The following is a 1,015,154-nucleotide window of genomic DNA, read 5'->3' on the forward strand; positions in this document are numbered from 1 at the left end:
AAGAAATCTGTTTGAGTGTGCATGTTTTGCCTTTGAGGAACACAGTATAGGTATAATTGAGAATTCCAGAAAGATAGAAAATTAAACAATGAGGGGAAGAGTAGGTATATTTTAAGACTTCTATTCTCACCCAGAAAATAATTTTTTTTTTCAGGAGAGAAGAGATTATAATGGAGAAACTGAATAGCAGATGAGAGCACTTAAGAGCTTCATTCAAACTTATAAAACATGATTTTCTATTTGATGCAGTTCTTCTTTCATTTATTCACTCAGCAGATAACAGAGTTCAATGACAACCATTCTTTGAAGTTTATCTATCCATCCTGGAGCCATGTCAAAAGATTCCTTGAAGACTGACTGCTGGGGATGAAATCAATGGCATCTACAGAAAGAACAAAGATGGAGAAACTGTGAAAGACAAGGGAGAAAGAATAAGGAAGACATGAAAGCTTAAAATTTAAGAAAAAAGAGGCACGGGAAAAACAAAAGAATAAAGCCTGAGTTTTTTAATGATTCCAACAAAAATAAAGATGTCACATTTCCTTTTTACTTTTAAGTAGATATTACGTATCCCCAATGATGCCAAGATAATTCACAATATAAACTGCACGTATCTTATATAATTTTCCTATACTCTGCAAAGACAATACAGATGAGTTAATACTAGCCAAGTCTTACATGTAATTACAGGATTTCTATAGCATTATTTAGTACAATATATTAATGAAAACCAGTTATTTAATTATGGCATAGTATAATGGAAGCTTTTATGGAAACTTGTTAAAACAGACCAGAAAGCATTTTCGCAAATATAGCTGAGGAGCAGAAGAATTTTATCTTGATGTAAGTGAATGTCTTTGCCAGGATGAAGAAACAGCTTTTCCTGTCACTAAAAGGACAAACTGTAATCCATCTGCCATGTATAATTTGACAATCTGCAATGCTTAAACAGTAGGAGGGAAAGACATGTCTTCCAAAATTTCCCCCTGAAGGAGAAGGCTTTCAGCAGTTACCAATCACTATCCCTGCTGAATATCTCACTTGAGACATCTGCTCAGCAGTTAGCCATGAAATCCTGGTGCAGAGGGCATCAGAGGTGTGCCTCACAATTATTGTTGGCCTTAAAACTAGTCAACTGTTAGGATAGGAGTAGATCGTGAGGCTTCAGGTGTGCACTTTGGCAGTCCTCGGTGGTGTGCCGGTATGCCACACCTAACTTTTGTGCCCATAAACTTCTGAGATGATCATCTTTCTAAAGTTCAAGGTGGAAAAATCCACTGTGAAGTGAGTTTGTATTCAGCAGTGATCCAAGGATCCTAACACGTCCCTTCTGATAATGGAAGAATGAAAATCATAAAATGCCATGGATCCACGTTTCTTGCAGATAAGCATTGCTTTCTCAGGACCCACTTCAGTTCTTTCCCTCGCTAATCCTACTCAAAATCTTTCCTGGCACTACTTCAGAATACACAAAGTTGTACTTTACAAAAACCTACTTCAGTTACCATGTGGATGGTTTCCCAGGCAGGGATTTTTTTGGGGGGGGGAAAAAGAAAATGAAAGATTGCATTTTGCAGATATAGGTTCGTCTCTGAAATCTTGAGATGAGATTCGAGACTGACTCATTATGTCAAGAAATAAGTTGCCAAGTAAAAATAATATCATTGTTACTGGGAAAAGAACCACTTGAAGACTTCATGTGCAACAGTAAGATGGTTTGGGAGTGAGAACCATCCACAGGTATCTTCCCAACAGCCAAAAAACCTAATCAATCAGGGGAAAAAGGAACACTGACAACCAAATGTAAAGTGTTATATGGAATTGAATTTTGAAACAGAAAAAAAGATACTAATGGACAAATGGGTGAAATCTGAATAAATTCGGCAGTTTAGATGGTAGTATTATATCATTATTAATTTCTTGACTTTTGAGAATTCTATCATGATGCAAGATGATAATAGGAGAAACTGAAAGGGTATATGAGAACTTTGTATCATTTCTGTAACTCTTGTAAGTTTCAAATAATTTCAAAATTAAGCTAAAAAATAAGACCAAATAGGTCATTATTAAAGTTAGTCTCTAGGCTAAGCACTTTAATTGCCAGTGTAAATCCAAGATAACATACTAACATTTCTTATTTTGAACTATTTTGGAATTGTAGAATTTGAGAATTATTATAAAATTATAGTTTCAGCTATTAAGAAAGAGATATTACTGTCAATTTAATCATTTTTTCCCATTTTATTAAACGAGGTACCCAAGGCAAGAGCTGTGAAGGCCCACTGGAAGTACTAACATTCAATGAATAAAACCTGGGAGAGGAGCCTTCATTTGTGTCTCTTTTACCACTGTCACAGGCACACGCAAGTAGCATGTTGCTTCTCTGTAGTCAAAAATCAATCCATAAATTGCATCTAACATGTTGAAAGCACTGATCTCCAATGTGAAGATGTGGAGCTTTACCCATGTGCACATCTATTTTGTAGTTACATCTCTTCCAGAATCTCATAGGCCAGTTGAGGAGACAAATGAACTGATAACCAGATTTTAAAACTCAGTAGTAGTAAACATTCCATGTAAAATGAGCAATTGACAACAATTGTAGAAAATGACAACTCAGGTAGAAGTCATTATATAACTAAACTCTCCAACTATTATACAAGTAAACACTCTTATATAAAAATTAACTCTGTAATGTATGTGCATTGGCTCTGAAAGGATACAGACCTCTGAGATCACTTGAGGGCAGAGAAGATATTGAATCAGCTTGTTACCATAATAAGGCCCTCTTCTCTCTGCTCTCACTGTAGAGGATTGTGGTGGTAACAAGAAGAGGCTTGCCAACTTCCTTTGGACAAGGTCCATTTGCCCCTTTCCATACTTTCATCCAAAGAATCTTATGTCAAGGGAAATTTAAGGAGGTCGTTCATGTTAGAGACAATGTTCTAAAAAGACAACATAATAAAAGATATTATCTGGAAAGGGAGCAAAGAAGTTAAAAGAGAAAAGATGAACAGCCCACACAAACAGTGAAATGGAAGAGTTTCATGTGTTTCCATGTTTTTAATTGTGGAAAATATGGAAGGGGTAAATTGAAGCTGCCTCATCAGGGGCTTTGATTTTTAGCAATTTTGTTTTCCTAAAAACAAGCTTTCCTGAACGAGCAGAACCTGACAGAAGAATTGTGGAGTGTAGGTTGCCAAATACATAAACAAGTTTATTTTCCAACTTTTGTCACATCAAGCACTCGTAACCCTCCCCCCAACTTTCTTTTCTTTTCAACAAATCAAATGTTATTTCAGAGTCTTAGCAGACAAATCCCAGCTCGCATTAAGTCTTCATTTTCTTCAGGCTCATCTTACGTTCATCCCAGGGCAATGATTTAATGTGTTATGAGTTGCTTGACAGTGCTGGATTTTCACTCAGATAGGTTGCTTCCCTGAGAATTCTAGAATGATAGCTGAACTGGAATTAGATTTTGCTGTGATGTATTGATTTGTCCCAAGAAGCAAATGTCAATCTTAGTATGCTCCATGCATGATCACACTTCGTTTGAGGGCAGTGACTGGGTCTCTACCAGTTCTGTAACCCACAGTCCTTGACAATGTCTTCTCTCAATGGTAGGTGTTTAATAAATCTTAACTGACTGGCTCCCTGACTAAATGTCAAAATGAATGCATGAGTGATTTGTTGAATGAGTTAAATAAATGATTCCATATAAATCATTGTGAACAACGCCTGGCATTCCTTCCCCAGGAGACACATATAGTGATTTAAATTTGTTCTGTTCAATGAAAAAGGCACATATTCATTCAGAGTTAGAGGGAGACATGAAATAAGTTTCTGGCCAATTCAAGCCCCACATTAACCTAAGCAAAATATATTTTCAGCTTGAAATATACAAGCAATTCCCTCAGTGTTCCAGCCATTTAGTCTGAATAAATAAATTTGACTAAATAACCACCTGGTCTCGAGTCTCATCCCCACATTCTTGTTCCACCTCCTGGATTCGATCTCTTCTTCCTGTGGGCCTTTGTTCACACTGTCACTGCTTCCTAGAATGTCCTGTCTCAACCTGGCAACCACAAACTCTAACTCAAGTTCTAACGTTTAGAACACATCCAACTTCTGACCCCTAATTATTCCTGGCCGATGTGCTCTGCTTGCCCTTAGCCTTGCAGATTCTCTTCAAAAGGCAAGTGAGGGTTCAGGGGCCAACTGCATTGGGAAGATTGATGTCCTTTGAGTAGATCAGTGGTTCCTCTCCTTACCTGTGCTCTAGCCCTAGAAACTCCTTGTCATTCCCCAAACAAGCCCTATCCTAGCAAGTACCTATAGTTTTGTCGGCTGGTAAAACTCTTCCTCTTGGTGATTTGTCTGGGTCTCTTGTTTTCCCCTTCCCTACAGGCTGTTTCTCATGGAACCATGAAGCTCGTTCACTTGGTTGGCTCAGGTATCTGCTCATGAGTGTGACCTTCACGGTGAGGATTCACCTGCCAACCCTAAATAAAGGCACCATAAAAAAGGCATGGCCTTTTTTCCTTACCTTTAAATTCCCAGTGCCTGATACATCCTGGTCACTCACAAGTATTTTTAATTGGTAGACTTATATATAATCACACCTTCTTAGATTCCCAAGTCATATTTCTATGATAAATATGAAAGTAAAAACATTTGATGACTTTCCTTGACCATCCAAGAACACCCTCTGAGAAATGCAGTTCTGGTGTTTACCCAATGTTCTCTTCTCTGGATTACTAGCAGAGTGTATCAGAAATTACCTATAGTGTACTGTCATTTTGTTTCATTAAATTAACAGGAATTATTTCCCCCTTCCTCAATTAGCTTGAACTCCCTTAAGTTCAGAGGCCACATTAAATATTCTTCTACATCATGATGATGCTTAAAAAGTGCAAGATACACAAGTACTCAATTGATTCCTGATTGGGGTTGGATACAATGATGGAGAACTTGCTCCTCATACAAATAAAGATGGACTTTAAAAATAAAATCAATTCTATATTAGCATTACTAAGGAATTACTGAAGGAAAACATTTATTTTTATTTGTCATTAAATATGTGCTATCATATATAACTACAGTATATATAGTTTCCTTGGGGATTAAGTTTGTTAGTGTAATGGTAGGAAGACTGACACACTATTATTGAAAAATGAAAAGAAAGAAATTCATTACATGGATTTTACAAATGCTTCCTAGGAAAATGACCTTATCAATTATTTTGTATATGAAGGTTGGACTAAATATCTAGAACTATGCCTTAGAAAACAGACAAAACCAAAGAGTTATAGAAAAAATCTTATATTTCTAACTGTGTATAAAATCTCCATTTATTTTTAAATGTGTATTCATTAATTTTTAGTTTTTATTTGAAAGGACACACAAATACACATACACACAGATGTTCTATCTGCTGGTTCGCTCCTCATATGCTCACAGCAGCTGGGGCCAAGCCAAGCCTAAGACAAGAGCAAGGAACTCCATCTGGGTCTCACTTGTAGCAGGCAGGAATTCAGTACATGAGCCTCTATCTGCATCCTCCCAGGGTATGGGACAGCAGGAGGCTTAGCTGGAACGGGGGTGGAGGAAGGATTACATCCCAGGTACAGCTCAGTAAGGATATAGATGTTCCAAGTGGCTGTTTGACCCACAGTGTCACATGCCTGCCTCTCACCACGATTCTTAAGCGGTGTTTTTTTTTTTTTTTTTTTTTTTTTTCAGGTTTGAGGATCTAGAGGTGGCCTAGTTTCTGTCAAATGGAGGTGGGAATAAGAGTTTCTTTTTCATTTTCCTAAGAAAAACTCACAAGAACAGCTCAGCCATAAACATGTGGTGAGTCAACATTGGACTTTTATGAGAATTCTGGCCTTCTGTTTTGCAGGGCAATGACTCAGCTAATTGCCCAGGAGACATACAAAGCACAATATTTTTACGACAGAATTTTTATTCTTTTGCAGTGGTCACTAAAGAGAAAAGTGTTTCTTGGAAACATACACTCATAGAGCAATGTTTAAAGGCCATAAACTGCTACCAGTATTTTTTTAGTCTCATTTTAAATTTTAAATAAATCAAATTTCGTTATGCAAGCATAAACATTTTTCCCACATTTGCGACTCATCAATACCCTTTAGAATATTTTTTAAATTTAGAATTTTTGATATTATAAATTTTAAACTTGCCAATCCCATCACTGTCTTAAGTGCATACCAAAAGCAAAGTTACAAAGTGCTCTCGCTCAGTGGGTTAAACCATTACCTATAATGCCAAGCATTCCATATGAGCACCAGTTTGAGTCCTGGCTGTTCCACCTTTGATCCAGCTCCCTGCTAATGTGCCTGGGATAGCAGCAGAAGATGGCCCACCTCCATGCACATGGGAGATCCAGATGGAGTTCCAGGTTCCTGGCTTCAGTCTGGCCCCAGCCTTAGTCATTGCAGCTATTTAGAGAGGGGACCAGTGGATGGGAGATCTCTCTCTCTCTCTCTCTCTCTCTTTCTCTCTCTTTCTCTCTCTTTCTCTTTCTCTGTGAGTCTTTCAAGTGAATAAATAAATCATTTTTTTTTACTTTCAAGAATATGAAGGCATCAATAAACATACATTAGGAATATTATAATAAATTTTTTATTTTTTTATTTTTAACTTTTATTTAATAAATATAAATTTCCAAAGTACAACTTTTGGATTATAGCAGCTTTTTCCCCCCATAACTGCCTTCCACCCACAACCATACCATCTCCCACTCCCTAAAGTACTTACATAAGAGACATTTTGGCTATCAAAATTCAGGAAAAGTAAGTTAGAAAGTAAAGCTATTTGTGTGACTTTTATTTTTTATACCCCATTTTCCTTTTCACATGCTACCAAAAACATCAAATTTCTATAGTAGAACTTCTAATAAAAGTGGATCTCTAGGTACTCTACCAAAGCAAAGAGATGCAGCATATATAAAATGCTTCATATTTTAAATTAACCAACACAATGGAATTTAAATACTTTGAGTACCAGAGTATTATTTAATCCAGTATGGCCCAAATCCTGCTCCATATTGTTGGAAGTGTTGTGAGTGATGGCATGGCACAGGGAACATGCCATGAACTGTGACTACAGCATCCTATTGAAGAAGATGAGGGAGGGGAGGTGCACCAAAGTCCATGGTCAAGTACATTGACAACAAAGATGCAAAGGTAAATGTCTGGAGGCAAGAGAATAAATAACACAGGGAAAGGACAGTGTGAGCACCGGGTGGTGCACTCTGACCTCTATGAACTTGATGTGAGATGGCTAATGGATGGGCAGACTTCAGTGATGAGAGGTTGTTCTCAACGATGTGACTTTGGACACTTCATTGAGCTCACTGGCCCCAGTTATGAAAAATTGAAAGAGATTTGTGGTTTCTGGAAAGTATGTTTGCAGGAGATAGAGTCACTTGGAGAACAATCTCAGTCTAACCTCCTCACGCCCCCAACACTATTATCAGATTTCAAGCTGTATGCCAAGTATAGAATCCCTCTTTAGAACATTATCTTTCTCTCAGCAAGTTCTTTTCCCACTTCCATCTTCTTTTCCCCAGACTCCCTGCAATAATGGTAACTAATCCTCTGTGTTGTGAACCCAGAGTTTACCTCACTCAGTCTTCATAACAATTCAATGAGGTATTTCTTTCTCCATTTTGCAGATGGGAAACTGTATGGTGACTTGCCCTCCTAAAATCATAATCTACAAAGAAAATTAGTGCCAGTATGTTGCTAAAGGGATTGTAAAAGTAAAACAGAAATAAATAAAAAATTAAAATCTACCATGGTCTTGTCACTCAGCAGTAGCCATTGTTGACATTAATGTAGTTCTATCTATCTATCTATCTATCTATCTATCTATCTATCTATCTATCTAGTCAATTGAGATCATATATTTTGTAGACTCATTGTCCCTCCCCAGCAAGGAATAACATATTGCTTATATTTTATTTTTTCTCATCACAATAGTTGGAGCTCTTCATTACAGTTTTGGACAGTGCTTGTATTTTTCTTCCTTACCCCACACTCCATAAACTATCAGCTACTAGATTCTTCTTTGAACTGCTTTAGCACAATCTTCATTGTTATAAATTTTGGGATTAATACAAAAGGTCCCTATAAAGATATTCTAAAATAATGAATACTACAAGTACTTTTCTACTTTAATTACCTTTATGTTCTATATGAGCTGAAAGATATCCATGGTTTGCAATCTAAGGAAGAAGATGTAGATAATCAACAAATGAAATAACTGGAGAAAAGTAAAGGAACTTCAGAAAAAAATTTTAAAATGATTGAAAGATTTATTTTATTTATTTGAAAAGCAGAGTGACAGAGAAAGGGAACAAGAGAGAGAGAGAGAGAGAGATCTTCCTACTGCTGTTTCACTCCCCAGATGGTCACAATGGTCAGGGCTGGGGCAGGTTGAAGCTAGGCTTCACTCATTCCATCTTGGTCTCCCACACGGGTGGCAGGGGTTTAAATAGTTGGATCATCTTCCATTGGCTTCTCAGGTGTCTTAGGAGGAAGTTAGATAGGAAGCAGAGTACTCGGGACTCAAAAAAGCCCTTAGATATAAGATGCTGGGGTTACAAGTAGTGCCTTAACCCACTGCTACAAAGTTGACCACATAAATTCAAATTTTGGGCAAATATAGGATTTATACATTCCAATCAATGGCCAGCTTTGATCGACTCCAAGATCCCTGCTGTCTGATTTGTTCAAATCCCAACCAACCTTTCCCCTTACTCTGGATAAATCTAAGTAGAGCCTTATCAGTCTCATTCTATTTCTCAGCGCTGTCATGAACAGTGGGCTCTGGCAGACAGAATGGCACTTGGAAGGAAAGTCTCATTTTAACAACGCTGTTGACTTTCCAACTTCTCCGTTACCACAGTCATCAGAGTCTAATTTACTCTTCAGGGGCTCCAATCATTCTATAGCCAGAGTTGGACAGAAAGAAAATAATTTGTTCACTTAACAGAAAGAAAGTCTATACTCCCCAAACAAAACGAGTCAGCCAGCAATCTTCGAATTAACGGGCTCTGCTGATGGACTCTCTCCCCACTTTTCATCAGTCTGAGGACAGCGGACTCTGGACAAAGACAAATGAGAGGTCAAGCTACCCTTCATTTTTCCAGAGGATTATTTTGCCCACAGATAAGGCTCAAAGAAGGAAGTAATAGTCCAGACGAGCCTGTAAGTAAACAAGAAAAGGATAACTAACAAAAGCTCATTCTCCCACTCCATGCCCCAGCTGCGTCCCAGCCCCCACTGCAGTTTGCTAACCACTCACACTAGAACACGTAGTTTGTTATTTTTCTGCAGTGAGAAGGGAAAAAACAAAAGAAAACAAAACAAACCCAAGGCTACTATGCGGCAAAGATAATTGTGCCTCAAATAATAGGTGCTTGTGTTGCTTTTTCCGACTTTATAGCTGATGGTAAAACACCAAAAGAAAATAAACAGAGTCTGTTTTTACTCATTTTGTTTCATAATACAGAAATCTCAGGACAGTATGAAAGAATGTGTGTTAAAATGTATTGACTGATATTTAGTGAAGAGACTAGGAACAAGCCTGATAACCTCATGGCAAAATCTGAGTTTTTTTATTCTCCATTGCTGGGAAGAAAGAAAATTTGCCAAGAACTATTACTCTCCTGATGGTATATAGATAAAAAGAAGGGTTATCCCCACAACAAGGAACAAAGTAAACATAGATACATGTGAGCTGATTACAAGTCTTTCTTTTGGTGATGAAATTAATTTGTAGGAGTCTACTCCCCTTTTGAACCTCTGTCAAACTTGATTCTTCCATGGAAGATAATTTTAGATTCTTTGAATTTCCTCAGGGAAAGCCTACTCCTATATAGAGGACTTCGGGAAATTCTCATTTCTTCAATTATTCCTTTATGGCCTAATTGCAGTTGCAAAGTAAATACTTTATAAAAATTTTATTTTTTAATGTTTATTTATTTAAAAGGGAGGGAGGGAGAGAGAGAGAGAGAGAGAGAGAGAAAGATCTGCCATCTTCTATGCACTGATTCATGCTACCAGTGCCTGTAACAGCTTCCAATGGGCCAGGCTGAATCTAGGAGGCAGGAGTTCCATGTGGGTCTCCCAGCTGGATGGCAGGACGCAAGTACTTGAGGCATCACCTGCTGTTACACGAAGTGCATTAGCAGGAATTTGAATTTGAAGCAGAGGCAGGACCTGATTCCAAGCATTCTGATATGGAGTGCAGGTTTCTCATGTGATAGCTAAATCTGCTGTACCACAATGCCCTCCTCTTTTCAGTTATTTTAAATATATGGTTTGAAGTAACAGAATGACTTCTTAGAGACTTAGCTCTCCCTAAGGATGGCAAATAAAATTGCTTTTAAATAAACATCAATTAATTTTTTCTTTAAGATGTTCTTGAGAAAACAGAAAACATACATGGCTTATACACTGAAGGGGAACAAAACCCAGGCATATGAAAATTAAGAGATTTAGAAGCTAATAATGATTTCTGTTTATGTGTGTATTATAAATACTATAAGTAAACTTGCTTATTTTCACAAGGTACAAATAATAAAAATGCCACTTATGATATTTCAAGAACATATTTTACCTGTGTTTTTTGCCAAACTCTTTCTTGTAGGTTCAAATAAAATAAGTGAGTTGAGTCACTTTGTAGACTATGAGGCACTGTGTAAATGGCAGTAGAGAAGTTTCTAACTATAAGACTAAGGCTCAATGATAAGCATATACATCTGTTTGTCCAAGTTTATGGATAGTTCTGATCATGTAGCTATAGTCTTTCACTTTCTCAAATTATTTCCATAACCAGTCTTCTACTGTGTGCCCTGTAACATAATCTCTCACACTCTCCAACAATGCCTTTCATTCTCCCTTTTTATCTTTCCCTTAATTGAGCTTTGGCTCACCCCAGAAGAAAGAACTCCTCCCTCTCCAGTGAAGATTTCACCTCAGCTTTTGGAGGCCTGAGGAGTTGTCAGGTGCTCTTCGCCATCCAGTCCACTGCACATCACTTGCCCTAACACTCAGTCTCGTTCTTGGCCATGCTACTCATGCAGAAGATGAATGTCGCTTGCTCAAAACTGACCTCCATCTGTCTGTAGGCTGTTCCTTCATTTATTGGATACGTTGGCACCTGGCTCCCCATCTTATTCTCTGACCTGGGTCTTTCCATCATGTTGGTTTACCACAATCTTCTAGTCCATAGCTTCTAATTTCTTTGGCCTCCTCATCATTAGTAACCTTTGCTTGAATGCCATTGCTGTACTTTGGAATGTGTCATTTCCTGGAAATGCACACCATGGAAATCTTATATTCCATATTTCACTTTCAGATGATTTTAGCTATTTTGTTTAGCTATACCTATTCATTCTAGCTGTTCTTGGACTTCAAATCCTCTTATACCTCCTTATCTCCATGTCTATTACTTCTACCTTTATTCCCTATCCAGGTTAAAGAGTCTTTAACATCAATCACTTTTTAGCCAGTATCTTTAAATTTCTTACTTAACTGTTTATTTTAGCATTTAGTTGGCAAAACCTCTACCCATGATGAATCTGTCAAACTTTTTCCTAATTTGTCAGTAAAGTTGCCATAATTATTTGGATTTCTACACTGTAATCTTAAGATTTCCTACTTCTATTGCCCCCTTATTTCTGCCCTGAGAAAACACTAGTGCTTTCTAATAATTTCTCTTGGGTCTTATGTTGTTGATATTTTCAAGTTTTTCCCATTACTTAAGACTCTGTAACTATGGCATATAGATGCTCCTATCTACTGAATGAATGAATGAATGAATGAAGATTTAGTAAATCCAGATTTCCTTGGTTTCTCAAAACAGTGTATAGTCCTCTAAAATTGTAAATATTTCTTCTCTTCCTAAATGCATTGGCTTTTCCAATAAGAATCTAGTAGATGCGTGTGTGTGTGTGTGTGTGTGTGAATATTGACAAGATTTTAAAATTCATATGGAACATAAAAGGTCCAAAATAGCCAGGATAATTTTGAAGAGGAACTGAAAGGAAAGATTTTTATTTTTATTCTTTGGTAAAAAAAAAAGATTTTTATTACCATACATCAATATCAACTATAGAGTAACTAAGGATGTCAAAAGAATGCCTCCATATAAGTAAAAAACAAGACAAAACAGTTTCACCATTAAGAACGTTTTCTGTTTGAATAAATATTTCACAGGAGAGGCTATCCAAAAGACCAACAAACATACAAAAAAAGCCCAGCTTCTTTGATCTCAGGGAAATGTAAATTAAACCCACAAAAATATATCATACTAAATACCCATTGGGAGAGCTAAAATTAAAAAGGCAGACAATGTCTCATATATGCAAAACATTGAAAAACTGGAAGTAAAATATTGCTAGTGGGTATATACTTCGGTAAATCTATTTTGGAACAAAAACATACCCTGTGACTGACTAAATTAACTACAAATTCCTACACAGACAGGTGGTAGAATGCTCAGAGTTGAAACATGTTTAACAGTTCAAAATGGGAAATATCCACCTAGTATTTCATATTTACACAATAGCATAATATAAGCAGGGGTAATAGACTTTTTCTGTAAAAAGCCAGTTAATAAGTATTTGTATTTGCAGGCCATATTGTCTCTGCTACAAATATTGATCTCTGCCCTAGACAAGCTGTACATGAATGGACGTGACTATGTTCTAATCAAGCCTCCTTTACAAAAACAAGCAGCTGGCTAGTGGGCAGTAATTTATTGACTCCTGCTCTATGTCAGCGTATAAATAAAATTATGGCTGCACAGTGGCATACTATTCAGCAATGAGAATAAGTGATGTACAACTACATGTAGCAAAATGGGTGAATCTCACAAAACCTAGAGCGGAAAAAAAAAACAGAAAATGAAGAATATATTATTTGATTCTGTTTACATACAATGCAAAGGTGGGTAAAATGAACTTATGTCAGGATAACAGTTCCCCTTATAGACCAAGGTAGGGACTGCATGCAAGCCCCAGGAGTGCTTGGCAGTCCTGGCCACCCTGTATCTTCATCTGCGCCTTGTTACACAGGTGTGTTTGGTTTGTAACACTTCAGCCAGCTATATGGCTTTGGTATGTACTTTTTATATATGTATATTAAGCTGATGTTTAAAAAATCCTTTGTTGGACACCATGGGGAATAATTTTTTAAAACTGTAGCTTTGGTTTGACTAAAGTTCATGTGAAGAGTTCCAGATGGAAGCACAGGCTCCAGGAAAGGTCTGTTCTCATCAGATGGTGAGTTCATGGAGACTTTATTTTTTTTTTTTTTGAAGACACAAGACTATGCTTAGTATTATCTGACCTACACTTAAAATGAAGAGGCCTACAAATACAATAAACTATAACTCCGTGTGTTCAGAAATTCCATTCTTTTCTGAGACTACTCGTTAACTGGTATCTTGGGACACCTTAGGCATGAGAACAAACCCATTTAAAAGTAACACTTCAGCCTCTTAGTTCTCATAGAATTCTGATGAGGAATGGATGATTTTCTGGCATTAGCTGAGTGATTTTGGCATAATTTGATTAGAGTAGTTAGCGATAAGAAAACCTCACAAAAATTATTTTTAATAATTTACTAGTAATATATTAAGTATACATTAACATTAATGATTTCTTGCAAGTATTTATCAATGCATTATTTTAAAATTTCATTGTCACTCTTTTAGCCTCATTGTGTCAGACTATTGAATTAACTTTTTTTCTCTATTTTTATCTAGTTTTCTTTTTCATTCCCTTTCTTAAATCTTCAAGAATTCACCAAAATGAATCTCCTCAAAGTTTCAATTTGGTAATGTCATTACTCTGATTAAAAGCTATCAGGAGGACGGGCTGGAATGTGGCATGAGCTGTTAAGTGGACTGCTTGGGACTCTAGTGTCCCACATTAGAATGCCTTGTTCGAGTCCTGGCTGCATGGCTTCCAATTCTGCTTCATGCTTGTGCACATTCTGGAAGACTGCAGATGGTGCCTCAAGTACTTTGTTCCCTGCCACCCATGTGGGAGACCAAGACTGAATTCTGGGCTCCTGACACTGGCCTGACCCAGCCATGACTGTTGTGGACACTTATGGGTAGGCCAATAGATGGAAGATCTGACTTCTCCTGTCGGTCTCTCTGTCTCTGTAACTTTTAAACAAAATGAAAATAAACAAACAAGAGTTATAAAAAAGAAAGCTAAAAAAAAGTCAGACTTCTCCATTTTCTACCAAAAAGAAGGTCTAACATTACATTGGCCTTTGGGAGCCCCTCATCCAACTCCAACATACTTCTCTTAATGCTATGTTTTTTCTTTTTCTTTTTTCTTTTTTCTTTCTTTTTTTTTTTTTTTTTGACAGGCAGAGTGGACAGTGAGAGAGAGAGAGACAGAGAGAAAGGTCTTCCTTTGCCATTGGTTCACCCTCCAATGGCCGCTGTGGCTGGCGCACCGCGCTGATCCGAAGCCAGGAGCCAGGTGCTTCTCCTGGTCTCCCATGGGGTGCAGGACCCAAGCAATTGGGCCATCCTCCACTGCACTCCCTGGCCACCGCAGAGAGCGGGCCTGGAAGAGGGGCAACCGGGAAAGAATTGGTGCCCCGACTGGGACTAGAACCCGGTGTGCTGGCACTGCAAAAGGAGGATTAGCCTATTGAGCTGCGGCGCCGGCCAATGCTATGTTTCATTACTAACCTACAACATGTGTACTCTCTAAACAACCCACATGTCTACCTTTTGGCACATTCATGAATCTTAGTATAATGACACTTATCCCTGGCTAAAATTCTTCTCTTTCTGGGGCCAATGTCTGCTCAGCCTTGGTGCATCATCCTGGGGAAGAGGTGGGGTGGACGCTGATATTCTCTCTTTTTTCAGCTGGTGCTACACTGGTTGACCCTATCCATCATCAGTTAGCTGTGTCTTAAGTCCCTAATTAAATAGTTAGGCTTTTAGAAATAATACATTTTTAATCTTTACAGTCTAGCACATAGCTGTATATGCAGCAGATACTCAATAAATGCTAATTGGATAGATGAAAATTTAGCAAATGAAAAAAACTACATGAAGCAATGAACCTTAAACACCAGCACTGGAACAATTTCTCAGAGATCATTCAAATTAAATGGCATCATGACTAGTTAGTTATCCATAATTTTGTAGACTAACCTAAACTGCTATGATCTTTAGGTTATTATCTTGGTTTAGTTTGTCTGAGAATATGGTCTTTATTTAGAAAATATTTGGATGAGTTGGTACTGTATTTCATATTCGTATTAAATTAAGAAGGTTATATTTATGATTTTAATGAGGTATATATTTTGGAGATCTAAACAATTTCAGTATAAAGCAGAACATATCAAGAGAGGGTTTTTCACAATCTGATTAATATTATGAAAGGTAGACTTATGGATGCTTTTCTGGAGCAGGAAATGATTAGATTACAAAGAAAAGTAGGCATTAGGCAAATGGAAAGAGGAGGTAGTTGGAGGTATTTGGCCACTCAGGGCAGAGGAAAATGAATATGCAAAGGCACAAAAGTTAAATATAATGTAATTAAAAGGGAGGAACTGCAAGTGAGCAACACTGAACATTGGAACAAAAGAAAGCCAGAGAGAACAGCACAGACTGCATCAGAAAAAACAGATTAAATTTTTTGATGTTTCCAGGTTTTACTTCCCAGTAGTGGCTTTGTCCTTCTCTCCCCTCCCCTCCCTTCCTCTCCCCTCCCTCTCCCTCCCCTTCATGTTCTCTGTTCTTTTTTTCTCTTTGTTCTCTGCACTCCTAAGCTCTATATGCAGGAAGCAGAGGTCTCCCACGTGGGTGGCAGGTATCCAAGTGCTTGAGCCATCACTTGCTTTCTCCCAGAGTCTGCGTTAGCAAGAAGTTGGAATTGGAAGTAGTCCTGGAACTTGATCCTAGGCTCTCTGCTATGGGATGTGGATATCCCAACTCGTGTCTTAACCGCTAGGCAAAATGCTCAATCTAGATCTCAGCCCATCATTTAGAAATTCTATTTGCAGAATAAATTCAAAGAAAATTTACTAAATGTGGCAACTATGTCCATCACTGGGTTATTTATTCATGTGGAAATTAGAAGCAACATACATGCCTCCACAAAGAAACGTGATTATGTAAAAATTAAAAATGATTAAGTAAAAAGTAATTAGTAAAAAGAGGTTAGAATGCTATTAGTAATTACTAAGATAAATATTGTAATGTAACAGAAGAAATGCTTATGTTTTGCTGAATAGGTAAAATAAGAAACAAGTATGTAAATATGATGTACTTCAGTTTCCTCCAATATAGCCCTCTTCTTAACTCCGCACAGGTGCACAAGCATCTCCTTTTCCATTTCAGAGCAAGGAGCAGGAACTTTGCTCTTGAGTTTCCTACGGTTTTGGGGAATGATGTGTACTAGTCAATGTCCATGGCTATAGCCACATATTTTAGGCTGGATGATTTATAAAGGAAAGAGGCTTACATTCTGGAGAGGCGCTCTTGTCAGAGTCATATCATGGTGGATGGCACAGGGAGTAACACAGGCAAGAGAGGAAGATCACAGGATGAAAGGAAGCCGGAGAAGCAGTGAGGCCAGCCTGACTCCATGACTCTCTCATAAGAACTAACCGGGTTCCCAAGAGAACTACATTTTTTTGAAAGTTTTTATTTTTTATTTGAGAGGTAGAGCTGTAGATAGAGAGAGGGAGTGACAGAGAGAAAGGTCTTGATCTGCTAGTTCACTCTCCAAATGGCCACAACAGGCTGAGATGGGCCGATCTGAAGCCAGAAACCAGGAGCTTCTTCCAGGTCTCTCATATAGACACAGGGGCCCAAGCACTTGGGCCATGTTCCTCTGCTCTCCCAGGCCATAAGCAGAGAGCTGGTTCAGAAGAGGAGCAGCTGAGATACCAATCAGTACCCATATGTGATGCCGGTGGCACAGGCAGAAGCTTAGCCTACTAAGCCACAGCAATGGCGCCTTACATTAATTCTTTCTGAGGGTAGTGTCTCCATGAGTCCGCATCTCTTAAAGGTCCCATCACCTCCTATATCACTACAATGGGGACCAAGTTTCCAACATATGAACCCTTGGAGTACATTTAAGCCATATCCAAACCATAGCATGATGTGAAGTTTTCCAGGCTCCCTGGAGCAGAGCAAAAGTAGAGCTTACAAAGCATTTGGAAGGAGGTTGTGTGAGACACTAAGAAAGGAGCTGTCTATGAGGTGGGACATCTAAAGTGAAAGTGGAAGTCCCTAGGGTTAAGAAAAACACAGTATAGTGCTCTGCTCTCCAGTCTGATTCCCAGTCAGAACTGTTAGGTCCTTTCACCACAAATAGAGGTAGCAAAAAGTGCTTAGCTTCTGTACAGCTTTATAAATTGGCTCAGATGACGAAAGTTACTCTAAAATAGTTAGCACTAAGTTTGCCATGAGAAAATTGGAATTTAAATGAGCAGACTGCTGTCACTTTGAAGCTTGCTTTGAGAAGCCAATAAAAATGATATTTAACTATACCTGATTCATTTCAGCCGTGTGCATGAGTTTTCATGTAAAAGTTGCTACTAAAGTTCTCTTGCATTACTTCTGGAAATAAAAGCCAAAACTGCTTAAAAAGTGAATTCTATATGTGATTTAAAGCAATTGTGTGATCATAATAATAAAGTCAATACCCTTATTGAGGCTCTATAGTATCACATGATTTCTTTAGGACAAGATGTTGCTCTGTATGAAAATTCCAGGAGGGTATGCGCTTTAAAATTGTCATGAACAGGAGACTTTAATGACCCACTTTAAGTAATAAATAGAATATCCAGATAGAAGAGTAATATGGAAGTAGAGGACTCAGCACTATAGATTACCAGATGTAAATTTATAAGAAACATGCAAAATACACCACCTCAAACTAGCAAAATATGTATTCTTTTCAGGTGCTCATGAAATAGTATCCAAGATAGGCTGCATGTTAGGCCACAAAAAAGTGTTAACAAGTTTGAAAGTATTTAAATTGTAAAGTTGGCAGAAGGGAGGAGATAATAAAAGAGTAGAAATACATGAATTTGACAATAGAAAAATGAATGAAATTAAAAATTGGTCCTTTGAGGTGATCTGTAGCTGGATTAACTAAGAAAGAAGAGAGAACAATGAGACAAAGAAAATCAGAAATCAGGGGCCAGTGCTAGGTGCAGTAGGTTAATCCTCCGCCTGTGGCACCGGCATCCCATATGGGCACCGGTTCTAGTCCTGGCTGCTCCTCTTCCAATCCAGCTCTCTGCTGTGGCCTGGGAAAGCAGTGGAAGATGGCCCAAGTCCTTGGGCCCCTGCACCCACATGGGGGACTGGAAAGAAGCACCTGGTTCCTGCCTTCGGGTTGGTGCAGCTCCAACCCTTGAGGCCATTGTGGAGTGAACCAGCGGATGGAAGACCTTTCTCTCTGTCTCTCCCTCTCACTGTCTGTAACTCTACCTCTCAAATAAATAAATACAATATTTTTAAAAAAGAAAATCAGAAATCAAAGAGGAGATATTACAACTAATATCACAGAAATAAAACGTCTAACAAATAAACGCCCAGGACCAAATTGTTTCTTTGGAAAATTTTGTGAACTAAGTAGAATCAACATCAATCCTCCTTAAAATCTCCCAAAAAACTGTGGAGGAGGAAACACTTCCAAAGTCATTCTATGAGACCATAATCACTCTGATACCAATACCAGACAAAGAAATTACAAGAAAATAAAACTATAGATCTAGATCCCTCATGAATATTCATATAAATATTCACCAAAATATTAGCAAACTGAATTCAATAGCATGCAAAGATTATGTACTCTTGATCAAGTGATATGTATTCCTGGAATGCAAAGATAGCTCAATATATGAAAGCTGATTAATAAATCACATTGACAGAATAAGTATGGAAGCACATACATTTTTCAATTGATATAGAAAAATCATTTGACATGATTAAGCACTCTTCCATGATAAAATACTCACAAATTAGGAATACAAGGAAACTATCACAACATAAAAAAGGCCATACATGAAAAGTTCATAGTTGACATCATACTCATGGGTGAGGACTACAAGTTTTCTTTCTAAGATCAGGAATAGTTTAAGGATGCCATCTCTCATCAATTATATTAGACATAACAATAAAAGTCCTGGTCAGAACAAACAGGAAAGAAAAAAAGCCCAAAATGCCTTCATAATAGAAGGGAAGAAATAAAATCATTTGTAACATACTTTTAGGAAACTCTAGATTTCAGAAATACAAAAACTCTTAGCACCAATTACAAAAAAACCTCAGTAATGTTGCAAGACAGAAAATCAATGTTCAAAAATCAGTTTTAACAATAAGCAATCCATAAAGACAATTAGGGGAATTTCACTTGCAATAGCAACAAAAAGAGTAAAAATAATTAGGAACAAACATCAACAAACAGGTGAAAAATAGTGACAACTACAAAATATTGCTGAAAGGCATTCTAAAAGACACAAATAAGGGAAAAGACATGCCGTGTTCATGGTTTGGAATGTTTAATATTGTTAAAATGTCAATACTGCTCAAAGTGATCAACAGATTTAAAGCAGTCTCTATCAAATCCAATAACATTATTTTCAGAAAAAGAAAATAAATCTTAAAATATATATGGACTTTTAGGAGACCCAGGATTAGTCTAAACAATTTTGAAAAATGAAAGAAAAGCTAGACATCTCACACTACTGATTTCAAAACACATCAGAAAGCTAAGGTAATAAAAATATTGTAGTAGGAGTATAAAGACATTTAGAACTACAGAGTAGAATAGAAGATCTAGGCAAGGCACCAAATCAGTCAATGAGGAAAGGCAGTCTCTTCAAATGGTGCTGGGAAAACTGGATAACCAGATTATTATTATTTTACATCATGTACAAAAATTATTTCAAAATTGGTTACAGACTTAAATATAAGGCCCCCAACCATAAAACTCTTAGAAGAAAACATAATGGAAATGCTTCATGAAATGAAATTTGACTTTAATTTCTTGCATATGACATCTGAAGTATAGGCAACAACAAAAAATTAGTAAGACTGCATACAACTTTAAAAATTTCTATGCATAAGGACACAGCACAGTGAAAAGGCAACCTATGGAGACTTGAAAAATAAATGTGAAATAAATGCCTGTAGTAGAATGCCAGAATGTATAATTTTAACATAAGGATGGTGCAGTAAAGCATAATTACCTTTTATGGACTTTATTGTCTTATGTAAGTATCTTGACAAATCACATATTTATAAGGGGTTAATACTTAGACTATATAAAGAATTCATACAACTCAACAGCCACAAACAAATGCATTAAAAATGAACATGGAGTTGAACAGACATTTCTTCAAAGATAATGCATTTTTATGGACATCAAGCTTATGAAAAGATGCTTAACAACACTTTTCACTAGAAAACGAAAATCAAAGCTACAATGAATTATCATATCATATCCACTAGAATGGCTACTATGAAAAATCAGAAAATCAGAAATCATGGTGGAGAATGTGTAGAAACTGGGCTTCCTGTGCACCATTGGGATTGTGCAAATGGTGCAACCATTATGAAAAACAGTGTGTAGTCCCTGAAAACATTAAAAGTAGAAATGTCATTTGATCCAGCAATGCTGATTCTGGGTATATTTCCGAAGATTTTGAAATTATCAACTCAAAGAAATATTTATATTTCTACATTTGTTATTTTATTCATAACAACTCCAAGATGCAAACAATCTAAATGTCCACTGGTTGTTGAATAGATAAAGAAAGTAGAGGTAGAGATACAACTGAATATTAGTAAATCTTAAAAAAAGACGACAATCCTGTCACATTCTACAGTATAAATGAATCTTGAGCTCATTCCATTGAGGGAATTAAGTGAGTCATAGGAAGCGAAATACTGTATGATTCCCCTTATGTGAGGCATCTAGAGCAGTGCGTGGGAGGTGACAGGGTATGGGGTTATGAATGGAGAGTTGTTTAATGGACAGGGGCTTTTCAGCTTGCAGAATAAAGCACTTCAGGATGTCTGAGGCACAATTGATTTGCATGGATATGGAGCAATGTGAATATATTTAACACTACTGAATTACACTTATAAATGTTCAAAATGTTAAATTTTTGTCCTATGCTTTCCACCACTATTTAACCTCCTCCCAGCCCCCTAAAATGCCAAAAACAAGCTAAAGAAAAACTGATCGAGAACTAAGTGTTGAGAAGTGAGAATACAAGGGGCAGCATGTCCTAAATTGTACCTCTACTCTTTCTTCCTATCTTCAACTTGGGACAGTATAATGTCTCTTGAGCACCTGGTCTTGTGTCTGTCAAAAACAGCAGAGAATAGGTACTTTCCAGAAGAGCAAATAGTGAACTTTTGAGCGTAAGCCCCTCCTTTCCACTCCTACCTCTGTTAAGATGAGAGTGATACTCATTGAGCAAACTACCCACAATAGACCACTGACCACAATCATCATGACATTGTTAAAAATGTTTATTGGGCATCAGGTTCTAGTCTAAGTGCTTTAAATGCAGTAACTTGTTTAATGCTTTCAACAACTTGTGAGGTTGACAGTATTATCCCCATTCTGTAGATTTGGAAACTGAGCCAGCTGCTTAGTATCCTTTAAATGGATCTCCACCAGATGTTAATGCAGTATGTATGTGAATGTGGCTCATTAATCTACTAAATTATTCATTTTGATTAAGAAGAAAAAATTTCATAGAGAGGTATATTCACCAATATTTGTGGGCTGAGGGGGAGAGTGGGTGAAAGAAAGGGAAGTCCTTTTCTCTCATTCATGTAATTAGTGTAATGGAATGTTCTCCCTTTCATCAGAAGGAGAGTAGCCAATCTGAAGCCAAGATTCCATTGTTGAGAGAAAGTCATGGTGGGGAGCACAACCGGGCAGATAGTCTTTGAAGGGGTTTCATGTACCCCTATGGAGTCAACCATTGGAGCAGGAATTCAAAAGTTTCAAAATGAAATATTTGGAGTCAGAGTTTTGAGAATTGGAATTACTGAAAAACTACAAGCATATATCAATTTCTCATCCTTTTTTAAAAGATTTATTTATTTATTTGAAAGTTAGAGCCACACAGAGAGAGGAGAGACAGAGAGAGATAGAGATAGAGGTCTTCCATCTAATGGTTCACTCCCCAATTGGCAGCAATGTTCGGAGCTGCGTGAATCTGAAGCCAGGAGCAAGGAGCTTCCTCTGGGTCTTCCATGCAGGTGCAGGGGCCCAAGGACCTGGGCCATCTTCCATTGCTTTCCCAGGCCATAGCAGAGAGCTGGATTGGAAATCGAGCAACCGGGACTAGAACCAGCGCCCATATGGGATGCCGGTGATTCAGGCCAGGGCATTAACCTGCTGTGCCACAGCACCGGCTGCAATCTCATCTGGTTTTTAATTGATATACCTGCATACTAGAGTGTCCAAATTGATCTTCAGCACAAAGAGAGTAAGAGATAAGAGGATAAAGAACATTCATCCAAATGACTTTGATCAAATGTGTTAGACTTCTAGGAGGGCAAAACACCCAGAAATGAGGGACTTATGGTTATAAAATGTACTAATTGTTCTAGGTCATGAAACAATCAGCTAGTGACTGTTTGGTGTACTAAATTCTTACTTTAACCCTGGAGAGTGGTTTTTGGTCAAAAAGAGCGTACTCAATCTAAAAGTAACTCATTAGTAAAATATAGATGGGGTTTCACAAAATTTCAATGCAAAATATTAATTAATTTGGAGACCTGTGTCGTGATTTTAAATCATAGGAATTTACTTATTCATGGTTAGATAATATTCCATTAATCCTTTAATTTTACATAATCATTGTAGATGGCACAGTGAAAACTTCATAGAGAATTCATCTGATCTAAAATATATATTATTTATAAACTCTTATGAATACCATATATTTTTTCTTTTGATGTAAACAGCCAGATGTTACCCTTATGGAGTAATTGAAAATTATTAAAACATGCTTATGGTTTATTTCATCAAATACATATATTTCTCAATTTAAAAAACAATCTGACAGAAGAGAAGAGAAAGGGCAAGACATGGAGTTGAAACACTTTTTTAAAGTGCTATGCATCCCAAATGTCTCAAACGTTGAGATATATCAGTGCTCCTTTAAGATGCCTACCGAATGAACATAGAAACAATGTGATGCCAGCAGTGTATCACCACTGGAATAATGAGTTTTATTCAATCCAGATTCCCAGAAGTAAATATGCTTTAACTATTTAAGAAAATGATGGTGCAGCTACCAGTGATGATAAAATCTAATACTTTTCATCTGTTGAAGAAGAATATCACTAGAAGAGGCTTTCCTTTTCAGAAAAGAAGCTTTCATAATGAACACTGTATTTTCTCTTAATGTTTACTCTGAAGTACTATTAACATCATGGGAACTTTGCACAAGCTTTAAGGAGTCTGATTTCCAGTTTGGAGCCTTGGTGATATTGCACCTGGTATCTTTAAATAAAACAGGGAATTTATGCATGTGGAAGGTTTTGATTAATAATATGCTAAACAGTCATTTTTATGAGAACTGATCGCTTCGGGTTTTGAAAAGGGTAAAATTAAAAGCAAGGAAAGATACAAACTAACAAACAGAAAACTTAGGTTAGGATGTTGATGTATTCAGATCTCAGATTTTCAATTTTACATGACAATTGTAGGTAGGAAATCACCATAGAAACAAAGAAAATCGTTCTAAATTCTTATCTTTCTCCACAAAAAAAGGGTACATTTTTGACAATTCCGTGAATAGTATTAATTTTTCCCTTTTGTCAGTGAAGATAAAGGTTGCATAATGAAGGTTTCAATCACTTCTTGCACTGTCATTGTCAGCAGTATCTGAAAGGAAAAGGGCAAAGCAGCCACAATCAGTTGCTTGAGTTCAGCAGAGTTGAAACATTCTGTGTATGTCTGTGAGTGGACACACACACTTGTGCAATGATTACTGCTTTGGGTAACTGTGATGAATTTATGAGTAAATAAGAATTTTTTTTTCTTGGCCTGGATTATTTTCATGAGTTCTGTCCTTGGATACCTCTTCATGGAGTTGTTCATTTACATTACAAAGCACGTCTTCACATAGGCCCAGATCAGATCACTGATGCCTAAGCATTCTCAGTCTGCCTCTTTTGTCTTCAAACATTGCACACATTGTCATCATCCTTTTACCTCCTGCCATGGTTCTTGGACTACTGAATTTTCAGGTGGTTTTTAGCAGCACTTCTCTTTGGAGATAGGGCCCTAATCTAATGTATCATAAGCAGTGAATAACATGATACTAAGTGAATAACATGATACTAATGATATCATTAGCAGTGAATAATATGATACTAAGGGTTCACAGTGAGTGTCATGTGCTTTTTATTTTTTTAAAATTATGCTGTCCTTATAATATCATCCACTGTCTGACATTAGACTTGCCTTCTTGGATAGAACAGTGATCTGTAGTTAGATAGGTGTCTTTGTGGAATTTGACATAATTTGGGGATATCCAAGTGTGTGTGTATAGTAGACATCTTCGAAAAAATATTGACATATCTGATTGAGAAAATGCCATAGTAGGTAGATGTTGGTCGAAGGTATAGATGGTGAGTATATGTATTAATGCTGTATTATGTAGTTGGAATATGCTAAGAGTAGATCTTAAGCAGCTTGATTGCTGAGATTATATCATAACATACATGTATATCAAAACATCATGTTATGCACTTTACATATATAAAATTTGTATTGATCAATGATATCTCAGTAAAGCTGGGAAAAAAGAAAGTGCTAATGTAACAAGATAAAATGATTGGAGATTTAACCAGACAATCTATTACATTTTGCACCACTGTCGTCAAAATAGTGATGGATGTTTTGAGATGATAGTTCAGGCGCTCTGTGACTGCATCCATAAGTTTCAAATACCTAAATGGTCCATTTGCTCTGTTCCCCAGAAACAGACTCAGAACTATTACAGATGGACTAGAAAAGAACTCTTCTCCACTTATACATTTGAAAAATGATGAAAAATGAAGTAATTTTCCTCATCGAATATGTATGATGCCAAAGACTTTATATCTCATCTTTCAAATATGTTCACTATATCATGAGGTTAGATTTATTGTCTCTGTTTACCAAACAAAATAACTGAGCTTGGCTGTCAATAGCAGAGCAGGCACTTCAGTCTGGTTCCAAAGTCAAAGCTCTTTCTATAACATGAAACTGCTTCTCAGACCTCACTGTGGATCAAGCTAATTAGAATGAATTGGGCCTAGAAACAGGTTCCCATGGTTGTTTTCCAACAGTGTGATATAGTCATGTAGACCTAACAACAGGATAATGGTGACTTGGAAATTCCACTGCTACCAAGTACATGGGTTAGTGTATAAACACAGCATACAGTTAAGTGTTTATAGCAAGTGTAAGAGAAACTACTGATAATTTGAATGCTGAATATTATGCATTTCACGAAAGTGAAAACTCACTGACTTCCATTAAACAGGAACAAAAAGAAGCCAGGATCTGCAAAATCCTTGCAGGGCAGTTCAGTCTATGGTTTCTATTTTCTTTCTTCCTTCCTTCTTTCCTTCCTTCCTTCCTTCCTTCCTTCCTTCCTTCCTTCCTTCCTTCCTTCCTTCCTTCCTCTCTCCCTCCTTCCCTCCCTCCCTCCCTCCTTTCTCTTTCTCTTTCTCTTTCTTTCTCTCTTCTCCCTCACTCCCTCCCTTCCTTCCTTCATTTCTTCTTTCTGATGTTCAAATTTAGAGTTCCAGAGAAAGGAAGAGAGAAACCATCTGCTGGTTCACTCCCCAAATGGCTGTAACAGCCAGGGCTGGGCCAGACTGAAGCCAGGAAGCCAGGAGCTTCTTCTAGGTCTCCCACGATGCCCAAGCACTTGAGCCATCCTCTGCTGCATTCTCAAGCACATTAGCAGGGAGCTGGCTCAGAAGTGGGGCAGCCAGGACTCAAAAACAGGTCCGCCTAAAGGATGCTGGTGTCACAGGTGGAGGCTTAACTGCCTACACTATAACGTGGGCCCTAAGCTGTGGTCTCATGCCAACAGAAGACATTATTTGAGAATGCAAATTTCAGTTTATTTTATTTATTTTTTTAAAGATTTATTTATTTATTTGAAATTAGAGTTACACAGAGAGAGGAGATGCAGAGAGAGAAAGAGAGAGAGAGAGAGAGAGAGAGGTCTTCCATCGATGGTTCACTCCTCAGATGGCTGCAATGGCCGGAGCTATGCCGATCCGAAGCCAGGAGCCAGGAGCCAGGAGCTTCTCCCACGTGGGTGCAGGGACCCAAAGACTTGCGCCATCTTCCACTGCTTCCCCAGGCCATAGCAGAGAGCTGGATTGGAAGCAGAGCAGCCGGTCTTGAATCAGCATCCACATTGGATGCCAATGCTTCAGGCCAGGGCGTTAACCCACTGCACCACAGCACCAGCCCTGCAAATTTTAGTTTAAACTGAATGTAGTTGTTATGCCTGGGTTTAAAGTGAGAAACAATGCTTGAACTACTTGCTCTATTGGGCATTGAACTTATGGCTACCTTGAACATATGGTTTGAGTGTTCAGTGTTTTAGTTTACTTATTTATGCTTTTCCTGCAACAGATGAAAAAATCCCAACTGTACATACATGGTGTTTACATAATCTTTCCTGGGGAATATTGTATGAAATGATTATGTAAATTCAGTGGCTTGGTTACTATAAATAAATCAGTTGTTAAAGCTTTGTTCTACAAATGATTTATTTTTCAATCTACTGTAAATGCAAACCAAAGATCATTTTCTTTAAAGCTGTATTTATTTTTTTTGTATTTTTAATCATGGTTAATAAAGTTTTAGTTTAACAACTTTATTACATATGATATCAAATAAAACTATACATTTATTCATTAATCTACCCTAATATTAAATAAGAGAAGTCTATGTTAAAAACACATCTCTTTAATAATTGTACACTGAAGAGGTCCTCTGTTTATGATATCATTTCATAAAACTCCACTAATTATTTCAGTCACAACCAGTGCGATGTGTTTTTTGACTTTTTTTTTTTGACTGTTTTTAGAAGGGTCATGCCATTGAATCTTAATAAATACCCCACACAGGAAAAGTCATTAGGGCATTCATTTATCAGCATACACATTTTTTACTAGGAATTTTCTCCTCTTTGCTTTAGTTACTAGAATAATTTAGTGTGAAAGCTAAGTCCCTTTTCTCATGAGGTTTACATTCAATTGAAGAGACTGATAACAAACAAGTGAGTCGGCAAATATATAATGCCAACTGGTGACTAAGTGCCAGGAAGGTAAATAAACAGAGGGAAGGACAGAAGGTGACAGGGAATGGGTGTTCTCAAATCAGGTGACAAAAGACAAGAAATCTGAACTAAATGTCCTAAGTGAGGTAATACATGGGATAAAGGATCAAAGGTAAAAACTGCTGTGGTTTGAAGATGATTTGGATCTTGAAGCCAAGTAAGACTTTAAATCCCAAAGTCATGAATTAATGGAGCTAAGAGAGTGGAAACATCCCAATCACAGTGTTCAGGAGTTGTTGCCTACTGAGAGGCAACACCCATAGGTCATTGGGGATGGACTGCTCATGAGACAGTTGGTTATAAAAGCCTGACCTTGGGCGGGGCCACTCTCTCTGCTTGCTGGATGACCACGTGACTCTTACTGTGCACACACCCCACCACAGTCATTGGCTGTCCCCACCAGAGGAAAACCAATGGAGCCATCCAATCATGTGCTTAGAACCTCTCAAACTATTGGCCAAATAAAACTTTTCATGAAGTTAGTTTCCTTAGGTATTTAATAGCAATGAAACACTGATAATAATACAGAGGTATTTTCTGATTTTTATGAATTATTTTAGTAGATAATGGATGTTGACCCAACAGAATCTGTGAGGATACACAAACATTCTGAGGTGTTTTTATAGAAAAGAAAACAAGAAATAGGGTGTTTGTTAAAGGAGAAAATGGGTTCAAGAAAATAAACAAGCATGTATGTTTTCTCTCTCTCTCTCTCTCTCTCTCTCTTTCACTCCCCCTGCTCCCCAAACTTATTTTAACATTTGGGTAGGTTTTTTTGTTTGCTAATAGAGTTATGCAGTTAAGAGAGAATTTTTGATGATATAGGAACTGATGGTTATAATCCCAAGATCAAATTCCTTGAGTAGGCAAGAGAATAGGGCCCAGTGCAATTGGGGCAGGGAAGTTAGTCTTATCCTGGATTGGGGATAGTGAGTGGAATTCACTGGAACAAGAGGGAAGGCACTAGTATAGCTTGGAAGAGGTCATATGAATATTGTTTATAAATTAAGTACTTTTATTTTCTCATTGAAGCATATCAGCCAGTTGTGATGTGTATTGAGACGTTGAAGGGGTGACGGATGTTTTTGGAGTGAAGAGAAATGCATTATTTGCTACGATTGCCATAACCAAGTACTATGATAAGGTGACCTAAAACAACAGGAACTTCGTGTCTCACAGTTTTGGAAACTAGAAGATGGCAATCAAGGTATCAAAGAGCTGTGCTTCCTCTACGTCTATAAAGGAATACTTTCATGCCTCTTCCTACCTCCTAGTGGTTTGATGGTAATTCTAGTATTCCTGGGATTATCAATTTATTACCCCAGTCCTCTGTCATCACATGGCCTCTTCCTTCTGTGTATTTCTCTCTTCTTTTCATAAGGACTTCAATCTAAATCAAAATGTATTAGGTATCCGAGCTCTGCAGTATGACTTCTTAACTTATTACATCTCCAACAATCAAATTTTACAATAAGGTTATAATCTTGGATATCAGGCGTCACATTTCAACATACCTTTTTAGGGGGAACACAATTTAGTTCTTAACAGGGAAATCTGAAACAATTGGCTTTGAGAGGAACACAACTGAGTAGAACGATGAGGTAGTACTGCCCTACAGATTTGGGTACCCAGTTCAAGTTTTCATTCCCCAGATCTCAAAGGTCACTGCCAACTTGGTCACCTCAGACCATGACATGATAGCTACAGATGTGCTTCCTTTCAGTTTGCTTATTTGTTTTTGTGTTGGTTTGGGCCTTTGTTTCGCTTTAAACAAATCTTAGTAACTACACTTTCCTGCCAGAGTTTCCTCCCTACTTTTCAAATGGAAACTTGGCCTGCCCAAACAGTATATACCTCTTTCTACTGAAAATAATTTTGCTAATGGTACAAAAGACAACAACAACAACAACAACAACAACAAAAACTGAAGAAACTGCTATTTTAAATGTCCATATTCTTACATTCACAAAGAGAAATTTTTGTTACATAATGAAAATATACTGAGGCAGAGTTAAGTCACTTTCCAGCCAGATAGATGGTTTGTTTTCCAGAACTGTTCCGGTTTAGAAAACAAAGAAATCTCCCTAGAAACCTCACTAAAATATATTTCATTTACGGTGAGATATTTAAAGGCAACACCTGTGAAAACATCCTTCCTGAGCTGTTTTTGAGGGTCTGGGGAGAGAAGAGTTCTGTGCTTCATCCTCCAGAGCAGCCTGCTCATTGCTGATTCAGGAGAGCTGAGAAAGAGCGAGAGTTGGGAGAGAGGAGTGAACTGGTTGCGGTGATGACCTTCATCTTTACAGGTAACAAAATGTGGAGACCAACTTGTCACTGAGCAACAGAGTCATAGAGGCAGGATTGAAACTCAGCGCTTGTTAACTGCAAACTCTGTGACCTTTATGTTCTTTCTCTCTCTCTGGGTCTTTATATGCTTGGTAGTCATCTATGCATCTCTCAGTCACCTCTATTCACTAGAATCTAACTGAGAAAAGAAAGGCCTTTATCATGCTTCTTTTTGTAAAAATCGTGTTATGGCATGTGGCAGGGTGGGATTGAGCCTAAGAGGTGACACAATGTGGAAAATCCCCTTCCCTTCACCCAGTTGATCTGTACAGGGTTCAGGGAGCATCACTTATTCATCCATTCCTCAACCCACAAATATTTATTGAGTTCCACTACATGTCAGGAAATGTGCTGAATTCTTCACAATGATGAATATACAGGCAATGATCTCTTAACCTTACCACAACCATCAAGGGTCCTCCTCCCATTAAAAGAATTTGGATAATGTCAACCATTGAAATTCAAACATACAAACATGGAAATGGAGGGGAGGAAATCCAGTAAAGTTTGTGGGACTTGGAGAATTCATGCAGACAGAGAGAATACAGTCTGGTGAGTTGTCTTGGCAAAGGCTGTGAGCAGTAGCCGGAAGAACCTGCTCCAGGGAAAATTTGTGGTTGTTGTGTAAACCTCTGTTGACCCAACTGCCTTATACACATGTGCACATCTGTATATGTGTGGATTTTTTTAAAGTTATTTGAGAGGCAGAGAGACAGACAGGGGAGAGAGAGAGAGAGCCCCCAACTTCTAGTTCATGTTCCAAATGCTGACAGTGGCCAAAACTGGGTTGGGGTTGAAGCTGGGAGCAGGGATTTCAATCCAGGTCTCTCACATGGATGACAGGAATCCAATTACTTGAGCCTGCCTTCCAGGGAGTTAGGAGCTAGAGCAATGTATTGAACCCAAGTAATTCAATATGAAATACAGATGTCTTAACTGGTGTTCCAATTGTCAGATAGTTGCTTTAGCTTGTGTGCTGGAGTGGAAATTGGAGAATTTGTTTAGATGTATTCAGGTGGAGTTCCTGGGAGGAGAAGAATTTACTAGGCATAGGGAACCCCTGACAAGGAACAATGTAGCATCCAGGATTGGGAGATGGAGGCTGGGCAGGTGATGGGGCTGTGATAGGAGGTGTCCTGTTGAAGGCAGGGGCCAGACTCAGAGGATCCTGGAGACCACAACAAAGAGGTGGGAATCCACATATTCTTACTCATTTGTGGAAACTAAAAAAGGATCTCTCATGGAAAAAGAATATAGAATACATATTAGTAAAAACTTAGAAGGATGATAAAAGATGACAGCAGTGGGTTAACCTTCTACCTGCAATACTGGCATCCCCTATGGGCACTGGTTCGAATCCTGGCTGTGCCACTTCTGATGGTCACAGGTTCGAGACTCTGCAGTGCCGCTTCTGATCCAGCTCCCTAATAATGTGCCTGGGAAAGCAGCAGATGTGCCAAGTGCTTGGGCCCCTAACCAACAACATGGGAGATCCAGGTGGAGTTCTGGGTACCTGGCTTCACTCTGGCCCAGCCCAGGTAGTTGCTGCCATCTGGAGAGTGGACCAGTGGATGGAAGCTCTCTCTCTCGATTTCTCTCTCTCTTTCTCTTTATCTCCCTCTCTCTGTTTCTCCCACTTTCTGTAACTCTGCCTTTCAAATAAATAAATAAATCTTTAAAAAAAGTGGAAGTGGAAACTAAAGGTTAAAGAGCACCATAATACAGTTAAATAAGAGGAATAAATTCTAGTACTCTATAGAGCACAGTAGGGTAACTATAATCAATGATGTATTATACATTTCAAAATAATTAGAAGAGTCCAAACATTCCCAGAACACAGAAATGATAACTCTGTAAGGGATAGAAATGTTAATTACCTTGATTTGATCATTAAATATTCTGTACATATATCAAATCATTGTACTGTACCTCATAAATATGTATAAATTAATATATGTCAGTTAAAATACAATGAAAAAGAATTTTCTTTAAAAATTAATGGGAAACTACAGGAGTAATTTGTGCCTTGGCCAACGTCTGGTTTATAGAGGAGGGAGATTGGAATAGGACAGCAAGTTATCAGTGACAGAGTACTGGAGGCACAGGCTCCTTCTCCTGGGGCCTCCCTGACAGAGTGAAGGGGCTGGAGAACAAGGGCTGGAGACATCTGAGCATCATGCTGGGGGGCACTGCACTAGCTCCCAAGGTAGCAAATTCTCAATTGTGGCCGCAGGTTTCTGAGGCTTGAAAATATTGGGATTTCACAAGGGTAGGATTTGGCACACATTAAATATTTGATGGGTGTTTATTCCTCCAAGAAGATCTATCCAATCCTCGTGTCAATGTCTCCTGTTTCTGATTTGCTCCATTTGAGAACATCTCAGTAGTGGCTTCCTGGACATAAACAATGTGAAATCCAGGTGTGGGAATCTTGCTAATGGTCACTCTGTACTAAGAAGCTGACAGCCAGAGGCTGAATCGTCCCCACCAAAGGCTTGTCATGAGCTCACATCCGCTTATCCAGCAGAGGAGAGGGCAAAGGTGCGCTGTCCACAGGGATCAATGTTGACCTGGAATCACAGGTTTTTGGTAGCATGGAAATCAGCAGGTTCACTTTGCCTCAGGGGGAGGCAGTGCTGTGGGGAGGTGAAGAGTGCAGCCCCAAGGATCAGGGGCTCAGCCATTCTCTCCGGTGTGACCTAGGGCAAGCCGTTTATTTTCCTGAGCCTCTGCTGCTGTTGAGAGAAAACTGGTTTTGCATCTCCTTAAGATCATCAGATGCATTCTGCCCACATAGGTTGGATGTGGGAATCAAAGATGCAGTGAATACTACAGGAATTTATTTGATCACTTTCCCTGTTGGACTCTCAGATTTCATTTAAACCATGCCTGTCTAAAATCTACAAGTTCTGGGCAATTTACATCTTATTTGAACAAATCTTTCCAATTGAACAGCAGAAATTAATCACCAGAATTTCAAAATTGCTGCGAACTGCATTTCACTTTACATCCTCACAATAGGTACCAGACTAAATGCACTGTAAACAGTCTCTGGTATGTAACCAAAATATTTACTTAGGATCCAGAGGAGTAAATGGATATCCCAGAGTCTAATTACGAGCAAGATGGAAAGTAGTCACCCAGTGAAACCGCGACTTTATAAACTATGTAGGTCCATTAGATGTCACAATAAAACTACAATGACCTTACGAATGTTTTAGTATGAATTTATATTTCACATTGATACTGTCGTATCAGAGAAAAGTTTGAGAAATTAGATATTTTTTCAGTTAAAATTTTCGAATCTGATGAAGAGAAATTATTCCAAGGCTGTATCAACTCTGATTTGATGTGGCACCTTTTGTAGGCTCTCAAGAGGGTTTCTAAAAATTTGTATGTGTAGAGATGAAATGTGATGTGTTTATAGCAAAGGCTTATGCTCTGCATTCTACAAAGGAGTGGTTTTACCCTCAGAGAAAAAGAAAAAAGACTATATAAAGTGAAACCATACTTATTATCCTTGTGTGCTATAGTCCAGAGTGCTTAGAGCAAGAGCCAAAACAATCATGTCCAAATCCCACCACAAAATTAGATCTGAACTGAGAGTTGCAAAACAAACAAAAGACTCCCCAAACCATCCCCAACCCAAAAGAAATCTGGCTCTGAGACATAAAATGTAGCATGTATCCTTTTAGTGAGATCCTTAAGATCTGCCAGGAAAGGGGAAAGTAACTCAGCAAAGGGAAAGGGGAAGATTTTTTCCATTTAAAAATGCATCTTTCTTAAAATACTAAACATATTTAAAATATACATCACTCATTCCTTCAACAAATATACACTGTGGAGTCCTTATAACATGTAAGGAACCATTCTAAGTGTTGGATCCAAGTTTCTATGTTAGCTATATTTAAAGAGATAGTGCATAAAATCAAAAAGTCAAATAAATCTATGAGATATAATAGTGCATATGGTATGTTTTGGATTTTGTATATAAATGTAGTTGCTTCCATTCAATTTAAGATATATATTGTCTGATTGATGAATTGGGGTACATTGATGTGAAAATTGATAGGTGAATCTTAGACATCATACGGCCAAACATGATAATCTGATACAATTCACAATGCTCACATTCTGATTGCCTTTACGGATCCTATTGTGATGAAATTTGATAGGAAAAACTTCAGCAAAAAAGCAGATGGTGAATGATGCCTTGAAGGAAGTAGAGAATGAAGATAAAGGCTAGAATAAAGAGGGATATTCATGGTTTTTCTCTATTCTGGAGGCTGTGAGAAGTCATTGAGGTAGCATTCCTCAGGGAGTAGGTTAGAGAGATATATGAAGGCCTAGAATGAAGCCATTTTATGGAAATTAATAAGATATTTATTCCTGAAGAAGAGAATGAAGAAGTTGCCTTTCTGAGTACAAATGAGGAAGTGGTGATGTGAAAAATTGCAAGTGCATTTGCTAGGTTAGGAATCATGAATATCTAGGGGGTCATGGTGACAGCCTGGACACTGCCTTCTAACACTACTGTTCCCAAACTCTGTGGGCCAAAGATTCTCTTCTCGTTTATCAGATTCTCCTCATTTTTTCCCCTCTTAGCTCATTAAGGCTTCAGCATTTGCTTCCAAATGAATAATTTCTTTTTCTCTCAAAATATTTCCTCCATTTATCTATTTACCTGTACTAGTTTTTGTTTTTCTTCCCATATATTATGGTAGCTCTGTCTGGCTTTGAGGACCTTTAACACCACAATGAGAAATGAGTTTGAATATTACCCTGTCTTAAGGAAACATTCTGGAGGGTCCTGTTATCATAATGATGGCAACATTTCTCATATTAGACATGGTCATTGTTTTACAAGCAAGAGCGAAGTATCTCAACCATGTCCTTCAAAATGCTAAGCAAACCAGAGTGTGTTACACAAATTCTGCCTTCCGGGGGTGTACAGTGTAAAACCATCACTGAAATCATTCAGATAACTGCTAGCTCATCTCTATGAAATAACTGTGCAATTTCAACTAGTACACATTATCAGGAGAAAAAGCAGTATTTTGCAATGTGGAGTTGAGAGTTATATGTTGTATCTTGGTTTCAACATACTTCATCGAAAGCTGATATCAGAACCACTCAACACACTTTGTGAAATGATTATATCTACAGTCCGTTTTAGCAAACTTTGCCAAGTTTCTCCCTTTTGTGAAATATCTATGTCTACAACTCTTCTTTGCCAGTTATATCAGCTCACATTTTTTCTGTCATAAACTCACTTTATCATCAGTCACATTCCTATCTTTCTTAAGCATATTTTTAATAATCTCTCCAACCTTGTTATTATGAAATAGTGAAGACTGTATTGGTAGATTATTCAAGAATATGTGTATTCTATGGTAAACATAATCAATTTTTTCTTTGGAAACAAAACTTGATCCTCATTTTAAGTGTCTATTCTCCTACTTTCCTGAATCAGTTTCCTAGAGCATTCAGAAATTCATCGAAGTTCAAAAATGGGTCACATGTTTTGACAACTTCAGTCCAATGTCTCTGGCTGTGAAGGAACTCACTCTTATTATCTAACAACACTTTTATAAAGCCTAAAATGGACAAGATTGGAAATGATATTTAGGGATGTATACTACACCTGCTTTGTATGAAAAAATGTGGGCAATTAAGTACATGCACATACACGTACATAAATACATGTACATATGAACATCTACAACGGAACTTCAAATGACTGCTGGGAAAATGGGATTAAAAAATAAAAGACCTGAGCTTCATTCAACATAAGCTCTGTCAAGTTCAAGAGAATAAGGTAAGCAATGATCCTAGCCAGTTAGTCCAGCCCAAAAAACCTGAGGGTTCTGGGAATTTAACTGTATCAATACAGTCATTTTCACATTATGAATTGAAAATTGTGGGTGCCCTTTAAAGATTTTCTAAGATCAGAAGACAAAAAGCAGTCAGAATGAACCAAATCAGAACTGTGGCTGCCTAATGCTTTTCCACTGAAGCACTTGAAAAATCACCCTTGTTTCCTGGGAGGAATAAGCAAGAGCATTGTCATGGTTGAGAAGGACTGTCTGGTGAAGATTTTTTAGGGCTTTTTTTTTTTGTTAAAGCTTTGGCACAGTTTCTTAAAACACTCTCTTAATAAGGAGATATTATTGTTCTCTGGATCACCAGAAAGTTAACAAGCAAAATGCTTTGAGCATCCCCCAAAAACCATTGCCCATGACTTTTACCTTTCACTGTTCAGCTTTTGCTCTGAATGGCCCATGTTCACCTTATGATAGCCATTGTTTGATGCTTTGTCTTTAGGATCTGAGATGTAAAGCCATGTTGCATCTCTGGCTATAAATCTTCCATGAAGTGCTTTAGGATCTTGATCCCACTTGTCTAACTTTTTCACTGAAAGCTCTGCTCTTGTCTGCAGCTGATCCGAGTGCAACAGCTTTGGCACTCACTGAGCAGAAAATTTGCTCCACTTTAATTTTTCCAACATAGCTATGTAAACTGAATCAATTGAGATATCTACGAGGTTGGCTATTGTTTCTGTTGTTAATCCTTTGTCCTCTTCAATTAGGGCATGAACCACGTTAATTTTTTCCTCCCAAATTGATGTGGATGGTCTGGCTTCATCTTCAACATTGTCTGATCCTGTCTGAGAAATGAGTTATCCATTGTAACTGCTGATTTCTTTGGAGAATTGTCTCCAGGAACTTTTCATAAAGCATCAGTGTTTTTATCATTCTTTTGTAATGGGAGTATGTATCTGTTTTGATTCCAATGCTTTTGCCCCCACAGAGATAAGAATTCAAATCAGAGGCATAAGTAATGTGCTCAAATGTGAGCAGGATTTATCTAAAGGACGAGAGTGAATATATACTCTCTTTAGGCAGTCTCACATGGGGATATACCTGCCAAGTGTGGGCCAGAGAATTGTCAATGTGGAGAGAGTGGGAAGAGGTCAGAGATGAGCCAACCAAAAGGGTCACTAGCCGAAGGGTAAAAGTGCCACTCCCACGTATATCCATCCCCTTTGTGGGGTACAGGTGGTCTCCTAATTGACTATAAAAATGAAGTGGAATTTTGGCACAATTTAGTGTATCTAAGGGTCTCTGGGAGTTTCACGGTGCCTCCATGGGAGTTTATCTTCCACCTTAATGGTGTACCCTCCTTCCTAGTCCTAGATGAGGCACAGGTGCATCAGGGGAAACGGAATACTGGACTGGCATTCAAGGGGGGTGGAGTTACCGTGTGGAACTTATGAAAAATCTGGCAGCTCATCTATTTATACCTAATCATCTTCCTTCCTGTTTATCCCAGATCACTTTCACCTGAGCTGCACCATTAATTTGATGTTGCTTCTTCATAAGAGCTCTTTTCAAACTGGTGTCTTACCCTTCTTCATGCCTGGAACTTGATCCAGTCCAGACACGTTGTAACAAACAAGTCAGGATGAGGTTACTTTGGTACAAAAACAGGTTAAATCCATGCGTAGTTTTCTTCATAATCTGCATTTATCTTGAACTTTGTGAGTATCCCTGATACATATTAGCATCCTTATCAAAAAAATACTGAGAAAAACAAGAGGAGAGAAGAAACAAGACAGAAGGAAAATAAAAATAAAAAGAGCTTGAGGCAGAAAAATTAAGGTTTTTGGAAATGGAAATAAGAGAATGAGGGCACATCATAGTATTTGCAAAGAAGAGATCAGGGATGAGAGAAAAGATAGATCTCTATGCCTCTGGAAATTAAGATTGCTGGGGAACAAATTCTCTACATTTCAATTGTCCTTGAGGCACCACCATTGGAGCATGATATGCATGCTTATCCATAAGTAAACTCCAAAGAGTTTGTGGGAAATAGTGGAATTTAAAAATAAAAATTAAAAAGAAAAAACACAAATAGGGCTGGCATCGCAGCCTGCAGTGCTGCCATCCCACATGGGCACTAGTTCGAGTCCTGGCTGCTCCACTTCTGATCCAGCTCCCTGCTAATGCACCTGGGAAAGCAGCAGCAAATGGCCCAAGTGCTTGGACCCCTGCACCCACTTAGGAGACCCAGAAATAGCTCCTGGCTCCTTGCTTCCTGTGGCCTACCCCTGGCTGTTGTGGCCATTTGGGGAGTGAACCAGTGAATGGAGGATCTTTCTCTCTGTATGTCTCTCCCTCTCTCTAACTCTGATTTTCAAATAAATAAAATAAATCTTAAAAAAAAATGAAGGCACCATCATAGGGATCACAAGAGATGTTAACAATATGAGCAAGTAAAGAAAAAAGAAAAAAAGCAAAATAAATCCCACTAGGACCTTAGTAGTACCTGAGGACCCACTGTAAGCCATATTAGACCCCAGGGGAACTATAATTCATTTCTTATCAATGTGCTTGTTGGAGTCACAAAAGGCAATAGAACAGCAATTTTATAAAAAAGGAGACTTGAAAAATAAATATGAAATAAATACCTGTAGTAGAATGCCAGATTGGATAATTTTAATGTAAGGATGGTGTAGTAAAGCATAACCACCATTTATGGACTTTATTGTCTTATGGAAATATCTTGACAAATAACAAAATATCTACCTATTGGTATCTATTACCAAGCAGAATTATAACCAACAGCAAAAGCATTTATCTATCATAGATATTGTTTGTTGTTTATCCATCAATAAATCATGAGAATAACATTTACTTGCAATATTTTAGTCTTCCTTATTCCACTATTCTTTTGTTCTACCTTTGGCAACTTTTGTAACTTTGATAAGCTTAAACCTCTACTTTTTGTTTTATGTGCTTTCTTCAGTATGCATTGACTTTATTGGGTACATATGGTTATTATTGCATCACGTTTACTCCATCTCTTCTTTCACTCCCATTTTCATCTCTTAAATTCTGCCAGTTGTATTTTTATTGCGTGATTGTCAGCATTGTTATATTCAGTTTTATAGCCATAAGCAAATCTTCTATGTGTTTCGTGTATAGAGTGATACTGAAAACTGAAAATCAATAGTGCTTACATTATCATGCATATGGATGTATTTTTCTTTGCTCTGTAAAGTACTGTTCTAAATGCTAAAAAAGAAAAATAAAAAGGAATAGCGAAGGAGAAAGAAAAGTTTTGATTGATCAATTCGAGATTAGGTTAAGGACCTTTTACACCATTGAGACTCAGAAGCATAGTGATTAAATTATTCTCAGAGTCCATGTCATTCCTCTATAGGTTTTAAAAAGAGCTATACTGATTGCTTGCCCATATCTGAGCACTAGAGCTTTATGCAATGATCCTTAGGAAGATGCAGATTTTTTAAATTGCCAACATTCTTATTTTAAAAAGCGGAACATTTTATTTCCTAATTATGTTTATTTTCCAGAGAATAGACTTTGTGCTTTTCATTCAGACAATAAATAAGAAGAATTGCTATGGGTTGTGGAAATCAAAAGGCATAATCCTAAAGCACATTAATGTGCTTTCTAAGCACTGTTGCAGGGTTGAACAATGGCTAGAGTTCAACTGTACCTGTGTTTGCCCCAGGGTAGTCACCAAGGAACAGAGAGCGACTTGCTGATCGTAAGCAGGAGAGGAGAGGTGGACTCTCCTTTCTTGTTCTGAACTTCACTCTCTGCTAAGAGAAAGCCTCTGGGGCTGGCATTGTGGTGCAGTGGGCTGGGCTCCTGCCTGTGATGCCAGCATTCCATGTGGGCACCAGTTCTAGCCCCAGCTGCTCCACTTCCAATCCAGCTCCCTGCTAATGTACCTGGGAAAGCAATGGGGGATGGCACAAGTACTTGGGCCCCTGCGCCCACGTGGCAGACAAGAGTGAAGCTCCTGGCTCCTGACTGTGGCTCGGCCCAGCCTAGGCTGCGGTGGCCAATTGGAGAACGAACTAACAGATGGAATATCTGTGTGTGTGTGTGTGTGTCCCTCTCTATATAACTGCCTTTCAGAGTTAAAGAGAAGGCCTTTGGAAACTGAATTAACTCACCATCTTTCAAAGTCATTACATTACATTAGAAAGAGTCAACCAGCGCATAGCAAAAGACTCTTTTCTCCCTTATTCTGTTATCTTTCTATAGATTTGAATTGGTGGACCCTAATATACTTAGGTTGCCCATCTCATAACCATTTCTGAGGAAAACTGATCCTGTGACTTTCCCACTGAACCACACTGATTAGACCAAGGATGGGTGCCAACAGCCATCACAACTGGGATCTTGGATGCAAGCCATATAAATGGCTAACTTGTCAGAAAAGATGTCTCTGGGGAGGAGCAGATTTTGTAAAGCTTGTAGTATTTATAGGAAGTCTGGAAAATCATTGCCAGGAAAAAGAAATATAGCAGCAACAGGGGACTCTGCCAATGACATTTCTCAGGTACAGTCTACGTAAGACAACACTGCTCAGGGCTAGTGGTCTCTGAGCCACACTATCTCCATCGTGAACAGTCTCTAACTGGCCTTACATAGTTCATGTCACTTCTCCTGATTGGAGTACCAGGTGGGAGTACCTAGTTCTCAGAATCTAGGTCATGTGTCTATTATTTAAGCTAAGAAAGAAGTGGAGGGATTTCTGGTTCCCCATGGCTGCTACCAAAAACATACACAATGAAAAGTCTAAACAAATAGGAAAGAGGTTCAGTTGCAGGGCAGCCAAAATTGGCAAAGCTCTCTACAGTGCTTGCCCCTTAGGCTAACTTCAGGCTGGCCTACAGCCCAAACAGTGGTCCAGAATGAGTGCTCAGCCAACAGGGATAACAATTACAATGGAAAGCAATTAGAGTTTTTCTCTTATTAAGTTGAAATGTAATTCAGACAAAGAGAGTCCATAGTTTATTTGGGGTTCTGTTAAGCTGGAAAATACACAAAGCATAGGCAATCAGCAAAATCCACAAGACAGGAGAAGGTGTATGCAGAACTGCAGTCAGAAGTTAGTATAGCATGACAAAGGAGAAGTCCTTTAATCATAATAAGCACATAACTGGAAGAGGAAGTATTAGAAACCTTACATTTGGCTGGCGCCGTGGCTCAACAGGCTAATCCTCCGCCTTGTAGCGCCAGCACACCGGGTTCTAGTCCCGATCGGGGTGCCGGATTCTATCCCGGTTGCCCCTCTTCCAGGCCAGCTCTCTGCTGTGGCCCGGGAAGGCAGTGGAGGATGGCCCAAGTCCTTGGGCCCTGCACCCCATGGGAGACCAGGAGAAGCACCTGGCTCCTGCCTTCAGATCAGCGCGATACGCCGGTCGCAGTGCGCTGGCCGCGGCGGCCATTGGAGGGTGAACCAATGGCAAAGGAAGACCTTTCTCTCTGTCTCTCTCTCTCACTATCCACTCTACCTGTCAAAAAAAAAAAAATGAAGAAAAGCAAGAAAATCTGGTTTCTAGAGTTGTTTGTGTCATGAATGACCTCCTCAATCATCTTCCATGAAACATGATGATTTCTGTATCCCTTAATTTCTGTGTTTTCTTAAAATGACCAGTTTTAATTAGAATAAAAACTAAATTCTTATAACCAATATACTGAAAAATAGAACTTCTTACAAAACCCAGACATTTACAATCAGCATATATAAAGGGAAAAGAAGACAGAAGGGCTCACTCCACAAAGTGCAGGCATCTTCCCCTGCTAACTTTAGCATGAAACTTTTGGATTGTCCTAGTGACTCCCATTGTAGCCAGAAGAAAGGAAAGAGAAGAATGAGTTCATATCAAGTATTTTAAACAAAGGACATGGAAATAAATGCCCCCAATTCATTCTGCTCACACCCAAGTTGTGGTAATTTCATCACACGACCACCTAGAGACTTCAGAGAGATCAGGAAATTTCGTCTCTCTTTGGGTAGTTGTGTGTCTATGAAGATGAGGAAGAGAGACATGAGCTGGAGAGAGGATTCCAGAGATAACTTTAACATACGTCCACTCCTAAAGAGCTCTACCTTTATTGGAAAGCTATATTTGATTCACAAATACCCTTTGAGAAGAAACTAAAAAGAGTTTTTGAGACATAAAAACTCAGACATCTTCATGGTGAAAAAAATGCTCATATGTGATAGTGTTCTTATCTTATTACCTTATTTCCAAAGTACTGCCTAAATAATTGAGTCTATAGAATAGAATTTTAACCAAAATATGTGTGGTCGTGATTGCAACGTCTGGTCCTGATCTCCATTGTGAGGCCCACATATCCATCCTTAGTTTCCGGGGATATTAACTGCTGGAGGGTCATAGCCATGTCCCTCACTGGGAATTGCCTTATCTCCAAGGATCTGCCTTGCCCAAATTCCTATCTTCTCCACACACAGGTCCTGCCCAGAGTCAATGATGTGGGACAACTCCCAGTGATCTTCCTAAGTCCAGAGCTCTCTCTGTAGGATAGATTGCCAGAGGCTTGAGCTGCGACCACAGTGTAAATCAACTTTTCCCTCTTCCCAGCACTATCTTCCTCACTTATTAACAGACCTATCTCCTGAGAGTACTACCTAGTAAACCTTCCATATAAAAAATCCCTATAACAGTCAATTGTGAAGGAAGGAACCCAGACTAAACTGTGTTGTGATAGAGAAGGAATTTTATGATAATTTCATCAGTAATGTGTGAACTACAAGAATATTACCATGTGATTATAGTAATTTAGTTATAATTTTTAATATATATATATATTTAAACCTTTATTTAGACTAGAATTCTATTCAGTCAAATGTTAAAGAGAAAATGTGGGAGCTTGTGTGATTTTGTGGTTACAATATTCAAATGCTTTGTCATCATAAACATTGTTTACTTCTAGCACAGGGTATAGCTGGTAAAGCTGCTGCCTGCAACACCAGCATCCCAGTTCATGTCCCAGCTGCTCCACTTCTGATCAGGCTCTCTGCTAATGCACCTTGAAAAATCCATGGAAGATAACCCAAGTGTTTGGATCCCTGCACCCACATGGGAGACCAAGAAGAAGCTGCTGGCTCCTGGCTTCTGCTTGGCCCAGCCCTGGCCATTGAGGCCCTTTAACCAGAGGATGAACCAGAGGTAATGAACTCTCTCTCGTCTCTCTCTATTTATCTCTTTCTCTGTCTCTGTCTTTCTCTCTCTCTCTCCTTTCTCTGTAACTGCATTTCAAATAAAATAAATCAATTTTTTAAAAATATTCTATAATACATTCTTAATACAGCCTGGTATTCTTTTTCCTACACTGTGAAAGAAATTATCAACAATGGGAGATGTGTTAAGTCTAAGTTAACAAAGAAGTATCTGTGTTTAAGCAAGTATGCAAGCAAAATGCCTCAGAATATGTACATAATGCTTGCTTCTGTGAAGTCAAATGACAATAGAGAAATAAAAAAAAAATGGGATTAAAACTAATCACTTGAAAAAAACATTTTTTGGCTTTTAATGCCATAATGTATCTGTCATAATGACTATTGTATTGCAGTAATCAGTTAGCTATCTGCAGTCCTTTCTTTGCATTACCCCTGTGAACATTAACAGTGAACGAAGATTTTTGTGGAAGCCATACGTATTCAAAATGAAGATCTCTTATTAGAAGTCTTTATGAGTTCACTTTTTAAATATGTTTGAAAAGATAATTTTAATTTGAACATAATTCTATATTTCACAATGTGAAGAATTTGTGTATCATGTTTATTGTAATAAATGAAATTCAGATCTTACATTGTTTTATTATTTCCTAGAGTCACTATGGGAAAATTGTCAACCTTTCAGCACTGACAAAAACTTACCCATCTGTTGATCAGATGTTAACTGTTATTTACTCTCAACACACTGGGCAGATGTTTATTATATTTAGCTACCAAACTGTGTCAGTCTAGGGAGAAAAGTATCCCAAATGATCACTACAAAATGTGACTACGTATTTGTTAGCTAGTAATGAATGCTAAATTCTAGAAGTCTGAGAATGCTGTGACCGTGAAGGACATTACAATCATTACAATTCTGGGATGAATTTCTTTTTCCACTAATACATCTCGACCATTTCTTTGAATCAATTCAGATTCGTTGTTTGCCTGGTTTTAGTATGAAGAATATCCCCAGTGGCAGAAACTATTAAAATTAAAATCAATCTAAGTGGTTTCTAAAGAATTAGTAGTGTAGTAACAAGTTTTTGAATATTTTGGTTCTACATAATCACACTTTGTGAGGAGCAAAGTTTAGTGGTTTTACATGACTGCTGTTTTGTCATGTTGATGCTTGTCTTTTTTTTTTTAAATTTATTTATGTGAAAGGCAGAGAGAGAGAGAGAAAGAGACAAGGAGAAAAAGGTTGTCCATCCACTTATTCACTCCACTAATGCCTGCAACAGCTAGGCCTGGGTCAGCCTGAAGAGCCTAGAATTCCCTCCAGGTCTCCTGCGTGGGTGGCAGGAGCTCAAGAACTTGGATCATCTTCTGCTGTTTCTCAGGCCATTAGCAGGGAGCTGGCTCAGAAGTGGAACACACAGGTGCTGTGATATGGGATGCTTGTGGCTGGACGTGCTATGCCACAATTTGGGCCCCATATGCTTTTATTTTTAATTGTAAAGCCTGTGGTTAAAATTGCCTTACCTTCAACACCTGGATGTGCTTGTTTGTTCTGTCTTTTTGAGTAACGCTTGAATACTACTTCCAGGCAGTATTTTACTTTTACTATCTCTAGGTCTAAACTCCTTTTCCTAAATTAGAAAATTTTGGAGAAAGGTCACATTGGGCACTGAGGGGTCTTTGAAGCAGAGTCTGATAAGAAAGTGTGACATGCTTCTGGGGGTAATACTTTTGTGGATGTCATTCTGCATGAACGATACACTACTCATGAGAAACAGGGCAAGGATATTTTGATGGACAGTGTGCCATTAGTCTCAGTACAAAGTACAACTAGGTAATCCAATTGCCAGACTCTTCACAACCCTGTTCTAGGCTATTCCTTGGGCCCTGAATTAAGTTGCAAATAGTCACCAAAGAGGGATTATGTAATTTTGTGGTGTCTGATTTTTAATCTCAGTCTACTTCTTTACCGACACCTGGCTTTGGCCTCAAAATTATTTGTCCAGTTTTTCTAGTTTCCTGTCTTACTTACCAACATATATTAGAACACATTGCTTTTAAATGTAATTCTGGTTTAACCTTGGGCATTATTCTTCTTTTAGGACAATTCTGACTGTTTTAGATGATCCAGCGTCAATCACATAAAAAGACTCTTGGATATGCATTTGGTACAACAGTTCTAATCACATAAAAATACTCTTGGACATGCATTTGGTACAATGGTTAAGTCATAGCTTGGGATGCCCACATCCAATATCAGAGTGCCTGGTTCAACCCCCAGTTCCTTTGTTTCTGATGTGGCTTTCTGTGAAACAGCAAGTGATGGTTCAAGTAGTTGGGTCCCAGCCATCCACCTGGGAGACCCAAATATAGTGACAGCTCCTGGCTGAAGCCTAGCCCAGCCTTGGTTATTGTGGGTATTGCCTTTCAAAGAAAATGAAAATAAAATACACATTTTTGAAAAAAGACTTCATAAGCTCAGGGTCAATGATTGGGGGGATTTTGGAGAAGAGTTCTTGAGGACTGTAACATTCTTTCCTTTGGTCAACACAGCATCTGTTAGACAAGCAATTGATTTGAAGTTGACAGTGTCTTGATGTGTCAATGGGTTGAATGCCAGTTGAGGGTGAATATATGAGAAGCTACCTTCACTATAGTACCTAAACCTAAAGAGTTTTGGGTTTTTCATCAGCTGTGAATTTTAGGAGGCTGTTAGCAGACTTATGCTGCTATAGATTCAGGGCTGTTAGCAAACTTTTCTGAAAATATCATTCTGAAACCTTCCCTGACTAATGGAGGTACTTTCCACTGATAGCTGTCCCCTGATGGGTGAAGATGTGGCCAGTCTATACTCTTAGAAATTAGGTAGGAAATATAAGAGTGGGAAAAAGAGAGGGAGGAGATGTACAATTTGGGGCATGCTCAATTGGACTTGCCCCAAATGATGGAGTTAGAAACGTGCCAGGGGATTCCAATACAATCCCATTAAGGTGGCATGTACCAATGCCATCTCACCAGTCCAAGTGATCATCTTCAGTTCACAATTGATCACACTGATAGGTCTAAGAGTCAAAGGGATCACACAAACAAGACTAGTGTCTCTAATACTAACTGATAGAACCAAAAAAGGAGAGAACGATCCAAGATGGGAAGTGGGATACACAGCAGACTCATAGAATGGCAGATGTCCTAAATAACACTCTGGCCTCAGAATCAGCCCTTAAGGCATTTGGATCTGGCTCAAGAGCCCATGAGAGTATTTTAGGCATGGAAAGCCAAGACACTCTGGAAAAAAAAAAAAAAAAAAAAGAAGACCTAAATGAAAGTTCTCTGCGAGTGAGATCCCAGTGGAAAGAACGGGGCCGTCAAAGAAGGAGGTACCTTTCTCTGAAGGGAGGAGAGAACTTCCACTTTGACTATGACCCTGTCGGAATAAGATCGAAGTCAGAGAACCCTAAAGGCTTCCATAGCCTTGGCAACTCATGACTAGAGCCTAGGGAGATTACTGACGCCATAAACAAGAGTGTCAAATTGTTAAATCACCAACAGGAGTCACTGTGTACTTATGTCTCATGTGGAATTGGTCCTTAATGAGTTGTCCAATGTGAAGTAATGCTATAACTAGTACTGAAACAGTATTTTTACACCTTGTGTTTCTGTGTGGGTGCGAACTGATGAAATCTTTACTTAGTATATACTGAATCGATCTTCTGTATATAAAGATAATTGAAAATGAAAAACAAACTTGGTGTTAAATTGGAAATTGCATAGAAAATTAATCAATTATTAAAAAAATATCATGTAGGATCTCTGTCCTTAATGTACTGTACATTGTGATTTAATGCTATAACTAGTACTCCCACAGTATTTTTCACTTGGTGTTGCTATGTGAGGGCAAACTGTTGAAATCTTTACTTAATATATACTAAACTGATCTTCTGTATATAAAGAGAATTGAAAATGAATCTTGATGTGAATGGAAGGGGAGAGGGAGCGGGAAAGGGGAGGGTTGTGGGTGGGAGGGAAGTTATGGGGGGGAAGCCATTGTAATCCATAAGCTGTACTTTGGAAATTTATATTCATTAAATAAAAGTTTTTAAAAAAAGAAATTAGGTAGCAGAGTGTGTGCCCAATGTCTGTGTTCTATGCTTGCATTTGACCTGGCATAATAGTAACCTTAATTTAATTAGTTTTCTTCCCTATGTATTAAGTAGATATCATGATACTTTGATACAACACTCTAACTTTTCTTGTAGTAAAACTTACATTGGACAGAAAAAAACCATTCCAAACTTTTAAATGTTATGTCTCTAAAAATAAACAGAAAGTCCTGTTTTTATAAAAGCATTGGAAATTGTATAATTAATCTAAGCCACATCAGTGAGTTAGAGTTGAGAACAGACTTCATGCTCTATGACATCTGGTGTAGTTCTTAGACTCCTTGTCTACTGTCTTACTGTGTGTTCTTAGAAAAACCACCTCCCATCTATTCATTTTATGGGAAACTTACATTGAATCAATCTCATAAATGTACTGAAGGAATCTAAAATTCCTCTATGGTTGGGCCAGTGTCTGTTTTCACTTGTCACATGTGCATTGCTGCCTCTTATAATTGAAGAGGACATTCCTGATGACTTGCTATCTGTGCACATTATAAAAGACCAGTACAAGGCAAAATTTTCTTCTCCTTAATCAACATCACATTTATGTACACTCATTTATGGGATAGGTTCTAAGGGTCCTGGTGAAGACATTGTGGCAGGTTTCTTTTAACATAAACTGTGTCAGACTTCTGCCTCTGGCTTCAAACATTTCTACATCCCTAGTCAATCTTGAGCATTTGTGTAGGAAAGACTCCATTACTAGTTTCTAACATCAGACCAATCTGTTTACATGACTAATTAGATTTCACTGTGCACTGCAGGGAGCAGTGGGGAAAGAATTGGAGGGAGAGAAAGGGGCAGCCCTGACTTTTCTCCATCAGAATGCTAGGTGGCTTTATTTCCTGCCCTTGAGTTTTTGCTTTGAAACTTCTGTGTCTTAGTATGAAAATCATGTCCAGTCCAGGGAAAGAAATGGAAATTCCCATTTTGATGTGATTTCCATGAGTGCATCAGAGTGATAGGGACTAGAAAATTGCTGTCTTCACCCAGATTGGTGATGCTTGCTTGAGAGGAACAGAGCAGACACCTCTGAGTCTCCTGCTAGGCCCAGCATCAACCATTTATGACTCAAGTCAACTTCCTTTTCAGTTTCCTGATATTCTCATACTTACTCACAGAGACTGTGAAGTCAATACTTGTCTCTGTGTTACTGGGTTCAATAGCTGAGGTAAGGCGGTAAGAGAAAGCTGGAGAAATTAAGAGTCCCTGTTATCACTCAAATAAAAAAATATATGATGTGATCAGGACTTACCTCTTTGATTCCATTGGGGGAAAAATCACTACTCTACACACTTTATTCAGTCTCTTATAAACAAATACAATTTGATTTTTAAGTAGAATATTCAACATAGCTAAAATAAGTCAAAAACACACATACATGGTTTACTTTTATATTTTCCTGTCACAATAGAATTGTTGATCAGAACAGAGCTCATCAAGGCCAGACAGACATTGTCAGTGAAGTATCATGGAAAACAAAGACCACATCAAAAACATGAGTCATAGGGCTTCTATACCTAATCGTTCTGCTAAGCTAATGGTACTGATTATAGCATGCTTATAGTTTCTTTCAAATTCTTCCAAAAATGATATGCTAAGTGAAATATAGAAGCTATTAAAAATGAAGAGTAAGCAAGCAACTGGAAAGTAAAGTGCTAACATGCCACTTTAAGTAGGAACATATGGTCAGCTGGAATATGAGCATGGAAAACAAATGGTAAAACAAGCAATTGTGAGCATGAATGACTAACAAATGGGTGTCTTTGGAGCCTGATGAGAAATATCCTGCCTCTTGTACACTCTATCCCAAGACTCCATCATCCTTGATCCATTTCTAGGTTAAGGGGGCATCAACAGAAGCAATATTCCTGGTGATAATCACACTGTGATTTGACAATACTCCCAAAACAAAACTTATAGGTTGACACATGAGGCTATGTGAAAGCCAAAACTAATCTTCATGTTATTTCATAGAGCAAACACTGGACTGATTTATGTTTTTAATTTGTTTATTTATGATCAATGAATTGATTTTTGTATTCTGCAGCAAAATAAGTAATCTGTTTTAATTTAACATAAATCACCGGCCTTAATGACAAATGTCATCATTCCTTTTCAATAATAGTACTCAAAAATATACATACATCACCACAGTAAAGAAAAGCTATTAGTGAGGATTTAATAAACAATTACATTGTTATCTTAGAGTATTTTCACTACAGTAATACTAAGCTTGATTTGCTTACAATTTTTTTTATAAACAAGCTAGTAATATTGCTTCCAACTTTAGCCTCGGGGAGTAGAGACATATCCTCTCTCATCACTTCTCAAGTATAATCACTAATTTCCTTGAGTTGACCACAGAGCAAACCATTGATGCAGAAAATCACCAGTGCTTAAGTTATAGAATAGGAGGCATCCAGGTGGCAAAAAAGCAAAGCCACAAGGAAAGAAGAAAGGAGGTACAGAGAGAGAGAGAGAGAGAGAGGTGAAAGATGTGGGTCATTGGGAATTTTTTTTATTTATTTCTTTATTTGAAAGGCAGAGTTACAGAGAGAGAGAGAGAGAGACAGAGGGAGACACACACACACACACACACACAGAGAGAGCTTCCATCCTCTGGTTCACTCCTCAAATTGCAGCAATGGCCAGAGCTGGGCTGGTCCAAAGCCAGGAGCCAGGAGCTTCTTCCAGGTCTCCCATGTGGATGCAAGGTCCCAAGGAACTTGGGCCATCCTTTGCTATTCTTCCAGGCACGTTAACAGGAAGCTGGATTGGAAGAAAAACAGCTGGGACTTGAGCTAACACCCATATGGGGTGCTGGCGCTGCAAGTGGTGGCTTAACTTGCTATGTCACAGTGCTGGCTGGGGTATTTTTTTTATGTACTCTGAATATGTTGACTGGTGAGAAAATTTTGCTAATACCTGTGAATTAATTTTTTTTGCAAAAATCTTTGAAGATAAAGCTACTAGCTACATTTCCCATTAACTAGTGCATGTTTGGGTTTAAAGCTGTGAACAGAGACAGTAACAGTAATTTTCCAAGCAGTTGAAATGAGTCACTAAAACTTGATCTTAGACTTACAGAGTGGTGCCATATACAATTTCCTGCCAGAAGCATTTAAAGACATTGGTCTTCTTGCTTCAGTGGAAAGCGAGAGGAGAGAGACTTATTTTGTACAATGCATTGTTAGAGATGTCTATATACTCTATGTGGTATGGTGGTTAAGAGCAAAAAACTTCTTTCAGGTCTGGCATTGGTAAGTTCAAATCCTATGCTCACCATATGTGATTTGTTGGCAAATTGTTGCACTCTTAGAATTTCCAGTTTCTTATCTATTTGGCAAATTATATAAGTTTGGAACTTCAAGTTCTTTATCTATCAAGTTCTCACCCCTGGGTGAGAATTTAATGAAATAATGTAGGTAAAATTTTCAGGGGAGTCCCCCGATCTTAGCAGTAGAGTCACAGATGCTTGGAGGAGACCATCAGCCCCTCTCACAGTCCCTCCATATTACCATGCCCTAGTCCAGCCCAGTCTGCTTCCTTCTCCCCTTGAACTCACCAGCCTCATTCTTGTCTTCTATTTAACACCTGTTTTCAGTACTTTTAGGAAGTTAATTTCTTCTTTAGATAACAGAGTGAAGGGATAAAAAAATGGGACATTCGATGCATTTCATACTTAATCCACACTGTTGTTAATAAGGAAGAAAATCAACCCTCTCTCTCCAAACCTCTCATTTTTTTTGGGTAAGATTTGACCAAGAATTGAGTCTGGTACACATTAAAACCAGTGTCAGAAAAAGAGAAAAAAGTAGATAATTGCTGATATAGTAAAACTAATGTGAATCCAAATTTTATGGTATTTTTGCATGAGTTAGTTTATATAAATGCAAGAGTATAAATTTATTAGTCAAATATGTGTTGAAACAGACTTTTAAAATATGGCTGACAAATGGAATAGAGATAATGGGAATAAGTAAAAGTGTAGAAAATTCCTCAACTCACATGTGTTCCGTATTTGGTTTAATCATTCATAATGAAATAATTACACCTTAAGAAAGTCTGAAAAATAATGATAACCATTAGGAGTATTAAAAAGGGGATTTTGAAAGCATTGAAGAAGACAAAACTAAGATAACTTACTCTATAATTTTCCACATAGCAAAAAACAGAAAGTAGAAATACAAAAAAATCAGTGAATAGAACAGAGGCTGCAGTACTCAGTCATGGAAAAAAAAAAAAAACAAATAGTTTCAAAACTCTGTTTAAAGACACAGATTGAGTTACTCAACAAAATCAAGCTGAAAAATTACTCATACATTATACAGCTAACAAGAAGTGATGCCAAATGTTAACAATGAAGAGGCCAATGTATTATGCAAAACCAAAGGACAATGAGGGAGGTGTGGATATAATGGTAACAATAGATGAGAAATAAAGAGAGTAAAGGAGAAGGAGGCTATCTTTAATTAAAGAAATATACATTTACAAATGAAGAGAAATTACTATGAAATAGCATGTGGACCAAGTTAACATCATACCGCATAAAATAAAAATTTAGTAGAAGTTCAAAAAAATCAATAGAAAAAGAGTTTTGGGAAATTTTACTAACTTATTCTCAGATTTAAAGAATGTAAGCAGACCAGAAAAATAATAGTATAAAACATTATAATGATGCATTTCTTTAATGTTGAACAACAGATAGAAAAATTTAAATTTGTGTTGTTTTTCTCTTCTACTGACTATGTGACTTTCTCTTTCTGTAAATAGTGGATAAAGCATCAACCACTCAGTCATTATAAAAATTAAATGAGAGAATATCTATAATGGCATAGATATTCCAGGTATATTATTACAATGCTATTATCACCATTGCTGTTAATATAATTTTTTAAAAAAATACAAATACAAATTAAAAATACAATAGAAATTGCTCATTCACTCTGTATTAGGATGGATTGTTTCTAAAAATAGCTTTCAAACTATATGACAAAGAAAACATCTAAAGAAAAGATGAACCAATTTCCAATAAAAGTAGATATAAAGAAGAAAATTTTTCTTTTGAAGATTTATTTATTTATTTCAAAGGCAGAGATACAAAGAGAGAAGGGAGGAGAGATAGAGATAGAGATAGAGGTAGAGATAGAGAGAGGAAGAGAGAGAGAGAGGGAGATTGAGAATTTCCCATTTATAGTTCACTCTCTAAATGCCCTCACTGTCTGGGTCTAGGACATGCACCAACTTCAGGAGTCATCGTGGCCCACATAGGAATCAGGACCCTAAACACTTGAGCCATCACTACTGCTTCATAGGTGTACATTTTTAGAGCTGGAACTGGAACCTAAGCACTCAGACATGGGATGTACTCATCTTAAGTGGTGTCATAACCAGTATACCAAGCACTGCCCCCCCACCCCGAACTTTAAATAGCAATTAAAATAAAGACAGGAAATGATGGTAAAATATAAAAAAAAATATTGTTATTTTGGTAGGGAAAACATGTTCATTCTACTCCCATTCCCACAAGATGTGCATGTCTTGACCCTCAGCATATGTGCATGTTAGGTTACATGCAAAGGAAATTAAAGGTACCAGATAAATAAAGGTTACTGATTAGTTTACTGCAAAATAGCAATAATGAATGGTCCGAGTGATACAACGTGAGAAGAATTTGACTTGCTTTCACTGGCTTAGAAGATAGAGAAAGAGGCCTCAAGCCAAGGGGACAGAAGAAGCTGGACAAAGCAAGGAATAGATTTTCCTATTGAGCCTTCAGAAAGGAAGCAGCCCTGCTCTCACCTTGGTTTTCAGCCATGCGAACACATCATACATGTTACCTGTAGAACTGTCAAACAAAGGGCTGCTGTTGTGGCACAGCAGGTAAAGCTGCCTGAGATGCCGACATCCTATATGCATGTGAGTTGGGGTCCCAGCTGCTCCACTTCCAATCAAGCTCCTAGGAAAGCAGAAGATGGCTCCGTGCTTGGGCCCCTGCCTCTACTTGGGAGACCCAGTTGAAGCTCCTGGCTTCTGGCTTCAGCCTGGCCCAGCTGTCTGGGGAGTGAACAAGCAGATGGAAGATCTCTCATATTCTCTGTCTCTCCCTCCCTTTCTCTCTCTGTAACTCTGCCTTTCAAATAAATAAAATAAAAACAAACCTTTTTTAAAAAATGAACTTTCAAAAAATGAATATGTTGTTTTAAGCAATCATTTTGGAGATATTCTGGTATAGTTACAATAGAAAACAAATATACATATATTCAAGAACTTGCCAGTTATAAAAATAATCAGGGGCCAGCACTGTGGCATAAAGGGTAAAGCCATCCGCCTTCAGTGTGGGCATCCTATATGAGTACCGGTTTGAGTCCCGGCTGCTCCACTTCCGATCCAGCTCGCTGCTATGGCCTGGGAAAGTAATTGAGGATGGCCCAAGTCCTTGGGCTCCTGCACCCACGTGAGAGACCTAAGAGGAAGCTCCTGGCTCCTGGTTTTGGATCGGCTCAGCTCCAGCCATTGCAGCCAACTGGGGAATGAACCAGCGGATGGAAGACCTCTCTCTCTCTCTGCCACTCCTCTCTGTAACTCTGACTTTCAAGTAAAATAAATAAATCTTTAAAAAAATAAAAATAATCATTTGAATCATACTTCTGGCAATGATTTGGAAAAGGAAAAACTCAATAAAAATTGAGGGTCAAATTTAATGGAGTTAACAAGAGAAGAAAATCTGCAACTATAGTGAAATATTTAAAACTCTTGAAACAGATATCTTTTAGAGAAATCTAATTCAATAGAGTTGACTCAAAATGGTTACAAAACTGAATTGACTGATGCTCGTAGAACCATGACTGAAACCTAGGAAAGCTAATCCAAAAAAATAAGTTAAGTAGGCAACTTTATTTGAAGTATAATAATAGGATAATAATAGAAATTCTTGAAACAGAGTATTATTCATAACAGCTTGAGAAGAGCAGGTATTTAGCCTAGCTGTTAAGGCACCCATGTCTTACATTCAAGTACCTGTGTTTTATTCCCAGCTCCGACTCTTGACACCTGTTTTCTGCTAATGCAAACCCTGGGAGGCAACAGTGATGACATAAGTGACTGAAATCTTGCCACCTTTGTAGGAGACTTGAATGGCCTTCTTAGCTCCAGGAATTAGCTCCAGCTGTTTCAGCCATTTGACCAGTGAACCAGCAGAAGCGAGCTCTGTCTGTTTCTTCCTCTCTTTGTCTTTGTACTCTGTCGCTGGGAAAAAAATAAAAATATTTGAAAAAAGTATCTAAAATATGACAAAGGTGGTATCACTAAACAGTATGTGTAAGATACACAACAGGAGAAGTTGATTATATACATTATCTTAGACTAAAACACACATACTGAAGAGTGAAACTTTGTTGCTTAATACATCTGTAGTTTGCAGTATGATGGAGTCATCACAAATTAATAATAAGGAAGTAATTCATTATTCTTAAAAGAAAATGAAAAATCTTTTTAGGTAACAGATGATGTTTGATACTTATACTTTCATCTCTAACTAATGTCAGAAAACTTAGAGTTAAATGGCAGGGCTATTTCAAATTGTAAAGGGTTGCTTTGTGACAGATTGGTTGCTCAGGAACGGGACATGTTTTTCCAAATGTTGGATCACTGTACTCATCAGGATGTTGGGTGAATGCCATTGGAGAAATCTTTGATCAGTTAAGCAAAAATATGTTCCTCTGGTCATTCCATCTCTCCTCCTTCCTTATTTCGTTCAAGGGACTCATTCCAGTCAATGAGAATCTTATTAAATTTATTGCCTTGTTTACTATCTGATAATCCTCTAGAATGCATGCTACATGAAGTAGGGGAATTCATCCAATCTCTACTGAATCTCCAGCCTGTACATTGCTACATAGTATTCTCTGAAATAAGTCTTAAACTATCTTCCAGGAAATTCAGGGCATATTCCAGATTATTGTTTATTTATAAATCACATAATCTGTGGATTGCATTTTTAGTTGAAATGGAAAGTAAAATTTGCCCAGAATCAAGTAGTACAGAATAAACATCCACAGCTTGCCTCATGTGCTTAAGATATAGGGAACCATCCCAGTATCCAATAATGCTCCTCAGATTTAACCCTGAACTCAAGCACATGGACAACAGGAGAATTTTTTACTGTGCCAGGAGAGTCTTGCATAACACATCTTGATCATATGAAGTTAAGTTGATTGTAATGTATTAATTAGCAAGCAGCCAACCAATTGGTGGAATTCACTATCAGTTACAACTTAATACAGTCTCTGTTTATCCCCTAAAGGAAAATTTCCCTTTATCTTCAGAAGTTGCTTTGTAGGCACAAAATTTTACAGCATCAGGAAGCGTGGGATAGCACGGTGACCAGAAGGCCATTCCACCAGGAAAACACATAGATGACCAAGAGCCATTGGGATGAAGCTTCTAGTTTTTGTCTGTTTTCCATGTGTACTTACACATAAACAGTGTTTACTCTGCTATTTACTTCTCATTGTTTCCAAACCTGCTATTCATAATATTTGAATTCTTTCATAATTTTATTTGTGCACTTAAACAGAACTAACTGTATTATCACTGATGTCTTCTTTGATATAAGGAAGCAGTAATGTACATTACTTGATATTTTATTTAATGGTGTACACAGGAAGTATCAGGCTGTTAATGCTTCTGAAAAGTAGGGCATCTATTTTTAAGTTATATTCTGGTCTGGAAAAGATTTTTTTTCTCCAGTGGAAATTGCCTTCCACCAATAGAGTATATGAAAACTTGGGTGTTTCAGGGAAACATTGATCCAATAGAGAGGACATAGTTGCCAGAGAAAAAGATGCTGAGCACTCAATTTAGAGAAAGAAACTCTCAGTACTTTGCCTAGTACCTAACAGATCATCAATAATATTTCTCATATGAAAAAAAAATGCATTCTCTATAAGAAATCAAGCAGGCAGCCAGAAATGAACTCTGAGTATTGAAAGGAAAGAAACTGTTTGGAGGAAATAAATTGTTTATGACTTTCAACAAATAGATTTGTCAGGATACTTTTTGGCTGGTAATACAAGCTCTAAAAAGAAATGTGGATTTCCAACAGTTACTAGAGGGGAGGACAATGAGGACTGGAAGTAACTACAGGACCCATAGTATATGCAGGTGACCACTCAATAGGATTGGTCAACTTTTGTCACCAATTCTTTGGTGAGAAGGAATCATAGAACACTTCACATATTTTTTCCCTTCCAATCACAGTTGGTCATTTGTTGTTTTAGTCATCCATTAACTGTTAAATTAATAGATATTTATTGTATACCTTCTGGTACCAGACACTGTTGTAGGTACCCAACATATAACAAATAAATAAAAGTTTATAAAATCCCTGGTTTCATAGTGCTTTTGTGTAATGAAGATTATTTAGGTAATAAGTAAACAAATGTGTAACACACCTGATGTTATGTTCTGTAGATCAAATTACAGTAGGAGAATAGGGAATGCTGCAGGGTGAGCTTGGGACTATTTTTCCATATGATAATCAGGAAAGATTTTATGGTAGATGAGGTTGGAACTGATTTCTGAAAATGGTGAAGAAGTGAGCCACACAAATATCTTGGTCAAGAAGGTCTCCAGCAGAATGGGCAGTAATTATAAGGTTCTGGAGGTAGGGGCGAACTGTTTATGCTTGACAAACATGGCCAGAGCAGAGTGAGTAGAGGAGGGAGTCATGCTACTAAGTCCCTTGCAGGACGTAATAGAGACATTAACTTTTATTCTAAGCCAGAAGGAAAACTATTGGGAAACTACTGTACACTAGAGGGTTCTGAGCAGAGAAATAACATGATCTGCTTTGCATTAGGAAAAATAACCCAATTTGTAGATAGCTGAACTGTAAGAGAGCATTGATGAAAACAAGGAGAATGGTACAAAGAGTATTGCAACAATCCAGGCAAGAGTTTATGGTGGCTTAGACCAGGATGGTTGCCATGGAGGTAATGACATGGTAAAAATCTGGAGACATTTTGAAGGTGAAGCCAACAGGATTTTTTCATGGGTTGGATATGGGATGTGAAACACCTGCAGGAACTCAAAATTACTTCAAAGACTTGACTTAAGCAACTAAAACAACGTAGAGCTACTTGATATTTCCATGAGATTTTGAGTAGACCATTAGAGATATGAGTTTGGAATTCACGGAGGATCTTAGAGTGAAGGTAAAAACTTAAGCACATAGGTAGTATTTGGAAATTGTACTCTTTTTGAGATCACTTATAAAGTGGCAGGATCATTTTATTTAATCCCTGACACCTAATGGTATTTTATATGTAGAGGTCAAAAAGAATAAGAAAAATAAGCAAGTGACACTGAAAAGAAGTGATTAGGGAGAAAAACAAAACAAAAGATGTTATCCCACAAGCTCAATTTTTAGAAGTATGAAAGGATTTTAAAAAGATGGCATCATCAATAGCATTAAATGTTGCTGGGAAGGCTAAGTAAGATAAAAACTGGCAGATGACAGGCCCTCAAGGCCCTGGGATTTCCCTCCTCCGTTAAGAAACACCCTTGCTCTTGACTCATGGAATTATTTCTACCCTCTCAAGTATGGCCAGCACCATTGGAGGCAACAGTAGCAACTAATAAACCAAGCAGATGTTATTAACTAAGTAGAAAGTTTGAAAATTGAAATCTCTTGGAAACACATCCCATGAAAGAGGCCAGGACATTGGGAATAACATAAACAGAGTAAGTGCTTTTTTAAAATTTCCCAATTTGACAAAGTAAGTAAATTTAAAGATTCAAGAAGTTGAGTGAGGCTAAACAATGTAAACTCACAGAAACACAAGCCAACATATATCATAATTAAAACTAAAAATTAGGGGGCCAACACTGTGGCAAAGCTGGTAAAGCTGCCACCTACAGTGCTGGCATCCCACTTGGGCAACTGTTCAAGTCCTGGCTGCTCCATTTCCAATCCAGTCCCCTGCTAATGTGCCTGGAAAAGCAGTGAAAGATGGTCCAAGTGCTTGGACCCCTGCATTCACGTAGGAGACCTGGAAGAAGTTCTTGGCTCCTGGTCTTGGATCAGCCTAGCTCTGGACATTGTGGCTATTTGAGGAGTGAACCAGCAAATGGAAGATCTCTCTCTCTCTCTCTCTCTCTCTCTCTCTCCTCTGTAACTCTTCCTTTCAAATAAATCTTAAAAAAAAACCTCTGAAAACTAAAGACAATGAAAAAAGATTCTTGAAAGCAGCCTAGTGAAAACAACAAATTTACTATAGAGAATATGAATCTAAGTGACAGTAGGTTTTTTTTTTTCCAATAAATCATAGAGGCCTGGAGATTCTTACTGAAAGAAAAGAACCATCAACAGTGAATTCTGTATTTGACAAAAGTATATTTCAAGCACTAAGGCAAAATACTCACCACTTCCATTAAAAATAATCTCAGAAGTAATAGCTAGAGCAATCAGGTCCGAGAAAAAAAGTCATCCAAATTGGAAATGAAGAGGTCAATTTGTTCCTGTTGGCAGATAACATGATTCTATACATAGAAAACCCTAGATACTCCACTAAGATACTATTAGAACTAGTAAGTAAATTCAGGAAAATTACAGGATACAAAATCAACATACAAGACTTGCTACCATTTCTATACACTAAGAGTGAACTTCATGAACAAACAGTAAACAGTTCCATATCTAAAAGCTACAAAAATAATGATACCTAGGAATAACCAACGAGATGAAAGAACTCTACATTGAAAACTATGACATTGATGAAAGAAATTGAAAAAAAAAAAAGCAAAATAAATGGAAAGATATTCCATGTTTGTGGATTGAAAGAATTAATATTATAAAAATGGCTATACTACCTAAAGAAATCTACAGATTTAATGCGATCATTATCTAAATACCACTAACAATCTTCATACAAGCAGAAAAAATAATCCTAAAATTTATAGAGAACCTCAAAAGCCCTCAGAAAAAATAACAATGAGCAGTAAGAATAAATTGAAAATATCACACAACCTAGCTTTAGATATATGACAAAGCTATAGAAGCCAAGACAACATGGTACTGGGATAAAAACATATACATAAACTAATGGAGCAGAATAGAGACCCACAAAATGAATCCACATACCTACAGCTAGCTGATTGTTTATACAGATGTAAAGAATATTTATTTGGAAAATGACAGTTTCTCAATAAACAGCACTAGGAAAATGTAATATCCACTTGCTGTTGAATGAGGATAGACCCTACCTATTCCATATAAAATAATCAACTCCAAATGGGTTAAAGACAAATAGAATACCTGAAACCATAAAATTACTCACAGAAAATCTAGGAGAAATGCTTCACAGCACTGAGCTGAGCAAGGATTTTTTTTTCTTTTTTTAATATAAGACTATAAAAATACAGACAACAAAAGCAAAGATAGACAAATGGAATTATACTAATCTGAAAGCTTTTGTGCAGCAAAGGTACAATCAATGAAATGAAGAGAAAACCTATAGAATGGGGAAAGCTTTCAAACTATACCTTGAACAAGGGATTCATATGCAGAATATTTTAGGGACTCAACAGTAAAAACAAATAACATTTTAGGAAATAGGCAAAAGATCTTAAGACATTTATCAAAATAGGACATACAAATATGCAAAAAAATGCTCAGAATCACTACACGTCAAGGAATTGCAAGTCAACACCACAATTAGATATCTCGTCACTCTAGTTAAATTAACTGTTATCAAAAAACCAATGTAACTGTGGCAAACTGTATAGAAGAGGCAATGTTTGCACACCATTGGTGGGATGTAAATTTTTGCCTCGAATGTGTAAAAAGTACACCTTCCTCAAAACATTAAAAATAGACCATCAGTCCAACTACTGAGTATATAACCAAAGGCAATGAAATCATTAATGCCAAAGAAATTTCTACACTCCCATGTTTATTGCAGTACTAACTCACCATAGTCAATACTTGGGATCAATCTAAAAGCCTAATAATAGATGAACAGATAAAAAAAATGTGGTACTTCTATATAATGGAATAATATTCAGTTATAAAATATGACTGAAGTAATGTCACTTGAAACAATATGGACTAATCTGGAAGGCATTATTTTAAGTGAAATAATCCAGCTAAAGAAAGACAAATGCCACATAACTTCGGTCCTGTGGAATATCAAAAAAGATCATCTTGCAGAAGTGAAGAGTATGAGTAGTTGTTAAGACTGAGGAAGAATTGGGGAGGGGAGGATGAGGAGAATTTGCTCAATGGGTACAGGCTTTTAAATGAACACACTATCAGATGACAGAAGTATGTGAAAAGATGTTCAACCCCATTAGCTATCAGAAGGATACAAATTAAAACCACAAAGAGAGTGGAGGACATTTGGTGTAGTGTTTAAGACACAGCTTGGGATCCCTGCATATTGTGATGCCTGGGTTAGAGTCCCTCCTTCACATCCAATTCCAGCTTCATGCTAATGCTCACTCTGAGAGGCCACAGATGATGGCTAAAATAGTTGGTCTCCCTTTGGGAGACCCAGGTTGAATTTTTGATCTCTGTCTTCAACGTGGTGCAGCTGTGTCTGTTGTGGGCATTTGGGAGGTGAACTAATGGATGGGAGACCTCTGTCACATTCTCTGTCTTCCTTCCTTCCTTCCTTCCTTCCTTCCTTCCTTCCTTCCTTCCTGACTTCATTTATTTATTTATTTGAGAGGTAGAGTTACTGACACAGAGAAGAGGAGACAGAGAGAGAGAGAGAGGTCTTCCATCCCCTGGTTCACTTCCTAAATGGCCACAATGGCCAGAGCTGGGCTGATATGAAACCAGGAGTCAGGAGCTTCCTCAGGTTTCCCATGTAGGTTCAGGGATGTAAGCACTTGCAACATCTTCTACTGCTTTCCCAGGCTGTAGTAGAGAACTGGATTGGAAGAGAAGCTAGGACTAGAATTGGCACCCATATGGGATGCTAGAGCCACAGGTGGAAGCTTAGCCCACTATGCCACAGCACCGGCCCCTCTCTACCTTTCAAAATAATAAAATAAAGAAGAAACAGAAAAACTACAAAATTCCATCATTACAAACTGACCAGGATAGCTAAAATTACATATGGCAATTATACAGATGACACTCATAATACTAATGAGAAAGTAAAATGGTACATCACTGTGAAAAAAAGTTTGGAAACTTCTTGCAAAACAAAATGTACAACATTCTATTATCTAGAGATTATACTATTGGGCATTATTACAGAGAAACAAAAATGTTCACATAAAACCAGTGCATAGGAGTGGTCACTGTGGTGAGGCAGGTTAAGCTACCACTCAGAACATCTCTATCCCATATCGGGTTTGAGTCTCAACTGCTCGGCTTCTGTTTCAGTTTCTTGCTTTTATGCATTCAGGGAGACATTTGATGAGGGCTGACATGCTTGAGTCTTTCCTGCCTTCAGCCTGGCCCAGTTTTGTCTGCTGCAGGCATTCTGGGAGCGAACCACTAATGGAATATTTCTCTTTCTCTCTCTGCCTTTCAAATAAAAATAAGATAAATACAGTGTTTTTCTAAACCAGCATAATTATTCAGAGCAGCTCTATTTATAATAGTCCCAGATTAGAAATACCCAGTTTTGGCCGGCGCCGCGGCTCACTAGGCTAATCCTCCGCCTTGCGGCGCCGGCACACTGGGTTCTAGTCCCGGTCGGGGCACCGATCCTGTCCCGGTTGCCCCTCTTCCAGGCCAGCTCTCTGCTGTGGCCAGGGAGTGCAGTGGAGGATGGCCCAAGTCCTTGGGCCCTGCACCGCATGGGAGACCAGGAGAAGCACCTGGCTCCTGCCATCGGATCAGCGCGGTGTGCTGGCTGCAGCGCGCTACCACGGCGGCCATTGGAGGGTGAACCAACGGCAAAAAGGAAGACCTTACTCTCTGTCTCTCTCTCACTGTCCACTCTGCCTGTCAAAAAAAAAAAAAAAGAAATACCTAGTTTTTCAACAGATGACTGGTCAAAAAAATGATGATACACACATGCTACAGAACACTACTCACTAAAGAAAAGGAATAGACTATTTATACATCATATGTTTATATGACAATGTTTGAATTTCTAGAATGAAAAAATAATTTATGTTTAAAATCTATGTTGTATAATTTCAGTAATAGAACATTTTGCAACAAAAAATTGTCAAAACAGAGACACATTTATGATTGTTAGGGATTAGGGTACATGGATTCCAAGCAATTGGCCATCTGCTCTTTCCCAGTGACATTAGCAGGGGACTGGATCAGAAGCTAAGCTGCCAGGACACCCATATGGGATGCCAGTGTAGCAGGCAGCAGATTAACTCACTGTGCCACAACGCTGGCCCCCCAAAAATTGGTAACATTTTTTATACCTGCATGTGAATCTAAAAATTGTAGAACAAATACAAGTGTTAATGGCTAATTTTTAGTACCTTAGCTAAGAATATTTTAATAATTTAGTTAGGAGTCATATAGCTAACTCGTTTGTTCCAGTCTAATGTCTCTGAGAGTTGTTCGTCTTTCAGTAGACATTTGAGAAGCTTCATTCATGTTTTAAGACTTCATGAACTTTAACTTTTTATCTATGTCAAAATTACTTTCTCTCTCTTTTTTAATGGTAATCGAAATAAATAAGGAAGAGAGAAAATATAGTTTTCAAATATTACTTTGGTGAGAGCTGGAATGTTATTTAATCAGAATTAAACTACCAAAGAAAATAATAGTAACAGAAAAGAAAAAAAAAAAAAAAACTCCAAAGGGTAGAAAAGAACTGTAATTTAATATGCACCAGCCCAAGAGAGCTGAACAAACAGCCTTCATTTATTTCAAATGATCACCAAAACCACGAATGAAATAATGAGAGGATAAGAATAATATATTAATTGAGTCACTGTCTCCATTTCTTCCTGGGAAAATGGAAAAACACAAAACACACACACTCAATAGGACACACTGAAATCCCTTTAGAGATGTCTCATTTCATTGGGAGACAGGAAATGACTTAAATAGCCTTTATGGTATTCTTAAGAAATAAATAACCTTGAGAGATGAAATGATGTAAATCTTAAATAGTTGTGTTCTGTGAAAATGTCATAGAGAGGAGTTCTGTAGCTGCAGATCTTTTATCTACAAATAAACAAAAGAGAGCGATTATTCATTGCTCTGTATGAAACACTGAGAAATTACAGTTGCATCATTTTTCAGAATTCTGAAGTACACAGTATTTTCTTTGCAACACCTTTCCCAACATGAATACACCCCTTCTACATGAATAAAACCATCTGTGCTTTTTTTAAAGCAGATTGCTTGATAGACAAACTTTAAGAATAACAGTCTTAATCTCAAAGTCATGTGTCTATGAGTTAGTTTTGCTTTCTTGCTTTCCTTTTAACACTTTTGTCATGTGAGAAAATTAATTGTATATATTTATATCCATTTCACCTTAACACAGAGACTTAGTCTATCTCAATTATTTACTTATCTTTCTTATTCATTTTACTGAGATTTGGTTTGATTATTTTTATCTCTGTAAAAAACTATCTCTTTAAAAATTATCTCTTTAAAAATCTGTGTTGCTCTAATCTATTTTCTGAAAAGGCATATAAATCCTTATTCTTGAAATCTCAACTGCTTTTCCAAGAAGAATTCTCCTTTCTTTTTTTTTTTTTTTTTTTTTTTTGACAGGCAGAGTGGATAGTGAGAGAGAGAGACAGAGAGAAAGGTCTTCCTTTTTGCCGTTGGTTCACCCTCCAGTGGCCGCTGTGGCCGGCGCATCTCGCTGATCCGAAGCCAGGAGCCAGGTGCTTCTCCTGGTCTCCCATGCGGGTGCAGGGCCCAAGCACTTGGGCCATCCTCCACTGCCTTCCTGGGCCATAGCAGAGAGCTGGCCTGGAAGAGGGGCAACCGGGATAGAATCCGGTGCCCCGACCGGAACTAGAACCCGGTGTGCCGGCGCCGCAAGGCGGAGGATTAGCCTGTTAAGCTAAGGCGCCGGCCCTCTCCTATCTTTCGTGTCGTATTACTGTGTATTCATTTTCTAGGGATGCTATAGCAGACTGGAGCAAACCAGGTGGTTTCAAACAACAAAAATTAACTCTCTCCCAATGAAGAGTAGCAGCTCCAAAATCAAGGTGCTGGCAGAGACATGCTCCCTCTGTTTTTTGGGAAGAAATCTTCCTTGGCTCTCCTACCTTCTGGTGGTAACTAAAAATCCTTGTTATTTCTTTGTTTGCAGCAGCAATTACTCCAATCTTTATTCCATTGTCACATGGTGTTCTTTTTGTTTTCACATTTTCCTCCTCTTATAAGGATATCAGTCTTTACATTTGGGACCACTTTAATTCAGTATGACCTATTCTTAACTTGATTACATCTATGAGCATCCTATTTCCAAGTAAGGACACCACATTATGGGGGTTAGTATCTGAATATTTCTTTCTTGGGGAGCACAACTCAACAGGCAATAATTGTGAAAACACATTTTAGTTCATGCTGGTAGATTATGATAAGGAAGATAGATATTTATTAGCTAAAGTTCACTTGTCACTTTAATATTAAGGAAATGTTCCATGATTATTGTTTTCTTAATGTAATCAAACTGATTTTAAGAACACAAAATTTTCAATCTTTTTCACTTATGAAACTATGCGGTCTTGAATATAAAATAGTTTGAGGCCTGCTCTGTGGCATAGCATAGAGGTGTTGGCATCCCGTTTGGGTTCCAGTCAGGTCCTGCTCCTCTTCCAAACCAGCTCCCTGCTATGGCCTGCTATAGCCCAAGCACTCATGTGGGAGATCTAGAACTCCCTGACTCCTGGCTTCAGATTGGCTCAACTCTGGCCATTGAGGCCATTTGGGGAGTGAACCAACGGATGGAAGACTTTTCTCTCTGTCTCTCCTGTCTGTCTGTAACTCTACCTCTCAAATAAATAACTAAGATCTTTAAAAACAATACAGAATTGTTAAATCATGGTCAGAGTTGAGCATATTTTACATGGTATTTGGAATAATCATTGTTTATTTCTATATGGTTGATTCCTGTATATGATTCAAATTTGAAAAGCACAAAAGGAAATTATCCTTCATCCTCCATGTTCCAACCATCCAATTTCCTTCCCTGAATACTGTAATTCATACCCTTTCATTAGCATTAAATGAAACTCTTTTTTCCTATATTTCCCCTCTAGGCACTGTCCTGTTTCTCTGGTCTCCATTAAGGTCAAACACCTCCAACAAATTATCCATCTTCATTGTTTTCTGTGAGTCAGTCCACCCTCCCTCTCCGTGATTACAGTGGAGTACCCCACACCATCTAAATAGCTGTCATCTGCTTCATGGTCAGTGTCACTTGATCCTACGTCCTGTATATCACTTCTCCCTGTTAATCATAGGGTATCCTTATTTGTTTGTTGGTTATTTCTCAAAAAGAATGTGAGCTCCATAAGAGCTGGGACATTGACTGTCTTAGTTGCTGTTTTATTCCCAATAACAATTCATTGATGAAAAATGGTATCTCACTGTAGTTTTAATTTGCACCTTTCAAATTTTGGGGAGATTGATGGTTTTTTAAGATGTTTAAGATGTATTTGCATTGTTACCATAACATACTATCTGTCCATATCCTTCACCTACTTAAAAATCAGGTTTTGGTTTTATTCTCTTTGATTTGTAGGAATTTGAATATTAAGGGGATTAGGTCTTTTACTCTGACATGTTCCTTACTGCCATGCCGCATCCTTTTCCTTTGTTCTTCAGCCGGTCTCATTTGGACTTAAAAGTTCTCTCTATTTTGCTATATTTTTTAAATACCCTGTCCTTCTGTTCAGAGTTTATGGTTTAGGTACAGGCAGCGTTACCTTCATGGCTCCTTCCTTTGTCCACCTCCGGGCCCAAGTAGATTTCCTGTGTATTCAGTTACTAGTAAGGATAGGGGATTTCCATAAGTCAACGCTATTTCTGTCTTATATATATCATCAAAACATACAAATTTGTTGTCAGCAACATGGAATATAAAGAGATTACTTGTGGAAGAATATAATTCCACCTCTCTGCTATTCCTGTGACCTCTCATTTCTGGTTTTGCTTTCCTTCACCCCAGAACTTTGAGCCAAACTGGTTAATCTTACTTAGCAACTGTTGAAGATTTTTCAGGTAATAATATTGGTACCTATTAATAGCATATCTTATTTTAACTTTATGTTTATAAATTACTTCAAAAGATTTTAGAAAGAAATAATGTATGTAAAAGACTGGTACATATACTATTAAATGAGTTTTTTGATGATAAAATGAAAAATTATCTAAAATGCTGTTTCATTAATATTGTCTGAAGCTAAATATAAAAAAATTATGGTATAATTTTCCAAAAACTAAAAAAAAATCTTTGATTATCTGTAGTATTTCCCAGATGTAACTCAAAAGAAAAATGTATTAAACTATTTGTGTGTAATTATATTAAGCTATATCCACAGTTCAGAGTAGAATTTCTGATTCAATATTTAAAATTCCTTATAATAAGTAGATGATTTATTTTGTGTGAAAACTTATAAGTAAACATGGAGTCTCTCTAGGCACATTATGTTGGACATCAGGAACACAGAATAGGGCTCTTGTAGGATTTCAAATGTAGCGTGTGAACTTCAGCTTTCTGAAAAATGGAAGGGAAAGCTCACAAACCGTAATCTTGATGCACCATTTCTAGGAGAATGAGATATTTGGAGGACAAAGTTTTATCAACTACTACAAATAAAGTGTTTTCAATTTTAACTTATACCTGAATCCAATAGACAAAAGAAAAAAAATTTCCATTTTAAATTAATTGTACTGGAATCACAGCTTATATACATACTTTTATTTAGAAAAATGTTACATTGGATCAAAATAACAAAAGTCAGGATTGGGCTTTGTTGATGAATCTTGATGTGAATGGAATGGGAGAGGGAGTGGGGGATGGGGGGGTGCGAGTGGGAGGGAAATTATGGGGCGGGGGGAAAGCCATTATAATCCATAAACTGTACTTTGGAAATTTATATTTACTAAATAAAAAGAAATTTTATAAAGTCTGATGATATTTCATTAAAGTTCAGGAGAAAAGTTAAAGTGAATCAAAATGAAAAAAAAAAAAAAAAAGGATCAATCTTGCCAAGTACTACTTTTACTTTTTGAAGTAATGATAATTCTGGCCACATCTAAACTATTCTTGTATCTCCGTTCTCAATATTTAATTCTTTCTTTTTTCTTTCTTTTTTAAAGTTTCTGGCCAGTTCTTGTCACTTTTTTTTTTCTTTTTTTTTCTTTTTTTTTTGACAGGCAGAGTGGATAGTGAGAGAGAGAGACAGAGAGAAAGGTCTTCCTTTTGCCATTGGTTCACCCTCCAATGGCCGCCGCTGCTGGCGCTGCGACCTGTGCATCGCGCTGATCCGATGGCAGGAGCCAGGTGCTTCTCCTGGTCTCCCATGGGGTGCAGGGCCCAAGCACTTGGGCCATCCTCCACTGCACTCCCTGGCCACAGCAGAGAGCTGGCCTGGAAGAGGGGCAACCGGGACAGGATCGGTGCCCCGACCGGGACTAGAACCCGGTGTGCCGGCGCTGCAAGGCGGAGGATTAGCCTAGTGAGCCGCGGCGCCGGCCAAGTTCTTGTCACTTCTGTACAGCCTTTTCTAATTCATTTGAAACAAGATTTTATATAGAAGAAATAATTATTTCTTAGTTTAATAAATTTTTGTTACTTTAGTATCAATGACAAAACCAGCATTCAAGATGTGCTACGAGTATGCTTTCAAACACATTTGTTCCTATAAAACACTAAAAATGTGAATCCAATATCATAGGAATTCTCATGGAGGGGAGTAATATAGATTCATCTAACTGCGGAACAGACCTAATTCAACTTAGAAACTGATGTCATTGCAAGAGTCAAATCCATCTTGAGTAGAGTTGCCAGATTTAGCAAATGGAAAGAGAGGATCCTCAGTTAAATTTGAATTTGAGACAAACAATGCGTTTTTAGTATAAATATGTTGGTAACCGAATTTAAATGTGGCTAGGTTTCCTGTATTTTGTTTCTAATCTTGAAGTGTAGCTTAGTCCCTGTTCATTTTGAAGACCAACATTGGGTCCATGAATGGAGAAGTTAGTGGGCACACTGCCACTTTGTGGCAGCCACAGGCAACGACATTACTGCTCTGGAGAGGAAGTGGTGTTAGGTCAGTGATCAGATGTTCATTTTCATTGTACATAACATACCAGATACCAATGAATGGACATAAACTTCAAAGAAATAAGTATGGAAACTGCCATGCTTATATTCAATAACATTGGTTTTAGTTGGCATGAGAGCAAGATTTATCTCCTTTCTGAAGAACTGGTATCCCAACCTTACCAGATAATGCACTAGAGTAATGGGAGGATGATTATACCCATGAAGATTGCCACAAAAAAATAGGTGCACCATTCTCATGTGGCAGCATTTATAAAGGACTGCTTATAAGAACAAGATGTTTTGAACTGCCAACATAATTTTGCTTTTACTTAGCAGTATCAAAACAATGTTTGCTTTTACACCTTTAAGGTAGTCACTTTATCAGTAAAGACAGGAAAGGCTAAACTAATTTCCTGAAAATTGCACATTGATCAGCTCAAAAATAGACCTGGTATGAAAAGTAAAAGTTCCCTAACATCCCACTCTTGAAGGCTATCCTTAACCAAGAATCACTATTGATTTCTGAAATGAGCCCTGATTAAGCACCTTAAAATATTATTTCAGAAACAGTAGCCTTATATAGGGAAGTGGTAATCTTGTGATAATTTAATGTATACTTATGGATACTAGAAAGTCCCAATTTAAAAGTTCTCAGAAAACTTCAGAATCTATAAAACAAATAGAAATTTCAAACATTCAGTTGCCTTTGTCCTGTTTATTCTTACTAAGTTGTTTAGTTTATATGGTTGTATATTATTTGGAAGACTGATTATTCTTGACTACTCTTGAAAGATGGTGGTTTCTTTTATCCTTGTAAGGAAATATTTGAAAGTTAATTGACAAAAGCTACCAAACACTTATTTACTAATATTATAAAAGTATTTTCATTAGACTTGAATTTTGTATGGTTATACTTTAGTACCCAAATCTTAACAATAAAGAATAATAAAAAGTGGACATTTAAATACACTCCAGATTATTGCTCCTAGTCATATTGTATTTTCTCTATTGCAAACTATTTGAAGCTGCTTTTACCCTGAAAAATCAGAAGTGAGTAGGCCCTGAGCTATGAAACTTAAGAAAATAATCAAGATACTCTTAACAGGAAATCACAGTCTTACTAATTGTCAAGCACAGGCAAACCCTGGTTAGTTTTCCATAAACCTCAGTTGGCAATAATACTTTATTAAGAGTGTTTCAGTTGGATCTGGATTAGCATTCCTAATAACTGGAATTTTTAGTAATTTGTCTACAGACAGTTGACAACGTGAAGAACATGTGTATGTCACATTAGTTAGTCTAGTAATCTGCTAAACACAACTTGGAACCTTCTCATAGAAGCAAAATGGAAAGGCCACCCTGACCTTAATGATTTACTGGCATAGCTGTTGACCTTACATAACACTTTAACAATAAACTGCATGTACCAGAAAATAAGTGGTTAGTGCAGAGAAGAGTGATAATATGAGACTGAGTAGGGACTGTGAACAGACAACACAACTTCTTTTGGTGTATCTGTTTGATTTGTAGTATACAAAAAGATGATTACCATGAATTCAGACAAAATCAGTACTTTTCAGAATGCTGTACTAAACTACAGGTTTGTGTCACAAAATAAGTTGTTTGGTGGTATTGGAAAGTGAATGTTTCTATTTTAGGAGTAGCTGATTATAATCTCAGGATTTCTTTTGCTACCTTTTCCCATGGAAACATGCCAATTTCTTGGGCTAAGTCTTTGCGATTTTCAAAGTAGGGACATGTGTGTTTTCCTATTTGTTTTACACATTGTTATTTCTTTTTCATCATCCATATGCAATGTTCCCTCCTCCTTTTTTGTGTATTTGAATATCAGCCAGTTCCAATCTAACCACTTCCTTTCTATTCCTAATTCAAATGATGTCATAAAAAATTTGTTCATGAAGAGTTTCTGCAAGAACTCACACACCAAGCCACAGGAATCATCCTATCTTTGACAATGACTAAAACTTGAAGAATATGAACAATGTGGATAATTAGCAGACACCCAAGTCCATTTTAAACTTAGACTTCATTTTGTGAAGATGCAAGCAATATTACACCTTTTCAAATGAAGTTATTTAAATTCAGTTCTAGGTAAAGTGAAATTGAATGGAAGAAATAAAAGGGAAAAATATTCATTTTCAACTGTGTGTATATTTTTCCAGACTTAAAATAAACAAAATACAAGTTCTGAAACTCCCAACAGTTAGAGTGTTATTTTGACGATGGGTTCAATTTTGATAGCATGAGAATGATTTCCTGGGGAAAAGCTAGCACTTGAAAACACCAGCATCATCTGAAAACCTGCCTTGCCTTGATCAACTATCATGAATTACCAATCACTAATAGGAACAGGCTGTGGAAAGTTAATTTCAGAACTGAAATGATTAAAAAACCATGGTGAAGACATTCATAGTTTCATGCCCTGAAATTCTGGCAATGTTCCTGGATCTATTCAGGACCTCAGAATTATTAATAATGTTTAAAAAGTGGTTCTGGAACAAAAAAAAATTTGAAATTCTACCCATAAATACAAAACAGACCTCTCTGCTTTTTATAATGTTTCATCTGATTCCAATTTTGTCATTTAAAATCTATTTTCGGCATTACGGTCTTTCTCACCTGTTCTTGTGCTTTAAGCCAACGTTTTCTTAACTCCAATTATTGGCACTAAGGCCATTTTTAATGTTCTAAGGGTCTCCGATTTCAAATGCAGATATGTGAAAGGTGAGAAACTGACATATGGGAAAAGGCACTGCAGGAAAAAATTTCCACTCCTTTATGAAGCAACTCAAAGGCTTCCCGGGCCTTCCCATCCTTTCAGAGGGCTTGCTGCCTTCTCCCTGGGGTCCCCATCACCACCAGCAGATGCTGAACCCATACTTCTCTATGAGTCCCCAGAGCAGGATGTTCTTGTAGTTCTTATTTGACACTGTAGAAAGTAGAACACTGATCATGAAACAGAACTACCCATTAATGTGTATTAAGCAAGTTTCAATTTTTGTTGAAATGATGAATGAATGAAAATATTATCATAGTACTGAGGATCTCTCTGTATACTTACTGAAAGTGGTGAGCTAATTAATTTTCAGCTAAATACTGAGTGATCAAGATTGAATGAATTAGATTAAAAAACCAATCAGAATTTATGAACCTGGAAAATGTACTTTTTAAGTTATGCAGGTATACTTCTGTTATTCTTACACAAAGAAATTTGCTTTGCAATCTTTTTGATTTTAATGCTTTTTTCTATTACTTTGGGAACTTTGTGATTATTAGTCAATATTCTTATTTGCAAATGACAGAAACAAACAAGTTAAAAGGAGGAATCTAGGGGCAGGTATTGTGTCACAGGGAGTTAAATTGTCACTTCAGATGCCCTCTATTTCATATAGTATTACCTGGGGTTAAGTCACATCTTTGCTTCTGATACAGCTTCCTGCTAATGTACACCCTGAGAGGCATAAGATAATGGTTCAAGTCCTTGGGTCCTTGTCACTCACATGGGAGACCTGAGTGAAGTTCCTAGCTTCTGGTTTCAGCCTGATGCAACACTGGCTATTTCTTGGCATCTGGGCAGTAAACCAGGAGACAAAATCAATCTCTCTCTCTCTCTCTCTCTCTCTTTCTTTCTCTCTCTCTCTCTCTCTCTCTCTGTTTTTCAAATAAATGAATATACTTTTTTAATACAAGCAGGAATCTTGATGGAAGAACTGGCCTTGGATCTCAAAATTGAAGTTTGTCTCTCTTTTGGCATTTTCTATTTGTCCTTAAACTCTTCCTACAGATGGTTTTTCCTTACTCACCTGATGGAGACCATGACTACATGGCAGTCTTGGACTCACATCCTAAGACTTCCACTCCGACGGAGGAACAATGTGTTGATCAGAAGCTTTGATACAAAATCAGAGGAAGTATTAATGAAACCTAGCTTTGGTTCTGTGCCTTCTCCTTAAACAGTCACTGAAGACTTCCTGGACTATGTGCCTACCTTTGAAATCTGTTGTAGGCTATTTTAAGAGAAAAAGAAGGGAGACAAAGATATTGGTTAAAACAAGGAGAAATGTCATATTTTCCCTTTATTTGCTTGTGTAAAACCTCTCATTTCCAACCAGACTGAAAAGACTTTGTCTAGTTAGTTTTTAAAAAAGATGCTAGTGAGATCAGCAATCCAAAGAAGGCCATCCATAGTGACTGAGAGGGTCCCGGATGGAGACTGATAAAGAAAGAGTGTGCAGAATAGAGGTATATGAAGAAGTAAAGATTTGGGTCACAAAGAAGTAGGAGGCAGGAATTACTTCCTAGCCAAGGGTTCTGGTTCACAGGACAAAACTGTAGTTGCCAGGGTGTTGATTTCCATCATCTCTGATAGTCAGGCTGTATTATGAAAAACACACATAGTTCAAAATACTGTTCATCAAAGGGCATCCAATAATTGACTCCTGAACCTTGCCTTCTGAATCTAACCTCTTTTGTGATATAATGCAGTTTTGTCATATATTCATATACAGAAGGAAAAAAGTCATAAATGGAGATTTTCAATACTTTTCTGAACTACTTTTTGTTGCATTGACAATACAACTAAGCTTTGATAATTTTGTGTGTATGTGAGTGTGTGTAATTTGAGTTTATGGAGCTCAGTTTTACTAAGTTTCTACTTTTACCAAGTTCATTTTCTTCAAGAATAATCCAGGATTTTTTTCTTTTTCTGTTTTTATAGAATCAAAGCAATTAGGTGGTATGCTATATTGCTATGTTGCAGAACTGGTAGAATTGAGTGTACTAAGACTTTCCAGCTTATTTTTATCATCTATCAAAATAGTTTCTTTACATTTATAATACCAACTTCACCATAACTATCATATTGTGAAATCTTTTACTAAATCTTTCTACTTAACAGATTTCCTTAGCATTCCTTTAATGAGAGTGATACTAACAGAATATATTTACAGTCATTTTGAATTCTTTGCACACAAGTTTTGACTGGCATGTGGATAAGCACATAATGGTGCTCATTGTCCATGGAAAAAGTGGTTGTTTCAAGAGAAATAACGTCCTATACAGTTCTTGGATGATATTTAGGGATCCACTGGACATACAACTTGTTTGCTTTACCAAAATCCAGGTATTGGAGTGATCAAGGCCTTGCAATATCTCGTTTACTTTTTCCTGTTTTCAATATTAAGAAGAGTAAGTATTAATCAGGAATAAACTAACTAATTATCTAGAATATCTAGGCTCATCAATTTTAAGAAGATAATGTCAGAATTTAAATAAAGTTCTATAAAAATGGAAATCAAAGGCTTTTCTAAATGTCTAAAACAGACAATGATTTTCAGGCAGTTAGTTTTCCCAGCTACTCTGAATCTATAGGTGAGATTTATTTCTGTGGAAAAGACTTATAATTCATTACCTCATTTAGTAAATATTTCTTGTGCAATTATTAATTCTGAAGAACACATTATTCAACCCCTAAGGGCGATCCAATCTGTGTTCCCTAATTGTCTTCTAAAATCTCAAAGCCATGACCACTCACAATAATATTGGTAGGTTAACAATGAGTTTTTCATTTGCAAGTGTGAAAAATGACCAGATATCATTGCTAGGCCACATTTAACCAATTTGGATAACTAGGATGGTTTTAATTTAGTTCACTTTCATGTTATTCTTTGTATAATGATTGACTTTATACAAAGCAATTTCATATTCATTATTTCATCATGATCTCATGAAAAACATATGAAGTAAACAGGGAAAGTGTTTATAGGGCCTCCTTTTGTCAATGAGCTCAGAGAGGTTAAAGGAACTTGTAAGGTCAAGAAGTGAGTAAATGGAAGAGCTGACCTGAACACAGGAAGTCTAAACCCAAGGTCACTCTCCCTGAAAACCTGCTGAGTCATATCAGTCAGAGAAAAGAGCAGACCTGCCCATCCAGTTTCATGTCAGATTGTTTGCTTCTAGTTCACAAACTCCAAAGGACCCAGGTAAACCAGGAGAACAGTGAACATGATCAGTTGTTCGTTATAGCTGTTCTAATTGCAGCTCTGTTGAAAGGGAAACCTTTTATGAATTTTAACGAGGCTCTTGAAGACTACTCTCTTTGAACATTTATTTTCTTGCTTGTTTGAATTTAAATATCTGCAGATACTTCTGGCAAAATAGGCTGTTTTCTCTGGAATTCTTAACCATGTCACTGATTAACTTTAAAGATAGAATTACTCCTGAGGTTAAAATAAACTCTTGAGATTTACTGGTTCACTGCATCCACTTCCTCTAAAACTCTAGTAGTTCATGCTTGTGAAATTTCCTTAACTTGACCTAAGTTACTTGATATGGAAAATAAACTACAGTAATCAAATTCTTTAAACATCTCACCATTTCCCTATTTGGGCAACTGGGAAATCATGTCAGTGGGCTTATTTAGAACTCTAGTATGGTGATTGGCAGAAGACCTGTGGAATTAAAGCAAAACAAAATGAAAATGCTGCTCAAGTTGTCAATCAAAACAAATAAGAACACTGGCCATTCTGAAACATACCTCCACTAAATTTGTTTTATTTTCAGGCTTGTATTTTACTTTTTTCCCACATTAATAGCAATACCAAATTTGAATGTGTTTCTTTTCTTAGTATCTTCAGTGAATTCTAATGACAATCATTTCTCACCACACGTGCATTTAGGGATAGAGTAATATAACATTTAATAAAGTATATACAATCCCAATGCATAACACATGTTTGATGATTGTGAGCAACTAGAGCAGCAGTGTACCAATAGGTGATTAAAAAGACTCCTTAAGTTCTAAAAGAAATATTGAACATATACCCCTTACATCATGCACAAAATCTAATCTAATGCTTAATACCTCAATATGCTTTACAGAGATCTTTTCTTCAACAAATCTAACCTCAGACTTTTCTTGAAATGTATTTAAATCATTTTCAAATATTTACTATATATCAAATATACCCCTTGCCATGCCATTTATGTCCAAAAGGCTCTGATTTGATCATTTAACTTTTCTGAATGTTCTTTGAAACATATTATATATCTGAGCCACCATAAAATACCATTCTTGCGATTTTGCCAATTTCAAAATGCTCCATTGCATAGTTTATCATTGGTGTTCTCCATTTCCTTTCTTGATTCTCTTTGAGAATCAGCCAAGCAAATACTAGCTAAATTTATTTGCATTTATTAATATGTCTTAGCTTGAACATTTCATACTGAGGGGAAATCACAGAGCCAGAAAGAATAAAATCCAATTCTTGGCTGAGACTCTGGTAGCATGGGGTAATACTAGATGAAAAATAGAGACTAAGGGAATGTAAACTCTAGTTTATTCAGTTGAACTGATTTTCTTCCTATTAAGGTACATTCTGTTAGATAGTTTTCCTCCCACTTACTAAATAGCTAAGCCTTGACATCATAAAGAAAACTGCAATTCACATCACTAAGGCTAATGTCACCCAAAGATAGGTTGCTATTTTAAATAATATGGAAACTGCATTGGGATGACAGATAAGTAAAACAATCTGCTTTATTTTTAACTGCTTTTGATGTGTTCCAGACTTTGAATATTCAGACAGAGCAATAATGGAAAAGCTTTTTTTTTTTTTTCCTTAAGTCACACCTTTGCAAATTGCTATTCCTCCACCCTCACCCATGATCATTTTGAACAAAACTGATGAATCCAAGTCTTTTCTTTCCAGGAGAATAGTCCTGGGCTCGGTTTCAGAACATCAGAGATCACTGGCATTCTTCCTGGAAGAGTATTTCCAGGTTGATTTCTAAGGAATCACCCTTCTCTTGTTGGGGATGTTGGAGATTCTTTCCTCCTGGTGCCTCACAAACTCCAGGTGGATGCTCTGTCACTAGCCATTGGCCCTGCATCTGAGAACAGTTGTCTGAGGACCCAAAATAGCACCATATTTCTGTAACAAAACTGCAATGGGAAACCAGGATTGGACCTGCAGCTCATGCTACCCAGAGTGTTATATCACCCTTTGGAACAAACAACAATATTCAACAAGATTTTCCAAGAACACCGATGCTCAATACAGAAAGTACATAAGGGTTCCCTCTTCTTCCAATGAAATCTATCTACAGGGGTAAAAAGTATCAATGATCCACAATAGTCATTATTGCATGTCTGATTAAAAATCTCCCCTTGGCAGTTTTAGGGTAGTCATACAAGTAATAAAATATTTTAGTTTTTCCTCTTCTTAAAATGTCTTGACTGCCTCTTCATTCTTGGAAGATATTTTCCTTTGATGTAAAATTCTCAATTGACTTTGCTTTTCTTTTGGTAGCTGAAAAATGTTGTGCCAGTTCCTTTTGGCCTCCTTGGTTTCGAAGGAGAAATCTACGGGGATTACAGTTGTTTCTTTAAAGGAAGTGTAATATTTCTCTCTGGTTGTTTTGAAGATTTTTTTGTCTATAGGTTTCACATATTTAATTATGAAATTTTCTTAGCATGGCTTTCTCTGGGTTTATTCTGTTTGGCGCTTATTAAAAGTCTTGAATGTGAGAGTCTATTTAACTCCCCATGCGTGGGGAGTTTTCAGTCATAATTTCTTTGAGTATTTGAGTATTCTTTCAATCACTTTCTTTTCCTACTGAAGCTGTGATACATGAAGGATCTTTTGTGCTTGTCTCACAGATTCTTGAGACTATGCTCATGCTTTTTCTTTTTCTGTTTTATTCTCAGTTGTTTAGAGTGGGTAAATTCCATAGATCTGTCTTCAAATCCATTGCTTCTATCCTCTGTCATCTCTGTTCTGTGATTAAGTACACACGGCAAGTTTTTTTTTTTTTTAAAGAATTACATTTTTTTGTTCTAAAATTTACATTGGATCTTTTTGTTTAATTGCTATTGCTCTGCTGGGATTTTCTATTTTAAAATGTGTGTTGGTGCTGACATTGTGGTTCAGATGTTTAAGCAGCCGCCTGAAGCTCTGGTATCCTATATGGGCACTGGTTGGAGTCCTAGATGCTCTACTTCCAATCCAGTCCCTTGCTAGTGCACTTGAGAAAACATCAGAGGATGCCAGACACGTGGGAGACCATGATGGAGTTCCATGCTCCTGTCTTCAGCCTGGCCCAGCACTAGCTGTTGCAGTCATTTGGGGAAATGAACCAAGAAAGGGAAGTTTCTCTCTCTCTCTCTCTCTCTCTCTCTCTCTCTCTCAACCCCTGCCATCTGCCCTCTCTTCTGTAACTCTGTTTTCCAAGTAAATAAATAAATCTTTAAAAATTCATATAAAGAGGGGGCGAGCACTGTGGCACAGGGGGTTAATGCCCTGGCCTGAAGTGTCGGCATCCCATATGGGCTCTGGTTCGAGACCTGGCTGCTCCACTTCTGATCCAGCTCTCTGTTACGGCCTGGGAAAGCAGTATAAGATGGCCCAAGTCCTTGGGCCTCTGCACCCATGTGGGAGACCCGGAAGAAGCTCCTGGCTCCTGGCTTCGGATTGGCACAGCTCCGGCCGTTGTGGTCAACTGGGGAGTGAACCATCCTATGGAAGACCTCTCTCTCTCTCTGGCTCTCCTCTCTCTGTGTGTAACTCTGACTTTCAAGTGAATAAAGAAATCTTTAAAAAATTATATCAAGAAAGCAAATAATAGTTCAATCAAATAGATTTGATGACTGCTTTAAAATTCTTGTTCCAACTTCTGATTTGGATATTGAGAAGTGTTGATTGTCTTCTCATTCAAATTGGGAGTTTCCTGTGATTTTTTTTTTGTAAGATTTCTTTCTTTCTTCTTTATTTATTTGAAAGGCAGAGTGGTCAGTTCAGAGATTAGAGAAATAAATCTTGTTCTTTCCCCAAATGCCTGCAACAACTAGGGTCGGGCCAAGAAGAAGCCAGGATCCAGGTCTGCCACACGGGTGGCAGGAATCCAAATATTTGAGCCATTTCCTGCTGCCTCCTAAGGTGTGTATTAGCAGGAAGCTGGATCAAAAGTGGGGTCCAGAATTGATCCCAGAACTTCAGCCTGGATGTGGGAGCCCGAAGTGATGGCTCAATCTACTGCATCACAGCACTTGCCATTCTCTTGTGATTTTTGAATTTTTTGCTGGAAATTTTGAAAATCGCATTATGCAACTCTAGATTATATTTATTTTCCCTCTCTCTCTCTCTCTCTTTCTCTCTCTCTCTCTCCCATTGTCCTATTGATGCATAGCGTAAGACTCAGGTGGATATTTATTTTCAGCCTAACCCTTTTGTTGCTGTATACTTGGGTTAGAAGTTTAGCTCTTCAGTGCGACCTGATGACACTGGTGGAGAGGATTACTAAATGCCAGCTGGTGCTGCCACTCATCACCAAGTTCTGCCCCACTAACACTGGATGGGATTGGGGCCTCAGCTCCCTAATGTGTCACGCTGACAAAAAGGGTGAGGGGAAGTATAATACCGACTGGATTAGCGCAATGTTTTACTTCCCTATTCAATCTTGTTGTTCAGTGGGTGGAGGTGTTGAGCTTCCTCTTTGGACTGCTGATATGAGGAGTGTTGATGAAACCTGAGTTGCACAGCGTTTTCTAATCTTGTTAATGTTGGGTAAGGATGAATTCAATTTCTTGCTTAGAAATTCCGACAGGATCCAGTCAGGGAAAGAGTGCACCACCTTTTACTTTTACAGGGTGGAGGCTTATCATGGAAAATGAATGCCTTACACAGTACCACAGAAATTGTGGAGTCGGGTGGGGGATTTTCTGTGAATGATTGGCTGCAGTAGGGCCAAAAATATTTGCTGTTGATATTTACTCTGTTTGCATACTTTGCCTAAGAGGAATGAGATCTCTTGGTTTTTCTTTTTTCTGTTCTTGTTTGCAATCTAAGGTTGAAGGCTCCTGCAGTGGCCTCTCTTGGATATATAGGAGGGAATAAGGAAACCAGGTAACTCACCAGGGCAGTTTTCCATAAAGTTCTGAGATCTCTAAGTAGTCTATCTGCTTCTCAGTGTTTTCTGATGCTTAATTTTGGGGTTTTTATATTGTTTCAAAGAAAATCTGGGCAGAATGAGACAATTCCATCTTGGCTGGAATCAGCGGTCCTATTGCTGTCTCTCTCTTTCTCTCCCCCACCCCCATTTGAATATACAGACTGCATACACCTTATCAAAAATACATGGGAACACAAGTGTTTCCAAATTTTGCATTTTTAAATTTTGGAACATTTACATGTACGTGATTAGATATCTTGGGGATAGGACCCAAGTTTAAGGAACAAATTCACTTGTGTTTCATATATACCTATACACATAGCCTGAAGGCCAGGTTTATTCTATTCTAAGTAATTCTGGCCACAGAACAAAGTCCTATGATATGGAATTTTCTTAGAACATTGCTTTGATTGTGGTGCAATGCTGCTACTCAAAAAGTTTCAGATTTTGGAATATTTTAGATTTGAATATTCCAATAAGAGATGCTCAAACTATAAAAACGTATCCAAAAATTAATCAATGAAATCAATTCATTAATGAAAAACTTCACATACCCACTTCATCCCCCACCCCCAAACCACCACTACCACAAAAATGGTGAGTCTCATGTATAGTTCTGGGGCAAATTATTCAAAAGTTGCACCGAGAAATCATTTCTTTTCCTGCTTTGTAAATTTCTGGCCACACAAAGCACTGTTCAAACCTGAAATTCCTTTCCTTCTCTAGCCCTATATTATTTTCATTCCATAATTATGTTTCTGGTGTAAATAAAATGAGACCACAATTGCAAAGAAATAGTTTTTATCCAATCCTTACTATAATTTCCTAATTATGTTATGTAGAAACAAAGTCTTCAGGAATCCCAGGTAGCTAGAACAACAGCAATGATCTCTGATAAACAATAGGGCGAGTATTCAAAAGGCTCACAGAAAATACAAGAAAAAACTTTGTGTGAATTTCAAAAGTTATTTTCCACCAAAATAAGCTTATCTTTTGATTTTGTTTTTCTGTGAACTTTTTGCAGTACTCTTGAATCAGAAGGGTTGAAGTGTAGAGGACTGAAGAAAACCATCCTTTGAAGTTGAATTGGAATTGTAGGTATTTGTGTAAGCTCACAATTTCTTAAAAATAAAAATTATGGGGTTCCAAGATGGCAGACTATTGACAGGATGATCTGATTTAGGCTAAGTGAAATTAATATAAAGAAAGTGAAGAAAGTACACTCTCTGTGTAAAACTGCAGGGGAGACTGCAGTGGGAGGTCCTACGAGAGCAGGAGAAATGGCCTGGACCCATGTGGTAGTTGCAGACACGGAACATGGAGCAATGAAACAACAAAGACCTCAGCAGCTTGGATGGGGGGAAATGCGCCTGCCCTGGAAAACCAAGTGAGATCTGACTGCATGGTCCCACACCACTGTCGATTCAGCTGGAGGGAGGGCTTAGTGAATTGCACCAATTTTGAGTCTGACTTGGATCCCTCATGGCAGTGGGGCTGTTGCTCATCCCATCTTTCCCCTACAATAGCCATCTGCAGCCAGCAGTGAAAGGGCTGTTGCCATTTTGAATGTACGCAGGCAGCAACTGGCCCAGCTTTTGTGTGCACACCCAGAAACCGTTGGGGTCAACCTCCACTCAGTCAGCAGGGGCAACCACAGCAGTTCAGGATCAACAGACAGAGATGGTGACCAGCACTCCAACTAAGAGGCAGCGATCCCTTTAGAAGGGATTGCCACCTGTGGGACTCTCCTATGGACCCAGCACAATTGTAAAGAAAGCGGGGCTGCAGCTGGTGGATATTGAGCATGTCTGTGACAGAGATTTTACCAGAGAGGAAATCCTGCATTCCTTACAGACTTTGAATTTGGTTGGGAGGACTGGACTTGATCCAGTGGGCTGGAACACACCCGGACAGCAGCTCTGGGAACACCTTAGTCTCCCTGTGGACAGGATAGGCTAATGGAGTGGAGGGGCCCCACTTCCACTCCTTGACCTTGAGAGCCCAGGGTGCTGAGACTGAAAAAACACTGTGACTGCATGAGAAGAAGCAGAGTATAACTGAGTTCTGAGCAATCACAGAGTGCTGGTGCACACTCTCACAGTTCCTTGGTTGACTAGAGCAGCTTACACCAGAGGGAACCATGCTCCCAGGAAGGACTGTACATATCATGTGTGTGGTTAATACAGCAGTGAAGATACTGTTGAGCACACTGGGGACTAATACTGGGTATTTTTTAGCTTGGAGGAGAAGGGGTGGTTGCAGCAACAGAGATGACCATTCCTCTCCATCCAGTTACCGAGGAGAGCTACCATGCCAAAGTTGGGTATTATTCAACCCATTCTGGAGCACTGACCAGAGTTCTCTGGCCACACCCACCATACACCTCTTGGCATTTACTGAAAGTGTAGACATTCCACCAAGTCAGAAGCATAGTTCAAAGATAAAAGCCATGAGAGTAAAAAAAAAATCTACAAATGCCTAGAAATAAATGCAGAAATGCAAGAAACAAGACTAAAGAAGATTCTACAACTCCCTCTAAAGGAACATAACATTTCAATATTAAAATGTGAAGATGAAGAGATTGAGGAAATTCTAGAAATGGAATTGAAAAAATTAATCTTAGAATTACTCACAAGCAACCAAAAGCAAATCCATGCACTAAAGAAAATTATGTAAGATATGAATGAAAATTTTCCCATGAAATTGAAATTTTAAAGCAAAACCAAAATGAAATATTAGAAATGAAAGATTCAATAGATTAAATAAAAAATGCAATGGAAAGCCTTAACAGAAGCATTGGTGAGGCAGAAGTAAGAATACCCAAACTAGAATAAAAATCTCTGGAAGTTTTGCACTCAGATAAAAAGAGAAACTAGAAAACTTAAAAATGGTATTAGAGATCTGTGAGATACTATCAAACAATCCAACATAAATTTCTGAGAAGTTCCTGAAGGTGTGAAAAGAGAGAAGGGACTAGAAGGCTTAGTTAGTGAAATAATTACAGAAAACATCCTTAATTTGGAGAAAGAATAGGAAGTCCAAGTATAGGAAGGACACAGAACTCCTAACCGACATGACCAGAAATTATTTTCTCTTTGACATATTGAAGTCAAATTTTCCACAGTAAAGCATAAAGAAGAGATTATAAATTGTGCATGAGAGAAATGCTGGATTACTTCCAGAGGGTCTCCAATTAGACTCACAGCTGACTTCTCATCAGAAACCCTACAGGCAAGAAGAAAATGGCAAGATATGCTCCAAATCTTAAGAGAAAAAAGCTGTCAATCCAAAATACTGTACCCTGCAAATCTCTCACTTATGAATGAAGGTGAATTAAAGACCTTCCTTAACAAACAGAAATTGAAATAATTTGTTACACTCATCCAGCCTTGCAAACTACACACACAAGCACAGAAAGAAAGACATCACCATAAAATAATCCAAAACAGAAAATCCCCTAGTAAAAGTACGAAAGAAAGCCAAATTAAATAACAGTAAAAATCACAGAAAAATGGCAGGACCAAGTAGATACTTATCATTACTTACCTTGAATGTAAACAGCCTCAACTCTCCAGTTAAAAGATATGAACTGGTTTAATGGATTAAAAAACAAGACCCATCTATTTCCTTCCACAGGAAACACATCTCACCAACAAAGTTACACATTGGCTGAAAGTGAAAGGATATAAAAGGATATTCTATGCTAACAGGAAAAAAAAAATGGGTAGGTGTAGTCTTCCGAATATCAGACAAAATAGACTTTAACACAAAACTGTTAAAAGATAGAGAAGGACACTATGTAATGACTAAGAGATCAATACAACAGAAAGATGTGACCATAATAAATGTATATGAACCCAATTATAGGGTGCCTGCCTATTTAAAAGAACTGTTATCGAATCTAAAGGGAGACATAGGTTCCAATATATTAGTAACAGGGGACTTCAACATACCACTTTCATCAATGAATAGATCAACCAGACAGAAGATCAAAAAAGAAACAACAGAGCTAATCAACACTATGGACAAAATGTACCTAACTGATATCTACAGAAATTTTCACCCCACAGTGGCAGAATACACATTCTTTCTTTAGGATAGACCATGTACTAGGCCATAAAACTAGTGCCAGCAAACTCAAAAAAATCAAAATCATACTGTGCCCCTTCTCAGATAACAATGTATTGAAGCTCAAAACCAATAATTCAAGAATCTCAACAGCATATGCAAACATACGGAGACTGAACAACATGTTCCTAAGTAAACAGTGGGTCATAGAAGAAATCAAAAGAGAGATCAAAAAATTTCTAGAAATGAAATAAGATGATAATATGTCATATCAGAACTTATGGGATACAACAAAAGCAGTGTTAAGAGGGAACTTTATAGCAATTAGTGCCTACATCAAGAAAATGGAAAGTCACCAAATTAATGAGCTGTCAGTACATCTCAAAGACCTAGAATAAAAACAAAAACTAAACCTCAAGTTAGTAGACGGGAAGAAATAATTGAAATTAAGGAAGAAAAAAACACAATGAAAAGATCAATGAAATGAAAAGCAGATTTTTAAGAAAATAAACAAAATTGATACACCATTGGCTCAACTAACAAACAAACAAACAAACAAACAACAACAACAACAACAAACAGGGAGAAAACCCAACTAACAAAAAAAAAAAAAAGCAAGGAGAAGACCCAAATCAATAAAATCAGATATGAAAAAGGAAATGTAACAAGAGATACCATAAAAACAAAAAGAATCATCAGGAAGTTCTACAGAGAGCTGTATGTCAATGAACCAGGAAACCTAGAAGAAATGGATAGATGCCTGGACATATACAACCTATTTAAATTGAATCAGGAAGACACAGAACACCTAAACAGACCAATAACCAAGAAGGAGACTGAATCAGTAATGAACTCAGCAAAAAGCCCAAGTCCTGATGGCTTCACTGATTAATTCTACCAAACATTTAAAGGACTAACTCCAATTCTTCTCAAGCTAGCTATTACAAACAATTGAAAGGGAGGGAATCTTCCCACACTCCTTCTATGAATTCTGCAACACCTTAGTCCTAAGCCAGAAAAAGATACAACAGAAAAAGAAAACTAAGAACCAATTTCCCCAATGAACAGATGCAAAAATCCTCAACAAAATACTAGCCAATAGAATCCAACAACACATCAGAAAGGTCATTCACCCAGAACAAATGGGATTTATCCCTGGAATGCACAGATGGTTTAACATCTGAAAACCAATAAATGTGATATGTCACATTAACACACTGAAGACCAAAAGGCATATGCTTATCTCAATAGACGCAGAGAAAGCATTTGACAAAATTCAATAGCCTTTTATGATGAAAACCTTAAGCAAACTGAGTATAGAAAGAACATTCCTCAGCATTATCAAAGCAATTTATAATGGACCCACAGAAAGCACCTAGTGAATGGGGAAAAATTGGAGGCATTCCCATTAAGATCCAGAACCACACAAGGATGCCTACTCTCACTGTTGCTTTTAAAAGTAGTCCTGGAAGTTTCAGCCAGAGCCATCAGGCAAGACAAATAAATAAATGGGATATGAATAGGGAAAGAAGTCAAACTATCTCTCTATTTGCTGATGACATGATTATATATATAGGGAATCCAAAAGACTCCATGAAGAGACTTTTGGACCTCATAAAAGCATTTGTATATATTAAATGCATGAAGCTATATTCCTTGAATAAAATTAAAAAAGGGCATCCAAAAAATCCAAGCCAAAGTCCTAGAAATCCTATGTTGAAGTCTTAGAAAAAAGATTCATGTGGAAATTCTAAAGGCATACAGTTCTTTAAGATTATATGAGATATATGCAGAGTTCAGAGTTCTCTCAATGACTAAAGGAAAATGTGACAAAGTGAAAATAATAATAATAATAATATTGAATTATAATACTTCCATAAGATATTTGAAGAATCAAGATTTAATACTCAATTTTTTTGAAAATAATATGACAGGGCCGGCGCCGCGGCTCAATAGGCTAATCCTCTGCCTTGCGGCACCAGCACAGTCCCGGTCGGGGCACTGGATTCTGTCCTGGTTGCCCCTCTTCCAGGCCAGCTCTCTGAGGTGGCCAGGGAGTGCAGTAGAGGATGACCCAAGTGCTTGGGCCCTGCACTCCATGGGAGACCAGGAGAAGCACCTGGCTCCTGGCTTCGGATCAGCGCAGTGCACCATCCGCAGCGGCCATTGGAGGGTGAACCAACGGCAAAGGAAGACCTTTCTCTCTGTCTCTCTCTCTCACTGTCCACTCTGCCTGTAAACAAAACAAAACAAAACAAAACAAAACAAAAACAAGCAAAACTAATATGACAGGCAAAACAAATCTTGTTTATTGGTGCAAAACAAATAAAAATTGCACATATTTATGGGGTATTATGTGATGGTTTGATACATGTTTGCTTTGTGTAATATCCATCAGGGTAATATATTTACCCTTTCCATCATCTCAAAATTTTTGCATGGAAGAGCATCCAAAATCATATCTTTTGTTTTTTTTTAATAGAAAAATATATAGCACATTAGCATTCTATAGTCACTCTACTGTACAATAGGATCCCATAACTTCTTACTCCCAAAGAACTAGAGCCTAATATTTGTCAATCAAACTTTCCACGTCCCTCCCTTCCTTGTTCCCTCCCTAGACTCTCTTATAATGACAATTATACTTGTAAATTTTATGAGATCACCTATTTTTTAGACTGTACCTATGAATGACATCATGTGATACCTGTCTTTCTGTTCTTGGTTTATTTCACTTAACATTATGACCTCCACTTCCACATTTGTTGTTGCACATGACATGATTTCTTCTTTTTTAATGGCTGAGTAACATTCCATTGTGTATCCCTAACATATTTTCTTTACCCATTCGTTGGTGGTTGATACTTAGATTGTTTCCATTTCTTGTCAATGGACAATAGTGCTGCAGTAAACATGGAATAAAGATTTCATTTCAACAGATAGAATTCATGGCCTTTGGATATATACTGTATTGCTGTATCTTATGTTAGCTTTTTTAAAAGTATTTGAGGACATGATTTTAAATATGCACAGATAGGCAGATGATAAAATAGTTACAACATATCTCCCTATTAAATAGCTATTAGAGTACACAAGTCTTAGTTATTCTTCATTTGGAGAAATTTGGCGGAGAGTCAGTTAACATGGTAGTAAAATCAATGTTATACACTTACGAGACAATACTTGATACAATACTTTGAGAATGTCATATCTTCTGTGTTATTCCTGCCAAAAGCAGGCATGACCTGAATCAAGAGGTGTCAACCAAATCAATGTAAAGAATATTATACAAACTTATTATTTTCTATGCCTAAAAATGTTAAGACCATGAAATACAAGAAATAATAAAACTGTAAGAAACTATTCCGATTTAGGAGACTAAAGGGACATGAAAGATCCAGAGACACAGGGGAAAGAACTTATAAGTAATATGATTGAAACAACAATATTATTGACGCAATGAAGCGATCTATGAAAGGAATGGCATTATTGCAATGATGTTAATTTCCTTATGTTTATGGTTGTACTGTAATTATATTGGAGCATGTACTTGTGTGTATTAAATGCATATTGAAACGGTGGTAGCAGGACACTATTTCTGCAACTTTCAAATGGTTCAAAAAAGAAAATATAAGTATATATGTGCATGTGCATATACATATGCATACACAATATATACATACACACAAGGGGAGAAGGGGGAAGAGGAAGGAAGAAAAGGGGAGAAAGAGGGAGGAAACAATATAGATGAGAGGATGATAGAAAGAGGAAGGTGGGAGAAAAGAGAGAAAAGGAGCGACAGAGAAAGCGAGAAAGAAAGAGGAGAAAAATGCTAACAAACTGGGATGTCTGCGTGAAGAGTAAGAAAGAGAAACTAGGTCATCTGTCTAGTGTGGTATCATTCTGGGTTTCCAGTACTGATATTTCACTTCTAATACCTTCATAGTTGAACTTAGAAATGAATACATTCGGGCAGTGAGGGATACTTGTATTTGATAATATAATAACATTTCATTAATAATGATTGACAACTATGTTTTTTAAAGATTTAGGTTTACGTTCTTTTCAGCAAATTCGTGGTAGAAATTTTTTCAATCATTGTTGTGATTGGCTCTGCTCACATGGACCCTAGTGGATTTGGCAGAGACATACAAGTTTCCTGGACTTATGAAATGTGAGAAGTATCATGTTTCACTCTCAGGTGAAAGTTTTAAAAGCCAATGCATGAGTCATTATTTTCACTTTTCTAAGTGAAATGACCAAGAAAGCATGTGCCACACAAAAATGACATTTCCTAACATCCTGGGACCTTGAGTAAACCAAATTTATAGCTTAGCTGAGCAATGGTTATTAACACATAAGTGAATGTCAAATTAAATGGATTGTTTACACCATTGATGCATTGATAGTGTCATGTTAAGGCAGCATTACCTACCTAGCTGGTTGCACATACTAACCTGAACTGATCATTGGTGTATGATAGGCACTGTGCCCAGGATTTACATGGATCACTTCAACTCACATAGTAATTTATGAGGTCAGTTTTACTGTCCTCATTTTATACAAGAAGAAAGTGAGTCTTAGAGAGATTAAGTGACTTATCTAAGGTCATACACCAAAGCTGTAGAAGAATTGGAAAAGCTGTCTTCATCTCCTGAGTGATATAATGAACTATTTTTAAATACTTTGAAATAATCCAGAAATCATCCACTTGAATATAACTTTTGGAATGGTAGTGAGAAATAAATTTCATCTAGTCATTAGGCTAAATTCCAAGGAGCTTTCCTTATTAGTTATTGGAGTGTTGAGCAAATAGTAGTGAATACCAGGGGATTCTAGTGAAAAACAAAAAAAACAAACAAAAAAAAAAACAAAAAACTTCACCTTGGGGCAATTGTTTGGCCTAGCAGTTAAGATGCTGGTTTAGAAGTCCTCATCCCATAATGGAGTGCCTGGATTGAAGTCTTGGCTCAGCTTCCCTGATTCTGTCTCCCTGCTAATATGGATCCTGGGAGTCAGCTAGCTGGACAGCTAGCGGGAGCTCAAAGTAGTTGGGTCCCTGTCACCCATGTAGGATACCTGGATTGAGTTCATGGATCTTGGATTCAGCCCCAGTCCAGCCCCAGTCACTGTAGGCATTTGAGGAATAAATCAGGAGGTGGGAGTGCATGGTCTCTCTCTTGCGCTCTCTCTCTCTCTCACTCTCTCTCTCTCTCTCTCTCTCTCTCTTAAATAAATAAAGCACACATACATACAAATAACTGTAAAAACCTCACCTTCATATTTCTATCTATGTGAATTGAATAATTTCATTTTTATTAGTCACTCTTTCCTCAAACACAAAATGAGATTAATATATCTACCACAATTGAGTATTCTGAGATGTAAATTAGTTATATGTGCAGAGTATTGGCACATTAATTCTGTTTTCTTCCTTCAAGTAAAAGTATCACTCTCATTCCCTCCCTCCTACTTCTACATAATAATTGCTTTAGAAACTTCTATGATATAAGCTGTTCAATAATTCACAAATTTCTCAGTATCTTCAAATTAAAAGAAAGTCAAAGGAATAATTTTTGTGAACTGTTTTTTTTATCTTGTGGAATTTTATGCTTAAAATATTACAGAGTAAAAATTCGGTTCTTTGTGATATATGGAGTAGAAATTCAGGTTTTAAAATTGCAGTGATACAATTTCCTAAATAGTCTGGATTGAAAATTCCAGCCATTCAGATGGCCCTTGCCATATACACATGAGTAGTTCTCCATTCTCTGAGAGGGTGGTCCTTTCCAGGGACTTCAAGTTGCAAGCTGTTACAGGAAAATCTACATTCTGGCCAGTGCTCTAGTTCCCTATTTCCATCTGAGCATGTTTGTCAGTCAATAAATCCCTGCCTTTTGCATGTCTCTCTATAGAGCTGGTGTTCTCCATTAAACAATGAACTACCCAGGCATTTTCCACTCTCAAGACTTCAGCTGAAACTCGTTTGGCAAGGCATGAACATAACTCAGCCTGGCCTTTATGGCTTAATGGGGAGAAGCCATTGTATGCCAGTGTGAATTTCCTCACTGCTATGTTATGCTCCCTGTCACCAATGGGTGCTTTCTAAAATAAGATGGAAACTTTCTGATATTGCCAGACAATTACTTGATAGTACTTGGCTTTTTGTTTATACACTTACCAACGATCCCACTGGAGGCTCCCCAATAGGAGTAGTATCAGCCAAACTAAAAGAGCCTATGGAATTCCAATAACATAGGCTGCTTACTTTTCCCCTTCAGTGTTTATTTTCAGTCTCTAGTTTGATTAGATTAAGTTTCCTTTATTTAGACTTCAGCAAGAACAACTGACATAAAGAAAGGTAAGGTAGTTGAAGCTTAATTTGAAGAGACAGACAAGTAAATCACTGACATAAAAATATCAGATCACATACACAAGCTAATTCGCCCTGGGAGCCAAATTGCTCCAGTGAGAGCCCCCTTTAATTCCAAAGGTAGGACAATATGTATTCACCAGGCAACTGCTCCCCTGGAATTCAGAAGAAACATGGCATTTTGATTTTCTGTTTGGCACCCTGCGGTTTCATTGTAAAGTTATGGTTTGGCAGTGAATTTGACTTCAGATGGGAATACGTGTTTTAATCAAATGAACGTTTGCATGGTGCTATTAAATGTACTCTGAGCACATGAGTTTGAACTTGTTCTTCAAGAACAAGGGGAAACTCAAAACGACGTGTTATGAAACCTAGAGCTGTTCTCAAGGTTCATTTGGTTCTCTTATTGGAGATTGCTTGGTAAATGCTGAGCAGTTGTCTTCCAAAATAGGATCATTTTTATATTTCAAGGTAAAATGATTTCCCGTAATTTAGAGGATTAATTAAGTAATTAGAATTACATCTTGGCTGGTGCCGTGGCTTAATAGGCTAATCCTCCGCCTGCAGTGCTGGCACCCCAGGTTCTAGTCACGGTCGGGGCACCGATCCTGTCCCGGTTGCCCCAATTCCAGGCCAGCTCCCTACTGTGGCCAGGGAGTACAGTGGAGGATGGCCCAAGTGCTTGGGCCCTGTACCCCATGGGAGACCAGGAGAAGCACCTGGATCCTGCCTTCAGATCAGCGTGGTGCGCCGGCCGCAGCGCGCCGGCTGCAGCGGCCATTGGGGGGTGAACCAACAGCAAAGGAAGACCTTTCTCTCTGTCTCTCTCTCACTGTCCACTCTACCTGTCAAAAATAAAATTAAAAAAAAAATTAAAAAAAAAGAATTACATCTTGTGATTATTCTTTCCTTTTATTCCTACTGCTATGGCATTTTTTTTTTTTGACAGGCAGAGTTAGACAGAGAGAGACAGAGAGAAAGGTCTTCCTTCCATTGGTTCACCCCCCAGTGACCGCTACGGCCAGTGTGCTGTGCTGATCTGAAGCCAGGAGCCAGGTGCTTCCTCCTGGTCTCCCATGTGGGTGCAGGGCTCAAGTACTTGGGCCATCCTCCACTGCACTCCCAGACCACAGCAGAAGCTGGACTGGAAGAGGAGCAACCAGGACAGAATCCATAGCCCCAACAGGGACTAGAAACTGGGTGCCAGTGCCACAGGCGGAGGATTAGCCAAGTGAGCCGTGGTGCCAGCCAACTATGACTTTTTCTAATTACCCTGCCACTTGATGTGTAATCATTTCTCTCCATCTGAACTAGTATAGGAACATTTTAATGTCTCCTCACTCTGATTTACCAAATCTGCAGTTAATTTAATAGTTTTTAAAATTATTTTATGTATTTATTTCAGAGGTAGAGTTACAGACAGATAGGGAGAGAAGGAGAGAGAGGTCTTCCTTCTGCTGGTTCACTCCCCAAATGGCTGCAATGCCTGAAGCTGTGCCAATCCAAAGCCAGGAGCCAGAAGCTTCTTCTGGGTTTCCCATGTAGGTGCAGGGGCCCAAGGTCTTGGGCCATCTTCCACTGCTTTCCCAGGCCATTAGCAGGGAGCTGCATTGGACGAGGAGCAGCCTGGACATGAACCAATGCCCATATGGGATGCTGATGCCACAGACTGAGCCTTAGCCTACTATGCCTCAGTGCTAGCCCTTTAATATTTCTGAGGTACAACGTGAACATCATATACTGAAGCACTTTATTGGCTTCACGTTGTCATTGTGCGGATAGTGAAACTCCATAGCTGAGCAATCTAATCTTTCTACACTGTGATCCTAAACGTTCCACTGAAGACACCATTCTCCACTATTAGGTGCATAGCATGCCCACAACCATTCCACATCTTTCTTCTTGACATTTTTCCAGTATCATCTTCTATCTTTAATGCTTGGTTTGTACATATTTCTTACACTCACGCCCATTACAATTATCACATGAAATCTTTCTTTATACTCAAAGCTTTGAAAATAATATTCTTGTAACATAGTTTTTGTCTAATAAAAGCAATACAATTTTTTCTTAATATTTATTCACATAAATAACTTCTTTTACATCTTCTCTTCTTGATGGATATGTGCTTGCTTTATATGTATTTTCCTGAAATTCTGGGTACATAACATTACATCTATCATTAGTAAAATAATCAATCAATCAATCAGTCAGTCAAATCAGTCCTATAAGTCATTGATGTTACCTTCCATTTTATCAGGTCCACCAGTGAAAGTCTGTGTACTAGACAGGTAGTATAGCAAGTAAGACAAGTATAGCAAGTAATATCAAAACTGTTCAAAACTTACGTATTAATTTTAATAAAAATGAGTAATTCAGATTGGTAATAATTTAGAGAAATCTATTTGCCTTCCACAATTTTAAGGATAATTAGGTAGCATGCTTCATCTTTCCTGCTTTATGGACAAACAGCTAGAAAATCAATTTAAAAATTCAAATTAATGAGGGAGATATGTAATGTTCTATTTTAAAAGACTTATTTTCAATCAATCCAATTACACATTTTAGTTCTACTTGCTTCCTTAGATACCACACCCTACATAAGATCCTAATATGCAAGCATGTGGAATGATATTAATATTTCCTATATCTCTGAAAGTAGAGTGTCTGAGTTTTTTTCTTCCATATAAGAGGAGTTCTTAAGCTCTCGAGACATCTTACAGTTGCTGATTGGGATTAATGAGAAACATTGTGAGCCTAAATTTAGGTTGCCAAAAGAATTAAATCGCAGACATGCATCAATATTATTATTATTGACACATTTCTGCTATTGCTTTCCATTCTCTTTCTCTACTCTCACTGCTGTGCATTACCACAAAACCACTGACCAAATAGAATTGCTTGAGCAGTGAAAAAAAGAGAGGTTATATAATTTGCTGCATTTGTCTTTAAGATTTTGAGTACTTCTAATGGAGGTGCTATAGGATAGAACGTAATACAGAAAGAGCCACCAGTATGTGGGAAAAAGAGTCAAATTTATTTGTAACCCGCATGATTCAGTTCTCTATGTTTCTGGGTCCTTGGAAGATGCTGCTGCCTAACATAAATATAAAGCAAAAGATTATCTCAGCCATGTATTCTAAAAGGACAGATTTGAAGCCAGCAAAATCTCAATGAAGCTGTTTACAAAAAGTGAAGGCTAAACTCCAGTATGTTTTATAAAGGCGGATGATCTTATTCTTATGGAGGTTTATCAAGATACAGAATGGCCACAGTCTTCATTTTATTGACTCTTACTTTACTGTAGGGTTTGAGAAAATGAATAATAAGGAGAGAGGAGGGGGATCAGGACATTATTGTTTTCAAATTAAAAATATGAGATGAGCAGCATGAACCAGAAATCACAGATCTCAGATTTCACAGTTGAATCAAGCAGCAAAAGGGAACAACAATAGGAAGTTGGCTTCAAGGATTTCTCTTGCAGAGGCAAATGAAAGCAGCTGGCAGGGCCAATTCAAAGGTTCTAGGATATTGCTGGTTTCTGGCTTATATGCTTGATGCAGGTTTTTGTGAACAGAGCATTGTCCATAATTTCTGTGGAGTTTCTTCATCAACATTTAGAAATATTTTGCATATTGTTTGAGTGTGTGTGTGTGTGCGTGTGTGTTTGACCCTTTGGATGCTATGTGGTCAGTCATCTTGAGTAGCTCAGAAATTTTGAGTTGACTCTGGGAGCTGAGAGCACACGAGTGTGGCAGGAACTGCACTGTCAATTCCCACTGAAAAGTGATTGGCTGTTTAGACCCTCTGGGCTGGTCCCAGTAGCAACTCCAATAGTTCCCAGCAGGACTCTGGCAAACTTTTGACTTGGGAGAGAAAGGCTGAGGAGGAAACCCCACGAAGGACTGCTCATAGGCTTCGTCTCCGTTACCTTCTGTTTCTCGCTCTGGTTCACACATTAGAAGGCCAAAATATTTCTCAAAATACAAGCTCCAAAACTTTAGTTTCTTTGCTTTCTAATTGTGGGCCAATATTGACACTTGGAACAATGTCTGAGGTGGAAAAATTTATTAGGGAGAATATAGGGATGTTTACACAAATCTCTCTCTCTCTCCCTCTCAAAATAGTTTACCACAAAAGATCTAAATACTGCAGCTGTGGAGTCTTCTTAAGTACACAGCTTGGACAAACTCAAGGGTCTTTATTTTCCTGCCAATGAGATACTTGTTGCTTCAGTGGTGAACAAAGCATATTTTGGGCAGTAAAAGATAATGCATCTCCCTAGTTGTACTACTTCACATGATGATACTGTTCAGTGAATTTTCCCCTCTGTGGTTTTCCCAACACCCTTACGCCTTAACTTGGACCTCCAGATACATCCTTAAATGGCTTCGTTTTAGAAGATCTTTTCATAGGAATTGAAATTCTTAACAGTGACAACCATTTTTATAAACTGAAAAGCATTTCTCTAGAGAAAACCAAGAGATTATAGAGAAGATTGTCTATATGAAAACTATTTTCAGTCAACATCTTGCAATATATGTTGGGAATGCATAATGTTGTAGTTATAACCAAATCACACAGTTTCTTTTTTTGATTTTTATTTAATAAATATGAACTTTCAAAGTACAGCTTTTGGATTACAGTGGCTTTTTCCCCACATAACTTCCCTCCCACCCGCAACCCTCCCACCTCCCGCTCCTTCTCCCATTCCATTCACATCAAGATTCATTTTCAATTATCTTTATATACAGACGATAAATTTAGTATATATTAAGTAAAGATTTCAACAGTTTGCACCCACACAGAAACACAAAGTGTAAAGTACTGTTTGAGTACTAGTTATAGCATTAATTCACATTGTATAACACATTAAGGACAGAGTTCCTACATGGGGAGTAAGTGCACAGTGACTCCTATAGTTGACTTAACAATTGACACTCTTATTTATGGCATCAGTAATCACCCGAGGCTCTTGTCATCAGTTGCCAAGGCTACAGAAGCCTTTTGAGTTCTCCGACTTTGATCTCATTTAGACAAGGTCACAGTCAAAGCGGAAGTTCTCTCCTCCCTTCAGAGAAAGGTACCTCCTTCTTTGATGGCCCCGTTCTTTCCACTGGGCTCTCATTCACAGAGATCTTTCATTTAGTTTTTTTTTTTTTTTCCAGAGTGTCTTGGCTTTCCACGCTTAAAATATTCTCATGGGCTCTTCAGCCAGATTCGAATGCCTTAAGGGCTGATTCTGAGGCCAGAGTGCTGTTTAGGACATCTGCCATTCTATGAGTCTGCTGTGTATCTTGCTTCCCATGTTGGATTGTTCTCTCTTTTTAATTCTATCAGTTAGTATTAGCAGACACTAGTCTTGTGTGTGTGATCACTTTGACTCTTAATCCTATCATTATGATCAATTGTGAACTGAAACTGACCACTTTGACTAGTGAGATGGCATTGGTACATGCCACCTTGATGGGATTGAATTGGAATCCCCTGGCACGTTTCTAACTCTACCATTTGGGGCAAGTCCGATTGAGCATGTGCCAAATTGTACATCTATTCCCTCTCTTATTCCCACTCATATTTAACAGGGATCACTTTCCAGTTAAATTTCAACACCTAAGAATAATTGTGTGTTAATTACAGAGTTCAACCAATAGTATTAAGTAGAACAAAAAAAATATTAAAAGGGATAAAGTATTAATTTGTTCATCAACAGTCAGGATAAGGGCTGATCAAGTCACTGTTTCTCATAGTGTCCATTTCACTTCAACAGGTTTCCTTTTTGGTGCTCAGTTAGTTGTCACCGATCATGATATTTGTCCCTTTGGGACTGGCTTATTTCACTCAGCATGATGTTTTCCAGATTCCTCCATTTTGTCGCAAATCACCGGATTTCATTGTTTTTTTTACTGCTGTATAGTATTCTTTAGAGTACATATCCCATCATTTCTTTATCCAGTCTAATGTTGATGGGCATTTAGGTTGATTCCAGGTCTTAGCTATTGTGAATTGAGCTGCAATAAACATTAAGGTGCAGATAGCTCTTTTATTTGCCAATTTAATTTCCTTTGGGTAAATTCCAATGAGTGGGATGGCTGGGTTGTATGGTGGGTTTATATTCAGGTTTCTGAGGAATCTCCAGACTGACTCCATAGTGGCTTAACCAGTTTGCATTCCCACCAACAGTGGGTTAGTGTCCCTTTTTCCCCACATCCTAGCCAGCATCTGTTGTTGGTAGGTTTCTAAATGTGAGCCATTCTAATTGGGGTGAGTTGACACCTCACTGTGGTTTTTATTTTAATTTCCCTGATGGCTAGTGATCCTGAACATTTTTTCATGTGTCTGTTGGCCATTTGGCTTTCCTCTTTTGAAAAATGTCTGTTGAGGTCCTTGGCCCATCTCTTAAGTGGGTTGTTTGTTTTGTTGTTGTGGAGTTTCTTGATCTCTTTGTAGATTCTGGTTACTAACCCTTTATCTGTTGCTTAGTTTGAAAATATTTTTTCCCATTGTGTTGGTTGCCTCTTCACTTTCCTGACTATTTATTTTTCAGTACAGAAACTTCTCAATTTGATGCAATCCCAATTGTTAATTTTGGCTTTGACTGCCTGTGCCTCTGGGGTCTTTTCCAAGAAGCCTTTGCCTGTGTCTATATCTTGCAGGGTTTCTCCAATGTTCTCTAATAATTTGATGGTGTCGGGTCATAGATTTAGATCTTTAATCCATGTTGAGTGGATTTTTCACACAGAGTTTTCTAATCATTCTCTCCCACATAATGCTAGAGTTTTCAGTTTCAAATAAGGAGCAGCGCATTGAAAGCAAGAGCAACAGAGAACATGTTTCTTATAGAGTCTTCTACTGCTTCATTTTTCATACACATGTTGAAAGAAAGTGTGCACGTGCAAGAAATCCAGGGACTTTGCCTTTCCAGCCTCTTCTTGGGCCAAACACCTGGGAGTACTCACTGGCTGGAGGTTATAACCCAGCTCTCTTTAGAACATTCACTCCCTGCCCTTCTGCCATACCACAGGTTGAAAATATGGAATAGAAACATCCTCTTGATCGCTTATCTTAATGCAGAACAGATTATTGTACTCCTTATGACCAGGGTTTAGAAGAATACATAAGTATTTTTTTGGTGCTGATTATCAGGACTTTTCCTTAATCTATGCTTTCCCTACCATTGGACCTTCTCTATGAAGACCCCAAGAGAACCTTAGCTCCTAAAAACCACCCTGATTCCAGCTCAGGACTGTGGCAAGCATTGACTAAATTCCTCTACATCTCAAATAAGCTGTCAGATGGCCTACTTCTCATTTCCTATCTCTGATTCCTATAATTTGTGTTCTTATCTAATTCTCCTAAGGTCTTCTGAAGTTTTTAAGCTTTTTAAGAAAAACATATTTCTCTACCTCTCCTCTGGTGTGACCATTATTCTCTGCTTTCTACAACTATGTTTGAGTTAATAATTTCTATGGTTTATCTGAGATCTTTTTCTTGCTTTCAGGCTCTCAATCTGTGCATACACATATTCATTAGAAAAGACATATATGAAAAATGATACGTTGTTTACAAAGATATCAGGTGAATCACCACTGAATTTAGTTCTTTAGGGTTTATGTATTCTAATTTCCCCTTTGAAAGTTTGACTGCCATCAAAAAATTTCAAACTCAGCTACAGGTAATGTATTAAAATATCTTGAGCAAAATGAATATTTAAATTGTTATCAACTGTTCTTAAATATTTATTCATTTTTATTTATTTGAAAGGTTGGAGGAGAAAGAGGGGGAGAGAGAGAGAGAGAGAATATGAATGAGAGATAGGGAGAGAGAACCACCAAATGCTGGTTCACTCCTCAAATGCCCACAACAGCAAAGGCTGGGCTTGGCTAAATCCAGGAGTAACTGCATCTGGGTCTATCTGGGTCTCCCACATGGATGGCAGAGATTCAAGTACTTGAGCCATTGTTTGCTGCCTCTCAGGGTGTGGGTTAGCAGGAAGCTGGATCAGAAGCAGAGGTAGGACATGAACTTAGACATTCCAATATGAGATGAGGGTATCCCAAGTGGTGGCTTAACTGCTGTGCCACACCTGCCTTGAGTTATTAATGATTAGTATTATTTCTCTTTTATTTAAAATTACTCCTCCAACCTTCCTTTCATTGTCACATATATACAAAATAAAAGACTGGAAAGCATTTTATGCATAGCTTCATAAAAATGGAAGGTGACACTAGTGAAGAATCTTCTTGTTGCCTGATCCTTAGTAAAAGTCAGTTATCAAGGGGCACTTTGTGAGACACTCTACTAGGTCCAAAAAAAAAAAAAAAAAGAAAAGAAAAGGAAAGGAAACCGAGCTGCAGAGAATTCTCCTGAATTCGTTACAAGTTACTGATTGGAGATGAGCCTTCACTTCTGCCTTGAAGTACGGGTACTGCCCAGCTTTAGTTCTAGTTATGGTTAAAATACATATGCACTATGTGCATTACACTTCATTCTACCTGTGTTAACTAATTGCAACTAAAACTCAAGACATAATGCACAAAGCAGCTATCCAAGGATGCTGAAAATAAATTATAACGTGTGGATTGAAGGCCAAAATAAAAACAAAAATAGTTACCTATACAACAATGAGTTTCCTGGCTTATTCACTTTTTCTCCTCTAATTCTGGCTGAGACTTTAAGGTCATTCCGACTTCTGAACTGTATGGTCATCATGGGCAGAAAAATACCAGGAGAAACCCCTCCACCCACTTTTTTTGGCCAGAGGCTGAAGAGTGAGATAGAACAGAAATTGAAGGAAGGCTTCCGATTTTTGTCTGTTTGTTTTTTAAAATCCTTTATTCTGGCTTTAGGCAAGCCTTTGTCATGAAGCTGCATTTGGAAAGAAAATTCTTCCCTGTAAAGAGAGGGTGCTGTGTTCCAGAGAGCGAAGAGTTAATTATTATTTTTCCCCCTTCCTCTATCCTCTTCACCACCTTGGCAGATGTAAGCAGCAGATTCCAGCAGTAGGGGGAGATCAAAACCCTACCTGCAGAAAAGAAGACTGGAAAAAGGGTTCCTTAGAGTGTGGAGGAAATCAAAGGGCGGGTAAACTGGAGAAAGTATTCCCCTAAATATGTTTATGGAATCTTGGGAGACCTGTGTGTGTGTGGGAAACTGACCCAATACAGCCTGGGAATTTCATTCCTGCACCAATCACTGTGCTCTTCCCAGAAACACATGTGATATCAACTGTAGGGCATGAAAGAAACTTTGTAAACAAAACTGGCACAGAGATCACTGTCCTCAAAAAGTGACTAGATACTTGGACTGTGAGCCTAACTGTGTATATTGCAAGCCACAACAGACCACAAATCAACATTCTCCGGAGGATTTTCATAGTTAACTTGTCTCATGATATAATAGTCAAAGTCCTCATTAAAAATTCAGATTTTCAACATACAAAGGACCAGGACAATTTCAATAGTACTCAAAGGTAAAATTTTACTTATATATCAACTCCTAAGAGGATCCAGGTGATGGATTTGTACTATAAAAACTTTAAAGCATATATTGTTACAGCTATGTTCCATCAAGTAAGGATAAACTCTTTGGAAAGGAATGGAAGATAGAAGTTGTCAGCAAAGAAACAGGAATATTAGAAATAATTATGTGGAAATTTGGAACTGAAAAATAAAATATGTGAAAATGAATTTATTGAATAAAATTGATAATGAAATGAATATGATAGAGGAAAATGTCAGTGAATCTAAGGATGAATCAATAGAAAATTTTACAAAGTGAATAACAAAGAAAAACACTATTAGGAAAAAAAAAGGCAGAGCCTTGGGGACTATGGAGCAATACCAAAAGGTCTAATGTTCATATCACTGGGTCTCTAAAAAGCAGAGAAACAAAAAGGATGGTGCAGGAAAAAGAATGTCTGAAAAGTTCATACGTTTGGTGAAAGACATAAATGTAGAAAATCAAGAAACTAGAAATATGATGAATTCAGTGAAAGATATACTCAGACCCAGCATAGTTGAATACGGACTACCAAAGAGAAAGCTTTGAAAGTAGCCTGAGAAAACCAGCCTGTCACATATGAGGGTGCTTCAACAAGGTAGAATTAAAAAAGAAGTACATTCTGTCATGAAACATTTTGAAATCCTTGTATATTTTTTTCCATTATATGCATTTTCCATGAACTTTTTGAAAAGTCATCATGTGCATATGTTTCAAGAATATTTTTGCACCAAAAGAAACTTATTTTTTAATTTTATTTTTCAAAAACTTTTTCAAGTACCCTCATACAGAGAAATGGTGATTTGAATGACTCCAGTTTTGTTATCAGAAACAATGGCTGGGGCAGGGGCTGTGGCTCAGTGGGAGACCAGGAGGAAGCTCCTGGCTCCTGGCTTCGGACTAGCGCAGCCCTTGTGGCCAATTGGGAGTAAACCATCGGATAGAAGATCTCTCTCTCTCTCTCTCTCTCTCTCTCTCTGCCTCTCTTCTCTGTGTAACTCTGACTTGCAAATAAATAAATAAATCTTAAAAAAAAACAAAAACAGTGGCGACAGAGGCAGTTGCACAAAATTTTTAAATGTACTAAAAGACCCTCATCCAAGATTGCTTTGTTAGGCACAAATATGATTTAGGAGTGAAGGTATTCTCTGATAAATAAAACCACTTACCAGAAACAGACTTTCTCTAAAATAAATGCCAAAGAAAATTCTTCAGGTGTAAGAAAAACGATACAAGGTAGAAATATGGAATTCTAAGAATGGAGGAAGAACGAGTAAAATGGCATACATCCTTGTAAATATATTGGACTTTTTAAAAAAATTTGTTTAAAATATGAATCACTGCTTAAAACATTTTAATGTTATTTGAGTTATCAATGTATGTAGAAGTAATACATATATAAACTACAACATTTAAACTGAATGGTTGCAAATTTTCCATATTATAGTTGAAATGGCAAAATTACTAATACTTGGTGAAAATTTAGGTATGTATAATGTAGTTCATTGAGCAAACTCTAAAATAACTATACCAGGAGTAACAAACAATCATTAGATTTAGTAAACTGGAATATATAAAAGGAAAAGGAAATAGAAAGCAAAGAATAAAAATAGAGGAAGACATATGATGGTAGACCAATTTCAACCACATGAATAACTATATTAAATAAAAATAGTCTAAATATAGCAATTAAAGTAGTGTCAGATTAAATCTTAAGAGTAAGACAAATTGTGCAGTCTGTAAGGAATCCACTTTAAATACAATAATAGAGATGGATCAAAATTTAAAATGTAAATGTTTACCATGTAAATACTAATCAAAAGATCAGGGTGACTATTTTATGATCAGAAAAAAAACTCATATCAGAAAAAAGATGATTCCCAGCAATAAAAAGAATAAGTAGATTTGTATGTACTTAACAAATGAACCTCAAAATATATGAAACAAAAGCTTGCAGACTTAAAAAGAAAAAGAAAAATTGACAGTTATATAAGAGATATCAATACTCTTGTCTGTGTAATTACAGAACAAATGGATTATCAACAGGGTATAGAAGACCTAGGAACACTACCATTCAGCTTAACTAAATTGCTATTTGTAGAATGCATTTCCTAACTGCAATAGGACACACATTTTTTCAAGAGCACATGGAAACTTTACCAAGACGTTGCTCAATATTCAGACTATTGCGAATTTGTTATATGTTGTATATTATTAAAATTATTCAAAGCAGAAAATGACATGTAAATTATAGAGGTCACAAAAAGTAAAAAGCGACTAAACAAAGGTAGCAACAAATACACCAGGGTAAACAAGAAACAACTGAAATACAGTGAAAGAACTGATAATGAATAAATAAAATGAATATAATTTTTATAAGTACATATTTTTTAAAAAAATCTCAAAGAAATAATCAAGACAATAAAACTCGAATAAACAAAATACTAACAATTTCAAGATTAAAATCCACATTTTAAAGCAAAGCAAAATGAACTGGCAGAGTATCTTGAAAGTACTGTGCTCCTGGTGATTTCCATTGCTAGGTAACTACCTGTGATATGCACTTATATAAGATGGAAAATCTGGTAAGAAATACTTGCTTTGGTTTGTATCACCACCAGTCTCTAATAAGCCTAGTGAGCACCCACAGATTGCATAGGGTCTGATGACTGTGAGACCCAAGTGTGACCCACCTAGGGCTTGCATGAGTAGCTGGGGGGCTGCCTCTAGCGCCTCTCCTACAACCTTAGAGAAATAGCAAGAAATCACAAGAGTATCTTGGGACTCAGTGTCCCTCCAATAAAAATCCGGCCTTAAAGAGATCCTAGTGGACCCTGTCCTCAGATCTTCTGGACCTGTTTTAGTGCTCCGTGGAATTTTGTGGTCCTGGCTGAGCAGGCTATACCTCAGCCAACATCCCCAGTAGGGGATATGGTATGGCATCCAGCAGTGAGTCCATCTCAGCTGTAGACAGACAACAGCAAGGTGAGCTTTGGTCCCACCCTCAGGCTGCAATGATTTTGGTGTCTTTGGACTTCAGATCCAGCAGCATGGTATTTGTGGATGAGTGCAAAGCTACTGCAGGCCCAGAAGGAGGCTTGTAGGGATGCACTGTTCCTTTTTGGACACTTCCCCAGGTCACAGTAAATGGCACATCAAATGAAGGTGTAGAACAAAATTGAGTTTGGGAAGTATTGTAAAACTCAGTCCATAAAAATGTAGCAACAGCACACCTTGGGCAAATCACAATTTAGAGTGCTGTCTAGTGCTAAAATAGAAGAATGAACCATAGGATCAGAGAAAATAAATAAAATGCTTTGAATTTCTAGAAGGACAGTCCCAAATTACACAAAATTTTTATAAATAATTCTTCAATGCACAGAAGCTGTTGTCCACCAACAAGCATCAAGAACTTCTAGACAACCATGACCTCACCTAAAGAGCAAAATAAGGTGCCAGAAACCAAATAATATAGGAATTGAAATTTTCAAATTCTCTGATGAAGATTTCAAAGTATCTATTTTAAGGAAATTCAAGAGAATGCAGAGAAATGATCAAATATTCTAACATAAATTTGATAGGTGGCAACAAATAAAGGATTTAAAGCAGAAATTCTTCAAGTCAAAATTAAAAATTTTGAAATTAAAAAATCAATAGAAGATGTGAATAGTAGAACAGATCAAATGAAAGAATCACTGAGCTCAAAGACAGACTATTTAAAAATATTCAGTTAGAGGAGAAAAAAAGAATCAAGAGGAATGAATAAAGCTAACAGGAAATATTAGCTTGAAAAGAGCAAATATTCAAGTTATTAAGATTCAAGAGAGACTTGAGAATCCCACAGGTATAGAAAATATAAAAAGATAATGACAAAAGACTTTCCAAACCTAAAGAAGAATGCAACTCTCTAGGTATGGGAAGGTCAAAGGTCACTAGCAATACCATGAGGGAAGTTTTCAGCAAAAAACCAGAATGATGTAAAAACTTTCTCATTGCTCCTCAAGGAAATAGAAAACCAAGAATAAATGAAATCCAAAATTGATGGGAGGGAAGAAACAATAAAATCCAGAGCACAAACGGAGTAGAGAATAAATAAGGACATTGGAATGGTAAGGATTTTCTGTATCAGACACCGAGAGTCTGAAAATAAAAACAAAAATAGACAAATGGGATTGCATCAAACCAAAGAACTTTGGCATAGCAAAGGACACAATCAACAGAGTAAAAGAGACAATTTACAAAATAGGAGAAAATATTTACAAGCTATGTATTTTAAAAGGGGTTAAAATACAGAATAAATAAAGAACTAAAAAACACTCAATAGCAAAAATCCATATAATCGAATTAAAAATGCACAGTAGATCTAAACAGACATTTCTCAAAGGAAGACATATGATGACCAACAGGCAAATGATAACATGCTCCTCATCACTGATCTGCAGGGAAATGCAAATCAAAACCAACCACAGTGAGATATCAACTCACCCCAGGAAGATTTGCTATTATCAAAAAGGAAAAAGACAAAGAGGAGACTGGAGAAAAGGGAACTCTTGCATATTGGTGATGGGAATGTAAAATAGTATAGTTATTGTGGGAAAATAGCATGAAGGTTCCTCAAAGAACTAAAAATACAACTACTATATGATCCAGCATTTCCACTCCTGCATTTGTATTCAAAGGAAGTGAAATTAATCTAAGAGACATTTGCACTCCTTACTTAACTGCAGTACTAGTCACAATATTCAAGATATGGAAGCACCCAAAATGTTCAATCATTGATGAATGAATGAAAAATCAATGTTATACACACACACACACACACACCATGGAATAGTGTTCCATCATAAAAAGTATGAAATCTTGTCTTTTGCAAGACCATGGATGGATCTGGAGATCATTATGCTAAGTAGAGCAAGCCAAGCACAGAAAAACAAATATCACAGGATCTCACTCACATGTGGTTATCTCATAGAAGTTAAAAATAGTCATGGTAATCAAAGGCTGGGGAGGGAAGTAGAGAGAATGATAGGGAAAGATTGGTTGATGGGCACTATATTATAACTGGGGTTCTAGCACAGTAAGTGACTACAGATAATGTTAATGTACTGTATGTTTATTTAAAAAAAATCTAGAAGATAGGAATTTTGGATGTTTTAACTACAAAGAAACATTGTATGCTTGAAAGGATAAGTATATTTACCTCAGTGGGATATTACAAATGTGTACATGTGACAAAACATCATAGAATACCATATAAATATGTATAGTGTTATGTATGTGTTAATTTTTTTAAAAAATAGACAAAAGAAGAAATATGAAAACATACTCTGAGAAGGTCTATTCTAAAGTACCATTAATTAAAGTTAGTTTGATTGTGGTGGATATTTTTAAATGATTTTTTCTTATTTAAAAGACAGAGTGACAGAGACAGAGGGAAAGACACAGAAAGAGATCTCTCTTCTGATGGTTCACTCCCCAAAGACTACAACAGTCAGGGCTGTCAGGCCAAAGCTAGGAGGCTGTAATTCCATTTTGGTCTCTAATGTGTGTGGCAGGGACACAGCACTCAGACCATCCTCCACTGCTTTTCCAGGAGCATTAGCAGGGAGCTGGATGGGAAGTAGAGCAGAAGAGACTCTGAGATGGAATGCCAGCATCCACTTTGAGGTGGTTCAACCTGTAGTGCCACAATCCTGGCTCCTGATTATGAATTTAAAAGAACCACCTTAAAACAGAAGTGAAAAAAAATTCAATAAAATGGTTGTTAGTAAAATTAAAATATCCAAATCTAAAAGCTTTATTGTGTACAAAAAAGGAATAGACTAGTAGAAGAAAAGTATCATATACTGGTGAAAATAAATTAAAGAGATAAATTACTTAGAATTAACTTAATTAACTTAACCCTCAAAAAAACCTTAATTAAATTAACTTGAAGCTTTAACATTTAAAACTCTATTACGGAATGTCACTGAACACTTGCATAATAAAATGATCATGAGTGAACTTTTCATATCATCTGTTAATTTTCTTAATTCAATTTGAACTTAATAAAAGTACCAATTGTATTCTTGATGTTTACTACATTTTACCTGAGAAATATTTGAAGATATGTACGATAAAATATTCAAAATAGTCAATAAATATTTAAAAAGTAAATTTTGTAAAAGTTTAAATATATTATAATTTGGTGATGATTAAAATATATGACACTAACATAGGTGTATGCAGACCCATCAAGGTAGCACATTGAGTCAATACATGAATTCAGGCCTCATTGTTTACTAAGCAATAATGATAGACCTTAAAATCTATGTGCAAAGATTGTATTATTCAATAAATGATGTAAGAAAGATTATCTGGACAAAGGTCAGCTCCTTAGATCCCACCAAAATAAATTCCAAATGAATATAGTATTTTAATGTAAAACATATAATTGTTAAAATATTAAAAACATCTTAGATTTCTTTTTTGCTTCAGATTTACAAACTAAAATTCCTAAATACACAATTTGTCTATTTAAATTATTCAATTTAATTCATTTTAATATACTCAAAGTGCATATGATTGTTACTACATTTAATTTTATAATCCTTTCACTACTCCTCAGGATTTCCTCCTCAGGATCTGTGGTCCTTTGAAACTGATTTTTTCACATAGTGTGTGTATGTGTTTTTCAACATGCACAAATTATATTATAATTTCAAAACTAAAATTTATATAGGTAGGCACCAAATTCATACCTTCATGGCAACTGCAGTACTCTGAAGGACAAGGAGGTAAAAGAAATTGTGATGGTTTTCAAATTGATGGCTGTGACTAACCTTTTATAAAACAAATAAAAATGCCTTTGAGATGAACAAAACTGAATAAGAGTGAATTGCCTGTGAAAGTCTTATATTATTATGAAACTATCAAATAATACACAATTGGGTCCAGTCGTTGGGTGCAGCAGCTCAGGCTGCCACTTTTGATGCTGGCATCCCATATCGGTTTCTTTTTTAAAAATTTTATTTAAGATATGCAAACTCCATGCATTTCACATATATAAATTTAGGAATATTGTGATTCTTCCCGCCCCCCCCCCCAACCTCTCACTCACCGGCATTCCCATACTTCTTCCTCCTCCCTCTCCTATTCCCATTCTTATTTTTTAAGAAGATCTGTTTTCATTTAACTTTTACTCATAAGATTAACCCTACATTAAATAAAGAGTTCAACAAATAGTATGCAGAAAAAAAATACTGTTCATCAACAGTTAAGCAAGTGTTGTTCAGAATTATTGCATCTCAAAGTGTCAATTTCTCTCCTATAGATTACCTCTTAGGTACACTGTTAATTACCACATCAGAAAGAATATATGGTATTTATATTTTTGAGACTGGCTTATTTCACTAAGTATAATGATTTCAGTTGCATCCATTTTGTTGCAAACAAAAGGATTTCATTTTTTTTACCATTGTATAGTATATTATAATTTATATACTCCATAATTTCTTTATGCAGTCTTCAGTTGATGGACATCTGGGTTGATTCCATATCTTGGCTATTGTGAACTGAGCTTCAATAAACATGGGGGTACATATCACTCTTTCATACATTGATTTTATTTCCTTTGGGAAAATTCCTAGGAGAAGGATGGCTGGGTCATATGGTATGTCTATATTCAGATTTCTGAGGTATTCCCATACTGTCTTCCACAGTGGCTGCACCACTTTACATTCCAACATACCAACCAGCAATGGATTAGGGTACCTTTCCCACCACATCCTCAACAACATTTGTTATTTGCTGATTGCTATATGAGAGCCATTCTAACTGGTGAGGTGAACACACATTGTGGTTTTGATCTGCATTTCCCTGATAGCTAGTGATCCTGAGCATTTTTTAATGTTTCTGTTGGTCATTTGAATCTCCTGTCTTGAAAAATGCGTTGAAGTACTTTGCCCATTTCTTAACTGGATTCTTTGTTTTGTTGAATCTCTTGAGCTCTTTATGGATTCTGGATGGTAACCTTTTATTAGTTGTATAGTTTGCAAATATTTTCTCCCAATCTGTCATTTACCTTTTCACTCTTCTGAGTATTTCTTTTGCAATGCAGAAGCTTCTCAGATTGATGTAATCCCACTTGTCAATTTTGGCTTTGATTGCCTATGCTTCTGCCTGTGCTTTTCCAAGATATCTTATGCCAAATGTGTTGTAGGGTCTTCCCATTGTTTGCTAGTAATTTGATTGTATCTTGCTATATATTTAGGTCTTTGATATATTTGAGTCAATTTTTGTGTAAGGTGTAAGGTAGCTGTCTAGTTTCATACTTCCACATGTGGAGATCCAGTTATCACAGCACCACCTGTTGAAGAGACTGTCCTTGCTGCAGGGATTGATTTTAGCTCCTTTTTCAAAGATAGGTTGGATGTAGATGCATGGGTTGATTTCTGGAATTTCTATTCTGTTCCATCCACTGGTTCAATCCCCAGATGGCCACAATGACCAGAGCTGGGCCAGGCTGAAGCCAGGAGCCAGGAGCTTCTTCCAGGTCTCCCACATGAGGGCAGGGTCTCAGCACTTGTACCACCCCTGTTGCTTTCCCATTTGCATTAGCAGGGAGCTGGATTGGAATTGTAGCAACCAGGACTCAAAGTGGTGTCTACATGGGATGTTGCAATACAGCCTGTCGCTTTAACCTGCTGAGTGGCAGCACCTGCTCCAAAAATTCTATCTTTAAACCAATTTCTTGTGGTTTAAAAAAGAGACACATTTTCTGTACTACAATAAATCCAATTCAGAATATGTGTATGGGCATATGTATGTATGTTTGTGTGTGTGCATATATATGTATGATTATGTGTGCATATTTAGTCATACTGACTTAAGTTATTACAAGAATCAGAAAAATATCCAGGGAGTAAAATAGAATGAACTTTGTGGTAAAAATAACTGGGATAAATAAATGTAAGTTATCAATTCGATCTACATTCAAAACAGTTCTTCCATTCAAAATATTAACTAAACATATAAAAATTATTTGTTTATTTGAAAGACAAAGAGAGAAGACAGAAAAAAGCACACACACAGATGGGGGAGGAGGGAGGGAGGGAGGGAGGGAGAGAGAGAGAGAGAGAGAGAGGGAGAGAGAACTTCCATCCACTGGATCACTCCCCAAATGCCTGAAACAAATCCTCAGCTGGACCAAAGCCAGGATTTGGGAACACTATTCCAGTCTCCCAGATGGGTGGCTGCAACATAATTACTTGAGCCATTAGCCCTGCATCCTAGCAGAGAATCTGAAGTCAGGAGCAGACATGAACTGTATTTTTAAGTTTTTTAAACAAATCTGTTCTTAAATTTTGGCTCCATTCTCAAAGTACCATTTTCATTTGCTTATGACAAAATCTTCAGTTTGTATTATAATTTTAGTTTTATCTAACTGTTACCTTATTCATCTTAAAAAATACTATAGGAAAGAATCAATTATCTGGGTTTTGAAACACAAAATTTTTCCCAACAAAACTTCATACTGGATTATGGGAAATAATGGCAAGATTACATTTGCCACAAAAAAATTAAAAAAATAATTTTTATTAAGCAACACTGTATAATAATATATCAAGAAGGACCTAAGAACAGCACTGAGCAGCAATAGAAAAGTTAATTTGTTCTTTAAAATTAATCTTGCATGGCTGGTGTTTGAAAACAAACAAATTAGAAAGGCAGTAAAAAGAGCAATTTTGTTGAAATTCTGAATGAGCATTCTAAAGATACCAAAATTTTGGAATGTAGAGTTTATGTGTAAAATTTATAAATTATTTTTATAATAATAATGGAACTCTACAATAAAGGCCATGGGAGCCAATGGAACACATATGTCGAATGGCTGGTGAGTGATATGGGGACTTGGATTAATACCAGATTGCCTCAGTAACAAAGGATAAAATAATGGCACTAATAAATCTGAACCAATTTTGATTATCTTCAACATAGTTCTTTCATTCAGAATATTAATTAAGTCCCAGAAGGGATGACTGAATTAATGTAAAGAAGTTTGGGAGTAAATCATAGAGCAATACTGTTAGAACTAAGACTCTGAACCAAAGAGATGAATATCTATTCTTATACCAATGGAGATGGAGAGACAAATGCTTTAATAAAGAAAGATATTTTGTCCACTGTACTATAAACCAGAAACACATGTATGAGTTATGCCTTCCTAATACAAAATTCTTAAATTTAAATTTTTTCAAAATTGGAAATTTTTTTGAGTGCTGACATGATGAATGAAGCAGAATTCACATGCTAAGACCAGTAAGTTTAATGGAATAGTGGGAAACCAGTAACAGAAGACATAAGAAATATTTGGTTTTTCTCAGCCCATTTGAATTTCCTCATTGAAAAATGCCCATTCAAGTCCTTTGACCATTTCTTAACTGGATTCTTTGTTTTGTTGTTGTTGAATTTCTTGAGCTCTTCATGGATTCTGGTTTTTAACCCTTTATCATTTGCATGGTTTGCAAATATTTTCTCCCATTCTGTCAGTTGCCTTTTCACTCTTCTGAATATTTCTTTTGCAATGAAGAAGCTTCTCAGATTGACATAATTCCACTGTCAATTTTGGCTTTGATTGCCTGTGCTTCTGGGGCCTTTTCCAAGAAAGTTTTCCCTATGCCCATGCCTTACGTGGTTTCCCCAAAATAATTTTTTTTAACTTTTATTTAATGAATATAAATTTCCAGTGTACAGCTTATGGATTACAATGGCTTCCCCCTCCCATAACTTCCCTCCCACCCACAACCCTCCCCTCTCCCGCTCCCTCTCCCCTTCCACTCACATCAAGATTCATTTTCAATTCTCTTTATATACAGAAGATCAATTTAGTATAAAGATTTCAACAGTTTGCACACACATAGAAACACAAAGTGAAACATACTGTTTGAGTACTAGTTATAGCATTAAATCAAAATGTACAGCACACTAAGGACAGAGATCCCACATGAGGAGCACGTGCACAGTGGCTCCTGTTGTTGACCCAACAAATTGACACTCTAGTTTATGGCACCAGTAACCACCCTAGGCTGTCGTCATGAGTTGCCAAGGCTATGGAAGCCTTCCAAGTTTGCCGACTCTGATCATATTTAGACAAGGTCATAAAAGACAGAGTGAGGATAGTAACCAATGATCCTAAGAGTGGCATTTACCAGGTTTGAACAATTATACAGCATTAAGTGGGGAAGAGGACCATCAGTACACACAGGTTGGGAGTAGAGCCATTGGTGGTAGAGTAGAGGTTATGACCCAAAATAATTTATATTAATAGTAATTTATAATAATAGTAATTTGATGGTGTCTTGCTGTAGATTTAGGTCTTTGATCCATTTTGAGTGGATTTTTGCATAATGTGTAAGGAAGGGGTCTAGTTTCATATTTCTGCACATGGAGATCCATTTTCCCCAGCACCATTTTTTGAAGAGAATGTCTTTGCTCCAGAGATTGATTTTAGCTTCTTTGTCAAAGTTAAGTTGGTTGTAGATGCACGGATTAATTTCTGCAGATTTTATTCTGTTCCATTGGGCTACATATCTATTTTTGTGCCAGTCCCAGGCTGTTTTGATTATAACTGTACTGTACTATGTCTTAAAATATGGAATTATGATGCTTCAGCTTTGTTTTAGTTGTTTAAGATTGCTTTAGCTATTGAGGTTTTCTTGTGTTCCATATGAACTTAAGCATCATCTTTTCTAGATCTGAGAATGTCCTTGGTATTTTGATTGGCATTGCATTGAATCAGTAATTTGCTTTTGGTAGTATGGGCATTTTGATGGTATTGATTCTTCCAATCCATGAACATGGAAGATTTTTCCATTTTTTAATGTCTTTTTTTCTTTCATTAAGTTTTGTAATTTTCATTGTTGGTGTCTTTGACATCCTTGGTTAAGTTTATTCAAAGGTATTTTATTATTTTTGCAGCTATTGTGAATGGGATTGACCTTAGAAGTTCTTTGTTTGTGTATGCAAAGGCTATTTTTTTTTGTTTGATTTGATATCCTGCCACTTAACCAAACTCTTTTATAGTTCCAGTGGCTCTCAATTGGAGTCCTTTGGAGCATCTATATATAGGATAATGTCATCTGCAAATAGGAATAGTTTGACTTCCTCTTTTCTAATTTGTATCTCTTTGATTTCTTTTTCTTGCCAAATGGCTCTTTGCTTGTATCTTTTTCTCCTCTTTGCTTGTTATTCCTTTCCACATGATTTCAAAGCCAACCCAATTGCATTTCCACAGAGCCTGTCACTGGCTAATTCATTTCAGTTTGCTCTAGACCAGTCAGAGTGTATGCCTCTGTTATAGTGAATGAAGCGCCTCCTTTGGTTATAGGTCTCCTTCACTAAATTGCTTAAGAACAGTAATTTGCTCATTCAATTACATTTGTAGTACAGTATCTGACAAGCATAAATTCTTGATATGTTTATATAGATTGGATTGAATTATGTTTCATTTTCTTATCTTCTCTACACAAACAAAATCAACTATGTGTTTATATTTTCCCCAATTCTTTTAATGATCTATGTATTAAATTATACTTATGAATCTTAAAATATTATAATGAAAGTGCTCTCATTCATTTATATAATAAACATTTGACACTACATTCTTAAATTTTGAGGATACAGCACTGAATTCTTTTTTAAAAAAGAAATATTTATTTAATCGAAAGGCAGAGCTACAGAGAGACAGGGTGAGACAGAGTGAGAGCAAGAGAAAGAACGAGAGTGAGAGCAAGTGAGATAAAATTTTGGTTCATTCCCCCAAACATTTAATGGCCTGGGGCTGAGACAAGCCGAAACCAAAAGCCAGAAGCTCCATCCTGGTGTCCCATAAAACTTTCTCTGGGATAACACAGAATGTGCCAAGCCCCAGCAGCAATAAAATGTTTCTTTTAGTTTTTTGGGTACTTTGATTTGACAATGGAATTTCAAATCAATTTCTTGATTTCTTTTTTTTTTTTTTTGACAGGCAGAGTGGACAGTGAGAGAGAGAGAGACAGAGAGAAAGGTCTTCCTTTGCCGTTGGTTCACCCTCCAATGGCCGCCGCGGTAGGCGCGCTGCGGCCAGCGCACCCCACTGATCCGATGGCAGCAGCCAGGTGCTTCTCCTGGTCTCCCATGGGGTGCAGGGCCCAAGCACTTGGGCCATCCTCCACTGCACTCCCTGGCCACAGCAGAGAGCTGGCCTGGAAGAGGGGCAACCGGGACAGAATCCAGCGCCCCAACCGGGTCTAGAACCCGGTGTGCCAGCGCCGCTAGGTGGAGGATTAGCTATTGAGCCGCGGCACTGGCTCAATTTCTTGATTTCATGTGAAGATTTTAGTGAAACAACAGAACTTAGAAAACAAAATGACTGGTCTCTTAAATACTAAACTTTGTTCATATATCTGCATATTTGACAGGCAATGTGAATGTAAATTTTTGCCAATTCACACAGTCTCTAAACTTCTTGCCAAAGAAAATAAAAGGATCATTCTTGCAAGATCCTATGTATCATGTATACAACAGTGCTGAAAATAGCTGTGGTTTACTTATCTGTAATACTGAAGTTTATATTGAAAATATTTGCTCACTTTTCAGTTTCTTCAAGAGGTATAGAAGCAATAAAAAACTTTCGATTTTATAGAAATGAGATATCTTCATCAGGCATGTGCCTACAGAATAATTATATTGTTCCTGGACAGAGGTAATATGTTAAAATGTGCACCTGTTGAAAAATATTTCCAAACTATGGGAAAAGAAGAATATCTAATTTAGAAACACATTGAAGATGAGAATATAGAGAAAGATTTATAAAACAAAAATTTAAATGCTGTGTTTCCAAAGTTGTTTGGTGATCTCAGAAGAGAACATAAAAGTCAAAAGTAGTATGAACAGACTGCCTGTGAGTTGTGCAATATCACTTGTAGGTTCTTAAATTCATGCAGGAAATAATTGCTTTTTTGAGGAAAAACAGACTGCTTTAGAATTCAAAAAGTAGAGAAAGAAAGATCTGTCATCCGCGAAGGGCAGCCAAAACAAATAGGGACTTTTAAAAATTATTTGCTAAAGCTCCAACTTCCATTTTACAAATTCAACATTGTCTTTTTAGGAGCAAGAGTTTGGCACAGCAGTTAAGAGAGTGTGTAGGACGCCAGTCTTCCACATCACAATGCCTTTGTTTGAGGCCCTGGTCCACCTTTAATTTCAGCACTCTGCTGATCTGCATTCTGTGAGGCAGCAGCTGATGGATGGCTCAGGCAGTTAGGTCTCTACCACCCACATGGAAGATCCAGACTGAGTTTTGGACTTCTGGCTTCAGCCTGGCCTATCTGGAGCTGTTGAAGAGATTTGGCGCCGGGTAGGGTGGTGGTGGTGGTGAATCAACAGATTGTATCTCTCTCAGTCTCTCTGTGTTTGTCTCTCTGCCTTGAAAATAAAATGAAAATGAGTAAGCAAATTTTTTATATTTTAAATATATTTTAAAATCCCTCTTCCCATATTTTATAGGATGATATTCATTATGGCTCCTAGGATTAAAAAATTATCTGTATTTTAGATGGGGAGTTCCTGTGAGTATATTGCAAAATGTTAATGTAAAAATACTATTAGAAGATAAGTTTATTTTGGTGCTGACATTTTTTGAAATATATGCTAAGATTTTCATGCAGTACATTTTACTGAAACGTTTTGAGGACCCCTCCTATTTGATGAATGTGTAGATACAAAATACCTGGTTGACAAACAGTTGATCTGCATAACAGGAAGTATATACAGAGTGGTTGGATATTTTTTGATCTGAGAAATTATTTCCTACAAGTCTAAACACCTGCTACTGCTGTATGGTTAAACTTTAAATATTCCATGCTCTAATGTTACGTAGCTTGATGTCATCAAATTGAAGCCTTCCAGGAGTCAATGTAATCTGGGTTTGATGAGAAGAGAGCTGCAAGTCAGAGTATATTTTAGCTTTAACTGCATTCAACTTAACATTGCATGAAACAACCTAAAAAAGTCCTAGGCTCCAGGCAGTTCAGAGAAATATTTTTGGCAGCAAAAGTAGAAATAGAAATATCATTAATGAATAGGAAAAGCAACATATTAAATATTCCTATGTTTTCTTAATATGTCACTTGTTTAATAAGTTCTACTACTAATTACTACTAATTGATACTGTTAACTGGTCATATTGTTCCTTTGTTTAAATAATATATATAGAAAAGAAAATGAGCAATATATAATCTCCAATAAACACAAACTTTAATAACGCATAGGTGCATAATTATGTATTATGTATTATATTGCTATGTTCTTTTGTTTGGAATGGCTGTATCCCAGATTGGCTCTCTAATAAGTTAGTCAACTCATATTAAAGTTTAAATTCTGGTTCTGCCTTAAGTCATTATGTAGCCTTGGGCAAGTCGCTTAACACTGCTCAGTCTAATATTTTTCAATTTACAAAATCATTATAACCAGTAATAACCCTTCAGAGCCTGTCCTGATGGTTACATATGGTGGACTGGCCCAGGGTGAATGATGAATACATGTTAGCTTTTCTCTCAGTTTGATTGTCCCATCTGAAACTAAATTCACAGCCAGGTCACTTCCAAGGAATTTATTTTTCATGATAAATTTTGTCTTTTCTTGGTTCCAGCCTGAATGTGCTTGCTTGCTTGTTATTTAAGCCCCTCGTTGAGGTGTTGTAATGCCATTGAATTAAAGCCAAAGTTTAGGCTATACCATTTTTGAATCATCAGTTCTTCAGGTCATTTGCACAATTAACTGGTCCTAACTCAAGTGCTTCATTTTTTAACATTTTGGAGTGCTGCTCATTTCATCCGTTCCTTTCAGGTAAATACCTGTCATATATCTCTGAGTCCATCCCTCTGCTAGGACAACTTTACTCTGTAATCGGAGCCAGGTACAAGGATTTCCAGGTGTGGTGCAAGTGGGAAAGCACTGAAGGCTGGGGTTACTGAACAGCTTCTCTCTGGGAAAAGCAGTGATTTGAGGGAAGACTTCTTGAAGCACACCCTTCTATTTCTTAACCTCAGTTTGCTAGCAAGAAACATTTCTAAGTGGAGAAACAGGAAAATAGCAAAGCAGCAGATTGTCAGTTTATTTCCTAAGGGATCATTTTCTAGAAGCGTTGTGCCAGGAAACTGGTCTTTCCCACAGTCAGTGCCCACCCCTGAAACACAGTTACAGACTGTGTGTAGGGTCACTGCAAACTGCCTGATCAGCCAGAGGAGCCAAACTAGAGAGAAATGTTCAGTCTGTGGTCAGTGTGACCATCAGGGCACACTGATTAGTGGTGCCAGGAGGTTCAGTGTGGTGTAATTAGAGGGAGACGAGTATGTGACCAACATAATTATTTGCTGTATGATTCTCAGGCTAACATGGAGTCTTCAGTGCTTGAGGGGGCCTGAAACCTTTCTTAAGGGAAGATATGGACAAAAACAATAAACTATGGAGATCAGATAAAGTGCACTGCACCACAATAGAATCTCATAGAGAAATGAAAACAAATAAGTATAAAAAAGAGCTAGAAAGAAAAGAATGCCTTATGAATTATTTATCATGTCGTCCTCCAAATTTAGATCTGATTTTCAATAGAAAATCCCATGATGCTGTAAGGGGAGCAAGGTCTTAGAACACGAAGTCGCCATCAGTCAGAGAAGATAGTTTTGTGCAGAGGTTTGGCTTCAGGTTCTATGGAGCCATGAATTACAAGTCTCATTGGCCAAAAAATGAATGTATGAAAGTACTAAAAAATTGTGGAAAATGAAATTAAAATATAAGCATATTTGATTGCAAAACAATTTTGAAATTCATGCTTTTTTTTTCTTAATATACTTAATACACATTTTCATGAAGCTTTTGAAGACTCCTCATATGTCAGATTCTTGGTTTTGAGTACTTGAATTCTTTGGCCCCAGTATTTTAACTTGAAGCAAGCAAAGTAAGATTGAGAGTCTCGGTATATAAAACACAAGATACTTACTCCTTCTCCTGAAGCCAGCTATGACCTTCAGTATTGGGCTGTTGGTGGTGTGGTGAAAGGTGAATATGAAGAAGTTTGTGTGTAATCTTAAATTTGTTGACATTAAGGTTTGGTATTTATTCCAAGCATAGGACTTTTTGTCTGAATTTTATCTAGAGATGGTAATGATATTTTGTTTTTCATAGAGAAAGAAAAATGAAGTCTTGCCATGGTGAAAGTATTAACCCATAGAAGACCAACCTTGTGAGACTACATACAGCCAGTTTCTTAAAGTGATACTGCGTGAGAGCTATTATAAAGTATGGTGATAGACCAATAAGTAAACTATAGTGCTAGCTGGAATTGAGTACACAGCCAGCTGACCATTTTTGTTTTCCATTTTGGAGCTGGGTAAGATCCTAGGCTTCATGAAAATATCAAGAATGAGGAGAGATTACAGTTCTTATCATCCAAGTAAGAATTCAATCGATCTATTAAGTTGAAAATTGTTAGAGGCAAGACTGTATTTTACCCTATGTCGTAGAGCATTTATTCCATCTACAAATGAGATTTTTTTTTGTTTTAGAAAAATCTACATTTAACAAACTAGATTTCAAAGTTATCACTAGAATTTCCTAGTGTTCCACTAGAATGTAAGTTGAGTGATGGTAAAGAATTCAGTGCTGGGGTTGGTGTTGTGGTTCCGCAGGTTAAGCTGTTGCCAGCAGCACTGGCATCATATATGGAGACCAGTTCAAGCCCCAGCTGCTCCACCTCTGATCCAACTCTGCTAATGGGCCTTGGAAGGCAGTGGAAAGGGCAAAGGTGCTTGGGCTCTTGCCACCCATATGGGAAGACCCAGAAGAAGCTCCTGGTTCTTGACTTGAACTGGCCCAGTCCCTGCTGTTGTGGCCATTTGGGCAGTGAACCAGTGGATGGAAGATTCTCTCTCTCTCTCTCCCATCTCTCCCTTTCTCTCTCTAGATAGAACACTGCCTTTCAAATAAAGAAAGAAATAAATATTTTTAAAAAAAAGTATTCAGTGCTGAAGCTGGTGTCAATGCACAGTGGGTTAAGCTATTGCCTGAGATAGTCTTTCTATTTGTTCTCCACTTTCAATCCAGCTCCCTCTTAATACGCCTGGGAAAGTGGCAGATGATGTCACAGAATCTGAGCTGTCCTATAAGGATCCAACACATCAGTCATTAGAATATTACCTTTGGTTTGCCCATAAGATATTGAAAAATTGCAATCTCTGAATCAGAAAATATAACTTCATTGAGTTTCATAGTCACTTGAATGCTGTGATAACAAATGTTCATTGGTATCATATGCCTAAGCTATTATTGATATCTTTGGAGTCGATATTAAATTTGATTAATTTTAAGAGTAGTTGTCTATCTCTTTGCACTTTTGATGTTCAGGCTCCATATGTTTAATATCCTCTTCTCAATATGTCTGATTCTAATTTGTTTTCTGCATACAGTTTTATCCGTTTTATACCATAGACAGTCATGATTTCAGTCTTTATTTTTTGAGTTGCTATGTAAGTATTATACTTGCCCTAAAAACACGCAAATCCTTCACTGAAATCCAAGGAGAGATTTTTCAGAAGAATGGAGACTGTAGTGCTAAAACTTGGTCAGTCTTGAGTAAATAGAAAGTGGTAATTATCCTAAACCTGGATCTGATTTCACTACATCATATTGATAACTCATAAAATATCATGGGTACCTTGATTGCTACATAATTGCTTAATTATTTGAACTTGACACTTGTGCATTTCAAGTGGTCTTTTTGTGCCCAATCTTTAGTCTTTCTATTTGTTCTCTGACCTGGTGGATAAGAAACCTTAAAACATGGAAACAATGAGTTGTATAAAGGCAATGTATATCTTTCTCATCTGAAAGCATTTTACTAAGAAGAGCTGCATTATAAGATACAATTCTGTAGAGTATAGTGAAGACAGTAAAATATCTCTATAGCAAACATACGAATGATGGTAATTCAGACATACTATCTCCTCTTTTGCATTCATAACAAATCTGAAGAAGAAAATTTAGTAATTTCTGGATTAAGCATTTGCAAGGTCAGAATGCCAGTTTGAAGACTATTAGATTCTGACTAATTTCAGATAGAGGGCACACAGTTTTAAACTTGTGAATGCTTGTTGTGAGGTTCATGTACATCTGGAATGTAATTTAAAATGCTTACTCACAATCATTTCCATATAAAGTTTCAAATTATAGAAGGGATGACTATTTCCTTAAGGCAATAATAAAAAAAAAAACTATCTGCTTAGTTTCTTTTTTTTAATGCAAGAAATACCCTTTTTTTTTTAAAAAAAGATTTATTTATTTATTTGAAAGTCAGAGTTACACAGAAAGAGGAGAGGCAGAGAGAGAAAGAGGTCTTCCATCCGATGGTTCACTCCCTAGATGGCCGCAATGGCCGGAGCTGTGCCGATCTGAATCCAGGAGCCAGGAGCTTCCTCCGGGTCTCCCACGTTGGTGCAGGGGCCTAAGGACTTGGGCCATCCTGCCCTGCTATCCCAGGCCACAACAGAGAGCTGGATCAGAAGTGGAGCAGATGGGTCTCGAACCAGCGCCCATATGGGATGCCAGCGCCTCAGGCCAGGGCATTAACCCGCTGTGCCACAGTGCCAGCCCCCAAAAAACTATCTGCTTAGTTTCTTAGGTTGTATGAGTGTATAATTTTTTAAAACAATTAACTTTGAGAGTAATAGATAACAATATTTTCTTATGTATATAAAGAGTCAAAATAATTGGTTATGGTTGTCCTTCCTTGGCAGAACTTCAGGTAAACATCTGTCTTCCATTCTATGCAAGCTAATTGTCCATAGTGAGATGATTATCTCACTTTAAAATAAATAAATTTTAAAAATACTATCACCTACTAAAGCTATCCCAGAATAAAAGAAATATTTTGTGTGGGTGTGTAATTCACGTACACATATGAACAACCTTACATATCCACATACACATCTGAAACAGAACTGCCTGCTTTTTCTTCCATGAAAATAAAACCCGAGCTATAATTTGGGTTTATTTTGATACTCCTGCTATTCAATAACATTCTAATTTTCTGGAACTAGCTGGTAAAAATAACCATCACTTATTTAGTTAGAGGAGGATTCATTTATTGTCAATATTTAAAATCATTCTCTGAAACTACACCTTACAGGATGTGAATTTTATCTATGGTTAACACAATTCAGCTTTCCTTAATGTAATTTTTACATTTGGATTTCCTAAAAACTTAGCCTAATTGTTGCTAAACATTGCCAACTTGTCCATACACCGGGATTCATTTAAATTTCGTACACTTGTACAGGCCAACATATTCAACAAAGTGCCTTTATTGCAAAGCCCAATTCTCAGTAGTTTTGTTACTTGCAAGCACAATTTTCACTTTACTATATTCTGGGAAATTTGTCTTTTCCATTTCAGGTTTGAGGTATTTTTGATTTAAGACTATTATTTGCCAAAGGAAGTTCAAATTCCTTAAGTTAACATTTGAGGTGTCTTCCAGATAACTCCTAGCCTACCCTATCAGCATTGGCATGATGATTTCATGCTCTTAGAATCCCCATTCCTTCAAAATACCTATCCTTGCTGCCTTTTCTGCCTGTATTGAGCCCTTTTATCTGGAAGCTCTCTGGTCATCTCCATCTCCAATTCTGTCTTCTCTTTGAATTACAGTTGCAGTATCAGCCCTTTAATGGTATTGTCCTGTCGTCTTGCCAAGTATTTCTGAGCATCTCTTGCACTTTCTACCTCTCTGTGCCTTTCCTAATCATGCCCTGAAGAGTGATTTGTGTATTTGGCCACATTCTTCTGGCCGTATCCTTGTGGGGCAACATCCTGAAGGCAGAAACCATGACTCATTCATTTTATCATAAGCCACAGTGCCCTGAAGGTTCTCATTCAAGTGTTTATTGGGGCGGTTAATCCTAATTCACTTCCTAAATTATTTTGTTTCATAGGAAAAACAAATTAGTTAAAACAGTTTAGAAAGGACTCTGTCCTAATCCCTATTTTCAATCTTTATATGAACAACTAAATGGCAAACCATTGCTCATTTTTCAAGCATTTCTCCAAATCCCACTGCTTCAGTTTTTGGCATGTATTTTCCATTTTAAGTTGCTCTCTCTACAACACCTGGCTGTTTTTAAATTCCATTCATACTTCGATATTTTCAGCCCTATTCATGCTGATTATCTTTACATTTAAACTCTCTTGTTAACCAAGTGTGTTTTTAGAAGAGGCTCCCTACAACACACTTCACAACCAGAAGTGGCTTCTCCCTGGTGACTTGTTTATTACTCTCTCTAGGCATAAGCAAATTAACCAATGAAGGCTGGTGCTTACAAGTCAGTAATGACTTTGTTATATTCACCATTATGTCCCTTGTGGGGACTTACAGTACAGAGTATTTAATGAGCATTCAGAATGGATACATGATATTATGACCAGTTCTTTATTGTTTTATACATTAAATTAATCATCTTGTGCTTTAGATACAAAATGTTTTCTTTTTCTTTTTTTCTTCCTTCTCTATAATACTACCTTTACTTAATCCTTGTCAGAATGTATTGTCTCTACATCTTCAAACATACCCTTGTGTCTAAATTCCACTTCCTTCCTTCACGTACCATTTTTGCTCTCAACCAAAGAAATCAAATAATGAATAGTGTAACAGTGTACAGACATACATTGTAGCTAAAACTCTGGACTCAAATATCAGATGGGTAGAAATCCTAGCTTTTTCTATTACTTCATCATTTAGGTTTATGTTCTTGGCTAAGTTGCTTAGGACTTCTAATCTTTTTTTATTTTATTTTATTTTATTTTATTTTATTTTGACAGGCAGAGTGGACAGTGAGAGAGAGAGACAGAGAGAAAGGTCTTCCTTGGCCGTTGGTTCACCATCCAATGGCCACCGCTGTTGGCGTGCTGCGGCCGGCGCACCGCGCTGATCCGATGGCAGGAGCCAGGTGCTTATCCTGGTCTCCCATAGGGTGCAGGACCCAAGTACTTGGGCCATCCTCCACTGCACTCCCTGGCCACAGCATCATTACTAAGATCATAATAAGATTTTTGTGAAAAATAAATGTAACAATATATGTAAATTGGACAGAACTTTCCTGGAATATTATTGATGACCAGATTTATGAAATTTTTTATTTATGATGGCTATTCTAGAGGATTTATGAGCTAACAAAAATATTTCTTTCAGGATTTCAGAAGTGCCCATGAGGACAGTGTGAAATAGCACAAGGTTTTTGTAGAGTGGCTTATGTTCTGTTCTTTCGCTTCTTGACCGCTTCTGAACATTCTTCTTTTACTTTTTTATTTATATAAAGTGAAAAAATTCATGTATTTCCTATAAAGATTTAGGAGCACAGAGATGCTTTCCACCTTACCTCCCTCCTGCTCACACTCTCAACTTCCATCCTTATTTCTCTCTTATATTTTTAGTTTTTAGAATGACATAATTTTAGTTTATTTTATAATCAAAAGCTTAACCCTCCACTAAGTAAAGAATTCAACAAACAGTAAGGAGAAAAAAATTAAAAAAAAAAACAAAACACCAGTATTCCTCAACAGTAGACACTAGGGCTGTAAACAATAATCAAATCTCAAAATGTGAATCTTGCTCATATATATTACATTTTTGTATGAAATTAGTTACAGCAGATTAGGGAAAATATACACTTGTCTTTTTGATACTGGCTTATTTCAGTAAATATAATGGTTTCTAGTTGTGTACATTTTGTTGGAAAAGACAGGATTTCATTCCTCTTTTTATGGTGAAGTAGTATTCCATAGTGTATATAACCCACATTTTCTTTACCTATTGATAAGTTGATGGACATCTGGATTGATTCCGTATCTTAGCTATTGTTAATGGAGTTACAATATGGGGAAACAAATAACTCTTCCATATGCTGATTTCATTTAGTTTGGGGGTATTCACATTTCTGAGAAATCTCCATACTGTCTTCCATATTGACTGTACAAGTTCAAGTTTATATTCCCACCAATAGTGGATTAGGGTACCTTTCCCCTCACATCCTCAACAGAATTTGTTCTTTTTTTTATTTCTTTATCAAAGCCCTTTTAACTAGAGTGAGGTGAAACCTCATTTTTTTTTTTTTTTTGACAGGCAGAGTTTGACAGTGAGAGAAAGAGAGAGAGAGAGACAGAGAGAAAGGTCTTCCTTCCATTGGTTCACCCCCCAGATGGTTGCTACAGCCAGAGCACTGCGTTGATCCAAAGCCAGGAGCCAGGTGCTTCCTCCTGGTCCCCCTTGCGAGTGCAGGGCCCAAGCACTTGGGCCATCCTCCACTGCCTTCCCGGGCCACTGCAGAGAGCTGGACTGGAAGAGGAGCAACTGGGACAGAATCCAGCACCCCGACCGGGACTAGAACCTGGGGTGCTGGCGCCGCAGGCAGAGGATTAGCGAAGTGAGCGGCAGCACCAGCCTTCATTGCGGTTTTGATTTGCATTTCCCTGATGGTAGTGATCCTGACATTTTTTGTATGTCTGTTGGGCATTTGAATTTCATTCGTCAAAAAATGCCTGCTCAAATTCTTTTTGTCCTTTTCCCATTTCTTAACAAGGTTGTTTTGTTTTTGTTGAGTTTTTTAAAGTATGTTATAGAACATGGATATTCCTTTATCAGTAGCATAGTTTGCAAATACTTTCTTCCATTCTGTTGGTTGCCTCTCTGTTTTGTTGAGTGTTTCCTCTGCAGTGCCAGAGATTTTTAACGTGATGTAATCCCATTTGTCTATGTTGTCCTTACTGCCTGTGCTTCTAGGGTGTTTTCCAAAAGGTCTTTGCCTATGCCATCTCTTGCAGAGTTTCCCCAGTGTTCTTCTCTAGTAATCTGATTGTGTCAGGATTTAGATTTAGATTTTGAACCATTCTGTATTGATTTTTTTTTAAAGGTGTTAGGTTAGAGGTCCTGTTTCATACTTCTGCATACAGAGATTCAATTGTCCCACTACCACATGTTGAAGAGACTTGCCTTTCTTTAGGGATTGATTTTAGCTCTTTTGTCAAAGATTAGTTGATTGTAGGAATGTGGATTGATTTCTGGGTTTCTATTCTGTTCTGTTGGATTTCATGCATGTTTTTGTGCCAGTCCCAAGCTGTTTTGATTATAATTGCCTTGTAGTGTGTCTTGATATCTAGCATTGTGATACCTCCAGCTTATTTTTTGTTGTATGGGAATTTTTAGCTATTCAGGGTCTCTTCTGTTTATATATGAATTTCAGCATTGTTTCTTCTAGATATGAAAAGAATGCTGTTGATATTTGGATGGGGATCATATTGAATCTGTAAACTGCATTTGTTAGTATTGGCATTTTGATGATATTAATTCTTCTAATCCACAAACATGGAAGATTCTTTCATTTTTTTTGTGACTTTATATTTCTTTATTTAATGTACAAAACATTTTGTATAAAAATACAGAATTTTCAAATTACAAAAATTTTCATTGTTGAGATCTTTCAGATATTTGGTTAAATTTATTTCAATGTATTTAAGCTTTTTTTGGAGCTACTGTCAATGGGACTATTCTAATTAGTTCTTTCTCAGCCATGACATTGTCTGTGTATACAAAGGTTATTGATTTTTGTGTGTTAATTTTATATCCTGCAACTTTACCAAAATCTTTTAAGTCTCTTAGTCAAGTCTCTTAGTTTCCCTGTGTATAGGATCTTATCATCTGCAAACAGGGATAATCTGATCTCCTTCTTTCCATTTTTTTTCTTTTTTTCCCCTAATGGCTCTGGCTAAAACTTCCAGAACTATACTGAGTAGCAATTGTGAAAATGCACATCCTTGTCTGGTTCAGTATCTTAGTGGGAATGTTTCCATCTTTCTCCATTCAATATGTTGCTGGCTATAGGTTTGTCAAATGTTGTCTTGATTGTGTTAAGGCATGTTGCTTCTTTGCTAAAAGTTTTTATCATGAAAGGCAGTTGTATTTTATGAAAAGTTATTTCTGCATCTGTTGAGATAATCATGATTTTTATTCTTTAGTTTGTTGCTGTGATATATCACATTTATTGATTTGTTATGTTGAAGAATACTTGCTTACCAGGGACAAATCTCATGTGGTCTGGGTAAATGATCTTTCTGGTGTGTCATTGGATTCAGTTAGCTAGGACTTTGTTGAGGATCTTTGCATTTATGTTGATAAGTGATATTGGTTTTCAGTTCTCTTTCTATGTTGAATTTTTTTCTGGTTTTGTAACTTAGGTGATGCTGGACTCATGGAAGGAGTTTGAGAAGGCTCCCTTTTTAAAATTGTTTTGAATTGTTTGAGAAGAATTGTAATTAGTTCTTATTTAAAAGTTTGGTAGAATTCAACAGTGAAGCCAACCAGTCCTAGGCTTTTCTTTTTTGAGAAGATATTTATTATCAACTCAATCTCCAAATTGGTTACAGGACTATTTAGATTTCCTATGAATTTGTGACTCAATTTTGGTAGATTTTCTGTCTGAAAATCTCTCCATTTCTTCTAGACTTGCCAATTTGTTGATGTACAGCTGGTTAAAGTAATTCATGATGATTATTTTTATTTCTGATATCCATTAGAATATTGCCTTTCATCTCTGATTTTACTAATTTGCATCTTCTTCCTTTGTGTTCGTTAATTGGGCCAATAATATATCTTTTTTTTCATTTTTCCAAAAAATCATTTCTTCATTCCACTGATTTTTTGTATCATTTTTCCCAGAAACCTTTTATTTAAGGAATAAGAACTTCATGCATATCACAAATACAATTTTAGGAACATAGTGATTCTTCACACATTCCCTCCCTCCCACCCATACCCCCACCCTTCTTATTTCTCCCTTTCTTATTCCCATTCGTTTTTTTTTTTACTAAATTATATTTTAAATTAATTTATACATATATGATTAACTCCATATTAAGTTAAGAGTTCAACAAGTAGTCTGAAAAAAAAAAAAAAAACTGTTCCTCAACAGTCAAGACAAGGGCTGTTCAAAGTCATTGCATCTCAAAGTGTCAATTTCACTTCTATGGATTACCTTTTAGGTGCTCTATTAGTTCTCACAGATCAGGGAGAACATATGGTATTTGTCCATATGAGATTGGCTTATTTCACTAAGTATGAGGTTTTCCAATTTCATCCATTTTAAGTAAGATTTCATCTTACTTTTTTTTTTTTTTACCACTGTGTAGTATGGTGTATATATCCCATAATGTCTTTATCCAGTCTTCAGGTGATGTACATTTGGGTTATTTCCATATTTTAGCTATTGTGCATTGAGCTGCAATAAAGATGGGTGTATAGATAACTCTTTCATATGCTGATTTCATTTCCCTTGGAAAAATTCCCAGGAGTACGATGGTTGGGTCATATATTCAGATTTCTGAGGTTATTTCCATTCTGTCTTCCATAATGGCTATACCAGTTTACATTCCCACCAATAGTGGATTAGGGTACTTTTTTACCCACATCTTTGTCAGCATTTGTTTTTTGTTGATTTGTGTATGAAAGCCTTCCTTATTGGGGTGAAGTGAAACCTCATTGTGGTTTTGATTTCCATTTCCCTGATGTCTAGTGATCCTGAGCATTTTTTATGTGTCTGTTGGCAGTTTGGATTTCCTCTTTAAAAAATGCCTGTTCAGCCAGCGCCATGACTCAATAGGCTAATCCTCCGCCTTGCGGCGCCGGCACACGGGGTTCTAGTCCCGGTGGGGGCGCCGGATTCTGTCCCTGTTGCCCCTCTTCCAGGCCAGCTCTCTGCTGTGGCCAGGGAGTGCAGTGGAGGATGGCCCAAGTGCTTGGGCCCTGCACCCCATGGGAGACCAGGAGAAGCACCTGGCTCCTGGCTTCGGATCAACGCGGTGCGCCGGCGGCAGCGGCCATTGGGAGGTGAACCAACGGAAAAGGAAGACCTTTCTCTCTGTCTCTCTCTCTCACTGTCCGCTCTGCCTGTCAAAAAAAAAAAAAAAAAAAAAAAAAAAAAGCCTGTTCGGGCCGGCGCCATGGCTCACTAGGCTAATCCTCCACCTGCGGCACTGGCACCCCGGGTTCTAGTCCCGATTGGGATGCCGGATTCTTTCCCGGTTGCTCCTCTTCCAGTCCAGCTCTCTGCTGTGGCTCAGAAGTGCAGTGGAGGATGGCCCAAGTGCTTGGGCCCTGCACCCCATGGGAGACCAGGAGGAAGCACCTGGCTCCTGCCTTCGGATCAGCACAGTGCGCAGGCCACAATATGTCAGCCGCAATATGCCGGCCATAGCGGCCGCTTGGGAGGTGAACCAATGGAAAAAGGAAAAGCTTTCTCTCTCTCTCTCTTTCTCTCTCTCTCTCTCACTGTCTAACTCTGCCTGCAAAAAAAAAAAAAAAAAAAAAAAATGCCAGTTCAATGGGCCGGCCCCGAAGCTCACTTCGTTAATCCTCTGCCTGCGGCGCTGGCATCCCATATGGGTGCAGGGTTCTAGTCCCAGTTGCTCCTCTTCCAGTCCAGATCTCCTCTGTGGCCCAGGAAGGCAGTGGAGGATGGCCCAAGTGCTTGGGCCCTGCACCGGTATGGGAGACCAGGAAAAGCACCTGGCTCCTAGCTTCGGATCAGTGCAGCACGCCGGCCGTAGCAGCCGTTTGGGGGGTGAACCAATGGAAGGAAGACCTTTCTCTCTGTCTCTCTCTCTCTCTCACTGTCTAACTGCCTGTCTAAAAAAGAAAAAAAAAAAATGCCTGTTCAAGTCCTTTGCCCATAGCTTAACTGGATTGTTTATTTTGTTGTTGTTGAATTCCTTGAGCTCTTTTTAGGTTCTGGATGTTAACCCTTTATCAGTTGCATAGTTGCAAACATTTTCTCCCATTCTGTCAGTTGCCTCTCTACTTTGCTGAATGTTTCTTTTGCAGTGCAGAACCTTCTCAATTTGTCAATCTTGGCTTGGACTACCTGTGTTTTGGGGTCATTTTCATGAACTCTTTGCCTATGCCAATGTCTTTCAGGGTTTCCCCAATATTCTGTAAAGATTTGATGATATCAATTCATAAATTTAGGTCTTTAATCCATTTTGAGTAGATTTTTGCGTAAGGTATAAGGGAGGAGTCTTGCTTCATACTTCAGCATGTGGGGATCAAGTTTTCCCAGCATCATTTGTTAAAGAAACTGTCTCTGCTCCAGGGATTGATTTTTCTTTCTTTGTCAAAGATGTGTTGGTTATAGATGCGTGGATTGATTCCTGCTGTTTCTTTTCTGTCCCAATGGTCTATCTATCTGTTTTTGTACCAATACTAGGCTGTTTGTTTAATTTAATTTAATTTAATTTAATTTGACAGATAGGGTTAGACAGTGAGAGAGAGAGACAGAGAGAAAGGTCTTCCTTCCATTGGTTCACCCCCCAAATGGCCGCTACAGCCTGCGCTGCGCTGATCCAAAGCCAGGAGCCAGGTGCTTCCTCCTGGTCTCCCATGGGGTGCAGGGCCCAAGCACTTGGGCCATCCTCCACTGCCTTCCAGGGCCACAGCAGAGAGCTAGACTGGAACAGAAGCAACAGGGACTAGAACCCGGTACCCATATGGGATGCCAGCACCACAGGCAGAGGATTAAACTAGTGAGCCACAGTGCCGGCCCCAGGCTGTTTTGATAATAACTGCCATGCAGTATGTCTTGAGATCTGTTATCATGATGCCTCTGGTTTTGTTTTTGTTGGATATGATTGCTTCAGCTGTTTGGGGTCTCCTGTGTTTCCATATGAATTACAGCATCATTTTTTTTTTTTGTAGATCTGAGAAGAATATCCTTGGTACTTTGATTGGTATTACATTGAATTTGTAAATTGTTTTCAGTAATATGGGTATTTTGATGGTATTGATTCTTCCAATCCATGAACATGGATGACTTTATCATTTTTAATGCCTTTTTTTAATTTAATGTTCTATAATTCTCATTGTAGAGATCTTTGACATCCTTTGTTAAATTTGTTCCAAGGTAATTGGTTTTTTTTTTTTTTTTTTTTTTTTTGTAGCTATTGTGAATAGTATTGATCTTAGAAGCTCTTTCTCAGGTGTGGCACGATCTGTGTATACAAAGGTATTGATTTTTGTGTGTTGATTTTCTATTCTGCCACCTTACCAAACTGTTCTATATGTTCCCATAGTCTTTTGGCAGAGGCTTTTGGGTCTCCTCTCTATATAGAATCATGCCATCTGCAAATAGGGTTGTTTTGACTTTATTCTTCTCAATTTTATCTTGGCAAATGGCTCCGGCTAAAACTTCCAGGAATATATTGAAAAGCAATAGTGAGAATATACGGCCTTGTCTGGTTCCAGATCTCAGTAGGAAAGCTCCTAAGTTTTCCTTATTCAATAGGATGCTGGCCATATTTTTGTCATAAATTGCCTTAATTGTGTTGCGTATTATTCATTCTATACCTAATTTGCTTAATGCTTTCATCATGAAAGAATGCTGTGTTTTATCAAATGTTTTCTTTGTATCTTGTGTCTTTTTTTGGTTTTAATTTTGTTTATTTCTTCTATAATTTTGATTATTTCTTTTCTAATACTAATTTTGGATTATTTTTAACAGATTTAATGCAATTTTTAAACAGAAATCTAAGAATATAATGATGTTCCCTCACTCCCTTCTTCCCTCCTTCTCTGCCTCCACCCTTCAATCCTTGTTTTTTACATTTTTGAGATAAAAAAATATTTTAAACTTACATTACAGTAAAAAGTTGGAATATTTCTCCAAATAAGATGTTTATCAAGGAAAATGCAAAAAGACTCTAGTTTTAGTAGGCATATAGACAATGATTATAAACAACAATTGAATGTATAAATGGCAATTTCACCCACATACAATTTTTTTTTGTCAAATAGTTATTTATAATTTCTTTCAATGAAATACAACCAATGACAGTGCAGCACCTAGATATTTTCTGTGTGGTTATACGATAATAATTAAGCTCATTTAAACTCTAACCTATTTCCTTTCAACAGTTTATGTATATGGATAATTTTATGCAGCTTACAATGCAAATAATTACATATTACATTTTTGTGCTCTATTACCACAGATCATGAAAAACATGATATCTGTCTTTTTGGGACTAGCTTATTTAAGTATAATGGTTTCTGGTTACAACCATTTTGTTGTGAAAGACAGGATTTTATTCATTTTTATGGTAGAGGAATATTCCATATTATATATATCACATTTTCTTAATCCAGCCATTGTTCGATGGGCATCTGGATTGATTCCATATGATAGCTACTATGAATTGAGCTTTAATAAACATAGTAGTGCAGATAACTCTTTCATATGCTGATTTCATTCCCTTTGTATAAATTCCCAGGAGTGGGCTGATTGGGTCATATGTTAGATCTATTTTCAGATTTTCTAGTAATCTTCATACTGTCTTTCACAATGACTGTGTTCATTTACATTCCTACCAACAGTGGATTAGGGAAACTTTTTCCCCACATCCTCATCATCATTTATTGTTTTTTGATTACTGTATGAGAGCTATTTTACCTGGGTAAGGTGAAATCTCATTGTGATTTTGATTTACATTTTCCTGATAGCTAGTGATCCTGTGAATTTTTCATGTTTCTGTTGGCCATTTGAATTTCATATTTTGAAAATGCCTATTCAAGTCCTCTGCCCACTTATCAAATAAGTTGTTTGTTTGGCTGTTGTTGAGTTTCTTGAGCTTTTTATAGATCTTGGATATTAATTCTTTACCAGTTGTATAGTTTGTAAACATATTCTCTCATTCTGTCAGTTGCCTCTTCACTCTGTTGAGTGTTTCCTTTGTAGTATAGAAGTTTCTTAGCTTGATGTATTACCATTTGTCTATTTTGTCTTTATTTCCTGGGATATTTTCTTTATTTTGGGGGGAGCTTAGTAAGATCATATTTATTAATTTTAAAACATATATATATTTACACACAGCAAGCCCATTGTCTCCCACTACAACATACATATTTCATTAGCATGTGACTAAATCATATCATGGTACAGAGAAATTAAACAACCTTAAGCTGGAAAAAGGATGAATTTCATTCACTATCTACAGCCCCAATTTTCAAAATTTTATTTTCTATTAATTCTGCCAAGGTTCTACTCAGATATGATCTTCAAGTCTCAAAATGGACATATAGTAAACAATTTTTTGTTCCTTAATTCTAAAATTTCCAAGTTGTTTTAATAGACATAGATACCAAAAGCAAGTATAAAATCAGATGGTAACTAATCCTAGATCCTCAGGCATTGAGCTAGTATTTTCACATAAAAATAGCACTAGACATAAACCGGAGTGCCATTTGGCTTTAAGTATTGCCTGCTTTCCATGCTGTAGAGTTTACTGGCAATATTTCTCAAAGTAAAAATGATAGTATTTTAATGTGAAGCATATTAATGCCAATATACTATTTTTTCCCAGCATGTTAGGCATAATAATCTAGTCAAACACCTGGTCAGAGGCTAAAATAGAGTTTTTAAATGAAGACCAATTTTTAATTTAAACACCACCTATGGACTTGGATATCAGAACCACTTATTTGCCTCCTATGAATATCCTATGCTTTTGAGGGTCAAACATCTAAGGTCAGAATTCCCATTTTAGGCTCCTATGAGTAATAGAACAAAGTTTTATTTAAATTCATGGGCTAAGTTACAGTTGATAGCCTTTGGAAAAAACAATTCTCTATTAATCAGTTAAGGCAAAAAACTCACACAAATTCTGGTTCCCTTAACAACTATTCTCTAAAACGATAAATGCAGAGCATAGCTGAAAACTCAGAAATCAAGAATCTGGGGCCAAATTATTTTAACCCCTAACTAAAAATTTGTGGACCCATGCGTTCGAAAAGATGTTTGGAATATAGAAAAATGACTTTGCACTCTGGTGAAAAGCTTTTGGGAAGGCCTAAATGTTTAAGGAACAAAAGGACAGGAACCCCTTTGCTAGTCCCACTCTCAAACTATCAGTGCGTAAGAGTGAAATCCAAAGGACACTCTCTTCCCAAAGCCTCCTTGGCTGAGTGGTCCAACAGCAACTGCCCAGAGAAAAGGAGACCATCCTGATCCACAGGTCACCCCGCTTCCCATCCCCTATCTCGTGTGTATACTTCTTTTCTTCAGCACAAATCCCTCCTCCTCCACTTTTGTTCCAATTATGTTCTTCCACACAGGAGCATTTAGCACCAGAATCTTAAAATACAGAGGACTCTCAATGTCAGACTTGTACTAAATCATTAGAAATAAAAGGTTTCACTGACAGATTTGCATAATAGTGGTTATTATACCAGTACAGAGGTCACAGTACACTGACCAAACATCAGCAGTAATCACAGAAACTAAATGATATTCATCTTTCCATGGATGGCAGTTACTTACATGCCTGGGATCTTTTCTAAGAAGTCTTTGCCTATGTCATGTCATGCAGAGTTTCCCCAATGTTCTTCTCTAGTAACTTGTTGATATCAAGTCTTAGATTCAGATCTTTGATCCATTCTATGTTGATTATAGATGTTCAGGTAGATGTCTTGTTTCATACTTCTGCACACAGAGATCCAGTTTTCCCAGCACTATTGGTTGAAGAGACTGCCCTTACTCCAGGGATTGATTTTAGCTCTATTGTAAAAAATCAGTTGGTTATAGATGTGTGGATTCATTTCTGGGGTTTCTATTCTGTTTCATTGGACTATAGGTGTGTTTTTTGCCAGTCCCAGGCCTTTTTGATTATAACTGTCATGTAGTATGTCTTGAAATCTGATAATTTGATGCCTCTGGCTTTGTTTTTGTTGTTTAAGATTGCTTTATCTATTTGTACTCTCTTATGTTTCCATATGAACTTTAGCATCATTTCTTTTAGATTTGAGATGGATGTAATTGGTATTTTGATTGGGATCATATTAAATCTATAGGTTTTCAATGTCCTCATGCTTTAGTTTTGGCAGATTGCTTGTTTTCAGGAATCTATCCATTTCTTCTAGATTTTCTAATTTGTTGGCATATTGCTGTTTGTAGTAATTCCTGATGCTTTTTTTTTTATTTCTGTGGTATCAATTGTACAGCTCCTTTTTCAGTTCTGATTTTATTGATCTGGGTATTCTCCCTCTTTTGTTGATTATTTGGGCCACTGATTCATCAATGTTGTTGAAATGTTTGAAAAAAAAAACTAGCTCTGCATTTTATTTTTTATTTTGTTTATTTCGTCTCTAATTTTGAATATTTCTTTCCTCCTACTAATTTTGGTTTGGTTTGTTGTTGTTTTTCTATGACATGCATTGATAGCTCATTTATTTGATACCTTTCCAATTTCTTGTTGTAGACACCAATTTTTATAAAGATCTCTTAACTTTGCTATTGTTTTAGCCCATAAGTTCTGATATGTTGCATTGTCATCTTCATTCATTTCCAGAAAAATTTTTATTTCCCTTCAGATTTCTTCTATGATCCACTCTTCATTTGAGAGCATGTTTTGCAGTCTATACATGTTTGCATGTTTCCTAGAAATTCTTGAGCTGTTAATTTCCAGTTTCATTCTATTGTGGTCAGAAAAGATATATGATATTATTTTAATGTTTTTGAATTTGTTGAGCCTAGCTTTATGCTCTAGTATGTTGTCTAACCTAGAGAAGGGTCCACGCACTGATAAGAAGAATGTGGGTTCTTCAACTGTGGGATGAGATGTTCTTTAAATATCAGTTAAGTCCATCTGGTCCATAATGTAGATCAATTTTTTTTTAAAATTTTCTGTCTAGTTCATCTTTCCAGTGATGAAAGTGGTGTGCTGAAATCCCTCATTACTGTTGTATTTGAGTCTATGTCTCTCTTTAGATTCATTAGCATTTGTTTTAAATAGTCAGGTGCCTTTGCATTGAGTGCTTATACATTTATTATATAAATCACATCATTCTTTTGAATTCCTTTTTAGACATTTAATCAGTCTCTTCATTTTCAAATTCTAATAATGAAGTATAAATTTGTTCCTTTGGGGGAGTTACATTGTCTTCCTTGTTCTTATTTCTGCATTTATTTTTAGGCATTTGTGGAAACACGTGTTGGTTTTCTCCAGTGATGTGTTTTATCTTTGAACTATGTCTGTGTGGCTTAGTGGTGTGCCTGCTCCTTCAGTGAACACCTGGAGGCATGTGCCGAGTAGGGCTAGGGAACTCTGGTTAGTGCCCAAGGGTGTGGAGAGAATCCAGGGTGACACTACATTTTGGCATGGTAGATCTTCACTGTCAGCAGGGGGAAGGTATGATCACGTCTGTTAGCATAATCACAACCTCACCTTCTCTCTTCCAAGGTGATCACTGTTTAGAGTTAGCTCATATTGGGCACAACCCTTACCCATGCTGGCTCTTGAACCTCACCAAGGATCTATGCAGTCCTCAGTGTGAGCATGGAATCCTCAGTAATGATCCACCTCAAGCAGTCATGGTGCTCTGGGCGCCAGACACCAGACAGAGTGATTGTCCACAGACCCTGCTACACCCCATCCTCTGTCCTGCAGACACAGGCTTCCTATAGTCACAGTGCACAAGGTTCCCACAGTCATGGTGTTCAGGGTATCCCCTCCCTGCCCCAGGAGACTGCCCCATTCATGGAGAGAGTCATTTCCAGATCCAGCTCTCTGTGGGTGCTCTGCCCTAGCAGTTTGAGCCCCAGAGCCTGTGATAGGTTGAGAGGCTATGGGCACCTCACAATCCTAAGTGGGTATCCAGCCCTACCCCCAACCCTCCCAACCAGACTCAAAGACAGCCAGAAACATGTATTTCTCCTTCTGCTAAAATTACCTGGTCATGTGGTGAGAGCTGCTACAGCATCTACTTGCATCAAGATTGTGCCTTCTCCACTCCAGTTGCTGGGTGCCCTTGTGGGACGATGAAGAGAAAGATATGTACATGTCCTTTGCTGGATTAGGGGGTAACATGCCCACCTCTGGGGTTCCACGATGTACTCAAAGACAGTGCAGCCTGCAAGGCTCTCCCTCAGCCAGTATCACCAGCAGCACTGGCTGCCACAGTCTGCTGTCACCTTGCTCTCAGAACCTGACGTCTTCTCCAGCCTCCAGCTGTGGGAGACATGGATGGTGTTCCCACTCACTGCTGTGTGTCCTCTCTTTCCACACTGCTCCATGGCATTCCTCTTCCTAATGAAGAATTTCCATCGTGAACTTCTCTCCAACTCTCCCCTGGAAATACACTTCCTCCTCTTTTTTCCTGCTATCTTTCCCTGGTCAGAATCAGCACATCCTTTTCCTATTCAGAATCCTCTCCTCTAATGGTGTTTATCTTTGAAATATGCCTCTGTGGCTTAGTAGAGTATCTGCTCCTTCAGCGGATGTTTAGAGGAGTGTGCTGGGTGGGACCAGAGAAGTCTGGTCAGTGCCTGGGTACGGCACAAGAGTCCAGGGTGACACTCATGTTTGGCATGGTAGATCTCTATTGTCAGCAGGGGGAGAGTCTGATCACATCAGCGGGTGTCATCACTGCCTTACCTCCTCTCCGCCAAGGTGATCAATGGCAGGTTGAGCCCACAGTGGCTTCACATTCCACCCACACATTCACGAGAACCACACAAAGGATCTTTGCAGTCCTGTGTGAGCACAGGACGCTCCACAGTGACATACCCTAGGCACTCAGGGAAACCTGAACCATTGAAGCAAGACACAGTGATTGCCCAGAGACCCAGATACGCTCCACATCCTATTGTGCATTCACAGAATTCCCCGCGTATAGTGCACAGGCTCCCATAGTCGCAGGGAGCAGGGGACCCACTCTCAGCCCCTCCACTGCTCCATCCCTGGAAAGAGCAGAGGCATTCCCAGAGCCAGCTGATGGTTGGTGTTCCACCTTGGCAGTTTGAATACAGCTACAAGTGCTGTAGAAGAGAAGGGGGTGCCTCACATCCTTACGCAGACACCTCCCTCCCTCACCCTCTGCTAACTCTTTAGGTTAGACTCAAAGTCAGTGGGGACTGCAGATTTATCCCTCAGATAAAATCTCCTAGCCACATGTGCATGAACCACGGCAGCCTGTATTTGCCTTTTAAAATGCTGTTTCTTCTTTCCTGTTCACCAGGAGTCCTTGTTGGGGGCATGAGAAGCAGGCAATGTACTCGCACTTCACGTGTTTCGGTGGGCACTCTGTCCCCCCGCCTGCACTCCAGTCCACGCTCAAAGTCCATGTGGTCTGCAAGGTTCTCCCTCAGGTAATATCACCCGTGACACTGGCTGCTGCAGTCTCTTCTCATTTCTGTCTCCTCAGGTTTCTCTTTAAGAAGACAGTGTCTTCTGATGCTGATTCTGATACTGTAGGAGCAGAACAGGAGCACTGCTGGACTTCTCACTGCCAAGTATGGCTCTCTTGTCATGTATGATGGCGGATCACAGCCAGCAGTTGGCTGTGCCACACAGCTGGCTGCCGTGGTGTCCCTGCCCTCTTACTTCCTGTCCCTGTTCTCTTTCTTCCTCTCTCTTGCTAGTTTTTGTAGTTCTTTGCTGTAAATTTCCATGTCAGGTCCCTGTGGTCCTCCATTTGATCTTTTCATATCTCAGAGCAGCTGAAGTTAGTGTGGCTATACTCTATTCAGCCTTCTTGGATGAATTTTGAGAGTTCTTTATGGTACCTAGAATTGTGAGAACTTAGCAGTGAATTGATCCATCAAAGTCTAGAAAAGACAAAACTAGGGACCAGAAATAAACTAGAGCTTATCTCCACACCTTTGTTTTATATTTTTTTATTACCATCCTAAAATGATATGTGTGCTGACGATCTAAAGCTGGAGTTTCCCTTCTGAGGTGGCCTTTTAAACGAAGACAAGGATGTTGGTATTCCTGGTTTTGTTTCATGCATTTTGAAAATGTAACACACCACTTGCTTTAACACCAAAATATTTTTGTCTAAAATTGGCGAAATGTTCATTATCTCCAAGAATAATTATTGAACTGTTTTGGTCCTTCAAAATTCTAGATGAAATAACATCACATTTGTTTGAGGGACAATTACTTGTTTTTACTGTCTCCTTGGAATTCTTTCAGAGTGGCTTTAGAATGGTGGCTTAATTGTATATAGGAGTTTGTTCTTCACTCCCAAAGCTACTGATTACTGTTTCTTGTGTTTCAGTGTGATATTATGATCTCCTAATTGGAATGAGCTGAACACTTTCTAAAATCAAATAGGTAGCATAATGACAACACTGATTTCGAAATACAAGGAACTGGTTTTCATCCAGACTCTGACTGCAACCTTAGGGGCAGTTTGTTTTCTTTCCCTTTGGATTTTTGACTTTATTTGATTTCAAATGTTGACCCTGTCTGATTCAGTCTGAATTCTCTTCCTCCTGGTTTCCTTGACTTGTTTGCCTGTGCCTCATATTGAGTGTAGGCATTGTTCACAAATGTTGGATGATTCATTACTTAGGTTATAGCAAAGGCATTCACATTCCACTCTAGGGCTGTCACTGTGAAGCCCACAGAGGGGAAAAAATAAAAGATTTCCAGTAATTGGGTGGAGAAAGGTGTGGGACTGAGGCTTCTTTAACTATTCTAAAAGAAGTCATTTCAGTGGAATGAACTCACGTTGGGGGTTGGGGAGGTTGGTGCCTTATTTTTAATTTTAAGAGGATTTACACCGCATTCTTTCTTCTTAACAAAACAGTGGCAGCAATAAGGACATTACCTGCCAACATTAACTAATGTAAAACAGACTTGAAGAACTCCCTGCATTGTCTACCCTGAAACACCCACTCATTATACACACTCCAGTTGTGAGGAAGGATCTGATTTTGCTGAAAATGTCAGCCAAAGCCTGATTTGTTTTTTCCCCATCAGGATTTCAAAGGTTACTCAAAACAATATTTCACAGAAATTATGGAAAGAAGGAGGTTTTGCTAATGAGAATATGATCTCTGCAAGTTGCTTTTTATTATAGTGTTCTTGCGTGCCGTCTTCCATTGATTCACCCTTCAATAGTTAACCTCTGAAGTCAGCCTTGGATGTCTGGTTTATATGAAAACTAACACCAATTTGTGGCCTGAAAAAAAATTATTCCAAAAGCCAGTTATTTTTTAAAGCTATTTTTTAACCTGGAAAAAAACACTACAAATCATAATCAGTGTGCAGCATTTTCCTGTATTTGAAACGTCAATGTACCATTTGATAGCTAATTACTCCTTCAAATAACAAGGATTACCAGCAGATGATTGCCATTGTATTTTCTTTTTTTGTTATAGAGAATAATCTTTAGAAGACTTTTTCTGAAGTACTTGAATTTAATCAGGAAAAAATTTTTAAAGTGGCATTGTATTATAACTTTTGAAGTAGAGGAGTTTCTTAAAATTTTGGGTTAATGTGTAATAATTATACATTTTGATGGAGTACAGTGAAATGTTTCAATGCTTTTACACAGTGTTACCTGATCATATCAGGGAATTAGTCTTTCCATTTTCTCATTTTCACTTTGTATTTGGAACCTACTAGCTCCTTTCTTCCAGTGCTTTATACAGGAAGAAAACATATTTTGAACTACAGTGACTCTATTTTATTCAGAAAATAAGACCCCCATCACCTTCATTCAGATGTGTTTTAGTACCCATTATCAAATATCCCCTTATGCTCCCCCAACTCTTCTCAGCCTCTAGTTATCACTATTTTATTTATTTGTTACTTAAAAATCATTTATTTGAGAGAGAGAGAGAGAAAGAGAGAGAGAGAGAGGGAGAGAAAGAGAGAGAGACAATCCTCCTATCCACTGGTTTATATACCTACATTGGCCAGGACTAGGCCAGGATGAAACCAGGATCTTGGAACTCAAAAAGGTCTATGGCCGGCGCCGTGGCTCAATAGGCTAATCCTCTGCCTGCAGTGCCTGCACACCGGGTTCTAGTCCCGGTCAGGGCACCGGATTCTGTCCCGGTTGCCCCTCTTCCAGGCCAGCTCTCTATTGTCGCCCGGGAGTGCTTGGGCCCTGCACCCGCATGGGAGACTAGGATAAGCACCTAGCTCCTGCCTTCGTATCAGCGCGGTGCGCCGGCGGCAGTGGCCATTGGGGGGTGAACCAACAGCAAAGGAAGACCTTTCTCTCTGTCTCTCTCTCTCACTGTCCACTCTGCCTGTCAAAAATAAATAAATAAATAAAATAGGTCTCTCACATGGGTGACAGAAACTCAGTTATCTGAGCCATCACCACTGCCTCCCAGGGTCTGCATTAGCAGGAAGCTGGAGTCAGAAACAGAAGTTGGTGGTTGAAACTTTATACTCTGATATGGAACATGGGTGTCTTTATTGTCTTTCTGATTAGGCTAAATGATCACTCCTAGTAATCACTATTTTAAATTCAGTTTATGTGTGTGTGTGTAAATATATACTTGCATTTATGAGGGAGAAAAACTATTTGGCTATATCTAGTTGTTTCACTCATCATAATGACCTCCAGTTCCATACATTTTTCTTTAAATATCAGGATTATATTACTTTTTTTTGCAGCTGAATAATGTTCTACTGTATATACATGCAACATTTTCTTTGTCCATGTATCAGCTGATGTAGATCTATATTGATTTTATAATATGAGTGTTGTGAAATTGTTGCAATGAACATGGGAGTGTTGGTATCTCTTCCATATACTTATTTGATTTCTTTAGGATATATATTCAAAAGTATGATAGCTGTCTCAAATAATAAATCTTTTTAACTTTTCAGAGTTCCCATATTGCTCTCCGCCAACAGTGCATTTGGTTCACTTTTTTGCTACATACTCACCAATATTTGTTTTTTCTCTTTTTGATAGAAGTCACTCTAACTGGAATGAGATGAGTGTTTTGATTTGCACTTCCCTGATGGCTAGTGATACAGAGAATTTTTTTTGTTATGTGTTTGTTAGCCTTTTGTTTTTATTCTTTGAGAAATGTTAATTTCTCATATGCCCATTTGTTAACTTGATTTCTTGCTTGTTTGTTTTGAGTAGTTTGAACTACTAATATTTTCTGAATATTAATTGTCTGTCAGATGAATTGCTTAAACATATTTTCTCCCATTCTGTCAGGTTTTTTTTTTACTTCTATTGATTTTTTTCTTTGTTGTATAAAAATTTCCTAGTTTGTTATAATCCTATTTATCTTTTTGTTGTTGTTGATTAACCAACAATCATTTTTTATGCCAGCATCTTGAAATTTTTTCTCTATGTTTTCCTCTAGTAGCTTCATAACTTCAGGTCTTCCATTCTGATCTTTGATCAAGTTTGAGTTGATTTTTGTAGATGATGAGAGATGAGTCTAGCTTCATTCTCCTGTACATGTATGTCTAGTTTTCTCATCACCAACACCATTTATTGAACAGACTATCCTCTCTCTAGAATATGTTGTTGGTGGCTTTGAATACAGACACGTGGGTTCATTTCTATTCTGCTCCATTGGTCTATGTGTCTGTTTTTGTGCCAGTACCATGCTGTTTTGGTTACTAGCTTTGTAGTATGTCTTGAAATCTATATTGTAATCCTTCCAGGTTTGTTCTTTTTGTTAAAAATTGCTTAGGTTTCTTAGAATTTTTGCATTTCCATATGAATTTTAAGATTATGTTTTATAGTTTGTGAAAAGAAAAATGATGATATGATGGAGATTGTATAGATTGAATTTGTAAATTATTTTAAGTGATCTGGATATTTTGATAATATTATTTCTTCCATTCCACTAACATGAAAGATTGCTTTGCTTGCACTCAGTCATATTGTCAATGTATTTGTATGTGACTATGCAATAAAATGATAAGATTAACTGATGTAATAATCTTCTTAACAGCTTCTAATTAGAAAATAGTAATCTTACATGAATAGCAGAAATGTCACAACATGAGACCAGGGAGGTGGAGTGGATGAGTAGAATATATAGGGTTGTTAGCCCTAAATGCAATGCTTTGGGAAATTCCTCAAATTTGAAGCTGGAAAAATGGTGTTAATTATATTGCTTTATTGCCTCTGATATTTAAAGAGTTTAAGAGTTAAAATAGTTCATGAATCTGTCTTCATACAAAAATCCAATTTTTTTTATCAACATGTTTTCTTGAAGACAGTGCTCAACAAGTTTTCCTGAACACAATGTTCATCCCTCTTCTTTGCTTAGATTTTTGGTGTCATTGTACCAGAAATATGATTTCTCCTATTCTTACTAACTAATCCATACTATTTCATTACACCAGCTAATGTTTTAACTTCTGTTGAAAGCCTAACCTGATAGCCTTTTCTGCCTCTTAAATCCCAGTTCCTGGTTGATACCAGTGATGTTAGTATTGAATTTATTCTTTTGTTTTTTTCTTCACTAGATGATAACTTCCTTGAATTCATGAAATGAGACTGTTCACTGTAATTTTCCTCTCATTGCCTATTCTATCTCCCTGGGAATACATGGTGAATGTGTACTATAAGTTATATTATAAGAGTTAGAAGACACTTAATGATCATTTTTGCTTACTTTTGCAAATTTTCCCCAAAAGAGATGGTTGAATACCCCTGAAGACACAGAATTTTTGAATCATGGAGGCAGTCCATCTCATTAGTATAAAGCAATAATTATACCTGTGTTCTTCCTATTCAGAGCCCAAATCTCCTGAAAGAAGCATCACAACACACTTGCCAACATTTTTTTAAATGTATTTACTTGAAAGGTAGAATTAAAGGGAGGGAGGGAGAAACAGAAAGAAGAAAGAGAGAAAGAGAAAGAGAGAGATTTCCCATCAGCTGGTTCACTCCCCAGATGGCCACAACAGCTTCGGCTGGGCAAGGCTGAAGACAGGAGCCAGGAGCTTCACCTAGGTCTCCCATCTCCTGCTCCTTTCGTAGGTGCATTAGCAGGGAACTGGATCGGAAGCAGGACTCAAACCAGCAACCATATAGGGTGCTGGTGTTGCAGGCAGCATCTTTACTCACCACACCACAACACTGGCCACCACTGCCAGCATTTTTAAGTCATGTTTCTAGGGCAAAACTACTGAAAGTAGAAAACATGTCTGAATTTCTTTGAATCTAGAGGTTCATTCATTTAAGTAAAGACCCAATAGACAAAAATGTGCCTCTGGACTTAGATAAATACAAAATTCGATACATTTTTAAAAAGCGCAACAGTACTTTTTTATTGTTTGGGTTTTGCTGTGACTGTTGCGGAGAATTCTTTTGAGTTAATGAAAATGGAGGGCACAGACAGCAGGCAGGCAAAGGAGATTCTGACCCCCAACAAAGGAAGAGAACATAACCTAGCAAGCCTTTTCAGATACTGCAAAGAGCAAAAGCACTCAACATACAACAAGAATCTTAAAAGCAATATTTGGAAAAAATGACAAGGCTCTGAACTTCTCAGGAAAAAAAAAAAACCAGATGAAGGCCACGAGTCCATCAGTTGCTCTCCCTCTCCTTTGATTGCTTGCAACACTGACACTGAAATATAAATTATTTAAGGCCTTTTATGCTGAAGTCTCTTTTTCACTCCACCTGAATTTGTTCTTGTAATACAGTTTGAATTTATACCAGCAGAGAAAGGCCAGCTGTTGGGACAGCAAACATTATGCTTTATGATAAAGCTCAAAGCAATGTGAAAAGCAAATAATAAAGTAGCGTTTTTTTTTTTTGTTCTGTTAAATACTGAAGTAGTGACATATAGTTACATGCTGAAATATTGAAGATTATATTTTCTATGATGTGAGATTTTTGATAGTGGCTAATTCATTGTGTTTATTCCATAAATATAACTTCTGAAATAATGTTTTCTCTTATAAAGAAAAAAAAAACTGCGAATACTCATTTAGATATTTAGCACATGTGTACTCATTCCATACACTATGAAAACTACAGAATATATTTTCTAATTGGAAAAATATCTTTCTGAGTAATATTAGGGGAAAAGATCAAAAATGAAATAACCAGCAAAGCATAATGTAAATGGTGATGGAAGTCCACAGAAGATGTTGTAAATCCCAGGACCAGTGGCTGATACTCAGGTAGAAACAGCGTATGGAGTTGGAAATCCCAATGGCCTGGAGACTGCTACTGCCTGTTTGTGAAATATTAGTTCATGATTATCTTATAGTATTTTAATTTTTATTAATATAAAGAGAATGAATTTCATGTATTTCATAGATAGAATTCTAAGAAGGTAACCATGCTTCTCTCCCTCCTCCCCTCCCTCCCTCTAACCCCCTCCTTCCTTCCTTTCTTTTTTGTTCCTTTAATTTTTGCAATAACATACTTTTAGTTTACAATATAATCACAGGCTTAGAGCACCACTAACCATAATGTTCAACAAGTAAAGAGCAGAACAACCACTATTCCACAGCAACACAGACAAGGACTATAACCAATAATCAAATCATAAGAGGTCCACTTCATCCTTACACATGTAGATGTAGCATTACATTTTTTTGGAAAATGGTATTGATGTAACCTGTGATGGTCCCCACTGCAAAAGGTTACCATGAGCCATGAAATCTGTAGCACTGGTACCCACGGCTCCACCATCAATGCATATCACTATCAATTTTATTTCATAGCTCAAGAAAGCGGAACATTTTTGGAAGAAATAGAACTTATTGCACCAAAATACTAGAAAATAGAGTAAAACCACATTGAGAGCACCCTAGAAACCACCTATTTTTATCTATTTCTTATAAGGATGATTTATATAATATTTTATTTTAAAGATTTACTTATTTGAAAGCATGAGAGAGAGGGAGAGAGAAAAAGAGAGAGAAAAATAGAGAGAGAGAGATCTTCCATCTGCTTGTTCACTTACCGTATTGTCACAATAGCTGGGCTAGGCCAGGCTGAAGCCAGGAGCTTTTCTAGGTCTTTCATGTGGGTATCAGGGGCCCAAGCACTTGAGCCATCTTGCTTTTACCAAGCTACTAGCAGGCAGTGGGATCAGAAATGTACTAGCTGGGACACAAACTGACTCCCATTTGGGCTGCCATCATTGCAGATGGTGGCTTTACCTGCTATACCTCAATGCTGGCCTCCATATTCTGGGATATTTTAAAATAAACTTTATTAATTGCAAAGCTCCCCCAAACAATTGATCAAAGTACAGTCTACCAAGTACTAGTCACACACAAAAAAGCAAATAAAGTTGATTTTTCCCCCAAAACTCAAAGGTAGTCAGTTATTTAATCTTCTAATGATTTCTACTAAGTTTTTCTCCACCCTGAAGATAAACTTGTCTATGTATATCCTATGTTCCGTGCTTTTTAGCTTAAGATCTCAAGACTAATCAGATGAAAAAAACAGTTCCCTCCCCCATAGATGTGTTAACTATTCTTTGGCTTTGCATATATTATTCTAAAGGTGGTAAGTAGCTAAGAGTTTTCTGAAAAAAAAAAAAAAAAAAAAAGCAATTGAAGTCTTCTGATTCAATGTAACCCCATAAATTCTTATGTTTTACTTCTCATTTTCCACTGTCAAAATCCAACTGAAAATTTAAATTGGATATTTATTAAGAAATCTATCCATAATATTGTCAGTTGGAAAAGATAATACTATCATCACTGTGTCATACATATTGAGATATTCAGGAAAGACAGAAGGAGAGTAACCATAAAAAATTAAAGGGGAATGAAATGGGATTTGGAGACAGAGGGGGAAAAACGAGCCCATTACAAAGGTGACATTTAGTACTTTTCATCCAAGCTTCAGAAGAAAGCTGATTCTAGAGACAATAATTTAAATAGGTCTCCAGGAGAGTAATTAAATATGATGCTATTGGCAGAAGATCAAGTGTAACATGGCCTTGGAAGCAGAGAACTGAAACAACTACAAGAATCTTAGCAAAACCAACAATATGAAAGAGAAGAGTAAAGCTGAAATCAGAACAAAGACATTAGAAGAACCGGAGATGACAGTAAAAGAAGAAAACACAGAATAAAACAATCTAATTCACACTCCTAAAGAGAACTAAAGGACTGTACACCCATAAAATATGAACTGATAAGGAAAAACATTCTTTGCATCTACAAAATGTTTGTCAAATTAAAATATGATAACCAAGAATTAAAACTTTGGTAGAAAGGCAGGAAAATAACAGGCTATGTTGAAGAATGAATTGGAAATAGAAAAGGCTGTCTATCAGAAGGCATGCCAAATCATCACAGGCAATGTATGGGTGGAAGTTAAGATTATTGGATACTGTTATAGGAAAGCCATACCTGTTATCTATTATCAGTGTATTCAGAATTTCAGAGAATGTAGGATAGAGAAGATAATGTCTTTTCCAAAAAAGATACCAGCTGAAAAGAGACTAGGGGAAAAGAATGAATAAAGGTGAGATAAAAAAAATGTGTAGAGATTAAGGAAAGACTCATACCTTCACATAGAGTGTATGAACTGAAATTTCTGATCCATTAGAATTAAAAGAACAACCAAAGAGTCAGCTCTCTACTTAAGAATAAGAGAGTAGAGTCTCATCCGACTTCTTCCATGAAATTCACAATGCAGGTACATATAACATGTCTACAGAGAAGTAAGGGAAAGCAACATATTTGTATAAAATATCTTGAAGGGTGACTCAAAAATTTATATAAAATGGAATTTTAAAAAGGGTTTTTTTGGTGTGTTTCTTCAAACTTCAAAGTTTTTTCTTTTTTTTTTTTAACTTTTATTTAATGAATATAAATTTCCAGTGTACAGCTTATGGATTACAATGGCTTCCCCCTCCCATAACTTCTCTCCCACCTGCAACCCTCCCCTCTCCCGCTCCCTCTCCCCTTCCATTCACATCAAGATTCATTTTCAATTCTCTTTATATACAGAAGATCAATTTAGTATAAAGATTTCAACAGTTTGCACCCACACAGAAACACAAAGTGAAACATACTGTTTGAGTACTAGTTATAGCATTAAATCAAAATGTACAGCACATTAAGGACAGAGATCCCACATGAGGAGCAAGTGCACAGTGGCTCCTGTTGTTGACCCAACAAATTGACACTCTAGTTTATGGCACCAGTAACCACCCTAGGCTGTTGTCATGAGTTGCCAAGGCTATGGAAGCCTTCCAAGTTTGCCAACTCTGATCATATTTAGACAAGGTCATAAAAGACAAGGTGAGGATAGTAACCAATGATCCTAAGAGTGGCATTTACCAGGTTTGAACAATTATACAGCATTAAGTGGGGAAGAGGACCATCAGTACACACAGGTTGGGAGTAGAGCCATTGGTGGTAGAGTAGAGGTTATGATTACAAAGGAATGAGACCCAAGTGCACTAGATAGGACCTAGAACAAAGGACAGAGTCATTATTAGAGGAGCTAAGAAAGGTGCTGTCTAAGCTACAATTAAGTTTTCTGATTGAGAGGCAAATAGAACCTGACAGAAGGGGCTTGATAATAATCTGGTGGGCTTTAGACCTTGTAAGTTAAGAGGCCCAGACCTATCTATCTCTTCACATGGGGTATATCCTAAGGGAGGTGTGAACCTCCTAGGGGAAGGCACTCTGTTGACTTTCATTACTTGGCTGGCCTGGGAGGAGAACTGGCCAGGTAAAGGCAGGGGACATCTCTAATAAGAAATTTACAGTTCTGCCTGCAATGTTGCTGACCCTACTTGGCAGTCCCCTCAGCTGCAGTGGTCACTTTGGAAGTTGGGCTGAGTGAAGGGCTTTTCAGCTTAGAGCCAATAAGATCTGTGGCTCTGACCTGGGCATCCTTCGACTCCAGGGCAGGTCCTTTTCCAGTGATCCAACTCTTGCACTTTCCATGAACATTTTGAAGGCCCCTTGTGTTTCTAATGTACTGGTTTTAAAAATATTTATACCCACTGTCTGAACAAAATTACTAAACAATAGAATATAATGAAAAGAAAAAGAAATGGAAAAACAAGGGAGTAGGCAATGTAAGACAAAGTGATGAGTAAAGCAAAAGCCTTGTAGGTGTATCTATGTGACTTCAACCATTATAACTGTGAAGTTTAATACAATGTATGAGAGGATTCTTCAAAATGTAGAGATATTATGAAAACACAGAAAACAATTGAACTAAATTTCAATAAGAGTTCAATAAAATTTGATGATGGGGGTAGATAATCAGATGCTGAATGTCTCATTTCAATAGAGAAGAATACACCCATAGTATAATCTTTGATATTAAAAGATAAATTAAAATGCATTTGCAAAAAATTATAGGTGGGGCCAGCATTGAGGTGCAGCAGGTAAAACGACTGCCTGTGATGCTAACATCCCATATGGGTGCTGGTTCAAGTCCCAGCTGCTCCACTTCTGATCCAGCTCTCTGCTATGGCCTGGGAATGCAGCGGTTGATGGCCCAAATCCTTGGGCCCCTGCACCCTCATGGGAGACCAGGAAGAAGCTCCTGACTGCTGACTTTGGATCAGCGCAACTCTGGCCATTGCAGCCATCTGGGAAGTAAATCACTGTGGCTGCTGCAATGATCCAAGCCTATGATGGCTATATGGAGGGAGGTGGGAGACATGATTACAAAGGCAGGACAGCCGACTGGTTAGTGTCAATTAGTGCTGATGCTCCAGAGACTGCAGACTGATAACCAAGAACTACAGGTCCTGTTTGATACCTTATAAATAGACCCTCATTTCTGGCAGCATACGATAGATTTGTAACATTCAGCCAAGGCGTGTCTGTTATGCCAACATCGTGGCCTTGATTGGAAGTATCTTGGGTCCTGAAATAGATGAAGGGGCATAGATAAATAGAAGTCTCTGAGGATGTTGGCTCTGCAGAGCTCTCTGAATAACCAGAGAGCTGCATTGACTCACTCCTCCCCTATAAGAGCTCACTTCCTCGCAGATAGTGTTCAACAAGGCCAGTCTGGTAAATGCTGCCTCTGAATGTCCAATAATGGGCCAGGAAAACAGTGAAGATCCTGGCATGGTGTTGTATTTCGAATACAGTGCTTACATTTTTATTACTGCCTTAACAAATTGACACACGTTGAGTGGCCCAAAGTAAAACAGATTTATTGTGCTTGTGGTTTCCAAATATTTTCCCCTTTATGTTTGTGTCTCATTATCCTCATGAATTTATAGCCATTTTCAAAGAGAAAATATTTAAAGTGTTACTGATATACAATTTATCAACTTTCCTTGTACAGATAATGCTTTTCCTGTCAGCATAAGAATTCTTCTCTTAGCCTTCAATTCTTCATATTTCTGCTGTTTTCTTTTTCTAAAAGTTTCATAATTTTTATTTTACCTTACATTTGTTATTCCATTTTCAAGCTGCTTTTTGTTTACAATGTGATAGGAGTTGATGTCCATTATTTTGCGTTTGGATCTCTAATTGCTCCAGCATTTGCTTGTAATCTATCACTCACTGAATTTATTTTGTATCCTTCTTAAAAATTAGTTGTACATTCTTGTATAGGTTTATTTGTGTGTTCTGATTTCTTCTGTTCAGTTTTTATATGTGTGTATTCCTTCTCTGACATCACACTGTCTTGAAATTAGGTGGATGGATTTTTCCTTTTTCCTTTTCAAAGTTGTTTTTAGGGCTGGCGCCACGGCTCAATAGGCTAATCCTCCGCCTGCGGCGCCAGCACCCCAGGTTCTAGTCCCGGTTGGGGCGCTGGATTCTGTCCTGGTCACTTCTCTTCCTGTCCAGCTCTCTGCTGTGGCGCAGGAGTGCAGTGGAGGATGGCCCAGGTCCTTGGGCCCTGCACCCACATGGGAGACTAGGAGAAGCACCTGGCTCCTGGCTTCAGATCAGCGCGGTACGCCAGCAGCAGTGGCCATTGGGGGATGAACCAACGAAAAAGGAAGACCTTTCTCTCTGTCTCTCTCTCTCACTGTCCACTCTGCCTATCAAAAAAAAAAAAAGTTGTTTTTAATCTCTTCTAGTTTCCCCATCTTTCCATATAAATTTTAGAATAATCTTATCTGCTACAAAAGTCATTTCTGGAAAATAATTGAGTTAACCTCTATATCAACTTGGGGACAATTGACAACTTTACTATATTGAGCTTTCCAATCCATGAGCATAGTATATCTCTCCATTTATGTAAAACTAATTTTACTGTTTAGTTAGGTCTCCTAAACAAAATAATAGCCTTTCAAATATGTTAATGTTCTAATCCCTGGAATCTGTGAATATATGATCCACATGGCAAAAAAAGGACTATGTGGATTTTGTTAGTCAATTCAGATAAGGGAATGGGCACTGAGGCATATTGGGTAAAGCCACCACCTGCAGCACTGGCTTGAGTCCTAGCTGCTCCACTTCTGATCTAGCTCTCTAGTAATGCACCTGAGAAAGTAGTGGAAGATGGCCCAAATATTTGAGCTCCTGTACCCATATGGGTGACACAGAAGCTTCTGGCTCCTGGTTTAAGACTGGCCCAGCTCTGGTCATTGCAGCTATTTGGGGAGTGAACCAGCAAATGGAAGATTCTGTATCTCTCTGTGTGTGTCTCTCTCTGTCTCTGTCTCTCCTCAATCTCCCTCTCTTCCACTGTCTCTCTGGAACTCCACCTTTCAAGTAAATAAATGAGTCTTTTAAAACAAGAAAGTTCAGATGAGGAGATGATGTTGGATTATTTGTGTAAGCCTAATACAGCTGTAAATGTCCTTATAAGTGAAAGAAGGCAAAAGATTCAGAGAAGCAGATGTGACAAGGGAAGCAAGGTTGTAGTGAGAGACTGATGCCTAGGAACCACATCCTAAGGATTGGAAACAGTCTCTGCAAGTTAGAAGAGATGAAGGATTGGGGTTTCTACAACATATGTGTAGAAAGTATGTCCCATTAAAGTTATTTCTGACATTTAGAACTTTGATAAATGCGTGTGGTAATTTGTTACAGCAGCAATGAAAACTAATGAGTCATATTGTGTGCCTTTAATACACAATTCCTATAAATGTCATAAGATTTATACCTAAATAATTAATTTATTTTTCAGGGACTATAAATTATAATGTATTTTTATTTTTTGTATTTGTGTGTACATTGTACACACACACACACACCCATATATATATATATATATATATATATATATATAATCAAACTGATATTAGTGTGTATATCCCATGACTTTGTTGAACTTACTTATTAATTGTAGGGTTTCTTGTAGTCTCATGGAAATTTATATATAGACAACTCAGTTGTGTATTTGAAAAATTAGGATGATTTTTTACCTTACATTCTGATATGTATTCTTTTAAGTTACTTTTCTTGCCATATTTCACTAACTAGATTTTCTAACACTTTGTTGACTAAAAGAGGCAAGAGTTGATATCCTCTTCCTGGTTCTGATCTTGAGGAGCAAGTATTCAATATTTCACCATTGAGTATGCATAAATGTTTGCTGTAGGTTTTTAGTAGATGTTTCTTATCAAGTTGAAGAAATTTTTCTCTAGTCTTATAGTTCTGAGAGGTTTAAATTATAGATAATTTGAATTTTTTTAAAAAAATACTATAATCTTTTTAAAATCAATAGATTTAATTTTTAGGATAGATTTAGGTTAATAGAAAAATTGAAGAGACAGTATAGAGAATACCCATTTACTTTCACACTCCCACACATATTGTACAATGTCAAACACAACACATTTGTTACAACTAATGAGATAATATTGATCAATTATTATTAAATAAAGTTTTTGAAAGTTCACTTTCATGTAATACACTTCTATGGCTTTCAACAATTGCTTAATGACGTATATCCACCATTTCAATCACATACAACATGGTTCTTTCTCTCCTAAAAATCTCAGGAAATCTACCTCTTCATACCTCCCACTCATTCCCCCAAAGCCCTGGAAACTTTTTGTAGCTATCATGAATGGATTGATCTTATAAATTCTTTCTCATCTAGAACATTAGTATCTTATATATATAGGATATGTTTATAGTAAGTATATATATTTTATATAAGAACATCAGTATATAAGAATACCATTGATTTGTGTGTGTGTGTGTGTGTGTGTTGAGTTTATATGCTGAAACTTTGGCAAATTCTTTTATTAATTCTAATGATCTCTTAGTGGATCTTTTGGTTCCCCTATATGAAGAATCATGTCATCTGCAAATAGGGAAAATTTGTTTTTCTCCTTATAGAACCTTTACCTCTATATAGGTTCTTTTACCATTCCCTAAAGGTAATATCTAATTCTAAAATATTTTCATTATACATTTTATAGTTACAAACATTATAAAACCTAATTTAGAAAACTCAAAAGAAGAAGAAAGCTTATTTTATTTGCCCTTATTTTTTCTCACTCTCCTCTTTCTGATAGCCCCCTTTTATTATGTCTTTTATGTCCACAGAACTTCAGCTAAAATTTTTGGGTGAGTCTGCTGGAAAAAATTATCCTAGCTCTCTTTCAGCAGAGAATGTGGTGACTTCACTTTCATTCTGGATGTAGGATTTTAGCCTAGCAGTTTTTTACTTTCAGCATCTTTTTTTTTTTTTAAATTTCAGCATCTTAAAAATATTGTGCCAATTCCATGTGACCTTTATGAATTCTAGTGAGAAATCAACTTTCATTTAGATAGTTCTTCCTGCTGGTAAAGTGTCACTAATCTCTGGTTGTTTTCAATGTTTTTCCTTCTTTTTAGTTTCCAAATGTTTAATTTACTGTAGAATGATGAGAATATCTTTGTGTTTATTCTGTTTGTGTTTTACTCATATTTATTCATATTTTGTACTTTGTGTCTAATTTCAAATGTGGGAAATTTCTAGACATCGTTTCTTGGAGCATATTTTTACATCTATCATATTATCTCTTCTTCTGAGTCTTTGATGGTACAAATATTAGACTTTTCTTTATGTTTCACAGATTGTTGAGACTTTGTTCGTTTTATTTTTTTCCTTTTCCTCTGTGGTAATTTTGTCTCATTTCTCTTGTTCTATCTCACAGTTCATCAACTTGTTTTTCTGTCCTGTTTAGTCTGACATTTCATCCATTACATTTTTTTTAAATATTTATTTATTTATTTATTTGAAAGTGACAGTTACAGAAGGGCAGAGGCAGAGAAAGAGAGAGAGAGGTCTTCCATCCACTGGTTCACTCCCCAAATGACCGCAATGGCCAGAGCTGTGTCGATCTGAAGCCAGGAGGCAGGTGCTTATTCCAGTTCTCCCACGGGGGTACAGGGACCCAAGGACTTGGGTCATCCTCTGCTGCTTTCCCAGGCCATAGCAAAGAGCAGGATCAGAAGTGGATCAGCCAGGACTCAAACTGGTGCCCATATGGGATGGTAAAGCTTTACCTGCTATGCCACAGCTCCAGCCCCATCCATTTCTCAGTTTTAAAATTACGAATAGTTCTTTGTGCCTTCTATTTCCTTGATGAAGCTTTTTTGCTTTATCATTTGTTTCAAGTGTATTTCTAATAGCATTTTTTTATTAAACTTTTATTTAATGAATATATAGTTGCTTTAACAGGTCGTTCTCATACTTCTGTCATCTCAGTACTGACATTTATACATTTTTAATTGTTTTTGATATCTTCCTTGAGTTATTTTTTATGGAAAATTTTTATGAGTTATTTTTATGTAAATTTGGAAATTGTTATATTAAGTTAGGTGCCCTTTTAGCTAACTTTGTTTGATGCAGTTTTCTTTGGGAGGGGGAAATTGCTTAGTGTAGCCAATTCAAAGTAAAAGTCTGGTTTCTTCACTTGATCTCCATTGACACCTGACCCAGGTAAAACAACTGGTTCCTTCTAACTTCTGGGCAACGTATATTTGTGCTGCTTCTCCACATCGTCTCCACTGACACTACAAGGATATTGGCTTTGTCATGACTGATTGGTGGTAAGTAGCCTGGATCTTCACTAGGCTATTCAACATCCCAGAGGGGAATGAGAGAGCTGACTTGTTTCTAGGTGACATGGAAATCCAGGTTTCTTATATGTCTCCTTTTGCTCTTCAGCGAGGTCTTTTTAATGAGTACAGGAAATGAAAGTCCTGGCTCTCTTCCCTGTTGCTAGCGTGAGTAGGAATGGGGCCACAATTTCTTGTCTAGTCTTTGGCTGTAACAATGAGTATTGTGTAAAACCTTTCAGTTTATAGGCTGCTCCTTTTATGATCCTTTGCTAGACAGAGCAACTTTTTTTGGGGGACTTCTTCTGCATCCATTATAGTGATTGGGTTTCCCGATTTTTCAGTTCCAAGTATGGAACATACAATGGAAAAAGAAACGATGCTATTTTTGAAACCAAAGTCTCTAGGCAGTCTGCTTTCACTCCATATTTCAGAGGCTTCTCTTTCTCTCTTTTTGTTAGTTTCTAGGAGGATCAGAGATTGTTAAACATATGTATGAAGAGATCAAAAAGTTGTTCCAAAATGCACATTATGTAAAAAACTACATGTATTTAATTTTTCACACTAAAAGAAATTTATCTTTTATTCCATTTCCATGAATTTTTTGAAGTACCTTCATATATACATACATAATTTCCAGAGGTTATTTGGACTTAGAGGATGGAATAGAGACTAGCATGTTTACTTCATGCTCCCAGGAGCAGAAGTCATTTCAGAACTGATATTATAATTTCTATATTTATTAGTTAAATATTATTCTGAATGTTTGTTCTTATGAGATACCCTTAGCTAAAACTTTTTAAGAAAATTTTTTATGCACTAAAGTTATTAGCTCTTTTTTCTGTATGTGCGAATACTTTCTGAAATGTTTTGACTATTATTTTTGTTTATGGTATTTTTAGAGCCACATAAATTTTAAAACTCACTATGGGAAATTCTCTACAACAGTTGTTCTTTATGAATTCTTTCACTGTTTTGAACTAAAATATTTTATGACCTTTCCACTATTTAATATTTTTTGTGAATTTTCTTCCTTTGTTTGATTTCTTGATTTGGACTTAACATTTACATTTAATTTTTTTAGTTTATTTTTTTAATTTAAATGACAGTATGACAAGGAGAAACAGAGAGAGAGAAAGAGAGATGGAAATGCCATCTGTCATTCCCTCTTCAAATGACCACAACAGCCAAGAATTGGCCACCCTAAACCTAGGAGCTAGGAACTCTATTGGCATTTTTCATATGGGTGACAGGAAGTGAAATGTTTGAGGGGGCCAGCGCTGTGGTGCAGTAGGTTAATCCTCCACCTGTGGGGCTGGCATCCCATATGGGTGGTGGTTCAAGTCCCGGCTGGTCCTGGTCCTTTTCCAATCCAGCTCTCTGCTATGACCTGGGAAAGCAGTGGAAGATCGCCCAAGTACTTGGGTCCCTGCAACCACATGGGAGACTGGGAAGAAGCTCCTGGTTCCTGTCTTCGGATCTGTGCAGCTCTGGTCATTGCAGCCATTTGGGGAGTGAACCAGTAGAAGGAAGACCTTTCTCTCTGTCTCTCCCTCTCATTGTCTGTAACTCTATCTCTCAAATAAATAAATAAAATCTTATAAAAAAGAAATATTTGAGCCTTCATCTGCTACTTCCCATGCACATTAACAGGAGACTTGATCAGAAGCAAATTAGCGCAACTCAGCCTGGCATTTTGTCCTTTATGGGATGAGGGCATTCACAACGTCTGTTTAGGACAGATTTTTTTTCAACATCTCCATCAACTAGGCCTTATTTTATATCTCATTTTGCAGATAAGGAAAGCAGGGCATGGAGATGTAGACACTGTAATTTATAGTATATAACTTGCACATGGGAGGACTGGCATGTGAATCACACACACCCAAAATGCCAGCTCCAGATCTTTTGCTCAGAACCTCTATGCAATTTTGTCTAATCAGAAAGCTTGTATAAATAAAGTCAGATTTAAGAGATCACATCAGCTTCCTCTTATGGTTCCACTTCATTTTTCCAAATATACACAAAACATCACTGAGATTCATCTCCGTCTGTGCATCTGGTGTAATGATGTGCCCTTAAGATACCTACTTAGCTGAAGAACTGAAAAGTATTCTTGAGAAGTCAAGAGCCTCAGGGGGGAAAAGACAGCCAAGGAAGTTGGAATTCAATTTTTAGTACACCACAATAAACCCATACCAGCTGGTGATAACATGTCTGAACAAGATCTGGCTGGAAGCACTGAGAAATATAAGACATCAATTTGAAAAGAGCCCCTATCAGAGCAGCATGAATTCTGAAATTGAAGCAAGAACAAACATCAAATTAATGGTGAAATTTGAGTAGAAGTAGGGTGAAATCATTGATCCTTTAGCAAAAAGTAATGAGGACAAATGGATAACTTGTTTTAGGAAGGGACAGGATAATATTCAAGGTAAAGCCTTCAGGGGTACATCATTCACATCTACTTGCAAGAAAAAAAATTAGTCTTGTCAATGCTCTGATTGAAAAAGAATAACAATTATTGAAAAAAAAACACAAAATAGACAATTAATTCATCTTATGTTATTGTGATTGAAAAGTTAAAGTGGAGGCCGGCGCTGTGGCTTAACAGGCTAATCCTCCGCCTTACGGCACCGGCACACCGGGTTCTAGTCCCAGTTGGGGCGCAGGATTCTATCCCGGTTGCCCCTCTTCCAGTCCAGCTCTCTGCAGTGGTCCGGGAAGGCAGTGGAGGATGGCCCCAGTCCTTGGGCCCTGCACCCACATGGGAGACCAGGAGAAGCACCTGGCTCCTGGCTTTGGATCAGTGAAATGCGCCGGCCTCAGCGGCCATTGGAGGGTGAACCAACGGCAAAAAGGAAGACCTTTTTCTCTGTCTCTCTCTCTCACTATCCACTCTCCCTGTCAAAATAAATAAATAAATAAATAAATAAATAAATAAAAAGAAAAATTAAAGTGGAGTGGACTTCCTGTTCTAAAGATAGTAAGACTAGGGCCTGCACCGCTGCTCACTTGGCTAATACTCCGCTTGTGGCACCGGCACCCTGGGTTCTAGTCCCACTTGGGGCCCCAGATTCTGTCCCGGTTGCTCCTCTTCCAGTCCAGCTTTCTGCTGTGGCTGGGAATGCAATGGAGGATGGCCCAAGTGCTTGAGCCCTGCACCTGCATGGGAGACCAGGAGGAAGCACCTGGCTCCTGGCTTTGGATCGGCACAGCACGCCAGCTGTAGTAACCATCTTGGGGGTGAACCAACAGAAGGAAGACCTTTTTCTCTGTCTCTCTCTCTTTCACTGTCTAACTCTGCCTGTCAAAAAAAAAAAAAAAAAAGGTAGTAAGACTGCTTGCAGATCAACTGCAGACAACCGCAGAACTTTCAATGCAAAATTGAAATAAGTGGGATCAAGATCCTGAAGCATTCCTTGGAAGAATTGTGCTCAAAGGATGAAACTTGACATTGCCAGTGTCTTTCTGAAGACCAAGCACAATGAAAGCAGTGGCTATCAAAAAATGGACAGGATCCAGTCAAAGCAGAAGCTTATTGGTGAGAGCAAAGATCATGGTAACAGTTTTTGGGGAAACTCAAGGAATGTTGCTTGTTGAAATCGTGTAGGGCGAAAGAATGATAACATGCGCTTACTCTGTGAGTGTTCTGAGAATTTTAGCCAAAACTTTAGCAAAAAATGTCTAAGAAAACTTCACCAGAGTCTTTCACAACCACAACAATGCTCTCGCATGAAACACAGGCAATTTTATGACAGTTTTGATGGAAATCATTAAATATTCACATTACCATCCTGATTTGGCTCCTTCTGACTTCTTCTCATTTCCTAGTGTTAAAAAATATTAAAGGGCACTTATTTTTTTTTTTTAAATAGTAATTGAAAAGAGATTAAGGAACAGAGTTTTAATTTAATTTAATTTAATTTTCTATTCCATTTTCACACAAACCATTTGAAGTTGCATAAGTACATAAGACCATAAAACAAATTATAAAAAAAAATTGTACTTCATGAAGTGCTCAAAATACTGGTATTTCTGTTAATAGATCATCTGGTTCCAAATAATAATTTTCACCCAGACTTCCTGGGCAACACTGTTTAATTTAATCATAATAGTTTTGCCAAGCGAATGTATTGTCAAATATCGTTGGGAAATATATATTTAGTGAATGATCAGGAAAAACTAGGTCAGATTATACGCATGTAAATAAGTTTTTAAAATAAAAAGAAAGAGATATTTTTTCATGTTCAATAACACATCATTCTTCCTACATACACTATTGCTCTTTAAGAAAACAAAATAAGGTACAGGAATTGATATTTCCAAAGGACCTTAATTTTAATTTTCCAGAATTTGGAGAAGCAATATCCATCAAGTTGCCTCAATTCTTGAGAATAGTGCTGTTTTTGTCACACACGGGGTCTATTTTGATCTCAAACATATACAGTGACTTTAGATTACAGGCTTGCAGACCTGTTAGCACAATGCCCCATTACAAATTGTCCCTTTAGCAACATGACTTAATTTTAGCAGCCTGTTCTGGTTTCCACGTTCTTCCAGGTTTCACAGTTCAGTGCAGTCAAACAAGGTGATGGCATTTTTAAGGCTCTAGATTTTATTGGTCTACAAATGAAGGTAGGTGGTCAGGTGCTATTTCAGGGGCTCATCTGGCATGTGGTGTTAAATTTGAGACATTTATACTAAGAAGGTTGTGCTCTTACTATTGGAAACATAAATACTGCCATTTATGGAAATGTATGCTGTACCAGGAAATGATTTCCTGAAGCATTACCTGAAATAAGATTATAAGAAGTTTTAAATTTAATTTAAATTATCATAAAAATATGAAACATATGCTTTTTCAAATTAATTTACTAGTATCCATGCAACCATGATTTGCATTTTAACCTTCTACATATTGAGTGCAAAGCAAACTATATGCTTTAATTATTTAAAAAATTACCTGCAATTCCCTATGAAGATACTTTTTATCTGAAACAGTCACAGACTATCGCATATGTACAGCCATGACTGCTCTTTAGTTGTATGAATTGTCCAAGAATAAACATTTCCCCACTATGGACCATGCCTATGTAAAAAAGAAAATCACAGAAAAGGTTACTGTCATCAGAGATAGGCCAAGGTCACCTGGAGCAGAAGACTTGAAAGGAATTTCCAGCACAGATAGTAAGCAACTATATGAACAAGTGAACATTTTTTTAGGTTTTCTTTCATCCGTTCTTATGTCAAATAGACTAATACCAACGTATCCTCATAGGCTTATGAGTGTTAAAGGCAGCAATTCTTTCAAAGAGATTAAAAAACAATAATATAGTCAATTAATATTTATCTGGACTTCTACCATGCAAAGTACTCTGCCAAGTTGTGCAAAATATCATAAATAAAAGATATTAAATGTGAAATGTGAAAACACATTTATGAACATAATGAGATATGTCTATGACTAACTATAACTAAAAATGAAAGGAATGTTTATATATATAAATAATTTTCTATTTTGTTTTTTTGTTCTCTGCCTCACCTCAATGAATATACAATTTTATGTTAATCTTGATCATTAAATGTTCTTTCCTACTATTTTGCATAATTCCCTGCTTTGTTAAAGGCAGTGAAATGTATTTTGTGTGGGAATACATTTTCAAATGTAGGACTGGCCTAGGAGTCTAATGGAAGATTATGTATTTATTTAACCAACTCTGTCCTATATATATGTACACAGTACTCATATTTTCAGATGATTGGAACAATTCAAAGTTAACAAATACCAACAGTTTTAAAATAAGATGACTAGTATTGTGAAAACCGAGTGCATTCTTTTATTTTTTTTTTTTTTAAGATTTATTTATTAGTTTGAAAGGCAGAGTTACAGAGAAGCAGAGACAGAGAGAAAAAAGTCTTCCATCCCCTGATTCACTCCCCAAATGGCTGCAATGACCAGAGCTGGGCCTATCTGAAGCCAGGAGCCAGGAACTTTTTCCAGGTCATCCATGCAGGCACAGGGGCCCAAGCACTTGGGCCATCTTCTACTGCTTTCCCAGGCCATAGCAGAAGGCTGGATAAGAAGTGGAGCAGCCAGGACTTGAAATCGAGCCCATATGGGATCCCAGCAATGCAGGTGTTAGCTTTACCTGCCCCCAAGTGCTTTCTAAGAAGCTACATAGAAAGAAGAGTAACAATAAAATTAGAAATTGAAAAAGTTTTCTTTGAAAATTGAAAAATGAAGCATAAATAGAAACTAAGTAACCATTTTTGTAGTCCTCTCATATTTGGAATCAAGGCATATTTATTTTGGTGCAAAAATTTTTGAAATACATTCATAGTTTTTTCAAAATACACATTTCCAGGAATATTTTGAAGACGTCTCATAGAAAATTTAGGACATTAGGCTCTGCAGTCAAAATAATCAAGACTCCGAATAGCAGTTAAACTATGGCATTCACGTAAACAGGATTAATTCAGGAGGCATTTATTTATTTATACCATTTATGGTGTAATAAACACTGGTGTTCTCTGGGATTCTAATGACTTTCCTTATATGAAACTTTCTTGTATGCTAAGAGAGTCTGGTTTCTGGGTTTTACAAATAATTCATATGTTAATGATCTCAAGTTTTCATCCCTCTCCTGTATTTTATTGCCAGTATCCTACTTTCACAGGTGCATCTTTTCAAGAAAGAAATTTCTGGATTCATAGCAACTAGTAGGCATCATAAATCTTACCCTATAAATCTTTTCTAGGTGGGAAAGAGAACTTTTAGGATAAATGACTTGTTGAAATGATTTGTTGAAAAGCCTAAGTGAAGTCTGGCTTTGTCCTCTTGGCTCTATTAGAGAAACCCCACATAGAAATAACCCAATATTCTAATATTTTCTCACTCCCATTGGAAATAATCCTAATTTCAAACAGTGAATAAATAAGTAACATATTTAAATAATAAAATAATAAGACTAAAGCATAAGAATAAAGCATAAAAATAAAACTATTGGTGGGATTTTCCAACAGGCAGATAATTTGTTCTATAGTCTGATTTCTTATGGTCATACTTGTAAGCAAGTAGTTACTACTTATGTTAGTAAATTTAATATATGGTTCATTCAGCTCATTTGTATTATTTGAAGGAAGAGGGTTTACTATAAATATTTGTTGAGTGAATAATTTGGTGAACAATTTTTTTTTAAAAGTTTATTTGTTTATTTGATAGCCAGCTTTACCCAGAGAGACAGGATGGGAAACAAAGGGAGAGGTCCTCCACCTGCTGGTTCGCTCCCTAAATGTCCTCAATGGCCAGAGCTGGGCCAGTCCAAAACCAGAAGCCAGGAGCTTCTTCTGGATCTCCCATGTGGGTGCAGGGTCCCAAGCAGTTGGGCCATCCTCAGTTGCCTTCCCAGGTACACTAGGGAAATTAAGGAAGCCAAGAAGTCAGGACTGCAACCAGTGCCCAAATGGGACACCAGCAGCGGCTTCACCCCCTATGCCACAGTGCTGGTCCCTGGTGAACAATATGTAATGTCAAATTTTGGGGATGCAAAGAGGAGTAGAAGGTAGTTTCAGAAATAGCAAGGGTTACAGAATCATACTGAATAGTTTTTCAAGAGATCAAACAGTTTTAATGAAACATTTTATATGTACAATTCATCTCTTTAAAGTATATAACTTAATGGCCTTTAATAATTCACATGATTGGGTCTCCATCATCACAATTCATTTCAGAAAACTTTCATTGTCCTAGAAAGAAACCCTGCAATCCTTGGCTGTCAACTAGCCTTCCCCAGTAATCTATTTACATTTCTTTGCATATTTATGTGTTTTGGATCCATCATATGAATGGACTATGAATACATGTGGCCTTTTGGGTCTGGCCTCTTTCATATAACATGTTTTCGAGGTTTGTTCATATTGCAGCATGTATCAACACATCTTGCCTTTTTATTACCAAATAATATTTCATGTGTGGATCTACCACATTTTATTTATCCATTCATCACTTGTTGGACATTTGGGTTCTTATGAACAGCACTGTTAGGAACATGCATGGACAAGTTTTTGTGTAGACATTAGATTTCATTTCTCTGGGGCATATGTTTAGGGGAATAATTGTCAGATCATATGGTGACTATACATTTGACTGTTTGAGAAACTTCCAATTTGTTTTCTGAGGCAGCAAAAAATTTGTATTCTCTTCAGCAGTGTGTAAGGTCTCCAGTTTCTCCATATACTTACCAATACTTATATAGAATAGTTTTGATCTTGACCTTAGGTTTGAATTCCGTATTGTCCTCTATTCTAGCCTTCTCTCCTCTGTCGGATCCCTGAATATGAAGAATCAGTCAAGGAATCTGGAGCCAGAGCACCTGGAACGACTACGTGCCCAAAGACTAATTCCCTAATTGAAGTTGTCTCCTGCTGATCTGCATGGGCCTGTGAGGTGAGTGAGAAGGAATCATGTATTATGTTAACCACTGAGATACTAGGATGGGTCACTTTCTGTTTCCAATCTGTCCTGGCTAACACAACTACCTCAGAGGGCTGTGGGGGAGATTAAATATTAAAGATAGTAGTTTGATGGCATCAGGTCATCAACTGGGGTCTCTGATCCATTTTGAGTGGATTTTTGTGTAAGGAATAAGGCAGGGGTCTAGTTTCATACTTCTGCATGTGGAGATCCAGTTTTCCCAGCACCATTTGTTGAAGACATTGTCTTTGCTCCAGGGAGTAATTTTTGCTCCATTGTCAAATATAAGTAGGTTGCAGATGCATGGATTGACTTCTGGAGATTCTGATCTGTTCCATTGCTCTACACATATGTTTTTTTGTGCCAATACCAGGTTGTTTTGATTATAACTGCCCTGTAGTTTTTCTTGAGATCTGGTATTGTAATGCCTCCAGCATTGTTTTTTTTTTTGTTTGTTTGTTTGTTTAAGATCATTTTAGCTATTTGGGGTCTCCTGTATTTACATACGAATTTCAGCATTGTTTTTTCTATATCAGAGAAAAATTTTGTTAGCATCTTGATTGGGATCGCATTGAATCTGTAAATTGTTTTCAGTAGTATGGATAATTTGAATGATATTTATTTTTCCAATCCACTAACATGAAAGACTTTTTTCCACTTTTTATGTCTTCTATTTCTTTATTTAAGTTTTGTAATGTTCATCATAGAGATATTTGACATCCTTGGTTAAATTTATTCAAAAGTATTTAAAATTTTTGTAGCTATTGTGTGAATGAGATTAACCTTAGGAGTTCTTTATCAGCTGTGGAATTGTCTGTTTATACAAAGGCTATTGGTTTTTGTGTGTCATTTTTATATTCTAGTACTTTACTAAGCTCTTTTATGAGATCCAATAGTCTCTTGGAAGAGTCTTTTGGGTCCCCCATATATATATATATTCACGTCATCAGCAGATATGGATAGCCTGAATTCTTCCTTTGATTTATTTTTCTTGTCTAATGGCTCTCTCTAAAACATCCAGGACTACATTAGATAGCAATGGTGACAGTGGGCATCCTTTTATGTTTCCAGATCTTAGTGGGTGTGCATCCAAATTTTTCCCATTCGGTAACATGCTGACTGTGGTTTTGTCAGAAATTGCCTTGATTATATGGATGAATGTTCCTTCTATACCCAATTTCCTTCAGGTTTTCATCAAGAAAGAATGTTGAATTTTATCAAATGCTTTCTCTATTTTGATAATCACCTGGTTTTTGTTCAGTGTGTTAATGTGACATATCACATTTATTGATTTTTCTGATTTGAACCATTCTTGTATACCGGATATAAATTTCACTCGGTCCAGGGGAATGATCTTTCTGATGTGTTGTTGGATTACATTGACTAGTATTTTTTGAGGATTTTTGCATCTATATTCATCAGGGAAATTGGTCTTTACTTCTGTTTTTTGTTGTTTCTTTTGCTGGGTTAGGATTTAAGGTAATGCTGGATTCTTAGAAGGAGTTTGGGATGGTACCCTCCCTTTCAATTGTTTTTAATAGCTTAAGAAGAATTGGAATTAGTTGTTCTTTAAATTTAGCAGCGAATCCCTTGGGACCTGGTCTTTTCTTTGTTGGGAGGGTCTGTATTATTGATTCAATCTCCATCTTGGTTTATTGATCTGTTTGCATGTTCTATGTCTTTTTGACTCAGATTTTATAGATTTTGTGTGTCTTGGAATCTATCCATTTCTTCAGGGTTTCCTGATTTGTTGGCATTCAGCTCTTCATAATAATTCCTGATGCTTCTTTTTATTTCTGTGGTAACTGTTGTTACATTTCCTTGCTCATCTCTGATTTTATTAATTTGGATCTTCTCCCTCTTTTTCAGTTAGTTGGGCCGGTGGTGTATCAATTTTTGCTTTTACAAAAAGCCAGCTCCTCATTTCATTGATCTTTTTATGTATTATATTTGGTTTCAATTTTGTTTATTTCTTCTCTAATTTTAATTATTTCCTTCCTCCTACTAATTTGTGGTTTGGTTTGCTGTTGTTTTTGTAGATCTTTGAGATGAATTGATAGCTCATTTATTTGGTGACTTTCCAGTTTCTTGATTTAGGCATTAATTGCTATAAACTTCCCTCTTAACATTGCTTTTGCTGTATCCTATGAGTTTTGATATGATATGTTGTCTTAATTCATTTCCAGAATTTTTTTTTATTTCTCTTTTTATTTCTTTTATGACCCACTGTTCTTTTAGGAGCATGTTGCTCAGTCTCCATGTATTTGCATATGTTCTTCAGATTCTAGAATTGTTCATTTCCAGCTTCAATCCACTGTGATGAGAAAAGATATAAGGTGTGATTTTGGTCTTTTGGAATTTGTTGAGACTTGCTTTATGACATAGTGTGCTAGAAAAAGTTTCACGTACTGACGAGAAGAATGTGTATTCTTCAACTGGTCTATAGTTTAAATTTTCTCTGTTGTTTCTTTGTTGATTTTCTGTCTGATTGACTTATCAATAGATGAAAGTAACATGCTTAAGTCCCCCGTTACTAATGTATTGAAGCCTATATATCCCTTTAGATCTTTTAAGAGTTCTTTTAAATAGCCAAGTGTACTGTAATTGGGTGTTTATGAATTTATTATAGTCTTTACCCCTTAATCATTGCGTAGTGCTCTTCTCTGTCTATTTGAATGGTTTTTGTGTTGAAGTCTATTTTTGCTGATATTAGGATGGCTATCCCTGTTAGTTTTGCTTTCTGTAAGCCTAGAATATCTTTTTCCATCCTTTAACTTTCAGTCTACATGCATCTTTGTTGGTGATATGTACTTCTTGTAGGAAGCATATAGTTGGGTCTTGTATTTTAATCCATTCAGCCAGTCTGCATATTTTAACTGGAGAGTTGAGGCCATTTACATTCATGATTACTATTGATAGGTAATGACTTGATCCTACCATTTTCCTATGAATATTACTATTGTTTACTTTGGATTTCTTTTGGACTTTTACTAGCATGTTTTCTGCCTTCACAATCTTTCATGATGATGCCTTTCTTTCTGTGTTTCTGTGTGTAGCACATCCTTCAGCATCTTTTGTAAGGCTGGGAGAGTGGTGACAAATTCTTCCAATTTATGTTTGTTACGGAAGAACTTTTTTTCACCTTCATTCATAAATGAGATCTTTCCAGGGAACAGTATTCTAGGTTGACAGGTTTTTTTCTCTTAAAACTTGGATCACATCTTACCATTCTCTTCTAGCATGTATCCTTTCTGAAGAGAAGTCAGCTGTGAGTGTAATTGGAAATCTGAAGGTGGCCTGGTATTTCTCTCATGCATATTTTAGAATCTTTTCTTTATGCTTTACTGGGAAAAGTTTGACTACAATGTGTCATGGTGAAGATCTTTTCTGTTAGGAGTTCTATGTGCTTCCTCTACTTGGATGTCCCTTTATTTCTCCAAATTATGGACGTTTTCTGTAATTATTTCACTAATTAGTCCTTCAAGTCCATTCTCTCTTTCCACACCTTCAGGCACTCCTAAGACCCATATGTTGGGTCATTTGCTAATATTCCATAAATCTCCAACACTGTTTTTGTTTTCTAACTTCTTGTTTTTATTTTTATTTTGTCCGATTGAATGACTTCCAGAGGTTTGTCTCTTTTTTTTATTTTGACAGGCAGAGTTAGACAGTGATAGAGAGAGAGAGACAGAGATAAAAGTCTTCCTTTTCCATTGGTTCACCCCCAAATGGCTGCTACAGCTGGCACACTGTGTCTATCTGAAGCCAGGAGCCAGGTGCTTCCTCCAGGTCTCCCATGCAGGTGCAGGGCCCAAGCACTTGGGTCATCCTCCACTGCCTTCCTGGGCCACTGCAGAGAGCTGGACTGGAAGAAGAGCAACCAGGACAGAATCCAGCACCCCAACCGGGAGGGGTGTCACAGGCAGAGGATTAGCCAAGTGAGCTGTGGCGCTGGCCCAGAGACTTATCTTTTAGCTTAGATATTATTTCTTCTGCCTCACCAAGTCTGTTGTTAAGGCTTTCCACTGCATTTTTATTTGATAATGAATTCTTCATTTCTAATATTTTATTTTGATTCCTCTTAAATTCTCAATTTCATGGTAACAGTTTGCATTCATATCATGAATGGTTCTTTAGTTCATGGATTTGCTTCTGATTGTTTTTGAGTAATCCTTTTTAGTTTTTCAAATTCCATACCCAATATTTTATCCATTTCTTCATCTTAACATTCTAATATTGAAATGCTGTTGTGTTCTTGGGGGGGGGGTCATATTGTCTTCTTTATTCCTGTTTCTTAAATTTCTGGATTTATTTTTAGGCATTTGCAGAGTTAACTTTTTTTCCTTTGATAGCTTTTATTGTTGAGCTATGCCTCTGTGGCTTAGTGGAATGTCTGCACTTTCAGTGAACACCAAGAGATTTGTGGTGGGTGTGGCCAGGTTGCTCTGCTCAGTGCTGCAGGTGGTTCAAGTATCCAGGATAGCACCCAAGTTGGACATGGTAGCTGTCCTCAGTTAACAGGAGGAAGGAGAATGGTCACCTTTGTTGGTGTGATCTCCCTCTTATGCCCTCTTCTCCAAGCTGAGCAATGCCCAAGTGTTAGCCCCAAATGTGTTCAACACTCATCTGCACCAATGTATGAACCACACAAATGATCTGTGTAGTCTTCATTGTGAGCATGGTTCATACTGCAATGACCTTCTCTAGGCAACCAAGGAGCTCTGAGGGTGTTCAACAACACCCAGTGATTGTCCAGAAGCCCAGCTACACCCTGCCTCCTCTCATGCTATCACAGTGTTTTCTAATTCTCAGCACCTAGGGTTCCCATGGTCAAGGAGTACAATAGGGTTCACTCTACCCCGCTAGCTTGTCCCATCCAGAGATTGAGGGGTTCTCAGGGCCTCTGCCCATGTGTGTCCCAACCTGGTAAACTGAGCCTTATACTTCCGCCCAGACTTACCCTCAGTATGGAATGTGGGTTTTTCCCTCTGGTAAAATCCTTTAATCACACACATGCACAATACCTGCCAGCCTCAGCCCCACTCGCTTCATAATTGTGTTGAGTGCATACAAGAGTCCCTAGAGCTGTCACTTCCCTTCCATCGGGATGGCCTCCCCTCCCCACCCATTGCCCAGTGGGCACAACTGACAAAGTGGAGACATTCCCTGCCAATTGCTCTTGAACTGCTGTGGTTGCCCTTCCCGACCAGGTGAAGAGTGTCCCTGCTAGTTGCTGGGTGTGTGCACAAGAGCTGGGGCAGACGCTACCTGCACATGTCTAAATATGGCCCCAGTCCTCCCACAGCTAACTCCTGGTCGCTGTTGGGGAGGAGGAAACAGGAGAGAGAGAGTGAGAGGGAGAGAGAGAGAGAGAGAGAGAGAGAGAGAGAGATGTGTTCTCCCATTTTTCCCTCTTGGTGAACAGTCATCCTGTTCCCCTCAGGGTTCTGGGCCAGACTCCAAGGCAGTGTCGTCAGTGCACTATGATCTTCCCTCCTCCAGCTGTATCAGCAGCGGTGCAGGACAGGCAGTCTGACCTCAACTTGCTCGCCAGAGTGCGCACTTCTGGATCCAAGCTGTTGGGTCCTATGCTGTGCCCTTGCTTGTTGCTGTTGTCTGTACCTTCCACACAGGTCAAGGCTGTTTCCACTGCTTTCCCACTGCAGTTTCTCCTGCAGCTTTACCTGGAGAGTGGATTTTCTTCACTTTTTTCCTACTAATTTGACTTAGCCTAGACCAGACAGCCCTGTCTCTATTCTGCCATTTTGGAATCCTGCAATTATTATTTTTTGTCTTAAGCGACATTATTTACTGAATGATAGTGCACCAAGCATGAGTCAAGGTGAGTACATCTCTAAAACAATGAAATCATAAATATCATTATTTCCTTTTTGTTGGTGAAAAAAAATTGGGACAAGTAAGATAAGAAATAATACAATAGTCATTAAAATGATGACCATTTTATTTGTTGACAAATGAAACACATGTATATCATTTTCCGGAACGTTAAAACTTGCCTGATTCATTAGAGAAACACTTTGGTAAAGGATTCTATCACATTCAGTCTCAACTTTTAGGAAATGAGCTTATCATATGCAACTGCAATGGAAAGGCAGATCATTTCACTTTAGGGAAAATTAGAAGTCGCCATGATAGAAATATACTGAGTGAAATAGCATGCCTTAAATTATTAGATACATTCCAGCTTACGGGGAAAACACCTTTTTAGTAGAAAGTCTGTTTCGGAATCAGTAAAATGTAGTGCTTTGTGACTCATTTTAGCTTCTCCTAAGTATTGTCATTGTAAAATATGGATTCGTTATCACAAAAAGTTGTGTAGAACAGTGAGGTACTATAATTTAGAAATTATAATGCTCCTGAGAGGAGAAACTGCTCTTTAACAGTTTATTTATCTAATGTCAAATGTACTAAACAAAAGTTTACCAAGTTTAATTTTTGAGACAAAATTATAGCGAAAAATAATGTACAATAAGAATCTTTACAGTATCTCATACAAGCTTTAAAAAAGAAACTAAACATGCTTCCAATGAATTTTACTTGTTTGAAAGAAATATTTTGTATTAATTGTGTTACATTCTTGGAGGATGGTTAAAGAGGAATTTTTTTTTCTTTTTACCTGCTGATATTTAATGAAAAATTAAGGAAATGAGAAAGAGGTCATACAGAGGAAAGAGAGTGCAGTTTAGGATTATGGAAACTTCTTATGTCTGTCAGACAAAATGACAAGTCAAGGACACTAACCTAGTGCTAGGCAGAAAAAGTGAAGATTTCAAGGATGTGTCCCCTTCTGAAAATTAATTTTCTTCATACATTTTTCTAAATATTTATCTTTTAAGAGCCTGAGACAATATGTGTATTCTGTCAAACACTCCAAAAAAAGTTAGCCTGAGGGTAGGCACTATGGCATGGTAGGCTGAGCCTCTCCCTGTTGCATTGGCATCCCATATGGGCACTGGCTCATGTCCCAGCTGCTCCTCTTCTGATCCAGTACAACTATTAGGATTCCTGCACCCATGTGGGAGACTCAGAGGAAGCTCCTGGATCCTGGCTTCAGATAGGCCCAGCTCCAGCTGTTGTGGCCATTTGGGGAGTGAACCAGTGGATGGAAGACCATTCACTCTGACTCTTACTCTCTCTATCTGTAAATCTGCCTCTCAAATAAATCAATAAAATCTTTTAAAAAAAAAAGTTAGGTTGTCATTTTCATGAATATTAAATCAGTAAAACTTTCATAAAACTGATAATTGCAAAATTTTCATATAAATAATTTATTCATCAATCATCCATTCATTTATCTAGAATATTGTTACTTAAAACCTACTACTATATAGTAACTGTTGTAAAATAATGAGTCAAGGAGATGTTTGAGAAATAGATTATCTATTAGCATTCAAGAACTGCAAAAGTAACTTAGGTTGATTATCTGGCTATGTATCAAATATATTTAATGTCATTTTGTTCTAAAGAAAGAAAGCTTCCCCAAAGTCAGTTCCCTGTACACTTTCTGGAGTAAATTGTACTTTCCAACATTCTTTGCCAGAAGGTTGTGCAGTGAGAAGCGTTGACTACAATACTTTTAAAAATATACGTGTGACTTTTCATCATACCAAAGCCCTACATTTAGCTGATACTAAAAACAAAATTATAACAATAACAACAAAACTGGAACATCTGAAGTAAAACCCAAATGATATATATGTATTTATTTCAATTATCAAGAATTAATAAATGTTGGAAGATTTTTTTGGTAAAAACTATATTTTAAGGATTAACAAGTGATTTAGAATTATTCTGGGCAAAGGCAAGGAAAAGTAGTTACAATTTTTTTAAATAATTCAAAACAAATTTTGAGAAATTTCTTGCAAATTTTGGTAGATTAAAAATAATTATTTATATATACAGTAGTATCTTAGTATATATGTGTGTTTATACAATTATGTCAAGGGCATTAGTGGGCATGCATAAAAGTCATACACTTAGGGGCTGGCACTCTGCATAGTGGGCTAAGCCTCCACCTGTGGTGCCGGCATCCCATATGGGCTCTGGTTAGTGTCCTGGTTACCCCTCCTCTGATCCAGCTCTCTGCTATGGTCTGGGAAAGCAGTTAGAGTTGGTCCAAGTGCTTGGGTCCCTGTCCCCATGTGGGAGACCCAGAAGAAGCTCCTAGCTCTTGGCTTCAGATCAGTCCATCTCCAGCTGTTTTGGCCATTTGGGTAGTAAACCAATGGATGGAATAACTTTTCTCTCTGTCCATCCCTCTCTCTCTCTGTAATTCTACCTCTAAAATAACTAAATAAAATATTTTTTAATAATTCATACACTTAAATTGTTCAATGACTAACCTACAAAATGTTAGGGTAAGATGTATGTCTTATTCATTTTTACATTTGTGGAAACTTGAAGGATAACAGCTTTAGTAGGTTGATTCTCACTAATGTTTTGTTCAGAAAATGAAAAAATTAGTAAGTGAAAAATAATTTACAAGTTTATTTCTACACTGATTCTAAAAATTTACATTATAAAATATACCATATTTAAATATGAAAAGTAAGTTTTTCCTTCAAATTAATAAGAAAACACAATCCTATTCTCTATTGATATAATTTAAAACTATAGTCTTTTCAGCTTATTTATTTATATAGGATCACCTTCCAGATGTGCTGCTCTGGGTCACATGGGAAACATTTATCTTCACGTGCTTCTAAATCTCTCTTATATGATTCATATTGGATTTCAGTCCAACCACCTTTAAAAAAAATAAAAACAAACATTCCCTAAGGTGCCCAAGTTCATGCAGTTCCAATACACCATATAAACGGCAATAAACCATATGCTGCAGGAGTCTAGTATAAATAGCCCTTTTAAGAATCTGAGCTGGCAACAAAATTGAGATTCCATTTTTAAATGATTTTCTGCAAAGTAAACATTTTTCAAGCTTGATCTTTGTGTCATTTTTCACTGGCATTTTTCAAGCTAGAAAAAACCTGCACATGTTCTTTTTGTAAGAAGGGTTTAATACTCTACTGTGTCACCAAGTCCCAGTGAGCTAATTTGTTCTAAAGACAACATTACTACATCAATACAACGCAGCTTAACCTTCAACTAACCTTATTCTGTTTGCTTTCCACATCCCAACTGAGGCTCTCAGCCAAAGCGTCCCCTCCATTCTGTGTTCATTTCTCTCTAGATGGAAGATATGTGCATATAAACTATGCTGCTTTAGGAGATCAGAAGAAAGGCAATATTCACATAATACAAAAAAAAAAATCACACACACACACATGCACACACATACACATCCCTTCTTTCCTATCTTAAAAAATATGGAAGAAGGCAGAAGTCTTAGAATTTAAGCCAGAACTCTACATTAAAGAAAGGTCCCCTGAGGGAAATTGTGACAAAACAGAACAAATCTAAATCCTATTGTTCAGTGTTTTGGCTCCATTCTGTGTGTTTCTTCAATTTCTAAGATGTCTTTGTGTGACATCCTCATCCACGTGACCCAATGATGACAGGTCTTGGAGAAGCTGCCATAGAAATAATTCATCTTAATTTCATCCATTATTTCTCCCTAAGCTCTTCCTTTCACCCAGACCTAGAAGAAAAGCAGAAGCATTCTTAGTGTTTCTTCAGTTGTTTCCAATTGAATTGATTTTTCTGCATTGAACATGTGCTGATAAGGGGATGTTATTTTCCTATCTCACACTAGAGGAATTAGACATCAGTCACCTGAAATAGTTGTGAATGTCTTCATACAGGCTAGTTACACAGGTGGATACATTCTCAATTAAAAAAAAAAAAACTAGACAGAAATTGTTGTGTGGAACAGAGAAAGTTCTATATTTGGTTTAAGAAGATCTGTTTAATCAGCTGACTCTTGAGGTCAAATTTCAAACATAGGATAACTATTCATGACCTGGGACCTGATCTTGTACTGTGCAAAACATTTGTAGAAAAAGGAGAATACTGGTGCCAGCCCTGTGGCATAGTGGGTAAAACCGTTGCCTGCAGTGCCAGCATCCCATATGGGTACCGGTTCGAGACCCGGCTGCTTCACTTATGATCCAACTCTCTGCTGTGGCCTGGGAAAGCAGTAGAAGATGGCACAAGTCCTTGGATCCCTGCACCTGTCTGGGAGACCTGGAAGAAGCTCCTGGCTCCTGGTTTTAGATCGATGAAGCTCCAGCCGTTGTAGCCAATTGGGGAGTGAACCAGTGGATGGAAGGTGTCTCTCTCTCTCTCTCTCTCTCTCTCGCTCTTTCTCTCGCTCTCGCTCTCTCTTCACCTCTCCTTCTCTCTGTGTGTAACTGTGACTTTCAAGTAAAATAATAAATCTTTAAAAAAATAAAAAAGGAGAATATGGGGCTAGTGTTGTGGTGTAGTAGGCTAAGCTTCCTCCTGCAGCTCCGGCATTTCATATGGGCTCTGGTTCGTGTCCTGGCTGCTCCCCTTTCTGATCCAGCTCTCTGCTATGGCCTGGGAAAGCAGCAGAAGATGGCCCAAGTCCTTGAGCCCCTGCATCTGCATGGGAGACTTGGAAGAAGCTCCTGGCTCCTGGCTTCAGACCAGCCCAACTCCAGCCATTGTGGCTATTTGAGGAGTGAACCAGCGGATAGAAGACCTTTCTCTCTGTCTCTCCATCTCTCAGTATGTAACTCTGAAGCTCAAATAAATAAATACAATCTTTTTTTAAAAAAAGCAAAATGAGAATATTACCCCAATGAACTTCATATCTCAATAAATCACAAAGAATATCTGTTACTTGAGAGTTATGGATTTCCTTACAACCTTTTTGCAAGCCTGGAGATCCTCTCAAGAGTATTAGAAACTTCACTAGTGAAAGATAAATATTTTTAGTGTAACACTGTTCTATCATCTTCACCTTGTTTAAAAATTTGACTAAGCCAGTCCATTCTTACAATTTAACCTAAGCTTTTATTGACATTTTGCAAACAGAAACATCATTAAATATTCTAAAAACACTTTAATCTTACCAGAGAAGTCAATAGATGTACTACAGAATCTAATTTATTTTTTCTTTTTTAAAAAAGGATAAAAATATTGATTCTGTTTATTTGAAAGGCAGAGTTACAGAGGGAGATGGTGAGATAGAGAGAGAAATCTTTCATCTGCTGGTTCACTCCCCAGATGGCCGCAATGGCCAGGGCTGGGCCAGACTGAAGCCAGGAATGAGAAGTTTCTTCAGGGTCTCCCATATTGGTGCAGGTGCCCAAGCACTTTGGCCATCTTTCACTGCTTTCCCAGGGGTATTAGTAGGGTGATGGATCAAAAGTGGAGCAGCAGACTCCAACTGGCCCTCACTGTGCTACATGCCAGGACCAGAATCTGACTGCCCCTGTCTAAAAACTTAAGATTTTGAATAGGAATTAGGCCAGGTTTAGCACAACTTGGCCTACTTATATTTTATTGATTTCCAATTCCTTAGACACAGACAATGCAAATATAACCAATGCACTCTTGCAGGAAAAACAGAATATGTTGTTATGGGGTTGCAATATGTCCTCCGAAAATTCATGCTGAAGCTCTAAAGCACTGCCTCAGATTGTGATCTTACTTGGTGATAGGGTCTTTTCAGAGTAATCAGTTCAAATGAGACCGCTGGAATGGGTCTTAATTCAATACAACTAGTGCTGTTTTAAAAGGGGAAATTTGGACACACACATCCACATAGGGAAAACACTACAAGAAGATGAAAGCAAAGATCTACAAGCAAGGGAATGCCAAAGATTCCCAGAAAACCACTAGAAGCTGAGGGAGAGGAAGGAGCAGATGGGCCCTCACAACCTTCGGAGGGAACCAGTCATCCTGACACCTGGGTCTTGGACTTCCAGCATTCAGAACTCTGAGACAATAAATTCCCATTGTTTAAGTTTGTGGTACATTGTTACTGCAGTCTTAGCAAATTAATGCATGTTTCTTTTTTTTTCTTCCTAGGACTTTTCTGACTCCCAACTCCCAAGTGAATTGAAGTTTAACTATCTGAACTCTAAGCCACTGATTTTATGCCTGTTTCACATCAGAGCCATCCATGAAGAGTTTTCAAAACACAAATGCTCTGAGAAAACCTTAAAATCTACAGAATCAGAATAATGGATATGGGGATCAGAAACTGATGTTCAAAAGGATTCTCTGCATGATGTTGACGCACACCATGTTTTGAGATCCACTGATCTAAAACGTCTATAGGAGTGGGTCCTCAGGTTCCAGGGATGATGCTTTACTCATTTGGGGGGATGGTGCCTTGGTTTTGTCACTCATGGATGCCTCATGTCAATTACCTCAGCTTTGAATACACATAAGATTCATCTGGAGAGCTTTTAAAAACCACAATTGCAGGCTGTGCTTAGATCAAATAAAAGAGAATCTCTGGAGTGAGATCCAGACGTGGGCATTTTTAAAACATCCATGTGGTTGCAATGTGTACTCAGGACTTGAGAGCCTAGATGTGAGTTTCAGAAATAAAAATTGTGGGCAATGACTAATCAGCTAATTATCATTACCACAGATCCGATAACTCCATGTAGCCCCAACTAATCAACCAATCTGCACTTAAAACCTTTCTGAGCTGCCCTTTTATTTCTTTTGTTGTCCATTTCTCTCTTGTTCCTATGTCTACTTTTGGCATCTTTCTCTCTAGGCCATTTTCTTTCATCATTCTTGTTTCTTGGTTATTCAAGTACTTTTTCCTTTCCTTCCCATATCTGCTAATTTACTCTCTACTCTTAACTAAAAAAATAAACTGACTTTACATAATCAGGTGCAGAGTGATAAAAATATTGTAGTTTTTATCACAAAAATTGGTTCTTCCACTAATCGTATATAATGCAACAGATTTCTGTAGTGTACACTTCACTCTATTTCCAGCCAAATGATGTTTTTAGGCTGCTGTTACAAAGCACTCTGGTATGCTGGGCTTGAAGCCTAAGTTATTGACTTTCTCTTTCTCCAAGCTTTAACTCTTCTCCGTTTTTCTCTTACAGGTAGTCAGAACACAGTAACACAGTCAAATACCAGGTTAATTTCTCCACCTACAGAACTTCTCAAGGACTGAGCAGTAGTGTTGTGGCAAGTTTAGTTTTGAACTTTATCACAGCTACCTTGAAGATTTGTTGCTCCTCCTGCATTTTCTGTGCAAATAGCCATCCTTCTCTACAGCTTCAATAAAAATCTCTGATCATGGGCCAGCACTGTAGCATAATGGGCAAAGCTGCCTTCTGCAGTGCTGGCATCCCATATGGGCGCTGGTTCGAGTCCCAGCTGCTCCACTTCCAACCTAGCTCTCTGCTATGGCCTGGGAAAGCAGTATAGGATGACCCAAGTCCTTGGACCCCTGTATCCATGTGGGAGACCCAAAAAATCTCCTGGCTCCTGGCTTTGGATCAGCCCCATTCTGACGGTTGCAGCCATTTGGGGAATGAACTAGCAGATGGAAGACTCTCTCTCACTCTCACTCTCACTCTTTCCCTCTCCCTCTCCCTCTCCCTCTCCCTCTCCCTCTCCCTCTCCCTCTCCCTCTCCATCTGCCTTTCTGTAACTCTGCCTTTCAAATAAAATCTTTAAAAAAGTCTCTGATCATTCTCACTAAGCAGGGCACTAGCTGTTAAGGTATCAGTCTGTCATCCCATCATCTATTATATATTAAACTATTTATTTTATTGTTGAAACTTGTCCTTGTTATTTTTTTGGTGGGGGTAGACTGGTAATTTTTTATTTTTTAAAAATTTTATTAATATATAGGGAGCAGATTACATACATTCCATCGGTAGAGTTCCAAGAAGACAGCCACACTTCCCTCACTCTGTTCCCCGTCAATCCCCACTCCTCCTTCCCCTCTACCCCTAGTCCTCCTTCCCCTCTCTTCATCAGTTTTTACAAAGGTATAATTTTAATCCACTCTATATTCACATGCTTAATTTGCCACTAATCATAATATACAAAAAGTAAAAAATAGGAAGACCTCAGTTCCACAGAAGTATAAAGAAGAGTTAAAAATGACAATCATTGGGCCAGCATTGTGGCACAGCGAGTTAAGCCACTACCTGCAATGCCAGCATCCCATATGGGCACCAGTTCAAGTGCTGGCTGCTCCACTCCTGAACCAGCTCCCTACTAATGTGCCTGGGAAAGCAGCAGAGGATAGCCCAAAGTGCTTGGGCCCCTGCAACCATGTGGAATACCAGAAGCCAGGCTCCTGGCTTTGCCATGGCACAGCCCCAGCCATTGTGGACATTTGGCAAGTGAACCAGTGGATGGAGGATCTCTCTCTGTCTCTTCCTCCCTCTCTCTCTTTCTCCCTCTCTCTTCCTCTCTCTCTGAAACTCTTTAAAATAAATAATAAATAAATCTTTTTTTTTTTTTGACAGGCAGAGTGGATAGCGAGAGAGAGAGACAGAGAGAAAGGTCTTCCTTTTTGCCGTTGGTTCACTCTCCAATGGCCGCTGCTGCCGGCGCAGCTTGCTTATCCGAAGCCAGAAGCCAGAAACCAGGTGCTTCTCCTGGTCTCCCATGCGGGTGCAGGGCCCAAGCAATTGGGCCATCCTCCACTGCCTTCCTGGGCCATAGCAGAGAGCTGGCCTGGAAAAGGGGCAATCGGGATAGAATCTGGCGCCCCAACTGGGACTAGAACCCGGAGTGCCGGCGTTGCAAGGTGGAGGATTAACCTGTTAAGCCATGGCGCTGGCCAATACTTTAAACATGACAATCATAGCCCAAATGACAATTTCATTCTGATACATTTTTTCTATTTTACATTAACTACCACATATCAAGGAAAACATATGATATTTGTCTTTCTATGTTTATTTCACTAAACTTAATGATTTCCAGTTGCATCCATCTTGTTGCAAAAGACAAGATTTCTTTATTTTTTTATGGTTGAGTAGTATCCCATCAGTTGATTGATATTTGGATGGATTCCATACCTTAACTATTGTGAATTGAACTGCTATAAAAATGGGAGTATAAATAACTCTTTCATATGCTAATTATATATTGTTTGGGTAAATTCCCGAGAGTGGGATGGCTGGGTCGTATGGTGGATCTATTTTTAGATTTCTGAGGAATCTCCAAACTGTCTTCCATAATGGTTGTACTGGTTTACATTCCCACCAACAATGGATTAGGGTACGTTTTTCCTCACATCCTCTCCAACATTTATTGTTTTGTTATTTTTTTTTTTTTAATTTTTAGATTATAGCCATTCTAACTGGAATGAAGTAAAACTTCATTTTGCTTTATTTGCATTTCCTTGATTGTAGTGAATCTGAGCATTTTCATGTATCTGTTGACATTTGAATTTTATACTCTGAAAAATGTCCACCTATGTTCTTTGCCCATTTCTTAACTCAATTGTTTGTTTTGTTGTTGTTGAATTTCTTGAGCTTGTTATTGTTCCTCAATATTAATCCTCTAGTAATCTGATGGTATCAGGTCATAGATATAGACTTTAGCCAATTTTGAATTGATTTTTGTATAAGATGAAATATAGGGGTCTTGTTTCATATTTTCTCCATGAAGAATTCAAATTTTCCCAACACAATTTGTTGGAGAGACTGTCGTTTCTCCAGGGATTGATTTCAGCTAGTTTGTCAAGGAATAGTTGGTTGTAGATGCATGGATTTGTTTCTGGGGTTTCTATTCTGTTCCCTTGATCTACATGTCTATTTTTGTGCCATTACCAGCAAACATTAATTAAGGAAATAGAAGAAAACACAGGGAAATGGAAAAATCTTCAATGTTTGGGGCTGGCACTGTGGTGTAGGGTGAAACCGCCTCCTGCAGTGCCATATAGGCACCAGTTCGAGTCCCGAATGCTCTACTTCCAATCCAGCTCTCTGCTGTGGCCTGGGAAAGCAGTAGAGGAATGCCCACACCTTTGGACCCCTTCATGCATATGGGAGACCCAGAAGAAGCTCCTGGCTCCTGGCTGCTGGCTTCAGATTGGCGCAGCTCTGGCTGTTGTGGCCAATTGGGGAGTGAACCAGCAGATGGAAGACCTCTCTCACTCTCTCTCTCTCTTTCTCTCTCTCTCCTGCCTCTCCTTCTCTTTCTGTGTAACTCTGACTTTCAAATAAATAAATAAACCTTTAAAAAAATCTTCAATGGTCAAGACTGGCAGATTTAATATCATCAAAGTGTCCATACTACTGATAGTAATTTACAGATTCAGTGCAATCCCAATCAAAATACCAATCGCAGTCTTCTCAGAGCCAAAAAAGTGGTGCTAAACTTCATATGGAAACAGGAGAGACCCTGAATAGCTAAAGCAACCTTAAACAACAAAAGCAAAGCTGGAAGTGTCACAATACCAGACTTCAAGACATATTACAGGAAAGTTATAATCAAAACAGCCTGGTACTGGTCCTCATTATTTTGATTCACCACTAGGGATGGGAACTAAGCTTTTGGTAATATTTACATACACATTTCATCTTTGAATTATATTATCCTAATCTTATTTTGGATATTGTTCGAGCTGAAATACTTTGTATTTCTTGCAGACATGCTATTTTTACATGAAGATTTTTTTGTATGTTTTCTTAGATATCTACCCTCTCCTTCTCCAATCTCAATCGCTACATCCTTTAAATATTTCAGAATACTTGTTGGATTAAAGCCCTGGAGTTCAAGGGCATCTGGGGAGGAGGGCAGTGGGGATCACAGTTTTACCATTCTTAGGTTTATTTCCCTGGTGCATTCTGAAGCAGTAGGAAAACTGCCTGGAAAGCATGACAGCAGCTGCTAGAAGCAGCAGGCAAGTACCATCCATTGCAGTCAGAAAAGGCGCCAAGGGGATAACAATGAGTTATCTCTCCATTGACGATACTTTCAGTGGTGCCAAGAGTGAAGATCTGCCAACAAAATGTTTGACTGTGAACTGCAGAAACAGTTATTTTGGGTTGTGTTTAATTTCCTGGGATCCTCTTCTAGGAAAGCTTGAGTCTAATTTCCTCAGGACTGGTGATATCTATTCTTTTTCTGCACTATCATTTTGTAAAGGAACCAGATCTTGTTGGATCACAAAGGCTCTCCTGAGTTAATCAGAAAATGCACTGCAGATGTATGACATCAAATCTATTCACCAGAAAAATACACTGCTATTAACGGTATATGAAGACCAACAGAGAAAAAGGTCATCTGCATGTAACTCATATTATGTCTTTCTCCTTCAATTTTTTCCTGTTTTTGGATTCCCCTTACCACTTTCTCCTCTTTTTCTTCCTTTATTCTAACAATTGTAGTAAAGAATAAGGGTTGGAAAAAAAATACCACAGAAATAGCTGTTGGGCTCAGCAGTTAAGATGACAGTGTATGTGTTCACATGCCACATCAAAGTGCCTGGGTCCAGGTTCTGATCTGGCTTCCAGTTTCATCTTCCTGTGAGCAAAGACCCTGGGAAGCAGCAGGTGGCAACTCAAGTAACTGGGATCTTGGCACCCACATTGGAGACGGCTTGTGTTCCTGACTCCTGGATTCAGCCTCAAGTAGCCCCAGATACTACAGGCATTTGGGGATTGAACAGTCAATGGGAGTGTTCTCTCTCTCTCTCTCTCTCTCTCTCACCCCACCTCTGTCTCTCTATCTCTATCTCTATCTCTATCTCTATCTCTATCTCTATCATCTCTATCTCTATCTCTATCTCTCCCTGCATGTGTCTGTGTATATGTCTTTCTCTTTTTGTCTTCCTGCCTCTCCCATAAATTTTAAAAATACACAACAAACCAAATTTCATTATGAAGTTGGTCACTAGCAGTGCCTAGTAGAACACAGGATTAGAAAAACATTGGCCTAGATGATACCACAAAATTAGTTGCCACATTTAGAAAATAAATACCAAGAAATCAAATCAGCTTTTCCTCCAAATTGCCAGTTGCTTCAGTGCTTTTAGATAGCTCTGGTTTATTCTGCAAGAAAAATGCCCATTTGCTTGTTCACCAGTGTTGGATATAATTTCTTCATATGTAAAGGGATTTTTAAAAGTTCACGAAAAATACATTGTCTTTTAATTTCATATTCTATGCACTGGTTGAAGCCCTTCATATGTTAATATGTTTGTGAACTATTCATGCTTCTTTGAAAGCTACCCAAGGATATTTTGTCCCAAATTCTAGTTAGTGCTTTCTGTATTTTCTTATTCATTTTTACAGAGGTGACATACATATTTTTTCTTTCATTTTTAGTTTTAAAACTTTCATTTTGGAAAATGCCAATACATTCAACTATAGAAAATAACATAATGAAAGTGTATGTATGTATCACACAACTGATAAACCGTGAAAACTTTCCTAATTCTGCTACTCTGATATCGCTCATCCACTTTCCCAATCCCTCCATATAATTTTCAGATAGTCTAGCTATTATATCATTCCATCCATAATATTCCAAGGAGTACCTTCAAAAATTAAATATATCCACAATACTTTTATCTCATCTACAAATGCAACAATTCACTAAAATTACTACATATCCAACAAATGTTCAATTTTTTTCTGATATTTTTACATATTTTAATTGCTGCTTATTTGCTTAAATCCCTGCAAACTATGCTTAATATATTATGATTAGTTGATATTTCTATTGTCTCTTTTAATTCACAGATTTCGCTTCCTCTGCTATATATATACATACATATATAACATGTGTATATACAGAATTTTAAAAAGGATACCGTGTCTTATACAGTAATGCTACGCTAGGGAACATGCTAGTTTCTACGAGAACAAGTTGTCCCAGAATGACACACTGAGCTTCCTTCATCTGAACTAAAGCATGTGCATAATCATATAGTTATCTTACATATCCATGCAAAATCTTCTTCTTATCCTGGACTGGTCACAAACAGTTGGGTACTCCACTTTCAGAAGCATTGTCTGGGTTCTGTTCACTGCATCGGTCAGTACTTTTATTGGCTTTTCTCCTGTATTTCCTGCATAACAGTAGTCCATCTAATGCTGTGGTCATACCAAGACTATTTTTTGGCAATATTTTTAAGGTGTTATGGTATACTTCTACCAGTAGAGATGAGTTTGTAGTTATTCCAACTTTCTGTGGTGTTAACTATTGTTTAGTAATTATTTCTTAGATTTACTTAGATTTTTAGTAATTATTTCTTAGATATTACTTAGATTTAGTTGACAAGAAATTGTAAAATACTACGGTCTAATTCTACCATTCCTTCTTCATCTGCAAGTTTGGATGGTGGTATTGTGAAGAAATTTTTATCAGCAACTGAATTTGTTCGAGATAAAGTTCAAACAGGAAAGTCAAGATTTATTTAAAAAAAAAAAAACCTCCTTTTAGTATGTTTTCACAATTCTGAGTTTGTTTACTTAGAATCCTTCAAAGGTAACTGATGAAGGCAGTGAGTGGTGTATGTGTGTGTGTGTGAGAGAGAGAGAGGGAAAGAGAGAGAGGGGGAGAGAGAGAGAGGGAGAGAGAGAGAGCTCATGGATTTAATCACAAATATACTAGTGTCTCGATGCACTCAATGTCTAGTGAATACTCCATCCTTGGCCAGTGGGAGCCTCCCCAGCTTGGTTCCTGAGTCTTTCTGATACATTCTCAAGAATATTTAGTAGGTTTCTTAATTTCTGGCCCATCAAAACATCCCAGGTTCATCTTCCTGTATCTTGTGATGGACTTGGAACCCGCCATGTCCCTAAGAATTCCAAGTCATTTTATGGCCTCTGTCTTTTGTCTACATTTTTACAGACTTCTCCGGAGCTTAACTGCCCATTGGATAGTGTTCTGAACTCTTCCTATATTTTATGAAGGACATATTTTCCTGAAATAAGGGTTATTATAGATGTAGCTGAGCCCTTATTGTCTTTGAGTTGCTCAGATAAAATCCAGATGGTTGGTCATAATAACTGCAATAAAATTTAATTTTAAAATGTAATAAAAGGAACTGAATGATGAAGTTCCTATGCTTTGTAAGACAACAGATTGGATCCGTATCTCTCCATATATACCAATTAGGTATGACCAAAAATCTATAACATTTGATTTTCTTTAGCTGTGACAGTAGGTTCAACTCCAAATTCCCCTAAAGGATATCAGTCAACAATCTTTCAGGAAATTCATGCAGACCAATCTGTGTACTTGTTTGTTTCAAATCACAGTATTGAGGTCGTCTTAAGGAAATCTTCGTTGCAAATGAAGTAAATTACAGATTCATTTATTCAGTCTTTCAACATACTTATGGCACACTCCTTAAATGTATAAAGTGTGGGAGATCATGACATGAATAGAAGAAAGAAACGAATCTTAGATTGTTGATGTAACATAGATTGTTTTAAACAGCATATGAGATTTGCACATCACAATCCAAGCAACATGAGGAAAAATTAAAAATATTCCTTTGACCCTTTAGTAATGAGTGATTTGAATGTACCATATATGATTATTTTCTTATTTTTTATTTATTAACGATAGTTTACAGAAAAAGACAAAAATCACACTAACAAAGAAGAGTGTATAATTTAATGGAAATAGTGTAACTCTGAGTTTACAAAAAGGAAAAATTGAGGCTTTATCTGCTAAAACTGTGAGACCTTTAAATGTAAAATGCCAGACATCTGGTTGCTACAGCCTCAGGGCCACAGCAATAAGCAGGCAAAAACAAGGACTATGTCATTCTTACAAATCCTGACCTCAGACTTGACATAAAGCCAAAGTGTTTTAGTACTTGGCAATATTATTTTATTGACATATGTCAAATAATTGTAATTTATGACCATATAATCCTACATCTTGAGGTTCAGCTTTGCAACACACAATGGAATTCAATACAATGGTTATGTTAATAGTAGAGCCAAGTAAAATGGGATCTCAACTTTTATGTTGAGCTTCATGAGTAACAAGGAGAATTATAAAGTGTTCATTTGCTTGTTTGGCTAAATCTGTGGTCTGTGTGTACATTTATATTTTTACTAGATTTAGCTCTTTTTTGCATTAAATAATCAAAGATACAACTTAATTTGATAGATAATGAAAATAAGATATGTAATATGTCAAAAATTGAGGTATATGTAAAATTTTTTAAAAATCATGAAGAGAATTCTCAATGAGAATTCCAATTTTATAAAATAAAATCTATACTTTATATTTGATAAATACATATCTTATTTTTGAAAGCACTTAGAAAGTATTCTTATTTGCACTTGATTATCTATGCAAGTGTGGAAATTATTGTTGACCATTCTCTTGTTTGTTTTCATTAGTTGGCCAATTTTTCACCGAAACCAATAGTTATTTATTTATTTATTATTTTTAATATTAATTTATTTACTTGAGAAGTAGAGTTACAGACAGAGAGAGGGAGAGACGGAGAGAGAGGTCTTCCACCTGCTGTTTCAATCCCCAAATGGCCATAATATCTGGAGCTTTGCCAATCCAAAGCCAGGAACCAGGAGCTTCTTCCTGGTCTCCCACACAGGTGCAGGGCCCAAGCACTGGGGCCACCTTCTGCTGCTTTGCCAGGCCATAGCAGAGAGCTGAAGAGAAGCAGCCAGGTCTAGAACCGGCAGCCATATGGTTTGATTTAACGCATTAACAGTTCATTGAAGAAAAATTACATAGCAAATCTCCAGATATTGAGAAGCCATTCAAGGATGTACTCTCCTTAATGTCATGGTATTCATGCCTAGAATTTTACATAAATATGGAATCATTAGATGCATTCCTGCCAAAAACATTGGGAAAACAAGAAAACTCACATTATATTGTAGGTAATAAACAATGAAGGCAGAAAGAAGGTGGTATTTAGGGAGAGGGTAAGATGCCCATGTTCCACATCAGAGTGCATGGTTTTACTTCCTGTTTCTGGCTCTTGACTCCAACTTCTCACCAATGCAGACCCTGGGAGACAGCAGAGAAGGCTCAAGTAATGGGTTTCTGTTACCCATGTGGGAGACCCGGATTGAGTTCCCGTACCCCAGCTTCAGTCCTGCTGCAGCTGTGGTAGTGCAGACATTTGGGGAGTGAAGTAGTCGATGGAAGCTCTGTCTCTTTGCCTCTGTTTTTATGTGTCTACTTCTCTCTCTCCCTCTCCCTTTCAAATAAACATATAGAGAAGATTTTTAGAAATAGATGATATGTAAAATAGTAATTGGAAAATATATGATTACTATTTAAGTATCATGTTTCCATTATATCTTTAAGCAATGTGCTTATACATGTGTGAGTACATGTATATATGTATATATACATCGATACATATGAGAATTCATAGACAATAGAAATCCACAGACATGAAGCTGGCTCTGTGATGTAGTGGGCTAAGCCTCTGCCTGTGGCTCCAGTAACCCATATGGTCACCGGCTCATGTCCCAGCTGCTCCTCTTCTGGTCCAGCTCTCTGCTTTCCACTGCCAGGGAAAGCAGTGGAAGGTCCAACTGCTTGGGCCCGTATGCCCACCTGGGATACCTGGAAGAAATTCCTGGCTTCTGGCTTCAGATTGGCCCAGCTCTGGCCATTGTGGTTATTTGGGGAGTGAACCAATGCATAGAAGACCTTTCTCTCTGTCTCTCCCTCTCTCTGTCTGGAACTCTATCTCCCAAATAAATATATAATATAAAATTTTTTAAAAAAGAAATATTCAGACACAATGTAGGATATTTGTTATTGAAAATGTTTAACTTTCTTCTTTCCTGGATATTAAATTTCACCTTATAGAAAACATCTAATTTGCCATTTTATAAAATAATTCTTAGAAGCACTATTATTTAATGGTCCTTCAAAGTAGAATTATGAAACTTACAGATATAGACTCAAGTGTAATGTTGAATTAAGTATAAGCACAACCTGAAATACTGTGAGGTATGATTGGATATTTTTGATATGGTTTTTCCCTAAATACGTAATTCTACTGATAAAACTTATTTAGTGATTTTTCCACCCTGTCAGGGACTGTTTATGCTTCAGAACTCTATGAATGTTCAAGAGAAAAGTCCAGATTTAAAGGGAAGACCAATAAAGACTCACTTGCAAAGAAAGAGAATGCCAAGAATTATTCAGAGACATAAAGAAGGGAGAGATGGTGCAGTGGGATTGCCAGGAGGGGTCAAGAAAAGATTAAATGAATAAATGTTCCTTGGATTTACTTTTAATGTTGAATGTGTAGTTTTCAGGCATACAGCAGAATAAGTCGTATGTGCAAATGATGTAGGCAAAGTGCTGATAGGATGATCAGGTCTTCTGATAAGGAGAAGAAGAAAGATTTTGTTATCATGGGAGAACCCGTGAGTCTAGACCATATTCTCCTGGGAATTTGACTGGTTAACTCCTATACAGCCTCAAGTGAAAAATGATCTCTTCTTTGAAGCCACTATTGACTAAACACTTGCAGCAAGGCATTTGTAATATAGAAACTTCTTTTAAAAAATGTATTTATTTATTTCAGAGGCAGAGCTACAGACAGAGAAAGGGAGACACAGAAAGAAAGATTTTCCATCCACTGGTTTACTCCTCAAATGGCCACAACCGCTGGAGCTAGGCTGATCTGAAGCCAGGATAGGAGTTTCTTCCCAGTATCCCACATAGATGCGGGGGCCCCAGGACTTGGTCTATGTTCTGCTGCTTTCCCAAGCCATAGCAGAGAGATTGATCAGAAATAGAGCAGCTGGGACTAGAACTGGCGCCTGTATGTGATACTTAACCTTTTATGCCACAGCGCTGGACCCTAAAAACTTAGATGACTAACATGTAGGTCAATGAGTTTAGGTGGATTATAATGGGAATATCAGAAATAAAATTTCATTTGTGAGAATAGTCTATAATCTTGGTATATAAATATAATTGCAGGGTGAGAGCAATTGTATTTCAACAGTATTTTCTTTGAGCAGTTTATGATTGAATGATTTTTAGAAAGACATTTGTTTCCCACCTGCTTCTACCCTTCGAAGATCTATTTTTCTTGGCACAGTCACACCCATAGATTTGGCTCCATATGAAGTTTGCATTTCCATTAATTCTGAAAAAATATAGTCATGGTTTAACACATGCTTAAAAGTTAGTTAAGTTTGCCCTTTTTATAGGCCCCAAGCACAGGTGTATTCAGTTTGCATTGGTCATTATGTATGACATTATGTTATTTTAAGCAACAATATTGCTTTTGCTGAAAAATAGATTAAATATGTATAGAAATGATTTTATATAATTTTTGAGCTAGATTATTCAAGTGTTACAATAATCAAGTGAACTATATCTAACAAAGTAATAATTTATAAGAGTTATTTATGATCTCATTTATTCTATCCCTGGGAGGATTTTAATTTGTAACATTTCTGTTTTGCAAACTAAAATGAACAAACACAGAAGCTGAAAAAGTACAACCAGCTGCAGTATTGCTGTAAGGGGATCTTCAAAAAGTTCATAGAAATGTAATTATGGAAAAACTATCTATAGATTTCAAAAAATTGTTACATCAAAATAAACTTATCTTTTAGTTCAATTTCCATAAATTTTAAAGTAATTTTGTACTCTAAATTTAAAGATTATTTTATCAGCAGAATTTAACTGTTTCATTATTCATCAGATCCATGAAGATGCTTCAAAAATTTGAGGAAAATAAAATTTAAAGATGTGTATTTTTATGCAAAATATTTTTAAAATCCATGCAGAGCTTTTTCATAATTTGTGCTTTTCATAAACTTTTTGAAGACCCTTAATATGCATTAACTTCAAAGATTTTGCACAAAAATAAACATATCTTTTTATTTCATTTCCACAAATATCTTGAAGTATCCTTACACTATGTGGTTAATACTTTTTGCCTAGCTCATGGTAAGCACATAAAAGTGTCATAAATTTCTGTAGAATTGAAGGATGGGGCACTATGGAGATGATGGAGACATTAAATCCCAAATCCACTCTCAAGGAAGTAAACACACTTAGAAATAAGCATAGGAAGCATAAGTTTATTAAAACACAGACCATAACTACTCTCCACAGTTGATGAAGCCCAGACCCACATGAAGAGGACTTATGTAGAGCTGGCCATGGTAGCAAGAATGAGAGTCATAATTTCCACCAGATACAGAGGTGCAAGGTGTAAGTAAGATCATGTCAAGGGCAAATTCAAAATCAGCTGATCTATATTTTAAAACTACATCCCAAATGCCCATCAACAGTAGACTGGATAAAGAAATTATGGGACATGTACTCCATAGAATACTTTACAGCAGTAAGAAACAATGAAACCCGGTCATTTGCAACAAGATGGAGGAATCTGGAAAACATCATGCTGAGTGAATTAAGCCAGTCCCAAAGAGACAAATATCATTTGTTTTCCCTGATCAGTGACAACTGAGCACCAAAGGGGAAACCTGTTGAAGTGAAATGGACACTATAAGAAAGAATGAACTGATCAGCTCTTGTCCTGACTCTAGATGTACAATGTAATACTTTATCCTTTTTAGTAGTAGTAGTAGTTGTTGTTGTTCTAGTACTAGTGGTTGAACTCTGTAATTAACACACAATTATTCTTAGGTGTTTAAATTTTAACTGAAAAGTGATCCTTGTTAAATTTCAGAGTGGAAAAAGAGAGGGAGGAGATGTACAATTTGGGACATGCTCAATTGGACTTGCCCCAAATGGCGGAGTTAGAAATGTGCCAGGGGATTCCAATACAATCCCATCAAGGTGGCATGTACCAATGCCATCTCACTAGTCCAAGTGATCAATTTCAGTTCACAATTGATGGCTCTGATAGGTCTAAGAGTCAAATGGATCACACAAACAAGACAAGTGTCTGCTAATACTAACTGATAGAATCAGAAAGGGAGAGAAGGATCCAACATGGGAAGCGGGATACACAGCAGACTCATAGAATGGCAGACGTCCTAAACAACACTCTGGCCTCAGAATCAGCCCTTAAGGAATTCGGATCTGGCTGAAGAGCCCATGAGAGCATTGTAGGCATGGAAAGCCAAGATACCATGGGGGGAAAAAAAAAAAAAAGAAGAAGACCCAAATGAAAGATCTCTGTGAGTGAGATCCCAGTGGAAAGAACGGGGCCATCAAAGAAGGAGGTACCTTTCTCTGAAGGGAGGAGAGAACTTCCACTTTGACTATGACCCTATCGGAATAAGATCAAAGTCAGCGAACTCTAAAGGCTTCCATAGCCCTGGCAACTCATGACTAGAGCCTAGGGAGATTACTGACGCCATGAACAGGAGTGTCAAATTGTTAAGTCAGCAACAGGAGTCACTATGTACTTACATCCCATGTGGAATCTGTCCTTAATGTGTTGTCTAATGTGCAGTGATGCTATAACTAGTACTGAAACAGTATTTTTACACTTTGTGTTTCTGTGTGGGTACAAACTGATGAGATCTTTACTAATTATATACTGAATCGATCTTCTGTATATAAAGATAATTGGAAATGAAAAAAAAAACCTGGTGTTAAATTGGAAATGGCATAGAAAATTAATTAATTTTTTAAAAAAATATTATGTAGGATCTCTGTCTTTAATGTGCTGAACACTGTTATTTAATACTATAACTGGTACTCCAACAGTATTTTTTTCATTTTGTGTTGCTATATGGGGGCAAACTGTTGAAATCTTTACCTAATATATACTAAACTGATCCTCTGTATATAAAGAGAATTAAAAATGAATCTTGATGTGAATGGAAGGGGAGAGGGAGCAGGAAAGGGGAGGGTTGTGGGTGGGAGGGAAGTTATGGGAGGGGGGAAGCCATTGTAACCCATAAGCTGTACTTTGGAAATTTATATTCATTAAATAAAAGATTAATAAATGAAAAAATAACTACATCAAGATGACGAGTCAAATGAAAATATGGGACAATACTTGCAATATGTGGGGAAGACACAGTCTTATAGCACAGACTTAAAGTGTGTCAAAAAATAGCTGTCAGTTTCCCTCTATGTCCTCCACCTCCTATCCTAGCTCCTTTGAAAAATACACCCTATTCTCAAGTATTCATAAAATGCAGACACAGTGGATGTGTCATCAGCTCAGGAGCTACGTTACACATCTGTGGGGTTGTAAATTGGGAGCCAAGGTGCCCAGTTGATGGCCACTGCCTTCTCTCTGACTCCACTCACATTTCTTTTGTCTTTTTCTCCATCTTTCTCTTAAGACAAAAGCTAAATTTAACACTCTTTCTTTTGAGATGTGGAATTTTAGTGTTTTTTTTAAAACTTTCTGAAAATCATTTGCTATGATGCTATGATCTTGGTTTTCTTTTTTTTTTTTAATCCAGTTTGCATTAGTTTATAATTAAAAAAAAAACAGTAAGCAAACATGCTGGAAAATGCAATTAATTTGCTTTGATTGACTTAATGGGCCATAACCAAGAGACGATCACTTTTTTAAAAAAAAATCACATGCTGCATCCAACTGATAAAAAGTTTAATATCAGAGAGTGGAATACTTTATCGGTAAGGGTTTTCCAAATGTATCAACTCATATATTTGTTTTGAATCATTTGTTCTTACTGCTATGATCTCATCCTTATGTTTTGACAGAGAAAATACTAAGGGAAGATAAAAGATAAGCCTTTAAAACTTTTAAATTGGAAAATATTGAAAACTTTTTTTTTCCACACAGCTTTTACATGTAACTCATGGTAACTAAACAATATGTACCATTAAGCTGGGGGCTATTTGCTGCTAACTTGTTCATATGCTGGGATAGATAACAATTGACTGACTGACTTCTTTTTTTCAAAAGATTTATTTATTTATTCATTTATTTGAAAGGCAGAATTACAGAGAGGCAGAGGCAGAAAGAGAGAGAAAAAGAGAGAGGTCTTCCATCCATGGTCCATGCCCCAGATGGCTGCAACTGCCAGAATTGGGCTGATCTGAAGTCAGGAGCCAGGAGCTTCTTCTGGGTCTCCCACGTGGGTGCAAGGGGCTAAGGACTTGGACCATCTTCCAGTACTTTCCTAGACCATAGCAGGGAGCTGGATGGGAAGTGGAGCAGCCGGGACTCGAACCAGCGCCCATATGGGATACCGGCACTGCAGGCACCAGTTTTACCTGCTACACCACAACGCCGACCATTAGTGTCTTACTTTTATAAACATATGAACAAACATTTTGGTCATGGTGAGGAGGTAGCATTCTTGGGTTCGGCAGCAAGAATCCTACCTAAGCCCCTCTTCTGCCAGTGCTGGGGAAAGAGCCGAGGAACAAGCGAGCCATGGCTGCATCTAAATGGTTTATCCTGCCTTTGGTCTATCCTGCCACGTCTGGAAATTGATTAGTAGGACAATTCTGACTTAGGAAAACTTTGTATTGTGATCCATGAGTGGTTCACGGAATCCATTTGTTAAGTTGCAACTAGGATTTAAAAAAAAAAAAAAAAAAGATACAGTGATGCCGGATTCCCTAACTGTGTCCAGTGAACCTGAAAGACTAAACTCACTTATCCTTTCCATCTATTCCTCTGTATCAATAAGCCTGGGGTGCCATAACAAAATACCACAGAGCAGATAGCTCCAACACAGAAAGCTATTTTGTTATGGTTGTGGAGACTGAGGGTCCCAGGTGGAGGTGCTGGCAGCTTTGATTTCCCGGGCAGCATCTCTCTTTGGCTAGCACACAACTTCTTTCTCCTGTGTCTGCACATGACCTGTTCTCTATGTGCATCCCCGGTCATGTTGGATTGCAACCCCATCCTTGCAACTTCATTTCACTGTACTTACCTCTTTAAAAGCCCTATCTCCAAATACAGCCCCATTGGGGAGTCAGACCTTCAACAAATACAGCTTATGGGGCATAATGTAGTCTATAATAACACCTTATTTGTTCTTATTCTAATCTCACACCCCAGCATATAATGTAAATGCCAGCACTGCAGGTATTTCCTGTCACAGAACTGAAAAATATTTGACTCAGGGTTAATATAGACAGAAATTAAACAAAAACTGCAAGTGGAACCAGAACCAATGAAGCTGAATTAATTAAATGAAAATAACAATTGAAGGTTAGAAATATTTTAACTGAAGCACCAATGTGATTGTTAATTATATTGAACTCACTGTTCTTCCACTCAGAAAATATATGCAAATGTGTTCACTGAATTCAAATTCAAAAATTGTACTCTTCAAATTTAGCTAGTTCTACAAGAACTAAATTATAAAGTGAAAGCTTATTTTGTATTCTAAAAACAATAATTTTAAATTTCATTCTTCAACAGGCAAAAAGAGAGAGAGAGAATTTCCACCTGCTGGTTCACTCCTAAAATTCTTGCAACACATGGAACTACTGGGAATGCAATTCTAAATGGGTAGCAGGAACCAAATTACTTGAGCAATCACCACTATTCCTGGGTCTGCATTAGTAGGAAGCTGGAGCCAGGAGTCAAACCTGGAACTGAGTCTTGGGCACTCGGACATGGCACGCGGACATCTTACCACCAGACTAAATGCCTGTTCTCTAAAAATAAAATTTTAAGAATATACTTGGTATAACTGGTTTCTGAATGTTTTACTCACATCCCAAGAAAAGCAATCACAAAGCTTTACTCTTGTCTCTATTACTCTGTGATGTAGCACTATAATGTAGTTTACCCATGATAGTAAACCAATATGTTTATGAACTGGAAAAGGCATTTCAATACAGATCCTAGAATTTATAGGCATTGAATGAAAAGTGGAGAATTATCAAATGATAGGAAAATAATGAATTATTCAATAAGTTGTATGGGAAAGTTGACTAAATATTTTAAAGATATACATACAAATAAATCCAGCTGAATTTAATATTTGAGTATAAATGAAGTCATAAAATGCAGACTAAAACACAAATAAACATTTAAATGAATTAGGAGTAAAGAAAGATTGTGTGAAGGAAAACAAATGAGAAATAGTCAAGGAAAAGAAAATCAAGAAATGCTAGTTTATGAAAATGAAATATTTTTATGCCAAAAGCTAATATTGAGTTGATCATAATGAGAGATTAAATTGAAGCATTTGCCTCCATTTCTTTTCACAATCCACTAAAGTGATGCAAATAGCTGAAAGAAAGGAAACCCACAAGAATAAATAAGTGTGAAAATGACATCAATAAAATTTACTGCCATACAAAGGATTATTGATAAGAGATTCAGTGAACTGAGGAAGTGGAATTCTGTTGACAGCAAAGAAAATAAAGCAGGAGGCAACTTGATTTTCTTTTAAATTTATTTGACAGAGTTAGACAGTGAGAGAGACAGAGAGAAAGGTCTTCCTTCCGATGGTTCACCCCCCAAATGGCTGCTATGGCAATCTGAAGCCAACATAAACTTTACCACAAAAACTGCTAAGAAAGATAAAGAGGGGCACTATTTAATGATTAAGGGATCCATTCAACAGGAAGATATAACGATTATCAATGTATATGCACCTAATTACAGGGCACCAGCTTATTTAAAAGACTTGTTAAGGGACTTAAAGGGAGACTTAGACCCCAATACAATAGTACTGGGGGACTTCAATACTCCACTCTCAGAGATAGACAGATCAACAGGACAGAAGATCAACAAGGAGACAGTAGATTTAAATGACACTATAGCCCAAATGGATCTAACAGATATCTACAGAACATTTCATCCTACATCTAAGGACTTTACATTCTTCTCAGCAGTACATGGAAACCTCTCTAGGATTGACCACATACTAGGCCATAAAGCAAGTCTCAGCAAATTCAAAAGAATTAGAATCATACCATGCAGCTTCTCAGACCACAAAGGAATGAAATTGGAAATTGGCAACTCAGGAATCCCTAGAGCACGTGCAAACACATGGAGATTGAACAACATGCTCCTGAATGAACAATGGGTCATAGAAGAAATTAAAAGAGAAATCAAAAATTTTCTGGAAGTAAATGAGGATAACAGCACAACATACCAAAACCTATGGGATACAACAAAAGCAGTGTTAAGAGGAAAGTTTATATCAATAGGTGCCTACATCAAGAAATTGGAAAGGCACCAAATAGATGAGCTTTCAAGTCATCTCAAGGATCTAGAAAATCTGCAGCAAACCAAACCCAAACCCAGTAGGAGAAGAGAAATAATTAAAATCAGAGAAGAAATCAACAGGATTGAATCCAAAAAAACATTACAAAAAATCAGCCAAACGAGGAGCTGGTTTTTTGAAAAAATAAACAAAATTGACACCCCATTGGCCCAACTCACTAAAAAAAGAAGAGAAAAGACCCAAATCAATAGGATCAGAGATGAAATGGGAAACGTAACAACAGACGCCGCAGAAATAAAAAGAATCATCAGAAATTACTACAAGGACTTGTATGCCAGCAAACAGGGAAATCTATCAGAAATGGACAGATTCTTGGACACATACAACCTCCCTAAATTGAGCCAGGAAGACATAGAAAACCTAAACAGACCAATAACTGACACAGAAATTGAAACAGTAATAAAGGCCCTCCCAACAAAGAAAAGCCCAGGGCCAGATGGATTCACTGCTGAGTTCTACCAGACATTTAGAGAAGAACTAACTCCAATTCTTCTCAAACTATTCAGAGCAATCGAAAAAGAGGGAATCCTCCCAAATTCTTTCTATGAAGCCACCATCACCTTAATTCCTAAGCCAGAAAGAGACGCAACATTGAAAGAGAATTACAGACCAATATCCCTGATGAACATAGATGCAAAAATACTCAATAAAATTCTGGCCAATAGAATGCAACAACACATCAGAAAGATCATCCACCCAGACCAAGTGGGATTCATCCCCGGTATGCAGGGATGGTTCAACATTCGCAAAACAATCAACGTAATACACTACATTAACAGACTGCAGAAGAAAAACCATATGATTCTCTCAATAGACGCAGAGAAAGCATTTGATAAAATACAACACCCTTTCATGATGAAAACTAAGCAAACTGGGTATGGAAGGAACATTCCTTAATACAATCAAAGCAATATATGAAAAACCCACGGCCAACATCCTATTGAATGGGGAAAAGTTGGAAGCATTTCCACTGAAATCTGGTACCAGACAGGGATGCCCTCTCTCACTACTGCTATTCAATATAGTTCTGGAAGTTTTGGCCAGAGCTATTAGGCAAGAAAAAGAAATTAAAGGGATACAAATCGGGAAGGACGAACTCAAACTATCCCTCTTTGCAGATGATATGATTCTTTATTTAGGGGACCCAAAGAACTCTACTAAGAGACTGCTGGAACTCATCGAAGAGTTTGGCAAAGTAGCAGGATATAAAATCAATCCACAAAAATCAACAGCCTTTGTATACACAGGCAATGCCACGGCTGAGGAAGAACTTCTAAAATCAATCCCATTCACAATAGCTACAAAAACAATCAAATACCTTGGAATAAACTTAACCAAAGACGTTAAAGATCTCTATGATGAAAACTACAAAACCTTACAGAAAGAAATAGAAGAGGATACCAAAAAATGGAGAAATCTTCCATGCTCATGGATTGGAAGAATCAATATCATCAAAATGTCTATTCTCCCAAAAGCAATTTATACATTCAATGCAATACCCATCAAGATCCCGAAGACCTTCTTCTCAGATCTAGAAAAAATGATGCTGAAATTCATATGGAGACACAGAAGACCTCGAATAGCCAAAGCAATCCTGTACAACAAAAACAAAGCCGGAGGCATCACAATACCTGATTTTAGGACATACTACAGGGCAGTTGTTATCAAAACAGCATGGTACTGGTACAGAAACAGATGGATAGACCAATGGAACAGAATAGAAACACCAGAAATCAATCCAAACATCTACAGCCAACTTATATTTGACCAAAGATCCAAATCTAATCCCTGGAATAAGGACAGTCTATTCAATAAATGGTGCTGGGAAAATTGGATTTCCACGTGCAGAAGCTTGAAGCAAGACCCATACCTATCACCTTACACAAAAATTCACTCAACATGGATTAAAGACTTAAATCTACGACCCAAAACCATCAAATTATTAGAGAGCATTGGAGAAACCCTGCAAGATATAGGCACAGGCAAAGACTTCCTGGAAAATACTCCAACAGCACAGGCAGTCAAAACCAAAATTAACATTTGGGATTGCATCAAATTGAGAAGTTTCTGTACTTCAAAAGAAACAGTCAGGAAAGTGAAGAGGCAACCAACAGAATGGGAAAAAATATTCACAAACTATACTACAGATAAAGGATTGATAACCAGAATCTACAAAGAAATCAAGAAAATCCACAACAACAAAACAAACAACCCACTTAAGAGATGGGCCAAGGACCTCAATAGACATTTTTCGAAAGAGGAAATCCAAATGGCCAACAGACACATGAAAAAATGTTCAAGATCACTAGCAATCAGAGAAATGCAAATCAAAACCACAATGAGGTTCCATCTCACCCCGGTGAGAATGGCTCACATTCAGAAATCTACCAACAACAGATGCTGGAGAGGATGTGGGGAAAAAGGGACACTAACCCACTGTTGGTGGGAATGCAAACTGGTTAAGCCACTATGGAAGTCTGTCTGGAGATTCCTCAGAAACCTGAACATAACCCTACCATACAACCCAGCCATCGCACTCCTTGGAATTTACCCAAAGGAAATTAATTTGGCAAATAAAAAAGCCATCTGCACATTAATGTTTATTGCAGCTCAATTCACAATAGCTAAGACCTGGAACCAACCCATATGTCCATCAACAGTAGACTGGATAAAGAAATTATGGGACATGTACTCCATAGAATACTATACAGCAGTAAGAAACAACAAAACCCAGTCATTTGCAACAAGATGGAGCAATCTGGAAAACATCATGCTGAGTGAATTAAGCCAGTCCCAAAGAGAAAAATATCATTTGTTTTCCCTGATCGGTGACAACTGAGCGCCAAAGGGGAAACCTGTTAAGTGAAATGGACACTATAAGCAACAATGAACTGATCAGCTCCTGTCCTGACTTTAGATGTATAATGTAATACTTTATCCTTTTTAGTAGTAGTAGTAGTTGTTGTTGTTCTAGTACTAGTGGTTGAACTCTGTAATTAACACACAATTATTCTTAGGTGTTTAAATTTTAACTGAAAAGTGATCCCTGTTAAATCTAAGAGTGGAAAAAGAGAGGGAGGAGATGAACAATTTGGAACATGCTCAATCGGACTGGCCGGAAATGGTGGAGTTAGAAATGTGCCAGGGGATGCCAACACAATCCCATCAAGATGGCATGTACCAATGCCATCTTACTAGTCCAAGTGATCAATTTCAGCTCATAATTGATAGCTCTGATAGCTCTAAGAGTCAAAGAGATCACACAAACAAGACAAGTATCTGCTAATACTAACTGATAGAATCAAAAAGGGAGAGAAAGATCCAACATGGGAAGTGGGATACATAGCAGACTCATAGAATGGCAGATGTCCTAAACAACACTCTGGCCTCAGAATCAGCCCTCAAGGCATTCAGATCTGGCGGAAGAGCCCATGAGAGTATAGCAGGCATGGAAAGCCAAGATATCATGGAAAAAAAAAAAAAAGACCTAAATGAATGATCTCTGTGAGTGAGATCCCAGTGGAAAGAACGGGGCCATCAAAGAAGGAGGTACCCTTCTCCGAAGGGAGGAGAGAACTTCCACTTTGACTATGACCCTATCGGAATAAGATCAAAGTCAGCGAACTCTAAAGGCTTCCATAGCCCTGGCAACTCATGACTAGAGCCTAAGGAGATTACTGACACCATGAACAGGAGTGTCAAATTGTTAAATCAGCAACAGGAGTCACTGTGTACTTACACCCCATGTGGGATCTGTCCCTAATGTGTCGTCTAAAGCGAAGTGATGCTATAACTAGTACTGAAACAGTATTTTTATATTTTGCGTTTCTGTGTGGGCACAAACTGATTAGGTCTTTACTAATTATATACTGAAGTGATCTTCTGTATATAAAGAGAATTGGAAATGAAAAAAAAAAAAACAACCTGGTGTTAAAATGGAAATGGCATAGAAAATTAATTAATTTGAAAAAAAAATTATGTAGGATCTCTGTCTTTAATGTGCTGTACATTGCTATTTAATGCTATAATTAGTAATCCAATGGTAGTTTTTTCACTTTATGTTGCTATATGGGCAAAATGTTGAAATCTTTACCTAATATATACTAAACTGATCTTCTGTATACAAAGAGAATTGAAAATGAATCTTTACATGAATGGAAGGGAAAAGGGAGCGGGAAAGGGGAGGGTTGCGGGCGGGAGGGAAGTTATGGGAGGGGGGAAGCCATTGTAACCCATAAGCTATACTTTGGAAATTTATATTCATTAAATAAAAGTTTAAAAAAAAAAACAAAAGGCAGAAAGATAAGTAGAACTCTTATCCTAGCCACGTCGAAATGCTGCAATTCAGTGCCCACCTGACTCCCTGTCCAGGGTAGTTATGGACAATAGACAGGCCTTAGAGTTCATGTTAATAGAACAAGGGGGCATGTGTGCAGTGCTCAACGGGATCTGTCACCTTTATTCAAATAATAGTATGTTCACAGAAAGGGCCATCAAAGCCCTCTATACTCAAGCTAAATGGTTTCATAGTTTGCATAGGGGTAATCTCCTACCACCTACTGTCTGGGAGATGGCTAGACATGTTTTTTTCTATTTTAAGGGGCACACGAGTTGCACTTGGAGCTATTCCAATCTTGCTCATGGTGATTGACAAACTTATATGTTTCAGAACTCAGCAGCTTCTGAGAATAATGATGACTATGTAGGAGACATGGAGGATGGCGGTGACTGAAACAGCTTCAGCTTGTGAAACGAACTCATTAGATGAGATAGGCAGAGACTTCCGGACTGAGAACAGGCAGGGTCTGTGCCCTTAATAAGTGGGAAGCAGCTACAGAAGATGGTGACTTGACGCCCATCATCATCCACTAAAGATTAAGGTCTGGAGTCTCTGAGGGGGGAATGAAGTAGGCAGGCATACAGGCTAAAATCAATTAGGCTAGTGAGCTGGAAGACCACACCTTCACCACGCCCCTGTGTGACTTCACGCCCTACCTGATACCTTTGCCACACTCCTGTGTGACCTCACACCCTACCTGATACCCCCTCCTGGCCCCCATGTGATATCAGGCTCTACCTGACCATACCTGAGCGCCCATCTGCCACAAGCCACTCCCCTGTGGAAAATATATAAAAAGGCAAGGAGTGTCGCAAAATGCGATCAGCCTCTGCTTTGCTGCTGGTGATAAGCGGTGGATAGGAGCTCAAGGTGCTTGCTGCAAGTGGCTTTTGGCCTGCTGTCTGCTTGGTATGGACATTACCCTAGTTTCCAGACTTTCCCCTCTCTCCAACCTGAACTAAAGCCCTCCCTTTCCTAGGTACCTCTCGCACTAAATAAAAGCTTAAAATATACCATGCTGCCTTGTTTATCTGTACTGGTATTTAGAATTCTTCTCTAAAAATTAGGCAAGAACCCTCTTGGGCTTACTAATATTGGGGATTTATTAGTAAGCATATGGTGAAATTGTATGGCACCCCAAATTCCAATAGCACATGTGGCATCCCAGATAGCAATTCTGGGGAACTTTAAGGGGCCACATTTTTGTGTAAATTTTAGGGGGTCATGTCCAATTTCAGTATGAGACATCTCATGAAGTGGGAGTGAGGTAGGAGCTAATAAGAAAAGAATGGGTTGCAATCATTTTAAGAAGCATTTATCTCTATCTCCAGTCACTGCCAGTGTGAACAGCAGCCTTCTCTTCTTGGCAGAAAGATAGAGGTGTTCTCTATCAAGAGAGAAAAACAGGTGTTCTCTAAATTGGACCACACCAGGTACAATTGTAGGCATAATTATTATACTGAAAATGGACAGATTAAGAAAAGTATACCTATTGAATGCTTGAAACTGCTTCTTCACACCTTGCTTGGAATCAATTCATATAATTTTGGCAAGCGGGAGAATAGAAGATTCTTTTCTGTGGAACACTTAGCAGCCAAAGAGAAGACCCAAAAGTATCTGCATCATGGGCTCCCCTGTGAAACACCACTACCAGAAGCAAAAACAACAGGAAAATCTTCCCCATCCATCACCCAAGGGTAAAGCACAGAGTTGACATCCCTATGCTTGGAAAGTTTTCCATCTGTGCTTCGGTGTCTCCCTCCAACATCTTAACACACAACCAAAAAAAAAAAAAAAAAAAAAAACCTAGACATCTGGAAAAAAAACTCCTAACATGAAATGAGCTACTCAAAGATGATAGAAAGGATGCAAGGACATGGAAACTAAAAAGGATTATAACTTCTGAGAGAGAGAAAAGACATATGGTCTCTAAAAAATGTAAATGGCATTGTATGTAAAAGTTCTACATTAAATAATAACCACTCCAAGAATAAAAAAGCAGTTACAAACATGATAGCAAAAATGAAAAAAAAAGGAGAAAGATAAAGATGAAATCTTCCAGAAAGTAGAGAAGAAAACTTTAAAAAGAATAGCATTTAAAGTCAGAAGATTCATGTAGAAAGCTTGATAACATTAAAAGTATTAAAGAGAGAAAGAGACAAGAGAAAAAAGAAGGGAGATAAATCAATAGAAAATAGTTCAGTGATTTTTTTTCTAACTGAAGAACAATAATTTTCTTGCTGAAAAAGCCCATTGAGTGTTCATTATAGGCAAATATAGAAACATATATAGGTACGCTATTAAATTTCAGAAACACGGTGTATTAAGAGAAAATTCTAAGAGATTTCAGGAAGGGGAAAAGTCAGATTGCATCTCACCAGTCCAGGTGATCAATTTCAGTTCACAATTGATCACACTGATAGATCTAAGAGTCAAAGGGATCACACAAACAAGATTAATCTCTGCTAATACTAACTGATAGAACCAAAAAAAGGGAGAGAAGGATCCAACATGGGAAAGGGGAGACACAGCAGACTCATAGAATGACAGATGTCCTAAATAGCACTCTGGCCTCAGAATCAGCCCTTAAGGCATTTGGATCTGGCTGAAGAGCCTATGAGAGTATTTTAGGCATGGAAAGCCAAGACACTCTGGGAAAAAAAAAAGAAAAAAAAGATGAAGAAGAAGAAGAAGACCTAAATGAAGGATCTCAGTGAGTGTGGTCCCAGTGGAAAGAATGGGGCCATCAAAGGAGGAGGTACCTCTCTCTGAAGGGAGGAGAGAACTTCCACTTTGACTATGGCCCTGTCGGAATAGGATCGAAGTTGGCGAACCCTAAAGGCTTCCATAGCCTTGGCAACTCATGGCTAGAGCCTAGGGAGATTACTGACGCCATAAACAAGAGTGTTAAATTGTTAAATCAACATCAGGAGTCACTGTGTACTTATGTCCCATGTGGGATCTGTCTTTAATAGGTTGTCCAAGGTGAAGTAATGATATAGCTAGTACTGAAACAGTATTTTTACACTTTGTGGTTATGTGTGGGTGCAAACTGATGAAATCTTTACTTAGTATATACTGAATTGATCTTCTGTATATAAAGATAATTGAAAATGAAAAACAACAACAACAACAACAAAAAAAAAAACCTTGGTGTTAAATTGGAAATTACATAGAAAAGTAATCAATCTTTTTTAAAAAATATCATGCAGGATCTCTGTCATTAATGTGATGTACACTGTTATTTAATGCTATAACTAGTACTCCAACAGTATTTTTTTCATTTCGTGTTGCTATGTGAGGGCAAACTGTTGAAATCCTTATATATACTAAACTGATTTTCTGTATATAAAGAGAATTGAAAATGAATCTTGATGGGAATGGAAGGGGAGAGCGAGTGGGAAAGGGGAGGGTTGCAGGGGGGGGAGTTGTAGCGGGGGGGAGCCTTTGTAATCCATAAGCTATACTTTGGAAATTTATATTCATTAAATAAAAAAAATTAAAAAAAAACTGGAATGAAGACAGACTGAGCAATAACAACTGTCGTTAGAAGAAAGTGGAAGAGTATCTTCAAAATTCTGAGGAAAATTCCAACTGTAATTCATCACCTCTGGATAAATTGTTCGGGACGTTTCTTTCATCTCCTTATGGAGTGTTGGCTGACACTGTCTATAGTTTTACTCTTGGGCTGGTCAAGTTCACAGAAAATAACTTTTCCAATCTCCTGCTTGGAGATGATGTGACAGCCACAGTTTTGTGGGTTGGGTCTAGGAACCAAGTTCATGTTGAAGTATCTCTTTATTCAGCATTGAAACTTCTTCTACAGACACTCTGTCAATCTCACACATGTGCTGTAGTTGGGCCATTTTTCAAAGCAAAGGATGAAAGAAAGAATGAAGCATAGAATCCAGCTAAGCAGGATTTCCACACATATCAAAGGATGATGAAAGAAAGATTTGTGAGGAAGATGTCTACATCGCTGGCCGACCCAAGGAGAGATGTATAGCCTGTAACTACTCAGAGTCTCTGTGAGAGAGAGCTCTTGGTGGATTACACTGTTAGAATTCTCTCTTTTAAAATATAAGGAATAAATGTATACAACTACAGGAATGTATAGGGCATGCATTAGATGTAAGGGTATATAAAAGTAAGCAAAAAATCATTAACTCCAGGGGAAACACAAGGATGTAATGATGATAAAAGCACACACAGATGCTGCATTCTGTAGCTGTAATACTATTGCACAGTCATGATCATGTGGACACTGAATATTGACCTAAGTGACATTATTATTGTATTTGTAACGGGAGCTTATGGATAGTGGGTGGTGGAGTAGTTGTGAAAGAGAACAAAAATCTTTGTCTTTATCATGGACCAAAAGGCAATGATTGAGAGCCAAAAAAAGAAGTAGTAGTATAAACATGCTACTTAGAGATGTAAATATGAGTGCCAAAAAGAGTTTAAAATGCTAATCTATTCTGTAAAGAAGATATTTGTGATGGAAGATTAATATAGAGAGATAGATGATAGGTAGGAAGATACATAAATATATGAATAGAATTATGAAACTTTGTAGCGTGTCTTATAAATTATTTAAATGAATGCATTTGAAAAAAGTAAACAAAATTTAAAAGACCTAGAAATTAAAAAGCAAGCCATAGAAATATAAAGCTACTGTAACAAGTATTACTCATTAATATATAGACTATTTAAAAATTTTATTTTAAAAATCACAGATACTCCAGTGGAGGAAAATGACCAGAGGAGAGATAATTTACAGATGAGGAGACTAAAAACAGCCTTTTAATTTTTAAAGTTTTATTTATTTGAAAAGTTAAGTAATGGAGTTTGTGTGGGGGAGCCAGGGAGGGAGAGAGAGAGAGAGATCTTCCATCTGCCATCTGCTGGCTCACTCCTCAAGTAGCTACAATAGCTAGGGCTTGGCCAGGCTCATGCCAGGATAGACACTCCATTTGGGCTTCCCACATGTGTGGCAAGGGTCCGAGCACTTGGGCCATCTCCACTGCCTTCCTAGGTACATTAGCAGGAAACTGGATCAGAAGCAGGGTAGACTGGACCCAAACTAGCACTCTAGTTTGGAATGCCTTAGTCTCAAGTGGCAACTTAACTCATGTACCACAATGCTAGCCCCATAAGTACAAACCTTTTTACTAATAAAAGTTGAAAGAATAATGAGATTTTTTCTTTTATTTTTTGATTCATTGTTTGAAAAACACTACCACCCTAGAATGAATGACACTGATGCTCTTCCAAGGGCTGTTTTATTGGTTGTATGAAATGAATCAATCTTTCCCAAAAGGCACTTACTAGTATGTATGAAGCACTTTAAAATTTTCTCATGTTATTTAACTAGTAACTCAAGTTCTAGGACTCTTTCCAAAGGAAATAAAATCAGAATTGTAAATAAAGTTTCATGTGTTGGGAAATTGGAAACAACCTAAACATTAAAAATTATGCTCATTTTTGTGTTTCTTAGTCTGGCTTCTGATGACGCCAGTGTTTTCACTTTATGAAAATTTATCAAACTGCAGAATGCTGATTTGTTCATGTAACAGCAAAAAAGAATATGGTTAAACAATTGAAAATTGTATTTGATAATGTGTAAGTGAAAAAGCAGAACTCGATATAGCACCCTTTCTTAGAAAATAGATGTATGGCCGGCACCGCGGCTCACTAGGCTAATCCTCCGCCTTGCGGCGCCGGCACACCGGGTTCTAGTCCCGGTCGGGGCACCGATCCTGTCCCGGTTGCCCCTCTTCCAGGCCAGCTCTCTGCTGTGGCTAGGGAGTGCAGTGGAGGATGGCCCAAGTCCTTGGGTCCTGCACCCCATGGGAGACCAGGAGAAGCACCTGGCTCCTGCCATCGGAACAGCGCGGTGCGCCGGCCGCAGCGCGCTACCGCGGCGGCCATTGGAGGGTGAACCAACGGCAAAAGGAAGACCTTTCTCTCTGTCTCTCTCTCTCACTGTCCACTCTGCCTGTCAAAAAAAAAAGAAAAGAAAAGAAAATAGATGTATGAAGATGAAATGCGTGCACATTCTGTTTTAGAACCTTGTGTCAACTCTGTAATGCATATAAAATAATGATTTTGAAAGAATGATATTTGTGTAGCAAGTTTGGGCAGAAAGGCGTTTTAATCTGGGATATACTTTCTCTTTTTCCATCAGAGGCATGTCTTACTCAAGTAATTGTGTAACTGCTTTAATGACTTTTCTCTCCTAAGTATTTCTTTGCTGGAACTGTCCCTAATTGCTGTGCTGAACACATGGATTGTTACAGTGAGGATTAAAAGAGTTCAGCAATGCAATTACAGGAACAAAAGCATCAATAGCATTTATCAATAGCAGAAAAAAGCAATAGAAAATCTTCCAGAAAACAAAATGCAAGCCACAAGTATAAGAAACTAGCATTTAGTATAATAAATAATGTCCAGTGGTAAGGCAAAAAATAAACAAAAATTATCATTATCAACATTTTAAATGTCACATAAAAGATAGGGCAATGTCAATTTTCCTCAGATTACTATATGTGTATAATATAATCAAATCTCAGAAAAATTTGTATATGTGATTGTTTTTGAAATTTGCAAACTGACTCTAAAATGTATTTAAATAAAAAAAAAGTCCAAGTCAATTCTGGAGGAAAAAAGTAAAGAAGAGGACTTTTCTTATTAGATATTGATTGAAATGACACAAAGCCCTAGTAATTAGATACTCCAGCAACTGTCAAATAGGTCTATGAAACAAAATAGAGAGCCCAAAGGCACTTTTTTTTTTTGTATATGACAACTTGGTAGAGAAGATATTATTTAAGTTTTGCAAATGAGAAGTGATTGAGTAAAAGCTGTGGGATAATTAGTTCACAATATGGAGAAGATATAGTTAGATCCCTGTCTCACACCAGATAAAACTCCAAATGAATTACAGAGCTAAATGTGAAGGAAAAACTCATACAGCTAAAAGCAGAATGAAATACATAATCTTTGTGATCATACATAAATGCAGTATTAGTACCATGAAATTTGTAAGATTGCAATTGTACTCTTTCCCCAAGGGCATCAAATCACAAAATTAACATATATATCAGAATAAAATATTTGCAATCTCTAAAACTAGAGCTGATTCAAAAGTAGAATATGCACCAACTTTCTACAAAACAACAAGAAAGGACAAAATACCCAAAAGAATGTGGGACAAAGAATATGAAAAAATATTCAACTTTGCTAGCAATCAAATAAATGTACTTCAGCTAACAAGATGTCCATTAGATGCCAGAATAGCAAAAGTTAGGATGTTTTAAGATACAAGTTATTGTGAACAATATAGGGAAATAAAAGTCTTCAAGCACTTCTGGTGGGCAATTAAAACTAATTCAAGATTTCTGGAGACAAATCTGATAACTAATGAAATAAGTGTGAAATATATCTATAACACAGCTGTTCCAGTCTCAGATATGTCTCCATGAGAACTTGTCAGCCATTAGAGAACATAGAACATGAGGCCAAGAAGTTGGTGATAATCCAGATTTCAACGACCAAAAAAGTTGATAAGGAAAATACAACTCCACCTAGGAAAAAACACCGTAAAGTGGTCGCTTAGTAAAAGTGACCACACTATTGGGCCGACACTGTGGCATAGCAGGTAAAGCCATTGCCAGTAGTGCTGGCATCCCATATGGGCACTGGTTTGAGACCTGGTTGCTCCACTTCCAGTTCTTTGCTTTGGACTGGGAAAGCAGTAGAAGATGGCCCAAGTGCTTGGGCTCCTGAACCCATGTGGGAGATCTAGAAGAAGCTCCTGGTTCCTGGCTTCAGACTGGCTTAGTTCCAGCCATTGTGGCTATCTTGGGAGTGAACAAGTGGATTGAAGACCTCTCTCACCTCTTCTCACACTGCCTCTACCTCAAATAAATAAATAAATATTTTTTAAAAAGTGACCACATGAGACTCATAGTGTCCCATATGAAAAAAATATGATCACACACACCCCAACATTATATATTTTTCAAGGATATTCATATATATGCTGAACATGTAAAAAAGTGGCTTAGCAGAACTCTTAGAATATTAGAGTGGCTGTGATGGTGGGGATGGGGAATAAAAATGAGAATGAAGATGCAGAGGAAAAACTAATATAAAGTAAAAGACAAACAGAGGCCTTGCAAATGACAAATTAGGATAGAATGCCATAGTCAGAGAATCACAATCAACTCAAGTCTGTGAACTTACAACCCTTTTTATATAAATAAATACATTTGCAATTTTAATAAGTATTTTTAGCAAGCACGGCAGGTAATTTTTAAACAAATGGACTATAGGCCAGTCTTTGACCCACATCGAACTGCAGCCTCATTTCTGAAATGTGAGGTCCCACAGTCTGGCCTCTGTGTTTACTTTTACAAACATTTCATGCTATTCAGGTTATCACATCACAGGTAGAAGAATTCTAAGTATTTTCGTCCCATCTCAATTTTTGATCCCTGACACATAGATACCTTTTCCTAGGTATCCAATCAATACTAATCTAGCTCCAGCTATGAAAGAACCTTGCAGGCATAATTAGGTTTCCAAGTCAGTGGACCTTTAAATAGGGAGATTATCCATTGGATCAGACCAAAATCAATGAGCTCTTTTTAAAAAGCAGAGAATTTTCTCTAGTAGGACACAGATAAGAAAGTCAGAGAAACTTACTTAGCTAGTCTGGATGAAAGGCACCCACTCATCTGTGCTAAGACCACCATGAGTTGAGAAACTGATGGTGTTCTTTTGCTGCTAAGAATAATACCTGACGGATAGCTGGTAAGAAAACAGGGACCCCTGGTGTTTTTAAAAATATTTATTTATTTTATTTGAGAGTTAGAATTACAGACAATGAGAGACAGAGAGAAAGGTCCTCCTTCTGTTGGTTCACTGCCCTAATGGCCGCAATGGCCAGAGCTGTGCCGATCCAAAGCCAGGAGCCAGGTGCTTTCGTCCAGGTCTCCCATGTGGGTGCAGGAGCCCAAAGACTTGGGTCATCTTCCACTGCTTTCCCAGGCCATAGCAGATTGCTGGACTGGAAGAGGGCAGCTGGGACTAGAACCAGCACCCATATGGGATGCGGATGCCACAGGCAGAGGATTAACCTACTGTGCCATGGCACCAGCCCCAGGGACCCCAGGTTTTAAGCTGCAAGAACATGAACTCTACTAATAACCAATGAATTTAGAAGGCCCCAAGCTTCAGATAGAACTGCAGCCACAGGCAACTCCTTGATTGTAGTTTCCAAGAATCCAATCATGCTATACCCTGACTTCTGAACTAATCATTAGGTTTATAATCACTTGTTATGAAGCAATAGAACATGAATATAACTTCTACTGATATCTGTGCCCTTCCTTGGCTGTTTTGGTGAAACTCCTTATAATCTTTTTAAAATTTTTATTTTCCTATTTCTTTAATAAGAACAGCAATAAAATTTGTGTTATAGCACAGTTGGTAAGATTAAATAAATGTGCACAAATCACTTAAATGTGGCACATATCAGGCACTAAGTAAGATAATTGTTTTGTTGTTGTTATAGTAGCATATATTTTAGAGGAGTTTTTAAATATAAGAGAGATCTGAAGAAGCCTTAAGATTCTCAGTGTTAGTACAGTGCATCTCAGCTACCTCTTGCTGCAGTACTAAACTTACTTATGTTGCATTGCTAGATGGAACTGCCATTCTCCCATTCTCCCATCCAGAGAGTTTCTGTTCCCATTCAAGGAGTGTCCCTGAGTTCTGTGACTGCTCTGATAGAATATGGCTGAAGTGATGCTTTACTGGTTCCAGGTGTAGCTCTTAATGTCTGAGTAGTTTCTCTTTTCTGCCTCTTAGCACCCTTGCCTTTGGGATGCTCCATCTTGGAATGAACAGCCACAGTATAAGAAGTCAAGGCTAATGAGAGGTCATGTGTAAGTGCTTTTGGTTGTTAGCTAGCTGTACACCAAGCTAGGATCCAGAATCTACTGTCAATTATGTGAATGTGCCATTTTGGAAATTCCCACCCACCCAGCACCCAGAAAATTGTAGCCCAAGACAAGATGAAAAAGCAGCCAAGTCCTAGAACTGTGAGGAAGAATACAAAGGTTGTTCTTGCTAAATTTTGCAGAGGTTTGCTATGTAGCAATAGAGACGACTAATAGTATTAAAGATCTACCACTATTTAAATAAAATTTCAGGGCTACCCAGAATCCTGTCTATTACTGAAAGCGCTGTTGGTATGGAAAAGTGCTTCCTAGTTTCTAAATAACTAGCATATAAATCAGTTTTGGGTAATTAACGTGTAGATTTGGCACCATCTGCACCCAGATTTTTCTGGGACTTCCTAGCCCACTTTATTCTGGCAAATAGAACTCACCATGAAAAATGCTTAGAATATGAATTGGACATTTGTTGCTGGGACTCAATATCAACCTATATTTGGTTCTATGTTCACAATTCCTCTGTCCCTTTGTTCATCTTTTCATGTTTTTCTGCTACTTAAGTCTCTCCAAGTCAGATTGATCTTAGACTAAGATTCCAGAATTTTCCCCCCTCCATACACACCAAAACCTTTTCTTACAGTGATTTTACACATTCTAAAAGAGGATGAGTAATGAAATGTTACCGATTGAGATTAGCATTATATATTTGCAACTCTCTTCAGGCATGCTTGCATTTTAGCAGAGACCACAAGTTCAATTTAAAGTCATGAATGGCTGCCGGCGCCGCAGCTCACTTGGCTGCTCACTTGGCTAATCCTCCACCTGTGGCACCAGCAACTTGGGTTCTATTCCTGGTTGGGGCACCGGATTCTGTCCTGGTTGCTCCTCTTCCAGTCTAGCTCTCTGTTGTGGCCAAGGAAGGCAGTGGAGGATGGCCCAAGTGCTTGGACCCTGCACCCACATGGGAGACCAGGCGGAAGCACCTGGCACCTGGCTCCTGGCTTCGGATCGGCGCAGCACACCAGCCATGGCAGCCATTTGGGGGGTGAACCAACGGAAGGAAGACCTTTTCTCTCACTGTCTAACTCTGCCTGTCAATAAATAAATAAAGTCATGAATGGCTGACGGTGAGCAAGAATGGAATGATATTGAAGGCTGAAAACTTGATCATCTCTATGCAGGCCATTTATACAGACACTGGAAAGTGTGTAAGACAAACTCAAAAGCAAATACTTAAAGCTACAAATACTTAAAGCAAGTACTTTGAAAAAAGAATTTATATGATGATAGGTCTAGTGTCAACTATAAACATTTTTTATTTGGAATTGATAGACTAGTTTGGGCTTAGGTAGCAGGAAGGAATCAAAAGAACAAAGAAAGCATCCAAAGAGAGAAAGAGGGTCACACAATAGGATACAACTACAAACAAGGCATACTTACTTGAATTTCTACAAGGATGTACACATTTCTCTCGGTGTATTTCTTGGCAGAGACCCAACTTCACACACTGATTTACATAATGGTAGCTTGAATTAGGGCAGAAGATCTGAGGCCAACCCTAGCTTTCCTTCAGAACAGCCTATCAAGGGCAGCCTGATAAGTGTGTGTCAGTGTCTATCCTCTGTCCTTGGCCCACAGCTCTCTGTTCTTCAGTTTTAAGTGTGGCTATGATGCATTATCAAATTCACTAATCAGGTTCTATTTGTAGTTATGCAATCACTTTTTACCTAAAGTTGAACAATTTGCCTGCTTCACAGCTCTGCTTTACTAAAATAAAAGATAACAAGGCCAGCTTTTGCTGGAGAACAAAATTAGGGTAATTTTTAACATGTGAAATTACAGGATATTATATCCTGCATAGTGACTATTATAAAATAAAGAGCTTCTTAATCTTAAAATGTGATTTTGGGGTTGGGGTTTTGGCGCAATGGGTTAAGGCACCACTTAAGACAGTGGCATTCCATATTAGAGTGCCAATTCCAGTCCTGGCTACTCTGCTTCTGATCCAGCTTCCTGCTAATGTATTGAAAAAGCAGCAGAGGCCGGTGCCACGGCTCAATAGGCTAATCCTCCATCTGCGGTGCCGGTACACCGGGTTCTAGTCCCAGTCGGGATGCCAGATTCTGTCCCGGTTGCCCCTCTTCCAGTCCAGCTCTCTGATGTGGCCCGGGAGTGCAGTGGAGGATGACCAAAGTCCTTGGGCCCTGCACCCCATGGGAGACCAGGAGAAGCAGCTGGCTCCTGCCTTTGGATCAGCGCGGTGCGCCAGCCGCAGCACGCTGGCCGTGGCGGCCATTGGAGGGTGAACCAACGGCAAAGGAAGACCTTTCTCTCTGTCTCTCTCTCTCTCACTGCCCACTCTATCAAAAAAAAAAAAAAAAAAAAAAAAAAAAAAAAAAAAAGAAAAAGCAGCAGAAAGAGGCCCAAGTATTTGGTCTCTTGCACCCATGTGGGAGAATCACATGGAGTTCTGGGCTCAGACTAGTCTACACTGCTGCAGCCATTTGGGGAATGAACCAGAGGATGGAAGATCTCTTTCTCTGTCTCTCCCTCTCTTTTTCACTCTGCCTTTCAAAGAAATATACCTTTAAAATATGATTTTTAGCTAACTAATCATAAGTATGATCACAGTTAAGAAATTGTTTAAGGGAAATAACTCTCATGGATATAATATATGTTTAGAGGTTAAGCATTTGAGTACTCTATGACAGCTTTACAGAAAATATCACATAAATTAACCATATGATAATGTATGATATCAAGAGAAAGATTATTTCAAGTAAAGTTTTTATAATTTTGTTATTATTTGAGGATCTCAAGAATGTTCTACAGATCCAGTCTTGTGACATTTTAATTTATTCTCAATGTTTTCAATTGATGAAAAAATGCTTCTGTCAGGGCTAGTGTCTTGGCATGGTGTGGATAGCTACTGCCTGTGACTCTAGCACCCCGTATGGGCACCAGTTTGAATTCCAGCTGCTCCATTTCTGATCAAGTCCCCTGCTAATGTGCCTGGGAAAGCAGCAGAGGATGTCCCAAGTTCTGGGCCTCTGCACACATGTGGGAAATCCAGATGAAGCTCTTGGCTCCTGGTTTGGCCTGGCTCAGCCCCAGCCATTGCAGCTGTCTAGGGAGTGAACCAAGGCATGGAAGATTCTCTCTCACTCTCTTTCTCTCTCTCTTTCTCTGTGACTCTTTCAAATAAATAAATAAACCTTTTAAAACAATTCTCCTGTCAATTGCTAGGTAGCATTTCTCTATGTGTGAGCGTTTCTTAGAGATTAACCTGAATTGCCAGATTTAGAATTTTTAAGACACTTAAACTGATGACTAAATCATTAATCAAATGTGTAATCTCCAAAGCTTATTTATTTTTTAAAGATTCATTTTATTAATTTGAGATGTAAAGGGATGAGAGAGGAGAGATCTTCTATCCAGTATTCGCTCCCCAAAAGGCTACAACAGCTAGGGCAAGGCCAGGCTGTAACCAGGAGCCTTTAACACCATTTGGTCTCCAATGTGGGTGGCAAGTGCCCAACCACCTAGGTCATCCTCCACTGCTTTCCCAGGAATACTAGGAGGGAGCTAGAATGGAATGGAGCAGTCAAGATTTAAACTGGTGCTCATTTGGGATATCTGTGTTGCAGGAGGTGAATTAACCAGCTGTGCTACAATGCCATTCCCCAAAATTTACATTTTAAAGCAAATATTTATCCTAAATTTGAAACTTCTTTAATTTTCATGTCATAAATATGAGAATATCAAAAATAGTATGAACTCTCAATAAACTCATCTGAAAATAAGGTAAGAAATAGCATCATCATCATTTCTTTGCATTTTCTGTGCAAATGGAATTGGGAACTATTTGAGTTCCCTAGGAATTCACTATCAGGTTGAGATCAAAGGTTAGTATCTTCCCAAGAGAATGTGCACCTCCAACCTCATTGAGCAATTTCTCCCTTTGGAATCTTCCTTCTCATGGTTGCTTCAGGCTCCTGTGGAACCACAAATCATTGTAAATTCTCAACTGAACATTTTTTGAACAAGTATAGTATTTAATGGTTCATTAGAATTCTTACACTATAAATATGACAAGGTCTTTTGTTATGTATTTTAAACCTTTCTCTTTGTTTTACAGGTTTAAATGATCACCACTTCTACATGTCATATTCTCTGCTTTCTTCATTGTTCCGTGTTGACTAGTTTTCCCATTAACTATAGTACATCCTTGAGTACTTTTTGAGAATAGGTCTGTCACTTGTATTCTTTGAGTGTTCACACATGTTAAAAATGGTATTTTAAATTTCTTATCATTTTTACTACTATCATAGTTATAAACATTTAAAATAATTTTATAGATTATTTCTAGTACAAATATGTATAAACCAATTTCTACATGTAATATGAAAGCCCTTCTAAATTTCTGTGTGATATATTTTAATAGAGCAATGGGAGATCACAGCCTCCTATGTAGATTAGTAAAAAAAAAATTACAAAAATTAAAAGAAAAATAAGAAAGGAAGGAGGAGAGGGGGAGTGTAGGTCAGAAAGTATGATTACGTTCTTAAAACTTTATATATGAAATACAGAAAATTTGTTCCCTTTATATAAATATAAGCAATTTAAAAAGTCATTTTAGGCCAGCGCCTTGGCTCACTAGGCTAATCCTCCTGCAGCGCCCGCATCCCGGGTTCTAGTCCCGGTTGGGGTGCTGGATTCTGTCCTGGTTGCTCCTCTTACAGTCCAGCTCTCTGCTGTGGCCCAGGAGTGCAGTGGAGGATGGCCCAGGTCCTTGGGCCCTGCACCCACATGGGAGACCAGGAGGAAGCGCCTGGCTCCTGGCTTCGGATGGGCGCAGCGCCATAGCTGCCGCTTGGGTGGTGAACCAACGGAAATGGAAGACCTTTCTCTCTGTCTCTCTCTCTCTCTCTCACTGTCAAAAAATAAAAATAAAAATAAAAATATAATAATAAATAAAAAGTCATTTTAATGGTTTACTTTTTAGTCAGAATTCTTATGTTTAATCCATAGAGGTTTTGTTTAAAATTTTAAAGCCAAACTTGATGTTTTGAATTTCTTTTTTATTAGTATTTTAAAATTTCTTTATTTATTTGAAAGTTGGAATTACAAATAGACAAGAGACAGAGAGAGGGATTTTCCATCTGCAGGTTCACTGCCCAAATGGCCTCAATGGCCAGGGTAGCGGCAGACCAAAGCCAGGAGCCTGGAAATCCACCTGGTCACCCACAGGATTGGCTGGGGCCCAAGCATTCAACTCATCTTTCACTACTTCCCCAGGCACATTAGCAGGAAGCTGGATGGAAAGTGTAGAAAACACTCCTATTGGCACCCCTATGGGATGCTAGCATTGTTAACAATGGCTTCACCTGCTGCAATACAACTCCAGCCCCAAAGTTTTGAATTTCGGATTTGCTTATCATCTATGTAATTTACTATATATTTGATAACTAACAGCTATAAAGCATAATTTTCATTCAATTATTAAAAATTTGTCACAAAATATAGATACAATTTAAAAGCTGAGTTAATAGAAGAAAACTAAGTCATGAAACCTAAAAAGGCAACTTACCCATAACAACTAATTACTAATATTTTTATTTTAATTATGAATAATCTCACTGATAAGAAATATGTGCCTCTCTGGCAGTTCAGTATATCTAAATTAGTTTTAGACTAATCCAAGAACTAATATATTGCCTATTACTGTGTTGCAAACCCCTTTTCTTCCTAGGTTATTCGTGGTATTTGTATTTTGTTAAGATAATTCCATGATAATTTTTTCAGTAATAAAACTTATTAACTTTTTAAGGAATTTATTAATACATTAGAGTCTCAGGATCCCAGCAAATGCATGATACTACACACAGTTCTCATAGATTTTCATGTTAATGTGACATTAATGAAAAGATATTAATGTAGTTCATAAATACAATTCTAAGAATTTGACACTTTCCTCTCTCTTTCCATCCATTCCTCCCTCCCTGCCTCCTTGTCTCCTTCTCACTTGCTTACTTGTTTTCTTTTATTATGTTTGAGATAATATGTTTTTAATTTACATCATAGTCAAAGGTTTATTGCTCCATTAAATAAAGAGTTCAGCAAATAAGAGATAAAAAAGAATATTTCAGCAAAAATATAGGTAAGGGCTACAAGCAATACTCAAAGGAAAAGATATCCATGTTTTCTCTTTGGATTTAAGCTTTGAAACATTTCCCAAGTTCCAAGGTAGTATTTATTTATGATTTTTCTAGTATTTTTATGATTTGATCTTGAACATCGAAGTTAGATTTAAATCTTCACGCATCTATAATTTATTTTGCCATATGATATAAAAACAGACTTTCTTTCCTGAGATTTAATCAATTGTTCCAACACTGTTAAATAATTCATCTTTTTGGAACAGAGCTGAAGTTCTGAAGCTCTGATATCTTACACACAAAATTGATTCTCACACTTTGGTGATTTTTGTGTCCATTGATCTGTGTTGACATTTGCATCACAACTGCAGTCTTGTGCCCTTGAAATATCTCAAGAGGTTGTGACACCAAGGGAGGGAAAGGCATCTCTTCCAGCTACCATTGGCAGTCACACCTCTTGTTTTTCCAGTCGTTCTAGGTACTTTCAAAATTCATTTTTCTTCTGATAAAAAATTAACTATCTTCACATGGTCATATGTTAACTGCAATAGAATTTTTTCTGGGACTTAAATGTATAAACGAGTCCACCTATCTACAGTTTCACTTTCCATGCTTTCAGTTACATGTAATCAACTGTGGTCCAAAAAATATTAATTCGAAAATTTCAGGAAGGGAGAGACAGAAAGAAATAAAACATTAGCATAAAATTTATTGTGTATTTTTAAAATTGTTCTATTATTAATTGTTTTAATTTCTTGCTGTTCTTAATTAATAAGTTAACCTTTACCATAGCTTTGTATGTACCAAAAAAAAAAAAAACAAGCCAGCATATATAGGCTATAGTTCTATTCTGGTTTCACCTATTCGCTGGTGAGCATTGAAAAATATCCTCCTCAGATATGTGAAGGCTATTCTGTCTCAGTGGAAGAGTAATGTTATTTTTAACATTGTAAGTCTTCCTATCTGGGAACACCATATAGCTTCCTAATTATTGGCATCTTGCTCACATTTCTTCGTCAAATGTTAATGTTTTCTTCATGTAGGTTCCATACACTTCTTGTTACATTTATTCCTAGGTACATTCTACATATATTATAATATATATAACATATATAAAGAGAATATATATATATTCTATATAATTCAATGATTCTCAAGCTGTGAATGCTGTTTAAAGTAGTTCAGTAACAGAGTTATGTTGAAATTAAAAAAAACTGAAAAATATTTAATAATACCCTGGCCAAGTTGACACACAAGATTAACCCCCATAGCATTCAAATACTATATTTTTTAAAGTGTGGCAATATTAATACCAGATAAAGTAGACTGATGAGGAAAGAAAGTTAATTGGGAGAGATATGAATACTAATACTGCTAGATGGGCCAATCTAGAAAGACATAGATACTCCAAATTTGTATTCATCAAAAATAGAATTGAAAACATGCCAAGCAAAAACTGAGTGAAATGAAAAGAGAAATAGATATATCCACAATTATATAGAGAGACTTTATACCTTCCTTATCAATTGATAGAAGAACCAGATAGAAAGAAAGGATATGGATGAGTTCAATGATATCATCAACCAATAGACTCTAAGTAACACTTACAGAGTGTATAAATCACCAACCAGGGAACATATATTCTCATCATGTGCCCATGGAACATACACCTCAAAAAACCATATCTTTGGCCATAAAGTAGACCTCAGCAGATATAAAAGAATAGAAGTTCAGAATATATTCTTCTAATATGATGGAAAGAAAATAGAAATCAACAACAGGGAGATAACAAGAAAATCTCCAAACATTTGGGAATTAAACAATGCAATCTTCACAATCATAATCAAAATGAAATGTCTAGAAAAATGAGAATATACATTATATTTAATACAATGAAAATATAACATGTCAAAGTGCCTGAGAAACACCTAGGGCAGTGCCAAAAGACACATTTATAATAGTTAATAAATACACCACAAAATAGAAAAGTCAAAATCAATAATTTAAGTTTCTGCCTCAAGAACCTAGAAAATGAAGAGCTTAATAAACCATCACAAGAAGGACAATAAAGATAAAAGCAGAAGTAAGTGAAATTCAAAACAGAAAATCATTGAAACAAAGAATTGGTTCTTTGAAAAGAACCTTAAAATTTAAAACCTCTAGAAAGAAAAAAAAAGAGAACAAAATACCAAATACCAATATAACATTACAACAACTCTCTCAAAATGCACAAACAATCATGACTTACATAATATGGAAGATATTTTGAGTAGCCCAAAAGAACAGTGGAATTGGAGCCATAATTAAAAGCTTAGAAGGAATCTTCTGGACCCTAGTTGATTTCACTAGAGAAGTGTGTGAAATGTTTTAAGAAGAATTATAACATAATCTACACGATTGTTTCTAGAAAATAGCAAAGAAACAGTTCTTAATTCATTTTATGTTGTTAGCTTTACTCTGGGAATAAAACAAGACAAAGATAGTAGAAGAAAATAAAATATTAGGCCAACATTCTTCATTCATATAGATGCAAAGATTCATAAGAAAAAACTTAAGAAGTGGGTGTTTGGTACAGTCATTAAGATGTGGTTTAGGATACCCGTATTCCATATGGGAGCTCCAGGGTTTGAATCTTTGCTCTGCTGTCGATTCCCACTTCCCATTAATGCACTCCCTTTGGAGGCAGCAAGTGATAACTTGAGTACCTGAGTCACTGTTGCTAATGTGAAAGACAGATTGAGCTGCTGGCTCATGGATTTGGCCTGGCCCAGCCCTAGCTTTTGTGAGTGTTTGGGGAGTGAACCAGTGGATGACTGAGCACTCTCTGTTTCTGTCTGCCTCTTTGCTTTTCAAATAAATAAGACAAATAAGCTTTATTGCAGTTTTAAGGTTTATTTATATATCACAATTACCTTTGTTACATGTTATAAATAATACAATATTTAAAAGTTATTATTTTAATATCAATAACTCTTAAAAAAGGGACCCCACAGTTTCCGCTTGCATTGGAGCTTGAAAATTATGAAACCAACCTTGACCTTTGGTTTCTTCTCTGGAGAAGCTGAAGAATCCTAGTGGAAAGAGCTCTGGATACACATATTTGAGAATACTCCACAAAACAATCCTCACCACATAAACACCGTGGACTAAAATACACCATTCACACAAGCAGACTCTAAATATTTAAGGCTTTACTCTTGAAGATGAACAGAAGGTTGAAGATCACCAGAAATTGAACAATACACATGAAAGATCAAGACTCAAAGACACAAACGAAAAATAGCACTCAGGGAGAAACAGAGGCAAGAAAGGAAGCTGAAGAAAACTTCAAGAAATGACCTATAATTATAACTCTTAGAAGCAAGCAAAGTACTGCACATTTGAAACAAAGATAGACAATTATTAAAATTGAACAGCAAGCATAGGAAAGAATTCCTAGAGTTGTAAATTAACTGCTAAAATAAAACTGCAGTAGGAGAGTTGGAAAATAAGCTTTTAAAAATCTCCCGAAAGGTAGAACAAAAATATACAAAAACAGATACATGAAAATGTTGGAAATTTATAGGTTTGCTGCAAGAAGAACAATATAAGGTAAAACTTTTGGTATGGTGAAAGAGGGAAAAATGAGGAAATTATTTTGTTTTATAAATGTGACTCAAGGCCGGCACTGTGGCTCAACAGGCTAATCTTCCACCTTGCGGCGCCAGCACACCGGGTTCTAGTCCCGGTCAGGGTGCTGGATTCTGTCCCGGTTGCCCCTCTTCCAGGCCAGCTCTACGCTATGGCCCAGGAGTGCAGTGGAGGATGGCCCAAGTGCTTGGGCCCTGCATCCCATGGGAGACCAGGAGAAGCACCTGGCTCCTGCCTTCGGATCAGTGCAGCGCGCCGGCCGCACTGGCCATTGGAGGATGAACCAATGGCAAAGGAAGACCTTTCTCTCTGTCTCTCTCTCACTGTCCACTCTGCCTGTCAAAAAAATAAATAAAAATAAAAATAAATAAATAAATAAATGTGACTCAAAATGAGGCGACTGAGTTTCTAAATTCAAGGAAACTACTAAGAACTATGACCAATACATAGAAAATAACTACAGTGAAGCATGGCCACAGATATTTCAGAGACCCATTGAGAAAAAGGGAAGACTTAAAATGTCAGAAGAAAAATATGAATACTCATACAGGAATATGGAAGTTATGATTCCCAGAAGAATGCCTCCCAAATTCTAACCACAAAAAATGTCCTAAGGATAATTGTGTGCTTTGACTGTCACAAGTTAGGGTAGACTAAAATTACTGACACTTGAAAGTTCTCAGAAAATGTGCTTTCCTTGCATATGTTGTCAGGAAGCCATGGGAGTAAGAAAGAAGCATGAAGAAAATAGGATCCAGGAAACAGGGTGGATGTCCCCGATGACAGCTAGGCAGTGGGTTTTCAATGCCCATATTGAATAGGAGGTTAAATGAAGTATTCAGAGGAAACAAGAAAGTGCTTGCTTGATGGGTTTAGTTGTATAAGAAAGAGGCATGAGAGACTGACACATGGGAAACCAGGCTAATAAAAAATCAGAAAAATATTGCTTGCATAGGAACAAAAAAGTTGTACAAGGAAACATAATTAGGGTATACCACCTGGCACACAAGCTATATTTACTTAGTTATAATGGTGAATGTCTGGAACATTGATTAGCAAAATATTGTGGTATAGCTCTATTAGGATGAAAAAGGAAGGTGGTAAAAGCCCAATTCTCAAATTCCTTTTAAAAGGACAACATACAATGTCTAAAACTGATAGATCAACAAATATTTAATAAATATATTTTTAAAATCATAAATAAAGAGAGCAATAATTCTGAAAATATTTTAAAAGCCAAAATCAATTATATTTTATAAAATGGCAATGGGTGTGGATACCAAAATTAAAAATGCTTTGGCATTTGTAATTGCATTTCAACATCCTATGTATATTTTGCTTAGATTATACTTAAGTATTTCAGGTAAACTATGGTACATCAATAATGTATGGAAATAAAAGAAACAAAGTAACAATACATGTATTGTTCATATACCTGTATGAACTGCATCCAAAGAATTATTTGGAGTAATAGCCAGTCTCCAAAGTTTTAATACTATATGATTCCATTTGTACAACATTCCTGAGATTGCAAAATTACACAACACCAGAACAAACTAGTAGTTTCCAGAGGTTAAGTTTGGGGTGGAGAAGGCAGAGAAGGAGTTTTGGTTAAAACGTGGCACATGGGGAGCCTTTGTGATTATGCAAACATTCTGTATCTTTAGTACATCCATGCCAATGTCTTGGTCGTGTGCTTTCATAGTTTTGTAAGATTTTACTATTGGACAAAACTAGAGTATAGGTGCACAATTCTGTATTATTTCTTGCAGCTGCATGTGAATGTACGATAAACACAAATTAATCAATACAATTTTACATCCTTTGTTACAAGAAGAATGAAGATTTGTTTGAGGTGAAGGCACAGTCACTCAGATAAAACACTGGGTAAGGGAAGATCTTCCAAAATGCTGCTAATGTTCTCTCTTAAGGAAGATGCATACAAGTTACACATGGATGTGTTTACTTTATGAAAATTAACCAAGCTTTTCTTTTATGATTTCTGTGTTTTTCTGTATGTATGTTATTCTTCAATTAAAATTTTTAAAATAGGATATCACCACGTGAGACTACATGGTTCTGGCAGGCCCAAATAAATCAATGCTAATAAGAAGTAAGGCAAGAGGACAAAATGCTGTCATTCAAGAAACAAGAATAGAAAATTGATTTCAAAACTCTCATCCCATGAATAAATAGCTATTGACTCCTGATAACAGATGTAGTGACATTGCAGACTTCATCTAGTATCCCTTTGTTTTGCTCTGTTCAATTGATAATTGGTTACATTGCTCTATGGTATTATTATACTGTATGCACTGTAATCATTTCTATGTCACTCATTTTCAAACTATCTTATACTTATTATGCTTAGGAGTAGGTTCTAGTCCCTGTTGGGGAGCTGGATTCTGTCCCGGTTGCCCCTCTTCCAGGCCAGCTCTCTGCTATGGCCTGGCAGTGCAGTGGAGGATGGCCCAAGTGCTTGGGGCCTGCACCCCCTGGGAGACCAGGAGAAGCACCTGGCTCCTGGCTTTGGATCAGCGCGGTGCGCAGGCCGCAGCGGCTATTGGAGGGTGAACAAACGGCAAAGGAAGACTTTTCTCTCTGTCTCTCTCTCTCTCTCTCTCTCTCTCTCACTGTCCACTCTGCCTGTCAAAAAAATAAAAAAATAAAATAAAATAAAAGGAAAGATACTATGTACCTCACCATGTCAGTCCAACCAAACAGAACATTTTATAATTCTGAAAGTTGCATTAGATTTAACCTCTGGGAAACTCATTAATAAATGATTCTATTAGGAGGAAATATATAGCGTTTTATGAAAAGGATTGAAGAGAATATTATAAAATACATATAAATGAGTTAATTAATCAAAATAGAGGCACAAAGACTAAATATTTTTAAAAATCTAACAATACATACCCTACTAACAGGAGACACATTACATTCAGAGCCATACAGAGAAACTGTACAAAACGCTGGAAGAATATACTACATGAATATGAATGTGGGCAGTGTTGTAACTCCAAAAGTGAAGCTGCTACTCCTAACACTGACATCCCATATCAAAGTGCTAATTCAAGTCCAGGCTGCTCCATTTCTGATTCAGTTTCCTGCTAATGTGCCTTGGAGACAATGGAAGATGGCTCTATTTCTTGAGCACTTGTCACCCATTTGGGAGACCAGCATGGAATTCCTGGGTTCCTGGGTGCTGGTTTCAGCCTGGCTCATTCCTGATTGCTGGGGCCATTTGGGGAGTGAACCAGTGAATGTATCTCTCTCTCTGTCTCTGTCTCTGTCTCTCTCTCCTGCCCTATCACTCTGCCTTTTTAATAAATAAGTCTTTAAAAATATGTTAATTGGAAGAGGACCAGTTGCACAATATGAGTTTTTTAAAAATATTTCTATATTTGTCTGAAAGTCAAAGTCACAGTGAGAGGGGGAGAGACACAGAGAGAGAAAGAGAGAGAGAGGAGAGAGATCTTCCATCTGCTGGTTCACACCCCAGATGGCCACAACAACCAGCGCTGGGCCAGGTCTACGTCAGGAGCCAGGAACTTCATCCAGTCTCCCACATGGGCGCAGGGGCCGAAGAAATCCGGCCGTCTTCTTTTGCTTTCCCAGGTGCGCTAGCAGGGAGTTGGATACGGAAGTAGAGCAGCTGTGATTCGAACCACCACCCATATGCATCCTAACCCACCACACTGCAGCGCCAGCACCACCATATGAGTATTATATATCAAGAATGCTTCAAAATGAAAATCATTACTAAAGAATAAGACATCAGTTTATGAGAAAAGATATCTACATACAAATAAGAATTATATATATGGCTCAATAACATGGTTCAAAATATATCAAAGAAAATTTCACAGAACTACTTAAGGGAGTAGACAAGTCCACAATCAAAACAAGGGATTTTAGCATCTTCCAGTTGCTGGAAAAAACGAATCCTAAAAATCAGCAAAGATTTTAACAACCTGTAGATGGGAAAAATAACAATAATTAATAAAGTTGAGAACAAAGAAAATTAACAAATTCAAAAGCGGTTTCCTAAAAAAGACAAACTGAAGTGAAAATTTCATGCTGACATAGTAAAGAAAAGGAGGATGTACAAATAAAATTTAGAAGGGAAAGAAGATACAACCCAAAACACTACAGAAATTTAAAGGATAATAAGTGGATATTATGAATTATTCTATGGTAATTAAAACAATTTATGCAAGTTAGATTTCTAAAATCATCATTTTCCAATCTGTCTCAGAAGCTCAGAAAATGCAAGCTGGCATGTGGTATAGCAGGTAAAGCTATCACCTGCAACACTGGCATCTCATATGGGTGCCAATTCCAGTCCTGGCTGCTCCACTCTCAAGCCAGCTCCTTCTAAAGGCCTGGAAAAAGCAGCGGAAGATGGCCCAGGTGCTTGAACCCAAGGCACCCAGGTGGGAGACCTGGAAGAAGCTCCTGGCTCCTGGTTTCAGCCACATCTAGAATGAACCAGCAGACGAAAGCATTAATTCTCTGTCTTACCCTTTTTCATACTCTGACTTTCAAATAAATAAATAAAATATCTAAAAAATAAATAAATAAAGGAGTCCAAAAAGTGCTTGTTAAAACAAAAGAGATCAGAAAATATAAATTTAGTTTGCAAAACTTAACCACTCCCTTAGATTTAGAAAGTTTACATAATGTTAGTTATGAATCATTTTGCATGACTTTTAATCTCATCTTTACCATTTATTTTAACCATTTGAGGAAATTATTTAAACTCTCTAAATATCATTTCCCTCCATTGAAAAATGATGTTAATTATCACATCTCTTACCAGTTTTTTTGAGTAGTAAATAACATAATTCATAGAAAGAACTTAGCGTGGGATTGGGAAATTAATGTGGGATACTAATGACACAATCATCAATCTTTCAGATACAGAATGACATCTCAAAGCCTCCCCTACATTTGTATTTCAGGAATTCTCTTCTTTAATATAATAGTTTTTCTTTGTATACTTCCATGATGTTATGTGATGAAATTTGTGTCTACTGTAGTTTTATTATGAACTATATATGCTTCAAAGTAAACAACATTCATTATCACATTTAATAGTTTTTGTTGGCAATTCCATTTGTCAGATACTCTTCAATGTTATAGGCACTGAATAAAAACATATGAAACACAAAAGAAAAAGATTCAGTTCTGCCTTCTTCAAACTCAAAATATGTTAGGAATGCAAAGATCATCAGGTCTACAGAGAAGATTGGTAAAGGTTTAGATGGAAGTAAACTCTAAAGTTTTACCAAAAAAAAAAAAAAAAAAAGATTCTTCGCACTGAAACTTATATGCTGGGGTTGAGGCAAGAAAATTCTCTCTAGAAAGGTTTTTGCCTCCCCATCACTTTAAAGTTGATCAGTATCAGCTAGGCAAAGAAGAGTAGAAAGAAACAAATCACACATATAATGAAGTACCAAAGAGGGGCGGAGGGAAAAAATAATTACAAAGTACTCAGATAGAAGAGAGTACCAAATCTGTAGCACAGCACAAGTATTTTTGGACTGATTACTTTTAAAAAATTTTTATTAATATAAAGATAATAACTGGTTCCATGTATTTCCTGAATACAATTCTATGAAGATAACCAGCCTGCCTTCCTTCCTACCTCAAACCCTCCTCCTTCTTTCCTTTTTTTCCTTTAATTTTTGCAATAACATACTTTTTAAAAAAAATTAAATATACAGTTTAAACAGCATAATGAATAATTTTTTTAAAGATTTTACTTATTTATTTGAGAGGTAGAGTTACAGACAGTGAGAGGGAGAGACAGAGAGAAAGGTCCTCCTTCAGTTGGTTCATTCTCCAAATGGCCGCAATGACTGGAGCTGTGCTGATCTGAAGCCAGGAGCCAGGTGCCTCTTCTCAGTCTCCCACGTGGGTGCAGAGGTCCAAGCACTCAGGCCATCTTCCACTGCTTTCCCAGGCCACAGCAGAGAGCTGGATTGGAAGAGGGGCAGTAGGGACTAGAACTGGCACCCATATGGGATGCCAGCGCTGCAGGCGGAGGATTAACTTACTGTGCCACAGCGCTGGCCCCAATGAGTACTTTTTATAACATTGCTCTAGTTGGATTTATTTTTTTTTCCTTTGGGCCTGGGCATTTGACTGGCAATATTATAGGATCCAAGAAATTTTCAGTTACTCTTTTATGCTGATCATTTGTTTAGAAGAAAAACTTCATGTTGATCTAAGATTTCTCCTTTCTGATGTTGCTTTGCAAAAGTTAGCCAGTCAACATCCCTGGGTAAATACTCTCTCCAGTGTCGTCAACCAGGAACCTGTGATATTTCTATAGTAGTAAACTTCAAGACTGTACCAATTAGTTTCAATTCCATACTAAAACATTTTCAATTTATGTCTGCTTTCATAGTAGAAGAAGGGACAGAAAAGCCTGTCAATTTTTATTCCAATTAATGATGAGAGAAAAAACTATATCCACATTGCTTAAGCCTTCCCTGCAGAGCTCCTTCTAAATCATCTCACATTTGGCCTAAGAACAAACTAGTGGATAAGTGGATTATTTATCAAGACAAAATAATATAATCAGACTCAGTATCAAGAGATGAGAAGAAACATTTCTATTGGCTGTGTGGCATTTCTGCACCTTCATCTGCTTTTCTGGTTATATGGTCAATGACAAAGAACAATGGGTATTTATTACATATTCAGGACATTCGTGTTAAATGATAGGCACAAAACATTTAGAAATTATTTTTCCTTTTGACTTTCTAAAAATATATACAATCGATCATGTCCACAGCAGATAAAAATGCATAATGCAGTGACGATAGTTGTCCACTAGTGTTCAGATATCTAAGAGCTATTTAATTGATCAAGCATGTGTAATGTATTTTCTTTGTTGAGCAATAATGTGGAATTGAGCATTCTTTGGAATAAAGTAAAAGATGGTGTGCAGCCCAAAATTTTCTAAGTATCAAGTATCTTTTATCCCCCTTATCCCTTAGAGAGCTCTTCACCATGTTCAGCTATCTGGGGCCATATGTTATATTTATTTTCTAAGTACATGGTAAAATTTATGACTTGACTATTTTATCATCAGTAAGATCCTATTGATTCCTTATTTCAGTTCTCTCATATTTCAAAGGTTCTCTTAAAAACTCACACCTTCAATTTTTAAAAATGTCTGTCATTCTAGAAGAATATAGCACATTAAATTTATCTTGATGTTGATAAAGCAAAAAAGCATTTTCTGCTCTTGTTTTTGTGGTGAGGGGCAATCACATATTTTATAAATGGCACAGCCTGCATGATCTAAGGTAGCACTTATCAAACGCTGGAATTGTATGATTGTTTCATGTGTGTTGGTTTTACTCCTTTGATTAAACTCTATGCTTACATTTTATCCTTTTTAAAAAAAATATTTATTTATTTGAAAGTCAGAGCTACAAAGAGAATAGGAGAGGCAGAGAGAAAGAGAGAGAGAGAGAGAGGTCTTCCATCCAATGGTTCACTCCCCAATTGGCCACAACAGCTGGAGCTGCTCTGATCCAAAGCCAGGAGCCAGGAGCTTCTTCGGGTCTCCCATGTGGGTACAGGGGCCCAAGGACTTGGGTCATCTTCCACTGCTTTCCCAGGCCATAGCAGAGAGCTGGATAGGAAGTGGAGCAGCCGGGACTAGAACCAGTGCCCTTATGGGATGCTGGCACTGCAGACAGCAGCTTTACCCGCTACACCACAGCGCTGGCCCCACATTTTTTCTTGTATGATTTATAGCAGTTGTTTGTAGGGGTAATGAAGAGGAGAAGGTGCTCAGGATACTGAACCTCCACCCCAGCTGCAGTCCAGGCTCTGTATTATTTTCTATTTCCCATAATAGAATCCTTTTTATTTTTTAAAAAAAGTACATTAGCAGCAAAATTTTTAGAGAAAGGGAATGGAGTGAAAGAAAGGAAGGAAAAGTAGGAAATGATGGAAAGAGGAAAGGAGGAAGCACAAAGGGAAACCAGGAAGGAAGGAATGAAAGGCAGAGAAAGAGAAAAGAAGACAGGAAGGGGAAGAGGTGGACAGAAAGATTGAAGACAGGAAGGAAGGCAGGAGTGCGAAAGGCAGGGAGGAAGGGGAAGAGGGCCTGCCCAGCCACCGTCTGAAGCTGGGCACACAGCAGGATGTGGTTGATACACCTCAAGCTTTATCATGCAGTCATCTTTTTTTAAAGATTTATTTTATTTATTTGAAAGACAGAGTTACAGAGAGAGGTAGAGACAGAGAGAGAGGTCTTCCATCTGCTGGTTCACTCCCCAGATGGCCACAATGGCCAGAGCTGTGCTGATCCGAAGCCAGGAGGCAAGAGCTTATTCTGGGTCTCCCACATGGGTGCAGGGGCCCAAGGACATGGGCCATCTTTTACTGCTTTCCCAGGACATAGCAGAGAGCTGATTGGAAGAGGAGCAGCCGGGTCGCCAACCGGCACCCATATGGGATGCCAGCATTTCAGCCAGGGAGTTGACCCGCTATGACACAGCGTTGGCTCCATGCAGTCATCTTTATTCCTTGTTTCTCTTAAGAGAAAAAAACAAAATAACCCCACTTCCAAAAAACCCTCCTTGTTTTCAGAGTTCAGTATTGGTTGATTATTAGTTAAAACTGAGTAACTTTACACATGTAGCACATTTTGTGGATTCTCCATAGTTCATGCAGTTTCATTTTCCAAAAGATCACAGGTCCTTCTGGAATCAGCCCTGAGATTCTGAGAATCGAGAACAAAACAAGGAACTTGCATTGGATTGCTAATGCTGAGAAGAGTGAGCAGCATTTGACAGTCCCACTCCAGAGACAGACACGGCACAGCTGTGCTCCATGGAGGACATAGCTCCTGTCACAAAAACGAAAGTTCCCAGTCAGCCCTACTGTACCTGACTTTCAAAAAACTGACCTTTCAGAAAAACTTTCCTTTACATACATATGCTCTATGAGTATTTCCTGTGAAACTGAATTTCTACAACACTTCCTTTACAAATTCTCCCAAAAGGCTCACAGGCTTCTGCCAACTTTTAAAAAAGTGCATTAAATACTAATAATTCATCATTTTCATCTCCGTTTTCTCCTCCACGGTTTTCTCACACAAAACTCTCTCTATAGGATTCCATCATTTAGAAAAGAGCTTTGAGGCTTAGAGAAATCTCACTTTTTAAACTCTGAGGAGACATAAACAAACAAACAAAAAAAAACAAAAACAAAAAAACTAACTTTGCATGGTAGCTATGATATTCCAAGTTTATCCCATTACTAAAACAGAATATGAGAGCAAAAATGTTCACCATGTCTTCAATTTATAAAGTACTTTCAATCACCCTTATTCATTCATTTAAAGAAAATTCTCTCATCTAAATTGATTCCTTCTGTTGGTCTTCAGTTTATAAAGTATCATACTCCTGGTACTGCTATATCTCAATAATAATATACTTGCTAATTTTGTTTTTAAATATCCCACTGTAGAAAATGCGAAGAATACTTAGGAACTAAAAATAAAAGTTGTAAGGATGAAATAGCTCTGTGAATACCATTTTAGAATATGGATCCTCCAAACCCAATTTTAATGGATATTTATTTATATCTTGTTATGAAATGTGAAAATTAAGAAAAAATCCCCTGGACTTTAAAGAAAGAAATTATCAAGAGAAATTCCCTTTGTCTGCATCAGATGCAACTCAGAGAGATGAAGGAAGACTATATTGATCATTCCAGTTCTTGTCAAACAAATTATTTGCTCAACATTAAAAAAGAAAAATCCAGCAATAGTCTCTTTTTCCTTATTGACTTCAGGAAAAGTGGAAAATTATATCCTGCAAGCACATGAATATTTTCTAAAAGAATATGCCTGATTTTTCCTAGCTTGGTGTATTATAATACTGTGGTGTAGATATTTTTATGTGACAGAATGGGTGGAACAGAATTTCCCATCCAAAAATCACTGTGAACTTTCTGAGTCCTATTTTGTAATTCTTTAAAATAGCTACTGTACTCTCTGACCACAAAATCCTTCCCTTTACTTCTTCATTAGGAGCCTATTGAGATTTCTTGTGTGTGTTTGGTGAGACAGGAAACATTTCAAAGTGTGATTCAGTCCACTGTTTGGAAACTTGGAATAAAAAGACAACACATTTTTATATCCTTATAAATGTAATGTGGCTTACCAAGAAGCTGCTATCCTTAGTGTCAGAGGTAAGTCATAGTATTAGAATATCTATGAGCTACTCCCCATCCTTACAAAAAGACAGATTCTCATTTCTCTCTGTGGTTTGGATCATTCTCTGCTGAAGATCCTGTTATTTCTTTAAAATAAGCCCTCAGCCATTGGGCTCTATAGCCTCTCTACAGAGCGAATTTGCATTGGTATGAAGAGGAAGTGTCTTTTATTCTAATTTCACCTAAGAGTAAGAGTTTCTTTTTTTTTTTTTTTTTTTTTAGCATCCATACTTTTAACTACTTCAGTATTTTCATTGTTTTCTGATTACACATGAAACAATCTGATGATTGTCCTGGTTTCCAACACAGTCAGTACCACCTCAATGTGAATCTGAAACGATTTAGATTTTTCATCATGTAACACGTAAGTTGCCTGTTTAGAAGAAAAGTCCCTTATTTTGCTCAGGAATGGCAGCTATGAAGCAACCAGAGAAATTTCTAAGATCTCTTCTTGGGTTTTGCACCCACTATTTTTGCTCACTTCAAAGGTGATGATCTATATGAGAATTAACTCTTTGTATAGGTGATAACTGAAACTTGCTTTACATCTTTAGTTCTTATTGTGGGCTCTTGTATTTTGTCAATTCTTTGTTTTCCACAGAAACATCACAACAGAGTCCAAGTGTCTAGGCCGCACACACACAGGCACACACACATTCTACGAATATTTCACATTGTTGATAGAGGCAGCACAGGTGATGACAACAAGGGCTTTTCATTTTAAGCCCTTTAATATTTCAACATTCCTGTGACTAAAATATAATTCCTACTTGTGAATGGAGCAAATAAGGGTAAATGCATTCCCCCAGCATATTGTCATGACAGAAGAAGAAACACTGAGTCCTGCAGTGAATGCCTTATTTTGAAAGGAATGTACTTCACAAAGTAATAGAAAGTTAGAAAACAGATACACTTATTTTGTAGCAAAATGTTTTTAAAATCTATACACTTTTTCACAATATTCATTTTCCATGATTTTTTTGGATATTCTTAGTATATATTTGTACTTGCTCCAAAAGAATTAGATTTCTGGGATTCTTCTTTTTTTCTTTTATTTACTTTTTAAAAACTTTTTTTAATAAACATAAATTTCCAAAGTACAACTTTTGGATTATAGCGGCTTTTTCTCCCCTATAACCTCCCTCCCACCTGCAACCACCCCATCTCCATTCCCTCTCCCATCTCAGGGATACTTCTAACATACCTTTTTCACAGATGAAAACCCTGAAGCATATGTCACATGGATCTGAAAATCTATAAAATCTCTATTGTGTGGGATAAAATCTCTATTGTGTGGGAGGGAATGTTTAGCCTAGTGGTTTGATGCCCATATCATGTATTGGAGTGTCTGGATTGAACTCCAAGTTCTGACTCCAGCTTTTCATCAGTTTGGATCCTAGAAGGCTGTAGTGATGGCCAAAATGACTGGGACCCTGCCATCCATGAAATATCTGAACTGAACTCTCAGCTCCTGCTGCAAACCAGCCCAGGCTGTTGCAGGCATTTGGAGAGTGAACCAATGGATGGGATCATTCTCTTTCTCCCTCTTCCTCTCTCTTCCTCTCTCTTCTCTCTCACACACACATACACACACACATACACACATACTCTTTTACACACACACACACCATTTTTCTCTGTCTCAAATAAATTTTAAAAATTATACAAAATCACTACTGTGTTATGTAGAATTATAATTTTTCTATATATTTTCCTATTGATTGCTTTGTCTGTCTCTATATTATTATTAAATCTTTGGATTCCTAAAAATCTAGGACTCAGACCATTGGTAACAAATTCAAAATGCACAGAAATCAGCTGTCTTATAATGTCTATGATTAGATTCTTTTCTTTTCTCCTCAGTAAGTCTTTGGACTGTTGCATGTATGTTTACTCCTCCCAGCCTAATCTAGTAACATTTTGACCATAAGTATACTTACCAAATATGTATTGATTTTAATTTGAATTCAATTTGATTTGATGAACACTTACGACCTTCTGCAGTAGATGGGACACCATTCCTAGTGCTGTCATAGAAATTAAACTGTCTTTGCTGAAGGCATTCTTATGCCCTACTCTCAGGCTTTCTCCCTTAGGTTAGGATGTTTTTCCCTGTTTGATAATTGCAAGTAATCCTATTTCTAAAGACTGTCTCACTGAATTATGAGGGTGGTGTATTAGGTCCAACCAGCCTCACGGGGAACCAGGTCACAAGACTCAGGGATTCATTTTTCTGCTCTACAGATAATGTCCTGATGTTAGGCCCTGCTGTCTTGAGGTTTTTTTTTCCACTAGCATATCAATCTCTGAACAATATAACAGACACCTGCACAACATCCCCAGACTGACTGGAGCCCACTCTGCCATCATCAAAATTCCCCAAAGAACACAATGTCCATCCTATCATTGACCAATCAAAGGAAAACGAGGAGCACTGAGGCCAACAACTTGCACATGAGCTAAACATGCACCTTTTCACTTCAACTTCAGTCTGTAAGATTCCTTACCTTTATTCCCTTGGGAAGTATAGGAATTACACAAAAGCTTTCCCTTGCTCTGTGCTTTGTAATAGATATCTACTTTCTTCCACCACCCTACTGTCAGTGATTGACTCACTGCATATCAAGCAAGCAGACATAAGTTTGGGGGGTTCTGTAACACAAAGACAAAGAACTTGTTCTTTTTTTGGCTAGAACTTATCATTTAATAAGGGAAATAAGATATTTAGAGAATAACTATATGGCAAAGAATGGTCATTTGGTCATTTGTCAAGGAGGCTTAGTGTGTGAGGAGAAGAGAATGGAAAAGAGGACAACTTTCTGATACGATCATCAATGAGTGGTGTTATCTTAGGTAGGTGTTTGAGATCTGCCTCCTGAAAGAAACAACTGAGAGATGGGATATTTCAGGCAGATGGCATAGCTGGGACAAAGGTGGAGGCAGGCAATATTTAGGGCCTGGGAAAGACTGGATGAATCCGACTGGATGTAAACAGAGCATTCATGATTCATGAAGGAAAGGAGGCTCATTTGAAAATGCCATGGCCAGAAGTGTGGAGATGTTTCTCTAGGAAAAGAGAAGCATCTGAAGTATTTCGGGAGAGAGGTTGACTGTGCTCCTGGCAGAATGTTCTGGCAGGAAAGTACAGGTTGAATGAAACTGAATAAGGGTGAAGAATTGGGTAAAAATACTTTTAAATTGCATATTCTAATATTTTAGGCAAATGGTCATGGTAATGTGGCATGCTCACATTTCCCATCTTCAACACACATACATGCACATGTGTGCACACCACATTGTTTCTCATCCAAATCAACTTCTACTTCTCTGTATCTTTTTTTTGAAGATTTTTTTTATTAATTTGAAAGACAGAATGACAGACAGTAGGGTGGGTGAGAGAAAAACAGAAGGAGAACTTTCAAATATTGGTCTACACCCTAAATGGCCACAATAACAAGGGCTTGGCCAGGTCAAAGCCAGGACCTAGAAACTTTATCCAGGTCTCCCACATGGGATTTAGAGACTTAGATATGTGGAGCATCTTCCAGTGCTCAGGAGCATTAGAAGGGAGCTGGATTGGAAATGGTGCTGCCAGAACTCTAACTGGTACACCATTATGGGATGTCTGAATCACAAGCATTGGCTTAACCCACTGCGGCACAGCACTGGCATCCCCTTAGGTTTTTCTTTCTGTTCATTGTTGAGCCATTTTCCTATCTTAGCATTTCCATTTCATCCCTTCCAATTAACTTCCTTAAGTCTCTGAGATTTAGCTTCTCTATCACTAGACCAATATAACTACTTTTGCCAAGTATACATAGAATCTCTATTGCTAGACTGAATAGACTTTTCTGAAAATGTAGCTCTACCATTGGCTCTCATAATACTGAGCCTCCTGGTTTTTCTTCTTACTTCTCTTCCCAGTCCTCAATTTTCCTCTGGAGTTCTCCTTTTTTTTCTCTTACCTGTTAATGTTCTCCATGTCTGTACCACAAGTGTTTGTCCTTTTCATTCCACAAAATCTTGTGAAATGTGATCAACTGCTCTCAGATTACCATCTACTTGCCAAAAAATCCCAGGTTGGTAGCCCAGATCATGCACTTTGAATGCACATCTTCAGTTTGTGTCCTCAAAAAATTAGACATCTGAGCCCAAGTGTTACCCAGGTCATTGGTGGGCTGCAAAGATGGCCTGCTGGTTCTACTTCTTCATCATGGTCAGTTACTGGTCAGGCTCTCAGCTCCCATGCTTCCAGCAGCTTCTCTCACTTTTAAAAGGATTTGTTTATTTAATTCATCTGAACAGCAGAGAGACAGGGAAAAATACAGAGGGAGAGGGAGATTGAGAGGGAGAAGGGGAGGGGGAGGAAGAGGGAGAGAGAGAAATCTCCTATTTGCTGGTTTACTCCCCAAATGACTACAACAGCCAGCACTGTGCAAGGCTGAGGTTAGGAGCTTGGAACTCTGTCTCCCATGTAGCTGGCAAGGACTCAAACACTTGGGCCATCAACCAGTAGCATCTCTTTCCCAGGAAGAGCTGAACACTGCAATGACTGCCACTCTAGACACTTAACGAACATCACAATTTTGAAGTTCTACTGACATCTGAAAGTCCTCTCTCTCTGGAACTTACCACACCCTCTTCCTGGTTCCATATTACCATCAGTAATTCTTTCTATTTTTACTAAGTTTCTTTTTGCACTCATGTTATACACTGGTTACTGTAATATTTAATTACATTCTGTAATTATAATAAGTTCAACTGGCCTAAATAGATTTGGAGGAAAACACAAGTGTTTCTTGGCAAGCAATTAATTTATGGTACAAATAGAAGTTTTCAGTAAGACAGAAGAGTCATGTACACAAATTACATGAAATGGAATTTCTTTTGAGTAGACCATGCAGTGACAGAGGCTTAGGATTCAACGAGAGCTGACTCCCAAGGCTCAGGAAACCTGCCCAGAGTAGATAGAATCTTGACTACTGATGCTTCACTTGGACCATAGTTGAAGGACCTTGGAGAGCAGATCACTCTAGGGTTTATGCCTTAGGATGATAAGACATAATGGGCTAAATCTTTGAAGGACTTTGTATTCTTGGGGTGGTGGACTGGAAAAGAACCTGGGCTGTTCCAGCCAGTTCCCCACTCCCATATTTGGAAATTAGTATTCCTAGAAAACTGCAGGTATTTTTGAAAACTGAAAGAAAAAAGGGGGAAGAATTGGATTAGTGCAAGGCCATGAAGAAAACAGTCCTATAAGAATGCATTACAGAGTGTACCGTGAGTAGTGATACATAATTATGCCTTACAGTGAGGATGAAGTGCATTTGCTATGTCATGAGTTTTCATGGAGGGTGTGGAGAGCATTGGTTCTCTCTGGCTAGTTACTTACACTGAAATTGATTAAAAGAGATTCTATCAAGAAGCAATGTGATATAATAGTGATGTGACTGGGCCCTACTACCAGACTGTCTCATCTGAAGTCTTAATTCTGCCTCCAGCTCTACAATTTCAGTTAATGTACTTAACTTCTTTGTGCCTTGATTTTCTCCTTTTTTACAATGGAGGTGATACTCTGTGATGGCTGTAAGAATGAGTCAGTTCCTGTATCTCACTGAGATAGTTGAAGAGAATGCTCAATATCACTTCTTTCATCATATTAGAGATAGTTAAGGTTGAAAAATTCCGCTTATTTTGAATTAAGTTCCCTAGGCATACAAATATGCCCACAAGAAACTCAAATATTTGCATACACACACACACATTCTAGACACCCCCCTCCCAATCAATATCCCCAAACCCTAAGCCAAGAAGCCATCAGAAAGAAGTCCAGGAGAGATGAAGTCACTGAAGCAAATAAATCTCCCTGGTTTCCACAGTCTTATCTAGCTCTACAAGGATTTAAAGTTCCACTTTGGAGTCAATTGCACAGTTAATGCTACTTGGTATACTATTGCCATCTGCCTTCAAAACTCTTAGAGTCTTATAGGCAGGGATATGATTCTCATGTCACCAGCTATGCTGATCAAATAGCATTTGATGTTTCCAACACAAGGTTCTGTGTTCTTGCTAGTTACAATAATGCCCTGAGTGATAGCAGTCACTTTGGCTCAATGAAACAGAACAACCACCACAATTACTTGCTTCTGTATCTTACAGTCAAAAAGAAACAGATCACCACCCCTCCAACCTGGCTCCTTTCCTTATGTCTAATGCAAATGGCACTCCAAGCATTTCCATTGCTCAGATATCAAATCTCAGAATCATATTTGACTTATTTTCTGTCTCTGCATATCATATCATGTGGGTGCCTTTGGAACACTTCCTACAGGGTTTCTTGCATCCCTCTCACCCCACCTTTCCCCTTGTTGTTCTATTATCAGGGTTTCTTTTTTAAATTATTTTTATTATTTTTATTTTTTTTGACAGGCAGAGTTAGACAATGAGAGAGAGAGAGAGAGAGACAGAGAGAAAGGTCTTCCTTCCATTGGTTCAGCCCCCAAATGGCTGCCATGGCTGGCGCACCGCACCAATTAGAAGCCAGTAGCCAGGTGATTCCTCCTGGTCTCCTGCGGGGGTCAGGGCCCAAGCACCTAGGCCATCCCCCACCGCCTTCCCAGGCCACAGCAGAGAGCTGGACTGGAAGTTCTTGAAAACATCACTAAGAAATCAGCCATGATTCCCCAACTAGCTACCATCATTTCCTCTATCCCAGGCCAGATTAAATTTCCTGAAATATAGTTTGGTCATGCTACTTTGCATGAAATATGGGACACATTGTAGAATCTTCTATTATCAATATTGGCATATTAAAAAAAACAATACTTTATAGCATATGATGCTTCTTTGAGGTTAAGTTCACTTAACCTCAAAGTGTATCTAGCACTTTTTTATATTTTACTTCACTTTTTGTCATTATATATTATAAAGCTGTTTTGTTGACTATACCACTGTACAAAAATGGTTTTGTCAATCTCACTATGTTTAGAAAGTAACTTTTTAAAAAAGACTTATTTTATTTACTTGAAAGGCACAGTTACAGAGAAATAGATGGAGAGAGAGAGAGAGAGAGAGAGAGAGAGAGATCTTCCATCTGCTGCTTCACTCCCCAAATGACTGCAATGCCAAGGGTTGGACCAGACTGAAGCCTGGAGCCAGGAGCTCCACATGGGTGCAGGGGCCCACATACTTGGGCCATCTTCCTCTGTCGTCCCAGGTGCATTACCAGGGAACTGGATTGGAAGTGGAGCAGTTGGAACTAGAATTGTTGTCTATATGATATACTAGTGCTGCAGGTGGTGTCTTTACCTGCTATGCCACAGTGTCAGACTCTAGAAAATAACTTAAAAATTATTTTAAAATATGAGCCACATGATTATAAATGTGAAATTCACTTTGGGCACCCAGAGTGGGCATTTCAAATGGACATGCAAATATTATCTAGGTAATGGTTCATGCAACAAGACAAATGTGGTTTGAATACTCATGGGTGAGCAGAAGCAAAGACTATATGTTGACTAATGATTACTGCTTCTCCTGAAGTCTGCTGTCCAGGATAGCTAGTTAAGATAGGAGCAAATTAATTGCTATCTTAAGTGAAGATTGTTGTTCCTTCGCTTATGTTGAATTATCTACATCCTTCTTTCTTGTGAATGCACAATCATCTTTAAAGACTCAAGGGTCACTTGCTCTGAACCTTGTCTTGCTTCTAGTCTGCTCTTTCCACTCATTTGTTTTTCCTTCCCAAACTTCATGTACTATTGAACACATACACCTTCTTTACAATTCCTCTCTCCAATGTAGATCCTGAAGCAATTCATTGCTCATTTATTAGTGGCTGTGTCTCCCTCTCTTGGAGTTCAGGTTCTTCACTGGCAGAACTAGAGCCTTACTAACCTCCGTGCCTATTCTGGAATGGGAATCGATAAATATGTGGATGGTTTGCACAGTAAGGTTTCTTTTTCTATTACTGAAACTCCTTGGAACCCACAATATGGGGAAAAATAAATGTGAAAATCTCAGTACTTTATTTCATTTTAACATTTTAAGATTTCTAAGCTGGAGGCTGAAGAAATCACTGCACTCACATGCGAAAGTACAATGAAATAAATACCCCATAAATTAGGTGGTATATAAAAATTAATGTGAAAAATTTAGTTTATGTCAGCCAGGAAAGACAAATAAACACCGACAGATTTCTATAGGCAAGTATATATAATATATAATATTTATCAACTGTTTATACACACATAGTTTTGTGTTTGTACAAAATGATTTGGTCACATGCATAGGCAATAGCATAAGTCATTTTTCTTCTTTTGTTTAAAAATCATTGTTTTGGTTATGATGAAAATAAGTGGTCACTTTTAATTCACTTTGGAATCAATGAAAATGACATAGAGAACTCTAGATTTAATCAATTGGTTCAGCTTCTAAAAAAGAGCTTATCATTGTTCTTCATTATGCATTGAATTCATTTTAAATGTTTTAGCATAATATCCAAAGCCTCCCTTTAATAGACCCTTATCCCTCCTTACACAGATTGTAAATGTTAGTTCTGCTAAAATAATTTCCATTCTGCAATATAATATGTATTTTTGATACTTTGCCTCTGCTCATGTAAGTTCTGCTATTGAAATCCTACAAAGACTGAACTCAAATGTCACCTCTCTTACGTAGTCTTTTGAGATTTCCATACTTAGAGATAAATGTCAAATTTCAGGGTGTTTCCAGGTGAGTGTTATGGTTGGAAACACTTGGGAAACACTGCTGTTCTGTGTTAAGTCCTTGTGTATAGCTTATTGCTCACTAGATTCATTTAAACGACTGGCAAATTTATTTACAGTTTAATCTCCAGTATGTCACGTGTAATGTTTTCTATGCATTAGTTCATAAAAATCTTTCCCCTTGAATTTAAAATTATTACAGATGAAATATCCATTTTATATACACTTAAAATTTTACAAAGATAAATAGACATAGCTATAAAAACTACTAATATGAGAATAGTTCAAAATGTTTGGAAAAACAGAATGAAATTGTTTTACTTTCATACAAAATACTTAAAATTTGGGGCCAACACTGTGATGAGCAAATAAAGCTACCACTTGCAGCACTGGTATCCCATATACACCATGATTTGAGTTCCACAAGCTCCATTTCTGATCCAGCCCCCTGTTAATGAACTGGGAAGGCTGCAGAGGATGACCCAAGTCCTTGGGCCCCTGCACCCATGTGGAGACCTGGATGAAGCTCTTGGCTGCTGGCTAAGGCCTGGCCCAGCCCTGGCTGTTGTGGCCATCTGGGGAGTGAACCAACATATACAAGACCTCTCTCTCTCTCTCTCTCTCTCTCTCTCTCTCTCTCTCTTTCTGCCTTTGACTTTCCCTCTCCGTAACTCTGACTTTGAATTAAAACAAATAAATCTTTAAAAAATACTTAAAATTCATGTCACTTTTTTTCCTAATATTGATTTCTGGGACCTTGCTAGGCCCCTCACAGTTTGGAGAAAGAGATCTAACATGTCACCTGAGAAAGATCAAGATGCGTTTGAAAGCATGAAGATCAGAAGATCTTTAATTTGAAGTGGGGGGTGGGGGTGGGAGAGGGGAAGGGAGAGAGAGAGTGAGAAAGAGAGAGAGAGAGATCCAATCTACTGTCTCACTCCCCAAAGGCATTCACTAGCTAGGGCTGCATCAGGCCAAAGACAGGGCCTGGAACTCAATCCGATTTTCCACATTATTTACAGGGCACTACTACCTCCCAGGGCATATGTTAGCAGGAAGCTGCAATTGGAAGCAGAGCTTGTATTTGAGGTACTCTGCTATGGGATGTGATTGTCAAGCAACATCTTGTAACTGCTGCAACAAATGAATTATCCCCAAGAGCGGGAACATTTATATTTTCTTTTCTATCAAATAAACAATCATAAAACTGCTCTATCATCACAGCAATGCTAGTGATTACTACAGAAGCAAGTGTTTCTGTATGAATTTTGGGAATTGAATGTGTAATTGGCTTAGGGAAGAAGTCTTTAAAAAGTGAAAATGGAAAGGTGAAAGAGTTTCGCAATTCAGTTAGACTTTCCCCATTTTCCTAGTCTTGCCGGAATGTCGGCACGTTAAAGGCCTCTGTAAGAGGGTGATATTTATTCTTCAGAGATTGAATGATGCACAGACCTTTCTACTCACTTACTTTGCAAAATATTAGTCCTAGATTTCTGAACCAAAGTTTTTACATATTCAGAATAACTTCCAGTGTTACATTTTAGTAATTTCCTTTACTAAGTTTAAAACTTGGGCGCTGCCTATTGATAGCATTTTTCCCCTTTCCTTCTTAGAAACCAAACATTAAGACACAGACATAGTGCTGTGGCTTGGAGTGGCTGTGGCTTGGAGTGACACCTTTAAGCTTATTAAATATTTCTCTGAAAGGGAAGATGGCAAGGACAGGGATGAATATCTCCAACATACATTAATACAAGCTCAAGGAAAGGAAGACATAGAGGAGGGTCTGAAATTAACTTGAGCCAAGCAGGTTTTCAATAATACTGATAAATGTGTTTAGTCTCAAAAAGAATTAATGCTTGTGAAGACAGCCATAAACCACATCGTCTAGATGCGTACGTTTGGCTCTAGGAATGAAAGATGTTGAAGCTTGCCTGGCGAGACTGTGGAAGGACTCTGTGGCAGCAGCGGATGTGTGAGAGACGGATGTGTGTGGAGATGACCCACAATGAGTGCTTTCATTTGGGCTTCTGCTTTAATACTAGAGGCTTAGATGGGGAGGCCAGAATGAAGTCGTTAGGTAGATCATTCTTATTTTTTTACAGTACGGTGGTGGTTTAGCATTAGGAAGACTTGGGCAATAGACAAAAATGAAGGATTCTGGGAGGTTTATCTAAGAGAATGCAGATTCTCAAGGTAGTTTAGGATTTCCTTACCTGATTCAGAGATCAGAAATGTCAAGGGTAGTCTAGAAGTGATCCTGCACCTGGCTGTAATGATTAGAGTTTGTCTTCATAAATGTATGAGGACTGATTCTGAAAGGAGTTCTGAAGAAAGAAAAAAGTTTTCAGATCTTGTGCTATTCTAGTAGGAATGTTGCTTTTATTTTTCTTTACTTTTTATTTTTATTTATTTATTTATTTTTTTGACAGGCAGAGTGGACAGTGAGAGAGAGAGACAGAGAGAAAGGTCTTCCTTTGCCGTTGGTTCACCCTCCAATGGCCGCCGCGGCCAGCGCCCTGCAGCAGGCGCACAGCGCTGATCCAAAGGCAGGAGCCAGGTGCTTCTCCTGGTCTCCCATGGGGTGCAGGGCCCAAGCACTTGGGCCATCCTCCACTGCACTCCTGGGCCACAGCAGAGAGCTGGCCTGGAAGAGGGGCAACTGGGACAGAATGCAGCGCCCCGACTGGGACTAGAACCCGGTGTGCCGGGGCCGCTAGGGAGGATTGGCCTATTGAGCCGCAGCGCCAGCCCTTTTCTTTACTTTTTAAAAAATGATATGAAATTCACATAAGATAACCCATTTTAAAGGGTTCAATTCAGTGGTCTTTAGTGCAATTGCAATATTGCATAATCTCTCTATGTAATTCCAAAACATCTGTCTCAGCCCCCAAAAGAAAACTCACAACCATTTTGCAGTCTTTCTTGATCCCATGCCCTTGGCAACCACTCATCTGTTTCCTGTATGAATTTGCCTTTTCAGAATATTTGATATAATTAGAATCATACACTATATGACCTTTTATGTTGGGGTTCTTTCACTTAGCTTCTTTCGTAACATCAAAATGTTTTCAAGATAAATGCATATTGCAGCATATATCAGTTTTATTCCTTTTTATGGCTGAATAATGTTTTGTTGTATGTATAGACCACAGTTTGCTTTTACAATCATTTATTGATGACAGGGCAATTATGAGTAGTGCTCCTATGAACATTTGTGCACAAGTTTTTGTTTGAACACCTGTTTTCAATATGTTGGATCTGGACATAGGAGTAAAATCGCTGAGTTATATGGTGAGTCTATGTTTTAATTTTTGGGAATTGCCAAACTGGTTTTCACAGTGGCTGCACCAGTTTACATTCTTATTAGCAATGTATGAGGGCTCCAGTTCTCTGCTTCCTCACCAACAATTTCATTTTCTTTTATTTTTTTATTATACTGTGCTAATTATTGTGAACTGGTTTTATTTTGTATTCTCTAAAAACTAATCTTTTTTAGCATGTTTTCATGTGCTTGTAGATCCTTCCTGTATCTTCCTTGGAGAACTGTCTATTCAAGCCCTTTGTACACTGTATTTTTTTTTAAGATTTATGTATTTCACTTAAAAGTCGGAGTAACAGAGAGGCACAGGCAGAGAGAGAGAGAGAGAGAGAGAGAGAGAGAAGTCTTCATCCACTGGTTCACTTCCCAAATGGCCGTAATGGCCAGAGCTGGGCTGATCCAAAACCAGGAGCCAAGAGATTCTTCCGGGTCCCCCATGCAGATGCAGGGGTCCAAGGGCTTGGGCCACCTTCTACTGCTTTTTCCAGGCCATAGCAGAGAGCTGGATCACAAGTGGATCAGCCAGGACTTGAACAATTGCCCATATGGGATGCTGGCACTGCAGCGGCCATAGCGCTGGCCCATGTCCATTTGTAAATTGTGTTTTTGACTTTTTTTGTTGTCGTTGTATAGTGAAATTTTTTATATAATTACATACTAGAATATCCCTATTAGATAACATAATTTCCAATGCTTTTGCCACTCTGTAAATCATCTATTCACTTTCTTGATACTGTCCTTTGCTGTGCAAAATTTTAATTTTGATAAAGCCCATTTCTCCCCCCCCCTCTCTCTCTCACACACACACACATGCATACACACAGACACATACATAGGAGATCTCCAAAACATTCATAGAAAATGCATATTATGATCAAATATGCATATATTTCATTGTTTTGTACTGTGCTTAGCCCCATTGATGAATCCACTGTCAAGTCCAAGATCATGGAGATTTACTCCAATATTTTCTTCTAAGAGTATTATACCTTCAGCTGTTATATTTAGGTATTTGTTCAATTCTGAGTTAATATTTTCACAGGTAGTGGTTCAATTTTCAAATTTTACATGTGGATATCTAGTTGTCTCAGAACCATTTTTGAAGTGAATATTATATCCCTGTTGGTAGGTCTTAGCTCTGTTGTCTGAAATCAATGGGACATGGGTATATTAGGTTTTTTTTTGTAGACTTTGAATTCTGTTAAATTGTTCTATACTTCAATTCTTATACTTGTAACACATTGATAGTTTGATTGCTGCAGCTTGGTAGTGGGCTTTGAAGTTGACGGTGTGAGTCCACCAACTTTGTTCACCTTCTTCAATGTATAGATATGTATTGACTGCTTGGAATTCTATATGAATTTAAGGGTCACATTTCCAATTTGCACAATGAAAATTGCTAGATTTTGACAGATATTGCAATAAATCCATAGGTTATTTGGGTGATATTGCCTCTTAACAGTAAGTTGCCTCTTAAATCTGGTTCAAGATTATATTTTTCTATTTTATTATTAATTTTCTTTGATTTATTTCAACAGGGTTTTGTAGTTTGCAATGGTCGTCTTTTGTCTTCTTTGTTAAATTTATCATTTATTTATTTATTAGGTATTTTATTTATCAGGTACTTTATAATTTTGGATAGTATTATACATAGAATTGTTCCCTTGACATCCTTTTCAGATTGTTCTTTGCTGATTTGTAGAATCACAACTTAATTTTGTGTTGAACTTGGACCCTGCAACTTTAATGACTTAATGTCTTATCCCTAGTTGCATTTTTGTGGCTTATCTGGGATCTGCTGATCATATCATCTTCAACAGAAATACTTTCACATATCAAAAATTCAATCTTTGAATGGAAGTGCCTGGTAAAATTAACAACTTAGACATTCTTTTCTAGGTGCTTGGTTTTCTGGGACATACAAGTAAAATGTGTCTATGGAGACAGGTCAGATTCCTCTCCATCTTACCATCCAGGCATACAGACAGAACTTTAGCATATCATGAAGGATGAGATAAAATTATGCAGTGGTAATAAGGATGTTTTCTGCCACGTATGAAGCTCTAACTCTATCCTAGGTAGCACATTAATTGCTCTGCTTAAGCTTTACCTGAACTCCTTGAGGTGGTACTACTTTTATATCACATTTACATAAGTAGACAAAGGACTTGAGCCTAAAAGAAGTTTAAAAAGAAAATCAAAGCTTTGCCAGGATCACAGAAGGGGCAGGGGATGACCCCAGGGTTTTCCATTGCCAAGACCTGTCCTCCCTTCCAATTGACTACACAGAAGCAAAAGAAATTAGTCATAGTTGTTTCTCCTATTTCCTGGGTTGTTTAACTTTATACAGAAATAGCACATTTCTCAATTTTCCCAATGACTAGATTGGACTGAGAGTAAATTTGAGTTATAATTATTTCCTTCTTACAAAAAGAGCAAAGTCACAGGATTTTAAGACTATTGACATGCTTGAGATATTCTGTAAAGAAGTAAAACTACTTTATAGCCTAATAGTGAAGTTATTACAAGGTAAGAAAGTTTATGAAGTCCTAAAAATTTCACTGTAGCACAAAGCTCATGAGGTAAAATTGTAAAAACAAATATACCATATTTCAGTCTTTAATGACCCAATAAGATTTTTATTATTCCAAAGTGGATTTGCTTAGCCTAGTAAATCTAATAATCTATCTAAAAGGCTCTTTTATTTTTCTGTTACAGTTAGGCAGTGAAATAAACTCTACCTAGGATTAATGTGTTAAAGGAAGCATTTTACACATTTTTAATGAGAAACTAAGAAAAGACACATCATGCTCAAAATGACCTGTAGCCCTTCTCTAAACATTGCACATTCTGAAATTTTCAGTGTAAGAATGGTAGTTTGCAAATTATGGAAATAATGACTCTGGTAGATAACTTACAATCTCACAATTGAGGTGAAAGAATGGTGGCACTGAAAAAACAGTTCAGGACTATTATAATTTGGAATGTTTAATGCTTGCTTCAATTCATTACCATCTCATTAAAATGCTGTATTGATAATGCAAAACTAAAATGATTATGAAAAAACTAAAATAGCACTACATTTTGCAATAAACCAAGGGTAACAATAACATAAAAATATATGGGTGAGAAAACAAAGGAAAAACACCCCTGTATAATTTTAGGCCTCATAATTCAGTGCTTAATGAAATTTCTATTGTAGAGCAGATGGAAGGCGATTACATTTTATGAAATACATAAAATTCCTTTTCTTTTCTTCCAAATGTTTCTGAAACTAATTAGGATAGGAGACAAATTGCTCTAAGCAGATGTTGATGAAGATGAAACTTTATTCTGTCCAATATATAATAAAACACTAACTTCTAACCCATTATTAACAGAATTCTTTTCTTGTGTGTTATTCTCTAGGCAATACCTTTTGTCAGCAGTCATAAAACATAATACAATAGTAACTATGTAGGAGGAAGCAGAATCTTACCTAGAAATTCTTCACGCTTTCTGTTCTTGTGATTACTAGGAACATGTGCATGTTTTCAGAACAAAGCATTTTGAGTCATAGTCAAAACTGTAATTCTGAGCTCAGAATGTCTGGTCTGATATTTGTCTTCACTAATAGATGTGATCTGAGAAAGACCTTAACCTTTTTCTTTTGGTTTCTCATCTGTAAAAAAAAAAAAAAAAAAAGCATCTACTACATAGAATTGTTATGGAGATTGAGTGAACTGAGTTAAATTCTTGGAACATCAACCAAAACATGGCAAATACTCCTAAATATCAGCTTTCATTATTCTCTTCTGACTACAGCAATGATCTGCTGAGTCTCACTGGAGCCACTCTTGACTTTCTTCCATCTATCTGTGTAACTGACTATGGTGATCTTTCCACAGGAAAATAACTGCCAGGTTATCTCAAGGTGGACAGTTAGATCTCTCCCACACCCCACCCCTCTTTTTAAGACTACTTCAAATAGTGTTGAAATAAGCATGTTTTTATATTATCTTGAATCTGTCTGAGACCATTATCTAGGTTATAGATACCTGTAGGTAAATTATTAGATCATAAGATATCTGATTCTTCCCAGCACTCACCATCATCTGATTAATTTATTACATTTTTATTTTTAACTGGCACATCATGCTACATACTTATAAGGTACTGTGTGATGTTCTGATACATATATGCATAGTGTAATATTCAAATAAGGATATACTTTTCTGCTCAGTTATCATTTCTCTGTAGTGAGAACATTCAAAATCCTTTATTCCAGCTTATTGTTTTAAATATTTATTTTTTTATTTATTGGAAAGACAGAGTTACAGAGAGAGCTTGAGTCAGAGAGAGAGAGAGAGAGAGAGGTCTTCCATCTGCTGGTTCACTCCCCAGATGACCACAATGGCCAGAGCTGAGCCAATCCGAAGCCAGGAGCCAGGAGCTTCTTCCAGGTCTCCCATGTGGGTGCAGGGGCCTACCTTGAGCCATCCTCCACTGCTTTCCCAGGCCATAGCAGAGAGATGGATCGGAAGTAGAGCTGCCAAGACTAGAACCAGCACCCATATGGGATGCTGGCACTGCAGGCTGGGTTTTAACCCACTGCACCACAGTGCCTGCCCCTCCAGCTTGTTTTAAAATAAACATACATTGTTGTTTGTAGTCATCCCACTGATAGAGCACCAGATATTGTTTGTCCTATTTAAATGTAATTTAGCTCCCTCTGACCTATCCTATTCTCCCTTCCATTTGCTCTCCCAAATTCTAGTAACTGCTTCTCTTCTGTCAACTTCTTTAAGATCAACTTTGCTTAATTTTTATTCATAGAACTTCTCTTCATATAATATTCTTTACTCATTCATAGGTATTTTACATGTTAATATTATGTATGTAATATTTTAGGTATCTTCTTTTTAAAATTTTATTTAAGTTATAGAAGTTTCATATATTTCCCTTATACTGCTTTAGGAACTTAGTTGCACTTTTTCCCATACCCTCTCTCCCACCCACACTCCAACCCTTCCTTCTAGTCCCTCTTGGATTCCCACTCAATTTTTATAATGATCTTTTTACAGCGCACTTAATGATCATATAGTTAACCCTACCCTAAGTAAAAGAGTTCAACAAATAGTATGAAGAGAAGACAAAACAAAACATTGTTCCTCAATGAAAGAGACAAGGGCCATAAACAATAATTGACTCTCAAAATTTCTACTTCACTCCAATTCATTATATTTCAGATACTCTATTAGTTACCTTGGATCAAACAAAATATATGATATCTGTCTATTTGGGCCTGGCTTATTTCACTAAGTATAATGGTTTTCCTCTCGTGAAAAATGCCTGTTCAAGTCCTTTGCCCATTTCTTAACTGGATTGTTTGTTTTGCTGCTGTTGAATTTCTTGAGCTCTTTATAGATTCTGGATGTTAATCCTTTATCAGTTGTGTAGTTTGTAAATATTTTCCCTATTCTGTTGGTTGCCTCCTTACTTTGCAGAGTGCTTCTTTTGCAGTGTAGAAGCTTCTCAGCTTGATGTAGTCTCATTTGTCAAATTTGGCTTTGATTGCCTGTGATTCTGGGTTCTTTTCCAAGAAGTCTTTGCCAGTGCTAATGCCAAAGTCTTGTAGAGTTTCCCCAATGATTTGATGGTATCAGATCATAGATTTAGATTTTTGATCCATTTTGAGTGGATTTTTGGGTAAGGTGTAAGGTAGGGGTCTAATAGCATACTTCTGCATGTGGAGATCAAGTTTCCCCAGCACCATTTGTTAAAAAGACTGTTCTTTGGCCGGCGCCGTGGCTCAATAGGCTAATCCTCTGCCTGCGGCGCTGGCACACCGGGTTCTAGTCCCAGTCGGAGCACTGGATTCTGTCCCGATTGCTCCTCTTCCTGTCTAGCTCTCTGCTGTGCCCGGGAGCGCAGTGGAGGATGGCCCAGGTCCTTGGGCCCTGCACCCACATGGGAGACCAGGAGAAGCACCTGGCTCTTGGCTTTGGATCAGCGTGGTGTGCTGGCCACAGCACGCCAGCCGCAGCAGCCATTGGGGGGGGTGAACCAATGGAAAGGAAGACCTTTCTCTCTCTGTCTCTTTCTCTCTCACTGTCCACTCTGCCTGTCATTAAAAAAAAAACATAAACAAACAAACAAACAAACAAAAACCACACTGTTCTTACTCCAAGGGTTAATTTTAACTACTTAGTCAAAGATAAGTCAGCTATAGAAGCATGGATTGAATTCTGGAGGTTCTATTCTGTTTTGGCCTACAAGTCTGTTTTTGTGCCAGTATCAGACTGTTTTAATTGTAACTGCCCCATAGTTTTTCTTGAAAACAGGTATTGTGATCCCTCCAGGTTTGTTTTTGTCACATAAGATTGCTTTAGCTACCCAGGGTCTCTTTTGTTTCCATATGCATTCTAGCATCATTTTTTTCTAGATCTGCAAAGAATGTCTTTGGTATTTTGATTGGTATTAGATTGAATCTGTAAATTGGTTTTGGTAGTATGGATAGTTTGATGATGTTGATTCTTCCCACCTATGAACATGGAAGATTTTACCACTTTTGAATGTCTTCTTCTATTTCGTTCCTTAGTGTTTTATAATTTGCATCATAGAGATATTTGACAACCTTGGTTAAATTTATTCCAGGGACCAGTGCTATGGTATAGTGGGTTAAAACCCTGGCCTGCAGCACTAACATCCCTTTGGGGCACTGGTTCAAGTCTCTGCTGCTCCACTTCTGATCCAGCTCTCTGCTATGGCCTGGTGGAAAGCAGTAGAAGATGGCCCAAGTGCTTGGACCCCTGCACCCATGTGGGAGACCCAAAAGAAGCTCCTGGCTCCTGGATTTGGCCTGGCCCAATCCTGGCTGTTGTGGCCATTTGGGGAGTGAACCAGCAGATGAAAAATATCTCTCTTTTTCTCTCTCCCTCTCTCTCTCTTTCCCCTTCTCTCTCTCTAACTCTGTCTTTCAAACAAATAAATAAATCTTAAAAAATAGCAATGATAAGAGTGGGCATTCTTGTCTGGTTCCAGATCTTAGGGGAAATGCTTCCAGCTTTTTCCATATTTATCTTCTTTTTCCCCCTCAATGAAATAAACACTCCACAGTCAAGGATTTTTGTCTGCTTTGTTCAATGCAAGGGAAGGTGAGTCATGGCAAACACATATTATAGTGTCACACAGTTTGAATATAAAAGGCAAATTTCATTGGGTAAATGCAAAATCCCTGAATCAGCAACAGGAAATGCACAATCCTCCAATTTTCTAAGCCTCACTTCACCTACCATGGGGCTGCACTCCAGTGGACTGACTATGACCTGTGGCCTCTTGACACATTGTCATTTTTCTTCCTCAGAGTGATAGCACTATCCTCCCACCTAGATTTCCAGTCATGCGTGTGGGTATTAGTAATTGATCAGGGTCCTGGCACAAAGCAGTTTAAGCATAGGGAATGACTGTATGAGATGAGCTCTTCTGGATGAAGGGGGAGGGAGGCCTCACTCCTGGTTTCCCATGGAAAGTTAAGGTCAGTGATTGAGGTGTGGGACAGCCTCACTCTCTCTAAGAAAGCAGAATGGAAGTTTTTACCCCATCTAAGGCAATGTCTCAAGTCCCAATAGGCTCACTTCCAGGCATTCTCAGGTAATTCATCAGCCTTTCCTACTCATCTCTTCCCATGTATACTATGGAAAAGTAATACCTTACATTTTTATCAGCTAACACTTTCACAGGTGCAGATAGCTAGCTGCAAGTCTCAAATTATGATAATACCAACCATTCCTACCAACATATTAGTAGCTAATTATGACTAAGCCCTGAGCTAAGATTTTAGGCATGTCATTTACTTAATCTTTACAGGAACCAGAGGAGGTAAGTATCCTAGTTCCACACTAGATGAAAGAAAACTGAGGCTAGAAGATGAAAAAAAAAAAGCTTTAAAATGCCTTAGCAGCTTTCAGGTAAAATTTGAAATTTATATTTGGACACAAATTTGTTTGGCATTAAAGTCCATGGATTTCTACAAGTATGCCACATTGTTCTACTTATATGCAACACAAAATAGACAATTTTGAAGATAGTTATTTGAAGCTTTAAAAAGAAAACTGATGAGAGAGAGAGAGAGAGAGAAATGAAATGAGAGGTAGGTAGGTAAAAGGAGGACAGGCTCAGCCCCAGAAAAGTATTTATCAGTTTAGATTTTACTGCTGTGGCAATGTGGAATGACATTAATAAGTAAACTATGAACCTTTTTTTTTTAAAGATTTATTTATTTGAGAGTCAGAGTTACATAGAGAGAGAAGGAGAGGCAGAGAGAGAGAGAGAGAGAGAGAGAGAGAGAGGTCTTCATCCACAGGTTCACTCCCCAATTGACCTCAATGGCCAGAGCTGCGCTAATCTGAAGCCAAAAGTCAGGAGCTTCTTCCAGGTCTCCCATGCGGGTTCAGGGCCCAAGGACTTGGGCCATCTTCTGATTTCCCAGGCCATAGCAGAGGGCTGGATTGGTAGTGGAACAGCTGGGTCTCAAACTGGTAGCCCTATGGGATGCCAGCACTGCAAGTGGAGGCTTAACATGCTACACCACAGTGCCAGCCCCATGAAAATAAAATATTGTGATATACTTTTCTTGTTTCAACACATAGAAAAGTACTTCAAAATGTTGATGGAAAATAGAATTAAACAATGTTTCTTTTGGTATGAAAAGAGTTTGAAATTATAGCAAAATTTTTCATAATGCGCATTTTCCACAGACTTCTTGAAGATCCCTTGAATATATGATTTCAAACTTTTTTGCAGCAAAATTCAATTCCATATTTCATGAACTTTTTCAAGTATCTGTGAATGTCTCAGGCTGGGCAATCCATTTCTGAGAAGCTCTCTAACTCTTCTGAGTTTTTATATCATCCTGAGAGACTTTAACCCTTGATAAGATTGATAACCCTTGATAAACAAGATATGCTATGGAGGCCCAATAGCTCTGAGAGGTTTGAGTAAGAACTTGAGGGATATATATAGGCCAGCACCATGGCTCATTTGGTTAATCCTCCTCCTGTGGTGCCAGAATCCCATATGGGCGCCAGGCTCTAGTCCCGGTTGTTCCTCTTCCAGTCCAGCTCTCTGCTGTGGCCCAGGAGGGCAGTGGGGCATAGCCCGGTGCTTGGGCTCCTGAACCTGCATGGAAGACCAGGAAGAAGCACCTGGCTCCTGGCTTTGGATCGGCACAGCGCTGCCCATTGTGGCCATTTGGAGGGTGAACCAACGGAAAGAAGACCTTTCTCTCTGTCTCTCTCTCTCACTATCTATATCTCTACCTGTCAAATAAAAAAAAAGAAAAAGGAAAAGAAAAAGAAAAAGAAAAAGAAAAAAAAGAACTCAAGGGATATATATGTTCATATTCATTTTTGTTCATCTTTATTTCTACTCTTGACTTTCTTGATTTTAAAACAGACACACACACATCGAAATACAATCACACCATACATGAAGTTATTTAAAATTCTTCAACTATTGAAGCCCTGAGATTTCTCCTTTTCCCTTCCCCATGGGTTGACTAGGCTCTAGGCATCTTACTGGCTACTCCTTTTTCTTCCTTTCCATTGTCCTCTATTATTTTTCTCATAGAAGCATAACTAAATTCCTCTACTTTTTTTTTTTTTCTGAATAAATCAACAATTGCCATTGGCCTCCTGGGCCATTAGTAACATCACTGAGTATTAGCAGAGCATTTGCTCTCAGTATAAATACTAAATCGAATGGTAATTTGCTTTGATGCAAAGTGAGTCCATTTATCTATTGGGGACTTGTCCTGCGAGGCCCGCACTGTCAGGATGGTGGGGCAATGGCGTTCTTCGAAAAGAAGCACCGGAGACAAGATTTGGTGAACATGTCTGTTTATTAACAATCAAGCATAAGTTTTTAATGGGCAGGCAGAGGGGGGCATAGCTAGTTCAGGGTAACACTAATTCTATAGGATAAAGCCAATATTGACACTGCTATGCTTCTCTAATCAGTTTGAAGATCACATAGCCTACATCACCTTCCAGGTGGTCCTTGTGGGTCTGGGCCACACCTGGGAGCTCTCTACCTGATTGGTAATTACAAAGCCCTTCAATTGGAAGCAGGGGTGGGGGAAATGTGCCTGGGGCTCCTGCCACCTGCCAGCAGTCAGGTCGTAGATTCCTTCCTGGGAGGCTTGGTGTGCCATGCCTTTTAACCCCCTGCATGGGCTAGGCAGGGGGTCTCCCAACCAGGCACAGGATACCCACAATCTATGAGAGATATTCAAGAAGTATCCATATAAGATTTTCAATAATTATTATTATTGAAATTGTAATAACTATTGTAATAACTATTGTCTTATGTATTCTTTAGAGTCCAGCCACCATAGCAAATGTTTCATACTAAACAGCTACAGTGCTAAATGATAGCTGAGTGTATAGTCCAGTAACAATAGGCAATATTGTATGTGGCAATACTTTTATAATTCTCTAATTTAGTAATATTTTGATTTTTAAGTTACCTCTTTGATGGTAGCTAAACTTTTTATAGAAATAGAAATGATGATTACCACTACATGAATTTTGATGGTTCCATTTATCAGATACTAATTTTATTTTAAGGTTAAAAATTAGGGTATGCAGTCAGCTCAATTGAACAATAATTAGTTAAGCTTAGTCAATATGTAAATCACCCTCCCTTTATTCTCCAAAGGAATTTGTCTTTATCAATTAATTGGAAAGAAAAAAAATTACTAATCAATTACTTTGCTATTAAGAAACCTCAAAATTAATTTGGCAATTTATTGGTTTTAAGTGAAATTATTGATTTTATTTATTTATTTGAGAGAGAAATTGAGAAAAAGTGGAGAGAGAGAGAGCACTCCCATCTGTTGGTTCACTCCCCAAATTCCTGTGATGGCCAGGAGTGAGCTGTGCCAAAGCTGGAAGCTCAGAACTCAATCCATATCTCCCAAGTGTGTGAAAAGAACACAACTGCGGAAGTTATCACAGCTATGTCCAAGGGTCTTCATTAGCAGAACACTGGAGTCAGGAGCTAGAACCAAATATCAAATTCAGGCACTAATATGGGATGCCAGTGTTCTAAGCAGCAACTTAACTTCTAGGGCAAATAGCCTTCCCAACTCCATGTTTTGACATCAAATTTACAACACCTTCTTTCTTAGCCATCTCAGATAAAAATATTTTTAAGGGGACTATATCTTTAAAACCTAGCTTCTTTCATTAAAAATAAGCAAAGCCCAATTGTGGGTGAGACCAAATGCCCATGCCACCTCTGCCACTGTTCTCTGCTGTCATTGTATTACATGACCCATGAATAATGACTTGAACTGATCTTGTTGAGAGATCCAAAAGCCTTAAATGATAAATAACTCTCCTATGACCAGATGATGAGCTCAGAATGCAACAACAGATCTTCCAAATAACCTTTGCTAACTAGTTTCTTTTTCACTTAGTGTCTTTGTTGAGGCTGGAAAATCTTCATTTGTGTATCTGATAGAGAATGTAAAGAACACATTAATCTCCTGAAGATGACTCCATGATGGGTGTCTATCAATCTTCTTCTTGGATATGTTGGATTTCATGAGACACATGACAGCTGCATAATCCTAATACAAAACACCTGAGGAACCCCTTAATAGCACTAAGCCATGATCTTTAGTTCATTAACAATAACTATTGTAATATTGTATAACAATTGTAAAAACTATTAAAATAACTATTAGAATAATAAATATTACAATAACTAGTATAACAATTAAGTAATAACTTCAGAATATGCATGCATTGCTTAACCAACATAATTTCAAGGAGTGACAGAAAAGTATTATTATTAAGTTCTAATTCTTCAAACACAGATGGGCAAGTAGGGCTATAGATGTGAACATAACAGTCTTTTCATACTCTAAGAATGTTTTATAAAAGAGTGTGTTGATTTCAATGGCCAATTTTCATTTTCAAGTTTATCGACATTTTTTTCTGCTGACAACTAAAACTATCGTAATGAAAACTTTAAGTAAAATAAGAAATCCAAATTAAAAATAAAAAAAAAAAAACAAGAAGCAAAGATTGTGAACAATGCAAATGAAGGAGCTCCTGATCTGCTTGGGCTGTATGTATGTGACATGCTAGATAAGAGTGAAGTTTCTGGTTCATCAACGGGTCTGGGCTATTGGCTCTGCAATACTGTAGTTGTTTTATTTGAACAAGTCACTTAATCTTTCTGATTTTTCTATGTTTTTTTTTTTTTTTGGATGGGCAGACAGAACAACAGAGACAAATAAAACTTTTATTTCCTGCTTTCTCCCTAATGCTTACAATAACTGAGGTTAAGCTGAGACCAAAACTGGAGGCTGAGAACTCAATTCAGGCCTTGCACACAGGGGTCATAGACCCAGATTCTTGATCCATGACTGCTGCTTCCCAGGGACTGTAACAGCAGAAAGCTAGAGTCAGTAGCTGAAACCCGATATTGAACCCAGGTGCTCTGCTGAGAGATGCAGGCATCTTAACCTGCATTTTCACCACTAGACTAAATGCTTGCCCTAGCCTTTCTGTTCTTCATGCTTAAGTAGTGATGTAGTAGTACAGAGTCCATGAGAGATGCTGAGAGCAGGATTTGGTACACAGTAAATGCCAAATAAACGCCATCTCTCATTTCATTGTAAAGAAACAAGAAAAATAGTTATTAAATAGTTCTTTTAATTGTTGATCTCCAAATTTTCCAAATCTTGGAAACAGTTCATCTTTGATTATGTATCCAGGACTTTTTTATCATGTTCCTCACAGTGTGACTTTGGGGTGCAAATAAGGGCTATATCTTACTAGCATCAACCTTGAAAGATGAAACTTCAGCAGTGTGGCAAAGTTTTAACTGAAAGAAAAGTTATGAAAACAACATGTGCAAAATTCAAGCCCAAGTTTTTAATATTCTACAAGCATTTGTTCAGGGTTGGTGCTGCTATCTTTTGACACAGTTGTGTATCTTCTTATAGAGACATATGTCCTTATCCCTCCATTACGTTTTGTTGCTGTTTTGAGAACAATCTCGAAAGAGTCAGATATGAGATGGTACATACTTTTACAAAATTATTCTTTGATTGTCTAAATTCCCATTTTACTGGTCATTTTGTATTTTTATTTGTTAAATGTGACAACTCTATCAAGTGTGACAGTCTCCAGGCAGGGCGGAGCTGTTAGCATAAAGATGCTCTTCAAAGCCATGAGATTTGATACAAGCTTCAAGGGAATAAGAGTGCACAGCAATGTAAATAGATTCAGTGATTGGACACTGGAATTCATCAAACAGGTCAGATGATGAAGAGAGAGATTCAAAGATACTGAGAAGGAGGATAGAGAAAGGTGAGGGGGAATCTAGGTATGTGTGGTATAACAGGTGAATAGAGGTTCCAAGTAGGAACAATCAGTGGTGTGCATTGCTGCTAATGGGTGAAGGGTGATAAAAACAAAAACTCAGAACAGGGTTTTTTGATAGAAAATATCTATCATGAATACATCCTTAGTGGGTTTGACAAAAGAATTTTTGATGGTTTAAGGGAGAAACTTGACCAAGAATATGTTTAGTTCTCTTTTGGAGATGGCAGGTAGAGACAATTCTTACAAAGGAGTTTTACAAAGGTGAAGAAAAGGAATAACATGTCACCTGGAAAGGAAAATGAGGTCAAAAGAAGTGCATTTATGTATTTTTAATAAAAGAAATAGCATAATTTTTGTATGCTGATCAGTGCCATCTAAAAACAGAAAACAATGCAGGAGCAAACTGAGGAACTGGCCTAGGATATCCATAGTAAAAAGAAGGTGAGTGGAAATGGTGACTGTGTTTAATAAAAATTCTTTCTTTGCGTACATACTTTAGGCAAGGTGAGAGAGAGAGGGAGTGAGAGAGAGAGGCAGATAGACAGACGTAGAGAGATCCATCTTCTGGTTTATTCGTCAAACAATTGCAGCAGCCAGGACAGATCTGCTTCAGACTGGAGTCAGGAGTTTCTCATGTGGCTGGCAGGGACTCAAGTACTTGATCCACTGCCTACTTCCTCCAAGGATGCACGTTAGCTAGAAGCTGGAACCCAAAGCAGAAATGGGACTTGAACCTAGACATTCTGGTATTGGATGTAGTTAGCCTGCCCCGGAAGTTCTGTTTTTCTTTTCCTTGAATTTTTTTTCTTTAAATAAATATTTTATTTACTTAAAAAGCAGAGTAGCAGAGAGAGAGGTAGAGAGAGACAGAAAGAGATCTTCCATGTGTTGGATTACTCCCCACATGGCCAAAATGGCTAGGACTGACCCAGGCCAAAGTCAGGAGCCTGGAACAACATCCTACATGGCTGACAGGAGCCGAAGCATTTGCACCATCTTCCCTTACTTCTGCAGGTGCAGTAGCAGGAAGTTGAACTGAAAGTAGAGCATCTGGGACTCAAATTCGCACCAAAAAGAGGATGCTGGCATCATGGGCGGCAGCTTAACCCACTGAAATACAATGTCAGCCAGCCCAGAAACTCTGCTTTAATTGCTCTCATTTTCCTTCTGAAGAAGGAAGCAAGGTAAACCTTTGTGCAGATTAGAGAGAAAATGTTAGAGGCATCAGCTCCTTTGCTTCCTAACTTGCTCTCAGCATTTTTGCAGTTCCATCCTTCTGCATTTGTTTATTCCTCTGCCATGAAATATAAGATTCCTTTCCTGCTTTGATCTTATTTGATGGTGTATGTGTCCTACCTATCTCCTTATAGTTGAAACTTCTTTGAAAGTAGAATTCACACCAGTTTAGATGTAAATTCCTTTGCCTTCATCAAAGCAGATCATCAGTGAAGACTTCATAAGATAACAATTTTGTTAACAACGAAAAGCACTGTAATCTGCAGAAACATTTTTTAGGATATATTTTGCCTTATATGTTCCTCATTTTTTTTCAACATCTACAGCATTTTGGAGAAGATTCAAATAAGTCAATCAGAGCTTTGATCAGTTATGTATGCATGGATTATAGAAAACACTGTATGAAATACAATAGCAATGTGTTCTGAATGGAGAAGCCACTTCAGTGGTCAGATTAATTGTTAAATTTGATAACGTATCAATATGGTTCAAAGTAGAAAGGCAGATTGTTGAAATAGAGTCTTATAGCATCCAAACAATAAATGGTACATTCTAGATAAAACATTAAATACTATTTAATACCAAGGATTTTTTTCATGTTGCCATATGTTCTTCCAAAATATTAACCAGGTGAAGTGATATAGATATTTTCAAAAGGAAAGAAAAACATAAATAATTATTAAAAAGAATTCACCATATATTAGTGGCTAAAACATGTTGACATACTAACATATTTACAAATAAAATGATAGATGGTTATATTTGGTGGAAAGATTAGTTATTAACTTCAAAAGTATGTATAATTATGGTTCTGGTTTATTTTAGAGTATGAGTTTAATCACACTATGCAAATTAAAAAGATGTATTCAGTGTTTATGTAATTGTATAGTATTTCCTCTAAAATTATAATGAAAATATCTATAATTAAATAAATGCCCTCTTCAATTACTGTAAAGTCTCATAATCTTTCTGACTTTGTAAACAAAGTCCCATTATAACATTCTCATGAGAGTTAGCTACTCAATATAACACTACATCTTTTTCATTCTCTTTTAAAGAAAGATGTAACCAATTAATTCTGCAAAGAGGAGTTACCAATGAAACATACTAATCTCCGTAGACATAATACCAATGAATTCATCCAATATTACAAATAGGTTAATTGTCTTTTTAATTTTGATACTGTACCTTTAATGCTAAAACTGTTTCAGATATTTCCACACATAAAAATGAATTCTTACTTATTTTTAATCAAATAATCTATCTTCCATTTGCTCATACATTCCTAGTAATGCAAAGAAGCAGCCACATCTGGATCCGTTTTCACACTACTTGATGCAGCTATTTTCAAAAGAAAAGCCAGTCCAATAAAATAGTTAATCAATTTAAAGCCTCACTTATTATAAACAGCTGACTTGCAAACATGTGAATGCTGAGAACTATAATTCCTGTTCATTTTACTCTTTTTACTTTCATAGCATTTGCAATGTAGTCTTTTCCTTTCTAGAAAATTATTTTGACTTATTATTATTTGCTAAAATTATGACAAATTAGTTTTATTCATTTTTGCTAGGATAGCAGTGTAAAACTTCACATTTAAACACATTCAATATTTGTTGTCTCCTAATTTCCCGTATCTATAATGCATGCATTGACAATGCTTCTTTTGGGAGCCTGTCACTGTTCAGTGGCTGTACCCTTGTTTCCTGGACTGTAGAAGTTGGCACTTCTCTGCTTTTTTGACTGTGATTGTTTAACTGGATTGTCTATTGTCATTGCTTTTCTGTAGCCAAGACAGAATCCATCCTGCCCCTCTGTTTTGCTCCATTTCTGAGAAATGAAGGCAAGAGATGGGATTTAACTCAACATACACAACTCTCTAATGAAGGAACAAGGATTAGACCTCAAGTCATATTGCTCTCAACCATACATTCATACTTTTATGCACTTTGGGTTCAGTATATTTCTACACGCATTGCCCAAGGTCATTCTTCTCTAGCCTTCCTCAAAGGATTCTGTGTTGAGTTTCATTTTTACTTCCTTCTTTGTACCAATCCGTGTCTGTGGGTGTAGCTTCCATCTTGCATGAATGCAAAGCTGGAATAGCAGCAACTTTCCAGTGTCCTGTGTCTTGCTTTTTCATACTTTTCCCAAGCAAACAGGTTCTAAGTGGTTGAGTTACCTACTTTTCTTCTGTGTCTCTTTAGGTACCATGGACTTCCTTCGACTTCTTTCGATCACTCATCACTCTAGTCTGTCATCACTTGTTTAGTTGTCTGCTGCTCCTTAAAGAAAGACAAATCCTGTAGTGCTTGGGGCCTCACTCACTTTGTTTTCTGGCATTGTTCAAGCATCCAGAAACTGTTTTTCTTTGCCTCTAGCTTTCTTCCATTTCGGAGTCTCATACTCAATGCCCTGTAAAAAATGAGGTAGTTATTTAGTTTTGCACAAGGCTATTTTGGCGGTGGCCAGAGTGCTGTCATTTACTTCCTTCAGCTCTTCTTGCCTTATTAGTTCACAGATGGCATCCTTAGAGAATGTTCTAGACCGAAAGAAGAGTTGAGGAGGCTGACTGTGAATGCTGCATTCTGGGGAGTATCAGCTGAACCAGTGTTATGTTTTAAATATGAAGAAACATGGGAAAGGCCTGCAGGTGGAGCAAGGCAGGTATCATCACTTCTGATGTTCACCTGCCTTCAAGAACCCCAAAGAACCAGGGAGAAGGTTTGGAGAACATCCTTCCTGATGGTGGCAATGGCCAAAGGCTGCCACAACAATGGGGATGAGCAGCAGCCTCCCATTGAGTTAAAGAGGGTCATTTAGCAGGTTTAAGTGGCATGTTATCTTTAAGGTCAAGAAAGAGTTGAATATCCTGGAGGAAGGATAGACCAGGAAGTGGAATCTGAATGCCAGTACCTAGTGGCAGTTTAGCATGCTGGTTAACTAGTAAGCATCCTATTTATCTGGAGTCACACACCTGGATTTCAAACTCAGATTTACTATTATTAGTTATATGATTTCAGGTAAATTGGTACCTTCCTTGGTATTTCTCAATTTCCTCATTTGTGAAATAAAAGACAACATTCATATTTAGGTTTATAATAAAGAAAAGGAAATCAATCTTGATTGAACCTCTAAGTCTAGAGCATCATATGGTCACTACTTTACTTCCACAGATTCTCATGTCACTCAGTTCTGTTACTAATTCCATTTATACGTGAGAAAACTGAGACTGAGAAAAGTGAACTGACTTGTCCATGGACAGAGAGCAAGGTTACAAGAGAGCTGTGTAGCTCCAAGTAGCTATGAAATAGAAGGAATGAGGTGGATTTCTATCTTACCTCAGTACAGCCTAACACTCAGCTGCAGGCATTCTGGCAGTGGGAGATAATATTTGGCATTATTTTTAGGTACTTACATTTGTGATTCTCTGAAATCCTGACAAAGGGGACTAATGAGTGGGGCATAGCTCAATTGTTTTTGGGCTTCATTTGCTCCAATGGCCCACCTAGTAACTTCAGGAAGACTTATCCTAATTGTAACTCCTGGTTTTTCATTCTAAGAATGAAGAAAATGAAGTCATAGTTAATGATTGTCTCATGGTAAATGTGGGCTTAAACCATAGGATCTTTTTTGCTCTGTCATTGACCCTGAGTCCTCCACTTGACGTCCAGTGTGGAATTTTCCATAGAAAGAAGAACTCTACATTTTCAGATGACAACCTCTTGAGGGGCACCACTGGGGGTAGTTTTATTGAAGCTGTTTCAAAAGTTTAGGATGTGGTTGCAGTGAGGTTAAGCGTGGGTGCTGGATCACACTGTAGGAATTTTTAGCAAGGCTAACGCTGAGCCGCATGCTCAGCCCCTAGCTCGGTTTCTCATACACTTCTTGTCCTTGCCAACTGCCGTGTTTCTTCTTCCCACATTCTTGATACCTGAGAATCACTTTCCTCTAAAAGTAAAATATTGAAGCATACATCTAGAAGCACATATCTCCCTCTCAAAATATTTGACCAACAAACTTAAAACTGGGTTGGTGAATGTGGGCTATAATGATTTTACCTATTGGGAGCAATTCATCTGTAGGTTGCTTTTTATCATTTCAGATGTTGTTTGTGGAAGAGGAATGTGATTACTTGCCAAAATCTACATTATGTCATCTGCCCTGTTATATAAACAGATTACACATACCATACAGACATAAGCTGTGGGTTGTGGTTAGCTAATTATGCTCAATACACGTACACATACATGCACAATCCATTTTAAGGGATTAATTATAAGTGCTATATTTTAGCTACAAGGGCTTTTGCAAATATCTCATCATGGTCATGTACTACAGCCACTTAGAGAATTTGCTTTTTTAATGAACACACACCATTTGGATTATTGTATAGAGCGCTAATTTTTGAAAAAAATCCACTAACAACATCAGGTACTATGAGATAAATGGGCAAAAGTGCCAATTTATATTACAAATAAATATAATCCAATTTCATCTGTTGCCAAAACACAGCATTTTTATTTCAAATTTAGAATTGCAAGCTGTTTCCAAACACTCTTATTTGACTAATACGGCTAAAAATAAAGACTAGCATTAGCCATGGAAAGTTAGAAACAAAATCACTGGGACCAGCATAGTGGGTAAAGCCACTGCCTGCAATGCCAGCATCATATATGGATGCTGATTCAAGACCCAGATGCTCCACTTCTGATCCAGCTCCCTGCTGGTGTGCCTGGGAAGGCAGCAGAGGGTCACCCAAGTGCTTGGCCCCCTGCACCAATGTGGGAGACCCTGAGAAAGCTCCTGGCTCCTGGCTCTTGGCTTCAACCTGGCCCAGCCCTGGCTGTTGTGGGCATTTGGGGAGTGAACTGGTGGGTGGAAGATCTCTCTCTTTATCTCCCTGTCTTTCTGTAACTCTGCCTTTCAAATAAATAATTTTTTTTTGACAGGCAGAGTGGACGGTGAGAGAGAGAGACAGAGAGAAAGGTCCTCCTTTTCCCTTGGTTCACCCCCAATGGCCACTGCGGCCGGCGCACTGCGCTGATCCGAAGCCAGGAGCCAGGTGCTTTTCCTGGTCTCCCATGCGGGTGCAGGGCCCAAGCATTTGGGCCATCCTCCACTAACTTCCCGGGCCACAGTAGAGAGTTGGACTGGAAGAGGAGCGACCGGGACAGAATCCGGCGCCCCGACTGGGACTAGAACCCGGAGTGCCGGCACCACAGGCAGAGGATTAGCCTATTGAGCCGTGGCGCCAGCTGAAATAAATAAATCTTAAAAGGAAATAAATTCAAATATAAAAATAAATAAATAAAAACACACAAGATCATTTGGGGCCAGTGTTATGGAGTAACAGGTTAATCTGCTGCTTGAAATACTAGCATCTGATATCAGATCGCTGGTTTAAGTCTCTGCTGCTCCACTTCAGATCCAGCTTCCCACCTGGGAAGGCAGCTAATGATGGCTCAAGTACTGGAACCCCTGACACTCACATGAGAGACTCACATATAATGCCATGTTCCTGGTTTCAGCCTAGCCCAGCACTGGCCACTGTAGCTACTGAGCTGAAGTTATGCTTTGGTAGATGTTAAAGTCACTTAAAAAATGCCCATTCCCAATTCAGAAAGCAAAAAGTATTTGACTCCAAAGTCTAAAGAGCTCTTTATTCACACCCTCAATTGCATTGCTCGCTTCTTTGTCTGTATGGGAAGGCTTTTTATTTCTGATGATAATATTATAGAATTTAGATTCTTCTTTATAAGCCACATTTTTTTTTTTAATTTAGTCATCTGCAAATAGGCTTCATGTTTTCCAAGGTTTTATATTTGTTCTATCATTTTAAGAAAATTCTAACAATATCAATTGATATTTACCATAAGCGATGTAAGTGAATATTCATGTGTAAAGATAAGATTTAAGTGGTCATCCAGACAGACCATTTATTCTATCCATTCTATTACCAAAAGTATCTTACAAGGATTTGCATGGGAATCCAGTCCTAATGAGAAACTCACTGAATATAAACATCTGATTTTTCATATAGGATTCATGACTTAATTACAAAAGCCCAGAAGTGTAGTAAGGTACCAAAATCATGCTCATATAAGACTTTAATTTGAGTATACTTCCTTCAGTGTCTCCCTGAAGAAATCATTAGAACTATGAAACAGTTCCATAAATGTTACATGCTACATAATTATGTGTCAAGATTGGAGTAGACATGCTCAAGTTTACAGACAAAATGAATTCCAAATATCCTGTATTTAATATTTGCTTTCTTATGTTTTTTACAGACTAGATATAAGCTGACTTATCTATTAACTAACATCATTTTTCTTATGTCAAATGTTTTAAAAATACTTTGTTCAGCATATTTAATAACTTTAATAACGTAAGTGAGAAATTCTTCATTACCATAATCATTATTGAGCTCTATTGATGTAATTGGATAATCCTGGTAACTAATAAGAATGGTGGCCACAAAACCAAAATGAATAATATGATATGTATCCCTTGTTTATCATCAATTCAAAATTCAGGGGTCTTTTCACCTATTAAAGTCACTATGGTCAATAATCTAAATGTCAATTTTAAATGTGCTGAATTAATACTGGGATGAAGAGTGTGTTTGGAATTACCAAGTAGACGGGGACATCTTGACTTGCATTCATACATCTTCTAAAATGGATCATGTAAAATATATCCTATTGTTATTTTCATGTCATTTCTTTCTTTTTTTGACAGGCAGAGTGGACAGTGAGAGAGAGACAGAGAGAAAGGTCTTCCTATGCCGTTGGTTCACCCTCCAATGGCCACAGCAGTAGGCGTGCTGCGACCGGCATACCACGCTGATCCGAAGGCAGGAGCCAGGTGCTTCTCCTGGTCTCCCATGCAGGTACAGGGCCCAAGGACTTGGGCCATCCTCCACTACCTTCCCCGGCCATAGCAGAGAGCTGGCCTAGAAGAGGGGCAACCAGGACAGAATCCGGAGCCCCGATCGGGACTAGAACCCAGTGTGCCGGTGCCGCTAGGCGGAGGATTAGCCTATTGAGCCGCGACACCGGCCTCATGTCATTTCTTAAAACTTGGATGTAATTATGCCAATTTTATATTTGAGTGAAATATAAAAAGACTAAATTACCTGAAGTAAATCTGTAAAACCTGATTATTGAAAACACATAGGAATGATTATGAGTGAGGTCTAAGGGAATGAAATATACTAAAACTAATGTGCAAAATTATATCTTGTAATGATACGAACCAAACATGTTTTATTATTTGCCTTATTTTCACACATGCAGTTATCAAACCGTCTTCATGCCTAGTCTTGAAGCTTCCTCATGCACTAGGAAGTCTAAGAGGAAGAGGTTCAACTTTGAGGGTTTAGCATTATCTGACTGACAGAGCATGTAACTGAGTTTAACACCACACTGACTCACAGCTGTTATACCATCAATTACCCAAACAAAATGCCTGCTCATTTGATGAGAACTCACTATGTATCATGAAAGATCTCAGTCTCAGTTGTAATTTTTCTCACTTATGGACCTTTTTAATAGTATTTTAAATCAATTTTACTGAGGCATATCTTACATGTGATAAATGCATTCTTTATAGTGTGCTAAATAATGCATTTTGATATGCCTACACACTTATGGAACCACCACCTTAGTCATAACATAAAATATTCCCATAATCCAAAATGTTTTCTCATGCTTCTTTGAAGGCCCCAAGCCCTGCCCCAGGAAAGCACTAATCTGCTCTGTCACTATGGGCTTACTTTATCTCTTCTAGAATTTTATATAAAGCAAATCAGGTAGAAATTCTTTTGTATCTTTTTAATTCATTAGAATAATGACTGTGCAATTCATCCACACTGTAGCTTCTATTAGCAGTCTGTTCCTTTCAACCAAATAATTGTCCATTAAATTGATGAATCACGATTTGTTTATTCATTCACCTGATGATGCACATTGTGGCGATCTGATTTGGGGTCATGAATAAAGCTACTACAAACATTCATGTACAAATCCTTATGAGGACATATGTTTTAATTCACATCAGTAAATGCCTTTAGGAAGGAAATTGGTGGATCACATGGTAATGATGCATTTAGTTATTAAAAATAAAACTGACAAATGGCTTTCCAAAATGGTTGCATCCTTTCACATTTTCACTGTATGAGGGTATTCCAGTTCCTACATATCTCATCCACTTTCAGTATTGTCAGACATCTTAATTTTAACCATTCTGGTGGTGTATCGTGAGATATCATTGTAGCTTTTGTTTTAATTCTTTTGATGGTTCCAGATGTTGACCATCTTTTATGTCATTATTGGAATTTTTTTTTAATCTTCTCTTGTAAAATGTCTTTCTTTTATGAACACAAACATTTTGCCAGAGTTATACAAAGAATTTCAAACAGTTCATAGAAGATGCAATTAAAAGATAAGTTTATTTTAGTATCCATGCATAGTGTTTTCATAATACATATTTTCCATTAACTTTTTGAAGTACCTTGGTATGCATCACAAATATTTTCTTATAGTTAGCGGCTTAAGTTTTCATCTTAACATTTCATTTAAAGAACATATGTTTTTAATTTTTGCCAAAGTCCAATTTATATATTTTTTATTTTGTGTCTTGTTCTTTTTCTGTCAGAAGAAATCTTTGAGTGTATCACAGACAAATGTAAATTTTCTACATTTGCTTCTAGAAGTCATATAGGTTTTACTCTTACATCTAGATATGTTTCAGTTTAAATAAATTTCCATGAATGATGTGGGGTAAAAATTAACACAAAGATTTTGTCTATTCTTTTCTGAAAATACTTTTTTTTTTGTTTTTGTGCCTCATTCTCCTTCTGAAAACCTAACTATACATTTATTAGACTACCTGACATTCTGCAGGTCACAGGCACTCTGATCATTTTTGTTTTTTGAAGTTTTCTTTTCTAAGAATGTCAGTTTGGATATTTCCTATTGGTTTATGTACAAGTTCCTGGTTCTTTTCTTTTGAAGTCTCTAATATAAATCCATCAGTAAATTTTAATCTTAGTATATTTTATCTAAGAAGTCTAGTCTATTTGTTTCCTTATACATCTTGTGTTTCTGTTCTTACTATATACATATTTTCACTTAAGTATTTGATCCTACTTTTGATATTGAAAATAGAGATTTTAAAGTTCTTCTTCCAAATTTCAGCATCTTGTTGATAAATTCTTTTTTTCATTAATAAACTCCTTCCTGAGTATGGGCTGCAAGTTGATGCTTTTCGCTTTTGGAGTTTTTTTTTTTTTAGGTTGAGGTATATCTAGCAATTTTGTGATTGGAATCTAGACATTACATATGATACACAGTTGAGTGATGTGTTTGTTTACATTTAGAGTATTGAAGTTTGTTTTGGCAAGCAGATGAATTGCTTGTAACTTTGCAATATTTTTACTATTTGTTTTGAAATACTGTTAAAATAGATTAAGAGTGGTCTTTCTGTAGGACTAGTTTATTCTTACTACTAACACATGATCTGTGATTTCTACTGAATGCTCTAAGGGGTTCTATGTCATTTCCTTTTTTCTTTTCTGCCCGGTTAGAATTCAAATACCCCCAGGCACTATGTGACCTCTGGAACTTTGTCAGATCATAGCTCTCTAGCAGTTCTTTTCCTGGACTTACAGAGTTTTACCCAAAGCAAGCCCAGATTAATATTTAGCTGTGACTCCAGGAAATCCCTTGAAGATTTTGAAATTCTTTCTCTTCATATGTCAATCCTCCAATTACCCTGCCCTGAAAATTCTAGCAACTTTAATTTCCCAAAATTTTATTCTTTCTTTCATAACTTAGGCTACCTATTCAATTTTAGGTTCCCTTTCTGGATAGTAGTCCAAAAATTGTCTCTAGAAGAAAGCATGCCTATTTTGTGTAGCTTCTTCCTTAAATACAATTTTCTCTGGAATCATAATTCTGAATTGTCTATTGGTCTAACTCCTGAAAAAATTTTGCAATATATATTGTTCAGGTTCTCTTGCTGTTTGTAATCAGCTACTCCTTAGTGGTTGGTTGAAAAAATGTCATCTTTAGAATTTTGTGCTTACAATCATTTACTTTCACTTAATAAATAAAGGTGAACGTTTAACAAGCATTTCTACTTTTTGTAGGATTCCTTGTTTTGCAGCTTCATTTGATCTGGCATATATCTGAGAAGGACATTTTTAGCACTATGTATTCCTTCTCCATCCTGACCCTATGCAACCCTCAGTTTTCCATAGTTCTCCAATCCTCCCAATGATATAAGGACTAGGAGAGGAATATAAGGAGAGGGATCTCTTTAGGAAGTTAATAGAGCCCAAAAATTTAGAGAAGAAATCAAAGCTATTTTCTGAGTATAAAAAACAATTTTATTCATAAAGATTCAAACACCATACAAATCTAGTAGAATGGGAATACTACTGCATGGGTTTCAGGTTATGATATCTATTACACTACGAGTAGACAACAGCAGTACTAAAGACCTCAAAGATTTTCACATTTTTCTCATGAGTTTTAGAGCAATCTCAATGCAAAAAATTATGTGAATACCATGCCTGTGCCTTTTTGATTTGTTCTTCCTTCTCGGAATCTACTTTCTGTCTACTTGGATGTCTCTGTTGAATCTCAGAACTTTACTTACAATTCTTTCTTCTGCAGAACATTTCCAGGCTACCAGTGTCCTCCTGTGTATTCTCTACTTACTCTGGATTTTTCCATAATATTATACTTGTCAAATTGTGAAGCAAGTAGCTGTTTATTTAACTGATTCCACAATAGAACTGCAAAGATATGACATGGACTATTTTCCTCACGTTGCTTCCATAAACCATAACATGAGAATAAATTAAAATTATTTTTAGCCAAGCACATTTGAGTCTTTTTATAATTTGCCTATTTCATGACCACAGACAATTCCTTGTATGCAATTTATGTGTGAGTTACTGTACCAAGTTGTGACCAGGGTTAATTTGTCATTCAATTCTGTCTTTGCACAGATTTTGCAGTTTCTTGGTTATCATAAATGAGCAATAAACATTCATTGAATAACTGGAAGAATAAAAATGAACAAACAGGAACAGACATTGTGATCTAGGTGGCTAAATCATGTCTTGAGACATCCACATTCCATATCAGATTTCTGGTTCAAATCCTGGTTCCTCCACTAGCAATCCAGCTTCCTGATACTATGTTCTGGAAAGCAGCACATAATGAGTCAAGTGCTTGGGTTGTGACCATCAACGTGGGAGGCCAGATGGAATTCTAGGCTCTTGACTTCAACCTGACCCAGCCAAGCTGTTGAGGGAATTTGGGAGTCTCTCTCTCTCTCTCTCTCTCTCTCTCTGTTTCTCTCTCCCACTTGGCCTTTCAAGTAGGTGGAAAAAAATAAACCTTTTTAAAAAAAACAAATAATGTAAACTGACAATATATTTCATTGCAATTATTTAAATATTATTAAGAAAAGGAAGAGAATTAAGAGAATAAAAAATTCTGAAATACAATCCTTAAATATTTAAAAATTATTAAAATTTAATTTTTAGATATAAGGACATTTATGATGGAATTTTCCTTGAGAAAGGAAAGCTGTGATTTGACGTTGTATGTAGCTCATGCATATTAGTTAATGTAAAATCTTAAGAATATCTTTGGATAATAACAAATTTTATACAAAATAAGTATAAGTTATTTCACTTATTACTACAAATAGTAGATATCAGCCTGAAATTCTATCTACTTTTAATGTTATATTGAGAATATTAAAATTTTAAAAATCCTATAATTCTGTATTTCAAATACTTTAATACTTCTATTTTTAAAGATTTATTTATTTATATATTCGCTTAATAGGCAGAATGACAGAGTGAGAGTGAATGAGAGAGAGAAAAGAGAGAGAGACAGAAAGACAGAGAGATGGAGATCTCAGTCTTCTGGTTCACTATCCAAGTACTTAAATCAGCTGAATTTAGCTAGGCTAGGCGAAAGCCAGGAACCAGGACTGCTATTTGAGTCTCCCATGTGAGTGGAAGAACCCAAGAAACTGGACCATCATCTGCTGCCTCTTAGGAACATTAGCAGGAAGCTGGATCAGAAGTACAGGCAGGACTCAAACTAGCAACTCATTGTAAGATATGAGCTTCCAAAGAGGCAACTTAACCTGCTACATCACAATGTCCACCTATAAAGGACTTGAATATTTTTAAATGGCCATGTAAAAAAACACAGAATGTGAAATAGAGATCCTTGGTAAATTTTAAATCATATGCAAAAGAAAAAGCAAACCTAGAGATAGAACCAAGACCAGAGAAATTTCTAAAGGTGTTTATTTAGAAGAATTTCTGGTAGGACTAGTTTGAATAGCAATGAGTAACATTAAAGTTCTGAAAATAGGATAATAGCTTTTTATACTTCAAAGAAAAGACAAAGGAACAATAAATCCCTCCAAATGTCTTTGAGAACAATAAACTCCTCCAAATGTCTTTGAGAACAATAAATTTCTCCAAATGTCTTTGAGAACTTCTATACTGAATCAGTCTGTTATGTTGAAATCAACTAATACAAAAATGAATGAAAAAAGTGCCTCTAAGAAATTGTGCACTAATTTAATTAAATCATGGATTTCATTGTTTAACAAAATAATCACCTGACCTAATATTTTATGGTTAATCTCCAGAATATAGAGTATATACACATGTTGGAAACGTATTAACTTTCCTAACACCAAGTGTAACCACTGAGACATTTTCTGTTAGTAGCTATCACTACTCAAATACAAGAATCCCTCGCTGTCTCACTTTCTAAAGTGTATTATTACTGTGTGTTCTCTTATGGTTATTGGCAAGATTCCCCAGCAAGTTTCATTCACTGTCATGAGATACTTGAGCTATAAGAATCCAAATGTTCATCTATTTAAGTTACCGCTTTAAAGACGAGAAAATTGAAACTCAGGGAATAATCTATCTAAAGTCATGTAAGTTGTTCTTACATTTTTTTTTCCTTTTCTTCATTTAATGGGTCAGTTATTACAGACCAGTGATTTTCTGCTATCCAAATATATCTTCTAAATGTACCAATTTTCTTCACGGTGCTCAAGAAAATAGATAAAATATGTTTAAAACATGAATATTTAACCACAGACAATACATGTAATACCGATTATGTTTTACTAATTTGCAAAGTATAACATGTAAATCTGAAATGTTAGATTGTCTCCTTTAGTTGCATATTAAATACATTTATCTAATTACCATTAAGTGAATTATGAGAGTCTTTAACCATGATTGTGTTGGAAAATGTGTCAGAAGGTAATCACCAGATCTAAGATAATAATAGTTATTATTTGTTTGCATTGTTGATTTGAAATAAGACTCAGGTTAAAACTGCCAGGTAAATTTCAAAAACATGCTTGCTCATATATGAGAAAGGGCAAGGGATGCCTTTCTCAGTTTTGTTTCTTTATTTTATTTAAAAAATTATTTATTTTGAAAGCAAATCAAAAGCGAGAAGAGAGAGGGGGAGAGAGTAAATCTTCCACCTTCTGATTCACTCCCCAGTGGCTGCAACAGCCAGGGCTGGGCCAGGCTAAAGTCAGGAGCCAGCAGATTCTTCTAGGTCTCTCATGTGGGGCAGAGGTCCAAGCACTTGGGCCACCCTGTACTGCTTTCTCAGGAACATTAGCAATGAGCTAGATCAGAAGTGGTTCACTTTCTAACCAATTCCCCACTGATGTGCCTGGAAAGGCAGTGGAAGATGATTCAAGTATTTGGGCTCCTGCACATGGTTGGGAGCCAGTGGATGGAGGATCTCTCTATCCCTCTCTCTCTCTTTTCTTCCCCTCAATCCCCTCCCTCCCTCTTTCACTCTTTCTAACTCTGTCTTTTATACAAATAAATAAATCTAAAAACAGTTTAAGCAAACACAATACTGGATGTCAGCCAATGGCTGATGACCTGGTTGCTCACAGGTACATTGCAGACAAATCTTAGGTTTAGAAATTCATGAATAATAACATTGGGAGGGGGTAGGTTTTGTGGCACATTTTAAGCCACCACTTGGAGCACCTGTATCCCATATCAAACTGCATGGTATAAAGTTCTGCCTTTGCATCCAGTTATTATCCAGAGTCCTGGGAGTCTGTACTGATGGTTCAAGAAGTTGAGTCCCTGCCACCCATACTAGAGACCCTGGGAGGATTTACGGTTTCCTTGCTTCAGCCTGGACCAAGTTCTATCTCATTTTCTCTCTCTCTCTCTCTCTCTCTCTCTCTCTCTCTCTCTCTCTCCCTGCTCAATAAATAATAATGAAGAAACATTTAAAAATATAATAGCATTTGAGAAGGTCAGGGAACAAGCCCTAAAGTTTATTTCTGTGTATAGCCTATGGATTCATGTATGTTAACAGTATACTGTAGCCAGCCTCTCTAACTTCTATCCTTTTTTATTTTCATTTTTGAGATTTATTTATTTATTTGAAAGGTAGAGTTACAGAGAAAGAGGAGAGACAGAGAAAGATATTCCATTTGGTGGTTCAGTCCTGAAATTGTCCCAGTGGCTGCAGCTGGACCAGACAGAAGCCAGGAGCCAGAAACTTTTTCTGGGTATCCTATATGGATGGCAAGGGCCCTAGCACTTGCACCATCTTCTGATGCATTTCCAGGCACATTAACTGGAAGGTGGATTGGAAGTGGAGCAGCCAGGACTGGAACTGGCACCTGTATGTGATGCTGGCATGGTAGGCAGCAGCGTACTCCATAGGGATTTTAACATTTACCAAGTGTCATTTCACTAGAAATGAACAACTCCCAGGATAATCGCTCCAGGGGCTGCAGAGAGCTTGGCTTCCTGGAAAGATCCTAGTAAAGTGAGTGCAGTATGGAGTTTAGCTAAAGGATTACCAATCCAGTAATCAGAAATTGAAGAATTTAATATCCTTATCCTAATCCAGCAAAAGTTGAGATATCTTTCCTCAAGTGATACGTTTTAGCCTGTCAAAATTGTGCTCATAAGTTGTGAAGTCATCAACTGAGATAAACTGTAGATTCAAGCTATTATCAATTTATTTCAGCAGCCAAAACAAAGTAGAACACTTTGATACTATCAATTATATCCAATTGTATTGCCACCAAAGTACTCAATTGTGGAATGAGACTTTATATTGTTATAACACAATATATCTGCTCCTCTGGATTTTGCAAAAATATGTTGATTTAATATAACAATAACTTACTATTTCTAGATTGTTTTACTGTGATCGGCAATCACTCAAAATTTCTGGATATTAATTCTTTCAACTCTATATTAAATAATTTCATCTGAAAAATTTTAAAGACTCTTCCTACTTTATTTTGCTATGTGTTACTGAACCTCTTCACAATGTAATGGCACTAGAGTATCGCACACAAAATTATTTTTTTATTTAAAATTTTATTTATTTGAAGGGCAGAGTTAGAGAGAGAGAGAGCAATCCTCCATCCACTGGAAGGAGCTTCTTCAGGGTCTCCCACATGGGTGTCAGGGAAACAAGGACTTGGGCCATCTTCCACTCCTTTCCCAGGCAAATTAGCAGGGAGCTGTGTTGAAAGTGGAGCAACCAGAACTCAAATAGGTGCCCATATGAGATGCCGGCATCCCAGGCAGCGGCTTAACCAGCTATGCCGTAATGCTGTCTCCTGAATACTAAATTCTGTGAACAAAAACAGAAATGTGAGATTTGATATGGAAATAAACTAAAATTTTTCAAAGATACATAAATGGACAATAAGCACACAATAACCTATTCAACATCATTAGTCACTTAGGAAAAGCAAGGCAAGTCATACCCTCTAGGATAGGCATAATGAAAAAAAAGAGATAGTAACAGGTATTGATAAGGATGTGGAGAAATTAAAACTGTTGTATATCACTAATGGAAATGCAAAGTGGTATAGCCACTTGGGAAGGTTATTGAATAATTTGGGGATTGGTGTTGTGGCATAGTGAGTTAAGTCACTGCCTGCTATGCCAGCATCACATATGGGGGCCAGTTTGAGTTCCGGCTGTTCCACTTCTGATCCAGCTCCTTGCTAATGTGCCTGGGAAGGCAGCGGAAGTTGGCCCAGTGCTCAGTCCTCTGCCACACACATGAGACACTTGGATGGAATTCCTTATTCTTGGTTTTATTGCAACAATTTGGGGAGTGAATCAAGAGATGGAAGCTCGATCTCTCTCTCTCTCATCTCTCCCCTCCCTATAACTATGCCTTTCAAAGAAATAAATAATACATTTTTTGTAAAAAGAGATAGCTCCTGTTTGAAAGATATGATTGTGCTGCACCACTTCAGAGTATATACACAAGACAATTGAAAGCATTTTCTACACCAAAACCTATACATGAATGTTCATAATATTATGAGAGCATTTTCTGTATTTTTACATTTGTTAATTTCAATATAACAGAATTATTTGAGTATAGAAGAAAAGGACTTAAATCCTCAAAGACATTTGGAGCAATTTTATTGTTCTTTTGTCTTTGTTAAAATTTTAAAAAACTATTACCCTATTTTCAGAACTTTAATGCTACTCATTGCTATTCAAACTAGTCCTACCAGAAATTCTTCTAAATAAACACCTTTAGAAATTTCTCTAATCTTGGTTCTGCTTCTAGGTCTGCTTTTTCTTTTGCATGTCATTTAAAATTTACAAGGGATCTCTATTTCACATTCTGTGTTTTTTTTAACATGGCCATTTAAAAATATTCAAGTCCCTTGTAGGTGGACATTGTGATGTAGCAGGTTAAGTTGCCTCTTTGGAGGCTCATATCTTACAATGAGTTGCTAGTTTGAGTCCTGCCTGTACTTCTGATCCAGCTTCCTGCTAATGTTCCTAAGAGGCAGCAGATGATGGTCCAGTTTCTTGGGTTCTTCCACTCACATGGGAGACTCAAATAGCAGTCCTGGTTCCTGACTTTGGCCTTGTCAAAACCAACTGTTAAAGTTATTTGGTTTACAGAAGACACAAGTTTACCTCTAATTTCACAAGTTCAAAGAACTGATTGATTTCTAATCCTCACTTCTAAAACCCAGGGCTATTGTTGTCATTTGTTTATATATTTGAGAGGAAGATATACAGAGATAGCATGCCCTTCCTCTGATTCACTCCACAAAGACATGGAATGGTTAGGGCTGGGCTCAAGCTGAATTCAAGAGCCAAGACATCAAAGTTCTCACATTAGTCATAACAATTCTGTTACTTGAGCCATCACGTGCTGCCTCCTGGCACCTACACAAGCAGGAAGTTGAAGACAGGAGCAGGAGGTGGGAATATAGCCCAGACACTCTGTTATGGGACACAAGCATCCTACCCAGTGGCTTAACAGCCTGGCCTAAACACCTGTTCCTAAAATTCAGGTTTTAGGAAAGAGAAAGGAATGGAGAAGGACATGCTGCCTCACTGTCGGTTTGTTCAGTCTGCTGTAACAGAATTCATTAGAATAGGTGGCTTATAAATAATAGAAACTAATTTCTCTCAGTTGTGGAAACTGGAGAGGCCAGGATGAAGGTGCTTGCAGATACTGCAACTGGTGAGGGCTTCTTCATTCATTGATGAGTGTGTTTTCACATAGTGAAAGGTGAAGGAACTCTCCAGGGTTCCTTTTAAAGGCATTAGTGCCATTGATGGCACCCACCAAGGGCCCCACCTCATATTATCCTCATACCAGGGCATTAGCATTGCCACACATGAACTTGAGAAGAACACAAATGTTCTGCCTGTAGCACCCTTTAGGGATATTGAGCAGAGGTGGCACCTGACACTGTAGCTTGCATTCTATTGACCAGAACTGAAGCATATGTTAACAACGAACTATAAGGGAGGTTGAGAAATTTAACCTTCATGTGGGCAACTATGTGGCTTCCAAAAATGGCAGGGGAGTAATTTCATGAGGGTAACTCAAAAGTTAATGGAAAAATGGCTGGCCTGCGTGCGGCTCACTAGGCTAATCCTCCGCCTGCGGTGCCGGCACCCTGGGTTCTAGTCCCAGTCGGGGTGCCAGATTCTGTCCCATTGCTCCTCTTCCAGTCCAGCTCTCTGCGGTAGCCTGAGAAGGCAGTGGAGGATGGCTTAAGTGCTTGGGCCCTGCACCCGCATGGGAGACCAGGAGGAAGCGCCTGGCTCCTGGCTTCAGATCGGCGCAGTGCACCGGCCATAGCGGCCATTTGGGAGGTGAATTACCGGAAGGAAGACCTTTCTCTCTGTCTCTCTCTCACTAACTCTGCCTTTCAAAAAAAGAAAGAAAGAAAAAAAAACGGCTTAAAAGATAATGAGACTGACATTGTTTGCTGCTGCCTATTAAAGTGCCTGGAGTGCCTGGGAAAGAAGCAGAAAATGGGTCAAGTACTTGCGACCCTGAAACCTATGTGAGGGATCCAGAAAGAGTTCTAGGATCCTGGCTTTTGCCCAACCCTCCTTTGGTCCTTTGGCTATTTGGAGAGTGAACCAGAGATTGGAATCTCTCTCTGTCTTTCTCTCTTTCTCTGTAATTCTACCTTTCCAATAAATAAATATTTAAAGAGAGAGAGAGAGAGAGAGAGAGAGAGAGAGAGAGGTTTATTTTGGTGAAAAACATTTGCAGTACACATACAGTTTTATTCTTATTCTGCATTTTCCATGAACTGAAGAGCCCTGATATTATTAAAGAAAAAGGGAGACTGGTAATCTAGGAATCCTATAACAAATTCCATTAGGCATAGAGAATCACCATTAGTTTTACGAGGGAGTAACACAGTCAGACTTTACATTTTCAAATGGATGTATTAGAGAATAGCAAATGAGAAAAAAACTGGTAAAGAAGCTATTCTAATAACCACACAGTATAGGACACAATGGTAGTGGCACTGAGAAGAGGTTGCCAAAATTAATCAGAAGATAGAATTAAAAAGAACTGAGGACTGATTGCTAAAGGGTGAGAGAGACAGAGGAAGAGGTGATGACTCTTTGAAAATAAAGCAACTTCCAACAAGATAAGAAACAATTCAGAAGCGAACTTTCAAGAATGAGCCAAAAGCTCCTTGGCTGTGGGAGTAATCTTTACACTGAGAGATCATATTTACTGTGCTCCTATTTAGGTGCTTTTTCAGTTTGCTCTTTCTCTCACCAAATTTTTGTAGTATCTGTGCAGAAACATCCTTTGATTATGTGTCCTGGTGAAAGATGTAGAGTAAGCTTCTAAGTCTATGAGACCTACAAATTTGCTAAGTTTAAACAATTTTAATCTCAATGTGAGCAAATTTGTGATTTGGTTATTGTTAGTATAATGGCATAATAAATTTATTAGAACTGTCTAGAACAAGAAAACATAAAATATTAGCACAACTGCCAGTCAAAGGTGACTGCCATTTAATTTGTAAATACTATGTGCTAAGTACAGTCTAAATTCTCTCAAGTTTTCAAACTTTGAAATTATCCTGATTCTTACAAATGAAAAAAAATGATCTAATGAAAGTTCACTTAACATGGCTGAAATCAAACCTACCAGTTAGACACAGCTGGTGTTCAAATCTAGGTGTGTCCATGCTCTTGGCCACTTCATCATCCAGCTCACCCAATGCAACATATGAACTTGAAAGGATACATTCTGTCTTGGGTGACTGTATTTCTGAAATAGAAAGAAAAATTCACCAATGACCTTTGAGAATGAGATGGGAGTAGTAAGTTCTACAAGGACAGAAGGAAATAAAGATGAGATCCTAACAAAATAGTCCTCTCAGCTCTGTCTCTTTTGCAGCACTAGTGCTAAGTGTACTTTACTTTTATACATTGATTGGCATCATCATGCAATAACAATGGGCAACTGGAAACCAAAGCTGGAGAGTGGCAAAGTCAACTCTCCGAACACTGATACACCTCACCCCAGTTGCAAACTGCCTCCTCCTTCTAGCTTTCAGTTTTCCGAGCCATTCAATGAATGAAAGTCATTAGTTATGTTATTTTATATAGATTTAAGTATTCCTTTTAAATTAAATGTTAACAAGTTATGATTGTATATATTTATGGGATCCCAAGTGATGCTATGATATAGACATGCACTGTAGATTTTGATCAATGAGGATTGCAAATACCATGGTGGTCCCATAAGATCACAATGGAACTGAGAAATCCCTAGCTCCTATTGATGCCTCAGATGTCATAACATCGTAGTGCAACACAGTCCTGACTTATTGTTGTGAGGTTGATGTAAATAAACCCGCTGTAATGCCATTCATATAAAATCATAACATATAATTGTGAACAATATGTAATATTTGATATTGTTTCACTGCCAATAATACACAAGTATAGGACGTGTAATTAGGGATAATGCATAATACTAGATAATAAATGACTATGTTAGTGGTTTATATATTTACTATACTAAACTTTTAATCATTAGAGTGTACTCTTTCTACTTCTAAGAAAGAGCTGACTATCGAAAAGCCTCTGGTAGGTCCTCCATGAGGTGTCTAGAAGACATGGCTGTCTTAGGAGATGACAGCTCATGAATGTCATTGCATCTTCGAGGGGGACAAGGTATGGAGTGGCAACTTGGGACTACCAATGATCCTGACCCTTCATAGGAGTAGGAGTAGATTAATCTGTGTGTTTCTATCTCAGTTTTTAACAAAGGAGCTTAACAAGTAAAAACAAAAAACAAAAAAGAAACATACAAATGTTTTTAATGTAAAACATTTTAAAGAACAAAGACATAGAGAAAATATTTTAGTATATCTGTACAAGATGTTTTAAGCTAAGCATTATCACAAAAGAGTGAAAAAGTTAAAAAAAAAATGAAGAAGCTAAAAATAAATATGTTAGTGTAGGGGTTGGAGTTTGGCACAGCAGCTGACAGTGTTTCGGACACCCAGCTCCATTTTATTCCCCCCTCCGTATTTCAAGGTTCCTGCTAACCATGAGAAGCTGCAGGTGATGGCTTGAGTAGTTGGGCCCTTGCCAACCAAGCAGGGCACCTGGATTGAGTTCCTGGTTCTTGACTTTGGGCTGATCCAGCCCTGGTTGTTGCAGATATTCAAGGAGTTGACCACTGAGATGGTAGATGCTTATCTCTCCCTCTTTCTCTGTCTCTCTGCCTTTCAAATAATAAATAAATGAGCAAATACATTTTTGAAGTTACAGTAAACTGAGGTTAACAAATTATTAAAGAAAAAATATTTTAACAGATTTAGCGTAGCTTGAGTGTGCAGTATTTGTAAACTCTCCAGTGGTGCACAGTAATGTCCTAGGACTTCACATTCCCCTGCTGCTCACTCACTCGCTCACCTAGAGCAGTTCTGTTTCTGTAAGCTCTGTTTATGGTAAGTGTCCACATAGATGTGCCTTTCTATCCTTTATATTGTATATACTATATAATTTCTATATTTAGATCCACAAATACTTAACACTCTGTTAAAACTGCCTATAGTGTTCTGTATAGGAACATGCTGTACTTGCAGCCTCAGAGCAATAGGTTACCCCACACAACCTAGATGTGAAGAAAGATATTCTTTTTAGGTCTGTGTGAGTATACACTCAGATGTCAAGACAAGGAGGAAATCACCTAACAATGTATCTCAGAATCCATCTGTATTATTAAACAATGTGTGGCTATATGTTGTATGTATTGTAAGGTCATTGAATCAAACTAGTTAACTTGATTATGTTCTTAAAACAAAGACAAGAAAATTGCAACCATGTCTATGAAGAAATTAAGTACATCCAAGGGATCATAATGAGATGCATTTTTACATTTTACGTCAATACAGCTCTCAGGTGAAATTGTGTCTATCTCAGGTTCATACCAGAAAGTCCTTCCCCCATGGTCTACCACCATCTCCTTTTTTTTCCAGAAAGTTCAACTGTTTTTCAACCACTTTACTTTCCCCTAGGAATCCTATTTGATCTTCCTTTCTTTGGGTATCCTACTCAGGCTCTCAGTTAAACAATGCCCACTAGCTTTTACCTGAGGGAGTTGACAGCAGTGTAGAAGTTAGGAAGGTGGAAGAACGCAGAGCCGAGTTAATGACTTCAGATTCCACAAGATGGGATGAAAAAAACATTACCCTTCCACATGCCCCTCAGAATGGAGCACGGAGAATCTTTCTTTTGTTGACATTATCTCCAGGGTTGTCTCTTTTCTCTGCAGAAAGAGGGGCAGAGAACTTGTCATAATTTATGCAGATGCGTTTTCCTAGAGCCTCCAAAAAATGCACTTGTGGAGGGGGACATCCTGAATGAACCTAAGTTGTGGATATGTGGACCTGCCCAAACTTGACAAGATTTTCTTAAAAGCAAGACTTCTACCTTACACCTTACACAAAAATCACTCAACATGGATTAAAGATCTAAATCTATGACCCTACACCATCAAATTATTAGAGAACATAGGAGAAATCCTACAAGATATAGGCACAAGCAAAGACTTCTTGGAAAAGACCACAAGAGGCACAGGCAGTCAAAGCCAAAATTAACAACTGGGATTACATCAAATTGAGAAGTTTCTGTACTGCAAAAGAAATAGTCAGGAAAATGAAGAGGTAACCAACACAATGGGAAAAATATTTGCAAACTATGCAACAATAAAGGATTAATAACCAGAATCTGGGCCAGCGCCACAGCTCACTAGGCTAATCCTCTGCCTGCGGTGCAGGCAGTCCGGGTTCTAGTCCCGGTTGGGGCGCTGGATTCTGTCCCAGTTGCTCTTCTTCCAGTCTAGCTCTCTGTTGTGGCCAGGGAAGGCAGTGGAGGATGGCTTAAGTGCTTGGGCCCTTCACCCTTATGGGAGACAAATAGGAAGCACCTGGCTCCTGGCTTCGAATCTGTGCAGCGTGCCAGCCATAGCAGCAATTAGGGGAGTGAACCAACGGAAGGAAGACCTTTCTCTCTGTCTCTCTCTCTCACTGTCTAACTCTGCCTGTCAAAAATAAATAAATAAAATAAAATAACCAGAATCTACAAAGAGATCAAGAAACTCTACAACATCAAAACAAACAACCCACTTCAGAGATGGGCCAAGGGCCTCAATAGACATTTTTCAAAAGAGGAAATCCAAATGGCCAACAGGCACATGAAAAAAATGTTCAGGATCACTAGCCATCACTAGCCAATTGCAAATCAAAACCACAATGAGGTTTCACCTCACTCCGGTTAGAATGGCTTACATACAGAAATCTACCAACAGCAGATGCTGGAGAGGATGTGGGGAAGAAGGGGCACTAACCCACTGTTGGTGGGAATGCAAACTGGTAAAGCCACTATGGAAATCAGTCTGGAGATTCCTCAGAAACCTGAATATAAACCTGCCATACAACCCAGCCATCCCACTCCTTGGAATTTACCCAAAGGAAATTAAATTGGCAAATAAAAGAGCTGTCTGCACTCAATGTTTATTACAGCTCAATTCACAGTAGCTAAGACCTGGAATCAACCTAAATGCCCATCAACAGTAGACTGGATAAAGAAATTATGGGACATGAACTTATAGAATACTATACAGCAGTCAAAAACAATGAAATCCAGTCATTTGCAACAAAATAGAGGAATCTGGAAAACATCATGCTGAGTGAAATAAGCCAGGCCCAAAGGGACAACTATCATACGTTCTTCCTGATCGGTGACAACTAACCAAACACCAAAAAGGAAACCTGTTGAAGTGAAATGGACACTATGAGAAACAGTGACTTGATCAGCCCTTGTCCTGACTGTTGATGTACAATGTAATACTTTATCCCTTTTAGTATTTTTTTTTGTTCTACTTAATGCTATTGGTTGAACTCTGTAATTAACACACAATTACTCTTAGACGTTTAAATTTAGCTGAAAAGTGATTCCTGTTAAATATAAGAGTGAGAATAAGAGGGAGGACATATACAGTTCGGCACATGCTCAATCAGACTTGCCCCAAATGGTAGAGTTAGAAACGTGCCAGGGGATTCCAATTCAATCCCATCAAGGTGGCATGTACCAATGCCATCTCACTAGTTCAAGGGATCAGTTTCAGTTCATAACTGATCATAATGATAGGATTAAGAGTCAAAAGGATCACATAAACAAGACTAGTGTCTGCTAATACTAACTGAAAGAATTAAGAAGGAGAGAACGATCCAACATGGGAAGCGGGATACACAGCAAACTCATAGAATGGCAGATGTCCTAAACAGCACTCTGGCCTAAGAATCAGCCCTTAAGGCATTCAGATCCAGCTAAAAAGCCCATGAGAGTATTTCAGGCATGGAAATACAAGACACTCTGGCAAAAAGAAAAAAAAAAAAAACCTAAATGAAAGATCTCTGGGAGTGAGATCCCAACAGAAAGGACGGTACCTTTCTCTTAAGGGAGGAGAGAATTTCCACTTTGACTATGACCTTGTCTAAATAAGATCAGAGCTGGCGAACTTAAGAGGCTTCCATAGCCTTGGCAACTCATGACAAGAGCCTCGGGTGAGTACTGACGTCATAAATAAGAGTGTCAATTGTTAAATCAACAACAGATGTCACTGTGCACTTACTCCCCATGTAGGATCTCTGTCCTTAATGTGTTGTACTATGTGAATTAACGATATAACTAGTTCTCAAATAGTACTTTATACTTTGTGTTTCTGTGTGGGTGCAAACTGTTGAAATCTTTACTTAGTGTATACTAAATTGATCTTCTGTATATAAAGATAATTGAAAATGAATCTTGATGTGAATGATGGGAGAGGGAGTGGGAGATGGATTGTTGCCGGTGGGAGGGAGGTTATGGGGGAAAAATCCTGCTATAATCCAAAAGTTGTACTTTGGAAATTTTTATTTAGTAAATAAAAGTTTAAAAAAGGAGCTCTTGATTCTATATAAGTAAAAACATTCTTCTAGAGCTGTTGTTTTAGCTCAGGGAACACACCACATCCTTCTTTGTTGTTTTCACAGTTCTGTGTCCATTCATGCTTATTTATTTATTTTTATGTATAGTCAGGGGGGCATAGAGAGATATTTTTCATCTGCTGATTCACTCCCCAAATGCCTGCAACAGCAAAGGCTGGGCAGGCCAAAGCCAGAAACCTAGATCTCAGTTTGGACATCCCATGAAAGTGATCAGAACACAGCTGCTGGAACTCTCACTCACTCCCTGTAAGGCTGCACATAAGCAGGGAACTAGAATCAGTAGTGGAGCCAGGACTTGAACCCATGCCTCCCAATATGGTATGTGGATGTCCCATGTGATTTCTTAAGCTCTGTACCAAATATCTGCCCTGTCCCATTCATGGCTTTTTTTTTTTTTTTTGACAGGTAGAATGGACAGGGAGAGAGAGAGAGACAGAGAGAAAGGTCTTCCTTTGCCCTTGGTTCACCCTCCAATGGCCGCCGTGGCCAGTGCACTGCGGCTGGCGCACCACGCTAAACTGAAGGCAGGAGCCAAGTGCTTCTCCTGGTCTCCCATGCGGTGCAGGGCCCAAGCACTTGCACCATCCTCCTCTGCACTCCCGGGCCACAGCAGAGAGCTGGCCTGGAAGAGGGGCAACCGGGACAGAAGCTGGCATCCCGACCGACCGGGACTAGAACCCGGACTGCCTGCACCGCAGGCGGAGGATTAGCCTATTGAGCTGCGATGCCAGCTCCATTCATGGCTTTCTAATGCATAGCATAAATGGTTGAGATTCACAAATTTGTCTTACATGCAGAGTACTTAAAGGAAAACTAACTGTGGATTTTAGAATAGAAGTGTATTATATGAACTTTAAAAAAAATTTGAGGTGGACACTGAGCTCAGTGGTTAAACTGAAAAATTTTTCTCTGTCTCTGTCTCTGTATCACTCTATTTCTCTCTCTCTCTCTATGTCTATCTATCTACCTCTACCACACCCCCGTTTCTTTCTTTTTCTCCCTGCCTCCTATCTTTCAAATAAAATAAATTTAAAAAATTAAAGTACAAAATAAAAAAAAAATTCTCTAGGTGAGATAAAACTTCACCTCTATTCAATTAAGGTCTCTAAGGGGCATCAGAATTACACTGACCTAAGGTTAGAAGGAGAAAAGCACACTGATTGTTACATGTACCTGGAAGACCCTAGATGGAAATGAATACTCAACGAGGTGCCAAAAGTAAGTCCATAGGTACTTGGCTGAGCAAAGATAGGGCGTTATATAAAAAGTAACTAAAATGTATGAGGAGTCTAAAGGGAGATCGTTTTTAAGAAAAAACTTTTGGGTAAAATTTCTAAAATTTACCTCCATCTTCACGGAGAATACTAAACAGATGATTTAATTAATACATCCTTGGTTTTTTTTTTTAAACTTTTATTTAATGAATATAAATTTCCAAAGTACAGCTTATGGATTACAATGGCTTCCCCCTCCCATAACTTCCCTCCCACCCGCAACCCTCCCTTCTCCTGCTCCCTCTCCGCTTCCATTCACATCAAGATTCATTTTCAATTCTCTTTATATAAAGAAGATCAATTTAGTATACATTAAGTAAAGATTTCAATAGTTTGCACCCACATAGAAACACAAAGTGAAACATACTGTTTGAGTACTAGTTATAGCATTAAATCAAAATGTACAGCACATTAAGGACAGAGATCCCACATGAGGAGCAAGTGCACAGTGACTCCTGTTGTTGACCCAACAAATTGACACTCTAGTTTCTGGCGCCAGTAACCACCCTAGGCTGTCGTCATGAATTGCCAAGGCTATGGAAGCCTTCTAAGATCGCGACTCTGATTATATTTAGACAAGGTCATAAAAGACAGGGTGAGGATAGTAACCAATAAGAGTGGCATTAACCAGGTCAGAACAATTGTACAGCATTAAGTGGGGAAGAGGACCATCAGTACACACAGGTTGGGAATAGAGCCATTGGTGGTAGAGTAGAGGTTATGATTATGAAGGAATGAGGCCCAAGTGCACTAGACAGGGTCTAGAACAAAGGACAGAGTCATTATTAGAGGAGCTAAGAAAGGTGCTGTCTAAGCTACAATTAAGTTTTCTGATTGAGAGGCAAATAGAACCTGATAGAAGGGGCTTGATAATAATCTGGTGGGCTTTAGGCCTTGTAAGTTAAGAGGCCCAGACCTATCTATCTCTTCACATGGGGTACATCCTAAGGGAGGTGTGAACCTCCTAGGGGAAGGCACTCTGTTGACTTTCATTATTTGGCTGGCCTGGGAGGAGAGCTGGCCAGGTAAAGGCAGGTGGCATCTCTAACAAGAAATTTACAGTTCTGCCTGCAATGTTGCTGACCCTACTTGGCCATCCCCTCAGCTGCAGTGGTCACTTTGGAAGCTGGGCTGAGTGAAGGGCTTTTCAGCTTAGAGCCAATAAGATCTGTGGCTCTGACCTGGGCATCCTTCGACTCCAGGGCAGGTCCATTTCCAGTGATCCAACTCTTGGCAGAGCTGATTTAATTAATACATCTTTGTTGTACATAAATTACATTATGACAAATATCACAGTAAATCTATATTTAATAGCAAATACATTATTTTGATATTAAACATGCACGAAAAAGAGAATTCCCAGTGTTGTTTACTGCTAATTCCATAGATATGTATACATATATGCATATATATATATGCCAAAAATTTTCAAATTGCATTCTTCACCTTCATCAAAAAGTTTACAAGTGGCCATCAACTTTGTCATTCTTCTGACTGATGTTCCTCAGGACCTACGGGCTCAGGTTGTCAGACTTTATTAGCTTAGATTGTTAATTTATTGTTCAGTAAATGTGCTCTTGTGCTGCTTCATGGGTCTCAGTAGTGTACACAGGGATTGTATAATCTTGATGCCAAGGGTATGAGATCTATAGACACAGCTGAGAATCAATAAATGTTGACTGACCTTAAATAAATTTTGGCTGGCTTAAGTTTCTCTCATTTGTAAATGTCTTTAAAGTTCAGGAATTAAATAATGAAACTCCAATATACTACTAAATAAAGTCTATGAGTTTCCGTGATTATGCTGAAAGAATGGAAGACAAGTCATATATTAGAAATAATTTTTTAGAAGGTACAAAACTTTAAGCTAAAAACTGGCTAAATATATAAAACACAAGCTTTATATGAAAATTTAAACCTACAATGAAATAGAGGAATAAACAACAGAGGTAAATAAATAGTTATATATAGTTAATGATGGTGTTCTTTTAGAAGGGCAATTTAAATTTTGACAGAATAAATTTTTCTTAGCCTACGTGTAAACATAGTTATCATTTTTTCTTTGATAATCAATGTCAAGGATTCAAACAAATAACGAAATTGTACCACATGATTTTGGAGAGTGTAGAGTATGTCCATGTTTTTATAAACGTGAGTGTGTATATATGTGGATAATTGCACTTATTCTTATTTTTAAAATGATATATATATATATATATATATATATATATATATATATATCAGGCCTTCAGCCAGTTGTAACATTGCTTTAACGTAAATTTTCTCAATTCCTAATTTACTAATTTAATATCTATTTAGATCATTTTAATCTAAATAGTAATTTACTGAAAGTTTGTCGACTTTGTTCGTGGCTTGACTCACAGAATCTCTTGATGGCATTTTAAGTCTGAGCATTGCATTACATCCTCATCCTGCTAGATTTACAATAGCCTGTACAGCCTTTATTATAGTGTCTCATAATTTTCTTCCTTCCCACTTGTCTTATATATAATTAGTCTTACTTTCCAATTATGAATCTATTTTATGAGTCTTTAACCTTTATATTGAATTGTAGTATTTAACTCACAAAATCACAAGTGATAGTTTATAGTGCCAGTTTAATTAACAAAGGAAAAAAAAGTTGCAATTCATAATTATGGGCAAGTGCTATAAAATATATTCTTTATCTTTAAAAAATGATACCAACCTTTTTTCTTGTATTCTTAGAATAATGATAACTACTTTTGGTTTTATTCCTTTATATCCAAGTAAAAGAAAACTACAAAGTTAGAAGATACATATATAAATATTTTTCTTATATCCTTAAGTGTTTTTTTAAATAGAGAAATAGATTCAGGTGTGTGGTGCAGTGCTTAGGATAACACCTGGAAAACCTACATTCTGTATCTGACTGCATAAAGTCCCAGTTCCTTTCCCAATTTTAGTTTCCTACTAATGTACACCCTTGGAGGTAGCAGCTGATGGCTCAAGTAATTGGGCTCCAACCACTCCCATGAAAGTCCCCAGCTACTGGATGCGTCCTGGCCCACTGCTAGCTATTTCAGGCATTTGAGGAGTGAATATATAGATGGAATGTTTTTGTCTGTTTGCCTCTCTCCGTGTGTCTCAGGCTGTCTCTCTTCCTTTCTTTCTTTTGCCTTAGAAACAATTAAATATATCTTAGCAAGTGTAACAATTCACAAAAACTCTTAAATGGAGGAATAGCTTGATGTGAGTGGTCTCAAATAATCAATTGATGCTTGAACATTGGAAATCAGACCCAAATTCAAAGGCAGAAAGCTGATCTAAAATCACTAACAGGATGTTAAACTTAAAATCTTTACTTAAAACATTGTCAACTCTATATACTGTGAGAGCCACTGAGAGGTAACTCTGGGCATTATGTAGAACACAAGAATTTGAACTGAAGAAACTACCTACATAACTAAGTTGTGAAATCTAGAAAACCTAGAAATGTGGTGTTGTAGAAGCCTCTTCGAATGTAGAATGAGAGAACATGATTTCAAACCCTGTTTCTTCCACTTACTAAGACATTTGTTGTGTATTTTCTCTCTGAAACTATCTCACTGGGTCACTAATTGTTAACTTGCTCTCACTCTCTTGGAAGTGTCAGACAGACACAGTATTTGTTCATACTAATGCTGTACTTTAGTGGTCTAGGTCAGTGCTGTGTAAACTCTGAGTAAGAGCAGTTTTCCATCTTTATATGACAAGGAAAAGCAAAAGAGAAACATGATTTTATGACACATCAAAATTATATGAAATTCAAATTTGAGTGATTATAAAGTTTTATGGAACTTAGAAAAACTCATAGACATAATTGCACACTGCCCAGGTCTGTTTTCTTGTTACAAGCACTGTGGAATAATTGTGATAGGGAAACAATGGTCTGCATGAGACTGCCCCATACGAGTGGATGATATCAACTCATAACTTTTCCCCTATAGTGTATATCATTTCATCACCACTTGTTGATGTAGAAACTGGATGTAGCAAATAAAATCGGAACTTCATTCTGATTTCACTGCCCAATCTGTCTCTCTATGCCATTTAATTTGATTTTCATAACAAGCATATGGTACGACGTTATTACAATGTCTCACAGCTCATAAAACAAGAGTCTGAATCCGATTTCTGGTATATTCGACTCCAAACCTTCTTTCATTATGTTGTTACCACTGCTGTCATGGTTGTCTAGTAAGTGCTTGCTTGTTCAATTTATCTTTCCTATTCACAGATTTGGTACAAGTTTCCTGTAATCTGGTTGATAACAAAATTTCTGATAATCTTGACAATTTAACTCATTATATTAAGAAAATCCTCAAAGATATTGAAGTGTTATATAGGAGACAACAATTGCAGGTAATGTATCAGATAAATATTTGGAAATACTTAAAAGCATCATTAGAGCACACACAACTCAGTGAGCCTGTGACTGACTAGCAGTATGCACTGAAGCCTGATCACCTAAAGTTTACCTAGATTTAAAGGACAAAATCTGCCGCCTGTGCCTATGCCTTAGGGACCGCAACTTCCAAAGGGTGATACAGTCATGCTGTAGAAAACCGTAAAAGTCACAATATCTGCTGGAAACTGAATAGGTGTAACTAAGCTTTTCTCTGCCTCTTCTCCATTTCTTTGTTTGTAAATTGAGGATTACATGTTTAAAGAGCTATTTGTAAATGTTTTACTTGTTTACTTGAGAGGCAGAGACACAGGTACACAGACACACACACACACACACACAGAGAGAGAGAGAGAGAGAGAGAGGGAGAGCAAGTTCCCATCTGTTAGTTCACTCCTGAAATGACTGCAGTGTCTGCAGCTGGGTACTCAATGCAGGTCTCCCATGAGGGTGCCTGCCCCCATCACCTGAGACCTTCCAGGGTGTGATTAATAGGAAGCTGGAGTCAAGAGCCAGCACCTAGATAGGAACCCAAGAATTGCAATGTGTGATGTGAGTGTTTTAACCACTAGTCCAGATAATGTCTCTCATCCCTAAGGTTAAATGATCTTTGTGAAGCTTTTTGAGCTTTCCCTCACCACTTGTTGTAAATTCAGTATGGATGTAGAACCTATACCTTACATGCTTCTAGGCCACCTGCACATGCATTTTAGCATATTCTCTGCATGTATGTGTTTGCATATGTGTTTCTCCTGCTCAACTCCTTGGAGGCAAAAACCATCTTTTATATAATTCAATCATTTGCACTTTTAGCAGGATGCTTAACATTTAGCACTTTATATTTTTTTCTTTAGTGTCAATCAATTGTAACTTCAAACAATATTGTTTTTCCAACATTATACTATCATATAACAGGTAAAACCTGATCAGGTTACTGGTAAACACTCAGAACAAATTGAAACCCATCGACTACGAGCAGAGCTGAGCCGAGCCATGCTGTAAAGGCAGACCGAAAGATAGTTTTAACAGATGCTAGGTAGCAGGATGGACCCGGCTTTGAATCACCACCTTTGAAAAATTATAAATTGAAGTCTCAATCCTCAATATCTCAGAATGTGACCTTACGCGGGAATAGAGTCATTGCAGAAGTAATTGGTTAAGAGGAAGTATTCCTCTAGTAGGGTGTGTGCCTAGTCCAATGTGACTGGTTTCTTCACAAGAAGACTATCACAGAAAGTCAGAGACATGCAAGGAGAGCACCATGTGATGAGGATGGCAGAGATAGGAGTTGAATCATTGAAAGGAGAAGAATATTGAAAATTTCCAGGAACACACCAGAAACTACGAAGAGACAAAGAATACTCCTACTCATTTCAGAGAGAAAGCACAGCCCAGCAGACAGCTTCATATCAGACTTGTGGTCTCCAGAACTCTGAGACAATACTTCCTGTTATTTTGAGCCACAGACAGTATCTTGATATGGTACCCTAAGCTAAAAGCACACAAGGGATGGATGACTAGAAATAGAACATCCTATAATACAGCTCATGTTTAGTATGATCTTGTGGTCAGGCACAGCTTTACATACAGCATATCATTCATTACAGTGGTGTGAACATAAGCTTTAACAATTGACTGTCTGGGAGACTAGGAAAGTGGATCCATGATTAGAGCATTTGCTGATTGCTCTATTGTTACTCTTCCCAATACACCCCCATTGAGAGGAACCTTAGTGATACCAACCAACCGGAAAAATCCCTGAAATTTTAACACTCTCATGAGTTGGTGTAAATTGATTTCATCATACCATTGGATGTCATGAGCCCTACTTAACTGATGAAAAAACTAAGTCTGGCATGATCACATAACACTCCCAAGAGCATCAGGGTGTCAAAGGTGACAGCCTACTGTGAAACTACAGGTATCTCAAAACAGAGATAGAGTGCCACAGAGTGTGATAACCGTCCAAGTGTGTGCTAGGACCCTGTACCATCTTAAGATCAGCCGCCATTGTTTTCCTCCCAAATGTAGTTGTATGTTCATGGATACATTGATTTAAGTACATTTTGCTTTCCTCTGAAATAAATGCATAGAAGAATTCAAAGTAACCCATCTCAAGAAATAAATCAACATCTGTTACTGGACATTAGCAATACGCTACACTTGTAGGGATCAGCAGAGACAAGGAGAATCATCTCCAATGATTTGGTAAAACTTCAGCTCTGTCCCAGTTTGTTTATTCTGTCTTCACAAACTTCTATTTTTTTATTTTTTTTTTAACTTTTATTTAATGAATATAAATTTCCAGTGTACAGCTTATGGATTACAATGGCTTCCCCCCCCCCAACAACCTCCCTCCCACCCGCAACCCTCCCCCCTCCCGCTCCCTCTCCCCTTCCACTTGCATCAAGATTCATTTTCAATTCTCTTTATATACAGAAGATCAATTTAGTATAAAGATTTCAACAGTTTGCACCCACATAGCAACACAAAGTGAAACATACTGTTTGAGTACTAGTTATAGCATTAAATCACAATGTACAGCACATTAAGGACAGAGATCCCACATGAGGAGCAAGTGCACAGTGGCTCCTGTTGTTGACCCAACAAATTGACACTCTAGTTTATGGCGCCAGTAACCATCCTAGGCTGTCGTCATGAGTTGCCAAGGCTATGGAAGCCTTCCAAGTTCACCGACTCTGATCATATTTAGACAAGGTCATAAAAGACAGAGTGAGGATAGTAACCAATGATCCTAAGAGTGGCATTTACCAGGTTTGAACAATTATACAGCATTAAGTGGGGAAGAGGACCATCAGTACACACATGTTGGGAGTAGAGCCATTGGTGGTAGAGTAGAGGTTATGATTACAAAGGAATGAGGCCCAAGTGCACTAGACAGGGCCTAGAACAAAGGACAGAGTCATTATTAGAGGAGCTAAGAAAGGTGCTGTCTAAGCTACAATTAAGTTTTCTGATTGAGAGGCAAATAGAACCTGATAGAAGGGGCTTGATAATAATCTGGTGGGCTTTAGGCCTTGTAAATTCAGAGGCCCAGACCTATCTATCTCTTCCCATGGGGTATATCCTAAGGGAGGTGTGAACCTCCTAGGGGAAGGCACTCTGTTGACTTTCATTACTTGGCTGGCCTGGGAGGAGAGCTGGCCAGGTAAAGGCAGGTGGCATCTCTAACAAGAAATTTACAGTTCTGCCTGCAATGTTGCTGACCCTACTTGGCCATCCCCTCAGCTGCAGTGGTCACTTTGGAAGCTGGGCTGAGTGAAGGGCTTTTCAGCTTAGAGCCAATAAGATCTGTGGCTCTGACCTGGGCATCCTTCGACTCCAGGGCAGGTCCATTACCAGTGATCCAACTCTTGGCAGAGCTGCCAGGGCTCTTCACAAGCTGACTTCTGCTGAAGCCCAGGCTTACCACATTGCAAGCCAGTGCAGTGGACTGGCCTGTTGGGTCTCTTTGAGGCACATCACTGTACAGATCAGCCATTAATAGGCCTGCCACCCATTGCTTCTGATGCCGAGCTTTCTTTTCCTCCTGGTTTGTGTTAAAGCAGACCAGAGGATGCAAGTCAAGGGAGTGCCCGTTTCCCATCTCTAATCTTCGGTGGCCTGAACTACAAGTCTATAGTCACAGGCATGTTCTGTAGTAGTTTTTCTAAGGTAGACAATGCCCATGAGGAAAATTATATTCTCACTTTCAAACTTTCTTTCCCTTTGGTCTGAAAGGGAGGTTTTTTCTACTTACTGTATACTTCGCTGATGGCGAAGTGAATCTAGCTATGAGATTATTATTTGAGTTCTTATTTTGGCTATGCTATTGCAGAAAAATGTTAGCCATCTCTTTTATAAGGTCTAAAGATTAAATTGTGAATCCTACAGATTCCTTTATAATAGAATTAGTTTCCTACCTTGAAGAGAATAGAGAAATGAAAGAACAAGTTGGGCTTAGAATAGAGAAATGAGGGAGCAAGTCCTAGATCGCTTGCTGAAAATAGCAATATCACATGAATCCTTAGCATACCGTTTCAACCACTAGATAACAACTTAAGAAAACATTTACCAGAAGGTCCAATGCCTTCTATAAATTTTAAGAATCATGTATTTGAAAACACCTCTTAAATATCTAACATGGTGTAGTTTGTTTAGCCAGTAGACTTAAGCACAACCATCTAAAATGTTTTTAGTTTCTTTCTACCAACAAGTCTAAAACATATGATACACAGATTCAGGTCCCACAAATTAAAATGTATCTTTGATTGATTTTAGCAGCTTAAATTTATGGACAATCTTATCTATAAGCCATTTGAAATAAAACTCTTAATAAAATTTCCCCATGTGGACATACAATATGTACACACATATAATATAGCATAATAGACCAATACATCAATTTTAATAATAGCTTTTAAAATCTTTAACTCTTTTTGTAGATTGCCAATTGATTTGAATTGCTTTTTCTTTTTAGTAACCTCAGTTAACCATACTTTCTCTCATTTGGTACTGTTAATACATTATTGGCTTCATCTGTTTACAGAGCCATCCCAAAGTACTGAATACAATAAAAGTGGCTGGAAAAAGTCCATAGGAACCTATAGGAGGACAGCTAAACACAGAACCAACAACGCTTTAGTTTTATGAGCAGCAGATATTCAAATTTTTGAAAAAAGCACATATTTAAATAACCCATAGCTCTTAATAAAAATTCAGCTGTTTTTGAACAATTAGAATTTAACAGACATCAAGAGAACATAATAGATTACTTTAAAACATTGCTTTAACAGAGCATCAGAGTTTAATTCTATATCAAAGAGAAATTGAGCTTCCTGTGATCTTTTGCTGTGAGGTTTCCTTCCTTTACCTTCTTTCATATTGGTGACCATGTTTCTGTGTTTCTGTGTGTAACACATCTTTAAGCATCTTTTTCAGGGCAGGATGAGTGGCAACAAATTCTTTCAGTTTCTGTTTGCTGTGAAAAGTCTTAATTTCACCTTCATTCACAAATGAGAGCTTTGCAGGATATAGTATTCTGGGCTGGCAGTTTTTCTCTCTTAGTACCTGGGCTATGTCTCGCCATTCCCTTCTAGCTTGTAGGGTTTCTGATGAGAAGTCTGCTGTGAGTCTAATTGGAGATCCTCTAAGAGTGATCCGACGTTTCTCTCTTGCACCTTTTAGGATCTTTTCTTTATGTTTCACTGTGGTGAGTTTGATTACAACATGTCGTGGTGAGGATCTCTTTTGGTCATGTTTATTAGGGGTTCTATAAGCTTCCTGTACTAAGATGCCTCTGTCCTTCTCCAAACCTGGGAAATTTTCTGCTAGTATCTCACTGAAAATGCCTTCTAATCCTTTCTCCCTCTCCATGCCTTCAGGAACTCCTAGAACCCGAATGTTGGGTTTTTTAATAGTATCCTGTAAATTCCTGACAATATTTTTTAGATTTCTAATTTCTTCTTCTTTTCTTTGGTTTGCCTGTTTCCTTTCCTGTTCTCTGTCTTCTAAGTCTGATATTCTCTCTTCTGCTTCGCCCATTCTGTATTTAAGGCTCTCTAATGTGTTTGTCATTTGATCTATTGAACTCTTCATTTCATTATGATTTCTAGTCACTATCAGAGTTTCTTGTTCCACTAGTTGTTTCATTTCATTTTGATTCCTCCTTAATATTTCACTTTCACGAGAGAGATTGTCTATCTTGTCCATTAAGGATTTCTGTAGTTCAAGAATTTGTTTTTGAGAACTTCTTAATGTTCTTATCAATTTTTTGAGATCTGCTTCTTGCATTTCTTCGATCTCATCATCTTCATAATCTTGAATTGGGGTGTCTTTTTCATTTGGGGGCGTCATAGTTTCTTCCTTGTTCTTGTTAGCTTGGTTTTTGCGTTTGTTGTTTGGCATGTTGGAGATATTTGGTTTCTTCACTGTGGTGTTTTTTCTTGTTACACTATGGCTCTATATTAAGTGGACTGTCTGGTTTCGGTGGAGCCTTAGAGGCTTGAGATGAGTGTGGACTGAGAGCTGTGTTTGGTTCCTCAGGGTTGAGGGTGTGTCAAGGATGACACTCCCAGGTTAGGTGTGGTAAATCTCTCTTTCTTTTTTTGATTTAAAAGGGAAGTAATTCCGCACAGCTGAACGTAATTGGAGGTAGTTAGCAGGCAAATGATATACCCACAGGAGCCAGAGATCAGAAGCTCTTTCCCAAGGACCACACAGGGAATCTCTGCTGCCCTCAGTGTGGGCTCCAATTCTCCTGCAGTCTCCCACTGGGTTGCCAAGTTAGATGCTAATCTCCTGTTATTTCACCCCTCCCCACAGAGTCAGGTTTTTCTGCTAGGCTCAGGGCTGGTGCAGACCTGAGGTCGCCCTGCTTATGACGTATGTCCAAAATGGCGCCTGCTCTGTCTTGCTCGCCTGTGAGAGGTGAGCGGAGAGAGAGAAACTTGTGTCCGTATCAGTCACTTTTTTTATTTTTTTTTCTCTCTCTTCTAGTTAGCCTGGTGAACTTTTCCCCACGGAGTTTCAAGCCTCGTTCCCTCTAGCCTCCTCTTTCCGCTTGCCTGCTGGTATCTCGGGCTATGGAGGTTCGGCTCACCTCGCGTTCCAGCGCTGGTGCGTTGAGTCTGCCGCTGGTGTCCCGAACTTGGGCTCCCACGCTCTCCACGCAGGTCCACTGTGAATCACTAGTTCCGGAAGAGTTTCCTCTGCTGTTTCATCCCCTACTCTTCCTTGACACTGCAGTATCTCCACTTATATTAAACTTTCTCTCCCCCCGGACTAAGTGTGCTTCCTGCCTATTCCGCCATCTTGCCGCCTCTCTCTGTCTTCACAAACTTCTAAGAGTTGGCAGCATGCTTCTCCATGTAACCCCGGTTGCACTCTATGTTAAAGCAGGTACCACCTGGATATCTGAGTTACAGAGGAGTAAAGACATCCTTCACAGCCTTTCCTCTATGGCTTCCACAACACATAGGAACCGTAAGGAGTGCATTGGGCTAGATGATGAATTTATTAATCATAATATCCATCATGCTATCTATACTAATGAACATGCAGTTAAGTAAAAATGATGTGATCATGAACACAGGCTCAAGAAAGGTCTCGGATCCCCTGTATCCAATTGCAATCCCCAAGCAATCGCTTTCACCCATCAAAGAGTTTCTGCACCAACCACTGATCTTTGGCTGGGCAATGATCCTGTACTTGAGAGAAAAACAAACTATTACTTGGTAGAACCAGATCCTCTACCAGAAATCGATTCTGAATGGTTTAAAACTTATTGCTAGAATATCAGATAACTTACCTTAACTTCACGAATGGGGGTTTGCAAGAAACAGTGACAAAAAAGATTTTCAGAAGATATCTACTTTGTTTTATTCTATTAAAACAAAATGCTTGAGACTGAATAATTTATGAAGAACAAAATTTTGTTTTCCACAATTTGGGTGACTGGGAAGTCTAATATGAAGGTACTGGTGTTTGGTCTGGGGAGGGTTTTCTTGCTCCCTTCTTACATGGCAGAAGGGTAAGTTAAGCCAGTGATACAGGAAGGCACTTTTAAAAGGACCTGAAAGGAAACTTTTCTTACAGGCTCAACACTTCTTAACACCTTAACATTATAATACCTCAATTTTGGGGGCTTATTGAGACCATAGCCTCACCACTTGTAGTAAAAAGCCTAGTTCAGGGACTTAGTGTACATTGTCTACATTGATTCAGATCTGTGAGACATCTAATTACTGCACTTTATTTCAAAGTTTAACTATGAAAATCATATAAGAACCCATATGGTCAGTCAAGCAGGATTCATCAGAAAACCTACATGAAACCCTTCACAAACCATCAGGAGAACAAATGGATTCAAGAAATTTTAATGCAAGGCAGGAACAAACTTGTCAGTTCAAAATACAAATTTCCAACTTCTCCTGATGGAGATTAAGATCTCTGAGCTGTCAATGACAATTAGAAGGAGAAAAAGAGTCTAAACTATGGGACCGTCAAAAAGAGAAGGTTAAGCAGGGTTCACAGATTTATTCCACTTTGCACAGAAAGATCAAATGACGAGGCCCAAACCATGCTAAGTAATGAGGAAAATATAATAGCATGATTTGGCCCCCATTGTCAGGGCGAACACATCCCATCACTCTCTTTGGCAGCAAGCACACACGTGGGGATCCGTGAAGATAAACAGTGCAGCCAATCTGTAGAAAGGGCCCTGCACTGTTTCACAGAAGCACTAATACTCACTCATTTCACCCAATTCTTGTGTTGCAGTACTTTGTAGTAGTTTTTGATTAAATGCATGCTTGGCTTTTCCTTCTCTGGCCCCTTCCTTTACAATGTGTCTGTTTCACTCACCTTTGCAGAGCTAATGTGCTGTATAGAATTTAAAGGAATGACTGAAGAATCTAAGCTTTCCAATAGCAGCAATATAAAGATTGAATACATCACTCTCACCTTCTGGGGATAATTCTTATTTTCTTTTTTTATTTTTTTTTTTTTGTTGACAGGCAGAGTGGACAGTGAGAGAGAGACAGACAGAGAGAAAGGTCTTCCTTTTTCCGTTTGTTCGCCCCTCAAGTGGCCGCTACAGCCAGTGCATTGTGGCCGGTGCACTGCGCTGATCCAAAGCCAGGAGCCAGGTGCTTCCTCCTGGTCTCCCATGTGGGTGCAGGGCCCAAGCACTATGGGCCATCCTCCACTGCCTTCCCGGGCCACAGCAGAGAGCTGGACTGGAAGAGGAGCAACCGGGACAGAATCCGGCGCCCCGTCCGGGGCTAGAACCCAGGGTGCCGGCGCCACAGGCGGAAGATTAGCCTAGTGAACCGCGGCACCAGCCTAATTCTTATTTTTTTTTAGAAGATGCTGATGGATTCTCTTTCAGAAGCCCAGAATCATACCTTGTCTTTTTTTTTTTTTGTCCTTACAACCAACCCATAGGACAGATGTACATTGTTATTTATATTTTATTAAGAAACTAAGGCTTATATTTGTAGGACTCTCTGCTTGGTTGTTTTAACAATGTCCCTTCCCTAATAAACCTTGCTATTTTACCTCCCACTAAAAAAAAAAAAAAAAAAAAAAAAGAAAAAGAAAAAATTACTAACCAAATTTGGGCAGAATTTAAGAAAAATTTTTTAAATTTATTTGAGAGGCAAAGAGACACAGATAGAGAGAGACAGAGAAAGCTCCCATTGAATGCTTCACTCCCCGAACGCCCATAATGGTCCCCCTCCCTAGGCAAGGCTGAAGCCAGGGGCCAGGAATGCAATCCAGGTCTCTTATATGGATGGCAGGGATCCAGTTGCTTGAGCTACCACTGTTGCCTTGCAGAGTCTGCACTAGCAGGAAGCTGGAGGCAGGAGCCAGAGCTGGAAATTGAACTCATGTCCTCAGCTATGGGATGCAGGGATCTTAACTGCCAGGCTAAACACTGGGCATCATTTTTAAAAGCTTCCACTGTAAAATCAAGTAGTAGCTCTCCTTCTTACAAGCATATGACCTTTAACAATGTTTCTCATTTATAAAATATGGAAATTAAGTGCCTATATCACTGCTATTTTTTTAAGATTTATTTTATTTATTTGAAAGAGTTACAGAGAGAGGGAGAGACAGAGAGGTCTTCCATCCACTGGTTCACTCCCCAGATGACCACAATGGCGGGAGCTGCGCCGATCCGAAGCCAGGAGCCAGGAGTTTCTTCTGGGTGTCCCATGTGGGTGCAGGGGTTCAAGGACTTGGGCCGTCTTCTACTGCTATCCCAGGCCATAGCAGAGAGCTGAATCAGAAGTGGAGCAGCCGAGACTAGAACCAGCACCCATATGGGATGCCGACGCTTCACTCCAGGGTTTTAACCTGCTGCGCCACAGCGCGACCCTCTAACTTCTTTTTAATGTTATGGAATACTTGCGGTTCCTTTGTGTAGCAATAAGAAGTTTGTGTCACTCAGACGAAGCATTTCTTCATGCTGAGGAAATGTATCCTGGGTCAAGGCTTTGACTGACTTCCAGCTAAAACCCAAAAATCTCCAAAAATTACCGAAGTTTTATTCTTGCACAAAAGAGATATCCGTGAGTAAAACAGAAGACAGAAGAGGAAGGATAACTTGGGTCAGAGATGATATATTAATGATCTCCCTTTAATGCAACAAGCGTCCTGGTGTTATGTGGCCTGCATTCCTTTGGCAACACCTACCCAGACATCCCATAACATATGGGCAATTTTTTTATGTTGCTGTCATCTTAACCAGAAGCCAGATCTTGATTTGTTCTATAAAATTTATCCGGCTTGATGTATCCCTGCCAGGAACCACATTTCCATTTTGTTTTTTAACTTAGTGAATCTTTTATTCTGTTTTCTTTTCCAGGATTATCCTGATTTGATAAATTATGAACTCTCATTTAAAGTTTTGACCAAAGGCAGAACATTTGAACAGTTCAGTTCAGCTGTCCACACAGTTATGATCAATCAAATTTCAAGACTGCCAGCAATTTATATGCTTTTAAAATCATGTTGAGCCTGGGACCATATGGAAAAAGCTATGTGTATATATGGGAATATTTCATCTTTTGCTTTTGTTTGAGAGTCTTAAATGCTCATTGAAAAACCACATTTGGGAAAATATACAGCATTGATGCTATATTAAACAGAGCACTTTCTATTATGTCCTTTTAGAGGACACTTTATTAAATGAAACAAGGTTTATGTTCACTTGGCCTTCCAGAAAGGTTATTATAGCATGCATGATTCCCTTGGTATTCCTAGTCAATCAATCTTAATTACCTTGACCAGTTAAGAAGAACATCTATAGGGACAGCTGGTTTAAAAGAGTCCTAGTTTCTCTGATGTTCGTTTTTATTAGGCAGAAGTGGTAGTTATTGCTTTCTGGTCAAATATGGAGGAATTGTGACTTACAATTAAATGGGTGGCTTCTCTTTTGTCTTTGCTTCATAGGAGCCAAAAGTGATGTGGTTTCATCTCTCCTTGATCAACAGAAAGAGCACTGCTGGTTTTGCAACACCTGGTGATAAGCTGTCAGTTCTGGAGCACGCTCACTGAGACCAGGTCTCAGAACTTGTAGTTTGGTATTATCTTTGTGAATGAAAATTATTGTATATCCTTGGAAGACAAACCTTATCATAGAATGAGGTTTTGCTTTTTGTGGTGCAAGGGTGGAGCGTGGAGGATGTTGATAAGAAAAGTCTTCTGTGTTAAAAGCTGCAGATTTCAAGTATGGGTGCAGATTGGAATCACTCGGGGACTTCATCAAACACCTTTAAGGCCAGCCTACACTTCTAGGGGTGCTTGAAACATGACAGTGCTGGAGTAAGGGAACTGTTGTCAGAATTTCCTACTTGGATCATCAATGCACCCATAAGAACAGCCTGTGAGGTAAGAGCTGGCACCCTGATTTTCAACTAACCTCTGTCATCCACTCATCTCTGCCAACTCCAAACCAATAGCAACTGCAGATAGTAGAAAGGGCAAAGCCAGGAAGATGTCAACTACCAAGAACTGGTCACACCCTCCTAAACACACCACTGGATAAAAACAAACATGATCCTACTAAGATGATGCTTTGTCATCACTTCAGTGAGGCTGCTTCTGTGACTCACAGGAACTAGAAATCTGAAATTTCTTCTATGGGAGAATTTGATCATTGGTTGTTAGCCTTAGACTGGAGCTATTTATTCATTCCTTTTTCCCAGTGAAACAGAAGAATGTCGGCCCTTGCTCCAACATTCATAGGATTTTAAAGAATGAAGTAGGTATCTATAGTTATGGAAAGGGCACTATTGCATCACAGAGTAAGCAAAATCTATGTTAAGATCTGTATCAAAACCATTTTACTTGAATAAAACTTTAAGAGAACTCCCTAGATAGTGTAGTGGAAACCAAAAGCAAAACAAAACCAAAAAAAGAAACAGAGGTCCTGAGCACTGGAGACAATGTTGATGGAAGCTATAAAAGAAATGGGTAACAAGGGTTAAAAAATACAAACAAATTAATTATTTAACAAGTTAAGGAAATGAATGTGATGGCTGGCCAAAGACAAAATTCCCATGCTATTATCTTGTTCTTGTTGTTCAGAGGATTCTGGCTGGGAATGGGGGGTAGAAATGGGAGTGAGAGGGATAAGGGAACATTCACAACAGATGCATGTTCAGTGATGTTATCATCCTGCTTCAATAGTTTTTAACTATTACAGTGTACGGCTTTGAAGTATATGAAGCTCTTCTTCAGTTTTGTTTTTAAGAAAAATAACTAAGATTTGATTTGCAACATGGAAAGCCTAATGTAAAGTCTTTCCTTCTAACCTTTTCAATTGAAGGTAGTTTATTCTGATTTTGATTTCTGTGCCTGGTGGGACTCCTCCGAAGGTCTTTGGAATGTTAAGCATGGGGAAAAAATGTAGCCTTTGTAAAATGGAATGGAATCCATAGTCCTGTCATAAGCACTTTTAAATACAGTTTTTTTAAAAGATTATTCATAAGCAAAGGCTAAAATCTAGAGAAGTCTGGGAAATTAGAATCATCCCATAACTCAAAAACCTTCCACTTCCTAGAGGGTCGAAAAGACGAGATCAAGCCAGAAACAGCAGATGCAATATTTCTCAAAAATAGATTAGAATGGCTTTCCTGTCCAAGACCTTTGTACACAGTGAAATATGATTTCAAGAGAGCAATGAATGGTAGCAGCTAAATTATTTGAATGATGTGTTATAACATTGGAATAAGAAATTAAATAATAGCAGATAATTTAATTAAACAACTTCCCATCTTCAAATCTCCATCCTATAGAGAAATCTATATTTCAAAGGTCTTTTTGTATTCTGGAATTTGAAATATTTCCTCCTAATCACCTCCATGGAGTTGACAGTATTATTAATGCTGTATTGGCATTATTTATACTCATGGGGTTTTATTCTTGTTCTCCATGAATTTCAAGGTGATTTAGTGACTTTGAATTAGTCAAAGCTAATAATCCAAAATGCCCACACAAAGACGTGGTAACTGTGCTGTTCCTAGTGCCTGAGGAAATGGTCTACCTGTAAGTCATTCAATTTTCTTTATCCTGGAGTCATCGTGAAAAATTGTGATAGATTTTTCAGTTCTTTGTGGTTCTGGTTCCAGCAGTAGCTGTGGTTCCTGTCTTGTAGTTCTTATCAGCATCAAGACTTTGCACAGAAACCTATGTTCACTTTCAGAGTCTTGGTGAACTCCCCAGAGAAGTGGAGCCAGTACTTTACTGATTTGTGGTAATCCACAAGGGTGTTCTTTGTTCTTCCCACTGGTCAGCTGCAGATGTTTGAGGGAATGGTATTAAAAGGACCCAGAGTTAGCCAATAAAGCAGTAAAATCAGATTTTACTCAAGAACTATTGCAATAGGAAAAACAATGTCTCAGTGTAAAACTGAGCTCAATTCTGAAGACATCAAAGACAAGCAAGGATTTATAACCCGGAAGCAGTTTGGAAACTGAGTCAGTGGCTTAAACAAAATTGCTAAGAGGAGACTTCGGGGTCGGGGAGTTCTTACTAAACTGAGTTTAAAAGGATTCTGCTGAAGACAAGTCAAAGGGTCTTATGTCACTGGGGCAATGTGGAGCCCTGATTCCAGAAGGATTCTCTCTAAGCTGACCTAGGATTCTTGTTAAAAACAGGAGAGGCCAGTCCAACCAGGATGGGCACTGAAGCCTGAGGCACAGCTGAGAAGAGGATTCAGAGGAGCCGAGGAAATCTTGGTCAAGCAGAAAGCCTTTGTGGGCAGGAAGGGAACATCTGAGACTGTGGGATTCTGGATCTTAGTCCTCTGCCTGTGGGAGCTGGGACTTTTCAGGGGCATGGCTCCAGTCTTTGCACTGTTATTCTTTTCACAGGTGAAGATGTCCAAATTTTATAAATGTCCTTTCGATTTTCCAGTGATTTTGATGGCTGCTCATGGCAATGAAACTATTCCTAGGCTGTTCTATCTCTCTTGCCTCCAAACCCCAGTCCCATGCCTGGTCTCGTCCCATAAAATGTCTCCAGTTATTAGAAACCTCTTACTTTACTCACCTGGTATGCCTGCTCCAAGCCACAATGCAGGAGACTTCCCCAACATTTTAATCTATTCAAGGAAATATTAGGGAAAAAGTCTCTGTCAAATGAGGTTCCTGATAAGCTTGATTCAGCTTAGGGCTTAAATCTTTCTCTCCAATTCGAATTTGCCCAACTTTTCATCACATCCTGGCTCTGTGACTATTTCTCAAACTATTCAGAGCTGAGCAATAATAAAAGATATCAACCAGTATTCCCTCAAACCAAGAGTAACAGGAGCATGGTTTTGGTTGTCTTTTTCTCTTTGGCTCTGCTTCTTCCCATTGTGTAGGGCGGGAGACATGTCCCTGAACTGTCATTTTACAAATGTGTGGCATGAATCCAAAAGGCAGCTGGGTCCAACACGTTGAATTACAGAGTAAATGTATTTTTCTCCTGAAACATCTAGGGAGGGGGATCTCATCAATAGAGAGCCAGTTCTGTTTTCTTCACGTACGTACCCTTATCCAATAATACATAAATGTTGAAAAAATGCTCAGATTTGACAGTTCTATTGGGATCTATCATCTAATAAAAATCTCAATTCTTGATGTCTAAAATTAAATGAAGAAATCCACTTGAATATCCACCATATTAATGAATATATATTACGCACATACTTTAAGATCTCTCTGTAAGTACTGAATCAAAACATATATTCAAACATTATGAGCAATGAAAATATTTCATAAACAACCTAAAAAACAGCTCAAAAATTTTTAAAAATCATAAAAAAATTGAGATCTGAAAATAAAATCAAACGCATGCCTAAAACCTTTTAGTATTAGCTTTTTAAAATATTACACTACATAGCATCCTAAATGCATTGATGATTTCCAATCTGTTTCTTGTGTTTCTTATTTGTGAAAAATGTGAAAACACAAGGTACAATCAAGAGGAACAGCTTTCAAACACAGCAGAGGAAACATATAGCACTTTCTGGGGGGCGTAACTCAATTTTGAACTGTGCCACCCAGATCAATAAACCATCTCTGTTATTCTGAAATTTTTGTGCTTGGAAACTCGGAGGGAAAAGCTTTTTTTATTTGTGGACTTGGGCATGTTAACAGGAAACAGGAGTTCAGTCACTAGAAAAGCACTTTTTTCCCCTGACACAAATTTTGCCTTTGTGCTTTGATTGACAGTCATCCTACTGTCTATAAACAATCTACCAGTTGCCCCAAATCACCATTCAGTTCCTGCATCCAACATTTAAACATTGAGTGGTTTTGCGCTCAATAAAATTCCTTTTCATTTCGCCCTAGGTTGCCATGTCTCTTCAAACAGAGACAGAAAAGCCATGGTCTGTGTCAGACAGATTTTAATTTTCAGTCCTCATCCGTTTGGGGGAACTAGACACAGCAAACAGACTCTACCCCAAAGCCTAGCAACCTGTAGTTTAAACAACCAATGTGTTAGAGCCCCAGGATGGGGGCCTGGACCTGTTCACACATGAATAAAGAAGATTAAGATTTCCTTTCAAAGACGTGAAGCCTTTTTGACAGCCAGTGTCAACAGCGCTGTCTGCCTTCAATGTGAACCAGGCTTCTAGCACAGATTCCCACAGGGAGGTCCTGCTGATTAGCATGCTCCACACTGCCATTCCATGTCGGTATTTAATTGAAGAATAAGGGTGTAAAGTTTTGCAAACTCTTAGTTATCCACAAAGAAAGGATAACTTACAGGAATTGTTGAAAGAAAATCGCAGTGAACATGAACACCTCCCGGGAGCATTGAAACAGCGATGAACGGAGCAGAGCAAAGAGGAACAGCAGTGATTTCTATTATCTAATGGTAGGGAAGTTAACAAAAGCTCTGTCGTCCAAATGCATGTTTTGAAGTCTCAAAAAGCAAGTCCTACTAGACTGGGGGGAAAAGACATAAGTTTTCTTCCCAGAGTTATAAAATTGCATTAGAGAATCGACATTTATTCTGGAAACTTTCTTTTTTTTTTTTTTATTCTGGAAACTTTTAAAAAGTATTATTTGTCTTTACAGTTCTGGAGGGATACTTATCCATAGATGTTAAGGATATTTAAAATATAACTTTACACCAAATGCACTTGGTAATGTTAAATAAAATGGTAAGGGCTTTAAATTTGTTTATTTTATAGAAAATCAGATGCATGCACACGCATGCACACACACACAGATATGGACAAGAGAGATCTTCCATCTAGTGTCTTACTTCTCAAATGACCGCAAAAGCCAGGGTTAGGCCAGGCTGAAGTGCGGATCCAGGAACTAAATCCAAGACTCCCACATGGGTGGCAGGGACTCAAGCATTTGAGCCATCATCTGCTGTCTCCTAGGGTATGCTTTAGTGGGAAACTGATATTCCAACATGGGATGTCAATGTTCTGAGTGGTGTCTAAATGACTGTGCCATATACCCACTCCTGGAATGGGGACTTATTGAATAGTGAGTTTCTTATCAGATGGCATCTGTTTAGTAAGAGGTAACAAAGAAAAATAATGTCATGTCTACAAACATCAGTCAAATTTAATTATCCCACTTCATTGAATTGCTTAAAAGTATGTTAAATTATAGATGATTTTGCTTTCAAATGGTATACGTCTATTAATTTACATCTATTGAATTATTTGGGGATGAGTTAGATTAGCTGAGATATACACTTACTCAGCAGAACAGAGTTGTTTTTGATTATGTGACAAATGTTTATGCAATTTGAAACCAATTATTTATTCTCCAATGCCAGCAAAGAGTGTAAAGCAAGATGTGCAACCCAAGTATATAAATGCCATATTTTCTCACCAATGACACATAAATTTGGAGTTGGTCTTCCAGTGGTGGGAAAAAAGTTTACATCAATCCACTCACTTTATTTCGTTTATTAAATATGCATTGACTGGACATCTACTGTATGCCAAGGATTTGTGTAGCAAATGAGAATAGAGATTTTACTGTCATGGAGCCAGCTCCTGCAGCCTTACAAAGAGCCAGTTGTGTACTTCTCTTACGAACTTGAACTATATGTTCAGTATTATGTTGGTAACTTGAAATTGGCTATACTTAATATTGTCATGTAGGTGACTTGAAACTGGCTGTCATGGGGGCATTTTCACAACAGAAATCTGAAACACTACAAATCAGGGCTTTTTTTCATTCAGTTATTAAATATTTACTGTCTCTCATTCGATAGACAAGTGAGTCAAAGATAAGGTTCCTTTCTTCCTATGTCCTACATCCTGGGCTAACCTTCTTAACTTTGCAAACAGTGTACCCAGAAATATTGGTACATTTGTGATCATAGAACGATAAAGGTATTGAGTTTAGAGTCTGGCTCTTGGGGATTTGAGCAGAGAAGATACAAGGCAGGAATATCTGTGAACTGGGAACCAGACCCTGGCTTGGATTGCTCAAGGCCAGGGTGCAACCTAATCTACAATAATTCTTAACATAAGAGGCCATAATATGGAAAGAGAAAGAGCACCAGGTTGAATAATCAAATAAAAGGTGACTTTGAAAAGCTAAAGAGCTAAAGTCTAAACTTGCATCTGGGCAGTGCTCTGTGATCATTTCCATTCCTAACACACACATTGACTTGAATGAACAACTTTAAGCATATGTTATTTTCACCTGGAAGTCTAGTAAACCATGGCAGGATCTTGGTCCGAAAGACTTTGATTTAGTAGGTCTGTGGTGGGGCTCAGACAAGTTGTATATCTAGCAAGCTGATAGGCAATGATGATGCCTTTGGTGAGGTGGTGCTTTAAGAACCACTGATCTAGGACTGAAACAAACATCACCACTTCATCTATTTCATATAAGAGGCCATAACCTACCTCTCATTCATGCAAGAGACCTATCAGAGGCTATGAAAACCCTCCCAGTTACATGACAACCTAAGAAACAGTTAATTATTACATATTACTATGTCCCTCCATCACCATTTGATTTTCATGGAGAGATGCAATTTTGGGAAATATGCGCAAAATCCTTTTAATTAATCATCAGATTAATCATCATCTAGAACAAATAAACATGAAGTACTACATAAAATACAGCCCTCACACACACACACACACACACTCACACACATACCACTTCATTGGAAGAGCAGCAACCACAACCGACATTCTTGTGCATCTGCATCACTGATTACTGCCTGGAGGACAGGCACCATATGTTAATTCACCAATCAGATCTTATTTAACTTTTATTTAATAAATATAAATTTCCAAAGTGCAGATTTTGTATTACAGTGGTTTTCCCAGCATAACTTCCCTCTCACCTGCAACCCTCCCATCTCCCGCTCCCTCTCCCATTCCATTCATGTCAAGATTCATTTTCAATTATCTTTATATACAGAAGATCAATTTAGTATATACTAAGTAAAGATTTCAATAGTTTGCACCCACACAGAAACATAAAGTGTAAAGTACTGTTTGAGTATTATAGCATTAATTCACATAGTACAACACATTAAGGACAGACATCTTACATGGGGAGTAAGTGCACAGTGACTCCTGTTGTTGATTTAAAATTGACACTCTTATTTATGACGTCAGTAATCACCCGAGGCTCTTGTCATGAGTTGCCAAGGCTATGGAAGCCTTTTGAGTTCACCAGCTCCGATCTTATTTAGACAGGGTCCTAGTCAAAGTGGAAGTTCTATCCTCCCTTCAGAGAAAGGCACCTCTTTCTTTGATGGCCCGTTCTTTCTGCTGGGATCTCACTTACAGAGATCTTTCATTTTTAAAAGTAGTCTCTACCTTCATCTATGAGTGCTCCTCTGCCTTTTTTTTAACTTAAAATTTTAATTTCTTTTTTGATATAACAGTTTTAATTTACATTATAGTCAAAGGCTTCCCTTTCCACTAAATAGAGTTCAACAAATTAAAAGCAAAAAGACCACAATTCAGTAGAGTGTACTCTGAGATATTAGCTTAAAGGCAAATATGACCTGCCTCCCCAAACTAGAACTTTCTGCATAGAAACAGTCTTTGTACCTTTATTGATTTGTGCCAAAGAGTCATTCATTATTAACCAAAATGTCATGTCTACAAATGTCAGTCTCACAAATTTAATTATCCCACTTCATTGAATTTCTTAAAAGTATGTTAAATATAGATCATTTCTGCTTTGAAATGGTATATGCCTATTAATTTACATGTATTGAATTATTCGGGGATGAGTTAGATTAGCTGAGTTATACACCTATTTACAAGAACAGAGCTGTTTTTGATTATGTGACAAGTGTTTTTGCAAAATATCTTTCCAAAAAATCATCCTTTATAAACCAAATTTTTGTATGTTAATTATAAAAACAAAATGTCACATATCTGAAAAAAAAGCTGACTTTTTTCCTGATATAAAAAAAAATCCCTTCTGAATATATTTCAGATGGTAGAAAAAAATCAGCAAGCAAACTGAAGGAAAAAGTGGAGTGGGAACTATGTTAAGTAGAAATAAACAAAGACTGAAAAGGATAACTGGGATTACAAGAATCAACAATGAGAGCATCAGAGAACTTCCTCGTTAGTTAAACTGTATACAGTGTAGACACAGAACCTTACAAATATCTGTGCAACAGATGCTGATTGGGAAATATTTGGAGCCAGAACCTTGTGTGCTATCTATTTCTATTTTATTGTATCCACCACCGACATAATGTACATGATAAAATATTTTACAACCTCAGTTTTACTGGAATTCGTTTTAATGTATGTTAACTTGAGAAAATTAAAGCAAGCAGTTATTTATGTTTTGAATATGTTGTATAGAATTTCATGAATGAAATTTTAATTGATAACATATTTTTCATCCAATTCACATCATTTCATATGTTTCTCAAATAGTAGTCAACTTCTATTCTAATTGACTGAAATACATACGTCTAGACATTGAAAGATTATAGGGAAACACACAAAGATAAGTATAACAGATACACAAATACTATGAAATTGATTCTGTTCTCTCAGATTTCAGCTATTTATAGGAGTTCATTTTCAGACTGAGGAGTGGGACTCGGTAGCAGTCAGGAACTTGTCATTGTAGAACATACATTCAACCACAACTAAAAGCACCTTGTATTCATTTCATAATCTGTGCAAGTGAATTCAAACCAACTTAGACAACCATATGTGTTGTTTCTGCAATTCATACAGTCTTGTAAAACATTACTCCTTCAGTGTGGTTTCTGAATAGTCTCTCACTTATGGTTGTGGGGAAGTCATAACAATCAGAAAAAAGGAAGGTGCTTTTTTCCCTTCCTCAAAATTCAGACTCGCATGGCTAAAAAGCCCCTGTCTCGCTTCAGAGATTTTTAGTTTCTCTAGACAACATCTTGGTTTTGTCCACACAATCTGGAAACCCTCTCAAACTCCAGCTCTTTCCTTATCTGGGGGAGGTGAATGGATGAACTTCACAGAGCTGACTGCTCAACTTACGGGAATTTTGCAAGCTGGTTCTTAAGCACAACCATCAAAAAAGAATTAAGTTCTCCAACCTTACACATAAATAAGTTGTACACAAAACCCAAAGTAATAAACACATAAAAGTCATCACTTCCTAAAAGTTTCCCTGCATCTTCTTATTGCTTATGTATTACATTTTAGGTTACCATTCCAGCTTTTGAAACTTAAATGAGGCGATTTTCTCCAAGTTCAGTGACCATTGGGGATTTCTTTCTCACACAACATTTATTACTCTTCCTTCCAAGTTTTTAATGATGTCATTCTCTACACTCTCTGTTATTTATGTATTTAAAAATTTTAGCATTGGGGCCAACTCTGTGGTGCAACAGGTTACAGCCCCAGCCTGCAGCTCTGGCATCCCATATGGGCACCTTTTCAAGACCTGGCTGCTCCACTTCTGATCCAACTCCCTGCTAATGCACCTGAGAAAGCGGCAGAAGATGGCCCAAGTTCTTGGGCCCCTCCACCCACGTGGGAGACCAGGAAGAAGCTCCTGGCTCCTGGCTTCAGATCAGCTCAGCTCCAAGCATTATGGCCATTTGGAGAGTGAACCAGCATATGGAAGACTTCTCTTTCTCTCTGCTCTACCTCTCTCTGTAACTCTTTCAAATAAATACAATTTTTAAAAACCTTTAGCATTGAATGAGTCTATTTGCAGAAATAAATTTTTTTTTCCTTCTCTTCCATGTCCTAGTAGTAAAATCTTTGATATCTGCAAGATATGGAAATGGGTCAAGTGTGGGCAGTAAAGGCACTCAGCCCACTTGTCTTACTCTTAATGGTTAATCTCATTCTGACAGGGAGATGGAAAATGCAAAGCCAAAGCTTTCTGACATTCTCAAGACCTTGGTTTCTTAGGTCAAATGCACCTTAGTGTCTCTATTCACCTGTTGAAGGACATAACTCATCTCTGTCAGTGCACATAAGAAAATGCACTGCAAGTTTTGTTTATCTTGATCTGCACTTAAGTTCATGCATTTTGGACCCTGAGTTTCTACTTGGGAATGCTAAAAGTATCTCAAAAAAGTTCATTGCAGGGCTGGTGTTGTGAAGTAGCAGGAAAAGCTGCCCTGCGTCTTTGATGCCAGAATTCCATATGAGCTCCGGTTAGTGTCCCAGCTTCTCCATTTCCCATCCAGCTTCCTGTTAATGGACTCGGAAAGGTAGCAGAGAATGGCCCAAGTGTTTGGGCCCCTGCACCCAAATGAGAGACTGGGAAGAAGCTTCTGGCTCCCGGCTCCTGTTTGAGTAAACCTTGGGCTGTTGCAGCCATCTGGGGAGTGAACCAGTAACTGGAAGATTTCTTGCTCTCCCCCCTCCCATTTCTTTGGCTTTGACTTTGAAATACATAAATTACCTTTTAAAAAATTTCATTGAAGGGCCGGCGCCATGGCTCAGTTGGTTAATACTCCACCTGCTGCGCCGGCATCCCATATGGGCGCCGGTTCTAGTCCCAGTTGCTCCTCTTCCAGTCTAGCTCTCTGCTGTGGCTCAGGGGTGCAGTAGAAGATGGCCCAAGTACTTGGGCCCCTGCACCCACATGGGAGACCAGGAAGAAGCACCTGGCTCCTGGCTTCAGATCGGCCATAGTGGTCATCTGGGGAGTGAACCAATGGAAGGAAGATCTTTCTCTCTGTCTCTCTCTCTCTCACTGTCTATAACTCTACCTGTCAAATAATTTTTTTTAAAAAAGAAATATTAAAAAAAATTTCATTGGAAAAATTTTACTTGTTCAAAAAGAATGTAATTCTTTAGACACTTTTAATTATCATTCAATAATCATATCCTATGGGTAAAATTTAGAGGTCAACTTTTAGTTACTTTTTTTCTTAACTGACCACCCCAACTTCAAAGATTTAAGCAGATTGTTCAGTGCATTTATATATTTGTTATCTTCACTACATCATTATTCTGTAGATTCTGTATTTGGATGTTTGTCTTCTATCTGTTTCTCTACCAAAGTGGAGCAGAAGTGCAGGGATTATACTGGAGTTGGATACTGGCTCTAAAACGGCTGTAATCTTGTGGCACTTATGAAAGCTGAAGCCATTCATCACCCAGCCAGTTTATGGAAGGCTGTTTGGTCTTGCCATTGGATGGGGTGATGCAAGCTAATGCAGTGCTGCTCAGACTTCATATTTCATTTTGACCAGATAAACTTTGTTATCACTTATTAAGTCTTGAACAGTAAAAAGTTGCAATTATTATTTTCGCATATTTTGAAGTGAAAAAAGACATTAGGTGATTCCTCAAAATCTTAGTCTTCATTTATTTGGAAAGAAACAATACTTGGATGAAATTTAAATATTTTAAATTTCTCATAATTTCCTTAATATGAGTGGTGGGTATTGCTATTCTTGCCACTTAGTGACATGTCAAAAAATGATTAAATACTAAATATATCCTGTGAAATTCCAAGTGCCTACATATAAATATAAAATGAAATTAATTGCATTAAAAATTAAGTCCTACTTTCTTAGCAATTATCACGTAGATCTCAAATGTTCTCATGACAAAATAATACATTAAAGAAGTAAACTGGGACCAGTTCTGTGGCACCAGTTTGAGTCACAGCTGATCCACTTCTGACCTAGTTCCCTGCTAATGTTTCTGGAAAAGTAGCAGAGGATGTCCCAAGTCCTTGGCCACCTGCACCCACATGGGATACCTGGAAGAAGCTCCTCGCTCCTGGTTTCAGTGTGGCCCAGCCCCTGCCACTGTGACCGTTTGGGGAATGACTCAGTGGATGGAAGATCTCTCTCTCTACCTCTACCTTGAATTCTCTGTAACTCTTTCAAATAAATAAATAAATATTTTTTAAAAAGATCAGATGATATATATATATTAATTCACTTGATATTATCTCAAAATATATACATGTATCAAAGCATCACTTGTGTAATTTAAACATGTATCATTTTTATTTGTCAAGTATATGTTGATAAAATGGAGAAAAGTATAATTAAATTTTTAAAATTAAAAAATAAAGATAAATATGTTACCTTCTATTCCATTTTAGTAACTCGTTCATTGCATTACTTAGGCAGATTACCAACACTCCATTAATCCATACACATATTCAGAGGACAAAATGTGATAGATTCTTAGAAAACATGTCAGGTAGAAATTAAACTACAAAGGAAATTTGCATTTATTGCATCTCTTTAAATATTTCAATAGATTTCTCTAATAGAATTCAGTATCATTAGAAAACTGTGTGAAATTATATTCTCTTCCAAAGCCAAAATTAACATTTGTGATTGCATCAAATTGAGAAGTTTCTGTACTGCAAAAGAAACAGTCAGGAAAGTGAAGAGGCAACCAACAAAATGGGAAAACATATTTGCAAACTATGCAACATATAATGGATAAATAACCAGAATCTACAAACAAATCAAGAGATTCTACAACAACAAAACAAACAACCCACTTAAGAGATGGGCCAAGGACCTCAATAGACATTTTTCAAAAGAGGAAACCCAAATGGTCAACAGAAACATGAAAAAATGTTCAGGATCACTAGCCATCACTAGCCAATTGCAAATCAAAAACACAATGAGGTTTCACCTCACCCCGGTTAGAATGGCTCACATTCAGAAATCTACCAACAACAGATGCTGGCAAGGATGTGGGGGAAAAGGGGCACTAACCAACTGTTGGTGGGAATGCAAACTGGTAAAGCCACTATGGAAGTCAGTCTAGAGATTCCTCAGAAACCTGAATATAACCCTACCATACAACCCAGCCATCCCACTCCTTGGAATTTACCCAAAGGAAATTAAATTGGCAAATAAAAGAGCTGTCTGCACTCAATGTTTATTACAGCTCAATTCACAGTAGCTAAGACCTGGAATCAACCTAAATGCCCATCAACAGTAGACTGGATAAAGAAATTATGGGACATGTACTCTATAGAATACTATACAGCAGTAAAAAACAATGAAATCCGGTCATTTGCAACAAAATAGAGAAATTTGGAAAACATCATGCTGAGTGAAATAAGCCAGTCCCAAAGGGACAAATATCATGCGTTCTTCCTGATTGGTGACAACTAACCAAACACCAAAAAGGAAACCTGTTGAAGTAAAATGGACATTATGAGAAACAGTGACTTGATCAGCCCTTGCCCTGACTGTGGAGGAACAACTTAATACATTATCCCTTTTAGTTTTTTGTTGTTGTTGTTGTTGTTGTTCTACTTAATGCTATTGGTTGAACTCTGTAATTAACACACAATTACTCTTAGATGTTTAAATTTAGCTGAAAAGTGATTCCTGTTAAATATAAGAGTGAGAATAAGAGGGAGGAGATACACAGTTTGGCACATGCTCAATCAGACTTGCCCCAAACGGTAGAGTTAGAAATGTGCCAGGGGATTCCAATTCAATCCCATCAAGGTGGCATGTACCAATGCCATCTCACTAGTTCAAGGGATCAGTTTCAGTTCATAACTGATCATAATGATAGGATTAAGAGTCAAAGGGATCACATAAACAAGACTAGTGTCTGCTAATACTAACTGAAAGAATTAAGATGGAGAGAACAATCCAACATGGGAAGCGTGATACAAAGCAGACTCATAGACTGGCAGATGTCCTAAATAGCACTCTAGCTTCAGAATCAGCCCTTTATGCATTCAGATCTGGCTAAAAAGCCCAGGAGAGTATTTCAGTCATGGTAAGCCAAGACACTCTGGAAAAAAAAATGACCTAAATGAAAGATCTCTGTGAGTGAGATCCCAACAAAAAGGACAGGCCATCGAAGAAGAAGGTAACTTTCTCTGAAGGATGGAGAGAACTTCCACTTTGACTATGACCTTGTCTAAATAAGATCGGAGTTGGCGAACTCAAGAGGCTTCCATAGCCTTGGCAACTCATGACAAGAGTCTCGTGTGATTATTGACACCATAAACAAGAGTGTCAATTGTTAAATCAACAACAGGAGTCACTGTGCAGTTACTCCCCATGTAGGAACTCTGTCCTTAATGTGTTGTACTATGTGAATTAACGGTATAACCAGTACTCAAACAGTATTTTACACTTTGTGTTTCTGTGAGTGCAAACTGTTGAAATCTTTACTTAGTGTATACTAAATTGATCATCTGTATATAAAGATAATTGAAAATGAATCTTGTTATGAATAGAATGGGAGAGGGAGCAGGAGATGCAATGAACCACGTTGGCCTACCTTCTTGTGGAGGTTGCTGTAAAGAATCCTTGTCCATCTCTTAGGCTCTTTATGTGTTGTTAGTTCTTTCTTAAACTAATCCAACAGACAAACCCAGGGCACCCAGAGTGGACATATCAGAGCATCATTAAAATTTAGTGTCATCAGCTGAATTGACAGTTCTCAAAAGAAGAAATACAAAAGGTCAAAAATATGAAAAATTGCTCCATATCACTGGCCATCTGGGAAGTGCAAATCACAACCATAATGAGATAACACCTCACACCTGTTGGATTGGTTATTATCAAAAAGAAAGAAAATAATAAATGTTGATGAGGATGTGGAAAAAGGGGAATTCTTGCACATTGTTGGTGGCAACGTAAACCAGTATAGCCACTGTGGAAAACAAAATTGAGATTTCTTTAAAAATTAAAAACTCCCTAGCCTGAAGCAATGGCATCACATATGGGTGACAGTTCAAGACCCGGCTGCTCCACTTCCAATCCAGCTCTCTGCTATGGCCTGGGAAACAGTAGAAGATGGCCCAAGTCCTTCGGCCCCTGCACCCATGTGGGAAATCCAGAAGTAGCTCCTGGCTCCTGGCTTTGGATTGGCACAGCTCCAGCCATTGTGGCCATCTGGGGATTGAACCAGTGGGTGGAAGATCTCTCTCTATCTCTCTCTCTCTCTCTCTCTCTGGGTAACTCTGACTTTCAAATGAATATATAAATCTTTTTAAAAAATTAAAAATGCAATTGCCATATGATCCAGCAATGCAACCCCTGGGTATGTATCCAAAAGACAATAAATCATAGTATCAAGCATATACCTGCTTCATCAAGGTCATTGTAGCACTGTTCACAATGGCCAACGTATGGCATAACCTAGTTGTCAATAATCAGATGAGTGGATGCAGAAAGTGGGGTATATATACACAATGGGATGCTATTCATATGAAAAAATAGATATGAATTTTGACATCTTCAAAATGAATGGAACTGGAGGACCTCATGTTGACTGAAATAAGTCAGAAACAAGAAAAATACTGTATGGTTTTCTTCATATGTGGAAGCTAAAAAACAAACAAGCAAAGCCTCTGCATCCAAGTACAGAATGCTGATTACTAGAGGCTGGGAGTGGTAGGAAAGATACAAGGAGTCTAGATAAAAGGTGGGAGAAACTGGGTGTGGCTCACTGACTGTGAGAATATATCATACTAATATGAGATGTTGATAGTAGAGGATGCTGGCTTTGGGGTTTATCTTTGTTTTGTAAATTTAAAACTATTCTGAAATTAAAAGTTCAAAAAATTAGTGCCATCAGGTGACCTGAATGATACTGTACATCAAGACATATTTGATAAATTCCAGATATTGATCTAGTAATTATAAATGAATTATGCCTATGATTCAGGGCCAGGTGTGATGTGAATACACAGGACAAACTAAAATTTAAGTATTGAAAAATCTCTGATCTATAAAAGGGCACATATTTCAACAAAAATACCCACAATAATAGTTGTAAAAATAGAATCCAATGTAGACCAGTGTGTAAACATTCAAGAGGAAAAGCAAAGGGTACTGCAGCAAACTCTAAACAATTCAATGACACACTTCTGAATGTACTCCACATTTTCTATTTCAAAACAGCCTATTTAGCTAGAAGTTTTACTGGGATACCTTTCTATATTCCTGTCTTCAGAAACACTCAAGTTATAAGCATTATATTACAATTGTAAAAATATTACTATGTTATTAAGACTTTATTTGTTATACTGATCCCTTATTATCCTGGAAGCATCTCCTGTAATTTGTATAAAGGATTTCATTAACACATACACTCAAACATTCAGTGTTTCATGATCTAAAAGTATAGATATTCTTAGGTTTCTGGTTAAATAAAATACCCAAAGTCATTCTCTGATAGTTGATGTGTATCTATGACTATTTCACACCTCATTTGACAGAAACATTATGAGGTCTAAGTTGGTATTTGTGGACAACTCTGTATATTTTTCTCATGGCAAAAAGCCAACAATAATTGTACTTGTCTGCCACTTTCTATGTACTGCCGCCTTTGAAAAAACACTTGCCAAAATTACCTCAATGGAAGTCTAATCTCAGATGGCTGCCAATGAGCAGATATTATAAACAAAATGTTAAGGAGGGAGAGAGACTAAAGATAGCACGATAATTTAATGTAGAAGGAAGTCCAGGGATAAATACAAAATCATGGACCTTTTTATGTGAAAAAAAAATAGAATTATGTAAAAGTGACAGTAAATTCAAGGGCAGAAAAGAATCAGGACAACAAGTGCAATAAGAATTTCAACAAAAATTGCAGGCCAAATGTCAGTAAATGATATAATAATAAAATGAGAAAATTCAAGGCAAAGTTCACAGGAAAATATATTGGTCAAGTTGGTGAGAAAGGATTTTATAGTTAAGACATTTAATGCCTTCACCAGGGAACTTGCATGGGATTTCTAAAAGCACACTATCCAAATGTCAACCTCATTTGGAGTGAATTCTCACAGGGGCTTCATAGAAGGATCTTGTCTGAGCTCCTGAATCAAGCCTAGGAAAGCATTCTTCTATAAACTCCTCTGATCTTCATTCTTCACGCTCTAACTTACTCAGAACGTTCCTGCTCCACCTTCACCATGTCCGTTTTCATTTGCTTAATCCTGGAGAACAGATTTTAGGATCAACATATTCTGACCATCAGTGTAATAGGATGACTTTTAGGAGGTTTAGTGTTAAAGAATGTCACATGAAGTGCTAGGATAGGATTTTATAAACATATTGAAGAGAATAATTCAGATTTCAAATATACACATGCAGTGTTTTCTTCACTGCCAATTTGGCTCAAAGGAATTTAGGTTTTTTCAAGAGAGGATTTGATTGCTTGAGTTGTAGGTGAGTTTACTAAATGAGTTTCCTTTATAGCTATCCCAACATGGCAATATCACATAATCTGTCAAGATCCAAGACAAAATAATTCCTTCTTTTTCACTTTTAACCTATACTAAGCATATTATAGAACTTTTCCTAGAGAATTTCTCTTGGAATTGCAATGTTGAATAATCAGTATCCTCTACCTTATGTAAACTATACATTCCTGAAAATGTATATATCAATGTCTATCATCAATCCTGACTATTCTTCCAGGTTCTCTACCTCTCTGTCCCCTTATCTCTGTTTCTTTTCTTCCTTCTTTTTAGATGTTGGTCTTTCAAAGGGATACATTCTCACCTGATTCTCTTCTTGTTTGATCTTACTGTAGGTGGCTTTCAACTTGATCATGACATTGCCTAACTCTTAATCACTTATGACTCTGATGTCAGCATCTAACCAAGATCTCCTTTTTAAAAAAATTATTTAAGGTGTGTAAACTTCATGCATTTCATGTATACAAATTTAGGAACATGATTTTTCCCACTCTACCTTCTCTCCCACCAGCACTCCTATCCTCCTTTCTCCTCCCTCTGCTATTACCATTCTTTTTTTTTTTTACAAGAATCTATTTTCAGTTAGCTTTATACTCATAAGATTAGTTTTACACTAAGTAAATAGTTCAACAAATAGTATGAAGGAAAATAAAAAAAAAAAACACTGCTCCTCAACAGTCAAGACAAAAGCTGTTCAAAATCATCACATCTCAAATCATCAATTTTGCTCCTATAGATTACCTTTTAGGTACTCTATTAGTTACCACAGATCAGAGAGAACATATGGTATTTGTCCTTTGGGGACTGTCCTATTTAACTAAATATAATGGTTTCCAGTTGCATCCATTTTGTTGCAAATGACAGGATTTAATTTTTTTTTAACTGCTGTGAAGTATGCCATAGTGTATATATACCACAATGCCAAAACCATTTCTACAACTGGACATCTTCACATAGATCTCTTACTGGTATCTCAAACTTGAACTGTTCTCAGATATTCATGAGGGTTTCCAACTCTTTCTCTATATTCTTAAATCAAAAATGTATTTTATCAGGGTTGGTGTTGTGGCACAGTGGGTTATGGTACTGCCTACAATGCCAGCATCCCATATGGGCACTGGTTAAGGTACCAGCTGCTCAACTTCTAACCCAGCTCCCTGCTACTGTGCTTGGGAAAGCAGGGCAAGATGGCTCAAGTCCTTGAGTCCCTATACCCACATAGAGTTCCAGTCTCCTTGCTTTTGCCTGGTCCTGCCTTGGCTATTGTTTCTGCTGGGGAGAGAAACAGTGGATGGAAAACCTCTTTGTGTATGTCTCCTTCTCTCTGTAACTGTGTCTTTCAAATAAATAAATACTTTTTAAATGTGTTTGATGAAGCCATTATACTCTCAGACTTATGAGTATTTTGCCTCTGATCTCATGCTTTTGTGTATAATCCATATCCCACATGACTAATTCACATATAGGAAATTTTAAGAGTAGTAACTATATTTTGAGCACTATTTTAGACAGAAAGATGCCTCAGAGACCTATAACAACAAAAGCTTCTGCTGGGATGGAGTATGTATTTTAAGATACTAGAAAATAGAGTAAGTCCAGTTTGACTTTTGTCAAACTAACAACAACAACAACAACAACAAAATAACCCAATAGACTAGGTGGCTTTAAAAACAGAAATTGGGCCAGCACCGTGGCTCAATAGGCTAATCCTCTGCCTACAGCACCAGCACACTGGGTTCTAGTCCTGGTTGGGGCACTGGATTCTGTCCCGGTTGGCCCTCTTCCAGGCCAGTCTCTGCTGTGGCCCGGGAGTGCAGTGGAGGATGGCCCAAGTGCTTGGGCCCTGAACCCGCATGGGAGACCAGGAGAAATCACCTGGCTCCTGGCTTCAGATCAGCACAGCACGCCGGCCGCAATGCCCAGGCTGTAGCGGCCACTTGGTGGGGTGAACCAATGGAAAAAGTTAGACCTTTCTCTCTGTCTCTCTGTCTCTCTCTGTCTCTCTGTCTCTCTCTGTCTCTGTCTCTCTCTCTTTGTCTAACTCTGCCTGTCAAAAAATAAAATAAAATAAAGTACAGACAGAAATTGGGTGGGGTGGTGTTTGGGACAGTGATTAAGTTGCTGCTTAGGACACTCACATCCCAGTGGAGTGCCTTAGTTTGAGACCCAGCTCTGCCTCTGATCTAATTTCCTGCTAATGTACCCTGGGAGGTACAGTGCTGGCTCAAGTACCTGGGTTCTGCCCCCATGTGGGATACCCAGGTTAGCCTGGCCCTGTCCTAGTTGGCATTTGGAGAGTGAAGCAACAGACAGGAGATTTCTCTCTCTTTCTTTCTCTCTCACTCTCACATCTCTCTCATCTCTATATCATCTCTCTCCTTTTAGCTTTTACATAAAATCAACATAAATAAATAAGAATTTAGGAAAAATAGAATATGTATTTGCTCACAGTTCTGGAGGCTGGGATCAAAGATTAGGATACCAGCAGTGTTGATTTCTTCTGATTACAGATAGCCACCTTCTGGTTGTGTCATTATGTGTTTTTTTCTCTATGAGTGCCTCTCCCTGATGTACCTATTTTCTTCTTCTCAGAACATCAATTCTATTGGATTCAGGCCCTACCTTTATGGCTTCATCTAACATCAATCACTTCTTTCAATCTTCTGTTACTAAACATTAACTGGGGCTTAGTTCTTCAACATATGAATTTTAACGGGACACACTTGAGTCCACAATAGAGGGATACAGAGCATGTCACACTGCTTCTCAAAATCCTTTCATTTCTCCCCATTACATTCTTGAAAAAAAACCAAACTCTTTTCTGTGGCACACAGCAATACTAAATCTGTTGAAATTCTTCCCCTTTTCAGCAATGCAAAAAAAGCTTTGCCGGCTGGCGCCGCGGCTCACTAGGCTAATCCTCCGCCTTGCGGCGCCGGCACACCGGGTTCTAGTCCCGGTCAGGGCACCGATCCTGTCCCGGTTGCCCCTCTTCCAGGCCAGCTCTCTGCTGTGGCCAGGGAGTGCAGTGGAGGATGGCCCAAGTCCTTGGGCCCTGCACCCCATGGGAGACCAGGAGAAGCACCTGGCTCCTGCCATCGGATCAGCGCGGTGCGCCGGCCACAGCGCGCTACCGCGGCGGCCATTGGAGGGTGAACCAACGGCAAAAGGAAGACCTTTCTCTCTGTCTCTCTCTCACTGTCCACTCTGCCTGTCAAAAAAAAAAAAAAAAAAAAAAGCTTTGCCAATGTGCTGTGTTTAGTGCCTGAACTGTTGTCCTGATCTTACCTTTCTAAAAAAGTATTTTAAAATTTTATGTCTTGTCTTTTCCTTCACTGCCCTAAGAAGACTCTGTAAAGCTGTCTTTTCTCAGATTAAAACAGGCCTCCAATGGTCCAATAGTCCTTCTTATACACCTTATTAAACTTATAAATTTATGTACTTCATATATCCATTTTAATGTTTATCTTACCATTAAACTTTTACTTATCTGAAGGTAGAAACAATTTACTTTTTATAAATAGCACATAGCAGAGAAATTTGCATACTGTACTTCAAAGAGTGGACAATAGGGTATTTGAATAAGTCATGTGATTAAAACAATCAAATATCCTGATTTCATTTTCCAAAGAGAAATGGAAAAATGCTATTTTAATGATTTTTAAAACAAATTATTTTATATATTATATTTCATGTGATTTAGGAATAAATGTAAAAATCCCAAGGATACTGCAAAATGTTTCTGTGAAATTGAAATAAGAAAAGTTGATTTTTGTGTGGAAAGTTCTGAAGTCTATGTATAGGTTGTCATAATATATATTTTCCATGAATTTTAAGACCCCCTCATCTATCTGCTACTTGAGAATAAAGCATGGTATCTATCTACCTATTTATAATTGTATTGTTATATCTATTTATAACTACCTATCTATCTAACTGTATTGTTAGTTTACAAGGTTGGTAAACAATCTCAGATCTTACAGATTTTTTATCTCTGTAACTGTAAGGGCTGAGATTTTTTTACCCTACGTACGAGGTAGCAAGATAGCCTGCCACCATTTCTTGGATGCTAGTAAACAACATGAGGCTCCAGAGAAACAAAGGATGGTTTATGAATCATAGCAATTGAAATATTTCAGTTAATAGCATTTCTGCTGTCTCTTACAAACCAGTTCCTCACAGGGTGATTCAGAGAGCAGATTATATTTAACAGGTGAACCCAGAGTTTAAGCAAACCTATTTCATACTGGGAAGTAAGCAAGTTTTTCTTACTTTTACCTTGAAGGAAAATATTATAATTAATGTATTGAATAGTAAAAACAAAACAACTCTGCTTTCTACTCTATTTATATAAATATCTTTGAAAATATAGGTGAGAACAAAGGCACCCTGGTATTATTAGCCAGTGAACCCATTAAGAAGTATAGAAATGTGAGAGACCAATGGATAATTATGCCCTACAAGGAGTAAATAACTTATTATATTGAATGGGTGTTACTTTTCAAATGTTGCTTTTTAAGGTGGTGGACAACATTACTGAAATACATTAGGGAACTTCAGAAGAGAATGTCTTAAATGCCATTATCAGTTACCTTGTTTTCAAATCAGAACAGACCCTGCACTATTCAAAGCGAAGAATCTATCCTAAGCATCACAAAATTTTTCTGGAGGAGGGGTGGGTTTCTGAAGGGCTTTGTCTTTTTATTTCTAAGTGGTGGAAGGTGCCAAATATAAGAAAATATCAATAAAGTGTCTATGATGCTAAATGCACTATAAGTGTATTAGCCAGTAAGTAGGATCTTTCCATTTAAAAGCACATTAGTGCAGATTATAGCAATAGATACTTTTTTGTGATTTATTTTACTTATTCGAGAGGCAGAATTACAGAGAGAGGGAGGAGGAAAGAGAGAAAGAGGGAGAAAGAGAGGTCTTCTACCTTCCAGTTCACTCTCCAAATGGCTGCCAACCATGGGGCTGGGCCAGGCTAAAGCCAGGAGTTTCATCCATGCCTCTCACATGGGTCCAGGAGATCAAGGACTTGAATCATCTGCTGTTTTCCCTGCATTAGCAGGGAGCTGAATCAGAAGTGGAGCTACTCAGAGTTGTACCAGTGCCCGTATGGATGCCAGCATTGTAGGTGGTGGCTTAACCCATTGCATCACAACACCAGCTCCACAATAAACACTTTAAGCCTTATGTTACCACAGTCATATGATTTAATTTAACATTACAAAAATAGTGGGAATTCTAACATGTTTCAGTGACTCACTTCTGAAAAGTTACGTAACAATCTTGTGTCTTTAGTTCCTATTACTATGTCCTCATGATGTTTTTTGACACATGATGCTCCCAACCTACTTGTAGAGATATCCTAATGAAATTAAAATTGTCATCTAATTATCATTGCACTATTAAATAAATTCAAAAGAGTATTTTAAATGATATATTAGCATTTATATCTTTTGAAATTACATTTCAAAAAGGATTTTGGAAATTATGTGTCTGTTTTAGAAAAGAAACTCACAGCAAATCTCTTATGTTGGGCATTTAGAATGGAATATTGTGAACTTAATGTCAAAGTGAGACCAAATCTCAGAAACGTGTGAGAAGTTACAATGTTTCTAGGGTTAGAAGTTGTTAATCGAAGATAAGCTAGAGATGCATTCAGTTGGATGATTATTTCAACTAACAGAGTCAAAGTGTACAGCCTACTGTAAGATATCTCATTAAAATAGTGAAATAGTCATTAACAAACTACTATCTGTAGGCCAAATCCAATTGATTGACTGTGTTTATAGTCATTTGCTTATTAACCTAAGTTGCTTTTTTTTTTTTTTAATTTGGCTGCAGTAGCAGTTAGGTAATTGCAGTGGAGGACATCTGACAAGGAAAAGCAAACACATTCACTATTTGACTATTAGTAGAAAATATTTGATGATCCTTGTAAGTAGAGACAGGTAATTTCAAATGTTTTCTAAAGGTTTACTTGAGTTAATCAATCTTGAGCTGTTTTAAACAGAAGATAAATTTGTTAATTGTTATTGAGTAGCTTACAGATTTGTCAGGAAGGTTGGTGAACTTTTTTGTGTTACTCACCCCAGGAATGTCTCAAGTCATGATATGTGGGCAGATATTTTGGTCTGGTTGTTAAGAAGCCTGTGTCCCACAGTGTAGTACCCATGTTTGAATTTCAGCCCAGCTCCTGATTCCAAGTTCCCATAAACATAGACCATGGGAGACAGTGGTGATGGCTTATGCAATTAGGTTCCTGCCATCCACATGAGAGATCCCAACATCAATTCAGGTTTTGGCAGCATTTGCAGAGTGAACCAGAAGATAGGAGCTTCTCCTGTCTGTCTATCATTCTCTTATTGTCTCTGTGCTTCTTACCTAAATCAAATAAAAGTAAATTGAATTAAATCATGTCGCACAATTGATCCTTTGAGGATTCCACTGCCTTTGCCACTGTGAAACTTTAAATGCTCAGCTTGCACCACTACCATTAGTAATTGTCTCTGGATCTCACTCTTAACATCATTACTTCTACCACAGGACTCAGTTCACCTGTGACCACTGCCACTGCCAGAGTCTTGGAGGCAGCGAGTTTTGACTGAGGAGATTTACCCATGCACTTGTACTTCAGCAAGCAGCAGATCGCTGGACAACTAATAGCTGGCATTTTCAACTTCTTCCTTCCATGATCATAAGCTAAGACAATCCACAAAACAGGATTCATGCACTATCTGGTCTAAAATAATGACCTTAACTATGGGCATCTTCAGAAAGTTCATAAAAGCACATCGTATAGAAGAACTACACATTGATTTAAAATTTTTTGCACCAAAATAAGCATTTCTCATTTTTTAAAAGATTTATTTATTTTATTTGAAAGAGTTACAGAGAGGCAGAGAGAGAGAGAGAAAAAGAGAGAGGTCCTCCATTTGCTAGTTTCACTCCTCAAACGGTCACAACGGCCAGAGTTGTGCCAATCCAAAGCCAGGAACTAGGAGCTTCTTCCTGGTCTCCCATGCAGGTGCAGGGGCCCAAAGAATTGGGCCCTCTTCCGCTGCTTTCCCAGGCCACAGCAGAGAGCTGTATTGGAAGTGAAGCAGCTAGGACTTGAATCAGTGCCTAAATGGGATGCCGACACTGCAGGTGGAGGCTCCACCCGCCATGCCACAGTGCTGGTCCCAAACATTCCTTATAATTCCATTTTCCATGAACATTTTGAACCCTGCCTGTGTAATGCTTACATGAAATTGACTGGAACCACAATAGTGTTGAGCCAATTAGTAAAAATCCTTGCATGTTATCTCTTAAAAACAAAATAGGTTTCTAATTTGAAAAATGATTCAAAAGGCTTACACGGGACAGGCAAATGCAGTAATTGGTGAGATAGACTAGTTTAAGCATCTAAATTAGGGGGTGGGCATGGAACACTGGGTTAAACTGCCACATGCGATGTCTGTGTCTCACATTAGAGTGTCTATTGGAGTACCAGCTACTCCACTTCTATTCCAGGTTTCGGCTAGTGTGTCCTAGGAGTCAGAGGATGATGGTCAAGTGCTTGGGTCCCTGCTAACCATGTTAGAGTCCTGGATGAAATCCTAGATCCCGGCTTTTGGCTGGCCCAACCCTGGCTGTTTAAGGCATTTGTGGAGTGGGCCAGTGGACGATTTCTCTCTTTCTGTGTCTCTCTGTCACTGTCTGTCTCTCTGTCTCTTTCTCTGTTTATCTTATTTTCAAGTAGATGAAAATAATATTTAAAGCAAAAATTTAGAAAACTGTTAACAGTGGCAAATAGTAGAATATAAGAGCAGTTTAAAGTCACCCAACGCAAATTTTTGCATTAAGTTTTTCGGTAATGTTTGATGAAGGAATCAACTCTTTGAAACATGCAGAGAATTTTAAGTATAAATCTATTATATGCAAGAACTAAATCATGACTTGTCGTAGTGTTAACCTTTGTTAGTATGAGGGTTCTTCAAAGGACTCACAGCAAAATAGAATTTAAAGCATACGTTTATTTTGGTGTTTGAACCTTTGGAAATCCATGTGCAATTTTTTACATAATACTCATTTTTAAACTTTTTGAAACTATTAAACTATTGAACTACAAAGTTGTAAATATCATCAATATTGCTGATTGTGACTATTGCATTTGTTTATTTATACCTCTGAATCAGGAAGATTACATTGAATGCTGTCCTATAATCTTGTATTCCCTTGGTAGGAAACAAGAAAATTAGAATTCAGAATTATGGAAAACCTGTGAATGGGATGTTGGTTATCTTAATAGTATTCTCTAACCATGAAATCAAAACCAAAATTATTATAACTAAATAATAACACATGTATATATCCCTCTGATATAAAATTAAATATTTACAGATTCAGCTTTGTAAGTTTCATAGTATAAAAAATCCAAGGGATAAGAAGCTAATAAGTCCTTGCTATACCTTTTGGTTTTCATCTTATAGGATACACAAGGAATTCAGCTATAAACTTCAAAGAAAACTGATAATAAACCAATTTTTTAATTGTCTATGGTAAGATTATTAAGTATTTTTTAAAAAAAATGCACAAGCACTCCATAAATAAATCTAATAAGAACAATAAAGTTAATGATGAAAAAATATGTAAAGCTAAACACTAAACTAGAAAGTTAAGGGTATCATATGTAACATAACCACAGTTAGTAACTTCAGGTGACATCTATATAGATTTAAAGTGTTGCACAATCCATTTAAATTGAATGTACATTCTGGCAAAGTCTAAGTCCACATGTAATTTTTAAAAATAATTTTAAGTCTTGTCTAGATTCAATCCTGTAATTCACTTTAATTTATAGTTATCTCCACTCTGAAGTAAAGTTTTATTTTGGGTTTTGTTTGTTTTGCAAATTACTGGAGGAAAAAAAAACAGAAAATAAAATACAGAAAAACAAAAAAAAATACAGAAAATAATTATACAATGTGAGTTAATGGAATCTCTCCAAGATGGACCTTGGCCAATTCATGGTAAAGTGCTTTGTCACCTGGGTTTACATTGTGGATAAAAATTTAAAGTCCATGTTTCCTAAAGTAGTCGATGCAATATGAGGTATTTTTCTCTATTGCTCTCAAAACCAATTAGAAATCTTGTATCAGAATATGTACATTTAACTGTCCCATGATAGGCATAGTCCACCTAATTAGCCTTATGTTATTTATCAGGCCATACAATGCTTGAAAGCACACAATGAAACCTGGAACTCAAGTGACATATTTAGGATCTTAGTGGCATGGCTCTGAACTGGAACATTCTGTACTCCATGTTATCATATGGTAAATGACCAGAAAACTCCATAAATAAACAGTAAATACTGAGTTCTCCCAGTGATTTTTGATAACAAGATTTTTTGGTTTGTATTTCTCCTCTCTCTCTCACTCATCTTTTTCCCCAGCCCCTTCTCTCTTTCTGTTGAAACCAGATTATATGCATTGAAAAGTAAGAGATGCTTAGAGCAAAGAATTTTTCTGGGAAGGTTATAGATAGAGATACAGAGCTTCCACTCACTGGCTCCCCCTTAATTGCCTGCAATGGCTAAGACTGGGCCAGACCAAAGCCAGAAGCTAGGAATTCCATCTGGGTCTACCACATGGATGACAGGGACCTGAGTACTTGAACCATCACCACTGCCTCCCAGAGTGTGCATTAGCAAGACATTGGATTAGATCAGAGCTGAGACTTGAACTCAAATAATCCAAGCATCTTAACTGGCATGTTTAATCACTAAGCCCATAGCCCATACTTCTTAAATTAACAAATTACATTTTATTACAATTAAGACATTTGAGTCTTATAATTAAGACAGTTTTGAAGTATTTATAACATTTAAAAGGATACTCATTTCAGTTTTACTTGTAGTAATGTAAAATTATAAATAACAAAAATTTCTATCAGTAGGGGAATCACTAGGTAAGTTATAGAACGTAGGTACAGTGATATACTAAGTAGTTATTTCAGTGATATACTTTAGATGTGTGAACGGGAAAGGTATATATGACATATTGCATTGAGACAGACACTTGAAATTTTTGTCAGTGTGTATAGCATGACCCTTCTCTTTCAAAAAGATATACCCTTCTGTGTATGTTTGCATAAGCACAGAGAAAACATTTTAAGACTAGGGAAGACAAAGAAACTTTTACTTCAGAACCTATATACATTTTATGTAAAGGGTGAGTCATTTATGCTTTCTATTATGTTTGTTTTTTCTCTATTTCTGAAGTAAAACATTCTACTATTAATTCGGGTTGTATGCAAATAACTTTACCAACCACTGTAAAACCCCCAAATCTATTGGGGACTTTAAATCTTAGCCTCAGGATGACTTTGACCCCAAATCAAAAGAAAATGTGGTTCCTATTCAGTTTCCATTTCAGTCTATGGAGTCTTTCGATGAGAAGAAATGTACTAGAAAAACACTGAATTACTCTGTCATACCACATTGCCAAATGATGTTCTCTTCATTCTTGACCAGTCGTATGCTGTTTTCTGTTTGTTGTTTGAAAGCATTTTCTGTCTTTAATTTTTGTATATTTTAATTACTTTCTGCACAAAATCAGCAATAGTGCATTACTGGGGCATTCTTCTACCTCAATGGTATGACAGTAACAAAAAGAATTTAGAAGAACTGACCTCAAATTTCCTTCTAAAGCTAGAAAGAAAGCAGGTTCTTTATATTTTGGTTTCCTAGTAATGCCACGTTAGTTTTATGTGTTGTAATAATATATTTTAGGGATAATTATATATTTTCACGTTTTTTTTAAATGAAATATATTTATATATTTGAAAGCAGAGCCACAGAGAGATAGCAGAGACACAGAGAGAAAGACATCCTCTATCTGCCAGTTCACTCTACAAATGGCCATAACAGCCAGGGCTGGGCCAGTACAAAGCCAGGAGCCAGGAGCCTCATCTAGGTCTCTCACTTGGTTGACAGGGGCCCAAGTAGTTGGGCCAGCTTGCACTGCTTCCCCAAGTGCATGAGAAGGGAGCTGGATAGGAAGTGGAGCTGTTGGGAACCAAAATAATGACATACCTTCAAGTATTGTGTTGCCCCAGAATAGAAAATGTTTCAGAAAAATTGACTTCTATGTATTCTCAATCTTTTTTGATGTTCTACTGTGCTCTTAATATCCAATTAAATGTTGTAAACCACCTCTCTTGCAAAGAAGTGGCACAAAATTGTCTTTCACACTAGGTAGTCCAACAATTGGGTGAAAAACATTGCAACTTTAGTTAGCATTCATATTTTATTTCCATCATTACCTTGTACTCTCATGACTATGGTTTGGGGCTCAAAGTATTAGTATGCATGTGATTGTGGAACAAACTTTCTATGGGAAGTATCCAGTGATTCATTATAGCAATGAAAATGTGATCCACTATTTAACATAACAAAAAAATGTTCAACCAGTAGAGTTTAATGATTGTGTTAGTTGAACTTTAGTTTTAAGGACCAACAGCCAGCCACAGGTCACCACATCTAACATATTGAGAATAATTTATGACCTATAAGAGTTATCTGTGCAATACAAAATGTTCAATGGCTTTCTCATGCATACTGACATAAGTACCTCAGACCTATTTGTGCGATTTTTATAGAAACAGTAGTTAGGAAAAGCCCAGTCACTTTGAGGAACACTTTCTTTTCCTCTATTGGAAATCACAATATTGAGAAGGCAGTTGTGCATAGAGTTAAGCTGCTGCTTGGGACACCTGCCTGGGTTAAGTCTTGCCTATACTTCCAGTACAGCTCCCAGCTAATGCACCTGGGAGACAGCAGGTGATGGCTCAAGTACATGGTTCCTGCAAACCACCATGGGAGACTCAGATTAAGTTCCTGATTTCTGGCTTCAGCCTGGACCAGAACTTGCTGTGGTGGGCATTTGGGGAACGAACCTGTGCATGAAAGACTCTCTCTCTCTCTCTCTCTCTATCTCTCTCACCATCTTTCCCTGTCAAATAAATAAATAAATTCAACTTAGAAATACAAATCAAGGGGCCGGGGCTGTGGTGCAGCGGGTTAAGGCCCTGGCCTGAAATGCCAGCATCCCATGTGGGCGCCGGTTCTGGTCCCCGCTGCTCCTCTTCCCATCCAGCTCTCTGCTGTGGCCTGGGATAGCAGTGGAGGATGGCCCAAATCCTTGGGCCCCTGCACCCGTGTAGGGCACACAGAGGAGGCTCCTGGCTTCAGATCAGCGTAGTTCCAGCTGTTGCGGCCATCTGGGGAATGAGCCAGCAGATGGAGGACCTCTCTCACTGTCTCTACCTCTCTCTGTAACTCTTTCAAAAAAATAAAATAAATCTTTTAATAAAAGAAATAAAAATCAAAAATGTCAATGACAAGATGAATTGGAAAAGGAATACACCACAGGAGATGTTGCAATCCATAACAGTGTTTGCTTGAAGAAACCGATATAAGTCATTGTCACTAAACTGATTGTCTTCCTATATGGTGATCAGTTAGCTGAATGATAAATCATCTTTTGGAAAGAGTTTATAATACTGTTCAGGTCATTAGTGGTATTTATCATATATATCGGGCTTTCCAATTTTGGCCGAGGGGCAGATTTGTGCTTTCTGTACACTTTTGAAGTTAGATGTGGCCAAGTGAATGACTTCGGTAAATGCAATCCAACGTAACTTTTAAGAACCATTTTGAGATTTGCTACATCCTCCTCCTCATAGGTCACTGGAGCTATATCAGGATGAAGTCTCTGCCATCCTAGGTCACTGAGAAACCAAAGCAGGACGAAGACTTTGTCTAAGAATAGTGTGCAACAGAAATAGTCTTCCATATGTTGAACCACTGTTTTTTTAAACACAGCATAATCTAACCCGTCCTGATTGACCCAGCACTTAAACACTCTGATTTCAATTCTAAAACCCTACATCTGTCTAACTTTCTCTGCCTTATTATTCTAATTCCTATTTATTAGCAGTATGTTCGTGAGTAGTATACAAGAGGACATAGAATTCATTGTGAATTTATGAGTTTAAAGCATTATCAAGATGGAAGCAACTCCAATTTTATCTTCTAGCGCAATGGGGAAGATAGACTGTAAAACATATTTTTACATTGTTCACTAGATGAAGCAGTATGTCCAAAGAAAACAAACTCCACATACTTTTATTTTAGTCTCTTAAAAATACTTTATAAACACTGTCCTGTCATCCCATATCCCTCAATTTATGTGCGTGAATACATTTCTGGCAAAATTACAAAATTTGTCTCCCATAATTCTTAAAACATCCACTTCTGGAAAAAATATATAACAAACCAGAAAGAATAAAACCTAGATTTTAAAAATGTCATTTCTATCCTTAGTAGTTGCAAAGCAATTACCAGCTTCCCTTAGACTTAAGATCATTAAGCTGAACAAAACTGCCCACATATTTTGTGAACAACTTAGGGTAGTACTAAAACAGAAAAGGGACAGGCGTTCAGCCTACCAGTTAAGACACCTACATCCCCCATCAGAGTTCCTGAGTTCAAGTCCAGGCTACAGTTCCTAACTCCAAATTCCTGCCAATGCATACGCTTGGGAGGCAGCTGTGATGCCTCAAGTGGTTGAGACCCTTCCACCCATGTGGGAGACCTGGACTGAGTCCTGAGCTGCTGGCTTCAATTCCAGCCATTGCAGACACTTAGGGAATGAATCCATGGATGAGAATCTGGATCAACCTTTGTCTTTATTTCTCTCAACTAAAAAAAAAAAAAAAAGTGGCAAAAATAATAAAACAAAACACTGAAGGAGAATACCCAGAATGGCAATATACTGCTCAGTGTTAGCTAATGTACATACCAGAAACAGTCAGATGGAAGTGGGAAGGTTGTGTAATACCCCGTAATACTCTATCATTTATCATTCCCCAGTGACTTCCCAAAATTTGTGGGGTAAAATTTGATTTTGACTTTTTCTGAATCCTTACTGTGTTTTGGTGTAGAAAGTGAACATTATTCATGACAGTTATAGGAATATAATTAATTCCAAGTAGAATATTTACTTTAAACTAAACTAAGAGGAACCCTATAATAAATGTAATGAAATTGTTCATGTTTCCTTGAGTCGCCCTTTCCTTTTTTTTTTTTTTTTTGCATATGAATCCTGACCATGGGCACATTCTGATTTCTAGACTTCCAGGCATTCTTCAGTCCAGTAATGGATGTTTGGGAAGTAGTGGGCATGAATTAGCATTTTTTTTCTTATGGTATTTGAATTGGCCTCTGCACATAATGGACTATGCTACTTGGAATTTTGAAGCTTATAAAAGTACAAGTAAATGAGTAACAAGTACTTCTTGCAGCTTGAGTTGTCAGACCAAGTAGAGTAATGTGGTGTTTTAAAAAGCCAAAACAGATTGATTAATGGGCTTATGAAGGCCAAGTGAAGTTTTTCTCAACTTGTGAGCTAAATATAATTCCTTGTATATTAAGATAATAAAAGTCAATTCATTTGATTAGGTGAAAAATGGAGAGGGAAGGCATAGATAAGTCTAGAAAAACTGGAATTCATTAGATTCTCACTTTGTCCTTTTTTAGCTGTATGAAAAATTAAGACATTAAGGAGATTAACATCTAATTAGGCTCATAAAAATATGGTACTGAAATGATCATGGCATTAGTAACAGTTAATTGATAAAATGACTAAGTTTATCTAAAGCATGTAGATTTCTAAGTTTATGATAAAAGCATAATTATGATGATAAATTCAACAAGTTTACATTCCAACTTAAGTGGTATGCTTTCATTGCAAATGTAAACAAAAGTAAAATGACATATATCAATTAGCTTCAACAGTTTTCCCTTGAGAAATAAGGAGTAACTTCACAAACTGAATCCTACAGTTTTAAACATGATAATGGAATTACTAAAACCCCACAGGATCATGTTTCTTTTTTTTTTAAGATTTATTTATTTATTTGAGAGGCAGAATTACAGACAGAGTGAGAGGTAGGGAGAGGTCTTCCATCTACTGATTCACTCCCCAAATGACTGCAACAGCTGGAGCTGGGCCAATCCAAAGGAAGGAGCCAAGGGCTTCTTCTAGGTCTCCTACATGGATACAGGGGCCCAAGCACTTGGGCCATCTTCCACTGCTTTCCCAGGTGCATCAGTAGGGATCTAAAGTGGAGCAGCTGGGACTCAAACAGGTGCCTATATGGGATGCTGGTACCGCCAGGTATAGGCTTAAACTACTATGCCACAGCACTGGCCCCAGAATCATATTTCTTCATCTCTGTCCCCAATGTGTAGATATTGCCACTGAAGAACAACATCTAGTTCCTTCCAAGAGGCTGAGTCTGTGGCAAAGTCGACAGTTTCCATTTTCTGATGGTCACCAAAGCTATGGAACACAGCATTTGGATGTGCACATTCCCTGCTGTAACCTTTAGCCACAGACTTTGGACCTGGTTTCTCCTTCATTTACTCCTCTCATCTCTGTCATTTCCATCAGATTGTATAAGAAAAAAAAAAAAACTGATAGATTTTCGTAAGAAAACTATGTCATACTCTTTTATGGATCTTATGCTGACAAAAGCTTTCTTGGTGCTAGTACACTCTTTCTTAATCAGAATGTAATATAAATTAAACACTGCCTTCTTTTAATTCCCATGATCACTGAGTTGAAATGAATTTCAATGAACCTTGACTAGTTAAGGCCAAATGAATAATAGTGAAAAGATCATTTGATGAAGGGCATGAAAAATCAAGTGCCTGGTGTTTGAAAAATGGTGCTAGTTTGTTTTACTGAATTAAAAAAGAAAAAAGAAAGCATTGTGTCAAGAAATCAGTAACAAAAAGTCTTAAAATAAAAATATTACATTCTTTACTGTTGAGCATGGTTCAAAATATTCTCCTCTCTCTCTTTCTCTTCTCAAATCTACTAGAATGAGTCAAAAAGACAATGTGCATTCTGAAGAGGAAAAACAAATCCCTCTCAGTTTGCTTCTTCTTTCTTTTTTTAATGTAAAGATTTCTTTATTTGAAAGGCAAAGTTACAGAGGGAAGAGGGAGAGGAGAGAGATCTTCCATCAGCTGGTTCACTCTCCAAATTATCACAACAGCCAGCAGAAGCCAGGAGCTGAGAGCTTCATCCAGGTCTCCTACGTGGCAGGGGCCCAAGTACTGGGACCATCTTTTGCTTCCTTCCCAGGTGCATTGGTAGGGAGTTTGATAGGAAGTAGAGCAACCAGGACTCAAATAGGCCCTCATATGGGATGTCAACATCTAAGGCGGTTGCATAAATCTCTACACCACAACCTCAGGCAGCCCCAGTTTGTTCTTTACTTTCATTTACTTCTAAAAATGGGATTCATATTGCTTGATCATTTCTAGTATTCGTTCGAGATTCTTCAGCAGTTTTTGTGGAGATAATTTGCACATAGATATCCAAAATCAGTTTTTAACAGAAGGAAGTAATTTATGGTACTCCAAAGCAAAAGAACTCACTACTTCTGTAAATTACTTGACTTATTGTGTGAATGTATAGAGACATCAGAGTTGGAACAGTATTCCTTGGGTATAGTTTATGGGAAAATAGTCCACTAAAGTTTGTTTTACATCTGATGGGGAACAATGGCAACCTTAGACCTTGAAGTGATTTATCACAGGCAGACTTAAAGCACTCACCCTTTTCTGTGAACAATGTTTTCCTAGTAGGCATCAATGTATATGCTTATTCTTAAGAGTTTACAAAAAGGGAGCTATGTTTGTAGAGACTTGCCTTCCACATACTTAAAATAATACATTATTAAAGTACAATTTAGGCACCATAAAATTTGTCAATTATAACATGTGGCGATTTTTATTAAATTTATACAGATATGTAACCACTAGCAAATTACTATCTTAGAACACTGCTATCACCCCAACGGGTTCCCTTGGGTCTGTTTGAGTAGATCTTGCCCTTCTACTGTGCTTAGAGGACTGCTGGTCTATTTTCTGTTTGTATTAATTTACATTTTTAGAAATGCCATATGAATGATTGCATATGGTATGTTTTCTTTTATGTCTAGTGTCTTTCACTCAGCCTAATATTTTCGAGATTAATCCACACTGTTTGTGTGTTAGTAGTTCATTTCTCCTTGTTTGTAAATGATACTACATCATATGAATATACTCCTATGTGTGTATTCATTCACTAGATGTAGACATCAGGATTGGTTCCAGATTTGGGCTACCATAAATAATGTTTCTAGGAATATCTACTATGTTCTCATTTCTCTTAGGCAGGCAAATTGGAGAGGCATTCATTGCTGAGCTGTATGGTAAATATATGTTTAACTTTGAAGAAACCACCAATGTATTTCCAACATAGTGATGATGTTCTGCATTCCCATTAAAGGGAGTAGATAAGGGTTCTAGAAACTACCATGAAGTAGTATGTTTTTAATTTGCATTTACCAAATGACTGGTGATGAAATGCATCACAGGCTTATTATTCCTTCCTATACTTTAATTGACAAAATGGTTATAGAAATATTTTGACCAATTTGAAGCAACTTATATTCATATTATTAAGCTATGAGGGTTCTTTTACATATTCTTTTACATATTGAGTACAAATCTTTTATCAGATATATTAATTGCAAATATAATATCCAAGTGTATGTCTTGTGTTCTCATTCTCTTAATTATATCTTGGCAAGATAAAAATACTAAAATGTAATTTATGAATTTTCTTAGCAATTTGCTTTCAGTGTATAAATAAGTGATCTTGCCATAGAGATAATTACAGTATTTTCTCTTATGCTTTCTTTTGGGTACTTTCATAGTTTTAATTTGTCCATTGGTTTATAATCCATTTTGACTGAATATTTGTGTGTGGTTGCAGGGGAAGGTCTATGTGATTCTCTCTCCTTTTTAAATATGAATATTCAATTGTCCCAGTATCATCTGGTTAAAGGATTCTCCTTTTACTATTGGATTGTCTCTCTACCTTTGTCAAGAAAAGTCAATAAACTTAAGAGATTATTTAAAATGTTTTTATTCTAACATACTTTTAGTTAGAATATTTCCAAAGTGCTTGGGATATATTGAAGAGACATATAGATACATTGAGAATTGATCATTTGTTTATAAAGATAACTTTCATTGTTCATAATTTTTTTTTTCTCAGCTGTCTACTTTGTTTAATCTCAGTTCTCCATCACTGAGAAATATGGCATTAGGTTAAGAAAGAATGAGCTGGAAAACCAGTTTGGGAAGGTGCAAAAGCCCGTAGAAGTCTAGAGCCTCAAATCATGTGTAATCTCAGGAAGAAGCCGTTGTCTCAGAATACCTACCTTTATTGGCCAGATTTCACTGACTACAAGCACTTTTATGGAAACAAATGAATTCTTATATGATTAATCATGCCGATGGGGGGGGGGGGCACGGCTTTTCTATCAACATGAAAAGGTGCTGATGGGCCTAGTGCTGTGGCATAGAAGGTTAAGCCTCCCATATGGCATCCCATGTGGGCATCAGTTCAAGTCCCAGCCACTCCATTTCTGATCCAGCTCCCTGCTAATGCACCTGGAAAAGCAGTCCAAGTACATGAGCCCCTGCACCCACATGTGAGACCTGTAAGAATCTCCTGACTCCTGGCTTCAGCCTGTCCCAGCCCCTGCCATTGCACCCATTTGGGTAATGAACCAATGGATGGAAGTCTCTCTCTCTGTCTCTCTCTCTCTCTCTCTCTCTCTCTCCCCATACCTTTTAAATAAATAAATAAGTCTTTTTTAAAAAAAGATACTGTCACATTTAAAATAAGATTTTAGTCCTCAATTTCTTGAAGCATCATATTTATTATTTTCTGACTATTGTTTCAAAAATATAAAATCTTTATTGTTTTACCTTTTGTAATGCTCAAAAATATTTCAAGAAGCTACCTTTGTTCATTTTTTTAAAAAGATTTATTTATTTATTTATTTGAAAGTAGGAGTTACACAGAGAGAGAAGGAGAGGCAGAGAGAGAGAGAGAAATTTTCCCTCCGCTGGCTCACTGCCCAGTTGACCGCAACAGTCTGAGCTGTGCCTATCCAAAGCCAGGAACCAGAAGATTCCTCTGGTTCTCCCACTTTGGTGCAGGGGCCTAAGGCCTTGGGCCATCTTCCACTGCTTTCTCAGGCCATAGCAGAGAGCTGGATTGGAAGTGGAGAAGCAGGGACTTGAATCAGCGCCCATATGGGATGCCAGCACTGCAGGTGGCGGCTTTACCTGCTATGCCACAGCACTGGCCCTTTTGTTCACATTTTGAAAGCAATTTTCTCAAGAACCTTAGCACTTATAAAGCTTGATTATTTAATTCTTACTTAAGAGACTTAGTTTGCTTTCAGTCTTATTTTCCCTTTTGTCAATTTCAAATTTTGTTAGAATAATAATCTTGGTATAACGTTATCATTTGTATTTTTCTCATTACTTAATAATTTGTAGCATTTAAACTTGTGCCACTAGAATTTGTTTACTTTCATGATTTTGTATTTTTTATTTACTTTGAGCTGAACATTTAACACCACCACAGCATTCACATGTTAAAGCAAGATCAGGAAGCTGGCAATGTCTACCTAAGCTGTGCTACTCATAGCAAAGTAGGAGTTGGAGAAACAGACAAAACTAGAGAAGAGAAATGAAGCAGAAATTGTGGCTGATTCACTCACTTAACCAAACTGTGATGCTTTTTCAGTTGAAAAAGTGCCAACAGTATTTACATATCTAGTTGCAAAAAAAAAATGGTAAGAAAAAGAAAGGAGAAAAGAAGGAAGGAAGGAAGGAAGGAAGGAAGGAAGGAAGGAAGGAAGGAAGGAAGGAAGGAAGGAAGGAAGGAAGGAAGGAAGGAAGGAGACAGAAGACCCGGTTGCTCCTCTTCTAGACTAGCTCACTGCTGTGGCCCGGGAAGGCAGTGGAGGATGGCCCAAGTCCTTGGGCCCTGCATCCACATGGGAGACCAGGAGGAAGCACCTGGCTCCTGGTTTCGGATTGGCACAGCGCGCCAGCCGTAGCGACCATTTGGGGTTGAACCAACAGAAGGAAGACCTTTCTCTGTGTCTCTCTCTCTCTCTCACTGTCTAACTCTGCCTGTCAAAAAAAGAAAGAAAGAGAGAGAGAGAGAGAGAGAGAGAGAGAGAGAGAGGGAGGGAGGGAGGGAGGGAGGGAGGAAGAAATGAGAGAGGAAGGAAGAAAAAAATCATAAATTCAGATGGGCCTTTCTATTTTTAGTCCAGAAACCAGATGGAACAATTGAATATGGGGTGATAAATAATGATCCACAATGCTCAATTCCAGGAAATTTTGAAGTCAATAGGCCATGGCCAAATAACAAATACAATGGAAAAGATTACACAGAGAGGGATGTCTGAAAAACTGATTTTATGAACCTGACTTGAAAGCACACTCAACTGTTCATGTCCTGCCCTTGATGCTGCAGATAGAATGATAGATTCTAAGTAGCATTGATGGAGTTCTTCATGTGACATAATAGCTTCAGAAGGATCCAGCATAGGGGATTAATGTCACTGGGAGCTCTGCTACTATTTCTTTCCCCTTTCAAATTTCACAGCCAAAAGGGAGACTTGGGTTCTAAGTCTCACTGGGCAATAGGCAGAGGCGAACCCCTTGAAACCAGAAATGACTGCTTCTAGAAAGCCTAGGAGATCAAGGGGCTCTTGATTATGAACAGGGATTCTCAGGGTGCTTTTGGGATAGAAAATCAACAATGGATATGGTAATCCATATAAGGAACATGATCACTTTTCACACAGTTTATCCACTCTCCCATGCCCTGATCCTGGATGAGAGTGTGCAAGCAGGTAAGGAACTGTTTTGTATGCAGGATTGAGTGTGTTGATGGGATTCTTCCACCATTTTAAATAATCTTTCCCATTTGTTCAATGCATAGTTTTCCAAGTGCATAGAAACGGAAAACCCTGCGATAAGTGTTGGCACTACCTAGATTAAGATGGAGTTCCTACCATCATCAGATTACTGATCTAGGCAGAGGTAGGAGGAATTATATTGCCATTCAAATTATTTCAGTTCTCAGAATGAACTTAAAGCTTCCTTAAAACAACCCTACAGGCTGGAAATATCCCTTTGTGGCAGAAACAAATCCCAAATATAGCCATTTGGACACACAAGATATTGGGTCTCTTCCTCATGTTAGAAATCCAGCCTGGCTAGAAGTTCAGGACTGTCCCAGAAGAAAAAATGTTTTGATACAGAATGCAGTCTCACAGACATCCTGAGATTTAACCTAGATAGCTGGGACCCAGGCAAACATTCTCAATTTTCCTATGATTACCAAACTTTTTTTCTTTTTGGCAAATCTCAGGATAATGTCACAATTGAGCAAAAGCAGCCCAGTGAGAATGCTGGTTTATGTTTCCAACACTTCAATCCTAATACTCAGAAAGAATAAAGTCTGTATTCCACTAGGGAAGAGTGACTGCTCTATTAAATTACATTGGTATATAATACAGACTAAGTAGAAACAGAACCCTTTAACAGGATTTTTATATTTCCAATCTATTTGGGTCTGTAGATAATTTTCTTCAAGATAGCTGTCAAATTAATTTTTATATTTTCTTATAAGAAAGACCATTAAGAGACAGCTGGAATACTGTTTAGATCCCCTGGATGATAAAGTACTCTTGGGCATTATTTAAATAAATATATTTTAAAATATCCAGACTATAAAGATGACTACATAACCAATTATTTTATTATAATACAAGATATCTTCAAAAGATACTTGGAAAATGCACTCTATGAAAAAATATGCATGAATTTCAGAAAAATATTGAACTAAAATAAACTGCTCTTTTAATTCCATTTACCATGAACTTTTTAAAATATGCTCATATGCAATAATCTACTAGAAAGAAATAATAGTAACTATTAACAAATTTCTGTGTTAAAAGGAATACCCGTTTTCCTAATATGTTAGCTCAAGAATCTGTAGTTGTACTAAATCACCATAACAAAATGTAATAAAATGTGTGCATTTCATTATACCTCTATAAACTGTGGGGCTTTATTTCCTTGCTATATTTGACATTGGTTGCAGTCTGGACATGTGAGTTTGGTGAGAACTATGGCATGGCCATGTGCATGGACAACTTAGTGATATACAGATCACTCAAAGGGGCCTCCAAGGGAGCCACAAATGCAGAATAGTTTAGGCATGGATTCTGTGATGCCTACTTATGTTTGATTCAAGAGCGCCTGACCCAACCCTTGGGGGTTAACGTATTTAGTGCTATCATCACAATGCAACGTCTGGAAACAAGCTATTGTTTACAAGATTGTTTATACTTGCAAACCACTCAATAGGTTGGGAGAAACATTTTAAGAAAAAAAAAATCCGTAAAAATCAAAGCATCTTTGAGGTTTCTACTTCATATATATATTTTTTCCTTTTAAATTCAACTTCCTGGTAACAGCCACTCATTGTTTCAGCAGCTACAGGACACATAATCCACGATTTTTCCATAACAAATGAGAAAGAGTTAAGGAGGTTAAACAGTCAAGCTACCAACTTATAGATTTAAGTAAACGTATTTACAAGGAAGAATATTTCATCAATACCAGGCAAATTTTTAATCACACCAAGTATTCAAATGCAAAACTGTTGTTGCGTTATTTTCTACATTTGATCTTAGTGAAAATGCTGAGAAGCGATGTTGCATTATTTTTTATCCAGTACACTGAAAGAATAGATTGCGTGATAGAATAAAGCATTATGGGAAGGATATAAATTTTTGGATCCAACAGAATTAGCTTCAAATTCTAGATCCACTAGTCACATAATCTTAAGTAAGTAATCTCATTATTCTGATCTTCAGATTTCTCAGCTGTTTTTTTAAACTTAAAAATGAATAAGAAATATAAATAAAAGCTTCTCATCCCGGTTAGAATAGACATTCCAAAAAGGAAAAAAAAATGATAAATTTTGATGAGCATGCAAAAAAGGGGAAACTGCTACATTTTGGATGAGAATGTAAATTTGTACAAAATTATGGAAAACAATGTAGCGTTTCCTTAGAGAAATTAGGAAGAGAACTACCACAGTCCAGTAACCCCACTACCAAGTATACTCATTTACAGAATAGAAATGAAATCAGTGTGTTGAAGAGACATCTGCATTCATATGTTTATCACAACATGTAGGAATCAACCTAGATGTTCATCAATGGATGAATGAATAAAGAAAATGGCATGCCATATATAGAGACAATGAAATACTGTTCTGTCATAAAAGCATTAAAATTCTATCACTTGAAGAAACATGAATGAGACTGGAGGATATTATGCTAAGCAGAAGAAAGTCAGGCTCCTAAAGACAAACATCAAATGCTATCACTTACATATGGAAGTCAACAAGTTGATCTCACAGGATTAAGGAGTAGAATAGCAACCAAAATGGTGTGGGGACAATGATAAGATGGAAGGATGACAGTTAGTGGGTATAGAAGTGCCCATGGATGTGAGGAATAACTACTAATGTTATATAGCACGGTAAGATAGCTATGATTGATAACAATTAACTATATATTTAAAAAATTAATAAAGGGGAAGGGGGCTGGCGCTGTGGCGCAGCTGACCTGCAGCGCCAGCATTCCATATGGGCGCTGGTTCTAGTCCTGGCTGCTCCTTTTCCAATCCAGCTCTCTGCAATGGCCTGGGAAAGCAGTGGAAGATGGCCCAAGTCCTTGGGGTCCCTGCACCCACATGGGAGACCAGGAAGAAGCTCCTGACTCCTGGCTTTGGATCAGCACAGCTCCGGGTGCTGTGACCATTTGGGGAGTGAACCTGCAAATGGAAGACCTCTCTCTCTCTCTGCCTCTCCTCTCTCTGTGTAACTCTGACTTTCAAATAAATAAATAAATCTTTTTTTTTTAATTTTTTTTTTTTGACAGGCAGAGTGGATAGTGAGAGAGACAGGTCTTCCTTTGTCGTTGGTTCACCCTCCAATGGCCGCTGTGGCCGGTTCTAGAGCTGATCCGAAGCCAGGAGCCAGGTGCTTCCCCTGGTCTCCCATGCGGGTGCAGGGCCCAAGGACTTGGGCCATCCTCCACTGCCTTCCCGAGCCATAGCAGAGAGCTGGCCTGGAAGAGGGGCAACCGGGATAGAATCTGGCGCCCCAACCGGGACTAGAACCCGGTCTGCCGGCGCCGCAAGGCGGAGGATTAGCCTGTTAAGCTACGGCGCTGGCCAATAAATAAATCTTTAAAAAATAAATTAATAAAGGGACAGGAATTCTGGTATGGCAGGTAAAGCCACTGCCTGTGATACTGGCATCCCATATGGGCACCCGCTGGTGTTCTGGGTGCTCCACTTCTGATCCAGCTCTCTATTATTTGCCTGGGAAAAGCAATAGAAGAGGATCCAAGTGTTTGGGCCACTGCCACCCGCATGAGAGACCTGGATGCATTTTCTGGTTCCTGACTTCAGCCCCGTCCAGCCTTCACTGTTGCAGCCATCAGGGTGTGAGCCAGTGGATGGAATATTTGTCTTTCTCTCTGTGTCTCTCCCTCTCTGTCTGTAATTCTGATTTAAAAAAAGTTTTTGGTGGTAGATTGTAAGACCATTTAAGATCATATTCAAAAGCAGATGCTCTAACCTAGAAACATGTGCATTCCTCTAAATAATATTATTAAGAAAGGCTTTATGGAATTATGATTTTAGATCATTTGGGGGAAAAAGGAATACTATTCCATTTATGACCATGTTTTAATATATATTAAGCTTCTTTTGCCTATAATTTCACCAAAATACTAATGAGTCTGTGGTGTAATTTAAAAAGACATTAATTAAATTCATTCCATCCTCTGTTATACAATGCAGTCCACGTAAATTTGTGTGTGTTCTGTTTTGTTTTAGCTTGTAGGAAGTTTCCAAATAGGCTTTGTATATAACTGCAGTAATTTGCTTAACACAGTTCTTTTCTGTTAAAGGAAAGAAGGAAAGAATACTCAATTAACTTGTCCTTTCATTTTATATATGAGAACTTATTATAACTATGAATTTAGTAAAAATTACTTCAGATAATTGTTGAATGGTGAAAGTATATAAATAAATGGGTGCATGCCGTACCATCGTATACAAATAAGCAAAGTATAAGTTATTCACTGACCTATCTCAGTAGTTTGGTTCATTTACTTTTCCCAAAAGTGTTAATGCAATCCAGCAGAGATATCTTACATGTTCAGCTCTCTCACCAGACACAGCTGCTACAGATTTTGCCTGAGTTAAGGGACAGTTGGAAACCACAAAACAGAACTGAGGAATCATAAGGGCCTATGAGTGATCAGACTTAGGAACGTAGAATCTGCTAATGAGTGGTTAAATTGGCTGATTCCACTAAATATATGGAATTCACTAAGTAGTGTTCTGTGAATTTTTCGTGGAAAATAGGAAAGTAGTGTTTTTCATGCTAGAAATGATTGATTTTAGATGGTTCATTTTCTCCTGCTAAAACAAAACTGGCATGTAGTTCACAGACACTTATAAAGTTCTTATACGCCTTAACCTAGACTTTGAAGTACTCAGAAAGCTTCAATATTTCCTCTATAGTAACATAGTCTTTAAAAGTGCAAACATCAAATTATTAAAAGAAATCTTATCAATGAAGATTCATGAGTAAAGTCATTCAGAAGGCCATCTTAACCTTTCATGGTTTGCATTTATTTTAGACCATGAGGCATGCTTGCTTATAAATTAGTAGAAAGTGTACCATTGTCTTCCAAGAAAATATTCAGCCCAAATTATTTTATTATATCTGATGTACAGAGTTATGAATTCAAATCATGATCCACAATAAGAAAATTAAAAGTGTTGCATGTCTTCATGTAATAAACTACTAGTCATAGTTACATACAAAGGAAATGAGGACACATTTTTATCCACAATTCCAAATGAGGGTGTATTTCTATTAAAAATAATTTTAAAAAAGCACTTTTTTGGCACTAGCCATTTTTCATCAACAGTTGCCTTTAGTTAACGTTAACTTTCCAAAGACATTCGAATAACAGAATTCCTAGTCCAAGTATTCATGTAATTCAGACATTGGAAGGCAACATACAATCAGCAAACTGCTGAAATGTGCCAATTTTCCACAGCATTAAAGCTTAATCCTTGTGAGTTTACTTGTTGAAAAAGAAGAAACTTACCAAATTATGTCATTAGGGATTTAATTTACACATGGCAATGTTCACCACCACACATTATTTTTCTTGTTTCCTTTGTGTTTTTCCATCCTTGCAAAACCAAACCAGATACTTTCAAATGCACCATGTTATCAAGGAAAAATAAATACTACAGTAAAATAGAGAGATATTTCTGCCACTATCAGTTAAGATTTATAGAATTTGAAGACAGATTACAAACAGAAATTCCATTACATTTCCTTTCTTTGTTTTGCAGAAAACATTTTAACAGTCTTTATAATAATTACAATAATTGAAAACACACTGCACATAAATTTCCATGTGGACTTGAAGTCTGTACAAATCTATTTCTTTGTAATGCTTCATATACTTTCAAGAAGAAATACAATGAAATTCGTGTATCTTAAATAATTTTTAAAGTCTAAAAAACATAAGTGCAAACACTTAAATATTGTGGATTTGTTTGTATGCTCAAAATTGTACTGTTGAACTTGAGAAAATTAACCACCCTGAGATGAAATTGGATGGACCGTGAGTGAAGCTGCTTTAAATCATGCAGAATGATACACAACAAATGCCATGAGCAATGCAGAAGACACCAACAAAGACCTTAGAGGGTTGAGTACAGGTCACATTGCTTTACAATTAAAAGATTTCCAAAAGAAAACATGTGAAACTATAATCAGTAAAATAAGTGGCTTGATTTTCTAAATTGTGAAATCATCTAAGATTGAAAGGGTACAATGCATTCCTTCATAAAAGAATTTCTTAAAACACAGAGAGCCCTATTATAAAAGTATTACAGATTGAAGTCCCTTATCCAATATTCTTGAGATCAGAAGTATTACAGAAATCTTAAAAATTTTGGAATGCCTGTATACACATTATGAGATATCTTGTAGACATTATCCAACTTCAAAGATGAAATTAATTTATGTTTCATGCATACCTAATTCAAGTAGCCTGAATTTAATTTTACACAAAATTTTGAATAATACTCACATGGAGCAGATTATCATGGTGTAGGATACTCCATTTATGACAACATATTAATGTGCAAAAAGTTTCAAATTTTGAAGCATTTCAGATTTTGGAGTTTTGGATTAGAAATGCTCAGCTTGTATTTTAATAAAAGAATAACAGCTTACCTCACATCCACAAATTTGCTATTTTTTCCTATTATGATATAATCCGTCATTTGACTTTTCTGTAACTAATACAGCACATATTTCATAATTAGAATTTTACTCTGCTGCTTTGCCTTCTTTATACCCACTTGGTGTTCTTGATAAGGCGTAATTACCTAACGGATCTTGAATATCTTGGAAATAAGCAAGAGAGATAGTGGCAAACTTTGGGTCTTTTTCTGTCAGAGTGGGTCAGGAAAAGTTCCTTAATAAATTAATAATTCAGTTATGATATTGGCTGAGGCTAGCAATTATATTTTTTTACTAAAAGCAAGGATTCCACAGGAAGGAGATTGATTTGAAGCTTCAGTAATGGTATTTGGTGTCCTGTTATTAAAAGGGAAGTGGTTCTTGATATGTTAGTCCATTTTATCCCCATTAAAATAGAATGGGTAATGAAGAAATTACATGTGTTTATTTTCTCTGCCTTTGATGCAATTATAAATGACTTTGGCATTGCCTGGTGTTTTATTTCTGCAGATAAAATATCAGAAACATTCTTATAAAGCAGAACATTTTAGAATAAGCAATTTTATAGAACCTTCAGATTTCAATGACAATATCCAGACTTTGAAATATTATTTTTCTTTCTCTTGAGATAGAAGCAAATACAGAAGTCATTTACCTGTTTCCCAATCAGCTGAATAATTTTTTAATATGTGTTTACTGCAACAATCTTCTGTGGGCTGAAAGATTAGCTAAAAGGTTCTCTGGACAGTTTCCAGTTATTTGAAACACCACAACCACTTTTAATACAATTTTGGAATAGTCTTCTATGAAAAATTGTACATACGAGTGCATACTTCTTTAGTTTGTTTCTTGGGTCTTGAAAATATAACTGTCATTAGAGAAGAACTACTTTAAAATATCTGGGATTATAATAGTACAGATTTTTATAGTCTAGTGGTCATCTATACTTGTATGTAGATTATTTGAAAGCTCTTGAAAAAATACTACTACTAAATTGAATCAAATGAAGCTGGGTTTCATTCGTTTTTCCATAATGTTATTCATTTCCTAGTTTTTTCCCATCACTTGCCCTATTAAGAAGTTTCATTATTAGATTTATGACATTTAAAAAACATTTGTCAAGCAACATGGAAATTCCAGGTATGTCACGCATTGTCCATACCACACAGCATGTTAACCTCGAATTAGTATTTTTGGGGTGTAAGATATTTCTGGATGACCAATTTGACAAAGTCTTCCAGTATTGTTTCTGAAATCCTTATAGATTATGTCAGCAGTATCTATCCTTTATCACCCTTCACTTACCATGTGCTTGCTGTTTTGGGAAAAAAAAAAAATGTGCAGATGATGGTTTCAACATTGATCTAGTAGTCACAGGTACCTTGTGACTGTCAATTACTTGATTTTCTAGACCTGTGCTTCTTCTCTCTTAGTTTCTGAACTTTGGTCATGAAGATTTTTAAGGGTCCAACCTAGCCTTGATTAGGGAACTGGCTTTTAACCTGAATCTAAAGTGTGTGTAACTTGGGGACCCAGGAAGCCTACAGAGAATATTAAGAAATTTAAATAACTTGAATGTAGGCAACAAACAATACAATTAACAATGCTTTATATTTATAGGTGTATATGTATATATACATCATATATATATATATATATATATATATATACTTATTGAAATCCATTAAAGATAGTTAAAAATTACTTGGCCTGTCACTAGTTCTTTATTTAGTATGTTGAAAAGCACATAGATTACCATGTTGTAATCACGTTTCTTGATGTTTTGACAACTGTATTTAAATGTAGTTGGTTTTCTTTTGAAACTTTGGATGTTTTACTTTGGACATTCAGCAATTTATTCTGAGAAAGGGCTTGTAGTTTTTGCCAAGCTGCCAAGAGTATCCATGGCTTTGATGCAAAAAACTTCCTGAGTCAGAGGCTCACGTAAAAGAACAATTTTGGAGCCAGATTCATGAAGATTTCTATTTGCTGATGATGGCCCATTTAATTCAGCAAATGCTTAATGGGCAGATTATGCTCAGCATTGTGGGAATATAAAGGTTTTCTCAAGGAGTACTATTCCCTCTTTCTAGGAGAGGATATTCAGAGGACATTAAAAAAAAATAACTGATTCATTGTGCTAGTCATCTGTTTAAATACAGAGTGTATGTTGAGATCCAAGATCATATATCAGTTTAGAGCAACTCGTATACAGCTGAAGATCTTAATAGAATACAGATGCACCCACAATCCTATTACAATGATAGGAAATTGGTCCCTCAGTGTGGTTCTGTAAGGAGTTCCAGTCCTTTAGAATGTGTCTGAGAACTCTGCCGACACATTATCTCTTGCCCTCTGACTTCTTGTGTTCTGTTCCCCTAAAAATAACAACAGCAACAAACGAAAAACTGCACTGCAGTTTGCAAAACACCACGAGGGGCACTTAGCCATTTTAATTCTATTTCTGAAGGCAGACGATGCGTGACCACGGAATTATAAATTGCAGACTTGACTTAGGTATTTGGTGACATCCTTTGCTTAAAACTATGCTGTGAGCTAAGTGTTTTCATGAACAATGATAAAATCAAAGCTTTGATAGTTAGATTTTAAGTGTATTATATATCTGGTGAGCATATCCATACTAGAAATGTTTATAAATATATTTCCTCCAAATGAGGAAACAGACTTCATTTGCTTAGATGAATATTGTATTTTCTGGGTAAATTTACTACTTATGGTAAAAGTGTTTCGCACACCAATACTGTACCAAGAATGCATTCTCTCACTCAGTCTGCACGGCAGCCTGTGAGCTTTAAGGAATCATCGTCTCCATTTTGCAGAAATAGGAGCATGACAGGGGAGAAAATGGCATAAGGTCATACATGCAGTAAGTGACTTAACTGAGTCACTAACTCAAAATACATATAAGAGTTGACCCTCTATCTTCTACATCCATGTATCCAGAATATTCTAGGAGAAATGCCTGAAGACTGAATATGTGCAAATTTTTTTGTCATTATGTCCTAAATATTACATTAGAACACTACTTACATAGCATTTACACTGTATTATGCATTATAATATAAAAATGGTTTAAATATATGGAAGGACGTGTATAGATTATATTGATATCTTGTATATAAAGAACATAGGAATTTGTAAATTTTGCTATCTTCAGGGGACCCTGGACTACACCTCTGTGGATACCAAGGGATGAATTCATATTTCTGATATAAATTATTACAAAATTACTGATTTAAACAGCACCCCTTTATCAGATCCTAGTTCCATAGGTCAGAAGTCCAGGCACCATATGGCTCTGTTCTCTGTTCAGGGTCTCGCAGGCTGCTCTCAGGGTGTTGGCTAGACTGCACTCCCACAGAAGCTCTGAGGAATGATCTGTAACCAAACTTGCTCATTGGCACCAGAGTACATTTCACTGTGAGTGGGGGCAGAGGTCTCCGTGGTCCTGCTAGCTGTCAGCCACATACTGTTATTGGCTTCTAGAAGCCCCTCTCAAGTTTTTGCAGGTGGAACCCCTCATTTCAGCAATCAAAAAACTCCTCATCTCACATCCCACTCATGACTCAATTTTCTCTCACTTCTCTTTCTTCCAAGAGCAAGAGAGGGAGACCGGTGCTGTGGTGCAGTGGGTAAAGCCCTGGCCTGGGGTGTTGGCATCCTATATGTGCGCTGGTTCTAGTCCTGGCTGCTCCTCTTCCGATCCAGCTCTCTGCTATGGCCTAGGAAAGCAGTGGAAGATGCCCCAGGTCCTAGGGCCCCTGTGTCTGCGTGGGAGACCCAGGGGAAGTTCCTGGCTCCTGGTTTCGGATTGGCGCAGCTCAGGCCGTTGCGGCCATCTGGGGAGTGAACCAGTGGATGGAAGACCATTCTCTCTGTCTCTGCCTCTTTCTGTAACTCTGTCTTTCAAATAAATAAAAACAAATCTTAAAAAAAAGAGAGAGAGAGAGAGAGAAGGAGAAAACTGCTTTTAGAGATTAGGGTCAACTCAAGAGCCTAGGGTGATTACTGATGCCATAAACAAGAGTGTCAATTTGTTAAGTCAACAACAGGAGTCACTGTGCACTTACTCCTCATGTGGGATATCTGTCCTTAATGTGCTGTACATTGTGATTTAATGCTATAACTAGTACTCAAACAGTATGTTTCACTTTGTGTTTCTATGTGGGTGCAAACTGGTGAAATCTTTACTTAATATATACTAAACTGATCTTCTGTGTATAAAGAGAATTGAAAATGAATCTTGAGGCCGGCGCTGTGGTTTAACAGGCTAATCCTCCGCCTTGCAGCGCTGGCACACCGGGTTCTAGTCCCGGTCGGGGCACCGGTCCTGTCCTGGTTGCCCCTCTTCCAGGCCAGCTCTTTGCTGTGGCCAGGGAGTGCAGTGGAGGATGGCCCAAGTGCTTGGGCCCTGCACCCCATGGGAGACCAGGAGAAGCACCTGGCTCCTGCCATCGGAACAGCGCTGTGCGCAGGCCGCAGCGCGCCTACCGCGGCGGCCATTGGAGGGTGAACCAACGGCAAAAAGGAAGACCTTTCTCTCTGTCTCCCTCTACTGTCCACTCTGCCTGTCAAAAAATAAAAAAATTAAAAAAAAAATGAATCTTGATATGAATGGAAGGGGAGAGGGAACGGGAAAGGGGAAAGTTGCGGGTGGGAGGGAAGTTATGGTGGGGGGAAGCCATTGTAATCCATAAGCCATACTTTGGAAATTTATATTCATTAAATAAAAGTTAAAAAAAAAAGATTAGGGTCAACTGACTAGTCTCTGTGTCTGCAGGGTCACTGACTCCAGACTTACCTGTGATTTAATGATACGTGCAAAATTCCTGCACTGCAGTACCTAGATTAGTGTTTGACTGAGTAGCCGGGGTTGGGGATCTGGAGAGCCTCCTTAACATCCTTTCCAGCACAGGCCATCATGTACTGAAGGAACTTTCTCCCATGAGCCACAAGAGAAGTAGATGGACTTTGCATGGGTTCTTATTGGTGATATGGTTTCTGGATTTCCCAACTGAGTAGCATACAGACAGCACAAAGCCACACAAAGGGGATACCCTGAGCAGGATTCAGGCATAGCTTGGTTCTGTTATTTGCTCATGACCTGACATTTTTGTTTATGGCTGCACAAGGCTTTTATGAATACAACCCAAATTTTCCTGGTGTACCATATCTTGCATCACGTGTCCCCTGCCTGTCAATCTTTTCTAGAAGCATTTCGCATTTTGTTTTCTGGCTCCCATTCAGTTCTTCAGATGTTCTGTATTTCCTTATATCTCAGAGCCTTTGACAGTATTATTCCCTTTGGCTTAAATTCTAGTCACCATGTTCAGCCGTGCATTCATTTAACAGTTTAAGAGGGGGCAGCAGGTCCTATAAGTATGTGTACTCTCACCTTACACATTTTGCAGTTAATTTCAGTCACCCACTGCTGCCTGTTAGTTTGTAAGCAAACAGAAGACACATATGGAGGCTGGTAATAAAATGGAGTGTTTGCCACTGATCACCACCTTGGATACTCAGAGGGACGGAAATGCTGCAGTAGGAAAGCAACCCACCATGCGTTCATGAGGGTGGTGAGGAAGGCTTCACTGGGGTTGATAGTCCTTGCCAGGAAGTAGAGAGCCCAGTGCCTGTTACCATTGCTCCACAGGCCAGGCCAAAATACATGTTCCACTTTCTGGCCATTGTATTATGTTTTTGCCCTGGAATGAGGATGAACAGGTTGTGGAGAAGCATTGTGGGTGGTTTCTGAAAGCCTTTGACTCGTCAAGGATTTTTGCTTTAATACGTGGCCACTTGGGCACAGGAAAGGCAGGGAGGACAAAGGGCAGGAGTTCCACCAACGATGCTCCACTTCCTGCAGCATTCTTGCCTAAAAGTGCTGCAAATGCCAATGGTTTTCTAAAGAAAAAAAAATGCCTCTCCCATTTACAAAATCTAGATCTTTCCAAAGTACAGCCAAGGGATAACAAAGTTAAGAATATTGAAGAAAACAGTAGGTCAAAAACCCATAAATGTCAAATCCCAGGTGTAGTAGCAGCCACGATTATTTATGAATACCATGAATCCTTCCAACATGCCCACAAACTATACATTAAGTTTTATCCTCTCTTCCAGTAGATCAACTTCCCACTATGCCTCTGTATGTATTCTATAGTTTAATCTTTGTTTGGTGGACCAATCAGTTTTGGCAGCACTCCTCACAACTAACCACAGAGAAGTTATGATCTGGTGATAAACATGCTGTCCATCTGGGGAAAGCCCTCTGTCTGAAGAGGAGAAAGCAAAATAAGTGCCTGCTCATGGATTCCAAACCTCCTTGAGGGTCAGAGAAATTCTGTGCATAGCCTAGGAAGAAGACATAATTGATTACAACCTTCACTCAGTTCTGAGAATTCTTTCACGTTCTTAATGCTCTTAGGCACCTGTGAAGAGTCATATGTCTGTGTGTGTATGCATGTGTGTGTATATATATATATATATATATACATATATGATTGAAGATACATATATATTGATATATATCTTTATAATTCTGCATAATCTGTATCAGATCTAACTCAATGCTAGAAACATACTCAGAACTCATTAAACCACTACTGATTAAAAGTTACAACGTCCTGGATTAGAAAAGCAAAGATCATGCTTGCTTTGTCTGGCCTGGACTCCCAGGCTCACTAAGCTTACATTGGAGCTCCTGTTCTCTTGTAAGGACTGCCTATCAAAGCTATCCAAATGCACACAGGAACCCCATTATTCCCAGTTAGGTTTTTCCATTGCCTAATTAATTCAACCCTGCTCTTTCAAGATTGCCCAGTGAGTAGCACTATTGAGTCCGAATGACTTAAGAGGTTGGCTCCCACAGCAAGTAATTTTATGAACTGAGTGTGAACTACAGGCAGTGATAAAATATTACCTGTCCCTATTGCACTATTTGTACTACAGCTGTTATTTGGAAATTGGTTATTCCTGTCTAAATATCATTCACATAGAGCTAAGTTTTAAATCAGACAGATTTTCCCAGAAGCCAGACCTGTTAAATGGGAGAAGGGCAGTAAAGTGACAAGGAATAAATTGATACTAAAATATCCACAACATTTTGTTCCCTTCTCCAAACATATACAACATAAACTCTCTCTCTCTCTCTCCCTCTCTCTCTCTCTCTCTCTCTATCTCCCTCCCTCTCTCTCTCCCCCACCCCGGCCCCTGCCCTCATAAAGGCTATTTTTGTTCAGTGCTTTTGGTGTGGGTTTAATTCTGCTCTCTCACATAGTAAGAATGCAAATAAGACTTTTCTTTTCATGTATTGACTATATCTGGATCATTTCCAGGTCCCCAGAGCCCAATATTCTACTCAGCCAATAGAGAGTGCTATACAATTATCCTTGCAATCCCCTGGAGAAGTCTCAATATTTTAACTTTCTGTGATGATATCAATATTTTGATTCTTTTAGCCACCCCCTCTTTATCACATAGGCTATTCATCTTCTTTGTCTCAAACATTCAGACCATAAGTACTTGGAAAATTATTTGTCTTGTTTTGTGGCTTTGTTACACCTCTCACTGTTGATCCTGGAAACAGGAAGGCTAAGACTACAAGCATTTACAGATCTGGAACAGTCTGGAAGTTCTTCACCAGGAGGCTCTCATGTGCCAATGTATTTCAAAAAGTCCTGGGAAAAATGAAATAAAAAGATACATTTATTTTGAAACACATGCATGCAAAAGGCCTGCAAAAGCTTCAAAGAAAATGCATATTATGACAAAATAACACATAGATTTCAAAAAAATTTTGCACCTAAAAAACTTATTTTTTGATCCAATTTTGCAGTATTCTCATAGAAAGTAAATCAGCAAAGACATAATAAACAACTTTGATTTGTTTTCTTTAGGTTCATGAACAGCGAATGGAATATAGTCACACATAAAGACATTTGAGAACTAAAGAAAAACCTCTGTCTTCAATCTAGAAGTTGACTAAGATTTTCCAAAGCTCAAAACCAAATCCATTAAAATCTTACTGCCTGTTAAACAAACTCTTTCATTTGAAATCCCACTCAATCATTAAATTTTCTGCTTTTGTAGGAAGAAATTGTAATTTTTTCCCTCACTAGTCCTACCTCTAGGTCATTTTTAAAGCCAAATTTATTGAAGAATCATTTACTTACAACAAATGACAACCATTTAAAGTGTGCTAGTGAAATCCTACAAGTTTTGACAGCTTCATTCAGTGCAATCAAAATGCAAAATATTTGTATCCATTGTCCCCAAAAGAACTCTTTTTTATTTATTTATTTGAGAGGTAGAGTCACAGACAGTGAGAAGAAGAGACAGAGAGAAAGGTCTTCCGTTGGTTCACTCCACAAATGACTGCAATGGCCAGAGCTGGGCCGATCCGAAGCCAAGAGCCAGGCATTTATTCCTGGTCTCCCATGTGGGTGCAGGGGCCCAAGCACGTGGGCCATCTTCCACTGCTTTCCCTGGCCATAGCAGAGAGCTGGATTGGAAGAAGAGCAGCCAGGACTAGAACCGGCACCCATATGGGATGCTGGCTCCACAGGCGGAGGATTAACCTCCTACGCTATGGTGGCAGCCCCCCCGCCTCCCGGCAAGAAGAACTCTTGTTCCCCTTCATAAACCATCAACTTTGCTGCCTCTGACCATGGGCAACCACAGGTTTACGTTTTGTTATCATAGATTAATTTGCATTCTTATGATTTTATATTAATTGAACCACACAGTCTGAAGTTTTCTTTTTAGGCTTCTACTCATCCATGTGTTTGCCTTTGTTCATGATTTGCTCTTCTCTATGGCTGAACAGTATTTGTTATATAGATATTACACATTTTGTTTATACATTCAACTGTTGATACACATTGGAGTCATTTGTAATTTTTGACTACAGAAAAAAGGCTTATGTAGACATGTTTTTGCTTTCATTGTTAAATCCCTAGAAGTGGAATTGCGGGATCATATAAAAGATATGTATTTCTCTTTTTTGGAAATTACAAAGATTTCAAAAGTGTGAGTATTGGTTGGTATATTTTTAGTCTTTAAATTGTAAACATTTCTGTGGGTATGAGGTGACATACGTTGCTGTAATGTATAATTCTCTAGTAGTTATGTCATTTTGAACATCTTCTTATCATCAGCTTATCTTTCATTGGTGTAACTTTCTTTTGAGTAGTTTTTGCCCAAATGTTTTGCATTGTTTACTAGGTTATTAATCCTCTTATAACTGACTTATAAGACTTCTCTGTATCCTAGATGTCATATACATCAGAAATGTGTGCTGTAGACTTCATGTCCTGTTGTGTAGATAACTTTTTGACATCTTAGTTGTGCTTCAAAGAACAAACTTTTGTTTATTTTAGTAGTGTCATTCATGATTATCGTCTTGCTTTATAATTCGTGTTTCTGATGTTTTGTCTAAAGATTCTTGGCCCTCTCCAAGATCACAGCGATTTTTCCTGTGTGTATGCTTCTCTAAGTCTTATTCAAGTGACCCCTTTCTAGAGTGATATAGTTTTGATTACCCAATATTGCATTTATTCAATTTATGGATTCTGACATTTGAATCTGTCATGTCAGGGAGCCCAAGAATTCCCATGGTTAATAAATAGTCCACAGGGGAATGCCGAGCAGAAAATGAGATCTTTGGTGCAAACCCCTTTTTTCATCATTTTTTAACTCTAGAAAAACCTGAGATGAATCCATAGAATTTAAGCCTAGAAGGTCTTCTAGATCATCTAGTGTGATGGTTACCACTTGGTAAATTGAAAAATTGATGTTTCTAAAGGTTATGTGATTTTTAAAAAATATTTATTTATTTTTCTTGAAAGTCAGAGTTACACAGAGAGAGAAGGAGAGGCAAAGAGAGAGAGAGAGAGGTCTTCCATCCGATGGTTTCCTCCCCAGATGGCTGCAAAGGCCAGATCTGCGCCAATCCAAAGCCAGGAGCCAGGAGCTTCTTCCAGGTCTCCTACACGGGTGCAGGGGCCAGGGACTTGGGCCATCTTCTACTGCTATCCCAGGCCATTGCAGAGAGCTGGATCGGAAGAGAAGCAGCCAGGACTTGAACCGGCGCCCATGTGGGATGTCGGCGCTTCAGGCCAGGGTGTTAACCCACTGCACCACAGAGCCGGCCCCAGATTATGGGATTTTTTCATGAACACAACATTAGTTGTCTGTTCTACAAATATATCTTCCCTGCATGAGCAACAATCTCAACTGTACTTGCTGTTCTGAAGCAAGAGTCTTCCTATTTCAACTAATCTTCATAACATCGCTGCGAATACGCATTAAATTCCAATGTCAAATATGCCTTGGGAGGTATAAAATTCCCAATTTTAGCTGGAAATTTGACTACTGACCAGGCAGCAACTTTTATAAATGAAGGACGTCAGAAATACTCTCCAAAGAAGCCTTATTCACCTAGTGGATTCCTGTATTGCTGCATAGCAAATTATCCCCAAAGCTCAGTGGCACCAACTTATTATATCACAATTTCTTCAGTCATGAATCTGTGCACAGCTCTGCTGAGTCTCCTTCCTAAAGATTTCTCCCAGACTGAATCAAAGCCTTAGCCAAACCTGTGGTTGATCTCAGGGCTTAATGGGGAAAGGATCAACCTCCAAGCTCACTCATGAGGTTGGTGGTGAGATTAGATCCTTGTGGTCTGCTCAACTCAGGGTTTCACTTCCTCACTGACAGCTGGCCAGCAGCAACCCTCAACTCCTTGTCAGTGGCCTTTTCATCAGGGTGAGCCCACAAACTAAGTCAGAAAGAAAATGTCAGTCTTTATGGCCTAATCCCAAACATGACATTGCATTTTCCTATATTCTATATATTAGGAACAAGTATACCAGGAGGCTATTGAGAGGCTACCTACAATTTTCACACATAACAGCAATATTTCCAGTATCAGTGATTCATTTCCTGAGTCTATGTGCTAAAAATTAAGAACTGGTATCTCAAAAAGGGCACTATCCAAAAATGACTCAACAATGGAAACAGTAATATGTGACTTTATTTACCTTTCAGCTCCATAGTAAGGGTTTGTTTGTTAGATACTTGGTAATTCAGGATACTGGATCCTCATAAACAGGGCAGTACAGATTTTGGCTTATCAGGAAAACAATCAAAAATCTAGGGTAAGGATTTGCTTTTAATGATTTTTTTTATTTTAACGGTAGATATATATATATATATATCACATATGTGTGTGTACATATACATATACATATACATATACATATACATATACAGAGAGAGGGAGTGAGAAACACACACGCACACAGAGAGCAAGAGAAAGAGACAGGTCTTCTATCCACTGGTTCATACCCCAAATGGCCCCAACAGCTGGAAGTGGTCAAGACCAAGCCAGGAGCCTAAAACTCCATTGATCTTCCACTGTTTTCCCAGGCACATTAGCAGGGAGCTGCATCTGAAGTGGAAGTAAGGATTTCTAACCAGTGAGAAGACTCAAATAGTCCAACAGTTTTAGGAAAGTTTATAAGGATGAGAAAGAAAAGAGAAAGGCGAAATGGAGTAGTGGGGTTGTTATTGAAAGAGATCCTGTGTCAAGAAGCAGCCCTAGCCTCAAGAGACATTAAGAAATCCCTAGTCCTGGGGCCATCATTGTGGCATAGCAGGCAACACCACCACCTGCCATCCTGTCATCCCAAATGAATGCCAATTTGTGCCCTGGTGGCTCCTCTTCTGATCTAGCTCCCTGCTAATGGCCTAGGGAAAGCAGCAGGAGATGGCCTACATGTTTGAGCACCTGCCACACACATGGAAGATCCAGATGAAGCTCCTGGCTCCTGGCTTCAGCATGGACCAACCTTGGGAAATTGAGGCCATTTGGGGATGGACTGAGCCAGTAGATGGGAGATCACTCTCTCTGTCTCTCCCTCTGTCTTTGTAACTCTTTCAATTAAATAAATAAATAAATAAATCTTTTTACTTTTTAAACTTTATTTATTTAAGAAGTAGAGTTACAGAAAGAGAGACAGAGAAAGGTCCTCCATCTGCTGGTTCACTCTCCAAATGGCCACAATGAGCTGGCACAATCTGATGCCAGTAGCCAGGAGCTTCCTCCAGGTCTCCCACGTGGGTACAGGGGCCCAAACACTCAGTCCGTCCACCACTCCTTTCCTAGATCATAGCAGAGAGTTGAATCCAAAGAGGAGCAGCCAGTACTTGAACCAGCACCCATATGGGATGCTGGTGCTACAAGACAGAGACTTTACTCACTGTGCCACAAAACCAGACCCAATAAATCGTTTTTAATAAAAAAAGAAATCCCTGCTTTTTAAAACATTATTCTATCATGAAATTTGTTCCTTGGAGTACATTCTGCCTAGTGAGTATAGCATTGACAGAAATTGCTACACCATCCTCGAAGTTCCTACTCAGATAAGACTTCCCCATAGAGTTCCAACAGGGACTTTGCTGCTCAACTCCTTTTGATGGGAAGAAATCCCACCCTGGGAAAAAAGCATCCTCTTGTCTAATGCTGGGCCCATTTTGAGAGAAAACAGTCACCATTTCCTCTGGTGCATACAGTCTTCTAGCACATGACTTAGAATGCTGAGCATAGAGTACACGTCATCCCAATTTACCTCCTCAGAGGGTGGAGTGCACCTGCTGCACAACTGGATTCAGCAACCTAAACTTCTAGAAAGTTTAAATTCAATTTCTTCTTTGTCTTTGTAGTCAAAAGTGAAGCACAAATTTGGAGTTAGAAGGCCTGGTCTTGCGTTTCAGCTTTGCTACCTACGTAGAGAGTGACTAAGGCAAATACCACTTGAAGTTTATCTCCTTTTCTTAGAGAGATGTCACATCGTGGATGAGCTTCTATGTGGCACAATCTCTGGGGTCATTAAAAGGAATAGGATTTATACATTTTATATGAAGTGAGTCTTAAGTGGGAGAATCACTTTGATTATCTTTATAATGGGTCTGTGCCACAGAGCCTCCATTCACTCCGAGGGAGCTAGAGAAGCTACAGAATTCATAGTCAGCCCAGAGACTCAAGTTGTGGGCCAGGAGATCCTCAAACATGCATGTGTTCATCATTCCTGGCTGCAGTCCACAAGCTGCCCATTATCGTAAATCTAACGGTGGGTTCAGGTCTCCCAGAGATCATAAAGTGGCTTATTTCTTGCATAAATCAGGTATATAATATATCTGTTTGTGTATTTTTTAAAGAAATAATAGAAAAAAGAAACAGAAGGAGTGAAAACATAAGTTGGAAGCAGGGCTAAAAATTATAATTATTTAATCTCTAAAAATCTGCAAATCCTGAAAGATAACAAAATTGTTTTTGTTTTTTTTTTTTAAATTTCCTAGAGTACCCCCAGAGAGTAGAAGGTTTTCAGGGAGTGTTAAATAAAGTACAGCTTATGGGTTACAATGGCTTCCCCCCTCCCATAACTTCCCTCCCACCCGCAATCCTCCCCTTTCCTGCTCCCTCTCCCCTTCCATAACATACATTTCTATGAAGTTTGTGTAGACTCCTTATGCAATTCTTCCTCTCCCTGATGGTATGTTAGAACATTTCCATCTACCATCAGAATACTACATAGCCTAGCTCCAAAACAGTGACAATGGCACAAGTACTTGGGTCCCTGCCACCCACTGGGAGACCTAGATGGAGTTTCTGGATTCTGGCTTTGGCCTGACCCAGCCCTTGCTATTGTGACATTTGTGTAGTAAACCAGAAGATGGAAGAGCTCTCTCTCTCTCTCTCTCTCTCTCTCTCCCACACACACATACTCTTTCAACTAAAAACAAATAAATAAACATTAAAAAGACAGAAAGAAAAGGTACATTGCATACAAATATCTCTCCAGTATGAGTGATTATGGTAGTATTTATAACTTACATGTTGTTGGATTCCCAGAACATGTCTGAGAACTCCCAGGCTTGAGAATAAACATTAAAATGGAAAAAGTGCGGCTTAAAAAGCCTCCTGTGGAATCTCAGCACAAATACTTACTGGGTACATATTTATCAAATTACTTAAATATTTTGAGCCTGGTGGGATTAATACGGGGCTTGGCATGTAGTAGGTGCTAAATATATTTTCCCTGTCTGTATTCACAAATGACGCAGAGTACAAGTTTTATATTCCACCTTGCACCAAAGCTAGCCAAGAACTCATTGACTGTCTCCATTTAGAAGATATTTATTCCTTGATTCCTTTCTCTTCATTTTCTTTCTGGATCTTGTGCCTAAAAATTACATTGCAAGAAAACAGACTGTAAATTTTATCTTCAGGAAGATGGCTGGTCTCACTTCGAGAACTTGAAGGCTCTTCATCCCTTTAATTTATTTGCAGGCACTGTGAAAGATTGTGATTACATAGTTGAGTGCCTCCAAACTCAGAGAAATAGTAGATAAAATATAATAAGAAAGGAAATTTAAATATGTAGTAAGTTCAGAAGAAGCAAGGAAAAATCTATTTAAGACAGAAGAGAAGCATTTGCAAACCTAAAGCTACCACTGAAGAGGAATTTGGATCAAGGTAAAGGTGTTTGAAGAGCCACATTAGGGGGTCTCAAGTGGAACAGAAGAGCTTGAGCAAGTTGTGTAAAACAGAGTAGGCTAAATCATAGGGTTCCATGAATAAAGCTGGCAGGCTTGGGGGAAGGCACCTTCCATGAAATTGGAGCTAGAAAATTCTGCTTCCTGACCAAGGAATTGGATATTTTCAGGGACCACAGAGAGCGGAAAGAGTGAAATGAAAAACCCAAGTCAGTAACACATGCAGGAGTGAGGTGTGAATTTATACTGTAGCCATGAATCGAGAGCCTAAAATAGAGAGACATAGCTGGTTAGAAACATAGCTTTCTGAGGGCCCAGAAAGCAAATGCAAAATACACGTTGGAATGCTTCAACGTTTCAGAGTTACTGGGAGTCCCATCATATTCCAACGGGACCCACCTAGTCCAAAATATAATTAGCCTTACAAGGAAATTGCCATCATCAGAAAGAAACAACATGTGTAACCAACAGGAAAAGTAGAAACTCATTTGGGAAAAAAAATGAAGTGATTGCTTTAACACGTAAGAATTCTGACAAAATATCAGCACATTGAAGCTGTTAAAAATCATAGGTAAAGGACTAATATCCAAAGTGCAAGTGTGTGGACTGTGTGTTTGACTCTGTGTGTGAGTGTGTGTGAGTGTGTGTGTGTGTGTGTGTGTGTGATTCTGATACTGTCTTGAGCAATATTGGAAAGAGATACATTTTATGCCTGAGGTTGGTTTAACGAAGGCAGACAACTGATCCCAGGATAGTAAACTGGTGTGGGAAACTGCATACAGACAGGACCCCACAAAATTCCCTTGGTTTTATTTAAAAGGAACTGAGAAACATATCCACACATCAGCTCAAGAAAGCAGTAAAGGAATCTTGCTATCCACTTGAGACCATGAATGACAAAAAGAAAAAAAATCAGCATGAAATTGAAATCTAGCCAGTTCTGTCTGTGATTGAGTGGTTCAAACACGTTCAACATGTGTGGTACTAGAACCCTAAGGCCAAATATTAATATAAAATCTGTCTGAGACAAGTGAAACCCAGAGAAACTGACAAAAGCAAAATCAAAACTGCTTTATGAGAACACAGTTGTAGCCCAGGGCATACAAGCAAATCCTGCAGAAGATTAGTTTACAACCTAAATTCACAGTCACAGAAGAAAACAGCAGGTCAAATCAGAATGTGCAACAAAGAATCAGTGCCCAAGAACTTATCATAAGAACAGAATAACACTTATACCATACCGTAAGCTTGTTTAACATTAGGACAAATGAAAAGGTAGGAGAAGAAGCCATAGTGATTGTTAGCACATAAACAAAAGTACTTGTATCATGGAGAAGCAGTAGATTTTTCAAACTGATTAAGATTTTAACCACCAAAAGAGCAGAAATAGAATGAGTATATTCCAAACTTCTGGAGTAGGAAGGAAGTAATAAGAAAAGAAAACCGTATTAACCTAATAGAGAAAAGAAAAAGGAGGGAGAAGAAGATGAACATGAACACACACACACACACACATCTGGAACAATTAGATCCAATTTCATTAGTAATCACAACTTCTTAAAAGTACAGAATGTTAGCATTCCATGGTATATGCTTTTGCAATTTATTTATCCATTCTTATATTCCTAGGCTTTCTATTTCCAGCATTTTTGATATCATGTTGTGATCAGTATTCTTGTGTTGCTGTATGTGCATATAGATACACCCTGAATAACTTTTGTAATCCTGTGAATTTGCTTTGACTACCTTCCTTTCTAAGTTCCCCTAACCCAATTGCTTTCTTTTATTCATAGTACTCTATATTATACAATAGTCACATCATTCACAATAACATAAAAGCTGTTATTTAAAAAGTGGTAAATTTCTCAACTCTCAACTGCCTTCTCTTGTACTTTGTCACTTTTGTTGTAATTGTTAGTTTTTTAAGGGTTTATTTACATAGCATTTTTTTTAGTGAAAAACAGTCATTTATTGCTGTATTCTATAGTAGATATGTTTTCTGGGCTGGTGTTTTGTATTCTCTTTTTTAATGTAGTTTTCTTTTTTATTTATGGTTTCTTTTTAAATTTGACTTCATGCTTCCTGTGTTTTAGGTCATCTGTTGAGAGGTATTCTCTTTCTGTATGCCTATATACATGCTCACATGCATAGATAAGTACAAATACATACATATGCCTATGTACAATACATATCATGCTACCTGTGTATGTGTGCATATATATATTTATATATATGATCTCATGTTTAAATAGTCACTCTATCTGGAATTTATTTTGGTATAAGAATTGACATAAGAATAAACATGGTTGTTGAAATAGCAACTGCAAATTTAAAAATACAATTCTTGTCCACTGATACACAGTGTCATGTGTATCAAATAGTAAGTCCCATTATGTCTTTGAATCTATTTCCTGAACTTTCTATTCTGCTCCATTATGTGGTGTATCTGTTCACATGATACTCCCACACTGTGTGATTACTACAAATTTCCAAATGTTTTAATATCTGAGTATTCTTTTTTTTTTCCCTGAGAGGCAGAGATAAAGAGAAAGCTCCCAGTTGCTGATTCATGCCCCAAATACCTCAAAGGACTTCAACTGGGCAGAAGCCAGGAGCTGGGTACTCAGTCCAGGTCTTGTACATGGTTGGCAGAGATACAACTACTTGAGCTATCATTTGATGCTCCCAAGGCTCTACATTAGAAAGAAGCTGGAGTCAGAAGTCTTAGCCAGTCACAGACTACCCCTGCTTCAACTCCAGCACTCTGCAGGTGAGATGCAGGTGTGGGTGTCCTAATTGTCTTCTTAATCATTAGGACAAAGGACCACTCCTTTTTGAAGAAGGTGAGCTGGAGGGTGGGGAGAAAAAGATCCTATGTGCTAGTTCATTCCCCAAGTGCCCACACTGGCAAAAACTGGCCAAATACCCACCCCTCTGTGTCTTTTTTTTGTATGTGTGTTTTCTCATTTGACTTTTAGTATCACCTAGAAGGGTTTAAAGTATACACACACACACACACATACACACAGCTTTTTATTTTATTAGTGTTACACTGTACTTATTGATTGGTTTAAATAAAATCTGCTTCTTGGTAATTTTGATTCTTCTTATTCTGAAACAGGTTATGTTTCTCTTATATTTAATCTTTTTTAAAAGAATGACCTATTTATTTGAAAGGTAAAGTTATTGGGTGGGAGACACATAGAGACAGAGAGAGTGAGATCTTCCATCCATTGATTCACTCTCCAGATGGCCACAATGGCCAGCTGGGCAAGAAGGAAGCCAGGAGCCAGGAGCATTTGCTGGTCTCCCAGGAGCTTTTGTTGGTGGCAAGGACCCAAGCACTGGATCCAGTAAGTTAGATTGGAAGTGGAGCAGCTGGCATTAGAACAGGAACCCATCTGGGATGTCAGCATTACATGAGCTACACTATGATACTGGCTTCTATTTAATCTTTGACCTAATTTAGTGCATTTAAAGAGATTTGGGAGTTCTAAAAATTATTTAGACATTGCTTATTTCTGTTTGAACTTGTATCCAGGTATTTTATAGACAGAGTTGCTATTAAGAATGATATTTTTCTCCTGTTATCTATGTTCCAAGATGCTGTTCGTACATAAGAAAGCTCTTAATTTATGCATTAACTTGGTATTCAGAAACTTTATTGAATTCTCTGACTTTAATAATGTTTCTGATTTGCTGTGTTCTAAGTATTATACTGTACAGTGTGCAAACAATGATCGTTCTTACTTTCTTTTCCCAAGTTTTCCTTTCTTTTCTTTCTTATCAGCTACTAGATCCAAAACAATGACAAATAATAGTGATGGTAAAGAAATCCTTGTGGTATTCCTTATTATCATGGAATGCCTCCCAATTTCTTTGATTTAAGCTAAAGTACATATTTCATTATATCAAAGAACATATATGCATATAAAGCTTATGTTGAAGTATATTGTTTTATTCCTGTTTTATCTGGAGACTTTTAAAATATAAATTCAAAAACAGAAAAATATCTTTTCAGTCTCTATGGAAGTTATGATATTAATAGATATCATAATACTGAGTCATAGTAAAAATATTTTTGTGAATCTCCCTTGGTTAGGTGCTGATCTCTGTTCATATTTCAAATATCCATAAATCTTTTCCATGTGCTACTTTTTTAAAAAACTGAGTATCAACATTATATTTGTTTCATGAAAAGAGCTAGAATTGTACATTTTGTGTTCATGTTGTATGATAGTTTATATAACTTTATTTTCTACATTTTAAAGTTTTTTGTGTATTTTTAGTATATGTGCTATAAAAGTCAACGCAATTTTATATAATTATTAGCAAACATTGCGATTCTGATACTTTACGGGAGGTTAGGAGCTACCTTGTCAACAATTTCATCCTGTGAAATTGGTAGTCTTAGGTCAGCTTCAACTTGTTGTATTTTTGTAGAAGAAAACCTACTTTATCATGATTTCCAAATTTGATTTTCTTAGACTTAAGCAAAGTTTTCATCTATCATCTCTTTAATTCTTCTGTATTTGTGACTATTTTCCCATTCTCACTTTTTATTTCCATATCTGCTCCTTTTCTGGTTTAGATTGGTTAATGAGTTTTTTTCTACTACATATGTAGTTATTTTAAAAGAGTTGACTTTTGTTGTATAAATGTTACCACCAATATGTTTGATTATTCATTGATGTCTGCTTTTACTGTTTTAATTGCTTTACTCTCTCATTTTTATTTTTATTTTTATCTCTGTTGAATTTCTTTAATTGTTTACTTGTTCTACTGATTTTTAATGTTCTTATTTAATAATTACTCAAGATTTTTCTTCAAGCACAATCTATGATAATTTCACATCTCTGATTTGTTTTCATTATTAGTGTTTTCTGGATATTGTTCAAGTTCAATTTTATTTATATTTTTGATGTTTATTTAATAGATAAGATTTTCTGTGTGTTTTTACTAGTATCCAGTTAGTTGAACAAAGAAAATGGTTTCTGTTTCATAAGTATTTGTGATTTACTAAGATTTCTTTTATGATCTAGTATTTTCTCAACATGTGTTTATGTTCCTTGAAAACAAGATACATTCTCTGTTTTATGTTATAAAATCATTGCATATATAACTTATGTAACTATGTAGTATATAATATTCATTATACATGTTCCTGAGATCTTCAAAAAGTTCACAGAAAGTTTATTATGAAACATTCTGCATAGATTCAATTTATTGCAGCAAAATTATTAGATCTTTTAATTCCATTTTCCAGAAGACTCCTAGTATTTAATTTTTAAATCTAGCTTATGTTACTGTTACCTAGACCTTCTCTGTCTTGTTTGTTTGTCATTTGCCTTGTCGAAAATCAAGAAATAAAAGTATCTTACTTATTTAAAAATAATTTTTACTTATTTGAGTAGGAGGATAAAGAGAGAGAGTAGAGAAAGTACACTCTTATATCATGGTTTGGGACAGGGCCAGGCTATAGCTGGGAGCCAGAAACTCAATCCAGGTGTCCCATGTATGTGCTGAGGAATGATCACTTGAGCCATCATTGCTGCCTCCTAGGGTCTTCTTTACCAGGAGCTGTAATTGGGAAACTGAGCCAAATATTGAACCTAGCCACTCAACCAGTATCTTTACTGCTAAGCTAAATACTCCCTTCACTTTTCTGTGTTTAACATATTCAGCCCAATTTTTTCTTTTGAATCATGAGCTTAGATGTTAGGTAATTGGTGCTGAGATATGAATGAAAGATGGTCTTTACAAATTATGCATGTTTTATCCAAAAATACTCTTCCTACTTGTCTAACTCAGTATCTGCTCTCTAATTGCTATTGGTTTGATATTGTGGCCCCTATTTTTCTCTCTTCTTCATTTCCTGGATTGTTTTTTCCCAACTATTAAAATTTTCCACTCCTCTTAGTTACTTTGTTTTAGAGTGTCCCATATTTGTGCTTTGTGAATTTATATGACAGCTTTATTACAATTTGGGTGAAGGTTTATTTTCTGCTTTTAGAAACCATAGCAATAACTTCAGTTACCATTGCAACTATAGTTTGCTATAATATATTTAATTTTCTATTTATGTGAAAAGTGTCAACTGACTCCCCCACTATGAGGAAATAAGAAATGAACATGCTTTACAACCTTCCAGCTCTTCTTCCTTTCGTCTCTTCTCACTACCATCAATATAGTAATTGATTATACTATTTACTTGGTTCCTTTATTGTTCCTTTATTTTTTAGTTTTATTACATTAAAAAGGCAAACTTTAATTATCTCATTTATTAGTTTTTAAATTAATGATTGACTCCTGTTATAAATTAAGAAATCTATGTTATTGATACCTAAGCTACAAACTTCTTTATGTTATTTTTATGTTGCATGCCTGTGTGTTTCTTTTTGTCTTGTTTCATTGGTAATCTTTAAAAGCTGTTCAAATGGTAGAACAGTCTATACATCACATTCTTAAAATTGGAAGTCCAATAAGATTTTTATGTCTCTCTAAAAACACATATATTTTAAAATGTAAAGTCTTTTCCTCATGGTCAACAGAGAATTAAGGAGGAATGCAGACACAATAGAGGCCTGTACAGTACAGAAAAAAAAAAAAGTCCCATGGCATCAGAGTAATATAAAACAACTCAACAGTTCTTACAGAATATTGTTAGCACATAAGTTTAAATTGCATCATTTAGACTGTATTAGTAGTATTATGTATGTAGTGATATTGCAAGAAAATATTATAAACAAAGATAATATTTGTTAAATGAAATAGGAATGCTTTGGCATATCCTCAGCTGCATTGTGCCTTCCATAACATATTTCTGTTTGCTCACAAGAAAGAATTAGTTGAACACACTTTCTCAGGACAGCTTGACATATAGTCAAGAGGTACAGACTATGCTGCTTGTCTAACCACACAAACTTCTCATTTTGAGTTAAGTAGAGCAGGCAGTTTCCAATGGATTTGTCTTTAGCCTAAGAACTCTGCACATCTCATGTAACCCCAGGAGAAATACATTGAGGTTGCTTGGATTGGAATTAGGGTCACAAGAAGTAGATCTAAGTTTCATTTGCTGTGTCAAGGAAAGTTTACTAGGTAACTGTTGTTATATCAGGAGAAGTTCAGCTTCACTTGTTTAGGAAGGCTACATATGTGCAGTCCTATAATGGACTTTTGTGAGCACTTATGTAATGGAGTCTTCCTATTGTTCCACAGTGCACGTAAAGGTTTTAGGCACGTGCTATCTTACAACATCTGTAAGTGTGCCAATCACAATTATATCTGTAAACCACTGTTCCATTATTCCTTCAAGCACATAATTATAAATAAGGTTTCTAACTGCATTTATTATGATGTACAAACTCCATACCCTATGGATTCTAACACTCCTCAAAAAAAAAATGTTATACGTCTCAGAATTTAGATGGACTGTACATGCTTATAAACATAGAGACAGACATGGTTGCAATAAGTTGCCCAGCAATTCACAAGCCTAGCCACCTTGCTTGAAAAGTTACAATACTCATAATATTTACCATGTCACCCACGTAAGGTAGCCAGACTCTTTCCTACATGTTTTAAGTGAACTCAGTGCTCCAACTCAGGGATGGTTTTCAATCAATGTGTCCATTGTGTTAGAGTAAATGCAGCTTGGCCTTCAGCCAAAGCTATGCCCAAGACATTAGTCCTGTGTTCCCTGAGTGAATTCAGCCTTTCTTATAGGATTCAGGTATTTAATCACCTCATGTCCGCACAGTATCACTGTGAGCCCTGGGAAGCATTACCACATTGCTGTTTTTATTTTGTCACTCACTCCCCTGACTGGTTTGTTTTTAAAGGTTTAACTGAGCCTTTAGCCTAAAGGCTGTTTCCTTTACATGTGTTGTACAGAAGTAGTAGGAATTTCGCCAAGAGGCAATATAATGAGTGTTGGAAATCGGACAGGTTTTAGGGTCAGATGGACCTGCATTTGAGATCTGGTTCTGTCATTCACTTATTAAGCAGCTTGGAAAAGTTTACCTAACTTCTCAAATCATGTTTTTCATCTACAAGTGTGCATAGTATACTTCAAACTGTGTAATTATTTTGAAAATTAGAAATAAAGTCAAGTATCTAGTAGATTTATTTAAAAGTAAAAAGCCCTTTTGTGTATAGGTACATATGTATTTAAAAGAAAGAGTTCACAGAAAATAATTTCACCTATAACCTCCACTATCCAAAATAATAATAAAGAAATGAGAATAAAGAATTATTACCATAGGAAAATCAGATATCCCTGGATTTCTGAGTTCTCACATTTCAGTTAATATATTTTGTATGAAAATACTGAATTCCAGATGACTCAACACAACAATGACCATGCTGTAAGGGTTACAACTGTGCTGGACACCATGAGAAGCTCAAGGTACTTTGGAAGGGCCTAATTTTGATAGTCATATAAGCCAATTTGTGAGTGATCCATAAAGACATTATTAAAAAAAAAAACATGAAAACTACCCAAAATGAACAAGAGTTTCACAGTGTAAAAAGGAAAAAAAAGTTCATACCTTCTGAAGGTGGGGGTGGACAGAAAGCACTTCAGAGAAGAGATCTTTGAATTGGAGCTAGCAAGATCGGCAAGAAACCTACGAGTAGAGATGAGCAAAGGGAGTCTAAGAATAAAATATAGAACTTTTGTTGCCAACTTTTGACATCTTATCATACATACACCAGAATTCTGATAAATACTGCATGTCACTTAATCCCCAAAATGTTCCTTAACATCAGAAAATAGAGAACAAAGGCTCACAGAGGTTAAATCACTTGGGTAAGGTAAAACAACTAGGAAGTAAATTCTGTTTCTTGCTGAATTTAGAGTTACTCTTGTAATTTCCAGGCTATTTTTCCCTCAGGAAACTATGATGTATCTACAGAAATTAGGTAGCTACTCATTTTCAATTTAAGACTGGATTTAGATTTTAGGGTCAGATAGAAGATCTTTGATTGAAAAAAAAATAGAATTTATTTTTAAAAGGCAGAAGGGTTTTACAAAGAACAGTAGAGCGATTTAAAACTTAACCTTGAATACAGACTTGACCATAGTGATTAGCATACGATAGTGATAAAATTTAAATGAGGCAGTTATTTTGGAATCTATTGTAGTCTGAACAATGCATAATATATTCTGAACTAGATTCTAGTTAATATACCTCATTGAAGAATAGTTGGTTTATCTAAGAAACTGTTTTTGATAGTACTAAAGCCAACTTTTGATGTTATACAATAGAGCACTTTTCATTGGTTCATAGAGTGAAGACTCTATAAAAACCTTAGAATTTTCCAAACAACAGCATCTTTGTTAACCTTGTACCTCTGGGATCACACCTGAGGTTTTTTTTTTATTTTTATTTTTTAAGAGATGAGATGATCCAGGAATGGGACTGAGCACATTAATCATGTGATTTAAGAGTTGAGAGATGAAGCAGTTGAATTCAGTCACATAGTCATGGATGCCATCAATCCTGCTTACACGGTGAAATTCCAATAAAACTCTGGGTGTTTAGCCAGAAAAGCTTTCTTATTGGTGAACACGTTGATGTGACGGGAGGGTGAAGAACGCTGATTCCACAGGCAGAAGGCACAGCAGTTCTATAATTGGAATTCGGACCTTACCTTATGCTTCTCTTTCTTTAGCTTAACCCAACTGTACCCTTTGTAATAAAATATATTATTAAGTATAGTCTTTTATGAGTTCTCTAAGTCATTCCGTCAAATCACTAAACTTGTGGAGGTTGTAGGGACCTTCAAATTTGAAGCCAGTTGTAAAGAAATGTGAGTGGCAGATGTTTGAAGGCAGACAGTCTTGTTGGAATTCATGCTTTTTTACCTGTGGAGTCTGACACTAATTCCAAGTGGTTAGCATCATGACTGTATTGTACCACACTAGTTGGTGTCAGAAAAGTTGCTCAGAATTGGTTTTTTTTTTTTTATATATAGACAGACTAATAAAGAGTAATGGAGGCCAGCACCACAGCTCACTAGGCTAATCCTCCACCTGTGGGGCCAGCACTCCGGGTTCTAGTCCTGGTTGGGGCACCGGATTCTGTCCTGGTTGCTCCTCTTCCAGTCCAGCTCTCTGCTGTGGCCCAGGAGTGCAGTGGAGGATGGCCCAGGTCCTTGGACCCTGCACCCGTATGGGAGACCTGGAGGAAGCACCTGGATCCTGGCTTTGGATAGGTGCAGCGCGCTGGCCGCAACACACCAGCCATAGTGGCCACTTGGGGAGTGAACATCGGAAAAAGGAAGACCTTTCTCTCTGTCTCTCTCTCTCTCTAACTCTGCCTGTCAAAAAAAAAAAAAAAAAGAGTAATGGAGAGAATTCATATTTTTGGTTCAGTCCCTAAAGTTCTTGCAATGGCTTGGGCTTAGCTGGGCCAAAGCCAGAATCAAGAAACATAATCCAGGTCTCTCACATGGGTGTGAGAAATCCAACTAATTTAGCCATCACTGCTTCCCTGTCTCCCAAGGGTCTCTATAAGCAGCAAGCAGAAGTCAAGAGTCAGAGCTGGGCAATGGACACAGACACTCCAGGAGGCAGGCAACTCAACATTATGCTAAGTGTAATTTGGCCTGCCTGTCCTTGAAAATTGCAATTTAATGGAAGAAATAACAATTATAACACTGAGATTATATGCATGTCAAAAGATGAAATTTTTTTTAAAGATTGAAGCATGGCTCTTAAAAATATAAAATAAGGACAGGTAAAGATTCCACTAAATCAAATTAATTAAATTAATTAAATGTACTAACATTTAATGAATAATTAAAATGTTATGAATTTTTGCATATAGGTAATAATGCTAAATTTTTCACATATAAGAAATAATGCTAAAATAAAATAAAGCTATAGATACAGAACTGGTCTTTACAAAGGGGAATTGTCAAATGCATTCCTCAAGGGCTCAACTGTTTATATTTCTATGAAATAAAGCACCTGTATTATTATCAGTTTCATATAGCTCAACAATGAAATGCTCAGAAATGCCAAAAAGGACAACTATGAAGCATGAAAGAGGTCTGTCCCTGTCCCATTTCTAGTCCGTCACAATTTTTCCTGATGTGTAAAGAAAAGTTGTCATAAGGTTCTTCTTTTTTTCTGCATGACATAAAACAAACAACCACCTTTATTTAGCAACACAGAGGAATTCTCCAAAGAAGTGATATTTAAATCGATGTTGAAAAATGAATGAATTAGATAGGGAGAGATGAGACAAAGGACATTTAAGACAGATTTCTCAATATCTACAAGAGTTTAATGTGTGAGAAACCCTACAACATCTGCAAACAAGGCAGATGTTGGATGATAATTAAAAGATCATTCTAGTCTTACTATGAAGAATTTTGAGAAGCCAGGTGAGAAATGTGAGTGTTTATGATTTTTCAGTGTGTTGTTACCAATGAAAATGATGCCCTAATGCTAAAGGAACTCTCAGAACATAGCCTACATCCTCTTCAAGAGAAGGGTTGGGTATTAATTGGTGCCGCGTCTCACTTGGCTAATCCTCCACCTGCGGCACCAGCACCCTGGGTTCTAGTCCCAGTTGTGGCACCGGATTCTGTCCTGGTTGCTCCTCTTCCAGTCCAGCTCTCTGCTGTGGCCCAGGAAGGCAGTGGAGGATGGCCCAAGTGCTTGGGCCCTGCACCCGCATGGGCGACCAGGAGGAAGTACCTGGCTCCTGGCTTCGAATTGGTACAGTGCACCAGCCATTGCGGCCATTTTGGGGGTGAACCAATGGAAGGAAGACCTTTCTCTCTGTCTCTCTTTCTCTCTGTCTCTATCTCTCTCTCTCTCTCTCTCTCACTGTCTAACTGCCTGTCCAAAAAAAAAAAAAAAAAGAGTTGGGTATCTGGAATCATCTGTCTTATCATAACATTTGGTTGCATGATTTTTCATTTAATAAGATGAGATTATAAATTATTGATTGGATTTACTGGGCATGGTTTATGAGAGGAAGCAATATGTTTTGGTTTTGGATCTTGTGTTTGGGAGACATCACTGTCAATTTTATTGTGAGAGTGAAAAGAACTTTCCACTACATGATGATTTTATGTAAGTGTATAAATGATAACAGATGGATTAACAAGAGACAACTGATTAACAGATAAGTGCCTGAGGGCCATACAAATATGACACACAGAATATCTATTTCATAAGAACAGGGAAGTTGGGGCTATAGGAAATTTCAGAGTAAGAATAAGTGATTTTTAAGAGGAAAGAATTTGCTCAAAGAACAGATAACATACTGGGACAAAGCTTGCCTAGGTGTGATGTGTTATCAATTCTAGTATTTCTTCTAGTGAGTGAAGCTCTACAAGATCCAGCCCTTGGGTAGATAGGGAGACTTCAGAGAAAGCTTCCATTTGAGAGGGAAAGGGAGATAAGAACCAGGCAGGTAAGATCCAAGCAAGTAAAAGAATGTAAGCGATATTGATTCTTCCTTAGGTCAAGGTATTCAGCAAGCCAAAACATTATACTTTGACATAATCATTTAAAAAAATTATTTATTTGAAAGGCACATTGACAGAGAGGTAGAGATAGAAGAAGATATCTTCCATCCACTGGCTGACTTCCCAAGTGGCCTCAACAGTTGGGGCAGGGCCAGGTCAAAGCCCGGAGCCTAGAACTCCATCTAGGTTTCCCACTTGGGTGGCAGGGGTCCATGTACTGAGGCCATCTTCCATTGCTTTCCTAAGTGCATTATCAGGGAGCAGAAGTGGACCAGTCAGAAATGCACCAGACAGGATTCAAAATAGTATTCTGATGTGGGATGCCAGTACCACAGACACTGCTTAACCTGCAGCATGACAACTCCAGTCCCTGGGGTATAATTTTCTGATCCAAAACACTGTCAACTTCATGCAAGAAGATTTGGACCAGCCTAATTAAGAGGAAGCAAGAGTCCAGAAAGAGGTTGCTGAAATTACCCCAAAGGAGAAGGTAAGACAATGGCAATTTGTTTAGTTAGGAAAAAGGTACATTAAAGAATTAATTAGAATTCTCTGAACAATTGGCCACAGGAGAGAAAAGAGGAGGCTCAGCTATATCATTTCTGGTTATAATCGTGTAGGGAGTTTGCTGGTAGAACAAGCGTTGGTTTCTATTTCACAATGGTGAAAAGTTAACAGTTGCTGTCACCTGACAGTTTTTAAATCCAAAGTTTCTGGCATTATCCATAGCTATGTTCCTCTGGCCTTTAAAGCATATCAATAAAAGATGAGACCAACTTTAGTATTTGTCTTTTCTTTGAAACTTGGATTCATGTAAGCTTTGCACTTGAACAGGAAGCAGACAGGTCACCTTTCTAACATGCTAAGGAAGACCTGAAGAAACTATGCGCATGATCAGAATGCATATTTACAGTGTGCATTTGTGAATAAGTTTTGTGTGATTGTTCTAATAAAAGACATATTTTGCCACTTGGGATAAAATAAAGATTATTGTAGCATTAATACAAATGTTCCTTGGTTTATTATGAGGCTATATCCCAATAAACCCATCTTAAGTTAAAAATATTGTAACTGGAAGATACATTAGCACACCTAACCAACTGAACGTTTTAACATAGCATCACAGTTCAACGTAATGTTTGTTGCTTATCCTCATGACTCCATAACTGATTGAGACCTATGCCTGTGCCACTGCCTAGCATCACGAGACAGGATTGTACTGCATTGCACTAGTCTAGAAGAACACTTAATACCAAACGTCCAAGTGCAGTATCTATCTAATGTGTATCACTTTTGCACCATCATAAAGTTTAAACATCGTAAGTTGTACCACCGAATGTTGAGGACCAGGATGACTTTGAGGGGCAAAGCAAAGCAACAGTAAAATTTATCAGCCTAAAAATAAGTCTGTATTTTTGCACTGAAGCCAATGAAGTTTGTGTATGTGTTTTACAGATTCCCACACATGAGATAGGACCTTTCAGGGAGAAGGCACAATGGGGTTCAGGACACACAACTCCAAGATATGGCACCTTAGAGTATTGAATATTTCAAGTGGAAGAAATTTGGGAAGCAGCTATCAGAAAGCAGTTTCTCCCATTCCAGAGAGGCAGGTTATAAGATCCTACTCTGAAATATGACCTTTCTATACAGTGAAGAAAGGAGCACCCCTCACACAGGACATGCGGGGGAATCTAAGAGACCTCACAAAGTCTCCCCAGTTCACTCATGCCCTTTATCCTATTACATCCTCTCACAGCTTCCCTCCTTCATCAAACCTAACATAAAAATGCCCTGCTTTAGTTGTTTCTTTGGGTCTTCATTTCCTGATGAAAGCGCCTATTAAACATATTAAATGCATTTGTATACACTTTTCTCATTATTATGACTTCTGTCTCAGGGGCCCGAGCTAATGAATCAAAGATGGGTAGAAGGAAAAGATATTGTTTCTCACCTAAAGCTGTGAAATAAAGGCACAAGCAAATTTGTATGTATACAAAATTTCAGTGGATGGCACTGTATGAAACCTAACAGGAGAGGTTCTTTGCTAAAGGAATGCTGCTCGCCGAAGTACGAGAGACACACAACTTGGATTTCCTGAACTAGAGCTGGAAACCTGACTTCAGAGCACAAGGGCACAAACCTCATCCCTTTCGGATCCCAGGTTACATCTTAGAATGGTGATCCTTTCTTTAGTACCACCTGGTCCTGAACTTTCCCACAAGTCTCGTCATGGAGGGGATTTCCAAGCAGTTCTATTTTGAGTATTTATTTCCAACTAACTTCTAGGAAAAGGCCAAGAAATAGAGAAACAATGAATACCCTGAAGACACTTAGAGATGTATGGATTGTATTGCTGCACATTTCTTATGACAACATAATATATCAGAACAGAGTGAGCTTACTTGGATAAGACTCAGAAAGTTGGGGAAATAACAGTTCTGCTAGCATATGCGCCTTTACCCTACCATGGAGCCTTGTTTTTCACAGCACACAGTAGATTTAAAGTTATGGCCTGAGTGGATATTCCCAGCTGGGCTGATTTCTCATGAGCCACATATATTCACATGCCCTAGACAAGATCATTTCCAGTTTTCAGCACTTGTACTTCTGGGAAGGGAGAGCTAAATTATGTGAGAGCACTCCCAGTGGGGGGACACATAGAGATAGTTGTTCTAGAAGCAATAAAACTAGGGTAATAAAGGGAATTGAAAGGCTAGTTTGAAGCCACAGACACTGCTCTCAATTAATTATTACAGAAAAGCCTTCGCATCGATTCCAGCTGAAATCTTAAGTATATAGCAGATGGACTGGACTCATCAGAGAAAGTCACTATTTCTGGGGCTACTTATAATGGTGAACTCTATAAAAGGCTCTATTTTTCATGGAAAATGTTGGTTGTCTTTTCAGCAAATGTTATTAAATATATTCTAAACACTAGGAATACAAAAGCTAGTACAGAGACCCTTCCCTCTAAGAATTTCCAGTCTTTTCTCAAATATCTTATGAGTTTGGGAACACAAACAATGTTAGAGAACATTTGTACCTATAATAATAAATTAACTCTCAACAAGGAAGGCAATAGAATATCCAAAGTCAATACAATATTCTTAATAAAGTAAAAGCTTATGCAGTGTTGAATCGAACTGCTAATTTGGGAAGTATGTCCTCCAGATTTTTCAAATTACTATTTGCCTCTAACAAGACTCTCATTTTGATATTTGACTTCTGTCATAATTTATATGAGATAATTTATAACATTCAAGTCACTGTAAAATTGGAAATTGTTAGGTGTTCTTCAATATCTCCACTTCCAACTTGATTCCAATGCAGGAACCATTTCTAACTTCCTACTACCTGTCTTCTCATTTGTAAAATGTATTTAACAAACACATTTACCTAATAGATTTTCATAAGTGTTAAAAAAGTAAATAAGTCATCTTCTGTATCCATGGGGTATTGATTCAAGAGCCCTCATGGATACCAGAATCCACAGATGATCTATCAATATACGTTAGCAGTTGTCATTGCTTGCCAAGCTCCTTTGACTTTCCTAAGATGAATGATAGCTAAACACCCCATGCTCTTTGATATACCCTTTGATCCCACTCATGGTGGGATCTGCTGTCTGCCTATTGAGTAATAGCCACTACTTCAAGTTTCACATGAGGAGCTCATCCAGTAAGCTGAGCCAACACACACACACACACACACAAATTGAATCTTTTTTTCTTCTTGTTCATTACCAAGACCAATGGGAGAAAGAGACTGAGATAAGTGGGTAGGTCCTGAGTGCTAGAATTTTCACTTGAGTGGATAGTTCTAAGGTCTGTACAGGAGGGTAGGGTATCTTCATTCTCACACTAGGCTAGGTCTCTTAGAAAGTTGATTCTGGTGTTCCATCTTGTGCTGTTGTCATGTTCCTCATCTCACATAGAATCTGGGAGCAAGAAGCATCCAGGAAAATATAGATGACTTTCATATGACCATTTGAAAAATTCCAATATTATTGATAGTATTTATTTATTTATTTATTTATTTTATTTAATGAATATAAATTTCCAAAGTACAGCTTATGGATTACAATGGCTTCCCCCCCCCATAACTTCCCTCCCACCCGCAACCCTCCCCTTTCCCATTCGCTTTCCCCTTCCATTCACATCAAGATTCATTTTCAATTCTCTTTATATACAGAAAATCAGTTTAGTATATATAAAGATTTCAACAGTTTGCCCTCACATAGCAACACAAAGTTAAAAAATACTGTTGGAGTACTAGTTATAGCATTAAATAACAGTGTACAGCACATTAATGACAGAGATCCTGCATGATATATTTTTTAAAAGATTGATTAATTTTCTATGTAATTTCCAATTTAACACCAAGGTTTTTTTTTTCATTTTCAATTATCTTTATATACAGAAGATCAATTCAGTATATACTAAGTAAAGATTTCATCAGTTTGCACCCACACATAAACACAAAGTGTAAAAATACTGTTTCAGTACTAGCTATATCATTACTTCACATTGGACAACCCATTAAGGACAGATCCCACATGGGACGTAAGTACACAGTGACTCTTGATGTTGATTTAACAATTTAACACTCTTGTTTATGGCGTCAGTAATCTCCCTAGGCTCTAGTCATGAGTTGCCAAGGCTATGGAAGCCTTTAGGGTTCGCCGACTTCGATCTGATTCCGACAGGGTCATAGTCAAAGTGGAAGTTCTCTTCTCCCTTCAGAGAAAGGTACCTCCTACCTTGATGGCCTCGTTTTTTCCACTGGGATCACACTCGCTGAGATCCTTCATTTAGGTCTTCTTCTTCTTCTTCTTCTTTTTTTCCAAAGTGTCTTGGCTTTCCATGCCTAAAATACTCTCATAGGCTCTTCAATGATAGTATTTATATAACTAGTGATAGTATAGGTGGGTGAGAAATAACCAGTGGATGGAACATATTCTCTCTCTCTCTCTCTCTCTCTCTCTCTCTCTCTCTCTCATTGTCTCAATCTGCCTTCTGCTTTTCAAATAAATAAATAAACTTTAAAAAGTAACTGAAAATATCCCACTTTAACAATGTGTCGATTTAGTTATTTATTTGAGATACAGAGACATAGGAATCTCCCAACTGCTTGCTCACTACCCGAGGCCAAAGCCAGGAACTGTAGCTGGATTTCCATGTGGATAGCAGAGACCTAAGTACTTGAGCCACTACCTGTGACCTCCCAGAGTCCACATTAGCACACAGCTGGAGTTCGAAACTGAGCCTGAACTCAACCTTGGGTCAGGCACGTGGATATGGGATGTGGGCATCCTGGGAGGTATCTTCACTGCTATACTAAAAACCTCCAAACAGGTGGAGTTTTTGGGTATGAATCTTAGCTGTTTGCACTTGATGATTGTAAATTTCTTACTTATCTGGAGTATAAGTTCTGCCATACTAGTCATTTCCTGACAGTTGACTCCTGAGATCCTTATACAAACATTATTATTCATAAAACTAATCACAGGCAAATCAAAAGATTGGTAGTTACCTTTAGTTAGTTAAAATGTGAAAAAGAAGAGAATGGCAGATGCCTTTATTCAAAAATTGTTTTACAAACCAAGATCTGGGACCAGAGTGTGCTCACGGCTACATGTCTGCCATTTGTTTTAGGTCCTCTCAGCTGACAGAGTAAAAAATATACATCTGTACAAGTTTGGGCATATGCACCTATTTATACATATTTCTATTATGTGATGATATGTTTACTTATAGTAAGCTAAACATGAACTTATACTGATGTCTCCCATCCATTATTCCATGGATCAATAACCCTCTTCCCTAACTACCTGTAATTTCCTACTCCAAAGTGAGAAACATGGCTGCTACAATTCATCTATAAAATTATAATACAGCAGTACAAACATATAGCACTCTCAGAATTGTTGGCCCATTTTCCTGTGGGAAATGACATTGTCAACCAGAGGATAGTACTCATTTGCAGTTACTTTTTTTTTTGACAGGCAGAGTGGACAATGAGAGAGAGAGAGAGAGAGAGAGAGAGAGAGAAAGGTCTTCCTTTACAATTGGTTCACCCTCCAATGACCGCTGTGGCCAGCGCGCTGAGGCCGGCGCATCACACTGATCTGAAGCCAGGAGCCAGGTGCTTCTCCTGGTCTCCCATGCGGGTGCAGGGCCCAAGGACTTGGGCCATCCTCCACTGCACTCCCGGGCCACAGCAGAGAGTGGACTGGAAGAGGGGCAACCGGGACAGAATCCGGTGCCCCGACCGGGACTAGAACCTGACCCGATGTGCCGGAGCCGCAAGGTGGAGGATTAGCCTATTGAGCCGCAGCGCCGGCCATGCAGTTACTTTTTCTTTTAGTCTTATCACCTCTAGTCATTTCCACACATACTTAGATCAGCATCTTTCTGCCCCATCCCCTTCAGTGAGGTTGTTTCAGGCACATATAAAAATATTTGCATTTTTTTGGCATAGTCCACATTCCTTCCAGGAATCCCTCAACCTCCTAAAAGACACATTTAATTTTTATACATTAAAGTTCATGATGGTTCTATGTGTTTAGAAAAATACATGGCAGTTTGTATCAACCACTACAGTGTCAAACAGAAAAATTTTACTGCCCTAAAAAATCTCCTGAGTTGGGGCCGGCGTTGTGGCGCAGCTGTTTAACACCCTGGGCTGAAGCTCTGGCATCCCACATGGGCACCGATTCTAGTCCTGGCTGCTCAGCTTCCAATCCAGCTCTCTGCTATGGCCTGGGAAAGCAGTAGAAGATGGCCCAAGTCCTCAGGCCCCTGCTCCCCCCTGGGAGACCTGGAAGAAGCTCCTGGCTCCTGGCTTCGGATCATCACAACTCCAGCCGTTGTGGTCATCTGGGGAATAAACCATCGGATGGAAGACCTATCCCTGTAACTCTATATTTCAAATAAAAAAAAATTTCTTGAGCTTCATTTATTTCTTGCCTCTTCTATCCTCTAACTCCTGGCAACCAGTGGACATTATATTCTATTGCCCTATGTTTTCTAAAACTTCATGTTTCACATAATTGGGATCATATAATCTGTATCAACTCTATATTGACTTCTTTCATGTAACTATGCATTTACATTTATTCCATATCTCTTCTTGTCTTGGTATCTTATTTTTGTTACTTTTTTCTTATTTTTTATTTATTTGAGGAACAGAAAGGAGAGAGACAGCAGAGAGAGGAGAGAGGAGAGAGGAGAGAGAGAGAGAGAGAGGAGAGAGAGAGAATCTTTCATCCACTGCTTCATGCCTCAAATCAAATGCACACAATACCTGATTTGGGCTGGGTTGAATCCAGAAGCCAGAAGATCCATCTGGTTTTCCCATGTCCACAGCAGGAACCCAAATACTTGGCTCATCATCCTCTGCCTCCCATGTATTTTAGCAGGATGCTGGATTGGGAGCACAGAATAACCAGGACTTGAAAGAATCATTCCAATAAGGAATGCAGGTTTTTTAAGCACTGGCTTAACCTGCAAAGCCACAATACTTGCCTTCTGAGTCATACTTTATTATAAATAGGAAAGTACTATAGCTTGATTGACCATTTGCCATTCAAGGGCTAATGAATCTTTATTGCTCCTTGTTTTTGGTGATTATAAATAATGCTGCTATAAACATGCATATTTTTTGTGAACATAGATTTTCAAAAAGTGTGGTAAATATTTAGTAGTTCAGATTGCTAAGATGACAGTTTGCCATGCTATCTTCCAATAGGGCTGTGTGATTTTGCATTCCATCCAGCAATGAATAGAGTTCCTGTCATTCTGCTTCCTCACCAGCAATCAGAATTGTCGTGGTATTTTTTAAAATTTTAACTATTCTAGAAAATGCATACTGGTATCTCTTTGTTTTCATTTGAAATTTGTACTATTATTTTCAGAAATTTAATTCTTGTTACATTAGAAACATTACCATACATTCTTTTATTTGGGATTTAACAGATGATTAATTTTTTTTATTTTATTTCCTTTCTGGTATACTTTTTCGTGAGTAAATCCAATTGATATATGGAATCATTTTCCTTATGCTTAAAGGATTTTCCAAAACTGTTTTAATAAAGATTTGCTAGCAATGAAGTATGTTATCCACTTCATGTTTGAAAATATCTTTATTTGCCTTCATCTTTAAAAGATACCTTCTTGTGTGGCCAGCCAGCACTGAGGCATAGCAGGTAAAGCTAGGGCCTGTAACACCTGTATCCCATATGGGTGTCAGTCCTAGCTGCTCCACTTCTGATCCAATGCCCTGCTAATTCACTGGGAAAGTAGAGGAGGATGGCCCAAATACTTGGGCCCCTGTACCTATGTAGGAGCCAGGGAAGAAGCTCCTGGCTCCTGGATGCAGCGTAGCCTAGCACTACCTATTGTGGCTATTTGGGGAGTGAACCAGTAGATGGAAGACATTTCTCTCTGTGTCTCTCCCTCTCTCTGTGTAACTCTTAGTTTCAAAATAAATAAATATATCTTTTTTAAAAAGATATCTTGTTGGTTATGGAATTACAGGTTGCCAAGTTGGTTTGGGTTTGTCTCTGATTCTGGACTTTGTTTTGGTTTTCAGTACATCACACTGCTCTGCAGTCTTCCTCTTCGTTCTGACAAGAAGTCTGTCGTAATTTTGATCTTTGTCTATATATGGCATTGTCCACCCCCTGGCTTCTTTTAAGCCTTTCCCTCAGCCACTGTTTTGGAGTAATTTGCTGGCAATATGTCTTATAGTTTTCTTCATGCTTCTTGTGCTTGGGATTCATTGCACTTTTTAGAATTTTGAGCTTACAATTTTCATGGAACTTGTAAATTTTCAATCTTCACTATGTAAATATGTTTCCTTCCATTTTCTCTTCTCCTTCTTCAAGGGTTCCAATTACACATATATAAATTATTCCACACATTGAAGATTATTTTTTCATCTTTTCCTTCACTCAATCCTTTTTTATCCTCTTCTTCTTTATCTTTTTAATTCTATTCCAATTTTAATTGTTTCTATCGCCACATCTTCAAATTCAGTAACCTATTCTCTGCAATTTCCAAACTGCTATCACCCACAGTAACTTTGTCATCTTAAGCATTGTCGTTTTCTCATTTGGAAATTAATTTTAGTCTCTTAGTTTTTTTAAGGTTTATTCATTTAAAAAAGCAAATGAGAGAGAGAGAGAGAGAAAGGGGAGGGTGAGAAAGAGAGATTGCCCATAGTTCACACCAAAGGGCCAGGCTTAAGCCAGGAGCCAAGAATTCCATTCTGGTCTCCTACATTGTTGGCAGAAGCCTAAGTACTTGAACCATTTTCTGCTGCTTTCCCAGGTGCCTTAGAAGGGAAATGGAGCAGAAGCAGAGAAGCCAGAGCATGTAACAACACTTTGATAGACAATGCCCATGTCACAAGCAATGGCTTAACCCACTGTGCCACAGTGCAGGCTCAGTCTTTCATCTCTGCTAAGCCCCTACATAACATTCTGTATCTACCCTCTACCTTGTAAGAAATATGAATAGTTGCAATAATTGCTTTCTAGTCCTTGTCCACTAATTCTACAATTCTTAAGTCAGTTTCTATTGACTGATTTTATTCATCATCATGGGTTGTATTTCCCTGCCTGTCTGCAATTCTGATCATTTTTCATTGGATGATAAATATTGTCAATTTTATTTTGCTGAATGCTGGATGGTTGCGTATCCTTATAAATATTCTTGCATTTTATTCTGGGACATAGTTAAGTTATTTGGGAATAATTTGATCCCTTTGTATCTTGATTTTTAGGCTTTAGAAAACAGGATGATTGCCGTACTTACTCTTGTGGTAAAATTTTCCCAATACAGAACTAAATCCTTCTGGGTGCTGTACTAAATGTAGTGATTTACAAGAACTGGCAGTCTTGTTTTTGAGAACAGGAAATATTCTAAGCCACATGGAGCTCCTGAGTGTTCCTTCAATCTTTTGAGTCTCAGTTCCTTACATGTATGTGCTGATCAGTACAAAGTTGATGCCTTGAAGAAAACACTCCACACATTTCTGGAGTTCTCTCTTTCCATTTCTTGTGTCTGTTCCATTGACTTATAAACCTATCTCCCATGACCTCCGGCTCCGCATCTGTCCCCTCAATTCAAGAAAGTTATCAAACTCTGCCTGAATTCTCCCTCCCTGCACCACTAACTGAAAATTGGGAACTAGGACAATTGTAGAGTTGTCTTTGTTTATTTGCTGACTCTCAGTGATCAGTATCTTCCATTCCCTTCTGTCTAGCAGCTTGAAAACCATTATACTACATGTGTGTGTTTGCCCAGTGTTTCATTATTTTTAGGTGGGGATGTGAGCCTGGTCCCTGGTGTTCCACATCGACTAGAAGTGGAAGTCTCATTACCCATCTTGAATAAATGTAGTTCTGATTCTATTATTTCAGCAGCAAAAAGGTTTTGAATTATTGGAAATTTTTTTTTTATTTTTTTAAACATTTATTTAATGAATATAAATTTCCAAAATACAGCTTATGGGTTACAATGGCTTCCCCCCTCCCATAACTTCCCTCCCACCCGCAACCCTCCCCTTTCCCACTTCCTTTCCCCTTCCATTCACATAAAGATTCATTTTCAATTCTCTTTATATACAGAAGATCAGTTTAGTACATATTAGGTAAAGATTTCAACAGTTTGCCCATAAAGCAACATAAAGTGAAAAAACTACCATTGGAGTACTAATTATAGCATTAAATAACAATGTACAGCACATTAAAGACAGAGATCCTATATAATAGTTTTTTAAAAAAATTAATTAATTTTCTATGCCATTTCCAATTTAACACCAGGTTGTTCTTTTTTTCATTTCCAATTCTCTTTATATACAGAAGATCAATTCAGTATATAATTAGTGAAGACCTCATCAGTTTGTACCCACACAGAAACACAAAGTATAAAAATACTGTTTCAGTACTAGTTATAGCATCACTTCACATTAGACAACACATTAAGGACAGATCCCACATGGGGTGTAAGTACACAGTGACTCCTGTTGCTGACTTAACAATTTGACACTCCTGTTCATGGCGTCAGTAATCTCCCTAGGCTCTAGTCATGAATTACTGGAAATTTTAAATGAGATGTATTATCACAGACTCAATCACCCTATCTTTTATGTTCCATGCCTTAGGGCCACATTGTTCCTGAAGTGGACACAACATACAGATAAATTAGCATGATGTGAAATGAGGTTTCTTATTTCTCCTGTTTCTCTTCTGCTCAGCTATTGAATCTATTTAATTTATATGCCATTAAATTTAATTAGAGGCTAGTATTTTATGTTTCTTTTTAAAAAATATTTATTTATTTGAGAGTCAAAGTTACATGCACACGTGTGCACACACACGCACACACACATAGAATCCTTTATCTGCTGGCTAACTCTCCAGATGGTTGCAACAGCCATCCCTGAATCAGGCAGAAGCCAGGAGCCAGGAGCTTCTTCCAGATCTCCCAAGTGCATGGCAGGGTTCAAAACATTTGGGTAATCCTATTCTGCTTTTCACAGACTATTATCAGGGAGCTGGATCAGGAGTGGAGTAGCCAGGACAGGAACTGGAGCCCATATGGGTTGCCAACATTTACCCACCATGCCACAATGCCAGCCCTTTTGTTTCTTTTTAAGTTTGCTTCATATCTAGTTAATTTTTCACATCTAGGATCCCAGATTTAAAGGAAACTTGTGTCTCACAGAGATACTATTACTTCAACCCACACATATTCCCACAAGACTCTCATTTACTTTTATAGAATTCTACATCTTACTCTAGATGTGAAGATATTAATTTATTTTGGCTCATAACAACTTTCCTCAGTGTGTCTGAATTTCAGACTATTTGTCAGGTAATCTTCCAGACTGTGATTTAGGGAAATTACTGTTTTCTGTTTTCACTACAAATAGAATTTCATTACATATACATATTATATATATGTGTGTATGTGTGTGTATATATGTATACACACACACACACACACACACACACATATATATATATAGTCTTTTTGGGTTGGTTTCAAAAAAACCCACAATTTTCACCATTATTCATTCTTTGAAACTCCAGAAAATGGAGATTTAAGACTTTCATTACTTTAATTTTGAAAGCCCAGCCACCTTCCTAAATATGGAGAGCAAAAGACAAGAGTAAGTTAGACTCATAGCTGTTGATAATCTTTAACAATTTTCCTTCCATTGCTCTCTTCTCAATGGCACTAGCACACTGTATGAGCCTTAATTGCTGTATTCTTGCTACAGAAATCTTCCCATTATGTATTATTTAAAACCTCCAGTTTAAAAAGGCTTGTATTGATTTCCAATATGAGATGCAGGTACAAGTCTTGACTTATATGTCACCTTTTCAGTCATTCTATTCTCCCCAGCAATATTTAATTCCTCTTTTTGTGTTGTGATTTTTCTTTTTCATGGAACTATGGAAGAGTTCTCTAAGATACATTAAGGTTTATAACAGTCATATGGCATGCAATTTATATTTTGTATGTTCTGTCATAAGGTATATAAGTGCATTATATACTAATACATGATACTGATCCATTTTTATTTTATTTATTATTTGTCTCTATTGGAATGTAAGCTGATGGAAACAGGGAAATTCTGCTTTGTCTTGCTGTTTTGCTCATTTATAAAAGAGCTTGGAATTTAGTTGGTTTTAATACACGTTTGTGTATTAAACAACAACAAATAATGTATGTGTGACTTATTATAGGATAGAAAAAATAGCAGAAAAATGAAACTAATGGTTGGATTTGCTAAGTTTTGGAGCAGAAAGGCAAAAATGTGAATGACTAAAAAAACACTTTTTAGATAAATTGAAAATAAATATCCAGATGTGTGTGCTGGGAGGGGCTATTCACTAAACCCTCAGAGGCACATTCCCAAGGACAAAGGTTTGGGAAGAGATATTGACAATGGTTAACCCAGATGCATAAAAGTAAACATGGAAATACAAGAAACATGAACAAGGAAGACCCTATGACTCCACAAAAGAAATAAAATAATACTTCAATATTAGAATTTGAAGATGAGGAGTTTGACAACAAACTGGAAAAGGAATTCAAAACAATGATTTTAAGATTATTTAAAAACAGGGGAAGGCAAGATGGCGGAATAGCAATGGGTGGGGTCTGCTCTTGGCTCCACGAACTTAGAAGAAAAAAAGTGAAAGGTTGCAGGGAAAACTGCAGTGGGAGGCCTTGTGAAAGCAGAGGGAATGGTCAGAACCTGAATGGACGACACAGCTGCGCAGTGACAAGCAGGGAGGACTGAACCTGAACACAACAAAGAACCCAGCAGCCTGCACTGACTAGCAGGATGAGGTCAAACTGCATTGGCCCATGCTGCTGTTGATACAGCTGGAAGGAAAGCCTAGTAGACTGTACCCGTGTTTGAGTCCAGCCTGGAACCCTCAAGGGAGCTTGGTGACTGCTCATGGCTGGGGCGGGGGAGTGCAGATGGTGGCACATTTTTCTCCACTTCTTCCCCCTCCACATCAGAAGGCAGGTGCCATTTCTGACATAAACAGTAGAAGCTGCACCAGCTCTTCTGTGCACACACAGCAGCTAGAGGGGACCGTCAGCAGGGGCAACCACAGCACTTCGAGACAACTGGTGGGGTCTGCCCCTACCTAGCCATTGGGGCAACAACAACAGTTCTGCTGCGCCCACCCAGTAGAGGGCAGGAAGGGGGAGTCAACCCCGCCAAAGGGAGGTGCTGCCAATAGGGACTCTTGTACCTGCTCAGCACAATTGTGAAAGGAGTAGGGTTGCTGCTAGGGGGTACTGTGCATGCTTGTGAAATAAGAATTTTACCAGGTGGAAAAATCCATGTTCCCCACTGACTGGTGAACTGAACTCAATCTGGCTGGGCAAAACACACAAGGCAACAGCTCTGGGAACCCCTCAGTCTCTCTGTGACAGGACAGGCTAGTGGGGCAGAGTAGACTCTCTCAGATCCATTCTCCGTGGGAGCCCTCAGTGCTGAAACTGTGAAAATACTGTGAATGGGTGAGAGAGGGCAGGGTATGGCTGGAGGTCTGGGAAAGCTATGGATATAGAGCCACATTCTCAGAACTCCTTGGTTGCCAGAGCAGCTCATTGCAGCTGGAACCGTCATCACTGGGAAGACTGCAATCATTCCTATGAATGAGTGTTGAACACAATGGGGACTAACATCCGGGCATTGTTCAGCTTGAAGAAGAGGAGGTGACTTAGTGATCAAGCCAAAATACATGACTCTGTACTCCCCTTCTGTTAACAAGAGAACTACTATCCCCAATTTGTGTGTTACCCTGAATACTCGCTCTACACTGGAGCACTGACCAGAGCTCCTTGGATACTCTGACCAAAGACCTCTCATATTCACTGAAAGCACAGACATTCCACTAAACCACAGAGACACAGTTCAAATATAAAACCATCAGAGGGGGAAAAAAAACAACAATTGAATCCACAAATGCCTAAAAATAAAAGCAGAAGTTCAAGAAACAAGAATAAGGAAGACACCATGACTCTCCCAAAAGGAACGCAGCAACATTTCAATATTAGAATGTGAAGATGAAGAGATTCATGAAATGCTGGAGATAGAATTCAAAAAATTAGGCCGGTGCCGTGGCTCACTAGGCTAATCCTCCACCTTGCGGCGCCGGCACACCGGGTTCTAGTCCCTGTCGGGGCACCGATCCTGTCCCGGTTGCCCCTCTTCCAGGCCAGCTCTCTGCTGTGGCCAGGGAGTGTAGTGGAGGATGGCCCAAGTCCTTGGGCCCTGCACCCCATGGGAGACCAGGAGAAGCACCTGGCTCCTGCCATCAGATCAGCATGGTGCGCCGCCCGCAGCGCGCCTACCGCGGTGGCCATTGGAGGGTAAACCAACGGCAAAAGGAAGACCTTTCTCTCTGTCTCTCTGTCACTGTCCACTCTGCCCGTCAAAAAAAAAAAAAAAAAGAATTCAAAAAATTATCATAGGATTACTCAATAGCAATCAGAAGTAAATCCACAAACTAAAGAAAACCATAAATGACATGAATGAAAAATTTTCCCATGAAATTGAGATTTTGAAGAGAAGTCAAATGAATATTAGAAATGAAGAACTCAATAGATCAAATACAAAATGCAGTGGGAAGCCATAACAATAGACTCGGTGAGGCAGAAGAAAGAATATCCAATTTAGAAAATAAATCTTCAGAAATCCTCAGTCAGACCAAAAACCACAAGAAGAAAATAGAAAATTTAAAACCAGTGTTGGAGATTTTTTGGATACAATCAAATGACCCAACATATGGGTATTAAGAGTTCCTGAAGATGTAGAAAGAGAGAATGGATTAGAAGGCCCTTTAGTGAAATAATTACAGAAAACTTCCCCAATTTGGAGAAATAAAGCAATGTCCAAGTAGACGAAGCACATAGAACTTTTAATAGACATGATCAGAAACACACTGTACTCAAGCTCTCCACAGTTAAACATAAAGAAAAGACTCTAAAATGTGCTTGAGAAAAATGCCAGATTACTTTCAGAGCATATCCAGCTGATTTCTCATCAAAAACCCTACAAGCAAGAATGGAATGGTGAGACATAGTCTAAGTCTTTTTTTTTTTTTTTTGAAGATGGAGTTAGACAGTGAGAGAGAGAGAGACAGAGAGAAAGGTTTTCCTTCCATTGGTTCACTCTCCAAATGGCCACCACGGCTGGAGCTATAACGATCCGAAGCCAGGAGCCAGGTGCTTCCTCCTGTTCTCCCATGCAGGTGCAGGGCCCAAGGACTTGGGCCATCCTCCACTGCCTTCCTGGGCCAGAGCAGAAAGGTGGATTGGAAGAGGAGCAACCAGGAAAGAATCCAGTGCCCTGACCAGGACTAGAACCCGGGGTGCTGGCACTGCAGGCAGAGGATTAACTAAATGAGACATGGTACCAGTCCCCATAGTCTAAGTCTTAAAAGAACTATTCCCCCCAGAATACTGTAACCTGCAAAGCTCTCACTTATGAGTGAAGGTAAAATAAAGACCTTACATAACAATCAGAAATTGAAAGAATTACTCACCACTCATCCAGCCTTACCAAAGATACTTAAGGAAGGGCTACACACAGAAACACAGAAAGATATCCATCAATATGAAAGAATGAAAAGGCAGAAAATCCCCCATCAGAAGTACAAAAGAAATCCAAAGTAAATATAGGAATATTTATGGAAAAGTGGCAGGGCAAAGGTGTTACTTATCAATAGTCACCTTGAAAGTAAATGACCTCAACTCTCCAGTTAAAAAATACAGACTGGCTGAATGGATTTAAAAAAAAAAAAAAAAAAAAAAAAAAAAAAAAAAAAAAAAAAGGCCATGGCCTATTTGCTGCCTACAAGAAAGGCATCTCATCATAAAAGATGCACACAGACTGAAAGTGAAAGATGGAAAGATATTCCATGCTAATGGAAAGCAAAAAAAAGGCAAGTGTTGCTTTCCTAATATCAGACACAATAGACATTAGCATAAAAACTGTTAAAAGAGATGAAGAAGGGCACTATGTAAAGATTAAGAGATCTACTCAACAGGAAGATGTATATGCACCTAATTACAGGGTGCCTGGCTACTAAAAAGAAATGTTAATGGATCTAAAGGCAGACATAGACTACAATACAATAGTAACAGGGAAGTTCTATACCCCACTTTCAGCAATGAACAGATCAAACTGATAGAAAATCAGCAAGGAAACAACAGAGTTAATTGACAATATAGACCAAATGGACCTAACATATATCTATGGAACTTTTCATCCCCTAGTGGCAGAATACACATTGTTCTCAGTAGTGCATGGAACATGCTCTATGATAGACCATATGCTAGTCCATAAAGCAAATCTCAGCAAATTCAAAAAAATTGAAAGAACACCATGCATTTTTTGGACCACAATGGAATAAAGCTGGAAGTCAACAACTCAAGAATCTCTAGATCATATAGAAACACATAGACACTGAATAACATGTCCCTGAATGAACAGTGGGTCATAGACGAAATCTAAGAGAAATAAAAAAAATTTTGGAAACAAATGAAGACAACAATACATCTTACCAAAATTAAAAGGATATAGCAAAGGCAGTATTAAGAATGAAATTTATAACAATTGGTGCCTACATGAAGAAATTTGCAAGGTACCAAATAAATTAGCTATCAATGCATCTCAAAGACCTAGAAGGGGCTGGCACTGTGGCACAGCGGGTTAACACCCTGGCCTGAAGTGCCGACATCCCATATGAGTGTGGGTTCTAGTCCCAGCTGCTCCTCTTCAGATCCGGCTCTCTGCTGTGGCCTGGGTAGCAGTAGAAGATGGCCCAAGTCTTTAGGCCCCTGTACCCATGTGGGAGACCCGAAAGAAGCTCCTGGCTCCTGGCTTCAGATTGGCACAGCTCTGGCCAATGCAGCCAATTGGAGAGTGAACCAATGGATGAAAAACCTCTCTCTCTCTCTCTCTCTCTCTCTCTCTCTCTGCCTCTCCTCTCTCTGTGTGGCTCTGACTTTAAAATAAATGAATAAATCTTTAAAAAAAAGACCTAGAAAAACAACAACAAACCAAACCCCAAATTAGTAGGAGGAAAGAAATAATTAAAATTAGGGAAGAAATAAACAAAATTGAAATAAAAAATACAAAAAACTCAATGAAATGGAGAGCTGATTTTTTTGAAAAAATACACAAAATTGATACAGCTTGATACAACTAACCAAAAAAAGGAGAGAGAAGACCCAAATCAATAAAAACAGAGTTGAAATAGAAAATGTAACAACAGACACCACAGAAATAAAAAGAATCATTAGAAATTACTACAAAAAGATGTATGCCAACAAACTGGTGCCTAGAAGAAATGGATAGATTCCTGGACACATACAACTTACCTAAATTGAGCCATTATGACAGAAAACATAAACAGACCAATAACCAAGACAGAAATTGAATCAGTAATAAAGATTCCTCCTAAGAAAGAAAAGCCCAGGACCAAATGGTTTTACTGCTGAATTCTACCAGACATTTAAAGAAGAACTAATTATAATTATTCACAAGCTATTCAAAACTATTTAAAGCAATGGAAACTTCTGAAACTCTTTTTATGAAGCCTGTCGCATCTTAATGTCTAAGCCAGGAAAAGTTACATCAGAGAAAGAGAACTATAGACAATATCCCTGATGAACATGTATACAAAAACCCTCAAGAAAATACAAGCTAATTGAACCTGACAACACATCAGAGAGATCATTCACCCAGACCAAGTAGTATTTATCCCTGGTATGCATTCAACATTTGTAAATCACTCAAATCTGTAAACCACTAAAAATGAATCAAAGTACTAAATCTATGACCTGAAACCATCAAATCATTAAAGAATATTGGGGAAACTCTGCTAGACTGTTGGTATAGTCAAAGACTTCTTGGAAAAGACCCCGGAAGCACAAACAATCAAAGCCAAAATTGACAAATGGGATTACATAAAGCTGAGAAGGTCAGCACTGCAAAAGAAACACAGCAAAGTGAAGAGCAAACTGTCAGTATAGGATAAATATTTGCAAACTAAGCAACTGATAAAGAGTCAACATCTAAAAACTAAAGATATCAAGAAATTCAACAATAACAAAACAATCCCGTTAAGAAACGGGCAAAAGACTTGGGCAGGTACTCTTTAAGAAGGAAATTCAAATGGCCAACAGACACTGGAGAACATATTCAGGATCACAAGCCACCAGGGAAATACAAATCAAAACCACAATGGGGTTTCAGCTCACTCAGGTTAGAATGGCCCACCTATAGAAATCAACAAATGACAAATGCTGGCAAGAATGTGGGGGGAAAAGTACCCTGGTCCTCTGTTGGTGGGAATGTAAACTGCTGCAACCACTGTGCAAGAGACAGTATGGAGATATCTCAGAAAGCTGAATAAGACCTACCACATGACCCAGTCATCCCACTCCTGGGAATTTACCCAAACCAAAAGAAATCAGTGTATGAAATAATTATCTGTGTCCCCATATTCTTTGTAACTCAATTCATATTATCTGATATGGAATCAACCAAGATGTCCATCAATTAATGACTAGATAAGGAAAGCATGGTGTGCATACACTGTGGAATACTACTCAGCTATAAAAAAAAAAAAATGAAGTCCTATTTTTTTGCAAAAAGATGGTTGCAACTGGAAGCCATTAGACTTACTGAAACAAGCAAGTCCCGAAAAACAGATATCATACATTCTCCCTGATGTGAGGTAACTAATAGAGTAACTGAAATATAATTTATTGGAGTTAAATAAACATCTTGAGAAAAAATGATTGTTAATAGCCCTTGTCTCTTCTGTTTAGGAACAGAGTTTTGTTTTGTTTTGTTTTGTTTTATCTTCTTATACTATTTGTTGAAGTCTTTTATTTTGGGCAAGATTAATTATATAATCATTAAATTTACTGAAAAAAGATCATTGTAAAAATTAAGAGTGGGATATCAAGAGCACGGGAAGGAACAGTTGGAGCATGGGTGGGAGGGAGCATAGAAGACGAAGTGCTACTACATAACTAATATTGTATAAAGGAAATATATGAAATTTCTATACCTTAGATAAAATATATAAATAAAAAAGATTACTCAAAAACACAAAGAAGCAAGCACATTAGTTAAGGAAGTCTACATAGCATGGATGAGAAATTCTGCTGGTATACAGCAATATTAAAGTAGAATCAAATTGAGGGCCGGTGCAGTGGCTCACTTGGTTAATCCTTCACCTGCAGCGCCGGCATCCCATATGGGCACCGGGTTCTAGTCCCGGTTTCTCCTCTTCCAGTCCAGCTCTCTGCTGTGGCCAGGGAGGGCAGTGGAGGATGGCCCAAGTGCTTGGGCTCCTGCACCCGCATGGGAGACCAGGAAGAAGCACCTGACTCCTGGCTTCGGATCGTCTTGGGTCCGGCCATGGTGGCCATTTGGGGAGTGAACCAATGGAAGGAAAACCTTCCTCTCTCTCTCTCTCTCTCTCTCTCTCTCTCTCTCTCTCTCTCACTGTCTATAACTACCTGTCAAATAAAAAAAAGAATCAAATTGAAAAATTGGAAATGAAGAATTCACCATGTCAAATAAAAACACAGTGAAAGCGTGAATAACAGACTCAATGATGCATAAGAAAGAATATCTGACCCAGAAGACATCTTCTGAAATATCTCAATCAGACAGAAAAAAAAAAAATAAAAGGAAAAAATCAGACAAAAAACAGTGGTCAGGATATATGGGATACCATCAGATGAACAAAAATATGTGTCATAGGAATTCCTGAAGGAGTGGTAAAACAGAATGATTTAGAGAACTTCTTTAGTGAACTAAAGGCAGAAAATGTCCCTATTTTGGAGAATGATATGAACATCCAAATACAGGGAGTTCATAGAACCCCAAATAGGCAGGGTCAGAGAAGATCTTCACAATGACACATTACATTCAAACTTTCTAAAGTAAAACCTGAAGTACAGATGTCAGAGAGACATGTCAGATTACTTTTAAAGGATATCCAATCAGATCAAGTACAGATTTCCCATCAGAAATCCTACAATTTAGATGAGAATGGATAGATATAGCTAGGTCTTTAAAGAAAAAATAACAACCTGTCAACCAAGAATATTGTACCTAAAAAACCTCTCATTTATAAGTAAAGATGAAATAAAGACAGCTGTAGCCATTGCAGCCATCTGGGGAGTGAATCATCAGATGGAAGACCTCTTCCTGTATCTCTATCTCTATCTCTATCTCTATCTCTATCTCTATCTCTATCATCTCTGGGTCTCTATAACTCTGCCTTTCAAATAAATAAATAAATCATTAACAAAAAAAGAATAATAATAAAACACAAAAAAATGGAAAAATCGTCCATGTTCATGGATTGGAAAAATTAATATCATCAAAATGTTCATACTACACAAAGCAATTTACAGATTCAATGTGATCCCCATCAAATACCAAGGATGTTTTTCTCAGATTTAGAAAAACAACTCAAAAATCCAAGTGGAAGTATAATAGATGCCAAATAGTTAAAGTGGTCTTAAACAGTATAAACAAAGCTAGAGGCATCATAATATCAGATTCCAAGACATACTACAAGACAGTTACAATAAAAACAGCCTGGTACTGGCACAAAAATAGACATGTGGATAAATGGAGCACAATAGAAACTCCAGAAATTAATGAACATATCTGCAACCAACTAATCTTTGACACACAAAGTAAAATCACTCCCTGGAAAAGCACATTCTCCTCAATAAATGGTGGTGAGAAAACCGAATCTCCACATCCAGAAGAATGAAACAAGGTCCCCGCCTTACACCCTAACCAAAAATCAACTCACACTGGATCAAGGACCTAAACCTAAGACTTGAAACCATCATATTAATAGGGGAAAACAAGGGAAACACCACAAGACATTGACATAGGCAAAGACTTCTTGGATAAGACCCCAAAGGTACAGGTAACTGAAGCAAAAATAGACAAATGGGATTACATCAAGCTAAGAAGCTTTGGTATCACAGGGAAAACATTTGAAAAAAGTGAAAAAGGGACAAACAGAATGAGAGAAAATATTTGCAAAGTATGCATCTGATGAAGGATTAATGTTCAGGAAATGTAAGAAACACAAAAAACTCGTAACAACAAAGCAAACAACTCAGTTAAGAAGTTTGCCAAAGTCAGGAACAGGCATTTTTCAAAGGATGAAATACAAATGGTCAACAGACACATCAGAAAATGCTGAGGATCACCAACCACGAGGGAAATGCAAATGAAAACCACAATAATGGGGTCAGTGCAGTGATGCAGCAAATTAAACTCTTGTATGAAGTGTTGGCATCCCATATGGGCACCAGTTCAAGTTTGGGCTGCTCCACTTCTGATCTAGCTCCTTGATAATGTGTATGGGACAGCAGCAGAAGATGATCTAAGTATTGGGCCCCTATGCCCATGTAGTAGACACAGATGAAGCTCCTGGCTCCTTGGCTTTGGCATGGCCCAAAACTGGCTGAAGCAACCATTTGGGGAGTGAACCAGTAGATGGAAGGAAGGTCTCTCTTGCTCTCGCTCTCTCTCTCTCTCCCCACACACACTCTCTGTAGCTCAGCCTTTCAAATAAATTATTCTTGTTTTTAAATTCTATTTACTTGCAGAGACAGAGAGAAACAGGTCCTCCATCCACTGGCTAACTCTCCAAAAGGCAGTAATTTCTGAAGCTGAGATAATCCAAAACCAGAAGCCGGGAGCTTCTTCTGGGTCTCGCACTCAGGTGCAGGAGCCCAAGCACTTGGCCCATCTTCCACTGCTTTCCAGGCCATAGCAGGAGCTGGAGCAGAAGAGGAGCAGCCGGGACTCTGACCAGCGCCCATATGGGGTGCTGGCACTGCATGTGGTCGCTTTACCAGCTACACCACAGTGCTGGCTCCATCAAATAAATTAATCTTTAAAAAAAAAACACACAGTAAGGCTTCACCCCACCACAATTAAAATGGCTAATATTCCAAAAAAAATTAACAACTACTGCTAAGGATATGGAGAAAAGGTACCCTAATCCACTATTGGCAGGAATGTAAACTAGTACAACCCTTGTGATGGATAGTCTGGAGATTCCTGAAGAATCTGAAAATAGGTCTACATATCATCCAGTTATCCCACTCCTGCGAATATACACTCAAGGAATTATATCAGCATATGAATGATTTATCTGCACCCCCAAGTTTATAGCAGCTCAGTTCACAATAGCTAAAATATCAATTGAACACAGATTTCCATCAAATTATGACTAGATAAAAAAATGTATGAATGCATGATGGAATATACTATTCAACCACTAAAAAGAATGAAATCCTGTCTTTTGCAACAAAATGGACACAACTGGAAACTACCATGCTTAGTGAAATAAGCCAGTCCCAAACACACAAATATAAATTGTTTTTTCTGATTGGTTGTAGTTAATATATATAGTATAAAAAATAATGTATATCAAGCTAACCTGACATCTTGTGATTTGATTGTTTTCTACAACCATGGTCTATACCCCATCTACCTTTTACTTGTAGAGCTCTTTGTTGAGAGGAGCATTGGGCCTATCATTATAAGTAAACTGAAAGTGTGTTATTGCAAAACATTAAAGGAAAGAAGGGGAGGAAGGAGGAAATCAGTAACATATTGTATTCTTGCCATCATGTCTAAGAAATTCATGAAATGTCTTCTCTATATAGTAATAAATAAAATATGTAATAAGAAAGAAAAGAAAATGGTTTTCCCTGGCATTAAATGTTAAACGTTTTACTACAACAACCTTGAAACTTTCTCTCTGCTATTTAAAATTCATCTTTTCCACTACTATGGAAGCGTCCTTGGTAAAGTGCTGTTTCGCTACTGGACATATCATTCTTCTGTTCAGAAACATTTGCTAAAAGATAAAGTACAAATTTCTTAGTGGCATTCAAAGTGACTTTCAACCTTATTCTGATTTATCTTCTGTTGTTTTTAACATATTTTCTAAACATTCAACTCCAAGATCATCTACTGAGTTGTCAAAATGTGAAACATAGATTTTGTAAGAAAAATCACTTACTCCTCTATTCTTTTTAAATGACTGCTATTGTGTTCATCATTTAGTGCACTATAACAAGATGCCATAGCCTGGTGATTTAAGCAGTAAACATTTACCTTTTCACTCTTTGGAAAGCTGTAAAGTCTAAGATCAAGGTTCTGGCAGAGCTTGGTTTCTGGTGAGGGCTCTCTTCCTGTCTTGAAGATAGCTGTTTTTGTTGTGTCCTCACAAGTGTTAGAGACCTCTGGTGTTGCTTCCTCATTTATAAGAACATCATTTCTATCAGAACAGGACTCCACATATATGACCTAATATAGCTTCTGTCACCTCCCAGCTCCCATACAGTTGAATATGTGTTGGGGGACAAGGAGATTAATGTTTCAATGAATGAATTGAATTCTGAATTCTGACAGAACATAACTTAGTTCATAGCACCTGTCTACTCATTCTTGGGTTTCCTTATCTATGTCATTTCTCTTTCTAAAACCTGTTCAAAAATATTCCTCTTTCAATAAATGCTCGCATTTCATCTTTATCTTCTTCAGAACTTTAAAGATTTTAGAGGCATTATTTGGAAATCAATTGTACACTACTGCCTGAAATTTCTAGTATGTGGATATTATTTAGCTGTTGACCCTTTATAGTAGTCTTTCTTTATAACTAAATGTTAAGGTTTTTAATGTCAGAGACTATGACATAACTCTTCATAGTCTACAAGCTCCTAGAATATGTTTATTTATTCTGACATTTGTGCTTTTTAAAATTTTCTACTGAAATTTTTTCATTATTATTTTTTCTTTTTTTCTTTTTAAAATTTCATTTAACCTATACAAACGTCTTACCCTAACCTCCCTCCTGCTCATGCTTCCACCATTTCTCCCTTCTATCCTACTCCCCCTCTTAATTTTTTTCATTGTAGAGTCTCTCACATCCTTAGTTAAATGTATTTCAAGTTATTTAATTTTTGTAGCTACTATGAATGGGATTGATCTTAGAAATTCATTCTCTTTGTGTATACAAAGATTATTGATTTTTGTGTGTTGATTTTATACCCTGCAAATTTACCAAGCTCTTCAATTAGTTCCAGTAGGATCTTAGACTCTTTTGGATCCCCTATATATAGAATCATGTTCTCTGCATATAGGGATTGTTTGGCTTCCTTCTTCCCAACTTGTATCCTTTTGATTTCTTTTTCTTGCCTAATGGCTCTGGCCATAATTTCCAGGACTATACTGAATAGCAATGGTGAAAGTGAGCATTCTTTTCTGGTTCCAGATATTAGTAGAAATGCTTACAATTTTTCCCTATTCAGTAAGATGCTAGCTGTGGGTAGGTCATGAAGTACATTGATGGTATTGAAGAATATTCCTTCTATACCTAATTTGTTTAAGGTTTTCATCATGAAATATGTTGTATTTTATCAAATGATGTCTCTGCATTTATTGAAATAAACAATTTTTATTCTTCAGTTTATTAACGTGATATATCACATTTATTGATTTGCAAATGTTGAACCATCCCTGCTTATCAAGGATAAGTTCTACTTGTCTGGTGAATAATCTTTATTATGTGTGTTGGATATGATTAGCTAGCATTTTGTTGAGGATTTATGTTCATCAGGGGTATTAGTCTTTACTTCTCTTTCTCTGTTGTATATTTTCTGGTTCTAGAACTAAGGTGATGTTGGCCTCAGAGGGGGAGTTTGGGAGGATTCCCTCCCTTTCAATTGTTTGGAATAGCTTGAGAAGAACTGGAATTAGTTATTCTTTAACTATCTGGTGGAATTCAGCAGTAAAGCCATTCAGTCTTAGGCTTTTATTTGTTGAGAGCATCTTTATGACTTATTCATACTCCATCTTGGTTATTGGTCTGCTTAGGTTTTCTATGTGTTCATGACTCAATTTTGATATACTTTATTGTCACAGAATCTATCCATTTCTTCTAGATTTTCCAATTTGTTGACATATAGATATTTTTAGTAATTCCTGATGATTCTTTTTATTTCTGCAGTATTTGTTGTGATATTTGTGTAACCTAAGATTATCCAGACAAATATTGCAGATTTTTGGTTAGTAGAACTAAAATAGTATGTCATAACTTAATGAATTTATCTTGGATTGGAAATGCAGATGCTGTACAGTACATGGTTTCATCTAAATTTGGGATGTACAAGTTTAAGAGAGTGTGGTCATAAGAGTCACCTCACTATATAAGAGCTGCTATTCTTCCTATCTCTGGGACAAGGGAACACACAAGAAGTCAACCACATTTTTTCTTTAAAGATTTATTTATTTTACTTAAAAGTCACAGTTACCCAGAGAAGGAGAGGCAAAGATAGGGGGAGAAAATGAGAGAGAGAGAGAGAGAGAGAGAGAGAGAGGCCTTCCATCCGCTGGTTCACTCCCCAAATGGCCGCAATGGCCGGAACTACGCTGATCCGAAGTCAGAAACCAGGAGCTTCTGGGTTTCCCATGCAGGTGCAGGAGTCCAAGGACTTGGGCCATCTTCCACTGCCTTCCCAGGCCATAGCAGAGAGCTGGATCAGAAGTGGAGCAGCCGGGTCTAGAACTGGTGCCCATATGGATGCCAGCACTAAAGCCGTTAGCTTTACCTGCTGCAGGCTGCAGAGAGCTGGACTGGAAGAGGAGCAACTGGGACAGAATCTGGCGCCCCGACCGGGACTAGAACCTGGGTGCTGGTGCCACAGGCAGAGGATTAGCCTAGTGAGCTGCGGCGCCAGCTGAGATAGCTTCTATCTGCTGGTTTACTCTCCAAATGTCTGTAGCTGGGGTAATCTGACTAGGAGCCAGGAGTTTCTTCCAGGTCTCCAATGTGGGTGCAGGCGCCCAAGGATTTGGACCATTTTCAGCTGATTACCCAGGTGCATTAACAGGGAGCTAGATTGTAAGTGGAGCAGTAGGGGTTTGAACCAGTGCCCATATGGGATGCTGGCACTACATATGGGATGCTGCTATGCCACAGTGCCGATCCTGTCAGCAACATTTTAACTTCCACTTTCTCTTCCATAAATTAGAACCTTAAGGTAGCTTTTTAATAGTCAGTGAAAAAGAGATATGGATTGGCCAGCACTGCAGCTCACTTGGCTAATTCTCCACCTGCAGTGCCAGCACTCCGGGTTCTAGTCCCAGTTGGGGTGCTGGTTCTGTCCCGGTTGCTCCTCTTCTAGTCCAGCTCCCTGGTGTGGCCCAGGAAGGCAGTGGAGGATGGCCCAAGTGCTTGGGCCCTGCACCCGCCTGCATGGGAGACTAGGAGGAAGCACCTAGCTCCTGGCTTCCGATCAGCACAGCTTGCCAGCCGTAGCAGCCATTTTGGAGGGTGAACCAATGGAAGGAAGAGCTTTCTCTGTCTGTCTCCTCTCTCTCTCTCTCTCTCTCTCTCTCTCACTGTCTAACTCTGCCTGTCTGAAAAACAAAAAACAAACAAACAAAAGGAGCCCTTCCTTTATTAAAAAAAAAAAAAGAGAGAGATATGGAAACAAATATCATGATTTTCCTTTAATTTCATAAATTGCGAGTGATCCTCTAGAGGTCACAGTGTTTATACATGATCCCACAGATAATTAATATGTAGGTACCTAGGTTGTGATCCCCAATTCATTTCCCAGCTCTTCTCCCAATTGGTCCTATAACAAGGGCAAGGAGCCTAGTATCTCTTTGTATCAGCTACTTAAAGCCAGGTGAAATGTGAACACAACGCTGGCACCTGGTAAGAGCCTATAAGAGCTTGTTATAGCTTTTCCCAATTATATGGTCAGCAAGTACATGTTTGTTATTAGCTTGGAATCAGACACAGTGAAAGTCCTTACACCATGGAAATGGAAATACACCACCAATCAAGGCTATTGACTAGGGGACACAAAGTTGCTAAATATTAACTAAGACCCCACTGAGTGTGATTTTTTTTTCTTTTGGACAGGCAGAGTGGACAGTGAGAGAGAGAGAGAGAGAGAGAGAGAGAGAGAGAAAGGTCTTCCTTTACCGTTGGTTCACCCTCCAATGGCCGCTGCGGCCAGCACGCTGTGGCCAGAGCACTGCGCTGATCTGAAGCCAGGAGCCAGGAGCTTCTCCTGGTCTCCCATGCGAGTGCAGGTCCCAAGGACCTTGGCCATCCTCTACTGCACTCCCAGGCCACAGCAGAGAGCTGGACTGGAAGAGGAGCAACCTGGACAGAATCCGGCGCCCCGACCAGGACTAGAACCCAGGGTGCCGGCACCGCAGGTGGAGGATTAGCCTATTGAGCCGTGGTGCCGGCCCACTGAGTGTGATCTTAAAACATCATTACACCCTTGTACTTATACTAGCATAAGGATATTTATTGATTATAGACTCTCAAATGCATACTGGCTCTAATTGAACTTTGATATTTGCTTGAGGGGAAAGAATTAGTACAATATTTCACACACTGTAATGAAATATTTTTTGAGTTATTGGAAGTGTAATACTTAATAGTGCTAAAAAATAAAGTTTAAGCCAAAATTCAGTGTCACTGACAGAGGAGTGAAATAATTAACACAAACTTTGCAAAGGTTCATGCAAAGGAGGCCTGCTTATCACTCCAAACTTCTTTGGTCTGGCTAATGGGTTGTGAATCTAAACAATTCTAGCTGGCAATGGAGATTTCCAATGTTTCTTGGGTTTGGCTCAGACAGGACATTGCAAGCTGGGTTTGCTTTCTTCTGTGGTATTGTTTTACTTCCGAGTCCATGAGAACCACAAAGTAGGGGATCAGGCAAGCAAAACAAAGAACATGAAAAGAAAACAGGAAGGAAATTTGACCGATAACTTCAACTCCCAGAGAAGATCTGGTTTGATTTTCATGGCAAGTGCTCTTGTTTAAACCAACTCACACCACCCCATTCCCTCTCATCCCTCTACATTCCATTTATCAAGATTTCCACACAGATACACAGCTGGTGCCATGAACTTATAATTTTGTGTCAGCTCATAAGGGGAACACTGGGAAGAGACCATGGACCTGCTCTTGGCACCAATCAACTTGGCAAATAAAGACCTTCAAGTGGTAATGAAAGCAAAGTCGGTGTGTTTCCCATGCATCTTTAATCAGATCAGACCCAACAGTTTATGTGCCCACTGAAGTTATCTGTTTTTCTGAAATGCAGCTAAGAAATATAACCAAGGTGTAATTCTGAATGTTCATTCTGTCTTTACCAAGGATTCTCGTCCAGGAACACAAATACATACAACAAGGCAAAATGACTTTCCTTCCCTATCAACGATTCTTTCTAATGCAGCATACACTTCTACATGGAAACTAAAATGCATGAGCATTTTACCACAGTTTTCAAAAAAATTGAAATGAGGTGCGACTGGATAGGGGCAGCCAGGAATGTTAGGGAATGAGGTACAAAGTTGGGAGGTATGCCAGGATTAGCCACAATCTCTTTCTTTAGATCCATCAGAGATCAAGGCTGCCTGTCGGTGACTCCCCATGGGAACCCCTTCACTTTCACACCACAGCAGAGTTTAGCCTGCTGGCCTGGGGGGTGCTACCACACCTTTGAGCCATGGCGTGCCTTAGCGTACCTGTGCAACTGTGACCTGTCTGAAATTGTGTATCTATTCAACATCGCTTAACCTTAAGAAATAGAGGGGACCGGGATTACTATCTGAAGACCTGAGAACTATCAGAAACATAAAACTTCAATCCTTTAAATCCTATACTACTAATCCCTTAATCAAGGGGAAAGTGTTGCAGGCGGTTACAGGAGTGGGTGGGAATACTTGGCCAGACTGTGGTGTGCCAGACCACTGATCACTTACTTTTCTATCCAAGTCAACGTGCTTGCATGCACTAATGAACTGGGAAGACTAGAGTGGTCAGATCCTTGGCTTAGCATATCACACAATTGGGGTTCACTTCCTGATTCCATCACTTTATGACTTGAGCAATTACTTGGAAGTTCAAATTTCAATCTTATCATTCATCAAATGAGGACAATACAAATGGATTGATGTGCTGTGTGGAAATAAATGAATCAGTACATACAAAACAGTACAGGCTTGTCTCAGAGTAAGTACTAAAATTGGGCAGCTTTCACTGTTACTAAACATATCATAGTTGGTTTCTCCCAACATATTTTACATAAAAATGCCTTCAGGCTGCAATTTTTTGCAATCAATAAAGGGCCAGAATCCTAGCGTCTGCCTTGACTCAGTTTCTGGACACTGGAAGAGTCTTCTTCACATCACATCCTATTTCTTGTTTTGGTTTTCCCTTAGCTGTCTCATCTCATGCACAAGACCACTTGCAGCATTGTCCCTCTTGTATAAAGCTACTTATCTTTAAATAATACTCAAAATAACATTTTCGTTTATATGTTTTTATTTGTTCTGGCTGGCATTCCAATATGAGCAGTCAAGGTGTTACCTAGAGTCCAGTTATTGGGCTTTCAAGATGGGATAACAAAGTCATCTCTCGTCCAGGGAGGAGAAGCCCTTTTATTAAAAGTGTATTTTGCTAATGACACTATCTTATATTATTTACTTTTTAAAAGATTTAATTACTTATTTGAAAGAATTACAGACAGAGAGACATCTTCCATCCACTGGTTCACTCCCCAGTTGGCTACAACAAACAGGGCTGGGATAGACTAAAGCCAGGAGATTCATCTGGGTCTCTAACGTGGGCGGCAGGGTCCAAACACCTGTGTCATCTTCTGCTGCTTTTCCCAGGATATAAGCAGGGAGCTGGATTGAAAGTTTAGCATTCAAGACATGAACAAGCAACCATGTAGGATGCCAGCATCACAGGCAGCAGCTTTACCTGCTACATCACAACTCTGGCCCCTGAGAAACTCTTTCTTATTTACTTCTCTAGAAAAAAAAATAAGGCTTTGGAAAACACTCCCAAGCAATAGTTCTCTTTACTATACATTTATTAATTTTCTTAAAAGATTTGTTTATTTGTTTGAAAGACAGAGTTACAGAGATAAAAGGAGAAACAAAGATAAATAGATGAGAGAGAGAGAGAGAGAGAGAGAGAGAGAGAGAGAGAGAAACTTTCCATTCCAGGTTTACTCTCCAAATGGCCACAACAGCCAGGGGTAGCTTAGGCTGAAGACAGGACGATAGGAGTCAGGAAATTCTTCTGGGTCTCCCAAGTGTGTGGCAGGGGCCCAAGCACTTGGGCCATCTTCTGCTGCTTTCCCAGGTGCATTAGCAGGGAGCTGGATAGGAAGTAGAGCAGCCAAAACATGAATCAGGGACCATATGCTTCACAGATGGTGACTTAAGCTGCTACACTAGGATGCCAATCCACATCAATGCTTTGGGAACCTACTATGTACAAACATAGCCTTATCTATAAGGATATACAAAGGAGTTAGACACCATCCCTGGAAAGATTACTCGGGGTGAGATAGCTGAGAGCATGACCTCATCATTCAAGGCAAGGGACAAACAAAACTAGCAGTCACTGTTCTCAATAGATAGACAGGTCGGTGATCCCCATGAAGACACAAGTTATGACAAAGTCCCCCTGGTCTAGAGCACTTACACACTCATCACGTCGGAGCAGAAAAAGGGTCTGAGTCTTTAGGTACACAAACATGGCCTGCCACCTACAGCATCATCCCAGAGAACAGAACTGAATGTCATGTTTACTCAGTTCTCTCATCTGTAAGATGGGACTAATCATAGCCCTACCTCTTGGGCCACTTGTGAACACTAGATGAGATCATACACAGAGCACTTGGGAAAGCAGCTGGCAGGAGAGAAGCCCCCAATTAAAAAAATAGTAACTTTGTAAAATATTACTTTAAGATTTGTGACTAAAAATCAGTATCACAAAGAAAATGATATGTTTGTTGATCTTTTCTTACAAGGCAAATGGAGTTTTGTAACATCTTTCCTATGCAACAACACTGCTTATAGTACTTAAAGTTGTGGGGTTCTCACTCTTGGCTGCAAGAAGAATCACATGGATATTTACAGACATCATGGCTGGTCTTCACTTCTAGATATTCTGATTAATTGCTGTGGGATTTGATTCTAGCCCCAGGTATTTTTAAAACTCTAAGTAATCAGATACTATAGCTACTTTTGAAAGTGACCTGAGTTTGAGAAATGACAAGAACAAGTTGATCCTTATTAAGCTGCACTTGCAAGTTCCAGTGTTTTGCTGTTGTCGTAGCTTAACTGCTATAGATGACATAAGAAATCACAGTCAAGTAGCTTATTTCAAAAAATGTAACACTAAGTGAAATTCCAGCTTTCTGTGGTCACATCTAACGGGTAGACTCTCAGAGGGTGCTGACGGCACAGGTTCTAGAGCTGACACCTGTATCGCTACATTAATTTCTTAAGAAGATAAATATTATGGGTTATAATACCACTACTATAAAAAAGGAGTAGCTACCATTTACTTAACATTTATTGCATGTTGCATACTATATTCAACACAAAATGCTTGTGTTGAAGCCTTAATCCCCCTGTGTCATGGTATTTGGAGACAATGTTTTTGGGGAAAAACTAGATTTAGATGAAGTCCTGAGGATGGGGCCCTAATGATGGAAATTATTGTCTTAATAGATGAGAAAGAGAGACCGGAACTCCCCCTCTCTATTTCAGAGGATATAGTGTGAGGCATTCACCTATAAGCCAAGAGGAGGGCACTCATCAGAATCTGACGATGCTGGGACTCTTATCTCAGACTTCTGGCCTCCATAACTCCAAGAAATAAATTTCTGTTGTTGAAGAAACCCATTATATGGAATTTTGTTACAGAGCCCATGCTAAAAGGATATGTGCAGTTAACTTAGGACATTAACTTTATTATTTCATTTAACTTTTCATTACAACCTGTATTATAGATAGATTATATCTCCAGAGAAGCAATTAATAGCACTGGACTAAGACACAGAAGGTATGAACCTCTGTCTCATGCTTAAAGCAAAAGCAGGGGTGTGGTATTTATTTCCCCTAAGCTTCATAGAGCTGTGGGGAGGAATAAATACTAAGTAGAAGACACAGCAAAAAAAATCTGCTAAGCTTTCTATAATATTATTGCCTTATTAATAATTAAACATCATTGGCTTACTAAGGTTCAGAAAAAATTTTCCCAGCTTCTGAATACATTAAGTGTTCAAAAATACATCTGTAAACAGCAAGCCACACAGTCTTGTTACTATAGTGCATTATCTCTGCCTTTCTTTAGCAATTTTGATTCAATAATATTGTTTTCATGCAATAACATTCCTTCTAATAGGAAGACTGTAGTTTAAATCTGGCCATCACTGGCTGAGGTCACATAAATGGACTTCAGTTCAACTGATTTTTATTACTGCTAGTGTCAGAAAAATTTCCCAAGGCATACAACTGTGTTCTTGAAATAAGCATAAGCTGCGGAGCCAAGATGGCGGATAGTGAGGACGTGTGCCTTAGATTGGGAAAATAAACTTTCATAAAAGCGGAATTACTGTAGCATCAGGAAAAAACTCAAGAAAAAAACTGCAGAGGAATCGCTTCCGGATCTTGTGGAGGAAACACAGAGGACTTACAGGGAACCCACCGCGTGGAAAACCAACCGAGACAAGCCGAGCGGCAGCGGCGGGAGAGGAGGCAGAGCCACAGAATTTCGCCAGCGCAGGAACGGAGGAGGGTAAGAAAGACAAAAGACCTGAGAAGTCCGAGACATTGGGGGGAGGGGGAACAGAGGCCTCTCCCTTCACTCACCAAGCAAAACAAAGAGCACCGCGATTTTACATATGTAAAGCTCAGCCAAACTCAGTATCTTTAGCGAAACTGGAGAACACATTGAGGGCTGCATAAACTCTTTGTGTGGTCCCAGGGGTAAATCAAACGAATACTCACAGAGGCTAGATTTCAACTACCCTCAACTCCACTCCCAACTGAGTCAAAAAAAAAAAAAAAAAAGAAGAGAGAGAGAGAGAGAGAGAGAGAGAGCGAGCGAGCGTCCCAGCAAGGAGCAAATAATCTGGGAGAGTCGCTCTTTACACAGCCTTAAACCTCAAGAAACAAGCATAGCTCTCTGGCCATACCCATCACAGCCCCTAAGGCTCCAACAAAACAGACAGCTCACTTAGAGGCATAGTATAACGAGAGAAAAAAAAACAAAAACAAAAACAAAAACACCACAAATTATCTCTAACTTGCCAAGCAGGAACGGAGGAGGGTAAGAAAGACAAAAGACCTGAGAAGTCCGAGACATTGGGGGGAGGGGGAACAGAGGCCTCTCCCTTCACTCACCAAGCAAAACAAAGAGCACCGCGATTTTACATATGTAAAGCTCAGCCAAACTCAGTATCTTTAGCGAAACTGGAGAACACATTGAGGGCTGCATAAACGCTGTGTATGGTCCCAGGGGTAGATCAAACGAATACTCACAGAGGCTAGATTTCAACTACCCGCAACCCCACTCCCAACTAAGTCAAAACAAAAAAAAAAAAAAGAGAGAGAGAGAGAGAGAGCGTCCCAGCAAGGAGCAAATAATCTGGGAGAGTCGCTCTTTACACAGCCTTAAACCTCAAGAAACAAGCATAGCCCTCTGACCACACCCATCACAGCCCCTAAGGCTCCAACAAAACAGACAGCTCACTTAGAGGCATAGTATAACGAGAGAAAAAAAAACAAAAACAAAAACACCACAAATTATCTCTAACATGCCAAGCAAGAAACATAGAAGCGGAGCTACCAAGAACAAGGAAGGCACTATGACGCCCCCAAGTGAACAAGACATGACAATGCAAGATTATGAAGATGAAGAGATAGAGCAAATGCAAGAAGCAGATTTCAAAAAATTCACAAGAACATTAAGAAGTTCTCAAAAACAAATTCTTGAACTACAGAAATCCTTAATGGACAAGATAGAAAATCTCTCCCGTGAAAATGAAATATTAAGGAGGAATCAAAATGAAATGAAACAACTAGTGGAACAGGAAATTGCGATAGTGAAAAAAAACCTCAATGAAATGAAGAACTCAATAGATCAAATGGCAAACACATTAGAGAGCCTTAAAAACAGAATGGATGAAGCAGAGGAGAGAATATCGGAATTAGAAGACAGAGAACAGGAAAGGAAACAGTCAAATCAAAGAAAAGAAGAAGAAATCAGAAATCTAAAAAATACTGTCAGGAATCTACAGGATACTATTAAAAAACCCAACATTCGGGTTCTAGGAGTTCCTGAAGGCATGGAAAGGGAGAAAGGATTAGAAGGCCTTTTTAGTGAGATACTAGCAGAAAATTTCCCAAGTTTGGAGAAGGACAGAGACATCCTAGTACAGGAAGCTCAGAGAACCCCTAATAAACATGATCAAAAGAGATCCTCACCACGACACGTCGTAATCAAACTCACCACAGTGAAACACAAAGAAAAGATCCTAAAATGTGCAAGAGAGAAACGACAGATTACTCTCAGAGGATCTCCAATTAGACTTACAGCTGATTTCTCATCAGAAACCCTACAAGCCAGGAGAGAATGGCGAGATATAGCCCAGGTACTAAGAGAGAAAAACTGCCAGCCCAGAATATTATATCCTGCAAAGCTCTCATTTGTGAATGAAGGTGAAATTAAGACCTTTCACAGCAAACAGAAATTGAAAGAATTTGTCGCCACTCGTCCAGCCCTGCAAAAGATGCTTAAAGACGTGTTACATACAGAAACACAGAAACACGGTCACCAATATGAAAGAAGGTAAAGGAAGGAAACCTCAGAGCAAAAGATCACAGGAATCTCAAACCAGATATTAGAAAATATCTTTGGCAAATGGCAGGGCAAAGTTACTCCTTCTCAATAGTCACATTGAATGTTAATGGCTTGAATTGTCCAGTTAAAAGACACCGATTGGCTGATTGGATTAAGGAACAAAACCCATCCTTTTGCTGCTTACAAGAAACCCATCTATCCAACAATGATCCATACAAGCTGAGAGTGAAAGGCTGGAAAAAGATATACCACGCCAACAGAAATGAAAAGAGAGCGGGCGTAGCCATCCTAATATCGGACAACATAAACTTTACTACAAAAACTGTTAGGAGAGACAAAGAGGGGCACTATATAATGATTAAGGGATCCATTCAACGAGAAGATATAACGATTATCAACGTATATGCACCTAATTACAGGGCACCAGCTTATTTAAAAGACTTGTTAAGGGACTTAAAGGGAGACTTAGACCCCAATACAATAGTACTGGGGGACTTCAATACTCCACTCTCAGAGATAGACAGATCAACAGGACAGAAGATCAACAAGGAGACAGTAGATTTAAATGACACTATAGCCCAAATGGATCTAACAGACATCTACAGAACATTTCATCCTACATCTAAGGACTTTACATTCTTCTCAGCAGTACATGGAACCCTCTCTAGGATTGACCACATACTAGGCCATAAAGCAAGTCTCAGCAAATTCAAAAGAATTAGAATCATACCATGCAGCTTCTCAGACCACAAAGGAATGAAATTGGAAATTGGCAACTCAGGAATCCCTAGAGCACGTGTAAACACATGGAGATTGAACAATATGCTCCTGAATGAACAACGGGTCATAGAAGAAATTAAAAGAGAAATCAAAAAATTTCTGGAAGTAAATGAGGATAACAGCACAACATACCAAAACCTATGGGATACAACAAAAGCAGTGTTAAGAGGAAAGTTTATATCAATAGGTGCCTACATCAAGAAATTGGAAAGGCACCAAATAGATGAGCTTTCAAGTCATCTCAAGGATCTAGAAAATCTGCAGCAAACCAAACCCAAACCCAGTAGGAGAAGAGAAATAATTAAAATCAGAGAAGAAATCAACAGGATTGAATCCAAAAAAACATTACAAAAAATCAGCCAAACGAGGAGCTGGTTTTTTGAAAAAATTAACAAAATTGACACCCCATTGGCCCAACTAACTAAAAAAAGAAGAGAAAAGACCCAAATCAATAGGATCAGAGATGAAATGGGAAACATAACAACAGACGCCACAGAAATAAAAAGAATCATCAGAAATTACTACAAGGACTTGTATGCCAGCAAATAGGGAAATCTATCAGAAATGGACAGATTCTTGGACACATACAACCTCCCTAAATTGAGCCAGGAAGACATAGAAAACCTAAACAGACCCATAACTGACACAGAAATTGAAACAGTAATAAAGGCCCTCCCAACAAAGAAAAGCCCAGGGCCAGATGGATTCACTGCTGAGTTCTACCAGACATTTAGAGAAGAACTAACTCCAATTCTTCTCAAACTATTCAGAGCAATCGAAAAAGAGGGAATCCTCCCAAATTCCTTCTATGAAGCCACCATCACCTTAATTCCTAAGCCAGAAAGAGACGCAACATTGAAAGAGAATTACAGACCAATATCCCTGATGAACATAGATGCAAAAATACTCAATAAAATTCTGGCCAATAGAATGCAACAACACATCAGAAAGATCATCCACCCAGACCAAGTGGGATTCATCCCCGGTATGCAGGGATGGTTCAACATTCGCAAAACAATCAACGTAATACACTACATTAACAGGCTGCAGAAGAAAAACCATATGATTCTCTCAATAGACGCAGAGAAAGCATTTGATAAAATACAACACCCTTTCATGATGAAAACTCTAAGCAAACTGGGTATGGAAGGAACATTCCTTAATACAATCAAAGCAATATATGAAAAACCCACGGCCAACATCCTATTGAATGGGGAAAAGTTGGAAGCATTTCCACTGAAATCTGGTACCAGACAGGGATGCCCTCTCTCACCACTGCTATTCAATATAGTTCTGGAAGTTTTGGCCAGAGCTATTAGGCAAGAAAAAGAAATTAAAGGGATACAAATCGGGAAGGAAGAACTCAAACTATCCCTCTTTGCAGATGATATGATTCTTTATTTAGGGGACCCAAAGAACTCTACTAAGAGACTGCTGGAACTCATCGAAGAGTTTGGCAAAGTAGCAGGATATAAAATCAATCCACAAAAATCAACAGCCTTTGTATACACAGGCAATGCCACGGCTGAGGAAGAACTTCTAAAATCAATCCCATTCACAATAGCTACAAAAACAATCAAATACCTTGGAATAAACTTAACCAAAGACGTTAAAGATCTCTACGATGAAAACTACAAAACCTTAAAGAAAGAAATAGAAGAGGATACCAAAAAATGGAGAAATCTTCCATGCTCATGGATTGGAAGAATCAATATCATCAAAATGTCTATCCTCCCAAAAGCAATTTATACATTCAATGCAATACCCATCAAGATCCCGAAGACCTTCTTCTCAGATATAGAAAAAATGATGCTGAAATTCATATGGAGACACAGAAGACCTCGAATAGCCAAAGCAATCCTGTACAACAAAAACAAAGCCGGAGGAATCACAATACCTGATTTTAGGACATACTACAGGGCAGTTGTTATCAAAACAGCATGGTACTGGTACAGAAACAGATGGATAGACCAATGGAACAGAATAGAAACACCAGAAATCAATCCAAACACCTACAGCCAACTTATATTTGACCAAAGATCCAAATCTAATCCCTGGAATAAGGACAGTCTATTCAATAAATGGTGCTGGGAAAATTGGATTTCCACATGCAGAAGCTTGAAGCAAGACCCATACCTATCACCTTACACAAAAATTCACTCAACATGGATTAAAGACTTAAATCTACGACCCGAAACCATCAAATTATTAGAGAGCATTGGAGAAACCCTGCAAGATATAGGCACAGGCAAAGACTTCCTGGAAAATACTCCAACAGCAAAGGCAGTCAAAACCAAAATTAACATTTGGGATTGCATCAAATTGAGAAGTTTCTGTACTTCAAAAGAAACAGTCAGGAAAGTGAAGAGGCAACCAACAGAATGGGAAAAAATATTCGCAAACTATACTACAGATAAAGGATTGATAACCAGAATCTACAAAGAAATCAAGAAAATCCACAACAACAAAACAAACAACCCACTTAAGAAATGGGCCAAGGACCTCAATAGACATTTTTCGAAAGAGGAAACCCAAATGGCCAACAGACACATGAAAAAATGTTCAAGATCACTAGCAATCAGAGAAATGCAAATCAAAACCACAATGAGGTTCCATCTCACCCCGGTGAGAATAGCTCACATTCAGAAATCTACCAACAACAGATGCTGGAGAGGATGTGGGGAAAAAGGGACACTAACCCACTGTTGGTGGGAATGCAAACTGGTTAAGCCACTATGGAAGTCTGTCTGGAGATTCCTCAGAAACCTGAACATAACCCTACCATACAACCCAGCCATCCCACTCCTTGGAATTTACCCAAAGGAATTTAATTTGACAAATAAAAAAGCCATCTGCACATTAATGTTTATTGCAGCTCAATTCACAATAGCTAAGACCTGGAACCAACCCAAATGCCCATCAACAGTAGACTGGATAAAGAAATTATGGGACATGTACTCCATAGAATACTATACAGCAGTAAGAAACAACGAAACCCAGTCATTTGCAACAAGATGGAGCAATCTGGAAAACATCATGCTGAGTGAATTAAGCCAGTCCCAAAGAGAAAAATATCATTTGTTTTCCCTGATCGATGACAACTGAGCGCCAAAGAGGAAACCTGTTAAGTGAAATGGACACTATAAGCAACAATGAACTGATCAGCTCCTGTCCTGACTTTAGATGTACAATGTAATACTTTATCCTTTTTAGTATTTGTTGTTGTTGTTGTTGTTCTAGTACTATTGGTTGAACTCAGTAATTAACACACAATTATTCTCAGGTGTTTAAATTTTAACTGAAAAGTGATCCCTGTTAAATCTAAGAGTGGAAAAAGAGAGGGAGGAGATGAACAATTTGGAACATGCTCAATCGGACTGGCCGCAAATGGTGGAGTTAGAAATGTGCAGGGGATTCCAACACAATTCCATCAAGATGGCATGTACCAATGCCATCGCACTAGTCCAAGTGATCAATTTCAGCTCACAATTGATAGCTCTGATAGGTCTAAGAGTCAAAGAGATCACACAAACAAGACAAGTATCTGCTAATACTAACTGATAGAATCAAAAAGGGAGAGAAAGATCCAACATGGGAAGTGGGATACACAGCAGACTCATAGGATGGCAGATGTCCTAAACAACACTCCGGCCTCAGAATCAGCCCTCAAGGCATTCAGATCTGGCTGAAGAGCCCATGAGAGTATAGCAGGCATGGAAAGCCAAGATATCATGGGAAAAAAAAAAAAAAGACCTAAATGAATGATCTCTGTGAGTGAGATCCCAGTGGAAAGAACGGGGCCATCAAAGAAGGAGATACCCTTCTCCGAAGGGAGGAGAGAACCTCCACTTTGACTATGACCCTATCTGAATAAGACCAAAGTCAGCGAACTCTAAAGGCTTCCATAGCCCTGGCAACTCATGACTAGAGCCTAGGGAGATTACTGACGCCATGAACAGGAGTGTCAAATTGTTAAGTCAGCAACAGGAGTCACTGTGTACTTACACCCCATGCGGGATCTGTCCCTAATGTGTCGTCTAAAGCCAAGTGATGCTATGACTGGTACTGAAACAGTATTTTTATACTTTGCGTTTCTGTGTGGGCGCAGACTGATGAGGTCTTTGCTAATTATATACTGAAGTGATCTTCTGTATATAAAGAGAATTGGAAATGAAAAAAAAAAAAAAACAACCTGGTGTTAAAATGGAAATGGCATAGAAAATTAATTATTTTGAAAAAAAAAATTATGTAGGATCTCTGTCTTTAATGTGCTGTACATTGCTATTTAATGCTATAATTAGTAATCCAATGGTAGTTTTTTCACTCGATGTTGCTATATGGGCAAAATGTTGAAACCTTTACCTAATATATACTAAATTGATCTTCTGTATACAAAGAGAATTGAAAAATGAATCTTTACATGAATGGAAGGGGAAAGGGAGCGGGAGGGGGGAGGGTTGCGGGCGGGAGGGAAGTTATGGGAGGGGGGAAGCCATTGTAACCCACAAGCTATACTTTGGAAATTTATATTCATTAAATAAAAGTTTAATAAAAAAAAAAGAAATAAGCATAAGCTGAAGATAGAAATTAAAGTATTAAAAACATATTAATAGTAAATATGAAACTATGCAATTGGTTTTATATAGTTTGTGTTTTATGGCTTGGTCTACCTGTGGAGAGATTCCACTTACTAAACTCCATTGACTTAGGAAACTAGCTGTCTTATTTTCCATCCACATCTGTAATGTACTTGAGGCTCTAATCATTTAATTTCAGAATCACAAATATTAATCCTAAATCAAACAAAATTACTGTCTTTCATAGACATTTAAAATACAAATATTCAATTCTTTGAGATGATACATAAAAATATTTAGTCTAAGTTTTGGTGAGATTTAAATTAGATGGACAATTTAGCATCCCTTATGAATTCATCTTCTTGCAATCTACCTTTCTCACTGTACAGCTATCCCAATTTCTTTCAAATGACCATGCTAAGTTACACTTCTAAATTCAGTAGTGTTAACATGACCTGGTAGTTTATATTTTGGAGTGGTCATTTTCTGCAAGGAGAACATTCAATTTAGAATTATTCAAAGCAAGCATAATATGCTGCAGTAACAAATAAGCCCCTGACCTTAGTGACTGAAGGGAGATTTTTTTTTATTTTTTATTTTTTTAACAGGCAGAGTGGACAATGAGAGAGAGAGAGAGACGGAGAGAAAGGTCTTCCTTTGCCAATGGTTCACCCTCCAATGGCCGCCGCAGTTGGCGCGCTGCGGCCGGCGCACCACGCTGATCCAATGGCAGGAGCCAGGTGCTTCTCCTGGTCTCCCATGGGGTGCAGGGCCCAAGTACTTGGGCCATCCTCCACTGCACTCCCTGGCCACAGCAGAGAGCTGGCCTGGAAGAGGGGCATCCGGGACAGGACTGGTGCCCCGACCGGGACTAGAACCCAGTGTGCCAGCGCCGCAAGGTGGAGGATTAGCCTAGTGAGCCGCGGCGCCGACTTGAAGGGAGATTTAATAGCCATCTAGCAGAGGTCAGTAGAGCTCTGTTCCACATAGTCATAAACCCATGAGTATGTTTAGGTGGCCGTAATGTATAGTCCTTCTACAAATGATGGCTCATTAGCTGGGACTAGTACCAGGAGTATAAATGGGTCTAACTGTAGGGGAATAGAGAACCTTTGCTGTGCCAAGGAAGGAGTCATATAGCATGAGCAATAATAATCTGTTACAAATATGAAAAAAAATTTCACAGTGAATTAAAAAAATAAATATACAGAAGATTATAAACCTTTGGCTTATAACTTAAGATATATAGATTTTTGTTCTCCATATTGAAATACAAATTTCCATAGCTCAACTTAATCCATGTGATTCTGATTATACCCTTAGGGACTTTTCCACATTTGCTCATTATCATTACCTAAAAGAATTTGAAAAACCCAATAATCAGTTTTCCACAGGCATCCAGAGGGATGCCAGTGGAAATGCCACAAGAATCCAGAGGGAAGGCAACCTTGGATTAATCAATCAAAAACCTGCTGGTGATAAAAGATTTTCAGGCACAGCCATAATATTCTACACTGATAGCTGCAAGTTCACCAAGTAAGTAGTAGGCTATGCCAGAGCTTCCATTTTAAAAGCAACCATTGGCAAATTTCCCTAAGAATCCATTTGCACTGCATAACCTTGAAAGGATTGCCACGTGCTAGGCTATTTCTGAGAGAAAATTGCTGTGGGGCTGTTGCATTTTTCAGTTACTGGATCACATGACTATTGTAGTTTTCCAGGTAGACTCAGAGTTTTTCAGGTACATTTAAAATGATCAAGATAGGGGCTGGTGCTGTAGCATAGAAGGGTAAGCCTCCTTCTATGGCACCAGCATTCCATATGGGTGCTGGTTTGTGTCCCAGCTGTTCTTCTTTGGATTCAACTCTCTGGTAGTGGTCTGGGAAGTCAGGGGAAGATAGCCCAAATGCTTGGGCACCTTTCCCATGTGGGAGACTCAGAGGAAACTCCTGCCTCCTGGCATCAGATTGGTCAAGCTCCAGATCTTGCAGCCATTTGAGGAGGGAACCAGTGGATGGAAGATGTCTCTCCCTCTCTGTTGGTGGCTCTGCTTCTCAAATAAGTAAATTTTTAAAAAATGATCATAATAGAAGGTTTGCCAAAGCATGGTTTCTACAAATACCAAAATCATTTTATGTGATGGAATGAGAAGGTGAGAAGATCATGCCAAGATGGCCACTGACAACAGAAACTGCCTGGCAACAGGCTGTGATTGGATGGCTTCAGAAACCACATGACAACAGAGCCTGAGTCCCGGTCAGGGTGCAGGATTCTGCCCCGGTTGCCCCTCTTCCAGGCCAGCTCTCTGCTATGGCCTGGGAGTGCAGTGGAGGATGTCCCAAGTGTTTGGACTCTGCACCCCATGGGAGTGCAGGAGCACCTGGCTCCTGCCTTCAGATCAGCGTGGTGTGCCAGCTGTGGCAGCCATTGGAGGGTAAACCAACGGCAAAAGGAAGACCTTTCTCTCTGTCTCTCTCTCTCTCTCACTGTCCACTCTGCCTATCAAAAAAATAATAAATAAATAAATAAAAACCATTTGTGGGGGCCAGCGCTGTGGCACAGCGGGTTAATTCCCTGGCCTGAGGCGCCGGTATCCCATCTGGGTACAGGTTCAAGACCCGGCTACTCCACTTCTGATCCAGCTCTCTGCTATGGCCTAGAAAAGCACTGGAAGATGGCTCAAGTCCTTGGAACCCTGCACCCACATGGGAGACCCGGAGGAAGCTCCTGGCTCCCGGCTTCGGATCGGCATAGCTCCGGCCATTGCAGCCATTTGGGGAGTGAACCAGCGGATGGAAGACTCCCCCTCCTTTCTCTCTCTCTGCCTCTCCTCTCTGTGCAACTCTGACTTTCAAATAAATTAATAAATCTTTTAAAAAAAATTTGTGTATGTGTTTTTGTGTATGTGTGTGTGTTTGTGTAGACAAGCCATGATCTATAGCAAAGAAAGAACACCTTGTTTAGGGTGGAGGAAGATAGTAAATGTTCTTCTTCACCTTCAAAGGAGGGTTTCTTTTTCTTTTTTTTTTTTGGGACAGGCAGTTAGTGAGAGAGAAAGAGACAGAGAAAGGCCTTCCTTCCATTGGTTCACCCCACAAATGGCTGCTACGGCCTGCACGCTGCTCTGACCCAAAGCCAGGAGCCAGGTGCTTCCTCCTGGTCTCCTATGCAGGTGCAGGGCCCAAGCACTTGGGCCATCCTCCACTGGCTTCCCAGGCCACAGCAGAGAGCTGGACTGGAAGAGGAGCAACCAGGACAGAATCCACTGCCCCGACCGGGACTAGAACCTGGGGTGCCTTCGCCGCAGGCAGAGGATTAGCCTAGTGAGCCACAGCACCGGCCAGGAGGGTTTCTTAAGATTCTGAGTTCAGCAGCTAAAAATGGTTATAACCATTTTCCTTATAATCAGCCAAAAATGTATGTTTGAGAAGATTTGGGGAGATACACAAAACTGTTGCAAATGAACCACACTGAGATAAACCACAAGACTAAGTCTTAAGCTTTCTCCTAAAACTGCCAGTTGTACTTTAGTCACTGAAACCGAGACACAGGAATTCTCAGGTAGATGTCTCCAGGCACTGACTTAAAATACCTGAAATAAGTAATGCCTTAGTTTTACTTCCTAAATGCGGGAAACGCTAAGGTCCTTAACATTCCCCCTCCTGCTCCCATATAGTTGTTTTTAATTCCATCCACCCACAGGAAATGGCTACAGCCTCATTAAGCCAGACTACTGAAGGTTGTTCAACAAATGAGCCCAGGCTTGACGCTCCCCTGAAATCCAGCTGTGCTTACAGGAACTGGGGACCTTGAAGTGCAAGGATTTTGACCTTCTGCTTCCTAGAAACAGTGTGTGGGCCACCCACTCTGTCAAATGCACATACAATCTTCACTCTTGAAAGCACTCCTTTAGTCTCTTAAGTGCTAGCATGTTCCTGAGCCTTCTGTCCTCTTTTCATCACACAGACTCTCCTTGGGTGTCTATTATGCTCTTTGACTGTCTTTATGTTTATGATATTCAAATTTTTGGCTATGTCCCTAGACCCTTTAAATCAAAGTATCTTAAACTGAAATCAATAGTCTCATCATTCATAATATATTTCACCACAAGTTTCCATTATCTGTCACTCTTCCTGCCCATCTTTAATTAATTATCTAAATTCCTGCTCTATCTGTGTTCTTTGTCTCCTATATTGATTACCTTTTTCCCTGCCTCCAGTCTTGTCTCTTTAAAATGATCCATGTTCCAACTGAAGCCAAAAGCTGTCTTTCTAAAATGCAAATCTTACTAATCAATTCCCAAAATTCTTCCATGAGTTTCTATTACCTTGAAGTATATCTTACGGTAGAAGAGTAATTTGAATGCTACTAACTTCTCATCTGCATTATTTGACAATTGTTTGTATATCCTGTGCTTCAATCATACTCAAATATTCATTTCATTCAATATTTCATCTTCATACTTCTGTCATGATCTTGGTAAGGCTGTTCTGTTGAAATACTCTTTAGCTCTATCCCTAATTATTTTCAACCGCCCCCAATTTCACCTGAAAATGCCTGTGCTCCTTTAGATTTAATGTTAACCAATCACTAATATTCTTTATGTGTAATGTAAATTAAATGTAATTAAATGTTAGCATCCTGTACTATTATAATTGACAATCCTGTATATATTGTAATTGACTGTCAGTGTTGCATGCATGCTAGCAAACCTGTATGATTACAAGGACCATGTCTGTCCTAGGACTATTGGATTTTCAGAGTCTAATACAGTATTGGATACATAGTGGTTGTTCAATATATACTTGTTGAATAAGTATTAAGTGAAATGAACAGCATAATCTGACATTTTCAGCCCTATACTTTGGCTACAATACCTACTGAACACTGTAGATAAAAAGTCCTATAAGAGCTCATTGTCAATTTATCTGCACTAAACTTATCATTTCTATCAGCAAATACCCAATTTTTCACTCTGTTGCTTTATTGTCACTTCTACATGTGTAGTTTGGGGCATAAGCTGGAAGAAACTTTTGACAGCAACATTACCCATCACTTCTGTGTGCAACAATTCCACAAAAGCTACCAATGAAAGAAGTTTTGGTTCCATCTCCTCCCCTGTTTCTGGGATATCCCAAATACAATTAGGTCAATAACTTATTTTGCCTTCCTAAGTAGACCTATTTTTTTCCTCATTTTAGTTCCTAAAACAGCAGCTTCCTGGTTTCCTCATTCCTATGCTTGCTCATTTCCTGTGTCACCTGCTATTTTCTTCACAGCTGCCAGAGTGATCTGACCTAACTATTCATCTGAATAGAGATCTTCCCTCTCTTCTACCTGCTGAAAATCTGTAGTAACTCTCTCTAACAATCACTTTTATCTGTGTCTGTTCCTCAGATTCAAGTGAGAAGCTTGTAAAAAATACTGATGACTAGTATCCAACTCAGTCCAACTTAATTCTAGTCCCAGATCTAGAGTTCAAGTATCCAGGACTCTAATGATGAGCCAGAGCTTGTGGATGTCTCATGTGATTTTTTTATCCAGCTCATTCCCTGCCCACTTCTCTACTCCATCAATAGCATCAGACCATATTCTCTATGTTCTAATGATAAATGCAATACATTCATTGCACTCAGTTCCATGCAGTCTGCCTACTCAGACTTCCATACAGGATTCTTCAATACTGCTAGTGAGATCCTCATACCTGCCTTCATTGCTCAGTTGACTCTATCTAATCATTATAGAATAGCTGAGGCCTCATCACATCCAGGAAGCCTTCAATTTCCACTTACCACATAACTCACTTCCTTGCAATTAAAGAACCCAAATAAGTTTGCAGCTGTTCTTATATATTCCCATAGATAGTAGTCCCACACATAAGTGTTTTTATCATTGCACATCACATTTTTCTCAAATTCTATGTTTGGATTGTTGTTTTCCCTGTAAGACTACCAGGGCTTTGAAAATAAGGGTTTGGTGTCTGTATCTGGAAGTTCAGAGGCTACAAGAGTCATTTGCAGGGAAACGCAGAGGCCATGGCATAAAGTCTAAAGTCATCTGTCCACAGAAGTGATCTTGGAGTGGGGAATCTGAGAAGCATTTCAAGAAGCCCTCTTTTTGGGGGGAGGGGGTGGGTTCAAGTCTTACCATTCCAATAATTCTAGAGCTTTGTACAGAAACACAAAAGAGGCAAAGATGTATAAGGAGTGTCTTGAAAAAACCAAAAATATCAGATTTCATGTGTGAAGTTTCAAAGAAAAAACTAGATAGCAACATGGAGAAATTTCCAAATTTGAGATCTGGTTGTTCACTGACCTTGACCTCTGAAAATAGTTAAAGGCATTGAATACAATATAAGTGTATGTATATTTTTGTGTGTGTATGTGTGTGTGTGTTGTGTGACCTGCCTAGCTGGTATTGTTGAAGATTCTTGTCTCTATATAAACCTGTGACTCTCAACACAAATTATTTCATCCAATCTTGTCATTCATAGTAAAAGATTTGAGCAAATACTTACACTCTTTCTAACTGCCCAACGCTGCACCTAGGATGACACCTTCAGTTTCATTAGGTTCTGCCTAAAAAAGCTCAAGACTGTGAAAAGAAGTCACTATATGGGGGCTTCAAAAAATGTCATGGAAAATGAATCTAAATGATCATGTGAATGTTTCATAAAGTTTTTTGTGTCCTAGTATTTTTTCTAGCCAATACCCAAGATAACTACTGTCTTCCAGTCTGCCATAGATGGTAGAAATCTAACAGACAAGCCTCTTTTTCCCATTTTTATAAATTTCCACCTTCCTGATTTTGTTTCCCTTCCTTTCTCCCTTATTTCCCCTTTGAATGGCCCAGTGACCTCTGCAACAATTGGTGTTGAATTCAGCTCCATTGGACCTCCTTTCCTATTGTGATATTTTATTACTGATCAAAACGTGCTACTTCCAGTAGTGCTTGCCTTTGTTTGTCATCGACTGCAGCTTCAGCAATACTCCCTCTGATGTTCTGGTGGAACTGATTACAGAGTTTGATGCTACCAGTAGTAGAGTAACTAGCTCTAGGGGAAGGTCAATGGGCAAGAGAAGGAGAAAAACCAAGCAAGTGAAGGCCAGAGGAAGGTACGACTTCAACAAGGCCTTAGTAGTGACAAGTTTTAAAGAAAGACTATTTCCCATTAGGGAAAATATTTGAATCCTCAGTTGTAATATTTTTGAAGAAATAGTCCTCATGGTAAGAATTTTTAAGTAGAGGAATGTTCTGACTACGAAAACTTACTCATTTGCCTTCTTTCTGATAAAAAATGTACTGGTTTCTAAGTATTTATTTATACCTATAAACACTAAGAAATTTAATGAAAATTAGTGTCATTCATTTCTATACACAAGAACATGCTATTGTCAGAATATTTATTATATTACTTATAACATTATACATCCTGTACTTAGGAATATGACTTAACTCTTGCAATTGGGATTTCACTGTTTATTGTCTTTTCAGCCATGTTTTGGCCTTTAACATTTATTTTTTGACAGCAATACAGGCAATTTTATAATTTAACCTTAAGCTTTAAGGTCCAAAAAGCAAACTTAAATTAAGATAAGATAAAACAGATATTAGATATACTCAATAGATTTACTTAGATCCATTAATTTAGCATCAATGCATAACACATTCCAAAGCAAGCATACATCAAATTAAAATTGGATAATCTTAGTTGGGTTTAATAATTGGATAAATGGTCAAGTGATTTCCATCACATATTATTTGTGGGCATGCATTTCATTACTTATTGATTTGCTTTATTGATTAACATATCAATTACTTGCTTGAAAAGAATAGGGGAAATAATCATGGGAAACATCAGCATGGAGAGTATGCCTCTCATGGCTGCAAACAGAGTAGATGGCAGGATGGTACTGAATATCTAACTCCCACTGAGACCTTTAGGGCACATCTTGGTACAGGTGGGTAAGTAATGTTTATAATCTAAAAAATGAGAAAATATTACAAAAATAGAAGTAGAAAACCCTAGATAAGTTAAAATACAGAAAAAATTTAAGCCAAGTTATTTGAATCAGGCAATATTTAATATATCAAATATTAATCTTAACAACTATATATAAAGTAATGTAGAGCCAGGACATTAGCCGTGTCAAAGTGCAGCAGGCATCCTGGCCACCCCAGCATCCTTTGCCACAGTTAGTGTTTCCTGAATACACACTTGGGCACCCCCTTGTTACAACAGAACTTGTTTATTATTGATATTATAAAAATAACCATTCTCTAAATGATTACACTTAGTAAATAAAATAAGGACTATATATATAAGGATTTGACTAATTGTAATTTGTTTAAGGATCACTTGCGACTTCTTCTGCTTGTTTCACAAACCTGTAGAGGAGAAATAAAATGAAAAAGGTACTTAATAATATGTCCACAGTGTAGCATTTTCTTAAAAAAATGGAGTTTTAATGTTCATGTTTCTTCTATACTGTATAAACTTTGACAATAGCACTAACATTAGAATACTAGCTTTATTAACCGCATTTTGCTTTCAGTGTAAGCATGTCTGGTATTTGTATAAAATTCTTATCATCTTAGGACAGAAAAGGAAATTATCCACATTTCTAGAATATTTTCTGTACTTTTTCTTCTTTGTTCTGTATGCCAGTTAATATTTAATATTTATGCCAGGTAATACTTAATATTTAATATTTAGGAATCACTAATTAGAACATAAACATTTTGATAGAAGATGATCAATCTGTAAAGTATTTTCAGGGCCTCAAACTATATTTTACAATAAAATATTTATTTAGTGAAAGAGAGGGAGAAGAGGAAGGAAGGAAGGAATGTAAGAGAGGAAGGGCCAGCGCCGCAGCTCAATAGGCTAATCCTCCTCCTGCGGCGCTGGCACCCCGGGTTCTAGTCCAGTTGGGGCGCCGGATTCTGTCCCGGTTGCTCCTCTTCCAGGCCTGCTCTCTGCTGTGGCCCGGGAGTGCAACTTAGTAGTACACTTTCATAATACTACATCAAAAAGAAAAGAGACAGTATTTTCATTTTAATTTCTACTTAGCATGTAATTAGAAATGTGTGCAGAATTTTAGAATAGAAAGTAAGAACAAATACAGTGGTTGAGTAAAGATAACATAAATGGAATAGACAGTAGAATCAAAACAAAACAAGAAAGTCTTGTAGGCCGGCGCCGCGGCTCACTAGACTAATCCTCTGCCTTGCGGCGCCGGCACACGGGTTCTAGTCCCAGTCGGGGCGCCGGATTCTGTCCCGGTTGCCCTTCTTCCAGGCCAGCTCTCTGTTGTGGCCAGGGAGTGCAGTGGAGGATGGCCCAAGTGCTTGGGTCCTGCACCCCATGGGAGACCAGGAGAAGCACCTGGCTCCTGCCTTTGGATCAGCGCGGTGTGCGGCAGCAGCCCGCCGGCCACGGCGGCCATTGGAGGGTGAACCAATGGCAAAAGGAAGACCTTTCTCTCTGTCTCTCTCTCTCACTATCCACTCTGTCTGTCTAAAAAAAAAAAAAAAAAGAAAGAAAGAAAGAAAAAAAGGAAGGAAGGAAGGAGGGGAAGGAGGCAAGAAGAGAACCCAGTTGGGTTATTTTTAATGCAGATTTATTTTATTTTAAGTTTATTTAAGTTATACAAGTTTCATATATTTCATATATACAGATTTAGGAATATAATGAAATGTTCCCCCTTCACTCCCTCCTGCACATGCTCCAACCCTTCTTCCTAGTCCCTCTCACATTCCCACTCTTCATATTTGCCAAGATCTAATTTCAGTTTCCTTAATGATCATATAGGTAACCCTACACTAAGTAAACATTTCAATAAACAGTATAAAGAAAAAAGAAAAGAAAAGAAATCACTGTTCTTCAGTGAAAGAGACAAGGGCTATAAGCAATTACCCATATCATTTCAAGTACACTATCACTCTATTACCTCAGATCAGGGAAAACATATGATGTCTGTCTTTCTGGGGCAGGCTTCTTTCACTAAGTATAATGATTTCTAATTATGTTCATTTTGTTGCCAAGATAGATTTCATTTTTTTTTTTTTACAGCTTAGTGGTACTCCATAGTGTTTACATACCATAATTTCTTTATCCAGTTGATGTATATCTGGGTTGAGTCTATATCTTCCCTATTGTGAATTGTGCTGTAATGAACATGGGGTGCAGATAACTCTACCATATGCTGCTTTCTTTTGGTTTGGGTAAATTCATAGGAGTAGGATGACTGGATCAACTAGTAGGTCTATATTCAGCTTTCTGAGAAATTCCCATATGTCTTCCACAGTGGCTACACCAGTTTATATTCCCAACAACAGAAGACCAGGGTACCTTTCCCTCCACATCCTCACCAGTATTTGTCATTTGTTGATTTCTGTATGTCATTCTAAATGGAGTGAAGTGAAACCTTATTGTGGTTTTGATTTGCATTTTCCTGATAGCTAGTGATCCTGAGCATTTTCTTAAGGGTCTGCTTGCCATTTGAGTTTCCTCTCTTTAAAAATGTCTGTTCAAGTCCTTTGCACATTTCTTAACTGGATTGTTTGTTCTGTTGTTGTTGAATTTCTTGAGCTATTAATAAATTCTGGTTTTAACCATATATCAGTTGTGCAGTTTGCAAAAATTTTCTCCCATTTTGTCAGTTTTTGCTTCATTTTGCTTAGTGTTATCTTTTGCAGCGCAGAACCTTCTCAGCTTGATGTAATACAATTTGTTAGTTTTGGTTTTGATTGCCTGTACTTTTGGGGTCTTTGCCTATGCCAATGTCTTGCAGAGTTTTTTTGATCTATTTTGAGTGGATTTTTATGTATGGTGTTAGGTACAGGTCTAGTTTCAAATTTCTGCTCTGGAAATCCTATTTCCCCAGCACCAGTTGTTAAAGAGAATACCTCACTCAAGGGATTTATTTTAGGACTTTTGTCAAAGATAAGTTGATTGCAGATAAATGGACTAAATTCTGGGGTTTCTTTTCTGCTCCATTGATCTAGAAGTCTGTTTTTGTTTCAGTACCAGCCTGCTTTGATTATAAACTTCCCTATAGTATATCTGAAAATCTGGTATTATGATGCCTCTGGCTTTATTTTTGTTGTTTAAGATTGCTTTAGCTGGGCCGGTGCCGTGGTACAGTGGGTTAATCTTCTGCCTGCAGTGCCGGCATCCCATTTGTGCGCCGGTTCTAGTCCTGGCTGCCCCTCTTCCAACCCAGCTCTCTGCTATGGCCTGGGAAAGCAGTGGAAGATGGCCTGAGTGCTTGGGCCCCTGCACCCACATGGGAGACCTGGAAGAAGCTCCTGGCTCCTGGCTTCAGATCTGCTCAGCTCTGGCCATTGTGGCCATCTGGGGAGTGAACCAATGAAAGGAAGACTTTTCTCTCTGTCTCTCCCTCTCACTGTCTGTAAGTCTACCTCTCAAATAAATAAATAAAAATATTTTTTAAAAAAAAAGATTGCTTTAGCTACCCAGGGTCTCTTGTGTTTTCCATATGAATTTTACCATCATTTTTTATAGATCTTGAAGAATGTCATTGGTATTTATTGTGATCAGATTGAATTTGTAAATTGCTTTGATAGTATGAACATTTTGATGATGATGATTCTTTCAATCCATGAACATGGAAGAATTTTCCATTTTTTAATGTCTTCTTCTATTTTTTTCTTTAGGATTTTCTAATTTTTATCAATGAGATATTTTACATCATTGGTTAAATTTATTCCGAAGTATTTAATTCTTTTTGGATCTATTGTTAATGGGATTGATCTTAGAAGTTCTTTCTCAGCATGGCATTGCCTGTGTATACAAAGGCTGTTGATTTTTGTGCATTGATTTTATATTTTGCTACTTTGCCAAACTCTTCTATGAGTTCCAATAGTCTCTTAGTATCTTAGTAGAGTTCTTTGGATCCCCTAAATAAAGAATCATATCATCTGCAAAGAGGAATAATTTGACTTCTTCCTTTGCAATTTGTATCCCTTTAATTTCTTTTTCTTGACAAATGGCTCTGGCTAAGACTTCCAGAACTATATTGAATAGCAGTGGTGAGAGTGGGCATCCCTGTCTGGTACCAGATCTCAGTGGAAATGCTTCCAGCTTTTCCCCATTCAATAGGATGCTGGCCGTGGGTTTTTCATAAATTGCTTTGATTGTATTGAGGAATGTTCCTTCTATACTCAGTTTTCTTAGAGTTTTCATCATGAAAGTTTTCATCATGTTGTATTCTATCAAATTCTTTCTCTGCATCTATTGAGATAATAATATGATTTTTCTTCTGCTGTTTGTTAATGTGGTGTATCACATTGATTGATTTGCAAACATTGAACCATCCCTGCATACCAGGGATAAATCCCACTTGGTCTGGGTGGATGATCTTTCTGATGTGTTGTTTGATTGGCTAACATTTTGTTGAGATTTTTTGCAAATATGGTCATAGGGCAATTGGTTTATAGGTCTCTTTATTGATTGGAACTTTTTTTCTGGTATTGGATTTAAAGTGATACAGGCTTCATAGAAGGAATTTGGGAGAATCCCCTCCCTTTCAATTGTCTGAATATTTTGAGAAGAATTAGAATTAGTTCTTCTTTAAATGTCTGGTGTAATTCAGCAATGAAGCCATCTAGTCCTGGGCTTTCATTTGTTGGGAGGGTCTTTATCACTGATTCAATTATGTTCTTGTTTATTGGTCTGTTTATGTTGTCTATGTCTCCATGATTCAATTTTGGTGTATTTTAAGTGTCTAGGACACTATCCATTTCTTCTAGGTTTTAGAATTTGTTGGCATACAGCTCCTTGTAGTAATTCTTGATGATTTTTTTTAATTGCTGTGGTGTCTGTTGTTACATTTCACTTTTCATCTGATTTTATTGATTAGAATCTCTTCCTCTTTTTTTTTTATTTTCCAGCCAATGGTGTATCAATTTTGTTTTGTTTTGTTTTGTTTTTTTCAGAATACCAGCTTTTCACCTCACTGATCTACTGTGTTGTTTTTTACTATCAATTTTGTTTATTTCTTCTCCAGTTTTAATTATTTTTTTCTTCCTACTAATTTGGAGTTTGGTTTGTTGTTGTTTTTCTGGGTCCTTGAGATGCATTGATAACTCATTTATTTGGTACCTTTCCAATTTCTTCATGTAAGCACCAATTGCTATAAACTTCCCACTTAACACTACTTTTGCTGTATCCTATAAGTTTTGATATGATGCATTGTCAACTTCATTTGTTTCCAGAATTTTTTTGATTTCTCTTTGATTTCTTCTATGACCCGCTGTTCATTCAGGAACATGTTCAGACTCCAAGTATTTGCATATGATCTAGAAATTCTTGAGTTGTTGATTTACAGCTTTATTTCATTGTGGTCAGAGAAGATGTATGGTTTGATTTTGATTTTTTTATTTGCTTTTTGCTTTAACTTGCTTTATGGCATAGTGTATGATCTATCTTAGACAAAGTTCCATGCACTGCTGAGAAGAATGTGTATTCTGCAGCTGTGGGGTGATAAGTTTTGAAGATATCAGTTAGCTCCATTTGGTCCATAGTGCCTTTTTAGTTCCTTTGTTGATTTTCTGTCTGGTTTATCTGTCCACTGATGAAAGTGATGTGTTGAAGTCCCCATTATTATTGTATTGGAGTCTATTTCTCCCTTTAGATCTATTAAGATTTCTTTTAAATAGTCAGGAGCCCTGTAATTAGGTGTGTATACATTTATTATAGTCACATCTTCCTTTTGAATTAATCCCTTAATCATTACATAATGCCCTTCTTCATCTCTTTTAACAGTTTTTATGTTAATGTCTATTTTGTCTGATACTAGGATGGCAACACCTGCTCTTTTTTGTTTCTATTATCATGGAATAATTTTTTCCATCATTTTTGTTTCCATTATCATGGAATACCTTTATCCAATATTTCAATTTCATTCTTTATGTCTCTTTGTTGTGAGATGTGTTTCTTGTATACAGTAAAAAGATGGGTTTTATTTTTTAATCCATTCAGCCAGTCTTTATCTTTTAACTAGAGAGTTGAGGCCATTTACATTCAAAGTGAGTATTGTTAAATAAGGACTTGGCCCTGCCATTTTTACATAAATACTGCCATTACTTACTTTAAATTTCTTTTGTACTTCTGCTGGGGGATTTTCTGCCTTCTCATTCTTTCATATTGATGGCTATTTTTCTGTGCTTCTGTCTGTAACACATCCTTAAGCATCTTTTGTAAAGCTGGAAGAGTGGTGACAAATTCTTTCAACCTCTGTTTGTTATGGAAGGTCTTTATTTCACCTTTATTCATAAATAGAGCTTTGCAGGGTACAGTAATCAGGGTTGACTTTTTTTTGTTTGTTTTATGTCTCAACATTCCTTTCTATCCCATAATGTTTCTGATGATTCTAATTATTTTAAGAAATTTTAAATTAAATTCAGCTGCGAGTCTGATTGGAGATTTTCTGAAAGCAATCTGGTGTTTCTTTTGTGAACACTCTAAAATATTTTCTTTACATTTTACTGTGGAAAGTTTGACTACAGTGTGTCATGATGAAGGTCATGTCTGTTAGGAGTTCTATGTGCTTCCTCTATTTGGACATCCCTTTCTTTCTCCAAATTGCAGAAGTTTATTGTTATTATTTCATAAAATAGATCTTCTAGTCCATTCTCTCTTTCCACACCTTCAGAAACTCCTAAGACCCATATGTTGAGTAACTTGATATTATATCATATATCTCCAACACTGTTTTTAAGTTTTCCATATTCTTTTTCTTCCTCTTTTTTTTTTATTTTTTGGTTTGACTATAAGATTTCTAATGATTTGTCATCTAGTTCATATATCCTTTCTTTTGCCTCACCAAGTATTATGTTAAGGTTTTCCACCATACTTTTATTTATCTATTGAATTCTTCATTTCTCATAATTTATTTTGTTTTCTCTTTAAAATCCAATTTCAGGAGAAAATATTCATTCATTTCATTTGTGGTTTTCTTTAGTTCACGGTTCTGCTTCTGATTGCTTTTGAGTAGTCCCATGATTAATTTTTGGAATTCCATTTCCATCATTTCCCCAATCTCCTCATCTTCATATTCTAATATTTAAATGTTGTTATGTTCCTTTCATGGAGTCATGCTGTTTTCCTCATTCTTGTTTCTTGAATTTCTTGTGTTTGTTTTTAGGCATTTGTGGGGTTGATTTTCTTTCCCCCTCTGATGGCTTTTACCTATGATCTGTGGCTTAGTGGCTTAGTGGGATGTCTGCATATTTAGTGAATATCAAAAAGTGTGTCCAGGGAGCTCTAGTCAGGGCTCCAGGGTGGGGCAGGTATCCAGGGTAACATCCAAGTGAGCACTGTAGATCTCAATGCCCAGTATTAGCTCCCAATTTGTTCCATCCCATGGTATGAATCACAGAAATCATTTGTTCAGTCCTAACTATGAGCAGAGTGACTGTGTGGAGCTGCTCCCAGCGATTACCTAGAGTCCCAGCCCCTCCCTGCACCTTCTTATGTCTCCACTGAGTCCCCATGGTCTCAGCACACAGGGCTCCCACAGTGACCTGGTGCAAATGTTTCTGTCTGCCCCCAGCCTGCCTAGTCAACAGAAAGTCAGATTTTCAACAAAACCACTCTGTCTAGGTGTTTTGATCATAGGAGGCTGGAGGCACCTCACCATCCTACGTGGTTGCCCAGCCACCTCCCAACCGGGCTCAAAGTCAGTGGGGACTACAGATTTTCCCCTCTGCTAGAATCATTGGGTCACACAGGAACACAAGAACCACTGCCCAAATGTTGCTCCATCATTGCCTCCTAGACCCAAAATGATGCCCTATCTTTCTCAGCTGGGCAGCAGGCACTGTCATGCTGCAATTGGAGCAAGAAGAATGGGCCCCCTCTATTTCACTGGGTCTGCAGGCAACCACTGGCAACCACTAGCAACCGCTAGCTTCCAGGGCTCCAGTCCTGACACACCATAATCTCCCTCCCTGTTTCACCATGAGTTATTGCAGTCCACTCTCATCTTCATCTCCAAGCTGCCACCCACTCCAACTCTTGGCTGCTGTAGTTGTAGGCTGTGCCCACATTTGTGCTGCACATCTGCACCCTTCACACAGGTCCATGGTATTCCTCCTCCTGTTGTAAGATTTCCAGTGTAGTTTTCTTCCCAATTCTCTCCAGAAAGTGCACTTCCCACACTCCTTTCTTTCACTGTTTTTTTTTTTTTTTTTGAAAGTCAGAGGTAGAGAGAGAGAGAGACTGAAAGGTCATCCATCTGATACTTCATTCCCCAATTGGCTGCAATGGTCGGAGCTGTGCCAATCCAAAGCCAGGAGCCAGAAACTTCCTGAAGTTCTCCCATGTTGGTGCAGGGGCCCAAAAACTTGGGCCATCTGCTTTCCCAGGCCATAGCAGAGAGCTGGATCAGGAGTGGAGCAGCGGTGGGACCGGCACCATGGCGCAATAGGTTAATCCACTGCCTGCGGCACTGGCATCCCATATGGGTGCCAGTTCTAGTCCAGGCTGCTCCTCTTCCAATCCAGCTCTCTGCTGTGGCCTGGGAAAGCAGTAGAAGATGGCCCAAGTCCTTGGGCCCCTGTACCCACATGGGAGACCAGGAGGAAGCTCCTGGCTCTTGGCTTTGGACTGGTGCAGCTTTGGCCATTACAGCCATCTGGGGAATGAACCAATGGAAGGAAGATCGATTTCTCTGTCTCTCCCTCTCACTGTCTGTAACTCTAACTCTCGAGTAAAATGAATTTTAAAAAAATCTTAAAAAAAAAAAAAAGAAGTGGAGCAGCAGGACTCAAACCAGCACGCACATGGGATGCTGGCACTGCAAAAGGTGACTTTAAAGGCTATGCCACAGCGCTGGCCCCATATTTCCCTGTTTATCCTTAGCCTAGCACTCTCTAATCTGCCATCTTGAAATTCCCCTGAAGATTTTGAAAGTCTGGTTGGTTTTACACACATTTTCCCTCTTATCAGGAATGTTAAATTCCTGTCAAACAACCCCAGATAACTTATTAATTTTTTTTAAATTTCTATTTTTTAATTTCTGAAATTTGTTTTATATAAATTTTATTTATGAAAGTTAAACAAATTTCATGTATTCATATACAAAGATTTAGGAACATAGTGATACTTCCTACTCTACCTTCCCTTGCACCCACACTCCCATTCTCACTATTTCTTATTATTTTACAATAACTCAGTTTATTTTAAATTTAGAAACTTAACTCTTCACTAAATAAACAATTCAACAAATGGTGAGAAGAAGAAGAAGAAAAAAACAGTTCCTCAAGAGATAAGGGCTGTAAACAATAATCAATTCTCAAAAACGTCAATTTTGCTCATATACCTTACATATTTTTGCACTCTATTAGTTATCATACATCAGGGAAATCATATGATATTTGTCTTGGGATAGGCTATTGCACTAAGTATAATGATTCCCAGTTGCATCCATTTTGTTGCAAAATACAGTATTTCATTCTTTTTATAATTCAGTAGTATTTTATAGTGTATATATACCACATTTTCTTTATCCAATCATTGCTTAATGAGCATCTGGGTTGATTCTATATATATATATATATATTTTTTTGCCAGGCAGAGTTAGGCAGTGAGAGAAAGAGACAGAAAGAGAGTTATAGACAGTGAGAGATAGACAGAGAGAAAGGTCTTTCTTCCATTGGTTTACTCCCCTAATGGGCGCTATGGCCAGTACTGTGCTGATCCGAAGCCAGGAGCAGGGTACTTCCTCCTGGTCTCCCATGCGGGTGCAGGGACCCAAGCACTTGGACCATCCTCCGCTGCCCTCCCGGGCCACAGTAGAGAGCTGGACTAGAAGAGGAGCAACCAGGACTAGTACCCGACGCCCCAACCTGGACTAGAACCTGGGGTGCCGGCACCACAGGCGGAGGATTAGCCAAGTGAGCCAGAGCGCCAGCCAGATTCTATATCTTAGCTATTGTGAATTGAGCTGCTATAAACATGGGGGCACAGATAACCCTTTCATATGCAGATTTCATTTTGTTTGGGTAAATCCCAATGAGTTGGATTGCTGGGCCATATGGTAGGTTTATTTTCAGCATTCTAGGCAATCTCCATACTATTTTCCACAATGTCTAATTCACATTCCTACCACCTGTATTAGGACACCTTTTCCCCACATCCCCACCAGTATTTTTTTATTTTTTTAATTTCTGTATGAGAGCCATTTCAACAGGAATGAGGTGAAACCTCATTTTGGTTTTGATTTGCATTTCCATGATAGCTAGTGATCCTGAGCATTTTTCATGTGTCTCTTGGCCATTTGAATTTCAGCCTTTGAAAAATGCCTGTATAAGTCCTTTCTCTATTTCTTAACTAGATTGTTTGCTTTGTTATTGTTGAGTTACTTGAGCTCTTTATAGATTATGGATATTATTCCTTTACCAGTTGCATAGGTTGCAAATATTTTCTCCCACTCTGTTGGTTGCCTCTTCACTTCATTGAGCATTTCTTTTACAGTGCAGAAACTTCTCAGCTTAATGTAATCCAGTTTGTCAAGTTTTGCTTTAATAGCCTATGTCTCTAAGATCTTTGAAGTCTTTGTTATGTCAATGTCTTGCAAAGATTCTCCAATGTTCTTCTATTCTAATTCAATGGTATCAGTTCAGAGATATAGATTCTTGACCAGACCCGTTTTGAGTTGGGTTTTGTATAAGATATAAGGTAGGAGTCTTGTTAAATATTTGTGCACATGGCGATCCAGTTTCCCCAGCACCATTTGTTGAGCAAACTGTCCTTTCTCTAGGGATTGTTTTTAACTCCTTTGTCAAAGATTATTTGGTTGTAAATGTGTGGATTGACTTCTGGGATTTCTATTCTATTCCATTGTTCTATATTTTGTGCCAGTCCCAAGTTGTTTTGGTTATTACTGCCCTGTAGTGTGTCTTGGAATCTGATTTTGTGATGGCTCCAGCTTTGTTTTTGTTGTTTAATGTTGCTTTAACTACTTGGGATCTCATGTGATTCCATATGAATTTTAGCATTGTTTCTTCTAGATCTAAGAAGAATGTTGGTATTTTGATCAGGATCACACCGAATCTGTAAATTGCTTTGGATAGTCTGAACATTTTGATGGTATTAATTCTTCCATTTCCAAACACAGAAGTTTATTCCATTTTTGTGTGTCTTTTATTTATTTCTTTAATGTTCTGTAATTTTTATTGTAGAGATTCACTTCCTTGTTCAAATTTATTCCAAGGTATCTAAACTTTTGTAGTTATTGTGAATGGTACTGATCTTACAAGTTCTTTCTCAGCCATGGCATTGTCTGTGTGTACAAAGGCTATTGATTTCTGTGTGTTGATTTTATATCTTGCTATGTTATCAAACCCTTTTAAGAGTTCCAAAAATCACTTGGTGGTATCTTTTTTCCCTATTTATATTAGATCAAATCATCTGCAAACACTGTTAATTTTACTTCTTCCTTTCCAATTTGTATGTCATTTATTTCTTATCCTTGCCTAATGGCTTTTGCTATAACTTCCAAGCTATATTTAATAGCAATGGTGAAAGTGGGCACCCTTGTCTGTTTCCAGATGTTAGCAGAAATACTTCTAGCTTTTCCCCACTCAGATGATGTTAGCTCTGGATTTGTCATATATTGCCTTGACTGTGTAAAGGAATTTTGCTTCTACACTCGATTTGCTGAAGGTTTTTGTCATGAAAGGGTGTTAGTATTTTATCAAATGCATTCTCTGCATCTATTGAAATAGGAATATGATTTTATTCCTCACTTTGCTCATTTGATTTATCACATTTTTATTTTGCATATATTAAACCATTCATGCATACTAGGGATAAACCCAACTTTGTACAAGTCAATGATCTTGCTGATGTGTTGCTGCATTTGATTAGACAGTATATTGTTGACAATTTTTGCATTTATGGTCATTGGGGAAATTGGTCTATAGTTCCTTTTATTTGGTGTATCTTTTTTTCTGATTTATTTGGTGTATCTTTTTTCTGGATTTAAAGTAATGCTGGCCTAATAGAAGGTGTTTGGGAGGATTCCATCACTTTCAATAGTTTTGAATGGTTTAAGAAGAACTGGAATGCATCTTCTTTAAATGTTTGGTAGAATTCAGCAGTGACACCATCTGGTCCTGGGATTTTCTTTGTTGATTGGATCCTTACTACTGATTCAATGTCTATCTTGGTTATTGGTCCATTTCTATGTTTTCATACTCAATTTTGGTAGATTGTATGTGTCCAAAAATCTATCCATTCCTTCTAGATATCCCAATTTGTTGGCTTACAACTGTTTGCAGTAATTCATGATGATTCTTTTTATTTCTGTGGTACCCATTGTTACATATCCTTTCTTATTTATGCTTTCATTTATTTGGGACTTCTCTCCCTGGGCCAATAGTTTATCAAGTTTGTTTATTTTTTCAAAAAGTCAGCTTTTCATTTCACTGATCCTTTGTATCATTTTTTGTTTCAATTTTATTTCTTATTTAATTTTAATTATTTATTTCCCCCTACTAATAATAAGTTTGGATTATTCTTGTTTTTCTGGGTCCTTTAAAAGCATTTTTTGATCATTTGTTTGATCCATTTCCAATTTCTTGTAGGCACTAATTGCTATGAACTACCCTCTTAACACTTCTTTTACTGTACCCCATCAGGTTTTGATATGTTATGTTGTCATCTTCATCTGTTTCAAAGAATTTTTTTATTCCAAATTTGACTTTCTTGATGACCCACTGTTTATTCAGGAGCATGTTATTTGGTCTCCATGTGTTTACATATTTTTTAGAGTTTCTTGAGTTGTTAATTTCTAGCTTCATTCCATTGTGCTAGATAAGATCCATGGTATGAATTCCAATTTTTTAAATTTGTTGAGATTTACTTTATGGCCTAGCATGTGATCTAACCTAGAGAAAGTACCATGTAATGGTGAAAAGAATGTGCATTCTTCAGCTGTGGGATAAAATACTTCATAGATATCTATTAGGTCCATTTGCTCCGTAGTGTAGATTAGCTCTATTGTTTCTTTGTTCATTTTCTGTCTAGTAGATCTGTCCATTGATGGAAGTGGGGGGCTATAGTCCCTCATTACTGTTGTATTGGAATATATGTCTCCTTTAGATCCATTTTACTGTTTTTCAATAGGCAGCCACCGTGGTATTGGGTACATATACCTTTACAATGGTCACAACTACCTGTTCAATTGATCCCTTAATCAATACATAATGCCTTCTTTGTCTTTTTTAACAGTTTTTGTGTTAAGGTCTATTTTGTCTGACATCAGAGTGTCTACTCCTGCTCTTTTTTGGTTTCCATTAGCATGGAATATCTTTTTCCAAGCTTTCAATTTCAGTCTGCCTATATCTTTGCTTGTGAATTGTGTTTCCTGCAGGGAGCAAACAGGTGAATCTTTTTTCAAAAGAATAGTTCAGCCAGTCTGTATCTTTTAATTGGAGAATTTAGCTGATTTAAATTTAAGGTTGTGATTGATAAGTAATGACTTGGCCCTGCCATTTTGCATAAATAATTACTTTTGATTGCTCTGAATTTCCATTTTACTTTTTTTAAATTTTTTAATTTTTTATTTGACAGGTAAAGTTATAGACAGTGAGAGAGAGAGACAGACAGAAAGGTCTTCCTTCCATTGGTTCACCCCCCAAATGGCTGCCACAGCTGGCACTGTGCTGATCCAAAGCCAGGAGCCAGGTGCTTCCTCCTGGTCTCCCATGTGGGTGCAGGGGCCCAAGCACTTGGGTCATCCTCCACTGCCTTCCCGGGCCACAGCAGAGAGCTGGACTGGAAGAGGAGCAACCAGGACTAGAACCAGGTGCCCATTTGGGATGCCAATGCCGCAGGTGGAGGATCAACCAAATGAGCCACGATGCTGCCCCCTTATTTTACTTTACTAGGAGATTTTCTGTCTTCACATTCTTTTATAATATGATTATCTTTCTGTGTTTCTGTGTGTAGCATATACTGACAATTTGTAAGACTGTGGGAGTGGTGACAAGTTCCTTCAATTTCTGCTTATTAAACAAGGTCATTATTTCATGTTCATTCATAAATGAGAGATTTGCAGGGTACAGTATTTTGAGTTGACAGTTCTGTGTTTGTTTTTTGTTTTTTGTTTTTTGTTTTTAAGTCTGGGACTATGTCAGTCCATTCTCTCCCAGCCTGTTGGGTTTCTGATGAGAAATCAACTAGCAGTCTAATTGGAGATCCTCTGAAGGTAATCTGGCATTTCTTTTCTGCACATTTTAGCATCTTCTCTATATACTTTATTGTTGAAAGTTTGACTACACTATTTCATTGTGAAGGTGTTTTGTGGTCAAGTCTATCAGGAGTTCTATGTTCCTCCTTTTCTTTCTCCAAGTTAGGGAAGTTTTCTGTTATTATTTTGCTGCATAGGCCTTATAATCTGTTCTATCTTTTCACTTCTTCAGGAACTCCCAAGTCCCATATATTGAGTTATTTGATAGTATCCCATAAATCTCCAACATTGTTTTTGATTTTTCTAATTTCTTCTTCCTCTTCCTCTACCTTCTCCTCCTCCTCTCTTCCTTCTTATCCTTTTACTTTTTCTTCTTCTTCTTCTTCTTCTCCTCATCCTCCTTCTTCCTCCCCTTCCTTCTCCACTCCCTGCCCCCTCTTTCCTCCTCCTCTTTCTCCTTCTTCTTTGGTCTGAGATATTTACAAAGATTTATTTTCTAGCTCGAATATTCTTTCATCTGCTTCACCAAGTCTGTTGTTAAGATTTTTTTTTGCTGTATTTATATTTTACATATTGGATTCTTTGTTTCTTGTATTTCAGCTTGACTTCTCTTCAATAGCGCTATCTCATGTGAAAGTTTTTCATCCATCTCATGTATGTATTTCTTTAACTCATGAATTTGCTTCTCATTGCTTTTAAGTAATCCTATCATCTTTTTTCTAAATTCCTTTTCAGGAATTTCATCAATCTCTGTCTTCACTTTCTAATATTGAAGCTCTGTTGTGTTCTCTTAGGGGAGTCATATCATCTTCCTTATTCATGTTCTCATATTTCAATTTTTTTAGGTATTGTGAAAATACTTGATGGTTTTCTCCTGATATCTTTTGTCTTTGAAATATGCCTCTGTTGCTTAGTGAAGTGTTTTGGTCCTTCAGTAGATATTCAGTGATATGTGCTGGTGATACAGGGAACTCTGGTAAATGCTTGGGTATGGTGCAAGAGTCCGGGGTCACACCCACATTAGGTATGGTAGGTCTCTTCAATTGTCTTTACCAAGGTGATAAATGCCTAAAACAACTATGCAGTGAACACACACCCTATCCACACATTCCCAAGAACCACACTAAGTATCTGTATGGCCCTCAGTGTGAGCATATAGCATGCTGGAATGACTCACCCCAGGCACTCGGAGAAATATGAGCCTTGTAGCCAGGCACAGTGATTGCCCAGACACCCAGCTACACTCCACTCCCTAGTGTGCAGTCACAGAATACCCACAGTCATAGTCCACAGGGCTCCCACAGTAACAGGGTGCAAGGGATCCACCTTCAGTCTCTTTTGTCCATTAAGAGAGCTGAGGCATAACCAGAGCCAGCTGCCTGTTGTTGTTCTGCTTTGACAGTTTGTGTACAGATGCCAGTGATATAGAGAGCAGGGGAACATCTCACAGGCTTAAGTAGATGGCTCTCCCCTGCCAACCTCCCAAGTCAGACTCAAAGTCAGTGGGCACCATGGATTTAGCACTCAGATAAAATCTCCTAAACACATGCATGAGAACAGCAGAAGACTATAATTCCCTTTTAAGATGGTGCCTCTTCACAGCTATTTGTTGATAGCCTTTGTTGGGGAAATGGAACACAGGCAATGTGCCCTCACTTCACGTGTTTAGGTGGGCACCCTGCATCCCACTAGTGCTCCAAGCCAGATGCAACATCCATGTGGTCTGCAGCATTCTTCCTTAGGCAATATCACCAGTGACACTGGCTGTTGCGGTCTCCTCTCATTTCTCTTTAAGAAAATGGCATCCTCTCATGATGCTGATTCTGATGCTTGTAGGATCAGAACAGAAGAGCACTGCCTTACTTTTTGATATGAGTATGGTGCTCTGGGGGAGTAAGGGAAGGGAAGAAGCAATTTGGCTTCCCTGCTCCAGGCCTGGCAGTTGCTCAGACTGGGGTCAGCTTCCCAGGCTGAAGTAAAAGTCAGTGCATGATTGTGAAATTACCTCTCAGAGAAAGCTCTGAGCAGCAGGGCACGCGATGATTTCTTCCTGCCTTGTCATGTCATGATGGTAGTTCACAGCTTCTTTCCTCTTGTCCCAGAGTCTTTGTTGTTTTTTCAGTTGTTTGCAAAAAATTTCCATCAGTCATGTCCCTGGAAACATAGTCCTCCCTTTGTTCTTTTCATATCCGAGAACAGCTGAAGTTAGTGTGGCTATACTATACCTTATCTCTCTCTTTTTAATTTTATTTTCATCATTAGCAATGCAGAGAGGCAGACAGGCAGATAGATAGATCTCCTATCTGATGGTCACTCCCCAAATGCCTGAAACAGCCACATTTAGGCTAGCCTGGAGTCCGGATTGCAGAACTCAATCCAGGTCTCCCACATGAGTGGGATTGACTCAAGTGCTTGAGCCATCATCTGCTACCTCCAGGAGTGCACATTAGCAGGAAGCGGGAATTAGGAGTAGAGCTAGGACTCCAACTAAGGCACTCCAATATGAAACATGGGCATCCCAAAAGGAGTCTTAACTACTACACCAAATATCTAACCTCTCCTATATCCTTGCTCCATAGCCAACTACTTTTCCTTATTAACTCCTGAAATCCTTTATGTATTAGCCTTAAACATTATTTCTTCAGGGCCCTTTGAATGGTAGGCAAGGTAGAATTAACTTCCTGCATGTACTTATGTCACCCTACTGCCTCTATAACAGTAATCATGAGTATTTTATGTAAATAATTATTCATTATGTGTTTTCTATACAACATAGTAGGTTCTGTAATGACAAGAAGTATGAAAGGCCGGCGCCACGGCTCACTAGGCTAATCCTCCACCTGCAGCACCGGTACCCCAGGTTCTAGTCCCGGTTGGGGTGCCAGATTCTGTCCTGGTTGTTCCTCTTCTAGTCCAGCTCTCTGCTGTGGCCCGGGAAGGCAGTGGAGGATGGCTCAAGTGCTTGGGCCCTGCACCCGCATGGGAGACCAGGAGGAAGCACCTGGCTCCTGGCTTCGGATCTGCACAGCGCACCAGCCATAGTGGCCATTTGGGGGTGAACCAATGGAAGGATGACCTTTCTGTCTCTCTCTCTCTCTCTCTCTCTCTCTCACTGTCTAACTCTGCCTGTCAAAAAAAAAGAAGCAGCATGATGGATATCATATCACCCATGATACTGACATATGCTATTCTCTTACATACTACCTACTCCATTTTAGGCCTTCATTAACAATGGGTTACTGATTTATTTCTTTAGAGCTCTTAAATTGAGTAGCAGTCTATTGATGCGTCACACAAAGAACATTTAAGCTTATAGTGACTTATTATATGGAAGAGTACAAATATTGTCTGTGATTCGAAGTAATAGAATATAGAACCAGAAAGAAGGCAGTTATAAAAGTTAATATTTAGGACTAAAATAAAAGACTAATTTATTTTAAATATTTAAACCATTTTTAATAACTTAAGCAACACATCCTTACTATTGAAATATTGTAGATAAACAGAGATCTAAGTATATTACATAGAGACAATTACTGATGATACTTTTTGTAACCATCCAGTCTTCTGAAAGTATAACCTTACTATTGTATATGTGTCTGTGCATTATACATTACAAAAATGAGTTACATTTAGTATTTTGTCTGTGACTTGTTTTTATGAGAAATTCCAAGCCAGATATACATCTCTACAATTAATATCAGAATATATATATATATTTATAGATGTATATCTCATTATATTCTTTCCATAATGAATTCACAGATTTTTGTTATTTAATTGCTATATTTTTAATCAGTCTTTTGTTGGTAAGCAGACTATTCCCAATTTTTACATGCATGCTACATTTTTCATACTATTGTGATAGCTATATGGTGTTGCACTGTAGAAATTATCACTTTAGGTGATTTTCTAATATAGAATTATTGGGTCAATGGATAACTAGAACAGAACAAAATTGAATGAACAACCAACCCAGTGATACGGTTAACTGCCATTACAAAAGGTGTTCAAGTTGTTAATGTAGAGTCTGCATGTTCATTGGGTAGGAATTTTGAAGGGATGAGGCCAGCATCAGATCAAAAGAGTAGAAAACAGTTCTAAAGTTCTTTTAAGTGTTGATATTCTGTGAGTCTATGAGTGCTATGAACAAACTGTACATCAGTCCTTCTTTCTGTTTTTTTTTTTTAACCTTGTTTGACCAATTCATACAGTAGCCATATGATCATGGATGTGAAATGACTGAGATGCTGTAACTCCAGGAGATATTTAATGGTGTCATAAACTCCATGGTATGCACAGTGGGGGAATATGTTGTAGCTCAGATAGTCTAGATGTTAATTTCCTTTTATGGAGAAGGAGTTTAAAATTCCCATTCCATCACCTAGACATGAGAGGATATAGATTAAATGAGGACCCTGAGACCTTTAGATTATGAAAGGGAAAAGAAGAAATGTTATGCACGGTCCTTGATGGAAATCTTTTCCTATTAAGTCATGAAGAGTATGTATTTAGAAATCTCTGAAATTTTAGTAGCTGTAGATAGTACCCATGATTACATTGCATTAGCAGTAAGTGCCCTGAGCAAACATACCAGAGTAGATCAGGGTAGGACAAGAAGAGCATGGAACACAAAGAAGAAGATCAGCAGAACCTGCACAACAAAAGAAAAAGAGATAATATGCTGCACCATGACCAAAATTTCAAAATCTTTCAAAAAAATTCCCTAGGGAGTTAGCAAATTTCTTATGAAAATTAATTGGCTAATATAATTTTATGCTTTTATTATATAAATTATAAAATTTTATTACATATGGTGAACTGCAAATACATGTATAACTTTATGTATAACTGCAAATACATGTATAACTTTAATGGTGTATATAGTCTCATTCCACAGTTCAATCACTTTCAAAGTAAGTGTTTGTTAACCTTTAAAAAACATCTAGGGCAAAATGCCCTCCCTGGGTAGTGTTCTAGATGCACACAGAAGGTGGAAATCCCCCTTCACTAAATTGCAGTCATAATCCTGGTGCTTAACATGGATTAGGTGGGAAGGCAAAGCTCTATGGGTTGCTACCCTAGCCTTGTATATTCATCACACATATGTGTTACACACTATAGGATTTCTAAATTAGTCCTACGATCATGATGTTATGAGATTTCTAAAAGGTACTGCATACACACACACATATACCATTTTTAATGCCTGGTACATAGCATTACATGCTAAAAATAATTCCTCTGAATATAGCCCTGAGGCAGAAGAGTGGAATGTGAGGCTATCTCTGAAGAAAGGGAAAAGTAGTTCCTAGTGGAACAAGGGGACACACCACTGTTAGGGTTCTGGAGCAGCAAGGAACAAAGCAAAACATAAAACAGCGTAAAGCATGTGAAACAAGGAAATAATGTGAGATACAATTCCATGCACTTTGAAAAGAAAGGAAAGATAAAATTCAGATTTTTCAAAGCATATCTTGGATCACTACCTTTATGAGGGGCAAATATACATAGTCCACAAACAAATGACTCGCTGGTCAAAGAAATTTGGGAAGCATAGTATATCTGATTTTTGGAGGACCAAAATACATAGCAGTGTTTTAAAAGCTCATAAAAGTAAATTCCCATTTAAAAGTAAGAAAATCATTTAACTTGATATCCATCAAAGATATTTGAATATATATTCTTTTTTTGAATTTTTTAAATTTTTATTAAAAATGTTTAAGAGATATATAAAAATGTACATAATTATAGGATACTGTGTGGTATTCTGTTTCATGTATATATTTTGTAATATCCAATCAGGATAAATATATTCATCTTTTCAAATATTTTACATTTATTAATAGTGAAAGTATTGAAAATCATATTTTCCAGGTTTTTGAAAAACAGAAATATACAGCATATTAATATTACCTGTAGTCACTCTACTGCCCAATAGAAAACCAAGACTTTTTACATCTATCTAGCTTTACTTCCTACCTGTCAATCAACCGCCCTCCCCAGTGTTTGGTAACCACAATTACATTTTTAAGTTCCATGACATCACCTATTTTTTTAGAATCCACATATGAGTGAGATCATTGGATATTTTTCTTTCTGTGCTTGACTTATTTCACTTAGTATAATGACTTTCACTTCCATCTATGTTGTTGGAAATGATGTGATTTCGTCCTTCTGATAGTTGAGTAATATTGCCTTGTGTATTATTGGCACATTTTCTTCATTAATTCATCAGTACATAGATACTTAAGTTGTTCCCGTTTCTTGACTATTTTGAGTAGTGCTGTAATAAACATGGACATGCAGCTGAACTTTGACAGATCAATTTCATTTCCTTTGTGTCTATACCCAGAAGAGGGATGGCCAAATCATATGGTAGTTCCATTTTTAGTTTTTGAGAAACCTCTATCCTGTTTTCCACAGTGGCTGTTTGAACTTATATTCCCACTAACTGTGTGAATGTATTCCCATTTTTCCACATCTTTACCAACACTGTTTATCTTTTGTATTTTCGGTAATATCCAACCTTACTAGAGTGAGGTGATATCTCATTGTGGTTTTGATTTGCATTTCCCTGATGATTAGTGATGTTGAGCATCTCTTCATGTACCTGCTGGCTACCTGTATGTCTTTCTTCAAAAAAAAAAAGTGAACAGTTTATTAAGAATTAAATGAGTGTATGGAATATGATACAGTACACGTAAGACAATTGTAAGTAAGATGGGTATAATAGTACTACTTGCATGATATATTAAATTTTATGTCAAAAAACATCACAAGACAAAAAAAAAGGAATTCCATCATTATAAAGTATTTCATGCAAAGTACTTAAAAAAAAAAAAAAACCAACCACCCAACACAAAGCTATCTGAATTACTGCCATGCCAGCATAGTAACCACAATATAATCATTCATGGAAAAACAACACACAGATTAAGCAATGGACTAGATGAAATAATACAGTTTGTAATATTGTAAACTCATGGACTAGAATAATGTTACATGACAGGAAGTTCCAAACTCACAGGGTGCATAAGATGGGCTAACCATTGGGAAATACGTAAATACAAACGCCAATAAGTCACTTGGTATCTTCTAATTTTAAAACCTGAACACCTAGAGAACTTAAAATATTTATATAAAATTTGGCATAATCCATTTGTGTGTCAAGATATAGCTTCATGGCCGGCGTCATGGCTTAACAGGCTAATCCTCCGCCTTGTGGTGCCGGCATACCGGGTTCTAGTCCTGGTCGGGGCACCGGAGTCTATTCCGGTTGCTCCTCTTCCAGGCCAGCTCTCTGGTATGGCCTGGGAAGGCAGTGGAGGATGGCCCAAGTCCTTGGGCCCTGCACCCGCATGGGAGACCAGGATAAGCACCTGTCTCCTGGCTTTGGATCAGCGCAGTGCGCCTACCGCAGCGGCCATTGGAGGGTGAACCAATGGCAAAAAGGAAGACCTTTCTCTCTGTCTCTCTCTCTCTCTCACTATCCACTCTGCCTGTCCAAAAAAAAAAAAAAAAAAAAAAAGATATAACTTCATGATTGTATCTGCAATTATTAGAGAGCTGTATGAAAGTACTTCAAAGTACTTTTAAGAGTTCATGATTTGAACTTTTAACTAATGACCACAATTTACACCATAGAAATAACTCTAGGTATGCATTTATTTTTATTAACCATTATTCACTATGGGAAACATGATCTTCTAGCACTTTATATACAAGTTACTGCAAAGCACCAGTTAATTTAGAGGCTAAATGAAATATGAAACAAAGCTGAACTGGTTGAAAGGGGAGAACTTCCTCTTTTGCAAAGACTTAAGTGGGTAAAAACCTTTCCTTGACTTCTGACAGAGCTAGAGTCAAAAAAGCAAATATTCTGTCAAGCTATAATGCATGTCTCTGTACAATATGCTTGAGCAGAATTCATGGAATAGTCAGGAATGGTGTTTTAAGAGATTAGCACCTCCTTCCACAGCTGCCAAACTGGTCTTCACAAGGTGCACAAAACTGGAAGTGTATTTTCAAGAGGCATAATGTCATGGTGAGACAACTAAGGACTAGGAAGTGCCTTTGATACTGCAACCGCCCATTCAGGAGGCCAGGAGACAACAAAGACATCTATTAGATATTTTATGGTTCCGGCCGGCGCCTTGGCTCACTAAGCTAACCCTTCGCCTGCGGCGCCGGCACCCTGGGTTCTAGTCCCAGTCAGGGCACCGGATTCTGTCCAGATTGCTCTCTTCCAGTCCAGCTCTCTGCTGTGGCCGGGGAAGGCAGTGGAGGATGGCCCAAGTGCTTGGGCCCTGCACCCGCATGGGAGACCAGGAGGAAGCACCAGGCTCCTGGCTTTGGATCGGCGCAGTGCGCCAGCCATAGCGGCCATTTAGGGGGTGAACCAATGGAAGGAAGACCTTTCTCTTCTTCTCTCACTGTCTAACTCTGCCTGTCAAAAAAAAAAAAAAAGATATTTTATGGTTCTGACTCCACCCAGGATGTGTAGATTGGTTACAGATACAACAGTAAGACAAAAAAAAAAAAAAAAAAAGAATAGGGAAAAAATATTTAGAATAAAAAAACTACCCATCCCCATTTGCTATTTTTTTTTCTTTTAGACTTCAGTTAATTAAAACAGAGTGGGAAATTATCCAGAATTGCCCTTCCTATCTCTGAAATTTCACTTCCTATTTACAGTTCATGAAAACAACATAATTGCCCATAAGCAAGATTTAGCTTTGCTAAAAATAGGAGCGATTGCTTTAATTTTCAGAGAATGACATTAGAAAATTTTCCAATGCAAGATCCAGAGTTTGAGACCAGTAAAGAACCTTCTGTAGTAATCAGAATCAATCATAGTTAGAGCTCTTTGGAATGTATGTCTTAGAAATACAAAGACATCACAAATTAGAAACTCCAGAGTATTTACAAAGTAAGTTCTTAAAAAAAGTTATTGACTTGAGACAAATGTTTCCATCAGCAAATTAAATCTGATAAATCAGTGTTACTCAAAAACTCAACTCTGGAATCAAACGTAGAGATCCCTCAATCATAACAATGCCAGATTAAGAACAGATGAGCAGTATGTACAACTGTAAACTGTGTGCAGCTCTAAAGCAGTAGATTTATATTACAAACCAATGTAAACAAATACTGGGCTAGTGCAAAAGCTCTTATTTACAGTTTCACAAATGAAATTGTATTCAGTATAAATTCTGTGCTTTAAAGAACTAAGTACTATATTAATAAGATGAGTTCTGTTGAGGCCATGACAGTTTTTGCTAAAATCAATGCATAATCCATAAAAGAGTCAAGTTAACTCTGCTTATAATTTAGTACAGACAAACCTAGTTTAACCTAGAATGGCATCTGTTAAAGTGTTAAAAGACAGGAACTATTTAGAAATCACTGTACATTATTAAAGCTCTGTCAACTCAGAATGTTAAACTATTTTCACACTTTTTAGCCTGCTGCCACAGGCCTGTGGACAAGGTAACTTTTACAGCAAAGAAGTAGCACTTACAGGCCACCGGCTCTCTTGATGATTTTAGGTTCAGTAGCATTCGTTGTGTGTCTTCTGTTGAGAAATGTCTGTTTAAAATCTACTGCCCAACTTTTAATTGGATTGTTTGGTTTTTGGCTATTAACTTGTTTATGTTTCTTATATATTCTGGAATTTAACTTCCGGCTAGACACAAAGCTTGAAAATATTTTCTGGCATTCTATAGATTGTCTTTTCACACTGCTGACTGCTTTTCTTCCACGCAAAAACTCTGTACTTGATGAAATCCCATTTGCCTAGTTTTGCTTTTATTTCTTGTGAATGTGAGACCTAATCCAAAATATTTTTACTCATTTCAAGTCCTTAAGAGTTTTCTCCATGTTTTCTTCGAATACTTTCAAATTATCAGGTCTCACAATTAGGTCTTCAGTCATTTTTTTAATTGATTTTTGTACATGGTGAGAAATAGGGGTCAGATTTGAGTATATCTAGTTTTCCAAGCACCATTTATTAAAAGACTATTCTTTTCAGATGCACACTCTTTGCACCCCTGTCAAAGATCTGTAAGCTGTAGATGTGCTTACCTCCATGATTTTCATTCTGTTCAATTGGTCTGTGGATCTGTTTTCAATGCCTAACCATGCTGTTTTAATTACTGTCATTTTCTAATATAATTTACAACCAGGTAGGATAATGCCTTATGCTTTGTTCTTTCTGCTCAAGATTTCTTTGGCCATTGGAATCTTTTGTGGTATCATACACATTTTACTAGCATTTTTCTGGTTCTGTGAAAAATATAATAGGGATTCTGATAGGGATAGCATTGAAACTCTAAATCATTTTGAGTAATATATATGTTTTAACGATATTGATCCTTCCAATACATGAACACACAATGTCCTTCTATTTCTTTGTGTCATCTTCAATTTATTTCATCAATCATTTATAGTTTTCATTATAGATATCTTTTATCCCATTGATTACATTTATTATCTGGGGCCAGCACTGTGGCATAGTAGGTAAAGCTACTACCTGCAGTGCCGGCATTCTATATGGGCGTCAGTTCTAGTCCCAGTTGCTCCATTGGCAATCCAGCTCTCTGATATGGCATTAGAAAGTAGTAGAAGATAGTCCAAGTCCTTGGGCTCCTGCATACACATAGGAGACCAGAAGAAGCTCCTGGCTCTTGGCTTCAGGTTGGCACAGTTCCCACCATTATGGCCATCTGGGGAGTGAACCAGTGGATGGAAAACCTCTCTCTTTCTCTCTTTCTCTCTCTCTCTCTCTCTCTCTCCCTCTCTCTCTCTCTCTCTGCCTCTCTTTAACTCTGCCTTTTAAATAAATAAATAACTCTTAAAAATTCATTCTCACACATTCTTAGGAGGATTTATTTATTTATGTGAAAGAGAGAACTACAGAGACAGAAGGAGGGAGAGAGATCATCCATCTACTGATTCACTCCCCAAATGACCACAACAGCCAGGTCTGGTCAAGGCCAAAACCATAATCTAGAAGCTGCATCTTGGTCTCCCACATGGGTGGCAGGAGCCCAAGTATTTAGGCCATCTTCCATGCCTTCTCAGGCAAATAAGGACACTGGGTAGAAAGTGGAGTAGCCAGGACTTAATTTGGCACTTGAATATAAGATGCCAACATGGAAAGTAATGGCTTAACCAGCTGCATCACACTGCCAGCCACTGTTCCATGTTATTTTATTTTGTATTATTGTAAATATCAGAAATGAGATTGATATTTTGATTGTTTTCAAATGATTCACTATTTGTGTTTACAATGCTACTGATTTTGTACATTGTATCCCACAACTTCGCTGAATTTTTTTTTTTTTTAATTTTATTTATTTACTTGAGCGGTAGAGTTGTAGACAGTGAGAGGGAGAGAAAGAGAGAAGTCTTCCATCCACCATTCACTCCCCAAATGGTTGCAATGGCCAGAACTGAGCCAATCCAAAGCCAGGAGCCAGGAGATTCTTCTAGGTCTCCCACATGGGTGCAGGGCCCAAGGAGTCGGCCATCTCCTACTGCTTTCCCAGGCCACAGGTGAGAGCTGGATTGGAAGAGAAGCAGCCAGGAATAGAACGGGCACCCATATAGGATGCAGATGCACAGCGCTGGCCGCTTCTTTATTGTTATAATAGCTTTTTGGTAGAGTCTCTGGGGTTTTCTATGAATAAGACCATGTCATCTGCAAAAAGTGACAATTTGACTTCCTCTGTTACAATCTGGATGCCTTTTATTTCTTTCTTTTGCCTAATTGCTTTGCTAGGATTTCAATGCCTTGCTGAATAAAAGTGCTGAAAGTTGACATCTTTGTCTGGTTGAAAATCTTAGAGACCAAACCTTCAATATATTGTTAGCTCTCATTTTTCTTAAACATTTGTTTATTTATTTGAAAGAGTTACAGAGAATGAGGTGGTGGTGGGAGGGATATATAGACAGAGAGAAACAGAGAGAGAAATCTTCCATCTGCTGGTTCACTCCCCAAGTGGCTGCAACAGCCAGGCCTGAGCTAAGCTGAATCCAAGAGCTGGGAGCTTCATGTTGGTCTCCCATGTAGGTGGCAGGGACCCAAGCACTTGGACCACCTTCTGCTGCTTTTCCAGGCTATTAACAGGGAACTGTATCAAAAGTAGAATAGCCAGAACATGTACTGTGTCAATACGGGATGCCAGTGTCCCAGGTGGTCACTTAAACTCACTCTATTACATAATATCAGCCCCAACTGTTGGTTTTTAATTTATTTAATTTATTATGCTGAAGTATGTTCCATCCATACATAATTTGGCATGATTTTTTTAAACCATGAATGATTGTTGAATTTTATCAAAAACCTTTTCTATATCTATTGAGATGATCTTTTGATTTTTTTGTCCTTCATTCTGATTAAGTGAAGTGTTGTGCTTATTGATTTGCATATATTGAACCATCCTCGAATTGTCGGGATGAATTCCAATTGATTATAGTGAATGATCTTTTCAGTGTGCTGTTAGATTCTATTTGCAAGCATTTTGTTAAGCATTTTGCATTTAGGCTCATCAAGGACACTGGCCTGAAGCTTTCTTTTTATGTTACTCCCTGTTCTGGTTTGGTAGTAAGACAATGCTGGCTTCAATGGAATGAATTTTAATTGATTCCATCCCGTTCTCTTTTTTTGTAGTAATTTAAGAAGAATTGTTGTTGATTTTTCATTTAAAATTTGATAGAAATCAGAAATGAAGCTATCTGGTCCTGGGCTTTTCTTGGATGGAAGATTTTTTATTTCTGATTCAAACGTGCTAATCATTATTAGTTTGTTTATGTATTGTATTTCCTCACGATTCAATTATGGTAAGGTATATTTATTCAAGAGTGTGTCCATCTCTTCTAGGTGGCTAGATTTGTTACATATATTGGTTCATAGTAATCTCTAATAATCATTTGTTTTTCTGTGGTATCGGTCTTAATGTTTCCATTTTCATCTCTGTTTCTATGTATTTGAATCCTCTCACACTCTTTTCTTGATAAGTCTAGTGAGGGTTTATCAGTTATGGTTATCATTTCAAATAACTAGCTCTTAATTATATTTCATTGACTTTTTGGTATTATTTGGTCTCAATGCCATTTATCTTTGTTCCAGGTTTTAGTATTTCTTTCCTTCCACCAATTTTGACTTTGATTTGTTCTTGTTTTTCATCATTCTTTGAGGTACAATGATAAGTTATTTATTAGAGAACTGTCTGATTTTATTGATGCAAGAATCGATTTCTATAGACTTCCCTGTTGGTACTGCTTTTGTATATCCCATAGATATTGGAATGTTGAGTTTCCATTTTCATTCATTTCAAAACCTTTAAAAATTACTCCTTTAAAAAAGATTTATTTATTGATTTTAATGAATTATGTGTAGGGATGTACAGACATAGAGAGAGCTCTTCTATCAGCTAATTCACTACTCCAAGTGTCTGCAATGGCCAGGGCTGAACCAGACCAAAGCCAGGAGCCAGGAACTTCATGCTGGTTTCCCATATGGATGACAGCCATCCAAGCACTTGGTCTATTTTCCACTGTTGCTACCAGGCCATTAGCAGGAAGCTGGTTTGGAAGTGGAGCAGCCAGGACACAACCTGGTACCCATATGGGATGTGGCATCACAGGCAGTGGCTTAATATACTGTACCACAACATGAGCCCTTAAATTTCCTCCTTGCTGTCTTCCTTGATCCATGGATTGTTCAGGAGTAAGTTGTTTAATTTCTATGTATTTGTGAACATTTTAAAGTTTTTCTTGTTATTGATTTCTAGTTTTATTACATTGTGGCCGGGAAACATACTAACTATGATTTATAGTTTTAAAATTTTTTGAGATCTGTTTTGTGACCTATCGTATGATACATCATGAAAAATGCTGTTGAGAAGAATGTGCATTCTGAAGCTGTGAGATGGAAAGTTCTATTGATCTTCATTAGGTCCATTTGCTCTAGGATGGAACCTTTGTTGATGTTCTATCTATATGATTTGTTCATTTATGAAAGTGTAGTGTCACCTACTAATACAGAAATGGAGTCTACGTGTTTTAGGTGTATTAATACTAGCATTGGGACCAGTGTTGTGGTGTAGTGGGTAAGACCACAGCCTGTGATGCCAGCATTCCATATGAATTCCACTGATTCATGTCCTGGCTGCTACACTACCTATCTAACTCCCTGCCCACATGCTCGGGCCCCTGAATTCAAGTGGGAAGCCAGAGGAAGCTCCTGACCCAGCCTTGGCCATTTGGGGAGTGAACCAATGGAGAGAGATCTCTTTTGCCCTCTCTTGGTCCCTCCTCTCTCCCTGTTATTCTGATTTTCAAGTAAATAATTTAAGCCTTTAAAAATTGCTTCATGTATTTGGGTGCCCTAATATTGGATGCATATTTAAGTTATTACCTCTTGCTGAACTGAGCCCTTCATCATTACATAATGATCTTCCTGTTCTCTTTATACTGCTTTTGAATTAAAATATTTTTTTCTGATAGAGGCTAGACTACTCCTGCTTTCCTTTGGGTTACATTTACTTGGAAAACTTTGTCCCATCCTTTCACTTTCAGTGACTGTGTCATTAGAAGTGTGTCCTTAGTCTTATAGTTAAGTCCCGTTTCTTAAGCCATTCTGTCACTCTAAGTCTTCTAATTGGAGAATTTATTCCATTGACATTTAAAGCAGTTATTGATGACAAAGTCTTAATACTGTCATTTTGATACTTGTTTTCTACTTTAATTTAGAGAACTTCTCTCCCTCTTATAGTCTTCATCTGTAGCTACATGATTTTCTCTAGTGATTTTCTACATGATTTTCTCTTATCAATACTGTGATTCCTTGCTTATTATTTTTTTAAATCTGACATAGATTCTTGGTTTCTGATTACTATGAGGCTTACAAAAAACTTCTTTTGGCTCTAAAAAGCTATCTTAAAATAATAAAAGCATAATATTGATTATAAAGATAGGAAAATGGACAAGTGAGAAACAAAGATATAAGAAATCTTAACTCTACTTTTATGTTCCATTCCTTCTCATGTTTTGAATTTTTGTTGTTATATTTGACCTCTTTCAATATTGCCTGTTTATTCAGGTTTAATCTAATGAGTATAATTATTTTATTCTTTATGAGAAATATAGAACTTGATAACATACCATATTTATGTAATTAACGCTTTCTGAATTTATATAGTTACTCTTACCTACAAATTTTGTACCTTCTGATATTTTCTTCTTACTTGTTCACATCTATTTAACTTTGAAGAACTCCATTTAATATTTCTTATAACACAAGTCTGTGATAGCCATAAATACTTCAGCTTTTGTTTTCATGGGAATGTCTCTCCCTATTATCTGATGGATAACTTTGTTGGATATCATATTCTTGACTAGCAAATTGTTTACCTTCAAAAGTGTAGAAGTCTCATGTCATTCCCTCCTGACCTCTAACTTTCCTGATGAGAAGTTTGTAGACCCCTTCCTGTGTTATTTGCTTCTTTTGAAGCTTTGATAATCTTCTATTTTATCTTTAACCTTGGAGAGCATGCTTGTAATATGTCTTAGGGTAACTTGGTTGAGTTGAATCTGACCAGTGACCTTTTAACTCCCTGTGCCATGATATTAGTCTTTTTCTTGAGAGTTGGGGATTTTTTTTTATCATTATCTCTGACTATGCTTTATACCTCTTTGGCATTCTCAAGTCTCTCTTGAATCCCAACAACTTAAATATATACTCCTTTCATGTTATATTTCCTATAACTTCCTTATTCCTCCTTTTCCCCTCAAATTGCATATTTTTAGATAGCCTGTCTGTGAGCTCATGGATTCTTTCTTCTGTTTGTTGTATTCTGATATTGATGCTTCCTATCATATTTTTAATTTCACTAGGTGGACTTTTCAGTTGAAGGATTTATACTTAATTTTATTTAATTAGAACCATCTGTCTACCAGGTTTTCTGTTAGAATCATATCTCTGTTTTCTCTTTAATTTCACTGAATTTCCTCAAAGTAGCTACTTTAATTTTCATTTGAACATTCAGAAATTTAATTCCCAGATGTTTTAGATGTTTGGTTTCCAACTCCTTATTTTTCTTTTTAGGTGAGGTCTTGGTTCTTAGAAGTTCTTTTTGCTTGTTGCTATACTATGTCATCTGTGCATTAAAAGATCAGTTATATTAATCTGGACTCATTTGCGGCTGTCATTCTAGAAATTCTAAACACTCTGATTATTTTAATTTCTCTGAGCCTATGAATATTTCTGTTATTTCAACGCTAGATAACACCCTAAGTCATGGTTTGTCCCAGGTCTGCTGTTGATATATTTTAATGCTTCAATTTTACAATACTACCCAAACTCAATTTTGTCCCAAACCTGCAGTTGATATGTTGCTCACTATGAACAGGGGTATTACCTAAAAATAGGTAGTCAATCACTACAAGCTTCTCCTTGGGTCTGTGGTAGGCTCAGAATCCTTGCCCTATATCCATAAATGCCGCAATACCAGATCCCATCCAGAGCTCTCAGCATACCCAGAGCAGTGCATCCTGGGTATAGGAACAACGCTGACCGTGCTGTGATCTCTCCTCTGCTGAGGGGCTCACTTCCCAGTGCCACACTTTTCCGTCATTGGTAATATTGTCTGAGATATGAGACTGCTCAGACGGAACTACAGAACTCTGCTGCGTGCGGAATCTAGTCCAGAGGCTCTGTCTTCCTGCACTGCCTTGTGACAGAGACATTCAGGATCAGCTAAGTGCTGGGTGTGATCAGCCTGGCAGAGTCCTAAAATGTCCTTGTGATTTCTTGCTGTCTACATGAGGTTATAGTAGAGGTGATGGAGGCACCCCTCAGCTACTCATGCAAGTCTTAAGTGGAACTCATCAGAGTCTCAGTCATCAAGCCTTGTTTTCGCTTGATGGCTCATCCTAACCCCACAAGAGGAAGATAGTGAAATGCTCCCAAACAAGTCTTTCTCACCAGGGTGCATGCAGGTTTCTGCCTGATACTGGGACAAGGCCAGAGCCTTTGTCCAAAGGCACTTGCCTCAGGACAGAGACCATTAGTTTCTACCCAGATGGGCTTTACCAGCCGAACACTGAGTCCCAAAGATACAGTTCCTTATCTGCTCATGGTTAAAGGAGAATGATAAAGGTAGCCCTCTGGGCACCCAAACTGGCCCCAGGTTGGTCACATGTGATTCGTACAGTCACAGCACCCTACAAAGTACCAGGCGTATCTGCCAAGTTCACTGGAGGCCAGCAGTGACACATAGCAAATGAAGTCCAAACCCCTAGAGTGCTGGCTCTGACAGAGTCCAGGCAAGCATAGAGTCTGCATCTTTGAGCACAACCCCAGGGCTAACGGCCTTTTGGATTTACCAGCTGCTTGGTCTCAGTGAGATAAGCTCAGCTCTGAGATCTGAGATGCAGTCATAAGCTTCTCCTACCTCTCTGCATGATGGGAGTTTCACTTTTTGCCCTGCATTTGGGGTTAGAATGGCTGAGGCCTCCTAGTGGTGAAAGCTCCAAATATTCACTCCATAGTGGCCAGGGCAGCAGTGCTCAGTCTGATTTTTTTTTTTTTTTTTTTACAGTGTCATTGGGTTTCAGGTCCCTCTCCCTCTCCCTCTCTTTATCCCTCTCTCAAATAAGAGGCATCTCTCTAGGGGCACCAGACAACTCTTTGCTTCTTGCTTTCTTCATTCAGACTTTCTGATGAACAAGGTAAGGTGCTGTGGTCTCTCACTTGGCTTCCATAGCACTTACAAAAGTGACCTGGTGTCCACATTGGTGTCTCTGTGGGGAGGTGGGTGTCAAGACCTCTTACTCGATCACTATCTTGGTTCTACCACCAGAAATACTAGGTCCTGGCCGGCGCCGCGGCTCACTAGGCTAATCCTCCGCCTTGCGGCGCCGGCACACCGGGTTCTAGTCCCGGTCGGGGCACCGATCCTGTCCCGGTTGCCCCTCTTCCAGGCCAGTTCTCTGCTGTGGCTAGGGAGTGCAGTGGAGGATGGCCCAAGTCCTTGGGCCCTGCACCCCATGGGAGACCAGGAGAAGCACCTGGCTCCTGCCATCGGAACAGCGCGGTGCACCGGCCGCAGTGCGCTACCGCGGCGACCATAGGAGGGTGAACCAACGGCAAAAGGAAGACCTTTCTCTCTGTCTCTCTCTCTCTCTCACTGTCCACTCTGCCTGTCAAAAAAAAAAAAAAAGAAAGAAAGAAATACTAGGTCCTAATTCTAACCCTAACTCATAATAGATTTTCATATAACACTCTTCTTTTTTGTTTTTAATTTATAGAACATCTGTCAATAAGTGTTTCTTCAACTGGAGTAATGTTTAGGTGTTGCCTCAAATAATTTAGCAGAAAGATAAAAGAGACAAGGAGCTTGTATTCAGGTAGAACTGAGTTTAAGGTTTGAATCCACATTTTCCTATATATGTGATCTTTAGAAATTTAGCATATTTTAACATATGCTAAACACAATTATTCGGCTGCAACAGAATTTCTGACTTGGTGGATCTATGATGGGTCTAAGGAAATTGTGTTTCTTATAAATTTCCAAGAGATACTGTTGCTGATGCTGCTATTTGAGTACTAGACTTTGAATAACACTGCTGCATCCCAAAGTATGGCTATGTGCAAAATACCTTTGGAAGTATCATTAATTTGTGGCATTTAATGCTCTCAATATTTAAATTTAGAAGAATCGGAACTATGAAAAGCATTTGGATTGCAGGTAGAGATTATATATGGAAGGCACATGTTAGATAATGTAGAAGTTGGTATATTTTTAGAAATCTTACACATGGAGGCTTTGTAATAAAAAAATTATACATGTATGTTTGAATGATATTTACCACCCCAAAATATTAAAGATTTGGCAAAAAGGCAGAAGAATTAATACTCTATTTTAGTGGTTCTCAAGTTCTAAAATTCATCAGACTCACCTGCAGGACTCTTTAAAACACAGCTTGCTTGGAACACACACTGTGGTACAGAAGGTTAAGATACTGCTTGGGACACCTGTCTCCTTCCTTAGAGTGCCTGGTTCAAGTCATGGCTCCTCTTCTCCAACCTAGCTTCCTGCTAATGTGTACCAGGGTAGGCATCAGCTGATGGCTCAAATACTTGAGATTCTGCCACCAAGTAGGAACACCAGATCAAGTTCCTAGCATCTGGCTTCAGTGTAGGCCAGCTCCAGGTGTTGCTGGTATTTGGGAGTGAACCAGTGGATAGAATCACTCCCTCCCCTTCAAGGAAGTCTTTGGAAAATAAAATACAATTATTGGGCTGCAACAGAATTTCTGTTGGTGGATCTATGATGGGTGTAAGGAAATTGTGTTTCTTATAAATTTCCAAGAGATACTGTTGCTGATGCTGTTATTTGAGGACTAGACGTTGCATATCACTGCTGCATGGACTTCAGGCTGAAGGGTACAATCAGCAGTGAGCTCACGAACTTGGAGACAAAGGAGTAACCAAGTGTATGGTAACCAAAATGAGATGGAGGTGTAGGTTCCATGAGACTGAAAGGATTTTAAGAGTAAGAAATTTGGGACAAATTATAGTAATCCAAAATGATAGCATTAGATGCTGTTTCACATTCAAAATGAAAAAAAAAAAAATAGAGACACCAACTAATCAGTCTATTTGGATTATATTAGAAGTACTGTCAAGATGTGATGTGGTACCAGACTTTAAGTTTCTATAATGGAAAATGCTATTAATACAAATGTTTGAGAATTAAAAAGTCTAATGATCGTGTGTTACTAGACATGATAGTTATCTTAATGAGAAAGCCCCAGAGGCCAAAAGGGTTAAATACTTGTAAAATCCTACAGGTGCTTTCAAAAATACTGTGAAGTAAGCAAGTGCCTCTTGTTGGTTGATGAGTTTATAATTTTAAACATGGCGACTTAAAGTCTTTTGTCATCCATAGTTATATATGATGTGCTGCTCATAAAACTAAAGCGTTGTTGGTTCTGTGTTTAACTGTCCTCCTATAGGTTCCTATGGACTTTTTCCAGCCACTTGTATTGTATTCAGTACTTTAGGATGGCTCTGTAAACAGATGAAGCCAATAATGTATTAACAGTACCAACTGAGAGAAAGTATGGTTAACTGAGGTTACTAAAAATAAAAAGCAATTCCAATCAATTGGCAATCTACAAAAAGAGTTAAAGATTTTAAAAGCTATTATTAAAATTGCTATATTGGTCTAGTATGTTATGTTATATGTGTGTACATATTGTATGTCCACATGGGGAAATTTTATTAAGAGTTTTATTTTAAATGGCTTATAGATAAGATTGTCCATAAATTTAAGCTGCTAAAATCAATCAAAGATACATTTTAATTTGTGTGACCTGAATCTGTGTATCATATGTTTTAAACGTGTTGGTAGAAAGAAACTAAAAACATTTTAGATGGTTGTGCTTAAGTTTACTGGCTAAACAAACTACACCATGTTAGATATTTAAGAGGTGTTTTCAAATGCATGATTCTTAAAATTTATAGAAGGCATTGGACCTTCTGGTAAATGTTTTCTTAAGTTGTTATCTAATGGTTGAAACGGTTTGCTAAGTATTCATGTGATATTGCTATTGTCAGCAAGCGATCTAGGACTTGCTCCCTCATTTCTCTATTCTAAGCCCAACTTGTTCTTTCATTTCTCTATTCTCTTCAAGGTAGGAAACTAATTCTATTATAAAGGAATCTGTAGGACGCACAATTTAGTCTTTAGACCTTATAAAAGAGATGGCTAACATTTTTCTGTAATAGCATAGCCAAAATAAGAACTTAAATAATAATCTCATAGCTAGATTCACTTCGCCATCAGTGAAGTATACAGTAAGTAGAAAAAATCCTCCCTTTCAGACCAAAGGGAAAGAAAGTTTTAAAGTGAGAATATAATTTTTCCTCATGGGCATTGTCTACCTTAGAAAAACTACTACAGAACATGCCTGTGACTATAGACTTGTAGTTCAGGCCACCGAAGATTAGAGATGGGACACGGGCACTCCCTTGACTTGCATCCTCTGGTCTGCTTTAACGAAAACCAGGAGGAAAAGAAAGCTAGGCATCAGAAGCAATGGGTGGCAGGCCTATTAATGGCTGATCTGTACAGTGATCTGCCCTCAAGGAGACCCAACAGGCCAGTCCACTGCAGTGGCTTGCAATGTGGTAAGCCTGGGCTTCAGCAGAAGTCAGCTTGTGAAGAGCCCTGGCAGCTCTGCCAAGAGTTGGATCACTGGAAATGGACCTGCCCTGGAGTCGAAGGATGCCCAGGTCAGAGCCACAGATCTTATTGGCTCTAAGCTGAAAAGCCCTTCACTCAGCCCAACTTCCAAAGTGACCACTGCAGCTGAGGGGATGGTCAAGTAGGGTCAGCAACATTGAAGGCAGAACTGTACATTTCTTGTTAGAGATGCCCCCTGCCTTTACCTGGCCAGCTCTCCTCCCAGGCCAGCCAAATAATGAAAGTCAACAGAGTGTCTTCCCCTAGGAGGTTCACACCTCCCTTAGGATATACCCCATGTGAAGAGATAGATAGGTCTGGGCCTCTGAATTTACAAGGCCTAAAGCCCCTTCTATCAGGTTCTATTTGCCTCTCAATCAGAAAACTTAATTGTAGCTTAGACAGCACCTTTCTTAGCTCCTCTAATAATGACTCTGTCCTTTGTTCTAGGCCCTGTCTAGTGCACTTGGGCCTCATTCCTTTGTAATCATAACCTCTACTCTACCACCAATGGCTCTACTCCCAACCTGTGTGTACTGATGGTCCTCTTCCCCACTTAATGCTGTATAATTGTTCAAACCTGGCAAATGCCACTCTTAAGGATCATTGGTTACTATCCTCACTCTGTCTTTTATGACCTTGTCTAAATATGATCAGAGTCAGCAAACTTGGAAGGTTTCCACAGCCTTGGCAACTCATGACGACAGCCTAGGATGGTTACTGGCACCATAAACTAGAGTGTCAATTTGTTGGGTCAACAACAGGAGCCACTGTGCACTTGCTCCTCATGTGGGATCTCTGTCCTTAATGTGGTGTACATTTTGATTTAATGCTATATCTAGTACTCAAACAGTATGTTTCACTTTGTGTTTCTATGTGGGTGCAAACTGTTGAAATCTTTATACTAAATTGATCTTCTGTATATAAAGAGAATTGAAAATGAATCTTGATGCAAATGGAAGGGGAGAGGGAGCGGGAGAGGGGAGGTTTGCGGGTGGGAGGGAAGTTATGGGAGGGGGAAGCCATTGTAATCCATAAGCTGTACACTGGAAATTTATATTCATTAAATAAATGTTAAAAAAAATAATTCATAACCTTACAGGATCATTAGATTTGAGAGGGCCAAGGAATTAAAATGGTAGAACATCAAAAAACCATCCACATTTCTCTCTGTCTCTCTCTCTCACTATCCACTGTGCCTGTCAAAAAATAAAAAAATTAAAAAAAAAAAACATCCACATAGGAGATAAAATTTTCTAATGACAAGAGTTGTGATAGAAAGGAAATGAGCAAACCAGATGTAAGAGTCTCACATGAATGAAGATAAATAGTAGCCAAGATTATAGTGACAAGTAAGGGACAGTCAGCATTACAAATGCCTGGGCTGGAAAAGAAGTGGATGCTGCCTCATTGCATTTGACACGGTCATTAGAAGACAGAGTCCCTTCCCCTGGAGAGGCTTACAGGGAAGCAGTGTCTTCCAGGAAGAACCCATTTCAAATCAGGTGACAATCACATGCAGAGTATTCTTTGAATAGCACTGAAGGACAATCAGTTCACAAATCAACTTCCAGTACCATATAGCACAGCACAAAAACATGGAAAATATGTCAGCATAGGTTAGGCATATAAATACTCATATAAGAAAATATTTTCTTTGAAAGAGGAGGTGGAGCAAGGCAGAATGGCTAACAATAACAGGGATAAAGGATAGAGTTAATTGATTTCAAATTTCTGAGTTGAACTTTGGCATAACTTTATTCTTGCATGGAAACTGACTTAGGTGTCCAGTCTAATATTATTTCCCTCAGATTTGAAGAATTCCTTATACCGAGGATAACCCATTAGTTCCCCTATTGAAGGAATTTTTAGAATGAGGCAATTTTGGTGGTGTTTATTAACAAATAATTAAGAAAATAGCCATCATATATAGAAATAATTACATACATAATATATATATATAAACACATTAAAATACAATTTCTTTTTTTAAAGATATGTGTTTCTGCCAGCACCGTGGCTCAACAGGCTAATCCTCAGCCTAGCGGCGCCAGCACACCAGGTTCTAGTCCCGGTTGGGGCGCCGGATTCTGTCCTGGTTGCCCCTCTTCCAGGCCAGCTCTCTGCTGTGGCCAGGGAGTACAGAGGAGGATGGCCCAAGTGCTTGGGTCCTGCACCCCATGGGAGACCAGGATAAGCACCTGGCTCCTGCCATCGGATCAGCGCGGTGCGCCAGCCGCAGTGGCCATTCGAGGGTGAACCAACGGCAAAAGGAAGACCTTTCTCTCTGTCTCTCTCTCTCTCTCACTGTCCACTCTGCCTGTCAAAAAAAAAAAAAAGATATGTATTTCTTTTTAAAAAAAAGACTTATTTATTTATTTGAAAGTCAGAGTTGCATAGAGAGAGAAGGAGAGGCAGAGAGAGAGAGAGAGAGAGAGAGAGAGAGAGAGAGAGGTCTTTATCCACTTGTTCACTCCCCAGTTGGCCACAACAGCCAGAGCTGTACCGATCCAAAGCCAGGAGCCAAGAGCTTCTTCTGGGTCTCCCATGTAGGTGCTGGAGCCCAAGGACTTGAGCTGTCTTCTACTGCTTTCCCAGGCCATAGCAGAGAGCTGGAGCAGAAGTGGAGCAGCTGGGTCTCGAATCAGCACTCATATGGGATGCTGGCACTATAGGTGGTGGCTTTAGCCGATATGCCATAGTGCTGGCTGCTTCACCTCCCAAATAGCCCAACAGTCAGATCTGTACTAGCTGAAGCCAGGAGCCGGGAACTCCATCTGAGTCTCTCATGTGGGTGGATGGAGCCCTACCACTTGAGTCATCATCCACTGCTTCACCAGGTGCATTAGCAGGAAGTTGGATTGGAAGCAGAATAGCCAGGACTCGGACTGGCACTCTGATGTGGGATGTGAGCATCACAAGCAAGGGCTTACCTGCTGCATCATAACACCAGCCTCACTGTTTATTTCTTGTTAAGAGTGATGGTATTGCTGCACATCTACTCAGTAAAACTAATATCACAAATCACCTGAGACAGCATACCACAAATGCATGTGCAGGAAGTAAAGTTAATTCTGTGTTAGTGCACCACATTCACTGAAACTCTGATGGAACTATATTCACTATAAAGGATAATATACAGAATATATGGCATGTCACTGAACAAATCCTTTTTTATCATGTATAAGTAAACACCATGCATGTGTCTTTCGAATTACAAAGATCCAGACCAAGGCTCTGCCACTTCTAGAAGGATCTTTGAAAGTCACTTAACCAATTTGAGCAAAATGGCATCACCATTCAGGCATTAAATCCATTCATTAAATGTGTATTAAATAAATAGTGATGTATAAATGTCTAATAAGTATTTATTGAACATTTAGTACATAAAATAGGAATATAAAAAGTAAATTTTTCTCTAATAGGTCAATATTTGAATTAAGTAATTAGATACAATTTATGAACTATACAATTTTATATAAGTGATGGGAATTTTTTAAAGATTATTATAAATGTTAACAAATGGATTTTCTTTTGTGTCCTGATATGAAAGAGAAAGTCACATATAATTCATGTTAATGAATACAAAGAATAGCTATGTTTTTGTTCAAAGAATGTTTAATTATACTGAAAATGATATGCAGTTTTTAGGTATTTAGTCAACATTTCAAAACAAGTCATTTTGAAGTAATTTGGCAACATGCATTGAACAGTTGTTCTACTTTTAATAGCTTACTATGGGACTGAAAACATGTTTAATGTAATTACTAAATGCTATTTATTTTATTCTGTCAAAATTTTAATTTTTATGTTTATCATATCTGCCTCCCTTAATTTTCTGGATGACTATGCTTGTAGATAATAATTTGGAACATAGAGTAAATATGACTAAATCAAGTTGAAGCTTCTATTAAAAACAGATTTCCTACCCTTATGATACTTCGTAAGTTTCTTTATATGTTATGTTTCCTTATTGTCTTGTTTTATGGTGTTTTCATTATGATACAAACTGTTTCAGGCTTCAGTGAAATAATTCATGTCTTATTACTATTTGTACACACATCCCTCCCACACAATTGTTTTTTAGCTTCTAGAGATGGAGTGAAATTTCAGAGTATATGGCCTTAGATTAGGTTAGAAGTTACACTGCAGTTACTAGCTATGTAGTCTTATGAAAATATACCTAATGAATCCAAGTTCATAAAATAAAAATATTGCTTGTACATGAAGTTGTTGCATGGATTTTAAAATACATGACAAATAATAACAAAAAATTAATAAAATCTGCCCTCTTCCTCTTCTCCTTGAAAAATGTATGTGTTTTACTACAATCTTTCAAATGTCAATGGTTCATTACAGGTTTTAAGGAGAAATGCAATGCTATATCCAAAAAATAGACTATGTGCATCTATTTTATTTTTAGCTATGTATATAAAAGTTTCCCCAATTTGTTATTAAATTAGATCCTATCAAAAGGAATGTTTCTGATTCTATGAGAAAAAAACACATTTCATACTTTTGGAGTTCTGTTCTTCTATCCTCACATACCCTCTCTATTATATCCACACAATTGTTTCTTCAGTGATAATGTCTATCTTTGGGTTAGGATTTCTTGCCAGATGCTAGTAACAAATACCTCACTACATCCTGTGACATAATGCCAGTTAAGTTTTATCCTAGCTCAAACAACAGCAATAAAGCATCTGCTGGAGAGAATGGTTCATTCTTCATTTTTCTTAGGTTTAATAAAAGAAAAAGCTAAGTCTGAAGTAAGAGGAAAAGGGAGAAGAAAATATTTAAGTAGTTTGGGATCTATGACAGCATGTCTGTAGGTAACTCAATTAGTCACCATGAAATGCTTACAAAATGAAAATCATGAGCTCTTATACACTGAAGAAGACAACCATAATACCCATGGACACATCCAATGGAAAGATTCCTCTTTATACCCCAAATGAGGAATTCAAGACCCTTTCTTCTGCAGTGTCATAGGTATATAAGTTGACTACAGAGGCCATGATTAATTAAGAGACATAGAAAACTGAGTTGTAGTATTACAAAGGAAAAGGCAACTGTTTTTCAGTTAGTAAGTAAAATAAAGAAAGTGGGTGGTATTTAGAGAAAAGCACTCTCCATGACTTCCACCTAGCTAAAATCTGAGAATTGAACACCTATAGATGCACCCAAGTGTGACACTTTTCTCTGTGATTTGCTGGTGATATAGAGACAGAGACTGACACAGGGGGATACCTTTGGCTTACCCTCCAAACAACTGCAATGGCACCATACTGGGGACTCAAGCCAGGTTCCCATGTAATAGGCAAGAAGCCAATTACTTGAGCCATTATTGCTACCTCCCAAAGTCTTCCTAGGCAGGAAGCTGGAGTCAAGAGCCAGAGCTAGGCCTCAAACCCAGGTACTCCTATATGGGATATGGGCATCTTAATCAGCGTCTTAATGCCTAAGTTGAACACCCACATCAAGAATTTTATTTATATTGATGGCAAAGATGACATATAAAACAATTAAAAACTTTGAAGATGGAAAATATGGCTCCTAATTATGAAATTTCAATGCATAGAATTTTAAATCAGAAAGTAACAACAAAGTTGAGGAAAATTGATTTGTAGTGGAATCAAAGAGGACATTTTTTCTAATTATTTCTAAAACTGTATTCCACATCCCTATAGTTATATTGAAGGTGTTAATTGTGATTTCTAAGAAAATAATTGTCAGTTGACAGAATGAGCCTTTTATGAACCATTGAGCAAAATTCTCTACATAGAAATGTTTTATTCTATATTCATATGCAACACAAAATCATTGTCAACTAGTAGAAAAATCCAGACCATTTTCAAAGCCACCTACTTTTAACAAATTAATTTTTTGAAAGAGTGACAGAGAAAGAGAGAAGACAGAGACAAGGAGAATCTTCCATCTGCTTTTTCATTCCCCCAAATGCCCACAATAGCCAAAGTCGGGCCAAGCTGAAGCCAGGATCCAGGAACTACATATGGATCTCCCAATGGGTTGCAGGGACCAAGTACTGTGGCTGTCATCGCTGCCTTTCCAGGTACATTAGTAGGAAGCTGGTTCAGAAGTGGAGTGGCTGGAACTTGAATCAGGCATTACCATATGGGATGTGGACGTCCAAAGCAACAGTTTTACTGTCTGCCCCACAACACTCATCTTAACTCTGCCTACATTTTAAATTATGAAATACAATGCACATGCAGCAAAGTATAAAAGACATACATTCATTTAGAAATGACAAAATACATACCTATCAACCACTATCCAGTTAATCCTGACAGCCCTAGGAGCTCCTCTCTGCTCACTGATTACCATCTGCAAAAACATAGCTATCATCTTGCCCTGCTTTTTTGTTTATTTTAACAAGATATCACTTCATATTTAAACATTATTATCTGATCTCTGATATTAAGGAAAAAAGTTTCAATGTGGAATCAAGTAAATTGCTTTTAAAAATGCACTTTTAAATTTATAAAATCATGAATATGTTTTAACATTTATCACTTTTATGCAGTATTGATGTTATGTTTCTTATTTATTATGCTAGTTCAGTTAATTGAACTTACTGATATTCAAAAAGTCAATACAATGATGGTTTTCTACAATATGCCAATGTAGTATATCTGTATTATCTTTAATATAAGGTGGTATTTGGCTTGCAACTATTTATTTAGGATTTTTATATCTAAGTTTGTCAGTCAGTTGGCTTACAGGCAAAAAGGTTTTCCTTATAATTTTCTCACATACTGGAATCAAGTTTAGCGAGATATACAGTGTGGGGAAATGTTTTCTTGGATTATTTGGAAATGGTTGTCTAGCAGTGAAACTACTTTTTTTAAAAGAATTATTTATTTTTTAAGATATACTCATTTATTTTGAAAATCAAAGCTACAGAGAGGGAGAGACTGAGACAGAGAGAGAGAGGGAGACAGGGAGAGAAAGAGAAAGAGACAGAGAAAAGAGAGAGAGAGAGATTCCATCTGCTGGTTTGTACCTCAGCTGGCTGCAATGACCAGGGCTGAGCTAGGCCAAAGCCAAAAGCCAGGAGCTTCTTCCAGGTCTCCCTTGTGGGTTGCACGGACCCAAGTACTTGGGCCATCTTCTTCTGCTTTCTCAGGTGCATTAGTAAGGAGCTGACTCCAATATAGGATGCCATCATCACAAATGTTGACTTTACCCTCTATGCCACAATGCTGGCCCTTAAATTACTTCTTACAAATGTTTGGAAGAGGAGCCAGTGCCATGGTGTAGAAGGGTAAGCCTCCACCTCCATCTGGGACGCTGGCTCCCAATCGCATCATGGCTGCTCCACTTCCAGTCCAACTCTGCTTATGGCCTAGGGAAGCAGTGGAAGATGGCCCAAGTGCTTGGGGCCTGCACCCATGTGGGAGATCTGCAATAAATTCCTGGCTCCTAGCTTCAGATCACCTCAGCTCCAGCTGTTGTGGCCATTTGAGGAGTGAACCAGTGAATGGAAGACCTTTATCTGTCTCTCCTCTCTGTCTGTAACTCTGTCTCTCAAATAAATAAATAAATAAATAAATAAATAAAATCTTAAAAAAAGAAAGTTTGGGAGAATACAGTGGTGGGGTCATATTATTATTATATTCTGATAGATATTAATTGAAAATTAAGCAAAGGTGATCAGACTAATTTATCTTAAGTTTTGAATGCTTTTCTAAAGGTAAGCCTATCAATACTATACAGTATATTTGTGAAAGAGGTTGTTGATTAGCAGAACAAATTTAGGAACTCTGCATTTTTTCAGGTGTTATGAAAATGTAACTCAAAAATCCTTGGACAGCTAGAAGGAGACACTATTGGCTAACAGAAAAGACTCCTGACCTGAGCAGAGGGCACAGACAGCAGCCTTATGCCCTAACCTAGGCAGGGGTGGATTGTGGATTAATGAAGCAAACTGGAGAGCATGTTCATAATCCAAAAAGACTACTCAGGGCCGGCACCGCAGCTCACTAGACTAATCCTCTGCCTGGGGCACCAGATTCTGTCCTGATTCTGCTCCTCTTCCTGTCCAGCTCTCTGCTGTGACCCGGGAAGGCAGTGGAGGATGGCTCAAGTCCTTGGGCCCTGCACCCGCATGTGAGACCAGGAGGAAGCACCTGGCTCCTGGCTTCAGATGGGTGTAGCATGCCAGCCACGGTGCGCCGGCCATAGCAGCCACTGTGGGGGCGGGGGGTGAGCCAACGGAAAAGGAAGACCTTCTCTCTGTCTCTCTCTATCTCTCACTGTGTAACTCTATCTGTAAAAAAAAAAAAAAAAAAAAAAAAAAAAAAAAAAAAAAAAAAAAAAGGACTACTCAGCTCAAGCTAGTGTGCTATGATGGAGCCTTAGCCAAGGCTTTTAAAGGGTATTGCGTTGTGTTTTTGTTTTTGTTTTTGTTTTGTTTTGTTTTGTTTTGCAAGAGATCGCCTGCCTTTTAAGTGTTACATATATTGGTTTCTTTTTTTTAACAATTTACTTTATTTATATGAAAGAGAGTTACAGAGGGAGGTAGAGCCAGAGAGAGATAAAAAGGTCTTCAGCTCCACTAGTTCACTCGCCAAATAACTGCAACGATCAGAGCTGAGCTGATCTGAAGCCAATAGCCAGGACTTCTTCCAGGTCTCCCACGCAGGTGCAGGGGCCAAGGACTTGGGCCATCTTCTACTGCTTTCCCAGAGAGCTGGATCAGAACAGGAGCAGCTGGGACTTGAACTAGTACCCATATGGGATGCCAGTGCTACAGAATGGGGCTTCAACCCGCTATGCCACAGGGCTGGCCTCAAGTTTATTGTTAAGTTAAAATATTATTTTGGTTAAATAAAACATATATGCAGATATATCCATCACTTGGGCTACAAGTTTATAGTCCCTTGCCTTTAAATTTTACTATATAGGGATACGCAAGAATTTTGTGTCATTTGAAAATGAATCCTTAGTTCAGATACAGGTTGTTAACATAACAGTAAGTCATTCCAGACTAGCACCGTTTCTTCCAAAAGTTATACCTGAAATCAAGAAGAAAATCTAAAGTAGGGGAGAAAATGTACAAGTACTGCCACGTAGTCAAATAATGAATGAATATTATGGATATGGAGGCTCTCACCAGAGTTTGCTAATCCTTTGCAAAGATGTCCTCACTACCTACTCAGCAATTCACATTTCTTATCCCTATGCCATGGGCCTTCTCTGTTCTTAAGATTTATGTTCTAGATTCCCTTCTTTCTCTCTAATCTCCTGGAACTATCTGTTATGTACCACAAACAGTGCACATCAATTACTGTGTTCCATGGACCATCAAGTGTAGCCAATGTTCTTCCTGTGTTTTGGCCTTATCCCATGCTGTTATTCTTGCTTATAAGAACTTCTTACCTATTCCTGCCTTTCAAACTCCTCCCCAAGCATTCAGCTCAAACATGACCTGCCTCATGAATCTTTTTTTTTTTTTTTTTTTGACAAGCAGAGTTAGACAATGAGGAGAGAGAGAGACAGAGAGAAAGGTCTTCCTTTTTCCGTTGGTTCACCCTCCAAGCGGCCGCTACGGCCAGCGCATTGTGGCCGGTGTGCTGCACCGATCCGAAGCCAGGAGCCAGGTGCTTCTCCTGGTCTCCCATGCGGGTACAGGGCCCAAGAACCTGGGCCATCCTCCACTGCACTCCCAGGCCACAGCAGAGAGCTGGACTGGAAGAGGAGCAACCGGAACAGAACTGGCGCCCCAACCGGGACTAGAACCCGGTGTGCCGGAGGATTAGCCTAGTGAGCTGCGGCGCCGGCCATGAATGTCTTTTTAATCTCATGTATCAACTAAGGACTCAATATGTTGTTTACTTCCTTTGGTGCCTTTAGCATTAAATTTATTTCTTAAGTAATAATGTGATTAATGCTGCAGATGCTTGCATACTAATTTCTGTGTGAGTAGAGAGAAAATATCTTATTTATCTACACATATATCATGGCACAGAGCCCAATACGTGGTAACCTCTCTGTCTATATATAAGATTCATGAATATTTGCAAAAAGTTACCTCCTAAGGAACTAATTAAGATTTATTGGAGAATCATAAATAATTTGGGGAACAAAAAGTCTAAGTCTGTTTAATTTGTGAAAGTGAAGCACATCAATACTGCAAAGGAAGACAAAGAAAATCATGAAACACCTTAGCCAGTGTTGAAGTTCTTGCAGTGACTGGAAATATACAAAACAAAACCCACAGGGATAAACAGACCTTACTTGCAACCAGCCAATACATTCTTTGCTCATTTGTGAAAGACACGCTTCCTCTGACATAAGTCTTCTATAAGCTATTAGGTCATCAAGGTTGAAGAATGAGCTAGATTTTCCTTTGTGTTATTTTCATTATTTTATTTTGTACTTTAGGCCACATATAGAGCATATATAAGAATATTGTAAGACAAATAAAAAGTGTTTTTAAAAGGCTTTAAAGCATTTGATTTCTTAAAATAACAAAAATATTGCACCAGCATTCTTCTGTTTTTAAGTTTAAAGAATTCAACACTTTAATCCAAATATTTTGCATTAGCAAAAGAATAGTACAGCTCTCTTATTTAAATACAGCCTTCTGCAATTCTGCTATGAAATTTCTGACTACTGTTGCACATGACAGAGACTTTTAATAAACAAAGCAGGTAGTCTGAAGTATGTAACCTTATATACTGCTGAGCAACCTGACACATTTTTTCATTACACATAATAATTGTTTACTTGGTGAGATTACATTTTATATGTTATTAAATGGTACCTTTTAAATATTTTTCTATGGCCTTAGGAATCAACTGAAACTTTCACAATATTAGAGTTTACCACAGATGTGGGAAACATTTCAAAATAATACCACATGAATGATTCAGTGGCATTTGCTCTGTAGAAATTGCAAAATCTTACTCACAACCAGTGTAAATTCTGTAATCACTATTATTTTTAAAATTACAATTTAGCATTGAAAGAGTTTGATCTTAATAGACAATTAACAGCAATTTTTTCACTTATTTTTATAATTATTAGTCAAAGACCAGTCCTAATATACTTATGATAATTACAGACACCAAACAGGTGTATGTGTGATATAACTAATTTAGAAGATTTATCATCTAATAAAAGTTCAGATGTCCTGAACACTTTAATTTTTAATTTGCATTTTATTTGAAAGACATTTTGTCTGAAAGAGAGCAAGACAGATGGACAGAGAGAGGTTTCCCATCTGCTGTTTCACTCTCTAAATTTCTACAACAACCAGGGCTAGGACAGGCCGGAGTTAGGAACTCAATCCAGTACTCTCATGTGGGAGGCAGGGACCAGGTACCTGAGTCGTCATCTCTACCTCCCAGGATGTACATTATCAAGAAACTGGATTAGAAGTGGAGTAGCCAAGATTGAAACCCAGTCACTGCAATGTGGGATGTGGCCATTCCAAGAGCCAATGTAACTCCGGCATCACATGCCCGACCCAAATGCCAAGAAGATTTTAGAAGAATGTTAAGAATTTTTAAAGCTCATAGAATACTGAAAATGAGAATTAAAAACTGTAAACATGTCCTTTGATCTTCAAAAAGAACTATGATATTCAAAAAGAGGTAGCATTGTGGTACAATAGATTAAGCCCCTGAAGCAAAGCCCACATCCACATCCCGTATCAGAATGCCAGTTCGAGTCTCATTCAGTTTCCTGCCAATGCACCTGAGAAGTCACTGGACAATGGCCCACATACTAGGGTTCCCACCACCGCCCTGGGAGACCTGGATGGATTTTCCGGTTTCTGGCTTTGGCCTGGCCTATCTCTGGCTGTTGTGAACACTTGGAGAATGAACCAGCAGATGAAGATCTTTTTCTCTCCACTCCCATCCTTTCAAATAAATAAATTAATCTTTTTATTAAAAAAAAAAACTATTACAGCTTGTTGGGAATTTTTGTCTACTTTGCTTTGAGAGCTCATCTTTCTTGTTATCTCTATATTATTTGTATTGTGTTGCTATTATTGGGTTGTTCTAGTTGTTTCCAGAGTGTGTATGTATATTAGCGCTGTGTGCGGTAACCCAGCTGACTTAAATAATATCAAAGTGCCACAGTCCTGTCTCATTTACTTCCTGAGGTACTACTGCATAAAGCTTATTTTATCATCCCTATTTTTGATGTTTCTTTGGTAATCACACACTCATTTTGGTCTTTATATATCTACATAGTCCATTGCTCCCTGATGACCCTTGTACCCATCATTTGATAGATCAGTCCATTAGTGCATTATCTTGGGCTTGGTGATATGATCAATAGTAGTACGCTAATATCATTATCGTAAGCATTTTTCAAATTAAATATTGGGAGACTAACTGGAAAGGCTAGATTAAGAGAAGGGAGGTTTTTCATCAAGGTGAAAAGCCAAGCCCCATTGTGGGTGAACAATGGATCTGAACCTCCACTTATGGCCCCCACTAACTTCTGCTCTTAAGAGTCACAGCATTTATTGTTTCACTCCAGGCAATGGGGTGAGAGACACCTATGTTTGAAGAATGGAGCAATGGGGTTAATATCACTGGACTGTTCTGCCTCTGCTGCTAACCAGATAACATAGAAAAGCCTACAATTTCTTTGAGCCTCATTTTCTGAATCTTTAAATTAAGAGAATTAAGACTCTGAGAATTACATATTACTTCTTCCTAATTAGTGCTTCCAGAACACTGAATCTGCTAGAAGTTAATAAACATTCTAAAAATTTTAAGCATTCTGGAAATAGAAATTAAAATGCATCTGGAAAAAAAGTCAATATGCAAAGAAAAAAACACCTAAGCTAAATACAGTCAAGAAGATATTGTTGGTATGAGACTACCCAATGATTTTGTATTTATTTGAAATTTTATTTTTTACAAATTTGTTTTAGAAGAATAGTTCTACATATTTATGAGTTTCACTGTGATATTTCAATACATGTTTTATGTGTAAATATTCTAGAAGAGGAGCTCTAGCATTTTGCAAAGTCCAACAATGGATAATATTTTCCCCATATTTTAAACCAAGATGATGAATATACTAGATATTTCAGTTAAAATAAGAGTTGCTTTGTTCATCTTGAAAAGCTATTATTATATAGACAATATTGTCTTACAATTGGAAGTTGCTCAGATATAGTAACAGGTAGAATTTCACAAAACTTATTTTACCAAAGAACTGATTTTAATAGCTTCTCACGAAATTCTACTGTCTGGTTCTGTACCCTATTGTGAAAATGTCATAGTCTCACTTCTTAAAGAAGAAAACAGATGAAATAAACAAAAATAGGAGAGGAGAGGCCCTTCCACAAAGGTAGTGTAGAGATCTCCAAAATTTTGCTATTCCATAAAAGTTGTGAGAACTCTGGCAAAAAAAAAAAAATTACTCAAAATTGATGTTTTAAGATTCTTGAGATTAATGAAAGGCTCACAACAATCCGTGGAACACTAAGTCAAGGAAAACAGCTGAATATCAATGACAGTGAAATAGGTGAGGATATTTTTTATTTATTTATATAATGTGAGCAAATTTCATGTACTTAATATTTACAGATTTAGGGGCATAGAGAAACTTCTCACACTAACCTCGCTCCTACCTATGCTCTCATCATCCCTTCTCCTTCCTTACTTATTTTTTCTTTAAAAATTTATAATAGCATGCTTTCAGTTTATTTTACAATCAAAAGATTAGCCTCCACAAAGTAAAAAGTTCAACAATGACAAAAAACAGTGTTCTACAACAATAGATACAAGGGCTACAAACAATAAACAAATGTCAAAATGTCAATTTCACTAAAATACATTACATTTTATTAGTCTATTGGTGACCATAGACCAAGGAAAACATACAATATTTGTCTTCCTGGGACTGGCATATTGCACTAAGTATAAATTCCATTTACATTTCTTTTGTTGCTAAAGACAGGATTTCATTTTTTATGGCTAAGTAATATTCCATAGTGTATATATACCACATTTACTTTATCCATTCATCTGTTGTTAAACAGCTGGATTGATTTCATATCTTAGTTATTGTGAATCGAGCTGCACTAAACATGGAGGTACAGATAACTCTTTCATATGCTGATTTCTTTTCATTTGGGTAAATTCCCAGGAGAGGGATGGGTGGTTCATATTGTAGATCTATTTTCAGCTTTCTGAGGAATCTCCATGCTGTCTTCCACAGTGGCTGTACTAGTTTTCAGTCCAACCAACAGTGAATTAGGGAAATTTTTCCTCACATTCTCATCAGCATTTGTGTTGTTGATTTTCGTATAAGCACCATTTTATCTGGGTTGATTTGAAACGTGATGGATTGATATGCATTTCCCTGATGGCTACTGATTGTGAGCATTTTTAATTTTTTTTTTAATTTTTATTTGACAGGTAGAGTTATAGACAGTGAGAGAGATACAGAAAGGTCTACCTTCTGTTGGTTCACTCCCCTAATGGCCGCTATGGCTGGCACTGTGCCGATCTGAAGCCAGGAGCTGGGTGCTTCCTCCCAGTCTCCCATGTGGGTACAGGGACCCAAGCACCTGGGCCATTCTCCACTGTCCTCCCCAGCCACAGCAGAGAGCTGGACTGGAAGAGGAGCAACTGGGACTAGTACCCAGTGCCCCAACAGGGACTAGAACCCGGGGTTCTGGCGCCACAGGTGGAGGATTCACCAAGTGAGCCATGGCACTGGAGCATTTTTTAATGTGTCTGTTGGTCATTTGAATTTCCTCTTTTGAAAAATGTCTGTTCAAGTCCTTTGCCCACTTGTAACTGGATTGTTTGTTTGAGTGTTGTTGAGTTTATAGAGCTCTTTACATATTCTGGATACTAATCCTTTATCAGTTTCTCAGTTTGCAGATTTTTTTTTCCCATTCTGTTGGTTTCTTCTTCACTTTACTGTGTGCTTGGCTTTAAGTGCAGATGCTTCTCAATTTGTTGTAATCCCATTTGTCATTTTTGCTTTGATTGACTGTGTTTCTGGGGTCTTTTCCAAGGAGTCTTTGGCTATGCCAATGTCTTGCAGAGTTTCCCAATGTTCTCCTCTAATAATTTACTGATATAAGGTCAGATATTTAGATCCTTGATCCACTGTGAGTTGCTTTTTAAAAGGTGCAAGGTAAGAGTATTATTTCATATTTCTACATGCAGAGATCCAATTTGCCCAGTATCATTTGTTTAAGGACTGCCCTTTCTCTAGGGATTGATTATAGCTCATTTGCCGAAGATTAACTGGTTGTAAATGTGTGGACTGGTTTCTGTAGGTTCTTCTGTTCCATTGGTCTGCCTGTCTATTTTGATTATAACTGTCCTGTAGTATGTCTTGAAGCCTGGTTTTGTATTGCCTTCAGCTTCATTTTTGTTGTTTAAGATTATTTTAGCTATTGGGGGTCTTTTGTGATTCCATATGAATTTTAGCATCATTTTATCTAGATCTGAGAACAATGATGCTACTATTTTAATTGGGAGCTCACTAAATCTGTATGATGCTTTCAGCAGAATGGACATTTTAATGACATTAATTCTTCCAATCCATAAGCAGGGAAGATTTTTCCATTTTTTCTTCTTCTATTTCTTTCTTTAATGTTTTGTAATTTTCATCATAGAGAATTTTCATCACTTTGGTTAAATTTATTCCAAGGTATTTAAATTTTTTGTAGCTGTTGTGAATGTGACTGATCTTATAATTATTTCCCAGATATGTCATTTTTCTGTGCATACAAAGGCTACTGATTTTGTTTGTTGATTTTATATCCTGCAACTTCATGAAACTCTCTTATGAGTTCCAATAGTCTCTTAGTGAAGTATTTTGATTCCCTATGTATAGAATCTTGTCATGTGGAAAAAGGGATAATTTGACTTCCTCCTTTCCCATTTTGTTTCCCTTGATTTCTTTTCTTGCCTAATGGCTCTGGCTAAAATGTCTAGATGTCTATTTAATGGCAATTGTGAAAGTGTATATCTTTGTCTGGCTCCAGATCTTAGTGGAAGTGCTTCCAATTTTTTTTTAAAGATTTTATTTACTTATTTGAGAGGTAGAGTTACAGAGAGTGAGAGAGAGAAAGGTCTTCCTTCCATTAGTTCACTCCCCAAATGGCTACAATAGCCGGAACTGTGCCGATCCGAAGCCAGGAGCCAGGAGTTTCTTCCAGGTCTGCCATGCAGGTGCAGGGGCCCAAGGACTTCGGCCGTCTTCCACTGCTTTTCTAGGCCACAGCAGAGAGCTGGATTGGAAGAGAAGCAGCCAAGACTAGAACAGGCACCCATATGCAATGCCAGCACTGCAGGTGGAGGATTAACCTACTGCACCATGGTGCTAGCCCCAGTGCTTCCAACGTTTTCCTATTCAATATGATGCTGACTGTGGGCTTGTCACAAGTTGCTTTGAGTGTATTAAGGAATATTCCTTTAATACCCGATGTGCTTAAGGTTTTTGTCACGAAAGAATGTTGTATTTTATCAAATGCTTTCTCTGCATCTATTGAGATAATCATGTGGGTTTTATTTTTCAATTTGTTAATGTGATGTATCACGTTGATTGACTTGAGAGTGCTGAACCACACCTGCATATCAGAAATAAATTCCACTTGGTCTGTGTGAATGATCTTTCTGATCAGTTAACTAGGATTTTGCTTTTGAATTCAATTAACTAGGATTTTGTAGAGGATTTTGCATCCATGTTCATCAGTGATATTACTCCAAAGTTTTCTTTCCTGTATCTTTTTCTCATTTTGTAATTAAGCTGATGCTGGCCTAGGAATTTTGGAGGATTCCCTGTCTTCATTTGTTTGGAATAATTTGAGAATCATTAGAATGAGTTCTTTAAAAGTTTGGTAGAATTATGCAGTGAAGTCATTCAGTCTTGCACATTTCTTTGTTGGGAAGGTCTTTATTACTGATTTAATCTTCATCTTTGTTACTGGTCATTTAGGTTTTTAGAATCTTCATGCCTCAGTTTTGGTAGAGTTTATGTGTCCAGGAAGCCATCCATTTTTTCTATATTTTCCAATTGGTTGGCATTTAGCTGTGTGTAGTAATGCCTGATTATTCTTTATTCCTGTGGCATCTGTCATTGCATCTCCTTTTTCTTCTCTTCTTTTATTGATTTGTGTCTTCTTCCTCTTTCTTTGGTTAGTTAGGCCTATGATGTAGTAATTTTGTTTATTTTTTTCAAAAAATAAGCTCTTCTTTTCATTGCTCTTCTGTATTTTTTGTTTCAATTTTGTTTATTTCTTATTTAATTTTAATGATTTCTTTCCTCCTACTAAATTGGGGTTTGCTTTGTTGTTTTTCTAGGTCCTTGATTATAGCAGGAGAATGGGGAGGGGACAATAGCAGGAGAAAAGTAGAGACATTGTATTTCCAAGGGAGAGTTGGTTAGAAGTTTGCAGTAGAAATTCTACAGAAAAAAAGAGGGACACCATGCAGTAGCATGGAAAGAGCAGACACACAGTAAAGAGTGGGTACACTACACATGACTCCAGCTGGGATTGGAGGAGGAACACCAGGTTCTGAGATTGAGGTTAGGGGAGCCTGCAGAAGCCTGTGTCACTGGTGATATTACATAAGGGAGACCCTTGCAGACTACACTGACTTCTAGTCTAGCCTGGAGCCCTATTGAGTGGCAGGGTATGCACCTAATCCACTGAAGGAAAGCACATTTTTCTTCCATCCCCCAACAAGGGCTCCCTGCAAACCATGGGGAGAAGACTCCAACAGAGGCTGCGGTGGCTCTTGCACTTGTGAGATCACGGGATTTTACCAGAGGGAAAATCTGTATTTTTCACTGAATTTGAGCCTGGCTGGGAAGATTGACAGGAGGCTGGGCACCCACTTAAGATTGTGAGGTGCCCTCAGCCTCTCAGTATATCACAGACCCCAGGACTCAAACTTCCAAAGCTGATCACCCATAGACAGCCAGCTCTGGAAATGACTCTGCTCACTCTGTGGATGGGGCAGGCTGGCAAAGCAGACAAGGGATCCTCTGTACCCTGTGACTGTGGGACCATGGCACACTGTGACTTTGGAAATTCTGTGACTGAATGATAGGCATGGGGTGTATCTGGTTCTCTGGTAATCACTGTGTCTTAGTTGAGTCTCAGAACTCTCTGACTGCCTGTGGTGCATTGCTGCATAGGGTTATGTGTACAGAGGACGTCCCAGATCCCTTGTGTGGTTCATGCACCAGCACAGGTGAGGGTTGTATCCAGTCTGGGCTAACCGTGTGCTTAAATCATCTAGAAAGACAGGAGATGTGGTTGTGATTACACCAATAGACAAGATCATACCTTACCCTATGCTGACAATAGAGGAGAACTAACAATGCAAACTTGGTTGTCAACCTTGATTCTTGTCCCATTCTGGAACACTGACAAAAGCTCCATCATCCCACCAAGCACACACCTCTGGGTATTCACTGAAGGAGCAGACATTCCACTAAGCCACAGAGGAATAGTTCAGAGATAAAATTCATCAATGGAGAAAACCAACAAGGGTATCTACAAATGCCAAAAAATGCAGAAATACAAGAAACAAGAACAAGGAAGAGAAGAGAACATGACTCCCCCAAAGAACTACAACACTTCAATATTAGAATGTGAAGAAAAAGACAAGGATGAAGTGCCTGAAAAGGAATTCGAAAGAATGATCATAGGATATTTGGAAGCAATGAGAAGAAAACTCATGAGTTAAAGAAATCTATAAACAACATGGGACACTATCAAATGACCCAACATACAGGTATTAGAAAAATAGAAGGCCTATTCAGTGAAATAATAATAGAAATCTACCCTAATTTGGAGAAAAATAGGAACATTCAAATACAGGAAGCACAGAGAACTCCTAATAGACAAGACCAGAAAGGATCTTCACCACAGCACATTTTAGTCAAGCTTTCAACAGTAAAACATAAAACAAGATGACAAAATGTGCAGGAGAGAAATGCCAGATTACTTTCAGAGGAAAGACTGACAGCTGATTTCTCATCAGAAACCCTACAAGCTAGAAGAGAATGGAGAGACATAATCCAAGTCTTAAAAGAAAAAACTGTCAACCCAAAATGTGTACCCTGCAAAGCACTCATTTATGAATGAAATATAGATCTTCCATAGCATAAAGAAATTGAAAGAATTTGTCACTACTCTCCCAACCTTACAAATTGTGCTTCAGGATATTATACACACACACACACACACACACACAGAAGATAGTCATAATTATGAAAGAATGTGAAGGCAGAAAATCTCTCAATAAAAGTACAAAGGAAATCCAAAGCAAACAATAGGAATAGTTACAGAAAAATGGCAAGGCCAAGCCATTATTTATCAATAGTAACCTTGAATGTAAATCAGCTAACTTCTCCAAGTAAAAGATACAGACTGGCTGAATGTATTTAAAAAAAAAAAAGATTCATCTATTTGCTGCCTATTTGCTGATGGAAAGCAAAAGGATGGAAAAAGATATTGAATGCTAACAGAAAGAAACAACAAGCACATGAAGCCACCCTGATATCAGACCAAATAGACTTTGACACCAAAACTGTTAAGAGAGACAAAGAAGGGCAGTATGTAATGATTAATGGATCAATTCAACAGAAAATGTGACTATAATAAATGTATATGCACCCAATGCCAGTGTTCCTGCTACTTAAAACAAATGTTAATATATCGAAAAGGAGACTTAGACTCCAATACAATAATAATGGGGGCTTCAACGTCCCACTTTCTTTAATGTACAGATCAACTAGACAGAAAAAAAAAGAAAAGAAAAGAAAAGAAACAGTAGAGCTAATCTACACTATGGGCCAAATGTACTTAACTGATATCTATAGAACATTTCTCCCACAACTGAAGAATACACATTCTTTTCATAAGTCCATGAAATTTTTACTAGGATAGACCACATGCTAGGCCATAAAGCAAGTCTCAGCAAATTCAAAAAAATTAAGACCATACCATGTATGTTTTCTGACCACAATGAAATTAAGCTGGAAATTAACAACCTAAGAATCTCTAGAAAATGGAGACTGAACAACAAGCTCTTGAATAAACAGTGGGTCATGGAGGAAACCCAAAGAAAAATAAAAAATTCTTGGAAATGAATGAAGATTACAAATCAGCATAGCAAACTTACATGCAAAAGCACTGTTAAGAAGTAAGTTCATAGTAATTAGTGCCTACATCAAGCTTTTCTTTAACTTGCCTTGTCTCAATATACTTCCCTCTAAATCGAATGTATCTTTGAAAATCAGTATCATCACAATGATAGCAGCTTTGGTCAAATAGCACAGTATTCACTAAAAAGGGTGGATTTGGTGTAATTCTCCCAAATTTTTACTCTCAGAAAATTGTTACTAATTGACATATATAAAAAGAGTCCTAGAAAATCTCTGCTTAAAAAGTTTTTCTTGATTTTATCTGAATTAAATTTCATTCAATGACAAACTCTGTCTCAAGAACATTTCTCAAAAACTATCAAGGCCAATAGTTTTACAAAGCAACTGCCTGAGACAATGCTACTAGCTAGGTGCAAACAAGAGGCTAACCAAAATAAATAAATAAGTAAATAAAATAAAAGGAAATCTGAAGAATAGTGTTAGTAGGACACTAAACAGACATGCAGTGCTGTGCATCTGTTAGGAAGGATCTGATAGGGTTTTATTTCTCAGCTCTGATCTAGAGGTTCTGTGTAAGCGGAGTAGGAAAGTACTAGAATGTTCATAGACATGCTTCAGCACCTCATGTGATCATTAGCTGATCACTAAGCTGAGGATCAGAGGCTCCAGTGGCTATACAACAGTGAAAAAAACAGTAAGCAGCAAGCAAGTAAGTATGACCTAAAAACAGGAGGGAAAGTAGGCAGTAGAAACCGCTCCTGAGGAGACCAGATAACAGATTTATTAGACAAGAACTTTTAAACAACCACAGTACATATATTCAAATAACTGAATGAAACCATGTCAAATAAGTTAAACGAAATGATGAGAATGATGCCACTCCAAATTGAGATGATTGGTGAGAGATATACATTATAAGAGAAAAAAAATAAAAAGCCTGTAATTGAAATAAATATTTCACTAGAGGAACCCAAGAGTAAATTTCACATAGACTAAGAAAAAAAAGATGCTGAAAACAGATCAATTGACATTATCTAGTGCAAGGAACAGAAAGAAAAAAGAAAATAATAACAATGAAAATTTAAGTTACTTGGTAAACCTAGGAGATACCATCAAATATGTATGTATGTGTGCAAGTGTGTAAGTGTGTGTGTGTGTGTGTGTGTGTGTGTGTGGAGAGAGAGAGAGAGAGAGAAAGACAGAGAGAGAGATCTTAAGGAGAAGTGAGAGTTAGGAAATAAGGGACACAAAGAGCATTTGGAGAAATAATGACTGAAGACATTACCCATTTAATGAAAACATTAATCTACACATCTAAGAAATTTGAGAAATTCCAAATAGGAGAAGCTTAATGATTTCTACATATACTTATGAATTTGTTTGAAAGACAAGATGAACAAAGAATCTTAAAAGCAGCAATAGAAAAACAGCAAATCATTTATAAAGGGTCATCAATAAAATTGAAGGCTGACTTTTAATTGGTAACTATGGTGGCCAGAGGAAGTAGGATGACATATCTAGAATTAGTGACTTGTTATCAAAGAATACAGAGAGGTAGCTTAAAAGTAACTTCACAATGGAGAAACTATAAATGTTACCTTGCTCTGTGACAAAAGTAACATTACAACTGACAAATCATGTTGATAGTGTGCATCCATCAAAATTAAACAATGAGAGTGCTTTACCTGACTTTTCTACCCTAAACTATCACATAAATCCTCACTGAGAGATATTCTACAAAATTTTTTACCTATGCTAGCGAAATCTGATAATTTTATGGAAAATGAGACAAAATAATCAAAGAACAGTAGAGAATAAAAAGACTTAATGAGTAAACAAAGTCTAATATTTAATTCATAAAATTTTGCTTTATTTCAATAATGTACCATCGAATTGTGAAATGTTGACATACAGGAAATGATACAAGGTCTATATAAACTCTCTTTACTATTATCTTTACAAAAGTTTGTGCTCAGTTTTAAAAAAATCATTTTTCAAAAGATTTCTGTTCAAATAAGGCAAAAAAAATATATAGCTCTTCTGTCTATCCCTGTGTAAGATGTAAACATGCATGTATTTTGAAACTTGAAAATTATAACTAACAGTAAAATATATACAGGAAAAGACACTGAGCTATAACATTATCATTAGTATTGAAACAAAGTTGCCAACTTTAGACTTTTTTCATTAACTTCTGCTAATTCAAAATACATTTAATATTTCCAGTGTTGTCTTTCCTTACATTCTAAGATTTTTTCCATTATCTTTAAATTTAAATCTTTAAATCTTATTTTTAAAATGTGTGTTTCATTTATGTCATTGTATTTACTAGGTACAATAAAAATTTAATAGATCAGAATTTTCAGATATAATTATCTAATAAACCCAGATTTATTCAGAATACATTCTTTATAAATTCTTTTTGCTGGACAATTTAATGAAATGTACTTATTTGCTCATATTTGTACCCTAGGGTGTACAAGAGCATTCCAAAAATTTCACCTAAAAATGGAATTAAATTACATGTTTATCTTGGTGCAAAGATTTGAAGTCAAATAATTTCTTCATAATATGCATTTTCATTAACTTTTTAAGACCCTTCCTATAATATACTGATAATAAATTAATTTTACTTTGATCATTAAAGACTCATAGCTTATGAATATAACTTTTATTTCATAACAAGATATACTTAATTAAGCAGCATTTTTTGGTTCATTTCTTATTTCATATGCAACTTTTTGTAATAAAGGAAGTTTTTTTTTTTTTTTAAGACAGGCAGAGTGGACAGTGAGAGAGAGAGAGAGAGAGACAGAGAGAAAGGTCTTCCTTTTGCCGTTGGTTCACCCTCCAATGGCCGCCGTGGCTGGCACGCTGTGGCCAGCGCACCGTGCTGATCCGATGGCAGGAGCCAGGTGCTTATCCTGGTCTCCCATGGGGTGCCCAAGTACTTGGGCCCTGCACTCCCGGGCCACAGCAGAGAGCTGGCCTGGAACAGGGGCAACCGGGACAGAATCCAGAGCCCCAACCGGGACTAGATCCCGGTGTGCCGGCGCCGCAAGGCGGAGGATTAGCCTATTGAGCCACGGCGCCGGCGAAATAAAGGAAGTCTTTAAACCTATTTTTATTTATACCATCATATTTTTTATGTTTATCATATTTTTGCTTCACCCACTCCCTGAATTTATTCAGGATAAAGTTTCTAAAATTATAGTCAGTAATTCTTAAAGTTCACCAGCATGTTCACCAATTTTTGCTCATCTTTTGTTTCTTTCATACTTTAACATCCTTCTGAAATCTATTATATTTCTTATTGAACTACATCCTTATTGTTTCAGTAAAGGGCTATGGGTGGTGATCATTCATGTGAAGTAGTTTTTCTAGCACAGGATGCCTCTTAGAATACTAGTCAAATGTAGTCTTGCTAGATGAGGATTATTATTATTATTATTTTTTTTTTGACAGACAGGCAGAGTTAGACAGTGAGAGAGAGAGACAGAGAGAAAGGTCTTCCTTCCGTTGGTTCACTCCCCAGTTGGCTGCTACAGCTGGTGTGTTGCCACCAGGGGCCGATCCAAAGCCAGGAGCCAAGTGCTTCCTCCTGGTCTCCCATGCGGGTACAGGGCCCAAGGATCTGGGCCATCCTCCTCTGCACTCCTGGGCCACAGCAGAGAGCTGGACTGGAAGAGGAGCAACCAGGACAGAATCCAGCAAAGCCAACACCGTGGCTCCACAGGCTAATCCTCCGCCTTGCGGCGCTGGCACACCGGGTTCTAGTCCCAGTCGGGGCGCCGGATTCTGTGGCCCGGGAAGGCAGTGGAGGATGGCCCAACTGCTTGGGCCCTGTACCCGCATGGGGACCAGGAGAAGCACCTGGCTCCTGCCTTCAGATCAGCGCGGTGTGGTCGTGGCGGCCATTGGTGGGTGAACCAATGGCAAAAAGGAAGACCTTTCTCTCTGTCTCTCTCACTATCCACTCTGCCTGTCAAAAAAAAAAAAAAAAAGAATCCAACGCCCCCGATCGGGATCGGGACTAGAACCTGGGGTGCTGGCGCTGCAGGCAAAGGATTAGCCTAGTGAGCCACAGCGCCAGCCAATAGATGAGGATTCTGTAGTAAGTCTAATTTGTTATTTTATATGTAACCTATGCAGTTTTTCTGGCTGTTTTTAAGACTTTGTCTATGTGGTATTCTGTATTTTTAGAGTAAATATTAAAATACATAGTTCTTATTGTTTCCCAATTTGAGCATTAAAACTTCCCATTAATTGTGTAAACTTTTCAGTTACTCTACCTTTCACCACTGACTGCCTCCTATTCTGTTTTCTCTCCTCTGGAGCTTGCATTTTATATAAAGCTCATTATACTTATATGTATGTGTGTGTATGTACATCTGAAGATACTTTAAAAATCTGTGAAAAATGGAAGTTAAAAAATAAGCTTAGTTTGGTGTACCAAAATTTTGAAATCTATGCATATTGATTTCACAATTTAAATTTCCCAATAAACTTCTGAAGATTCTTTATATACATGTTTTCAAAAAAATTTTACAGCAAAATAAACTTAACTCTTAATTTTCCTCAAACTTTGCGAAGTATCCTCATACATATATGACCGTTATAAGGTGTATATATGTATAAATTCACATAGATACATGCACCACATACTTTTTTTTTTTTTTTGACAGGCAGAGTTAGTGAGAGAGAGGGACAGAGAGAAAGGTCTTCCTTCCATTGGTTCACCCTTCAAATGGCCGCTACGGCCAGCGCGTTGCGGCCAGCGGGTTGCAGCCAGCGCAGCACGCCGATCCGAAGCCAGGAGCCAGGTGCTTCCTCCTGGTCTCCCATGCAGGTGCAAGGCCCAAGGACTTGGGCCATCCTCCACTGCCTTCCCGGGCCACAGCAGAAAGCTGGACTGGAAGAGGAGCAACTGGGACAGAATCTGGCGCCCCAACCAGGACTAGAACCTGGGGTGCTGGCGCCGCAGGCGGATAATTAGCCTAGTGAGCCGCAATGCCGGCCCACATCACACACTTTTTAACCTCCAGTTCAAATTTTTCAGCTCTTTGCACTCTTTATTGCTTCCTGGCAGAATTTTTCAGATCCTTTTTTGTTTGTCTAATCCTCTCTTCAGAATTTTCAGTGAGCTATTTAAAACACAAATTGAATTTTTAATTTTAGTTACATTTTTACTTCTAAAATTCTTTGATAATCTCAAAGATCTGTTTGTGTTTTTTCTTACTTCCTGGTTCTTTTAGTATAGTGTCTTTGTCTCTTCATCTTCTTTTATCTTTAAACATTTTGAATATGTTTTTCATATAACATCTTTCTGATTGTCCTATTTTTATTTCCAGTCATGCTAGCTCTATATGTTTTCACATCTGCAGATTCTCCTTCTGTTGTTAGAACTTTTAAAATGTCTATTCATTTTTATATATTTGAAAACAAGAGTAGCAGAGACAGAGAGAGAGAGAGAGAGATCATCCATTGGTTCACTCCCTAAATGCTCATAGCAAGCTGGGCCCAGCGGAAGCCAGGAGTCCTGGACTCCACTTGGATATCCCACATGGATGTTGGGGACATGAGTACCTGCCTCACAGGTGCATTGGCAGGAAGGTGGGTCAGAAGTTCAGTAGCCAGGAATTGAACCAGGCACTCTTATATGGTATGCAGGCATCCCAAGCAGCCACCTCATTCACTGTGCCACAACATCTGCTCAATGCTGCTGAACTTTGGGTTTTTAAATTTTGATTGAGAGCTCAGCAGCAGCAGGAGCTGAATTTTAAAACGGAGATTTGTAAGTACCTCAGCACATGCATTTACTGCTGCTGAATTTTAAAACGGAGATTTGTAAGTACCTCAGCACATGCATTTATATATGTCCAGACCCAACGAATTTAATGAGGTTGACCAACTATTATGACAATTTGGAGTTCCCAGCAAAACACAACAACCAAAGTATGGACAAAGGAGTTTGCTTTGTTATTGATAACTTCACATTTTTCACTCAAAATTCTAAGACAGACAACAAAAATCTGGGCTTTTTCTACAGAAAGAATTCAGGTATTTTTTTTTTCCTTTTCATTCCTTATGCAATTCATCTCAGGGTCAAGCTTTATACAGTGCCACCACATTAGATTGTCTGCTTTAACAATACTCATTGCCAAATCACCTATCATAGATAGGCCCCAGAGTTCAGCAAGGAAACCCACATCTGAAGTCTCAAAATGTCATGACAACATGAGCTTGTGCACATCACTCTGGCTCTTTCTTGTTTTGTTGTTGTTATTGTTGTTTGTGTGTGGGGAGAACAACCTGTGTTGTTTTGTTGGGTTGTTTTTGTTTGTTTTTAGCTTGGTTACTTATATTTTTATGAATCTTAAGTATTTTCAGAAGTTACTGGGTGAAAGGACTCTACTGTTTCATGATTTTTTGACTTTGTCATTTCTGAACCTGCAGTCTGGAACACCTGTCATTTTTCCTCTACATTTATCCCTTCACATTTCAACCTTCCTTGGGAACAGCACTGTGACACAGTAGGCTAAGTCTCTGCCTGTAGTGCCTGCATCCCAGATGGGCGCTGGTTCATGTCACTGCTGGTCCTCTTCTGATGAAGCTCTGTGTTTATGGACCTGGAAAGCATGGAAAGTGGCCCAACTGCTTGAGCTCCTGCACCTATGTGGGAGACCCAGAAGAATCTCCTGGCTCCTGGCTTCAGATCGCCTCAGCTCTGGCTGCTGCAGCCATTTTGGGGAGTAAACCAGTAAATGGGAGACCTTTCTTTCTGTCTCTTCTCTCTCTGTAATTGTCAAATAAATAAAATATTTTAAAAAAATTTCAACCTTCCTTCTTATCCAACCTCACATTTTATGAGCAAACTTAATTTATAGATGGAGAAAGAGTCCTAGAGTAAGATGACCCAAAGTCTAAAGACACTATGGGCCAATTCTACAATCAGAACTCTGCTACATTGAATTTTCTTACCAATAGTTATAACCTTCACAATAAGAAAATTCACTGAGAAGTTATTAAAAATGCAGAATTCAGAAGAATCTCAGACACAGAAACTGATTCACTAGGTATGAAATAGAATTGTAGAGCATGACCATGAAACAAGCACTCCAGTAGATTCAATAATTGTAGTTTGATTTATTTAATGTATTTTGACCATAATGCTATCAATTAAGAAAAACCTGTGACTTTTTTTTCATACTTACAATTTCTGATTTTCTAATGAAAGCAGAATAAAGGGAAAAAAACTAATTAATCAAGGTTTTTTTCTTTCTTTGTTTATAAGAAAATTTTACAAAGGTTCCCATTTTAAAGGTATCATTTTTTAAAAAGTGCTCATTTATAAAATTTATTTGAGCCAAGCTTTATTTTTAAATGATAGAGTAAGAAATATATGCCATTGCAAAGATCCTCACATTATTTGGGAACTTTATGCAGGGATGGTTTTTGTCTCAGGAGAAATCAGGGAATTCCAGAATATTACCTAGGCATAATTTATAGAAAGCTGAGTCAAGAAACAGGTGTTCTTGTGGGAATGATGAACTTGTTGTCTGCCTCACTCATAAATTTCTATTATATGAGCCCGTACACTCTGAGTCAGATGCTGGGTCCACATAGATTTATGTCATCTATTTCCTTTCAATGAGAAAGGGAAGTAGATGATGTACACGTGTCTTGCCAGCTGTTCCACAAAGCACCTGCCCTGAGTGCAAGTACTACTGGATATGCCAGTGCTTCAGTGGCTCCATTTATACATGTCCCAGCACCTGGATAATGGAAGCCACTCTTGAAATATTTGTATCTACGTGCTATGAGTCTGCTACAATGCTAGCTAACATTCCATCTCCAGATGGCTCCTATTACCACCTAATTATTCTAAACCATGATTTTATTTCAAACAATTTACCATTGCCAAGGATCACCTCCCAGTACAACATTGCTGGGATCAAATATTTTTGGTTCTATGTCTATGGTCACAAGAGTTCAGGAATGGTCTTCTGTAGAGTGATTGATAGACCAATGAGCAAAGGCAATTGCTAAAACACGAATACAATATTAAGATGTTAATAAAACTATAAACAATTTTATAACAGTTATTCATAGTCACAGTTATTATTTGCTTTAAATTTGTAACTATTCAACAAATAATTTGGGAAGTACCAAAGAAATCTATTCATTTATTCCCTCCTTAATTTACTCGTTCATTTATTAATTCTTCCAATATTTTTGAGAATTTATTATGTGTTTCTATGAAATGAATAGAACAGATGGGCTTCTGTTCAATAATTTGTACCCTAGTAGAACAGAAGAAAATTGTAAAATCTTAGGAAAATATGTGCAGAAAGGCAGTGTGTTTTTAATGACAAGGGCTGAAGAACATTCTGAGTATTTTAATCACATTTACATTGTTAGGGTGTGTTTTCTAGTCTTATTATTGATTAGAGATTAAAAAAAAATTTGAAGGGAATGTAGTAAGTCAGAATTTGGTATTCGATGGAATACACTATTTTAATGTCTTTTGTTTTAATTTACTGTAAGATATAACATTCTCATCTAAATAACTGAGTTTTATATGAGGAAGCTATGTACTTTGTTATACACAACTCAGGCATCTATGTGCTGAATATAAGAGCATAAAACTAGTAGAAAGACATATGAGTAGATCACGTTTAGAGAATATAGTCTTTGAAAAATTTTTAAGAATTTATGAAGGTCTCAAAAGTATTAAATGATTAAATGCAAGCCCTAGAATGAGAGTTTGTGTACATTTAAATATGTAGAAAAGCTGAGGAGGTGAAAGGAAATTGCATTTGCATTTTTTCATAAAAGTTGCAGGCCATCATTGATCCTTCCAGATTTTGGAATGCCTATGTCATTTTTTTAGGATTTCCTGCATTAAAAATCTTCAAAATTTTCTCTTTGATTCAGCATTTGATTTCAGTCTATTTTCTGAGACTTCACCAGATGTTTAATACGGAAGCTGCTGTTTTCTTCCAATAGAATCTGTGAAAATGTCACTACATTTTGTTGCTGTATTTCTGAATATGCCAGCTAAGTAGCAGGTAGGCTCCAAGCCTCCACCTTCAACCTGAGCGCTCTGGCCCTTAAGCCTGTTTTTTGACTGTACTCTGGCCATATAAGCCTACAGCTAAGAAAGTGGGATGAGGGTATTCTAAAATGTCTTTGAACCTGGAGAGATAAGCTCCTGAATCCCTCAGGGTGCAGAGTCATGATTGCTGTATACATATTAGGTATCTCTGATGCTTTGGGCTGATGAATAATTATTAATTAATCATTTCATGCCAGTTATGATATATACAGTTGTTATGTCTCTCTGTAGGCTCCTATTGGTAAAACAAAGTAATTTTGACATGTTAATATTTTAAAAGGCAATTCCATTTCTATATAATCCAGACACTAACCTCTCAACTACTTTGCTGACCCCATGTGTCTGACAATGTCAAATCCTTGGAGAGTTTGCACTGAGTCATGCCATATTATAGTGATCTGTTCTTTCTTATAGTGATCATCCAGTGACTTAAATCAAGAGCTATATAGTCTATTTGTCTCAAGTTCTATTTGTTTTATTAATAAAATAGTTTCTCTACACATAAATTTGTTCATTTAAAAATGTATTCATAAATGTATTCAATAAGGATAATTTCAGATGTAATATTCAGTTTATCCAGGCACACTTTGAAATTTTTAATTAACCACAAGTCATCCCTGACATAGTTCTACAGTATATATAGAAGATCCCAAGTAGGAATTCTATATTGTTTAAGAATGGTTCGTTCATTTCAGAGTTGGTTAATGGGTCTCTATCCCACCATTAATCACTGAATTAGCTTATCTCTACATGTTATCCCTATTAATGTCTTTTTCTTTTTGGCAAAAGTTGCTTGATGCCATGAACGGTGAGTACTGTTACTGTGGAAGTTTGATTACAAGCAATCTGTCTACAAATAGCAGTATCTACTCACGTTTTTCAGGTTCTGCCTCCAGCCCTTCGCTCTCTGTGTCACTTGGCAAGAGCCATGGTTGATGAACTACCTGCAGTTGCTTTAAGGATTCATCCTGCCAAAGAACAAATTATATTAGATTAAATACAGATTGATCACATTAGCATCAGTCAAGGTACTTCACTCTGCATGGACTGCACATTCAAAAACCATGAGAAGAATTTCCCCACATCAGAGGAAAACTTTAAATTTAAGTTCATTTTCATATTATAGACATAAACCACAAAACTCTGAGCTCATTTCCATTACATTTTTCTATTTAGAGTCATAATAAGAACTACTGAAACTATGTTTCTCCTGAATTAATATTTTATGGAAATGTTGATACTTCTCAATTCCAGGACTGAGGTAGGAAATACACAAGATGTACAAAAACATCTAATAGTACCAGTATTAAATTATGAAATATACAGCATAAAATTGTACAAAAGGTGCCTCTTGGCCATTGAGGTTTAAAATTTCCTTTAATGAGAATAAACATGAGTAGAATTTGGAGAACATCCTGAACTGGACCTTTCATTTCTACTTCATGGCCTCTTTCTTCTCACACCCTTACTTTTGTTAAAATATTTCTCCTATACTTCCTTGCCGTTCTTTTACTTTTTATCATTGACCAAGAGAAGACTCTCATCATCTCTTCTCCTATCTGTAGTAATAGCGTTCTATGACATTTTCTAGGTTCAATTTTCAAACTCTCTTTTTTTCTTCCCACCAGAAGGAACTTTTAAAGAAGTAGCATGATGTAACCATTGCATTATTTCTAATCCTTCAGTGCCTATTTCATTAGTCCCAGAATGAAATCTAAACTTCAGGATCCCTGTTTGCCTGACCTAGCACTTGACCATCTGCTTCCTGTCTCAGCCTCTCCACTTATATTAAACTGGAGCTCCTCAGTGTTGTAATCTGAGAAGATGCTTCACATTGTACTTCCTTATCTGTCTTGAACAGCCCTCCTCCAAGAGTCAGATGTCTACAGCAGAACCCTTCCCTGATCCTCCAGGGTCATTCCCCTATTCCTCTGTGCATTTGTACCTATGTAGCAATTACTGTATAACAAATGTCATTTCTTATCTTTCTGCCTCAATAATAATAGGAAGGATCCTGTTGGCAGAGATAAATGTTTTACATTTATGCATTTTCTCGCACAAAACAGAAATTCACTGAGGAAATATTTGAATAGGGGAGATTAAGGAAAAATATGAGTATATAAAGAGTAGATAAGAAACATGGATTCAATATAATCAAAATCAGTAACAATTACAAAGGTATAACTTTTTGGAGCCATGAATCAAGAAATACTTTCCAGTGCATTTTCAAAATTACAGATATTGGACAAATATCACCCATCAGTTAAAGTCCATTTGCTATTTTATGCCTTTGGTGACCTTTTCTATCAACTTGATATTTTGTTCAAATACTGAGAGAAAAACAAAAACCGAGTCTTTGTTTTCTAGGAAGCATGATACCATGAGACACTAAATGTTCACTTTGCTTAAAGCACCTCCTGCATGAGGGAAACGTCCTGTAATCTCTTAATTTTGAACATTTTTTAACATTCTGGAGATGTTCAGACTAACTAAACTAATCCATAGTTTCAAAAAGGCATCGTTTTTCAGGAGTTTAGTAGCAGAGTGTTGAATACCTGCATCACAGAGAATATCTTTTTAAAAAAGATTTATTATTCATTTGAAATTCAGAATCACAGGGAAAGAGGGAGAGAAAGAGAAAGAGATTTCCCATACATTTGTTCACTCCCTAGATGGTGGCAACAGCTAAGGGCTTGGCCAAGCCAAAGCCAGGGGCCAGAGGCTTTCTCTGGTCTCCTATGCGGGTTGCAGGTACCCAGGTACTTGTTGCTTTCCCAGGTGCATCAGCAGGGAGCGGGAACAGAAGTGGAGCAGCTGGGATGTGAACCAATGCCTGTATGGGATACCAGCACCAAAGACAGTGGCTTAACCCACTATGCCACAACACCAGCCCCAGGGAATATCTTATCTTGTTACAGTAAATATAAGACAAAGCATTTTGATAAGCAAATTTGTTATTAATTTGTTAACCTCATTGGACCTTATACCACAGCATAAGCTTCATAGCATACAAGTGAAAAAGATCAATTGGAAGTCTAGGGGAATCCCAGGATGGAAGGAAAACACTACAAAAATAATTTAATGTACTAGAACATATGAAACTCATTGAAGAGAGTAGAAAACAAGGTCCCAATCTAAGTAGCATTGGAATGTACTCTAGTCAACAAAGTTGTTTCTCATAGACCATACAGGTCAACAATTCTGAAGCTGCAATACATGTGTTCTGAAATTAAATAATAAAATAAATAGATGGCAACTGTTGGGAGCCAGCTTTCTCATTCTTGGAGTAGCAGTTTACACATAAGCAAGAAGAGGAGTCTAGAATGATCCATGTGTAATGTATTAGAGAAAAAGACATCACTAGAAACTAGTGTCTAGCTTACTACAAATGCAGATTGGTACATACAAAAATATTTCTAGATATTTGTATGTGTGTTGGCAATTATACACACATGTGTATTTTCCTGCTCTGACAGCTAAGAGGATTTAGAAACAATGATACTCACTAGCAATAAACAAACCCACCAGCTTGCTGTTTGTTTTTATTAGCACTCTCTAGTAAAAGAGCCAGAGCTCTTAGAGAACTTCTCAATTCCAGGACTGAGGTAGGAAATGCACAAGATGTACAAGAACATCTAATAGTACCAGGAAGCAAGAAATCTCATCCCACATCCCACACACAATGGTGAGGGTACGTCAAAGGGATAAGGCTGTCAGTAGTCAAAGCTGGAACAAGTTAAGAAACAAAATAAGGCACTACTAGATTATTATCAAAGTAAAAAATAAATATCTTTGAGTCCATACTGATAGAAATGCATGATTGAATAAGTAAATTATAAGTGAGAATAGACAAATATGCATATAGGAATATTTCAAACAATTTACGTAGAATAAATACTCAGCCCTTAAGGAGATAGAGAATAATTTCCCACTATGAGCTGTGCCAGGGACTTTGTTGCTAAAAGTGCACTACAGAAAGTGAGAGAAAAAAGAGCCACTTTACAGTGGAAAAACTTGACAAAGAGTACCTCAAACCAGGTGAACAAGGCCCATCTCTGAAAAATGAGTCATGGTGATAGTGCATGCACTTGATAGGATGTGGTAAAAAAGGAATTTTATCTCTATAATCTTCGTCTAAAAAACACATTATCCCACCACTATTTGTTGAAGAGGCTGTCCCTGTTCCAGGGGTTGGTTTTAGCTCCTTTGTCGAATATGAATTGGTTATAGATGTTTGGATTGATTTCCAGTGTTTCTATTCTGTTCCATTGGTCTATCCATCTGTTTTTGTACCAATACCAGGCTGTTTTGATTATAACTTCCCTGTAGTATGCCTTAAAGTCTGGAATTGTGATGCCTCCGGCATTGTTTTTATTGTAAAGGATTGCTTTAGCTATTCGCAGTCTTCCGTGCCCATGCCTCCATATGAATTTCAGCATCATTTTTTCTAGGTCTGTGAAGAATATTTCTGGTATTTTGATTAGTATTGCATTTAACCTATAAATTGCTTTTGGGAGAATGGACATTTTGATGATATTGATTCTTCCAATCCATGAACATGCCAGGTTTTTCCATTTTTTTGTGTGTGTGTCTTCTTCTATTTCTTTCTTTAATGTTTTGTAATTTTCATCATAAAAGTCTTTAACATCCTTGGTTAAATTTATCCCAAGGTACTTGATTGTTTTTGTGGCTATTGTGAATGGGATTGATCTTAGACGTTCTTCCTCCGCCACAGCATTGTCTGTGTATACAAAGGCTGTTGATTTCTGAGCACTGACTTTGTATCCTGCTACTTTACCAAACTCTTCTATGAGTTCCAATAGTCTCTTAGAGGAATTTTTTGGATCCCCTATATATAGGATCATATCATCTGCAAATAGGGATAGTTTGACTTCCTCATTTCCTATTTGTATCCCTTTAATTTCTTTTTCTTTTCTGATGGCTCTGGCTAAAACTTCTAGGACTATATTGAATAGCAATGGTGAGAGTGGGCATCCCTGTCTGATGCCAGTTTTCAATGGAAATTCCTCCAATTTTCCACATTCAATATAATGATGGCCATGGGTTTATCATAAAGTGCCTTAATTGTGTTGAGGAATGTTCCTTCTAACCCTAATTTGCTTAGAGTTTTCATCATGAAAGGGTGTTATATTTTGTCAAATGCTTTCTCTGCATCTATTGATTTGTTTCTCAATTTGTTAATGTGATGTATCACATTGATTGATTTTTGAATATTGAATCATCTCTGCATACCAGGGATAAATCCCACTTGGTCCACGTGAATGATCTCTGCATGTGTAGTTGGATTCAGTTTGCCACGATTTTGTTGAGTATTTTTGCATCTATGTTCATCAGGGAGATAGGGCTACAGTTTTCTTTCTATGTTGCATTTTTTCTGGGCTTAGGAATTAAGGTGATATTGGCAATCAAAATACCAAAGACATTCTTCTCAGATCTGGAAAAAATGATGCTGAAATTCATATGGAGACACAGGAGACCTTGAATAGCTAAAGCAATCTTGTACAACAAAAACAAAGCCAGAGGCATCACAATACCAGATTTCAGGACATAATACAGGGCAGTTGTAATCAAAACAGCATGGTACTGGTACAGAAACAGATAGATAGACCAATGGGACAGAATAGAAACACCAGAAATCAATCCAAACATCTACAGCCAACTTATATTTGATTGAGGATTTAAACCAATCCCTAGAGTAAGGACAGTCTATTCAATGAATGCTGCTGAGAAAACTGAATTTCTACATGCAGAAGCATGAAGCAAGACCACTACCTTTCACCTTACAAAAAAATCCACTCAACATGGATTAAAGACCTCAATCTATGACCTGACACCATCAAATTATTAGAGAACATTGGAGAAACCCTGCAAGATATAGACACAGGCAAAAACTCCTTGCAGTCAAAGCCAAAATTAACAATTGGAATTGCATACAAATTGAGAAGTTTCTGTACTGCAAAAGAAACAGTCAGGAAAATGAAGATGCAACTGAAAGAATGGGAAAATATTTGCAAACTATGCAAAGATAAAGGGTTAATAACCAGAATCTACAAAGAGATCAAGAAACTCTACAACATCAAAACAAACAACTCTCTTAAGAAATGAGCCAAGGACCTCAATAGACATTTTTCAAAAGAGGAAATCCAAATAGCCAACAGACACATGAAAAAATGTGCAGGATCACTAGTAATCAGGGAAATGCAAATCAAAACCACAATGAGGTTTCACCTCACCCCGGTTAGAATGGCTCACATTCAGAAATCTACCAACCACTGATGCTGGTGAGGATGTGGGGAAAAAGGGACACTAACCCACTGTTGGTGGGAATGCAAATTGGTAAAGCCACGATGGAAGACAGTTTGGAGAGTCCTCAGAAACCTGAATATAGCCCTACCACATGAGGCAGCCATCCCACTCCTTGGAATTACCCAAAAGGAATTAAACTGGAAAAAAAAGAGCTGTCTGCACCTTAATGTTTATTGCAGCTCAATTCACAATAGCTAAGACCTGGAATCAATCTAAATGCCCATCAACAGTAGACTGGATAAAGAAATTATGGGACATGTACACTATAGAATACTAAACAGCAGTAAAAAAAAAAATTGAAATCTGGTCATTTGCGACAGAATGGAGGAATCTGGAAAATATGATGCTGAGTGATTTAAGCCAGTCCCAAAGGAACAAATATCATATGTTCTCCCTGATTGGTGACAACTAACCAAGCACCAAAAAGGAAACCTGTTGAAGTGAAATGGACACTATGAGAAACAGGGACTTGATCAGCCCTTGCCTTGACTGTTGATCTACAACGTAGTACTTTATCCCTTTTAGTATTTTTTTTCTTCTACTTAATACTATTGGTTGAACTCTGTAATTAACACACAATTATTCTTAGGTGTTTAAATTTAACTGAAAAGTGATCTCTGTTAAATATAAGAATGGGAATAAGAGAGGGAGAAGATGTACAATTTGGGACATGCTCAATCTGACTTGCCCCAAATGATGGATTTAGAAATGTGCCAGGGGATTCCAATTCAATCCCATCAAGGTGGCATGTACCAATGCCATCTCACTAGTCCAAGTGATCAATTTCAGTTCACAATTGATCATAATGATAGGTCTAAGAGTCAAAGGGATCACATAAACAAGACTAGTGTCTGATAATACTAACAGATAGAATAAAAAAGGGAGAGAATGATCCAACATGAGAAGCGGGACACACAGCAGACTCAGAGAATGGCAGATGTCCTAAACAGCACTCTGGCCTCAGAATCAGCCCTTAAGGCACTCGGATCCGGCTGAAGAGCCCATGAGAGTATTTTAGGCATGGAAAGCCAAGACACTCTGGCAAAAAAAAAAAAAAAAAAAAAAAAAAAAAAAAAAAAAAACACCTAAATGAAAAATCTCTGCAAATGAGATCCCAATGGAAAGAATGGGGCAATCAAAGAAGGAGGTACCTTTCTCGCCTAGGGAGATTACTGACACCATAAACAAGAGTGTCAATTTGTTAAGTCAACAACAGGAGTCACTGTGCACTTTCTCCTCATGTAGGATCTCTGTCCTTAATGTGTTGTTCAATGTGAATTAATGCTATAACTAGTACTCAAACAGTATTTTACACTTTATGTTTCTATGTGGGTGCAAACTGCTGAAATCTTTACTTAATATACACTAAATTGATCTTCTGTATATAAAGATAATTGAAAATGAATCTTGATGTGAATGGAATGGGAGAGGGAGTGCGAGATGAGAGGGTTACAGGTGGGAGGGAAGTTATTGGGGGTGAAAGCCATTGTAACCAATAAGCTGTATTTTGGAAATTTATATTTATTAAATAGCAGTTAAAGAAAAGAATTTGGGAAGATCCCCTCCCTTTCAATTGTTTTGAATAATTTGAGAAGAATTGGGGTTAGTTGTTCTTTAAATGCCTGGTAGAATTCATTGATGAAGCCATCCGGTCCTGGGCTCTTCTTTTTCAGTAGTGTGTTTATTACTGATTCTTTTTTTTTTTTTTTTTTTGACAGGCAGAGTGGACAATGAGAGAGAGAGAGACAGAGAGAAAGGTCTTCCTTTTTGCCGTTGGTTCACCCTCCAATGGCCGCTGCGGCCAGCGCATCATGCTGATCCGAAGCCAGGAGCCAGGCGCTTCTCCTGGTCTCCCATGCGGGTGCAGGGCCCAAGCACTTGGGCCATCCTCCACTGCCTTCCCAGGCCATAGCAGAGAGCTGGCCTGGAATAGGGGCAACCGGGATAGAATCTGGCGCCCCAACCTGGACTAGAACCCGGTGTGCCAGCACCGCAAGGCAGAGGATTAGCCTGTTAAGCCACGGCGCTGGCCATCTGATTCATTTTTTTACTGCTGTATAGTATTCTATAGAGTACACATCCCATAATTTCTTTATCCAGTCATCTGTTGGACATTTAGGTTGTTTCCATGTCTTAGCTATTGTGAATTGAGCTGCAATAAACATTAAGGTGCAGACAGCTCTTTTTTTTCCAGTTTAATTCCTTTTGGGTAATTCCAAGGAGTGGGATGGCTGCCTCATGTGGTAGGGCTATATTCAGGTTTCTGAGGACTCTCCAAACTGTCTTCCATCGTGGCTTTACCAATTTGCATTCCCACCAACAGTGGGTTAGTGTCCCTTTTTCCCCACATCCTCACCAGCATCAGTGGTTGGTAGATTTCTGAATGTGAGCCATTCTAACCGGGGTGAGGTGAAACCTCATTGTGGTTTTGATTTGCATTTCCCTGATTACTAGTGATCTTGCACATTTTTTCATGTGTCTGTTGGCTATTTGGATTTCCTCTTTTGAAAAATGTCTATTGAGGTCCTTGGCTCATCTCTTAAGTGGGTTGTTTGTTTTGTTTTTGTGGAGTTTCTTAATCATTTTATAGATCTAGTTGTTAATCCTTTATCAGTTGTGTAGTTGCAAATAATTTCTCCCATTCTGTTGGTTGCCTCTTCACTTTCCTGACTGTTTCTTTTGCTGTAAAGAAACTTCTCAGTTTGAGGTAATCCCAATTCTTCATTTTAGCTTTGACTATCCGTTCCTCTGGGGTCTTCTCCAGGAATTCTTTGCCTGTTCCAATGTCTTGAAAGGTTTCCCCTATGCTCTCAATTAATTTGAATGTGTCGTGGCATAGATTTAGATCTTTGATCCATGTTGAATGGATTTTTGTATATGGTCTAAGATAGGGATCTTGTTTCATACTTTGACATGTGGACATCCAGTTTTCCCATATGGGCACCGGTCTGAATCCCGGCTGCTCCACTTCCGATCCAGCTTTTTGCTATGGCCTGGGAAACAGTAGAGAATGGTCCAAGTCCTTGGGCCCTTGCACCCACATAAGAGACCCAGAAGAAACTCCTGGCTCCTGGCTTCGGATCAGCGCAGCTTTGGCCGTTGCGGCCATCTGGGGAGTGAACCAGCAGATGGAATACCTCTCTCTCTCTCTCTCTCTCTCTGCCTCTCCTCTCTCTTTCAAATAAATAAATAAATCTTTTTTTAAAAGTGAGTAGGATGCATATAGGAACTATCTATAATATCTTTGAAATAATTCTGAAAATCTTGATTTTAGAACAGCTCTAAAATAAAAGGTTTACTTAAATAATTGAAACCGAGAAAAAGCAAATTTTTAAAATAATTTTAATTTTTTATTTTTTAAATTAACCTATTTATTTGAAAGGCAGAATTACAGAGAGAGAGAGAGAGAGAGAGAGAGAGAGAGAGGTCTTCCATCTACTGGTTTACTCCCCAGCTGGAGCTGTGCTGATCTGAAGCCAGGAACCAGGAGCATCTTCCAGGTCTCCCACACGGATGCAGGGGCCCAAGGACTTGGGTTGTCTTCTACTGCTTTCCCAGGCCATAACAGAGGGCTACATTGGATGTGGAGCATCTGGGACTCAAACCAGCACCCATAAGGGATGCTAGCACTGCAGGTGGAGGCTTTGTTCGCTACATCACAGTGCCAGCCCAACGATTTTCACTTGTTAAATAATAGCATGACTGTTCAGGAGCAGTATTTTTTTCCATATTATTTGTCGAACTCTTTACTTAGTTTAGGGTTAATCTTCTGTGTATAAAGTTAATTTAAAATAGATCTTGGGCCGGCGCTGTGGTGTAGTGGGCTAAGCCTCCACCTCTGGCATTAGGATCCCATATGGGCATCGGTTCAAGTCCCAGCTGCTCCTCTTCTGATCCAACTCTCTGCTAATGGCCTGGGAAAGCAGTGGAAGATGGCCCAAGTGCTTGGTCCCCTGTACTCACATGGGAGATCCGAAAGAAGCTCTTGGCTTCTGGCTTTGGATCAGCTCAGCTCTAACCATTATGGTCATCTGGGGAGTGAACTAGCAGATGGAAGACCCTTCTGTCTCTCCCTGTCTCTGTAACTGTACCTCTCAAAGAAATAAATAAAAATCTTAAAAGATAAAAGAAATGAAAAGAAAGAAAAAGAAGAGAAGAGAAAGGAAGGGAAGGGAGGGGGAGGGGAGGGGAGAGGAAGGAAAAGGGAGGGGAAGGGAAAGGAAAAGGGAGGGGAAGGGAAAGGAAATAGATCATAGTGAAAAATAAGAATGGGAATAGGAGAGGGAGGAAAAAGAAGGGTGAGAGTGTGGGTGGGAGGGATGGCAGGGTGGGAAGAATCACTGTGTTCCTAAATTTGTATTTATGAAATGCATGAGGTTTATATACCTTAAATAAAAGGTTTCTAGGTTAAAAAAAAAAAAAAAGACATTGTTTTAATATTGTAGTTGAAAGGTAGAGAGACAGAGACAGAGAGATACAGAGGTCCAAATGCCCTCAACAGCCAAGGTTGGGAGAGGCTAAAACCAGGAGCCAGCAACATAAACCTAGTCTCTCACAAGCGTGCCAGGGACCCGAGGACTTGAGCTGCTGTCTTCCAGGGCACATACCCCTTAGGAGGAAGCTGTAATTAGGAACAGAGGTGGTACTCGAACCCAGGCACTCTGACACAGAATGTGGATGGCTCAACTGGTGTCTTTGAAATGTCCATCCCAGCACAACTTTTTTTTTTTTTTTTCTTAGCACCAGCAACTCTTGGAAACAGCCTGTCACTTGGATTGAAACTTAAAATCCTATCAAAAGAGAGAGGCTTTACAGGGTCAAAGTCCTTGCTCCAATGGTCAGGAGACACAGCTTTTTATCCTGGTCAAGCTAGGGTGTGTTATGTCACCTCCTGTGATGGAAAGCTGAGGGTGAAGTTTTAGACTAGTGAATCTCCAGGAAGTCACATGTGGCTAAGGTCTGGATCTGGGATCCTTTAGACTACAAGCCAGTGAGAGGTGCTGGCTGGCCTGTTGTATGGAAAATTGACAACAACAAAAATTAAAGATATTTAATCTTATAAAATAGCATTTAAATATGTCAGTGATTATGATTACAACTTAATTTTTTATTTCTCAATTATTAGATTTGTCTTTGTAGCATTTACCAAAGAAGCAGCACAAATGTCAAAAGTGTTAGGTTTAAAATTCCATACCAAAACGGAATAGAGCAAAAGTAAAATTTCAAAAATTATCACATAATGGAGAATTCATATTTCCTGCATCTCTTCAAAAACTGAATGCAGCAGTCTCTGACGCTTAAAGAAGAAATAAGAAAAATGGTTGTTTTGGAAGTTAAAAGTTTATGGTTGAAGGTCTTCATTTAAAACAGAAAAGTTTAAAGTGACCAGGAAAAAGAAAAAGTGCTTTATTTAAAAAGCAGAGGCTAGCGCTGTGGCATAATGGGCTAAGCCTTTACCTGCAGCACTGGCATCGCATATGGGCACCAGTTCATGTCCTGGCTGCTCCTCTTCTGATCCAGCTCTCTGCTATGTCCTGGGAAAACAGTGGAAGGTGGCCCAAGTAACCATATGGGAGACTGGGATGAAGCTCCTGGCTCCTGGCTTCAGATTGGCTCGGCTCCAGCCATGATGGCCATTTGGGAAGTGAACCAATGGATGGAAGATCTTTCTCTCTGTCTCTCCTTCTCTCTCTCTCTCTGTAACTCTACCTCTCAAGTAAATAAATAAAATCTTTAGAAAAGTAATTAGGTTATTTAGATTTTGATCCAAATTCTAACATTCATATTTATATGAAAAGATATGACTAATATGTGAATAGGGTTTTTCCCACAATAGTTTAGAATATTAAGCAATACTACTTATTGGTTTTCAGTTTTAATGGCTCTACTCCGGAACAGATAAGAAGCATTCAAATATTCTTTGTTTATAGCAAACTTTATAAAGCACAAATGGAACATTGGCTCAGTAAAATATGCAGTTTGGGAAGAACTTTAAAATGTTGAGTTATTGTAATCATAAAGATAGCACAAATATTACTATTATTAGATGATTTAAATGCTTTACTTTGGTTCTCCCTGGAATAGAGTTAGTAATATAATGCACCTGTTTGTTTTATCAGTGCCAACAGGCAGTACTATGTATGTCCAAAGCTCAGCCCATTAGGCCACATATAATTCTTTTTGATGGGGTCAAGAAGGTAAAATCTTAAACATTTTTAAAAACAAGAGCTGACATGTTCCTCTTTGCTAACTTGTTCAAAAATTTTATAAGAATATTAAACTGTGTCTGAGCATAGTACAAACTCATATTCCCAAGAGTAAATTCTTTGGATTGCTTTCAGAAGAAATGCCTTTCATCCTTCCTCTAAAACACTTTTGCTGTAAGTATAGCAAACGTTCAGGGACTAGGAGCGATGGGAAAGAATGACATGGATCATATGGAAAACAGTTGCTAGCTCTGAATCAACAATCGTTCTATCTGCTAACAGAATAAGTGCTTTGTAAACTTCAGCAGTATTGTTATTCCACATGGATAGCTTATTTTTAGATCTTCTAAATGCAATCAATCAGTGATTTGTGTCATATGTGGCCATGGAAATTCAATGCAATTAGAGGGGAAAAAAAATACCCCTTTGTTCAAACGTTTACCGTTGGATACTTTAATTCTAAATTAAGAAATTATGTATCTTTAGTGTTAATTATGTAAATCATGTATAAAACATCAGTCTCCATCTTTTAGAAGGCTTTAGGATCTTCACTTACCTTTATAATCAATAAATTCCTATAAAATAAGGATCTCTGTAGCATGCCGAATACAATGTAAAATTAAACTACCTTCCATACCAGATACTTTTAGTAGACTGCTTCCACTAATGAGGACTTTTATACTTCCACGAAAATGAAATTCCCCATATATAATTTACATAGTAAAATTAGTAAAGCTGGTAAATAACTTCCTTTGCATTTGCTAATAAAATGTTTCAAATCACCAGGTGAAATACATAATTTTTCAGTAAATTAGACTTCTGTTGCCCATTTCTTTGATAATTGTAAAAGGGCAATTAAAACATAAGGAGAAGACTTACTAGCAGTGTAATTTCTAGAAACTAGTAGCAATGCAAACGATTGTTGTCCATATAAATGCAAATTACGTTCATTTGATTACAAATTATAATTATTCTACAGATGTTGAACCATTTTGAGGGTTTTGCATCTATTCATAACTACATTTTAGCATTACTTATTTGATAATGTATAGGAGGGTATGAATTCTCCTTTGACTATAATATTGTATTTATTCCTCATTAATGACTTAAAAATTATTCATGTATTGATTTTATACCTGTTTAGTTATAACTTGATTATAACATAAAAATATCATGAACATTGGGCTGGGTGTTTGATCCAGCAGTTAAGATACCACTTGGGGGGGCCAGCGCTGTGGCATAGTGGGTAAAGCCGCTGCCTGCGATGACAGCATTCCCTATGGGCGCTGGATTGAGTTCTGGATGCTCCTCTTCCAGTCCAGCTCTCTGCCGTGGCCTGGGAAAGCAGTAGAAGATGGCCCAAGTCCTTGGGCCTCTGCTCCCACGTGGGAGACCCAGAAGAAGCTCCCAGCTCCTGGCTTCGAATTGACACAGTACCAGCTTTTGCAGCCATTTGGGGAGTGAACCAGAGGATGGAAGAAGTCTCTCTCTACTAACTGCCTCTGCTTCTGTTAACTCTACCTTTCAAATGAATAAATAAATCTTAAAAAAAAAAAAAAAAGACACCACTTGAAACACTGGAATCACAATTTCGAGTGCCTGGATCTGAGTCACAGCTCCACCTCTGTTCCAGTTTCTTGCTAATGCACACCCTGGAAGGCTACAGGTGATAGCTGAAGTAGTTGAGTTCCTGTCACCCATCTGGGAGACCTGGGTTGAGTTCTGCCCTCCTAATCTGGTCTATCTGAAGCTGTTAGGGGCATCTGGGGAGAAACAAGTGGATGGTAGATATCACTATCCCCTCTACACAAACTTTTTCTCCCTATCCCTCTATTGCTACCTCTCTGCCTTTCAAATTAAAAATAAAATACTCAATTGTAAGTAAATCCCTGTGAGCGATAAAAAGTAAAATATGTCTAATTTCTTATAGGGTATGATATGACACGCTCTGTCAAAAGTACAGTTCAAAATTGATTACAACAGAGACTACAGAATAAAACACAAGAGAATGAGACAGAAAGCCAAAATTCTCACAAAAGATAACTAGAGATATCTTGTTCAATTGAATTGATCCTGTTTCCAGTTCAGTTGGTACAGCTGGCAAAACCAACCGCAACGGATTTGAAAAAGTCCTCCTTCCTTAAAGTGCTTCTTTCACTGTCTGGCACCCTTACAGTCTGTGCAGCTGCCTCTTGGCACTTCCAGCGGCTTCGCACTGGTGTCTGTTGCCTTTGGTCTTCACCACCCCGCTTCCCAAAGCGCTGAGGAACCACTCTCATGTGCTTTATGCAAAGTTTTTAAAAAAGTCACTCACTTCAGTCGCTTTAGTTCTTTAAAACTCATTAACCAGTTAAGTTGACAATGCTTATCTGATGTATATGTATTTGAATTACTACATTTCACTAGTGAGTAGCTGATTTTTTTTTTATCAACATGCTATATTGCTTCTCAATTACTCATTTGGAAAATGAGTTTCTCTATAAAAATGAGTTTCTCTATAAAAGACATGATAATCATCAATTGAAAATATTTGAATATAGTGAGTTGTCATAAATTCTATATACTTTTATATATAATTATATATATTTTCAATGAATATTAATGTAATGGTTCTAAAAGCTCAAGTTTCTATGATACAAAATTATTATTCCTATTTTGAATTATCAGGTACCTTAGATGTAAAAGGCATGTAAGTTTTTAAAGAAATTTAGTCATCAGGAAATTCTGAGGATAAGGAAAAGTAAACTGTTTTAAAAGATCTCATTTTTTATCTAGTCAAAAGCACAAATTCTAATCTGAAAAAATAATACATTAAAGATTGAAAATAAAGTATAGAAGTTACATTTGTCTCAACTTTCAGAGGTCTTATCTCTTTAGTTTTGAAATTGTTTAATGTCAGGTGGTTATGATTCTGTCTCATTATAAGACTATGTTTTTTTCAAAAAATAGACTTTAATCTGCAAAAAGTAGTCCAAACTTTAGCGATAAATGTTAAATATATTAAATGTAAACAGTATGGTTTATTTGAGTTTCAGTGTATACTAAATAAAAACAAATGTTTGCTAGCACTATTTTAACTTCAATGTTTCCAACATTTTTAAATATTGTTTCTTTTTTTTTTTTTTTTTTTTTTTTGACAGGCAGAGCGGACAGTGAGAGAGAGAGAGACAGAGAGAAAGGTCTTCCTTTTTGCCGTTGGTTCACCCTCCAATGGCTGCCGCGGGCTGCGCGCTGCGGCCGGTGCACCGCACTGATCCGAAGCCAGGAGCCAGGTGCTTCCTCCTGGTCTCCCATGCAGGTGCAGGGCCCAAGCACTTGGGCCATCCTCCACTGCCCTCCTAGGTTATAGCAGAGAGCTGGCCTGGAAGAGGGCCGACCGGAACAGAATCCAGTGCCCCGACCAGAACTAGAACCTGGTGTGCTGCGCCATAGGCAGAGGATTAGCCTATTGAGCCGCGGCGCCGGCCTAAATTTGTTTCTTATTGTTTGCTGATTCTACTAACATGATGAAAGAGGGTAAAAGCAAAATCAGAGCATGAGAAAAAAACTAAATGTTATCACTGTATGGTTCACATTCTCAATATGTTCCCAGTGGAGAATGGTTTGACTACATATAAATGGGTATCTGTAAAAAGAAGCCAATTGCTCATAAGTTTATTCACTAAGTTAGGTAACACAATTTTACTGTAAAGAGTGAACATCTGATGGTTTCAAAAAGAACTAAAAGCTAAATATCGACCAATATTTGATAAAAATACCATGAGTTCCTGAGCCAGTAAGAAAGGTAAGGTTTATGCTGGACAGCTCACATGTAATTGCAAAATTCAAACCAAAAACTAGCAATGAACCTTCCAAACTAGAGAGAATTGATACCCCCAATCAACCAAAAAAATATTGTGCAGGACATGAAGAAATTAATAAAATTAATATGTTTTTAATAAAAGTTTCCTCTTTACCAATATTGTACAACATTGGGGGATTTCCATGATGAGCAGTTTCTCTGTAGAAATATTGCTGGGAAGGCCACTTGAAGGCAGTGTTTCTCACTAATTAGAGCACTTAGGAATCACATGGAGATCTACTAGGATGTAGAGTTTGAATCTTTCAGGCTGAGCTGACTCCTGAGATTTTGAACTCCTTACTAGTCCCTAGGTGATGTTGATATTGTACTAGGGGGGTCACACTCTGTGAAGCAATGCCCTTAAGTGCCGCCAATAAAAACGCACACATTCTCAGCCCCCTGCCATGTGAAACATTCATACTTGCATACTGCATGCACATTTAGATTGGTAATTGGTATGGAGAAAATAAATTTCCTTTTCTTAGATAAGAACTCCAAAATTAGAATAATATCTATTCTAAAAGTTCTATCATTGATATGTAGCTCATTTCCAGCACCTCCCTGCTTCCCTTCATTTTCAATGTTGGACCTCAACAGGACACATTTCAGGAAACATTAAGCAGCCTTCTGGTGAACGTGGCCTACCATCTCCACGTTCACTGTCAAATGCGGAATGCTGAACCAATGGCTTCAGCAAACACAAATCCTAAAAAGAGATTCTATTGGTGTAAATATTGAAAATAGCATCTTCCTCTCTTTAAGCAACATTTAGTGATTTAATATATTTTGCTCAATTTCTTCATCAAATTCATTAAATGGAAATGTTTTTTGCCCTGTGCATTTTCAGCTTTCTAACTTGAATTCCAAACATCCATCTAAATATCTCTTTTCTTTCCTTTTGTTGTTCTTTCTCCATATACCTTTGGCAAAGCTACAACCACCTGCAAATAAGTGTGCAAACCAGAGACGTTATACCCTTAAAGGGATGCCATGTGTTATTTCCTTTTCCAAGTGAAATTTGGAAGCAAGTGAGAGTTGAAGTATGGGTACCTTGTTCTAAATTAATGTATCGACTACAGAGTACATTCAGGAGACCACTCATAATAGTGTTTAAGTTGACTCACACATGTAAGAATATTTATAGATATGGATTCTGCCCTAGTGAGAAATAATATTCAAACAAAATATTTTATGGCCATTTTATCATCACCAAATCCTTCCCCATCCCTTTCACCTGCAACAGATTTCAGATGGTTAATTCAGTAACCACTGTAGTCTGGCTTCAAATCAACCATGGTTTGTGGACTTATCTCAGAATGCTCAAATACTCTATAACAAGCCCAAAGTTCTGTGACATGAAATATCCTTGTATATCACCAAAGAATAAATTTAGCAGTTTCAAGGGTTTTTCAAGAGATATCTACCATATATTTTAATTGTCAGAACCATGCTTTTTGTAATGATTTACACAAATAGCTTGCTTGATAAGAATTTGTCCCATAAGTGAGTGCTGATCTAACATAGATTGTTCTTTTAATAAAAAGAATGATTATGCCTTTTTTTGCACACCCACTGTAAAAATGTGTCTCTCACTTAATATGATATCAGCAAATGTTTGTGAATGAAAATAAATGATAACACTAGATGCACGTGGTTTTTGTATACATGTTCAGGGTGGCTTAATTGATCAAAGACTCTTGTGATAACACGGGACTTATTATCTTGTTTTTCTGGACATGACCCGTGGTCATATATAGATTAGAAATGCTACAGGTAGATATGCAAAGCCCAAGTGACTGCTTCATCCTATATGAGAGATTGATTTCAGAACATACTGTAAGACAACCTCAGAAAACTCACTTCTTCCATGAAGTTTTTCAATGAGTGTCCTCCACTGGAAGCTTCTCCCTACAGGCAAAGAGGAAGGGATATTGAAAAAGTCAAAAAGTCAAAAGAAGGTGAAAGAATGAAAGAAAAGTATCCTGGAAAATGAGAGCAACACCGAATCTTTTCTACCCCCTCCTACTCAGTTGATACTGGTAGGATTATCAGTTTGCCAACTTTCTACTCCTTGAATGAGATAATTTTTTCAAGACAACAGTGCATCTCTTCAGTGCATTTAAATTAATATAAAAAATAACCAGCTAGAGTAGTTAACTAAATCTTAGGATAGGATGCAAAACTATATAAATATAGTCTTAAAATTTTATTTCAAAAAGAAGTCACCAATTCTTTATTCTATGAATTTATGTGAGGAACTCTTAACAGATGGGCTGAAAAATATCCCCATTTTTAGAAAGCGGATAAATCATTAACCTTTATATCCAATCTTTTTTACCTTCCCAGGATGTAACTGGTGAATTCTCCATTATTTGTACCTTTTACTGGCACGTCATTGAGCACTCATAATCACTGAGACTTAAATCATTGGTGGTCACAGTTGTCGAACAACTCACTAGTTTTCATAAAGTGTATTGTTATGCTTGATGACCACAGACATTGAGAAATAAATTCTGAGATATCATGGAATGATAATTCTCGGACACCATATGTGTTTAAAAGATAACTAAATAAATGTTAATCAAGCTTACATTTGTTTCTAAAAAAATAATTTTTAACTTTTCCAGGACCTTCATGTATATCATCTCATTGTATTGTTTTTTCACTACAACTTGACCAAAGACCCCCTCAGACCGACATAACACGTAGGGAAATTAAAGTCAGCAGAAGTTAAGCAAAATGCTGAAAACCAAGGAGCTAGACATAGTGTTTCTGGGACTGGATTCTAGCATGACACTCTTCCACCTGGCCAGAATGAAAAATTTCTAACTAAAAAAGTAATTCATTTTAGTTTTTTTAAATTGGGACATATGCTGCAGAGCACTTGGGGAAGGATGGGGAAGGGAGCATGCCATGTCACAATAAAACTTAAGCTAGAATAAAATGCTGATATTCCTAAAAACTTAGACATCACAGGTCAAATCACAGAGGCTGTAATATTTCTTCCTAAACATGGTTTCTGCTAGCAACAAAAATTAATATGGTATAGTTTAAATGCTTTTAAACGCTTCCAAGCTTATGGGATTTTTATTTGGATAATATAGTAAAAGAGATAAGATAGTTCTATTTACTTAAGCTGAAGATCAAACTATTTGGAAAAATGAAATCCATACGAATCCCCAAAGCTGAGAGGAATTTAACTCAATGTGTAAAAGTGGACTGGAAACTTACTTTAGATTAATAGAGTTGAACGCTGTCCTTCATTTGAACAACTAGCCTAGGAGTGCTGCGGGTTCCTTCAATGGGATGCTTCCGTGTGACAGAACCCATCCTTTGCATGCTAATAATCCCACAATCTGCCTTAACTGCTCGGAGTAAGAGCACAAGGTGGAAAACTGCCTGGGGGCACAGATGTGCTTTCTGGGCAGCCAGAATAGGAGGCCTGCCTGGCTGACCTCTGAACATTCCACGGCTAACACTGAGATGCAAGAGCGATGCCTGGGAGTTCGCTGGAAAGGGTGGCTTGTTTAGAGCTGGAGGGCAGTGGTTTTCCCAATTTGGACACTTGCAGTCTTCTGCTAAGACCTGGTAACGATTAAGGGTTTTCTTGATGATCAGATGTAAATAAAGCAGGCTTCCTCACAGCCTTGCTTCTTCCCACAATGCCAGGTGTTTTCGATAGCTACATCATTGAAATGGAAAACCCACATAACACCATTTGTTTCGCAGAGTTTGGTTTCAGCTGCCATTCACGAATCACTGACATGGGTGGCAAAAACGAATAAAATAAGAGACTCTAGGAGGAAAACACAGACAAATGAACACTTGGCAGTGGGAATTACAAACGGGGCACAGAGCCAGTTGGACAATGGAAAGAACAAGATGTCAAAATATCTGATTTTGGGGGTCAGAAGAGCTGGCCCAGGCAAGAGGCAAGATTGTCCTCAGTCTCCTAAGCAGGACCAGTGAAACGCCGACATTTCCCCCTTCTCCCCACTGGGGGCGCTAAGGAAACAAAATCCCTTTCGCAGCACAAAGCTCGCAATTTCAGTCAAATTTTCTTAATGTTAGAAAATTGGTATTTTATATATCAAGTCATTCTAACAACGTAACATTTTGGCAATCACCTGGACACGGATCAAAAATACCCAAGTGCAATTTCCCTTGAAAAACAGAGAAGGGAAAGGGGTTACAAGGGAGGCCGAGTGGGGTGTGTGAAGGAAGGAAAGGGCAGAATACATGGAAACTGTGCTGCGGGGTAAAAAAAAAAAAAGGCAAGAAAAGGTATTTCCTGAAATGTGGTTTCACTTACCATGAATTGGTAACATAATCACAGTTGAGATAAAAATGCCTTAATGTGAATCAGAAAATATATCAAAAATTTAAAAAAGAAAATCTATAATAAACTGAGGGAATAAAAGAGGCTGATGTGATTGCTGTTTAGCATGGGACACAGGGTGATAACTGCTTCAGAGAGGAAGGCTCTTGTCCCTCCCTGGTTACTCTACAGGTGAGGAAACATTTTGAGTAACATAGAACACCCTGGAGACAGACATAGTGCTCGATCCTCATTCTCCTCTAGCTGTTGTCACTTTTCACAGTATCTTGCTTCTCTTGTATCAGTCAGTAAGTGTTTTCTATTCATCTCTTTCTAATCCTTAGACAAAATGTAGACTGACACTTGTACACAGATTACATTTTTTCTCAAACACTGTATGTCCAAGATTTCTTCAAAGAAAGGTCTATGATAACCTGGCTTCTTTAAAGAAAAGTCTATAACATGAATGGTTAGAGCATTTCTAAGCTCAAGGGACTCATAAAACCACCCAATAGGTATTTTGCATGTAGGTAGGATGCATTTATTGGGTACCACATAGCATGCCAGGTGTAGGGACAAAGAGATGAACAAGAACTAATCCCTATTGAGAAAATAGATATACAACTGATTAGAATGCAGAACAGAAGTTACTTGACACAAGTAAGACCAAAGTGCTATCAGTGAGAAAAAAGAGGAAAAAACAGTTAGTCTTCTGTTCATTTAACAAGTGTATATCAAGAACTGCCATGTGGGGGAACTACTGTAGACACTGTGTACATGTGATGAAAGAAGGCAAAGTGGAGGTAGCAACCCTCAAAGAAGTTATTTTAGGCTTGGTCTTAACTATGTGGTCAATTAACCAGATGAAGGAGCAGAATAAAGTGGGAGAACTAATACCAGGAAGAGGGAAAATTTTGAGCAAAGGCCCAGACATGACAGAGCACAGATACTTCAAAAAGTTCATGAAAATGGAACTAAAGATTTTTTATGCAAAATATCTTGAAATCCATGATAATTTTCCATAATATACATTTTCTGTGAATGCTTTGAGAAGCCCATATATTAAAATGAAGAGCATAAATTATACAATGTGCTGAAATACATGATGTATTTTCAAATGTAATATACTATAATTTCTACAACATAACTGTTAACTTAATGGCTACATGTTGTGTTTTCAAATAGCATTAGTACACAGGATTCTTAAGTTTATGATAGATGACAAAGAGATTGAAATTCAGCTTTCCAAGCTTGGCAAACTTTAACAGCAGCTACTATTGATGTTCAAGAAAACAAACAGTGAGCTACTTCCAATTAGTTGAAAATTGAGTATAGTTTTTTATAACTCAGAATTTTTAGAAAGTTTAGAAGTCTTTGAAATCACTGATGTATTCGGTAAGTCAATATTTATGTTTGCTTTCACATATATGAACAGATGCTATTTCTATTGAATTGCTTCCAATGTCTTTTCATATTAAGTTTCAACATCTTTTTTAAAGTTTCCCCATAATTTATGAACAATTATAGTATCAGTGCCAATCATCTTTTTCAGAAAGCACTGTCCTTACAATAGAGAAGACCCTACTATTGCTAAGACTAAAATGAATTTTAACACAAAATTTTACGATATCACTCAACCTTTGCATTCAGACACATACTTTTTTTCCGAACCAGGAATCAGGAATCAGTAACTTTACATTTGGGCAGAAAATATTCATAAGCTAATCATATGACCAGGTTTTAAATTAAAATTAAAACAATGTACATTTTGTCTTAAAGTTTTTCATGTTAACTATTTTCACAAATAATTCCTTCAGCTGGTGAAGCCTGTGCCTTAGAGATTTATCTTAAAAGAATAAACAAGTAGGCCTGCTCAATAGGCTAATCCTCTGCCTTGCAGCGCCAGCACACCGGGTTCTAGTCCCGGTTGGGGCACCGGATTCTGTCCCGGTTGCCCCTCTTCCAGTCCAGCTCTCCGCTGTGGCCCGGGAGTACAGTGGAGGATGGCCCAACTTGGGCCCTGCACCCACATGGGAGACCAGAATAAGCACCGGGCTCCTGTCTTCGGATCAGTGCGGTGCGCCTGCCGCAGCGGCCATTGGAGGGTGAACCAATGGCAAAGGAAGACCTTTCTCTCTGTGTCTCTCTCTCTCTCACTGTCCACTCTGCCTGTAAAAAAAAAAAAAAAAAAAAAAAAAAAAAAAAAAAAAAAAAAAAAGAATAAACAAGAGGGGGCTGGCGCTGTGGCGCAGCGGGTTAAAGCCCATGCCTGAAGAGCCGGCATCCCATATGGGCACCGGTTCTAGTCCCGGCTGCTCCTCTTTTGATGCAGCTCTCTGCTGGGGCCTGGGAAGGCAGTGGAAGATGGCCTTGGGTCTCTGCACCCATTCGGGAGACCCGGAAGAAACTCTTGGCTCCTGGCTTTGGATCTGTGCAGCTCCGGCCATTGCAGCCATCTGGGGAGTGAACCAGTGGATGGAAGACCTCTCTCTCTGTCTCTACCTCTCTCTGTAACTCTGTCTTTCAAATAAATAAAATATATCTTTTAAAAAAAGAATAAGCAGGAGCAGTTAAAGGACTAATGGCATAATGAAAATGTTAAATTTTAAATGAATTCAGACATAGTAGTGCTCATTTCTATTTTGTGAAAAATATTTATTTGGGAAAATGTATTTTTAATCCTCCTTTTGCTTGAATTCTATGTAAAAATGTGGAAGGGCAAAGTTAATAAGAGAAAACTGCATAATTGGAAGAGTGGCGGCTTTTATCAGTGGCTATTGAACAAAAGAAGAAACAGGAAAAGAGGATGGGACTACAACAATGTATGACTAGGGTTAGTTTTGATTTCAGCAACTCAGGAATAGACTAAAGCATTTATTATTGATCAATTGACTATAACGAACCAGTTAACATTAAACTAATAATTGTGTCAGTCATACATCTACCCTTCTATGTGTTGATTAATTTATCTTATCAGTGATGAAGATGATGATGATGGATGTTATTTCACTATTGTCATAAGTGGAATTCATTCATTATTTCTAAAAAGTTTAATATATTAAAACAGCAAATAGTCAGCCATGAGCTCTCCAAGAGTCACAACTTTTCTTCTGAATTTCAATTTCCTCATCCATAATAATGGTGAATGTGGAAAAGTACTGAAAACCTCAAAGATGCATGCATTTGTAAACTGCACTATTAGTATTTTATAAATATGTGTCTCTCCATTGTTTTCCACGCTTATTAGTTTTCCAGTCTCCTACATTGCCTGATGTGCAGCTCTATGAACTTGCCAGATTTCTGCTCATCACATCTACTTGGCAGTTTCTATCTTGCTCCTGTACCCTATGTTTCAAATCAGGAAGTCGTCTCTGATCTCCCAACTCACATCTTTACACATTCCCTTGACACTGTGCTTAGCTTTATCAAAGTACATATCACATTCCATTTTGAACTATTTTTCCTTACTGTAAATTGTTACAAGGAAAAAATGATTTTTATTACTTTTCCTTATCAATTCCTGGTAGAGAGTTTGGCAATACAGATGAAAAATCAATATTTAAAAATAATTTAATGAAACACAAGTGATATTTTAGTTGACTCTGCATATACACAGAGCCTGTACAAGTCATAAAGTTCCTAAATAGTGGAAAAAAGAGTTAAGTCGCTTTTAAAATCTTTGAGTAGATATTGTTTATGAAACTGCAGTAAATCCACTAAAGAAACTGCTGCTTACTTAAAATTTATAAGTAGCTACTGAATAAAACTTTCGCCTTGAAATATGACAAGCATGTATTAATAAGCACATTTAATTTTTTGAAATGTAATAAGTACACAATTCTTTCCACAATAATGAAAAATATAAATACCCAGAATTGGCCTTTTAAGAACATAAAGTGATGCAGCATTGAGGAAAGAGCTAGAAGACTTTTGAAATCCAAACATGAGGACTAAAATAGAAGAAATGCAAGAAGAAAAAAATGCAACCAACAAGGCCTGATGAGAGCCAGAAGGTGATTAGTGGGAAAATTTAAAAATCAGAAAGAAATTAAGAAAGATTGAAGAAACAGTACTTTGGGGAAAGTGACACATATTGAAGATGGGCAGAGAAGATCATACATATGAAGAATAGGAGATGCTGACAAAAGAAACAAAAGCAAAGGGAAAAAATGTTTTTAAAAAGTTGCAATTCAAGAAAGCTTCACTGTATTCCACAAAAGACAAATTGTAAGAAATATGTGAGATGAGGGGGAATTTATAAGTTAAAAAAGAGTTAAGAACATCTGTAAGTTTGAAAAGCTGGCAATGTTAACCACAGTGTCAACAGATGCATATTTAGAAGCTAACACTTTTTTAAATGCAGGGAGTCCATTATTGGAATAATACTTATTTGTGATGGAAGCCAGAAGTTGTGACTGGAATGAGGCACACCAAGGATGCTCATTATTGACCTATGTTCTGTTCTCATTACAGTAAGTAATTAAGGCATACATCTGATATGGGCAATGTTCTATGTGTATTTAATGTTTTTTAAAGACTTTATTTACTTGTTTGAGAGGTAGAGTTACAGAAAGAGAGAGAGAGAGAGAGAGAGAGAGACAGAAAGAAAGGTCTTCGATCTGCTGGTTCACTCCCAAAATGATCTCAATGGCCAGAACTGCACTGATCCCCGAAGCCAGGAGTTAGGAGCCTCCTCTGGGTGTCCCATGTGGGTGCAGGGGTCCAAAAACTTGGGCCATCTTCTACTACTTTCTCAGGCCCTAGCAGAGAGCTGTGTTGGAAAAGGAACAGCCGGAACTCAAACCAGCATCCATATGGGATGCTGTCGCCACTGGTGAAGCTTGATCTACTACACCAGAGCCTGCCTCAGGTGTGTTTGATTTTATGATGGAATGATATTTAAAAATGAACAGGCAGCCATTTAAATTTTTATTGTATTTGAAGGATAGAAGACAGAGAAAGGATGACAGACAGAGAAAAATCTTCCATCTACTGATTCACTGCTCAAGGGCCCACAACAGCTGGAGCTGGCCAGGCTGAAGCCAGGAGCCCAGAACTCCATACGGGTATCCCACATCCCACACAGGTGGAAGAGACCCAGGCACTTCAGCTATCAATTACTGTCTCCCATAATGTTCATTAGCAGGAAACCGAAATCAGAAGCAGAGGAACCAGGTCTTGAACCAGGCACTCTGATATAGGATGTGGGACCTCCAAGAAATGATTTAACCACTGTGTCAAGATCTTCTCCCTCCACATCTCCAAGTGAAATATTTTAAATTTTGAATGAAATATTACACTTTATTTATTGTTGACTGTATCTGCATGGTCACATAACTAATCTCTCTTTATCCAAATAGATTGGTCCATGTAAAGCTGTAATTACTGGTTATATATCCAGAGAAGTAAAGGGCACTCTTGGTGATCTGATTTGACCTTAAACTAATCTAACACTGACCTCATAAAAATCACTGGACAATTTTTAATTTTACCGTTTTAAATAATTAAGCTTTTAAACTCTCTTCCATCAAATGCTTTAGAAAAATCAATAGATGCCATTTTGGAATTTTTAATGTACCTGTATACATTCTCCAAGGTTAGTGAAATGTGAATGTGAGTACTATAATTCAAACAAAATACATGAAGTGTTCTCTTAAAATTGAATTAACCCATGTCTTTGCAAAATGACTACACTACTAGGGTGACCAATTTCCTGAACAGTGATTCATTAGGGAGTGTGATGCTCATGAAATTCCAAGGGTTTGTCTCCTGTTTTCATCCTTTAATTTTAAAGAGTGATTGATTTTTCAGATAAGTTATATTAGTGGCCATTTTTCTATGTTTAGAAAGCATATCTCTCTAACAGATACAAGGAAACAAAAATTCCTGTTTGTTTCTTTCAACATATGTCTCTATTTTTTTTCATTCAGCAAAAAAAGACCAGTTTCATATTTCAGACATCATCACAATATTTAATACATGTTAAAGTGCCATTGAATAGTGTAAACTTTCTAAGAGAAATTATTTTTCACTGACTTGAAAATGTAAACAAATGTGGACCACATGATACAGAAAGAAGTACATCTGAAGCTGAAAGTATATTTTTAATCTTTAACACATTGATTTGAAGGAGGATAATTTTTTTTATTTTTTAATTGATTCCATAATAGTTCAGAGAGAATGCTATTTTCAGAATTAAGGCCTAAATCAAATAAACAAAATGCATGAACGATCATTATCTACCTTGTCACAAACTTGCTGAGGCCATAACAGTGTCACTAGGAGAATTGTGGTTTACTCTCTGGGGAGGGGGAAGGGAATGTGCATAATCAATTGTCCAGGAAACAGAGCTGACCTCCACATAAATAAGAGAATTGAGTCCAAGTGGTAATATACAGAGGGTCTTTAAAGTACTCAGATTATGACAATCACTAAGTTTGACATTCTATCTCCAGCCTCTAGGTCACTTTGAGAGACAATCCCTATCAGTGCACCCAAACTCATCACTGTGTTATATATAGTATTTCTTTTGTTTAATGTGAGCTTGATATGTGCTGGTCATTAGACTAAGAGGGGTCTGACTGCTCTCAGAAGGTGACAAAGATGGTAATGACCTAGACGGTCCTTGGAGTTAATCAAGTATGGATTCCAACCCTAGTTCTGTCACCCATGCTCACATGAGTGGGAAAATTACATAACTTTTCTAGTTCTTAATTTCTTCCTCTGTAAATGGTGATAACATCATTTGCTGTAGGAGTCACTATAAGGATTAAATGAAATGATGTCTATAGAGCATAAAAGACAAGAACAAACCCCTGGCTCTCATCATGTTAGTGCTACTACTTAGGAAGTTTGCAATGAGTGAAAGACAAAAAAGACCAACCTTATGCCATTAAAGATACAAAAATTGAGGATATGCTCAATTATTTAACAACACTGTTAGAAAGGTGACCTGATTATGGGAAAACCAGGTGCTATTTCTTAATTTATCTCCCCTTATTTTTGTGTCACTTTCATTAGAAGAGACTTGCAGTTTCAATGACAGGTAATTATTGAATGGCTTTAAATGCAAATAAGTTTCCAGGAGCAAATTCAAGGGTACATGAAAGGTTGGCTGATATTGAATACAGGGGAAGTTTAAAAAACCTAGAGCATCAGAACTGGAAAGAAGCAAATGACAAAAGTCAAGAGAAATTAATCGTTGAGACAAGGGAGTATGATAGAATCCTTAACAAGATATTGCTCCTTAATATCTCTCCATCTTTGTCTACAATCTCAAGAACTTCTCCAAAAGTCACACTGAATAACCTCCAAGTCCTTGATAGTTAGTGTCTCTTCTCTTTGTCTGTCTGTCTCTTTTCCTCCTATCTCTATCCTTCTTTCTCCTCTCAACCCATTTCCAAGTTCAATCCATGTCCTCTTCCTGATATTGTAAGAAGATTTTACCCTTGCCAGGTCTCAGTCCTGATGCCACTTGTTCCAGGAAGATTCCCTAACCTACAGGTTTGTGTTGTTTTGCCCCATCATGCACTCTCAAGACTTCTCCTGAATCGCCAAGTGCTCTCATGACTTCCTACTATTAAAAAATTTGCCCACTGACTGCATTGGGCTAAAGTAGTCTCTGCTACACCACCACATCCATAGACTCCATCTTAACATCTACAAAGTCTAGAGCAAGAGGTCAAACAGACATCCACATGACCAATAAACCATTACACAAAATATATTCCTGACTTTTTATCAGACTTAGAGAGTCCAGCTTTAAGTTTAGAAATTTTGAAGTTCTTTGAGTTCTGCACCATAACTTAAAAGAGAGAGCAGAAAGGGAATGCTTACGCTGACTGCACTTTCCCCACACCACACACTGTACCACAAAAGGCTTCAAGCCTAGATTTGAGCTGTCAGAAAAAATAGGTCAGGGAAAGAAGCCCATGGAGGTCCAGAATTCATGGGATCCTCTGTGCTGTGGATTCCAGGATCCTGGTTCCCAGCACATGATCAGGCTCCAAGTGGATGTCTCCTTAACCTCATAGATTCCTCATGAGGAGGAACACAGCCTGGGGTTTGTCTAAGAGTACCACTGAAGTTCTTTGATGGTGGAAACATCTCTCCTACTTTGATAACATTTAATGCAAGGCTTGGTATCTAATAGTCACTCCAAAATTATCATTGAATAAATCAAGATTATTGTAAGAGGCACACATTGATGCACTAAGGACAGTACATGATGTACTTAAAAGGCATAAAGACAAAAACTTTATGTGACAGTTTTGAATATTTCAAAATGACTGAATCAGGAAGATTCTAGTATCAACAGATACTATGGAAAGTCATATTTTACATCTATTTAGGATCAACAGAAAGAGTCTGAATACAAATACAGGAAGACATTTTAAAAATTGACTCTGTTTTGAGTTGGATAGTATATGCAAACACATATTGATCAAATTTAAAGGTGAAATATGAAAATAAAATAAGGGAGTAGGATCCAGTTGAGATTACCAATCAACAATAAATCTTCAGACCCACCAACTATTTGAGAAGAGATCAATGACAAAATTTCTATCTAAGATAGGCAAGGTGATTTGCAATGTCGTTATCAGGTAAGCTGTATAAAACACAGAAAGGAAACAAAGCAGGCAATGACATGGAAGGAACTACCTATAGAAGGTGTCTTTGCAACCGTATTCTACTAACTAAAGGGTATTCCTATATATATATATATATATATATATATATATATATATATACACTCCTTCATCTTAGTCTTAAATTCTTGTTTACAAATTCATTCATTCTTAGTATAAGACAATTGTAGCATGAACTGAAGAAATAGCTCCCTCTCACTCCAGGAAGAAGTTATCCAGTAAGAATTGCTTCATTGGTGTATAGAACAGACTTCATAGACCAATCAGCATAGTAAACATGTTAGAGGCAAAACCACAAAGTGATACCAGACCCAACAACCTAATGAACCACAATTCAAATGCTCCATTAAATCTAAGGCAGGAAACAGAGTGTGGGCCTCCTAATGATGTTCCCATCTTCTTTGATGCAGTGCAGTTTTTCTTTCGTGGTCTAAAATCCTTGCTCCTTTGAGGACTAGAGCCCCCAAGATGCACTATAGGAAGACATTTTTTCTCTGTTAAGTCTTAGTCCAAAAAATGAATTTAATATGCCACAAAGAACAAAGCTTACTTTGGGACATTGAAAAGAGCCAAACCACATCATAGAGGGTAAAGAGATATCTTCCATTCTCATGTAGGTATACCCATCTTTAGAACCAAGTTCAAAGCAAACATTTTTGAGGTCTTACTGAACATGACTGAACACTGAGGTTTATTACAATGTTTTTGCATGTGTATGCATTTTGTAAGAACAGCTAGTATCAGAAACAGAGTAGCTAAAAAGATTTCCCACCATGTCTGGGAATCTAAAAGCTAGAGATTTCAAGAGAAAAAAAAATAATTCTTATAACATGTAGGGCCTAATTTTATTCAGTTTCACTGTTGAGAAAAACACATGAAATTTTGAATACTCCTTGACAATGAACTTCAGAGCCAAACTATTTAGCACTGTCTGAAATCCATACCAACATTACAGATTAGAAGCTAAATGTAACTCTTCTGTGGTCACTGCCAATTAGTTAAATATATCAATTTAATAAAGCCAAGCATTGAAAGGCAGACCCAGTATTTTTAAAGATCAAAAGTCTCCTGGGAAACAGTTCTCTTTCTTCTTGGAAGATGCCCTTTGAAGCCCAGAGACAACACAAATCAAGCTAATCAAGGCACCTGCCACACAGTTTGGCCTTAAAATATTGAGCGAATCTTTAATCACTAATTTGGCCAACCCTCAAACTCAGGGCTGGCTACCATACACAATTATGAAGGATAAGACCCTGCCAAAGATGCAGGGGGAGCAATGCTGTTCAATTTGGTAGGGAAGACTTTCGACAGTGACAGTAAGAAAAAAGAAATGAAATAATTAAGTTTTAAATTCATAAAAAGCTCAAACTAACTCAATATAATTAATTGAAAGCATTCTGTTATGCTTTCCATTTAAAAATCACATAAATATAGAATTATAGAAATGTAGCCAGACAGCAGTTCATGCTAAAGAAAAAAAAAAGTAGGAGGGTGGAGGCAGTTGTTAAATAAAAACTCTCTTCCAGGGAATGAACAGTTAAATTGTACTTTGTTGATCATACTAGAACACAGTGCTTAGGCTTGGTGTATTGGAAGAGGAAGTGACTAAAACAAAGAGAAGTCTAGAAACAGGTCACATAGCAATGAATGAAGAAGTAGTTCATTTTCATCAGAAGGACAAAAAAAAAGAAAGTGGTTGTGATACAGCTGAAGAATTAAAAGATGGAGAAGAAATTAGAGTTCTTATTCAGAAAGCCAATTCAGTCATATAGATTCATATAGATTACAGTTTGAGGGAAAACATTTTCTCTCAAAATGAGAGACATTGTTCTAGAGCATTAATAAAATCTGGGTGGTTTCAGGAAGGATCTGCTGTCTGAAATCTTGAGGGTAAGATCAGGCAGTAGGCTAGAGAAAGTGCTCTCTATTGAGTCAGAAATCGCCTTGTATTCTAACATTGAAGTCTTCCTGTTAAATTTTTTTCTCTTAGGGCAGGCCTCCCAGTGTAGCAGGTTAAGCTCTTGCTTGGAAGGTCCACACCTCTTTGAAATGTCTGGGATCAAGTCCTGTCTCCGCTTCTGATCCAGCTTCCTGCTGATGTGTCTGGGTGGCAGCAGATGGTGGCTCAAGTACTTGGGTCCCTGTCACACATGTGGGAGACGGAGATGGAGTTCCTGGCTCCTGGCTTTGGCTTGGCCAAATGCTGTTATTAGCATTTGAGGAGTGAAACTATGGATGGGAGACAGGGAATTAAATCAACAGAAGCTGATATAATTCCACAACTGTAATTCTAACCAAGTTTCCTATCCTGATGTTCTGTTTCTATTTTCGGCTTCTTGGTTTTTCCAAAGGCCAACTCAACTAATTATTTAATTTAAACTTTAAAATAAATTATTCTTGTGAGCAAATGAACCCATTACAGATATATAAACTTATTAAAGGAAAAAAACCTATTTTGAATCACCAAATTTTTTGTCAGGTTCGTAAATTAATTTTATCAATAATATTGCAAAAATTACAGGCCCAGATAAGTGGGTTCATTTTTGCCAGTAAGAAAAAGTAAAAACAAATATTAAAATCATTAGGTGTCTCCTCTGAACTTTCAAGACACAAACATGTCACTCAACTCTCCAGGGAAGTCAAAACTCCAAACAGTAGAGAGAGGTAGTATTGACTTCTGAGAAGAAATGAGTCTGTGTCCTTTGTTCTGTCCTTCATCAGGTATGTGGCCTCTGAGGCAAGTGACTTAAGGTCCCCAAGCCTTTCTCTTTCTTCAGTTATAAAGAGAATTGCTAAGAACACTTGTAGTGGAAAAATTTAGGGGTACTATCTGTGAATTGTGGTACTAGCTAATAGACTAATAGTTCCCAATTTGATTACGACCTGTCACTCCAACGTCATGGTCTGCTACGCTTTCCTGTCACCTAATTCCCCAGCTGTGGTAAAGTGAATGTGGGCCCCCATCAAGTTGACCTCTGACTCTGTTATATTGGCCGTACACAGCGACTCAGCCATCAACCCAGAGGCCACCTGCTCCTGGAAGCTGTCTCGGATCACTCTCTGCCATTCGGGCTACCTCGGGGGCCTCTCCCTGCCCGTGTGCATGCTGTGCATCTGTCACAGCATTTCCGTGCTCTCACAAACATCTGCTCATTCAATGCCCTTGCCATCATACTGTGAGCTCTTCAACAGCAAGGAGTGTACTGTTCATTTGCGGACTCCCAGAACCTCAGAGTGCTTTACAATAGATGTTCCTTAGACATTCGTTGAATGAATGAATACATTACTCATAGAAGGTCAGTATAGTAAGTTCTTCCAATGCTAAATCATCTTTTAAGATTAGGTGTATCTATCAATCCACTCAAAATCTTACTGAATATTAAACAGATGGTAAGCATGCATTTACTAGACAATCTGAATGGCATCCAGAAAAATCAATCACTATTTGTCCACTGATAAACAAAGATGCCACTTATCCATTTCCATTAATATATGTATATTAAATGGACTCATACATACAAGCAGAATGCTTCCTTGTGTTCTGTAATTCTTGTAAGAATTCACTGGGGTCAGATGTTTGGTGCAGTAGTAAAGTCATAACTTGGACTCCTATATCTCATATGCAAGTGCCTGGTTTGAGTCCCAGCTGTTCTGCTTCTAATACAGCTTCCTGCTAATGCACACCTTAGAATGGAGCAGATGATGTCTCAAGTACTTGAGTCCCTGCCACCCATATGGGAGACCCAGTTAGAGCTCTGGGCTCTTGTTTTGGGCCTGACCTAGCCCTGGCTGCTGCGGGCATTTGTAGAAAGAAACAACAGATGGAAGATTCTCTCTCTCTCTCTCTCTCTCTCTCTCTCTCTGCTACCCTCCTCCACCTAATCTGTCTCTATGTCTTTCAAAGAAAATGAAAATAAGTAAATAAAAATTTTAAAAGAAAGAGCTCTCTGTTTTGGGAGTCTCATTTTTAACAGATGTGATCCTAAGTCCCACAATGGTAAAACTGAAATGATGGCAGGTGGATCGGGTATGTGAGAAGGAACAAAAAAATTCAAATTTGTATTTTTCTAATTTTTGCTCCTTCAACAGAAATGAAGGCTAGATTCTGCATTAAAATATGGTAAAATGCCATCATGTAAAGTTAGTAGACTTTCATTTTAAATCTAGTGGAAAACTTAATATTTTTTTCTTCCCTTAAATAAAATAGATTGGAGCTGGTGCTGTGGCGCATCGGATTAATGCCCTGGCCTGAAGCGCCAGCATCCCAAATGGGCATCAGTTCGAGACCCAGCTGTTCCACTTCTGATCCAGCTCTCTGCAGTGGCCTGGGAAAGCAGTAGAAGATGGACCAAGTCCTTGGACCCCTGCACCCGCATGGGAGACCCGGAAGAATCTTCTGGCTACTGGCTTCGGATCAGCGCAGCTGCAACAGTTGCGGCCATCTGGGGAGTGAACCATCGGATGGAAGACCTCTCTCTCTTTCTGTCTCTCCTCTTTCTGTGTAACTCTGACTTTCAAACAAATAAATAAGTCTTAAAAAATAAAATAGATGTATTATAGCCAATATTTGTTTATATATATCATATATATTTATAAATATATATTATATAATATTAAATATATAAAATATAATATATATTGATTTATCTAACCAGTAATGGTTAGAATGGTTGAATAATATAGATTGTGTGTATGCATGTGTTCTGTCTACATATAATTTTTAGGAGTGTTTCCTGGGAAAGCTTTGGCATTCTTTTTGGAAATGCAAATCGGGAAAAGTAAAATGACTAGTAATTATTTTTATCAAAACTGTAAGGGAAGACAGCCAAGTAACAACTGTGCCAATGTTGCTGTGAGCAGTCCCAGGAAAAATAAATACAGTATAAGCCTGATTGCCTTTACTGCTGAATTTTACTACTTTTATCTATTTAAGGAACATTGGCTGATTTGGTCATGAAGTCCACCTACAAGATATAATACACTACTTAAATAGACAAGCCGATAAAAACAATAAAATAAGATAAAGCCCCAGATAATCATTTGCGTGCTCTGCATTGCCCCTGCCTGATGTGAAAAGGTCTGAGAGGCCCTCGAGTTCCCACACAGACAGCAAGCCGCCACCATCACTCACAACTCTTCCTGCCAGAGTTTGGAAGAAAGTGAGCAGATCCGAAAGGCTTAATTCACGATAGATAGTCCTTAATAGTGGTGCTGTACTCCCTGATTTCTCAGAACTAATGTAAATACATTCATATATCACTTGTTTCTGGAGAGGATATTCTGCCCTGATGTTCCCAGCCAAGTCAACTGCTGACTAAGGAGTATGGCTTGCATTCAACTTCATAAAAGAATCATCCTGTGTTACTAGCCTGACTCCAGTTTAGCTTGGGAATTGGCTGTTGTAATAGAAAAACCAGTGACCCACAGGAAAAAAATAAACAAGTCCACATGGGACGGGGAGGCAGGAGAAGCAATTCACATTGGTTGTTTGTATAAAAGAGAAAGACTTTTTTATAATGGATACAGGCAGCCTTGGTTTTTCTGTGGCCACCTCGGTGATGGTCTTTGGCTGGCCAAACTGCACGTTCATTTCTTCATCTTCACAAATGAACTGGAAGCCCCTTAAGGACAGAGGCTAAGCCTCAGCACAAGTGTGTCCTCCCTGCCATTGGAGTGTTGGGCACCCAGCAAGCTGTCAATGTTTCCCACCTGATTATGTGGTCTGTGGGACTATTTCAACCTAAAATCTAAAAGAATCTGAAACAACCATGGATATGCAAAATAGCTACCATTTTTAGAACTGTGCTTACAAATTATCAGTTCATCCTTCCTATGTGAAGTTGGTGTTATGTTTTATGAGTACAAAATGATTCTATATGATTTCAAAAAGACTGTGTCACTTGCCCAATATCTTAGACTTAAAGATACTAAAGCCAGGTTTACCCATGAGTCTTTACAACTTCAGAGTTCAAGATCTATCTGTACATATTGTGTTTACTTCCCAGAAGCAGGACAGAGTCAAGATATGACTTGGCCTACATTTGAATTTTGGACAAATTTTATATATATATATATACATATATATATATATATAATTAGCACAATATTCCATGTATGTAGCATTTGCTATAGTGAGATGCTTAGTATATAACTCTGATTCCTTGGCCTGCAGAGAACTTCTACAGGATAACAAAGAAGGACACAGAGTCTGCCCATCTCTCCTGTTGAAAGCATAAGGGTCAATTTTCATTTAAAACCCAGCTTGCAGGATCTCGATGGTAATGAAAGAATGAGAATATAAATAATAAGGACAAATGAAAAAGCTTTGTCTTTTCTCTGCTACACAACAAACGGAGTCAAATTTATTTTCACTGTAACAATCACATCTCACTGTGAAATGCAAGTGTGCAGATAAGATGCCTTTTTTATGTTGTAGAGGAGGGATTGTTTCAATTCATGAATAGCATGCTTGGTACGCATCTGTTCCCTCTATGTGTAAATCATCTATTAAGTCTTCTGTCAACTGCATTTAAGTAAATAAGAGCTCTCTTTCATCTTTAGGAAGAAACATCCATATGTGAAGCCTCCAGATTTTCACAGAGAAATGAGCTAGTCCTGTTTAAAATCATATCGATCAACAGCATCTAAGTTATTCAAGATCATCAGCATGATATCGGCTGAGATATTTTTGAAATATTTTGGTGTGCAGATTCACTACCATACCAGTCCTGTTTTGTTGTCTTTTAAACAATTTCTCTTCAGAGAGAGAGAAAGACAGACAGATAGAGACTGATAGAGAGCACCCATCTCCCAAAATGCCTGCAATAGCCAGAGCTGGACCAACTCGAAGCCAGGAGCCAGAACTCCAGCTGGTTGTCCCACACGGAGGGCACAAACCCAACCACCTGAGCCATCACCACTGCCTCCCAGGATCTGCAATGCCTAGAACCTGGAATCAGGAGCTAAAGCTGGAAATCAAATCCAGGCACTCCAATGTAGTACGTGGGCATCAGAAACACTAAGCTATATTCCTACTCTACCAGTCCTGTTTTGATGAACATTCTTTAACATTCTCCAATACATCAGTTAAGTACAAAAAACAAAGCAAATACAAAATGCTTAAGTGAAATGCTATTTAAGATTTCTTATCCCCCCATTCTCTTCTTTAGGTATTTATAAGTTCTTTTCATCCTTAAAGACTCACTCAACTTAGACTCAGAAATCTCCTCCCACCCATATCTGTCACCTCAGAATGATGCCCAGCAGAGGTTCATAGCAATTATTGGCTGAATTAGACTGAATTAGTGCCAATTTTAATTTTCAAAATCACCAATGTATTTTCTACTTCCTTAAATTAATAATAGGTCAGAAGCTCATGAGAGTTATAATTTGAAAATAGAATAAATTATTTTCTAGTGGAATTAATTTTGTGCAAGCTGTCTATAGCATCAGAGTACTTACATCTCTTTCAGGCTGAAAATGTAAGAAAGATAAAGTACTCCAGCTTCATTCTTCACTCAAGCACACACTCTATTTCAGTGTACTGTATTCTGTATAGGGGACATCAGATGGTATAATGGGAAGAATAGGGCTGCTGGCAGCTGTCAGATGTTTTCTGTCTGTAGACTGTCTGACAATCATTCTTAGTTTTTAAGTCACAAATGCATTTGTAAATGGAATGATTTCCTAGAATACAAAAGACATATTTCCCCTCAATTACTAAAGCGGGTTGGGCAATTGTGGGTGGTTGGACATATGTGCAAGAGGTAGCATTCTACTAGAGTTAAGAGTGAAGACTGACAGGGCAGATGTTTGGTGCAGTCTTTAAGATGCTGATAGTATTGCCAACATTCCACATCAGAGTGCCTGGTTCAAGTCTCAACTCTGCTTCCAATTCCAGCTTCTTTCTCATGCATATCTTAGAAGGCACCAAATGATGGCTTAAGCACTTGACTCTGACAATGGAAAAATTCGATGGAGTTCCTGGCGTCTGGCTCCTGGCTTTGACATGGGATAGCACCAACTATTGTGGCATTTGAGGAGTAAATGTAAATCAGTGGATGAAATATGTCTCTGTGTGTCTTTCTCTGTCTCTGGTTCTCTCTCTCTGTGACTCCTTCTTTCTCTGTCTCTTTGCCTTTCAAATAAATAAAAATCAAGTACAAAAAAAAAAAAAAGAAAAGAAAAGAACAGAACACAGGCTAAGGGGTCCTGTGGACTTTTGTCCAAAGCTGACTCTGCTATTGCCTACGTTTGCCATCTTGAAAGCTTCCTTGGAGCATTTTCTGGAGTTAAGAATTTGAATAACAGTACCTATTGCCTAGGATTGGTATGAGGAATTTACAAGGTAATATCTGCGAAGAACATACCACACTCATGAATAATAATAAATTTTCAATATGTAAAAAACAAGTCTTTTATGATGCTGGCTTATTATTCTGTTACTGTTAGTAAGACCACTTCTTTCTGGTAAGTTCACAGGGAGTTACAGTAGACTCGGAGTTGTCATTGTCAGGATGACTCTCAGCAGACACTCACTGAATCTGGAATACAAGTTTCCCTTGACAGTGAAATTCTGATAGCTCTTCCAAAGTAGAGCTTGGATTTCATTTCGAATGCAGTGACCCTGAATGATCCTGTTGTCTTTTGAAAATATTCTTATCCAGGCAAGTATGAAATATTTACTGCAAGTTGGAAGGAAGAAATTTGAAACGCTATGAATATTTATAATGACACAAAACACATTATTTTACCAGAGTGCACAATCAAAAGAAGAATCCCAGTTGTGCTATAAAATCTTCTGCTGTATAAGATCCAGGAATTTCCTACAAAATATTCCTAAAATCTTTTTAGGTCAGAAAGTATCTTAATAAACTATTTTAATTAAGGATTAACTAACCATTAAAAATGTCTCAATATGTGGATTCTATGACTGGTTGAATTACAGCAGCGAACTACAAAAAGTTTGTAGAAAATAGAACTAAAAGATACATTTATTTTGGAGAAAAATGTTGAAATCTATGTATTTGTAAGATATATGTAGATATATGTAATGTAGTTTCTCTAAGAAATCTATTCTGTCTTGGCTTTTCATTTTATGTACACCTTTCCAAGTGTACTTTTTCCAAGATTGGTAGATTATGATGTCCTTGACACTTTAAAAATTTCACAAAGTAAAATTTCAAAGGTAGAACATTTGCATTTCTGTCTTCTTAAAAATCCCTGCAACCTCCATGCAAAGAGTGCAGCTCCAGTTAATGCAGCCTTGAATTCCCTGTGGCCTGGACAGCCTTCAGGATTCTTTGCCAGGACCCAGATTGGTTCAAGTCCCAGGGCAATTTGGGTGGGTTAAGTTTACTTAAAGTCTTCTTTGGCCTCCAGGTTCCAACCTTCACCTGCTGTTTAACATTCCTTTCCAGATTCTTAAAAGCCCTGTTTACATCAAAAAGGAATTTTATGCCTTAATACAAAGTAATCATGAAAGAACATACTTGTCAACTTCACTCCCGGTAGCAGGTTTTGGCTTCTTTTCTCTACTTTGAACTAAGGTAGCAATTTAATATAGCTTTAGAAAAAAATGCAAAAGTAACACTTTCAGGATACACTTTTTCATTTCTAAGGTCAACAGTCTGTTTTATTAGTTTACAGTATGATTTATTAGTTTGAGTTTTCACATACCTTAATGTGATCCTTGTAGCTCTGTATGTTCTAATCAGTTTGCTTAACTAAAGTGCTCCAGGCATTTTTTTAAAGTGATTTTCTTTTCAGTTAATGCATGCACAAAATTGCTCAAAAGAACATGGTAACCAAATGCTAGACATCAATCACAGAAATGGGAACCTGCACAGAATGTGGCCGGCTCATTCTCAGCACTTCCTGCTCCTGACTAGAGCATGACTTGACCTCTCCAGCAGCCACAGAAAGGGTTTGGCACTGCTCACCATGACTCTATTTCTGGCCAGGAACAGAACACACACCAAGAAATGTCACACTGAGGCCATGTATGACACATCAAAGTTATTAGTCAATTTCAACAATATGGAGCATGCTATTCACACATCAGACTCCTTTTTTTTATCGTTAGAAACCACACTCCTTTAAAAAAAAGATTTTGAAAACCTTATCTGTAACAGAGGATCTATCCAAGTCATATGTAAACTGAATCATGGAATTGCTAAGGGAGAATCACATGCACCATGTACCTGAGGTGCCTAGTTTGCTTTCTTCCTCATGCTTTTATTTTGCACGGCTAGAAACAGATACTATGTTAACTGTAACATCACATGAACATGAATGATTTCCATGACATAAAGATCAATTTCCATCTTGCCTTGATTAGCTACCTTTTTCAGCCTATGGAAAAGTCTCCTATCTCTAAGCTGATTGTACTTACACAATTTACAGAATTTATTGAACAATTCTCATCTTGCTGCATTTAGAGAATCTTCCTAAGAGACCCAGCATATCATTAGGGCTAAAATTTTTGTACTTCTCACTTTTCTTCTGTGTGCAAAGCTTTATGGATTTTGGGAGAGGAGAGGCTATATCTACAAATTAATATTCATCACAGTTTATTTACTAAGAAGGCACATATTCAAATTGTGTATTACATTTGATATTCAACATTCACAAACATATCTATATGATCTAAGAATGCTCATTTTTTAGAAAACAGTGATCATTTCCTTTATCAAAGAAAACATGCTTTTAACATTCGGTTTCATGTCCCTAAAATATGTCATTTGTTTTCTTTTAAACATTTCAAGAATGAGTAATGAGCAGCGATACAGAGCTTCACAAAATGCTGCCTATCATTTTTTTAAAAATCAACAATCTAGTAAATTGAGAAGAAACTGGATCCACACTATTTTCAAAAAAAGAACCACCTACTAATTTATTGGCAGTTTCTTGACATCCAAAAAAAAAAAAAAAAACCCACAATTTAAGAACTAAAAGACATGTTGAGGTAGGCATTTGGTGCCGTTAAAAAATCACTTGGGAAGTCACCATCCCATATAGGAGTGCCTGTTTCAAGTCCCAGCTCCACTTCCATTTTTGGTTTCCTATTAATGCATACACAGGGAGGTACAGATGATGGCTCAACTACATGGATGTCTATTATCCACATGGGAGACCCGGATGGAATTCTGGGCTCACAATTTTTTTTAAAGATATCTTTTGTTTTTTATTTGACAGGTAGAGTTATAGACAGTGAGAGAGAGAGAGAGAAAGGTCTTCCTTCCATTGGTTCACTCCCCAAATGGCCGCCACGGATGGCACTGACCAATCCGAAGCCAGGAGCCAGGTGCCTCCTCCTGGTCTCCTATGTGGGTGCAGGCACCCAAGTACTTAGGCCATCCTCCACTGCCTTCCCGGGTCACAGCAGAGAGCTGGACTGGAAGAGGAGCAACTGGGACTAGAACCCAGTGCCCACATGGGATGCCAGCTCCACAGGCAGAGGATTAACCAAGTGAGCCACGGTGCCGGCCCCTGGGCTCACAATTTCAACCTGGCTCAGTGCTAGCTGTTGCGGGCATTTGGGAGTGAACCACCATGTAGATGATTTCTCTCTCTCTGTGTCTCTCTGCTTTTTGAATAAAATGAAAATTAATTAATTAACTAAAAAGTGAAGCTTGCCTAAATATAAACTTAAAATTAAAATACAGGGTCAGCATTGTGGAATAGTAGGTTAATCTTCTGCCTGCAATGCCAGCATCCCATATGGGCACCGGTTCAGGTCCCAGCTACTCTTTCTCTGATCCTGCTCTCTGCTATGGCCTGGGAAAGCATTGGAAGATGGTCCAAGTGCTTGGGCCCCAGCATGCATGTGGGAGACCTGGAAGAAGCTCCTGGCTCCTGGCTTCAGATGGGCTCAGCTCCGGCCGTTGCAGCCATTTGAGGAGTGAACCAGTGGGTGGAAGATTTTTCTGTCTGTCTCTCCCTCTCACTGTCTGTAACTCTACCTGTCAAATAAATTTTTAAAATCTTAAAAAAAAAAATAAGAGACATTCTTCCAACTCAGTCTGTCCCTGATCCGTTCTACCATAAAGATGACACTACCAGGGCCCAGGAGCTCCTGTGAAGCCATGTATGGAGCACCACACCTCCAGAATCCCACTCTAAATGCTATTTATAATATCCCAGAGGAAAGGGAGGCCTTAGGTAATAAGGAATGGACTTACAGGTATAAGTCTCATCAGGGGACTGGTCAGGAAAATTTCATAGAGTTTCTGGTTCACAGAATTCAAAAGAAAGGAAATTAGATTTAGTGAGGCATTAACACAATCTGTGGAAGGCAGAAGGAACCAAATTTTAATCATTCTAAATGAGGGAGAACTCTCCAACGAGTTTTGCAGCGATATATCTCTGCTTTTGAGGTCTTAGTCGCCTTTAACCTAGAGAAACAGATGGATAGACCAATGGAACAGAATAGAAACACCAGAAATCAATCCAAACATCTACAGCCAACTTATATTTGACCAAAGATCCAAATCTAATCCCTGGAATAAGGACAGTCTATTCAATAAATGGTGCTGGGAAAATTGGATTTCCACGTGCAGAAGCTTGAAGCAAGACCCATACCTATCACCTTACACAAAAATTCACTCAACATGGATTAAAGACTTAAATCTAAGACCTGAAACCATCAAATTATTAGAGAGCATTGGAGTAACCCTGCAAGATATAGGTACAGGCAAAGACTTCTTGGAAAATACTCCAGCAGCACAGGCAGTCAAAACCAAAATTAACATTTGGGATTGCATCAAATTGAGAAGTTTCTGTACTTCAAAAGAAACAGTCAGCAAAGTGAAGAGGCAACTGACAGAATGGGAAAAAAATATTTGCAAACTATACTACAGATAAAGGGTTGATAACCAGAATCTACAAAGAAATCAAGAAAATCCACAACAACAAAACAAACAACTCACTTAAGAGATGGGCCAAGGACCTCAATAGATATTTTTCGAAAGAGGAAATCCAAATGGCCAACAGACACATGAAAAAATGTTCAAGATCACTAGCCATCAGAGAAATGCAAATCAAAACCACAATGAGGTTCCATCTCACCCCGGTGAGAATGGATCACATTCAGAGATCTACCAACAGCAGATGCTGGAGAGGATGTGGGGAAAAAGGGACACTAACCCACTGTTGGTGGGAATGCAAACTGGTTAAGCCACTATGGAAGTCAGTCTGGAGATTCCTCAGAAACCTGAACATAACCCTACCATACAACCCAGCCATCCCACTCCTTGGAATTTACCCAAAGGAAATTAATTTGGCAAATAAAAAAGCCATCTGCACATTAAAGTTTATTGCAGCTCAATTCACAATAGCTAAGACCTGGAACCAACCCAAATGCCCATCAACAGTAGACTGGATAAAGAAATTATGGGACATGTACTCCATAGAATACTATACAGCAGTAAGAAACAACGAAACCCAGTCATTTGCAACAAGATGGAGCAATCTGGAAAACATCATGCTGAGTGAATTAAGCCAGTCCCAAATGGACAAATATCATTTGTTTTCCCTGATCGGCGACAACTAAGCACCAAAGGGGAAACCTGTTAAGTGAAATGGACACTATAAGAAACAATGACCTGATCAGCTCTTGTCCTGACTCTAGCTGTACAATGTTATACTTTATCCTTTTTAGTATTTGTTGTTGTTGTTGTTGTTCTAGTACTAGTGGTTGAACTCTGTAATTAACACACAATTATTCTTAGGTGTTTAAATTTTAACTAAAAAGTGATCCCTGTTAAATTTCAGAGTGGAAAAAGAGAGGGAGGAGATGTACAATTTGGGACATGCTCAATCAGACTTGCCCCAAATGGTGGAGTTAGAAATGTGCCAGGGGATTCCAACACAATCCCTTCAAGGTGGCATGTACCAATGCCATCTCACTAGTCCAAGTGATCAATTTCAGTTCACAATTGATCACACTGATAGGTCTAAGAGTCAAAAGGATCACACAAACAAGACAAGTGTCTGCTAATACTAACTGATAGAATCAAAAAGGGAGAGAAGGATCCATCATGGGAAGCGGGATACACAGCAGACTCATAGAATGGCAGATGTCCTAAACAACACTCTGGCCTCAGAATCAGCCCTTAAGGCATTCGGATCTGGCTGAAGAGCCCATGAGAGTATTGTAGGCATGGAAAGCCAAGATACCATGGGAAAAAAAAAAAAAGACCTAAATGAAAGATCTCTGTGAGTGAGATCCCAGTGGAAAGAACGGGGCCATCAGAGAAGGAGGTACCTTTCTCCGAAGGGAGGAGAGAACTTCCACTTTGGCTATGACCCTATCGGAATAAGATCAAAGTCAGCGAACTCTAAAGGCTTCCATAGCCCTGACAACTCATGACTAGAGCCTAGGGAGATTACTGACGCCATGAACAGGAGTGTCAAATTGTTAAGTCAGCAACAGGAGTCACTGTGTACTTACACCCCATGTGGGATCTGTCCTTAATGTGTTGTCTAATGTGAAGTGATGCTATAACTAGTACTGAAACAGTATTTTTATACTTTGTGTTTCTGTGTGGGTACAAACTGATGAGGTCTTTACTAATTATATACTGAATTGATCTTCTGTATATAAAGATATTTGGAAATGAAAAAAAAAACAACCTGGTGTTAAATTGGAAATGGAATAGAAAATTAATTAATTTTAAAAAAATATTATGTAGGATCTCTGTCTTTAATGTGCTGTACACTGTTATTTAATGCTATAACTAGTACTCCAACGGTAGTTTTTTCACTTTGTTTTGCTATATGGGGGCAAACTGTTGAAATCTTTACCTAATATATACTAAACTGATCTTCTGTATATAAAGAGAATTGAAAATGAATCTTGATGTGAATGGAAGGGGAGAGGGAGCGGGAAAGGGGAGGGTTGCGGGCGGGAGGGAAGTTATGGGAGGGGGGAAGCCATTGTAACCCATAAGCTGTACTTTGGAAATTTATACTCATTGAATAAAAGTTTAATAAATGAAAAAAAAAAAAAGGCTGAGAAATTACTTAACATTGGTTGGCCGACAATGCAAGGGTTTTTAGTGTTCTTCATGTACTTTGAGCCTATGAAACAGGAATTGCATTTAAACTAAAACATAAAGGACCTTCACACTTTCATTTTGTGATTTGAAAGAAGTACATATCATTATTAATATACATGTGAATTTAATCAAAAGGCTTTGAATTTATTTCTTATATATTGAATGCTTAAAATTAAAAAACGCATTTTGAAAGATCATGTATTTATTTGCATTTCGCTTGAAAGACAAAGAGATAGAGTAAAACACAGACATTTAGGTTCTTTCCCCAAATGTCCATAACAGCAAGGGTTGGACAGGCTGAAGCCAGGAGCTAGAAATTCAATCTGGGTCTCTCACATGGGTGGCAAGGATCCAACTACTTGAGCCATCACCTAAAGCCTCTAAGGATACACATTAGAAGGCAGCCAAAATCAAACACACAACCAGGACTTGAACATAGGCGCTTCAATACTGAATGCAGACACCCAAGTGGCATTAATAGCTGCACCAAGTACCCTCTCTTTATCTATAGATACATTTTACATTTTGTAAATCTCAATATAATACAAGTTTTACTAATAATTTAATGATTAAGTATTTAATGTATCTCTTCTTTTTTAAAAAAAAAAAAGATTTTATTTATTTATTTGACAGGTCTTCCTTCCATTGGTTCACTCCCCAATGGGCCGCAACCGCCGGAGCTGTGCCAATCCAAAGCCAGGAGCCAGGGGCTTCCTCCTGGTCTCCCACGTGGGTGCAGGGGCACAAGCACTTGGGCCATCTTCTACTGCTATCCCAGGCCATAGCAGAGAGCTGGATTGGAAGAGGAGCAACTGGGACTAGATCTGGTGCCCATATGGGATACTGGAGCCACAGGCGGAGGATTAACCCAGTGCGCCACAGCGCCGGCCCCTTATGTATCTTTTCTAACACCTATATTATGTCCCTTATTTCTTTTACTATGGCTAAGTATTTCCCAAAGTAATTTCATATTTTTCCAACATCTATTGGTAAATCTATAGTTTAAACAAATCCTAATCCACAGCTTAGGAGGCTGATTGCAATTCCAGCCTCTAAGCCTTCAGTACAACATAGTGCGCAAGAGTTTTAACTTCCTATTGAGATTCTGTATAAACTACTTCACACAACCTACATTTCTCTATTAAGACTCACCAAGAATTAAATCCTTTAGCCTTTGCAGGATTTTCGAGCACAGGGTTGAGCTGGTCGACTTGGTCCTTAATGTAATCTAAAAATAATAATCCTTCTCTGATTCCTGTTGCTGTCCTGGCAGTCAGCTCTAATTCCTCCCTTCAATATTAAGACATGGTTCTACTTGAAATACCATGTAATTGAAATTACAAGCTCTGTGTTCTTCCTGGCTGTGAGCCAAAATATTTGAAATCAGCTTATAGTAAGCATATATTGAGCTAGGAACTGTCATGCTACAATGTGGCATAAATTACGGTCATTGTTCCAGTTTACCCTGGGGTCTACTAGCATTAAACACAATATGAATTTCCTGAAACACTCAGCTCTCCAGTAAGAGGATCCCTTTCCAGGTTCTCCCTCCGTCCTCCATAATAATACTTTCTTTTATGATTCTTTTGTACCTGGCAACTTTCAGCTAGTACAAGCACAAAAAATTTTACAGCAACAGATACATAGAGAACCCATAGGCTTCAGTATAAAAGATAATGTATCTTGACCCCCAATTCTAGAATTGGCCAGATCTGTGACTATGAATATGCTAGCTTCTTAGAGTGTATATTTCCCAGCCTTAAAAATGGGGGTAAAAATATCTACCCAGTTGGACTGCTATGAAAATTACATCTGTGAGGCTCATAAACAATTTATGGAATAGAAGACACTGAATTCATGAATTATAATGATAGTGAAGATGACTAATTGATTCTAAGAATCATTTCAAAAAATTCACTTCTTTACCATTCTGATTCCACAAAAGCAGTGTACCAAATCAATCCACTCTACTAACATGAACTTTAGAATTTTGTCTTTGCAGATCACACACAGCTTCAATTTTATTGATTGTAGTAAAATACACATACTATAAAATTTAATATTTTCATCTTTTTAAAGTATACAGTCAAGTGACATTAAATACATTGACAACCATCACTACTCTCCAATCATAAAAATTTTTCATTAAAACCCATTTATCAGCCACTCCCCTTTTGCCTTTCTCTCCAACTCCTGGAAAATCTTAATCTTTTTGTCTGTATGAATCTGATATTTCATATAAATGGAATTATAGACTGTGTGACCCTTCATCTTTGAAAAGGTTTTTTCACCTAGCATATCATTTTTTTAAAATTTTTTTAACAGGCAGAGTGGATAGTGAGAGAGAGACAGAGAGAAAGGTCTTCCTTTTTTTTTGCCGTTGGTTCACCCTCCAATGGCCGCTGCGGCCAGCGCATCTCGCTGATCCGAAGCTAGGAGCCAGGTGCTTCTCCTGGTCTCCCATGAGGGTGCAGGGCCCAAGGACTTGGGCCATCCTCCACTGCCTTCCCGGGCCATAGCAGAGAGCTGGCCTGGAAGAGGGGCAACCGGGATAGAATCCGGCACCCCAACCGGGACTAGAACCCAGTGTGCCAGCGCCGCCAGGCGGAGGATTAGCCTGTTAAGCCACGGCGCCGGCCTCAGCATAACATTTTTAATGCTTTTTCATGTTATAGCATGTTTCAGAACTTCATTTCTCAAGGCTGAATAAAACAAGAGTACCTCAAAAATTTCACTGAAAATGAATCAAAAGATAACCTTATTTTGGTGCAATAATTTTTGAAATCAGTGCATGGAAGTTGCCTTCAAAAAGTTGACTAAAATGTACATAATGAAAAAAATGTACATAGCTTTACATAGCTTATAACATCAAAATGAATTTTTTCAATTGCATTTTTTTGTGAAATTTTTGAAGTACCTTTACATTTTATTGTATGTATCTTGTGTATATGCATATATATGTTATAGTTTGGTCCTTCATTAGGTCATGGACAATGGGTTGCTTACACCTTTTGGGTATTATAAAGTGGCTATGAAAAATCATGTAGAAGTTTTTCTCTGAACACCTTGTTTTCAGTAATACAGGGTATATGCCCAGGAGTAGAATTCCTGGCTTATATAGGTAACTATATATTTTACAGCTTTAATTTTGTACCATTAAAAATGGAAAGCAGAAATTTAAAAGATTAAAGGTAAATTTCCAATACAACTCTACTCTTATAAGATTCTCCTATGAAGAATGTAAGCATACATCCACAGAGTGACTTGCTTATGAAACTTTATAGCAACTTTATTAATAGCAGTCTAGTATTAAAACTAGTACATGAACAGATAAAATGTGGCATATCCCTGAGTTGGAAAGCTATCATTTATCAATAAGAAGACATAAATCAATGATCATACCACAACATAGTTGAACATCAAAAACATCGAGGTAGGGACCAGCATAGCAGGTTAATCCATTACTTACAACTCTGGCATTCCATATAAGCATAGGTTCATGTTCCCCTTGCTCCATTTCTAATCCAGCTCCCTGTTAATGGGCTTGGGAAAGCAGCAGAGATGGCCCAAGTCCTTGGGTCCTTGGGCCCCTGCCACCCATGTGGTAGACCCTGGTCCCTGGTTTTAACCTGATTGAACACCAGCCATTGCAGATATTTGGGGACTGAACCAGTAGATAGAAGATATTTCTCTTTCCCTCTCTCTCTCTCTCCCTCCTTTTGTAACTCTGATTTTCAAACAAATGAATAAATCTCTTAGTAAATTAACTTATATGAAAGAGGCCAGACACAAAAGACTACATATGTAGCACCTGGAAGTAGGAAAATGGTTGTCTGGAACTGGGAAGACTTTATTGGTAAGACAATAGTGTCTCAAAGCTGAACTATGTTGATGGGTTCACAACCCAGGAAATGTACCAAAACTATCGAAAGAACTCATCCACACACTTGAAATGGGCAAATTTTATGATCAAATACATTATGCCTCAACCAAGCTGTAAAAACAATTGCAAAGAAGACAAACACAAGGTTAAAAAAACATACTATTACCCTTATTCTCCCCATTACTGTGGGTCCATAAATTGGTCATTATATGCAAAGATGCCCTTGTCATCTTTAGAATGGTTTACCAAATTTAGCTATAACAATTCACCATCACATCAGATTACTGTAATAGTCAAAATTTATAGAATGTTCTCAGAGATAATCATATTCTGCTCTCAACCTGATATTTAACAAACACAACCTACTAGTATTTCTACAGGTCAATCACAAACCGTTTAAACAACTAGGCAGGCTACTACGGCTCTTGCAATGAAGCCATTTATTTTAAACTCCAAGGCTTCCTCACCTGTGTCTTTCGCACCTACTGTGCTTTACCCCTTCTCTGCATATGTGGAAAATCCTTCCAAACTTTAAGGTAATTCTCAACAATTTGTTTTTATCATGTTTTAAAGCCTAAAATAGTGCTCAGTAATAATATTTGTCTTTATCCTTTCTAACCGATGTTGGTATTGTTCTGGAGAGCCAGATTCCATGGGAATGAATTTTCACTGAACCATTTAACATTGTGTTCTTGAGAAAGTCTAATGAATCTTTATTTAATTTACTCATTAATAAAGCAAATAAAATGTCATTGGTTTGTTGTGAAAATCATTATGCATGAGAACACTTAGCAGACTGGCACAATGAGAAAAAATCCATAAGTATCAATTCATAAACATGACTTTGATTATTTTTTCTACATTGAGTTTTATTGTTTCCTAATGAATATTTTAATTTATTTTATTTTATTAGATTATACATTTTTTTTCTAAAAAAAGATTTATTTATTTAAAAGGCAGAGTTACAGAGACAGGTAGAGAGAGATCATTCATCTGAAGTTTCATTCCCCAAATGCTTCCAACAGCTGGAGCTAGGCTAGGCCAAAACCAGGAGCCAGGCGTTCCATCCATGTCTCCCATGTGGGTACAGGGACTCAAGTACTTGGACCATCTTCTGCTACTTCCCCAGGCACATTAACAGGGAGGAGAATTGGAAGCCAACTCCACCAGATGCCTATATGGAATGCTGGCATTGCAGGCAATGGCTTAACCCACTGAAGCACAACACCAGCCCCAGATTATAGAGCTTGAGTCCAGAATTAAAGCCAATCTTTGTTATTACTCTCCACAGTGCATGATGACTATACAAATATATATTGATTGAATTATTTGATGATTTACTAATGAATTTAAAGAGCTGAAGTAAAAAAAAATTCTGCATCTATGTTGGATAATAAGGAATTGGATTTCCTTTTTCCTTTCCTATTTGTATTTGAGCTTGTTTGTATTTGGACACAACAGTAAGAAAGCAACCACAGCTTGAAGTAATACAACGTCTCATACCCAGCGATACACCATGAAAATAGTAAAATAACAGATGGGACACATAGTTTCATCACTGATTGATTCATTTCTTCCTTTGCCTGCCCAGCTAAGTCCTGGGATAGAGAGTAAGATCAGTTCCTAACTTAAGGAGATTCGAATCTAGCAGACTGAGACAGATAAATGACAAAATTCCTTGGAGCGATGAGATTGAAATGGGCTCAGGAATACAGCTCCAATCTGAACACAAATGAGATATGCAACAAAAGAAAGGATGAAGAAAGGAACTTAAAGGAGTTATAAAGCTTAACACTAAAGGAAAATAGGGATTTTCCAGAATCTAAGAGCGTTTTCTATGGATACAGGCAATTTAAGTAAGAAAGCTGGAAGCTAAAATGTGTGATTCCAAAGAGAGAATCCAAACACAGTGGCTGAAGAGTCAGGATACACAGTAGAAAAAGGTAAAGAGATTCCTGGGCCAGCTTTTCCAGAACCTGTATGCCTAACCTGCAAGTCTGGATGCTTTCCCACTAGCAAGAAAACATGCTCAGATTTTTATTTTATAAATATCTTCTTATTTTTTAACATAATGAATTGATGGAGGATAAGACTGTGGGCACAGTGATAATTTTCCAAATGGTTTGGATGTAAGAGAGAGAATTTTGAATTACAGATAAAACAAGGGAAGTTTCAATATTTCAGCTTTGATACTTTAAGACTGAAAGGCCCAATGCAACAGTGTTAGAAGATAGGGCTGGAGGAGAAGTGAGAGGGCATGTGTTTTCCACCCTCATGAAGGATTACTCCATCAGCACAGGAAGGAGTTCGTTATAAAAGGTGGAGTTCAGTCTCTCTCTCTCTCTCTCTCTCTCTCTCTCTCTCTCTCTCTCTCCCCCCTCTTACCCCCATCTCCTGGGCCCCTCTGCCTTCTACTATGGGGTGATACAGAATAATGCCATTACCAGGTACCAGATCAGTCTTAGGCTAGCCATTCTCCAGTACCATCAGCCAAATAAATTTTCATTGTCAATTACCCAGCAGAACAAAACGCAATAAGATAAGTGACAAATTAACATGGCATAATGTAAATTACCATTGTAAATTAGCATGGATAATATGAATGCCGCAGGAAGAATAACTTTTACTTAGAGCTGAGAATGAATGACTAGGAAGTTTCAACAGAGAATTATGATATAGCTGCCTCTTGTAGTTGTGGTATGAGAAAAAAAAAATGGGTTTTTATGAGAAAAGATGAGTAGTAAATGCCTGAGAGAATATTCGTTTTCCAAAGGATAGAAAAAAAGAGGCAAAAATAGGCAGGAAAAAACAGGCAGAAATGAAGAGGTTGAAGGTATGAAGGGACTTCAAACAGTTGATGGAAATGGAATTAGAAGATAAAACTTTCTAAAATAGAAACTTTGTTTTTCAAAATAAACTTCATTAAATTGAAGACGCTTTTTTAAATGATGGTATCAGCCATTTAATCCACCTCTGAAGAACTCTGTGTCATACCAGTGTAGTCTTTTTTATACTATTAAGCAAAGAAAAGTGGGTGTTATTTAAAGATTTTTTTAAAGACTGGAAACAAAAGAAATCTCAAGGAGCAAACCACAACACTAAGAAGGATTCCTAATGATTTTCCTAATGAAACACGCAAAAACGTCCTGTTTGATGAGAAGAATGAGCAGGAACGCTATTCTGGTGGAAAAGAACTCTCTGGGGATGCTTTCAAGAGTTTTTTCTGATAGAGCTGTGGCTAAATTTTTCAAAACACCCTCCTGATAAGTAGCTGTATGGTGCTTTGGCCCTCCAGAGAGCCAGCAAACAAAATGCTTTGAGCATTGCGAAGAACTGTTGCCATGACATTTGCTCTTCACTGATCCACTTTTGTTTGACTGGACCACTTCCACATCTTGGCACCATGAAGGTTTTTAAGCTTTAATTTATGTATTTCTATAATTTTGAGAGACAGAGATGGATAGACAAATGGAAAAAGGTTTTCCATTATTGGTTAACTCCCCCAAATAACCACAACAGCCAGGGCTGAGCCTGGTCAAATCCAGAAACCCAGGTCTCCCATTAAACTTTTTCAAATGGATACAATTAGGTGGAGGAGGTCAGAGTTATAATTCCTTATACTTTATATTGTTATAAGGATATCTGATAAATACAATCCTTACGCATTTAATTAGACACTTGATGGTAGTGCACAGGAGTCAGAATTCTTTTTAAGCTCATGTTTAATCCTCCTTAGTACCACATAAGAGATCTTGTTCAAACATGCTGTAACAATTTAGTACAAGTTAGTTTGGTGCAAACAATTTTTTAAATGATTTATTTGAAAGAGTTTGGAAGAAGGGGATGTAAACAGAGAGCAAGAGAGAGAGAGAGAGAGAGAGAGAGAGAGATTCCATCCACTGGTTCACTCTCCAGATGGTCACAATAATTAGGGCTGGACCATACTTAAGCCAAGAGTCAGGGCCTTCATCCAGGTCTCCCATGTGGGTGGCAGGGTCCCAAGTAATTGGATCACCTTCTGCTGCTTCTTCTCCTAGACCATTTGAAGGAGCTGGATCAGAAGTGGAGCAACCAGGACTCAAAGTGGTACCCATAAAGGATGCCAGCATTGCAGGTGGCTGCTTTATACTTCACACCACAATGCCAGCCTTAGTGTAAACATTTTTTGAAATCTGTGCATAGATTTTGTCTTAATACACATTTTCCATGAATATTATAAAGACACTTCATGTGAAGCATTTTATTTCCAATTCAAATAAGAGCTCAAAATAAGATGGTTCTAAGTGCATTTTGCTAGAAGAATTTTTCAAGCTTGCATTACAGGCATGCTTTGGATATGTCTTGGGGATATTAGGATGTTGGTTTACAATGCCAATCTGAGTAAAACTATACTATTGCTTATAGTTATGCTGACACAACAGCCACCATAATAATAATAATAATTACAATAATGCCATACTATATGCAAGCATTTGATTCAAAGCTGCTCTTATTTAATTACATGAAAAGTAAGACTTCTGGTAGTGTTGTCTCCTGGAACATTATCATCAATATTGCCATAATCTGTTTAAGACTTCCAGGACATTTTCTCAAAGTTTGCTTAAAATGTGTGGAATGCCATAATAATCAATGCAATCTGAATTATTTAAAAACAGATGAAATTTCTTCAAATATTAAAGTCCACAACATGGAAGTTATTCAGAACCACACCATTATATAACTCCCAAACTTATGAACAGACTCCAAAAACTGGGGAGTAACTAAGACACAGGGGCTACATATTTTAGGGCAGATAAAAGGGTTAATAATGTGCTATTTAATAGACATCATTATCTCCTATTCGGGATAAGCCTTTTGGGAAAAATGACTAATTAGTAAACACTCACCTAAAGGTTCTTGGAGTGGTTGTTCGTTTTAAACGTTCACCGAGTACTTCCTTTTCCTGGCACTCTGCTAGGTACTGCATATCTCAAGATAAACAGGACTCACTAAGATAGAAATTCCACTTTCTACTTTACTATATTACTAGTAAAAACATTTTGGCACTGATAATTACAAAATCAACATCCTGAAACTCTGAATTCATCATAAACGGGAGTAAAATTATTTGCTTGGTGGTTTTTCAAGCTGCACTGCCATCTATTTGCTAAAATTCTAAAGGAAACTCAGAACAAGTCCAAAGAAATTCTAGTTCTACTTGATTCAGCGTACAGTATCCTTTCTCGGCTTCTTTTCTGTGTTTACAATGGAAAAACAATATTTACTCCCAGGTTTGTTGAAATCATACAAAATCATTTTATAAACTAAAATGCACATGTAAATGCTAGTTATTGAGTTTTGAAAGTGAGCAACAAAGATATGTAGAGACAAAGTGTGCCTTGTTACAGTCTCTTTTACTGCTGTATGAAAATACATCAAACATCAGCTATTTATTTGACATTTGCACATCACGACTGAGCAAAGACTTAAAACCACAGATAAAATGAGTACATTATGCTTGAATTTCCAATATACAAACGATGATTTATTAAACCTCTTTGCTTTCCTTCTCTGTCAACAGTTTTTTGAAAAAGTCAGTGGTCTGAGAAATGGAGAACATCAACTCCTGTTGTCTAAGCAGGAAAACGGTCAACAGTGGAACAACAGTGGAACAACGAGGTTTTCCTAAATATCACTGTGGTGTTGTTGAACCTCAGGCCATAAACTAACTCTATTCTGTAGAACAGGCCTCCCAGAACAGAATTTAAATAACTGGATTATTTTACAAAGGAAGAAAAATGGGAATTTGGTATTTTACAAGTTTGAATTAGGAGTAATACAGTTAAAATTTACCATTCTTTCAAAAATAAAAATGATAGAATGGGTTAGGGCCTATCTGCAAACATAACATTTCTTATGAGTTTCTAACAATTTGTATTTGTGGCCTATTTCATTTGTCATTTATATTTCTCTTCTTTTCTCTCTCTTAAATTGAATAATTCAAATATTAAGTATATATTTTTAATTTCAAATTGTATGTTTCATAAGGTTCAGTGTGTTAATTAAATACAATAATGCAATATCTAATGATAAAATCAGTTATTTAGCATTTCCATCTCCTTATACACAACAGTCACGTGTCTAATTAAATGTGCAGTGCTGGCATCCCATATGGGCACCAGTTCAAGTCCCAGCTGCTCCTCTTCCATTCCAGCTCTCTGCTATGGCCTGGGAAAGCAGTGGAAGATGGCCCTAGTCCTTGGGCCCCTTCACCACATGGGAGACCTGGAAGAAGCTTCTGGCTCCTGGCTTCAGATCAACCCAACTCCAGCCATTGCAGCCATTTGGGGAGTGAACCAGAGAATTGAACGCCTTTCTCTCTGTCTCTCCCTCTCTCTGACTATATCTCTGCCTCTCAAATAAATATACAAATCTTAAAAAAAAAAAAAAAAGCCATGGCAGTGAACCTCAGACAGGAAGGGTTGACTACAGTTGACTACAGGCACATGAACTCTGGTATCCACCAGGTAGGAGTCCCTGGGTTGGACAGTCATCGGACAGATACATTCCAATGGAGTGGTACAGAAATGATAAGATGGTGAGTATAACTGCCTTGAACCAGAGCTGGAAGAGAAGGCACTATCTAGGACAGCTTCCTGGAATCACTATATGGGATAAAGCATGATGATAATCCATAAGAAGTTCTACAGGATTTGGAGATGGAGGATATGTTGGGCATAAAAAAGATTTCAATGAAAATTAGAGGCAGGGAATACCCATTCATCCTGTCATACACCAGCAGTACAATTTAGTGAGGTAAATCCATCAAAGCAAGGCGCATGTCTTCTGAGTTGATATTAAGTGGTGGAGACACAGCAGCACACACTCCCTGACAGAGATTCTTTTCTTTTCTTTTCTTTCCTCTTAAGATTTTATTTATTTACTTGAGAGGTAAAGTTACAGACAGCAAGAGGGAGACAGAGAGAAAGGTCTTCCTTCTGCTGGTTCACTTCTCAAATGGCTGCTACAGCCAGAGCTGCACCAATCCGAAGCCAGGAGCCAGGAGTTTCTTCCAGGTAACCCACATGGTACAGGGGCACAACGACTTGAGCCATCTTCTACTGCTTTCCCAGGATAGCAGAGAGCTGGATTGAAAGAGGAGCAGCTGGGACTTGAACCAGCACCCATATGGGATGCCGGCACCACAGGTAGAGGATTAACCTACTGTGCCACAGCACCAGCCCCTTGACTTGAATTTTCAAGATCTGCATCCTGTTTACTCTCAGTCTACTGTCCTTCAGCTGCAGATCTTCCAGGCTGGGATACCCTTGTCTATTTCTTTCCAAGGACAGATAGACCCTCAATGACTAAATCTCAACTTTTGTGGTCTCTAAGTTCAGATGCCTGTTAATTCTTGATTAGTGTTTTTCTACATAACTTGAAATGCATCTCCTAAAGGCAATAACCCCTTTAGATTTCTTCTTTCCAGAAATTCCCTTTTTCAGTATGCCTGTTTTCTTACTACTGGAATGCAAATACATTTCTTGCTAAACTTTAAAAAGCATCAGTGACACATAAAAGGAAAATGTGAAGTTCCAGAAATTCATTTACGTAAAATAAATACAGACATCTGATTCACAATTCTTAAGAAATATGAAACTTTTTTTTAGAGTTATGACATCGTGGAGAGAACTTACAAATTATTCAGCTTCCTTTTTCCCCAAGAAGCTTGTTTTTTTTTATTTCTGGATCAAAATGTCCCAATATACTAAACAAATAACTGGACACTAGGATTTTAATTCTGTCTCTAATTTATGAGATTCACTTGAATTCTATTTAAATTTTACTTCAGAAATTCTACAAGCATCAATAGATGAAATTTTTATATAACTAAATCAAATGATCTGTAGAAATGATGAGTAGTTTCTCATATTCTGGAAAAAAATCCACCAAGCTTCTTTTGAAAGATTAAAGCAATAATTCTCTATATTTTTAAAGATCATACAAGAAGTCATGTTTCAGAATTGTATTAAAAAACAGGTAGTTTGCTGCATGGAGGTTCAATTCTTTGGCTTTGCAAAAGAAAATTGAAAGGGAGGACTTTGTCTGCTTTATATTATATATGTAAAACTGTAATAACTAAAACAGAAATAGTATAAATTCATAGAAGCCAACTATTCCCAGTCTCAATGACAGAAAGCTTAAATTAACAGAGCCTAGATATGTACTACCCAGGACAAGTCCAATTCAGCTCCTTGGCTAACAAAATTGAGGACTCAAACCAAGTTAACACATCTCTCTCAATTTTAAGTTTCTCTATATAAGTTGGGTAATAATTAAGACATGTTGGCAGCAAAAAAGTGATAGCGTTTGTAAAATCTGTGAAAAATTATTATTTATTGAATATTAGGTGTGAGATTATATTACATACTATATCACAATGAAAAGAAGATGTTCAAACTAATAAGGAAGGAATGGACTCCATGGTACAAATGACCCTGCCAAGTTCTATAAGAAATATATTTTTAGATCCTTGTCTCACAATAATCACCAAAATAAATTTGAAATTGACTTAGGAATTCAAAGAAAATATAGAGAGAATTTTTAGGTAAATATTTAACTAGTATTAGAGAGTGAAAACAATGCATAATAAGAATGAAAGAAAGCATAAAAAAAGTATATCTTCCGTACAATGAAAAAATGATTATAAACAACATTAAGATATGAGACACTATTTGCAAATATTTGCCCAAATATGAAATTGAACAAAGCAAGGCTTAAGAAACCATTTGGTATACTTGCATCCCATATCGGAGCACCTGGTCTGAGTCTGTCTGAGTCCATTCATGATTCCACATTCCTGCTAATGCACACACTGGGAGGCAATAAGTGATGGCCCAGGAAGGTGGGTCCTTATACCCAGGTGGGAAACCTAGATTCAGTTTCCAGCTTCTGGCTTCAGCCTGGCCCTGCCCTCAGCTATTCCAGGCATTTGGGGCATGAATCAGAGGATGTGAGATCTCTATCTCTTTCTGCCTTTCAAGTAAGTGAAATAATAAATAAATAAAAATACTTTCTAAAAAAGAAATGGAGCAAGTCACTATTTGTAATTATATAGTGAATACTAGCAAGTCAATTAGAAATCACAAAACTTCAAAAGAAACATAGCTGGAAGACACAGCGTTGTAGCTCAGTGCTACTACTTGGGACATCCACATCGCACACTGGAGTGCCTGGTTTGACTCTCAGCTACTCTGTTGAGTCTCAGCTACTTCTGATCCAGTTTCCCGCTAATGCACCTACGAGGCTGTGGATGTTGGTCCAAGTAGTTGGGTGCCTGCCACCCACATGATAGAAAAAAAATAGACAGAATTTTTAGGTAAATTGGGAGACCTAGGTGGAGTTCCTAGTTCCTAACTTTAGCCTGACCTAGACTTGACTGTTGCAGGCATTTAAGGAGTGAAGCAGCAGATCTCAATCTCTCTCTCTCTCTTTCTCTCTCTCTCTCTCTCTCATTGTCCATCTCTCCCTCTCTGTCCCTTTGCCTTTCAAATAAATACATAAATCTTTATTAACAAAGACATATGGCCAGTGGCATAGAAAAATAATTCATAAAAAATAAATGAATAGGTATAATAAATTGTTCATCAGTAATCAAAGAAATTTACTGGTAAGCCAAAATATCCAAATTCAAGAACAAAGATTTGATTTCATATTGATCAGAATAAATTAGTTTTGTGAGGCTTTTATTCTTTTCTTAATCTGGTTAAGAGTTCTGGCAATTCTTGGTAAACATGCCAACAGAGTACCCCTGTAATGGACCTAGCATTTGAACACAGTTCATACACTTTAACCTTGAAGGAATTTAGCCTGAGGAAAACACTGAAACATTGCCTGTGATCTTTGCTACAGTTGTTCCCCAAAGCACTACTTCTAAGATCAAAGTCTCAGGAGCAACTAACTAGTTTCCCAGCCCTTGTCACACCGAAACAAACATCTAAAATAATATTTCTATAGCATACACAAGGATCTGAAATAGACTGTACCAGAATGAGACTCTGACCAGTTGCTCAAAGACTGCATTGCTGAGATCCCAGCCTATGTCAGCAACTCCTGATCATAAGTAGTCAGAGACAAACTAATTGGGAGTACTCAACCTAAAACCTAACATTAATTCTAGAATGATGACTCTATATTACAGCCTCAAACTACAAAAATTATCAATAAGCAGATAGAGGCTCCAATAAACACTAAAACACATTAAATAGTAAGAATGTGCAATCATTGAAATTATGCTTATGAAGAAGCTTATATGAGAATGTTTATTATATTAGAAAATTAAAGAAAAGAATGTAAAACTGTTCCTATTTAATATTATAAAGAGTTATATTTTGTAAAAAGGAATTGTCCTTTAATATGATCCAACTGTCAACATCCTTTCAAATTTAGTTCCTAAAATATTTTTCCAAATCTTCTTTTAATAGGTAGTATTTGTATTTCTGCATTTGCTTATTTCACTGGACTTAGTGATCTCCAGTTCCATCCATTTAATTGAAGATGTTAGGATTTCACTTATTTTATGACTGAAAAATATTCCATTGTGCATATATAGATATATGTATATATCTATAGAATGTTCTTCATCCATACATCTTTCAATAGCTTTATTTTAATTGGGTTAGGTTTTTTATGTTAGTTGTAAGAGAGCTCATTATATATTTAGAATAAAAATCCTTTGATAAATATGCATTGAATATATTCTCACCCCCCAAAAAATAAATACCACATTAGCGCCACAGCATAGCAGAAGTGTCAAATATTAATCAGCACATTGATCAACACATATGATCTCTGAGACTGAGATTATATGTGTGATCACTTTTATGATGAGCAAGTTAAAAAAGTGTGGTTGAGAGGTAAAAAGAAGTCCACAGCGTGGAAGCCTCTTTAGAAAATCACTTTGTAGCCAACTATTTGATATAATCTATGTTATCTTCTTAACTGAAGAAAAAATGTGGAGGAAACATCTTTGTGGGGAACTTAATGTTTCCCCTCCCCCTTAAGGGGCTAGTAGTAATATGACATACTTCTTAGCACACATCCTCCACAACTCCTGATCAGAGCTATGGGGCCTCACCTCATGACACAAGCACAGTCCTTATTACCTGCCTTCCTTTTCAGCCTATTTACACTCATACATCAACCAGATGAAATGTGTAGCAGCTGGCATTTACAGATTTAGCAATAACATCAAAATACTGAAAGTATCACTATACATTTTCCTTTCTGTTTGTCATATTGATAAAGTATAAGTGGATTCACAATTGGATCTCAGAACATTAACAGCATGCTGTCATACATCTTTTTGGGTGTTATTTGCCTAGAAATCAATAGTACTTACTCTATATCAGAGCAATTGAGGCCATTCTCACTCCCTATTACCTTAAAAATTAAATGCAGAATTTAACTGATCCTAAGAAATAATGCCATACTTTTACTAATGGAGAAACACGGAAATTATGTAAAGGGCCTGAATTAATTACCAAAGCCACAATCAATATTTAAACATTTATTATGTCATACTTTACTATCTGGGGCCATTTTTTCGTATGCAAATGTGACATTTAGAAGTTACATTTTCAGAACTCATACATGTTTTTAAAAAATATTTGCATAGGTTTGGGCAGATATTTCCATCCTCAATGTGCTAGAAATCAACACACTCAAAATGTCAAAAGGAAAAATTTCACCAGATCCCAAAATTTGGTTAGATAACTTGCCTACTATAGCAGTTACTTATAAGCAATTTTATTGGCATCTAAATCTATGAGTCATAAAAGCCAAGCAAAATTCCACAGGCTAGAAGGAAAAAGAGACAGCAAAAATCTTTAGGATTGAGCAAAATGTGTTCTCCAGCATAAAATCCATTGCTACAACTAGCTGCCAGCCACTTGTCAACACTATCTGTTAAAAGGCAAAATTCCCAGTAATTTATTATTTCTATTTGGTTAGATAATAATGAACATTCATTTATTTGTTTTTCATTTTGCAAGAGAACAAGTTAAAATATGTTTATCCCTAATTCCATAAACACTTATTTGTGCTTACATTTCCATGCCAGATATATCATACAAAAAAATTACAACTTGTTCATTAGCTTATTCAGTCAACATTTCTTTCATTGCCTACCTACTTGCATTAACTTGCATAAAATTATAAATCCTCTAAAATTTGTGCAGCAATTTACTTGCTATAAAATTATGGTTAAGAATGAAAAAGAATGTAGAGGATGTTTTATTAGAAACTTTAAAATGTTGTCTTTATGGGGGAAGGATTTTGTAGACAGTGTCAATAACAAACAACATACAACACAATTAGCAATAGTAGTGATTAAATAAACAATCTAAAGATCCACTATTCCTAACCTGACTGTTAAAATAGAAAAGTGTGTGTAAAACCTTGTTGAATGCTTATGATCAACTCTTTTAATTTTATAATTTTGTTTTTTCCAAAAATATGGATATTTAAAATTATGTATCATTTTATTTGAAAGGCAGAGAGAGAATGGGAAAAAGAGAGAGTGAGGGAGAATCTTTCATCTGCTGGTTCACTCCTGCAACAGCCGGGCCTGGCCAAACCAAATCAGAAACCCTGAACTCAATCTGGGTCTCCCATGCAGGTAGCAGAGAACTAAATGCTTGAGACATCACCTGCTGCCTAAAATTATCAGGGATTTGGAATCAGAAGTGGACCCACACACTCCAATGCAGATTGTGGACATCCCAAATGGTATCTTAACTACAGTGCCAAGCTCCTGACCCTTAAAAGCAGGGATCTTTTGAGACATGCATAACAGGAGGAGTTAAAATCTGGAAAAGATGTAATGAGATGGAAGAATGAATCTCCAAAGAGACACATTATTTGGCATGAGAATCTTATGTGGTTTCTCAAGAAAGGAAATGAAAGGAGGGATTTGTGCAACCTGCATATTGTGAAAAGCCATATGATTTCATGATTTCAGCAGATTGCAAAACTAGCCTAGTCTTAATAATCAATACTCAGTGTGTGTAATGGAATTCCCCTTTTACCATAATTCCCCAGAGTACCCAGGATTTATTATAAGAGGATTCCACTCTGCTAATTAATATCCAGGCAGGGAATAGAAATACAGTCAAAACCCTTTATGGTGCTATGTACAGTATTGACTGAATAAAATTTTTAAAAATTAATAAAACATATTTTCCCTAATGCTTTCCAGTAAGAAGAAATTAATTTCTGTCAAAAAACATAGAAATTGTCAGTATACAGGAGATTATGTAATTAGATGCATTTGTAGCTTCAGGTCTTCCTACCACAACTGTCATCAAAAGAGTATTATATTCACATATTGTCCAGATTCCTTTTTTTGAGTTCATTTCCATGGAATCTTGGGAAATCTTAGCTTAAAATAATCAGATTGAAGCACCACTAGCTGTGAACAGCAGAAAGAATCAGGAAAGCATAAAAAAGAACACCATCTACTTGTCCCTAGAGTACTAATGAACAGAATATTTTATTTACTGATCCACACAGCACGAAATCAGGCAAACTTAAAAGTAATCAAACTTTAGCTCCAGTCCAGCTGAGCAGACACTTACTAAGATAATTCTAGAATCACAGGAGTCTATTAGATAGTCTGCCACAGGAATTTATTTCTTAGACGTGTACTGTTTTACTTTGTGCTTTTCTTCCAGTACTTTCCCAGTCTTAGAATGCCTAGCTTACACGGTTCTACTTTATCAGACCCATGCAATTGTGATAAACCCAAGCAAGATTATTTTCTAATGTCCCAAACTTACAGATCCCTTCACCTCATAAACTCCTACCTCTTATGATCCAGTCCCTCAAACCCTTGCTTTTTCACCACCTACTTAACTTATTGAGTAATTCTGGTTTTAATATTAGCTACTGAAAATGTGCTAATTCTTATCCCCCTTTAACTTGCATGTGCTATTCAACAGTAATGCAGTGCCTAATACAGATGCACAAATAAGTAAACTTTATATAACTTCTGACAAGTTCTGGGAAAGAGTGGCTGGGCACTGGGAAATACAAACTTTAGTCCTCAGTGATCTTGGACAAATTGCAAGATCTTTTGGGAACTCAGTAAGCTCATGTCAGTCAAGACTAAGGTAGGTACTACTTACATTACAGGAGGATTGTCAAGAATGAAGTGATAAAAATTAGGAGTTGAAAAATTCAGAGACCATCAATATATCAATAGCTTAGTAATTAAGAATTAAAACGCATAAAATATGCAATTATTACCATTACTTTTCTGGTTTGAACAGGTGAAATCCATCAGAAGAAAAATAAATAAAAATGGTCTTTTAGGAATTCCTTCCCTACAAGAGTTTTTCCTGAAACTTTTCTTCTACTTTAAGTTAGAAACGATGAGCAGTTAGGTGAAATCTTAAGGGACTAGCTTATGATGAGCTCGTCAGTGCTGATCAATAAATCAAACACATAAAAACTTTACAAGAGAGAAAGAAAGTCAGTAAGACACTAAATGTTCAATGTCCTTCTTCACTGTCTCTTCATCTTCCCTTTACTTACCTATGTTTATTTGATACTTTTAGAACAAAATGGAATTTGTAAGAGGGAGAATGCCAAAATCATTGATATTATGTCCTCATCAGTCATCAACATAAAACAGCCATGTATTGTATTTAGGAAGGTAAAAGGTCACACTCAATAGCCTGGCTAGCTATTTCCTTCTCAAGACGATCTTTCTGTTGGCTCATTTTTGGAAAATGGATTGTCCTGACAAATCCAGCTGTACAAAGTGTATATACGTTAAGAAGCATTCCAGAACATTCAAAGATAGGGAGTGGGAAATTCCAGAAAAATGAGTTGGTTAATGGGGACAGGATAAGCACCCAAATCCAAATGCTGTCTTTTCCTCACTTAATATTCACAAAATATGAAAGCAATATTTCCAGCAAAGATTAAGCCACTAGAGAAAAATGTTTCCAAGAGTCTGTTTCCCACTTATTAATATATAATACACAACACAAAAAGTTGGCAAATAGAGGCAGTGAGTGTTGAAATTACCCTATAAGGCTTTCAGCATTTGTGGCATATTTATATTTTTTCAGGACATGACTCAAAATTTGCTTTGAAGTATTTTGTATTTCTTATAGTAAAGAAAAATTTTGTTTTGTTGCATTTTTCCATTAATATTTAGATGAATTCACTTTTTTACTTGATTTACTAAAACTATTATCCCCTAAAATATCATAAAAGTATATTTTAGGGAATTTGCATCTAAGATATTACTATGACATAGTTAACTTTAAAAAAAAATCCCAATTTCCTCAACATAAAAGCAACTACCTCTAGAAACTGCCATGTTAAGATCCTGACACTCATTCACTCACCTGTATTGTCTCTATTCTACCTATTTAAAAATATTTAAATGGTAATTTGTCATCAAATGGAATTAGAGAATTCTAAGAATCTAAAATGAAATAAATTTTGACCTGCAACAAATTTTTGACCTGAGAAATACTATGTGAGCACTCTAGAAGGAGAAAAAAGTCTATAAGAGTCAATTTGAAATTACTCACAAAAAAGTTCTCAAAGTAAAGGTAACTTCTTTATTCTTGGTTTTTAGGTATTACTAAGCAAGCCAAATGCTATGAACAGAATATATCTTGATTTTAGAATGTTATTAGAAAAAAGAATCTAACCGTATCTTTTTAAACAAGAGAGAGAAATATGGACTCTGGTGGAATTCACAGCTGATAAAACAAAACTTTCCAAAAAGGTGATGAATGACAGATTATTACAACATGAATGACAACAGCTTTTATCATCATGCAACCATGGAGATACACTAAAGTGTAAAAATGGCAGAACACTCCTTTAAAAAAAAAGTTAATGTAACCCTTGGTCATCATCTAAAACTAATATTTGTTCTATGAACATGCCCCATTATACTCCCTGCTGTATGAACACAATTTGGAAGTGTGGATTTGGTGGTAGCATAACTCACAGTTTACAAGCAGATCTAAGCTATGAGAATATGCAGAGAGGAAGCATCCAGTACTGAAATCTTTGAAAACGACACAACACAAGAATTGTTTCTTGGAACTGGCGTGTTAGTGTAGCAGTAAAACTGCCTCCTGCAATGCCAGCATCCTATATGGGTGCTGATTCCTGTCCTGACTAGGCCTAGGAAAAGCAATGGAAAATGGTCCAAGTGTTTGGGCTCCTGCCATCCATGTAGGAGACCAGATGAAGCTCTTAGTTCCTGGCTTCGGCCTGACCCAACACTGGCCATTGTGGCCATCTAGGGAGTGAACCAGTGGATGGAAGATGTTTCTCTCTCTCTCTCTCTCTCTCTCTGTAACTCTGATTTTCAAAATTAAATAAATGTACCTTTAAAAAAAAAGGAATTATTTTTTGGCTAAAAACTGTGAAGTCTCAGATGGGACATGCTGATGGCTTGTAACAGCTGGAGAGCAGTTAAGTGGAAGGATTAGATGGAAGCTTTCACCCCAGGAATTGAACCAGGACCATTGGCTGCAAGTAATTGATGAAGGGTGGAAGGGAAAAAACCCTAATAAGAAGAAACAAACTGTTTCCAGAAGACACAGGAAAGCACTAGAAATATCCAGGATGTGCAATAGTTGGAAAATTTATTCTCCTGACCTCTTTCCTCTTTAGGACCTTGGACCAGCTCCTGAATTTCTGTGTTTTACTGCTTCCTCATTTATAAAATGGCTATGCCTGCAATGGAAGGAGATGTGGCAGCAGTTCAGAACATGAGGCAAGGAAGGGAATGTGTTGAATAGATGGTCTCTGTGGTTCTATTTCTAAATTTCTGCCATTTTATTAAAAGGGCAAATATTAATATTTATCTCTTGGTGGGTAATTATTTTTTAATTATTTTATTCATTAAACTGGTCTGTATTGAGAGGCTTCTATGTTGTAGGTACTCTCCTAGGGGAAACAAGATCTAAAAAAATGGGTAAAAGGCCAGCACTGTGGCTGAACAGGCTAATCCTCCGCCTTGTGGCGCCGGCACACCGGGTTCTAGTCCCAGTTGGGGCGCCAGATTCTATCCCGGTTGCCCCTCTTCCAGGCCAGCTCTCTGCTATGGCCCGGGAAGGCAGTGGAGGATGGCCCAAGTCCTTGGGCCTTGCACCCACATGGGAGACCAGGAGAAGCACCTGGCTCCTGGCTTCAGATCAGCGAGATGCGCCGGCCGCAGCGGCCATTGGAGGGTGAACCAACGGCAAAAAGGAAGACCTTTCTCTCTGTCTCTCTCTCTCACTATCCACTCTGCCTGTCAAAAAAAAAAAAAATGGGTAAAAACTCTTGTTGTAGATCTTGTATTATAGTGGAAAAAAGACAAAAAGACAAGTAAATGAAATAGGACATTAGCGGTAATAGGAGTTACACAGAAAAATTGATCTTATATTATAGTGGAATAAAATAATAATTAAAAAAAGTAAGTAAATCCTATAGGACAGTAGCAGTGTAGGAAAATAAAGAAGCAAGGTCAAGGAAGCTTCAGTGAGAAAGCAACATATCAATAAAGACACACTAATTTCATCATTCATTTTTAAAATCAATTTTAGTGCCCTTGAGCAAATATTATGAGCTAAATGTTGTGGGCTTCATCATGTCTCCCTAAAATTCATATGTTGAAGTTCTAATCCCAGTACCTCAGGATGTGTTTGGAGATAGGGTCTTAAAGAAGTAATTAAGTTGAGTGAGATCGTTAGTGTGGATCTTGATTCAGTACGAGTGGTGACACCAGTGAGGTACAACTGAGGATGAAAGGAGACAGGATCAAATGCTTACAAAGGAAAGAAGAGAGCACACAGGAAGAAGACAGCTCCCTACGCGGCAAGGAGAGAGGCCTCAGAAGAAACCAGCCCCACCAACACTTGAATCTTGGACTTCTGCCTCCTGCATTGTGACAAACAAAATGTTTATTGTTGAGGTTACCAAAGTCTGTGGTATATTGTTAATGCACCCCTAACAAATGAACACAGAGAATACAGACGTATATGAATCCAGTCGCAAAAAGTATGTTTAAAATAATGCAATATTGCTTAGTCATTTGTACAGCCACTCAGAACATTTTATAAACTTTTAGAGTTTTATAGAGATTTCAGATTTTATATTTTTCGCTTTGACTTAAAATTGCGTTTAAAATTCTTAAAACCAAGGTTTTACTTCTGATATACTCTCGTGCAGAAACAGTCTTATAAAAATATCACAAGCAGTTCATAATTATTAAAAAACATGTTTAAGTAATATGTAAATTTTAGGGTAGGCAAAATACACATCTTTCTACTAAGATATACATCACTAAAGATATTGAAGTTTAAGATGGCAGCTCATAATCTTTTGAAATGTTCACAGGCACAACCAAGCAGCTAGTAATACCAGAACTTAACTTTTCCATCTTGTTCATGTCTTAGTGGAGTTTTGTTGTATTACTCTAATAACACTGGCCAGCTCGTGTAGCAACTACTTGGTGTGACAATGTGCAGAACACTGCATACACATTTGAAAATACTCTTTAATTTAAAGATTGCTGTTTTTGATTCCTTTTTAATTTTCCTACTCATGAGATACACCAGTTTCAGAGATTAAGAAAATAAGTAAATAAATATACTTACAGATCCTACTAATTTAGATACTTTCTGGAATTCTTCCTCCTCTTCCATTAGCACTTCTTCAGGCCCAGGTAAAGAATCTATTTTAATTTAAAAAATAAATAAATAAATTATGGTCACATCATTGCTTAATAGTTCTCATCCGTAAACCTATTGGTGAGAGGCATTTTAAAGTGACTGAAGGGTGAGTGTGGGCATTGCTTGCAATGCCAACATCCATATCAAAGTGCCTGGGATGGAGTCCTGGCTCCATTCCTGATTCCAGTTTCCTGCTAATGCACATCCTGGGATGCAACAGGTGAGGCCTCAAGCACTTGAATCTTTACAACCACAAGGGAGACCCAGATGGACTTCCAGGCTCCTGGGTTCAACCTAGCACAGCCTCTGGCTGTTCAGAGCATTTGGGGAGTGAAACCACAAATAAACACTTTCTCTCTCTCCCTTTCTTTCCCCCTTTCAAATAAATGAATGAATACAGTGATTGAATTAGTTGTCAAAATATCACAATGTTTGTGGAGTGCAGAATGAAATTTATGTAGCATAAAAACAACTTACAAAAAATCCTAAGCATTTCTAATTAAGAAGTTCCCAGTGAAGTCATAATTGTGCAAGAGCTCAAATTATCTTATTTGGGCAAATAAACACTTTTGACATTCTTTCTCACAAGGAATTCACTTGAATACATTTACAGCATTGATATTTAACAAGCATTCATAGAGAGAACACATTGGTAACAATGGTTTTATATTCTGTTCTGTTTTTGTCTTGGTTGAATTTCCTGGTTATGAGTTCCATGGTCAGTGAGATTTATCATGTAGCAAAGCCCATAGAGTTTAACATGGAGGGACAACCATAAGTAGCCAGAGATTTGAAAACTTAAATATCAGATTGAATTGAAAGCTACTCAGTGGAGTGCACCCTGCCAATTAGTCCAAATCCAATGATAGAATACCAATCGAACTAGCTGCTTACAGGCAATATACAAAAGGAAAACAAAATCTTGGGGGGCTGGCACTGTGGCATAGCAGGTAAAGCCACCACCTGTGGTGCCGTCATCCCATATGGATGTCAGTTCAAGTTCCAGCTGCTCCACTTCAGATCCAGCTCTCTGCTACAACCTGGGGAAGCAGTAGAAGATGGCCCAAGTTCTTGGGCCCCTGCATCCACATGGGAGACCCTGAAGAAGCTCCTGGCTCTTGGCTTCAGATCTGCTCAGCTCTGGCCATTGCAGCCATCTGGGGAGTGAACCATCGGATGGAAGACCTCTCTCACTCTTTCTCTCTCTGCCTCTTTCACTCTATAACTCTGCTGTTCAAATAAATAACAATCTTAAGGGAAGGGAAGGGAAGGGAAGGGAAGGGAAGGGAAGGGAAGGGAGGGGAGGGGAGGGGAGGGGAGGGGAGGGGAGGGGAGGGGAGGGGAGGGAAGGGAAGGGAAGGGAATCTTGATGTTAACTCCATGTTTTCAAAGTGTTCTAAGGGGCCGGAGCTGTGGCATAGCAGGTTAAGCCACCACCTGCAGTGCCCGCATCCCATATGGGTACCAGTTCTAGTCCCAGCTGCTCCACTTCCAATTCAGCTTTCTGCTGTGGCCTGGGAAAGCAGTAGAAGATGGCCCAAGTCCTTGGGCCCCTGCACCAACATGGGAGACCCGGAAGAAGCTTCTGGTTCCTGGCTTCGGATAGGAGCAGCTCAAGCTGTTGCGGCCTTTTGGATAGTGAACCAGTGGATGGAAGACCTCTCTCTCTCTCTCTCTCTCTCTCTCTCTTTCCTTCTCTCTCTGTGTAGCTCTGAATTTTAAATAAATAAACAAATTTTTTTAAAAAGCAAAGTGTTCTGAATACATTGCTTATTAACAACAATTGGTAGGTGCGTTTGTGTAAACAATTTTGCTCTGTCTTCTCTGGAGAAATTTTTTTCTGTAAGTTGTACGATGTTCAAAATACAAGGGAGTACTTCTTAGATATTTTCTTAAGATATATTTGTCTATTTGCTTGAAAACCAGAGATAGAGATAGGTCTTCCATTCACTGCTTCACTCCCCAAATGTCTGCAACAGTTGGGGTAGTGCCAAGCCAAAGCCAAGAGCAAAGAATTCCATCCAGGTCTCCCACTTGGCTGGTAGGGGACCCAAGTTCTTGAGTCATCATCTGCTGCCTCCCAAACACATTAGCAGAATGCTAGATCAGAAGCAGAAGTGAAGGCAGAATCTGATCCCAGACACTCCCATATAGGATGTGGGCATCCCAGTGGTGGCTTAACCTGCTATTCCACCTGCCACTTGCCCCGTAAGATATTTTTCAATCTTATTGGAGCTAATGGGAAAGAAGTCTCTCAATTTTTCATCTATTACAAAATTTATCTCTTCTCATTTTTAGAATAAGAAACGAAAGCAAGGAAAGTTGAAGCAATTTTGTCAAAAACCAAGTCTCTAGCAGCTTTCACTAGAAATTTGGCTTGTGGTTACCTGAACAACCTTTTAGGAGTAGAAATCTGTAGACTGTATCACAATGGTTAACTTCATTGAACTTCTTCCTGGCATTATTTTTACTTTTGCTGCTTGCAACACAACAGGTTTTTATGCACATAATTATCCCACACATAGAAATACTATTTCTTGAACCAGTTTCAATATGAATATAAAAATCATATTAGATATAAAGATTACATTAAATAAAAATTGACATAAAAGTCACATTAGAGTTTTTGGATAGTGTCAATTATATCCAATTATTAGATTGTGTGATTCTGCCAAGTAGAAAAGAATGTACTAAATCAGAAACTTGTATTTTTTAACTTGCTGATTAGATCTACTAACATTTGAGTGTGAAGAATGCAGGATATAAATATGTCAAGGAAAGATATTAAACTTAATAACTACATTGTTAATGAATTTAAGTAAGTTTAATCAACAGCATATTATTGATGCAGTTTCCCAAGATATTATTTTTCCCAAAAAATTCAAAACCCTAGAGTTCTCAATAATTATATAAATAAAATGCTGAAAGATATTTATCTGCATATTGATAGATTGGAGTGGTTTTGATGGAATTTAAACATTTAATGAGCAAGTTGTTAAATAGCATCTGTCTAGCATCTTGTTTTGTATTAGGCATGATGGGGCATGATGGGGAACACAAGAAAACACAATTGAAGCAATTCAAAAGCAATTAGGGGATGAGACAAAGGAAACACTGGAGTGTGCTAAACATCAGTGAGCCACACAACATGACCTTACGAATGACCTAAATAAGCAAGAGAGAAGAAAAAGAACTTTGTCAGGGAAGAATAGTCCAAGTGAAAAATACAAACACTAGCTTAACTGTGAGGAGCAACTCAGATGATTCTGGAAGCTAAGGGAGCATCAACAAAAAGCCAGTCTGGGACATTCATGTTGCTAGTGAGGCAAGGCTCAACTTCCATTGTCAGGGTAAAAAGTCTATCCTAAGAATGCACCATGACATTAGCACTATAACGGATTTGAGTATGTATATATACTTTATTTCTTTCATGTTTTTTGTCTTTGAGTTGGTCTAAAACAATAATAAATATTGGTAGACTTAAAACTTACCCAAAGAATCTGGGATTATTTCATCCGGAGAATGAAGTATTTGTAATGTCTCCTCTGTTCTTTCTGCCAAGCTGTCTCCCTGAAGCCTAGATAATTAAAAAAGGTTCTTAAGACACGTCTGAATATTAAATCATGACATATGAAATGCATACTGTGAAGCATATGACTGTGAACTTCTGGACTCTAAAAACAGACATATTTCTTTAAAGTATAAATACAAGTTTACTAAAGACATTTTAAGATATGGGTTTTGGGGCTGATTCTGTGGCATGAAAGGTAAATCTGCAGTGTAAGCATCCCATATGGGCACCAGTTCCAGTCCAGGCTGCTCAACTTGTGATCTAGGTCCCTGCTAATGCCTCATCTGGGAAAGCAGCGAAAGATGGTCCAAGTGCTTGGGCCCCTGCACGAATGTGGGAAATCTGGAAGAAGTTCCTGGCTACTGGTTTCTGGCTTCAGATGAGTCCAGCTCCAGCTGTTGTGGCCATCTGGGGAGTGAACCAGTAGATGGAATCTCTCCCCCCCCCCCTGTATTGCTAATTTTCAAATAAATAAATAAATTTTTAAAAAAAGACTTTTTGCTGTTCTCACCTTTGAGATAGTTCTATCTTTCCTCTTATTTACCCAACATGGTTAGTCTAGGAAGAATTAGCTTTTCTTCTCTGCATGACCAAGGAAGTTCTATGAGTAATGTCAGCAGTGAAACTGCAAAGCAGGACTGAATGGAAGGAGAACAAGAGTCCAGACAGGCAAGCTTACCTAACTTCAGGGTGCAGATGCAGGAGGCATGGGTGTGTTTACAAAGTCAAAGAGAACTCCATCAAACACAGATCTCCAATGAACTCACCTGACCTTAAACCAACCTGACCCATGCACCTGTGGAGTGAAGACTCCTAATGTGTGTTACTGCCTGCCCAGGCTTCCAGAGACACTAGACCAGCTTCAGAGGAGGAAGATTCTGGAGGTACTTTTATGACATTATATTTCTGAGCTTCCCTATCCTCTTCTCTAGAGTGTGAAAAATGAACTAAAAGTCACTGCAAGTCGCAGTGTATATTACACTCTGAGACCATATGATCCAAGGAGGTATAGCTCAACAATACATTTTGGAACTATGTCTTGGAAGCTGTAAAATAAATACAGCTCTGCTAATGGTAGAGGACAACACATCAAAGAATCCAGAGACTAGAAGTTTCTACCAGTGTCATACTTCTTTCTTGTATATAGCTAACGGTGAATGACCTTCAGGAGAGAATTAACAAATATATGTCATATAACATTTAAATTTTTTAAGTATAAGAACAATCAATAAATACATGGTGCTCAAATGTTAAAATTCTCACTTTATCTTTTCTTTTATATACCACAGTGGAATCAAATAAAAATACACTTTTGATCTTTACAAATTCTACCATATTTACATATCTCTTTCTTATCTTTTTGTGTAATTATAAATACTGTAAATTATACATGTATTTTTATTTTTATAATATTATATTACATATTACCTTCTAAATATAAAACTGTATTTACTGTATTTTATCAATTAAAGACAAATTCTCAAGGGGGTTTTCTGATAGTCATAATTTTGTTTGGTCAGCTATAAGTGGTTTTATATATTTAATTTACTTTTTAAAATTTACTTTGGAAACACACCAGTTCCGATAAATTAATTAGTTATATTTATGTCAGGTATTTCCTACTGTTTTCTCTCTATTTTTACTCACTTGCAGTAAATAAGAGAGTTACTTCAATAATAAGAAATATCAAGGGGCCTGCACTGTGGTATAGTAGGTTAAGTCTCTACCTGAGGCGTGTGCATCCCATATGGATGCCAGTACTACAAGTCCTGGCTGCTCCTCTTCTGATCCAGCTCTCTGCTGATGGCCTGGGAAAGCAGTTGAAATGGCCCAAGTGCTTGGGCCCCTGCACCCACGTGGGAGACCTGGAGGAGGCTCCTGGCTCCTGGCTTCAGATCCGCCCAGCTCCGGCTGTTGCGGCCATTTGGGGAGTGAATACGGAAGACCTCTCTCTCTGTCACTCCCTCTCTCTGTCTGTAAGTCTGCCTTTCAAATAAGTAAATAAATCTTTTAAAAATATATCAAATATGATTTTTTGATCTCTCTTTGTCTAGGACCATTCAATCAAAATTTATCAAAGAGATAAGCTATATAGATATATCAGATATTGAAAAAATTAAGTAGAAATTATGATTAAAACTTCATACTAAGCTCCAACACATTCCAGTACTTAATTTTAGGTAAAAGACCTAGTAGAAAAATAAATCTCTAAAAAAGGCAGAAAGAAACAAGACACACAAATCATGTTGTATTATTTTGCTCATTGCATGCATCAATAAGACAAAATATTTAACATAATGTTTAATTAACATGCTCAAAATAAGCCAAATGTTGTAGAGATGAGAAGAAATAATAACTGCTCTTGATTTCACAGAATTCTCAATCTACCCGAGTTGAAAAGACAAATGTCCATGCATAAAAACCTAGCAAATTGGGTGGCCTTGAGCTGGCTCATCTTTGTCCAAACACTGCCCTGCAGATACCTCAAGAGTCGAGTGTACCGTGACTTGGCACCAGCTCCTTTGTGGAATGCTTCACAGCCCTGCTGTCTGTAAGTGCGCTGCCAATGTTCCCCAGCTGCAACCCACACAGGACTCCCTCTGTAAGAGGTTAATGGGCGCTGTGCAAACAAGGGCTGTGTGGGCAAGTCCGGGAAACACAGCTTTAAAAACGTAAATTGCTTTTTGTTGTTTTGTTTTTTCACTACAAGAGTTTTACTCATACTCCTAAGCTCCCTTCTCTTTGCTTAGTAAAACCGCTCTTCCTACTCCTCTCTGTCACACTGAGATCCCTTCCCTGCTAAGGATATTCGAATGTCCCCTTTTCCAAAAGACGCTGCCTGAACCCATGACTTCAGATAACAGTGGATGATTTAAATTAGCCTTTCTTCTCTTTGCTCACAGACTAAGCTCAGGCTCAAAACGTTCTTTTTCAACCCAAGTATCTGGATCTATTTACCAATCTCAAAGTCTCTTGGGGAACCTTCCCCTCCACTTCACCCTCCCCTAACCCAAGGCCAGACCTGTCAAAACTGCTCCACGCCAGAAGTCTATAAATCTAATGTTCTATTCTCTGACAACAAACTTACCTCCTTTGGGCTCTTTCACAATCTGTTTTATTTATTTTTTTAAGATTGTATTTATTTTATTTGAGAGGTAGAGTTACAGAGAGTGAGAGGGAGAGACAGAAAAAGGTCTTCATTCAGTTGGTTCACTCCCCAAATGGCCACAATGGCCAGAGCTGTGCCGATCGATCTGAAGCCAGGAGCTAGGAGCTTCTTCTGGGTCTCCCACACAGGTGCAGGGGCCCCAGGACTTGAGCCATCTTCTACTGCTTTCCCAGGCCATGGCAGAGAGCTGGATTGGAAGAGGGGCAGCCGGGACTTGAACCGGAGCCCATCTGGGATGCCGGTGCCACAGGTGGAGGATTAACCTACTGCACCACTGCACCGGCCCCTCACAATCTGTTTTAGCACGGTCTCTTGGACCAGTTGTACATCTTCATTTCTCTGTTTTCTCTGGATATCCAGTCCCTGCTGATTTGCTTCCTTCCCTACTCAGCTAGGACTTATTGTCTCTTAAAATTCCTTGCACTCTGTGCCTCGGTCATCTTGTCCAATCAGACTCCAGTCCTGTAGGAATCTACCACTTTCCTGCACATGTGCAGCTGAATACTGAAGACACTCATGCCACTCAAAGAGAATTGACTGCTAAGTACAAATCAGTGATCTCCAACTTTAAACGTGGTCTTCTTGGTTTCCTTTTTTCTCCCTTTCCTTTCAAGGTCTATTCAACAATATCACCTCTTTTCTATGTGATCCAGAAAAAAACATGCAACCAGGAATAAAGATCTTCAACTCCCCTTCACACAACACCTCCAGAATTATTTTTATCCTGACCCAGGTTCCTTGCAATCCAATTCACAGAAGGTAAAGTCCTGTATTTCCACCAGGCTGGTGATTTGGATTATGTTGTCTCATCTCCGTCTTGGACCTCAATCTATTTAGTTCACATCAACTCAAACACCAGTATTCAACATGTTTATCTCCATCGCATATTTTTCAACAACATATGAGCAAGTTCACTTACTTTTCAGCTTAAAAAAAAGTAAACACAAAAATAAAATCCCACCCACAAGTAGCTCAACTAAAACCTATGGCTGCTGCCTTTTCTTATCTATTGTTCTCTAAGACAAACTCCTAAAATATTTTTCTTTTGGGGCAATAGTGGCAGCATAGAGGGGTAAGCCTCTGCCTTCAATGCTGGCATCTTACAGCGTTTGTAAGAGTCCCAGCTGCTCCACTTCAGATCAAGCTCTGTACTAAGGCACCAGGGATGACAGCAAAGATGGCACCTGCCACCCAGTGGAAGATCCAGATGAAGGTCCTGGCTCCTGGCCTCTAGCTTTGGCCTAACCCAGCCCTGATTGTTGCAGCCATTTGGGGAGTGAACTACTGCATAGAAGATCTCTCTTTTTGTCTCTCTCTGTAACTCTATCTTTCAAATAAATATTTTTTAAAAAGTCTTCTTTCAATGCCTTCACTTGCACAGTTTCTGTATCCTCCTCAACCTGTTTGATTTGCTTTGTGCCTCTGCCACTGAAAAACTGACCTGCTAATTGTCATCTACAATGGACACAATTTAGATACTATCTTTATTTAACGGTGTTTGAATACCTGTTTGAATACCTCCTGTTTCTTGAGGCTGTCACTGCTAGCTCTCTGTAATCCCTCTCTCCGGCGTCACTCCTTGGTAGGGTCTCCGGTCTTTGCAGATTTTTAAATATTTATCCTCTCAGCTCTATCCGTTGCACCCATTTCTCACTCTACACCATCTTCCTGAATTGTCTGATCTAGCTTTATGATTTTAATCATGTAAAGGTTGAGGCTTTTCAGATCTTTATCTAAATCCTCAGTTCAAGATTGACATACACAAATTCTTGCACAGCAATTTACTTGGATATAGCAAGCACCTTAAAGGCAACACTTCCAAAAGAAAATTATCTTCATTATTATTCTGCCTCTCAATATACCTGACTAATCAATCCCAGTCTTACTAATTGTACTTCCAGAAATGATTTCTTGAATTTATCAGTTCTTTGTACTATCACTATAGAATTACTGCTCATTTTTTATTTTTCTAAATTATTGTTCAGTTTTCTAACTTGGAAACCGGCCCTCTCAAATTCCAATTTCCATATGGCTACCAGAGTGTTTAAAAACATAAATACAATAATATTACTTTCATGTTTTAAGTATTTTAGTGCATGAAGTTTTAACCTTAGTATTTTCACTAGGTCCGTGGACAAGCTTTAGGGGAATCACAGTAATTCACAATGCACAGAATAAAGAGCTTTTGGCTGGATGTGATCCATTTTGAGAGCCAGTACTTTTAACCAATTTCTCTAAATAATTCTTGACATAAAGGGGTTTCATAACTACCATTTTATTGGCTTCTCATCACCTGTAGGAAGAGTTATGGTTTCCTTAGCAAGTCGTGGGCCTCTCTATTGCACAATCCTTACATCTGTCGGCACATTCATCCTATTGGGTATTCCACCATGAATTTTATACAACATAACATTCAAGCTGCTTTCACTCTTTTGCAGATAGTATTATTAAGTTTCTTTGTCACTAGACTATTATCTCTGGCAGCATTTACTCACTCCTATTCCCCTCCTTTTCACTATTTGGCATATTCTTAGTTTTTTATTCTAGATTCTTCTCTTTTCAGAAGATTTTCTTCCATAAGTCTTAGCATCTGCTTAAATCTTTACCATAGTACTTTCCTTGCTGTATTTTAATTGTCTGTTTTAAAAATCCACGTTTGGCAACACATTGCAAGTGCCTTAAAGGCAAGAAGTTTGCTCTTCATATTTGTAATGTCCCTAAAGTCTAGCTTAGAACAATCTTGATACATTGTAAATTATAAAAGAGATGGTTTAAGGTATTTTTAGTGATCATTTCACCTTGAAAATAAAGAAAGGAAAGTTTGACCCAGCCTATGTATGGGGAATATTGTATGGAATACCATGGATACTACAGTTTTGATTATATTTCTCTTAAAAGTGGTAAAAATTATCTTGCATATATTTCGAGTTAACTAATTCCTTGCCTGGTTTATCCTAATGCAGAGGCTTATAGATGTGTTGTAAGATCTAGGAGGCAAGCATGAGGGATTCAATGTGAAACATACAAAGAATAAACCCAATACTTGGATGGAATTTTGGATAATTATTATACAAGTGGCTGTTACACAATCTCATAAAATTTTCTAAGGATACTACTGAGATGTGTTCACCTGAAGGATGAAAAGGTAAAACCTTTACTGTTAGGCGTGGGGTCAAGGGTGGTCTTTGAACACTGATACCCCTAGATTTTTTAGCTACAAGTACTTTAGTGTTGAATGTCTTCCATTTGCCATCCTAGCTCTCAGGTGAAATGCTGAAGGCTGCACCTGACAAAGCTGGTTGCCACAGCTTAAAGCATGTGCAGGAATAACTGTCAAGAAGAGGCAAGGCAGAGTATCCAAAAGTGGACTGCAGGGCTCTGGCCCCATGATGTACCGGGTAAAGCTGCCACCTGTAGTGCCGGCATCCAATATGGCTGCTGGTTCAAGTCCCGGCTGCTCCACTTCTGATCTAGCTCTCTGCTATGGCCTGGGAAAGCAGTAGACGAGGGTCCAAGTCCTTGGGCCCCTGCATCTACGTGAGAGACCTGGAAGAATCTCCTAGCTCCTGGCTTTGGATGGGCTCAGCCATCCAAAGCAGCCATCTGAGGAGTGAACCAATGGATGGAAAACCTTTCTTTCTCTATGTGTCTGCCTCTCTGTAACTCTGCCTTTCAAATAAATAAATAAATCTTTAAAAAAAAAAGTGGACTGCAGGGGCCGGTGTTGTGGCATAGTAGGTAAAGCTACCACCTACAATGCCAGCAACCCATATGGGCACCTGTTTGAGTCCCAGCTGCTCTACTCATAATGCAGCCCCTTGCTAATGGCCTGAGCAAAGCAGAAGAAGATGGCCCAAATACTTGGGCACCTGCCACAGATGTGGCAGACCCAGATGGAGTTTCTGGCTCCTGGCTGTGGCATGGCCCAGCCCTAGCTATTGCAGCCATTTGGGAGAATGAACCAGCAGATGGAAAATGAATCTGTGTGTGTGTGTGTGTGTGTGTCTCCCTTTCTCTCTGTTGCTCTTTCAATAAGTAAATACATCTTTTTAAAAATTAATGAATCAGATCTAATTTTATATTGTCCAGTGAAAATGATTAGAGGAAACATTGTAAAACAATCTATATAGAAGTTCATGAGTCATTAATCACTTTCCACTAATTCTTAACAGTGAAAAAATCAATGAAAGATTATGTTCACAAAGATTATTGTGCCTATCACTATCATAATATCCATCACATGTGCATGATCAATAAATATTCATTAAATAAATGTTGCTAAATTGCCCCCAGAATCTTAAAAATATGCATCAGGAAAATGGACCAGTCAAGAAAAAAGAAATCAGAATTCATTCTGGGGATTCGTAGCAGTGATTAAATTTTTGCTACCTTGTGATATTTTGAGATCCAACTGACTTTAATATTTAACTCAGTAAGGAAAAGTAAAGAAACTGAAAACAGGGCCCATTGAAACCAAGTCCTGGAACACAAGGATTGGTTAAAACACAAGCTCATCAGCTATACCCATTCTGAGCGGGAAGTTTAAATACAGTTGGGAGAGAAAAGGAAAGGTGATTTGTACCTTTTAAGACCAGTGGCTGGAGTGGAATGGGTGAGAGGATGGATAGTAAGTGTAGATAAAGAGGCAGCTAAGATTACATCAATCAGGATATACCACAACATCATGTAAATATTTGATGGTATTCCCTGATAAAAATGGGTATCCTTTGGGGGGTTTGGAGACAGAAGAATAGAGGCAGTATTTGCTGCAGCAGTTAAGATGCTACTTGGAAAAAAAGAAGATGCTACTTGGGATACTTGCATTCCTTATGTTAGTGCCTGATTCAAGTCCTTGCTCTTCCACTTTCAATCTAGCTTCCTGCTAATACATCCTGGGAAGCAGTAGATGGTGGCTCAAGTACTTAAGTCCCTGAACAGAACTCCCAGCTCCTAGCTTCAGTCTGGCCCAGCCCAGGGTACTGCAGGGAATGAACCACTAGGTGTAAATCATATTCTCTCTCTCCCTCTCTCTAGCTCTCTCTTTCCCCTCCACCCTCTCCCTCTCTCTCTCCCTTTGAAATAAAGTGAAAATAACTGCATAATGTATTTTTTAAAAATAAACAGATGGGTAGCATGATCATGTTTGCTTCAAAAACAATCACTCTGCCTGCTATGTTGAAGATGGTCTGTCCAGGGCAAGCACAAATTCCAGGAGACTCAGTTTTACAGCGATCTTGTTAAGAGATCACTATGGCTGATGCAAGGCACCCTTGAAAGAGGTGGCAAAAGGGGGGCTGGTTCTGGGTAAATTCTGGAGCTTCAACCTCATTTATGTCCTGAAAAATGAAATTTAAGATGTGACAAAAGGGAGAGGAAAAAAATAAATGTTTAAAGTTTTTGATCTGAGCAACTGAACTGATCATGTCCTCATTTGCTGAACTCTGGAAAACTGACAAAGATTTGGTGGGGATTCAGTGGAATCCGGTTTGGGAAAGTGCAAGTTTAAAATGCATTTAGATGTGTAGATAATGATGTAGAAGACAGCTGAATAATCCTGTGGAGATGTTGAACAAGGGCTTGGAGAATAATACATAAGCTTTGCTTTTAGTAGGTCCAAAATCTTTACACAGAACATCAGTATATGATAAACTACAATCAAATTCAGCAATTTTGGATACATGATTTTCTGCTTCACTGAAAAATAAATAGTATGTCAATTACATCATAGGAGCCATATAAACAATGGGGTTTATGAAATTTGGAACCATTTCTTTCAAAGAAAAAATTAACTTATCTTTTCCCTCTAATGTCTAGTTTTAACTTACAAAGACTCTTTGTTAGCTGTCTTCACTGAGTTACTTCTAAGTCTCCTTCTAAATGTTAATTTTCCATTTTAGAATTTCTCCACATTTATTTTCTAATGGGAAGTCTAACAATTTAGTGTCACTTATTCAATGTTGAGGTCTTAAAAAGATCAAGATCATCATGAGCATCAAAAATGTATGGGGGACCTTCAAAGACCAAGCTCTTCCGGAGCCCTGAGCTTCTGATCCGGCATGAGACCTACCTGTTTCTGCCTGACCTCCCAATGACTGTAAGTGTCCTGAGGTCTGGGACCAGGCCCGATATTCCCTGCACCACCAGGTCCTTGCATGCATTCCACAACCTTTCCCCTGAATAACTACGGAATTCAAAGATGTTTACTCAGCATTTGAGTGGTTCCTTTCCTACTCTGCCTTATGAAATATTGACTTCCTCCTCTCCATGCCTATATTCTTCAAGGAATTAGCAGGATGTTCTTCCTCCCACTCTGTTTCCCAAACCCACCTACTCCACCTCACTGTTCTCTCTATTAAAATTTCTTTGAGAGTCAGAGGTGGAGACAGAGAGAGGCTAAGGGGAATCTTTCATCTGCTGGTTACCCAAATTCCTACAACAGTTGGATTTGGCCCACACTGAAGCGAGTAGCCAGGAGTTCAACTGAGGTCTCCCATACGGGTGGCAGGGACTTGAGCCGTCACCTACTGCCTCCAGTAGACACATTAGAGAGGAACTGGAATTGAAAGCAGAGCTGGAATTCAAACCCAGGCACTCTGACATGGGATGTGGGCATCCCAAGCAGTGTCTTAACCGCTGAGCCACACTTCTACTCACTCACTCCTCTCTTTGTGCCTTGATCATTCCAGCTGGACCCTTTGGTTTATGTTCTGCTTACTTTGATTCTGTCCTTGGCAGCACTTCCAGGTCCCTAGACACTGCTCCACCTTCCAGGGTCTCCTTTGCTAAGAGAAAACATTCAGCAGTACCTAGATTTCCTTTTGTATTTTACTGTGTTCTTCTAGATAGTCTCCTTTCTTCTAGCACTCATCTGTGCAGGCTCTTGCTATTGAGAAATTCTTGCTGTTGGTGTTGAGGGAAGCTAAGTGATGAATCAAGGTAAAGTTTTTTGTTTTTGTTTTTCCTGAAAGCAATGGAACATGACATTCTCTCTCATGTGAGGGCTTTTCTTAAATGTTACTTATTAGATTCACTCCCTCCTTCAGAAGAACCTCTGAACACCACCACTAAAATATAATGATTAATGATGACATAGAGATTTTAAAAACATGCTTTTTCCTGTTAAATTTGCCTTTTACTTCCTATCTCCCGAAAGTGAGATGCAGGTCTATCTTTATATGCAGCACTATCTTTAGTGCTCTAATCAAATCTACACTGCTCTCATTCACACAGGATGGCAGACGCGTAGCTGCCTCTTATCTGGGCTGCTAATTACTTTCCTGGCCGAGGCTTAAGAATTTTAAAATAAGTACTCATGAGAATAGATTTGCTCTGGTTTTGATCTCTTCTGCTTGACCTCAAACCAGATGTAAAAATGTCAGCCCCAAAATGAGGCAGAGAAGATGAGGCACAGAACACGACTGGGAATCACTACACCAGATTTTCCAGCTGATACAATCAGATTGTGGGCCACTGACTCACCACACACATTGACCAGATTATTATGTGCACAAAAGGCTGATGCTAAGGACATCCCAACTTTCCTAAATTCTTAAGGATGAGAAAGGATGATGTTAAATTGCCTCTGGAGCCAAAAGAAATTCCAGGGAAAAGAGGCCAAACATGAAATGTTTGGGCTGGAGATAGCCCAGGGCCCTGGAATCAGCATGCTTCCTTAATAACCACTGTTCATGCACATCTTTAATTCCACGTCATGTTCATAAGAGGAAGCAGTGCTATGTGGGGATGCTTTCAATTTTTCATCCTCTCCACAAGTGGGCCCTTGGTAAAAATCTATCCCAATGGAAAGACACAGTTAAGGTTCATATTTGATTTTTGTAGGATAGTGGTTCTTAAATTTTGGGATGCCTTGGAATTTCCTCAAGCATTTCTTAAAGTAGAGGTTACTGGGCTCCAATCACAGAATTTCAGGTTCAGAAAGTTTAGGGTACAGCATAAATCTCGTGCTTCAGGGGCCAACGTTGTGGTGCAGAAGATTAGCTGCCCATTGCATCACATACCTGAGTGTGAGTTGGAGTTCCCGCTCCTTTCTTCCAATCCAGTTCCTGCTAATGTGCTTGGGGAAGGCAGCAGAAGATGGCCCAAGTCATTAGGCCCCCACTATCCATGTGGAAGACCTGCAGGGAGTTTGAAGCTCCTACCTTTGACCGGGCTGCATCTTGGCTGTTGTGGTCACCTAGCAGGGGTGAACCAGTGAATGAAAGATCTCCCTCTCTCTCTCTCTCTTTCTGCCTCCCCTCTGCCTTTCAAATAAATATACCTTTAAAAAAAATCTAGGCTTCTAACAAGTTCCAGGTGATGTTGATACTGCTAGTGAGTGATACTTTCTATCTTTAGAAGATTTATTTATTTATTTGAAAGGCAGAGAGTTGTAAAGAAATGGAGAGACAGAAATCTTCTATCCATTGCTTTACTCCTAAAATGGCCGCAAGAGCCAGGCCAAAGCTAGGAGCCTGGAACTCTATCTGGGTCTCCCATGTGGGTGCCAGGGTCCCAAGAAGTTGGATCATTTTCTGTTGCTTTGCCATGCACATGAACAGGGAGCCAGTGGAAGTGGAACAGCCAGGACTCAAACCAGCATTCATACGGGATGCTGGCACTGCAGGCAATGGCTTAATGACTGTACCACAACACTGGCCCCAGGTAATGTTGTCTTTACAGCTATGGAATGAGATAGACCTTTCTACCCATCCTCACTGCTGTAGTGTGGCAGCAGACACAGAATGCCAAAAACAGAGAAGACCCTACCAGAGGGTGTAGGTGTTTACTTTCTCTATCTGGCTGAGTAATGACTTCTGGCTAAACACCTGATTGTATTCCCACATATGTTATGATCTGGTCTTCCTGGAGTCTGATTGCACTGGAGCTCAGGATGCTGCATGCTTCACGTAATCCAGAGAAGTTTCGGGCAGCAATATCACGTTCAGCAGCAGCTGTGAGGAGTCTTGTTAGAGTGCTGATTTCCAGCAGGTTGAAAAATGGGCCTGTGTGCAGAGCCAAAACACCCTTTTGAAAAGTCGCCAAAACTGTCATTCTCTCCTCATTCCATCCCCTCCTTTAATCAGGGACCCCTTATTCATGGTACAAAAACCGAGGGCTGCCTCACATATGTAGATCATGGGAGACCACCCCGTTTTTTGTGCATTTTTTGGAGGCATCTGTTAGATAGCTGTTCCCTTTGTATGTAGCTGATCGCTCTTGCCCTCTGGGAGTAGAGACAAACTCGACAATTTTGGACTTTTCCACACCACAGCACAAGAGTGAAAGTGTGTCATGCTGCCTTGGTAAGATGACTTAAGTCCCTTTCATTGGTTTTTGCATTTCGTAAGATTTAGGAAAATTGATATTAAATTGTGATAACTTGAAGAATTAGAAGGAATCCTGAAATTTCCCAATTAATAGGAATATTATTTTGAATCAAAGACAGGTGAGATTTTAATAGGGTTCTATCTGCCCATAAATGGCAATTTTTTTTTTAAATTTTTTGACAGGCAGAGTGGACAGTGAGAGAGAGAGAGACAGAGAGAAAAGTCTTCCTTTTTCCGTTGGTTCACCCTCCAATGGCCACTGCGGCCGGCGCACCGCGCTGATCCGAAGACAGGAGCCAGGTGCTTCTCCTGGTCTCCCATGGGGTGCAGGGCCCAAGCACTTGGGCCATCCTCCACTGCACTCCCAGGCCAGAGCAGAGAGCTGGACAGGAAGAGGGGCAACCGGGACAGAATCCGGCGCCCCGACCAGGACTAGAACCTGGTGTGCCAGCGCGGCAAGGTGGAGAATTAGCCTATTGAGCCGCGGCGCCGGCCTAAATGGCAATTTAAAGAACGTTCCCAGTGATATGTAATATTATAAATATGGATGAATTGCTACTAGATATGGAGCCAGCACGAAAAAATGAATCAGGGGAAGCCTCATAGCAGTCATTGCTGAGAACGTTGTACACTCTTGTAGGCTGGAAACAGAGGAATTCCCAGAAAACTCAAGAGGGGTAAGGACAGAGGACAGGAAAAAAAATCTAAGAAAAGTCCCTTAGAATCCTAAGACCACTGTGTTGTTAAGGAAGGTCAGCTGGCGTGCTGCTACCCAGTCAAACAAAAAAGGCTGCCTGAGGGGAATTTTGTGACTCCTGCAAGATTTAAGATCACACATTGCATGGATCACGCCACTGAATTGTAGGAAAGCTCCCCTACTCTGGATAAGTGAGGGCAGAGGGTGAGGGCGGTCAGTGAGATGGGGACCTCTTCACAGGTAGCTCCCCACAGTAAGTCAGTAGCATATTATTCTACATGAAGAAAATGGGTTGAGACTTGTCACTAACAAGACATACTTGAAGAGCCAGAAGTTCAGAATCCTGTACCCTCTATCTGCCCTTCCTGGAAATCTTCCCATGGGTGGTACAATGCATAAGAATCGAAATGCAGAACTCATTGCTAAGCAAGCCTTAAAGCTAGGAGATGAGTGGCAAGCACTGAAATGGCCCACATAATTGGAATAAGTATAAATAATTTCAGTGACTATAGTGAGGGATCACTGTGATTCTAGGTAGAGAAGATACTTGAGGGGAAAAAATGCAAGAGTAGTTTAGCAATAACAAAGTGATGCAAAAACTGAAAGAATGGGAGGGAGCTGGGATGGCTTTGGTTATGGCAACCCTACATCAGAGGAGACAGATGCTGTGTTTTGCTAATGCAACAGTTTGTTCGTAATTGTTTTAGGACTAACTATAGAAATAAAACAAGCTTGCAGAGCTTAGAAATTATAACAGACAAAATACAGGAAGTAAAGAAAACATCAAGAAAGTATTGGAGTTCAAAAAGTAACAAATTGCAGAATATATGAAGGTCTTCAGATTGTGAAAAAGGTGATTATGAAAAAACTATACATAGATTTCAAAATTTCTTGCACCAAAGTAAACTTAACAATTAATTCTGTTATTCTATAATCTTTTTATATTTAGTATAAAATAAATGCTTATTTATTTAATACCCACTATTGGACAAAACCTACTACATATAGACTAAAACAGACTTGTCTGACACAAAATTATAAATAACATTTAAAAGTCAAGGGACAGAGGAAATATGCTAGAAAATTTCAAGGAAAATTTTAACTATAGTTTAATATTACCATTAGGGAAAGTAGAATTCAATTTTTGAAACTAGAGTTGGGAACATTGTGTAGCAGATAAGATACCAGTTAAGACAACGCATCCCACATGGACTGCCTCTGTTCAATTCCTGGCTCCAGCTTCTGACTCCAACTTCCTGAAAACGCAGAGCCTGGGAGACAGTGCTACAGCTCAGGTGACTGGGAACCTGTTACCCACCTGGGAGACCTGGATTGAGTTCTGGGCTCCTGCCTTTGCCACCCCAGCTGTTGCAGATAGTTGAGGAGTGAGCCAGCAGATGGGAACTCAGTCTATCTGTGATGCTCTCTCTCTCTCTCTCTGCCTCTCCCATAAATAATTAAGTAATCTTTAAAAAACGTGAAAGATGTTTCTAATGCAGGGGGAGTATGTATTGATGAACAGCAAAATGAACTGTGAGCTGTTTCTTCACCCAGTCAGACCCCACCTATCGTTTTAGCCTATTGTCATCTCATCTGTAGACTAGCCTAGCACACGATTACTATGGCATTTATGAAACTGAGGGGAAGACCAGAGAATAAGAACTCAGCTTTATTGAATTTACTCAACTGGAACACAATCTTCCAAAGAGCACTGAACGTCCCTGCCTGGTTCATGATTGCTTCCCACAACCCTAGAGTTTTAATTATTCAATTGCCTAATTGTAGTATATTTTTATTAGCTGAATTTTATAGCACAAAAGAGTTTGAGAAAGAACAAACAATGTAGGACTTTTCCAACTAGCTACCTAGTAGAGATTTAAAACATGACTTGGGGACAAGTGAATACATGTGAAATAATAATAATAAAAAAAAACACTCCTAAAGGGTAATTTGATATAATTATATATAAATTTTATATAAATAGATAATTGATTCATTGTTTTATATGTTTTTTGAATCATAAATTTTTCTTGAGGAAATCATCTTGACATATGGGAGGAGGAGCTGCATTGTGGCATAACAGGTAAAGCCATTGCCTGTAATGCCTGCATCCCCTGTGGGTGCCAGTTCGAGTCCCAGCTGTTCCACTTTGGATCCAGCTCCCTGTTAATGCACCTGGAAAAAGCATCAGAAGATGGCCCAACTGCTTGGGCCCCTGTATCCACGTAGGAGACCTGTAGGAAGCTCCTGGCTTCTGGCATCAGACCAGTCCAGCTCTGGCTGTTGCAGCCATTTGGGGAATGAATCAGCAGATGAAAGATACTCTCTCTCTCTCTCTCTCTCTCTCTCTCTCTCTCTCTCCCCCTCTCTCTCCCTCTCTCTCCCTCTCTCTCTCTCCCTTTCTTTGTAAATCTGCCTTTCAAATTAATATATAAGTATTAAAAAAAGATACTTCAGAAAAATGAGAAAGATATTCATCACTGAGTTGCTTAAGAGAGAAATTAAATATATACAATAAGGGACGGGTTTATAAAAATCAAAGCATGGTCAGCATTGTACCACAGTGGGTTAAGCTGCAGGCTTTGATGGTAGCATCATACAAGCACTGGTTTGAGTCCCACTTGCTCCACTTCCAATCCAGCTCCCTGCTAGTGTGCTTGGAAAAGCAGTGCAAAATGGCCCAAATGCTTGGGCTCCTGCCACCCACATGGGAGACCCAGAAGGAGTTCCTGGCTCCTAGATTCATCTTGGCTCAGCTTGAGCTGTTGTGGCTATTTGGGTAGTGAACCAGCGAGTGATAGATGACTCTCTCTATATCTGCCTTCCTGTAACTCCACTTCTCAAATAAATAAAAAATAATGAAAAGAAAAAAAAATGAAAGGGCATATATATAACAGTGGCTTAAACAATGAGAAGATGCAATGCAGATAAATATTCACCAATGTGTTAGATGAATCACATAAAATTAAATGAAGACGTATACATGCTCTCATGAAACAAAAGAGCTAGATGATACAGTGGTACATAAAGGATAGATGGATAGATGATAAGCAGATAGAAACTGGATTCAAAATATCTGTACCAAACTCAAGGAAAGTATGATTTCAGAATATGTGGCAACAACATTACAAGGAAATCTTAATTTTCCAAATTCAAAGTTCTATGAACGCTCTCTATAGTACAGTAGACGAGGATTAGCTGTAGGAAATTGAAGCAGACAAACATAATTTGGTCTCCTGCTTCACTGTGCATTAGCACTGATGTATTCATAATAGGCAATAAACTGTTGCTCATTGAGTCTGACGTCAGCACTAGCCTCGTCTTGCTTTGTTTTCTAGATTTTTAAGTCGCTGTAGGGCAGGAAGTTTGAGTGGTATAAGTTTGTGTTCAACATAACTTTGCATAGGCCAGTACAAACTCAGATAATAAATAGTGTTTAAATGACTCAATACTAAGTTGCCTTATTTATTAGAGTTCAGATAGCACTGTAGATTTTGCTGACAAACAAGTTGATGAACTGGAAAAGAAGATGGGTTTAGAAACTGTTAAGCATGTGAAGTCCTTGAGGAGGTTATCAAGGAAAAGATGGAGTCCCCCTTTTATTCTTTTAACAATGCTTTTAAAATTCTAAAGAAGGGCAACCCGTTGGATATAAATATCTGCATAATTGGCAGAAAGATACCAAGATAATTCATTGTTTGCCTTAACATTCTAGGCAGGACTTATATCCAGTGACTTACCAGGGAACACAAATACTGCTTTGTTAAAATTTAACTATCTTAGCCTAGAATTTAGTTTTTCCTAATGTGTAAATCAATTTTTCCATTGAAATGATAATATAATTTACTTATACTGAAATGTTTTCTACCTGTATCCTGCTCTGATAACCAGCCATAAGCCCATAAGTAAGAGTTTTCCAATGGTCTTTTTCTTTTTTCTTTTTTTTTTTTTTTTTTTTTTGGGACAGGCAGAGTGAACAGTGAGAGAGAGAGAAACAGAAAGAAAGGTCTTCCTTTTGCCGTTGGTTCACTCTCCAATAGCCGCCGCGGCCAGCGTGCTGCAGCCAGCGCACCGCACTGATCTGAAGACAGGAGCCAGGTGCTTCTCCTGGTCTCCCATGCAGGTGCAGGGCCCAAGCACTTGGGCCATCCTCCACTGCACTCCTGGCCACAGCAGAGAGCTGGACAGGAAGAGGGTCAACCGGGACAGAATCCGGCACCCCGACTGGGACTAGAACCCGGTGTGCCGGCGCTGCTAGGTGGAGGATTAGCCTGTTGAGCCAGGGTGCCGGCCTCCAATGGTCTTAAATAATTGCAAATTTCATTTATTTTTATACATCATATAATTTTATACACTTTTATTATGTATCAAGTCAAAAAATACTCTTTCTCAGATTTCGTGTATTTTTCTGACTCAAACATGACATGAGTTAGATGTTACCAAATTTCTGTTTTTAAGTGAGAAAACAGATTAATATATTTAATATTCTTCAGAAAACTATTAGTAAAACAAGAGCTGCATTGAGCTCCCTGGAAAATACAGACTAACTAAAACATAGCACAATGGCCTTGTAGTCAATCATGTGCTGTTATTTCCAGGTGCTGTTTCAGACTTCACCATAAGCACCAACTTGGGAAGACAAAATGAAGAGCATCTTATGCAGGCCATTTAGGAACTATGATCCAATTATAAAGGTAATTAGCATAACAAGTAATTGGAAGTAATTTCAATTTCAATTTGACTACAATGAGTACCAGTGAGATCAATTATGTCACGCAAGTGAATAATAAATAAGTTTCTATCTGTGGGTAAAAGGGTGAAATGTGATTTTAGACTATTTGTTCCTATTTCTCATATAATATGCCTCATTTTATATCAGTAGGGAAATGAAAATGGAAAACAAAGATAAGAAGAGTCATTTAAATCAATTTCCCCATATTATCACAGCAAACTCCAAGAATGCTACTGTTACTACATCGTCAGAAAAAAAAATAATTAAGTGAAAAATAGATATTAGAATACTTCCAAAATTTTCTTTACAACATGATTGATATTCTTGATATTATATATACTAGGGTACTTCAAATGGCTCATAAAAATGGAATTAAAAGTTAAGTTTATTTTGCTGTAAAACCATTTGAAATTTTGTCCATAATATACATTTTTCTATAAACCTTTACAAGACTTCTCATATGTGTGGATCTTAACATTTTTGCAATAAAATTAATTTTTTAAATTCTTTTTCCCAAGAGTTTTTTGAAATGCTTCCATACATAAGCACAAGCTAAGGAAGTTGTATTTTTCTGTTGTGGCATTTACAATATATATTTTTTTCTTAGAGGTGCTTATAAACCTGACATCCTTTACCAAATTGTCATTGTCTCACAAATCACTTAAGTAACTTGCTTTTGTTGCATGAGTTTCTTTCAAATACCTTAATTTGAGTGTTTCCAAAGGGGAAAAAAAAACACACACACACACACCAAATGCACTAAGGCTTAATGTTCTTAAGATTTTTTTGGATCTGTCCAGCCCCGAGTTGGAGATTGAAGCAGAGAATGGAAGATCTCTCTCCATTTCTCCTTCTCTTTCTCTGTAACTCTGCCTTTCACATAAATAAATAAATCTTGGGGCCAGGCCAAAGCCAGGAGCCAGGAGTTTCCTCCAGGTCTTCCACTTGAGTGCAGGGACATAAATACTTGGGCCATCTTCTGCTGCTTTCCCAGGGAGCTGGATTAGAAGTGGAGTAGCCAGGACCTGAACCAATGCCCATATGGGATGCTGGCACTGCAGGCAGCAGCTTTACCTGGTATGCAGCAATGCTGGCTCCAGCTTGTTTCTTTAAGAGTTGTAGGTAAGCTGTATCTCCAGGTTCCCTCCTTATCTCCTTCTAAGTGCCTGGCTCAGTTATTCCTTATCTTTAAATTATTTGCTGATAGCTTTATAGTCAGAGTGAAAACTGCCTCCTTAACCCACTGAGGGGTTAGCATGTGTCACCTCAGAATGTGAAGCACTGTTGAGTTGAAGGAAATTAAGATACCAATACAGGACCGTTCTGTGCCCTCCTTCTGCTTACCTAAAAGTAGGACACAGATTTACAAAGACAAAACATGTACTGACCACCCCCGGCCCACCACACCAGGTAGGTTAGCCACTGAAGACAACTTCAGACCTTCTATCATCTGGAGATGATACCAAGGAATCTGCATTGACAGTCACACTAACTAGTCTTTCTCTACCATTTATTTGCCTTTCCACAACTTGCTGTCCTTTTCCTTTTTCTTTCCACTTATCCAAAAATGAACTATTCTTTATTGAAAGTGCTGAATAAGCTGGAATTCCAATTCATCTCTTGAGAACTACCCATTCCCTGGGGGAGTCTCCCATGTATATATGAAATTACATACTAATAATAAACCACAGGTTTTTTTTATAATAGAGATCCATTCCAAATAAGTATCATTCACTGAAGAAAAAAATTATTATTAATCTTCCCCTATACCACAATCTAGTTGTTCCTGACTTGTGGTTTCTGTACTTAGCATTCTTCTTGAATCCATGTCCTAGGCAGTTGCCCAAGCCAGTGCATGTACCCAAGAACCAAGTTGTCTGTCCTCTCATGGTTCCTTCTCTCCTGCTCTTCATCCATTCAACCTTTCATAATGGATAAGGTCCACTCATTATCTATCAAGTTACCCTACCCTGAGATCCAGCTTCTACACTTGATCGTAGCCAAAAGGCCAAGAAGCAATGAGATCCAGCTTCTAAATAGCTAGATCATCTTTGGCATTTCTGATATCACAAATGTGAATGGTTTTGAAACATTTTTGATAGCCAATGCTCATTGATATTTTTCAGTTTTGTGTCACTTGAATTATTTCTCTGAATCTACACTCACTAAAAGAAGTGCCTCTTTGTATTTTATCCCTAGAGTTGTTCAACTTTGTCCTGTATAATTCTTAACACATACATAACATATGCCAAACCCTTATAATCTTCATTTTTTGCTGAAACCAAGATGGCTTAGACAACCTACATTAGGTTGAGATTGGAGTTCCTTAAAGAGGGGTTTGAAAGAGGACATATTGGGGCTGGCGCTGTGGCATAGCAGGTTAAGCCACTGCGTGCAGTGCCAGCATCCTTTATGGACACCAGTTCGAGACCCAGATGCTCCTCCGCTTCCAGCTCTCTGCTGTGGCCTGGGAAAGCAGTAGAAGATGGTCCAAGTCCTTGAGCCCCTGCACCCGAGTGGGAAACCTGGAGGAATCTTCTGGCTCCTGGCTTCAGATCGGCACAGCTCCGACAGTTGCAGCCAATTGGTGAGTGAACCAGCAGATGGAAGACCTCTCTCTCTCTCTTTCTCTGCCTCTCCTTCTCTGTTTGTGTAACTCTGACTTTCAAATAAATAAATATTAAAAAAAGAAAGAGGACATATTTGCTGTTAAAAACAAAACAAGAACTGGATTTTACTTCTCACTGATTTTGTTGACAAGCTAATGCCTTGTAAGAGCAAACAATTAGAATTTGAACTTTATGTAAAAGCAGTAAGAATTAGAAGCAAGGCTTATTTGTCCTTTTTTTTTAAAGATTTATTTATTTATTTGAAAGGGCTACACCAAGAAAGAAGAAGAGGCAGAGAGAGAGAGAGAGAGAGAGAGAGAGATAGAGAGAGAGAGGTCTTCCATCCGCTGGTTCGCTCCCCAATTGGCTGCAACGGCTGGAGCTACATTGATCCAAAGCCAGGATCCAGGAGCTTCTTCCAGGTCTCCCACACGGGTGCAGGGGCCCAAGGACTTGGGCCATCTTCTACTGCTTTCCTAGGCCACAGGAGAGAGCTAGATGGGAAGTGGAGCAGCCAGGTCTCGAACCGGCATAAACTCTCTGTGCCACAAGCGCTGGCCCCTAGCTTATTTGTCTTAAATGAACAAAAGTAATAGCTGGGGCTGGCACAGTGGCGTAGTGGGTAAAGCCACCTCCTGCAATGCTAGCATTCCATATGGGCACCTGTTCAAGTCCCAGCTGCTCCACTTCTGATCCAGCTCTCCACAAAGGTCTAGGGAAAGCAATAGAAGATGGCCCAAGCCCCTGCACCCATGTGGGTCACCACAAAGTAGCTCCAGGCTCCTGGATTCAGATAGGCAAAACTCTGGCTATTGCAGCCATTTGGTGAGTGAATCAGTGGATGGGAGGACTCCCCCTTCATTACCTCTGCCCCTCTGTAATTCTACCTTTCAAATAAATAAATCAATCTTAAAAAAAATCTATAATTAAGACAGTTTTAAAAATCTACAATGCTTCTAGTGTTTTCTTTCCACAAAGCAAGTGAATAATTTTATCTTGAAACATAACTAGAAAAAAGATATTTAAATAGCCTATTTCTCAGCTTGAAGTTATTTGTTATTACTACGGTGTAAAGAGTAGAAGAAGAGTTCACCCCAAAATATGCCACTTTGACATATGGAATATTTAAAGCTGAAGCACTTTAAAAAAGAGGGAGCATATTTTTAGAATAGAAAGGTGATCCCACCCTCTCCTTTTCTTCCTGAAAGTAGCAGATAAAACCTCCATAAGGAAAACGTCCTCCTGTACCAGAAAGAAAGAAATGTTCTTATCATCAAGAATGGGAGTTTGAGTCCAGGAGAATTCTGTACAAACAGATCTCGTTAAAATATTTCTTATCTTTTCTCAGCCTCCCCACAGTTACTTTCACACAACTGCCTCTTTTCGATTAACCTACTATAAGAACATTTAGGTTTTGCCACTTCTTTGAGGCCATCATCTCCTTACAAGGGCTCCTATGTCATATTATACTCCTTCTAAATAAATTTAAATACTCTTCTCCTATTAATATCTTAAAGGGTTTACTCCTCAAGCCCAGTCAAAAAATCCTCAGAAGGTAGTGATGAAATTTTTCCTCCTCTACAATAGATTCCAAATTCCTAGTACACATCTAAACTATAAAACAAAGGGAATACGAATTAAACTATAGGGGCCAGCGTTGTGGTGTAGCAGGAAAGCCGCTGCCTGCAGTGCTGGTATCCCATATGAGTGCTCGTTTGAGTCCCAGCTACTCCACTTCTGATCCAGCTCTCTGCTATAGCTTGGGAGAGCAGTGGAAGATGGCCCAAGTTCTTAGGCTCCTGCACCCATGTGGGAGACACAGAAGAAGCTCTTGGCTCCTGGCTTTGGATCAGTCCAGCTCTGGCCATTGCAGCCAGTTGGGGAGTGAACGAATGGATGGGAGACCTCTCTTTTTCTCTCTACCTCTCCTTCTTTCTCTGTGTAACTTTGACCTTCAAATAAATAAATATACCTTTAAAAAAAAGAATTAAACTACAAAAAATGGATAATGTAATTATTTCACTTAGATTATTTAAGATGTATTCAAAAACTCTGTGGAGAATGCATGCGATAGAAAATCTATGCATAATTTCAAAAATTTTTGTCACCAAATAAACTTATCTTTTGATTCCAAATCTACTAACTTTTTGAAGTTAACTTGCATAAACAAAAGTGTATGAGTATGTGCTTAGCTTGAACTTCTACAGCTTGACAAATAAACTTTCAATTTCTTATGAATAATAGGCTTGACTCTACCATATGGGCTCTTTATTCCCAAAATAGATTAAGTATTATAATAAGTTATTTGAAAAATGTATCAATTTCCAAAACAGGAACAGCAGTTTGACTGCTTTCAAGTTAGTTGACAGCATTGAGTACGAACAAAAACCAAGGCCTTGGAGTCAGATGAAGCAGGGTTCAAATTCTACCTGTGCCGCATAGAAGAGGTTTTGCCTTAAGAAGTTCACTCAGCCTCTCTGAATCTCATTTCTCATCTTAGCAAAATAATGCTAAGAGACACCCCCTTGGAAGAGTTTTTGATGAACGGAGACAACGGATCTCAGAACGCACCCAGCGTGGTGTTTGATTCACATGTGGTACAGCCTAACATAAGTTCAATATGATCTGCAGGAGGAGGCAGACCTTACGGCACAGAAGGTAAATCCCCACGTGGGGTACCTGCATCCCGTATCAGAGTCCTTGGTGTTCAAGTCCAGGCTACTGTGCTTCCTGGCTGCTAATGTGCCCGAGAGGCAGCAAATGACAAATGACAGCTCAAGTACTCAGGTTACCTTTGCACAAGTGAGAGACTCGATTGCGATTCCTGGCTCCTGGCTCTGGCCTGGCCCGGCCTGGCCTAGCCTGGCCTTGGCTATTACAAGCATTTCGGGAATGAACCAGCAGATGGAAGTTTCCTCTCTCTCTCTCTCTCTCTCTCCCTCCCCTTCCCCCTCACCCCCTCCCCCTCCCCTTCCCCCTTCCTCTCCTCTCTTCCTTTCTCATTATGTCACTCTGTCTTCAAATAAATAAATCTTTTTTAAAAATGCCATTGAAGGGCCAGCATTATGGCACAGTGGGTTAAGCCATCGCCTGCAATGCTGGCATCCCATATTGGTACCAGTTCAAGCCTTGACTGCTTCACTTCCAATCCAGTTCCCTGCTGATGGCCTGGGAAAGCATTGGAAGACGGCCCAAGTCCTAAGGCCCCTGACACCCATGTGGGAGACCCAGATGAAGTTCCTGGCTCCTGACTTCAGCCTGGCCTAGCTCCAGACATTGTAGCCATTTGGGGAGTGGGCAAGCTGATCAAAGGTCTCTCTCTCTCTCTCTCTCTCTCTCTCTCTGTCTATAACTCTGTTTTGCAAATTAATCAATCTTAAAAATGCTATGTAAGCAGGGCAGGTGCCGTGACTCACTTAGTTAATCCTCCGCCTGCGGCGCCAACATCCCATATGGGCGCCAGGTTCTAGTCCTGGTTGCTCCTCTTCCAGTCCTGCTCTCTGCTGCAGCCCGGGAGGGCAGTGGAGGATAGCCCAAGTGCTTGGGCCCCTGTACCCGCATGGGAGACCGGGAGGAAGCACCTGGCTCCTGGCTTCGGACTGGGGCAAGCTCCGGCCATGGCAGCCCTTTGGGGAGTAAACCAACAGAAGGAAGACCTTTCTCTCTGTCTCTCTCTCACTGTCTGTAACTTTACCTGTCAAATAAAAAAAATGCTATGGAGCAAAAGAAACCTTCAGCCTACTTTTAAAGGAAATTTCCAAATTCATATACATAAATTTGGAAATGTTTCAATATTACATGTAAAGTCATTGATTTGCTCGACTTGTCAAAATCCACTCAGTAGAAATTTTCACTTGGCAGTCATGATTTTTGAATCTCAGAAAATGTCACTTGGTGAATGTACTTTAGACTGAATTTCTACATCCTTTATCTCCACTCCCTTCCCTTAATTTGGATCGTTTCACAATGAGAATATAAAAGCTTATTAAATTTTATTTGTATGCCTTTATAATTAAGTATGATGAGCCTTGATGGCAGTAATAATGAATTGAAGCTCTGGTTGTCAAAAGAAAAAGAATAAATGATAGAGAAAAAGGAAAGTTTTTAAACCAATAACAATTTGTTTAAACATGGCACATATATTGAATTCATCCATGGATTCTCCCAACACTTCCAGATCATTTTCTGCTTCCAGAAAAGTGTCTTAATAACTTGCTTAGGGGCCGGCACTGTGGTGCAGCAGGTTAATGCCCTAGCCTGAAGTGCCAGCATCCCATATGGGCGCCGGTTCAAGACCCGGCTGCTCCACTTCCTATCCAGCTCTCTGCTATGGACTGGGAAAGCAGTGGAGGATGGTCCAAGTCCTTGGGCCCCTGCACCCACGTGGGAGACCTGGAGGAAACTCCTGACTCCTGGATCCTGGCTTCAGCTCTGGCCGTTGCAGCCAGTTGGGGAGTGAACCATCAGATGGAAGACCTCTCTCTCTTTCTCTCTCTCTCTGCCTCCCCTCTCTCTATTTAACTCTGACTTTCAAATAAATAAATAAATCTTTCAAAAAAATAACTTGCTTAAAGTTATTCTTGGTTAGGAAATGTGGCAGTGATAAAACGACTGGTATAAATTTCTAATGATTTTGAGATTCACTAAAAGGATATTTTAATGCACACAATTATTTATGCAGAGATCACATTCTTATTTGGTCTTCTGTATATTTATGAAATATAGTTTATAAATCAAAATAATATAGTCATCACTCTAAATGTTAACCAATTATTTTACTAAATTTAATATTGTCTTCTTTTTATTATACAAAAATTTCAATGTGATTTTTTCTTTTTTTTTAATATTTTACTTTTTAAAAAAGATATATGATTTATTCTGAAAGTCAGAGTTACAGAGAGAAAGGGACAGAAAAGAGAGAGAGATCTTCCACCTACTGGTTCACCCCCCAGACAGCTACCATGGCCAAGACTGAACTGGGCAGAAGCAAAGTGCCAGGAGCTTCATCCAGACTTCCCACATGGGTGGCAGGGCCCAGACACTTAGGCCATCTTCCACCACTTTGTGCAGAACACTAGAGGGAGAAGAATAGGGAGTGAAGCGACCAACACCCATATGCGATGCCAGCGCCACAGGCAGCAACTATACCCACTAAATCACAATGCTGGCCCCCTTATTATTATTATAATTTTAAATATTTATTTATTTACTTTGAAAGTCAGAGTTACAGAATAAGAGGGAGAGATAAATTTTTACCTTTTTATTTTGTTCATTTGAAGGACAGATAGACAGATAATGGGAAAGACAGTAAGATGTTCCATCTGCTGGTTCACTCCTTAAATGCCCGCAACACCTGGTGGTTTGGTAAGGTCAAACCAGATGCTGGGGATTTGATCCAAGTCTCTTATGTGTATGTTACGAACTCAGTTACCTGAGCCATCACCTGCTGCTTCCCAGGGTGTGCATTAGTAGGAAGCTGGAATCATGAATAGAGATGAACTTGAACCTGGGCACTCTGTGGGTGCCCCAAGCAATATCTTAACTGCTATGCAAAAATGTTCCAGATTTACTTTTCATTAAAATAAATAAAAGAAAATAAATAAGCTTTTTGTATTTTACTGTAAAAGTATATTTGGACTAACTCTTCCCATCAAATTTATAAATGTGTTTTTCTGTATGTTTATTGAGCTGATTTATTGCTTAGAGCATTTAAATTAAATAACAAATAAATGATTAAAAAAGAAATGTCCTGGGTCTGGCACTGTGGTGCAGCAGGTTAAAGCCCCAGCCTGTAGCGATGGCATTCCATATGGGCATGGGTTCAAGTCCTGGCTGCTCCACTTCCGATCCAGCTCTCTGCTATAGCCCGGGAAAGCAGTAGAAGATGACCCAACTCCTTCAGCCACTGCACCCGTGTGTGAGACCCAGAAGAAGCTCCTGACTCCTGGCTTCAGATCAGTTCAGCTCTGGCTGTTGCACTCATTTGGGGAGTGAACCAGTGGATGGAAGACCTCTCTCTCCTCTCTGGATCTACCTCTCTCTCTAACTCTTTCAAATAAATAAAATAATTCTTTATAAAAAAGAAGAAACATCCTATAATATTCTTCTTTTCAAAATATTTCTATACTGCTAGAAAAAATTTTCTAGAGGATTTTAAATAAATGCACTGGATTTATGTGTTTATTAGCATGATTATTACTACTATTGCTTTACAATACCAAAGGATAAGTATTATTCTAATTTTTAAAATCATTCTCAGAAATCATACATAACATCAGAAACTAAAGTCAGTCAATTAATCAGTCACAATTGGTCTTGCCTTTTCATGTTATTAGGCAAGTTTAACAAGATGTAAGACAGTGACTGGAGGCCGCCGCCGTGGCTTAACAGGCTAATCCTCCACCTTGCAGCGCCAGCACACCGGGTTCTAGTCCCGGTTGGGGCGCCGGATTCTATCCCGGTTGCCCCTCTTCCAGGCCAGCTCTCTGCTATGGCCTGGGAAGGCAGTGGAGGATGGCCCAAGTCCTTGGGCCCTGCACCCACATGGGAGACCAGGAGAAGTACCTGGCTCCTGGCTTCGGATCAGTGAGATGTGTCGGCCGCAGCGGCCATTGGAGGGTGAACCAACGGCAAAAAGGAAGACCTTTCTCTCTGTCTCTTTCTCTCTCACTATCCACTCTGCCTGTCAAAAAAAAAAAAAAAAAAAAAAAAAAGACAGTGACTGGAGAAAGAAAAATTGACTAGAAACTTTGTGGACTAGATTGTCATTCAGAGTAATATGTTCCTTATGGAATTTATGAATATATCTTACACTTGGAGTTTGCTGGGATCCCAATGTCCACTCAGACTGACTCCTAAATCCTCATTCTTTATGCCCACTGAAGATTTACCGTCTGTAACAGAAAATGTGTGTCTCCTCTTACACCAAAAGCATTTAGGTTATTTCCAATCCTTATTGTTTTCAGGGCTGAAGACATTATGCTTTATTTTTACTTTGAAGCAACAGCGACATACTTTGGGTCTAAGAGGAAAGTCCCACTACAAGCTATACTTTTATGAGTTCACAGAACATTTTTAAATAAACAGGTTCCAGTTGGTCAAACGAGGTTGGATTCAGGTGGTGAAAGAAAAGAGAAGTTGAACAAACGAAGGAGATGAAAGAACCAGAAAGAGAAACAAGAAAAGTAAACCTCCTTTGATTGTTAAATATACCACTACTGTTTTTATATGTTTTTGTTTTAAAAGTAGCTTTTAAAGCATTAGCCAAGCTTCACAACAGTTTTGAAGTAAGCACAATGCAACTCCTTGTTGGCCGTTACCATCTGGGACTTCACTTAACCCAACTACAGTCAGCTAGATGTTGATTTATGCAAGAGGACCCAGTCGCTCCATGTCTAACTCTTCCAATTATTTTCAGAATTTGAATATGAAAAATGTTGTGATTTGGATCTCATTTGTCCCTGCCAAAGCTCAAGTTGAAATTAAATTCCCATCGTAACAGTTTTGAGAGGTGGTGGCACTCTTAAGTGGTAATTAAATGACAGGGGTGCCACATTCATAGGAATGTCGCTGCCACAAGAGTGGGTTACTAGAAACCAAGTCTGCTGCCTCTCCTCAGTCCCTGTGGCATGTAGCTGTCTTCTTATGAGCCTGCTTCCTTTCAGCACACCTGCTATGATACGACACAGCAGTAGGTCCTAAGCAGAAGCCAGATGCTGGCACCACCTTGTATTTACAGGTCCATGAGTCAAAATAAAACTCTTCCTTTATAAATTACCCATCTTCCAGTATTTTGGTATGGCAACAGAAAATCACTAAGATGAAAGATATCCCCAAAAGCCAGGTATAAAAAATAATAAATGCAACATTGTTATCATTTTCTCCCTATCACATTTCTTTGAGAGAGAGAGAGAAGTCTTCCATCTACTGGTTCACTCCCCAAATGGCCTCAATGGCCAGAGTTGGGCTGATCCAAAGCCAGGAACCTGGAGCTTCTTCCAGGTTTCTCACGTGGGAACAGGGGCCCAAGGACTTGGATCATCTTCTATTGTTTTCCCAGGTCATAGCAGAGAGCTAAATACCAAGTGGAGCAGCTGGAACTTAAACCATGACACATATGGGATGCTGGCATTGCAGGCAGTGGCTTTACCCACTCCACCACAGCACCGGGCCCTTTTTTTTTTTTTCTTGTAATTTTTGGAAAAACAATGTTTGAGTACAGGTTCTGATTTTCCACTAAATACTGATAAGGTATTGGGATATACATTTTCTTTTTGAAATGTAGACCTGTTTCCAAATTTCTCAAATATGTTATTTTTATTTCTATCCATGTTTTAAATTTGTATATACCATAGTTCTTTGTTTCTCTCTCTTTTTGCTATCAAGAAGCACAAAGCAAAATATTCAGAGTTATAACTCTTTCAACTCCTTTTTGTCACCCTTTCTTAAAGCACTTGAGAAATGGGTAGTTATCAGAGAGATCAATACACTTTGCTAGATCAAGATCAGTCTTTGTTCCTCTTCACACAAATCAATTTTAAGCTCTTTACCATCGAATGGAGCCAGACAGCTAGTCCCACTTCTAAAACTTTAACAGTGACCAGAACCTATACTCTTAAATTGATTCTAAACCATAATTTTGTCTGAATCTTATAAATACCCTTTTAAACAAAATCTGAGTTCCAAAAATAATATTCTATATGACTTTGGTAAAACTGACAACAGTCATCTAAGTGACTGTTGTACAGGGTCTGTGAGGCCAGAGTTCTCAATGTTCTTATTATTCTTATCCAAGTATAAATCATACTTTTTTCTGTTCTGTATGACTGTACTAAGAAGCTTATTTGAATCCAAAGTCAGTGCTAATTCTCAACAGCCACACTTGGCAGTCAGTCTGCTTTGCTGGCACTTGGCTACACAGTCTGTAAGATAAGAGATCTTTAGGAGATCTTGTAGAGACGTACAAGACATGGTTCCCCTCACCCCTCGTGAAAACCCAATGGAAATGGAAGAATTTACTTTCTAATTTGGAAAGAATAATCATGGCTTGAAAAATACTTCTATGAAGCCATTGTAAAATTTTTTTTAAGCTAGAAACCACTGTGGATACTCATGTGTCTTTAAGTTTAAAATTTCTAAATGAACAATTTAGTAGAAATTGACTTAAATCAACAATTGCTATTGATGATGTAGGAGACCAGAATGTACCACCCCAAAATATGGCACAAGGATTATTGTGAGCTATTATTTTGAAAAACTGTAGACACAGGAGAAGCTACAAATACAGCAGAAATTGCCCTTTTGTGAGGGAAACATATTAATATTTTTAAAAAAACTCCATTTGTAAAGGTGTTTTTCTCTCTATGCCGAGAAGAGAAAAATAAATCAACAGAGACCCTTATCCATGGATCAGGCAGGAACTTAAACCTTACCCTCATTTACTGAGCTGTTCCTGATTTTCTCCTCATAAATAGACTTCTCCACACTCCACATGTTTTTGCTTGTTCTTTCTTTTTTTCTTTCTTTCTGTCTGTCTTCTTTTTTTGGTTTAACAGACAATGGTATTTGACTCTCCTCATGGATACCAAAATTTGAGGATGCTCAAGTCCCTATATAAAATATAGTATTTGCATGCAATCCATGAGCATCCTTCCATGTACTTTAAATCATCCCTAGATTACATAATACACTGTAGTACTATAAGAATACTGTGCAGATAATTATTGTAGTGTTTTGTGAGTAATGACAAGCAAAAAAGTCTGCATGTGTTCAGTGCAGAAACACTTTTTTTTTCCAAATGTTTTCAATTCACCATTGGTTCAACCTGAAAGTGCAGAGCCCGTAGGTCCAGGACTGACTCTATGGCCTCTGGCCCAGTAATTCTGTGTGCTGAATGCCCCTACTGTCACTATTTGAATCTCAAACCTCAGTAAACCCGTTTGAATGGCAGATAATGCTTTAGAAGCCTAGTATTTACTCAAATTAGTTCTAACATTAATTTAATAAGAAATAAATTATATCATCATATATGCATTTTTCAAACAACTCTTCACTATAAAAATTAGTTATAAATAAATCAAAATTATAAAATCAGGGAAATTAAAATGTGCAGCAATAAATTACCATGACTATAAATATCTGCTTGGCTGAAGCTACACTGTAATGTACCCCATTCGGATTCTCTTTTATCTTTTGTTGGCTGTGCCATGGAAAGTGTTTTAGCAGAGCACTTCTAGAATTTTGCCTGTCAGGTCTTCTTGCCCAGCCCCTCACTCCACAGATCTCCACCAGGTAGTTTCTGGGCGTGTGCTTGAACACTTCAGGTAATGCATACTCCCAGCCCTCTTCCATTTTTCTGTCATGTCACTTGTCTTGCTGTCCTTTCTCAAGCTGAAGTAAAGCCTTTATTTAGTGCCAGTACTGCTTTCTGGAGCCACAAACAGAAGTATATTTTTTCTTCCATGGAATTGCCCTTTACACATGCATAGCTCTACTTATTCTTTTCCAATATAAACTCCCTAAATCCTCCTATTTTCTTGAGCCATTGAGCTAAGGGAAAGTTCCTCCCGTGTAAGTTTGGTACTTAGACTCACGAGCAACTTCTAATGAAAGTTCTAAATGAAGAAATCATTATATATCTTGAAAGTTAAATAGAATTGCCGTGTTTTGACAATTGTAGAAGAAATGAGCGTATATTTCATATAAATTGATACTCGGCCTTAAAAGATATTCCTTGATTTTTAGTATCTCCATTATTTTCTAGGGTTTCTGAGCTGTTTCTAAAGGACTAGATATCTGCCGCCAACAGGTTCCGCTCTGCACTGCTGGATGTTTGACAGGAGTGTTTCATTTTCTCCTCTGGGTTTATTTTGCTGGATTAAATCTGTCAGAAAGCGGTTCAGTTCTACATTTTTGTGAAATTTCTTTCAAGTGTGCCAATCGATGTGAGACAGAATTCTGTTCCTTCCTTCTAAACAGATACATTTCTCCTGGGCAATGTTATTTTTAGTTACCTGATTAACTCTCTAGTGACAACAAAGTTGACTTAAATATAAACACCTATTCCTCCTTGCCAGGCTAATTGTGTAAAATATTAGTGTAAAATGCTCTGCACTAATAATTAAAGTAAGTTAAGATGGTCCTGGGATGAGCATTTGGCATAGTAGTTGAGATACCATTTGAGATGCCCACATGACCCATTTGAGTCCCTGGGCTTGGACCCCAGATCCTACTCCTGAGTCCAATTTCCTGCAAATGTATACCCTATGAGGCAGGAGGTGATGGCACAAGTACCTGGACTCCTTCCAGCCACACTGGAGACCTGGACTGAGATCCCAGTTCCTGGCTTCAACCTGGCCCAGCCCTGGCTGTTGTGGGCATTTGGGAAATGAACAAGAAAAATCTCTGTCTCTGTATCTCTCTGTCTCTCTCCACCCCCCAATTCACTGACCCATCTGTCGGACTTTCAAACAAATTAAAGAAAGAAATAACAATTTTGAATGGCTCTAGAACACAGACTATTTGACCAATTTTTGAACCATAGTCATAAACGTCTTTATCACGTCTGGATTATGATCTACAATTTACATAAGCCCCTACTTTACACTTTGCTCTGTGTTAGTACTAAGACTGCATGCAAAAGGTAGCCATTCCAAAAATGATTTAACTGAACCACGTTGCTGTAACAACAGCTGCTACTAGACTTAACTCAGCAGGAAAATCTGGTACAGAGCAGAAAAAAATCTCTAACCACTGAGATAATAACTGAACTGTTGACATTAAACTTCTGTTTAACAAGTTATTTCTTAAAACTGAAATTAGAGGTTTGGAAATCAAATCAGAGGATGTCTCATTTGAGAAGCATTCATTTTTATTTGATTTGATTCATTTTAAAAAGAGAAGGTAAAAAATATCTCCATGGAGCTGCTTTTACTTTTCAAGCATAAAAGCATTTGGGAAACATTAAGTAATACACCAAAGGCATATAATTTTGGCATTATTATTTGATTCTATGAGGGATCTTCAAAAGTTTCATGGTATCTATGTGAATTTCAAAAATATTTTTGCATGACAGTAAATTCATCTTTAAGTTCCACTTTCCATGAACTTTTTGAAGTCCCTTTGTGTGTATCAAGGGTAACCTATTACGGAGAATTTATCATATTTTGCTGATTATGAGTGCCAGGTGTCACATAGCCACCTCCCCTTCTTGACCTCCTCAAACTCCTCCCTCCCCCTTTCATCACTGTTAGCAACAGAGGGGGAAAAAGCATCTACTGCAGAGCAAGACTTCCTGATTAAATTCCTTTCTCTGTTACTTACAGGTATCTAACAGGGGAGACATAGGAACAAGTAGTGAGATAAATAATGAAAGACAAAATTAGAGATCTGGAAAGGCCTTTCTGAGGAAGAGACAGCTGAAATGATGGAGCAGGCCATGCAAAGATCTGTAGAGATCCTTCTTCAGTTAGAGGAAAACGCAAGGAGGGAAGGAGGGAAGGAGGGAAGGAGGGAAGGAGGGAAGGAGGGAGGGAAGGAGAAGGAAAAGAAAAGGGGGTTGGAATAGGACCAGTGAAAACCATTTGGCCTGGAAATGCACTGTCAAATAAGGGCAGGTTTGTTACAAAGATTTAAGTCAGTGTTCTACTTTGATATGAGTCTGTAGGGTTTTACTTGTCCTTCTTTTCCTGATATAGAAGTGAAAGAAATAAAGAGAGAGACCCTAAGAAAAGAGGAGTTCCTGGGGCTGGCGCTGTGGTGTAGCAGGTAAATCTACCACCTGCAGTGCTAGCATCCTATATGGGCACTGGTTCTAGTCCCAGCTGCTCCACTTCCAATCCAGCTCTCTGCTATGACCTGGGAAAGCAGTGGTTGATGGCCCAAGTCCTTGGGCCCCTGCAACCACATGGGAGACCCAGAAGAAGTTCCTGGCTCCTAGTTTCAGATCAGTGCAGCTCCGGCTGTTGCAGCCAATTGGGGAGTGAACTACCAGATAGAAGACCTTTCTCTGCCTCCTCTCCTTCTCTCTCTGTGTAACTCTGACTTTCAAATAAATAAATAAATCTTTAAAAAAAAAGAAAGAATAGGAGAGTTCCTTTGAAGATGTGAATTTTGCTTATAAAAGGATAACTTCCATTTGATTTTCAGAGCTTCTCTACTCTCTGTAGTTTCTCCAAATCATCCTTATGACAATGAGTGGAGTGGCAAGGTCTGGTTTCCCACAGTCATATTTTGAGGTGGTAGGAACTGAGACTCTCAAATAATTATAAATGCAGAAATGGACAAGCATAAGGAGAAGATCATCCAGGCACCATAGGCGCTGAAATCCAAGAGTAAGAAGAGTGCAGAAAGTTGAAAGCAGGTATTTGTTGACAGGGGACATGGAGATAGAGGCAGATTGGAGGAGTCAAGGGGATTACTGCGTGCCGGCACTGTTGTTTGGCAACTGAAGATGCTGGTATATCTCAAATAGTCATAAGCATAGGCATTGACACTAAATTATTCTGTTATTTCTCCCCAAAATCCTTATCTTAGACTCCCACTAGCTAAAGTAAATTCCACTAATGTTTCTAGTTCTTATAACATCATGGCCTATCAGTTGTCCAGCTAAACACTATTTTCTTAGAAAGAAAAAAGTAAGTACTAAGAGTTGTATTAAAGACATCATGAGTTATTACTTTGTTAACCTATGACTATTTATTCTTATAAAATATTACTTTTAATTCTCAGCATATTTATCTTATGACTCCATTAATTCATTTTTATTAATATCTTTGTGCATGGATACTAAAATATTTCATCGGCAAAGTAACTTAATGTCAAGGCAACAGAGTACATTCATGTTGAAATCTGCTGCATACTAACACACATATACACAATGGTAAGAGACATAATAATATACTTTAAAGCATTACAAAGGCGGGGCCAACTCTGTGGTGTGGTAGGCTAAGCTTCCACCTGAGGCATGGGCATACAATAGAGGTGCTATACTTCGAGTCTTGGTAGCCCCTTTTCCAATTCAACTCTCTGCTATGGCCTGGGCAAGCAGTAGATGTTGACTGAAGCCCTTGGGAACCTGAACCTGTGTGGGGGACTTAGAGGAAGCTCCTGGCTGCTGGCTGCAGATTGGACCAGCTCTGGCCATTGCAACCATCTGGGGAGTGAAGCAAGGGATGGAAGACCTTTCTCTCTGTTTCACCCTCTCTCTATCTGTGACTCTGTGTCTCACATAAATAAATAAATAAACTCTTTTAAAAATTACAAAGACATAATTATATGCAACAGAAGATTAAAAAAAAAAACCTATCATGGAGTGAAACGGAATCAAAATGGAATGACAAGCAGGTTAAAAACCCAAGAGATCACTGGGTTTCCAGCAGCAGAGGGAGGCCGAAGAAGCTGGAAAAGGAAGCAAAGTATGCTGTTCTTGAAACCAGGTTACCTGTTTGAGATGAGGCTAAAGGAAGTGCTCAATTAGTGAGGACTACATAAGAGCAATATCACTGAAGACCTGAGAACCTGGGGATGGCTCAAGAATGGGTTCCATTGCACTACAATACTTTAAGCAGAAATTATTACCCCAAAGTTCACATAGGAACCTGAGGTTTAGATAGGTCAAATTATTTTCCAAAGTTGTGCAGTGACCAAACTGAGAATCCAACCTTAGTATCTCTTGCTCTAAAGCCTCAGCTCCTTGTTATGTAAAAAGAAAATGGCTTTTTATGTTGTGTGTGTGATTGCACACATGTGCTTATAAAGCCCCTCCTTCCCTGTGAGTCAGAAAGCAGTTGCTGGAAGGAGTGAGGTTAGAGAACATCTTGCATTGATGACATATAAATAAAAAACAGTGAAATTGATTTCTTAAAAATGGAGGTAAGGTAGTTCTTTGCCTCTGGTCAGTGTTTGAGGCTCTCATTTCTTCCCTCATGGAGATCTTGAATGAATTATGAAAGTTACTATGGTTTGGATATGACTTGAGTGTGATCCCCAAGAGTTCATGTGTTGGAAGCTTGGTTTTCAGTGTGACAATGTTACAAGATGGTGAAACCTTTAGGAGGTAAAGCCTAATGGGTAGTAATTGAGTCCCTGGGGGCATTGCTTTCAGACAGAAATTATGTAGTTCTCCCAGCTGGAGTGATTTCTCAAGAAAGCTAAGTTGTTATAGAAAGAGCAAGACTGTCCCCCTCCTGCTCTCTAAGGCTTCCTTTCTCACCAGGTGATCTCTCCCACTCACACGCATTCCTGCCATGCTATGATGCAGCCAGGGGAGCACACACCAGAAGCCAGACCAATGGAGCTGCTTGACTGTCAACCTCCAAAACTGCAAGTTAAACAAAATCTCTTTTCTTTAGAAAGCAGCTTCAGGTATTTTGTTTTAGCAAGGGAAAATAGACTAATACAAAAGCCATGTGCCAATGTTTCCAAGGATATATAGGCTTTTTTCCCACAGTAACAGCCCCCAGAAAATTGCAATCAATCAGATCTGGTATAACATAGACATATCACTGTGTTTTATTTTCTTCCAGAGTGAATATCAGCATCTGACATTTCCATGTATGCTCACTTGTTTATAAGTCTATTTCCATGTAGACTATTCCTTCCTAGTAGTCAGGGATGTTAATTTTTGTGTTTAGGGATTATCACAGTGTCTGTCACAGAGTGAATGCTAGATAAATGCATTTTGATTCAAATTAAATGCTTCTGTCACTTGAGTCACAGTAGCAGGTGACGCATTGCCTACATGCCTCAGAAGGAGTCCTTTATTCCTGGAGGACCAGGAGTTCTACTTCATGAAAAATTTAAACAAGTGATGGTAAAAACATTTTTGCTCTTCTCTATTTTGCTTTATATTTTTTGTTCAATATTCCTCCCAATAAAAACTATTTGAATTTAAGCCTTATAAAAATAACTGGGAAAAAGGTACACAACAGCATAATGAAATATAATATATAATTAACTGTTTAGGTTTTCTCGAGTCAAGCAGTAAATCCTAATGCAGACAGTTTGAATTTAGTTCATGTTTACAAGGTCTAGCATTCATCTTCTCTTCACTATCTTATCACCAACAATGATGGACTTCTGCTTTATCAAGTCACCATATATGTTGACTTAATATTCATGTGCCATGATATTTAGCAGAAATGATGAAATGGGTTAAAATCATCAGGCTGCTTGGAAACAAACCTCTCCTAGAATTCTCATGCCAGAATCATTGTTATGTTCTCTATAATCCAATTTCTTTTAAAATGGCTTTCAGCTCCTTTTTTTTGTGCACTATTGATGTTAAGCATGAAGGAATGCAAACACTTGCACCATCAAAAGCAAATAGCATCTTACCACCCGGAATGCCCTGGCATAAGTCCACAAAAACAAGATTTAACTCTTAAGAATGGCAGTGGGTAGACAGAATTAATGGGTGGTCTTTCCAGAAAAATGGCTTATAAACTTCACTGAAATAGTAATTTGGTGCCTTGGTTTCAGCATTTGTCTGTTTGTTATTGGTATCTTAACTGCTATGTTAAAACAAAAATTTAACACATTTAACAGAGAGCTTTAATGTGAAACTCACAATTTTGTGCAAAACTACTTTCCTAAACCTTAAGTTTTGCTGATGATCACTGATAATTTGCATCATTGACCTGGTAACACTTTACTTTTTAGTTGATATGACTTTGTGTGATTCCTAAGCAACAAAAGACATTTGTCTTGTCCACACCATTCACAGATTTGTGACTGTATTTGTGAAATCTCCTAAAAGTCAAGCCAACACACTCATTAACCATACTGAAAGTCTACCTTTAAGAAATAAAGCTGCCAATTATAAGGAAACTGATATAACCCACACTGGATGCCTTGTTTACTTAATATTTCTATTTTCTGTAAAATTCTTTCTTTTAAGGCATTGGGGAAAATAATGTGTTCTGGTTTAGAATGTTTATATGTTTCATTGTCCAATTCTCTTCTTAGCCATGCATTATTCTATTTGCTAAACCATGTCATCTTTTTAGTTTAAATCACACAGATTGCAGCAGAGTTCATACCAGATTAAAGTCATCAAGCGATATCACAGTAACACTATGCTAGGGTCATTTCCAGCTGGAAAACACAGTTATCTTCCATTTGCAGTTTTCTAACCATGTGTGAAATGTTTATGAAAAAAAAATGCCTATAGTCTGATTTCTCAAACTCTGCTGATCAGACTTTTTTACATTCCTGATCTTCTAAGTCACTTTGCTGTACATAACACTTTACAAAACAATTTAATGTGAGCTGACTGCCTCTTGTCTTGATGTTTTGAAAAGTGAAAGTATCTCCAGTGGTCATGCATAGCTCAATCCCTTGATTATTCTCGGAGTAATATACCAGGCTCATTACTGATGGTTTCTGCCAGTCAGGTTCTGAATGTCATGAATTCTATGCAGATATCTCTTTGGCGTAATGACTTCAGCGCCTTTGGATATATAGCCAGACACAAGACTGCTGGAACATATGGTAATTTGATTTTCCATTTTCTGAGGAACTCTCAGTGTTTTCTCTGAAGGCTATATTAATTTCCATCCCCATCAGCTGGGCACAAGCTTTCCTTGTTTTTGTCATCCTTGCCAACACTTGCTATCTTTCATCTTTTTGATAATGGCCATTCCAATATGAATAGAGTAATCTCTCATTTGGTTTTAATTTGGATTCCCCTAACAATTAGTGATTATGTGCATTTTCCATGTATCTGTTGGCCATTTGTGTCTATTTAGGTCCTGTGCCCATTTTTTATTGAAATATTCATTTATTTGCTATTGATTAACTTAGTTCCTTCTATATTTAGCCTCATCAGTAGTATAGTTTGCAAATATTTTCTCCCAGTCTTTGGGTTGTCTCTACACTTTATTTTGCTAAGCAGAAGCTTAGAATTAAAATAATAAATCAGTATGCCAAAGAGATATCTTGAGTCCCATATTCCCTGCAGCATTACTCATAAGAGATAATTTTTGAAAGAACTCTATCTGTATGCCCATCATGGAATGAAAGGATAAAGATAGATAGATAGATAGAAATATAGATAGATAGATAGATAGATAGATAGATAGACACATAGATACATAGATAGATAGACAGATATAGAAACAACACACGTATTCAAAAATATGTACTATTCAGCCTTTAAGAAAAGAAAGAAGCCCTTCTATTTGCAACACCATGGAAGAACCTGAAAGATTCTTAAATATATATTAAGTAAAATAAATCAGGCACAGAACGACAAACACTATATGATTTCATTTATATGTGGAATCTCAGAAAAGTCAAACTCATGGAAGTATAGAATAGAAGGGCGATTCCCAGAGGCCGGGGGAGGGAGGGTGATTTGAGAAAAAGGAGACGTTGATAAAGCATAGAGAATTTCAGATATTAGTGAGTATAATAAATAATAATGCAGCAGTAATTATCTGGGTATATCATGTGCAAACACATTCTAAATAATGTGACCCTGTGAGGACAGAAAGGTAGATTCCTTTCAATCCCCATCACAAAGGCCATGGCAGCCATTCCTATAACAAAAGATGGGTTAACATGATAAATGTATTTGATCAAAGATTTCTGTGACACAGTAGACTTCAGAAACAAAGATCTAATGACAGGAAGAGAAATTCTAGTTTCTATGACAGGTTAGGGGAGAAGAGGCAGGAGATAGGAGGACAGGAGAAGGTGAGAAAGATCTTGCTTTCGAGGCCCTTCCAGCCTCCTACAGTTCACACTACACAGACACCAAAGCAACATACTTTGGGGTATTGTGCCCTGGGACACAACAGCTCCTTAAGTATCTCACAGATGGTAGTGTATTCGAGAACTGATTGAGAAAAATGAAAATCTAAGACATTGACTGTAGGGGCCAGTGTTGTGGCATAGAGGGTTGAGCCACCACCCACAAAGCTGGAATACCATATGGGCACAGGCCAAGTCCTGGCTGTTCTACTTCCTAGCCAGCTCTCTGCTAATGTGCCTGGGAAAGCAGTAGAAGATGGTCCAAGTGCTTGGGTCATTGCAACCACATGGGAGACCTGGAAGAAGCTCCTGGCTACCCTGGCCCATCCCCAGGAGAGTAAAAAAGTAGAAGGAAGATCTCTCTCTCTATTTCTACCTCTGTTTGCAACTCTGCTTTTCAAAAAAAAAAAAAATCGACTGTACTCCACATACTAAATTAATCACTAATGGGCTCTTTGTAGAAACTGTCAACATCAGTTGGATCTTACTAACTCTACATGAAGGTTATCTATAATAACTTGGGGTTACAGAATTATTTCAAGTTCACAAACATCCATTAAACCATTTAAAATGTTTTGCCTCCCTAGTCATATGGGAAAAATGATTTCTTGACATTGAAATTCTAAAAAATAACAAATAAACAAAAATATTGCTACCTTAGACTTTTGATTAAACCCAAAAATTCCAGAAGATGGACCTAGATTTTCTCTCCTGACCATTCAGAAGTTTAAAGCTGGGAGAAAATTCTTCAATGTCAGGAAAATGAGGCTTTTTTCTTCTTCCACATCTTAGCACTTTAATAGGAGCCTCTCAAGGTGATGACAAAAATCCGAAGAATTTTACACCTCTGAGTGACTATTTCAGTGAGTGAGAGAAAGAGAAGAAGAAAGCCTGTTCCTTGAGAACCCTGCTCTGTGACTGTCACCTACTCCCACCCAGCCTTCGCAGTCACCATGGAAGGCTACCTCCAGGATTCTGTGAACTGCGCTTCATGGATAAAGAAGCAGATTCTCTGAAGATCTCCAGAATTTTTCCCTAGATGACACCCCAGCTGGTTTGGAGTATGAATGCTAAATCTCTTTCATCAAACTTCACAGATTGTCTTTATATTCTATTTTTGCTGAGAAGTCTTGACAGGTGATAGTAAGGAAAGGGATCTAATTTAACATTTGTATCCTAAATTTTCTTACCCAACCACACCACACCATCTCCAGCCCCACGTTATTTGGAAATAAATTCTGATCTCAGGTCCAAAGTCTGGGCTTCCACTATGAAGTCTGCATTATCCTCTTATATCTCTTTCTGGATGGGTACAGGTGCCCACAGAGAGAAATGGGAATGAGGCACATCTCTCCAAATGAAAAATCATTTTTCTTCATGTTGATCTAATCTGTAGCATTGTATTTCTTTCTTTTTAAAAAATATTTATTTATTGGTTCATTTATTTGAACAGAGAGATGGAGAAAAAGAGAAAGAGTGCTTCTATGCATTGGCTCACTCCTCTAATTCGTGCAATACCTTGGCTAGCCCAGTCTGATCCTTGAAGTGAGGAAATACATCCAGGTCTTCCATGTGAGTGTCAGGGACCTAAGTAATTTGGCCATATCATCTGCTGTCTCACAGGTGCGTAACCAGGAAGGGGGGCTTGAGCAAGTGCTCTGATATGAGATATGGGTATATCAATGACTTAAACCACTGTACCACTGTACACTCTCGGCACTGGATTTCTGATTGGCATACTCTGAGTTTTGAGGAATAACCTGGCTGCTCAAAGACTACAACCTACTTCGCTTCAACTCTGCCCAGAATTTGGAACCCTTATGCTCTAGGATCCTGTATGCATCTTCTTAGCACTAGAGTCTTTCCCAGTGGCCTGCCCAACTTCCTTCCTCTACGTTCATTCCCAAGTCACTGCTTATCCTTGAAGTATTGATAGAGGCAAGAGGCAATTAGCTGAGGTCTGAGTTGGACAATCCAGGACAAAGGGTTCACATGACTCAAGCCTGGCACAGAGGGAGATGCAAGCCTCACGTACAGGACATACCTGGAATGAAATGCCTTGCTACTCATAAACAAGGCAGAGAAACTGAAAACAGAACAGGACGCAGTTACAGCTGGATCCATCCAGTTCCAGGTACTGACTTCCCAGCATTGAGAAAGTTTGCAAAACCGTGTACAAACATTCCTAACTCAAAAGATGTAAACCCCAAGGCAACTTTCCCATGTGGAACATCTCCTCTGGGATCCCTTTCGGTGTTTGTTGGAGCTTTCACTTTTGTTGGTGCTTTTTCTTTTCCCTTAATAGACTTTCTTTCCTGCTCACTCTCCGTTGTCCGTGCTCCTCATTCTTCTTGGTCACGAAACACAGACTGGAACAGCTAGTACTACAGATTCCAACAACAGTTCCAGATGAAGCAGTTCAGAACAAGTCACCCTTAATTATGCCATTTCATAAACTGATCACTTGGAACTGAAAGTACTTGAAAAACAGCAAATGCAAAGCTTTCTCTGAACTCCTAGAGACAGAGCCTTCAAAAGGAACTCCATTGTCTTCAACCTCTACCCAGGAGTTTCATCAACCAGGGGAGAACAACTCACCTCATAGGAGAGGACACTGGGAGTTGACCCCAGATCCTGACGACTTGGCCACAAACCATCAATCACTCTTCCACAAGCCCATTCTTCTTTCCCCAAAATCATTTCCTTTCCCCTAACTTGCCCCATCCCCCTGTAAAGTGGATATAAAAGCTCCTAAATCTCTCTGGGTCTGGAGGCACTCACTTTTCTTTCCTGTGATGCCACCGTGCATATAATAAACTTGTATACTTCTTCTCCTATTGATCTTTTCCAGTTGTCATTTTATTTCATAGACTCAGTTACTGAAACCTCAGAGTACAGAGCAAAAGTCTTCCTTCTCCTAAGCAGCATTTCTACAAAGAAGAGGTTACCAACAAAGGTCTCCAAACCTCAGACAGGGAATGTAAGTGAATGAAATTATCCAGATAAGCTGAGGTGCACCTGAGCAAGACTGCTGGCCTCATGGTCCTGTGAGGGAAGCTACTACTGTGAAATCATTTCACAGTATAGGCCTATATTGTCAGCTGTGCTAATTTTTAAGAGGAGATAAACATTCCAATTTTTACGTGAAATTGATAATTAATTGGTATGATTGGAGTGTTTGTGCCTCTTGCACCCAAAATTCGTAAGTTGAATCCTAACACCGCAAGTGAGAATATTAGGAGGTGGGGCGTATGAAGGTGATTAGGATACAAGGATACAATCTCACAAATGGGATTGGTGCCCTAATAAAGAGTTTCTAGGAAGCTAACTAACCCCTCACAATGTGAGGACAGACACCTACCTACAAGGAGGAAGCAACGCCTTCACTAGACACTGCATATGCCAACCCCCAGATTTTAGACTTTTCGGCAACAGATCTGTGAGAAATAAGTGTCTGTCATTCGTAACCCACCATGTTTATTTTTATTTTTGTTGTTATAGCAGCACAAATGGTCCAAGATAGTGATCTCGTGGTATTTAAATACATGTGGACATAAAACCAATTAGACACTATCCACAGTCTTCTAGTTTATTACTGAAACTTGCTCAGCCCTGGCTTGGGAGGATAATTCTCATAGTCTTAAATGCTTTACTTAAAACTAAGAGAGGTAAGGCAAGGACATAACTTGGTGTTGGAGAATTAATGATAGAAAACTTTGATAATCAATGCAATTTAAAAGTAATCCATTCTAAGTAGTACTGAGAGAAGATTCTCCATAAATCTCTCACAGTTAGGGAATTTGACAACCTTTATTTCCAATCATCTGTTTAGGGATGTTTCCGTTGCAAACAACCTTGACAGAGCAATACACTCCTCTTTCCACACCACAGCAATAGCCGGGCATGCTAACCACCCATCATAACTATAATATATTCAGATTTCCCAAGCTCAGAGATCCTCTCACGTAATGGAATTTACTGCACTGTTAGTCTCACCATGTGAGCACTGTGGCTCAGGGAAGCAGGGATGACGCTCATGTTCTGGTTATTTCTATTGCTATGAATGATAAAGTTCCTGGTCTTTGACCCAAGAATCTCATGCCTTCCACTAGAGTGCTTAAAACAGACTAACATATTGTTGCAAATACAGTGAAGTCTCAGGCTCTTCTAAGTGTTTCTTCCATAGTTATCTGTAGCTACAATAGCTGCTTTCAATGAATCACCTAATAGAGTCTCCTTCCATATTATTTACTTAACTTCTCTGAATGAACATATATCTCGTTTCCTCTCAAAAGTACAACACTGCTTTATTCTCCTTCAAACAATCACTAGCTCCCATCCATTCAAGCACTTATATCTCTTTCTCTTTCATTCTTTTTATTGATTCTGGATCTCCGTTCACCTTCAGACATGACTAGCACACAGTCAACCCACAATGCCTGTTTTCAACTTTGTTTTGCTACCTACGTATTGTTACTTCAGATGAGTTATTTAAGCAATACATAGCTCAGCTTCTTCAGCCATAAAGTGAGGATAATACTAGTAACTAATTCCTAGAATTATATGAGAATTAAATGAGTTTACACATTCAATGTGTTTAGAATAGTAAGTGGCACTGCTAACTAAGCCCTCTCTAACATTATTTCACTTTGCAAATAGGATGCCCTGCAATCCACAGCTCCGACTTAGGCTCACTGGTCAGTAAAAGCTAGATCCAATATGGCTGCTTCAGTATCCTTTTTAAGACCTTAAGCTTCATTATAATCTAATTTCCATGTTAAATTGCATTCTCACAAGCACGAGAACAGTTGATAATCACAACAACAAACATCAAAAGAGAGCGTAGAAGTATCAAAAAGATAGCTTTCCAATTCCAGAAATTACACCTTTCCCTGACCAATCTGTGAGTATTCCTCCCACTTATTAGCATATTCCTTGCCCTCATTTACTTTTTAAAAATATTTCTTTATTTGCAAGTCAGAGCTACAGAGAGAGAGAGTGAGAGAGAGAGATCTTCCATCCCCTGGTTTACTCCCCACATGGCCTCAATAGTCAGGGCTGGGCCTGGCCAAAGCCAGGAGCTAGAAGCTTCATTTGGACCTCCCACATGGGTGGCAGAGGTCCAAATACTTGAACCATCTGCTGCTGCTTTTCCCAGGCCATTAGCCATGAGCTAGAACTGAAGTGAAGCAACTTGGACTCAAACCAGCACCCATAATATGATACTGGCAAAGCAGGAAGATTTACTGCTCTATCACAACACTAGCCCTTTTGCCCTCATCTCTGTTGCCCTATATCTATGATTCCTCAACCCCCAGCAAGTTGAGAATGAAACCAAATTCCTGTACAGTGCTGTGTGTTCAGATGCTAAACAGCATCAGGTCCTAGTCTCCCACATTATCATAGAGTCCCTCTCTTAACTTAAAATTTCCTTTGCCCTACTTTTATGGTTGCACAACTGAGTTACTGAGTTGAAGAAGTGGTGCAACCAGTCCTGCAAATTTCCTATTCATTACTTCATGAGGTCATTTATCTCCCCTATGGATAACATCTTGATGTTCAGTGTTGTCTCAAGGGATGGCTTTGCCAGAAACTCCAAGTCCTGAGCAAAAAGTAACTACTGACTGCATGTAGTCCCCAGACTGACTGGAATACCCTCGGCCATCTTCAACATTCCATGTATCTGACTAATCAAAGGAAGGTCAAAGAACACCCAGGGACCTGGACACATACTGAACTTGCACATCTCAATCCCAAATTCAATCTGTAAGAACGTTCACTTCTAACACCCTGAGGAACCCAGGAACGAAGTGAGAACTGCTGTGCTCTTTGGTCTGCACTTTGCAGTAAATACCTACTTTCTTTCACTACCCTGGTGTCAGGAATTGGCTTGCTCTCTGGTGGGTACATCCAGTTTTGTGAGTTCTAGAGCAGTCGCTCCAACCAACTTTGGGGGTGTATAACAAAAAGTTGACTTGCAAGCAAGGCTCATACTTCTCCATTCTTTGGTCATTCTTTTGGTCCATTATTGGTCTCTCATTCTTTTGGTCACTGAATAGAGTTTGTGCTTATGAAGTAGGCAGGCATACAGGCTAAAATTGATTAGATTTGTGAACTGGAAGACCACGCCTTCACCACGCCCCTGTGTGACCTCATGCCCCTACCTGATACCTTCACCACACCCCTGTGTGGCCTCATCCCCCTACCTGGTCACACCTGCGTGCCCACCAGCCAATCAAGTTAATTAACCACTCCCCTTTGGAAGTGGGTTAAAAGCCTGGGACACAGTGTGGCCTGGCCTGCTCTTCTTCCCTGGACTCCTGCACCCTAGCCTTCCTGGCCCAGAAACAGGCCTAGATGCTCTTCCACGTGGCTGGTTCCTGGTGGTTGGTATGAACCCCTATTCACCTCTCTCTCTTAAACAAAGCTCTCACTCTCCTATGCATCTTTCTCACTAAATAAAAGCTTATAATGTACCATACTGCCTCATTTATCTGTGCCGGTATTTAGAATTCTTCTCTAAATATTAGGCAAGAACCCTCTTGGTCTTATTAATATTGGGGATTTAGTAATAAGTCCATGGTGAAATTGTATGGCACCCCAAATTCTGGTAGCACATATGGCACCCCAGATAGCACTTCTGGGGAACTTTAAAGGGCCACATTTTAGTGAAAATTTTAGGGGGTCTTCTCCGATTTCACTTAGCTACAATTTCATTATTAGCTTCATGACTTGCAACAAAGGACCCAATTTCAAGGTCCCTCCCCACATAACAGGGCCCCCATAAAGTGGGGGGACTTAACAGTACAGAATGAGAGTGTAATATACTCATATGTAACCAGTTATTATTCAGTTTGGATATTTCTTGAGTAAATTTAGTTAAGTACTCACCTTAAATGCAGCTAGTGATTTACCATCTAACTGTATCACTGAGAAGCTCAGAGATAATTTATGGCTACATGTGCACGTATATTTGGTCCAGTACTAATTCAAATCCTCAATAGTTCAGTTAAACATTGACTTTCCCTTTAATAATAATAATAATAAGCACCAAAACCTCATATTCCAATTTTCTACAAATGATAGAATGGACCAAACATCAGTCTTTCAGTCAAATTATAAATGTTCAAATACCCTATAAAACACAATGGCAAGTAACTCTTCCATAGAGGATTTTGTACACTCAAGATGCGCAAATCTTATCACATAAATGTTAGAAGCTTTCTTCACAGTCCTAGTAAAAAGTCAATTCACCAAATATTACATGCCAGATGCAATGTTTCCATTGGTGTTTGCATTGTGCTAAGGCATTTCTCTTAATGTCCTCCAATGACATCCCTTGGTTTTCTCAGAGGCATTCTTTCTATTTTCTAAGCCAGGGACAATTAAAATAAAAATTCCAAAGGGGTAAAGCAAAAGAGGAGAAGCCACAAAACCCTGATTTGATTTTCCTACACTTTTCCCCTCCCCATTTCCAAGCAGTAATCCCCTCTCAAACAGTACAATAGAACAGCTAGACATAAAGAAAAGGAGGTAAAATTGGCCAGCCAGTACATTGTTCTTGCTAATCTGAACCATTTACATAAGGGTTAGAAGGCTTGTTTCATCATTTAAACAGACTTAAAAGCCGCTTTGCAAATGAGATTTAGTTCCTACAAAAGAATGAATTCTAGCTATGTGGTGAGTTTTTGCTAGACCTGCACTGGGAGCTGACTTGGCAGTAACTAGAAGCTACTTCTCTGGCGACATACAGTACATGCAAAGATTGCTTCCAGCTGCCAAAACCGAAAAGCATCAAGCTGATTAAATTCTTTCCAGGAGGTCAACAGGATGAGGGGCAGGTTAAGAGGCTAATAATATTAGATCATAAACTGTACCTGAGCAAACTCTTCCTTTATGCAAGTGCTTTTAAAAGTGGTTTTGAACAGAGTCCCTTGAATCTTCTTTAGAAAGGAAACAGAAGGGCAGACAGCAAATGACATTCAGAGCCAGAAAGACTTAAAATAGTCTCAAGCTGTGAAATGAAGACAATCTAAACTCTTTGATTCATTATCGGCCAAAGTGGCATTGGGCACAAGGATAGGCTGCATAACTAACTCCCTTGCCAACGTTCGCATAAGAGATAAAAAGAAGGAAAAGATTTTCTGAAAACAGAAGACCACATTCTTTGCATCAAAATCTTAAATTTTTTTTAATTAAACTTTTATTTAATGAATATAAATTTCCAAAGTATTTAAAAATAAGTATCATCTTTAGGTATACTTTACTATGTGATATTATTATGTGTTTTTACCTGGCACACCTTGAACAGATGTTCAATGTGACCTTGGCCTGAGGTTCAGCAGCATGAGTAGGACGGCCGGGGTTAAATTTGCTCCCAGAAGGCACCAGAGTTGTTACTCCCTCCATTCTTAAATCATCGAGATCCTCTGTAACATCACAAACAATTACAGAAAAAATGTCAACTCTACTAAAATTAAGGAAAAAGATCTACATTTTCAGGTATCTGCCAGTATTTTAAGCAAAATACTATTTTAAATTTCTTTCACAAACATCTAACCTCATGTACCAATTTTTAAAAAGGTATTTCTACAAAGAGTTGGAAACAAATTATGCGAGATTTACAGAAGACAAAATGGCTAGAGAATGAATACGCACAGACAATGGACAGAATGTTTGTGACAACAGAACAGTGATACACAACCCCTACCTGGGAAGTCAAACCAAACTCCATAGCAATCAGCCTAAAATGCTCAGGATGTGATCAACAACCTCCTGTTTCCCTATAGTTTGCCTTTGATTTCAATTCAGAATCAACCCAACAAGGCCAAAAGCGATTATATAAATTCTTTGCTTTTTTTTTTTTTTTTAAATTTTTGACAGGCAGAGTGGACAGTGAGAGAGAGAGATAGAGAGAAAGGTCTTCCTTTTTGCCATTGGTTCACCCTCCAATGGCTGCCGCGGCCGGCCCGCTGTGGCCAGCACATCGCGCTGATCCGAAGGCAGGAGCCAGGTGCTTCTCCTGGTCTCCCATGCGGGTGCAGGGCCCAAGCACTTGGGCCATCCTCCACTGCACTTCCGGGCCACAGCAGAGAGCTGGCCTGGAAGAGGGGCAACCGGGACAGAATCCGGCGCCCCAACAGGGACTAGAACCCGGTGTGCCGGCGCTGCTAGGCAGAGGATTAGTCTGTTGAGCCACGGCGCCGGCCAATTCTTTGCTTCTTAATAGTCTGCCTCCATTTTTCCCTTCTAACATTCTCTAATCAGAATATAGCTGAAATCATCTCTCTGTGTTTTTTTTTTTTTTTTTTTTTTCATTCTTAACTTTTCCTGCGTGCTTTTGATATAGGCAGGGAGGTTCTCTCCCCATGCTCCTGGTGCCATGACATTTCCAAAATTCCCAAAATGGGACACAAAAATGGGTAGTTCTCAAGCCCTGCCACAAACTCCCCTTCATTTTAATATTTGATTAAGCACAACCCAGACACCACCCTTGCCCCATGCCTTCACCTCAAACTTCGTTAATACAGCATAACTGCCACTTCAAAAGTTGGTGCTTCCAGTGAATTAAAACATAGCTTCCTTTTTGATCTTATGGTTCTTTGGCCTTTCTGTTGCCACTACCAGACAAATGAAACTGCTCAATTTTCTTGCCTCAGTTAGAGAACATTCTGTACTTTAGTCAGCTTTTATAAGGATTCCCCTTGAAAATCCTGACCCAATATTAGTTGTTGATGGGTCATATGTGAAAATGTGAAACTAGAGATTATTTAAGAAAGTTCCTTTCCCAGAAGGAATGTAATTGCTATGAAATCTCCTTAACTAGGAAGAATTAACCATGGAGAAGAAATTGGAAATCAAACACCACACGTGGAACTCAGAGGAACTTTGTCCCAGGTCGTTGCCTGTATTGAGGGGCACATTAAACTCCTCTGAAAATCATTTTCTACTCCACAAAAATTCTTACAACACCATTTCCTTCTCTCTTCTAAAGAAAGATATGTAAGTTTCTGAATTTAACTGGGTAATTATCTTCCTAGGGTGCCTCCATTCACATTAATAATTTGAATTATTTTTCTCTTGCTAATCTATCTACTGTCTGTTCATTTCAGTGAACTTTGCTGGGAGAATTTCCCTTTTCTTCTTCCCTCTCTCCTTTCCTTTTTTCTTAGGAATTGCTTTCCAATGTAAAATATTATTGAAGATACTCCTTACAATATTGAGTCTAATGCTTTAGATAAAAGCAGATATACCTCTTTGTTTTCAAAGGTACAAAACCAGTACATGAAAGACAGATTCTGTCCAACTAGGAATTTCTCGGAGGCAACCAGGAATACTTTCTGTTACCAAAAATACTTAGGATTATTACAATAACAGTGCTAAAGAAATATATAAAAATCATATGGAGTGGGCATTATGACAGGAGAAGTTAAGCCACCACTTTGGACACCCACATCCCATAACAGAGTTCAAGTCTCATGGCTGGCGCTGTGGTGCAGTGGGTTAATGTCCTGGCCTGAAGCGCTGGCATCCCATATGGGCGCTGGTTCAAGACCTGCCTGCTCCACTTACGATCCAGATCTCTGTTATGGCCTGGGATAGCAGTGGAAGATGGCCAAGTCCTTGGGCCCCTGCACCTGCCTGGGAAACCAGGAAGAAGCTCCTGGCTCCTGGCTTCGGATCGGCGCAGCTCCAGCCATTTCAGCCAATTGGGGAGTAAACCATCAGATGGAAGACCTCTCTCTCTCTCTCTCTCTCTCTCTCTCTCTCTCTCTACCTCTCCTCTCTCTGAGTAACTCTGGCTTTCAAATAAATAAATAAATAAATTTAAAAAAAAAAGTTCAAGTGTCAGCTTCCCATCCAACTTTGTGCTAATGTAGCTGAGAGGCTGTGGATGCTAGTTTAAGTGCTTGAGCACCTGCCACCCAGGTGACAGACCCAGATGGAGTTCAGGGCTCCTGACTTTGGCTTGGACCACTCCTGAGTATTGAAGTCATTTGGGTCACAGAGTGATGGGCGGAAAGTCTTTCTTACTTTCTCTCTATCTCTCTCTCTCTCTCTCTCTCTCTCTCTGTGTGTGTGTGTGTGTGTGTGTGAAATGAAAATAAATGAATAAATATTTAAAAGAAAAAAAATCACATGATGGGAATTTTAAAAAACACATGTGGAGGCAAACTGCACCCTGGCAATAAGGAACCTGGTAAAGATCCTCAACAATAAGGAAATCACTTATGAAAAAGCCCCCAGCCAGCAGCAATCTGCCTCAGATATGTATCTCCCAGATTGCAATCCACATGGCAGCAGTAGTGAGCATTCAGCTGATCCTCTTGACCTCTGCTCTGTTGCAGTGTGTGTTTTGTTTTGTTTTGTTTTGTTTGTTTGTTTTTTTACAGGCAGAGTGGATAGTGAGGGAGAGAGACAGAGAGAAAGGTCTTCCTTTTTGCCATTGGTTCACCCTCCAATGGCCGCTGCGGCCGGCTCATCGTGCTGATCTGAAGCCAGGAGCCAGGTGCTTCTCCTGGTCTCCCATGCGGGTGCAGGGCCCAAGCACTTGGGCCATCCTCCACTGCACTCCCTGGCCACAGCAGAGAGCTGGCCTGGAAGAGGGGCAACCAGGATAGAACCCGGCACCCCAATCGGGACTAGAACCCAGTGTGCCGGCGCCACAAGGCAGAGGATTAGCCTGTTAAGCCACAGCGCCGACCCAGTGTATTTTAATAAACCTAACTCTGCTTATTCCTCTCTGTGTTCTGGTGAATTTTTCTCACTGCCTGCAACAGTAGCCTCAATCAGTGGCTTCCTGCAATCATATTCTTGCAAAATTTAAAAAGGAATTTATTACTGTATAATTTTCAACGTGACATGATATACGATAATTACTACAACACAATTCTCATCAATTCTCATGGTAATGTGATATTAATACAAAGAGAACAGATCCAAAGCACTTCATAGACACAATTCTAAGAATATAATGAGACGTCCCTTCTCAACTCTCTGGTAAATGGGAAAAGAAAACTATGATATATAACAATAGTATAATGTAGTGTTGTCAGCTCTATTCCCCTCCACCCAAAAAAAAAAATGAATCTTTTTATATGTTATATGTTGTAGGAAACAAATGAGAAAAACAATTAGCCAAGAATTTAAAAAAATGCCAAATATTGTCTCTTGGCATTTAGCACTATTTACTTTTATCCATGTTTCCCTGTGCTGCAGAGGCTATAAGATTAAGAACTGCATTTCTGTTTTCTCTTTGACTGTCTTTTTCTCCACAAAGAGTTTCATCAAAGAGTCATTAGCACATCTGGAGAGTAGAAGAGGGATAGACTAATTCATTTCCTTTTGCAGCAGTCCCATTTGGGTGGACTTCAGTAGAGATGAGAGCTATTGGTTGATTTTTCTAAACCTTTTTAATCCTCAGAATAATTATGCTTGTACTACAGAGGATTTGTGACATTTAGAGCAATTTCCAGCAGTATTTTTTTTTTAACTTTTGGGTAGCAACAGCCAATCCCTGACCCACTGAACCCCAGCCAGTTAATATCTTCAAGTTGATGGTGGCTGCATTTATCCTCAATCTTTCAGGTCAAGCATCTAATTCCTTGAATTAAATTCCTAGCAATTTTAATTTCACAGAAGAGTTTTAGTTTTCTGAATGAAAACTGACAGAGAAGGGAGTCATCAGGAAGTTGAATTAAGTTAGATGACAGATGTGTCAATGTACACGCGCTAGATGAGGCAAGAATGTGATATTAGGAAAGAGTGTAGTCTCCCATCAGGAAGAGGGATTAAAGTGATCAATCCTGCATTTTACAAAGGTGACTATTGGCATATTTATAGAAACTAATTTACCAAAGAAGCATTTTTTTAAATTATAAAAATTAATTTTAGGAATATTCTTTTTAAACTTAGTCAATATTACAAGTAATATAATCTCTACAAAATATGCCTCATTGAAATAAATATACTTATTTAATGCATTCATTGAATAAGTTTATAGATTTATAACTCATAATCATAAATGTACTTCTTATTAATAAATCTCTGCTCAGAAAAATAAAACTATGTAAACATACTGAACTTATATTTAATATAGTCAACATATTCAATATATTATAGAATTGCACCACCTAGTTCATTAGTAAAGAGCCACATGTTTTTCTGAGCACTTGAAATGTGGCTAGTCCAAACTGAAATACATGGAAAAAAAAGACACAAGATTTGGAAGATTTAGTACAAAGGAATAAAAGTATAAATCTAATGATATTCTCCACAGAACAAGAAAGAAACACTATTAAGATTTGTATGAACCACAAAAGACCATGAAGAACCAAGGTAATCTTAAGCAAAATGAGCAAAGCAGGAGGCATTACACTACTTGACTATAAAATATATTACAACAGGGGCTGGTGCTGTAGTGCAGCGGGTTAACGACCTGGCTGGCATCCCATATGGGCACCAGTTCGAGACCTGGCTGCTCCACTTCCGATCCAGCTCTCTGCTATGGCCTGGGAAAGTAGTAGAAGATGGCCCAATTCCTTGGGCCCCTGAACCCGTCTGGGAGATCCAGAAGAAGCTCCTGGCTCCTAGCTTCAGATTGGTGCAGCTCGGGTCATTGTGGCCAATTGGGGAGTGAACCAGCAGATGGAAGACCTCTCTATCTCTCTCTGCCTCTCCTTCTCTCTGTGTGTAACTCTGACTTTCAAATAAATAAATAAATCTTTAAAAAAATAAAATATATTACAATAGTAATTAAGACAGCATGGTTTTGGCATAAAGACAAATCTATAGATCAATGGAACAGAATAGAGACCCTAAAAGTAAAACCACACTTCTATGACCAACTGGTCTTTGACACATGTGCTAAGAACATTCATTGGAGAAAGAATTGTCATTTTAATAATTGGTATGAGAAAATTGGATATATACATGCAGAAGAAAGAAACTAACCACCCATCTTTCACCATGTACAATAATCGACTCAAAATGTATTAAGTATCTAAATACGAGACCTAAAACTTTGAAACACATAGAAAACATCAAGAAACCATTTCAGGACATTGGAATAGACAAGTATTTTCAAGATCAGATCCCCAAAGCTCAGGAAATAAAAGCAAAAATAGACAAATTAGATTTCATAAGAGTTTTTGCTGTGCAAAAGAAACAGCCAGTAAAGTGAAGTGACAACCTAAAGAATGAGAGAAAATATTTGCAAGCTATACATCTGACAAGAGAATAATATTCAGAATATATAAAGAACTCAAACGACTCAATGCAAAACCACAATTAATTAAAATTGGTCATTAGGTGTAAACAGACATTTCTAATAGGAAAACATACAAAGGACCAATAGGTACATGAAAAAAATGCTCAACATCACTAATCATCAAGGAAATGCAACTCAAAAAGCCACCATGAGAAATCACATCACCCCAGTAAGATGGTTGTTATTAAAAAGGCACTGATAACAAGTGTTGGCTGTGATGTGCAGGAATGGAAATCCATGCACACTGTTGGTGGGAACATAAATTAGTACAACCATTGTGTAAAACAGCATGAAGTTGCCTCAGAAAGCTAAAAATAGTAGTGCCATATGATTCAACAATCCCATTCCTTGACAAATATCTAAGAGAAATTAAATCCATTTGCTGAAAGGACATGTGTATTTCAATGTTTATTGAAGCATTGTTCACAAGTCAATAAATGGAAACAACTTAAGGGTCCATCCACCGATAAATGGATAAAGAAAACGTGGTACATATGAACACTGAAATATTACTCAACCATCAAATGTGATGACATTTTGTTGTTTGTAACAACATAGATGGAGGTGGAGGTCATCATGTTAAGCAAAATAAACTAATAATAAAAGACAAATATCAACTGAACCCACTCATATATGGAGGCTAAAAATAGGTGACTTCATTATGCTTAGTGAATTAAACCAGTCCCCAAAAGACAAATATCATATGCTTTCCCTGATTTGTGGTAACTAATATACAGAGCATGTAATGTATAAGAATGAAACTGACATTTTCAAATTTAGTTATTGTTTATAGCCTTTGTCTATATTCTTGAGGAACAGTGTTTTTTTACTTACTACCTGTTGAATTCTTTATTTAGTGGAAGGGTAAGCTTGTGATTATAAAGCAAATTGCAAGAATGTCACTATAGAAATTAAAAGAAAAATGAGAAAGGAAGGAGGAGGATGGATGGAAGTGAGGGAGGGAGAGTAGTGTGGGAAGTACCATTACACTCTTTAAAGTGTATATATGAAATACATGAACTTTGTTCCCTTTTTATAACTAAAAAAGTTAAAAAAAAGAAATAAAATGAAATAAAAACATAAGTGATCTCATAGAAGTTAAAAATATAGCCGGCGCCATGGCTCACTAGGCTAATCCTCCGCCTGCAGTGCCGGTACTCTGAGTTCTAGTCCTGGTTGGGGCTCCGGATTCTGTCCCAGTTGCTCCTCTTCCAGTCCAGCTCTCTGCTGTGGCCCAGGAAGGCAGTAGAGGATGGCCCAAGTGCTTGGGCCCTGTACCCACAAGGGAGACCAGGAGGAAGCACCTGGGTCCTTGCTTCGGATCAGCGCGGTGTGCCGACCACAATGTGCGCTGGCCACAGCAGCCACTGGGGGGTGAACCAACGGAAGAAAGACCTTTCTCTCTGTCTCTCTCTCTCTCTCACTGTCTAACTCTGCCTGTCAAAAAAAAAAAAAAGAAGTTAAAAATGTAATGGTGATTGTAGGAGGCTAGAGAGGGAAGTCAGAGGGTAGGTTAAGGAGAGTTTGTTTGGCAGAAACTAGGTTACAGCTGGATAGGAGTAAAAAGTCCTGGGGTTCTATTGCACAGTAGGGTGACTATATGTAATGTTAATGTGCTGTATACTTATCTGTTTTTAAAAGAAAATATCTAAATATAGGATTTAGGGGTTGTTTACATTATAAAGAAAGGTAAATGCTTGAAAGAATAAATATATTTAACCTGATTGATATACTACAATGTATATATGTAACAAAATATCACAAAGTGCACCATAAGTATGCACACATTTATAAAAAAATATTGTGCTTCCAGTGAATTGGGAAAAAAAAAAAGAATCAAAGAATTCCAAAGGGCAGAGTTTTCAGTTTTTATGAATTTGTTGTCCTAAGTGTTTCCGATTCTGTGGCAATAACAAAACATCTAATTAAATATTTTTCATATTGACTACATGTTTAACTTCCTTTTTTTTTTTTTGACAGGCAGAGTTAGACAGTGAGAGACATGTTAAAATATATATTATGAATAGAACCTGTCAAGTACAATTTCTTAATAAAATTTTACCTGTTTTTCCTTTTTTAATGTGACTAGTAGAAAATTTAAAATGAGTATGTTACTTCCTTTCAAGGTTCATATTCTATTTCTATTGGCCAGTACTATTTTAGAATGTATATTTCATGACTATGCTGATAAAATTATATTTTAAAATAATCTTTGTTCTGCAACTTTAAGCTAAATAAATATTATTTATATTAATGAAAAGAGTAATAGTCATTGGAACTATTCAAGAATAACATTTATGAGCTAAATCTAATCTTTTCATTGACTATCTTTAAAAGAATACTTATTTTCATTTCTTGTTATCATCCCATTTGCCCTTATTTTTCCCTAAATCCCTTATCATTACTTGTTTTGACACACACACAAGCACACACACACACGCATACATACCTCCCTACTTAAATACACGTGTATCTGTACTACACACATATACACAAAGATCTATTACTTACTTATTTTTAAAACTCTATATCTTTTTCAACATCTCAGAATAGGAACTTTGTAATCTCAGTGTCTTAGAAATGAGTCTAGCACAAAGAAAGCATTAATTGGTATTTGCTGACCACAAGACTTCATGTAGTTTGATAATTAGTTAATTAATCATTAGATAATTTGATCGTTACCTGGAATTGACTTATGGAAATAGGTTTTTGAGGAATACCTTTTGTTACTTATCTGTAGCCATTAGAAAAAGAAGAAACTGTAAACAGGGAGCTGTGATGGGAAGAAGCCTCTACTGGGAGTCCACACGTAAGATTCTGAGGACCATGAGGAAGGAGAATGGACTCAAAGCTTCTTTCAGAGGAAGACTCAATAGTGTGTAGTGAACAATGGATGGAAAAATCTGAAAAAGTTTCTCTATTTAATCACTTTAGGGAACTCAGGAAGAGATAATGCTTTCACTTTCACACATGCCAACATGGCGCTATCTTCAAGTTATCCATATGGGTTTCTGGAAGGCAGTGGAATAAGTCTGGAGACAGTGGAGGAGTTTGAAATGGAACTTTACACCATCTGGCTGAGAAAAACTGACAAAATTTTCATCCCAGTAGTTAACATTAGGCAGTGACACTTCTTGTGTCTAACTGTTCTTTACAAGTAAAATGTGTGCATTATATGAATATTTTATTCAAAAGCTTATGAAGAATACTACTTTTTTTCTTTTTCACAACAGTAACTTATTTTTAAAGGTAACCTATAAAATTGGGATTCATCTTCTGCGTCATAGGAACACAGTTGAAGAAGATGAATTAATTTCAACTAAAGACTTGTGTGCATTTTATCTTTATATAATGGCAAATAACCAAGAGCTAATCAAGCAAAGAAGTGTTCTGATTTAATTTAAGAAAATAACAGCTGCCTAGATGAAATAATCCCAGGGCTTTAATTTCATTCAAGTGTAATCCATGAAATAATTTACAGCTGCTTGAACTAGACAATGTGGGAGATGAGTGAATTTTCACATCTGTTTCAAGGAACTTTATAAGGAAAATTAAAAGCCTTCCAAACATAAGGCCCCTCACAGCGATTCAGTGATGGGTTACAAAGAGTTATATGGCAGCTTTTCCCTGCATTGTAATTGGTTTGTTGATTTACATCGATAAAGTTGATCTGGTCAAATGTTTCAAGCAGATGTTGTATATTCTGAATGAATTATTAAAAATAAAGCAAATGTTAAGAAAATATATCAGAAATGAGACAAGTTTAAATAAAATGTGTACGAAAGCTTTTTAGCTATGTGAGACAGCTATATTTTCTAAAAAAGGAAGAAAGGACAGCAAAACATAATTCACTTTACTGGGACACATTCTGGTTGAAAGATGGAAAAAGGATATTAAGGTCATACCTCTTACTGCTTCTCTATTTTTACAATCATGCCTCAAATATAACTTCAGAATTTTTTTAAAACATCAGAATAGTACAACTTCAAGTTTATAAACAATAATCAAGTTCATAAATGATAGGAACAAAGAGGTAGGTGCCAGAAACTATAGGCTTTAATTTTTTAGATTACTCTTAATTTAAAAATTATTGGAATTATATTTGCATAAAATGTCCTGCATAATTTAAATGCTATGTTGAAGCTTCCCATTTTAATAACATAATAGATTAAGTTACAGGATATTTACTTTTCTTGCCTACATGCGATTGATAAACAAAGAAAATGATTAGTTCAGTAAATTGGGGAAAATGGTTATATAAACTAAAAATTTACAAATATTCTATGTCTTCTATTGTTGACTGAAAGGAGCAAGAAACTTCCTGATGAATTTTTTGTAAACTGCCAATTCCTGTTTAATTTGTTTGAACACAATCTTCAATAGAAAAACACACAATGACCATAAGTTGTGTTAAAAAATTTATAGGTTAGAATGTGTTTGCTTATACTGCAAATAAATCACAAGACTTGTGCTAATTGAACCCATCATTATATAAATTGTTGAAGCTCTTCTGTTAGTCAGAAAAATTAAGACATCTGGGAGTGGTTTTCTCTTTCCAGGCTGGAAGAAAATACTAGCTCTTCTAGCTACTTCAAATCCAAACACTATGCAAAGCCTGGTTTCTACATCAGAATGCATTTTTATTTTTCTTGAGTTTCACCCATCAGAAATTCAAGACATTATATTGTATGCACTCAACAATGGACTTCTGTTTGCTAAAACTTTTGTCACTATTTGAAGGTATGACAGCTACAGGTTAGAGAGTGTGAACAATTTTCTTTCATAAAATTAACAAAATTCCAGGTGTGTGGGTGTGTGAATGCTTGTCAGGCTAGTGTTGTGTAAGCAGAGTGATCCGGTATAAATGAAAACTCAGTTGCAGCCCTGATTGAAATGACAACAAAGAAATCTAGAGGCAGTAACAGAGGAGTGGCATCAGGAACCAGGTTTGAAGGGCAAGGGGGGAGACCACATACAGGAGGGTAGCAAAGAGAATATGAGTAGAAGGAATACTTCCCAGGAATAGTGAGGGGAACCAGGCAAAATGCTCAGAGCATAGACAGAAGTAAAGCAAAGACTTTTATCTAAGTTATCACGAGGAAACATTGGTTGGCCCAGAAGACTGGTATTAAACAAATGATTAATTTTTGTATAGGATGATGGGTTAAACTGTGTGATTTCTTTCTACTGTGAAAATCACCACAAAGTTTTGCAAACTGCTCATCATTTTTAATTACCACATCAAAGTATATTTACTCCATGTTGATTCCCCTAGGTTGTGTTTCTAGCTCTAGGACTCATATATGAAATATCTCTAAACAGTTAAGACATTCTTTTTGAGAATGTACAACTCAACATGGGTCTATGGTTATGGGATGACTGTGGGTCTATTAGGCTTTACTAGATTTCTGAAATCATTTCAATTGATAGAGCTGAGTTTTCAAACTTATATTTATTCTTTTTGTTGCTAAAAACTAATCATTGACCTTATTTAATATAGTTTTTATACTCTGACAGAATCTATGATAAGTAAAATAAGTCTTATATGTTGAGAATTGCTTGTATGCATTCTGTTAATATTTCAATTGCAGATGAACTTTGACCACAAACCTAATAATTGTACCTATACCATATTTAATATTTTTTTTCTTTCTTTTTTTTTTAACTTTTATTTAATGAATATAAATTTCCAGTGTACATCTTATGGATTACAATGGCTTCCCCCCGCCATAACTTCCCTCCCACCCGCAACCCTCCCCTCTCCCGCTCCCTTTCCCCTTCCATTTGCATCAAGATTCATTTTCAATTCTCTTTATATACAGAAGATCAATTTAGTATAAAGATTTCAACAGTTTACACCCACATAGAAACACAAAGTGAAACATACTGTTTGAGTACTAGTTATAGGATTAAATCACAATGGACAGCACATTAAGGACAGAGATCCCACATGAGGAGCAAGTGCACAGTGGCTCCTGTTGTTGACCCAACAAATTGACACTCTAGTTTATGGCGCCAGTAACCATCCTAGGCTGTCGTCATGAGTTGCCAAGGCTATGGAAGCCTTCCAAGTTTGCCGACTCTGATCATATTTAGACAAGGTCATAAAAGACAGAGTGAGGATAGTAACCAATGATCCTAAGAGTGGCATTTACCAGGTTTGAACAATTATACAGCATTAAGTGGGGAAGAGGACCATCAGTACACACAGGTTGGGAGTAGAGCCATTGGTGGTAGAGTAGAGGTTATGATTACAAAGGAATGAGGCCCAAGTGCACTAGACAGGCCCTAGAACAAAGGACAGAGTCAATATTAGAGGAGCTAAGAAAGGTGCTGTCTAAGCTACAATTAAGTTTTCTGATTGAGAGGCAAATAGAACCTGATAGAAGGGGCTTGATAATAATCTGGTGGGCTTTAGGCCTTGTAAATTCAGAGGCCCAGACCTATCTATCTCTTCCCATGGGGTATATCCTAAGGGAGGTGTGAACCTCCTAGGGGAAGGCACTCTGTTGACTTTCATTACTTGGCTGGCCTGGGAGGAGAGCTGGCCAGGTAAAGGCAGGTGGCATCTCTAACAAGAAATTTACAGTTCTGCCTGCAATGTTGCTGACCCTACTTGACCATCCCCTCAGCTGCAGTGGTCACTTTGGAAGTTGGGCTGAGTGAAGGGCTTTTCAGCTTAGAGCCAATAAGATCTGTGGCTCTGACCTGGGCATCCTTCGACTCCAGGGCAGGTCCATTTCCAGTGATCCAACTCTTGGCAGAGCTGCCAGGGCTCTTCATAAGCTGACTTCTGCTGAAGCCCAGGCTTACCACATTGAAAGCCACTGCAGTGGACTGGCCTGTTGGGTCTCCTTGAGGGCAGATCACTGTACAGATCAGCCATTAATAGGCCTGCCACCCATTGCTTCTAATGCCGAGCTTTCTTTTCCTCCTGGTTTGTGTTAAAGCAGACCAGAGGATGCAAGTCAAGGGAGTGCCCGTGTCCCATCTCTAATCTTCGGTGGCCTGAACTACAAGTCTATAGTCACAGCATATTTAATATTTTTTTACCTGATCCAGGCCATAAGTATTGATTGAGCCCATTTTGATGAGTGCTTCTACTTTAGATTATATTATATGCTAACTCAAAGAGCAAATTCCAGAAAGCCCAACAGAGAGACTATGATAAATTTATAAATTTATATACTAATTGCTGGAGTCCCAATCCTAGCGATTACATTTTCTCTACCTATGCTGTAAACTTACCATTAGTAAAGCTGATTCTGCCTGATGTCATTTACTACATATATTAGACATTAATACACAAAATTAAATTTATATGATAGTAGAGGATTTATTTTTAACAAATGTTATTTATTTATTTGAAATTCAGAGTGGCAGAGAGAGAGAGAAAGTGAGAGGCAGAGAGAAGAATATTTTCCATCTGTGGGTACAATCCCCAAATGCCTGCAACAACCAGGGTTGGGCCATCCAGAAGCCAGAAACTAGGAACTCCATTGAAGTCTCCCCCACAGGTAGCAAGAACTCAAATACTTGGACCACCTTCTGCTGCCTTCCATCAATGTAGTCTCATTTTTTAGGAAAGTAGGTCTACTAGGTTAATATAAAGATGACATTAAATATGATAGCTACCCCTTCATCTACCCTCCAAACTCTTTTTTTTTTTCTGTCTTATATTCAGCCCCTGGAGATAAATAGAAAATAATCAAATTTGGAGAAAAATTGAAAAGAAGAGCACGGCTTGCCATATACTAAAGTTGCTGTTGATGTATTTCAGCCATGGTTGCCGACTCACTCTCCCTTGTGGTGCACCACAGGCAAGCAGCAGGCACATGACATACCTTTCCCATCACTGAGATGAAGCCACACGCCACAAGATGTTGCCACCCTGTCTGACACGTTGTAAATCCATTTTCCATTCTGTGGTGCTTTCTTGGAATTCACATGCTGTTCTCATCCCTTACACTTCAAGCCACAAACACTGCCACTCCAAATGAATTTTTACAAGACCATTTTCAATTTGTTCCATTTTCTTGGATAGTTGCCTCTGCGGAGTGATTCCTTAGTAATATGTCATGCAGTGTGATATCACTTAACAATCTCATCTCACTTCCTACATTAGATGCATGATTTTTGAGTTTCCTAAAAGATGAGTACTTAATATTAAGAAAAATATAAAAATCTGCTATTTAGCTATACAATACACTCCTTTCTATAATAGCCCTAGTCCCTCTCTGTGCTTGAGAAAGCCAAGAATGTAATGTTAATGTTCTCAGGTTTCTGTACTTGCTCTGTCCTTAATCTGGTAAGCCTTTCTCCCAGATATTCTCTATATACCATCTCCCCTCATATGATTAAATATTGCCTTCTATTGACCATTATATCAGAGAGAGCATCTTCTATCATTGTTGGTCCTTTATACTTCTTATATACACATCATTATTGTATTTATTATTCATTATTCATAATCTTACTAATAAATTCCCAAGAAGCAAGAATTATCTCACATTTGCTACCATATCCTTATTTCCTAGAATGGTCATTGGGACATGGATGTTTACTAGTTACATTTTGAATTGTTGAGTGAATAAATTACTCCAACATCATGATTATTATTATTGCTATTCATTATTATTCCCATTTTTCATATGAATTATATTATAGGGAAGTTTCTTAGAAAGTCTATGGCATTTTCCCAAGACTCACAAACATTAATTGGTACAGATGGGAATTGAAGTTTGATTTTAGAGTTGAGGGTCAGCTTTTATGCATACATGCAAACACCTCAACAAAGTATTTCTCAAAGTAGTGGTTATATAAATTTAAAAAAAAAACATTATTTGTGTTATGTTTCAGTAAACTTATATTTAATAAATTCCATGAGTGATACTACTCTCCAGTGTCAAATTTTTAGAAGAAAATTATAGTGCTTTAAGTGTCTGTTATGTTTAATCACTTGCTTGGACTGAATATATAAGTTGCTATAAAATTTTCATATTGAAATCCTAACTCCTAATGTGATGATATTAGGAGATGAGGTTTTGGGGAGTGCTTAGATCATGTATGTGGAGCCCTCATGAATAGAATTAGTGCCCTTAGGAAAGGAATGCCAGAAAGCTCACTCACCCTCTTTATGTCATGTGAGTATAAAAGCATATTTCCTGCCTTCAGACCTATAAGAAACAAATTTCTGTTATTTATAATCCATCCAGTTTATGAAACTTTGTTAAAATATCCAAATGGACAATGACAGGTACTTTCAGATGTTGTATCTTATTTTGTCTCACATGAAAATGTCTAAGGCAGAGGTTTTCAAACATGAGTGATTTGCCCCTTCTCAAGCACAAGATAACACTGGGACAGTGTTTTGTTGTTTTTTATAATTTTTTTAAAAAAATTATTAAGATAAAGAGAACACATTTCAAAGATAAAATTCTAAGAAAATAACCAAACTTCCCTCCCTTGATCTTCTTCCTCCCTTCATTTATTTGTATCTTTGTTTCTCATTTTTCCTTTAATTTTTGTAATAACATAATTTCAATTTACTTTATAATCACCGGTTTAATGCATCACCAACCATAATGTTCAACAAGTAAAAAGCAGAAAGACTATTCTTCCACAGGAATATAGACAAGGGCTACAAACAATAATTGAACTGTAAGATGTCAGTTTCATTCTTATAGATTGTGAGGTTTTTTGTATTCTATATTAACTATCACATATCAGAGAAAATATATAATATTTGTGTTTTTGGGATTGGCTTATTTCACTAAACATAATGGTCTACAGTTGCATCAGTTTTGTTGCAAAGACAGGATTTCATTCTTGTAATGAGAGAATACTATATATTCCATAGTATATTTGTTTTACCTAATCATTACTTGATGGATATCTGAATTGATTTCATATCTTAGTTATTGTGAATCAAGTTGCTATAAACGCTGGGGTAGAAATAACACTTTCATACACTGAATTCATTTCCCTTGGGTAAATTCCCAGGAGTAGAAAGGCTGAGTCATTTGGTAGAGCTACATACATTTTCCTTTTTTCATAACCAGAGGTAAGATGGGGAGTGCTACTGGAATCTAGTTGGTAGACACAAGCCCCTAACACTGAAAATCATTTAACTTAAAATGTTAACAGTGCTGAAGTTTAGAACCACTGCTGGAGGGATTGTTGGACCTCTTATTTATTAGCATTACAAGAGTCTACCTTATATGAACAAAATGGATAGGCATAAGAAAAAATAGAATTTTGGTTGGGGTTTCAGAGGATTTTGAAAGAGTTTTATGTTTGGACCAAAAAGGAGTATAGGTCAGATTCAGCCAAGGGATGTGACATTTGAGCCAGAGACTTTAGTTTGATCAGATTGCATAGCTAGTGTGTGGTACAGCCCTGGAATGGAGCATTAAAGCAATGTTTTTCCAACCATAGCACCATAGCCTATTCAAATTATATTGCTGATTAGTTCTTCCTTGCACAATGTTGCTTTGGTCTGCTGGGGCAGTGGTGCATTTATTTTTACACCAGTGTCAATTATTCCATTTTATACTCTCATCTCAAATGGTACCTAACTAAGGGAAATTTTACTGGAAATTTTATGACACTATGGAAAAGATAATTGAGTTTTGTATAGCAAATATTCCCCCTTTAAAAAACTTGCCTCTGTTGCCAATTTTTGTTCCCTGTGACTACTCCATATCTCGCATCCCAAATTTTGTTTTGATTCTTACACCTTTCCTAACTGTAGCCTCACCTGCATGCTTTCAAAGTACAGCTGAACTAGCTCTAACTGCATTCCTACTGAACGCCAAGATTAATAAAAATCCCATTTTGAAATGTATCTTTTTAAGAAATATTTTCTGCCATCCCACTTATTACAGTGCCCTTTGATATTGTGAAAGTGTCAAGCGTATAGCCATGCCATCAACCTATCATATTGCTGGACAAACATATCAAATGCACGTATATTCTGGTTTTCCCACTTACAATATTTTTATTTCTTTGCCCTTCAAGAGGACCATAAAACACCATTTTCACTATTCATTCAAAGGTGTGATTCTCTCTTACTGATGGTCATCTGGATATAGTGACTTGGCTTCTAACTAGTAGAATGCAGCCATGTTGCTTGGACTTTACTTCTGTGATCAAATTACAAGAGACCATGACTTCCACTTCCATATTGCTAGCACTTTCTATGTTTTCTTGGCTTCCACACTTGCATGAAACACTTTGCCAGGTTGAAGAGGTTCGTATCACAAGAAACTGAGAGTGGCCTCCCTTCTTACTCCCTCCTCCCCTCCCTTCTTCTGCCTTTCTTATTTTTCTTTTAACTTTTTAAAAAGACTTATTTATTTATTTGAAAGGCATAGTTGTTACAGAGAGGCAGAGGCAGAGAGAGAGAGAGAGAGAGAGAGAGAGAGAGAGAGAGAAAGAGGTCTTCCCTCCACTGGTTCACTCCCCAGATGGCTGCAACAGCTTGAGCTGCACCAATCTAAAGCCAGAAGCCAGGAGCATCCTCTGGGTCTCCCAGGCGGGTGCAGGTCCCAAGGACTTGGGGCACCTTCTACTGCTTTTCCAGGCCATAGCAGAGAGCTGAATTGGAAGTGAAGTAGCCGGGACTTGAACCAGCGTGCATGTGAGATGCCGGCACTGCAGGAGGCAGCTTTACCCACTACACCACAGAGCTGGCCCCTTCTTTGAATTTTTACAATGACATACTTTTCTCCAAATTATTTAGAATAAAATTTCTAGTGAATTCTTGAAGAATTACTTTTGTGAGTAGTTTTACATGAATAACTCCAGTTGAAGATCAGTTGAAACTTGTATATAAAAGACAATTAAAATTCTAGATTATCTTATTTTAAGACACATGCCATTTAAATTATTCCTTAAAGTATTTTTCTTGGTTGAAAATGGCAAGTAAAATCATACATTAAAGATTGAGAGTCATCTAAACTTCCAATTTGGCCACTTTATGATATAGACAAATTGTCTGCAGGGTATTCTATAAGAAATTATGATTTTGTTACTTCAAAATTATTTATAAAGGCTTATGGGGGCTGAGTTTTTCCCTTTTGTGTCCTGATGTTGATTACAATTATGGTTTACTTGATGCTCTTTCTTAAATTCCACCACAATTATAACAACATTTGGATAGGAATAATATGATTTACTTTGAGAGTCTCAGATCCAATATGTGTTCTCACAAACACATTCTGACAAAAACTAGAGTCAGCTTGTAGCAGCTTTTCACAGGACACATAATACACACAGGCACACACACACAAACACACACTACTCAAGTACCAAAGCACCACATGTACATTTGTACCTCACTGTCCTAGCTTAGTGTCTGCAGATGGATCATAGCCATGGCTTAGATAAAGCCACAGACAGAGGATCATTCAACCAACATTTCTTGGGTTCATCTTCTGGAACTTTTGCAATTATAAAGAACACTTTTTCATGTAAAAATGTATTGAATATATTTCCAGACACAACTTTAAAATACTGGTGTTTCCACATCCAGAAAATATTACTATATTTCTAACTCTATGAACCACCATTTCCTAACACAAACTCATTTACTCTTGGAAGTTCGATTTATTCATGGCCACCAAAACACTTACAGAGTGTTCTCAAACTAAATATAGTTAGGATGGGTGAAAAATATAGTATCCTTTATTTTATTATATGTGATCTGATCTTGTTGTCAAGTCTCTATTCTGTTGGATAATGAGAAAAAAAGAAAACTAATAATATTAGAAAAATAAATTTACAATTTACAGATCCTCTGGTTTGAGATAGTTCTTTTAGGAAACTTTGTCCTTTTTTAGACATAGATAAAGTCAAATTTGGTTCAAAATCTATGCTTTGCTTCTTTCAAGTTTCCCTTCCTCCCCACCCCCTTGCACTCAGTGTGGCATCTAGACATAAGGGGAGCTGGGTGTCTTCTGGACAATGGATTACATGGCAGCTCTTCTCGGTTCAGGCCCCACTGGACTCTCAGAAGACAGCTCTTCTGGAGCCTGGTGACTGAACATAGCTTGTCCTTACCATAGTCAGAAACTTTGTGCTCCAGCCCTCTACTGCTGACTCAGCCCCAGCTCAATCGTTAATCCTCGGAAGCCCAACTCCAATTTCCTGGGCTCTGGCCTAGGCTGTAGCACTGCACCATCTGCTGTGGAGTCCCTGTGTCCCTCAGTGTGGCAGCCTCATTGCTCTCGATTCCTAACTATCCTTCACAGCCTTCATGGGGCATGTGGGAGCCGGTGGGCCCCTGCCATGTCACACAGGGGCTCAAGAAGTTTGAATGTGCTTTCCAGGCCATCTTATTTATCCCTTCCTTTCTCCTGCTTTCTGTTCTGCATTTCTGTCCTATGTGACTGCAGAATAAAAATGGCAGCCCAAGAGCTCCATACTGTACATTAAACAGTCGGAGGTGGTTGTTGAGTGAAGATTCTGTCACCTTCTTTACTCCTAAATCCACCTACATACTTTTATAGCCTATGCAACTAGGATGTCTACCTTGAGGGCTAAATGGAGACATTTCTCTCTGATTTCCTAATTTTGTCTTTTTACTGCTTTTCTATGATCCAGGACTGCAAGGGATTTCCTTTTGCACTTTTGTTCAACTGGGTACTTTCTTTAAAATCCTGTTTTTCAATGTGACTGTGGCTCCCGATTAAACCTCAGAAATGCTTTGGTTTAGAGAGGCAAAGGGAAAGCTTTAGGATTTAGAAAATGCCTCTCACTTTCTTTATGGCTCTTGTATCCCTTTGCCTTCAAAGAAATTAACTCTGAAACACAAAGTTGATCAATAAGTAACCTCTTTATTTTAGATGGTACTGCTTCTTCCTGGAAATGATAGCTCAATGTTGTCAAAAGCAGCAGAGAAACATAATATAAAATTAAAATACAATTGAAAATGAAGAAAGTTCATTGATTCAGTGGCAACCATTATCTGTATTGTTCATGACAACCTTGTTTCCTATGGGCCTTGTTGTAGCCTGTGTGTGTCCTCACACAAAAGTTTTCTTCACATCCAAAAAGACTTCTCATGATTTCACCCGCAATAAAAATCAACCTCTCCGTCCAAGTTCAGATCAAACATCACTCTTCCATGAAGACTTTCCCATCACGCTAATTCTTAGCAATTATTTCTTTCCATTGAATGTCAGTGACACATTACTAGTGATATTTACACTTAGGAGTCTACGGCTTTGCATCAGTTTCTTACTTTAAATATTAGTCTACTCATTCCCTGACTACTCCACCTATTACTGAGAGCTCACACTCTTGTATGGATCACCTTTTGTTGCTTCTGCACCATGTCCATTCAATCCCTACCAGCTTGACAAAAAGCTTTTCAGCTATAGGCTGATTTTATAGTTCTTAATTTCATTCACATTATTTTGATCTTTTAAATAATGTAGTTGATGTTAAATCTTTGGTCAAGGTAAATAATTATATCTAGATATTAAAGAATGGGAAAGAGGGAAAAGGGAAAAAAAAATCCAAGGATAAACTGTGTCCTTATATTAGAATGAATTATTAATTACTGGATATAACACATAATTAACATAATTTTGTTCATCACTGGTACCATTTTGTCTTTTCTAAAAGAGTGCTAATTTAAACACCTCTCACAATTATCTTAAGAAAATCAATGCCTACTTGAGATATTCCAGATGATGATATTCCAGATGATAAGCTTTCAGTTGGGTAATTAGGGAGGAGACAGGTGATCCAAATATTAAAATGGCATAGAAAAGGCAATCAATACAGACTGAAATAACCTGACAAGTAAAACAGTGTTGTGAGCCAGACCATGCCACTGTTTTGATAGTGTTTCAGAACACAGGGTTTTACGCCTGGAGCCACGCTACTGAGATTCAAATTCCGATTATGCTTCCTGCTGATTTTTTTTTCTCACTAGACCTTTTTTCATGAGTATCAACATTCTATGACAGAATTTCCATCAAGTTGTTTCCATCAAAAATTACTGATTTTAAAACCTAATAACTTTGCTAAGTATTCATGTAATATTGCTATTGTCAGCAAGTGATCTAGGACTTGCTCCATCATTTCTCTATTCTAAGCCCAACTTGTTCTTTCATTTCTCTATTCTCTTCAAGGTAGGGAACTAATTCTATTATGAAGGAATCTGTAGGACGCACAATTTAAACTTTAGACCTTATAAGAGATGGCTAACATTTTTCTGTAATAGCATAGCCAAAATAAGAGCTTAAATAATAATCTCATAGCTAGATTCACATTGCCATCAGCGAAGTATACAGTAAGTAGAAAAAAAAAAAACCTCCCTTTCAGACCAAAGGCATTGTCTACCTTAGAAAAACTACTACAGAACATGCCTGTGACTATAGACTTGTAGTTCAGGCCACCGAAGATTAGAGATGGGACTTGGGTGCTCCCTTGACTTGCATCCTCTGGTCTGCTTTAACACAAACCAGGAGGAAAAGAAAGCTAGGCATCAGAAGCAATGGGTGGCAGGCCTATTAATGGCTGATCTGTACGGTGATCTGCCCTCAAGGAGACCCAACAGGCCAGTCCACTGCAGTGGCTTTCAATGTGGTAAGTCTGGGCTTCAGCAGAAGTCAGCTTGTGAAGAGCCCTGGCAGCTCTGCCAAGAGTTGGGTCACTGGAAATGGACCTGCCCTGGAGTCGAAGGATGCCCAGGTCAGAGCCACAGATCTTATTGGCTCTAAGCTGAAAAGCCCTTCACTCAGCCCAACTTCCAAAGTGACCACAGCCACTGAGGGGACGGCCAAGTAGGGTCAGCAACATTGCAGGCAGAACTGTAAATTTCTTGTTAGAGATGCCCCCTGCCTTTACCTGGCCAGCTCTCCTCCCAGGCCAGCTAAGTAATGAAAGTCAACAGAGTGCCTTCCCCTAGGAGGTTCACACCTCCCTTAGGATATACCCCATGTGAAGAGATAGATAGGTCTGGGCCTCTTAACTTACAAGGCCTAAAGCCTTATTATCAAGCCCCTTCTATCAGGTTCTATTTGCCTCTCAATCAGAAAACTTAATTGTAGCTTAGACAGCACCTTTCTTAGCTCCTCTAATAATGACTCTGTCCTTTGTGCTAGGCCCTGTCTAGTGCACTTGGGCCTCATTCCTTTGTAATCATAACCTCTACTCTACCACCAATGGCTCTACTCCCAACATGTGTGTACTGATGGTCCTCTTCCCCACTTAATGCTGTATAATTGTTCAAACCTGGTAAATGCCACTCTTAGGATCATTGGTTACTATCCTCACTCTGTCTTTTATGACCTTGTCTAAATATGATCAGAGTCGGTAAACTTGGAAGGCTTCCATAGCCTTGGCAACTCATGACGACAGCCTAGGATGGTTACTGGCGCCATAAACTAGAGTGTCAATTTGTTGGGTCAACAACAGGAGCCACTGTGCACTTGCTCCTCATGTGGGATCTCTGTCCTTAATGTACTGTACATTTTGATTTAATGCTATAACTAGTACTCAAACAGTATGTTTCACTTTGTGTTTCTATGTGGGTGCAAACTGTTGAAATCTTTACTTAATATATACTAAATTGATCTTCTGTATATAAAGAGAATTGAAAATGAATCTTAATGTGAATGGAAGGGGAGAGGGAGCGGGAGAGGGGAGGGTTGCGGGTGGGAGGGAAATTATGGGAAGGGGAAGCCATTGTAATCCATAAGCTGTATACTGGAAATTTATATTCATTAAATAAAAGTTTAAAAAAAATAAAATAAAATAAAATTATAAAAAAAAAACCTAATAACTTATAACTGCCACACACACAAAAAGAAATGGTCCACAAAACATTCTCCTTTCCTTCTAAAGGTTATACCATGCACCGTTATCATCAGTCTTTTGCTATTAACTTTAAATGGCCCATTGAGACAAACAGTTCTAAGTCTGTTCTTCCACCGCTGATTAAGACTGGGATGGCATGAATTAGGGATAATATTCCTGAGCTTTCTGGGCAGACTTGGTAACATTGCCAGCTCCAGCCTTCTTGTCTACTGCTTTGATCACACCCAGAGTAACTGTCCGTGTCATATCAAGGACAGCAAAATGACCCAGAGGAAGATAGTCAGAGAGGTTCTCAACACATATATTGTTTAACATGTCAAAGCCTCAGCTTCTCCATTGGGAAAACGGTGGCTTACCCGAGATTTGTGAAAAATTATGCCTACCACACAGAAAGCCATTAGTAATGGCAATGATGCTGTCGTTAGTGTTGGAAACGATCAAGATGAACTAAAGATGGAGGCACTGGGGGTGATACTGATGACCAGCTTATCTCCCCAGAGCTATGGAGAAGGTTCCATCACCTGGTAATTTGCTTCACAAAATTGCCCAGCATATATCACTTTCACAGTGGCCCCTTCGCAAGTTTGGTTTTCTGAACTTTCCAGGAAAAGGCAACACACATTAAATTGACAACAAAGCCACGTTCACCTGAAGTTCATGTGGAAAACATAACTCTTCTCTTTTGACTCACTGAAATTCAAGATTTCATTGTTGGCGTTTGCACACTTAGGACCTCTGCTCACTGGCTGTTATTTGTATGCACATGGACAATTGAAGTTGGAGCCTAAGCTAACATGCATTTTCACTTTACCTTCTAATCAAAATTGTTAGAAGGTTAAAATCTGTAAAGAGTGAGTAGCAAGGAATAAGTGACAATCTATCTCAGAAGTAGTGGTTTCGATACATTTGTTGATATTTAATTTCATACCATTACAAAATGAAAACTTATAAAACTTGAAGAAAAAAAATCTTTCGGTTTAATTTTAAAGAGAAACAGCTACAAGTAGCAGCTTTACTTCCAAAGTGAAATAACTAATGCTGTATGCTAACTTTTGTAGGCTGAAAGAGTATGTGAATGTGTTTTGGTTAAAACCTTCTTGAAAAGTTTAAAGATATTTACTCATAAAATGCATCCATTTCTTGTGGGCTCAGCTAATAGCCTTAAGAAAAACTCTGAAAATCACCAACTGATTTTTTAAAGGCTTTTGAAAGAGTGACAGAGAGAAAGGGAGAAGCCAAGAGAGAATCGTCCAACTGCTTATTCACTCTCAAGATATAAAAGGATAACAGCACTGTTTCCAATGCAATTTTACTTTGTTGTCCCAATGTTTTAAAAAAAATGTATTTTTTTAAAACTTTTATTTAATGAATATAAATTTCCAAAGTACAGCTTATGGATTACAATGGCTTTCCACCCCCCATAACTTCCCTCCCACCCGCAATCCTCCCCTTTCTCGCTCCCTCTCCCCTTCCAATCACATCAAGATTCATTTTCAATTCTCTTTATATAGAGATCAGTTTAGTATATATTAAGTAAAGATTTCAACAGTTTGCACCCACATAGCAACACAAAGTGAAAAATACTGTTTGAGTAGTAGTTATAGCATTAAATCACAATGTACAGCACATTAAGGACAGAGATCCTACATGATATTTTTTAAAAATTGATTAATTTTCTATGCAATGTCCAATTTATTTTTTTTATTTTTTTTATTTTTTTTTAATTTTTTTTTATTTTAGACAGGCAGAGTGGATAGTGAGAGAGAAACAGAGAGAAAGGTCTTCCTTTTGCCATTGGTTCACCCTCCAATGGCCGCCACGGTAGCGCGCTGCGGCCTGCGCACCGCGCTGATCTGATGGCAGGACCCAGGTGCTTATCCTGGTCTCCCATGGGGTGCAGGGCCCAAGCACTTGGGTCATCCTCCACTGCACTCCATGGCCATGGCAGAGAGCTGGCCTGGAAGAGGGGCAACCGGGACAGGATCGGTGCCCCGACCGGGACTAGAACCCAGTGTGCCGGCGCCGCAAGGCGGAGGATTAGCCTAGTGAGCCGCGGCGCCGGCCGCAATGTCCAATTTAAAACCAAGTTTTTTTTTTCATTTTCAATTACCTTTATATACAGAAGATCGATTCAGTATATACTAAGTAAGGATTTCATCAGTTTGCACCCACACAGAAACACAAAGTGTAAAAATACTGTTTCAGTACTAGTTATAGCATTACTTCACATTAGACAACATATTAAGGACAGATCCCACATGAGATGTAAGTACACAGTGACTCCTGTTGTTGACTTAACAATTTGGCACTCTTGTTTATGGCGTCAGTAATCTGCCTAGGCTCTAGTCATGAGTTGCCAAGGCTATGGAAGCCTTTAGGGTCCGCTGACTTCAATCTTATTCCGACAGGGTCACAGTCAAAGTGGAAGTTCTCTCCTCCCTTCAGAGAAAGGTACCTCCTTCTTTGATGGCCCTGTTCTTTCCGCCGGGATCTCATTCACAGAGATCCTTCATTTAGGTCTTCTTTTTTTTTTTTTTTTTTTTCCCCCAGAGTGTCTTGGCTTTCCATGCCTAAAATACTCTAATGGGTTCTTCAGCCAGATCCGAATGCCTTAAGGGCTGATTCTGAGCCCAGAGTGCTATTTAGGACATCTGCCATTCTATGAGTCTGCTGGAGTAAGGACAGTCTATTCAATAAATGGTACTGGGAAAATTGGATTTTCACATGCAGAATCATGAAGCAAGACCCCTACCTTTCACCTTACACAAAAATTCACTCAACATGGATTAAAGACTTAAATCTATGACCCAACACCATCAAATTATTAGAGAACATTGGAGAAACCCTGCAAGATATAGGTACTGGCAAAGACTTCCTAGAAAAGACCCCAGAAGCACAGGCAGTCAAAGCCAAAATTAACATTTGGGATTGCATCAAATTGAGAAGTTTCTGTACTTCAAAAGTAACAGTCAGGAAAGTGAAGAGGCAACTGACAGAATGGGAAAAAATATTTGCAAACTATGCTACAGATAAAGGGTTGATAACCAGAATCTACAAAGAAATCAAGAAACTCCACAACATCAAAACAAACAACCCACTTAAGAGATGGGCCAAGGACCTCAATAGACATTTTTCGAAAGAGGAAATCCAAATGGCCAACAGACACATGAAAAAATGTTCAAGATCACTAGCAATCAGGGAAATGCAAATCAAAACCACAATGAGGTTTCACCTCACCCCGGTGAGAATGGCTCACATTCAGAAATCTACCAACAATAGATGCTGGAGAGGATTTGGGGAGAAAGGGATACTAACCCACTGTTGGTGGGAATGCAAACTGGTTAAGCCACTATGGAAGTCAGTCTGGAGATTCCTCAGAAACCTGAATATAACCCTACCATACAACCCAGCCATACCACTTCTTCAAATTTACCCAAAGGAAATTAAGTTGGCAAACAAAAAAGCCATCTGCACATTAATGTTTATTGCAGCTCAATTCCCAAGACCTGGAATCAACCTAAATGCCCATCAACAGTAGACTGGATAAAGAAATTATGGGACATGTACTCTATAGAATACTATACAGCAGTAAGAAACAATGAAACCCTGTCATTTGCAACAAGATGGAGGAATCTGGAAAACATCATGCTGAGTGAAATAAGCCAGTCCCAAATGGACAAATATCATATGTTCTCCCTGATCAGCAACAACTAACTGAGCACCAAAGGGGAAACCTGTTGAAGTGAATTGGACACTATGAGAAACAGTGACTTGATCAGCTCTTGTCCTAACTGTTGATGTACAATGCAATACTTTATCCATTGTAGTATTTTTTTTTTGTTCTAGTACTACTGTTTGAAATCTGTAATTAACACACAATTATTCTTAGGTGTTTAAATTTTAACTGAAAAGTGATCCCTGTTAAATATAAGAGTGGGAAAAAGAGAGGGAGGAAATGTACAATTTGGGACATGCTCAATCAGACTTGCCTAAATGGTGGAATTAGAAACGTGCCAGGGGATTCCAATACAATCCCATCAAGGTTGCATGTACCAATGCCATCTCACTAGTCCAAGTGATCAACTTCAGTTCACAATTGATCACACTGATAGGTCTAAGAGTCAAAGGGATCACACAAACAAGACTAGTGTCTGCTAATACTAACTGATAGAATCAAAAAGGGAGAGAAGGATCCAACAAAAATGTATTTTTGAAGGAGAAAATAAATGAGGTGATTAAGTGGCAATATTCCTTTCTACATTTTTTTTTGTTATTTTTTGACAGGCAGAGTGGACAGTGAGAGAGAGAGAGAGACAGAGAGAAAGGTCTTCCTTTTTGCTATTGTTTCACCCTCCAATGCCTGCCGCGGCCAATGCGCTGCGACCAGCGCACTGCGCTGATCCGATGGCAGGACCCAGGTGCTTCTCCTGGTCTCCGATGGGGTGCAGGGCCCAAGTACTTGGGCCATCCTCCACTGCACTCTCTTGCCACAGCAGAGAGCTGGCCTGGAAGAGGGGCAACCGGGATAGAATCCGGTGCCCCAACCAGGACTAGAACCTGTTGTGCAGGCGCCGCAAGGCGGAGGATTAACCTAGTGAGCTGCGGCGCCGGCCCTTTCTACATATTTTTAAAGTGAGGCTACCTTGATTTGTCAATTTTGATAATGGAAATTGATAGAAAATTATAAGATTCTTCTTTTAGAATAATTTGTTTCTTTAAAAAAAAGTTATAGTTTGTCAGATCATCCAGTAACTAGAATTCCAAAAAAGAATGGTGCTTGATGTTGTTGGTTCTGTGTTTAGCTGTCCTCCTATAGGTTCCTATGGACTTTTTCCAGCCACTTCTATTGTATTCAGTACTTTGGGATGGCTCTGTAAACAGATGAAGCCAATAATGTATTAACAGTGCCAACTGAGAAAAAGTATGGTTAACTGAGGTTACTAAAAACAAAAAGCAATTCAAATCAATTGGCAATCTACAAAAAGAGTTAAAGATTTTAAAAGCTATTATTAAAACTGCTATATTGGTCTATTGTGTTATGTTATATGTGTGTACATATTGTATGTCCACATGGGAAAATTTTATTAACAATTTTATTTTAATTGGCTTATAGATAAGATTGTCCATAAATTTAAGCTGCTAAAATCAATCAAAGATACATTTTAATTTGTGTGACCTGAATCTGTGTATCATATGTTTTAAACTGGTTGGTAGAAAGAAACTAAAAACATTTTATATGGTTGTGCTTAAGTTTACTGGTTAAACAAACTACACCATGTTAGATATTTAAGAGGTGTTTCCAAATACATGATTCTTAAAATTTATAGAAGGCATTGGACCTTCTGGTAAATGTTTTCTTAAGTTGTTATCTAATGGTTGAAACTGTTTGCTAAGTATTCATGTAATATTGCTATTGTCAGCAAGCGATCTAGGACTTGCTCCCTCATTTCTCTATTCTAAGCCCAACTTGTTCTTTCATTTCTCTATTCTCTTCAAGGTAGGAAACTAATTCTATTATGAAGGAATCTGTAGAATGCACAATTTAATCTCTAGACCTTTTAAAAGAGATGGCTAACATTTTTCTGTAATAGCATAGCCAAAATAAAAGCTTAAATAATAATCTCATAGCTAGATTTACTTCGCCATCAGCGAAGTAAACAGTAAGTAGAAAAAAACCTCCCTTTCAGACCAAAGGGAAAGAAAGTTTTAAAGTGAGAATATAATTTTCCTTATGGGCATTGTCTACCTTAGAAAAACTACTACAGAACATGCCTGTGACTATAGAATTGTAGTTCAGGCCACCGAAGATTAGAGATGGGACTTGGGCACTCCCTTGACTTGCATCCTCTGGTCTGCTTTAACACAACCAGGAGGAAAAGAAAGCTCGGCATCAGAAGCAATGGGTGGCAGGCCTATTAATGGCTGATCTGTACAGTGATCTGCCTTCAAGGAGACCCAACAGGCCAGTCTACTGCAGTGGCTTTCAATGTAGTAAGCCTGGGCTTCAGCGGAAGTCAACTTGTGAAGAGCCCTGGCAGCTCTGCCAAGAGTTGGATCACTGGAAATGGACCTGCCCTGGAGTCGAAGGATGCCCAGGTCAGAGACACAGATCTTATTGGCTCTAAGCTGAAAAGCCCTTCACTCAGCCCAGCTTCCAAAGTGACCACAGCCGCTGAGGGGGACGGCCAAGTAGGGTCAGCAACATTGCAGGCAGAACTGTAAATTTCTTGTTAGAGATGCCCCCTGCCTTTACCTGGCCAGCTCTCCTCCCAGGCCAGCCAAGTAATGAAAGTCAACAGAGTGCCTTCCCCTAGGAGGTTCACACCTCCCTTAGGATGTACCCCATGTGAAGAGATAGATAGGTCTGGGCCTCTTAACTTACAAGGCCTAAAGCCCAACAGATTATTATCAAGCCCCTTCTTTCAAGTTCTATTTGCCTCTGAATCAGAAAACTTAATTGTAGCTTAGACAGCACCTTTCTTAGCTCCTCTAATAATGACTCTGTCCTTTGTTCTAGACCCTGTCTAGTGCATTTGGGCCTCATTCCTTTGTAATCATGACCTCTACTCTACCACCATTGGCTCTACTCCCAACCTGTGTGTACTGATGGTCCTCTTCCCCACTTAATGCTGTATAATTGTTCAGACCTGGTTAATGCCACTCTTAGAATCATTGCTTACTATCCTCACCCTGTCTTTTATGGCCTTGTCTAAATATGATCAGAGTTGGCGAACTTGGAAGGCTTCCATCGCCTTGGCAACTCGTGACTAGAGCCTAGGGTGGCTACTGGCGCCATAAACTAGAGTGTCAATTTGTTGGGTCAACAACAGGAGTCACTGTGCACTTGCTTCTCATGTGGGATCTCTGTCCTTAATGTGCTGTTCATTGTGATTTAATGCTATAACTAGTACTCAAACAGTATATTTCACTTTGTGTTTCTATGTGGGTGCAAACTGTTGAAATCTTTACTTAATATATGCTAAATTGATCTTCTGTTTATAAAGAGAATTGAAAATGAATCTTGATGTGAATGGAAGGGGAGAGGCAGTGGGAGATGAGAGGGTTGAGGGTGGGAGGGAAGTTACGGGAGGGGAAGCCATTGTAATCCATAAGCTGTACATTGGAATTTTATATTCATTAAATAAAAGTAAAAAAAAAAAAAAAAAGCATGGTGCTTGAAAGACCAAACAAGCTATAGCATATACTTCAGATGTAAATGGCAAACAGAGGATGAAATGCACATTACTATGAGTTAATATTTGTTGAGTGTATACTACATGTTGAGCAATATTAGATCATTTACCTGGATTGTCACTACTCATGCTGCCAAACATCCATAAGGTAAATGCGAATTTCGGTCCTATTTTGCAGATAAAATTAACTGAGTGTCGGGACTGAAGTCACTGCCCAAGATCAAACAAGTAAGTTACAGGACTGAGTTTCAAACATAGGCCATTTAGCTTCAAGCTTTGCATCCTGAACTTCCCTCTCTTATCAGCTTAAACACATGGTGAATCATCTGAACTCTCTTAGCTTTCCTTCCAGATCTCCATAATCTGAATTATGTTGTCTGTCTCTTAAGCCATTTAGAATAATAAAGTTTACTTTTTAAAAGATTTTTCATTTGAAAGCCAGAGTTACAGAGAGAGGGGAGGGGACTGGAAGGGGAGAGTAAGAGAGACAGAGACAGAGACAGAGAGAATATCCAATCCACTGGCCAAATGGTCACAATGGTCAAGGCTGAGCCAGGCTGAAGTCAGGAGCACCAAGCTTCTTCTGGGTCTGCCACACGGGTTCAGGGTGCCAAGCACTTTGGCCATCTTCTGCGCTTTCCCAGGTACATTAGCGGGAAACAGGATTGGAAGTGGAGCACCTGGGTCTCAAACTAGCTCAAATATACCCCTGTCGCATTATATATTTGAGCTCCTCCTGCAGCAGCTTTACCTGCTATACCTCAACATCAGCTCTTCGTTATTTTTTGAAATATTAATTAATTAATTAATTAATTTTTTATTTATTTGAAAGGCAGAGTATTGGAGAAAGAGGGAGAGAAGAAGGAGATAGAAAATCCAACCCCTGGTTTACCAATGCCTGTAATATTCAGGTATGGGCCAGACTGAAGCCAAGTACCAGGAACGGCATCTGGGCCTTCTTTGTGAGTAGCAGAGACTCGAGTAGTTGACCAGTATCTGCTGCTTTTCCAGGCACATTAGTAGAGAACTGGTTCAGAAGCAGAGCAGCCAGAACTCAAAATAGCCCTCTGATATAGGTTGTGGGCATCACAAGTGGCAGTTTAACCCACTGAGCTACAAAGTCCACTCTACCAAGATATTTTATTGTAGACATAGGGGGTCTTGATTTTCTTTTACCAGAACAATACAGTTGAATTGAACTGCAAACTGAGAACAAGAACAAATGTACTAAATGGTTCTAAATTTCTTCTAAAATGTTCATCACTTTCTGCCTCTCCATCTAAACATTCATTTCCATCTCTACAACCTTAGCTTATGCTACTTCCCTGATTTCTCTCTGAATTAGGCATTCCCATGAAATTTCACATGAGGTTCATTAAATCTGTCAAATTGCTGATAAATCCATTTTTTTCTAATTCCTAATTTTTATCCTTGGAACATAAAAATAAAATGTACAAGACACTACTATGCTTTCATTAGTTATTCCATCCTGTCTGTATTGTTCTTTTACGGTTTTCAGATGTTCCCAACTAAATTAAAAATTGAGGAAAAGATAATAATATCTTCTATCTCCTCCTGTAACTCTTGCTTAGTAGTCATGTACCCCCTAAAACTTGGTAGAAATCTAAAACCTGCTGATTATGTGAATTAAGGCAAAAATATCTGAAAGTCTATCTTCCTAAATTAAACTATCTAAGTTCAAGTGTGATTACATTAAGTTTTAATATCATATATTTCTTAGGTCTTAATATAGGTTTATTACACTAACATGTATTTGATATATCTCATGAGAATCACTATGTAAGTATTACAACCAATGATTATAAAGAAGTGTCAACACCAGCTCTTAGTACATGTAGTGCAACAAACAGCACATGCTTCGAAGTATTGCCTCACACCATTAACTTCTTGGATTACTCTCTTCCTTTCCACCTCTCTTTCTCATATATCCACTTTCCCAGAACTCCTAGAAATGACTGAACTACATATCAAGAACTATTGTTTAAAATTTATGTTAAGAGAATTATTTCTATTAATTAAAAAATTCTATATTGCATATATATCAAACATTCCATAAGGATACTGCATACTACTGCTAAAAATTTCCATGGGAAGTTGGTGCTTGATTTTACATGCATTACCTTTTTTTTTTTCTTTTTTTTTTGACAGGCAGAGTGGACAATGAGAGACAGAGACAGAGAGAAAGGTCTTCCTTTTCCATTGGTTCACCCCCAATGGCCGCTGCGGCCAGCGCACTGTGCTGATCCGAAGGCAGGAGCCAGGTGCTTCCTCCTGGTCTCCCATGGGGTGCAGGGCCCAAGCACTTGGGCCATCCTCCACTGCCTTCCCGGGCCACAGCAGAGAGCTGGACTGGAAGAGGAGCAACTGGGTCAGAATCTGGCACCCCGACCGGGACTAGAACCCAGGGTGCAGGTGCCGCAGGCGGAACATTAGCCTATTGAGCTGCGGAGCCAGCCATGCATTTCCTTTTCTAAGTGAATATTAGAGATCTCAGTGCACTTAACCCATGCTCAGCCTCTGAGCCTTATGTATACCTAGCTGCATTTGGAATGATCTTGGACATGGCAGGAATTGCCTTTCTATTCCAACTTTTTCACAACATCATTCTTTATCTCTGACTGGCTCCACATTCCTGGTTTTGTACTTGATCTGATTATCCACCATCTTCAGAGAGTTGAACCATAACTGTTCTTTTCCCCAGATTTCCTTCTCCTTTGAGAGCTAAGGTATTCCAAAACTAAGGAAAATATTAATCATAGAAGGAGAACTTAATCAATCGTTTCCCTGGAAAACTCACCCAGACTAAGAGTGTTTTCTCCTTCTTCTTACCTACCACTGATTTTTCTATTTGCAGCAAACAATGCTGCCATCACCATACCACTGTTAAGTCAGTGGTTTCACAAATCTCAAACCCTAAGAAAGAATTCAGTCTCGAACTTAGTTTGACATTGACGATCACCAAATTTTCTAAAAACTCGTCACAACTTTGGCCAATTTCTGTTTTTCCTTGTAGCTTTTTATGATTTCTTTCTTTTGTGACTTTCACTTTGGAAAGTCCTCAAGTTAGCATGCTTATTTTTCTTTCCTTACTCTCTGTTCTATCCTGGAAGATTACTTTAATCCCATGGCTTTCAACCACCACATGTCTGCTAATTACTCCTGTGTACACCTTCAGTGAGCTGACCTGCACATTTGGCAATTGAATTTATGCAACATAAATCTATGCTTTATACTTTTTAAATTTTATTCTACCTTCAAGTCTCCACTTTCCTTCCATCCTATTGTCAAAGTCTGCTAACTCTACTTCCCAAATATGTCTTACATCACCTATTTCACTCAATCCTTAAGATTGATACCTTGCAGTAAAACATTCATCTTTCTTCTATGGGATTGCTGCAAAAGCCTCCAACTATTCTTCCTGGTTCTCATCTCACCCCTCTAAGATACAGGTTTGACACAGCTGCCACTTGATCTATGGAAAATTGCATTTGATCATGCCATACTCAGACGTCCTTGTCGACAAGATCATATCTTAACTTCTTGCAATGTGATTGCCTGATTCGTAGTTTCTCTTCCTGCTTCTGACTTTGATCTTGCATCACTACATAAATGGCTGCTTCCAATTTCCATTCATGCAGCAGGCTGATCATGGCCCTGCACCTTCTTTGTATTGTTCACTATGCTTTAGAATCCTCTATATCTTCTTCACCAAAGTTCAAACCACAATTTGAGAATCTTGATATTCTGATATTCTGCATAGTTGAAGGCTCGTTAGTACTGCAAAAGGAATGATTCCTCACTTTTCAGTAAAATCTGAATTTTCAGGCCTCAAAGCGAACATTAACTAGCTGTTGTGGGCTGAATTGTGTTATCCAATATTTCATATGTTGAAGTCCTAACTCTTATTACTTCACAATGTTACTATATTTGGAGATAGGGCCATTGAAGAAGCAATTAAGTTAAAATCATGTCATTAGGGTGGGTCCCAACACAACATGACTGGAATTTAGAGACATAGACATATGTAGAAGAAATACAGTGTGAAGACACTGAGTAAGGATGGCCATCTTTGAGCCAACAAGAGAAACTTAGGAGGAATCAACACTTTCATGTCTTGATCTTGGATGCCTAGCTTCCAGAACTGTTTTAAGCCACATAGTCTGTAGAGCTTTGTTTGGTAGCCTTAGTGAATTGAGACAGTAGGTAATAATGTTATTGTTTAGTATATTTTATTGTAATAAATAATATTTGTTACAAGGAAACATAAATCTTACTGCCAATGAAGTAAGGAAGAAAAAGTTAGTTTCCTTCTTTGCTTTCTTTTGATGAACAAAGTCTTTGGAATACCTTTGCTATGGATGATGCACTCTGATGGAGGGTAAGAAACACAGATGGTAATTTTCATCTTTACAAACATTCACAAATGGTAAGCATCTGGAGATATGTATTATGTGAGTGAATGTTTCCTCAGAGGTGCTACAGTATAAAATTTTACTCTTCTGGTCAGAGAGTAGACATGGAAATGTTAAATTAGCTCAACTAGGTTATTTGCATTTAAAAATATCCAATAAAAAATAAAAATATCCAATAAAGAAGTAAAATCCAAAAATCTACAACAATACCAAGTATTATTGAACACCTTGGTTTGAGAGAATTTTCAATTTAACACATTTTATGCATGATCCTCAACTATATTCTCTTTCACTCCCCTTTTGGCTCCTCATTCTACAAAAAACATCCAGGAACTTTTCCAATACAACATTTTATCAACAAAACAGTAATTACTAGGAAGCAGGATATCATGTTGCTTGTTCTGATGTAGTTGCAGATTCATTGGGTGATGTTAATTTTGCTGGATACAAACTAATACCAACAAACACAATTTCTGTTCCTTTAAAAGTTTGCACTCTAAGGTCATATGTGACATCAAATCTGTTTAAAGACATCAGCTGTAGATCATTAAAATGCTAGTGAGTGGATTGTAAAGTCCTTTATTTGTTGTCTCTGCCTTTAATAAAAGTCTCAGAACTTCTTACTCATATCTAGCTATGACTTGAGCAAAGGCCTTCTGCCTCAAACATTCACAGCATCCCAAATAATCAACATCGCCCACCAGAGTGGTTTATTTGTTGCAATTGAACCAAACTGACACATCATTATCACTGAGAAGTCCAAAGTTTACGTTAGTGTTCACACTTGGTACATTCAGCCTTGTACATTTTGTAGCTTTGGATAGATGTATAATGACAAGTTATTATCATAACAGTGTCAAATACAATAGCTTTACTGCCATGAAACTGCTCTGCGCTCTGTTGATTCAATTCTTCTTGCCCCTATCCCCTAAAACAAATTCTTTCATTAATATTATCTTTTAAGATTCTTCTAGGTCTTCTTACAATTTGGTAGATCATTTCCTATCAAAGCTAAATTATACAAGGGGATGTCAAAAAGCTTGTTGAAAGTGGAATTAAATATAAAAATAAAAAATACAGCTTCATTTCTCAACGTAAGTTCCATCAAAGTCAGGACACTTTTGGAAGTGATGACGTGAGCTATTCAGTTGACCTCTAAAAAAACCGAGGGTCTTGGGAATATAGCATGTCAATTCCATCTTTTTACACAATGGTAACTATAGAAAAAATGCATTTCATTTAAAGACACTTTTTAGGATGAGAAAACAGAAAGAAGTCAGAAGGAGCTAAATCAGGACTGTAGTGTGGCTGCCTAGCGGTTTCCCACTGAAACCCTGACAAAGTTGCCTTTGTTTCCTGAGATGAATAAGCACAAGCACTGTTCTGGGAGATAAGGACTCTCAGGTGAAGATTTCCCTGGTGTTTTTATCTTAGTGCTTTCGCCAACTTCCTCAAAACACTCTTCTAATAAGCAGATGTAATCATTCTTTGGCCATCCAGAAAGTCAAGAGGCAAAATGCTTTGAGCCTCCCCACAAAAAACTCTTGCCATGGCATTTGTCCTTGACTGGTCCACTTTTGCTTTGACTGGATTGCTTCCTCCAATTGGCAGCCATTTCTTTGAATGTACTTTGTCATTAGGTTCATACTGGTAAACCCATGTTTCATCTCCTGTTAACTCTAGAAAGAAATACTCAGGCTGTTGATTTCACTTGTTCAAAATTTCCATTGAAAGCTCTACCCCTGTCTGCAACTAATTGGGAAAGAATTTTGGCACTCAGTGAATAGAAGTTTTCTCCATTTTCAATTTTTAGTTAAGATTCTGTGAGCTGAATGAATCAAGATGACTTCTGATGTTAGTTGTTGTTTCTGATATTAATTATAAGTTTTATCTCATTAGAGTTTAAGACTAATTTCTTTCTCACAAATTTGTTGGATATCTTGTAACCACAGACTTCCTTTTCATCATTATCTTATCCTTCTTTAACAAAGGTGTACATTCATTAACTACTGACTATGGGGATTGAGGGGTGAGGGACATTGTCCCCATAAACTTTTCATATAGCATCAATAATTTCATAATTCTTCCACCCACGCTTCACTATCAATTTGATATTTGTTTTTGCTTAAATTTTAACACAATTCATGCTGCTCTGATAAGGGTGGCTTTTTTCAGATGTCTTAACCGTCCTTGTGTCTCAAACTACATCTTGTTCAGACACGTTATAAGAAGGCAGTGAGAGTTTATTTTGGTAAAAAACTATTTTGAAATCCACGCAAAGCCTTTTCATAACATTCATTTTCTCACATTGCATTGTATATGTACCACAGTCCATAGACTCATTAACCTAGTAAAAAATGGATTTTTTGCTTCAAAATTTTGACAATTATAAACAAAACTGTTATAAACATCCTTGCACAGGTTTTTCTGTTTGTTTTTGTGTTCACAATTTTTCAGTTCATTTGGGTAAATACTAGAAGCACAATTGCTGGATCAAATGTCAAGATCATGATTAATTTTGTAAGAAATTGTTAAACTATCTTACAAAATTGCTTTACCATTCTGGACCCCACCAGCAAGAATGGGAGTTCCAGTTGTTCCACATCCTCACTCACATTTGGCTCTGTCACTGTACAAATTCTTGGTCTTTCTAATAGGTGTGCAGTGGTATCTCATTGCATTTTGTCATTTTAAATCTTTATTTTTAAATTTATTTTAAAGACAAAGGGGAGATAAATAAACCAACGGGAAGATAAATTGAGATTTTCCATCTGTTGGTTCACTCCCCAAATACCCACAACAGCCAAGGCTACATCAGGTTGAAGCCAGGCATCTGGAGTTCCTTCTGGGTTTCTTTTGTGGGTGCAGTGACCCAAACAATTGAGCCATCACCTGCTGTCTTGGAGGGTGTGCATAAGCAGGAATCTGGTATTGTATGTAGAAATGGGACTCAAACCCAGCCCTGTACCAAATGCCCACCCCTGTGTTGTGCTATTTAAATTTGCCTTTCTTGGGGCTGGCGCTGTGTTAAAGCCCTAGCGTGAAGTGCAGGCATCCCATATGGGTGCCATTCTAGTCCCGGCTGCTCCTCTTCTGATTCAGCTCTCTGCTATGGCCTGGGAAAGCAGGAGAAGATGACTGAAGTCCTTGGGCCCCTGAATTCATGTGGGAGACCCAGAAGAAGCTCCTGGTTTCTGGCTTCAGACTGGAGCAGCTCCAGCCATTGTGGCCATCTGGGGAGTGAACCAACGGATGGAACACCTCTCTCTGTGTCACCTCTCTCTGTATCTCTGTCTTCCACATAAATAAAATAAATCTAAAAAAAATTTGCCTTTCTCTCATGATATAAAATGGGGAGCAAATTTTCAAGTGCTTATATTCCATCTTTTGTCTTCCTTATTGAAGTGTTTGTTAAGGTCTATTTTTAAATTAAATTCTTTGTATATTTTGAATAATAGTCCTTTATCAAGCAGGTCTTTTGCACATTATTTTCACCCAAACTACAGCTTGTTTTTTATTGTCTCAAATTTTTTGGGAGAGTATACATTTTAATTTTAATAAACTCCAGCCTATCAGCTCATGGATGGTACCTTTGGAATTATATCAAAAATTCATCATCACACCCAAGATCATCTACATTTTCTCCCACATTAACTTTTAAGATTATAAAGCTTTGAATTTTACATTTAGGTCTACGATTCATTTTGAGTAAATTTTTCTGAAGAATATAATGTCAGTATTTAGATTCTTTTTCTAGAAAATGTGGATGTCCACTGTTCTAGAGATTTTAAGGACTAATGTTGCTCCATTGTCTTTTGCTCTTTTGTCAAAGACAGTCAACTATGTGAATGAATTCCACATTTTCAAAACATGAGAGTTATCATTGGGATCTCCACTTAGATTGTCAGCTGATTTATCGTCAGAAACCCTAAAGGCTAGGAGAGAATGGAGACACATAACCCAAATCCTGAAAAAAAAAAAAAAAAAAAAAAAAAAACAACTGTCAGTCCAGAATACTGAACCAAGTGAATCTCTCATTTATAAATGAAGGTGAAATAAAGATCTTCCAAAACAAACAGAGATTGAAAGAAATTGTCACCACTTATACAGCCTTACAAATAATACTGAAGGATGTGTTACACACAGAAACACAAATAGCATTATGAAAGAATGCAAAGGCAGAAAATCCCCTAGTAAAATCCAAAGCAAACAATAGGAAAATATATATGGAAGAATTCCAGTAACCTTGAATGTGAATAGCCTAAACTCTCCAATTAAAAGATACAGATTAGCTCAATGGATTTAAAAAGACCCATCTATTTGCTGCCTAAAAGAAACACACCTCAGCAACAAACATGCATACTGACTGAAAGTGAAAGGATGGAAAAAGTTATTCCATGCTAATGGAAATCAAAAACAAACAGGAGTACACATCCTAGTATCAGACAAAATAGACTTTAACACATGAATTGTTTAAAAAAAAAGACAAAAAGGGACATTATGTAATGACTAAGGCATCAATTCAATAGGAAAATGTGACTATAGTAAATGTATATGCACCCAATGCTAGGACACCTAGTTATTTAAAACAAACCTTAGTGGACCTAAATGGAAACACAGACACCAGTCCAATAATAATGTGGAACTTCAAAACCCCAGTTTCATCGATGGACAGATCAACTAGAAAAGAATCAAGAAACAACAGAGCTAATTAACAGTATTGACCAAAAGGATCTAATTGATATCTATAGAACATTTCATCCCATAGTTGCAGAATACATCTTATTTTCATCAGTGCATGGAATGTTATCCAGGAAAAACCATATGCTAGGCCATAAAACAAGTTTCAGCAAATTAAGAAAAGTGGAATCCTACCATATATCTTTTCTGATCACAATGGAATGAGGTTGGAAAGCATCATCTTAAGAACCTCTAGAAAATATGCAAACACATGGAGACTGAACAGTGAGTCACAGAAGAAATCAAAATGGAAATAAAAAAAAATTCAGGGACATGAATAAACATGACAATAAAACACATCAAAACTTATAGGATATAGCAAAAGCAGTGTCAAAGAGGAAAGAAATTATAATTACATCAAATAAATGATCTAACAGAGTATCTCAAAGATCTAGAGAAACAAGGGCCAATCAAACACCAAATTAGCAGAAGGAAGGATCTAATAAATATTACAGAAGAAATATATAAAACTGAAACCAAAAAATGATATGGAAGATTAGTGAAGGGGCAGCACTCTGGTGTAGCTGGTAAAGCTGCTGCCTGTGGTGCTGCCATCTCAGATGGGCACCAATTTCAAATCACAGGTGCTCCACTTCTGATCTACCTCCCTGTTAATGCACCTGGAAAAACAGAATAAGATTGCCCAGGTACTTGGGCCCCTGCACCCACATGGGAGATCTGGAGCAAGCTCCTGTCTGCTGGCTGCTGGATGCAGATCAGACCAGGTTTGGCAGTTGTAGGCATTTGGAAAGTACCAGCAGATGGAAGATTTCTCTCTCTCTCTCTCTCTCTCTCTGTGTGTGTGTGTGTGTGTCTTCTTTTCTCTCTCTGTAACTCTGTCTTTAAATTAAACAAACAAATCTTTTTTAAGAAAATCAGTGAAATGAAGAGGTGGTTGTTTGAAAAATAAAGAAAATTGATAAACCATTGGCTCAACTAACCATAAAAAGGTGCGTCTGTGTAGGGGGGCGGGGAGACTCAAATTAATAAAATCAGAGATGAGGCCGGCACCATGGCTCAATAGGCTAATCCTCTGCCTGCAGCCCCAGCACCCTGGATTCTAGCCTCAGTCGGGGTGCTGGATTCTGTCCTGGTTGCTCCTCTTCCAGTCCAGCTCTCTGCTGTGGCCCGGGAAGGCAGTGGAGGATGGCCCAAGTGCTTGGGCCCCTGCGCCCGCATGGGAGACCAGGAGGAAGCACCTGGTTCCTGGCTTCTGATCGGCGTTGGTACACCGGTTGCAGCGTGCCAGCCGCAGCGGCCACTGGGGGGTGGACCAACGGAAAAAGGAACACCTTTCTCTCTGTCTCTCTCTCTCACTGTCCATTCTGCCTGTCAAAAAAAAAAAAAGAAAGAAAAAAAGAAAAGAAAAGAAAATCAGAGATGAAAAGGGAGACATTACAATATGTACCGCAGGAATAAAAAGAATCATTAGAATTGCTACAAAGAACCCTATGTCAACAAATTGGAAAATCTAGAATAAATGCATAGATTTCTTGACACATACAATCTACCAAAATTGAGTCATGAAGCCAGAATACCTAAATAGACCCATAACCAAGATGGAGGTTGAATAAAGAAACTAATAAAACTAATAAAATCTTAGGACCAGATAGCTTCACTGCTGAATTATAACAAAGTTTTAAATAGTTGATCTCAATTCTTCTTAAACTCTTCAAAACAACTAAAGGGAAGGGAATCTTCACAAACTCCTTCTATGAGGGCAGCATCACTTTATTTCCAAAACTGGAAACAAAGAAAGAGAACTATAGACCAATATCCCCATGAAAATAGATGCAAAAAGCCTCAAAACAGTACCAGTTAACGAAATTCAACAACATATGAAAAAGATCATTCACTGGATCTGTGGGGCATGAGCGCGGCCAGGCCAGGCCAGGCCCGGCCCGGGGGCTCCGCATGCGCAGCTGCTCCAGGGTGCCCCCGCCCGAGCTGCGCGGAACGAAGCCACGCGGAGCCAAGTAAGATGGCGCCCAGAGGAAGTAAGATGGGCGGAATCCAAAGTTGTTTACCACTAAAACTAACTGGCTGCGCAACATCAGGGGAGGTAACAAAACCAGTAACAAGTGTATAGACATAGGGCTAGTCCTATAGAAATCCCCCCATAAGGTGATTTTTTAAGTGATTGGTTGGTCCTTAGCCCTGCCCCAATGACTCTGCAGTTTTGTGTTATAAAAGGTATTATTATACAAAAGGTGACTGAGTCCTTGCTAGACTTGGCTCCCCGCTGCGTCTGATTGTCTCCGGGACCAGGAGGCTGGGGAACGGGCGAGCGGCACACTTACCTTTCCTCGGACCCAGTCCATCCTTGTACGGGTGGACTAAGACCCAACATCTGGCGCCCAGCGTGGGGCAGGAACAGTTACTTTTCGGCCGAGGCTAAGCGGTCTCTCAGGGTAAGTGGAACCTTTATTATGGGTAATTCTATTTTTAAGGCAGTCTGGGATATAGAAGAGACAGAGGAAGATATCGACAGTAGGAAAGATGAGGAGACACAGACAGTGGAAGTTAGAACAAAAGTAAAATTTCCTCCCCCCGCCTACATTTCAGAGGAATCCAGGCCCCCGCCATACGCGCCTGGGAGCGAGGAGGGAGCGTCATTCTGTGTGGCCCCACAGAGGGACTTATGTGACCTAAATCCCAATGGCCAGCCCTCCACTGAAAGACAGGGGCTTGGGGAGGTAACCTATGCGAAAACTTGTCCGGTGGACATAAAACAGTGTAGGGAATTGAACTCTGGGCCTGGGAACTTGCCGCCTCAGGCCTACCCTGTTAATTTAGCTCCGGGGGCTAATAGGCCCTTGGAATGGTACCCGTGGGAGGCCAAGGACCTCAAAGAACTCCGCAAGGCAGTAGCAGAGGATGGCCCAAACTCACCCTGGGCACAAACATTGCTACAAGATATAGCCTATCACCCATGCGTCCCCAAGGACTGGCTGGACGTGGCCAAGGCAGTCCTCACGAGTTCCCAGTTCATAAAGTGGTGCGCCTTCTTTAAGGAGGAGTGCCGGGTGAGAGCCGAAGCTAACCGAGCAGCCCAGCCAGCTATCCCTATTACATATGCTATGCTGGCTGGGACGGGGGAAGGATTCTCTACGGGGGTCCAGCAAGCTGCGCTGCCTGCTCCATACCATGAACAAGTGAGGCAGGCAGGACTTAATGCTTGGTACAAGCTGGATGAGGGGCCCACCGAATCGCCCATCGCGGGGGTGCGACAAAAGCCAGGAGAGTCATTGCCAGATTTTGTAGCTAGGGTCGAACACAGTCTCCGTCGTAAGTTGCCAGCTGGGGACCTTCGGGATCAGTTTGTTAAGATGCTCGTCTGGGAAGGAATGAATGCTGATCATAGGACGGCCTGTGTTGGCCTAAGGGAAGCGTCGATAAGTCGATGGATAGTGGCCTCGCAGGATGTAGGTACGCAACAGCATCAAAATCAATCCCTGGCCATGACCCTACAGGCTCAGACGACGGCCATGACCCAGGCCCTCTCAGCCCAGACATCGGCAATGACAGAGGCTATTACTCAGGCTCTGGCCACCCAAAGTTCTAAGTCACTCGGACAGGCCACTCAGGGAGCCTGCTTCAAGTGTGGGCAAGAGGGGCATTTTAAACGGGAGTGCCCTCAAGCCTCCTTGACTAACAGACCAGGAGGGTCAAAGCCGCCCCATACCCCCTGCCCTAGGTGCAGGAAGGGATATCATTGGAAAAAGGAATGCAGGTCCAAATTTAATATAGAAGGGAAGCCTTTAAACTAGAGGGGGGGCATCCTCCAGCCCCGTTAACTCAAGGAGGAACCCCATCCAAGGGGAAACCTGGGGTAACCCGTACTAGAACAATCCAAGCCCACTGGACTGCCCCCCTTATGGAGGGGCTCCGTCCCAAAATGAGTGTTGTCATAGGTGGAAAAAGGTTTCACTGCCTAATCGACACTGGGGCGGATAGGACGGTACTCCGGGAAGAGGAGGTGCCACCCACTTGGGAGCTGGCGGATGGGCCATCAATATTGGGAGTGGGGGGCAATTCTCGATCTAAGGAAACAGTTGCCCTCATGAAATGGGTCGGTCCTGATGGAGAACAGGGAAAAATACGGCCCCTGGTAGCAAAAAACCTCACAGTTAATTTATTGGGACAGGATATGCTAGGGCAAATGGATGCTGTGGTTACCACAGATCACCAGACCTTTTATGAGGGTATTCCAGAGGAAGGAGAGGCTCAGGGCCACGGCGGGGGCATGGAAGGGGTCAAGCAAAAGGATTGTCTCACCAATCGTAAGGAACCCAAGGGACCCACTCGAGTATACCCCCAATCCTAAAGGCCACTGCCCCCCGGGTGCCACCTATAAGGTGGAGGCCGGGAAATCCCATCTGGGTGGAGCAGTGGCCATTAACTCAACCTAAACTCACGGCGCTCCGCCTTCTGGTGGAGGAACAGATGACCCTTGGACATTTACGTCCTTCCATGAGCCCCTGGAACACACCAGTGTTTGTTATCCAAAAGGCGTCTGGGGCCTGGCGCATGCTTCAGGACCTTCGTAAAATAAATGAAAGGATGGAATTGGTGGGCACCCCCTTGAGAGGCATGCCCTGGACCCCCGCCATACCCTCAGAGTATACTCTGGCTGTAATAGATATTAAGGATTGTTTCTTTTCTATCCCATTGCACCCGGATGACTGTGAGAAATTTGCCTTTTCCGTCCCCTCCCTTAATTTTTCTCGACCCGATCAACGGTATGAGTGGACAGTATTACCACAAGGGATGGCTAATAGTCCAGCGTTCTGCCAACAGTACCTGGCCACACTTTTGGAGCCCATATTAAGTTCAGATGTTTCCCTCGCCTATGCCTATATGGATGACATCATCCTTGGACACAAAGATCCTGCCCTCCTGGAGGGCCTTTTAACCCAGGTCCTTACAACACTCACAGAGGGAGGATTCACGGTGGCTCCTAGTAAGATTCAGAGGGTACCCCCTTTTAAGGTGCTTGGTTCCCATTTAACTCTAACCCAAGTCAGTCCCCTTAAACCTCTGTTGGATATCCCAACCTCCATGACCCTAACTCAACTTCAAAGTCTTTTGGGGGAAATTAATTGGCTACTGCCCTGGGTACCCATCCCCAAGGATAGTCTTGTGCCCTTGTTTACACTACTAAAAAATAAAATGCCACAAGATAATATTACCTTTACAGATAGTCATCGGGTGATATTTCTACAGTTTCAAGAAGCCCTAGACAAAGTTTCTTTAAAAAGGTATTCTGCCAATAAGCCCTTCTCTCTGTGGCTGTTTGCAGGGATTACCATGATTTCTGCAGTCCTGACTCAGGAAGGGGAACCAATGGAGTGGATTCACACCCCCTTGGGGGGCACACCTCGGGTGTACTCTCAGGCTGATCAGCTTGCTGATGCTATAATCAAGGGCAGAACTCAAGCCCAGAGGCATTATGGCTCTGACCCCCATTCCATTGTTTTCCCCTTTCGGATGTCAGATGTTGAATGGCTTACCAGGGCAAATGCCCGTCTTGCCCTTTCCCTCGAGGGGTTTTTGGGACACATTGATTGCCATTATGGGCCTTCCAAATGGACTGTCATGCTATGGCGACTTCCCTTAAAAATGCCTTCTTTATTCTCTTCCAAACCCATCCTCCATGCCCCTCATGTTTTCACTGATGGGGGTCAAGCAGGCTCTGCCTATGCAGCCTTCGAGGGTCAACAGGAAACCCCAAGCCGCCAAAGGTTCCAACCCTGCCAAGGGTCAGCACAATATAAAGAAATGCTTGCTGTAATTATGGTTCTTCAGGACATTCAAGGGCCCTTTAACTTATATTCTGATAGCCTGTATATGGTTAACCTGCTTCCTCATGTCCCCCAAGCACATATTAGACTGGACGGTAACCCTATTTCCCCCCTTATGGTTACCCTCAAAGGTTTATTAGAGGGACGGGGGGCTCCCATTCATGTCCAGCACTTGAGGGGACACTCAAAGCTCCCTGGGTTTCTGTCTGTTGGAAATAATTGGGCTGATCAACTAGCCACCGGCCCACAAGCATTAACTTTACAAGAAGCCACTCAATTGCATGACTTAACCCATATCAATTGGAGGGGCCTACGATACAGGTTCCCCCAAGTCCCTGTATGGGACCTCAAAAAAATCGTCCACACTTGTAAAACGTGTCAACCCTTCCTGAAGGTGCCCCCATTACAGACACAGGGAGTAAATCCTAGAGGCCTCAAACCCAACACTCTCTGGCAAACTGATGTCACCCATTTTTCAGCCTTTGGTAAGCTTAAATATGTTTTTGTTTCCATCGATACTTATTCAGGAGCTTGTTGGGCCACAGCACATACAGGAGAAAAGGCTAAACATTCACAATCACATTTCCTTCAATGCTTTGCCACTCTAGGCCTGCCAGCACAGGTTAAAACGGATAATGGACCTTGCTTTATTAGTGAAGCAATGTCGGACTTTTTTAGCAGATGGCATATTAAACACATCACAGGAATACCTTACAACCCTCAGGGCCAGGCAATTGTAGAACGAAATCATCAATGCCTAAAAGAACAACTCTTAAAACAAAAAGGGGGAATTAGCCCCCATATCCAATTACAAATGGCTTTGTTCACTATCAATATTTTAAACTTTTCCAAGGGGTCAATTGAATCAAAATTCCAAAGACACTGGGGCCAATTAAACCCCAGGCCCCAGGTTCAGGTTAAATGGAAGGACCCTCTAACGCAACAATGGAGGGGACCAGACCCCTTAATCACCATGGGCAGAGGATTTGGATGTGTCTTCCCCATAGGGGAGACAGCCCCAATCTGGCTTCCAGCCAGAAACCTTAAGTTTCTACCTGTTTCCTCTATACAGGAAGAACTTATCTAAGAGTTTGCACGTGTCTTAAAGGTTTCGTGTTTCATTGGATTTGTCTGTCTTTAATGTTTGAGTGATTACCTAACTCTGATCAGATCTACCCCACAGCCTTGGTTAAAATACTCAGGTTATGCGTACTAGTTTTTGGCTAAGCGGTTGACTCTAACAGTTTAAATTCTCAAATGGAGTATACCAACTTTGGGACTTCCAGTAGGATCCCTGGAACTCTCAAAGGATGGGACTCTAAATTTGTTAAAGTAACAACTGTTTGAGTCAATTCAAATTATACAAAGTGTATTAAAATGTTGTAAATAATGTCAAACCTATGTTGTATTCATGTTTTTGCTTTCCAGCTAGAGTGGTCTTATAAAAATGAGAGTAAATTCTGTGTATACAAGCCCTTATATTGTTAACTAAAGTAAGCCAATACAGATTGGTTCAGAGAATTAAGTTAACGCAAAAGCCCTTCGGTTTGCTTGGTAGCTCACTTGCTCAGTTTTATGCTTTAAACTTGTTTCTCTTAACGATGAAGGTCTTTTCAAAGTTGTAAACATGTACTAGTGTCCATGTTTGCTGTCCAGGAGGAGTTAATGGTGTGGTATTCATTAATAACTCAGTGTCTTATGTATTGTGTACTTTTCACATCTTAAATTCGATAAGAGAGACTTTTTGAGTTTGTTAGCATGCATTCTCATAGACTGTTCATACATGACAATTCAAGACTATGTAAAAGTAACTACAGGTATAAAGTTTCAGGTGTGAGCAAGTCATGAAAGGTTTTAAAAGGTTTACAACTTTAAAATTGTTTACAGAGTTTTCTTTAAGTTACGTGCTAATGCCAAAATTACATTGACCTAAAGTTGAAGTAAAAAATGTGTACTAATGTTGGCAAATATCTTGAAATGGTCTCAATCATAAATCTTAATCTGTTTTTGCAAAAACTGTAACGTCTCTTTTTAACAGTGTCTGCTTAATGGGTTACTCTGCCATTTCTAAAGTTAGGTCCTTTTTAGCTCTGTTAAATAGTTCTAAGTTATGTGAGGATTTTGTGTACTAACTCTTATGTTCAAGGTGTTTATTTCTGGTTTATTCAATAACAAAAAAAACATAAAATTCATGTTCTGTCAAGGTAATCTGTTGTGTACTCTACTGTCTCTGTTAAATTCAAATTGATGAAAAGCATTACTAAATACCTTTATGATTAGATCTGCTCTAAAAGTGTTAAAATCAACCTGTCTAATGAAGGGTTATCATTTCAGGATTCTAACCAGATACTCTAAGTTCTCTTGGCACCTTTAACAAACTTTCTAAAAATCAAAGTTCTAAATTCTCTAAACTTTTGGTATCTTCAAAAGGGCCCCTGGAGATATCAAAAGATATATCTCTCATCTTACAGAGATAATAACCAATTGGGATGTTTAAAAGTACTGCCAAGATGTAAAATGATTCAACACTCTACTAAAATTCCTCACAACCCACAGAAACAGGGTATGGTGGAAAAAAAAAAACCATCACTGCCTCAAAAAACAGTTATTAAAACAAAAAGGGGGAGTGGCTACCCCCCCATCTACAGTTACATAAGGCCTTGTTTACTATCAATATTTTAAATTTTTCAAAAGAGTCAAGGGAGTCAGGGTTCCAAAAACATTGGGGACATTTAACCCCTAAACCTCAGATGCTCGTTAGATGGAGAGACCCTCTCACCCAACTCTGGAGAGGGCCTGACCCGCTGATTCAGTTGGGAAGAGGATTTGGCTGCGTATTCCCCATAGGGGAGTTAACTCCAATTTAAATACTGGCCAAAAATATCAGGCCTATGCCTGATGCAAGTAACAACCCACCCAGGGAGCAGTTTGCCCCTGAGGGAGATCCCCTTGTCTTTCCTCTTTCAGAAATGGATGGAGATCGAAATCCAAAGGCAGGCGATGATGTGGACACTACTCTTCCCTGTGATCCTGAAGTGCCCGGCCCAGTGACGGGGGATTCGATGACCCAAACGAGATCATCAAAACACTTCAGGAGGACCTGAAAAAGACGAAGAGAACTACAAAAAAGCCTCTTTTGGACGAGCCGTAATGGACTCTTTCCCTACCTCTTCTCTCTTCTTGGACTGCTTCTTGCCCTGCTTTTAATCCTTGCTATTGGCCCATGCATAATGAATAGGCTTATACAGTTTATACAACAGCGCATAGAGGCAACAAGGGTAAGACAGGTTGAGGTTCATTACCAGAGGCCGCTAGCCACAGAGGGCTATGATCCCCTGAACTGGGGAAGCGCCCCCGGTGCTCTCCACATTGCCAATGACGGGTAAGATTCCGGATGGACCGGAACAACCTAAGACAGGCGGTGGAGAAAGCTCACCCCACTCCGTAATTACAAGTCACGCGACACCCCAAGACGGGTAAAGCACCCAGCGTCCTGCACCAACCTAAGACAGGGCTCATGGCCAAGCTGCCTGGGTTACCAATGACGGGTAAGGGCAAGGACGGCTGGGGGCAACCTAAGACAGGGATCGCGTGCTAAAACAAAAAGGGGGAATCTGTGGGGCATGAGCGCGGCCAGGCCAGGCCAGGCCCGGCCCGGGGGCTCCGCATGCGCAGCTGCTCCAGGGTGCCCCCGCCCGAGCTGCGCGGAACGAAGCCACGCGGAGCCAAGTAAGATGGCGCCCAGAGGAAGTAAGATGGGCGGAATCCAAAGTTGTTTACCACTAAAACTAACTGGCTGCGCAACATCAGGGGAGGTAACAAAACCAGTAACAAGTGTATAGACATAGGGCTAGTCCTATAGAAATCCCCCCATAAGGTGATTTTTTAAGTGATTGGTTGGTCCTTAGCCCTGCCCCAATGACTCTGCAGTTTTGTGTTATAAAAGGTATTATTATACAAAAGGTGACTGAGTCCTTGCTAGACTTGGCTCCCCGCTGCGTCTGATTGTCTCCGGGACCAGGAGGCTGGGGAACGGGCGAGCGGCACACTTACCTTTCCTCGGACCCAGTCCATCCTTGTACGGGTGGACTAAGACCCAACATGGATCAAGTGGGATTTATTCCTGGAATGCAGGGATGGTTCGACATACACAAATCAATAAACATGATACATCATATTAACAGATCGAAGGAACAAAACAAAATGATTACCTCAATAGATGCAGAGAAAGCATTTGATAAATTACAAAATTATTTCAGGATATAAATCTTAAGCAAGTTGGATATAGAAGGTACATACTTCAATGCAATCATGGCAATATGTGACAAACCCACAGCCAGCATCATAATGACTAAGGAAAAACTGGAACCTTTTCCACTAAGATCTGGAGCTAGACAAAAATGTCACCTCTCGTCATTAGTATTCAATATAGCTCTGGAATTTTTAGCCAGAACCACTAGACAAGAAGAAGAAATCAAAGGAATACAAATGGGAAAGGAGGAAGTCAAATTACCCATTTGCAGATGATATGATCCTATACATAGGCGAACCAAAAGACTATACTAAGAGATTATTGGAACTTATAAGGGAGTTTGGCAAATAACAATAGCATGCACAAATAATATCTTGTCTGAGAAGAACTTATAAGATCAATCCCATTCACAACAACTACAAAGAAATTTAAACATCTTGAGATGAATTTAACCAAGGATGTGAAAGATCTCTGCAATTAAAATTATAAAACATTAAGAAAAAAAAAAAAGAAGATACAAAAATGGAAAATGTCCCATCCTCAATTGGAAAAATTGACAGTCACCAAAATGTCCACACTACCCAAAGCAATTTACAGATTCAATGTGATACCAATCAAAATATCAAGGACATTCTGCTCAGATCTAGAAAAACTCTAAAATCCATATGTAATCAAAAGAGATCCCAAATAGATAAAGCAACACTAAACAATAAAAATAAAGCTGGAGGCATCAGAATACTAGATTTCGAGGCATCAGAATACTAGATTTCGAGATATATAACAGGGCTGTTATTATCTGAATAGCCTGTGACTGGTGCAAGGAAAGAAATACAGACCAATGGAACAAATTAGGAATCACAGAAATTAATCCACACATCTACAGTTAACTACTCTTTGATAAACAAGCTAAGATCAAACCCTTGAGAAAGGACATTCTCTTAAATAAATTCTTTTGGGTAAAATTGAATCTCTGCATGCAGAAGTATGAATCAAGACCCCTATTTTACACTCTATACAAAAATCAACACATAATGGATCAGGGATCTGAACCTAAGATCTAAAATCATCAAATTACTAAAGGAAAACATAGAGAAAATACTACTAGACATTGGTATAGAAAAGGACCTCTTGGATAAGACTCCAGAAGCATAGACAATAAAGGAACAAACAGAAAAATAGTATTACAACAAGCTAAGAAGTTTCTGCACAGCAAAGGAAATATTCAACAAAATAAAGAGGCAACTCACAGAATGGGAGAAAATATTTGCAATCTACACATCGGATAAAGGATTAATTTTCAGAATATGAAAGGAACTCAAGGTAGTCAACAACAACAAAACAAGCAATCTAGTTAAGAAATGAGCTAAGGACATGAGCAGGCATTTTTCAAAGGGTGAAACACAAATACCAACAGATGCATGAAAAGATGCTCAGGATCACTAGCCATCAGGTAAATGCAAATAAAAAATACCATTAAAATGGCTATATCCAAAAGTCAAAAAATAATAAATGTTAGCAAGGATTTGGGGAGTTAGGTATGCAAAAATACACTGTTGGTGGGAATGTAAACTAGCATTACCTTTATGGAATACAGTATGGCATTTTCTCAGAACTCTGAAAATACATCTACTTTATGACCCAACTATTCCACTCCTAGAATTTACTCAAAAGAAGTGAAATCAGCATATGAGAGAGTTTTTTTGTACCCCCATGCTCGTCTGTACCCCATTTGTACCCCCAGCTCAACTCACAATAGCTAAGATGGTATCAACCCAGATGTCCAACAACTGATGACTGGATAAGAAATTATGGTATATGAAAAAGAATTAAATCCTGTCTTTTGCAACAAAAATGGATGCAATTGGAGACTATTATGCTTAATAAAATAAGCCAGTCCCCAAAAGACAACTGTCATATGTTGTCTCTGATTTTTGGTAACTAATACACAGAGTACCAAAAACTATAATGAATATGAGCAAAACTGACATTTTGAGGTTTATTATTATTTATAGCAACTGCCAGGGCTGGACTAGTCTGAAACCAGAAGCCAGGAACTTCTTCCAGGTCTACCATGTGTGTGGAAGTGGCCCAAGCACCTGGGTCATCTTCTGCTTTCCCCAAGCCACTAGCAGGGAGCTGGATTGGAAGAGGAGCAGCAGAGTCTCAAATCTGTGCCAATAAAGGATGCTGGCATCCCAGGCAGAGGCTTTACTTACTAGCAGGAAGTTGTATCAAAAGCATGGTATCCAGTACTTAAACTGGCACTCCAATATGGGATGCAGGTGTTGCAAGCAGTAGCTTAATCCACTGCATCACAATGCCCACCTTTGTTTATTGACTTTTTAAAAAACTTAATGCGGGTCAGTGTTGTGGTTCAGCAGGTTAAAGCACAACTTCAAGGTTGTCATCCAATAGGAGTCCTGGATGGTCCACTTCTGATCAACCTCCTTGCTAAGGTGTACGGGAAAGCAGAAGAAGCGGCCTGAATACCTGGACCCCTGAATACCTGGACCACCACGTGGAAGACCCAGATAGAGCTCCAGGGTCCTGGTTTCGTCCTGGCCCAGCCCCAGCCTTTGCAGCCATTTGGGGAGTGAACCAGCAGATGAAAGATTTCTCTCTCTGTCTCTCTCTCTAACTCTGCTTTCCATTAAATCTTTAATAAAATTGAAAACTTAATGTGCATGGTTCACAGTGACATTATTTGATCTGAATATTAGTCTAGTTCCCTTGGATCTGTGATTCTTGTCTCCAGTTTGTTTCCATTCTCTTCTTCCTGTTACAAATCCTTTTCTTTTGTCATGCTCTGTCAGTGTTTTATTTCCTCTGCCATTTGAGAAAAAGTTACTTTTTTTGTTGTGCATAATCGAGATTTTATTGGTGTTGTGAATCAATACACAGACACTTCAATGTGTACAAAATTCTTAGCATACATAGCGAATATCTGAAAAGCCATGCATTGTTGTTCCAGTGACTTTCCAGCTTCAAATTTGGAAGCAACTCTTCCTTAAGAGGCAATCGAGTACCAATTGTTCAAATGTTGCTGTTTCATAAATCCTAACAATTCACAATTTAATATCATATACACACACTCATATTTTCAATCTTTCACAGTACATTGGAAAACTATTAAGAAAACTAGACTACCACAACCAAAGATGTCACAGAGTGCACACAGTTCTGACAGGGCAATAAGGAGTCGTTTAAGGGGAAACAATTCTACGAAGCAACATAGGAGAAGTAATAGAAAATATTCAAGATAGATTAAATGCACCATTGTGACCCCAAAATTTCCATTTAGTATGCATTTTATTGTAGGATATAAAAACCACCCCCACTACAGAATATTAAGCTGACATCCAAAACAGTCAACACCTCCCATAATTCAATATCCCACTATTTTCTGGTTGTACCAATAAAAATAAGCAACCAATAAACGATTTCACCTATTCAAAACTCATTTACATTTTAAAAATGGGTGAAAGAGGGCTTCCTTCCTTCTCCATAATGTTTCTAGAGCTATTAAAAAACTTGCATTTACAAAATAGTTGACAAAAACACTCCTCTGGATTATACAAGAAAGGAGCCAGGGACCACTGATAAGACATGGCGTATGATTTGAATCAGACTTGGCTTCTTGCTCTTCTGCTTCAACAGAGGCTGGCCTCCCTCCTCATGTTGAGTTTTTCCATTTTCTGCATCCAAATCTTTAGCTTCTTGGTTAACCACCTCGGCCTGTTTTCCCTTTTCTCCTCTTCTCCTTTGCTTGCACTTTCTTGTCTGATGACTTATCCTTCCCTGGAGCCTTCTTGGGCTTTGTTTCCACTTTTGCCGAATGAGGTTTCTCTCCCTCTACGTCCCCTTTGGCAGGGCTGACCTCCTTCTTTGGCATCTTGGCGGCGTCATGGGCCAGTACTGAGTGCCTGCAGGCCGTGTTCATTGAGAACCTTCACGAAACTGAGCTGCCTGGCCCCTGCCACTCCTTGGGAAAAAGCTACTTAACAGTGACGTCCCATATAGTAATTCAAATTTCCTCAATGTTTTCACCTTTATCTATTCCCAATGCAAATTTTGAGTCCATAAATGTGCTTCTTAGATTTTTAAAATTTTTCCCTAGTTGAATCATTTTTTGCCTTATAATTTATTCACTAGTCAGGAACATTCATGTATCTTTTACAAAGTTTAGAAGTATTTTGTCATTTCTTTGATTGAGACAAATTTCCAATGCAGTGAAATGAACAGATCTTCAGTGTAATTTTAGGAGTTTAGTTATTCATTCTGTAGCCAACAGTTCAGTGAAAGTATAGAACTATGCTGTCAATCAAGAAAGTTCCTCTCACTGTTCCAGCCAGCACCTGTTTGCCCTACTCTGATTCTGTTCTTTTCCACCATAAATTAGTTGCACTCCTTCTAGAACTTCACATAAATGAAATCATACACCATGGTTTCTTTCTATAGGGATTCATTCATATTGTTGTACTTACCAGGGTAGTATTCCATTTATAAAAGTACTGCAATTTGTTTTTCCTTTCTTTCAATAGTCATATGCGTTGTCTGAATTTGGGACTATTACAAAGAAAGATATTATGAATAAAGACAGGCATACATAATTTATACCTAGGAGAGGAAAAACAGAAGCCTATGTTTAATTGCCAAGGTGACCAAGTAAGTGTTATATAACTCCAGGAGAAGCTGTGAAGCCTTTTCTCAAAGTGGTTGGTGCAGTTTTATGCTTTCCTTGATAATGAGCAGGTTTATGCTTCCAGCCATGAGTGTGTAGCTGCATTCCGCCTCACCAACCTGAACACAACATAATAAGCAAACATGGGGAGATTTTGAAAGGTGGAAAAGAAAGGGTGCACTAATAAGGAACCTCAAGAATTGAGGAATGACATCACAGTGACTTCCTGGGTTTCTTTATTGCCTTTCATAAATGCTTGAGAGTGTGCCATAGAAGCTCTAAATGTAGAGTGCCCATAAGCAGAAATAAAATAAGCTCCTAAAAAGCATATTTGTTCTGGCTAAATGTACAGGAAAAGGATGAGTATTGAAATAGATAGCTTTCTTGACAAAACATCCACTATCCTAACAGTCTATAGGAAAACTGCCCCATTGCCTTATGATTTCCATGGGCTCAAGAGACAGTGATCTTCAATTTCCCATTCAGGGGTCCAGTGGAGAGCTGAACCTCTACTCTGAGCAGCAATGGGACTTAACAGGGGGTGTGAGACCAGACTAGTCAGCACATGGCTTCCTTCCCCACAGATGGTGTCAGGACAGCCCAGCAGGAAGCCATGTCCACCTCTAGCCAAGGATTAAAAGGAAGTAGTGGGATATATACTCACATATGTATGTTTGTATACATATCATATATGTATATATGCACATATATTTTCTTCTACCTTTTTATTTCTTTAAAAATGATTATTGAAAATGAAATCTTTTGGCCGGCACCGCGGCTCAATAGGCTAATCCTCCACCTATGGTGCCGGCACATTGGGTTCTAGTCCCGGTCGGGGCACCGGATTCTGTCCCTGTTACCCCTCTTCCAGGCCAGCTCTCTGCTGTGGGAGTGCAGTGGAGGATGGCCCAAGTGCTTGGGCCCTGCACCCGAATGGGAGACCAGGAGAAGCACCTGGCTCCTGCCTTCGGATCAGTGCAGTGCACCGGCCGCAGCACGCTGGCAGCGGCAGCCATTGGAGGGTGAACCAACGGCAAAGGAAGACCTTTCTCTCTGTCTCTCTCTCTCACTGTCCACTCTGCCTGTCAAAAATAAATAAATAAATAAAATGAAATCTTTTAATTTTGATGAGGTTCCTTTTTTTACATTTTTATAATTGATTTTTTTTGTTCTCTCTAAGAAATCTTTATTTCTGCCAAAGCATGGATATATTAGGTTGCATTTTCATCTCTCAATCTTATAGTTGTAGCTTTTATATTTGGAAGTATAGTTTATCTCTTATAGGTGTATCTTGAATTTATTTTTTATGTTGCTTGGAGGAGGAATCCAGCTTCATTTTTATCAAGCAAAATTCTTTTAAAAGGCTTTCTTTTCGGACTATATATGCAAAGGTCTATTTCTAGCCTTTTGATTCTTCTCCAGTGACCTACTTTTCTCATCTTATTCTAACTCAGCACTGTCCTGATTACTGTAATTGCTGAATTTGAACTTATATAGAATGAGTCTTCCACTTTGTTCTTTTCTAAGATTGCTTTGTGGCTATCAACATTTCTGTGTTTCCATATAAATTTCAGAAACAGCTTGTCAATTTTTATAAAAGAGCATGTTTGGATTTTCATTGAGCTTGCATTATGCATAAAACTAAACTAATATCAAGATTAATTCATCAAATTCACAAGCATGATGTGTGTTTCCATTTAATTCAGTCCTTTCTAATATCTCATAGATATGTATGTTTAACAGTATGGACTTTAAATTGTTAAAAATTTATTTATAATTATTTTATGTCTTCCAGCTATTTTATGTGGTTTTGGAGGCTGGTTTTTGTTCTTTATTGCTTCAAATTTATAATTATATATGATATTTCTGAATATTGAACTTATCTAGTTTAATTTCCACTTCAGTTTTTCCTTTTTCCTCTCCAGTTCCAATGAAATCTCACCATGTTGGGTTTGGGAATTTGTCAGAGTAGTGCCTGAGTTGAAGTCTCAGCTCTCTTTTCCATTCCAGCTTCGCGTTCTTGCACACCGTTGGAGGCAGCACATAATGTCTACCATCTACACTGGGTGATCTGAGTTGAGTGTCCTGCTCCTGGTTTCAGCCTGTTCCACCCTGGTTGTTGCAGGAATTTGTGGGGTAAACAGAAGGGAGATATCTCTCCATCTCTCTGACTCCTCTGTCTGCCTTTTATCTCTGCCTTTCAAGTAAATAAATCTCATCACCCTGTATTTTTATGTTCCCTTTGTATCTCTGATTTCACAATCTCCATGTTCTCTCAAAGTTGAAAATGCAAAGTAAGTGCCTAAAATTTCTCTCTTATATATTCAATCTTATCAGCTCTTCAACAAAACAAAATTCTCTCATTTATCCTATCGTCTACTTATTTTCTGACATAAAACATTTCTTTAAGTTAATGTTATAGAGGTTTTCCATTTACATATATTTTCCCTAAAAATAACTGACATGTTTTCATTGAATGTATTTATTCTCCCTGTAGTTAGAATCCTCTTTTCGTATATGAAAAGGGATATCTTAGAGATTAAAACATGTCTATAATTTATTAATTTAACCAACATTTCTTAGAACTGGGGAGAGATGGAGCCACAAGTAGTCATAAAAAGAAAATCTATTTTTCATTGCTTTCTTTTTATTTTTTGATACCATAAAGCCATTTTCCATGTTTCTACATGTATGACAGCAAGGTTAGCTATGCCATGGTCTCTTCCACTGGTGCCCGTTGCTGTTCAGGAATTAGCCTGATGGTAACAGGCATAAGATATGAGTCAGGTTCCCAACAACCCTTGGTACCCTTTGCTTTTGCTTTAGATCCCCAGTAACAAAAACTTCACAAATGTCATGTTGCTAGAATATCATCAACACATTCCCTGTATGAGTGATTTTTTCATTATTACAAATAAATATCTAAGATAAATATTGTGAAGGAAGGAGGTTTGTTTTTTCTCTGGATTTTGGAGGCTCACAGTCTAAGATCAGGAATGACCCATTGGTTAAGCTGTCTGGTGGGCCAGTAGGCTGGCAATGGTGGAATAGGTGCAAAGGAATGATCACTGGGCAAACCAGAAAGAAGAGAGAGAATTCCGGTCCAGCTCTCAGTCTTCTACAGGCAATCCTCTCCAAACAACTACCTTCCACGGGTACTCCTTGATGATCTAAGGTCCTTCTTCTATGCCCATCTTCTGAACATTGTAACTGGATTGAGTCTCCACCTTACCAGTCCTATAATTTATGTCTTGGGGGTTAAACATCTGCACGAATTAGGAGGCAAAATCATATTCAAACTATAACATTCTCCTTAGACATTTGGGGGATACTAATGAGTGTGTTACTGAGTAAGGAAGAGAATTGAAGCTGATTGTAGAGTCAACATTTTGATCATGGCTGCATTGTTTCCAGTGGAAATGCATCAAGGATTAAGGAAGTTTGTCACTCTCTTCCTTGGTCAGCTGTAATGTTTTGATTGGTATGGTAAGAATGAGAAGAGTGGATGTTACAGAAATATGCACAAGTAATCATCTCAGCTCAACATTACTTTTTAATTAAAAAAATGATTAATTAGTTATATTTTCAATTTGTAAATTACACTTGTATAAAAATATTAATTTTCTTCAATATGGTTTAAAAAGGAAAGTCATAATTCAAAAGTACTTTAATCAACTTAGATCCAGGAAGAAAAATTTCCTGGTTTTAAAGTAAAATATTCACCACCTTCATTTTTTTTATCAGTATAAACAAAGTTAGAACTAAGATATATACACTACTTACTGGCTGTCAGACTGTGACAAGAAACAGGAAAAAAAGTTACTCTTTCCTAGTAGTTATATTACTTTAAGGCTTAAAGCAGAGTTTAAAAGTGTTATCTGAAACATGAGAAACATTGCTCTTACAATATCAGTTTTCTAACAAAGAGAGTCCCTTTGGGGGTTCTTCCTTGGATATCAAAATAATGAGGGAAAGAGCCCATTTAAATTTCCTTCATAAGTATACACACACACATGCTGATTTGGCATATGTATTATGTGAACTGCAGGATGAATCGATTAAAGCTCCTCTGATTTCCCAGGATTCAGACAGATGAATTTTCAATGTAAAGTTCATGCCCTTACACTTCAACCACTCTTCCAAAGCAATAAGGATGGGGCACTTTGTGTAGAATATGAAGATATTCCCTATAAAACCATTTAAAGAAATAAGTGCCTTCCTATGTCCTACATCTAAAAAAATTCCAGCCATAGGAATCTAGTCAGAAAACCAATCTGTAATCCATTTGAGAATGCACACGGGCCCCAACTTCACATCTGAAGCCCCAGCTTGCGCTCCTGATTGACACAAGGCTCCTTTTCATATCACACCCATGGTTCCAGGGGGCATGTTCTGACTTGGGGAGCACACTCATGACAGTAGGCTTACCTAAAATCCTGCTCAGTGATAGCATCACTCATCTTCTGATATCAGGATTCTAATTAAAAACTTTCTGCTGAGTTTCATTTGAGTTTTTGCACATTTTGAAACACAAAATCCCATTTAAGATCATTGAGATTTTATTTTATTCATCTCTGGTTTTCTAAACAATGACTGATATTTCCAGAGATACCCCTACAAGCATATGGTGTGTTTGAAAGAGAATGGCAGTCTAGTGAAGAATACTTAGAAAAATCATTAACATGTGAAGCATGTCTGAAAGTGTGTGTGGTTCCAAGGATCAATATTCTTACAATAACATCATTTTAGTTAAAAATAAATTTTAAAAAGTTCAATCTTCAACTAAAGTGTGCACAGATGTGTACATCAAAGATGAATAATGATATATATCTTGGAAAGTTCCCCAAGTGGATTCTTAAAATATTGCATCCACCTATACTAGGAAACAGTTCTCTATAGTTTGTGTGTGTGTGTGTGTGTGTTTGCATGACTTACAACCATTTGACCTAGGCTATCTTTTCAAAGATGTCTGTATTCTTAGATAGCCTGGGGACACAAAGGACCTCACGGAAGTGTAGAAGGCAGAATTGTTCAGAGATGATGTTTTCCTCCAGGACAAAACTTCAGCAGGCTTACTTCTAGCCTTTAGAAAAGACTGACGTTTTCTGGGCTTGAGGTCAATTTCTTGGACACAACCAACAGGTATGCAGGGATCAGCTGGCCTCATCATGTGAGAACTGAGGCATGAGGAAAGAGCATAAGGATATGCAAATAGTCTAACCGCTGCTATTGCTGTGAGTAATAACTTGGCCTTTTTCTCTACTATCCAGGAGTCTCAGGTATTCTGCTAGCATCCTGAAAGCTTTAGCAGACTGGGTTATTGAATTGCAAGTAGGAGAAAAAATCTTTGGCCCTTCATACTTCTTGATACCAACATCTGTGTATGTATTTTAATATAACACCAGTTTCTAAAAGAAATGTGTTCAGGGCAAGGACAATAACATGAAGGAGGCCCTAGAAAATGAATCATCTGAGGAAGATGATTGTTCAGTGTGGACAGGACAGAAAGGGAGTAGCAACACCAGAAATTCTCTATTCTGCTTCCTTCTGAAACCCCAAGACATATCTGGCGATACTGTCCATCAAATCAGCCAAAGGGAACATGAACTGACATGGAAAGAAATATTATATGTTCCGGGGGTATAAGTACCAGGGCGTAACTGGATAATCTCTACCAATGAAAGAGTTAAAAAGAAAAATATTGATAAGGAACATAATAGATGTCTTCAGAGAGAAAGAGCAATATTACAGAAACATGTAGCAAATACTAGCAGTTAAAATAGAAAAAGTCTCTTTGAAGATACTGGATGTGAAAATAAACAGGGGCTGGCACTGTGGCATAGTAGGTAAAGCTGCTGCCTTGCAGTGCCTGTATCCCATATGGGCACAGGTTCAAGACCCTGCTTCTCCACTTCTCATCCAGCTCTCTGCTAAGGCTTAGGAAATCAATAGAAGGTGGCCCAAGCGCTTGGGCCTCTGCACTGGTGTGGGAGACCCAGAAGAAGCTCCTGGCTCCCAGCTTCGGATTGGTGCAGCTCTGGCTGTTGGGGCCATCTGGGGGAGTGAACCAGTGGATGGAAGACCTTTCTCTCTCTCTCTCTCTCTCTCTCTCTCTCTCTCTCTCTCTCTCTGCCTCTCTGTAACTCTTCTTTTCAAATAAATGAATAAATAAGTAAACATGTAGTACTTGAAATAAATAATTGAATTTTGAAATTACAACAGATACACTTAAATAAATCAAGTAGTGTTCTGGAAAATAGTTTTAAGGATCTGTCTATTTCAGGGAAGGATGAAGGATGAAAGATAAAGAAAAATATAAGAGATGTGGAAAATAAATACAAACATGTCAACTTATGTGAGATGAAAGTCTCGATTGAAGAGCAAATGGTGATACTGGAAAAGAATCGGTATCTAGAGAAATAGTGCCTGAAATCCTTCCTGAACATGTACATCCTCACATCCAAATGATTTATTTGGGGAATATCTGCAGCATAGATTAGAGGAAACAAATTTATAACCACTCAAAAACATTATAGAGAAATACAAGAAACCTGAGGACTACAAAAATTTTGAAGGATTTAAGAGAAAAAAAGGTAGATTATCTAAAAGAAACAAAGCAACATGAGACTTCTTACCAGAAAAAATGTTTACTTATTTTTAAAGGAAAATATTTCAACTATAATTTTAACTGTCACTAATTTAAAGTAAGGGCATATTTTAAATGATATTTTTAGACAGAAAAGCCCTCCAAATTAATCAACCAAAGATCTTCTTTGAAAGTAACCTATTAGAAGAGAAATGAATCAAAGAGAACCTTAGAAGTATTTGAGAGATAAAGATGACTTAATTACTCAGACAGGTTTATTATAAACAAATTTTATGGTTACTAATTGTAAAAATTTAGGACTAAACACTAGATTAAGACATTCAGTGAGCTCCCAATAAGTTCAGAACTCAAAAGGAAGTGATTCCAAGCAAATATACTGATATTAGCTCAAAAACTAGTGAGGAAAGATAAAAATACGCACTGACCTTAATAAACAAGAAGAAAACAATGTAAGATAAAAATAAAATGCATGACTTTTAAATGAGCAGGATTAAAGTTGATCTATCCCAATGAAGGTATAAAAGGAGAAAAAATACAATGATAAGCATAAATGATAAATAGAAAATTTAAAACAAGATAATAAAAATATTCCCTGCTGGGAGAGTTGTCCACACGAATGTACTTGGGCTAAATTCACCACTCAAAAGTCTGAGATTCTCAGGGTGAATTTATAAAAGATCCAGAATGGTACTGGCTAAAATCTGGAAATACATAGAAGAAAATTTCAGAAAGGTAGAACAGAAAGATTAATGATGAACTGTCATGCCAACAATGTCTAGAGTACTAATTTTAATATTTTTAGATAAAAGATAATTTAATGTCATAAAACTTTAGAAGCGGAAACAGAGAATTCTATTCAAATAAAGAAACACTAGATTCAGAAGATCGAATCAATATCCCCATCCCCATATATGGATCTAGCATCATCTTTAAAGGTGAAAAACAACATTTGAGAAAAATCTAAGCCGTAAGTGCAGGAATTCATCAGTCATGAGGAAGCAGAATATTTGCGAGCATACTTACTACATTCAATAAACAGATATAAAACATTTTATATCACCGAGCCCAATGTTGGAACATTCATTCTAAAAATATTTTCCAAAGACAGACAACGTTCAATAAATCCTAATAAATAAACATTGAAACTATGCCCCCAAAACGGATAACCAAAAGAAAAAGAAAAAAAAAAAAACCCTTATGTTTGTAATCAAAATGAATTACTATCAAATAACCTTTAGCTTAGACAGAAAATTTTGAAGGAAATTAAACAATAATTAGAAATAAAGTGAGGTCAGCGCCGTGGCTCAACAGGCTAATCCTCCGCCTCGTGGCACCGGCACACCGGGTTCTAGTCCCGGTCGGGGCGCCGGATTCTGTCCCGGTTACCCCTCTTCCAGGCTAGCTCTCTGTTATGGCCCGGGAGTGCAGTGGAGCATGGCCCAAGTGCTTGGGCCCTGCACCCACGGGAGACCAGGAGAAGCACCTGGCTCCTGCCTTTGAATCAGCGCGGTGCACCGGCCACAGCGTGCCGGTCACAGTGGCCATTGGAGGGTGAATCAACGGCAAAGGAAGACCTTTCTCTCTGTCTCTCTCTCTCTCACTGTCCACTCTGCCTGTCAAAAAAATAAATAAATAAAAAATTAAAAAAAGAAATAAAGTTAAACCATTATGTCAAAATCAGTACTTAAGGACACTGGTTGAATGACAAGAAAGATCTGAGATTCGTAAAATTGTAATATAATAGTGGGCCAGCATTGTGGCACAGTGGGTTAAAGTCCTGACCTGAAGCACCGGCATCCCATATGGGCACCGGTTCTAGTCCCGGCTGCTCCTCTTCCAATCTAGCTCTCTGCTATGGCCTGAGAAAGCAGTAGAAGATGGCCCAAGTCCTTGAGCCCTTGCCCCCACGAGGGAGACCCAGAAGAAGCTCCTGGCTCCTGGCTTCAGATTGGTGCAGCTCTGGACATTGCGGCCATCTGGGGAGTGAACCAGCAAATGGAAGAATCTCTCTCTCTGTCTCTACCTCTCTCTGTAACTCTTTCAAATAAATAAAATAAATCTTTTTTTTTCTTAAAAAAAGAAACTTTCTAATATAAATAAACATCTCTGGATAAATAGGACAGAAGTCACATAAATGAAATATGAAAGAGAATTCATGGGTAGAGATAGGTGATAGATAAGTAGATAAGTAGACAGATAAACAGATAGACAATAATTAGCTACTGTTAACCACAACCTTAATTTGCAAAGAATCTTAGGTTAAGAATCTCTAGTTTTTTCTCAGATTCCATAATTAATGGGATTGATAGCCTGCTTGTCTGTTTGGCCATTTGCATTTCATGGACTGTGAATTTGCCTAGTCCATGGATCAGTAAATTGTGGTTCACGGGTCAAAATTAAGCTGTTGCTTATTTTTAAGAATGGGGCATTTTAGAACATATTCGCATTCATTCATTTACATGTTGTTTATGGTTGCTCTGCACTACAACAGCAGGGTGCAGGAGTCTGCAACAGATAGCACCTGGCCTCCAAAGTCTAAAATATTTATGATCTAGTTCTTTACGATGAAAGACCACTGACCTTGGATCTAGACCATTATTAGAGAGCGCTCACCTTTGGAAGATCTTCTCAGTGCAAAGATGGTACCAGTCTTTTAACAACTTTCTGTCTTTATTATTAAAGGCATCATTGAGGGGGCCGGAGCTGTGGCGTAGTGGGTAAAGCCACCGGCTGCAGTGCTGGCATCCCATATGGGTGCCAGTTCAAGTCCTGGCTGCTGCATTTCCAACCCAGCTCTCTGCTATGGCCTGCCAAGTGCTTGGGCCCCTGCACCCATGTGGGAGACCCAGAAGAAGCACCTGACTCCTGGCATCAGATCAGCGCAGCTCCGGTCGTTGCAGCCAATTGGGGAATGAACCAGCAGATGGAAGACTTCTCTTTCTCTGTGCTTCTCCTTCTCTCTGTGTAATTCTGACTTTCAAATAAATAAACAAATCTTTTTTTTAAAAAAAAGGCATCATTGAGTGACATGTCTACTGGGACTATTCAGTTTTCTATGACAGTCCTGTACATGCATAAAGATCAAGCTTATGGGGCCGGCACTGTGGCACAATAGGTTAATTCTCTGTTTGTAGTGCCAGCATCACATTTGGGCCGTTGTGGCCATTTGGGGAATGAATCAACGGAAGGAAGACCTTTCTCTCTGTCTCTCCCTCTCACTGTCTGTAACTCTACCTCTCAAATAAATAAATAAAATCCTTAAAGAAAAAAACAAAACATCAAGCTTATGACCACCCATTAGACTTTTGTGGTAGGGACTAATATCTACAGCTCATTTGTCTACAGATCATTTGTTATAACTTTCCATGTGTTGTTCTCCTCTCATTGTCTTTTTTTTTTCAAGATTTACTTATTTATTTGAAAGTCAGAGTTACACAGAGAGAGGAGAGGCAGAAAGAGAGAGAGAAAGAGAGAGAGAGAGAGAGAGATCTTCCACCCACTGGTTCATTCCCCAAATGGCTCCAACAGCAGGAACTGCACCAATCCAAAGCCAGGAGCTTCTTCCAGGTCTCTGATGCGGATATAGAGGCCCAAGAATTTGGGCCATCTTCTACTGCTTTCATAGGCCACAACAGAGAGCTGGATCGGAAGTGCAGCTGCTGGGTCTCCAACGACACCCATATGGAATGCCAGTACTTCAGGCCAGAACATTAACGTGCTGTGCCACAGGGCAGTCCCCTCATTGCCTTTCAATACATTCTTAGAGAAATCTGCTTTCCCTAACATGCAAAGAATGCTTATTTACCACAATCTCTATGTCCTTGAAGAGTATCTGAAAACTTGACAAATATTATTGATTAAATGAGTATATGAATCTATATTATTTTGAATCCGTGTTTTTAACAATACTTGTTTACCTTTCCTAACTTTGTGTTAATCACAAATATGATAAACTTTTTTTTTATTTGACAGATAGAGTTAGTGAGAGAGAGACATAGAGAAAGGTCTTCCTTCCGTTGGCTCAACCCCCAAATGGCTGCCATGGCCAGAGCTACGCCAATCCGAAGCCAGGAGCCAGAGGCTTCCTCCTGGTCTCCCATGCGGGTTCAGGGCCCAAGCACTTGAGCCACCCTCCACTGTACTCCCGGGCCACAGCAGAGAGCTGGACTGGAAGAGGAGCAACCAGGACTAGAACCCGGCACCCATATGGGATGCTGGTGCTGCAGGTGAAAGATTAACCCAGTGAGCCATGGCACCGGCCCCTCAAATATGATAAACTTGTCCTCTGTCATCATTGAAGTTTTGACAAAATGTTTAAAAAGGACCAAAGGCAATTCCTGATAAACCCACTTGAGATCTAGGTTGAACTCAACTATCCAACACAGATTCTATAAAGGAATAGCAAAACCTAATAATAATAATAATAAGCAAAATGCTTTTGTCTTAAGGTATCTGCACTGAATTTATTTCTATTTCTTTAAGATCATCTGTTAAATAATGTGTCTTGAAAGCTTGCCATTATTCAGTGCCTAATATTGCACTGAATTAGTCACTTTGACACATAACATTTTATCCTCTCTGCTCTGACAGATAATAGAAGTGTGACTCCAAGAAATGAAGTAACCAGCCCAAGATCACAAGGCCAGAGTGGGAGAGCTAGTTCACAGAAGGATCTGATCAGCTAAAACCTGTGTCTTTAATCACTAGGCTGAACTGTCTTAGAATCTGCCTGATTCTAGAACAAATTTTTTTGTTTTTAAAAACTTTAAGATATACTAATTTATTTAAAAATCACAGTTGCAACAAGAAAGGGAAAGAGCAAAGAGAGGAGAGAGCTCTTTCTTTTGCTGGTTCACTGCCCAAATGGTCACAACAGCCAAGGCTGATAGAAGCCAGGAACCAGGAGTTCATCTGGGTCTCCCATGTGGGTGCAGAGACCAAGCACTTGAGCCAACCTTTTCTGCTTTCCCAGACACATTATCAGGAGCTGGATCAGAAGTGGAGCAGCCAGGACTCGAACTGGTGCCCACATGGGATGCCAGCACTGCAGATGGTGGCTTAACCCACTGCACCACTGCAACATCCCCTGGAAAAAAATTAACATAACTAAAAAGAGGCTGGCATACATTTTCTCTTAAGGGCCGTACAATATTTTATATCTATAGGCCATAGAGAAGATGCAACTCAGCTGTGCTATTACAGCAAAAAAGGAGCCAATGGAAATATGTAAACAAACATCAGTGGTTGAGTTACAATAAAATTTTATTACACAAACAAGTGAAAAGTTGGATTTGACCTTGGGCCAAGGTTTCTGAATCATGATCTATATCCATGTGCCTATTCCTTATCACAGCAAAATAAGTTTTAAGAAATTCTTTACCCATAAACTAGATAAACAATGGTACTCTCAATATACTCATGCTAGTGATAACATTTCCAGGAAAGAAAGTGAGGAACAATTGAGTAAAATCTCCAGTGAGCCAACCAGTCAGCAGTGCATTTCTTGGAGAGTTGCAGCACATTACAGTTTATCTGGATGGATGAAGAGATTTTACTGTACAGTTTTAACTACTTAGCCCTCTCGAAGTACAAAAGATTTCTGAATAGAAATAACAGATTAAAGATAATGCTAATAATGAAAACATAAGCAAGCAACAATAAATGGTAAAACAGGCCCATCTTCACATGGTGTAAGATCTTTGTCAGACAGACTGAACAGGAAAAAAAAAATTGAATAACATCTAACAACAGGGAGGATTTTTGATGTTTCCTTGAAATATTATTGATAACAGAGGAGTAGGCAATTTGTAAGTTCCATAAATATCTGTGTGTTCTCCCCCTTTAATGTACAGAAGAGCATAATCAAATGCAGCTGTATACTGTATCTTTCTCTATAAAATCTTCCCTCTCCTTTTCATGTATGTAGACTTAGAACAAAATCTCATCCATCTTTAGTCCTTAGTATTGCATTTTGCACTTGTGTAGCCAGCCTCCAAACATGTACCCAAATATCCCACCTCTTGGTATGTATACTTTCATGTCATTCTTTTCCCAGATTGTGTCAAGGTTGAACTGGTTGAGTAATAGAATATGGCAAAAGTGTTGCCGTGTTAATTCTCAGCCTAGCTCATAAAAGGCATTGTGGCTCTTGCTTCTCTCTCTCTCTCTCTCTCTCTCTCTCTCTCTCTCTCTCTCTTTCTCCCTCCCCACTGCCCCACACACACCAGGATCTCTCTTTCTGGTGGTAGTTAGCTGCCATTCCACAAGGGCACTTCAACAGCTTAGGGAAAGATGCACACAGTGAGGGAGTAAAGCTTCCTCCCATTAGGTACACAAGTGAGTCCCCTCAAGCCTGGCTGACACACTGACTGTAACTACATAAGAGGCTCTGAGCCAAAGCCACCCAGCTAAGCTGCACCAAAATTCCTGATCCACCCAAACTGTGAAATAATAAATGTTTATGGTTTTAAGCCACTAAATTTTTAGATAATTTGTTATGCAATGTAGACAACTAACACGTATTGTAATTTATGGCAAAACAAAATACAGACTACCATGTAACAGTCTCCTCAATGGTTTGCTTAATACGCTCTTTTTAGTCAATGTACAACCAAATTTTTTATTTAACCATGTATTGAAATTGTCTTTTGACCCATCCTTGACCAAACTAAATTCACAAATTATCCAATGAAATTCCTATCTTTCAAAGCTTTTTTCACTGCTCTATCACTTCCAAGAAGTCATGTTGTGGTTTTCTTTCTGCCTTTCATCTATAGATCCACTCACCACATTGCCATTTTTCCCATTTGGTTCAATAAATGGAAACGTAAGCATCCCAAGGGTAATCTAAGTTCACTTTTCAGACTTTCAGATCTTTTTCATCCCATCCAACACTGATGTTGGGATCCAGAAAATCACCCCAAAGTGAAGATCTGAGAAACAAAGTTTCTTTCTGACCTACTCCTTGCCTGTTTATTTCTTTCATTCTACCACATAGCAAACCATGGCAACTAGAACTCCCCTTTCCAAGGCAATTCACAGACACAAGAACCCCACTTCCCCCGAATCCAAAAATGCTACTCTAAATGTCACTCACCTTTCCATGAAAGAGTTGGCCATAAAGAAATCTGATCTGCCTTCTCTGAATGTAGGTCATAACACCCCAGTCCAGAAAGGGTCCTGCCACTTATCAGAGAGGAAGCAATGCTGCGCAGAGGGGCCAAGAATCTGAGCAGAGTGCCCCTGCTGCCTGTCTACTCCCTCAGCCTATTATTCCTGTATCATTACTCTGTCCACTCATCTTTTTTACATGGATGTCCATGTTTCATTGAGTCCATGCTTCACTGAGTCCAGTTCACCCCTGATCATTGTGTCTTCAATCCGAAATTTCCTGTGTTTCGCAAACCCGTGATTAAGTGAATTAACCCGTGATTAAGTGAATTTATTTTTCTTTATTTTTAATTTTTTTTGACAGGCAGAGTGGACAGTGAGAGAGAGAGACAGAGAGAAAGGTCTTCTTTTGCCATTGGTTCACTCTCCAATGGCCACTGCGGCTGGCGCGCTGCGGCCGGCACACTGTGCTGATCCGAAGCCAGGAGCCAGGTGCTTCTCCTGGTTCCCACGCGGGTGCAGGGCCCAAGTTGGGCCATCCTCCACTGCACTCCCTGGCCATAGCAGAGAGCTGGCCTGGAAGAGGGGCAACCGGGACAGAATCCGATGCCCCGACCGGGACTAGAACCCTGTGAGCCGGCGCCATAGGCGGAGGATTAGCCTATTGAGCCGTGGCACCAGCATGAATTTATTGAGTCTCTATTGTTAAGCAGTCTTCTGTTACAGGGGTGTTGGCTGTGGCCCTTTACAACAAGCGGGAAAGGAATCACACTTTTTGCACCCCTCCCCTGAGCCTTAAGCTCAATGACAAGGTTTTATGACTAAAAAGGGTCTCAATTCACAAACTTTAATATTTTAGGTCTAGAGGGACCAAGCAACCTCCCCAAGATCAAACAGTGACAGGTCCGCATTAGATTCCAGGGATTCTATTTCTGTCCAGTCCTATTTCCACATCTTCACTTTAAAACAAACAAACAAAAGATGATGTCTGTATGACAGTTAACAGGCCACAGAGCCAAAGGAAAAGGGTTATATCTAAGTGCATGTTCTTTATGGAATTCTTTAAGTCCCATCACAACTCCATTCATGTTTATTATTTTATCATGCCAAATATTCCATTTTTAAGCAAGTAAGAACCAGGTTTAAAAAATCAGAAATAAAAGAAAACTAAGAAGAGAGGAAGTTGCATTCATGATTTATTTGAAGACCTATGTTTTAAACAATGTTCCTCTTTCCAGATTTCTGGACAGTTTTGTCAGGGAGAACATTCTACCTGCCGGGTTTCCCTTTGATCCCGGCTATGATTACAACTAACGATTCCCAGCTGTGTTCTCCGTGGTGCATTTGCTCTTTCTGTGCATTTGGTACTCCAGGGATAAGATATTGGGGGTATAGACATGTATATGTGCATGTATTCCAAAGATACACATGGAAATGGATATTTAAATGCATCTAAGTATGATTTTCATAGAAAGATATATCTCAATTGGTGGGATAAAGCAGTTCACCCACTGAGAAAAGTGGATACCCACATGCAGTGCTGTTTGGTTTATCTCTACTATTCACATTCACTCTTTGATCAGGTTCCATCCAGTATTTTTTCTCATGGAGAATTCTATCAGGACAGATGGCTGTAGTAACAATCTCAATTGAATTTAGCAGACAAAAAGGAGTGGTTATATCTGAAGGTACCATTTAGGAAGAGATTTTCTAATTCTACCCATGCAATGTACTAGTAACAGTCAGTATAGAACAATAAATAGTTCTTGAATAATAAAAAGACATAATGTACCAAGTGATAATCTGCGAATCCTCAGTTATTTTTGTCCACAGTTACATTGCCTTCAGTTATATTGTCCCTAATATTCCACATCAACAATGTTTAAACTTGTTTTCATCCATGATACAGATATCATTTTCACATGGCAGATAACATTTATACAAATATCTAGAACTCTGAAAATTTTCGTGATTGAGTAACATGCTTTAACATTCGTACCCATCAGTAAAAAGCCATTCACAGCATGTCTGGATTAAACAGGTGATTGTGTGCTATGCAATATTACAAGGTGTCAGTTTCATTTGTCCTTTTGAAGAATTCAAATCAAGATGAAAATAAGACCATCACATTGTTTTAAAGCTTTTTTGAATCTTTAAAAATCTGGAGAAAGCCATCGTTATAATCTTCAATCCATTAAGTACTAGTACTTACAAATTAACAAAGTCTTCACAGTTGTTTATGACATAAAATTGTGGAGAATCATTTACCTACATATCTGTTGATTTCTAAAGAGATGGAATTGGATTAGTACACTGAAAAATATCACTATGGGAGATGAGAAGATGCCACCCCAAAATATGGCTGTTGGAGACCAGAATAAACCACCTAACCGTGCATCTTGGGCTTAAGGATTATCTGGAGTAAGAGCAGACACAGGAGAAACTCTGAAAAAACCCTATGGTACTCTTTTGTAAGGAAAATTACTTTAAAAAAAAGAAGTCTCCATTTGTAAGGATCTCTCTGTCTTGGGTCAGGAAGAGAAGGATGAGACGACAGTAAGTCACTCACCAATGTGGAAAGAATAGTGGTAAATCTGCAAGAACAACCCTTGTGCTTTTCCTAGTCACCCCCTCCTAACTTGCCTTTTCCTCACCCTTTTCCCACTGTTTGTAGTTGAAGACACTATGTAAGACCTAATTCTGGGCCCCTCCTTTGAGATCGACTGCATTACTTAGACACCCCAGAAAATACGTCACACACACACACACACACATTAATAAACTTCCATGGCCCCTTTACTGACTGAGATCAGTACATTGGAAATTGTTTTGTTCTTCTCCTACACTACTCAGCACCCATGCTTTTCCATGTTTTGTTGGATTTGGAAGTTCAGGAATTCCCTTAAGACTCTCTTGCAGCTACAATCGTGGATGAAATTTAGTTCTGCCAAAGAGATGTTCTGGTAAGACATTTGGAAGTTGGGAGCATGATAAAGGCCGTTTTATCTGCAGTAAAGCAGCCTTCTGGAATGGAGAGGTAGAAGTGGCTGGCTTCCCTCTGCCCGCCACGGCCAGTTATCAGCTTTGGGACTGTGAGACAGTCTGGCAGCAGCAGCTTCACAAAGTCTGCAATACAGCTGTTCAGCAATAATATGAAAACCTGAAATCCTGACTTTCACTCTCCAGTCTGTTCCAATAATTTTGTTAGTATCTGATGGAATTCAAGACACGTTGCCCCAAAATATGGTTTCTTAGCATTTAAGAAAATATGAGAAGTAAGGTAGTCTTGCCCACCTCACTCTTCTACCCTGAAGCAGCTCATCAGCTCCTCATTGTAGCAGTGCCCTTCCTATACCTGGAGGAAAGAGACAACTTTACCTCTGAAGAAGACGGACTCAGAGCTGCATAAACAGGTCTTGCAAAGTTTCCCCCAGCTTATTAGCATTGGATCACTCTTTTTTAACAAAATCATATTTCTCCATGGCTATCCACTGCACAAAAAAGGAACATGTAGGGACCAGTGTTGTGGCATAGCTGGTGAAGGCACTCACTCACTGCCTGTGATGCCGGCATCTCATATGGGAGTTGGTTGGTATATGGGCTGCTCTATTTCAGAACCAGGTCCCTGCTAAAGCACCTGGGGAAGCAGCAGAAGATGACACAAGTGGTTGGACCTCTGCCTCCCACATGAGAGGGATGAAGCTCCTGGATCCGGGCTTCTGCCTGGCCAAGCTCTGGCCATTGCAGCCACCTAGGAGTGTACCAATTAATGAAAGATTCCTTCTCTCTCTCTCTCTCTCACTCTGACTTTAAAGTAAATAAATGCATTAGTTAAACAAAAAGCATGTTGATTATTTTCTTAGATCTCCATTTCCTTATAAAGGCCCATGTCACATGCAACTAAGTAAACTTGTATACTTTTCTTATTAATTATCTTTGAGAGTCTTCCTGAGCTTGAAGACCTAGCCAGAGACACTAAAAGCACTGAAAAAAATTATTTCCTCCCCTACACACTTAATTCCCTGTCTTAAATCACTCTGCACTTGAAAAAAACTTGAGTTTTTTCAACACTTAATTTCACTGGTCTACCATGTTAGGGTCCAAACACATTGTAGGCCCTGGGAATTTAAAATGGAGAAAGATTTTCTTCCTAATCTCAACAGTATTGAAGCCTACAGAGCAGGCGACTCCATCATCAGAAAAATCAGTATCTTTTCATTACACATGAGAAAATTTATTTCTGGAGAGTATTGTGTTTTATTTAAGCAAAAACCAAAAATTCTTTAATTTCCCATTTTTTCAGAAGCAATTAATTCTATCTTGTCATGAGTTATTACTACTAGGTGCCAATTTACTAGTAGACATAAGCTAAATAGTAGAATCTTTTCCACTGAACATTCTCAGGACCTTTGCCCATTTCTGATTCTAATAGTTAGAGCTTGAACTTGAATCAACTTGTTGGGGGCATAAGTATAGCCTTATAATTATATCAATAGTATTCTCTATAAAATTTCTTGGTGTTTTTATTACTTTTAATTAAATACATGAAAAAATCAGCTCTAATGATTAAACATTAATGGACTACAATATAAATGACTATATAACAAAACTATTTAACACTTGTGATGTCCTTTCCTATTTTCTTTTTATACAGTTTAAAAATAGGGATTGGGTGATTTCTCATATTTCTTAAACTTTTGACACTCTGTTTCTCTATTTAGGAAAAAGAATAAGCTTTTGGTCTGTAGGGATTTTGTCTATTATATTCTTTTTCATTCTTGGAATGAATAACCCTCCCTCACTTATTGTATATGTATATGAACTATTGCTATTCATTATCTATTTACTTACTATGACTATTCATCTTAATATCCCTACGAGTAGCCTTCTGTTGATTTATTTATTTATTTATTTATTTTTAGTTATTTGAGAAGTAAAGTGACAGACAGAGGGAGAGACAGATGAAAGGTCTCCCATCATCTGGTTTACTCCCCAAATGGCTGCAAGGCCAGAATTGGGCCCATTCAAAGCCAGGAGCCAAGAGTTTCTTCCAGATATCCCATGTGGGTGCAGGGGCCCAGGCAGTTGCACAATCTTCCAATGCTTTCCCAGGCCATAGCAGAGAGCTGGATTGGAAGAGGGGCAGCCAAGACATGAACCAGCACCCATATGGGATGCCAGCACTACAGGCAGAGGTTGAGCCTACTATACCATAGCACCGACCTCTATTTATTTATTTGAAAGCAGAGAGGAGAGAGAGAGGAAGACAGAGAGAGAGAGAGAGAGAGAGAGAGAGAGATTCTCCACCTGCTGTTTTATTCCACTGAACAGATAGGTTTGGGTCACACAAAAGCTAGGAGTCTGGAACTCAGTCCATGTTGGAGGCAGAGAGCCACATATTTGGGCCATAATCTGTCTTTCAGGGTTGACCAGCCTTTTATAAAGTAATTTATTTGGTTTATATTACTCTAAGTGTGAATAAAATAGATAATCTGGGAATAGACATCTTATATATAGTCTAATAAATAGGTTTAACTTGAATCTAGGTTAGAGACTACTTAGAGTACTGGGGTTAGAAATGTGTCTCAGGCAGAGTCTGGGATCAAGGGGAGAAATGCCATGTTCCTTAGTGATAACCATTGCATCCTTAAGTTGCAGTAGAGGAAAGTAGTAGCACATATGCTGTATAATTGTCATCGTTGTTCTAAAATTCATTTGCTCAGTTATTCCTGCCCTTAGAAGCAGTTCCCAGGGGGGTCGAGCCTTCAGACCATGAATGAGAATGAGATACAGGTGTTTATCTCTAGCAAGCTCCCAGGTCATGCTGCTGTTGCTGCTGCTCACCTGAAAAGCACACTGGACTAGCAAAAGTAGGAGGTATTTTTTTAACCAAAAAAGAAACAGAAAGTTCACTTTGCAACTTTTCTTTACAGAGGAAAGATAAACCATCATACTAGATCTTAAAGGCAATAAAGGACAAGATAGTAGTCAAAGGTTAATTGGTCAAGAGATAGATACTGTCTGGAAAGTTGTAAACTCAAGAGGAATATATTTAATGAAGTAGTAGGTGCTTTGGAATTAATGTGTCTTTACATGAGGATAAGAAAAGTTAGGTTAGGTTACTAAACCTGTTCAGTGTTTCTATTTGCATTGTAACAAATAGAAACACTTAGGAAAGAAAATTTTTAAGTTCTGCTCTCATCAGATTAATTGCATTTTGTGCTCTCAAAGAATTTGATAAAAATAATTTAGGAATATCAGCTTCTCTCAGTCATGTCATGATGAGCCGTGTAAAAGCAGTTTCCATCCCTGGAAGCAGCAGGAAATCATGCGCGATTATGATCACAAAAATCAAAGTGCCAGAACCTTGTGGGGATCAGAACTCAGAGGGCAGAGCCTAGAATAAGGACAACTTATATAGGTGTCACTCCTTGATTCTCAACATTGTTTTCTGCACATTTATGGAAGACCTGAGCTACGCTGTATTAGTGAGGGAGGCTTATGCTCTACAAGCATGAAAAGAGCTCTGACGGGACAAAGAAGGAATAAAAGGTTATTTTCCTGTTAAAGAAACAAGGACTGATACTCACCAATACTCCAAAACCAAAGTAAATGGAGTAAAGGTAGGAGTTGTGATATATTATTTACTTTTTAAATCTTGATATAGCATTTTTTTTTCCTCAAAGCAAAATTTGTGCCATAAGTAGTATGGCAATAGATCAAATTTTAATGAAATGTACTTAGGTTTGAAATTTAAATACACTACTGGTATTTAAGTGTGTATTATATATTACTCGAAAAATGATGGCAAACCAAGACAATACCTATAAACTAGTTAGATTCTTCTTCAGATTATAGGTATATTTATACAGAAACATATATACATCCACTTACACATCCTATTTATTCTACAGTGCACTACAGATGTCTTCAACTAAATATTTTTCTATAATTCTTTTGTTTTATTCTTTTCTCCTGGACCTAAATTACTTATAAGCATATTAGTGAAGCTTCTTTAAAATCTTACCTCTATGGGACACCAAGTTTGTTCTAGATGTACTAAGACAGTCACACCAATGGTACCCTCCTGAGATAAAAAGATGGAGTATATTCTGCCAGAGCAACACAATTGTAGTCACTTGGGTTCAGTCTCAGTCAATAGAAGATCCTCTTGAAATCATGTCTAATGTTAAACTGATTTAAGAAGGAATCTGAAATGAAGTCATTTTCCTTGTTGCCTCATTATGGACCACATAAAGACAAGCAAGTTGAGGATGTACTTGGTGTTGTCAATATTACGTAATCCTATTCATACAACTAATGCTGTGTTTTCTCGAGTCCTAAATATATTTAAATAATTTGGAACTCTCAATAAAATTTCAGTGTTAGCCACAAAATATCCTGGCAGAGGAGTCCTCTCTCTTCTTTCTCTCTTTCTTTTCTGCTTCTTCTTTCCTTTTTTATATCTTTTTAAAACATTATAAACTAAATCTCCCATGAAAATGTTGGAAAATGAAACAGAAAATACACATAAGTATACAGAAGAAGATAATCTCCCATAATTCTGGTCTCACAAGAGAATTGTTATGTTTCAGCATGTTTTCTTTAATGTTTATATGCTAAATATTTTCTTCTAGCTTTGCAAAAAGATTCAAAACATAGAACCATGAAGTAAGGTTTTAAAAATTATTTCTTTTGCATAAAAGCATATCATATAACAAATTTTAATTTCCAGTGCAGGTTTTAACTTCACCAGCCTGCATCATTCTTTTTTTCCTATAAAGGGTTTACTCACATGTTACACATATTCATTCCTTTCTTTCTGAAAACTTAATTTTATCTAGATTTAGTATTTTGAAAATGCATATCAAAAGCATTAGCACCCCCTGGTGGTCTAACAAGTTTTAAGCTCTAAGGAGTACTAAAACTTGCTGCTTCTTTTTTAAATAATGAATTTAATAATTTAAAATCTCCCATTTGTAACATGTAATTTCAAATATATTCTGAGCACTTCTGAATGCAAATGAGTAACATAAGGCAAGTCAAAAATGGTTAAAAACTACATTGATTTAAAGAGAACTTTAATGATTTGTTACATATTTGAGACATGAAAACTATGCAGACTTTTCTCCTCTACTTTATGATAACAGTATATATTTAAGTCACGTGAATTCTCTTTTAAAAGTGGATTTAAATTTTTATTTTTTAACTAATAAAATATGCTTATGAATCAGCTAGAGTTTTAGTAAAATGAAAGTTCTGATTCAACAGGTTTGCATGATGCCTGATATGTTGTATTTCTAAAAACTCCTGAAAGCTACTGATAGTCCTGAATCAAACAATATATTTTGAGTAGTAAGTACATGGAAAGGTATTCCACTTTTTTATAGAAATCATTTTTAAATATTTATAAATATTCTGAGTGAACAGCTAGATAAGAAATATAAAGATTTAATTTTGGGGGAAAAATGCATTTTTTTTTTTTGACAGGCAGAGTGGACAGTGAGAGAGAGAGACAGAGAGAAAGGTCTTCCTTTGCTGTTGGTTCACCCTCCAATGGCTGCTGCGGCTGGTGCGCTGCGGCCGGGGCACCGCTCTGATCCGAAGGCAGGAGCCAGGTGCTTCTCCTGGTCTCCCATGGGGTGCAGGGCCCAAGCACTTGGGCCATCCTCCACTGCACTCCCTGGCCACAGTAGAGAGCTGGCCTGGAAGAGGGGCAACCAGGACAGAATACGGCGCCCCGACCGGGACTAGAACCCGGTGTGCCGGCACTGCTAGGCGGAGGATTAGCCCAGTGAGTCATGGCGCTGGCCGGAAAAATGCATTTTTAAAAGATAATGCATTTTTAAAAGATAAGTATTTTCAGGCTGCTGTCCACAGTGCTGGTAACCAATATGGGTGCCAGTTCAAGTCCATGCTGCTCCACTTCTGATCCAACTCCTTGCCAATGTGCCTGGGAAAGCAGCAGAAGATGACCCAAGTGCTTGGTTTCCTGTCATCCATGTGGGAGACCCAGATGAAATTCCTGGCTTCTGGTTTCAGCCTTTCCAGTCCTGGCCATTGTGGCTATTTGAGGAATGAACTAGCAGATGGACGATCTCTCTCTCTCTTTCTCTCTGTTTCTTTTTCCCTGCCTCTCCCTCTGTCTCTGTAATTTTGACCTTCAATAAATAAATAAATACATCATTTTAAAAAACTAAGTACTTTTATACATTAACTTATTTGTGTGCAATTCAATATACTATTGTATGTTAATAAGTTCACAGAAAATGCCCAAAGGATGTTTCTTAGTTTATCTTATCCCCCTTTTGACTTACAACCATGAAAATGAAAAGCTCTTTTGATATATATTTTACTTTCATTGTTTCTCACATATTAGCTCTTCAAGAAAATTTTGAGTTAAAAATCAATAACAAGATTGAATTTTAACCATAGAACTTAAATCAGTACAAATATCAAAGTAACAATGGATGCATTGACACATGGCTGGCATATACTAAGAGCTCTGTAAATTTCAGCTATTATTACATAACTCTATCAAATACAATGCTCAAACTCTTGAACTAGAACCGATTTGTTAAGGATTTTGTAATTATAATGAGATTATAATGCAATTATATGGATGAATTGTGGCTTAGAAAAGTAACTAAGTATTCATTCCATCTGCTAAGAGAAACCTTGCCTATTATCCATGATATGAAACAACCATTTTTTAAAAAATTTGTTTATTGATTTGAAAGTCAGAGATATAGAGAGCCAGGGAGAGACACATAGAGAGATCTTCCATCTACTGGTTCACCCTCCAGATGGTTGCAATCGCTTGGATTGGGCAAAGCTGAAGCTAGGAGCCAGGAGCCTCTTTCTTGTCTCTCACTTCAGTGTCAAGGGACCAAACACTTGGAGCATCTTCCACTGTTATCTGAGTAGTATTAGCAGGGAGCTGGATCAGAAATGGAACAGTCAGGACTCAAACCAGTGCCAATATCGATGCCAGTGTTGCAACCTGTGGCTGTACCCGCTATGCCACAATGTTGGCCCTTACACAAACTGTTTTTAAGACTTAGTTTCGAGCCAGCGCCGTGGCTCAATAGGCTAATCCTCTGCCTGCTGAGCCGGCACACCGGGTTCTAGTCCCGGTCGGGGCACCGTATTCTGTCCTGGTTGCCCCTCTTCCAGGCCAGCTCTCTGCTATGGTCCGGGCATGGAGAGGAAGATGGCCCAAGTGCTTGGGCCCTGCACCCCATGGGAGACCAGAAGAAGCACCTGGCTCCTGCCTTCGGATCAGCACGGTGTGCCGGCCGCAGCAGCCATTGGAGGGTGAAGCGACGGCAAAGGAAGACCTTTCTCTCTGTCTCTCTCTCTCACTGTCCACTCTACCTGTCCAAAAAAAAAAAGACTTAGTTTCATTGACTTTCTATCCCTAATTTTGTATCATTTTTAGAAGAAACAAAAACATACTTGAATGTTAGCTGAATATGTTTTACTGTTTGTATTTTACCCTTTACCACAGAGTACCTACAGCCTAAATCCTAACTGAAAGTTTATTATTTCTTTTTTAACACAGCCATATAATTGTAATGCAATTTTAATCATCATTTTTTTTTCTAGAGGAGCAGAAAAATAACATATACAATAATTGTTTGTGTGTATATGTGTATATGTTTGTGTGTGGTGTAAAAGAACATTTAATTGATAATAAGTAAATGACCTAATATCTTGAATCTTGGAACAGGACTTAAAAGCAAAATTATAATAATTGTACCTTAGAAATGGCAACTCAATGCCCAAATAACATAATTTTCTTTAAAAAAAATGAAGAAAACAGAAAAGGAGAAAATCTGCTAGCATTCTGTCAGTCCATTATAAAAATAATAAACATATTGTTATCCATCTTGTCCAAATTGGGAAACAAAGTTTAAAATGCCAATAACACTTCATTAAACCTCAGCAAACATGCTCATGAAGACCAGCAACTGTAACTCTTTCATCCAGGTGGACACTCAAGACACAAAGCATAAGGAAGAATCATCCCATTACCTCTGATTACACTTACCTTAGCACCTCATTAAAAGACCACCCAATATTGCTTGGTCAGTACTCCTAGTAGGGCCTGGGTATTTCAATCTGGAGACAGATTTGGGATGCACTGTGTTTGAACTCTAGAGATTACAGTTCTATAATATGACAATATAGCTCTTTTCTATTTCAATTAATTCACAAAAGGAAATATGAGTATCCATCTCCAGTGACATTTTCAAACTCCTGTCTGAAGCACCACATAACATATATGGCATTGAAAACACAAGTAGGCAGTAATATAGCACAAGTACTTTGGGAAGTGACAGTATGAAGGATTAGAAAACTATACTGTTTATAGTTCCAAAAGTAGCAATGTAAACTGAAAAGTAACAGCCTGACAAAAAGAGTGATTAGGAAGTAGTTATTATAAATTACTTTTAGCTTTAGATATTTATTTTACAGTGACTTAGATGTATAAGCATTTTATTGGTATTTTAATATAATTCATCAAGAATATTAATACATCACATTAGCTGTCTAAATAGGAGACATATTTATAAGTAAAAAATTATAAACTTATGACTTGTGCCTTTCTCCTCATGACATTTCCAACTTTTAATGGTTTGTATTTCTTCCTTTGCAGATGCAGGATAATTAATATAGAAACGTCATTTTGGGTATGGATTTTACACAAACTATTTTACTTAGAATCGTTTCCAGCTGTGGAGTTAACATTTATTCAAATTTCGATACATATCAGTCAATGGAAGGAACTTAAGATCTGCAAGAAGGAAGACAAAAGCAGAAGGGAAAGTAAGTAGAAGAGGAGAAATATTTTCCTGAGGATGCCCTAGAAAGCGAAATCTCCCGATGTGGACTTGTTTGGACTAATTTCTGTTTTTGAAGGAATAACCACTTCTGTCACAAGTTTGACAAATGAAACTACAAAATCTACCAGACTTCCAGATAAGATCTTCCATCAGATAGCACAGTGGTCATTTATGCATGGCTTTCAAGTTTACATGAAATGGAAGACAAATACATATATACATTAAGTTGTTACACGTTAAACAAAAACAGTAACTAGGGTTCTGTTACTCTAGATAAGAAATTATCTAACTAATTCTATAAGATTTATGAGAAGTACTGTCTACTTTGCATTTTCAAAACTTTTAAAGCCAATTAAGAACAATAGACATAACCTTTACTTTAGATTTAAAAACTAGAAAATATCCTGATTACAAGGCATTGTATATATTCTAATCAGAGATAAAAGTAAAACAGTATAGGATGGATGCTGTGTCAGCTATGAAATAATTTCTAATTCAGAGGTTGTCACAGTCATGAGAAAGCCAATGAGCTGAGGCAAATGTCAAATAGTTTGCCTTAACAATCCCTTTTAATCCTTTTTCTCAGTAACTTAAATGAAGATAAGTATCCCAAATACCAAATACACACACATTTTTGTGCAGATGTTAAAACAGTAGGTCTGGGGCCAGTGCTGTGGTGCAGAGGGTTAAGCCACCGCCTGCAGCGGCAGCATCCCAAACGGGCACTGCTTGGAGTCCCAGCTGCTCACCGACCATCCTGCTTCCTGCTAATGTGCCTGGGAAAGCAGAAAAGATGGCCCAAGTCCTTGGGTCCCTGCACTGAAGTGGGAAACCCAGAAGAAGCTCCTAGTTCCTGGCTTCTGCCTGGCCTAGCCCTGGCCATTATAGCTATTTGGAGAGTGAACCAGCATATGGAATTCCTCTCTCTCTCTCTCTCTCTCTCTCTCTCTCTCTGCAATTCTGCATTTCAAATAAAATCTTAAAAGAAAAAAAAAACAGGTAATGTTATTGGAAAATAGAATCAAAAGGAAAATAACTGATAGAATAAGTTAATGACTTGCAAAATATATAAAGAACACCAGCCTATGGTATATTACTATGATGACTTGAAAAAGACTTCAGTAGTTTTAGGGAAACATTGAGTAAATGAAGGTTAAATTATTTTCTTAACTGTAGAAATCTTCAGAACTTTGGATCACCTAGTGTTCATTAAAAATCTGCAAAAAATAGAAGATGGTGGAATAGGCAGGGAGCACACTATTAGTCCTGGGGAGAGACAGTTTAATATAAGTGGAGATACTGCAGGGTCAAGGAAGAGTAGGGGATGAAACAGCAGAGGAAACTCTTCCGGAACTAGTGATTCACAGTGGACCTGCGTGGAGAGCGTGGGAGCCCAAGTTCGGGACACCAGCGGCAGACTCAACACACAAGCGCTGGAACGCGAGGTGAGCCGAACCTCAATAGCCCGAGACACCAGCGGGGAAGCGGAAAGAGGAGGCTAGAGGGAACGAGGCTTGAAACTCCGTGGGGAAAAGTTCACCAGGCTAACTAGAAGAGAGAGAGGAAAAAAATTAAAAAAGTGACCGATACGGACACAAGTTTCTCTCTCTCCGCTCACCTCTCAAAGGCGAGCAAGACAGAGCAGGCGCCATTTTGGACATACGTCATAAGCAGGGCGACCTCAGGTCTGCACCAGCCCTGAGCCTAGCAGAAAAACCTGACTCTGGGAGGAGGGGTGAAATAACAGGAGATTAGCTTCTAACTTGGCAACCCAGTGGGAGACTGCAGGAGAATTGGAGCCCACACTGAGGGCAGCAGAGATTCCCTGTGTGGTCCTTGGGAAAGAGCTTCCAATCTCTGGCTCCTGTGGGTATATCATTTGCCTGCTAACTACCTCCAATTACGTTCAGCTGTGCGGAATTACTTCCCTTTTGAATCAAAAAAAAAAGAAAGAGAGATTTACCACACCTAACCTGGGAGTGTCATCTTTGACACACCCTGAGGAACCAAACACAGCTCTCAGTCCACACTCATCTCAAGCCTCTAAGGCTCCACTGAAAGCAGACAGTCCACTTAATATAGAGCCATAGTGTAACAAGAAAAAACACCACAGTGAAGAAACCAAATATCTCCAACATGCCAAACAACAAACGCAAAAACCAAGCTAACAAGAACAAGGAAGACACTATGACGCCCCCAAATGAAAAAGACACCCCAATTCAAGATTATGAAGATGATGAGATCGAAGAAATGCAAGAAGCAGATCTCAAAAAATTGATAAGAACATTAAGAAGTTCTCAAAAACAAATTCTTGAACTACAGAAATCCTTCATGGACAAGATAGAAAATCTCTCTCATGAAAATGAAATATTAAGGAGGAATCAAAATGAAATGAAACAACTAGTGGAACAAGAAACTCTGATAGTGACGAGAAATCATAATGAAATGAAGAGTTCAATAGATCAAATGACAAACACATTAGAGAGCCTTAAAAACAGAATGGGCGAAGCAGAAGAGAGAATATTGGACTTAGAAGACAGAGAACAGGAAAGGAAACAGGCAAACCAAAGAAAAGAAGAAGAAATTAGAAATCTAAAAAATATTGTCAGGAATCTACAGAATAAACTATTAAAAAAACCAACATTCGGGTTCTAGGAGTTCCTGAAGGCATGGAGAGGGAGAAAGGATTAGAAGGCATTTTCAGTGAGATACTAGCAGAAAATTTCCCAGGTTTGGAGAAGCACAGAGGCATCTTAGTACAGGAAGCTTATAGAACCCCTAATAAACATGATCAAAAGAGATCCTCACCACGACATGTTGTAATCAAACTCACCACAGTGAAACATAAAGAAAAGATCCTAAAATGTGCAAGAGAGAAACGTCAGATTACTCTTAGAGGATCTCCAATTAGACTCACAGCTGACTTCTCATCAGAAACCCTACAAGCTAGAAGGGAATGGCGAGACATAGCCCAGGTACTAAGAGAGAAAAACTGCCAGCCCAGAATACTATATCCTGCAAAGCTCTGATTTGTGAATGAAGGTGAAATTAAGACTTTTCATAGCAAACAGAAACTGAAAGAATTTGTTGCCACTCATCCTGCCCTGCAAAAGATGCTTAAAGATGTGTTACACACAGAAACACAGAAACATGGTCACCAATATGAAAGAAGGTAAAGGAAGGAAACCTCACAGCAAAAGATCACAGGAAGCTCAATTTCTCTTTGACATAGAATTAAACTCTGATGCTCTGTTAAAGCAATGTGTTAAAGTAATCTATTATGTTCTCTTGATGTCTGTTCAATTCTAATTGTTCAAAAACAGCTGAATTTTTATTAAGAGCTATGGGTTATTTAAATATGTGCTTATTTTCAAAGATTTGAATAATCACCTTGTAACAATGATCAAATTGGGTCTACGTTATGTCATGATTTTAAGGAATCTTACTTCAACCAGATATTTTGGATTTTGAGCCTTCTTGGCATTCTTGACAGGCATTCAAAAAATCAAAGTTTCAAACAATCTGGTCTCTAAAATTTCCAGTAAATCCTGGACTTTGGTTTTTCCAGTTTGGGCCCAACTGAAAAAATCGAAGGACCTATGTCTCTCATCTTATAGAGACACCAACTAATCAGGCTATTTGGATTATATTAGAAGGACTGTCAAGATGTGATGTGGTACCAGACTTTAAGTTTCTATAATGGAAAATGCTATTAATACAAATGTTTGAGAATTAAAAAGTCTAATGATCTTGTGTTACTAGACATGATAGTTATCTTAATGAGAAAGCCCCAGAGGCCTAAAGGGTTAAATACTTGTAAAATCCTACAGGTGCTTTCAAAAATACTGTGAAGTAAGCAAGTGCCTCTTGTTGGTTGATGAGTTTATAATTTTAAACATGGCGACTTAAAGTCTTTTGTCATCCATAGTTATATATGATGTGCTGCTCATAAAACTAAAGCGTTGTTGGTTCTGTGTTTAGCTGTCCTCCTATAGGTTCCTATGGACTTTTTCCAGCCACTTCTATTGTATTCAGCACTTTGGGATGGCTCTGTAAACAGATGAAGCCAATAATGTATTAACAGTACCAACTGAGAGAAAGTATGGTTAACTGAGGTTACTAAAAACAAAAAGCAATTCAAATCAATTGGCAATCTACAAAAAGAGTTAAAGATTTTAAAAGCTATTATTAAAATTGCTATATTGGTCTATTATGCTATGTTATATGTGTGTACATATTGTATGTCCACATGGGGAAATTTTATTAAGAGTTTTATTTTAAATGGCTTATAGATAAGATTGTCCATAAATGTAAGCTGCTAAAATCAATCAAAGATACATTTTAATTTGTGTGACCTGAATCTGTGTATCATACATTTTAAACGTGTTGGTAGAAAGAAACTAAAAACATTTTAGATGGTTGTGCTTAAGTTTACTGGTTAAACAAACTACACCATGTTAGATATTTAAGAGGTGTTTTCAAATACATGATTCTTAAAATTTATAGAAGGCATTGGACCTTCTGGTAAATGTTTTCTTAAGTTGTTATCTAATGGTTGAAACGGTTTGCTAAGTATTCATGTGATATTGCTATTGTCAGCAAGCCATCTAGGACTTGCTCCCTCCTTTCTCTATTCTAAGCCCAACTTGTTCTTTCATTTCTCTATTCTCTTCAAGGTAGGAAACTAATTCTATTATGAAGGAATCTGTAGGACGCACAATTTAATCTCTAGACCTTATAAAAGAGATGGCTAACATTTTTTCTGTAATAGCATAGCCAAAATAAGAACTCAAATAATAATCTCATAGCTAGATTCACTTCGCCATCAGCGAAGTATACAGTAAGTAGAAAAAACCTCCCTTTCAGACCAAAGGGAAAGAAAGTTTTAAAGTGAGAATATAATTTTCCTCATGGGCATTGTCTACCTTAGAAAAACTACTACAGAACATGCCTGTGACTATAGACTTGTAGTTCAGGCCACCGAAGATTAGAGATGGGACACGGGCACTCCCTTGACTTGCATCCTCTGGTCTGCTTTAACACAAACCAGGAGGAAAAGAAAGCTCGGCATCAGAAGCAATGGGTGGCAGGCCTATTAATGGCTGATCTGTACAATGATCTGCCCTCAAGGAGACCCAACAGGCCAGTCTACTGCAGTGGCTTGCAATGTGGTAAGCCTGGGCTTCAGCAGAAGCCAACTTGTGAAGAGCCCTGGCAGCTCTGCCAAGAGTTGGATCACTGGAAATGGACCTGCCCTGGAGTCGAAGGATGCCCAGGTCAGAGCCACAGATCTTATTGGCTCTAAGCTGAAAAGCCCTTCACTCAGCCCAACTTCCAAAGTGACCACTGCAGCTGAGGGGATGGTCAAGTAGGGTCAGCAACATTGCAGGCAGAACTGTAAATTTCTTGTTAGGGATGCCCCCTGCCTTTACCTGGCCAGCTCTCCTCCCAGGCCAGCCAAGTAATGAAAGTCAACAGAGTGCCTTCCCCTAGGAGGTTCACACCTCCCTTAGGATATACCCCATGTGAAGAGATAGATAGGTCTGGGCCTCTGAATTTACAAGGCCTAAAGCCCAACAGATTATTATCAAGCCCCTTCTATCAGGCTCTATTTGCCTCTCAATCAGAAAAATTACTTGTAGCTTAGACAGCACCTTTATTAGCTCCTCTAATAATGACTCTGTCCTTTGTTCCAGACCCTGTCTAGTGCACTTGGGCCTCATTCCTTTGTAATCATAACCTCTACTCTACCACCAATGGCTCTACTCCCAACCTGTGTGTACTGATGGTCCTCTTCCCCACTTAATGCTGTATAATTGTTCAAACCTGGTAAATGCCACTCTTAGGATCATTGGTTACTATCCTCACTCTGTCTTTTATGACCTTGTCTAAATATGATCAGAGTCGGTAAACTTGGAAGGCTTCCATAGCCTTGGCAACTCATGACGACAGCCTAGGATGGTTACTGGCGCCATAAACTAGAGTGTCAATTTGTTGGGTCAACAACAGGAGCCACTGTGCACTTGCTCCTCATGTGGGATCTCTGTCCTTAATGTGCTGTACATTGTGATTTAATGCTATAACTAGTACTCAAACAGTATGTTTCACTTTGTGTTTCTATGTGGGTGCAAACTGTTGAAATCTTTATACTAAATTGATCTTCTGTATATAAAGAGAATTGAAAATTAATCTTGATGTGAATGGAAGGGGAGAGGGAGCGGGAGAGGGGAGGGTTGCATGTGGGAGGGAAGTTATGGGAGGGGGAAGCCATTGTAATCCATAAGCTGTACACTGGAAATTTATATTCATTAAATAAAAGTTAAAAAAAATCTGCACTCATACAATTTTATTTGGCCATAGATATCTTTGACTAAAAAAATCACACATTTTTTTGATGGTCTAAACCAAATGTCCAAGTGGTTAAGCTGAGGGTAAATTTTACAATCATGCCTCAATATCCACAAGGGATTGATTCCAGGACTACCTGAAGATATCAAAATCCACAGATGCTCAATCCCTTCTATATGATGGCATAGAATTTGCTTATAACCTGTGCACATCTTCCCATATGTTTTAAATCATCTCTAGATTCCTCACAATATCTAATTCAATGAAAATGCTATGCAAATAGCTTGTATTATCTAAGGACTAAAAAATCAACATGTTCAGTGCAGATGCAATTTTTTTTATTTTTAAGTATTTCTGATCCGTGGTTTGTTGAATTCTTGGACATGGAACCTGTGGATATGGAGGACTAACTGCATTCAAAAAGATTAATTACGCAAGTAAAAGACAAGGGTATTTGCCACAGCAGTCCTAAATTAGCCAAGAATGTAATATGAACATAGACAAAGCCTAATATAATGCTAAACAACATACAACATGCACACTCCACAATACTGCAGAACTGAACAATTCCAGGAGACACCTTCCACATCATTGAATGTGATGTGAAAGCTCGCCCTGGAACATCACACAACCAGAGTTATACGATACTCAGTCCTATGTGTCCAAAAGGAAGAAACAGATGCACTGGACCGGTCAGACAGTTCCATTTTTTGTCTTGGAAATCACTTTCAACTAAAGTAGGCCTATATCAGGCAGTTATTGCTGCAACAAACCACCACAAAAATCTCATTTGTATGTGAAAACATTTTTCACATATCTGCAAGTCAGTTAGAAAAAACATGCTGATCTCAGATGGGCACAGCTAGAAGCCTGATTATGTGTTACAGGCTGGATCTGAGTTGGCTTTATGCATTTCTTATTCCTCCTTGGACCACTATCTAGCTGGTGCACATTCTGCTTAGGGAAATGACAGAGGTGCAAGAACAAAGTACAATGATGGGGGCTTTTGAAAATCTACCCTCAGAATCAGTACCCTGTCATTTCTACCTACATTTCATTAACTTAAAAAAGTGACCAGGCCGGGACTGTGGCAGAGCGGGTAAAGCCTCCGCCTGCAGTGCCAGCATCCCATATGGGCACCCGTTCAGGTCCCGGCTGCTCCACTTCTGATCCATCTCTCTACCATGGCCTGAGAAAGCAGTAGAAGATGGACCAAGTCCTTGGGACCCTGCACCACTGTGGGAAGACCTGGAGGAAGCTCCTGGCTCCTGGCTTTGGATCAGCACAGCTCCAGCTAGTATGCCCAATTAGGGAGTGAACCAGGAGATGGAAGACCTCTCTCTCTCTCTCTCTCTCTCTCTCTCTCCCTTTCCTTCTCTCTCTGTGTAACTCTTTCAAATAAATAAATAAAATCTTTTTAAAAAAAGAAAAAAAATGTGATGAGGCACAGCCTGAATTCAAGTGTTGAAGAGTCTTACATTCAGATTTAGTAGGAGGAACTATATGATTAAGTAGCTAAGGGTGTGGGCACAGCAGGGCTTAAAGAACTGAAACCAATGTTTAACATCACAATGCAATGTTTTGGTAAAACAGATCATGGGCATAGTGGAGCAAAGAAAATCTGAACAGTTAGCCAAAGAAAGACAACTTGGGGGAGCCATGATAACTGTATTGAAATACTTGACATATTGAGTAGGAAAGAGAACTCAGGATTGTTGTTGTTCACGCTAGGAGATTGAAAACAGAAAGGCAAATTCCAGTCCCACATACAATTCAGGCTATGTACTATCATTACCCATGTTATTTTGAAACACACAAAATCATTCCTATCTGAAGCACTGATCATCACAATGCAATCCTGCTAATCTTAGCAATTTCAGCTAATCTTGGCAATTTCAGGAACCAGACCACAGGCATGACATAAAACGAAGACATATTGCTCATTTGCACTGAAGCTCATAATCAAATCTAGATAAACAGGAGTAAAACACACTTAAGAGCGCCCCTAGTACAGCATTAGACAGTACAATATTTCTGTAATCTGATAAGAAACAATACCACATACACTGCTCAAAATGTAGATAAAGAAAATAGAATTTTTTTTGTATCATCAGGGTTAGGATTGTGTGCATGTGTGTTTCTGTATGCACTCTGAGAATTATTTTATCAATTATATTAAAATACATATTACATATTCTGGAATAGTGATTATGGTAAAACTATAACACAGCTCTAAAAACCTTTATGTGTTCATGAGGTGGAAATGTCAGAAATGTCATATAATACATGCAAGTACTGTATAGTTTTAATGATATCTTAAAATAGAAAATAGTAAAGTAATAATTGGTCTCATTCGGGAACACCAATGAAGATTGAAAGGTATTTTCTTTTTTGGAATAATATGCTATATATAATTATCCACGTATTGTTAGTATTTGAAAATCTACAGATTTCTTGGCAGATAAAAGGTTCAATCAAAATGTTAATTTACTTCAATCTACGCGAGTAATACAAGGGAACACCTAGTTATCCTTGGTACTAAAATATAAAAGAAAGGCTTATTTGTAATTTCTCTATGCTACTTCCTATTGTTATGTAAATATAACTTATTTATTGGCCATGACATCTAAGCTTGCACTCAGAAAATATTTTTAGGAAAATTGCCTTTTTCTATACTTATTCATAGGTATCAACAAATGTTAAATTAACCTGCCACCAACATCATAAGCACAGCAGGCTTAAGAACAACTTTTGAGTGGGTTTGATTACAGAACTAATAAAGTATTCTCTAAATAATGTAAAAAAAAAAAAAAGAACAACTTTTGAAGTATCTTACAAGCCCTGGTTGCTCAATACCTATGTTTGCGTGAAAGGCATGATAATTCCTGCTGGACTTGACAATGTATCCTTTTCTACAGCTGTTTTCTGGGCAAGAAGATTAAAATGAAATCTTCCCTGATTACAAAGATCCCACATGTGTATTCCCTTCAGGGGTTTTACTTGTGAACAAACTAAGCAGGGTTTTACAGAAATGTCTCATGAGGAGTAATGCCAATAAGGAAATTTGGCACAAAGACTAAATGACATCTGTGTGGCCAACAGCACAGGACACGCCCTCCACGTGGTTGAAGAGGCTCCCTGGCACGGCTTTCTTGAGACAGATGACTGACCTATGCATGCTCACAATGCTTTATTCCCAGGAGTAGACACCTTCCTTCCTCTAGGTTCTGCTCTTCTCTCTAGGATAGTGTCTTTCCCAAGGATTCCCTTGACCAGTAAAATCTTCTTCCATTAATCAGAGAACAACAAAAAAATGCCCACTCAAATTTGTTTAGTAGAGGAAACTCCTTTTGCTCCAGGCTTCTGTACCACATACTTAGCATGCACTATCTCACTTAAAACTCTTGACCATTTGTGTATTATATTATGACTTCCAGTTTAATAAGATGTCTCCAGGAGTTCATTAGGTACTTATCACATTTTAATGTGCTCACCCACAATAAAGAAACCTTGTTAAAATACAGATGATGATTCAGCAGCTCTGGGCTTAGGACTGAGGGTCCACATTGCTTGCAAGCTCCCAGATAATGCCCATGCTGCTGGTTCATGAACATCCTTGAGTAGCAAGGTGTCAATGACTTATTTCTTAGAGCTTGTAGTTAGTAGAAGGAAAATATGAAATGATGTGCTGCCTTTGAACTCAAGGCTACAAAAGGAGGCCATCCCCTATCTCAAGCTGTGTAGAAGTAAAATAGTGGAACTGTAACTAAACACTGGATGCACCACAAATATACAAAATTAAATGCTTTACATTTTTTATTAGCATGAGGATTCCCTCCAAACCACAGGAGACCACTAAGACAATTTTGCTGAATACAGATCATCACTGTGTTACTCTAGGTGGGACACATGTCTCCTGTCACTATGCCCATAACTCTGCGTGTTGGCACATTGAAGTCATTCATGATAAACGTTTGGGAAGCATGTGTTTGACAGGAAGCTTTCTGCAGATGACCAGAAGACAGTAAATGAACAGTAAGTGTCAAAAACAGATATAAGGACCCTGAGATAAACCAAATGACCCAAAGGCTTAAATTTTTGTAGACCAGATTCGACTTTAGAACTATGTGCACTGATTAGGGACTCTATGTTCAAGTTATGTTCTGGTTTGCCTTCTGAGAATGGTGCTGATATTTTAAAAACAGAGCTTCCAGCAAATTATTTTGAAGGTATCAGGGGATATGAGAGATAGACAAGGAGAATGTGAGCAGTGAGAAGAGACTCAGGCTGGGAACAACCAAAAGAACTCACTGACCAGCAGGCTTTGGAGCTCACAGCTCCGTTGTTGTTCTCACTGCTTGTCCTCTTGATGTTTATTCAATTATTTACACGGTGCTTTACACAGGCAGCTGTACAAGCAATACAGTAAACAGTATTTTTGCTCAAGTTGCTGTAGAAGCTGAGATTACAGTCACATGCCCATACTTTAACGACACTGACTGGCATTGCCCTCTGAATTCCTTGGCAGATGACACTCTAATTCAGATGCAGACTTTGTTATACTCTGTGTATTTAGCTCAGATAAAACCTTTCCCCAAAGCCCCTTTCCGGTAGAACTTGGGGCTAAGAATAGCTGCAAGGGAGTTCTGCATTAATGTGGGAAGAGGAAGAGAAGCAGTAGCCATGCTTAGGGTATGGAGATTGGGTAGTTTTGGATGTCTCTAGCTCTGGTCAGAGGTCCCCTGGAGGTTTGTGACCCAGGCCTGGTGTCTCCTGGGAGTCCCCTGCATCCTTGGAGGTTGAGGTCTAGAAGTGAGGAGACGCTAGCAGGGGTTCTGGTTTGTCTTTTGTTCTCATCTACTTTGCGTCCATCTGTTCTCCTTTAAGGCCTGCTATGCAGTCTAAAGTTCAACATCAGACGTAGAAACAACTGCCTCACACAGGCTATTTAATCAGTTCACCATGTATGGGTAAATCCTACAACAAATTATTTATTCTGTATCAGTATTGGTTCTTTTGTGTCTTTAAGCAACCTCTAAGTGATCAAGGTTGAATTCAAATTTTCTTTTCTTAGTAAGGGCTAGCATGTTAAAACTGAAAATTTTTGCAGACTCATACTTTATTTCTAAGAGCCCATAAATCAGGTAGTTATTTAGTGGGAAAGATAAGTGGGTGAAGTGAAGAGAATAAGAATTGACAAACAAAAAAGTCAGGTCTAACTCTCTGCTATGACCTGGGAAAGCAGTAGAAGATGATCCAAGTCCGTAGGCACCTGCACCCACTTAGGAGACCTGGAAAAAGCTCCTGGCTTTGAATCAGCTCAGCTCTGGCCGCTGTAGCCATGTAGGCAGTGACCAGTTGATGGAAGATCTTTATCTCTCTGCCTCTGCCTTTGCCCCTCTGTAACTCTGTCTTCCAAATAAATAAATAAATCTTTAAAAAATAAAATAAAATGGTAAGTCTTAGTTCATGCTGACAGAATACATAATAGCTTGATATGTGTAAGGACAAATTTTGTACAGTCTATCACCGCTCTTCTTCAGTGAGGTTAGAAAACACTTGGTGGTACAATGCCAAAAGGACTCATCCATATTGGATGACCATTACTTTAGCACATAAAATGTGACTGTATTTTTTTTTTTGTCTTTCATATGCTCATCCTCACCCTCCTTTTCTTCCCTCACCCTCTTCGCTCTCTCCTTTCCTTACTCCACTGAAAACAGATTTCAAGAAAGTCCTACTTTGCAAAGCATTTTCAGAGATATTTGGGGAATGTGGATAGTGATTCATTGTGGCCTTGCCCTGGCTTTAATAATCATTGAGAAGCAATTTTATGTTTTGGGAAATTGATTTGTTTCCTATAACATAGCAAGAATAAGTTATCCAAGTCGGATCATGATAAATCCACACTTTACAAAAGCCCATTCTTTCAGAAAGCAAAGATCCAGGTCTGAAAATATCATGACTATGGTGCTAGAGACAACCCAAGTGCACAGGATCACTAAGGCCACGACGGGAAAACAAAGACAAAGTAGAAAGGGTTTAGACTTATTATAAAACAGAGCAAAACAAATTCTGAATACCTGAAGAAAAAAAATGTCAAAGAACAATTTGCCGCTGCCTTTGTTTCTACCTGCCTCCATTGAGTCAAAGTGAAGAAAGAAGACACTCGGAATGCTTTGCTGGAGTGGTTCAGTGCCTAAAAACGCAGAACCTAACCTTTGGCCCAGCTCCAGGAGTACCTCTAAGCAGAGGCAGCTTCCTTCTCCACGGGTGTGCATGGGCATAACACACTTGGTTTTCAGTATATCTACTTAACTCTAGATCTAAATCTCAGTCTCTCTCTCTCTCTCTCTCTCTCTCTCTCTCTCCCTCATTCTAGTCTGTCTCCAGCAGAACAACCTAAACAGAACAACCTGCAGATGACATTAAATCCAAACATTTGGCTACCTTTTCAAACTTAAATGGAAAGGAATTCACTGATAAATCTCCCTCCCTTCCAGTTCTTTCACTTGACATTGCCTCTCTTTCTCCCTTGGATCCTTCCCTGTTAGGTGTGCATCACAGAGCAGCAGGATGGGCCAAGAGAGAATCAAGCCTCAAGAAGGGCAAGTGAACCGCTTGGTGGCTGCTGCCACCCTGGCACCTGCTGGCACTATTTTGGTTGAAATCTCCCCAAAAGAAGCAATCTGGTCTAGGGAAAGACTCCTAGGAACCATGTTCAAAGGAATTTGTACAAAAAGGATGCAATAGCTCGTTCATTAAATAAGTGCACACATTTCAAGACTATATAATCAACTGTAAATGTGACTCAAAAACCATTGCCAATGAAGTAGTTATGTACACACATCAACCCCAACTTGAAAATTCCTCAGAGACTTACTATCCTGCTTCTAACATCAGTCAGTCTTGCTGGAAACTGGCAATCCAGTGAAACAAATGCAATTGGCTATCTTGAGAAAGATAAAAGATAAAATGAAGAGCTGAAAACTACAAAAGGCTGGGTGACAAATGCTTAATCGCTGAGAGAGGAGGATTGGTTTGTATGTCCAGTTAACAACTAAAAAAGAAGAGAGATAGGAATGGTTATAGGAGCTTCCGAAGAGTATTGTCATACCAAAATACAGAGAATTTTGGGAAAATTACTTAAATCCTCAAATCAATTTGTAAAACTGACCATTTCTATGAATGCATAGTTGGTCCTTGCTCTCTGTGGGTTCTTCACCTTCAAATTCAATCAACCATAGATGGAGAATACTTAAAAAATGGCATCTGCACTGATCATGTACAGATTTTTTTCTGTCATTATCTAAGCAATGCAATTATTTTAAATGAACTCATTTAAAATGAATTATGTATTATAAATAACCTAGAGAGGGGAGGCAGCAAGATGGCGGAATAGGCAGGAAGCACACTTAGTCCGGGGGGAGAGAAAGTTTAATATAAGTGGAGATACTGCAGGGTCAAGGAAGAGTAGGGGAAGAAACAGCAGAGGAAACTCTTCCGAAACTAGTGATTCACAGTGGACCTGCGTGGAGAGCGTGGGAGCCCAAGTTCGGGACACCAGCGGCAGACTCAACGCACCAGCGCTGGAACGCGAGGTGAGCCGAACCTCCATAGCCCGAGATACCAGCAGGCAAGCGGAAAGAGGAGGCTAGAGAGAACGAGGCTTGAAACTCCGTGGGGAAAAGTTCACCAGGCTAACTAGAAGAGAGAGAAAAAAATAAAAAAAGTGACTGATACGGACACAAGTTTCTCTCTCTCCGCTCACCTCTCAAAGGCGAGCAAGACAGAGCAGGCGCCATTTTGGACATACGTCATAAGCAGGGCGACCTCAGGTCTGCACCAGCCCTGAGCCTAGCAGAAAAACCTGACTCTGGGGGGAGGGGTGAAATAACAGGAGATTAGCATCTAACTTGGCAACCCAGTGGGAGACTGCAGGAGAATTGGAGCCCACACTGAGGGCAGCAGAGATTCCCTGTGTGGTCCTTGGGAAAGAACTTCCGATCTCTGGCTCCTGTGGGTATATCATTTGCCTGCTAACTACCTCCAATTACGTTCAGCTGTGCGGAATTACTTCCCTTTTAAATCAAAAAAAGAAAGAGAGATTTACCACACCTAACCTGGGAGTGTCATCCTTGACACACCCTCAACCCTGAGGAACCAAACACAGTTCTCAGTCCACACTCATCTCAAGCCTCTAAGGCTCCACTGAAAGCAGACAGTCCACTTAATATAGAGCCATAGTGTAACAAGAAAAAACACCACAGTGAAGAAACCAAATATCTCCAACATGCCAAACAACAAACGCAAAAACCAAGCTAACAAGAACAAGGAAGACACTATGACACCCCCAAATGAAAAAGACACCCCAATTCAAGACTATGAAGATGATGAGATTGAAGAAATGCAAGAAGCGGATCTCAAAAAATTGATAAGAACATTAAGAAGTTCTCAAAAACAAATTCTTGAACTACAGAAATCCTTCATGGACAAGATAGAAAATCTCTCTCATGAAAATGAAATATTAAGGAGGAATCAAAATGAAATGAAACAACTAGTGGAACAAGAAACTCTGATAGTGACGAGAAATCATAATGAAATGAAGAGTTCAATAGATCAAATGACAAACACATTAGAGAGCCTTAAAAACAGAATGGGCGAAGCAGAAGAGAGAATATTGGACTTAGAAGACAGAGAACAGGAAAGGAAACAGGCAAACCAAAGAAAAGAAGAAGAAATTAGAAATCTAAAAAATATTGTCGGGAATCTACAGGATACTATTAAAAAACCCAACATTCGGGTTCTAGGAGTTCCTGAAGGCATGGAGAGGGAGAAAGGATTAGAAGGCATTTTCAGTGAGATACTAGCAGAAAATTTCCCAGGTTTGGAGAAGGACAGAGGCATCTTAGTACAGGAAGCTTATAGAACCCCTAATAAACATGACCAAAAGAGATCCTCACCACGACATGTTGTAATCAAACTCACCACAGTGAAACATAAAGAAAAGATCCTAAAATGTGCAAGAGAGAAACGTCAGATCACTCTTAGAGGATCTCCAATTAGACTCACAGCAGACTTCTCATCAGAAACCCTACAAGCTAGAAGGGAATGGCGAGACATAGCCCAGGTACTAAGAGAGAAAAACTGCCAGCCCAGAATACTATATCCTGCAAAGATCTCATTTGTGAATGAAGGTGAAATTAAGACTTTTCATAGCAAACAGAAACTGAAAGAATTTGTTGCCACTCATCCTGCCCTGCAAAAGATGCTTACAGATGTGTTACACACAGAAACACAGAAACATGGTCACCAGTATGAAAGAAGGTAAAGGAAGGAAACCTCACAGCAAAAGATCACAGGAAGCTCCATTTCTCTTTGACATAGAATTAAACTCTGATGCTCTGTTAAAGCAATGTGTTAAAGTAATCTATTATGTTCTCTTGATGTCTGTTAAATTCTAATTGTTCAAAAACAGCTGAATTTTTATTAAGAGCTATGGGTTATTTAAATATGTGCTTTTTTCAAAAATTTGAATAATCACCTTGTAACAATGATCAAATTTGGTCTATGTTATGTCATGATTTTAAGAAATCTTATTTCAACCAGATATTTTGGAGACATGATAGTTATCTTAATGAGAAAGCCCCAGAGGCTTAAAGGGTTAAATACTTGTAAAATCCTACAGGTGCTTTCAAAAATACTGTGAAGTAAGCAAGTGCCTCTTGTTGGTTGATGAGTTTATAATTTTAAATTGTCAGCAAGCGATCTAGGACTTGCTCCCCCATTTCTCTATTCTAAGCCCAACTTGTTCTTTCATTTCTCTATTCTCTTCAAGGTAGGAAACTAACTCTATTATGAAGGAATCTGTAGGATGCACAATTTAATCTTTAGACCTTATAAAAGAGATGGCTAACATTTTTCTGCAATAGCATAGCCAAAATAAGAACTTAAATAATAATCTCATAGCTAGATTCACTTCGCCATCAGCGAAGTATACAGTAAGTAGAAAAAACCTCCCTTTCAGACCAAAGGGAAAGAAAGTTTTAAAGTGAGAATATAATTTTCCTCATGGGCATTGTCTACCTTAGAAAAACTACTACAGAACATGCCTGTGACTATAGACTTGTAGTTCAGGCCACCGAAGATTAGAGATGGGACACGGGCACTCCCTTGACTTGCATCCTCTGGTCTGCTTTAACACAAACCAGGAGGAAAAGAAAGCTAGGCATCAGAAGCAATGGGTGGCAGGCCTATTAATGGCTGATCTGTACAGTGATCTGCCCTCAAGGAGACCCAACAGGCCAGTCCACTGCAGTGGCTTTCAATGTGGTAAGCCTGGGCTTCAGCAGAAGTCAGCTTGTGAAGAGCCCTGGCAGCTCTGCCAAGAGTTGGATCACTGGAAATGGACCTGCCCTGGAGTCGAAGGATGCCCAGGTCAGAGCCACAGATCTTATTGGCTCTAAGCTGAAAAGCCCTTCACTCAGCCCAACTTCCAAAGTGACCACTGCAGCTGAGGGGATGGTCAAGTAGGGTCAGCAACATTGCAGGCAGAACTGTAAATTTCTTGTTAGAGATGCCCCCTGCCTTTACCTGGCCAGCTCTCCTCCCAGGCCAGCCAAGTAATGAAAGTCAACAGAGTGCCTTCCCCTAGGAGGTTCACACCTCCCTTAGGATATACCCCATGTGAAGAGATAGATAGGTCTGGGCCTCTGAATTTACAAGGCCTGAAGCCCACCAGATTATTATCAAGCCCCTTCTATCAGGTTCTATTTGCCTCTCAATCAGAAAACTTAATTGTAGCTTAGACAGCACCTTTCTTAGCTCCTCTAATAATGACTCTGTCCTTTGTTCTAGGCCCTGTCTAGTGCACTTGGGCCTCATTCCTTTGTAATCATAACCTCTACTCTACCACCAATGGCTCTGCTCCCAACCTGTATGTACTGATGATCCTCTTCCCCACTTAATGCTGTATAATTGTTCAAACCTGGTAAATGCCACTCTTAGGATCATTGGTTACTATCCTCACTCTGTCTTGTATGACCTTGTCTAAATATGATCAGAGTCAGGGAACTTGGAAGGCTTCCATAGCCTTGGCAACTCATGACGACAGCCTAGGATGGTTACTGGCGCCATAAACTAGAGTGTCAATTTGTTGGGTCAACAACAGGAGTCACTGTGCACTTGCTCCTCATGTGGGATCTCTGTCCTTAATGTGCTGCCCATTTTGATTTAATGCTATAACTAGTACTCAAACAGTATGTTTCACTTTGTGTTTCTATGTGGGTGCAAACTGTTGAAATCTTTATACTAAATTGATCTTCTGTATATAAAGAGAATTGAAAATGAATCTTGATGCAAATGGAAGGGGAGAGGGAGCGGGAGAGGGGAGGGTTGCGGGTGGGAGGGAAGTTATGGGGGGGGGAAGCCATTGTAATCCATAAGCTGTACACTGGAAATTTATATTCATTAAATAAACGTTAAAAAAAAATAACCTAGAAATAATTTAAAGTATATAATTAAAGAATATGTTGTACAAGTTACAAACAAGTAAGAAGCCATTTTACATAAGGGATTTGTGTATCTGGAATTTTGATATCTTCAGGGGGTCCTGGAACCAATTACTTGCTACATCTAAGGGATGATTGTGTAATATGCATATGCAACTTGACATTGATCCCCAGCAAACACATTGTTTCTTAGAAGGGATTTGATTTTGGTGTGTGGGGGGTGTGTGTGTGTGTGTGCACATGTGTGCGTGGAGAGTTCTGAAACCCATCCCTCACAGATATGAAGGTAAGACTGCAATAAACAATGTAATGTGGAATGAAGAGTTTGGTATTACACTATCCTCTAATGACCACATGGGAAAAGTCAAAACAACTCACATTTCTAAGAATCTGAAATTTCTTTGTTCTATTGAGGAATGTATAATAGAATCACAATCTAAATTCTATTAGTAAATTCAAAATAATTTTAAAAGTAATTGTTAGTTTAATTTTTTAGGGGCTATCCTAGTCAAACTTTTTTTCCAATATGAACTAAAAATTGTGTGCCCCAGTTTAAATGAATTCATTTTAAGTACCCTTTTCTTTTCTGGTGCCAATTTTTCTGATTCTGAGATCCTCTTCTATAGGAAAGAACATTGGGGATCCCTGCTCTCCAGTCCTCACTGTACAGAGAAGGAAGCCAGAGCTCCCAGGATGAGATGATTTTCCTGACATAAACGGAACTCAAATCAAAGGCAGAACTGGACATCACCCTATTGACTCCAAGCCCAGGAATCCCCTTTACATCCCGCTGCCCTTATTTCTAGTCTTGGCCCATTTTATAGAATGTATAAGACATATTTTATTACAAAATATGTAAGGCATATTTTACTGCAAAATATGTAAACAGGTTTCTTACTTTACAAACATGTACTTCGCAGCAGAAATCCTGAATCAATAGGTCTACAGCAACTTTGGGAATCACTTCTAATTTCAAATATTCTAGAGTGTGAAGGTGAGAAAAATGTAATCAAATTACCATTTTTAAAATAGACAGAAGTCACAATGGTCAATTATATTTTATTACTTTGTTACTCTCTTAAAGTTAGGTGGGCATTTAGGCTAGTGGTTGGCATGCTAGCTAAGATGCTTTGATGTCCAGGTCTAATTCCTGATCCCGAATTCCCAATACTGCAGATCTGGGGTGAAGTGGTATTGGCTCAGTGGCTACTTCTGATCATGTGGGATACTTGGATTGGGTTCCTAGCTTCTGGTCTTGGCCCAGCCCAGTCCTGGCTGTTGTGAGCATTTAGGAAGTGACAAGTAGATCAGAGAGCACTTTCTCTCCCTCTCTCCATCCCTTAAAAACAAAACAACACACACACACATACACATAGAGAAGTTTAGAAAGAGTATTATGCAGGTACCTTCAAAAGTCTAGAAAATGAAATTAAAAAGCAAATTTATTTTGGTGCAAAAGATTGAAATTCATGCACAACTTTTACTATAATATCTATTTCCATGAACATATAGTCACACTTTTTAGAGAACTATGTTGCTGGTAAGTGCCATTTTGCAATGTTCATGAAAAATTGATGTTTATTCATTTGTAAAAGTAAAAAAAAAATCAGCAATACAAAAAGTATGTCAATTTGATCACACTAATAATAAGATGTAGAGAGTAAGGATGTTTTTTTACTAAGAAACTATTAAAGCAAACTAATTTAAGGATACACATACATTCCAGTTATCGAACATAGTGAGCTGTGGGTTTTTTTTTAATTTAAACAAAGTACAGAATTTCTTTTTCAGATATCTTGGCATTTTATTAGTCAATATTAAATATTCTCCAAAAGCTTCTAGTAGATTTTCTGGAGCTAAATTTTTTTCCAGTAATTCTCTTTCCCTTTGCCAGTTTGATTTTGTTTCAATGTTATTTGCTCCTTCCTCTATTCCCTCAAAAAATTTGCATGCTTCTCTTCTATCACTCACCAGTAATGGAATTATTCAATTATGTACTCATTTCTTCACTAATCTGTGAAGGTTTTGAGGGCAGAAACATTATTTACATATCAATATCTCAGAATAAAAAATTAAGTATCTATGAAATACTCATGGCATTGTCTTTTTTTTTTTTAAATTTTAACTCTCTCAAACAGATAATCCCAAACCAGAAACATGAGCCTTCCAAAATTTTCCTAGTTGGCTCTCATTTGAGCCCTCTTTCTCCTTTGGTTGCCCTGGGATCTGCTAATCACTCCGTTTGAGGAAAAAGAAAATATCTTTCAAAGTTGTGGTTTTATTTGAAACTTCCACAGGCATTTGGTAAGGTCTCTGTGATGGTTCCAATAAACAGAGCTTATCTTTAATGCTTTTATTTTCTTGACTTAATCTCAATCCCTCTTCTCTAAGTGAAGCTGGATTTGTTTGGAGTTATCACAACTGTAAAATATAAAAGAATAGCTTTTCAAACTAGAGCAATGACCCTAGGACTCGTGGCATACATTTTACTGTGACTGTGAAATGGATATCTTAATTATCTTTCTTGTTTTATGAGCATTTTTCTGGCTATCTGAGTAGGTCATATGATTTCTCTGAAATCTTGTTAAATATTGACAGTATTAAGGTTGTAGCCTTATTAGTATTATTAGAGAGTCAGAGGTATAAGAATAAGCCACAGAGTCCCTATAAACTGAGATCATTAATTCACAGTCCATGTAGGCCAATAGCTCCCCCAAACAACAATTTTGTATAGCTTTGAAAAGCATCAATTTGCTAATATAATAACTTCAAACCAAAATAGACTGTGCCATCCATGAGATGTATCTTTTAAAAAGTGACAGTGGAAATGTGCCAGGGGATTCCAACACAATCCCATCAAGATGGCATGTGCCAATGCCATCTTACTAGTCCAAGTGATCAATTTCAGCTCACAATTGATAGCTCTGATAGGTCTAAGAGTCAAAGGGATCACACAAACAAGACAAGTATCTGCTAATACTAACTGATAGAATCAAAAAGGGAGAGAAAGATCCAACATGGGAAGTGGGATACACAGCAGACTCATAGAATGGCAGATGTCCTAAACAACACTCTGGCCTCAGAATCAGCCCTCAAGGCATTCGGATCTGGCTGAAGAGCCCATGAGAGTATAGCAGGCATGGAAAGCCAAGATATCATGGGAAAAAAAAAAGACCTAAATGAATGATCTCTGTGAGTGAGATCCCAGTGGAAAGAATGGGGCCATCAAAAAAGGAGGTACCCTTCTCCGAAGGGAGGAGAGAACTTCCACTTTGACTATAACCCTATCGGAATAAGATCAAAGTCAGCGAACTCTAAAGGCTTCCATAGCCCTGGCAACTCATGACTAGAGCCTAGGGAGATTACTGACGCCATGAACAGGAGTGTCAAATTGTTAAATCAGCAACAGGAGTCACTGTGTACTTACATCCCATGTGTGATCTGTCCCTAATGTGTCGTCTAAAGCGAAGTGATGCTATAACTAGTACTGAAACAGTATTTTTATACTTTGCGTTTCTGTGTGGGCGCAGACTGATGAGGTCTTTGCTAATTATATACTGAAGTGATCTTCTGTATATAAAGAGAATTGGAAATGAAAAAAAAAAACAACCTGGTGTTAAAATGGAAATGGCATAGAAAATTAATTAATTTGAAAAAAAATTATGTAGGATCTCTGTCTTGAATGTGCTGTACATTGCTATTTAATGCTATAATTAGTAATCCAATGTAGTTTTTTCACTTTATGTTGCTATATGAGCAAAATGTTGAAATCTTTACCTAATATATACTAAACTGATCTTCTGTATACAAAGAGAATTGAAAATGAATCTTTACATGAATGGAAGGGGAAAGGGAGCGGGAAAGGGGGGGGGGTTGCGGGCGGGAGGGAAGTTATGGGAGGGGGGAAGCCATTGTAACCCATAAGCTATACTTTGGAAATTTATATTCATTAAATAAAAGTTTAATAAAAAAAAAAGTGACAGTGATGTGCCACATAATATAGCTTTGAATATGGGTTCAGTAATAGTGCACACCTATCAAGGTTAGGGTATGTTGAAAAATGTTAGTTCCTGAAGGGATGGTTAATGAATCAATTTGACACGATAGGAATGCCAACACTCTTTCAGAACTCAGGCTTATTGCCTGGGTATAAAGACATCAAAGAACAAGTCTTGAACCTCCAGGAGCTCTTGATCTGATGGGAGACACATATTCACACCTGTCAGCAAGTTACACAGTATAATTGTGTATTCAGGTATTGGGTTCAATTTAGTGTTCTCTTCTCTCCTGTCACCTTCATGCAATACAGCCCTTTGCAAGAAAATGCATACAGGGCATCCTTATTAGATCAGGCTACATCACCTATATTTTCCTTACAGTCTTTCCCTGATCCTTCCCCCCTGTTCCAAATAACTACATGTATTTGACCTGTACACATTTTCCTTCCCATTTTCAAATAGCCAGGGGCTCAGAGGTTGATAAATGGTGCCTAGTACAATGTCTCCCATACAGTAAGACTGCAGAAGTGATTTACTGGATGTTGAATGAAAATAAATCCCTTTGTTGACTTACAAGAGTAGCTAAAACATGATGAAAAGTCACAAAAGGGAATGGGTTCTGCAAGTATCACATTCATTTGAGTAGTATGTTCTCTCTCTACTGAAGAGCTAAATGAAGGTAAACCTGTTGCCACCGATTTTCAGGTCCTGATTTCAAAGCAAACCAGGAAATAGAGCAAGGCAATAGAAGATAAATAATTAAAACTCAGCACGATTAAAAAATTTGCTATTTTTTATAGGAGTGAAGTGAACACACGAAAGGGTCAAAAATGAAAGTTGTTGTTTCTTCCCTTTGTTGCATATATGTGAAGTTTTTCTTGTGCATGTATGTGTAATTCTGCTAACCTCTGGTCATGAGGTTTTCCAAGCACTTTCTAGGGTAATGTTTCTCATTGACTCCCTTGCTTCTACCCACTTGTTTATTTTCTAGTGACTCCAGAAGATTGAAATCATTTTAATGTAAAATGCAAAGTCCTCTGTTGTCTGCTCTTGGCCAATCTGTCCAGCTTCATCACTTTCTATGCTCTGTCTCTGGTCTTCTGAGTCACCTAATATTAATACTTCCATGATCTCTGTTGTCCTCATCTACATCTCAATTTTGGGGGCAGATGTTAGGCACAGCAATTAAGCCACCACTTGGGACACTTCCATCCTCTTCTAGCTTCCTGCTAATGTGCGCCATGGGGAGTAGCAGATGAAAACTCAAGTACTTCAGCGCCTGCCACCATGTGGGAGACCTGGATTCAATTCCCAGTTCCTGGCCACAGACTGGCCCAGCTATAGCTGTTGTGGGTCTCTGAAGATCTCTCTCTCTCTCTCTCTCTCTCTCTCTCTCTCTCTCCCCCCCATCTCTATCTCACTCTGGCTCTAGCTCTAGCTCTAGTCTAGCTCGTATGTCTTTCGGCCTTTCAAATAAACAAAAATGAAATAAAGAAAAAGCTTAAAAACCCCAATTCTCCTTTCTGTACCTACTGGATTTTCAGGGACACTGTTCCATTAAAAGCACTGTGAATTCTTCTATTCTCATTCTACCTTCTCCACTCATGAGGAGCCCATCACATGTTCCCCAGGTATCATACTGTAGCCATATCATAGCATTTACCACTCAGTATATTTTAATTGGTCATAAAAACCACTACTTTCTGAAATCTTTGAACTTACTGGCTGTTTAATTCCATACTGATGTCATATTAGAATTTAGTTTTTTTAAGAAGAAGTGTATATAGATATCTATGAATAAGACTAAATCCAGGGATGGCATTTGGCCTATAAGTTAACACGTTGATAAGGATGCATGGGAAACACATCAGAGTACTAGGTTCAATTCTTCACTCCCGATTCTAGGTTCCTGCTAATCCAGACCCTGGAAGGTCACAGTGATGACTTGTCGTTGGGCTCCTGCTAACCATGCTAGAGACCTACACAGAGTTCACAGCTTCGAACTACTACTCTGCTTAACCTGTGTGAGCATTTGGGGAGTGAGCCAGCAGATGGGAACTGTCTCCCTCCAAAAAAACCTTTTTTTTAAAAAAAAACAAAAAAAAACTCCAGATTATCTTCTCATGTAAATGAATCTTGTGCATTAAGACAGGATCATAAACTGTTCTTATGGCAACTAAAGAAAGGGCTTATTTGCTATATAGTTAGTGTCTCATTTATCAAGTTGTTAATTGTATCCCTTTATTGTTAATATGCAGAATTGTTTTAATTTGCAAAATTCAATTTCCTATCCTGTCTTCATCAACCCCTTCCCTCCAATTTATAGACTTAACTACATGTCTTGTAATTTATGGGATATGTCAAAAACACTTTAAAACTATTTTAATGTGAAATTATTTCTCAGTGCAAGACAAAAAGTTCCTCCTCCTCTATTCCTTTTCTATGTTGATGGCACCAGCATTCTCTCAGACTAGACACATGGACATCATTTTAGCCTCCTTTGTTGCCCTCATTCACTAGAGAAACTATCCTCTTCCACTTGGCTTTCTGTAGTCAGTTACTCTGGGATCTAAATCTAGGAATAACCCCCTACAATCACTGCTATGCAGAACAGAATTTGTGTTTTCATACTTGTAAATCTGATTCTGTTTTATGTTAGTATTCACTCCTATTGGTGTACCTTCCCCCACTCAAACTTCTCACTAGAGAACTCATCTGATTTACTCAAAACCCTGTTAATGTGTTCATTTCTTCTGGAAAATCATCCCTGATTCTGCCAGAATTAAGCAATCATTGTTTTGTTGAATCATGTCGTGGCTCTTACCTACTTCTAATATTGGTAGTATCATATGAGTTTTTGTTTAAATTTTCTTGTTAAATTTTTCCTTTTCTGTTATATTTTGCTAATTCTGGTGCCTCAATTGACCCTTCATTTTCAGTATGTACCCCAGGGTGAGGCATATTCAATGACCTTAGTAGCTAATCAGAAATAGAATCATAAATTTCCATTGGCACTATTACCCAACCAATCTCCAAAAGAATTGGTCCATTTCAATGTCTAATCTTTTATTTTTATTCTTTTTGCTAGAAGACTGAAAAGTTTTCTCATATTTGTGGTCTCTATCTCTGTCTCTTGGGAGAGAACCCTTATCTCATTCATCCTTCCCCTCTTCCATATTCCTAAGAATTATGAAAAAAATTCCATTAATTACATTCTCCACATTATTAACTTTCTATGAGGAAAGAAAAAAGAAACTGCATGGTTTGAGGTTCTCTATTTCGAAAAGATTTAATTTAAGATGAAGCTTTCATTAGATTTTTAACTAATGGCAACATACATTTGATTTCTAAAATTTGTTCATGGAAATATGTTGTTTTTTAATTAAAAAAAAAGCCCAAAGTGAATTAAAGAATAAGTAATAACCAACTTTATGCTTAATTGTGTGTGTATACTAACCGTGTTTGCTGAATAATAGACTATTTTATTTTAATGTGTGCTTCATTCAAAATAAAAATGCTCAGATTTGGGACTGATGCTGTGGCACAGTGGGTTAGGATGCTGCTTGTGATACCAGCATCCCATATTAGAGTACTAGTTCAAGTGCAGGCTGCTCTGTTTCTGATTCAGTTTTCTGCTAATGTGCCTGGGATGACAGTGCAAGACAGCCCAAAGTTCTGGGTTCCTAACATGCATGTGGGAAGCATGGATGGAGTTCCTGCCTCCTGGGTTTGCCCTGACCCAACTGTGGATGTTACAGGCATTTGTAGAGTGAACCAGCAGAGAGAAGCTCGCTCTCTCTCTCTCTCTCTCTCTCTCTTTTTCCTCTGTCCCTCCCTCTCTCTGCCACTCTTTCAAATAAAATAAACTAGTAAATCTTAAAAAAATACCCAGGATTATTGTAGAATTTTCATATATCCTCCTATAAATTTTATCTCTAAAAAATTCAGAACTCAGTTGTAGACCAAATAATGAGAGCCAGATTCATAAAGAAACACGTTCTGAACTGTACATTTTTTTAGCATCTGTTCATATTTTAAGTGGAAATTTTCTTCTTTTTCTTTCTCTAGGGCATTTTATTCAAGTGTCCAAAAATCAGGGCAATAAATATACAATCATATTTAATCACTAACTCGACATTTGTTGTAATTCTTAGCCTTTAACTCTGACTGCCAGTGGCCACACCTGCCATTGTGGTGATGCTTATGCTATAGGTACCTGGTCTGGAAAGGCTCCACCACTCACATTCCTGAAAAGAAAACAGTGCATTGAAAAATACCTCCGTTGTTGCTGATCAAATATTAAGTAGAAACTATAATGAAAGTTGCAATATCCTCAGAATATACAAGCATCTCAATAACTTTTTCCATACTTTATTTTTTCATATTAATGTTATATCAATAACGAGAACAAATTCAATATAGATCATACATACAATTCTAAGAATATAATGAAATCCCAATCCTTCCTTCCTTCTTCCTTCCCTTCTTCTTTTTTCCTTCTTTCTTTTTGAGATAGCATATTTTTAATTTACATTACAGTCTTTGGGAAGTTTATTTATTCCCTATTGGTGTAGCAAGCTTGTTTGATAAAAGCAAACTTTTTGTTTCAAGGTTGTCCTTTTACAGGCTGTTTGCAAGGAAGCCAAAGCACGTGAAAGTGGCCAATACGCAAGGTGGGTCTTCGGCGGCTTACCTGCAAGAGCTGGATGGGAATGCAGCGAACAGTGCTAGTAAAATATTCAAATAGTATGTTTTGATGTGTCACTTAATTCCTAGGACAACTGACCTCTCTACTGACCTAATAAAAACCAAGTTGAAACTGATATCTTTCTGAAACAATTTATAATTGTTTATTATAAAAGTAGAAACATATTAAGCTTTTGGGGATCGAGTTCAGAATCAATTTTCTAAAGGATCAGCTAACTAGGCAACTTAATTTGCAAGAAAATTATTCCCCCACAGAGCAGGTTAATGACTATTTCTGTGTAAAATTATTTTCCTAGAACTAAATGTTGACAAAGATACTAAGTATAAATGGATAACGGGATAATTACAAAACACAGATGCTAACACACTTTATTTTAGCCTGCATGGAAATAATGAAGCAATGCTCAATTAGTAAAGAGAGCAAGATTTTTTTTTTCATGGTTCGATGGGCATCCTAAAATACAGTCAAATACATGTTTTGTTGTTTATGCATTAATGGGTTATATGTGTGAAAGAAATGATCCGTAAATAAAGTCAAATGCAAATTAAGACACGTTACGTGTAAGGAAACTTATTACAAGAATTCTTTTCTTATTTTAAAGTGAGTAAAACATGTCTTGGAAGACTCAGAATGAACAATTTTTAAATATAGTATATGGCTACCAGAAATGAAGTCAGTGTTAGATGTGAGAGAGAAATTCAACTGACCTTTAAATACCGTTTGTGAGTGGGATCTGTCATACCTACACCAACATTACTATAAATGTTTGAACCTGTAAGAACTTGGTGATCCACTTTAACCAACTTAAAAGGCCATGAGGTTGATACCACTGGGAGAACAAATGCTAATTATTGGCATCCCCAGTGGCTCACTGTGCTCCTCTCCTGGTCTGACTGACCTGGTCCTGGCCACCAGCAGGCCTGGGAGATGCAAATACTCTTCACAGCCTCTGCCTCTTACTACTGTGTCCCAGTCCTGAGACTCTGGCCACTACATGCAGTCTGCGAAACAAATTTACAATCTGCTTTTCAGTCTTAAAAAGTTTCTCTTTCAGTTAACCATCAAGATATTATTCAGAAAATTGCAGTACATTTTATTTTAAAATTATTAACACTTTTCGTACCTTTTTACCATTTCAAATGACTGTGTACAAAATGAAATAAGAATGTACATAAAATAGGAAGATGAATGATACTTTGCTTCTGGATATATAGAAATAGAGATAAAAAAAATACGACACAGGGGGCAGTGCTGTTGTGTAGCAAGTTAAGCTGTTACTGCTGTGTCAGTAACCCTATGAGTGATGGTTTGAGTCCTGGCTGCAGCACTTCTGGGTCAGCTCTCTGCTAACGTGCCTGGGAAAGCAGTGCCTGGGAAGATGCACCAAGTATCTCAGCCCCTATTCCCACATGGGAAACCTGGAAGGAGTCCCATCCAGTCCAGAGCCCAGAGAAAGCCCAGCCCTAGCCATTATAGCCACCTGGGGAATGAACCCAAATGTATCTCCCTCTATGCAACTCTACCTTTCAAATAAAATAGATAAATCTTAAAAAAATAAACAAAAAAAATGGCACCTCTTAACAGGTTTTCAGGGTTCATATGTTGACTGTGTTCCCTATTCCAGTGTTCTACTAATGTATATTCTGGCACTGAGGACACAGTAGTTGGGTTTCTGCCACCCACTTCAGAGACCCGGATTGAGTTCTAGGCTCTTAGCTTCTCCCTGGATAACTCCTGGTAGCCTCAGACACTTGGGGAGTGAATTAATGCATGAGAAATCACCTGCATTTATCTATCTATTTGTCAGTGTGTGTGTGTGTCTTTAAAATTCAAAATAAATATAGACATGCAGATAGAGAGATTTATTTATATTTTACATAAATGGAAATAATTTTTACTGAAAATTTTTGGAAAAATTAATTATTTCATACATAATGTTTGTTTTTAAGGGTGACAATTTGGATATAATAACATACATATTTCTATTGCTTGTTAAAAACTATTACTCAATTTCATTCTAATTAGACAAAGTAAATTGCTACCAGTATGGCTGAATGATTGTCAGAAAAAGTTGTGTGCTATTTCAAATGCAAAAGTGCTAGATAAATTACAGCAGAATAAAACTGCTCCAAATAACTTTGGAAAGAAGTAAGATCTTCACATTGCAGAAACAAAGAAAAAGAAATCCGTATTATGACATTTAGGGAAAAAAAAAAAAAAACTGTAGTCCACACAGGCTGAGAACTGGACAAGCTTTGAGGTGTCCAGCTCATCTAACTGGGGAATTGGAATGCAGTCTGCTGAATGAAGCTGGGAACTCTGAAAAGCTGTAAATTACATGAAACTGTGACTGGAAACCAAGACAAAAAAAAAAAAAAAAGCTTCTCAACAGGCAGCAAGGAAGTGGCAAGAGTGTTTGTCATTCACTGGCAACTTTCATTGGAAAAGGAATCATTAAAAATGGAAACACAAACTTATGCCATATGGGAATGGAAAGCTGCAGCTTACATTGCCCAAGTGGTGAGGAAAGTTTAATAAATTAATATGAAAACTGAACCTATAAATGTCCAAGAGAGCCCAGTAAAAAGCAAAACAAAAACCCTTTCTGTTAGTATCTCTCCATCAAGGGTAAATGGGTCTCTATACCAAACTGTGCCGCAATTAATAATAATAGGCAACATTAAAAATTAATTGCCAGAAGGAAATAGCAACAAAGTAAAAACCAGAAGAGAATTCATATCCCAAGAACTGGAGGTATCAGATTCATTTCAAGGACCAAATTGAAGTTTATTTAAACTTAGAGACAAAAAGAACATGTAGAACCCATAAGAGAAGAACGATAAATATGGGCTAAAACAGCAATAAGCACAAATAAATTTGAATAAAAACACTAAAATTACTAGACATGAAAAATACAGTTACAGAAAGTAAAAATATTAACATACAAGAAAACTACAAATCAGAGTTGCAGGATGAATCAGTGAAAGGGACAAATATCTAAAGAAATCATCCATAACAAGAAATAAGCAAGGAAATAGAAAATATGAAAATTCAATCTTAGAAGGTATCCTAAAATAATTTTTTTAAAAGTATTAGCTTTTTCAGAATCAAACTGATGAAGATTTCTGGAAGTCTGATAGTCAAAGTTGTAGGAAACCAGAAACTTCCACTACTGGTTTAAGAGTAAACTGATGCAATCACTTTAGAGAACGATGATAATTTTAATGACAGGGGTATTTCAGAAAGCCCATGGAAACATGGGATTGAAGTATGATTTTATTTTGATGCACATCTTTTCCATAATATTTTCCTGATATTATGAAAAATGTTGCTGTACCAAAATAAAATCATACTTGTAAATCCATTTTTCCATGAACTTTTGAATTACTCTTTTGTACAAGAGAAAGTTTATACCATTTTAATCAGCAATTTCACTTCCAGATATAAAATATATTAAAAGGGCATGACTGGCAATTTAAGTAAGTAAGCCATTTAGCAAACAGGACAATCTTGAAAAAAATGGCTCCTGCACACTAGTGTTCCAGTAGTTCCCCTAGCTCTTATGAGAAGTAAAAATGCCTTCACATGTTTACAAATTCACCTGGACTGGACAGCACTCTCCATGATTAGGAAATATTAAGGCACCATTCCCACTGTGTGCTCTCATGGCCTCACTAGCAGGGGCTAGCTGGTCTTGGAATGCAAAACTTCCAAAACCAAGTGGCTGATTGGGGGTCCCAAGATGGCACTATAGCAACAGGATGATTCGAGTCACACAAGGTAAAATAGTTACAAAGGAGAGAAGATACACTCCAGAGATAGTGCTGTGGGAAATTCTTGATGGGAAACCCAGGAGAGCAACAGAGACTGGGCAAGTCCTCGCTGAAAAAGCAAGTAAGAAAGGGAAGTCGTGGAGGCTGGACTGGGAAGGTTGGCGCTAGCCTCCAGAAGACCAGGTGAATAAGAAATCGCGATTCGTTCCACGGAGCTGCAAATAGCAACAGGAGGGAGAGCTTGGCAACTGCTTTTGAAGTTTCACATGGGAAAAAAGAGAAGGTATAGAGAAACAGAGAGGTCGAGCACCCCCTTGCACATTCTACCCCCTCACCTGGACCTGCAGCTGGCTGGGAGAAGCAATTTGTTTACTTTTTTTTAATTTTTTTATTTTATTTTATTTTTTTTATTTTTTATTTTTTTTATTTTTTATTTTTGACAGGCAGAGTGGACAGTGAGAGAGAGAGAGAGACAGAGAGAAAGGTCTTCCTTTGCCGTTGGTTCACCCTCTAATGGCCGCCGCGGTAGCGCGCTGCGGCCGGCGCACCGTGCTGTTCCGATGGCAGGAGCCAGGTGCTTATCCTGGTCTCCCATGGGGTGCAGGGCCCAAACACTTGGGCCATCCTCCACTGCACTCCCTGGCCACAGCAGAGAGCTGGCCTGGAAGAGGGGCAACCGGGACAGGATCGGTGCCCCGACCGGGACTAGAACCCGGTGTGCCGGCGCCGCAAGGCGGAGGATTAGCCTGTTGAGCCACGGCGCCGGCCTTTTTTAATGTAAGCAGGGGACTGCTGCCTTTGAGTCCTACACACATGCCCATTAATTTGGGGGTAACTTCACCACATCCCTCACCCAAGAATGAGGACCACAACATTTGAGAATTTCTTCCCCAAAAGACACGCTGTACAACAAGAAGTCCTGGATATTAAAAACCTGAGGCTGTTCCATCCACCATTGAGAAGTGAGCCAGGCTACAGTAGGTGGGGCTCTGTGCACCAGAGCTCATACCCACCTCCACCATGATTGAGAAGTGAGTTGGGTTACACTAGGTGGTACTCCGTGCTTCCACTTGCCATGTACACATAGCAGCTCACAACAGAGGAAAACTTTAGTACAAGAAAATTTCCACAGATTAGAGGTGCAGTTCCATTAAGCATGGTGATATAACCCTGAACACAACAGAGACTAACACTGGGGTGTCCTGTGACTGTGAGGAGAAGGGCAGGTCACACCACCAGAAGTGAACAACCTCCTCTAACCACAAATCCAGAGGAAAGCTACAATGCCCCACGGGGGGCCTTACATTGGATATGCTCTCCACCCTGGAATACTGAACAGAGCACCCAGGCCACATCCAGCACACACCTCTAGGAACTCACTGAAAGTATAGATGCCCCACTAAATCACAAAGACACAAATTAAAAAGAAAAGCAACCTGACAAAAAAAGGAAAAATACACAAATGCTGAAAAACAGCAGAAAAACCCTAAATAAGAATCAGAAAGACACTATGAGCCCCACAAAGGAACACTGCAACTCTTCAATAATAGAAGGTGAAGACAAAGAGATTGAGGATATGCCAGAAACAGGATTCAGAAAATTAATCATCAGATTACTAGGAAGCAATCAGAAGCAAATTCACGATCTGAATAAAAAGTACTCCCAAGGAGTTGAGATATTAAAGAGAAGTCAGAATGAAATACTAGAACTGAAGAATTCAATAGGTCAAGTAAAAAGTGTGTGGAAAGCCTTAATAACAGAATAGGTGGGACAGAAGAAAGAATATCAGAACTAGAAGATAAATGTCTGGAAATATTACAGTCAGACAAAAAAAAAAAAAGAAGAAATTAGAAAACTAAAAGATACAGTTGAAGATCAACAAGATACTATCAAATGACCCAACACACAGGTCCTAGGAGTTCTGGAAGGCGTGGAAAGTAGAAAGAGTTAGAAAACCTTCTTAATTAAATGGTAACAGTAAGCTTCCCAATCTGAAGAAAGAAAGAGACATTCAAGTACAGGAGGTCCATAGAACTCCCAATAGACTCACCAGACAAGATCTTCACCATGACACACTGTAGTAAAACTCTCCACAGTAAAACATTAAAAAAAATTCTAAAATGTGCACTAGAGAGTTGCCAGATTACATTCAGAGGAACCCCAATTAGACTCACAGCAGATTTCTCATAAAAAATCCTGCAGGCTAGGAGAGAATGAGGAGATATATTCTAAGTCTTAAGAGTAAAAACCTGTCAACCCAGAATACTGTATCCTGCAAAGCTCTCATTTATGATTGAAGGTGAGATAAAGTCCCTCCATAACAAACAAAAATTGAGTTTGTCACCACCCATCCCATTCACAATAGCTTCAAAAAAAATCAAATACCTTGGAATAAACTTAACCAAGGATGTCAAAGATCTCTATGATGAGAACTACAAAGCATTAAATAAAGAAATAGAAGATACAAAAAAAAAAAAAAGAAAAATCTTCCATGTTCATGGATTGGAAGAATCAATATCATAAAAATGTCCATTCTTCTGAAAGCAATTACATACTCAATATTATACCCATTAAAATATCAAAGACATCCTTCTCAGATCTGGAAAAAATTATGTTGAAATTCACATGGAAACACAGGAGACCTATAATAGCTAAAGCAATCTTATACAACAAAAACAAATCCATAGGCATTACAATACGAGATTTCAAGATGTATTATAAGGCAGTTATAATCAAAACAGACTGGTTGCTGGTACAAAAAAAGAAAGATGGCTAGACCAATGTAACAGGACAGAAATACCAGAAATCAAACCAAGCATCTACAACCAACTTATGTTTGATCAAGGAGCTAAAACCAATCCATGGAGCAATGCCAGTCTCTTCAACAAATGGTGCTGGGAAAACTGGATTTCCACATGCAGACAAATGAAACAGGACCCCTACCTAACACCTTTCATTCAAAATGGATTAAAGACCTACATCTATGACCTGATACCATCAAATTATTAGAGCACATTGGGGAAAGGCTATAGACATTGGCACAGGCAAAGAGTTCTGGAAAAGACTCCAGAGGTACAAGCAATGAAAGCCAAAATTCACAATTGTGACTACACCAACTTGACAAGCTTCTGTATTGCAAAAGAAATACTCAGGAAAGTGAAGATACCACCAAAATAATGGGAGAAATTATTTGCAAACTATGCAACTGGTAAAGGATTAATAACCAGAATATACAAAGAGATCAACAAATTCTACAACAACAAAACAAACAACCCACTTAAGAGATGGGCCAAGGACCTAAATAGATATTTTTCAAAAGAGGAAATCCAAATGGCCAACAGACACATGAAAAAATGTTCAGGATCACTAGCTGTCAGGGAAATGCAATCAAAACCACAATAAGATTTCACCTCACCCCAGTTAGAATGGCTTTCGAACAGAAATCAACAAAGAACAAATGCTAGCAAAAGTGTGGAGAAAAAGTTACCCTAATCCACTGCTGGTGGGAATGTAAACTGGTAAAACCACTATTGAAGACAGTTTGGTGACACTTCAGAAATCTGAATAAAGACCTACATATGACCCAGCCATCCCACACCTAGGGATTTATCCAAGGGAAATGAAATCAGCAAGTAAAATAGTTATCTGCACCCCCATGTTTATTACAGCTCAATTCACAATAGCAAAGACATGGAATCAAACCAAATTCCCATCAACTGAAGACTTGATAGAGAAATTATGGGATATATATATATATCTATAGAATACTAGACAGCGATAAAAAAAATGAAATACAGTCATTTGCAACAAAATGCAAATCTGAGAAACATCATACTTAGTGAAATAAGCCAGTCTCAGAGGGGCAAATACCTTATGTTCACCCTAATCTATGATAACTAATACAACACCTAAAAGGAAATCTGCAGAAGTAAAATTGATACTTTGAGAAGCAATGATTTGAACAGCTCTTGCCTTGACTGTAGAGGAACACTTTTTGTTTTTTGTTTTCTCTTCTTCATACTATTTGTTGAACTCTTTACTTAACATAGAGTTAAACAAATGTGTGTAAAGTCAATTGAAAATAGATCTCAGTAAAAAAATGAGTGGGAATAAGAGAGGGAGGAGGAGGAAGTTTGTAACTGCAAAGCTGTACAGTTCTGCCAACATTCCCATGGACTGCATCTAAGGGTACATTTAAAAACTTGCCATAGGACCCCAAATCCCATTTAACTGGATGGTAAAAATGCCATCTTAAGTGTTAAAATGATCAAATTAAGTGTTAAGGTGATCATATTGGTAAGATTAAGTGTTAAATGGATCATATAAATAAGATCAAGGGACTGGCAATAATATTAGATAGAATTAAAAAGGAAAGAATGTCCCAACATGGGAAGAGGGCACACAGCAGACTCATAGAATGTCAATTGCTCTAAACAACATTCTTACCTCAGAATCAGCCCTTAAGGCATTCTGGTCTGATTGAAAAGTCCATTGAAGCATTTCAGGTATGGAAAGCCAAGGTATTGTGGCTAAAAATGTCCTACATAAAGGATCTCTGTGAGTGAGACCCCAGTGTAAAGAAATGGCCATCAAATAAAGATGTACTTTTCTCTGAAGGAAGGAGAGAACTTCCACTTTGCTTATGGCCTTGTCTAAATACTGACAAAGATTGTGGATTCAAAAGGCTTCCATAGCCATGGTAGCTCACGTCAAGTGCTTTGGGTGATCACTGATGCCATATCTAAGACTGTTCATTGTTAAATTAACAACAGGAATCATTGTGTGCTTACTTCCCATGCAGGACCTCTGTCCTTAGTGAGTTGTATTGTGAGAATTAACTGTAAAATTTGTTCTCAAACATTTTTTTGTATGTGTGTGTGCAAATTGTTGAAATCTTTACTTAGATTTGTCTTCTTTGTATAAAGTTAATTGAAAATGAAACTTAATGGATAATGGGATTGGGAATAGGAGAGACAGGAAGACTTGTAATGGGATTGGGGGTGGGAGGAGGGCTGGTAAAGTGGGAAGAATCACTATATTCTTAAAGTTGTACTTACAAAATTTGTACTCATTAAATAAAAATATTTTGGGGGGAAGAAATTATTCAGGCACTTTTTATTTTTCTGTGTTTTGGAAAACTTTAGCTTTATAAGTTGTTTTTTAAATATTCAATGGAAATTTCCTCTAAAATCTGAAAATCTGGTGCTTTTGGGGTGGTTTTCTTAATTCTCAATTTTAAAACAAGTGAATCTTTTCTAGATCCACTACAAATTGGGGAGAGACCATCCAGATATGCTAATATTTTCTCAGTGGCCTGGGATCTTCCTTAAGATCGGTTTCTCCCAATGCTTAAGTACATGGCTATCTGCTGGAATAGGGAAAGGGGGTGGAGGTAGATGTGATTCAGAGTGCATTACCTTTCTTCTCTGCTTCCAAAGAGATAGATTGATTTCTGAACACATGGTGGTTCATCTGCTGTTTGATTACAGCCTCTACTGGGCACACCTCTGCTACCCGGCCACAGACCCTTTGGACTGAACCAGAGGTGAGGAATGTCCGGCCTGTGGGCTATAGTGAAAGCATTCAGTCTGGCCCTGCCAAGGCAACCATGAGTGGCACTTGAAATTCTATGTATCTATAGTGTGCTAATTTTTAAGTCGATGATATTATATGGCCTGCGAAAGATAGTGTAAATATCCAAATGGCCCTCAGCAGAAAACAAGGTCCGCAGCCCGAGAGCAAGGATTCAGGTTTTGCATTAGTGTGTTTCACCCCTCCCCTGCAGAAGTGTGCTTTCAGTGTTGGGTCTCTGAGAACATGCACTTCATCCATTCTTCCCTACACGAGTTCTTGCTTTTCCCTCGTACTTTTTGGCAGTCCGCTGACTTCTTTTAAAATTTGAGGCTTTGACTGTCTATTTAGCTGAAAATGGAATGTGTGTGGTTTTTTTCTTTCTTTTAGATGATTTCTTGGAAGAGAATTGTTGAAATGCTCACTTAATGACTTCATTTTCAAATGAAACATTGACTTAGAAATATTTTCTATATATATTTTATTTCTTGAATAAAGTTTCGGTTTGCAAGAAAAGAAGCATTAAACAGGATAAGAAGGAACTCACGCATTTATACTGAGAAACAAACAATAGAAATTTAATAAAACCCAAAAAGTTGCATATACAAGCCTATTAATGATCTAGAAATACCTCTCTCAGGTGTATATAAACAGATCTCCAGCAAAGGTTCTCAAGAAGACAGGACAGGAATATTCATAGCAGCACCGAAGAAATATAAAATCTGAATAGACCTACAACTAGTAGAGATTGAATTAGTAATTTAAAAGTCTAGATCCAGATGGCTTCACTGGAGAATTATAATAAACATTTAAAGAATTAATTTTTGTACTCAGAAACTCTTCCAAAAAATAAGAGTGGAGGAAAAGCTTTCTAATTCATGCTGTAAGACCAGATGAAGACATGAAAAGAAAATGGATATAGACCCAAAAATCCTTAACAAGGTTTTAATAAACTGAATTTAGTAACCTATAGAAGAGATTATGAACACAAGAAAAAGGGATTTGTCCCAGGAATGCAAGGTTGATGAAATATGTATATAAAATATTAATGCATTAGACAATATTAATGGAATGAAGGATAAAAACCACATGATAATTTCAACAGATGTAGAAAAATCTGACAAAATCCAATGCACTTTTTAATAAACAACTTAACAAATTATGAATAAAAGGGAAATTAACTTGATAAAGAGAATTTACAAAAAACTCACACTAACATAATATTTAATGATAAAAGACTAAATGATTTCCTCCCCAAATGAAAATCAACATAGAGATGTGCTCTCTAATCACTTCTATTTGACATTTTACTAGAGATTCTAGTCGGAATAATTAGTTAAGAAAATATAAAAGGCATCCAAATTGGAAAGGATGAAGAAAAACTAATTTGCAGATATCATGGTCTTATATATAGAAAACTCTCAGGCATCACTTGAAAACTTATTACAACAAATTAATTCAGCAAGATTGAAGCATAAACAAGTGTATTCTATCCAAATCAACTGTATTCTTTTTTCTTTTTTTAATTTTTGACAGGCAGAGTGGAGAGTGAGAGAGAGAGACAGAGAGAAAGGTCTTTGCCGTTGGTTCACCCTCCAATGGCCGCCATGGCTGGTGTGCGCGTACCGCGCTGATCCGAAGCCAGGAGCCAGGTGCTTATCCTGGTCTCCCATGGGGTGCAGGGCCCAAGCACTTGGGCCATCCTCCACTGCACTCCCGGGCCACAGCAGAGAGCTGGCCTGGAAGAGGGGCAACCGGGACAGAATCCGGTGCCCCGACTGGGACTAGAACCCGGTATGCCGGCGCCGCAAGGCAGAGGATTAACCTGTTGAGCCACAACGCCGGCCTTAACCAACTGTATTATATACATTGACAATAGTATGAAAAAGAATAAAATGCTTAGGATTAAATATAACAAAATAAATGTAAAAGTTGCATTCTTGCCAGCTTAAAATATTGTTAAAAATAAAGATCTGCCGGCGCCGCGGCTCACTACGCTAATCCTCCGCCTTGCGGCGCTGGCACACCGGGTTCTAGTCCCGGTAGGGGCACCGATCCTGTCCTGGTTGCCCCTCTTCCAGGCCAGCTCTCTGCTGTGGCCAGGGAGTGCAGTGGAGGATGGCCCAAGTGCTTGGGCCCTGCACCCCATGGGAGACCAGGAGAAACACCTGGCTCCTGCCATCGGATCAGCGCGGTGCGCTGGCCGCAGCGTGCTACCGCGGCGGCCATTGGAGGGTGAACCAACGGCAAAAGGAAGACCTTTCTCTCTGTCTCTCTCTCACTATCCACTCTGCCTGTCAAAAAAAAAAATAAAAAATAAAAAAAAAATAAAGATCTAAGCAATTAGAAAGTTATTTATATTCATTGATCCAAATACTTAACGTAGGTAATACTTCTCAAAATGATTTACAGCTTCAACAAAATCCCTATCAATTCTAATGACTTTAAAAAAAAGATTTATTATTTTTATTTGTCTGAAAGGTAGAGTTAAAGAGAGGAGGAGGAGGAAGTACAGAAACAGAGAGATCTTCCATCTACCGATTGATTCACTCCCCAAATGGCTGCAACAGCAGGGGCTGGGCTAAGCCGAAGCCAGGAACCTGGAACTTCTTTCAGGTCTCCCATATGGGTACAGGGGCCCAAGCACGTTGGCCACCTTTCGCTGCCATAAAAGGTGCATTAGCAGGGAGCTGGATCAGAAGAAGAGCAGACAGATCTCAAATGGGCACCCACACAGGATGCCAGTGTCAGGTGTGGAGGCTTAACTTGCTATGCCAAAATGCTGGTCGCTGAGACAACTTCTTGAAAAACCAACAAGCTGGCCCTACCATTCATCTATAAATATAAGAAAAATACTTTTAAAAGTTAACATAGTTGTAGGACTCACTCTTCCCAACTTCAAAACTTACCGCAAAGCTAGAGAAATCATTGCCATAAATACAGACATATAGATAAATAGAATAAAGCAAAGGTCCAGAAATAAAACCATAATTTATGGTAAATTAATTTTTCTTTTTCAAATGTTCCCTTTTATTTATTTTCTTTAAGACATATATTTAGTTGGAAAGAGAGAGAGAGAGAGAGAAGAGATCTTCCATCTGTTAATTCACTTTCCAAATGGGCTGCACAAAAGCCAGGAGTCAGGAAATCCATCTGGTTTTCTACACAGTTGGCAGGGGCTCAAGTACTTGTACAATCTTCTCCTGCCTTCCAGAGACACATTAGAGGGAGCTGGACCAGAAGCAGAGCAGCTAGAACTTGACCCAGCACTCTGGTATGTGAGACTGGCACCACCATCAGTGGCTTAACACACTGTGCCATAACACCAACCTCAGTCAATTGATTTTCTTCCTTCCTTCCTTCCTTCCTTCCTTCCTTCCTTCCTTCCTTCCCTCCCTCCCTCCCTCTCTACCTCCCTCTTTTCTTTCTTTCTTTCTTTCTTTCTTTCTTTCTTTCTTTCTTTCTTTCTTTCTTTCTTTCTTTCTTTCTTTCTTTTTCTGACAGCCAGAGTTACACAGTGAGAGAGACAGAGAGAAAGGTCTTCCTTCTGTTGGTTCACCCTCCAAATGCCCACTATGGCCGGCGTGCTGCACCGATCCAAAGCCAGGAGCCAGGTGCTTCCTCCTGGTATCCCAGGCGGGTGCAGGGCCCAAGCACTTGGGCCATCCTCCACTGCCTTCCCGGGCCACAGTAGAGAGCTGGACTGAAAGAGGAGCAACCGGGACTAGAGCTGGGCCCCAACTGGGACTAGAATCTGGAGTACCGGTGCCACAGGCAGAAGATTAGCCTAATGAGCTGTGGCGCCGACCTCAGTCAATTGATTTTCAACAAGCACCTCAAGCAAAGTCAATGGGGAAAAACTGCTGTTTTGATAAATTGTGTTGGGACTACAGGATATCTCCACACAAAAGAATCAATGTTAACCCACATTTCACACCATACACAACAATGAACTGAAAATGTATCATAGACTTAAATCCATGAGTTGAAACTGAAACCTCTGGAAGAAAACATGAGTTTCTTTATCTTTCCTTTCCTAGCTAGGATGTGTGTGTGGCAAGGGTTGGGGTGGTAGTAGCTGGAGAGCATTTGTGAAGTTCAAAGCCCAGGAAGCACAGGCTCACTAAAACACAGAGGTCCAATCATAAAGTAATAGAACACAACTCCACTACTCACCACCTAACTACCCCATTGCTAAAAGCCTATTTGCAATAGTTTCATTTACCCAGTACATGCTTGGGTATTAAGGAAAAATTACAACATATACTAAAACACACACACACACAACAAAAACAGCTTGAAAAGAAATAGTGCAAGAATCATAACCAGATTCTGATAAGGCAGGAATGTTAGAATTATCAGACCAGGATTTTTTTAAAAAAATTGTAAGTAATATACTAAGCACTCTAATGGATAAAGGAGGCATCATGTAAGTACAGATGGGCAGTGTAAGCATACAGATGGATTCTAAGAATTAAAAAGAAACGCTAGAGATCAAAACACTATAAGTGTAATGAAGAATGCCTTTGATGGACTCATTAGCCTGACTGAGAAAGGAATTGCTGAGCCTCAGGTCATATCAATAAAAACATATAAAACAGAAAAGCAAAGAAAAAATCAATTAAAACAAAAACAAATTAAAATATACTAGAGCTTCAGGACAATCACAAATGGAACATAACATATACATAATGGAAACATCAGAAGGAGAGAAAAGAGCAGAAGCGGTATTTGAAGCAAGAATGACTGAGAATTATCCCCAAGTTAATGTAAGATAGTAAGCTACAGATCCAGAAAACTCACAGCACCAGGCAGACTAAATGTCAATAAAATTATAGCTATGCATATTATATTCACATTGAAGAAGATGAGATAAAAATAATAAATGTTGAAAGAAGTCAGAAAAAAAATCCTTACTCATAGGAAGCAAAAAATAGGATACATATCCAACTTCTCAGAAACATGTCAGGAGGAAAAAATCCAAAACACTGGGAGTAATACAACAAAACAAAACAAAACAAAAACAACATAGAATACTATGCCATTTAAATTATTCTTTAAAATGGAAAGAAAAATAGAATTTCTCACAAAATAAAAATTAAGGAAATTTGCTGCCTCAAAAAACATTAAGAGAAGTTCTTCAGAGAGATGGGAAATGAGTAGGTCAGAAACTGGGATCTGCATGAAGAAAGTAAAAGCATTAGAAAATGAATGAAGTAAAATTAAAATTTTCCTACATTCAAGGGATGGGAGGGAGAAATTCTGATTATTTTGATATTACAATGAATTTATTCTACCTATGAAGCAGTGCAATTTGGAAGTGATTTGAAACAGTTATAGATGTACATTCCAAACTCAATGGCAACCAATGAAATGAGTAAAAAGAAGTATAACTGATGTACTAAGAATGGAGAGCAAGTTTAATGATAATTACCTTTAAGAAGAAAAAGAGTGGAAGACAACAATAGGAACAAATGACAAAGATAAAGTAGGAAATGGGAACAAATGTAAATATTAATTCCACTACATCAATAATTATTGAAAACATCAATAACTTAAATATACCTATTAAAATACTGAGCTGTCAAATCAATGACCCAACCATGTTATCTCTAAAGACATGCTCTTTAATATACACACAGATTGAAAATAAGTGGATGGAAAACTATACACCATGCTAACAACAGTAAACATACAGAAGGTGAGTAGCTATAATACTTTCTGATAGAGCAAACCTAAAAGCAACAAAGGTACCAGAGACAGAGGGATATTCCATAATGACAAATGTTATGTGGCCAAGGAATATAATGATCCTTAATATTTATGTGCCTAATGATAGAGCATCAAAATAAATGATGCAAAAACAGACAGAACTATGAGAAGTAGATAAATCAACTTTGGTAACTGGAGATTTCAACATTATCATTTGATTTCAGAAACAACAAATGTCAAGTTTCAATTTGATCCCTAATGTATTATTTTTATATAACTTTATGGATTCATGACTTATTATATATGGAAATTACTATTTGATTTATAGAAGTTAAATGTGCAATGAGATGCATAGACATTAAATGTGCAATGTTAAGAGACTTGATAAACATATGCATCATAATTTAAAATATTTACACCACACTAGAAAGTTTCCTTATATCACCTGTTCTGACTTCTATGACTATCCATTAGTTTTGTGTGTTCGTGACTTTTTATGATTAAATTAAAGTAGTATGTAATCATGTGGATCTCATTTTGTTGTTCCACATGTTCATGAGTGTGTTAGTTAACACAGAGTGCTATACTGAAGAACCATAAACTGTGTGGCTTAGATAAGAAAACTTGTTTTCTCACAATCCTGGAGGCTCGAAAGTCCAGTATCAAGGTGGCAACAGTCACCTTCTGGTGAGGATTCTCACCTTAAGTTGTAGATAGCCAACCACCTTATCAATTTGTCCTCGCATGCTCTTCCCCCCACATATGTGTGGGGACATGAATCAATTTCTCTTTTTCCCTTTTCTTACAAAGGCCACCAATCCTAATGGAGTAGGATTTTACCCTTAAAGTCTCATTTAACTTTAGCTCCTAAAAGGTAAAATGTCTACAAATACAATTTAACTAGAATTTCAACATATGGAATTTTGGGGACATAATTCAATTGACAGCAATGAGATTGACCTATGATGTTACATGAGTGTTTTAACTAATTCATTTTTATTGTTGAATACTGCTCTCTGAATATTTCACAATATGGTTATATGCTCTCCTGATTATTGACTTGGCTTTTTTTCTATTTGAGTTATTTTTAATAAAACTACTTTCTTATACAAATACTTTTATGGAAACATGTTTGATTTTCCTTGGGAAAGCATCTAGGAAATTCTAGGTCATATAGGATGAGTACTTAGTGAAGTTTATGAGAAACTGTCAGACAATTTCTCCAAAGTGACTATAAAATTTTACATTCTTATTGACATAATTTGAGCAGTCTGGGCACTCCACATAATTGATAAAACTTACTTCGAGGCTTTCATTTTAACCACTCTAGTTGGTATGAAGTGAAATCTCAATGTTGTTTTGACTTGTATTTCTCTTAGGGATAATAATGTGGAACAATCTTCATTTGCTCACTTTCCATTTGTCCCTGTTTTACGAAGTGCCTATTGAAGTATTTTTACTATTTTTATTATGCTATATGTCCTTTTAGAAGGTTTATTTATGGCCATTCAATACATGTTTTGTAGAGATATACTCATACTACTTTATATGAGTGAAGTTGAACATATTTTCAGTTGATTGTTGCTTAAATCCTTTGCCTATTATCCTGCTGGACTATGAACTATTTTACTTTTTATTTGTTGAACTCTTTATTTAGTACAGTCATTAAGCCTTTAACTACACTGTGATTTAAAATAATGTTAAAATAATGTTATATCAAAATATTGTTTAAAAAGATATGTTGCATATTTTTCTCCTAGTATTCTTTATATTTTCTTTTTCATATTTTAAAAGATTTACTTATTTAATTGGAAGGCAAAATGACAGAAATGGTGGGTGGAGAGAGAGAGAGAGAGAGAAAGAGAGAGAGAGAGAATCTTCCATTCTCTAGTCCACTCCTCAAGTGGCTGCAACAGCCAGGGGCTGGGCTAGGCTGAAACCAAGAGTCAGGAACTACATCCTGACTCTCATGCAGCTGGCAGAGAGGCAAGCACTTGAGTCCTCACCTGTTGCTTCTCTGGCACAGTAGCAGGGAGCTGGATCAGAGTCAGTGTAGCCAGGGCTGGAACTGGCACTGCTGCTTTCCCAAGCAGTGGTTTAACGTGCTATGCCACAATACCCACCCCTCAGTTCAGGTTTTGAAGAGAAATTATTAATTTTAATGAGCTCTACTCTACCAAATGTTTTTTCCTTCGTGATTTTTGTTATCTCTAAGGAAAGTTTACCTGCTACAAGATTGTGACTATATTCCTCATTTTCTATGAGAATGTATGTGTTCCTTGCTTTTCTGTTTGGGCCTCTAATTAATCTCAGAAGAGTTCTTATGAAGCAGAATGTCCAAGTTTTTCTTTACACTTACCCAACTTTTCAAGCACTAGTGATTGAAGTGGTTGAAATATTTTTCTTTGAATACCAAATTGCCTTGATATCGTTACTGAAAACTAATTGACCACACATGTGACTATATTTCTGGTCGGTAATCCGTTTCTACTAATCTGTTTGTCTATCCTTACTGAATTCCACATTGTCTTAATTATTGTAGCCTTAGGGTAATTCTTATAAGATACTGTAATTCCACCATACTGTTTTTCCTTTTTCAGATGATTTGGGTATTCATGCTCATTATTTCCATATAAACTTTAGAATTAATTTGTCAATTTCTTTTTTTGAAGCAAGCATTTGAGATTTTCTGGAAGTGAAGATTTAATTAAATAATATTTTGGTAAGGATATATTTTATCTATATTTATAAGGGATATTTAGCTGTAATAGCTGTAATTCTCATTTAATGTCTTTTTGGGTATTGATCTCAGCTATATTGGTCTCAAAACAATGTGAGAAGTACGTATTCTTCTCTAACTCTTGAAAGATTTTGTTATATTTGGCATCATTTCTTTACTAATCATTTGATAGAATTAACCAATGATATAATGGGAAACTGAAGTCATCATTTTGAGAAGGATTTTGCTTGCATATACATAGGAATATTTTGATATACTATATCTTCTTGCTTTATATCTTGTATGACATATTTTGCCAGATAATTTTTTCTGTTCCATCCAAGTTGTCAATATGTTGGAATAAATTTGCAATAGTCTTTTGTAATCCTTTGTGTCTATACAATCAGTAGTCAAGTCTGATCCTGTCTTCATTTCTAATATTGGTAATTTGTAATTGCCTATCTTTTTCTTTGTCAGTATTACCAGGGATTTTTCAGTTTGTGCATTACAATACTCTGTATATTTTCATTCTTTTTGTGTCATCTATTCATCTTATAGGTATTGTTTTCTTCTTTCTTCTTATTTGGATTCAATTTGCATTTACATTTTGCACCTCTAGCTTCAATATATAATTTGATATAGATGATTTAAAAATTTTGTGTAAATCTCTGAATTTCTCTTTAAGCACTATTATGGTTATGTCTTCTTAAATTTTATGAGTTGAATTTTAATTGCTGTTTAATTTGAAATATTTTATAAGGTCCCTTTAGATTTTTCTTTGACACGAGTTCTTAAGATGTGTTTGATTACCAAAATATTTCAAGATTTTCCTAAACGTCATATTGTTATTTTTTTTAAGACTTATTTATTTGAAAGTCAGAGCCACACACAGAGAGAAGGTGAGGCAGAGAGAGGGAGAGTTTTCCATCCACTGGTTCACTCTCCAATTGGCCGCAATACCTGGAGCTGTGACGATCCGATGCCAGGAGCCAGAAGCCTCTTCTGGGTCTCCCACGCTGGTGCAGGGGCCCGAGGACTGGACTTGGGCCATCTTCTGCTTTCCCAGGCCATAGCAGAGAGCTGGATTGGAAGTGGAGCAGCCAGGTCTCAAACCAGAGTCCATATGCATGCCGGCACTGCAGGTGGCAGCAGGTGGCAGCTTTACCAGCTATGCCACAGTGCCAGTCTCAATGTCATATTGTTACTGATTTCTAATTTAATGCTTTTTGAGCAGAGTATAGAAAGTTGATCTAGCATACGTTTACAAGCATTTCATTGAACATTCATCTGCACGTGAAAAATGCATAATCTGCTGCTTCTTGTGTAATATACTATAAATTTTAATCTACAGTTAGTGTTGACAGTGTTAATTGTCTACAATATAAAAACCAAGTTTTTTTTACTTTTTCTATTAATTATTGACTTAAAATATTGAATTATGAACCCTTATTTCTCTTTTTTTCCAATTCTATCATTTTTACTTCATGTATTTGAAACTGCTTTAAATATATATACATTTAGGGTTGTCATGTTTTCCTGCTTAATGCATTTTTATCATTATGCTCTATCAACTTTTTTGTTCCCACTTTTGCACAAAATAACTTTCCTAGACTTTTATTCATTTTCGTTTTGAATTTTATATATTATAGTCATTATACAGTCTTATACAGGCTGATAAACCCTAGCTTTTCATTGGTGTGTGGTCCATTTATACTTAGTGTAATTAATAGTAAGTTTGAATTTAATTACACCATTCTTTTTTCTCTTTGCCTCGGTGTCTTCGGATATCTTAGTCTCTCCCTGTCAGGCATATTTTTGTATTCCAGTTTATGTCCTCTGTTAGCTCTTTATATTATAAGCAACTTTTGTTGGTGATTGCTGTTGGGATTAAAGAAATGCACCCCTCAGTTATTACAGTCTATTTACTCTAAATCCATTTATTCTTCTCCTTTGTGTATTTATCAGACAATTTTACTTCTTTGTGAATTATAAACCCTACACTATGCTGTTTGTATTTTTGCTTGAGGTAGTCAACTGTCATTTTGAAAATTAACAAAAAACAGAGAGAATCTTACATATTTCTCAATTATGGTGTTCTTCATTCGTTTCCACCTGGTGACCTGGTGTCATTTCTCTTTAGTCATACTTTAATAGTTCTTGCTTTTTAACAGTTCTTGATTTTTAAATTCAATTTACTATGTAATCACAGGCTTAATGCACTACTAACCATGAAGTTCAACAAGTAAAAAAATAGACCACTGTCCCACACGAATATAGACAAGGGCTATAAACAGTAATCAAATCCTAAGATACCAGTTTCATTCTTTTTTTTTTTTTTTTGACATTTTGACAGGCAGAGTTAGACAGTGAGAGAAAGAGACAGAGAGAGAATTATAGACAGTGAGAGAGAGACAGAGAGGTCTTCCTTCCTTTGGTTCACTCTCCTAATGGCTGCCACGGCCGGTGCTGCGCTGATCCGAAGCCAGGAGCCGGGTGCTTCTTCCCGGTCTCCTATGTGGGTGCAGGGACCCAAGTACTTGGGCTATCCTCCACTGACCTCCCGGGCCACAGTAGAGAGCTGGACTAGAAGAGGAGCAACCGGGACTAGTACCCATCGCCCAATCTGGGACTAGAACTTGCGGTGCCAGTGCTGCAGGCGGAGGATTATCCAAATAAGCCATGACGCCGGCCACCAGTTTCATTCTTGAACATCTTTTGTATTCTATATTAGCTACCACAGATCAGAGCAAACAACTATTTGTCTTTTGGGGACTGGCTCGTTTCATTAAGCCTAATGGTTGCCCAGTGCAAGAGCAATACAGTGTTCCTCCTAGGATCCAAGGAGAACACACCTGTATGCTTCTCTCAGTCCCACAAATCCAGTCACTTCAGTAGCCCCAAAACTCCAATCTCTCCCTCCTCACCTCTGTGACATGGCCACTCTTCACTTTAAACTTCTGTTCTACCCACATGCAAGCTGGCAGCAAAGTGTTAGCGGGAGAAAGGTACAATGAAACAGAGGGCTCATTTCATTTATTTTCCTAACCATAAGAAGCAAAGCTCTGTGATGCTCTTTGCCCAGTACCTGAGAAGGTGACTGCATGGGTTTTGTCCAGTTTCACTGTTGTTTAATGCAGAGGAGTAAGGCCAACATCAGTTATTCTGTCATGACTGGAGGCTGATGGTAAATTCTAAAACTTTGCCATCATAAGAAAACTGCATATATACTCATGTGATACGTACATCTCAACATCCATGTGTTTTTAATATGTATGTGTTATATAGTGTTCAATTGCTTGGATTTGGAATCTATCTTTTGAGCACCAATTATATAACCTGGGTAAATTTTGTTTGTCAAGGATTTGTGTCTTTTCTTGCAGTAGGAGGATAATAGTATTGCATTTTTGTGATTGTTCAATGATGTACAGAAAATATTTTTCATAATTCACTGCATATTGCAAATACACAAATGTTAATGTTATTCAGTATATATTACATAGAGAAACATCTAGAAAGAACATCACTAAAACATCAATAGCAATAATTTCAGGGTAATATTTATTTATTTTTTAACCTCTGAATTTCATTGCAGTTTACACTGAATATCTACCTTTAATAACCAAACTAAATATTATTTGAATGGCAATTGGATTCCCAGAAGTTTTGATATTTAAAGTCCAAATGACCATGGTGCCAATGGTTTTTCAGAAAAGCATTATTGGTTATTGAAATTTCTAAAAATTTTACTTATCAGGAAGGTAATAAACAACAAAATTATGTTGATAGTATGCACATTTGTAGAAAGAGGTGGCGGGGTAATTAAGAATGTTAAGATCCTAAAGCCAAATAAGACCAATAATAAGCATATATATTGCTTTTCTTATCTTGTTTTGTTTTTCTCCTTTTTTGAAATTTGTTATTTAAGCCCATAGTTACCACAAAAATAATACAATTTAGAAAATAAATATTGTTTATAGGGTTGTACATTATGATGACATTACCCTCATTGTTACAAAGTATTTTTTTTTAAATATAGCACTTCCAAAAGAATAATCCTTTATTTTTTTGCAGAAAAAGGAATAGCTCCTTGAGCAAATGATCTAATGTTTATTTTTAAAGGGATACGGTTATGGTGATTGTGCATATTCTTTGGGGTTTCTTTCTTTCAATTTAAAGCTTTATCCTGACGAATATCTCCTCTCACATTCTCAATTTTCCTTATCAAAATAGAGTTCCCTGGAGCTTGTTTCATCCACTGTGTTTAACCCACATATGAACAGAGATATATTTCCTATCTTAAACTATTTTCTATAAAAGATATCCCTAACTCAGCCACCCAGACACAGCTCTCAGATAGCATCAAAATATTAACAATGCTATTTGAGAAAGTCTCAGATCATAAATGTCAAAAGTCCATAATGAGAAGATAAGAACATCAGATTGTAATCTGGGGAAAAGAAATTTGGTCTCCCCTTTACCTCCCTTGCTATTTTTTTCTGATTCTCAGTATTGTGAGAGGATAAAAAAATGAATTATAATATAAAATAATGCATTTTATAACAGATTTGGAAAACTTTTTTTTCTTTGTGCAAGTTTCGAATTCTGCATATTCTATTCCCATTATAAACTGTGATTCATGGGACCAATAAAGTGTCTTTGTGTTTACAAGAAGATAGCACAGTCTCCATGCTTAGAAAGATTCCAGAGAGTCTATGACTTCAAATCATGGAGGAAGGTAGGTATTCTGCTAACAAAGCAAACACATAAAAGAGAAAATAAGGTCAACATTTGGAGTTTTGCTACTTAAAAATAGTTTTAACATTTCATGTTACTGAAAATAATTTATTAAGTCAAGATACTAGAAAAATTTGAACATGATGATGTTTTATAAAAAGGGTACTATAATTAATAAACAAACTTACTTATTTATTTTTACTTTAATTAAAGATACAGAAACCAATAGAGGTCTTCCATCTGCTGATTCACTCCCCAAATGACCAAAATGGCCTGTGCTGGGCCAGGCTGAAGCCAGGAGTCAAGAAAACTGAATCCAATGGCAGAGACACAACTACTTGAGCTATCATTTGCTACTTTCTTTGGAGTTGATAGCACTAAAACCCAAATGGCATCTTAAAGGCTTTGCCAAATACTCCCCCAGGCTACTATCTTAAAATGGGAGAGCATGACAAGTTTCTTTCTAACACATTGCTGAGAACTTGCTTCCTCTGACATGATCTTTTCACAAAGTTGTTTCTGATCTCTAAAAGAAAGCAAGAAATTAGAAATAAGACTTAAGTAACAAGAACAGAGGACTTGGTGGGGAAAAAAAAGTCTAAATGTGTGGCTCCTGTCTTGGTGAGATATTCATGATACACATTAAATATTTAACCCCTAAGGCAAAATTTCTATAGGATAGCTTTGTTTTCCATGTGCCCTAAACTTCATGTGTCAGATTGATATAGGATAAGGATCAATACAACAATAGATGATTACAAATCATTTATCTAGCTCTAATTATTTATCAGTTAATTGAGCACTTTTATTTAATCTTCGCAGGACTCTATGATATAATTCACTCCCATTTTTCTGATGACAGATCTGATATGTGGAGGAGGAAGTTACTATTCTTACATCATAAAACAGGGGGCAGTGGCGAAGCTTGAAACAAGAGCAATCTGGATACAAAGCTCATGTTGTTATTGCTTCTAATACCATGTGATACTATCTTCCATAAAATTAATTCTATAAGGTTAACTTAAATTTCAGTTCATTGTAATAATGCTACTCTACATTAAATTCTTGAGATACAAACAAGGATCAGCAATTTAAAAGTATGCATGATGAGACTTAAGAGAGGAAAAAAAAAAAAAACACTAGCCAAATCAACCCTCTTCTCACAATTTGTAAAACAATTTTAAGGCAAACAAAATTTATATGAAATCTTAAGATATTTATGTTTTGATTCAACTTAATCATATATTAACATAAAGCATTCAATTATCATTTACAGAAAGAACCTTAAAACTCAAAAGTAAAATGACATAGATTTATCTCCATAAAACTCATATTTTTTCACTCTGCTAATACTCTTCTACTTGAAAGTTTAAGAGAATAAAAAAATGATTATTGCTAAAGATATTTTTCTCTCTAAGATTACTGAACATAAGATACTTGAAAGAGAAACTCAGAATATTTTCATTCTAAAATAAATTCACAGGTAGAACAAGCTTAAACATTTGGCATTTTGTAAATGTGTTTATAAAATGCTTCAAAAATGATTTTGAATAAAGATTCACTTAACAGAATTTATTGGTTTTCAGATGATGAAAATAATTAGCAGGATTTGTGGACACTCTTCTGTTAACATGTATTCAGTGTCTAACAGAGATAATTAAATAAGTCATCAGTGACATTATAAGAAAATCTAGAGATTGTTAGAGTGATACAATCAATTTTAAACAATTCAGAAAAAAGAGTTTTAATATCTCTTTAATTAATCTGTTGATATTAATTACTGAATTGGTTACATTTCTTTGCACATTTTCAACCACAAAAATACAATAAAGTTATGCTCTCATATCACTTTCCAATGGCTTTTACATACAGCACAACATTTAAATACAAATTATATGAAAATCATTACCATGACTAAACAAATTATCTTCAAGTACAACATCATTATTTATTAGTATTTGAAAAGGAAAATTTTATCCCAAAAGCAACAAAACCCTAATAATATTTAGCACTGGTTTTCAATTTGGTGAAGATTTGTTTATACAATGAATTAATGTTAAACCATCAAAATTGTGTTGTTCAAGTATTTTTATATTTATCAATATTCTTAGAAAAGTTCTTAAAGCTTATGAATTTTCAACACTTTTGTAACATTATTTGCACAGAAGAATGTAAACAGAGAATGTAATTTTCTAATTTTTCTGTATCTCCTGCAAGTCAGTCCAACTTATGCTAATAAAGATTCATGTTTATACACAACTTTTTTCCTCCTACATACTATGCATTTATGTGGAAGAAAATTAAAGAAAATGGAATAATTCATAACATCCTAAAGCAAATCATATAAATGTTTGCCCTTGGTAACTATTCAGTTAAAAGTAAAAGATGCAGTGCTTTATATTGATATATCACATATTTTGACTTACAGGTACATTAACAGTTTTACTTCCTTTCTCTTCAAGCCTTTGATTTTACTGGATAGCAGTAAACATCAATTTTTATTGTTTGTAGGAAGTTTTCCCAAACTAAAGAAGGAATACTTTTCAAAAGCCTATAACTATTTAAAATATATGTGAGCTAGAGAATATATAAATTTAATAGAATAAAAGTTTTGTATATAAATTCTATTGTCTTTTTTCAAATATTCCAAAGCCATGACAAAAAGAAAAAAATAATAGCACTCTCAAACAGTATCCCATTTTGATCGCCACAACATCCCTATGGAGTAGGAAGGTCTGTATTGTAACCAGAATGTTATAATTAATTACTACAGCTTAGGTGACCAAACAGGAAAAGGCAATCTAAGAACTGGACCTGTGGCTTAAGACTGTTAGCCCAGTGCTTTGGCCTACCCCATTATACCACAACATGTTGTAGCTCAAACCCTTTGCAAAAGATTCACTGAAAATCTATGACACAAACAGGATAAAGCACATTAACCTATATTATTGGTGAATGCCAATTTATAACTCATTTAAAGTGATAAATATGCACAAACACCTATATTCACAAATATATTAAAATAGCTACCTCTTTAATAAAAGAATTTCATATTAAGATACAATTGAGGAAAAGGGTAATTGTCAGTATTTTATTTAAGGGTTTAGATTTTCATTTCAAAGCATTGATTTTCTTCTGCTACATGGAGCTACGCTTACCACTGGAATCCTTTTGGCAAAAAAAAGCAGAAGTTCTTACTAAATACATCATGTAGAAGGTTGTATATATTTGGGTGGTTTGCAAATTTATAGTTACTTAAGGGGCAATCTCTATATAAGCTTTAGTTATCAACTGTAAATGTTCTCATTTTTTGTTATTATTGAAAAGAAACAGAAATGGAGGGAATGCATCACAAAATAATTCCAAATACAGATAAATCTAAAAGGCAGTGAAGGAGCCATCAGTCACACTCAGCCAAAATAAAGTAAAAGTTTTAAATAAAATTTTAATAAGACAATTAAAGTAAAATAAAAATAAACCATTTCCTCAGGTCTATGCTAGAATTATTTTATAACTTTTGTGAGTTTCCTATACTAAGCAGTTCACATTTCAAGTACTCCTTGAAAATATATCATTTAAGAATACAGAAAATAAGACAATACTTCACCCAAAGTTTGCTAGCAAGATTTTCAGATGTTTCCAGAAGATACTTATGGGAACCTCTATCCCATGCTCTTTCTGTGGTAAACATTAGACTTCTAATATTTTGTTCTTTTTGCTTCAGCACTTAACAAACACAATTCATTAACTGTATCTAATAGATTAGGGCCCTCATAGTATGTTCTGCAGGTCACCTACAACAGAATCTCTTGAAGAAGGGCAAGAGGTCATTTCTCTTGAAAAAATATTGATTCCAGGGCTATAACCAAATCTAATGAGCCAAAAATTGGGGGCAGAGAAGACTGGAATCTGCATTTAAACAAGCTTCCCAGATGACTCTTAAGTGGTACTTTTGAAACATGCCCATGTTTGTTCAAACTACTAGAATATGCAGTTAGTCACTTGTAAGTGATGGAGACACATTTGAGAAAATATGAACTTATGATATGAATGAATGAAAGGACTAATTAAGTTCTGAAGCAAGACACACAACTTGTTGGGTTCTATAAAGAGCCAGTGTTCATTATTTTAATCTTGGTCTCAAAGAGGTCAAGACAATTAGAAAATATAGCAAGTAATGGTTATTTTTGGATTGTATATTTTTATGAACTAGTACTGTTCACAAAACAAATAAATAAAATTTGCTGAATGGATGTGTTTGAATGGATCTTCTCAAATGCTGTCACTGTTTTCCAGAGATGCACAGAGCTATTCAGTCCTCTCAGGCCACGCTTAACCCAAGCTCAGTTGATATTTGTGCAAGCAAAGAGCTGAAGTTAGCATTCAGAAATATAAGTGAAAACGGTATAATAGCAGGGCATTTCACAGAGCTGCTACAATCAAATACAGGGCTTAATAGGAAAAAACATCATGCAGTATGTGAAAGACTTTTTCACAAACCTTCATGAGGTCCTAGTTTTTCTATTATGTCCCTAATTTAATTAACCATCGAAAATACATGTATAGATTATCTATACTATTTGGTCAATTGTAGTCATCAATTTTCATCTTATTTACTGAAATTTTTTAAAGAATATCATATTTTTAAAGATGAGAACTACATAGGTTGTGGCTATTTGAAGGTTATTTCACATTTTCTGGAATTAGAGCATGAAATTCAGTGGGGCTTAATACTGCTGTATCTAAAAATCCTACCAGTTTTGATGCTTCAGTCTCCATTATGTACAAAATCCATATCAAGTTGTTTTTACATTATACTGAGTAAATTTCTGAGTGGTATTTAAAGCAACCTTATAAGCAATACTGCAGGATCCATAAATTTAATTTTGGTATGTCTTAACACTTTTTATGAAGTATTTTTTTATGAAGAAACTTCATTTTAAAGTGGGCAAATTTTCTGTAGTCCTGATAAATCCAATGACCAATATTCAAAAAGAAAAAAGAAAGAAAAGTGCATGTATTGTCCCCTGTGCCTTCGATCATTTCACATATTTTAAATTATTAAAATTTGGGTGTGTAGGTCATTTCTGAACACATTTACAGCCCCTATCCCTTTTTCAAGTTCTACGACACTAACAGCATTCATTTCCCTTTAAGTGAAATGCATATTCTCATTTTGCAATTAAGGATAGTTTCTGCTTTAAGAAGCCTCCCACTTACAAAATACATCAGAGGGGCTGTCACTGTGCTGCATTAGGTTGTGATGAGGCACGTTAAGTGGCTGCCTGCAAAGCTGGCATCCCATATAGACACTGGTTCGAATCCTGACTGCTACACTTCCAATCCAGCTTGCTGCTAATTTGCTGGAGAAGGCCACGGAAGACAGCCCAAGTACTTGGGCACCTGCCCCTATGTGGGAGACCAGGATGGAGTTCCTGGTTCCAGGCTTCAGTTTGGCCCAACCCTGCTCAATGTGGCCATTTGAGGAGTGAACCAGTGAATAGAAGATCTCTCTCTCCCTCTCTCTTTCTCTTTCTTTCCCTCTCTCTGTAACTGTCTTCCAAGTAAAAAAACTTTAAAAAAAAATGAGAGCAGAGAGTGACCATTTATTTTATAAAGTTCAGTCACAATGAAAAAGAATTTGCTAAGGCATCCCCTTAATATAGTTAGTCCTCTAGTAAATTTTTATTTTACAAAATTTGTTAAGATATTAAGGAACTCAGTGAGTATAGTAGACAAAGAGTACTAGTATCATTATATTTGTTCTTGATTATTCACTTGAAAGCCAATAAAATCTCTTTGCATTAACTTTTAATTTTAGTAATATAATTTCACATATAATTCCTAATTTTATATGATTAGAAGAAAAGGCCAGAAGGTAAAGGTAAGGACCTATACAACTTGTTTTTCTTTTTTACCATATCCGAAATGTAATTTTTACATACTTGCCTCATCACCAATTCTGAAAAACACTCAAACATTTTTTCAAGTAATATCCCATACTAAAATGTATAACGTGATGAATGCATGTAATGTAATGGAAATGAACCCATACATACAAGCTGAAATATTTTTAAACTCATGGGATCCTTCACCAGTTAAAATTAATTAAATGAAATATATATGGGTTTTTATAATTCATGTTCTACCACTCAAACGTGTCATAACATTTTTGAAAAATTACTGATTTAATAATTTTCAGAAAACATGTAAAGATTATCTATAAGGAACTCTATTCATTGTGCTCATTAATTGACAGCACAGTTACCAAAATTCTTAAGAATATTTTATATTTGAGATTGAGAATTATTTAGTTTAACGTGACAAGGAAGATATTTTATTCACTATCTAATGCAATTATAGTATTAATTTCAGATTTGATTAAGAATGTAAAATCTTCAAATTCAATCAGTGAATATTTTGTTCTTTGGTAGTATTAACTCCATGTTAAGTTAATTTTGTACTATTAATTAATTAGTATTTCAGGCTATCTTTCAGAAAATATTTAATCTATTTAAAATTACAAGTGCTATACCATAATATTTTCATATACACAATATATTCAGAAAAGAAATCCACAAAGATACAATTGAACAAATTTGAATAAACAGTATATAGTAACAATGATAGATTATAGCAAACAATACAAAGATAGATTTACTAACTTCTCGTTCGACTCAGAATACTTTTCCAGCTTCAAATAAAACAATTTTATTGAGGAATAATTATTTTTATATTAATATTAGATAATAATTATATCTTTTACTTATTTATCACATTGTAAGATTTACACAATGCATTCCATGCATGAGTAAATAAGATTTTCAGTGATATCTTGGTATAGAAAACAATAAAAAGTTAAATACTTAAAAAACATTTAAATTACAGCAAACTCATACTATAAAATATTGCATATTTGAAAAAGTATTTTAAATACCAGGTGTCTGTATTCCATCTTACAATGATTCTTTATCCTAAAATTTGATTTCACACACAAATTTTCAAGAATTTTAGCATTCGTATTTTCCTCAAAAAGATACATTCATGTGTTTCTCTGGAATCAGTTTCAAAAATAAATTGCATATGACATTATTTTATTGGATATTCCACTGAACTTGGACGATTCCATGTTATCATGGAGAAACCTAGTAATCTAGAGACCAGCATTATTATCCACCTGGTAAGATAAGTGGAGGAAGTCCACATCTTCAGCTATCTACCATTACTGAAGTTGCTCAGACCCAGGGTGAAATGTCTTAATGAAAGCAAGAATCATTAAAGAGTTTCCAGAAGCCAACCCTCTGGTCTTCAGCCTGTAAGACTTCAGAACAGAACAGCTGAACTCTCAGAAGTAACAGCACCGAATGGACACCTGCATCGCCTTAAAGAATCCCTTGCATGCACTTGCGCCCCTCACTGTTACTGGCCAGAGCTGAGAGACAATTTAAGCAGCCGAGGAGCACAATGGCAGAAGAGTCCAAAGCTACATGAGTACACCCGTGGGGTCAGGACCACACTCCACCTGCAGAGCTGACAACTATTTATCCTTCAGACTAACCAGAGGAATCGGCTTTTGTGGAAAACACTCCTTAATCATGGTCCCCCACTTTTCTATTAAGTGTTACCCACATATACAACAATGTGCTTAATCCAGTTAGTATAGGTAGTAACCACTAATAGAGTGAAGTATTTACATTCTTATCTTCAACACTAAAAATGTAAAGTTCCTACAAAGAGAAACCAACACGATTTTATTTTTATGTTGTCAGGACCAACCCCAGAGACTAGCACAGAGTAAATGCTTAAAAAGTGTTTGTTGAATGAAAGTTGAATAAAGGTACCACAGTCACATCTGGCCTGTTGCATTAATCATTTGGAGGTGGAGAAATAAGACTTAATTGTTAACAACAACAAAATAATAACCAACAGCTTGTAGAGAAATAATTGCCATGATATGATCTTATTAATTCTGGAATAAGTATGGCTATTAAATCATCAGAAAACTTATTTGAATCTACCATCATTGAGTAAATAACACCTTTGCAGACCAATGTATGGAGCTGTATGTCAGTTATAATGAAAAAAATGCATTGGCATCAACAGTGAAAACAATGGATTTGGTTCAGATAAAAAATGATTTTAGAAAACAGCTGTGTTTTTCTGGGATTTCATATTCTAGAATTAAAACTTGGTTGAAACTTTCAATTAATTTTTTTTTATTCTATTTAGAAAGTATTTGAAAGTTTTCTAAAAACATGATAAAATATCTGATATCACTGAATTTAAAACACATGGTTTTACTTGTATATCACTTGGATTATTTGGAAAAATGATGTTCCCAATAGAAATTAAATTTTACAAGTTTAAATGAAGAGATTCCTGTTCAAGCAAAAGCATATGTTTCTTCATTAAGAATATAATAACCTATGCTATATAGTAATACAATATCAAGGCTGAAAGCATGAAAGGACTTTGACATCTTTGCAAGCTTTCCTATTATTTACAGAAGACATATTGATTACTACTTATTACTACTTGGCTCTTTAAATTTTATTCTATTTTTCTAAAGCATTCTTGAAATTAAAGGAGGCCATCTTGGGATGACTGAATTAAGTACTTTGGATATATTTTATAGACAATAGATGTGATCAAGGCAATTATAATCAGAGGATAAAGCAGACAGATGAATTCGTATCACAATTGAACACTTGCACACAGAATAAAGCTTGATTAAGTCATCAGAAGGTAAAGTGCTGCATACACAAAGCACAAAATACAATTTAATAAATATTCCACATGCTTAGGTTATTTCAAGTTAGTTCTTACATGCAACTTCACAGACGTCTAGTATAACGTATGTGTTAAATAGTTTTCTTCCCCTAAGACAAAAGTACCCAAACTTTTTAAAAAACTGTTAGTCACTACATGTTTTTACAATGCCAGAGAAAAAGAAAAAGAGAAATTATTAATTTTTAAAATTACCCAGCAATTCCATTGCATCATCTTCATTATCAATATCTTCTTCTGTTACAGATGGAGTGGGGCTGTGGAGGGACTCAAAAGAATCTTGAGAAAGCATTGCTGCCAGAAGTTTCTTATGCTGCTGTTGCTGCTGTTTTAATCCTTTAGTTTTAGGTTCCATCTTTAAACTAAAGACATAATTAAAATGCTAATTAGTTTTGGGAAATAAAGAAAATCCATGGACTATTCATTCAGTTATTTTGTTCTGCAAACAGATGCACCTGTTACTAAAGATTCCCCAAGGATAACGGGAATATACAGCCTTTCTTAATCATCTTTCAGTACCTTACTAACAAATTCCCACCTCAGTGTGGGGAGCAAAAAACTGCTGCCCCCTTTAAGAGAGGAGGTACTAATCTGCAATTACTGCCACATGGGAATTAGAGTCACTCTAACCAATACTCTGATTTTTTTTTTAAAAGAGGTACAAAGTCTAGATTACTGTTCTCTGACTTTGTAAAACAAAGCCATATTAAGAAAAACACATGGAATGGGATAAATCCTTTAATATACTACTCCAAGGTTTGTTTTTTTTTTTTTTAAAAAAAAAAAAACTACTTTAGTTTCCTTTGCATGTGTATACCGAAATGTTGTCTCAGTACATTTTATGAAAAGATGATTCTTTTCCTCGCTGAATTACCTTGCAGTATGTACAGCACTTTAAATCTATCTTGTCCTATGTTTTTTGTTTTGTTTTGTTTTGTTGACAGGCAGAGTTAGACAGTGAGAGAGAGAGACAGAGAGAAAGGTCTTCCTTCTGTTGGTTCACTCCCCAAATGGCCGCTACGGCCGGCGCACTGCGCTGATCCGAAGCCAGGAGCCAGATGCTTCTTCCTGGTCTCCCATGTGGCTGCAGGGCCCAAGCACTTGGGCCATCCTCCACTGCCTTCCTGGGCCACATGATGAGAGCTGGACTGGTAGAGGAGCAACCGGGACAGAATCTGGTGCCCCAAAAGGGAATAGAACCTGGGGAGCTGGCGCCACAGGCGGAGGATTAGCCAAGTGAGCCGCAGTGCTAGCCCTGTCCTATGGTTCTTAGTGACTCTACTTTATGTTGCAAAATATGTATGAGGTATTCTAGTCAACAGATTATTGTATTAATATCAACATTTACCATGTTCAATGAAGTGTGGACATCTCTCTTTCAAACCCCTTATATTCCCTACTTTTTAATATATTTTTTAAAAGTAGGGAATATATATATATATATATATATATGTATATATATTTGGTATCAGATGGCATTATGTTTGTTGCAGTAGTCGAATATCATTCATAAAACCCTATAAGAAAGGCTACCATATACTATAGGTATTCAAAAAGTTTGAGAAAAATGTGTATTATAGAAAACCTGCCTATATTTCAAATGTTTTGCACAAAACAAGTTTATCTTTTAATTCCACTTTCCATGAATTTTAAAAAAAAATTGTTTACTTTTATTTTATTTGAATGAAGGCAGAGAGAAAGAGAAAGAGAGATAGAGAGACAGAGAGAGAGAATCTTCCATCCACCAGCTCACTCTCCAACAGGCCACCACAGTCAGGGCTGGGCCAGGTCGAAGGCAGGAGCCCAATCTCCATCAGTTTCCAAATGTGGTTGTCATGGACCCAAGTACTTGTACCATGATCTATTGTTTCCCAGGATGTCTATAAGCTAGAAGCTGGATCCAAAGTGGAAAAGCTGAACCAGCTCCAATATGGAATGTAGGCATCCCAAGTGGTGACTCAGCTGCTGCACAAAAACCGCCCCTTCTATGAATTTTTTAATCACTCTCATATACCCATATTTCTGCTCATTCCATGTTTCTCCATGATGTTCTGACTGTCTCTTTCATCATTTCCTTTCTGGTTGAAGAACTTCCTGCAGGAATCCTTAAGGATACACCTCCTAGCAACCCCTTTTCCTATTTTCCTTTGTTTACAAAAGTCCTTGTTAGCTTTTCATTCAGGAAATATGGTCTAATTAAATATAGAATTAATGGTTAACCTTTCTCTGCTTCTGATGTTTCCTTCTGGCCTCCGGGAATGACTCAGCAATTGGAAGACCTCTCTCTCTCTCTCTCTCTTTCTCTGTCTTTCCCTTTGTCTCTTTCTCTGTAACACTGACTTTCAAAATAAATAAATAAATCTTAAAAAAGAGCTATATAACATTTCCTGGAAAATATTTTTTATGTTTTTGTTGAATAAATCACTTAATTGAATTTTCCTTCATAACATCTTATATTATAAACGTAACAAAAAAGAACAATGTATAATATTTTACAATAAATTGCACTTAAAATATATTTTGTTTTCCATGCATAAAGACAGTCACAGGTGTAAGGCAATTTTTCCCCCTAGAGATAGATGATGATTCTTAATGTATTACTCTTTGGAACAAATGTTTGATGAAGAGTCTCACAAGGCCCACTTACCATGTACCTAAAATATATATAAATATATATATACATACATACATATAAATGTATACATTATATATGTATAATGATGATTAGAAATTGAATAATTTATGCAGAAATAATACATACTCTATCCTCAAAATGTGACTTTATATGACTACACATTGGTTAGATGCTTATTTTTAATATTGTAAAACATAATATGAATATTTTTAAAAGCTACTCTATAATCAATAAAAATACTACTATTTACAAAAAAAAAAAACCCTTCTGTTTAAATTTTAAACTTAGAACCCTATTCCAAGTCCACAACTATTTTCATAGTATCCATGGGGCTGGTGGTGTTCCCTTGAACAAACTCTATATTGTGCAGCACCCAAAGAAGAGTTTGAGGCTAATCCTGCTACCAAACTAATTATAAATCAGCATTAACCCTGAATAAGATAAGGAAAGAGTACACAGTGTTCACATCAGATTTTGCTTTCATGTGTTGTAAAAATATTCAGTTTTCCAGGTTTTTTGATTTTACAATACAGACAAGGATGGTAGGAAAATATCTCAATAGGGAACAAAGAGTTGAAATCTTCTTTTTTATCCTCCATTTAAGATATTCAAACAAAGCAAGTCCCTGAGAATATATTTTATCACTAATTAACGGAGCAACTAAGAAAGCAAATAATGGAGTTGGACACTTAGGCATAACTAAAACTTATGAGACATAAGAATATCCTTCGATTAATACAGTAAAACAAAATAAATCTTTGAGAACAAGTTTTACTGTTAACTCTCATAATCCAACTCTTTGAGGTCAGAGGTCACACGTGGGAAATTAGTGCACAGTTACTACTGTTGCTAATTTAACAACAGAAACTCCATCAGTATTTAGACAAGGCCACATGGCAAAGTGGAAGTTCTCTCCTCCATTCAGAGAAAGGTACCGCCTTCTTTGATGACCATTGCTTTCCACTGGAGTCTCATCCGCAGAGGTCCTTTGTGTAGGACATTTTTTGCCACATTGTCTTGGATTTCCATGCCTGACCTGAAAGGCTTAAGGGCTGATTCTGAGGTCAGACTGCTACTTAAAGCAATTATCATTCTATGAGTCTGCTGAATGAACTACTTTCCATGCTGGAGCATTCACTCCTTTTTAATTATAACTTTTATTATTACCAGACACTTAATCCTATATATATGATCACTTTAGCACTTAATCCTATCTATATGATCATTTTAACACCAATTATATCCATAGGATCACTTTAACACTTAAAATGGTATTTTTACCACCTAGCTTAAGGGAATTTGGGGTTCCCATGGAAAGTTTTTAAACTGCACCCTTAGAAGTAAGTCCACAAGAATGTATGCAACTTTACAACTACAAACTTCATAAACTTCATAATTACAACTTTGGGAACATGGTGATTCTTCCCACCATGCAAGCACTCCCACCCACACTCCCAACCCTCTTCCTCCTCTCTGCATTATTTTCACTCTTATGTTTGCTAAGATCTATTTTCAAGTGATTTTATACACATATGATTAACTCTATGTTAAGTGAAGAGTTCAAAAAATAGTAAAAAAAAAAAAAATTGTTCCTCGACAGTCAAGACAAGAGCTGTTCAAGTCATTGCATCTCAAAGTGTCAGTTTCAGTTCTAGATGCTCTATTATTATCACACATTAGGGAGAACACGTGGTATTTATCCCTTTGGAACTGATTTATTTCTCTAAGTATGATGCCTTCCAGATTCATCCATTTTGTTGCAAAGGACCAATTTCATTTTATTTTAGTGCTCTGTAGTATCCTATGGTGTACATATCCCATAATTTCTTTTTCTAGTCTTCAGTCGATGGCATATGGGTTGATTCCTTGTCTTAGTTATTGTGTACTGAGCTGCAATAAGCATGGGGGTACAGACCATTCTTTCATATGCTTATTTCATTTCCTTTGGGTAAATTCCCAGGAGTGGAATGGATGGGTCATATGGTAGGTCTATATTCAGAGTTCCTTTTTTTCAAAAAAAAAAAAAAAAAAGATTTATTTATTTGAAAGTCAGAGTTATACAGACAGAGGAGAGGCAGAGATGGAGAGAGAGTTAGAGAGAGAGGACTTCCATCTGCTGGTTCACTCCTCAGTTGGCTGTAATGGCCAGAGCTGCGTCAATCTGAAGCCAGGAGCCAGGAGCCTCTTGCAGGTCTCCCATGTGGGAGCAGGGGCCCAAGGACTTGGGCCTTCTTCTACTGTTTTCCCAGGACATAGCAGAGAGCTGGATGGGAAGTGGAGCAGCTGGGTCTTGAACTAGCACCCATATGGGATGCTGGTGCTTCAGGCCAGGGTGTTAACCCACTGTGCCACAGCACTGGCCCCCAGAATTCTGAGGTATCTTCATACTGTCTTCCATAGTGTCTTTACAAGTTCACCTTCCCATCAACAGTGGATTAGGGTAACTTTTCCCCCACATCCTCTCCAGCATTTTTGTGTGTTGATTTCTGTTTGAAAGCTCTTCATTTTGCTGATCTTTTGTATTTTTTGTTTCAATTTTGCTTATTTCTACTCAAATTTTAATTATCTCTTTTCTCCTACTACTTTTGGGTTTGGTTTCCTGTTGTTTTTCTAGATCCTTGAGATATATTGATAGCTCATTTATTTGGTGCTTTTTTAATTTCTTCATGTAGGTACTGATTGCTATAAGCTTTCCTCTTACAAACTTTTCCTGTTTTTGCTGTATCCCATACGTTTTGATATGTTGTATTACTGTCTCCATTTGTTTCCAGAAATTTTGATTTCTTCTATGACCCACTGTTCATTCACAAGCATGTTGTTCAGTCTCCATGTGTTTGCATATGTTCTAGAGATTCCTGGGTTGCTGATTTCCAGCTTCATTCCATTGCAGTCCGAGAAGATTAATGGTATTATTTCAATTTTTTTTTTAATTTGCTGAGAATTGCTTTATGGCCTAGCATGTTGTCAGTCCTGTAGAAAGTTTCATGGACTGGTGAGGAGAATATGTATTCTGCAGCTCTAGAATGGAATGTTCCACAGAAATCTGTTATGTCCATTTGGTCTCTAGTGTTGATTAACTGCTATTTCCTTGCCGACCTTCTGTCTGGTTGATATGCCCATTGCTGAAAATGGGGTATTAAAGTCCCCTGTTACTACTGTATTTGAGTCTATCTCCCTTTAGTTCTCTTATAGCTTCTTAATAGCCAGGTGCCCTATAATTGAGTACATATACATTTATAATAGTTACATATTCCTGTTGAATTGATGCCTTAATTATAACATATTGCCCTTCTTTGTCTCTTTTAACAGTTTTTGTATTAAAGTCTACCTTGTCTGATATCAGGATAGCTACACCAGTTCTTTTTTGTTTTGGCTAGCATGGGATATCTTTGTCCATCCTTTCACTTTCAGTCGCATGCACCTTTGTTGGTGAGATGTGTTTCTTGTAGGCAGCACATAGATGGGTTTTGTTTTTTAATCCATTTAGCTAGTCTGTGTCTTTTAACTGGAGAGTTGAGGCCATTCACATTCAAGTAACAAGTTTGCCTTGCAATTTTTCCATAAATAGTCCTATTTTTTACTCTGGATTTCCTTCGTATTTTTACTGGGAGATTTTCTACCTTCACCTTCTTCCATAGTGATGATCATGTTTCTGTGTTTCTGTGTACAGCAGATCCTTAAGCATCTTTTACAAGGATGGATGAGTGGTGGCAAATTCTTTCAATTTGTTTATTATGGGAGGGTCTTTATTTCACCTTCATTCATAAATGAGAGTTTTCTGGGTATAGTATTCTGGTTTGGCAGATTTTTCTCTTAAGACTTCAAATATATATCACGATTCTCTCCTAGTCTGTACGGTTTATGATGAGAAGTACACTGTAAACCTAATCAGGAGATCCTCTGAAAGTAATCTGGCATTTCTCTCATGCACATTTTAGAATTTTTCTTTATGCTTACTGTGGAGAGTTTGATTATGAAGTGTTATGGTGAAGATCTTTTCTTGTCATATCTATTAGGAGTTCTATGTGCTTCCTGTACTTGGATGTCCCTTTCTTTCTCCAAGTTAGGAAGATTTTCTGTTATTATTTCACTAAAAAGGCCTTCTAATCCTTTCTTTCTTTCCACATCTTCAGGAACTCCTACGTCCTATATGTTGGGTCATTTGATAGTATCCTATAGATTCCCAACAGTGTTTTTTAGTTTTCTATTTTCCTCTTCTTGTTTTTGGTATGATTGTTTAATTTCCTGAAATTTGTCTTCCAGGTCAGATATTCTTTCTTCTGCTTCACTAATTCTGTTATTAAGGCTCTCCACTGCATTTTTTATTTATTCTATTAAATTCTTCATTTCTAAGATTTCATTTTGATTTCTCTTTAGGATCTCAAGTTCTTGGGAGAAATTTTCTTTCATGTCATGTACAGATTTCATTAGTTATTGCATTTGTTTCTGATTATTTCTAAGTAATTCTATGATCAATTTTTTGAATTCCATTTCTTCATTTTCACATTCTTGTATTGAAATGTTGTGTTCTTTTGAGGGCATCATGTTGTCTTCTTTATTCTTGCTTTTGAACTTGTGCATTTATTATTTGGCATTTATGGAGATACTTGTTGTTTTCTTATTTGTTTTTTTTCCCCTGTGGCAGTTTTTATCTTCGATTATGGAAGATGGATTAATGGAGTGTCCATTTTTTCAGTGAATACTTAGAGGCATGTAGTGGCCAGAGAGCTCTGTTTAGTGCTCCAGGGCGAAGGGAACGTCTAAAGTGACACCCAGGTTGGGCATGGTAAATCTGCTCTCTCTCTTTTTTTTTTTTTTCCGCTCTCTCTCTTTTTCTTTAATTAGAGGACAGTTTTGGTCCTGCTCTGTTGGCATAGACTCAGCTCACCTTCTCTCCTCAAAGGAGACCAGTGCCTGGGCACTAGCCCCAATAGGTAGAATATTCATCTGCCCTGCCATAAGAACTACACAAAGGATCTGTACAATTCTTGATATAAACACAGATTCTTCAGAAATGTCCCTCAACAGGGAATCAGGGAGCCCTGAGTATGTGGAGCCTACCACAGTGACTGCCCAAAGTACCAGCCATGCCCTGAGCCCTCCCATTCAGCCTCAGTATTTTCACTGTCCCAGCACACAAGCCTCCCACAGTCACAGACACCCATCCCCTGTCTGTTCTCCCTGCCAGACTCAGGCATTTCCACTTGGATGGTTGCTGGGCACAGAGATGAGCTGGAACAGCTGTTACATATGCCCAAAATGGTGCCTGCTCTCTATCTGATTGTTACAGGATGCCATTGCAGGGTGATTGTGGAGAGAAATGTGTTCTTTTTTTCTCCTCTAATTTGGCAGGTACACAATCCCCCACAAGGCTCCAAGCCAGTTTCCTTTCAGGCTCTTCCTGCTGCTTTATCACCAGTGGTTTGGGCTGTTGCAGTCTGGCCTCATCTCTCCAAAGTTGGTACCAAGGCTCTCAGCTGCTGAGGTCCTGGGTTGTGCACATCCACATCCTCCACATCGGTCCACAGTGTCCTTCTAAATGTGGGGAGTTTCCTCTGTGGTCTTCTCCCTAACTCTTCCCTGAGTCTGCACTCTCTCCACTTTTTCTAAACTATCTTCTCCTAGACTGTAGGAGTAAGTTCCCTCCCTACTCCACCACCTTAATCCAACCCAGAGTTGGAACCCTGAATGCTGCTGCCATGTCAAGTAAGATAGGGCTGAGACTTAAAGTTGAGCCTTGAGGAAGAAAGCCATTTAATTTGAAAGATTGAGTGACACTGACAGAGGTCATCTTGTGACATTGACAAAAGTGGTTTTAGTAGGTGAAAGGAATACAATTCCCATGAGAAGCTTGAACAGTGAACACAAGACATCTCCTGAAAAGAACTTGGTTGTGAAAAGAATGAAAGGCAAGGAGCAAAAATAGTTGGGTACCAGAGAGACTTCCCTTTTTAGAGAGAAGTCCCTCCATTCATATATCCTGGAGGAAATTATCTAGGAGAGAGAATAGTGCAGGGAAAACTAGGGAGTGGTGCATTTACATCAGAGGAAGAATGAAGATCTGGCACCAACTAGGCAGCTCACCCATGGCAGAAGACAGGGATACAGATGAGCCAAGGATCAACTGGTGTTCCTTGGAAGGAGCTGATGGAAGTTCTATTCCCTTGCTGAAGCTATTTTCTCTCTGTGAGGCAGAAAGAAGAGTCATCAACTGAGAATGAGAATTGTGGAGCAGTATTGGAGAGTTGAGGAGAGCAGGAAAGATGTGAGGCCAGCACTGAAGAGAGTGTGTTAGTGGACTAGTCTGTCAATAGCATGGTTGGGTGGATGCAGTGTGCCTTGAAGTTGGGTAGTTATGAATCAGAGACACTGGCCAGTATGTCATGTGTTGGTCTCCAACCTATGCTGGTCTATCCTATACAAAGGTGAAGTTTTACCAGGAGATTAAAAAAAAAGAAGAGGAGCAAGAGAGTTGAAGGCATACCCCAATACAATGATAGGCCATGGAAAACACTGAATAGGGAGAAAATGAATTAGAGGAAAGAGGGGAAAGGTAATTTGGGAGCATTAAGGGTATCTGGGATCCAGTTAAAGATTGGAAAGACAGGGAATGAACTAGAAGGACAAGAGATGGTAGTTAAAGAGTATTGGGCAGGAACTTGACAATATAGATTTGTAGATAATGATAATCACAAGATTATCCCAAGCTGTGACAAAGCAAATGAGTGGATGAAGTTGGACAGAATTCAAGACCTGTGGCAAAAAGGCAAAGGAAGTAACATGTTAGATTTGAGGAAGGATCACCAGAATTGACATTGATTTCACTGAGACAGAAGGGTGTTGGGGAAAGTGATGGTGAGCAGGGGGTAAGGTGAATGACTGGGGATTGGCAAATTGTTACTACAAGGGCCAGCGCCATGGCTCAATAGGCTAATCCTCTGCCTTGCGGCGTGGGCACACTGGGTTCTAGTCCCTCTCGGGGTGCCAGATTCTGTCCCGGTTGCCCCTCTTCCAGGCCAGCTCTCTGCTGTGGCCAGGGAGTGCAGTGGAGGATGGCCCAAGTGCTTGGGCCCTGCACCCCATGGGAGACCAGGAGAAGCACCTGGCTCCTGCCATCGGATCAGCATGGTGCACCGGTCACAGCACGACAGCCGCAGGGCCATTGGAGGGTGAGCCAATGGCAAAAGGAAGACCTTTCTCTCTCTCTCTCTCTCTCTCTCTCTCTCTCTCTCACTGTCCACTCTGCCTGTCAAAAAAATTTTTTAAAAAATTGTTACTACAAGATGATTTGGAAAATGATCACTGTGGGAAAACATAACATTCTGAATTGGAGATGTTTTTAGGGAAAGAGTAAACTCTGTAAGCACTAGAATAAAGGTGATATGTTCCTCTTCTTCAGCCCCATTGCCTAAGAACCCTAGAAGTGAAACTGGCCACATTAAGAGACAAAGCATCTGTGGCAGGGAGGCCAGTGTTTGGTGAGATGGGAAGGAGATGTTGGAAGGGTCTTTCTAAGAACACTTAGCATTCTGGCCACTTCTTCTTCAAATTTGAACCTAACTCTCCATGATAACAGGATTCTTAGAACTCCTCTTGGAAGAGGTAATATAGCAAAGAACTTTAGGTCACAGAATCTGGGGTAAGACAACCGGGCTTGGTCACTTAGTAGTTATCAGATCCTGGGATTTTACACCTCTGGGACACAGCTTTCTCATTCCTGAAATGGGGATTATAATAATATATTCATGAAGATGAAAAGGGTTAAGATAGGTAAAGCCCACAGAGCACATAGCCATCTCTAAGGGGTAATAGCAGCAGCAGCAAGAGTTCAAAGAAAATAAGGGCGACATTCTAGATATTTCCATGTGTCTTTTCATGCCACAACATCCCACACAGAGATAAAGAGAACCAAAAGAAGCCTAATGAAAAAAAACTGGCAGTTTACATTTCAATCTGCTGTTTCTATACTCAAAAAGCTTATGTGGGCCGGCGCCGCGGCTCACTAGGCTAATCCTCCACCTTGCGGCGCCGGCACACCGGGTTCTAGTCCCGGTCGGGGCACCGATCCTGTCCTGGTTGCCCCTCTTCCAGGCCAGCTCTCTGCTGTGGCCCGGGAGTGCAGTGGAGGATGGCCCAAGTGCTTGGGCCCTGCACCCCATGGGAGACCAGGAGAAGCACCTGGCTCCTGCCATCGGATCAGCGCGGTGCGCCGGCCGCAGCGCACCTACCGCGGCGGCCATTGGAGGGTGAACCAACGGCAAAGGAAGACCTTTCTCTCTGTCTCTCTCTCACTGTCCACTCTCTGCCTGTCAAAAATAAAAAAAAAAAAAATTAAAAAAAAAAAAGCTTATGTGACTTTGCTTTAGAAGGATAACCTTTAAACGAGTGTCAGATGGAAAAGGACAGATCAAAGTGCCCCTCTGAGCGCTGCCTTCATGGGCTGCCTCGCCAGGTTGGTCCCCTTCTCAAGCTCCACTCTGCACACGCGTCTCTTCCTCTTGATCCCAGGCTGCCCTTGCTCCGTTTTGTTTCACACTCTGTTTCTGAGCACACATCGGCACCTACTACTTTGATTTCACCTCATGTGTTCTCAATGGTGGAAAATTGGATGATTTCTCTCAAATTATCTCCTAAGTTTGTTGTGTTCATCCTCACAACCTCATAGGCAGAGCTCTGACCCTTTTCTTCACTTTAGATGGAAATTAAATGGTTTAAACACTTTGCATTAAGGTTCTGGGAGTCAATGAGATCATAAAAGCTTTACATTCAATTTCTACATTTAGATTTTTTTTACATATATGAGATCTTTGTATTAACATGCCTAATTGTGATGTTTTTATAATCAGCTTAGTAGATACTTATTGTTTGTCATACACCAAATACTGTATACACTGAACTGCAGATGTGACCTATATGTTATATATTATTTTATCTATTATTGTAATATTTGTATATTATTATTATGTTGTCACTCTCACCTTAAGTGGGTATTTTGAAACTAGGGTTTCCTTCATGTTGGTCTCACATTACCTGCACAACATAATCAACAAATACATGAGTTTTAAAAATTAACTCTTTCTGGCCGGCGCCACGGCTCACTAGGCTAATCCTCCACCTTGCGGCGCCGGCACACCGGGTTCTAGTCCCGGTCGGGGCACCGATCCTGTCCCGGTTGCCCCTCTTCCAGGCCAGCTCTTTGCTGTGGCCAGGGAGTGCAGTGGAGGATGGCCCAAGTGCTTGGGCCCTGCACCCCATGGGAGACCAGGAGAAGCACCTGGCTCCTGCCATCGGATCAGCGCGATGCGCCGGACGCAGTGTGCTACCGCGGCGGCCATTGGAGGGTGAACCAACGGCAAAGGAAGACCTTTCTCTCTGTCTCTCTCTCACTGTCCACTCTGCCTGTCAAAAAAAAAAAAAAATTAAAAAATTAACTCTTTCTTTCAGTATGTCTTCTTTTTAACCAGACATACTAAATAAAATAAAAATTATTGTAGGTGGATTCCTATGTGTTTCAACTTGAGGGATATTAAAATCTAGGGAAATATAGAAATGGATAGAAAAAGGATGTAGATATAAATGTGGACAATTAAGGAACAAATGATAAATCATAAATGTATAACTTCCATTCATCAACAAAAATCAACCAAGATAATTTCATGAGAAATGAAGTAAGTGTTCTCTTTAGTATCTTTAGAATAAATGGCTTAGTCATTAAGGCAGTACAGGGTTAGGATATCTGGATACTGATTAAGTTCAAAATGTTTTCTGTCTAATAGAAGTGAAGTCCATGATCACAAGTACGGTGTTTCATAAAATAATTGAATTAAGATATCTATTTCCTTCATAAATAAATGAATGAAGTTCTAAATAAATGAAATGGAGCAAATTTTGACACTGTTCAAATGTGCATCAGTTTTCTGAAATAAATATATGATTTAACTATATTTAAAAAGGTAATTTGTGAAACATGAGTTATAATTTTTGTATTTTAGATGTTTTAAGGCTTTTTTTCTTTGATTTCTTTCCAATTTAATTTTTGATTAATCAGTATTATTCATTCTTAAAATGTGCATGTTAGAATACCACTAAATTTCTAAATCTGACTACCTTTGCCATATGCATTGCATATTTTCTACCATGTCTACAATAGTCAAAATCTGGCAAAATTAAAGTCATTTGCTTCTTCTAGCACTTGTCATGTAAACAGAAGTAAATGAGTTCTGATCTCATTGATGCATTGTCTGCCTTTGTATCTTGTTTTTTTTTTTTTTTTTCTTGTTTTACTTCACACCACCCAATGCCACTTAGATTTGTGGTATGCATTAGTTCACTTACATGCTTATTATTTGTTTTTCTGTGGGGGGGGGATATTTCCAGACCTTATGTACTCATATATCAGAAGTAATTATGAGCTTTTATAAAAAGGAAAACTTCTTAATGGAAACTTAGCCTTAATTAATATATCTAATATGTATATTTAAATTCTAAGATTTTTCTATTCATTTTATGTCCTCTTTACACTCTAATAACAATCTTCACTTAAAAAATAAAATGAATTCACCTGATCCATAATATTTGTAGATGTTATTATTGTTTTTAAAAAGATACTTCAGCTGCAGACGGATTTCTTAAGGTCTTCAAGGTGATGTGCTTATTTTAAAATTTACAGTTTAACAAGGAGTTTTAGGTAATCCATTGCACAGAGTCTAATTAAAATGGCTTAAAACAAGATTAGATAGGTTTATCATACTCGATTTTTATTTGCATTCATGTTACAAGTGTGTGATTACTTTTAGTAACTCAGATTTGTAATGAAGATACATGCTTTCTCATCAACTAGCTAAAAATGTCATGGCAACTGATGCCAACAGGTAGATTCTGACAACTGTACAAAACCTTCAACCATTCCCCAACACATGGATTTAGGAGAACCTTTTCCTTTTATACTCAGATGTTTCTTCATAAGCTCTCTTAATTCTTAACATTTTAAAAATCTTAAAAATGATGCGGCAGGAAAGCGCAGGGAAATGTCTGCAAACACATACACACAGCACTTCAAGAGCTCTCTTGAGGCCATCACAGAGGCTGTGGAAGAGTTAGGACCCTGGGTTAGCATCTCCTATACTATCCCATTAATTTCCCCACAATGTCCTCACCTGCCTTTGTTTTACCCAGCACTTAACACTTCAAATGTCAGCTATGTGTACCCGAGTTGTTGGCCCTCTTCACACAAAACTGTATTTGAAGCACCTAAAGGAAAACAATTCAGGTAAGGTATATAATTTCCTCAAAAATGTTCCCAGAAAAGTTTCTACCCATTAGACTCCAGGTTTCTTTAATATGACATTTATGTAATTTTGTCTAACCTAATGGTAGAAGTCCAACCTATTAGGAATCTATTACTCTGCATGAAATGGAAAATTGGCTATGTGCTAAATATTGAGTGTTTTGGTCACAGCCATTCAAAGAAAACTTACACAATCACCAATAGGAAAAAGCCAGTTTGGAAAACAATGCTCATTATTTTTTAAAAAATGTTTATTTTACAGATGTCTAGTGACACACTCTGCCCTGTTCCGTCATGTAACAGGTGTGTACTGACAAGACAATGCACCTGTCCTGGGAAGTAGGGGGTGAGTTGGGTAATGGATGAAGTCATGCTTGAAAGTGAAATTTTCTTTTCAGAGTGTAGTATATAATTTTGTCTGTTAATGTTTAACATGGTACAATTATAGTACATATGTTCCTACCAAAAGGCAAGAGCTAATACAATAGTTATAGACCCTAGAGCTATTAAAATTTTCTCCCCAAATTTTCCTTACCATTTAAATCAAATCTAATGTTGTCTGTGTTATTGGTTTAAATTCAGAAACCATGTTTTGAAAAATAGAAATTTGGGAAAATATAGCTTCTAACAGATAGTTTGTCACATTTTCTGTATTTACTCAAGATAAACACTTTGTTCTAGTGTTTATCTAGTGGGGGGAATCTTCACCACTTTATTTATTTCAACTCATACTTTAAGCATAGATAAAAAATAAAAATTAAAACAATGTTCAAGACAAGCATTTGGGCGAGATTGTCATTGACTGCATATTCTGAATCAGGGATTCAATGAGGAATGCAGAACAGATTCCTTTTATTGGGTATTCAAGAAAGAATAAAAGTTCACTGGAGCTATAGAGAAAATAGAAGCCCTAACATTTGCAATAAATAGCTCTGCTTATTGTTATGACTAAGTGAAAACCAAATGAAAGCTGACATTTCCCTACTTTACATTTAAGAACTAAAGATATAACAATGACTAAAGGTCTAGAGGGTTTCACAAGTCTGGTATTAAAAATAAAATTACCCTCATTGACAGGTGAAATTGATCTGACATTTCACAAAAGAAGGTAAATGGATTTTTAAAAATGGTTCTCTTCTCTTTGTAGATGACACTTCAACAATTTAAATAATTTTAAAGTTATTTCTCATGGAAATAGAGTCAGTTTTCTGTGTGCCTGAGGCACAGAAATGAGTATTCTGAATTTCTTTCCTTCTAGCCAACTGATAAGTCAAAGCAAAGGATCCCTGAAAGCTATTACACTGTAGAAAATATAATTTTCTCCTTGAGAAAGAATAGTTATTGGTGGCTGATAAATTTAAAATAGGAAATGCCAAGTTACTGTGCCTATGCTATGCACAGGAAAAACTCATGTATGGTGGCCATCTAGTAACACAGAGACCGTAAGTTTCTGCCATATGTTAATTCATGAGGATTTAAACCTGTTTTCTCCGTGTTAGGTAAGTCAGGCCTCCAATAATGCTTTGAAGGCCAACTTCTTGTAGAAATTTGTATTTTTGTCTTGTGCTTTAATCACTGACGTTTGTATCACAAATATTAAAAATGATTATTCTGAAAATAGATTTTCTAATAAATATGATCTCAACATTTCAACACTACTGCACTTCTATCAGAACATGAACACTTAAGGCAGATACCTGCTACCATTTTGAGTATCAGGAGAGAGAAATATGCACTTTCAAGTTCATAAGTCATAATGGCTTCAAAAATTAGGATTCCAAGATGATGGAATAGGGGAAAGGGTGTACTGCTTTAGGATAGGAGAAAACAGAAGAAAAAAAAAATTGGAAGAAGTACATTCCAGGGGGAGTCGGAGAGAACACTGCAGTGGAAAATCTAAGGAAGGAAGAGTGACGTTAATGATCAGTGTGGAAGGAGTGGATGCACAGCAACAAACACAAACATAACACATAACCGCAGCAGCCAAGAGTGAGAAGAAGCAAGAGTTTTGGACAAGAGTTGAGATCAGACTGCAGCAGCCCATGCTACTTGGTGGTATAGCCAGAGGGAGAGCCTGGCAGAGTATACTGCCATCAAGTCCATCCAGGAACTCTAAGGGGGACAGGATACCAGCTAACCTAGGGAAAAAAGGGGGCACATTTCTCTCTCTCCACCTCCTCCCGTCAATGGCACCCAGCAATTGGCTGAGAGAGAGTGGGTACCACTTTGGACATGAGCAGTACCTACAGCAGCTCTCGTGCACAGGCCCAGCAACTGGCAGGGAAGAGATGCTATCTTGACAGCAGTAGCAGCAGCAGCAGCTCAAGTGTGCTCACCCAGCAACCAGTGGAGAGGAGACACCATTGTGAAATGAGCAGGAGCTACCGCCGGCAGCTCTTCTGCACCCATGTGATGCAGAGATTTTACCAGAGGGAAAAATCTGTGTTGCCCACTGACTCTTTTTGTCTGCTGGAAGGACTGATAGGGAGCTGGAAACCCATGTAGGACTGTGAGGTGCCCCTAGCCTATCAACGTATCACAGGTTCTGGGGCTCAAACAGCCAAGGTGGAGCACCTATAGGCTGCTGGTTCTCTGACATATCTTCCCCTCCCAGGATGGGACAGGCTAGTAGGATGGAGTGGATCCTCTATATGCCATGACTGTGGGATCCTAGTATGCTGAGACTGTGGGAATTATAAATGCACAAGAGGATACAGGATGTAGCTGGGTCTCTGGACCATCACTGTATGTGGCTCCACAAGCTCAAAGCTCCCTGATTGCCTGGGGTGGGTATCTGCAGTGGGATCCATGCTCAGCATGAGGACTGTTCAGATCGTTTGTGTGGTTCATGCTGAAGTGCAGATGACTATTGCACCCATGGTAGACTAGCACCTAGACATTGATCACATTGGAAAAGAGGAGGTGAGGGAGTTATTACGCCAGCAAAGGTGAACACCCTACTTTCTGCTAACAAGAAGAGATCTACTACACTCAACTTGGGTGCCAGCTTAAATACTTGCCCCATTTTGGAGTGCTTACAGAGTTTCATAGCCACCCCCAAAACACGCCTCTGGATATTCACTGGAAGAGCAGACAATTGGAGGAGAAAACCAACAAGTATTTCCACAAATGACTAAAAATAAATACAGAAATTCAAGAAATAATAAGGAAGACAACACAATCCACCACAAGGAACACAACAACACTTCAATATTAGAATGTGAAGATGAAGAGATTGATGAAATGCCTGAGATGTAATTCAAGAACAATTCCCACTGCCCAGCTGAGAGAGGGCAGCCATTATTTTGGATTTGGGCAGCAGCAGCTTTGGAAGCCTCATGGCAGCTGGCTGAGATGGAACACCTGTTTAACAGTGCTCCTGGCAGTGAGGAGCAGAAAGCAGCATTTAGCCAGTGGCTCTAGTATGTACATGTGATCCACAGATTCTTGTAGAGAGAACAGGTCCTTTGGAAATTTATATTTATTAAATAAAAGTTAAAAATTTTTTAAAAATTTAAAGAAGCCATCAAAAGAAAAATTAAAACAAAACAAAACAAATCCATAGACACCTAAAAATAAATTCAGAAATTCAATAAACGAGATTAAGGAAGACATCATGATCCCCCCACATAATAAAGAATGAGAAGATATAGAAAAAATTAATCATAGGATTACTCAAAAGCAATCAGAACCAGATTCACAAACTGAAGAAAACTAAACATGATTTGAATAAAAATTTTTCCCAGGAAATTGAGATCTTAAAGAGTAATCAAAATGAGATATTGGAAATGAAGCATTCAATAGGCCAAATTAAAAACACAGTGGAAATTCTTATAGCAGACTTGGCAACTTAGAAGAAAGAATATCTGAACTAGAAGAAAAATCTTTGGAAATCTTACAATCAGAAAAAATAGAAATCTTAAAAACAGTGTCAGAGAACAAATGATAATGTATTTAAAGGAAAACATAGATTCTAATACGACAGTAATGGGGGACTTCAACAACCCAGTTTCATCAATGGACAGATCAAAATTAACAAAAGAAATATTAACAAAAAATTAACAAAATATCCCAAAAACTTAACAAAGAAATAACAGAGCTAATTGACACTATGGACCAAATGGACCTAACTGATGTCCACTGAACCTTTCACCTCAAAGTAGCAGAATACACATTCTGTTCATTAGTACACAGAACTTTCTCTAGGATAGACCATATGCAAGGCCATAAAGCAAGTCCCATCAAATTAAAAAAAAAATAAAATCATACCACAAATCTTTTCTGAACACAATGGAGTGAAGCTTGAAATTAAAAACTTAAGAATCTTTAGAACATATGCATACACATGGAGACTGAACAACATGCTCCTGAATGAACAGTGGGTCAAAGAAATCAAAAGAGAAATAAAAAAATTTCTGGAAATGAGTGAAGATGACAATGCAACATATCAGAACTTATGATGTTGCTGTGGGTTCATTCTGAGAGGAGGGGCATGGTGTATCCCACACAGGACACCAGGAATCAAGTGAAAGTGGGCCAGAGGCAAGCAGCCTACAGACTCATTTATTTCAGTTGCTTCAGCAGCTTAAATAGCCAAGGCAGCTAATCCGGTCACGGGGCAGTCTATGCACTAACCCATCACACCCTGTTGCCAGGCAGTTTCCAAAGCCATCCAATCACAGCCTGTTGTCAGTCAGGCTCTGTTGTCATGTGGTTTCCGAAACTACCCAATCACAACCTGTTGCCAGACAGTTTGTTGCCAGTGGCCATCTTGGCATGGCCTTCCCATTCCACCACACTCTGTGATGAAAATTATAAAACATTATAGAAAGAAATAGAAAAAGATACAAAAAAAGGAAACATCTTCCATGTTCACAGATTGGAAGAATTAATGTAATCAAAGTGCTCATACTAATGAAAGCAAATTAGAGATTAAATGTGATCCCAATCAAAATATCAAGGACATTCTTCTCAGTTCTAGGAAAAAAATGGGTTAAAATTAATAAGGAAACACAAAATACCACAAGTAACTAAACCAATCTTACACAAGAAAAACAAAGCTGGAGGCATCACAATACGAAGTTTCAAGATGCACCACAGACCAGTTATAATTGAAAAAACCTGCTAAAGGCAAAAAAAGATAATGTGTTAATCATTGGAAAAAATTAGAAAACCCAGAAATCAATCCATACATATGTAGCCAACTAATCTTTGACAAAGGAGCTAAAATCTTTCCATGGAAAAAGTACAGTCTCTTCAACAAATGGTGTTGAGAAAATTGGTTCTCTGTGTCCAGAAATATGAAACAAGATCCCTATCTTACATCTTACATAAAACTCCATTCAAAATGGATCAGAGACCTAAATCTACAATCTGATACCATCAATTTACTAGAGAACATTGAGAAAACTCTGCAACACATTGTCATAGGCAATGACTTATTGGAAAATACCATGATACACAGGCAATCGAAGCCAAAATTGACAAATGGAATAACAAGAGGCTTAGAGGCTTCTGCACTACCAAAAAATCTACAACGAAGTGAATAGGCAACCGACTGAATGGCAGAATATGTTTGCAAACTACCCAACTAAGAAAGGATTGATATCCAGAATCTATAAAGAGCCCAAGAAACTCAATAACAACAAAGCAAAGAATCCAGTTATAAATTTTTTAAAAGAGAAAATTCAAATTGTCAACAGACACCTGAAAAAGTGCTCAGGATCACTAGCCATCAGGGAAACGCAAATCAAAATCACAGTGAGGTTTCACTTCAACCCAGTTAGAATGGCTTTCATATGGAAATCAACAAACAGCAAATGCTGGTAAGGAGAAAAAGGTACCCTAATCCACTTTCAATGGGAATGTAAACAGGTACAGCCATTGTGGAAGACAGTATGGTGACACCTCAGAAATCTAAAATAGATCTACCACATAACCCAGTAATACCTAAACTGAGAATTTACCCAAACAAAATAAAATCATCATATGAAAGGGTTATCTGTACCTCCATGTTCATTGCAGCTCATACACAATAGCTAAGATATGGAATTGACACAAATGTCCATAAACTGATGACTGATAAGGAAATTAAGGTATATATACAATATGGGATACCACTCAGTGGTAAGAAAAAAAAGTGAAAGCCTGTTTATTGGTACAAAATAGATACAATTTAAACAATGTATTTAGTGAAATAAGCCAGTCCCAAAAAGACAAACACCATATATTTTCCCTGATCTGTGGTAACTAACAGCATACCTAAAATGTAATATATAGGAATTAAGTTGACATTTTAAGATTCAATGATTGTTACAGTCCTTATCTACTGTTGAGGAACAGTGTTTTGTTCTTTATACTATTTGTTGAGCGCTTTAGTTAGTGTATAGTTAATCTTATGAGTATAAAGTAAAACTGAAAATAAATCTTTGTAAAACTGAACAGTGGGAATAGGAGTGGGAGGAGGAAGAAGGGTAGAAACAGGCAGGATGGAATGTATGATGGGAAATATCACTAAGTTTCTAAATCTGTGTATTTGAAATACATAAAATTTGTATTACTTAAATGAAATAAAAATTAAAGAAAATTTAAGTAATTATATTCAACTAGTTTCACATTACAATTTTTTAAATTTTTATTTTGGTCTTTATATTTTACACTAACTCCATCTCCTCTCTATTATAGATCCATTAACTTTCTTCTCTATGATGACTGACTACATTGTTCTAGCACATCAGATGTGCTCCCTCCAATTATGTTTTTCTTTGAAAGGCATTGTGATAGAGAGAAAGGGAGAGACAGAGAGAGAGAAAGAGATCTTCAGTCTGCTGGTGTACTCCCCAAATGACCCATAACAGTTAGATCAGACTAACACTCTCCTGGTCACCTATGTGGATGGCAGGCCCCAACAACTTCAGCCATCATCCACCACCTTCCCAGGGACATCAGCAGGAGACTGGATTACAAGCAGAGCAGACAGGACTCTAATCAGCACTCTGTGTAGGATCTCAGCATCCCTACAATTGGTGGCCTAACCTACTGTGCCATGACATTGATATCCTCCCCTCTGATCTTAGCCAGCCACTCCATGCTCAGTATTATAGCAGATATTGACTGATAGCTAACATTCCTGAAATTATCTCCCTATTTGGTGTTAGTAACAAGACAATAAAGATATCAAAAATATGAAGAAAATCATCAAAACCATAACCTCAAAGCAAGTCTAGTATCATTCTAGTTTTAAGAGACAGTAATACATTATTTACCTAAGTATATTCTATTTTCTACATAGGTTTGGTGAAAACAATTCTTTCCTTGAAATCATGCAATTGAATTTATTTTTCCTTTTCCTTTTTAATAACTGATAATATAGAATCTAAGACAACATCTCACTCACCTTCCTGCAGGGCTAGAGCCACTGTCTTCACTTTCCCATTGGTCATTTTTACTTCTTGGAATTGGAGGCTGTAGCATTTCAGCTGCAAGAGGATCAGCATCATTGTCTTCTCTACCAATCCATTCTCCAATCACACGGGGCCTCAGAAGAGAAGAATTAAAAGCAATTGTTTCCTGAAGAGAAGAAAAGAATATGTTGTTTTAGGCCACTTTTTCTTGCTAGTAGGAAAACAGAAAAGATCTTGTCTAGAACTTGACCACTTATTTGGATCAAAATGTTCCTTTCTTTCTGAATTGACATAAAACTTCAGTTCTCTCCAACTTTACTACATGACTTGTTCTATGTGACTTATGTTAATTTCTGAAGGCCACTGGGTTAGGAAATCCAGGAATGAAACTATGGGTTGAATTTGAAGGGACAAAGAATGGAAGGAAGAGTGTATCATGGGGCCCACAGAGTGAAAAATGTTGGTGTCACTGTTGGGGAATGGCATTTTGGACTTTTAGAGATACAATGGAAGTTCAAATGAAGGCAATATCGATGACAGATATGCCATAATTCAAAATATATTAATCAATTTTTCCCAAAATTAGATATAACACAGATATTAAAATGATATTGCATGAGAATACTGATATGTATAATTTCTAGGGATATTTTAAGTGCAAAAAGGACAATTTAAAAAGAATTACTAATAGTATCTAATTATCTAATTTTTGTTTAGAAATTCACTTAGGCATATATTCATCATTTATATACTCATGATCTAGTATATGTTAAGATTTATTATGCACAAAGTACTATTTGTTATGCTGGGGAAAACAAAGGTGAATAAGGCAAAAATTTAACATAATTTTATTTTAGTGGAGGGATTTCAGGGAGTTTTAATTTCAAGTTGTGGCATTCCCACATCCTTTTACTATTCCATGCTAAATCTGTACTTGTAATAATAAATGTCTTTTTAGAATATCTTAATCTGGGGCAGACATTTGCTGCAGTGGTTAACACACCATGTGGGATGCGATGCCCACATCCCATATCAGAGCACATGGGTTGGAGTCACAGCTCTGCTTTCCAGCTTCATGCTGATATGCACCCTGGGAGGCAGCAGGTGATGGCTCAAGTATTTGAATTCCTGATACCCTTGTGAGAAACCCAGATTGATTTCTGAGCTCCTGAATTCAGCCAGACCCAGTCCCAGCTACTGCAGATATTAAGGGAGGGTAGCAGTGGCTGGCTGATCTCCCTCTGTTTTGGGGTGTGTGTGTTTGTCTCTCTCAAATATATATTTTAAGACTTTGATCTGAGAAACTCAAGATTTGCTTAAATTATATTTAGTGACAAATATTAGAATTATGTCTTGAAAAATTCTTCATACCTGATATTAAGCCTTTATAATTCAAAAAATAAATCTAATATACAGCACCAAATACAAATACAGTATTATAATATATTCAAAGTAGTATGCAACTAACAAATACAATATCAAAAGCAATGGGTGAAAATGATGAAATATTTGATAAGCATTTCTCCAAGTGGTAGTAAGAACCCAAAAGTAGTTGAGTAGCTTAATATTGATTGGGCCTACATGAATATGCAGCACATAAATTTTAGTTACAGTGTTTGTATAACATTGCAACTATTCTGAACTCCTGAACTTCTGTTCCTAGTGTCAGAAAGCAAAGCACTACAATTGGACTTCATATAACCCAATTAATGTAAGTGGAAAGCCTTTTCCATCTGTCGAGATTTAATCTCATTTTATATACAGAAAGTATAATGAAAAGTATTCTTACATTTTAAATATACATTTAGTTTTAAAGGCAGACTTTAGTGAAGACATTTTCAGAATAAAGCACCTATGAACATATATACCACTTCACCATCTGTTTCAACCTGTAAGATTTTGCAATGTTACTTATCCTATGGATTTCATTTAGTCCAATTGCAAAATGGAGATGATGGGAACCGTAAAGCCTCTCGTGTCAAACAAATTAGTAGTTAATACAGAGAAACCATGAAACCCTGTGCAAATGTTAGATGCAATTACTAAAGCATATAGACTGCATTCAAATCATTCCTAGATATGTGATATATGTGGAGAAAAAAGGTAAATAGAACTGTTGAATGGAGGAGATAGGTAAAAATATTTGCTTGGTTGTCAGCATGGACAGAGGAACATAATAGGAAATGGATGGTACAGAGATTTGTCTCAGAAACTTTTATTTCCTAGAACATATATAAAAAGGTTGGATAATTAATTCAACATTATTAATATCATCAACATAATGAGGAAGAATTCGGCTCTGAGAATTGCCTTGCTATGGGTTCAAAAGGAGGTAAGAATTGGAGTGAAGAAATTGATCATGGGGATAATTATAATTGGTGGGTTGAGGCACTGTGGCCCAAAACAATAATAATAAAATTTAGAGTTAGATCTGATCAACAAGTTGTTCAGAAAAATCAGAAATAGTTGCTTACTGGGATATTCAATAAAATTATAGACACCACTTAGGTGGGAAAGTACAGAGAGGAGGAATGGTACATCTATGATGTTTAACTCCAACTGGCAGTAGGAATTTAGTGAGCAATAGCTGAGGAACAAAGCAATATAAAGAGCTAAAAACAGGTTCAGAGGAGATAGAAAGTATTTTACATATGAAAGGTCAGGCTCATTAAATTTTATTTTTCTGAATGGACAAAGCTCTGTTAAAACCAAACATTTTAGTATTGATGAAAAGATGGCAGTAGAATAGTTTCCCTTTATAAAAATGTTATTTCTGCAAATTGTTGACTACAGAAGTTTTAAGATAATAGATTAAAGCAGTAGATTATTCTTTGGACAAATTGTTTATTTTTTTAACTTTTATTTAATAAATATGTTTCCAAAGTACAGCTTATGGATTACAATGGCTTCCCCCCTCCCATAACTTCCCTCCCACCCGCAACCCTCCCACCTCCCGCTCCCTCTCCCATTCCATTCCCAGAGATCCCACCTGGTCTTCCTCATGTGTCTGGGGGGTGGTGGTGTTGGCTGTCAAATGATACAGCTGGGCTTGGTCCAAGTGCTTCTTCTCCTCTTTCTGAGGCCAGTGGAGCAGCATAGACATGAGCTTCTTTTGACAGTGGCAGAAATGCATGATAGCAAATAGAAGCATGCATGGCCTGTGGAGGCCTAGGTTTGTAAGCGGTATGTGCTAACTTCTGCTGTGAGCTAAAGCAAATCGTGTGTGTAGGGAAATAAATTTTATCATGAAGAGAGGAACTCTAAAGTCACATGTCAAAAAAAGCATGGGCACAGAGTGGTTGGAGAACAGGGCCACTAGCACCATCAGTCTCCCACACAGTAGCAGCATAGTTGTTAAAGTCAAAGGCATTAAGTTACCCAGGATACACGCAATGCTTAGGGCAGCTTCTTGCTTCAACTCTGTCTTTCTAGTTTGGACATAGACTTTCCTTTTGGATGGTTTCCAGTCTTTTCTCACAAGCTCCTTTCTCTGGGATTTGCATTGAGCAATGTCTTATTCCCTTGCATGAGGCTTTATTGGATATTTGCAAGACAGAATTTTCAGGATTTCTAGTCTACATTATAGGTGAAAGTAATAGTGCAAAAGTTCTTAAAATTATTTAAGACACCATATAATCTGCTTGTCCAGCCCGCATGATATCCTCAATGGGCTTTTGTAGTCCATAAAAGGATTCCTATTGTGAGTGTTATTTTCATTCAACAGTATAATAATTATCCAGTTGATTGCTTAGGGTATTTGTGGACTATGTAAAAACTCCAATAACAAAAAAATGAGGAAGTAGAAGTTCATCAGAGAAGGGAATGAAGTTTTGTAATAGGATGTAATTTTAAGGACAAGAGTGAATGCAGGAACCACAAACAAATTGTTTTTATTAGATTAAGTTAAGTAACATCTTTTCGGCATCTTTACTGAGAGGATCTTAGTAAAAAGAGTGTTCCGATCACTACAAATAACACACTACAAGTATCAGTACATGGAAAAAGGAATTTTTAAATGTAAATTGAATACAAAATGCTTTTGAAAATATTTTACTCTGTGCATGGGTAAACAAATCAATTAAAATTTCATGAGCAAGCTTTGTAAATCCTAAATTGTTCTTTAGAAATATAAAAATACATGTTCTTTTGTCCTTTAGAGCTGGTGGTACATGTTGAAGTTCCTAAGCAAGTATGCTTAAATTTAATAAAATAATAATTCCCACGTAAAAATGTTTCCAAAGTTTACAGGTTTGCTTAGTGTGCACCATCAGCAAAAAGCTTACCTTTCCAGGAAGTAATCATTTTTTCCTGGACCCACTCTCTCTGAGAAGCCAGCACCCAGTGGCTAACCCATAAATTCAAATGCTTTGTTTGCAAGATACCAACAAAACACTAGATTAGTCCTATGTTACATGGGTCTGATTTATCTTCTCAATAAAACTATGCATTCATTGAAGGCTGGGATCATGTTTTAAACTGTGTTTCCCTCCACAATAACTAGCACATTTCTGATTTCCTGAAATAAGCACCCAAACAAGTGTTCATCAGATTAAAAATAAAGAATGGAAAACAATGCATATGTGGTGAATCATGAAGTATCTTTGGGCCTAACTAAAAACCATATGAATGATTCATAGACAACATTGATTTACATAATTTTAGAAGTCATATCAGAAGAAAGTATGCAGGATGGTGATCAAGTTTTATAACAAATGTTTCTTATAAAAACTTAAACTTTAGAATAAATTATTTTAATCCTCCCAGTTCACAAAAATGAGTTTTGGGAATACATAAATCTCATACAAAATATCATTAAATTAGATTTGATAACAACCTGCACGCTGAACTTTAGTTAGTGATTAAAGAAACAAATGGAAGCTCATAGTTAAAAGCTCTTTCCATCAACCTTTACTATTCCATAGTAACTAGTGAGAACTGCTGGTGGCTAATACTTCAGCAAGTGGAAGGAATATTTTAAAATTTTGTTTTGCTTTAATAATATTTATCAGTATACATTTCCTCAAAAACTTTATATCACATTAAGTGAAAAAAGGAATAATCTATGTATTACTAGTAAAAATGCTAAAGTGTAATATGGAAAATATGAATGGAGAAAATCACTACACTATATTTTTCAAACCATATGATGAGGTGCTGTGGCTGTCAGGTTTTATTACTAATGGTTAGCTGTTTGCATATACTTTCCATAATGTCGACTATAAATGGAGTGCAAGGACATTAAATAGTTTCAGTTTATACTACTTTAGGATGATTAACTTTGGAACATTATTTTAAAAAGAAACAATCTTCTTGATTTGCATCTACTCACCCACATTTCATAGCATGCAATTTACTAAGGGCAGCTGGACACAGAAGGAAGAGGGAGGATTGTTCCATTGGAGAAGAAAGAAACAGCAAAATGAATCAGTGAGTTCAGGCCTCAGAACTCAGATCCTAGCTCAGGTATCAGAACACAGTTCCTGAACAGCTTTTGATCATGTATACTTAGCATATTGTGCATATGCATGTTTCATTGCCACCTTTCTCATTCTGATTCCTGTCCATTCCTGTCTCCTCTGTTCACTTTGTGGTTCCTGCATTCACTCTTGACCTTAAAATTACATCCTATTACAAAACTTCATTCCCTTCTCTGATGAACTTCTACTTCCTCATTTTTTTGTTATTGGAGTTTTTACATAGTCCACAAATACCCTAAGCAATCAACTGGATAATTATTATACTGTTGAATGAAAATAACACTCACAATAGGAATCCTTTTATGGACTACAAAAGCCCATTGAGGATATCATGCGGGCTGGACAAGCAGATTATATGGTGTCTTAAATAATTTTAAGAACTTTTGCACTATTACTTTCACCTATAATGTAGACTAGAAATCCTGAAAATTCTGTCTTGCAAATATCCAATAAAGCCTCATGCAAGGGAATAAGACATTGCTCAATGCAAATCCCAGAGAAAGGAGCTTGTGAGAAAAGACTGGAAACCATCCAAAAGGAAAGTCTATGTCCAAACTAGAAAGACAGAGTTGAAGCAAGAAGCTGCCCTAAGCATTGCGTGTATCCTGGGTAACTTAATGCCTTTGACTTTAACAACTATGCTGCTACTGTGTGGGAGACTGATGGTGCTAGTGGCCCTGTTCTCCAACCACTCTGTGCCCATGCTTTTTTTGACATGTGACTTTAGAGTTCCTCTATTCATGATAAAATTTATTTCCCTACACACACGATTTGCTTTAGCTCACAGCAGAAGTTAGCACATACCGCTTACAAACCTAGGCCTCCACAGGCCATGCATGCTTCTATTTGCTATCATGCATTTCTGCCACTGTCAAAAGAAGCTCATGTCTATGCTGCTCCACTGGCCTCAGAAAGAGGAGAAGAAGCACTTGGACCAAGCCCAGCTGTATCGTTTGACAGCCAACACCACCACCCTCCAGACACATGAGGAAGACCAGGTGGGATCTGTGGAGCCAGTTGGCCAGGAACCAACATAAATCAGCTAGCTGAACCCCAAAGAAGGAGAAATAAATATTTGCCATGTGAAGTCACTGAGTTTTGAACTAAATTGTTGTGTACCTATAGCTGAGGCAGAAATTGATCCCATGGAGAGTGTTGCTTACTAAAAGCCTAAAATATATGCCACTGACTTTGGGACAGAGTGACAGGTAAAAGGTGTAAAATGATGAGGCAATTATATGGGGAGACTGGAAAAAAATGGAGAGGAAGACTATGTGGTATTCAAATACTTAGTAAAACTGTCAGCTACGGTAATTAGGAAGACAGAAAGTGTACCTAATAAACTTTTAAATTAAGTAAGGAGATCTCCAGGAAAAATATTGTAAGCATTACCTATTTACTTTTAGCTATTTAAAAATTACCTTAAGAAATAGATGAGCTCAGAAATAACTGGCCAGTTTGCAAGCAAAACTTAGAGAAAGTGTTGAGAGTCTGAGTATCTCATTTTCAGTTTTTCCAGACACTAAAGGTCTTTAAATTAATATAAATCCTTATACAAATATTCAATACATGGCCCTAACAGAAAGATAAGGCCTTCAGGCTAAAGAAGAAATCAAAGATGTGGTTATAAAACTCTTTATTAAGCCCTCTGAAAACACAGACGGTGTGTATTCAAAATTTTGTTTCAGAACACTTACATACCCAGAATTAAATTTAGAAAGAGAGGCATGGCTTGGAAAGAATTCTCAATATGGTGTTTGGTACAAGAATGGGAAAATAATCAGAATCTATAACAGAATCTATAAATGAGTTGAGACAACTTAATTGGCAAAATCATCAGCCAGAGCAAAAGGGCAGGGTCCCCATTTTTCTACCATAAGGAAGCAAGCTAAGAACATTGCTCAATGGAAGCTATTCCACATTGTCTTCAAAACTGGCCGAATAGCTTAACAAAGAGAAGAAACTTCTAGAGGCCAAAGCCAAGAGCTACAAAAAACAACAGATGGCAACTCCCAGTGAATCCAGGTCCCACTCCCCCAGCCCTCAGGTAAGAAGATCTCATGATATTGGCCCAGCAATATTTCAGAATTTTTATAGCTAGTAATTTTTATGAACCTCTCATTATTCTCCTTTTCAAATGAGGTGTTTAATCTTGCTAACTCATGTCAGTCATTACTTAATGGAAAGGAAGAAACCAAACTGTCATCATCACATGATTATTTTACCATATATAAAAATCAAGAGAATGCAAATACAAATATTAAATTAATATGTGTTTGGCGAGTTTACTGAGTTTAAGATAAAATTATAGGGGGAGAACACTGGCCTCAGCAGACCAGGTGAGAGGGGAATCCATGGGTCTACAGTGCTGCAGATAACAGCAGCAGGGAAAATGTGGCGAACTGCTTTTGAAGTTCCATGTGAGCCCCCTTTGAACAGCAGAGGTGGGAAGAGAAAATAAATAAATAAATAAATAAATAAGGAGATGGTGTACCTCCCCTCCCCTCCACCAACCCTGCTACAGCAAAGACATGCAGGCAGCCAAAAGAAGGGTCACACCGTTTTTTTTTTAACGCAGGCAGCTGGCTGCAGCCCCCACCTCCCATGCACATGTCCAACAATAGTGGGGATCACCTCACTCTCCCATCCAGTGAGGGCCACAATTCAGGTGAATCCATTCCCCCTGGCTGTACTGCACCATTGCCCAGCAATGGGAGGGGAGGGGCAGCCCAACCTATGGGAATCTCCTACCTGTCCATTACCATCAAGAAGTAAGCAGTGCTCCAGTGGGTGTGAGATCTGCGTGCCCCCAATACAATCTACAGACCTAACCAGAGAGAAAGACCCATCCTGGGAGCTGAGTCTGATAAAACAGGGATTGCATAAGAGGAGACAAAATGTGACGAGGCCCTGGACAACTACAGAATGCTTCCCCAGACCCCTGAGCTCCTGGGTTACCTACAGAGCTCCTAACATAGGGAACCATGCTCACAGGAAGGACTCCACAGATCAAACGTGCAGTTCATTAAGCAGTGCGAATGAGGGCTGAGCACACTGGGGACTACCACAGGGTTGTCCTGCAGCTGTGAGAATGGAAGGCCACACCAGCAGAGGTGACAATTCTCCTCCATCCAGATAACCAGAAAAGAGCTATCAAGCCCAACAAGAGTCTTACTTTGGGTACTTGCTCCACCCTGGAATACTGAACAGAGCACCCTGCCACACCCAGCACATATCTCTTGGTATTCACCGAAAGTATAGACATCCCACTAAGCTATAAAGACACAGCCAAAAGATAAAATCCACCAGACAATTTAAAAAAACTACACAAATGCTGAAAAACAAAGCAAAAAACATAAATAAGAATAAGGAAGACACTATGAACCCCCCCAAAAAAACACTAAACAAATAAATATTAGAAGGTAAAGATGAAGAGATTGAAGAAATGCCAGAAACGGAATTCAGAAAACTAATCACTGGATTACTTAGAAGCAATCATAAGCAAATTCATGAACTAAAGAAAAGCATACATGATATGAGTGAAAAATTTTCCCATGAAATTGAGATATGAAAGAGAAATCAGAATGAAATACTAGAAATGAAGAATTCAATAGATTAAATATAAAAAATGCAGTTGAAAGTCTTGACAGCAAAGTAGGTGAGGCAGAAGAAAAAATATCTGAACTAGAAGATAAATCTCTGTAAATTTTATAGTCAGACCAAAAACAAGAAGAAGAAATTAGAAAACTAAAAAAATACAGTTGGAGATCTACAAGATACTATCAAATGACCCAATATATAGGCTCTAGGAGTTCCTGAAGTCATGGAAAGAGAGAAAGGATTAGAAGGCCTTTTTAATAAAATAATAGAAAATTTCTCCAATATTGGAGAAAGAAATGGACATCCAAGTCTAGGAATCACACATAACTCCCAATAAACATGATCAGAAAAGCTCTTTACCATGACACATTGTAGTAAAACTCTCCACAGTAAAGCATAAAGAAAAGATTCTAAAATGTGCACAAGAGAAATGCCAGATTACATTCAGAGGAACACCAATAAGACTCATAGCAGACTTCTCATCAGAAACTCTGCAGGCTAGGAGAGAATGATGAGATATATTCCAAGTCTTAAGAGAAAAAAAACTGTTAACCCAGAATACTTTACCCTGCAAAGCTCTCATTTGTGAATGAAGTTGAAACAAAGACTTTCCATAACAAACAGAAATCGAAAGAATTTGTCACCATCCATCAAGAATTGCAAAAGATATTATACATGTGCTGCACCCAGAAACACAGAAACATTGTCATCAATTCAAAAGAAGGTAAGGGCAGAAAATCTCCCAGTAAAAGGAAAAAGGAAATCTAAAGTAAAAAATAGGAACACTTACAGGAAAATGGCAAGGCCAAGTTGTTACTTATCAATAGTCACCTTGAATGTAAATGGTCTCAATTCTCCAGTTAAAAGACACAGACTAGATGAATGGATAAAAAAAAAAAAAAAAAAAAACCATCTATTTGCTGCCTACAAGAAACACATCTCACCAACAAAGATGCACGCAGACTGAAAGTGAAAGGATGAAAAAGATATTCTGTACTAACAGAAACCAAAAAATAGCTGGTGTAGCCATCCTAATATCAGTCAAAATAGACTTTAACACAAAAACAGTTAAAAGAGACAAAGAAGGGCACTATGTAATAGATTAATGGATCAATTCAACAGGAAGATGTAACTATTATAACATATATGGTAGAATACAATATGGCATAATTTGGAGTAAGACATATGGAGAAACAGAGGCCAGGAGGTATTTATTCCAGGTCTACCAAGTACTATTAGTGAGATCTTGAGCACATCACTGAAACACTGCAGTCTCAATTTACTTATTGGTAAAACAGGTAAAGCACAATAACCTCATTTAACTGATGCAAGAACTAAAATTAATAGCATATCAAAAAGTACCTGAAATACTTGTTAGCAAAAATCATCCTTTCTTCCTTCCTCTCCTGTCTTCTACACCACTTTATTTATGATTTAATTTTCATTATTTACAATAGAGATTTTAATACTGATGTAAAAATAGAAATAACAACCAAATAAACTCCTTTATATTTCACACATTTTCATTCTCATGGGTAAATTCACTTCATCTTTGCTTGCATCCCTTTTACATTTCCCTTTCTTTGCCCTAATTATGTCAAAGTAAACCTATTCAATTTATCACTTTCAAATATTTCAATGTTTCATGTTTCTAGAAAGAGCAATTTTTTGCAATCTAATTATTTTACCTAATAATAAATTAACTAATTCATTAATATCAACAAATATCCAATTCATTTTCAGATGTTCCTGATAATCTATGCTTGCAAAATCAGGCTACAAGCAATTCTCCATATGTTGCATCTAATTTATAGTCTTTTACATTTCTTTTAATCTCTGTATTCTATCCCTCTGTTTCATGTTTTTACTTGTATTTTTGTTGCTGTTGTTCACAAAGCATGAGTTTAGTGGGGATTTTTGTCTTGCAAGTTTTCCAGTCTGTTCTTTTCCCTTTGCATCCTTGTGATGTGGTTTGAAATGTTCTGCTGCCCTTTGTAATTTGTGTAATTAGCAGTTAGATCTGGATTAAAGCTTTTTGTTGTTGTTGTCGTTTTTGTTTTTGCCAATGCTACTTCAGAGAGAATGTTACAGCTTCATCTGGAGGCACATAATGTTCCACTGACTATTCTTTGGGGATGTGGCCAACATAGATAATTAGGGCTTAGATCCATTAATTCAGTAACAATTGCCAAATGGTTATTGTCTAGTTATATAATTCCATATTCATTTATTTATTAGAATATTTCTGTGAAGAGAAACTTCCTATAATCAAATACTTGATTACCATGAAGTTCAATGTGTACAAAAAGGGCAGATTAAATGTTACATTCTTTCCTTGTATTCTTAGAATTTTCTCAAGGTCATGACTTTGCTATCCTCATGTCTTCTGAAGATTTTTAACAGATCATAAGCATATAAAATATTTTATATAACTCACTGATTGGCAGTAATGATTCTTACTAAAGTTCAAATTTTCTTAACTCATTCCAAATGCATTACTATTTACACTGGAAATTGTATGTTTTGATATAATCTCAGTGGTCTCTGATGGTGTTATTGACTTCTGCTGTGACAGGTTATGGGTATTTCAGGTTCTTTTTGTACATACCTACTCCAATACATGCGATCAGCCATTGTTCTAAGAGGCCTTAAATACCTTTAATTTAACATAGCATACATAGGCTAGAAGCTGGATACTCAGTACTAATTGCTCTTGGGTTGGTAATAGTGGTTAAAATTAAGGAATATATATGTTTAAAAAATATCTTACTTTTACACAATTCAGGTCTACAGAAAAGTTGCAAAAAGAAAAAAAATCAATGAATTCCTGTATACCTTTCACACATATTTCCAAATGTTAGTTGCTAGCATGATAATGTCAATATTGTCAGGTGACAATGGTTAAGAATCTTATATTACTATAGATTAATGATCTATGATTACAGTAAAATGTACTATATATGGGTGAAATGATCATCTTTTCTTTCAATTATTGTTCATGGCCCTTACCAGATTCCTGATAAACTAGGATCTATTTGATTTACTTTTTACTCGTTAAACTTTTTGTTTGGTGGGGCATTAAGCCCAGTAATGTAAATTAAAAATATGTTATCTCAAAAACTAAAAAAGCTAAAAATGAAAAAAGAAAAGAAAACATTTTGGGGGCCACCACTGTAGTGTAGTAGTTAAAGCTGACATCTGTGATGCCAGCATCCCATATGGGGGTCAGTTCATATCCCAGCTGCTCCACTTCCATCCAGCTTCCTGCTAATGGCCTGTGAAAAGTAATGGAAGATGCCCCAGGGGACGGCACTGGTGCAGTGGGTTAAAGCCCTGGCCTGAAGCACCGGCATCCCATATGGGCACCGGTTCTAGTCCCAGCTGCTCCACTTCTCATCCAGCTCTCTGCTATGTCCTGGGAAAGCAGTAGAAGATGGTCTAAGTCCTTGGGCCCATGCACCCACATGGGAGACCTGGAAGAAGCTCCTGGCTCCTGGCTTCAGATCAGCACAGCTCCAGCCGTTGAGGCTATCTAGAGAGAGAACAAGCGGATGGAAGACCTCTCTCTCTCTGTCTCTCTCTCTGTAACTTTGTCTTTCAAATAAATGAAATAAATCTTTAAAAAAAAAAAGATGCCCCAAGTACTTGGGTCCCTGCCACCCACATGGGAAACCTGGATGAAACTCCTGGTTCCTGTGTTCCAACTAGCCCAGTCCCAGCCATTGTGGCCATCTGGTGAGTAAATCAGTAGATGGGAGATCTCTCTCTCTCTCTCTCTCTCTCCCTCCACTCTCTGTTACTCTGACTTTCAAATAAATAAATAAATCTTTAAAAAACTGTTGGTTGGCAGTTTGTATTATCACTATGCTGGCACTTTATCACTTTTCTCTCTATATGCACACATATATGAGAAATATATATATATATATGAATATATATGAGAATAAAAGAAGATATGATGATACTATATATTTTCTTCTTAATATATATAAATTTCCCCCAGAACCACATGAAAGTAACTTGCAGATATGATGTTCCTTTTTCACTAAACACTTCAGGGCATAGGATATTTTCTTACAAAACCAAAATATGATGATCAAACCAGCAATTAACATTGCAATGATACTAATATACCAACCTTGTTTAAATTCCCCCAATAATCGAATAATGTTGCTCCTAGCAAAAGAAAATGCTAAATTACATGTGGCATTAAATAGTCATTTAAAAAAAAACTCCATTAAGTTAGAACAAATTTCAGTCCTGCTTTGATATCTATACCTTTTGTGTTTTTGAAAAGTAGGAGCAAAATATTACTATCTGATCTCTCAATTTGTTTTTATAACATTTCCTCATGATTATATGAAAGTCATACATGCTCGGAAAAAGTAACACAAAATTCAGGCATTTTTTTTTTCATATCGAAAGGAACATGATTTTCCCCATCTTTGGTGGTATTAATCTTGATCACTTGATTAATGTGCTATGCTTTCATGTTTCCTCAGTGCAAAGTGGCTACTTTGCTCTTAGTAACTATCTTTTGGGGAGTCTCACTGAAAGTATGTAGATTCTCTAGAATTCAACAAAATGCCACCAATTAATTTTAACTTCTTTGCTGAGCCTTGCCTGTATCAATAGTTGTCTAGTGTGAAGCTCTGGCTTAATAGGTTAAGCTTCCGCCTGTGGCACCAGCATCCACAAGGGTGCTCCACTTCTCATCCAGCTCTCTGGTAATTGGCTGGAAAAGCAGTGGAAGATGGCACAAGTGTTTAGGCCCCTGAACCCACATGGGAGACCCAGAAGAAGCTCCTGGCTATTGGCTTCGGATCAGCCCAGCTCTGGCTGTTGCAGCCATTTGGGGGGTGAACCAGTCAATGGAAGACCTTTCTCTCTGTCTCTACCTCTCTCTGTCTGTAATTCTGCCTCTAAATAAATAAATAAATCTTTAAAAAATCTTTAAAAAATAAATAGTTGTCAATCCATGGTTTTTCTAATTCCATCATGTGTTCTAATTTTATTTACTGGTACTCTATTGTGTGGAAGAACTTCTCCCTCACCTGATTTATATATGTATGTGTGTATGTATATATGTATGTATACATATATATATTTCAATATGAATATATGGATTTTATTTTATCCAGTGGGCTCTAACACACTACTATCATTCTTGATTTTTTAAAAAGATTTATTTATTTATATGACAGGCACTTACAGAGGGAGGGAGAGACGTCTTCCATCTGCTGGTTCACTCCCCAAATGGCTACACTGATCAGAGCTAGACCTATCCGAAGCCAGGAGCCAGGAGATTCTCCTGCATGGGTACAGGGTCCCAAACACTTGAGTCTCCTTTGGCTGCCTTCCCAGGCCATTAGCAGAGAGGTGGATATGAAGAGGAGCAGTGGGGACATGAACTGGTGTCCACATGGGTTTCCAGCACTGCAGGCAGAGGTGTAGCCCAGTACACCATAACATCGACCCCTCACTCTTGGTTTTTATACTTGGCATTCACCCAGATTTCCTAAGAAGGAGTCTCTAGAACCTGGCTTCTGTATCTTTTTAACAAACTCCATCATTTTTTGAATGTGTCTTTGCTATCTGGTACTAGAAGATATTTCAGATTCAACTTGAACTTTCTTAGTTGCTGCCCTAGAATCAATCATTTCTCAAAGGATCCCGGGTTCCTTTTTGTAGCAAATGGTATTTAGAAAACAGTATCTGGACTTTAGCCATGCTCACTGTCACTAGGGTATGTATCTCAAAAGATGAAAACACTGGGGCCAGTGCCGTGGCTCACTAGGTTGATCCTCCACCTTTCGGCGCCGGCATCCCATATGGGCGCCAGGTTCTAGTCCTGGTTGCCCCTCTTCTAGTCCAGCTCTCTTCTGTGGCCCAGGAGGGCAGTGGAGGATGGCCCAAGTGCTTGGGCTCCTACACCCATGTGGGAGACCAAGAGGGGGCACCTGGCTCCTGGCTTTGGATCAGTGCAGCGCACCAGCCATGGTGAACCGGCGGAGGGAAGACCTTTCTCTCTGTCTCTCTCTCTCACTGTCTAACCCTACCTGTCAAATAAAAAAAAAAAAGATGAAAATATTATGAGTTAATGGAACTTCCAATTTGAAATCGGGATTATGGAATTTGTGCTTACATTTATTGATAGTACAGATGTACTTCCATTCTCTTGTGCCAGAAATGCTAGTTCCTTATTTTTTATATCACACAAAGCATACACAATAGCCTGATTATAATTACATCAAGACTGTCATTAATATCCCAATTAGCGGGGCTGGTGCTGTGGCGTAGTGGGTAAAGCCACCACCTGCAGTACCAGCATCCCATATGGGCGTCAGTTCGAGTCCAGGCTGCTTTATTTTCAATCCAGCTCTCTGCTGTGGCCTGGGAAAGCAGTGGAAGATGGCCCAAGTCCTTGGGCCCCTGCAACCACCTGGGAGACCCAGAACAAGCTCCTGGCTCCTTGGCTCTAGACTGGCACAGTTCTGGCCATTGCAGCCATCAAGGGAGTGAACTAGATGATGGAAGATTGATTCTCTCTCTTTCTCTCCCTCTCTCTCATTCTTTTTTTGTGTCTCTTGAGATTTATTTATTTATTTATTTTTTTATTTGAAAGGCAGGAGTCAAAGAAAGATCTGGCATCCACTGGTTCACTACCCAGATAGCTGCAAAGACCAGGACTGGGCCAAGCCCAAGTCAGGAGCCAGGAGCTTCATCTGGGTCTCCCATACTGGTCGCAGGGGCTCAGGCACTTGAGTCATCTTCCAGCGCTTTGTCCAAGCCATTAGCAGAGAGCTGGATTGCAAGTGAAGCAGCCTGATTTTAGCCTGGCTCAGCTCTGGCTGTTGTGGCCATCTGGGGAGTGAACCAGTGGATGGAAGATCTCTCACTCTCTTGCTCCCACTCTCTCTGTAACTCTTATTTTCAAAATAAATAGATAAATCTTTAAAAATATATTTAAATTATTCCAAACTGTGATATTCAAAATTCTAAGAAGTCAAATTTCTTTTTCTTTGCTCCCTTCTCTGGACGTCTCCTTCCTCCTCTTTCTACTTTCTCTTCTCTCTTAGCTATTTTTTCTCACAATTTGATGTATGTATGTGTGTATGCAAGCATGTATGTGCATACTACACTATGAGAGGTTTTTGTACTGTGTTGGTTTTAATATAAGTAAGTAGGTATCTATAATTTTATTACATTTACTTAAATAAATGGGAGCACACTATAAACAAGATCATTCTCCTTGCTTTTCCATTTAATAATATATCCTGGACAAGCATTCAATGATATATATTATTTCATTTTTAATAGTTGTATAATCCTCTGTTATATGGGTATACTAAAATTTATCCAGAATTCTTCTATATTTTTGTTAGTAAAGTGGTTTGACAGTATATAGTCACATAGGTAGTTTTTTCATATGTTTCCCTTTGTGTCCTTGGAATAGACTCATGGAAATAGGATCATTTTATCAAAGAATAATGGCACATGTAATGTTCTAGATACTGCAAAAATCTCCAAAAGTGTTTGCACCATTTTGCATTTGTACCAGCGATGTGTGAAAGTGCCCAGTTCCCCGAGCTTCACTAGGAGAGTATTTTGACAAACATGGGAATTTTTGTAAATGTAGTAGGTCAGTAGGTTTTGTCAGTGTAATAGGCCTTAATTTGCATTTCTCTTATTTTGAACAAAGTTGAGCAACTTTTCATAACACTAAGAAGGATTATTTCACCTTAAACAATCTGCTTATATTGTTTGCTTTAGTGGAATTGGAATATTTTTATTCTCTATTTTTAGAAGCTTCCTCTAATTAGCCATATTAAGTTTCATCTGTGATGCAAATTGCAAATGTTTTCCTTGATTATAAATTTCCACACTTGATGATTTTTATCCATTAATTAATTATATTCATTTGAGAGATAGAGATAGATAGATAGAGAGAGAGAGAGAGAGAGAGAGAGAGAGAGAGAGAATGCTCCCAGTCCCTGTTTTATTCTTCAAATGCCTGCAATAGTCAGGACTGGACTGAGCCAAACCCAGGAGCTGGAAATTCAAAGCCAGTGAGTCTCCCATGTGGATGGCAGGATCAAAGTACTTTAGCCATCACCAGCTGCCTCTCAGTGTTTCACTAGCAGGAAGCTGAAAACAGAGGAGGAGATGGGACAAAAACCCAGGCATTCTGATATGGGATATAGGTGTCCCAAGTAATATGTTAACTGCTAGATCAAATATCTATCCCTATAATTTATTTTTAATAGACAAGTTATTTGAAGACAAATATGGTAATAATCATGCTACAGAACATATAAGAAAATTTGCATAATCTTCCTTAATATTAGAATTGTTACTTGTTTTAAAAAATGACTAATTATGGCCGGCGCCGTGGCTCAATAGGCTAATCCTCCGCCTTGCGGCGCCGGCACACCGGGTTCTAGTCCCGGTCGGGGCACCGATCCTGTCCCGGTTACCCCTCTTCCAGGCCAGCTCTCTGCTGTGGCCAGGGAGTGCAGTGGAGGATGGCCCAAGTGCTTGGGCCCTGCACCCCATGGGAGACCAGGAGAAGCACCTGACTCCTGCCATCGGATCAGCGCGGTGCGCAGGCCACAGCGCGCTACTGCGGCGGCCATTGGAGGGTGAACCAACGGCAAAAGGAAGACCTTTGTCTCTGTCTCTCTCTCACTGTCCACTCTGCCTGTCAAAAAATTTTTTTAAAAAAATGACTAGTTATGTCATATAAAGAAATTCCATGAAATTTTTCCTACTGTCAAAAATACCATGTGATGCACATTTATGTCACATGGAGGTAGGCAAGAAATTCTTCAACACAGAAGCAGTACTAAAGGGTCATAGCAATGTAGGTATACCCTGCTAGACAAATAATTTCTAAAGTATTCTCCAATCAGTGGACACAAAAAGCAATAGAAGCTTTTTGGTTTTGTTTATGTATTTGCCTAGGGAGGAAATGGAGAGAAATAGAAACAAAGTCAGTAGCAAAACAAAACTATCTGGAAAAAAGACATTCTAACCTAAAGGAGTTAAGATTTCACCGCTTCCAGTTGTCTATTCGGTGGGGCAACTATATAGGCAAGATAAAATCCATGGCCCATTACATCTGCATTGTACTTAGCGTTACACTTACAGCTAGTTTGAAAACATCTGAAATAGGAACTGCTTCTGAAATTTTAGGGAGACAAAATGACACAGTGTTTAAGTAATGGGTCTTGGAGTCAAATTTGTGCTCAAATATGAGTTCTGCATGTATTACTTATAACTGTAAATTTACTCAAGTTAGCGAGGTCTCTGGGCTTCAACTTTCTTAACTGTGAAATACAGATAGAGTTTCCCCATAAGCTGTCATGAGTTCAAGTGAGAAGATGGACACAGAGCACTTGGCACCTTGCCCATCACACTTGCTGCTTGTTAAATGTACTCATTCTTTATCTGCCTATTTAGTCTTTCCCACTGTCTCATGTATATTTAATTTCCATGTTGAAACATTAGTTGTGAATAGGAACATTACACTGTCTTAACTGTCTTTCTAGATTACTGTCATATGAAAACAAGTCAGAGCTTTTCACACAGAGAAAATGCCTTGATGATCGGAAAATGGGGAAAACAGGTTACAAAATGAAGAGCAAATTAAACAGAGAAATAAGTTTTTAATATGTTCTGGTTAGTTACTTACTCAGCAATCATTCACCAAAATCTTAGTACAGGCCATTCAATAGCAGGCCCTGTGGGAAAGGATTTCCTAATAAGCAAGATAGCAATTATTAATTGAGTGACTGTTCTGAGATAGGCAATGTATAGAGAACTACGGACATAATATTCCAGTACAAATTCTGAAATATTAACTGCCTGGGTTTGAGTTCTAGCTCTTTTGCTCATTATGGAGATAGGGGAGCTTATAAACTCTAGAAACTCTTGTAATTCCAGCTATTAAACTGATGGATAATAGAACATATCTCACAAATGTGGTTTCATTAACAGCATGGGATTTGGAAATAATTTCCCTAGGTTTGTGTTCCACTTCTTCTCTTTTCTATTTATATAAGCACGGGTAGATGGACAGACCTCTCTGAGTCTCAATTTTCTCACTTGTCAAATGGGAATAAAATTCTCTATTCCACAGGCTATTGCTAAGTACTGAATTAGATAATACAGATAACTTAGGATACAGTCTGGCATGTAATAAGTTTTCTTTTTTAATAAGTTTTCAATAAATGCTACCTACTTTATTAGCATAAAATAACCATAATTTTTACAAAATTATTAGTCCAGGGTCAAGAATATAGTATGTACTAAATAGTATATTATTGTCTCTGTTACATATCAATTTCAAGATTCAAGGACTGGAAACAAATTCACTACCAATCAATATATAACAACAGGTGATAAAGAGAATAGTATTTCTGATGAGTAATCTAAAAGATGTATAGTACTCAAAAATGTGTATTTTTTCTTAAGCCAGAACATCAGGGAGACAGGTCTTATTCTTCAATATCAAAAACCCCTGGGGAATTGTTCTAATTGAAGTTTGTTTTTGTCTCTTGACATCTGCCTATGTCTGTAGAAATTAGTCTCAGAACGCAAAGGAAAGTAATGCTCTCATTTATGGAAAGAATATATTTGTGGCCGGCGCTGCGGCTCAATAGGCTAATCCTCCGCCTTGCGGCGCCAGCACACCGGGTTCTAGTCCTGGTCGGGGCACCGGATTCTGTCTCGGTTGCCCCTCTTCCAGGCCAGCTCTCTGCTGTGGCCAGGGAGTGCAGTGGAGGATGGCCCAAGTGCTTGGGCCCTGCACCCGCATGGGAGACCAGCAGAAGCACCTGGCTCCTGCCTTCGGATCGGCGCGGTGTGCTGGCCGCAGCACCAGCCACAGCGGCCTTTGGAGGGTGAACCAACGGCAAAAGGAAGACCTTTCTCTCTGTCTCTCTCTCTCTCTCACTGTCCACTCTACCTGTCAAAAAAAAAGAAAGAAGGAAAGAAAGAATATATTTGTAAATCATGGTAAAAGCACATAACACAGAATTTGCCATCCTCACCAACTGTAAATGAACAGTTCAGCGGCATTAAGCGTACTCAATCTTGTGCAGTCAATCTTTGTGAAAATGAATGCTGAGCCTATATTTTTCATCTTGCAAAACTGAGACTACACCCATTTTACAAGAACTCCATCTCCTGCAGCCTCCGGCCCCTGGAAGCCACCACTCTACTTTCTGTTTTAACAAATTTGACTGCTTTAAATATTTCATGTTAAATGAAATCATAAAGTATTTATCTTTCTCTTGTTGGTTTATTGCATTTAGCATAAGATCCTTACAGTTAATCCATGTTGCATCATATGAATGCATTTCCTTCCTTTTGAAGGCTGAATAGTATTCTATTGTGGGTATATAGCACACTTTACTATCCATTAATCTGCTAATGTGCATTTGAGTTACTTTTACCGATTTGCTATTATGAATAACGCTGTTATGAAGATGACAAATATCTTTTGGAGATTCTGCTTTCAATTCTTTTAGCTACATACTTAGAATTAGGACTGCTTTGTCAAATATTTTATGTATGTGTGTGTGTGCGTGTGTGTGGTGCCTAGTCAATTCTTGATTTGATAGGTAACTTATGATTAATGGAAATTTAGTTCTGGAGAAATCAAGTCTGAGATCAAGTTGCCAGCCAATTCAGTGTCTCGAAGGGCTGCTCTCTGCTTCCAAAATGGTTCTGTCTCCCTGAGTCCTCACATGGAAGGAAGGATGAATATTGTGTCTTCATACCAGAGAGAGGAAATAGAAAGGCCAAGCCTCTCAAGCCCCTTTATAAGTGTGCTTATCCCATCCATGACGATATAGACTTCATGATATAACCACTTCCTAAAGGCTCCACCTCTTAATACTATTGCACTGGGATCTAAGACAACTCTCCCAATTTTTCTACATCCTTACCCACACTTGCTATTTTCTTAAAACAATAGTCATTCTAAGAGATGTGAGATGGTATTCATTGTGGTTTTGATATGGATTTCTCTAATGATTAGTGAACTTGACCATCTTTTCATATGCTTTTGTCAATTTGCTTATCAAGTTTGGAGAAATGCCTCTTTAAGTCCTTTGCCCATATATATTAATTGAGGTATTTGCTTCTTTGCTGTGGAGTTGCAAGAGTCTTTATATATTTGGATATGAATCCTATACTAAATATATGATTTGTGAATGGTTCCCATTTCATTCAGTTGATTGTGTCCTTTGATGCTTAGAAGTATAAAAGAGTTTTTTGAAGATATTATTAATTATATAATATTTTATGTGTAAGGATGAAAGAGTGACAATCTTCTTAGGATTCAATAGCAGGAGTACTCAGATTTTCCATAAGCAATTGGTTTGTTCAGATCCTGTGGATGGTGATGTCACTTATTGACAAAAAGCTCAATTGTGGCCCAAGTGAAGCAACAATACAGAACCTCAAAACTGCATTCTGTACAGAACATTTACATTTTCCGTGTTTTATTCCCCTAAAATAATTTTTCTACATATATCACTGAAATGTTTTATGTCTTTGGTATTTTAGATGCCTACCTAAATTTATTTTTGTGGGAAATTAATCAATAATATTTTTAATAATTACTAAAAATGTCTGCATGTTATCAGAGAAGGAAGCTATAGTTAGCATCTATAAATAACTTGCTGAAGGGCACAGGGTCAGCAAATGGTAGGAATCAAGATTCAATCCAATCTTATCTGTATATTTTTCAAGAATATCAGTCTACATCTTCAAGTAGTGACAAAAATAAATACCCACAGGAAGTGTCATTGGGACACAGCCACTGAGAGAATGGGAGGTAATAGCATACTGTCCAAGGGTGACCAGGGAAAAATGGAACTTGAAGGACAGAAAACAGAAAGAGAGCACCAACTAACATAAACAAAAATGTGGAAATGAACAATATGACCTGGAATCATGACAGTCTATCTGCTTTTTCCTATTCCCTGTTGAGTAGAGATTCTAAATAGAGAAATAGAGGGAAACAAAGCACAAAAAATTATGAGAGAGTTAGGGAGAAAACATCAGAGGAAACTTCACTCAAAATAGAGGGACAGAGAGGACCCATATGGAGGGTGTGGAGCCAAGAGCATCCACACCAGCTTTGGAAAGAGGTGAGACCAGACTGCAGCAGCCCAAGCCACTGGCAATAAAGCTGCAGGAAAAGCCTAGAGGGAATCCAGCTTTGAGCCTTGTGGGCCATAGTGTAACTATCAAACTAGAGAAGAAAAAAGGTGGGGGCAACACATTTCTCTCTCCATGATCACCCTGCAATGTCATCCTGTAACAAGCCAATAGAGAGCAGGCACCATTTTGGGCATATGTAACATCTATCCCAACTCACGTCCACACCCAGCAACCAGCCGAACAGAGATTCCTGAGTCTGGTGGGAAGAACTATTGGTGGGGGCTGGGGGCTCCTGACTATTAGAGATTTATGTGCCAGAACTGTGAAAACACTGATACTGCAGGGCTTTGAAAACACTGAGGCTGCATGAGAAGGCTCAGGGTGTGGCTGGGACTTTGGGCAGTCACTGTGGGAGATTCCACTCGCTCAGGGCTCCCTGGTTCCCTGATGAGGGACATTGCTGGAGAATCTGCCTACAACAAGTACTGCACAGATCCCATAGTGTTCCTTGTGGAGAGGAAATGCACCCAGTGCTTCCTTTGAGGAGAGGAAATGAGCTGAGTGTATGCCAACAGAACAGAAAAACTTCTCGTCCTCCTCCTCCTCATGACAGCCTATGGGGAAGCTCTAATTATCTGCACTTTACACTTAGTAAAGTGGAAGCCCAGAGAACTCGCTAACTTGAGCAAATTTACAGTTAACTGGGGACTTCAATACCTCACTTTCAGCAATGGAGAGACCAACCAGACAGAAAATCAGCAAGGAAACAGCAGTTAATCAACACTACAGACTAAATGGACGGACCTAACATGTATCTACAGAACTTTCCATCCTAGAGTTGCAGAATACACATTCTTCTCACCAGTGCATGGAACACTGTCTGTGATTGATCAAGTCTCAGCAAATTAAAAAAAAATAAAATTGTATCGTGCATCCTCTCAGATGACAATTCAATGAAGCTGGAAATCAACAACTCCAGAATCTCTACATCATATGCAAACACATGAAGAATGAACGACATGTTTCTGAATGAACAGTGGGTCATAGAAGAAATAAAAAAAAGAAATCAAAAAATTTCTGGAACCAAATGAAGACAACAATACAACATACCAAAATTTATGGAATACAGCAAAAGCAGTGTTAAGAGGAATGTTTATAGTAATTGGTGCCTACATCAAGAAACTGGAAAGGCACCAAATAAATGAACTATCTATGCACCTCAAGGATCTAGAAAAGCAACAGCAAACCAAACCAAAAACTAGTAGAAGAATAGAAATAATTAAATTTCTATATAAATTTCTATATAAATTTCTAAATAATTAAATAATTAAAATTAGATAAGAAATCAACAAAATTGAAACCAAAAAATAATGCAAAAGGACAGCAAAATGAAGAGCTGGTTTTTTGAAAAAATAAACAAAATTGACACACCATTGGCCCAACTAACCAAAAAAAGGAGAGAGAAGACCCAAATCAATAAAATTAGAGATAAAAAAGGAAATGCAACAACAAACGATACAGAAGTAAAAATAATCATCAGAAATTACTACCAAGAGCTGAATGCCAACAAAGCTAGAAAGCCAGAAGAAATGGATAGATTCCTGAACACATACAACCTACCTAAATTGAGCCATGAAGACACAGAAAAACTAAACAGACCCATAATTGAGATGGAAAGTGAATCAATAATAAAGACCCTCCCAAAAAAGAAAAGCCCAGGACTGGATGGCTTCACTGCAGAATTCTACCAGGCATTGAAGAAGAACTAATTCCAATTCTTGAACATAGATACAAAAATCAACAAAAATTGAGCCTATTGAATCCAACAACACATCAGAAAGATCATTCACATGGAACAAGTGGGATTTATCCCTGATGCAGGGATGGTTCAACATTTGCAAATCAATCAATTTGATACATCACATTAGCAAGCTGAAGAACAAAATCTGTATGATTATCTCAATAGATGCAGAGAAAGCATTTGATAAAATATAACACCCTTTCATGATGAAAACCCTAAGCAAATTGGGTATACACCTCAACACAATCAAGGCACTTTATGACAAACCCCCAGCCATCATCCTATTGAATGGGGAAAAGTTGGAAGCATTCCCAGTGAGATCCAGAAGCAGGCAAGGATGCTCATTTCCACCATTGCTATTCAGTATAGTCTTAGAAGTTTTAGTTAGAGCCATAATGCAAGAAAAAGACATCAAAAGGATACAAATTCAGAAGGAAGAAGTCAAACTATCCCTATTTGCAGACCATATGATTCTTTATTTAGAGGATCCAAAGAACTCCACTAAGAGACAATTGGAACTCATGGAAGAGTTTGATAAAGTAGCAGGATATAAAATCAATTCACAAAAATCAAAAGCCTTTTTATACACAGACAAAGCCATGGCCAAGAAAGAACTTCTAAGATCAATCACATTCACATTAGCTACAAAAAAATCAAATACCTTGGAATAACTTTTTTTTAGGTCTTCCATTTAATGGTTCATTCCCCAAATGGCTTCAACAACCAGTGCTGCACTGATCCGTAGTCAAGAGCCAGGAGCTTCTTCCAGGTCTCCCATATGGGTGCAGGGGCCCAAGGACTTGGGCCATCTTCTACTGCTTTCTCAGGCTATAGCAGAGAGCTGGATTGGAAGAGGAGCAGACAGGACTAGAACCGGTGCCCATATGGGATGCTGGTGCCACAGGTGGAGGATTAACCTACTGCACCACAGCACCGGCCCCAACTTGGAATAACTTTAACCAAGGATGTCAAAGATCCCTACAATGAGAATTACAAAACATTAAGAAAGGAATAAAAGAAGATACAAAAAATGGAAAGCTATTCCATAATCATGATTAGAAGAATCAATATCATAAAAATGTCCATACTTCCAAAAGCAATTTACAGATTCAATGCAATCAAAATACCAGGTAAGTTTCCCAGATATAGAGAAAATGATGTTGAAATTCATATGGAAATACAGGAGACCCCAAATATCTAAGGCAATCTTATACAACAAAACAAAGCCAAAGACATCACAATACCAGATTTCAAGACATACTACAGGGCAGTTATAATCAAAAAAGCATGGTACTGGTACAAAACAGAATAGAAAGGCCAGAAATCAATCCATGCATCTACAAACAACTTCTATTTGACAAAGGAGCTAAAGTCAATCTCTGGAGAAAGGACAGTCTCGTCAACAAATGGTGCTGGGAAAACTGGATTTCCGCATGCAGAAATCTGAAACAAGACCCCTACCTTGCACCTTACACAAAAATCCACTCAAAATGGATTAAACACCAAATCTATGACCCGGTACCATCAACTTACTAGAGAACGCTGGGGAAATCCTGCAAGACACTGGCATAAGCAAAGTTTCTTGGAAAAGAACCCAGAGGCACAGGCAATCAAAGCCAAAATTCACAGATGGGACTATATCAAATTAACAAGATTCTGTACTACAGAAGAAACACTCAAGAAAAGTGAAGATGCAACCAATAGAATGGGAGAATTTATTTGCAAACTATCCAACTGATAAAGGAATAATAACCAGAATATATAAAGAGATCAAGGAACTCAACAACAACAAAACAAAAAATCTAGTGAAGAAATAAACAAAGGACTTTTTAACAGACATTGTTTAAAGAAGAAAAACAAATGGCCAAGAGACAAATGAAAAAAATGCTCAGGGTCACTAGCTGTCATGGACAGGCAAATCAAAACCACAATGAGGTTTCACCTCATCCCAGTTAGAATGGCTTTCATACAGAAATCAACAAACAACAAATGCTGGTTAGGATGTGGGCAAAAATGTACCCTAATCCACTGTTGGTGGGAATGTAAACTGGTAAAGACACTATGGAAGACAGTATCTGAATATAGACCTACACATGACCTAGCCATCTCGTCCCAGGGAATTCACCCAAGGGAAATGAAATTGGCATATGAAAGATTTATCTGCACCCCCATGTTTATTGAAGCACAATTCATAATAGCTAATACATGGAATCAACCCAAATTCTCATCAATTGAAGACTGCATAAAAAATTATGGGATATACACACCATGAAATACTACACAGCAGTAAAAAAAAATGAAATCCAGTCATTTACAATAAATTGATGAATCTGGAAAACATCATACTTAGTGAAATAAGCCAGTCCCAGAGGGACAAATATCACATATTCTCCCTGACCTGTGATAACTAATAGAGAACCTAAAAGGCAATCTGTAGAAGTGAAAAGAGAAAATATAGGCATCAACTATGATCACTGTGAGGCATTTGTGGTATGAACTGGAATCATAGACATCTTAAGAAGTATATGTATGTGAACGGTACTGTCATCTCAACTTGTATACTGGCTGTGTAGGCAAAATAATGGATTCCCAAAGGTGTCTGTGTTCTAATTCCCTAAACCTGTGAATATGTTCTATGACACGGCAAGAGGACTTTTTAGGATTCTGGATAAAGATCTTGAGATGGAACAATCATCTGAATTGTCTGGGTGGCCCCAAGCTAACATGATTCCATAAAAGTAGAGAACTTTTCTTGGCTGGAGTTATAGAGAGAAGAACTGATGCTGCCTTTAAAGGTGCAAGGGGGCCATGCATGAGCTAAGGAATAAGGTACTGCTAGAAGCTAGAAAAAGTGAGGAAATAGACTCCCCCCAGCATCTCAGGAAAGAATCAGCCCTGATGACATCTTTTTTTTTTTTTTTTTTGACAGGCAGAGGGGACAGTGAGAGAGAGAGAGAGAGAGAAAGAGAGAGAGAGAGGGAGAGAGAGAGAGAAAGGTCTTCCTTTTGCCGTTGGTTCACCCTTCAATGGCCACTGTGGCTGGCACACTGCTGCCAGCACACCACGCTGATCTGAAGCCAGGAGCCAGGTGCTTCTCCTGGTCTCCCATGCGGGTGCAGGGCCCAAGCACTTGGGCCATCCTCCACTGCACTCCTGGGCCACAGCAGAGAGCTGGCCTGGAAGAGGGGCAACTGGGACAGAATCCGGCACCCTGACCAGGACTAAAACACCGTGTGCCGGTGCCATAGTTGAGCCGTGGCACCAGCCCCTGATGACATCTTGATGTCTACATCAGGAGAATTCTGTTGAGCTTTTAGCCTACAGAATTGTAAGACAATATATCTGTGGTATTTCAATTTTTTACAGCATCATAGAAAACCAATATGATGACTAAGGAAGAAAAACAAAACCCTTGTGAATAAGGAATTTGCTGGAGTTCCCATAATTGAAGAAAAATCCTTAAAATAATATTATTGTTTTATTTTATTTTATAATTGTAAATAGAATTAATAATTTAAGTATATCATAATTCATACATTGCCTTTAAAGGTCAATAAAAATTATTTTAATGAAATGATACCTGAATTACAATATGATAGTAAGAATCAGTATTTGATAAAGGTTAAGAAGCATATATCTTTCTGTGAATGCTCAAAATTGTTAAGGGGAAATTAAAAGAAGGAACTGTGCTTATTTTTATCATTACATTAAAGACAGGTCAACACAAACTGTAGATCACTCTGATTGGCTGAGTTGCAGTATCAGCAGGAAAGTCACTTTCTCTTATTTAGAAACATTCAGAACGATGAGCTTCATGGTCACCAGGGGGTGCTCCTGGACAGGCTCTCTCATTCAAGGATGTTTTTCCATCAAGCAAAGCATGATGGCTATGGCTCTGGAAGCCTTGATTCTTAACTGCCACTCTTGAAAATCAAATCTGAGGATGAGTCAACTGTTTTGCACGGATATAAATACTTTATAAATATAAAGACATATTTATGCAAATATTTGTCATGAAAAATAATAAATATGCAATAAATTTCAGCAATTTTCATGAAGTATCCAAAAATAAGAATATTAGGTAAGTATATAGAAATTGGCAGTGTCATACAATTTAGTTAAATGGACACAGCCCTGACCTAGCACTGGGAAGAAAGAGAGTATAGAGGAGAGGATATGTCCTCATGAAGATACTGAGGCAAGTGTCAGAGAATCATAATTTATTCAGTGTTAAACCTATTTTGGCTCAATCAATAATCAAAGTTATTCAGCTCATCAAAAATGGTGTAAACATCAATGCTGCTGCAAGCAGGGGCACAGGGGAAAGGGAAGGATGAGAGCCAGGCAGAGGGACTGCCCCACCCAGGCTGCCTTATGGACAAGGCAACCAGAGTTTGGCAGAACACTGGAAGAGGCAAATGATCTCAAACAGTGATTGATGATTGTATCTTTGTGCTAAAAAGGAACATTGACTATAGCTGCAAGAGCAGGGAATTAAGTTTCTGCAAACTGTAAGGAAGGTGATGGCAAAAGGAGACCAGCTTGGCAAGACGAGGGATGAAAAGATGAGGAAACCTGAACAGACCCTGAAGACCACACCTCCACTCATCACACATGATACTGTTTGTAGTCAAGACCTAGTGCACAGTAAGAAATGAAGATAATTTAAAATATGATGATGGCTTATTAATAGGAATTCATATTTAACAGTATATTTGTTTTTTTGTTATTTAACCAGAAATGCATTTTTATGGCACAAGATTCAAAAGGTATATTCCCATTTGGACTAGAATGTTAGCTTTACTGATTTTGCAAAAATAATACAATTTTATGTGATGGCTTTATTATTTTAAAATGTCATTATGTATAAGATTCCTTTTTTTTTGCTCAATTCTTTCCAATGTTTTCTTTCTAGCTATATATATCAAGCCACCAAGGCCAAATTTCAACCTATCTTTGAGAGATATCTGGACTGATATTCACCAGATATTGATGATGACTACTTCTAAGTACTTCTTCCTTTTCCATCCACATTTCTAATGTCAGGTTTTATTCAACTGGAAAAACGTATTACAAGAAATTGAATACAGAAGCAGCTACAAAAATCCATCAAGATAAACATTAAAAACATTTTTAAAATGTAAACAAAGTAACATTCTCATTAATATTTCATTCTGGGGGAGAGAGTGAAGGATGGAGGAAAGTGAGAGCGTGTGAGAGTGAGATATCTTCCATCTACTGGTTTATTCCCCAAATGCTAACAACATCCAGGGCTGGGCCAGGAAAAGGCCAGGAGACAGGAACACTCTATCCTGGTCTCCACATGGGTGGCAGGGTGCTTAAACATATAGACCATCTTCCATTGCTTTCTCAACTGCTTTAAAAGGAAGCTGGATTATAGATCATAGACTCTGCATTAAGGAAGCAGAGCAGCAGGACTAAACCAATGCTATGAGATGCCAATGTAACAGAGCGCAACTTAACCCACTGTGCTACAATGCAACCCCTTCACTGATTCTTTTTCTTTTTTTTTTTTTAGTGACTAAGCATGTAAAAATTTTATTAGTTTTAATTTCTAACATAGAAACTATTAGCACATACAATCTGAATGTACCAACTCTCCTTGGGGTTCTCTACCATTTTTAAGACTGAGAAGGGGTCCTGAGATTAAAAAAAAAAAAAAATTTCTCCAGTGACTCCTAAATGCATATCACAAAATCAAATCTATTCCATGAGCAACAACTCATAGAAACAAGTTTAGTAGACAACTCAAAACAAACAGTCCAAATGATAACCATATGCTGTCTCAACTTGACAAATCTGCGTTCTCACTGGTTTCCCAGTTTTGGTCAAAGGCACCACATTTCACCAAGTTGCTCATCCTCTAATCCTAGGAATGATTTTGGCTGATTTCTCCCACAACTCCCCATGTACAATCCATTAGCAGGAGTTCCACCACCACGCTGTTGAAATACATTCCTAATCATATCATTCTCTCACAACTATCACTTTAAAGCACCATCATAGTCTCTTAGCACTTTGCAAAATGAAAACAAACAAAAAGCCTTGCTAGTGAAGTTTTCATAGGGTAACTGCAGAAATGTATAAGTGTCTTCATTTACATAGGCAGAATTCAAACAATTAATCTCATAAAATGTTATGTTTTAATTTTAATACAGTAATGCAGTACTTACAGTGATTCTATTTTCTTTAAAAAAATTCTAAAAGACCTTAACTCAAAAGAGTACTTGATACACGTTTAATGAAACAACTTTCCTAAAAGAATCTAAGCACATACCTTTGAAAGTTTTAAATGTTAGTACCAAACAAAGTATATTTGAACATTTCCTGTGTTTTAGAAACTTGAATTTATACAATGGATTAAAGAATAAATTCTACATTTTATTTTTGATAGATATGCAGTGGGGCTTACCTTATCAAGTTCATCTGAAATTGCAATACCTAGGATTCAAAAGAGATTTATAAAAAATTTAGAAACAATATTTAATAACCTAATGTAAAAACAAAAGTTTTTTTTTTGTAAAACCAATGCAGTTCCTATTCTATTTATAAGTACTTCAAAATATGTGGCACACCTTTTCAAATAATGGAAAAAACTATGACAATCATGAACTGCTGATAAAATGTAAATGGCACAAGGAAAACAAAGCACTACCATATTGTTGTAGGTGCTAGGAGCAGAGCAAACATGCAAAGGCAATCATGGGGATATTGTGAACAGCTTAGCCAGTCACAATTTTCCTTCTTCTAAAGAATTGATTTAGAGTCTTAGAATGATAAAATATTAGGGCAAAACAGTAGTTGGAGATAATTTAAGGTGTTTGTCCTACAGTCCTATAGACAGCTCTCTTGAACCAACACAGACAAGATTCCCCGTCACAAGTTCCACTTCTCACCCTCCATATATTCCACGCTGATGTCAGATTCCTTCTTATCCCTCCAAAATTATTCCATGTCAACAACAGAAAAAGCTTTATCCTTAATTTATTTTCCTGAGATCATAGATGTTGTTAACCCACTTTCTTTCTTCAATTACTATCATCTCTTTTCTGTTCTCTCTCTCTCTCTCTCTTTCTCTCTCTCTCTCTGTGTGTTTCAGTAGTTCTCTTTTTGAAAGGAACAGGAATTCTTTCCTGAAATTCCAAGGGTTCTCTGTTGCAATGTTTTCTTTCTCAATACACTTCACTTAGTATAGTGATGACCAGTAAATGTTCATTGCCAGCACAGACTTTGTTTCTGAGCTAGTTGTTGAATTCCCATGGACGTTTTCATTTCAACATCTCAAACAAAGATATTAACCTATTTATTTTTAAACAATGGTGTGCCTAGGGCCAAACTCAGGTGTTGTAGATGAGTGGTAGAGCAGAAGAGCCCAACTCGAGGCTTGGGAGAGAAAGCAAAGGTGAGATGGTGTCAGATTCCAATAGAAGATAGGCCAAGATAAAAGGTAAGACTCAAGGTCGAACTGCAAGGAAACACAGAGGAAATAAGAACAAGATTGAAGGCGAAGTTCTGCAGACTATAAAGAGTATGGAATAATGAGATGGGTACAAAAAGAGAACGCAAAAGTCTCAAGATATTAGACTGGAGTCGAGGTCGATTCCAGGGTCCTGATCCTCTCCCTGTGCATGTGCAGAGTATCTGTAACAGTTTAGAGAGTAATTTGCTTATTCATAAAGCATCCCTCACACCACTAACCAAAAAATCAATTGTGCAAAAAAGCAGAAAAAAATACATGCTTCTTCCACTCAGTAAATGGCACCATTCTTCCTCTTGAAGATGAAACTAGAAACGGGTATATTTGATGTGTATTGTTCATAGCAATATTCTATGAAATTCTTCTGTACTTCATAAAAGTTATTGATAACTAATCATTTTTACATATCACTACACACACAAATAAAGGGTCTAGCTACCACTTAAGTGGTTTTGATCAATCCAAGTTTAATAATCACTCAAAACTGTTAGTGTATTATGAAGGCAGTTCCTTCAGGCAACGTTAGGGGAAATGGCTTTATGGAGGACTAGCATTGGAGCTGTGCTGTTACTACTACCCAGTGCACCGTGGTACAGAACAGTGAGATATGATGGGCTTATAGTCAGGGAGGGGATATTGGGCAGATAAGGGTTCCTTGGTGATCATAAACATTTCTCAAGACCTAATATAAGTCACATACTTATGATTGCTTAGATTTTTAAAATACATATAGTTATAAATGATTGCTTAGAATAACTCAGATTTTGAGAAAATTTAGAAAATGTATGGTAGACCAAATGGTTTATGTCACAGTCTACAGTAGAATTAAAATACACTATTCAGTTTATACAAGTCACAAATATATTTATAAATGCTTGTACTTACACGTAATGCATTCTACAAGAATGTTCCTTTGCAATATGAATTCAAGATTAAGGCCAAATAACTTATTTAAATGTAAATATTTATAGGACAAGACTTAATATGGTTTAAGGGACACAAAGAGTAGCTAAGATAAAGTGAAATCCTCTTTCTACCCAGTCATAAAGCTTAGATAACTGAAATAAAACGCCCCATGATTCAGTTGTCAGGGATTGTGGACAATCTCTTGATTTTTTAAACTTACTGCATTAATGCCCTTGGGCCTGCAAAAAGAGTTTTCTCATTCAATTTTTAGAAAGCTATCAGTTGATCTTTAAATTTCATCTACACCTCAGATTTATGAAACCATTATTCATAAAGATAGTAGCAATACATCATTCATGGTAAATGTAGCCAAGAGCTAGCAAATCAAAAAACTATGAAGAGTAAAATGTGGATCACACAGTTACAGCTCCTCTTGATTTTGTAAGCATCACGAGCTATTTTTCAAAGCTGAAAAATTTTAGCAGTAGAAAATGGAGATGAAGATAAACATTGCTAGGAAGATATATATTTCATTACTAAGAAGCCATGGGCTCAGAATAAAACTCAAGCTAGCTAAATGAAACACTTGGCCTGGGAAAGAATTATACCTCAAGTTATCCCAAGTGTTTGGTCTGACAATATTTTGCTCAGATATCTAATATCATATTTGCTTAAAATTTACATATTTTAATGACTTTGCCTGAGAAATTATCCAAATAAATCTCCATTCTATTACATATAATACTTTCAGCTTTCTATCATCAATGTCAAATTGCCCAGGGTATTTTTCACTCTTTAAATTTAATTTTAATCAAAGCTCAAACTAATTAGAAGCAATTGAAAGAATTTTAATGAAACATTATACTTCAGATAAGCATGGTGCTCCAAGGGTAGCCATTCATAAAGTACCCAGGATACTTCTGCAAGCACTTAGCAGAATGCCCAGATATTCCCTGAGAAGAGATGGACAATTTCTAGGCATTTCACTAACTTTATTTTTTTCACATTTATTTAATAAATGTAAATTTCCAAAGTACAGCTTTTGGATAACAGTTGCTTTTTCTCCCCCCATAACTTCCCTCCCACCCACAAACATACCATCTCCTGCTCCTTCTCCCATTCCATTCACATCAAGATTCATTTTCAATTATCATTATATACAGAAGATCAATTTAGTATATATTAAGTAAAGATTTCAACAGTTTGCTTCCACATAGAAAAACAAAGTGTCAAGTACTGTTTGAGTACTAGTTATAGCATTAATTTACATTGTACAACACATTAAGGACAGAGATCCTACATGGGGAGTAAGTGCACAATGACTCTTGTTGACTTAACAATTGCCACTCTTGTTTATGGCATCAGAAATTTCCCTGGGCTCTTGTCATGGGTTGCCAAGGCTAGCGAAGCCTTTTGAATTTGCTAACTCCAATCCTATCAGACAGGGTCATAGTCAAACTGGAAGTTCTCTTCTCCCTTCAGAGAAAGGTACTTCCTTCTTTGATGGCCCGTTCTTTCCACTGGGATCTCATTTGCAGAGATCTTTCATTTGGGTTTGTTTTTTTTGTTTTTGTTTTTGTTTTGTTTTGTTTTGTTTTGTTTTGTTTTGTTTTTTTGCCAGAGTGTCTTGGCTTTCATGCCTAAAATACTCTCATGGGCTCTTGAGCCAGATCCGAATGCCTTAAGGGCTGATTCTGAGGCCAGAGTGCTATTTAGGACTTATGCCATTCTATGAGTCTGCTGTGTATCCTGTTTCCCATGTTGGATTGTTCTCTCCCTTTTTTATTCTATCAGTTAGTATTAGCAAACACTAGTCTTGTTTGTGTCATCCCTTTGACTCTTAGACCTATCAGCGTGATCAATTGTGAACTGAAATTGATCACTTGGACTAGTGAGATGGCATTGGTACATGCCACCTTAATGGGATTGGCACGTTTCTAACTCTACCATTTGGGGCAAGTCCGATTGAGCATGTACAAAATTGTACATCTCCCTATGTTATTCCCACTCTTATATTTAACAGGAATCACTTTTCAGCTAAATTTAAACACCTAAGAATAATTGTGTGTTAATTACAGAGTTCAACCAATAGTATTAAGTAGAACAAAAAAAAAATACTAAAGGCCGGCGCCGTGGCTCAACAGGCTAATCCTCCGCCTTGCAGCGCCAGCACACCGGGTTCTAGTCCCGGTCAGGGCGCCGGATTCTGTCCCGGTTGCCCCTCTTCCAGGCCAGCTCTCTGCTGTGGCCAGGGAGTGCAGTGGAGGATGGCCCAAGTGCTTGGGCCCTGCACCCCATGGGAGACCAGGAGAAGCACCTGGCTCCTGCCATCGGAACAGCGCGGTGTGCTGGCCGCAGTGCGCTACCGCGGCGGCCATTGGAGGGTGAATCAACGGCAAAAGGAAAACCTTCCTCTCTGTCTCTCTCTCACTGTCCACTCTGCCTGTCAAAAAAAAAAATACTAAAAGGGATAAAGTATTAAGTTGTTCCTCGACGGGGCAAGGGCTGATTGAGTCACTGTTTCTTATAGTGTCCATTTCACTTCAACAGGTTTCCTTTTTGGAGTTCGGTTAGTTGTCACTGATAAAGAAGAACATATATTTGTCCCTTTGGGACTGGCTCAGTTCACTCAGCATGATGTTTTCCAGATTCCTCCATTTTGTTGCAAATGACCGGGTTTCATTGTTTTTTACTGCTGTATAGTATTCTATAGAGTACATGTCCCATAATTTCTTTATCCAGTCTACTGTTGATGGGCATTTAGGTTGGTTCCAGGTCTTAGCTATTGTGAATTGAGCTGCAATAAACATTAATGTGCAGACCGCTTTTGTGTTTGCCAATTTAATTTCCTTTGGGTAAATTCCAAGGAGTGGGACGGCTGGGTTGTATGGTAGGGTTATATTCAGGTTTCTGAGGAATCTCCAAACTGAATTCCATAGTGGCTTTAACAGTTTGCACTACCACCAACAGTGGGTTAGTGTCTCTTTTTCCCCACATCCTCGCCAGCATCAGTTATTGGTAGATTTCTGTATGTAAGCCATTCTAACCAGGGTGAGGTGAAACCTCATTGTGGTTTTGATTTGCATTTCCCTGATTGCTAGTGATCCTGAACTTTTTTTTTTTTCCATGTGTCTGTTGGCCATTTGGATTTCCTCTTTTGAAAAAATGTCTATTGAGGTCCTTGGTCCATCTCTTAAGCTGGTTGTTTGTTTTGTTGTGGAGTTTCTTGATCTCTTTGTAGATTCTGGTTATTAATCCTTTATCTGTTGCATAGTTTGCAAATATTTTTTCCCATTCTGTTGGTTGCCTCTTCACTTTCCTGACTATTTCTTTTGCAGTACAGAAACTACTCAATTTGATGCAATCCCAATTGTTATTTTTGGCTTTGACTGCCTGTGCCTCCGGTGTCTTTTCCAAGAAGTCTTTGCCAGTACCTCTATCTTGCAGGGTTTCTCCAATGTTCTCTAATAATTTGTTGGTGTCGGGCCTGTAAATATCCACCCAAATCAGACAGTCTGCTTAATCTAGAGTCATAGTATAACAAGAAAAGCCATCACAGTGAGGGAAAAAAAAGAAGAAGAAACCAAAGAATATCTTCAATGCCAAGAAACAAATGCAGAAACCGAGGAAACAAGAGCAAGGAAGACATTATGACACCCCCAAATGAGCATGACACTCCAATTTAAGATTACGAAGATGATGAGATAGAAGAAATGCAAGAAGTGGATCTCAAAAAATTTATGGTAAGAACATTTAGAAGTTCTCAAAAACAAATTCTTGAACTACAGAAATCCTTAGTAGACAGGATAGAAAATCCCTCTCATGAAAATGAAATCTTAAGGAGGAATCAAAATGAAATGAAGAATTCAATAGATCAAATGACAAATGCATTTGAGAGCCTTAAAAACAGAATCAGTGAAGCACAAGAGAGAATATCGGACTTAGAAGACAGAGCATGTAAAAGTATACAGTCAAACCAAAGAAAAGGAGAGGAAATTAGAAATCTAAAAAATATTGTTGGGAATCTACAGGATACTATTAAAAAACCCAACATTCGGGTTCTAGGAGTTCCCGAAGGCATGGAGAGAGAGAAGGATTAGAAGGCCTTTTTAGTGAGATACTAGCAGAAAACTTCCCAGGTTTGGAGAAGAACAGATACATATAAGTACAGGAAGCTCATAGAACCCCTAATAAACATGACCAAAAGAGATCCTCACCATGGCACGTTGTAATAAAATTCACCACAGTGAAACATAAAGAAATGATTCTAAAATGTGCAAGAGAGAAATGTCAGATTACTCTCAGAGGATCTCCAATTAGACTCACAGCAGACTTCTCAGCAGAAACCCTATAGGCTAGGAATGAATGGCGAGATATAGCCCAGGTACTAAGAGAGAAAACTGCCAGCCCAGAATATTCTATCCTGCAAAGCTCAGTAACTTTCAAAAGTCATATTTTACATGGAGATTTTTTTAAGTTTATAGAGATTGCGTACATATAGTAAACAGTGGAAATCTTGTGTGTTGCTAAAATATATTATAACAAAAGAAGGTCCAGTATTTGAGTGTGGGATTCTTTTTATTAAGATTTATTTATTTTATTTGAAAGAGTTACAGAGAAAAAGAGACAAAAAGAGAGAATTTCTTCCATCCACAAAGGCCAGGCTGGTTCAGCCCAAAGCCAGGATTGGGGAACTCCATTATGATCTCCCAGATGGGTGACAAGGGCCCAAGCATTTGGGCCATTTTCTAGGCACATAAACAGGGAGCTGGATCAGAAGCTGAACAGTCAGGACTCGAATACATCTACGGGATGCTGGTCTCACAGCAGTAGCTTAACCCACTGTGCTACAACACTAGCCCGAAGGGAGCTTATTTTCAATTTGTTACCATAGATCAAAAGTTTGCAAACTTTTTGTAATGGCTAAAGAATATTTTAGATTCTTCAAGCCAAATATATTCTGTTATTTTTGTATTTTTCTCCTTCTAAAATCTTGTTTTAAAAGTTTTTATCTATTTATTTGTTTTTATGTGAAAAGCAGAGTGATATCTGTATCTATCTATATCTATATCTGTATGATCTATATCTATAGAGAAATCTTCCCTTCATTGGATCACTGTCTAAATGCTGGTAACAGCTAGGGGTAGGCCAGACGGGAGCTGGAAGCTAAGAAATACATGGATCTTCTATGTGGATGATAGGAACTCAAGTATTTGGGCCTTCAACTGATGCCTCTCAAGTGCATTAGTAGGAAGTTAGAATAGAACCAGAGGCAGAAACTGATCCCAGACACTATGTTATGGGATATGAGTGTCCCAAGTAACAGATTAATAAACTGCACCACAATACCTGTCCTGAATTTGTATATTTAAAATGTATGTATTTATGTATTTATTTGAAAGAGAAACAGAGAGAGAGACCCTGTATCTCAGGTTCTGCATTAACAGGAAGCTGGAATCAGGAACTGGAGCCAGGAATCAAATCCAGGCACTCTGATGTGGGACTCAGGTATCTTAAACAGCAACTTAACCTGTGGACTGAAAACCCAGCACTATCCCTTTCTTAAAAACAAGAAACAACGTAATGTAAAAATGTAAACAATGCAATGTTAAATGTTATACAATGTTAAGAATTTTGTTTGGACCACGAACCACAAAAATGAGCTACAGTTGGATTCAGCCCACAGGCCAGTATTTCCTGAACCCTGCTGTAGAAACTCCTACCTATTTTCATCCTTAATTAGCTGGCTTGTTCATTTTGAAAGGACAGCTCCAACTTCCCTAGTTTTCAACAGTCCTCTCCATGCATCTCTTCCTCTTGCTCATTGCAAAGGACCTCAAATGATAACATCCTGAAAAACCTGAAACTACCTTATGTGAACTTCCTGCACATCCTCACCCATCTTCCCCCTCAAAGGAGCCACTGATGTTCTGTCCAGCCTCAAAGAACCAAGTGTTCGTTCTGCCCTAATGTAAGAAGCCCATTCCCATATTTATTTCTTGGCTCCATTCCCTCTCTCCTTCTCTGGCGTTTACTTCCTCTTTTATTTTCTTGCTCTTTCCCTTGAATCTGCAAATCTGCATCTTGGTTTTCTTTTATTCTGAGAACCATTCCGCACTCACATAATCTCTCCCTCTCTGGCTCTGTCCTCTACATCTAACACACACATAGAAGAAACTAAAGGAAACCAAACCAAACTGACCAAAATATCCCACCTCCCCTATGAATCGCTGCCCTCCTTCACATCTTCACTTTTCATCAAAGCACTTTTGAGCAGACTGCACTTCTATCCCTTCCTCCCTGCCTGATCAGTCTCCCATCCACTGCACACTGACTTCTGCCTCCACAATTTCCACTACATTTTCAGAGTAACTATGTGGCTCTTGATTATCAAACCAAACCAAACCCTTCCTCTGATATAGCAAAAATACACCTTCTATATTTCATTTTGTCAAATTAATATGTTTACCATAAATAATAAAAATATAGTAAGAGAGAAAAGAATATTAAACACCTATTCACAAGAAGCTAATGCAAACAGCTTGTGACTCATCTAAATATTAAATGCATACAGTCATACATAGAAATGCCATCCATATGATTATATTTTTTAAAGAATGAAACTAACTGCATAATATTGTATCAGCATTCTATACATCAGTAATCACATGAAGCTCTTGTCATGAGCTGCCAAGGCTATGGAAACCTCTTGAGTTCACCAACTCCGATCTTATTTAGATAAGGCCATAGTCAAAGTGGAAGTCCTCTCCTCCCTTTAAAGAAAGGTACTTCCTTCTTTGATGGCCCATTCTTTCTGCTGGGATCTCATTCACAGAGATCTTTCATTTAGGTCATTTTTTGTCACAGTGTCTTGGCTTTCCATGCCTAAAATACTCTCATGGGCTCTTCAGCCAGATCCGAATGCCTTAAGGGCTGATTCTGAGGCCAGAGTGTTGTTTAGAGCATTTGCCATTCTATGAGTCTGCTGTGTAGCCTGCTTCCCATGTTGGATCATTCTCTGCTTTTTAATTCTATCAATTATTATTTGCAGACACTGGTCTTATTTATGTAATCCTTTTGACACTTAATCTTTTTTGATCAATTATGAACTTAAGCTGATCATTTTAACAAGTAAGATGGCATTGGTACATGCCATCTTGAAGGGATTAAATTGGAATCCCCTGGCACGTTTCAAGCTCTACCATTGTGTGTGAATTAAAGAGTTCAACCTAAGGTATTAAGTACAATAAAAGAAATACTAAAATGAATAAAATAGTAAGTTCTTCATCGACAGTCAGGACAAGGGCTGATCAAGTCACTGTTTCTCATAGTGTCCATTTCACTTCAACAGGTTTCCTTTTAGGTGCTCAGTTAGTTGTCACCGATCAGGGAGAACATATGATATTTGTCCCTTTGGGACTGGCTTATTTCACTCAGCATGATGTTTTCCAGATTCCTCCATTTTGTTGCAAATGACCAGATTACACTTTTTACTGCTGTATAGTATTCTACCAAGTAAATATCCCATATTTTTTTTTTTTGGGGGGGGGACAGGCAGAGTTAGTGAGAGAGAGAGAAACAGAGAGAAAGGTCTTCCTTTTCTGTTGGTTCACACACCCCCAATGGCCGCTGCAGCCGGCACGTTGTGCTGATCCGAAGCTGGTCTCCCCTGCGGGTGCAGGGCCCAAGGACTTAGGCCATCCTCCACTGCACTCCCAGGCCACAGCAAAGAGCTAGACTGGAAGAGGAGCTACCAGGACAGAATCCGGCACCCCAACCGGGACTAGAACCTGGGGTGCCGGTGCCGCAGGCGGAGGATTATCCTATTGAGCCGCCGCACCAGCCTCCATAATTTATATATCCAGTCTTCTGTTGATGGGCATTTAGGTTGATTCCAGGTCTTAGCTATTGTGAATTGAGCTGCAATAAACATTGAGGTGCAGACAGCTCTTTTATTTGCCAATTTAATTTCCTTTGGGTAAATTCCAAGGACTGGGATGGCTGGGTCATTTGGTAGGGCTATATTCAAATTTCTGAGCTATTTCCAAACTGTCTTCCACAGTGGCTTTACCAGTTTGCATTTACACCAACAGTGGATTTGTGTCCCTTTTCCCCCACATCCTCGACAGCATCTGTTGCTAGTTGATTTCTGTATGTAAGCCATTCTAACTGGGGTGAGGTGAAACCTCACTGTGGTTTTGAATTGCATTTCTCTGATTGCTAGTGATCCTGAACATTTTTTCATGTGTCTGTTGGTCATTTGGATTTTCTCTTTTGAAAAATGTCTATTGAGGTCCTTGGTCCATCTCTTAAGCTGGTTGTTTGTTTTGTTGTTGTGGAGTTTCTTAATCTCTTTTTAGATTCTGGTTATTTTTTCACTTTTATTTAAAAAATATAAATTTCCAAAGTACAGCTTATGGATTACAATGGCTTTTTCCTCCCCAATAACTTCCCTTCCACCTGCAATCCTCCCATCTCCCGCTCCCTCTCCCATTCCATTCACATCAAGATACATGTTCAATTCTCTTTATATACAGCAGATCAATTTAGTATATATTAAGTAAAGATTTCAACAGTTTGCACCCACACAGAAACATAAAGTGTAAAATACTGTTTGAGTATTAGTTATAGCATTAATTCACATTGAACAACACAATAAGGACAGAGTCACTGTATACTTACTCCTTATGTAGGATCTCTGTCCTTAATGTGTTGTTCAATGTAGATTCTGGTTATTAATCCTTTATCTGTTGCATAGTTTGCAAATATTTTTTCCCGTTCTGTCGGTTCCCTCTTCACTTTTGTGGCTGTTTCTTTTGCAGTACAGAAACGTCTCAATTTGATGCAATCCCAAGTGTTAATTTTGGCTTTGACTATCTGTGTCTTCGGGGCCTTTTCCAAGAAGTCTTAACTCTGCCTCTGTCTTGCAGGGTTTCTCCAATGTTCTCTAATAATTTGATGGTGTCAGGTCGTAGATTTAGATCTTTAATCCATGTTGAGTGTATTTTTGTGTAAGGTGTAAGATAGGGATCTTGCTTCATGCTTCTGCATGTGGAAATCCAGTTTTCCCAGCACCATTTGTTGAATAGACTGTCCTTGCTCCAGGAATTGGCTTTAGATCCTTGATCAAATATAAGTTGGCTATAGATGTTTGGATTCATTTCTGGTGTTTCTATTCTGTTCCACTGCTCTGTCCATCTGTTTTTCTGTACCAGTATCATGCTGTTTTGTTTATAACTAACCTGTAGTATGTCTTGAAATCTGGTATTGTGATGCCACTGGCTTTGTTTTTGTTGTACAAGATTGCTTTAGCTATTTGAGGTCTCCTTTGCCTCTATATGAATTTCAGCATCCTTTTTTTTCAGATCTGAGAAGAATGTCTTTGGTATTTTGATTGGTATTGCATTGAATCTATAAATTGCTTTTGGTTAATGGACATTTTGATGATATTGATTCTTCCAATCCATGAGCATGGAAGATTTTTCCATTTTTCGGTATCCTATTTCTTTCTTTAAGATTTTGTAATTCTCATCGTAGAGATCTTTGACATCCTTGGTTAAGTTTATTCCAAGGTATTTGATTGTTTATGTAGCTATTGTGAATGGGATTGATCTTAGAAGTTCTTTCTCCGCCGTGGCATTACCTGTGTATACGAAGGCTGTTGATTTTTTGCATTGATTTTATATCCTGCTACTTTGCCAAACTCTTCTATGAGACCAATAACCTCTTAGTACAGTTCTTTGGATTCCCACACAAAGAATCATATCATCTGCAGAGGGATAATTTGACTTCTTGTATCCCTTTGATTTCTTTTTCTTGCCTAATGGCTCTGGCTAAAACTTCCAGTACTATATTGAATATCAGTGGTAGAAGTGGGCATTCCTGTCTGGTACCGGATCTCAGTGGAAATGTTTCCAACTTTTCCCCATTCAATAGGATGCTGGCCGTGAGCTTTTCACTATTACGAACTCCACTACTGTAAGAGACATAGTTCAGTGACAACTGAACTCAGAATACCTATGTTTTTCTCTTTTTCTTCCATAAGCTAGGAACCACTTTGAATGCCCCAATTTTCTAGAATATGTTCTCTTCTTGATTTTTATGAAGGCACTCTATCTTGCTTTTCATCTGCCTTTGTGAAAATTTCTTTCCAGTCTCTTCAATCAAGTCACTCTTTTTCTGTATCACAAATGCTGATAATGTGGGGTGTGTGTGTGTGTGTGTGTGTCTGTATGTCTGTGTGTGTTTGTATATGCAATAAGGACTCCCACTTTTATATCCTTAACAAAACCTCTGTCCCTAATTACAGACTCATCTAGGCACTTGATTGCTGGGAATGGAGCCCAATCCATTTGAGTTGTCCCAAAATTCCCTGCAAATAGAGTTTCAAACAAGCAATCCTCCACCCTCTAACTGTTGTGAATTCTTATCTAAGTTAGAGGCAGACCCAATCACCTTGATTATAAACAGCACCAGTAACCAAGATAAACCAAACACATTCTTATCTCTTTTCTCACCCTTCCTTCATGTAAATCAATAAATCTTAGTCATAGAACCTTCCAAATTTTCTTAAACCCATTGCTCTTTTCCATCCTATTACTACTACTTAATTTCAGGCTCTCTTTATTCTGATTTTTCCTCAAGGCATGGGCCGCATCAATTCTATTTTCCATGCTGCCACCAGTGATCCTTAACAAATACAAACATGGTTCAGATCACGACTTCACAAGATTCTTGCAGCACAGAGGTCCCCAACCCGTGACTCCTCTGCTGCCTAGACTTCTGGCTTCATTACCTTTATCACTTGTTTCATCCTTGTTTTACCAGCAATACAAAATTTCCCTTTTTCTTTGAAATGCCTTCTTACACACATGCTTCTTGCTCTGTAAGCAATAAATACCTCTCTCCATGCCATGCATTCCCTTTCTTTTTACCTGACTTTTCCCTTTTGATCATTTAGAGTTCCCTAACATATGTCCTCTAACAGGTTTTCTAACTTCATTAGACCTCTTGTTTTTAATTAGCCCTAAGTTCCCACAGCTCTCTTACAACATGTTCAATAAGATGTTGATATTATGCTTGCACATCTCTCTCCCACAAAAAGGTAAATGTGCGACCTGGGCCCACATGTCACCTCTGTCTCCCAACAAACAATAAGTGAATAGGGGAATGAATGAACAAACAACTGCCACAATATCTGCCTCCATTTTCTCCGATGGCTTATTATTCTGTAGCTCTTCAGACTGTTATGTCAGAGAAGAGACTTTGGGTATGATCACGATTAACTAAAAAAGTCCTTTGTTATTTTTTCCTTGGCTGAATCCATATTGCTAATATTAATCATGAAGCATAAATATCCACCCTCTGCTCCCCCAACAGCTGGGCTCTTCTCCTTGGAAAAGTTCCAGCCTATGTTTAACCTGCACTGCAGTCTAAAAAGCAATGGATGCCTAGAAATGCCCATCTTAGCATTACATTGCTTTAGAGAAATCTGCCAGAAGCAACAAAAGCATTAGGTCCAGAAAACACTGGAAGCCCTACTGCCCTGAGACAAGCACTTCACTAAACAAAGGGTTTTGCTGACCAGTTCCATGAAATAGGGGACTAAAGCCCTTTAGTTTTTTGCATTTATTTATTTGTTAACTTACACATGAAGCTATTAACTTTTAATTGTAACTCCTCAAATACATGAGCCATGCTCAAAGTCAAAGTCCTCAGCAAACAAACCAAATCTACAAATACCCAAAACCCATGGAATTTTAATCAAAGGCACACATTCAGAGAAGCAGAAGGCAGACAAGCAGGGAAGAAAGCCAAAGTGAGGGAGGGGTCCCAGAGAGGATGAATAGGAAGAAAGGGAATCTGAAGTAGCATTCGTCTGGCAAACCACAAGTGAATTCTACCATAATCACTATGCCAAGTCCCAAGGGTTCTTAGAGCAAGCGACTCTGCCCTCAGGAGTCTCAAAGTCCAGAGAAAAGATAAAGAAGAACAGATAATGGTAGATATGTATGTTGAGAGAAAAGCATAAAAGCACAAAAAGAAATTCAGTCCATAGCAGGAAAACAGAGAAGTTATCTTGGAGAATGGCTTTTGAGCTGAGGCTGAAGAAAGAATGGATTTAGTTTGTTGGAAAGGAAAAGGGTAGAATGAGGTGAGGGGAGATTTTAGGATATGGGGATGGCACATACAAACAGTTTATGGAGGAACAGCAAGTGCACATGGTGCATAAAAAAGTCATGAGAGGCCGGCACCGCAGCTCACTTGGCTAATCCTCCACCTGTGGCACCAGTACCCCGTGTTCTAGTTCTGCTTGGGGTCCTGGATTCTGTCCCGGTTGCTTCTCTTCCAGTCCAGCTCTCTGCTGTGGCCTGGGAGTGCAGTGGAGGATGGCCCAAGTGCTTGGGCCCTGCGCCAGGCGCAGCACCCCAGCCATAGTGGCCATTTGGGAGGTGAACCAACGGAAAGAAAGACCTATCTCTGTCTCTCTCTCTCTCACTGTCTAACTCTGCCTGTCAAAATAAAATTTTAAAAAAAGTCATGAGAGATGATACTGGAGACATGATAAAGGGCCAGATAGTACAGCACTTTCACTGAGACTTTAAGGAGCCACTGAATACCTGAAACAAGTCATGATCTCATTTAACATTAGATCTACCCCACTTGCAGTGAGAGCACACTGGAGGAACAGACAAGTGGATTAAGTATGTGGGCAAGACTGGTTATTCATTCCTAACCTATTGCTTCATTTGGGCACACAAAGTATATCACATTTCCCAGCTTCCTTGCAACTAACTCTAGAATGTGCGCCAATCTAACGCATGCTACACCACCTTAGGCATTAGCAATCTCCCTCCTGATCCCCTACTGTCTCTTTCTGCTTCTGAGAAAAAGAATGTGTCAACAATGGTAAATAACAAGAGGGGCATGGCCTGCAGCCCTGGAACATACCAAGCTAGTTGCTGAAGGGCAACATATTTACATCGGATTAAGCTACAGAGACTTTAGAAATGTCACTCTCCTAACATGGATTCATGGCAATCCAGCCAGCCATAACCTCAATATGACCAAGGACTCTCTCTGTTCTTGGTGGCCTGGAACATGAATGAAATGGAACATGTTAAATAGATAAACCAATGATCTGATCAGAGATGTTAGGGGTGTGCAACAGAGGATACTGGTAGGGGTAAAAAAAATAATCATATTCAAGATACATTTTAGAGGGAAAAGTGGGAAGATTAGATAACTTCTATGGTTTGAATATCTGTCCCTCCACACTTAGGAATTTAGGCCACAAAGTGTTGTGTTGATGGTACTAAGGGGATGGAAACTTAATTCTGTTGTGGTGGTTAGAGGTGGGATTTTTGGAAAGTGGTTACATTGGATTAGACCTTCAGGGTAGATGGAGCTCCTGTGATTGTCTCCTGGTGGCTTTATAAGAAACGACAGATATGTGCACACAGACACGTGCTCTTCCTGTCTCATTCTGTGTGATGCTCTGCATTACCTCAGGAGTAACAACAAAAGGGGTAGGCATTGTGGATCAGTGAGTTAAGCTGATGCTTGGGATGCCTGCATCCAATTTCAGAGCCCAACTCCTCCACTTCCTATCCAGCTTCCTGCTAATGCATCCTGGGAGGCAGTGACTGATGGCTCAAGTGCCTGGGCCCCTACCACTCATGTGTGAGACCTGGATGGAGTTCTGAGTTCCAACACAGACTGGCTGAGCTCTGGATGTTGCTGACATTTAGGGGGTGAACCAGCAGATGGAAGATTCCTCTCTCTCCCACTCTCTCTCGCTCTTGCTCTCACTCTCAATCTGCCTTTCAAGTAGATGAATTAAAAAAACAGTAATAACAGTAACAATATCTGTGGTTTGCAAATGTCCATGATGGCTGCCAAGAGCCATCTGTAGAACAAATTCCCTTTGAGTCTTAGTAGGACTACTGAGTACAGATATCACAACCTTGATTAGAATACTAGCCAGTAGATTTTGAGTAAATCAATAAATTTTGATTTTACTCAGCAAGGGTCTGACGTATCCAAGTATGTTTTTTAAAAGAAGGGAAAGCATCAGAGAAACATGACATTGTGGCCCCCAAAGAAGTAGTAAGGAACTGTGTGAAGTAAGTGGCACCCACAGGTAAGCAACTGTGAACAGCCTCTTGTCTGTGACAGCAGCCCCATCTACATCCCATGAGAAAACAGAGATCTCAGTCTATTAAGGTAAGGATAGAATTTGCCCAACAGCTTGAAAGAGCTTGGAGGAGGACCCCAAACCTCCAGTGACATTACAGCCCCAACCCACTCCTTAGTTTCTACCTGCCTAGACCTTGACTAGCTAATCCTTACTCATATTCTGAGCCACAATAATACATTCGTATTTTTAAGGCTCCTAAATTTGTGATAGTATGTTAGGCAGCAGTGGAATCCTAATTCAATATCTAATCATAAATCTGCAGCAAAATGTTCAACTTTGATCTCTCCTTACTCCCAGGGGCTCTCAGCCTCACTCTCATCAATTTCCTGCCCATGTGCACCCTGGGAGGCAGCAGATGAAGGCTCTAGCAATTGGAGCTCTGCTCCCAAATAAGAGATCCAGATGGAGCTCAGTTCAGAGCTCTTGGTTTCAGCCTAGTCCAGGCCAGCCTTTTGTAAGCATTTGAAGAGTGAATCAGCAGATAGAAGATCTCTCTCTCTGTTTCTCTGTCTCTTGCTCTCTCCATTTCTGCCTTTCAAATAAAATGCAAATAAATAAGTAGAAATTGAAAAAGAAAATGAAGAACCAAAAGACAGGAGCTTACAAAAAAAGGAAGAGCAGAAGAAAGAAAAAAAGAAAGCAGGGATAGTGAACTTCAATCTCTGAACCAGAAGTACAACTTTGAAACGTGAATTATCAATCCTCAAAGGTTTCTGAACACTAAGGGAATTACTTATGGTAATCTAGTATAAATGCCTTAATTTTACATATAAAGAAGCTGAGTGAGTCTAAATGGCACACACAACAGGAAACCGGCTAGTGGAAGAGCAGGGACCAAGCCAGCTCTCTGTCCAGACCTCTCTCCTGGACAGCCCTTGAACTGTTTTAGGTGATGCACATTAATGCATCAAAAAAGGATATGACATAGAATGATTTTCTAAAATCAAACTAAAATTGTGTCCCTGACATTGATTGACTTCGTGCTTTGACTGCAAGCTCGAGTGAGTGTGTGTGTGCGGTTTAAGTACAGTTAAATGAGATGTTCAGAATGACAAAATACAGTCTGTTACTATTTGACACAGAAGAATGCAGAATGATAAACTGAATGGCTAATAAAAATATGTCATTTGCTTTCATTCACTGAAAAACATTTCCTAAAGTTATTGATCAGCTATATATAGTATGTATATATTAATAATATATATGCAGATTATATAGATGTAATATATATAGGCAGAATGACAGAGAGATCTTCTATCCACTGGTTCACTCCCCAAATGATCACAATAGCTAAACTGTGCCAGACCAAAGCCTAGAACTCAGTTCAGGCCTTCCACATGTGTGGCAGAGACCCAAGTACTTAAGGCATTACCACAACCCCGCAGTGTGCACACCAGCAGGAATCTTGAATAAGAAGCAGAGCTGGGACTCAAACTCAGACACTCTGACATGGGATGCAGGCATCTGGAGCAGCATCTTGATCACCAACCAAACACTTTCCATGCACACACTCACACACACACAGATGCAGGTATAAATACATAGATTTCCAGGAGAGACATTATTTTATGTGAATTTTAGGAAACAAAATTACTTATTTAGATGGCACTAGACCATTTCATAATAATAATCACAAAAAGGATGTCTCAGATTTCTATTTTTTTAGAGGTAGTCTGTTACTTTTGCAAATATGTCTGTGAAATAAGTAGAAAGTGTGATTATGAAAAATGTAGATGAGGTAGGCATTTGGCTAGCAGTCATGACACTGGTAGGGACACCCGCATCCTGTATCAGAATACCTGGTTTTATCTTGGCTCCATTTCCAATTCCAACTTTCTGCCAAAGTACACCCTGGGAATCAACAGTAACAACTCATGTAACTAGTTTCTTGCCATCCACATGAGAGATTCAAAATGGGTTCCTTCTCCCAGCTTTGACTTGGTCCTAGCTGTGGCAGGTATTTAGAACATGAATCAGTTGATGACAGTTAACTCATTTGCCCTCTCTTTCTCTAACTGCTTTGGGGCAGGCACTGTGGCTCAGTTAAAGCCCTGGCCTGCAGTGCTGACATCCTATGTGGGCACCAGTTTGATTCCTGACTGCTCTACTTCTGATCCAGCTCCACAATAATGTTCCTGGGAAAGCAGCAGATGACCCAAGTCCTTGGGCTCCCACACCCACATGGGAGACCTGGCTTCTGATGAGCTCAGCTCCAGCCGTTGCAGCTATTTGGGGAAAGAACAAGCAGATGGAAGACCTCTCTCTCACTCTCTCTATTTCTGTCTCTGTAACTCAAATAAATAAAATAAATCTTTCAAAAAAAGAGGTAAATATTTTCAAAAATAAGGTAGAAAAGGCAATATTAGAGTCTCTTAACAAATTTGTCCATCCTAGATGTTACTTCTTTTTTTAAAAAAAAAAAAAAGTTACTTATTTATTTGAAAGTCAGAATTATAGAGAAAGGGAGGAACAAAGAAAAAAAAATTCCATCTGCTGGTTTGCTTCTAGATGGCTGCATTGGCCAGGGATGGTCCAGGCCACATCCAGGAACCAGGAGCTTCTTCCAGGTTTGCCATGTGGATATCAGTTTCCAAGCATTTGGGTTATCTTCTGCAGCTTTTCTAGGCCATTACCAGAGAGCTGGACTGGAAGTGGAGCAGCTGGGGCCCCAACTAACACTCATGTAGGATGCTGGCATCACAGGTAGTGGCTTTATCCATTACATCACAGTATCTTGCTCTAGCTCTAGATGTTATTTCTTTAAAAAGATATTCAGTAAATTTAATCAAGCAAATTTAGTATTTTCAATACTGAGAAAAATCTGTGGGAATTGGCTTTGAATGTATACAAACCTTAGCTTCCTTGTGTCAATATCTGTTGACAAGTGTATTAGTACTGACACTTACATGTATATGCACAATCATTCCATAAACATATCTAAATATTTACAGACATATGGCCAGTCACAAGCAACAGTGTGTAGGCCCTATAACTACTGCAATGCTTAAAAGTTTGTATTTCTTTCTCTTAACTGCAGAGGAATTTCAATGACTAAATGTAGAAGAGAGTAATAGAAAACTACCTTCAGGACAACAAATGATAATTGTGGCAGGGAAGATCCTAGTGGTTGCATTTTTGAAGAGAAACAAGATATTTTCATAGCTTCAAAGTATTCTTCTTAAAATATTTATTATCAACAAAGAGAAGAATACTGACTTTACAGTGAAGAGATGTGACAGAAAACCACCTTAATCAATGGATTGAGGTTAATGTGACAAGTAATGAGATAACAGGAGCTCATAACATGCATGGAGAAGAATACTGCTCTGGGGCCTTTGAATCACATTCACTAAAAGAGATGTACAACGTTAGAATGTGAAACTCTTCCATCTTTACAACTCCCTATTTAAAAACAAATTTCCTTGCTAGTTGAAAACGTTAGAATATGAAATTCTTCCATCTTTACAACTTCCTATAAATCAAATGTCCTTGCTAGTTAAAAATTACATGGGAGCAAGCACTTGAATAATTAATTATGGATCCTGGCTCCTAGGAAGAGAGAAGTAACATTTGGAGAAAATGCAGAAATGTTATAAAGCCAGGAATCCAGGAAACAAAAAGCCACTGTGCCTAGCACACTATAACCATGTGACATTACCAGCCACAGTAAGTCACTCGACCATGTCTACCTTTACAGGACAAATATCACGAAGTTTGCCACAGTTATACTGCAAGGTCTGCAAAAATCCAGAAAAGGAATATGATGCAGTTGTCACTAAGCAAAAATCATATTTGCAAACTGGAGAGAATATCTATTCTTCCTTGTTATATTTGAACCATGTATGTGTGTACATGTATGTATGGGTATGTGTATCTTACATCTCTATAGGTTGACAGCTGCCAAGCTAATTCTATAATCCTGATAGATGTAAATGATTATTTGTTGTCAATCTCAACTAAAAGATGCTTCTAAAATATGCAAGCTTTTTATTAGAATGTACAGCTAAGATAAAGCAAAGGGAGAATTCTCATCAGAATTCTATCAAAATAGGGAAATCACTAAAAGTTTCCAATCTTTTTCCTTTCAATGGATATGATGCTGGAAAAGTTCAAAGTAACAAGACACTGATTATTCCCTTGGATCATATCTAGAGAAAAATTCCATCTCTTTTATTCTCCTAGTAACTAAAATAATAATAAATTTACTGTTGAATTAGAGAATGAGTTGTCAGCCTGATACTTCTCCCAAAATATACCAACAGAAGAATGTTTAACTTTTATATAAATTAAGAAATTAATAAAGCTATGTTATCTTTTTGAAAACCTATAGGTGCTAAAATACAATCCACTAGAATTTGCTACCGTTTTAACTACTTTCCATTTAAGAAATTTTAATACTCTATGGTATCAAAAGAAAATTTTAATGAGGTCGTGCATTAATGTGTTCCTAATGGTGCCTAATTTTTAAGATTGAGAAATAATGGAACCCAAAAAAGATATAAATACTTTGAAATTACTACTAAAACCATAAAGCATATATGCATGTCAACATATATAGAATACCATTATCAAATCAAAATGCCTTTATGATTGCCTATGCTCATAACAATAACATTTATTTAAAAGCTTTTACTTGAAATGTATCCTTGTAAGCCCTCAAATACACCAGAAGAAAGAGGCACAACAATATCTTTTGGTTTGGGAAATCAGAAAACCAAGATTCTTGATGGTTTAATGATTTACATGAGGTCATTCACCCTCTGGGTGGCAGAGCAAAACCTCTAACCCACGGCTGAGATTACAGTTGTTGATTAAAAAAAAAAAAAGTTACAAGGCACTGTACTAATCTCTGAAAGGATTCAAGGAAGAATCTGGCCCAAGCACCACCCTTAAGATGCTTAGAGATGGGGCCAGTGCTGTGGTGTAGTAGGCTAAGCCTGTGGTGCCAGAATCCCATATGGGTGTCAGTTCGAGTACTGGCTGCACATATTCCAATCCATCTCCCGGCTAATGGTCTGGGAAAGCAGTGGAACATGGCCCAAGTGTTTGGCACCCTGCACCAACAAGGGACACCCAAAAGAAGATCCTGGCTCCTGGTTACCAGAGCTGGGATTGACTCTACATCTCAAATAAATAAAAACTCATAAAAACAATGAATATGCATATTCATGAGAAAAACATAAAACAATGTGTTTCAAAAGAGAAGAATGAAGAAGATATTGCAGGCACATTTGAACCACGTAATAAAGAGCATTTAGAAAGGTTGGAGCCAAACAGCTATAAGTGGTTTCACAACTCCTCTACTCATTCCTACCAGTCAACCCATGAATGTATGTAAAATGCAGAATCAATCCTCATTTCCAATCTCATGACCTTGGCACTCCTCAGTCTCTCACAGAATTATAACAAGGATGTTGGAAATGGGTTATTGGCAATAGTAATGAATGTGTCTGCTTTAACACTACTTAGGAATTTCAATTAGAATCAAGTAAATGAACTTACTTCTAGAGAGATTCTCAAGGGCTTTCCCCAGCTTCTTGCTCTCTTGAAGGATGTGGTTCAATTCATCAAAATCACGGCTTACTGGTTTAGTCCGCAAGTTCCACTTATGATGCTCTACTGACCTTGGCACTATGTTTAAAAAAAATGGTTATTTCAAAAGCATGCAGCATAATGATATGAACTCACTATTCATCATTATGTGAAAGACTGTACCAAGATCAATGTACAGAATAAAAGGAGTCTAAAGTGGAGATGGTTTTCTTGTGAGCAGACTGGAAGATATAAAGTCCATTTGAAGAAATGCTTTAACTGAACAAGTAAAGGGAAGTGGGGCAGCATATATCAGAAAGCAAAACTCAGGAATTGATATAAAATTCATCATTTCTGTAATGTAGGGGGAAACACACAGGCAAAGTATATTTTGTATCATGTTAGTAGCTTAAAATAAATAAAAACTTCTTCATCAGCAACTAGTAAATATTAAAGACTTTCTTGTCATGTCTTCTAAAATCAAAAAGACTAAATGTGTGTGTATATTTATATCTATATATACATTTATATAGCTATATATACACATATATATATATGTATAGGTATAGATATATCTTCACTTCCAAAATTCTCAGTAAAATTATATTACAGTCAAGGGATCTTTTTTTCTCAAAGAATTAGTTGACCAAGGAGAGAAGACAATATTAGGCTAGAAATAGCATCACATTTTTTTAAAGAGGAAAAGTGGACTGATGAGTGGTAAGTGGATTTAACTAGGTAAAGAAAACTGAAACCTAAGTCCCTAAAGAGAAGGACACCAAGAAAGTAAATGCTTCACACAATTGAAGCATTATCATGCTGTACTATGCAAATTAATGGTAAAACTACTACCTAAACAGTACTCTATACTTTGTGTGTCTTTGTGGGTGCAGTCTGTTGAAATCTTTACTTAGTATATACTAAGTTGATTTTCTATATATAAAGATAATTGAAAAAGAATCATGATGAAGAATGGGATGGGGGAGGGAGTGGGAGATGGGATGGTTGCAGGTGGGAGGGAGGTTATGGGGGGGAAGCATCTAAAATTCAAAAGTTGTACTTTGGAAATTTATATTTATTAAATAAAAGTTAAAAAAAGCATTAATACATCAACTCAGGGGACAATGTCAAAATAATAAATGGAATTGTTTTCCAGGATTTATTAAATATCCAGCTGAATTAAAGGCATATTATGAAAAATATTTAAAATCGTGGCAGTAAAGAAAAGATGACTAACACTTTAGGTCCAGGCATTTTTTTTTTTTTTGTATCAGGTTATTCCATCACTCAAGATGCTCACAACCCATGTTGGAATACTGATTTTAGTCCCTGTTCCTTTACTTCCAATCCAGCTTCCTGTTTATGTGCCTTGATGGCAGCAGATGATGATCCAACTACTTAATTTCCTGTCACCCACTTCGGAAACCCAGATGATATTTCTGGCACTTGGCCCAGCCCTAGCTATTGTGGTCATTTTGGGGGGTAAACCAGTCAACGGAAGATTTCTCACTCTCCCTCCGTGTTTGTGTGCATCTCTCTCTCTCTCCCTCTCTCTCTCTTCCTCCCTGTCACTATCCCTTTCTAATAAGTAAATATATAAATTTTAAAAATAAATAAAATAGTTAAGACAAAAATTGGAACCTAAATAGGTACCAGTAAAATAGCAATACATGGACTTCAAAGACAAGAAAGCAAATCTTTCAAAATTCCAGCTGAAGATTATCTCTGAGAATTATATGCCCACCTAAGAAACCACCTGAGATACTCATAAGGACTCAAAAATTCATCTTGGAAGCACTCCTTTACAGAAAACTCCAAGTGGGAGTGCTATACCAAAATGATTAAGTAAATTGAGAACTTGAAAGGATTGGGGTACAAAAAACTGGTAATACCACTTAAGAAAATGGAAAAGGAAATTTTCAGATGACAGTGAAGTAAAGTCTCACAAGACAGCTGAGGAAAAAGTCAAAAATCCAAAGTCAAGAGTAGAAAATAAAGGATGGAAAACTACAGGAGAGATGTCTCTACAACGTTTTAAATGAAATAAAATATAAATATAATATAAAGAGAAGTTTACTTGATGTATTTGATCATATTGAGAAGGTTTACTTCTCTGGACAAGGATTGGTGACACTTCATTAAGGGGTGGGTATAAAGAAAACAAACAGGAAAGCAAGAAAATGATTAATTCAGGGGAAAATAGACACCATATGGCTCAACTGTGAAAAGTGTTAACTAAGATAGTTATAGTAATATTTGTGCAGAATATATATTTAGCCAATCTGTGAGACAACTACATAGCGATACTTGCAGGATGAAATGGTGGTTAGGGACTGAAATAGCCCATGGGGAAGAGACTGGGAAACAATGCCTCAGACTAACAAGTAAGAGAACCGCAGAAGTACCTCACACATTCAGATATGGAGAAGCAGAAACCAGAAGAAACATTTAAATGAATTGAAAGCAATTCCAGGTTAACACCAAACTTGAGGAGAAAGAAGGACATCACTATCCATACTACTTTACTTTTTGAAACCATGTACGTTCCATTTTGATAAAAGTCAAACAAATCATAAGGACATAGGAAATAGTCTCTCAAACTACCGAAATGTATCATTCTGCTACTTTTATAAAGGTCATCAGTCAGCATTCATCATACTGAAAAATGTACTGACACTATGGCCCAGTAGGCTTATATTTGGTAAGTCATCATAAAGAAATGCTGTGGGCATTTGGCCCCACAGTAAGACACTGCTCAGGATGTCTGCATCTCTATCTGCACACCTGAGATGGAGTGCCACCTTCATTCCCAATCCAGCTTCCTACTAATGCTCACTCCAGGAGGCAGCAGATGATGGCTCAAGAAGTTGAGTCCCTGCCACCCACAAGGGAGACCTGGACTGAGCTCCTGGCTGCTGGCTGTGTCTTCATCTTGTCCCTGCTATAGTGGGACAAGTGGATGGGAGTTTCCTCTTTCTATGTGCCTTTTTGTGTCGTTATACACCTGAAATAAATAAATAAGTAAAAATTTAAAGAAAAAAAATCTGTATTTATAAGGTTATTTATTCCCAAGAAAGTCCAAGAGTTTTATTCATTTATCTCAGCAAATAGCTTATGTGCAAAATCCTAGATATAATGAACAAAGTTCTGACAAATTATGGCACATTTCCACTATGTTACAGAATGTAATTATTAAAACAGGGTGCCAGCCGTAGCAGCCATTTCGGGGGTGAACCAACAGAAGGAAGACCTTTCTCTCTTGTGATCATTTGGGTGGTAACTCACTGTCTAACTCTGCCTGTCAAAAAATAAATAAATAAATAAACTTGTTAATCAAATGAGTTGAAAATATAAGTTAATGTCATGAAGATTTACAAATGCATTTTAAAATAATTAAAACAGTTGGTATAAGAATGTATACTGTTTAAGGCAATTTTTATTGCCATAAATTAACCCACACATATTATCTATGTCAGTGGATACAAAGAAAGGGATGTGCAAACATACAAACTATTTCCAGAGGAGTAGAATTTGAGGGAGGGATGAAGAAGAGACTCTCTTTCTATACGCTATGTTTTTTAAATTTCCAAAATAATAAAATATTGCATCTTTAACTTAAATAATCTAAAACTTTAAAAAGCTGAATCACATGTAGCTGCCTCCTCTGAGTCTTTTTGCTTAAAGAACTCTGGAATGGAGCTATCAGCTAACATTAGCAAACAAGTGTTCAAGTTGTAGAGCATGGATGTAGTGAGCATGGCTAATCTAGAAAGCTGTTCCAGGCATACTGCTATTACCTAATAGGCCACTCCCCCGGGAAACCTAAGGATGAGCCTAGACCAGAGAGGCAGGCTCAAACGAGGGAGCAGATAAAACATCACGTAGACCAGATTCTTCAAACATCATTTGGCAATCTTATTAGACTTCTTCGAATAAGTTGTCAAATCTGTAACTTGTACCACTGCATTATCTGATTTCTCAGAAATTACCACATGGGAGCAAACTCTCTTTTATAATTTATAAAAATAAAATCCTAGATTTAAAAATAATAATCCCAATCAGCATTCCATTCCAGGATAATCAGCCACCAGACATGGCCCAGCTGTCCATTATCCAAGCTGCGCCTAGCTCTGTAACACCCAAGTGCACCAGTGTAAGTGACCCAGCATCAGAACAGCCCTGTCAACCCAGTAAATCATGCATTGTTGTTTTAGGTCATTGTGTTTGGAGCAGGTTATGAGAAACAAATTCAAAAATGATACAACAATCAAGAACTTCTCCTCAGAAACCATGCAGAGAAAATAAGCTAAATTTCTTTTAACATTTTTATAGCTTGTGACAATTCGATACCTATATGTGACATAATTTATCCAGGACAACAAGACCACAGGATAATCATGGTCTAATCAATTAAACAATACTTCCCAAAGCTGTGTTGATGAATAATAGGAGATTTCAGAGGTCACCAGTCCAGAAACAATCTTTGGGTGAGAATATCTCTTAGGTTTTCTGACAGATTACAAAGCTTTCTTAGGTCATATTTCATCTTAAGATGCTGTGCTACAGTGTACATACATTTTATAAAAATATCCTCAGGCGATGTGAAGAAGGGCAGGCAGGGTCAGCAACATACAATGACCCGGGCAAAAGACGACAGAATCTGACATCAGGGCGGGTCTTTGAGGTCACTGAGGTGACGTTCCCTGCAGTGAGGAGACAGTCCACAGCACCTCCCGGACAGAAGCTGCCCATCCTCCCACCATGACGCTCCCCACTCTCCCATCACGAGGTCACTATTTCTCAAATCAGCCTATTGCACGCCTATGCTAGGCAGGACTCAGTTGTGAACAACTGTTTATGATATTACTGAAATTTTATTCACAATGATCTTTACCTATAGTTTCTGTCTATGGATTAGAAAAGAAATACACCGTGTAACTCCACGATTTTTGAGAAAGTTTGTCCATTTCGTTTGAACAAGAATAATTTCAATTATTTGGATCCTTCAAGTCCGTTTTCTAAAATTTATTAAATTGCTAATATTATTATCTGAAAATACTTCCCCATTACTCTACTTTTGTTTTAAATATGCTAGAGACATTCCCATCACTGTAGTGATGATATACCCAACACTGACTACACAAAGAGCATTGTGCATGTCTCCTGCCTGCTGTTATTTTCAATATTACAACTTTCAGTCATTGTTCTACTATCTCAGTCTCTTTTATTACTATAACATGCATTTTGAATACATGTGCACTGCCTCTCCTTTCTTCCTAAAATGAAGAGTGCTTTATAAACATCCAGCTATTTCATCTTTCTATATTCTATTCTAATCGCAACATTAAACAGCAGCAACAACAACCTGAGAAACACTCTTTTAAAAACAAAAGTAGGGCCGGCGCCGTGGCTCACTAGGCTAATCCTCCGCCTTGCGGCGCCGGCATACCGGGTTCTGGTCCCGGTCGGGGCACCGATCCTGTCCCGGTTGCCCCTCTTCCAGGCCAGCTCTCTGCTGTGGCCAGGGAGTGCAGTGGAGGATGGCCCAAGTGCTTGGGCCCTGCACCCCATGGGAGACCAGGAGAAGCACCTGGCTCCTGCCATCGGATCAGTGCGGTGTGCCGGCCGCAGCGCGCCTACCGCGGCGGCCATTGGAGGGTGAACCAATGGCAAAAGGAAGACCTTTCTCTCTGTCTCTCTCTCTCTCACTGTCCACTCTGCCTGTCAAAAAAAAAAAAAAAGTATAAATACAGTTATTGACATTTGGTTTCACTTTTTGGTTTTTATCTAGGTCAACATTTACCTCAATCTTTTGACCTAAGTCATAAATCTGAAGTGGCCATAAAGGATCAGCACTCTCTACAATGCACAAGGATTCATGAATAATGTACTTCACATATCTACCTAAATTCTGCTCACAGTCGGTGGTCACTCCACATGCCAGGTTACTGGAAGAAATACTTCTCTGAGTCCTGTCTACCTTACCTATGACAAGTGATGATAAAAAAATTGATAACATGACATTGACCCTTGGCTTCTTGGCCTTTAGGCTAAGATCAAGTGTAGTAACATAATATTGCCTTGAAGAACGTTCATGGTGTAAGTGCACTGTTCCCAATGCTGAGGATAAATCAGTTGAGCTATTCATTCATTTATTTATTCTTTTATTCACTCATTTATATAGCACAACAACGTGACATATAACTAAATGGCAGGCACTGGTTGATGCTCACGTTGAATCAGTGAGAATTAAAGTAACAAAATCCTGAACTCATGAAGATTGTATTCTACTAAGCTCAGGATATACTGAATAGGCTTATAAGTTATTCTTTTCTGTATAAAGCTGACATGTTTACTATTTAATAAAAACTTGAACTAAATTTCAAAACAAGCATTTTAAAAGAATTAATAACAATATTTTTTGTACATATAAAAATTAATGACTGTTAATTTGTGCCCCCTTCTTCTTTTTTAACGTGAACAGTATCTTAGATATTTTTTAGCTTTATTCCACAAACATTTGTGCCAGGCTGTACTATAGCCAGGAAATATTTTTCTATTCCTAGAAGAATTTTAACATGTCATGTTTTAAAACAGGAAGATGTAAATTTGTATGAAATACAATCCAAGTACTGGTTGGGATGTCATGGGTTTTCTTACATGATGTACCAACATACAATGGTAATCCCAAAGGAGCAAAGACAGAGAAAGGAGAAGAAAGAATATTTGCGGAACTAATGATCAAAATATTAATCCATGCAAATATTGATATACTAACGGGATAGCTATGCTACATAAAACAAAGAAGACTTTAGAGCAAAAATCATTGTAAAAAACAAAAATGGAGATTATATGTTGATTAAAAACATCAATCTAGCAAGAAGATATAATGATTATAGATATATACACTTGGCCTGAGGGCCTTAACATACAGAAAGAACAAATTTCCATAATTAAAGAGAAAAATGGAGAGTTCTGTAATAACATTTGGAGACTTCATACCTTACTTTTACTATTGAATAGAACAAGTTGGCGATTAGTAAAGACATGAACGACTTGAACAAAACCATATACCGAGTGGATCAACAGACATATAAAGAACAATCCACCTAAAAATAGCAGAAGGCACATCTTATAACAATGGCAGAAGACACATCTTCTCCAATGCACATGGAACATTCTCTAGTAGGAATCACATCTCAGGCAACAAAATAAGTCTCAAGATATTTTTAAAATGGAATTATTAAAAGTACCTTCTGTGACTATAATAGGACAGAATCAACAAGATCTAGGAAATTCATAAATATATGAAAATTAAACAATACACTCATGTACAAATGGTGAGTAAAAGAAAAAAAACACAACAAAAATTTAAAAAGTACTTTGAGAACTTAAAGGGAGAAAGAAAAATTATAGCATATTGAACTTTATGGAGTGCAATGAAAGCTATGCTCATATCTAGCAAAATTAAGACATAACTACTGACCTTAATAAAAAAAATATTAGAAGAATACCAGGAACAACTTTAGGCTAAGTAATTGAATAACTATGATTCAATGAAAACAGCAATACTAGAAATACACAATCTCCAATATTGACTCAATAAGAAATAGACAACCTGAACTGACCTATAACAAGCAAAAATGTTGAGCCAGTAATCAAACACCTCCCAATGAAATCAAGTCCAGTATAAGATGGCTTCACTGTGAATACTATCAAGCATTTAAATTTATCTCAAATTATTCCTAAAATACTGATTAAGAGGAAACACTTCCTAACTCATTCCAAGGGGCCAATACTGCCTTTATACCAAAAACTTAAACATTACAAGAAAACAAAATTACAGATTAATATCTTTTATGAATATTAATATAAAACTTACCAGCATATGAGAACGATTATATATCATGACCAAGGGAGATTTACCCTGGAATTCAAGGGTTATTTAACATAAGAAAATTAATCAATGTAACATTTTTTTTTTTTTTGACAGGAGGAGTGGACAGTGAGATAGAGAGAGACAGAGAAAAAGGTCTTCCTTTTTTTCCGTTGGTTCACCCTCACCCTCCAATGACCGCTGCGGCCCGCGCGCTGAGGCCAGCACACCACGCTGATCCGAAGCCAGGAGCCAGGTGCTTTTCCTGGTCTCCCATGCGGGTGCAGGCCCCAAGGTCTTGGGCCATCCTCCACTGCACTCCCAGGCCACAGCAGCGAGCTGGCCTTGAAGAGGGGCGACCGGGACAGAATCCAATGCCCCGACTGGGACTAGAACCTGGTGTGCTGGCACCACAGGCGGAGGATTAGCCTATTGAGCCGTGGCGCCGGCCTCAATGTAACATATTAATAGAAAAATTGAGAAAATTTGAGGAAAAGCATTTGAAAGATCTCAACGCACTTTGATGATAAAAATGTACAACACCCTAGGAATAGAAGGAATCTTCCTTAACATTATAAAAAGTATTCAGGAAAAACTCAGCTAACATCATACTCAGTGGCACAAAACTTATTTTCCAAGATGACTAATAAAAAAAATAACTGCCAACATTTATCATTTCTATTCAACCTTGTTTTGGAATTTCTAGCTAGAACCATGAGCCAAAAATTTTCAAAAACAATTAAAAAATAAAGGCATCCAAACTGAAAGGAAAGAAGTAAAACTATCTCTAGTTGCAGTTGGTATGATCTTCTTTGTAGAAAATCCTAAAGAATTTGCATACACACACACACACCAATTGTTAGAACTAATAAAGTTGTTCAGTAAAGTGTTGGGATACAAAATAATCACACAACACAAAGCAATGACAATATGAAATGTAAAATTAAAATAGCTTATAATAGCAACTTAAAGACTAAAATACTTGAGAATAAATTAAGCCAAAGAGGTGCTATCCTTGTGACATTGAAAATTATAACATATTCCTTAAAGAAGTTAAAGAGAGACATAATAAGTGAAAAGAAATCTCATATTCATGGACTAGAAATCTCACTGCTATTCTGATGACACTTCTGAGATATTTGTAAAGAATTGTTTACTTATTTGAAAATACAACATAGAGAGAGCAGAGAGACAGAGAGAGAGAAAGAATCTCCCCTCTACTGGTTCACTCCCCAAAAGGCCACAACAGCCAGGTCTGCCCCAGACCAAAGCAAAGAACCAAGAACTCCATCCTTGTCTCCCACATTGGTTATCAGGGGCCCAAGTACTTGGGCCATTTTCTGCTCCTTTTCCAGACACATTAGTAGGGAGCTGCATAGGAACTGGAGCAGCTGGGACTGGAAGCAGCACTGATAGGTGACGCTGGCATCACAACAATGGCCCCAACACTCTGAAAATTGATCAAATTGTTCAACGCATTTCCTATCAAAATCAAAATGATCTTTCCGCAGGAATGAAACAACTGATTCTAAAGTGTATGCAGAATTGGGAGTAAGAATGGCCTAAATAATCCTGGTAAACAAAAAGAGTATAACAAAGACGGTATGTTCACAGTTCTTTAATTTAAAATTTATTACAAAGCTTCAGTAATTAAAACAATGTGATATTCACATAAGTATAATCATGTAGGTTAACAGAATAGAATTGAGAGTCCAGAAATAAATTTTCATATTTATAGTGAATTAGTTTTCAGCAGCGTGCCAAGATCATTCAATGTTGAAAGAATAGTATTTTCAAGAAATGGTGCTGACAACTAGATATATAAAAACTATGCAATTTTAGAAGAAAAGATCAATATAAGTGTTTATGATCTAGGACTTGAAAAAGGTTTCTTAAATATGACATGGGAAGCAAGAAAAAAGAAAAATAGGTAAATTGGACTTCATCAAAAGTAAAAACTTCTGTGCAGTGAAGAACATTGTCAAGAAAGAAAAAGAACATTCAAAATGAGAAGAAATATTCATAAATCATATCTCTGATAAGCATCTAATAATCTCTTTCAAAGAACTCTTACAATCTAAGAACAGAAAGAATAACAATCCATTTAAAAATAGATAAAAAGACATTTTTTTCTAAACAGGATATTCAAACATTCAAGAAGCACTTGAGAAAAACATTAGTCATTAAGGAAATGCCAATCAATGTTACAATGAGATACCACTTAACTCATACTTAAATAACTGTAATTTTTTTATAAAGAGAAGATAAGTGTTTGGTGAGGATGTGGAGAAATTGAGGTCCTTGTACATCACTAGTAAGAACATAAAATTGCTAATGTGCCTGGGAAGCGGCAAAATGATGGCTTGATGGAGTCCCTGCACTCACATGGGAGAGCTGGATCCTGGCTTCCACCTGGTCCACCTCCAGCTATTGTAGCCTTTTAGGGAGTTAATCAGTTGATAAAAGATCTCTTCCATCTGTATGTATCTCCATCCCTATCCCTATCTAGCACCAGCAGTCCCTCTACCTAGCTCTATCTCTGTCATCTCTATCTCTGTCATTCTACCTTTCGAATAAATGAATAAACCTTTTATTTTTTCTAAAAAAAAGTAATACATAGAATTACCACATAACCCAACAATTCCATTATGAAGTACATGCCCAAATAATGAAAGAAAAAAAGGCATTCAAACAAATGCTTATGAAGGATGTTAAAACAATTGCACTATTCACAATAACTCACAGGTAGAAACAAAATACCCATTAACAAATAATGACAGAATATTATTCACCATAAAAAGAAATGAAGTAGAACACATACTGCATCATGGTTGAACCATGAAAGCATGCTAAGAGATGTGAACCAGACACAAAGATCACAATTATGTGACTCTTCATCTGATATACCCGGAATCCATAAAGGCAGGAAGCAGGTTCCTAGAACCCAAAAGAAGATGGGAATGTTGAAAAATTACTTACTGGGTATAGGGCTTCCCTTTGAAGTGATGAAAGTATTTTTTAACTAAACGTCAGTACAGACCATGTAGCACAATATTGTGAATGTACTAACTGCCACTGAATTATACATTTTTAAAATGGCTAATCAATATTTTTTTTAAAAATAAAATGTCTTAAAATGATTTGGTATGCAGCCATAGTAACTGGAACATCTAAAAATACTTAGCCTCTGTTCAGGTATGATTTAAGGTAATGACTTAAGGGTTTGTGTGTGTGTGTGTGTGTGTGTTTGGTCTGTATGGACATTCAACACCAAGAGGATTTTTCTTTTCCCATTGTCCTTATGAGAACTCAAGTGACTACATGTGGAGGCTTTTATTTTTGAGTCCTTATTACATTCAGTTGATCTATTTGTCCATTCTTTTGCCAGAATAATACTTTCTAACTGCAGTTTTATTAAAAAGATGAAGTCAAATATGGTAAATTTCCTACCTGATTCAGGTTTGTCAAGATTGCCTTAGATAATTATGACTTCTGACTTTTGAAGTAAAATTAAAAATAACTCTTTCAATGTCTAGGGGTTAAGCCCTTTGAAAGTTTTCTTACAAACTATATTCAATCTGTAGATTAATTTGTAGCATACTAAAATATTACCAATATTAAACCTAAACAAAGTAAATCTATCCATTTTATTTCTTTAATTTATTTCAACAAAGTTTCATAATTTTCCATGAGGAAAAGATTTGCACATTTTCTCGTCAAATTTGCTATTAAATATTTGGTGTTCTTTGATGCTATCATAAGTGGTATTTTAAAAGACATTTTCTAATTTACAGTTGGTATATACAACACAATTGATGTTTGTATGTTAACTTTGTATCTAATAACTTTACTGAATTTACTTATCAATTCTAATATTTTTCTTACAAATTCCTTCAGTTTATTATGTGTGTAATGATAGGATCTGGAGATAAAAATATTTTTTATGTTCATTTGCAATTATACATTTTCCCCTGGTCTGATTTCATTGTCTAAGAGCTCCACTACAATGCTGAATAATAGATGTGAATACATATTCCCAGTTATACAGTGGAATATAGAATACGGTATTTGCTATGAGGTTTCTGTCACTCTTCATATTTTTCTTTATTCTTGATATGATATGTTTTATCATAAATGTTACATTTTGTCAACTGCTTTTCTTCCATCTGTTGAAATGAAAATATACTTTTTCTTAATATAACTAGTCTGTTAATATAGTTAATTATACAATTATTTTTTGTACAACAGATGAACTTTATATTTCAGATAAACCAAAGTTGATCATGGGGTATTTTCTGGTTTACATATTCTTGTATGAATATTACTAATATTTGGCAAAATTTTGTGACTATTATCATGAGAGATATTCATCTTTAGTTTTCTTTTGTTGAAATGTCCTTATTTGTTTTAGTGTCAGGGGTATGAAGGCCTCCAAAATGAATTGAAAATTATTCCATCCTCCCACTCCATTTTCTAAAAAAGTTGCATCTTATGTTATTCCCTTTCCTTTCCAAATTCTTGCATCACCTAGGGAAGCTCTCTGGACCTCAAGTTCTTTTGGTGAAAAATTGAATTCAATATCTTTAATTGATAGAGGGAAGTTAAATATCACTATTCTCAAATCAGTTTCAATAATTTGTGTCTTTCAGGGAGTTTATAGGTTTCATGTGAGTTGTCCATTTCATTAGCATAGCGTTGTTCAGATTATCCTGGTGGTATTCTTTCAGGGTCCTCTCTCTGTAGTCATGTTCACTGTCTCACTCCTCACAGTTGCAGTTTTTCTTTCTCTGTTCTTGGTAAATATTGGTAGGTATTTATCTGTTTTACTATTTTTTTCCATTCACCAACTTTGGGTTAGTTCATTTTCTGTGTTGTTTCTGTTTTATATTTCATATTTTATTATTCTTTTTTTTTCCTGAGGGTGGAGAATTTTAATAAGGAACATGCATTTACATAGCCCCAAAGTATTTTTCCACAAATTACTTACTAAGAAAAAATTGTAACTATGCAGTGGAGAAAACAGGCAACAGTCAGCAAATGAACAAAATTCACATCCCCCGTAAGAGGAGTATCAGGTGCCTCTAGATGTGAGACTCTGAGAATACAGCATCACTTTGTATCAGACAAGATGCATGAGCTAAATCTAAACTTGAAGGGAAATTGGAAAATACACATTGATAGATATTCTGCAAGTTAATTAGTTATATCCTCCAAATTGTCAGCATCTTGAAAAACAAAGAATAAAAAAGACAAAACGATGGAAACATTGCCAGACTTTTAAGAAAGCTAATGTAACTTTGATACTGGGTCTTTGTGTATCCAGATTCACTGCCCCAAAGTACCCAGACCAGGCATTAAAAGGAGAAAGTGGTGAATATCGTTCATATCCTGCCAAGCATTGGGCCTGCACAGGCTGCTCCAGTCAGTGGGAATTTAAATGAAGATGTCGCAGGTACCACTTATTTTATACCAACACCTGATAAAGCACAGAAAGTAAACCAAAGATGAATTTCTCTCATGACTTTAACTTTTAAAATGCTAATAAAAGAATGTTATTGAAAACACAGGGCATACTACCTTAATCAGAGGGGTTTATCTCAAGAATAAGCAGATGACATTATCATACACTAATGTTTCTGTTCATCAGTAAGTCAAAAACACATAATCATTTTAATAATGCCAGATAGATAAAGTTCAACTTCAAATCCTTGTACAAGGATTCTGTAAACTAGAAATATATTTTATTAATGCCACAAAGCCAAATCACACTTAAAGATGAAAACATGGAGCATTCCTATCAAAATCAGCATCCTAATTCTCTGATTTGAAAGTGGACATATCAATGTTACATGTCAGAGCTGCTGTCAGAAGACAAAAATGCCAAAAATATATAATAAACTTACAAAATATTATGGAAATAATGCAATGAGGTGTATCTTTTCCTCAACATGTTGTTGGTTTAATTAATTGTTAAAAACAAGCATTATTTATTTATATTCTTAAAATAAAGGCTGTGATCATTTATTTTAGACCATTTTTCTTTTCTAATACAGGAATTTTTATAATTCGTACATTAGAGTTATAAATGTCCCTTTAAGCACTGTTTCAGCTTCATTCCATGAATTTTTATATACTTTATTTCCAAAATTTTGTCTAACTTCCTTTGTGAGATTTGTTCTCAAATCATTAGTTTTTTAAAAATGTATTTTTAAATTTGAAAATATTGGGGTGTGTGTGGCAGGAAGAAAGATCTAGTGTTTTTTTTTTCTAAGCATTTGTTTATTTACTTATTTGTTATTTGAAATGCAGAGTGACATAGGAGAGGGGTATAATAGAGAGAAAGAAAAGAGAGAAATAGATATTCCCTCTTCTGGTTCACTCACCAAATGGTTGCAGCAGCCAGGACTGGGCCTGTCTGAAGACAAGAACCAGGAACACCATCCAGGTCTCCCATGTGAGTGGCATGCACGCAACTAATTGGGCCACATTTTGCTTTCCTAGGCACATTAGCATGGAAACTGGATCTGAAGCAGAGCAGCTGTAACTTGAACCACACTCCAAAATGGGATGCCAGCTTCGAAAGTAACGGCATAAACAATTGTGCCACAATGCTGGCTCCATTAGGTTTCTTTTGCTTACTAACTAAATATAATTTTGGTTGGGAAATACACATAGTATTTCAGTAATTGATTTATAGCATATCATACTGTCTACCTATGAATATTATACCTGGAATTGAGATTTATATATATACTGTTGGGTAGAATCTTCTATAAATGTTAATTAACTCAAAGAAGTTGATACTGTTATTCAAATCTTCCATGTCCTGACTGATTTTTTGAACTATTTATTCTGCCTGTGTTTCCCTTTAGTTCTGTAAATTTTTATATTATGTAATTAGAAACTTTGCTTTTGGTTGCATACCCCCCCTTTTTTTTTTATTGCTGTCTATTTAATTAACCTTTTAACATTATAAGATGGAGTCTTTATGTCTGATAAAGCCAGGAGGCAGGAGCTTCTCCCAGATCTCCCACATGGGTGTCAGGGGCCCAAACATTTAGACCATCTTCCACTGCTTTTCCCAGGCAATTAGTAGGGAATTGGATCAGAAGTGGAACAGCTGGGACACAAACGAATATCCATATGGGATGTCAGCAACACAGGAGATAGCTTTACAGGCTATGCCATAGCACAGGGCCCATTGACATTTTTTTTATTTTTAAAATTTATTTATTTATTTATTTATTTATTTATTGACAGGCAGAGTGGACAGTGAGAGAGAGACAGAGAGAAAGGTCTTCCTTTGCTGTTGGTTCACCCTCCAATGGTCGCCGCGGCTGGTGCGCTGCAGCCGGCGCACCACGCTGATCCAAAGCCAGGAGCCAGGTGCTTCTCCTGGTCTCCCATGCGGGTGCAGGACCCAAGCACTTGGGCCATTCTCCACTGTACACCCTGGCCATAGCAGAGAGCTGGCCTGGACGAGGGGCAACCAGGACAGAACCCAATGCCTCGACCAGGACTAGAACCCAGTGTGCCGGCGCCACAAGGCGGAGGACGAGCCTATTGAGACGCGGCACCAGCCCATTGACATGTTTTAAAGTCTACCATCTTAGTGTTTCATTTCTGTTTTTCCAATCTGTTCTTTGTTAATCTTTTCCTCTTTTCTTACCTTGCCTTTATTTTGGAGGTTTTTTTTTTTTTTGTGAACCCAATTTTAATACTTCTACTAACTTTTCATTCATGCATTTTGTGCAATTTCTTTGCAATGCTTTAGGAACTATAATACACATCTTTAACCTATCACAATCAACATTAAAGGACATTATATTGTTTCAAGGAATGTTTAATGTTTTGATAATGTATTTCCAAAAATTACCTCATATATTATTGCTACATATTCTATTTTTTAAAAACATGTTAAGGAGCTGGTGCTGTGGCATAGTAGGTTAAGCCTCTGCCTGCAGTGCCAGCATCCCATATGGGCACCAGTTCATGTCCTGGCAGCTCCTCTTCTGATCCAGCTCTCTGCAATGCCCTAGGAAAGCAGTGGAAGATGGTCCAAGTCCTTGGGCCCCTGTACCTGTATGTGAGACCTGGAGGAGCCTCCTGGCTCCTGGCTTCAGATCAGTTCAGCTCCAGCCTTTGCGGCCACCTCGGGAGTGGATGGAAGACCTTTCTCTCTGTCTCTCCTTCTCTGTGACCGTAACTCTACCTCTCAAACAAATAATTAAAATATTTTAAAACATGTTAATTTATTATTATTGTTGTTGCTTTAAAAATCTCACTGTTGGTCTCAAAGAACTGGAGGTTGGGAGTAGCTTACTTGGGCAGAAAAATTATGTAATCAAACTAGACCACAAGCAACACTTTATGATGGTAGAGCATCCTATACAAAACAAAGAGACTGCCCAATGACTACATCTTTTGGCATTCTCTCCTCAATGATGTGATGGAATCCAGAACTGACCCTACAAATTAGTAATCCCCTAGCACTATGAACTGTTCACAGAAAAACAGAGAGAGAAAGAGAAACAAAGATAGATTCATGATGGAAAAGAAAGTGGAGATGGTTCATTTCATTTTTTATTTTGTCCTTATTCTTTTTTTTCCTTTAGCATTTATTAATCAAATCAGGCACAGTGTTAGATATTACAAGGTATATTGTTGTAAACAAGGCATGCAAATATAAAATTTGTGTACTTATTTGAAAATAGATCTTCGCAAAAAATAAGAATGGGAATAGGATGTGGAGGAGGAAGAATGGGAGTGTGCATGGGAGGGCAGGTATAGTGGAAAGAATCACTATGTTCCTAAAGTTCTCCTTATGAAATGCATGAAGTTTGTATACATTAAATAAAAAATTTCTGAGGAAAAAACATAAAATTATATCATCAAATGTTAAAAAACAGAAGACTGGGACCTAATTTTATATACCAAATTGGTGAAGCAGGAAAATTTTTTTACAATCATAATTTGTGAACAACATTTGAAATGTGTAATATTTTACACAATTCTCTAGAGAACTGCGGTTGATATAATACTTTTTTAAAGATTTCATTTATTTATTTATTTGAGAAGTAGAGTTTCAGAGGGAGGGATAGTCAGAGAGAGAGGTCTTCAATCCACTGGTTTACTCCCCAAATAACTGCAACAGCCAGAGCTGAATCAACCCAAAGCCAGGAGCCAGGAGTTTCTTCTGGGTCTCCCACTTGAGTGCAGGGGCCCAAGCACCTGTGTCATCCTCCACTGCTTTCCCAAGCCATTAACAGATAGCTGGATCTGAAGAGAAGAAATTAAGACTAGAACTGACACCTATATGGGATGAGGGCACTGAAGCTGGAGGCTTAGCCCACTGCGCCACAGTGTGGGACCCTGATACAAAATGTTTTATGAGTAAACCATGTAATGAAGATACCCAGAGATAATTCCACAGATGACTCAGATCCCATTTTGCATACAGTGGTTTTTGCAAACAAAAATAAATATTTCCAATCTACTCCTTTCTCTGTTCAAATTAAAGTCAAACACTTCAATCATATAAGGCTTTAATGTGTAAGAACAAACATATTTGAAGCTCTCCTCCAATTTGCTATAGGTTCCTGATTATTAAATTTGTTTCCATATATGAAGAGATAGCAGAGCACTGGAAAAATCCGGAGGTTACTGAGGTAGGGAGAAAGGAGGGGCACTAAGAGAGGAGGAATAACTTGGGGTAATGAGAAGAGAATAAATGCAGGAACTTCAGTCACAACTCACCAGCTGAACTTTAGGGAGATCCTAGGTAAAGGTTTAAAAAGAAAAAAAATAAATATTTTTCTGTTGTTGTTATTCACTTGTTTTGTACAAGAAGACAAGACAAGAATTGTCTTTTGATTCTGCTCTAAAATATTAATTTGCAGGAACAACATTGTGACAGAGTTAGGTTGCTACCTAAAATGCTGTCATGCTATATCAGAGCTCAGTTTGAGTTCCAGCTACTTAGCTTCTGATCAGCTCTCTGCTGATGCACCTGGGAAAGCAGCAGAAGATGGTCCAAGAGCTTGGCCCCCTGAAACCATGTGGGAGACAAGATGGAGTTCCTGGCTTCTGTGAACCAACAAATGCAAGTGTCTAACTCTCTCTTACTTTATCTCTCTCTCTCTCTTTCACTCCCCTTTCAAATTTTCAAATAAATAACTATTCTTTTAAAAAGATTTAATTTGTTTTTGTGTACTTTATTAAATGGGCGTTTTATGCAGTTTTGAAACATACAATGTTATAACAGGCCATGACAGACATGAGACTTGTTTGTTTCATGTAGTTTACATTCTTTAAAGAATAGCACACTAAAAAAAAAAATCTACTAAATCAATTACACAGTTCAAGAGTTTTGGTGAATGAATAAATGTACACAAACCAGTGTGATGTTAATGCTGAAAGTAGAAGTCATTACGATGAACTTCATAAGAAATATCAGATGCAAATTTTGGCTTTTTTCTTCATTTTCCTAACAACATAAACTACACACATTGAGTAACATTTAAATAGCAAACTTCCTTACATGATTTGGAGTCTGGTGATGGTGGTGAAATATTAGACACAGCGAGGTCACTTTTTGATTTTTTAGGCTTCTTTGCATTTAGTTGCCAAGGTTTATCGTAGCTCCTGATATCTCTTCTTGTTCCCTTAGGTTCTGTTAAAATAAAATACAGACAAAAACCCAATAGTGAGGAAGAAAGAAACTTGGTCACAAAATATAGTATATCCTGATAGGAAAGAAAACTAAAATCAGCCAGGGAGACATTAGATACTGATTTTGTAACTTTTCTTATTCTCCACTTTTGTTAAGGAAAAAAAGTTTTACATAAAGGAAGGAGACCAAAAAAGAATCTACTTATACAATTTAGCTCATTTTAAAAAAATATAATATAAAAACCAAAAATATAGCATTCAAGGGGTCCGGTGTTGTGGTGTAGTGGGTTAAGCCATCACCAGGATGCAACACCAGCATCCCATATGGGCACCTCTTCAAGCCCAGCTATTCCTGGTCCAATCCAGCTCCCTGCTAATAGCTTGAGAAAAGCAACAATAATGTCCCAAGTTCTTGGAACCCTGCCAGCCATGTGGGAAATAAGGAAGAAGTTACTGGGTCCTGGCTTTAGCTTGGTCCAGCCTGGCATTTGTGGTTATTTGGGGAGTGAACAGAGGATGAGAGATTTCTCTCTCCTTCTCTCTCTCTCTCTCTCCCTCCCTCCCTCTCTTTCTCTTTGTCTCAGACCCACTGTTTCTGTAACTCTGACTTTCAAATAAATAAACGAATCTTAAAAAGAAAAAATATAGCATCCAGCTATATGTCAGCAAGCTGAAAAACTATAGTAGCCTCCTCTCTTCCTAAATCCTCTCCAAGAGAATAGTCAGTAAGTCCTTGTACTAGGCAGCATTTTAAGGTAATTAATGGAAAAATATGGTAACTCTTAGCCATAATCTCTGTCCTCTGGTGTTATGCCCTGTGATAGCATGCTTTAAAAATTCATAGAAAATGAAATTAAAAGATAAGTTTATTTTGCTGCACAGATTCTGAAACCCATACCGTTTTTCTCATAATATACATCTTTTATGAAATTCTTGAAGACTCTTCATATGCATGGATTTTTAAAAAAATTCACTAAAATAAGCTTATGCTTTAATTCTTTGTTTCCATGAACATTTTAAAGTCCTCTCATACTATTCCTGCCCATTGAGTGCAGACAGGACCTTTGACCTGCCTCAAATCATTGAAATATGGCAAGGATGTTGTTAGGATGTCCATGTTGTGATCACCTTGTATTATATAAGACTCCATCTAGCAGCATGGAGAGAGAAATTCCCCTGCTGGCTTTAAAGAAGTGAGCTGTCATGATGTGACAGAGTTATTTGGCAAGGAACTATGGACTGTTTCTAGGAGCTCACAGCAGACCCTGGCTGAATTCCAGCAAGAAAACAGGGATCTTAGGCAGGAAGTTAATTCTGCCAACAACTCAAATGAGCTTGGAAGCAGATTATTTTCTGGTCCAGACTCCAGATGAGAATGCAATCCAGCCAGTGTCTTGATATGCAGCCTCATGAGGCTAAAAGAGGAGTCAGCTATGCTGTGCACAGACTTCTAATGTTCGAGGACACTGAGATGGGAGCAGGTTAGAAGTGCAGAGTTTAATAATACACTCCCATCACTCTAGATACTACAGTGTCTAGAATATGGGTTCATATAAGCTTAAGTTGGCTGACAGATGTCCATCTGCTTTCACATGGTAGGTACAAATTCAGCACCTACAAAACAAAGCCCATGCTTTTAGACTCACCCTACTTAGAATCTGAACCCAAGAAAGTAAGGTCAAGAAAACAAAAATAATAGTTCCTTGTTTTGAATACCAAAAGCTCATATGCTATTTTCTTGTATGTTTCAAGTAAGTTTTTCATGGAAACAAACACCATAGATGTCTACATCCTTCAGGGAATGTCCCATTCTCAATCCCATTTATGGCAGCATTGAGACATGGTCTCAGGAAGGCACTGATATGACAATACAGTCAAGGAGGACCAAAATCCTCTCACAGGATCCCATGGAGCATGAAGAAGAGAAGTGATGGTGGAATCTCGGGGAAACATTGGAGTCCAATAAGTCAAATCCCCTTGAGAAGCAGGCCAGGAGATGTTTACGCAAATAACAGACATGAGGGAATTTGGGCTTAAAAGTAAATGCCAAACCATCAGACTAATGTGCAGAAGAAAAAAGCTTCTGAACACATATTTTACAAATAAAGATTTACGTTAAATCTATCCAATTATTCACTAGGAAATTCAAGTATTATAGACTTGGAATGTTGGTTCCCCAGTGTACAGAGTGAGTGACACTTCCTAAAGTTGAACTTCCTACACAGGGAAAAAATGAGGTTTGTGGATTTAGAGAATATGATGGTACTTCAAAAAGGTCATGGAAAGTTGAATAACAAGGTAAATTTTAATAAAAATGTTTTTGAAATCTGTGAATTGTTTTTTTCATAATATACATTTCCCATGAACTTTTTGAGGACCTCTCATATACATGGGTTTCAACATTTTTTGCAATAAAATACACTTATCTTTTAATTCCATTTTTCCTCTCTGCTTTTTGAAGAGCCTCACAATTGTCAGTTTAGGCAATGAGAAAAATAATTTTGTGAAAATCTACTGTGTATCTTTCTATAAAGATGAACTCTAAGCATTTAATTCAAATTCTTCACACAAAGAAAAAGTTTATGATTATTCATTTGAATTAATATGGAATGAAGTCTCATGCAAATTAAATTCTATTTTAGCAAAATTGGATACACTGATTCTTGAATTTTGAAGCATAATACTTTATCATATATTTAAAGTATATTTTATGACAAATGTTAGCATTTAGATAAGGTCACACATGAACATAAGAAAACCGTAGGTAACTAGCCATCTAGATTTCTCTTATTATAACCAGAAAACCTTTGATAAAATTTTACATTTTATATATATATATCCAAAATTAATTGCAAAATGTATGGTTTCATTTACCTGATGTCTCACTTTCTGCCCAGAGAGCTGCAGATCCAGACAAAGTTCTTTGCAATTGTCCTCGGTGTCCTTGCTTAGACTGAAGATGGTCAATGAGAAATGGGATGGGCTGGTCAGGTGTCTCAGTTATTAACTTGGTCATTAATTCCTGAAGGCACAACAAATGACACGTTTACATCTAACAGGAACAGCAACAATAACTGCAAACACTAACTTAGCATTTACTACTGCTGGGCACTATTCCATTTAAATACAGCAACTAGTTTAATCTTCATAAAAATCTTTTCAGGCAGTTACACATTACTGTTCTCACTTGACACAGCTAAGATGTAGCAAAAGCAAGATGCAGTTACATTCATTTGTATTATATTTGGTCAAAAACATACTAGAAATTTTATCTAAATTCTTTTTAAAAATTATGGTCTAAGAACCTTAAACTTCAGTTACCATTTTGAAAAATACCATTAGAGGCTAAACTTCCATAAATTTCACCACGTATCTTATAGATCAATATTGTTTTCCTTTCTCAATCAATCATAAATATCCCCAAAGGAAGGAAATCTTGCTGGGATGAAATAAGGTAGTATCTACCTACTGTTTTTTGTTTTGTTTTGTTTTGTTTTGTTTTGTTTTGTTTTGTTTTCCAGTGAGGAACAGCAGAGAACAGCCTCTAATTTGTGGTCAATTAGAATGCCCCGGACTGTTCAAATATGAATAGCTGAGAAGCCACATGGATATCATTTTGGGTTTTGTAATTGGGTTTGTGAACTTACATGTAGCATTTTACAGTCATATAAGTCACAGGCCATCCTGTTGATTTTAGCCGAGAATTCTAGTCTGTCAATTGTCATGTTTACGTTCAAATACTGTGAGAGGCAGGAGTTCTACAGAATAAGCCAGACATATCGCATACTTGGAATGCGAATGGAGGGCTACTGGCAATTCCATATCTCATTGTCTTTTTATTTTTGTTGGTAGCTTAATTCCTCTGTCTTGAATCTCTCAGATGTTCAGGTGGCTGGCTTGTCATTATTCAGTTTCAAGTGATACCTTCTTAGTGAGGTTTATCCTAGCTAATCTTTGTATCTCTAACTTTATTATTTTAGTTTTTTCACTCTATATAATTGTTTTGTTTAATGTTTGCTTACCTGCTTGTTGCCTGCCTCTCCTCCTCGATTCAGGATTTTCCTAGTTTGGTATCTACTTTCTCCCTAAGGTCTAGAACTCTATCTAGCTTATAACATTCATTGAATTAAAAAGGAAGGAAGAAAAGGAAGAAAGGAGAGAGGGAGGGAACGATGAAAGGAAGGAAAGAAGCAAGGAAGGAAGGAAGGAAGGAAGGAAGAAAGGAAATAAAAGAATGGAGGGAGGAAGGGAAATGACTATTTGGTTTATTGATTGCAGGTAGATATTAGTAACTTAAATACCTTCTTGTACCATTCAATAGGTATTATAGCAGTCACAGATTTTTCATCTCCACCAAACTATAATCTGACCTCCTATACAAGAAAATGCTGCCATAATTTTTCAGTGATATTTGTTTATACTTATAACACTCTAGGAACACAACCTTATCCAAGTAGGTGCTAAAGCGATTTTATAGATGGTAAGATCTCAAGTTGATCATAGAGACATAGATAAAATAATTCACATATCTCAAAATCATGCAGATTGAACATAGAGTTGCAACTAAAGAGTAAGGTATTTATACCATAAATACCCTATAATACAAAATAAAAAAAACTTGGGGTGAGTGCTGTGGAATAGTGTGGAATAGCCACTGTCTGCAGAGCCACCATGCAGCAGAGCGCCAATTCAAGTTCCAGCTGCTCCACATCCAATCCAGCTCCCTGCAAATGCACCTGGTAAACAACTGGAGGAGGGCTCAAGTCCTTGGGTCCCTGCACCCATGAGGGAGACCCAAAGAAGAAGCTCCTAGCTCCTGGCTTCAGATCAGCCCAGCTCTGGCTGTTGTGGCCATTTGAGGAGTGAACCAGCAGAAAGAGGGCCTCTCTCTGTATCTGCCTCTGTCTCTGTCTCTGTTTCTGTCTCTCTTCCCTCTCTCCCTCTTTCTCTGCCATTCTGACTTTCAAGTAAGTAATTAGATATTTAAATATAAATAAAAAATTATCTTTACTTTTACTTTCCATAAACCTTTGAAATATCTTGTATATCAGTGGAATACAACTTAACACATTCTATATTTTGCTTCTATAGAAGAGATAGGTTATATTCTATCTGAATTCATTGCACACTATGAAAGCTACTAGAAACTGGAAAGAAAAATAAATATAAGTAAAAACTACATTGCTTTTGTCACAAAAGACATTATCCGCGTACTCAGATAAAGTAAAGTTAGATCAGATAAAAGGGCTTTAAAGCCACAGTAATTTCTTCCCAGAGACCTCTGAAGTTTTCATACGTTTTAATTATTTTTTAAATGGAAAGTTTCTGGATTTTTACATTATGTATTTATTTTACTTGAGAAGCAGAGACACAGAGAAGAGGAAGGGAACAGAAAAGAGAGAACTCTCATCTACTAGGTGACTTCCCAAATGCATGCAACAGACCCTGTCTGGGACCTACCCTGGGGCTAGGAGCTGAATCCAGGTCTCCCACATGGGTAGAAGGGACACAATCACTAGAGCCAATACCTGGTGCTGCCCAGAGTGCACATGGGCCGGAACCTGGAATCTGGAACAGAACTGAGACCAGAACCCAGGCGCTCCATATATGGAACACAGGGATCCCAACAAGTGTCAACTGCTAAGCCAAATGCCTGCAGTTAATAAGTTGAAGGGTTCCTATATTCTGTTTTGAAGGTGGATTATGGGGATTCCCAGACCATGGGATAATGACAGGGCAGTCTGCTCCAGGCTAGGTGAAACTAGTTAAAAAAAAAAAAAATGGAGAAAGTACATTCTCAGGGGGAAGTGCAGGGAAAACTGCAGTGGCGATTCTGCAAAAGCCAGAGAGATGCCCAGAGTGAACACGGACACAACAAACGACCCCAGCAGTCCTGAACATGAGAAAGTGCCAGCTTTGCAGAGCAAGGTGAGATCACACTGCAGGGGACTGTGCCACTGCTGATAGAGCCAGAGGGGGAGCTTAATGGACTAGATTGTCCTTGAGCCTAGCCCAGAGACCTGAGGGGAACGGATACCTGCCTACCCAGAGGGGAAATAAGGGCATGTCTCTCTCTCCCAATCCTCCTCCTGCCTTCATAACAGTGCCTGGCACCCGACTGTGAGAGGGTGGGCGCCATCTTGGACATAAGCAGATAACACCTGCAGCAGCTCTCGTGTGCACACCCAGCAACTAGTGGGTCTCCATCTTGTTAGCTCTTGTCAGCAGAGGCAACCGCAGCAACTCTGCTGCACCCACCCCGCAACGGGCAGGGGGAAGGAGCCACTCTGGCATTAGCACTGCCTGCAGACTTGTACATGCCCAGCATGATTCTGAAACGAGTAGAGCTGTGGCCAGAGGGTACTGTGCACACATGTGACTCAGGGATTTTGTAAGAGAGAAAAAAAAATCTGTGGTCCCAACTGATTTTGAGTCTGGCAAGAAGGACTGACAGGGGGTTGGGCAGCCACATACAACTGTGAGGTGCCCCCAGCCTCTCAACAAATCACAGGCTTTGGGGCTCCAGGGCTCAGTCCACACAGGCATCGCACCCACAGGCAGTGGGCTCTTGCAACCTTTCAGTCTCTCTGTGGTCAGGCCAGGTGAGCAGGGAAGAGTGGATCGTCTTGCACTCTATGACTATGGAAGCCCAGATGTTGAGACTGAAAGAACTCTTTGACTATATGAGAAGGTGCAGGATGTAGCTAGATCCCTGGGTAACCACTGTGAGCAGCTCCACATGCTCACAGCTCCCTGACTGCCTGGGGTTCACTGCAGTGGGATCCAGCCTCACACTGAGAAATGCAGAGATCCTTTGTGCAGTCCATATGGAAACAAGGGTGACTATTACACACACTGAGGGCTAACACTCAGGCGTTAATCACCTTGGAAGAAGGAAGTGAGATTGTAAGTGCACCACTACAGGTAACCATACCCATCTTCTGTTAACAAGAAGAGATCTACCACATGCAACTTGGGTATCACCCTCAAAACTCATCCCACCCTGGGGCGCTGACCAGAGCTCCCTCACCACATCCAGCACACATCTCGATATTCACTGAAAGAGCATGTATTCCACTAAGCCACAGAGCACAGTTCAAAGATAAAAGCCACGAGAGGGAAAAAACAACAAAGATATCCACCAATGCATAAAAATAAATGTAGAAAATCAAGAAATAACATTAAGGAAGATAACAAGACACCCCCAAAGGAACACAACAACACTTCAATGATAGAATGTGAATATGAAGAGACTGATGAAATGTCTGAAACAGAATTCAAAAAATTAATCACAGGATTATTCAGAAGCAATCAGAAGCAAATCTATGAGTTAAAGAAATCTATGCATGACACAAATGAAAATTTTCCCATGAAATTTAGATTTTAAAGAGAGATCAAAATGAAATATTAGAGATTAACAATTCAATAGATAACATATAAAAATGGTGGAAAGCCCTAACAATAGATTCAGTGAGGCAGAAGAAATGATATCTGATCTTGAAGACAAATCTTTGGAAATTTTAAGTCAGAAAAAAAAAATCAGAAAAAATAAAACCAATGTTGAAGGATTTGGGGATACTATCAAAACACAACATACAGGTCTTAGAAGTTCCTCAAGGTGTTAAAAGAGAGAATGAATTAGAAAGCCTATTTAGTGAAATAATTATAGAAAACTTCCCCAATTTGGAGGGAAAAAAAGGATTTCCATGTAGAGGAAGCACACAGAACTCCTAAAAGGCATTATTACCATGATATATTAAATTAAACGTTACACAGTAAATCATAACTAAAAGATTCTAAAATGTGCATGGGAGAAATGCCAGATTATGTTCAGAGGATTTCCAATTAGACTCACAGCTACCTTCAGAAGCCCTACAGGCTAAGAGAAAATGGCAATACATAGTCCAAGTCTTAAGAGAAAGAAACTATGAACTCAGAATACTGTAAGCTGCAAAGCTCTCATTTATGAATGAAGGTAAATAAAGACCTTCCATAACAGAAACTGAAAGAATTTGTCATCACCCGTCCAGCCCACAAAAGACGCTTAAGGATGTACTACACACAGAACACAAAGAAATATGAAAGATTATGAAAGAATGTACAGGCAGAAAATCTCCTAGTAAAAGTACAAAGGAAATCCAAAGGAAACATTAGGAATATTTATAAAAATATGTCAGGGCTTAGTCATTACTTATCAACAGTAACCTTGAATTTAAATGGTCTAAACTCTGCAGTTAAGATACAGACAGTCTGAATGGATTAAAAAACAAGACCCATCTATTTCCTGCCTACAAAAAACACATCTTATCAACAAAGATACATGTAGACTGAAACTGAAAGGATGGAAAAATATATTCCATGCTAGAATTAACCAAAAAAGAACCAACGTAGCCATCCTAATAATAGAAAAAATAGACTCCATCACAAAAAAACTGCTAAAAGAAACCAGCTCAATAGGCTAATCCTCCATCTGCGGAGCCGGCACACCGGGTTCTAGTCCCGGTCAGGGCGCCGGATTCTGTCCCGGTTGCCCCTCTTCCAGGCCAGCTCTATGCTACAGCCCAGGAGTGCAGTGGAGGCTGGCCCAAGTCCTTGGGTCCTGCACCCGCATGGGAGACCAAGAGAAGCACCTGGCTCCTGGCTTCCGATCAGCGCGGTACGCCAGCCACGGCGGCCATTGGAGGGTGAACCAATGGCAAATGGAAGACCTTTCTCTCTGTCTCTCTCTCTCACTGTCCACTCTGCCTGTCAAAAACAAAAATAAAAACAAAAACAAAAACAAAACAAAAACAAAAAAACAAAACAAAGAAGGGCACTATGTAATGATTAAGGGGTCAATTCAACAAGAAGATGTGATTATAATAAACGTAAATGTAGCCAATGCAAGGGCATTGGCTATTTAAAATAATTATTAATGGACCTAAAGGAGACACAGATTCAAATACAATAGTAATGGGGGATATAAACACCCTGCTTTCATCAATGGACAGATCAACCAGACAGAAAATCAGCAATGAAATGACAGAGCTAATCTATATTATGGACCAAAAGGACCTAATGGAAATGTACAAGATTTTTCATCCCAGAGTGATAGAATACACATTTTTCTCATCAGAGCATGGAAATTTCACTAGGATAGACTGTATGTTAAGCCATAAAGCAAGTCTTAGCAAATTCAAAAAAATCAAAATCAGACCATGCATCTTCTCTGACCCCAGTGGAAGCAAGGTGGAAATCAACAACTTAAGAATCTCTAGAATATATTTGCAACACATGGAGACTGACAATGTGCTCCAAAACGAACAGTGGGTCGCAAAAGAAATCAAAAGAGAATTCAAAAAATTTCTGTAAATGAATGAAGATGATAATGAAACATCAAAACATATGAGATATAGAAAAAGCAATGTCTAGAGGGGAGTTTATGGCAATTGGTGCCTACATCAATAAATTGGAAAGGTATAATAAAATAAATAAGGTACCAATTCATCACAAGGACCTAGAACAATAACAATAATCTAAATCGAAAATTAATATGAGGACAGAAATAATTAAAATTAGGGAAGCAATAAACAAAATTGAAACAAAAATAAAATACAAACATCAGTGAAATAAAGAGCTGGTTTTTTGAAAAAATAAATAAAATTGATACACCATTAGAACAACTAACTGAAAAAAAAAAAAGAAGGAGAGACTCAAATAAAATAAGACATGAAAAAGGGAATGTAACAACAGATACCACAGAAATAAAATGGGTCCTCAGGAATAACTATGAAGAGCTATATGCCAACAAATTGGAAAACTTAGAAGAAATGGATAGATTCCTGGACATGTGGACACCTACAATCTACCAAAATTGAGTCATGAACATAAAAAACTAAACAGACCACTAACCAAGATGTAAAGATTGAATCAGTAATAAAGTCCCTCCCAACAAAGAAAGCCCAGGACCAGATGGCTTCACTGCTAAATTCTTGCAAAACATTTAAGGAATAATTAATACCAATTCTTCTCAAGCTATTCAAAACAATTGAAAAGGAGGGAATTCTCTCAAACACCTTGCATGAAGCCAACATCACCGTAATTCCTAAACCAGACAAAGAAACAATGGAGAAAGAGAACTATAGAACAATATCCTTGATGAACACAGATGCAAAAATCCTCAACAAAACTAGCTAATTGGGACCTGGGCTGTGGCACAGCAGGCTAAAGCCCTAGCCTGAAGCACCAGCATCCCATATGGGTGCCAGATCTAGTCCCAGCTGCTCCACTTCTGGTCCAGCTCTCCACTTCTGGTCCAGCTCTCCGCTATAGCCTGGGATAGCAGAGGAAGATAGCCTAAGTCCTTGGGCCCCTGCATCCACATGGGAGACCTAAAGTTCCTGGCTCCTGGCTTCGGATCAGCACAGCTCCGGCCATTGCGGCTATCTGGGGAGTGAACCAGTGGATAGAAGACCTCTCTCTGTCTCTACCTCTCTCTGTAACTCTGTCTTTCAAATAAATAAAATAAATCTTTTTTTTAAAAAAAGAAACATTAACTAGCTAATTGAGTACAACAACACATAAGAAAGATCATTCACCTGGACCAAGTGGGGTTTATCCTTGGTATGCAGGGATGGTTCAACATTCACAAATCAGTAAGTGTGATACATCATATCAATAAAATGAAAAGCAAAAACCATATTATTATCTCAATATATGTAGAGAAAGCATTTATTACAAACCCACAGCCAACATCTTATCGAATAGAAAAAAATTAAAAGCATTCCCTTTAAGATCTAGAACCAGGCCGGCACCACGGCTCAATAGGCTGATCCGCCTGTGGCGCCGGCACACCGGGTTCTAGTCCCAGTCGGGGCGCCGGATTCTGTCCTGGTTGCCCCTCTTCCAGGCCAGCTCTCTGCTGTGGCCCGGAAGTGCAGTGGAGGATGGCCCAAGTGCTTAGGCCCTGCACCCGCATGGGAGGCCAGGAGAAGCACCTGGTTCCTGGCTTCCGATCAGTGCGATGCACCGGCTGCAGCGTGCCGACCACGGCGGCCATTGGAGAGTGAACCAATAGCAAAAGGAAGACCCTTCTCTCTGTCTCTCTCTATCACTGTCCACTCTGCCTGTCAAAAAAAAAAAAAAAAAAGATCTAGAACCAGACAAGGATGCAAGGATGCCCACTCTCAGCATTACTATTCAATAAAGTCCTAGAAGTTTTAGCCAGAGCCATTGGACGAGAACAAAAATAACAGATACAAATTAGGAAAGAGGAAGTCAAACGATCCCTGTGAGCAGATGATATGATTCTAAATATATGGGAGGGGCCAACACTGTGGCACAGCAGATAAAGCTGTTACCTGCAGTGTCAATATCCCACATGGACACCGGTCCTAATCCACTATTGGTAGGATTATAAATGGGTCTGGCCACTGTGGAAGACAGTATGGAGATATCTCAGAAATTTGAATATACCTACCATATGACCCACCCACCCCACTCCTGGGAATTTACCCAAATGAAAACTAATTAGGATATGAAAGAGCAATGTGTACCCCCATGTTTACCGCAGCTCAAATAACACTAGCTAAGATATGGTATCAACCCAGCTGTCCATCAACTGATGACTGAATAAAGAAATTATAGTATATATACCCTATAGAATACTACACAGCAGTAAAAAAAAAAATGGAATCTTGTATTTTGCAAAAAAATGGATGCAACTAAAAAACATTATGCTTAGTGAAATAAGCCAGTCTCAAAAAGTCAAATACTGGCCGGCGCCGTGGCTTAACAGGCTAATCCTCCGCCTTGCGGCGCCGGCACACCGGGTTCTAGTCCCGGTCGGGGCGCCGGATTCTATTCCGGTTGCCCCTCTTCCAGGCCAGCTCTCTGCTGTGGCCCGGGAAGGCAGTGGAGGATGGCCCAAGTGCTTGGGCCCTGCACCCCATGGGAGACCAGGCTAAGCACCTAGTTCCTGGCTTCAGATCAGCACGATGCGCTGGCCGCAGCGGCCATTGGAGGATGAACCAACGGCAAAAAGGAAGACCTTTCTCTCTGTCTCTCTCACTATCCACTCTGCCTGTCTAAATAAATTAAAAAAAAAAAAAGTCAAATACTATATGTTCTCTCTGATCTGTGGTAACTTATGGAGTACCTAAAACGTAATCTATAGGAGTGGAATTGACACTTGTTGATGCAATGTTTTGGACAGCCTTTGACTCAATTGTTGAGTAACAGTGTTGTCTTCTTCTTCTTCTTCTTCTTCTTCTTCTTCTTCTTCTTCTTCTTCTTCATTTTATTTGTTGAATTCTTTACTTGGTTTAAGGTTAATCCCATGAGTATAAAGTTAAGTGAAAACAGATGCTTGTAAAAAATAAAAATGGGAATAGTAGTTGGAGGAGGAAGATGAATGGGAGTGCAGTTAGGAAGGAGGGTAAACTGGGAAGAATCACTGTGTTCCTAAATGTGTATATTTATGAAATGTACAAAGTTTGTATTCCTTATGTAAAATTTTAAAAAGAAAGAATAAAAAAAGAAAATATCTGCGTTATAGAAACAAGAAAGAAGATGGACTGTACAGTTATAATAAAACAAGTCACCACTATTAAATTTTAAAAATATTATCAGTCTAGTATTTAATTTTAGATATATCTTTGTTCTTTGATAAATTTATGATATTAAAGAAATCAGGCAAATGAGAGAAATGTAAATCAAACAATGTTGAGGTTTTTTAACAGCTCTTCAAACAAAAATCAATAAATGACAAATGCTGGTGAGGATGTAGGGAAAAAGGCACCCTGGTCCACTGTTGGTGGGAATGTAAATTGATGTAGCCACTGTGGAAGACAGGATGGAGATAACAGAAATATGAATATAGATCTACCATATGATCCAGGCATCCCACTCTTGGGAATTTACCCAAACAAAAACAAAGTATGTGAAATAGTTAGCTGTACTCCCATGTTCTTTGCAGCACAATTCACAATAGATAAGATATGGAACCAACCCAGATGTCCATCAACTGTTGGCTGGGTAAAGAAATCATGGTATATATGCACTATAGAATACTACTCAGCTATAAAAAATGAAATCATGTATTTTGCAACAAGATGGATGCAACTGAAAACCATTATACTTAGTGAAATAAGCCAGTCCCAAAAAGACAGATATCATGTTTTCCCTGATCTGAGGTAACTAATAGAGTACCTGAAATGTAATGTGTTGAAGTGAAATAGACATTTTGAAATTTGAAGATTGTTTACAGCTCTTATCTCTTCCATTGAGTAAAAGTTTATTTTCCTTCTTCATGCTATTTGTTGAATTCTTTTACTTAGTGTATGTTTAACTATACAATCATTAACTGAAAACTGATCTTTGCAAAAATTAAGAGTGTGAATGTGAGATGGAGGAGGAGGAAGGGTTGGAGCATTGCCAGGAGGGAGGGTGGGGGAGAGAAGTGTCACTCTGTTTCTAAATCTGTATATATGAAATACATGAAACTTGTATAACAAAATTAAAAAAAGGAAATCAGACAAATCCAGTCAGAAAAAATTGGACATAGTTAATAACTGCACTAGGTTATGCTGTGTGTCTTAATTGGGCAAATGTCTAGTTTTAGATTATTCTATTTCATGTATTCATTGGCATTAGAGTTTGAATGAATTTGAAAACTTCAAATTAACAAAAATCCTATTTTCGGGAATGGAAATTTAAATCCTTAGATTTGCAAAGATGCTCCTGGCAATAAAAGGATTGATTTCTTTCCACCACTAGGGTTCAAAAACACAGAAATAGAACTGAGGGACTGATAGAATTAGTGGGTGAAAACAGAGTTGTGCAACTAAAATGTCAAGTTGGAGCTAGAAATCTGATTGCAGAAAGTTTCACAGGGATCATTCCCTGTAATGAAAAAAATAATGTATTCCAGAGCTTCAGACCAGTGTCCGGTACAGAGGGTGAATGTTATTTGGGAATAGCGTTTCCTAGAACAGAGAGGAGTTTCAACTACCATTATTTTTATTAGTGTAAAAGTCATGATATGAAATTCCCTGGAAGGTTCTGCCCATAGCACTCTTGCCTGGAACAAAACATTTGTGGACAATTTAGGTTAAGGACTTGGGTATTGGTGAATTGCAAGAATTCATTTTAATGCAATTCGATGTGCATGCACAGGATAGTTAAACCTGGGACATTGCAAACAAAATAATAGCAGCTGTCACCATCAGAAGATTAAATTCATTATTGCTAATATCAAGTACATTATTGTAAACAAAATTGGCATTAGGAAGATTGATGATACAAAGAAAGGTGGTGATTAGACATTCATGTTTTGAAACTTGATGGTGGATTTTAGGAATAACTCATCTTCTACATAGTAGCTATGTGATTTTGTGCAAGGCACTTGATCACTTCAACCCTCAGTACTCTATCTAATAAATGTAAATGATAATAGTACTCACATCAGAGTTTCAATGGAGATTAAAAAAGATAATTATTGCAAAGCATTCATGCCTGCTTGAGAACTATGTAGCCTGCCGTGATGGATTGTTTCACACTTCCACCTAAGGCTGGGAACTGTTTCCCAGAATCCCCTTCACATGATCTGGCTGACAGTTTCCCAATGAAGGACTTTTTAAGAGAGTTGGAAAATAAAGAGAATCAGAAGAAATTATTCCCTGGAGTTGATGGGAAAAAGATATGCAGGCACATATGAGAGATCCAACAGTTTCCATGCATGTTTGAGGCAAACTCCACCACAGCCTGGGATAGCAATGACAGCTTTAACTGGAGAACAGCAGCAGCTTCCGGGTAAGTGTTTGAGAATCACTTGCAGCATTTTCCTGGCCTGTGGGCCCCAACCTTATAACTCTTCATCAAGTAAACTCATTTTTATTAGAATCTATTATGACACAGACAGTGTTTGTGTTTTCCTGACTTACCATTAATGGGGCACTTCAAGAAAGTGTTACCTGATAATTTAATGTTTTTATTATTTAATGTTTATATAGAGAATATATTTTACATATTGTCATGGTTATACGTTTATTACTATTACTATCACTACTGTCATTTCTATCAAAATAGGTTTTTACATATGCACAATGTGTACTTTTATTGGCTTTCTATTTTTGGTTCTAAAACTAATAAATGGTCTCATATAGTTTATTATTAATAACAATGTTTGACTTCATGACATACTATATATTAAGACAGACCCTGATTCTGTTAATTATCATTTTGTTACTGATGCCAATTCAAATGCATTTAGTTTTAATATTTAAATACATATGACAATAAATATTTTTTAAAAACTGAAAAACCTATACACCAGAAGTTATTAAGTAATTAGTTTATAAATTTGCATTATGCATTATACAAGGATTAGTGGAATTGAGGTTATCATAACCAGTGATAGACATCCTTTTACTACATACAGCGTTGGCATGATTAATAATCTAAACAATGAATATTAACCATTATGACAATGATTCCTAACAATATTTTAATTTTGATGTCCATTAAACAAAACTATAGCCACAAGTGAATTGGTGGGTCATCCTACAGTTATTTATTATTAAAACTGGAATGAGAAATTCGGTAATAGTAAAAAATTATTTTAGTAAAAGTTCCATTTGATTTGATAGAAGCTATGGAATCTTTTGCTTAAAACACACACAAGGCCAGCACCACAGCTCACTTGGCTAATCCTCCACCTGCGGCGCCAGCACCCTGGGTTCTGGTCCCAGTTGGGGCACCGGATTCTGTCTCAGTTGCTCCTCTTCCAGTCCAACTCTCTGCTGTGGCCCAGGAAGGCAGTGGAGGATGGCCCAAGTGCTTGGGCCCTGCACCTGCATGGGAGACCAGGAGGAAGCACCTGGCTCCTGGCTTCAGATCAGTACAGTGCAGGCCATAGTGGCCATTTGAGGGGTGAACCAATGGAAAAGGAAGACCTTTCTCTATCTCTCTCTCTCACTGTCTAACTCTGCCTGTCAAACACACACACACACACACACACAAACACCCACACACACACAAGTGCATGGGTACACACAAACACCAAACTGTACATAATGTTCCTAGGTATTGACCCACCCATGGTTGGATGAATGAGATCTTATTGGCTCGAGATTTGCACCCTTATCCTGTACTGTAGTGTATGAAAGCATGGTATTCTGCCTAAAAATCTGTGACTTGGGACTAAGTTACATTTTACTTTATTTCCCTGAGAAATAAGATATAATTTTCTCATTTTGAACATCAAGAGGAAGTTATTGTAAAATGAAATTAAAACATTTCTAAAATCTGAAAAATTACTCATTATATAGCCCTTTTTGTTAAAATAGCATATGTGCAGGACATTGAACTCGATTAATAACAGAGGTATAATAATTCAAGTATCTTTTTTACCTAATACATATAAATATGTTAACTATTATTAGCATATGATATATTATCATCTATATCATGTTTTTCTGGTTCACAACTGAAATTAAGATCTGATGAATGAATTTAATGAATGAATTTTAAATCTGCAAATACTTCAATTATTTTATTTTTAATTAGGCTTCTGTTAAAAATTTGCTTTTGAGATCATAATGTTCCAAACATCTACCCCTACTACCACCATCCAACCTTTTTTCATAAATAAGTAGATAAAGGGCATTGAGTTGTGAACAAATAAAAGAAAGCTTCATACTTGACTGCCTACAAAAATATTTATTTTGCTTGCTTATTTTTAAAGATTTATTTATTTGAAAGCCAGAGTTACAGAAAAATGGAAACACACACACACACACACAGAGAGATGGAGAGAATCTTCCATTCCCTGGTTCACCCTCCAGATGGCCTCAACAGCCAGGGCTGGGTGAACCCAAAACCAGAATCTTGGAGCTTCATCCAGGTCGCCCATGTGGATGCCAAGGACTCCAGTACTTGGGCCATTTATGCAGCTTTTCCCAGGCTATTAGCAGAGAGCTGGATAGGAAGTGGAACAGCCAGTTCAGGACAAGTGCCCATATGGGATGCCTGTGTCACAGGCAATGGCTTTACCCGCTACATCTAAGCACCAGTCCCCTAACCCAATAGATAATATCTGACTTGATTCCTATCTGCACTCTAACCGATGCTTGCCATTTCGTTCATTGCATTTTTTTCTGAATCGGAAGTAGAATGGAGAGAATTGTTTTTATGCCTTATCAGGCCTTTAAGCTCTGTAATGAATTCTGACTTTGACAAGACATAGAATCCAATGCAGTTTGGGTTCCCATTCACAGTAAGAATGAGACACATCTTGATTTCCCATCAGACCCTTCCATAACATTCAGAGAACTCAGACCATCCTCTGATAGTTCAATCTTACTCAGCCTCAGGCTCATGCCCAGGCCTGACCTGAACCCATTTTGTGCCTCATTCCCAGTCAAAACAGATTTTTCAATAGAAGGTTTATCTCATGGGAAAGAAAGCAATATAAATAATAATAATTCAAAATATCAGTCATTTATTGTGCTCAATAGGCACAACTATCCAATATTTGACTATGTTTAATCATTCACTGTACAAAAATCAACAAAGAAACAGCAGCTAAACTGTACCCTAGATCCACTGGAATTAACAGACATCTGCAGAACTTCCCATCCAACAGCTGCAGAATATGTATTCTTCTAAATAGAAAATGGAACGTTTTCCAGGGCAGATCATATGGTAGGTCACAAAACAAGTCTCAACAAATTTAAAAAGAGAAATCATTGTCAAAAGTCACAATTTAAATGCCTCAACAAAAATTGCTTCAGGAGAAGTTTAGAATAGTTTGAAATAAAACCCAGAAAATAATATTTGTGTCAACAGTTGTCCCAGATCCTAGCGGATAGGCCATAAACTATAATAAAGTCATGAGAACAAGGGAGTGCAAAAAGAGTTTACTGAAAATACATATGCATTATAGGAAAAAAGGATTCAAAAAAGCAAAAATAAAGGAAAGCCTCACTCATAACATTTTTGGTGACCATCCTTACAGAATGTTTTGTACTTTCATTTATAAAAATGTATCCTAATGTACCAACTTTAATAAAGAGATCCTTGGGGCTGGTGCTGTGGCATAGTCTTCACCTGTGGCACCAGCATTCTATATGGGTGCAATTCGAGTCCTGGCTGCTCCACTTCCGATCCAGCTCTCTGCTTTGCCCTGGGAAAGTAGTAGAAGATGGCCCAGGTACTTGGGTCCCTAACCCCATGTGGGAGACCTGGAAGAAGCTTCTGGCTCCTGGCTTCAGATTGGCCCAGCTCTAGCTGTTGCTGCCATTTGGTGAGTGAACTAGTGAATGGATAACCTCGTTCTCTGGCTCTCCCTCTCACTGTCTAAAACTCTGTCTTTCAATTAAATAAATAAATCTTTGAGAGAAAGAGAGAGATAGAGGGAGGGACGGAGGGAGGGAGGGAGGGAGAGAGAGATTCTTTTTAAACTAGACAAAAAGTATCATTTCTGGCCATAATGCAAACTAAAAATCAACCAAAAATATTATAATCACACACATACATGAAAATTAAGAAAAGTTACTCCTTAATAATCAGTGGATCAAGAAAGAAATCAAAAAGAATTTTTTTCACTTTCTTGAAATGAATGAAAATTGTAACACAACATACCAAAGCCTATGAGATACAGTAAAAGAAGTACTAATAGGGAAGTTTATAATAATCAATGCCTACATCAAAGAAACAATGATATCAAATAAATAACTGACCACTACACCTCAAGAAACTAGAAAATCAAGAAAAAAATCAAATCCGAAATTTATAGAAGCAAGGAAATAATGCAACTGAGAGAAGAAATAAATAACATAGAGACTAAAAAAGTACAAAAAATCTCAATGACAGGAAGAGCTGGTTATTTGAAAAGATAGGTAAAACTGAAAACCTTTAGTTTGACTAACCAAACACATAGAATTAGAGAATAAGCCGGCGCCATGGCTCAACAGGCTAATCCTCTGCCTAGTGGCGCCGGCACACCGGGTTCTAGTCCCAGTTGGGGCACCAGATTCTATCCCGGTTGCCCCTCTTCCAGGCCAGCTCTCTGCTGTGGCCAGGGAGTGCAGTGGAGGATGGCCCAAGTGCTTGGGCCCTGCACCCCATGGGAGACCAGGAGAAGCACCTGGCTCCTGCCTTTGGATCAACGCAGTGCGCTGGCTGCAGCACGCCTACCGCGGCGGCCATTGGAGGGTGAACCAACGGCAAAGGAAGACCTTTCTCTCTGTCTCTCTCTCTCTCACTGTCCACTCTGCCTGTCAAAAATTAAAAAAAAAAGAATTATAGAATAAAATGAAGACATCATCATTGACACCACAAAAGTTCAAGAATTATTAGACAGTATTATAAACAACTCTATGGAGACAAATTCAGTTACATAGAAGAAATGGTCAAGTTTCTGGACTCAAACACCTCACCAAGATTGATTCATGAGTAAATGGGGCATCTAAAAATCTATCGTGAGTAGTGAGATGGAATCACTAGTAAAAAAAAATTCTCCCACTAAAATAGTCCCCAGGATTAGGCAGCTTCATGCCATAATCTTCTGTTTTAATAAAAAGATTCAATCATTCATATATTCATTCATTCATATGAAAGGCAGAGTGACAGAGAGAGGAACACAAAGAGAGAGAGGAAGTGGCAATGGAAAAAAGATCTTCCATCTGCTGGTTCACTCTCCAAATGTATTAAATACCAGGATTAGGCCAGGAAGAAGCCAGGAGCCAAGAAATCCAGCTAGGTCTCCCATGTGGGTGGCAGGTTCCCAAAAACTTGGGTCATGATTAGCCACCTCTCAAGCACATTAGCAGGAAGGTGGAGCAGAAGTACTGAGTAGCCAGCACTAGAATTAGGCTCCCTCACAGGACATAGACTTAATAGGATGCATAAAATGGCAAAGACTTAATAGGACGCATAAAAATGCCTAGCCCTTCACTGCTTAATTCTAATAAATTTTTAAAGAGGAATTAATAAACTTGATTAAATTATTACTTCTAAATATAGAAAAGAAAGGGTTTTTTTTTTTTTTTTCTATTTTCATTCTGTGAGGACAGCACCACCTTGATACCAAAACCAGAAAGGGACACATGAAAGAAAAGAAAGAAAGAAAGCTGCATATGTTGATCAACATATATGCAAAAATCCTCAACAAAATGCTAACAAATCAAATCCAACACCACACTAAAGAGATTATTCTCTGTGAGCAGTGGAATTCATGCCAGGAATGCAAATTCAACATATGTAAATCAATATATGTGATACTTCACATCACTGAATAAAGGACAAAATCAAATCATTTTCTCAATAGAAGCAGAAAAGTTATTTGATGAAATTCTATATCACTTCATGAAAAAACACCCTCTGAGGAACCTGAAGGAACATACCTGAACATGATAAAGCACATATAGAGTAAGCTAATAGCTTATATCATATTGAATGGGGAAAAGCTAAAGTCTTTCTATCTAAGAAGATAAGGATGTCCACATTCACCACTTTCATTCAAGATCATATTGGAGGTCCTACCTAGAGTAATTCGGCAAGAGAAAGAAAGAAATTGCATCCATTTGGAAAGGAGAAGGTCAAACTGTCACTATTTGCACATTATATAACTTTATCCATAGAAAACCCTAATGAGTCCACCAAAAAGCTGTTAGAACTAATAAGGAAATTTAACAGTTGCAGGACACAAAGTCAATGTACAAAAATCAGTAGTGTTATTATACATCAAGAGTAGACCATTTTAAAAAATCAAGAAAATAATTCAATTTTCACAAGTGACAAAAAAAATAAAATGTCTGGGAATAAATTTAAACAAAGAAGTGAAAGAAGTGTACAATGAAAACTATGTCACTGATGAAAGAAATTGAAGAGTTCACAAAGAAACAGAAAGACATCCTCTGTCTATGGATTGAAAGAATCAATAACATTACATGTGCATAGTATCCAAAGTGATTTACATATACAATGCAATCCCTACTAAAATCCGAATGATATTTTTCACAGACCTAGGAAAAAACACTACTAAAATTTATATAGAGCCACAATAGATATTTAATAGCCAAAAATACCTTGAGCAAAAAATAAAGTAGGGAAGCCAGTGCTGTGACATAGTAGGCTAAGCTGCGTCCTGAGAGGTTGGCATTCCACATCAGCACCAGTTCATGTCCCAGCTGCTCCTCTTCTGATTCAGCTCTCTGCTTATGGGAAAGAAGTGGAAGATGGCCCAAGTGCTTGGGCCCCTGCACCCACATAGGAGACCCAGAAGAAGCTCCTGGCTCCTGGCTTCAGTTAGGTCCAGTTCCAGCCATTATGGCCATTTGGGTAGTGAACCAGTGGATGGAAGACCTCTCTCATCTGTCTTTCCCTCTGTCTGTAACTCTGTCTCCCACATAAACAAATAAAAGTTTTTTAAAAAGCTGGTAAACCTTTTTTTATAAAAAAGAAAAAGCAAAGTAGAAGGTATTACACTACTTGACTTTAAAATATATTACAAAGCTACAATGTGGCATTGGCATAAAACAGATTTGTGGACTCATGGACAGAATAGAGACCTTGGATTAAATCCAGGCATCTACAACCACTTGATATTTGACAAAGGTGATAAGAACATGGCTATATCCAGAAGATAACAAGGGTTGGTTAAGATGGGAGAAAAGGCAACTCTTGAATGCTTTTGTGGGAATGTAAATTAGTACAGCCAGTGTGTAAAAACACATGGAAATTCCTCAAATGATTAAAATTGAACTATCATTTGATCCCAGTAAGCCCACTCTTGGGTATATATCCAAAGGAAAAGAAATTCTCTTCCCCTCACCGCATAACTGCCCTCCAAATACATATGTAAAAAATCTCTGTTAAATATAAAACTACATATGTAAAAAGGACATCTGCAATCTCATGTTTATTGCAGCACCATTCACACTAGCCAGGAAATGGAAATAATCTTGATTTCTGTCAACTGATAGATACAGAAAATGTGGTACCTATACAAAAGGAAATTTGACTCAGCCATAAAAAAAGGATGGAATCTTGTCATTTCCAACAACATGAATATAACTGAGGACAGTATGTTAAATGAAATAAGCCAAGAATGGAAAGAGAAATATCACATGATCTCATATGTGGAGTCTAAAGGTTAAGAATATAATATATCTGTGTTTGCCAGAGGCTAAGGAGACAAGTGGGGAGGAAGAGATTTCAAAAGGTTGATCAATTTGGGTTTTGAAACTATAAAGAGATGTTACATGCTTAAAAGGATATATTTACCACAATGTACAAATGTAATTAAAATCACACAATACCTCAAAACAATACAATTTTTACATATCTGTCAGATTTTATTTAAATAAAATTGTTTTAAAATATTCACTATCAATTAAAAAATAGAGATCAAAATGCACAACCCAACCAACATATGTCTGTACTGTTACAATGGTGTTGGTTAACTCCATGCTTATTTCACATCTCTTGGCCCTCACCAACCACCCATCAATTCAGTTATAACTACCTACTCTACTTTCACAGGCCTGGGAAATAAGAAAATTCAACTCCCTGAATTACTACACTGTTAGTCCTTCTTAATGACAGTGACATTGTGACAAGGTGAATTAAGCTACCACTTTCTGAACCCTGGATCACATCCCAGCTACACTGCTTCCAACCCAGCCTCTGCTAATGTGCCAGGGAAAGCACTGAAAGACAACCCAGATACCTGGACCCTTCCTCCCACATGGGAGACCCAGTGGAGTTCCAGGCTACAAGCTTCAACCTGGCCAAGCCCCGACTACAGCAGCCATTTGGGGAGTGAATCAGCAGATAGAAAAACCTTTTTTTTTTCTTATTTATTTTGTAATTTTTTATTTATCTAAAGGGAACAGATTTCGTGTATGTCATATATATATATATATATATATATATATATATATATATCTCATTAGGAACATCATGATACTTTCAACCTTACTCTCCCTCCTTCCCTTGATCCCACCCTCCCTCCTCCTCCATTACTTTTCTTTTAATTTTTACAATGACAGACTTTCAATTTACTTCATAATCACAAGCTTAACTCTCCACTAAACAAAGAATTCAGTAAGTAGTATGTAGAAAAACCACTATTCCTCAAGAGTACAGACAGGGGCTATAGACAATAATCAAATCTCAAAATTTCAATTTTGCTTATATCCATTACGTTTTTGTACTCCATATATTAGTTATCACAAATCAGGAAAAACATATATTTGCCTTTTGGGGACTGGTTTATTTCATCAAATATAATGGTCTTCAATTGCATCCATGCTGTTGCAAAAGACAGGATTAAGGGCTCTTTCTGTCTTTTCCTCTCTCTGCCACTCTACCTTTCAAATAAATAAAATTAATCTTTTAAAATGTAATTTAATAGGAAATTAAATTTATGTACTAATTTTAACAAAAGGAAAATGTATCTAATTAGCCTTGTATAATATGAAATATAATCAAGATATTAAAGCAGATTAAAATAAATTGCTTTATTAATGAAGATTGAAAATACCACAACTAAAAGATAATCATCCTACATTCTAAAGCTATATCATAGCTTTAGATTCATAGCTGAAATCTCTCTGCTTTTACTGATATTGGCAAATAGTAAGTCCAACCAACACAACTACCCAATGATGACAACTGATGCAATACTTTGTCTAATGCCTAAGAATCTTTCCTCTATTACAGGATATATTCTCATATTAAATTATTGAGTACTTAGTGTATACTTTGAAAAGGTCTTCATATCAATACAAAATGGGAGTTAAATATCTGGGAAAACTTCAAGGTCCCCAATGAAATGCATTAACATATATAGAAATACTTTCATGTAGGGAATTACATTGTTCAATGTAATTGTCTACCAAAGCAGTTTAATTGTTGTTATGTTGGATTTCCCAGTTAGGCTAGAAAATACTTACGTAGACTACAATTTGGTGGTACTAACTGCAATAAGGAGATAGTTCAAAATTCAAATAAATTAATAAAATAAATTTCATATGTGTAAGTCATCATAGGAAGGAAGCTATTTCTCAATTGAATAATAAATACTTTTTAGCCTTATATCATATATAAAGAATGTATAACTTAACAAGGTACTCAGCGTAATGAGAAAATTTCATGGTGTATACCCCACATCTAATTTAAGAACTAGGGATCTAAGGAAATGTTGTACACATTTCTGTCTCTATAGCAAGTGTATCTTCAGATTGGTGTTGGGCACAGTGGACTATCATAAGTGAAAATTACTACATATTAGGTCCCTTCTCTGATTCTATTTACCCTAAAAGATAATTTGGAAACAGAATATGATTTAACAAGAAGATAAAAATTCTGATGCTCCAATGACCTGGATTTATATCCTGGTTCATCATCCACTGGCCATATGAACTTAGTCTAGTTACTTGGTTTTCAGTGCCTCAGTTATCTTATCATTGGAATAAGTAGGAAAATATCTATCTTGTCAATTCATTGTCAGTAGTAGTAAAAAATAAATGCATAGAGTATATTGCATGGAATGTATGGATTTATTTCATAGCAATGCAGTTTACCATTTAGGTTCCTGTAAGAAAAGAATGTGCAGTACAGAGGGATGCCCATTTAGTCCCCCCAAATGTTATGACTCTTAAGATAAGAATTTATAAGACTAATAAGCCAATTTACAAGAAAACATTCAGCTCCAGGCAACTGCATGGTAAATCTTAGAGCCACCAACCCAAAATAGTATCTCTTCCCTCTTCACAGAATATTTTAATCTTCCAAAGTCAACAATTTTCCAGACTTTCATGATAGTAACCTTTTAGATTTTCATTATACATTTACCACCCAAGAACCCTTCAGGCAACAACAATGAATTCTCTAATGCACAAGACATCAAAAAGGTGTCCAAAAATTCTATTCAACTTCAACACTATCTACTTGGAGATAGTAACAGGTTCAACAAAAAAAATATGACCCATTTTCAGAAGCCAATCACAAGCCCCAGGTAATCCATACTTCTACTATCTATAAATAAGCAGCACATATCCAAATGTTTTAAGTAGGATAGATAAAAATATTTTGTTATACTCACTCAATGAAAATTTAAACAGCAATGGAAATGAGTGAGACTACAGATACACAACAAATCACATGACTATACAAAACTATATCTAAATCTCATAAACATCAGAGTAAGCAAAGAAGAAAGACTTAAACAATAGATACCATATGTGTCTATTTAACTGCCACAATAGGCAAATGTGAACTAAAGTGTATAGATGTGTTGTGTCCTAGCATAGAGTTCCCCAAAACCTTTAAACTGCCCAGTGGTAAGGGTAATTAGTAGAAGCTCCTTTGTTATGATGCTATAGAAGGTGTATGATAAAGTCTAACAATGATTTTAGAATATTTTCCACTTATCATCTCTGACTTATTTTTATTAGTGTGCATTATAATTCTATAGATATATTTAGATCTCATAAAATAGTGTTAATGTTTACTTTTTGCCACTGTTATATGATTATAAGCACCCAAATATTTGCCAATTTTATTGCTCTTATTTCTTCCATGATCTCCAACCATCCATTTGGGATCTTTCACACAAGCTAAGGAAAATATTTTATTTTAGTGGTGACAAATTTCTGTGTCTCAGTTTGCACAGTAATATAGTTATTGCTTTATAAACTTGAAATATTTTCACTGTATCTAACCACATACATCTAATTTCTTTCACTTATCCTTTTGAGAATTCAGCCACATTACTTTAAAGAACATCTGACTTACTAGTCACTTTTTACTATTTAATTTTTTGTTTTTAAATATCTACACATTCACAGAAAGTTGCAAAAAATGTGCAAAGAAGTACCACATACCCCTCATCGAACTTTCTCCAAAATTAATATCTTGCAAATGACAGCACATCAAAACTAGGAAATTGGCACTAGTAAAATTGGTAGCGTATCCAGATTTCAAAATTTTACATACACTCTTGTTATGTGTGTAGCCCAATGTAATTTTATTGTTGTGTAGCAATGAGTTACCACTTCCACAATAGTGATAATTAAATACACCATTACAAGACTCCCTCATGCTGTAACTTCATACCCACATACATGTATTTCCACCTCCATATCTCTATCTCAGCAATCACTGATCTGTTCTCCTTTATAATTATGACTTGTCACAATGTTTTATCAAAGAAACTTGAGGTGTATATTCTTTTGGGATTTTATTTTTACACTCAGCATAATTTCCTTGAGATTCAACTAAACTGTTGTGCATATCAATAATTAATTCCTTTTTATTGCTACATAAGATTCAGGGTGTATGTTTAACCATTCATGAATAACCATTGAAGGACATTCTATTAGTTCACAGGCTTTAAATACTATGAATAATGATGCTATGAACATTCTTATACAGGCTCTCTTGTAAACCTAAGTCATCACTGCTCTGGGATAAATGCCTACCAGTGCAGTGACTGGGTTATGTGTTAAGACCATTGTTAGTTTCAATAGGAATTGGTAAACTATTGGCAGAGTGACTATACAACTTCACTTTCAAATCTATAATATATAGGTAATTTTAGTCATTCTCCTATGGCTTTTTGTACTATCTTACTGTAGTTTTAGCTGCATTTCCCTTACAACTCAGAATATTGAACATTTCTTGATGTATTCATTTACCATCTGTAAACCTTCAGGGAAATATCTATGCATATCTTTTACCCATTTTCATATTGAATGTTTTTCTTACAAACTTTTGAGAGCTCAATATCCATTAATGATAATAATTATTAGTTGGAGATGTAATTTGAAAATATTTATCCCTTTCTGCAGTTTCACTTTTCACCCTCTTAACAGGATTATATAATATAACAAGTTATTTTTTTATCATGATGAGGTCTCATTTATCAACTTTTCCCTTATAGATCATACTTTCAGTCATGTATAAAAGATCTTCAACATGCTCTAGATCCCGAAGATTTTCTGCTAAGTGCTCTCCTAAGCTTTATGTTTTACATCAAAGTCAATGATTCATTTTGAATTAATTTTTTCATAAGATGTCAAGGTTCAAGGTTTGCATTTAAGGTTGAAGTTTTGCCTAGGAATATTCTTTATCCAGTACCATTTACTGAAAGACTATTTGTTCTTCATTGAACTTTTTTGTTTCTGTGCCAAAAATTATTTGGCATGTTTTTTGCATATCTATCTCTGTTTTCTCTATTTTGTTCCACTGATCTCTGTGTCTAATTCCCCAGCAGCACCACATTATCTTGATTTTTATATTCATATCATAGAAATCTTTAAAATCAGACATAGTGATGTCTCCCAGTTCATTGTTTTCAAACATGTTTTACTATTTGAAGCCCAATTCTTATAAATTAAGGAAAAAGTTTGACCACATCAACAGAAAAATGTTGCTGGAATTTCTATAGGAATGATTCTTGCACACACATCGAATTAAGAGAAACTGGCATCTTTACTATGTAAAGCATTCCAAATAACAAACACAGTATGCATCACCACTTATTTAAATCTTCCTTAATTATTTTCTCCAGCATTTTGAAATTTTCATCAGAATCTGGTACATGAATTGTTTTATGTCATACCTAAATATTTTATTTTCTCTAAAGCAATTGTTAGTGGTCTCTATAATTTGAATGTGATCCCTCAGAGACTGCGGAAGAAAAACAGGAAAAGAGAGAAGTCAGGTTATCTTCTAAGAATTGTAACCTATGACATTTTTTCACCTTACATTAATAAAATGTTTATGATTTATTTAAAGTATGCAAATTTCATATATTTCCTATATACAGATCCAGCAACATATTGATACTTTCCAGGCTACACTCCCTCCAGCCCACATTCCCACTCTTCTTCCTCCTCCCTCTCCTATTCTCATTCTTAATTTATAAAAGACCTATTTCCAGTTAACTTTATACTCCTAAAACTAACACTAACTAAGTAAAGAGTTCAACAAATAGTACGAAGAAAAAAGCACTGTTCGGGCCGGCGCCGTGGCTCACTTGGTTAATCCTCCACCTGTGGCGCCAGCATACCATATAAGTGCCAGGTTCTAGTCCCGGCTGCTCCTCTTCCAGTCCAGCTCTCTGGTGTGGCCCAGGAGGGCAGCAGAGAATGGCCGAAGTGCTTGGGCACCTGTACCTGCATAGGAGACCAGGAGGAAGCACCTGGCTCCTGGCTTCAGATCGGCGCAGCGCTGTCCATAGCGGCCATTTGGGGAATGAACCAATGGAAGGAAGACCTTTCTCTGTCTCTCTCTCTCTCTCTCTCACTGTCTATAACTCTACCTGTCAAATAAATTTAAAAAAAGAAAAAAAGAAAAAGAAAAAAGCACTGTTCCTCAACAGTCAAGACAAGTGCTGTTAAAAATTATTGAATGTCAAAGGGTCAAATTCTCTCCTATAGATTACCATTTAGGTACTCTACTAATTACCACTGATCAGGGAGAACATATGATATTTTCCTCTTGGGTGGCTTATTTCACTAAATATAATGGTTTCAAATTGCATCCATTTTGTTGCAAAAGACAGGATTTCATTTCTAACCAGTGTTTAGTATTCCAAAGTGTATATATACCATGATTTCTTTATCCAGTCTTCAGTTGATGGACGTCTGGGTTGATTCCATATATTAGCTATTGTGATTTAAGCCACAATAAACATGGGGGTACAGATCACTCTTTCATATGCATGTGCTGATTTCTTTTCATTTGGGTAAATTCCTAGGGGATGGGTGTGTCATGTGGTAGGTCTACATTCAGATTTCTGAGGTATCTCCATACTGTCTTCCACAATGGCTAGACCAGTTTACAATCCCACCAACAGTGCATTAGGGTTCCTTTTCCCCCACATCCTCGCCAGCATTAGCTGTTTGTTGATTTCTGTATGAGACCCATTCTAACCGCGATGAAGTGAAACCTCATTGTCATTTTGACTTCCATTTCTCTCTCTTTTATTGTTCTTGGTTAGTTGTGTCAACTGTGTATCAATTTTGTTTAGTTTTTCAAAACACTAGCTCTTCGTTTCACTGGGCATGGTTTGTTTGTTTGTTTTAAGGTATTGCATTGATAGCTCATTCATTTGGTAGCTTTCTAATTTCTTGATGTAGGCACCAACTGCTATAAAAGTCCTTCTTCACATTGCTTTTGCTATATCCCATAAGTTTCTTTTAACATTTTTATTCTTTTTTTTTTTTTTTGACATGCAGAGTGGACAGTGAGAGAGAGAGACAGAGAGAAAGGTCTTCCTTTGCCGTTGGTTCACCCCTCAATGGCTGCTGCGGCTGACGCACTGCGCTGATCCAAAGGCAGGAGCCAGGTGCTTCTCCTGGTCTCCCATGGGGTGCAGGGCTCAAGCACTTGGGCCATCTTCCACTGTACTCCCGGGCCACAGCAGAGAGCTGGACTGGAAGAGGGGCAACTGGGACAGAATCCAGCGCCCCGACCGGGACTAGAACCCGGGGTGCCGGCGCCACAGGCAGAGGATTAGCCTATTGAGCCATGGCGCCGGCCCACATTTTTATTCTTTTATTTGAGGCAGAGATACAGACCGGAAGTTGGAGAGACAGAGAGAAAGGTCTTCCATCCAGTGATTCATTTCCCAAAAGACTGCAATGGTCAGAGCTGGGCCAATCCAAAGCCAGGAGCTTCTTCTGGGTTTCACATGCAGTTGTTGCCAGGGCCCAGACACTTTGGCCATCTCCACTGCTTTCCCAGGCCACTAGCAGAGGACTGGATCAGAAAAGGAGCAGCCAGGAAAGGAACCAGTGCCTATGTGAGATGCCAATGCCGGAGACGCAGGCTCAGCCTACTATGCCACAGAGCCAGCTCCATAAGTTTTGATAAGTTACATTGTCATTTTCATTCACTTCCAGAAATTTTTGATTACTCTTTTGATTTCTTCTAAGACCCACTGTTCATTCAGGAATCTGTTGTTCAGTCCCCGTGTGTTTGGATATGTTCTAGAGACTCTTGAGTTGTTGACTTCCAGTTTCATTCCAGTATTAAGCATAAGCTGCATTACAGGCTCTTTTGATTTTCTTTCTTTTGTCTTCCTAGTTATCCACCTCACCTTGTTACTTCCCTGGGGCTACCACAATGAACTATTACAGACTGAGTAACTTCCAGGAGAGAAAAGGCAACTAAGATTTCAACAAAAACTTCTACCTGAAAATGTAAAACTAAACAAAAATACATTTACAGAAATTAGGATCTGAAAATTCACAGGATTAATAGCAAGATTAAACCTAACTGAAGACAAAATTTAAAACCCAAATGATAAATCAGAAGAACATATTTGGAATGAAGCAAATAGTAACAAAATCATAGGAAAAAAGGAATACAACAAAATCAGAGTTGAAACACTGAAGAGATTCATTCCACTGTCATTGGTGTTGCAGAAGACAGAGTGAAGCATAGCATAACGATCTAAAAAGAGCCAACAGCTCCCAAAAATTGTGAAAGGCTTCAACCCATTGATTAAAATTCTTAGAATGAGCCACAAGTAAATAAATGTAAAGCAAAATGTAAACATGTCTTTGGAATGTTGCAAATTAAAACAAAAACAAAACTGTGCTTCAAATTCTGGAACACATAGTGTAGACTTACTTCCCTGCTCTTCCCTTCTCAATACAATTAAGCACCTTCAGCATGATTCAACAGACAATAATGAAAGGACTCTGAAATCTATAAAGAAGGTGTTCTGGTCAGGAGGAATAACAATTTGATGAGTTTCCAGACTGTTTTATAATATTCCATAGTATCCTGAACTGAGAGACAAAGAGTTAACTGGGAATAAACAATGGGTATAGGCAAAACAAAGCAACCTAAACTAAAACAAAAAGAACAAAAGCTTGACCTCTCTGCCAAAGGACCTGGAAGAAGTTTTTATTGTTTTCAGAAGTTTTGTTGTTTTCAGGTAGTTTTTGTTGAAATCTTAGTTGCCTTTTCTCTCCTGGAAGTTACTCAGTCTGTAATAGTTCATTGTAGTAGCCCCAGGGAAGTAACAAAGAGAGGTCCGTTTTCTGTTGGGAAACAGAAGTCTGGCAGAGTCCCAGATCCTATTTCAAAACCAGGGTACATGTGGGCTCTTTGATCTGTCAATAGTAGCATCAGCAAACCCTTCGGCCAGTCAGCCACTGCTAAGCAGTCATAGAACCAAAGGGTAGACTGATGTTCCCACAATGGCAGAAGCAAATCATCAGTCCAAACAAACTCTGTATCCACAAATCACGCTCAGTCATTCACCTGTCCCTTCCACCAAATGGCATAAGAAGATCTCCTTGTCACCCATTTTTATCAACTATTCCAGGAAAGAATTTAGTTCCTGCTGTTGCAGCAGCAGGAATTGAGTGAGAGTTCGGCACTATGAGAAGTACAAAGCAGGGGCCAGCGCCATGGCTCACTTGGTTAGTCCTCTCCCTGCAGTGCAGGCATCCCACATGGGTGCTGGGTTCTAGTCCTGGCTGCTCCTCTTCCAGTCCAGCTCTCTGCTGTGGCCCAGGAGGGCAGTGGAGGATGGCCCAAGTCCTTGGGCACCTGCACCCACGTGGGAGACCAGAAGCACCTGGCTCCTGGCTTCAGATCAGTGCAGTGCCGTCCGTAGCGGCCATTTGGGGATGAACCAATGGAAGGAAGACCTTTCTCTCTGTCTCTCTCACTGTCTATAACTCTACTTGTCAAATAAAAAAAAAAGTACAAAGCAGACCAGAATAGCATTTCAAGAGCTCTAGAATCTAAGCTGCCAGTGAAACTAAAGTCTACAAATGTAGGCCAGAACCTACAAGCTAAATCTAAACAGGAGAGCTGCTGATAAAATAAACAGCTCTGACTGTTCTCAGTATACCCGAAGTAGTTAGATATAATAAGTATGAATAATATTACAAATGCAATTCTGCACAACCCTGTATTAAATCATGTGTTTTGCCAGTGCAGCTGTCTGTGGTGTGCATGAGGTCAGGAAACATGTCTTAGAATTCCTTATTTCCCAAGATCAAAAAATAGCTCTTAGCCCATTTGCTAAAAGAAACAATGAATAAATGAATAAATTATGTCAACAGCCTACTAAAATCTTTCCATTTCTACATATTACTTACAAAAAATACATTTTTCCTATTATAACATTCAAATCATTCCCAACCTGCAGTTTCATTTGTTATGATAATATGCACAAGACTCTACAGATAACAGAGGTTCTACAGATAACAGAGGTTTCTTGATATAACTTTAACTTTCCTGCCATGTATTTATAGGACTTGCTCATTTCAGAATAACAGAACAGACATGGCCCAGGGTTTTTAGAGCCTACACTCTTAAGAGGAGCAGACAATAAACAAATATTCAAATAAAGAAAGAAAACAACATATATATTCTGTCAAGTTTTATGCAAAAACCAGCAAAGTAATGCACCAGAGAAAAAGGGAGTGGGATGTATCATACAGGTTGATCAAGAAAGCCTCTTTGGAAATCCAAATGGCCAAAAGACACATGAAAAAAAAAAATGCTCAAAATCACTAGCCATCAGGGAACTGCAAATCCAAACAACAATGAGGTTTTACCTCATCCCAGTTAGAATGGCTCTCATACAGAAATCAACAAACAACAACTGCTGATGAGAATGTGGGGAAAATTGTATGCTAATCCACTGTTGGTGAGAATGTAAACTGGTACAGTCACTGGGGAAGACAGTATGGAGATACTTCAGAAACCCAAACGTAGACTTACAATATGACCCAGCCATCCCACACCTGGGAATTTACTCAAGGAAACTGATATCAGCATGTGAAAGAGTGATGTGTACCCCCTTGTTTATTGAGGCTCAAATCACAATAGCTAAGATATGGAATCAACCCAGATATCAACCACCTGAAGACTGGATAAAGAAATTATAGGATATGTACACCATGGAATACTACACAGCAGTAAAAAAATGAATCCTGTCTTTTGCAAAAAAATGGATGCAACTTGAAACCATTATATTTAGTGAAATAAGTCAGTCTCCAAAAAAAATACCATATGTTCTCTCTGATATGTGGCAACTAATAGAGCACCTGAAAGGTAATCTATGGAATTGAAATTGACACTTTGAGATGCGATGATTTTGAACAGCCTGTATCTCGACTGCTGAAGAACATTTTTTATACTATTTGTTGAACTCTTTACTTAGTGTAGAGTTATTCTTCTGTGCATATAGTTAATTGAAAATAGGCCTTTGTGAAAAATAAGGATGGGAATAGGAGTGAGAAGACAAAGAAGGGTGGGAGTGTGGGTGGGAAGGAGGGTAGCTTGGGAAGAATCACTATGTTCCTAAATTTGTATATATGAAATGCATGGATAAATAAGCATTTGTTAAATAAAATGTTTCTAGGTTTAAAAAACATGCTTGAAAGGACTTCCAAAAAAAAAAAAAAGAAGAAGAAAAGAAAGCCTCTTTGAAGAGGTAATATTTAACCTGAGGATAAGACTAGAACCAGACATGAAGCTAGCATTCCAGACAGAGAAAAACCATATATGCAAAGGGATACTGAAGAGCTTACCACACTCTAAGGAGCTGTCAAAATGGCCCTAGGGATAAAACAGCAGGTGAGTTAAAGGTTAGAGATGCCAGACTATGCAGAGATGCCTCAGTTAAGGTATGGAGTCTGATTATTACTTTAAATGGAGTACAAAATCAATGAAGAGTGTTAAGGAAGAGAGGAACATTTCTGTATATATTTAAAAGATATGACACCCCTGACACTATGCAAAGGGCAATAGAGGAATCAGGAAGAATAGAGAGCACATATCTACAGTGGTAATTTAAATTAGGATGGGATAAAAAGGTGGTTAACTTTATACAACTCAGAAGTAGACTAGACCTGGGGAGTGGATGAAAGCAGCCTCAAGAGTGACCCCAAGCAGACATCAGGCTTGAATGACCAGGCTGATGTTGGTGCCACTCACTCTGGTACAAGATGACTGAAGGATGGTTTAGGGTTGGGAAACCAAGAGGTCCAATTTGGGCATGATACAAGGAACTGTAAACTACAGAGAAAGTGGCTGTAATCATGTTTAAATTATTGTGCTTTATTTTTCAGGATTTATTTATTTAAAAGTCAGAGTAGCAGAGAGAAAAAAGAGAGATCTCCTATCTGCTGGTTCACTCTCGAAATGGACACAACAGACAGGGCTGTGCCAGGTCAAAGCCAGAGGCCAAGAATTCCATCTGTGTCTCCTACATGGGTGTCAGGGACCCAAATACTTGCACCATATACTGCCTTCCCCAGCACATCAGCAGGAAGCTGGATTAGAAGCAGAGCAGCTGGGGCTAAAATGAGCACTTGATATGGGATGCCAGCATCACAAACAGCTACTTAATCCACTGCGCCACAACATAACCCCAAATTAATCTATGCTTCCCTTTTGAAATGACTGATTCTATTTGTTTAAAAGCTATTTATTGAACATCTATAAAATAGGCAATATATTGCAGATATTCAGTAAACAAACCAGAAAGATATTCCTAATCTGTAGTTGGTGGGGTGGTCTAGGGATTCCCTCTTCAAGCTGGCTTCAGTTACACCAGTACAATAGGAAACAGAAGAAAAAGATGAGAATTGGGCAGGTGGGTAGGGTTTACAAAAGGGACACATGTGAAATAGTGACGCAGGAGAATACAAAAATGATTGAACTAAATGTCTTTTAGTTTCCTGGTCACTTGATATTTGTGGTTTTAATTTCAAAGCAAGACAAGTTAATGCAGGAATTATCAAGTTTTCTCTTCAGCCATGTTCATCACACAAGTGTAGGAGAGAAAGAGGCAGAAGTTTCTGTGTAGGCAAGTTATAGTTTAGTTAATAGCATAGCCTGAACTGGGAGATGAAAAGCCCTTGAGAGTATAGGCAAGGGAGTGATTAGAATAACTAGAATAATCTGGTCCTAGATTTTTTTTAATACTGATTATATTTGATAATTTTATCATTAAGATTAATTTTCATACCATAATTTTCACATGTTGAAGCTGTTTCCATTCAATTATTTTTAGATTAATCACAAAATTGTGCAATCATTAATACTATATAATATAAAAATATTCTCATCATCCCCAAAAGAAATCCATTAGCTGAGACTTCTCATTTTCCACCAACTCCTAGAAATTTTAATCTACATTCTATCACTGTAGATTTGTCTAACTGGATATTTGCTGTATTTACTGCCATTTAAATCTGGCCTCTTTTACTATGTTATGAAAATAACTTCATTGCTGTGTAATGTTCCTTTGTATAAATATATTGTATTTTACTTCTTTTAGATTTTAAGCTGGACAGGAAGCAGAGTGAGGATATCAAAAATGCAAGGGACAACAGAAACAGTAGCAGAATCAATGGACTGACTGTCTAGATAGGACCCAAGGATAGTCAGCAGTGTGATATTAGTGACAATGAGCTAGAGAGGTAGGAGGAGATGAACTGAGAAGGATGCTTCCAAGAGAAATGATGGAGAGTTTGCAGTTATGGTAACAGCATTAGGAGTGGCTGAAGCAAACAATAGGTTAAAACAATCAAGAACTTCCCCCACAGGAGTACAATAGTGTGGGGTTTTAGAAAGGTCTTCTACATGAATATGAAAACTTCTAAAACTTGAATATTGGGGTAGTATTAGAGGACAAAAATAACTTGTAGATAAAGCTATTGTGGAATATAAGTGAATGACCCTGGGATCTTTAGATGAAATTAACAATGAGAGGCAGCAGGCAATGCAATCTAATTATAGAGTTCAAAGAAAGGCCTTTTTTTAGAAAACTTTTATTTAATAAATATAAATTTTGAAAGTTCAACTTTTGGATTATAGTGGCTCTTTCCCCCCATAACCATCCTTCCACCCCCAAACCATCCCATCTCCTACTCCATCTCCTATCCAATTCTTCATTCAGATTTGTTTTTATTTATCTTTATATACAGAATATCAACTTAGTATATACTAAGTAAAGATGCCAACAGTTTGCAACCACACAGAAACACAAAGTATAAAATACTGTTTGAAGACTATTTTTACCGTTGATTCTCATAGTACAACACATAAAGGACAGAGGTCCTACATGGGGAGCAAGTTTACAGTGACTCCTGCTGTTGATTTAACAAATGACACTCTTATTATGATGTCAGTAATCACCCAAGGCTCTTGTCATGAGCTGTCAAGGCTATGGAGGCCTCCTGAGTTCACAAACTCTGACCTTATTTAGACAAGGCCATAGTCAAAGTAGAAGTTCTCTCCTCCCTTCAAAGAAAGGTACTTCCTTCTTTGATCATCCATTCTTTCCACTGGGATCTCACTCATAGAGATCTTTCATTTAGGTCATTTTTTGCCACAGTGTCTTGGTTTTCTATACCTGAGAAACTCTCATGGGCTTTTTAGCCAGATCTGAATGCCTTAAGGGCTGATTCAGAGGCCAGAGTGGCATTTGCCACTCTATGAGTCTGCTGTGTATCCCACTTCCCATGTTGGATCATTCTCCCCTTTTTAATTCTATCAATTATTATTAGCAGACACTGGTCTTATTTATGTGATCTCTTTGACAATCCTATCTTTATGATCAATTATGAACTTAAACTGATCACTTTAACTAGTAACATGGCATTGCTACCTGCCAACTTAATAGGATTTGGAGTCCCATGGCATGTAGCTTTACCCTTTAGGAGTAAGTCCGAGTATGCGTAAAGACAGGCCAATTTTAAAGCATTTCCTAAATCTAGCATATCTGAAACACTTAAATTCTAATCTTGCCTCTTTATTGAAAATATTTCCTTAGCTATGAAAGGTTACACTACTACTACTTAAATCCAAAATTATACAGCAATACACTAATATTTAAATTTATATATTAATTTTTAAAGAAAAAAATGTCAACTACACAGAGTACCAATATGAATAATAGTTAACTGATAAGGCATATAGTCCCAAGTCTACATTAAAATACAATTCAGGGCACTAGACATAGACAGAAATTGTATATAAATTAATTTGCTAATATGTAGAAATCACATATTTTTCATGGTTTAAGAAATGTAAGAGATGGGGCCGGCACTGTGGTGAAGCAGGTAAAGCTGCTGCCTGTGAAGCCACATCCCCTATGGGCACCAGTTAGAGCCCCGGCTGTTCCACTTCCTATCCAGCTGCCTGTTAACGGACTAAGAAACAAGCAGAAGGTGGCCCAAATGCTTGGCTCCCTGCACTCATGTGGGAGACTCAGATGGGGCCCCTGGATCCTGGCTTCAGCCTGGCAAAGCACTGGACATTGCTGACATTGGAGTAGTGAACCAGTGAATGGGAGATCTCTCTCTCTCTCTCTCTCTCTCTCTCTCTGTAACTGTGACTTTCAGATAAATAAATAATCTTTAAAAGAAATGGAAGAGTATGTTAATGTCATCAGTAACTGCTATTAATACCTTCCAAATTGTCAGATTCTGAAGAGGCATACTCACAGATGGCATGGGCTGAATTCCACTTATATACACTTTATATAAGATTTGGAAGAGTTACTTGTTTTTATATAAACAGAAATTGTGTGCTTAAAGCTAAAATGCTTCAATTGACGATAAAGAGCACTCAGTTTCAATGAAACTTCAGCGAGTCCAACTGAGTTCATTGCGGCCACTAAACCCCCAGGAGATTCAGAAAGATTCAGAATCGTTCAATAAAATCCTTTTTCTGCAGAGGTGATGTATAATCACTTCAGCTTCTCTTGAAGACCTTTAGGACCGATGAAGCATGTTGTATATGCTTATAGTGGTCATTTGACAAAAAAAAAAATGTTTTCTTAAACATGAAATGCAGATCATAAATACTACTAGGAAGCCATATACCTCCATGACATTGACATGACAAGTTAAATACATGTTGGTTTCTCCTTGTGCAGTCAGGGGGAATAAGCTTACACACCTGCACAATGGCTAACTCTTTCTTCAGGCCTCCAAATTTCTATTACGATAACAGAAAAGATGTTATTTAAATAATGAAAAAAACACAATAGCATGAGAAAAGAATAAAGTGTGTCATCAATGGACCAGAAATTTTGAGAAATGTTGAGAAAAGTTGAAAGCCTTAAAAATAAAGTAGACAGGGTTACTGATGATCATAACAGAGCAGGTGAGACACTATAGCCCAAGAAACCAGAAATAAGCTCTATGCTTTCTAAGAGACCCAGAAAAACATTCGAGCTAAAGTGAAAACCCAGAGTCCAAGGGGCAGCCATCAGCATGGTTCATTCAAGTACTGCATTCAAAGCATCTGGGTTGGTTAATTGAGATCACATCTCCGTCTTCTAAAGACTGCTGCAGGGAGTTGAGGCTTTTATCTACAGGGTGAGGTCAGATAACTCATCTCTAGGGCCAGCATCCTGAGAGTCTTTGGATGCTCTAAAGTAGAAATTCCGGTAATGCTGGACAACACATTTCAAGTGAGAGCAAGTGTCTATGAGTGAACCACAGTAAAGCATTCTGCCCTCCTAGAGTCACATCCTCCTTCCTTTGGTACTTTGTTTGCTACCATCTCCAGCCAACTCACTGAACTCCCCAATCAAGGAGAAGCTGGATAGGGGACACTCTTCAAGTAGGGAGAAATCCAAACAAGTTACTTATAATAACTACACCCCTTCCAATCAAACTCCCTGCTAATGTGCCTGGAAAAGCAGTGAAGATGGCCCAAGTGAATGGGCTCCTGCCATCCATGTGGGATTCCTGGATGGAGCCCCTGGCTCCTGGCTACAGCATGGCCCAGTCTCAGCCACTGCAGCCATATAGAGAGAATTAACCAAAGGATGGAAGACTCTCTATCTCTCTTTCTCTCTCTGCCTTTCAAATAAATAAATAAATGTTAGAAAGAAAACAAGCAGCAGAGAGCTTTAAGATCCTTGACTGTAGTATGGGGGGGTATAAAGTCTTAGAAAAATATTAGATATCTATGAACAAGTAGTTGTACATCAAATGTGGAGGCAGGGAAATGGGATTTTTTCAGACATGAAACTTGGTATATTGCCTTCACACCCTATGTGAAAAAACAGCCTTTAGGTAGATACCCAGTAAGATAAAAAAGGGATCTAAGAAAAAGTACAGTAGGAATCAGAGGCAGCCACAAATATGGAGATGTGGTAAAATGTGAACATGAAAAAAACTTAATGTTCAAATTGAGGAACACATCTAGTACAGCGGATAAGAGGACACTCAGAATGCTTGCATCCCATGGGGAATGCCTGGCTTTGAGTGCTAGCTCGACTTCTGTTTCTGGATTCCTGCTAATGCCTACCCTGGGAGGCAGCAGTGATGGCTCAATTATATGGGTCTGTCACCCAAGTGGGAAACCCAGATTGAGTCCTCAGCTCTTGGCTTCAGCCTGCCTACCATCCCTTGTTTCAGACATTTGAAGATTGAGTGAGCAAATGGAAGATCTTCTTCTCTCTCTCTCTCTCTCTCTCTCTCTCTCTCTCTCTCTCTCTCTCTTTCTCCTTCTTTTCCAAGTAAAATGAAAATAAACAAAATTTATTAAAAATAGATATTGATCTTTAGTACATTCTTCAAGTAATAATATTGATTTTATTTTATTTGAAAGGCAAAGAGATAGATGGGGAGAGAAAGAGAGACAGAGATATTCTAACTGCTGGTTCATCCCCACAACAGACTGGGCTGAGCCAGTCTGAAGCCAGGAGCTGGGGAGTCATTCCAAGTCACCAAGGCATGGGGCAGGGTAGCAGGGATCCACGTAATTGAGCCATGTTCTTTTGCCTCCTGGGGTGGGCAAGAGCAGAAAAAGAATTGGAAACAGAGTTGGAACTCAAACCTAGAAACTCCCACATGGGATGCAGCTTCCCAAGTGGCATCTTGGGATTACTGCATTCCTAGTAATAATATTTTAATAGAATGTGATTACTTTTCAATTTCCCTTTGGAAACAGGCACTGAATGTGTATCTATAGCCACAAAGTAGAGGAAGCTCCTGTGCCAATCCTTACTGCACCAGCCTTCCTAGCTTTCTACTGCTGGACAGATCCTGCCCTCTTGTCCCTGACTAACCTTTTTTCTCCTTGATCCATTTTTGTGATTCTGCTAAAAAGAAAAAAAAAAAAAAACCTGTCACAGCATCACCTGGAATTCGAATGTACCAAAGAAATCAATCCTCTGAGATGGCATCAGCACAGGGACCAGCCAAGAGAGCCATGTGATCTAAGAAGACCTTAATCCAGTGTTAGCTGATGACATACTTACTGAAAGATTATTGGGAGGATCCTATTACACTTACCATCTCTCCCAACTGAATCACCAAGAGAAACACAAGCTCTCAGTTTAACACCCAGACTGTCTCTAACTGGATTCCACTGACAGTCATACTCTGTGTAATGGGTTTCAGTCAGTGACAGACTGTTTTATCACAGATAAAGGGGCACTTCACTGTGCTAATAGAAAGCAAAAGTGGGCAGGTGTAGCCATCCTAACATCAGATAAAATAAGACTTTAACACAAAAATTATTAAAAGAAACAAAAAGGCACTATGTAATGATTAAGGGGTCAATTCAACAGAAAGATGTGACTATAATAAATGTATATGCACCCAATACAGGGTGCCTTGCTATTTAAAATAAATGTTAATGGATCTAAAGGGAGACATACACTCCAGTACAATAGTAATGGGGACTTCAACACTCCACTTTCATCAATGGAGAGATCCACTAGACAGAAAATCAACAAAGAAACAACAAAGCTAATTAACACTATTGACCAAATGGATCTAACTGATAACTGCAGTACATTTCATTCCACAGTTGAAGTATACACATTCTTTTCATCAGTGCATGGAACTTTCTCTAGGACAGACCATATATTAGTTTCAACAATTCCAAAAAAAATTGAAATCCTACTATGTATCCTTTCTGACCAAAATGGAGTAAAGATAGAAATCAACAATTCAAGAATCTCAAGGGATTAAATTAAGAAGGCACATAAGGAGGGAACATACTGCTCAAGTCTAGCAGAAGATAGTTTTAAAAAAATGGAGAGAGTGAAGAGTTAGGGGGAAAATGGAGAGGAAATGCCATACAAATTATAGGGACACTGTGGACTTATATGGAGGGTGTGGAAATGCACAACTCAACTCAAGCAGCAGAGAACCTCAGTACCAGCTCTGGAGTGAGGTGAGACCAGACTGCAGCAGACCAAGCCACTAGAGATAAAGCCGCAAGAAGAACCTGAAAGGAATCCAGTTTGGAGCCCTGTGGGGAATGGTGTACCTGCCAAACTAGTGGAGAAAAAAAGGTGAGCACATTTCTTCTCCCGGATCACCCAGCAATGACATCCCATAGCAAGCCAATAGAGGGTGGGTGCCATTTTGGACATACGTAACAGCAGGGCCAGCTCATGTCCCAGCAACCAGCCAATCAGAGATGCCTAAATCTGGTGAAGAGAAATAACAGGGGGCTGCATGCTGGTAAATGTGGGAGACTTGTATGCTGGGAATGTGAAAACACTGAGGCTACATGGGAGGACTCAGGGTGTGGCTGGGACTTTGGACAGTCACTGTGGAAGTCTCCACACACTCAAGCTTCCCTGATTGCCTGGGAGGGTCACTGCTGAAGCATCTGTGCTTATACTGAGGACTGCACAGATCCTTTGTGTGGTTCTTGTGGCAGCATGGACGAATATTATACCCATGGGGGATAGCGCCCAGGCACTGGTATCTGATAAGGAGAAGAGGTTAGCTGAGACTACACCAACAGAGAAGAGAAAACCTCCTTTCTGATAAAAAAAAATAAAAAATAAAGAAAGGTTTACCAAGCTCAACCTGGGTATCAACTTGAACACACTCTTCACTCTGGAGCACTGAACATAGCTCCCTGGCCCCATGCACCACAACCTTCTAGGTATCCATTGAAAAATTAAACACTCCACCAATCCACAGAGACATAGTACAAAGATAAAAGCCACCACACTGAAAAAGCAAAGAAGAATCCAATCATTATCTTCACAAATGCTGAATAATAGATAGAAAACCAACAAAGAAACCACAGAACTGGTCTATGATACAGACCAAATGGACCTAACTGATATATACAGAACTTCATTCCATAGTTGAAGTATATACATTCTTTTCAACAGTGAATGAAACTTTTTCTAGGCTAAACCTTATGAAATGCCATAAAGCAAATCTCAGCAAATTCAAAAAAAATGAAATCACACCATGTGTCTTTTCTGACCACAATGGAATGAAGGTGGAAAATATCACTTAAGAATCTCTAGGAAATATGCAACACATGGAGACTGAACAAAATGTTCCTAAATAAACAGAGATCATAGAAGAAATATAAAGAGAAATAAAAAAACTGAAATGAATGAAGACAACAATACAACATATCAAAACTTATGGGATACAGCAAAAGCAGTGTTAAGGAACTTTGTAGCAATTGGTGCCTACATCAAGAAATTGGAAAGGCACCAAATAAATGAACTAGCAATGTATCCCAAGGACCTAGAAAAACAACAAAAAATCAAACCCAAAATTATTAGAAGAAAAGAAAGAATTAAAATTAGAGAAGAAATCAAATTAAAACAAAAAATACAAAAGAGCAGTGAAATGCAGAGCTGGTTTCTTGAAAAAAAAAACAAATTTAATACACAATTAGTCCAACTAACTAAAAATAAGAAGAGAACAAATCAATAAAATCAGAGGTGAAAAAGTAGATGTAACAACAGATTCCAAATAAATAAAAAGAATTACCACAAAGAGCAAAATGCCAAAAAATTGGAAAATCTAGAAGAAATTGAAAGACTCCTGGACACATAAAATCCACCAAAATTGAGCCATGAAGATACAGAAAACCTAAAAAGACCAATAACCAAGACAGAGATTGAATCAAAAATAAATACCCTTCAAAACAAAGAAAAGTCCAGGATTGGATAGTTTCACTGATGAATTCTATCAGACAGTTAAAGAACTATTTCCAATTCTTGTCATGCTGGTCAAAACAACTGAAAGGAAGGGAATCCTCCCAAACTTCTACGAGGCAAGCATCCCATTAATTCCAAAACAAGAAAAAAGATACAAGAAAGAAACTATAGACTAATATCTATCCCAGATGAACATAGATGCAAAAATCCTCAACAAAATACTAATGGAATCTAGCAACACGCCAGAAAGATCATTCACCCATACCAATTGGGATTTATCCCTGATATGTAGGGATCATTCAACACTCTCAAATCAATGACATACATCACATTAACAAACTGGAGAACAAAAACCATATGATTATCTCAATAAACACATATCTACAACCAACTAATCTGACAAGGAGCTAAAATCAATCACTGGAGAAAGGACAGTCTCTTCAACACACATTGCTGGGAAAATTGGATGTCCAAGTACAGAAGTATGAAACAAAACCCCTACCTAACAACAATCAAAGCCAAAATTGACTAATGGGATTTCATCAAGCTGAGAAGCTTCTGCATTCCAAAGGAAACATTCAACAAAATGAAGAGGCAACTGACAGAATGAGAGAAAATACTTGCAAACTATGCAACTAATAAAAGATTAATATCCAGAATCTATAAAGAGCTCAAGAAACTCAACAACAACAAAACCATCAGTTAAGAAATGGGTAAAGGAAAAAAGGCATTTTTTAAAACAGGAAATTCAGATGGCCAACAAACACATGAAAATGCTCAGGATCCCTAGTCATCAGGAAATGCAAATCAAAACCACAATGAGGTTTCACCTCACCCCAGTTAGAATGGGTCTCATACAGAAATCAACGAACAATAAATGCTTGCGACTGTGTGGGTGAAAACATACCCTAATCCACTGTTGGTGGGAATGTAAACTAGTACAGCCATTGTGAAAGACAGTATGGAGATACCTCAGAAAGCTGAAAACAGATCTACCATACTACCAATCAAACGCACTCCTGGAAATAAACCCAAAGTGAATGAAATCAGCACATGGAAGAGTTCTGTATCTCATGCTTATTGCAGCTCAGTTCACAATGTCTAAGAAATGGATTCAACCCAGATGTCCACCAACTTATTACTGAATAAAAAATTATAATATATATAAACATACATAAGTGTACATATATATATAGTTTAGAATATATATGTAGTATAGAATACTGCTAAGCTGTGAAAGAAAGAATGAAATCCTGTTTTTTTGCAACAAAATGCATGCAATTGGAAACCATTATAGTTAGTGAAATAAGACAGTCCCAAAAAAACAAATACCATATATTTTCCCTGATCTGTGGTAACAGAGTACCAAAAAAATGTAATGTTTAGGAATAAAATTGACATTTTGAGATTCATTGATTCTTTACAGCCCTTATCTCTATTGTTGAGGAACAGTGATTTTTTTCTTCATGCTATTTGTTGAATTCTTTACTTAGTGCACAGTTAATCTTATGAGCATAAAATAAACTGGAAGTAGATCATTGCAAAAAATGAAAGAATAACATAGGAAGGAGGAGGAATGGTGGGAAGGACGGTGGGAGCGAGGGTTTGGTGGGAAATATCCCTGTGCTCCTAAACCCGTATATTTGAAAAACATGAAATCTGTTCACCTTAAAAATTTTTAAAAGAAAAAAAACAAAGAATGTTCAGAGTTGAACGATATATTGAATCACTCGTGCATAGTAACTCTGAGGCACGGAAGACGACAAAGAGCATCAAGCAGCAAACAGTTGCCAGTCTTCAGACAACTCCTACCACTCAAGGGCATAAATGAATACGACAGAGGATGTGTCATCTCCATGACTGTAAGGGTAATATCGCAAAGCTCCTTACTGATCTTTATTGGGGGTCAAATTAGTCTTCAAGAAGTAATTTGACATTTGAAGCCCTGAACTGTATAGATCTGAAATTCCTGTATCAACAGAAATCTTCATCCAGTTGTTTCTGTGCTTGACATTTCTCAGTGACTGAAAACATTCACTGTACTTGGGATTGATTAATACTGACTCAAGGATACGTTTTATTAAAAAAAAAAAAGTTATCCTGAAAAATGTATGAAGAGAAGGGTTGGGGTCATAGTTTGCTGGATCCAGTACAAAACAGAAATGCAGGAATCTCTGCTCCAATAACGACTGGGCATTTCATGATTGCAAGAGCAGAGCATTAAATCAAAAGTGGGGGCTGGCGCCGCGGCTCAATAGGCTAATCCTCCACCTGCGGCACCAGCACCCCGGGTTCTAGTCCCGGTCGGGGCGCCGGATTCTGTCCCGGTTGCCTCTCTTCCAGTCCAGCTCTCTGCTATGGCCCAGGAGTACAGTGGAGAATGGCTCAAGTGCTTGGGCCCTGCACCCCATGGGAGACCAGGAAAAGCAGCTGGCTCCTGGCTTTAGATCAGCACAGTGCGCCGGCCACAGCGGCCATTGGAAGGTGAACCAACAGAAAAAGGAATACCTTTCTCTCTCTCTCTCTCTCTCTCACTGTCCACTCTGCCTGTCAAAAAAAAAAATCAAAAGTGGGAACCTCTGAGCATAGGAGTTGCAGTGACCACACAGTTCACGCACCCACGAAGCCGGAGCCCTGACTAAGGAATAGTAAAAGGTGCTGAGTCAGAAACTGCTATGCTGTCTGTAAATTCCTTCTTCAGTAGATTTCACCAATGACAAAATGGCATATTTGGCAAAACAATTCAAATATAGCAATAATATCTCAAGACTACTTGAAACTTTCTCAAATTGCTGTAAAATCATTTTATTAATGAGGTTGCTGAGTTGTTATGTAAGGGAATTCTTCTGTGCCAAAATTATGACTTTGTTCATTTTTAATTGCATGATTTAAGATGTACATGATGTTTTCATACACATAGTGAGATGGTTACTGTAGTCAAGCAAATTAACATATACATCAATTCATATAGTTATCATTTTTGTATTGTGTTTTTGTCACAATAAAAACAAAAATAAAACCCTATTTTAAAATAACACTACTGAGTTTTCAAAATATTATTTCTTTTTTTAAAAAAAGATTTATTTATTTATTTATTTATTTATTTGAAAGGCAGAGTTACAGAGAGGCAGGGGAAGAGAGAAAGAGAGTAAGAGAAAGTCTTGCATCTACTGGTTCACTCCTCAAATGCTGCAACAGCTAGAGCTGGACTAATCTGAAGCCAGGAGCCTGGAGCTTCCTCTGGGTCTCCCACACTGGTACAGAGGCCCAAAGTCTTTGGCCATCTTCCACTGCTTTTCCTGGCAATAGCAGAAAGCTGGATTGGAAGTGGAGCAGACGAGACTCGAACTGGTACCCATATGGGTTGCCAGTACTGCAGACAGTGGCTTTACCTGCTATGCTACAGTACCAACCCTGAAAATATTATTTCAATACACTCTATTTTGTTCCTAATAATTTGATTCTTTATTCCTTTCAGGCTTATGCTACTCAATGTATGATCATTTATTAATTATAAATGAGATAGTCTTAATAGCTATTAATCACAGGTTTCACTGTAAAATAACTTTAATTAGCTTTATTTAAGCATAACTACTAAGTTTCAAAGTAAATCCAACATGGGAAGCAGGACACTCAGTAGACTCATAGAATGACAAATGCCCTAAACAGCACTGATATCATAAATAAGAGTGTCAATTGTTAAATCAACAACAGGAGTCACTGTGCACTTGCTCCCCATGTAGGACCTCTTCCTTAGTGTGTTGTACTATGAGAATTATATTATATTCTTCAAACAGTATTTCATACTTTGTGTGTCTCTGTGGGTGCAAATTGTTGAAACATTTACTCATAGAGTTGATCTTCTGTATATAAAAATTAAAAATGAATCTTAATGAAAAATTGGATGGGAGAAGGAGTAGGAGGTAGGATAGTTTGGGGTTGGGAGGGTGGGTATGGGGGGGAAAACTGCTATAATCCAAAAGTTGTACTTATGAAATTTATATTTATTAAATAAAAGCTTTCTATAAAAATAACTCATTACAATTTAAAGAAATTCCATTAACAAGTGTTGAGTGTTTTTTTTAAAATCACATGTCATACTCCATGCCAGGGTCTAGGAGATACCAGGATGAGTAATATGTCTCTTACTATTGGCAAATGGTAAGTAGGGCTGGGTTGAGAGAAAAATATTCCTAAGAATGCTTTAAAGTGCTTTATATAGGTGCTTCATTTTGTTTTAGAATTGTAAAATATTCCAAAGTGTAGAATATAATGACATGCTATTTAGTTAAGAGTAGGTAACATTCTACATTCACTATTGTCTCCTTAGGAACAAATTTAGAGAAAATTGCAATTTTTTTTTTTTTTTTAGTTATAAAGGAGTAAAAAGAGTCACTGGCACACTCACTGTCCTTGCCCTCAGTTCTGTGGTCTTCCTTATTACCAAATACTCTGGACAGAATATAGATGTTGGTCATCCACCCCTCAAGAACAAAGTCTAATGTGGATACCTGAAGCTGATTAAGTTTTCCACTGAATCCTCCTGCACCTACCTTGCCTGCTATTAAATATAGTTGTTCTAATATCAAATTGTGTACATGCCACTCCCCAAACAGACTATAAACTCCTAAACCATAGGGATCTGGGCTCAGGCTCATGTATATTTCTAAATTTTTCATAGCATATGTCAGTGTTTTGTATTAGATGAGGCTTTTAAATTTTTATATTTGTTGTTATTTGTTTGACCAAGTAAGGCAAAGCAAAGAAGCTTGAAATGGAAAACGTCCCTCAACACCAAGATTTCACAATTAATATCTGATCACTCTTTACCAATGGGAACAGGAAACCCAGTCCAGATGCTCAGAACCATAAACTATTGTGTGTGTGTATATGTGCGTGTTGGATTGAGGAAAGACAAACATACTATATTTTGCTCCCTTTCCCCTAATTCAGTTATACATCCAGGGAAAAGCAAACAGTCTCTTCTTAGTTTATGTCTCCTGGAATATGAAAATGTTCATTTTTGGACACACAGAACATGATCTCAAGGTATTCCCATTCTGTTATAAGAATTCTTTTGTACCTTTTCCATATACTTGCCACTAATGAAAATGCACTTAATATGATATGGTGAAGTTCAGATAACCCATGAATATCGTGATAGATTCCCCCCAAAATCGCTAAAATAATTTGCTTGAAGTCCTACTCTAAGAAGACAATAGAATTTCAACTACAAAAAATTGTCTTCAACACTAACATTTTACAAAGTAAGATTCATTCAATGACAGGTAAGCCTAGAATTACCGTATTTTCAAAGAAACTGATTTTCTTTTCTTTCTTTTTTTTTTTTTTTTTTTTTGACAGGAAGAGTGGACAGTGAGAGAGAGAGACAGAGAGAAAGGTCTTCCTTTGCCGTTGGTTCACCCTCCAATGGCCACCACGGCTGGCGCATCTCGCTGATCCAAAGCCAGGAGCCAGGTGCTTATCCTGGTCTCCCATGGGGTGCAGGGCCCAAGGTCTTGGGCCATCCTCCACTGCCTTCCTGGCCACAGCAGAGAGCTGGCCTGGAAGAGGAGCTACCAGGACAGAATCTGGCGCCCGACCGGAACTAGAACCCGGTGTGCCGGCGCTGCAAGGCGGAGGATTAGCCTAGTGAGCTTTGGCACCGGCCAAGAAACTGATTTTCTAAGAGTTAGTATTTACTATAGTATGACCTTCTATTTTAAAGTGGTATCCTTGAAGAAATAAAATTTAATTTTTTTATTTATATAACATGAACAAATTTCATGTATTTCATATATACATATTTAGAGGCATAGTGATACTTCCCACTCTACCTTTCATCCCACCCATGCTTCTACACTCCCTACTCCTTCCTTTCTTATTTTTCCTTTTAATTTTCACAATGACGTACTTTAAGTAAAGAATTCAATAAATACTAAGAAGAGGAAAAAAAAACACTCTGTTCCTCAGCAGAATAGACAAGGGCTGTAAAAAATAATCAAATTCCAAATGTCAATTTCACGTCTACACATTACATTTTTGTACTCTATTATAGTTACCACAGATGAGAGAAAACTATAATCTTTGTCTATTTAGGATTGGCTCATCTGACTATGTATAATGGTGAACAGAAAACTAAATAAAATCCTCCATGACTAAGAGTAGCCACTAGATGGCAACAGTAGAAACGCCACTACTTTTTAGTACCTAATTTTTGAGATAACTGCCTTCACTGAAAAAATGAGAAATTATGTGTTTATGAGTTCAAAACAAGATTGAATCCCTCATTAACAGTGTAGAATATTTTACAAAGTTAGAAATAAAAATATGCAAAATACTTAGGATCAGACAATTGTCAAGGGATGTGTATTTCCTGTCTCAGAAACAGCACTCCTATCCACTCCGTTTCACTGCCCAGGGCATTGTTCTGGGATTCGCCGCCATTCTCAGGCCCACAAAAATAGTTTAATACTAAGTCTGGCACATCACAGGCTGAAACTTGCATCAAGTCAGCCCTTTCCAAATTTGATGCCACTACCTAGTTGTAGCTACCACCAGCACTCCCTGGATCACTGTAATGGCCCCCTGAAACAGGTGCCACTGCTTTCAACATTTAAATCTATTCTTCAAATTGGGAAGAGTATATTTCTGAAGCCCCTATCCAATTATTTCACTCACCTATTTGGACCTCTTCAATATCTTGCCACCCCCTTCTTAAGCCCAAACTCCTACCTGTTTATATAGACCTGCATGAACTGGTTCTTGCTTAACTCTCCAATTTCGTCCTTACTACTTATTTATTCTCAAAATATTTAACTAAATCATCTTGTTTGTTCTATTTCTCATTTTCTTCCTCCATGCCATTCTCAGGAAGTCAAGTGAAACAAAAAGCCATGCTAAGACTTGGCATCATAGCCAGTTTCCCACTGTCACTGCAGCCCAGTGCCATTGCACTATGGTAGAAAAGAAGATTCACTATAAAATTCCTCATGTTCACTGGCCTGGTCACTTTCTCATGCTTTGTTCTACCAAAAACAGATATTTGTTGTGAGTCATTTGCTTCACTAAATCCTCCATTGATCTCTTGCAACAGTAAACAACATTTCCAAGAAGAGTATGTCAGTCCTCCACATTTTTATATTTGATCAACTCACATTACTTTAGCTGACACTCATTGTAATAAATGAAATGAGACTGACTGTCCTCTACCTTCAGACCATCTATACTTGACCAACCAACATTAATACCTGAATTCAATTCCTATTTATTACAAAAAGACTGTACAGTTCTACAAAATTCACTAAACAAAAAAGGCATTCATTCATTCTCATCATTAGCATTTTCTTCCTTCACCAGACCCAAGTAATTAGCTTAAAGTAGGAGTGAAAACTATAGCACTGTTTTATAAAAGAAATGAAACTCTGGCTAATGTATAACATAAAATTAAGACAGTAATATGTTTTTCTAATACAATTCCTAAGAAAAAATTTCCAAGGTCAGTATTAAATCTTTGGGCTTTTTTCCAAAGCTTAGTCTTTATTACCTGAAGCCAAGGACATGATGTGATATTAACACTTTTCAAAACCATAATAGCCTCTGAAGAAAATAGGACTGTAGTCCCTATCAGGGGCATATTCTTTAGACTAAGTGTAGATTGAGGATGAACTCAGGTCAGTCTCTTCTCAAGTACATTCTCAGAGGATATCTATATCCCTTTTTATGAATTTAATTAAAATACATTTGTGTTAAGTAATGGAGAGTGGTAAGTATTTGGCAAACAATTATTCTGCAACAGAAGTTTCCCTGTAATATCTACAGAAATGTTAAAGAAAAAATAATACTTTCGACGTATCATGACTTTTTAAACTTGGGGGAAAATAAATAAAAGAATCTAGGAAACATTACAGTACTATCAATTCAAAAGTGAGATACATTATTTTGTTTTCAGACCTGTTTTGCTATAAAAGAAATAGAACAATTTAAAGAAACACAAATTCTCTATGCTCCCCAGCAGGTATGGGGATTTGATATGGCTTAGAGACAGCTTTATATATCAGAGGAGAAAAATGCCTTTTTATAAAAGGTATTGGAACAATTTTCTTTCTTTTTTTTTTAACTTTTACAGCCTTACAGATGTACAATGAACATGGGTTTGCACTTTAGCATTTGTTAAATCTTCAGCTTTTGAAATACTACTTAAAAAAATTTATTTTACTTGAAAGAGTTACAGAGAGAGAGAGAAAAAGAGAGAGAGAGAGAGAGAGAGAGAGAGAGAGAGGTCCTCCATGTGCTGGTTCAGTCCCCAACTGGCTGCAACGGCCAGAGCTGCACTGATCCGAAGCCAGGAGTCTGGAGTTTCTTCCAGGTCTTCCATGCGGATGCAGGGGCCCAAGGACTTGTGCCATCTTCTACTGCTTTCCTGGGCCATAGCAGAGAGCTGGATAGGAAGTGGAGCAGCTGAGACTTGAACCGGCGTCCATATGGGATGCATCCCATATGGGATGCGGGTTTACCCACTACGTCACAACACCGGCCCCACAATTTGCTTTCTATGTATAAATAAAACAAAAATTTAATTCATCATTCAAACCTCATAGTAAAATGAAGTCCAGATCTATTAAAGGTCTAATGGGAGAGGAAAAATAGCTATTAAAAGAAAATACAGAGAAAAATCTTTATAACCTCATGGCAGGAAAATATTTTGTTGAAAAGAAATTAAAGCCATGGCAACACATGAAAACTTAATAATTTTGAAAGCAGAATTTATATTCTCATAAAATTTTTTACCTTTAACTAATAAATCCTTCCAAAGTGTTTCACGTGAGTAGAGAGTTCTGAGAACTTTTCATTATTCATGATGATATTTGTCAGTTTTCCTTTCTCCTGTGATAGGGATAGCACTTTCCCAGTTCCTTAAGCTTTGGGGGCCATGTGTGATTTATTTTGGACAATGACATGTGAGCAGAAGTGATTTCTGTCACTCTGGGCAGAAGCCTTTAAAAACCAGTGCACAATCTTCCATGTTTCTGTCTCTCTGCTCTGGTGGCCAGCCATGTTTCAGGAAGCAGAGGTTTCTAGTGAGAATGATAGTTCCAAGAATATGGCCTGGACTAAGCTGAGCTGAAATTTCATAGTGATTTGTTAGCTGTCAGTTTTATCGTAACATGACAGTGTCATACTGGGTCCTGATAGCAAACGACAAAAACCCAACTCAAAGTTTCTTAAGGAAAGAAGAAAAGTTATTACATTAAAAAAAAAAAAAAAGACAAATTGCAGAAGGGGAAAGACAATCTCGGAACATTCATTCATGGTTACCTATCTGTGACTCTCATAATCACTTCACTAAACATGTTAGCTTCATGCTCTTGAGCCAGCCTCCCTCATGGGTAGGAGATGTCACCACCAGCATGATCCTAAAGCCTGCGACTTTGAGACAGGAAAAAACACCACCCTCTCCAATTCAAATTTGAAAACTAGTGGACAGACATCTGACTGTCCCAGACATGATATGTCTCCCAAATTACTACACATGTTTCTGTGGGAAAATGCAGTCTTATGCTTTCTGTAACAGAAATAAAATCCCTTCCGATGGTTTTTATCAGAGTTAAATGAAATCTCCCACAAGAGCATTTAGCTCAGGCAGTAAATACATACCAGCCACACAAGAGGACTATGTGATGGTTAGTTTTATGTGTCACCCTGACTAGACCACAGCATCTACTTATTTAATCAAATAGTAAGTATTTTTGTAAGGTTTCTGGGAGCTGTGGTTAACAGCTACAATCAGTTGACTTTTAGTTAATTTTATTACCCTTGACAATGGTGGTAGCCCTAACCAATTAGCTGAAGGCTTTAAGAGCAAAAACAGAAATTCCTTGAAAAATTTGTCCTCAGGCTGCACACCAACTGCTGCCTGAGTTACAGCATGCTGCAACTACCCTACAGATTTCGGATATGCCAGGATCCACAATTGCATGAACCAATTCCTTAAAATAATCTATATTTATCCTGTTTCTTTAGTGAATACTGACCAATCAGAGCACAACTACCCACAAAGGTAAATTTCATCTCCATTTTAGAGATTAAAAAAACTGAGCTGATAAATGTTGAAGCCTGAACTCAAATTTAGGTTCCTCTAAATGAAGGATCTCCACACGTGAGATCCCAGTGGAAGGAACGGGTCATCAAAGAAGGAGGTACCTTTCTCTGAAGGGAGGAGAGAACTTCCACTTTGACTATGACCTTGTCTAAATATGATCAGAGTCCGTGAACTCAAAAGGCTTCTATAGCTTTGGCATCTCATGACAAGAGTCTAGGGTGATTACTGATGCCATAAGTGTCAATTTGTTAAGTCAACAACAGGAGTCACTGTGCACTTACTCCTCATGTAGGATCTCTGTCCTTAATGTGCTATACATTGTGATTTAATGCTATAACTAGTACTCAAACAGTATTTTTCACTTTGTATTTCTATGTGGGTGCAAACTGTTGAAATCTTTACTCAATATATACTAAACTGATCTTCTGTATATAAAGAGAATTGAAAATGAATCTTGATGTGAATGGAAGGGGAGAGGGAGTGGGAAAGGGGAGGGTTGTGGGTGGGAGGGAAGTTATGGGGGGGGGGAGCCATTGTAATCCATAAGCTGTACTTTGGAAATGTATGTTCATTAAATAAATGTTAAAAAAAAAATTAGGTTCCTTTGTTCCAAAGCCTGTGGCCTGGCAAAGATGAAGAAACATATAAGTTAGAAACTTGATAAATTTCCCATAGTGGAATTAGAAAGGAAATAAATGGAATGGAAAAAAGACTCTACCAGTTCTGAAGATTTCTAGACAGTACCGTCTCCATTCACAATCCCTTCTGATATATATTAACTTCTATCAGCATATTTTTCATTGCAGATTCTTATTGCAAGTTATTTCTTCTTGATATATTTATGATACATATAGAAAGCAAATAGCTACCACCTTCTTGTTGAAAAGATTTCAGACTTAATCAGCTAACTGGTAACTTCTCAGATTTTTCTTTTTCAAGAAGAAAGTTAGACTATGGTCCTCAAGTTTAGGTAGCCCAAGTTACTATCCTGTGAGGGGACTGGCTCAGGGGACAGACTGGGAAATCAATATCCCTCATTCCCAAACAAGTATATATTTACTATATCCCACTTCCTTCTCATTCATCCCATGGTAAAAATCCAACATCAAAAAGAAAGATGCAGGGCCAGCACTATGGCACAACTGGTAAAGCCGCTGCCTGCAGTGCCTGCATCCCATATGGGCACCAGATCAAGTCCTGGCTGCTCCACTTCCAATCCAGCTCTCTGCTATGGCCCAGGAAAGCAGTATAAAAGGCCCAAGTCCTTGGGCCCCTGCATCCGCATGGAAGACCTGGAAGAAACTCCAGGCTCCTGGCTTCGGATTGGTGCAGCTCTGGCTATTGCAGCCAGTTGGGGAGTGAACCAGCACATGGAGGACCTCTCTCTCTCTCTCTCTCTCTCTCTCTCTCTGACTCTCCTTCTCTCTGTATGTAATTCTGACTTTCAAATAAATAAATAAATCTCTAAAAAAAGAAATATGCAGCTTGAGGAAAGAGCAAAATATACTTCAATTTGAAATCGGAGACCTAAATTTGGAGGAATGGAGGAGTCACCTTGTTGCTAATAGTGATAGTGGTGGCAATCACTTCAAGAGAAACTGTGCTCTCCAAATGCTTACTCACACACCTTAATACATAAGAACCTTAGAAAAGAGGTTACAAGAAAGTTGTCATCATTTGGATTATATAAGGCTAAAATAATTTCTGTCTAAAGAAATTGTCCTTGAACCAGATTTTGTTTCCTACATGATAAGTAAATATATTACTCTCCACATAAGTTCTCCAAGCCTTTCAGAAAATAAACAGAAAACAAATGGTCAAATCAATCCAAATATATCAAAAGAACATTTATTTTTTATTCATTTTCTCACCTTCAAATTTTTAATATATAACCCCTTGAATGAATAAGCCTCTCTTAAGTGCCTGATAGTTTCCAAATTCCTAAGTAACAATTGGAAAAGACAGTCATTCATGAACTTTACAATATAATAATGGCAAAACAATTCATACCTTCTAAAGGGGTATCAGACTCCATTTACAAATGTGTGGGTATCAAATACAATTAAATGTTGGATGTACTTAAAATGTGACTTTAAGTCATCAACAAGATATCTTTCAATCATCTTTTTCTACCTAGCATGCATCATCTCCATACACACTGGAAATATTTTAATTTTTAGTTTGTATCCCACTTTTGAGAAGAACTTGACAGTATACGTAGCACTTATATTTGATACTTCACTTCATTTGTAACATCTCTGCAAGTTTTATTCTCACCACTGTATCTCACATATGGAAAGTGAAGACCATACCCAAAATCACATACGACCTCAACTGGGATGGAAACCATGTCTTTGAACTTTTTAATTGCCTCCTTCCCATTCTGTTTCTTCAATACAATAGATGCTCCATGAGGACACTATTTTGCTCACTATTTCTAACAGAAATTGGAGATTTTAGAAATCTCTATGTAATGAATGCATACAAAAATACAGATGCCAGATCTTATTACCAATAATAAAGTTTCAAGTCATTGAATACCAGCTGATTAGCATACCTTGTAATTGGCATTATATATGCATTATCAATTGACAAAACAAAAGAATTGTAATACAGATACTACACAGAAAAGGCTAATGAGAGACTTAACAGCACTCCTCTAAAGCTCTATTTAGAGCAGGGATTATCAAAATGTGATCCCTGGACCAGAAGCAACAGCATGCTTGGGAAACAGAAATGCAAATTTTTGGCTATCACTTTATATCTACTGAATCAAACACTCAACTAATGAGACCTAGCAGTCTACTCTAACAAGTCCTCTAGATGATTCTGATACACAGCAAAGTCGTGCTAACAATAACTAGTGAGATAAGATGCTTCAAACGATGTAAGGTCCATCTATTCCTCTAACAAGTCTAAAATACAAGTCAAGTTATTTTAGACTTTTTTGGTACTGCTTTGTCAGCATTGTGCTTTGGCATGAAGCAAACGACCTGTACCAAAAAAGATTAATTTTAAAAATAACCTCACGTAGACTCATTTGTTCATTTCTCAGTAGACTCGGCACCATTACAACATACTGCCTCAGTCTGCTAAACTATGTGGGTATTATCTGGGGCAAGAGGGATAGGCCCCCCACTCCCAAAGAGCTAAAGTTTTTTAAAATGTTTCTATCAAAATACACATCATAATGACAAGGGTGGAAAGTGATCCAGCTACTCTATACCTCACAGGAGGGGTGGTTCTCTAGAGTAAGGAGAGGCTGAGTTAGACTCCACTGGGACTCTGGAACAAAATACAAAGAGACTAGCAAGCTTAATGACTGAAGTTGCTAAATACAAAATATAATGAATTGCACTTCATCCCTAAATCCCTTGTATAGACTTTGTGAAGAATTTCTCCATGGAATAACATGAAATGAGGGGGAAAAACAGTTAAATTGTCTATTTTATCTGAAAAAATAATCGGTCTTGTGAACAAAAACTGGAAGAAATTTTCATGGAAATCATGACTGCAAATGATCAGTGGAAAACAACTATCAACAATAGAAGACAATCAAAAGCACTTCACTATATCTATCAGGAAATTCACAGGCAATGCTAATCTGAAATATGTTCTCTGAATAACAAGGAAAACCTGAAACAATAGCAGAATGCTCAAGCTTGTGAGCAAGCAAGTGCTTTTATACAAACTCAGGCTACATGCCTAAACACTGGATGAGGAGACATTTTTTAATTCAAAATTATATATATATACACATACACATATATACACGTGTATCAGAAAAAGAGAAGAAATGTCACATTCATATTCCAATGCCTATTTCATGTTTTAGATTTCAGTAAACAATGAGGTATTGATCTAAAAGAATGTGGTATTTGGCTTATTTTTGGTTCTACACAATTAAGGGTAGATTTCTATAAGATCATTTTACCTTTGAACACAGCACTTTGAAGGAAAGTCTGTCCTCTGCAAATCTCTATTTCTGTGTTTTCTTGTTTAAGAACTTAATGTCTATTCTGATTTCTCTGTCACCCTCTCTATTTCCATGGCTGCCCTCCTTTCTCTATATTTAAAAGAACTAACGTTACATTTTTAAATCTGCATTTGAAAGTTAAGAATCATCCTTTCCCAGCTCACATGCCCCATATCCATTCAATTATAGCTCTTCTTTAAAAGTTCCCATCTGCTGCCTCCTTTCTCAGTTCCACTTAATCACCACTCTAGGTCAGGTCATTATTTCTCTCCTAGCAATAAACATTAACACCATCCACTCCTACTCACCCAGTCACCCTACACATCACTATAAGATGTATTCTTCCATTGCAGCAGTTTGATGAGCACTGTCCACTTAAATATCATTTCTCTTTCTCACCTGCCAACCAAAGCTAGCACATACTTCCTGCCTGATGTTGAGGCTGCACCACACCTAGAACCAGCCTACCATCCCATAACAATCTTCCACCTTCCTTCTACTCATAAGCCATTAGCCAGTGCACCAAGCTGCTCCTCCAAGAAAAGATTCCACCTCCATGTCTCTCTTGCCCATCATTGCACCATATCGCATTTCAAATTATAACTTCTTCCATTTACATTCAACAACCATTTTCTGGAGCATCTACTGGGCGAGACATTGGAGCCATGTTAGGGTTGAGCAGGGAGTGGATGGTAGTGTGACTAAATGAATAATACCTGCCCTCAATGGGGGATATGAACCCAATTACTTGAGCCATCACTGCTGCCTTCTATGCTCTTAATTAGTGGGAAGCCAGACTCGGGAGCCAGAGCTGGAGCTGACAATTAAAGGCAAATACCCCAATATGGCAACTGAGCATTTTAACCACTAGGTCAAACACTTGCCCTCATCTTGTACTCTTTACAAGTAGCTGCATATGTGATACACAAGTGCACTTCAAAAAGTTCATGGAAAATGGCATTAAAAGTTAAGATTATAGAGTGCAAAAATTTTTGAAATCCATAAACATCTTCCATGAACTTTTTGAAGGACTCTCAAATGCTGTGTTTTGTTCCTTGACTTGATGGAGATACCATATGGAGACCCTTCCTGTGCTTATATTTGCTCCAAAATGCCCTACATAACTGAACTGCTATGGACTGAATGTTTGTTTCCCACCACAACACACCTCCTCCAGAATTCAAATGTTGAAACTTAATCCTCAATGTGGTAGTATTTGGAGGTGGGGCCTTTGAGAGGTGATTCCATTGTGAGAGCACTCACAGAAGTAGAATGAATGCCCTTGTTTAAGGGACCCTGGAGAGCTCCTGTGCTGCTTCTGCCATGTGAGGACACAGATTGATGATGCTCGCCTATGGGGTAGCCATCCCTCTCTAGACACCAAATCTGCAGCATCTTGAATGGTGAGAAATAAACCTCTGTCATTTGATACGCTACCCAGTTGATGGTTTCTTTGGTTATTGCAACACAGATGTACTAAGACACTAGCTCTTAGTGAGTCCTATCATACCATCTCCCTAAATATCACTTGTTTTTCATTCAGTTCTTTCTGCCCATTCCTAACAGTGCTAAATGATAAAACTAGGGCAGTCTGACAAATCAGTAACTAAACATTGTTTTATATACTTCCTACTAATGTTTGCATTTTAGCAAGAATCTTTAACGCCTTTCCCTAAAGTAGTAATTATGAATCTGTGATGACTTTGCCCCTCAGGGAAACTTTGACAATGTCTGGAGACATTTTTTTTTTATTTTCATGACAAGAAGAGGGCTATTACTAGTCTCTAGAGAGTAAAAACCAGCAACATCCCGAAAGGCATGGGGCCACTCACACAACAAAGAATTATCTGGTCCGAACTGTCAACAGTGCTGTGCTGGAGCAAGCCCTAGTTTCATAAAAGCATGGACACCTGGAAGTCTGCTGAAGATCCAGTGGTAAAAAGACATTTTGACAGGCAGTGATGGGAATCCATTAATATTTCTCAAATCATAGTGCAGATCTAAGTAGAACTGGCAGTTAGTTACCTATGTCTATGTTCCATAGACATGTGGAAGCTCAGAGAGGGAAAGGCAACCCACTCACATTCTAAACAATGAATTCATTAACAAGGTCTGCTGTCATTTTAACCTACTGCTTCTAACATTGTCTCCTGAATATATACAGAACAAACATATTTTCCATACAGCAATACTTTGTGCATTTTAGAACATGTGCTGTGTCTCCCTTAAATCTTCCTTCCTGAATTTCTTATTGCTAAATAGTTCAAGTATTTCTTTTTCTCCTAGCAATTCTGGTAATGACAATTGCATAAACAATATTTTAGATTTAATGTTGAACTTCATATTTACCCATATAAGTTTCATATTGTTCATTAAGTTTCAGGTTTTATTTTTTAATGTACAAAAAAATGATGCTTCCCCTTCATCAGCTACATCTTTGGTAAGAGTATTGAACAGGACATGTTCTGGCACCAACAAGTCACTGGGGTTGATCTTGCAAGCTCACACCAATCAACAATCTATCCTCATGAGCAGGGTGATTCAATAAGCCTCGAATGACTGAACCATCACTCACAGCATATTTCTCCATCTTTTACCTAACTGTCTTGGGCATATGAAAGGCTTTTCCAATGGCATAGAAAAAACAGATAAGCTCTGTCTCCTCCATGGATCTTATCTAGGAGCCAAGTTATTGTATCAGAAAGAAAAAAATCAGCTAGTGAGGAATGAATGTTTCCAGCAAACTCACACAGGCTTCTGTGTGTGTTTGTCTCTGTGTGCATCTGTAAGTCAAGTGGCAAAGAGACAAAGAGAAAGAGAGAGATAAACAGAGACAGGCAGAGCTATCTCTTATCTACCAAGGGCTGGAACAGGCCAAATGCAGGAGTCAAGAATTCCACCCAAGTCTCCCAGATCGGTGGCAGAGCCACCGCCATCTGAGCAATCACCTGCTACTTTCTAAGCAAGCCCAGTTTGGCAAGTATTCATGGGAGTTGAGAGTGTGGACATTGGTATCGAAATATCTGAGTTTGAGTCCTAGTCTGTTATTCCATGTGTTTGCTATGTGACCTCAGACAAATCACTTACCCTTTCTGTGCCTCAGTGTCCTTACTTTAAACAAAATTATGACATGGGATTGTTGTGAGAATCAAGCAATGCTTGGTACTTGAAAAGTTGCTGGCACACAGTAATTATGATTAACACTTAACTTACTACTTAAAGAGGATACACCATGCTCCTGTGACCTCAGTTCAAATTGTTCAAATTTACAAGGTGATGACTTCCTTGGGCCAAGAGACTTTAAATTCATTTAAAACATATTGCATTCTGTTCGCCATTTATTGGTTTTCAATTTCTGCTTAATTGAGAATGCTCTATTTTGTGCTTTTTAAAGATAATTCTCTTTGATAGAAAATGCATCGGTAAAATAAAGGTCAAATTCTTCCACTCTCTCATGGCATCTGTTAAAATTTTACCATCTGCTCCCACTATGAGCTTTGTCCCAACATGTTATTATTAGAACCTACATTTCCAATCTTTCAAAATATGAAGGGGGGGGGGGTGGGAGAATAACACCTTTGACTGAATGTGATTAATAATTATGTCTACACATAACAAATGAAGCAGTTTCCTTGTCAAAGTACATTTATATATTTAAACGACCAATTTCAACCTATTCATCTCAGTGATCAGCAATAAAAGAGGACAAATTGTAACTTTGATCAATAAACCACTGAACTACCAAGCATCTTTCACCTCCATGTTTGTTCTTATGCCATATTTAATCACACGCCCTTGAGTTTTACTGTGAAGCAATTAAATTTGTCTTCTTTTGTTTAACAAGTAAAGCAACAGAGTGGCAACCAAAGAGCAGAGCCAGAAGCAGAGGCCAGCTCCATTCTACACAGTCTGCCCTTCATCCCACACGTGTTGTTGGGCGAGGTAGCAAATCGCCTAGAATTAATGCAAACAGCAACGTATTTGTACTTTGAACAGAAAATTGGCAAAAGTCATTGAATACAGGTCCCTTTGATCTACTAGTCCCGATGAAGATATCTGTTCCTCTGTAATTAAGGAAACTTTTGGAATGTCAAAGAAGGCTGAAACAACAAACTGATATTGATTGTGAAAACAAACAAAATTTTAAAATAATAGTTTCAGATCATCAGATTGGAGCAAGCAAAATTTCCATCTCAAAAGCATTTTGTAGTTAAATCTCCCTTCTTATTGTGTCTGCTGAGAAAGGATGGTGTGGTTAAGTATATTATTCAAAGTAGTATATGTATCTGAATCTCAGATCACTTGTAAAATACTCATATGTATCCAATGTCTTGCATTTTTTGTGTTACTGGAACAGAAACACTCCTCTTACCACCCTGGTAGGGAAGCTACACAGCCTCACTTAGACTGCTCAATGAAGCACATATGGATGCTTTGATTCAACAATTGTTTTTTCAGTATCTAGTCAGTGCCAGATCATCTTCTAGACAAACTGATACAAGATACTCATGGAGATGATGCCAGTGACTATACGAAGGATAAGAATATTTTTCAGCAGAAGTTAAGGAATCAGGATGGGCTGTGGAAGGGGATGGGAAGCTTTTCCTATTTTTTTTTCCAGAAGGGTGCACTGTTGTACCTTCTACCGCTCAAGGCATAAATCGAGACACAATAACTTAGAAGCACATTTGTTGTTCTCACATTGTAGTTGTACAAGAATATACTCATATTAAACCAGAAACCTTAGAGGAACATTCTGGACTCAAATGTATTTCCTTCCAGCAAACAATTTGAAGGGCACATGCATATTTTTAATTACATAAAAACTAGAAATTTTAGTTATTAACACTAGAAGGAAAACTTCATGATGGACAAAGTATCTAAATCAGAAAAGCAAGACACAAACCTGTGAAACATCTCATAAAATTATCAGTCACCATTGCAGAGGAAGCAAGAGATGTGGGGACTAATGAGTGGAGGACACAATTCCATGGTTGCCATGCTGGCCCAATGTTAGGCAAGGGGTTTTCTCCTCAACAAACTCTATATAGAAGAGATGAAACAAATCCAGAATTTCCAATAAAATTGTGCTAAAGGCTGGAAGGTAAAGAATATGAACACAGTCATGAAAACAGCCTCAGATAATTTCACCTTCATGTGTGCACTGGACTTGGAAGCTGTACCATGCCTGTATTCAACATTTCCTAATGCCTGTCCCAATGCTGTCTGTAACCTCTGGTTATCCACACCCAGTATCTAGACAAAGAGAGGGGACAGCACTCTTCTTTCAATCAATAGAGTCATCCCCTCAATTTCCAGTTCTTATCAGGGGTGCTCCTTCTCTTCCAGGAAAAACTGCCAAGAAATTCAACTGGCAAGGAAGCAGATAGGATCAGAACATATGCTATGAAGTGCCAGTATAAAACTCAGACTTGTCACCAAATAGAAAGGGTTTGACTCTGTAGAAGTGGAAGAGCTTCTCAAAAGGAAAGCATACAATGTGAAGGCGGAAAGATCTAGAATTCAGCCCTGAGAATTTTCAATATTTAAAGAGCAGGTGGAGGTGGAGGAGACTAAGAAGAAATGGCCTAAAAAGTATGGGGAAAAACTAGGAGAGGATGGTGTCACTGCAGCCCAGGGAAAACAGCATCTCACTGTGTAGAATCACTGAGGGCCAGGGAGGATGGGAAAAAGAAATGCCTCTGAAACCAAGCACCAGTTACCCAGTGAAACATTCTGCAGTGATGGCAGTATTCCAGCTCTGCTGTGTCCAGTACAGTAGCTTCACATTACTATTGAACTCTTGGAATGTGGCTGGTGAGACTAAGCACTGACAATTTCATTTAATTAACTTAATTTAAGTAGCCACATGTGGCTGGTGGTTGCTATATTGCACAGTGTAGAGTCTGACAAGATAGAGGACAAGACAGCATAGTGCTTAACAGCATGGTCTGAGCTTTAGACTTGGACATATCCCAGGCTCATATCATCTCCTCCACTAAAGCACAGTATACTGTGGGGAGATTATGTCACTCTACAAAGTTACGATTCTTCATATGCAAAACAGGCATGATTTAAAATAAATAACAGCACAGCTAAAAGTATTAAATGAAATAATTTTTAGATGTGACACTTCCAAACAATTTACAAATGAGAAAAAATAGGTGGATCCATAAAAAAAAAATCTAGAAATACTTAGAAGAGTTGAAAACAAATATAAAAAGTCATCCCAAAGAGATTTTTAAACCTATTTGCCTGCTCTTAACAAACCTAAAAAGAGGAATTTGTCATCTAAAAGGAAGATGGTGAACTACAAAAGCATAGAAGGAAGTGTCAAGACACAAACATCGGTGCCCATCGGAGCTCCACATAAAGGCCAGAAGGCCAGAAGAGCAGTCACACTTACCAAGTCACAAAAGCAAAACCTTCCTTTTGTAAGAATAACATGTTGGGTCCTCTTAGCCTGATGTCACTGCAAGCTCATCCACATATCACATTGAGTTCCCGCTGTTCCTATCAATATCCCTGAGTAGTTTGAGTAGTTGTCAGAGTCCCATATAGTTCCATTCATATAGTGAGACCATCCTGGAAAGCACATAGTTTACCTATTCTCAGCAGTAAGAAAGATTTCTTAACAAAAACACCTACAAAATGTCTTTCTCAAAAAAACTTGACTCTGAGACAAGAGCCTGCTAGTCAGGCTCACCAGGATTGCTGGTGCATGAGACAACTGTGAATCCCCTTCTAAAGGGAAACTTGGTACACTGTTGGCCTCTTCTGTCTGGTGTGCATTTTGGTGGATGATGGACATAAGCCTCTGTTGCCCTCTCTGTCTGGTGTGCATTTTGGTAGAACAATGACATAAGCCTCAGCCATTCTGCCTCATTGCCCAAAAGAGATAAACTTTGGAATGTATTCCATGCTCTTGAAACTCAGTTGGGTTTCACAGCCTATTGCCTTCATACCCCACCCCCTACAGCCACCTTTAAGACCAGTTGCTCTGAACACCTGAAAACACTAGTTCCAGGGATTCCCCTACCTCGCCCCCATCCCCAGCCTTCCTAAAATATAAAAAGGCCCGGCCCTTGCGGGTTAGGGCTTTCTGCCACGTGTTCCATCATGGGCACACAGGCAGTTAGTCAATTACCTCTATGGATTTATTTTCTCTGAATAAATTCGGCCTGGCTGTAAATTTGTACACTGCCTCCTCTCTATTCTGTGCCTCTTTTCCTAACAGTGGATGTGAGGTTTTTTTGTTGTTGCTTTCTAGTGGATTAGCCACGCATGCATGCTATCAACAGCCATCTCTGGACTTTGCAAGCTAAGCCTTGGATCTCATGATCTCAATAGATTTTCCTCCTATGACATTATTTGATAGTTACCCTCTAGCCATAGGTGCCCTAATGGGAGAGATTTCCCTGCCAGAGATAACATATATATTTTTAAATAACAAACGTTGAATGATATTTTCAGAAATTATATGAAATTAAGAGATTACACAGAATTACCGAGGTTAGTCTCCCTTAGAATAGCAGATAAGGATACTCCTTGGAATCATGTATGGGGTCTTTCACAGAAGGTTAAAAATCACACAGAGACCAAGCGATTGGCATATTACAAGAAAGGTGGAGGGCCTTATTAATCAAGCGTTTGTATTTACAGTATCTAAAGCAGCGGACTGATTCTTCTTCCTCCATTAAATTATATGAACCCATTGGGATTTCCTGGACCTGAAACAGAATATGGTGGACAATTCAAGGGAGGTGGAAGGGAGGGATGTGTTTATTTCCAACTAATAAGACACATTAACTCTAAGGATTAAGTAGAAAAATGGGAGGGGCAATTTTATAAACCGATCAGCTGAGTGAGTTCTAATATCATCTTTTCAGATTGTTTAATTACTAATACTGAGAATAAAATGGTTCAGTGTCTAGCACATAACAGAGAGATAAAGAGAGAGAAAGATTTCTTCTATCTGCCAGAGAGCCATTCCACAACCACAGAAGTGGCCAAGGAAGCCACAGAAAGAAGACAGAATGGCAGGATTTTGGAGAAAACTTCATCAGAACCTCAGAACTTCAAGTTTCTAATTCTTTACATAAAACATTTTCATATAGCAGTGCAGTCTAGTTTCACACCAAGCCTAGACAGTAGGATAGAATTATATCATTGAGGTTGGCATTATGGTGTAGCAGAGTTAAGTTACCGCTTGCACCAGAATCCCAAATGGGAATCACAGCTTGAGTCCCAGCTCACCTACCTCACATTCAACTTCCTAATGTGCCTGGGAAGGCAACAGAAGATGGCCCAAGTACTTTGGCCCCTGCCACACATGTGAGAGACCAGGATGGAGTTTCTAGCTCCTTGTTGTTGCAGTCATTGGTGAGTGAACCAGTGGATGGAATCAATCTCTCTCTCTCTCTCTCTCTCTCTCTCTCTCTCTCTCTCTCTCTCTGTGTGTGTGTGTGACTCCATCTTTCAAATAACTAATCTTTTAAAAAATATTATTGTGGCTAGCATTGTGACACAGTACATTAAGCCACCACCTGCAATGCCAGCATCCCATAGGATGGTTCGTGTGTCAGCTTCTCCACTTCAATCCTCCCTGCTAATGGCCTGAGAAAAGCAGCTGAAATTGGTACAAATACTTGGGCTCTTACCACCCATGTGGGAGACATGGAAGAAGCTCTTGACTCCTGATTTTAGCCTGTTTCAGTCCTGGCCCATTGCAGTCTTCTGGGGAGTGAATCAGCAGATAGAAGAACCATCTCTCTGTCTCTGTCGTGCTCTCTCTCTCTCTGTGTGTGTGTGTTTGTATGTGTGTGTCTGTGTGTGTGTGTCTCTCTCTTCACCTCTGAATTTCAAAATAATAAATGTTTTAAAAAACAAAATATTTGAAAAAAGCATAGTATAATTATCATTATATATTCCTGTTTTACAGTTGAGGAAGTAGAGGCAAAATCATAGAGAAAGGGTACTCTATGACATTGCTGAGATGGTGAACTACAAAATTCTCTCCAGAAAACTATTTGTTAATATATGCAAAAGCAATAAACTATACCCATTTTTATATAGCAGTCTATCAGTAAGAATCTATCTTTGGAAGTAGTCAGATGTGTATACATATTCACCACAGCCATAGTTAAATTGCAAAGATAAAAAAATCAAATATCCAACAAAATAGCAAATGAGGTAAATACATCTTGATGTATTTATACAGTGGAATGCCATTAATCTTGAGTTATCAATAAAAGATTTTATGCGAGATATGTTCCTGATTCAAATTTTCAAGAGTGTAAAACAGTTATTTAGCATGATTCAAAGTTTTTTTTTTCAAGTTTTTTTTAAAATCTTGTATTTAATGAATGAAAATTCCATAGGTACAACTTTAGGAATATAGTGGTTTTTCCCCCAATACCCACCCTTCCACCTCTTCTCTCATCCCACCTCCTACTCTCCATCCCATTCTTCATCATTAAGATTAATTTTTAATTAACTTTATATACAGAAGACCAACTCTATACTAATTAAAGATTTCAACAGTTTGCACTCACACACACACACACACACACAACATATAAAGTACTGTTTGAGAACAAGTTTTGCAGTTATTCTCATAGTACAACTCATCTCTACATGGAGAGTAAGTGCACAGTGACTTTTGTTAATTAACAATTGATGCTCTTATTTATGACGTCAGTGATCATCCAAGGCCCTTGCCATGAATTGCCAAGGCTGTGGGAGATTTTTTTGACCACAAATTCCATCCGTATTCTGACAGGGATAAGCAAAGTGGAAGTTCTCTCCTTCCTTTAGAGAAAAGTACATCCTTCTTTGATGGCCCCTTCTTTCCCCTGGGGTCTCACTCACAGAGATCTTTCATGCAGGATATTTTTTTGCCACAGTGTTTTGGCTTTCCATGCCTGAAATGCTGTCATAGGCTTTTCAGCCACATCCAAATGCCTTAACAGCTGATTCTGAGGTCGGATTGTTACTTAAAGCAATTGTCCTTCTATAAGTCTACTGTGTGGACTGCTTCCCATGTTGGAAATTCCCTCCATTTTAATTCTCTCTATTATTACCAGGCACTTGATGCTATTTATATGATTTCTTTACCACTTAATCCTATCTATTTGTGCACTTTAACACTTAATATGATCATTTTAACAATTAAAATGGCATTTGAACTACCAATTTTAATGGGATTTGGAGTTCCATGACAAGCTTTTAACCTTAGAAGTAAGTCCATAGGACTGTATACAGAACTATACAACTTTACAGTTACCTTCTTGTGCTAAATAACTGAAAGCCTTCATGCTTTATAAAATTTTTCTCCAATATTGTTTTTTACTTTTATTAATATAATTTTTAATTTTTTATTAATATAAAAAGAAAAGATTTCACAGATATAATTCTAAGAAGATAACCAAGATAATCATATTTCTTCCCTCCCTCCCTCTCTCTCTATGTCCCCACCTTCTTTTTCCCTTAATTTTTGCAATAACATACTTTCAGTTTACTTTATAATCATAGGTTTAAGGTACTACTAACCATAATGTTTAACAATTAAAAAGTAGAAATTGTAGTTAACTGTAATTCTGACACCCCGAAGCCTTCTTTTTCCTAGCATAATTTACCTTACTTAATTTCCCTTTTTCTTTTCTTTTATGCTTACCTTTAATTATCTATTTTATTCATTTGGACTTTCAGCATATAGTCTCAAGGTGTAACTGGACACATAGAAAGAAGTTTTATGTTTCCTAAAAGAATCTTCTGAGGGACTCGTGATTGCCTCAGACATAGCATAACACAAGTCTAAGTTTCAATCTTGAATGCCTCTCCAAGTTGCACACATAAAATATTGCTGAGCTCAACACTATCTTAAGTACATCTATTTACCAAGTTGTACAATTTAGTTCAGCTAATGTGGCAAAAAACGTTTTATTATATCAGTGAAATATAGATGCATTCACCAAACCCCAGCTAGAATCAAGATAGTTGGAGCCTGAATTCCTCCAACCTAAGAACTCCATCAAGCAGTTTTGCTATCTTGACAGCCATGAGTCAAATAATGATAAAAATGCACTATGTTGAAAGCAGGAAATTATCATAATCAAAGTGTCACTTCTGAAAACATCTTTTTTAAAATGACAATACTGTAAACAGTCATTTCCACAGTGACAATTAAGCATAATTAAATGCTAGATTTCTATTGAAGCCTCTTCCATTGATTACATCTTATTTTTCTGAGCTGAACTCAATTTCTCTTTCAAGTACATCTTGTTCCTATCAGGGCAAAATGGAGCTCTGTGTGTTTGTGTGTGTGTGGGGGTGTGTGTGTGTAGCTTTTCAAGTGAATTAAAGGCATATTTGGCCAAATTACAAATCTCAGTGTCTCAAAGGTATTTCCTCTAACCATAAGCAGAGCTAGGACTAAACAGGAAAACGTGGAGATATATACATCGGTGATAACAAGGAACAGGCGGGTGTCCTAGCACATCTGTATGCTAAGCAGTGATGCAATCCTGACCTTCTTTTCTCAAAGTGGACTTCACTGACCAAGCTTGCTGCATTTTTGCGTGTGAACAGGAATCATTAACTTGTGGAAGGAATCAGATAATAATGTAGAGAGAAATGAAAGAAGGTTCTAAACCATGGAAGCAGTGGAAGGAAAGAGAATTGCTACAGTTTTAGTGTGCTCTCCCAAAAGTTCAGCTGTGGAAATGTAATCCCCATAACTCATTTGTCAATGGTGTTTGGAGATCAGGTCCTCAGAAAGCAATTGGGATTAGATGAGGTTGTGAGGGAGGGACTCCGAAGGCTTGAGTGGGTTTATAAGAAGAGGTACAGAGCCCTGAGCTAGCTTTACCGGGTCTCATCATCTGATGCCCTCTGCCATGTCAGATACAGGGAGGCCTTAACCTCCCTGCACCATACTCTTGGGTACCCCAGTCTCCAGAACCAGGAGTCAAATAAGCTTTCAATTATTTTATAAATTACGCAGGTTTAGATATTTTGTTACAGCAACAGAAAATGGACTAAGATAAGACAAAGTTGCAGCAGTTTTAAGAGTGACAACAAAGCCAGAAGAAAGACAAGAGTAACAGAAATGATTGGAACAATATTCCAATACATTTTATTTAAGGCAATGCTGATGCAGATTGGCGTGGACAGAAGCAGAAGCAGACACACTTTATGCTTGGTTAATTTACCACGAGGAATGTGAAAACTGCAATAGACATTCTGCCTTTGTGGGAAAAGAATTAAATCCTTCCTAGAGTTTTATTCAAAAGATGATCTGATTCTTACCATCAGGAATGTAATGGGTCTGGAATAGACAACCAAAGCAACACTGAAACTTCTTAGGACTCTCAAATATCTACAAATGACTGAAGCATTCCATTATCTTTTTTGTCTCTTCAAACAATGATTAGTTATAGGCTATTACTTACAAATCAATGCAATGTCCAATTTTAATTCACTGGTTTAAATAAGTGTATGTGGCTTATCAATATAAGTGATATGCATGTAAGTGCACCCATTTTGTCCATAGGTCAAGTCTTCTTTCTCTGAAAATCCTAAGAAAAGCACTTAATAATACACACAGAGTTCACATGACTGATGTTTCCACTCTTCCTTTTCATTTCAAAGATAACTCTTCACTTCCTGCAAGTTATAACGTTATTATAACTTGCAAAATTATTATTATCCATTTTCAGTTGGATGTTCTTAACATCATCCATTGTTTATTGGCTTAGTCTTCAAACTTTAAAAATAAAAGATCTTCACAACACAGGCATTCTGGCCTTTCTAGCATTCACTCCCCGACTTACCTATCATATATGAGTATTATTTAATATGCTTGTGGTTGCAAATAACAGAAATTTCAATTCTAACTAGCTTAAATAATAAAGAAAATTCATTGGCTTCATTAGCTTGAAAATCCTCAGCATGGACCAACTCGAAAGCATGGTTGACTCAATGACACCACCACGGATCAAGACTTCTCTGCTATGCTGTCCAAACAGTGGATTTTATTGTAAAAATAGGCCCCCTAAATTGTTTTAGTAGAAACTTACACATAACCCTGCCAACAAATCAGAGCATGGCCAAGAAACTTATTCTAAAATTGAGTTCAATTAAGAAGATGAAGATGAGTCCTCACAGGTCTGTCTTTGCTAATGAGCTGGAAAACACCTCAAAGAATCTCATTGATGTAGATTTTATAACATCTTTTCCTAAATGAAGAGAAAACTATTTTTAAACTGTGTTATCTTTAATGTACTTTTGAAGTTTGAGGAGTAATTCACATACAGCACAGATTCTTTTAATTATACAGTTCAATGAGTATGGACAAATATATACAGTCCTTTGACCATACAATAACTACGATACAGAACATTCTCATTACCCTTAAAAGTTCCATGTGTTCCTCTGCAGTATCAATATGTTCTTAGATCTATATCAACAAATCATATTGAATCTATTAAAAACTAATTGAAAATTTAAAAATTGTTAAAAGTTTTTGAATATTTTAAGCAATAACAACAACAAAAACAAATCAACCACTCCTGGCCCAAGGAAAAAATCAGAGCAGTTATTTCCAGGGAATAGGGATTGGGTAGAGGAGTAGAAAACTATTGATATCTTGTTTCTTGTTTTCACTAGTTACAATTGCAAAATAGTCATCCTCATAGCCACCCACTAACAAATGGGATATTTACCCTACATTATCATTTATTTTGAGGAAGTTCAGAAACTTAAGCAAGCTTATAAAGTTATAATTCTAGTAAAAGGAAAACTAGTATTTGAATAATTTTTATTGTAATACCCAAGCATTTCCCCCTTTTGACAGAATCCCAATTTGGGCACTCACATATTACCTTGAACCAATTACTTAAATTATTTAAGCATAGATAATTTATTTTTTTAAAAAGAATCACAACTACTTTTCACTATTTCATATATTTCACTTACAGACAATTTGAAGCAGTGGGAAATATGGTAATGTTTTAGGAGACATACAGTATCCTTGAAGATTCACTCTCCAAATCTCAAAGCTCATGAAAACAATTACTAAGAAGTTCAGATATTTCATTTGTGTGTGGTAGATGTCTGGAGTTTCAAGTGATATAGTATGTCTGATCTGTTTTGAATTATAGAAATAGTGTTTAACATGAATAATAAATTTATTTGCATTTGCTGTACCACAGTGAGTATATATAATTGGATGATTACAGCATTGCAGATCCACTGAGACATCTGTTAGAAAGACAGGCAATAAGGTTCCCAGGAAGCAAAAGTTTAAGCTTACTTGGTCATTAAATTGAATGATCTGTTGACAAAAGTAGAGATCCATTGACTTGTAGTCAATGAATAATGGTAGGACTCAGAAATTTGAAAAGATCAGAATTAGAAGATTGGTTGCAAGAATGTTGGAAGAGTTCTGAGGAAAAATCACTTAAAATGTGTATAAAGGAAGAAAATACTGATTATCTGTTTTGTGTATCTGAATCAAAAAAAAAGTAAAATAGAACTGATATAATGAACAACACAAAAAAAATTAAAAAGTAGTGGCTTTACACCTTATACAAAAATCAACTCAAAGTGGATCAAAGATCCAAATTTAAGACATAAATCTCTAAAAGGAAAATAAAGGAAACACACTCCAAAATATTACCATAGGCAATGATTTCTTGGATCAGATCCCCAAAACACAGGCAATAAAAGCAAAAACAAATAGGATTATATCAAATTAAGAAGTTTCCACACACAGAATGAAAAAAAAAAAAAAAGAGGGAACAGAAAACTGACAAAATGGGACAAAATATTTGCAAACTATACATCTAATAAAGGGTCCATATTCAGAATATATAAAAAGCTCAAGGAACTCAACAGCAAAACAAACAATACAGTTAACAAATGGACAAAGGATCTGCACAGTCATTTTTCAAAAAAATCAATACAATGGAGAACATGATGTGAAGAAATGCTAGCCATTAGAGAAATGAAAACCACAATGAGGTATTACTCACTCCAGTGTGAATGTCTATCATCAAAAAATCAAAAATAAATGCTTTCAAGGATGTAGAGAAAAGGAAACCCTAATATAGTATGTTGAGGTGGGAATGTCAACTAGTTCAGCCATCATGGAAAACAGTATGTAGACTCCTCTAAAATTCTAAAATATATGTACCATATGATCCAGTTATTCCACTCCTATATCCAAAAGAAGTCAGCATACAAAAGAGGTACCTGCACTCACATGTGTATTGGAACTCAATTCAGAAATAGCAAAAATATGGAATCAACCTAGATGTCCATCAACTGATGACTGGATTAAGAATACAATACAATTCAGCAATAAAAATAATGAAATACTGACATTTGCAGCTGGAATTTAAGATAATTAGGCTAAGTGAAATAAGCCATATACAAAAAAGACAATTTCTATGTTTTTTCTCATATATAGAAGTTGAATATATAGTAGAAAAATTAGTGACTATTATTTGGTATATAGATATTTATAAATATTGTCTTCATTGAATTATACCTCTTATATAATAATATACCCTTCTTTCCTCACTTTATGATTTGACATGAATATCACATAGTGTGATATTAATATATCCATCCCTGCTTTCAAGAAAATAAACATATTAAGCAAATATGGCATTTTTTTCATTTTTTAACACTTCTTAAATTTATTTATTTATTTGAAAGGCAGAGTTACATAGAGAGAGAGAGAGAAAGAGATAGATCTTCCATCTGGTGGTTCACTCCCCAAATGGCTGCAATGGCTGGAGCTGGGCCGATCCAAAGCCAGGAGTCAGGAGCTTCTCCAGGGTCTCCCACATGGTTGCATGGGCCCTAGTAGTTGAGCCATCTTCCATTGCTTTCCAAGGTGCATTAGCAGGGAGCTGGATCAGAAATGGAGCAGCTGGACTAGAACCAGTGCTCATTTGGGATGCTGGTGCCACAGGCAGTGCCTTTACCCACTACGCCACAGCACCGACCTGGCAAAACATTAAAAATGATTAAATCTATTTTTTAATATATTGAACTCTTCCTTATACATTCCTATAATATTTAAAATATTTTAAATGAAAGTTGAAGAGGTAAAAACATTTTTAAAAAATAAAGTGATGGATGGGGCCGGCATCATGGTGCAGTAGGTTAATCCTCTGCCTGCAGTGCTGGCATCCCATATGGCATGGGTTCTAGTCCTGGCTGCTCCTCTTCCAATCCAGCTCTCTGCTATGGCCTGGGAAAGCAGTAGAAGATGGCGCAAGTCCTTGGGCCCCTTCACCCACGCATGAGACCAGGAAGAAGCACCTGGCTCCTAGCTTCGGATTGGCGCAGCTCCAGCCATTGCAGCCGTTTGGGAATGAACCAATGGGAGGAAGACCTTCCTCTCTGTCTTTCCCTCTCACTATCTGTAACTCTACCTCTCAAATAAATAAATTTAAAAAAAATACCAAAAAAAAAAAGTGTGGCTTAAAGCAAAGTCCTCCAAATTCCTTACATTATTCAAGGGAAAGGCAAATATACTGCTCAATTTCAGATTTTAAGTTATATACACAACCTACTATTTCTAGGATAATAATAAAAGAAACTAAGTTTAAACTTTCAAATATATAAGAGAAAAAATCTTATTTTTTTTTGACAGGCAGAGTTAGTGAGAAAGAGAGAGACAGAGAGAAAGGTCCTCCTTTTCCGTTGGTTCACCCCCCAAAAGGCCACTATGGCCAGTGCGCTGCTGCAAGCGCGCTGTGCTGATCGGAAGCCAGGAGACAGGTGCTTCTCTACTGGTCTCCCATGCGGGTGCAGGGCCCAAGCACTTGGGCCATCCTCCACTGCCTTCCTGGGCCACAGCAGAGAGTTGGACTGGAAGAGGAGCAACTGGAACAGAATCCGGCACCCCGACTGAGACTAGAATCCAGAGTGCCAGTGCAGCAGGCGGAGGATTGGCTTAGCGAGCCACGGCGCCGGCGATAAAAAATCTTAAACAACATATTAGCAATGCAAATCTATTACTGCAAAAATAGATTATAGACTTGGATAAGAATCCATTTTTTCCAGAAATGTAAAGTTGGTTTAACATTTTAAAATGTTTTAATGTTTAAAATGTTAAACCACCAATGTAAGTCGTTCCAGTAACAGTGTAAAGAAGAAAAATCTTATGATAATATCAATACATAAAGAAAGGCCTTTAAGTGTTATTGGATGTACCTTTTAATGTAAAATTCTTAGCAAGCTGTTAAGAGAAGTAAATTGTTCTAACTTTATGAAATAAAGCCATATAAGGAAAATCTATCCATTTTACAATGACCTTTCCTCTTAAAATCAAGAAGCACACACAGAATATTACAACTTCTAGTCAACATAGTGTTAAAGATCTTAGCCAGCCAGCAGAGCGAGATCAGATAAATAAAAAAGACAGAAAAAAAAAAAACCTAGAACTGTCAGTTTTCACAAATAATAGCCATCATAAGGTCAAAAAAAAAAAAAAGTAAAATCTTCAACTGGAAAGAAACAACACTATCAATTTCACAAACAATAATGTTTTTTACACAGAGAGCTCAAAATAATGTCAACCTAAGGAAGACTAATAAGGAAATTTAGCATGTTTCATGGTGTGTGTTTTGAATCAATATGAAAACATTTTTAGATTTCAGGATGGCAGGGTAGGGAAGAGCATACTGCTCTAGGCTAGGGGTGAATGGTAAAAAAAAAACAAAAGTGGAGGGGGAGTACATTCTTAAGGGAGAGTTAGAGAGAAAACACAGTGCAAATTCTACAGAAAGAAGAGGAACACTGTGGATTGGTATGGAAGGTGTGGATGCAGCAGGAGCATGGACACAACACACAACCCCAGCAACCAGGAGACAGAGAAAGCACCAGCTTTGGAGAGTGGGGTGAGATCAGAACGCTGCAGCCCATGCAACTTGTGATATAACTGGAGGGAGAGCTTGGCATGAGTTCGGCCTAGAGCCCTAAGGAGGATAGGGTACCCCTAACTCAGTAGGAAATAGGGGCAGATTTCTCTCTCCCCATCCCCTCCACCCCAACAGCATCCAGCAACTGGATGAGAGAGGGAGAGTGTCATTTTGGGCATAAGCAGCATGGCTGGAAGTTCTTGTGAACACGCCCAGCAACTGGCCGGGAAGACGCCAGGTTATCAGCAGTAGCTGCACAGTGGTGTGTGTGAATGCACACCCAGCAAACAGCTGGGAGAAGGCAACAGGCAACACTGTGAAACAAGTAGGAGCTGTGGCTGGCAGAAGATGCAGGGAGGGGTTGGGTGGAGGGAAAGAGGGAGAGGGAGGGAAAGAGAGGGAGGGATCATTTACACACACAAATGATCCAGATTCTACCAGAGGGGAAAATCTGGGTTACCCACTAATTTTGAGACTGGCTGGGAGGATTGACATGGGGCTTGGCATCCACAAAGGACTATAAGATGCCCCCAGCCTCCCATAAATCACAGGCTCAAGGGCTCAAATCACCTAGGCAGAGCACCCAGGGGCAGCTGGCTTGGGAACATCACTGCCTCTCCATGGACAAGAACAGGCTGGAGGCGCAGAGTGGATTCTCTACACTCCATGACTGTGGGAGCCTTGTGTGCTGAGACTGCAGGAACTCTGTGACTGCACAAGAGGGTGAAGGGTGCAGCTGGGTCTCCAGGCAATCTGTATCAATGGCCTCACATGCTTGGAGCTCCCTGATATCCTGGGGTGGCTCATTGCAATATGATCCATGCTCACACTGAAGAAAGCAGCAGAGGACAGCTCAAGTGCTTGGGCCCCTGCACACACGTGGGACACCCCAAAGAAGCTCCTGGCTTCTGGCATCAAATCAACACTGTTCCAACCATTGCAGCTATTTCAGGACTGACCTAACAGATGGAAGACCTCTCTCTGTGGCTCTCCCTCTCTCTTTAACTCTGACTCTCAAATAAATAAATAAATCTTTTTAAAAAGAAGAATTAATTCCAATTCTTCTCAAGTGATTCAAAACAACTGAAAGGGAGGGAATCTTCCCAAACTCATTCTATGATGCCGTCATCACCCTAATTCCTATACCAGGAAAAGAAACAATAGAGAAAGAAAACTATAGACAAATATCCCTGATGAACATAGATGCAAAAATCCTCAACAGAATACTAGTTAATCAAGTTCAACAACACATCAGAAAGATCATTCCCTTGGACCAAGCGGGATTTATCCCTGGTATGCAGGGATGGTTCAACACTCACAAATCAATCACTGTGATACATCACATTAACTAACTGAAAAACAAAAACCATAGAATTATGTCAATAGATGCAGAGAAAGTATCTGATAAAATACAACATCCTTTCATGATGAAAACCTTAGGCAACTTGAGTATAGATAGGAATATTCCTCAACACAATCAAGGCAATTTATCACAAACCCACAGCCAGCATCATATTGAATGGGGACAAGTTGGAAACATTGACACTAAGAGCCAGAACCAAACAAGGTTGCCCACTCTCACCACTGCTATTCAGTATAGTCCTGTAAGATTTAGTCAGATCCATTAGGCAAGAAAAAGAAATCAAAGGGATACAAATAGGAAAGGAGGAAGTCAAACTATCTTTATTTGCAGATGACAGGATTCTATTTACAGGGGATACAAAAAACTCCACTAGGAGACAAATGGAATAAAAAAAAGAGTTTGGTAAAGTGGCTGCATATAAAGTTAACACACAAAAATCAACTGCCTTTATATACAAAGACAATGCATGGCTGATAAAGAACTTATTCTCTCTCTCTCTCTCTCTTTTTCTTTTTTTTTTTAATCAGAAGGGAGGTTTATTCTGTTCAGCTGAGCTCCTCTCCTCAATGGAGACCACCAGTGCCTGAGTGCTAGACCCAGTGAGTATAATAATCATCTGCTCTGTGCCAAGGACCACACAAAGGATCTGTGCAGCCCTCAGTGTGAATTCAGACTTCCTAGCAATGTGTCTCACCAGGTAACCAGGAACCCCTGAGCTTGTGGAGTCTCCCACTGAGACTGTTCAAAGTCCCAGCCACACCGTGATTGCTCCAACACACATTCAATTTTTTTTTTTCACAGGCCTGGTAAAGAAGCTTCACACAATCACAAGCTCCTAGCTCCGTTAGTTCTCCCCACCAAGTCAGAAGTTTCTGCTCGGCTGATTGCCGGGTGCAGACACGAGCTGGCACAGCTGTTACATATGTCCAAAATGGCGCCAGCTCTATTGGCTTACTACAGGACACTGTTGTAAAGTGATCAAGGGGAGAGAAACATGTCTGTCCTGTACTTTTTTTTTTCTCCTCTAGTTTGGCTGGTACACTTTCCCCTACAGGGCTCCAAGCCGGGTTCCCTTTAGGCTCTTCCTGACGCTTTTTTGCCAGTGGCTTGGGCTGCTGCAGTCTGGTCTCACCTCACTTTTCAGTGCTTGTGCATAGGCTCTCTGCTGCTGGAGTCCCAAGCCATGGGTGCCTACACCCTCCATATAGGTACACTGTGTCCCTCTAATTTTGTCATTTTCTCCCTAACTATTCCCTAAGACGACATGATATCCACTTTTTTTAAACTATCTTCTCCTGCACTAGAGCAGTAAGCTCCTTCCCTAATCCACCACCTTAACAACTTGTTGAGGTACTCCAACTACTATTAAGTTAGGTGGTACTAATGCCATCTTACTAGTTAAAGTGATCATTTTAAGTGCATAATTGATCATAAAGATATGAATAAGTGTCAAAGGGATCACATAAATAAGACCAAGTGTCTGCTAATAATAATAGAATTAAAAAGGAGAGAATGACCCAACACAGGAAGCAGGACACACAGCAGACTCATAGAATGGCAAATGCCCTAAACAGCATGCTGGCCTCAGAATCAGCCCTTCAGGCATTCGGCTCTGGCTAGAAATCTCATGAGAACATTTCAGGCATGGAAAGCTAAGACACAGTGGCAAAAAAAAAAAAAAAGCCTACATGAAAGATCTCTGCACATGAGACACCAGTGAAAAGAACGGGCCATCAAAGAAGGAGGTACCTTTTTCTGAAGGGAGGAGAGAACTTCCACTTTGCTTATCCTTGTCTAAATACTGATGGAATTTGTGGACTCAAAAAGCTTCCATAGCCTTGGCAGCTCCTGACAAGAGCCTCGGGTGATTACTGACGCCATAAATAAGAGTGTCAGTTGTTAAATCAACAACAGGAGTCACTATGCATTTGCTCCCCATGTAGGACCTCTGTCCTTAATGAATTATACTATGAGAGTTAATGATAAAACTTGTCTTCAAACAGTACTTGATACTTTGGGGGGGGGGTGCAAACTGTTGAAATCATTACTTAGTACAGAGTTGGTCTTCTGTATAAAAGATAATTAAAAATAAATCTTAATGAAGATTGGGATGAGAGAGGAAGTATGAGGTGGGACGGGAATGGGGGTGGGAGGGCAGGTATGAGAGAAGAACCACTATATTTCAAAAGCTGTACCTCTGAAATTTATATTTATTAAATAGAAGATTTCTAAGAAAGAAAAAAAGAGAGAAAGAAAGAAAGGAATAAAGAGAGAACTTCTAAGATCAGTTGTCAGAAGCCACCCGACAAACCACACGGAGACATGCAGCACTCAGTCAATTCATCACCACGTTTATTGCCTCATGGCGTTCCAAGCCAAAGTAGGGGGCCCGGCGATGAGGGACTGGAGGCAGTCTCCCTAAAGAAACCCTTCAGTCTCCAGCAGTGAGCACCAAGAAACACAAGGATATATACCCCAGGCCCCATACAGATAACATTCATTGTGTGTAATCATGCATAGCACAGGAACAGAGCAAGTTTACAAAGTAGCAATGATCAGGGTACAAGCTCTGCAGATAGAGCAAAGAACATCATAAACCTTCATCAGAAGTCACATCCTGCCTGCAGGAATATGGGACGAAAAGTCTTGGAAACAGGATTAGATAAGGGACAGCCTCAGCCTGCTGCATCTCATGTCGGGCCAGAGCCACTGGCCCCAACAATCAGTCCCATTCACAACAGCTGCAAAGAAAATTAAATACCTGAGAATAAACGTAACCAAGGAAGTCAAAGATATCTATGATGAAAATTACAAAATATTAAAGAAAGAAGAAGACACAAAAAAATGGAAAAATCTTCTGTGTTCATGGACTTGGAGAATTAATATCATCGAAGTGTACACACTATCCAAAGCCATTTACAGATTCAATGTGTTACCAATCAAAATACCAGGGACATTATTCTCAGAACTAGAAAAAGCAATACTAATATTCTTTGGAAACACCTATGTTTCCCCAAATAAAATACCTATGAGACCCCAAATAGCTAAAGCAACCTTATACAATAAAAATGAAGCCAGAGGCATCCCAATACCAGATTTCAAAAGACAAATGAAAAAATACTCAGGATCACTACCCATCAAGAAAATGCAAGTCAAAACGACAATGATGTTTCACCTCATCCCAGTTAGAATGGCTTTCATAAAGCAAGGAACAACACATGCTTCTGAGGGTTTGGGGGAAAAGGTACCTTAATCCACTGTTGGTAGGAATGTAAACTGGTACAGCCACTGTGAAAGACAGTATGGAGATACCTCGGAAATCTTAATACAGAACTACCATATAACCTAGCCATCCCACTCCTGAGACTTTATCCAAACAAAAAGAAATCATCATATTTAAGAGTAATCTATACCAGCATATTTACTGTAGCTCAATTCACAATGGCTAAAATATGGAATCAGCACAGATATCCATGAACTGATGACTGGATAAAGAAATTATGGTATATACACACTATAAATATGGTATATACACACAGCACTAAAAAAAAAAATCCTGTTGTTTGCAACAAAATGCCTGCAACTGGAAACCATTATACTTAGTGAAATAAGCCAGTCCCAAAAAAGACAAATGCCATATGTCTCCCTGATCTGCAGTAACTAATAGAGTACTTAAAAGGTAATCTGGGGCCAGCACTCTAGTGTAGCTGGTAAAGTCTCCACCTGCAGTACCAGCATACCATAAGGCGCCTGTTTGAGTCCTGCTGCTCCACTTCCAATCCAGCTCTCTGAAATGGCCTAGGAAGGCAGCAGAAGATGACCCAAGTCCTTGGGCCCCTGCACCCACGTGGGAAACCCTGAAGAAGCTCCTGGTTCCTGGCTCCTGGCTTCAGATCAGTGCAGCTCCAACCATTGCAGCCAGTTGGGGAGTGCTCCACCAGATGGAAGATCTCTCTCTCTCTCTCTCTTTCTCTCTCTCTGCCTCTTCTCTGTAACTCTGCATTTAAATAAATAAATAAATCTTAAAAAAAAAAGAAAAGGAATCTATAGGAGTGAAATTAACACTTTGAGATTTGATTTTTTTTAAAGATTTATTTTATTTATTTGAAAGACAGGGTTACAGAGAGAGGTAAAGACAAAGAGAGAGGTCTTCCATTCGCTGGTACACTCCCTAGATGGCCACAATGGCCGGAGCTGTGCCAATCCGAAGCCAATAGCCAGGAGCTTCTTCCAGGTCTTCCACATGAGTGCAGAGGCCCAAGAACTTGGATCATCCTCTACTGCTATCCCAGGCCGTAGAAGAGATCTGGGTCAGAAGAGAAGCAGCCGGGACTAGAACCAGTGTCCATATGGGATGCCAGCGCTTCAGGCCAAGGCTTTATCCCATTGCGCCATGGCACCAGCCCCGAGATTTGATTTTTAACAGTCCTTGTCTCTACTTCTGAGAAACAGTGTTTTTGTTTTTGTTTTTTTCTTTTCCATACTATTCCTTGAACTTTTTACTTAGTGTAGGGTTAATCTTATAGCATAAAGTTAACTGAAATAGATCTTTGTAAAAAATAAGAATGGGAATAAGAGTGGGAGGAGGGAGTTGGATGGGAGCGTGGTTGGGAAGAAGGGTAGGGTAGAAAGTATCACTATGTTCCTGATTCTGTATATTAGAAATACATGAAATTCGTACACCTTAAATAAAATTAAAAAAAAAACACAATGAGGTTTCATATTACTCCAGTTAGAATGGTTCAAATACAAAAATCAATACTTAATGCTGGTGAGAATGTTGGGGGAAAAGTACCCTAATTCACTGTTGATGGGAATGTGAACTGGTGCAGCCATTGTAGAAGACAGTATGGAGATACCTCAGAGAGCTGAAAATAGATCTACTATATAAGCCAGCCATCCCACTCCTGAGAATTTACCCAAGGGAAACGAAATCGAATGAAAGAGTAATCGGCACCCCGACACTCACTGCAGCCCAGTTCACAATAGCTAAGATATGGAATCAACCCAGATGTCCATCAACTGATGACTGGATAAAGAAATCATGGCACATACAGCAAGGAATACTTCAGGGGTTTTAAAATATGAAATTTCTGTCTTTTGCAACAAAATGGATGCAGATGGAAATCACTATACTTTGCAAAATAAGTCAGTCCCAAAAAGACAGATACCATATTTTTTCCCTGTATTGGAGTGAAATTGACATTTTGAGATTCAATGATTGTTTTCAGCCCTTGTTTCTACTGCTTAGGAATAGTGTTTTTTTTTTTCTTCATACTATTTGTTGAACATTTTACTTAGTGTAGGGTTAATCTTAGGAGTATAAAGTGAACTGAAAATAGATCTTTGTAAATATTAAGAGCGAGAGTAGGAGAGGTAGGAGGAAGAAGGGTGGGAGCATTGGTGGGAGGGAGGGTGGGGTGAAAGATATTACTATGTTCTTAAATCTGTATATGTGAAATACATGAAATTTTTATACCTTAAATAAAATTTAAGAAAAGGAAAACTTAACTTCATCATAATTAAATCTGACTTCTTGTCCATTCAGAAAATTAAGAATTCTGTAGAAAAGCCTCTTCACAAGTTGCCCTTTTATTCACAGAGCATCTAAAACTCTTTAAAGTCCTTTGAGTTGAATGCTCCTCTAACATCATACTTTGAAGTATAAAAGAACATAGAAGTAAATCTATATATCTAGATTTGACAGCACCTCCACAACGCAAGTAGAGAACAATTATTGTTAATTTATCTTCTGCTACTTCAGCACTGTATTTATTTTTCATTAATAGTGGATTCCAATATTAAAAAATAAAATCTCTGTGTTAATGAAGAAAATATCAAATTGAGAATTAACCTGTACATACTGCACTATTTTAATGAATAACCTTGATAGCTAAATAAATGAGTCTTCATGAAAAGAACTCTATACTTAAGACACACAAATTTGTAATCTACATGAAAAAGAAGGCAATCAGTTAAACAGAAATGCTGTTTATTTTAACTGTTTTTTTTCTTATTCATGCACAGATTGATTGGAGTCACATAAATTATTTTGTTGGTGTTATCTGCAATTTATTTAATCTAGGACTCTTTATGTCAAAACCAACAGAAAATCCAAATCAATCTGGCTTATAAACAAAAAAATGATCCATTGACACATGTAACCAACTGTAGAGATTGCAATTCCTTTTATCTTTGTAGATCATCTTCTTTGAGACCTTTCAGATGTTCCTTTTGTGAGGCTTTGTGACTTCTAAGACCATGTTGGATCTTGTGTATGAGTCTTTTAATCATTATGAATGTTAATATCTTTGCTTTTAATGCATAGTTAACTGGAGTACATAGCATATGAAATAATACACATAAAAGGTTTAAAAAAAGAATAGTGGAAAGGTTTACCCTGATTGTGTAAAACCAAACATTATTTGATGTTTCTGCAGATCATGCTACTTTTTTATTCATTTGTTCATCCAACAAGTACTCAATGGAATTTTTATGATGTGCATATTCTAAGTTAGATACTTCTAAGGAATGTTGGAAAATAGCTACCAAAATAGAAAGACAAACTGTAACCTAGAAGTAGTTAAGTGACAATGTGATTAACAAAAAAAAAAATGTGTAAAATAGCTCAAAATTACATTGGAAGTTCACAGAAACAGAAAATCTAAGGATGCTAGAGCAGTTAAAGAATACTTAATTCAAGAGGCAATGTCTAAGTTTTTCACTATTGAGTAGTGAGTAGTTGGACAGGGAAATGAGGTCAACATTGTGGCATATGCCTAGTTTCTGCCTTCAGGAACAAGCACTCATTCTGCCAGCTGCAGGGGCATTGGCTGTCGAGAGCTCTTAATGAAGCCTTTCCAGAACTGTCCTCACACAGAAGACAGCCACCTCACTCAAGCCCACACTCCAGAAGGCCTGCTTCTGAATGCTAGTCTATATGGAGTACATAAGCCCAACCCCACTTCTATCAGAGCAATCCTTCAGCATCTTCCATTTCCAGAGCCTTCTGGGTGAACTGCCCTATGGATGAGCTGATGTCTCTGTTGTTAACTGTCTCACAGTTAACTTCATTCCCTACTGGATCTGGTTGAGCTATATGTTTTATAATAGCCTATGCCGAAAACAAGAAGGGGAGGATAATACTGTTAGTTTGTTAGGTGCAAAAAGCAAAACATTCACGTAACTTTTGTGGATATTATAAACTTACAAAATAGTTTTCATTATGAAGTTGCTGCCTAAAGTAAGGTACTATGTACTGAGAAATATTACACAATAACATCATTCAATCTATAACATCATTCAATGGACAAAACTGGGTTTTCTTTGGTCTGGTTTTTATAATGAATCACAATAGAGGTTTCTGCCACCACTCCACAGAATAACTCAGGGAAAGAAATTCTCCATGGGGACCACCCTTCGAAAAGATGTGCACACAGGTCATTACTCAACTAATTGTATCCAAAAAGGCTTTTTATACTAACTTAGAAGTTAACATACAAGAGCCTCTGAATTGTTCCCTGAATATCATTTCCTAAAACTGAAATATTAATAAACCTAGTAATGCTGTCTTGTATTTCCTATAATCTGAGACTTTCAGAATGGAACGTTGCCTGTTATACATCTCTGTGTCTTAGCTGAATAGTGAGTTCGGTGAAGTCTGGAACTTTCAGGACACTACAGAAAGGCTCGGTGCTTCCACAAAGCACAGAATTTGTCATCTGTATAAACTTCAGTTGTTGCTTACATATCATTCTTATACCAGTAACAGGAAATATACTATAGAATTTTTCACTACATATTTTCAGACAGACAGAACATGTGCACCCAATACAATTAACATTTTATAGACTACTAAGATGATTATACATCTTAAATTAATAAAACAGGGACTAGCATTGTGACATGATGGGTTAAGCCACTGCTTGTGACACCCGTATTTGATAGCAGAGTGCCAGTCCCAGCTGCCCTGCTTCCAATTCAGCTTCCTGCTAATGTGCCCGTGGAGGTGGCAAAAGATAGTCTGAGTACTTTGGGCCCCCTCCACTCATGTAGGAGACCAGGATGAAGGTCCTGTTTCCGGGCTTTGGCCTGGTCTCATCCTGGCTGCTGCTGTGGCCTTTCTCTCTCTCTCTCTCTCTCTCTCTCTCTCTCTCTTTTTTTTTTTTTTTTTTTTTTTTGACAGGCAGAGTGGATAGTGAGAGAGAGAGACAGAGAGAAAGGTCTTCCTTTTTCCTTTGGTTCACCTTCCAATGGCTGCTGCGGCTGGCGCACTGCGCTGATCCGAAGGCAGGAGCCAGGTGCTTCTGCTGGTCTCCCATGTGGGTGCAGGGCCCAAGCACTTGGGCCATCCTCCACTGCACTCCTGGGCCACAGCATAGAGCTGGACTGGAAGAGGAGCAACCGGGACAGAACCGGTGCCCCTACCGGGACTAGAACTCGGGGTGCCGTCGCCGCAGGTGGAGGATTAGCCTATTGAGCCACGGCACCGGCCTCTCTCTCTCTCTCCCTCTCTCTCTCACACTCTCCCCCTCCCTCCCTCCCTCCCACTTCACTCTGCCTTGCAATAAATCAATAAATCTTTTAAAAAACAAAAGGAAAAGAATAAAATGATCAAAACAATACTAGATTTTCTAGAGAGGATTCAAAGTAAAGTAGCACTGAATTAAATATAATGTCTCAAAAACAAACAGCTTCAATAAATCTGACACAATGAAGTTTCCTTTATGAAAACAGACATGTTGTGTTAGTGTGGAAGCAAATCAAAATCACTCTCAATGCAATATAGCTTGTCACTGTGAATTTAGATCAATATGTTCCGAAAGTGAAAGAATGGCAGGAGTTATACACTCCTAAACCCTTCATACTGTACTGCAAGAAGAATTTCTCTCTCTCTCTCTCCCACTTGGGTAAAAGGAACAACTTTCAACCTGAAACTTTCAATGTCTTTTATGTGAAAGTGTTCTAGTAGCAATGTAATCATTTATATATTTTAAATAATCCTTTTATTGTTGTTCCATGAACAAAACAACCATAACGGAACTGCTCTATTTAATAAATCTGTCTCTGACCTTATCTAATTTAAATAATTGATTCTATGGCAAGTATCCTGAAAACTGAATATGAATTTCAAACATGCATTTCTTACTTCTAACGTTATCATGGTAGAATGTTTTCATGAGTATGGAAATTGACCAGGCATACAAAGAGAAAACCAAGTAGGCTTTTATGAAATTGTCAGAACATAATAGTTCAGAGTGCCCCAAGTACACCTGCATTTTCTAAATACACAGACCTTTTTGAGGACAAGAAATGTTGGGTAATATTTCTCAGTACCATAGTACAGCACCCCATAAATATGTACTCAGTGAAGTCAGTGAAGTTCCAAACGTCATACACTAAAGAACCCCTGAGAGTATTCTTAAATTCCTAGTGGCAAATGATTAGTCACACACAAGCCATACATTTCAGATATGATAGGTTGGTCCTAATTTTTTCATTTATAAATGTATTTCATAGATGGGCATTTGGCTACCTGCATCTGATATCAGAGTGCCTGGGATCCCGTCCTGCTAATTCCTCATGCCAGCTTCCTGCTAATATAGATCCTGAGAGACAGCAGGTGATGACTCAAGTAGTTGAGTCCCTGAGACCATGTGGGACACCTGAATTGACTTCCTCTCAGCTTTTGACTGCTACAGACCAGGATGCTTTGGGTATTTCCAAAGTGAACCAGGAGCTCTTTGTCTATGTGGTTCTATCTTTGTCTCTCTGCCTCTGCTGTCTCATTGCTCTGTTTCTCTCTCTCTCTCTCTCTCTCTCTCTCTCTCGCTTGCTCGCTTGCTCGCTTGCTCGCTCTCACTCTTGCTTTCTCTCTTCCCCCACCTCTCAAATGAATAACAAAATAAGCAAAAATTTTAAATATATTTGAAACCACCTTCATTGAAAAATGAAATATCATATTTATTTATTTGAAAAGTGGAGTTACAGAGAGAGAAGAGACACAGAGAGATCTTCCCTCTGCTGGTTCACGCCCCCCAAAAAGCTACAATGGATAGGGCTGGGCCAGGCTGAAGACAAGGAATCTTGACCTTGATCTGGGTCTCCCATAAGGGTGCTAATGGTCCAAGCATTTGGGCCATCCTCTGCTGCATTCCCAGGCTCATTAGCAAGGAGCTGGAACAAAAGTGGAGCAGTTGGAACTCAAACAAGTACCATAGGAGATGCTAGTGTCACATTGCAGGCAGTGCCTAAATCCACTGAGCCATAATGCTTGCCCTTGTATTTGAAAACTCTTGAAGAGAGCAGCTATTATGTACCAGGCATTTTCTAAGCATGAAGATATAAGGAATGAAAAAAAAAAAAAAAGAGTCTTCATTAATCAGTTTATATTCTAGTAGGAACAAGCAGAATTTAAACTTAAATCAAAGGAATCAATCCAACAAGACCATCTCAGATGATGATAAGGGATATGAAGATAAGCAAAGACAATCATTCTACAGGGAAGAAAAGGAAAGTTGGGGTTGTGTATGCTATTTCAGTTAAGGGTGAGTCAGGTAGTCTCTCATAGATATTCTGGACTATTTTCTACGTATATGGTGTGTCACCAAATTTTCCAAGCTATATTGTCACTTTGGTGATGCAGCAGTACGTGAGGCTTCCTCTGCCACCCTCACCAAGTCTCATACACACACACACACACACACAGCTCTGATGAGTGCTACTTTCCATTACACCACCACCATGATGTTTTCCCAAATACCTCAGAGCTAGAACCCAAAACAGCAGATGCACACTATGAGTTCCAGGATACCAGGCCAAACTTGAAAAGCATCTGTCCACCTGGCCAGTCACTGGGCCATTAATGTTAACAGAACAGAGAAGTGGCACATTTAATGTAATGGTGGCCAAAATTAACTGAATGTCCACCAAGTATCAGGCACCAAAACAGGTTCTTTAGACATTTTTTTAACTCACATATTCCTCATATTCCCCTTTAATATTATTTTCCAAATTAAAATACCAATATTCACAGAGATTAAATGACTTTCTCAAGGTCAAACAGGCAGTAAATGATTCCTAATTCTAAATTTCTCCAAATAACACCTGCCTCCCTCCTGTCTACAGCTATGTCATGCAATTCCTTTCCTATCAAATGCAAATGTACTTTCTTGGGAAGAATTAGGTATTATACTTTGTACTGCAGTGTGAATTAATTTATAAGCCCATTTCTTGAAAGCAAATATTAAAACAGGAAAAAAAGATGGCCAACAGCTGATTAGGTAGCTAAGTACATTATTAAAATGTATTCACTATGTATAAAGGTAAATTAATGGGTTGGGCATCTTTTTCTTGAAATTTAAAAGAATAAATATTAAGATGCTATTAGCTAACTAGTTTCATCTTCAATATTTTCCATTATAAGGAAAAACATATAAACATGTCATTACTTTACTCACTTTAACAGACATCTGCTGGTCCTTATTTATAGTCCATCATCCCCTAAACACTACAGTAGATGCACAATAAATCATGAAACAAAACACTTTTTTTCCAGCCTCAAGAACCAAAGCTCTACTTTCATAATAAGACATGATAGAACATAGGAGTAAATACCTCCTGCCAGCATATACTAGTAATAATACACCCTGACTATACAAGACCTTTCTTTACTTGGGAAGAGTGTTCTCTGCGACTTGGAGGCACAAAGAAATGGCAAAGCAGTCAAGTGCACTATTTTGGCCAGTCATATCAATCTACTCTAGTAGTCAGTCCACTGATAATGACATGGCTCTAATATTCTCAAATCCAAATGCCTTAAAATTATTTTATTCCAAGGAAACACAGTCTGAAAATAATAAATTGCCTACAGTGGTACTATGATTATGGGGCCTATTATCCCCTTAAATAAAACAGGGTATAAATTTTCCAAAATGAATTGTGTTCTACAGAATTAGACTATAATTTTCCAGATAAAATATTTGCATTTGTTTTTATTGACAAATATAAGCATAAGAGTATTTCAAAACATTCAAATAATTTATAGCACAAAATAAAAGTCACCTTTAACTAATCTTTTTTTTTTTTTTTTTTTGACAGGCAGAGTGGACAGTGAGAGAGAGAGATGGAGAGAAAGGTCTTCCTTTACCATTGGTTCACCCTCCAATGGCCGCCTTGGCTGGCGCACCGCTTCTCCTGGTGCTTCTCCTGGTGTCCCATGCGGATGCAGGGCCCAAACACTTGGGCCATCCTCCACTGCACTCCTGGGCCACAGCAGAGAGCTGGCCTGCAAGAGGGGCAACCGGGACAGAATCCGGCGCCCCGACCAGGACTAGAACCCGGTGTGCGGGCGCCTATTGAGCCACGGCGCCGGCCACCTTTAACTAATCTTCTGTATTTCCTTACCTATGAGTAACTACTAAACAATTCAATGTTAATTTCCCAAATAACACACATAAACAAATTCACATATTTCGTTTAGATATAGATAAATAGATGTATTAACATAAAACACACTGCACACATAACACATATATCCACATATTCCTTACTTTTAAATTTTTATTTGAAAATTACAGAGTTGAAATAATAATATAGAAAATATCTAGCTACCTGTAATTCAAGAGTACAATGGAGAATATTACCAAAATAGTTGCACTTGCCTTATCCCTCTAAGAAATTACTATTTTTCTAATATGGTATTATGATTCTCATCTATCTATTTAGACTCTCTCTCTCTCTATATATATATGTATATATATATATATATATATATATATATGCATCCTTCTTCGTGTGTGTGTGGGGGGGGGCAGATTTCAGTTTTAACATCCCATCATTTGGGAGACCCGGATGAAGCTCCTAGCTCCTCGCTCCTGGCTCTGACTTGGCCCAGTACTGCCCATCACAGCCTTCTGGGGAGTGAACCAGAAAATAAAAGCTATCTGTCTTCTGTCTGTCTGTCTCTCTCTCTCTCTCTCTCTCTCTATCTCTTACTCTAACTTTCAAAATAATTAAACAAATCCTTATAAATAATTATTATAGATATATTTGCATGTCAGTTTATGCATTCTGTATATAAACACCTATATGATTTTTAGAACAGCTGGAAGTGTTCAAAAATAGGGGTAAATAAGATCAGGCATTTGGTGCAGTAGTTAGGATGTCCACATCAGACCATATAATTTCAGAATCCCAGATATTTCATTTCTGGTCCCTGTTAATGTGTACCTTGAGAAGCAGCAGTGACTCAAGAACCTGGGACCCTGTCACCCAAGTGGGAGACCCACACTGAGCTCTGAGCTCTTGGCTTTGGCATGTTCCAGTCCTGGCAAGTTTGAGCATTTGGGGAGTAAATGGAAGATACCACTCACTATCTCTCTCTCTCTCTCTCTCTCTCGCTCTCTCTCTCTCTCTCTCTCACACACACACACACACACCTTGTTTCTCTCCTCCTTCCCTTTCTCTCCTCCCTCTTTCTAATAAAATGAAAAAAATTGAAAGTATATGTGGTGGAATGAGGTGAAAAGTTCATGCCAAGATGGCCACTGAGGTGAAAAGCAACACTGTTGAGAAATCAACTGCAACAAGTATATATGAGTAAACATTAATTCAATTATTTTTCTATCTACAGATATTTAGATTGTTCACAACCCCTGACTGTGTCACATACCGTACAATCTATGTCCCTGAAAATTCCCTGCACATGAGCAAGAATTTCTATAGAACACATTCCTACAAATGAAATTGCTCTTCAGGGTTCTTTTTAATTTTGATATATTTTAACAAATTTTCAACCCAAAAGGCACTTGAAACTTACAATCCCACCAAATGTGAATAAGAGTCCAAAATTAAAAACATGCCAAAAAGGGACCTAGGAAGACCTTCTGAGTACTCAAAGGTGTGTGTTCATGAAAGCTGGGCCAACTTTCCCTAAGCAACTCAATAACCAGGTGAAGACTGTGCAACAGGGCAAGTGCATGGAGCAACTTCCCATTGATAACTGCAGAATGCTTAGGATAACTTTTACAGAAATCATTATTTAAGATAGTGCCACAAAGAAAAAGAATAGCAACCAAAAGCCACATATTTACCTTAACAAGGGCATATGTTTCTAGTTTCAATTATTTGCTTACAAAATGCATATCAAATGGATTTCATCCTTTGAACTCTGCAAATGGGCTCACATTTTACTAACATAACTTTTACTGGGTGGAACAAGAAAACAGCCTCGTGTATGTTGCCTGTATAAACGCTCTTAATGAGCTTTCTTAACAATATTTTGAATACTAACAATGTCTCTTAAATACTTGGGAGAATACTCAAGAGATTGGAAACACGAGTCAAAGACTGTGAGGAAATTCTTTCAAAAGGAGTATCCGATAAAGAAGTGCTGTCCAAAACACACAAAGAAACTTTTAAAACTCAACAATATGAAAACAACCTGATTCAAAAGTGTTCAAAGACCTTAACAGACACCTCAGCCAAAGAAGAAAACACAGATAGCACATAAGATGAAAAGATGCTCAAAATCACATGCCATTACGGAATTATAAATTAAAAACAGTGAGGTACTTCTACACAGTACTTAGGCAAGCCAAAATCAGTATTCAGCCAGCTTACCCTTCTGCCTTCTGCCATCCAAAGGTCAGAAAAAAGGCCTTCACCAGTCCAAATGCCAGTAGCTTGGTATAGGACTGCCCAGAATCATGGGAAATAAATTTCTGTTGTTTAGAAATTGCTCAGTAACAGGTGTTGCATTAACGCAGCATAAATGGACCTATAACACATGACTGACTCCATCCCATGACTATGCAGTCCTATACCATATAAAAACTTTTCTAACAACTGTAGACCACGTATACCACAGTGACCCCACACGATTATATGACAGTGATATTGTACCCATCTTCGTTGGTGTAAGTACACTCTATGATGTTCACACAATGATGAAATAGCCTAACAACATATTTCTCAGATCATAACTATATGATCAAGCACAGCAGGACCTGTATATAGCTATAAAGGGGATTCCCACACTCACAATAAAGAAATTCTGTTCTTAAGCAGAAAAAACAGTCTCTTACCTTAGCACACTTTCTTGTTCAAGCACTCATATATTTCATTATGTATTTTTTACATTACAACAAAATTTTTGCAAGAGAAGAGGGAAATGCATATGCTGAGTTACCCAGAATTGGAAATTTTCTTTATGCAGAATTCTTAGCTCCTTATTTATTAACCATTCCCATGTAAAATATGTATAAAATCCTTAACTGCATTCACATAATTAACTGTTTTGCAAATAAGCATCACAAACTTCACATATTTCAGAAATACAACTTTAGGAACACTGTGATTCTTCCCATGGTACCTGCCCTCCCATCCCCACTCCCATTCTTCCTCCCCCCTCTCCTATTTCCATTCTTACTTTTTACTAAGATCTATTTTCAATTAACTTTATACACATAAGATTAACTCTATACTAAGCAAATAATTCAGCAAATAATATGAAAAACAAAACTGCCCCTCAATAGTCGAGACAGGGCTATTCTAAGTCACTTCTAAAGATGGCCCTGTAATGTACTTTCTATTTGTAACATATTTATTTTGAAGAGATTCTAATTTATAGAAAAAGTATATGAACAAAACATTCTTTATCTAGGGATCTCAGTCAAGTTCTGTCAACTTTCCCAATAACATTCTTCATACTACAAGTATCACATCCAGGACCACATTTTGCATGTAGTTGACAAGTCCCTTCAGTCTGAATCTCACCCCACAAACTTGGCCTTCAAGACTTTAACATTTTTCAAGACACCAGGAAATTCACTTTGTAGGATTTTCCCCTTGGGATCCATTAAATATTTCCTCATTATTCAATTTTTATATATGATTGGCAGTAAGGCAATACTGTCGCTTTAACTACATCCTATCGGGGCATACAATATTGGGTTGTCTCATCACTCAAGCAAAGTGGTGTCTGCCAAATTCCCTGACAGAAAGATTAGTTTTCTCCTTTGTAACTAACAAGTGTATCGGGAGAACATAGTTGAGCTTATGTAACATCTCATTGTTCGTACAATTTTCACTCATTAGTTTTAGCATTGATTAATATTTCTCGCCTGATCTTGCTTAGCACCCAGATGGGTGCCAGTGATTTTCTAATCCCATTATCCTTTCTACTTTTTATTAGTTGGCACTATACCAGAAGGTGAAGCTTTCCCTTTGCCCCCCTCACTGATTGAACACATTCTGAATTCCATATATCCCAGTGCAATAAAATATTCCTATTTCAGTTAGTAGGATAGTCTGCTACTATCATTCCTTATTTTGAACCTCAGGTTGCTACAGGGGAAGGAGTTTCTTCAGACCGGCTTCTGTGTCCTTTTGGTACAGTCCATCAATCTTTGAAACTTTCTTACCACCTGATATAAGATGTTCCAGGGTCATACTTTCATACTTTCTCAAGCCCAAACCTAGAATCAACCATTTTGCTAAGGATACCTGGATGTACTTAATGAGTAATGGTACTTAGAAACCAAAATCTGGGCACTGAGTACACTCTTGGCTACTAGAGTATTGCTATTCCCAGGATCACACAGTCCCCAGAGCAAGAAAATGAATCTAAGTACATGCACTTCAGCATAGGTAAATACATACAGATCTATTTTTATTTCTACTACATCTATATCTACTTCTGTTATTGAAAGTCTTGGGATCACTGAAACTTCCAATTTCAATCCAACACAAGGTTCATTCTAGCTTTTCTCCCTTTTATCTTTATGACTCTTATCTCCATTGATGAGAAGGCTGGATTGCATTACTTATTTTTCTCAACACTCTGCCCCCACCTCATATAGAACAAAGTGCTTGACCTTGCCAGGCCACTGCTCATCCAGGTTTGTGGTTTCCTTTTTTGTTGTTGTTCAATCTTGTCCTGATGCTCTCCAAGCCAGCTGCTCCATTTGGCTGCCCTCTTTGCATGAGTCTGCCTAATATATTTTTTCATTGAATTATTATGGAAAGAAATGAGGGGGTGTTCTAGTTTTTTTCACCATCTAAAATTTCTATTGGTCACAGTTTCTTTAAAAGGGACCAACAAACACCAAAATAGTTCTTCCAAATACAGTGATGTCACTTGAGTTAATTTATATTTTATTATTTCTAAAATTGCAGAGTGAGTTATTGAGTCTAGTTTTGAATCATTTTATTGAGCTATTTATAAACTACTTGGAAATATATCAAGTAATAAATAAAAATAAATGCACTGATGATCTAAAATGTATTTTTAAAAACATTACATTCTTTATGAAGTAAACCAACAAAAATACTTAACTTGGACTCTAAGCAAAGTATTATACAAATGAACTGCTTTCTTTATCCACTTGCACTCTGAATGCCCTGAAATTATAAATATCATTACAAAAATTTGGACACAGGAAAAATCTTCATAATCTCAAGCACTGAGGAAAACCACTGGACAGAGTTTACTCCAAAAACTTATCTACAAGTAAAACTAAACGTGTTGTAAGTGCCAAGCTTGTTTTGTATTACCTTTCTCATGAGAACAGTTTCTTAATCTTTTAATTACAGTGACATTATTACATCTTTATAGACAATTTATTTTTTTAAACATTAAGATAACTTTTAGAGGTGGGAATTCTACCTCTGGCCATAGAGGAACTAGTAACCTTCTTATCGCCAAATCCACTGCCCTATGCAACCATGAACTTGGCCAAAATAGATGAAGTCTTTGTTTGCTTTTTGTATTTATTTACACAAAGGGAACAGCTTGCATGTATTTCCTATATACAGATTAAAGAACATAATGATACTTCCCACCCTCCTTCCTTTCTTATTTTTCTTTCAATTTTGGCAATGACATCCATTCAATTTACTTTATAATCACAAAAAGTCTTTGTTTTCAGACATAACAAGTAGCCCAGGACTATGAACCTCACAAGAGGATGGACACCAAAGGACATCTCCACAGCCCTGCTATGAGGGCAGGGGACATTTTTCAGGCCATAATTCGGGGAGGCAAGTAAACTGACAGGCTCCTGCAGGGGTGGAAGCAGACTGGAGCTCTCCAGGTTGCACTCTGGCTGGGAAACACACAGTAGGAAAGCAAATAAGAGAGTGAGGTACAGAGGCAGGTGTGTGCATGTGGGTTCCTGGAAGGCCGTGAGTGTGACAGCAGTCCACCTCACAACGTGTGTGCCAAATCCGTTACACAGATTTGACCATGTGAGTTGGAATATTTTGAGCTAAATGGTGAAGATGATAAAGTTATTCCATTCCACTTGGAGTAAGTCAGAGCAAGGTTTGAGTCTGGTCTGCCACTTCTTCAGTGCACAAATTCTATGGCGATTTGATGAAGATCTCCATTGTTATGCTATTTAATACCTTAGGACTTCACACACTTGTGAGTGTGAAGAGGCCTGATTCAAGACACGTGACTCCCCTGTGCACCCTTGCGATCAATAATCTTTAAATTTCTCTACTTAATGGGAATGGGAGAACTAAACACGGCATACTTCTTTACGTGGAAAATAAGAAATTTATTTTGATTTTCCACATCATATACTCTGTCAGAAACTAACCTGAACAGCTTACAATATAGACAAAATGGGTTACTTTCATCCAAAAAAGCCCTACACACCAGATAACTTTTCAGTTTCAGAATTTCTGACTGACTGCTAACTTCTCCGACTATTAACTGGCTGGCCTCAGGGTCTGACTTGAGACAAGACTTGTGTTTGTATCATGCATCTTACCTAGGTAGAATTTTCTACTTCGCTAGGAGCTGAACGGTTTTATACCCTGCCAGTTAAGGAAGGAATGATGTGGGCAAATTTAAAGTAGGAATGCAGTTCTCCTATACTGTGGCAATGTCAACCCCCCCTTAAAGACAGATGTCTGGGCTGCTCATTGCTTGGCTGCCCTAAATAAGCTGATGAAAATGTTGAAATTGCTATGTCTTATCAAAGCGTCAGATTTTGTGGAATATAGGTTATTTTCTCCTTACATCTTCATATTATTTAATTCAAACAGCTCTGTTACATGATTTTGTAATGCTTCAAAACATCTTCAACAATATTTAAAAGTAGTACAAAGTTATGCTCATCAATCACCAGAAAACAAAATTAATTTCAATTTAGACTCGTTTTTGGAATACCATAGTGCTTGTAATACTTCAAAAACATGACAAATGATAAAAAAAAATAAACAGACAAATAAGCTAATTAACCAAACTAACATAAGTCCTACAAGTAAAAAATAGGATATAGGCTTTCTTAGTACCAGTGTCTGGGTTATCTTTGCTATTGTTTTAAATAACATTCCTGTGCTCTTTTTAGAGTGTCTCACTCCAATAAGTCTTCTTAAAACATTTTTGGGGCCAGCGCCATGGTACACTAGGTTAATCCTCCGCCTGCAGTGCCGGCATCCCATTTGGGCGCCGGTTCTAGTCCTGGCTGCTCCTCTTCCAGTCCAGCTCTCTGCTATGGCCTGGGAAAGCAGCAGAAGATGGCCCAAGTGCTTGGGCCCCTGCACCTGCATGGGAGACCAGGAGAAGCACCTGGCTCCTGGCTTCGGATCAGTGTAGCTCAGCCGTTGAGGCCATTTGGGGAGTGAACCAACGGAAGGAAGACCTTTCCCTCTGTCTCTCTCTCTCTCACTGTCTATAACTCTACATCTCAAATAAATAAATAAAAATCTTAAAAACAAACAAACAAAATTCCTAATTTCCAAAATCCACCAGGGGGACATACCGTCAGATATTATGTAGTTTCAGGACTAAAGAAAAGCTGTGTTAGCAACTCCTGGTACTCAATATAATAAATCAAAGCAAAGCACTGTGATAAAGCTAGGAATTGCCTATTTCAAACCATGATTGATAAAAGGAGATTTACCCTTATATGATTGTTTCTTAATATGTGAACCAGGAATAAAAATCATTTTTGCTGCTCTTTAATAAATTCAGGAATCAAATTCCTGAAATTATTAAAATCAGGATGCCTGTTCCGACCTCCTGAATCAGCTCTTAGAAGAACCACTGAGTGAACTCCTGGAAGTTTTCATGTTAGTTAGATCAACAAAGTCCATTTCACAGGTAGTACTCCTTCATTGGTTTTCCAGCATAAGTTGGTAAGTGACAAGTGAAGTATACTCTCAAAAGTAAGGTCTAGGGGTAGGTGTCTGGCCTGGCAGTTTTGTCACCAGTTGGGACACCTGCATCCCGTATCAGAGTTTCTGAGTTCCAGTCCCACATCTCCTAATTCTAGCTTCCTGGTAATGCAGACCCTGGAAGGCAGTAGCTAATGGATGATGTAGTTGAGTCCCTCCCACCCGTGTGGGATACCTGGATTGAGTTCCTAGTTACAGGCTTTGGCCATAGCCGAGTCCAGTTCCAGCTATTATAGGCATTTGGGGAGTGAATCAGCAGACAGGCGTGTTGTCTGTCCACCTGTCTCCGAAATATAGCTAATCTCTATCATGATCCAAACTTTGCTAAGAATCTGTGTATGATCTTGCTTTTAGAAGATAATTTATCCATTTTCTCCCTTACATTGTAAAAATAGGGACATCAACCATTAACTACTAATCATTGCCATCAAAGCTAGAGGGGATTGTATAATATGTAATCAATAAATCACAAAACATAAAGCTTGGTTGGTGGTGTTTGCTTTGTGGCAAGATCCAAAGCTTACATGAAACAATTTAACATCACTTAAACTTCTTCAGCGCAGAGTCAACTGGCGAGCAAGAAGAAGGAAGGGGAGAGCCGCTGATCAATAACAAGCTGGGATTATTTCCTCTTATGTAGAAAATTTACACATATTCCAAACTCATTATCACTCGAAAAGAATCTTGGGAATTTTAAAACAATTTCGCAAACAAGAACTGCCTCTATTAAAAATGATTCATTTATTCTCCCTGGCTACTTGGGCTTGATATTCCAGGAGAGCAGCCAGCAAACACATACTCCAAGTGTATTTCTTGTGATTCCTGTGATGCCATTAATACACTGTTTGACATTAGATTCTTATGTATCATATATATATATGGGATTAGGTACGAGTAGAAGCAAAGAATTCAGGCAGCTCCAGCAGCTCCAAGTCACTCTTGTGGGGACTTTAAGTCTTGGTACAAACAGGATTCAAGACCATTGTAAGGCATTGTGATTGGGTACAGCAAGCTTCAGTTGAAACAATGGTCTTATCTTTCAAGAGGGCAGTTAAAGTTGAAGTTGTGCAGGAAAGAAAGAAAAAAAAAAAAAAAGAGCTCTTGCAAACCTTGGTTATTGGAAACCCCCTCTTCCTCAGAGGGCCACAGCGTTGTCGTCTCCCTTTTGGTACAGAGGCATGAATTCGCATTAGCAGTATTTTTTTTTTTTTTTCCCTCTGCAGATCTCATTCGCTGCCTGCGAAACCTGCTCCGTTCCCCGGGATCAGTGCACTCTCCCTCTTGCTGCGTTTCCGCCTCTTCTCATTCAAGGATTTGTAATCTCACCACCCTCCCCACCGCCAGCGAAGGATCACACCTGCATCTGGGGGCGAGGGGTACCCCGTCCCTCCCACGTACTCCTGCCGCCAGGATACACGCAGCGGGTCTGCAGTTCCACGAGGGGAAGGGCTCCTGGGCGCCCCTCCCAGCGGGCCTGTGCCTCCACCAGCCCGGCAAGCCCCGCCCCTGCCCAGCGCCCTGGCAACCGGCGGGACGCTCTGCAGGTGCGGCTTTCCGCCTTTTACTCTGATTTTCTCTGGTTCTCCCACTTTTTTTTTTTTTCTCCTACCGTATTTTTGTCATCAGTTCTTTGATGGTGTAAAAATAAAGCAGCTCAGAGTTGCCCCCTCTCTTTCTCAAAGAACGAGTGTACTCTTCCAGAATATTTCTCTTCCCTAACACAGGTAGGAAGAGAAGGGGACCTCCTTTCGCCCAGAGGTGATTGCCAGCCTCCCAGTTCGCCAGTTTTATTGCACACGCCGGCACCTATAAACCCACCCCTTCCTTACCAGTTCGGCTTTTCTCCAGCTAGTAATAGTCCTCCCCACTGCTAATCACCTCCTCCACCTCTCTGGGCTATACTACCACCCACATTAAAAAAAAAAAAAAAAACACGCAAGCTGGCGAGGATTCCAGGAAGACGGTGTGAGTGCTTAAGATAGTTCGAGTGTGTACATCCGTGAGCATCCCCTGTCTGGGTGCTGGACGTGAGGCTACGAGGTGCAGCACAGGCGGGCGGCGACTCCAACTTCCCCTGCCAGACTGAGGCTGGGTCCTCCCCAAGCTCACCTGTCCGCGTTCCAGGACACCTGGCGCGGACAGAGCGGGCGCCAGGGAACTGGGACCACAGGGCGCCCCCTCCCGCGCGTTTGTTCTCCACGCTATATTCCTCGGGGGTGTTTTGGTTTTGTTTTTTCCCCCTTTTCCCCCCGAAGACAACCGGACCCGTCTTCCTCCACAGCGCCTTACCTCAAACAGCGGGCCGATCTTGTTCTTCTCCAGGTAAGCCTGGATCCGGGTTTGCTGGTGAGACGCCATGGAGAGGCAGATGGGGCGGCGGAGAGCGTGCGGGAAGACCGCGCCGCGGGGCGCCTCCGTGGGGCACAGCCCTCCTTTGCCCCGGTGTCGGAGCCTCGGCCCCCGCCTGCGCCGCTACCTCCGCCCCGGGCGGCGGGCGTGGGCGGCACCCCCGGGAGCCGCGAGCTCCTGGGGCGCTGAGAGCAGGAGAGCCAAGCGCGGCGCCGCCAACTCAGGCAACTCCGAGGCGAGGGGAGAACTCACTCATCGCGTTCTCCTCCGGGCGCCCACCCCCACGGCTCTCCGCAGCGCGCGGCGCCGCGGGGAAATTGAAAGCAGCGGCTCTTGTCCTCCTCTGGGCGGCAGCAGCAGGAATCAGGGGGCGGGCGGCGAGGCGCGGCGGCGCTGCTGCTCCCAGAGCCGCGCCGGGGGGGCGCACGCGGCCCGCCAGGGGCGGCCGGGCTCGAACTCGCCGCGCGTGTGGGAGCGAAGGCGCCCGCGCGCCTCGGGGTACCCCTCTGCCAGGTTCCTGGAACAAACAGCCCGGGCTTCTCCCCGAGGCTGCGCTCGCCACACGCTCCCTAGCGACAGCGCCGCTCCAAAAGCCAATGGTAAAGGTGCTTCTTTCAAAGTGCACATAAATCTGACGCTTGTTGGCTACTCCTTGGCAGCTACAAACGCGCTCGGGAAGGGGCTCGGCCCGGCCGGCCCTCCGCAGCCTCTCCTGGGCACCTTTTTGCCTTGCCTACACTGGCTCAGGGTCTCAGAAGGTCAGAGTGCGGGCCAAGTGGGTGGGCCTAAGGTGTGCCGCCGAAATGAAGTGGCACTCCTTTTAAAAATCTGGTTTGGCCTGGAGCAAGAAGATGGGCGAATGCAAAGTGAGAACCAACTCACAGGGGCTGGGAGTAAATCGCCAGGAGACATAAGTGAGCCAGCCCGCACCTTCCAAGTTTGCCTTCCTAATCCACGTCTTGCATCCTGTCTGTAAGTCTGGAGCAGCAGCAACTCTGCTGCACAATATGCCGTCTAGATGCTGTCTGGCCGCCTCCAATGTAGCCAGTACCTTTCTTATTTTATGCGGGTTCTTGCGAATTGAAGATCTATAGACAGCACAAGTTTCTTTAGAGCTTCCCTTCCTGTGTGATACAAGACACTGAGGTCCCAAGACGTTTTCTCCAACTCCTAACCGTGATGAGCTGCCAGACTCAAATGGTCTATGTTAATAAATACTAGCATTTAGAACGATGGGGTTAATTTTCCTTAAAGCACACAATATCGGTGTTGACTTTTTTTTTTTCTTTCTCCACTGTGTTCTGGATTTCCTAGATTCATTTCTTTACTGGTGTCTGGGCTTCTCGTCTGGATTTTAAATTACCTGTGAAAGCATTCAATAGTTAAGGATGGAATATTCCAGAAAATATTCCATTGAGTAAATCACAGTAAGTAGAAGCTCAAACATCACTGATATCCTGAAATGGACAACATTTGGGAGGGAAACATGTCCAAGTTAGATCTTTTTCAATCAGATGCAGGATGATCTGTCAATGGAGAGTTAAATTGAACAGCAGTGAGAAACCTGGGGCTACCAGGTGTTTTCCACTGTGGCTCAAAGGTATTTAAGTATTTTTAAATATGTTTAAGAGAAATTAAGTATACAGAGTGAGTACCAACATTTCTATTGCTATAAAGTACAGTGTAGAGCTCTAAGACCACCTTGGCCTAGCTAAAAAGCCAAGTATTTTCAATATCATATTGTGCTGGAACATCAGGATGGCTTCCTGAAACAGGAGTCTTCCTCCTCTAAAGAGGAGGATGATGCTTTTTGTAAATGTGACCTTTAATATATTGATTAAATAAATGATAAATGATTTGATCAAGCCACCAATGCATCATTGGTAGGGTAAGGTAGGGGTTTGTTGCAGGAGGGGTGGCAAGTTTTGATTCAGGTGTTTCTAGCTCTAAAGTTGAAGCTATGTCTACTCTACCCTATAATCTGAACATTAGACATGAAATTTGGAGTTAGAGCTGGGTCTGTTGAGCTGGCACATAGTAGGCACCCCTTAAACAGCAGTTAAATGAATGAATTTAAATTTAGCAGACCAATCCAATCCAGCCATGTTCATCCAGGCTAGCCTTTGCTTCTGGCTCCTGGTATTTATACTCGGCTTCATTTCATTTTGTTAATTGCATGCATATATTGGTACCTCTTTTAAACTGCAAAATCTCTAAAATTGTGAACTATGTCTTAATAAAATTTCATATACTTTACCATATGTAACACAGTGTATTTTCATATAGTAGGTTCTTCCTCAACATAGCTTAGGTTAAGATCCTACCCTATTGCTATACATTTTAAGAATTTGTATCATTTAACCCCTTTAAGATAAGCTGAAAGGAAATGATTATCTTAGGTTGGATTTAGAAACTTTCTTCTACACATGTGACTTGGTGGCCTTATAATCCTTCCCCTGTCGTTGGATTGGGTACAGTATGAAAAGGCCATTTTCACTGAGACCGTTTTGACCTCATTGTGTTGCAGGAGTGCCTGTCAGCATAATTTACAAGTATACGGAATCCAATTTATAGAATGTACTAAGGCCCTTGTCTAACTCCATTTGTAAGACACCTTGCACAACTCCTTAAACAAATGATTTCTGCGGAGAGCTGAGGGAGCAGTGGTGAAGTCCAGTTGACCCAATTAGGAAGTATTAGCAATTCAATCCCTCAAGTTAATTAAATATTGAAGTCAGAGAGCAGAGAAATTGTGTTTCTTGAATTTTGACTACTAGTCCTGAAGCATAGCTAGCCTCTTCCTGAACCCTTTTCTCCTTACCTCCTTGAAACAAAGAACACAGAGCATACGAGTCACTTGATCTTCAAAAGGGAGTGGACACAGTTAGTTTTCTGCATTTCAGCCTAAACTACCTCTGTTAACTAATGCGAATGCATCCTTTCCTATATACCAGCAACTGGTACAGGCATTTTCATATACTGCACTAACTCATCTAACCCTCACAGCAACACCATGAAGCAGATATTCCTATTGGTTTTGCTTTTTCAGATGAGGAACTTGAGGCACTCAGCAGGTAAATAGCCCACTCAAGTTCATAGCTAGTAAATATTAAAGTCCGTATTCGAACCTTGGTCTTGTTTTAAACACTCAAAGGCTGACTACCAATATTCCAGTCCTGCCACATTTCTTTGTTTTGAATTCGTTTTGACCAAGAGACATTTTTATGTCTCATTTGACTTCTCCAGTATACAGATGTAGAATGGTTGTAGCCTGTGTAGAAAGGACGTCGCTTGTGTGGCAGATACCAGGGTTATTTTCTGGCCACATACTAAATCAATTCACTGAATCTTGTCAGTGTGAGTAATGGCTAATCAATTGCATTAGGACTACCTGATTTAACTGTGCTGATAGCATCAACTTACTGGATCTGTTCATTGGAAAACCCAAATGAAGTTGCCAGTGTGAGATGTCTTGCCGTTCAACCTCCTCAAGTGACATGTCTGTCTCTTTAATTTCCATATGTAAATATTAGGTTTAATGGCTCATTTTTAATATTTGGATATTTTCAAGATTTCTTTATCTGAACTAATTTATGGCAACAATATTTTATGACATGTCATTTTGCATTAAATCATGAGTCACTTAAAGGAACTCTCAGGTACCAACCATGTAGATACCATTGATGTTGTCAGTAAATTCTAATAACCCTTATTTGCTTTTTGCTTACAATAATTTCCAAAATCATGTTTCACCCTGTTAAGTGAGTTACTGTTAGAAGTAAAAGAAAAAAAAAAAGAAAAAAGAAAAACCCTTGAATAGAGAAAAATGTTACAGGATGCTGTAATGTGATACTGAATTTATTGAAAGGATGAAGAAAATAAAAGCAACTAAGCAAACAAAAGATGATGTGGTAAGGCAAAACAATTCTGCTTGGTTTGCACCCTGGGGATCCAGGCATTCTGCCTAGGACAGAATGTACTGTTGCTCCAGTCTCACTATCAAGAATTAAGTGACACAAGACCTATTCCTCAAACATGCATCTCTGTGGATGCCAGCTGGTGCTCAGTCATAATGGAGTGCATCACCACAACCCCAGCAGGAAGGGTTAAAGGTGTTTTGTGGCAGAATTATTGGACCACAATTGCCTAAATTTAGAGCGAATCGAAATCTTAACCAAGAAATAAAGTAGAAGGATGACTTAACTCCTGCAAAAATGTTCTGTGCACAATCGTACCCTAAGCACTCAGCAAACTGTCTCCTCAAGCATAAGTTGGCTCATTCTCTGTGGATAATACTCACCCCTTAATCTTCAGACAGTCTTGGTCCTTGAGACAGAATCTTGTGATGTCTGAGGATAGGCTACATTTCTGAAAGCATCATAAAACCACACTTACCTGTTATGTGATGGAGCCAAAAAAAAAAAAAAAAAGCAGAAACTGAACTTACTAACTATGTCTGGGAGGATTAGGAAATAAAAAATCATCGAATGAGTGAATGAGTGAAGAGATGGAAGAATAAATGAATTAAGGAAAAAAATTAAATGAGTATAATGGTAGTAATTTGTTAGGTAACACTGAGGTATATCCGATAACTATATACTCATCTACATTATCTACATTTAAGTCCCATGTTTACATGAATAACATCTAATTGATTTCGTTTACTAAAATATGCTTTTAAGTATTTTAGTGCCTTATATAATAGTGTTTCTATCAGAAAACAGCACTGATTTGCCTTTATGTGTTTGAGCCTCTTCCGTTTGTCACTGTCTTCTCTCTATTTCCTTCCCCTCTGCCTTCCTTCCTTCTTTTTATTTTCTTCTTTTTTTTTTCTTTTAAAGGATGTTCTGTTCATGTTGCAGCATGGGCCTAAAACAATTGTACACAATTGTCACTGAAAAACAATTGACTGGAACAAATGACAAATGTTTTCTGTGTCACCCACTTTCTAAAACATATTCTAAGATCTCTTTATCCATAAACCCTTGCCCTTGACAACTGATACCCCTAGGCATATTTTTGTGTCAAATTATATATGTTTTTATATATGTCAGGGTGGTTTTTTTCTTACTCTCAACATAAAGTTACTCATACATATGTTCTGAAAATATTATCAAAAGAAAAAGTTTTTTCTCCTTTTCATTTCATTGCCTTTAATAAAATGACAAGATCTGAAAAAATTGTCTTGAATAACGGAATGACAATAAGGATATTTCAAACTTCAAAAAGGCAAAAAGCAATCTTCAACATTTCACTGATATTTAATCTCAAAATCTCAGACAAAATTAAAATAGTCAGCAACAGAATGATACAGAAATGTGCAAGACTCAATTTTTCTGAAGTGTGTCCATCTATTCCCCAGAATAAATGGACTTTCTTCATATTTGCTCTGTAGTTGTGCTGATATCCTACATTTATGTGCCTTTTGAGATCTTTATCTCCCTCGGTATATAGGGCTCTCTCAAAGACGGTTAAACCAACTCTGAGAGCTTGTTTGGAGGTTCTAGCAGGGGAGCGCAGCTACTCGTATACCCTTGACCGAAGACCGGTCCTCCTCTAGCGGGGAAGGTCGTCCTCTTCGACCGAGCATGCAGCTTCGGGAGGGACGCACATGGAGTGGTGAGGGAGGAAGGGGACACCCGCCTAGCCAGCCAGATCAGCCGAATCAACCCTGGCGATCAATGGGGTGACAGATGTCGCAGCCAGATCGCCCTCACATCCGGTTAAACCAACTTTGATATTTAACTTGAAATTGAATTATGGGTCAAGTACTTGCAGACAACTGTGTTACCCCAGATCATCTGCCATTATCACTCTGCTTTTTACATATAAGACAACTGAGGTAGATAAGTGTAGACAACTTTAGAAAAGCCAAAGTTCTGTTTGTCTGATTCCAAAACATATGTTTGTATTATAGAGGATCAATTTCAATTGTTATTGTTTTGAATTCTGGTTCTAACACTTGTTCTAAAGAATAGCAGGTTTTCTTCAAGACTATTACAATACATTTGGGGATTACTGCAATGGAGTTTTAAAGTTTGGGGTAGAGATTGGGCTCAATGCTTTATACAGTAAAGCAACATGGGACTTCATAGCAAAGAAACAGGATGGGGTCAGTGGTAGAAAATTTACTAAGAGGAAAATTAGGGATAAAGGGGGATTGTGGTTAAACCATTTTGGCAGGATTCTTGCTAAGGTTGAGCAATAAAATGTGTGACACGGAAGCTCAAAAGTTGAGGCTTAGTAAGGAAGAACTTGTCTAAAGAATAGTAAAGGAGAGACTCCTTATCAATACCCCTTAACATCTCCTTTTCTTCCATTATGTTTGTAATGGGTTTACTTTCAAAACTATTTACATCTAGAATAATATTCAATAATATCATTTCCTATACTTGTAATGCAGTTGACCAATCGTATATTTAAACAGTTGGAAGAGGTATGTGTTCACATATAGTGCTACAACTTTTTGGTTTCCTCACTAATTTTAGAAAGTGAGAGGCAGTCTTGGAGACTACTTAAACGCATAGACTCTGGAATATAACATCTTGACATCTTAAAAACCTTTCTGGCTGGGCAATTTGCCCCTCCCAAAGCCAGTAAATTCTTAGTGAAAGACTCAGGGAGCATGCCTTGATATACAAAATGATCAATCCAGAACCAGACCTCCTATAGCTGGCTCATACATTTCAGGAGAAAATATTCCACTTTCTTAATCTTCCAAGGACAAGGTACAAGCCAACTAGAGACCACCCAAATAGATCAGAACTCAATGAAATTATCTAAACTAGCCAGCCCTAAACTGTTCACCCTGCCCTGCCTTGCCTTTTCCTTGGTCTATTTTCTTCCCCCGCACCTGCTTTCTCCTTCTAAACACCTTGAGGCTCATGTTCCCCTGCAAGATATATTGGTCTCCTGTTTCTAGAGTCTGTGAGTACTGAATCTGTGGGTGCTGCATCTCAATTTACAGTGGACTTACATTCCAATAAACCCACGGTTGTTGAAAATACCGCTGTTCAAAAATGCATTGAATCTACCTAATCTGCATCATCTTCCTATCTCAGTAACACAACAACTGTAGGACATCAATTGCTTCCTTCACAACCCTAAGGCTGACTGCAAGCTGAGGCTGTCACTGTCCAGCATTACCAGACAACATGACATTACTTTATTACTAGCCTAGGAAAATAAAAGTCAAAATTCAAAGTTCCAAGTGCTGGTCCTACTGAATGCATACTGCTTTTGCACCATTAAGAAGTTTAAAACTCGTAAATCAAGCCATTGTAAGTTGGGCACTCTGTGTAATAAACATTTGTTTTCCTGGGTCCCTCCTATGTGTCCTCCTATGGCCATACCCAGTTGATCCCACATAAAAGAATACAGAACATTAATTAATTTGAAAAAAAATTATGTAGGATCTCTGTCTTTAATGTGCTGTACATTGCTATTTAATGCTATAATTAGTAATCCAATGTAGTTTTTTCACTTTATGTTGCTATATGGGCAAAATGTTGAAATCTTTACCTAATATATACTAAACTGATCTTCTGTATACAAAGAGAATTGAAAATGAATCTTTACATGAATGGAAGGGGAAAGGGAGCGGGAAAGGGGAGGGTTGCGGGCGGGAGGGAAGTTATGGGAGGGGGGAAGCCATTGTAACCCATAAGCTATACTTTGGAAATTTATATTCATTAAATAAAAGTTTAATAAAAAAAAAAAAAAGAATACAGAACAGACTTCCATGAATTTGAATACTGGTTCCTGGACATGATCAACTTGTAAATTTTTTTCTTTTTTTTTGACAGGCAGAGTGGACAGTGAGAGAGAGAGACAGAGAGAAAGGTCTTCTTTTTTTTTTTTTTTTTTTTTTTTTTTTCCATTGGTTCACCCCCCAATGGCCACTGCGGCCGGCACACCGCGCTGATCTGAAGCCAGGAGCCAGGTGCTTCTCCTGGTCTTTCATGCGGGTGCAGGGCCCAAGGACCTAGACCATCCTCCACTGCACTCCCGGGCCACAGCAGAGAGCAGTTTGCTGTCCTCTCATTCCTGTTGCTAAGGATCTCCATTTAGTACTTGTTTTAGCTCTTCTCAGACAATGGCTATATTGCAGTGTGTGGTTTGCCACAACTCATTTCCTTACTTCTCTTAAGGAAGAAAGAAGCAAACTCTTTTATTTTACTACACTATTAATCACAAAAAAGACAAAAATAAATCCAAGAAAAACATGCATTAAAAATAACATTTTACTATTTCTGTTAAATATTGGTTTGGAGGTTTTAGTCAAGGCAATTAGAAAAGAAAAGGAAAATCATCCTATTACAAAGGGAAAAGTAACACTATCTCTATTGGCAATTGACATAATACTGTATATATAAAATCCTAAAGAATCCAGTTTAAGAAAACAAACAATTGTAACTAACATGATAGTTAACAAAGTTTTAGGATACAGGATCAATATGCTACAAAAAGAGCTACACATTTTCAATTCTGTTCTCATGGTATAGACATTCTATTCTCATGGTAAAATGAAATTCTATTCTCCTGATACAACTAGAAACCCAGAAGAGTGGGATGGCACTTTTGTCTTGCTAAAGACAGCTTCTGAAGAGAAACATGCATCTTCTCTTCTTTTAATGGGACCCCCCCCCCCCTTTTCTCATTCCAGCAGAGACCAGACCTAACTACCTATTAGCCCATCTAATTGTCACGGAAATATATTTAACAAGAGAAGTGAGTAATGTTTTCTCTGTGAAGTACAAACCATTGATGAAGGAAATTAAAGAACACAAATAGAAAGTATCCCATGTTGTTCATGGATTGGAAGACAATTTTGTTAGGATGGAAAGACACTCCAGGCTATTCTACAGACTCAACACAATTCTCATCAGAATTCGAACTTCACAGAAATATGGCACCCAAAGCAATTAAAATTCATGTGGAAATATAAGCTACTTAGAATAATCAAAACATCTTGGGAAAGAACAAAATGGGAAGACTCACTCTTCCATTTTTTTATTTATTTTATATATTTGAAAGGCAGATATATATAGATAGATAGAGAGAGAGAGATCTTTCATTGGTTGGCTCACACCCACCCTAAACGTCTGCAAAGGCAGGGCCCACTTGGAGCCTGGGAGTCAAACTTGTGCCTTTATGAGATCCCTGCATTGCAAGCAGCAGCTTAACCTCCTGCAGCACTCGGCCCCTCAAACTTCCAATTTCAAAACTTACTTCAAAGGGCCCAGCATTGTGGCCTAGCCAATCAAGCCTCTGCCAGTAACACTGACATCCCGTATGAGTACTGGTTTGAGACCCAGCTGCTCCACTTCCAATCCAGCTCCCCACTAAACATGCCTGGGAAAGCAACAGATAACCCAAGTGCTTGGACCCTGCACCCAAGTGAGAGGCCCCTAAGAAGCTCCTGGCTCCTGACTTCAAAACTGACTCAGCTCCCCCCCAGCTTCAGCCCAGCTCTGGCCATTGCAAATATCTGGCGACTTAACCAGCAGATGTAAGATCTTTCTCCCTCCCCCCCACCCCATCATCACCACTGTTTCTCTGTAACTCTTTGTAATAAATAAATAAATATATATATATATATATATGAAATCGGACATGACCCCCTAAAATCTACATTGAAATGTGGCCCTTTAAAGTTCCCCAGAAGTGTTTTCTGGGGTGTCACATGTGCTACCGGAATTTGGGGTGCCATATGATTTCACCATGAGCTTATTAATAAATTCCCAATATTAATAAGCCCAAGAGGGTTCTTGCCTAATATTTAGAGAAGAATTCTAAATACTGGCACAGATAAATGAGGCAGCATGGTACATTTTAAGCTTTTATTTAGTGAGAAAGATGCATAGGAGAGTGAGAGCTTTGTTTAAGAGAGAGGTAAATAGGGGTTCATACCAAGCACCAGGAACCAGCCACACGGAGCAGCATCTAGGCCAGGAAGCCTAGGGCGGGTGGCCCAAAGGCTATATATATATATATATACACACATATATAATATGTTATTATATGAGTATATATGTGAGTGTATATATTATATAAGTATATATATATATATATATATATAAACAAAAAATGCGGACAATAGCATGTGCTGACAAAGATGTCCAAAAATCGGTGCACTCATAAATTGCTGATCAATAAGTAAAATCATTTCAGTCACTTTAGCAGTTCTTCAAGAGGTTAAATACAGAGTTCTCATACAACCTAGCAATTCCACTCTTAGATTCATACCCACGAGAATTGCAAACACAAGCCCACAGAAAAACTTACTCGTGAAAATTTGTAGAATATTCACAATAATCAAAAAAATGCAAATGATCTAAAGACCCAAATATTTATCACCTCATGCAAGGCTAAATAAAATATGACATGCTCATACAATTTAATATTTTGGTGGTAAAAATGAATGTAGTATTAACACATGCTACACCATAGGTGAACTTTGAAAAGTGACATAAACCAGTCCCAGAGCACCACATATGGTTTGGTTCTGGTGATAAGAAAAATTCAGGATAGGCAATTCTCAAGTCTATGGAGACAGAAAGTAGATTAGTGGTGGTCCAGGGCTCATAGGAAAACAGGCCGTGGGGGTGGAGGGGTAGGGATAAAGGGCTTTGGAGTAATAATAGGGGTGGGAACAGGTAGAGGAAAAGAGAGTAACTGCTAATGAGTGTGATATTTCTTTTTGGTGTGATAAACAGGTTCCAAAATTTATTATGCTGATGATTGCACAGCACCAACAATACTAAAATCATGCAGTCATATTATTTAAATAGGTGAATTGTTTGGTTAGTGAATTAAGCTCAGTGTAAATGTTAATTTAAAAAATTAACGATAATTACTAAATTTTTGACTCCGAGGTCCTCTTGGATCTTGTTTTCTTGTTTCTGACAGAAAAGTACCATTATAGTGCACACACACACAGACATACACATAGTAGTAAACAGATTCTAAAAAGAAACCTTTATGTGATAAGCGGCATAAGGTAATAAAAATGCAAGTTAAAAAGCAAAAGGGAATTAAATGATTGCATTAGTCTGAGACTACATACATTTTGTTTTTCAGGAAATGGGACACTGGGTGAGCCCACTGACTATATTGAATTGATTTGAATTATGATGAAAGAAACCAAATATATAAATGCAATTTCATTCTATTTTCTCAAGTGACTTTCCCCTCTACTCAGGATATGTTCAGTGAAACTTTGGTTCCCTCTGTCTTGCTCTGAGACCAGTTTTGAGGGTCTGTATGCAGAATTGGCACTGGGCCAAAGAGAAGTCAACTACATCTGCAGCACTGGTGTAGATTTCATTTTTGAGAGGGATAATTACAAGTGCTTTCTTGTTTGCCTCATTCTTTTTTTAGGTTAAGGATTACAGGGGTTTTTTTTTCTATTATTTCTGGTCCTCTGCATTTCAGCATCACTTGGGTTTAATACTATAAATAATCTGCAACTTTTCTTTCTTTTTCACAAAAGTGAAGCTTTTGAGAATTATCCCTGGAGATATAAGGCCATAGTACATTGATTTTCACTGCTCTGTGTATTCCATTGTATGATTACAGCACAATTCATTTATCCCCTTTCCTGTTCCAAGTTTTTACTAATATAAACAATACTGTAGTAAAATCTGGTCCACGTCTGATTTTCTCATGGTATAGAGTTTCTACGGGGTATAAATCTAGCAAAGGAATTGCTTGTTCATAAGGATGCCTGTATTCAAATTCCTGAGACACTGTCGCATTGTTCCCAAGTGGTTGTATAAATTTATAATCTTTTCCACAAGTTTTGAGAGTTTCCTTTGCTGGAATCTTCACTCTCACTGATGGGATTGTATCAAAAATGTCTAGGTCTCCAGCCTAATTGTCTCCCTCCCTACACCAGTATTGCGTTTCAGCTTCTATATTATTTAAGGCAATAAATACCCAGGAGTAGATACAGTGTCAGCTCTGCTGTTCACTGTCCTGATTTTCAGTTCCTTCTTCATTTCTGGCCCAAGGCAATTTCCCTGCCTTTCTTAGCAGTTCAGCCATGCATTTATAAGGATGTTAGTTATAATTTATTGAGCAATTCTTGGTGTTTGTAGCTGGAGGGTTTTCAAGTTATCTGCACTGCCAGCCTCTTAAATCCCTGACAATGTTTTCAGCACCTGAGCAATCTTTAAACACCCCCAGATGTTGGACACCATAAAGAAAATAAGTGGAATCAAATTAGCAACTACAATGAGCCATGAAACTCTTTCCACGCATTCATTAGTCAACATTAAGGCAGCACAGCGTAACAATTAATGGTAGAGGCTCTACAAACAGATTGCCTGGGTTTGAACCCCAGGTCTGTGTGACCTTGTGCATATGCCTCATCTCTCTGGGATTCAGTCTCTTCATGTATAAGATAACAATAATAACAATACTATCAATCCTAGAGGCTTGGTGCAAAAGCCCACCCTGTCAGCAGGGCATATTTTGCAAGACCCCCAGGAGATACTTAAAACCTAGGTTAGTACTGAACCTTATGATTTAATGCCTTTTCAATCTTGACCAAGTACTTATCAACACACTGCAGCCATAACATTTGCAGTTTGAGGTGTGACAGCAATACTAACTTGAATTTTCTCTTTTCCTTTCTCACAATTTCATGGATGAATTTGTTCTTACCATACATCTTAGCAACCTCAGTATATAACTTTTCTCTTAAATATAAGACTTTTCACCTTTGTACTGAAACGAAGCACTTTATGACATTTCTGGTGTATCTGAATGGTCAGTTTTACTACTGTCATGCTTTGAGGCCATTATTAAGTAAAATCAGGATTAGTATTAGGTTACAGTATTACCATGCTGTAACCACTGAATGGCAACTCAGTGACTAATGGGTGGGTGGCAAAGGAATAGGTGGATCTGTAGGATACTCCTGTCCGGGACAAGACAAAGCAGGATGTGATGTGGATCATCACAATGCTCAGAACATTCACAACTGAAATTATATGCATTTGGGTATTTTGCAGACTGCTGTTGATCTCTGGTAACTGATACCTCCAAGAATGAAACCACAGATAAGAAAGGGCTACTGTGGAAGGATTCAGTGAGTTGTGTTTATCAAAATGCTTAAAACTTTGTCTGACAGATAGCATGTGCTATAGTCACTTGGTAAGTTAATAAAACTGGATAATAAATATTAGACATACTTTTTATTATCCAAGGATATTTTATTTTATTTTTTTTTTATTTTTGACAGGCAGAGTGGACAGTTAGAGAGACACAGAGAGAAAGGTCTTCCTTTGCCGTTGGTGCACCCTCCAATGGCCGCCACAGCCGCCACAGCGCGCTGATCCGAAGGCAGGAGCCAGGTGCTTCTCCCATGGGGTGCAGGCCCCAAGCACTTGGGCCATCCTCCACTGCACTCCCTGGCCATAGCAGAGAGCTGGCCTGGAAGAGGAGCAACCGGGACAGAATCCGGCACCCAGACCGGGACTAGAACCCAGTGTGCCGGCGCCTCTAGGCGGAGGAATAGCCTGTTGAGCCACGGCTCTGGCCTCCAAGGATATTTTAATAATGATCTTACCTTCACTCCCCAGCATGGCCTAGCTATGATTGGCAACATGGCAGCATTACTTTTCTTTCTTTTTTTAAAGATTTATTTATTTTACTTGAAAATCAGAGTTACAGAGAGGCAGAAGCAGAGAGAGAGAGAGAGGTCTTCCATCCGCTGGTTCACTCCACAAATGGCTGCAACGGCTGGAGCTGCACCAATCTGAAGCCAGGAGCTTCTTCTGAGTCTCCCACATGGGTGCATGGGCCTAAGGGCTTGGGTCGTCTTCTAATGATTTCCCAGGCCATAGCAGAGAGCTGGATCAGAAGAGGAGCAGCTGGGACTTGAACCAGCACCCATATGGGATAACAGCACAACAGACGGCGGCTTTACCTAATATGCCACAGCACTGGTCCCACATTATTTTTCAAAGGTAGTAATTCTAATGAAAGATGGCTTTCACCTAAAAGCAGCTCTTGGTACTTGTGTGCAGCAGGTTAAGCCATTGTTCACAATGCTGACATCCTGTATCAATGGGGTGCTAGTTCAAGTCCTGGTTGCTCTGCTTCCAATCCAGCTTCCAGCTAATGTACCTGGGAAGACAGCAGGAGATGACCCAAGTGCTTGGACTACTGCCACTCATGGGGAAGATCAGGATGGAGTTCCTGACGCATGACTTTGGCTTGACCCAGACCTGGATGTTGCACCATTTGGAAGTGAACCAGCAAACACAAGATTCCTCTCTCTCTCTCTCTCTCTCTCTCTCTCTCTCTCTCTCTCTCTCTCCCTTTCTGTCCTTTGCTCCCTCCCTTTCTCTGTCACTCTACCTTTCAAGTAAATAGGTAAGAGTATTTTAAAAATAAATAAGTAAAAGTGTCTCTGTATCCCAACATGCATGTGAAATACTTGGTGTTCACTTTGGGTGATACATACCAAGAATTGCCCAACTTAAGCAAATAATTATACAGGCTTGGGAGTAAGAGTCTTAAAAGATGATGAGGTAGAGAAGGGAATAGAGATGATGAAGAAAAACAAGAGACATACAGGCAGATACTTCCTCCTAGCCCAAGAGGTGGCCTGAAGGCTGGAAGCAGGATGCTCCCTCCCAGGATCTCTTCCCTTCATTTTCCCCTCCACGCTGGGTGTGCTCCAATCACAAAACTTACTGCTTCCCATGTATGTCTTTCTTTGTTGAGCTTCAGAGAGGCAATTTTTGAAAACTATTTTAGCCTACAGTGGAAAATTTCCATGTCCAACAATGTCCAAGCTGTGAGAAACCCATATTTCAGGGATCTGACCCTCCGCAAGAAGAGAATAGGACTTCCTGAAAACCCACTATGACACTAATTGTTCTGCTATTCTGTCACGTTTTGTCATTATCCTCTCACCACTTGCTTTTTTTTTTTTTTTTTTTTTTGACAGGCAGAGTTAGACAGTGAGAGAGAGAGACAGAGAGAAAGGTCTTCCTTCTGTTGGTTCACCCCCCAAAATGGCTGCTACGGCCGGAAGCCAGGAGCCAGGTGCTTCCTCCTGGTCTCCCGTGCGGGTGGAGGGCTCAAGCACTTGGACCATCTTCCACTGCCTTCCCAGGCCACAACAGGGAGCTGGACTGGAAGAGGAGCAACTGGGACAGAATCCGGCGCCCCGACTGGAACTACAACCTGGGGTGCCAGCACCGCAGGCAGAGGATTAGCCTAGTGAGCCATGGCACCAGCTCCTCTCACCACTTGTTAATAAACATAACTTCAACACACTTCACTGGAAGATCTAATTGGCTTTTATTGATGATTCATGAAATGGGCAGTATTCCTTCTACAAAATAGGTTTTCCACTCATCTGAGTTCATAGGCAGAAAAAATGTGACTTCCTAGGAAGAAAGCAGAAACAAGGAACAAAAAATGGATTAGCCATTTCAAAGTCATTTTCTTTAAGGGGTTAAAACAGGGGACTTTCTTTAACAAAAAAAGATGTATTTATGTATTTGAAAGTCAAAGTTACAGAGAGAGAGAGAGAGAGAGAGAGAGAGAGAGAGAGAGAGAGAGATCCACCAACCACTGGTTCATTCCCCAAATAGCCAATATGGCCAGAGCTGGACTGATGCAAAGCTAGAAGCCAGGAGCTTCTTCCAGGTGTCCTAGGTAGATTCAGGGGCCCTTGGGCCGCCTTACACTACTTTCCCAGGCACAATAGTAGGGAGCTGAATGGGAAGTGGAGCAGCCAGGACTCGAACCTGCACCCATATGGAATGTCAGCACTGCAGATGGCAGCTTTGCCCATTATGCCACAGGGCCTGTCAACAAAGGGCTTTCTTATTAGGTAAGCTCCCATAGGCCAGTCCTTCTCATTGGTTGCTGTGAATTTTCTGTTTTACAGAAAACTTTTCTATTGTAAATTCAGTTTTATTCTGTGGTTCCTAACATGAGTGATTCTATTTTGGTTTGGTCTGGTATATTGCTGTCTATTGCAGGAGCTCTTATGAATTTTATGTGACACACTCTTTCATGAAGTATACACATCACAATAGTTTTATGCAGTAGGCATAGTACACAATTTACTTAAATTGCAATAAACTAATTAAGATTCACTACACAGCCAAAACAGCATACCTGATCATACAGAATATTCCACAATAATGTGAGTTTAGATATAATACGCATATAATAAGCAATTAACTCTTTCTATAGCACAGTACCCATACTCAAACAAGGAAGACCAAGTTATGTTGTCTTCTGGGAGATACGGGGAAAAGCAGTGATTACTTCGTGACCATTTGGATTTTCTCAGGCGTAGATAGCTGTGCCTTCTGCTATTGCAGCTCATTTCTCACACCTCTAATAAAGGTCATTTGGGGGACACCATAACCAGAAGGCTAGTTGGCAACTTTTGTCTGTGATACAGTTTACAACTTTACATTTTACTGCACTAAATTTTTGGGCTCCACTTGCAACTTTACAAGGTGATAGAGTCTATTTCTTTCTTTTTTTTTTAAAGATTTATTTATTTATTTGAGAGTCAGAGTTTTACAGAGAGAGAAGGAGAGGCAGAGAGAGAAGGAGAGGTCTTCCATCCACTGGCTCACTCCCCAGTTGGCTGCAACAGCCGGAGCTGTGCCAATCCGAAGCCAAGAGCCAGGAGCTTCTTCTGGGTCTCCCACATGGGTGCAGGGGCCTAAGGATTTGGGCCATCTTGTACTGCTTTCCCAGGCCATAGCAGACAGCTGGATTGGAAGTGAAGCAGCCAGGACTCGAACCAGAGTCTATATGGGATGCCAGCACTGCAGGTGGTGGCTTTATCTGCTGCGCCACAGCGCCGGCCCCAGAGAGAGAGTCTATTGCTAAATGAAGAGAAAAAAGAAAACTCTTCCCAAAACGTGTCTGATTTATATGGTGGACCTATCCACCCCCTTTTCTGTAGTTTTTCTACCACACAGCATTCACTATTCAAAAGCACCTGATTTTACTCTTATTCTAGACACACAAGAGCATTATATTTTCTGGTTCTTTTAAATCAGCCATGGCCATATGGCTAGTTCTGGATTGTGGGAAAATGAAATACATGCAGATTCCAGGTTGGAACATTTGACAGATCTTTGAACTCTGTTCTTTATATATGGTGGTGACTGTGAAGGGAGAACTGGAGACAGAATCTCCATCATGTACACACAGGGGAGAAAATGAGGGGAACAGTTACCTACTTCATGTAGATACATGTAGATTCCACGGGTAATGAATTATTTTGGACTGTTTGCTACCACAGCATAACTTAACTCTGTGACACAGACAAGTAACTCTTAGAAGAAGTGTATAGGGTGATATTAGAAAAGCCTAGAAACAGGATCACCAAACATGTATTCCTTCGGTCAAAACCAAGGTGAAATGGAACACAGCAGTGCTGATATCTGATGTAGGTTGTGTTGCTACATCAACAGACAGTGATTGCAAATGCGACAGAGTGGCTCACAAAGTCTAAAAGAGAGACGTATAGATGATAGATTAGATATATGATAAAGATAGATAGATAGATAGATAGATAATACATAGATAGTAGGTTGATACACTAGGTAAGTAGGTAGACAGATAGGCTGACATAACCTATTGACCTACCTAAAACCTGGTCCTTCATGGAAAGATTTGTTTCCTGCTAGCGTAGAAATATCTGCATTTGTTTTTATGTAATTTCTTATTTACCTCATTGTCTCTAGAACTTTCTAGCATTCCTCTGACACTGCTTTTTCTGTTAGTCAAAGAAGTCTTAATTACGCATAAAAATGCTTTTCAGCATTTTCAAGAAGAAATCAGTAAAAGAAGATAGATCAGATAATGACTAGAAAGAGATGTAAAGTTGAGCCTGCGCACCGCTCACTAGGCTAATCCTCCGCCTTGTGGCGCCGGCACTCAGGGTTCTAGTCCCGGTCGGGGCGCCGGATTCTGTCCCGGTTGCCCCTCTTCCAGGCCAGCTCTCTGCTGTGGCCAGGGAGTGCAGTGGAGGATGGCCCAAGTGCTTGGGCCCTGCACCCCATGGGAGACCAGGAGAAGCACCTGGCTCCTGCCATGGGATCAGGGCAGTGCGCCGGCCGCAGCGCGCCGGCTGCAGCAGCCATTGGAGGGTGAACCAACGGCAAAGGAAGACCTTTCTCTCATTCTCTCTCACTGTCCACTCTGCCTGTCAAAAAAAAAAAAAAGAGATGTAAAGTTAACAGATTTATTTGATTTTAATAATTTTTAATTTCTAAAATAAAACATTAATTTTAAGATCATTTAAAACATAAACATATTTAATTCAAATTTAAATGAACTTTTAACTCAAATTTATTAACTTCAATATAAAATAATGTTATGATAAAATATTAATTGTTAAGATAAAAGATTTTTTAAAAAGAAGGAAGAGCATTCCTAACAGAATCAATACAAAAAAAAACAATCATGGCAAAGAGAAATAAGGCATTCATTATAAGGAACTGCTGGGAGTGCAGTTTGACTCTCCTGAAGGGAGAATAGCAGTGAATTATTTAGGAAATGAGTGTTAGCAATAGAGCCCAGATAGCCTTAAACTTCAAGGTAAGAAGCAAAGGCTTGATTTGTAGGCTATGGGACAGAGGTGATTTTTTTTGAGCTTAGGGTGACCTGCCCAGGCCTGTGTTTTATGGAAATCAATCCTGAATCAACTTATCTCCATGACATATTTTGTTAGATCTATATACGACACAATAAAGGAACTCTTACAAGTTGTTTCTTCTGAATAAATTCAACATCCTATAAAAATTTCTCTTACAGTTACTGGTGTACTTTCAGATTTCCACTACTGTTAAGCAAATTGCTTGAGAATAGTGAGCTCTGGAGAATATCACAGTGTTTTCTTATTTTTTTAAAGATTTACTTATTTATCTATTTGAATAGTAGAGTTACAAAGAGAGGGACAGACAGATCCACTTTTCGATTCTCTCTCTATAGGGCTACAAAGACCAGGTTGGATGATGCTGAAGTCAAGAACCTGGGGCTCCATCCATGTCTCCCACATGGGTGGCAAGGGCTCCTAACCAGGCACGATAGCAGGGAGCAGGAGAGGAGGTTGAGCAGCGAGAGCTCCATCTTGCATTCATCAGCAGTGCCAGCATCACCACCAGTGGCTTAACCCCCATGTCACAATGCTTCACAGTGTTTTCTTAAAAGTCAAGAAAAAAATCATCAGAAAATAGATACTGCTTCACATAAACTTATACTCACACGTTGCTGACTTAACTGGCTTAACTATTCCATAGTAATTCCCATATAAAAACCATTACAATTATTATATTTTGTAATATGATTTGAGCAAAGCAATTAATTTTTTCTACAAAAAGAATGATCTGGGTGATATCAATCTATAATATCACTACATATTAAATTTTATTTTCTTATTTACTTTTTAAAAATGAAGCATTTTAGAAGACATGTAATGAGAGGACAGCTGTCATTCTTCATCCTTGGTCTGTTCTCTGGAGAGCAACTGATACTGAAGTCATTTTCTTCTGTTATTTAATGCCTACGACACCAGCATCACATACAGGCACTGTTTGGATCCTGGCTGCTTCATTTTCTTTTTTTTTTTTAAAGATTTATTTATTTATTTGAAAGTCAGAGTTACACAGAGAGAGAAGGAGGAGTCGAGAGAAGGAGAGAGAGAGGTCTTCCATCCACTGGTTCACTCTCCAACTGGCCACAACTGCCAGAGTTGTGCCGATCTGAAGCCAGGAGCCAAGAGCTTCTTCCTGCTCTCCCACACAGGTGCAGGGGCCCAAGGACTTGGGCCGTCTTCTACTGCTTTCCTAGGCTACAGGAGAGAGCTGGATCAGAAGTGGAGCAGCTGGGACAGGAACCGGCGCCCATATGGGATGCCGGCACTGCAGGCCGTGGCTTTACCCGCTACGCCACAGTGCCAGCCCCAGCTACTCCACTTTCAATCCAGCTTCCTGTTAATGAGCCTGGCAAAGCAATGGGAGATGGCCTAAGTGCCCTGCAACCATGTGGGGACCCAGAACTTCCTGGTTCCTGGCTTCAGATTGGTACAGTGCTGGCCATTGCAGCTATCTGGGAAGTGAACCAATGAATAGAAGATCTGTGTGTGTGTGTGTGTGTTCTTCTCTCTGTAGCTCTGCCTTTCAAATAAATAAATGAATCTTTAAAAAAATCCTAAAGTCTCATATAGAGTATTTTTCTTTTTTGTTTGTTTTCTTTTTTTGATATCATGCTTATTGACATCATAATCTGGAAAATGTGGATTTAGTCCCCTAAAATGCTCTTTCCTACATTCACCTAATGCCTGTCACTTTGGGGAATTGTCAATTTGACAATAACCTTTGCAGAAAATAATCTATAGCTGTAGTTGTTAATGAAGGAAATAGTTCATTAAAGAATTATTTCCTTGGCTTTAATCAGGATTCTTATTTAATTCCTCTCTTAATTTCCTCTCACTGACTCATGTCCAAACTGCCTCCCATTTGTATGAATAAAATTCCTTACAATTTGTTTATAACAGCAGTTAAATCCCTGAATACCATTCCTTTATTTGGGAGAGTAGCTTCCTAGGCCAGCTTCCCCAACAGGATTTTAGCATATCCCTTCATCCTCATTTCAGGGATTCATTTCATGGGACTCTCAAGTGTGGCTTCCTGTGTCCCAGGTCCCACATCTTTTCTTTTATGGTTTGGAAGTTTACTTGAGCATCATCCTGTAGATTTCTGACAAATAGCTCATTAAGATATTTTTTTATTTCATTGCTTTATCTTTCTGTCTTTTAGACTGTTTTGTTCTAATCTGATTACTTGACTGATCATAAAATGCTAGCTAGGAAATAAACTCAAAATTTGAACACTATAATTCCATCATCTTCCAACACCAGCGTTTCAGTTGAGTAGTCAGTGCCATCGGTTTGCAAATCATAGTATTCTGAAATTGCTTAGTGGTGATAATATGTCCCCCCATCATTGTGCTAGCTCATAACCCTTTCAGTATAGGAAAGCACTTTTTTGTTTTCTCAACTGTTTTTAGGCCAATCTCTTATTTCTTTGGTGATTTCTTGTACAATATTTTGCCAGTTCTCAATGTCTGAAATATCATTGAGCTGATGCTGGATCTCCTTGCCTAATACTATAATTTTCTTCTCTTTTTCATGTATTTTTCCATCTCTTTATCTCTCAGGACACTGCCTGAATCTACATTTCCCATCTTTTTGTTGATTTTGTGTGTCATTTGGAGCTGAGATTTACTCCGTAAGAGCTTTTAGTTGTCTGAATATTGTTTATTTACAGTACCTTGTTTTTGAATGCTCTTTTCTCAGAAGATATTAGTTGTAGTACTTCACTTTTTCCAAATACTTTTCATCAAAGTTTGAAACATGTATCAAAATTAAAAGAATTTTAGAGGGAGCACTAATATGCCTGGCCCATAGCTTCTAGCAGTAACATTTCACTATTTGTGCCTTTTCAAATATGTATTCCTATGTTGATAAACATTTGTTTTTATGTATTTTGAATTTCAGACAAGTGTGTGTTTCATGTGGGTACTTCAGCCTGTCTGTAACTCAGTTTTTGTCATTTACAGTTTCTGGGGTTTGGGATATTTCTCCAAATGATGCTGTTTTGTAAGCAAGTAACTTGGCTTGGCTTAAAGTAAGGGTATGCTGTTTGGAGTTTACTTTATGTGTGCATAGATAAGATTTTTTAAATTAATTAATTTAAAAGACCAAATGATTGAGAGAGAAAAAAAGAGAGACAGATCTTATATCAGCTGACTCATTCCTTGAATGATTGCAGCAGTGGGACTGCACCAGGCTGTCAGGAGCCATGAACTATATCTGGGTTTCTCATATGGTTACCAGGACCCGAGTCTCTGGGCCATCATCCATTGCCTTTACAGAAACATAAGAGGAAGCTGGATTAGAATTGGAGGAGCCAGGAATCGAAATGACAATGCTTGATATGGGGTGCAGGCATTGTAAGCCACAGCTTAACCCACTGCACCAAAATGTCTGCTAAATTAGGATTTTTTCCCCAAAAAATTTATAGAGAAAATTTGGAGATCGTCTTCCTTTGCTCTTATCTTGGTAATATTTTTCTTTTACTTGCAATGTTGCTGATATTTCTGAACTCTGTTCCTGGTTTTTGTTTGTTTTGTTTTGTTTTTTGCAGGGCAGAAAGATTACAAATTGTTTCTTTTTTATTTATCCACTTGGTATGAGGCCAATTTCAGATTGTCTTCAGTTTACAAATCATTTAAAAAGTTGTTGGGAAGAGGTTATCCCATTTCCCCTCCAAAGTTCACTTCTTTGCATTCTTTACTATCTTCTGGTAGTTGTTTTCTGTATTTTGTTCAAGATTTATAGCTATTATATTATATACTTATATATTTATAAATGTATATATATATATTTATAGATATTATCCCTTGGGCTCCATACTGTAAGTGGTACCCTCACTAACTTATTTTTGAAGTTTTCTGTGACTGTTTTCTGTTTCTTCTGATGATTTTGTCTCATTTATTTGTGTGGGAATCTTTCATGCCAAAAAGATTTCCTCAAATGTCTGGTAATCTTTGGTTGCCCTTGCATTCTGAAAGTAATTAACTAAAAGGCAAATGAGAAGGTCCAAACTGGTGAACTGATCAAGTAGTAGATCTGCATTGATCAGGTAGCGGAATTCTGCTAAGTACAATTCTGCTGAGATTTTATGATTATTTTGATGTGAGACTGTCAAATGCTCTTTTTCTGTAGGACTTTACAGCTTATGGTCAAGTAGCGCCTTATGTTAAACTTATACTGAAACTAAATTAATGCAGGTGGTTGTCAATCCCAGAGATGCAGCTCTGCTTCTTCTTCAAATATATTATACATACTTTATTTGAACTCTCTGTGTTTTCCTCAGTGCATACTTGCCTATTGACCAGATTTTATTAATTTCAGCTTAGATAGCAGAAGCAAAACAAACAGGAACTCTGAAAAACCCCAACGCCTGTTTTCAGGGCTGGATGATGGCAATGATATTGCAGCCACCTTTGTTTTCTTTGGAGATTTGTTTCCTCTTCATTAAGAAAGGACTTCTTTCTCACTTGCATTGTATGCTCTAGTCATCCCAAACAACATCTATTTTGTCAAACACATCTTAGTCTCTTACACTTTCATGACTTTGCACAGACACTTTCTCTTCTCCAAATGCCCCCTTTTTTCTTCTATCAAACCCTAGAACTTCTACTTTCCCTCAGTCTCTAGCACAGCTGTCTTCTGCGTGTGCCTCTGGTTTTTCCAAAGTCATTCTAACTCATCCCTTCTATATTTACTCAAAACAATACATTTACCTCTGAAATGCTTAGTTTTCCCTTCTAATTCACTAGCTTATGAATTCTACAAAGACAGGAGCTCACATATCTTATGAAACCAACTTGCCAGGTGACATCCTCTGCACTATGACCAAATAGAGCCCTGCTGATCACGTTTAAGGCTCAGTTTTGTTTGTGGCAATAGTCAAACTGCCCCAGGTGAGAGCTTATATTTTTATTTGGTAATAGCATTTGACTGGGAAAAAAATACAAGTGTTTGTGTATATCTGTTTGTGTATGTGTGAGTGTTCTCTTATCAACATCTTGGTAAAACAGTAGGTAAAGCTATTTTATATTCTTCTATTTAAAATTCTAAGTTATGATAATTCAGAGCTTCAAGCTCAAATGCATTCATTATGAGTAGCACTGAGTCTGTTGCCCTTTGTGCAACTATGGTTTCTGTTGCCAAATTTAATATGAGAGAGACAGTTGTTTCTGAAAGGACTTTGCAAATATGGGTATCTATTTTGAAAAGTAGTGTATTCCTGCGTCCAGGTGTCAGCTGGACAAAAATATATACAATCTTGTAAGAATTACAAGTCCTTTTAATGATGGAGATGGAAGTTTATGTTTGAATCCTAAGTGACAAACTCTTGGTTTGAGTGAGCCTAAATCTTTTCTAGCTCTTCTTGCTACTACAATATTGGAAGGGCCCAGCAGCTGAGTACATCTGATAGAGCACCAAGAAAAAAAATATTCTCAAAGTACAAATGTACTAAATAGGTCAAAATTCTGAAGAATTCTTTAGGGATTTCAAATAGATGCAATAAATCATGTTTAAAGAAAATTCGACATGATAAAGATGTATGGCTACAAATATCCTAAAATTAAGTGGCAACTTCAGAGATGCTGGACATACATGAAAGGAGGCTGTCTTCATTTTGTTTGCAGGCACAAGGGGTCCCATTTGCTTGAAGTGTCACCAGATAATCAGCCTCTGTTGAGAGCTGCTCGGAAGAAAGCTTTACTGACTTGTGACAAGTAAAGGAGAGTGGGAAGGTGTAGATTTCCTAAAGAAATTGCCTCCCCAAGTAGCAGTATGCCAGGCCTTTCATAGCAGGTGTAAGAGGAGTGACCTGGAGGTATGGAACGGGGATCAGGAAGACCTATCCTGCTGAAGTAACATACATCCCCATGCATTGTACCTTTAAAATTCTGACCCAGACTGGTTTCTTGCTCTCCTTGATTGACTGGTGGCTTGATAAGGCCTCCTGGAAAGTCTTCAAAAAAAACAACTCCAATTGAACTCTTTCAGTTTCTCTGCCCCTATTCCTATGACCCAGCTTCTGCCCTGAATCCCACACTTTTAATTACAGTTTTAAATGTCTCCAGTGTAAGTTTTGAAATATTCAAATGAAATACTTTTCTGAAAATAAATGTGCTACTGATTCTTACACATTTCCTCACCCCCAAAGTGAAGAAAATGGAGTTATGGCCATGAGAATGTTTGCTTAAATACGATGGAATCCAGAGAATCCAGGAAACGGGAAGGATAAAGAAAAGCAGATCAAAGCAATGCTCACATGCTAAAGATTTACACGGGTGAATTTAGTAAAATTTGCAGCAATTCAATAAAATCCAAGGAAGGATGACCAAAATTCTTACTGTAAAATATGTACTTAACTTGAGTCTTCTATGGTTACCAAAGCTTCTCTGATGACAAGACTGGAGTCCAGGCATTCAGTCATAATCATTCCCAAACCCTTTCCTTGAAAAACTTCATTCGGTTGGTTTGGGGTGGCTCCTAGCAATCTGATTTTAAAAGTAATCCTAAGAATCCTTATCACTGGGGAAATTTAAGAAACACTGTGATATAGGCCATAGCTATAAACGAAATTTAGTGGATGCCAATGTGCTTTTCCTAAGGTAAATTTAGTTATGTAAAGCTCTCATGTTCTTCACAGAATAACATTTTTGGACTTCAGAAGTTGAAAGTGGTCATTTATTTTCAGATGTGCTGATTGCTAGAGCTCAGTGTTCCTCTACGTTTGCAGATTGTGATCCTGTCACTAATCACAATGCATGCAACTTATTAAAGTGTTTTGCAAAAGTAGATAGAGTGATGGCTGAGCGGTATACAGGTAGAGAGAAAACATAATGATCCTTGGAGGGAAGGGAGGATTCATTGAACTGCCAGGGGTGGGCGTTTGGTGCAGGGGTTAAGAGCTCTTTTGGAAGTCCTGCATCCCACATGGTAGTTTCTGGATTTGAGTTCCAGCTCCCTTTCAGATCTAGTTTCCTACCAATGTGCGTCCTGGAAGGCAGCAAATGATGACTCGAGTACTTAGGTCCCTGTAACACATATGGAGACCCACATTGAGTTCCACATTCCTGGCATTCACCTGACCCAGCCAGCCTTGGCTGTTGAGAGTATCTGGAGAGTGAACCAATGGATTGAAGATTCTGCCTCTCTTTCTTTCTGTCTCTCACTGCTTTTTGAATAAACAAAGTTATTTAAAATGACAGGAAAGAACTATGATAAATGCTGTTAGAGAACTGCGGATGTCCAGGTAGTATTTTAAGATGACAAACCAAACTGGAAGTAACAATGAAGCCAATGAAGCCTTTATTCACGTAACTGTGCAGTTGAAAAGAGAAAGTAGATGATGGCCGTCCCAATGTTGCATTTTCCCCCTGTGAGACAGCATAAGAAGAGAGTCAGATGTGTTTACACAAATAATGGGAGAATCTGTTCACTTACAGGAAATCATGAAAAAAAGGCCTTGCCCTTTTATAGACCCTGAGAGAGGAAGGACCAAGCGTATGTATGTACAGGTTGAGAGTGAAGAAGTGTGTCTTAAAAACTTTCCCAAGAGTCAGCCTGCAGAGTGTTTCAGCTGAGCCCCCTCTCCTTTCCCAGTGAGGTGTGTGAAGAAAGGCACCTAGGCTGGGAATGCAGACCTGACACGGTTACGGTGGGAAGGAGGTCTAGAGTTGGGGGAGAAGTGGGTGGGGGCTGAGTCCTGACTTCATCTGCCTCCAGCCTGGTACCCTATGTCTGGTGTGGAAGCCACCTTCCCTCATGGGGTGGCCAGGTAAAATCTATATAGTTGCCTATGGTTGCATCTGAAAGATCACATGTGAAATTTTGACCTAGAGCCTGACTCCCCAAATGGCAATATAAATCATTGGTAATTTTCTTAAATTGAAGTGTCCCTCTTCTAAGGAGTAGCTGTATCTAACTTCATCTATGAAAAGAAAATTTCAGGACAGAGACAAATGATTTAATGAGGCAGACAAATCAGTTAGAACATTATAGTTACTATTGAGCTAAGTAGGTCATTGCTATATTTGTAGATAATACTTTAGTTTTATAAATATTAATTCACATTAACTTGCCTAAATAGTAAAAAAATATGACCCCAATACAAATATTGTCAAATAACCTTTGGCAAAAGTGCAAAAGCAATTCAGTAGACCAAAGAATTGTGAATGGAAATGGCTGAAATAGAGGTCTTTGTCTTTCTCTAAGAAACGAATTTCAGATGTGAAACAGAGAATAGTAGTCAAGTCTAATGATGTGGTTCATCCAACAGGGTGAATGGGTAACTCTAAAGATGGTTCTGAAAAAGTGTCATCTACATTCAGGCTGGGGTTTGTAAGGGATAGAATTTACTTCTTCCTACCTTTTCTCCTTTCCCCTCTCTCTTCTTGGATAAAGGGTTTCTTGGTGTGACATTCATGAAATTTCATGAACGGTGCTACTACCCAGTGTTGTCAGACTGGGTATTCCCCTTGGCACAGGGTGGGGAAGAGTCTCCTGAGGTATTTCCAGGGAGGGGTGGGGGAGATTGGGACCACCTGTAAAATTATCAGGGATATATGTAGAGCTTGAATGTGTAAAATGTTGTGCTGCTTCCAAGGCATGTTTCTGAGTTTGCTACATAGTTTCCTGCAGAAACATTTTTATTTTTCCCCATTAGCTCCTTCCACACACATAAGCTAATATCTACCTTCCTACCTAACAGAGTCTTTTCAAATAATTGATGCTGATACAATTCCACATCTATATGCAAAAGAAAGAAAAGAAAAAGAAAGAGACCTAGTCACAGGCCTATACCCATCATAAAAATTTACACAAAGTAAATCATAGACCTCTAAATACAAAATCCAAAACTATAAAACATCTTGGAGGAAATTTTTAAACTCATATGTATTAGTTTGCTAGTATATGGTAAATACTAGCAAATTTGCTAATATTGGCATAATACTAGCAAATTTGCTAATATTGGCATAATAAAATACCCAGAGACCAGGTGGTTTAAATAACATATATCTATTTTCGCATAAATCTATTTTTCTGGAGCCTAAAAATCTAAGATCAAGGTGTTGCTGTGTTTGGTTTTTCTTGAGGCACTTACACATAGCTTGAAGATGGTTGCCTTCTCATTGTGTCCTCCCATGATCTTAGTGTGCTTAAGTCCCTGGTGTCTCTCCTTCTTATAAGGGTATAAATCAGATTGAATTAGGGCCTCACCCTTAATTCCAAACACTTGACAATACCCATTGCTAAAGAATATCAGAGGCCAGCGCTGCGGCTCAATAGGCTAATCCTCCGCCGCCAGCACACCGGGTTCTAATCCCGGTCAGGGCGCCGGATTCTGTCCCGGTTGCCCCTCTCCCAGGCCAGCTCTCTGCTGTGGCCAGGGAGTGCAGTGGAGGATGGCCCAAGTGCTTGGGCCCTGCACCCCATGGGAGACCAGGAGAAGCACCTGGTTCCTGCCATCGGATCAGCGCGGTGCACTCACCGCAGCACGCCGGCCATGGCAGCCATTGGAGGGTGAACCAACGGTAAAGGAAGACCTTTCTCTCTGTCTCTCTCTCTCACTGTCCACTCTGCCTGTCAAAAAAAAAAAAAAAAAAAAAAAACCTGTGCACAAAGTCTTACAGCATCTTTATTCATAATTGCCAAAAATTGTTGGCAACAAGAAGTCTTTCCATATATGACAGGAAAAACAAATTGTGGTACATCCAAACAATGGAACACATTTGGCAATAAAAGGAAATGTACCACCAACCCAAGAAAACTTATATAAGTGTTAAATACATATTATAAAGTAAAAGAAGCCCATCTAAAATGGCCATATACTTAATGATTCCAATTATATGACATTTTCGTAAAAAGAAAAACTATAGAGATAGTAAACAGATCAGTAGTTGGCTTGAATTAGTGGAAGGAAGAGTTGAATAGGTGAAACGCAGGTGATTTATTTAAGGTAGAAAAACTATTCCTTGTGGTATTGTAATATCTGGCATGTTATGCGTTTGCCAAAACCCACAGAGTTTTATAGCCCAAAGAATGAACCTTAATGTATGCAAACTCTTAGGAAAGAATTTAGGGGGTCAAAAGATCTCAGGATGAAATGTACACTATGATAACATAATTCAAATGAATTACAAATGTGTGAAACTTACCTGAAGGAGGATAGGAGCTGAACTAATTAACTTTGAAAATGAATAGTCTTTCAAACCAAAAACAAAAGAATCTCTGTCTATATAAACACTGCACTCTATTGATAAAGTTGCTCCCCACAAAGACACAGGTTATCAATTCTACATTATCTTCAAATACTTGAACAGACACACCACCAAAACTGATATAAAGAAAGAAATTCAATACATAAAACAATGTTCAACATCTAGAGCTTTGAGGAAAATACACCACACCAGACGCGTTAGAATAACTAAAATAAAAGTCAGTAGTCAGTCGCCATATCAAGGGGTGGTGTGTTTTGTATAAGCAACTGGAGCACTCTTATGTTGCAGCTGGGAATGCAAAACAGTACGAGCATTCTGGGAAATTGACAGAGTTTTGTTTGTTTGTTTATTTTTTTTTATAAAGTTAAATATGGGCTTATCCTACAAGCCAGCATCCTACTCTTGGACATTTACCCTAGGAGAATGAAAGGAGAATGAAAAATGTTCACACAAAAGGTATATGCAACTATTTAAAGAAACAGTGTTAGAATATCCAAAAACTAGAAACAGCTGAAACATCCTTCAGTGTGTGAATGGATTAAAATTCTGTGCTCTCTTCATACCATGAGGTACCATCCAGCAGTAAAAAGAAATGTTTTCTTTTATTTCATTTTAATTAGTGTGAATTCAACTTTAAAAGTGGATATTAGATTTGGTTATTAGGAAGCTCGAAGGTTTATTTGGAATAACATAAGCATGTGTATCTTCTCTTTCAAGTGTCAATATTATATAATCAAAATACAAATAAGTATATGTAGTAAAATTTTAACTTCTGAAATGAGATATGCTCTAAATAAAAAATTATACACTTTGAAGAAATAGTATAAAGCAAGAATATAAAATATCCTTTTCAACATTTTGTGAGAATTACATTTTGAAATGATAGCATTTTGTATTTATTTAGCTTAATCAAAATATTATTGAAGTAAAAACATAAAAAGTAGTACAAATTATCATGTAGCAGACATAGGATGCATTGAAGAATGAAATGATAGTGAAAATAACAGAAAGCTAGATTGCTTGGGGAAATATAAGAGACAAGAAAAGTAAATATGAAGATGATTTGATTAAACATTAAAATGAAGTTGGTACTGAACCTACTTAATTCAGGCTCTGAAGTTTTGTTCACCTAGTTTTTGTTTTTGTTTTTTTTAAGATTTATTTCTTTTACTTGAAAATCAGAGTTACACAGAGGGAGAAGGAGAGGCAGAGAGAGAGAGAGAGAGAGAGAGAGAGAGAGAGAGAGGTCTTCTATTCACTGGTTCACTCTCCAGTTGGTCACAACAGCCGAAGCTGTATGGATCCAAAGCCAGGAGCAAGGAGCTTCTCTGGGTCTCCCAAGTGAGTGTAGGGACCCAAGGGCTTGAGCCATCTTCCACTGCTTTCCCAGGCCATAGCAGAGAGCTGGATCAGAAGTGGAGCAGCTGGGACTCAAACTGGCCTCAATATGGGATGCCGGCACTGCAGGTGGTAGCCTTACCCACTATGCCACAGTGCCAGCCCCTCACCTAACTTTAAACTAACTTTTCTTTTTAAAGATTGTCCTAACTATTAGGATTAGTGTCTTTTTCTTTTAAATATTTATTTTGTTTGAAATGAAGAGTTACAGAGACAGAGGGAGCGACAGAGGGAGATCTTATATTTGCTGGTCCTCTCTATAAATGGCTGCAACAATCAGGGCTGGGGTAGGCTGAAGCCAGGAGCCAGAAACTCCTGGGTCTCCCATGCGGGTGGCAGGTGCCCAAGTATTTGAGCTGTCTTCAGTTGTTTTCCAGTATGGAGCTGGATCAGAATTGAAGCCGCCAGTACTCGAACCAAGCATCCATATGGGACACCAGTGTCACAGGTGGCAGCTTAACTCACTGTGCCAGCTCCAATATTAATGCTTTTTTAAATGAAGGGAAAGAATCCAAAGACTTCTACGTGTTCCTTCAACAAATGCAATGTCCATTCAACCAAAGTCATACTAATTTTAGGAGACAATCAATTAACATTTTAAAGACATTAGAACAAGTTATTGTGTTTATATATGTATTCATTCATTCAATCATTTGAGAAGCAGAGAGACATAAAGAGTTCCCACCTGCTGGCTCACACCCCTAAGTGCTCACTCACATCAATGTCAGAATTAAGCCAGGCTTTAGCTGGGAGCCAGGAGCCCAGTCTATGTCTCCCATGTGAGTGGCAGGGACTCAAAAAAGTGAGCCATCATCTCTGCCTCCCAGGATCCACATTAGCAGGGAACTGGAGTCAGGAGCTTTAGCTGGGATTCTCCAATATGAGACTCGGGCATCTTAATCATTAGGCTAAACGGCTGCTCCCATAAACTCTTTTTTTTTTTCAATTTTTATCTTTTTTAAAGGTTTATTTATTTATTTAAAAGGGATACAGAGAGAGAAGAGACAGAAAGAGAGACCTTCTTTTTTTTTTTTTTTAACTTTTATTTAATGAATATAAATTTCCAAAGTACAGCTTATGGGTTACAATGGCTTCCCCCCTCCCGTAACTTCCCTCCCGCCCGCAACCCTCCCCTCTCCCGCTCCCTCTCCCCTTCCATTCATGTAAGGATTCATTTTCAATTCTCTTTGTATACAGAAGATCAGCTTAGTATATATTAGGTAAAGTTTTCAACATTTTGCCCATATAGCACTACAAAGTGAAAAAAACTACCACTGGATTACTAATTATAGCATCAAATAGCAATGTACAGCACATTAAAGACAGAGAACCCACATGATTTTTTTTTTCAAATTAATTAACTTTCTATGCCATTTCCCCTTCAATACCAGGTTGTTATTTTTTTTTTCATTTCCAATTCTCTTTATATACAGAAGATCACTTCAGTATATCATTAGTAAAGAGCTCATCAGTTTGTGCCCACACAGAAACGCAAAGTATAAGGATAAAGTATTACATTCTATATCTAGAGTCAGGACCTAAGCTGATCAGGTCATTGTTTCTTATAGTGTCCATTTCATTTCAGCAGGTTTCCCCTTTGGTGCTCAGTTAGTTGTCGCCGATCGGGGAAAAGAAATGATATTTGTCTCTTTGGGACTGGCTTAATTCACTCAGCATGATGTTTTCCAGATCCCTCCATCTTGTTTCAAATGACTGGGTTTCATTGTTCCTTACTGCTGTATAGTATTCTATGGAGTACATGTCCCATAATTTCTTTATCCAGTCTACTGTTGATGGGCATTTGGGTTGGTTCCAGGTCTTAGCTATTGTGAATTGAGCTGCAATAAACATTAATGTGCAGATGGCTTTTTTATTAGCCAAATTAATTTCCTTTGGGTAAATTCCAAGGAGTGGGATGGCTGGGTTGTATGGTAGGGTTATGTTCAGGTTTCTGAGGAATCTCCAGACTGACTTCCATAATGGCTTAACCAGTTTGCATTCCCACCAACAGTGGGTTAGTGTCCCTTTTTCCCCACATCCTCTCCAGCATCTATTGTTGGTAGATTTCTGGATGTGAGCCATTCTCACCGGGGTGAGGTGAAACCTCATTGTGGTTTTGATTTGCATTTCTCTGATTGCTAGTGATCTTGAACATTTTTTCATGTGTCTGTTGGCCATTTGGATTTCTTCTTTTGAAAAGTGTCTATTGAGGTCCTTGGCCCATCTACAATACCTGATTTTAGGACATACTACAGGGCAGTTGTTATCAAAACAGCATGGTACTGGTACAGAAACAGATGGATAGACCAATGGAACAGAATAGAAACACCAGAAATCAATCCAAACATCTACAGCCAACTTATATTTGATCAAAGATCCAAAACTAATCCCTGGAATAAGGACAGTCTATTCAATAAATGGTGCTGGGAAAACTGGATTTCCATATGCAGAAGCTTGAAGCAAGACCCATACCTTTCACCTTACACAAAAATTCACTCAACGTGGATTAAAGACTTAAATCTACGTCCCGAAACCATCAAATTATTAGAGAGCATTGGAGAAACCCTGCAAGATATAGGTACAGGCAAAGACTTTTTGGAAAAGACCCCAGGAGCACAGGCAGTCAAAACCAAAATTAACATTTGGGATTGCATCAAATTGAGAAGTTTCTGTACTTCGAAAGAAACAGTCAGGAAAGTGAAGAGGCAACCGACAGAATGGGAGAAAATATTTGCAAACTATACTACAGATAAAGGGTTGATAACCAGAATCTACAAAGAAATCAAGAAAATCCACAACAACAGAAGAAACAACCCACTGAAGAGAGACCTTCTATACACTAGTTCAACCCCCAAATGGCTGCAATGGCCAGAGCTGGGCCGAATCAAAGCCAGGAGCCAGGAGCTTCTTCCAAGTCTCCCATGTGTGTACAGGGGTCCAAGCACTTGGGCCATCTTCCACTGCTTTCTCAGGTGCATTATCAAGGAGCTGGATTGGAAGTGGAGTAGCTGAGACTCCAGTTTGTGCCTATATGGGATGCCAGCACTGCAGACAGCAGATTAACTCACTGTGCCACAGCACCAGCTCCAAAACTCATTCTTAAGGTGCTTTGTGTTACAATGCAGGCCAAATTTTATTAATTAAAAAAAATACAAGAATTGGGTAACTGCAATAAAATACATAATATAATATTTTCAGTTTCATCATATAGAGGCATCCCTTTATCTTTTTATTTTCCTAGAAAAGAACAAATTCTGCTATTTGATGGGAGAATACACGATAGTGTCATCATGAAATTTCTGTGTATTGCATAAGTCAGAGCAGCATTCATTTTAGAAGAATATTTATTTATTTTCCTCTACTTGAAAGGTCGAATGGTAAGAGAGGGAGAGGGACAGAATCTTCATTCTATGGTTCACTCTTCAAATATCTGCTACAGTCAGGGTTGAGTCAGGCCAAAGCCAGAAGCCTGGGAAATAAGTCTCCCATGTGGGTGCCAGGAGACCAAGAACTTATGCCATCAGCTGCTTCTTCCAAGATGCATTAGTCAGGAAGCTAGATCACAAGCAAAGTAGCTGGGACTTGAACCAGCACCATGACATGGGATATGTATGTCATAGTTTAACCTACAGCACCACAAAGCCCACCGCACAGAATGACATTCTGATAATTCCTTTATTATCATAATTCTTTACCAGTGTACACAGTGGATCTACTGAGATGTCAAAGTTCAAATCAAATATTAATATGTATATTTTTGTCTGTTTCTCTCTATATATAACTATATATGTGTATATATATATAAATAAGAATATTAGCTCTTTTACTTCATCCCTCTTTAATCAATGATTAAATCTGTTTCACTTCTCTAGGTTTTGAAAGAAGATAGTTTGTGTCCTTGTCAACAGTGCTGGAGAAACAGGACGGAAAGAAGACCAAGTAGTGGATTTAGTCTTTGTCTACTTTTCTTACCTGTGGCTAAATAATGCCTCTGTCTTGTTTATCTCTTCAGTACCTCCTGGACCAGAACAGAATCAAGGGCTGTGTATGACATATGAAGAAGCCATACTATGATTTATTTATGAGCATATAATATGACCCTCCCACTCTCTTGGTTCCTCTTGCCACATGTAAAATTTATTACTTGCTTTTATTTCACCTTATAGAAAAGATAATCAAAGAGGCAGGCTCCAAGAATAACATGGTCAACCTATCCCATTTTCCTTCTTTCATTGTTTTAGTGTCAGTAGTAGATTTCATTTGATTTGATGAGAACATTAAGGATGATTATAATAAATGAAGTCCTTTATACATTATTAACTATTATTACATTTAAATGCCATTTAATGATTTATTTGTTTTCAAATATATACTTCTAAACATGAAGTTAACCTAATAACAATGAAAAGAAGGATGACAGAAAAACATGCTCAGAAATTTTAATTTCATTTTTATTATTGTTTTGTAGCCACATAGGCATTGCCAACTGTACACAAGAGTGAAAAATGAAGAGCACAAAAAGGAAATATAAATATCAGACTCTGCAATGTCTAGATTCCAATCTGCTTGTTAAAAACTCCCTGCCCTATTCTTTCAATTAAATCTGATCTCTTCTCCAGAATTCTCACCCCTGAGCTTTTACTCAAATTGTTTCTCCCAGTTAAATGCCACTTTCCTGAAATTCCTACTTGAAGGCCACAGTCTTTCATGCCTAACTCAAATGATATGGCCCCTAGTCCTGCCACAATCCCTCTCTTTCCTGTGTCTGCGCCCAGGCCTACACTCAATGGTGCACGTTGGTATAGCACACCTGCCGTCAGCCATTTAGATTCATTACTTAAACTTTCTTATTGCCTGGAACTATCAGTATACCAAACATAACATAATTTTCCTTCTGCTCCTTTTATTATTTCAGTGAATATTTGAGTCTCAGATGTGGACAAGGAAGATAATATGGTATATATAAAACAACCTAATCTTTGTCTTCACATAGCTTGTTTTAGTCCATTTTGCCTAACTGTAATAAAATACCTGAGGCAGGCAGATTTTATAAAGAATAAATGTTTTGGAGGGGATCACATTCAGGAGGCTAGAAGTCCAAACAGCACAGTACATGCTCTGGTGAGGGCATCCTGTTTCACTGGAATACATCATGGAAAATGGCAATGGAAGGAACCTTTGCAGGAAGGAAAGATTACAGCTCAAAAGAGGACGTCAGAGAGGGACTGAGGTCTCAATTCCTTCTAAGCTCAGTGTCCCTAATGACCTAAAGACCTTCTATAAGGCCACCTCCCCAACATCACCACACTGAGGACCAAGCTTCCGACACATGAAACTTTGGGGGCCATGTTGAAATCATAATCAAACTCTAGTTGAGTTTATAGTCTAGTAAGCTTTCATTCACATATTTTATCATGATTTTATTCTAGTAATATGCTTTGGCTAATCATATTTACACATGCATTGATTTTATGTCTGTAAGTATATTTCATGTTCTTATTTGCATCTAGGTAATGCTTGGAAGAAGGTTTACAAAACATAGAATCAAAGAAAATTAGGAGATCAATTATATAGATAGCCATTGAAACACAGAATAGATTTTAACATGGAGAAGATTACAGAGTCAAGCCTAAAGTCACATGGTGAGATGTTTTGAGTGAGTGTTAGTGAACCTGAAGAAAACACTGGTCCAAATCCCAGGAGAATCTTCACTGAACTCTCTTTCTCTCTCTTTGTGAGTTTGCATTTTTCATATTATCAGTGGCTTATTTAGTAACAGATTTCAGAGGCATACTTCCAGTCAGTCTCCTATTTTTACAGATGGGAAAATGAGCCAGAAGACAATTTGATTTGTTCAAGAACCTCTCAGCTAAGCATAGACAAGGAGCAGCCACAACAGCAGCAGCAAAAAGCAAACTTAATGTAGAACCTTTGTTTTGTCTTAACATAGCAGGGAGTGGAAGGGTAATTTACAGGAATGAAGATCAGAGGCAAACTTGATAGTCAAAGGAGACAGGATCACAAATCAAGCTAGCTCCTCCTGACTTGACCATGGATCCATTTGCCCAGCTGCAACCACCAGTCACCCCACTAAACTTCCAGTCAATAAGGAGCAAAAAGCTCCTAAAAACTCTAAAATGCAAAATCTCCATCAGCACCATTAATAACTTTCCCAACCACATGCCCAGAATAGCCAATTGCAACCAATATTTGACTTTCTTGGGAGGATCTAGGGAGCCATGCCCTGTGCTAGAGGAACAGCAGCACCTGTGCAGAACACCTGCGCAGAAACTGAAATGCCCTGTGTTGAGAGGGACAATCCAGAAACCAAAGGTGATCTTCCCTCCTAAACCTGATGAAAACCCAGAAAAAAACCCAGCTATCTCAGGAAAGCCAGTTGGTAGGACCCCTCTCCACCATACTGTCTTCTTTGGGCTCAAGTGTAAACTTCTGATCAAGTTTGTTTGGGTTAAAGTTTGAGCACTTACCAATTTCTATTTATCAGTGACTCAGAGAACTTCAAATTGTTAGCATAGTCAAGAGAAAGTATAGAGCCCAGAAACAGATGCACACATACAAATTTGTCTGGTCTTAAGAGATAGCACTCATAAGTTAAAAAAAAAAAATCATGCTTCTAGTTAGTTTATGACTTCCAGTCTAGACATGGTGACATAAACCTCATTTTTCTCTTCTCCTTTTGGCCACATACAAATACAAACTCTGGAAATAATAAAATAGTAAACCAAAGGCAATTAAGAGAAAGGAGAGCTGGTTTGGGACCCCAAGACTGGAGAAACAACACAGTTGTAGGGCACTTTATATCCCTGATTCTCAGCATGAGCAGAAGAAAGCAACCTGAGATCAGTATTTTTCAACACACAATGAAACAACAGAAAGGACAGCTCAGGGTCTTTCATTACTCCCATGAATCAAAGGACAGTTATTCCAACAAAAATAAGCAAAAGTAGACCAACCCAAAGGTAATACCCAGGAGAATTCACTGGGAGCTTTGTGAATATAAGCCATCAGGTATATTGATGATCTTTGTACAATGGCAGGCTTAATAATCCCTGAAACCCACAGAGAAATAACCAGTTAGCAGAGTGTCACCTGCAAGATGAGCCCCACCACAGTAGTGACCTGTTCCAGGAAGCCTCTTTATTTCCATTGGCACAGGGCTCCCCTTCCTAGTCCCGAGTCAGTGGAGGGCACTGGGATAGTGCCAGAAAGCAACTTTGTTGTCAAGAGGTTAACACTCCTTCTCCCATGGAAAAACACCAGATATCCTGGCCTGGGACAACCCATTCACCTTCTCATGCCATGTCAACAGAGGCAAATAGGAGCCCTCCTGGTACCCGATAACCAAGTAGACCAAAGCACCACCACAAGGACTCTAGAAATTAAACCATTACCACATTAAACCACAGTCAACAGAATTATGGCAGGACTTGCATGATAAACCACAAACAGGATGATTTTCTGCTGAAATAAATCATTTCAGCAGGATTTAGACTCCTCTAACATAACCAAGCTATCCAATATATAAGAAATTCACTCATTCTACCAAGAACCATGAAAATCACAACTTTGAATAAGTGAGAAACATCAACTAACATCAATATCTAGATGAGTCAGATGTTGGAATAGTCTGACCATCAATTTTCAATCAGTCATCATAAAATCTAAGTCAAAGAAGAAAGATGAAGAAAAGGGAAAGAGAAACAGGAAGAAGAGGAATGAGAAGAAGAGGAGGAGGAGGAAGAGGAAGAAGAGGAGGAGAAGGAAGAGGAAGTTGATGAAAGGGGAATGAGGAGGAAGAAACAAAGCCACGTGGAAATAAAACAACCAAAAAATCTAACATTTATAAAAACCTGATTAGATGAGTTCAATAGAAAAGTTCAGTTGGCAAACGATAGAACCAGTGAAACTGAGGAGAGATCACTAGAGTTTACTCAATTAGAACAACAACAGGAAAATACACTGAAAGACAAATAAATCAGAACCTCACAATCTGCAGGACAATAAAGTGTTTTAAAAAATTTATTTATTTTTTTAGCATTCTTATTTTTTTTTAATTTTAACTTTTATTTAATAAATATAAATTTCCAAAGTTCAACTTCTGGATTATAGCGGCTTTTTCCCCCCAGAACCTCCCTCCCACCCGCAACCATCCACCTCCCACTCCTTCTCCCATCCCATTCTTCATCAAGATTCATTTTCAATTATCTTTATATATAGAAGATCAACTTAGTGTATACTAAGTAAAGATTTCAACAGTTTGCACCCACACAGAAACACAAAGTATAAAGTACTGTTTGAGTACTAGTTATACCATTAATTCACATAGTACAACACATTGAGGACAGAGATCCTACATGGGGAGTAAATGCACAGTGACTCCTGTTGTTGATTTAACAATTGACACTCTTATTTATGGCGTCAGTAATCACCCGAGGCTCTTGTCAGGAGCTGCCAAGGCTATGGAAACCTCTTGAGTTAGCCAACTCTGATCTTATTTAGACAAGGCCATAGTCAAAGTGGAAATTCTCTCCTCCCTTCAGAGAAAGGTGCCTCCTTCTTTGATGGCCTGTTAAAATATTTATTTCTTTATTTACTTGCAAGGCAGAATGACAGAGTAAGAGATCTTCCACCCATTGGTTCACTCCCCTAGCAGGGAACTGGACTGAAAGTAGAGCATAGGTATTCAAACTAGTGGCACTCTGATATGGGGTGCCAGTGATCCAGGCAGTGGCTTAACGTGCTGTACCACAGTGCTGGACCCATATCCTTTTAATAAAAAGGAAGGAACATTATAAACCAAATATATATGAGATGCAAAATAACCTGTTTGTCATGAACTTTTTGGCTTGATACAAAAATGTTATTCTTGTTCATTGTTACACTTAAACCTTTGGGTTAAAGGTGCCAATTTGGCAAAAACACATAATAATCAATGAATCCTCTGGGTGTTACATATTATGATAAATGGTAATGAATAAATGAATAATTATCGTTAATAGTTATATTAATAGTGTGCTATTCTGTATAACTTTCAGCCAAAGTAGTTGCAAGAAATGTCATCTAAATTTAACCCTGATCCAGAGTTCTTAACTTGATTTCATTTCTGATTGCTTTAGCTGGTTGAGATCTCCCAGTTGTAGAGCAACAGAACTTCAATGACAGCACTGGGAAGAGAATGATTATAGGGGCTGGCACTGTGATGTAGCAGGTAAAGCTGCCACCTGCAGTGCCAGCATCCCATATGGGCACCAGTTTGGGTCCTGGCTGCCCCACTTCCAATCCATCTCTGTATTATGGCCTGGGAAAGCAGTAGACGATGGCCCATGTGTTTGGGCCCCTGAACCTGTGTAGGAGACCCTGAAGAAGCTCCTGGCTTCACATTGGCTCAGCTCCAACCACTAAAGCCATTTAGGGAGTGAATCAACGGATGGAAGATCTCTCTCTCTCCTTCTCTTTCTCTCTCTCTCTTTCCTTCTCTCTCCCTCTCCTCCTCCCTCTCCTTCTGCCTTTCAAATAAATAAATAAATCTTTAAACAAATTATTACAATCAGCCATAATCTGTTATTGCATGTGTGAGTGGGATTCATGTATTTTGACATCTATGGAATAAAAAGCAATAAAAAGTTCTGAAACTCTTGAAATATTTTAGAAAGCCTTATATATTAGCTAACAGGTAAAATTAAAATGGTCTGACTTTATCAGAAAATTGTTGAGGAAATACGATTGAGAAGTGGTAGCATGAACTGGAAATTGCAGTTCAAATTATCACAGCAAACTTCTCTTTATACTACCAAATTTGAAATCAGTGCAACTACACCTTTTGGTTATTGACTCCTAATTCCTTCCACAAACATTTGAAGCTGGCACAGATAAATAACATCATCACTTTACAAAGCGAATCTGTCTGACAACCCATTGAACTGAAAAAATTTGAGATGAGCAATAAATTTAGGAATAAGATAGAGTCCAGGCCTGAGCTCAGCAAATAAAGTAACTTTACTTGACAAGGATTCTATGTACTCATGAATCAAAAGAAATTAAAATTTTATTGAAGGTTCAATAGTACCAAACCACAATATGACATCAAAGATTTTGAATCTCACTATCGTTTTGCTACCGATGCCACAGTAAACCTACACATCACAGTCACCCCTTCGACATGTAACAGTGTCTCTTGCAGAAAGAAGCCCAAGTTCACACTCAGTACCCTTGAATCTGACTCTAAATCTATGCCCTTGTCTATGGAGCCAATCCGAGTTAGCTATGTTGGGAGAGAAGCCTCCTAAAAATAACAGAATGGGGTTGGAAAACGGAGAGTTTCAATGTGGATAAAAAAAGAGAATTGCTCTACGAACTTTTTAATTCAAATTTTGGAGGGTACACATTATTATTATTTTAGGTTATTATTATAGATTACACATTCCACTGAGAAGCCAGTGATTGCTGTATACCTCTTCCCCAGGAGAAAAGGAACCTGACAGATCCATAACAATGCGATTTCAGAGCATGCATGGAACCATCAGTCACTCCTGACTCCTGTAATCACCTGCTGTGTTTTGTGGCTCTTGACCCTGCCTTCTTTCATCCTGAGAGCCATTGCCAATCACCCACCTCCCCTGCCATCTTGAGCCCTGTCTGCCTTAAGCTTTGTCTTCAATTTTTTCCTGAGCTCTGACAGCTCAACATTAAGCCAACCTTAATAAAAACAAGCTGTCTGTTTTGAAAAGTTTGCAATGTGTCAAGAACCATACTAAACTATTTAATTCTCAAAAGAATCACTGGAAGTGGGTTTTAAGATTCATTTATTTATTTGAAAGAATTACAGAGAGAGAGAGAGAGAGAGAGAGAGAGGGAGAGACACATAGAGAGAGATCATCCATCTGTTGGTTCACTCCCCTGATTGCCTCAATGATCAGGGTAGGTCCATGATGAAGCCATGAGCCAGGAGCTTCTTCCAGGTCTTCCACACGCGTGGCAGAGGCCCAAACATTGAGCTATCTTCCACTGCTTTTCCCAGGACATTAATAGGAAGCTAGATGGGAAGTGGAGCAACTGCGACTCAAACTGCAGTGCCCATGTGGGATGCTGGGGTGCAAGTGGCATAATGTCATCCCTTTAAAGTGTGCAACTGGAAACCATTACACTTAGTGAAATAAACCAGTCCCAAAAAAATACTGTATGTCCTCCTTGATCTGTGGTAACAGAGTTCCTAAAAGGTAATCTATAGGAGTGAAATTGACACTTTCAGATGTAATGTTGTTTTGTTTTGTTTTGTTTTGGACAGGCAGAGTTAGACAGTGAGAGAGAGAGAGAGAGAGAAACAGAGAGAAACGTCTTCCTTTTTCCATTGGTTCACCCCTCAAGCGGCCACTACGTCTGGTGTGTAACGGCCAGCACGCTGCGCCGATCCGAAGCCAGGAGGCAGGTGCTTCCTCCTGGTCTCCCAAGCGGGTGCAGGGCCCAAGGACTTGGGCCATCCTCCACTGCACTCCTGGGCCACAGCAGAGAGCTGGACTTGAAGAGGAGCAACCAAAACAAATCCGACGCCCCAACTAGGACTAGAACCCCAGGGTGCCGGCTCCACAGGCAGAGGATTAGCCTAGTGAGCCGCCGCACCGGCTCAGATGTAATAATTTTTAACAGCCCTTGTCTTGACTGTTGAGGAGCAGTGGTTTTTTTGTTTTTGTTTTTGTTTTTTGTTTTTCTTCATATTATTTGTTGATTTCTTTACTTAGTGAGGGTTAATCTTATGAGTATAAAATTAACTGAAAACAGATCTTTGTGAAAAATAAGAATGGAAATAGGAGAGAGGGGAGGAGGAAGGGTGGGAGTATGGGCAATAGGGAGGATGGGAAATGTCACTATGTTCCTAATTCTGTATATATGAAATACTTGAGATTTGTATATCTTAAATAAAATTATTAAAAAGGGCATATTATATTTTCTGTTTGAAAATTCTTTGATAACAAAGCCTAGACACATAAAATAACATTCCCCAAATCACAGTTTTACAGCTGGGTTGGAGCCTAGGTTTATTTGATCTCCAATCTTGACTCTTTAATTTCTGTTTTCTGAGCACCTAAATCTTCTCTTTGAGTGTTCACCAGGTATTATAGTTTCCCTGGGAAGGGGTTCTTGCTTTCAACTTCTTCTTTTCTCACTCAGGTATTTCCAAGAATCAGAGCTCTACTATCTACCGTCAGATACTCCTCAACTATCAATACCCCCTTCCAGATCCACCCCTCCACCCCCATCTGGAGGAAGCAAGGGGCTTGTGGATACCTGGGAAAGGCCAGAACCGTACTGGTTTCTTGTAAATGACTCAGCACTCAGCTTTAGATGTTTTTATAAAGATGCAGTGTTTCTATTTTCTTTACATAAATTCAATCCTTGAATTTCATTTTAAAGAATGATGGCTTAGCAAATATTTTCAGATACTATCACTTTTTTAGCAATTACCTTAACATTGGCATTTCTTGTATTGGACTACATTCTTTGAAAGCTATCATATAAGATTACTGATAAAGCATTAACATTCCCTGTCCTGAATACTCAGGAGGAAAATCAGGTTGCTAAGGATTCCTTGTTCCTCTGTCTGCTTATAAAATCCCAGCTGGTCTATCTTTTAAAAATCTGCTCTTTATTCTGCTTGGTCTTACTCATTTAGCAGGAATATCTGATCTATTATTTTGTTAATATCTCAAGTCTTAATTCCAAAACATTGTAATCAGTCCTAGGGCATGTGTTTTTGTTTACATTTATGGACAAGTAGTATAACTGTACAGAGACTGGAGCATCACTTGCACAATCTAAGTGGAATTCTTGTGTTTTCCCCATAGCACCTGTTTGAGGACTGGGTATTCAGGAAGGTTTAGAATTGAGCTGAAATAAATACATGCTGTATGAAATTTCTTTTAAAAAGAATATATTTCTATTTTATGTGATGCCTTTTTTTTCAAATAACTTGCATTATAAAGTTACATGTGCAATGTCACATTAAAATGTTTTTAGATAGCTGTATGTAATGGAATCTCATTTAAGAACCCAGAGTTGCAAGACATCATACATCAAAGAAAATTATTTTAAGTCATTGACAATTTCATTTAAGCTACTATATCTAAAAGAACAGAAAATGCACAAAAATTTCTTAAAAATAGAACAAAAAAGGTTAATGGAAAAACATATCATTGATTAGGTGGTTGACCTCACAAATGCCCTGGCTATCAGAAAATCCCCCAAAAAGCCTTAATAATTCAATAATGCTTTTCAAACTCACTCGGACATGAATATTCTTACTGTATATTAAAATGAATTATTTTATTAGAGTTATGAAGTGTATATTCTCCTCCCCCCTCTATATTTCTAGGTTTTTTTCTCCCCTGCTTCATTTGAAGACATCTGTATAATGTTTCAGTATTTAAACATGAATGACCTGGGATGAGCAAAGATGTATTTGCAGTGGAACTTCACCCCTATTCTCTCAGGATGCTTCCATGTGGCAATAATCCAACATTCTTAGAAAATGATTGAATTATGTTGGTGTTGCTTGTTTTGTATCCAACATAATTATTTTATAGAACTGATTTATATCATCACTATAAAATGCTGACTTCAAACTCTAAACTTTGATGAGCCCACATTAAACTTTAATGCGCACAACTCAGAGAAATTGGCACTGTGATTGAGAACAATAGTACAAAATGAAATTTGCAAGTTTACAGGTGCACCTCCAGTGAATATGTGAAGCTAAAAGCTCTAAAATTTTGTCATGGGTAGGTAAATTTCTGTTAATGTACTTATCTCTCTCTTTTTCTAATATTATTTGATGATAGCAAATGATATGATCCTGTTTCACCTAATCATCTTAGAATTGGAAATGTATTTTTTCTGTATCTTCCATGGTTTATTTTTATAAACTTAGACTTAAAAGGAGCAAATAAGAAATGAAAAAAATGCAAGAGCCCGGTAGATACTGCCTGTTAATAAATGATAGCTAAATGTCTTAACTTTTCAAGAATCATTTGATTTTTCTCCTCTATTCATTAAGTGATATATGAATTAAAATTTCCTTTAAAGTCATGCCTGATGTTTTCCCATTTAAATTCATGTCAAGCCATAATGTAATTTTGTTCCTCTTTACCCATATGTACAACACTTTAGTCAAAACTATAAGATCATATAGACAGAATTCCTTTAGCTAAAACATTTTCATGTAGTGGGAATGGCCTTTTTCTCACAAAGAAAAGAATTAGAAGAAGCCCAGCAAATAGCAATTTAGGCAGAGGTGAGGCAATCTGGAATTATTCTTGGATGTTTGAGATACTACATTTGAGATCCAAATTACTGATAGTACAAATTAAGGAAAGCAAAAAGATTGCATGGTAGGTGAACCTGACACCCTTTATCACAATGAGAGGGAGGGTAATAAAATTGAATACAATATTCAAAATAGGCATTATAATAATTGTATTAAAATTAAATTTTACCAAGAGCTTATGGAACCATGTCTTTCATCAAATACTTTGTGTTTTTGAAAGAAGTTTATCACATTTCATTTATTTGCCCTAAAATAGATTTTTCCATAAATAGGCTTATTGTTCAATAAAGGTAATTTGATTTGAAATTATTTTCACACATTGTTTTTTGAGATATCCTCATAACAGATTTTTATTCAGCCAAGATTTCAAGTATGTCTCCAAAAATCTATTCTTTTTTCAGAGAAAATCATAAATTTCCTTCTTTGTTATAAATCAAGTCTATTATATGTTTGATTGAAACGTAGTAGCTAGTATTTAAAAATGCTTCACAGTTCCAGATCACGATCTTACTCACCTCGTCGCTATTGAAGCATGAAGTTGAACACTCTGAAACCTGCCCTAGAGCTGGGATGTTGTTTGTGGACTATATATATATATATATATATACAGGCAGAGTGGATAGTGAGAGAGAGACAGAGAGAAAGGTCTTCCTTTTTGCCGTTGGTTCACCCTCTAATGGCCACTGCGGCCGGTGCACCACGCTGATCCGAACCCAGGAGCCAGGTGCTTCTCCTGGTCTCCCATGCAGGTGCAGGGCCCAAGCACTTGGGCCATCCTCCACTGCACTCCCGGGCCATAGCAGAGAGCTGGCCTGGAAGAGGGGCAACTGGGATAGAATCCAGTGCCCCAACCGGGACTAGAACCCGGTGTGCCAGCGCCGCAAGGCGGAGGATTAGCCTGTTAAGCCATGGCACCGGTGTGGACAATATTTTTTATTGTCTCCTGTTTAAAAAGTGAATAGTGCCTAGTGAAGTTAGGTGACTTTTACACCTTTTATGATGACTACTTTTGGTGGAGTTGAAATGCTGTTTTCATTCTGCATTTGTGTAGTTTGGTGCTTTGTTCAAAGTTAAGTGTTTTCAGAGAAGTATGTTTTGCATGTATTTTTTTGCAGTCTATATTTTGACTGCTTAGAAGTTTCTATTGTACAAAACTTCATTTAAAAGGTTTTTCTACTGAATCCAGGGTATTCTGAAGATCGGAGCCTGTGTGTAAAATGTTACCAAATGGCAAAAAGCAACAATAAACAGTTTGATTTAAAAAAAAAAAATGCTTCACAGTAATGTTGAAACTAAGGCTTAAATATTGTACTCCGGGATGATGCTTGAAAGTGGCAAAATTGAGTCTTTACCTTGGAAGTATCTAACCTTCGATCACATGGTCATAGGTCAGAGATTACTCTGTCTCCCCAGTGATGCAAACATTAACGAAAGATACCTGTACGCTCTACCTGCACTCTTCACTGCTCCTCGTAGGTGCCATTAAGGAAGGTACGATTCAGTTTCAAGAATCTGTTGTTGAACAGAGCACACAGTAACTATGCGAACATGATGAGAAAGAAACATACCAACAACAGATGTTGTCAATCAACAGTAAGAGAGACACTATGAATTGACTTGCAATCCCTGTATCCGCTGTGTTGACTTTTGGTCAACACTGGCTGTGGGATAAGGGTTAGTGCTATAGAATAGGGAGGCTAGTAAGAGCAAGGCCAGTGTCAACCATGGCCTTGAGTCAGTGCAGCGTACATAATGCCTCAGACAGTGTGAGCAATCCCAGAACTTGCACTTTTACACAGAAGTTTCTTTTCCAATCAGACTCATAGCTAACAGGCTTACTCTTGGATTTTGTAAGCATTTACAACATCAAAAGAGATTGAAGCGCCATTTAAAAAATATTTTCTAATAATATGTGCCAGGGATATGCAAGAAAATGGAAAGAATAAAATATAAATAACAAACTAATAAAATACGATGATAACGGAACTAAATCACTTAACAGAATTGAGTATTGTGGAAGGCTGAAAGGGAAATCTTAAGGCCGAAGAGTCCTTATGAATGTCCTAACACTGATTAATTTATCAGGATCCAGGGCTGATCTTTGAAGACTGGCAAAGCCTTCTATGATTAATAACTTGATTTTGGATCTGTTTTAAGATGATCATATTTGAGGATGCTGATTTATGCCACCTAAATTCTCAAAGACTAGTAATTTAATTCATATAGTATTTTTTATTTTATGTGACTACTTCTAATTTTCAAGAAAATAAGCTATTTCCATTCCTGCTACTCACTATTGCCAAGTGCAAGGGACACACAACTTGATGGAGACATAACTTGTGTGGGGAGACACCAGGGTGGGTCAGAAAACAGTGAGGAAGGGAACTGTGCCAAGTGCCTATATTGTGGTTTACCCACGGTGGGACAGGTATGGCACACTAAGCAGACTTAGACCTGGCTAGCTTGAATAATTCCAGGAGGCTCCTAGACTTAGCGGCTGGCTGTGGTGTGATAGGGGAAATGGCTGGTGGTGTGGAGTATGAGGGCCTGATAAAAAGAGGCTGTTGATGTGGTGGCTCTGGATTGGCTGGAGAGCATTTGAAAGAACAAGGACAGGTGAGTTTATTATCTCTGGGAATTGGTTTACCTTAAGAGGAGCAGCCCCTCTGGAGTCAGCAAGGTGGAGCTATTTGTAATATTTCACAATGCAGAAAATAAAAGACATGGTTAACACAATAGTATGCCCTAACTCGGTTAAAGAAATTTGATTTGTAGAATTTGCATCAATACTTGAAAGCTCATTTATGATGATACCACAAGATGCAATAAATTAGACCTTTGCATAAAAAGTGAGAATCACTATAAATATGATACCAGAGTAGTAGACTGATGATGGCTAGTGCCATTTTGTTTGTATGTTTGTTTTTATGTTGTTCCTGTGACTTAAATATCCTAATTGACATTGCTACCAGGGTACTGTCTTCTCTAAATGTTGAACAATTTGGAAAAAAATATAATCACCCCTCAATTTACACAGTAAAGACATTTCTTGAAAACTCAGCATGCACTTAAATTTAAAATGTTTGGAAATATTCTCAGTTTATACTTAAAATTGAGTACAGCTTTAGGCTCAGTCATTAAAAACAGTTTCTTGTCTACATTTAAGGCAAAGGAACACTGGCAACTCATCTCTAGCACAAGAAAATCCTTGGTTTCCAAGGCATTGTCTAGCAATCACGATACATTTAGATGCCAGTAGTACAATCAGCTCTTATATATGACATGTGCAACCCTCAAAGACATCTGCTATACAAAATTGTCCAGTTAAAAACTACCAGGCTTACCATGGGGGAAACCAAGGTTAGAGTACAACACTCAAGAAGTTATTTAGGGGTAGATATTTGATGCAGAGGTTAAGTTGCCTATGGGGATTTCCACATCCCCTGTTGGAGTCCCTCATTGGAGCCCTTGATTTGGGTCCTGGCTCCTGCGTTTCTGATTCGACTTCTTGCTAATGTGCACCCTGGGAAGCACAGTAAGAGATAACTTCAGCTCTTAGGTCCCTGCCACACACACACACAGAGGACTTCTCATTCAAGTAATGAATCGGTAGACTGACAATCTCTCCCTACCTCCCCCTCTCTTTTCTCTCTCTCTTGTTTCTCTCATATGATCTCTCTCTGCCTTTCAAATAAAATAAAAATGAATAATACAATTTTTGAAATGTCAGATACAAATATCATAAACATGATACACAATTTTCTTTTTGTTCAATGGCTAATACATATATAAATACTGGAATAAAGGTAGACTTAGCAAAAGACTTGGAATTTTCTTGGAAGTGTGGTCACTGGCAGGGCTACAGCTTACAAGTCACCATGAAGTGGTGGAAAGGTTTTCTGAAATCACTGGGAAACTCATGACACCGGATACAGACAGGGCTGGTGCATTGTCCTCTCAGCGATCTTTCTTAGTCTTTAATCCTGAGGCATGTTTTATTACCTTTGAGATATAGATTATTTGGCACAGACCTATTTCATCAAAATTGATAATTTGACCCAATGTACAACTTTCTTCTTCAATTAACTTCTGCATCATTGCTGGAAATTCTTTTCTACTGTTCTGTCTGCAGTGGCAGGTTCATCTGGTAGTTGAAAATTTTGAAAATCATAGTGATGTTTGAAACCACTAAAGTTGACACTGTTATCAAAAATTGCTTTAAAGGGATTTGATGATTCCCCGATTACCCAGAGCTTCCTTTTTGCAAGCATTTTGAACTAGGATTATAGGATTTCTGAAAAGATTTATGACATACATATATATGACCAGTGTTGTGGTGCAGTAGGTTAGGCCATTATTTCTGACTGTGATATCCCATACTGGAGTGCCATTTTGCATCCCAGCTGCTCTGTTTCCAATCTAGTTCCTTGCTAATGCACCTGGGAAGGCAGTGGAAGATGGCCCAAGTATATGGGCCCCTTACCACCAACATGGGAGACCAGGATGGAGTTCCAGTCTCCTGGCTTCAGCCTAGCCCAGCCCCAGCTTTGTGACCAATGGGGAGTGAACCAGAGATTGGAAGATCTTTTTCTGTCTCTCCATCTCACTTCCTGCCACTCTACTTCTCAAATAAAATAAATATATATGTAGATATTTTTAAAATTTTTATATATTTTTGAAATTATATGTATTTGAAGAGAGATACGTTCATAACAACAAAAAATGCGCAACTTTATAAAACAACACACATGGTAACCATAGGTAGATGGTAGGTGTTCATAATGTGTTCCCAATAACCAGATTCATTCAAAAGCATTTTTCTGCATTCACTTAGTGTTTCCCTAGGACAGAAGTTTGCAAAAAGGCAAACACAAAATTTCCTAATCCTCAAATTGTTCCCTAATCTCTTAATTGCCTTGGAACAAATTCACAGTTTCAAAATGTGTATCATAGCAGAAGTGACTATGCCTTTAATAATTGTTACAACACCAGAAAGGGAAAAAAAAAAAAAAAACCTTGCAAATATTTTTAAGTGCCCTATTTGGGATAAGAAGCACAGTTGTAGTTATTCCAGATTCTGCTTGGGAAAATGTTATCTCTAAGGTGTCTTGGACATGTTGATCTCCTCTATTTGTTCAACTCTCAGAACATTATGTACCTCTCTCTTGGATTAGCTTACACTAAAGAAGTAATATCAAGGCATAGAAAAGGGAGCAATTAACCTAAGTAATGCATGAAAAATTAGTAAATATTTTCTGGACAGCATGAAATCATGATTTCTCAAAGTCATGATTTTATTGAAGAGAGATTAGCAAGTAATTAAGTTTATTAGAATGTAGGTTACATTGGGCGAGGGGCAGGCAAGGACTTGGGGACATCTATGCCATCTTAGTAAGCTTGGATTTTGTGGGAGATAATCAACTTGCAAAGACTTGCAAGAAGAGGAGTGACATGCTCCATATATATTTGGAAAGGTCAATGGCAAGTACAGAGACCATTCCAGCAAAATTGGATGGATGGTACCTCCTAAAGGGCCAGCCTTAGGAAGTTCTCACAAATGCAAAGTATTAACTTGAGCTAAGGCAAGTTAATCAAGCAAACTTGTTTTTAAAGCCTCATAACAATTCTATACATTTGATCTCATTTTCCTTGTTTTGTAGAAAGAAATTGAGGTTTCATATTTTAATTAATTTGCCAAAAGTTATGCAGTTAAAAAGTATTCCAGTTTATGCCAATTCTTGCATCATAATTGTAAACATTGTACCATTTCACTCTCAAAGGTGACCAAGTTTTGTGGGAAAAAAAATCAAGTGGGCCCAGTGCAAAGTAATGATAAATATTTAAGGAGATAAAAAAAAGAAGAAGAAAGAAAAAAAAAAAAAACAGAAAAAGACAAAAAAAAAAAGAAAATAAAATTAAAAAAAGAAAATATTTAAGGAGATAAGTAGATAATTACCTTTATTTGGTCATTACATATTAAATATATTTGTCAAGTTATCACACTGTAACCCCACAAATGTGTACAATTTTTAAAGATAAACAAGAATGAAGGCAAATGGAGAGAGGCTCTTGTTAAATTTTTTATCATTTAAGAATTGGGGCCGGCTCTGTGGTGCCGCTGCCCGCAGTTCTGGCATCCCATGTGCGTGTCGGTTTGAGTTCTGGCTGCTCCACTTCGATCCAGCTCTGCTATGGCAGGGAAAGCAGTGGAGGATGGTCCAAGTCCCTGAGCCCCTGAACCTGGAAGAAGCTCTTGAGTCCTGACTTTGCATCGAAGCTGCTCTGGCCATTGCAGCCATCTGGGGAGTGAACCAGTGGATGAAAGAGCCTTCCTCCAGCTTTTGCCTCTCTGTAACTTTGCATTTCAAATAAATAAATAAATCTTTTATTTAAAAAAAAGAATTATTTAGTTAAGATAGAGTGTAAAAAATCAAGGATGCAGGCCGGCGCCTTAGCTCACTTTAATCCTCCGCCTGAGGCGCCGGCATCCCATATGGACACCAGGTTCTAATCCCAGCTGCTCCTCTTCCAGTCCAGCTCTCTGCTGTGGCCCGGGAAGGCAGTGGAAGATGGCCCAGGTACTTGGGCCCTGCACCTGAATGGGAGACCAGGAGGAAGCACCTGGCTCCTGGCTTCAGATCGGCATAGTTCCGGCCATAGCAGCCATTTGGGGGATGAACCAATGAAAGGAAGACCTTTCTCTCTGTCTCTACCTCTCTCTGTAATTCTACCTGTCATATAAAAAAAAAAAATCAAGGATTTATATTTAAATGCAATTTCAAGGATAACCGTGATAATTAATACAGATGTTGAACTGAAAGTCAGCAGAGGAGAAGAATGCAGTTACAGAGAAGACTTGATAAATCCAAAAGAAGTTAGGAAAGGGGAAATAATGGACATCAAACAAAGAACAGATCAGCTAACAGAAAACAAGTTGCAAGATGAGAAACAAACCAATTGTAATACTAATTAATTTAAATGTAAACAGTCTTAACACTCAAAAATTACTACAATGGGTAAAAAAACAAACAACCAAGATCAAAGAACACACTTTTTTTTAATGATTTATTTATTTATTTGAAAGAGTTGCACAGATAAAGAAGGAGAGGCAGAGAGAGAGAGAGAGAGGTCTTCCATCTGCTGGTTCACTCCCCAATTGGCCACAACAGCCAGAGCTGCGCTGATCCAAAGCCAAGAGCCAGGAGCTTCCTACAGGTCTCCCAAGTAGATGCAGGGGCCCAAGGGCTTGGGCCATCTTCTACTGCTTTCCCAAGCCATAGCAGAGAGCTAGATTGGAAGTGGAGCAGCCGGGACTAGAACCAGTGCCCACAAGGGATGCTGGCACTGCAGGCGGGGCCTTTACCCACTACGCCACAGCATCGGCCACAGAACACACTTTAAACACAAAGAAACTGCTGGGTTTCAAGTAAACATCGCAAGTATTGGCATAAGAAGAGGCAACTAAGGGAAGTGAAAGGGATAAGAATATTCAGTAAAAATAAATCTGAGGAATGACAATAAATTAACAAAAGAATTTCACTTAAATTGAAGACCAATTTGTACTTGGAGCTCACAATATTTTCAAGCTCAAAAATATAATAAACATTGCTGCAAAGAAAAAGTGAAGAACTCAAAGTTAAGATACCATGAAAATACTTTTTGCTAAAATTGTCAAAACAGGAACTCTGACTTCAAATTAGTACAGAAATCATCCTTCCAAACACTGTGTTGTTAAAATACACTGCAATTTAAACACAGAAACATTTCTGATCACGTCTTCAGACCTTGGGCCTTAACTGCTCCTGGTAAAACTGTCTTCACAAGAAAACATAAAGCAATGAGTGGTATATTCGGTCTAGTTTTATAGCAGCAACCTCACCAAACACATCAAAGCCTTTTGCACTTGCTTAACAACAATATTTTGAGAAATACTTTAGTCCCAATTTCATCTTAAAACTTTCAATTTGAAGACATTAAAGATTTCATATATTGTACATATTAGTTGCTAGAATTTATCTGCATATCATCTGGCAATTAAACAATCACCATCAAGCATTTTTGTGTTCGTCTAAAGGAATTGTATTGTTATATTTTCTAAAAGCTTTATATTCCTCAATTCGAATGAGAAATTAGAGAATTAAATCATTTTTTCCCTACAGGCTTCAGGTATGATTCACATTAAGCAGTAACTAAGAGAACATACTGAAAAGTATTTCGATGTCAGATTTTCTTGGTGTGTCACTGTAAACTATAATCCACCATCAGTTAAACTTGGACTTCATAGCAAAAGTTGACCTTGACCTAGACTGTGTGCCACAAAAATCGCAAAACATTCCTGTCCTCCAAACTGTTTAAGAATGTTGCTTCATTTTGTTGTTGAAAATGGCTTTTGACCACAAAGTTTACCACGCAAATTGCTGCAAAATTTGTCTTCTGTGTATAAAGTTAATTGAAAGTGGATCTTAGTGAGAATGGGACTGGGAATGGGAGAGGGAGGAGGGGGTGAAAGTGTGGGTGGAAGGGTGGGTATGGTGGGGAGAATCACTACATTCCTAAAGTTGTGCTTATGGAATACATGAAGTCTATATCTCTTAAATAAAAGGCCTTTCTGGGAGGAAAAATTTTAAAAATTTTTTAAAAAGTATGAGGATCTCAGGGAAAATAATTTCCATCCTTAGCATCAAAGGTAATTCTCTTCATATATTTTATGTATGTATATTATATAAATCAAATATACTATTCTTCTTATTACTACAATTTGATACACATTAAATTGAAAGAGAAGGATTCGTTTTTAAAATTAAAATAGGGAACTAAACTTTATGCCATTTATTAAAAATGTTTTTAAAGGTTTTCAAAAAAAATGGCATCAAGTACAATTAGTGCATTGAGACAATCCTCTGGTTTGAGCATATTTGTATTTAGAGACTATCTTTGTTATTTGCAGCCATCTACAGACTGTTACTATTTGTGCTCTATCCACTTCTCAATGCTGAACAGACTCATTTCTGATTCTACCTATAGCTTAGGACAGTCTCCCTGAAGTTGTCTTCCAGAACCTCATGACTATACCTCATTAATTACTTAATCTCCCTAAGATTCAGCCTCAGCATCTATAAAATGGAAAAGTAATGCTGATTTCACAGAAATTGCAAAGAATAAATACAGCACTCTATCTAAAATGCCCAGTGCAGTGGCATATAGAAGAGAATCAATAAAAAATGAACAAAATGTTGAAGATTGTGTTGGGAATGTCAGCCCGGGTCTTGGCTCTCCAAAATCGAATTCCCCCTTCCAGCTCTTGTACCAGGCCCACATGAGGCTGGAGCACATTCACAAGGGAGTTTATTCTCATATTCCCTTGGAAGAGGCTCACTTTCCTCACTATCCATGTTCAAGTTTGTAAGGCTGGAAGGGAATGAACTCTTTTCCTGTGCGTCATACGGGTCATGGCTGATACTCCTATGAGAAAAGACAGGACAACAACAGAAGAACATAACAAATTTATTTAATCAGGGTTTCATATGACATGGGAGCCTTCATTATGAAGACCCAAATATCCAACAGTAACTGTCTATTTTGTGTTTTGTGTTTAGTTCCATGAGGCATGGATAAGCCTTATTGAAATGAGATTGGACAACAAGGTGAGATCAAATGGTAATAAGCCATGGTGGGGGACCCAGCAAATCCTGCCTGCTCAGACTGGTCCTGACTGCTCTGTGTGGGACTCCTTCTTGCAGGTACGGGACAGAACCCCTTCTGGAGTGAGGGCTCTATACTCTGCTATCAGACAAGGAAAGTTAGAGAATTCCTCTACGGACAGCTTTCACATACAAGGGTAGAGGTTTAGAGTAGCGTTTTTAAGACTGATGGGAAAACAGTTTCTAGTTTCTATCATCTGCCTTAGGAAGAATACCTGTTTCTGTGTCTTACTTCGGGGGGGGGGGGGGGGGGAATGAAATAGTGAGAGACAGGCAGGCAGAAGATCAGAGTGATCTCGGTTCTGAAGCTGCCTAAGGGGCTTTCTGATGTCTTTTAGCTCAAAGTTCTCAGCATGCCACACTTGAAGGTATCACATAGTAGCCTGTGGTCTTGATGAGTGATCTATTCCCTGAGGCCTTCTGTCCCGGAGTAAGGGATTCAGCTTTGGACCTAAGGCCTGAGCTGCTCATGAGTCCCCACCAAGCTCTGATTTTATGTTGCAGAGAAGACTACAGCTTCACTTTTTCTCCCTCAGTGTTTCTGGTGGATTCCATTCCTTCCAGAATTGAGTGTCCAGAATCCTTTCCCCATTGAGCGTGGAAAAATAAAATAAAATCTCAAATATTCAACAGCAGTAATGGAAGGCCCTTTTGTCACAACTGATCATTTGAAGCACCTCCACAATGCTGTGTGTTAGGAAAAGAGTTGCAGAGTGGTGCCTCCTCACATGGGGCATCAAAATGTTAGGAAAAGAGGCACAGAATAGAGGAGGCAGTATGCAAATCTACAACCAGGGAAAATAAATTCATAGAGCTGGGTGACCAACTGCTAGCATGCACATTGATGGGACATGTGGCAGAAGGCCCTGAACCCAGGGGCCAGGCCTTTTTATATTTTAGGAGGGCTAGGGATGAGGGTGGGGGTAGGAGGCAGCAGGCAGAGGTGAATTCCTGGAACGGGTCTTTCACTGGCTGTGCAACACCTTGGGAACCTGGAAAAGAATGTGGGGGTGGAGTATGAAGGCAATAGGGTGTGAGACCCAATTGAGATTCAAGGGCAAGGAATAAATTGCGATGTTTATCTATCTTTTGGGCAATGATGAGAATGTCTTTGTTCTATCACTGTGGGGAAAGCTGTGTTCATGGAATGAGTGTCCAGAGCACATGGTGGTGTCGGTCATTAGTAGAACTGCTAAACGAGGAGAACGATGCTGATCTTTCATGGGCCTAGAATCTAGCTTGTCAGTGGGACGCTTGTGTTGGACCAGCATTATGGTGCAGCAGGTTAAGCCACCACTTAGGATGCTGGCATTCCATATCAGAGTGCCAGTTCGAATCTTCATGCTCCACTTCTGAGCCAGATCCCTTCTAATACTCCTGGGAAGGCAGCAGACGATGGTTCATACTCTTGGGCCTCTGTGAGCCATGTTGGAGAGCTGGATCAAATTCTTGGCTCCTGGCCCAGCCCTGACAGTAATAGTTATTTGGAAAGTGAATCAGCAGAAGGGAGGTATCTCTCTTTCTCTCTCTCTGTCTCTTTGTCTTTCTGTCTTTCTGTTTCTTTGTTATTCTGCCTTTTGAATAAATAAAAAATATCTTTAATGGATTGCATGTACCACTATATCTAAATGAAGAACATATGTTGCCCATGGAAGATCTTAAGTACAAAGCCACATGCATTCAGAGGAGAGAATAAACTGAAGAGAACTAGGAAGACTTCATGGCGATTGTGTCTACAAATGGGGGTGGAATTCTATTGGGAAGAGAGGATAGGAAGCACACAGAGCCTAAGGGAAGGGGGTGGAAAGCACAGAGCACATCCATCAGCTACAGTTGTCTTTGATTTGATCAAAAGATATTGGTAGCAGAGCAGGAGTTAAACCAAAGGGAAGCCAGGTAGATACAAGACAATAGACACTTTACTTAACTTAAAGGCTATGGAAAGCACTTTTTACATTTCTTTGGGTCCAGCATTGGGGCACAGAGTGTAAAGCCACCGCCTGCAATCAGCATCTCACATGGACACCAATTTGAGACCTGAGTGTTCCACTTCCAATGCAGTTCCCTGCTAATGTGCTTGAGAAAGCAGAAGTGGATGCCCCGAGTGCTTGGGTCCCTGCATGCATGTAGGGCACCCAGAACAAGCTCCTGGCTCCTGGCTTGGGCCTGACCCAGCCATTTGGGAAATGAACCAGCAGATGGAAGATCTCTCCCCCTCTGTCTCTTCCTCTCTCTGTGTAACTCTGACTTCAAATAAATTAATTAATTAAAAAATACATTTCTTTATAGACTAACAAATAACATACATTTAAGGAAGATCCTTTTCATAGCAGGGGTATAGGATGGGTTGGGAAAAAGAAAATGACTCCACATGAGATTTTTTAATAATGCAGGCAGAAATCACACAGGTATTATAGACAGTGCTGAAAAAGGAGATAGAAAAGACATGTGTAAGTCAGAATCTACCTGGCATCTAGGTAAAATGTTGCTACAAGATGTTAAGCTACGGTAACTGGGAGAAAGGTGATGTTCTCTAAGGAAACTAGAAAAGGAAGAGAAATGGTAGGTTTTTCTCCTATGAGAGACAAGGGCTATGTTTCTGTTTTGTTTTGGAGTTCAAGTTAATAGGCAATAAAAGGAAAGGAAGCCATTAGACTGAAGACTCATCAGACTGAAGATGAATCAGACCTGCAAATGAATTTGAAGGTTTTCTCTTAGGCAAAAGTTGAAGCCACACCCTTGGCAAGACTGGTGACAAAGCACTTTCAAAAAAGATAAGAGGGATCAGAAGCAATAAAAACCAAGGAAGGCTTATGGAGGGAGGCGTCATCTCAGAGCAGGGTACCTTCTCTTAGGACCTTGGGTTGAGCTCCACCTTGTTTCAATGGTGGCACCAGGTTCTGAGTCTGGGCCACTCCTGAAGTTCAAGGTGCTCTTAGTAATTTGACTCTCCACTCAGAATGACACCGAGCATTTTGCAAACCAAATAAGCTCAATCAGTGGCTTTTCTTTCCTTTCTTCTGGAGGCAGAATGTTCATGAAAGACAGCACATCACAGACCAGACTGAAGTTAGCCAGAACTAGCAAAATGATCAACCGCTACACCAATGCTATGAAGAACAAACAAACAAAAGACAAAGTCTGATTTCAGAATATTTGCAAAAATAATTCAACTTCAGTTGTATCTTGGGTTGTATAAAAATCAAATGTCATTTCTTTTGGTTACATATTGAGATAAAAACATACTAGCTTAGTTTAATGGTGCTATTGAAAATAAAGTCAAATTAACAAACACACAGATACTATCATCAAATCCATTATCCAGCCAAGAATGACTAAAGAAAAATTATTTTTTAAAAAAGATTGTATTAATTTATATGAAAGGCAGAGTTACAAGGAGAGAGAAGAGAGACAGCAGAGAAAACTTTCATCTACTGGTTCATTCCCCAATTAGTCACAGCAGCTGGGGCTGGGCTGGACCAAAGCCAGGAACCAGGAGCTTCTTTCAGGTCTCCCACATGGGGCAGGGGCCCAAGCACGTGGGCCATCCTCTGCTACTTTCCCAGGGCATTAGCAGGAAGCTGGATCAGATGTGGAGCAGCAAGGACACCAATAAGCACCAGTATGGGATGCAGGAGTCACAAGTGACAAGTTAACCTGCTGTGCCACAACACCAGTCCTAGAAAAATTCTTAATTATGATGCATTCTGATTTTAAACTTGGTAAGTGTATTTTCAAACACGAATTCAGTGTTCGAATTTTATATTTAATATAGTCACAAAGGTTTCAAAAAGCATTTTATGAACCTATTAGATCAGATTTATGCTATTTTATTTATTTATTTATTTATTTATTTATTTATTTTTTGACAGGCAGAGTTAGTGAGAGAGAGAGAGACAGAGAGAAAGGTCTTCCTTTTTCCATTGGTTCACCCCCCCAATGGCTGCTGCGGCTGGCGCACTGTGGCCGGCGCACTGCGCTGATCCGAAGCCAGGAGCCAGGTGCTTCTCCTGGTCTCCCATGCGGGTGCAGGGCCCAAGCACTTGGGCCATCCTCCACTGCACTCCCAGGCCATAGCAGAGAGCTGGCCTGGAAGAGGAGCAACCAGGACAGAATCTGGCGCCCCGACCAGGACTAGAACCTGGTGTGCTGGCGCCACAGGCAGAGGATTAGCCTATTGAGCTGTGGCGCCGGCCAGATTTATGCTATTTTAATAGAGAAAATTATCTTTACCAATTCACAAGCCAAAAAATCTGCCATCCAGTTTTCTAAATGTTTGACTCTGATTGTGAGATTGCATAGAAAACTACAGCTAGAACACATAAGTGTTGCCAGAGGTTTTTTTTCGTTTGTTTTAAGAATTACTTTATTTATTTGAAAGACAGAGTTACAGAGAGAGAGAGAGAGAGGCTTCCATTCTGCTGGTTCACTCCCCAAATGACCACAACAGCCAGAGATGAGCTGATCCGAAGCCAGGAGCCAGGAGCTTCTTCCAGGTCTCCCACATGGGTGCAGGGGCCCAAGGACTTGGGCCATCTTCTACTGCTTTCCCAGACCATAGCAGAGAGCTGGATCGGAAGAGGAGCAGCCAGGATTTGAACTGTTACCCTTATGGGATGCCGGTGCTGCAGGCTGGGGCTTTAACCCCCTGCGCCACAGCACCAGCCCCACCAGCATTTTGTACATTAAGTTGACATTACCTTCCTAAGTATTTCTAAATGTTCATATTTCCTGTCTTAAAAAGATGTATTTTGGGGCTGGCACTGTAGCATAGCAGGTAAAGCCCCTGCCTTCAGTGCCAGCATCCTATATGGGCGCCGGTTCGAGACCCAGTTGCTCCACTTCCAACCCAGCTCTCTGCTATGGCCTGGGAAAACAGTGGAAGATGGCCCAAGTCCTTGGGCCCCTGCACCCACATGGGAGATCTGGAAGAAGCTCCTGGCTCCTGGCTTCACATCGGCACAGCTCCAGCTGTTGCGGTCATCTGGGGAGTGAACCATTGGATGGAAGACCTCTCTCTCTCTCTCTCTCTCTCTCTCTTTCTGCCTCTCCTCTCTCTGTGTAACTGTGACGTTCAAGTAAAATAAATAAATCTTAAAAGAAAAAGCATGTATTTTTTTTTTATTTAATGGCACAGCGATAGATGTAGAGAGAGGAGGAGAGAGAGAGAATGAGAGAGAGAGAGAGAGAGAGAAAGCGCGCTTCCATCCTCTGGTTCACTCCCCATATGGCCGCAGTGTCTGGGGCTGGGCCAAGTTGATGCCAGGAGCCAGGAATTCCATCCAGGTCTGTCAGGCAAGTGGCAGGGACCCAAGTACTTGTACTACCTTCCACTGCTTTCCCAGGTGAATTAGCAGAGAGCTGGATCAGCTGGGACTTGAATTGGGGCTCTGATATGGGACTCTACCATCACAAGCAGCAAGTTAACTTGCTGTGCCACCACACTGGCCCGTTCTTTATTTAATTTATTTTTTTTTTTGAGTAATAAGAAACAATTTTTTGGAGATATAGAACTACTTTTGTTTGCACATTAAAGAAGCTATAAGAACTAGATATTTTCTGGAGAGCATGATATTAAAATTCACGCATGCTCAATTAGCCACATAACAAATATTTACATAATACTTTTTGAATTTAAGGATTTTAATCTAAACTCTTACTTGATCCTTGTATTAATCCTACAAGGCAGGTCCTGTTGCTGGTTTATTCAACTGATAAGACATTTAAGAATCAAAACTCACTCAAGAGGCCTACGTTGTGGCACAGTGGGTTAAGCCACCAGTGCAAGTGTTGGCTGCTCCACTTCAAATCCGGCTCCCTGCTTCTGGCCTCAGAAGGGAGCAGAAGGTGGCCTGAGTGCTTGGCCCTCTGCAACCCATGTGGGAGACCCAGATGGAGCTCCTGCCTCTTGGCTTCAGTGGCCATTTGGGAAGTTAACCAATGGATGAAAGATCTCTCTCCCTCTCTCTCTCTCTTTTTCTCCCACCCCCCACATCACTCTACCTTTCAAGTAAATAATCATTTTTTTAAAAAAAAAAAGCTCAAGTTTACAAAGCTTTAAAATATGAATAGGTATTTGAATTGATTGTCTATTAACTGTACTTCTCTTTACATAAAATTATGGTTACTTATGAGAAACTTTGGGGGATAAATTTCAATTATATATTTTATGGGGCAGACTCACTGTATTCTTCACTTTGCAAAATGGACAAATATACACTAGAATTCATATCATTTAGTGATGAGAAATAAAGTCTCTTCCAGTCAAATGAGTGCACACACCTCAGTTATTTGTCTTGAACTATAAAGAAACATACTTTTGCATCAGTATTTTGTACACTGCAATGAGGATGGAGAATTCTCTCATTTCTAAGTTCCATGCTACATGAATCAATAGTTAGACTTTTCTGCATAAACACCTAGCTAGAACATGATGTGATGGATGTTGGAGGTGACCTGTGTATAAAACAATAAAAGATGTCAGCCTAAATAACAGAGAGATTCTCTAAAGGTTAATTAAGCTTGCTTGGGAAAAGAGTAGCATTGCAATGGGAATACACATGCCGTAGTAAACCGTGAGTGTATTCAAGGATATGGAGCAAAGGGAAATTTTTAAAGGCAAAAATGAGGAGAATTACATAAGATCTTTAGAAACAATAATCCTAGGCAGGGTGGCACCAGTCCAAAGCTGCCAGGCAGATGTCCTTGCAGAAGTGTTCTGTGTGTAAGACTGCAGTGGCCTCTGTGCAAGGTAAAGTCTAACAAAGTCTTTTGTGAGCAGTTCTTGTTGCTTCGGCTTTATAGGCAGGAGAACCCCTCCTTCACAACCCGCTGGCTTTATTCACTTATTAGAGTTGACACAAATGACCCTGTTTTTGTCCTGACAATTTTCAAAAAGCAGAAACAGGACATTCCACATGGAGATAAGAGAAAAAGGAGACTCAGGAAAACCTCTGGGATAGGTTGGCTCACACTCCCAAAAATGAACAGACAGAACCATCCCTGCTACCGACCGAGGGCCAAATCTGAAGCTCTGCTTTCTCTTCCCTCTGTCCTGAGGCAGATGAAAGTAAAATAAATAAATAAATAAATAAATAAATAAATAACGGCTAGCTATGCTGCTGCCAACATTTTCTCACGTTATCATGAAAACACAGATTTTACATAAAATAGTATCCATGCAGTGTTTTAAATGGAAGACGCCTAGTTTCCGTCACTCAGGGCAGTGACCTCCCTCAGCAGCACTCTGCAACCCCAGTCCACAACCCTTGGGAAGGAACAAAAGAAAAGCATTCTCTGTTTTTCAAGTCACAGCTTACTTGTCTGGGCTTCCCTAACCAGTCCATGCTAGAACAAAATTGATGTCACTTGTTTCAGACAGGGGGCTATTTTTTTCATGGGCCAAGAGAAATCACAGTTCAATCCAACCCGATTTCTATTGAATGAAGTTTTTTTTTTTTTTTAAGATTTATTTATTTATTTGAAAGGTAGCTTTACAGAGAGGCAGAGGCAGAGAAAGAAAGAGAGACAGAAGTCTTCCATTCACTGGTTCATCCCTCAGATGGCCACAACTACCAAAGCTGTGCCGATCCGAAGCCAGGAGCCAGAAGCTTCCTCCGGGTATCTCATGAGGGTACAGAGGTCCAAACACTTGAGCCATTTTCCGCTGCTTTCCCAGACCATAGCAGATGACTGGATTGGAAGTGGAGCAGCAGGGACTTGAACAGGTGCCCTTATGGGATGTTGGCATTGCAGGTGGAGGCTTTACCCCCTACGCCACAGCACGAACCCTCCTGAATGAAGTTTTATTTATTTATTTTGTTATGTTTCCATTTAGCCAGATCGCATGAAACATTCTACAGCTCAAGGAAGTCTAATAAAGGTAGGCAGACCTGGGCTTCCCCAGATAAGTGAAGGAATGAATGAACGAATGAATGCATGCGTGAATATATTCAGTGCTCTCCTCTGCATCCTGTAGTCACATTTCACAGGAACCCGAACTCAGAGTCACACTGTCCAACTCTCAGGGGATCTGCAGCATTGTTCTAAGAGGCAGAAAAGATTTTCTTGTCACTCCAGAAAGGAGAACAATGAAAACTTGCCTGTGGTTCTGTGCACAAGGTGTTTTCATCACCACAGTGAACACCCATCCAAGCACCATCTACAAACAACAGGACCCTCCACGCAAGTGCCTGGATGACTGCAGGAGGCTACCTCCATCCCTTTGCTGGAGGACGGCCAGCTCCTTCCTTAACTACTCCTCCGGAATAACCCCAAATGTAGATTCCACTTCTCTGTGAAGCAGGAAATGTTTTCATTCGTTTCAATCAGCACCCCAAGTCCAAAACCCAGTAGTGTTTGATAAGCTCTTATAAATGGCGTGTGCAGAGGGGAATGGTTATATTTCCATGTGGTAGAAGATTATACCTATTAGAAAGAAGTGAAAAGTGGGGCTTACAGGACAGCAAAACCCTTATGGGAATAAATAGGGGCAAACGTCTACAAAAAGGAAGTCGAAGTGACTGAATCCCTCAGCGGAAAGCCACGGGGAGAGGTGTGTGGGGGGGGGGGGGGGGGAGAGATGGTAAACAACAGCAGTGATGAGAATATAAATCTAAGGCTGCCTATGACCCAACATCAGAAATTGGCCAAGGCTTAAGTGGCGTGTTAAAGTGCTAGACAGTGACTGCTGACATCAGCTAGGAGCTGCATAGCTGTGGGCCTCAGAGATCAGAGCGGTGGGGATGAGAGCTCATTATGATAACAGGTAATTCCGAATACATTAAAGAAATTTGAATAGAAAGCTGACCCTCATATACAAGCACCAACATGTCATTACAAAGAATCTCCACAACTAAGAATAAGTGGCAACAGAAAGGAGAAACAAAGGAAATACTCTGAAACTTTGCTGGGTTAATCCTAAGCTGTATATTTTGCTGATTTTTCTTCTTTCTGGATTTCTATGCTCATGGCATTTGGTACTTGTGCATGGGACATACTCACTGCCTGGTCATAGTTTGATATCCTAACATTTAGAATTTGGGCTTTTAGCCCCAAGCAGGGAGGAGAGTAATTAGGCAAAATGTGTAAAAGACAAAAAGTGTCCTGCAGTATATTATACAATTAATGAATGTGTCTTTGGGAGTTGTGCAAAAATAGGCTAATCAGAAATCTGTTCTAAGTCTTTGCTAATCCATGTCAACGTTGTCTGGTATGGAATAGCTCAGGGTTCTGACCGTTCACACCCCAGAAAGGAAAGACCAAAAAAGGAGACAGAGATCGATCTCAACAGAGACAGGTAGCTTTATTTGAAGCAAAGAGGTTGGCAATAGTCTGTTCTTGCAAACAGACTGTGCGCCAGGCGCATTTAGAACTCAGGTTTTTATTTGGGTAAGGAGGGAATTTGCCACTGGGAGGGGGCAGAGGATAGAAGGCAGCTGCTGGAAGAGTATGGGGCTCCTGGAAGTCTCAGGGAACTTCCCCTTATCTGTTTCATAGCTGCCCTGTGCAGTTTATCTGCTTTGCCATTTGCATTGCAAGGAGTTGAGAAGGATCTGCGTCGGCATCAAGGGTCTCCACAAGAGAGAGGAAGTGGGGCGGAGTCAGGGGAGGAAGAGGAGGAGGAGCAAAGGGAGGGGGGGGGTTCGACAAATCCTTTAAATGTTGCTTTCAAGAAAAACTTCCTTCTCTATTCCTGTATTTATTTTTCCTAATTAGGCTTTCAATTCTCTAAATTATTACTTTGAATGAAACAAGATTGACCTTAAATTGAGTCAATGCCTTATTGCCAGATGAATATTTCTGAAATTCTCATCTGATTCCTCTGTGTGTACACTCCATCTCTGACAGAAAGCAACCCAAATTGTCAATGTCTACTTTTCAAATAGAGCAGCATGCTTAAATCTTGCAATTAATGTCCAATAAAATGCTTTTTTAAAAAAAAAGAATTAAAAATGAAAAAGCAAAATGTCTTCCTGCCAACTTGTAACAAATGTACTTGCTGGATAAACTTGTTAGATTCAAATGAACTTTGCCCATGTCCATATTCTTAGTGTTCAGTTGCTAACCTTTACTAGACTTTGTGTCTCCTTTTAGTTTGTACAAAGTTCTTCAAAATATTCATGACAAATGCATATTATAAAACACCTGTGCACAGATTTAAATATATCTTTGTACCAAAATAAATATCGTTTCATTCTATTTTTCCAGAATTTCTCAAGTGTACCTTGGCTGCCAGACATAAAGCTTTAAGATTTAATGTTTGCTCTATTATTTTTTTTATTTTGCTTTGGTCTAATCAATCCTCTTTACTTGCCTGTTACTCCTTCTTGGAATGGGAATGTTCAGTCTGTGACTGCTAACTTGGAAATACGTAACTTGTTTTTGATTTTATAGAAGCTCATAGCTAAGGGAGTTTGCCTTGGGTCTCAGATGAGACTTTGTTATTTTGGACTTTTGCATTAATGCTGGACTGAACTAAATTTTCAAAACTATTGGGCATGGGATGGTTATATATTGCATGTGAAAGGACATGAGTTTCTGGGAGCCACAGACAGAATGATTTGAACAGGACCTCAAGCAGATTTGCTTAAGCTCCAAAATCATACATTAACCATACTAAAGGAGGAGGCTTGATCCAGTTACAGTGTTTAGGAGGTGACCCAGTGAGAGGACACTAGGACATTGGGAGCATGACTTTGGAAGCTATTTCTCACACACAAGGAAATGATAATAAAAGCAAAACTGGGGCCCAGACTCTTGGCTTCCTGGTTTGCCTCATGATTCTACTTCCACAGCTGCTCCCTCTGTGCCATAGGGGGCACAGAAAGCCCTCACTAAAACCAACAGGGCCACCAGATGATCTTGGGCCATGAACTACTAGAAGTGGGAGCTAAAATAATCCTCTTTTCTTCATAAGGAGTGTCTTCAGATGCTTTGTTACACTGACAGAAAGTTAACCAACACACATCATATCTCACCCTCTGGATTTGATTATACATCCTGCTTTTCCCAGTTCAACTCTCAGCATCCTTAGAAGAGCTCCTCAGTATCTGAGAGAGAGAGAGAGAGCGAGCTTTAAATGGAATGTGTGAAAACTTTAAAGAAGCTGACGAGACTCTTCTGCCTTTTAGCTAATATGATTTTCTTACTGATTTCTTCAATTCACATGATTGTTAGGAAGTATATAGGAAAATTAATGTGGTAAATGCAAATACTGCCAATTATGCTACAAAATTTCATTAATCTATTGGACATCTACATATTTGCAATTTATATAAACTTGGTCACTAATGATTCTTACTTTATTTCAAAATTCTGTGTCTAGAAAATTTTAAATGTTACATACATTTTATGAATTGGCAGTTTTAACTAACTGATATCATTGTATTACAAGAAATCACCTGGGAATGAATTAAATACTAATACTTTCTACAAGTAAAGTATATAATTACAGTTAAACATATAATAAAGTAAATAATCATAGCTTTATTAGGATAATTATATAACATCATTATATAATATATAATAAAATGCAAAGGTAAATCAAAAGGTTATGGAAAATGAAATTAAAATATAATATTATTTTGGCTTAAAAATTGAAAGCCATTCTTTTTTTGTAATATGCATTTCTTGGGAGTATTTTGAAGCTCAATAATATGTACTTTTACATGTATTCTATTCTTTGGATTTTTCATTTTAGAGAGTCACCTTTTATACCCTATTTTCATTGCTAAAGTCCTTACTGTATACAGCTATAACTGAAAATAAAAAAGTAAAACTTGCACCGGCAAACTAATATAGCTCAATTGACATAAAGAGATACCTTCTGTTTATTGTTCACTGTGCTGCTTAACTTGGTGTACATTAATGGTATTTTTTTCTTTGCAAGTACCCTTGGGTGCTCAATAATTCCCCCATTTCTCAGATGACGGAATTGAAGATTAGGCAGCTTAGTAAATGAAAAAGCAAAGACTCAATTTTTCTTTAATGCAAAGCCCTCTGCTCATATCCAGTCTCACACCTTTATTTAACTGTATGATTATTTCTAAGTCCAAATGTGGGAGAATGTTTTATAACAGACTCATCTCTTCCACAAAGAGGTTAAATGAGGATGGTGCTTTATTGGATTTAAATGACCTCCTTCTGAAGTAATAAACTGCTCTGAAGCTCTGATATATTACTGGAGGATTTTCAATGGAAAAAATGGTTCATCATTACTGCTTCCCAGAGAAAATAACTCTTGAGTAAAAACCAGGCTTCAGGAAAGATTCCTTTGTCTCCAGAAAGCATATCAGCCCCAGTGCAACCCTAGCTTCAGGGTCTGAAAAGCACCTGTCTGAGGTCCCCGAAGATTTCAAAATCAATAGTGCTGTAAGAGGTAAAAGGAAAAGGAAAATGTGTTATATAAAATGTTACGTCTGTATCAAGATGATTGATAAGAATCAACTACATTTGGTTCTGTGCAGTCACAATGCTAACATCTATAGACCTTCCTTGATACAACAACATTCTTGAGAGTTACAGAAATTGGAATTGATTTTCATTATAAGTTTCTAAATTAACTAGCGCTATCAAAATTGACACTGTATAAGGGACAAGAGACAAACTGAGGTTTACACAATAATATCCTAAGCTTGTTAATTTTCCTATTTGTTTCATGCACAGTACTAAAAAACTAATATCTAAAAGATTTATAGCCTCAGAAAGAAATGTTTCCTCTCTCTCTCTCTCTCTCTCTCTCTCTCTCTCTCTCTCCATCTCTCTTCTCTCCCCTGTGCCCCTCTCTTGCTTCTTAACTAATTACCAAAGTAGAGGAAATGAGCTTTAATTATATCTGGATGGACTATGTTTAAATGATTAATAATAAGGGGAAGGAAGTCCGTAAATTAAATATAAGGAAGAATTTATTGAGATAAGGGATATTTGATATATGAACATATATTCACAATGTTACCATGGCGAGGCTGGCGCTGAGGCTTGGTGGGTAAAACCACTGCCTGCAGTGCCAGCATCCGATATGGGCGCCGGTTCAAGTCTCGGCTGCTCCACTTCTGATCCAGCTCTCTGCCATGGCCTGGGAAAGCAGTAGAAATTGGCCCAGGTCCTTGGGCCCCTGCACCCGGAAGATGCTCCTGGTTCCTGGCTTCAGATTGCACAGCTCCAGCCATTGCAGCTATCTGGGGAGTGAACCAGCGGACAGAAGACCTCTCTCTCTTTCTCTCTCTCTCTCTCTCTCTCTCTCTCTCTCTCTCTCTCTGCGCCTCTGCCCTGCCTCTGCCTCTGCCTCTCTGCCTTTCAAATAAATAAATAAATCTTTACATAAAATGAAATAAAATACAATAATACCATGGGAATGTTTTAAAATGGGTCAGATTGTTGGTGCCCATGTCTGTTTTGGATAAGATTACAAGTTTTCAAGACTGGCATCTACCCTCTTAGGTGACCCTGATGTGCCTTTCATTTCGCTAATGTTCTCAGATTTGATGTAGTGAGAGCTGCCCTCAGAACCAGAAGAGTGTGGCCATGTGTGTCAACTGACTTAAAAGATAAGGAACCTGAGCAATGAGGACATCTCCCTTACATGGCTTTCCACTCCCTTTCTCTTTCAGATAGTACTTTCGAAAGAAAACATAGTGGCTGGCCTCGTGGTACAAGTTAAATTTCTGCCTCCGATGCCAACATCTCATATTAGAGCACAGGTTTGTACCCAGCTGCTCCACTACTGATCCAGCTGCCTGCTAATGCACTTGGGAAAGAAGTGGAAGATGGCCCAAGTACTTGGGCCCCTGCCACCCACATGAGACACCAAAATGCAGTTCTGGGTTCATGGCTTCAGCCTGGACCAGCCTTGGCCTATTGGAGTGTGAGCCAGCAAATGGAAGATCTCTTTCTCTATCTCTTTCTGTCACTGTGTCTTTCAAATGAATACATGTTTTCTTAAAATAATGTGTTATACATGCTTTTTGTAATTGTATGAAAAAATTAACCTCAAACACTTGTAATTAAAGTTAAAAAGCTATAAATATACCATATATCAGGGAAAATTTAACTTTATTCTGTCATCACATACTGGAGCTTTACAATCACATTTTTCCCTCACCTATCTTTTACTTAAAATCTTGATTGAATAATACTTGATACCCAAATAGATCATTGAGTCATAAAGACAGAATGCTAGAGAACCAAAATTACCAACTCTTATTCTTGCAAGCCAAGATAAAACCACACCAAAAAACTTCCACAAAGCAAACCTGACCTATGTTCCCAGTTTATACAACTATTATCAATGTCATGATGCCATTGTCCTCTAGAGGATAAGGTTTGGCTGCTCTTTGCATCACTATTGCTTAGTCTTTATACAGTACGCTCATCCTTTATTAGTTTAAAAGGTCAGCTGTGATCTAAGGTTTTCCCAGGTGCCCCCTTCTTCCCTTGCCTTGAATTGGATTAAGATATGTGGTTTGCTGTGCTCTAAATTATTCCGTGCCAAGTGGAAAGCTAAACACTATGGAAGCTTCAAGGATACACATCTTTTTGGCCCTGCAGTTGTCTTTGCTGCAAACACTTAACATGTGTGTGTCTTTGGGTGATTCTGGACATGGCTCCCAACACTAGCTATTTACTACCAGCCTCTTGAGATCACTGTTCAGAGCAGACAGGGGACAGGTGAAATGTGCTTTTCCCAGACTTCACTTTCCAGAGGACAGGATCAATTGGCTTCTCTGTAGTAGGTTCTATAGTCTGTTTCTGACTTTTATATACTGTTTAATCTTTAAAGGAGCTACACCTAGTGACTTAAGTTCTCAATATATTCATAGCCATGATTGTATTGGTTCATGTCACTGTCTTAATCAAACCCAGACATACAATCAAAGGAAATGGGATGTGGAAATATTATAGCATCTTTTGACTAAGTGATAGGGGTCTGGTCTTAGTATTGTGGTTTTCCATGGCTGGACAGAATTCTGATGGTCTGTGTGTGCAACAAGTTGTAGAAAGATTTATCTTCTGTTTCCACAACCCTCAGTCCCCTTTCGCCACTGTCTGGTCTATTTGACTTCTACACCAGACACCTAAATCCTAGCTCTGATAAGTCTGTCAACTCCAATCAATCTAGTTAATGCCAACACTGACCCCACCTAGTGATTCTTAAATCAGAGGCACTCCTTTAACTAGAAGTCTGTTTGTGCCTCCATGGAAGAATTCCGAGTGAGTCACCATGACTCCTGCCAGGCTGTGCCTACGTTTTCAGGGAAGGCAGCTTGTCTTTTAAGACAGAAAGTGGCCACAGTGCAGAGATTTTTGTCTGGCTTCAGACGTGACTGAATGTTCCTCTCTGCATCAGTGGGGAAATATCTTTACCTCCAAGTTCTAGTAAGAGTGTTAAAATCAACTAGGTGTCACCAAGATCTTTGTCTCTGACACCTTTCACATTGTCAGCTCAAGCCTTTGCAGTCCCTTTGTCATTTTTGTATTCTCATCCTAGTCCCTGTGTTCCTGGGATAATCTTCGTTCTTTGAGACTCTAACATTTCTTTAGATTATGTCCACCCCACTCGCTCAACCTCCATACTCACAAAACTTATCTTAAATGTTACTCACCTCTTCCTTAGGACCCTGCCTCACCCTACTCCCCTCTTCACAGCTTTGTTCTCAAAGCAGGTACCTACATTCCTCATACTTTCCATCTCAGAAGAATTTCTTGTTCCTCCTCTTCCAGGGACTTTTGGTCTGATGATTACATCTGACTCTTGCCTCTTCCCTGTTATGGGGATCCTTGGTTGGAGAAAATTATTCACACTCTTTGTTGGCCCTGGCCCTGTTCCCACCTCATCCTGGGTGACCTAACCATCTGCAGGAAGACTCAATTGTCATCAGAGCCTAGTTAGTTCCTTTTTCCATTTTTTTCAGCTACCCACTAAGCCTTGTCATCCTCAGAGCTGCCCTGTTTGTCACACTTTGCTTTTTCTTTTTAAGTTTTATGAAATGTATGTATTTGAAAGGCAGAATGAGAGAGAGAGAGAGAAATCTTCCATCTTCTGGTTTATTCCCCAAATGTCTGTTAACAGCTAGGGCTAGTAGGGCTAGGCTAAACTGAAGCCAGGAATCCCGAGTTCACAATCTGAGTCTCACACCCTGACAAGGACATAATTACTTCAGCCATCCCCTGCTGCCTCCCAAGATCTGGATTAGCAAGAATGCTGGATGGGCCACAGAGCTGGAACTTGAACCCCGGCACTCCAATATGGCATGCAGGCAAGCATTGGCTTAACTTCTGTGCCACCACAATCTCTTGCTGCCTCCCAAGGTATACATTAACAGGAAGTTGGACTGGAGAGCAGAGCCAAGACTCAAACCCAAGTACTCTGATACAGGTTGCAAGTATCCCCAGTAATGTCTGAAAGGCTGTAAAAATGCCTGCCCCAAAATTTGTGTGTTTAAGAATAAAGTTGTCATGCTGTGAAGCATCTTCAAAATGTGCATGTAAAATGCATATTAAGAAAAATCTGTATATGTGTTTCAATTTTTTTGCTCCAAAATAATTCTATACTAACTTGTTGCAACATGTCTTAACAGACTTAGGCTGAGGCACAAAGATGGGTAAGCAATCATTTTGAAAAAAAATCCCCTATCAGACCAAATGGATTATACTAGAATTGAAACAAAGACAAATATCAATCTTAAAAATACTGCATTGGTATAGCTAAATTCCCAGGACCTTCAGCCCTTAGGGATAAAATAAATGGCTGGTGTCATGGTTTAGAAAAGCATCTAGACCTTGATGAACCTTATATTGAGACATAAAGTTTATATGTTTGATTTTTTCTTTTAATTCCATTTTCTGATAACATTTCAAAGTCTCCTCATTATGGCATAGCCTATCCTAGACCAGAGTGGGCGAATGAACCCCTTTTTAATAGCTTTGAGGGATAGTGGCTCATTTTTGTTGGCTACTGGACACAAGGTATGTAACTTGGTCAACAAGATTTGGATATAAAAGATTAGGGAAGCAGATGTTTCACTGCTTGGAACAGTTTAGCCTGGCTGATGTGTATTCAGCCTTTAGATTTCTGCTTACACAGAACTTCTTCAAAGACTTTCTCCTCCGGGCTTGATTAGATGTCCATGCTCTATGACCCCCTTCATAAAGTGTTAAATATTCTCTCTCCACTAATGGCCCATACGTTCCCTTAAAGAGGCCCTGCTTAACCTGTTTGACATTTTACCATATGCTAAGGATAGTTGTCAGGCACATAGCAAATGCTTAATAGATACTTGGTGAATAATTGAACTATATAACCCAAATCTGAATGTTCAAACCTTTTGTTTTCTACATATTCTTCTTATTCTGGCCAACTAGGTCACTTGCTGTAATGCTAAAGACTTCACATTTCACAACTTTCATACCTATAAGTTAGAGTGGATTGAATCCAGAACACAAAGCCAGCTTGCCTGATCTTGAGTGTGTGTTCTCCAATGCCCGTTTACAAGTCTACCTTTCTTGGAAGTATTTCTTGATCCTCTATTTCCACTTAAATTCCTACTAAACATTTTATGATTCCCTTTTATTTATTTTTAAAAAGTTGTTCATTTGAAAGATAGAGTGACAGAGTGAGGGAAGAGAGAGAGAGAAATTTTCCATCTGCTGTTTCACTCCTCAGATGGCTGCAACAGCTGGGGCTGGGCCAAGCTGAAGCCAGGAACCCAGAACTCCATCCGGGTCTCTCATGCAGGAGGCAGGATCAAAAGTACTTGGGCCATCATCGCTGCTTCCCAAGTTCATTAGCAGGGGACTGGATCAAAAGCTGAGTAGCTGGGACTTGAATCAGCACTCCAATATGTGATGTGGGTGCCCCAAGCAGTGGCTTAATCTGCTGTGCCATACACTGGCTCCCTTTTATCTGTCTTTACAACTGGAAGGAAACTTAAATTTTATTTTATCCAACTCTCTAGTTCAGCTTCTATGGAAACAGAGCCTCACATCACATAAGGCTTTTCCTAAGGTGACTGTACTCAGTGAAGAATCTGTGCCTGGAAACCAAGTCCCCTGTGTTCTTTCTACTACATGAGGTCTTTCTCAGGTAGATGGCCAGCTTTGCTATTATCAGCTGAGACTTCTCACTCATCTGATTGATGTGTGGATATGTTAGTAAATCTTAGTGATCACAGTAAGGATGCTTACAATTGAAAAAATGCTCTGGAAAGAATCACTCATGCTATTTTATGTATTTTTTTGGTAAAGTAGGATATTCCTTTATCAAAAATGTTCATGGGGCCGGCGCCATGGCTCAATAGGCTAATCCTCTGCCTTGCGGCGCCGGCACACCAGGTTCTAGTCCCGGTCAGGGCGCCGGATTCTGTCCCAGCTGCCCCTCTTCCAGGCTAGCTCTCTGCTGTGGCCAGGGAGTGCAGTGGAGGATGGCCCAAGTGCTTGGGCCCTGCACCCCATGGGAGACCAGGAGAAGCACCTGGCTCCTGGCTTCGGATCAGCGCAGTGCGCCGGCCATTGGAGGGTGAACCAACAGCAAAGGAAGACCTTTCTCTCTGTCTCTCTCTCTGTCACTGTCCACTCTGCCTGCCAAAAAAAAAAAAAAATGTTCATGGTAAAGTGCATCTTCATTAATGAAGATAATGTTTGAAAAGCTTTTCTCATCTTCATGCAACTTGAATATATTCATTCAGACTATAGATTTTTTTATAAAAAGCACTTTAAAGTAAAATACATCATAGTGAAATTAATCTCCACAGAGATGCTTTTATGAGCCTTTCAACTAGAATCTAGAACTGAAATTATTTTCTTAACTTAACTGCAGCTTTCAATTTTTATGGGAGAAGCATTTAGCAAAGACTGAAGAGGTGTTCATGCAGCAGTATATTTTTTCCATGATCCCCACGATGTGTTGCTAATTCTCATATCCATCTTGCTGTCCGTTCTTCTTTTTGTTTAACCTATTAACATGTTTTGTTGTTAAAGTGTTCTTTATTAGCAAAGATTGATTTAGAGTTTATTATCAAAATATCATAATTACAAAATCTAGTGTCGCATTACTCTAGCAGGAGGTTGCTGCTGTTGTTTTATAATTTCTGAACAGCTCTTCTTTATTTACTCCACCTACCAGCATCGTATTCATCTTATAAGTCTTAGTCAAGTTCATGGCCAACTCAGAACTGTTCTTACTCATACCTGTCAGCAGTGATTGCTCCATCTGCTGAATTTAAAGAGATGGATGGACCTGCAAACCAGGAACAGCATGAATGCACATAAATATTCTGGGACTGTGAAACCCACCTTTGCTGCTACCTGTTTTGCTGAACCATCCAGCGGGGGAAAAAAATTAAAAAAAGCCTGCTGATTCTGTGCAACCAATATTCTAAGATGAGAATAGTTATTCTAATAATCATAAAGTCAGTGACTATTAGGTGAAAGTTTGGGTTAAGAGGACTTAAAAATTAGACTTTCTAAAAAACACTCCTGACACACAAGCAGTCAAGTACAAAGGTTATTACATCAAGTTGACAGGGAAATTAGATTATCTTGGATAAAAGAAAGAGGTGATTGAGAAATAATTAGCATGTATTAAATGCCCCCATATTCAAAGGATTATTTTAAGCAATTAACTGTATTATTTAATTCATAGCACTATATTTGAAAGAGGGTGATAGCTAAAGTGTCTGGTTAGCTGGTGCTTGTACAGAATGTTGGACAACAGTTCTTGTTGCATGTGTGTATGTCTCTTCTTTACACTATTCAATGCTACCTGTTTGAACATGCAAAGTGGACTATTTTCCTAGAAAACCAACAAATGCAGACAATGTGAGAATTTTGTTGTAGTGTTGGGAAGAACTTTTTAAATAGTTTTGTTTATTATTATTATTTATTATGGGAAGAACTTTTACTATCTATCTGACCCTGATCTGAAGCCAGGAGCCAGGAGTTTCTTCCGGGTCTCCCTTGCCAGTGCAGGGGCCCAAGTACTTGGGCCATCTTTTAATACTTTCCCAGGCCATAGCAGAGAGCTGGATCAGAAGTGGAGCAGCCGGGACTCAAACTGGTGCCTATGTGGGATGCCAACACTGCAGGCGGTGGCTTTACCTGCTATGCCACAGTGCTGGCCCTGTAAGTCTTTATTTTTAACTCTACTTAACATGCTGTGCGTTAGTTTTGCAGAACATATTCATCCAAAAGTTTATGCCCTTTGACCAAAATTCTATTTCTCCTTTCTCATTCTCCCCAGATCCTAGAAACTACCTGTCTGCTCTCAGTTACAATGAGTTTGTTTTTTTAAGAGTCTACATACAGGTGAGATCATGCAATATTTGATTTTATATGTCCTCTTTATTTCACTTAGCGCAATGTCCCTCAGTTGCATCCATATTGTTTGTCTTCTCTTCTGTGTCTCAAATATCCCTCAGTCTGTCTCTTATAAGGGCACCTGTCATTGGATTTAGGGTCTACCCAGTTAATCCAGAGTGATCCCATCTCAAGATCTTTAGCTGAATCACATTTCAAACATGCTTTTCCCAAGGACATCCAGGGGATGCTGCAAGGATATACCTTTCAGGGACTATTACTCAATCTATCATAATGAAATTGATTCCTTATCATTTCTTAGGCCTGCATCTTGTTTTTTCCACCTTCAGCATCTGGTTTATGCTTCTAGACTCCATCTCTGATACCGCCTTTCCCAATTTACAAGTTTTCCTCCACCTAGAAACTCCACACCCAGCTCCATCAACCCCTGCGGAGGCTTTTGAAGAAGAGGGCCTTGATTCAATATAGGCTCCACCAGTCATTTAATTAATTAATATTTGCATCTACTCATTGTCAGGTACTGCTCTAACCAATGAGGATGAAACATTACCCAAACAGGTCAAGTCTGTCTTCTTGGGCGTAACATTTGAGGGTAGGAGGACACAGATACTAAGCAAATAGCTCCAGGACATAATATGATGTCAGGTACTGACAGGTGCTCTGAATAACAATTTAGAAAGGGAAAGGGACAAAGCCATGCCCCACGAAATGTAGTTTTAGACGGGGCCAATAGGAAAGGCTTCCCCAAGGAGATAACACTACATCAGGGAGTTGAGCAAAGTGACAGACTGAGCCACAAGCACATTTTGGAAGGTGCCTTTTCGGAAGGAGGAGGAACAGTCACGCCCTGGGACAAGTTGAGTTTGGTGAGTCTGATGATAAGCAGAGGACCAGTTATCGTGCCCAGGTTCACAGCAGTATTACTCACCAGAGCCGAAAGGTGGAAGCAACCCAAGCGTGGTGCACAAAATGTGATATTGACAGACAATGGAATATTATCATTAAGATTTTGTTTGTTTATTGGAAAGGCAGAGTGACAGAGAGCAAAAAAGACATCTTCCATCTGCTGGTTCACTCTCCAAATGCCTGCAACAGCCAGGTCTGGGACAGACTGAAGCCAAGAATGAAGAACTCCATCCTGGTCTCCTGCTTGGGTGGAATCCAAATAATTGAGCCATCTTCCACTGCCTTCCCAGTCACATTGCCAGAACTGCAAGTGGTGGCTTAACCCACTGCACCAAAATACTGGCCCCAAGGTGGAATAGTATTTGTTTCTAAAAGGAAAGAAATTCTGACACAATATAGAAGAACTTGAAGACAATGTGATAGGTGAACTAAGTCAATCACAAAAGTCAAGTACTGCATGATGCCAATAATATGAAGTATTTAGAACACTCAAATTCATGGAGATAGGACTAGGAGGAAGGAGAAATGAGGAATTGTTGTCCCATGGGTGTAGAGTGTTAGTTTTGCAAGATGAAGAGTTCTCATGATTGTTTGCACAATATGAATGTACCTAGCATCACTGAATTGCACACTTAAAATCAGTTAGGGGTTGTTCATTTGGTACTGTTGTTAAGAGGCCCCTTGTGATGTCTGCATCCCACATCAGAATGGCTGTGTTTGAGTTCTGGCATTGCTCCTGACTCTAGCTTCCCACTATTGCACAACCCATGAGCAACAGGTGCTGACTCAGGTAGCTGGTCCCTGCCAACCACATGGGAGAGTCAGATGGAGCTCCAGGCTCCTGATTTTGGCCTGGCCCAGTCCCAGTTGCTGGAGCTATTTGAAGATGAACCAGCAGATGGGAGATATCTGTCTATCTGTCTCTATGTGTGTGTTGTTTACATTTTAAAAATGTAAGATGGTAAATCTTATGTGTATTTCATCACAACTAAAGGTATATTTCTGCGGCCAGCATTGTGGCACAACGTGTTAAGCTGCTGCCTGCAATTCTGGCATCCCACATGAGTGCCAGTCCAAGTCCTGGCTGCTCCACTTCTGACCCAGCTCCCTCCTAACGCACCTGGGAAAGCAGTGGAAGATGGCCCGAAGTCACTGGGCTCTGCCATACATATGGGAGATCTGGATGGAGTTCCAGGCTCCTGGTTTCCACTTGGCCCAGCTTCAACAGTTGCAGCTATTTGGGGAGTGAACCAGAGAATAGAACATTCTCTCTCTCTCTCTCTCTCTCTCTCTCTCTCTCTCTCTCTCTCTCTCTCCCTCCCTCCCTCCCTCCCTCTCTCTCTTCCACCCCACACCCATATTTCTGTAATTCATTCTGCCTTTCAGATAAATAAAGTAGACTCTTAAAATGTTATTAAACCTCTATAAACCTCAGTTGCGTCATCTGCAAACTGCAGACAAAACTAGCAGTTATATTGTATGTTTGATGTATGAGGGAACAGAATCGTGTATGGAAAGTGCTTAACTGCCCTCTTTGCTAAAGTTGTTCCTCGCAGCCAACTGTCCCTATCACAATTACTGTTGTTCTTGCTGTTACTGTATCTATCAGCAATTCTCTAGCATACTGTCTATTATCCAAAGTACTAAACCCATTTAGAATTCTTTTATCTACTGTAGAGTTTGCTATTCCATTTACTGTTTTCCTCATGAAAGCAACACTTTCTGTTTTACTTTACTGGGATAGTTCCAGACCCTGGCATAGTGCTGGCATATTGCAGATGCTAACACATACCATTTGAATAAAGGAATTCTTATTATTATTGTTGTTGTTATTATTATACAAGCACAACACCCACATATTCTTCCAATAGGCTGGTAGATGCCAAACTTGCCTGATGATAAAATGATATGGGATAACTCTCCGGTCCAGTTCACCCCCTGAATCCCCAAGGCAAATTCCTACGACTTTTTATTTTTCAACAATTCTGTCAGGAGAAATATGTGTGGGGCTTGCTACTCAAACTGTGACAAATGCACAAGAGAGTTTGCTAGAATGCAGTCTCAGGCCCGGTTCAGGAGTACTGAATCAGAATCTGTGTTTTGAGAATCCCATAAATAGATAGATGTATTAATGTTAAAGAAGCACTGGTTTAAGTTATATTCTCTTGGAAGTTTCAGAGCAGGCAGATCTCTGGAATTACTTGGCAAACCTGGAAAGAAGCCTGAGAAAAGGTGCATTCTTTTCCCTTCTGTTTCTCTGAGTGATCCTGATTGCAGGTCAGTATGATTCTTGTTCCACAGGTAGAAAGCAGCCTGCTACATGACTTAAATGGAGAATGACTCTTTCATTTGGGAAAACAGTCATTCAGTCCTATACCCAAAGCATAGAATATTGTAAACAACTACAAGCAACCACTCACCAGCACAGTTAAGGACTCAGAGCTGATGCTAGTGAGATGATGTGAGTGAGTCAAGGTGACCCTAAGCCAGTGCCTTCTGGCTGCTGAAAATGAGAGCCCCGTGGGGCCGACTTGGTGCAATGGGTTAAGCTGCAGCCTACAGTGCTGGCATCCCATAGGAATATCAGCAGTTCAAGTTCCAGCCATTCCACTTCCCACCCAGCTCACTGCTAAAGCTTCTGGGAACACAGCAGGTGCTAGGGCTCCTGCTACCCTTGTGGGAGAGCCAGATGAAGCTCTGGGCTCCTGATCTCAGCCTGGCTCAGCTCTAGCCATTGTGGCCATTTGGAGAACGAAACTCGTGTGTGTGTGTGTGTGTGTGTGTCCCTTTCTCTTTGTAACTCTGCCTTTCAAATAAATCAGAAAAAAGAAGAAAATAAGGGGTTCTGTCTAGGACTTGCACATGAATTCCATCTAGCCGATATAGCTTTAGTGTCATATTCTAAGGAGAAATTTCCTCTTGCTCTCTCCATGCTCCCGACCTACATTTCTGTTTTGAGATGGGTATTATTATTACATAGTAGGGTGAGGCCAAAAGATCAGGAGACAACTGCCATGGAAAACGTGATTTGTGGCACACAGAGATCCCAAGAGAAAGAGGTTGGTCACACCAGGAAGAGGCACAGGGGAAGCACTGAGGCAATCAGCAGGCAGCGGGTCAGGATGGAACGCGGAGGTTGTGTTTCCAAGGGAAAGGTTGAGGCAGGGTAAGGAGTTTTATGATGCGTAATTTTGAATAATTTTAGCAGGCTCCAGGGCTCATGGCTGTCCCTCACTGACTGGTGCCTGGTTGTGCTGTTATCAGGGTGCAGAGAGCCTGGCCTGGGGTGTGAGAGTGTGAGAGGCGGTGGCCAGGGGCTGTGGGCTCTGGACCCTCTGGTTTTCATGTGAAAAGCTCGTTGCTGGGTGAGTTATCATCTCTATGAACTGCCTTGCAGGATGTGGATGGGGGCAGCAAGGTTCCATTGTCAAAGCCTCAGAATATAAACAGGACATGTGTGTACAACCCACCAGGCCTCTCCACACTCAGTGTGCCAGAATCAGAGGCGTTCCTTTTGCCAATCATACAATTCATTGTGTTTTCTCTGCAGGGAAGACATCCCCTTGCTCGTGTCATCCCTTGCTTCTTGCATGCCCTTTTCCACTCTTTATTTTTAACATAATGATAATTATGATTTTGAAAATGGAAACGGAATTCAACTGTGACATTTCAGATGACATTCATCCCATGAGCTCTGGCAGGGGTTACAGTCAGGGTCCTGCTTTTTTTTTTTTTTTTTAAGTTTTCTCAAACACTTGATTTTTCTCATTCAATTCCCATTACATATTATCAAAATAAATGTTGATTTCAACACATATTTCAGGTCGCTTTTCACTCTGCCTCTTCTCCAAAGGCAAATATGGCATGGCTTGGAATCTGGGGTAGTCTGCTGCCTGGAGCGCAGGCATCTCATCACTGTTTGCTTTATGTCATCAACCTTGATGAAATGGTCCTGAGTAAAATGAAACTTAGTCACAGTCCTTTTTTCGCCCTTTTCCCCTCCGGTGGAGGAATAAAATAACAGTGGGCTAAAGTCACTCCAAAGATGCTTGAAATGTATCCTGGATGCTGGAAAAAAGCCACAGGCAGTGCCTCTTGCCTGTCTTTCATGATTTATAGTGTCAGATGTGAAAACAGTGTGTAGTGGCTTTTGATCATCTCCTTTAACTCAGAGTGGCACAAGACACATTTATTTTTGGGTTTTTGCTTTTAACATATGCAAGAATTACTTCCCTGGTCATCATCATCTGGTTCTTCTATCTCTGAGTTTTTGTTTTTATCACAAATGGAGGGGACAGGAAAAAAACTTGAGATGACACACTCCATGCATTGTTTAGATCTGGATTCAAAAATAGCATGCAAAAGACTTTCCCTTTGCTAATTTATTGAGTATTTTATAAATGGAGAGTAATGTGTGCAAATGTTTGCAATTTTATTTATTTGCTGACAAAGATTTACCTGTTTATTTATTTATTTGTTTGAAAGGCAAAGTGACAGAGAGAGGGCAACATGCACACATGCGCACACATACCATGGTGGGCAGGTCGGGGGAGAATCTTCAACCCACTGGTTCACTGCTCAGATTTTTGTAACAGCTAAGGCTGGACCAGGCAAAAAGTCAGCAGCTCAGAAATCCCTCCAGGTCCCTCGTGAGGGTGGCAGGAACCCAAGTACTTGGGCTATCATCTGCTGTCTCCCAAGCACATTAACAAAGACTGATCAGAAGTGATTTAGCCAGATATCAGTCCCAGGCACCCTGATATGGCATGCAGGAAGCAGTGGCTTAACCTGTTGCATTGCATCACATGTTCCAATTTATATATATATATATATATATAGAGAGAGAGAGAGAGAGAGAGAGAGATAGACATATAGATAGATATAGATATAGATATATAAAATCTGTCTCATTTAGATTGCCTGCTTTTCAATTCTTGGAGGGTATCTGATATAAACTAAGAGGCTCATGTTTGAATCATCAATCTGCCAAATATTCACTGGAATTTCTAAAACCATTTTCCCACTCAACATGGTCTCTACCCAGGTTAATATTAAATAGCAAACTTACAGTAATGCATCTCCAAGAGCCAAAGCTTAATGTAACAGAAATGCAAGACATGAATATTTACATATCCTTATTGTGAAAAGCATTTAGCTAATAGCTATGTGGAAAAAAAAAATCTAAGAATTTTCATTCTTAACAGAAAAACAAATCTTAACTGAACCCTGTCAACAAGCTAAAAGAAAAAAAATCTTTTACACAGCCTCCTACTCCAACTATAGCACCAGCTCTCTTCCTTTCTCAGCAACTGTATGTGGATACTGACCTACCGTTGCTTTGCCTTCCTGTTTTTCTGCTCATTAATATACATACCTACTGTAACTTGGCTTCTGCATCAAGGATCTCCTTTGAGGATAATTACTTTCCTGTTGAAGTTTTAAAAGATCGGTGCATTCACAGAGGAGAAAACACACCAATTGGCAGGTTAACGCAAGTGAAGCAGGTAATGAATATTGGCTCATGAATACTCTAGTGCTGCTCTGAGGGCCATCTGTTGTTTACGCCTGCCTGGAATCAATTCCTGCTTCTGGTAATAGCACTCTCATTTTCATTTGGTAAATTTGTGACAACTCTGCTCTTGATCTAGAAATGGACTGTAATACAAGGCTTCTGAATGACATACAGCGAGGCTCTGCTGATTGGTTTAGGGAAAAATCACAAGGCAGAAATTTTGGTGGCAACCTTTGGAACTCTGTTTCATTGAAGTTGGTGTATAAAATATATCAGCTTAGTGATGCTAAGGGCCGCTTTGCTATCTTTAATGATCTGATCAAAGAAAGGGCAAAATAGAGGGAAATGAGGTGAAGAGAGGAAGAGAAACTTCTGATATTTTTTTAACCTCAAAGGCTGATCTTAGCCATGAGATCCACTTAGAACAATTTATAGCTTTGTTATATTTTCCACATTTTTGTTTTGGTTGGTAAAGCCTGCTAGTTTTTGGTTTCTATCATTTACACAGAATACTGGACTCATGTGGATATCATCTATTGTTGACAAATATTCTAGGCTGAGGCTGTCTGGTGGGAGTTAATTGCAATAAATCTTTTTTAAAAAATGCTTTTGGGTCTCACAAAAATCAGATAAGCCTTTTGCAAATAAATTGAAATAAAATAAAAACAAGTGCTAAATGTCCTTTTTAACTTCTCGATATACTTCCAATACTAAATCATTTAAAAATCCCCCCTTTGAATTCCACTTTCTGTATGTCCATGACCACATGATTCCTCGGATTCCATCCAAACACTTCAAATATTTGTTTTGGAGTTCAGTCACAGTGTGCTTTCTCTAGCTTAACTTTGAAAGCTCCAGGGTTACACCCTCAGCTCTCGTATTCTAACTACGTGCCTCATGTAGGTGGCCTTAATTTTTCATACATATTACTTAGATCGTCAGTTCCCACGCATTCAAAAGGAAGAGTCTCTCTCACATCCACATGGGGGTTGGGCTCCTTGCCATCCATTTGAGGAATGAACCAGTGGATGAAAGATCTCTCTCTCTTTCAATTTTGCTTTTCAAATAAATAGATAAATCTTTAATAAAAAAAAAGAAGAAAAGCAATCATGATGTGCGATTATTCTACCTCAAAATGTGATTTTATGGAAGATTTTTAAAATTAATAAATACCTTGAAAACTGTTTTGAGAGGCTTGTAAAACTCAGTTTTTAATGGTATGTATGTAGGAGGAAAGTGGATATAGTTATCTAAGGACAACTTGAATGATCCTTGTGGTGATGCAAATGCTTTGTACCTTTTTAAGATGTATTTATTTATTTGAAAGAGGTAGTGGGAAAGACAGGGAGAGAGAGAGAGACAGAGACAGAGAAAGAGAGAGGGAGAAAGAGTGAGGGAGAGAGAGAGAGATCTTCCATCTGCTGGTTCACCCACTAACCCCAGTTGTCCACAACAGGCAGCACTGGACCAGCCTGAGGCCAGCAGTTTCATCCAGGTCTCCCACATGGGTAGCAGGGGCCCAGAAACTTTGACTATCCTCCACTGCTTTCCCAGGCATATAAGCAGAGAGCTGGATCGGAAGTGGAACAGCTGGGACACGAACTGGTGCCCATTTGGGATGCGGGCACTGCAGCACCTGTATCCCAAATGGGCACCTGTCGGAGGCCACCCGACAAACCACACAGAGACACGCAGCACTCAGTCAATTCATCACCACGTTTATTGCCTCATCACGTTCCAAGCCAAAGTAGGGGGCCCGGCGATGAGGGACTGGAGGCAGTCTCCCTAAGGAAACCCTTCAGTCTCCAGCAGCGAGCACCAAGAAACACAAGGATATATACCCCAGGCCCCATACAGATAACATTCATTGTGTGCAATCATGCATAGTACAGGAACGAAACAAGTTTACAAGGTAGCAAAGAGGGTACAAGCTCTGCTGATAGAGCAAAGAACATCATACACCTTCATCAGAAGTCACATCCTGCCTGCAGGAATGTGTCTTGTGCCTTCAGAACAAAAAGCACAGGAAACAGGATTAGATAAGGGACAGCCTCAGCCTGCTGCATCTCATGTTGGGCCAGGGCCACTAGCCCTGACAGGCACCTCCTCCACTGCTTATGGGTTTATAACCCATTTTTGGTGAATGTAGGTATAATGGGTAATGTTCAAGCTTTATGCTGATGGGTGTCCCACGGACCCATCACCATTTACTAAAAGAATACCCTTTCTTCATTGAATTGCTCTTTGAGATGTCTTAAAAAATGGCGGCCATTGGAGGGTGAACCAACGGCAAAGGAAGACCTTTCTCTCTGTCTCTCTCTCTATCCACTCTGCCTGTCAAAAAAAAAAAATGTGAATCTGAAATTATTTTAAAAGTTTAATTTTTAGTTCGCCGACTTTGATCTTATTCCGACAGGGTCATAGTCAAAGTGGAAGTTCTCTCCTCCCTTCAGAGAAAGGTACCTCCTTCTTTGATGGCCCCGTTCTTTCCACTGGGATCTCACTCGCAGAGATCTTTCATTTAGGTCGGCGAACTCAAAAGGCTTCCATAGCCTTGGCAACTCATGACTAGAGCCTACAGAGATTACTGATGCCATAAACAAGAGTGTCAAATTGTTAAGTCAACAACAGGAGTCACTGTGTACTTACGTCTCATGTGGGATCTGTCCTTAATATGTTGTCCAATGTGAAGTAATGCTATAACTAGTACTGAAACAGTATTTTACACTTTGTGTTTCTGTGTGGGTGCAAACTGAGGCAATCTTTACTTAATATATAGTAAATTGATCTTCTGTATATAAAGATAATTGAAAATGAAAAAAAGTTTAATTTTTAAAGTACAGAACACTTTTTTTGAAAGATTGATTTTTTAATTTATTTGAAAGGCAGAGTTACAGAGGAGGAGAGAAGGAAAGAGAGAGAGAGAGAGAGAGAGAGAGAGAGAGAGAGAGAGAACTCTTTCATCTGCTGGTACATTTCCTAAATGACCCCAATAGCCAGGGCTGGACCAGGCCAATGCTAGGATAACAGAGCGTCTCCCAGGTCTCCACGCGGGTGCAGGGGCCCAAGGACTTGGGCCATCCTCCACTGCTTTCACAGGCACATTAGCAAGGAACTGGATCAAAAGTGAAGCATCGAGTACACAAACCAGCATCCAAATGGGATGCCAGCACCACAGCAGCCCCAAAAATTTAATTTAAAAAACCCATTTGAGTGTGATGAAAATGTTTTGGAAGTAGATAAAGCTGATGGCTATACAACATTGTGAATGTACCAAGTGCTACTGAATCACATTCTTCAAAGTGTTTTGTTATGTGTATCTCACCACAATTAAAAAAAAGTGGAAAAAAGCTTGCCCTAGCTAAGCTTCCAATCCCTGTTTTAAATAATTTAGTGAAATTTATCAATAGTTGCATGTGAGAGGCTCTTTTTGCATCATCATGCAAACTATTCTTTTCTCTATTATTTGTATACCACTTCCAGATACTTCATTGTGAAAGTTAGGTAGCATCCTAATGCCTAATGTCTGGAGTAAAGATTTTTTTTTCTTTTCAACTTTGATTTAATATAAATTTCAAAAGTACAACTTTTGAATTATAGCAGCTTCCCCCCCCATAACCTCCCTCCCACCCGCAACTATCCCATCTCCCACTCCCTCTCCCATCACATTCTTCATCATGTTTCATTTTCAATTATCTTTATATACAGAAGATTAACTTAGTATATAATAAGTAAAGATTTCAACAGTTTGCACCCACAAAGACACACAAAGTATAGAGTACTGTTTGAGTAGTAGTTTTACCATTAATTCTCATAGTACAGCCCATTAAGGGCAGAGGTCCTACATGGGGAGCAGGTGCAGTGATTCCTGTTGTTGATTTAACAATTGACACTCTTATTTATGACGTCAGTAATCACCTGAGGCTCTTGTCAGAAGCTGCCAAGGCTATGGAAGCCTCTTGAGTTCACCAACTGATCTTATTTAGACAAAGCCATATTCAAAGTGGAAGTTCTAGGAGTAAACATTTTTAGCAGTGAGTCAACATGTGGGCAGATAGAGCAGCAAGTTTTCAGTAGACCTAATGGTTCTGGCAATCAATCTCCTCCTGTCCTTAGTCATTTTTTGGCCACTGTTATATCCTAGCTTGTCTTCATCTCTCTGAATTAAAGTGCCCTCAACAGAACACTCTATTATATCATGTGGTGACCACTGCCTTTTGATCAGAGCACACAGCTCTAGAATCATATATTTTATCACTCTTCTGACAAAAGGTTCACAGGCCTCTTCTAAATGAGACACAGTTATTCAAGGGCAACTTGTCTGTGATGTGTTTGAATTTCCAGTGTGTACTGAAACTTCCTTGCATGTATTCACTTTCATTAGTCGTCAAGGTAACGATGTTGAAGTCTGGAAAATTCCTGAGCCTAAGTAATCTTAGAAATGGGCTAACTCCTTCCCAGATCAGGGGGTTTATATTATCAGAAACCAGTTTCAACAATTCAATAAGATGTGTATATTGCTGCATTCAAATAAGGCCAATCTCAAGCTAGAAAACATCATGCTTAGGCTATGTCTTTTAAACACTTTTAGTTAAGAAAATTAAGCCTTTTACCTTCAAGTCATGCAGCTCATGATACTTGGCCATCAAGCATTGTATATTTAGTCCAGAAATCATGGCAAATTGAAGCCAACTTTAAACATAATTAATGGGCTGGAGCCGCAGCTCAATAGGCTAATCCTCCGCCTTGCGGTGCTGGCACACCGGGTTCTAGTCCCGGTCGGGGCACCGATTCTGTCCCGGTTGCCCTTCTTCCAGGCCAGCTCTCTGCTGTGGCCAGGGAGTGCAGTGGAGGATGGCCCAGGTCCTTGGGCCCTGCACCCCATGGGAGACCAGGATAAGCACCTGGCTCCTGCCATTGGATTAGCACAGTGCGCCAGCCGCAGCGCGCCTACCGTGGCGGCCATTGGAGGGTGAACCAATGGCAAAGGAAGACCTTTCTCTCTGTCTCTCTCTCTCACTGTCCATTCTGCCTGTCAAAAAATAAAAAATAAAAATAAATAAAACATAATTAATGTCCTCTAGTCTAGCAGCTCAACACAGGCTGAAGTGATGACAAAGGAGAGATATTTGCATTTCTGTAAGGATGAGCTTTCCTTACTTCTGGGACATAGAAGGATGATGAGAGAATGAAAACTATAATATCACTAATTGCTTTTAATTCTAATCCATTGCTACTGTTCATTTATTCTGATATTTACCTTACCTTTCCTTTCTTTAAGCCTGATCAGCATCCCATTGGATGGACTGTACCATCTCTATCATCTCTTACTAATAAATTGACAATTTTTTTCTCTTGATGTTTCTAGAAGAATTTTCCTATATTGCTTTGATAAATATTTATATTCCAAATACATACAAGTCTTCCACTACACATGTCCTATTTTTGGGTGAGTTTTGGAAACACTGTAAGCCCTGTCTCTCTTGTAAAATAAGAATTTTTGTTAGTTTATGAGAAAGTTGATGAAATGCTGTAATAATTTGTTAATTGTTTATTAAACTTGTTTTTAATCACAAAATATGCTGTGTGTGTGTGTGTGTGAGAGAGAGAGAGAGAGAGAGAAAGAGAGAGAGAGAGCGAGCGCTCAGTGTATGACCTAACAGCATCTTTGGAACCCAAGTTCAGGGGATGGGATCCTAATAGAGCCACACTTGCTGATTTTATATTCTTACTCTTATACTAAAGCTGCAAAATCAAACAACAGCAATCTAGTTATTGATTTTTGTTTCCTCTAATTATTATTGCTAATATTATTATTGGGTGGCCTGTACAATCAATAACGTACACACTCTTCAAACTCACCTCTCTGATTTCATAATTATTTCTCATCATCGTCAACTGCTTATTTTATCATGCTCACAATGTCCAAAGTCCAGACTCCTTAGCCTGGCATCCAGAGACCCATGTCCTGCAGCTTCAACTCTATTTTCTACACGTATCTCTTTTTAATCACATCCACAGATCTTCATCATCTGTCCAGCCAGACCCACACAGCATCCCTCAACACCTGGTGCATTTACAGCTCAGTGCCAGTCTTCATGCTAGTCCCTTCTGATGCTTAATTTTACCCTTCTTGAAAGCAGTCTACCTTTTCTGACTTAGTCTTCTCTCACCATTTTTGTATTTTCTTTATCAACGTTCTCCACCTCTATACTGTAAACTCCGTAAGTTTCCACATATCTGGTACTTGGTAAATACTTGATAAGTACTGTGTTCATGTTTCTCACTGCCTAACCTCTCATTTTGTACTGTTGCATATTGCTATGTTTGTAGTTACCATTTGGGTTTGTGCACTACATCAGTCACCTTAAATATATCAAATTCCTCAACCTTAGAATTTGGAAATTATATACATTTTTAAAACAACTAGGAGTGCAGCTCATATATAAGTACTGAGTACGCCTCCACAGATTGGCTAGTTAATTCAGGGAACAGTACACGTCTCTTGTCACTTGTGACACTTTCCTGTGCTGTGGCCCATGGAAATCTGCTTTCCCAGCCCCTTCCTAATAGTCACCTTCTCTTCAGTTCTAGTATATTTGTTTCAGGCATGTATCGACTTTCTTTTACTGATTTGTGAACTCTTCAAGGGAAAAATCTGTTTCATGGGTTTTGTCTTTTAATCAGGTAAAAATATAATAGAAATTCAGTATAAATGGTAAGAAGCTGAACTGGTCATACTACATTTCACTTTATTGACATTTCTCATATAATGTTATTTACCCATCTTTTATGCAGATAAAAATAAATGATATAAAATACATAATGCACTTTGATAATTTTAACCATTCACAAAACACAGAGAGACTGAAACTATGTTACATGGATATTTTACAAAGGAAAAAACAATTAGTATAATAACACATTCAGATGAAATTTATCATTAGGGTATGGGTGTTGCATCATGTTAAATATGGATACCTTCAAAACAGTCACTATTTATATAGCCAATTTGACATTGTACTATTTAAAATAATGAACAATGTATAAATGAGGACTTATAAAAATACTTTAAGCAAAAAGCTATGTTCCACTGATTTGCTTGGCAGTTACAAAAATATATATTCATCTGAAACTAATAAATTTGCTTGAGGCATTAGATATTCAAATTCAAATGCATGTTTTCTAAAATGTTTCTCCGATTTAGTATTCTTGGCTACATATATTATATACGTACATGGTATGAGAATAGGTTTGTGTCACAAATAATGTCATTATAAGTAAAATACATAGGTGATCAATAACATAGAGTGATGTTGTAAAGGTTTTCCAAACAGACCAAAACATATACAGATCTACTGGCTGTGCCTCATACAAAGTAAATTCTCAAAAACAATTGTTGAATGGATAAATGAGTGGATAGCATTCATTATGTTATTTACACCTGAAATTAACTATCCAAAGCTATCTATTTCTGGCAGAAACAGAGTTTAGAAATTCAACCATTCTGTTTCTTCAGCAAACTTCTCAAGGATAGAATCAGGCAGGTCAATTGCCTCCATGTTGGAAAGCAAATGAGGGCCTGTGATCAAAACATGTTCTCCCAGATCTACTGAATACATGGTTACAGAGCTCTGACATGCACAGTACAGATGTTCAATACAACTGAACTGAACAACTCCATTTTTCATATCTTCAGCAAAATAAGACATAAGAACTAAAGTAATTTTGATAATGTGTTATCATAAAAGTAGTAGGCATACATAACTCTAGACATATACATACACACATATAACTCATTTAGTAGACTTCAGATATCTCTTCTCAGTGAGAGAAGCAAGCCATCCTGAGTGAAGAGGCCTGTGTCTATGAAACAACTTCCACAAGATGTAGAGACCATACATCAACAGTCTTCCATGCATGCCCAGGGGATGCCCGGCCATATAATGCTGAGATCACTAATGTTAATGGCAAAGATTTGAAGTAGTATATTCTTTTCTGAAACCAAATTCTACATATTAGGACAATCATGGAACTGCAGTCCCTAGGAAGGTAATAGTCAATATTTGCAAAAGGAATATCCTGGGGCCACTTTTGGCCCAGACTCCTCTTGTAACAGTTTACTACTGTTCTACTTCATGCAGGCTGAGGCAGGGCTGAGGCTCATCACTAAAATTTTAACCATTTGATAAAGATTTTT

The 1,015,154-nt window shown here is 38.2% G+C and overlaps 1 protein-coding gene across 1 annotated transcript; it reads right to left on the reverse strand.

Annotated features, from left to right (window-relative positions):
* Positions 1 to 318,155: 318,155 nt before the first annotated feature.
* On the reverse strand, positions 318,156 to 925,941 carry C4H8orf34 (chromosome 4 C8orf34 homolog). Its single transcript, XM_062189877.1, has 14 exons — positions 925,858 to 925,941; positions 829,945 to 830,092; positions 826,940 to 827,071; positions 808,494 to 808,622; positions 786,821 to 786,849; positions 756,327 to 756,499; positions 735,204 to 735,370; positions 597,680 to 597,806; positions 550,012 to 550,097; positions 546,446 to 546,522; positions 497,739 to 497,786; positions 480,379 to 480,472; positions 433,579 to 433,638; positions 318,156 to 318,361 (listed from the first exon to the last, which is right to left on the reverse strand). Exons 1-14 carry the CDS (start codon positions 925,924 to 925,926, stop codon positions 318,156 to 318,158), a joined length of 1,545 nt encoding a protein of 514 aa, XP_062045861.1. The 5' UTR covers positions 925,927 to 925,941.
* Positions 925,942 to 1,015,154: the final 89,213 nt, after the last annotated feature.

This window comes from Lepus europaeus, chromosome 4 (genome assembly GCF_033115175.1).
Source record: "Lepus europaeus isolate LE1 chromosome 4, mLepTim1.pri, whole genome shotgun sequence".
Lineage (NCBI taxonomy): Eukaryota > Metazoa > Chordata > Mammalia > Lagomorpha > Leporidae > Lepus > Lepus europaeus.

Bases quoted from the DNA above. Each gene is read 5' to 3' on its own strand.
- C4H8orf34 (XM_062189877.1), bottom strand. From the start codon at position 925,926: ATGGCGTCTCACCAGCAAACCCGGATCCAGGCTTACCTGGAGAAGAAC. The intron at 830,093-925,857 runs GTAAGGCGCTGT...TTGTGCCTTCAG, and splicing joins AGATCGGCCCGCTGTTTGAG to GAATTAATGACCAAGTTAAT. The intron at 827,072-829,944 runs GTAAATGAAACC...TTATTTTAACAG, and splicing joins GGCAGAAAGTGAGACATCAG to AACCTAAGGGAACAAGAAGA.